This window comes from Stomoxys calcitrans, chromosome 1 (genome assembly GCF_963082655.1).
Source record: "Stomoxys calcitrans chromosome 1, idStoCalc2.1, whole genome shotgun sequence".
In the NCBI taxonomy this organism is placed as follows: domain Eukaryota; kingdom Metazoa; phylum Arthropoda; class Insecta; order Diptera; family Muscidae; genus Stomoxys; species Stomoxys calcitrans.
Genome location: NC_081552.1, coordinates 67650743 through 68804175, shown reverse-complemented (window position 1 = coordinate 68804175; position 1153433 = coordinate 67650743). Strand labels below are relative to the sequence as shown.

At 37.6% G+C, this 1153433-nt stretch overlaps 7 protein-coding genes and 2 long non-coding RNA genes across 19 annotated transcripts; 4 read left to right on the top strand and 5 right to left on the bottom strand.

The window, feature by feature from the left end:
• Positions 1-62151: 62151 nt before the first annotated feature.
• On the bottom strand, positions 62152-63925 carry LOC106094347 (uncharacterized). The gene has a single exon (XM_013261557.2). It carries the CDS (start codon positions 63844-63846, stop codon positions 62152-62154), a length of 1695 nt encoding a protein of 564 aa, XP_013117011.2. The 5' UTR covers positions 63847-63925.
• Positions 63926-201907: 137982 nt separating this feature from the next.
• On the top strand, positions 201908-741111 carry LOC106090193 (putative uncharacterized protein DDB_G0271606). 7 transcript variants are annotated; one of them, XM_059370840.1, is made up of 5 exons: positions 201908-202849; positions 281039-282635; positions 536031-536084; positions 635884-635954; positions 739204-739222. In XM_059370840.1, exons 2-5 carry the CDS (start codon positions 281118-281120, stop codon positions 739205-739207), a joined length of 1647 nt encoding a protein of 548 aa, XP_059226823.1. In that variant the 5' UTR covers positions 201908-202849; positions 281039-281117; the 3' UTR covers positions 739208-739222. The 7 variants fall into 7 exon arrangements, with proteins under 7 accessions (XP_059226823.1, XP_059226822.1, XP_059226824.1 ...); XM_059370842.1 differs by lacking the exons at positions 635884-635954; positions 739204-739222 and adding an exon at positions 458679-458722 and having other exon boundaries at positions 201912-202849; positions 536031-536090; XM_059370839.1 differs by lacking the exons at positions 536031-536084; positions 635884-635954; positions 739204-739222 and adding an exon at positions 458763-459314 and having other exon boundaries at positions 201909-202849.
• LOC131998517 (protein snakeskin) lies at positions 309954-316042 on the bottom strand. Its single transcript, XM_059370850.1, has 3 exons — positions 315829-316042; positions 310704-310900; positions 309954-310632 (listed from the first exon to the last, which is right to left on the bottom strand). Exons 1-3 carry the CDS (start codon positions 315877-315879, stop codon positions 310392-310394), a joined length of 489 nt encoding a protein of 162 aa, XP_059226833.1. The 5' UTR covers positions 315880-316042; the 3' UTR covers positions 309954-310391.
• On the top strand, positions 372286-1114812 carry LOC106093105 (serine-rich adhesin for platelets). The gene is made up of 14 exons (XM_059370838.1): positions 372286-372647; positions 815421-815752; positions 874166-876756; positions 979121-979198; positions 1071557-1071651; positions 1071731-1071834; positions 1080896-1081017; positions 1081094-1081471; positions 1081534-1081995; positions 1086655-1086765; positions 1086838-1087492; positions 1087559-1087712; positions 1092731-1092865; positions 1112539-1114812. The coding sequence occupies exons 3-14, from the start codon at positions 874486-874488 to the stop codon at positions 1112894-1112896; spliced, it is 4923 nt and encodes a 1640-aa protein (XP_059226821.1). The 5' UTR covers positions 372286-372647; positions 815421-815752; positions 874166-874485; the 3' UTR covers positions 1112897-1114812.
• LOC131998518 (uncharacterized) lies at positions 705506-707780 on the bottom strand. Of its 2 annotated transcripts, XR_009398756.1 has the most exons (3): positions 707440-707780; positions 705892-706054; positions 705506-705836 (listed from the first exon to the last, which is right to left on the bottom strand). It is a non-coding gene; the product is annotated as an uncharacterized LOC131998518 (long non-coding RNA). The 2 variants fall into 2 exon arrangements; XR_009398755.1 differs by lacking the exon at positions 707440-707780 and having other exon boundaries at positions 705892-706293.
• On the top strand, positions 858699-859622 carry LOC131995976 (uncharacterized). Its single transcript, XM_059365343.1, has one exon. The coding sequence runs from the start codon at positions 858699-858701 to the stop codon at positions 859620-859622; it is 924 nt and encodes a 307-aa protein (XP_059221326.1).
• On the bottom strand, positions 860252-863388 carry LOC131995973 (uncharacterized). Its single transcript, XM_059365337.1, has 2 exons — positions 862553-863388; positions 860252-862469 (listed from the first exon to the last, which is right to left on the bottom strand). Exons 1-2 carry the CDS (start codon positions 863386-863388, stop codon positions 860252-860254), a joined length of 3054 nt encoding a protein of 1017 aa, XP_059221320.1.
• On the top strand, positions 905406-906280 carry LOC106090698 (uncharacterized). 2 transcript variants are annotated; one of them, XR_001221879.2, is made up of 3 exons: positions 905456-905842; positions 905906-906036; positions 906099-906280. It is a non-coding gene; the product is annotated as an uncharacterized LOC106090698 (long non-coding RNA). The 2 variants fall into 2 exon arrangements; XR_001221878.2 differs by having other exon boundaries at positions 905406-905842; positions 905906-906280.
• LOC131998516 (uncharacterized) lies at positions 1032934-1041643 on the bottom strand. Of its 3 annotated transcripts, XM_059370849.1 has the most exons (3): positions 1041443-1041643; positions 1041117-1041256; positions 1032934-1034306 (listed from the first exon to the last, which is right to left on the bottom strand). In XM_059370849.1, exon 3 carries the CDS (start codon positions 1034300-1034302, stop codon positions 1033418-1033420), a length of 885 nt encoding a protein of 294 aa, XP_059226832.1. In that variant the 5' UTR covers positions 1034303-1034306; positions 1041117-1041256; positions 1041443-1041643; the 3' UTR covers positions 1032934-1033417. The 3 variants fall into 3 exon arrangements, with proteins under 3 accessions (XP_059226832.1, XP_059226830.1, XP_059226831.1); XM_059370847.1 differs by lacking the exons at positions 1041117-1041256; positions 1041443-1041643 and adding an exon at positions 1040750-1041013; XM_059370848.1 differs by lacking the exons at positions 1041117-1041256; positions 1041443-1041643 and adding an exon at positions 1040759-1041013.
• Positions 1114813-1153433: the final 38621 nt, after the last annotated feature.

Below are 1153433 nucleotides of genomic sequence, written 5' to 3'. Positions count from 1 at the left end.
GGTTGTTTTTCATAAAAATGTTTTTTACATTATTGGTGGCCATAGGTAATATGATAAAAGCAGTGGGTGCAGCCAGCAATAGATAAATCCCAGCAAGTTTACTGCTATATTTCTTCCACACTCAGAAAAATTGTGCGCATAAAATAAAGTAAATTACTTATTCCAAATAAGTTTGCAAATTTTAATCTAATTTGGGTAAATTATAATTAAAACAAAAACAAGTAAAAAGACGTTAAGTTCGGTCTTTTTAGAAGCTATAACTAAAAATAAACCGATCTGCGACATATGCGACACGGATGTCGAAAAGCCTAACACAACGAACTGTCCCAAATTTCGGCGAAATCGGACAATAAATGCGCCTTTTATGGCCCAAAACCTTAAATGGGGAGATCGGTCTATATGGCAGCTATATTCAAATCTGTAACGATCTGAGCCAAATTGAACAAGGACGCCGAAGAGCGTAATACAACGAACGGTCCCAAATCTCGGCAAAATCGGACAATAAACGCGCCTTTCATGGCCCCAAAACCTAAACCGAGAGATCGGTCTCAATGGCAGCTATATCCAAATCTGGACCGATCTGAGCCAAACTAACGTAGAATGTAGAGGGACCTAACACAACTCACTGTCCCAAAATTCAGCGAAATCAGATAATAAATGTGGCATTTATGGGCCTTAGACCCTAAATCGGAGGATCGGTCTATATGGCAGCTATATCCAAATCTGAACCGATCTAGGTTAAATTAAGGAAGATATTGAAGGGCCTCACACAACTCTCTGTCCTAATTTTTAGCAAAATTGGATAATAAATGTGGCCTGTATTGGCCTAAGACCCTAAATCGGCGGATCGGTCTATATGGGGGCTATATCAAGATATAGTCCGATATAGCCCATCTTCGAAATTAACCTGCTTATGGACAAAAAAATAATCTGTGCAAAGTTTCAGCTCAATATCTCTTTTTTTAAAGACTGTAGCTTGATTTCAACAGACAGACGGACAGACGGACGGACATGTCTAGATCGTCTTAGATTTTTACTCTGATCAAGAATATATATACTTTATAGGGTCGGAAATGGATATTTCGATGTGTTGCAAACGCAATGACAAAATGAATATACCCCCATCCTGCGGTGGTGGGTATAACAATGCACATTTTTAGAAAGCTTTACTCAACTGTAATTAGTAGCAAGTAGTTCATTAACTTGGGTTTGGGAAGTCATATTACTTTACCAAGATTCTTCTCAAAAAGTTAAATAATCCTATGGCAAAACAACGTTTTTATATACCCTATAAAAACAGGTTGCTATGTTGAGTTCAAAGCTTCCTATTTTAATTCAATTACAAGTTTTAACTTAAAATATTGTTTAAAATAAACTTAGGTTAACAGATTTTGTAGCATAGATGATTAAATCCATTCTTCTCAGTAATATCAAACATAGCTTTAATGCAATTATAAAGGTGCTTTTAAACACATTGTTTGTCAGTCATGCAATCATCAATCGATTAAAAACGTAGAATGTCATAATACAAGAGCGTTTTGTGTTCAGTGGTATAGCAAAAATTAGTTATAGTCGCTTCCCAATCATTAGCAATTAAAAACAAGTAAAAAGGCGTTAAGTTCGGCCGGGCCGAACTTTGGATACCCACCACCTCGGGAATATATGTAAACCACCTTTCATCAAAATTCGGTGGAAATTTCATACCTTATGTCCCATATCAGTTATATCAAAATATGTTCCGATTTGGACCAAATACTAAAAGTACACTAGCTATATCTAAAAATAAACCGATCTGAACCATATACGACACGGATGTCGAAAAGCCTAACATAAGTCACTGTGTCAAATTTCAGTGAAATCGGATTATAAATGCGCCTTTTATGGGGCCAAGACCTTAAATCGCGATATCGGTCTATATGGCAGCTATATTCAAATCTCGACCGATCTGGGCAAAATTGAAGAAGGACTTCGTAGAGCCTAACCAAACTCACTGTCTCAAATTTCAGCGACATCGGACAATAATTGCGTCTTTTATGGCCCCAAAACCTAAAACGTAGATATCGGTCAATATGGCAGCTATATCCAAATCTGAACCGATCTGTGCGATATTGCAGAAGTATGTCAAGGGGTTTAACTTAAATCACTGTCCCAAATTTCAGCAAGATTGGATAATTAATGTGGCTTTTATGGGACTTAGACCCTAAATCGGATGATCGGTCTATATGGCAGCTATATCCAAGTCTGGACCGATCTGAGCCAAATTCACGGAGGATGTCGAAGGGCCTAACACAACTCACTGTCCCAAATATCAGCGAAATCGGATAATAAATGTGGCTTTTATGGGACTTAAACCCTAAATCGGATGATCGGTCTATATGGCAGCTATATCCAAATCTGGACCGATCTGAGCCAAATTCACGGAGGATGTTGAAGGGCTTAACACAACTCACTGTCCCAAATTTCAGCAAAATCGGATAATAAGTGTGGCTTTTATGGGCCTAAGACCCTAAATTGGCATATCGGTCTATATGGCAGCTATATCCAAATCTGGACCGATCTGAGCCAAATTGACGGAGGATGTCGAAGGGCCTAACACAACTCACTGTCCCAAATTTCAGCAAAATCGGATAATAAATGTGGCTTTTATGGGCCTAAGACCCTAAATCGGCCGATCGGTCTATATGGGGGCTATATCAAGGTATAGTCCGATATAGCCCATCTTCGAACTTAACCTGCTTATGGACAAAAAAAAGAGTCTGTGCAAAGTTTCAGCTCAATATCTCTATTTTTAAAGGCTGTAGCGTGATTTCAACAGACAGACGGACAGACGGACGGACATGCCTAGATCGTCTTAGATTTTTACGCTGATCAAGAATATATATACTTTATAGGGTCGGAAATGGATATTTCGATGCGTTGCAAACGGAATGACAAAATGAATATACCCCCATCCTTCGGTGGTGGGTATAACAAGTAAAAGCGTGCTAAGTTCGGCCGGGCCGAATCTTATATACCCTCCACCATGGATCGCATATGTCGAGTTCTTTTCCCGGCATCTCTTCTTAGGCAAAAAAAGGATATAAGAAAAGATTTGCTCTGCTATTAGAGCGATATCAAGATATGGTCCGGTTTGGACCACAATTAAATTATATGTTGGAGACCTGTGTAAAATGTCAGCCAATTCGAATAAGAATTGCGCCCTTTGTGGGCTCAAGAAGTAAAATAGAGAGATCGATTTATATGGGAGCTATATCAGGCTATAAACCGATTCAGACCATAATAAACACGTATGTTAATGGTCATGAGAGAATCCGTCGTACAAAATTTCAGGCAAATCGGATAATAATTGCGACCTCTACAGGCTCAAGAAGTCAAGATCCCAGATCGGTTTATATGGCAGCTATATCAGGTTACGAACCGATTTGAACCATAATTGGCACAGTTGTTGGATATCACAACAAAATACTACGTGCCAAAATTCATTCAAATTGGATAAGAATTGCACCTTCTAGAGGCTCAAGAAGTCAAGACCCAAGATCGGTTTATATGACAGCTATATCAGGTTATGGACCGATTTGAACCATACTTGGCACAGTTGTTGGATATCGTAACAAAACACGTCGTGCAAAATTTCATTCCAATCGGATAAGAATTGCGCACTCTAGAGGCTCAAGAAGTCAAGACCCAAGATCGGTTTATATGGCAGCTGTATCAGGTTATGACCCGATTTAAACCATAATTGGCATAGTTGTTGGATGTCATAACAAAACACGTCGTGCAAAATTTCATTCCAATCGGATAAGAATTGCGCACTCTAGAGGCTCAAGAAGTCAAGACCCAAGATCGGTTTATATGGCAGCTATATCAGGTTATGGACCGATTTGAACAATACTTATCACAGTTGTTGGATGTCACAACAAAACACGTCGTGCAAAATTTCATCCCAATCGGATAAGAATTGCGCACTCTACAGGCTCAAGAAGTCAAGACCCAAGATCGGTTTATATGGCAGCTATATCAAAACATGGACCGATATGGCCCATTTACAATACCAACCGACCTACACTAATAAGAAGTATTTGTGCAAAATTTCAAGCGGCTAGCTTTACTCCACAGTTGTTGGCACAGTTGTTGTGCCAAGTATGGTTGAAATCGGTTCATAACCTGATATAGCTGCCATATAAACCGATCTGGGGTCTTGACTTCTTGAGCCTCTAGAATGCGCAATTCTTATCCGATTTGAATGAAATTTTGCACGACGTGTTTTGTTATGATATCCAACAACTGTTCAAATCGGTCCATAACCTTATATAGCTGTCGTATAAACCGATCTTGGGTCTTGACTTCTTGAGCTTTTAGAGGGCGCAATTCCTATCCGATTTGACTGAAATTTTGCATGACGTATTTTATTCTTTCTTTCAACAACTATGTCAAATAAAGTACAAGTCGGTTCATAACCTGATTTAGCTGCCATATAAACCGATCTGGGATCTTGACTTCTTGAGCCTCTAAAGGTCGCAATTATTATCCGATTTGCCTGAAATTTTGTACGACGGATTCTCTCATGACCATTAACATACGTATTTATTATGGTCTGAATCGGTCTATAGCCCGATACAGCTCCCATATAAATCGATCTCTCTATTTTACTTCTCTAGCCCACAAAGAGCGCCATTCTTATTCGAATTGGCTGACATTTTACACAGGTCTCCAACATAAATATAATTTAATTGTGTTCCAAACCGGACCATGTCTTAATATCGCTCTAATAGCAGAGCAAATCTTTTCTTACATCCTTTTTTTGCCCAAGGAGAGATGACGGGAGAAGAACTCGACAAATGCGATTCATGGTGGAGGGTATATAAGATTCGGCCCGGGCGAACTTAGCACGCTTTTACTTGTTTTTGTTTGCAGGAAATTTGAAAATTGAAATGCGATCTGCAATTTATACAGCGATGGAATATTTTAACGCAATTGATTTCGCAAAGGATTCCTACTTCTAATTACAGACGGACGTACACCTTTGATGGTAAGTATTACAATGAAAATAAGACTACGTATCTACGCTCAACAATTTCATTTCTTCTTTAACAGTCTATAAAATATTGTGCATATGGCGTAACGGAACTTCTGGGAAAATATGCTGCTTACTCCAATTCGACTTATTTGGAAATTTTTCCAAAGCCATTTAAGACGAACTGTGTAAACGTTTTTATACCCACCACCGAAGGATGGGGGTATATTCATTTTGTCATTCCGTTTGCAACACATCGAAATATCCATTTCCGACCCTATAAAGTATATATATTCTTGATCAGCGTAAAAATCTAAGACGATCTAGACATGTCCGTCCGTCTGTCCGTCTGTCTGTTGAAATCACGCTACAGCCTTTAAAAATAGAGATATTGAGCTGAAACTTTGCACAGATACTTTTTTTGTTCATAAGCAGGTTAAGTTCCAAGATGGGCTATATCGGACTATATCTTGATATAGCCCCCATATAGACCGATCGGCCGATTTAAGGTCTTAGGCCCATAAAAACCACATTTATTATCCGATTTTGCTGAAATTTGGGACAGTGGGTTATGTTAGGCCCTTCGACATCCTCCGTGAATTTGGCTCAGATCGGTCCAGTTTTGGATATAGCTGCCATATAGACCGACCATCCGATTTAGGGTCTAAGTCCCATAAAAGCCACATTTATTATCCGATTTAGCTGAAATTTGGGACAGTGAGTTGTGTTAGGCCCTTCGACATCCTCCGTGAATTTGGCTCAGATCGGTCCAGATTTGGATATAGCTGCCATATAGACCGATATGCCAATTTAGGGTCTTAGGCCTATAAAAGCCACATTTATTATCCGATTTTGCTGAAATTTGGGACAGTGAGTTGTGTTAGGCCCTTCGATATCCTCCGTGAATTTGGCTCAGATCGGTTCAGATTTGGATATAGCTGCCATATAGACCGATCATCCGATTTGGGGTCTAAGTCCCATAAAAGCCACATTTATTATCCGATCTTGCTGAAATTTGAGACAGTGAGTTGTGTTATGCCTTTCGACATCTTTCTTCAATTTGTCCCAGATCGGTTCAGATTTGGATATAGCTGCCATATAGACCGATTTCTTGATTTATGGTTTTGGGCCCATAAAATGCTTATTTATTATCCGATGTCGCCAAAATTTGGGACAGTGAATTAAGTTAAACCCCTTGATATACTTCTGCAATATCGCACAGATCGGTTCAGATTTGGATATAGCTGCCATATTGGCCGATATATACGTTTTAGGTTTTGGGGCCATAAAAGACGCATTTATTGTCCGATGTCGCTGAAATTTGAGACAGTAAGTTTGGTTAGGCTCTTCGAAGTCCTTCTTCAATTTTGCCCAGATCGATCGAGATTTGAATATAGCTGCCATATAGACCGATATCGCGATTTAAGGTCTTGGCCCCATAAAAGGCGCATTTATAATCCGATTTCACTGAAATTTGACACAGTGACTTATGTTAGGCTTTTCGACATCCGTGTCGTATATGGTTCAGATCGGTTTATTTTTACATGTAGCTAGTGTACTTTTAGTATTTGGTCCAAATCGGAACATATTTTGATATAACTGATATGGGACATAAGGTATGAAATTTCCACTGAATTTTGATGAAAGGTGGTTTACATATATTCCCGAGGTGGTGGGTATCCAAAGTTCGGCCCGGCCGAACTTAACGCCTTTTTACTTGTTAATTTAATAGTTTATATATACGAAATTTATGTTTGCAATCTGTGAATTTCAAATATGTTAATAAAATAAAACAAATTATTTATATGAGAATAAATAATACATCTACAATTAAATGAATTCTTTCATGCGCATTGGTTAAATCTGAACGGAATAGAAGCCGAGATCTTGCCAAATTTTGTTCAGATGTATTACCACACAGTACATATTTGGGATATTTTATTCAATCAATTGTGTTGATTTCAGTTTAAAATATCGTTCACGATTGTTCTTCATATGCACTGAGAAAAGAATAATTTAGTTCCATATATTTAACGTTGAACCATAAATAAATTCATTTGATGTATTAGTTATATTTTAGATCAACATTAACTACAAACGAATAAAAACGTCTTTAGCGCTATATGAAGTCCAACTTTATTCGAAAAGAGTTTATTTTCACTCACCCATTAGGTCTGCACATAAGATACCAATGCAAGAAAAGAAGTTCATGCTTCTGCAGTAGCTTGGTTGGTTGGATAGTTTGGAGTGTGAATTTACTCTCGGAGTAGAAGGTTTTCTTTGTATCAAGACTAAGGTGTGGTGCGTCCAGAGGGATCTATGTCTGAGGCGTGATGATCTGGCTGGGTAATTGCACAGTGACTCCCAGTGGAATAGAAACAAAAAAACTAGTAAAAAAAACCAGTAAGGAAAGGCAAAAGTCGGGCGGAGCCGACTATATAATATCCTACACCACCGAGTATACGTAAGACTTTTAATAAATAGCACTTATATACAAATTTAGTCAGACTTTAATTATATCCTCCACCATAGGATGGGGGGTATACTAATTTCGTCATTCTTTATTCTTGATCGTCGTGAAATTTTATGTCGATCTAGCCATGTCCGTCCGTCTGTCCGTCCGTCCGTCGGTCTGTCTGTCGAAAGCACGCTAACTTCCGAAGGAGTAAAGCTAGCCGCTTGAAATTTTGCACAAATACTTCTTATTAGTGTAGGTCAGTTGGTATTGTAAATGGGCCATATCGGTCCATGTTTTGATATAGCTGCCATATAAACCGATCTTGGGTCTTGACTTCTTGAGCCTCTAGAGGTCGCAATTCTTATCCGATTTGAATATCCAACAAATGTGCCAAGTATGGTTCAAATCGGTTCATAACCTGATATAGCTGTTATATCAACAGATCTGGGGACTTGACTTCTTGAGCTTCTAGAGGGCGCAATCCCTATCCGATTTGGCTGAAATTTTGCAAGACGTTTTTTATTGTTACTTTCAACAACTATGTCAAATAAGGTTCATAAGCTGGTATAGCTGCCATATAAACCGATCTGGGATCTTGACTTCTTGAGCCTCTAGAGGTCGCAATTCTTATCCGATTTGAATGAATTTTGGCACGTAGTATTTTGTTATGATATCCAACAAATGTGCCAAGTATGGTTCAAATCGGTTCATAACCTGATATAGCTGTTATATCAACAGATCTGGGGACTTGACTTCTTGAGCTTCTAGAGGGCGCAATCCCTATCCGATTTGGCTGAAATTTTGCAAGACGTTTTTTATTGTTACTTTCAACAACTATGTCAAATAAGGTTCATAAGCTGGTATAGCTGCCATATAAACCGATCTGGGATCTTGACTTCTTGAGCCTCTAGAGGTCGCAATTATTATCCGATTTGCCTGAAATTTTGTACGACGGATTCTCTCATGACCATCAACATACATGTTTATTATGGTCTGAATCGGTCTATAGCCCGATACAGCTCCCATATAAATCGATCTCTCTATTTTACTTCTTGAACCCCCAAAGGGCGCAATTCTTATTCGAATTGGCTGACATTTTACACTGACATATTTTACATATAATTTAATTGTAGTCCAAACCGGAACATATCTTAATATCGCTCTAATAGCAGAGCAAATCTTTTCTTACATCATTTTTTTGCCTAAGAGAGATGTCGGGAAAAGAACTCGACAAATGCGATCCATTGTGGCGAGTATATAAGATTCGGCCCGGCCGAACTTAGCACGCTTTGACTTGTTTTGTATTCCTATTGAAATATCGAATAGAACCTAATACGATTTTCTTACGATGGTTCGAAAATTGTAGCTTCTACAGCCTTAAAAGTCAAAACGCATATATGGGAGATTTATCTAAATCGATTTTGATGAAATTTTGCACACGTATTGGGATGTCAATTAGACCATTTCATGAAAAATTTTGTAGGGATCGGACTAAAATTGTGGCTTCTAAAGCCTTAAAAGGCCATATCGGATGAAAAATATATATGGGAGCTAGATCTAAATTTGGTCATCACAAAAAGTGCTTCGTGCCGAATTTTGTAAAGATCGGACCAAAATTCTGCCTTCTACAGCCTTAATAGGTCAAATCGGACGAAAGTTATATATGGGAGCTATATCTAAATCTGGACCGATTTCAATTAAATTTTGCAAACATTTTGGGTCGTTAAAAAAACACCTCGCGCCAAATTTTGTAAGGATCGGACTAAAATTGTGGCTTCTACAGCTTTAAAAGGGCACAACGGATGAAAGATATATATGTGAGCTATATCTAAATCTGGACCGATTTTTTTGAAAATCAATAGCGTTCGTTCTTTGACCAAAAAAGACACTGACGACCACACAGATAATTCGCGACCCAGTGTTTCAGGTCTGTCTGGAGGGCGATGTCCTCAAATAGTTTGGCATGGTAGTGCCAAGAGGACCGTCCTATCACATGACCTGGGTCTGGCGCATCTCTTCGGAGCAGTCACAGTGACGTCATCAAAAGTGACTGAGGTCCTGTCATCCCGTATACCGGGGTTCGAGAGTGACTTAACAGGAGACCACAACTTGCCTAAATTGGTACCTAAGTTACATATCTCCAAGTGTTCCAGCCACAAATTCAGCTTATGTTCGTTGACTTCCCTGTTTATTTCCAGATTCAGCTCGCTGATTTCGGGGTTAGTGGGGTCCGTGCAACGAGTAAGTTCCACCGACTGCGCAGAGAAATTGGATATTCGACCGCCTGGTATACAACTAGCGGCTGCTGTGTAAATCATGTCTCGGGTTTTCCTGTCGGCAGGGGGGTGTCAGTTCACTGAAGCAGCGACTGGTGTACTCTCTGAAGCCAATCGGCCTTCTTCTAATTGATAAACGTCCGGGGCTCAGAAGTTATGAAGTCGGTCGATGGTGAGAATTATGATGAGGTGGTCTGATCCCAAAGAAATTATGGCTTGCCAGGAAACGTCACTCAGTAGATCAGGGAATGCAATATCTTGCGAGCTGCCGCACCTCCTCGTAACCCTAGAGGGGCATCTCATTCACCGTGTCTTGAATCTCCTCTGCCAAAACTATGCCTCGCTGATCGTAACCTAATCGAGAATGAACTGTGATTCATATTAAAGTCTCCTAGAGCCAGCCGATTATGGCCAGACAATAGTGCACTAATGTCGGGCCTGCAAACACAACAACCACGTATTTTTATCTCGGCAGTACCGGACTTGACTAATATCCCTACACATACTTACATTAGCGCCAGGCGCATGCGAGATGGGTCTATACTGCACGGAATGGTGTAACACGAAGTCCAATTCCCCACCTCCACTTCTTAAGCGATCCTTACGTAGCACACTATATCCGTGACAACTGTGCAGGCTGCGGATGTCGGTCAACTTTGTGTCCTGGATCGCTCCAACCAATATGTTTCTCCGACTTATTAAATTTACTAGGTTAGGTTAGGATGAAAAGAGGGTGCAATTATTAATACGCCCCATGCCACTATGGACAAACAACTAAGCCAGTAATCATATTTTTGTGCGCTCTAAAATCCTTAACTGTTTTCAATACCACTCCCCTATGTTGGTTCATGTCTGGTATTGTGTCTCCACCTAAGTGCCAGTATCTGTTAGACGCGAAAGCCTGGCAATGACAAAGAAAAAGCTCCAACGTCTCATCATCTTCTCCGCATGCTCTACACATGTTATCACTTGCCGCACCGATTTTACATAAGCGAGCTCGTGGCCCTGTGTGTCCCGTTATGCTACCAATAGCTATACTGACCTCCTCCTTATTTCCTTTCAGTAAATTTACTATAGCGTCGATCTTGCCTCGAAGACTGATCCAATTCAATTGAAAGAATGATACACTATCCGGCACTGGCCCGGCAATATTGGAGCTTGGGTGTGAGAAAGGCGACGACGACGACGCTTGTGACCTAATGGTTTATATGGTTTCACAGCTCTTTGCAATACGTTCAGTCCGACTATAATCCAGTAGTGAGGTAAGGGCAGAGCAAGATCGGAAATGCACCCATTCCATGTTCCGTATACACCTCACCGACACCGATCGATGATATAGGCGATTCTGGCAATTCGAACAGAACCAGGGTCCGGGATTCTTTTCAATGCCGGCACGGACTAGATGCAGAGAAGGTACTTCGGTATGTGCCTCTCCCATAAAAAAAAAAAACTGAGGCTTTATTTATAGTTTACTAGCTGACCCGGGCCCGCTCCGCTGCGCTTCTTTTATTTTATATGGAACAAAAGTTAGCTTGGAATATTTATTTTCGACAGTAAAAGAGCTTTTAGTGAAATACCATGCTACGAAAATAGTATATCGCTTGGCTAACTAAGTCTGAATCCCATAACTTTATTGGCCTACGAGTTTATGTTTGGGTGTAAGGTGTACTCCATTCTTAAAATAGTTTATTTCAGCCCGATATTCTCATGATATCTGATCTAGGGGTATTTTCGGGGGTGAGGTGGTCCCCCAGACACTTGGCACTGAAAAAATATCAGCATTGTGCTCTTCTTTCAAATACCATTTATTTAAACCCCATATTGCCATTGATTTAGGGGAGTTTGCACGATGAGGCTTCCCCTAAACTCATGGCCCCAAACTAAATAGGTTATCAAATTCGTTTTCTAATCTCAAATACCTTTCATTTGATCCACATATTGGCATGGTCGAAAAATTTTTATCCTTTGGGGGGTATTTTGGGGAAGGGGTGATGCCCTAAATACATGGTTCTACATTTGGATATCAAATTCGTATTCTACTCCCAAATACCATTATTTGAGCTCCATATTGCGATGGTCAGTAAACAATTTTTGTTTGTGGGGTCCCGAAAGTGGGTATCAATTTTTGCTCTACCCCCCAATACCTTTTATTTAAGCTCCACATTGACATGGTCGGTAAATATGACCGATGTAGGGGTGTTTTGGGGATTGGGATGGTCCCCCAAACACTAAGCTCGGAAAATATATCAGCAACGTGCTCTATCCTCATATATATGTATATATATATCATTTATTTTAACCCCATATTGCCATTGGTCTCAAAATTGCATATGAAATACGTTTTCTAATTTGATTTAAACTCCTTATTGCAAAAGTCGGCAAATATGTCCGGTTTGGGGTATTGGCCCTAAAAACTATAGATATTTAGTTCCACTCTCTTTAATAACAAAATTGTCTTGGTGAGCAAATATGTCCTATTTGGGGGTTGTTATGGTGGTGGCACGTCCCCTAGAGAGTTGGTCCCTAATGTTGATATCAGATACTTTGTCTACTTCCAAATACCATTGATTTGAGACCCATATTTGACCAGCTTGTAGGGTGTTTTGGGGGATGGATGGCCACTCAGTGAGTTGGCCTTGAAAATATATATCGGATTCGTGTTATACTCTAAAAACCCTCTTATTTGCGCTTCATATTACAATAGTCAGCAAATTCGTCCTATTTGGGTGGTTTTGTGGGGGTGGGGTGGTCCCATAAACACTTTTCCCTAATATTGATATCAGATTCACGCTTTACTCCCAAAGACCTTTCATTAGAGCCCCATATTGCTATGGTCGTAAATTTGTCCCCTTTGGGGGAGAGGCTGCACCCCAAACACTTGATCCTATATTTGGATATCACATTCGAATTCTACACTCAAATACCTTTTATTTAAGCCCCATATTACAATGGTCAGTAAATAAGTCCTGTTTGGGGGTGTTTTGGGGAAGAGTGGACCCCCAGAAACGTGGTCCCACATTAGGATATCAGATTCGTATTCTACTCGCAAATACCTTTCATTTGAGTCCCATATTGCCATGGTTGGTAAATATGTCCGATTTGGGGTGTTTTGGGCTTGGGGTGGTCCCCCTAGCACTTGGTCCGACAATTGGATATCAGATACGTTTTCTCATCCTAAATACCTTTCATTTGAGTTCCATATTGTCGTGATTGGTCTAAATATATGTTTGGTAGGTTTTAGGGTGGGGCAGCCCCCCTCGGTACCCCATCCGAAATTTGGATACCAAATTTTTATTTTTAAGATACTTTATGAGAGCACACAAAATTTCGCTTAAATCGCACCACCCATCTCCGAGATCTGCCGTTTCTGAAAATTATGGTAAGGGGGAGGGTCCGCCCCCCCCCCCCCCCCTTCAGATATCAAAAAATATAGTACCCTATTTTCACCACGGGGTCATTATGCACCATCTGTGAAAATTTCAAGAAAATCGGTTGAGCCGTTTCTGAGTCTATAAGGAATACACAAACATACAAACAAACAAACGCAAATTGATTTTTATTGTTTTATTTTGATACCCTCTACCATAGGATGAGGGCTATACTAATTTCGTCATTCCGTTTGTAACACCTCGAAATATGCGTCTATATATTCTTATCCAATATGGTTGAAATTTTGCATATATCGTTTTAATATGAGTTCCGATAACTGTTCCAAGTATGGTCTTAATCGGTATATAACCTGATATAGCTGTCATATAAACCGATCTCTCAGTTCGACTTTTTGAGCCTCTGGAGGACGCCAATATTACTCGATTTGCCTGTAATTTCGGAGGTGGCCTTTTTCTATGATTGGTATTTTTCAAGTCATTCAAAGAACTTGACAAATGCGATCCATGGTGGTATATAAGATTCGGCCCGACCGAACTTAGCACGCTTTTATTTGTTATGGTTTGTGGTTGATTTATCTTTTCTGATAAGGCACACAAACACCGAAAAAATAGTTGTCGTAATTTAAAAGACTTCTTCGAAATATTTAGGAAGCGATTTTGTCCTAAATGACAAGTAAATTATTTTAATCGTTTTGTTCTGATTTTGTGCTTGGTTTTAAAAAGTAGGTCTTGAACACAAAGATTTTTTAACTCTAAAATTAATATGTTCAATCTTTAAAATCTCGTCGTTGACATGAGCTATATCTTTAAGCTATAGTTAAGTTGCATTTTATTGCAACAAAGAAATTGCTCTTTAATTAATCCAGACTACACGAGTTTGAGGGAAAGTCAACAAGTAAAAGCGTCCTAAGTTCGGCCGCGCCGAATCTTGAAAACCCACCACCATGGATTCTGCTAAAAATTTATACAAGATAAATTAAGTTGTAGGGCATAATTTTATTCTACATACCAAACATCTGTGAAACCATCAACAATTAAAGCTTTTAGGATCCGGAAAGGGATGATCGGGAGACCGGTTTACATGGGAGCTATATCAGGTTATAAGCTGATATTCTGTATTCTGTTATGACAATAGTTGGAAGTCATAACAGAATACTTCTTGCAAAATTTCATCCAAATCGGACAAAACTTGCGGCTTGTAAGGGCTCAAGAAGTCAAATCGGGCGATCGGTTTATATGGGAGCTATATCAGATTATAGACCGATTTGAGCCGTACTTGGCTCATAACAAAATTTCATCCAAATGGGACAAATATTGCGGGTTGAAAGGGCTCAAGAAGTTAAATCGGGAGATAGGTTTATATGTGAGCAAATCACAACAAGCAAAATTTCAGCCAAATCGGACAAAAATTGCGGCTTCCAGGTGCCCAAGAAGTCAATTCAGGCGATCGGTTTATATGGGAGCTTTATCAAATCGAGAGATCGGTTTACATGGAAGCTATATCAGGTTAAAGGCCGATTTTGACAGTAATTCCCAGAGTTGTTGGAAGTCATAACAGAACACTACGTGCAAAATTTCAGCCAAATCGGACAAAAATTGCGGCTTCCAGGTGCTCAAAAAGTCAAATATGGAGATCGGTTTATATGGGAGCTATGTCTAAATCTGAACCGATATGGCCCAATTGCAATCCCCGATTTACATCGATATTAGGTTTGGTTTAAGTGGCAGTCTGCCATCAGACTCACTTATACAGGGTGGCTGATGAATATTGCTACAATGATGAATATTGCTACATTTTTTTTTCGGTGTATGGAATACATTTTTCTTTTATTCATGTTAAATTAAATTATTAAATTAATTATTAAATTATTATTAATTAAATTAATTAATTAATTAATTAAATTAATTATTAAATTATTATTATTAAATAGAAAAAAAGTTATTACATTTTTTTTTGGTAGCGGCTTTCATCAGCCACCCTGTACGTTTTCGTCCATTGTGATACCACAGGAACAGAAGAAGGATGATGCCTTCTAGTTCCTACCGTTGAATGTTCACATCCGCTAAATCAGACAGGTTCTCAAAGAAATGAGAACCTAAAGTGGAACTCCTTCTAACTGCTAGTGCGGGACACACACACAGAAGGTGTTCTATAGTCTCTTCTTCCTCGATGTCCCTACAGCTTCTGCAAAAGTCGTTGCAGGCAACCTTTAGTCTGTCAGCATGTTTTCCGATTAGACAGTGACCTGTCATGATGGGCCCAACGACTGAGACGTCTGTTCTAGCCAATGACAGCAAAGCAGTAGACCTCTTCAAATCTAGATGAGGCCAAATAGTTTTGGAATGCTCACAGTCCACTCTTTGTGACCATCTATCATTCGTTGCCCTTCGGGCCTGGTCCTAAAAACTTCGCTTACATAGAGGCCACAGATTTCAGAACACGTGAATTTTGAACTGTTCAGCCATCTCGCCGAAAGATATGCGACAGTAGAGGGCGGTTTTTGTGTTCAGAAATACGCTCTCTAGGGATTTAATGGCTGCCTGGCTGTCTGAGAAGATATTTATGCCAATCGTCGCACAGTGGGCCAAATGGCAAAAAAATTGGAAATAAGTCTACAACTTTTTATCTGTTGATTTTAGCCATACAAAATGTTCTAGACATTTGTAGAGGAGGACATAGGCTTTCAGAAAAGTGCTGTTGTTGGTCCATATCTTTAATACAGGGTGAGCTACAGGGTGTGAAAGATGACCACTTTTGACTTCTCCAAGCTTCTGGGGGCCATAACTTTTGATCTACTCAACCGATTTACATGATTTAGGACTCTAGAGAAAGAGCTTGACAAGATCTAAAAAACTTATGCATAAAGTACCATGCCATCGTGTACTGTTAAGGAGTTATGAATTGTTTAATTTTAAAATATGAAAATTTGGCCTTGGTTTTTTTCAGTGTTTTTTAAATAACTCCGTCAATTTTAAAGCTATAAACTTCATACTTCACACAAATTATGCCAGCATATGTGTGCATAAAATACAAAAGGAATCACGTGAATATCTTTGGCGGTTTAAAAATGGCATCGTTTTCAATATGAAAAATATTTTTTTTGTCAAAAAATTGCAAAATTTTTCAAAAAAGATACTCCCATTTCCTTTAAGTTTTCGCAAACTTTGGCCGTCAAAGCATTATCATTTCTTTCCATTTTCACAAAGTCGAGGTATTAAGAAAAGTTTTAAGTGCTAATTTGGCTAATTTCGATATCAAACAACACCGTTATCTTAAGACCAAAATGGCCAATTTTTTTACTAAACTTCAAAAGTTTCTCACTGGAAAAAAAGTTCCACGGGGATTTTTTCGCTTTTTTTGAACTTAAATGAAAGCTTAAAATGTTCCCAACATTTTAAGGTATGTCTCGCCATATCCTAGCCATAAATGAGATCGTAGCGATCAAAATACTGAAAAAAGTCAATTTTCAAGTAGTGCTATATTCATTGCTAAAAAACAAGTATTACGTCACATTTTATTGCAAAGATGTTAAATAAACTTTTATTTGGTAACACTTCTTCTACAAAACACAAAAAGAATCATGGAAATATCTCTATTCTATTCCATTTTATGGAACCGGCAATAAAAAAGTCAATTTTTCAAAAAAGTCGAATTTCCCAAATTTTGTTTTTGTTGTCCTAATTGCACATGACACACTATAGCCATATTTACGCAACATACCTTATCGTAAAGGAAATTTTCATACCTTTCCAACGATGTATAAAACATTTCTCAACTCGGATTCTATCTACTCTAAAATTCATTTACACTTCATTAAACTCTATATAAAAATGTCTATTTGTGAAATGGAACCTTATATGGGGCCTACACTAAAACATTGATAGATTTGCCCAGGGTTTACAATACAAATGTGTTAGAATAAAAAAAGGTCTCCTGCCAAAGTTTAAAAAAATTGGAATAAAAATATGTGTTTTAGAGCGAAAACACTTCGCATCGGCGTGCGTTTATATGTATATTAGCTACTCCCAAAATAAAAAAGCATTTTAGTTTTGTATTATTTGATTTTATTCTCTACCAAATAATCTAAGGTATCAAAATTTAAAAGCTCTTTAATTTGAATGGCATCGGGATCGTCCTTATCTATATCGTCACATATTTTTGGTAGCCATTTAGTTCTGATGCTGTATAGTACCGGATCAGACGATAACAATAAATATTGAAGTAAATCATAATTTTGGTTAAATTTGGTGCTCTTTCGGGTATTGAAAAGCCGGAACTGTTTAACATCTCTATTACGGGATTCCTGAGCTTCTTCTGTAAGTTCTCCTAACGGAAGTATGTTGTATTCCACAATTTCCTTGCCATGATGTAAGACTTTATGTACTGTCGGTGTTAAAGCTTTCCACGAATATAAATCAGATAAAATGTTTTTTGTGTCATTACTATAAGCTTCAAATTTGGTTGAATTTATCATCTTTTTGCTATTGATTACAGCCAAAATCACTTTGAATCGTCTTAGCAAGTGTTCATCAAGACCGGTTATTTTAGATGTCGATACGGGGTCCTCAAAAAACCGCCTTGCCGAGTTGCCATCATTTGTGCTTCCGTATCCGTAAAGAGGTTTATCTATTATAAGTCCCTTTTGTTTAAACTCCAACTGGATTCGATTCTTCTCTTCCTGCCTCATTTTGTGAAGATCTTGGTTGTTTCTAGCAGAGACATCGCGGTTTCCAGGGCTAGTCCGATATTTAAGGTCATACGATAAATGCAAACAATACTCCATGAATCGAATTCTACAGTGCAGGGGCGAAATACCGAAATTGAGCGCATTTTCGTTTACTAAATTTTCATCAGACTTGTCCTCGAATTGCCCATTCTTCTTGCCACAAATATTGCACCTCCAATTGGACATAACGCCAGTTAATGCGTTTGCCACCTTTCCATCGATCATAGTGAGTTGTAGTTGAAACGAAACTTTTATATTTCTTCCCAATTGGTTTATAACAATCATGGGTAATGCAGCAATTTCTTCCTTTATTTCGTTCACCAAAGATCGTGTTGTGTTCCGGTCTTCCTTTGTATACTCAAACCGAATTGGGCGACATAAATATTTTGACCCAGGTGTTCTATTTATCCATATATCTTGAAATGCATTTTCTTTCGATGATGAAGATTGGTCCTTGTACAATCTCATTCTCAATGGTACTAATGATGCCATGAAAATTGATGCGAAGTTGGTATCTATTTCTGTTTGTTGCTTATATTCGGAAAATCCAGATGATCCATCACAACCCCATTTGCTGATCAAAACCACTTCGGAATTATTACATGTGTTCAACTGTTCTTCAGTAAAATTAGAAATAATTCTAACAGCTGTATTTTCAACAAGATCAGCAAGTTTCACTCTTGCTTTTAATTCGTCCACGTATATATTTGATGGCACCATTTTCGTCCTGGTGTTGTACAATTTATGTTTTGAGGGTAAACAACCCCATCCTTTTTCACGAAGAGCCTTCCTCATTGTTGAGTATTTGTTTCTTGAGAGGCCTAGGTTCAAAATCAGGGCCAGTGCTATAGGTAGGTACTATACAAACGCACGCCGATGCGAAGTGTTTTCGCTCTAAAACACATATTTTTATTCCAATTTTTTTAAACTTTGGCAGGAGACCTTTTTTTATTCTAACACATTTGTATTGTAAACCCTGGGCAAATCTATCAATGTTTTAGTGTAGGCCCCATATAAGGTTCCATTTCACAAATAGACATTTTTATATAGAGTTTAATGAAGTGTAAATGAATTTTAGAGTAGATAGAATCCGAGTTGAGAAATGTTTTATACATCGTTGGAAAGGTATGAAAATTTCCTTTACGATAAGGTATGTTGCGTAAATATGGCTATAGTGTGTCATGTGCAATTAGGACAACAAAAACAAAATTTGGGAAATTCGACTTTTTTGAAAAATTGACTTTTTTATTGCCGGTTCCATAAAATGGAATAGAATAGAGATATTTCCATGATTCTTTTTGTGTTTTGTAGAAGAAGTGTTACCAAATAAAAGTTTATTTAACATCTTTGCAATAAAATGTGACGTAATACTTGTTTTTTAGCAATGAATATAGCACTACTTGAAAATTGACTTTTTTCAGTATTTTGATCGCTACGATCTCATTTATGGCTAGGATATGGCGAGACATACCTTAAAATGTTGGGAACATTTTAAGCTTTCATTTAAGTTCAAAAAAAGCGAAAAAATCCCCGTGGAACTTTTTTTCCAGTGAGAAACTTTTGAAGTTTAGTAAAAAAATTGGCCATTTTGGTCTTAAGATAACGGTGTTGTTTGATATCGAAATTAGCCAAATTAGCACTTAAAACTTTTCTTAATACCTCGACTTTGTGAAAATGGAAAGAAATGATAATGCTTTGACGGCCAAAGTTTGCGAAAACTTAAAGGAAATGGGAGTATCTTTTTTGAAAAATTTTGCAATTTTTTGACAAAAAAAATATTTTTCATATTGAAAACGATGCCATTTTTAAACCGCCAAAGATATTCACGTGATTCCTTTTGTATTTTATGCACACATATGCTGGCATAATTTGTGTGAAGTATGAAGTTTATAGCTTTAAAATTGACGGAGTTATTTAAAAAACACTGAAAAAAACCAAGGCCAAATTTTCATATTTTAAAATTAAACAATTCATAACTCCTTAACAGTACACGATGGCATGGTACTTTATGCATAAGTTTTTTAGATCTTGTCAAGCTCTTTCTCTAGAGTCCTAAATCATGTAAATCGGTTGAGTAGATCAAAAGTTATGGCCCCCAGAAGCTTGGAGAAGTCAAAAGTGGTCAACTTTCACACCCTGTAGCTCACCCTGTATTAAAGATATGGACCAACAACAGCACTTTTCTGAAAGCCTATGTCCTCCTCTACAAATGTCTAGAACATTTTGTATGGCTAAAATCAACAGATAAAAAGTTGTAGACTTATTTCCAATTTTTTTGCCATTTGGCCCACTGTGCGTCGTAATGACATTATATCTTAGCCATTCCACCACTTCCAAAATTGCAAGGATCTCTCCATTTTACACACTGCAGTGGTCGGCTCTCGGGAAGAGTACATCCCAAAGCCCACATGGTCGTTTAGTTTGGAACCATCCATATAGAAGTCTATGTAACTTCTGTTACCGTAATTTTTATCAAAAGTTGCTCAGGTAGGGTGTAATCCATACTGCCTGGAACATCGGATATTGTATCAATGATAACACAGTGTCCGTAGCCGCCACATGACCAATGAGAAAGCTCGCTTAACCTCACGGCAGTGGTCGCTGCAATTTGGGTAGCCACAATGTCCAGAGGCATAAGATGTAGCATTAAATTCAGTGCATCAGACGGTGTCGTCCTCAATGCGGCTGTGATACACAAACAAGCCATCCTTTGCATCCGGTTAAGTATTGAGCAGTAGGTGAATTTTTAAAGCGTCGTCCACCAGACCACGACACAGTATAGCATAATAGGTCTGACAACTGCAGTATATACTCAATGCATGACATGCGGTCTAAATCCCCATCTTTTGCCAGCTATTTTGAGCTTTCTGTAAATGGGACACTCTCTGCACCCAAGGAGACAGGTTCCACTGTAGGCATCTTGTATCTCCTGCTGAAAAGAAGTACTTCTGTCTCTTTATACCCAAACCACTTCCGGTAGCCCAATTTGCTGTTGCACGCAGAGCTTCCTGTAGTATATCTCTTAGAGTGCTGCGAAACTTACCCCTAACTGCAATTGCCACGCCATCGTATGCTACGCGACCACTTTTACACCTTTTTCTTCCAGAGACAATAATATATTAAAAATGGCTATATTCCAAAGTAGAGGAGACGGAACACCTCCTATAGGTGTTCCTCCGCTGACCCATCTTTTTAGACCAAAGATCCTCCATCCCACAGGTATATATGACATTTTGATACAAGCAGAGTATATCTCCCTAAGCCAGGGAACCAGTCTAGCAGACACAGCTTGTAATTCAACCGGTGATACATCATCAGGACCTGGCGAATTAAAGGAGTCGAAACTTCTTATCGCCCAAAAGGATTTCCGGCTCAGACACAATTTCTCTAATGGCCTCCGATGAATGCATATCAGTGACAACCTCTTCTGGCCCCACGTTGTCCATTGGAAAATTTCCGAGGAAATGTGTATCAGCGAGTAGTTCTAGTGTTTCCTAACTAGACATCGTCCATACATTCTCTGACTTCTGGATATACCCCACCGTAATAAGTCTCGACGACAGAAACTTCCTTAGCCTAGAGGCCTCAGATGTATCTTCCACGGAGCTGCAGAATTCGACCCAGAATTTGTTCTGAGCCTTTCTGGGCTCGCCCTTATATTTTCTTTGCTCAGCCTAATAGATTTCCCAATCGTGTGGTGCTCTTGTGGCTTTTGCTCTGTTGAAGAGTTTTCTGCAGTCCGCCCATAGACCAACCACCTCTGGGGTCCACCATGACGGTCGCAGTTTGCCCCTTGGCTTGGCACTAGGGCATACTGACACAAGCGAGTAATTCAGGGCCTTCGTGATCCGCTTGATCGCTATGTCTATATCCTCCGTAGTTTGTTTGGTGCAGAATTTGTGCCAAAATTTATCCCAATCCGCCTTTCTTCTGTTTAGCCGAGCCCCTATTTCAGTATTTTCTCCAAGGTTAAAACTAATATAACGATGATCAGAGAAGCTGTGGTCATCCAACACTTCCCAGCCGCATATTCTTCCACTTATATTGTCCGATACAAAGGTAATATCTATTGTAGTACCCCCTGACTGTTCCTGGTAATAAAGGTCGTTTTATGCCCTATTACAGCTCACCCCTTTTGTTGACATCCGAACTTCACCATACCTGGTGATATGCATTAGCATCACTTCCTGCAATGAAGCTTTTTTTTCTCCCACAGAAGTAGCTTCCACCTTCAAGCTAGATCGATATTAAGTATCTCGGTAAAATTTCAAACGGCATGCTTTACGCGTTCGACCTCAATCGTGATTTCGACAGACGGACGGACATGGCTAGATCGATTCAGAATAAACGATAAACAACTAAAAGCGTGATAAGTTAGGCCGGGCCGAATCTTGGGAACCCACTACCATGGATTCTGCTAAAATATGAGAGCTATACTTGGCGCAGTTGTTGAGAGTCGTAGCAGAACACTATGCGCAAAATTTCAGCAAAATCGGATAAAAATTGGGGCTACTAGGAGCTCAAGAATTCAAATCAGGAAATTGGGAGCTATATCATGTTCTTGACCGATTCGAACAATACTGGTCACAGTAGTTGGGAGTCATAACGGAACACCACGTACATAAGTTCAGCCAAATCGGATGAAAATTGCGACTTCCAGGGACTCAAGAAATCAAATCGGGAGATCGGTTTATAAGCAAGCTATATTAGGTTATAGACCGATTTGAACCGTACTTGGCGCAGTTGTTCGGAGTCATAACATAACACTATGTGCAAAAATTGTGCCGTCCGTGGGCTCAAGAAATCAAATCGGGAGATCGGTTTTAATAAAGCTATATCAAAATATGAACCGATATGGTCCATTTGCAATTCCCAACGACCTACATCAATATGAAGTATCTGTACAAAATTTCAAGCCGCTAGCTCTACGCGTTTGACCGCTATCATGATTTTGAGAGACGGCCGGTCGGACATGTCTAGTTCGAATCAGAATTTCGAGACGATCAAGAATAAACATACTTTATGGGGCCCTAGATAATATTTCGAGGTGTTATGTGGATGACTTGATTAGTATACCCCCATCCCATGATGGTGGATATAAAAATAGCATTGATATTACTAAGATATATTTCCAACTTTATTTTTTAACCCTCCACCATCGGATGTGCGTATATTAATTTCGTCATTCTGTTTGAAACGCCTCGAAATAAGCATCTAAGACCCCATAAAATATATATATATTCTTGATCGTAATGATATTTTAGGTCAATCTAGCCATGTCCGTCCGTCTGTCTGTCGAAAGCACGGTAACTTTCGAAGGAGTAAAGCTTGGCGTTTGAAATTTTGCACAAATACTTCTTATTTGTGTAGATCGGTCGGGATTGTAAATGGGCCAAATCAGTCCATGTTTTGATATAGCTGCCACATAAACCCATCTTGGGTCTTGACTTCTTGAGCCTCTAGAGGGCGAAATTTACGTCCGATTTGAATGACATTTTGCACATAGTGTTTTAATATTACTTCCAAAAACTGTGCTAAGTATAGTACAAATCGGTTTATAACCTGATATATCTGCCATATAAACCGATCTTGGGTCTTGATTTCTTGAGCTTTTAGAGGGCGCAATTCCGTCCGATTTGACTGAAATTTTGCACGTGGTTCATTACCTTATATATCTGGCATATAAACCGATCTGGGGTCTTAACTTCTTGAGCCTCTACAGGGCGCAATTCTTATCATATTAGGCTGAGATTTTGCACGAAGTATTTTGTTGTGACTTCCAATAACTTCGTCTAAATCGATTCATAACCTGGTTTAGCTGCCATATAAACCGATCTTGGATCTTGAATTTTTTAGCAGCTAGAGGGCACAATTTTCATCTGATTTGACAGAAATCTTTTACAACGGATTCTCCCATGATCTTTAACATACGTGTCCAATATGGTCTGAATCGATCTATAGCTTAATACAGCTCCCATATAATCCGATCTGCCGATTTTGCTTCTTAAGGCTTTACAAGACGCAATTGTTATCCGAATGGACTGATATATTTCGCAATGACTTCTACAATGTTCAGTATTCAATTCATGTATAGTCCGAATCGGACTATAACTTGATACAGCTCCGATAGCATGACAGTTCTTATTCATTACTAGCTGACCCGGGCCCGCTCCGCTGCGCCTTCTTTTACTTTATATGGAACAAAAATTTCCTTGGAATATTTATTTTCGACAATTAAAGAATTTTTAGTGAAATATCATGCTTCGAAAATAGTATATCGCTTGACTAACAGTTTAACAATATAAGTGCCTTTATCTGAATCCCATATGATCTTTATCGGCCTACGAATTTAAGTTTGGATGTAAGGTGTACTCTATTCTTGAAATACTTCATTTCAGCCCGATATTCTCATGATGTCTGATTTAGTTGTGTTTTCGGGGGAGAGGTGGTCCTCCAAATACTTGGCCCTGAAAAAATATCAGCATCGTGCTCTTCTCTCAAATACCATTTATTTAAACCCCATATTGACATTGGCTTAAGAAGAGTTTACAGTATGAGGCGTCCCCAAAACACATGGCCCCAAAATAGGTTATCAAATTAGTTTTCTCATCTCAAATACCTTTCATTTGAGCCCCATATTGCGATGGTCACAAAAAAATTGTTGTTTGTGAGGTATCTTGGGAAAGGAGTAGACCCCCAGAATATTGGTCCCGAAAATGGGTATCAATTTTTGCTCTACCCCCCAATACCTTTCATTTAAGCTCCACATTAACATGGTCGGTAAATATGCCCGATTTAGGGGTGTTTTTGGGATTGGAGTGGTCCCCCAAACACTAAGGCCGGAAAATATATTAGCAACGTGCTCGGTTCTCATATATCATTTATTTGAACCCCATATTGCCATTGGCCTCAAAATTGGATACCAAATTAGTTTTCTAATCTCATTTAAACTCCTTATTGCAAAAGTCAGCAAATATGTCTGGTTTGGGACATTGGCCCTAAAAACCATGAATATTTAGTTCCACTCTCTTTAAGACCAAAATTGTCTTGGTGAGCAAATACGTCCTAGTTGGGGGTTGTTATGGTGGTGGGACGTCCGCCAGACAGTTGACCCCAATGTTGATATCGGATACGTGGTCTACTCCCACATACCTTTAATTTGAGCCCCCTATTTCCATAGTCGGCAAACATGACCGGATTGGGGGGTGTTTTGAGGAATGGGCGGCCACTCAGTGAGTTGGCTTTGAAAATATATATCGGATTCGTGTTCCACTTTCAAAATCCTCTTATTTGAGCCTCATATTGCAATAGTCAGAAAATACTTACTATTTGGGTGGTGTTGTGGGGTGGCGTGTCCCCATAGACACTTTTCCCGAATATTAATATCAAATTCGTGCTTTACTCCTAAAGACCTTAAATTTAAGCCCCATATTGCTATAGTCGTAAATTTGTTACCTTTGGGGGATGTTTTTGGTGAGAGGCGGCCCCCCAAACACTTGGCCCCATATTTGGATATCAGATTCGTATTCTACATTCAAATGCCTTTATTAAAGCTCCATATTCCCATGGTCAGTAAATAAGACCAGTTTGGAGGGTTTAATGGGGAAGGGGTGGAACCCCAGAAGCATGGTTCCGTATTTGGATATCAGATTCGTATTCTACTCGCAAATACCTTTCATTTGAGTCCCATATTGCCTTAGTCGGTAAATATGTTCGATTTAGGGTTGTTTTGGGGCTTGGGATGGCCCCCCCAGCACTTGGTCTGACAATTGGATATCAGACACGTTTTCTTATCCTAAATACCTTTTATTTGAGTCCCGTATTGTGGTGATTGGGTTAAATATATGTTTGGTAGGTTTTAGGGTGGGGCAGCCCCCCTCCGAAATTTGGATACCAAATTTTTATTATTTGGGTACTATATGAGAGCACAAAAAATTTCGCTTAAATCGCACCACCCATCTCCGAGATCTGGCGTTTCTGAAAATTATGGTAAGGGGGAGGGTCCGCCTCCCCCCTTCAGATATCAAAAAATGTAGTACCCTATTTTCACCACGGGGTCATTATGCACCATCTGTGGAAATTTCAAGAAAATCAGTTCAGCCGTTTCTGAGTCTATAAGGAACACACAAACATACAAGCAAACAATCAATCCTACAAACAAACACAAATTGAATTTGAATTTTATATATAAGATGCTTTGCTAGCCTAAAAAGAGATGACGCGAAAAGAACTCGACAAATGCGATCCATGGTAGAGGGTATAAAAGATTCGCCCCCGCCGAACACGCTCTTACTTGTTGGGATTTAAAAACATTTAAAAAAACAAATTTTTATCAAATTTTAAGATGTGTTCCTTTTTTATACCCTCCACCTTAGGATGGGGGTATATTCATTTTGTTATTCCGTTTGCAACACATCGAAATATCCATTTCCTTCCCTATAATGTAAATGTATTCTTGATCGTCGTAAAAATCTAAGACGCTCTAGCCACTGTCCCCGAAATTTGGAGCAGTGAGTTGTGCTAACCTCTCGACATATTTCTGCAATTTGGCCCAGATCGGTTCAGATTTGAATATAGATGCCATATAAACCGATCTCTCGATTTAAGATCTTGGGCCCATAAATGGAGCACTTATTGTCCGATTTCGCCGAAATTTGGGACAGTGAGTTCTGTTAGGCCCTTCGACCCTTCTTCGATTTGGCCCAGATCGGTTCAGATTTGGATATAGCTGCCATATTGACCGATCTCTCGATTTAAAGTCTTGGCCTCACAAAAATCGCATTTATTGTCCGAATTCGCTGCAATTTGGCATAGTTAGTTTTGTTAGGCTTTTCGACATCTGTGTCGTATATGGTTCAGATGTGTCTATATTGGGATATATCTACCAGAAAACCAATGTTTTGTTTTACAAATTTGAACAATGACTCGCACTTATTAGACCGCTCAATGTCCGTGCTGACCATAATGCGATATAGCTGCTATGGCGGCATAAATTGTTATTAGACCGATTCTGTTGGAATTGCAAATTGGCAAAAATGATTTGGGCATCATTTTCGTCACATTTTATTTTAAAAATCAGTTTTGTAAAATTTTTCAATTTGTTGATATTAATTAAAACATCATATTGAAATTAAGTTAGTTTTTTACCTTCATATCAAACTAAGCATGTAGACCAGGCAAAATTTGTGCAAAAAAAATTTGGTCTTTCTAGTGTTGTCAAAAAATTATTTTGTTTTTGTTTTCATTATAGATATCCTAAATTTGAGCCATACTTGGCACAGTTGTTGGATATCATAACAAAATACTTCGTGCAAAAATGCATTCAAATCGGATAAGAATTGCGCACTCTAGAGGATCAAGAAGTCAAGACACAAGATCGGTTTATATGACAGCTATATCAGGTTATAGACCGATTTGAACCATACTTGGCACAGTTATTGGATATCATAACAAAACACGTCGTGCAAAATTTCATTCCAATCGGATAAGAATTGCGCACTATAGGGGCTCAAGAAGTCAAGACCCAAGATCGGTTTATATGGCAGCTATATCGAAACATGGACCGCTATTACAATACCAACCGACCTACACTAATAAGAAGTATTTGTGCAAAATTTCAAGCGGCTAGCTTTACTCCTTCGGAAGTTAGCGTGCTTTCGACAGACAGACGGACGGACAGACGGACGGACATGGCTAGATCGACATAAATGTCGCGACGATTAAGAATATATATACTTTATGGGGTCTCAAACGAATATTTCGAGTAGTTACAAACAGAATGACAAAATTAGTATACCCTCCATCTTATGGTGGAGGGTATAAAAAAACATGCTCATAAATATATTCATGAATACGATTGTATGTGAATCTTATATTTATATAAAAATCAATTTGTGTTTGTTTGTTTGTTTGTTTGTTTGTTTGTTTGTTTGTTTGCTTGTTTGTTTGTTTGTTTGTTTGTTTGTTTGTTTGTTTGTTTGTTTGTTTGTTTGTTTGTTTGTTTGTTTGTTTGTTTGTTTGTTTGTTTGTTTGTTTGTTTGTTTGTTTGTTTGTTTGTTTGTTTGTTTGTTTGTTTGTTTGTTTGTTTGTTTGTTTGTTTGTTTGTTTGTTTGTTTGTTTGTTTGTTTGTTTGTTTGTTTGTTTGTTTGTTTGTTTGTTTGTTTGTTTGTTTGTTTGTTTGTTTGTTTGTTTGTATGTATGTTTGTGTGTTCCTTATAGACTCAGAAACGGCTGAACCGATTTTCTTGAAATTTTCACAGATGGTACATATTGACCCCGTGGTGAAAATAGCGTACTACATTTTTTGGTATCTGAAGGCGGGGCGGACCCTCCCCTTTACCCTAATTTTCAGAAACGCCAGATCTCGGAGATGGGTGATGCGATTTAAGCGAAATTTTGTGTGCTCGCATATATTGTAGTACCCTACAAATAAAAATTTAGTATTCAAATTTCGGATGGGGTACCTAGTGGGGCTGCCCCACCCTAAAACCTACCAAACATATATTTACACCAATCATGACAATAAAGGACTCAAGCGAAAGGTATTTAAGATGAAACAAGTAAAAGCGTGCTAAGCTCGGCCGGGCCGAATCTTATATACCCTCCACCATGGATCGCATTTGTCGAGTTCTTTTCCCGGCATTTCTTCTTATGCAAAACAAGTAAAAGCGTGCTAAGTTCGGCCGGGCCGAATCTTATATACCCTCCACCATGGATCGCATTTGTCGAGTTCTTTTCCCGGCATCTCTTCTTGGGAAAAAAAAAGATATAAGAAAAGATTTGCTCTGCTATTAGAGCGATATCAAGATATGGTCCGGTTTGGACCACAATTAAATTATATGTTGGAGACGTGTGTAAAATGTCAGCAAATTCGAATAAGAATTGCGCCTTTGTGGGCTCAAGAAGTAAAATAGAGAGATCGATTTATATGGGAGCTTTATCGGCCTATAGACCAATTCAGACCATAATAAACACACATGTTAATGGTCATGAGAGAATCCGTCGTACAAAATTTCAGGCAAATCGGATAATAATTGCGACCTCTAGAGGCTCAAGAAGTCAAGATCCCAGATCGGTTTATATGGCAGCTATATCTGGTTATGAACCGACTTGTACTTTACTTGACATAGTTGTTGAAAGTAACAATAAAAAACGTCTTGCGAAATTTCAGCCAAATCGGATAGAAATTGAGCCCTCTAGAAGCTCAAGAATTCAAGTCCCCAGATCTGTTTATATGACAGCTATATCAGGTTATGAACCGATTTGAACCATATTTGGCACAGTTGTTGGATATCATAACAAAATACTACGTGCCAAAATTCATTCAAATTGGATAAGAATTGCGCCCTCTAGAGGCTCAAGAAGTCAAGACCCAATATCGGTTTACATGGCAGCTATATCAGGTTATAAACAGATTTGAACCATACTTGGCACAGTTGTTGGATATCATAACAAAACACGTCGTACAAAATTTCATCCCAATCGGATAAGAATTGCGCACTCTAGAGGCTCAAGAAGTCAAGACCCAAGATCGGTTTATATGGCAGCTATATCAGGTTATGGACCGATTTGAACCATACTTGGCACAGTTGTTGGATATCGTTACAAAACACGTCGTGCGAAATTTCATTCCAATCGGATAAGAATTGCGCACTCTAGAGGCTCAAGAAGTCAAGACCCCAGATCGGTTTATATGGCAGCTATATCAGGCTATGACCCGATTTGAGCCATACTTGGCACAGTTGTTGGATATCATAACAAAACACTTCGTGCAAAATTTCATTCCAATCGGATAGGAATTGCGCACTCTAGAGGCTCAAGAAGTCAAGACCCAAGATCGGTTTATATGGCAGCTATATCAAAACATGGGCCGATATGGCCCATTTACAATACCAACCGACCTACACTAATAAGAAGTATTTGTGCAAAATTTCAAGCGGCTAGCTTTACTCCTTCGGAAGTTAGCGTGCTTTCGACAGACAGACGGACGGACGGACGGACGGACGGACATGGCTAGATCGACATAAAATTTCACGACGATCAAGAATATATATACTTTATGGGGTCTCAGACGAATATTTCGAGTAGTTACAATCAGAATGACGAAATTAGTATACCCCCCATCTTATGGTGGAGGGTATAAAAACGTATCTGATATCCAATTGTTGGACCAAGTGCTGGGGGGACCACCCCAAGTCCCAAAACACCCCAAATTGGACGTATTTACCAACCACAGCAATATGGTACTCAAATTGAAGGTATTTACAAGTAGAATACGAATCTGATATCTAAATGTGGGACAACGTTTCTGGGGGTCCACCCCTTCCCCAAAACACCCCCAAATAGGACTTATTTACTGACCATGGTAATATGGGGCTTAAATAAAAGGTATTTGAGTGTAGAATTCGAATCTGATATCCAAAAAATGGGACCAAGTGTTTGGGGGGCCGCCTCTTCCTAAAAACGTTCCCCAAAGGGGACAAATTTACGACCATAGCAATATGGTGCTCAAATGAACGGTCTTTGGAAGTAAAGCACGAATCTGATATCAATATTCGGGAAAAGTGTTTATGGGGCCACACCACCCCCCCTAATACCGCCCAACTAGAAATTATTTGCTGACTATTGCAATATGAGGGTCAAATAAGAGAATTTTTGGAGTAGAAAACAAATCCGCTATACATTTTCAAGGCCAACTCACTGAGTGGCCGCCTATCCCCCCAAAACATCCCCAAGCAGGTCATGTTTGTCGACTATGGAAATATGGGGCTCTAATTAAAGGTGTTTTGGGAGTAGACCACGTATCTGATATCAACATTAAGGACTAATAGTCTAGGGGACGTCTCACCACCATAACAACCCCCAATAGGACGTATTTGCTCAACAAGACAATTTGGGTCTTAAAGAGAGTGGAACTAAATATATATAGTTTTTAGGGCCAATACCCCAAACTGGTCAATTTTGCAATAAGGATTTTAAATGAGATTAGAAAATGAATTTGATATCCAATTTGAGGCCAATGGCAATATGGGGTTCAAATAAACGATATGACAGTAGAGGAAGTTGCTGATATATTTTCCGGGCTTAGTATTTCGGGGACCATCCCAATCCCCAAAACACCCCTTGATCGGGCATATTTACCGACCATGTCAATGTGGAGCTTAAATGAAAGGTATTGGGAGGTAGTGCAAGAATTTATACCCATTTTCGGGATCAATTTCTGGGGGTCTACCCCTTTCCCAAAATACCCCACAAACAGCAATTTTTAGTGACCATCGCATTTAGTGACCATCGCATGGGCTCATATAAAGGTATTTGGGAGTAGAAAACGAATTTGATATCCAAATGTAAGACCATGTATTTAGGGCATCACCCCTTTCCCAAAACACCCCCCAAAGGGTAACAAATTTTCCACCATGGGAATATGTGGCTCAAATAAAAGGTATTTGAGATTAGAAAACGAATTTGATAACCTATTTTGGGGCCATGTATTTGGGGGACGCCTCATCCTGTAAACTCCTCTTAAGCCAATGGCAATATGGGATTTAAATAAATGGTATTTGAGAGAAGAGCACGATGCTGATATTTTTTCAGCGCCAAGTATCTGGGGGACCACCTCTCCCCCGAAAACACCACTAAATCAGATATCATGAGAATATCGTGCTGAAATTAAGTATTTTAAGAATGGAGTGCACCTTACATCCAAACTTAAATTCGTAGACCAATAAAGATCATATGGGATTCAGTTAAGGCATTTATTTTGTTAAACTGTTAGTCAAGCGATATACTACAATATTTTCGTAGCATGGTATTTCACTAAAAGATCTTTAATCGTAGAAAATAAATATTCCAAGGAAACTTTTGTTCCATATAAAGTAAAAGAAGGCGCAGCGGAGCGGGCCCGGGTCAGCTAGTCGGTCTATAACCTCAAATAGCTCCCATATAAGTCGCAATTCTTGTATGATTTGGCTGAAATTTTTGTCCGATTAGGATGAAATTTTGGATGCGATGTTCTGTTACGTCTTCAAACAACTTTGCCAAATACGGCCAAAATCAGTATATAACCAGATGTACCTCCCATGTAAGACTATAAACTACTATCATCCTTGTTTGGTGCCTTGGAGCTTAAATTTTTGCTGGTTTGGCAGAAGTTTGGTATGTATAATAAAATTATGCCCTACGACTAAATTTATTTAGCATAAATTTTTTGCAGAATCCAGATCAGAATGCAGACCGAACTAAGCACGCTTTTACTTGTCTTTTAACATTCCCACCCTTCCTCTTACCATAACTTTCAGAAACATAAAAAACTGGGGTGGGGGCCAAGGAGGTCCGCGCACTCCCAAAACCCGCCAAAGGATTTACAGACCAATCACTACAATGGGGGTATCAACTGAAAGGTATTTGAGATTAGAACAAGTAAAAAGGCGTTAAGTTCGTCCCGGCCGAACTTAACGCCGATACACACCACCTCGGGTATATATGTAAACCACATTTCATTAAAATCAGGTGAAAATTGCATACCTTATGTCCCATAGAAGTTATATCGAAATATGTTCCAATTTGGACCAAATACTTATAAGTACAAGCCATTGTTCAATTTTGTAAAAAATATTGGTCTTTTAAGTTGTATATAAACCGATCTGAAAATAAACCGATCTGAACCACATACGACACGGATGTTGAAAAGTCTTATATAAGTCACTATGTCAAATTTCAGTGAAATCGGATTATAAATGAGCCTTTAATGGGGCCAATATTTTAAATCGAGATATCGGTCTATATGGCACCTACATATATCTGGGCCAAGTTGTAGAAAAATGTCGAAGAGAATAACACAACTCACTGTTCCAAATTTCGGCGAAATCGGACAATAAATGCGCCTTTTATACACTCCACCATAAGATGGGGGGTATACTAATTTCGTCATTCTGTTTGTAACTACTCGAAATATTCATCTGAGACCCTATAAAGTATATATATTCTTGATCGTCGTGACATTTAATGTCGATCTAGCCATGTCCGTCCGTCTGTCCGTCCGTCCGTCCGTCTGTCTGTCGAAAGCACGCTAACTTCCGAAGAAGTAAAGCTAGCCGCTTGAAATTTTTGCACAAATACTTCTTATTAGTGTAGGTCAGTTGGTATTGTAAATGGGCCATATCGGCCCATGTTTTGATATAGCTGCCATATAAACCGATCTTGGGTCTTGACTTCTTGAGCCTCTAGAGTGCGCAATTCTTATCCGATTGGGATGAAATTTTGCACGACGTGTTTTGTTATGACGTCCAACAACTGTGCCAAGTATGGTTCAAATCGGTAAATAACCTGATATAGCTGCCATATAAACCGATCTTGGGTCTTGATTTCTTGAGCCTCTAGAGTGCGCAATTCTTACTCAATTTGGATGAAATTTTGCAAAAAGTGTTTTGTAACGATATCCAACAACTGTGCCAAGTATTGTTCACATCGGTCCATAACCTGATATACCTGCCATATAAACCGATCTTGGGTCTTGACTTCTTGAGCCTCTAGAGGGCACAATTCTTATCCGATTTGAATGAAATTTTGCACGACGTGTTTTGCTACGATATCCAATAACTGTGCCAAGTATGATTCACATCGGTCCATAACCTGATATAGCTGCAATATAAACCGATCTTGAGTCTTGACTTCTTGAGCCTCTAGAGTGCGCAATTCTTATCCGATTGGAATGAAATTTTGCACGACGTGTTTTGTTATGATATCCAATAACTGTGCCAAGTGTGGTTCAAATCGGTCCATAACCTGATATAGCTGCCATATAAACCGATATTGGGTCTTGACTTCTTGAGCCTCTAGAGGGCGCAATTCTCATCCGATTTGCCTCAAATTTTGTACGACGAATCCTCTCATGACCATCAACATACGTGTTTATTATGGTCTGAATCGGTCTATAGCCCGATACAGCTCCCATATAAATCGATCTCTCTATTTTACTTTTTGAGCCCCCAAAGGGCGCAATTCTTATTCGAATTGGCTGACATATTACACAGGTCTCCAATATATAATTTAATTGTGGTCTAAACCGGATCATATCTTGATATCGCTCTAATAGCAAATTTTTCTTTCTTTCTTTTCTTATATCATTTTTTGCCTAAGAAGAGATGCCAGGAAAAGAGCTGACAAATGCGCTCCATGGTGGAGGGTATATAAGATTCGGCCCGGCCGAACTTAGCACGCTTTTACTTGTTTTGGTCCCAAAACCTTAAATCGGGAGATCGGTCTATGTGGCAGCTAAATCCAAATCTGGACCGATCTGAGCCAAATTAAAGAAGAATGTCGAAGGACCCAACGCAACTCACTGTCCCAAATTTCGACGACATCGGACATCGGCCTTTTATGGGCCCAATAATTTAAATCGAGAGATCGGTCTACAAGGCAGCTATATTCAAATCTGAACCGATCTGTGTCAAATTAAAGAAGGACGTCGAAAGACCTAACACAACTCACTGTCCCAAATTTCAGCAAAATCGGATAATAAATGTGGTTTTTATGGACCTAAGACCCTAAATCGGCAGATCGGTCTATATGGCAGCTGTATCCAAATGTAAACCCATCTGTGCCATATTGCAGAAGTATCTTGAAGGGCTTAACCTAACTCACTGTCCCAAATTTCGGCGAAATCGGACAATAAATACGCCTTTTATGGTCCCAAAACCTTAAATCGGGAGATCGGTCTATATGGCAGCTAAATCCAAATCTGGACCGATCTGAGCCAAATTAAAGAAGAATGTCGAAGGACCCAACGCAACTCACTGTCCGAAATTTCGGCGACATCGGCCTTTTATGGGCCCAAAACTTTAAACCGAGAGATCGGTCTATATGGCAGCTATATTCAAATCTAGACCGATCTGTGTCAAATTGAAGAAGTACGTCGAAAGACCTAACACAACTCACTGTCCCAAATTTCAGCAAAAACGGATAGTAAATGTGGATTTTATGCACCTAAGACCCTAAATTGACAGATCGGTCTATATGGCAGCTATATCCAAATGTGGGCCGATCTGTGCCATATTGCAGAAGTATCTTGGCTTAACCTAACTCACTGTCCCAAATTTCGGCGAAATCGGACAATAAATGCGCCTTTTATGGTCCCAAAACCTTAAATCGAGAGATCGGTCTATGTGGCAGCTATATCCAAATCTGAACCGATCTGAGCCAAATTAAAGAAGAATGTCGAAGGGCCCAACGCAACTGACTGTCCCAAATTTCAGTGACATCGGACAATAAATGCGCCTTTTATGGGTCCAAAACCTTAAATCAAGAGATCGGTCTATATGGCAGCTACTTGCTGACCCGGGCCCGCTCCGCTGCGCCTTCTTTTACTTTATATGGAACAAAAGTTCCCTTGGAATATTTATTTTCGACAATTAAAATTTTTTTAATGAAATACCATGCTATAGCATATCGCTTGACTAACAGTTTAACAACATAAGTGCCTTTATCTGAATCCTATATGATCTTTATTGGACTACGAATTTAAGTTTAGATGTAAGGTGTAAGATGTAAGGTAAAAAACAAGTAAAAGCGTGCTAAGTTCGGCCGGGCCGAATCTTATATACCCTCCACCATGGATCGCATTTGTCAAGTTCTTTTCCCGGCATCTCTTCTTAGGCAAAAAAGGATATAAGAAAAGAGTTACTCTGCTATTAAAACGATATCAAGATATGGTCCGGTTCGGACCACAATTAAATTATATGTTGGAGACCTGTGTAAAATTTCAGCCAATTCGTTTAAGAATTGCGCCCATTGGGGCTCACGAAGTAAAATAGAGAGAACGATTTATATGGGATCTGTATCGGGCTATAGACCGATTCAGACCATAATAAACACGTTTGTTGATGGTCATGAGAGGATCCATCGTACAAAATTTCAGGCATATCGGATAATAATTGCGACCTCTAGGGGTCAAGATGTCAAGATCCCAGATCGGTTTATATGGCAGCTATATCAGGTTATGAACCGATTTGAACCTTATTTGACCCAGTTGTTGAAAGAAAAAATAAAATACGTCATGCAAAATTTCAGCCAAATCGGATAGGAATTGCGCCCTCTAGAAGCTCAAGAAATCAAATCCCCAGATCTGTTTATATGACAGCTATATCAGTTTATGAACCGATTTGAACAATACTTGGCACAGTTGTTGGATATCATAACGAAATACTTCGTGCAAAAATTCATTCAAATCGGATAAGAATTGTGCCCTCTAGAGGGTCAAGAAGTCAAGACCCAAGATCGGTTTATATGGTAGCTATATCAGGTTATGGACTGATTTGAACCATACTTGGCACAGTTGTTGGGTATCATAACAAAACACGTCGTGCGAAATTCCATTCCAATCGGATAAGAATTGCGCACTCTAGAGGCTCAAGAAGTCAAGACCCAAGATCGGTTTATATGGCAGCTATATCAGGTTATGGACCGATTTGAACCATACTTGGCACAGTTGTTGGATATCATAACAAAACACGTTGTGCAAAATTTCATTCTGATCGGATAAGAATTGCGCCCTCTAGAGGCTCAAGAAGTCAAGACCCAAGATCGGTTTATATGGCAGCTATATCAGGTTATGGACCGATTTGAACCATACTTGGCACAGTTGTTGGATATCATAGCAAAACACGTCATGCAAAATTTCGTTTCAATCGGATAAGAATTGCGCACTCTACAGGCTCAAGAAGTCAAGACCCAAGATCGGTTTATATGGCAGCTATATCAAAACATGGACCGATATGGCCCATTTACAATACCAACCGACCTACACTAATAAGAAGTATTTGTGGAAAATTTCAAGCGGCTAGCTTTACTCCTTCGGAAGTTAGCGTGCTTTCGACAGACAGACGGACGGACGGACGGACGGACGGACGGACGGACAGACGGACGGACATGGCTAGATCGACATAAAATGTCACGACGATCAAGAATATATATACTTTATGGGGTCTCAGACGAATATTTCGAGTAGTTACAAACAGAATGACGAAATTAGTATACCCCCCATCTTATGGTGGAGGGTATAATATCAGCATCGTGCACTTCTCTCAAATACCAATTATTTAAACCCCATATTGCCATTGGCTTAAGAGGAGTTTACAGGATGAGGCGTCCCCCAATCATATGGCCCTAAAATAGGTTAAATTAGTTTACTAATCTCAAATACCTTTCATTTGAGCCACATATTGTCATGGTCGAAAAATTTTTTTCGACCATATTTTCCCAATACTATTCATTTAGGCCCACATTGTCATGGTCGGTAAATATGCCCGATTTAAGGGTAATTTGGGGATTGGGGTGGTCGCCCAAACAATAAGCCCGGAAAATATATCAGCAACGTGCTCTATTCGCATATATTAATATATCATTTATTTGAACCCCATATTGCCATTGGCCTCAAAATTGGATATCAAATTCGTTTTCAAATCTCATTTAAACTCCTTATTGCAAAAGTCAGCAAAAATTGGGTTGCCCAAAAAGTAATTGTCGGTTATATAGTAGTAATATAGTCGGCGTTGAACAATTTTTTTCAACGGCTTGTGACTCTGTAATTGCATTCTTTCTTCTGTCAGTTATCAGCTGTTACTTTTAGCTTGCTTTAGAAAAAAAGTGCGCGAAATTTTGTTTACATTTGTTTGTTTGGCGTCAATTTTAATATGGGTACCACATGTATTGAAAGAAATTTATTTAACAAACCGAATCAACGCTTGTGATATGCACCTTAAACGCAATGAATTCGATCCGTTTTTAAAACGAATCATAACTGAAGATGAAAAATGGATTGTTTACAACAACGTTAGACGAAAACGATCATGGTCCAAGCATGGTGAACCAGCTCAAACCATTTCAAAGGCTGATATCCACCAAAAGAAGGTTATGCTGTCTGTTTGGTGGGATTGGAAGGGTGTGGTATATTTTGAGCTGCTTCCAAGGAACCAAACGATTAATTCGAATGTTTACTGACAACAACTGGACAAATTGAATACAACCATCAAGGAGAAGCGACCAGAATTGGTCAATCGTAAAGGTGTCATATTCCACCAGGACAACGCTAGACCGCACACATCTTTGGTCACTCGCCAAAAACTGAGTGAGTTTGGCTGGGAACTTTTGATGCATCTACCATATAGCCCTGACCTTGCACCATCAGACTACCATTTATTTCGATCTTTGCAGAACTCCTTAAATGGTAAAACTTCCGGTAATGATGAGGCTATAAAATCGCACTATGTTCAGTTTTTTGCAGATAATGGCCAAAAGTCCTATGAGCGTGGAATACTAAATTTGCCAGAAAGATGGCAAAAGGTTATCGAACAAAATGGCAATTATATATTTGATTAAAGTTCATTCTAAGTTTTATTAAAAATGCATTTACATTCTTTTAAAAAATCCGCAATTACTTTTTAGGCAACCCAATATGTCCGGTTTGGGGTATTGGCCCTAAAAACTATAAATATTTAATTCGCCTCTCTTTACGACCCAAATTGTCTTGGTGAGCAAATACGCCCTATTTGGGGGTTGTTATGGTGGTGGGACATCCCCTAGACAGTTGGTCCCTAATGTTGAAATCAGAACCGTGGTCTACTCCCAAATACCTTTAATTTGAGCCCCATATTTCCATAGTCGGCAAACATGCCCGGCTTGGGGGGTGTTTTGGGGGATAGGTGCCATCTCAGTGAGTTGGCCTTGAAAATATATATCTCATTCGTGTTCCACTTTAAAACCCTCTTATTTGAGCCTCATATTGCAAACGTCAGGAAATACTTCCTACTTGGGTGTTGTTGTGAGGGCGGTGCAGCCCCATAGACACTTTTCCCGAATATTGATATCAGATTTGTGCTTTACTTCCAAATACCTATCATTTGAGCACCATGTGGCTGTGGTCGTACATGTGTCCCCTTTGGGGTAGGTTTATGGGGAGAGGCGGCCCCCCCAAAACACTTGGTCTCATATTTGGATATCAGATTCTAATTCTGCACTCAAATACATTTTATTTAAACCCCATATTTCTAGGTCAATAAATAGGTCCTGTTTGGGGGTGTTTTGGGGAAGGGGTGGAACCCCAGAAACGTGGTCCCACATTTGGATATCATATTCGTATCCTACTCGCAAATACCTTTCATTTGAGTCCAATATTGCCATGATCGGTATATGTCCGATTTAGGGGTGTTTTGGGGGTTGGGTGGTGTTGTGAGGGTGTTGTGGGTGTGGGGTGGCCCCATAGGCACTTTTCCCGAATGTTGACATTAGATTTGTGCTTCACTCCACAAATACCTTTCATTTTAGCCCCATATGACTATGGTCGTAAATTTGTCCCCTTTGGGGGAGGTTTTTGGAGAGAGGCTGCCCCCCAAACACTTGGTCCCATATTTGGATATCAGATTCTTATTCAACACTCAAATACCTTTTATTTAAGACCCATATTCCCATGGTCAGTAAATATGTTCTGTTTGGGGGGTGTTTTGGGGAAGGGGTCCACCCCCCTCTTTTGTAGGTTGAGGTGGTCCCCCTAGCACTTGGTTCGACAAATGGATATCAGATACGTTTTCTTATCCTAAATACCTTTCTTTTGAGTCCCATATTGTCGTGATTGGTGTAAATATATGTTTGGTAGGTTTTAGGGTGGGGCGGCCCCCCTCGGTACCCCATCCCAAATTTGGATACCAAATTTTTATTTTTAGGGTACTATATGAGAGCACACAAAATTTCGCTTAAATCGCACCACCCATCTCCGAGATCTGGCGTTTCTGAAAATTAGGGTAAGGGGTCAGGGTCCGCCCCCTTCAAATATCAAATATATTTTCACCACGGGATCATTATGCATCATCCGTGAAAATTTCAAGAAAATCGGTTCAGCCGTTTCTGAGTCCATAAAGAACACACAAACATACAAGCAAACAAACAAACACAAATTGATTTTTGTATATAAGATATTCAAATCTGGGCCAAGTTGAAGAATAAAGTCGACGGTTCTAACACAACTCACTGTCCCAAATTTCGGCGACATCGGACAATAAATGGGCATTTTATGGGCCCAAAACCTTAAATCGAGAGATCGGTCTATATGGCAGCTATATCCAAATCTGCACCGACTGTAGCGTAATTTTAACAGACAGATGGACGGACATGGCTAGATCGTCTTAGATTTTTACGCTGATCAAAAATGTATATACTTATAGGGTCGGAAATGGATATTTCGATGTGTTGCAAACGGAATGACAAAATGAATATACCCCCATCCTTCGGTGGTGGGTATAAAACAAATCTGATATCCAATTGTAGGACAAAGTGTTTTGTGGGTCACCCCATCCCCAAAAAAAACCCCTTTGGGAGTAGAGCACGAAATTGACTTTCACTCTTGGGACCAAATCTCTGGGGGTCCACCACACCTCCAAGCAGGACTTTTACTAACTTGGGGTTTAAATAAGAGGTATTTGAGAGTAGAAAAATCCACAGGAAAATTGTACATTTTCAACTGAAATTAGTCGTGCAACAATTTAAGTGAAATTTTATATGCCACCTCATGGTACCCCAAAAACACGAAATTGGTGTAAAATGTTGGGGTCAACTAACCTGGAGGGGACGCCCCATCCCAAAACGCAACCGAAAGAACATGTTTACCGATTAGGACAATATGGGTATCAAATGAAAGGTATTTAAGAGTAGAGTGCGAACTTGGCATAAAAGTGTCACCCTTAGTGTCGGGAGGTCCTCCACCCCCAAAAACACCAACCAACAGAACACTTTTACCGCCTTTGGCAATTTGTGTATCACATTAGAGGTATTTAAGAGTAGAGTACGTTCTTGGAAAACAAATGTCACCTTAAGTGATAAAAAACATCACCCAACAGGACATTTTTACCGCTTTGGGCAATATGGGTACCAAATGTAAGATATTTAAAAGTAGAGCACCAATCTGACATGAAAACTTATTCCTTGGTGTCTGAGGGGCCTCCTCACCCCCAAAACACCCTCAACTGGAATATTTACCGATTGGGACAATATGGGTATCAAATGAAAGGCGTTTGAAAGTTTAATACACATCTGTTATAAGAATTTGGTCCAAGGTGTCTACTCTATCCATCCCCAAACCCCTTAAACGGGCATGAATGTCCAAGGTCACAAAATGTGTATAAAATTAAAGGTTTTTAAGATTTGACTACAAATCTGGTATACACAGTTGGGGCTCTGACTCTGGGCCATTAAAAACCTATGACAGTAGAGATTGAATCTAATGTTTATTTAAGAATTCAAGTATCTGGGTTACGTTCTGCCGTTCAGCATGACATGCTGATCGCGACAATAAGGGACTCAAATAAATTGCCTTCTGGGTCTTAGCGTCGGCAGGATCGACCCTCACCTCCCAATAAAAAGAACACCAAACTGTCATGTAGGACGACCGAGAAAATATTGTACTCAAATGAAAGGAGGCATCAGTGGGCAATCCCTTCCACCATCCTACCCAAAAAATGGAATTAAAAATAATATATGATCGGCCGATCAGGATAGAAAATGACTGCAATAAAAGCTCTTTGGTATTGGAGTAAACTTTTTACCCTCAAATTGCGACAGACACAGGAGAACTTGCGCATCTTTAAAAATTTGCCATCCCAAATGGTAGTTTTAAAATATGATTTTGAATGTGGATAGCTAATATAAAACAAAAATGAATATCTTCATTGCAACCTTCAAAATGCTTGACATTATGGGACTCAAACAAAATCTTGCTCTAGCACGATGCTGATATTATTTCGGGGACCGCCAACTAAACTCCCTTCAAACCAGCCATGTTTGCCCACTATGGCAATAAGGGGCTCAAAGAATAGGTATTTCATAGTAGAAAACAAATTTGATATCCAATTTTGAGACCAAGTGTTTGGGATTATCTCACCCCATAAACTCCCCATACACCAATTGCAATTGCGGCTCAAATAAAAGGAATTTAACAGTGGAGCATGATACTGACATTTTTTCGGGGCTAAGTGCGTGGGTGGCCGCCCCACCCTATTGACACCTCAAACTGGACATATTTGTGGATTATGGCAAAAAAGGACACAAACCTGATTGCTGTTTTATGGCCAAGTGTTCCAGGGACGACTCATCTCATAAACTCCCCTTCAACCACCCATATGTACCGACTATAGCAAAATGTAGCTCACATATGGTTTTTGGGAGTAGAGTATGAATTAGATATCCACTTATGGGGCAAGTCCACCACCAAACCAAGGGAATAAAGTAGATCTGACATCCAAATTTTACTGGGCGGATCTTCCCCTTGTCCTTTTTTCCAAAACACCAGATCTCGGAGATAGATGGGGCGATTTACGAGTAATTTAATTTGATTATAATAACCCAAAAACAGAAATTTGGTATATTTATTTAAGGTGGGATGGGGCAGCCGCCCTACCCTCAAACCCTCCAAATGGAAATTTATACCAATAACGACAATATTAAGCTCAAATGATTACAAGCGTGTGAGGAATTAGACCACTTCTTGTATAAAGACGAAGAAAATAGCTTATTTTAGTCGTAAATTCCAAGAGGCATTGAACATGGAAGATACTTGGAGTATTAAGTCAATTGGAATAGGAAGTGATAATGCATCAATTGATAGACAAGTTGATTTAGATGAGATTAATAGGAGTTTCTTGAACATATCTTTTCCTGAGCCAAACGTACATTTCTACGACAGTGAATTTAGTAACGTAAACCATAGTATTGGGGTGCCCAAAAAGTAATTGCGGATTTTTTAAAAGAAAGTAAATCATTTTTAATAAGACTTAGAATGAACTTTAATCAAATATAAATTTTTACACTTTTTTTCTAACAACAACACCTCACCAGACCTACGTTTTGATCTTGAGCGTTTTGAACAAAGCGATATCGTTAGCGTTGTAGAATCGATTAAGTCTAATGCCATTGGTTCTGCCCTTTATTCTTCCGTATATGCGCCATCTTTTTAACAATATTATTTTATGGAGTTGCTATCCACAGTCTTGGAAACGGGCAAAGATAGTCCCAATACCAACGAATAACCAGGAATTTAGGCCAACTTCCATACGCCTCTAAGATATTTGAGACTCTAGTCAACCGGAAAATGTCAGAATATATTGCGAATAATTCGCTGCTAACAGATTTTCAATCTGGTTTCCGGCCAAAGCACAGTTGCATTACTGCACTTTTGAAAGTAGTTGAAGATGTAAGGAGTGATGCTGACAGCGATAAAGTTACCTTTCTTGTTCTTTTAGATCATTCGAAAGCATTTGATTCCGTTGATCCCAATATACTTTGCCTTAAACTGAAACATTTATTTAAATTTTCTGATAGAACAACGGATCTTATATATTCCTATCTTTCGAATAGAAGCCAATCGGTATGTGTAGATAGCCGGTGTTCTAGTTATCTTTCAGTCTCAAGAGGTGTTCCAGAGGGTTCTGCATTGGGCCCACTCCTTTTTTCCTATTTTTATACCCTCCACCATAAGATGGGGGGTATACTAATTTCGTCATTCTGATTGTAACTACTCGAAATATTCGTCTGAGACCCCATAAAGTATATATATTCTTGATCGTCGTGAAATTATATGTCGATCTAGCCATGTCCGTCCGTCTGTCCGTCCGTCCGTCCGTCCGTCCGTCTGTCTGTCGAAAGCACGCTAACTTCCGAAGGAGTAAAGCTAGCCGCTTGAAATTTTGCACAAATACTTCTTATAAGTGTAGGTCGGTTGGTATTGTAAATGGCCCATATCGGTCCATGTTTTGATATAGCTGCCATATAAACCGATCTGGGGTCTTGATTTCTTGAGCCTCTAGAGTGCGCAATTCTTATCCGATTGGGATGAAATTTTGCACGACGTGCTTTGTTATGATATCCAACAACTGTGCCAAGTATGGTTCAAATCGGTTTATAACCTGATATAGCTGCCATATAAACCGATCTTGGGTCTTGACTTCTTGAGCCTCTAGAGTGCGCAATTCTTATCCGATTGGAATGAAATTTTGCACGACGTGTTTTGTTATTATATTCAACAACTGTGTCAAGTATGGTTCAAATCGGTTTATAACCTGATATAGTTGCCATATAAACCGATCTGGGGTCTTGACTTCTTGAGCCTCTAGAGTGCGCAATTCTTATCCGATTGGAATGAAATTTTGCACGACGTGTTTTGTTATGATATCCAACAACTGTGCCAAATATGGTTCAAATCGGTTTATAACCTGATATAGCTGTCATATAAACAGATCTGGGTACTTGACTTCTTGAGCTTTTAGAGGGCGCAATTCCTATCCGATTTGGCTGAAATTTCGAAAGACGTTTTTCATTGTTACTTTCAACAACTATGTCAAATAAAGTACAAGTCGGTTCACAACCTGATTTAGCTGCCATATAAACCGATCTGGGATCTTGACTTCTTGAGCCTCTAAAGGTCGCAATTATTATCCGATTTGCCTGAAATTCTGTACGACGTATTCTCTCATGACCATTAACATACGTGTTTATTATGGTCTGAATCGGTCTATAGCCCGATACAGCTCCCATATAAATCGATCTCTCTATTTTACTTCTTGAGCCCACAAAGAGCGCAATTCTTATTCGAATTGGCTGAATTTTTACACAGGTCTCCAACATAAATATAATTTAATTGTGGTCCAAACCGGACCATATCTTAATATCGCTCTAATAGCAGAGCAAATCTTTTCTTATATCCTTTTTTTGCCTAAGAAGAGATGCCGGGAAAAGAACTCGACAAATGCGATCCATGGTGGAGGGTATATAAGATTCGGCCCGGCCGAACTTAGCACGCTTTTACTTGTTTTTATATAGCAATGACCTTCCTGGACAGTTGCGCAACTGTGGTATTCATATGTATGCCGACGACGTACAGCTGTATATGAGCTCCTCGCCGGAGAGGCTGATCGATGGCGTACTTCGACTTAATAATGACTTGGATAGGATAAACACATGGGCAAACGCCAACGGATTACTTTGAAATCCAACAAAGTCAAAGTGCCTTGTAATTGGTAGGAATCGGGTGACAATGCCGCCCAATGTTGATGGCAATTGCTGGAGCCCCAATTGAGATTGTTTCATTTGCAAGAAACTTTGGTTTGAAGTTTGATGTTAGACTTTCATGGAAGAATCATGTCAGTATGACAGTGGGCAGGACCTACGGCGTTTTACGAAACTTATACAATATATGAGTCGACAGTATACCCCTTTGTCAATAAGAATTCTTTTGGCTTGGACATTTATTCTGCCGAAACTATTATACTCTTGCGAGGTTTTTTACGGTTGTGATGTAGCTCATAGGAATAAATTGCACGTGGCCATTAACGATGTCGTTAGATACATTTTTGGTTTGCGTAGAAGAGACCGGGTATCTGACTTTGCCATACAAATATATGGTGTCCTATTTAACTCGTTCCTTAAGATACGCTCGTTGCAAAGGATCCACAATTTATACCAATGAACCGTCATATCTGGCTTCTGTATTGCGTTTTGCCAACTCAACAAGAGGTAAACAAGTAATGCAAATACGTCATCAATATCGTGTATCTGAACAACAGTTCTTTGTTAATGCTATACGTCTCTGGAATAATCTTCCCAATAGTAATGAACGACAGTTCAAATCTTTGATTTATAATCATTTTAATTAATTATTTGTTTTTTTTTTTATAACTATTCATTTATTTATTTTATCAGTAACTTTGCTTAAATAGTTAAATATTTTGTACCAATTATTGTTCGATTTAAATGAAAATAAAAATAAACCCATGCTTTATATAAGACACGGTCTTTTGTATGTGTCATGGTGGCCTAAAAATTGGATATCAAATTCGTTTTCTAATCTCAAATACCATTAATTTAAACCGCTTATTGCAAAAGCCAGCAAATGTGACCGGTTTGGGTATGGGCCCTAAAAGCTATGAATATCGAGCTCCACTGTCTTGGGTGTCCACTGCCTTATTTGGGGGTTGTTATGGTGGTGGGACATCACCTAGACAGTTGGTCCCGAATGTTGATATCAGATTCATGGTCTACTCCCAAACACATTTCATTTGAGCTCCATTTTTTCATCGTCGGCAAACATTTCCGTTTTGGGGAGTGTTTTGATGACTTGGCTTTGAAAATATATATCAGATTCGCGTTCTACTCTAAAATACCTCCTTTTTGAGGCTCATATTGCTATGGTCAGCAAATACTTCCTATTTGGGTGGTGTTATGGGGGTGGTGTGGCCCATAGATACTTTCCCGAATATTGATATCAGATTCATATTCTACACTCAAATACCTTTTATTTAAGCCCCATATTGCCATGGTCAGTAAATAAGTCCAGTTTGGGTGCTGTTTTGGGGAAGGGGTGGACCCCCAGAAACTTAGTCCCAAATTTGAATATCAGATTCGTATTGTACTCGCAAATACCTTTCATTTGAGTCCCATATTGCCATGGTCAGTAAATATGTCCGATTTAGGGGTGTTTTGGGGCTTGGGGTGGTCCCTCTAACACTTGGTCCGACAATTGGATATCAGACACGTTTTTTGATCTTAAATACCTTTCATTTGAGTCCCATATTGTCGTGATTGGTATATATATATATATGGTAGGTTTTAGGATGGGGCGCCCCACTAGGTACCCCATCCGAAACTTGAATGCGAAATTTTTGTTTGTAGGATACTTTAAGAGAGCACACAAAATTTCGCTTAAATTGCACCATCCATCTCCGAGATCTGGCGTTTCTGAAAATTGGGGTAAGTGGGAGAGTCCGCCCCCCTTCACATATCAAAAAAAATTGCAAGAAAACCGGTTCAGCCGTCTCTAAGTTTATAAGGAACACACAAACCTACAAACAAACACAAATTGATTTTTATATATTGGGTTGCCCAAAAAGTAATTGCGGATTTAAAAAAAAAAAAATTAAATGCATTTTTAATAAAACTTAGAATGAACTTTAATCAAATATATAATTGCAATTTTGTTCGATAACCTTTTGCCATCTTCCTGGCAAATTTAGTATTCCACGCTCATAGAACTTCTGTCCTTTATCTGCAAAAAACTGAACCAAGTGCTATTTTATAGCCTCATCATTGCCGAAAGTTTTACCATTTAAGGAGTTCTGCAAAGATCGAAATAAATGGTAGTCTGATGGTGCAAGGTCAGGGCTATATGGTGGATGCATCAAAAGTTCCCAGCCAAGCTCACTCAGTTTTTGGCGAGTGACCAAAGATGTGTGCGGTCTAGCGTTGTCCTGGTGGAATATGACACCTTTACGATTGACCAATTCTGTTCGCATCTCCTTGATGGCTGTATTCAATTTGTCCAATTGTTGACAGTAAGCATCCGAATTAATCGTTTGGTTCCTTGGAAGCAGCTCAAAATATACCACACCCTTCCAATCCCACCTAACAGACAGCATAACCTTCTTTTGGTGGATATCAGCCTTTGAAGTGGTTTGAGCTGGTTCACCATGCTTGGACCATGATCGTTTTCGACTAACGTTGTTGTAAACAATCCATTTTTCATCTCCAGTTATGATTCGTTTTAAAAACGGATCGAATTCATTGCGTTTAAGGTGCATATCACAAGCGTTGATTCGGTTTGTTAAATGAATTTCTTTCAATACATGTGGTACCCATATTAAAATTGACGCCAAACTAACAAGTGTAATCAAAATTTCGCGCATTTTTTTCTAAAGCAAGCTTAAAGTAACAGCTGATAACTGAAAGAAGAAAGAATGCAATTACAGAGACACAAGCCGTTAAAAAAAATTTGTCAACACCGACTATATTACTACTATATTACCGACAATTACTTTTTGGGCAACCCAATATATATATATATATGTATATATATATATTTGTAAATTGTTCTCAGGGGGTTTGTAAATTTGTTTGTTCCGAATAGACTCAAAAACATGTTGTTGGGAGTGGTGCGGAAAGACCTATAGCCTATATAATTTTTTGAGTGTAGAATACGAATCTGATATCTAAATGTGGGGCCAAGTGTTTGGGGGCCGCCCCTCTCCAAAAACACCCCCCGAAATGGAAGAATTTAGGACCATAGAAATATTGAGCTCATATGAAAGGTCTTTGGGAGTAACGCACGAATCTGATATCAATATTCGGAAAAAGTGTCTGTGGGGCCACCCCATCCCCATAAAATCACCCAAATAGGACGTATTTGCTGACTATTGCAATATGCGGCTCAAAAAGGAGGTATTTTACAGTGGAACATGAATCTTATATGATATTTAAGAGTAGGGCACGATGCTGGTATTTTTTCAGGACTAAGTGTTTGGTCGACCACCCCACTCCCCAAAATACCCCAAAATCTGACATTTTTACCCACCATGTCAATGTGGAGATCAAATGTAAGGTATTGGGGATTAGAGCACGAAAATGATACCCACTTTCCGGACACATTTTCTGGGTGTCTACCCTTCGCAAAAACAACCCACAAATAGCAATTATTTTCTGACCGTCGCAATATAGGGCTCAAATAAAGCACCCATTTTTTTCGTTTTGATTTTATAAAGGGAAAATAGCTGTTTTCAATGACTTAGCGTACGAATTGAGTGACAATAAGTAAAAGCGGGGAAAGTTCGTCCAGGCCGAATCTTACATACCCCTTGCTATGGATCTCATTCGCCATTTTTTTGACGAATATCTTTTTATAGGCAAACAATGGATAATGAATAAAAATTTCAGAGCTATTGGAGCTATTTCAGGTAATCAACCGATTCGGACCATGCTTGGTTTGGCTGTTGGAGACCATAGTAGATGTCATTGTGCAAAATGTCAGCCAAAATTGAATAAGAATTAAGCCCTATAGTGGGTTAAGAATTAAAATCGGGAGATGGGTTCATATGGGAGCTATATCTGGTTATGGACCCATACAGACCATATTTGGCACGTATGTGGAAGGTCATAGGAACAGTCGTTAAAATAATGTTTAGCCAAATCGCATAAGAATTGCGCCCTCTAGAGGCTCAAAGAGTCAAATTAGGAGATCGTTTTATATGAAAGCTATATCAAGATTTAAACCGGTTTGAACCATATTTAGCATAGATGTTGGAAGTCATAACAAAATATCTTATACAATATTTGAGACAAATCGGATAAGAATTGAGGTGTTTAGGGGCTCAAGAGTTCAAGATCCAAAATCGGTTTATATGGCAGCTATATCAATACATAGCTATATCAATAACTGACCTACACTAATAGGAAGTCAATATTTGTGCAAAATTTCATGGGCCTAGCTTTATCCCTTTGGAAGTTAGCGTGCTTTCGACAGATGGACGGACCGCCATGGCTAAATCGACTTAGAATGTCAAGATGATCAAAAAAATTCATATATATTTTGTTGGGCCTCAGATGAGTCTTAAATGGATAAGTCTTAAATGGATAATGATGAAGGAATATCCAGTGGTGAACATTTTTTCTGATATTTATGGGTAAGTCGGAGATACTTACCAATGCGCAAGGGTGACATTAGATAGGTCGACATAAGTGGAAATTCGATTGGATTCAAACATAGATAAAATGATCAAAATGTTATGGGAATCAACAGCGAGCATCACCAACAACAAATTCAGCGCAATCCATTAGGGGATAGAAATTATTTGAATAGCAAAGCCAACCCGAACAAAGAGAAAGAGCGCGAGAGGTACAGGAGAGTTTGTTTTAAGTTGATCATATGCTTTCCACTACTGTTTTGAAAAGTTGTCTGTCCTTCGAATAAATAAAAACCAGTAAGGAAGGGAAAAAGTCGGGCGGTGCCGACTGTATAATACCCTACACCCACCCTATAAGTACAATGTGGGACCTATATCCAATTCTGAAACAATTTTGATGGACCTCGGCGAGCAAATATGTTCAAACTGTAAAAACTACGGTTGACAAATGACAACATTATGGCAAATTACCAAAATCTGACAAACGTATATATGGGGGCTATATCTAATTCTGAACCGTTTTCGAGCAAACTTCTCAGATAATGTGGTAGTCGTCGAGGAAAGCGTTGTGCAAAATTTTGGCAAGATTGGTCAATAAATGTGCTTGCTGTGGCTCTTAAAGTGAATATCGGATGATATACATGAATGGCAGCTATATCTAAATCTGAACCGATTTCCATGAAATTCACCAGTAATTTTGAAAGTTAAGAGAAAATCCCTCCTGCCGAATTTCGAGAAAATCGGTTAACAAAAAACCATTTTATTGCAATATTACTGCAAATCGGACGAACATAAATATGGGAGCTATATCTTAATCTGAACCAGTAATGTCGACAGTCGTAAAAAATCCTTCTTACCAAATTTCGAGAGAATCGGTTTAATAAATGACCATTTTATTGAGTTATTACTGAAAATCGGACGAACATATATATAGGCGCTATATCCAGATCCGAACCGATTTTTTCCAATTTCAATAGTCCTCGTCTCTAGGCCGAAAAACATGCCTGTACCAAATTTGAAGACGATCGGATGAAAACTGCAACCTGTACTTTGTATACAAATTAATATGGGCAGACAGACAGACGGACATAGCTAAATCGAAATAGAAAGTAATTCTGAGTCGATCGGTATACTCACCAATGTGTCTATCTATCCTTTTGGGTGTTACAAACTTATTCACTAAGTTATAATACCCTTACCACAGTAGTGGTGTAGGGTATAAAAAGAAACTAACCGTTGACTGTTTTCGGTTTTATTATTTTAACCCTCCTACCCTGGGACAAACTGTCACAATAGTCTAAAAGTTCTATTTATAAAAACATGGACGCAAAATATGAAGGTAACTTAGTGAATGCAAAGACGAGTGAGTAATTGAAAAGAAAGTTATAATTCATATGGTGTAAAAGGAAGCGCATCGAAGCGGGCCGGGTTCAGCTAGTCTTATACATAAAATTCAATTTGTGTTTGTTTGTTTGTATGTTTGTTTGTATGTTTGTTTGTTTGTATGTTTGTCGGTTTGTTTGTTTGTTCCGTATGGACTCAAAAACAGCTGAACCGATTACCTTGAAATTTTCACAGATTGTGTGCGTTGGTCTGGAAGGAAACATGGGCTATATAATTTTTATACCCTCCACCATAGGATATACTAATTTCGTCATTCTGTTTGTAACTACTCGAAATATTCGTCTGAGACCCCATAAAGTATATATATTCTTGATCATCGCGACATTTTATGTCGATCTAGCCATGTCCGTCCGTCTGTCTGTCGAAAGCACGCTAACTTCCAAAGGAGTAAAGCTAGCCGCTTTAAATTTTGCACAAATACTTCTTATTAGTGTAGGTCGGTTGGTATTGTAAATGGGCCATATCGGTCCATGTTTTGATATAGTTACCATATAAACCAATCTTGGGTCTTGACTTCTTGAGCCTCTAGAGGGCACAATTCTTATCCGATTTGAATGAATTTTACCACGAAGTATTCTGTTATGATATCCAAGAACTGTGCCATGTACGGTTCGAATCGGTCCATAACCTGATATAGCTCCCATATAAACCGATTTTGGGTCTTGACTTCTTGAGCCTCTAGAGGGCACAATTCTTATCCGATTGGAATGAAATTTTGCACGTAGTATTTTGATATACAACATGATATACAACAACTGTGTCAAGTATGGTTCAAATCGGTTCATAACCTGATATAGCTGTCATATAAACCGATCTGGGATCTTGACTTCTTGAGCCTCTAGAGGTCGCAATTATTATCCGATTTACCTGAAATTTTGTACGACGGATCCACTCATGACCGTCAACATACGTGTCTGAATCGGTCTATAGCCCGATACAGCTCCCATATAAATTGATCTCTTTATTTTACTTCTTGATCCCCCAAACGGCGCATTTCTTATACGAATTGGCTGACATTTTACACAGGTCTCCAACATATAATTTAATTGTGGTCCAAACCGGACCATATGTATATTGATATCGCTCTAATAGCAGAGCAAATCTTTTCTTATATCCTTTTTTGCCTAAGAAGAGATGCCGGGAAAAGAACTCGACAAATGCGATCCATGGTGGAGGGTATATAAGATTCGGCCCGGCCGAACTTGGCACGCTTTTACTTGTTTGATATCAGGAGGGGCGGACCCTCCCCCTTACCCCAAAGTACTACCCAAAAATAAAAGTTGACCGATTGGGACAATATGGGATTCAAATTAAAGGTATTCAAGAGTAGAGTACGAATCTCATAATAAAAGTTGGGTCCAAGTGCCTGGGAAGCCGCCCCAGCCCCAAAACCCCTTAAAATAGAAGATAATGACAATATGGGACTCAAATAAAACGTATTCGGGAGTAGAATACTAATATGGCCAGGAAGTAAGAATAGGCTTTATAATTTATCCATAACGGAAGGGTCGGACCCTCCACCGTTACCCCAAAAACACCACCCAAATCAAAAGTGGACCGATAAGGGCAATATGGGTATAAAATGAAAAGTATGCGGGAGTAGATAGCGAATATAACATACAAATTCATGTCGAAAGGGGTCACCCCATCCCCACCAAAACGCACAAAATGGGCACATTAGCCAATCTCGGTTTCTTTGTTCAGTGAAAACGGCATATACATAGGCTATATAATTTTTAGATATCGAGTGGAGACGGATCCTCCCCCTTACTTCAAAAACGCCACCCATATCCGAAAGTGGTCCGATGAGCACAATAAGGGTATCAAATGAAAGGTAATGGAGACCAGAAAACGAATATGGTATTAAAATTTGGGTCCAAGTACCCATCGGGCCTCCCAATCCCAAAACTCCTCTAAACAGATATAGTCTAAGTTCATGTCAATATGGGACTCAAATGAAAAGTATTAGGCAGTAGATTACAAATATGACATAAAACATTAGTTCCAAGTAACGGGATGTCGCCCGCCCCAAATCCCCCAAATGGGTATATTAGCCGACCATGGCTTTATGGAACTCGAATGAAAGGAATTAGGGAGTAGATTACGAATATGACATTAAAATTTGCGTTCAAGCCTTGACGGCGCTTTTCACCCTAAAGATACGTCAAATGGGTTATTTAACCCATAATAACAATATGTGACTCAAATGAAAGGTATTTGAGAGTAGAAAACGAATTTGATATCCAAATTTGGACCAAGTGTTTTGGGGTACGCCCTAAAGCAGCCACTAAACTGAAATTTCCTTTGGGAATAAAGAACGAATTTTATATCTATTGTCAGTGCAACGTGCCGGTGGCCGCCCCTGCCCCAAAACACACTCCAAGCCGTTCATATTTACCAACACTGCCAATATGGGACTCAAATTAAAGGGATTTGGAAGTGCATCACGAATTTGATATCCATATTTGAGTCGAAATATCCGAGGTGCCATCCCTCCCCTAATGAGAACATTACCACCAGGAACCGAGAAGGGGCAAATTCTCACACAACAATGAGTGCTTTCCGATTCAAGTTTAAACTCAATGATAAGGGACCTTTTTTATAGTCGAGTCCGAACGGCGTTCCGCAGTGCAACACCTCTTTGGGGAAAATTTTTTAAATGATCATGCATGGCATTGTACCTCCCAAATGTGGCCAACATTAAGAGGGGATAAATACCGTTTTGTCCGATGTTCTCGCCAAAATTCGAACGCGTTCAGCGTCATAAGCTACAATTGCACGAATTCAATATCCGCTTATCTACTTATCTAGTCATCCCGTTTGCAAATTCCTAAAATATTTATCTTAGATCCCATAAAGTGTATATATTCTTGATCGTCTCGACGTTCTGATTCGAAATAGCCATGTCGGTCCGTCTGTCGAAATCACGATAGCGGTCGAACGCGTAAAGCCAGGCGCTTGAAATTTTGCACAGATTCTTAGTATTGATGTAGGTCGTTGGAGATTGCAAATGGGTCATATCGGTTTAGATTTAGATATAGCTCCCATATAGCTCCCGATTTGACTTCTTGAGCCCCCGGAAGCCGCAATTTTTGTCCGATTTAGCTGAAATTTTCCACGTGGTGTTCTACTATAACTTCCAATAGTTTTGTCAAGTACCGTCCAAATCAGTTAATAACCTGATATAGCTCCCATATAAACCAATCTCCCAATTTGACTTCTTGAGCCCCTGGAAGCCGTAATTTTCGTCCGTTTTGGCTGAAATTGTTCATGTAGTGTTCTGCTATGCCTTCCAGCAACTGTGCCAACCACGGTCCGAATCGGTCTATAACCTGATATGTCTCCCATATAAACCGATCTCCCGATTTCACTTCTGGGGTCCTTACAAGCCGCAGTTTTGGTCAGGTTTGGCTGTAATTTGGCAGAAGGTTCGGCCCAACTGAATTTAGCACGCTTTTGCTTGTTTGTTTATATTGTATATTTGTTTATTTGATTGTTTGTTAGTGTGCTCCTTATAGACTAAAAAACCGCTCAACCGATTTTCTTCAAATTTTCATAGATAGTGCATAATGATCCCGTGATGGAAATTGGGTACTACATTTACCCCAAATTTTCAGAAACGCCAGATCTCGGAGATTGGTGATGGGATTGAAGCGAAATTTTGTGTGCTGTCTTAAAGTAACCTGAAAACAAAATTTGCTATCCAAATTTCGAATGGGGTACCTAGGGGTATCGCCCCACTCCCAAAACCTACCATATAAATATATAGAACAATCACGACGATATGGGGCTCAAATAAAAAGTTTTCGATAAAACCCTCCAAATAGGACGTATATTCTGACCACTGCAACATGGGACTCAATAAGGAGGTATTTTAGAGTAGAACACGAATCTTATATATAAAAGTCAATTTGTGTTTGTTTGTTTGTGTGTTCCTTATAGACTCAGAAACGGCTGAACCGATTTTCTTGAAATTTTCACAAATGGTGCATAATGACCCCGTGGTGAAAATAGGGTACTACACTTTTTGATATCTGAAGGGGGGGCGGACCCTCCCCCTTACCATAATTTTCAGAAACGGCAGATCTCGGAGATGGGTGGTGCGATTTAGCGGAATTTTGTGTGCTCTAATATAGTACCCTAAAAATAAAAATTTGGTATCCAAATTTGGGATGGGGTACCGAGGGGAGCTGCCCCATCCTAAAACCTACCAAACATATATTTAGACCAATCACGACAATATGGGACTCAAAAGAAAGGTATTTAGGATAAGAAAACGTATCTGATATCCAATTGTCGGTCCAAGTGCTAGGGGGACCACCCCAAGCCCCAAAACACCCCTAAATCGGACATATTAACCGACCATGGCAATATGGGACTCAAATGAAAGGTATTTGCGAGTAGAATACGAATCTGATATCCAAATGTGGGTCCACGTTTCTGGGGGTCCACCCTTCCCCAAAACACCCCCCAAACTGGACTTATTTACTGACAATGGCAGTATGGGGCTTAAATAAAAGGTATTTGAGTGTAGAATTCGAATCTGATATCCAAATATAGGATCAAGTGTTTGGGGTGCAGCCTCTCCCCCAAAGGGGACAAATTTACGACCATAGCAATATGGGGCTCAAATGAAAAGTCTTTGGGAGTAAAGCATGAATTTGATATCAATATTCGGGAAAAGTGTCTATAGGGCCAACCAACCCCCACAAAACCACCCAAATAGGACGAATTTGCTGACCATTGTTATATGAGGCTCAAATAAGAGGGTTTTTAGAGTATAACACGAATCCGATATATATATTCAAGGCCCATTCACTGAGTGGCCATCCATCCCCAAAAACACCGGGAACCCACAAACAGAAATTTTTTACTGACCATTGCAATATGGAGCTCAAATAAAGGTATTTGGGAGTAGAAAACGAATTTGATATCCAAATGTAGGACCATGTATTAAGGGCATCACCCCTTCCCCAAAATAAAAATTTTTCGACCATGCCAATATGTGGATCAAATGAAAGGTATTTGAAATTAGAAAACGAATTTGATAATTTTATTTGAGGCCATAAGTTTGGGGGCCGCCTCATCCAGTAAACTCCTCTTAAGCAAATGACAATATGGGGTTTAAATAAATGTTATTTGAAAGAAGAGCACAATGCTGATATTTTTTCAGCGCCAAGTGTCTGGGGGACCACCTCACCCCCTGATCAGATATCATGAGAATATCGGGCTGAAATAAAGTATTTTAAGAATGGAGTACACCTTACACCCAAACTTAAATTCGTAGGCCAATAAAGTTATGGGATTCAGACTCAGTTAGCCAAGCGATATACTATTTTCGTAGCATGATATTTCACTAAAAGCTCCTTTATTGTCGATAATAAATATTCCAAGCTAACTTTTGTTCCATATAAAATAAAAGAAGGCGCAGCCGAGCGGGCCCGGGTCAGCTAGTTTGATATAAATTTTCAAGGCCAAGTCACTAGGTGGCCGCTCAATCCCCCAAAACACCACCCAAACCGGACATGTTTGCCGACTATGGAAATATGGGGCTCAAATAAAAGGTATGTGGGAGTAGACCTCGAATGTTATATCATAAATTCGGGACCAAGTGTCTAAGGCCCGTCCCACCCCTATAACAACCCCCAAATAGGACGTAATTGCTCACCATGACAATTTGGATCTTAAAGAGAGTGGAGCTCGATATTGACAGTTTTTATGATCCATAATCCAAACCGAACATAGTTGCTGACTTTTGCAATAAGAGTTTTAAATGAAAAGTATTTGAGGTTAGCAAACGTATTTGATATCTAGTTTTGAGGCCAATGGCAATATGGGGTTCAAATAAATTATATTTAAGAGTAGAGCTGGATGCTGACATATATACAGCGCTAAGTGTTTGGACAACCACCCATTCCCAAAAACACCCCTAAGTCCGACATATTTACCGAACATGGCAATGTGGGGCTCAAATGAATGGTATTGGGGAGTAGAGCGCGAAAATGATACCCAATTTCCCCACAAACAGCAATTATTTACTGACCATCGCAATATGGGGACAAAATACCAGTCTTAAACCAACTTAGGGGCGTGGCATGGATAACAATTAGGGATTTTGTAAGTAGCACTAACTTAAATTTTCTTTTTCGGGGTTACTTTTTTTTAGCGCACAACAAGCCGATTACTGGCTTAGGTGTATGTCCATTGTGGCACAGGGCAGATTAACATCTGCACCCTCTCTTCAACCTAACCTAACCTACTCAAGCGATATACACATACTATTTTCCTAGCATGGTATTTCACTAAAAGCTCTTTTATTGTCAAAAATAAATATTCAAAAGATAATTTTGTTTCATATAAAGTAAAAGAAGTCGCAGCGGAGCGGGCCCGATTCAGCTAGTATATACAAGATATAATTAAATCTGAGGCCATATGTAGTTTTATATAGCATATCTCTTTGGATATAATTATATATAGAAGATATAATTATATCTGGCCTCATATCCAATTATATGTACTACCAGATACAGTTAGATATAGCATCAGATATAGTTACATATAATTGGATATGTCAGATCCATTTGGATCTAATTAGATCCAACTATATCTTACCCAAGATATATTTGGATCTGACCATATTATCTGTTTTTACTCTGTTTTTAATGATGAAAAAAATTTTTTTTATATGAATATATCTCGATTAGTGTTGCTACTCAAGTAAATTATTTCCTACCGAAATTTAAAATAAATCCTACCAAATTCGGCCAAAACCTACCAAATGTTCTACAAGCCAAAATTGTGGTATATATTTTTATACCCGCTACCGAAGACTAGGTCACTTTGCCATTCCATTTTTAACACATCAAATTATGCATTTTCAATGCTACGAGCGATCTAGTGCCGTCTTTATTCATAAAGGATCTAGCCATGTCCGTCCGTCTGCTTGTTGAAATCACTCTATCGCCTATTGTTCAATGATAGCCTGTATCTTGATATAGCACGCTTTATACCCGTATTTTTGGCCCGATTTCAATGAACAGTAGTGCCGAGTTTGGATAAAGCTATCTCCAGACTTAAATTTTTAGTCCAAAAATTCGCTTTTACTACCAATTTGGGTCGTTACAGTGAGTTGCATGGAACCCTCAATTTCTTTGTATGCGCCTCAAGCCGAATGAAGGCTCAATCCGCATTTCCTACTCAGAATTTACGAAACTTAAAAGAGATCCCCTAACACTCGTGCCAGTTACAGTCAATATCAGAACTTACGCCCTTTTAATCGAAATTTAAAACAGTGAGACCCCTTGTAACAGTATTTGGTCTCTCGACATCCTTGTTTTTATACCCTCCACCATAGGTTCGGGGTATACTAATTTCGTCATTCTGTTTGTAACTAATCGAAATATTCGTCTGAGACCCCATAAAGTATATATGTTCTTGATCGTCGTGATAAAGGGTGATTTTTTTGAGGTTAGGATTTTCATGCATTAGTATTTGACAGATCACGTGGGATTTCAGACATGGTGTCAAAGAGAAAGATGCTCAGTATGCTTTGACATTTCATCATGAATAGACTTACTAACGAGCAAAGCTTGCAAATCATTGAATTTTATTACCAAAATCAGTGTTCGGTTTGAAATGTGTTCATTCACCGCAACGTTGCGTCCAACAGCATCTTTGAAAAAATACGGTCCAATGATTCCACCAGCGTACAAACCACACCAAACAGTGCATTTTTCGGGATGCATGGGCAGTTCTTGAACGGCTTCTGGTTGCTCTTCACTCCAAATGCGGCAATTTTGCTTATTTACGTAGCCATTCAACCAGAAATGAGCCTCATCGCTGAACGGTGAATGAACACATTTCGAACCGAACACTGATTTTGGTAATAAAATTCAATGATTTGCAAGCGTTGCTCGTTAGTAAGTCTATTCATGATGAAATGTCAAAGCATACTGAGCATCTTTCTCTTTGACACCATGTCTGAAATCCCACGTGATCTGTCAAATACTAATGCATGAAAATCCTAACCTCAAAAAAATCACCCTTTATTTTATGTCGATCTAGCCATGTTCGTCCGTCTGTCTATCGAAAGCACGCTACTTTTCGAAGGAGTAAAGCTAGCCGCTTGAAACTTTGCACAAATACTTCTTATTAGTGTAGGTCGGTTGGGATTGTAAATCAGCCATATCGGCTGCCATATAAACCGATCTTGGGTCTTGACTTCTTGAGCCTCTCGAGGGCACAATTCTTATCCGATTGGAATGAAATTTTGCACGAAGTGTTCCGCTATGACTTCCAACAACTGTGCTAAGTGTGGTTTAAATCGGTCAATAACCTGATATAGCTGCCATATAAACCGATCTTGAATCCGACCCGATTTGGCTGAAAATTTGCATGACGTATTTAATTAGGACTTTCAACAACTGTGCCAAATAAGGTTCAAATCGGTTCACAACCTGATACAGCTGCCATATAATCCGATCTGGGATCTTGACTTCTTGAGCCTCTAGAGTTCGCAATTATTATCTGATTTGCCTGAAATTTTGTACGACGGATCCTCTCATGACCATCAACATACGTGTTTATTATGTTCTGATAGTCTGATACATATAAATTGATCTCCCTATTTTACTTCTTGAGCCCCCAAAGGGCGCCATTCTTATTCGAATTGACTGACATTTTACACAGGTCTCCAACATATAATTTAATTGTGGTCCGAACCGGACCATATATTGATATCGCTTTAATAGCAGAGCAAATCTTTTCTTTTATCCTTTTTATACCCTCCACCATAGGATGGGGGGTATACTAATTTCGTCATTCTGTTTGTAACTACTCGAAATATTCGTCTGAGACCCCATAAAGTATATATATTCTTGATCGTCGCGACATTTTATGTCGATCTAGCCATGTCCGTCCGTATGTCCGTCCGTCCGTCTGTCTGTCGAAAACACGCTAACTTCCGAAGGAGTAAAGCTAGCCGCTTGAAATTTTGCACAAATACTTCTTATTAGTGTAAGTCGGTTGGTATTGTAAATGGGCCATATCGGTCCATGTTTTGATATAGCTGCCATATAAACCGATCTTGGGTCTTGAATTCTTGAGCCTCTAGAGTGCGCAATTCTTATCCGATTGGAATGAAATTTTGCACGACGTGTTTTGCTATGATATCCAACAACTGTGCCAAGTATGCTTCAAATCGGTCTATAACCTGATATAGCTGCCATATAAACCGATCTTGGGTCTTGACTTCTTGAGCCTCTAGCGTGCGCAATTCTTATCCGAATCGAATGGAATTTTGCACGACGTGTTTTGATATGGTATCCAACAACTGTGCCAAGTTTGGTTCAAGTCGGTCCATAACCTGATATAGCTGCCATATAAACCGACCTTGGGTCTTGACTTCTTGAGCCTCTAGAGGGCACAATTCTTATCCGATTTGAATGAATTTTTGCACGAAGTATTTCGTTATGATATCCAACAACTGTGCCAAGTATGGTTGAAATCGGTCCATAACCTGATATAGCTGTCATATAAACAGATCTGGGGATTTGATTTCTTGAGCTTCTAGAGGGCGTAATTCCTATCCGATTTGGCTGAAATTTTGCATGACGTATTTTATTTTTACTTTCAACAACTGTGTCAAATAAGGTTAAAATCGGTTCATATCCTGATATAGCTGCCATATAAACCGATCTGGGATCTTGACTTCTTGACCCCTAGAGGTCGCAATTATTATCCGATATGCCTGAAATTTTGTACGACGGATCCTCTCATGACCATCAAAAAACGTGTTTATTATGGTCTGAATCGGTCTATAGCCCGATACAGATCCCATATAAATCGTTCTCTTTAGTTTACTTCGTGAGCCCCAATGGGCGCAATTCTTATACGAATTGGCTGAAATTTTACACAGGTCTCCAACATATAATTTAATTGTGGTCCGAACCGGACCATATCTTGATATCGTTTTAATAGCAGAGCAACTCTTTTCTTATATCCTTTTTTGCCTAAGAAGAGATGCCGGGAAAATAACTCGACAAATGCGATCCATGGTGGAGGGTATATAAGATTCGGCCCGGCCGAACTTAGCACGCTTATACTTGTTTTGCCTAAGAAGAGATGCCGGGAAAAGAACTCGAAAAATGCTTTTACTTGTTTTTTCTGCATTCTTAAAGATTACGCAGAAACGACTACAACTGAATTAGTTTTGCTATTTTTTCAGTAATTAACTTGGTATTAATAAGTTTTAAAAACCTACCAAAAATTGAGGTAAGCCTACCAACCGACCAGGAGAAAATCAAGTAAGATCGAGCTAAATTCGGCCAGGCCTAATCTTATATACCCTCCACCAAGGATCGCATTTGTCGAGTTCTTTGCGCGGTATCTCTTTTTAGGCAAACAAGGAGTAATGGAAAAGTATTGTTATGATATTGGAGATATATCAAGTTATAATCCGATTCGGACCATAAGTTAGCTGAATGTTGAAGACCATAGTAGAAGCCATTGGGCAACACTTCAGTCCATTCGGACAAGAATTGCGCCTTGTAGGGGCTCAAGAAGCATATTCGGGAGATCGGTTTATATGGAGCTGTATCGGGCTATAGATCGATTAAGACTATATTGGACATGTATGTTGAAGGCCGTTGTTCAAAATGTCAGCCAAATCGGATAAGAATTGCGCCCTCTAAAGGCTTTAGAAGTCAAGATTCCTGATAGGTGTAAATGGCAGCTATATCAGGATATGTATCAATTTGAACCATATTTATCGCAGTTGTTGGAAGTCATAACAAAATACTTCATGCTAAATTTCAGACAAATCGGGTAAGAACTGCGCCCTCCAGTGGTTCAAGAAGTCAAGATCCAAGATCGGTTTATATGGTAGCTATATCAGATTATAGACCAATTTGATCCATATTAGGCACAGTTGTTGGAACAATTTCATTCAAAAATTTCAGCCAAATCGGATGAGTATTGTGCCCTCTATTGGCTCAAGAAGTCAAGATCCAAGATCGGTATATACGGCAGCTATAACAAGTTATGGACCGATTTGACCTATTTACAATCCTAAGCGACTTACACTAATAAGAAGTATTTGTGGAAAATTTTAAGCGGTTAGCTTTATTGCTTGGAACGTTAGCGTGCTTTCGACAGACAGACGGACGGACATGGCTAGATCCCCTTAAAATGTCATGGCGATTAAGAATATATATTTTTAGACTCTAATTTCTAAGTTTTCAACTTTTATGGTTTGATACCACTTGAGGTGTGCATTCCAACATAGGTATGACAACGTTTGCAGATATAAGCCCTAGAAAATCTTTCGTTTTTCGTTTTCGAAAACTGGATTAGGCCTGATTATTTTTTTTAATAAATTTCATTCCTTTTATATTTGATTTTTAAGCAAAGCATTGAGCAAATTGGGGATAATTGCATGTTTTCTTCTTGACATCCCAATTTAGTCCCTCAGGACACGATGTCATTATGGGATTACCCATAATACAAATAAAATATTTATTGCAATCCTGGGGATGGGCCAAATAGCTTAGCTTATCTCTAGGACATTTCACTAAAGGTTTGGGTTTTTTGTTGGGCTCTGTAGTGGTGGTCCAAGTTGAAGTTCCTGTGGTGGTTGGCCATGTTGATGTTCCTGTGGTGGTCGGCCAGGTTGATGTTCCTGTGGTGGTCGGCCATGTTGATGTTCCTGTGGTGGTCGGCCAGGTTGATGTTCCTGTGGTAATGGGCCATGTTGATGTTCCTGTGGTAGTAGGCCATGTTGATGTTCCTGTGGTAGTCGGCCAGGTCGATGTTCCTGTGGTGGTAGGCCAGGTTGAAGTTCCTGTGGTGGTAGGCCAGGTTGAAGTTCCTGTAGTCGTGGGCCAAGTTGATGTTCCTGTGGTAGTCGGCCAGGTTGATGTTCCTGTAGTAGTCGGCCAGGTTGATGTTCCTGTGGTGGTAGGCCAAGTTGAAGTTCCTGTGGTAGTCGGCCAGGTCGATGTTCCTGTGGTGGTAGGCCAGGTTGAAGTTCCTGTGGTGGTAGGCCAGGTTGAAGTTCCTGTAGTCGTTGGCCAAGTTGATGTTCCTGTGGTAGTCGGCCAGGTTGGTGTTCCTGTAGTAGTCGGCCATGTTGATGTTCCTGTGGTGGTCGGCCAGGCTGATGTTTCTGTTGTAGATGGCCAAGTCGATGTTCCTGTGGTGGTAGGCCAGGTTGAAGTTCCTGTGGTGGTAGGCCAGGTTGAAGTTCCTGTGGTGGTAGGCCAGGTTGAAGTTCCTGTGGTAGTCGACCAAGTTGATGTTCCTGTGGTAGTCGACCATGTTGTTGTACCTGTGGTAGTTGGCCATGTTGTGGTTTCCGTAGTGGTTGACCATGTTCCTGTGGTTCCTGTAGTTGTTATTCCACTAGTAGTGGAAAATCCAATTTCTTCTGTTGAGGCGGTGTTTGAAGCCGTATGCCCGGAGCCAGTAGGATGGAAAGTTGTTGTATGCCAACTATCATCCGTTGTTGTTCCACTAGTAGTGGAAAATCCAATTTCTTCTGTTGTGGCGGTGTTTGAAGCCGTATGCCCGGATCCAGTAGGATGGAAAGTTGTAGTATGCCAACTATCATCCGTTGTTGCTGTATGATAAGAACCTGTGGGATGGAATTCTGTTGTTTGCCAGTCATCGCCTGTCGTTGCTGTATGATAAGAACCTGTTGGATGGAAATCGTTGGTGGTCCAATCCCCTATTGTCGTGGTGGACAAGGGCTGACAGCATTCATTGCTGAACCTGGCAATATTATTCTCATCTTGGGGAGACTTGACATAGCATTCGGCACGGTTGGCTATTTCACATTGTTGAGTTTTGTAGTTCCACATGGTATCGGGGCCGCACTTCATCAAATGCATTTGACCGTGGATGCGTAAGTAGTAGGCTTGGCATGATTGAGGATGGGGCAGCAGATAAATACCATAAAGGCGGCGCATTATATTTTCAGGATCAGAATTGGCCGTAGCATCAATCAAACGTTGAAATTCCGTATTAGGACTTACATCTTGATTCGACTGACTTAGGCCACTTAGGGCCATAAGTATGGTTAGCAAAAATATTTTCATTTTACTTCTCTTTATGTTTTTTGTTTTTCTTAAGGTTCGTAGATCTTATTCTGGGAAACCAATAATTGAAGACTACAAAATTTACCAATTTCAACGTTATTTTATATAGAAATTTTTAATTGCTCAGAACATAGGGTGTGGTTTCAAACGGAAAACGAAATGATTTGTCCATTAAGGCAGTATTCATTTTTTTCCCCCTCAATAAATTTGGAAAGATTATAGCATGGGGGTAAGGTCGCCTAGAAAATACCTTGAAAAATAATCGACTTAAAATTTTTGGATTTCAAAAAGCGTTCCCGCAAATGTTGTTAGATATGGTGTGAGGGCGCAATATGTCGATTTTTTTTAATGGAAGATTCATCTCTGAAATTGTATGAATTGATGTATAATGAGACAAGCGATAACAAAATGCCTTTCAAAACAAATTTCGAGGAAAAATTAGAATTGTTTAGTAAATTCAAAGTCAAGATAAATTTTTACTAAAGATTTTTGCAAAAATTTATTTATTTTTATGTTTGGTAGCTGTAGGGTGTTTTAAAACAAGTCAAATATTATCTTCATTCGTTTTTTTGGGTGGACATAACTTTGTCAATTTGGAGACAGTGATAAGAGAAGTGGGTGCAGTTAGCAATAGATACATCTTCCGAATGATGCGGCCATTTTTTAGTTATACTATAATTAGAAATTTATGAGAGGGTTACTTACTCACGCCTAGCTACATATTACCAAAATTTGCTATTTCGTTTCATTGCAAAACATGAACATTTCTTTAGAAGAGATAGTGAAATGTTCGACTGAGCTCTTAGGGAAAGGAATACTTGTGGCTATAGATCTTAAAGCTAGAGAAAAAGGTTTACGAACCAAGAAATCAATTGGTCTGTTTTATTCACCCAAAAAACGCATTTACATGGAGCAAAATGCTTATTAGGGAGCTTGCCGTGTGCCCGTCTATTTGTTGCCGCTTAAAATTGACACGGGATAACTGTGAGCTCCACACTGGCTGGAACTTTGAGGTCCGGCTTGTTTGGTGTTCATCGTTATCACGGGAAGCTTAGAAGAAAGCTACCAGGTGCATCCACAGCTTGCGGATGGTGGAAAGCTTCGTACTTATGCGGAGTAGCTGCAATCGCGGCAGTCAGAGATTTTGAGAGGAGAGTCTAGTTGATGGGTCAGATGGCACTGGCTCTTAATTCAATACTGAGTGCCAATGATATTCGAAATGACAAGGTAAGTTATTGTCGCCTTTAAATAACCAATGGCCAACATCAGCGTCTGTTCTCAGGTTAGGGGCGGCTGGAAGCAGGCATCGGATCTTGAAGCAAACTGCTCTTGAAGCAATCCCACATAACTCATACGGTTGGGGCGGCGACCTCTTATAACATCCAACTGTCATAAGGCCCAAAATCAATTTTGGGTGTTCCATACCGCTGTTATAAAGCCCTAAATAAAATAGGGCGTTTATGGAATAGTATCCAAAATAAATAAATTAAACCCGCTTAAGAAGAAGTCGTAACGCCCATTTTTTTCTTTGAGCGTTGTGACCAGCAAAAACGCCCATTAAAAAAGAAGACGGAAAGAAATTTGGCATTATGAATTTTTGATGGCTTCGAAATAAATCCCGATGAAATTAACTCCAAAAGCCAAAATCGCGCGCGCGATTTAAATTGAACAAACATTTTTCATCTGCGGCTTTTACTATTTTACTATTACTTTTTACTATTTACTTCTACACGCTTATGCGACCTTTTCTCTCATGTACCCTTTATTTTCTGAATCATAATAACTAATTTTTTTTTAATAATTTTATGGTTCATTTCCGTTTCAATTAACTAAAATTGAATTTGATTCAATTATTTAGAAAACACCTGAATTTTATACTTTTTCACATAGCACTCATAAATTTTTTTCTTAATATGCACATATTCTATCATATAATTGCCCTTCACTTGAAATATACAACAATTTGCTGTTTTTGCGTCTAACGGCAATGATTTCAAATTTCATAATAACTTGTTCATCGCTTCATGGTTCAACTTTAAATAGGTAACAATACTTAAATACCAAATATCTGTTTGGACTTTGTTTCGTTTCTTTAATTGGGAATTATTTCATAATGAAATAATATCCGAACGATGTCGACGGAATAAACTCCAACTAAGACGAAATATTCCCCAAAGTACTTTTGGGGGTTATTTGTTTTTTTTTTTTTTTTTTTTTTTGAGATTATTCCATCATTTCAACAATTGCTATCAAGGTTTTAAATTTATTTTAAAAAATAAGTACGCTAAAAAATTGGCGTTGTGTCCCTATTTTTCTTGACCTTCTGACCGCTTTATGGGCGGTCTTAACGTCCAGTTTCTTTTTGGGCTTTATGACCTGTCGGTTTAGCGCTAGGCCAGAAACCCGTCCAGGAAAATTATATGAATTACTCTGAGAAACAAAAGAATAGTTAAGGGGGACTCCCCAAACGTTAACGACCCAAGCAAACGAAAAATCAACCATGATCTGCGAATCTGCAACTAAAATGTCTAGACTCTTGATAGAGAAATTGCAGTATCTGCACAGGCAGATGTATATGAAAAGTACAAGGCAAATATTAATACTTTACAGGAAGTGCGACGGATCGGGAGAGGCGTCACAACAACACCAAAGGGTGAGTATTATACTTTATCTGCCATGACATGTAACCGAAAAACCGTCGAAGACTGAAACACCTTGTCTCCAGGTTCTCTTCGTTGGATGAGAGGCTAGCCACCGTACGGATAAAGGTCAAATTCTTGAACTATAGCCTTATTTGAGCCCATGCCCCGAGGGAAAACAAAGACGAGCAGAAGAAGAGAGGAGAAAAGTCTATTCCGTACAAAGAAACAGTAAATGGAGGGATGAATTGAGATGTACAGGAGTCCGGAAATTTTACCAAAGAATCAAACACACTCAAAAAAAAGTAACCCCAAATATAACGAAAATTAAACTAAATGGTAATAATATTGTTCATGATTTCGCGCCAAAGATTTTTTTTCTCCCGTTGGGTTTACACAATGCCTTATTATGAATATTTAGACGCTTTCGTCCATTGTGATACCACAGGAACAGAAAAAGGAAGATGCCTTCTAGTTCCTACCGTTGAACTATCCAGATCGCTTTAAAAAGCCCAACAACTTGCGATTGTTCAAATCCGCTGAATCAGTCTAAAAAAATGAGAACCTACAGTGGATCTCCTTCTGAATGCCAGTGATGTATATACAAAAGTCGCTACTGGCAACCTTAAGTCTGTCAGCATGTTTTCCGATTAAACGGTGACCTGTTATGACGGACATAATGACTGAGACATCTGCTCTACCCAGTGACAGCAAAGCGGTAAACCTTTTCAAGTCTAGAGCCACTTCTTTGTGACCATCTATCATTCGTTGTCCATCGATTCCAGTTTCCCTGGAATGTGTAAGGTAGTTCATAGTCAAGCAAGCTCGTGAGTTTTACAATTCCCTGGGATGTCTCTGTGGCCCAGTACCCAGAACAGGTTAGTTTTAAACTATTCAGCCATCTCGTTGAGGGATCTGCGACAATCGAGATCAGTTTTTGTGTTCAGAAATACGTTCTTCAGGGATTTTATGGCTGCCTGGAATATATTTATGTCAATTGTCGTTACGACATTATATCTTAGTTATCCCACCACTTCCGTAATGGCAAGGATCTCCGCTTGATAAACACTGCAGTAGGGTAACCTTTTCGATATGACCAGTTTTAGATCTTTAGAGTACACCCCAAAGCCCGGCTGGTCGTCTAGTTTGGAACCATCCGTATAGAAGTCTATGTAACTGTAGGGTGTAACCCACGCTGCCTGGAATATCGGACATTGTATCAAGGATAACGCAGTGTCCGTAGCCGCGGTACGACCAAAGAGAAAGCTTCCTTAGCCTTACAGCAGCAGTCGCAGCGATTTGTCTAGCCACATTGTCTAGAGGGATCTTTGCCCTAAGATATATTTTTATCAACCTCCCAAGAGTCTTCAGCAAAAAGGATAACAGACTAATAGGACGAAAATGTATGGCGCTCTTGTGGTAAAGTTTTCCAGCTTTCGGAATGAAAATGACCTCCAATCCACAAATATATATGACATGCTGATACAAGCAAAGTATATCTCCCTAAGCCAAGGAACAAGTATATCAGACACAGCTTATAATTCAACCGGTGATACATCATCAGGGCCTGGCGACCTAAAGGAGTCGAAACTTCTTATGGTCCAAAGGTTTTGCGGGTCAGACACAATTTCCCGAATAACCTCCGACAAATGCATACCAGTGACAACCTCTACTGACCCCAACTTGCCCGTTGAAGAATTTTCCGGGAAATGTGTATCAACGAATAATTCTAGTGTTTCCTCACTGGACATTGTCCATACATTCTCTGACATCTGAATATATAGGTCTCGAGGACAGAATCTTCCTTAGCCTAGAGGCCTCAGATGTATCCTCCACGAAGCTGCAGAATTCTACCCAGGATTTGTTCTGAGCCTTTCTTGGCTCGCCCTAATATTTTCTTAGCTCACCCTTATAGATGTCACAATTATGTGGTGCTCTTGTGGCTTTCGCCCTGCCCTGAAGAGTTTTCTGCAGTCCCTCCTTAGAGCAACTAGCTTTGGCGGTCGCTGCGTGCCCCTTGGCTTGACACTAGGGCATGTTGACACAAGCAAATCATCCAGGGACTTCGTGATCTGCTAGACCATTATGTCTATATCCTCCGCAGTTGCCAGTTCCTTTTCTTTGTGCTGAAATTTATCCCAATCCGCTTTTCTTCTGTTTAGCCAAGGGACCACTTTTGCAGTATTTTCTCCAAGGCTGAAACTTACTTATGATCAGAAAATCTGTGGTCATCCAACACTTCCCAGTCGCATACTCTTGCTCTTATATCTTCCGATACATATGTTGCATCTAGTACCTCCTACCTGTTCCTGGTAATAAAGGTCGGTTTATCCCCTTTATTAGAAATCGCCAAATTGCAACTTATAATATATTCAATAAGCAGCTCACCTTTCGTTGACATCCGAACTTTCCCATATTGGGTGATGTGCATTAGCATCACTTCCTATAATGAGTCTCTTCTTCCCTGGTGAAGAGGCTCCAACCAACAACTTAAGGTTTAAAGGCGGCATCTCTGAATCGTGTGCCATATATAGGAAAGCCAGCCAGTAGTGAGACTTGTTTATTTCAAGGCTGGCTACTACTGACTCTTCAGTGTTTAGCGACGGAAGAAGAAAAACATTGCGGACTACTATTTGCAAGAATCCAGGCTCTGTGTTTCCTATTCCCCGTACTGTAACGTTCCACCTTCGCGGGCCCTGCTTCTTCCGAGTGTGGCTACCTCCTTGCCGCCGGCCGTGCTCAGTCATGGGGCGGTTCTTACTCATTAGAAGCAGACACGGAATCGTTTTCATATAAGTAAAATAAGGTAGCTCTTTGATTAGGGGATAGATGAGAAAAGGGAGATATTAAAATAGGATAGAAACAGAAAATTTTGAATGATGTCTGCAGCATTAGATGTTAATTCGCCGCATCTTCTTAAATTTCTCACCCAACCTTGTCTAAATTACAATGTTGAGCCACGTAACCATCCTCTACTTGGTGTACTTCACTTTTCGTAAGGAAAACTAAAACTTAATAGTTCATATTGTAGGTTTGTATTTTACATTAAAACTAATAACAAAGTAACTGGATAAGTTTGGAAACAAAAAAAAAAAAGTCCTGACCGTAAGTAAAATTCAAATTCTTACTTAAATTACAAAAATTATCAAAAAAATTATAGAATTAAAAACTTAATAAATGTGATGTAAAAGTTAAAACAAAATGTGTGAAAGAGCGTATACAAAAATGAAATATATAACTTGACTCACCAAATTAATCCTTAGTTGTCTCCAGGCCTGATGACTTCGGATATGCAGCCACTTGCTGAGGGTTTGAAATTACATTATAAAAGATATTTCAAAATTGCATAGCTCAATGAGAATTCAAGTGTTTAAAAATGTATGTAACAAAAAGAGTAAATCTAATGAAAAATGTTTGATGTGTCTAAACTAAGTTCGTATTAAGGAAAAATAGCGCAAAAAGTAGACTTAAGACGATTAAATTAGACGGTTATATTAAATAATAAAGGTATGTCTCAGGATGTTTTAAATGACGAAAAATGACGTCATAAAAAGATTATTTATAGATGTGTGATAATAAAATTAATGAGAGAAATCTCTACAATAATGTGTCGTGTAATGTGTCCTTGATTAGTTTTCCATGTTTTGAAATATCTTTATATTCAATTAAAGTTTCTATATGGGTCTTCCGAACCCAGGTGGTTCGGAGGAACTTCTGACCTCCAGTCAAATTCCAAATGTCTGCTTCCAGTCGAATATCCTTTGAAGCGTCTCGAAGATATCGCAATCAAGAGGAACAAAAATATTGATTCTGGCTTCAAGATATTCCCTTCTTGCCAATCGGTCCACAAAACAATTGGACAATCGAAAATGAAGGTTTTCCACAACCTCTTCCAGATGGGAAGTCTCAAAAAGACTCCGAAAAGATGAATTGAAGATTCCTTGAGCGATATTCTTTAAAATTTTCCACTAATAAAAAGCTCGCGGAACACTAAACTAACGGTTTTTAAGTAATACTAATATTTCATTTTTGTATACGCTCCTTCACACATTTTGTTTTAACTTTTACATCACATTTATTAAGTTTTTAATTCTATAATTTTTTTTGATAATTTTTGTAATTTAAGTAAGAATTTGAATTTTACTTACGGTCAGGACTTTTTTTTTTGTTTCCAAACTTATCCAGTTACTTTGTTATTAGTTTTAATGTAAAATACAAACCTACAATATGAACTATTAAGTTTTAGTTTTCCTTACGAAAAGTGAAGTACACCAAGTAGAGGATGGTTACGTGGCTCAACATTGTAATTTAGACAAGGTTGGGTGAGAAATTTATGAAGATGCGGCGAATTAACATCTAATGCTGCAGACATCATTCAAAATTTTCTGTTTCTATCCTATTTTAATATCTCCCTTTTCTCATCTATCCCCTAATCAAAGAGCTACCTTATTTTACTTATATGAAAACGATTCCGTGTCTGCTTCTAATGAGTAAGAACCGCCCCATGACTGAGCACGGCCGGCGGCAAGGAGGTAGCCACACTCGGAAGAAGCAGGGCCCGCGAAGGTGGAACGTTACATATATTAAATGGCGCCCAACGTGGGGCCCAGCAACTGGACGTTTTCTGATTATTGTAAAGAATGCGAAAATCCAATATATTGTCATCATACGCTGGTCCCTCTTATTTATCTATAGACTCCTTTCTTCTTTCTTCTAAAAGTTCTATAGGTTATCATCGGAGTTTTGTTTATTGCAGATGCAGTTTTCATACCATCTTGATCTATATGAACTTGTCTATCTTCATATACTTTTCTGATGAATTTTGTTTTTTGGAATACTTTTCTGAAAATTCACATCAAATCTACTCTACTTTTCTTTCCTTATTTCATTGAGACTGGTATCATTGAGACTTAACTTTTGGTGTTATATCGAATGGTTACTCGGATACTTGTGGGAGTGTTAAGTTTTGTTTTGTAAAGTTTCCAGCTTTTATTGGAATTGTACTATTCGGACTATATATGTCTGGATTGTATACCATAAAAGGGGTTAAGTTTAGTTTCTTTGGTATTTTTGGATTGCACAATGATGTTTTTTTTTTTTTCCCCCATCCTCTACTTATTGGGTTATTTCACTGAGTAGTTAAAATTCAGATATTGTTTATATACTTTTATTTTTCCTTCACATTAAATATTAAGATATTTTGTTCGGTTTTTGATTTTTTTGTTGTTGTTATTTCAATTGCAACGTCTATATAGTTAATTTTTGTTATGCCTGTTACACGAAGTCTGGACAGGACGATGAGACGTAACTCTACTGTTGGAGCGGGAGGTGACGGACATAGTTCCCCAGTTGGACAAAGAACAAGATCTAGGACTCGAAGAGATGAAGGTGATCGTAATGGGGCTTCCGCATCTCCAGATTTAAGATCTGGTAATGTACAGAATGTGGCCATCCAAGACGATGGTACTTTCACTGATGCAGATAGTAATAGGGCACCTCTCTCACAGGAAAGTGGAGCAGTGGGTGGGTTAGGACACCCGATAGGGTTAGATGAAAGTAGTGTTCGTCGGATGATATCCGAGTCTATTTCGGAAGTGCGAAGAGATCTTACTTCTGCGATAGTCAATGAATTAGGCGATATGCTTCGGAATATGACTTTAGAAACAGGGATCGGTGGCAGAGGTTCACAACCCTATGTGGCGCAGACGGCAGAGCGCAATGAAAGACCTCCTGTACGTTTGGATAACCCAGAGAAGGCTTTGAATATTATTCGAAATTGGAAACTGTCGTTCACTGGCAGTAACCGGGATATGCCAATTGACGAATTTATATATCGAGTGCAGATAATGACCTACAACACACTTGATGGAGATTTTGGAGTTTTGTGTAGGAATGTACACATATTGTTTGAAAATAGAGCTTTGGAGTGGTATTGGAGATACCATCGACAAAACAATAATTTTACCTGGACAGGTTTATCTGAATCGCTAAAGACACAGTTTAAAGACTTTTACAATGATTTCGACATAAAGGATGACATACGTCGTAGAAAACAAAAGTCCAATGAGTCCTTCGACGAATATTATGAGACAATAATTTCTTTGGCTGACAAATTGCAGACACCTTTATCAGATAGTGAGCTTTGTGAGACTCTGGTACGTAGTCTTCGGACTGAGATCAGACACGAGCTATTACATCTGGATATTTATCGCATATCAGAATTACGGAAGGCAGTTCGAAGCCATGAAAAATTTGTTAGAGATACTCAAGTTTCACACAGTGGTAGATTGGTACGCCAGAAGGACAATTTGGCTGAGATTGACGGAGAATTTGAAGAGAACAGAGGAACCATTGATGGTGATGTCATGGAACTACATAAAAGTGTAGTTTGTTGGAATTGTGGGATGAATGGGCACATCTACAAGGACTGTTTAAAAGATAAGACAGTCTTTTGTTATGGGTGTGGACTGAAGGATGCTTATAAACCCACTTGTTCAAGGTGCCATGGTTCGGGAAACTTGCGGAAGGATGTCCCCCGTCAGCAGAGAGGACATCCGCATCATTAATGGGAAATTTAGACAACTTACCAGATGAGACAATTTACCAGGATAATACTAAATTTGTTCCTTTTACTAAAAAAGGACAAACTAATTCACTCGGAGAGACAAATATTATTACAGCCAAAGTTACACGCAGTGCAATTAGGATGCGGAAATATTGGAGAGAGCTAAGAAAATTTAGGAAATACAAGATTGCCTCCATAGTAACCAAGACTTCAGACTCTAGACCTTTTATACCTCTAAATATTGAAGGTCAATTGTACATGGCTTTACTAGATAGCGGCGCAAACAAGAGCGTTATCGGAGGAGATTTAGCAAGACGAGTGCAAAATTCTAAGAATTTCAGAAAATCTCGTGGTCAGGTTAGCACGGCTGACGGTCAGTCACAGCCAGTGTCGGGAGTTTTGGATCTCGAATTTTCAATGGATGGTCGTGATTGTAGATTTGAATTCTTAGTCATCAGCACGATAAAACAGGACTTAATATGTGGCATAGATTTTTGGAGGAGGTTTGACATTACCATATCTATGGGTAATGAAGTAAATGAGGTTTGCTGTGAGATGAAGGAGTCAGTTCATATTGATCTGTCGCAGGAACAGAGGCGGAAATTAGATGCAATCATTGGGTTATTTCCGAATTCGGAGAAGGACGGTCTTGGTTGTACACAATTAGTAGAGCACCATATTGATACGGGAGACTCGAAACCCATTAAGCAAAGGTATTATCCGATATCACCGGCAAGGGAGAAGATTTTGTGTACTGAGATCGATCGGATGCTCTCCCTGGGAATTATAGAGGAATGTCCGCAGTCTCCTTGGTCATCTCCAGGCGTTTTGATCGTCAAGCCCGACAAGGTTAGATTTTGCGTTGATAGCCGGAAACTAAACTCTGTCACAGTTAAGGATTCATACCCAATCCCCAACATTGAGGGTATTCTATCGCGTTTGCCTTCTGTACATTTTATCTCCAAAGTGGATCTTCGAAACCTAAGACTGCTTTCACAATTCCCAACAGACCACTCTATCAATTCAAGAGAATGCCATTTGGGTTGTGCAATGCACCCCAAACAATGTGCCGCCTAATGGACATTGTCATACCTTACGACATGAAAACTCATGTTTTCGTCTATTTGGACGATCTCTTGATTATGTCAGAGAGCTTTGATGAACATTTGCAGCATCTTCAACAGGTTGCTTCCCAGCTTAGGAAGGCAGGACTCACTATTAATGTGAAGAAGAGCTGCTTCGCAATTGCAAACGTTCGATACCTGGGGTATATACATAGTTGGAGATGGAGCTTTAAGGGTTGATCCCGATAAGGTAAAGGCAATAGCTGAACATCCTACTCCAACTAACATTCGGACCCTTCGCCAGTTCTTGGGAATGATCGGCTGGTACCGACGTTTCATTGGCGACTTTTCGACTTGTACCTTTCCGTTGACAGAACTTCTGTCTAAGAAGAAGAATTTTAGGTGGACGGAAGAAGCTCAAAAATCGTTTGATCTTATGAAATCAAGGTTGTGCAGCGCTCCAGTTTTGACTCATGCTGATTTTTCCAAGCCGTTCGTATTACAATGCGACGCCAGTAGTGTTGGTGTAGGAGCTGTGTTGGCACAGGAAGATAAGGATGGAGTTGAGAGACCAATAGCCTACATGTCGCAGAAACTGAATAAGGCACAACGCAATTATACAGTTACCGAGTTGGAATGCTTAGCCGTTGTGTTGGCTGTGAAGAAATTCCGGTCGTACATTGAGGGGCACGAGTTTAAGGTGGTGACGGACCACGCCAGCCTTAAATGGTTGATGCGACAGACTGATTTGTCAGGACGTTTGGCGAGGTGGTCTTTGCGGCTGCAAGGCTTTAATTTTACAATTGAGCACAGACGTGGAAAGGACAATGTCGTGCCGGACGCTTTGTCACGTGCATTTGAAAATGAGATTAGTGCTATAAACATTGAAAGGATGCCATCCGTGGATCTGGATTCGGACGCTTTTCTTGGTGAGGAGTATAGCCGCTGGCGAGATGCACTTCTCAAATCTCCATTCCCTGATTTCAAGGTGGAGGGAAAATATATTTTCAAGAGGACCAGATTTGCGTCAGGTGATGTCGACGACACTGAAGCATGGAGGCTATTGATTCCTACGGAAATTCGTGAGCAGGTCATTTATGCAGCACATAATATACCGTTTTCATCTCACTGGGGTATTGCTAAAACTATCGAGCTATTAAGAAGGAATTTCTATTGGCCAGGTCTAGTCGTAGATGTGAGAAACTTTATTGGGAGATGTGATATTTGCCGGACAAGCAAAGTGCCAACAACCGTTTTAAGGCCACCTATGGGTCAGTTTGTGCAAACTGAGAGGCCATTCCAACGGTTGTACGTGGATATCCTTGGACCTTTTCCCCGGACTAAAAGTGGCCATATTGGCATATTAATTGTTTTAGACCATTTTTAAAATTTTCATTTCTTAAGCCATTGCGGAAATTAGTGACCAAGCCGATTGTTTTATACTTGCGAAATGAAATTTTTCCTTGCTATGGAGTGCCAGAGGTAATAGTCTCTGATAATGGTACTCAATTTAGGAGTAAAGAATTTGAGGACCTACTTTTGGAATTTGGAATAAAACATCAATATACAGCTGTTCACAACCCTCAAGCCAATGCGAGCGAACGGGTAAATAGAACTGTAAATGCAGCTTTAAGGTCTTATGTGAGAGAAGATCATCGGTTATGGGACAAATTTTTACCAAGCATAAATTGCGCCTTGCGCAACACTGTCCATCAGACAATAGGAATGACTCCATATCAGGTAATTTTTGGTCAGAATATGGTCAAGCATGGAAAAGACTTTGAACTTTTGAGAAAACTTCAACTTTTGAAGGAAAATGACGGTGAAATCGAGCGAATGGATAAATTTACGATTTTAAGGGATACACTGCAAGAGAAAATGAAAGCTGCCTATAGGAAGAACGAAAAGACATATAACTTACGCTCCAAAGATAGACATCTGGAAATTGGGCAAGAGGTGATTCGCCGGAATTTTCCCCAAAGTTCACAAATTAGACATTTCAATGCTAAACTGGCTCCTGTGGGGATAAGGGCGAAAGTTTTGAGAAAGGTTGGTCATGTTCAATATAAATTAGAAGACATCGAGAATGGGAAGGTGGGCATATACCACTTAAAGGATATTTGGGAATGACAAAATTTTCTTTTGTTTGTTTTGGATTTTTTATAAATTTTTTTTTTTTTTTTTTTTTTTTTTTTTTTTTTTTGCATGGTGTAATTTATGGCATTGCTACGTTTTTTTTGTTGGTTCCCAACCTCTGGATTCTGATTAAGGAAAATAAATGTTTTTCTAACTAGGCTATGACTTTCTTTAACGAACTTAATTTCTTTATATTTTTCACTTGCTTGTTCAATTGGTTTTGTAAGCATAGCAAGCATTGGGTTTCGTTTCTTCATATTCTGTTTCTTTTGTTTTATGAGAATAGAGAAATTTTCATTTAAATTTTCAAACTTCTCAAAGACAGTCGCTTTGGTCGCAGCAGGAATTTTCATTTGGTCTGATAATTTGTGTGTTGACCGTGAACCCGGAAATATTAGTATTACTTAAAAACCGTTAGTTTAGTGTTCCGCGAGCTTTTTATTAGTGGAAAATTTTAAAGAATATCGCTCAAGGAATCTTCAATTCATCTTTTCGTTACATATATTAAATATGTTAAATATGTAATATATGTAACGTTCCACCTTCGCGGGCCCTGCTTCTTCCGAGTGTGGCTACCTCCTTGCCGCCGGCCGTGCTCAGTCATGGGGCGGTTCTTACTCATTAGAAGCAGACACGGAATCGTTTTCATATAAGTAAAATAAGGTAGCTCTTTGATTAGGGGATAGATGAGAAAAGGGAGATATTAAAATAGGATAGAAACAGAAAATTTTGAATGATGTCTGCAGCATTAGATGTTAATTCGCCGCATCTTCTTAAATTTCTCACCCAACCTTGTCTAAATTACAATGTTGAGCCACGTAACCATCCTCTACTTGGTGTACTTCACTTTTCGTAAGGAAAACTAAAACTTAATAGTTCATATTGTAGGTTTGTATTTTACATTAAATCTAATAACAAAGTAACTGGATAAGTTTGGAAACAAAAAAAAGTCCTGACCGTAAGTAAAATTCAAATTCTTATTTAAATTACAAAAATTATCAGAAAAAAATTATAGAATTAAAAACTTAATAAATGTGATGTAAAAGTTAAAACAAAATGTGTGAAAGAGCGTATAAAAAAATGAAATATATCACTTGACTCACCAAATTAATCCTTAGTTGTCTCCAGGCCTGATGACTTCGGATATGCAGCCACTTGCTGAGGGTTTGAAATTATGTTATAAAAGATATTTCAAAATTGCATAGCTCAATGAGAATTCAAGTGTTTAAAAATGTATGTATGTAACAAAAAGAGTAAATCTAATGAAAAATGTTTGATGTGTCTAAACTAAGTTCGTATTAAGGAAAAATAGCGCAAAAAGTAGACTTAAGACGATTAAATTAGACGGTTATATTAAATAATAAAGGTATGTCTCAGGATGTTTTAAATGACGAAAAATGGCGTCATAAAGAGATTATTTATAGATGTGTGATATTAAAATTAATGAGAGAAATCTCTACAATAATGTGTCGTGTCCTTGATTAGTTTTCCATGTTTTGAAATATCTTTATATTCAATTTAAGTTTCTATATGGGTCTTCCGAACCCAGGTGGTTCGGAGGAACTTCTGACCTCCAGTCAAATTCCAAATGTCTGGTTCCTGTCGAATATCCTTTGAAGCGTCTGGAAGATATCGTAATCAACAGGAACAAAAATATTGATTCTGGCTTCAAGATATTCCCTTCTTGCCAATCGGTCTACAAAACAATTGGACAATCGAAAATGCAGGTTTTTCACAAACTCTTCCAGATGGGAAGTCTCTACACAATTGGGAAAAGCGGGGTCACTACATGGTCTATAGTTACATTTTCCAATTCACTCACCAAAAAGACTCCGAAAAGATGAATTGAAGATTCCTTGAGCGATATTCTTTAAAATTTTCCACTAATAAAAAGCTCGCGGAACACTAAACTAACGGTTTTTAAGTAATACTAATATTTCCGGGTTCACGGTCAACACACAAATTATCAGACCAAATGAAAATTCCTGCTGCGACCAAAGCGACTGTCTTTGAGAAGTTTGAAAATTTAAATGAAAATTTCTCTATTCTCATAAAACAAAAGAAACAGAATATGAAGAAACAAAACCCAATGCTTGCTATGCTTACAAAACCAATTGAACAAGCAAGTGAAAAATATAAAGAAATTAAGTTCGTTAAAGAAAGTCATAGCCTAGTTAGAAAAACATTTATTTTCCTTAATCAGAATCCAGAGGTTGGGAACCAACAAAAAAACGTAGCAATGCCATAGTACCCTTAAGTAGTTTAAACCCCAGAGTTCTTAGTCCACGAACCATTCCTACGTGAACCACGTGAAATCAATCCGCTACTGTAGCGTTAGTCTCGTCTTCTGATTCTACGAGGAGTTCATCCTCACAAGATTCGATAGATGCGAGCTTCCGTACGCATCCAGGGGCATGTGAGAAAGCTGTCGAACCACTCATCCTCAGGAGACTGGACACTTTCGGTGTGGACGATTCTTCCTTAGATGCTTCACTAGCGGTTGCTGTAGGAGTATTTTTCGAGTTCCGTCTTTCCCCGCTGGCTCACACCTTGAACCGGATTACTCACTTACACAGGGCTTGTCGGGTTCCGTTTCGATGTCTTCCCCTCCGTGGCAGGGGGATTTCAGTCTCCTGCAATCCGCCAGACTTTAGCGATGTGGTCGATAGTTCTTCAGGCAAGTGTTCAGCAACAACTGCTAAGTCGTCTCCCGATTCCCCAACCCCACCGCTTCTACAGACCTTCAGTTTCAACTTGTTGAATCCGTAGGATACAACTCCTTAAGACTTGTTGAGGTCTGCGAGACAGCCGGAGCTTAGTACGAATACTGCATGTCTCCCGTCACCATTAGCCTCATCCCATCTACCAATCTTCCAGTCGGTGGTTGAAAGATTTGGATTACATTCCCTTAGTCTTCCAAGTATGGATTCAGGATCCGAAGGAATCTTGGTATCCAAGCATGCGCCATTGGTCGAGAAGGAATATCTTCCTTCTTGAGTAAATCTAGTGTTGCACCTGGCCAGATCTCACCAATCTATTTTAGGGCGGTACGAACAGTCCATTGACTATCCCACTCTAATTATTCCTAAATATGCTGCCCTGTTCTTCTCCCTTGTCGACAACTGCCATCACCCTAGTGGCATTAATAAAGTTTCTAGGACCCATCTTACCATTGTTCGCCCTAGTTCTTTAATGCATGGGATGCCCTCCGAGTGACCGCAACCTTTTGGCTGACTTCGGTGCAGTTTCTAAACTAGACGTGTAGTCTTTGTGCAGCGAAGCTGCCGGTCCATCAGTCTAGGTTTTAATAGCAGACAACATGCTACGGCCTGATACCACCACCGCAGCTGTTGGGTCTTTCGAGTAGATTCTAAGCCTACTCCCGGGCCTTAGATCTGCCGCTCTACTGAAAACAGACGCAGATCATCAACCGCCTAATAGATAACACTATCGTAGCTATACAGAGCGAAATAACAAAACGTCGGCTGCACTCAACGGTTCAATCTAGGAATATTTTACCCACAGCTAATATATATTGTGTAATAAATTGCTGTTTAAAAGTATTATTAGTCAAGAAATATTTAATTTTATTTGCAAACGTTGGTAATTATTTTATGCAACAACTCAATCGAAGAAACACTTTTATTCAAAGGCATTCAACCGCTGCCGCTGTTTATAATCACTCAATGGCTGATTTAAGAACAACAACGAAACTCCTCAAAGCAGCTCAAATGATCTCTTTAGTGAGAAAGTGTTTACTGAGCTAACCTTAGAGTTGATATCTAATCTCCACAAGTGTAAATCGAGAGATGATCAATTTAATGTCATAACGGAACTTGCGTACAAATTTTTTTATGGAGTCAAATAATGTTTTTGTCCTCTCTTAAAATAATTGCTTGGAATTGCAGAAGTATTTGTAACAAAACCCTTGAATTTTTCGATTTTACCATATTGATATGCCGATATTAATGCCTTCTCACAGAAACTTGGATGAATCCTAGTACTAAACTTGGTAATTAAAAGTATGAAATTGTGAAACGTGATCGAGATCGTGATGGTTTAGGTGGTGGTGTTTCCATTGTGATAAAGAAATCAATTCGTTTTGATATAATCTCTAATATTGAGACAAAAAACATTGAAAATATCAGTATAGAAATCCCGTCGGTAGATCGGATCAGCTTAAAGATATTTTGCGTTTACTTTCCTGGAGGTGCGGCAGACAACTTTAAACGACGACAAATTAAGAGAGACTTAAGAAGACTCTTTAGTGTTGTTGGGAACTTTGTGCTATGTGGAGATTACTATTTTCCGCTAACCGCTATTTTCCATGTCACTCTACATTCCTACTGTTTCTTCAGTAACACCATCGACGTTGGATATAGTTATTTATTTCCAATACCCCAATACCATCCTCAAATCATCTTTCACTGTTTTAAGTATAGATTATCATGCAAAATAAATGGAATTCGCTCAGTACAATTTTAACAAAGCCAATTGGTATAAGTATAGATCCTTATGTGAGCATTCTTTTAATACTGTTGTCTCCATTGACGGAACATTATACCTACAATCCGAAATAGATATCACCATAAAAAGTTTTTCCGACATTTTGCGTGACTCTGTTAGCCTTATAAGAATTATAACGGGCTACCAAATTCTATTTTGTGTCTAATTCGCGATAGGACGCACTACTAACGCGAATAGGGGAGATATAGCAGGAGCACAATTATGTTAGAATGCAAGTTCTTAATTCCAGAATCCGTGGTAATTTACATGAGTTTCAGAATAAACAGTGGTCCCACAAACCGTCAGGTTTAGACAAATCTTCGAAACCATTTTGGAATCTCACGAAAGTTCTAAAGAAGAAGACAGACTTTATCCCTCCATTAAAAGTAGATCAAGGTTTGAAATATATATTTGGGTCTCTAAGCAAATACCATCCGCAGTTCTTCAAAGTACTGTTTTTAGGCTGACCTTAATCAACATATATCTATCTGACTTCCCTGACATACAACCATCTCAATATGAGGAATTTGCAGACGATGTCGGTATAGTTGTCTCACATTAACTTGGTCATAATACTGCGACCGATCTTCAATGTGCTTTCAATGTTTTAAAACAATCCTGCCAAAAATGGAAAACTAAATTGAATTTTGATAAAACGCAAGCATCTATTTCTCACGAAAAAGAAAGTATTGCTTTCTTCCAAATGGAGTAAATGGTTGTAAATGGTTGCCCTATAGATTGGTCAGATAATGTCAAGTGTTTAGGAATACAGGAAGGAGGAAAAGGCTTTTTTGTTTGTTGATATTGGAAAGGGGCGAACCCTCCACCGTTATCCCTAAAACACCGCTTAAAATCAAAAGTGGACCGATAGGGTCAATATGGGTATGAAAGGTATTGGAGAGTATAATACGTATATGCTATTAAAAATTGGGATCAAGTATGCGAGGGGACGTCCAACCCAAAAAACTCCCCCAAACAAACATAATGGACGTTAATATCAATATGGGACTCAAATGAAAGGTATTCGGGACTAGACTACGAATATGACATAAAAAATGAGGTCCAGGTAATTGGGGGTCGCCCCACCCTCAAATGGGAATATAATTCGATCCTAGCTAGATGAGCCTCAAATTAAAGGTATTTGGTAGCAGATTAGGAATATGACATTAAACTTTGTGTCCAAGAATCTAGGTGGTGCTTTACCACCTAGAGTCGCATCCAATAGTTTATTTGACCCATTAAAACAATGGGGGATCAAGTGATAGATATTTTTAAGTGGAGTGCGTCATTCAAATTTTGCTCAAGTGGAAGATGGAGAGAGGCGCCCCCCACAAAACGGCTGTATACACCAATTATGACAAAATGGTGTTAAATTCTTTATTCTGTATATATATCTAGCGGACCATCTCCCCTCAAAACATTTAATAAATTATAATGACCTACCAGGTTTTGATTTCAGTGTGATAGGAGCAGAAGCAAACCTTAACGTCAAGGTGGCCGCCATTTTTAGCTCATCGACAAGGAGCCTTCTTTTACTAGAAAAGTCCAAACAACGTGCTGCTGGGCAACACTTTCATGTTCAAAAGTTTTACATGGTTTAATTACTAAGAACTGTCGCCGCCGTACCTAATTTAAAGACCTGCAAATTAGTTCTTTACCACTGAGAATCTTTTAATATGGCAATTTGATTTAAATTTGACTAAATTATGACTATTCAACAGGCCATATAGTCAGTTGTAGACAACTAACACATGATGGTCAATGTTATAGGCGCTAAGGCGCTCCAAGCAAGTAGCAGCACAGACAAAGGAAATCTACAGACTCATAACAATATGTCCAATAAAACTCCGACAGAGGGGAGAAATGTTAAATTCTCAGTCGTTTATATGTGATTGCGCAAACATCCGGGCGACATGGAACGGAGAACTTTGAAGTTATTTTATTAACACTTTGAGTATTAAAGTATAAAGCTTTCCCTTATCGATGGCCGCACTAACATTTAACTAAGCGCCATCTATTCTGCTTGCAAATGGATCAACTGAATCGAGACGCCACCACGAACAGAGAGAGGGCAGAGTGGTTAAAAATAGTCATTAGTCGTTCGCCAAGTCATTGAAAACAGCTGATTTTATAAAGGGAAAATAGCATGGCAAACGAATCGAGTGACAACAAGTAAAAGCGGCCGGGCCGAATCTTTCATACCCTACACCATGAATCATATTGCCCAATATCTCTTTATAGACAAACAAAGGATAATGGATAAAAATTGCAAAGCTATTGGAGCTATTTCATGTTATCAACCGATTCGGACCATGCTTGGTTTGGCTGTTGGAGACCATAGTAGATGTCATTGTGCAAAATGTCAGCCAAAATTGGATAAGAATTGAGCCCTATAGTGGCTTAAGAATTAAAATCGGGAGATCGATTCATATGGGAGATATATCTGGTTATGGACCCATACAGACTATATTTGGCACGTATGTGGAAGGTCATAGGAAAATTCGTTAAAATAATGTTTAGCCAATCGCATAAGAATTGCACCCTCTAGAGGCTCAAAGAGTCAAATTAGGAGATCGGTTTATATAGAAGCTACATCAAGTTTTTAACCGTTTTAGCACAGATGTTGGAAGTCATAAAAAAATGTCTTATACCAAATTTGAGACAAATCGGATACGAATTGTGGCATTTAGGGGCTCAAGAGGTCAAGATCCAAAATCGGTTTATATGGCGGCAATATCAAAACATAGACCAATATGACCCATTTGAAATTCCATATGACCTACACGAATAGGAAGTATTTGTGCAAAATTTCATGCGCCAAGCTTTATCCCTTCGAATGTTAGCGTGCTTTCGGCAGATGGACGGACCGACTTGGCCAAATCGACTTAGAATGTCAAGATGATCAAATATATACATATATACTCTGTTGGGTATGTGGAGGGTATAAAAAGAACAAAACTAATTTAGTGTTCTAGGCCGTAGGTTTTTGTACTGAAGTCTTAAATGGATAATGATTATTGTCGCAACTATTATTGAAGGAATATCCAGTGCTCAAAATTGTTTCTGATATTTTTGGCATGGGTGACCCGAAGATACTTACCAATGCGCAACGGTGACATTAGCTAGGCCGACATAAGTGGAAATTCGATTGAATTTAAAAATAGACAAAATGATGGCAATGTAATGGCAATGTAATGGGAACCAACGCCGAGCATCACCAACAACAAATTCAGCGCCAACTATTGGGAGATAAAAATTATGTGAATAGCCAAGCAACCCCGAACAAAGAAAAAGAGAGCGAGAGGTACAGGAGAGTGTTATGACAAGTTGCCTGTCCTTCGAATAAATAAAATAAAGGAACAAACCTTTGACTGTTTTTGGTTTTATTTTTTTAACCCTCCCACCCTGGGACAAGCTTCCACAATATTCTAAAAGTTCTATAAAAACAACTTAATGAATGCAAAGAAGAGTAATTGAAAAGAAAGTTATAATTCATATGGTGTAAAAGGAAGCGCAGCTAAGCGGGCCGGGTTCAGCTAGTCTATTATACAAAAATTAAATTGTTGCGCTTTGTTTTTTTTTGTTTGTCTGTTCCGTATACACTCAAAAACGGCTGAACAGATTTTCATGATATTTTCACTGATGGTAGAGTTTGGGCCCCAGGTGAAAATAGGGTACTAAATTTTTTTGATATCTTCCCCCATACCCCAATTTTCAAAAACGCCAGATCTCGGAGATGCGTGCACCGATGTAAGCGAAATTTTGGGGTTAAATAACCTGGGGGGACGCTCCATCCCAAAACCTATCCACAATATGGGTATCAAATGAAAGGTATTTAAGAGCAGAGTACGAATTTGGTATACAAATTTTACTCTTTATTTTCGGGGTGTCCATTTCTGATATAAAAATGTATTCCTTTGTTTTTGAGGCACCCCCCACCCCCAAAATCCCTCAACAGGATATATTTGCCGATTGGGACAACATGGGTTCAAACGAAATATATTTGGAAGCTGAGTACACATCTGTTATAAGAATTTGGTCCAAGGTGTCTACGGCGCCTGCCCAAGCCAAAAAACGGGCATAAATATGTCCAACGTCACAAAATGGGTATCGAATGAAAGGTCTTTGGGAGTTGACTACGAAATTGGTATGCACAATTAGGACAGAGTCTGCGACCGGCCCACCCACTAAATACCCTTCAATAGGACGTGTAGTTCAATCGGGATAATATGTCAATTCAAAGAAAGGTCTATGACAATATATTTCGAATCTAATGTTGGTATAAGGATTCAAGTATTTGGGTCTAGTCTAAATTGTCGTTTGCTTCATAGCGTCGGGGGGAATAACCCTATCCTATATGATACTTTTAACAAAATCTGGGACGATGTGGACCAAATTAAACAAGGATATAAAAATCATCCTATTTCATTATAACTCCACAACTTTATCCGTATATAGTGGCTGGTCTCGGTTATATTTTATTCAGGTCCCGAAAACTCATATACAAGTAACATTTCAAAAAATAAGTCTGCTCTTTATGGTATTAAGACCCTAAATTGGAAGATCGGTCTATATGACAGCTATATCTATATAGTTTGATCTGACCCATATTTGGGGCGAATGTCGGGAGGCTTAAAGCTCGCTATTTCAAATTTCATCGAAATCAGATAAAAAACAAAGCTTTTATGGGCTTCAGACCCATTATCGCCAGATAGGTCTATATGACAGCTATATCTTAATATAGTCCGATGTGAACCATATTAAGTTCGGATATAGGGAGGCTAAAAACAACCCACTGTTTAAAATTTCTGTGAAATCGGGTAATAAAAAATGTTTTTATAGGCTTCGGACCCTTTATCGGCAAATTGGTCTGAATATAGCTCGATCTGAACCATATTTAGGTTGGATGTCAAAAGGCTTAAAAAATTCACCGTTTCAAATTTCATCGAAATCAGATAAAAAACAAAGCTTTTATGGGCTTCAGACCCATTATCGCCAGATAGGTCTATATGACAGCTATATCTTAATATAGTCCGATGTGAACCATATTAAGTTCTGATATCGGGAGGCTAAAAACAACCCACTGTTTCAAATTTCTGTGAAATCGGGTAATAAAAAATGCTTTTATGGGCTTCGGACCCTTTTTCGGCAAATTGGTCTGAATATAGCTCGATCTGAACCATATTTAGGTTGGATGTCAAAAGGCTTAAAAAATTCACTGTTTCAAATTTCATCGAAATCGGATAAAAAACAAAGCTTTTATGGGCTTCAGACCCTTTATCGACAGATCGGTCTATATGACAGCTATATCAAAATATAGTCCGATCTCAACCATAATTTTGATCCGATATTGGGTGGCCTAAAACTACTCATTGTTTTATGTCAGCGAGCTTTTATGGGCTTCAAACCCTTTATCGGGAGATTGGTCTATATGGCAGCTATATCTAAATAGTCAGATCTAAACCATACTCTGGTCAGAGGTCGACAGGCGTTAAATAACCCACTGCTTCAAATTTCAGCGGAATCGGGAAATAAATAAAGCTTTTATGGGATGCAAACCCTTTATCGGCAGATCGTTCTATATGTCAGCTATACCTAAATATAGTCCGATCTGAACAATGTTTAGGTCAGATGTCGGGAAGCCTTAAACAACTCACTGTTTCAAATTTCAGCAAAATCAGATAAAAAACAAGATATGGTCCGGTTTAGACCGCAATTAAATTATATGTTGGAGACCTGTGTAAAATGTCAGCCAATTCGAATAAGAATTGCGCCCTTTGGGGGCTTAAGAAGTAATATAGAGAGATCGATTTTTATGAGAGCTATATCGGGCTATAGACCGATTCAGACCATAATAAACACGTATGTTGATGGTCATGAGAGAATCCGTCGTACAAAATTTCAGGCAAATCGGATAATATTAGCGACCTCTACAGGCTCAAGAAGTCAAGATCCCAGGTCGGTTTATATCGCAGCTATATCTGGTTATGAACCGATTTGCACCTTATTTGACACAGTTATTGGAAATAAGAATTAAATACGTCATGCAAAATTTCAGCCAAATCGGATAGCAATTGCGCCCTCTAGAAGCTCAAGACAGCTATATCAGGTTATAGACCGATTTGAATCATGCTTGGTACAGTTGTTGTATATTATAACAAAATATGTCGTGCAAAATTTCATCCCAATCGGATAGGAATTGCGCACTCTAGAGGCTCAAGAAATCAAGTCCCAAGATCGGTTTATATGGCAGCTGTATCAGGTTATTGACCGATTTGAACCATACTTGGCACAGTTGTTGGATACCATAACAAAATACGTCGTGCAAAATTTTATCCCAGTGGGATAAGAATTGCGCACTCTAGAGGCTCAAGAAGTCAAGACTCAAGATCGGTTTATATGGTAGCTATATCAGGTTATGGACCGATTTGAACCATACTTGGCACAGTTGTTAGATATCATAGCAAAATACGTCGTGCAAAATTTTATCCCATTCGGATAAGAATTGCGCACTCTAGAGGCTCAAGAAGTCAAGACTCAAGATCGGTTTATATGGCAGCTATATCAGGTTATGGACCGATTTGAACCATACTTGGCACAGTTGTTGGATATCATAACAAAATACGTCGTGCAAAATTTTATCCCAGTGGGATAAGAATTGCGCATTCTAGAGGCTCAAGAAATAAGAATTAAATACGTCATGCAAAATTTCAGCCAAATCGGATAGCAATTGCGCCCTCTAGAAGCTCAAGACAGCTATATCAGGTTATAGACCGATTTGAATCATACTTGGTACAGTTGTTGTATATTATAACAAAATATGTCGTGCAAAATTTCATCCCAATCGGATAGGAATTGCGCACTCTAGAGGCTCAAGAAATCAAGTCCCAAGATCGGTTTATATGGCAGCTGTATCAGGTTATTGACCGATTTGAACCATACTTGGCACAGTTGTTGGATACCATAACAAAATACGTCGTGCAAAATTTTATCCCAGTGGGATAAGAATTGCGCACTCTAGAGGCTCAAGAAGTCAAGACTCAAGATCGGTTTATATGGTAGCTATATCAGGTTATGGACCGATTTGAACCATACTTGGCACAGTTGTTAGATATCATAGCAAAATACGTCGTGCAAAATTTTATCCCAGTGGGATAAGAATTGCGCACTCTAGAGGCTCAAGAAGTCAAGACTCAAGATCGATTTATATGGTAGCTATATCAGGTTATGGACCGATTTGAACCATACTTGGCACAGTTGTTAGATATCATAGCAAAATACGTCGTGCAAAATTTTATCCCATTCGGATAAGAATTGCGCACTCTAGGGGCACAAGAAGTCAAGACCCAAGATCGGTTTATATGGCAGCTATATCAGGTTATGGACCGATTTGAACCGCACTTGGCACAGTTATTGGATATCATAACAAAACACGTCGTGCCAAAATTTCATTCTAATCGGATAAGAATTGCGCACTCCAGAGGCTCAAGAAGTCAAGACCCAAGATCGGTTTATATGGCAGCTATATCAAAACATGGACCGATATGGCCCATTTACAATACCAACCGACCTACACTAATAAGAAGTATTTGTGCAAAATTTCAAGCGGCTAGCTTTACTCCTTCGGAAGTTAGCGTGTTTTCGACAGACAGACGGACGGACGGACATGGCTACATCGACATAAAATGTCGCGACAATCAAGAATATATATACTTTATGGGGTCTCAGACAAATATTTCGAGTAGTTACAAACAGAATGACGAAATTAGTATACCCCCCATCTTATGGTGGAGGGTATAGCAATATAAGGCTCCAATGAAATGTTTTGAGAGAAGAGCACCAATATATTATCCACATTGGCGCGAAATATCTAAAAGGCCGTACCAGCACCCCCAAACACGACTTATTTCCTGGCGTGACCGTATAGGGCTCAGATAAAATAATAGAGTAAAAGAAGGCGCAGCGGAGCGGCCCCTGTCCAGATAGTCTATACATATTGGGTTGCCCAAAAAGTAAATGTCGGTAATATAGTAGTAATATAGTCGGCGTTGACAAATTTTTTCAACGGCTTGTGACTTTGTAATTGCATTCTTTCTTCTGTCAGTTATCAGCTGTTACTTTTAACTTGCTTTAGAAAAAAGGTGCGCGAAATTTTGTTTACATTTGTTTGTTTGGCGTCAATTTTTATATGGGTACCACATGTATTGAAAGAAATTCATTTTACAAACCGAATCAACGCTTGTGATATGCACCTTAAACGCAATGATTTCGATCCGTTTTTAAAACAAATCATAACTGGAGATGAAAAATGTATTGTTTACAACAACGTTAGTCGAAAACGATCATGGTCCAAGCATGGTGAACCAGCTCAAACCACTTCAAAGGCTGATATCCACCAAAAGAAGGTTATGCTGTCTGTTTGGTGGGATTGGAAGGGTGTGGTATATTTTGAGCTGCTTCCAAGGAACCAAACGATTAATTCGGATGTTTACTGTCAACAATTGGACAAATTGAATACAGCCATCAAGGAGAAGCGAACAGAATTGGTCAATCGTAAAGGTGTCATATTCCACCAGGACAAAGCACACATCTTTGGTCACTCGCCAAAAACTGAGTGAGTTTGGCTGGGAACTTTTGATGCATCCACCATATAGCCCTGACCTTGCACCATCAGACTACCATTTATTTCGATCTTTGCAGAACTCCTTAAATGGTAAAACTTCCGATAATGATGAGGCTATAAAATCGCACTATGTTCAGTTTTTTGCAGATAAAGGCCAAAAGTCCTATGAGCGTGGAATACTAAATTTGCCAGAAAGATGGCAAAAGGTTATCGAACAAAATGGCAATTATATATTTGATAAAAGTTCATTCTAAGTTTTATTAAAAATGCATTTACTTTCTTTTAAAAAATCCGCAATTACCTATTAGGCAACCCAATATACAATAACAAGTAAAAGCATGCAAAGTTCGGCCGGGCCAAAACTTATATACCCTGCATCATGGATCTGTGTAAAATATGGTATATGTAAAATAAACACGTATGTTGATGGTCATAAGAGAATCCGTCGTACAAAATTTCAGGCAAATCGAATAACAATTGCGACCTCTAGAGGCTCAAGAAGTCAAGATCCCAGATCGGTTTATATGACAGCTATATAAGGTTATGAAACGATTTGAAACTTATTTGATTCGTTATGCAAAATTTCAGCCAAATCGGATAGGAATGGCGCCCTCTAGAAGTTCAAGAAGTCAAGTCCCAAGATCTGTTATATGACAGCTATATCAGGTTATGAACCGATTTAAACCATACTTGGCACAGTTAGTGGATATCATAACAAAAGACGTCGTGCAAAATTTCATTCCAATCGGATAAGAATTGCGCCCTCTAGAGGCTCAAGACCCAAGATCGGTTTATATGGCAGCTATATCAGGTGATAGACCGATTTGAACCACACTTGGTGCAGTTGTTGGAAATCATAAAAAAACATGTCCTGCAAAATTTCATTCCAATCGGATAAGAATTGCGCGCTCTAGAGGCCCAAGAAGTCAAGACCCAAGATCGGTTTATATGGCAGCTATATCAGGTTGTGGACCGATTTAAACCATACTTGGCACAGTTGTTGGATATCATAACAAAACACGTCGTGCAAAATTTCATTCCAATCGGATAATAATTGCGCACTCTAGAGGCTCAAGAAGTCAAGACCCAAGATCGGTTTATATGGCAGCTGTATCAAAACATGGACCGATATGGCCCATTTATAATACCAACCAACCTACACTAAAAGAAGCATTTGTGCAAAATTTCAAGCAGCAAGATGTGCTTCTTCGGAAGTTAGCGTGCTTTTTACAGACAGACGGACGGACGGACAGACATGGCTAGATCGACATAAAATGGCACGACGATCAAGGATATATATACTTTATGGGGTCTCAGACGAATATTTCGAATGACGACAGAATGACGAAATTATTGTAGTATACCTCCCATCCTAAGGTGGAGGGTATAAAAATGAATTTGTGTTTATATGTTTGTTTGTTTGTGGGTTTTTAAATTTGTTTGTTCCGTATAGGCTCAAAAACGGCTGAACCGATTTCTTTAAAATTTTCACAGATTGTGGGGAGTGGTCCGTAAGGAGCAATAGGCTATATTATTTATTGAAATCGGTAGGGAGGCGGACCCTCCCCTTTACCCTAAAAGTACGACCCCAAAATAAAAGTGAACCGATCGGGTCAATATGGGATTCAAATGAAAGGTATTCAGGAGTTGCCGAATAACTTCACATTAAAAATTGGATCCAAGTAACAGCGGCCCACCCTGACCCCAAAACCCACTAAAATTTGTTTATTGGACGATAATCACAAAATGGGCGAACCCTATTCAGCTACTCCAAAAACACCACTTAAAATCAAAAGTGGACCGATAAGGACAATATGGATATCAAATAAAAGGTTTTGGGCAGTAGAATACGAATATGGTATAATATGGTATTAAAAATTGGGATCAAGTAGCCAACCGCAAAAACTCCCCCAAATAAACATATTGGATGTAAATATCAATATGGGACTCAAATGAAAGGTATTCTGGACTAGACTACGAATATGATATAAAAAATGAAGTCCAAGTAATTGGGGGTCGCCCCAACCTCAAATGGGAATATAATTCGATCCCAGCGAGATGAGCCTCAAATTAAAGGTATTTGGTAACAGATTACGAATATGACATTAAACTTTGTGTCCAAGAATCTAGGTGGTGCCTCCTAAAGTCGCCTCCAATAGTGTATTTGACCTATTAAAGCAATGGGCGATCAAGTGATAGATATTTTTAAGTGGAGAGCGTCATTCAAATTTATGCTTAAGTGGCAGATGGAGTGAGGCGCCCCCCACTAAACGGCTGTATACATCAATTATGACAATGGGATTAATTTGAAGTATAAGTTTGTGGACTGCGTCTTCATTCTGCTCATATATCTAGCGGACCACCTCACCCCAAAACAGTTGATCAATGACCTAACAGGACACTGCCGCTATACCCCCAAAGTTATGACGTTCAGTGTGATACGAGCAGAAGCAAAACTTAACGTCAACGTGGCCGCCATTTTTAGCTCATCGACAAGGAGGCGTCTTTTCCTAGAAAAGTCCAAACAACGTGCTGCTGGGCAACACTTCCATGTCCAAAAATTTTACATGGTTTAATTACTAAGAACTGTCGCCACCGCACCTAATATAAAGACCCGCAAATTAGTTCTTACCACTGAGAATCGTTTAATTTGACAGGTAGCCAGGTCAGTTAAAGACAACTAACACATTATGATCAATGTTAAAGGCGCTAAGCCGCTCCAAGCGAGTTCCAACATAGATAAAGGACTCATAACAATATGTTCAAAAAAGCTCTAGCAGATGGGAGAAATGTCAAATTCTCAGTCGTTTATATGCGATTGCAAGGATCCAGGGCGACATGGGACGGAGAACTTTTAAGTTATGTTGTATATCATAGTCTAACCTTTACCTTATCGATGGCAGCACTATCATTTAAATAAGCGACATCTATTATGTTTGCAAATGAATCAACTAAATGGAGACGCAACCACGAACAGAGAGAGGGCAGAGTGTTAAAAATTGACCTATCGGTAAAATAGAGTACAGGAATTTCGTTGCGGTTGTTTGCTGTATTTTTATTTTTTTTTTTAATTTCCCACCTTAAGACGGGCCTTAACAATAAGTGTTTAAGGTAGTTCAAGTCGCTATCTTTGGCAACTATTTTGTAGAGTGCGAATATCCAAGTTTGTGTTAAACTGTTAGAAGGGAAAGCTCAACGAACGTACACAGAATCAGAGCTATTGGAGAGTAGGTTACGTTACAGAGGTGACATTTTTCTACGTCTTGAAAGCGAAAGCTTAATTCGTTCGCCATGTTATTGAAAACAGCTGATTTTATAAAGGGAAAAAAGCTGTTTTCAATGACTTATTGACGAATTGAGTGACAATAAGTAAAAGCGTGAAAAGTTCGGCCGGGCCGAATCTTACATACCCTCTACCATGGATCTCATTTGCCATTTTTTTGCCTGATATCTTTCTATAGGCAAACAAAGGATAATGAATAAAAATTTCAGAGCTATTGGAGCTATTTCAGGCAATCAACCAATTTGCACTATGGTTGGTTGGGCTGTTGGAGACCATAGTAGATGTCATTGTGGAAATATCTGCCAAAATTGGATAAGAATTGAGCCCTATACTGGCTCAAGAATTAAAATCGGGAGATCGGTTCATATGGGAGCTATATCAGGTTATGGACCCATTCAGACCATTGGCACGTATTAGAAAGGTCATAGAAGAAGTCGTTAAAATAATGTTTAGCCAAATCGCATAAGAATTGCGCCCTCTAGAGCTCAAAGAGTCAAATTATGAGATCGGTTTATATGGAAGCTATATCAAGTTCTAAACCGGTTTGACCCATATTTAGCACAGATGTTGGAAGTCATAAAAATATATCTTATACAATATTTGAGACAAATCGGATAAGAATTGAGGCGTTTAGGGGCTCAAGAGTTCAAGATCTAAAATCGGTTTATATGGCAGCTATATCAAAACAGAGCAATATGACCCATTTAAAATCCCAACTGACCTACACAAATAGGAAGTATTTGTGCAAAATTTCATGCGCAGAAAAATATTTGAATAGCAAAGCCAACCCGAACAAAGAAAAAGAGCGCGAGAGGTACTACTGATTTGACAAGTTGTCTGTCCTTCGAATAAATAAAATAGAGGAACTATCCTTTGACTGTTTTCGGTATTATTGTTTTAACCCTCCTACCCTGTGAGGGTAAAGGTATTTGAGTGTAGAATTTGAATCTGATATCCAAATATGAGACCGAGTGGTTTTGGGGCCGCCTCTCCCCAAAAACCTCCCCCAAAGGGGACACTTTAACGACCATAGCCGCATGGGGCTCAAATGAAAGGTCTTTGGAAGTAAAGCACAAATCTCATATCAATATTCGGGAAAAGTGTCTATGGGGCCACCCTACCCCCACAACACCAACCAACCCCCAAAACACCCCTAAATCGGACATATTTACCGATCATCGCAATATGGGACTCAAATGAAAGGTATTTGCGAGTAGAATACGAATCTAATATCCAAATGTGGGACCACGTTTCTGGGTGTCTACCCCTTCCCAAAAAGACCCCCAAACAGGACTTATTTACTGACCATGGGAATATGGGCTTAAATAAAAAGTATTTGAGTGTAGAATTAGAATCTGATATCCAAATATGGGATCATGTATTTGGGGGGCCGCCTCTCCACAAAAACATCCCCCAAAGGGAACAAATTTACGACAATAGCCATATGGGGCTCAAATGAAAAGTCTTTGGGAGTAAAGCACGAATCTGATATCAATATTTGGGAAAAGTGTCTTTGGGGCCACCCCAACCCCACAACACCACCCAAATAGTAAGTATTTGCTGACTTTTGCTATATGAGGCTCAAATAAGAGGGTTTTAAGAGTGGAACACGAATCCGATATATATTTTTAAGGCCAACTCACTGAGTGGCAGCCCAACCCCCAAAACACCCCCCAAGCCGGTCATGTTTGCCGAATTTGGGGCTCAAATTAAAGGTATTTGAGAGTTAGGGACCAACTGTCTATCGGACGTCCCACCACCATAACAACCCCTAAATAGGACGTATTTGCTCACCAAGACAATTTGGATCGTAAAGAGAGTGGAACTAAATATTCATAATTTTTGGGGCCAATGCCCCAAACCGGACATATTTGCTGATTTTTGCAATAAGGAGTTTAAATGAGACCTGAAAACGAATTTGATATACAATTTTGAGGCCAGTGGCAATATGGGGTTCAAATAAATGATATAAAGATACATGAGAATAGAGCACGTTGCTGATATATTTTCCGGGCTTAAAGTTTGGGCGACCACCCCAATCCCAAATCACCCCAAAATCGGGCATATATATCGACCATGTTAATGTGGAGCTTAAATGAAAGGTATGGGGGGGTAAAGCAAGAATTGATACCCCAAGATACCCCACAAGCAGCAATTTTTTAGTGACCATCGCAAAATGGGGCTCAAATAAAAGTATTTGGGAATAGAATACGAATTTGATATCCAAATGTAGGACCATGTATTTAGGGCATCACCCCTTCCCCAAAACACCCCGCAAAGGGTAAAAATTTTTCGATCATGCCAATATGTGTTATTTAAGATTAGAAAACGAATTTGATAACCTATTTTGGGCCATGTGTAAACTCATCGTGTAAACTCCCCTAAACCAATGGCAATATGGGATTTAAATAAATGGTTTTTGAGAGAAGAGCACGATGCTGATATTTTTTCAGGGCCAAGTGCCTGTGTGACCACCTCACCCCCGAAAACACCCATAAATAAGATATCATGAGAGTAGCGAGCTGAAATAAGGTATTTTAAGAATGGAGTACACATTACATTCAAACTTAAATTCGTAGACCAATAGAGATCATATGGGATTCGGACAAAGGCACTTATATTGTTAAACAATTAGTCAAGCGATATACTATATTCATAGCATGGTATTTCACTAAAAGCTCTTTAATTGTCGAAAATAAATATTCCAAGGAAACTTTTGTTCCTTATAAAGTAAAAGAAGGCGCAGCGGAGCGGGCCCGGGTCAGCTAGTAATTTATAAATTGCAATGAAATATATTAACTTTATTCACCTAAATTGCATTTGTATAAATATTATTTTATTGACCTTCAAATAAAAAATTGTAAAATACCCTTGCATGTAAATGGTCTTATAAATACAAACTAAAAATACCAAGAAAATAGTTTAAATTTACCGTATATTTCTAGATAAACTTGATTAACCAGAGACATGGCCTACTTGAAATTTGCCACTGTTGGCAGTATATGAAAAACAGAGTATTATAAGGACAAATGGTCAAATATTGGTGCCAAATTTTTTAGATTCAGCAAAATCATGGCCTATTTCATATTTCCTGTAAGCGCTTTCAGGGCACTACTTCCCAGTTGACCACAGTGGACCATTTTGTCCGAAAGATAGAGCATCAAGCGAAAAAATGGCAAAATATTGGCGAAACCTTTTTTTATACCCTCCACCATAAGATGGGGGGTATACTAATTTCGTCATTCTGTTTGTAACTACTCGAAATATTCGTCTGAGACCCCATAAAGTATATAAATTCTTGATCGTCGTGACATTTTATGTCGATCTAGCCATGTCCGTCCGTCTGTCCGTCCGTCCGTCCGTCCGTCTGTCTGTCGAAAGCACGCTAACTTCCGAAGGAGTAAAGCTAGCCGCTTGAAATTTTGCACAAATACTTCTTATTAGTGTAGGTCGGTTGGTATTGTAAATGGGCCATATCGGTCCATGTTTTGATATAGCTGCCATATAAACCGATCTTGGGTCTTGACTTCTTGAGCCTCTAGAGTGCGCAATTCTTATCCGATTGGAATGAAATTTTGCACGACGTGTTTTGCTATGATATCCAATAACTGTGCCAAGTATAGTTCAAATCGGTCCATAACCTGATATAGCTGCCATATAAACCGATCTTGGGTCTTGACTTCTTGAGCCTCTAGCGTGCGCAATTCTTATCCGATCAGAATGAAATTTTGCGCGACGTGTTTTGTTATGATATCCAACTACTGTGCAAAGTATGGTTCAAATCGGCCCATAACCTGATATAGCTGCCATATAAACCGATCTGGGGTCTTGAATTCTTGAGCCTCTAGAGTGCGCAATTCTTATCCGATTGGAATGAAATTTTGCACGATGTGTTTTGTTATGATATCCAACAACTATGCCAAGTATGGTTTAAATCGGTCCATAACCTGATATAGCTGCCATATAAACCGATCTTGGGTCTTGACTTCTTGAGCCTCTAGAGGGCACAATTCTTATCCGATTTGAATGAATTTTTGTACGAAGTATTTCGTTATGATATCCAACAACTGTGCCAAGTATGGTTGAAATCGGTCCTTAACCTGATATAGCTGTGATATAAACAGATCTGGGGATTTGACTTCTTGAGCTTCTAGAGGGCGCAATTCCTTTCCGATTTGGCTGAAATTTTGCATGACGTATTTTATTTTTACTTTCAACAACTGTGTCAAATAAGGTTCAAATCGGTTCATAACCTGATATAGCTGCCATATAAACCGATCTGGGATCTTGACTTCTTGACCCCTAGAGGAAGCAATTATTATCCGATATGCCTGAAATTTTGTACGACGGATCCTCTCATGACCATTAACAAACGTGTTTATTATGGTCTGAATCGGTCTATAGCCCGATACAGATCCCATATAAATCGTTCTCTCTATTTTAATTCGTGAGCCCCAATGGGCGCAATTCTTATACGAATTGGCTGAAATTTTACACAGGTCTCCAACATATAATTTAATTGTGGTCCGAACCGGACCATATCTTGATATCGTTTTAATAGCAGAGCAACTCTTTTCTTATATCCTTTTTTGTCTAAGAAGAGATGCCGGGAAAAGAACTCGACAAATGCGATCGATGGTGGAGGGTATATAAGATTCGGCCCGGCCGAACTTAGCACGCTTTTACTTGTTTTATCTATCTTTATTTGTATTACGATTTCATAATGTTTGTATTATAATATCATATTTGTCATTTTTGTATTAACAAACATTTTAATACTAATGTCTTATAATATGGCATAATTGTATTAGGATTTCTGAATTATGATTTTATATTTGACATGTAGGTGGCGGCTCTGTGGTATTCACATCGTATTTTCAGAATGACATTGCTCTGCAACGCCTGAAACCAATTAACTGTTTGTAAAAAATTAAAGCACACATTTAGGCGCTATATAACAACTGGTAACAAATTAAAAATTTACAATGCACTTTTAGGAACGATCAAAAAATATTCCGAACTAAAATATAGAACATCTTAGCCCATAAATGGTTAATTGTTTATATATCTTGGCTGTTAATCTTTTTATGCACTTTCGGCTAAGCAATAGTTTAACACATGAAGTTTGTTCGAGTTTGCCTTTGATTTGTTTTTTGTTTTTACTTAAGTTTATTATGATTGATGCATGATATTGTTATTGTTCTTTCGTTGCGTCTAGATATCATTGGAATCATACAGAAATCATTCTGGAAATCTTATCAGTTAATAAGCAATAATATAATGTTACCTTCTCATGGCTTGCTTTTGAAGACCTAATGCTTTTGGTTCAGTTCACTTCTACAGCGTCTAGCAGTCAAGTGTTTTATGGAACAAACAAGGAATGTCAAAAATAAAATTCAATTTAATATTAATCATCGTTATAGTGGGCACCATTTATCAGGTGCAAACCTTAACCTTGCCTTCCTCAGCTGCTACGACGAATGTTATGAAATCCGATGATATTTCGTTAAAAACTTCGACAGCATCAATGGGTTTCACAGGTTTCCTAACGTCTCTGGTCCAATCTTATCAACATCTGAAGACGAAAATGCAACCTACTTTACATGAGTGGATACAGGAGGGATTTAATGCCACCGAAACTGCGCAGATGGTTAAGAAGAGACGAATTATTTGGCGACAACTCACCAAAGCACAATTTGGATAGTTTTATGATAATATTATTTTTTAGTAAAGAAGAAAGTGGTTGTGATAAAATAAAAAAAATAAATACGAAAAAAAAATTCTGGTTGGGTAATTTCGATATCGGAAAAATTCCCAGAGTAAATTTCTACGAATGGTAGATATTGGGCTTGTATTTTTGAACCATTGCGCAGAGGTTAGCAAGGCTGCCTATGACGCCGAAAAAAATTCTGCGATGGTTATCCTCTCCTAATGCTGGCGATTTTGTTAAAATATGTCTGAAAAATTGGTATGCAAGCCATGCAAAAACTTCTCCCCAAAGAGGTGCGACTCCTCGGTTAAAAAGAGGAGGTCGTTTATCATTGAGCTTAAACTTGAATCGGACAGCACTCATTAATATGTACGAATTTTCCTCTGCTACTTAATTTAATATTTATGGGAAAGTTTACAATTCCTGCAAAGAGTAGTAGAATGCGGATTGAGATATATATATATATACGATAGTCAAGTAGATCTCAGACACTCGAGCGTCTAACATATCCTAGTACCAGCCGAGGGGGTGAACAGCGATCGCCATTGATGCTCACAGAAGTGTTTGGTTTCGGGAAGAAATAACTGTTTAATAAAGTTAACGCCACAAGGGCGTTAAGTTAACAAAATATTGGATGGATTTTTTCAGCTCTATGGAAGATACACACAAGACCCCTGGAATACGGAAGATTTAAGCCTATCATCATAGAGTTCATTCCACAGTATCGCCAATATCTGACGACACAGTAGAACTCCAGGAATAGTTCTACTTACCGCAAAATACTTCAACAAACAACATGACGCCGGAAGAGGTTGATAAGTAAATTTTTTTGAAGCAAGGTCTTTCCGATGCATCGCCGAGGTAACGTGGAAGATTTTGTCACTGGTATCGATCGAACCAAAACTACTATTAGTAATTTGGTCAATCAAATGTTTCATTTTGCTTAGGTCCACTAGAAGATGCTTTCTAGGTTCTACCGTTGAACCATCCAGATCGCTTTAAAAAGCCCAACAACTTGCGAATACACACCCACTAAATTAGACATGTTCTCAAAGAAATGAGAACCTGAAGTGGAACTCCTTCGGACTGCGAGTGCGGGACACACATATAGCAGATGTTCTATAATCTCTTCTTCCTCGACGTCTTCACAGCTTCTGCAGAAGAAGCTCGAAGACGTGCTCTTCTTTCAAATACCATTTATTTAAACCCCATATTGCCATTGGTTTTGAGGAGGAATTTACACGATGAGGCGTCCCGAAAACACATGGCCCCAAAATAGGTTATCACAGTTGATTTCTAATCTCAAATACCTTTCATTTGAGCCATATATTGGTATGGTCGAAACATTTTTAACCTTTGCGGGGTGTTTTGGGGAAGGGGTGATGCCCTAAATACAGGGTCCTAAATTTGGATATCAAATTCGTATTCTACTCCCAAATACCTTTATTTGAGCCCCATATTTCGATGGTCACTAAAAAATTGCTGTTTGTTGGGTATTTTGGGAAAGGGGTAGACGCCCAGAATATTGGTCCCGAAAATGGGTATCAATTCTTGCTCTACCCCTCAATACCTTTCATTTAAGCTCCACATTGACATGGCCGGTAAATATGCCCGATTTAGGGGTGTTTTGGGGATTGGGGTGGTCCCCCAAACACTAAGCCCGGAAAATATATCAGCAACGTGCTCTATTCTCATATATCATTTATTTGAACCCCATATTGCCATTGGCCTCAAAGTCGGATATCAAATTCGTTTTCTAATCTCATTTAGACTCCTTATTGCAACAGTCAGCAAATATGTCCGGTTCGGGATATTGGCCTTAAAAACTGTGAATTTTAAGTTCCACTCTCTGTAAGACCCAAATTGGCTTGGTGAGCAAATACGTCCTATTCGGGGTTGTTATGGTGGTTGAACGTCCCCTAGACAGTTGGTCCCTAATGTTGATATCAGATACGTCGTCCACTCCCAAATACCTTTAATTTAAGCCTCATACATTCATAGTCGGCAAACATGACTGGCTTGGGGGATGGACGGCCACTCAGTGAGCTGGCCTTGAAAATATATATCGGATTCGTGTTCCACTCTAAAAAAACCTCTTATTTGAGCCTCATATTGCAATAGTCAGCAAATACTTACTATTTGAGTGGTGTTGTGGAGGTGGGGTGGCCACATAGACACTTTTCCCGAATATTGATATAAGATTCGTGCTTTACTCCCAATGACCTTTCATTTGAGCCCCATATTGCTATGGTCCCCCTAGGTACCCCACCCGAAATTTGGATACGAAATTTTTATTTTTAGGGTACTAGATGAGAGCACACAAAATTTCGCTTAAATCGCACCACCCATCACCGAGATCTGGCGTTTCTGGGAGTGTCCGCCCCTCCCCCTTCACCACGGGATCATTATGCACCATCTGTGAAAATTTGAAGAAAATTGGTTCAGCCGTTTCTGAGTCTATAAGGAACACATAAACAAACCTACAAACAAACACAAATTGATTTTTATAATTAGATTTTCAGTCAAAAGTTTTTTAAAGACAAAATTAAGAAAAAACGTAAGAGCGTTCTAAGTTTGGCCTGGCCGAATCTTATATACCCTCCACCACGGATCGCATTTATCTAGTTCTTTTCGCGGCATCTCTTTTTAGGCAAACAAAGAATAATGGAAAAACATGTTTATGCTATTGGAGATATATCAAGTTATAGTCCGATTCGGACCGTACTTAAATTGAAAGTTGAAGACCATAGTAGAAGTCATTGGGTAATATTTCAGTCCGTATAAGCCCTCCAGTGGTTCAAGAAGTCAAGATCCAAGATCGGTTTATATGGCACCTATATCAGGGTGTAGACCGATTTAAACCATATTTAACACAGTTGTGGGAAGCCATAGAAAGCAACTTCATGCAAAATTTCAGCCAAATAGGATGAGAATTGCGCCCTCTATTGGCTCAAGAAGTCAGGAACCAAAATCGGTATATATGGCAGCCTAATCAGGTTATGGACCGATTTCAACCATAGGTTAGGTTAAGTTTGAGTGGCAGTCTGCTATCTGACTCACTTAGACGTTTTCGTCCATTGTGATACCACAGGAACAGTAGAAGGAAGATGCCTTCTAGTTCCTACCGTTCGCTACGAGATCGCTTTAAAAATCCCAATAACTTGCGAAAGTTCCCATCCGCTAAATCAGACAGGTTCTCAAAGCAATGAGAACCTAAAGTGGAACTCCTTCTGACTGGTAGTGCGAGACCCACACACAGAAGGTGTTGTATGGTCTCTTCTTCTTCGATGTCACCATAGCTTTTGCAAAAGTCGTTGCAGGCAACCATCAGTCTGTCAGCATGTTTTCCGATTAGATAGTGACCTGTCATGACGGACACAATAACTGAGACGTCTGTTCTTGCCAATGACAGCAAAGCAGTAGACCTCTTCAAGTCTAGATTAGGCCACATAGTTTTGGAATGCTCACAGCCCCTTCTTTGTGACCATCATCATTCGTTGTCCTTCGGGCCTGGTCCTGAACACTTAACTTACAAGTCACCAGAGGCAGATTCCACAGATTCCAGTATCCCTGGAATGTGTAGGGTAGTTCCTAGTCTCGCAAGCTCATCCGCTTTACAAGTCCCTGGGATATCTCTGTGGTCCGGCACCCAGAAAAGGTGAATTTTTAACTGTTCAGCCATCTCGTTGAGAGATCTGCGACAGTCGAGGGCGGTTTTTGTGTTCAGAAATACGTTCTCCAGGGATTTGATAGCTGGCTGGCTGTCCGAGAAGATATTCATGTTAAACGTCATGGCATTATATCTAAGCCATTCCACAACTTCCTTAATTGCAAAGATCTCTGTTTGATACACACTGTAGTGGTCGGGTAACCTTTCGATATGACCAGTTCTAGATCCTTAGAGTACACCCCAAAGCCCAACTGGTCGTTTAGTTTGGAACCATCCATATAGAAGTCTATGTAACTTCTCTTACCAGTGATATCGTAGTTCCAATCGGCTCTATCATGAATAGTGGTACAGTAATTTTTATCAAAAAGCGGCTCAGGCAGGGTGTAATCCACACTGCCTGGAACATCGAATATTGTATCAAGGATAACATAGTGTCCGTTGCCGCCACATGACCAATGAGAAAGCTCGCTTAACCTCACGGCAGTGGTCGCTGCAATTTGGGTAGCCACAATGTCCAGAGGCATAAGATTTGGCATTAAATTCAGTGCATCAGATGGTGTCGTCCTCAGTGCGGCTGTGATGCACAAACAAGCCATTTTTTGGATCCGGTTAAGTACTGAGCAGTAGGTGGACTTTTAAAGCGCCATCCACCAGGCCACAACACCATATAGCATAATAGGTCTACCAACTGCGGTATATTCCCAATGCATGACACGCGGTGTAAATCACCAACTTCAGCCAATGGCTCTCTGGCAGGTGTATAGGGCAAGAGTGGCCTTTCTTGCCCTCTGCAAAATGTTGGATTTGAAGTTCAATTTCCTGTCCAGCAAAACACCCAGGTATTTTGCGCTTTCTGTAAATGGAACATTCTCTCCACCCAAGCAGACAGGTTCCACTGTAAGCAACTTGTATCTCCGGCTGAAAATAACTACTTCTGTCTTGCACGGATTTATACCTAGACCACTTTCGGAAGCCCACTTTGCTACCGCAAGTCAGCATACGCGACCACTCTAATACCCTTTTTGTTGCAGAGACAATAATATATTGTTAAAGGCTATAACAATTTTCAACCATACTTAGCACAGTTGTTGGAAGTCATACCAAAAGACCATGTGCAAAATCTCAGCCAAGAAGTCAAGACCCAAGATCGGTTTATATGGCAGCTATATTCAAACATGCACCGGTTTGGCCCATTTACAACCCCAACCGACCTACCTAATAGTAAGAAGTATTTGTGCACAATTTTAAGCGACTAGCTTTACTCCTTCAAAAGTTAGCGTGCTTTCGACAGACAGACGGACGGACATGGCTAGATCGACTTAAAATGTCATGACGATCAAGAATATATATACTTTATGGGGTCTTAGATTCACACTGCGTGGTGTTGCAAACGAAATGACGAAATTAGTATACCCCCCATCCTATGGTGGAGGATATAAAAAAAAAAATTCTATACACAAAATTCAAGGTCATTTTGAAAGGCAATAATTCAAAAATAGTTATTAAACACAAAATTTTATCGATATTTTCCAAATTTTTTTTTAGAGGAAAACTTCCAGTTGGATTATTTCTAAAGACAAAATTCGATGAAATTTTCTCCTGATACAAAATTTCTATGAGATTTTTTCTTAAGACTAAATTCCAATAAAATTTCTTCCAATGACAAAATTTCGAACAAATTTACTTTTAAGACAAAATTTCAATTACCTTTTTCTAAAGTAAAAAAATTTCAATAAAATGTTTCAAAAAACAAAAATTTTACCAAATTCGTCCATTTTTTTTTTTGTTTTAAACAAAATTAATAAAAACATTTTTTTTTAAACAATGATATGACATAATTTCAATGAAATTTTTCTAAAGACAAAATTTCAATGATTTTTTTTAAGACAATATTTCAATGAAATTTTTCTAGAGCTAAAATTTCAAAGACAAAATTTTAATGAAATTTTTTCTAAAGATTAAATTTCAAATACATTTTTCTAAAGACTTAATTTTAATAAATTTCTTTTTTTAATGTAATTTTTTTTGTTGAATCATTTTTTTCAAAATGTACAGAGACAAAGACAAGGTAATTTTTTTAACTCCGACTCCAGGGAAAATTGCTCGACTCCGACTAAGCAGGCCTGGTCCAAATTGAAACGTTAGTAGACGACATGGGCGTGAGAGCAAAGACAACGAAGGACATGCTGAGCCTTTTGATGAAAATGCATTTTCCCCAGGATACGACGGGACTCACGGAGAGACCTGAATATTCGAATAATGAGGTTGATCGAAAATTTATCATAACGGAATTTATGGTCAAGAAAGCCTTGAGGAGCTGCAAACCATTTAGGTCTCCCGGACTTGATGGAATATTTCTGGCGTTACTATAGAAGGAGACCGACTATCTGGCGCCTCACCTGGCTACTATTTTCACAGCGTGCCTAGGACTAGCATATACTCCGAAAGCCTGGCAGGAGGCAAGGTTGGTATTTAAACCCAAGCCCGGCAAGGCAAGTTATGCGAAACCAAAGTCCTACAGACCTATAAGCCTAACGTCCTTTCTACTCAAAACCATGTAACGTATTGTGGATACCATGATAAAGAGGAGGACATCCAGCGAACTTATAGAATACAAACAGCATACCTATGTCAAGGAGGGTCGATGGAGACTGCCCTGCACGAGGTTGTGCATAAAATAGAAGAATCCTTCGATGCTAAGACGTACACATTGGCGATTGGCATTGGCATCGAGGGAGCGTTTAATAATGTGCGGACCGAAATATTGATCCAATTCTTAGAGCAGTACCAGGTGGACCGGGTCTTTAGAGACTGAATAAACCATATGCTAAGGAACAGGTGAATAAATTGCGGGTTCCATGACATCAGTATAAGTGAGAAAGTGGAACAGGGCACGCCACAGAGGGGCATTTTATCGCCACTCCTTTGGGTGACCACCATTAATAACCTATTACGGATGCTAACTGAGGATAAATTTGAACCCGTCTGCTATGCAGGCAATATTATACTACTTTCTTGGGGGAGGGGTCCGAACCAGATATGCAAAAGGGCAGAAAAGGTCCTGCATAAGGCATATAATTGGGCTAGACCCAGGGGTCTCAATGTTAACTCAGAAAAGACTGAAATCCGCCTGCTCACGAGGAACACGAAGGTGGGCCAATTTGACGCACCACGACGATTGACGATTTCGATATCTGACAAGGGCAAATATTTATGAGTGGTCTTGGACAGGAAACTTATTTGGAAGTGTCACAGACAAGAGCGTACTGAGAAGGCTCAAAGATGTTGGGCGCTATGTAGATGGGCAGTAGGCGCTATGTAGATGGGGCTTAAATACGAGGATAGTCCACTGGCTCTACAGGAACGTGATTAGACCAATATTTAATTACACCTCAGTAGTTCAGTGGACTGCGATGGAGAAAAAGTGCATCGTAAGGATAATACCACAGGTTCAGAGAACGTGTTGTCTTGGCATAGGCGGAGCGATGAGGATCGCTCCCGGAGGCACACTCTTGAAGCTCTAGTATTGACATCTGGGATATCATGCTATACAGATGGATCAAAGCTAGAGGACAGAGTGGGCCTGGGGGTCTACATTGAGAACCCAGGAACTGAGATCTGTTTTAGACTGCCTGACCATAATACGTTCCTGCAGGCGGAGATCTGGACGATCACGGAATGCATGAGGTGGTGTGGTGTTCACGTGAGGCCGTCGAGTGTGAACATCTTTACCGATAGTAAACTGGACATCAGGGCAATAACAACTAGGACGGTAAGGTCATGGAGTGTAAGAAGGAAACTAACGCCTTCACTAAGAATGACAAAATCCACATCGTTTGGCTGCCGGGTCATATCGTAGCAAGGAGGAATGAAAATGCAGATGATTTGGCAGTGAAGTCCAGAGGACTGCCGTCAATAAACTTGGTTAACCGGAAACCTTTAGTGTCTACGCAGTCCGAGATAAGGTCGTGGTCGACGAAAACACATGTAACACTGTGGAAGAAAAGAAAATTTTAAGTTAGGAATTCCGTGCTACTTACAAAATCCTTAATTGTTTTTAATACGACTCCCCTAAGTTGGTTCATGTCTGGTATTGTGTCTCCAACTAAGTGCCGGTATCTGTTAGACGCGAAAGCCGGGCGATGACAAAGGAAATGCTCCAACGTCTCATCATCTTCCCCGCATGCCCTACACATACTATCAAATGCATCACCGATTTTACATTAGTGAGCTCGTAGTTCTATGTGTCCCGTTATGATACCAATAGCTATACTGACCTCCTACTTGCTTCGTTTCAGTAATAGCCTCGTTTTCTCACGATCTGGATCCCCCATAGGATTTTCGCCGTCCTACCGACCTTTTCGCTGTTTCTCTGGCCTTCACCGCAAAATCGTCTGGCCTTTCGTATCCCCTTACTCCGTTATGGCCCGGCACCCAAACGATGCGGATTTTGCCATTCTCAGAGAAGGCGTTAGTCTCTTTCTAACACTGCAAGACTGTTCGTGACCTTACCGCCCTGGTTGTTATTGCCCTTATGGCAATTTTACTGTCGATGAAGATGTTCACACTCGACGTCCTCGAGTTAGCACCACACCACTTCACGTATTCCGTGATCGCCCGGATCTCCGCCTGCAGGACCATACTATGGTCAGGCAGTCTAAAACAGATCTCAGTCCCTGAGTTCTCAGTGTAAATCCCCAGGCCCACACTGACCTCTAGCATTGATCTGTCCGTGTAACATGATCTTTCAGGTGGCAATTCTAGGGTTCCGTCAATCGAAGACTGTACCAATGGCAGCAGTGCCTCGCACTCGACTTCAAGGTTCATCTCAGGTATCCGATCGGAAACCTCTTCCCTTCCTTCCAGGTTTCCTATCGTCGCCTCGATTATACCACGATGGTATGATCTGCTCCCATCCTCAATCCATTCTTCCATCGCCTTGAGTCTCATACCCGCAGTGGCTGCCTCACACTTAATCTGTATGTCAATGGGTCGGATATCTAGAATAGTCTCCAGTGCCCTAGTGGGCGTGGTCCTCATCGCTCCGCCTATGCCAAGGCAACATGTTCTCTGAACCTGTTGTATGGTCCTTATGTTGAACTTTTTCTCCAAGTCCACCAAACTACCGAGGCGTTAGTAAGTATTGGTCTAATCACGCTCCTGTAGAGCCAGTGGACTATCCTCGGATTCAGGCCCCATTTCGAGCCTGCGGCCCGTGTACGTAGTGCCCAACATTTGTGAACCTTTTCAGTACGATTGTGACACTTCTAATTCAGTTTCCTGTCCAAGACCACACCTAAACAAATTATAAGCGACACGTCGCTTCGCCAATACAATTTCGCTTCAATGTATTGCCAATGTAATTAAATGCTCACGAACTGAACACCATTCAATTCTGTTTCAATGATGTCGTTTTTGTGTATTGTTGTTAAACTTTTATTTGTGCTCTAGCAAAGAATAAAGTCCGTCGGATTTCGAAATAATTTAATAGACATATTCGCTCCGAATGAAGTCAGTTCTAGGCTTTAGTAAAAACAAAATTTGCCATATTGGCTTTAAGGTAGCGGAGTGGTTTGATGGAAAAATGAGCCAATTTTGCATTTAAAACTTTTCTTACATTCTCCCCTTTATCAAAATACAACACAAAGAAATGATTATATTGAGTTGCCCAAAAAGTAATTGCGAATTTTTTAAAAAAAAGTAAATGCATTTTTAATAAAACTTAGAATGAACTTTAATCAAATATACTTTTTTACACTTTTTTTCTAAAGCAAGCTAAAAGTAACAGCTGATAACTGACAGAAGAAAGAATGCAATTACAGAGTCACAAGCTGTAAAAAAATTTGTCAACGCCGACTATATGAAAAATTCGCAATTACTTTTTGGGCAACCAATATGCTGATGGCAAAAGTTTAGGATAACTTATAGGAAATAGAAGTATCTTATGTAGAAAAGTTTGCAAATTTTTGATAAAAAGTCGCAACGTCTACTTTATGCAAAAGCCGAAAAGACGACTTGTTGATAAAGTCGACTTTTTGCAAAAAAAAAATCGAATTTTCCCCCCAAATTGGGTTAAGTACTAAAATTATAAAATCAGTTTATTATTTTTTTCATAATTTTTTTTTGTTATTGTTTTTAGTCTAGCTTGAGGCCATATGTACAAAATTGTTGTAATTAAAATACGATATTTATGTTTTTTAATTATAGCGGCAGTTAGCGATTTCAAGAGGAGAGTCTCAGTGAGGGGCTAGGTGGAACTGGCTCTTATTCAAATACTGAGTGCCAATGATACCCGAGATGACAAGGCGAGTTATTGGCGCCTTTAAATAACCAATTGCCAGCATCAGCGTCTGTTCCCAGGTTAGGGGCGGCTGGAGGCGAGTGTCGGATCTTGGAGCAAACGGCTGGCGACATCGAGGGATACATAAAACCCATGCGGTTGGGGCGCTGGGCCAGTAATACGCCTGTAAAATTATAAGAATTAGTTTGAGAAACAAAAGAATGGAAAGAACTTACTTCCCTAACGTTGAGGACCCACGCAACGAACAGGGACCATGATTTGCGGATCTGCACCTGGAATGTCCGCACTCTCTATAGAAAAGGTGCAGAATACGCGCTGGCGGATGTATAAGAGAAGTACAAGGCAGATTTTACCGCCTAACAGGAAGCACGATGGATTGGGAATGGGTTCACAACAACACCAAACAGTGACGAACTATACTACAGCTGCCATGACACGAGGCATGCGTTTGGATTTGTGGTTAGCCGGAGTCTGAAACACATTGTCCCTAGCTTTACTCCGGTGGATGAGAGGCTAGCCCCAATCCACATAAAAGCCAAATTTTTCAACATCAGCCTTATTTGTGCGCATGCCCCGACGGAAGCTGCATGGAAGCTGGATATTGACAAGCTGCAAACACAACAGATGGTAACGACATACTCCACTCGACTGACCCAACTACTCCTTGTTCCGATCATATAACGGCACAGTGGCAAACCATTGCCCACTCCATGGAAAATGTCGCGAAATCAGTACTTGGGTATCGGTATCCTCCCTCAAGAAACCTATGGTACGACCAAGAGTGTCGAGATGCTACTGAATCCAAGAATGCGGCATATAAAGCAACCCTGCAATCAGGAGAAACGCCCCAGATGAAGGAGAGGCATCGGGAGAAAAGGAGAGAGGAGAAACGTCTATTCCGCAGAAAGAAAGAGGAAATGGAAAGACGTGAGTGTGAACGAATTGAGATTTACGGGAGTCATAATGAAGTCCGGATTTTCTACCAAAGAAATAAACATCAAACCGATGGCTTTGGTCCAGGCACATCCTCCAGCAGAGACAAAGAAGGAAATCTTGTAGCAATCCCTGATGATGGTATATAATGCTTTCCTCCTAGTCAGAATGAAGTTCAAGTAGCAGTGACCCGACTGAAGAACAACAAGGCAGCAGGAGCCGACTGGTTGCCTGATCTATTTAAGACCAAAGGCGACACGCTGATAAGGTATACGCATCATCTTGTTTGCGTGATCTGGATTGAAGAACAACAAGTCAACAGGAGCCGACTGGTTGCCCGCTGAACTATTTAAGACCAAAGGCGACACGCAGATAATGTGTGTGCATCAGCTGTTTTGCGCGATCTGGCTTGAAGAACGCACACCCGATGATTGGAAACTCAGCATTCTATGTCCCGTACACAAAAAAGGAGACAAGACGGAATGTGCCAACAACTGAGGAATAAGTCTACTCCCCATCGCATACAAGATACTGTCGAGCGTACTGTGTGAAAGATTTAAACCTAAAGTCAATGAGATAATTGGGCCCTCTCAATGCGGTTCTAGACCTGTTAAATCCACCATTTTTCTCGCATAGTCTTCACGGAAGAGTAGATTTTATCAGAGCTAAAGCCATAACGGTGGCCACCGTAGCGCAGAGGTTAGCATGTCCGCCTATGACGCCGAACGCCTGGGTTCAAATCCCGGCGTGAGCATCAGAAAAATTTTTTGGCGGTAGTTATCCCCTTACTAATGCTGGCTTCATTTGTGAGGCATCCTGCCATATTAAAACTTCTTTACCAAGTTGTGTTGCTATGCGGCACGCCGTTCGGACTCGGCATAAAAAAGGAGCCCCTTACCATTGAGCTTAAACTTTAATCGGACTGCACTCATTGATATGAGAGAAGTATCTCCTGTTCCTTAGCGGAATGCTCATAGGAAATTTAGTAGTAGTAAAGAAATTACGCTCCACCTTCGCCCCTGGATCTGATGGTGTCTCAGTCTATATTCTGAACTTTATTTGCCTCTCGCTAGATAATTTAATTACTCACTGGATATGGTATATTTTCCACGCTATTGGATATCGAACTTCGTTATACCCCTTCACAAGTCTGCTAATAGATGTTTTGTAGATAGTTGACAGACGTTATTTATACAAATTTTAGCAAAGCTATGTTTGAACCGTGAGTGAAGCGGATTTTTTATTATTTCGCTCCGCGAGAATTTTTCTGTTACTCGTAATAGGTCATTGTTTTTGGAAGAAAAAAAGAATTTTAAGTCACTCAAGGATGGCTACGATAGTGTTATCCATTAGGCGGTTGATGATCTGCGTCTGTTTCCACTGAAGTGGCAGATCTAGAGCCCGGGATTAGGCTTAAAATGGACTCCAAGGACCCAACAGCTGCGGGGGTGGTTTCTGGCCGTAGCATGTTGTCTGCTACCTTAACCTCGGCTGGTGGAGTAGCAGCTCCAGGCTCCACTTGCCGTCAGACGACTGGTCAGCAGGGGCTTTTGACGAAGACACCTGGTTTGAGTCTTAAGGACAAGGCAGAACCTATTCTATTGGGTTGCCCAAAAAGTAATTGTCGGTAATATAGTAGTAATATAGTCGGCGTTGACAAATTTTTTCAACGGCTTGTGACTCTGTAATTGCATTCTTTCTTCTGTCAGTTATCAGCTGTTACTTTTAGCTTGCTTTAGAAAAAAAGTGCGCGAAATTTTGTTTACATTTGTTTGTTTGGCGTCAATTTTAATATGGGTACCACATGTATTGAAAGAAATTCATTTAACAAACCGAATCAACGCTTGTGATATGCACCTTAAAAGCAATGAATTCGATCCGTTTTTAAAACGAATCATAACTGGAGATGAAAAATGGATTGTTTACAACAACGTTAGTCGAAAACGATCATGGTCCAAGCATGGTGAACCAGCTCAAACCACTTCAAAGGCTGATATCCACCAAAAGAAGGCTATGCTGTCTGTTTGGTGGGATTGGAAGGATGTGGTATATTTTGAGCTGCTTCCAAGGAACCAAACGATTAATTCGGATGTTTACTGTCAACAATTGGACAAATTGAATACAGCCATCAAGGAGAAGCGACCAGAATTGGTCAATCGTAAATGTGTCATATTCCACCAGGACAACGCTAGACCGCACACATCTTTGGTCACTCGCCAAAAACTGAGTGAGTTTGGCTGGGAACTTTTGATGCATCCACCATATAGCCCTGACCTTGCACCATCAGACTACCATTTATTTCGATCTTTGCAGAACTCCTTAAATGGTAAAACTTTCGGCAATGATGAGGCTATAAAATCGCACTTGGTTCAGTTTTTTTGCAGATAAAGGCCAGAAGTTCTATGAGCGTGGAATACTAAATTTGCCAGGAAGATGGCAAAAGGTTATCGAACAAAATGGCAATTATATATTTGATTATAGTTCATTCTAAGTTTTATTAAAAATGCTTTTACTTTCTTTTAAAAAATCCGCAATTACTTTTTAGGCAACCCAATATATTCGCATGCCTATATTTTGCCTAGGCCATCGGCCTTCCCCGGCAAATCAACACGCTCTTTAAGAGGTTAGAATAATAAACGGCGCATCGCTTCTCTCTCACTAATAAGGAGAGAGACTCCCTGAATTGAGCTCGGAGATTCACTGCAGAGGCTACAGAAACGACTACGTTCGGAAACTGCATCGCAGTTAGCCAAAAGTGGCTGATGGTGACCGGAGACATGCAGTATTCGTACTAAACTCCGGCTGACTACAACAAGTCGGAATGAGTTGTATCCCACGGATTCAACAAGTTGAAACTGAAGGTCTGTAGAAGTGGTGCGGTTGAGGAATCAGGAGACGACTCAGCAGTTGTTGCTGAACACTTGCCTGAGGAACTATCGACCATATCGCTAAAGTCTGGTGGATTGCAGGAGACTGAAAATCCCCTTAGCTAAGAAAATATTAGAGCGAGCTGAGAAGGGCTCAAAACAAATCCTGGGTGGAATTCTGTAGCTTCGTGGAGGATACATCTGAGGCCTCTAGGCTATGGAAGATTCTGTCCTCGAGACCTATTACGGTGGGGTATATTCAGAACTCAGATAGTGTATGAACAATGTCCAGTGAGGAAACACGTTGATACACATTTCCCGGGAAATTCTCCAAAGGACAACGTGACGTCAGAAGAGGTTGTCACTGATATGCATTCGTCGGAGGTTATTGGGGAAACTGTATCAAGAGCCTTTGGGCGGTACGAAGTTTCGACTCCTTTAAGTCGCCAGGCCCTGATGATGTAGCACCGTTTCTGGTTCCTTGGCTTAGGGAGATATACTTTGCTTGTATCAGCATATCATATCTACCTGCGGGATGGTGGGACACGAAGGTCATTTTCATTCCGAAAGCAGGAAAACCTTACCACACGAAGGTGAAAGATTTTCGTCCTAATAATATTTTATCATTTATGCTCAAGACTCTTGAGAGGTTGATAGAAACATATCTTAGGGCAAAGACCATTGGAGATCACCTGTGACGGCAGCACCATGCATATAGTAAAGACAAATCCATTGAACCAGCCATTCACGACTTAGTCTGTTACACAGAGGTTTCTCTCGCTGCCAACGAATATTCAATGGTAGAATTTCTTGACATTGGAGGAGCTTTTTATAAAGTAAAACCGACGTCAGTCATGAATAAGTTGGTGTTTCTAGGCATCAACTCTACCGTAAGAATGTTTATTAATAACTTGCTTACTAAAAGATGCTATGCGGCAGGCCTGGGATTGTATATCGTAAAAGATGGGTCAGCAGAGGAACATCTTTAGAAGGTGTACTGCCTCCTCTACCTTGAAATATAGCCATTAACAATATATTATTGTCGCTGGAAGAAAAAGGTGTAAAAGTGGTCGTGTATGTTGATGACGTGGCAATTGCGGTTAGGTGAAAGTTTCCCAGCACTCTATGAGATATACTTCAGAAAGCTCTACGTGCAACAGCGAAGAGGGCTACCGAAAGTAGTCTATTTTCCGCAGGAGATACAAGTTGCCTACAGTGGCACCTGTCTCCTTGGGAGAGAGAATGTTCCATTTACTGAAAGCGCAAAATACCTGGGTGTTTTGTTGGACAGAAAATTGAATTTCAAATCCAACATCTTGGAAAGGGCAAGAATGGCAACTCTTGCCCTATACTCCTGCAAGAGAAACATTGGCAAAAGGTGGGGGTTTAGACCGCGTGTCAGCTACTGGGTATATAAAAAGTCCCTATTCAATTGTCAACCGGATCCAAAGGATGGCTTGTTTGTGCATCACATCCGCACTCAGGACGACACCATCTGATGCACTGAATTTAAATGGTTCCGGACATTGTGGCTAGACAAATTGCTGCGACCACTGCCGTGAGGCTAAGGGAGCTTTCTCTTTGGTCATGTGGCGGCTATGGACACTGCGTTATCCTTGATACATTATCCGATGTTCCAGGCGGGGTTGATTACACCCTACCTGAGCCGCTTTTTGACAAAAACTACTATACCCCTGGTAATAGAAGTGACTTAGACTTCTATGCGGATGGTTCCAAACTAGATGACCAGGTGGGCTTTGTTACGTATTCCTAATATCTAGAACTGGTCATATCGAAAAGGTTACCCGACCACTGCAGTGTGTTCCAAGCGGAGATCCTTGCAATTATGGATGTGGTGAAATGGCTAAGATATAATGTCATAACGACGATTGGCATAAAAATCTTCTCAAACAGCCAGGCGGCCATTAAATCCCTGGTGAACGTATTTCTGAACACAAAAACCGCCCTCGACTGTCGTAGATCTCTCAACGAGATGGCTAAACAGTTCAAAATTCAGTTGTTCTGGGTGCCGGGCACAGAGATATCCCAGGGAATTGTAAAGTGCACGGACTTGCGAAACTAGGAAATACCTTACACATTTCAGGGAAACTGCAATCTGTGGGTACGCCTCTAGCGAAAGGTAAGCATAATTTTCAGGACCACGCCAGAAGGACAACGGATGATAGATGGTCACAAAGAGGGCGCTGTGAGCATTCCAGAACTATGTGGCCTAATCCAGACTCAAAGAGGTCTACCGCTTTACTGTCACTGGCAAGAACAGACGTCGCAGTCCTTGTGTCCGTCATGACAGGTCACTGTCTAATCGGAAAACATGCTTACAGACTGAAGGTTGCCAGTAACGACTTTTGCAGATGCTGTGAGGACATCGAAGAAGAAGAGACCATACAACACCTTCTGTGTGTGGGTCCCGCACTGCCAGTCCGGAAGGTTCCACTTTGGATTCTCATTTCTTTGAGAACCTGTCTGATTTAACTGATGTGAACATTCGCAATTCGTTGGGCTTTTTAAAGCGATCTGGATGGTTTAACGGTAGGAACTACAAGGCATATTCCTTCTTCTGTTCCTGCGATATCACAATGGACGAAAACGTCTAAGTAAGTCTGATGGCAGACTTTCACTTAAACCTTACCTAACCTTATGTAGCAATGCTTTTGATACTGTGATACACAGGCTTCTGCTTCTTAAACTCGATGTTATAGTTTTTTCGACGGCTCGTGAGAGAACACTGTTCAAGGGGTTTTTTTTTTTGAAGAATATCGATGTTTCTTCTCATGTACCACGGGGAAGTCAGTTAGGTCCATTAGTTTTTGTTCTTTATCTTAACGATTTTCGGATGTTTTTCGTTTTCTAAAATACTAATGTATGCTGATGATCTGAAGCTTATTATGCATAGGAACTCACTTGTGGGCTGAAATTACTTGCAGTATGATCTTTATTCTCTTGTCAATTGGTGCAGTGCGAATGGAATGTCTTTTAATCTGAAGAAATGTTAGAAATTGTCTTTGTTTAGATCCCAGCCAATAGTTTCTTCTTTAGCTCGTACAAACGTTATAATGTAGATTATTTTGCTGATTTAGGCATTATTTCGGGTAGACGGGATTGTCTACACATCGATTTTTGCGTTAATAAAGCTTTAAAGTCTTTATTAGGTTTCATTGAACGTTGCACAGTTGGAGCAAATCGAAAAAAAACTAGTAACAAATATGCCGTGTGAGAACGGCATATTAGAGCTGAGGTGTTAGCGAGATCGTGTGCTAGATTTCAAGCTTCTACGTGTGCCTATTGACAGGCCCCTAAATCTTCTTCAGGCCAAATCTATGTTTGTGGTCCGATTTCAAAAACTTTTTGGCTGGATCGTGCTCAAAAACCCCTACAAAAAAGTCCGCTTTAGGTCTACCATATCTCCACTGGTTTCGGGGATATACGAGTTTACATTTTTATTTGTTGACATTTTTGCAGAAATTGTATTTTGTATTTTGCGATTTACAAAGAAATTTGTGGTTCGATTTTAATTTTTAAGCAGGATTAAAAAAAAAACTAATAAAGATATCTCAATAATTTTTTTCTGAGTTTTGCAGATAAAAGTGTCCTTATAAAACCAAAAATTAATTCTGCTCAAATTTTTTAACAAAATACCCCTTTCGGGCAAAGATGGTTTCAAAATCGGCACTTTTAGTAAATTTTCTGTGAAGGCTACCAATATTGTTGGGTGCAAAACATTTTTTGCCTGGGTTTAGGGAACATACGGAGTAAAAAACGATGTTTCCTATTGGGGCGATCTGGGCTTTGGAATTTGAGAACTCGAGGTGTTTTTCCAATTTTTTAATAAAAGATTGCCTATTTTGAAGTACATATAGCAACCGTTTAAGTTGACACATCTTATTCAAATTTCATTTAAAACGCATCTACAAGATGTTTTCTTTCCAAAAAAGAAAAAATATTGTTGATTAAGCAAGTTTTTTCAATACAGACTAGTCAATGAAAATACTTTTTGTCGGTTTAAAAATGACCACACTATTCCAATATTAGTCCAAATCGGACGCACATATATATGGCAAATATACCCAAATCTGATCCGTTTTTTTTTTTTCAACTGCAATAGGCTTCGTTTGTTGGAATATCATGGACAGACAGACGGACATAGTTAAATCGAATCGGAAAGTAATTTTGAGTCGATCGGTATACTTATCAATGGGTCTAGCTCTCTTCCTTCTGGGTGTTTCAAACAAATGCACTAAGTTGTAATACACTGTCCCACAGTTGTGGTGTAGGGAATAAAAAAAAAAGTAAAACGGTCTTAAGTTTGGCTGAAGTCGGGTATGAACCCACCATAATAGATATTTTCAACCCGGGTAAAAAATACACCATATATGATCCCCAACTTTGACCATATTTAACACGAATATAGAGGAGTCCAGTACAGCCCAATCCTTCAAACTTTGTTTGGCGAAATCCGATAAAAATTCTGGAGTCTACTTAGGCTTGCCAAGTCCTCAGAGCAGGAAGTCGGAAAACTCAATCTTTTGATTCGGGATTGGTGGAGATTCTCAAAAAAATAAGGTCAAAAATCAGTTTTTATTAACAAAAAAAGAAAGAGCACGAAAAGTTTGGCCTGGCCGAAACTTATATTCCTTCCTCTACGGATCTGATTGCTCAAGTTCTTTGAACAATTTAGGCGATTGCATATAGGTTATATATCCTGTTATAAACCGATTTAGGACATGCTTCTCGTGGTTTCTGGGGAAAGAAACTTGGCCCAACATTTGGATGTCAAATCCACATTTGGATGCCAAATTCGTATTCTACTCGCAAATACCTTTTATTTGAGTCCCATATTGCCATGGTCGGCAAATATGTCCGATTAAGGGGAATTTGGGGGTTGGGGTGGTCCCCTAAACGTTTGGTCCGAAAATTGGATATCAGATATGTTTTCTAATCTTAAATACCTTTCATTTGAGTCCCATATTGTTGTGATTTTTTGGGGTGGGGCGTCCCCCCTGGGTACCCCATCCGGAATTTGGATACCAAATTTTTGTTTTTAGGATACTATAAGTGATAGGATACTATAGGATACTATAAGTGATACTATAAGGATACTATAAGAGCGTAATGTAACTGTGCCAAAAAATTTTGCATAAATCGCCCTGCCCATTTCCGAGATCTGGAGTTTTTGAAAATTATTGTTAAGGCCCGTCTTAGAGTGGGAAAGCTAAAAAGTAATACCGCAAACAAACGCAACGAAGACATAACGAAGATACACATTCGTAGTTCACAAACTTATACCTCTAACTTAACCCCATATTGTCGTGATTAGTGTATACAGCCGTTTGGTGAAAGGTGTCTATATGAGGGTTGTGTGCCACACTCCATCTGCCACCTGAGCACATATTTGAATGACGCACTCTACTTGAAAATATCTATCACTTGATCCCCCATTGTTTCAATTGGTCAAATAATCTATTGGAGGCGATTTTTGGAGGTAAAGCGCCACTTACTTTCTTGGTCACAAAGTTGAATGTCATATTCCTAACCAACTCCCAAATACCTTTCATTTGCGTCTTTTATAGCTATGATCGATTAAAATTCCTATTTGGGGGACTTTTAGGGCTTGGGGCGACCCGTTAATATTTAGAAATCATTTTTATGTCATATTCGTAATCTTCTCCCGAATACTTTTCATTTGAGTCCCATATTAATATGTGCGTCCAATATGTTTGTTTGGGGAAATTTTGGGGTTGGAGTGGCCCCTAGGTTCCTTGGCGCCAACTTTTAATACCATATTCGTATTCTACTCTCCAATACCTTTCATTTGATACACATATTGTCCCGATCTGTCAACCTTGATTTTGGTTGGTATTTTTTGGGTAATATCAACAAATTATAAATAGTAATCTACTCCCGAATACCATTGATTCCAGTCCCATATTGTCATTATCGTTCAATATGCTTATTTGAAGGGGTTTCGGCCCCATAGGTACTTGGACCCAAATTTTGATATCAAATCGAATACCTTTCATTCAAATACCTTTCATTTGAGTCCCATATTGCCTCGATCGGTCCACTTTTATTTTTTTGGGTGGTACTTTTGGGGTAAGGGGGAGGGTCCGCCCCCTTTGAGATATCAAAATATTATATAGCCTATTGCTCCTTCCGGACTACTTCCCACAATCTGTGAAAATTTAAAAAAATCGGTTCAGCCTTTTTTGAGTCTATATGGAACAAACAACTTTACAAACTCACAAACAAACATACAAGCAAACACAAATTAATTTATATATATATATATACATAGATATAGACTAGTTGAACCCGGCCCGCTTCGCTGCACTTCTTTTTACACCATATGAATTATAACCTTCTTTTCAATTACTCTTCTTTGCATTCACTAAGTTACGTATATATTTTGGGGTCCTGTTTTTATAGAACTTTTAAACTATTGTGGAAGCTTGTCCCAGGGTAGGAGGATTACAAAAATAATACCGATAACAGTCAAAGGTTATTTCCTTTATTGTATTTATTCGAAGGACATACAACTTGTCAAAACAGTAGTGAAAAGCATATGATCCTGTACCTCTCGCGCTCTTTTTCATTGTTCGGGTTGGCTTTCCTATTCAAATAATTTCTACCCCCCAATAGATGGCGCTGAATTTGTTGTTGGTGAGGCTCGCTGTTGATTTCCATCATATTGCGATCATTTTGTCTATTTTTGAATTCAATTGAATTTCCACTTATGTCGGCCTATCTAATGTCACCCTTGCGCAGGGGTAAGTATCTTCGGCTTATCCATGGCATAAATATCAGAAAAAATTTTCAGCACTGGATATTCCTTCAATAAAAGTTGCCATAATAATCATTATCCATATTATCCTTTTAAGACTTCAGTACAGAAACTTACGGTTTAGACCACTAAATTTGTTTCTTTTGTACCCTCCATCATAAACTAATTTCGTCATTCCGTTTGTAAAGCATCGAAATATTCATCTGAGACCCAACAAAGTATAATAATCATTATCCATATTATCCATTTAAGACTTCAGTACAAAAACTTACGGTTTAGGCCACTAAATTTGTTTCTTTTTTACCCCCCATCATAAACTAATATCGTCATTCCGTTTGTAAAGCATCGAAATATTCACCTGAGACCCAACAAAGTATATATGTATATTTTTGATCGTCTTGACATTCTAAGTCGATTTAGCCATGTCGGTCCGTCCATCTATCAAAAGCACGCTAACTTTCGAAGGGATAAAGCTAGGCGCATGAAATTTTGCACAAATACTTCCTATTAGTGTAGGTCAGTTGGGATTTTAAATGTGTCATATTGATATATATTGTTTTGATATAGCTTCCATATTAACCGATTTTGGATCTTGACCTCTTGAGCTCCTATACGCCTCAATTCTTATCCGATTTGTCTCAAATTTTCTATAAGATATTTTGTTATGACTTCCAACATCTGTGCTAAGTATGGTTCAAACCGGTTTTAAACTTGATATAGCTCTCATATAAACCGATCTCTTAATTTGACTCTTTAAGCAACTCTTATGCGATTTGGCTTAACATATTTGCCAAATATGGTCTGAATGGCCACTATAGGGCTCAATTCTTATCCAATTTTGGCTGACATTTTGCACAATGACATCTACTATGGTCTCCAAGAGCCAAACCAAGCATGGTCCGAATTGGTTGATAACCTGAAATAGCTCCAATAGCTTTGAAATTTTATTCTGTTATCTTTGTTTGCCTATAAAAAGATATCGGACAAAAAAATGGTAAATGAGATCAATGGTAGTGGGTATGTAAGATTCGGCTCGGCCGAACTTTTCACGCTTTTACTTGTCACTCGATTCGTTCGCTAAGTCATTGAAAACAGCTATTTTCTCTTAATAAAATCAGCTGTTTTCAATGACTTGGCGAACGAATCGAGGGACAAAACAAAAAAAAATGTGTGATTAACGGCACGCTACTTGGGCTCGATTATAAAAAGGAGCTGAATTTTCAATCTAACCCGCTTCACTGAGCTTTCGCTTTCAATGTCACCTCTGTAACGTAACCTACTCTCAAATAGCTCTGATTCTGTGTCCGTTCGTTAAGCCCTCCCCTCTTACAGTTTAACACAAAATTGGATATTCACACTCTACTAAATACATTTTTATCTATGGCAAAGATAGCCACTTAAACTACCTGCAACACCTATTGTTAAGGCCCTTATTAGGGTGTTAAATTTAAAAAATTATACAGCATATGTTAGTGCTGGCATCGATAAGGAAAAGGTTTAGACTTGAATACCCAAAATATCTTAAAAGTTTTCCGTTCCATGTCGCCCCGGATCCTTGCGCAATCACATATAAAAGACTGAGAATTTGACATTTCTCCCATCTGTTAGAGCTTTTTTGAACATACACGCCTATAACAATGATCATCATGTGTTAGTTGTCTATAACTGACTTTTTGGGTACCTGTTGAATGATCATAAATTTAGTCTTTTTTAAATCAAATTGCCATATTAAACGATTCTCAGAGGTGCGGTGGCAGCAGTTCTTAGTAATTTAAACGTGTACAACTTTTGAACATGACAGTGTTGCCCAGCAACACGTTGTTTGGACTTGTCTAGGAAAAGAAGGCTCCTTTTCGATGAGCTAAAAATGGCGGCCACCTTGACTTAAGGTTTGCAACTGCTCCTATCACACTGAACGTCATAACTTTGGGGGCACGGCGGCAGTATCCTGTTAGATCATTATAATTGACCAACTGAGGTGAGGTGGTCCGCTAGATATATGAGCAGAATAAAGATATCATATTCGCAGTCCTCAATCTTATACTTCGAAATTAACCCGATATTGTCATAATTGGTGTATACAGGCGTTTAGTGGGGGCGCCTCACTCCAATAAACTATTGAAGGCGACTTTAGTAGGTAAAGCACCACCTAGATTCTTGGACACAAAGTTTAATGTCATATTCGTAATTTGTTACCAAATACCTTTTATTTGAGACTAATCTAGCAAGGACCGAATTATATTCCCATTTGAGGTTGGGGAGACCCCCAATTACTTGAACCTAATTTTTTATGTCATATTCATTGTCTAGTCCCTAATACCTTTTATTTGAGTCCCATATTGATATTTACGTCCAATATGATTGTTTTGGGGGAGTTTTTGGGGTTGGACGACCCTCGCATACTTTATCCCAATTTTTTCATTTTAAGTGGTGTTTTTGGGGTGACGGGAGTGGGTTCGCCCCCTTCCAATATCAACAAACTAAAAAGCCTTTTCCTCCTACCTGACAATTTTCGTAATCTACTCCTGAATACCTTCATTCGAGTCCCATATTGTGATTATCGTCCAATAAACCTATTTTAGGGGATTTTGGGGTCGGGGCGGCCCCCCAGTTACTTGAATCCAATTTTTAATATTATTATTATTATTTATTATTTATTAATAGATTTTTGAGTACACAATGATAGAGGTTTGAGATTCAGTGTTGTTGTAAATCTATAAAGCTGGCATAGCAAGAATGCTGTTAGCCATATAATTCATTGATATTACCAAAGGTTGGCTGATTATAGTATGTTAATCTATGTTATATAAAGTTGTTTACATATTGGAGACTATAAAAAAGAGAAAGTGCTATTTTAAAAGTTAAATTCATTTTGTATAAAGTTTCTATATTTAATACAATTTTCTAAATATTTGTATAGAGATAAAAAATTCGTGCCATTCAATATGCTTATTACTTCGTTTACATTAAGTGTGGGCTTATTAAAGTAAATAATTCTGAGATTTGTGTATATTGGGCACGAGCCGATAAAGTGGAAGGTGTTCTCGGTTTCGTCTGTGTTACAAATTGAGTAAACGCCATCGGTATTGTCTCTGAAAGATCTAGCATTTAAATTAAGTAACCCGCCTCTAGCCTTTACAATGATACTTGTAGCACGTGAAGATAAGTTCGCAGTGAGTTCCGGTATCCTGGTGTATTCAAGCTGTGGGTAAAGGTCATGGAACTGTGAGCCTTTTGCCCTAACCTCAAAATCTAATCTCTCCTTTGATTTAAGTAGTTCTATAACTTCTTTCCAGTACGAGGGTAAATGTGTCGCGTTGTAGTGCAAAGAAAATTGCAGAGATTGGCATATATTGGACCATTCTTCTGCCCAAGACATATTCAGTTCTATGATCTTCAGCGCAAGAATACGTGGTAATCGTCGACAGTCTAGTTGGAGTACTCTGTCAATGTAGCAAAAATGTGTCTTCAATGTAGAACAGAAAAGTGAGTTGAATCCAGTTTCCAGATATAACATGTAGTTAGGCGTATTGTTAGGCAGATATAACATTTTCTTAATAAAGAATCTAAACAATTTCTCCACGTCCTCATATCTTACACATCCCCAAATTTCTGCGGCATAACACATTATAGACTTTGAACACGATTCAAAAATTTTAAGTTTATTAGCCTTCGATATTTTTGGGTGATTAATATATCTTGACCAAGTAGAATTTATCGCCATTTTAGACGCAGTGAGCTTGTTCTGAAGATGTTTTCTAAAAGATAAGTTGTAACTTAATTCGACACCAAGGTAAGTGTAACTATTCACAATTTCGATATTCTGATTCCCAAACCGCCAATTCAAGTTTCTAGCGACTCTTGTGCCCTTCCGGAAAATAAGTATCTTAGATTTGGCAAGGTTTACCTTCAGACTCCATGTCAAACAATACTCCTCAAGAACGTTAATCATATCTTGTAACCCTTCTGCAGTTTCAGACAGAATGACAATGTCGTCTGCATACAAAAGAACTTTAATGTTAGTATCTGCTACGTTCACACCTCCTGGTAAAGAATCGGGTAAGTCATTAACATATAAAGAAAACAGTACTGGGCTGAGTGTACAACCCTGCTTCACTCCTGTTTCCACCGAAAAGTAATCTGAGAATGCATTTCCGTCCCAGATTTTACTCGTAGTATTTTCATACAATAGTTGCAATATCCGCACAATCTTCGTAGAGAGTCCATAGTTTGACAATTTATAAAATAAGCTGTTTCTGGGGATCAGATCGAAAGCAGATGAGAAATCTACAAAGAAAGCGTAGGTAGCCTTGTTCTTCAAATTATTCAAATTAACAATGTTAACCAGATTGAATATATTGTCAAGCGTGGAGTACTCTTTTCTGAACCCAGACTGGAACTCATTTAGAATGTCATTTCTTTCTATCCAAGCAGATATCCGATTCAAAAGCAAAGAGTTAAAGATCTTACAGTTAGTGTTTAGAAGTGAAAGTCCCCTATAATTTGCCGCAATGTTAACGTCACCTTTTTTAAACAACGGTATCAAGGTAGATTCTCTGAAAGATAACGGAATCCTTTCATTAAGGAATATAGTGTTGAAGACAGCCAATATTTCTTCTAGAAAATTGCGAGGAGCGTATTTATAGAACTCATAAGGGATTCCATCCAGCCCTGGAGACTTATTTCTTCTAAGCCCTTTAATAACAAAGAATAGTTCACACAGTTCAAAGGGAGAGTCAAGGAATGGGTCGACGTATCCAATCCAATTTTAATATAAAATTCGTAGTCTACTCCTAAATACCTTTCATTTGAGTCCCATATTGTCCCGATCGGTTCACTTTTATTTTGGGGTCGTGCTTTTAGGGTAAGGGGGAGGGTCCGCCCCCTACCGATATCAATAAATTATATAGCCTATTGCTCCTTCCGGACCACTCCCCACAATCTGTGAAAATTTGGAAGAAATCGGTTCAGCCGTTTTTGAGTCTATACGGAAAAAACAATTTTACAAACCCACAAACAAACACAAATCCATTTTTATACCCTCCACCATAAGATGGGGGGTATACTAAGTTCGTCATTCTGATTGTAACTACTCGAAATATTCGTCTGAGACCCCATGAAGTATATATATTCTTGATCGTCGTGAAATTTTATGTCGATCTAGCCATGTCCGTCCGTCTGTCTGTCGAAAGCACGCTAACTTCCGAAGGAGTAAAGCTAGCCGCTTGAAATTTTGAACAAATACTTTTTTTTAGTGTAGGTCGGTTGGTATTGTAAATGGGCCATATCGGTCCATGTTTTGATATAGCTGCCATATAAACCGATCTTGGGTCTTGACTTCTTGAGCCTCTGGAGTGCGCAATTCTTATCCGATTGGAATGAAATTTTGCACGACGTGTTTTGCTATGATATCCAACAACTGTGCCAAGTATGGTTGAAATCGGTCCATAACCTGATATAGCTGCCATATAAACCGATCTTGGGTCTTGACTTCTTGAGCCTCTAGAGGACGCAATTCTTATCCGATTAGAATGAAATTTCGCACGACGTGTTTTGTTATTATATCCAACAACTTTGCCAAGTATGGTTCAAATCGGTCCATAACCTGATATAGCTGCCATATAAACCGATCTGGGGTTTTGACTTCTTGAGCCTCTAGAGTGTGCAATTCTTATCCGATTGGAATGAAATTTTCCACGACGTGTTTGGTTACGATATCCAACAACTGTGCTAAGTATGGTTCAAATCGGTCCATAACCTTATATAGCTGTCATATAAACCGATCTTGGGTCTTGACTGCTTGAGCCTCTAGAGGGCGCAATTCTTATCCAATTTGAATGAAATTTCGCACGACGTGTTTTGTTATTATATCCAACAACTTTGCCAAGTATGGTTCAAATCGGTCCATAACCTGATATAGCTGCCATATAAACCGATCTGGGGTTTTGACTTCTTGAGCCTCTAGAGTGTGCAATTCTTATCCGATTGGAATGAAATTTCGCAAGACGTTTTTTATTGTTACTTTCAACAACTGTGTTCAAAAAAGTACAAGTCGGTCCATAACCTGATATAGCTGCCATATAAACCGATCCGGAATCTTGACTTCTTGAGCCTCTAGAGGTCGCAATTATTATCCGATTTGCCTGAAATTGTACGACGGATTCTCTCATGACCATTAACATACCTGTTTATTATGGTCTGAATCGGTCTGTAGCCCGATACAGCTCCCATATAAATCGATCTCTCTATTTTACTTCTTGAGCCCACAAAGGGCGCAATTCTTATTCGAATTGGCTGACATTTTACACAGGTCTCCAACATATAATTTAATTGTGGTCCAAACCGGACCATATCTTGATATCGCTCTAATAGCAGATCAAATCTTTTCTTATATCCTTTTTTTTGCCTAAGAAGAGATGCCGGGAAAAGAACTCGACAAATGCGATCCACGGTGGAGGGTATATAAGATTCGGCCCGGCCGAACTTAGCACGCTTTTACTTGTTATATATAAAGATAGATAGATTTGATTTAAATACAAGTTTTAATTTACAATTTTGTGAAAAATAAACTAAGGTGGACAGATTTTGTAGCAGAGTTGATTAAACCATTCTTCTCAGTAATACCAAGCTAAGCCTAAATGCAATTGTAAAAGTGCTTTTTAAGCACGTTGTTTGTCAATTATGCAATTATCACTCGATTAAAACCTTAGAGCATAATACAAGACATTTGATTTGTGACTGCGCCTTGTATAGGACAATAGATCCATGTTTGAAACCATAAATAAAATGCTTTAGAAACCAATAAAGGCTTATTAATGATACATGTTCTTATTTAAAAAGCCAAATCCGCCTTTTTCATATTTCTCCGTCAATTAGACAATCTACATTTTTACCTGAGACCCCTATATGTTTTTATGAAACACGAAAAAAAAAACAAATATGCTATTGGCGGTTGAGCGTCATGCGCAGGGCCATAAACCATTTAGAGCAATACGCAACATTTGCCGCCGACGAAAAACGTCAACAACACACACAGGTAACAGCTGAAATCCATGCAAACAATTCGTGTGTCGCACAATCAGTATTACAACGCTCAGTCAGCATTCTCCTTTCCACGGTGTCGAAAAACCGTAGATAAACTACTGTGTTAAATTTCAGCGAAATCTGATTATAAAAGCGCCTTTTATGGGGCCAAGACTTTAAATCGAAAGATCGGTCTATACGACAGCTATATATAAATATTAACCGATCTGGGCCAAATTACAGAAATATGTCGAAGAGCCTAACAAAACTCAATGTCTCGAATTTCGGCGAAATCGGACAGTAAATGCGCCTTTAATGGGCCCAAAACCTTATATTGAGCGATTGGTCTATATGGGGGCTATATCAAGATATAGTCCGCTATCGCCCATCTTCGAACATAACCTGCCTATGGACAAAAAAGGAATCTGTGCAGCTCAATCTGTTCAGCTCAATATCTCTATTTTTAAAGACTGTAGCGCGATTTCAACGGACAGACGGATGAACATGACAAAATCGTCTTAGATTTTTACGACGATCAAGAATATATATACTTTATAGAGTCGGAAATGTATATTTCGATGTGTTGCAAATGGAATGACAAAATGCATATACCCCCATGCTTCGACGGTTGGTATAAAAACAAAAAATTAAATTGTTGTTTTACTGGTCTTTATTTAACGTTGCTCTTGAATGCAGCTATGGAATATTTCAAAACACAAATGATTTCGCAAAGGCTTTAAACACCAATTACAGATGGACTTTCACCTTTCATGGTAAGTATTAGTTTGAAAATGAAGCTACGTATCTATACTGAACACTTTCATTTCTTTTTCAACAGTCTATAAAATATTGGGGATATGGCGTAACAGAACTTTTGAGAAAAAATGGTGCATACTCCTATGCGAATTATTTGCCATTGGAAATTTTTCAAAAGCTATTGAAAACTAGAAGTGTGAACACTTTTATTTTATTAGTTAATATATATGAAATATACAATATATTGAGAAAGTGTAAATTCGATATATTAATAATATAAAACAAATAATTAATATGAGAATAAATAGTACATCTTATATTAAATGAATCATTTCATGCGTATTAGATAAAATTGAATAGAATAGAAGCAGAGATTTTTCAAAAAGTTTGTGCACACAGTAAAAATTTCGACCATTTTATTGCATCATTTGTGTTGAGTTCAGTTCAAAATATCTTTGAAGATCTATGCACTGAATAAAAAATAATTCATTTCGATTAAGTTAGCGTTGAACCATAACTGAGGTCATTTGATGTAATTATATTTTAGATCTGCATTAACTACAAGCCAATAAAAAATGTCCTTAGCCCTATGTGAAGTTCAACTTTATTCGAAAGCAGTTTAACCATTGGGTCACTTTTGTTTGAGTGTATGTGTACTGAAAACGGAGACAAATATACTCTTTGTGCTCTGAGGGGGTAACTGTCTATATGAGGACAATATCGAAAGTTGAGCCAATGTGTCCCATACTTGCCACTGATGTGGAAACAGCTTATACAACTCATCCTTTTAAACTTCTCCATCGGAAGCATTATTTGTGAGCCCAGTAGTGTCCTTAGAGCAAACAGACTGGAAGACGGAGGAATGACGCGCGAAGGAGAGATGAATCTTACTTGACTGCTTCAAATATTCATAATTGAATGCACAAATATGACTGAGAATACGCCATCATATTCGTAAAGACTCCAAAAGTGGGATTTTTCCATATTTTTCTACATATGTCCGAATTACTTCAGATTTGGAGTATAATGGGAGTAAATGAGTTAAAAACAAGTAAAAGCGTGCTATGTTCGGCCGGGCCGAATCTTATATACCCTCCACCATGGATCGCATTTGTCGAGTTCTTTTCCCTGCATCTCTTCTTAGGCAAAAAAGGATATAAGGAAAGATTTGCTCTGCTATTAGAGCGATATTAAGATATGGTCCGGTTTGGACCACAATTAAATTATATATTGGAGACCTGTCTAAAATGTCAGCCAATTCGAATAAGAATTGCGCCCTTTGGGGGCTCAAGAAGTAAAATAGAGAGATCGATTTATCCATATAAATCGAGATGTATCGCGCTATAGACCGATTCAGACCATAATAAACACGTTTATTGATGGTCATGAGAGAATCCGTCGTACAAAATTTCAGGCAAATCGGATAATAATTGCGACCTCTAGAGGCTCAAGAAGTCAAAATTCCAGATCGGTTTATATGACAGCTATATCAGGTTATGAACCGATACTACGTGCAAAATTTCAATTCAATCGGATAAGAATTGCGCACTCTAGAGGCTCAAGAAGTCAAGACCCAAGATCGGTTTATATGGCAGCTATATCAAAAGATGAACCGATGTAGCCCATTTACAACACCAACCGACCTACATTAATAAGAAATATTTGGGCAAAAAAAAAATTTGGGCAAGCGGCTAGCTTAACTGTTTCGGAAGTTAGCGTGCTTTCGACAGACAGACGGACGGACGGACGGACAGACGGACGGACGGACATGGCTAGATCGGCATAAAATGTAGCGATGATCAAGAATATATATACTTGATGGGGTCTCAGACGAATATTTTGAGTAGTTACAAACAGAATGACGAAATTAGTATACCTCCTATGGTGGAGGGTATAAAAATAGGCTTTAAAATGGAATAAGTAAAGCGTGCTAAGTTCGGCCAGACCGAATCTTGGAAACCCACCATCATGGATTGTGCTAAAAATTTATAAAAATAGATTTAGTCGAAGGGCATAATTTTATTCGGTCAAATCAGCAAAAATTAAAGCTTCTAGGAACCAAACAACGATGATCGAGAGACCGGTTTACATGGGAGCTATATCAGGTTATAGACTGATTTGGACCATACTTGCAACAGTTGCATACGTTTGAACTAATTGTCGAAACACTTTTGCCACTCTGATTGAGGTATCTCCAAAACATGCATTCTGAACACGTCAACCACTTCTTCAGGTGTTGAAAAGAATTGACCTCTCGTTTTATTATTTACGTACGGGACTAAAAAGTAGTCATTTAGTGCCAAGTCAAGACTATACGGTGAATGACACATCAAATCGATGTTTTGAGTGCTCAAAAATGCAGTTGTTTCGATTTTTGGAGCATTTCTTTCGACCAATCGACTTTATTTGAGCGAATGACAAATTGTGTGGGATCTAACGCGGAAAAATTTTTTTGACGGTCAAATGTTCATGCAATATTGAATGTACGCTGGTCCCACTAATGCCTAAGGTTGTCTCAATCTCACAATAGGTAACATGACGATCAGCAATATCAATTGGCGCAAGGCATCAATGTTCACGATTTAATTTCATTTTTTGGGCGAATAATGTACTGTAAAGATCACAAATAGCGCTCGTATGTCAAAACGGTCTGACTACGTATAAAATTTCAAGCTTAACGATAGAGCTGTCAGTTGGCAGATTGAAACACAATGCTTGTACAATCCCGAAATATAAAAGGCAACCCTCATATTAATGAATACATGAATGGTTCGATTAAAAACAACTTCCAGTTACAAATTTTACTGATTTCGGACAATAAATATGATATCAGCCCACGTCCAGGATCTTAAAACTGGGTGATTTTTACCTATTATCTGTTTGGCAACACTGGTTTAAACAGCTCACGCATGTTTCATGTTTTGTTTCACTGTCAAACATCTTCAGTTTGGTCTATAATTTAGCAATGAATCGTCTTACAAACAAACAACGCTTGCAAATTATTGAATTTTATTATTAAAATGCGTGTTCTGTTAAGAAAGTTTGGACAAAAAGGACACATTTACGACCATAGCAATATGGGGCTCAAATTAAAGGTATTTGGGAGTAAAGCACGAATTTAATATCAATATTCGGGAAAAGTGTCTGCGGGGCCACTCCACCCCCACAAAACCACCCAAATTTTGAAGGCCAACTCATTGAGTGGCTGCCCATCCCCCAAAACACCCCTTAATCGGGAATATTTTAAGGGCCAAAACCCCAAACCGGACATATTTGCTGACTTTTGCAATAAGGAGAAAACGAATTTGATATCCAACTTTGACGGCAATGGCAATATGAAATAAATTATATATAGATATATGAGAATAGAGGACGTTGCTGATATATTTTCCGGGCTTAGTGTTTGGGGGACCACCCCAATCCCCAAAACACTCCTAAATCGGGCATATTTACCGACCATGTCAATGTGGAGCTTAAATGAAAAGTTTTGGGGTTAGAGCAAGAATTGATACCCATTTTCGGGACCAATTTTCCGGGGGTCTACCCCTTTCCCAAAATACCCCACAAACAGCAATTTTTTTACTAACCATCGCAATATGGGGCTGAAATAAAGGTATTTGGGAGTAGAATTCGAATTTGATATCCAAATGTAGGACCATATATTTAGGGCATCACCCCTTTCCCAAAACACCCCCAAAGAGAAAATTTCTTCGACCATGCCAATCTGTGGCTCAAATGTAAGGTATTTGAGATTAGAAAACGAATTAGAGTACCTATTTTGGGGCCATGTGTTTGGGGGACGCCTCATTCTGTAAACTCCTCTTAAGCCAATGGCAATATGGGGTTTAAATAAATGGTATTTGAGAGAAGAGCAGGATGCTGATATTTTTTTTAGGGCCAAGTATCTGGCGGACCACCTCTCCCCCGAAAACACTACTAAATCAGACATCATTAGAATACCGGGCTGAAATGAAGTATTTTAAGAATGGAGTGCGCCTTACATCCCAACTTAAATTCGTAGACCAATAAAGATCATATGAGATTCAGAATAAAGGCACTTATATTGTTAAACTGTTAGTCAAGTTAGCATGGGTTTTCACTAAAAGATCTTTAATTGTCCAAAATAAATATTCCAAGGAAACTTTTGTTCCATTTAAAGTAAAAGAAGGCGCAGCGGAGCGGGCCCAGGTCAGCTAGTATATTATATATTGGGTTGCCCAAAAAGTAATTGCGGATTTTTTAAAAGAAAGTAAATGCATTTTTAATAAAACTTAGAATGAACTTTTATCAAATATACTTTTTTTCTAAAGCAAGCTAAAAGTAACAGCTGATAACTGACAGAAGAAAATTACAGAGTCACAAGCTGTGAAAAAATCCGCAATTACTTTTTGGGCAACCCAATATATTCTTGATCGTCGTAAAAATCTACGACAATCTAGCCATGTCCGTCCATCTGACCATCTATCTGTTGAAATCACACTATAGCTTTTAAAAAAAGTGATATTGAGCTGGTTAAGTTCGAAGATGGGCTATTTCGGACTGTCTAAGACCTTAAATCGGCGGATCGGTCTATATGGGGGCTATATCAACCCCATATAGACCGATCCGCCGATTTAAGGTCTTAGACCCATAAAAGCCACATGTATTAACCGATTTTGCTGAAATTTGGGTCAGTAAGTTGTTTTAGACCCTTCGACATCTTCCTTTAATTTGGCCCAAATCGGTTCAGATTTGGATATAGCTGCCTTATAGACCGATCCGCCGATTTAAGGTCTTGGCCCATAAAAGGCGCATGTATTGTCCGATTTTGCCGAAATTTGGGACCGTTAGTTGTGTTAGACCCCTCGACATCTTTCTTCAAATTGGCGAAGGTCGGTCCAGATTTGGATATAGCTGCCATATTTGGGGCCATAAAAGTAGCATTTATTGTCCGATTTCTCTGCAATTTGGGACGATGAGTTGTGTTTTGGTCTTCGACATATTTTTGCAATTTGGCCCAGATAAGTTCAGATTTGGATATAGCTGCCATATAGACCGATCTCTCGATTTATGGTTTTGAACCCACAAAAGGCGCTTTTATTGTCCGATTTCGCCGAAATTTGGGACAGTGAGTTGTGTTAGGCCCTTCGACATGTTTATGCAATTTGGCCCAGATTGGTCCAGATTTGGGTATAGCTGCCATATAGACCGATCTCTCGATTTAAGGTGTTAGGCCCATAAAAGGCGCATTTATTGACCGATTTGTCTGAAATTTGGGACAATGAGTTGTGTAAGGGTCTTCGACATCCTTCTTTGATTTGGCCCAAATCGGTTCAGATTTGGATGCCTTATAGACCGATCCGCCGATTTAAGGTTTTGGGCCCATAAAAGTCGCATTTATTGTCCGATTTCGCCGAAATTTGGGAGAGTGAGTTGTGTTAGAATCCTCGACATCTTGGCCAACTTCGGTCCAGATTTGGATATAACTGCCATATAGACCCATCTCTCGATTTAAGGTTTTGGGGCCATAAAAGTCGCATTCATCATACCAAAAAAACTAATATTTTGTTCTACAAATTTGAACAATGACTCTCACTTATTAGACCGTGCCGATTTTTTTGAAATCGGACCATATTTCGATATAGTTGCTATGGGGGCATAAATTATGCATTTTTCTCCGAATTATGAAGAAAGGCTGTTTGCATATATACCCGATGTGGTGGGTAACGAAAGTTCGGCCGGCCGAACTTAAGGCCTTTTTACTTGTTAGAATTGAAACAAAATTATAGGAGATAATCTACAAAGACAATACAATGGCTAACATTTACATTTACTAGATTTCTTTAAACTTTCTTAATAGATTTACTATATTATGATTCGTTATTGTTTTTTTAGATTTTTTGCAATTACAAATAATTTTACAGGCTTTTGTTTAAACTTGTTTGTATTAGAAAGGTTTATAGTTGGTCCAATATTTTTAACACAAAAACTTAATAACTCAAAATATTACTCAAAAAACAATTGAAAAAAATATAACAGAATGGTACACCTAGTTTAAACTGAAGCTTCATTCTAAATAATATGAATGGGCGAGAGGTGAAATCAAAATAAACAAGTAAAAATGTGCGGCAGGGCTGAATCTTGGGAACCAACCACCATGAATTCTGCTAAAAATTTGTCCAAAGCAATTTATTTAAAGGCATAAATTTATTCTACTTACCAAACTTCTGTCAAACCACCAAAAATTAAATCTTCCAGGAACCGTACAAGCATGATTGAGAGACCGGTTTATATGGGAGCTATATAAGGTTATAGACCGATTTGGACCGTACTTGGCACAGTTGCTGGAAGTATGGAATAACGGAACACCACATGCAGAATTTCAGACAAATCGACAAAAATTGTGGCTTGCAAGGGCTATATCTATAAGGGAGCTATACTTAAATCTGAACTGATATGAACCATTTGCAATCCCCAACCCCCTTTTACGCGTCCAACTGCTATCGTGATTTCGACAGACGGACGGACGGACATGGCTAGATCGACAAAGAACGTCGAGACGATCAAGAATGTATATACTTTATGGGGTCTTAGACGAATATTTCGAGGCGTTACAAACGAAGTGACTAGATAAGTATGCCCCCATCCTATGGTGGTGGGTATATTGTAAAAATGATGAAATCCGGAAGCCATGTTTAAAATAAGCACCAATCTTAAAAGATGTGCAAAATGTTTAGTATAAAACACGACATGAGTAGGGAATCCTTAGAAGAAAAACTTTTTTTACAATAATTTTTGTGAAGTTAATAAAAGAAAAACACACATGGATACCGTTAAATCACCTTAGAATTTTACGATATGAATATTTCGATGTCTTGCAAACGGAATGACTAAATGAATATGCCCCTTATCCTATGGTGGTGGGTATAAAAATTAATTAGTGTGGATTTGAACGAAACCCTTAGCCCTGAATGTCTTGATCACCAGTCTAAAAAAACATTTTCAAAAACCCATCTTATGTTGTTGTAGCAGTGTGTTGTACACTGAAGCTGCAGCCTTGCCGATGAAAGACTCCACCGGGCCAATCCGATACGTACAACCGACTGCCATGAGATTATCATTTTATGGTGTAACGAAGTGCACCGGGCCAGATAGTATATATAAAGGTTGTTTTTTAAAGAGCTGTAGGAAAGTTTTTCCAAAAAAAAAAAAAAAACACACATAAAATTCAGAAAAAATCACGAAAGCTTTATTTGAAACGATAGTACGGTGCATATAATTTACTGTTTGAAGATTATTTCATGCTAATGTTGGGCGTGACTGCGCCTCAAATGGTCCATCCGCTTAGTCCAATTTTAGCACACTCTTTGCAACATTTCGGCCGGTATCTCTTCAATGTTGTCTTCCAATGCGTCAATTGAAGCGGTCTTGTCGCCCCACAAAATATAGTCTAAAGGCGTTAAATCGCACGATCTAGGCGGCCAATCGATCGATCCCGAACGTGAAATAAAACGTTCACTCAACTCGTCTCTCAATGAGTCCATTGCTACGCGTGCTGTGTGGCATGTGGCACAGTCTTGTTGAAACCACATGTCATGCAAGTCAAGCTCTTGCATCTCGTCGATTTTGGTTTGAAGTTCAGCCAAAAGCTACCAATGCATCTAGAAAAAGTCACAGTTTGGTGGGGTTTATTAGCTGGTGGCATCATTGGACCGTACTTCTTCAAAGATGATGCGAATCGTTACATAACTGTGAATGGTGAGCGCCACCATGCGATGATATCCAACTGTCCAGTGATGCCACCAGCCCATAAATCGCACCAAAGTCACATGACTTTTTCTAGATGCATTGGTAGCTCTTGCAATGCTTCTGGCTGATCTTCACTCCAAAATAGACAGTTCTGCTTATTTACGTAACCAAAAATGAGCTTAGTCCATAATATGGAAGAAGAATTGGCAAGCTTTGGAAGAGTGGCAAGCATTGTTCCTTTGTAAGACGATTCATGGTTAAATTATAGACCAAACTGAAGATGTTTGACAGTGAAACAAAAAACGAAACGTGTGTGAGCTGTCTAAGCCATTGTTGCCAAAAAGATAAATGCTAAAAAATCTCCCTTTATATGCCTGATTTTCACTTCTGGAGCTACTGCAATCACACTTATTGATCAATCTTTCCAATATTTTGCAGATCGCTTCCCTAGGCGACTACCATAATATCTAAGGAGTTTGGTCGAATTCGCTTTAGCATAAGATAAAACTCCCTTTTGTGTGTTTGTCCTATTTTGAGTAATTTCCAATAATGTTGTCATTAGTCAACCGATGGTCACGAAAATTGGCATATTTATTTCTCCTATAACTTTTAAAATTCATGTTCAATGTTATACAAATTGGTTCAGTTTGATTTTTAAGTTCCATATACATATAAAAGTACTTCGTCCTATTTGCTGATTTTCTTCCAAAAAATAATGTGGCAGCACTGGATGTGGTGAATATCTTTATTTTATTTTTTTTTTATTCAAAATAAATTCTCTTAAATCCATCAACAATGCCGTCTGGTTGAAATACGCCTGCTCTCACAATACTAAGTGCTCTCACACTGTTCTCCCTTGTACCGGCATCTGTCGTGTGTGTGTGTGTGTCTCTTTAGCGGTTCAACTGTGAGTGAATCATTCGCGCGTGTTATTTTTTTGTTTCATTTTGGGTGGGGGATTCGACTTGTGTGGTGTACAGATCTGGCTGGCTAGTGTTGTGTCGATCTGGGTTTCTTTATTAGTACTCTTTACTTTTATGTCTGTCCATTATTTTTGCTGTTTTGCATTATGCGAATGTTTGAGGCATAATTTGTTGGTCTGGCTGTCGGCGCTTGAGTCAGTCTCTCATATGAATATGGCGGGGAAGGCGGCGGCTTAGCTACATACAGCACGAAGTTCATGGATAGTGACAATGACAACAAACACACTACTCAAAACGAAAAGATAAAGACATCGGAAGAGAAGTACAGTTGAAAGAGAGGGCGAGCACAATAAGAAGCTTAACAAGTTCAAAGTCAATATTTGTTATTATTGCCGTTGCCATTGCAGTTGTTGTTGTCACTAATGTTAATGATATTCTTGTGGTTGGTGGTAAGGCTGTTGCAGTTATCCAGTCACCCATCCGTCTGTCTGTCCGTATGTTCTTCATACTTCAATGTGGTTTAATGAAGTTTTTAAGTGGGTTTACTGGATGTTAAGATAATGGTCTATATTTAGCCATTGGGTTATGCAATGAAGGCGATCTAATAGAAGATGCAAATGGTTAAAGAACAGATGCATGTCTCTCTTGGCGTAAAGAAAAATTCGACAAAAATTTCAAAATTTGGAGCAAGTTTAGTCGACGATCAACGAGGTTATGGAAACTTCACTGAGGAGACTGCCGAGTTGGGTTGGCTACAAGGAATGAGTTGAGGTCGAGCTCAAGGAAGACGGTGCTGGTGTTTTTCACTTGTGGATATAAAATACTGGATTTTAGGCTCACATCTTTGAACGGGATGAATCTGCAATTGTCGAACATGGGGAAATACCTAGTACAAATCTTCGATTCGAAAATCTCCTGGGTACGCTTAACACAGGGAATAACCACTGCGTGCCTTTATCTCATTTATCTTTTGTAAGAATTTGTACGGTATGAAGTGGGGATCTAGCCCCAGGGTGTTATTTACTCGATCGATGGGGCCATCGTATGCTGAAAAAAAAGTTTGTCCTAATTTTAAACTTTTTTACCAAAAAACTGAATGTCCTCTACTTGAAATTGTACAGGTATGTAAAGGATAATTTTTTGAGTATTATGTTTTTGGTAAAATTGTTTCAAACAGCTCACAAACGTTTCGTGTTTTCATTTTCATTTTGGTTTATAATTTAACCCTTAATCGTCTTACAAATGAACAACGCTTGCAAATTATTGAATTTTATTATCAAATTGCATGCTCTATTAAGAAAGTTAATCGCGCGCTTCTTCCATTTTATCGTTAGTTAAATCGACTCACTGAAGCGGCTATTCGGGCTATTGTGACTAAATTTTGCACCGAATTTACATTGTTGTACATTAAACCACCTACACGCTTAGGGCGTTGTTCTTTGTTTTTGAGCGTCGCGTTGAAAAACGCAACTCTGAAAACAAAAGCATCGCGTGCTAAGTTCGGCCGGGCCGAATCTTGGGAACCCACCATCAATTGCTAAAAAATTTTATAAAATAAATTAAGTTGAAGGACATTATTTAACTCTACATTCAAATCTTCTGTAAAACCAGCAAAAATTAAAGCTCCTAGGAACCAAGCAAGAATGATCGAGGGACCGGTTTACATAGGAGCTATATCAGGTTATAGACTAAATTGCACCATATTTGGCACAGTTGTTGAAAGTCATAACGGATCACTACATGCTAAATCGGATAGGTACCGATTCGGACCGTGCTGGAAGTCGCAACAGAACACCGTTGTTGGTAGTCGCAACAGAACACCGTATGAAAAATGTCAGCCAAATCGGACACATATTGCGGCTTGTAAGGGCTCAAGAAGTCAAATCGGTAGATTTAACAGTTGTCGTTCAACCAAATCGGATAAAAATTACGGCTTGTAAGAGTTCAAGAAGTCAAATGAGGAGATCGGTTTATATGGGAGCTATATATAAATCTGAACCGATATGGCCCATTTGCAATCCCCAACGACCTACATCAATAAAAAGTATATGTCAATTTTGAAACGGCCGCTATCGTGATTTCGACAGACGAAAAAGGCTACTTTTTGGGGTCTAAGACGAATAGTTCGAGGTGTTGCAAATGGAATGACTAGATTAGTATACGACCATGCTACGGTGGTGGGTATATAAATAACGCCTAAAATTAGCAGATTTGTTTTTTATTAATGTATAGTAAATAGCTCAATTGTTGTTTAGAAGATCAGCAATTTTGTATGGATTAATTCAAAAGTTTAAACATTTTAATTTAATATCAACAGGCAGTGCTTGCTGATATCAACTGACAAATTTCTCAAGGTGTATTTAAAATTACAACAAAATTTTTCTTAAAACGCTAAACATGTGGAAAAGATAAATAAAAATACAAACAAAAATTAAACAGAGATAAAATCCATTTTGCTTTGAGTCAAGGCCAACTGACCGCTATCGATATTTTTAAGATTTCTAGGAAACTGAACTTGCGAATTTGCAACTTGGCAAACTTCTTTTCGACACACAATGATGCATTTCATATTAAAAGAAAAACAAACTCAAAAACAGAATGCTTCAAAAACAACAAAAAAGCAAGTATACCCACCATCGAAGGATAGGGGTATATTCATTTTGTCATTCCGTTTGCAACAAATCGACCAGCCGATTTAGGGTCTTAGCACCATAAAAGCCACATTTATTATCTGATTTTGCTGAAATTTGGGACAGTGAGTTGTGTTACGCAATTCGACATCTTTCTTCAATTTGGCCAAGATCGGTCCAGATTTGGATATAGCTGCTATATAGATCGATCTCTCGATTTAAGGTCTTGCGCCCATAAAAGGCGCATTTATTGTCCGATTTTGTCAAAATTTGGGACAGTGAGTTGTGTTAGGCTCCTCGACATCTTTATCCAATTTGGCCTAGATCGGTCCAGATTTGGATAAAGCTGCCATATAGACCGGTCTCTCGATTTAAGGTTTTGGTCCCATAAAAGGAGCATTTATTGGCCGATGCCGCCGAAACTTGGGGCAGTGAGTTAAGTCAGGCCCTTCGACATCCTTCCTCAATTTGGCCCAGATCGGTCCAGATTTGGATATAGCTTAGCATAAAAGTCGCATTTATTGTCCGATGTCGCCGAAATTTGGGACAGTGAGTTTTGTTAGGCTCTCCGACATTTTTCTGCAACTTGGCCCAACTCGGTCTAGATTTGGATATAGCTGCCATATGAACCGATGTTCAGATTTGATTTCTTGAGCTTCTAGTGAGCGCAATTGTTATTTGATTTGATTGAAATTTTGCACTTTGCGTTTTGCTTAGACTTTCAATAACTGTGCTGATTATGCTCTAAATCGGTTTATAACCTGATATAACGTGTAAAATTGCAGCAAACTCGGATAAGAATAGCACACTCTGCAAGGTCAAGATATCAAATCAGGAGATCGATTAATATGGCAGCAATATCAAAACATGGACTAATTTGGCCCGTTTACAATTCCAACCGACCTACACTTATAAGAAGTATTTGTGCAAAATTTCAAACGCCTAGCTTTACTTTTTCGAAAGTTATCGTCCTTTCGATAGACAGAGGGACGGACATGGCTATATATATTATAAGGCGGGTTGATTTGTATGGATGAAAAAAAAAAATAAAAACCGTAGCAAGAACATAATCTACATGTAATTCTAAGAAAATTCTGGAAAGAAACCGTGGATCTAAATTCAAATCATAAGGCGCCTCTCGACTTGGAAAAATCTTTTATTACTAGTATTTATTTCTTTTTTTACACAGGCGTGTATATACATCATTCTCAAGTAGATAGGCGCGGATTTTGAATTTGTTATGTACATGGCTTTTATAGATACATGGCTTCTTCAGAGAATTTTCTTAGAATTTCATGAAGTTTACGTTTAGCTATAAGATTAAAAAAATTAACCCGCCCTAATATATATACCTCGTTGAGTCGCAGATAAATATTTCGAGATGTTTCAAACAGAATTAGTATACTCTCATCCTATGGTAGAAGCTATAAAAATTAAGCTAGTTGGAAACTATTGTACTTGGAGATAGTCAACAGTGAACGAACGCAGCAGATCCATTGGTAGTTGTCTGCGTGTTACTTTTTGTGAGAAGAAAATTCTCTTCAGCTCTGTATTACCATGATTTTGCACTTTTGATGCATGCCTTTGGGTCTGAAGTACGGCTTTTTCTGTATTGATTCTCTAGTCTCGGTGCAGATCCTGATTAAGGATGTATCAAGGAGCTTTAACTATCGACTCCAAAATTTTATTTTTTTTTTGTTTTTGAATAAAGTTTACATTGCTAAATTTGGATTGCTGAACTCCAAACCCCATTTTGAAAGCATATCATTAATTTGATGTCTTGCGATAGTTTTGAGTTTGGGCCCAGAAGCCATTTTAGTTCTAAATGCTTCAGTTGATCTTCCTGTTTTTCCTTTTTGACGTGCTCTTTCCATCTAATTTTGGTGTCAAGAGTCATTCCGAGGTATTTTGCTGTATTGACGTGAGGAATTGTTGTGTAATTTATTTGCAATGGGTAATAGAAAACAGACCTATTTGTGAAATACATAGCCTTTAATAATATTGCAATGGAGAGATGGGATGTTTGCAGTTTATTTTTCACTTCATTTAACCTTTTCCTGTAGCTATCTCTGCAGTATCGTCTGCAAATGTTAATACTTATGGTGTCGGAAGGAATATCTTACGTGGGGTACTCCTGCTTTAATTTTGCACAGTGATGAGTATTCAGTGTCATATCTAACACGAAAATGACGTTTGGTAAAATATGATTCAAGTATTTTAAACAAGTAAAAAGTCGTTAAGTTCGGTCGCGCTGAACTTTAAATACTCAATAATCCGGTGACAAATGCATAATTTATGCCCCTATAGCAGCTATATCGGTCCTATTTGAAAAAAATTCTGCTCGGACATTGAGTGGTCAAATAAGTAAAAGTCATTGTTCAAATTTGTAGAACAAAATATTAGTCTTTTTTTACTAGCTATATCCAAATATGGACCGATCTGAACCATATACAACACGGATGTCGAAAGAAAAGCCTTACATAAGTCTATGTGACAAATTTCAGCGAAATTGAATTATAAATGCGAATTTTATGAGACCAAGACATTAAATCGAGAGATCGGTCTATGTGACAGCTATATCCAAAAGTGGACCGATCTGGGCCCAATGGCATAAAGATGTCGAAGGGCCTAACACAACTCACTGTCCCAAATTTGGCGACATAGGATAATAAAAGCGCCTTTTGTTGGTCCAATGACAGCTATATCGATATATATATATATATATATATATATATATATATCAGTCTATGTGGAAACTATATCCAAATCTGAACTGATCTGGGCCAAATTAAAGAAATTTGTTGAAGCGCATAACACAACTCACTGTCCCAAATTTCAGAGAAATCGGACAATAAATACTCCTTTTACGGCCCTAAAACCTTAAATCAAGAGATCAGTCTATGCAGCTATATCCAAATCTAGACCGATCTTGGCCAATTTGCAGAATGATGTTGGGGGTCTAACACAACTCCTGTCCCAAATTTCGGTGAAAGCGGACAAAAAATGCTCCTTTTATGGGCGCAAGACCTTAAATCGGCGGATCGGTCTATAAGGCAGCTATTTCCAAATCCGTACCGATTTGAGCCAAATTGAAAAAGGATAAGGATGTCAAGTGGCCTAACACAACTAACTGTCAGATTTCAGCGAAATCGGACAATAAATCAGCCTTTTATGGGCCCAAGACATTAAATCGAGATATCGGTCTATATTGCAGCTATATCCAAATCTGGACCGATCTGGGCCAAATCGAATAAATAAAAAAATATATATATAAATGTGGCTTTTATGGGCCTACGACATGAAATTGCCGGATCGGTCTATATGGGGGCTATATCAAGATATAGCCCATCTTCGAACTTGAACTGTTTATGGACAAAAAAAGAATCTGTGGAAGGTTTCAGCTCAACATCTCTATTTTTAAAGACTATAGCGCGATTTCAACAATGATCAAGAATATATATATATATATATACTTCATAGGGTCGGAAATGGATCCAGAAATACTGCGGAACAAACATTTTTATTTTCCAAAGCTGACTCTGCAACATCTAAAATTCTATGCACTTGCTCCTTCGTAGAAAGACCGTTTTTAAAGCCAAATTAATGAGCTGGGATTAATTTCCTTTCTTGAATTATTGGTTTTAGTCTGTTTAACAAGAGTCCCTCAAAAACGCATTGACTACAGTGATATATGCCTGTTGAAGGCCACCAAGTTCGCGTTTTTCCAGGTTTTTGTACCATTATGATTTTAGCTACTTTCCATCTAAGTGGCACATAGACATAGAGACGAAAACAAGCTTTTACAAGTAAAAGCGTGCTAAGTTCGGCCGGGCCGAATCTTATATACCCTCCACCATGGATCGCATTTGTCGAGTTCTTTTCCCGACATCTCTTCTTAGGCAAAAAAAAGGATATAAGAAAAGATTTGCTCTGCCATTAGAGCGATATCAAGATATGGTCCGGTTTGGACCACAATTAAATTATATGTTGGAGACCTGTGTAAAATGTCAGCCAATTTGAATAAGAATTGCGCCCTTTGTGGGCTCAAGAAGTAAAATAGAGAGATCGATTTATATGGGAGCTGTATCGGGCTATATACCGATTCAGACCATAATAAACACGTATGTTAATGGTCATGAGAGAATCCGTCGTACAAAATTTCTGGCAAATCGGATAATAATTGCGACCTCTAGAGGCTCAAGAAGTCAAGATCCCAGATCGGTTTATATGGCAGCTATATCAGGTTATAAACCGATTTGAACCATATTTGGCAAAGTTGTTGGATATCATAACAAAATACTACGTGCCAAAATTCATTCAAATTGGATAAGAATTGCGCGCTCTAGAGGCTCAAGAAATCAAGACCCAAGATCGGTTTATATGACAGCTATATCAGGTTATGGACCGATTTGAACCATACTTAGCACAGTTGTTGGATATCGTAATAAACCACGTCGTGCAAAATTTCATTCCAATCGGATAAGAATTGCGCACTCTAGAGGCTCAAGAAGTCAAGACCCAAGATCGGTTTATATGGCAGCTATATCAGGTTATAAACCGATTTGAACCATACTTGGCACAGTTATTGGATATCATAACAAAACACGTCCTGCACAATTTCAGTCCAATCGGATAAGAATTGCGCACTCTTGAGGCTCAAGAAGTCAAGACCCAAGATCGGTTTATATGGCAGCTATATCAAAACATGGACCGATATGGCCCATTTACAATACCAACCGACCTACACTAATAAGAAGTATTTGTGCAAAATTTCAAGCGGCTAGCTTAACTGTTTCGGAAGTTAGCGTGCTTTCGACAGACAGACGGACGGACGGACGGACGATCACGACGATCAAGAATATATATACTTTATGGGGTCTCAGACGAATATTTCGAGTAGTTACAATCAGAATGACGAAATTAGTATACCCCCCATCTTATGCTGGAGGGTATAAAAAAACAAGTTATAGTCCGATTTGGACCATAATTGAATGCTGATTGACATTGTAGAAGTCATTGTGTAATATTTCAGTTCATTCGGATAAAAATTGCGCCTTGTACGGGCTCAAGAAGCAAAATCGGGAGATAGGTTTATATGGGAGCTGTATCAAGCTATTGATCGATTCAGACCATACTAGACACGTATATTGAAGGTCATGAGAGAAGGCCTTGTACAAAATTTCAGCCAAATCGGATGAGAATTGCGCCCTCTAGAGGTTCGAGAAGTCAAGATCCCAGATCGGTTTATATGGCAGCTATATCAGGTTCTATATCGATTTAGGCCATACTTAGCACAGTTATTGGAAGTCATAACAAAACACCTCATGCAAAATTTAAGCCAAATCGGATGAGAATTGCGCCATCACTTGGCTCAAGAAGTCAAGATCCAAGATCGGTTTATATGACAGCTATACCAGATTATGAAGCGATTTGAATCATACTTAGCATAGTTGTTGAAAGTAATACCAAAGCACCACGTGCAAAATTTTAGTTAAATCGGACGATAATTGCGCCCTCTAGAGGCTCAAAAAGTCAAGACCCAAGATCGGTTTATATGACAGCTATACCAGATTATGAACCGATCTGAACCATACTTGGCAAAATTGTTGGATATCATAACAAAATACGTCGTGCAAAATTTCATTCCAATCGGATAAGATTTGCGCCTTCTAGAGGTTCAAGAAGTCAAGACCCAAGATCGGTTTATATGGCAGCTATATCAGGTTATGGACCGATTTAAACCATACTTTGCACAATTGTTGGATATCATACCAAAACACGTCGTGCAAAATTTCATTCAAATCGAATAAGAATTGCGCACTCTAGAGGCTCAAGAAGTCAAGACCCAAGATCGGTTTATATGGCAGCTATATCAGGTTATGGACCGATTTGAACCATACTTGGCACAATTGTTGGATATCATAACAAAATACGTCGTGCAAAATTTAATTCCAATCGGATAAGAATTGCGCACTCTAGAGGCTCAAGAAGTCAAGACCCAAGATCGGTTTATATGGCAGCTATATCAGGTTATGGACCGATTAGAACCATACTAGGCACAATTGTTGGATATCATAACAAAATACGTCGTGCAAAATTTCATTCAAATCGGATAAGAATTGCGCACTCTAGAGGCTCAAGAAGTCAAGACCCAAGATCAGTTTATATGGCAGCTATATCAAAACATGGACCGATATGGCCCATTTACAATACCAACCGACCTACACTAATAAGAAGTATTTGTGCAAAATTTCAAGCGGCTAGCTCTACTCCTTCGGAAGTTAGCGTGCTTTCGACAGACAGACGGACGGACGGACGGACAGACGGACGGACATGGCTAGATCGACATAAAATGTCGCGACGATCAAGAATATATATACTTTATGGGGTCTCAGACGAATATTTCGAGTAGTTACAAACAGAATGACGAAATTAGTATACCCCCCATCCTATGGTGGAGGGTATAAAAATGTGGAGAAGTTTTTTTTCCAGATTTTTCTGATAAATGTTGCTCCAGTTATTAAATCATAACGAGGCGCATTATTTGAACTTAAATAATTTTCAATAGTTTGGTTCAGTTCTTCAAGTGTTATCGGCCTTATAATAAGTATATCTCTTTTTGGAATACGTTCCACATTCTCATGATCAGTTTGCTTGGCTAAAAGTGTAAAAGTTTTTCTACAAGCTTTGCAAAAATATCAGCTTTTTTATGCTGTGAGCTTCTAGCCCATGTATTGGGTTGCCAAAAAGTAATTGCCGATTTTTTAAAAGAAAGTAAATGCATTTTTAATAAAACTTAGAATGAACTTTAATCAAATATACCTTTTTTATACTTTTTTTCTAAAGCAAGCTAAAAGTAACAGTAGATAACTGCCAGAAGAAAGAATGCAATTACAGAGTCACAAGCTGTGAAAAAATTTGTCAACGCCGACTATATGACAAATCCGCAATTACTTTTTGGGCAACCCAATATTATCGTCCTTACATAGGGAAACGTTTTACTTCGCCGGCTGGTAGTAGTACTTAATTGCTTTCCACAAGCTGTAGTTGGTGTTCTTGCATGGGGTTCAATTTTTGTAGAAGGGAAAATGTAAACCCATCCTTAATAGTCTTAGGTATTTTTTTGAGCTTCGTACTTATTTTATTACGCTGTTTTCTGTTCTCTGGCGTACGATTCTTTTGCCAATATTTTCTTGGTTTGCGTTTTTCTGACAACAGCTGTCTGACTTCCAAAGGATATGTTTACGTATGTGGGGACTCTACAGTTTTCGGAGTGCTACTCCCAGCCAAAAATTGAATAGCTTCAGTAAATAAGTCTTATTGTTGTATGATGTGTTCGATAGTTTTAGAGTCACGTTTAGTACAATATGGTTATCTATATTCTGCTTGAAATAGGCCCAATTTGTCTTCTTATTTGGAAGTGTAAGCGGATTTCTTTTTCCTATAACGCTATCGCTCGATGTTAATATGCCAGCCGGTCTGGTCTGATGGTAATCCAAAATAATCTTCAACAAAGAGAAACTCATCTGATATTCCTTTTCCAAGGTAGAAGTCAATAAGGTCTGGTACGTTACCTGAAAGTGTACGAAAAAAATTAGACCAGTTTGGAAATAAAACAAAGGATAATATTGGATGACAGATGCAACATTGGATTGTGCAAGCAGTTCAGGAGTAGACGAAAATCCCACTATACATGACACCGATACTAACCACCCTTTCGTGTGGTTCCGAAGCATGGGTACTTGCGAAAACAGATGAGGTATTACTTGGAGTGTTTAAGAGAAAGATCCTTCGAAAAATATATGGACCAGTTTGCGTAAGTGGAGAATAAACACCACGAGCTGTATGACGACATTAGCATAGTTAAAATAGTCAAAATAGAACGGTTGCTTTAGCTAGGTCATGCTGTCAGAATGAATGAAAAAGGCTTTTGAAGGCGACCATAATAGAATAAGCAAAAGGGGAAGACCAACACTCCGATAGAGATTTCAAGTGGAGAAAGATATCCCATAACTGGGAGAAGCGTAGAAGATCGCGACGCTTGGAAATCTATTATGCGATCGGCTAGAGGAACATATGTCCTGTTATGGCTTACTAAAGCAAAAAAGTTAGTGTCATTGTACTAGATTCAAATGCAATGTTTTTTTCAATCAATAAGCGCTTGATTTAAATACACTCCAGCTTGATTTAAGTTTTCTCAAGCATAATTTAAATACTGTAGCATTTAAAATTATAGATAAATTTTTCTTAACCTTTAACTGGTAAGGTGGACAAATTTTGCATACTTTGTTATGTGGAAGTAAATTTTATACCCATTTATATACCCTCCACCATAGGATACTAAGTTCGTCACTTAGTTTGTAACACCTCGAAATATGCGTCTAAGACACCAAAATGTATATATACAATATATTCTTGATCGTCATGACATTTCAAGTCGATCTAGCCAAATCCGTCCGGCTGTCCGTCTGTCACAAGTACGCTAACTTTCTAACTTTGACGCTTGAAATTTTGCACAAATCTTATTAGTGTTCGATCCCAACCGATTATAAATGGGCAAAATCGGTCCATGTTTTGATATAGCTGCCACATATATCAATCTTGGGTTTTGACTTCTTGAGCATCTAAAGAGAGGAATTCTTATTCGATTCTGCTGAAATTTTGCATGTGGTTAAAACTTTCAACAACTGTGCTAAGTATGGTTTAAATGACATAAAATGATATAGCTGCCATATAAACCGATCTTGAATCTTGACATCTTAAGCCACTAGATGGCGCAACTCTCATCCGAGATTGCTGAAATTTTACATGAAATGTTTTGTTAGGACTTTCAACAACTGTGCTATCTATGGTTCAAATTGGTTCATATCCTGATATAGCTGTCATATAAACCGATCTTGAATCTTGCGTTGTTGAGCCACTAGAGGGCAGAATTGTTATCCGATTTGTCTGAAATTTTGCACAACGGCTTCACCGATGCCCTTCAACGCAAAGAACTCAACAAATGCGATCCATGGTTGAGGACATATGAGATTCAGCCCGCCCAAACTTAGCACGCTCTCACAAATTTGTCAAGAAAAAATAAGTAAAAGTGTGCTAAATTCGGCGGGCTGAATCTTGGGAACCCACCACCAGGGATTCTGCTAAAAATTTACACAAATTAAATTTACTTGAAGGACATAATTTTATTCAACATACCAAACTTCTGTCAAACCAGCAAAATTAAAGCTTATAGGAAACGAACAAGGATAATCGAGAGAACGGTTTATATGTGAGCTATATCAGGTTATAGACCGATTTGGACCGTACTGGACACTCTTCTTGGAGGTCAATACAGAATGCTACGAGCAAAATTTCAGCCAAATCGCATGAAAATTGTGGCTTCCAGGGGCTCATGAATTGAAATCGGGAGATCGGTTTATATGGGAGCCAAATCTTAACCGATATAGCCCATTTGCAATCCCAAACGACCTACATCAATATTAAGTATCTGTGCAAAATTTCAAGCGGCTAGCTTTATGCGTTCGACCGCTATCGTGTTTTCTACAGACGGACGGACGGACGAACTGACATGGCTAGATCTAGTCACAATGTTCTGAGGATCCAGAATTGTATACTTTATGGGATCGCAGATCAATATTTCGAGGTATTACAAACGGAATGAATAGATAAGTATACCCCCATCCTATGGTGGTGGGTATAATAATATTTTTTAAAACATTATTGTATTAGTTGATTAGATAAAAGTATATAGAACAAAAATAAAACAAAAATTGGAAAACTGTTTTGTACTTTCGATAAATAACGGTCACTCCATTGCACAAGCCTTGCCATTATTAGCAAAAAACAAAAAATTTTAGCGAAGCAAAACAACAACAAAATAGGATAATTCATATCAGACTTTGCATTTTTTATATCCACCACCTTAGGTTGGGGGTATACCAATCTAGTCATTCCGTTTGTAACACCTCGAAATATAGATCTAAGACCCCATAAGGTGTATCGTCTCGATCGCATAGATCTAGCCATGTCCGTCCGTCCGTCCGTCTGTCGAAATCAGCGGTCGAACCCGTAAAGCTAGCTGCTTGAAATTTTGCACAGATATTCACTATTAATGTAGGTCATTGGGGATTGCAAATGGGCCATCAGTTCAGATTTGGATATAGCTCCAATATAAACCGATCTCTCGATTTGACTTGACAACGAGGTGTTGTAAACGGAATGACTAGATTAGTATTCCCCCATCCTATTGTAGTGGGTATTAAAATGTGTCATATGACACAAATTGAATTAGGTTTAATATGATTTAATCATTTGGGTTTTATGGCATTAGGTCTTATGAAAGTAACAGTTTTTTGTTTGGTTGGGTAATATGTCATATCTATCTTTATAAAAGGTCCAAAATCATTTTCACATCAGCAAGGGAAGGCAAAAGTCGGGCGGAGCCGACTATATAATACCCTACGCCACATTGTACTTTTTATATGTAGAACTTATCTCGACACCTAGTTAGACTTTAATTTGGGTACCTATTGATATACCAAAAAGACCCTTGTAAGATTTTCCTACGATAGGAAAACAAATTTGGATTTCCACATCCTTAAAAGATTGTATGGGAGTTATTTCGAAACCTGTGCCAATTTTGATGACACATACTGGGACGTCAAATAGAACATCTCACGTCCTATATTGTAGAGATGTGACCAAAATTGTGGCTTTTACAGCCTTAAAAGTACATACATATCGGATAAAATATATACATTGGAGCTATATCTAAGTGAGGACCGATTTTAATGAAATTTTGCACACGTATTGGAACGTCAAATAAAATTTATCATGCAAAATCGGACGTAAATTCTGGTTTCTACAAGCTAAAGTCTATTTCGTATGAAAGATATATCGGGGATTTATATCTAAATCTAAACCAAATTCTATGAAATTTTGCACACGTTAAATATGACCGCTGTCCTGGGAGATTTTAATGCGAAGAAAGAGAAGGAAGACATTTTTGATCCAACAGTCGGAAAGTTTAGCCTCCACGAAATAACATCCAGTAATGGGTTGAGACTGATAGATTTCGCCGCGGCAAAAAACATAGTAGTTAGTAGCACCAGATTTAAACATAAAAATATTCACAAAGCCACATGGCTGTCACAAAGAAGGAAATCTGGTAACTGACACAGATAACATGCTGAGGACATTGAAAGAACATTTTACCCAACTGCTAGTGCCCGACGTTGGCGGCGAAAAGGATACCGCAGAACCAATCCCTGATGATGGTATAGAATGTTTACCACCTAGTCAGAATGAGGTCCAAGTAGCAGTGACCCGACTAAAAAACAACCAGGCAGCAGGAGCCGACGGGTTACCCGCTGAACTATTTAAGACCGGAGACAACACGCTGATAAGGCGTATGCATCAGCTTATCTGTGAAATGTGGCTAGAAGAACGCATACCCGATGATTGGATCTTCAGCATACTATGTCCCGTATACAAGAAAGGAGACAAGACGGAATGTGCCAACTACAGAGGAATAAGTCTCCTCCCCATCGCATACAAGATACTCTCGAGCGTACTGTGTGAAAGATTAAAACCTAAAGTCAATGAGATAATTGGGCCCTATAAAATGCGTCTTTAGACCAGGTAAATCCACCCTAGACCAGATATTCACACTGTGCCAAATCCTAGAAAAGAGCCGAGAAGGACAAATCAACACCTACCATCTCTTTGTTGACTACATAACCGCCATCGATACTCATTTACCTTCAAAGGTATTTCAAGCCATGTCTGAGTTTGGTATCCCTGCAAAATTAATAAGACTCTGCAGGATGACACTTGCTGATACGCGTTCCTCAGTAAGAAGAGGCACGAATCTCTCCGAACCATTTAATACCAAACGAGGTTTCAGACAAGGAGACAGCCTATCGTGTGATCTCTTTAATATCCTGCTGGAGAAGATTATACGAGATGCAGAAATGAATAGCACAATGGCACACTAATCACAAGAGAACACATGCTACTCGCCTATGCCGACGATATCGATATCATAGGTCGGTCACCGGAAGTAGTAACTGCAGCCTTTGAAAGAATCGAAAGAGAGTCAGTGAAAATGGGTCTGGCAGTAAATGGAGATAAGAGCAGATAAAGAACATGGAGAAAGTTGGGAACAACAACTTTAAGATAGTCAGTAACTTTATCTACCTCGGCACCACCGTAACCGAAACGAATGACACCAGTTTTGAGATTAAGCGAAGAATAATACTGGCAAACAGTGCTACTTTGGACTAAGTAAGCAGTTTAGAAACAAGGCCACCTCTCGACAGACGAAGATTACACTATACAAGACATTGATACTACCCGTGCTGTTATATGGTTCTGAAGCATGGGTACTAGTGAAAGCAGATGAGTCAGTGCTTGGAGTATTTGAGAGAAAGATTCTTCGTAAAATATATGGACCAGTTTGCGTTAACGGAGAATATAGGCGACGTATGAACCACGAGCTGTATGATGACGATAGCATAGTTATACGCATCAAAATACAACGCCTGCGTTGGCTAGGTCATGTTGCCAGAATGGATGAAGAAGCTACAGCAAAGAAGTCTTTTGAAGGCAAACACGGTGGTACACGCAAACCGGGAAGACCAAAAGCCCGATGGAAAGATCAAGTTGTGGGAGACACCTCGAAACTTGGTGTCAGAGATTTTAGAATGAGCGCAGTAGATCGAGGCGCTTGGAATGCTATTATACGTTCGGCTAGTGGAACAAATAAAACTTTGCACTCGCATTGGGACTTACATAAAACAAATCACGCTAAATTTTGTAGAAATCGGGCCAAAATTGTGTCTACTAGAGTCTTTAATGTCCGATTCGGATGAAAGTTATATATGGGAGCTATATCTAAATCTGAACCTATTTTTAGGAAATTTTGCATATGTATGCAGGAGCAGGAGCAGGGACAGGAGGACATTGACAAAAAACACCCTGGGCCAAATTTTGTAAAGTTCGGACCAAAATTGTGGCCTTAAAAGGCCTAATTGAATGAAAGATATATATGGGAGCCAGGGACGTAGCCAGGGGAGGGGGGTGAGTTTGTCTATAGAAAAAAAATTACAATTAATTATTTTTTCTTTTTTTTATATAAAATAATTATATTAAATTTATTCTAAACACAAAATTTCACTAAAATTTTCTTGAAAGACAAAATATTATAGTTATAATATTGTATAAAGACAAAATGTCCCAAAATTTCCCCATAAAATGTTTTTCTTTCGGAAAAAAGTCTGATGGAATTCTTACTTAAAGCAACATTTTAAGGAAATTTTCCCAAAGACAAAAGTTCAGCGCAACATTCTCTAACGACAAAACTTCAACCATGGCCGGACCCCCCTCGAAATTATTTCAGTACAATTTTTTTTATGGACAACATGTTTATATTTTTTTCTAAATGCTAAAGTTTAATTGAATTTTCTAAAGATTAAATTCCAGTTGGGACTACCTCGAAATTAGTTTTAAAGCTAAAATTTCAAAATTTTTGTGCCAGCTCAATGCATTTTGGTATACTACATTTTGCCTAAATTTCTTCATTGTCTTTTTATTTTATTTTTCTATTCCTAATAGAAACAAAAACAAAACCCATTGGTCAGTTTGGACACAATTCCAAAACAATATGGCATTTTTTATATGTAAAGATAAAACTTCAAAGATATTTGTCTTTTCAAAATGTCAGCAAATTTTTTTCTGAAGCCCAAATTTCTATGAAATATTGCTTAAAGACAAATGTTACTCAGGCCGGGGCCCTCTCGAAATTATTTTTTCTTAAAGAAAGATTTCAATAACATTTTTTCAAACGACATTTTCCTAAAATTTTTTCTAAAGACAAATTTCAATAAACATGTTAAATTATATTTTTAATTTTCGTAAAGGAGCGAATGGCAATGTTATTTTTTAATTTTCTCTTAAATCGAGTTTTCCTATTTTAATTTAGATTTTATGTGTAAACAAGTAAAAAGGCGCTAAGTTCGGCCGGGCGGAACTTTGGATACCCACCACCTCGGGTATGTACAATATGTAAACCACCTTTCGTCAAAATCCGGTAAAAATTCATACCTTATGCTCCATAGCAGCTATTTCGAAATATGTTTTGACTTGGGCCAAATACTTATAAGTAAACGTCATTGTTCAATTGTGTGTAACAATATCTAAAAATAAACCGATCTAAACCATATAAGACACGGATGTCGAAAAGTCTAACATAAGTCACTGTATCAAATTTCTGTGAAATCGGATTGAAAATGCGCCTTTTATGGGGCCAAGACTTTAAATCGAAATATTGATCTATATGACAGCTATATCCAAATCTGGACCGATTTGGGCCAAGCTGCTGAAAAATGTCTAAGAGCCTTATACAACTCAATGTCCCGTATTTCGCGAAATCGGACAATAAATGTGACTTGTATGGCCCTAAAACCTTAAATCGAGAGAATGGTCTGTATGGCAGTTATATCCAAATCTGGACCGATCTAATAAAAATTAAAGAAGAATCTTGAAGGGCTTAACACAACTCACTGTCCCAAATTTAAATCGAGAGATCGGTCTATATGGCAGCTATATCCAAATCTAGAACGATCTGGGCCAAATTAAGGACCTAACACAACTCACTCTCCCAAGTTTTAGCAAAATCGGATAATAAATGTGGCTTTTACGGGCCTACGACATGAAATCGCCGATTCGGTCTATGTGGGGGCTATATCAAGATATAGCCCATCTTCAAATTTGAACTGTTTATGGACAAAAAGGGAATCTGTGCAAAATTTCAGCTCAATATCTCTATTTTTAAAGACTGTAGACAGATGGACGGACGGACATGGCTAGATCGTCTTAGATTTTTACGCTGATCAAGAATATATATACTTTATAGGGTCGGAAATTAGATGTGTTGCAAACGGAATGACAAAATGAATATACCCCATCCTTCGGTTGTGGGTATAAAATTATTATTTAAAAATTGTCTTTAAATAAAATATTTTGCTTGTTAATCTGAAAAACTTTAAATATGGTTCCCCAGTAACTATTAGTGCTATTTTACTATAAATTATTTGAGTTATTTAAATGTATCAGCAATGAAATGCAAACTTTGAAGGACTCGGAAACACAATTTTTACGCCCCGAACTGATTACCATGATTAATTTACATTTTAATATAATTATTTCAAATAAACCATTTCGTTTTTTTACAATTGTCAATATAGTATTTAACGCAATTGATACGGAGCTCACAACGATCAAGGGTCGAAATCCATTAGTCTATTGCAAGCATCGTTGATTCTAGTAGGAATGATTTTTCTTAAATCCTATTAGTCAGCAGACTTTTTTCTATGAGACGTCATGAAAATTATAAGCATATACGGCAATACCTGGATGCATTTTTCCGCAGACATTCTCTCGAAAACACATTTTCGAACGATTTTAATAAAGTTCGAAGGAGAATTTACCGACATCATATAAGCAGAATGTACACGCACAAAATGAAACGTTTGGGATATTTGTACGACAAACAAAATACTTTTCTCACGAGGCTTTTCTTTTATTGTAACCGGGTAACGTTTTGCTTCAACATATCAAACGTTAGCCATAAACGTAGGATTATTGAACGTAACTAGCTTTGTTTATTGTTAACCCTTTAACATCTTCGCTTACGGTAAAAGGACCTATATTTTGTTGTAATACCTGTGCCTCTCCTACTGGAGAGAAAAGATGAGTCTTTGAGTGTATAGACCAGTGGTGCGCAAAGAATATAATCCCAAACAGGCCCATGGGCTACCAAATAATTGTAATTTTCGGTATAGACACATTCTCACACACAAAATTTTTTCCTTTCTTGTTTTGACTGGCCAAATAGCAGTCAGTATATTGAGCAGTTTGGTAAGCTCGGAAGGTGACAATTTTTAAAGTTTCGCCTAAGGTACAAAAATATTGGTATGTCCAATGCAAAAACCATTAGAGAAACACACAAATGGCTGCCAGGTACAACAAAAAAAAAAAAAACTTTAAGAGGGCACATACATTGTTTGGTAATATGTACGCAGTAAAGAAGTATCCATCCCAAAGCTGGCATTTTAATGAGCGAAAACAATAACTCCCATAATTAAACATAATACAAAACCATATGGAGTTGTGCGAATCTGCAGGGCCTTCAATATAATTGTGCTTCATTACATCGAAATAAATCCAAATACATTCTTAAAGATATTGAATTACTGAGATCTGCCTTTCATTGGTAAAAATTTGAGTTTAAATTAATTTACAGCCTCAGAATGAACTCGGCATCCTTTTCGATAAGCACAATTTATCTTAATATTAAAAATAAAAGCGTGCTAAGTTCGGCCGGGCCGAATCTTATATACCCTCCACCTTGGATCGCATTTGTCGAGCTCTTGCCACGGTATCTCTTTTTAGGCAAACAAAGGATAAAAGAAAATAATTGCTATATTATTGGAACAATATCAAGTTATGGTTCATTTCGGACCATTATTGAATTGTATATTGGAGACCAAATCTAGTAAGAATTGCGCACTTTAGGGGCTGAAGAAGTAAAATAGGGAGATTGGTTTATAGGGGAGCTGTATCAGGCTATAAAGCGATTTATGCCATAATCGACACGTATGTTAAAGGTCATGAGAGAAGCCGTTGTACAAAATTTCTGCTAAATCGGATAATACTTGCTCCTTTTAGAGGCTCAAGAAGTCAAGATCCCATATCGGTTTATATGGCAGCTATATCAGGTAACAAACAGATTTGGACCTTATTTGGCACAGTTGTTGAAAGTCATAATAAAATACGTCGTGCAAAATTTCAGCCAAATCGGATTAGAATTGCGCCCTCTAGAAGCTCAAGAAGTCAAAATTCAAGATCGGTTTATATGGCAGCTTATCAGTTTATGGACCGATTTAAACCATACTTGGCGCAGTTGTTGGATATCATAACAAATAAGAAGAACACTAATAAAAAGTATTTGTGCAAAATTTCAAGCGGCTAGCTTTACTCCTTCGAAAGATAGGGTGCTTTCGAGAGACAGACGAACGGACATGGCTAGATCGACATAAAATGTCTCGACGATCATGAACATATATACTTTATGGGGTCTCAGACGAATATTTCGAGTAGTTACAAACAGAATGACGAAATTAGTATACCCCCATCCTATGGTGGAGGGTATAAAACGGAATATACATGTATGTACATAAGCATAACGTTAAATTAATTTATAAACAAAGAAAAACTAATTGAAACCCCAAATAATATGTTCGATATAGCAAGAATGAACGGTATTATCAGGACAAAAAACAACTTACTATTTGCCATATATTTTCGCAAGAATTTATCGCAAAAACAAATCGGTTGCAAAGTCCAATGTTTTTCAGAAAATAAGTTTACTTGACGAAAATTGCCTTTATGTGAAACGAATTATTTTTTTTTGCGTGTAGATGGCCCTTCGTAAAAATTTGTCAAAATTTTTTTTTTTTTTTAATAAATTAACAATTATTTTCGCTATAGTTCATTAATATTTTTAGCTTGTTTGCGTACAATTTTGTGGAAATTAAAGTTATTTAAAACCAATTGATCGACACAAACAATAAGCTGTTGAAATCATAAATTTAGTTTGAGTGCAAATTAGAATGGGCGCAAAAGAAAAAATGTTATCAAAATTATGAAACTGATTCGTCGAAACTATCACTACAATGCTAAGATATTCGCAAAGTCAAGTAGATTTTGACGGATTTGAAAGACTAAGATAGGTTTATAAATAGTGTGTTTGCAAGAAATTCAAAATTTAGCTCTGATTTAAGACCAAATATCACCACCGATGGGTTAGTTCTTGCACCCTGTAGTGACCACAATTTTTAATAAAAAATTTGAGGCGTCTTTACCAAATTCACAGTAGCAGAAGAATTTTTTTGTTGGCAATTTTTCGATTTTGAAAAAATGTGGGGTGCGAATTTGAAAAAATGTGGTGTGACAATCGGACAATAAATGCGACCTGTAACTTAATCACCAAAATATATGGACAGACAGACGAACATGGTTAAATCAAATCAGGAAGTGATTTTCTTCTCCTTCTAAGCGTTGCAAACAAATGCACAAAGTAAGAATACCCTGTACCACAGTGGCGGTGTAGGGTATAAAAATGTCATTATACCCAAAAGACAGTCATATCGCCCAAAAGTGTGCAAAAACAAATAACATTGCCATCGTTTGGTCCATATGACATTTGTCGTTTGGGCGAAATGACGCTACGCTAAATCAACCACGTTGGCTTCATACGAATTTCGTACTACGCAAGCAGACGACAAGAAAAATACTTTTTCTGAAGCAAAATATACCCGAATGCATGCATTGTACAATATGCACTCACTAAATTCTGAATTAATCTTTCATTTTGCTGAAGGGCTGTTTTTTATACCCACCACCATAGGATGGGGTGTATATATTTATTTATTCATTCCGCTTGCAACACATTGACCCTACCAAATATATATATTTCGGATCGTCGAAAATTCTAAGGCTATTTAACGGTGTCCGTGTGTCTAACCTTCAGTTATAATCGCGCTACAGTCTTTAGAAATCGAGATATTGAATTGAAATTTTGCACAGTCTCTTATCTATACGCAGGTTACGTTCTCTCTTCTATGTGCAGGTTAAGTTCTCGAATGGGCCATATAGGACCATATTTACATATATCTGCTATATAGGCCGATCTGCCGATTGAGGGTCTAAAGCCCGTAACAGGCTTTGTTTGTTTTAAGCCTCCCGACATTCGACTCATATTTGGGTAACATATTGTAGAACCATATTTAGATATATCTGCCATACATATCTAACTGCCGATTGAGGGTCTTAAGCCCTATTTCGATAAGATATGTAATAGTGAGTTGTTTAACGCCTTCCGTTGTCACATCTTAATATGGTACAGATCGGACAATATTTAGATATAGCTGCCATAAAGCCCGATCTGCCGATTGAGGGTCTTAAGCCCATAAAAGCCGCAATTATTATCCTATTTCGATAAAATTTGAAATAGTGAGTTGTTTTAAGCTTCCCGACATCCAACTCAAATATGGTTCAGATCGATCTTTATTCGGCCATATAGACTGATTTGTCGATTACGGGTCTGAAGCCCATAAAAGCTGCATTTATTACCCGATTTCGCTGGAATTTGACGCAGTGAGTTGATAAAAGCCTCCTGAGATCCAACTCAAATATGGTTCAGATCGGTCTTTATTCAGAAACAGCTGCCATATAGACTGCTCTGCCGATTAAGGGTCTGAAACCCATAAAAGCTTATTACCCCATTTCGCTGATATTTGACACAGTGGGTAGGTTAAAACCTCCCGAGATCCTACTCAAATATGGTCCAGATCAGACTATATTCAGATATAGGTGCCATATAGACCCATCTTCCAATATAGGTTGTAGGATTTGTTTCCCGATTTCGGTGAAACTGTGATTTGCATAAGAGTTCTCGGAAGCTTAATCAAATATGATCCAGAACAGCCCCCAATTGCATATAACTATGAAGATGGTAGCGAGGTTGTTATAAAAGAGGATAGTTATCTTATCCATGGTGATGGAAATCCGAAGTTCGGCACGACGGAACTTAACACGTTTTTAATTCTTTACATTCACTCATCTCGCTGTCTTGGTGTCTTGCTATCTGTTTTTTGCCCAGTCCTCAATTGTTCTTCAAATACTCTATGATTGTGTCTTGAAAGCAGAAATGAATGGTCTTGATACACGTACACAAATAGCTTACTATAAAAGGGAACTTTTAACCATATCTTTGATATTTTCCACGTCTATTTCTTTTATGACTTCCAACATATGCGTCAATTATGATCTACAACGGTCCAAAACCCGATAAATGTAGCTCCCATATAAACCGATATCCCGATTTGACTTGTTGAGCTTCAAGAGGGCGTAATTTTTTGCCGAAATTTCTCACCTCGTCTTCTGTTACGATTTTTAAATAATGAGTTGCTTATGATCCAAATCGGTCCATATCCCAATGTAGCTCCCATATAAACCGATCTTCCGATTTGTCTTCTTGAACTGAAATATTGTTTGTGGTGTTTTGTAATGATCCCCACCATCCGTGCTTATACTTGTATTGCTACAAATCAGTCTATAACGTTATATAGATCTCATATAAACCGATCTCGATTTAGACTTCTTAAGCCTCTAGAGGGCGCATTTTTTAGCCGATAGTGGTGATAATTTGCACGTCGGCTTCTGTTGTGAGTTTTAACATGTGTGCCGCATATGGTCCAAATCAGACCATAACCTTATGTAGCTCCCACATATAAACCGATCGCCCGATTTGACTTCTTGAGCGCCTAAATAGCGAATCTATTGTCTGATTTGACTGAAATTTTGCACGATGACTTCCGATAACACTTCCAACGTTCATGGCAATTATGTTCCAAATCGGCCTATAACCTGAAATAGCCCCCATACAAACCGACCCCCGAATTTACTCTTTGAAACGGTATTTTATTTTCTTCTGAGTGCAAATGCAATGGAAATGCGAATTTGCTCATGAACATTCCATTAAGGAACAGGGGCAAACTTCTCACATATAAATGAGTGCAGTCCGATTCGAGTTTTAAGCTTAATGATAAGGGTGTTTCTTATTATAGCCGAGTCCGAACGGCGTGTCACAGTGCGACACCTCTTTGAAAAGGCATAGTACCCCACAAATGTTGCTAGTATTAGGAGGGGAAAACCACCGCTGAAAATTTTAAATTGAATGGCTTGTACTATTGAATATTAATTTTTCCCAGGTGAAACTCCTGTTTTTCACGGTTACTTTCTTAAAGCACTTCAAAATTATCAATGATAACATAATACTTTTATGAAAATGTTTTCATAAGTAATGAAGGAATGTCGTACTGAATAAAATCAGTTTTTTCTCTCCAAAATCCATTATCTAAGAAAAGAAATCATAAAATAAATTCGCTTCGAGCGAATATGGTACCACCCCTAAACACGTGGAAAAAATTAAAATGCAGTTCACCCAAATTCCATTATGCTATGAGTCAAGGCCAACTGACCGTTATCGAAATTTAAAATTTCTAGGAAATTAGACTTACGAATTTTCAATTTGGCAAACTTCTTTTCGCCACACAATGATGCATTTCATATAAAAATAAAATAAATAAACTCAAATGGATAGAATGTTTCAAAACAACAATAAAGCAAGCCAAACCAGTATACTACAGCTTGAATTGAATCACACACTTGGCGTTCCATACAATGGCAAATGACATCAGCAAAGGTTACGGTTCAAACAAAAATCTCAAAAAAACAAGTAAAAAGGCGTTAAGTTCGGCCGGGCCGAACTTTGGATACCCACCACCTCGGGAATATATGTAAACCACCTTTCATCAAAATTCGGTGGAAATTTCATACCTTATGTCCCATATCAGTTATATCAAAATATGTTCCGATTTGGACCAAATACTAAAAGTACACTAGCTATATCTAAAAATAAACCGATCTGAACCATATACGACACGGATGTCGAAAAGCCTAACATAAGTCACTGTGTCAAATTTCAGTGAAATCGGATTATAAATGCGCCTTTTATGGGGCCAAGACCTTAAATCGCGATATCGGTCTATATGGCAGCTATATTCAAATCTCGACCGATCTGGGCAAAATTGAAGAAGGACTTCGTAGAGCCTAACCAAACTCACTGTCTCAAATTTCAGCGACATCGGACAATAATTGCGTCTTTTATGGCCCCAAAACCTAAAACGTAGATATCGGTCAATATGGCAGCTATATCCAAATCTGAACCGATCTGTGCGATATTGCAGAAGTATGTCAAGGGGTTTAACTTAAATCACTGTCCCAAATTTCAGCAAGATTGGATAATTAATGTGGCTTTTATGGGACTTGACCCTAAATCGGATGATCGGTCTATATGGCAGCTATATCCAAGTCTGGACCGATCTGAGCCAAATTCACGGAGGATGTCGAAGGGCCTAACACAACTCACTGTCCCAAATATCAGCGAAATCGGATAATAAATGTGGCTTTTATGGGACTTAAACCCTAAATCGGATGATCGGTCTATATGGCAGCTATATCCAAATCTGGACCGATCTGAGCCAAATTCACGGAGGATGTTGAAGGGCTTAACACAACTCACTGTCCCAAATTTCAGCAAAATCGGATAATAAGTGTGGCTTTTATGGGCCTAAGACCCTAAATTGGCATATCGGTCTATATGGCAGCTATATCCAAATCTGGACCGATCTGAGCCAAATTGACGGAGGATGTCGAAGGGCCTAACACAACTCACTGTCCCAAATTTCAGCAAAATCGGATAATAAATGTGGCTTTTATGGGCCTAAGACCCTAAATCGGCCGATCGGTCTATATGGGGGCTATATCAAGGTATAGTCCGATATAGCCCATCTTCGAACTTAACCTGCTTATGGACAAAAAAAGAGTCTGTGCAAAGTTTCAGCTCAATATCTCTATTTTTAAAGGCTGTAGCGTGATTTCAACAGACAGACGGACAGACGGACAGACGGACAGGCGGACAGACGGACAGACGGACGGACATGCCTAGATCGTCTTAGATTTTTACGCTGATCAAGAATATATATACTTTATAGGGTCGGAAATGGATATTTCGATGTGTTGCAAACGGAATGACAAAATGAATATACCCCCATCCTTCGGTGGTGGGTATAAAAAAAAAAACAAGTAAAAGCGTGCTATGTTCGGCCGGGCCGAATCTTATATACCCTCTACAATGGATCGCATTTGTCGAGTTCTTTTGCCGGCATCTCTTCGTAGACAAAAAACTGATAAAAGAAAAGATTTGCTCTGCTATTAGAGCGATATCAAGATATGGTCCGGTTCGGACCACTATGAAATTATATGATGGAGACCCGTGTAAAATGTCAGCCAATTCGAATAAGAATTGCGCCCTTTGGGGGCCCAAGAAGTAAAATAGAGAGATCGATTTATGTCGGAGCTGTATCAGGCTATAGACCGATTCAGACCATAATAAACATGTTGATGGTCATGAGACGATCCGTCCTACAAATCGGATAATAATTGCAACCTCAAGAGGCTCAAGAAGTCAAGATCCCAGATCGGTTTATATGGCAGATATATCAGGTTATGGACCATAAGAATTGCGCCCTGTAGAGGCTCAAGAAGTCAAGACCCAAGATCGGTTTATACAGCAGCTATATCGAAACATGGACCAATATGACCTATTTACAATCCCAACCGACCTACACTAATAGAAGCATTTGTGCAAAATTTCCAGCCGCTAGCTTAACTCCTTCGAAAGTTTGCGTGCTTTCGACAGACAGACGGACGGACGGATGGCCGGACGGACGAACGGACAGACGGACGGACATGGCTAGATCGACTTAAAATGTCATGACGACCAAAAATATATATACTTTATGGGGTCTCAGACGAATATTTCGAGTAGTTACAAACAGAATGACGAAATTAGTGTACCCTCTTCCTTTGGTGGAGGGTATAATTATTGTGGGTATCTACCTATTTGAGAATGATAACTATATCCATTCTTGCTACACCTAATTGGATAAAAATTGTTTAAGGTAGTACCTGTGTTCAAACTTAAAAGTCATTTCGACTTACAACTTGCTACAATTTTTATGCCAAATATGTTTTATCAAGCGGAAGTCTTTAATTTTTGTTACGAACTACAAAAAAAGATTCAAGGGCATTAATATAATATGCTCCCTAGCCGTAGTAGGTACATTGTAATAAGATAAATTTAATAATGCTATTATCGCTATTGCCCACTAATATGAAGAAATATTTGTGTGCGAGTACTTGAAGTAGGTCACATGGAATAAAAAATGTTGACAGCCATGAAGAGAATAATCGCTGGAAGGGGAATGAAGTTTTTATACCCTACACTACCACTGTGGTACAGGGTATTATGACTTTGTGCATTTGTTTGCAACGCTGGGAAGGAGAAGAGCTAGACCCATTGATAGGTATGCCGATCGACTTGGAATCACTTTCTAATTCGATTTAGCCATGTCCTTCTATGAGTCCATGTATTCTTGTGATCAAGCTACAGGTCATATTTGTTGTCCAATCGTCACGAAATTTTGAACATGTCTCTTCTTTAGCCCAAGGACGAACTCAATTGATTTTAGTAAAAATCGGTTCAGTTTTAGTTACAGCTCCCATATATATGTATCGCCCGAATTGCACTTTAATGCCCGTAGTAACTGCAATTTTCAACCGATCTGACCAAAATTCGGGACTGATTGTTTTGTTACTAATCTTAATATATCTGCGAGATTTCAACAAAATTGGTTTAGATTTGGTTATAGCTTCCATATATATGCATCGCCCGATATTGAGGAACTGCTAAATCGCGAGAAAGTCGCTTTGGTTTCCAGTGCCAAAAATCTTGGTGTAGTTTTCGATAGTTCGCTAAGTTTGTCAGACCATATCAATAGTATCGTTGGTCAGATATACGCGAAGCTGCGAGTACTGTGGTTGCCTCATACCTATACACCCCTGAACATACGCTGTCTTCTAGTTCCAGTTCTGTTGTACGGAAGTGAGCTTTTTGTGCATTGTGATGCTGGGAGTCGGCGAAAACTTACCGTATCATACAACAGCATAATACGTTGTGTTTATGGTTTAAGAAGGAATGAACATGTCACGCAATTAGCTAGTTCTCTATATAGTATCTTCTTCGATTCTCTTCTCAATATGAGAGCTCTGCAGTTCTTGCAAAGACAGTGTATCTATATCAGAGGATACAATTCGCAAGATCCAATAGAGGTAGGAGAATTATAACCCTTAGATTGAGAAATTTGGTTTTGGAACGTCAATTCTTTACCGGTACTATACGTCTATAGAAAACCCTACCATTTCATATACAGATTACCAGCAACGTAAATAAGTGTAACAAGTAACTAGTGAGAAAAGCAAACGTCGGGAGGAGCCAACTACACCATACCCTACATCGCCTGGTGTACCTAGTACTTTTTATATGTCGAACTTATCTCGATATCTAGTCAGACTTTAATTTGGATACCTATTAAAGTATCAAATAGACACTTGTAAGTTTTTCCTACGAAAGGCCATATCGGATAAAAGATTATATGGGAGTTATAATGAAACCTGAGCCAATTTTGGTGACACATACTGGGACGTTAAATAGCACATCTCCGCCCTTTATTGTAGAGATGTGACCAAAATTGAGGTTTTTACTGCCTTAAAAGTCCATATCGGATAAAATTTATACATTGGAGCTATATCTAAATCAGGACTGATCATGCAAATCGGACAAAGATTGTGGTTTCTACAGGCTAAAGTGTATTTCGGATGAAAGATACATCGGGGACCTATATCTAAATCTAAACCGAATTCTATTAAATTTTGCACACGTATTAAGACGTCAAATAAAACACTTCGTACTACATCTTGTTAAGATCGGACTAAAATAGTGGCTTCTACAGCCTTAAAAGACCATATCGGACAAAAGATAAATGGGAGCTATGTCTTAATGTAGACCGATTTATATGAAATTTTGCACTCGCATTGGGACTTATATAAAGCAACTCGCGCTAAATTTTGTAGAAATCGGTCCAAAATTGTGTCTGCTACAGCCTTTAAAGTCCGAATCGGAACCGATTTTGGCGAAATTTTGCACACATATGAGGACGTTGAATAAAACATCCCGTACCAAATTTTGTAAATATCGGACCAAATTGTGGCTTCTACACCCTTAAAAGGCCATATCGGATGAAAGATATATATGGGAGTTATATCTAAATCTGGACCGATTTTTATAAAATTTTGCACACCTATGAAGACGTCAATGAAGCACCTCATTCCAAGTTTTGTAAAAAAAATTCAAAAAAAAAAATTCAAAGCAAAATTTCATAACAATCGGACAATAAATGCGAAATGTAACTTGTTCACAAAAATACATGGACAGACAGACGGATATAGCTAAATCGAATCAGAAAGTGATTATTAGCCGATCGGCATGCTTACCATGTTCTTCTGCTTCTAAGCATTGCAAACAAATGTACAAAGATATAATACCCTGTACCACAGTGGTGGTGTAGGCGTTAAGTTCGGCCGGGCCAAACTTTGGATACCCATCACCTGGGGTATACATGTAAACCATCTTTCGTCATAATCCGATGAAAAATGCATACCTTATGCCCCATAGCAGTTATATCGAAATATGTTTCATTTGGACCATATACTTATAAGTAAACGTTATTTTTCAATTGTGTATAACAAAATATTTACCTTTTAAGTAGCTATATCTAAAAATAAACCGAACTGAACCATATACGACACGGATGTCGACAAGCCTTACATAAGTAACTGTGTCAAATTTCAGTGAAATCGGATTGAAAATGCTTCTTTAATGGGGCCAAGACATTAAATAGAGAGATCGGTCTATATGGCAGCTATATCCAAATCTGAACCGATTTGGGTCAAGCTGCTGAAAATTTTCGAAGAGCCTAACACAATTCACAGACCCAAATTTCAGCGAAATCGGACCCAAATTTCAGCGAAATGCGACCCCAAAACCTTAAATCGAGAGAATAGTCTGTATGGCAGCTATATCGAAATCTAAACCTATCTGAGCCAAATTGCAGAGGGATGTCGAACGGCCTAACTCAACTCACTGTCCCAAATTTCGGCGAAATCGGACAATAAAGGCGCCTTTATGGGCCCAAAACCTATAGCTAACCCAAAAGCTATATCCAAATATGAATCGATGTAGCCCAAATTGAAGAAGGATGTCAAGTGGCCTAACACAACTCACTGTCCCAAATTTCGGCGATAACGGATAATAAATGTGGCTTTTATGGACCTAAGACCCTAAATCGGCGGATCGGTCTATGTGGGGGTTATATCAAGATATAGTCCAATATAGCCCATCTTCGAACTAAGCCTGCCTAAAGAACCTGTGCAAAATTTCAGCTCAATATCTCTATTTTTAGAAACAGTAGCGTGATTTCCACAGACATACGGTCGGACATGGCTAGATCGTCCTAGATTTTTACGATGATCAAGGACATATAGATCTCCCGACTTGACTTCTTGAGCCCCTGGAAGCCACAAATTTCGTCCGATTTGGCTGAAATTTTGCATGTACAGCGGTACAAATCGGTCTATAACCTGATATAGCTCCCATATAAACTGATCTCCCGATTTGAATTCTTGAGCTCTTACAAACCGTAAGTTTTATTCGATTTGGCTGAAAATTTCCATGCGGTGTTCTGTTACGACTTCCAACAAATGTGTCAAATACGGTCCAAATCAGTCTATAACCTGATATAACTCCCATATAAACCGCTCTCTCCATCATCCTTGTTCGGTTCCTAGAAGCTTTAATTTTTGCTGGTTTGACAGAAGTTTGGTATGCAGAATTAAATTATTCCATTAAACTAAATATATTTTGTATAAATTTTTAGCGGAATCAATGATGGTGGGTTCCCAAGATTCGGCCCGGCCGAATTTAATACGCTTTTACTTGTTTTTTTTTATCATCATAGTGTACTATATTTCTCAATAATTTTTTTTCTTTTTTAACCTTAAATCATACAAATAATAATTCTTCGTTTAATTTTATTTGGTTTTTTTTTACCCTCCACCATAGGATGGGGGTATACTAATTTTGTCATTCTGCATGTTACTACTCGCAATATTCCTCTGAGACCCCATAAAGTATATATATTCTTGATCGTCGTGACATTTTATGTCGATCTAGCCATGTTCGTCCGTCTGCCCGCCCGTCCGTCTTTTTGTCGAAAGCACGCAAACTTTCGAAGGAGTTAAGCTAGCCGCTTGAAATTTTGCACAAATACTTCTTATTAGTGTAGGTCGGTTGGGATTGTAAATGGGCCATATCGGTCCATGTTTTGATATAGCTGCCATATAAACTGATCTTGGGTCTTGATTTCTTGAGCCTTTACAGGGCGCAATTCCTATCCGATTGGAATTAAATTTTGCACGACGTGTTTTGTTATGATATCCAAAAACTGTGTTAAGTATGGTTAAAATCGATTCATTACCTGATATAGCTGCCAAATAAACCGACCTTGAATCTAGAGTTCTTGAGCCACTAGAAGGCGCAATTCCTATCCGATTTGGCTGAAATTTAGCACGACGTATTTTATTACGATTTTCAACAACTGGGTTCAAATCGGTTCATAACCTGATATAGCTGCCGTATAAACCGATCTGGGATCTTGACTTCTTGAGCTTGTAGAGGGCGACATTATTATCCGATTTAGCTGAAATTTGCATGAAGTGTTTTGTTATAACTTTCAACAACTGTGCTAAGAATAGTTCAAATCGGTTCATAACCTGATATAGCTGCCGTATAAACCGATCGGGGATCTTGACTTCTTGAGCCTCTAAAGGGAGCAAGTATTATCCGATTTGGCTGACATTTTGTACAATGTCTTCTCTCATGACATTTAACATACGTGTCGAATATGGCATGAATCGCTCTAAATCATAATACAGCTCCCCTATAAACCGATCTCCCTATTTTATTTGGTGGAGGGTATATAAGATTCGACCCGGCCAAACTTTGCACCCTTGTACTTGTTTTCCTCTCTTATTAAGTTTTTACTGCATTGTAATTTACCAAAATGCAATATATATCAAAATGTAAGTGATTCTAAAAAAAAATTAATGAAACAAAATGTAATTTATGACAAAATTTTCTTTTTTAATGTGCATATTTATTTGTTTTTATTTTAAACTTATGTTGGATTTGTAACTATAATTTTGAAACTGCACTATAATTTATAAGATATTTGTCTTGTTGTGCAGAAATCTTATATAAAAAATCAATTTGTGTTTGTTTGTTTGTATGTTTGTGTGTTCCTTATAGACTCAGAAATGGCTGAACCGATTTTCTTGAAATTTTCACAGATGGTGCATAATGATCCCGTGGTGAAAATAGGGTACTACATTTTTTGATATCTGAAGGGGGCGGACCCTCCCCCTTATCTTAATTTTCAGAAACGCCAGATCTCGGAGATGGGTGGTGCGCTTAAGCGAAATTTTGTGTGATCTCATATAGTACCCTAAAAATAAAAATTTGGTATCCAAATTTCGGATGGGGTACCTAGGGGGCTGCCCCATCCTAAAACCTACCAAACATATATTTAAACCAATCACGACAATATGGGACTCAAATGAAAGGTATTTAGGATAAGAAAACGTATCTGATATCCAATTGTCGGACCAAGTACTAGGGGGACCACCCCAAGCCCCAAAACACCATGGCAATATGGGACTCAAATGAAAGCTATTTGCGAGTAGAATACGAATCTGATATCCAAGTGTTGGACCACGTTTTTGGGCGTCCACCCCTTTCCCAAAACACCCCCAAACAGGACTTATTTACTGAGCATGGGAATATGGGGCTTAAATGAAAGGTATTGGAATGTAGAATACGAATCTGATATCCAAATATGGGACCAAGTGTTTGGGGGGCCGCCTCTCCCCAAAAACTTCCCCCAAAGGGTACAAATTTACGACCATAGCGATATGGGGCGCAAATGAAAGGTCTTTGGGAGTAAAGCACGAATTTGATATCAATATTCGGGAAAAATGTCATGGGGCCACCCCACAACACCACCCAAATAGTAAGTATTTTCTGACTATTCCAATATGAGGCTCAAATAAGAGGGTTTTTAAAGTGGTCCACGAATCCGATATATATTTTTAAGGCAAACTCACTGAGTGGCCGCCCATCCCCCAATAAGGAGTTTAAATGAGATTAGAAAACGAATTTGATATCCAATTTTGAGGGCCAATGGCAATATGGGGTTGAAATAAATGGTATTTGGGAGAAGAGCACGATGCTGATATTTTTCAGGGCCAAGTATCTGGGGGACCACCTCTCCCCCGAAAACACCACTGAATCAGACATCATGAGAATGCCGGGCTGAAATGAAGTGTTTTAAGAATGGAGTACACCTTACATCCAAACTTTAATTCGTAGACCAATAAAGTTCATGTAAGATTCAGATAAAGGCACTTATATTGTTAAAGTGTTAGTCAAGTTAACATGGTATATCACTAAAAGATCTTTTATTGTCCAAAATAAATATTCCAAGGAAACTTTTGTTTCATATAAAGTAAAAGAAGCCGCAGCGGAGCGGGCCCGGTTCAGCTAGTCATTTATAAATTCACCCTTCCACTTTCTCTTTCCTCTCTTTGTTCTTGTTTTACAAGCGTTTGTTTGTGATCCACTCATATCGACTAACTCTATTGAGGTTGTCTTCCTCATGGAGCTCTAGCGTGACCAGTCTCATTAACATTTAATGTTTGCCAAATATAAACATTTTAGTCAGTAGCTTACCAAGACTTAATGGAGTTAATTACCAGCGTACACATGTCTTGTTCGATTATCACATCCAAAATGCTGGGTATTGTGCAAGTTCCGGTCTAACCTATTTAATAGTAAGTGTGTAATCGCAATCAAATGAGGTTCACAAATATTATGTCTAACGTATTTCAAAGTATGGTACCTTCTTAATATGAACGTGACATTATACAGTTGAAATAATTTTTCTTCAAATATTGAGATAAAAAGTGAGCCATTTTCCCATGCGTTCAATATTTTGAAGCTGCATCAACTGCAACAGCAGAAAATCTCCGCAGCATCATCTGAAAGGAAGTGGGCAATTACATATGAGTTGTCTTCAAATCGTGATTTGTTTGAAAAATGTGTTGGATTTAATACCTATGGACACTGTAATAATGCTAAAGAAATTGCTGTGACCACTGTTGTGAGGCTAAGGGCTAAGACACTGTGTTATCCTTCATATAATGCCCGATATATCAAGCGGGATGGATTACACATTGTCTGAGCGATTAATTTTACACCACATGATTTTTCGAATATCTGATAAAGCCGATTGAAGCTACAGTATACCTGCATATAAAAAATTAAAAAGTAGGTTCAATTACGCAGTTTGTAGATTCAATTAAAAATCTAGCCGAAATCGGCCCTAAAAACGATTTGTATCATTGATAAACAATTTTGCAATTTTATTTTATGATAAGCTCAAAAATCTAAATGAAGAGGTTGTTAACTCCATAAACCAAGCATTTGAAAGTTGCTCTTTCTTCTTTTACTGCATTAATAAAAAGAAATAATTGATATTTTTCACATGACTTAAAAAACTTTTTATTTCATTGGATAAGTTTGTGTATAAAACATAACATATATTGCCTAAAGATATATTGTATATAGATCAGTGTTGGGTACATGGGCTAGTGTGCTAGTGTAGACAAATATGCGTAAGAAACTGACGCGGCCCCGCTCCGCTGCGCCTTCTTTTACTTTATATGGAACAAAAGTTTCCTTGGAATATTTATTTTGGACAATTAAAGAGCTTTTAGTGATATACCATGCTAACTTGACTAACAGTTTAACAATATAAGTGCCTTTATCTGCATCCCATATGATCTTTATTGGTCCACAAATTCAAATTTGGATGTAAGGTGTACTCCATTCTTAAAATACTTCATTTCAGCCCGATATTCTCATGATGTCTGATTTAGTGGTGTTTTCGGAGAAAATATCAGCATCGTGCTCTTCTCTCAAATACCATTTACTTAAACCTCATATTGCCATTGGTTTAAGAGGAGTTTACAGGATGAGGCGTTCCCTAAACACATGGGCCCAAAATAGGTTATCTAATTCGTTTTCCAATCTCAAATACCGTTCATTTGAGCCACATATTGGCATGGTCGAAAACTTTTTTTCCTCAATACATGGTCCTAAAATTGGATAAAAAATTCCTATTCTACTCCCAAATACCTTTATTTGAGCCCCATATTGCGATGGTCTCTAAAAAACTGATGTTTGTGGGTATTTTGGGAAAGGGGTACACGCCAGAAAATTGGTCCCGAAAATAGGTATCAATTCTTGCTCCACCCCCAATACCTTTCATTTAAGCTCCACATTGACATGGTCGGTAAACATGCCAGATTTAGGGGTGTTTTGAGGTTTGGGGTGGTCTCCCAAACACTAAGCCCGGAAAATATATCAGCAACGTGCTCTATTCTTAGATATCTATATATCATTTATTTGAACCCCATGTTGCCATTGGCCTCAATATTGGATATCAAATTAGTTTTCTAATCTCATTTAAACTCCTTATTGCAAAAGTCAGCAAATATGTCCGGTTTGAGGTATTGGCCCTTAAAACTATGAATATTTAGTTCCACTGTCTTTAAGACCCAAATTGTCTTGGTGAACAAATACGTCCTACTTGGGGGTTGTTATGGTGGTGGGACGTCCGTTAGACAGTTGGCCCCTAATGTTGATATCAGATACGTGGTCTACTCCCACATACCTTTAATTTGAGCCCCATATTTCCATAGTCGGCAAACATGACCGGCTTGGGTGTTTGTGTTTTGTGGGATGGGCGGCCACTCAGTGAGTTGGCTTTGAAAATATATATCGTGTTCCACTTTAAAAACCCTCTTATTTGAGCCTCATATTGCAATTGTCAGCGAATACTTACTATTTGGGTGGTGTTGTGGGGGTGGGGTGGCCCCATAGACACTTTTCCCGACTATTGATATCAAATTCTTGGTTTACTCCCAAAGACATTTGAGCCCCATATTGCTATGGTCGTAAATTTGTGCCCTTTGGGGGATGTTTTTGGTGAGAGGCGGCCCACCAAACACTTGGTCCCATATTTGGATATCAGACTCGTATTCTACATTCAAATACCTTTTATTACAGTCCCATATTCCCATGGTCAGTAAATAAGTCCTGTTTGGGGAGTGTTTTGGGAAAGCGGTGGCCCCCAGAAACGTGGTCCTTGGATATCAGATTCGTATTCTACTCGCAATTACCTTTCATTCGAGCCCCATATTGCCATGGTCGGTAAATATGTCCGATTTAGGGGTGTTTTGGGGCTTCGGGTGGTCCCCCTAGCACTTAGTTCGACAATTGCATATCTAAATATATGTTTGGTAGGTTTTAGGGTGGGGCAGCCCGCCTAGGTACCCCATCAGAAATTTGGATACCAACATTTTATTATTAGGGTATTATATGAGAGCACACAAAATTTCGCTTAAATCGCACCATCCATCTGGCGTTTCTGAAAATTAGGGTAAGGGGGAGGATCCACCCCCTTTCAGATATCAAAAAATTTAGTACCATATTTTCACCACGGGATCATTATGCACCATCTGTGAAAATTTCAAGAAAATTGGTTCAGCCCTCTTTGAATCTATAAGGAATACACAAACAAACAAATAAACAAACACCAATTGATTTTTATACCCTCCACCATAGGATGGGGGGTATACTAATTTCGTCATTCTGTTTGTAACTACTCGAAATATTCGTCTGAGACCCCATAAAGTATATATATTCTTGATCGTCGCGACATTTTATGTCGATCTAGCTATGTCCGTCCGTCTGAAAATTTGCACAAATACTTCTTATTGGTGTAGGTCGGTTGGTATTATAAATTGGCCACATCGGTCCATGTTTTGATATAGCTGCCATATAAACCGACCGGTCTTGACTTCTTGAGCCTCTAGAGTGCGCAATTCTTATCCGATTGCAATGAAATTTTGCAGGACGTGTTTTGTTATGATATCCAACAATTGTGCTATGTATGGTTCAAATCGGTCCATAACCTGATATAGCTGTCATATAAACCGATCTTGGGTCTTGACTTCTTAAGCCTCTAGCGGGCGCAATTATTATCCGATTTGAATGAATTTTTGAAAGTAGTATTTTGTTATAATACCCAACAAATCGGTTAATAATAAATACGTGTTTATTATGGTCTGAGTCGGTCTATAGCCCGAGATAGCTCCCATATAAATCTATCCCTCTATTTTACTTCTTGAGCCCCCAAAGGGCGCAATTCTTATTCGAATTGGCTGACATTTTACACAGGTCTCCATCATATAATTTAATTGTGGTCCAAACCGGACCATATCTTGATATCGCTCTAATAGCAGATGATATCTTTTCATATATCTTTTTTTGCCTAAGAAGAGATGCCTGGAACAGAACTCGACAAATGCGATCCATGGTGGAGGGTATATAAGATTCGGCCCGGCCGAACTTAGCACGCTTTTACTTGTTATATATAAGATATTGTGTGTGCATTTGCCCACGACTGATATAGATATATAATATAATGATTTCAGCCTCCGAAAGAAAGAAGAAAATTTGTCGTTTCCATTTTGAGCCTCTCTTCATTTTTGGGGACATGGTTTGTAACGAGTATTATAAAAACAAGTAAAAGCGTGCTAAGTTTGGTCGGGCCGAATCCTATATACCCTCCACTATGCATCGCATTTGTCTAGTTCTTTTACCGGTATCTCCTTTTAAGTAAACATATGATAAAGGGACCAGAAGTAAAATAGGGAGATCGCTTTGTATGGGAGCTGTATCAGGCTATAGACCGAGTCAGACCATAACTGACACAGAAGTCGTTGTACACAATTTCAGCCAAATCGGATAATAATTGCGACCTTAAGAGGCTCAAGAAGTCAAAATCCCAGATCGGCTTATATGGCATCTATATCAGGTTATAAACCGATTTGAAACGTATCTGCACAATATTTGGCACGGATTGTTTTGCTACTGATCTTAACATATCTGCTATATTTCATCAAAATCGGTTCAAATTTGGATATAGTTCCAATATATATGTATCGCCCTATTTACACTTATAACCACAATTTCTAACCGATTTGCACAAAATTAGGCACGGATTGTTTTGCTACTGATCTTAACATAAGTGCGAGATTTGATCAAAATCGGTACAGATTTGGATTTAGCACTCATACATGTTTATCGCCGGATTTGTTCGTGCAGATCGGTACCCTGTACCACAGTGGTGGTTTAGGGTATAAAACTACATTTACTTCCTACAATGTCCTCCAATTTGTTGCTCTTGGAATTTTTATACCCTCCACCATAGGATGGGGGTATACTAATTTCGTCATTCTGTTTGTAACTACTCGCAATATTCGCCTGAGAACCCATAAAGTATATATATTCTTGATCGTCGTGACATTTTATGTCGATCTAGCCATATCCGTTCGTCTGACCGCCTGTCTGTTCAAAGCAAGCAAACTTTCGAAGGAGTAAAGCTAGCCACTTGAAATTTCGCACAAATACTTCTTATTTGTGTATGTCGGTTGGGATTGTAAATGGGCCAAATGGGTCCATGTTTTGATATAGCTGCCATATAAACCGATCTTGGGTCTTGACTTCTAGAGCCTCTAGAAGGCACAATTCTTATCCGATTGGAATGAAATTTTGCACGACGTGTTTTGTTATGATATCCAACAACTGTGCCAAGTATGGTTTATGTCGGTCCATAACCTGATATAGCTGCTATATAAACCGATCTGGGGTCTTGACTTCTTGAGCCTCTAGAGGGCGTAATTTTTATCCTATTGGAATGAAATTTTGCATGAAGTATTTTGTTACGATATCCAACAACTGTGCCAAGTATGGTTCAAATCGGTCCATAGCCTGATATAGCTGTCATATAAACCGATCTGGGGACTTGACTTCTTGAGCTTCCAGGATGCGCAATTCCTATCCGATTTGGCTGAAATTGTGCATGACTTTTTACAGTTTTTTTTTTGTTCATAAGGAGGTTAAGTTCGAAGATGGTCTATATCGGACTTTATCTTGATATAGCCCCCATATGGACCGATCGGCAGATTTAGGGTCTTAGGCCCATAAAAACCACATTTATCATCCGATTTTGCTAAAATTTGAGACAGTGAGTTGTATGAGGCTCTTCGACGTCCTTCCTCAGTTTCGCCCAGATTGGTCCCGATTTCAATATAGCTGCCATATAGACCGATCTCTCGATTTAAGGTTTTGGTCCCATAAAAGGCGCATTTATTGTCCGATTTCGCTAAAATTTGGGACTGTTCGTTGTGTAAGGCTCTTCGGCATGTTTCTGCAACTTGACCAAAATCGGTCCAGATTTGGATATAGCTGCCATGTAGACCGAAATCTCGATTTAAAGTCTTGGCCCCATAAAAGGCGCATTTATAATCCGATTTCACTGAAATTTGACACAGTGACTTATGGTAGGCTTTTCGACATCCGTGTCGTATATTATTCAAATCGATTTATTTTTGGATATAGCTACTAAAAAGACCAATATTTTGTTATACACAATTGAACATAAACTTGTACTTATTAGTATATGGTCCAAATCGGAACATATTTCGATATAACTGCTATGGGACATAACGTATGCAATTTTCACCGGATTTTAATGAGAGGTGGTTTATATATATACCCGAGGTGGTGGGAAGCCAAAGTTCGGCCCGGCCGAACTTAACGCCTTTTTACTTGTTTGTTGTTGTTTTTTTTTTTTTGTTGGGCTGTAGCATCCCTCAGGAAAAATGTCTAGCTAGGCTAACGCTTCCAACTCCCTTTTCGTACGGCGGATCGATGTGGTTCTAGGGCGTTCCACCGTTCGCTGGTTTAGCAGGTTGCAGTCTATGAAAATTCTCACTATATCATCGCGTGAACGGCGTAGGATATGACCAAACCAAGTCCATATTCTCTTCTGGATTTTTACATTGATGGGTTAGGTGTTTGTTCTTATTTGCAATTCATAATTTAAAATACGGTTTGGCCAGAAAATTCGAAGTATTTGTCGTAGGCAGCGATTTATAAATACTTGAATCTTGCGGGTAGTCGTTTGTGTCAAGCCAGGTTTCACACAACCGTTGAAGGTTCTGACTTTTGTATTATGTGAGATGTCATACAATGTTGAGTAAAAGAAGGGCACTTCTAGCCTTGATGATGCGTTCGCCTATGTCTGCTTCTGACACTCCGTACTTTGTTATTTTGCTGCCAAGACAGGAAAACTTATCAACATCTTCAATGACATGGCCGTTTATAGTGAGCGGTGTCAGATTTTTTGTTCCTATCAGCATCAATCGAGATTACTTCAGAACAAATCAAATTACAAAACTTAAATAATGTTGAATTCATTGCAGTGAAAATCCCTGTAAGGAACTTTAATTTATTTATTTCATGCTCTTATATTTCGGCTTATCTATATCAACAGTGTATAGTAATCACATTTCGGTAGTATTCAATGATTTTCGAAACCTACCGATTTTCTTTTTTTTCAGAGACTTCAATGGTAGGTTGAAGTATTCATAGAACCGTTCAAGTGATAGTAACGTACTAACTCCAATTTTTTGAAATGACGTCGTAAATGAATGTATCAAGCCTTCGTTTAGTCACGATTTGTGCCAAGTTCATTATCAGTTTAATAACCACCAAAAACTTTTGGATCTCGTATTTGTTTACCTCCCCTCTGATATTTGTATTAATTCCTGCGACCCTTTGGTACTTCCTGAAGACAAATTTCACCCAACATGCTTCATACGTCTATATGTACTTACAATGTATCTGAAATGATCAGAAAAGTTTATTGTTTCTCTAAAACAGATTACACGAAACTCAACCATCTTTTGATGTCCGTACAGTGGGATAATGTTGTAATAAAATTCTAATAATCTTGATGTTGTGATTGATGAATTTTACAGAGTTTTATTTTTGTGCTTTTCTAAGTCTCTTCCCAAAACCTTGAACTTCCGATCATCCGGTCCCCTTGGAATACCACCAAGCTTTCCAGACTCCACAATAGGAAGAATTGACTTTTCAAGAAATACAAGAAATCGTGATTATCAGCTGATTTTATACGCCTTTGCTAGATCTGAATACAATATCGAGAATAAGTTTGCCTACAACAATTACTTATCTACCATGAGTCATAAACTGACAAACAATCCAAGAATCTTTTATAAACTTGTAAATTGTAAGGGGAGGACTACCACATTGCCTAACTCCCTTAGGTAAAGTTAAGCTGTCCCTTATAGTCAAAAGGATATGTTTGCAAATTTTTATACCCTCCACTATAAGATGGGGGGTATACTAATTTCGTCATTCCGATTGTAACTACTCGAAATATTCGTCTGAGACCCCATAAAGTATATATATTCTTGATCGTCGTGAAATTTTATGTTGATCTAGCCATGTCCGTCCGTCTGTCCGTCCGTCTGTCCGTCCGTCCGTCCGTCTGTCTGTCGAAAGCACGCTAACTTCCGAACGAGTAAAGCTAGCCGCTTGAAATTTTACACAAATACTTCTTATTAGTGTAGGTCGGTTGGTATTGTAAATGGGCCATATCGGTCCATGTTTTGATATAGCTGCCATATAAACCGATCTTGGGTCTTGACTTCTTGAGCCTCTAGAGTGCGCAATTCTTAACCGATTGGGATGAAATTTTGCACGACGTGTTTTGTTATGAAATCTAACAACTGTGCCAAGTATGGTTCAAATCGGTCCATAACCTGATATAGCTGCCATATAAACCGATCTTGGGTCTTGACTTCTTGAGCCTCTAAAGTGCGCAATTCTTATCCGATTAGAATGAAATTTTTCACGACGTGTTTTATTATAATATCCAACAACTTTGCCAAGTATGGTTCAAATCGGTCCATAACCTGATATAGCTGCCATATAAACCGATCTGGGGTCTTGACTTCTTGAGCCTCTAGAGTGCGCAATTCTTAACCGATTGGGATGAAATTTTGCACGACGTGTTTTGTTATGATATCTAACAACTGTGCCAAGTATGGTTCAAATCGGTTCATAACCTGATATAGCTGCCATATAAACCGATCTTGGGTCTTGACTTCTTGAGCCTCTAAAGTGCGCAATTCTTATCCGATTAGAATGAAATTTTGCACGACGTGTTTTGTTATAATATCCAACAACTTTGCCAAGTATGGTTCAAATCGGTCCATAACCTGATATAGCTGCCATATAAACCGATCTGGGGTCTTGACTTCTTGAGCATCTAGAGTGCGCAATTCTTATCCGATTGGAGTGAAATTTTCCACGACGTGTTTTGTTACGATATCCAACAACAGTGCCAAGTATGGTTCAAATCGGTCCATAACCTTATATAGCTGTCATATAAACCGATCTTGGGTCTTGACTTCTTGAGCCTCCAGAGGGCGCAATTCTTATCCAATTTTAATGAATTTTGGCACGTAGTAGTTGGTTATGATATCCAACAACTGTGCCAAATATGGTTCAAATCGGTTCATAACCTGATATAGCTGTCATGTAAACAGATCTGGGGACTTGACTTCTTGAGCTTCTAGAGGGCGCAATTTCTATCCGATTTGGCTGAAATTTCGCAAGACGTTTTTTATTGTTACTTTCAACAACTATGTCCAAAAAAGTACAAGTCGGTTCATAACCTGATATAGCTGCCATATAAACCGATCTGGTGTCTTGACTTTTTGAGCCTCTAGAGGTCGCAATTATTATCCGATTTGCGTGAAATTTTGTACGACGGATTCTCTTATGACCATTAACATACCTGTTTAATATGGTCTGTCCCTTATAGTCAAAAGGATATGTTTGCAAATCTTTATACCCTCCACTATAAGATGGGGGGTATACTAATTTCGTCATTCTGATTGTAACTACTCGAAATATTTGTCTGAGACCCCATAAAGTATATATATTCTTGATCGTCGTGAAATTTTATGTTGATCTAGCCATGTCCGTCCGTCTGTCCGTCCGTCCGTCCGTCTGTCTGTCGAAAGCACGCTAACTTCCGAACGAGTAAAGCTAGCCGCTTGAAATTTTACACAAATACTTCTTATTAGTGTAGGTCGGTTGGTATTGTAAATGGGCCATATCGGTCCATGTTTTGATATAGCTGCCATATAAACCGATCTTGGGTCTTGACTTCTTGAGCCTCTAGAGTGCGCAATTCTTATCCGATTGGAGTGAAATTTTCCACGACGTGTTTTATTATAATATCCAACAACTTTGCCAAGTATGGTTCAAATCGGTCCATAACCTGATATAGCTGCCATATAAACCGATCTGGGGTCTTGACTTCTTGAGCCTCTAGAGTGCGCAATTCTTAACCGATTGGGATGAAATTTTGCACGACGTGTTTTGTTATGATATCTAACAACTGTGTCAAGTATGGTTTAAATCGGTCCATAACCTGATATAGCTGCCATATAAACCGATCTGGGGTCTTGACTTCTTGAGCCTCTAGAGTGCGCAATTCTTATCCGATTGGAGTGAAATTTTCCACGACGTGTTTTGTTACGATATCCAACAACTGTGCCAAGTATGGTTTAAATCGGTCCATAACCTGATATAGCTGCCATATAAACCGATCTGGGGTCTTGACTTCTTGAGCCTCTAGAGTGCGCAATTCTTATCCGATTGGAGTGAATTTTGGCACGTAGTATTTGGTTATAATATCCAACAACTGTGCCAAATATGGTTCAAATCGGTTCATAACCTGATATAGCTGTCATATAAACAGATCTGGGGACTTGACTTCTTGAGCTTCTAGAGGGCGCAATTTCTATCCGATTTGGCTGAAATTTCGCAAGACGTTTTTTATTATTACTTTCAACAACTATATCCAAAAAAGTACAAGTCTGTTCATAACCTGATATAGCTGCCATATAAACCGATCTGGTGTCTTGACTTTTGAGCCTCTAGAGGTCGCAATTATTATCCGATTTGCCTGAAATTCTGTACGACGTATTCTCTCATGACCATTAACATACCTGTTTATTATGGTCTGAATCGGTATATAGCCCGATACAGCTCCCATATAAATCGATCTCTCTATTTTACTTCTTGAGCCCCCAAAGGGCGCAATTCTTATTCGAATTGGCTGACATTTTACACAGGTCTCCAAGATATAATTTAATTGTGGTCCAAACCGGACCATATCTTGATATCGCTCTAATAGCAGAGCAAATCTTTTCTTATATCTTTTTTTTTGCCTAAGAAGAGATGCCGGGAAAAGAACTCGACAAATGCGATCCATGGTGGAGGGCATATAAGATTCGGCCCTGCCGAACTTAGTACGCTTTTACTTGTTTTGCCTCAACTTATTCGAATGAGCACTACGATCTTAATACAAAGTATCCATTTGAAATCAAAGAGACATCAATTGTAAATATCACACCTTTATCGACTGAGATGTTTTTGAATGTCTGAAGTCATTGAAAGATTGTTTTAGTTCTGGACCAGATGGTATTCCTTCCAACATACTAAGGCATTGTGCCACCTCTATCAGATTCCCTTTGCTAAACATTTTTAACAAATCAATATCACAGGGAGACGTTCAAAGAATATGGAAACAGTCTTACATTATGACGTTATTTAATAAGTGATAACGCATCTGAATTCGTCCACCTTATCTGATTGTCAGCACGGCTTTCGGAAGTCTATATCGACTATTACTAACATCTAAGAACTAACTACCCTGGTTAATGACGGTTTTAGGACTGGGAAACAGACGGACTGAATATATACCGATTTCAGTAAAGCCTTTGATAAGGTCGACCACAATTTGCTGGCTGTTGCTTAAACTTAAGGAAATAAGATTAAGTCCAGGGCCATTGAAATGGATTGGTTCTTATTAATCAGTTCGGAGTCAGAAAGTGAAATTCGGGGAAGGGCTTTCTAAACAAATTGCTCTAACGTCTGGTGTTCCACAAGGTTGTCTTCTTGGTCCAATTCTATTAATCTTCTTATATATAACAAGTAAAAGCGTGTTTGACCGGGCCGAATCTTATATACCCTTCACCATGGATCGCATTTGTCGAGTTATTTCCCGGCATCTCTTCTTAGGCAAAAAAGGATATAAGAAAAGATTTGCTCTGCTTTTAGAGCGACATCAAGATATGGTCCGGTTTAGACAACAATTGAATTATATGTCGGAGACCTGTGTAAAATGTCAGCCAATTCGAATAAGAATTGCATCCTTTGGGGGCTCAAGAAGTAAAATAGAGAGATCGATTTTTATGGGAGCTGTATCGGTCTATAGACCGATTCAGACCATAATAAACGCGTATGTTGATGGTCATGAGAGAATCCGTCGTACAAAATTTCAGGCAAATCGGATAATAATTGCGACCTCTAGAGGCTCAAGAAGTCAAAATCCCACATCGGTTTAGATGGCAGCTATATAAGGTTATGAACCGATTTGAACCTTATTCGACACAGTTATTGAAAGTAAGAATAAAATACGTCATGCAAAATTTCAGCCAAATCGGATAGAAATTGCGCCCTCTAGAAGCTCAAGAAATCAAGTCCCCATATCTGTTTATATAACAGCTGTATCAGGTTATGAACCGATTTGAACCATACTTGGCACATGTGTTGGATATCATAACAAAACACGTCGTGCAAAATTTCATTCCAATCGGATAAGAATTGCGCACTCTAGAGGCTCAAGAAGTCAAGACCCAAGATCGGTTTATATGGCAGCTATATCAGGTTATGGACCGATTTGAACCATACTTGGCATTGATCGGTTTATATGTCAGCTATATCAAAACATGGACCGATATGGCCCATTTACAATCTCAACTGATCTACACTAATAATAAGTAAATGTGCAAAGTTTCAAGCGGCTAGATTTACTCGTTCGTAAGTTAGCGTGCTTTTGACAGACAGACGGACGGACATGGCTAGATCGACATAGAATGTCACGACGATCAAGAATATATATACTTAATGGAGTCTCAGACGAATATTTCGAGTAGTTACAAACAGAATGACGAAATTAGTATACCCCCATCCTATGGTGGAGGGAATAAAAATCAATTTGTGTTTGATTGTCGGTTAGTTTGTTTGTTTGTGTGTTCCTTATAGACTTAAAAACGGCTGAACCGATTTTCTTGCAATTTTCCCAGATGGTGCATAATGACCCCGTAGTGAAAAAAGGGTATTACATTTTTTGATATTTGAAGGGGGGCGGGGGCCCTCCTCCTTACCCAAATTTTCAGATGCGCCAGATCTCCCAGATTGGTGGTGCGATTTAAGCGAAATTTTGTGTGCTCTCTCATAGTACACCAAAAAAAATTTGGTATCCAAATTTCGGATGGTGTACCTAGGGGGACCGCCCCACCCCAAAAACCTACCATATGTATATATATATAGACCAATCACGATAATATGGGACTCAAATGAAAGGTAAGGAAAACGTATCTGATATCCAATTGTCGGACCAAGCATTTGGGGTCCACCCCAACCCCCAAAACACCCTAAAATCAGACATAGTCACCGACCATGGCAATATTGGAATGAAATGAAAGGTATTTGCGAGTAGAGTACGAATCTGATATCCAAATGTGGGACCAAGCTGCTGAGAGTCCACCCCTTCCCCAAAAACATCCCCCAAAAAGGAAAAATTTCCGACCATAGCAATATGGGGGTCAAATAAAAAGTCTTTGGGAGTAAATCACGAATCTGATATCAATATATAGGGCTCAAATAAGACGTATTTTAGAGTAGAACATGAATCTGATAAAACATTCCCCAAACAGATCATTTTTGCCGACTATGGAAATATGGGGCTCAAATGAAAGGTATTTGGGACGCATTTGCTCACTAAAACAATTTGGGTCTTCAAGACAGTGGAGCTCGATATAGATTGTTAAAAGGGCCCATACCCCAAACCGGACATATTTGCTGACTTTTGCAATAAGGGGCTTAAATGAAAGGTATTTGAGATTAGAAAACGAATTTGATAACCAATTTCGAGGAAAATTGCAATATGGGGTTCATATGAAAGGTACTTGAGATATATTAGAATAGAGCACGATGCTGATATATTTTCAGGGCTTAGTATGTGGGGGACCACCCCACTCTCTTAAAACACCCCTAAATCGGCCATATTTACGACCATGTCCATGTGGGTCTCGAATGAAAGGTATTGGATAATAGAGCACGGAATTGATAACCACTTTTGGGACAAATTTTCTGCCGGGGTAGCCCTGCCCAAAATACCCCCCAAGCAGAAATTATTTACTGACCATCGCAATATGGGACTCAAATAAAGGTATTTGGGAGTAGAATACGAATCTGATATCCATATGTGGGACCATGTATTTGGTGCACCGACCCTTCCCCAAAACACCCCCCAAAGGTTAAAAATGTACCCACCACGCCAATATGTGGCACAAATGAAAGGTATTTGAGTTTAGAAAACGAATTTGATAACCTTTTTTGGGCCAAGTGTTTGGGGGATTCCTATAAACTCTCCTTAAAGCAATGGCAATATGGGGTTTAAATAAATGGTATTTGATAGAAGAGCACTGGGGGACCTCCTCATCCCCGGAAACACCCCTAAATTGGACATCATGAGAATATCAGGCTGAAATAAATTGTTTTAGGAATGGAGTACATTTAACATCTAAAATTAAATGACATTAAAACCTCCCAGCGAATTCGTAGTAAAATAAAGATCATATGGGATATAGATAAAGGCATTTATATTGTTATAGTGTTAGTCAAGCGACATGCATATACTATTTTCATACGATGTTATTTCACTAAAAGCTCTTTAACTGTCGAAAATAAATATTCAAATGATAATTTTGATCCATATAAAATAAAAGAAGGCGCAGCGGAGCGGGCCCGGTTTAGCTAGTTTTATATATAAATGACTTATCTCATGTTATAAACCATTCTCCATGTCCTAATGTACGCAGATAATGCTAAAATATTTCGTTCAATTACAGCTATATAAAGGGTGATTTTTTTGAGGTTAGGATTTTCATGCATTAGTATTTGACAGATCACGTGGGATTTCAGACATGGTGTCAAAGAGAAAGATGCTCAGTATGCTTTGACATTTCATCATGAATAGACTTACTAACGAGCAACGCTTGCAAATCATTGAATTTTATTACCAAAATCAGTGTTCGGTTCGAAATGTGTTCAAATTTTGACAAATTTTGTTCAGCGATGAGGCTCATTTCTGGTTGAATGGCTACGTAAATAAGCAAAATTGCCGCATTTGGAGTGAAGAGCAACCAGAAGCCGTTCAAGAACTGCCCATGCATCCCGAAAATTGCACTGTTTGGTGTGGTTTGTACGCTGGTGGAATCATTGGACCATATTTTTTCAAAGATGCTGTTGGACGCAACGTTACGGTGAATGAACACATTTCGAACCGAACACTGATTTTGGTAATAAAATTCAATGATTTGCAAGCGTTGCTCGTTAGTAAGTCTATTCATGATGAAATGTCAAAGCATACTGAGCATCTTTCTCTTTGACACCATGTCTGAAATCCCACGTGATCTGTCAAATACTAATGCATGAAAATCCTAACCTCAAAAAAATCACCCTTTATAATCAAAGCTTTTTACAGGCTGACCTTGATAGTTTTACTAATTGGTGTGATTTAAATGATATGCAGCTCAATATTAAGAAATGTAAACAAATTTCTTTTTATCGAACAATACTTTTGGATACAAATTATTCCCTTTTTGGACATTGACTTCAACGGGTGGAAACATTCTTGGACCTTGGCATTTTCTTGGATAACAGAATGAATTTTAAGGCACATATATCAAGTAAAGTTTAAAAGCTTATAGCTGACTTGGATTTATGAAGAGATGGAATAAGGAACTTGATGATACCTATGACACAAAAAAATTATATATTTCTTTAGTACGAAGTACCCTGGAATACGGTTTCGTGTTATGGGATCCTGTTCACACCATACATTCAAACAAAATTGAATCTGTGCAGAATCAATTTCTTCATTTCTGTTTACGACGTAAGGGTGGAATTATCTATCTATTTTATAAAGATAGGCTTAATTTGATTAGATTACCGACCCTGAGTAGTCGTAGAAAGATGTTGAACATAACATTCATAAAAAATGTTTTACATGGCAATATTTCTTCCGAGTTTATTTTGAGTCGTATATATCTTAACGTTCCTATTAGATGAACAAGGAATCTTAAGTTGATTTTCTTTATATCGACCAAACGTTTCCTTGGAATATTTATTTTCGACAATTAAAGAGCTTTTAGTGAAATATCATGCTACGAAAATAGTATATCGCTTGACAAATAATTTAACAATAAAGAGTGATTTGTTAAGAGCTTGATAACTTTTTTTTAAAAAAAAAAAAGGCATAAAATTTGCAAAATCTCATCGGTTCTTTATTTGAAACGTTAGATTGGTCCATGGCATTTAGGTGGTCCATTCGGAAAGTCCAATTTTGGGCAACTTTTTCGAGCATTTCGGCCGGAATAGCCCGAATTTCTTCGGAAATGTTGTCTTCCAAAGCTGGAATAGTTGCTGGCTTATTTCTGTAGACTTTAGACTTGACGTAGCCCCACAAAAAATAGTCTAAAGGCGTCAAATCGCATGATTGAGATGAATTGTTCTCCGAAGTTTTCCCTCAAAATGGCCATAGAATCGCGAGCTGTGTGGCATGTAGCGCCATCTTGTTGAAACCACATGTCAACCAAGTTCAGTTCTTCCATTTTTGGCAACAAAAAGTTTGTTAGCATCGAACGATAGCGATCGCCATTCACCGTAACGTTGCGTCCAACAGCATCTTTGAAAAAATACGGTCCAATGATTCCACCAGCGTACAAACCACACCAAACAGTGCATTTTTCGGGATGCATGGGCAGTTCTTGAACGGCTTCTGGTTGCTCTTCACTCCAAATGCGGCAATTTTGCTTATTTACGTAGCCATTCAACCAGAAATGAGCCTCATCGCTGAACAAAATTTGTCGATAAAAAAGCGGATTTTCTGCCAACTTTTCTAGGGCCCATTCACTGAAAATTCGACGTTGTGGCAGATCGTTCGGCTTCAGTTCTTGCACGAGCTGTATTTTATACGGTTTTACACCAAGATCTTTGCGTAAAATCTTCCATGTGGTCGAATAACACAAACCCAATTGCTGCGAACGGCGACGAATCGACATTTCACGGTCTTCAGCAACACTCTCAGAAACAGACGCAATATTCTCTTCTGTACGCACTGTACGCATTCGTGTGGTTGGTTTAATGTCCAATAAAGTAAACTGAGTGCGAAACTTGGTCACAATCGGATTAATTGTTTGCTCACTTGGTCGATTATGTAGACCATAAATCGGACGTAAAGTGCGAAACACATTTCGAACCGAACACTGATTTTGGTAATAAAATTCAATGATTTGCAAGCGTTGCTCGTTAGTAAGTCTATTCATGATGAAATGTCAAAGCATACTGAGCATCTTTCTCTTTGAAACCATGTCTGAAATCCCACGTGATCTGTCAAATACTAATGCATGAAAATCCTAACCTCAAACAAGTAAAAGCGTGCTAAGTTCGGCCGGGCCGAATCTTATATACCCTCCACCATGGATCGCATTTGTCGAGTTGTTTTCCCGGCATCTCTTCTTAGGCTAAAAAGGATATAAGAAAAGAGTTGCTCTGCTATTAAAACGATATCAAGATATGGTTCGGTTCGGACCACAATTAAATTATATGTTGGAGACCTGTGTAAAATGTCAGCCAATTCGAATAAGAATTGCGCCCATTGGGGCTCACGAAGTAAAATAGAGAGAACGATTTATATGGGATCTGTATCGGGCTATAGACCGATTCAGAACATAATAAACACGTTTGTTGATAGTCATGAGAGGATCAGTCGTACAAAATTTCAGGCATATCGGATAATAATTGCGACCTCTAGGGGTCAAGAAGTCAAGATTCCAGATCGGTTTATATGGCAGCTATATCAGGTTATGAACCGATTTGAACCTTATTTGACACAGTTGTTGAAAGTAAAAATAAGATATGTCATGCAAAATTTCAGCCAAATCGGATAGGAATTGCGCCCTCTAGAAGCTCATGAAGTCAAATCCCCAGATCTGTTTATATGACAGCTATATCAGGTTATGGACCGATTTTAACCATACTTGGCACAGTTGTTGGGTATCATGACGAAACACTTCGTGCAAAAACTCATTCAAATCGGATAGGAATTGTGCCCTCTAGAGGCTCAAGAAGTCAAGACCCAAGATCGGTTTATATGACAGCTATATCAGGTTATGAACCGATTTGAACCATACTTGGCACAGTTGTTGGGTATCGAAACAAAACACGTCGTGCGAAATTCCATTCCAATCGGATAAGAATTGCGCACTCTAGAGGCTCAAGAAGTCAAGACCCAAGATCGGTTTATATGGCAGTTATATCAGGTTATGGACCGATTTAAACCATACGTGGCACAGTTGTTGGATATAATAACAAAACACGTCGTGCAAAATTTAATTTCAATCGGATAAGAATTGCGCACTCTAGAGGCTCAAGAAGTCAAGACCCAAGATCGGTTTATATGGGAGCTATATCAGGTTATAAACCGATTTGAACCATACTTGGCACAGTTGTTGGATATCATAACAAAACACGTCGTCCAAAATTTCATTCTGATCGGATAAGAATTGCGCACGCTAGAGGCTCAAGAAGTCAAGACCCAAGATCGGTTTATATGGCAGCTATATCAGGTTATGGACCGATTTGAACCATACTTGGCAAAATTATTGGCTATCATAACAAAACACGTCGTGCGAAATTCCATTTCAATCGGATAAGAATTGCGCACTCTAGAGGCTCAAGAAGTCAAAACCCAAGATCGGTTTATATGGCAGCTATATCAAAACATGGACCGATATGGCCCATTTACAATACCAACCGACTTACACTAATAAGAAGTATTTGTGCAAAATTTCAAGCGGCTAGCTTTACTCCTTCGGAAGTTAGCGTGCTTTCGACAGACAGACGGACGGACGGACGGACAGACGGACGGACATGGCTAGATCGACATAAAATGTCGCGACGATCAAGAATATATATACTTTATGGGGTCTCAGACGAATATTTCGAGTAGTTACAAACAGAATGACGAAATTAGTATACCCCCCATCTTATGGTGGAGGGTATAAAAAATCACCCAGTATAAGTGCCTTTGTCCGAATTCCATATGACCTTTGTTGGTCTACGAATTTAAGTTTGGATGTAAGGTGTACTCCATTCTTAAAATACTTTATTTCAGCCCGCTACTCTCATGATATCTGATTTAGGGGTGTTTTCGGGGTTGAGATGGTCCCCCAGACACTTGACCCTGAAAAAATATCAGCATCGTGCTCTTATTTCAAATACCATTTATTTAAACCCCATATTGCCATTGGTTTAGGGGAGTTTACAGGATGAAGCGTCCCCCAAACACATGGTCCAAAATAGGTTATCAAATTCGTTTTCAAATCTTAAATACCACATATTGGCATGATCGAAAAATGTTTTCCCTTTGCAGGGTGTTTTGGGGAAGGGGTGATTCCCTTAATACATGGTCCTAACTTTGGATACCAAATTCGTATTCTACTCCCAAATACCTTTATTTGAGCCCCATTTTGCGATGGTTACTACAAAATTTCTGCCTGTGCGCTATTTTGGGAAAGATGTAGACCCAGAAAATTGGTCCCGAAAGTGGGTATCAATTCTTGATCTACCCCCCAATACCTTTCATTTAAACTCCACATTGACGTGGTCGGTAAATATGACCGATTTAGGGGTGTTTTGGGGATTGGGGTGGTCCCAAAAACACTAAGCCCGGAAAATATATCAGCCACGTGCTCTATTCTCATATATCTATATATCATTTATTTGAACCCCATATTGCCATTGCCCTCAAAATTGGATATCAAATTCGTTTTCAAATCTCATTTAAACTCCTTATTGCAAATGTTAGCAAATGTGTCCGGTTTTGGGGTATTGGCCCTAAAAACTATAAATATTTAGTTCCAATCTCTTTAAACCCCAAATTGTCTTGGTGAGCAAATTCGTCCTATTTGGGGGTTGTCATGGTGGTGGGACGTCCCCTAGACAGTTGGTCCATAATGTTGATATCAGATACGTGGTTCACTCCCAAAAACCTTTAATAGCCCCATATTTCCATAGTCGGTTTGGGGGGTGTTTTGGGGGATGGGCGGCCACTCAGTGAGTTTGCCTTGAAAATATATATCGGATTCGTGTTCCACTCTATAAACCCTCTTATTTGCGCCTCATATTGTAAAAGTCAGCAAATACTAACTATTTGGGTGGTGTTGTGGGGTGGGGTGGCCCCATAAACACTTTTCCCGAATATTGATATCAGATTCGTCCTTTACTCCCAAAGACCATTCATTTGAACCCCATATTGCTATGGTCGTAAATTTGTTCCCTTTTGGGGGATGTTTTTGGGGAGAGGCGGCCCCCCAAACACTTGGTCCCGTATTTGGATATCAGATTTTAATGCTTTACTCAAATACCTTTAATTTAAACCTCATATTTCCATGGTCAGTAAATAAGTCCTGTTTGGGGGGTGTTTTGGGGAAGGGGTGGACCCCCAGAAACATGCTCCCACATTTGGATATCAGATTCGTATTCTTCTCGCAAAAACTTTTTATTTGAGGCTCATATTGCCATGGTCGGTAAATATGGCCGATTTAGGGGTGTTTTGGGGGTTGGGTGGTGTTGTGGGGGTGGGGTGGTGTTTTTGGGGTGGGTTGGTGTTGTGGGGGTGGGGTGGGCTCATAGACACTTTTCCCCAATATTGATATCAGATTTGTGCTTTATTCCCAAAGACCTTTCATTTGAGCCGCATGTGGCCATGTGTAAATGTGTCCCCTTTGGGGGAGGTTTTTGGGGAGAGGCGGCCCCACAAACATTTGTTCCCATATTTTGATATCAGATTCAAATTCTACACTCAAATACCTTTTATTGAAGCCCCATATTCCCATGGTCAGTAAATAAGTCCTAGGTACCCCATCTGAAATTTGGATACCAAATTTTTATTTTTTGGGTACTATATGAGAGCACACAAAATTTCGCTTAAATCGCACCACCCATCTCCGAGATCTGGCGTTTCTGAAAATAAAAGTTTGCTATGGCGTAAGATTATTTTGAATTTAAATTTGTGATTAATAATTAGCCATCAATAAAATTTTCAAATTTGTTTATCATATAAACCGATCTTGAATTTTGACCCACTAGAGGGCGCAACTCTTATCTGATTTGGCTGAAATTTGGCATGACGTGCTACTTATGATTTGAATTCTTGAGCCTCTAGAAGGCGCTGTTCTTGTACGATTTGGTTAAAATTTAGCATGACGTGTTGCGCTTTGACTTCCTACAACTGTGCCAAATATGGTTCAAATCGGTTCATAACCTGATATAGCGGCCATATAAACCGACCTTGGATCTTGACTTCTTGAGCCTCTAGAGAGCGCAATTATTATCCGATTTGGCTGAAATATTGTGCAGCGGTTTCTCCCAAGACCTTCAAGACCTGATACAGCTCCCCCATAAACCGATCTCCCTATTTTACTTCTTGAGTCTCAAAAGGGAGCAATCCTTATTCGAAGTGGCTGAAATTTTGCACAATGACTTCTACTATGGTCTCTTACATTCAATTCAATTATGGTCCGAATCGGACTATAACTTGATAAAGCTCCAATAGCATAGCAATTCTTTCCTTTTATCCTTTGTTTGCCTAAAAACAGATAACGGAAAAAGAACTCGACAAATTCGATCCAGTTAGCACGCCTTTACTGGTTCTTGCTAGGATGCAAAGCCAGAAATTTCAGCATCATATATAGCCCACATGGTGAAACTTTTTTAAATACATTTATTAATCTATAGCAACTACAATACGACTCGGGTTTCAAGTTTAACGATATCTTTAATCAATTTTTTATAATGTATGCCGGTATGTTTCGCAAAATTGCTGCTCTAAACTATTAAATCAAATTAATTAACTCAATTCTTTTTATACCAACCACCGAAGGATGGGGGTATATTCATTTTGTCATTCCGTTTGCAACACATCGAAATATCCATTTCCGACCCTATATAGTATATATATTCTTGATCAGCGTAAAAATCTAAGACGATCTAGACATGTCCGTCCGTCTGTCCGTCTGTCTGTTGAAATCACGCTATAGTCTTTAAAAATAGAGATATTGAGCTGAAATTTTGCGCAGATTCTTTTTTTGTCCATAAGCAGGTTAAGTTCGAAGATGGGCTATATATATTGATAAAGCCCCCATATAGACCGATCGGCCGATTTAGGGTCTTAGGCCCATCAAAGCCACATTTATTATCCGATTTTATTGAAATTTAAGACAGTGTGTTGTGTTAGGCCCTTCGACGTCCTCCGTCAATTTGGCACAGATCGGTCCAGATTTGGATATAGCCCCCATATAGACCGATCTGCCGATTTAGGGTCTTAGGCCAATAAAAGCCACATTAATTATCCGATTTTGCTGAAATTTGGGACAGTGAGTTGTGTTAGGCCCTTCAACATCCTTCGTCAATTTGGCCCAGATCGGTTCAGATTTGGATATAGCTGCCATATAGACCGATCTTCCGATTTAGGGTCTAAGGCCCATAAAAGCCACATTTAATATAGGATTTTGCTGAAATTTGGGACAGTGAGTTGTATTAGGCCCTTCGACTTCCTCCGTTAATTTGGCCCAGATCGGTTCAGATTTGGATATAGCTACCATATAGACCGATCCTCCGATTTGGGGTCTTAGGCCCACAAAAGCCTCATTTATTATCCGATTTTGATGAAATTCGGGACAGTGAATTGTGTTAGGTCCATCGACATCCTCCGTCAATTTGGCTCAGATCGGTCCAGATTTGGATATAGCTGCCATATAGACCGATCCTCCGATTTATGGTGTTAGGCCCATAAAACCCACATTTATTATCCGATTTTGCTAAGATTTGGTACAATGAGTTGTGTTAGTCCCTTCGACATCTTTCTTCAATTTGGTCCAGATCGGTTCAGATTTGGATATAGCTGCCATATAGACCGATTTCTTGATTTATGGTTTTGGGCCCAAAAAATGGTCATTTATTGTCCGATGTCGCCGAAATTTGGGACAGTAAGTTAGGTTAAGGGCCTTGACATACTTCTGCAATATCGCACAGATCGGTCCAGATTTGGATGTAGCTGCCATATAGACCGATATCTCGATTTAAAGTCTTGGCCCCATAAAAGGCGCATTTATTGTCCGATTTCGCCGAAATTTGGCACAGTGCTTTGTATTAGGCTCTTCAACATTTTTATGCAACTTGTCCCAAATCGGTCCTGATTTGGATATAGTTGCAATGTAGAGCAATATCTCTATTTAAAGTCTTGGCCCCATAAAAGGCGCATTTATAATCCGATTTCACTGAAGTTTGACACAGTGTCTTACATTAGGCTTTTCGACATCCGTGTCGTATATAGTTCAGATCGGTTTATTTTAAGATTTAGCTAGTATACTTATTAGTATTTGGTCCAAATCGGAACCTATTTTGATATAACTGATATGGGTATGAAATTTTCACCGAATTTTGATGAAAGGTGGTTTACATATATACCAGAGGTGGTGGGTATCCAAAGTTCGGCCCGGCCGAACTTAACGCCTTTTTATTTGTTAATACTCAATAATAGAGATCGCCCTTGTGAATAGCATTATGATGATCATATTCATTCGATTCTTAATAGGTATTAGCAGATGTTAAATGGGAGGAAGTCTTGGCCCCATAAAAGGCGCATTTATAATCCGATTTCACTGAAGTTTGACACAGTGTCTTACATTAGGCTTTTCGACATCCGTGTCGTATATAGTTCAGATCGGTTTATTTTAAGATTTAGCTAGTATACTTATTAGTATTTGGTCCAAATCGGAACCTATTTTGATATAACTGATATGGGTATGAAATTTTCACCGAATTTTGATGAAAGGTGGTTTACATATATACCAGAGGTGGTGGGTATCCAAAGTTCGGCCCGGCCGAACTTAACGCCTTTTTATTTGTTAATACTCAATAATAGAGATCGCCCTTGTGAATAGCATTATGATGATCATATTCATTCGATTCTTAATAGGTATTAGCAGATGTTAAATGGGAGGAAACCTATTTAAATATTAAGCCGGTTTTATTGAAAAACATGGCAAGGGGTTATTTAAAAATATGTTAACCCTCAACGTAAACGCCAATATGACAACACCGCCCAGTTTATTGGTTAACACTACTTAACTAATGCGTATTATAAACAATACAAATTTATATACCTAAATGATTAAGGCATACAAAAAAGAGCATTTGAAGATGGAAGAGTCATTCCTTTAAAAATCCAGTTTATGAATTATATTAAAATGTTCATTTCCATTGAAAGATAGCAAATTTCCTCGCCAAATATGATATGGTTTAAATAAAGTTTACGAAAGATATGCTTAAATATTCTTATTGTCAAACAATTATGCAATTTACATATGTTTAGATAGTCTGCTGCTTGCTCCACAACTGAAGTAGCATATATCTGACAACTTCACCGAGTTGAAATTCAGAAAGAACAGCTGATTTGTTTTACCACTGTGAGAGCATAAGAGAGAATAAGAGTTCAATATAAAAATGGGAAAATGTGTTAGGCAGGCCAGACCGGGCTGCCAGATTTGCCGATTTTTAACTTCAAAAACTAGCAAGTGCCGATTTTCCGACTTTTACTGCAAAATTCCGTTTTTTTTTAAATTTTTAAAAATGTTTCTATTTTTTTAACTTTTATACACACAACCGATGGAAGGATTTTTCTTGTTATTCCGCTTTCAATGCATCGAAACTTTATTTTCGTCCCTAAAAGGTATAAAATTCATAATTGTAGTAAAATTGTAAAACAACCTGGCCATCTTCATGCGTGTCCTATAGAAATAAATCTAAAGTAGCTAAAATCAATATTGATCTGCGACCCTATAAAGGGTATATGAATGTATATTTGATCGTCGACATGACAATCTAAATCGATCTAGCAGTGTCCATCCGTCTGTCGAAATCACCATAGCGGTCCAACGAAAAAAAGATATCTGCTTGAAATTTGGCATTGATACTTCTTATTTATGTTAGTCATTGGGTATTTGAAATGGACCATATCTGTTCAGATTTGAATATAGCTCCCATATAAATTGATCTCCAGATTTGAAATCTCGAGACCCTGGAAGCCGCAAACGTTGGGCGATTGGGCTGAAATTTTGCACATAGTGTTCTGTTACGACTTCCAACAACTATGAGAAATATGGTTTATATCGGTCTTTAACCTCATACAGCTCCCATATAAACCGATCTCCCGATTTGAGATCTTGAGCTGCAGTCGTTATCTGATTTTGCTGAAATTTTGCACATAGTGTTCTGTTGCGACTTCCAACTAGAGATATGCACGTGAGTCAGATCCAAATCGTGAGTGAGATCCAAATCCAATCGTGCTCACGACACTAATCACGATTCACGAGACAATCACGATTCACGAGACAATCACGATTCATGCAACATTCACTACTCATGTGCCCTTCAACTTAGTTAATTTTTGGTAGAACCCATGGTGGTGGGTGCCCAAGTTTAGGGCCGGCTGAACGGCTGCGTTTTATTGCTAATAAAAATGTTCCGAATTTTTTTATCAGACCTCGTACATATATTCCTCGTCGTTTTGACATTGTAAGTCGATCTAATCATGTCCGTCCGTGAGTGAATATTTCCATAGCGGTTAAACGCTTAAAGCTAGCCATTTGAAATGTTGCACAGATACATCTTCCTGCTATAGGTCGTTAGGAATGCAAATGAATCATATCAGTTCAGATTAGGATATAGCTCCCGTATAAAATTGTCCATTTATTTGACTTCTTGAGCCCCTAGAAGCTGCAATTATTAGCCTATTGGGCTGAAATTCAAACATAGCGTTCTGTTACGACTTCAAACAATCGATCCAAGTATGTTTCAAATCGGTTTATAACCTGATAGACATATATAGGTTTTCTATAATAATAATTATATATATGTGTCAAGTTTTAGCCATCTACGTTAACTTCTATTTTTGGCCAAATTTACTATGAACTCACGTCACTGGGGCAGATTTGTGAAAAATCTGTCCACGCATTTCCGATATGTATCGCAAAATATAACCATCGGTGAAGGTTATATAAAAAGTTTTGGACTGGAAACGGTTTGGACTAAGAACCCAAAACCCTTTTGTGGTTTGACTCCACTAACCTTGAACTTTCGTCCCTATTTGGAATATGCCATGCACAAGATTTGCTGTTGTACAGTGTAATTATAGTTGGTCAATTTGAAAGGTTGAAGAAAAAAATCAGAATCGAAATCCCGAGACCCAAAATCGAAAGATCGGTCTATATACATATATGGCCCGATTTGGATCATGTTCGGTGCGGGCCTTGAAAATCCAATCCAAAATGATTAATCGGGAAATCGGTTAAATGGCAGCTATATAGAAAAACCATCCGATTTGTTATGGGTGGGGGGAGGCTCAAAAAAAGTTTTTGTTTAAAATTTGAGGGCGTCGGATAAAAAATGAGTTCGTCTATATGGGACCTATTCCAAAACGTCCATTTTTGGTCCTAGGTCTTCTATAATAATAAAAAAATATATGTGCCAAGTTTTAGCCATCTACGTTAACTTCTATTTTTGGTCAACTTTACTATGAACTCACGTCACTGGGGCAGATTTGTTAAAAATCTGTCCACGCATTTCCGATATGTATCGCAAAATATAACCATCGGTGAAGGTTATATAAAAAGGGTCTTAAAAACGGTTTGGATTGTGAACCCAAAACCCTTTTGTGGTTTGGCTCCACTAACCTAGAACTTTCGTTTCTATTTGGAATATGCTATGCACAAGATTTGCTGTTGTACAGTGTAATTATAGTGGCTCAATTTGAAAGGGTGAGAAAAATCAGAATCGAAAGTAGAAAAAGCTCAAGACACCAAAACTGATGATTAGGTATACAAGAGCAATGTCACCAGTAATGTGAATTTATCCCCTGATTGGGGATTTTATTTCGAAAATTGGGACAGTTATTTTGAAATGGAGATTTTTTGGTTTGAAATTTATTTTTGGGTTTAAATTTTTTAGGTATTTTTGGTAAACCTGTCGCGTACAGGTGCAATTAACATTTGCACATTAGGCACACCAAACCAATAATTGATTGTATCCATATTTCTTGAACAAAAAAGTACTAAGTTTGTATTATCGATGGTTAGTCAGTCAATCCGAATTTGTATAATCAAAAAAAGCAAGAAATTGTATGAGCGAAGCAAATTTTAAGAACAACCAGTGAAAAGGCATTAAGTTCGGCCGGGCCGAACTTTGGATACCCACCACCCTTAAATCGGAAGATGATATATATGGCAGCCATATCCGTGCGGAGTTTCCATGCTAGAAACATCTATCCAGAAACATGGGTTTTCAAGGTGGTTACCACGTCATTGTTCCAGGCAATGAAATCCAAATTTTAAGAACAACCAGTAAAAAGGCATTAAGTTCGGCCGGGCCGAACTTTGGATACCCACCACCCTTAAATCGGAAGATGATATATATGGCAGCCATATCCGTGCGGAGTTTCCATGCTAGAAACATCTATCCAGAAACATGGGTTTTCAAGGTGGTTACCACGTCATTGTTCCAGGCAATGAAATCCACCGAATAAATGGGGTCGGTGAGCTGTTCCATCATACAATGTCATATTTGATCGCATCACGACGGCAAGATTCAAATTTCAAAATTCCACGAAATATCTATTGCACAATTCTACGCGCCAACCCAACCCGATGATGACGATAAAAGGGTCAATTCTGGGAATACACTTGTAATCAAATCCACCACGTACTTATCAACAAACTCTTCCTGGGTTCGCTGTTGGATGTGAAAAGTAGACGTGAAGCCGATATCGATAGTGACCACATGCTCTTAGTAGGCACTCTACATCTATACCCAGCTATTGTGAAAATGATTCAAACAAAAAGCACAAAGTTCAAACTCTTTCGCACCTCCGCCTCGCTGGTAAAGCGCCTAGTTCGCAGAGATAAGCGAATATATTTAAATATGCTAGCAGAGCAAGCCGAAAATGCAATTCTTATTGGAAACATGCGTGACATTTACGAGCCAATAAAACAAGTGGGCGACAATATAAAGCCAACAGCAATCATAAAAGATGCGGAGCGATGGCGCGAATTTTTCAGCTCCGAACGGCTAACAACCGAGGACGTAAGCTCCGACCCTCTTACTCTCCCAGTGCGCCGAAACCCACGCAGGGATATATCTACAGCCCCACCAACGTGTGAAGAAATTGATGCAGTTCTGTTTACACTTAAAAACGGCAAATCAGCCAGTCCTGACAACGCGCCTGCTGAACTGTCACCCCAATTATCAGAGAAGCCTGAGATACAAAATTTATTCCCTCAGAATGGAAGAATTCTCCAGTATAAAAACTGGAGAAGGAAACATTGCCAAACGCATATTTCGCCAGCACTAGTATTTTACGGGAGGAGCAGGCGCTTTTCCGGCCAGGACGATCTTATGCCGACCACATCAACTCTGCGCGTATTATCATTGAACAGTCTGCAGAACTTAATACACACCTATAATTTATATACATCGACTTCGAGCGAGCTTTTGTCACAGTTTCGCGAAGCTCTATGTGAAGCACGCTGTTAAATTAGCTATTATCCCAGAGAAGAACTTGACGCTAATTAGAGAGTTGTATAGGATTGCTGCGATAAGTTTTGCACGTGGTGTTTTGATATTACTTCCACCAACTCTGCTAAGTATGATTTAAATCGATTCATAACCTGGTATAGCTGCCATATAATCCAATCTTGGATATTGAATTCTTGAGCATCTAGAGGGTGCAATTCTCATTCGATTTGGCAGAAATTTTGCACTATGGCTTCTTCTATGACCTTCAACATATGTGTCCAAAATGGTCTGAATCGATCTATAACTTAATACAGCTCCCATATAAACCGATATCCCGATTTTTCTTTTTGAGTCCCTACAAGGCGCAATACTTATCCGAATGGACTGAAATATTACACAATGACTTCTACAATGTTCAGCATTCAATTCATTTATGGTCCGAATCGGACTATAACTTGATATAGCTCCAATAGCATAACAGTTCTTATTCATTATTGTTTGCTTGCCTAAAAAGAGAAAGCGCGCAAAGAACTCGTAAAATGCGACCCATGGCTGAGGTATAAACGACTTCCTTGGAAACATCGACTGCGCGGATGATATTTGCCTCGTTGCGCGTTGCTTTCACCACACAAGGGCGAAATTGGATGAAAATGCGGCCAAAGTAGGCCTGCAAATAAACATAACTAAGACCAAATTGATGAATATAGAAAAAAAAAATCTAACACCGCTCACTATAAACGGCAATGCAAAATTACTTAGAACGGAGAATCAGAAGCAGACATCCGCGAACATATCAACAAGATTAGAAGTGCCGTTCTTAAGCTTAATAAAGTTTGGAGATGCAGTGACATCTCATACAATACAAAAGTCTGAATCTTCAACAGTAGTGTGTAATCTATTTTATTTTATGGCTGTACAACTTGGAGCTTGACACAATCGACATGCCGCAGTATCCAAATTCTAATGAATCGCTGCCTTCAACAAATACTTCGAATTTTCTAGCCAAACCGTATTTCAAATAAAGAGTTGCAAATAAGAGCAAACACTGCCTATGTCGACATAGAAATTCGGAAGAGAAAATGGACTTGGTTGGGTCATATTCTACACCGACTGCGCGATGAAATAGCGAGAAATCTACTAGACTGGAAGAAGCACATGAATCCGCTGAACGAAAGGAGAGTTGAAAGAAACCCATATATCGTGGAATCAAGAAAGGTGCAAACTTCTTTCATTGTTTTCATTCAAACTAAAAACTAGTCCAAGGTTGAGTTTTGGATCGAAGGGCAGGCGAGGCGCCATTTTTCCTTAAGTCCCTTTAGCATGGGTATGTATTTCAATCTAAACATAATGGTGATCAAACAAAAGATGTAAAAGACTGATTAATATAGGTTGGCACTATGTTCGGTTTCGCGATATTTTTTCGCTATTGTGTTAGGTTTAAGGGGCAGTCTACCATCAGACTCACTTAGACATTATCGTTCATTTTGGTACCTCAGCAACAAGACAAGGTAGATGCTTTCTAGTTTCTACAGTTGAACCATCCAGGACGTTTTCAAAACTCCAATAGCTTACGAATGTTCACATGCGCTAATTCAGAAAAGTTTTTTATAGACAAAAGAACCTAAAGTGAAACTGCTTCTGCTGCTAGTGAGGGACACACAGCAGATGTTCTATAGTCTGTTCTTCCTCGACGTCCTCACAGCTTCTGAGAATCGTTATTTGCAACCTTCAACCTTCTGTCAGCATATTTACCGACCAGGTAGCGACCTGTCTTGTCGGACAACCAGCGACAACAAGGCGGTAGAACTCTTCAAGTCTAGATTGGGCCACATCATTTTGGAGTGTTCAACACCTCCACTTTGCGACTATACGTCAATCGTTGTCTTGGGGACCCTGTGGGCCAAGCTAATATACCGCCAGAGGCTTACCCACAGATTCCAGTCCCTTGGAATGTGTAAGGTACTAGTCTCACAATTCCCTGGGAAATCTCTGTGATTCGGCACCTAGAACAGGTGAATTTTGCACAATCCAGCCATCTCGTTAAAAGATCTGCGACAGTCGAGGGCGGGTTTTGATTTAAGATATATGTTCCCCTTAATGGCTGCCTGGAATGATATTTATTCTCCGTCCTTTGTTACTTTGCTGTCAAGATAGGAAAAGTTATCAACATTCCGTGCGAAGTTTCCATGCTACTCTCCCATCGGACGCCCCAGGTGGTGGATAGGGGAAAGCTCATCCGATATGATAGGCTCAATTCGCCATCCATTAAAAATCACGATTACACGCAGCAAAAAATATTACGAAATTTTTCTAATTAAAATTTAATTGAAAAAATATTTTTTCAATTAAAAAGTTAATCGAATAAATAATTTTTAAATTGAATCTGGGTTTTTTTCTATTACGATCGTGATTGCAATTTTTGAAATTTTCAATTAAAAAATTATTGATTCAATCATTTTTCTAATTTGAATCTAAACTTTTCTTCAATTACGATCGTGATTAAATTTTTGAAAGTTTCAATTACAAAATTAATTGATTCAATAATTTTTATACCCACCACCATAGGATGGGGTATACTAATCCCATAAAGTATATATATTCTTGATCGTCTCCACATTCTGAGTTGAAGAATGGTGGTATATGCATTTTGTCATTCCGTTTGCAACACTACGAAATATCCATTTCCGACCCTATAAAGTATATACATTCTTGATCAGCCATGTCCGTCTGTCTGTTGATATCACGCTACAGTCTTTAAACATAGATATATTGAACTGAAACTTTGCACAGATTCTTTTTTTTTTTTGTCCATAAGCAGGTTATGTTCGAAAATCGGCTTTATCGGACTATATCTTTATATAGCCCCCATATAGACCGCCGATTGAGAGTCTTAGGCGCATAAAAGCCACATTTATTATCCGATTTTGGTGAAATTTGGTACAGCGATAATGCTGCCATATAGACCGGTCCGCCGATTTAGGGTCTTATGCTCATGAAAGCAATATTTATTGTCCGATTTTGCTGAACTTTGCGACAGTGAGTTGTGCTAGGCCTTACGACATCTTTTTTCAATTTGGTCCAGATTGATACAGATTTGAATATAGCTGCCATATGATATATATGTATATATATGTATATATCCGAGGTGGTGGGTATCCAAAGTTTGGCCCGTCCGAACTTAACGCCTTTTTACTTGCTCTTGATATTTTTTGTCTACCCACGCCACAATGTATCTGTCTATGATAGAAACTAGACATATATTTGGCACATCCGGACATCTTCGCATTACGTATATGCCAAAGAGGATCACATCACAGAACGCAGAAATAACAGTGACAATTTGTATTATTCAATAACAATTTAATTCGGACAATTAAAAATATGTTCAACGAATATCTTCTTGACCAATCACTTGCCATGATACAAAAAAAAAAAAAAAATGGATTTCAATGGCAACAATAATTAAAGCAATTAACACCTTGTTTGAAAAGTTTTTTTATAAGTCAATACCATGTTCAATCGATCAAATTAAGGTCTTTATTTTTTCTGTGTAGTTAGTAGACTAACTGTCTAGTTCTTTCAATAATTTTTTAATTTAATCGGAAACATTTTAGATCCAACAGCACTGTTATGACTGTCCGTTTTTGAAAAAGTCTAGCCGCTCAAAATTTTGATAAATACAATCTATATATAGAAGATAAAACTCCCCGACAAGCAGTCTTATGACTACTTTTTAATTGCATAATGGCTTTTTCTTCAACAAAGGATAAAATAAAATAATTCCTATGCTATTGAAGCTATATCAAGTTATGGGCCGATTCGGACCATAATGGAATTGAATACAAAATGTCAGCTATATCGGATAAGAATTGGCGTGCTTTCGGCAGACAGACGGACGGACATGGCTTTTTCGGCTTAAAATGTCATGACGATCAAGACTACATTTATTTTATGGGGTCTTAGAAGAATATTTCGAGAATTTACATACAGGGTGACGAAATTAGTATACCCCATCCTATGGTGGAGGGTATAAAAACCTAATTACTGTTAGTCCATGTCGGTAGCTAGATATAAACCAGTCATACAATATTTTCCGTTGCATTTTTTGGAAAATCCCCGGAGATGTTCTTTTTTTCGAAGGAGTGATCATGGACCCAAACATACACCTCAAATTCGTGTTCCAAGAGTTTTACATATGTGAACCATGCTGCATCGAAATCGAGGGTGCACCCTATACAGCGCGCTTTTCACAAAAATTTTAATATAACATATAAATTAATTGAATATTTCGGAATTTCAATCATTTTTTTATTGAAAATTTCTAAAATTTCTTTAATTGAATAAATTGGAAATTTCAAAAAATGTCAATCTTTTTTTTAATCGATTTCAATCCTTTTTCAAAAATCGTGATTGATTTTATCATTTTGTAATTGAAGCAGTTTCAATTAAAAAATGAATTGGATTTATTGAAAACCAAACTTGCTGTGTTCATTCAAAAGTTGAAGTAATGAGTACTTATTATACAATTATAATAAAATTATTAGGTTATCATTAAGATTTTTGTAGTGGTAAAAAAAATCAATAATCGACAAAAATATGCAACTGCGGAAAAGAACTGTAGTCTTAGCATTAAGCATAGTACTGAGTTCGATTTTCGCCATAATTATTGTCAAAATGCAATGGTGAGGAGGAAATTCCCTGTTATCGAGTTCCATGAACAAAATATTGTAGAAGCGGCATGTTGCTGCGTGAGTATAAATTTCGCTTTAAATAATTGAAAATGCAATTAAGTGCCACAAGCAACTCTATTTCAGTCTTATTGCTTTTGTTGCATGACTTTTGCTTGTGTTATGTCGGCATATTTCGCAATCAATTAACAGGAAATTTTCGTGCGAGTCGGTGTCTCACGTGATAAAACGACACTTATTTTCCAAGAAATAATTCCAAGATATGAATTTCAACAATATTTAGTTGTATTATTTTTATAAAAAAAAAATCATAAAATATGTGGCTCTATTTTGGGGAAATTTACCTGAGTTCGGGGATTTTTCGGGGACAACGGTTTTTAAATTTGCGGCCTAGGGACAGGAAAATACTGGCAACACTGTTCAAGAGTGCTCTTAACTAAATGAGAAAGAATGACTCTCGCTCTCCAATTTTTGTTCTCTTGAAAATGTTTGGTGGGGCTTCTGCAACCTATAAAGATCATTGTTGTTATTGCAGTCTTGTCTGCCTTTTTGCCGAACCGAACAAAACACATGGCTTGGAGAGTAAGAGAGCGCATATTATGGGGCACTCTTTCCAGCTTGCTTTTCGGGCCTCAGCACGTTGCGGTATTGTTGTTGTTATTGTTATGGAATACTCTGTGTGTTTGGCTTGGTTTGTTGTCATCGTCCCCATTGTGCTGTCGTCGTCGCCAATGACTCGCAGTGGTTGTTTTGCGCAACGTCGTCCAACAGTTAAATGCCGACAATGGTACGTAAAAGTGTTTTGAAAACGGAGAATTTTTTTAAGTTTGTTGTTGTTACATAGTGGGAATTTTATTTGTTTTAAATTATTTGCGTGCGCAGTTTGCTGAAATTGAATATTACATAGAAAGAAAGCAAAAAAAAAAATAAATAAATAAACAAAACCAATGAAACGCCGCCGCGTCTAAAATCACAAATGTCAGAAAAAATGTTTATGTGCGTGAGTGTGTAAATATCAATTGTTAAAACAACCAAACAGATGAAATCCAAAATATAACAAGAAGAAGAAATCACAATTGGCCAGGAAATGCTGCCATGAATAAATAATAAAAAAAAAAATGTAAAAATGAAAGATAAAAGTTGGAAAAAATAAAGAAAATACCCTACCATACACATGCATACGCATTTTGCGATAAGAAGAAATAAGTGCAACAAAAGAAAATTGAAAAGTTGTGGTGTTAATTAAATTGTAAAAGCAAAGCAGAAAAAATCGATTAAATATTAAAGCTACTTAAGTGAGAAAAAGTTTACGAAGAGTGATTGTTTTCAAATAAAATAGTAATGAAAGTCTTTTCAAATACCAATTTATAGAAAAATCAAAGGCAATGCTGACAACTAGCTGCTACTTCCAAAAACCCTGACACCACCTCCACCAATAACAACAAGCAATAAAAAAGTGCGGCATTTATTCTTGACACACATACATACATCAACAAAAAAACGTTGGGGTTTTTTTGGAGATAATACCTAGCCAAATACTAAAGTGAAGTAAAGAAAAATAACAAATCAACGAAATCGAAAAGCGTGAGAAACACACAGCAGCGAAAGAGAGTGAGAGCAAGTAAGCGTGTGTTTTTGTGCCGGGAAGAGAGTCACACAAAAACCTAATAATACATGTAAGTGGATAAGTTTAATTCAATCAAAAGCACAAAACTGAACAAAAAAGAAGCACTGAATTAACCTGTGGCCACTCTCTCTCGCTCTCTCATGTTATGTGACAGAGTTTATTTTATAACGCATATGAGTACGAAACAACTTAATTTACATGTGTACATACATAACTCTGTGAAAGAGTATCAACCTTTGTATTTAATTTTGTGTCCATGCTTTTCAGTTGTTGTTATTAATAGATCACTAATTTTATTTGAAAGCACTAAAACATATGACAGCTGTCATCTGTCAAAATAAGATATACTCATTGTTGGTGTTGTTGTAGGCCAACATAGGACACAGAATGGGTACACCACACAGCAACGTTTTTATGGTTGACTATATAACCTCTCAGTCTATCCATTTTTCTTCCCCTTGCCAACAGTGCCAACACTTGTCCCTATTTGTTTGTTTGTTTTATGTACCTCATGGTGTTGTTTTTTGTTTTTTTTTTTTTAGTTAAGTTGTGAATTTTTTGTGGTCACGTTTTCTCTGGTGAAGAGACCATGGCATTGGTGGCATAGTAAATTTTCTATAACATTTGTGACACCATTTTTTATAAAAATTATCACCTGGTCAGGACCCGCTCCGCTGCGCCTTCACTCATTCTCAGATTTTATCTGAGCCCTATACTGGCACGGTCAGGAAAGTCCTGGTGCGGCCTTTAAGATATTTCGCCCCATGTGGATATAATATTGGTGCTCTACTCCCATATACCTTTCATCTGAGCCTTATATTATTATGGTCGGTAAATAGGTCCGGCATGGGCGTATGATTGGGGGGTGAGGTGGACCGTCATATGTCAGATTCGTTCTCTAGTCTCAAATACCTTTAATTTTAGTCACATATTATCGTTATTGGTTTGTCCTTCTATTCAGACGGCTTTGGAGTTGGCGCGGCCGCCCTAGGTATGCCACCCAAAATAAAAATACCAAATTTCTGTTTTGGAGAATCGCCCCACTCAACTCCGAGATCTGGAGTTTTTGAAAATAAGGTAAGGGGGGAGTCCGCCCATTATAGTTTGGATGTTAGATCTTCTTCTTTCTCATGGTTTTGTTGGTGAATTGGAGTAGCCAAACCATTTGCCCCGGAAGTGGAAATCACATTTGAGCTACATATTGCTATAGTCGGGATATATGTGTGCTTTAGGGGAAGTTTAGGTGAGGCGTCCCTGAGACACTTGGCCCTAAATCAGATTTGAGCCCCTTATTGTTATAATCCACAAATATGTCCACTTTAAGGGGTACCTAGGGTGCCCTGCAAATATCAGCATCATGCTCTACTCTAAAATTTCTTTCATTTGAGCCCCAATAGCCATTGGTTTAGGGGGAGTTTATGGGGTTAGACGACCCCCAAACACTTGGCCTCAAAATTGGATATCAAATTCGTTTTCTCCTATCCAAGGTGTATTTATCAGTTGGCCGCATCAACCCAGCTGAGAGAATTTGATATGTCAACTCATTTTTAAATTAACCGTACAAAAATGAAATCTTCAAAATAAAAATTTATAAATTGTGTTTGCCGCTGTTATGGTTTTTAAACTATGGGCACATAATGACACGCTTCTAGCAACCTCATTCAATAAAAATTTCACTCAGGGAACTTAGTCGCCCCCTAAAGATTCAAAAAGCGCAGAAGAACACTGATAAAATTTACGTCAATACAATGTCAGACATTAAAATGAAGAAGATTAGGACCCAATATACATGACAAAACGGCCAGGAGGTCTGGAGAAGCTCCTTCCTCCAATATGAAATTTAATGCTATAATAGCCAATAATGGCGAATAATGACGAAGATATTTTAGACAGGAAAATAAAATTTGTGCAGCCATAATCTTGCACCTACTCTCGCAACTTCAAGTGCTCAACCGTCTATGACTCCTCCTAATCCCCACAAATCAAGCTTAAATCCGCCATGTGACGAGCGCAAGGTCAAAGTCCTGTCATTGCAGTGGCTTTTCAGGACATTCAGTTGTGAGGGCGGTAGCTTCATCACATCTAGGAGAGGTCGCCTGAACATACCAAGCTACATAGTAGTTTGGCAGCATACTGTATGCACTCTAAACGGCCACACACCATAATGTTAACGTCATCCTCGTAACCAACAAACTTTAACTGTCCTTTTCAAATTACCTAAAAATCCGACAGATATCCAAGAGCCGAAAAAGGCTACACAACCCTTCCTTGTGGTGATGATCTCTAATCACAATCTTCCTGTTTGAGCCATTTGTTAGCATTCACTTGGCAGCTATCTACGGCTACAATGACCTTATGAAAACTATTTAAATCTGCCATCTTGGTGGTTTTTGGCTTGTTGTTGTTGTTGTAGCCACATTTGCATGTGAAGGTGGCGACCCTCGTCAGGCTTCTGTAGGCGAGCAATCTCGTTCCAGTCCAAAGTACCGATCGCCGCGGGAACAGGGTCGCCATTGGTTATTTGAAGGCCTCAATAACCCGACTTATAAAAAATAATTTTTGAATTTGAAAAGAAAAGAAAAAATGTGCCGACTTTTGTACCGATCGGTCGAAAATTGTTGTTGCCTTGTAAGTGTAAATCGGCCGAAACATACAGTTGTGTTGAAACAAATAGGAGTGCGGCCAGCTAAAAAACAAATTTGGATTTTTGCATAAAAATAGTTTGTTTTTTTTCAGATGTTTGTACGTCAGATTAATTTTGAATCAATGTCCAATTAATTATGTTTTTGAAGCTACAGAAATTTAAAATATTTCAATGAATAATTTTATTCCTTAAAAATTTGCATTTCAAAATAATAACTCGAAATGTCACAAAAATTGAAAATTAATTAATAAAAACTTTTTTGATGCCTTCTGCACATCTACAATGCATGTAGTTTCGAATATATCCTGGAATCTCTTTACATCTCATTGGTATCTCTTTGAACAGGCTTTTATTAATATTGCATTCCAAAGGGCAGGCATTATTATTGCGTTCCATAGCTCTTCCGTATTCGGCATTCGTGTCGCTGTAACATGATTTCCAATGTTACCGATACGACTTATAAGATACGATTTAATATGAACCCATTGACCCTTAATCACTACTTTGCCAATTTCCCGTTTCGGAATACCAATTTCAGAAGGATATCCCATTCTGCATTAGGTAAAATAATATGTTGCAAAATTCCAACATAGTGTGATTTTTTTTGGATATTGTCTTTTTAGCAAAACTGGTTTAAAAAACCCACCCACTGTCAAACATCTTTAGTTTTCACAGTCTAACATCTTCAGTTTGATCTATAATTTAATCATGAATTGTCTTACTAACGAACAACGCCTGCAAATTATTGAATTTTTTTTTCCAAATACGTGCTCTGTTAAGAAAGTTAATCGCGCGCTTCTTCCATTTTACGATGCAGCTCATTGTTGGCTCAATGGGTTTGTTAATAAGCAGAATTGTCGATTTTGGAGTGAAGATCAGCCAGAAGCAATGCAAGAGCTTCCAATGCGTCCAGACACGTCACAGTTTGATGTGGTTTATGGGCTGGTGGCATCATTGGACCGTACTTTTCAAAGTTGATGCGAATCGTTGAGTAACTGTGAGTGGTCAGCGCTATCGTGAGATGATATCCAACTTTTTTTGACTTGCATGACATGTGGTTTCAACAAGAGGTTGGCACATGCCGTGCAGTACGCGTTACAATAGACTTATTGAGAGGTGAGTTTGGTGTTATTTCACGTTCGGGACCGGTCAATTGGCCGCCTAGATCGTGCAATTTAACACCCTTAGACCATATTTTGGGGGGCTATGTTAAAGCACATGTCCATACAAACAAGCCCGCTTTAATTGACGCATTGGAAGATAACAATGAAGCATTTATTCGTGAGATACCGACCGAAATATTGGAAAGAGTGTGCCAAAATTGGACTAAGCGGATGGACCATTTGAGGCGCAGTCACGGTCAATATTTGCATTAAATACTTTTCAAACATTAAATTATAAATTTTCTGAATTTTATTTTTATTTAAACTTCCTTATAGCTCCTAGAAAATCACCCTTTACAAAAGACGCCAATGTGTCATTACTTTTTCTCACACTATGTTTGACTATCTTTTTGTCTAATGCGCTTTTTACGAGTATTATGTGTTGGGAAGAAATCGGACATACTGTATAGACCCAGATTTAGCTATTTTTATACCCACCACCGAGGGGGGTGGGGGTATATTCATTGTGTCATTCCATTTGCAACAGATCGAAGTATCCATTTCCCATTCTATAAAGTAAGCCTTTTATATTTCGGGATTAGAAGACACTAAAACAAATATTAACTATCGAAAATTGCTTTATTGTTTTTTCAAAATATTCCCCATTAAGATTTATACACTTTTGCATGCGTTTGAACCAATGGTCGAAGGTATCTCCAAAACATGCATTCTGAACGCATCAGCCGTTTCTTCAGGTGTCGAAAAGCTTTGACCTTTAATTTTATTATACCCTCCACCATAGGATGGGGGTATACTAATTTTGTCATTCTGTTTGTAACGCCTCGAAATATACGTCTGAGACCCCATAAAGTATATATATTCTTGATCGTCATGTCATTTTAAGTCGATCTAGCCATGCCCGTCCGTCTGTCGAAAGCACGCTACCTTTCGAAGGAGTAAAGCTAGCCGCTTGAAATTTTTCACAAACACTTTATGTTAGTGTATGTCGGTTGGAATTGTAAATGGGCCAAATCGGTCCATGTTTTGATATAGCTGCAACATAAACCGACCATAGGTCTTGACTTCTTAAGCCTTTAGGGGTCGCAATAGTGTTTTGTTATGACTTCCAAAAACTGTACTAAGTATGGCGCAAATCTGTACATAACCTGATATAGCTGGGATCTTGACTTCTTCAGCTTCTAGAGGGCGCAATTCTCATCCGATTCGGAAGAAATTTTGTACAACGGCTTCTCTCATGACCTTAAACATGCGTGTCTAATATGGTCTGAATCGATCAATAGCTTTATACAGCTCCCATATAAACCGATCTGCCGATTTTACTTCTTGAGCGCCTACAAGGCGCAATTCTTATCCGAATGAATTGAAATATTACACAATGACTTTTACAATGTTCAGCATTCATTTATGGTCCGAATCGGACTATAACTTGATATTAAGAGATACCGCGCATAGAACTCGACAAATGCGGTCCATGGTGGAGGGTATATAAGATTCGGCCCGACCGAACTTAGCACGCTCTTACTTGTTTTTTACTTACGGGAATTAAAAAAAGTCGTTTGGCGCAAAGTCAGGATTATAAGGCGGATGACTTATCAAAGCGGTGTTATGAGTGCTCAAAAATGTAGTTGTTTCATGTTTTTGGAGCATTTCTTTCGACCAATCGCAACGAGCCTTTTGTTTTTTGACGATCAAATGTTCATACAATATTGAATGTGTGCTGGTCCCACTAATGCCTAAGGTTGTCTCAATCTCACGATAGGTCACAATACGATCTTGCAATATCAGTCGGTGCACAGCATCAATGGTTTTTGGATCAACAACTGATTTTGGACGACCTTCGCGAAAGTCGTCTTGGATGTGAACTACGACCTCGGCTGTATTCACCATATTATCGATAAACGTTATTCCTTGATGGAGCTTCATCGCTAAAAATTGAATTAAGTTCATCGATGCACTGTTGATGAGTTAATTCACGTCAAAAGTAATAATCAAAAAATAATTGCACAAAATTGTTCACGATTTATTTCGCTTTTTGGGCGAGATGAAACTTTAAGTTGCTGTAAACAACACAAATAGCGTTCGTATGTCAAACGTTCTGAGTACAATTAAACTCAAAAATGTCAAGCTTTACGATAGAACTGTTAGTTGGCAGATTGCAACACAAGGGTTGTCCAATTCCGAAATATAAAAGGGCAACCCTCGTATATATATTGCTGATCGTTGTAAAAATCTAGGAAAAGAAAGTTGAAATTTTGCACAGATTCTGTTTTTGTCCATAGGTTGATATAGCCCCCATATAGACCGAACTGCCGATTTAAGGTCTTCTTTGAATGATTTTTTCAATAATTTTTGAGATACATCTACAGATGGGCAGTACTTGTCTTAACTAATAAGAGTCATAACCAATTAACACGTTTAAAATATCAGCCAAACAATTGCACCCCATAGACTCAAAAAGTCAAATCAGACGATCGGTTTGTATGGAAGCTATTTGAACTATACTTGGCACGGCTGTTGGAACCCATAGCAAAACTTTACGTGCAAAATTTCACCTTCTAGAGTCAAATCAATTAGTCAAATCTGATCGGTTTATAAGACACCTATATCAGGATATGAACTCATCAAAATAAAACACCTCATGCGAAATTTCAAACAAATCGGATAAGAATTGCTCCCTCTAGAGGCTCAAGAAGTCAAAATCAGAGATCGGATTATATAACAGCTATATAACACAGGTATTGAAAGTCAAAACGAAACACCTCATAGAAAATTTCAGATAATTCAAGATCGTATGGCTGCTATATCAAAACTTGGTGCGATTATTTTTTACAACTTTCGACATGGACTAACTCAATAACAGTGCATCGATGAACTCAATTCAATTTTTGGCAATGAAGCTCCATCAAGGACCAGTGTTTTTCGATGGAATGGTGAATTCAACCGAGGTCCTAGTTCACTCCAAGACGAATTTCGTGAAGGTCGTCCAAAATCAGTTGTTGTTCCAAAAACCATTGATGCTATGGCCAACTGATATTGCAAAATCGTCCAGTGACCTATCGGCAGATTGAGACGACCTTAGGCATAGGTGGGACCAGTATACATTCAATATTGCATGAACATTTGACCGTCAAAAAAATTTATTCGCGTTGGATTCCACACACTTTGACAATCGCAAAAGGCTCGTGCAGATTGGTCGAAAGAAATGCTCCAAAAATACGATCGCGGTGCTTCGAAACACGTCTATGACATCGCGACAGGTGATGAATCGTAGATTTAAAAGTAAACAGCAGTCAACTCTATGGGTGTTTCAAGATGAGACTAATCCAACAAAAGTTGCTCGCGGACGAAGCACTTCCGCGCATATGATCGCCTGTTTTTTCAGAAAAACTGAACATGTCGCAATCCTACAACTAAAACAACGCAGAACAGTCTATTCTGAGTGGTACACAAATATTTGTTTCCAGTTGTCTTCCAAGAAATCAAGAAAACCAACCGCCAAAGACGAATCACTAATTCTATACAAGTCCTAAACGCACCACGTATGAAAATAAAATTAATCGTGAAAAGTTAACTCAGGCGATCCTCTGGGCAATTATAGTGCAATGAGTTGGGTATCAATCGCCGCAATGAGTCGCGAAAACTTCCGCACATACAATGGATTTACCAATAATATCCTAGAAGAGTGTCTCATGATTTATACGGACGATTGTAACGCAACGTCACGAAGAGTTGCTAAAACGTTCGCACACGCAATGGATTGCACAATGAGAACCCAGAAAATTTTTCGCGACTCGTACGGACGATTAAAATGCAATGGGTGGTAAGAGAATCTTTGCAAAGAGTTGCTAAACCTTTCGCGCAGCCAATGGATTGCCCAATGATACCCCAGAAGAGTGTTTCGCGACTCTTGCGGAAGAATAATTGCTTAAAAATAAAAGATTGTTTCATTCATCGCGGGGACGAATACTCTACCAAAATTATAAAAAATGTTTGGGGGGGGTTTCATAAACAGGCGTTATTAAAAGTTCTTTCGTAGTATGAAGATAGTTTTGTGAACGCTCGTTGTCAATATGGGTTCACATTCGTCATCATAAGACCTTTTGTGCCCGGTTATGGTTCCGCCCATGGTGCTCAGCAACTTTTTATCGAAAGTCATTCGTTTTTCCTTGGCAGATAGCAGGTCAGAGAATCCTGACAGTCCGGAATAGGTGCACAGATATCTACCTCGCCACCGAATTTTCACTTATACATACTGACGACGGGTTCTCTAAACTGGAAACATGATTTTCCTAATCATTCGAGCCAAAGGTAAGCAAACAAGATCATTTTTCCACATTTTTAATGAAACATTCCCTTTGGTGAAAAATATTTTCCTTCATATTAAGGATTTGTTTTATTTTAAATGATAGGTTAATAAATCCTTAAATTTGCGTCCTGTTATTAAAGACAAAATTCTAAAACGAAGGTCAAACTACCGTTGAATGTTAGGAAATTTACCTTGGAACAAAACAACAGCGAACCGTAATTAAAGACGCAAAATAGCCTTACAAATAGGAGCGTCTTTAAATGATTGTTTTTTTTTTTTATGTTAAGATGCTATGTTCAAAAAAAAGAAAGATTTTTCTAAAATAATAATAATTGGACAGTCATCTTTGCAGTTAAATAAGAATCAGTCAGCGACCAAAATTTGGATCGAATGTCCGTGTTCGTTATTAAATAGGAAATGAAATTTAAAAATAGCAGCTTTATTTTAAAGTTTAAGTTCTTTGGGTCGTTTTCCTTGCTAAAATTCTACGAATAAGGAAAAATCTTGTATTTTGGGCTAACTTTTTTTAATATAGCCTACTCATTTTTCGGAATACTATCGTATTCTACATGCAGCGGTGTATAGTGTGTCTGGAGTTCAATATAAACATGGGTTTCAAATATTCTGTCACGCACCTAGACCTCACTGTCCAAAGCGAATCCAAAGCCTTGAGCAGCTTCATACTATCCAAATGAAAGAGACACAAACAAGATTGTAGAATTTAATGGTCTCGCCCTTACAGGTAAAAAACTTGAAAATGAAAAAATTTGGCAGAGCCCGGCCGGGATTCGAACCTGGGCACACGGAGCAACAGCGAGAGCCATTGCCGTTGTCCAGCGTTCGAAGCCATCAATACAACTTCCAACAGATGCATAGAATAATGTGTACCACGGAAGTAATGTAATTGTCACAGAAAAGAATCTGTCATTACGTAAATACACATGCATTGTGAACAAGTAAAGCTAATAGACAGGTTGTCGAGCGTGGTTAATGTGGTAATAGTATCATAGAGGCGTTCTTCCAATTTTTACGATTCAAATACAACATACCAACGCACGGCCCCTGAAGCCATGACACCTAATATGGTTGAAAAGGTCTTCTAACCAAAGACGAAACGCGTCCCATAGTATTTGGTGTGTGTTGCTATATCTGGCTTTCCATTTCCATTTGTAAAGAAAATCTCCGATCATTGAGTTCGTCTCGAAAGAGAAACAAACAAAAATTTTGAATTTAATGATCTCGCCCTAACAGGCAAAAAACTTGAAAATTAATAATTTTAAGACCGAATAAATTTAGCGCACAACATGTATTGACACAAAACTTGAATTTTGAAGGTGCCAAATCACTTTCTAGGATTTTATTTGCAGCTAGCTAATGGTTGCTGCTTGCTTTTCATGAACGCTCCGTCTTCCATCCACCCTTTGCGCAACCTAAAAGTCTCACTTGTGCTTTCCAGGTCCAAGTTTTCATAGCATTACGCCCTGGAACTCCTTTTCGCACTCCCCGTCTCCCTTTTGAACCTACATAGAGCTTTACCTTATTCGTCCCAATGTTTTCGGCGTCCTGTTTTCCTTTTTAAGTGTCTTTAGTTCAGGTGTTAGCCCAGACTGATTTTCGATGTACATCCTGTTCTCGGTCCTTTGCGCAACCTAGAAGCTGCAATCACACCATGTGTGCGTTTCACATGTGCTGTCATTTTCAGTATTCATAAGACTTTCCTTATGTACGCCAAATTCGAATAGAGCGTGCTCTAATCGACATTTATTTTTTTATAGACATGCGTCTACATGGACGTTCGATCAAAAAAGAGCTCGCTCTAATCGAAAGAGTTGCACATTTATTCGAAAATCCATTTTCCATATAAAATTTGTTGTACGCATTACATGATGTGTACAACTTTCAGAGTTTCTAGCTTTGAAGATACTTATGATAATACATATCCTGTGATAGCAGCTCAATTATCCAGGAACTTCTCTTCGCTCGCTCACCCTGTCTCCTTCTTGTATCTGCATAGGACTTCACGATATACGTCCCAGCCCTCCGCCGTGTCTCTTGGCCTTTCGAAAGACTTCGTTCTGCACTCCGTGACATGCGATCCACTGAGTACTTCAGTTACCTTACATCCTATACAGAACCCCAGGGGCCCCCGCTTCTGCCTATGCTCCATGAACTTTTCCCAGTTGGTATTTCTCGAACTTTTATACGATATGCTTCTTCCTACCTTTTTGCTCAACTATGTTGTTGAGGTGTGTTGCAGGTGTAGCTGTTCTAGGGCCTTTATCAGCTATCAGAGGACCATTACTTCATGGCTTAGGCTGAACTTGATTTTTCTAAAGGAGGATTTAAAGAGTGACAAACACTCGATACCAACAGCGATCCAGAGATTTATGCACTTTAATGTAGCCCTCTTATTTATTTTTAACCTTAAGATATAATGTTGTTGTTAATAGTTGTTCCAAGATATAATGATGTTGTTAATAGTTGTTCCAAGTTTAAATAAAATCGGGTTATTAATATGTTTTCAATAGGCTGAGAGCTTGGTGTACAGGGTATATGGCACGAAGTGTTACAAACTCAAACGATCTCATCTTTTTCGTGTGAATATATATATATATATATATATATATATATATATATATATATATATATATATATATATATATATATATATATATTTTGATTTCAAAGACAGACATGTCATTTGTGGAAGTATTCAAAATTTCAGAATCCATTCACTTTAGATCGATATTACCACCTTTTGCCTTGACTTTTGTTTTGAGTTGTTCAAAAGATGAGTTGAAACCTGCACAAATGTGATCTGCCACTATATTGGCTCATTCTCAGCGCATCCATATTGACATATTTTTATACCCACCATCATAGCATGGGGGTATACTAATCTAGTCATTCAGTTTGTAACACCTCGAAATATTCGTCTAAGACCCCATAAAGTATATTCTTGATCGTCTCGACGTTTTGTGTCTATCAGCCATGTCCGTCCGTCCGTCTGTCTAAATCACGATAGCAGTCGAACGCGTAAAGCCAGCCGCTTGACATTTTGCACTGATACTTAATATTGATGTAGGTCATTGGGGATTGCAAATGGGCCATATCGGTTCAGACCGATTTGACTTCTTGAACCCTTAAAAGACGCAATTTTTGTCCGATTTGGCTGAAACTTTGCATGCGTTGTTCTGGAACGACTTAAATTTTTACCAGAATCCATGGTAGTGGGTTCTCAAGGTTTGGGCCGGCCGAACTTAGCACGCTTTTACTTGTTTAGTCCTCTCCTTGCTTTGCCATCTTACGAATTGAACCGTCACTGTGTCGATCAAATGAAATGCGGAACATGATTTTGTAGCCATGTTGGTTTACACGTGTTTTATGTTAAGGTGCCGGGTCTTGTTGGTACGTCCAAAGTCCATGACCGTAATGTTGGCGTACAAAATGTTTTTCCTGATTAGAAGCCGCATTTACTTTGACACCAGGTTCGATGAAAACTGTTGAAACGGCTATCGGCGGTCACAACTACCCATACCATCACTTGAATTGAACAATTATTCCGGGTGGCGGTTAGTAGGCTTAAATTCTCGTATAAGCTCTCGGTTAAGTAAACAACATCATTTTGGAAACTTAGGAATTTCGCATTTTTTATTTTTATTCCCACTACCACAAACACATATCGATCTCCCGATTAGTCTTCTACGGCCCCTAGAAACTTCCATTTGTACCTAATGGTCAGAAACTTGCTACTTGTTGTTGTTACTTGTTTTGCCTTGGTGTTAGATCGCGTATCTTTTGATACTTGTAAAGCTTTACCTTGAGCTCGTTTTTCAATACATATTTCATCCTTTCCCATCTTTAGCCATTTAATTCCCACTGTGATGTGAATTTGGTAGAATCAGGATCTTCATGCGCTGAGCCGTGTCAGTTGTTGTAGCATTTTTTTTTTTGACACCAAATGGCGTTTGGACGCGCTGCCAGTATAAGTATAACGATTTATGATGCGATACAAAAACATTTTGTTTACTTTGAGGTGGTAGATTTCGCAAACAATAGCCGGTTGTGATTTTCCAGCCTAATATATCGCCATCGCACTTCTACGCTCTAACTCCATCACTAATAACTTTCTTTTCACATAAACTCAAAAAGAAATGATTTTGGCGGCTTGTAAACAATATGATGGGCTGTCAGTAAAACAAATATCATGCACTTAACATTTCTAATTTTCTATACCAATGTAAACTTTTTAAATACAAGCCTCCGGTCTCAACATTTTGAGCTCTTAAAAGGCTTACTTTTTATCCGCATTAGTGGTGATTCTGCCCGATTGAACTTTGGCCGTTCTACTTGACGTACCCACCACCATAGGACGTGGTATACTAATTTCGTCATCCCGTTTCGCAGTACCGAACCGCGTCCCAAAATATCTAAATCGTAGGTTATATTATAGTCGACTCCCCCTGACTTTTCCTTACTTGTGTTTCATTGTAATTTCCGTGTTCGTTAATAATTTTTTAGTCTTTTTTGTATAATCTGAACTGCTCCATTTTGTTTTTTGCTTTCTTAAAAAGCACCCTATTGTTTCTTTCAATAGTCAGTCCATATTTAATATTTCACATTCTTTTTAGTATCGTACAATAATTTATGTTTCGCCTCAACTCAGTCAGCAATTTTTCAATTCTTCCCAACATTTTCTTGTGATCCATAAAAGTGTCAACATTAAAAACCCTTCAAAGCCAAAGATAAACTTGAATTTTTTATTTGGAAATGTGGAACGAAACGGAATGTTCACACCTTATGCTCTTTTATATAGATCTTATGGCATTTCAACCGAAACGCTTGTTGTGGGGGAGGTTAAAGACACTTCAGTTTTGACTAGATAATGTATGCTGGGAACGAATGAGTGACAAGATAAAACATTGACAAGTATCTTAGATTAAGTGGCTAAATGACAAATGCAGATTGTTAAATGTCAAGTTCTCTAGCACAAGTGATCATACTTTATATTAAAATATATTAAATTATAGCAGCTATAATTTGGGGATGATTTTGAAAACGAGTAATCAAGTAGCTAAAAGTGTTTCCAAATTGGTTGGACTGTAATTGTGAGTTAGGACTAAGAAAGTTGTGAATTCATAAATCTGAAATTCCCATAACCAGTAAGGAAAGGCAAAAGTCGGGCGGAGTATGGATCCTATGATGAAATATAGTAAAATTTTTCTTTTGCTTACCTATGCATATATTGCATACCTATATATATATATATATATATATATATATATATATATATATTTATATATATATATATATATATATATATATATATATATAAATATATATATATATATATATATATATATATATATATATATATATATATATATATATATATATATATATACCAGCTGGACCGGGCCCGCTCCGCTGCGCCTTCTTTTACTTTATATGGAACAAAATTTTTCTAGGAATATTTATTTTCGACAATTCAAGAGCTTTAGTGGAATACCATGCTACAAAAATAGTATATCGCTTGACTAACAGTTTAACAGAATAAGTTCCTTTATGTGAATCCCATATCATCTTTATTGGTCTACGAATTTAAGTTTGGATGTAAGGTGGTAGTTGTATTGATCCCGTGGTGAAAATAGGGTACTACATTTTTTGATATCTATCTCGGAGATGGGTGGTGCGATTTAAGCGAAATTTTGTGTGCTCTCTTATAGTAACCTACAAACAAAAATTTGGTTTCGAAATTTCGGATGATTGTATATTTGTGTGTTCCGTATAGACTCAGAAACGGCTGAACCGATTTTCTTGAAATTTTCACAGATGGTGCATAATGACCCCGTGGTGAAAATAGGGTACTACATTTTTTGATATCTGAAGGGGGGCCGGACCCTCCCCCTTACCCTAATTTTCAGAAACGCTAGATCTCGGAGATGGGTGGTGCGATTTAAGCGAACATTTGTGTGCTCTCATATAGTACCCTAAAAATAAAAATTTGGTATCCAAATTTCGGATAGGGTATCTAGGGGGGCTGCCCCATCCTAAAAACCTACCAAACATATATTTAGACCAAACACGACAATATGGGACTCAAATGAAAGGTATTTAGGATAAGAAAACGTATCTGCTATCCAATTGTCGGACCAAGTGCTAGGGGGACCACCCCAAGCCCGAAAACATCCCTAAATCGGACATATTTACCGACCATGGCAATATGGGACTCAAATGAAAGGTATTTGCGAGTAGAATACGAATCTGGTATCCAAATATCGGACCAAGTGTTTGGGGGCCCGCCTCTCACCAAAAACATCCCCCAAAGGGGACAAATTTACGACCATTGCAATATGGGGCTCAAATGAAAGGTCTTCGGGAGTAAAAAACGAATTTGATATCAATATTCTGGAAAAGTGGCTATGGGACCGCCCCACTCCCACAACACCACCCAAATAGGAAGTATTTGCTGACTATTGGAATATGACGCTCAAATAAGAGGGTTTTTAGAGTAGAACATGAATCCGATAAATATTTTCAAGGCCAACTCACTGAGTGGCCGCCCCCCAAACACCCCCCAAGCCGGTCATGTTTGCCGACTATGGAAATATGGGGCTCAAATAAAAGGTATTTGCGAGTAGACCACGTATTAGGGACCAACTATCTAGCGGACGTCCCACCACCATAACAACCCCCAAATAGGACGTATTTGCTCACCAAGACAATTTGGGTCTTAAAAAGAGTGGAACTAAATATTTATAGTTTTTAGGGTCAATACCCCAAACAGAACATTTGGGGGACCACTCCAATCCCCAAAACACTTCTAAATCGGGCATATTTATCGACCATGTCAATGTGGAGCTTAAATGAAAGGTATTGGGGGGTAGAGCAAGAATTGATATCCATTTTCGGGACCAATTTTCTGGGGGTCTACTCCTTTCCGAAAATACCCCACAAACAGCAATTTTTTATTGACCATCGCACAGTGGGCCAAATGGCAAAAAAATTGGAAATAAGTCTACAACTTTTTATCTGTTGATTTTAGCCATACAAAATGTTCTAGACATTTGTAGAGGAGGACATAGGCTTTCAGAAAAGTGCTGTTGTTGGTCCATATCTTTAATACAGGGTGAGCTACAGGGTGTCAAAGTTGACCACTTTTGACTTCTCCAAGCTTCTGGGGGCCATAACTTTTGATCTACTCAACCGATTTACATGATTTAGGACTCTAGAGAAAGAGCTTGACAAGATCTAAAAAACTTATGCATAAAGTACCATGCCATCGTGTACTGTTAAGGAGTTATGAATTGTTTAATTTTAAAATATGAAAATTTGGCCTTGGTTTTTTTCAGTGTTTTTTAAATAACTCCGTCAATTTTAAAGCTATAAACTTCATACTTCACACAAATTATGCCAGCATATGTGTGCATAAAATACAAAAGGAATCACGTGAATATCTTTGGCGGTTTAAAAATGGCTTCGTTTTCAATATGAAAAATATTTTTTTTGTCAAAAAATTGCAAAATTTTTCAAAAAAGATACTCCCATTTCCTTTAAGTTTTCGCAAACTTTGGCCATCAAAGCATTATCATTTCTTTCCATTTTCACAAAGTCGAGGTATTAAGAAAAGTTTTAAGTGCTAATTTGGCTAATTTCGATATCAAACAACACCGTTATCTTAAGACCAAAATGGCCAATTTTTTTACTAAACTTCAAAAGTTTCTCACTGGAAAAAAAGTTCCACGGGGATTTTTTCGCTTTTTTTGAACTTAAATGAAAGCTTAAAATGTTCCCAACATTTTAAGGTATGTCTCGCCATATCCTAGCCATAAATGAGATCGTAGCGATCAAAATACTGAAAAAAGTCAATTTTCAAGTAGTGCTATATTCATTGCTAAAAAACAAGTATTACGTCACATTTTATTGCAAAGATGTTAAATAAACTTTTATTTGGTAACACTTCTTCTACAAAACACAAAAAGAATCATGGAAATATCTCTATTCTATTCCATTTTATGGAACCGGCAATAAAAAAGTCAATTTTTCAAAAAAGTCGAATTTCCCAAATTTTGTTTTTGTTGTCCTAATTGCACATGACACACTATAGCCATATTTACGCAACATACCTTATCGTAAAGGAAATTTTCATACCTTTCCAACGATGTATAAAACATTTCTCAACTCGGATTCTATCTACTCTAAAATTCATTTACACTTCATTAAACTCTATATAAAAATGTCTATTTGTGAAATGGAACCTTATATGGGGCCTACACTAAAACATTGATAGATTTGCCCAGGGTTTACAATACAAATGTGTTAGAATAAAAAAAGGTCTCCTGCCAAAGTTTAAAAAAATTGGAATAAAAATATGTGTTTTAGAGCGAAAACACTTCGCATCGGCGTGCGTTTATATGTATATTAGCTACTCCCAAAATAAAAAAGCATTTTAGTTTTGTATTATTTGATTTTATTCTCTACCAAATAATCTAAGGTATCAAAATTTAAAAGCTCTTTAATTTGAATGGCATCGGGATCGTCCTTATCTATATCGTCACATATTTTTGGTAGCCATTTAGTTCTGATGCTGTATAGTACCGGATCAGACGATAACAATAAATATTGAAGTAAATCATAATTTTGGTTAAATTTGGTGCTCTTTCGGGTATTGAAAAGCCGGAACTGTTTAACATCTCTATTACGGGATTCCTGAGCTTCTTCTGTAAGTTCTCCTAACGGAAGTATGTTGTATTCCACAATTTCCTTGCCATGATGTAAGACTTTATGTACTGTCGGTGTTAAAGCTTTCCACGAATATAAATCAGATAAAATGTTTTTTGTGTCATTACTATAAGCTTCAAATTTGGTTGAATTTATCATCTTTTTGCTATTGATTACAGCCAAAATCACTTTGAATCGTCTTAGCAAGTGTTCATCAAGACCGGTTATTTTAGATGTCGATACGGGGTCCTCAAAAAACCGCCTTGCCGAGTTGCCATCATTTGTGCTTCCGTATCCGTAAAGAGGTTTATCTATTATAAGTCCCTTTTGTTTAAACTCCAACTGGATTCGATTCTTCTCTTCCTGCCTCATTTTGTGAAGATCTTGGTTGTTTCTAGCAGAGACATCGCGGTTTCCAGGGCTAGTCCGATATTTAAGGTCATACGATAAATGCAAACAATACTCCATGAATCGAATTCTACAGTGCAGGGGCGAAATACCGAAATTGAGCGCATTTTCGTTTACTAAATTTTCATCAGACTTGTCCTCGAATTGCCCATTCTTCTTGCCACAAATATTGCATCTCCAATTGGACATAACGCCAGTTAATGCGTTTGCCACCTTTCCATCGATCATAGTGAGTTGTAGTTGAAACGAAACTTTTATATTTCTTCCCAATTGGTTTATAACAATCATGGGTAATGCAGCAATTTCTTCCTTTATTTCGTTCACCAAAGATCGTGTTGTGTTCCGGTCTTCCTTTGTATACTCAAACCGAATTGGGCGACATAAATATTTTGACCCAGGTGTTCTATTTATCCATATATCTTGAAATGCATTTTCTTTCGATGATGAAGATTGGTCCTTGTACAATCTCATTCTCAATGGTACTAATGATGCCATGAAAATTGATGCGAAGTTGGTATCTATTTCTGTTTGTTGCTTATATTCGGAAAATCCAGATGATCCATCACAACCCCATTTGCTGATCAAAACCACTTCGGAATTATTACATGTGTTCAACTGTTCTTCAGTAAAATTAGAAATAATTCTAACAGCTGTATTTTCAACAAGATCAGCAAGTTTCACTCTTGCTTTTAATTCGTCCACGTATATATTTGATGGCACCATTTTCGTCCTGGTGTTGTACAATTTATGTTTTGAGGGTAAACAACCCCATCCTTTTTCACGAAGAGCCTTCCTCATTGTTGAGTATTTGTTTCTTGAGAGGCCTAGGTTCAAAATCAGGGCCAGTGCATCTTCCTCCGTGAATTCTGTAGTCGATTTTGGAGTTGGAATACTTTCTACCATTCTCTTTACCCTTTTCGGAGATGCTAATGGTAAAACATCGACAATTCGTCCAACATTTTTTGGTTGTGTTTTTAACAATGCTGTTTTGAACGTATCTTTTATTAAATTTGGCGGATGTGCCGCCAATAGTTCCTCTTGTTTTTTCTTTTTGGTTTTCTCCGTAACTTCGTCGTATGCTTTGCTAGGCCGGCCGGGAATCAGCGGTTTAATTTCAATAAGTAGATCCGATTTCAGCCACTTCTCATACATTTTGAAAAACTTGATTTTTGCGAATGAACATTCTGGCAACCTTCTCTCAAATGATTTGTAGAATTTTTCAAGTTTGTCTAAAGCGTCTTTATTTAGCCTTATTCCATATATGTGGTCCAAAGTGTAAACAAGTTCCTTAAATGACTCCGTGTATGATTTGGAATCATTTTTGATGTCCCATACAATTTTCGAAAGAGTGGAATACTTCAGTATGACTTCCATAACTTATAAATGTCCTTTACGCCTCTACAAAATATAATGAAGAAAATTTGGATTTTGTTCAAATATTTATGCAATATATTCACAATTAATGACCCATTTCAGGTATCAGACGCAATCGTAAAAAGGGGTCCAAAGTGCCTCTTTTTACTTACTCTTCTATAATTATTTACCTGGACTCGAATTTGGTTAAAAAAAATGACAATGAATTTTTTATGGGTAGGTTTTTTCACATTCATTGATACGGTGGATTTCCTGGGAATTCGACATAGCGAAACAGGTAACATTTGTCTGCATCAAATCTTAACACAAATATATATATATATGCAGGTATATTTCTAGGTTACTTTTTATTCAAAAATCATCAGCTTACATTAAAAATAGATGTAGGTACTATACAAACGCACGCCGATGCGAAGTGTTTTCGCTCTAAAACACATATTTTTATTCCAATTTTTTTAAACTTTGGCAGGAGACCTTTTTTTATTCTAACACATTTGTATTGTAAACCCTGGGCAAATCTATCAATGTTTTAGTGTAGGCCCCATATAAGGTTCCATTTCACAAATAGACATTTTTATATAGAGTTTAATGAAGTGTAAATGAATTTTAGAGTAGATAGAATCCGAGTTGAGAAATGTTTTATACATCGTTGGAAAGGTATGAAAATTTCCTTTACGATAAGGTATGTTGCGTAAATATGGCTATAGTGTGTCATGTGCAATTAGGACAACAAAAACAAAATTTGGGAAATTCGACTTTTTTGAAAAATTGACTTTTTTATTGCCGGTTCCATAAAATGGAATAGAATAGAGATATTTCCATGATTCTTTTTGTGTTTTGTAGAAGAAGTGTTACCAAATAAAAGTTTATTTAACATCTTTGCAATAAAATGTGACGTAATACTTGTTTTTTAGCAATGAATATAGCACTACTTGAAAATTGACTTTTTTCAGTATTTTGATCGCTACGATCTCATTTATGGCTAGGATATGGCGAGACATACCTTAAAATGTTGGGAACATTTTAAGCTTTCATTTAAGTTCAAAAAAAGCGAAAAAATCCCCGTGGAACTTTTTTTCCAGTGAGAAACTTTTGAAGTTTAGTAAAAAAATTGGCCATTTTGGTCTTAAGATAACGGTGTTGTTTGATATCGAAATTAGCCAAATTAGCACTTAAAACTTTTCTTAATACCTCGACTTTGTGAAAATGGAAAGAAATGATAATGCTTTGATGGCCAAAGTTTGCGAAAACTTAAAGGAAATGGGAGTATCTTTTTTGAAAAATTTTGCAATTTTTTGACAAAAAAAATATTTTTCATATTGAAAACGATGCCATTTTTAAACCGCCAAAGATATTCACGTGATTCCTTTTGTATTTTATGCACACATATGCTGGCATAATTTGTGTGAAGTATGAAGTTTATAGCTTTAAAATTGACGGAGTTATTTAAAAAACACTGAAAAAAACCAAGGCCAAATTTTCATATTTTAAAATTAAACAATTCATAACTCCTTAACAGTACACGATGGCATGGTACTTTATGCATAAGTTTTTTAGATCTTGTCAAGCTCTTTCTCTAGAGTCCTAAATCATGTAAATCGGTTGAGTAGATCAAAAGTTATGGCCCCCAGAAGCTTGGAGAAGTCAAAAGTGGTCAACTTTGACACCCTGTAGCTCACCCTGTATTAAAGATATGGACCAACAACAGCACTTTTCTGAAAGCCTATGTCCTCCTCTACAAATGTCTAGAACATTTTGTATGGCTAAAATCAACAGATAAAAAGTTGTAGACTTATTTCCAATTTTTTTGCCATTTGGCCCACTGTGCATCGCAATATGAGGCTCAAATAAAAGGTATTTGGGATTAGAATACGAATTTGATATCCAAATGTAGGACCATGTATTTCACCCCTTTCCCAAAACACCCCCAAAGGGAAAAAAATTTTCAACCATGTCAATATGTGGCTCAAATGAAAGGTATTTGAGATTAGAAAACGAATTTGATTACCTTTTTTAGGGCCTTATAAACCGGTGTCTCGATCATTCTTTTTCGGCTCCTAGAAGCTGTAATTTTTGCTGTTTTCACAGAAGTTAGGTATGTAGAATAACATTTTGCCACTCAACAAAATTTATTTTGTATAAATTTTTAGCAGCATCCTTGGTGGTGGGTTCCCAAGATTCGGCCCGGCCGAACCTAGCACGCTTTTACTTGTATTTATTTTTCATAGCTTTACCTTTACAATGGCAATGAATCCATATTCCAAAGTGGATTGCGTTCACGTAATTTTAGCACTTACTTTAACCAACTCGAGTATTTTTCGAGTACAAGTCACATAAGCCTAAGGCCGTTAACCACATAAGCGGTGACAAGTTGGTTGGTCAAACCGCTCGACTTGTATTTCTCAGAGGCATAAGTTAGGAAATAGAAATGCTTCATGTTTTTCGCGTATATTATTTGAATTTGCGGTCAACAAAGAGTGTAAATATTGTAAAAAAAGATTAGTATATCCAGATGGGAACAGGGAAATTTACCAAAAAGAAAGGAACGCATTATTTTAAAAATCTTTTGAATTTGCTTTCCATAAAACTGATGATCGCAGTAGTGTATTCCAGTGAACGTTTTAGAATTTGAGTAGTTACAACAGAGTACATGGTGTTCATTGCAAATATAGATTAGGTTGGTCGAAAAGATGATGCGGATATTAATCCGCGCCATGCACCTATGGACACACACCCAAACCAGTATTTGGCTTGTTGAGCGCTCTAAATCCAAGATCGGTTTATATGGCAGCTATATCAAAACATGAACGAATGTGACCCATTTGCAAGCCCAACCGACCTACACTAATAAGAAGTATTTGTGCAAAATTTTAAGCGGCTAGCCCTACTCCTTCGAAAGTTAGCGTGCTTTCGACAGACAGACGGACATGGCTAGATCGACTTAAAATGTCATGACGATCAAGAATATAAAAACCATTATGGGGTCTAAGACGAATATTTCGAGTAATTACAAACAGAATGACGAGATTAGTATACCCCTATCCTGTGGTGGAGGGTATAAAAAAGTATGTTGGAAAAAGAAAATCTAAGACTCATACAATTTAAAGTCCCTTGTGATACTGTAGTAGCGACCAAGGCATCTGCTGGGAATCGAAACCACGACTTCCGCTCTTGCAATCCGAACATGCTTCGGCTACCGGGGCGCCTAAAATGAATTTGTTGGGCGAGAGAAAAATTTTTAAAAAATTGCATACAAGAAAGATTTGGTAATCCCTTTAGTTTTGTTTTAGTTTGTATAACAATGCTTAAGATTTCCAACATAGGCTGTTTAGTTTTTTTTTTAAGAAGTAAAAGTGAAGAGTGTTAATTTGCTTATTTCAATGAATCGCCCGTTCAACATTCCTTATAAAGATTTGCTTACACAAATGTTCTCACATTCTTTACTACTTACCAACTTTAGCCGCCTAAGATATCAAATGTCCAACGCCTGTTCTTAAGACCATTGCGATATTCATACCTTAATAAAAACAAAAAATATGTCTCTGCGACCGTTTAAGGCTCCCAATTGCAGACCCCACTTGCATTAAAAACATTAACTCATATTCATTCAGTTGAACAACAGCTCGAAGTAGTAAATGCAGGAAATTACATTATTTGCTAGCATACCATATTCGTTTATAAAAGGGCATAACATTCAAATATACGGACATACCAATGGTAAACATGTCTATGAATTTGGTCAATGGGTTATGGCACAATTGTTGTTGAGTGTCGTTTGAAGCGCAACTTTACTAAGAGTGGCATGCGTCATGCGCCATGTTCGTTTGAAGAAAATCTGGCCCAAACCAGAAGTAACTTTATATGAAAAATTTTAGAATTTATTGAATTGAAAAAAAGGCTAATTAATTTTTAAAAGGAATGTTATGCAGTAGTGGCATGATATTCAATCCAAGATCCGATAAGAATTTTTGAAAGAGTAATAAATTAAGCTTTAATTGAGTTTTTTGAAGTGTCCGTCAACTAATGACCAGTGGGTAAAAGCCTATTTAGCGGATGTCACGAAGCTTAGAATATGATATGTGAATGGTCAATACTTCTTCAATTAGATATTCGTTGGAAAAAAGGTAAAAGAGGTCTAGCGTTGAAAAAGCCTTTTTGTTGCCATATTCAAAACACAGAATGCTTTCTTCATGCGATTTCAATAGAACAAACATTCTAATTCAATCGACTAAAAAGACACCCATAAAAATGTGTTTGTTGGAAACTTTCAGCAAACATAGCCTATTGATCTTTAAACAATTTTTTTTTTACCGTGGGAGAAACATGTTCCAAATTGTCTTACCCCATAGAGCCACTGCAAGCGCATTTATTGAACAATCTTCACAAAATGTTGTACAAAGCTTTCCTCGACGACTTTCGGAATATCTGTAAGTTTGGTTGAAATCGGTTCGGATTTAGATATATCTCCCATATATATATGTTCGCCCGATATAAAGGAAAATTGCAATAAATTGCTCATTTGTTAGCCGATTTTCTTGAAATTTTGGAGAAAGGATTTTCTTATGACTCTTAATATTACTGGTAAATTTGTGCACAATGCTTTCCTCGTTGCTTACCACAACAACCAAAAAGTTTTGGTCGCTTCAGATTTATATATAGCTCCCATATATATGATCGTCAGATTTTGGGTAATTTGTTATTATGTTCCATTTGTCAACAATAGTATAGCATCTTTGCTTTGCTCGAAATTTGATAGGTGTTGTTTAAAAACCCATCAGAAAACATCCACCGAGGTCCATCAAAAGGTCTTCAGATTTAGATATAGCTGCCAGTTTGTACTTACAGGGTACTACCCGACTTTTGCCTTTTCTTACTGGTTTTCTATGTATTCGTTCGCCAATTCAATGAAAACGGCCTTTATAATATCAGCTGTTTTCAATGAATTGGCGAACGAATCGAGTACAACAAGAAACAAATAAAGGCGTGCTAAGTTCGGCCGGGCCGAATCCTTGGAACCCACCACCATGGATTCTGCTAAAAATTAACAAAATAAATTTAGTTGAAGGTGGTAATTTTATTCTACATGTGTTTTTGTTTACGTTTCCATTAAAATGCGTTTGAAAATAGGCAATAGAGGGCGCTAAATTTAATGTTATTGCTACTCGCTTGAAGTGGCTTAACGCCTATAACATTGATAATCATGTGGTAGTTGTCTGTGTGACTGCCTATTAAATATTCATCAGTTAGTCTAGAACTATATTAGCCAGTATATTTGTTTGCCACCTTTGCGCAGATGTGTACATGACCATCTGTACCGCTGAACATCTGGGTTTGAAACCTAGCGAGGACTTCAGAATACATTTTGTGATGGCCATTTCCAGCGCCCTGCGGCACGTCGTTTGGACTTGCCTCGGAAAGAAAGGTCCTTTAACGATGGGCTAAAATTTGAATCAGAAAACCTGATTGATATGTGAGTTATATCGTTGCTGTTACTGTGATGGCCACCGTGGAGCTAATGTTTGCATCTTCGCCTATAAATCCGAAAGAATCGTCATAGTTTTTGGAGCAAGGCGGCCTACATTGTCTATTTAACCTAAATTAATTAAATCACACAGTATCCGGTTGGGTCATTATGATTGATCGAACGTTTTAGGGTGAGGTGGTCCCCTATTCATATTACCAGAATAAAGATATCAGATTCGCAGCCCACAACCTCTTATAATATTTTTAAAACGGCCTTTATAATATCAGCTGTTTTCAATGAATTGGCGAACGAATCGAGTACAACAAGAAACAAATAAAGGCGTGCTAAGTTCGGCCGGGCCGAATCCTTGGAACCCACCACCATGGATTCTGCTAAAAATTAACAAAATAAATTTAGTTGAAGGTGGTAATTTTATTCTACATGTGTTTTTGTTTACGTTTCCATTAAAATGCGTTTGAAAATAGGCAATAGAGGGCGCTAAATTTAATGTTATTGCTACTCGCTTGAAGTGGCTTAACGCCTATAACATTGATAATCATGTGGTAGTTGTCTGTGTGACTGCCTATTAAATATTCATCAGTTAGTCTAGAACTATATTAGCCAGTATATTTGTTTGCCACCTTTGCGCAGATGTGTACATGACCATCTGTACCGCTGAACATCTGGGTTTGAAACCTAGCGAGGACTTCAGAATACATTTTGTGATGGCCATTTCCAGCGCCCTGCGGCACGTCGTTTGGACTTGCCTCGGAAAGAAAGGTCCTTTAACGATGGGCTAAAATTTGAATCAGAAAACCTGATTGATATGTGAGTTATATCGTTGCTGTTACTGTGATGGCCACCGTGGAGCTAATGTTTGCATCTTCGCCTATAAATCCGAAAGAATCGTCATAGTTTTTGGAGCAAGGCGGCCTACATTGTCTATTTAACCTAAATTAATTAAATCACACAGTATCCGGTTGGGTCATTATGATTGATCGAACGTTTTAGGGTGAGGTGGTCCCCTATTCATATTACCAGAATAAAGATATCAGATTCGCAGCCCACAACCTCTTATAATATTTTAAATCTCAGGAAGGACCTGAATACTTGGACACAAATTTAATCCCAAATACCTTTCATTTGAATCGCACATAGCCATGATAGGCTAATATGCCCAGCTGAGGTACTTTTTAGGGGTGGAACGATCCCCAAATTACTTGAACCTCATTTTTTATGTCATATTCGCAATCTACTCCTGAAAACCTTTTATTTGAGTCCCATATTGATATATACGTCCAATATGCCAGTTTGGGGGAGTTTTGGGGATGAGGTGGCCCCTTGGTTATTTGGACCCAATTTATAATACCATATTCGTATTTTACTCTCCAATACCTTTCATTTGATACCCATATTGTCCCAATCGGAAAAATTTTGAATTTGGATGGTGTTTTTGGGGTACCCTCACGCCAACTTCCGATATCAAAAAATTATATAGGCTATTGCTCCTTCCAGACCATATTCGTAATCTACTCACGAATACCTTTCATTTGAGTCCCATATTGTCATTAACGTCCAATATGCATATTTTTGTGGGTTTTGGGGTCGTGGCAGCCCCCTTGGTACTTGAACCCTACTTTTAATATAAAATTTTGTATTCTACTCCCGAATACCTTTCACTTGAGTCCCATATTGTCCCTATCGGTTCACTTTTAAGTTTGAGTAGTACTTTTGGGGTAAGGGGTAGTGTCCACCCCCCATGCGATATAAAAAAATTATATAGCCTATTGCTCCTTCCGGACCACTCCCCACAATCTGTGACAATTTCAAAGAAATCGGTTCAGCCGTTTTTGAGTCTACACGGAACAAAGAAATTTGCAAACCCACAAACAAATTTACAAACCCCCAAACAAACAAATATACAAACAAACAAACAAACACAAATTCATTTTGACTCTATACGAAACAAACCAATTTACAAACCCACAAACAAACAAACAAATACAAATTCATTTGTATACCCTATACCATAGGAGGGGGTATACCAATTTGGTCATTCTGTTTGATCGTCATGTCAGTTTAAGTTAATCTAGCCATGTCCGTCCGCCTGTCTGTCGAAAGCACGCTAACTTTCGAAGGAGTAGAGCTAGCCGCTTGAAATTTTGCACAAATACTTTTTATTAGTGTAGGTTGGGATTGGGATTGTAAATCGTTCCATGTTTTGATAAAGCTGCCATATAAACCGATCTTGGGTCGTGACTTCTTGAGCCTCTAGAGGGCACAATTCTCGTTCGATTAGACTGAAATTTTGCACGTGGTGTTTTGGTAGCACTTCCAATAACTGTGCTAAGCATGATTCAAATCGGTTTATAATCTGATATAGCTGCCATATAAACCGATCTTGGGTCTTGACTTCTTAAGCCAATAGAGAGCCCAATTCTCATCCGATTTGGCTGTAATTTTGGATGAGACGTTTTGTTATGACTTCCAATAACTGTGGTGAGTATGGCGTAAGTCGGTATAGAACCTGATATACAATAGCTCCCATATAAACCGATCTGGGATCTTGACTTCTCGAGCTTCTAAAGGTCGCAATTATTATCAGATTTTTCTGAAATTTTGCATAACGGCTTCTCTCATGACCTTCAACATACGTGTCTAATATGGTCTGAATCGATCAATAGCTTGATACAGCTCCCATATAAACCGAGCTCCCGATTTTTCTTTTTGAGTCCCTACAAGGCGCAATTCTTATCCGAATGAACTGAGATATCGCACAATGACTTCTACAATGTTCAGCATTCATTTATGGTCCGAATCGGACTATAACTTGATATAGCTCCAATAGTATAAGAGTTCTTAATCAATATTCTCCATGGTGGAGGGTATATATGATTCGGCCCGGCCGAACTTAGCACGTTCTTACTGGTTATATATATAGCATAGCTGAGCCCGGCCCACTCTGCTGCTCTCCATAATGCTATGTTAGAGAAAAGTACTCTAGATTTGGAAATTTCTTCCTAATTTCAGTTAAAAATGTATTTCAATTTTCCTGTGGATTTTTCTTCTCTCAAATACCTCTTATTTAAACTCCAATAAGTAAAAGTCCTGTTTAAGGGTCTAGTGAATCCCCAGACACTTGGTTTCAAAAGTGGAAGTCAATTTCGTGCTCTACTCCCAAAAACATTTCATTTAAGATCCATACTGCCATGGTCGGTAAATATGTCCGATTTGACATATTTATGTTGGGGTGACCCACCAAACACTTAGTCCCACAATTGGATATCAGATTCGTTTCTACTCTCAAATACCTTTCATTGGATAACCATTTTGTAGTGATTGTTCTATAAATCCATTTGGCGGGTTTTGGGGGTGGTCGGCCCTCCTAGGCACCCCACCTCTAATTTTTGATTTTAGGTTAATGTAAGAGTGCCATCAAAATTTCGCTTATATCGTCCTACCCATCTCCGAGATCTGGTGTTTTTGAAAATTATTGTTAAGGCCGGTCTTAGAGTGGGAAAATTAAAAAATAATACCGAAAACAACCGCAACGAAGTCATAACGAAGATAAATGCCGTATGATCAATTTACTGGCTGTTTTCAATTGGATCAATTAAATCCATTTGAAAACAGTCAGTAGGTGGCGCTTACTTAAATGTTAGATCTACTACTCGCTCGGAGTGGATTAACTCATGTAACGTTGATCATCATGTGGTAGTTGTTTATGAATGACTATATGATTTTAAATCAAATCAAATTGCCTTATTAAACGATTTTCTGTGGTAAAGAACTAATTTGACAGTCTATATATTTGGTGCGGTGGCGATAGTTCTTACTATGCTAATCTAGTCATTCCATTTGTAGCACCTCGAAGTATTCCTCTAAGACCCCATAAAGTATTTATATTCTTGATCGTCTCGACGTTCTGATTCGATCGAGCTATATCCGTCCGTCTGTCGGAATCTCAATAGCGGTCAAGATTTCGACAGATGGACGGACAGGGCTAAATCGACTCGGACGATCAAAAATATAAATTCTTTATGGGGTCTTTGACGAATATTTCGAGGTGCTACAAACGGAATGACTAGATAAGTACACCCCATCCTATTGTGGTGGGTATAAAAATGTTGAATTTAATTTACTTTTAGACCTATAAGTAAGGTGAAAAACATCCGCCCAGCCGAAGGCCGTTTAATTTCTCCCTCTTTGGAATGCAGTAGCCATTTTTATTTAGAAGATTGTTGACTTTATTTTACTGTTGGACCTATGAGAGAGGAGAAAATCTTAATCACGGCTGAAGGCCGGTTAATTTTACCGCTTTTTGGAATGCAAAGGTAATTTGTTTTTAGAAAAAATTTTGAACAATGCCTTCGGCCGGGCTTAAAGTTGTCCCCTCTTTCATAGGTCCAACAGTAAAAAAAAGTCTACATATTTCTAAATAAAGATGCTCTGTGCATTCTTCACAGTGGGAAATAAGCCAACCATCGGCAGGGCTTAGGATTTTCTCCTCTCTCATAGCTCCAACAGGAAAATAGAGTCAACATTTTTCTAAATAACCAGTAAGGAAAGGCAAAAGTCGGGCGGAGCCGACTATATAATACTCTACACCTACCCTACAATTTTAAATTCGGACAATATATAAATGTATATGAGAGCTATATCTAAATCTGAACCGACTTTCAAACAGATCGTTTGAAAATTGTTGCTACTACGGTCATAAAAGTGCAAATCTGGGATAAAATTTGTGTGTGTGCTCCATCCAAATTTAAACCGATTTGGATGAAATCTCGTAGATATGTAAACATCAGTAACAAAACAATCCGTGCCAAATTTTGTGCAGATCGGTTATGTGTTTATTCCAGCCATATAAGTATAAGTCGTGCGATATATATACATGGGAGCAATATCCAAATCTGAACCGATTTTGATGAAATCTTGCAAGTATGTTAAGATCAGTAACAAAACAATTCATGCCAAATTTTGTGCAGATTGGTTGAAAATTGTAGTGACTACGGCCATTTAAGTGCAAATCGGGCGATACATATATGGGAGCTACATCAAAATCTGAACCGATTTTAGTGAAATCTCGCAGATATCTTAAGATCAGTAGCAAAACAATCCGTGCAGATCGGTTGAAAATTGGAGTTACTACGGCCATTTTTACCAAAATAGCGTTCGTCCTTGGGCCAAAAAATTGATACGTACAAAATTTCGTGATGATTGGAAAACACATACGACCTGCACTTTGATTACAAGAACACATGAACTCACAGACGGACGGACGGACCTGGCTAAATCGAATCAGAAAGTGATTCTGAGTCGATCGGTATACTTATCAATGGGTCTAGCTCTTCTCCTTCTTAGCGTTGCAAACAAATACAGTAGGGTATGAGAATACCTTTTTCATTCCAATGAGGGGGAAATTAACCGGCTTTCGGCTGTGATTTTCATTTCTTTTCTCTCATACGTCGATCCGTGAACTGAAGTCAACAATTTTCTATACAAATTCTTTATGCATTCTAAATAGGGAATTTTGTGGAGTTTTTTGGGTGTAATGACATTGTCTGAATTTTGTAACAAACTCTATATATTAGCGAAAATGTTTTTCGATTAACACCCAAATCGAAAATTAAATATAAATAAAGATGGGTATTATGGCATATTTAAATATTAAAATGTCACAATATCCAAGTCCAAAATTTGGATTTTTGGATTATCATTTGGGCTTTCTGTTATTTTGTTCGTTTCGAGATTGTCCATTTAAGTTTCATTTTTCAAAATTTTCATATTCGGAAGTGCTTTCAGTAGGCACACTTACATACAACTTATTCTTTTACTGATAACCAGTTCGAATGCACTTTGAAAAAACGGAGTTTAGAATAGAATTCACATATGATTTTTGCTCCATTAGTTTGTTGTATAAATGAATGTCCTTCTTCAATCATTCCAGTAGAAACAGCCATACCTTTGGCAATTTGTAAAGCTCATTCCTTTTTACTTCCTTTTATAGTTATCCTTTTTCTAAAAGGATAAATATAAAAATGTCAAATAAATTTGACATGAGTTCTGAGCTAATATTCTTAGTATCCAAGAAACGCTGTATACACACATTCAAAAAAAAGCCTTTATCGTACATCTTTTCTTCAGTTATGGTGATTTCGATTGTGCAAAAAATGTGTAGCAAATGTTTCACTGAAATCGTAATTTTGTGTTTTTTTGACCAAAAAAGTGTAACTCCACCACCAAGAGTGTGTTCGTTTATTATGGTGTTGCCTACCAAGAATGGAAAAATGTTGCATTTCTTATACCGTGCCCAAACTACGGTGGAGAATGTCGCGCTTTAAATCAGCGGCTATCATGAGACAAATTTTTTTGAATGTTTGGAAAAAGTGGCAAAATATTAAAAATAAATAAATAAAAATGGAAAAAGTGAATCCTAACTGTATATTATATGCATTACTAGAAAAGTTCTTCATTGGAAGACGTGGATGCGATGTTCGATGAACATGTTCGATTGAAAATGCAAAAATTGTAACACTATGAGAGGATTGTGGCGACATTTGCAAAATGTTGTCCCGTGTAAGTCCAACATTAGTGTAAATATTTTTTCAGAATCGAAATCACCATTAGTTATTCACTTTATCTGAGTACGCCTTTACTTTCCCTTTTAAAATGCGATATTTTGTAGAAAAAAATGTACTATGTTTATGAAGCTGTCAAACCAAAACACTGTCACAATATGACTATTTTTAAAAATTTGACATGTTTCAAGACGATTTACCTAAATGAAAACGGTAAACACTAATATCAATATTTATATTGCAAAAATCGTCACCAATTTAATTACAGTTAAGCCACATATAATGACAAAATCCAAATGCTTATTTTTCTCCTCCATGTTAAATATTTGCTCTATAATAGTTTGTTCGATCGCTCAAACGCTACATTGCCATCAGTCATTGATGAGCCATAAGTCGTAAAATGCAAAAAACTGTCAGGCGTAAATGAAATAAAATGAAATACGCTTTAAAAATACCGCCTTAGTAAAATGAAAAAAAAAAGCGAACACTTCATATGACAAAAAGCTGTCTCAAAGTAAAATTACTGGAATGGCAAAGATCTCTTAACGAATAAATAAATATTTAAAAGTGTTTTTTTTTTTTGAGTTGGGGATCTTTAAATGCTTTGCTTCTGTGTATACCAAGCAATTTAATTATTTTTATTTACTTATTCGTTTTTTTTTTTTGCACTATTCCCTTATGTCATTGTTCAAATGATTTATTCCTCTTTACACATGTCTATTGTTGTTTAGAATATTAATTAGAAATGAGAATTCGATGCTATTGTGAAAAGACAGGAAAACTTTATATTCGTTAAAATAAAAATGAACAAAAATAAACTATTTAATCAAAAACACTGTCATAATATATATATATATATTTTTTTTTTTCAAATTAAAAACATACCACAATACTAGTTGTAAAGTTTTTACCTTCTGAACTGAACTGAACTGTTATATGAAGTATTTTTCTGTATTTTGTTTTCTTATCGCCATAATTTTAAGTACAATTTTTTTATTAACTTAGTAGTCGTCTGCCTTTTTTCTTAACAACGTTCATCAAGTTGGGTGTACATTGAAATGTTCACATTGTATATATTGATCAATGTACAAATATCTCCCTCTCTCTGTATATAGTACATCACAGCCCGTATATGAGTATGATTATGTATGTATATATTGTACAAACATTTTGCTAATTGATAATAATTTTACGTACTCTCTATGCACTTGTCTTCTCGAACGTCTTTATTAACTAACTAATTAACAGATTTGAGCGAATTGAAATAAGAAAATAGAAACGAGTGCTCCTTCACACAATTTCTACTATCGCATAGTTCTCGATTGTTCTCTGGTTCAAGAAGAGTAATTCAATGCAATTTGTTATTAAAAAGTTATGAAACAAAAGAAATATTAGTCAGAATTTTTTGTATTAAATAAGCAAAATGACAGCTCAAACATCGCTTTTGTTTGATATACCAGCTAAAAATCATTTAAGAAGTACATGATTGTAGTGTTATTGTAATAAAGATTGCACGGATGGATGAATAGCAGATTGTAAAGAGATTTTGCTCAACAAAAGAAAACTTTTCGGACACTGCCATAGCACTTTTTTCCAAATCGATTTTTTTTCAACACATGCATCGAACTATCAATTTCCGACCCTTCAAAGTATATAAATTTCGGATCGTCATTCGAAAAATTCTAAGACGATTTAACAAAGTCCGTGTGTCTATCCATCTGTCCATCCGTCTGTTGTAATCCCTCTACAGCCTTCAAAAATTGATATATTGAGCTGAAATTTGGCACAGATACGTCTTTTTGATGTACGATGGTTAAGTTCTTGAACGAGTCCAATTGGACCATATTTGGATATAGCTGTCATATAGACCGATCTGCCGATAAAGTTTCTGAAGCCCATAAAAGCTTTATTTATTACCCGATCTCGCTGAAATTTTGAAAAAGTGGGTGGTTTAAGGCCTCCCAACATCCGATGCGAATATGGTTCAGATCGAACTATATTTAGATAGAGCTGCCATATAGACCGATTTGCCGATAAGTGGTCTTAAGCCCTAAAAGCTTTATTTATTACCCGATTTCGCTGAAATTGTAAACAGTGAGTAGTTTAAGTCCTTCCAACATCCGATCCGAATATGGTTCAGATCGGACTATATTTAGATATAGCTGCCATATAGACCGATCTGCCGATAAATGGTCTGAAGCCCATAAAAGCTTTACTTTTTATCCGATTTCGCTGGAATTTGAAACAGTGAGTTGTTTTAAACCACCCGCTATCTGACCCAAATATAGTTAATATCCGAATGTATAAAGGTATAGCGGTCATATTGACCGGCACGCGGATTTCGTCGAAATTTGAAATAGTGAGTTGTCTTAAACCTCCCGACATCCGACCCACATATAAGTCAGATCAGACGATTTATGGCAGCAATATCTATAGCTGTCATATAGACCGATCTTCCAATATAGGGTCTTATTCGAAAAAAGTAAATTTATTGTCTGAAAATGTTACTTGTATATAAGTTCACGGGGCCTGAATAAAATATGATCGAGATCAGCCATTATTAAAATATGATTACAGATATAGTAGTGGAGCTATAATAATGTAGGATGATTATTATATCTTTGTTTAATTTTGTCCAGATCGGTCCAAATTTGGTTATACGTTCCATATTTAAGGATCTCTCAATTTAATGTCTTGGCCCTATAAAAAGTCCATTTATTATTCGACTTCGTTGAAATTTGACGCAGTGACTTATGTTAGGCTTTTCGACATCCATGTCCTATATGGTTCAGATCGGTTTATATTTATTTTATAGCTGCCAAAAAGACCAATAATTTGTTTTACAATATTGAACAGTGACTTATATTTATTTAACCACTCCGCGGCGAATTTGGGTGCTTAAGTTATCCAATTTTTACCGGATTGTGACGAAAGGCGGTTTACATATATACCCGAGGTGGTGGGTATCCAAAGTTCGGCCCGGCCGAACTTAATGCCTCTTTAATAGTTTTTAATGTAGTCTCAAATTGTTTTTATTTTATTACTGGACATCTGGATATTGTTCAATTTGGACATTTGAATGCCTTTTATTCTCATAACATTCTACGCAAACAAGCTCAAAATATTAAGCAAATATATAATTTTTGAACATTTTACGAAAAACAATCTTCATTTTGCCTAAACGATTGCTTTAAATTCTCCTTTGAACTTTACTAAAATCGATCGAAAAGTCCATATACTCCTGTAATCCAAAATGTGAGAATATTGAAGAATTATTCCCATATTTTGCATCATGTTATTATAAGTACTAAGTTTTCCTAATTTTTGGAGAAAAAGTGAAAAGGTGTTAGATATCTACTTTTTTACTGTTGAATTTTTTTCTTTTTTCGCCAATTTCTGATAATTTTCTTAAGCAAAAAAATCGAAAATGTTAAATGTTTTCTAACGCAGTATCCTCACTAAACACTGTTTTAGAGTTCCAAACGTTATAGCAATATAAAAAAATTAGTTTCATAAAAAAAATTACTTTGCATACTTATAAGGGATCAGCGGAGGTCAGGGGTTAGCATGTATGCCTGTGACGCTTAACGTCTGATTTCAAATCCCCACGAGGTTATTAGCCGAGCAAAGTTCTCTAAGTGGAGTCGCTCTGCGACAAGCCGTTCAGACTCAGGAATAAAAAGGAAGTCCCTTATCATTGACATTAAACTTGTATCGAACAGCATTCAATCATATGATAGAAGTATTCTCGTTGTTCCGTAATGGAATGTTCATGAGCTAATTTGCATTTTTACTAATTGGGTTAATAAAAATCTCCCCCATTTGTATGAATATCTCTTTTTAGGGAGTTTTGGATTTTTTTTTGTCAATATTTTTCGAATTTGTCACAATTTTTCCCACTTTCCGTTAAAGGAATTCGTTATTCGCGAAACTTTTCTATTGCTTAACTTTTCTATGGGAAATTTTGAAATTTCTTTTATTGAATATGCAATCATTTGTATTTATTGTAATTATAATTACTCAAAATTTTTAACATTGATTGATTTTAACTGATATATTATGTGTTCACAGTGGGTTTCGTATAAATTACATTAAGTATGATTTTGTCAATTATAGAATTTCAAGAAAAAAAGAAAATTGGAACTAGAAAAACATTTTTAATTTGATATGGTTACATCAGTTCGGGATTGTAAAATCGGTTTTTCTGGTTCCTTCAAATCTTTAACTTTACGCATTGTCAATACGTTGTTATTGCTCTATCATGAAAATTTTTTTACCAACCACATTTGTTGATAATAATATAATTTTTTCCGAGCATACCATTTTATTTTATGAAAATTTTTAAGTTAAATTTTTTTAGAGATCAAATTTTACGAATATTTAGTAACGAAAATTAAAAAAAACCAAAAATTTTATCTTTAGAAGAAATTTCATTGCACTTTGTTCTGTTGAGAAAATTTCACTTAATTTTTGTTTAAGAAAGGGTTTTATGGGGATTTTGTCTTAATAAACTGTCGATGACATTTTGCTTTTAGAATAAAATTTGTCTTAAAACATTTTATTGAAATTTTGTCTCTAACAAAATGTTTAAGTTCAAATCATCGGCTCGTTCCTTTCTCTACCCTCCCCCTTTCAGCTTGTTCACACAGCTAGATGTAGAAGGAGTAGCATTTATGGTGTTCCTACAACTTGCCATGAAGCTTGTTCGCTAGCTCGGATCGTAGGGGGATTCTTCGCATTCGCGGAGATTGCCCTACAAACTCTCATTTTTCTTGTTTGCTCAGCCGGTCTGTAAGAAGTATACTTAAGAGAACTTTCTCTCTTTACCCTCTCTTGGGAGCTTGTTCGCCTAGCTCGGATATAGAGAGAAACTTCCAAAATCAAAACGACGCTTCGCAGCAACTTCAGTTCATTTTCCAGCATCAGACGTTTTATAAGTCTCATACAGCAGGCATCACTCGTATATGAAGTCTCACACCGCAGACATCGCCCATCTCCCACCCCTTGTCTTTAAGGTAAATATCGCCTGTGTTGAAACATCACACACCAATAAAGACAAACCTTGTTTAATAGAAAAAAAAACGTGTTTTATTTGTCTTAAATCTCCTTTTATACACAAACCTTTCACCCCGGCACGCTCCCACCCGCACCCTAACAAAACATTTTGCATGTAGTGTTCTGTTATAACTTCCAACAACTGTCCTGAGTACGGTCCAAATCGGTCTATAACCTGATATAGCTCTCATATAAACCGATAAATCCTATCGCCTTTTTTACACTTACAGGGTAGGTGTCGGACATTATATAGTAGGCACCGCCCGATCTTTGCCTTTCCTTACTTGTTTGATTCACATTTACTTCTGCTGTTTTGCGTCTGCTTTGCTTAAGATTATTTTCAATCCCTTCTTCCTTGGCAATGGGTTGGCATTTACACATTTTGTACGGTCCCAACTTTTGTTAACCTTGAGTTATTTTTTTAAACAATTTTCACCCACACATAATCAAGAGCAATTTCTAAGCTACACCATTTTGCAGAAACATTCTAATTATTTAATCTTATAAAATTTAGTAACAACTACGTTGTTATACACTAGCAATTACCAACAAAATGTTTGTGTAGACATACGCGTTTAACCAATGTTTTGCTTTTAATAAATTGATCACGTTCCATTATTGGCAATTCTGTAAAGGCAGCAAGCAACAGCAATGCGAACGTAGAAATATGCAATTTGCATGTGGCTGGCCATACAGCTGTAGTCGCCGTCGTTGAAGTTGTTGTTGTAGTCGTCTGTCCCTCACTGGAAGCAGATAATGATGAATGTGATTCTAGAGTATTTTTATTTTTTTTTATACCCTCCACCATAGGATGGGGGTATACTAATTTCGTCATTCTGTTTGTAACTCCTATATATTCTTGATCGTCATTCTATATATTCTTGATCGTCGCGACATTTTATGTCGATCTAGCCATGTCCGTCCGTCCGTCTGTTTGTCGAAAGCACGCTAACTTCCGAAGAAGTAAAGCTAGCCGCTTGAAATTTCGCACAAATACTTGTTATTAGTGTAGGTCAGTTGGTATTGTAAATGGGTCATATCGGTCCACATTTTGATACAGTTGCCATATAAACCGATCCGGGATCTTGACTTCTTGAGCCGCTAGACAGCACAATTCTTATCCGATTTGGCTGAAATTTTGCACGACGTGTTTTGTATGAGGTGTTTAATTATGAATTCCAACAACTATGCTGAGTATGGTTGAAATCGGTCCATAACCTGATATAGCTGTCATACAAACCTATCTGGGGTCTTGATTTCTTGAGCGTCTAGAGTGCGCAGTTCCTATCCGATTTGACTGAAATTTTGCACGACGTATTAAGTTATGACTTCCAACAACTGTGCCAAGTATGCTTTAAATCGGTCCATAACCTGATATAGCTGCCATATTAACCGATCTTGAAATTTGAGTGCCTGAGCCACCAGAGGACGCAATTCTTATCCGATTTAGCTAAAATTTTGCACGACGTGTTTTGTTGTGACTTCTAACAACTGTGTCAAATATGGTTCAAATCGATCCATAACCTGATACAGCTGCTATTTAAACCGATCTGGGATCTTGACTTCTTGAGCCTCCAGAGGGCGTAATTATTATCCGATTTGGTTGAAATTTACCATGAGGTGTTTTGGTATAACTTCCAACAACTGTGTTAAGTATGGTTTAAATTGGTCCATAACCTGATATAGCTGCCATATAAAACGATCTTGAATTTTGACTACCTGAGCCACTAGAGGACGCAATTCTTATCCGCTTTGGCTGAAATTTTGCATGACGTGTTTTGTTGTGCTTCTAACAACTGTGCCAAATATGGTTCAAATCGATCCATAACCTGATACAGCTGTTATTTAAACCGATCTGGGATCTTGACTTCTTGAGCCTCCAGAGAGCGTAATTATTATCCAATTTGGCTAAAATTTTGTGCAACATGACCTCCAACATATATGTCAAATATGGTCCGAATTGATCTATAGCCTGATACAGCTCCCATATAAACCGCAATTCTTACTCGAATTGGCTGAAATTTTACGCAATGACTTCTACTATGGTCTCCAACATTTAAATCAATTATGGTCCAAATCGGACCACAGTTTGATATGGCTCCAATATTATAGCAATTATTTTCTTTTATCGTTTCTAAAAAGAGATATCGGGAGAAGAACTCGACAAATGCGATCTATGGTGGAGGGTATATGAGATTCGGCCCGGCCGAACTTAGCACGCTTTTACTTGTTTATTTTCTAAACATTCACTTCTAACATATCCAACCAGCAGTTGTAGCTGTCGCCAGCGCCACTGTTGATGATGATGACGCTTGCGAATATTGTTGACAGTTCCCCCAAAGCAGCGGAGGCAAAAATATGCTCGTTTTATGAGGAACTCTACACTAGAAAAAACTTTTTGTTAACATTTCGTTTGTTTAGAAATTTAAGGCAAGGTATTAAAAAAATTTTAAATTCCATAAACAAATATTGTTAACACTTTACTTTTGCTCTAATTTTTGCCAACATTTTATTTTCTTGGAATTTTTGAAAAATTTCGTATCTAGAAAATTTTATTTCTTTAAAAAATATTATCCAAATTTTATTTCTAAAGAAATATTTGTCAACACTTTTTGCTACCGAAATTTTTGTAATTTTTTTTTCTTTATGACAAATGAAATTCTGACAAAATTTCCAATATAAATTAAATTTTGAAAAAAGTTCCTATAGAAATGAGAATTCGACAAAATACCCTATAGAAATGAATTTTGGATTAGTAACCAGACTTCATAAGATGTGGAATCATCTACTAAAGGTTTTTGCATATTTAATCAGTTGTCACGCAAAAATGATTTTTTTAATGTTTTGCTTGACTTTTCCATGTTTTTGCCGAAAAGGCGATAGATTAACGGTTATTTGGAATAAGCCCGATATGGATTAGCACAGAGGTGCACGAAAAATGATTTTTCAAATATTGTGGTTGATTTGTGTAAAATTCGATTTCTGCAGAGAATATTTACAAAATTTTATTTCTATAGAAATTAGCATACAAATTTTATTTCTGTAGGAAATTTTGTTAAATTTTATTTCTTATAAAAATTTTGTCAGGTTTTTTTCTATAAAAAATTAAAAAAAAAATTTAACTAGCAGGGCCAAAGGGCTTCACTCTACCCTTAATGGTTTTTTTAGAAAATATTGTCCCTAAAATATTTTCAAGCTGGCTCCAGACTATCAAAACATCCAAGGCCATGAGTCCTTTATACATCCCTATTATTTTATTGGTGTAACGCATTTCTTATTTACTTTTAAAGTTATGTCATAAGGGTACCCCAGTGGATACAACATCCTAAGGACAACTCTAGGTTCGTTCGTAACCTAATTTAGGATGCCGGATTTGTCTGTAATGCAAAGAAACTTTTATCCTAATGCTGGCGACATATGTGAGGTTTTGTACCATCTGGTATGGCAGCCATGTAAAAACTCCTCCACAAAGAGATGTCGCACTGCGGCACTCCGTTCGGACTCGGCTATAATAAGGAGGCCCCTTATTATTGAGATTAAACGTGAATCGGACAGCACTCATTGGTATGTGAGATGTTTGCCCCTGTTCTTTAATGGAATGTTTCCATTTACATTTTGGCCCTGCTGTAGTAATTAATTTGGAAAGATGCGGCTCCTAAAGACTAAGTCCTAAATAATCAGATTTGTACTTTACTCTCCAAAACCTACCATTTTAGTCACATATTATTCCGATCGAGCCACGTGTCCTGATAAAGGTTTTTGGTGAAGGGATTGATCCGCAACAACTTATTGCTATTATAATGTCAAATTCATATTACACTTACAAAGATTGCTCATCTAATTCCCATATTGCTTCGATTTATCTGTTCGCCTAGTTTTTTGGCACCCAATTTTTTTATCGTATTCGTTTTTTACACCCATTTTTTATCGTATTCGTTTTCTACACCCAAATACCATTTAAGATACCCCCCACGGAAGGATGGGGGCATATTAATTTTTTTTATTATTTCGTTTGCAACAAATCGAAATATCCATTTCCCACCCTGTCAAGTATCTAAGACCATCTACTCATGTCCATCCGTCTACTAAATTTCCCATGAACATTCCATTTAGAAACAGAGGATACTTCCCTCGTATCAATAAGTGCAGTTCGTTTAATGTTTAGCTCAATGGTAGGAAGCCTCCTTTTTTATGCTGAGTCCGAACGGAGTGACGCATTACGACACCACTTTGTAGGGAAGTTTAAACATGGCAGAATACCTGACAAATGTAGCCAGCATTAGCAAAGGGATAAGCACCGCTGAAAAATTTTCTGAAGTTCACGCTGGAATTTGAAACCAGACGTTCGGCGTCAAAGGCGGGCATGCTAATCTCTGGCCCACGGTGGCCTCTACGCTGTTCAAATCCAGCTACAGTCTTTAAAAATAAAGATATTAAGCTGAAGCTTTGCACAGATTCTTTTTTTTGTCCATAGGCGGGTTAAGTTCGAAGATGGGCTATATCGGACTATACCTTGATGTAGCCCCCATATATACCGATCTGCCGGATTAAGGTCTTAGGTTTATTAAAGCCACTTTATTATCCGATTTCGCTGAAATTTGGCACATTGAGTTCAATACGGCCGATAGTAGTCCAGATTAGGATATAGCTGCGATATATTCCGATCTCTCTATTTAAGGTCTTGGGCACAAAAGTGCTCTTTTATTATTCGATTTCGCTCAAATTTAGTACAATGGGTTGTGCTAGGCTCCTCGACATCCCTGGTCAATACGGCCTAGATCGGTCGAGATTTGGTTATAGCTGGCATATATATATATAAACCGATCTCTCCATATAGGTTTTAAAGCCTATTAAAAGTGAATTTATTAACCAATTTCGCTGAAATTTAACATAATGAGTTGTATTAGGCTCCTCAAAATTTATACTGAGTATGGTCAATATCGGGCTTTACTTTATATAGCTGCCATATAAACCGATCTTCCGATTTAAGTTCCTGGGCCCATAAAAGTAGTGATTATTACCTAATATCACGGAAATTTGACACAGTGAGCTGTGTTAGACTCGTTGACACCCATGTTCAATATAGCCCAGATCGGTCCATATTTACATATTCCTGCCATATAGACCGATCTCCCGGATTAAGGTATTGTCTCCATAAAAGGCACAATTATGGTCCAATTTCGCTGAAATTTGGTACAGTGAGCTACATCCATGCAAAAAATCTAGCACGGCATTGACAAAGTGACCAGATTCGTTCATAAAAGGGAAGCAACCCACAATTGTTATTAGATCGACCATAAATGTTTAAAAACCAACAACAGTTAAATTGAACAAAACGTCCACAGCCGTTTACATTCTGACAACACCTAGTGCGCTATTTTTTTAAATGATTGCAAAAAGTATTTGGTTACCGTTAAGTATCGAACCTGTGCTCAATCCCATTGTGTGTTTACAAACGCCCTACCACATTGCACCACGGCCGCCTATAAACACACAATGTTTTAAAAGTCATTTAAGCTAAAAGTTGGTGTACATACACATTTGGTAGGAATGATGTTCACAACGGTCGGTGTATGAAACAAAACTGCGTGTTCACAAAATCATGGAAATTTTATTTTGTTTAAAAATTTGTTCGAATTTTCTTTCTCTAGTAAATGTTTCCAACGTTTGATTTCGATTGAACAAATTCCATTTCTATAATTTTTTTAATTGCTGCACGCAAAGCAATATTCTTTCATGACAAACGTTGAAATTTGTTTACAATAAAAATGCAAGAATTTGGAACGAATATAAATAAGGGATATTTCTTTATGGCGCAGAATATTGTCCAACAATTTATGCGGTGCAGAAATTTTGTTGCCTCCAGCCTGGCGCAGTTTGGTATATTGTTTTTGGAAAGAATTAAAATGTGACATTCCTAGCGGATGTACCGCACACAACCGCGAATTTCCGAATACTAACTGCTGGCAGACTGACATTAACCCTTTGAAAAACCCAAAAATGAGCCTGTCTTAGTTACAATCTCTGCCAAAATGGACGGTATAAACAAACCAAAAGAATCATCATTCTGTGTAACAAATCGACTTTTGCTGTAAACGAAACATTTTTGGCTTGAAATAAGTTTTGAGTTTGTGCGTAAAACAGCCAATTTTTACCACATACGAAGTTCATAAAAGTTTTACCATAATCGAAGTGACTTTAAGATCAAAATGTGGTAAATAAACGATTACCGTTTAACGTTGGATGCAATGTGCAATTACTTTAAAATTAGTACTTCCCCAATAAAAATATTCCAAACGTTTTATTTTTTTGCGAGTATATAAATTTTTTGTGCACATTGTAGTTCTTTATAAAATTTAGCCAACATTTGCGGGTGGACCAATGATTGAGGTCATCCAGTTAATCTCTTCCAACAAGGACAAAATTCATATTTCCTTAATTGAGGAGCCATGGGCGACCCGTAACAAAGTTTCTAGACTGAACTATATAAAGTACCAATTATTCTATGCTAACACTGGTACTCGGCCATTATTTGTCATAAAAATTTAAAATATATATTTTCCTCAGAGTTTTCAACGTCAGATGCAACAGTTATGAAACAGGGGTAAACCTGGCATCACTTTATTTGCCTTTCGACTCTACGACACCGGCATTCACATCGGAGGAAAAAAAAGACTGGAAATGAGGTACTAAGAAGGTGCGATGCAAACTCTCATCACATTTCGTGGAATAGTACCAACATTAATTAGCGGTACCAAGCCCTGGCAAAATTCTCGAATACTAAAAACCAAAAAACAACTTTTATTGGTAAAATTTATAGGATAAAAAATTCGGAAGACTACTCAAAGGAAGAATTGGGCAAGGTATTTTGAATTGTCCAATCATAAAAGTCATTGACGAAAATGTCAACAGGTTTACGACTGCAATAGTGGGGTCTTTCGAAGATAGTTATCCTCTTCGAAGAAAGGAAATAACCCCAGAAATATCTTGGTTGACCGAGAAGATTCGTAACATTGGGAAAGGGGTCCGCTGATTTTATAACAAAGCAAGTCATAAAAAAGCGAAAGTTTATTGGATTGCGTATTACCAATGGCTTGAAGAATACAATAAGTACTATCAGAGCGGCAAAACGTGCCTCCTGTAAGCTTTTTTGCGAGCAGGTGAATAGCGTTAAAGACGCCCCAAAGATGAAGAAGTTTCTTTCAAAAACCCATGTCCAAACTGAAATGGTAGTAGACGACACGGAAGTGAGAGTAGGGACAACGGAGGACTTGTTGATGCTTTTGGTGAAAACGCATTTTCCCAAGGATACGACGGGACTCATGGCCGCTATTTTCCCAGCATGCCTAGAACTTCCATATACTTTGAAAGCCTGGCGGAGCATAGAGTGGTATTGTATTTATACCCAAATCCGGTAAGGAGAGTTATGGGACAGCAAAGGCCTACAGACCTATAGCCTTACATCCTTTCTAATCAAAACCATGAAATGTATTATGAATACCATGATGAAAAGTAGGGCATCCAGCGAGGTGGTGCATAAAATAGAAGAATCCTTCGATGCCAAGACGTAAACATTGGCATTGAGGTGGCGTTGAACAATGTGCGGTCCGACGCACTGATCCAATCCTTAAGCCAGTACCAGGTGGACCGGGTCCTTAGAGACTGGATAAGCCATATGCTAAGGAGCAGGTGGATAAATAGTTGGTCCCATGAGATAAATATACACACTCATAGAAATTTGTTAGTTAGAACAGCAAAAATGTTTGCTGAAATAGCAGAAAGTCTGCTGAAAACGGAACAGCAGTAAATTGTTGCTAAAACAGCAAACATTTTCTGCGGTTTTCAAATTTTGAATAGTTAAAAAAAGCACAAACATGCCATAAATACTTAAACAAATTTTATATTTCATCTTATTTTTCAATTCTACAAGCTTATAACTTAATTTTTTTTTAATATTCTACAATTTCCTAATATTCAATCGAACTTAAATGACAGCAGACAAAATAACGTCCAAAATTGCCAAATTTTTTTGCTAATATATAACAAATGTCTCAATTGTTGTTTCGAAGTTCAAAAATTTCGAATGGATTTATTCAAAAGTTCAAAATTTTTAATTTAATATCAGCAGACAGTGTTTGCTGATATCAGCAGACTGATTGTGAGGGAGAAAGTGGAAACAGGGATTCCAAAGTGGACATTTTATCAACACCCCAATGGGTGAACACCATAAATAACTTACAATGGATGCTGATTTAGTAGGAATTTGAACCCGTCTACTACTCGGATGATGTTATAATACTTCTAAGTGGAAAGGATCCGAATAATCTATGCAGAAGCGTCGAAAGGGTCTTGAAGATGACATATGACTGGGCTAGATCTAGTGTTCAGAAAACATATTGTATTGGTGTTGGCGAAGCGATGAGGACCACGACCATTACGGCTTTAGAATATATTCTAGATATCCGACCCATAGACATACAGATTAAGTGTGAAGCAGCCACTGCGGCTATGCGACTTAAGGCGATGGGAGAATGGATAGAGGATAAGAGCACGTCATATCATAGCGGCATAATAGAGGCGACGATAGGAAACCCACTTAGGTGGGGACACAATGCCAGACATAAACTGACTTAGGTGCGTGATATGGAAATCAATAAGGGATTTTGTAAGTCATACGGAAATCCTGACTTGGATTACTTTCGAGGTTACTTTGTAATATTTAGACCACACTAACCATAGGTGTTTGTCCATATGGGCATGGGATGAATAAATTTCCGCAACCTCTTGCCAATTTAACCTAATCTTGTCAACATTTTATTTCTTTTACGAAAATGTCAGAAAATTTTATTTTTTTGTCAATGTACTTATTTTTTTTCCAAAATATTGCTGTTGATTTTTTTTCTATTTTATGTCAAAAGCAACATGCGCAAGCTCTTTTCCACCATACAAAGCCACTAGCAAGAGACGACATTAAACGCGTAGCAATGCTTTGCAATGCTGTTTTGTTTTATGGTAGCTTTTATTACTTGAGTTTGTTTGCCAATTCATTAGCGTTCTTATAACCACAACAATGAAGAGCAAAGCGAAACTGAAATAAAATAATGAAAACACTAGACCAAAACAAAACGAAATAGACGATTCCAATAGAAGAAACAAAAAAAAAATGCTTAAATAAATATTTGCCTATACTCCAACTAAAGACGAAACATGGTCAGCAGTAACTACAGAAACAGCAGCAACCATTAAACCCATGGCTAAAATCAAATGCAAAACATAATCAAAAACATAAACGCTAAAATTTCTCGAGCGGTCTGTGATCATAAGTTAGCAGCATCCGTTTTTGTTGGCTGGCCACCACATGGCTATAGTTGCAGGTGGCAGCAGCAACAATGTCGAACATAGACAGCCACATTTTCAACTGCCTTAAATTCAAAAGCAATTAATTCAATATTTGTGGAGAAAAATTTTCAGATGGCGTGAAACGCTAGCTAAGATAATAAATCTGAAGAATTAAAAAAATATTGTATCTGTTTTTATACCCTCCACCATAGGATGGGGGGTATACTAATTTCGCCATTCTGTTTGTAACTAATCGAAATATTCGTCTGAGACCCCATAAAGTATATATATTCTTGATCGTCGCGACATTTTATGTCGATCTAGCCATGTCCGTCCGTCCGTCCGTCTGTTTGTCGAAAGCACGCTAACTTCCGAAGGAGTAAAGCTAGCCGCTTGAAATTTCGCACAAATACTTGTTATCGTCATATCGGTCCATGTTTTGATATAGCTGCCATATAAACCGATCTTGGGTCTTGACTTCTTGAGCCTCTAGAGTGCGCAATTCTTATCCGATTGGAATGTAATTTTGCACGATTAGTTCTTTTGTGATATCCAACAACTCTGCCAAGTATGGTTTGAATCGGTCCATAACCTGATATAACTGCCATTTAAACCGATCTTGGGTCTTGAATTCTTGAGCCTCTAGAGTGCGCAATTCTTATCCGATTGAAATGAAATTTTGCACGACGTGTTTTGTTATGATATCCAACAACTGTGCCTGGTATGGTTCAAATCGGTTCATAACCTGGTATAGCTGTCATATAAACCGATCTTGGGTCTTGACTTCTTGAGCCTCTAGAGGGCGCAATTCTTATCCGATTGCAATGAATTTTTGCACGAAGTATTTTGTTATGATATCCAACTACTGTGCTAAGTATGGTTCAAATGGCGCAATTCTTATTCGAATTGGCTGACATTTTACACAGGTCTCCAATATATAATTTAATTGTGGTCCAAACCGGACCATATCTAATCCATATGCATATCCATATGCTCTAATAGCAGAGCAAATCTTTTCTTATATCCTGTTTTGCCTAAGAAGAGAAGCCGGGAAAAGAACTCGACAAATGCAATCCATGGCAGAGGGTATATAAGACTCGGACCGGCCGAACTTAGCACGCTTTTACTTGTTTTATATTATTTTGTTGTTTTTTGTTGCTGTTTGCCCGTAATGAAGTGATCGATGATAGAGACGTAGATGTGGGAAATATTTCCTATTAAACAATGATCTGTTTACAAATTGGTGAAAACCGTCAATAACTTAGATGGACTTTTCTTGGAAAATCAAATCTCGAATAGATTTCAAGTAAAAATCATATCAAACAAAAATTTGTATAAAACTAAAACTAAAAAAATGTTATATCTCCTTGTATATAAAAATTATTTTGTAATTGTCGGTTTGTTTGTTTGTTTGTTCCTTATGGACTCAAAAACGGTTAAACCGATTTTCTTGAAATTTTCACAAATGGTGCGTAATGATCCCGTGGTGAAAATAGGGTACTACATTTTTTGATATCTGTAGAGAGGGCGGACCCTCTCTCTTACCCTAATTTTCGGAAACGCCGGATCTCGGAAATGGGTGATGCGATTTAAGGGAAATTTTGTGTGCTCTCTTATAGTAACCTAAAAATAAAAATTTGGTATCCAAATTCCGGAGTGTTTGAGGGACCACCCCAAGCCCTAAAACACCCCTAAATCGGACATATTTACCGACTATGGCAATATGGGACTCAAATGAAAGATATTTGCAAGTAGAATACGAATCGGATATCCAAATGTGGGACCAAGTTTCTGGTGGTCCCCCCTTCCCCAAAATACCCCCCAAACAGGACTTATATACTGTCCTAGCTTAAAAAAAAGGTATTTGAGTGTAGAATACGAATCTGATATCCAAGTGTTTGGGGGGCCACCCCTCCCCAAAAAAAAAAAACATCCCCCAAAGAGGACAAATTTACGACCCTAGAAATATGCGGCTCAAATAAGAGGTGTTTTAGAGTAGAACATGAATCTGATATATATTTTCAAGGCCAAGTCACTGAGTGGCCGTCCGAATAAGGAAATATGGCTCACAAATGAAAAGTATTTGGGAGTAGACCACGAATCTGATATCTACATTCGGGAGCAAATGTCTAGGGGACGTCCCACCACCATAACAGCCCCTAAATAGGACGTATTTGCTCACCAAGACAATTGGGATCTGCAAGACAGTGGAGCTCGATATTGATAGTTTTTAGGGCACATACACCAAACTGGAAATATTTACTGACTTTTGCAATAAGGGATTCAAATGAAAGGTATTTGAGATAAGAAAACGAATTTGATATCCAATTTCGAGGCCTATGGCAATATGGGTTTCAAATAAATGCCACATAGATATATGAGAAATGTGGGGCTTAAATGAAAGGTATTGGGTAGTAGAGCACGAAATTGATACCCACTTCGGGACTAATTTTCGGGGGGTCTATCTCTTTCCCGAAATACCCTACACACAAATGTGGGACCAAGTATTGGGGGCACAGCCCCTTCCCCAAAACACCCCTTAAAGGGTAAGTATTTACCGGCCATGCCAATATGTGGCTCAAATGAAAGGTATTTGAGATTAGAAAACAAATTTGATAACCAATTTTGGCGCCAATTGTTTGGGGGACGCCTCATCCCATGAACTCGCCTTATACCAATGGCAATATGGGGTTTAAACAAATCGTATTTGAGAGTAGAGCACGATGCGGATATTTTTTTCAGGCCAAGTGTCTAAGGGACCACCTCACCCCGAAAACACCCCTAAATCGAACATCATGAGAATATTGGGCTGAAATAAAGTAAAGCACATCAACATCCAAACTTAAATGACATTAAACCCTCCGAGCGAATTTGTAGTCCAAAAAAGTTTATATGGGATTCAGATAAAGGCACTTATATTGTTATACTGCTAGTCAAGCGATATGTTGCGATTTTGTTGAAAATAAATATTCCAAGGAAAATTTGGTCCATATAAAGTAAAAGAAGGCGCAGCGGAGCGGGCTCGGTTCAGCTAGTTGATACATCAAAACAAAATGTTTGCGAAATTGAAAAAAGATGAACTTAATAAAATTTTGTAAAGAAATAATATTTTTAGAAAATCTTCTATAGAAATAAAATTTTGACAAAATTTTCTATAGAAAAACAAAAAAATAAAAAATATAAGCCTGCTGAATTCGACCGGGCCAAAACTTATATACCGACCACCATGGATCGCATTTGTCAAGTTAACTTCCCGGTATCTCTTAATAGGCAAACAAAGGATAATGGATAAAAATTGACATGCTTTACCAGATTATGGACTGATTTGGGCCATACTTGGTTTGGATGTTGAAGAAAAAGTCATTGTGCGAAATTTCAGCCAAATCGGATAAGAATTGCACACTATAAGGGCTCAACAAATCAAATCAAAAGATCAGTTTACATAGCAGCTATATCAGGTTATGGACCGATTCATACCACATTTGACGCGATGTTGAAAATCAGAGGAGAAGTCGTTGTACAGTATTACAGCCAAATCGGATAATAATTGAGCACTGTAGAGGCTCAAGAAGTTAAATCTGAAGATCTGTTTAGAAATGAAATTTAAACAAAATTTTCTATTGGAACTAAATTTTCTTTAGATTCCTTTTCTAACCATAATGGATTCGGCCACGACAGAACGTTTGTCCCATTAGCCGAACTCAGAATAACTTTCCAAGCGCCTCGATCTACTCTGCTTCTTCTATAATCTATGACACCAAGTTTCGAGGTGTCTCCCATCATTTGATCTTTCCATTGGACTTTTGGTCGTCCCGGTTTGCGTGTACCACCGTGTTTGTCTTAACAGACTTCTTTACTGGAGCTTCTTCATCCATTCTGACAACATGACATAGCCGACGCAGCCGTTGTATTATGTGATTCGTGTAAAAATTTTATAGTTGTCATACAGTTCGTGGTTCATACGACGCCCATATTCTAGAGCTGGCAAACTATCGATAATCGCAACAGTCGATATTGTCAATAGTTTTAATAATAAATATCGATAGTATTGATGCTATCCTAAATTTTCCACATTCCATATTGCTATATTTCAAACGAAAATGAAAAGTAAAAATCTGGAGATCGATTAATATAGAAGCAATATCAATGCACATGCCAAATAAAAACCAAGGTTAATAAAGTCAGTTGGAAGTCGTGAGAGAAATCATTGTACAAAATGGTAGTCTAATCGTATGAACATTGCGCCCTCTATAGGCGCAATGTATCTTTTTTTTCTATTTGTGTTTAGTTTTGCAAAAAATTATCTTTTGCAATAGTATCCATCGGAAAAATCTCAATCGATATTCAGTCAAAAAATTAAATATCGATAGTGCTATCGATATTTTGTACTATTATCTCCATTAACAAAAACTGGTCTATATATTTCACGAAGAATCTTTCTCTCAAACACTCTCTGCTTTCTTAAGTACCCATGCCTCAGAACCATATAACAATACGGGTAGTATTAATGTCTTGTATAGTGTAATCTGTAGTTGGCACATTCCGTCTTGTATCCTTTCTTGTGTACGGGATATAGTGTGCTGAGGTTCCAATCATCGGGTATGCGTTTTTCTAGCGAGATTGCGCAGACAAGATGATGCATACGCCTTATCAGCGTGTCGCCTCCGGTCTTAAATAATTCCGCGGACAACCCGTCGCCTCCTGCTGCCTTGTTGTTCTTCAGTCGGGTCACAGCTACTTGGACCTCATTCTGACTAGGAGGTAAAGATTCTGTACCATCATCAGGTATTAGTTTTGCGGTATCCTCTTCACTTCCATCATCGGACACTAGCAGTTACCAGATTTCCTTCTTTGTCTCTGCTGGAGGATGTGCCTGTACCAAAGCCATCGGTTTGATGTTTAATTCTTTGGTAGATTTTCCGGGCTTTATCCTGACTGCAGTACATCTCAATTCGCTCACACTCACGTCTTTCCATGCCCTTCTTCATTCTGCGGAATAGACATTTATCCTCTCTCCGTTTCTTTCGATACCTCTCCTTCATCTGGCGTTGCTCCTGATTGCAGGATTTCGCGGCGTTTTCCATGGAGTGGGCAATAGTCTGCCAATGCACCATTATATAATCGGAACAAGGAGTGCTTTCATCAAGCAGTTGGATCAGTCGAGTGGAGTATGTCGCTGCCATTAGTTGTGTTTGCAGCTTTTCAATGTCCAGCTTCCGTGCAGTGTCAGATCGTACTTTCCTCGCCATGCTCCAACGGGTGCTAACCTTTGCTGCAACGAGGTAATGATCCGAATCTATATTTGCTCCTCGGATGGATAGTACATCAAACACGCTGGATTCATGCCTTCCATCTATTACAACATGATCAATTTGGTTTCTTGTGTTTTGATCGGTTGACAACCATGTGGCCGTGTGAATCCTACGATGTTGAAATCTGGTACTGCTAATTACCATGGACATACGCCTTAGCCACTAATTGGTTTGTTGTGCGCTCTAAAAACTATAAAGTAACCTCTAAAAAGAAATTTTTAAGTTAGAAATTCCGTGCAACTTACAAAATACTTAATTGTTTTCAATACCACTTCTCTAAGTTGGTTCATGTCTGGTATTGTGTCTCCGCCTAAGTACCGGTATCTGTTAGACGCGAAAGCCGGGTAATGACATGGAAAATGCTCCATCCAATGTCTCATCATCTTCCCCGCACGCCCTACTCATGCTATCACTTGCCGCACCGATTTCACATAAGTGAGCTCGTAGTCCTGTGTGTCCCGTTATGTTACCAATAGCTATACTCAGAGATGGCCTGTCAGAAACAGTGACGTATATGACATACATTTCCGACGTATATTACATACGTCGAAAACGTCGTAAACCTAGCCAAAAAACTAGGTTTCTGACAGAAAAAAAATTCGAACGAAAATATGTCGAATTTTTGATCTGATTAACTAAAAATTTTGGCATAAGTAATTTTTTCCTCCTGGAGACGAACAATATTGAAATTGGAAAAAATCGGTTCAGAATTAGAAAAAGCTACCGTAGGTTTACACGATTTTTACCAATATTGCAATAATGTCAAGTGAAATGGAAGATGGCGTGTTAAGTATTTTATTGAATAAGTAATGTTATTTTTAAGTATTGTTATTGAATAACATAATTAACACTCCATGTACCATTTCACTTGACACTTCCTCAGATGTCATGCATTTTTAACATATGTCGTTTACAACAGCTTTCAAAAAGCAAATTAAAACGGGAGAAGCAAATAATTTTGCAAAAGGATACAAAATAATTGCAATTTCTAAATATAATTGATGAAAACTAATAATTTATTGATTTTTTACTTCACAAAAAAATCCTTAAACGTTACTTTATAAATTGACTTGAAATTTGCGTATATTTCCAATTTATTGTGTGAAAAATGTAAATGCAAAAATGAAAAAAAAAACTTTTTATTTCTTTTATTGCGAAATTTTTTTTACATATGTATAAACTCTTCTATATACAACAAATAAGTGACAATAATATTTGTTAAAAATCAAACTTTTACACTGAGTTATTAAGGTTTATGACGTTTGCGACTTTTTCTACGTTTTATACAAGTATACGACGTTTTCGACTTTTACAACTTTTTGACAGTCGGAAACCTAAAAAATCGTCTTACGGACCATCTCTGGCTATACTGATTTCCTTCTTACTTCCTTTCAGTAATAGCCTCGTCTTCTCACTATCTGTATCCCCCATAGGATATTCGCCGTCCTACCGACCATTTCGCTGTTCCACAATCCTTCCCTACCTTTTCGTATTCTCTCTCTAGGCGCTCATAGAAATATCCTTGGTCAGCTCGTCCTTGTCTTCCGTTGGGGCATGGACACAAAAAAGGCTGAGGTTGAGGAATTTAGCTTTTATGCGGATTGTGGCTAGTCTCTCATTCACCGGAGTAAAGCTGGAGACAAGGCGTTTCAGTCTCTGACTAACCACAAATCCACCGCCAAATGCATGCCTCGTTTTATGGCAGCTATAGAATAGTTCATCACCATTTGGTGCGGTTGTGACAGCATTCCCGATCCACCGCACTTCATGTAAGGCGGTAATATCTGCCTTGTACTTCTCCAATACATCCGCCAGTGCATATACTGCACCTTCTCTATAAAGAGTCCGGACATTCCAGGACTAGATCCGCAAATCATGGTCCTTTTTTCGTTTGCGTGGGTCGTCAATGTTAGGGGGATCCGTTTTTTCTATTCTTTTGTTTCTCAGAGTAATTGTAATCACAAGGGTGTGTTCCTGGCCCAGCGGCCCGCATGGGTTTCGTGGGATCGCACATGTATCCCTGGGAGTCGCGAGCCGCTTGCTCCAAGATCCGACGCTTGCCTCCAGCCGCCCCTAACCTGGGAACAGACGCTTATGTTGGCCATTGGTTATTTAAAGGCGCCAATAACTCGCATTGTCATCTCGAGTATCATTGGCACTCAGTATTTAAGTAAGAGTCAATGCCACCTGAGACCCTCCTCTCGAAATCGTTGACTGCCCGCGGCCACATTTGCAGCTACCCCGCATAAAAACGAAGCTTTCCACTATCCGCTACCCTGTAGCTCTCAGCTAAGCTTCCTGTGATAGAGATGAACACCACACAAATCGAGGCTCAAAGTTCCAGCCTCCAGATGCTCAGAAAGTAAAATTGGGAGATCGGTTTATATGGCATTTATAACAGGTCATGAACCGATTTGAACCATACTTAGCAGAATTATTGGAGGTGATACCAAAACACCACGTGCAAAATTTTTTGCAAAATCGGATAAAAATTGCCCCCTCTATAAGCTCTACAAGTCCAAATCCAAGATCGGTTTAAATGACAGCTACATCAAAACATGGGCCAATATGGCCCATTTACAATTCCAACCGACCAACACTAATAAGAAATATTTGTGCAAAATTTCAAATACCTAGCTTTACTTCTTCGAAAGTTAGCGTGCTTTCGACAGATAGACGGACGGACGAACGGAAGGACATGGCTAGATCGACTTAAAATGTTACGATGATCTCCAATATAAAGGGTGATTTTGTAGCTATTATCTTTTTGGCAACACTGGTTTAAACAACTCATGCAAGTTTCGTGTTTGAGTTTTACTGTCAAACATTTTCAGTTTGGTCTATAATTTAACAAACGAACAACGCTTGCACGTTATGGAATTTTATTATCAAAATGCGCGCTCTGTTAAGAAAGTTCTTCGTGTTCAAAGTGTGTTAAGCGACGAAGCTCACATTTGGTTCACAGTTTGGTGCGGTTTATGGGCTGGTGTCATCATTGGACCATACTTCTTCACAGATTATGCAAGTTGTAACGTAACTGTGAATGGTGAGCGCTATCGTGAGATGATATCCAACTTGTTTGCCCAAAATGCAAGAGCTTGACTTGCATGATATGTGGTTTCAACAAGACGATGGCACACGCCATACAGCACGGGAAACATTGGACTTATTGAGAGGCGAGTTCGGTGAACATTTTATTTCACGTTCGGGACTGGTCATTTCGCCGCCTCGATCGTCCGATTTAACGCCTTTAGACTATTTTTTGTAGGGCTATGTTTTAGCTCATGTCTATACAGACAAGCCCGCTCCAATTGACGCATTGGAAGACATCATTGAAGAGATACCGGCCGAAATGTTGGAAAGAGTATGCCGTCATTGGACTTAGCGGATGGACCATTTAAAGCACATTCACGGTCAACAATTGCATGAAATTATTTTTAAACAAGTCATCAAAACACTGCCCAAAACGGTAATGTTTGCCGACTATGAAAAAATGGAGCTCAAATGAAAGGTATTTGCGAGTAGACCATGAATCTGATATCAACATTCGGGACCAACTGTCTAGGTGACGTCCCACCACCATAACAACCCCCAAATAGAACAGTGGACACTCAAGACAGTGGAGCTCGATATTCATAGTTTTAGGGCCCATGCCTATACCGGACATATTTGCTGGTTTATACAATAAGCTGTTTAAATGAATGGTATTTGAGATTGGAAAACGAATTTGATATCCAATTTTGAGGCCAATGGCGATGTGGGGTTCAAATTAATGATATATGGATATATGAAAATAGAGCACGTTGCTAATATATTTCCTCAAAACACCACTAAATCGGGCATATTTACCGACCATGACAATGTGGGGTTTAAATGAAAGGTAATGGGGGATAGAGCAAGAATTGATACCAACTTTCGGGACCAAGTTTCTTTGGGAAAAGGGGTCTACCCCACAAACAAAAATTTTTTACTGACCATCGCAATATGGGGCTCAAATAAAGGTATTTGGTATTCTCCAAAACATGCCAATATATGGCTCAAAAGAAAGGTATTTAAGATTAGAAAACGAATTTGATAACAAATTTTGGGGCCATGTATTTGGGGCACGCCTCATCTTGTAAACTCACCTTACACCAATGACAATATGGGGTTTAAATAAATGGTAGTTGAGAGAAGAGCACGATGTTGATATTTTTTCAGGGCCAAGTGTCTAAGAGACCATCTTAACTCCGAAAACACCCCTAAATCGAAATCTGAACCGATATTGTCCATCAATCACCAACAGCCTACATAAATAAAAAGTAGATGTGCAAATTTTCGAGCGACTAGCCTTACCGGTTCGACCGCTATCGCGATTTCGGACTGACGTAAGGACGCACATGGCTAGATCGACTCTGAATGGCGAGACAATCTAGAATATATATACATTATGGCATCGCAGACCAATATTTCGAAGTGTTACGAATACAAATATGCTCATGAACATTCCATTAAGGAAAATGAGCAAACTTCTCACATATCAATGAGTTCAGTCCGATTCAAGTGTGAGCTCAATGATAATGATAAGGGACCTCCGAGTCCGAACGGCTTGCGGCATTGCGACATCTCTTTGGGGAGAAGTATTTACATAGCTGCCATACCATTTATTCAAATGGCATAATTCCTGACAAATGTCGACAGAATTTGGAGGAGATAAACTCCCCTGAAAATTTTGTTATGATGTTCTCGCCAGGATTCGAACCCTGGCGTTTTAGGCGGACATCTCTGCGCTGCGGTGGCCTCCCAACGAAGTATTACAAACCTAAAAATAAGATTTTTATTCCCCCCCCCCCCCCCATCCTATGGTGCTGGATACAAAAACAACGTACAAAACAGAGAATAAAGTCTCACCGTCAGTAAGCCAATTCAAGCTGACAAGAGCTGTAAGACCGTGGAGGTAATCCAGGCACAGTAAGAGGTGTTCATCCATTTTGTTACTCTATTCTTACATACTATTTTATAAACATAAACAAAAAAATCTAAACATACGACTTTACAGTTTATTACAGCGATCAAAATAAACTTACATATGAAAAACATATGATCTTAAATTAGGGCTGTTCACAGTCAATGAATGTTATTGCTAGGGCAGTTCACAATGAAATATATATTCAGGCACTATAATACCAAGGAGCTCTTACAGTGGAGGGCTCACTTATTTCGTAGCACGATCTGCAGCAAACAGAGATGCAGCTCGTAATCCAGTTCGTTCCCCCCTCACCTTAATGGCCCGGAACCCAGCAGAGCCTGACAGCCTTCATGACATATCTCCAAAACATGCATTCTTAATGCATCAACCGCTTCTTCAGGTTTCGAAAAACGTTGAACTCTCCTTTTATTTTTCACGTGCGGGAATCAAAAGAAGTCATTCGGTGCCAAGTCAGGACTATACGACGGATGACTCATCAAATCGATGTTTTGAGTGCTCAAAAATGCAGTTGTTTCGTATTTTTCGAGCATAACTTTCGACCAATCGACACGAGCCTTTTTTTGAGCGACTGACAAATTGTGTGGGATCCAACGCGAACAAATTTTGCTGACGGTCAAATGTTCATGCAATATTGAATGTACGCTGGTCCCACTAATGCCTAAGGTTGTCTCAATCTCACAATAGGTCACAGGACGATCTGGCATTATCAGTTGGCCATAGCATCAATGGTTTTTGGAAAAACAACTGATTTTAGAAGACCTTCGCGAAATTCGTCTTGGAGTGAAATACGACCACGGTTGAATTCACAATACCATCGCTAAACACAAGTCCTTGATGGAGTTTGACCGCCAAAAATTTCTTCAATTCAAAAATCGTCTTCGGAATTTTTTTTTTGTTATTCCGTTTTGCATTTTATATGACTTTATTTAGGGGAAGTCTATGATTTATGGCGCCAAACCGTTACAACCAAAGCAGAATTTCAAATTTTTAAACGGAAACGATGAAAGAAAAAATGCAAAAATAACAACTTCATTGAAACCAGTTCGTTGAAAGAGTATTAAGACAACGCCACGTTTTGGTAACACACGTTTCAGATATAATTATCCAATATTATCAAGATATTAAAAAAAGAAGACAAAAAATGCATGAATGAATGGAACGAAAATGAAACTTAAATAGAAAAAACACTTAATCTTCAATCAATCAAACTGCCAAATTTTGGACAGCGAAAAAAACAAACCATTTCAATGAAGGGGATTGGTTTCGCTTTCAACAAAAAAAAAAACCCCGAATTCACCCTATTTTTTTTTTAATATTCGTTTGTTTACATTTGCCTCATGAGAATTGAAAATTTCAGTTACTTTTTTGAAATAAGGCGATATAAAATCTGACTGCCTGAGCCATGCCAAATAGGGATTTTAATAGAGAAGTAGAGTGGAGGAAACAAGTAAGAAGGCGTTAAGTTCGGCCGAGCCGAACTTTGTATACCCACCACCTCGGGTATATATGTAAACCACCTTTCATCAAAATCCTGAAAATTGCATACCTTATATTACGGATGTCGAAAAGCCTAACATAAGTCACTGTTCAAATTTCCGTGACATCGGATTATAAATGCGCCTTTATGGGGCCAAGACTCTAAATCGAGATATGAGTCTACATGGCGGCTATATCCAAATCTGGACCGATTTGGGCCAAATTGACAAAGAATGTCGAAGGGCCTAACACAACTCACTGTCCCAAATGTCAGCAAAATCGGATAATAAATGTGGCTTTTATGGGCCTAAGACCCTAAATCGGAGGGTCGATATATATATGGCAGCTAAATCCAAATCTGGACCAATCTGGGCCAAATTGAAGAAGGATGTCGAAGGGCCTAACACAACTCACTGTCCCAAATGTCAGCAAAATCGGATAATAAATGTGGCTTTTATGGGTCTAATACCCTAAATCGGACGATCGGTCTATATGGGGGCTATATCAAGATATAGTCCAATATAACCCATCCTCGAACTTAACCTGCTTATGGACAAAAAAAGAATCTGTGCAAAATTTCAGCTCAATATCTCTATTTTTGAAGACTGTTGCGTGATTTCAACAGACAGACGGACGGTCATGTCTAGATCGTCTTCGATTTTTACGCTGATCAAGAATATATACACTTTATAGGGTCGGAAATGGATATTTCGATGTGTTGCAAACGGAATGACAAAATGAATATGCCCCCATCCTTCGGTGGTGGGTATAAAAATTTTAAAAAATAATTTTATTTCCTAACATGGCTAAAAATAAAATAACTTACCAAAGTCAATGTCATAGCTGGATTTCTAGGGAACTAATTAAAATTCTCTACCAAGCTCTCAATCCTAAAATCAACAACAGCATGTTCGCCACCGTCTTCAGTCTGCCTGGAGTGTATTATTTGTCCATTCATCCGTCTGTCCCTCTGTCTTTCTGTACTTTTAGGTTTACTGATTTGTAAACTTGTTGCTGCCCTCAAGAGCGCCGGTACCCCTTAAGTGGCTTGATAGCCAATGGCCAAAAGCTGTGTAAACTTTTGCCAACCATGTTTGCTGTTGTTTGTTTTTCATTTTCTTGCGCTTTTGAAATCTTCCCCTGCCACCTCTCCTCAAGTACATTTAAACGCAAAATCAAAAACATTGGTTTATGTCATCCATTTCAGTAAAACAAAACTAAAAACTCGTCCCCCATGATGTATTTGATAGATAAGAACTTAAAGCTGGGGACCACTTAGCACCTAAACGAAAGTTTTTCGTTTGGGGGAGAATTTTGAAATCACGTTAGGGCTGTGTGTTTATGTAAAGGGTTTTTGCACTTGTCGGGCATATTTATTTTTACTAATTCACAGCCAAGCAAATGGAATTATCTGCTTATTATGCGTCACACGTTTTAAATGTTTTAACGTTGTGTTTGCAAATATTGTAACGTAATTGACATGGTAGAAGTGGGGAGAGGTAAAGGCATTTTTATCCAATTATTTAGCAAATATAATGATATAAAAACAGTACTCATGACCCCTTTTCAGCCTCAAATGGGACACTGTTATGCATAGGTTGGACGGGTAGCATGGGGTCAAATCACAATGATATCATCGAAAAACATTTTAAAGCGAAGACTATTGCTGTAGTGGAAATTTAGATGTTTAAGGACCTGAAACACTTTTCTTCCTTAGGAAGAACCATGGGATTTCATTGTTGAATCAACCAGTGCAAGTTCTAATGGGGTTGGAGTTTCCAGGAATTTTCGTCCCATTGGCGAACTGTTATAACGCCCAACGGTCATAATGCCCAAAATCAATATCGGACCAACCATATAAAGCACCCAACTTAAATTCGGCGCTATGATGCCGTCGTCGCCCATTAGGTGTTATGAGCATTTTCTATTGGTAAAAAATTTCGGCGTAACGAAGTAACCCTTGATGAAACAAACTCTAAAGCGCAAACATAATAACAACAATGAAATAAACCCCGCACGAAATAACGAAGTAAAACTCAAGTTTTTGGATGTAAAGGCCAAATAAAAAACTCAGTGAAATATTCCCCTAACAAAAAAATGTATGAAATAATACCCAAAAAAATTGAATAACGACCAATTTTGAATGCAAGTGACTCTATTTCCTTTATTATAAACACCTGCAAAAACTGAAAATAAGTGTGTAGTAGTGCACTTTTACATAAAAAACCACGCGCTCCAACTTCAACACGCTTATTCTAAATTGTATAATAATAATTAATTTATTTTTTTCTTAACTTTATATGCTTCATTTTCGTTTCAATTAACTAAAATTGAATTTTCTTAAATCATTTTGAGAACATCCGAATTTTGTACTTTTGCACTAAGCATTCCTAATATGTTTTTCTTTATGTGCAGATTTTTGCATATATGTAATTGCTCTTCACTGGGAATATACAACAATTTTCTGTTTTTGCGTCTACCGGCAATGATCTAACATTCAATAGTCACTCATTCTTGGACTCATGGTTTAACTTTGAATTGATAGTTATACTCAGAAATGTTACTCCAATCCAAGATTTCAACAAGCGCTATGTAAATAAATTTAGCCATGTCCGTCCGTCTATCTGTCAAAAATACGTTTACATTTGAAGGAGTCAAGGTAGGCGCAAGTAATTTTGCACAATGACTTCCTATTAGTGTAGGTTGGGATTGTAAAGGGGCCATATCGGTCCCTGTTTTGATATAGCTGCCATATAAGCCGATATCGGATCTTGACTTCTTGTGCCTATAGAGAGCGGAACTCCTATTCGATTCGGCTAAAATTTTGTATGAGGTGTTTTGTTATAACTTCCAACAACTGTGCTAAGAATGGCCTATATCGGTCTAGATATAGCTCCCATATAAACAATCTACTGATTACATTTTTTACCCGATATCGCTGAAATTCGAAACAGTGAGTTGTTTTAAGCCTTCGTCCCATATAGCTGCCATACAGACCGATCTTTCGATTTAAGGATTTGGGCCCATAAAAGGCGCATTTACTGCCCGATGTCGTCGAAATTCGGGACAGTGAGTTATGTTAGACCCCTCGACATCCTTCTGCAATATGGCTCAGATCGGTCTAGATTTGGATATAGCTGCCATATAGACCAATCTTTCGATATAAGGTTTTGGGCCCATGAAAGGCGCATTTAAGGTCCGATTTCGCCGAAATTTGAGACTGTGAGTTGCGTTGGATATAGCTGCCATATAGACCGAGCTCTCGATTTAAGGTTTTGGGTCCGTAATAGGCGCATTTACTGTCCGATTTCGCTCAAATTTGACACAGTGACTTATGTTAGGCTTTTCGACATCTGTGTCGTATTTGTTTCAGATTGATCTATGTTTCGATATGGCTACCAAAAAAAAACAATATTTTGTTCTGCATACTTGAACAATTACTTGTACTTATTAGAAAACTCAATATCCATGTCGAATTTTGTCCAAATCGGACCATATTTTGATAAAGCTGCTATGTGGGCATAAATTATGCATTTTTCACATTATTATGACGAAAGGTGGTTTACATATATACCCGAGGTGGTGCGTATCCAAAGTTCGGCCCGGCCAACCTTAACGGCTTTTTACTTCTTTTAATTTCTTATCTATGGTTGCCCAAAAAGTAATTGCGGATTTTTCATATAGTCGGCGTTGACAAATTTTTTCACAGCTTCTGACTCTGTGATTGCATTCTTTCTTCTGTCAGTTATCAGCTGTTACTTTTAGCTTGCTTTAGAAAAAAAGTGTAAAAAATGTATATTTGATTAAAGTTCATTCTAAGTTTTATTAAAAATGCATTTACTTTCTTTTGAAAAATCCGCAATTACTTTTTGGGCAACCCAATATTTTGTGCTAATATTCTTTGTAGATACATTTTAGATTAAAGTACAGAGGATTGTTTTATGATTAAACATATTTTGATTCATTTTGCTTATTTCAAATTAAAAATCATGTCGATCACTCCATTTTCCATGACTATTCGGGCTTCAAATCTATATATATAAAATTGAATTCGGGTTTGTTTGTTTGTTTGTGGGTTTGTAAATTTGTTTGTCAAAAACGGCTAAACCGATTTCTTCGAAATTTTCACAGATTTTGGGAGTGGTCCGGAAAGAGCAATAGGCTATATAATTTATTGATATCGCATTGGGGGCGGACCCTCCCCCTACCCCAAAAGTACCAGCCAAAAATAAAAGTGGACCGATTGGGACAAAATGGGACTTAAATGAAAGGTATTCAAGAGTAGAGTACAAATTCCATATCAAAAATTGGGTCCAAGTAATTGGGGGGCCGCCCGACCACAAAACCCCCTAAAATTGTTTTATTGGACGATAATGACAAAATGGGAATCGAATGGCAGGTATTCGGGAGTAGATTACGAATATGGTCCGGAAGTAGCAATAGGCTAAATAAGTTTTTGATGTCGAAAGGGGGCGGATCGTCCTACTTACCCCAAAAGTACCACCCAAAGCTAATAGTGGACCGATTGGGACAATATGGGACTTAAATGAAAGGTATTAAAGAGTAGAGTACGATGTCCCTATTAAAATTTGAGTCCAAGTAATTGGGGACCGCCCCGACCCCAAAACCTCCCAAATTGGTTTATTGGACGATAATGACAATATGGGGCTCGAACGAAAGGTATTCGGGAGTAGATTACGAATATGGTCAGGAAGGAGGTATAGGCTATGTATTTTATTGGAAGGGGGCGAATCCTACCCCGTTACCATAAAAAAGCCACCATCAAAAGTTGACTGATAGTTGGGTTCAAGTATCCAAGTGGTAGCCCAAGGCCGCTCCAAACTGCTCCAAATAGACATATTGGACGTATATATCAATAAAGGACTCAAATGAGAGGTATTCGGAAGTAAATATGAATATGACATAAAAAACGAGGTCCAAGTAATTGATAGTTGCCCCATCCCCGATTATCGATTACTACTCAATCATAGCTTAAGGAAACTCAAATGACAGGCATTTGAGAGCAGATTACGAATATGACATTAAACTTTGTGTCCAAGAACCTAAATGGTGTTTTACCTCCTAAAGTCGCCTCTAATAGGTTATTTGATCTATCAAAACAATGGGGAATCAAGTGATAGATTTTTTTGAGTTGAGTGCGTCATTAAAATTTTGGCTCAAGTGGCAGTGTGGCGCACAATCCTCATATAGATGCCCTCCGCCAAACGTTTGTATACACCAATCATGACAATATGTGGTTAAATTAAATTAAGGTTTTGTACTGCGTATCTGATATCACTATTCTGCTCATATATTTAGCGAACCACCTCACCCCAAAACAGTCGATCAATTCTATTGACCTAACGGGACACTGTGTGATTTCATTAATGTGTAGGGCGCCATAGCCCCGATATTATAACATTCAGCGTGAAAGAAGGAGTTGCAAACCTTAACGATATGGTTGCAACCACGACGTGTTGCTGGGCAACACTTTTTTGTTCAAGAGCTTTTTACACGGTAAGAACTATTGGCAAATTAGTTTTTTACCACAGTAAATCGTTAAATATGGCAATTTAATGTGATTTAAAAACAAGTAAAAAAGCGTTAAGTTCGGCCGGGCCGAACTTTGGATATTCATCACCTCGGGTATATATGTAAACCACCGTTCATCAAAATTCGGTGAAATATGCCAGCGGTATTCACATCTGGACTGATCTGGGCCAAATTGAAGAAGGATGTCGAAGAGCCTAACTAAATCTACTGTCTCAAATTTCAGCGACATCGGACAATAAATGCGCCTTTTATGAACCCAAAACCTAAAACCGAGATACCGGTCTATATGGTAGCTTCCAAATCTGGACCGATCTGTGCGAAATTGCAGAAGTATGTCAACTTAAATCACTGTACCAAATTTCAGCAAAATCGGATAATAAATGTGGCTTTTAACCCTAAATCGGAGGATCGGTCTATATGGGGGCTATATCAAGATATGGTCCGATATAGGCCATTTTCGAACTTAACCTGATCAAAAAAAGAATCTGTGCAAAGTTTCAGCTCAATATGTCTATTTTTAAAGATTGAATCGTGAATAGACAGACGGACGGACATGTCTAGATCGTCTTAGATTTTTACGCTGATCAAGAATATATATACTTTATAGGGTCGGAAATGGATATTTCGATATGTTGCAAACGGAATGATAAAATGAATATACTCCGATCCTTCGGTGGTGGATATAAAAAAAGTCTAAATGATGACTATTTAATAGGTAGTCATATGGTACGGTGGTTGTCTATGGATGACTATTCGTAGACAACCACCATACCATATGATCCACTCTAAGCGAGTAGTACTAACATTTAAATTAGCGTTATCTGGCAGTCTTCAACTGAAATTGTTTGATCCAATTGGATTTAGTTGATCCAATTAAAAACATGCCAACATGAACAGAGAGAGGGGGCGAAGGGGGGGCGAACCCTAATTTTCAGAAACGCCAGATCTCCCAGATGGGTGGTGCGATTTAAGCGAAATTTTGTGTGCTCTCTATAGTAAAATTTGGTATCCAAATTTCGGATGGGGTACCTAGGGGGGCTGCCCCAGCCTAAAACCTACTAAACATATATTTAGACCAATCACGACAATATGGGACTCAAAGTGCTAGGGGTACCACCCCAAAACACCCCTAAATCGGACATATTTACCGACCATGGCAATATGGGACTCAAATAAAAGGTATTTGCGAGTAGAATACGAGTCTGATATCTAAATGTAGGACCACGTTTCTGGGGGTCCACCCTTTCCTAAAAACCCCCCAAACAGGACTTATTCACTGACCATGGGAATATGGGGCTTAAATAAATGGTATTTGATAGTAGAATACGAATCTGATATCCAAATATGGGACTAAGTGTATGGGGGGCCGCCTCTTACCAAAAACATCTCCCAAGGTGACAAATTTACGACCATAGCAATATGGGGCTGAAATGAAAGCTCTTTAGGAGTAAAGCACGAATTTGGTATCAATATTCGGGAAAAGTGTCTATGGGGCCACCCCACCCCCACAACACTACCCAAATAGTAAGTATTTGCTGACTATTGCAATATGAGGCTCAAATAAGAGGGTTTCTAAAGTGGAACACAAATCCGATATATATTTTCAAGGCCAACTCACTGATGGGGCTCAAATTACAGGTATTTGCGTGTAGACAACATATATGATGTCAACATTAGGGACCAATTGTCTAGGGGACGTGCCACCACCATAGCAAAGGAAGTATTTGCTTACCAAGACAATTTGGGTCTTAAAGAGAGTGAAACTAAATATCTATACATTAGTTTTAAGGGCCAATACCCCAAACCGGACATATTTGCTGACTTTCGTAATAAGGAGTTTAAATGAGATTAGAAAACGAATTTGATATCCAATTTTGAGGCCAATGGCAGTATGGGGTTAAAATAAATGATATATTAGAATAGAGCACATTGCTGATATATTTTCCGGGCTTAGTGTTTGGGGGACCACCCCAATCCCCAAAACACCCCTAAATCAGGCATATTTACCGACCATGTCAATGTGGAGCTTAAATGAAAGGTACTGGGGGGTAGAGCAAGCATTGATACCCATTTTCGGGATCAATTTTCTGGCGTCTACCCCTTTCCAAAAATACCCCAAAGCAGCAATTTTTTAGTGACCATCGCAATATGGGGCTCAAATGGAGGTATTTGGAAGATCATATGGGATTCAGATAAAGGCACTTATATTGTTAAACTGTTAGTCAAGCGATATATTATTTTCGTAGCATCGTATTTCACTACAAGCTCTTTAATTGTCGAAACAAATATTCCAAGGAAACTTTTGTTCCATATGAAGTAAAACAAGTAAAAGCGTGCTAAGTTCGGCCGAATCTTAAATACCCTCCACCATGAATCGCATTTGTCAAGTTCTTTTCCCGGCATCTCTTCTTAGGCAAAAAAGGAAATAAGAAAAAATTTACTCTGCTATTAGAGCGATATCAAGATATGGTCTGGTTTGGAGCACAATTAAATTATATGTTGGAGACCTGTGTAAAATGTCAGCCAATTCGAATAAGAATTGCGCCCGTTGGGGCTCAAGAAGTAAAATAGAGAGATCGATTTATATGGGAGCTGTATCAGGCTATAGACCGATTCAGACCATAATAAACACGTGTGTTGATGGTCATTAGAGGATCCATCGTACAAAATTTCAGGCAAACCGGATAATAATTTCGACCTCTAGAGGCTCAAGCAGTCAAGATCCCAGATCGGCTTATATGGCAGCTATACCGGTTATGAACCTATTTAAACCTTATATGACAAAGTTGTTGAAAGTAAGAATAAAATACGTCATGCAAAATTTCAGCCAAATCGGATTGGAATTGCGTCCTCTAGAAGCTCAAGAAGTCAAGTCCCCAGATCGGTTTATATGACAGCTATATCAGGTTATGAACCGACTTCAACCATACTTGGCACAGTTATTGGATATCATAACAAAACACGTCGTGCAAAATTTCATTCCAATCGGATAAGAGGCTCAAGAAGTCAAGAGCCAAGATCGGTTTATATGGCAGCTATATCAAAACATAGACCGATATGGCCCATTTACAATCCCAACCGACCTACACTAATAAGAAGTATTTGTGCAAAATTTGAGGCCAATGAGTGGGGTTTAAATAATAGGTATTTCAGAGTAGACAAATCCGCAGGAAAATTGGACTTCATTTTCAACTGAACTTAGGCAGAAATGTCCAAATTAGGAGTACTTTTCTCCAAAATAGCATCATTGGTCGCAGTAGAGCGGACCGGGCTCTGATAGCAGCAAAATTTCAGCCCAAACGGTTAACGATTGCGGCATCCAAGGGCTCAAATCGCGAGAACGGTTTATATGGGAGTTACATCGGGTTATAGACCATTTTGCATCATACTAGGCAAGGTTATTGGAAGTCGTAACAGAACATCACGTGACAAATGTCAGCCAAATCGTATAGAATTGTGGCTTCCAGGGGCTCAATATATCAGGTTATAAACCGATTTCAGTCATACTAGGCATGGTTATTAAGAGACCTGATAGAACAGCAGAAACATTTCAGCCAAATCGGATGACAATTGCGGCTTTCAGTGGCTCATAAAGTCAAATCAGGATATAGGTTTATATGGAAGCTATTTCCGAATCTAGAGACCACCCTAGCACAACGGTTTGCATGTCCGCCTATGACGATGAACGCCTGTGTTCGAATCCTGGCGGGAACATAAGAAAAAATTTTTCAGCGGTGGTTATCCCCATCTAATGCTGACAACATTTGTGAGGTACTATGCCATGTAAAAACGTCTGCCCAAATAGATGGCGCACTGCGGCATGCCCGGCTACAAAAATGAAGCCCTTATCATTGAACTTAAACTTGAATCGGTCTGCACTCATTGATATGTATGAAGTTTGCCCCTGTTCCTTAATGGAATGTTCATGGGAAAATTTGCATTTGCATACCCAAATCTTAACCGATTTGGCCCATTACCAATCCTCAACTACGTACATAAATAAGAAGTATGTGTGTAAAACGTCTAGTTTTACACGTTCGGTCGCTATCGTGCGAACACGGCAAGATCGACTCATTATATTAATACGATCAAGAATATACTTGATGGGGTGGCAGATCAATATTTGGAGGTGTTACAAACCGAATGACTAGATTAGTATTCCCCCATGCTACGGCGATGGGTATTATCAAGTTTGTCCACAGTACTTTTAACTTTTTTCTGGCTTTTGCTCTAGTACCATCATCCTAAAATTAAATTTCCCGCTTCGATACCATGACCCTGTATCTGTTCTACAGTGTTATTATTCATCCTCTTCGAGGAGCGTAGATTTCGTCAGATGAAGCCGGTGGCAGGCATGTGAAGATGAGTTGAATTCGGTCTTGTCCCATCAGGACAGGTGGAGTTGCTGCACCAGTCGAGGTTTGAGTAGCAGACAATATGCTTCTGCTTACATCGCCAACTTATCTGTTGGGGTCTTTACAGTTCAATCTTAACCTACTACCGAACATAAGATCCTATGGAGAACAAACCTAGACCACCATTCTGGTGTGTAGAAAAACATCACAAAAATCACAGGTCCATTTTAGGAATTAAAAGTTATTTTCTTGCGAAGCTAATCAAAAATGTATGTCCTCAACATTCAACCGTTTAAACCAGAAATCTTGCCAAATTCTAGCTGCAATGTTTCTAATTCTGCTTCAACAATTAGTTTGATTTATTTACCAGTTTAGCGGATTCGCACGTTTTTCCCGCTAAATGCTTTGTACTTTAACGTTGGCAGCACTGACACACATCCGAAATAATCAAATATCAAAAAAACAAACAATTGAACTCATTTTAATTTTATATAAATGTTTCTCGCAGTTTATAAATGTGATTTTATGAGAATCCTAAGTTATTTTGACATTCGAGAACGTTTAATCGTAGAATAAATATGTTGCGATCTTCCTCTTTTAGTTTTGTCATTCAACTTGAATGATGACTCTAAATGTTTTAATAAACGGTGTTAAGATTGACCTAAGCGGTCAATCGGGGATAGCATTTTTCTCCATACAAACTAAGCGAGAAAATCCGCTAAATGGGTAAATAACAGACGCCTTATAAATGCCTACATCTGTCTCTACAAATGCCATCTAGCTTTAATGGTATTTACAAACTTCCACAAACATGTACATGTACATACATATTTTCCTATAAACATTCCATTTAGGAACAGAGGTTACTTCTGTCATTCTATGTACATTGTTCGATTTTGCGACCTCTTCTACTATTTACAACTCATTTACTTCTTTTCCCAAAAAATACTAGCACAACTCACATTTGAATTGTTCCCATTCTGTTTTTGGGTTCAACACTTTCCAAGGTCATCTCACAACACATTTCATGTTAACCACAATAGCAACATAATTGTTATCAATTGGTCTATTTCAACGAATTATTGGGCAAGAAGAGCCCGCATTAGTGTGGACATGTCATCAGACCACATTCCTAGAGTTAGCAGACGACAACAATAACAAGCGACTCGTAACACTCTAGCATTCTATTGACTTATGAAAGCTACTGGCACATGTATGGATGGAACAAATGGGGAGGCACTAATAAATTTGTAAAAATAAAACAATGGCAACAGAGAATGTTATCAACACTGTTGGTGTAGTTTTTTTTTTTGCAGGCATTTGATAAAACTCTCTTCTACTATAGTTGTGGATGGGTAGAGAAAATAGGCAGAGGTGTGGGAGATTCGTAGTAGAAAAAGTTAAAGGGGTTTTTGATTGCCCACAAACAAGTCAGGAGGGCATCACTTTGCTTGGTAGTGTCCTAATTTAGAAGTTTACAGCATTTGAAAGCCAAAAATGATCATCTTACTTCATCTTTAACATATATATCGTAATTATAGATTTAATGACTTGTCCATAAGTCTCTCAAGGGAAACATTACATAATTGATGACTTTACCAGAAGGTACTCACTAAAACATTTTAGTCCCTTATGATACCACTGCATGAAACTGCATCTGGATGATTGTAAAAACCTTTTGTTTTAATTAATTGACTTTGTTTATGTTTAAGCCAGAACTGCTGAAATATTTAGCTAGAGTCGGATTCCGAGTCGGAGCATGATTATAAAAAGCCGAACTGGATTGCGTCTCCACCTAAATACTTCGTCTTCGTTTCCATTAATTTATTTCATTTATTAATTCCATTGGTTTCCTTTGTTGTTGAATATTCACCAGTGACCTACGATCTCTAATTCACATTCATGATCTATGTAATCATGAATTCTTTGCTGGAATTTATGACCTTTGGAAGCTAATTGTTAAACAAATATTTATTTGTAAAGTTCTGCAATTTCTTCTCCGCAAAAAAAAGAAAAAGACAGAAAAAAGTCCTAAAAATAGTTGGCTGAGTAACAGTGGCATTTACTGGAAATGGAAGACAACTACGATACTCACCTGAAATTTCTAATGAAAATCTAATCAGCCGTCAATGTGAATGGCGTTCTGTCGCAACTATCAAAAAGTCTCCCTACTATTGACACATCAGGTATTGTCGTTTTTTATGCGTACGACAAATTCATGATTTCAATCATGAATTGTTTGCGTGAGAATTTCACCATGTGTTAGTTGCAAATTTGCTGCCCCATGATGACCCTCGCCTTTGTGAGCTGAGGAATGCCCATCTTTCTCACCTGGTCGAACTTTGCGCCCTCTTAGGGAGTTCGAACGAGCTTTTGGCGGTATTTATACATTCTGCCGACGCAAAGCTCAGCATCAAAATTTCCCCTCTATATTCGCATCTCATAATTTGTATGGATGAAGCTTTTTTAGCCTTCCACACATATTCGAAAATCCGCTCGTTAACCAGATCCTCCACTTGGGACCGATGACCTGGTGGAATCCTACCGGATGCGCTCTTTCCATGAGGGCTGCGGCCATGGACGTAGCCAGGATGTGGGTGTCTTTGTGAATATCTTAGATTTATTGTGAAAGTTTCGGCGAATAAGCTTCAATAGTTTGATGAATTTTTTTCATTTGCGCTTATTTTTGGTCTCATACTAGATTTATAATTTAAACAGGTTATTGTTTGTGTCGGTCTATTGGTTTTTAATGACTTTACTTTCCATAGCAACTATAATTGCTAAATAATTCAAAAAAACCAGTAAGGAAAGGCAAAATTCGAGCTACACCTACCCTATGGGTGCAAAGTGGGAGCTATGTCTAATTCTAAAACACTTTTGATGGACCTCGCCGGATGTTTTCAGATGGGTTATTTAACAATCCTAAAAAATGTTTTAAATAATATTCCACTGTGCTCAAATCAACGACCAAAGCCAATAGAACTAACGAATTTATACTAGAATGTTCGTTCCTGAATCACTATGAGCTCCATATCAATTGCCTTATATACTGTATTGTGAATTATGGAATTCCAAGAAAAAAAAAAGAAACGGTTATATTTGAAATAATTTTTTAAAAATGTAAATTAACCTGGGTGATTATATCGGGGGTATAAAATTGTGTTTTTGTGTGAGTCCGTTAAATTTTACATTTCATTGCTAATGTAATTCAAATAATTAATAATTAAATATTACTAATTATTGTTGAGAAAAGTTTTTCAGACCAACAAACAAAATATTTAATTTAAAGACATTTGTTATATAACTTTTTCAGATAATGTTTCCACTAAAATAATAATATGAGAATTAAGAGAAAATCAAAATAGAATTATATATTAAAAAAGTATTTGTTAATTGTTTGTCTTTCGGAACAATTTTTATAACAAACATTTTTGGAAAGTAAATTCCATGAAGATTTTGTCTAAATGAAACTATTAATAATTTTTTGACTAAAACAATCACAAAAATTTTATCTATTGAAAAATTTGCATTGCGGTTCGGCTTCAAAAAAAGTTACAACAATTTTTCCCGCCATTTTTTGGGGGAAAATTGATTTGTGGAAAGTCGGAAATTTTTTATATCCCAAAAATTAAACGAAAATTTTTCTTAAAAAATCTTAGTAGTAAGCTTTCTGGAATACGTTTTAATGTCTTGTTACATTTGATGGTTTCTATATTTTACAATTCAATTTATGGCAATAATTCTACTTCTTTTGAAAGCATGTACGATTTTATGGCAAAATCATTAAATCCAACTTTCTTCGCTAAGTGGTCATAAAACATTAAATGTTTTTTTTTTTTTTTGTAGGGGCTTAGGAAATAAAAATATTTATATTTTCAAAATATTATATATAAAAAGAATTGCTACATCAATAAAAATTCTCTAAATTATGATCGGGTCCGAGGGCCTCCCCACCCTCTTGCTCTTCGGGAGATCAGATTCTCTTTCCAACTTCGGTGGAAGTGCTTGGAATGCCAGTTTTATCCCTTCCAGCATCCTGCGCTCTCGCCCGATAGCGCTGCTGGTGTATACTCCGCAGTCTCCTTCGTCATGCTTCGGATTACATTTCGGTCTTCTTATGAGCTTAGAAAAGCCCTCGCTCACGACTGCCGCCATCGTCTATCGAAAGTCTTTGGGTATTCACCAGTGACCTATGATCTTTAACTCAAATTCATGACTTCTGTGTTAGAATTTAAGAGCTTTGACAGCTAATTGTTAAAGAAATATTTGTTCGTAAAGTTCTAAAATTGATTACTCTTCTCTTACAAAAAAAAGTCCCAAAACAAACTTGGCTGAGTAACAGTAGCATTTACTGGAAATGGAATACAATGACGAGACTCACCTGAATTTCTAATGAAAATCTTATCAGACGTCAATGTGGATGGCGTGCTTTCGCAACTATCAAAAGCCTCCCTACCATTGACACCTTACGTATTATTGTATTTTGGATGCGTACGACAAATTCATGACTTCAATCATGAATTGGTTTTGCTTGCGCGAGAATGTCACCATGCGCTCGGTCGCGAATTTGCTGCCCCATCACTTGACAAAGACCGTCGCCTTTGTGAGCTGGGGGATGTCCATTAGGGATGTTTAGGATGTTTTATTACATATCACATCCCCGTATCATATTTTGAGGAGTTTTTATTTAAGACTAAAGAAAATCTTACATTTAAGGTGATTCGATAAAAAAAACCCACATACAAAATGATTTTAAAATTTTAATTTTTATTTTGGCATTCTGGGAAATTTTCTGAAGTCACTGCACAAACACTCAAGGAAGTTTAATATCCACGTTGTCATTCGAGATGACGAATCTTAATGGGAGGTTGTACAGGTTGCAACAGGAGATATACAAGTCTTGCAGAACTTTGATCGCACGCTCTCAGCACTGGTTGCTCTGGGGTATATTGATGGGTGATTCATCTTTTCCCAGTGTGTCTTCATGCGTTTGAGAGGTTTTTTGATATTCATTCAGAGCTGCAGCTAGTTCCTTGTTTCTTCAATCTGAGTTTTACCATTTCTGAAGGCTGCTTAAAATTCATCATTATTACTCATCGCTTCCTACATAACGAAATATTAGATGTTTGTTGATCTAAGTGATCCATAGAGTTCATCGTCTATGACAATGCGAGGAAAGCGATCAAGCACATGGTGCTGGCACCAGATGAACTTGGGTGTGGGGTGACCTTTCTCCTTGAACGTATTCACGCTTGTTGTATCGGCAACAATCATTACCATTGATCCCCCCACATTGAACTCGTTTGTTTGAGTTTTCCCATCTATTAGTACAGTCAATTTAATTTGTTTGGATTCATTCTTAAGACCACGGCCTGATATTCCACGCCCTCCAGGGGTTTGCCGTCGAAGTGTATGCTCCACTTCTCCCGATAAAACGTGACTACCAAGTACTTCTTCACCCGAGCAGTTTTCTTGTGACATCTGTACTTTAGTCGAATGAGTCCGTGCTACTTTCGGAACAATAAAGTATCGCCGAGTTGGTAAGCGTAGAAGCAGTCGCGTCTTCTTTGCACATCCATTCGCCTTTTCCCTTGGTTATGTCAAACAATCCTTTCAATAAATCTAAATTTGTCTTTTTTATACCCTCCACCATAGGATGGGGGTATACTAATTTCGTCATTCTGTTTGTAACACCTCGAAATATGCGTCTAAAACCCCACAAAGTATATACAATATATTCTTGATCGTCGTGACATTTTAAGTCGAACTAGCCATGTCCGTCCGTCCGTCTGTCTGTCGAAAGCACGCTATCATTTGAAGGAGTAGAGCTAGCCGCTTGAAATTTTGCATAAATACTTCTTATTAGTATAAGTCGGTTGGGATTGTAAATGGGCCAAATCGGTCCATGTGTTGATATAGCTGCCATACAAACCGATCTTGGGTCTTGACTTCTTGAGGGCGCAATTCTCGCCCGATTTGACTGAAATTTCGCACGTAGTGTTTTGATCTCACTTCCAATAACTATGCTAAGTATGGTTTAAATCGGTCTATAACCTGGTATAGCTGCCATATAAACCGATCTTGGGTCTTGACTTCTTGAGCCTCTAGAGAGTGCAATTCTCATCCGATTTGGCACAAATTTTGTACAACGGCTCATCCCATGGCCTTCAACATACGTGTTCAATATGGTCAGAATCGATCTATAGCTTGATACAGCTCCCATATAAACCGATCTCCCGATTTCGCTTCTTGAGCCCTGAATAGGACTTTAACTTGATATAGCTGCTCCTCCGTCCTTATTCATTATACTTTGTTTGCCATAAACCAAATACTGCGCAAAGAACTCGACAGATGCGACCATGGTGGAGGGTATATAAGATTCGGCCCGGCCGAAATTTGCACGCTCTTAGTTGTTTTTTTTTTTACCGCTCGTTGTTTTTCAGAAGTTTGGATAGTTTTGCACAAATGACTTGATCAGATATATGCGTGAAGTTCAATGCTTTGCTCTATCGGGACTTAAGCTTTATTGCAATTAGATCGATCCTCACTCTCCCTTCTTTAGTAGACTTATGAAATTTGAAGCGTCCAATGACGGGGTTTTGGGTATGCAACTCCCTTCACGTTGCATCTCTTTATAGTGTTTGAAACGGGGTTAGGTTCATTCTCATTGGTTTCCTAGTTTTTTTCCATATTAAAATAGCTCTAAATGAATGACATGTTGTATTGTATTTAATAACTTGAATAAAAAATGCCGTTATTCAGGTTTGTCTGAGCTTATTGAGTGACACGAAACTATTTAATTAGTGACCCCTCATAAATGTGGTTTCTGTAACAAAGTCTTCCCCAACTGGTAGCCAACAGAAAAACATATATCAATAAAAAACGGAGTGGCTGCAATAAACAGCCCAATGGGCAATTCAGCATACATTTATGAAAGCTTATTAGTTTTCTACCACAATCATAAAAAATGACAAAACGTTTTGTTTCTCAATAATTTTCAGCGACCATCTTCCCTTCCGTGATGGCTGTGGCGTCTTTTTCGAAGTGAAGACTCAGTGCCCATGCGCGCTTCCTTCGTTCAGAACACTGTCTGCAGTCTCCATTGAGGAAGAGCTGGCCAGAGTACTTGAAAGCGGGAGCTTTTTTCTTTTTCAGCGTTTTAGTTTCCTTCCTTCCAAGTAGGAACAGGCTAAAGTCGGGCGAAACCGACCTTTTGATAGCCTACACCAAATTGGGCATGCAGACGAAGTCGTCGAAACTAAAGTTTGCTTAAATTTAATGTGTAGAATTTCGACAAGAATCTGAACGTATACATACATATTATTTTTGTTTTGTAATTAAAAAAAAAAAAAAATCACGGCTACGTCCCTGAACCGACGAAATCGGTTAAAATCCAGAGATATTGTGGCATTTCGAGATAAAAGCGTTGTGAAAAATTTTAAGTAGATCGGTTGGTAAATACGCTTGCAAAGGCTCGAGCATATCTGACAAGGTCAAATACACAGCAGTGATCTTGGATAGGAAGTGTCACATTCATGAGCATTTTGAGAAGGCTCACAGATGTTGGGTACTATAAAGACGGGCCGAAGGCTCGAAGTGGGGCCTGATCCGAGGCTGTTCAGGAGCGTGATTAGACCAATAGTACTTATGTCTTATGTAGTTTGATAGACTGCTATGGAGAAAAAGTGCCACATAAGGACCATACAACGGGTTCAGAAAACATTTTTCTTGGCATGGTGAGGACCACGCCCACTAGGACACTGGAGACTATTCTAGATATCGGACCCAATCGAGCCGACGATAGGAAACCTTGGAGGCAAGGGTAGTGATTTCCGATCGGATACCTGAGACAACACTTGGGGTCGAGTGTGCTGCCAGCGGCACAGTCTTCGATTAACGGAACTCTAGTATTGCCATCTGGAAGATAATGTTACACGGATGGATCAAAGCTAGAGGACAGAGAGAACCCAGGGACTGAGATCTGTTTTAGACTGCCTGACCACAATATGGTCCTACAGGCGGAGATTCATCGAATACGAGGGCCGACGATTTGGCAGTGAAGGCTAGAGAATTGCACTCAATAAACTTAGTTAACCCGAAGGCTTTCGGGTCGACGCAGTCCGATTTAAGGTAGGAAGGAGGTCAATATAGCTATTGGTGTCACAACGGCATACATAGAACTCCGAGCTCATTTATCCAAAATCGGTGCGGCAAGTGATAGCATGTGTGAGCCATGAGGGGAAGACGATGAGACATTGGAGAATTTCCTATGTCATTGCCCGGCTTTCGCAGCTACATAACACCGGTACTTTGATGGAGACACAATACCAGACATGAACCAACTTAAGGGAGTGGTATAACAAACAATTATGGGTTTTGTAAGTAGCACGGACTGCCTTGCCTAAAATGTTCTTTTTCAATGTAACTTTTTAGTTTTTAGAGCGCACAAGAAACCGATTACTGGCTCATGTGTATGTCCATAGTGGCATGGCGTGGATTAATATCCGCACGCTCTTTTCAACCTATCTTAACCAAAACTAAGGCTCGAGTAGTGAAAATCGAGCGATGCATGGATATGAGAGCTATATCTTAATCGGCACCTAATTCGTCCAATTTCCATTGGTTTCGTCTATAGGCCCAAAAAAAATGCTTGTGCCAAATTTGAAGACGATCGGATGAAAATAGCTATCTGTTACATTAATTAACATGAATAAACAGAGAAACAGACAAACAGTCGACCGGTATAATTATCAATTGGTCTTTGGCTCTTCCTTCTGGATGTTGCAAACAAATGTAGCGATGTAGGGTTTAAGAACACATTAACGGCGATTTGCCTGCTATTTTGAACTACAGGTACGACTTTTCGTAAGAGGCATAAAAATCCACTTTTATGTTCTAATGGTCAAAATATGTCAAGATAATTGTTTGTTGTAGAGAGCAGACAAAATGTAGTAGCCGGGATTTGAACCCATGCTCTCGACGTTTAAGCGGACGTGCTAACTTCTGAGCCGTTATGTCCCAATTACGTCAATAATGCTAATGTAGCCCATGAACATTCCATTAAGGATCAGGGGCCAACTTCTAACATATTAGCCACCTCTGAAAATTTTTTCTGATGGTCTCACTAGGATTCGAACCCAGGCGTTAAGCATCATAGGCAGACATACTAATTTCTGAGCCACGACAATAAAAATGCTCTAAATAATCAATCACCAAAGACGGATGAGCTAATTGAGTGTTGGGCGACAGAGGGCTTAATTTTGTTCCGTATTCTTCTTCTCCTACTTTCTAGCGACTCTTAAATTGATTCTTCCTTCTCCTACATTTCGTTTCGCTCTGGTATCACAATGGGTCAAAATTGCCGTTCGAGGGAACCCAACTAAATTGTAATGTATCTACCCGCAAAAATATAAAACAATTGGGAAATTGTTACGTAAAACAAAATATTCTCCGATCATTGAGCGTGTCTCGAGAGAGAAACAAACAAAAATTGTAAAATTTGGGCACACGGAGCAACAGCGAGAGCCATTGCCGTTGTCTTAGCGTTCGAAGCCATCAATACAACTTCCAACAGATGCACAAAACCATGTGTAGTACTGAGGAAGTGTAATTCGTCACAGAAAGAATGTCTGTCAAAAATACGTGCGTTGGGAAAAGTACTGCTAATAAACAGGGTTGTCGAGCTTGGTTAATGTGGTAATTGTATCATAGATGCGTTTTCGCTATTAATACGATTCATATACAACATATCAACGCACGGCCCTTGAAGCCATCACACCTAATATGGTTGAAAAGTCTTCTAACCAAAGACGAAACGCGTCCCATAGTGGTTAGTGTGTGTGTTGCTATCTTTGGCTTTCCTTTTCCATTTGCATCTCCGATCGTTGAGCTCGTCTCGAAAGAGAAACAAACAAAAATTATAAAATATTTCTATCACGAAGATTTGCTTTTATTGTAACGGTGTAACGTTTCGCTTTAACATATCAAACGTTACTTACTTTGTTTACTGTAAACCCTTTAGCAGCTTCTTGTACGGTTAAAGGTCCTTCCTTTTGTTGTAAAACCAAAAACTCTTTGATTGCAGAAATGCGTCGATAGCTTTAAACGATTTGTCGTGTACAGGACCAATAGTTGTTCTCTTGTGTTTCTCCTACTAGAGGGAAAGGGTGGGTATTTGAGCGTATAAACCAGTGGTTGGCAAAAATACTCGCTCTATTGCACATTACTCTGTACGTACACAAAAAAATAATCCCAAGCAGACCCATAGGCTTGCAAATAATTGCAATTGTGTGCTCGACACTGGTAGAGACACATTCTCGCCACAAGACAACAAATTTTTTTCCGTTTTTGTTTTGACTGAGCAAAGAGCAGTCAGTATATTGAGCAGCTCGGATGACTGCGGATGGTAAACTCGGAAAGTGTCAATTTTAAAATTACGGTGATATGACAAAAATCAGGTATGGCTGGCAGTTACAAGAAAACACAACAAGTATTTTTAGGGCACATACATTGTTTGGTGCCATTTAGGCGATAAAGAAATATCCATCACAAAGTAGGTATTTAAAAGAGCGAAAACAGCAACAAAAGTTTTATGGTTTTCTTTATAGCATAACGAATATGAATAGATCATAGTAAAAAAAACCTAATGGGTTTTGCGAAAATGGAAGGCTTTTAATACAATTGTGTATCATAACAACGAAATAAATCCAAAAAAATACTCTGAAAGAGTTTGTTACAATATTTCGTTGAACTTGGCATCATTTTCAATATGCACAAACCATTTTAAATGTTAGACATTAAATTAATTTATAGAGTAAAACTAGTTGAAACCCCGAATAACACGTTCTATACATCATGAATGGAAGGTATTGTCGTGGTAAAAAAACTTTATATATGTCACAAATTCTTGCAAGAATTTCAAGTACTTTTACGTAAACAAAATCCAAGGTTTTTAAGAAAAGAAGTTTACTTGGCGAAAATTTCCTTTATGACAAACGAATAATTTTTTTGCGTGTAGGTCATATAAATTTGTAGGGTATTATATTGCGCTTGACATCCACAACTTCTTGTATTTTAACCATATCACTTGTCTAGTAGTCGGGTTTCCTTTGTTAGAAACTTTTTTGTGTTTTGTTTTTTTTTTTTTTTATATATTGATGTGGAAATTTAATTTGTGAATAGCGACATTTTTGGTTTGTTAAGTTTTCAGAATTGATAAGAATTGATAAAAGCGTGTGGAACGCGTTTTACTTTCGATTAGAAAAAATAAGGTGTTCATATACAATAGAACGCACAAGCAAATCGATGGGAGGGTAAAGGGAAAGGAGCACAAAATGGTGTTTCACCTATTCCTTGGTTGGAGGTCGAATAGGGAGCGATGAATATAGGAAATATGAAAGACATTAGAAATAAATCATAAAATATTTGCTGGGTTATTTTCCCCCTCCCCCGCTCTTGGGTAGATAATCAATTAATTTGTGTTTCTTAATTAAGAAATAATTTCTTCAAGCATTACTAACTTATGAATATTTTCTCCTTGCTTTTTGTTGTCTTGCAGTTATCCATGACTGGCGCTTTTAAATGATTAACAATTATCGTGCTTCTCGTTTTGCCTGCTGATAACAACATTGGCAAAAATGAATTCATCAACTAGGGAAACTAAAGCTGCAGCCAAAGCTCATAAGAAGCAACAAAAATCTATCAAAAAACAGCAGCAGCAGCAACAACAGAAGGGAAATGGTCCCACTGAACAAACTTTGATGAAAAATCAAAGAAATTCGCAACCAATTCCGGCAAAAAATGGCAACCCTACTACAGGGGTGGGGGTGTCTGTTAATCACAACAACAATAATATAAATGCAGAAAACAACAACAACTACAGTAGTAGTAGTAGTAGTAGTGACAATGGCTCCAACAATGTCAGCCAAAAGCTACGAGCCTATCTCGAGCAACAACAACAACAAAAACAACAACTACTCAATAATAAACCCATTTTACCAGATGGCCTACCAAAATTTGAAAGATCTGGCAGCTTTTCCTTAAAGGGCAAACTCTCAAAACTCATCAATTCCATAACGAGTAGCAAGGAAAATTTGACAAAGACGGAGGAGGATGGTGGGGATTTACCCTTCAAGTTTAGCCGCAGTCGTTCGTTAATCTTACCCAGGCGTTCAAATCGCCGTAGTCTAATTGAGCCTCAATTGGAGCAGTTATCAGAGGAAGCGGATGCTTCATCTCCAGCTTCGCCTAGAAAAAATTCGGTGGAAAATGTAGAAGTCACCCCGGATAGGCCTCTAGCTAACCCAGAAGGAGGTACTGCCACCATAACGGCCTCCAATACCTCCACGCCTTTGGAAGCGGGTGGTCCTTTGAATAAACCGCGCAAGACTTCCACACCAGTGCTGCTAGCTGATCCCAATTTTGATCCCATAGCGAATTTCAAGAAACGCCGTTCCAATACCCTTATGTCCTCTTTCAAAAGTACCTTTGCTGGCCTTACAGGCAGTGAAAAGAAAAAGGAAAAACTCAATGACAAATGGAGAGCTTCGCTGCAATCCCTGCAGGCAATTGACAATATGGTCAGCTATGAGAATATGTCTTTCATAGATTATGATAAGTTCAATGGCTATGAGAAGCAACTGGAGCGCAAACTATCCCAGATTAGCCTTATGGATCCCTCACTACTAAACCATTCGATGATGGCGGCCGATGTATCGCACATCCCTTCGTCCGATAACTCTTCGTACATTATGCCCTCACATTCGCCGGGTACACCTTCAAACGTTTCGACTCCCTCACCCTTTGTCACACCCCAAACGGTAGTGCGACGTCGTAAAACGTCTACATCCTTGCACGGTTCCACTCGCAAATTGGCCGAACGCCGCAGTGTATCGCGTACCAGCTTTACCATGGACTCGGACTATGAACACAATTTGGATAAGCCGCGTAATGTGTATCGTGAGAGTTTGGATTCGCGTAAGCTGGAATTGTTAAATCAAATGTCGCGTAATTCGTACATATTGGACAGTGATTTGGTGGATATTCTAGACCTGGCTTTGGTATCAACTCAGAGACCTTCGTATAGAAGGGGATGCAGTCACCTGAATACTGGACGAGATGCTGTTGATGGTGCCGTCGCCGGTGGTCATGTACAGGTAAGTGAGGATTTTTCTTTTTCGTTTCTTGGCTCAAGTAATAATTTCAGAGTGCCATATTGTATCAATCAGCCTAGATTTCCATTTGGAGGCTTTTTTAGGGGAAGGTCGGCCAATCAGACACAAAGCGAAACATTTATTACATAAGATTCGTACTCTATGCTTGTATACTCTTTATTTGGCACTGAAACTGTTCTTGTGGCTGGAGCTTTCCCACAGGTAATAGGGCCCCAAAGTTTCTGAGAATAAGGATGAAAGAAGTCAAAAATAAAAAATCATATGAACTAAAAATCAAATCAAATCAATTCAAATCGAATCAAATCAAATCAAATCAAATCAAATCAAATCAAATCAAATCAAATCAAATCAAATCAAATCAAATCAAATCAAATCAAATCAAATCAAATCAAATCAAATCAAATCAAATCAAATCAAATCAATCGAATCGAATCGAATCGAATCGAATCGAATCGAATCGAATCGAATCGAATCGAATCGAATCGAATCGAATCGAATCGAATCGAATCGAATCGAATCGAATCGAATCGAATCGAATCGAATCGAATCGAATCGAATCGAATCGAATCGAATCGAATCGAATCGAATCGAATCGAATCGAATCGAATCGAATCGAATCGAATCGAATCGAATCGAATCGAATCGAATCGAATCGAATCGAATCGAATCGAATCGAATCGAATCGAATCGAATCGAATCGAATCGAATCGAATCGAATCGAATCGAATCGAATCGAATCGAATCGAATCGAATCGAATCAAATCGAATCGAATCGAATCGCATCGAATTAAATTAAATTAAATTAAATTAAGTTAAATTAAGTTAAATTAAATTAAATTAAATTAAGTTAAATTAAATTAAATTAAATTAAATTAAATTAAATTAAATTAAATTAAATTAAATTAAATTAAATTAAATTAAATTAAATTAAATTAAATTAAATTAAATTAAATTAAATTAAATTAAATTAAATTAAATTAAATTAAATTAAATTAAATTAAATTAAATTAAATTAAATTAAATTAAATTAAATTAAATTAAATTAAATTAAATTAAATTAAATTAAATTAAATTAAATTAAATTAAATTAAATTAAATTAAATTAAATTAAATTAAATTAAATTAAATTAAATTAAATTAAATTAAATTAAATTAAATTAAATTAAATTAAATTAAATTAAATTAAATTAAATTAAATTAAATTAAATTAAATTAAATTAAATTAAATTAAATTAAATTAAATTAAATTAAATTAAATTAAATTAAATTAAATTAAATTAAATTAAATTAAATTAAATTAAATTAAATTAAATTAAATTAAATTAAATTAAATTAAATTAAATTAAATTAAATTAAATTAAATTAAATTAAATTAAATTAAATTAAATTAAATTAAATTAAATTAAATTAAATTAAATTAAATTAAATTAAATTAAATTAAATTAAATTAAATTAAATTAAATTAAATTAAATTAAATTAAATTAAATTAAATTAAATTAAATTAAATTAAATTAAATTAAATTAAATTAAATTAAATTAAATTAAATTAAATTAAATTAAATTAAATTAAATTAAATTAAATTAAATTAAATTAAATTAAATTAAATTAAATTAAATGAAGTTAAGAAAATTCAGCAAATAATCAATTCTTTTATTTTCCCTTATAGAATTTTTTGAATTTTAATTGTAGGTGTTTTTAAAATCTCATTAATTATTTGAATTTCTTTTTCCTAAAAATAGTTTATTTTTTGCAACCCAAAAATAGATTTTTTCTTCTTCCTCATAAAATCCAGAAAAAAATCTAATTAGATGTAAGGTAATTACTAAAATCACTCTTGCTACGATGGCGGTCATCGGAGCATATGTGGGGGCCTCGTCACAGCCCATCTAACCATCCATCCATCCATCCCATCTATGGATGTGTATTGGCGAGACTCATTTGATTTGCGATGCGATCAAGATGGCAATGATATTGATGTTGTCAATTAATTTTTTTTTCTATCCATTTCTCGTTCCCTTCGATATTCTTTTGCGTTCTCGATTTAATTGATGTGTACCAACAACTCACAGATGCTCAATAAAATGTTTTCGATATCTGTTACGACTACAGCGACGACGGCAGTGTCATTTGTGGCTATGGCTGATGATGATGACGTTGAGTCCGCGATATGTATGAAATGTGCATTCAAGTATTGGACGGATATATTGCGCTAATTAACAGCCTGCTTCTATGGTGGGATCGCTATAGTAGGTTGAGATGGACATTTGAATACAAAACAACCGAAATTTGTGGGAAATATAAATTTTGAACCGTTTGAATGGTTTCTAAGATAAATGTTCGGTTAAAGACATGGTTATTGGTGAAATAAGATAGGAGAGATGCAGGTCAGCAATAATTTTGATGACATGGGAAAAGAAAAGAGAAACTATAAAAAAAACATTGGAAGATAGATATGAGAAGGAACGAGGGGCAAATCGTCTTCAGGCCAAGACTAATTTGTTCTAAATGAGCAAGAATTTTAAAACGCTCGGATAAGCACTCGCTCCTAGTAATCGGAATTATTAGCCGCTCAATAACCGAGCCCCAAGACCATGGGTAGTTGCATTATGCTTATTTGCGATAGAATAATGGCATCAAAAAAAGTTAACAGAGAAATGTAGGATCTATAATGATGAAGAAAACCTGTGCGTGTGACCAAGGTAGGGGGATGCGGGTAATGAAGTTAGGGAGAATTTCTCCGAATTAGCCATGTCAGGGCACTGCAGAAGTACAGAATTACATAAGGACTGGGTGACTGAAGGGGTTAAGGTATCCGCCCAAAACCTATGATTACAATAGCTTGATACAGCTCCCATACCGATTTTGCTTCTTGAGCCCCTACAAGGCGCAATTCTTAACCGAATGAATTGAAATATTACACAATGTTCGGCATTCAATTCATTTATGATCCGAATCGGGCTAAAATTTGATATAGCTCCAATAGCATAACAGTTCTTATTCAATATTCTTTGTTCGCCTAAAAAGAGATATCACACATAGAACTCGACAAATGCGATCCATGGTGGAGGGTATATAAGATTCGGCCCGGCAGAACTTAGCACGCTTTTACTTGTTTTTATGCTCACAAACCCTGCAGAAGTCCGCATCCCTCTGCGTTCAGTGCGACGTTTTTAATTCACCCTTGCAATTGCCAGTAAACAGTTTTTAGCCATGCTTTCCTTCCATAAAAACTAAACTAAGGTCTTTGAAAACTCTGCAGTTCTTAGCATAAGCCCACAGCACATGAACACAGTTATGGTTAAATGCCCCAATCATGCCAAAATATTCGCACGAGAGAGGCTTGTCTATGGAGTTGACAAATCGTATTTGTCGCTCCAATCATCCTTAGGAGACTCCCCCTGTCATGAGACCATACCGCATGAAATACCCATAAGTATGAATTAACCGAACCACATCTGCGAACACTCAGTATATTGTTCCCAGCCTAAGTACTACACATTAAAGGCCTGCGCAAGACCATTCATTTCTGTTTTCAAGACGCACTAACCATCATAGAGTATATCAAGAACTGTACTCTTCGTTTAAAAATACAACATTGTATGAGACAATTGAGAACTGAATAAAATTGATAAACAAGACACCAAGTAACGAGATGAGTGAATGCATAAAATGAGCCCTTCAGCAAAAAGAAAGATTGATTCGGATTTCAGTGAGTGCATGTTGTACAATGCATGTATTCGGGTACATTTTGCTCCAGATAAGGTACTATATTTCTTGTCTACTGTTTTCGTAGTACGAAATTCGTTCGAAGGCAACGTGGTTGATTTGGCAAAAGCACACAGCAGGCCACGTTGTTAAAACGTCTTAAAAGAAGGGTGCATGACCGTGTTTAATGGTTGAAGACATATAGTCAACAGCCCATACAAATCTTTGATGACATCTTCATCTAGTTGTCGCGAAAATTATGCATGACATTTTACGCGACATTTGGAACGTATCTGTCATCAATGAGTACAATGGAAGATAACAGAATCTCCTTTCTATGCGTTAATGACGATACTCCAAAATTTTGGCAAGTTTGTCTTCAATTTAAAAAAATATTGTTATTGATGAATTCATTTTTAATTTTAGTTATCCTTTTGTTTCTGGGAAAGACGAGAAGCCCAGTCTTTTACGGCTTCTGATAAAAAAAAATTGACTTTTATGATCATTTACCTACGCGTAATACAAAAAGTATATTTACCAACAATTTAAATATGCCAATATGTTTTTGATTTTTTTTTTCGTTTTATTATTTGCTTTCACTTTTGTAAAATAATATAACAAAAGTTCTGGTCTCGTCAGACGTTGATACTTAAATGACTTGGTCACGTTCCATCACATTCCTCTTTGTTTTGATATTTTGTACAGTTAGATATTTTTTATTAATAATCTACAAAACAAAAGTTTTTTTTGTCAGATGACGGTTTATGCGACACGGTCTGCTAAGATGTCCCCTTAGAGTAAATTGTTTAAATTTTATACGAGAAAGATAGAATGCAAAGCTTTGCTGTCTTTTTTTGCGGACACGGTTACTAAATTTGTCGACTATCAAGAGAACAAGACATGTCAGCAAAAATGCCATATCAGTAACAAAATTCAAATTGTCTTTGAAGACAATGTCATGGCAGACGTTTGGACTACTGGGCATGGGTAACCACACATACTCACGCCTAATTTTTTTTTATAAAACAACTGTTTGCAAATGATTGTTTCAGTTCATATTTTGAAAATGAAATCGAGACGCTTTAGCGTCCCCATCAACATTATTTTGTCTAAAGAAGAAAATTAAATTAAAGTTATTCTAAACGCAAAATGTCAGTCAAATTTTCTTTAATGACAAAATTTTTATAATATTCTATAAAGATAAAATATAGCTCAGACAGGGGCCGCTTCAATATTAATTTTCTTCAGGATATAATTTTAGTGAAATTCTTTTTAAAAATCAAATTTTAATGAATTTTTTTTTTTTGAAAATTTAATTAATTTTCTTCTAAAGGCAACATTTAAGCGTAACATTCTCTCACGACAAAACTTCTGCTAGGGCCGGGCCCCTCGAAAAAAACCTTTTTTCCAAAGACTAAATTTCAGTGAAAAATTCTCTGAAGACAAACATTTGCCCTCGGTGTTATTTTTTAAAAGCCATTTAAAGTAATTTTTTCCTTATTTTTATGGAATTTTTCTGAATACAAAATTTCAATCAAATTTTCTGTAGACATAATTTTAACTTTGTCTGTTTGCGCTCTTTTATGTTCGAAAAATCACCACAAAATTTGAATACATTTTTATCAAAATGTCGATAAATTTTTTTTTTTGAAAACAAAATTTTCAATGAAACATCGAAATTAAGATTTCTAAAAGAAAGATTTCATTTAATTTCAATAAAATCTTTCCAAAAACTTTCTTAAGGCAAGTTCAATAAAAATTTTTAAAGACAACAATTTAATGAAATTTTCCTTAATGACTGAATTGCAATATAATTTTTTCAAAAGATAAAATTTTGGACATTATTTTAAACAAACGATTATTAAATTTATCTTAAGCGAAAATGAAATATCACCCTGATTAATTGATTTTTAAAATAATTATTTCAAATTAAAGACTTTTTTTGGAATTCCATAATTCATAATACAGTATTTAAGGCAATTGATATGGAGCTCGTAGTGATTAAGGGTCGAAATCTATCAGTCAATATTTCTTAGTTCTGTACTTTTCTATGAGAGCAAGTTTTATGTGGCATTTACGTTTGCCGCTGCGGCATTTAAGTCAATATTTCTTAGTTCTGTACTTTTCTATGAGAGCAAGTTTTATGTTGCATTTACGTTTGCCGCTGCGGCATTTAACAAGCTTTCTAGAGAATTTGCTTTTTGAGAATATTTGAAAATAATTTTCTTTTTAAAAACTTACATTTTTGAGGCTAGGCTAGGTTGAAAAGTGGGTGCAGATATTATTCCGCCCCATGTCACTACGGCCATACACCTAAGCCAATAATTGGCTTGTTGCGCGCTCTAAAAACTAAAAAGTAACCTCGAAAAAAGAAAATTTTAAGTTAGGAATTTCGTGCTATTTACAAAATCGATAATTGTTTTCCAAACCACTCCCTTAAGTTGGTTCATGTCTGGTATTGTGTGTCCACTAAAGTACCGGTGTCATGTAGCCGCAAAAACCGGGCAATGACATAGAAAATGCTCATTATCTTCCCCACAAGCTCTACACATGCTATCACTTGCCACACCGATTTTGAATAAGTGAGCTTTCCTCCTTCTTACTTCTTTTCAGTAATAGCCTCGTTGTCTCACGATCCGGGTTACCCCATAGGATTTTCGCCGTCCTACAGACTGTTTGGCTGTTCAACAGTGTTACATGCGCGTTCGTTGCACACGCCCTTAAATCGGACTGCTTCGACCCTAAAAGCTTCGGGTAAACCAATTTTATTGATTGCAGAGAAGGCGTTATTTTATTGATTGCAGAGAAGGCGTTAGTCTGCTTCTTACATTCCAAGACTGTTCGTGACCTTACTTTCCTGGTTGTTATTGCCTTTATGGCCATTTAACTGTGCGTAAAGATGTTCACACTCGACGTCTTCGCGTTAGTACCACACCACCTCACGCATTCTGTGATCGCTCGAATCTCCGCCTGCAGGACTGTATTATGGTCAGGCAGTCTAAAACAGATCACAGTCCATGGGTTCTCTATGTAGGCCCTCAAGCCCACACAGTCTTCTAGCTTTGATCCATCCGTGTGACATGATCTTCCAGATGACAATACTAGGGATCCGTCAAGCCAAGACAGTGTCGCTGACAGCAGTGCCTCGTACTCCGCCTCAAGTGTCGTATCAGGTATGCGATCATAAACCTTCCTTCCTTCCTTCCAGGTTTCCTATCGTCGCCTCAATTATACCGCCATGGTATGACCCGCTCCCATCCTATTATTTATTAGTTTACGAAAAGAAATAAAATAAAATTTAAAAGTAAAGTATCAAGGAACATTCAGATTAGTCAAATATTTGACCCAACTTGTTTTATCACCTTTGTCCAAAATATATAAAATTCGTACATTCTTGATTTTGTATACCATCAAACCAAATGTTGCATGCAATCAAATATAGAGCAAATAAAAATCCTTTTCATACCCTCCACCATAGGATGGGGGTATACTAATTTCGTCATTCTGTTTGTAACTACTCGAAATAGGCTGAGACCCCCTAAAGTATATATATTCTTGATCGTCGTGATATTTTATGCCGATCTAGCCATGTCCGTCCGTCTGTCTATCGTAAGCACGCTAACTTTCGAAGGAGTAAAGCTAGCCGCTTGAAATTTTGCACAAATACTTCTTATTAGTGTAGGTCGGTTGGTATTGTAAATGGGCCATATCGGTCCATGTTTTGATATAGCTGCCATATAAACCGATCTTGGGTCTTGACTTCTTGAGCCTCAAGAGTGCGTAATTATTATCCGATTTGAATGAATTTTTGCACGAAATATTTTGTTATGATATTCAACAACTGTGCCTAGTATGGTTTAAATTGGTTCATAACCTGATACAGCTGTCATATGAACAGATCTGGGGACTTGACTTCTAGAGGGCGCAATTCCTATCCGATATGGCTGAAATTTTGCATGACGTATTTTATTCTTATTTCCAACAAATAAGGTTCAAATCGGTTTATAACCTGATATAGCAGCCATATAAACCGATCTGGAATCTTGACTTCTTGAGCCTCTAGAGATCGCAATTATTATCCGATTTGCCTGAAATTTTGTACGACGGATCCTCTCATGACCATCAACATACGTCTTTATTATGCTCTGAGTAGGTCTATAGTCTGATACAGCTCCCATATAAATCGATCCCTCTATTTTACTTCTTGAGCCCCCATAGTGCTCAATTCTTATTCGAATTGGCTGACATTGTACACAGGTCTCCAACATATAATTTAATTGTGATCCAAACCGAACCATATCTTGATATCGTTCTATTAGCAGGGCAAATCTTTTCTTATATGACGATCAAGAATATATGTATATACTTTGTGGGGTCTAAGACGAATATTTCGAGGAGTTACGAACAGAATGACTAAATTAGTATACCCCCATACTATGGTGGAGCGTATATATTTTTTATACTCACCACCGAAGGATGGGTGCCGTTTCCAACACATCGAAATATCCATTTCCGACCCTATAAAGTATAAATATTCTTGATCAGATCAGTATAAATATTCTTGATCAAAATCTAAGACGATCTAGACATGTCCGTCCGTCTGTCCGTCTGTCTGTTGAAATCACACTACAGTCTTTAGAAATAGAGGTATTGAGCTGAAATTTTGCACAGATTCTTTTTTTGTCCATAAGCAGGTTAAGTTCGAAGATGGGGTATATCAGACTATATCTTGATATAGCCCCCATATAGAACGATCCGCCGATTTAGGGTCTTAGGCCCATAAAAGCCACATTTATTGTCCGATTTTGTTGAAATTTGGGACAGTGAGTTGTGTTAGGCCCTTCGACATCCTTCGTCAATTTGGCTCAGATCGGTCCAGATTTGGATATAGCTGCCAAATAGACCGATCCTCCGATTTAGGGTCTTAGGCCCATAAAAGCCACATTTATTACCCGATTTCGCTGAAATTTAGGACAGTGAGTTGTCTTAGGCCATTCGACTTCCTTCGTTAAATTGGCCCAGATCGGTTCAGATTTGGATATAGCTGTCATATAGACCGATCCTCCCGTTAAGGGTCTTAGGCCCACAAAAGCCACATTTATTATCCGATTTTGATGAAATTCGGGACAGTGAATTGTGTAAGGCCCGTTGACATCCTTCGTTAATTTGGCTCAGATCGGTCCAGATTTGGATATAGCTGCCATATAGATCGATCCTCCGATTTATGGTGTAAGGCCCATAAAAGCCACATTCATTATCCGATTTTGCTGAAATTTGGGACAGTGAGTTGTGTTAGGCCCTTTGACATATTTCTTCAATTTGGTTCAGATCGCTTCAAATTTAGATATAGCTGCCATATAGACCGATTTCTTGATTTATGGTTTTGGGCCAATAAAATGCTCATTTATTGTCCGATGTCGCCGAAATTTGGAACAGTGAGTTAAGTTAAGCCCCTTGACATACTTCTGCAATATCGCACAGATCGGTCCAGATTTGGATATAGCTGCCATATAGACCGATATCTAGGTTTTAGGTTTTGGGGCCATAAAAGATGCATTTATTGTCCGATGTCGCTGAAATTTGGCACGGTGAGTTTGGTTAGGCTCTTCGACGTCCTTCTTAAATTTTGCCCAGATCAGTCCAGATTTGAATATAGCTGCCATATAGACCGATCTCTCGATTTAAGGTTTAGGGCCCAAATCGTTTCAGATTTGGCTATAGCTGCCATGTAGACCAATATCTCGATTTAAAGTCTTGGCCCCATAAAAGGCGCATTTATAATCCGATTTCACTGAAATTTGACACAGCGACTTATGTTCGGCTTTTCGACATCCGTGTCGTATACAGTTCAGATCGGTATGAGGTATATGAGTATAAGGTATGAAATTTTCACCGAATTTTGATGAAAGGTGGTTTACATATATACCCGCCCGGCCGAACTTAACGCCTTTTTACTTGTTTTCTTGAAGCCTTCACACCTAAGCTGGTTGAATAAATCCCTTAAAAAAGGACGAGACGCATACCACAGTAGATGTGTGCTTTGGTCTCTGGCTTTCATTTTAATTTTTATACCCTCCACCATAAGATGGGGGGTATACTAATTTCGTTATTCTGATTGTAACTACTCGAAATATTCGTCTGAGACCCCATAAAGTATATATATTCTTGATCGTCGTGAAATTTTATGTCGATCTAGCCATGTCCGTCCGTCTGTCCGCCCGTCCGTCTGTCTGTCGAAAGCACGCTAACTTCCGAAGGAGTAAAGCTAGCCGCTTGAAATTTTGCACAAATACTTCTTATTAGTGTAGGTCGGTTGGTATTGTAAATGGGCCATATCGGTCCATGTTTTGATATAGCTGCCATATAAACCGATCTTGGGTCTTGACTTCTTGAGCCTCTAGAGTGCGCAATTCTTATCCGATTGGAATGCAATTTTGCACGACGTGTTTTGTTATTATATCCAACAACTGTGCCAAGTATGGTTCAAATCGGTCCATAACCTGATATAGCTGCCATATGAACCGATCTGGGGTCTTGATTTCTTAAGCCTCTAGAGTGCGCAATTCTTATCCGATTGGAATGAATTTTGGCACGTAGTATTTTGTTATTATATACAACAACTGTGCCAAATATGGTTCAAATCGGTTTATAACCTGATATAGCTGTCATATAAACAGATCTGGGGACTTGACTTCTTGAGCCTCTAGAGGTCGCAATTCTTATCCAATTTGGCTGAAATTTCGCAAGACGTTTTTTATTGTTACTTTCAACAACTGTGTCAAATAAAGTACAAGTCGGTTCATAACCTGATATAGCTGCCATATAAACCGATCGGGGATCTTGACTTCTTGAGCCTCTAGAGGTCGCAATTATTATCCGATTTGCCTGAAATTTTGTACGACGGATTCCTTCATGACCATCAACATACGTGTTTATTATGGTCTGAATCGGTCCATAGCCCGATACAACTCCTATATAAATCGATCTCTCTATTTTACTTTTTGAGCTCACAAAGAGCGCAATTCTTATTCGAATTGGCTGACATTTTACACAGGTCTCCAGGTCTCGCTCTAATATCAGAGCAAATCTTTTCTTATGTCCTTTTTTTGCCTAAGAAGAGATGCCGGGAAAAGAACTCGACAAATGCGATCCGTGGTGGAGGGTATATAAGATTCGGCCCGGCCGAACTTAGCGCGCTTTTACTTGTTTCCATATATCTTCGATCATTTAGGTCATCTCGAAAGAGAAATAAAAGAGAAATAATGAAAAGAAAAGACTTGAAAGCAAAAAGTTTTATATTGGAAAAATATTGTGCCAATAATTTTGGCTATATAAAATTTCGTTAAAAAGTTTTTCATTGTGTTGTCTAGAAAGATATTTTCTCCGAAGCCTAGTCCGATCCGCTTTCAGAAGCTATAGAATACTATAGCCTAACCTATTCAACCATACCGCACAAAGTAAAACAAGTAACAGCGTTCTAAGTTCGACCGGGCCGAATCTTATATACCCTCCACCACGGATTGCATTTTTAGAGTTCTTTGCGCGGTATCTCTTTTTAGGCAAGCAAAGAATAATGAATAAGAACTGTTGTGGCATAGGAGCTATATCAAGTTATATTCCGATTGGGATCATAAATGAATTGAATGCTGAACATTGTGGAAGCCATTGTGTAATATTTCAGTCCATTCGGATAAGAATTGCTCCTTATATGGGCTCAAGAAGCAGAATCGGGAGATCGGTTTATAAGCTATAGATCGATTCAGACCATATTGGACACCTATGTTGAAGGTCATAGGAGAAGCCGTTGTATAAAATTTCTTTCAAATCGGCGACCTCTAGAAAAACAAGAAATCAAGACCCAACATCGGTTTATATGGCACAGTTTATACTTAGCACAGTTGTTGGAAGTGATACCAAAAGAACACGTGCAAAATTACAGCCAAATCGGATAAGAATTACGCATCCTAAAAGCTGAAGAAGTCAAGACCCAAGATCGGTTTATATGGCAGCTATATCAGGTTATGAACCGGTTTCAACCATACTTCGCACAGTTGTTGGAAGTGATGCCAAAATACCAATAAAATCGGACGAGAATTGACCCCTCTAGACGCTCAAGAGTTCAAGACCCAAGATCGGTTTATATGGCAGCTGTATCAAAACATGGGCTGATTTGGCCCATTTACAATCCCAACAAAAATATTTGTGCAAAATTTCCGACTATGGACCAGTTGGTGAGGAAGATCATTCGCATACATGGAGAAAAGTAATAGGCCTATGATTGATCCCAGTGGCACTTCCTTAGCTACTGCCAATATTTCAGATCTCACGTCTCCAGAATAAACCAGACTTCACGTCTTCAGGGAACTGTTAGACAAATAAGCCTCTATAAGCCTGGTCGATGGGGAGGCCACCGTAGCGCAGAGGTTATCATGTCCGCCTATGACTCTGAACGCCCTGGTTCGAATCCTGGCGTGACCATCAGAAAAAAATTTTCAGCGGTGGTTTCCCCCTCCTAATGCTGGCAACATTTGTGATGTACTATGCCATGTAAAACTTCTCTCCAAAAAGGTGTCGCACTTCGGCACGCCATTCGGACTCGGCATTGAGCTTAGACTTGAATCGGACTGCACTCATTGATATGAGAGAAGTTTGCCCCTGTTCCTTAGTGGAATGTTCATGGGCAAAATTTGCATTTGCAAGCCTGTTCGATGTGTACAGTAAAATTGAAAAACAGCCTTGGGTTAAAAAACAAATTCCGGTGATCTGAGGTGTCGAAAGGTTTGGAATGGTCGAGTAGGATAAGAAAACGAACCTTGTTGTCATCGATTTCACTCCGGATTGACTCAGACACTTCTATTACGGTGCTAAAACAACTATGACCAGCGCGGAAGCCCGACTGCATAGCCGTCAATAATGATATACGGTCGAGATATTCCGAAAACTGGTTGTGTATTATGCATTTGATTTAACATGTGCAACACTCGTCAAAATCTCATCATGAGTAACTCATCCGAACTCGAAAATTCCCTCACCTAGTTGCCCACCATGAGTGCCATAGAAAGAGGGATCAACTCGAACAGTTGGTATATAAACGAAGTCCTCATTATGTTCGTTTACGACACCATTATAATTCCCAGATGTCTTTGACCTTCCAACACCTACATAAATCGTGAATCAACCGCACTCGAACTAAAGTCATAAGACAGGAATATTATGTCATGTTTGGAGAAGCATGGTGCCGAGACTTGGTCGTATAATAGAATATTCGTGGGGTTATTGATGGAAAATAAATCCGAATATAGAAATATTATAGTTTGAGTGTTTGCATGATTGATTTTAATTTTCCACTACGTGAAAAATTTGTTGCAATTTTCTAAACTTTTCTCCATCTTTTTGAGTAGTGCACTGGTAAGCTTACTGCTCGAGATTAGTGCCGTATCGTCAACTTTGTAGGCAACGTTGAATGATCTAGACGATTTGAAGTCAGATGCGTACAGAGAGCAAATATTCAGCCTTGCGATGGACCTACAGGGATACTTTTGAACTATGAAGTTCTGTTGTTGACGGATACACAAAAGTTAAAATTTTTTAAATAACCGCAAATTTTTAATTTATAGGTTAGCCCACATTAATTTATAGATTATCCACACAGTGTCGAAAGCTATCTCAAAACAATACTTGTCAATTTGAGTTGTTTAATAGAATTTCATTACAAATCGTTTTCGATTGGTGGACTGTGCTATGATCTCTTTTGCGTCCAAATTGTTCGTTAATTATAAGATTATTTGTTACAAAAAATTCGTTTATTCTGTAGAGAAGCTTTGTTTTTTTTTTAATTTCGACAGAAAATAATTGAGATTCATGCAACTATTAAATACTCGAACTAGAAGTTTGACTGTTTCTGTATGCAGATTTTTTATCAAAATATTAGAAATATTGTCCAATTCTGGAGCTTTCGTCTCTTTGATTTGGAACAGAATAGAGGATAATTTAATATCCCTTTACGTTCACAGGTATTTCAAGCCATGTCTGAGTTTGGCATCCCTGCAAAATTAATAAGACTCTGCAGGATGACACTTGCTGATACGCGTTCCTCAGTAAGAATAATAGGAAAGAATCTCTCGAAACCATTAAATACCAAACTAGGTTTCAGACAAGGAGACAGCCTATCGTGTGATCTCTTTAATATCCTGCTGGAGAAGATTATACGAGATGCAGATGTGAATAGATATGGCACTCTAATCATAAGAGAACACATGCTACTCGCCTATGCCGACGACATCGACATCATAGGTCGGTCACCGGAAGTAGTAACTGCCAAAGAGCGTAAGATAATACAAGAGAGGGTTTCTGCTTTGTCTTCCCCGTATCGTAAAATAACTCGCGTTAAAGACCCAACATTTTTATTGTATTCCAATTGGATTCACATTGAGGGCTGCAACATTTTCGGGTTATTCTGTTTTGATTCGGGCATTCGTTCGAACATTTTTTCGTATTTTGCTTTGTTTCTTTGCAACCGAAAGTTGCAATAAAGGAAAAACGAAATACCGTAAGCAATTCAAATATGTTGTGTCTTTAAATTTTGTCACTCGTCATCACGTATTGCCCTCTAACGCCAGCTCTTATCTTTATTACGCTCTTTGGTAACTGCAGCCTTTGAAAAAATCTAAATAGAGAGTCTAGCAATAAATGGAGATAAAACGAAATGGATGGTTTCAACTCCCAAAACGCCTTGTACAAACGATAAAGAAAATGGAGAAAGTTGGGAACCACAACTTTGAGACAGTCAGTAACTTTATCTACCTCGGCACCGCCGTAAGAAAGAGTGAGAGAAAGATTCTCCGTAAAATATATGGAGCAGTATGCGTTAATTGAGAATAAAGGCGAAGTATGAACCACGAGCTGTATGACGGTCATAGCATAGTGACACGCATCAAAATATTGTACAACAGCTGCGTTGGCTAGGTCATGTTGTCAGAATGGATTAAGAAGCTTCAGCAAAAAAGTCTCTTGAAGGCAAACACGGTGGTACATGCAAACCGGGAAGACCAAAAGCCCGATGGAAAGATCAAGTGGTGGGAGACACCTCAAAATCTGATGTCAGAGATTTTAGAATGAGCGCAGAAGTTCGAGGCGCTTGGAACGCTGAAAGATCAAGTAGTTGGAGACACCATGAAACCTGGTGTCAGAGATTTTAGAATGAACGCAGAATTTTGAGGCGCTTGGAACGCTATTCTTCGTTTGGCTAGTGGAACAAATGTTCTGTCATAGTCAATAATAAACACAGTATTACTCTCATCAGGCGGCTTTGAAATGGAATTTTCCACAATTCTCAAGATATTATGTTCTGAGGAATGTTTGTAATTTTGTGTAAGCATACTAAGTGTTTAAAAATGTATTACCAAGAATTTCGGCCTTTTCAACATCTGGCATAAATTTGTCATTACCAACATCAAGGGGTGATAATTGCATTTTTCGTTTTCCTCTAAAAATTTTACTCACTTTCCGGAATTTTTATCTCCTGTCTCATAGTTGACCATTTTCGATTTCGCTCTTTATCATTTTATTTGTCTGTTTATCATTTTAGTTAAGAACTTAATGCATTGATTGTATACTAATGTCGTTCGATTATCCATGGAACGATTTGCCATTCTCTTGAATTTATTCCTTTGCCATAAATTCCTCATCGTGCTGGCTGGAAAGGAAGCTACTTTGAAATCTGATTTTCAAGAAACAGCACTAGCTCTTGCTCTTAGAAACAAATTCTTAAATGCTTCTAATTCCCTATTAATGGCAAATTTCGTGGGGTAGAAATTGGTCGAGTGTCTATTATGACTACGCATTTCAGTAGAATTGAAGGCCGAGTATCTTATAGTACACATGAGTGGGCGGTGATCTGATGGAATCTTATATCCAAGGGTTTTCAGATGCATCGAGAGAGAGGTGTTAATCAAAACTTTGTCTATACTAGAAGGGGTTCTATTGTTTCGATGTAAAGGGTGATTTTTTTGAGGTTAGGATTTTCATGCATTAGTATTTGACAGATCACGTGGGATTTCAGACATGGTGTCAAAGAGAAAGATGCTCAATATGCTTTACATTTCATCATGAATAGACTTACTAACGAGCAACGCTTGCAAATCATTGAATTTTATTACCAAAATCAGTGTTAGGTTCGAAATGTGTTCATTCACCGTAACGTTGCGTCCAACAGCATCTTTGAAAAAATACGGTCCAATGATTCCAACAGCGTACAAACCACACCAAACAGTGCATTTTTCGGGATGCATGGGCAGTTCTTGAACGGCTTCTGGTTGCTCTTCACTCCAAATGCGGCAATTTTGCTTATTTACGTAGCCATTCAACCAGAAATGAGCCTCATCGCTGAACAAAATTTGTCAAAATTTGAACACATTTCGAACCGAACACTGATTTTGGTAATAAAATTGAATGATTTGCAAGCGTTCCTCGTTAGTAAGTCTATTCATGATGAAATGTCAAAGCATACTGAGCATCTTTCTCTTTGACACCATGTCTGAAATCCCACGTGATCTGTCAAATACTAATGCATGAAAATCCTAACCTCAAAAAAATCACCCTTTAGATAGGGAGTGGGGCAGTTAGGATAAAGAACAAAGAAGTTGAACTGTTGTTTTAAGGAGTTAAAAACGGTGTCTGTTTTTTTATTGATTCACAACTCCATGAAGTGTGTTTGGAGCTTAAATCGCCAAGTAAAATAAATTCTGCGAATGAAGAGAGCAACACCTCCACCTCTTGTATCAGTTCTATAGTTACTATATAACATGTAATTGCGGAAATATGGTCTATGGTCAGAAGTGAAAAAAGTGTCATTCAGCGACGCTATATGTATATTATACTTTTCGAGTAAAACTTCAAATTGCTTGAGAGTTATATAGTAAGAAATTCCATTTGAATTCCAGTGAAGAATGCGGAATAGCTGATTTTTAAATGTCAGCCATATACATTACTACATACATTTGCTGCATCTTATTAGTGTATTGATTAAGCTCACTAAGAGCTGAGTTGAATATATCAAACTAGCATCCCTTTTGTCCGCTTCGCTGCCCCCGTTTTTGATACCCCTTTTTAGTGTAGGAAATCCAAAAACCTAGGTAGTCACTCGATTTATAAATCTGTCCCCTTCAATAAAGAAAGTACAAATTGGTACCAAGAACAACAATACATCGGAAAAATCATTAAGTCGCCCATTGTATATTGTCAAGGTATAAAAGAATCCCCGTTTTGATCGCTTTTGCTCAATTCGTAAAGAAATTACCATTTTGTATGTTTTAGTATCTAAATGTAGGATTTTGAATAAAAATCTTCAAGTTGTCCAACATTTATAGTCAAGGTGTAGCCGTATCCAAATTTTGAAAGCTTGAGATCACTCTGTAAAGAAGTACCATTTTGTATGTCATAGTATCTAACATACATATTTACTGTCAAGTTTTAACCGTATCCTAATTTTGTGTGCTTTAGCTCAATTCGTAAAGAATGTACCATTTTGTATGGTTTTAGTACTAAATGTACGATTTTGAATAATCTTGTGGTCACTCAAAATTTATAGTCATGGTGTAGTTGTATCCCAATTTTGAGAGCTTCTAGTCGCCAAATATTTTCCTTTAAGTTTCTAATTGCACCACAATGAGCACGTTTTATTTCACATGTCGTATTTGTGCCAAAACTGGGAAAATGTTTGTCAAATCGCTTAATTTTATCAGCCTTCGTTCGCTATGGACGAGGATAAGCTATTTCATACTATTTTGCATTTTTATACCCTCCACCATAAGATGGGGGGTATACTAATTTCGTCATTCTGTTTGTAACTACTCGAAATATTCGTTTGAGACCCCATAAAGTATATATATTCTTGATCGTCGTGACATTTTATGTCGATCTAGCCATGTCCGTCCGTCTGTCCGTCCGTCCGTCCGTCCGTCCGTCCGTCCGTCCGTCCGTCCGTCCGTCCGTCCGTCTGTCTGTCGAAAGCACGCTAACTTCCGAAGGAGTAAAGCTAGCCGCTTGAAATTTTGCACAAATACTTCTTATTAGTGTAGGTCGGTTGGTATTGTAAATGGGCCATATCGGTCCATGTTTTGATATAGCTGCCATATAAACCGATCTTGGGTCTTGACTTCTTGAGCCTGTAGAGTGCGCAATTCTTATCCGATTGGAACGAAATTTTGCATGACGTGTTTTGTTATGATATCCAACAACTGTGCCAAGTATGGTTCAAATCGGTCCATAACCTGATATAGCTGCCATATAAACCGATCTTGGGTCTTGACTTCTTGAGCCTCTAGAAGGCGCAATTCTTATCCGATCAGAATGAAATTTTGCACAACGTGTTTTGTTATGATATCCAACAACTGTGCCAAGTATGATTCAAATCGGTTCATAACCTGATATAGCTGCCATATAAACCGATCTTGGGTCTTGACTTCTTGAGCCTCTAGAGTGCGCAATTCTTATCCGATTGGAATGAAATTTTGCACGACGTGTTTTGTTATTATATCCAACAACAGTGCCAAGTATGGTTCAAATCGGTCCATAACCTGATATAGCTACCATATAAACCGATCTTGGGTCTTGACTTCTTGAGCCTCTAGAGTGCGCAATTCTTATCCGATTGGAATGGAATTTCGCACGACGTGTTTTGTTATGATACCCAACAACTGTGCCAAGTATGGTTGAAATCGGTCCATAACCTGATATAGCTGCCATATAAACCGATCTTGGGTCTTGACTTCTTGAGCCTCTAGAGGGCACAATTCTTATCCGATTTGAATGAATTTTAGCACGAAGTATTTCGTTATGATATCCAACAACTGTGTCAAATAAGGTTCAAATCGGTTCATAACCTGATATAGCTGTCATATAAACCGATCTTGGGTCTTGACTTCTTCACCCCTAGAGGTTGCAATTATTATTCGATATGCCTGAAATTTTGTACTACGAATCCTCTCATGACCATCAACAAACGTGTTTATTATGGTCTGAATCGGTCTATAGCCCGATACAGATCCCATATAAATCGTTCTCTCTATTTTACTTCGTGAGCCCCAATGGGCGCAATTCTTAAACGAATTGGCTGAAATTTTACACAGGCCTCCAACATATAATTTAATTGTGGTCCGAACCGGACCATATCTTGATATCTTTTTAATAGCAGAGTAACTCTTTTCTTATATCCTTTTTTGCCTAAGAAGAGATGCCGGGAAAAGAACTTGACAAATGCGATCCATGGTGGAGGGTATATAAGATTCGGCCCGGCCGAACTTAGCACGCTTTTACTTGTTTTTTTTTTTTTTGTACCACAAGGTACGAATTTTCAATGGATCATTTAGTTACCCCTAATATATTTCCTTCTTATACCCACATGCCAAATTTCAGACTTCTAGCTCCATCTGTAAAGAAAGTACCAAAATGTACAATTTGTGAATAAATCATTTAGTAACCCATCATATGTTTGCTAGTTGTACCTGCATGACAAATTTCAGGCATCTAGCTCCCTCTGTAAAGGTAGTACCAAATGTTACCAATTTTGGTACCATAAAGTATGAATTTTTCTTAGGTCATTTAGTCACTAATCATATATTTCTTTTTTGTACCTCCATGCCAAATTTCAGACCTCTAGCTCCATCTGAACAGAAAGTACCAAATGGTACCAAAATGTTAGAATTTTTAACAGAACATTTAGTCACCCATCATATATATCTCAGTAGTAACTACATGCCAAATTTCAGACACCTAACTCCATACATGAAGAAAGTACCAATTGGTACCAATATGTGCGAATGGTGAATAGATATGGTTAGCACACAACATATTTTGCTTAGTTGTACCCACATCCCAAATTTCAGACCTCTAGCTCCATCTTAGCAGAAAGTACCAAATGGTACCAAAATGAATGAATTTTTAATAGATCATTTAGTCACCTATCATATACTTCTTAGTTGTACCTACATGCCAAATGTCAAACCTCAAACTCCAACTGAACAGAAAGTACAAACTGGTACCAGTTTTGGTAACAAAATGTACGAATTTTGTATAGATCATTTAGTCACCCATCATTTATTTTTTAGTTGCACCTACATGCCAAATCTTAGACCTCTAGCTCATTCTATAAAGAAAGTACCAATTTAGGTATCAAAATATACGAATTGTGACAAAATCATTTCGTCGTCCAGCATATATTTCTAAGTTTTATCTACATGCCAAATTTTAGACCTCTAGCTCCGTCTGCACAGAAAGTACCAAAGGGTACCGATATTAGTACCAAAATTTGTGAATTGTTAACATATAAGAGTCACCCATTATATTTTTCATGGTTGTACCCGCATGCCAAATTTCAGACCTCTAGCTCTATCTGTAACGAAAGTGTCAAATGCCACAAATTGCGATACTAAACGTACGTTTTTCCTGTTACCAGTACTATTGTTCCATTTCTTCTTTTCACCCTCATCCTTTTGCACCAGATGTCTTTTGACTCAAGTTTCAAAATTCTACCTGTACCCATTTCGTACCTTTTTGTTACTTTTATACCCGATGGGGGTATAATTTTGTCATTCCGTTTACAACACATCGAAATATCCATTTCCGACCCTATAAAGTATATATATTCTTGATCAGCGTAAAAATCTAAGACGATCTAGAGATGTCCGTCCGTCTGTCCGTCTGTCTGTTGAAATCACACTACAGTCATTAGAAATAGAGGTATTGAGCTGAAACTTTGCACAGATTCTTTTTTTTTGTCCTTAAGCTGGTTAAGTTCGAAGATGGGCTATATCGGACTATATCTTGATATAGACCGATCCGCCCATTTAGGGTCTTAGGCCTATAAAAGCCACATTTGTTATCCGATTTTGCTTAAATTTCGGATAGTGAGTCGCGTTAGGTCCATCGACATCCTTCTTCAATTTGGCCCAGGTTGGTCCAGATTTGTATATAGCTGCCATATAGACTGATCCGCCGATTTAGGGTCTTAGGTAAAGGTTTGGATATATCTCAGATCGGTAAAGGTTTGGATATATCTGCCATATAGACTGATATCTCGATAGGTTTTGGGCCCATAAAAAGCGCATTTATTGTCCGCTTTCGCTGAAATTTGGGACAGTGAGTTGCGTTAGGCTCTTCGACAATTTTCTGCAATTTGGCCTAGATCTGTTCAGATTTGGACATAGCTGCTATATAGACCGATCTCTCGATTTTGAAGTCTTTGCCCCATAGAATGCACATTTATAATCCGATATCACTGAAATTTACCATAGTGACTTATGTTAGGCTTTTCGACATCCGTGTCGTATATGGTTCAGATCGGTTTATGTTTAGATATAGCTACTTTAAAGACCAATATTTTGTTATACACAATTGAACAATGGATTTTGACGGAAGGTGGTTTACATATATACCCGAGGTGGTGGGTATCCAAAGTGGGTATGGTGGGTGGGTATGGTTGCCAAAGTGTACCTAAGTTCCAAAATTCAGAGCTCTAGTTAAATTTAAAAAGAAAGTATCAAATATTTAGTACCAATTGCAATACTAAACGTACGTTTTCTCCCACTAATGGAACGATTTTTCAAAATTGTTTTACCAAACTTTTTTTTCCAGACACTCTTTAATTTTCGCCCAAGAACACAGTTCTAGCCCTTTCCGTTCGCGCTGAGCAAATATGAACCATTTAGTACTTTTTAGTACCTAAACGTATGGATATCACCAAATCCAGCCTTTTTCCGTGCCTATGACCCAAGACCGTCATTCGTGCAAAGTTTCATGATTCTAGCTTTAGCCGTTTGGGCTGGGCGATGATCAGTCAGTCAGTCAACTCTTTTATTTATATAGAATAAAAGAGATTTATATAGAATAAAAGAGATCATCGATATAAAAGAGATCGTTTTGAGTGTTATCTCTTATTTGTGCTGCGTAAGAACTTCGTTCATTGCGAAGACTATTAAAGTTGTTGGACGGGTTTTTGCCGGTGGTAGGTTGCTGCTCCGGGACATGCGCAGTTCTACATGATGGTGGAGGTGATTTTCTCTTACGAAAATTTGCAGCTCTCTCCTTGATCTCTAAATATGGAGCACTGTGTGGACAATTGATGTAATTGGCGGAATGACCATTTCTCTCATTTGCGTACTTTTTACAATTAAAGCAAGAGCCTTGAAGGTCTTCAACGATTTCAGATATGATTTTTACAACCGAAAATTTCAATAAAAAATTTTTTTTGATCAGTTGCACGGTAATGGTGGAATTTTTGCCATTTTTTGATTGTGAAAAAATTCTGGCTACGTCCCTGGACCCCATACACGTACATTTTGCCTGTTTTATAAAAATACAATGATTCGAATACTTAAACTTCACTCAATTTGATTTTTGATTTTTCTGGTCCCAGAATATCGAATAAAAAGCAAAATGCTTTTCTCATTCCACCATAATTCGTTACTGATCGATGTGTAGGCTGAATTCCTTGAGCACCAGTTACTTCTTTATAGCTCCTTGATCCATTTTCTACATGATACGAAGGGACTCACAGAGACACCGGAATGTTGGGATAATGTCGTTGATTGAAGGTTTATAATAACGGAATTTATGGTGAAGAAATCCTTGGGGAGCTTTAAACCATTTAAGTCACCCGGACCTGATGGAATATTTTCGGCGTTACTACAGAAAGAGGCAGACTATCTGGCGCCTCGTCTGGCTTAAATTTTCACAGCGTGCATAGGGCTTTCATATACTCCGAAAGCCTGGCAGAAGGCAAGGGTGGTGTTTATACCCAAGCCCGGCAAGGCAAGTTATGCGACACCAAAGGCCTACAGACCCATAAGCCTTACATCCTCCTACTTAAAACCATGGAACGTGTTGTGGACACCATGATAAAGAGTATGACATCCGAACTGCTCAAATACAAACAGAACGCCTATGTCAAGGGAAGGTCTATGGAGACTGCCCTTCACGAGGTTGTGCATAAAATAGAAGAAACCTTTCGTGCCAAAACGTACACACTGGCGGTATGCATTGACATCGATGGGTCTTTTAACAATGTGCGTACTGACACGCTGATCCAATCCTTAGACCAGTACCGGGTGGACCCGGTCCTTAGAAACTGGATAAAAAAACTGGATATGCTAAGGAACAGGTGGATAAACTGTGTGTTGCATGGCCTAAATATAGCGGGGCATTTTATCGCCACTCCTATGGGTGACCACCATAAATGACCTATTACGGATGCTGACTGAGGAGGGATTTCAACCCGTCTATGTTATAATACTTCTAAGGGGTAAGGATCCGAACGAGCTATGCAGAAGGGCCGTAAGAATCTTGCATATGGCATATGACTGGGTTAAACCTAGAAGTCTCAATGTTTACCCAGAGAAGACTGAAATATGCCTGTTCACGAGGAAGACGAAGGTGGGCCAATTTAACGCACCACATTTCCTCAATAAGACGATTTCGATATTCGATATCTGACAAGGTCAAATACTTAGGTGTGATCTTGGACAGGAAACTGAATTGGAAGGAGCATTCAGGAGCGTACAGAGAAGGCTCACAAATGTTGGGCGCTATATACACGGGCCGTAGGCCTGAATCCGAGGATAGTCCACTGGCTCTGCAGGAGCGTGATTAGACCAATACTTATTTACGCTTCAGTAGTTTGGTGGACTGCTATGGAGAAAAAGTGCAACATAAGGACCTGTATGGATCAGGTTCAGAAAATATAATTGAGGCGACGATAGGAAACCTGGAAGGAAGGGAAGCGGTTTCCGATCGGATACCTGAGATGAACCTTGAAGTCGAGTGCGACGCACTGCTGCCATCTGCACAGTCTTGGATTGACGGAACCCTAGAATTGGCATCTGGAAGATCATGTTACACGGATAGATCAAAGCTAGAGGACAGAGTGGGCCTAGGGATTTACATTGAGAACCCAGGGACTGAGATCTGTTTTAGACTGCCTGACCATAATATGGTCCTGCAGGCGGAGATCCGGGCGATCATGGAATGCGTGAAGTGGTGTGTTGCTAACGCGAGGACGTCGAGTGTGAACATCTTTAGCGACAGTAAAATTGCCATAAGGGCAATAACAACCAGGATGGTAAGGTCACGAACAGTCTTGCAGTGTAAGAAGAAGATGAACGCATCGTTTGATCGGGTCGACGCAGACCGAGTTAAGGGAGTGGGCGATGAATGCGAATGCAACACTGTGGAACAGCGAAACGTTCGGTAGGACGGCGAATATCCTATGGGGGGATTCAGATCGAGAGAAGACGAGGCTATTACTGAAAGGAAGCAAGAAGGATGTCAGTATAGCTATTGGTATCATAACGGGACACATAGGACTTCGAGCTCACTTATGTAAAATCGGTGTGGCAAGTGATAACATGTGTAGGACATGCGGGGAAGATGATGAGACGTTGGAGCATTTCCTTTGTCATTGCCCGGATTTCGCGCCCAACAGATACCGGTACTTAGGTGGAGCCACAATATCAGACATGAACCAACTTAGGGGAGTAGTATTGAAAACAATTAATGATTTTGTAAGTAGCACAGAATTCCTAGCTTAAATTTTCTTTTTAGAGGTTACTTTATAGTTTTTAGAGCGCACAACAAGCCGATTACTGGCTGAGGTGTATGTCCATAGTGGCATGGGGCGGATTAATATCTGCACCCTCTTTTCAACCTTACCTAACCTCACCTTGGCTAAAATCTGTTAGGATTTAGATATTATTATCATATTTATTTTCGTCCAATTTTGAGTAATTTTGTAATAATTTGGTATTTTGTTAACCGATCTTCACAAAATTCGTCCCTAAGTTTTCTCTTATGTCTCTTCTGATCACTAGTAAATTTCATAGCAATCTGTTCATATTAAGATATAGATCCCATATATACTAATCTCCCGATTTTCACTTTTAAGGCCTTTGCTAAGGCAATAATCCACCGATCTTCTCAATATTTTGCACTAACTTCCACAATATATCCGGATTTTGGTCGAAATTCTGCATTTCAAATTTAAGAAAATTTTAGTTTCGACGACTTACCCAATGTGGTGTACGGTACCAAAGCTCGGCTTCGCCCGACTTTAGCCCATCTTTACTTGTTTTGGTGTGTGTTTCAGAGTACTTTTCAACTAAAATTAGCATGAAATTTAAAACTATTGTTGAATTTTTAAACACCCACAAGTTACACTGCATTTTTCAAAATAAAGATTAAATAGGAAAATTTTGTTTTCATAATTAAGTTTAAGTAATTCGTACAACAGATAAACTACAGATAAACTTACGCATTATTGCTTTTTATGCGGTTTAAGCTATTTTGCCCACATGCTGTTTTTGACTGTCGGAAGATCGACTTAAAATGAAAAATACTCGCCAAGTCGAACGCATTAGACGATTTTAGAGGATGAAACTTTTATGACAGCATTCAAACTCAAATTCGGATTTCTAGATTATCTGAAATATTCGGAATAGACTTCCTCCCAGAAGTCGTTTTATACCATTTCCTGTTTCGAAATTGATTGACCTATATACTTTCCACTAAAGATTTTTTATGTTATTTGATCTACATTTATTAGGTGGAACTACATCAGATAAGAATTGTACCCCCGGATTCTTGACAAGTCAACTCTGGAATTCGGTTTTTATAGGTTGAAAGTCATAACAAAAGTCTTTGTGCACAATTTTCGCTCAATGGGAAAATATTGCGCCTTCAGATGCCCGAAGATCGACTTTCATGCGTGATATCTAAATATGAGACGTTTTGGGTCATTAACTGTTCTACATCATTAAGAATCGTTTGTTTAAAATTTCGAGCAATTGCCACTGCACAGTAAAAAGTTGGCGCGATTTCTATAGACAGGCGGATTGTGTCTTACACCAATACTCGAGTACCCATTTCATACTGGAGGTTTAAAAAAAAGCTAAGCGGAATATCAATTTTGTATAAGTAGACATTCTACAGATGTTGTTATTAATGCAATACAATATTCAATCATACATTTCAATCTGTACAATTTCTGTTTGATTAGATGGAGGCATATTTCTCTAAAATCGACTTCTTTGCATTGATACAGTATTTGAGTAAATTCTACTACTCTTCTGCTCCTGTATGTTTTGCTTCGTCCTGTGACTTATTATTACCTTATTATACCTTATCTTATCTTACCTTACCTTATTATTCTGCTGTTGTTGTATTATTCTTCCGGCACTTCTCAAAGAAACAAAAGCATTAAGTTTAACTCTTTCTGCTTGCTTCTCTCGAAATATTTGGTAAGATCCCATAAAGTATATATATTCTTGATCGTCTCAACGTTCTGAGTCGATCTAGCCATATCCGTCCGTCCGTCCGTCTGTCGAAATCACGATTGCGGTCGAACGCTTAAAGCTAGCCACTCGAAATTTTGTACAGATACTTAATATTAATGTAGGTCGCTGGAGATTGCAAATGGACCATACCGGTTCAGATTTAGATATAGCTCCCATATACATCAATCTCCCGATTTGGCTTCTTGAGTCACTGGAAGCTGCAATTTTTGGTTCAAATTTTTCAGATAGTGTTCTGATGTGGCTTCCAATAACTGTGCGGTCCAAATCGGTCTATAACATGATATAACTCCCATATAAACCGATCTCCCGATTTGACTTATTGAGCCCTTACAAACCGCAATTTTTGTTTTTGGCTGAAATTTTACATGCGGTTCACTTACTTTTTCAAAAAATGTGCCAAGTACGGTTCAAATCGGTCTATAACCTGATATAGCTCCCATATAAACCGATCTCCTGTTTTAACTTTTTGAGCCACTGAAGCCGCAGTTTTTGTCCGATATTGCAGAGAGTGTTCTGTTAGGACTTCCAACAACTGTGCCATGTAAGGTCCAAATCAGTCTATAACCTGGTATAGCTCCCATATAAACCGGTCTCTCGGTGGTTATCCTTGTTCGGTTCTAGAAGCTTTAATTTTTGCTGGTTTGGCAGAAGTTTTGTGTGTAGAATAAAAGAATGCCCTCAACTAAATTTATTTTATTTAAATTTAGCAGAATCCATGGTGGTGGTTTCCAAGATTCTCTCTCTCTGGCTATGGCTCTGGAAAGGAGTAACCCATCCTTTACTTGCGCAAGGTCCGAGATTGATCTGAGGGTTTACATGATACATGCGAAACAACATCCTTTCTCTCGTATATGCCTCAAATAATCAAAACATTCAAAGTTAACATTGTGTGAGTTTTCCCTTTGCTTTTTGGCCTTACCTCTACTTTTTGCACATCACCTGCTCTCTACATCATCCACATGTCTCTACGAACACATTTAAAGTTTTTAAAGCCAAAGACGCTGAATTTGAGAGTTAAAATTCTAAGCAAAACATCAAACACATTCACTCTAACTTTAACGACTTTTGTAATTAATTCTGTCTAATTTCTATTAAAAATTAAAGATGTTGGCAATGCTTCTCCTCTTATTTGATTCAAAGTAGTCAAATGTTTGAAATTCTCACAGCATGTTGAACAACACATCAGTCTCAATTTAAATACGCCATTGTACACACTAAAATACACACAGGGCAATGTTAAACAAATTCAATTACAAAGCACAAATATTTGTAGTCTCGTTTGTTTAACTAAAAAAAAAAAGATTAAAACTTTATTAAAAAAAATACAATAGCAAATTGAACTTAAGGCTGCTTGTGGTAAAACAAAATAAATTGAGGAATATTTAAAATAACAAAATGTTCATGGCATAGTAGCGGTCATAAGGCAAACTTGTACATAAGATATTGGGGCTATTAAGAGACTTTTACATAAAAAACAATTGAAATTATTTAAAACTTGTATGCACCTAGGCCTATGCATAGTTTGTTTAACACCCCAGTAGGTCATCTTAAAAATGGATCGGTAAATATATTCGTATAGCAACTTAAAATAAAGAAATACAACTTAAACCATCGTTTGCTTATCCTTTCCCTTAGCATCGAGAACTGCAGCTCTCGCTTCTTCTCCGCTTTTTTGCGCAGTTCTGTGATTATTGTACATAGTCTGTATCACCCTTGGAGTAATGTATGCAGGCCAGTACAGTATCCAAAAGATACAAGGCACCCTCAATGACACACAAAGCACCCATGGCAATACCAACTTGGCGTTCCGAGGCGACATACAGATAGTCATTGTCCTTCATGTAACCCTTCCAGTAGTGCAATGCAGTACCGCCTACAGCTACCCACATTAAAGTGCCCACCACATTCATAATGGTATCGGATAATTCTCTGGAAAAATATTTAACTTTTAATTTTCAATTTCCATACAAAGTGTGTTTTCTTATAATCACTCTACTTACCTCTTGTGTTTGGTTGTGCCAAACAGAAAGGCAATGGTATGACAGCCGGTATAAATGAAAAAGCCCACCATTACGCCCGAGGCCACAATTTCACAATCGGCACTTTTCTCTTCATTTAAATTCCAAGTGCCTCCAATACCCAAGAACTCGCCGCCATCACCAATGCGATATAAAATCAAAATGATCAAGTTGAGAACCTGAAGGAATAATAATTGAATAGAAAAAAATAAACATATGGGATTGGATAATTGCAAAGAGTTCAACGTTTTAAGTTATATGTTTTGTAGTTTTATGAGATTTGTTCTGGGAAATATAGGAATAAAGTCCTTCAACTCGATTTTTATATTTATCGCTGTTCTACTAGATGTGGATGCGTAAAACAGCTAAAGTTGTTATACGTTATTATCCATCTAGGAAAAGTTGAAATATTTGTGAAATTTGTTGTGCCTTATTATCTTAGTAGTAGCTGCGAATGATTCAGGAATTGTTCCTAAGCGGTTATTCGTTATTATTCTATTGAAGCTGTCATCCGTTTTAATCCGTCAAAACGAAGTCGATAAGTAGAAAATTAGTGGTAGAATCTGACATGGACAAATCCAAATCGTAGATTTTTTTAAAAGTTTTATCAAAAATTTAATTTTAAATTTTATTCATTGGTATCCGCTTATCTGAAATTGAAATTTTAGAGAGATCTCTTGTTGCAAATTATCTTTTAAACGCAAGAGAAAGTTTGAAATGTTTTTTTTAATAAAAAAATGTAGGTTGATATCCGCCCTTTTCTATTATTATCCGTTGTAACGAAATACGCTAAAAAATATAAATGTAAGTAATTAGACTTCTCATATACAAACTCAAGCTGAATTTGTGAGTTTTTGCAATTATTTTTTATCAACAAATTACATTAAAGGCCTGTATCTGTTTTTAACCGCTTACCAAAAATTAAAATATTGCGGAAATCAATTGTTCTAAATCTTCTCCAATGCATTTGTGATAATTTGAAGTATTATTTTCTACTAAAATTCACAATCTAGACTTTTATCCACCCTTATCCTTGATTATCCGTTGTAACGAAACACAATCAGAAGAAAAATGCAATTGCCTAAATCTCCAATTCACAAATCTAAACTGAAGTTGTACATGTTTTGTGTTACTTTTATAAAACAAAAAAAAATCTATTCATGGCCTTTATCCATTATATTATCCACTTATCCAAAACCAAAGTATTGTAAAAATCAATCGTTGCGAATTATGCCATATGCATTTGAGATAGTTTGAAGTATGTTTTTCTACTAAAATTCACAATTTGGGCCTTTTTCCGCCCTTTTGTCGGTTGTAACGAAACATAATTAAAAGAAGAATGCTAGTGTTAAAATCTCTCATTTACAAATCCAAATTGAAAACGTAAATTTTTTAAATTATTTTTATCAGAAATTTAAAAATGTTTTGACAAAGCCTCAAATAACTAACATTGGGCAAACCAATATAACTGTTCTTTTTTAAAAACTTTGAAATTATTTGATTCATATTGTACTCTTAAATAATTTTATTTTTTATTCGTTTTTATCCACTGCGGATAAACTTTTTTAATTTCTGAAATTTCAAATCAATGTTTCCTATTGGTAAGCTTTTTACTGATCTTATTTGAATAACTAAAAATTACAAAAATTCTCTAAACATATCTTACGAATGACGTAAAAATGCATTATCTCATTATCCATGATTATCATTTCTATATTTGGCTCCATCTATATAAAGCAATTTCAAGTAAACATTTGTGACATTGATTCTAATATTCAATTTCCCCCCTTTTTATCCGTTGTTGTCGTGCTAGTTTTTTTTAACAATTGCCTTTGCTATTGCTTTTATGAAGTGTTATTCAAATTGTTTGAAAATCATTATCCGTAATTATCCACTCTTTCGTTAAGACGCATTTAAAACATTTTTTTTTATATAATTAACTTGAACATTGATACTCAATTATTTGATATTTATCTTAACTTTGCTTTCGCCTGAGAATTCTTTTGAAATATGAAAAAAACTAATTTTTTTCCTATGAAGCATATAAAACTCATTTGAATTTGGTTCAAGTGTTCTAGCAAGAAATTAGCCTTCACTCTGTTGCTTGTTTTACATCGGTAAATAAACACTTGTTTTACATGTGGTATGATTCATTTTAATTGAACACTTCCCACTGCTTTCATTTGGTTGGCATTATTACTTGTGCTTGTTTGCCGTTTACTGCTGCTTTTTCGAATGAAATTCAATATTTCTTTGATCAAACATTACCACTCCCATAAGCGTGGTCAATATCAATAGTCATAATATTTCATATAGAAATGTTCACTCATTTTTACGTACATACACTTGAAACGTTGTTGTCAACATGAAAAATCCAAGCTAATAAAGGTTTGTACTCTTCCATTAATATTTTGCAATATTCTCTATATGGCTATGTTGTTTTGTTTTTTGTTGTTATATCTGTGGTGGTGTTTAGTATCTATAGGGCATGAAGAATGTTATGAGTAATTAATAATGCTTATAAGCTTCTATTTCCATACAAGTCAAGGTAAAAATTACTGTTTTTTTGTTTTTTATTTTTGCCTTAAAAAAAAAAAATGTCGATGAAAGTGAAGTTTGGGTAGGGCAATTTGTTTTATTACATGTAGGGGCAACTGAGCAATTGATTGTAACACTTTAGTTGCTTAAGGCCAAATTATTTGACAAGCATGAAAACTGAACTACTATTTCCTACTTTTCCATTTACCAGATTAATAATGTACTTCCTAATGTTTCCAACAACAGCGAACTAATAATGACATTCTAGGAGGTTATGTGGATAAAATTTTCTTTGAGAATATCACAATTTCATTCCAGTATTAGTATTCAAGTATACTCTTATTTTACTATATATTGTCTTTTTTTCAATTCTAATATTCATTTGTATCAAATTCTTTGTATTGATAAGAAAAAAATCTAAATCTAAGGATAAAAGTGGATAATGCGGATAACACATAAACACTTTAATAACAACCCTAACTTTGTAGTAATACATATAATTTTGACGGATAAAAGTTTTCTTATATAAAACTCGAAAAATTTTGCTCAAATAAATCTTTCTATACAATTTTTCGGTCGGATTTATGTGAAGAGATACAGTTAGTGAAGTGTATTTTTTTAAATTGCTATCTGAATCAAAATTTGGCTGTAATATAAATTCGTATAATATGTATAACTAAAAACTAAACATTCTATGATTTTTGTTTTTTTTTTTTTTTTTTTTTGTAAAAAAATTTGTGTTTTTGTTTTCAAATTTGTATCATTTGCTGTTCACGGATAAAAGCGGGCAATAGAAGTTTTTCCTATTTATTACTAGTATTTTAAATTTTTGAACTCTTTTAGTTGGTAAAGGCAGTAGGAAGTGTCATGATTTTTGTTTCTACAATTTGAGCTTCAATTAATCTTTGAATCAAAATTGTTTACTTTTTAAAAATACGGTTTATTAAAAATTTTACACTTCTGTTTCTGCTTTTTTGCCATAGCAGGTTTTATGCTTTAGCTTTTTGACTGTTGCTATGAAGAGATAAAATTGGATAAATTTATTTGAGGTAATAATTTTAGTTTTTGAAATTTACAGTGAACGGATAAAAATGGATAAATGCCTTTCCGTTTTTTATTACTTTTATTAATGCTATTTACATTTTTTTGCTCCTAAAGGCAGATTCTGGAAGAAAGTATTATTAACAGTTTCCTAAGACAATGGATTTAAATTTGCCTCTTGAGATTGTGAGCGGATAAAGTGGATAAACACATATATTTAAGTTATGATCTTTTATTTTGACAGAGAAAGCTTAGGCAAAACTAATCCATTTCATATGATCATATAAAAACGGATAAAACTATAGCAGTTTAATCTCTTAGTTCTTCCTCCAAAATAGCTTTGAAAGGTATTTTAACTAAAAAAATTTTTTGTGCGCACTTTTTCTTCTCTTCGGTTAAATCGGATAAAATAAGTTTGTGTTTTCTTAGCCTTTTGTTTTTCCATGGTGTATTTCTGTTCTCAATATTCTGGCATTTGCTGTGGACGGATGAAAACGGATAAAATTGTTTTTTCCTTGTTGTTACTATTTTTTAAGTTCTACCAATTTTTTGCTAGCTGAAGAAAGATTCTAGAAGACAGTAACCTATTACTCTCACTACGACCATTTGCTAAAATTTGCCATGAAATTATCTTTAAGACAAATATTGGCATTTATGTGAATACGGATATTACTTATTACTTGAAGTTTTTGCCTCTAATTGCTAGCAACACTAAAATGTATGCCACATCATCATCATTGCAATTTTTTTTTGGAAGCCTTTAAGTTGACTTTTGTGAGCTATTATGGTCGCGGATAACTCTGTTTTCACTTTATGCCAATTAGTTATTTTTGTAAAAGATGTGGATATCTGAATAGCTCCCGTAGCAAAATTGGTAACAAGTTGGTTTTATCAGTGCGGAGGTCCTGAGTGACATTTTCACCTGCGACTTTGTCCCATGGCAATGTACAAAAACTGGCTAAGTGGGAATGAATTCGGGCGTCCTGCAATATCTAACCTTACATAATCGAGGAATTTTGGTATTGTAGGTCTCGTAGCAATTAAGATGAGTATGCCCTCACCCTTTTCAAAAATAAACATGCACATTAAATCATTTTTACTGCCACTGTTAATATTTTGCTTCTTCCATAAACAGCTTTTAAAACAGCGTTTTTTCAAAACATTTTATCACCACACTTTAAAAATTTGACTCTTGCACAATCGATTCTTTAAAATAAATCATTTTGCATACTAAAGAAAGGTTTTACTTAGAGATCGAACAATCTCTTCATATAAGTAAAGGATGGTATTCTTCCAACACGATTTTCATTTGGAGGAAAACATGAGTCATTACGACAAGTTTCTATACTTGAATATTTTTTTTTTTTTAATTTGTCCAAAATCGTCCATGAGATTTTTATAATGCTGCTGTGTTCTCTAAGGTCCCACGTGCTTAATAATTTGATTTACTTTAACTTTTTCATCATTCACTATCCCAAAAATTCTTTTGGACATTTTTTAAGATTTCTTCTTAGAATTTATGCTTTACCAATTTCAAAGCTTTGATGAATATTGATCCAATTGTTTCCACAGACACCATTTTCTTAGCGAATTTTTTGTTATTTAATAAAATTCAAATTAAAATTAAAATTTGTAATTTTCTTGTTTTCTTTTTGATTACAAATGATTTTCCTCCAAGAAATCTTGTATTCTTTATTTTCGTTGCGTTTTCGTTCGTTTACTGACACACTTGGGCGACAAATGATATTGAAGCCCCCATCGAAAGCTACAAAATTCCATATTTTTTCTTTCCTTCTTTCGCATTTTCATGCAACCTGTTGCTTTCGAATTTCTTTGTAATTGTATAAGTCCATTGGGTTTATAGCAGGTGTTTGCCTGTGTGGGGGCACAAGTCACCGATGTGATAAGATAAGATAAGATATTTGTATTTAGTCTAAAGCCCCCATCTATGTAGGGGCTTCAGGCAGGCATTCGCTACACTTGCTACATCGACGGAGAACACCTCAGTTAAGTTTAGAGATAAGGTTTATGTTTTCACGTACGAAACAGTTATACTCGCCGTTTTTTTTTTTTCTTTTTTTTATTATTAGTCCACCTTAAAATGGGTTACGAATTTCTGTTTACAATTCCACATTGTTTAACAATTTCAGCAACAAAAAAAAAAAAACAAAAACAATCGCAGCCCATTGATATCATGAAATGGGCAGTATTATCTTATCTCGAGAGGTTCGGTTCTCTGTAATGGTCGATGCCACTATAATGACTTCATTCGCTATTTCCCAATCAAAATATGCCTAATAAAATGTTGTGCATTATTCATCGTTTTGTAGAGTGAATGATGGCTGTTTTATTGGCTTCTAGGCTAAGCAGTCTTGGATGAGTAAAGAATTTTTTCTGTGATACACTTCCGGTTGGAAGTCCATAGGAAGCAATTAAATAACGTCATAAAATTTGTTTCTTCAAATATTTTGAACTTGATGCCAGCGGTTTAGGTATAATTTTCAAATGCTCTTTGTGGGCTACATTTTTCTTAGTTAATAGTTCTGGGAATTTTTTCTGTACCATATGTAGCACATTTGTGGTATTTTTGGTGTAGAAAATGTATTTCTATTTTTTTTTTGTTTGCTTATTTGGCGCTCAAGGATGAATTTTGGGTGTTATTTAATATCACTCTGTGAATAGCTAGTTTTGAAAGAATTTTTTTACCCATAACAAGAGGCGACAAGGATCCATACACGCAACGAAATTTGTTGATCAAAATAGCAAAACGTTTGCCTGCAGAAAATGGGAAAGCAAACATGACTGCTGGTTTTAGCAAATATACCGCTATTGTTTTACCAAACATTTCGATCTGTTATTACACCCTCTTTTCAACCTAACCTAACATACCTTTGGTAATCGTCTGTGTAAACTTCTATACGAAGTGGTGCCACTCTGCGGCAACCCCTTCAAACCAGGGCTGCGGATCAGAGTCGGAGTCGAGAAAATCATCTTGACTCCGACTCCTGGCAAAATAATAAAAAATGTAAAAAAAAATTAAATTGTTAACATTTTTTAGAATAAAAAATTAAATGTTGTGTTTTTTATTATGGTAGACTGATGTATTCAATTTTGCTGTTTTTAAATTCCAGTTCGAGATCTTCTTGTTTTGTATTTAAATTATTTGGCGAGATTTCGCATATAAATCTCGTGATTTTTCTTCATTTGGATATATCATATCTTGAAAACGCATTCCATTGGAATATTGATATATAAATTAAATAAAAAACAGAAAGATCCCGAACTTACATTGGAAAACAGCAAAATTAAAACAGGCAAAATTTCAGGGAAGTTTTTCTTAAAGAAACTTTTATCGAAATATTGTTTATTAGAGAAAATGTTATTGAAGTGTTGTTTTTAAGAAACTTTTAATAATTTTTTCACAAAAAATATCAATTTAAAAAAATAGTAAGTTTTATAAAAATATTGTCAAAAAAAAAAAAAAAACAAAAACATTAAAATTTTGTATAAAGAAAAAATTTTTTTAAACTCTTGTCTGAAGAAAATATTTCATTAAATTTTTGCGTTGAGAAAAAATTTCATTTGTCTTGACATTTGTCATTAGAAAAAATCTCATTGAATTTTTGTTGTTAGAAAATATTACATTAAAAAATGCAAATGCTGTGATAAGAAAATTTAGCCTTAAAATTGTTTAAAAAAATTCGTTGATATTTTGTTAAAAACAAAATTCATCGTGCGTTTGGAAAAAATGTTATTAAAATTTTATGTTTGGAAAAAAATTCATTAAAATTTTAAGCTTTAGAGAAAATTTTATTGAAATTTTGTCTTAACCATTGCATTGAATAAAATGTTATCTCTTTGTAGAATTTCGACCAAAACCCGTACATATTTTAGGAGCAATAGAGGGAATAGTTGTGCAAAATTTTGAGAAGATTCGATGATAAATGCGCTTGCAAATGCTGTAGAAGTAAAAATCGGGCGACACATATACATGGGAGCTATATCAAAATCTGAACCGATTTTAATGAAATTCACTGGTGATCAGAAGCTGAACCGATTTCCGATTGGTTGATAAATGCGCATGCAAATGCTTTAGAAGTAAAAATCGGGCGACACATATAAATGAGAGCTATACCAAAATCTGAACCGATTTTTATAGAATTCACTGGTGATCAGAAGCTGAACCGATTTTTTCCAATTTCAATAGGCTTCGTCTCAAGGCCAAAAAAGATGCCTGTAATATTGTATCCAAATTGACATGAACAGAAAGACACACAGACGGACTGACTGACAGACGGACATAGCTAAATTGAACCAGAAAGTGATTCTGAGTCAATCGCTAAGCTTGTTAATGCGTCAATCACTATGCTAGTTAATCTCTCTTCCTTGTAACCCTGTAATAGCACCTATTGTTTGAAAAAGCTCAGTCCTCGGACCGTTTGAAAGAAACGTAGTACGAAAACTAAACTAAAATCAATCTGGACCGAATGACCCATTTGCAACGACCAACGACCTACATCAATAAGAAGTATCTATGATGTTTTAGAAAAATTCTAGCACGAGTTAGGTAACAAGTAGTCTAATGAAACTTGAATTGGCGTAAAGTAGATGAATGAAACTAGTTAAAAATGTTTCCCGTCATATTATGTCATGTTTTGGTGGAAAATTAGCTTGTCAAAAGTTGGAAATCTTTATAGCTCAAAAATTCAAACAACAATTTTTCTCAAAATTCTTAGGAGTGAGATTTCGGGAAATCAATTTAGAGTCTTGTTGCATTTGATTGTTTCTTTACTATTAAATAAATTAATATAAGATAAGACTACTACATTTAACGCAGATGTGGTTTTAGGTCAAAGTCATTAAAATACACTTTTCTTCGCTAAATGGTCATAAACTAAATTATTGTTATTATTAAGCAAATTATTGTTGTTTTTGTTACAAAAGCATAAGAAAAAGATTTTTTAATTTTTATTAGATGGAAATATTCGTCTAAGACCCCATAAAGTATATATATTCTTGTTCGTCCATCCGTCCGTCCGTCTGTCGAAATCACGATAGCGGTCGATCGCAGATAATAAATATTGATATAGGTCGTTCGGGAAGGCAAATGGGTCATATCGGATCAGATTTAGATATAGCTCCCATATAAATCGATCTCCAGTTTTGACTTCTTGTGCTCCTCGAAGCCGTAATTTTGCCCAATTTGGCTGAAATTTTGAACGTAGTGTTCTCTTACGACTTGAAACGACTGTGTCAAATACGCTTCAAATCGCTCTATAACCTGATATAGTTCCCACATAAACCGATCTCCCGATTTGACTTCTTGAGCCCTTACAAGCCACAATTTTTGTCCTATTTGGCTGATATTTTGCATGCGGAGTTCTGCTACGACTTCCAATAACTGTGCACAAATACAAACAGTCTAAAACTTGATATAGCTCCCATGTAAAGCAGTCTCTCGATCATCTTTGTTCGGTTCCTAGAGGCTTTAATTTTTGCTGCTTTGACAGAAGTTTGGTATGTAGAATAAAATAATTTTCGATGCACGCTGGTTAAACGAGCCAAATCGGACCATATTTGGATATAGCTGCTATATATAGACCAATCTGCCGATAAAGGGTCCATAAATACTTTATTTTTTATCCGATTTCGCTGAAATTTGAAGCAGTGAGTATTTCAAGCCTTCCCGAAATCTGACCCAAATATGGTTCAGATCAGACTATATATAGATATAGCTGCCATATTGACCGACCTGCCGATAAAGGGCCCACAAAAACTTCATTTATTATCCGATTTCGCTGAAATTTGACACAGTGAGTTGTTTTAAGCCTCCCGACATCCAACTTAAATGTGGTTCAGATCCGATTATATTTAGATATAGCTGCCATATAGACCGATCTGCCAATAAAAGGTCTGAAGCCCATAAAAGATTTATTTATTATTTTTATTTTAAACAGTGAGTTGTTTTAAGCCTCCAGACATCCGACCTAAATATGGTTGAGATCGGACTATATTTGGATATAGCTGCCATATAGACCGATCTGCCGATAATGTCATCCAATTTCGCTGAAATTTGAAACAGTGAGTTTGTTTTAACCCTCCCGATATCCAACTTGAATATGGTTCAGATCAATAAAATGCTTTGTTTGTTACCCGATTTCGCTGAAGTTTGAAACAGTGAGTTGTTTTTAGTCTCCGGATATCCGACCTAAATATGGTTCAGATCGGACTATATTTGGATATATATGCCTTAAGTCCATAAAAGCTGCATTTATTATCCGATTTCGCTGAAATTTGACACAGTGAGTTGTTTAACGCGTCCCGACATCCGACCTTGGTATGGTTTAGATCGGACTATATTTATATATAGCTGTCATATAGACCGATCTGCCATTTAAGGGTTTGCAATTCACAAAAGCTGCATTTATTACCCGTGAGTTGTCTAAAGCCTCCCGGAATCTGACCCAAATATGGTTAAGATTGAACGATATTTAGATATAGCTGTCATATAGACTCATATTCCGATTAAGGGTCTGAAGCCCACAAAGCTTTATTTATTATCCGATTTCGTTTAAATAGTGAATTGGTTTGAGCCTCCCGACATATGACTTAAGTATGAATCAGGCCAGACTATATAGATTAAGCTGTCGTATAGACCGATCTTCCAATTTAGGGTCTTAGTTCCATAAAAAGCGGGTTTATTGCTCCTCTTAAGATGTAACTACGGACATAGTAGTGGAGTTACTATTAAATAGGATGGTTATTATATCCTTGGTGGTGGGTATCCAAAGTTCGGCAACGTCGAACTTAACACGGTTTTACTTGTTTAATTTTCAATTTTGAACAATCTTTCCGGAGTGGGAGTCGGAGTCGAGTTTTCTTCGCTAAATGGTCATAAACTAAATTATTGTTATTATTAAGCAAATTATTGTTGTTTTTGTTACAAAAGCATAAGAAAAAGATTTTTTAATTTTTATTAGATGGAAATATTCGTCTAAGACCCCATAAAGTATATATATTCTTGTTCGTCCATCCGTCCGTCCGTCTGTCGAAATCACGATAGCGGTCGATCGCAGATAATAAATATTGATATAGGTCGTTCGGGAAGGCAAATGGGTCATATCGGATCAGATTTAGATATAGCTCCCATATAAATCGATCTCCAGTTTTGACTTCTTGTGCTCCTCGAAGCCGTAATTTTGCCCAATTTGGCTGAAATTTTGAACGTAGTGTTCTCTTACGACTTGAAACGACTGTGTCAAATACGCTTCAAATCGCTCTATAACCTGATATAGTTCCCACATAAACCGATCTCCCGATTTGACTTCTTGAGCCCTTACAAGCCACAATTTTTGTCCTATTTGGCTGATATTTTGCATGCGGAGTTCTGCTACGACTTCCAATAACTGTGCACAAATACAAACAGTCTAAAACTTGATATAGCTCCCATGTAAAGCAGTCTCTCGATCATCTTTGTTCGGTTCCTAGAGGCTTTAATTTTTGCTGCTTTGACAGAAGTTTGGTATGTAGAATAAAATAATTTTCGATGCACGCTGGTTAAACGAGCCAAATCGGACCATATTTGGATATAGCTGCTATATATAGACCAATCTGCCGATAAAGGGTCCATAAATACTTTATTTTTTATCCGATTTCGCTGAAATTTGAAGCAGTGAGTATTTCAAGCCTTCCCGAAATCTGACCCAAATATGGTTCAGATCAGACTATATATAGATATAGCTGCCATATTGACCGACCTGCCGATAAAGGGCCCACAAAAACTTCATTTATTATCCGATTTCGCTGAAATTTGACACAGTGAGTTGTTTTAAGCCTCCCGACATCCAACTTAAATGTGGTTCAGATCCGATTATATTTAGATATAGCTGCCATATAGACCGATCTGCCAATAAAAGGTCTGAAGCCCATAAAAGATTTATTTATTATTTTTATTTTAAACAGTGAGTTGTTTTAAGCCTCCAGACATCCGACCTAAATATGGTTGAGATCGGACTATATTTGGATATAGCTGCCATATAGACCGATCTGCCGATAATGTCATCCAATTTCGCTGAAATTTGAAACAGTGAGTTTGTTTTAACCCTCCCGATATCCAACTTGAATATGGTTCAGATCAATAAAATGCTTTGTTTGTTACCCGATTTCGCTGAAGTTTGAAACAGTGAGTTGTTTTTAGTCTCCGGATATCCGACCTAAATATGGTTCAGATCGGACTATATTTGGATATATATGCCTTAAGTCCATAAAAGCTGCATTTATTATCCGATTTCGCTGAAATTTGACACAGTGAGTTGTTTAACGCGTCCCGACATCCGACCTTGGTATGGTTTAGATCGGACTATATTTATATATAGCTGTCATATAGACCGATCTGCCATTTAAGGGTTTGCAATTCACAAAAGCTGCATTTATTACCCGTGAGTTGTCTAAAGCCTCCCGGAATCTGACCCAAATATGGTTAAGATTGAACGATATTTAGATATAGCTGTCATATAGACTCATATTCCGATTAAGGGTCTGAAGCCCACAAAGCTTTATTTATTATCCGATTTCGTTTAAATAGTGAATTGGTTTGAGCCTCCCGACATATGACTTAAGTATGAATCAGGCCAGACTATATAGATTAAGCTGTCGTATAGACCGATCTTCCAATTTAGGGTCTTAGTTCCATAAAAAGCGGGTTTATTGCTCCTCTTAAGATGTAACTACGGACATAGTAGTGGAGTTACTATTAAATAGGATGGTTATTATATCCTTGGTGGTGGGTATCCAAAGTTCGGCAACGTCGAACTTAACACGGTTTTACTTGTTTAATTTTCAATTTTGAACAATCTTTCCGGAGTGGGAGTCGGAGTCGAGTTAAAAATTGCTCGACTTCTACTTGGTCTCTTCTACTTTATTCTAGGGTGAACACAATGGATTTAAGGTCTCTGAGTCAAGCGCCTGGTTGCTAGTCACATATCCTCCAAACTGACCTAACCTTAATTGCAAGGTACCATTAGGGATTTCAATGAAGAAACATCGCAACGACTGTATAAATCGTCAATCTTCTAGTATTTTTCCACAAATCAATCTCCAAGTCTGATAATATCTATTATTATTGTTATTTGGAATCCAAAATACCCCATTCGAATCGATATTTTTTAGTAAATTTGCTGTGGAGGCTACAAATTTTTGTAGGTGCAAAAATTGTTTGTATGGGTTAAGGGTACATATGGAGAAAAAAACACATGCCCAATTGGGAGATCTCTAGGGTTTTTACCAATTTTTTTTTATAAAAAATATCCTATTTTGAAGTACATATAGCACCCATTTAAGTTGGTATATCTTGTTAAAATTTCACTGTGCAATATGTCCTCTTCACAAACAAAAAAGAAAAATATAACGTATTGGAGCAAGTTATTTCAATAAAGACTAATCAATGAAAATACCTTTTTTGACCAAAAATTTAAAAAATACACGTTTTTTCACATATTTTAACTTCCAAGCTGTACAACATTTAACTGAATACTTAAATGTGTGGACACGTTGTCGTTGTATGTAATTTTGTCACAAATCTAAATCATATATAAAAATGAAAATCGAATTTAAAACGCATTCTTAAATTGCAAAATACGAAGCCAATCTCGACCAAAATTTCAACAAATAAATATTAAAACTTGTATTTCTCCGAAGCCAGTGGAGATATTGTAGACCTCAGGCGTACTTTTTTGTAAGTCCAAATGAAGATTTGCCAGCCCGAACAGTTTTTCGAAATACCGAGGTGACCAACTTAATCAACCTGCCAAAAGGCGTCCGGACAACCTAGGGCCTTGAAACTTTGCACACGATCTCGCTAACAACTTTGATCTAACCACACGGCATATTTTTTTATTAGTTTTGTTCGATTTTCTCCCACTGTGCGGCTTGACGCCAAACAAACAAATGTAAACAAAATTTCGCTCACTTTTTTTCTAAAGCAAGCTAAAAGTAACAGCTGATAACTGACAGAAGAAAGAATGCAATTACAGAGTCGCAAGCCGTTGAAAAAATTTCTCAACGCCGACTATATTACTACTATATTACCGACAATTACTATTTGGGCAACCCAATATATCCCCTCGGAACTGGATGAATAGAAAACGCGGCGCCTGTAAAGCGAAAAATTTAAATCGGCACGACTTGAGATATGTATGAACAATCCGTCTGTGGTTTGAGATGGAAAATGCGTCTGCTTGGATGTCGACAATCGGCTGAAGGCTTACTTAAAAAAGGGGAGAATAACCATATGGGCATTGCTGCAGAAGCTCCTCATACAGAATCTCAAGTGTCAAAAGATATTGGCAATGCTCTAGAAGCTTGACGAACATCAAATGCGGTTTTAGGGTATTATAAATGGAAGAAATCTTATAGTCTGCAGATAAGACAGTCCATTTATTGGTAACTTTTTGCTGAAGTCGTAAACGCTGAAGCGACATGATGTTGTATTTCAAGACTACTGAAGAACGAGACTCTAAAGATAGAGTAAAACGAACAAGTTGCTGTTGAGTAAATAATTTTGGAAAACAACCACCATTCGGTGCTTGGGAGAATTTTGAACTCGAATTCTGTACTCGCTTTACGAACTGTTTTTTCGCATATACAAAAAACTAGGCGTGTGTGTGTTTACTTGTGTTTACCATGCTTTTGTCGAATCAACCACGTTGCCTTTGTGCGAATTACGTAATACGAAAGCAGGCGTCAAGAAAAATTGTACCTTATCTGAAGCAAAAAATACCCGAATATATGCGTTGTACAACGTGCACTCATTGAAATCCGAATCAAACTTTTTTGTTGCTGAAGGGCTCATTTTATGCATTCACTCAGCTCGTTGTATTGGTGTTTGGTTTTCTATTTTACTCAGTTCTCAATTGTCCCATACAATGTTGTATTTTTAAGCGAAGAGTCCAGTTCTTGAAATACTCTATGATTGTTAGTGTGTCTTGAATGGTCTTGCGCAGGCCTTTGGTGTCTAACAAATAGATAAAGCGGCCTCTAGAAATGATGGCAATTTTTCAGGATGACTTTTTTGGTGATTGAAATTGTGGCCATTAGCGATATCGGCAATCCACAGGTCGATTGATAAACATCATGGCGATTTTAGATATATGTAATCCTTCAGTGACCCGACTGGTTGTAGAATATTTAGTCCCCCATGAACCTGACAGAGTAAACAACGCAGTTTTCAATCCTCGCTGCTTGTTGGCTGACTTTCCTTTACATCAATCGGTTTTTGTTCGATAGTTGGTTGTTATTTAGCTAACATTTACGAAATTTACTTCACTTTAGCCATTTGCTAAAGTCTTAAAATTTTAGAGCTTTCTCAACTAAACTGAATAAATAAAAGTCACAAGGTCGACCAAAGATAAATAAGCAATTTATAGCTAAAGCTTAACATTCATGTATTTTCGTTTTAAAGTTTTATTTATTTTAGTGGATACATTAATTAATTTGCCATTCTAACATTTATTGCCTTCGTTTAAACTAATGATTACATATGTACCATTGATTTTTATTGGGTCAACATTTAGCTTTAAAATTCATTTGATCCTATTGTTGCGATGAGACCAAAGTGAAACTAGTTAATCAAATTAATTTAATATGACATTCATAAATTTTGTTCATTAAGTGTATAACGAATGCCTAATTTTATTGTGGAAATATCGGATAAAAATAGTTACCAATTTAAAATACTTACAGTTTGAACGCAATTTTAAACAAGTGAAAGCACGTACATTTTGTTAGGAGCGAAATTTATTTACCCTTTACCTGAGATTCATTTGCCAAGTTTTTTTTATACAATTTTTTAACGTGTCAGTAAAAAAATTGGTGGATTTTTGGAGCGCCGTCAACCAGGCCGCAACACCATATTGGATTATAGGTCTTACAACTGTAGTATACAGCAAATTTATGACACCTGATATAAGACCCAAACGTTCATCAATGACGCTCAAACAATGTATCAGGAAAAAAATAAATAATATAGAATGAGCTAAAATAATATAGGATGATTTATAAAACATAACATGTTTTTACTTGTGTTTATAACCAACATACACCCCCATGTATTCATTCGTCATTTCGTTTGCGACAAATATTCATTTCCATTCTTGATCGTCGTAAAAATCTAAACGATCTAACCATGTCCTAACTTTGCACAGATTATTTTTTTTTTTTGTCCATAGGCAGGTTAAGTTCGAAAATGGACTATATATTGACATATGAGATAATTAGCTAAAACTTTCCACAGATTCTTTTTTTTGTCCATAAGGAGATTAAGTTCGAAGATGATCTATATTGGGCTATATTGATATGCCCCATATAGACCGATCTGTCGATTTAAGGTTTTATACCCATTAAAGCCACATTTCTTGTCCGATTTCGCTGGCATAATGGTTTGCGTTAGGCTTCTAGACATTCGTAATGTGTATGGTCAAGATCGGGCTATATTTGGATATAGCTGCCATATATAACGATCTCCCGATTTAGGCTCTTAGGCCCATAAAAGGCGCATTTATTAACCGATTTTGCTGAAATTTGGCATAGTGACCTATTTTAGGCTTTTCAACATTTGTGCCTTATATGCTTTAGATCGGTCTGTATTTGGATATAGTTGCCATATATACCGATCTCCCTATTTAAGGTCTTGGGCCCATAAAAGGAGTGGTCAACAAGGTTTCTTTGTCTGCACCCCAAGTACTGCCAGCATGTGACTTGAGGACCTTGTTTCTAATTTTGCCTTTAGCGCAAATTGCTGTGGCATGTGGGGAGAATATGTAAGAGCTGTCAAATGTGACGCCATGTATTTTGGGACACTTGATGGTCGGAATCATTTCTCCATCGACCATCACAGTCAGCTCAGTATTCACCTCACGCGTATTTGGTGGCAGATATTTTCAGATTTCTTGCAGCGAAATATGAGGCAAGTTCGTTGAGGTAGACGTTCAACCTATCGCAGATGTCAACAATGGGTGGGGGGCCTAATGCTACGATCGTGCGCATATGGTACGATCTCTATGCCGTCTGAAGGGGGTGGAATGGAGAATAGGTAGAGATTAAACAGTACCGGAACTCCCTGTTTCACTCTACGGTGCTTCGACTTCTTAACCCTAAGTTCCACAAATGTCGGCGACCACACGGATAATTCGCGACCCAGCGTTTCAGGCCTGGCTGGAGGGACGTGTTCGCGATGTCCTTAAATAATTTGGGATGGCTGACCGTGTCGAATGCCTTCGATAGATCCAGTGCCACGAGAACCGTCCTATCACATGGCCTGGGTCGATTGAAGCCACGGCAAATGTGTGCGGTGATGGCATGCAAAGCTGTTGTTGTGCTATGCAGTCTTCGAAATCCATGTTGATGCTTGGCGAATGGAAATTCTCCTACGAGGCTCGGGAGGACTAATGCCTCAAGCGTCTTTGCCACTAGTGAGAGAAGGGAGATCGGTCTGTACGACTCCCCCAAACTCGGTTCCTTTCCAGGCTTCAGTAGCGGGGTCACTCTGCCCATTTTTCAGACATCGGGAACTATAAGAGTATTCAAAGACAGGTTGAGGACACGAATGTCGAGTTTTACGCAGATACCTGCCATCACGGCCCAAACCTGCGAGGCCCAAGGCCCAAGGGTGAATGCAATGCGTCTACCAACATGTGGTAACCCACACATGAGTACCAATTTGATCCCACGTATTTGGACGTGTTTACCTCCTTGGTTAGGAGCGGAGCACTACCTAAAACTCCTTCCGATCTATGGGTCACGGCACCCGGTTGAAAACGCAACTCCACGCCGAGCTTATGCTCTACCCGCGATTTGGGTACAAACCACAGCCACCACGTTGCTCCCCACTGGGGCCTCACCATTGTCAGGCTGGAACCAAAGTTCCAGGGGCTCCTGACACCCATGGTACCAGATTAAAGTCTCTGGTCAGACTTCGTAGCCTCAAAAGACTACTACCAGTTGAACCCCAAACAGTTCCGGACTGGTCACCTGAATGGGAAAAAATCACCCTACGCCGACCTCAGCCAGCATAGAAAAGTATGCATCAAACATGCAGCCAGACAATATACACAAAACACAAACAGGACACGGCAGCCCTCACGGGCTACGCCACATAAATCAGCAGCAACATGGGACTTTACAATCAACGCGGCCACCCTCACGGGTGACCGATCACAACCACAACAGCTAAGGGAATCAACAATGGGCAAACACCGCTGTGTTTGCATGGGCAAGGCAGGTGCCTGGCCATGTCATGCGCAGCACCAAATCACACAGTCGCGCCAGCACAGCAACTCCTCGTTATGGATAACTAGCGTGCATTCATACCTCCACTAAGTCTAGTCCGCCTCCTAAGAAATACTTCCCGGGAAAAGGTGGCCAGCTTTGCAACAGTCGTCTCGTCCTCAAGGGCCCTACTGAAATCCCACACCGCCTCGCTAATCCCCATCGCGCCTAAATCTCTAATGTCTGCATAGTACGGGCATTCTGTCAGTACATGCCTCCAGTCCTCAGGTCTCCCACAGTCGCACAAATCAGTCGCGGACAGGTTCCTCTGATGCAAAATGCATTAAAGGACCCATGTCCCGTCAGTATGAAGCCCAGACTTAGGCCGAAGCCAAAGTCCAGGCGGAGTGTCTTGAGCCGCCTAATATCCCCATCTGCAAACTCCGAAGCGGTGAGCCAATCCTCACGCACTAATGGAATTCCCTTTGTCACACTATACAGAACGGCCATGTAACTCACGAGTAAGTCAAGCGGGGGCGCGCCAAACAATACCTGTAGTGCATCTGTCGAAACAGTCCTGCACACAGGCAAGCAAGCCAGCATTGCCACCCTCTGACAAGAGAGGATCTTCTTCCGTCCTAAGACAGTCGCAGCAATTCCGTGTCATACAGGCGCTCCATAAGTTGCACAAGCAACAAATAGACCACCATATATGGACCGAACAGCGCGACGACTAAGACCCCAATCACTTCTCAGAACACGCTTAACCATGCCGGCTACTCCAGTCATCTTCTCCTTCACCCGATCCAAATGGACCAGGAAACCCATTCGCTCCGAAACAGTCACTTCCAGATATTTGACGAACGCTACGTTCCTGATGCTAGCTCTACCAGATCGAATCGTGGGTGGACGATTCCGCGACAAGATGCCCTTGAGCAACATTGTCACGGTTTTGTCCTCCGCGACGTCAACACCAACACGATTGCTCCATTCACGCACAATGCCCATGGCAAGCTCACCACGAGTTTCCAGAGCAAGTCTGGAATCTCTTTCAACCAGGATGAGCAGGTCATCCGCATATGCGCTGATTTTGAAGGACTCAGCGAGATGTCCCAGCAGGGGATCCATCATGAGGTTCCATATATATGGAGCACAGATGGAGCCCTGAGGGCAGCCACGCTGAATATCCTTCCAAACCGTATCGCTAGCACCAACCACGCAAGTTCTTCTATCACAGAAGTAACTACGCCAGAGAGAAAGTTCCCGACAACCTATTTCGCCTAATCTCGTGAGTACACTACGCCATGAAAGGTAATCAAACGCGCCTTTGAAATCGACAAATATGCCAAGGACATACTCAGGTGGATCCAGATTCTTTACCATCAATGTAGAGATTTCGTCGGGGCCAATGATGATGATTTGGCGCCACAGATGACATTAGTCGTTTAATTGGCGTTTTCGTAAAAAAAAAAAATTTTAACAAATGAATGCTACATTATTTTTCCAAATAATTCAAATTTTTGTTTATGTAAACAAATCGAATTTTTTTGTTGGGATGTCAAAATAGAAAAATCTCTTAAAGAGGACTTTTTCTAATTATAAGTTCAGACATTAACATATGATTAGTGTCGTTACTTTTAAATGAGAAGCAAAAATAAAGCAATAACTGTCAAAATTGATTTAAAACAAAAGTGGATCTAAACAAGTAAGAGCGTGCTAAGTTCGACCGGGCCGAATCTTATATACCCTCCACCATGGATCGCATCTGTCGAGTTCTTTGCGCAGTATCTCTTTTTAGGCAAACAAATAAAAATGAATATGGACGGAGGAGGAAGAGGAACTATATCAAGTTATAGTCCGATTCGGGGCTCAAGAAGCAAAATCGGGAGATCGGTTTATATGGGATCTGTGTCAAGCTATAGATCAATTGAGACCATATTGCACACGTATGTTGAAGGCCATGGGAGAAGCCATTGTACAAAATTTGTGCCAAATCGGATGAGAATTGCGCTCTCTAGGGGCTCAAGAACTCAAGACCCAAGATCGGTTTATATGGCAGCTATATCAGGTTATGGACCGATTGAACCATACTTTGCACAGTTGTTGGAAGTGATATCAAAACACTATGTGAAAAATTTCAGTTAAATCGGATAAGAATTCCGCCATCTAAAAGCTCAAGAAGTCAAGACACAAGATTGGTTTATATGGCAGCTATATCAAAACATGGATAATTTTACGAATTTAATTTTTCTACACGAACTTGTATAGAAAAAGGCTATTCCGGCCCCTTTTTAGAAAGAGGGTTAAAAACTCCTTTGAAATGGGGTTCTAACATATTAAAACATTCTACAAAAATGTTCGCCGGAAATTCTACTATAGTCCCCTGAATGCACCTAAACTTTACATAAACGCCGAAAATCAGTAAAGCAGAAGACACAATTTAGGGTATAGTCATAGAATGATTTATATGGGAGCTACATTAGGTTATATACCGATTTGGACCATACTTAGCAAAGTTCTTAATAGTCATAGCATAAGTCCTTATGCAAAATTTCAGCCAAATTGAATAATAATAGCACCCTTTAGGGGCTTAAGATGTGAAATCGGAGGATCGGTTTATATGGAAGCTATATCAGGTTATAGACCGATTTGGGCCATACTTGTTGAGACTCGTTACAGAGGTCATCATGCAAAATTTCAGCCAAACCAGATAATAATTGCGATCGCCAGGAGCTCAAAAAAGCAAATCGGGTGATCGGTTCATATGGGAGCTATACCAAGATATTGACCGATTTGGACCATACTTCACTTTTTTCTACATTATACTTAAATATACATCTGTGCAAAATTTTGGAGCTCTATGTTAACTCTCACTAATTTTGTCCAACGAATGTATGAAAAGGCAACACTGTGCGGCGTGCCGCATAGTCACATCATTTGGAAGAGAAGTTTTAACATGCCAGGATACCTCATAAATGTAGCCAGCATTAGTAAGGGAAGAACTACAGCTGAAAAATTTTGTGATGTTCTCGTCGGGACTTGAACCTAGGCGTTCGGCGCCATAGGCGGACATGCTGACTTCTGCGCCATAGTGGCATCCTCGCAGTCGGTACATAGTCCACCAAAACGCATCTCCGAAAAATTATCTCAAGGAGTTGTATGACAATCGGACCTGGCCTTTGCATCATAGCAGGCAGTACACAGTACTTGTAGGGTTCAAACGAATTCACCGCCCCAGACTATCTACCGCTCGGCTAACATGTCCTCAACCACGGACAGTGACTTGGCACTATGTTATGACAGAGGGACATCGATATCGTCCGGGTTAAATGACCCACCGCCTACTCAGCTTTTCAGAAGTCTCAGTTCTGTTGTGTACTTGTGGCTTTCGCATTATTGTAGAGTCTTCAGCAATCCTTTGCCCCTTTGTTTGGATTTAAGAGAAACAGACTCCAGCAAAGCGTTGAGGTTGTTCATAACTCGCTTGATCTTCATATCAATTTCTTTGACAGTTTCCACCACCATTTTAGATCCAATAGAACCTGAATACCATTCCGCTTCCCTTTTGTATAGTGAAGGTACTAAATCTTCATCTAATTGACAAGCCACGCACTCCAATGCCGCTTTTCAGAAGTCATCTCCCATTTCCATGTGATTTTCTCAAAACCCCATTTCATTTTAAACGAAATTCAATCATAGTTCCCCGAGACTACCACAAGTTCCTCTGTGCATTTGGTTTTTTTGTCATTGTTCCCCTATTGTCCCTAGACGGTATGGTGGAATATTGATTCCTATTTTATGCTATACAGTGTCAGGCGATTGAATTTTGCCACTTTCCGCTTTTATTTCTACTAACAATTTCAATTTGCCAACAATTAAATGCTAAATTATGTGCATAATGCAACATCAACATCGACGTATTACACTGCGATTATCATACAACAGTTTGAGGTTCATTTATTACAGCTATGGCCATGTAGCGTAGTATTGAATGCTATATGTATATGTCGATGTGAGGGATAGATAGTTTGGGTGAAATGTTGTCATTAAAACAATGCGACAGATATTCCTACCTAGTATGGCAGCGCCTATGAATGTCTAATTTAGTGGGCTGTTTAGTGTTGAGGCACGAGACTGGGGTGTCTATGTGTTTGATGTCACTAAATATACTTGACTGTCGCGGCCGGTTGTAAGCTTGAGAGCAATGGTGGCGGCGGGTAAGTTTGCGGTAAAATGGGCTTTGAAAACTAGGGGATTTGATACATTTGCTTTGCGTTGAAGTCGTGCCTTTTGAAGAAATTTCAATTAAAACGCGGCATTTAGACAATAATCAAATAGCAGTTTCATTTCACTCTATTTGAGTTTTGTTTTTATTTCTTTTGGATTTGCTGGTGTTTTTTTTTCCTGTTGTTTTAGTCTTCAATCAACATTTAATTGGACTAAAGTGTTGATGGAATTTGTTAAAGTGATCTCGGTGTGAATGAATGGATGAATGAATGAATTTACGACGAGATTTGATTATTTACCACCACCATGAGCACTTCAAACAGAGCACGATTAAGTAATTAGAGATGAAGGGGCTGTGCAAGTGTTAAGCACAAACTAACCATAGGTATTTCAATTAAATACATTGGACATTGAATAATTAGCAAATTCATGAAGTAAACAAACATGAATAGGCAATACAAAAGTCTTAAGAATAGTTGTGGAAAACAGATCTCTGTAGTTTTGAAAGACTTTTTTTGGACGTACTATTGTGTGTGCCTTTATGTGAAAAGGAGGTAAAACACATCTGCTGAGAACATAAATGAGGGGCGCAGCATGTTCAGGGAAAGCTATGAGCATAATGACGTGGTCAAACGAACATCGCTAGGACAAACTTCTCCTTGGCATAAATAATACGACTTATGCAACGATGGAAGGCGTATGAACTGATTTCTAATGATATACATCTCTCGAGCACTTTACTTACGGTTTGTAGATACTGAAAATCATTCTGGTGATAGGAGCTGCAGTAATTGTTCTTATCTATGAGGGCAGTAGAAATTCCTTTGTCCTAGTCACGGAATAAATACGCTTGGTGTGGCTCTCTAATTTAAAAAAGTGCAATACTTATAGGACCAAATGGATGACATAGGCTATAATAAGTGACAGGTCTGAGTAGCTATGACAACCCCCCCAAAAGAATTTAGGACCCAGATTTGCGAATCTCCACCTAGAAAATTTCGAACTCTGTACAGGAAAGTTGCAGTGTACATATTGACTGCAAACGCAACATATGACAACTGCGGCATACTCACTTCGACTGATCCAATTGCTTGAAGAAATCAAAAAGAAATGGCAAATCACTACTCCCTCCACGGAAAATGCCGCTAAATTCATATTGAGATACCAAAAGCCTACCCCAAAAATCTTATCTGGCAATTAGTAATAAATGAAATAGACTGACTTCAATTACCAGAAGCAGGAATGTTACCTTTGTATCGAAGAATATTGGAACATTAATTTGCGTTGGGGAAGTCTTTAATGATAACAGCTTTTTGATCATTGTTACATTAGCTTCAGCCTTCGCAAAAATACTGCAAAAGTGGCAGAGTTTAATAAGTCTCGGCATGTATGGTACAGCACTGTTTCCTCGAGGCTCGAGAAGTTAGAGGACAGTGGAGGACAGTGATATGGTGGTCAAGCGAATCAAAAATTAAGTCTGTATGTCCTAGAACCAAACTAACAACGACCGCCATGTTGGTCGACAGTACTTTCTTCAATAAGCCGAAACCCTTAATGCCACCACAGATCTGGGTAGTACATATGCATGAGTTAGGAATATTAAAGGGAGAGTAAAAAAAAAAAAAACAAGTAAAAGCTGGGCCGTATTATATTAACCCTCCTTACAAAACAAAGGATAATGGATAAGAACCAAAGTAGGTCCCGGTCAAAAATTAAAAGTCGAATAGCCCCGAAACAAGACGAGATATTGTGGACCTCAAGCAGACTTTTTGTAGGGATTTTTTAACACTATCCAGCAAATTTAGAAAAATGTAAATGGGACCACAAACGAAGATATGGCAGCCTCAACAAATTTTCGAGATACCTAGGTGACCAACTTTAAGGGCATGCCAAAAGGCGTCCGGACTACCTAGGGCCTTGACAAGTTTTGCACAAGATCTTGCCAACACTTCAGCTTTAACCATTCCAAATTTAAAAGAGATATCTGTACCAGTTCTCACATCTCATATTTTTACTAGTTTTTTCGATTTTCTCCCACTGTGCGTAGATCACAAAAGAGCTTAGGTTAGGTTAGGTTAGGCTGAACAGGCGGTGCGGATATTAATCGGCCACATGCTACATGCTCATACACTTAAGTCAGTATCGGCTTGTTGTGCGCTCTAAATTCTAAAAAGTAATATCGGCAAAGAAAATCTAAGTCAGAAATTCCGTGCTACTTACAAAATCCTTAATTGTTTTCCGTACCACGCTCCTAAGTTGGTCCATGTCCGGTATTGTGACCCCAGCTAAGTGGCGGTGCAGCCGCGAAAGCCGGGCAATGACATAGGAAATGTTCCAACGTCTCAGCATCTCATAGTCCTGTGCGTCCCGTTACCCGCTTCTTACTTCCTTCAGTAATATTCTCGTCTCCTCACGGTCCGGATCTCCCCTTAAGATTTTCATCGTCCTACCGACCAATCGTCGCCCACGCCATTAACTCGGACTACGTCGACCCGAAAGACTTCGGTGTAACCAAGTTTATTGACAGCAGTCCTCTGGCCTTCACTGTCAAATCGTCTGCTCTTTCATACCCCCTTGCTCCGCTTTGGCCCGGCACCCAAACAATACGGATCATGCCACACTCAAAGCTGGCATTAGTTTCCTTTTTACACTCCAAGACTGTTCGTGACCTTACCGTCCTGGTTGTTATTGCCCTGTTGGCTAGTTGATTGTCCCAGGGATTAAGACCTACCTGACCATTAAACTATCACGGAATGCGTGAGGGTCATACGAGAAGAGACTATCGAAAGATGGCAACAAAGGTGGACGAATAAGTATCGAGCCGGGTGAACGCGACGGGATACCCGATGTTCGGGTTGTGGAGAGATAGGAAGTACGGCTATTGACAGGCCATACCTATTTCCAGAAATACTTGCATAGAATGGGCAAATGCTCCTCAAGCAGGTGCATTTATGAGGAGCTAGAAGTTGAAGACGATGAAGAACACACATTCTTCCACTGCGAGCGCTAGGTTGAAAGATGCAGGGAATTGGAAACACCGATTGACGGCGTTTCGCCTGAGACAATGGTTCAGAGGATGCTGTAAGACGAGAGGAAGTGGGAGGCTGTGATGAGATGCGCCGAATAAGTACTGCGCAGGAAGAAGGTAGACCTCAACGCAGCGGCGTAGAGTATGAATGCGGAGGTCTGGACAGATATGGATTATCACCAGATATGGGGTCCACCTCGAAGTAATGCGAAAGTGGTTCCGAGGTGGAATTAAAGGTGGGGTTTAACGGAGTCCATCATAATCCGATCGGAAACCTTTTCCACTCCTTTCAGGTTTCTTATCGTCGCCTCTATACAGCACTACAGCACATCCTCTTTCCATTCTCCGTGAGGGTCATACGATGTCAATGCATAACGCCAAGGTGTATTGGCATCGAAGGCTTCTTCTATTTTATGCACAACCTTGCGTATGCAGTGGCTATTGCGGTCAATGCAACATTTTCCCGCACTTTTCCATATATACGTCAGTAAGCCCTTCGTACTACAATGAAGTGGACTACCGAATGTGGTCAAGGCGTAAACACATCTAAGAAGGAAGTTATTCTTTTTAGCCGGAGGTACAAGTTACCTACAGTGGCACCTAACCCTTGGAAAGAGAGAATTTTTAGGATCCAAAGAATGGTTTGGTTGTGCATTACAGCCGCACTGAGAACGACACCATCTGGTGCACTAAGTCTAGTGCTACGTCTAATGTCTCTGGACATTGTGGCTAGACTAACTGCTGCGACAACCGTTGTGAGGCTAAGGGAGTTTTCCCTTAGATCATGCCGCGGCTACGAACATTACGTTATGCTTGATCAATGTCCAATGTTTACAAGGATTACACATTGCCTTAATTGGTTTTTGAAAAAAAGTGCTCCAGCTCTATTCCTAATGGAATCGAACGGAACTACAATATCCCAAGCCATAAATGGTACGTTAGCTTGTAAAAGGATGTTTCCAAAAAAGGCGACCAGGTCCACTCTGGCAAGAAGATTACCCAACCATTGCAGTGTGTATCAAGCGGAGATCCTTGAAGGAGTAGTAAAATTTCTAACGACATAATAGAAGGAGAGATGGTTGAACAGTTCCAAATTCACCTGTTCAGAGTAGAGCAGACGAGCTTTCGAGACTATAACCTTCCTTACACATTCCAGGGGAACTGGAATCTGTGATTATGCCTGTAGCGACATGTAAGCTATTCAGGATGAGGCCAACGAATGCGGGTAGTGAACACTCCAAGATTGTGTGGCCCAATCTAGACTTGAAGAGGTCTACCGTTTTGCTGTCGTTTGCTAAAATAGGGGTCTCATTCATTGTGTCCGTCATTACCGCCTTTCGATACTTGATCCCTAATATTAATATCAGTTTCGTATTGTACTTCCTATGACCTCTTATTTGAGCCCCATATTATGTTGATTGGTCGATATGTTTGTTTAGGACGGCCCCTGAGACACTCCTCTCCTACATTTAATTTTTCATGTTATACCCATATTGTCCTCATCGTATTACATGATTTTGAGGTTGTAGCCTTCCCTGTTATTCGACCCAACTTTTCACCAGGTTCCTACTTTTCGGTTACCATAAAGCTGGCAATAACTATCGCTTAAAATGGTGCAGCCATATCCGATGTCTGGGGTTTTGAAAATTAGGCAGAAAATATTTTTTTTTTTAATTATTCGGCCTTTATTTGGTCAGCATCATAGCCATTATGGACTATCTTTTTAGGGGACCTTTTCCCTCTCAAAAAAGAAACATTTCCAATGGATTACTCATTACTCAAATTTCTGGCTAATTAGAAGTTCAGTTTTTTCTCATTTGTTTTGTTTAAGGTCGTTATGCCAAATACAGTCTACACTTTTTCAAATTTTCCAACTGGAGATTTACACAGGCTTTAATTTGAAAAACCGCCCCGTTGAAACCTGTTTATCCACATTATCCATGTATTAAGCGTTTATTTCGCATTGATGCTGTTGCGCACGGCTCAGTCTTTGTTGTACAATTAAATCAAACAATTAGTTTGATAAACGAGACCACTTGCCAAGAGTAGAAAAAAGCGAAACGTGAGACAAAGTAAAACAAAAAGGCACAAAATGGAAAACCAAAAACAAAAACACACAAAAAAAATTTGCAAATCATTTGGTGCAACACATAGTGCCACAGTAACCTGTAGATGAAGGAGACATAAAAACAATCCCAAAAAACCGACAGCAAAACAAGTTTGCTTTAAAATTTAATCAAAGTCAAACGATTTGTGGTCTGTCTACCGGGGCAAGGGGATAAATGGTGTGATAAACATTTAACAATACCCCATGCCATAGCCAGAGTTTGAGGCACAAGGTCAATAGTTCAAAAAAGCCACACATTGTCGCCGTACGATATTGGTCGTCTGCTAGCTAAAAAAGGAACTAACAGAGGAAGTCTAAAAATAAAAATCCCTGAACATGAAACATATTGCAGCCAAAAGCAACAACAACAAATGCCCTCCACTTGTGAGAGCGATAGCGCCAAATAGGTCTGCCTGGCATTTTACACAATCCCCTAATCTACATCTGTATTGCCATCAAGCACACCATCTATCTAGTCAGCCAGTCATTCCATCAAATGTTCGACGACTTACCGAATTGCCATTCAGCCATTCTTCCAAATATTTATCCGCTCATCCATGTTTCCGTGCATTTGGTGACCAACATTCTCCCCTACTCTTGCATGACTTCATGTGACTGTTTAAATTTAGCATGTGCGCTTGCTTGCTGCTACACTTTTACTTTGTCTTTGATGTTCGTTTAAATAGTTGTGGTGGTGGTGCCATACACCATTTCCAAGAAGAATGATACATTGTTTTGCTTTGGGATGGACATATTTCAATTTAAAGGAAAAAGGAGTTTGTATTTATTTCAGCGGAATATACCTAAAGGGAAGCCTTAAATTTCTCTAAGGAAGTTCAAAAGCAAGTTTTGTTTACAGTTTTTGTGTAAACGAAATTTATGATTTTTTATGAAAATTTAATGGACATTTCTTGAGAAGCTTTTTAAAAATATTGTTTTGAGAGAAAATTTCATATTAGTTTTGCTTTTGAAAAATATTTCTTGAAAATTTTGTCTTTAGAGAAAGTTTCATGAACATTTTGTTTATGGAGAAAATTTCGTGGAAATTGTGTGTTTAGAGAAAATTTCAAGGAAATTTATTTTATTTTACTTCATTTTATTATAATTTAATTTATTTTATTTCATTTTTACATCGGCATTCAATTTGTAAGACATCCGAATATATGTCTAAGAGCCCATAAAGTACAGGGTGGTGTTTTAAGAGCTATAGAAAAGTTAAAAAAAACACATAAAATTCTGAAAAATGCATGAAATCCTTATTTGAATCGATAGTACGCTCCATATAGTTAAATGTTTGAAGATTATTTCATGCAAATATTCACCGTGACTGCGCCTCAAAAGGTCCATTCTCTTAGTCCAATTTCGGCACACTCTTTCCTACATTTCGGCCGGTATCTCCCGGTTAAATGCTTCAATGTTGTCTTCTAATGCGCATTCTGATAATAAAATTCAATAATTTGCAAGCGCTGTTCGTTTGTATGATGATTCATGATTAAATTATAGATCAAACTGAAGACCTTTGACAGTGAAACAAAACACGAAAGCCGTGTTGCCAAAAAGATAATAGCTAAAAAATCACCCTTTATATATATATTCTTGAAGGCCTGACACTTACTAGCTATGTCCGTCCGTCTGTCTGTGGAAAGCAGGATAACTTCCGAAATAGTAAAGCTAGATATATACTTCCTATGAGTGTAGATCGGTTGTGATTATATATGGGCCATATCGGTCCATGTTTTGATGTAGCTGCCATATAAACCGATCTTAGATCTTAAGCCTCTTGACGGCGCAATTATTATCCGATGTGACTGCAATGTGGGGTTTGGTTATGATTTCCAACAACTGAGTATAGTCAAAATCGGTTCATAACTTGATATAGCTGTCACATAAACCGATCTCAGATTTCAACTTCTTGAACCACGAGAGAGCCCAACTATTTTCCGATTTAGCTTAAATTTGGCATGAAGTCGTTTGTTTTGACTTCTAACAACTGTGCCAACTATGGTTCAAATCAATTCATAACCTGATATAGCTCCCATGTAAAGTGGTTTCGCGGTTATACTCCTGTAGCCTATTGAGCAATTCTTATCCAATTTGGCTGAAATTTTCGTACTAGGCTATAAAAAGGAGACCCCTTATCATTAATTTAATTTAATTTAATTTAATTTAATTTAATTTAATTTAATTTAATTTAATTTAATTTAATTTAATTTAATTTAATTTAATTTAATTTAATTTAATTTAATTTAATTTAATTTAATTTAATTTAATTTAATTTAATTTAATTTAATTTAATTTAATTTAATTTAATTTAATTTAATTTAATTTAATTTAATTTAATTTAATTTAATTTAATTTAATTTAATTTAATTTAATTTAATTTAATTTAATTTAATTTAATTTAATTTAATTTAATTTAATTTAATTTAATTTAATTTAATTTAATTTAATTTAATTTAATTTAATTTAATTTAATTTAATTTAATTTAATTTAATTTAATTTAATTTAATTTAATTTAATTTAATTTAATTTAATTTAATTTAATTTAATTTAATTTAATTTAATTTAATTTAATTTAATTTAATTTAATTTAATTTAATTTAATTTAATTTAATTTAATTTAATTTAATTTAATTTAATTTAATTTAATTTAATTTAATTTAATTTAATTTAATTTAATTTAATTTAATTTAATTTAATTTAATTTAATTTAATTTAATTTAATTTAATTTAATTTAATTTAATTTAATTTAATTTAATTTAATTTAATTTAATTTAATTTAATTTAATTTAATTTAATTTAATTTAATTTAATTTAATTTAATTTAATTTAATTTAATTTAATTTAATTTAATTTAATTTAATTTAATTTAATTTAATTTAATTTAATTTAATTTAATTTAATTTAATTTAATTTAATTTAATTTAATTTAGTTTAGTTTAGTTTAGTTTAGTTTAGTTTAGTTTAGTTTAGTTTAGTTTAGTTTAGTTTAGTTTAGTTTAGTTTAGTTTAGTTTAGTTTAGTTTAGTTTAGTTTAGTTTAGTTTAGTTTAGTTTAGTTTAGTTTAGTTTAGTTTAGTTTAGTTTAGTTTAGTTTAGTTTAGTTTAGTTTAGTTTAGTTTAGTTTAGTTTAGTTTAGTTTAGTTTAGTTTAGTTTAGTTTAGTTTAGTTTAGTTTAGTTTAGTTTAGTTTAGTTTAGTTTAGTTTAGTTTAGTTTAGTTTAGTTTAGTTTAGTTTAGTTTAGTTTAGTTTAGTTTAGTTTAGTTTAGTTTAGTTTAGTTTAGTTTAGTTTAGTTTAGTTTAGTTTAGTTTAGTTTAGTTTAGTTTAGTTTAGTTTAGTTTAGTTTAGTTTAGTTTAGTTTAGTTTAGTTTAGTTTAGTTTAGTTTAGTTTAGTTTAGTTTAGTTTAGTTTAGTTTAGTTTAGTTTAGTTTAGTTTAGTTTAGTTTAGTTTAGTTTAGTTTAGTTTAGTTTAGTTTAGTTTAGTTTAGTTTAGTTTAGTTTAGTTTAGTTTAGTTTAGTTTAGTTTAGTTTAGTTTAGTTTAGTTTAGTTTAGTTTAGTTTAGTTTAGTTTAGTTTAGTTTAGTTTAGTTTAGTTTAGTTTAGTTTAGTTTAGTTTAGTTTAGTTTAGTTTAGTTTAGTTTAGTTTAGTTTAGTTTAGTTTAGTTTAGTTTAGTTTAGTTTAGTTTAGTTTAGTTTAGTTTAGTTTAGTTTAGTTTAGTTTAGTTTAGTTTAGTTTAGTTTAGTTTAGTTTAGTTTAGTTTAGTTTAGTTTAGTTTAGTTTAGTTTAGTTTAGTTTAGTTTAGTTTAGTTTAGTTTAGTTTAGTTTAGTTTAGTTTAGTTTAGTTTAGTTTAGTTTAGTTTAGTTTAGTTTAGTTTAGTTTAGTTTAGTTTAGTTTAGTTTAGTTTAGTTTAGTTTAGTTTAGTTTAGTTTAGTTTAGTTTAGTTTAGTTTAGTTTAGTTTAGTTTAGTTTAGTTTAGTTTAGTTTAGTTTAGTTTAGTTTAGTTTAGTTTAGTTTAGTTTAGTTTAGTTTAGTTTAGTTTAGTTTAGTTTAGTTTAGTTTAGTTTAGTTTAGTTTAGTTTAGTTTAGTTTAGTTTAGTTTAGTTTAGTTTAGTTTAGTTTAGTTTAGTTTAGTTTAGTTTAGTTTAGTTTAGTTTAGTTTAGTTTAGTTTAGTTTAGTTTAGTTTAGTTTAGTTTAGTTTAGTTTAGTTTAGTTTAGTTTAGTTTAGTTTAGTTTAGTTTAGTTTAGTTTAGTTTAGTTTAGTTTAGTTTAGTTTAGTTTAGTTTAGTTTAGTTTAGTTTAGTTTAGTTTAGTTTAGTTTAGTTTAGTTTAGTTTAGTTTAGTTTAGTTTAGTTTAGTTTAGTTTAGTTTAGTTTAGTTTAGTTTAGTTTAGTTTAGTTTAGTTTAGTTTAGTTTAGTTTAGTTTAGTTTAGTTTAGTTTAGTTTAGTTTAGTTTAGTTTAGTTTAGTTTAGTTTAGTTTAGTTTAGTTTAGTTTAGTTTAGTTTAGTTTAGTTTAGTTTAGTTTAGTTTAGTTTAGTTTAGTTTAGTTTAGTTTAGTTTAGTTTAGTTTAGTTTAGTTTAGTTTAGTTTAGTTTAGTTTAGTTTAGTTTAGTTTAGTTTAGTTTAGTTTAGTTTAGTTTAGTTTAGTTTAGTTTAGTTTAGTTTAGTTTAGTTTAGTTTAGTTTAGTTTAGTTTAGTTTAGTTTAGTTTAGTTTAGTTTAGTTTAGTTTAGTTTAGTTTAGTTTAGTTTAGTTTAGTTTAGTTTAGTTTAGTTTAGTTTAGTTTAGTTTAGTTTAGTTTAGTTTAGTTTAGTTTAGTTTAGTTTAGTTTAGTTTAGTTTAGTTTAGTTTAGTTTAGTTTAGTTTAGTTTAGTTTAGTTTAGTTTAGTTTAGTTTAGTTTAATTTAATTTGATTTGATTTGATTTGATTTAATTTAGTTTCATTTAATTTAATTTAATTGATATGTATTGAGTGTTGTAATAACCGCAGCAGGGAGGCCACCATATCGCGGCGATTGGCATACGCTGAACTGATGGCTGATGGCGACATTTTTGAAGTACTATGCCATTCATAAGAGCCATGTAAACCATGTAACTTCTCTCCAGAGAGGTGTCGCACTGCGGCTATGAAAAGAAGGCCCCTTATCATTGAGCTTGAAATTTGAATCGAACAACACTCATTAATATTTGAGAAGTTATTCCCTGTTCCTTAAAGGAATGGTCTTGGGAAAATTTGCACACGCAGCAAGACCTGAGCAATTTTGGCTCTAGGTGCAGCATTCAGTTATGTGTGATTAATTTTTACCATGAGTCATGAAACATCTGTTCTTTTTGTAGTAGTGTTACAAGTGCTAATATCAGAGATTATTTTAATTCGGGATTATAAGAGTGGAACATGTAATATTTATTAAAATTTAATATTTTTAAGAAACGGTGTAAGTTTAAAATTTGTTTAACGCAACCAACCAGTTTATTACAACTCATGCTGTAGAATTCTCTTCTCTGCTTAAAGCAGTAATTGTGTTAGATACTAAGCTTAAAAAAGACAATGAAATATAAGCCATTCTCCCGATTGTCTAGCAAGTACAAATATCGCTAAACCTAAGTTTCAGAGATTTAGAAGTGCAAGTTTTGTAGCTTGATCGAAGATGACGTTGCACCTTGGTGGTGTATGAATGCCACATTTGCATCGATTAACTCATTTACTCATAATTGATTATATGGTTGTTGTTGTTTTTCTCTGTGTGTGTCTAGTCTGGTTTTAAATATGGCTTAAAAACGTGTCAAAAGCTTATGTTGCCCCCGCCACTAGCAGCGATGGGCAAAAAAGAGCACAGCTATGAAAAAGTACAAGAGATATTGGAGAAGGTAGAATACGGAATGGTAGAATAGAATGGGATAGAAGGATGGGCTAGGACAGGAGAGGATAGGATAGGATAGGATAAGATAGGATAAGATAGGATAGAATAGGATAGGATAGGATACGATACGATAGGAAAGCATAGGATAGGATAGGATAAGACAAGACAGGTTAGAATAGGATAGGATATTTTAGGATAGGATACGATAGGATAGGATAGGAAAGGACAGGATAGGATAGGATATTGTTATACTACAGGGAGGCCGTGGAGGCCACCGTAGCTCAGTGGTTAGCAGTTCCGTCTATGACGCCGAACACCCGTGAGTGTGTACCCTGTGGAGACCATCACAAGAAAATTTTCAGCGATGGTTTTCGCCTCCTAATGCTGGCAACATTTGTGAGGTACTATGCCACGTAAAAACATCTCTCCAAATAGGTGTCGCACTGCAGCATGCCGTTCGGACTTGGCTATAAAAAGGAGGCCCCTTATCATTGAGCTTAAACTTGAATCGGACTGCACTCATTGATATATAAGAAGTTTGCCCTGTTCCTTAGTGGAACATTCATGGGCAAAATTTGCATTTACAGGGAGGCCGAAAGTGGGATTTCTTTGTAGACCATATCCGTCATATACGGATATGGTTTACCATATCCATATATGACGCAGAAACCTCGGCTTTCAATCCTGTTGAGAACATCAAAACATTTTACAGCTGTGGTTATATCCTCCTAATGCTTGTGACATTAGGTACTCTAGCATGTGAAAACTTCCCCCAAAGCGTTGACGGTTTGCAGACGTTTGGACTCTGTTAAAAAAATTAGGTTGTAAAAGGGTTTCATTTTTGTTTGGTCTTCTTGCTCTTTGCGTGCTATGGATGCTTTGCCGTACATGATTATTTGAAGTTCCATCTAGCAGTTTCGCATTTTTTCCATGAGCCACAATTAAAAAAGTTCCCACGAACTTATTATTCCCCATAATTACACGAAATGTTCTATTAGGTACCAATATAAACTCTCTCTCATTAAATATATATCCGAACTAATTATTTATTTATTTTCAGTTAGGAATACATCCTATAAATCAGGATAAACTATCACTGTTTCTTCTCCAACTATCTATTGTTTATGTTAAGGAAAAAGAGTTCCAATTTAATGTTTGCAGGTGGTGCTAGGCCACTATAAGCAACCACATTTCTTTTTTTAATTGGCAATGCCACCCACTGAACACAATAAGAACCATATAACTAATGATCTTCCCGCTATGCCAAATAAGCACACTCAAACACACAAAAACTTGATAAGTAATTTAAACTAATTAACGAGAAACATACAGATGCCCGCTTTAGTTTGTTTATACAGATCAAATCATTGGAAATTTTTATTTTTCAAAATATTTGTATGAAAGAAAACAAAATATATGCACACGTGTGTTCGATTGCTAATAGAGAATTATCATAGATCAAAGATAGCCGGCGGAAAGAGAAGAATTAATATCATACATAAGATATGTGAATACATTATCAATGATATTTATTTCTGTAAGCTTTAGCAAAAGTTTTTTAAGTTATCTTGGCATACAATATTGAAAAGTTTTACCATCAAAATATAATTTTAAGTAAAAAAAATTGACACAGAAATGAAATTTTGACAAAATATCCCATAGAAATAAAGTTTTGATTAAATTTCCAATTGAAAATTTATTTTGAGAAGAATTCCCATAGAAATATAAATTTGGTAAAAATATCCCATAGAAATATAATTTTGAGAAAAATTCCTTTAGAAATGTAATTTTGACAAAAATTTCCATAGACATAAAATTTTGAGAAAATTTCCTATAGAAATGAATTTCGAAAATAATTCCCATAGAAATGAATTTTTTACACAATTTCCAATAGAAATGAAACTTTGTCAAAATGTCATTCCTATAGGAAATTTGATCCATAGATATAAAATTTTAACAAAATTTCCCAAATAAATGAAATTTTGACAAATTTTTCTCAAGATGTGCAATTTTTACAAAATTTTCACAACATTTCCTACATAAATAAAAATGTTGACATAATATCTCATAGAAATGAAATTTAAGCAAAATTTGGCATAAAAATTAAATTTATGACAAAACTTCCCGTTGAAATGAAACTTTGACAAAATTTCCCATAGAAATGAAAATTTGAGAAAATTTCACATAGAAATGAAATTTGGACAAAATTTCCCATAAAAATGAATTTTGTTAAAATTGCAATTAAATGGGATATTATGTCAAATTTACACTTCTATAGGAAATGAAGTCTAAATTTCCCATTGGAATGTAGTATGAACTAAATTTTCTATTGGAATGTAAATTTGACATAATATCCCATTTAAATGCAATTTTGACAAAATTTGCCATAGAAATGGAATTTTTACAAAAGGCGCAGAGCGACATCACTTAAAAGAGAAGATTATACGGCTGATTACCAAAGATAAATACCTCACAAGTGTCGCCAGTACAAGGAGGGGAAAATTGTTTCTGATGTTGTCGCCGGGATTTGAACTTCAGCATTCAGCGTCAGAGGCAGACACGCTAACCTCTGAGCTACGGTGGCCTCCAGTTTGGGATCTTAAATGGGTCAAATCGGTCCATATTTTGACATAGCTGTCATATATACCGAGTATAGTTCTTGAGCCCCTAGTAGGCCCAATTATTACTATAAGGTGTAATTCTTGGGCGATTTCGCTGAAATTTTGCACCACATGGTATGGTCTGAATCGGTCTAGCATATGATATAGCTCCAATAAAAACCGATTTTACTCCTTGAACCACTGACTTCGACTATGGTCTCCATCATCCAAACCAAGAGATATCGGGCAAAGAACTTGCAAAATGCTAAACGTGGTAGAGAGTATAAAAGATTCGGCTCGGCCGAACTTAACACGCTTTACTTGTTTTCCTTTACGCTGTGAGTCGATCTTCCGATAGGAGATCATAATCTCATATAGGTCGCAATTTTTACCAGATTTCGATGAGTGAGTTGTTTTGATCCGTCGATTCCTGTGTCCGATGGATTGGACCATAATGGGATATCGGTCTACATACAGCTATAGACCGATTTCGCGAGTAAATTTTATGAGTTCATAATTGGTTGCATATTTAGCATGACATTCCAAGTCGATCTAGCTCCGTTCGTCTATCGATGCACTCTAACATTCGACGGAGTAAAGCTAGGCGCCTGCAATTTTGTAAAAATACTTTTTATGAATGTCGGTCGGTTAGAATTATAAATGGGTCATGTTTACATATTGCTCCCATATCGTACTAATCAATCTCCCGATCATACTTCTTTAGCCTCTTAAGGGTGTACTTCTTATCCGATTTGGCAGAAATTTTGCACTATGAGTTCTCGTTCAACCTTCAACAGTTATCCTTAGATAAAGGCCAGAAGTTCTATGAGCGTGGAATACTAAATTTGCCATGAAGATGGCAAAAGGTTATCGAACAAAATGGCAATTATATATTGTTCATTCTAAGTTTTATTAAAAATGCATTTACTTTCTTTTAAAAAATCCGCAATTACTTTTTAGGCAACCCAATATATTTCGAATCGGTCTTTGACATGATATAGCTCCCATTTAAACCTATATCCCATTTAACTCCTTGAGCCTATAGAGGGCGCAAATCTTATCCGATTGGGCTGAAATTTCGCACTATGACTTCTGCTATGACCTCCAATATCCAAACCTAATCGGACCCACATCGGTTTATAACGTGATGTAGAGAAATCGCGCAAAGAACTTGACATATGCTGTCCATGGTGGAGGGTATTTAAGATTCGGCCTAGCCGAACTTAACACGCTTTTCCTGGTTCCTGCTACTTTTCTACTCACGGTTGTAAGAAGTGTGTAAATTGTAGCCTGTTAAATAAAAATAAAAAAATTCTCAAAAAACCGGCTAAGCAGCAGCAGCAGTAACGCCGCCACAATACCGACATAGTGAGTCATATGTCTAGTAAATATCGTCACCATCGCCAACCAACGACCTCGTCTCCCAACCCGCTGCTTCAGACGTGCAAATCCAATCATTTGCTTAATTTTCAATCTCACACAGTGCCTTAAGTCATTTTAAACGTTTTGTTTTGGTCTTTTTATCTTTTGTGGATTTTCGCAACAAACACCGCCAACCAAAATAAACGAAAAATCAAAAACAAAAAAAAACTTGCCAATGCGGTGGGATGGTTATTTGCTTGGATGACTCTCACATTAACATCTGATGGATTTTCTGTTGTTGCTGTTGTTGTTTTTCGTACTCTGGTGAGTCGTCATCAGTCGTTCGGTTGACTCCATAAAGACTGTAAGAGTGGTTGTTCCATTATTCCATATACGTGATGGAATACGTTGCAGGTCAATGCATAACCGGCTGATTATTGCTTTTCATCATTATCATCACCATCATCATTATGATCGTCTTCATTGAAAATTGTGTCATCTGCTGGTGTTGTTTCCTTACTCCCCTCCCCTTCCTCATGATTATCTTTGTTGCCTGTAATCTTTTCAATTTCCTTGGCGCACTTTCTTTGCGATTTTTCGTTTTTGGTTGGCAAAATGATTTTATGGCTAATTGAGTTTAACGGCAGACCACCCCACCCAAAACCCACAATGACGATGATGACCATAATGATGATGATGATGATGGCCATACTCAACATAAAGCAAAGAAATTAAAATTCTAAACAAATTCAAGGAAAAAGAAATAATCCAAGCGCCAAATTTGTTTAAAGACAATTAAATTTTAGTTTGGCGTGAGGTGAATCAGAGAGAGAAAGAGAGAGGTTAATAGCAAGAAATAAGAGACTATTTTAATATATTGTAAAAGTGTGTGTTAGCCTTAACTAAGAGTAACAAAGTGTAAGAGAGAAAACCCAAATAGTTTAAGAGATTTCGTTACTTGAAAGGTTCTTTAAATACCCCCTAGATGTCGCTTAGGCTGTTAAACGTTAATTAAACTTTTATTTTAATTCTGTCAACATAACAACAGTTAAATTTCAAAAATTAAGCTTTTTGAAAAACAAATGTTTTTTTTATTATTTTTTTCTTTTGCTAGCCTATGTAGTCATCGCAGAAATTTGGTATGAACTTGCGATTTTTTGCTTGCTAATGTTTTTGAATGTTCCCATGGTTGTATGCGTGTGGTAGGCTATGCCTTATGCATTGCCATTGAAATTCGATTTTTGCAAGGAATATTTGTTTTAGCCTTAAAAGTTGAATTCAAGGTTTAACCCATTAGTAATGATTGATACTTTTGGCTTTGCCCTTTAATCACGAAGGACATGATATGGCCTTTTTAATATTTTTTTTTTTTAATGATTGTATACAGGCTGAATAAGCTTTGTACTGGGCATTGTAAATAAATATATTTGTTTAATATTGAAGTGAAAGTTAAGAAAACAGGATTTTATATTTGTTTATTCCAATTGAGAATTTTGTAAAATTTTTACAAGATTTTTTTTTCTATAATTTATTTTTAATATGAAATTTAGTGAATTTGTTTTTAAATTTACTATTATATACAAGTTTGTCAAATATATATTTTTCTAAGAAATTTTATAAACAATTTTTTCTCAAAGAAGTCTATTAAATGTTGATAGAAAAATGTATGCTGATGAAAAGTTTTATTAAAATATTGTATTTCCTTTATAATTTTTTTTCGGGAAAATTTTACCTCCATAGGAACATTTTTTCTCAAGAATTTTTTTTCAAAAAATATTTTTCCAAGAGCTCTTATCCTCATTTTGTTAAAAAAAATTATTACTGTGAAGAATTTTGTTGGGTAATGATTTCTAGTGAAAATTTGATCAAAATTATATTTCTTGCTAAGGCTCTAGAATCGGGAGCTATATCTAAATTTGAAAAGATTTCTATGAAATCAAATATTTCGTGGACAGACAGACAGACACACGTAGAGTCAAACAAACAGACATGTGGACTGACAGATGCACATAGAACAGAGACAGTCAGACAGATGAATAGATGGACGGATAGATAGTCAGACAGACAGACGGATGCGCTTTGCTCTCTAGAAACAGAAAATAATTCTGACTCGATACGAATACTCAACGATAGATCTCTTTCGTATGCATTTTGGTGTTCCTAAGTTATTATTCCGTGTTCCATAGTTGTGCTGTACAGAGTAGCTGACACGAAGTGTTATCAACTCACGACAATGTCAACAGGATTACGACTGCAATAGTGGCGTCTTTAGAAGAAAGTTGTCCTCTTCGAGAAAAGAAATCAGCCCAAGAAAAACCCTGAAAGTGGTCCTCCGACTTTATAACATCTACTGCAATAGTGGCGTCTTTAGAAGAAAGTTGTCCTCTTCGAGAATAGAAATCAGCCCAAGAAAAACCCTGAAAGAGGTCCACCGACTTTATAACATCTAGGATTGGGATGTGTAGTACACACGGATCAAGGAGTATTATAAGATGATCAAAGCGGCAAAACGTGCTTCCTGGAAGCTTTTCTGAGAGCACGTCGACAACATGATGCCACCAAGATGAATAAGTTTCTCTCAAAAACCCATGTCCAAAATGAAACGTTAGTAGACGACATGGAAGAGAGAGCAGAGACAACGGGACACATAATGAGGCTTCTGATGAAATCGCATTTTCCACAGGATACAACGGCACTCGTGGAGACACCGCAATCTTGAAATAATTATGTTGATCGAAGCCTCATTGCAGAATTTATGGTAAAGGAACCCCTGAAGAGTTTCCAACCATTCAAGTCACTTTGACGGCGTTACTACACCCAGAAAAATTAGTCTGCTGATATCAACAAACACACAAATTTTTTGAACTTCTAAATAACAATTGAGGCATTTGCTATAAAAATAAAAGCATTCGTCTATTTTCGGCGTTAATTTTTTATTTAAAAGCTGAAATATAATAGAAGTAGATGTTTTGCATGCTGTTATTTAGATTCGTACAAAAATTAGCAATTTGTAGAAAAATGGAAAAAACATTGGTAATATGCTTGTAAAATTGAAAGAAAAGATGGGATATAAAAATGCTTGAAATATTTATGAAATTTTTGGGATTTTTTTTAACTTTTTATCAATTGAAAACAATGCAGCAGAATATGATTGCTGTTTTAGCAAAAACATTATTGCTGTCCATTTTCAGCACACTTTCTGCTGTTACAGCAAACATTTTTGCTGTTTTTACTAATTAAATTCTCTGAGTGTACAGAAGGAGGTGGACTATCTGGCCCACCATCTGGTGCTATTTTCACAGCCTATCTTGGACTTGAATATACTCCGAAAACCCGGCAGGAGGCAATTGTGGTATTAATGCACGACAAGGCATGTTATGCTACACCAAAGTCCTACAGACCTATAAGCCTTACGTCCACAATGGAATGTATTGTGGAAACCATGCTAAAGAGTATGACATGCAGCGAACTGCTCAAATACAAACAGCATGCCTATGACAGGGGATGTTCGGCGGAGACTGCCCTCGGCCTCCCCCTGGCTACGTCCCTGGCCCCTATATATATATATTCGTCCGATTTTTTACAAATATTGCAATAAAGTGCTCATTTCCATTCTCTCGAAATTTGGCAGATAGGCTTTTTTTATGATTTCGCTAGATTTTCGCATCTAGAGCCTCTGCAAGCGCATTTATTGACCAATCTCGCTAAAATTTTCCACAATGCTTTCCTCTACGACTGCCACGATATCCAAGATTTATGGTCGAATCCGGTTCAGATTTAGATGTAGCTCCCATATATATGTTCGTCTGATTTTGAGAAATATTGCAATAAAGTGCTCATTTGTTAACCGATTCTCCCGAAGTCTTAGTCTTATGACTCTTAGTACTACTGGTGAATTTCTTAGAAATTGGTTCAGTTTAAGATATAGCTTTCATACATGTTTTTCGCCCGACTATAACTTCTAGAGCTACTGCAAGCGCATTAGTTGATCTTGCCAATTTTAGTGTCCACTCAGAGTAATTTGTTAATAAAAACAGCGAAAACGTTTGCTTTAACAGCAAAAAGTCAGCTGAAAATTGAACAGCAGAAATCTGTTGCTAAAATGGCAAACTAATTTTTACTGTTTTGAAATGGTAAGAAATTAAAAAAAAGCTAAAATAAATTATATTCCATCTATCTTTCAATTTTACAGGAATATAGAGAAAGTTTTTACCAATTTTCTACAATCTGCAAAATTTTTGCTTGTAAACAAAAAAATGTACGCTAAAAATTTTCAATTTTTTTTTTAAAAAAATATAATACAAATGCATTAATTGGTGCTTAGAAGTTCAAATATTTTGAGCGGATTTTTTCAAAAGTATAAAATTTTTAATATAGTATCAGCAGGCAGTGTTTGCTGATATCAGCAGACTTATTTTCTGAATGTAGTTATTAAATGTTTGAACATATTTGCTCGAAATTTGATACGGATTGTTTAATATCGCATCTGAAAACATCCGCCGAGGTCAATTAAAATTGGTTCAGAATTAAATATAGCTCCCACTTTGTACTTATGGGGTAAGTGTAGGGTATTATACTGTCGACACCGCTCGACTTTTGCTTTTCCTTACTGGTTTTCATATAAAATTTTGTAGATGGTTTCAATATAAATTATTGTGAGAATTTAACATTTTTTGGTATTGAAATAACTTTTGTTTGTTTTTGTACTCTTCACTATAGGAAGGGTATACTAATTTCTTCATTCCGTTTGTAACGCGTCGAAAAATTCATCTGAGATCCAACATATTATATATGTTCATGATCGTCTTGACATTCCAAGTCTATTTAGCCGTGGCCGTACGTCTGTCGAAAGAAGTTAGCGAACTTTCGAAAGAATAGAGCTGGGCGCTTGAAATTTTGCACAAATACTTTCAATTAGTATAGGTCGGTTGGGATTGTAAATTACCTATGTCGGTAGCTGTTTTAATATTGCGGTCATATAAACTGATCCTATATCTTGTGTTCTTGACCCCCTAAATGGCGTAAATATTACCCGATTTGGTTGAAATTTTGGATGAAGTGTTTTGTTATGACTTCCAACAACTGCGCTAGGTATGGTTAAAATTAATTCCTTGCCTGATAGTGTTCACATACAAACCCATCTCGGATCTTGATTTTTTGAGCCGCTACCTGGCCGCAATTATTATTCGATTTGCCTGAAATTTTGCATGGTGTGGTTTGTTTTGAATTCTCAAAACTGTGCCAAGTATGGTTTAAATCGGTTCTTAACCTGATATAGCTCCCATATAAACCGATCTCCCGATTTTACTTCTTGAGCCTCTAGAGGGCGCAATTCTTACCCGATTCGGCTGAAATTTTGCACAACCTTTAACATATGTTTTAAATATGGTGTGAATCTGTCCATTACCTTTTATATCTCCCATATAATCAGATCTCCAGATTTTATTTCTTGAGTCAATATAGGGCGCAATTCTTATCCGATATGGCTGAAATTTTGAGCAATGACTTCCACTATCGTTTTCAATAGCCAAACCGAATTCGGCTTGACTTGGTATAGCTCCAATAGTATAGAAATTCTTATCCATTCCCCTTTGTTTGCCTATAAAGAGATTTCGGGCGAAGAACTTGACAAATGTGACCTTGCTGAAACTCCTCTCCTCACCTGCTGCCAATGCCTACTTACCACCGCATTTTCCTTTTACGCCTACTGGTTTATGTTAAAGACTGACAGACTGGCGTACAAATAACCCCATATCATGTCATCTAAACGTAATGAGGTTTCGTGAGAATGAAATGGAGAAAATGAAATCAATCTTGTTGTTGGTTGTGTTGTCACCGCAGTCTATATTTGAATGATTACATTTGACTGCATTCGACGAAGGCTGCATACGCTTTGCGTTGCATTACACGCTTCACTATACATGAATTACATCATGCAAGAGTGCTTCAACTATACCTTTTTCATCAGGCTCTCCTCCTTCTTTCATACCACCGTCTCTGTTTAAAGGGTTTGATGGAGCCTGTGGTGTGTGGGTGGTGCACACCTCCCACATCAACCAATTACCTTAACAATGTGGTTGTTATATGTACAAAAATTGTCGTTTTCGTTCGAAATGATGTTTGGTGTTATTGATGTTTGTTGTTGGCTTTTTTGCATGTTGTTGGTGGACTTTTACTCAAATGAAATATAATGCCGGCATTAGAAGAGCATACATACATGTATGACTAAGTCGAGGCTGGCGAACACACTTTCTCTCTCTCTCACTCTCTCACACTTGCCAACACACATTTACATAAAAAATTTGCCATTGTTAGACACAAAGCATGCTGCTTAGGAACTAGTCGTCGTCACGACAATAGCAAAGGAGGACTACACACAAATCCACACATACATAGGCAAAGCCAAAGTAGACATATCTGCTGCTTGTACCAAAAAGCGAATGTTCAAGCTTTTATGAATGAAAAGTTTCATTTGTTTACAAACAAACCACTAACCGTTCACCAACAACAACTCAGTGCCATGGTGTTGTTGTGCCAGAGGGTTGGTGGGTGAATAAACAAAAGAGAATGACAGAGAGAATTAGGGTGGCCAGGTAGTTTGTTTATTATAGCAAGAGACAAACATGCATGTAAAGAGAGTGGTCATATATTATAATGGGAGTAGTAAAGAGCGATGCATGGACTGATAAGAGAAAGTTAGCTAAATACAAAATTGTTGGCAAAACCCAAAATAAAACAACAGATCTATTTCAAAGTGAAAAATCTAAGTTCGACCATAGAGTATGGTCGAACCTAGATTTAGAGTAGATAGATAGAGTCTTCCTTTTAATGTTAAGCAAGAGTGTTCTGTTTATCCTTGGCCCAAAAAAGGGGTCATGTACTAAATTTGATGACAATCAGACAACATTCATATGTGATTTATGCCTTGATCACATAAATACATTGACATATGGACAGACGAGCATTGCTAACTCTTAACAGGAAGTGATTCTTATTCGATTAATGTCGTCAATAATGGCTCTTTTTCTTCTAAACTGCACAACAATAGTGGTATCTTAGGTGGTCCGCAGTCATAAAGCAGCGTTCTGATATACCTGAATTGTATTTCATTGCGTGTCGCTCAGCTGGCGAGTCCACATCGGTACTGTACAGTTTTTCACTGAACGGCCAATTGCTTTGTAGTCAACAAGGTTTCTTTGTCAGTACCCCAAACACTGTCGGCAAGCGGCTTGAGGATCTTATTTCCACTTCTGACCATGCCACAAATTTATGTGGCATGTTCGGAAGATCCATAAAGTCTATCAAACGTCACACCATGTATTTTAGGATAATTTGTGGTTTCTACGCCTTCGACCATCACATCACATTGCCTTGGGGAACTCTCTCTGTTTCCAGTGTAGCGGCAGATTAAAAACACAGGAGAAGAATTAGAATGATTGCCAAAGATTTTACAGCTGCGGTGGTGGTATCAGGCCATAGCATGTTGTGTCGTTGTGTAATTTAACTACACCAGACTCCATTAGTGGGCTGCACCAGACTCCACAATGGGATTGGATCGCAAACAATCTGCCGCATGAAAGCGGGAAGAGATAACTTTTTAAAATTTTCACCTCTCTACTGTGTTGTTATGACAGTGATCCCACTTACCAGAATTGGGGCTAAATGCAGCAGCTTGCCAGATTCACACCAGAGGTGTAACAATTAGAAGGGACGGTTTCAGAGCATACACCAATCGCCGCTTCAGTGAACAACTAACTGCCTCAGACGGACGTATTGTTGGCCAGAAATTTCGAGACATTAACAGCCGCTTGTTTTATACCACCCTGTCAAATACCCCAGAATCAGGGAACTGAACCTGGAAATCAATAGGAGGGCAACTTATGTTCGTTGCACTGAATTTATGTATAGAGCACTTGAAGCAATGTTACGCACTTCGGCGCGTCGTTCGGCTATAAAAAGGAGGCCCTTAACATTGAGCTTAAACTTGAATCGGGCAGCACTCATTGATATGTGAAAAGTTGGCCCCTGTTCCTTAATGGAAGTTCATAGGCAAACAAAATTTGCATTGCCGTGTAGACTGATCTGCCGATATAGGGTCTTAAGCCAATAACAGCCGCATTAATCGACCGATTTCGCTGAAATTTAAGTTGGATCCATGTCGGATGATATATAGATATAGCTGCCAATGAGACTGAACTATCAATTTATGGACTTAAGCCCATAGCAGACGCATTTGTAACTCGATATCGCTGAACAATGACGAGCACTAAGCCCCCGAAATCCAAGATGAAAACAGTTCACATCGGACAACTTTAAATATAGTTGCCATATTATTAAGACCCTAAATAGATAGGGTCTTTATAACAGTCGCATTTATTGTCTAACTTCGCTGGAATTTAAAACACTAGGCCCCCTGATATTCAATCTGAATATGGTCCATATCAGGCTATATTTAGGTATAGCTGCCATATAGACCGTTCTGTCGATTAAGGGTCTTAAGCCTGTAAAATAGCATTTATTTCCCGATTTCGCTGAAACTTGGAACAGTGAGTCGCAATGGGTCTTCCAATATTCGAACCGCTGTATAGACCAATCTGCCTATTCAGAGTCTTAAGCCTATTGCAGGCGCATTTATTACCAGATTTCGATGAAATTTTGAACAGTGATATTCAAAATATGGCTGTCATCGAGCCAAATCGACCTTAGGAACTTGGTGTCTTAAGCCCATAACACCTGAACTTATGTCCGACATCGCTGAAATTTAGAACATGAGTCGGCCTAGCCCCCAACTATGGTGCACATTAGATCATATTCAGATATAGCTGTTGTAGCTAAGAGGTTAGCATGTCCGCCTCCGACGCTAAAGGCCTGGGTTCAAACCTTGGCGAGAGCCGAAATAAAATTTCATGGGTGGTTTCTCTCCTAATGCTGGCGACACTTGTGAATTATTTACCTGCGGTATTCATCCGTGTTAACTTCTTTACCAAGTGATGTCGCTCTGCGGAAGCCGATGTATCGGGCAACATTCATTGATATGAGGGATGTATCCCCGTTGCTCCTCAATGGAGTATTCATGGACTAATTTGCATTTTTGCCCTATAGACCGATCTGTTCATTTAGGATATTAGGCCCATAACAGGGCGCTAAAATTTGCAACAGTGACTTGTATTGCTGGATTTTCCGATTTCGGGCGAGGTGGTTTCAAAATCGGCATTTTTTAGTAAATTTGCTGTGGAGGCTACAGATATTCTTAGGTGCAAGAAAAAAAAGTGAACCCAAATAGGGGATTTGGCTTTGTAATTGAGAACAAATGGAGTAGAAAAAACGTAGACCCAAATGGTGGATATGGCTTTAGAATTTGAGAACTCGAGAAGTTTTTCCAATTTTAAAAAAAAAATTTCCCATTTGGAAGTCCTATGGCATCCGTTCAAGTTGACATATTTTGTTAAAATTTGACTTAAAATGCATTTACAATATGCCCCTTCACAAAAAAAAAAAAGAAAAAAATTATATTATCTAAGCAAGTTTTTTCAATAAAGACTAATCAATGAAAATGCTTTTTTTGAGCAAAAATTCTAAGAATACACTCATGCACATTTTCTGATTTCCAATCTTTATAACTTTTATCTGAGTTATCAGATGTGGCTACTTTCTGCGGAAAAGTCGTTGTAAATTGTGTCACAAATACAAATCATGCATAAAAATGAAAATCGAACCAATGCCTTCGAAAATTGCAAAATACGAAGCAGGTCTTGATCAAAATTGCAAAAAAAAAAATTAAAAGTACAATATCCCCGAAACCTCATTTGAAATCGGACCACAAACGAAGATTTGGCAGCCCCAACAAATTTACGTAATACCGATGCCACCAACTATAGGGCCTGCCAAAAGGCGACCGGACAACCAAGGGCCTTGCAATTTCAAGGAATTATCTCTACCCGTTCTAACACGGTATATTTTTTTCTTGTTTTTTTTTCGATTTTCTCTGCGTCGCATCTCGCCGTATACCAGGCTCGGTCTCTACCGGCTAAAAAACCACCTCTTCCCTCTCCATATAGCAGTCGCTATATCATTGATGTCGCGTCAAGGTCACTTTCTTGATCTGAGTATCACTTCGACAAAAGTTGTCACAGCTCTTTAGCTGTCCTCTCTGCTGTACATCTTCGTTGTTAGGTTTTCCGCTCTTATTTAACCGATCTGCTTTTCTAGTCGCAACCGATTGTCGATCCAGCGTTTATAGCGGAAGACCACCTCTTCTTCTTCGTAGATGCAGAATGATGAGCTTCTTTTCCCATTCTATGTAGATACTTGCGGAAGTATCTGCGTCCAGATATTGCCTGCGTCAAATAGAAGTTGGCATCACCTTTCTTTCTAGCGATCCATTGTTGTGTATTGGGGATGAGCTTAAAGGTCCATCTGCCTCACGTGTCATTATTCCATCTGAACTGTCAAGTGCTTAGCGTGTCTTTTCGAATATCTTGTTGGGGGTTCAGTTTGGCGTCCTATTTTTTTCATCTTAAAGACCCTGTAGGCCCATTGGCACCATACCGCCAATGACGAGAACTGCGGGTTCAGACACTGTTCGGTAAGACGACGTAACTCTTAGAGCGACCATCCCCTGCATGGAAAGCAGCGCCTTAACCCTGCATCTGGTCTGTAGGGATTTACCCCAACATCTTTCAATGTCTAGTTCTGATCATGAACTGCAGTTGTGGTCGTTGCGCCTCGTCCGTATATATTGTTGTGATGACGAGTCTAGGCTTTATCAAACGCTCCAACAATTTGTCCACTGTGTCCAGCATACACAGAGGCCTGTAAGACGATGGTGATTCTGGATCATCTTTCCCCTTGCTAATTATACCAGCCTTTGATGATTCCACACATCTAGGAATATTCCTTCTGACAGACAACTGTTATAGATGTTCAGAAGCATTTCTGTTCATGTCTCGGCGATTATCTTCATGACTTCTACAGGGACTCCTTCGGGGCCGGGCGACTATCCGCTTTGAAGTTCTTCAACTATGAATGGGGGAGTGTGTGTGTCCACTCCAATGTTTTGTCGCTTGGTCTTGGATCATGTTCAGGAAATAGAGTGGTTACCATATTTCGCATTGTTTTGTAATCCACCTCCATATTTGGGCATTCCATTCCAAGATTTTTTCATAATGTCTTTGTATCCAAGTCTTCAGAGGGCTCGGCTGAGATCTTCTCTTAGTTCTTCCCATTTTCCTCTTTTGTTTTTGGTAATGGCATTCCCGAATGCCTTTTTCGTCTCCTTATGTTGGTATGTTCTGCTTCTACTGCGCCCCTGCGTTTAGCTCTGGTGCAATTTTGCCTTTTTCGGATGCAATACCGTCTATGTTCATCAATTGAGTCATGCCACCAGTGTACTACGTGTCTGGTGGTTCTCGACTCCTTAATCCTAGGCATTAACTTATCATATCCCTTAGCAATTATGGATATGGTGCGATTTGCTGCTATTGAGGCGTTTCCGCTGCATTCAGATTCCTGCGTATGGCGATCGATTTCGGCTATGCGTGTGCTTGCCTTCATCCTTTTAACGGACATGGCGTCTCTGGGTCGAAAAGAGAAGTCGCTGTACTGGTGATCACTTGCAGTGTATGTCACCAGTACCCCTCAGTTGTCGATCCTATTTGCGATTCTCGCAGACAAAAGCGTTATGTCGGGAATTGTGCCTTCACATGAATGTTCCTACATTCACTATTGGCCACAACCAATAACGTCCTTGCTGCCATCTGCAATATCCTTCTACCTCTTGAGTTGGTCGAGTTAAAAAATATATATGGTTGCCATCAGTCTCTCTTAGCGCATCCTCGATACCATTAAGTTTGGTCTGGACTTCGTCAACAGCATCGCTAGGGGCAAGGTAACAACTAAACAGCGTAAAGTCTCCTAGTCTTACCCACACGAATCCCTTGCCCTTGCGACTTTTTTTTTTGGCTGAATGATAGTGCTGGTTGGAATCCATATAGCAATGGTTTTAGTCTCGCCTTCGATTCAGAACCCTTGGACAAATCATACATTTTTCTCGCTGGTTAGTACGATGTTTGCTTCTTGTTCTATAGTGTCTGTGGCAGAAGAGAATGTGCCACTTTCTCCTATGCATATTTCCTTGTAGAATTTTGACCGCGCCTTTGGTGTTATATACTTGCAGATGGTTTGCCTAGCTCCTGCCCTCCAGTGAGAATGTGCAGCATCTGCATGCATTCGTGCATTCTTTTAATTTATGGTCCTTCGCGCCACAACGGATGCATAATCCCATGAGCTTTCTATCAGGCCCATCACATTCCCACTAAATTAAGCTTGCTTCGAAGCATCGCAAACATTGTTTGCAATCCTTCTTGTACCGTATATAAAAGTTTGTCATTCAATGCTGCTACTGGTAGGGAGACGAATGCCCATCGTTGTTCTCCGCTGCTTATGACCGTCAGGTGCACAGACATTTCATCTTCGGTCGCACCGGCTACCACGTTGATGGCGGCGATGATCTCTTCTGCAGTCGAGAGGCGGTCGTAAGTCCTTTTTGCCTCCTTTTCCCATCAGCAGGAGAATTGCTCCCGGTTTTATCTGTCCGGCTTTATATTTTGCCTGACACTTCTAAGCACGTCGGCACAACCATGCCCCTCTGCTGGTTTGACTATGACAGCTTCAAGTCGCTCTTTTGGCTGTCGAGCTCGTTGCTTTTTCTCCTTAGCGCCTTTCCGAGCCTTAGGTCGCTTATTTCTCTCTATCTCTCTCTGTTTTGTTGATAGCTTGGCATCTCTTTGTTTATCTTTGGGTTTTTTCGCCTTGGTTGGACTGTCCACAAGTCGCTTGTTTTAGCCTCCTTTCCCGGATTTAGATGGGCTGGGCTTGATGCACACTCTTCTTTTGGACTTCTGGCATGCTTTGGATTGACCTACCTGCTTTCTTATCTGTCACATTTGTGCTGTCAACTTCTCTTACCGACTCAATTTCGCCGATAGTTTCCGACGACATCCCGGAGTTCTTCTAGTTCAGATTCCGTTTTTGACGTCCATGCTGATGTTCCTATGTCTGCCTAGGCTGTCTCATCCTTCTGAGAGCCCTTTTCCTAGTGCTTCCTCTTCGCAGAACGTCATTTTCGATGTAAACTTCTGCCGAGGAGAGCTGGACGGCTCAGCAGCCTTGTCTGCATCGCCAGTGCCCAGCGGCGGAAAACAGTTACCCTTCTCTCAAAAACTAATGAAAGTTGACCGTACAAGGGATTTCATACACATACGCACTCAACTTCTAGCATCTTGCATTATAGAAGGCCTAAAATACAGCATTTTTCAGCCAATGAAGACGCCACTAGTCGAATAACTACTTCTCATGACATGGCAACTTCTCAGAACATGGCCAAATGAATGAGGTGTAATACATTTGTCTCTTTAGTTTGCTTCTTATACCATACAGCACCACGCTAAGGAGGAGAAGAGCTAGACCCATTGATGAGTACACCAATCGGCTTAGTATCATTTGCTGATTCGATTTAGCTAAGTCCGCCTGTCCGTTTGTCGAAAACACGACAACGTTCGAACGAATGAAGATATCCGCTTGAAATTTTGCACCGATACTTCTTATCGATGATGGCCATTAAGGATTGCAAATGTGCCACATCGGTTCAGATTTGGATATTGCCCCCATAAGAACCCATTCCCAGTTTTGACTTCTTGAGCCCTTAAGTACTTCATTGTTCATCCGATTTGGCTGAAATTCGGCACAAACACTTCTGTTCCGATTTCCAATATCTGTGCGAAGTATGATCCGAATCTATCTATATAATGATAAAACCCCTAAATGAGCTTGACTTCTTGAGCCTCACTTTTCACCTTATTTGGTTGAAATTTTGCCCACTGACTTTCAGAATCTGTGCCAAATATGATCTGAAGCGGTGTATATAACGAAGTAGGCCTCCTTTAACATCTATACCCTGATATGACTTCTTGAGACCATAAAAGTTGAAATCAACACCCCTACATTTTTAGCGGAATCCATGTTAGTGGGTACCCAAGACACGGCCCGGGCGAACTTAGCATGTTTTTACTTGTTTCGTGAAAACTGAAATTTAAATAACATATATCAACTTAAACGGATGGTAATGAACTTCAACACAGGCATTTTTCTACCCTCCACCATAAGATGGGGGGTATACTAATTTTGTCATTCTGTTTGTAACTACTCGAAATATTCGTCTGAGACCCCATAAAGTATATATATTCGTGATCGTCGTCACATTTTATGTCGATCTAGCCATGTCCGTCCGTCCGTCCGTCCGTCCGTCCGTCTGTCTGTCGAAAGCACGCTAACTTCCGAAGGAGTAAAGCTAGCCGCTTGAAATTTTGCACAAATACTTCTTATTAGTGTAGGTCGGTTGGTATTGTAAATGGGCCATATCGGTCCATGTTTTGATATAGCTGCCATATAAACCGATCTTGGGTCTTGAATTCTTGAGCCTCTAGAGTGCGCAATTCTTATCCGATTGGAATGAAATTTTGCACGACGTATTTTGCTATGATATCCAACAACTGTGCCAAGTATAGTTCAAATCGGTCTATAACCTGATATAGCTGGCATATAAACCGATCTTGGGTCTTGACTTCTTGAGCCTCTAGCGTGCGCAATTCTTATCCTATCAAAATGAAATTTTGCACGACGTGTTTTGTCATGATATCCAACAACTGTGCCAAGTATGGTTCAAATCGGTCTAGAACCTGATATAGCTGCCATATAAACCGATCTTGGGTCTTGACTTCTTGAGCCTCTAGAGGGCGCAATTCTTATCCGAATGGAATGGAATTTTGCACGACGTGTTTTGATATTATATCCAACAACTGTGCCAAGTTTGGTTCAAGTCGGTCCATAACCTGATATAGCTGCCATATAAACCGATCTTGGGTCTTGACTTCTTGAACCTCTAGAGGGCACAATTCTTATCCGATTTGAATGAATTTTTGCACGAAGTATTTCGTTGTGATATCCAACAATTGTGCCAAGTATGGTTGAAATCGGTCCATAACCTGATATAGCTGTCATATAAACAGATCTGGGGATTTGATTTCTTGAGCTTCTAGAGGGCGTAATTCCTATCCGATTTGGCTGAAATTTTGCATGACGTATTTTATTTTTACTTTCAACAACTGTGTCAAATAAGGTTAAAATCGGTTCATAACCTGATATAGCTGCCATATAAGCCGATCTGGGATCTTGACTTCTTGACCCCTAGAGGTCGCAATTATTATCCGATATGCCTGAAATTTTGTACGACGGATCCTCTCATGACCATCAAAAAACGTGTTTATTATGGTCTGAATCGGTCTATAGCCCGATACAGATCCCATATAAATCGTTCTCTTTATTTTACTTCGTGAGCCCCAATGGGCGCAATTCTTATACGAATTGGCTGAAATTTTACACAGGTCTCCAACATATAATTTAATTGTGGTCCGAACTGGACCATATCTTGATATCGTTTTAATAGCAGAGCAACTCTTTTCTTATATCCTTTTTTGCCTAAGAAGAGATGCCGGGAAAATAACTCGACAAAGGCGATCCATGGTGGAGGGTATATAAGATTCGGCCCGGCCGAACTTAGCACGCTTTTACTTGTTTAAATTATTAAAAAATCGGAAAATCCCATCGATTTCTAAAAACGCAAAACCAGACCCCCCAGGTATTGTTTTACTTTATATATGCCCTAAACTCATGCAAAAACTTCTTGGAACCAAACAATATTTGTAGCCTCCACAATCAATTTACTTAAAAATGACGATTTGGAGACAATCTTTGCCCGAAATAGGTATTTTGGGTTCTTTCTAGGAAAATTCAAACGAAACGTAAGACATTGAATAAAATAACTCTATTAGTTAATGTTTTTATTCCCTCCACCATAGGATGGGGGGTATAATAATTTCGTCATTCTGTTTGTAACTACTCGAAATATTCGTCTGAGACCCCATAAAGTATATATATTCTTGATCTTCGCGAAATTTTATGTCGATCCGTCCGTCCGTCTGTCTGTCGAAAGCACGCTAACTTCCGAAGGAGTAAAGCTAGCCGCTTGAAATTTTGCACAAATACTTCTTATTAGTGTAGGTCAGTTGGTATTGTAAATGGGCCATATCGGTCCATGTTTTGATATAGCTGCCATATAAACCGATCTTGGGTCTTGACTTCTTGAGCCTCTCGAGTGCGCAATTCTTTTCCGATTTGCGCGACGTGTTTTGGTATGATATCCAACAATTGTGCCAAGTATGGTTCAAATTGGTTCATAATCTGGTATAGCTGTCATATAAACCGATCTTGGGTCTTGACTTCTTGAGCCTCTCGAATGCGCAATTCTTTTCCGATTTGAATAAAATTTTGCGCGACGTGTTTTGGTATGATATCCAACAATTGTGCCAAGTATGGTTCAAATCGGTTTATAATCTGGTATAGCTGTCATATAAACCGATCTGGGGTCTTGACTTCTTGAGCCTCTAGAGGGCGCAATTATCGTCCGATTTAACTGAAATTTTGCATGTAGTGTTTTGTTATGACTTCCAATAACTGTGCTAAGTATGGCCTAAATCGATGTAGAACCTGATATAGCTGCCATATAAACCGATCTGGGATCTTGACTTCTTGAACCTCTAGAGGGCGCAATTCTCATCCGATTTTGCTGAAATTTTGTACAAGGGCTTCTCTCATGACCTTTAACATTCGTGTCTAGTATGGTCTGAATCGATTAATAGCTTGATACAGCTCTTATATAAACCTATCTCCCGATTTTGCTTCTTGAGCCCCTACAAGGCGCAATTCTTATCCGAATGAACTGAAATATTACACAATGACTTGTACAATGTCAATCAGCATTCATTTATGGTCCGAATCGGACTATAACTTGATATAGGTCCAATAGGATAACAGTTCTTATTCAATATTTTATGTTTGTCTAAAAAGAGATACCGCGCATAGAACTCGACAAATGCGATCAATGGTGGAGGGTATATAAGATACGGCCCGGCCGAACTTATCACGCTCTTACTTGTTTATTTTTATATCCACCACCATAGGATGAATGGTGGTGGATATAAAAATTACTACAAGAATATACCCCCTATTCGTGTAATCATTCCGTTTGCAATACATCGAAATATCCATTTCCGACCTTACAAAGTATATATATTTCGGATCGCCATAAAATTCTAAGACGACTTAATGATGTCCGTGTGTCTATACACCAATCTTCCAATTTAGATTTTTAATCCCATAAAAAGCGGATTTATTGCCTAATTTCGCTGAAACTGTTACTTATATAAGAGTTCTCGGGACCTGAACCAAATATGATCCTGATCGGCCCCTATTTAGATTTAACCATGGATATGTTACTGGAGTTATAATAAAATAGAATGACTAATCTATCCATGGTGGTGGGTATCCATTTGGTAACATGTTTTTACTATTCTCTTTTACAAAATCATACCACTGACATTCTTCCCAAAAAGAAGGAAAAAAATTACATATTTTCTGAATACGCAAAATTTAAATTGAATTCTACTGCTCTCAAATGACAATGTTTTTTTATTCTACATACTGTGTGTTCGATTTTTCAACTGGGCTTATGTGAGTGCTAATTGTAGAAATGAAAGGTGATAGCTTGTTTGTCAATGACATGCCGTGCATGTTTAAAAGCGAGCGCGTATGTGTTGGGAGTGCCTCCAGACTTCTGTGCAGGCATTTTAAAAACCTGCTGGACACCTCTTTCCGCCGCTGGGTGGCATTGTTGCGAGGTGTGGGGCTATCTCCTCATGCAGCAACACCCTGGTTGGACGCCGAGGATCTTGGTGTTTTTTTACTGGTGAATGCAAGGTCGTCCGGCTGCTATTAAAGACGGACGTAGTCCGGTCTCCTGCTGCCTGTTTTTATGCCCACCACCGACGGATGGGGGTATATTCATTTTGTCATTCCGTTTGCAACACATCGAAATATCCATTTCCGACCCTATAAAGTATATATATTCTTGATCAGCGTAAAAATCTAAGACGATCTAGACATGTCCGTCCGTCTGTCTGTTGAAATCACGCTACAGTCTTCAAAAATAGAGGTATTGAGCTGAAACTTTGCACAGACTTTTTTTTGTCCATAGGCAGGTTAAGTTCGAAGATGGGCTAAATCGGACTATATCTTGATATAGCCCCCATATAGACCGATCTGCCGATTTAGGGTCTAAGGCCAATAAAACCCACATTTATCATCCGATCTTGCTGAAATTTTGAACAGTGAGTTGTGCTATGCCCTTCGACATCCTCCGTCAATTTGGCCCAGATCGGTCCAGATTTGGATATAGCTGCCATATAGACCGATCCTCCGATTTTAGGTCACAGGTCCATAAAAGCTACATTTATTATCCGATTTTGCTGAAATTTAAGACTGTGAGTTGCCTTAGGTCCTTCGACATCCTCCGTTAATATGGTTCAGATCGGTTCAGATTTGGATATAGCTGCCATATAGACCGATCCTCCAATTTAGGGTCTTAGGCCCATAAAAGCCACATTTATTATCCGATTTTGCTGAAATTTAAGACAGTGAGTTGCCTTAGGCCCTTCGACATCTTCCGTCAATATGGCTCAGATCGGTTCAGATTTGGATATAGCTGCCATATAGACCGATCCTTTAATTTAGGGTCTTAGGCCCATAAAAGCCACATTTATTATGCGATTTTGCTGAAATTTGGGACAGTGAGTTGTGTTAGGCCCTTCAACATTCTCCCTCAATTTGGCTTAGATCGGTCCAGATTTGGATATAGCTGCCATATAGACCGATCTCTCGGTTTTAGGTTTTGGGGCCATAAAAAGGCCCTTCGGCTTCATTCGTCAGTTTGGCCCAGATCGGTTCATATTTGGATATAGCTGTCATATAGATGGATACTGCGATTTAGGGTCATACGCCCATAAAAGCTACATTTATTATCCGATTTTGCTTAAATTTGGGACAGTGCGTTGCCTTAAGCCCTTCGATATACCTCGTTAATATGGCACAGATTGGTTCAGATTTGGATATAGCTGTCATATAGACCGATCGTCCGATTTAGGGTCTTAGGGCCATAAAAGCCACATTTGTTATCCGATTTAGCTGAAATTTAAGACAGTGGGTTGTCTAAGATCCTTCGATATCCTCAGATCGGTTCAGATTTGGATATAGCTATCATATAGACCGATCCTCCAATTTAGGGTCTTAGGCCCATAAAAGCCACTTTTATTATCCGATTTTGCGAAAATTTGGGGCAGTGAGTTGTGTTAGGCCCTTCAACATTCTCCCTCAATTTGGCTTAGATCGGTCCAGATTTGGATATAGCTGCCATATAGACCGATCTCTCGGTTTTAGGTTTTGGGGCCATAAAAAGCGCATTTATTATACGATGTTGCCGCAATTTGGGACAAAGAGTTAAGTTAAACCCCTCCACATATTTCTGCAATTTGGTCTAGATCGATCAAGATTTGCATATAGCTGCCATATGCCATATAGACCGATCTCTCGATTTAAATTCTTTGCCCCATAAAAAGCGCATTTTTAATCCGATTGCACTGAAATTTGACACTCTGACTTCTGTTATGCTTTTCGACATCCGTGTCGTATATAGTTCAGATCGGTTTATTTTAGATATAACTACTAAAAAGACCAATATTTTGTTATACACAATTAAATAATGACTTGTACTTATCAGCATTTCGTTCAAATTGGATCATATTTCGATATAACTGCTATGTGACATAAGATATGCAATTTTCACCGAATTTTGATGAAAGGTGGTTTACATATATACCCGAGGTGGTGGGTATCCAAAGTTCGGCCCGGCCGAACTTAACGCCTTTTTACTTGTTTTTTTTTTTTGTATTTCCGAAAATGTAGTCTCCCTTTGTGTTAACCCCGAGGGTCCCTTTGCATGCAGTGAGATTCTCCCGAAACCTCCTGAGTGCTTGTGTTCAAAACAAGGTGGGACATTAATCTGGATATCTGTTAATAGAACCTACATTACCAACTCAATGATTACGAGGCACAGAGCGTTCTCCAAGCCTTGACAGGGTTTAACGGAACATAGGCAACTATGGTATTAGTTTGAAAGCCATTTCGGAAGGATGTCGCTCTCACTTAGTCGGGTAACAGAATACCACCTTCCCACAACTTAAAGCTTAAAATCCATCTGCTTCGTCCAAATCATATTGCATTGTGTGTGCCAGGGTCAAGATTCCCTTGATTAAGGAATCCTCTGAGGCAAATTAAAAAAATTCTAAGAAAAAAACGAATAAAGGTATTTTCTTTTTGAGTTTTGCAGACAGAAATACCCAATTCGGACAAAGATGATTTCGAGATTGACATTTTTATTAAATCTGCTGCGCAGGCTACAAATATTGCTGTGTGCAAAAAGATGTTTGCACGTGTTAAGGGGACATATGAAGTAAAAAAAATAAACAAAGGCTCGTATGGGCATTGCCTTATGAAAACTCCAGGGGTATTTCCATTATTTTTTTTTAATTGTATATGTTGTAGTTCATATTGAACCCGCTTAAATTGATACAACTGTTTCAAACTTCACTTAAAACATATCCTCCTCACCAAGAAAAAAAAGGAAAGGGTAAAAGTATTTAAGCAACTTTTTTCAATAGAGACTAATTTATGAAATAAATTTAAATTAAACTGAATTATCGTCTACTCACCCATACTGCAACAAGGTCATTGTAAATTTTGTCACCAAAAATCAAACCACAAATGCCTTCGTAAATCACAAAATACTAAACCCACTTCGGCCAAAATTTCAAAAATTAAATATTAAATATTTCTGAAACTAGTGGATTATATACCTTTTTGTAAGGATTATTGAGCACTGCCCAGCAAAGAAAAGAGTTTTGAAAACCACAAATGAAAATTTGACAGCCCGAACATTTTTTCGAAATGCCGAGGTGACCGATTTTAAGGGCATGCCAAAAAGTGCCCGGACCATGATCTGGATAGCAACACAGCTGTAATCTACACATGCTATAACTTGCCACGCCTATCTTGCTTAAGGGAGCTCGTAGACCTATATCTCCCGTTATGATACTGAGAGCTATGCTCACCTTCTTCTTATTTCCCTTTAGTAATAGCCTCGTCTTCTCACAAACCGGATTTCCTAATAAACGTTGCCCTACCGACCGTTTCCACAGTGTTACCCCCGCCCTGTACTCGAACTGCGTCGACCCGAAAATCTATGGGCTGAACAAGTTTATTGACGGCAGTACTCTGGCCATCACTGTCAAATCGTCTGCTCTTTCATTCCCCCTTACTCCGCCATGGTCCGTGGTAGTTGTAGTCCAATTCAAGCTTTATCAGAATATAGCTCCCATATATATCAATATCCCGGTTTGACTTCTTGAACCTTTCGGAAGCGGCAATTGCTATCCGATTAGCTGAAATTTGGTATGGAATGTTTTGTTATGACTTTCAACAAGTGTGCAAAGTACGATCCAAATCTGTCAATAACCTAGTATAGCCTCTATATAAGCCGATCTCCCGATTTGACATCTTGTGCCCTTGGGAGCCGCAATTCTTTTCCGATTTGGCTGAAATCTTGCACTCTGTGTTTTGTTGTGACTTCCAGCAAATATGCCAAGCACGGTGCAAATCGGTGTATAACCTGATATATCTCCCATATGAACCCATCTCCCGATTAGTCTTCTTCGGCCCCATAAACTTCAATTCGTAACTGATTTTAAGAAACTTGGTACTTCAAATACACATAGGTCTCTAACTGAGTTTATTTGTGGAAATTTTTTGCAGAATCTATGGTGGTGGGTTCCCCAGATTTGGTTCGGCCGAACTTGGCACTTTTAATACCCTCCACCATAGGATGGGTAGTATACTAAGTTCGTCTTTTCCGTATGAATACATTGAAATATTCATCTGAGACCCAACAAAGTATAAATATTTTGTATCGTCTTGACATTCCAAGTCGATTTAGCTGACCCTCTGTCCGTCCACCTGTCGAAAGCACACTAACTTTCGAAGGAATAAAGCTAGGCGATTGAAATTGTGCTCAAATACTTCCTATTGATGTAAGTCGGTTGGGATTGTAAATTGACCATATCAATCAATGTTTAGATGTAGCTGCCACACAAAACCGATCTTAGGTCTTGACTTTTTCAGCCTCTGTAGGGCGCAATTTTTATCTTATCTAAGTATGGTCCAAATCGGTTCACAGCTTGATATAGCTACCAAATAAAACGATCTTGGATCTTGATTTACTCAGCCTTTAGAGTGCGCAATTATTAACCCATTTTTTTAAATTTTGCATGATGTCTTCTATTTCGACTTTCAGTAATGCCAAGTATGATTTAAATCGGTTCATAAACTGATAAAGCTCCCATATAAATCGATCCCCTTTTGAGCCTATGCAAATGCACATTTGCCCATGAATATTCCATTGGGGAACAAGGGCAAACTTCTCACATATCAATGAGTGCAGTCCGGTTCAATTCAAAGCTCAATGATAAGCCGAGTCTTTTATATAAGCCGCATGCGAATGGAGTGCCGCAGTGCGACACCTCTTTGGGGAGAAATTTGTACATGGCAGATTACCTCACAAATGTCGCCAGCATTAGGAAGGGATAATCACCGCTGATTCTATAGAGGGCGCAATTATTATCCGATTTGGCTGAAATTTTTACAACGACTTCTCCTATAACCTTCAATATGCGCACCAAATATGGTCTGAATCGGTCTATAATCTGATATAGGTCTCATATAAACCGATCTACCGATATTACTTTTTAACTCCCTATAGGGCGCAATTCTTATCCGATTTGGCTGAAATTTTACACAATGACTTCCACTATGCTCTCCATCATACAAACCTAGTATGGTGCGAATAGGGCCATAACCTGACAATGCTCTTTGTTTGCCTATAAAGAGATACCGGGCAAAGAACTTGACAAATGTGATCCTTGGTGGAGGGTATAAAAGATTTGACTTGTTTTTTACGAAATTTTTATATTAAAATAGAAATTTGAAAAATATACTGCAAGAGTCTTTTTTGGAGGAATTTGTTTTTTCTTTTTGTAATTTAAAAGTCTTCTCAAATTTGTTTAGCCATTTTTAGTATAAAAAATGATTAAAAGAATTGGTAATTCCTTTGTATTTTCAGGTAAATAATTTTTTAACCAAGGTGATTTGGAAATGGGCACGATATGTTGGAGTCTCAACAAACAGGGGAAAAGGGTATATCCAAAAGGTAAATTAATTAATTAAATTTGTTTTTGTTTCGTGTTTTGTTGTTTCAAATTTAGGATACAAAAAAAAAATTGTAGGATGAAAAATGTTTACTTGTTCGATACACATAGACAATTCCAATAACTCATACAGTGTAGCCTGAGTTCCATACCCCACTTCAATTAATTGCAACCAAGTCATTTACTTGAAAAGTTTTTTGGTTCAAGGCATAATTTAACATTGCGTTTGTTTTGTGTATTTGGCGGTAGGTTAGGTTAGGTGGCAGTCCTTCACAGAATCCCTTAGACAATGTTAAGTCCATTGTGAAACCGCAGTAGCGACCGACCAAGGCCTCCGGTGGGAATCGAACGACCCCGCTCTGGCAATCCAAGCACGCTACCAACTCGGCCAACGAGGCGCCGACTATTGGCGGTAACTGTTATTGCATTTTCTGTACCATATGGCGTATAATCGATAAAAGAGTTTACTTCGGCGTTGCGTATACGTTATTCCCATGACGTATGCGGATAAAATTAATAAGAAACTAAATAATCAATGTCCCTTTTCCTTTTCACCAAAGTTTAAACTAAAAGAAGTTATTTTAATTTAAAACTTATTTGGAAAGTATACAATGAAATGTATACTTGCTTCTTCATATTAGTCTTTTTATTTTCTATTTCCACATGGCAACCTTAGCCATGACATTTACATTTCTCTTTAAGGTAATATAAAGTCCTTTTGGTTTGTTTTGCTTTAATTTATTCTCTTTTTGGCTCTCTCCTTAAATGAGTGCTGTAATGCATGTGTTTGTTACCTAGAGTATCCTGCTCTCGCTGTCCTTAGAATACCATTTGTCGTATGTTTGTGTTTTTGTTTTTATCTGGTAGTCCTTTCTCGTTGCTTGTTTCCTTTTATTTGCCATGGTGTGTGTTGTGTTAAAAGATGAGCATTTGGCAAATTCGCATTTAGTTCGTTACGAACCGCGTTACTCGACGGTGGTTAGAGCATTAATAATCTAAAAAATAAACAAAAATCATAGAACTGCTAAAAATATTCGAAACTAGGAAAACAAAACAAAAAAACTAAACTGAATATAACCAACCTGAGGAATAATAATTTCTAAGAATCGCTTTAAGTTGTGCTGAATTTAAATAAAAGAATATATTAAACCAAAGAAAATTGAATTGAAGTGAAAATTGAAGTCAAGTGTAAATAGTTTTCTACTTAAAAAATTAAGAATAAAAGAGAAACAAAAATTTAAAAGTAAAAGAAAAAAAGTCAATAATATTTAAAATCCAAAACAAATATTTCACATATATCCACAATTTATGTTTTAAATGTTATGGTGTAAGCTTTGATGATATAAGCAATTAAACAAAAATACCAAATTTTATTCACCCTACCGTAATCCTTAAGTTTTGCTCCTTGATTTGTGTTGTTTGTAGCATATATAGAAAAAATGTCTGCAGCAGCAAGAGGATTAACTACAGTGACAACCACCTTAACAGCTTAGCAAAAAATTGAAATCACGAACAAAAAAGTCATCAACAAACATATTTGATAAAGCAACCACAAAAGGGCAATCTCTGGAACCTTAGCTTTGTCAACGACATCGTTAAAGTTGCTCTTCGCGGGAAATTGAGTCAACGGAAAAGTAAGATTTTGTTTTTCCACCGAAATGCATTTAAAAATTGACTACGTGAAAAGCGGACTTAACAAAAATGACAATTCTTAAAATTTAAGAACAAACCAAATTTAAACATAAAAAAAGGTTCCGACTATTTCGAAAGAGTTGGACGGGCATCCTGTTTTGAAAAAGAATTAACTCTGAATTTAAAGTAAATGTTTTAAGCTTCTTCTACATGGCCACGAAATCGTTTTATGATTTCAATCAGAAATTGTCCAGCTTACGACCATATTATTTCTTGCATCTAATTTTAAATAGAATCACTATGGTAAAGTAATATTGGCTCAACTTTAGATACCCACCACCTCGGATATATACAATATATATTAACCATTTGTCGTTGTATGATGGTGAAAAATTTATGAAAATATGGCAGCTAAAAAATTCAAAAATTCTAATATCATTAACTGTTCAAGACAGTAAAACGGAATATTGGCCCAAATGGCAGCTTTATTTAAATATTGGCTCTAATACAACTCAACTCAAATTTCAGCGAAATCGTCTAACAAATTTACATTTTATAGGCCCAAGAAATTAAATCGGGAGATCGGTAAATTTATATGGCAGCTATACCCTATATGTACCAATCTCCTGTGCCAAAATTCATCAAAATCGGATAGTAAACACTGCTTTAATGGGCCCAAGGATTAAAATCGAAAGATCGGTATATATGGTAGCTAAATCCTAAAATAATCCGATCGGAGCCATATAGGAAACAGAGCGCGAGAAGCCTAAGTTAGGCCACTGTGCCAAATTTCAACGAAATCGCATAATACATGCGCTTTTTATGGGCCCAAGCCCTTAAAGCGCGAGATCGATATATAAAGAAAGATCGGCGTTATATTGAGCACAGATATCAAAGAGCCCAACATACTTGACTGTACGAAATTTCAGTGATATCGGATAGTAAATGCGCCTTTTATGGACCCAAGACCTTAAAACGGGAAATCGGTATATATACAAATATAGACCGATCTGAACCATTTAGAACACCGATGTCGAAGAGCCTAACATAGCTCACTAATTTTACGGGCCAAAACATTTAAAGCGAAATATTGGTATATATGGTAACTTAATCCAAATTTAAACCGAGCGGAGCCATTACAGGGCATGGACCTTGAGAAGCCTTAAATAGGTCACTGCGCCGAAATTGAGTAGTTAATGCAAATATACCCTGATCTTCACCATACTCGGTACGAATGTCGAGAAGCCTTACCCAATACATTGTGTTTTATATCAGCAAAACCGGATAATAAATGCGTCTTTTACGGGTCCAAGACCATAAATCGCGAGATCGGTATATATGACAGCTATTTAAAAATAAATACCGTCTGATTTATATAGGGCACGGATGTTGAGAAGCCTTACATTCGACAATGCGCCAAAATTTCGCCGAAATCGAATAATGAATGCGCCTTTTATGGGCCTTAAGTCTTTAAATCGGGAGATCTGTCTATATGGCAGCTATATGCGAACATAGACCGATTTTGACCATACACAGTACGAATTTCGAGAGGTCTAAAACAGCTCATTCTGCTAAATTTCAGCGAACTCGGTAAATGAATTCAGCTTAAATGGACCTAAAACCTTAAAACAGAGTCTGGCAGCTATATCCAAATCCGGACCGATCTGAGCTGTATTATACAGGGAAGTCGAGGGTCGAGACGCAACAAATGCGAATATTATTGGCCCAAGACTTTACATCGAGAGATCGGTATATATGACAGCTATATCCAAATCTGGACCGATCTGGGCCGTTTCATACTGGGATATCAAGGGGCCTAACATAACTCGCTGCCCCAAATTTCAACGAAATCAGATAGTAAATGTGCCTTTAATAGGAATAAGAATAGAACCTGTGCAAAGTTTCAGCTCAATATCTCTATGTTTAAAGCCTGTAGCGTGATAACAACAGACAGATGGACGGGCAGATGAACGAACATGGTTAGATCGTCTTAGATTTTTACGGCCATCAAGAGTATACACACGTTGTAGGGTCCTTTGTTGGTGGATACAAAGCAAGAAAATAAGTAGTAAATAGCTACACCTAGAATGGTTTTTATACTCACCAACTTAAGGGGTATACTAATCTAATTATTCCGTTTGTTATTGATCGGCGACCCCATAAACTATATATTTCCTTAATCGTCGGAGTCGGTCTAGCCATGACCGTCCGTCCCACCGTCTCTCCGTTTGGATGGAATCACGAAAGCGGTCGAGCGTCTTAAGCTAGCTGCTAGAATTTTCGCAAAGATATTTCTTATTGATGTTGAGTATTGTATTGGGTATTGCAAATGGACCATATCGGTTCATAATTGGATATAGCCCCTGTACAAACCGATCCTCAAATTTGATTTGGCTGAAAGTTGGCACAAGGACTTCTGTTATGACTTCCAACGGCTGGGCTTAGTAAGGTTCGAATCAGTCGACATACCTAAAAACTCAATTTTCATCCGATTTGGCTGAAATTTGGCACAAGGATTTGTGTGTCCACTTCAAACACTAGTGTTAGGTATGATCGGTATCGGTATATAAACGTATATACTTTACTTTAATTGGCCATTACTGAACATTTATCCCTCTAGCCGAACACGTTGATCTTCTGCGCTTCTTCTACAATTTCTGACAACCAGTTTTGAGATGTCGCTCTCCACTTGGTAACTCCTTCTGAGTTTTGGTCTTGCCCCTTTGCATTTTCTTTTATGGTCGCCTTCAAAAGACTTCTTTGCTGGCGTGAGCTTTTTCATATATTGTGACAATATGACCTAGCCAACGCAAAAGTTGTATTTTAATGCGTTTAACTATGCTATCGTCGTCATAAAGCTCATACAGCTCGTGGTTCATACGACGCCTATATTCTCCATTAACGCAAACTGCTCCACATTTTTTATGTAGGATTTTTCTCTGAAACACTCCAAGTACTCATCTGCGTTCATACCCAAGTACCCATGCTTCGCAGCCATATAACATCACGGATAGTATCAGTGTTTTGTATAGTGTAGTTTTGTCTGTCGAGAGGCCGCTTTGCTCCTCATCTGCTTGCTCAGTCCAAAATAGCATCTGTTAGCCAATAATGTCCTTCGTTTTATTTCAAAACTGGTGTTGTTGGCTGTCTCTAAGTTGTAGTTCCCAACTTTCTACATTTTCTTTATCTGATCGGGCTTATAGGGCTTAGTAGGAGTTACTTTGTCTTGTCTTCATTTACTGCCAAACCCACTTTCGATGATTCTCTTTCGATAACGTGTATGCCATCGGCATAGGCAAGTAGCATATGTTATCTTGTGACTAGTGTGATATGCCTATTGCTGTTGATTTGTGCTTCTCGGTTCTTTTCCAGGATTTGGCACATCTTTCATATCAGTCCGCTCTGTAGTATCTTGTATGCGATAGGGAGGAGCTTATTCCTCTGTAGTTGGCACATACCATCTTGTCTCAATTCTTGTGTACGAGACATAGTATGGTGAGGTTCCAATCATCGGGTATGCGTTTTTCAAGCCAGATTGCGTAGACGAGCTGATGCATACGCATTATTACAATGTTGCCCCCAGTCTTAAACACTTTGGACGGCAACTCATCGGCTCCTGCAGCCTTATTGTTTTTCAGCCGGGTTACTGCTACGAGGACCTTGTTTTGACTGGTTCTGCCGTGTACTCATGGCCACCATCATCGGATACCATCAGCTGGGAGACGTTTTCTTTCCATATCCTCAGCACCCTAACTATATCAATTACCTTCTTTTTCTCCGCAGGACAATATACCTGTACCAAAGCCATCGAATTTGGTGAATTTTCGGACTTCATTCTGGCTTCCCTCTTCTTAATCTGGTGCGTTGTTACTGATTGCAGAGTCGATCTGTATGCCGCATACTTGGCTTCAGTACCATGTCGACATTCTTGGACGTACCACGGGTTTTTTGGGGGAGGCTTCCGGTACTAAAGTACGGATGTACCGACTTTTTTCATAGAGTAGGCAATGGTTTGCCATTGCGCTGCTATACTATCCTGACAAGAGTATTTTCTTCAAGCAATTGGGTCAGCCGAGTGGAGTATTCCGTTGCTAACAGTTTTGTTTGCAGTTTTCCAACGTCCAGCATCCGTACAGTATCAGATCGTAGTTTCAATGTTTTTTTGGAAGCATCAATAATTCAAAAATTTATTTGAAATTAATTTCAAAACCACTTTATTGCCTTGAATCCCAATACTAGATTTCTTAATTCCATCTTGCTATGAAAAAGTAGTGAATCGAAAACGAATGGGAATGCAACGGAAGAGTTTTGCATTTGTCGTTCACTGCTCTAGGTATCACATTACATTTTGTTCTTTTAAATATTTTTCGATGATTATGCTGGCAACGACGATCACCGAACATTAGGGTAGCTAGTGGTCACATTATGTGGAGGATACATAACTTTCGTAACTTGTGCGAACCTTTGTTGCAACAAGGTAATGATCCGAATCGATGTTCGCCTCTCGGATCGATCGTACATCTAATAAGCTGGTTGAATGTCTTCCATTTATCACAACATGATCTACCAAGTTCTTTGCCGCGGCGAAGTCTATTAGTCTCAATCCATTATCGGAAGTTTCTTCGAGTATGCTAAATTTTCCGACTAAGCTAAAACTTTGCACAGATTCATTTTTTGTTCATAGGCAAGTTAAGATCGAAGATGGGCTAAATAGGACTATATCTTGATATAGCCCCCATATAGACCGATCCACCCAATTAAGGTCTAAGGCCTAAGCAACATTTATTATCCGATTTTGCTGAAATTTGAGACAGTGAGTTGTGTTAGCCCACTCGACACCCTTCTTCAGATTGGACCAGATTTGGATATAGCTACCATATAGACCGATATCTCGATTTAAGGTCTTGGTCCCATAAAAATCACATTTATTGTCAAATTTCGCGGAAATTTGACACAGTGACTTATCTTAGGCTTTTCGACTCCCGTGTCCTATATGGCTCAGATCATTCTATACTTGGATATAGCTGCCAAAAATCCAATATTGAATCAAAATTGAACAGTGTTTGTATTTATTAGACCACTCAATGTCGGTGGCAAATTTGCCCCAAATCGGACCATATTTGGATATAGTTGTTATGGGTATATAGATAATGCATTTTGCATTGCATTGGTTACCCGGTGGAGGGTATCCAAAGTTCGGCCATATTCACTTATTTCAAAGTAATTTTTTTAAGTTTTCCGGGTGATGGGCTACTAAGCCGACGCCCAAACCTAAATATCGGTCTGTAGGTGAACTCGTGGCACATTTTACCTCACTACTTTTAACGGCTATCACAGATAGCTAGCTACCCAGGTGACACCGCGAGGAGGTTTGTGTCCATACTTGAGTTGAAGAAGGACCAGATATGCCTGGATTTTGCCAAGTCAAAATCAACCAGAACCGCTGCTTGGTTTCCAACATTTCCAAGATATTTATCTCTAGCGACAAGTTAGCTGATTCTTCAGGATGAGTTTCCTAGTGCAACGAATGACAGATGATCACAAATTGGGGTTGTGAATGCTCTTAAATAACATGGCCCAATGTAACGGCTTTGCTGCCTTTGGCTAGAACAAATATCTTAGTCTGATCTGAAAACATGATGATAGACTGAAATTTGCTAGTTGCGATTTCTGCAAAAGCTGGGACGACGTCATGGAGGAGAAGACTATTGAACATCGTCTGTGTATGCTTACTTCACTGGCAAGCAGAAGGGTCTAATTTCCGTGAGGACTTGTCTCAGTTAGCGAGCAAACTGTTGGACTTTTTATAGTGATATGACTAGTTCTGTGGTAGATTAAGAAGGTATTTTCACACTCTCTTTCTGTGATACCACAAATGACGTATTCTTACATAACCTTGTAAAACTTGTCACTAACAAGCATTTAGGAAAACTCTATTAAATTTTCATTTAAATTTTGTTTAAAAGAATAAGTTATCAATTGTATGAAAAATGTATTAGATTGTAGGGAAAATTTGTCTTTAAAGAAAGTTTCATTGAAAATTATCTTTGGAATAATTTTCTACACCCTTTAATCTAATCTAGTCATTCCGTTTGTAACACATCGAAATATTGATTTACGACTCGACCCTATAAAGTATATATTATCTCGATTTTCTCGACATTCTGAGTTGATTTAGCTATGTCTGTCTTTATGTCAAAACCATGAGAGGTTTGCTTGAAATTTGCACAGATACTTCTTATAGGTGTAGGTCGTTGGTTGCGAATGGACCATTTCGGTTCAGATTTGGGCATAGCTCCCATATTAGGTGGTCCTTTCATTTGATTTTTTTAGTCCCCAAGGCCAATTCTCCGTTTAGTCTTCTACGGCCCCAAAAAGTATCAAGTTTTGGCCGATTCGGCTGACATTTTTTATGTGAAGTACACATGTGCCCTACAACTAAGTGCATTTGTGTAAACGTTGAGTGGAATCCATGGTAGAATGGAATCCATATTTTCTGCTTACTATTCCATTGTCATTTGTTGTTGTAATTTCTTTATCTCTAGCTAAAAATCGTAGTAAATATCCTTCAAGATACAGCCATTCATCCATAGTTCAAGGAATGACTCCTTGCACCCACTCCCCTAAATAGCCGCCAGCCAAGGTTTTCCGTCTCAGCTAACCAATGGACGAAGAAACCTTTCTTTCTATTAAGCTGTCATTGATTATTTACCTTACTACGTTGCTGCTGTAGTTGTTGTTGTGGTTTTTCTTGTCCGCACCTCGGGGGAGACGTTAACCCCAATCACATGGTAAACAACGCAAGCAGCAGTCTACATAGAAAAAAATTTGCGCTCCTTTACAAGTCTTTGACCTGTCATTGTCCTTGTGCAGAATATACAATGCAATAACTTTTTTTTTTTAATTCCCTTTTTCTTTATTTGAATCCAGATAACGAGACAGAAATACTGAATTATTTGAATGGTTATCTAGGAGAATTGGGTGAGAAGTTTAATACAAACGAGACGTTGTTGCAATTCGTTTCAATCATCCAACTAAGAATATTTGAATTTACTTAGATTTGTTAGCTGGTATTTGCTTTTGTGGGTGTCTACATGAATTCGAGTGTTTGTTTGTTAAATAAAAGCATTGTAAAAGGCAAGTTGTTTGACTAAATTCCTATTTTTTCCAAAGTGATAAAGGGTTTTGTGCTCACATGGTAGAAAGTCATAAAAAAACCAGTGAAGAATGACAAAAGTCGAGCGGAGCCGACTATAGAATACCGTGAACTGCCGAGTCTACGTACTACTTTTAATATATATATCGATTATGTCTAAATCTAGTCAGACGTTTTGAATGCCTATTTAAATGTCGAATAGAACCTTGCAAGATTTTCTTACGCTAGAGCCAAAATTGTGGTTACACCAGTCTTAAAAGCTTGTATCGGCTGTAATTTATATATGGGAGTAAATTTTATTTGGACTGATTTTAATGAAATTGTGACCAGATATGTGTTGGGACGTCAAATGAGGCAACTCATGCAAAATTTTGTAAACACTGGACCAAAATTTTGGCTGCTTCAGCTGAAAATTCCATATCGGTTGAAAGATATGTATATATGGGAGCTATATTCAACTCTTTACCGATTTTCATGAAAGTTTCCACTCCTATTGGGGCGTCAAATAAAAGATCTCATGCTAACTTTTGTGAAGATATAACCCAAATTGTGGCTAATACAACCTGTAGTACACAAATAAACATCGTCAGTCGGACAGACAGACAAATGGACATAGCTTAATCGAATCAGAAAGTGATTCTGAGTCGGTCGGTATACTTATCAATGGGTCTATCTCTCTTCCTTCTGGGTGTTACAAACGAATGCACCAAGTTATAATACTTGGTTTTCTACTACAAACTCAAATGGCCAACAGTAACACGAATAATAAAGTAAATATTTGTAATGATGATATTAGAAGAGATTTATGGACAACTTATGTAATAAAATAATATTCAAATTGGGAGTTGGAAGTTCGTATGAACAATTTTAATTGGTAAAATTAAAAACTATTACCTATACGCTCCCTAGACAGAACGGTTTTTACTAAAATTTGTCTTCTGTCTGTTTGCGATCTTCTATGTTGTTCTTTAAAATCCTTTCGAAGTTTTTCGGGCATATTCCAGCTCAAGATCATTTAAATTCCATGCTTTCTATACAAAGAATAGGAATCCTGGAAGGAATAAAAAAGGTGTTCGATCGGATACCTGAGACGACACGAGTGATCGCCACTGTCTTGAAATGACGGATCTCTGGTATTGCCATCTGGAAGTTCATGCCACACACACATGAATCAAAGCTAGTGGACAAAGTCGACCTGGGGGCCATCATTTAGAAACTAGGAACTAAGGTCTGTTTCCGACTGTCTGACCGCCCTGCAGGCGGAGATCCGAGCGATCACAGAATGCTTGAGTTGGTATAGTGTTTACACGAGGTCGTCGATTGTGAACATCTTAACGGATAGTAAACTGGCCATGAAGGCAATAACATAATAATCCAATTACTGGGTTAGGTATATGTCCATTAGGGTGATGACTTTGTGGCAACCTCACATCGTTGTATCATATTTTGATGAGTTTTTATTTAAGATTAGACAACATCTTACATTTAAAGTGATTTAATAAAAAAAAAAACTCAGGCTCGAAAAGGTTTCCAAATTTTTATTTCGGAATTTTGGGCATTTTTTTGAAGTCACTGTAATCAGTAATATGATTGAACACAAGCTTTAGACTTTTACCATTTCTGAAGGCTGTTTTCAATTCGTCATAACTACTCATCAATTCCTGCACAAAGAAGACGCGTTGCTAGGTGATCTAATCGATCCATAGAGCTCATCGTCTATGACAATGAGAAGAACGCGATTCATCACATGGCGCTGGACTATCTGTACTGTTGTCGAACGAGTCGCTGGAACTTTTCAAATATCGCTGAGTTGGTAAGTGTGGAAAAAATCGTTTCCATTGTCCTTTTTCACTTGGATGGATGGCATTGACACCAGCAGGTTTGCCGCTGGAACAACCAACGCGGCCTATGCTCTCAACTTGTAGTTTGTAGAAGTCCTCATCTTCTTTGTATATCCATTCGCCTCTTGCCCTGGTTATGTTAATCAATTCCTTTAATGTATCATACTTTTGTTTTTTTATACCCTCCACCATAAGATGGGGGGTATATTAATTTCGTCATTCTGTTTGTAACTACTCGAAATATTCGTCTGAGACCCCATAAAGTATATATATTCTTGATCGTCGTGACATTTTATGTCGATCTAGCCATGTCCGTCCGTCTGTCCGTCCGTCTGTCTGTCGAAAGCACGCTAACTTCCGAAGGAGTAAAGCTAGCCGCTTGAAATGGGCCATATCGGTCCATGTTTTGATATAGCTGCCATATAAACCGATCTTGGGTCTTGACTTCTTGAGCCTCTAGAGGGCGCAATTCTTATCCGATTGGAATGGAATTTTGCACGAAGTATTTCGTTATGATATAAAACAACTTTGCCAAGTATGGTTGAAATCGGTCCATAACCTGTTATAGCTGTCATATAAACATATCTTGGGATTTGACTTCTTGAGCTTTTAGAGGGCGCAATTCCTATCCGATTTGGCTGAAATTTTGCATGAAGTATTTTATTTTTACATTCAACAACTGTGTCAAATAAGGTTCAAATTGGTTCATAACCTGATATAGCTGCCATATAAACCGATCTGGGATCTTGACTTCTTGACCCCTAGAGGTCGCAATTATTATCCGATATGCCTGAAATTTTGTACGATGGATCCTCTCGTGACCATCAACAAACGTGTTTACTATGGTCTGAATCGGTCTATAGCCCGATACAGTTCCCATATAAATCGTTCTCTCTATTTTACTTCGTGAGCCCCAATGGGCGCAATTCTTATACGAATTGGCTGAAATTTTACACAGGTCTCCAAAATATAATTTAATTGTGGTCGGAACCGGACCATATCTTGATATCGTTTTAATAGCAGAGCAACTCTTTTCTTATATCCTTTTTTGCCTAAGAAGAGATGCCGGGAAAAGAAGTCGACAAATGCGATCCATGGTGGAGGGTATATAAGATTCGGGCCGGCCGAACTTAGCACGCTTTTACTTGTTTTTTTTTTGCATCGGTCGTTGTCTTTCAGAAGTTTTTGCTAGTTTTGCACTAGTGTCTTGATCAGATATATGCGGGAAGTTCAATGTTTTGCTCCAATTGCGTGTTTTCTAAGGGCATGCGACTCCGTTCACTTAATGGTCCATCAACAATTACCACATTGCATCTTCTTTATGTTGCTTGAAACTGGACTAAGTTCATCTCCGTGTTAACCCATTAGTGCATAGTATCCGTTTTGTCGGATGTTTTTAACTCTTACTCTACGCGTTCATTGATGTGAATATTTTACAAACCATAAACATAGAAAAAAAATTGGAACAGATCATAAACCACAGTTGACTTATAATTTTGATCATGTTTCAACTTTAAAGTTCTTCTTTATTAACAAAAATGGAAAAAAAATGAAAATACGTCTAAAAAAGCAAGGATGACAGCTAAATAAAAGCAAGGAAAACTAAAACTACTTAAAATTAGTCATACATTAACGGGATCAATATTTCTAATTTAACAGCTGATGGAGACAAATCCGAACAAAATGCGCTTTCAAATTATGATGACAATTAAGCAGATTGACCTATATTAAACGCCCTCCTGTTATATCGTCCTTTATGAAGGACGCTCCATAAAAATTAAGTTTCCTCTTTTATATGAGAAATATTTTTTAAAATCGCTTACTGGTCACCACTTAATTCTGAAAAAAGAAAAATTTTTAATTAACTGTGCCAGGGAGCTTGATGCACTAATGGGTTAAAACAGCTCTTCTCGAATGACATGTTATATTGTATTCAATGCCTTGCCGTTATTCAGGTTTGTCTGAACTTGTTGAATGACAAAAATCGATTAGTGATTGAATACCTGTTAATGCTACGAATTTTTCAATATTTTAATAACAGGCATTTATGAATGGGCGCAGCTTATTTTTCGGTGGCTATATACCTGGGTTAGAACGTGAATTATGTAAAATTTTTTATGTAGTCTTTTGTTTTTCACATTTTTTTTTTTATTTTTTTTAATAAAAAAGACGTCAACGGATTTGCCAAAGATGATTCCAAATGAGGTACCTTAACTTAGTTGTTAAAAAGCGGAGTTTGTTAACCGATTTTTACGATCAATATCTCAATTTGTTCATAAGTTATGTGGCTTTTCTTGGAAATCATAAGAATTCCGTTTTTGATTTGTATGGTTAAAAGAGAAGAAAAATATTTTAATTTTTCACAAAAATATAATTTTAAAGTGGTTTGTGCGTGACTTCTTTTTTTAATATTTAAATGAAAAAAACGTTATTATAGTGCAACATTAAATAATTTTTAAGAAAAAAAAAGTCAAATAGTCATCACCTTAATGTCCACAGTGGCATGGGGCGGATTAATATCCACATCCTCTGTTTAACCTAAGTAGACGCGTTTTATGGTGTCGTACCACAACACCATATATCATTATAGGTCTGATAACTGTATCCAGTGCATACTACGCGGCTTAAATCCCCAACATTGGTAAAATTTTGCTTTTCTTGCCCTTTCCCAAATGTTGGATTTTAAGTTAGATTTCCTGTTACCTGGTTATTTGTCGTTTCAGTATATGAAAAATTCTCTCCCCACAAGTAGACGCCATGTTTAGACTGATTTAGACTGATTTAAGCTCAATATCAAGAAATGATATGACTGTAGATTCCTTAATACCGAGAGTGCCGTCTATGTAGCCGACTAGGTCATGAAGGGCTGTGTCTATAGACCTACCCTTGATATAGGCGTGCTGTTGGCGATACCAGGGTTACGGAGTCTAGCCCCCGACTCCGACGCCGGAGTATTAAGCTGGAGTCGAAGAGCTGTTCGGAGTCGATGCTAACGTACTCGACTCCGAAACAAAGTCCGACTCCGGCTCAATAGTACGACTCCGACTTCGACTCCGGCTGCAAAAACTCGATTCCGGTCGACTCCGCAGCCCTGGACGCTACATACAAAGTTTAACTTAAGGTTAAAATTCTAATAATTTTTATTTGTTTTCATTTGTTGTTTGCAGCTACTTTTTTGATCTCTATGTATCCATAGCATACCTACAAAATACAAATAATCCAACATTCGTCTGAACCTTATCTTTTGAACCTTATTGAATACTATTACAGATCTATGCTCCAATTTTGCTTATCTATTAATTGATTTTTTTTTTGCGAACAGTAACAGCAACGGCTTTCCGAACGAAATTCCTAAATGTCTCCCTTTGCTTGTCACATGCAAACATTCATTGACCCATAACAATATATGGCCAACTGAAGCATCCTCATTCTCATCGCATTCAATTCGATTGCCTCGTCTCGTCGTTTTCAATAAAGAGCAAAACAAGTTGTCATTAATTTTAACACAAACGTGTGCTCCTCCATGTTCCAAGTGATTAATTTTTAAATAATTGCCACAATTCGTGTTACACGTACGCCCATTTGTTCGCTTTCGAAAGAGCCAGCCCATTTCTAGTGTCTACACAGAACTGTTAATGGCCCTCTGAATTAGATTAATTTACCTCATTTGACCTATCAACCAGCCAATGTTGTCCTTTACCGGGTGGATGGAGGTAGACTAAATATGAAGACATTTTATTTGACCACTTTATTTGCTATAGGAATTCCATTGTTAGGTGCGCTCTATGGCGCATTTAAAGATCTGTAATGTTCTTGCGTATGTCTAATGATGAGCATTAATAAAATAACTCATTCCACATGGTGGTCTCCTAGGGAATGCCCTTACGCATTTAGCTGTGTGATGATGATGACAATGAGTTCTAGCTCATCCACCAGGGATTCTGTGTGTCTCCCTGGTGTGCCAAGGTAAATGTTGCCCCCAAATTTTTGATTGATTATTGCATGTGCAGACATTTATGTGCTGGCTGAGAAATTAATAATTGTCGTAGTATAGAAAGAATACTAGGAATGAAATTTGGGGAAGTGTGTGATAACTCCTTAAGATATAATCTTAATTAGCCTTGACCAGCATATAATGTAAATAATTTTACATATGGGAGGTCACCGTAGTAGCAAGGTTAGCATTTTGCCTATGACGATGAACTCCTGGTATCGAATCCTGACGAGAACACCGGAAAACGTTTTTCAGAGGTATCTTTCCCCTCCTATTGCTGGCGACATTGTGCGGTAATGTACCATTTGGTATGGCATCCGTGTAAAAACTTCACACTGCGGCACGCCGTTCAAACTGGGCTATTCAACGAGCTTAAAATTTAATCGGATAGCACTCATTGGTAGTAAAAAGTTTGCCCCTAATGGAATGTTCATGGACAAATTTGCATTGCATTTTACGTATGATGCTTATTTGTTGTCACTTGGAAACAATTAATCCCTATATGAATGTCAAATGTTGCTCGATTCCATGTTAGCGTGTGAGTAATAAGCAAGAGTTATCTGGAGAGTTGAAACAGAAAAAGTTACGCTTTGGATTCAATTATTGGGCACAGAAATGTAAGGACAAAAGCTATATGCTTTTGATCAATTAAGTCTATTGTCCCGTCATTTCCAGCAAATAACTGTTAACTAATGTGAATATTAATAGAAATAATAGATCCAATTGATTCATAGACTGACAACTTGCACACAACAGTCATTTCAATCCAATTACGTACTTTAATTGGCTATTACATATACGCAGCTCCGTGCTAAATATTTATATGAATCATACGGCACAATGGGCCAGTATTGAATTACAAGACATCTTTAAGGTGAGTTTCATATTTTGCCGTTGTGTGATATTTCAAAGTAATTCAAGTGTTTAGTTTGTAATAAAACTTAATGTTTATTATCGAAAAAAGAATAGGACAACAAATAAAGAAACGTTTTTCGAAATGCCGAGGTGTACAAATTTAGGTATCTGTCCACAGACGTCCGGGCCATCTACGGCCTTGAAATTGCACATGATCTCGTTACGCCCTCAGCTCTAACTATTTCGAAGAGTTGTTTATATTTTTATACCCTCCACCATAGGAGGGATATACTAATTTCGTCATTAGGTTTGTAACATATCGAAATATTGATCCGAGACCCAAGTAATTGTATAAATTCTTGATCGTCTTGACATTCTCAGTCGATTTAGCCATGTCTGTCGTCTGTCTGTCTCTCAAAAGCACGCTTACTTTCGAAAAAGCTAGGCGTTTGAACTTTTGCACAAATACTTCCTATTTGTGTGGATCGATTGGGGTTTTTTTTTTTGATATAGCTGCCATATACAAGGACCTCAGATCTTGACTTCGTGAGCCTCTAGAGGGCGCAATTCTTATTCTATTTAACTGATAGTTTGCATGAGGTGTTTTGTTTTGACCTTTAACAAATGTGTCAAGTATGGATCAAATCGGTTCATAACCTGATATTTCTTCCATATAAACCGATCTTAAAATTTGACTTACTGAGCCTCTAGAAGGCGCTATTCCCACCCGATTGGGCAGCATTTTGCAATGACTTCCAACAACCGTGCGAAGTATGGTCCAAATCGGTTCATTACCTGATATAGCTCTCACATAAACCGGTCGCCCGAATTGGATTTCTTAAGCCTCTGGAAGGCGCAATTATCGCCCGGTTTAACTAAGATTTTGCGCGTAATGTTTTCCTATGCCGTCCAAAACCCTTGCAAAGTATGTTCTAAATCAGTATATAACCTGATATACCATCACCATATGTGATGTCTAACAGACATGATGAAAAACGGTCCATAACTTGAAACATGTAGCTATTATATGTTTGGAGAAGTCATTCAAAGAACTTGTCACGAGCTATCCATGCGTTTATAAGACGAGCTTAACACGCTTTTTATACCCTCCACCATAAGATGGGGGGTATACTAATTTCGTCATTATGTTTGTAACTACTCGAAATATTCGTCTGAGACCCCATAAAGTATATATATTCTTGATCGTCGTGAAATTTTATGTCGATCTAGCCATGTCCGTCCGTCTGTCCGTCTGTCCGTCCGTCCGTCCGTCCGTCCGTCCGTCCGTCCGTCCGTCTGTCTGTCGAAAGCACGCTAACTTCCGAAGGAGTAAAGCTAGCCGCTTGAAATTTTGCACAAATACTTCTTATTAGTGTAGGTCGGTTCGTATTGTAAATGGGCCATATCGGTCCATGTTTTGATATAGCTGTCATATAAACCGATCTTGGGTCTTGACTTCTTGAGCCTCTAAAGTGCGCAATTCTTATCCGATTGGAATGAAATTTTGCACGACGTGTTTTGTTATGACATCCAACAACTGTGCCAAATATGGTTCAAATCGGTTCATAACCTGATATAGCTGCCATATAAACCGATCTTGGGTCTTGACTTCTTGAGCCTCTAGAGTGCGCAATTCTTATCCGATTGGAATGAAATTTTGCACGACGTGTTTTGTTATGACATCCAACAACTGTGCCAAGTATGGTTCAAATCGGTTCATAACCTGATATAGCTGCCATATAAACCGATCTTGGGTCTTGACTTCTTGAGCCTCTAGAGTGCGCAATTCTTATCCGATTGGAATGAAATTCGCACGACGTGTTTTGTTATGATATCCAACATCTGTGCCAAGCATGGTTCAAATCGGTTCATAACCTGATATAGCTGCCATATAAACCGATCTTGGGTCTTGACTTCTTGAGCCTCTAGAGTGCGCAATTCTTATCCGATTGGAATGAAATTTCGCACGACGTATTTTGTTACGATATCCAACAACTGTGCCAAGTACGGTTTAAATCGGTTCATAACCTGATATAGCTGCCATATAAACCGATCTTGGGTCTTGACTTCTTGAGCCTCTAGAGGGCACAATTCTTATCCGATTTGAATGAATTTTTGCACGACGTATTTCGTTATGATATCCAACAACTGTGCCAAGTATGGTTCAAATCGGTCCATAACCTGATATAGCTGTGATATAAACAGATCTGGGGATTTGAGTTCTTGAGCTTCTAGAGGGCGCAATTCCTATCCGATTTGGCTGAAATTTTGCATGACGTATTTTATTTTTACTTTCAACAACTGTGTCAAAAAAGGTTCAAATCGGTTCATAACCTGATATAGCTGCCATATAAACCGATCTGGGATCTTGACCCCTAGAGGTCGCAATTATTATCCAATATGCCAGAAATTTTGTACGATGGATCCTCTCATGACCATCAACAAACGTGTTTATTATGGTCTGAATCGGTCTATAGCCCGATACAGATCCCATATAAATCTTTCTCTCTATTTTACTTCGTGAGCCCCAATGGGCGTAATTCTTATACGAATTGGCTGAAATTTTATACAGGTCTCCAACATATAATTTAATTGTGGTCCGAACCGGACCATATCTTGATATCGTTTTAATAGCAGAGCAACTCTTTTCTTATATCCTTTTTTGCCTAAGAAGAGATGCCGGGAAAAGAACTCGACAAATGCGATCCATGGTGGAGGGTATATAAGATTCGGCCCGGCCGAACTTAGCACGCTTTTACTTGTTTTTCCTTATTCTATCCGACTGTGTGTCGCCACCTCTTTCAGTTCATTCCGTGAATGCAGGGGAAACAAGTACTAAGACTCACAATGTTTCCCAAGGTAGAGGATCCTGTAGATCGCTACAGAAACAGAGAAATTGTTTAACCATTTTGTCCTTATGACAGACAGACAAGACAGCTTATACATAGTCATTATGCATGATATGCTTGCCACCATAGCTTATCGCCTATCGATTCTCTTAGAACACATAGAGTTCTATTGGCCGAAGCCCCCGCACTTGCAAATTTCTATTTTAATTGATGAGGTAAGCTAAAATTATTCTTAATGGCTAAGCATCTTCGAATTAATTCCTAAACTGTTAATCGTCGCCAAATTCGATAACCACCTGAGCGACTTTCCATAATTGTAGTTGGTTCGGTAATTGAATCCATGACTTTTGCACTAGAACGCCAAGTACGCGAGTATCGGTAGGAATAAGCTCCCTTGAGGCCTTCTGACCATACCATCAACAAGCTCGTGTTAATTATTTGCATTTTATTTGATCCACCCTAATACCTCCCAATGAGAGATATTCGATTTTGAGCCTCGATTATTGATTTTATCCCAATATATTGGGTTGCCCAAAAAGTAATTGCGGATTTTTTAAAAGAAAGCAAATGCATTTTTAATAAAACTTAGAATGAACTTTAATCAAATATACTTTTTTACATTTTTTTCTAAAGCAAGCTAAAAGTAACAGCTGATAACTGGCAGAAGAAAGAATGCAATTACAGAGTCACAAGCTGTGAAAAAATTTGTCAACGCCGACTATATGAAAAATCCGCAATTACTTTTTGGGCAACCCAATAGTATATATCCCTTCAATATCTTTTTGCCGATGAGACGTCTTGACACATTCAGATGAGACAAGGAGGCCCCTTATTCACTGATCTGTCTTTACGGCTTCTGCCTTCGCACTACAGCACGCTGTTCGGACTCGGCAATAAAAAGGAGGCCCCTTTCGCGGGCGAATTTGCAATTTTTGCCTTTGCGGCATGTCTGTTGTTCCCGATTATTGTTATACATTTTCAGACTTTCTCTCATGGTAAGGTCAATCAATCTTTCTAGCGATTTGATTCCAAAGGTTAACAGATCGATTAGTCCATCATCTTGGCGTTAAGCTTTCCAACTTTGGAGATAAAGATAACCCATTTCAATCGTACCAAAATGCAAATTTGTCCCTTAACATTCCATTAAGAAACAGGGACAAACTTATCACTTATCAATCAGTGCTGTCCGATTTAAGTTTAAGCTTAATGATAAGTGGCCTCCTTTTCACACCCGAGTCCGAATGGCGTGCCACAGTGCGGTACCTCTTTGGGGAAAAATTGCTACATGGCATCGTACCTCACAAATGTTGTCAGCAACATCTGCGCTAAGGTGGCCTCCATATCGTTGGTAAGAAAATGCATAAAATGGATGTCTGGGCTTGACAGAGACTTTCCCTACCTCTTTGTTAAATACCTCTTTAATTTTCGGAAAGTTCCATAATGTTCTTCTTTTGCCGGAGAGACTTCAACTACGACATGAAGATCTCTTTTCAGTTACCTGGTGTGCACCTTGGACCTATCAAAGGTTTCCGGTGTTAGAATTTCTTATATTTTTTCCTGTCAGTGTCTTCAGTCAAAATGTGGAAAGATTGATGAGTCCATAGTCGTGTGCCTTATTGTGGTTTACTTTTCGCGCTTTTGGTTTTTATACCACGTTGACCTTGCTCTATATTTTTGGGATGTAGGATTAGGCGCAAATCTGTTTCATTCTGGCAGGGTAATTTTGAGGGACTCTTGCTAGAGAGCCGATAAAGGATCATTCGATCTGATCAATGGCAAAGGTTGAAAGGTACTTACGAGGGCTGCTGTATACATTTCTAGCCTACTATTGAAAATGCAAATCTTTATCATCAAAAACGGTTTTATTATTTTTCAAAGTATCCTCCAGCATGATTTATACACTTTTGCATGAGCTCTAACCAATTGTCGAAGCGCTTTTTCCACTCCGATCGAGCACCTACAACTCATGGTTATTGAACGCTTCAACAGCATTTGGTGGAGACCATAATCATTGACCCTGCATTTTTAAATTAATGTGCGGGAATAAACAGAAGTCATTGTGTGCCAAGTCAGGGCTGTGCAGTGGGTTGACTCGATGTGGACGGGCTCGCATTTTCATTGTGAACAATGGTTCGTCTTCTCTTGTTCGTTTTTCGAATTTCTCCCAAGACTTCAGACAATCAAATTGAAGTGTAACACACAGACTTGACCGTCCTACGATACTCAAGCGAAGCAGTCGCCACTTGACCAATTTTGCCGAAGAAACAGGCGACCATTTGCTTCAAAGTGCTTATACCACCAACAATTATCTTAGGATTTGGCTCGACTTCGAAGACCCACACAGTCGATTTTTGTTTTATTTCGGGCTCATAGGCATAGATCCACGACTCGCCACCTATGACGATCTTATAAACGCATTTTGATGCCCCATTTCTTCGTACTAATCGACACGATTGGGAAATTGTGCGGAATCCAACGAGAACAAACCTTTTTTACGGCAAGGTAGTCATGCAATATCGAATTATGCTGGTGGAAGAAATGCCCAAAGATGCCTCTATCTCACGGTATGTTATATGAAGATCTTGCATTATAAGTGCATGGCATCAATGTTCTCTGGTAAGACGGCCGTTTTTGGACGACCTTCACGGAATTCGACGTGGAGCGAGCGTCGGCCACCTTCATTGCTATGCAAAGATTTAAATTCCTCAATGCACTCTTGTCGTGATACTCCACGCCGTAAGATGTGAAAATTGGTCGAACGAAAATATTCCTTTTTTGTCAAATTAATTTTTCAACTGTCACTGTTACTGTAAACAACACAATGATGGTCGTACGTCCAGACATTCTGAGTATGATTATGCTGGAAAAAGTCAAACTTTCCAATGGAAAGGAGACTGGACCTGGCAACACTTAGTTTTGCCTAGGCAAAAAACTTATATAGCAGCCTTTCCTGCTGCCCACATATGTGCTATGGTTTTATTGATGTTGCAAACTTCAAGTTGATGTCTTCCACAAAAATTCAACTGTCGCCTGTTTGTTTTCGTTAGATTAATTTTAAAAGAGGGTGCGGTTATTAATCCATCAGATGCCACTATGAACATACACCTAAGCCAGTAATCGGCTTGTTGTGCATTATAAATACTAAAAAATTAACCTCGAAAAATAAAACAAAGTAAAGAATTCCAAGCTACCAACAAAATCCTTAATTGTTCTTCATTCTATGCCTCTTAGTCGATTCATGTCTATTATTTTGTCTCAACTAAGTGCTAGTGTCTGTTAGGCGCGAAAACCAGGCAATGATATACGAAATGGTTCAACGTCTCATCATCTCCGCCATACGTCCTACACATGCTATCACTTGCCGCACCTTGTTTGCTTAAGTGAGAGCATAGCACTATGTGTCCTGATATGATACCGGAAGATTTATGTCTTCGTTAACAATCCAATATTACTTTCTGAGAAATATTCGCAAACTGGGATCATTAGTGAACATAAATTTGTAGACACCTTTGGAAGCTTCTACTCAATGTTATACCCTCCACCATAGAATGTGGGTATACCAATTTCGTGATTCCGTTTGTTACTCATCGAAGCTTTGATCTGAGACCTAACAAAATAAATAAATTTATTCTTGATCGTCTTGATATTCTGAATCGATAAAGCCATGTCCGTCCGTCCCTATGTCTTTCTGTCTGTATGTCGACAGCACGCAAACTTTCGAAAGAGTTAAGCCCGATGCTTGAAATTTTGCACAAATCTTTCTGATTAGTGCAGGTCATTTGGGATTGTAAATGGGTCAAATCTGTTCATGTTTTGATATAGCTGTCATATAAACCGTCTCACGATTTGAATTCTTAAGCCTCTAGAGGGCGCATTCTTTATCCGATTTGCCCCTTTACTCGTTTAAACTGTTCTTGGATTATCGGTATTCACTCAAGTTTTTCGTTGTCTTTTCCATAATTGACGTAATCACAAGTTTACTCAATTTTTTCTAAATTCTATTAACTCCGCTTCCACAATGCCTGGTATGTTTTGCACAACGCAAATTTGGCATGGTGGAACGGTTCGTTCACGGTAAGTGAACCTACTAAACATAGTAGAGGCATATCTCGATAGGATGTCACAATGGAGCAATACTGAACTCAAAGTAAACTAACTTTTGTAGTGTCCGATTTTGACGTAATTTGGAAAAATCTGCTACATCATACTCATCAGCTTACACGCCACATATTATCCATATCGGCTTATATTTTGATATAGCTGCCATATAAATCCAAATTTGACATCTTGAGCTTATAAAATACATATTTTTTCCCTGATTTGGTTGAAATTTTGAATAGGTAATTTTATTAGGCCTATCTAAAACTGTGCCGAATATGATCCAGGTATAGGTTCCATGCAAACGTACCCCTGATTTTTGGTATTTTAGCTTTGGAACACATATTTTTGCTCTGACATCGGACTCAAGGGTCAGGCGTAATGGGTTAACATTTTGTCTTTAAAAATATTTATTGAAATTTGTCTATAGAATAAATTTTTGTAATAAAAAGACTTTAAAAATGTTTATACAAAATTTAAATTTTGGTTTTAAAAAATTATCTCGAGGTTGGGTTATCTTTAGAGAGTTTTTCGCTGAAAGTTAGTCCTTACAAAATTCATTAAAAAATAGTATTTAGAAAAAATTTAATAAAATTTGTCTTTAGAATAAATTTTGTTTTTAGAATAAATTTTAAAGAAATTTTGTCTCTAGAACAATATCATTAAAACTTTTTAGAAAGAATTTCATTTAAATTTAGTTTTTACTAAGATTTTCATTACAATTTTGTCCTCTAGAAATATATTGGGTTGCCCAAAACACTTTTTTTCTAAAGCAAGCTAAAAGTAACAGCTGATAACTGACAGAAGAAAGAATGCAATTACAGAGTCACAAGCCGTTGAAAAAAATTTGTCAACGCCGACTATATGAAAAATCCGCAATTACTTTTTGGGCAACACAATAATTTGAAGGCGGCCCTGGCTTCGGCAAAATGTCTTTGTCTTTGTTGAACATTATAAGTTTAAAATTGTGTCATTATAAGAAAAATTAATGCAATTTTTTGTTAAGAATAAATGTAATTTAAATTTTTTCTTTGGACAAAATCATTTTGGGGTCGGCTCGGGCTTGCCTGAACTTTTGCGGTCTATAACCTGATATAGCTTCCATATAAACCGATATTCCGATTTGATTTCTTCGGCCCTTGGAAGTCGCAAATTTTGTCCGATTTGGCTGAAATTTGGCAGTGGTGCTCTATCTGTGCCAAGTACGGTCAAAATCGGCGTATAACCTAATATAGCTCCCATATAAATCGATCTCCCGATTTGACATCTTAAGCCCCTGGAATCCCCAATTTTTCAACCAAATCGGACAAAAAATGCGACTCAAGACGTGCAATCGTGAAATCGGTTTATATGGGAGGTATATCTAAATCTGAACTGATATGGCCCATTTGCGATCTTCAACGACCTACATAATTGTTTAGCATCATTGCAAAACTTCAAGCGACTAGCTTTACGCGTTCGACCGCTATCGTGATTTCGACAGACAGACGTGGCTATCGACTCGGAACGTCCAGACGATCAAAAATATATATACTTTATGGCTCGAATATTTCGAGGTGTTACAAACGGAATGACTAGATTAGTATACTCCCATCCTAAGATGGTGGGTATAAAAAGTATTTAAAGCTTTTCTCAATACCTCAGAGTCAAGAACATTGAAAGTTTGCGAAAGCTTAATGAAAATGGGAATACTTTTTTCGGAAATTTATGCAAATTTTGGAAATTTTTTCAATATGAAAGCGAAAACATTTTTAAACCGTCAAAGATATTGCCATGATTATTTTATTTGATTTTGTGCATACATATACTGGCACAACGTGTGTTGATTTTTAGTTTATATTGAAAAACCAGTAACCAAAGGCTAAGTTCGGGCGCAGCCGACTATATCGAAATATCGAACTGAATAGCAAGTTTTTATGTCTTGGTTATTTTTACAATAGGACCCAAATTCTGGCTACTGCAGTTTTAAAGACGGTGATCGGCTTAAAAGTATATATGGCAGCTACATATAAATCTAAGCCGATTTAAATGTAAATCTATTGGGACATCAAATATCAACACCTATGTGCTAAATTTGTAAAGATCGGACAAAAATTGTGACTTCTACAGCCTTGAAAGTCCATATCGGCTGTAATCTGATCCAATTTTGATGAGATTGTAAACCGTGTTAAATTTTAAGAAAAAGATCGGATCAAAATTTTGGCTTCTGCAGCTTTAAAAGGATATTTATGGGAACTAAATCTAAGTCTGAACCGATTTTTTAACCGATTCCCGCATTTGACTTCTTTAGCCTCTAGAAGCCTAAATTGTTGTTCAATTTGGCTGAAATTGGGCACAAATACTACTATTATAACTTCCAACATACATGCCAAGTGAGATTCGAACTGGTCTAAAAGCTGATATGGCCCCTTAAATTCCGATTCCCCGATATGACACTTGAGACCAGAGCAGCCGCAACCAATTCCCGATTTGATTGTTGTAAAATAATTCAAACACGAACTGAGTTAATAATGGCAAATTTTAAGCGGAATACATGGTGGTGGTTGACCAATATTCATCCCAGCCGAACTTGGCACTAGTGACTTGTTAAATCTCGTCAAGTTCTTTCTTTAGAGTTCTAATTCAGTGGATCAAAAATAATAGCCCCCTAGAGGTTGGAGAGGTGTGCTCATATGACACCCTGTATCTCACGCTCGAGTTAGATCAACGAACGCATTTTTCTGAAAGCGTATATCCTCCTCTTCAAATGTCTTGAATAATTTTTTCCACTCAGATTTCTAATTTGTTCGCCGTTTTGCCCAATGTGAAGACTTATCTTATGAATGCTTCAAAAATAGTTTCTCAACAAAATCGACTGTGGACTCCATTTACTTTGCTTTCGTTATCCGCCTCTCATGATACTGCATTTGCAAATTTTTGCTTTACTTTTTCAAGTTGTTCTCTCTGGTATTTTTGTATGACTTGTAGTCATTATTAGGTTCTTAACTGGGGAGGCTATCCTGTAGCTACTGACCTTTATTTCCTTGGCTAACCCTGCGATGTCTTGCAAAGACTTGAGCAGGGGCAAGCATTCTGATCCAAACCTTCTGAAAAGGTGTCTGCGGTCTCAGCAGCTTCAGTTTAACTTCGTCTGCCAATGTCATCCAGTGGGAGACTTTCATCAATTGGAACCAGCTCTATGGGCCAAAAAGAATCAAGCTAATGCTGAATGGGAGAAGCTTAAGGCCTACCTATTACCTTAACCATTAACCTTGACATTCTGTTGCCATGTGAAGCTATTGAGAGTGCTGTGCCATGTGAAGGAATGAATTGTATTTTGTTATGATATCCAACAACTGTGCCTAGTATGGTTCAAATCGGTTCATAACCTGATATAGCTGTCATATAAACAGATCTGGGGACTTGACTTCTTGAGATTCTCGAGGGCGCAATTCCTATCTGATTTTGCTGAAATTTTGTACGACGGATCCTCTCATGACCATCAACATACGTGTTTATTATGGTCTGAATCGGTCTATAGCCCGATACAGCTCCCCTATAAATCGATCTCTCTATTTTACTTCTTAAGCCCCCTAAGGGTGCAATTCTTATTCGAATTGGCTGACATTTTACACAGGCCTGCAACATATTGTATAATTTAATTGTGGTCCAAACCGGACCCTATCTTGATATCGCTCTTAATAGCAGGGCATTCATATTTCCTTTTTTGCCTAAGAAGACATGCCAGGAAAAGAACTCGACAAATGGGATCCATGGTGGAGGGTATCTAAGATTCGGCCCGGCCGAACTTAGCACGCTTTTACTTTTTTTTCTTTTTCCATAGGCAGATTAAGTTCGAAGATGCGCTATATCGCACTATATCTTGATATAGCCTCCATATAAACCGATCTGCCGATTTAAGGTATTAGGCCCATTAAAGCCATAATTATTATACAATTTCGCTGAAATTTTGGACAGTGACTTGTGTTAAGGCCCCCGACATCCTTGGTTCACATCGGTCCAGATTTGGATACAGCTGCCATATAGACCGATGTCTCGATTTAAGGTCTAGGTCCCATAAAAGGCGTAATTGTTGTCCGCAATCCGGGATATTGAGTTGTGTTAGGGCTCTCGACATCTTTGTTTAAGTTGGCCTAGATCGGTCCAGATTTCGATTTGGCTGCCATATAGACCAATCTTGTGATTAAGGTTCCTGGGCGTATTTATTGTCGGATTTCGCTTAAGTTTTGGACATGGAGTTATGTTAGGGCCTTTGACATCTTTGTTCAAGTTGGCCCTGATCGGTTCAGATTTAAATATAGCTGCCATATAGACCAATCTCTCGATTTAAGGTCTTAGGCTTATAATAGGCTCATTTATTGTTCGATTTCGCTGAAATTTGGAACAACTGTATGTGTTAAGCCCCTCGATATTCCAGTTCATGTAGCTGCCGTATATACCGAATTCCCAATTTAAGGTTTTAGGCCCATTAAAGGTGAATTAATTATCCAATTTGTTAGGCTCCTCGACATTCGTACCGAACATATTCAAGATCGGTTTATGTGTGGATATAGCAGTCATATGCAACGATCTCCCGATTAAAGTTCTTGGGATCTAGAAAGCACGTTGCTCGATTTCGATGAAATTTGATACAGTGGACTGTCTTAGACTCTTCGACGTTCATAATAAATAAGACCGAGATCGGTCTATATTTAGATAAAGCTGCTATTTAAACCAATAACCCGATTTATGTTCTAAGGCCCATAAAGATGCATTTTTATACCCTTCATCACTACTGTGGTACAGGGTATTATTTAACCGGTGAAGTTGGTACACAAATTTGTGTTAGACCTTTACATAGCCTTCCTGAAAATGGTGGAGATCGGATATTTTGATATAACTGCTATGGGTTCATAAATGATGTATTTTTCACCCTACTATGACGAAATGTGCTTAATAAATATATTCGAGGTGGTGGTTATCCAAAGTTTGGACCGGCTGAACTTAATGCCTTTTTACTTGTTTTGGCATAAAATAGGAGTGAAAGTTAACGACGGGAATATTCTGAAACCTCCTTATTGCCTCCCCCTTATTCGTATAACCCAAATGTCTGAAGTAATTAACACACACCGCAACACTATAAAACCATCGAAGCGTATGATTGATTTTTAATTACTTAATGATATGTATGTGCCGCCCCTCCAATACCCCATACTAAAGCCACATTCAGAGTATTATTGCTCTAGCACGATAAGATATCTCCCACAATTAACGATAAGCCACATGGCTTAAATGTCAGAAATTGTTCATTTATATGTTCCTAATTTTCATTTAAGAAGCAGCAAAAAGGCCAAACGACATACGATTATCGAATCTATGGAATAACATTTCTTCAAATGATGACAGTTAAATGCTATCTAAAATCTCATAACGGTGGGGAGGTGGACCTGGTGTCTGCTCCTTTTAGCAATGAGCTAGAGTAGCAACAGAACAGTTTAACCAATTTATACATTCGATATAAATTTATATGAATGTGTGTCGTCGAGAGTTGTTAAGTAAACCTAAACGCTTGTTTGGTTGTATTGAAACAACAGAAAATTGTTATTTAATAAAAAAATAGAATAAAACTCTATGTGATATGCCTCTAAGTGGGTTCACAAACTCTGAGAAGCTTTCAGGAAACGAGAAAAGTTTTTCAACATTAAAAGAAACCAATGAAAGCACGCAGACAGGCAATCAGATGGAAGAAGAGTATAGAAACAGACAGATGGACGGACAAATTGTTGGATAGACTAACTATCCCTGCCAGTATGAACTAAACAAAGTAGTACAAGTTTCAACTTATCGAAGTATTCCCCTAAGCATAGTTAGTCATGAAATCAAATGCCAACACATATTCTCATACATTCCTATATGTAAACATATACATATGTATGTACAAGTATGTCTGTAATTCAATGAATATTGTGAACAATGGACTTAAGTCCATGCATACTCTTGCACGGAAGGATATCCATATCGACTAAAGCGTAGACATGGCAAAGACTTGCAAATAGTTTTAAATATGTCAACAACAACTGAACGGCGACTGCATCAAGGACGTGAAAACCAGAAGGAAGCTACATTCTGCAACTTAAATATATAAATATACATATAAACTATTATATATGCATGTAATAGAAATTTTTATAATCAAGACAAACACCAGATAAATTTTGTACTTTTTAATCGGAATGTGCTCGTGTGAGTTGAAAAGCACACTGACAAATGTCCTGATCCCATATTTTAAACTACACAGCAAATTTGCTCATACAACTATATATGGTTGACTTCCTCACAGTAGCCTCTCACACATTTTGCAGATGAAAGCTGTAAATCTTTTTAATATATGAGATATGGCCGTTAGCAGATTTTTTTTTAAGAATATAGACTTTAAGTGTGTTTAAATACGATAGCATGCGAAAGTGTTAATGGCAATGGAAGTAATTGTTTTGGGTTTGCCATTGGTACATCGAACCATATCCTCGTTGTTTTTGCTGTTTCAAAAAAGGCTTTTAAATCTAAGCTAGAATACATTAGGAAAAGCAAGTAAAATTGCCGTGGGCCGAAAAATTTCAGCCAAATCAGAATGCACTCAAGAATTCAAATCGGGGGGTATCAAATCGGTACATATCAGCACATGTACCGATTTGAACCATACTTGTCTAATATGGAAGTCATAACAAAATGCCATGTGCAAAATTTCCCCAATACAACTGAAATAGCGCCTATATAAACCGATTTCCCGATTTGACTTCTTCAGCACTTACAAGCCGCAATTTTTGTCCGAATTGGAATTGAAATTTTGTTCGTAGTAATCTGTTACGACTTCCAACAACTGTGTGCGATCCAAATCGGTCTATAACCTGATATAGCTCCCATATAATCCGATCTCCCGTTTTGAGCCCTTACAAGCCTTAATTTTTGTCCGATTTGGTTGAAGTTTTGTACGTAGTAATCTGTTATGACTTCCAACAACTGTGTACGGTCCAAATCGGTCTATAACCTGATATAGCTCCCATATAAACCGATCTTCCGATTTGATTTCTTGAACCCTTACAAGCCGCAATTTTGTCCGATTTGTCTGAAGTTGAGCATGTAGTGTTTTGTTGTGACTTCCAACAACTGTACCAAGTACGGTAAAATTGATCTATAACCTGATATTGCTCCCGTGTTAACCGTTCTCCCGATCATCCTTGTTCGGTTCCTAGAAGCTTTAATTTTTTCTGATTTCACAAAAGTTTGGAATGTACAATAAAATAGTGTTCTTTAACTAAATTTATTTCGTATTAAATTTTAGCAGAATCCATGGTGGTGGGTTCCCAATATTTTAGCCCGGCCGAACTTACCACGCTTTTACTTGTTACCAGCTTTTTTATGTTTTCTCCCACTGTGCGTCTGTTCTAGTGAGCGACAGCAGAGCGGTAGACAGTCCTATTTCTTCAGAGTACACCTAGTTGTTTGGAACCATCCGTAAAGAAGTCTATGTAACTTCTATTACCAGGGATATCGTAGTTTCAATAGATTCTATCAGGTATAGTGGTACAGTATTTTTTTTATCAAAAAGAAAAAGATCTCTAAGTCTCACAGGAGTGATCACAGCAATTTGTCTGGCCACGATGTCCAGAGGCAGAAGGTGTAACATCAAATTCAGTGCATCAGATGGTGTCGTCCTCAGTGCGTCAGCGATGCACAAAGAAGCTATCCTTTGGATCTGAACAGTAGGTGGACTTTTGAAACGCTGATCAAATTTTTGCCCACTTTTGCCAATGGTTCTCTTGCAGGTATATATAGAAGAAGCGTTCAATTTCCTTCGCAGCAAATTCCCAGGTATTTTGCGCTTTCGACAAATAGAACATTCTTGCAAGGAGCAAGGAGACAGGGGCAACCGTGCTACTTTTTGACTAGATCCTACTGATGAGTTTGTTGTGGTACCAAATGAAATCGCGATCTAGGAAACCAGTCAAATGCTATTCCAAAGCTAAAACACATTTTCAGCCATACTTTCATAAAGGTTTTTAGTTTTGCTTTGCATATCTAGGTGCATATTTACCCAATAAATAACCGATAAATTTCTACCCATAGGGTATTATTGGAGAATTTACTGTGTAAATACCCAACAAATAACCAATGTGTGGACATTTATTGAGTACTTTTTGTGTGGATGCACATCTCCATCCAAGAGGCGTTGACATTAACATGTCATTTCTATTTTCATGCCAATTGTAAATTTGTCTATGAACTTTCCATTTAGGAATAGGCAGGGACAAACTTCTGACATAACAATGCGTGCTGTCCGATTTAAGTTTAAGCTCAATGATAAGGGACCTCCTTTTTAATGGCCTAATCCGAACGCAATGCGACTCCTCTTTGAGGAGTGGTTTTTCCATTCTCATAGGGTCGTGGATACTCGACCCTGTCTCGTCTCAGCGCTCGTTCACAGTAATTGCCTTTTTCAAATCAAATTTTATTCCTTATACGCTTTGCAGTACGTAGTGTTAATAAAATCAATATATTAACTAATACACCAGCCTGTCCTATTTTCTCGCAATTATTTATAATCCTTAATTAAGATATTTCTTTTAGAATTTGACGTGATCGAAGTTTACGTGACTTCCATAATGTGGTGCGAAGATTCTGTTTCAATCAGCCACATATTGTTAAGATGTAACAACAAAAACTTACTCACCTATATATTGTATGTATGCATGCACAACTACCTTTAGTATGTATTTGAGTTTAATAGTAAATTATATACAAACACAGTGTAATCCATCAGTAATCATGGGCTTGGAAATAACATAGTTTTAACTTAATTATACACGAAATAATACCACAGAGACAATAGCTACTGCAATAACAACAGCATCAACAACAACAACATGACTACTAACAACAATTACAAAATATCTCCAAGAACTAAAGCAACAATAACAATTTATGCTACATGTGCATATGTACATTCAACATGATTGTGTCTGCCCATCTACCTACTTGCAAAATATAAATATCCCTAGGGGGAGTTGCTCTGCTGATGTTGATGTGTTATTAAGACTACAATTTACAAATTGTTGAAATTTTAAGTGCAGAATGTTGTGAAACGCCATCGAATAGTTGGTTAGTTGATGCACATGCAACTGTGCCAACTCATGTAGAGACAGTGAGAGAGAGAGAGAGAGAGAGAGAGAGGAGAGGGCGAGTGAGAATATTAATGGGATTCTTAAGTAAACGTGAATTTATTTAAAAATTCAAATTATTCTAGATATATGAAGGCTATTGATTTAAGCAAATTAATTGCCAATGATTCTAGTATAGTAGGTGTAGTTGCATCGGCTTAGGTGTTTAAAATGGCCCACGTGCATTTGTGGTTTCAACTGGCGTATAAGTAACCTTAACTAGTGTGCTTGGAATTGTTACGCTCCCTTTACCCACTCTTATTATATACCAGCCCAACAGGCATGGGAATCTTTGTAGTGCTTAATAAGTACACATTTAGATTAGAGCGCCTTTTAAAATATACAAAGGAAGATTCTTTGAATATTTTCAAAGGCAGATTTATGTTATCAGGGAAAGTAGTGAAGATGGACTTGATGGAAAATTGAGGTCTTTAAAATTTCAAAAATTAATCAAATATTATAAGCAGAATATTTGTAAAGCTTTGGAATTAAACATGCCTACACAAGAAATGTTCAAAATGGTGTATAGCTAATAATCTTGAGTATTTCAAGTGTAATCATCTTTCACTTATACAAGTGGTTGTACGGAAAGTAAGTTTTGGATTTTATCAATAAATAAAAGATTAAAAACGTGTACCTACGAATGCTTACAGAAGACAAATAATCCTGCAATTATTTGCATGCAAATGCACCTACACGTATTACTCGCAATACGCCTACATATATATTTCCTAGTAAGTAACTTAAAGCAGATTAAATTTAAACTCAATGAAGACGCCCTGTTTTGTATGAACGAGCAGCAGATCGACGCCACTTGTGGAGAGGTAGCGGCAGCAATAATGAGAAAAACTTTTTCAGTTTTCGTTAGAATATGAGTCCTATGTTTTGTGGAAAGTTTCTTGTTTTCTTCAAGTAGTTTGGAATTGAAGATGTTGTGAACAGATTTCGGTCAAATTAGAACAGGTTATGACTGCTAATTCGGTGGGGCTAAACCTTAGGAAGCCACCACTATAGATACAACATAGCAACCATTTGCTCATATCAACTCAGTCTATATCCTGACAAGTATAAAGGACTTAAGTCCGGTAAAGATTGACTGGAAAGGGCCAGAATGGCAACTCTTCAAGACACCCATTGGCAAAAGTTGATGGCTTGAAACGTGTATCATGCACATACTGTATGATACAGTTGTCAGACCTTTAATGCTGGCGCCATGACAGTGTACCCAAATTAAAAACGTAAAAGGACCCTAATTGCTAAAGTGCTTTTTCATTACGAAAAACGATCCCAAAACAAATGCACCCCAAAAATAAATGCAGTTTGCGCACCAACTTGGGGTGTAATTTCACCCAACATGCAAATAGACCTTAAAATGTGCGCATGGTCCCCCAAATATTCTATTGTTGTTTACAGTGTATAATTGGGTGTAAATGTTGAAAAAATTGGTGTGTAAATGCCTAAAACAATTATAAATGATTTTAATCAAAATTGAAAGAAGAGTTTGCGAGAAATATATCTTAAAATCACCCAAGAAAAATACACCCAATGGCCTTATCAATTTGGAGCTAACCGGAGAATTAATTATGTATGCTGATGACATATGTGTTTTTTACCCAAAAAATCTGAAGCTGCTGTAAAGTGTTACGTGGAACGACACGCTTCGTTGATATGTGAATATATGCGAGTACTATTCCTTAACGAGTCCACCACTTAGACGTTTTACTTTCTTAATTCGCAATTCAGCCTAATTATTGGTGGAAAAGAATCTGAGGAAGTGAGGACACTTGTAGTCGAATTTAACCAGAGATGAACATATCCGGCATCTAAAATTAAGGATATCGCCAGCTAATCTGGATATAAGACATTCCACGCACAGTCTTTGTCGTGATATTTTCCCATCGGTTATGCCTATATAGTGTAGGTATAAGTTCTAAGTTATATTCTAGGTCTACAAATGCCTTAAAAACATTGGCTACCATACACATGTTTTTATTCGGAATCAATCAAATTTCAATAATCGGAATAATCGGCAGTAAATAGTTATATTGTGCCGTACTCAGACGACAAAACAACATGTTGAGTATGCTGGTTGTCTCGCATTTAATGCCTTACCACAAATTTTTATACCCTACACCCCGTCCAGATTCGACTTAGCTATGTCCGTCTGTCTGTCTGTCCATGTTATCTTGTAATCAAGTTACATGTCGCATTTGTTGTCCGATTGTCGTGAAGATTCGCACAAGTCTTTTTTTTGGTCCAAGGGCATTGATTTTGAAAAATCGGATCAAATTTAAATATTGCTCTCATATATATATCTTTCATCCGATATGGCCTCTGAAGGCCGTAGTCGCTACAATTTTGGTACGATCTGAACGAAATTTTGCATCACATGTTTTGTTTGACGTCCCAATACATTTACACAATTTCATGGGGGCTATATCTAAATCTGATCCGATTTTGATGAAAGTTTGCACACATATTGGAATGTCAACTGAAACAAAACGTGCAAAATTTTCTATAAATCGGACCAAGTATTTCAATAGGCATGCAAAATCAAAGTCTGACTAGATTTTGCCGTAGGTTCTATGTATTAAGAGTAGTACGTGGACTCGGTGGTGTTAGATATTATGCAGTGAGCTCCGCCCTTTCCCTAATTTTCAGAAACGCCAAATCTCGAAGATGGGTGGTGCGATTTAAGCGAAATTTTGTGTGCTCTCATATTGTACCCAAAAAATAAAAATTTGGTATCCAAATTTTGGATAGGGTTGGGGGGCCACCCCACCCTAAAACCTACCAAACATATATTTAGACCAATCACGACAATATGGGACTCAAATGAAAGGAATTTAGGATAAGAAAACGTATATGATATACAATTGTGGGACCAAGTGTTAGGGGGACCACCCCAACCCCTAAAACACCCCTAAATCGGACATATTTACCGACCATGGGAATATGGGACTCAAATGAAAGGTATTTGCATGTAGAATACGAATCTAATATCCAAATGTGGGACCACGTTTCTGGGTGTCCACCCCCTCCCCAAAACACCCCCCAAACAGGACTTATTTACTGACCATGGGAATATGGGGCTTACATAAAAGGTAGTTGAGTGTAGAATTCGATTCTAATATCCAAATAGGGGACCAAGTGTTTGGGGGCCGCTTTTCCCCAATAACATCCCCCAAAGGGAACAAATTTACGACCATAGCAATATGGTGCTCGAATGAAAGGACATATTGGACATATTTGCTAGCTTCTACAATAAGGAGTTTAAATGAGATTAGAAAACGAATTTTATATCCAATTTTGGGGCCAATGGCAATATGGGGTTCAAATAAATGATATATAGATAAAGGGTGATTTTTTTGAGGTTAGGATTTTCATGCATTAGTATTTGACAGATCACCTGGGATTTCAGACATGGTGTCAAAGAGAAAGATGCTCAGTATGCTTTGACATTTCATCATGAATAGACTTACTAACGAGCCACGCTTGCAAATCATTGAATTTTATTACCAAAATCAGTGTTCGGTTCGAAATGTGTTCATTCACCGTAACGTTGCGTCCAACAGCATCTTTGAAAAACTACGGTCCAATGATTCCACCAGCGTACAAACCACACCAAACAGTGCATTTTTCGGGATGCATGGGCAGTTCTTGAACGGCTTCTGGTTGCTCTTCACTCCAAATGCGGCAATTTTGCTTATTTACGTAGCCATTCAACCAGAAATGAGCCTCATCGCTGAACAAAATTTGTCAAAATTTGAACACATTTCGAACCGAACACTGATTTTGGTAATAAAATTCAATGATTTGCAAGCGTTGCTCGTTAGTAAGTCTATTCGTGATGAAATGTCAAAGCATACTGAGCATCTTTCTCTTTGACACCATGTCTGAAATCCCACGTGATCTGTCAAATACTAATGCATGAAAATCCTAACCTCAAAAAAATCACCCTTTATATGAGAATAGAGCACCTTACTGATATATTTTCGGGCTTAGTATTTGGAGGACCACCCAATCCCCAAAACACCCCTAAATCGTTCATATTTACCGACCATGTCAATGTGGAGCTTAAATTAAAGGTATTTGGGGGGCCAGCAGGAATTGATACCCACTTTCGGAACCAATTTTTTGGGGGTCTACCCCTTTTCCCAAAATACCCCAGAAACAGCTATTTTTTACTGCCGATCGCAATATGGGGCTCAAGTAAAGGTATTTGGGAGTGGAATACGAATTTGATATCCAAATATAGGCCCAAGTATTTAGGGCATCACTTCTCCTTCTCCAAAACACCCCCAAAGGGTAAAAATTTTTCGACTATGCCAATATGTTTAGAGCCACAGGTATTTGAGATTAGAAAACGAATTTGATAACCTTTTTTGGAGCCATGTGTTTGGGGGACGCCTCATCGTGTACACTCCCCTAAACCAATGGCAATATGGGGTTTAAATAAATGGTTTTTAAAAAAGAGCACGATGCAGATATTTTTCAGGGCCAAGTGCCTGGGGGACCACCTCAGCCCCGAAAATACCCGTATATCAGATATCATGAAAATATCGGGCTGAAATAAAGTATATTAAGAATGGAGTAGACATTACCTCCAAACTTAAATTCGTAGACCAATAAAGATTATATGGGATCCAGATATTAATAAACTGTTAGTCAAGTTAGCATGCTATTTCACTAAAAGATCTTTGAAAATAAATATTCCAAGGAAACGTTTGTTCCATATAAAGTAAAGGGATCCAGATAAAGGCGCTTGTATTGATAAACTATTAGTGAAGTTAGCATGGTATTTCACTAAAAGATCTTCGAAAATAAATATTCCAAGGAAACTTTTGTTCCATATAAAGTAAAGGATATCAGATTTGTATTCTACTCGCAAATACCTTTCATTTGAGTCCCATATTGCCATGGTCAGTAAATATGTTCGAATTAGGGGTATTTTGGCGCTTAGGGTGGTCCCCCTAGCACTAGGTCCAACAGTTGGATATCAGATACGTTTTCTTATCCTAAATACCTTTCATTTGAGTCCCACATTGTCGTGAGTGGCCTAAATATATGTTTGGTAGGTTTTAGGGTGGGGCAGCCTCCCTAGGTACCCCATTCGAAATTTGAATACCAAATTTTTATTTTTAGGGTACTATATGAGAGCACACAAAATTTCGATTTAATCGTACAACCCATCTCCGAGATCTGGCGTTTCTGAATATTAGGGTAAGGGGGAGGGTCCGCCCCACACCCCCCCCCCCCTTCAGATTAAAAAAATTTAGTACCCCATTTTCGCCACTGGGTCATTATGCACCATCTGTGAAAATTTCAAGAAAATCGGTTTAGCCTTTTCTGAGAACACACAAACATACAAACAACAAACACAAATTGATTTTTATACCCTTCATAATTATATATACTTCAATAATTTCGTCATTCTGTTTATAACTACTCGAAATATTCGTCTGAGACCCCATAAAGTATATATATTCTTGATCGTCGCGTCATTTTATGTCGATCTAGCCAGGTCCGTCCGTCCATCCGTCCGTCTGCCCGTTCGTTCGTCTGCCCGTCCGTCCGTCCGCCTGTGTGTCGAAAGCACGCTAACTTCCGAAGGAATAAAGCTAGCCGCTTGAAATTTTGTACAAATATTTCTTATTTATGTAGGTCGGTTGGTATTGTAAATGGGCCATAGCGGTTCATGTTTTGATATAGCTGCCATATAAACCGATCTTGGGTCTTGACTTCTTCAGCCTCTTCTTATCCGATTTGAATGATTTAGCACGATGTATTTTGTTATGATATCCAACAACTGCGCCAAATATGGTTCGAATCGGTCCATAACCTGATATAGCTGCCATATAAACCGATCTTGTGTCTTGACTTCTTGAGCCTTTGGAGGGCGCAATTCTTATCCGATTTGAATGAATTTTTGCACGAAATATTTTGTTATGATATCCAACAACTGTGCTAAGTATGGTTCAAATCGGTTCATAACCTGATATAGCTGTCATATAAACAGATCTGGGGACTAGACTTCTTGAGCTTCTAGAGGGCTCAATTCCTATCCGATTTGGCTGAAATTTTGCACGACGGATCCTCTCATGACCATCAACATACGTGTGTATTATGGTCCGAATCGGTCTATAGCCCGATACAGCTCCCATATAAATCGATCTCTCTATTTTACTTTTTGAGCCCCCAAAGGGCGCAATTCTTATTCGAATTGACTGACATTTTACACAGGTCTCCAACATATAATTTAATTGTAGTCCAAACCGGACCACATCTTGATATCGCTCTAATCGCATAGCAAATCTTTTCTTATATCTTGTTTTGCCTAAGAAGAGATGCCGGCGGAAGAGATGACATCCGTGCCATGCATCCGCGTCAATTATGATCCGAGTCAGTCTATATACAAACATAGGCCCCTTTAAATACCGATACCCTGATATGATTTTTGGTGACCATTGAAGCCACAAATAATTGCTGATTTGATTGTTGCAAAATAATATATATACGAACTGAGTTGATAAAGGTAAAATTTTAATGGAAACCAAGGTGATGTGTAGTCAAGATTCGTTCGGCCCGATCGAACTTTGTTTTTACTTGTTTGACTTCAAAATGAAAATCGAACCACAAAATGCCTTTGTAAATGGTAAAATACGAAGCCAAAGTGCAGCTAAAACTCCAAAAAAAGAAAATTAGAGGTGAAGCACCCCTGAAACCAGAAGAGATATTGTAGATTTCAAGCTAACATATTTGAGGGGATTTTTGAACACTATGCAAGAAAAAAACAAGTAAAAGCGTGCTAAGTTCGGCCGGGCCGAATCTTATATACCCTCCACCATGGATTGCATTTGTTGAGTTGTTTTCCCGGCATCTCTTCTTAGGCTAAAAAGGATATAAGAAAATAGTTGCTCTGCTATTAAAACGATATCAAGATATGGTCCGGTTCGGACCACAATTAAATTATATGTTGGAGACCTGCCAAGCCAATTCGTATAAGAATTGCGCCCATTGGGGCTCACGAAGTAAAATAGAGAGAACGATTTATATGGGATCTGTATCGGGCTATAGACCGATTCAGAACATAATAAACACGTTTGTTGATGGTCATGAGAGGATCCGTCGTAAAAAATTTCAGGCATATCGGATTAAATTGCGACCTCTAGGGGTCAAGAAGTCAAGATTCCAGATCGGTTTATATGGCTGCTATATCAGGTTATGAACCGATTTGAACCTTATTTGACACAGTTGTTGAAAGTAAAAATGAAATACGTCATGCAAAATTTCAGCCACATCGGATAGGAATTGCGGCCTCTAGAAGCTGAAGAAGTCAAATCCCCAGATCTGTTTATATGACAGCTATATCAGGTTATGGACCGATTTCAACCATACTTGGCACAGTTGTTGGATATCTTGACGAAATACTTCGTGCAAAAACTCATTCAAATCGGATAAGGATTGTGCCCTCTAGAGGCTCAAGAAGTCAAGACCCAAGATCGGTTTATATGGCAGCTATATCAGGTTATGGACCAGTTTAAACCATACTTGGCGCAATTGTTGGGTATCATAACAAAACACGTCGTGCGAAATAACATTCCAATCGGATAAGAATTGCGCACTCTAGAGGCTCAAGAAGTCAAGACCCAAGATCGGTTTATATGGCAGCTATATCAGGTTATGGACCGATTTGAACCATACTTGGCACAGTTGTTGGATATCATAACAGAACACGTCGTGCAAAATGTCATTCCAATCGGATAAGAATTGCGCACGCTAGAGGCTCAAGAAATCAAGACCCAAGATCGGTTTATATGGCAGCTATATCAGGTTATGAACCGATTTGAACCATACTTGGCACAGTTGTTGGATATCATAACAAAACACGTCGTGAAAAATTCTGATCGGATAAGAATTGCGCACTCTAGAGGCTCAAGAAGTTAAGACCCTAGATCGGTTTATATGGCAGCTATATCATAACATGGACCGATATGGCCCATTTACAATACCAACCGACCTACGCTAATAAGAAGTATTTGTGCAAAATTTCAAGCGGCTAGCTTTGCTCCTTCGGAAGTTAGCGTGCTTTCGACAGACAGACGGACGGACGGACATGGCTAGATCGACATAAAATGTCGCGACGATCAAGAATATATATACTTTATGGGGTCTCAGACGAATATTTCGAGTAGTTACAAACAGAATGACGAAATTAGTATACCCCCCATCTTATGGTGGAGGGTATAAAAAAACAACGGAAGTCGGATCACAAATTTTCAAAATGCCATGGTGACAAATTTCAAGGGACCTGCCAGGAGGCGGCGGATGGTATGACTGCAGACATGTGTTAAAGCATTTGGAAGGCTGTAACGAGTCAAGTAGTGCTTCTGAAATCGCCTGATCGATTGAGGAGCAATCCAAGATCGTATCGGAACATCACTTTTCTCCCAATGCTTGCAATGGTATTGGAGAGGATAGTTGTGAAAAGATTTAGGGAGGGCTATGAGGAGGGTACGTGCGAGTGCGGCTTTCGAGAAGAAAAGAGCACTTGTGGATGACCGGCTCCATGTGCAGAACTGTGTAAGCGAGTCGAAATTCATATATATCCTTGGCATATTTGTCGATTTCAACAGCGCGTTTGATTACCTTTCAGGGCGTAGTGGATTGACGCGATTATCAAAAACTTTCTCTCTGGCGTAGCCACTTCTGTGATACAAAAGCTTGCGAGGCTGGTGCTAGCGATACGGTTTGGAAGAATAATGGTCGGCTGCGCTTAGGGGTTCGTTTGTGCTCCAAATGCAATCTTCTGAGAATCATCTGTTGAAACGTCTCGCTGGGACCTTTAGAATCAGTGCATATGCGGAAGTTGAAGAAAATTCCAGACTTGCACTGGGCATTATGCGCGAATAGAGCGATCGTATTGGAGTTTACGTCACATAGTGTTGCTCATCATACATTATTTGCACAAAAATAGTCAGAGTTAAGATAGAATTAAATATTGCACAGATGTATATTTGAGTGTAATATAGAAAAAGTGGAATATGGTCGAAATTGGTCTATATCCTGATATACAATAGCTCCCATATAAACCGATCTCCCGAATTAACTTCTTGACTTCCGGAGTAATAATAAGATTCGGTTGAAATTTTGCACGATGACCTTTGTTACTAGTCTTAGCAACTACCACAAGTATAGGTTTACATGGCAGCTGTATCAGGTAATGAACCGATTCAGACCATACTTAACACAATTGTTGGAAGTCATATCAAAACGACGTCTGCCATTTCAGCCAAATGGGATAGGAATTGCATCCTCAAGAAGTATAATCGGTTTATATGACAGGTATGGACTGATTTAGATAATACTTGGTACTGGTGTTGGCACTCATACCAAACTACCAGGTGTAAATTTTCAGTTATATTGTATCAGAATTGCGCCCTCTAGAAGTTAAGTTCAAAGATCGGCTTATGTAGCAGCTAATCAAAACATTGACCGATTTGGCCCATTTACAATACCTACACTAATAAGTAGTATTTGTGGAAATTTTTAAGCGTCGAGCATTACTCCTTCGAAAGTAGGCGTGCTTTTTACAGACAGACGGACTGATATGATTAGTTCGACTTAAAATGTCATGACGATCAAGAATATATACACCTTATTGGGTCTTAGATGAAAAAATTAGCATACCCCCATCCTATGTTGGAGGGTATAGAAAAAGTATTTTCATTGCGTCTATTGCTAAAACTTGTTTAAAAACGTATACATTTTCTTTTAGTTTTGTAAAGAGGATATATTGTAGATACGTTTTAAGACAATACATTCTGGATTTTTTCTAGAAATGATGTAAAGGGTGATTTTTTTGAGGTTAGGATTTTCATGCATTAGTATTTGACAGATCACGTGGGATTTCAGACATGGTGTCAAAGAGAAAGATGCTCAGTATGCTTTGACATTTCATCATGAATAGACTTACTAACGAGCAACGCTTGCAAATCATTGAATTTTATTACCAAAATCAGTGTTCGGTTCGAAATGTGTTCATTAACCGTTCAGCGATGAGGCTCATTTCTGGTTGAATGGCTACGTAAATAAGCAAAATTGCCGCATTTGGAGTGAAGAGCAACCAGAAGCCGTTCAAGAACTGCCCATGCATCCCGAAAAATGCACTGTTTGGTGTGGTTTGTACGCTGGTGGAATCATTGGACCGTATTTTTTCAAAGATGCTGTTGGACGCAACGTTACGGTGAATGAACACATTTCGAACCGAACACTGATTTTGGTAATAAAATTCAATGATTTGCAAGCGTTGCTCGTTAGTAAGTCTATTCATGATGAAATGTCAATGCATACTGAGCATCTTTCTCTTTGACACCATGTCTGAAATCCCACGTGATCTGTCAAATACTAATGCATGAAAATCCTAACCTCAAAAAAATCACCCTTTATTATCCTTGTTGGCGTATGGACAGTAATTTAATTTAATAGCCATTAATTCATATAAATTTTACGCAACATGGTCGGACATTGTAAAGGTCAACTATGTTTTGCTTTGTTAGTAATTGGCCACACAAAAGTAATGAATATGTATAAAATGTATAATTTTTTATAATTGTTAATTGGTTAATTTATTGTCATGAATTACTTGCAACCATGTGTCAATATCAATAATAATTATGCGTCATTTTGTGTTATCAATATTAATATTAATTACCATACCTAAGGTGTGCGATGGTGAGATGTTCTAGGCTATTATGCAATAACGCGAAGATTTATAAATGCAATTACGAGCAAAGGATCATTGTAAATATAATCATTGCCAAAACAGGTATTATCTGACTAATAGTGAACAAAAGGACAAGGGAATATGAAAGGAATTAAGAGGATAATGAGGCCTCCTGAAAGAATGGAGAAGTAAATCATCTTGCAAATAGATTTGTTGCAATATTAGACAACATTTGTATTGAATGGTGGTGAAGAAATACGCACGTCCTGTCTGTTTGAATGTTTTATTAAGAACAAAAACTATGAGAGTAAAATAAAGTAACAAAGAAAGAAAATAAAAAGGAACCAATTCAGAGTTATAAATATTCGCATCGAAACAACAGTCGCATACCTTGGTACTTAAACATAATGGTACATAATTGGTTTCCAATACTCCTCCTCAATGCAAATATTTGGTAACAAAAAACATTTAATTCAATTTAACATTTAGTTACTTAAGCCTAATAAAGTTGTAAATTTTTCATAGTTTGTTTTTCGTTAGTACATCTGCTTTCATATAAGATGTGTTACAATACTTTAATTTAATTTGCTTATTCTTATAGAAATACCTTATATCTATATGTTTGCTACGTGCATGATAAACAGGGTTTTTAACTAATTCCAATGCGCCCTGATTATCGCTCTGTATCTCAATTACATTCTCGTGGTGTATTTTTATTTCATTGAGAAGCTTACTTATACATGTTACCTCCTTAGCGGCCGGCGAGAGTGCCATGTATTCCGCCTCTGTGCTAGATAAAGCTACTGATTTTTGCCTTCTACTCTCCCAAGAAATTGCTCCTCCTGCCAAAATATGTCTGCAGATGTTGTAAGTTTTAATGCTTACCGGACCATGTCATTGAACTGAGAAATAATGATAATCATCACATCCAATTGCTTCTAATTCTGTTCTTGGATAAAAATAAGAAATCATTATTTGAATAGGAAAAGTTATCACTTAGGGAATTTAACAGAAAGTTTTATATAAATCCCGTTTACTCTTCCTAATTCGAATTGAAAAAGTGATTAAAATAGTTTCAACTATTTACTTGTACTTGCACTGAAAATGTTTATGCCCGTTTACTTCCGCGATCAAAAATGAATTAAAATTATTTTGAAGCTGAAGCAGAATAGGTCTATGTTTATTTTATAATTTTTTCTTTCAAATATTTCGAAACTAACTTGATTTTTAACATATTGTTTCACTTTCTTTCTCGAAAAATAAAGGTTGCCATTGGTATAAACATTTTAGTTATTTAATGTAAAATAAACAATTTTGTATTGGCAGTTTGTAGACGGGTTATATATTAGTTATATTATCTTTTTATTAGCGTTTAACTATTTTCTTAAAATAGGTAATGAAAAGGTGCAAACCTTTTCATATTTTAAATACACAAGAACTCGTCTGCAAAAAACTTGTTCTGACTAAATGAGTTATTACCATTACAATGAGTTATTACAATTACATTATGTGAATTGTTTTCTAAAATGTCCTAAAATTAATACAAAGTCTCAGAGGAATTCGAATTCCTTTCTATTAACATATTATTTAGTATAAGCTGATCTCCACTTGCCCATTTTAAGCCCAAACATAATATTTTGCAACAATAACCTTAATAGGTACATTGTCCATTTTTCGTTCCACATTGTTTACATTTTTGAATTAAAGCTGACTAATTTTAAGCGATTACACAATACAGATAAATCGTTTATCTATTCTAATATAATAGTGATAATTGGTAAAAGATAACCAATAATAATTGTCGAGGGATCTTTAAAAATATGGCATATTCTTCTGGCGATGCATAATTGAGTTGTTGTCGATATTAACACGTTTTAAAGAATCTCGTCACAACGTTTCAGCTTTTAAATGATAGGCAACTGCACGTCAACAATATTAGTTCAGGTAGTTGCCGATTCACAGCACAGGTCGTCAAAATGTGGCTTCTTTACGACACTAATTATCTCAAAACACCACAAAGTTCAGACACCAACCCGATAGAAAAACCTTTGGAATCCCGGATTGGACAATTCAAAATTTCATCTAAGTCAACCCTTAAACAAGTGCTGCAGGAATAATGGGACAAAATCACTCCAGAAATGTGTCGATTAGGAAAACGATACCCAGAAGAATAGATAGATACCTGTACCAATAACGATTACCATACAAAGTACTAAATAAAATCAACATATTGTCCAAACTTTGTGATAAATTTACCGACGAATACTTTTCTGAGCAAGATTTGATGTTTTTTTTATTAATTCTTAGAAATAATACAATAAACTAATTTTTTAATGTTTTTGGAACAGTTAGCTTCTATATATACGCTTTTACGCATCTCAATACAAATAGTTTTACGAAAATGGTCATAGCTTTACAACAAATCTAATATATTTTAAGAAAACAAAAAAAACGAATATTTATGTGGGTCACTGTACTAAATGACATATTGGAAACAAATTAAGCTTCGTTTTCAGTATTTTATGCAAATAAATATGCTTAACAAATTAGGAAAAAATTTCAAGTGCATATGACGATCTAATTAAGTAATTTGTAATTACATTAAAAAAATCTTGATATTCCTAGAAAGTTTGTGATATCGCTTAGTTCTGTTTAAAAATCTTTCAAAACAACTACATTTTAAGAAAGTTTTAAGTCATAACTTGTGCCTTTTTCAAGTTACACAAAACTATTTAAATTTAGCAAATTTTATGAAGTAATTTTTTACAAATTTATATTCAACTTAAAAAAGTCTATTTTACGAATTTTTAAACTGAAAACACCGAAACTTTTTTCTAAGTTAATAAAAGCGTTGTCTAGCAAAGAAATGTTGTACCAGTCAAATAGAATTTTGGTTTAGTAAAATTACCGACCAAATTTATGAACAATTTGCAACTAACTAAAGTTGTGTAAAATTTATTTAATACTTGCAATTTTTCCTTGTTTATGTAAAATTTAACCAAATTATATTAAAATTGACTAACTTAATTGGAATAAGTGTTTTAATCAATTTTATGAACCACTATTTTCTGAGTGTATCTTCTAAGGCCTTTGTTGGTGATCTATTTCGCAAAAATGCAGCAGTGTTAACTGCTTCAGCCCAAAGATTTTGCGAAAGACCTCTGTCCACCAGCATGCATCGAGCCATCTCCACCAACGTTTGCTCCATACAAAAACAAATCTCCTACTTTCTTTGCTTTCCTACCTTGCTTATACTTGCGCCGTTGTCGTTGAATTCTACACTGCAGCCGCTATTTACCGCTTTTACAACAGAAATAAAAGTACACTGCTGGCATGGCATATATCAATACATCCTTTAATTTCACATCTATCGCCTTGATGTAAATTTGTCTTCTGCCTTGCGATTGGATTTTGTTGTTGCCTGCTAGCAAAATTTCTTCGAACTGGGTAAACAAACTGCTATCGCAACATTAGTGCGCAGAGGCACCACTATCAACGCACCACATATGTTTTTGTAAATTTACTGCGTTGTGCATTGTAAATGCTCGATTGGGTTGACGATTTGTATCTCTCTTCCACAAATAAAGCATTTCAAATTTGTTTTTCGACTTGTAGTCCCGTTACCATTGCCGTTGTTTTTGTTGGTATTTTTGGTGGCTGTGTTTCGCAACGCAACAACCAAAATATCGTATGACGTACAACTCCCCCTGTAGGGCGACTCCAGTCTCGGCCAATTTCTCCACTATGGACACAAATTTGCACAAGTACTCCTGTACATCTTCCTCATCAGTCATACGCATTTGCAAAAGCTGTTTGAAGAGTGTCACTTTTCAAGCCGGTCCCTTTGACAGCAGTGCCTCGCACTCGACTTTAAGGTTCATCTCAGGTATCCGATCGGCAACCACTTCCCTTCCTTCCAGGTTTTCTATCGTCGCCCCAATTATATCGCGATGGTATAAGCTTCTCCCATCCTCAATCCATTTTCCCATCGCCTGAAGTCTAATAGCCGCAGTGGCTGCCTCACACTTAATCTGTATGTCATTGGGTCAGACATCTAGAATAGTGTCTAGTGCCCTAGATGGTGTGGTCTTCCTCGTGAACAGGCATATATTTCAGTCTTCTCTGGGTTAACATAAACAAAGGAAGAAACTAAAAAGGAACCAATTCAGAGTTGTTAATATTCACATTGAAACGACAGTCGCATAGCTTGGTACTTAAATATAATGGTACCAAATTGCTTTCCAATAATTTGACATATCATGAAGAATGAAGATTTTTTACTTGTATTAAAAAAATACAAAGCTTTCTTAATTGTGTACAGTATAACAGTTTAAGTATAATTCCGTTAACTCTAACTCGACTTTATTCCTTAAAACATTGTTTATTCTCCGTAACCTGATATTGGGCCAACGTCAGATGCTATACTGATATTACAAAAAAATCTTTATCTGATGATTGTTTCAGATTTGAACTCTATCTTCACTACCTTGTCCATGATTACCTTAATGCCAAGCGTATACATATGGGCTTACACCAGTATATACAAAATAAATTAAAAATCCTGCTTCCTTTCATTCAATCCTTTTCCCATATATCTTATTTCAGGCTTCACAAACTGGCTTCTGGAAATTCAATTGGAACTTTGCAATGACATTTTTTAAACTGCTATTTTGTAACCTCTCGTGTTTCATTCCTTTGCATGTTTTCCTTTCTTTTCAAGATTAATGATTCCACTTTCTTACCCACCCGTTTACCTTGATTTTTGCAATGCCAACATTACGGAAATCATTATTTTTCTTACTTGGAATTCGATTCGTTTTTATGTTCCAGCAACTAGCTTGTACATAAAAACACCAACCATTTATTATTGTGTCAAGTAAAAAAAAAAAATATTTGTAGTTTTTCATTTAGCAAATGTTTACCGGTATGTTAACCCTCATGCTAACATACTAAGGAAAATTATAAAGTGTGATGGTTTTAAGCGAACATATATGGACAAATTTGAATTTGTCCTTTAACTTATTTATTATTTATATTATATTTATTTATATTATATTTATCGTAGAACAAATTGAATTATGATGTGAGTTATTCTGAATTGTTTAAAGTATAAGATATTACATGAAATCCCTTAGTACTAAGTTGTAATAAAGGGTGATTTTTTTGAGGTTAGGATTTTCATGCATTAGTATTTGACAGATCACGTGGGATTTCAGACATGGTGTCAAAGAGAAAGATGCTCAGTATGCTTTGACATTTCATCATGAATAGACTTACTAACGAGCAACGCTTGCAAATCATTGAATTTTATTACCAAAATCAGTGTTCGGTTCGAAATGTGTTCAAATTTTGACAAATTTTGTTCAGCGATGAGGCTCATGTCTGGTTGAATGGCTACGTAAATAAGCAAAATTGCCGCATTTGGAGTGAAGAGCAACCAGAAGCCGTTCAAGAACTGCCCATGCATCCCGAAAAATGCACTGTTTGGTGTGGTTTGTACGCTGGTGGAATCATTGGACCGTATTTTTTCAAAGATGCTGTTGGACGCAACGTTACGGTGAATGAACACATTTCGAACCGAACACTGATTTTGGTAATAAAATTCAATGATTTGCAAGCGTTGCTCGTTAGTAAGTCTATTCATGATGAAATGTCAAAGCATACTGAGCATCTTTCTCTTTGACACCATGTCTGAAATCCCACGTGATCTGTCAAATACTAATGCATGAAAATCCTAACCTCAAAAAAATCACCCTTTAGATATTAAGATTATTTTGAATTATCCGTTGTTAAACTTTAGTACTTGTACTTGCCACTTTCCTTGTTTTAGAACTACAATACTTCACTTACAACCGCAGGCAAGGTGACCTCTTTTTCCCAATAAACCCTAGCCGTTGTATATCTCACCCGATTCTGCTTCTGATCGGTGATTCTTATTATTTTCACCTTTTCTTTTTGGCTACCACGATTCCTACTTGACTTATTATTCCTCTCGGTATGAGGAATAATAAGTAAAAGAAAACCTCGCAAATACAGTCCACTTATTCCGCAGAGGGAATTCCGAAAGTGACGTCGCAACTGTAAACTCCACACATCGCTCACTCCACGCACCCCCGCCACATCCAATTAGGTAACCCCACTATTGTGCAATATAAAATGTCACATATATATAATTACATTAAGATGCAGGTAACACACAACAATGTTTCTTACGAAGAATGTATAGAAATTAGCACAGTTTTAACAGTATACAAATTAGCACATTATTCACAAAACTTTATGTAGACTTGAAATAGGTTTATTTGACAGATTTCCTTTATAGTACTGTCCAATAAACCTATTTCTAATTTACATTAAGTTTTGTGACTAAGGCTCTAAGGGTTTGCTCTGGATGGCTTGAATATTGCTGCTTCTCAAGAAATCAAATCTGTCAAACGTGTTTTTTGGGATCATATTTTTGGTCACATTTATGCCGTATTTAAAGCCGAAAACATTGGCCAATTGGTTTATATGGGGCCATTTTAAAGTTTTGATCGAATTACGCCATATATAATGTAGTTGATTAAGCGCATCAGAAAAGTTTTCTTATACTTACAATTCAACCTTAGAAAACCAAAAGAAACTCTTGAGTAAAATTGGTTTTTAATGGCTGTATGCTATCAGACTCACTCAAACGTTTTCGCCCATTGTAATACCACAGAACGTCTATGTTTCAAAAGCCCCAACAACTTGGGAATATTCTTACTTTAATTTACTTTAATTGGCTACGACAGAATATTTGTTCCACTAGCCGAACGTAGAATAGCGTTCCAAGCGCCTCGATCTTCTGCGTTCATTCTAAAATCTCTGACACCAAGTTTCGAGGTGTCTCCCACAACTTGATCTTTCCATCGGGCTTTTGGTCTTCCCGGTTTGTGTGTACCACCGTGTTTGCCTTCAAACGACTTCTTTGCTAAAGCTTCTTCATCCATTCTGACAACATGACCTAGCCAACGCAGCCGTTGTATTTTGATGCGTGTAACTATGCTATCGTCGTCATACAGCTCGTGATTCATACGTCGCCTATATTCTCCGTTAACGCAAACTGGTCCATATATTTTACGAAGAATCTTTCTCTCAAATACTCCAAGCACTTCCTCATCTGCTTTCAAGAATGCCCATGCTTCAGAACCATATAACAGCACGGGTAGTATCAGTGTCTTGTATAGTGTAATCTCTTGCGAATATTCACATTCGCTAAATCAGAAAAGTTCTCAAAGAAATGAGAACTTTCAGTGGAACTCCTTCTGACTACCATTGCGTGACGCACACACCGCAGATGTTCTAAAGCCTCTTTTTCCTAACAGCTTCTGCAGAAGTTGTTACTGGCAACCTGTCATGACGGATGTCTGTTCTAGCCACCGACAGCAAAGCGGTATATCAAGTCTAGATTAGACCACATAATTTTTGAGTGTTCACAACCCCACTTTGTGACCATCAATCATTTGTTGCCCTTCTGGTCGAATCCTATAGACTTGGCTTACATTCCTACCCACAGATTCCAATGTGTAAGATCGTTTCTACAGATCCCTGCGATTTCTCTGTGGCCCGGCACCAGAGAGAGATTTAGTTATGTCCGTTTGTCCATGTTAATTTGTGTACAAACTACAGGCGGAAATTTTGAGCTGATCGTCTTCAAATTTGGCACATCATTTTTTTTTGGTATTGAGACGAAGCCTATTGGAATCGGAAAAAACCGGTTCAGATTTGGATATAGCTGTCATATATATGTTTGTCCGATTTGGACTAATATTGCAATATTGTGGTCATTTGTTAACCTATTCTATCGAAATTTGGCAGAAACGGTTTTTCCTTTTGACTCCCGACATTACTGGTGAAATTCATTGAAATCAGTTCAGATCTAGGTATAGCCTTCATATATTTATATATCGCCCGATTTTCACTACTAGGGCCACTGCGGCGCATTTATTGACCAATCTTCCCAAATTTTTATACAACGCTTTTCTCTACTACTACCACAATATTCAGAAAGTTTTCTCAAAATCGGATCAGATTTAGATATACTTCCCATATGTATGTTCGTCCGATTTTGAGAGATATTGCAATAAAGGGCTCGTTTGTTATCTGATTCTCTCAAAATTTGGCAGGGAAGACTTTCCTATGACTCTTAGTGTTACTGGTGAATTTCATAGAAATCAGTTCAGATTTATGTAGGTTAGGTTTAAAAGAGCGTGCAGGTATTTATCCGCCCCTTGCCACTATGGACATACACCTAAGCCAGTAATCGCCTTGTTGTGCACTCAAAATACTAGAAAAGTAACCTCTGAAAAGAAATTTTAAGTTAGGAATTCCGTGCTACTTACAAAATCCTTAATTGTTTTCAATACCACTCCCTTAAGTTGGTTCATGTCCGGAATTGTGTCCCCACCTAAGTGCAGGTATCTGTTAGACGCAAAAGCCGGGCAATGACATAGGAAATCCTCCAACGATCATCATCTTTCCGCATGCCCTACGCATGTTATCACTTGCCGCACGGATTTTACATAGGTGAGTTCGTAGTTCTATGTGTCCCGTAATGATACCGAGAGCTGTACTGACCTCCTCCAGTAATAGATTCGCCTTCTCACGATCTGAATCTCCCCATAGGATTTTCGTCGTCCTACCGACCGTTTCGCTGATCCACAGGGTTGCATTCGCATTCGTCGCCCACTCCCTTAACATGGACTGCGTCGACTCGAAGGGCTTCGGGTTAACCAAGTTTATTGACTGCAGTTCTCTGGCCTTCTTCGCCAAATCGTCTGCCCTTTCATTTCCCCTTACTCCGTTATGGCCCGGCACCCAAACGATGCGGATCGTCCCATCCTCAGAGAAGGCGCTAATCTCCTTCGTACATTTCAACACTGTCCTTCATCTTTATTGTCCAAACCTATTTGAACATATTTGCTCGAAATTTGATATGGACTGTTCAATAACCCATCTGAAAACATCCGCCTAAATCCACAAAAATTGGTTCAGAATTAGATTAGCTTTGTACTTTGTACTTAAAGGGTTGGTGTAGGGTATTATGCAATCATCACCTGTTGACTTTTGCCAACAACGCTTTCCTCGACAACTACCACAATATCTAAGAAGTTTGGTTGAAATCGGTTCACATTTAAATATATCTCCCATTTATATGTTCCTTCGATTTTGAGTAATATTGCAATAATGTGGTCATATGTTATTTTATTTTTTCAAATTTCGACGCGAAGATTCTCTTATGTTTCTCGACATTACTGGTGAATTTCATATTAATTGGTTCAGATTTAGATATAGCTCTTATATACATATTTCACCCGATTTTCACTTCTAGAGCCACCGCAAGCACATTTACCAATCATTCCAAAATTTTGCAGCAATATCTAAAGAGTTTGCCCGAAATCGGATCAGATTTAGACATAGCTCGCATATATATGTTCGTCCGTCTTCAATAATTGCGTCATTTGTCAAGCCATTTGCTAAAAGTGTCATACGGATTATTTAATAATCCATCTGAAAACCTCCACCGAAGTCCACTAAATCCGGTTCAGAATAAGAAAGAAGTCCCAATTCCACTTATACGGCAGGTGTAGGGTATTATTCTTACTTATTTTTACTTAAATAAGCGGATTTCGTTTTTTATGCTTGTGATGACATATCCCATTTATTTCTGTACCAAACATGACATTTCATCAGTTCCAAAAATTAAAAGTACAATGAAAACCCAAAAACCTATTCCTTTTCTTATTTAGCGAGTTATGTAAAACCATACGAAGGATATTCGACAAAATATTTTCAAATTGTCACCATAGTTACAACGATTGTTACATCCTTTTGACAAAAATCTTGTTCTCAAAAATCACATCATTAATTATTTTCTGTTTAAAAGCAGCGTGCCATAAGCAAATAAGCTCTTATGACACCAACACATGACAATGACTCAACCAAAAAGTTTATGTTTAACTTGGCATTTTCTTAAATTTCCAAAATAGCTACAACCAATCCAGTCACTCTTCCATCTTATCTTTATCTAATCTTTTGAATTATGAGATTTCTATATATATGCTAACATACGTGTTCTATTATCCTTGAAATGCTGAAACCAAAGACAATTTATTATACCCTCCACCATAGGATGGGGATATACTAATTTCGTCATTCTGTTTTTAGCACCTCGAAATATGCGTCAAAGACCCCATAAAGTATATATTCTTGATGGGTCCATGTTTTGATATAGCTGTCATATAAACCAATCTTGGATCTTGATTTCTTCAATTTTTATCCGATTTGACTGAAATTTTGCACGTAGTGTTTTAATATCACTTCTAACAACTGTGCTAAGTATGGTTCAAATCCGTTGATAACCGGTCAAGAACCTGATATAGCTCCCATATAACCCGATCTCCCTATTTGAGTTTTTGAACGCCTGGAAACCTCAAGTTTTGTCCGATTTGGCTGAAATTTTGCACATAGTGTTCTGTTATGACTTCCAATTACTGTATTAAATACGGTCCAAATCTGTCAAGAACATTATAGCTCCCATGCAAATCAGTCCCTCGATCATCCTTGTTAGTTTCCTTAATTTTTGCTGGTTTGACAGAAGTTTGGTATGTATTGGGTTGCCCAAAAAGTAATTGCGGATTTTTTAAAAGAAAGTAAATGCATTTTTAATAAAAGTTAGAATGAACTTTAATCAAATATACTTTTTGTACACTTTTTTTCTAAAGCAAGCTAAAAGTAACAGCTGATAACTGACAGAAGAAAGAATGCAATAACAGAGTCACAAGCTGTGAAAAAATTTGTCAACGCCAACTATATGAAAAATCCGCAATTACTTTTTGGGCAACACAATAGAATAAGATTATGACATTCAACTAAGTTTATCTTGTAAGAATTTTTAGCAGAATCCATGGTGGTGGGTTCCCAAGATTCGGCCCGGCCGAACTTAGCACGCTTTTACTTGTTTATGTTTGCCTGTTACTTGTTGTGATTACTTAAGGCATTTTTTTATACCCTCCACCATAAGATGGGGGGTATACTAATTTCGTCATTCTGATTGTAACTACTCGAAATATTCGTCTGAGACCCCATAAAGTATATATATTCTTGATCGTCGTGAAATTTTATGTCGATCTAGCCATGTCCGTCCGTCTGTCCGTCCGTCCGTCTGTCTGTCGAAAGCACGCTAACTTCCGAAGGAGTAAAGCTAGCCGCTTGAAATTTTGTACAAATACTTCTTATTAGTGAAGGTCGGTTGGTATTGTAAATGGGCCATATCGGTCCATGTTTTTATATAGCTGCCATATAAACCGATCTTGGGTCTTGACTTCTTGAGCCTCTAGAGTGCGCAATTCTTATCCGATTGGGATGAAATTTCTCACGACGTGTTTTGTTATGACGTCCAACAACTGTGCCAAGTATGGTTCAAATCGGATCATAACCTGATATAGCTGCCATATAAACCGATCTGGGATCTTGACTCCTTGAGCCTGGGCCATATCGGTCCATAACCTTATATAGCTGTCATGTAAACCGATCTTGGTTCTTGACTTCTTGAGCCTCTAGAGGGCGCAATTCTAATCCAATTTGAATGAATTTTGGCACGTAGTATTTTGTTATGATATCCAACAACTGTGCCAAATATGGTTCAAATCAGATCATAACCTGATATAGCCCCCATATAAACCGATCTGGGATCTTGACTCCTTGAGCCTCTAGAGGTCGCAATTATTATCCGATTTGCCTGAAATTTTGTACGACGGATTCTCTCATGACCATTAACATACGTGTTTATTATGGTCTGAATTGGTATATAGCCCGATACAGCTCCCATAAAATCGATCTCTCTATTTTACTTCTTGAGCCCACAAATGGCGCAATTCTTATTCGAATTGGCTGACATTTTACACAGGTCTCCGAAATATAATTTAATTGTGGTCCAAACCGGACCACATCTTGATATCGCTCTAATAGCAAAGCAAATCTTTTCTTATATCCTTTTTTTGCCTAAGAAGAGATGCCGGGAAAAGAACTCGACAAATGCGATCCATGGTGGAGGGTATATAAGATTCGGCCCGGCCGAACTTAGCACGCTTTTACTTGTTAAATTTGGTTTCTTCCTTCAAGTCATAGAATATTGAGCATATTTAAAAATAAAATTCTTAAAATATGTCCTTTTGTCTTGCTAACTTACCATTTGTTTTGATTCTGTTGGTATTGTTAAAACATTCACACAAAAACCTATGTGTTCTACCACCAAGATGTGAAGGAATTTTTTTGTTGTCTTTCCTCGGCCACAAAATTGTGTGACACCAATTCCAAGAAGCGAAAAAGCAGCAGCATCAAATAAATTTTTCTACTCGGCTCAGTTTTGACTGCTCTTATTATTCTTGCTATGTTTGTTGTTGCAGAAGCTGTTTGTTCGTTTTGTTTAAGGGAAATTTATTACTGTCGAAATGTGCAAATGTCTGTCTGTCTATCCATTTCTGTATGGACCGCCAAGTGGAGCATTGTTGGTGGACATTGATGACAGCCGCTGTGGTCCTCCTGATGAGCATGCTGCTGCTTGTTCTTGGTACTTGAGCAGTAATTCAATGGCATCCAATGGCATTTCGGGAGTCGTGTTGGTTTCTGAGCATCGTTCAGACTGGTTGTGGCTTGAGCCTTCATAGCTGCGGGTAGTGTGAGTTGAGCATAAATGTTTGAAGATTGTTTTTAATTAAATTGTACAATAAGCATATCTTCTCTAGATATAAATTTATGTTTATGTGTGTATTTATATGCTAATGCATTATTTTAACTTTATTTTTTTTTTAGTAATTATGATTTGTATTTGAACATTTTTAATTAAAAAAATATTTACCAAAATGAAAGAAAAACAAGAAAAGCTGTGCAACCTAATGCTTGAAATATTTGCTTTGTTAACAGATTTGTTTGCATTTTATCAAAAATGTTTTTTAGAACGTTAGAATTTATTGTTTTCTTTTCGCTGTATGATAAGACAAATATAATTTATGACCAAGTTTGGGGTGGACTAGGGGAAAATTAATATTAAAAATTAATTTTGTCGTGTTTGTCTCGTACTAAAGGGCAGATGTGGGCTTTTATTCAATTATTTATCAGTAAAGATGTTAGTGAATGGCAATAATTTTTCTTGAAAGCCAAATATTGTATGGTGCTCAGAAAAATTTGTTTCACCTTAAAAACATGCTGTTGCAAACCAATCAAAATGTAATGTTAAAGGCGATGTGATAGAATACAAAATACGAATTTTTTTAAAATATTTTTTTTTAACTTTTTCAAAAAAAAATCCTCACTGGGCCAAATTTACTCCACATTTTAATTTAAGATTTGTACCTTGTGTTTTGGAGATCACCGTAGCGCAGAGGTTAGCATGTCCGCCAATGACGCTAAACGCCTGGGTTCGAATCCTGGCGAGACCATCAGTAAAAATTTTCAGCAGTGGTTTTCCCCTCCTAATGCTGGCAACATTTGTGAGGTACTACGCCATGTAAAACTTATTTCCAAAGGGGTGTCGCACTGCGGCACGCCGTTCGGACTCGGCTATAAAAAGGAGGCCATTTATCAATGAGCTTAAACTTGGAGCGGACTGCACTCATTGATATGAGAGAAGTTTGCCTCTGTTCTTTAGTGGAATATTCATTGGCAATATTTGCAATTTGCATACCTTGTGTCCAAAAAAAAGTTATTGGGTACCTTTATTAAAACGTTCAACCTACACATCCGTTTGGGGGGTTTTGTTTTTAATTGGATAAAAAGACGTTTGGTTCCAAATATTGATTGGATCTTTGATTTCCCTTCCGGGAGATCGATCTTTACGGCAGCTATATCTAAATATTGCCCGAATGTGGTCGACGAAGGACAACAAAATTCATCGAAATCAGGTGAAAGCTGCTCCATTTATGGGGTGAATACCCTATATCAGGAGATCGGTCTATATGAGAGCTTTATCCGAATATAATCCGATTTGGGCCTCATTCGACCAAAAAGTATAGGGTCTGCCAAAACTCATTGCTTAGAATGCCATCAAAATCCAATGACAAATTCTCTTTTTATGGGCTCAATACTCTTTATCGGGAGATCGGTGTATATGGGAGCTATATCTAAATATAAACATTCAGCAAAAACGTGTAGATGTGTTTCAAAATTCACTGTTTCAAATTTATTGGCGGGAATTTTTATATCAAGAAATCGCTCTATATATCAGCTATATGATACTATCTGGACCACATCCAACAAAAGGGTTTAGAAGTTTCCAAAAGCTCACTGTTTCAAAATTTATCCAAATCTAGTAATAAATGCACCTTTTATGGCCTTATTATCTTATATCGGGAGGTTGGGAGATCGGTTTATATGGCAGCTATATGTATATATTGTGCGATATGCGCTACATTTAAGGTAAGGGTCTACCAAACCGTACTGTGCCAAATTATAGCGAAATCGGATGAAAAATGCGCAATTTTTTGTCTCAAGACTTTAAGCCGGGAGATCTGTCTATATAGCGCCTATATTTAACCATAGTCCGATTTTATGAGATCAGAAAGCCAATTTTTTATACAATAAATCGGAAATTATCAAAAATTGTTTCGATAATGTTTTGTATATTGCCACGATATCTGCAAAATTTAACTCAGCTTTTGTGTAAATATATATAGGTAAAAACCCGGACATTTACCCAATTTACCGTGTAAATACCTTTGGGTATTTATCCCCGGAGGCCATCGTAGCTCAAAGGTTAGCAGGTTCGCCTACGACGCTGAACACCTGTGTTTAAATCCTGGAGAAAACTTAAAAAAAATTTTCAACGGCTGGCAACATTTGTGAGGTACTATGCAATGTAAAAATTTCTCTCCACTGCTGCATGTCGTGCAGACTCGGATATAAAAAGGAGGCCCCTTATCACTGCACTAAAATTTGATTCGGACTACATTCATTCCACGCCAACTTAAGTTGGTTCATGTTTGGTATTGTGTCCCCACATAAGTGCCGGTGTCTGTTAACCGCGAAAGCCGGGCAATCACATATGAAATGGTCCAACGTTTTATTATCTTCCCCACATGCTAGAACGTGCTGCACCTAATTTGCATCAGTGGGCTCGAAGTGTCCGTTATGATACCGATGATAAAACTATACTGACCTCTTCGATGTCGCAGTGTTATTGACGACCTCCTTCTTCTGGCCGTCTCCCAGTGGCTGCCTCACACTTTATCTGTATGTCTATGGGTCGGATATCTAGAATAGTCTCTAGTACCCTAGTGGACATGGCTCTTATCGCTCCGCCTATGCCAAGACAATATGTGCTCTGAACCTGTTGTATTATCCTTGCGTTGCAATTTTTTCCATCGCAGTCCACCAAACTACTTAGGTTGGTACATACGTATTGGTCTAATTACGCTTCTGTAGAGCCTGTGAACTTTGCTCCGATTCAGACCCCATTTCGAGCCTCCGGCCCATCTACATAGTGCTCAACATCTGTGAGCTTTCTCAGTACGCTCCTGAATGTGACACTTCCAATTCAGTTTCCTATCCAAAATCACTTCCAAGTATTTGACCTCGTCAGATATCGAAACCGTTCAGTTGAGGAAACGTGGTGCGTCAAGTTGGCCCACCTTCGCCTTCCGCATGAACCGGCAGATTTCAGTCTTTTCTGGGTTAACATTGAGACGCCTAAATCAAGCCCAGTCGTATGCCATCTGCAAGACGCTTTCGGTACTTTTGCATAGTTGATTCGGATCCTTACCTCTTAGAAGTATTATAACATCGTCTGTATAGCAGACGGGTTAAAATCTCTCCCCAGTCAGTTTCCGTTATAGGTTATTTGTGGTGGTCACCCATAGGAGTGATAAGCCTTCTCGATACGCACCTGGTGGGGATTACGTGGAAAAGGATACCCATATTTGTATACAAAACGTCCCGAGAAATGCGGGTACTCTCGGGGCAGAGATCCCTTCTTGGGGAAACGACGTTCAACCTGATAACTAAATGATACTCACTTCATATATAGCCCTTCGCGACGCTTATACCCTATTGCCAAGCGGCATCGCCAACCACCACCAGTACAGGGAATACCTTTGGTTCCCAACTCTCAAACACTGAAGGAGATTTTAGTTGCCATACACTCAACATAAAACTGCAATGACATAAGACTGTTCCAGGTATTCAGCGAATCTTTGGGAGCACTCCACTTTGCTTCAGAGATCAGCAATGCCGCGGTACCCCGTAGATTCTCAATAATCCAGAGTAGGATACATCTGATCAGAATAGTACGCCATTCCAGATATTACGCCGCATCTCTTGCCCCCATAAGAACAGAAGAATGCACATTTGAAGAACCCCTGGTGCTCCGTTCCCTCAGTCTAAGAACGATCTTCGTTGCTGCTAACCCAACATAAAGGTCCGAAGGCTTAAAATCGAGCATGGCATTCAACGCTTCTCGTGGGGTACTCCTCTTTGCTTTAGAGATTAGCACTGCTACGTCACGCTTAACCTCGAGCGTCCTGCAGACGGCATAGCTGGCCCGAGCCTGATGTCATCTATTCCTCCTTTCTATCACGTTGCGATTAGGAAAGAGTGCATTAATTCCCCTTCTGACCATTTCCTCGACGTTCAATCGACGGTTCAAGATTTAAGTTTGCGTTTGGCTTCCCAAAAGAGTAGGAAGTATTCACCATACAAGACAGATTCTCTAAAAATGCACGACTTACGTGTGCCGTCTTTCGAGACAAGCCCCTATGCTTTCGACTACGCTGCGGAGAGCACAGCCGCCCAAAGCCTGTTGCCTTTCCAGACACCCATAGGTGAAAATGGGCATAAACACCGCGGAAAACATCCAGTGTATTAATCCCAAACTAACTCTTTCCTATCAAGTTCTATTGGAACTTGATAGGAAAGAGTTAGGTTGGGTTAGGTAGGATAAGAGAGAGATTCAGTGGCCTTCTGAGGGTTTTCGTGTGCCCTCTTTCGAGGCGCGTCTCGCCTTGCGGAGAGCACAGCAGCCCGGAGCCTGTTGTCTTTCCTGAAATCGGCTGAACCACCGCCGTAAACATCCAGTGTATTGTCCCCAACCTAAGCTCCCAATTCTTTCCGTCCAAGATGGGACAGAATTAGAGAGCATTCAATGCCCTCCAGACCTTTTCCTCGACATTACTTGTCCTGTTCAGTCTCTGGTCAAGAATCAAGCCTCAGTGTTTGGCGTGCGGCGACTGGCAATTCAACTCCATCTAAAACCTAAACCTAAAAGAAGTTGAAAAGGTCAGGAGGTCTATGTATTGATAAAAGAAGTTGACTTTTAACAACTTTCCACGTCACATAACGTCTTGCAATTATATTGAAAATAATTTAAAGAGTATGCAGTTTACGGCGTATGTGGTTTCAGCTTTCAAAAAACTAATCCTACCTCTAGTTCAAATCTATGAAATTTGTGAAAACTGTTTGTATTGTTGTTGAGTGCGTAAAAGCTTTCCTTGTTTATATTTTTATACCCACCAGCGAAGGATGGTGGACAATAAAGATATTGAGCTGAAGCTTTATTTTGTCCATGGGTAGATAACGTTCGAAGATTGGATATTCGGACTATATCTTGATATCGTATAGCCGCCAAAGATGCATCTACAAGTTAAGGTCTTAGGCCCATAAAAGTCGAATTTATCGCCCGTTTTGGATGAAATTTGGCAAACTGAGTTGTATTAGGCCCTTCAAGGTGCTTGCTAAGTATGTCCAAATTTGGATATAGCTGTCATATATACCGATTTCTCGATTTAAGGTCTTCGACCCATAAAAGGTGCTTTTGTTATCCGATTTCACATAAAATTTTACCCTGTGATCTGTGGTTATCCCTTCAAACCCAAAAATGGCGTATTTATTATTGCTGAAATTTAGTACAGTGAGCTATATTAAACCACCTAATTGGAAAATACCGTCAAACCCATCAAAATACCCTACCGGTAGTTGTGCTAACTACCATACCGCAGTTCTACTAACCCCTTACCGGTAGTTGTGCTAACTGTCCTTCCGGCAGTTATTACTGCACATAAAATCTTCGTTGCGAGTCCCCCGGCTGGTCATTTTTTTTTTTTGTTATTTTTTCTTTAACTTATTTGAGAAATTTCTGCTTAATAAAATGTGTATTTCTTATTAAACATTTTTTTAAATTGGTTTCTACACTTTTTTAATTTTAATTTAATTGAAAAACTTATAACTATACAGTAATGCGTAATGCCCTGTATCATCATTAAGAAAATAATGTCAGTAGGCTGGAGAATGCCTGAAAGACTACCAAATATGACACCATGAGTTCACATCTCCCCTCGACCAGCGACAAAACTAATAGAATTAATTTTAAAGCGTAATAGAGAGAAAACCCCGAGGGAGAGCAGCAGCAAGCAGAAAAGAACGAATAAGCGCAGCCGTTGGGGTGCGACAACGCACGCTTAATGTAATTTTTATACCCTCCACCATAAGATGGGGGGTATACTAATTTCGTCATTCTGTTTGTAACTACTCGAAATATTCGTCTGAGACCCCATAAAGTATATATATTTTTGATCGTCGCGACATTTTATGTCGATCTAGCCATGTCCGTCCGTCTGTCCGTCCGTCCGTCCGTCCGTCCGTCTGTCTGTCGAAAGCACGCTAACTTCCGAAGGAGTAAAGCTAGCCGCTTGAAATTTTGCACAAATACTTCTTATTAGTGTAGGTCGGTTGGTATTGTAAATGGGCCATATCGGTCCATGTTTTGATATAGCTGCCATATAAACCGATCTTGGGTCTTGACTTCTTGAGCCTCTAGAGTGCGCAATTCTTATCCGATTGGGATGAAATTTTGCATGACGTGTTTTGCTATGATATCCAACAACTGTGCCAAGTATAGTTCAAATCGGTCCATAACCTGATATAGCTGCCATATAAACCGATCTTGGGTCTTGACTTCTTCAGCCTCTAGCGTGCGCAATTCTTATCCGATCAGAATGAAATTTTGCACGACGTGTTTTGTTATGATATTCAACAACTGTGCCAAGTATGGTTCAAATCGGTCCATAACCTGATATAGCTGCCATATAAACCGATCTTGGGTCTTGACTTCTTGAGCCTCTAGCGTGCGCGATTCTTATCCGATTGGAATGAAATTTTGCACGACGTGTTTTGTTACTATATCCAACAACTGTGCCAAGTATGGTTCAAATCGGTCTATAACCTGATATAGCTGCCATATAAACCGATCTTGGGTCTTGACTTCTTGACCCTCTAGAGGGCGCAATTCTTATCCGATTGGAATGGAATTTCGCACAACGTGTTTTGTTATGACACCCAACAACTGTGCCAAGTATGGTTCAAATCGGTCCATAACCTGATATAGCTGCCATATAAACCGATCTTGGGTCTTGACTTCTTGAGCCTCTAGGGGGCACAATTCTTATCCGATTTGAATGAATTTTTGCGCGAAGTATTTCGTTACGATATCCAACAACTGTGCCAAGTATGGTTGAAATCGGTCCATAACCTGATATAGCTGTCATATAAACAGTTCTGGGGATTTGATTTCTTGAGCTTTTAGAGGGCGCAATTCTTATCCGATTTGGCTGAAATTTTGCATGACGTATTTTATTTTTACTTTCAACAACTGTGTCAAATAAGGTTCAAATCGGTTCATAACCTGATATAGCTGCCATATAAACCGATCTGGGATCTTGACTTCTTGACCCCTAGAGGTCGCAATTATTATCCGATATGCCTGAAATTTTGTACGACGGATCCTCTCATGACCATCAACAAACGTGTTTATTATGGTCTGAATCGGTCTATAGCCCGATACAGATCCCATATAAATCGTTCTCTCTATTTTACTTCGTGAGCCCCAATGGGCGCAATTCTTATACGAATTGGCTAAAATTTTACACAGGTCTCCAACATATAATTTAATTGTGGTCCGAACCGGCCCATATCTTGATATCGTTTTAATAGCAGAGCAACTCTTTTCTTATATCCTTTTTTGCCTAAGAAGAGATGCCGGGAAAAGAACTCGACAAATGCGATCCATGGTGGAGGGTATATAAGATTCGGCCCGGCCGAACTTAGCACGCTTTTACTTGTTATTTTTGGTAGCATAACATAAACTACAATAGAAAAAAACCCTCAACACCAACGTTGGTTCTCACAACTGCAAAGATACGATTGGCAAAAAAATTGATTGAGGCAACAAATCTATTTTCTGGGTGTATAGTCTACAGCAATAGGACGAAAATCGTTTTCTTGTGTGACAAGGCTTTTCTGCTTTTGAAATGATGATGGCCTTTGTTTCTCTTCATTTCACAGGTACAATATATACTACATGCAAATACATGCAGAGTATATCTCCCTAAACCATGAGACAGTCTATAGGACATGACTTGCAATTCAGTAGGTGATACATTATCTGGGTCTGGGTCTTATCGCCCAAAAGATTTTCGACTCAGAAACAATTTCCCCAATAACTCCCGACGATGGCATACCAGTGACAATCTTTTCTTGTGCCACGTTCACAGTTGTCCGTTAGAGAGTTTTTAGTGTTTCCACAATAGACTTTGTCCAAACATTCTCGGACTTCCGATCGTAATAGGTTTCGAGGATAGGAACTTCCTTAGCCTAGAGGCCTTAGGTGTATCCTCCACGGAGTTGCAAAATTCCAACCAGGATCTGTTTTGAGCCTTTCTCAGCTCGTCCTTGTATTTCTTAGGTCAGCCTTGTAGACGCCCCAGTCGTGTGCTGCTATTATGGCTTTCGCCCTATTGATGAGTTTCTGAGGCCTTTCTTAGACTAACCAGTTCTGGGGTCCACCATGGCGGTGCCTGTTTGCCCCTTGGACTGGCTGTATGCTGATACAAATTTATGATTTTATCCAAATTCGCCTTTCTTCTTTTTAGCCGTGGGACCACTTGTGCAGTATTTTCGCCAAGGTTGAAACTAATATAGAGTTGCTGTGGTCGTCCAAACTCTCGACAGACAAAGAGAACACTATACAAGACACTGATACTACCCGTGTAGTTATATGGTCCCGAAGAATGAGCACTTATGAGCACAGACGAGCGAGTGCCTTGAATGTTTGAGAGAAAGATTTTTCGCAAAATTTATCAACCAGTTTGCATTGATGGAGATTTGCGGCGTCATATGAATGACGAGCTGTGTGATGACGTTAACAGAGTTAAACGTTTCAAGATACAATGGTTGCGTTGGCTAGGTCATGTTGTCAGAATGAATGAAGAAGTTCTAGCAAAGAAGTCTATTGAAGGCGATCACGATCGTACACGCAAACCGGGACGGCCAAAAGCCCGATTTAAAGATCAAGTGGTGAGAGACATCTTAAAACTTGATGTCAGAGATTATAGAAGCAGCACAGAAGATCGAGTGGCTTGGAGCGCTATTCTACGTTCTGTCAGAGCCCATTAAAGTAAAGTGGTGATCTAACACTTCCCAGTCCTATATCCATCCGCTGATATTCTCTGATACAAATATAACAACTAGTACCTCGAGTCTATTTCTGGTAATAAAGCTCGGATCACTCCGTTCAAATCACCAGGTCGCAACTTCGATAAGTAGCTCGCCCCTTTCGTTTACAGTCGAAATTCCCCATATCTGGTAATGTGCGTTAGCATCACATTCTACAGCGAGGCTCTTTTCCCTGCAGAAGCGGCTTCAACCAGCAACAGTACTAATAAATAGTACTAATCCGTTATTTATATGTATAAGGGAATAAATGTAAATGGCGTAGTATTTCATTTTAATCTGTTAATTAAAAAAAAAGACTTTAAAAAAAGTTCACAAGAAATTTTAAAAACATTTTTTTATATCCTACCAAATTTGCTTTGAAGCAAAAAAAAAGAAAAATTTAACAGTTTGACATACATATGGTGGTAGTGATTGTTTAATACTATTGTATTATGTGTGTGCCTTCGTGTAAGAAATCCTAATCGGCAGGAAAATTATGTTAATGTCTTAATTTGATCAATTCGTAGCTGTAGTCCATAGGAGTTTGTTAGGCCCTTGAATTTTTAGATATTCAATTAAATGACTCAAAAATAGTTTGCCCTTCAGAAATTTGTCAGTCTGAAGGTCATTTTGCTTTGACCTCTATTTTTAACCAATGATTAAGGCATCTTTAACACCAACTTAGTTTGTAAATTTCTAAATAAATCTTTAGCTTTTGTATTGAAACCACACTTTGATGACAAGTTTAAGCTATCTTAGATATCAATGTATTGTACTTATGAATTGGTTGCGCTCCTTCAATTTTCTTCTCGTATATGTAGCCTACTTTTAGGATTTTTTACACAAAGGCACACACATAATACAATAGTATTAAACAATCACTACCACCATATGTGGCTTAAGGTCATAAATAATATGCGATATGCTTTTCTTGCTTAAAGATTACCTTAAATTATTTACGGCAAATGATAGACACAGACATTTGCACACATACTCATAGCCACATTAGCTATCGTCGTTGTCCTTTCCCTACTTGAGGATAATGGCATTGAGCATGTACTTAGATGAGATGGCGTTAATAATTAGCTTAATATGTCAACGTAATAGCCATTTAATGACCGTATTTACAATGACATTTAATATGACCCAAAATGTGGCCTTTAGAATCACATGAAAGTCAAAGCCTGGAGACACATAACATACTTCAGTAGAATCATAAGGAGAAAATATTCAGCATTATGCCCAACAGCAGTGTTTGGGATATTTTAAAATGTCCCAAATACTATGTGTATGAGAAATCTTGCTAAAATGCCCTTGCAATTTTCTTCGTCTAGAATTACCAAGCCAGCCTTAATCCTCGCAGCCATGTATGTATGTGTTTGTTTATTTGTGGTGGGTGGTTAATGCTCGAAAACATTTAAATGCCAATAAATCAGAATTTTATAACAGGGAAATGTTATTAAATGAGCTCGATTTATGGCTATACCAAAATAGCTAAGGAATGTTCTATAAATGGTTGTTAGCGTGTGTATATATGAGTTTTAAATTTTGTTTTGGAATGTGGGGCGCTTTGCCACTGACATTTTCCACCAGCATGTGAAAGTAATTTAAATTGTCTGTTTTATAACCGAAAAAGTACGCGTAGCAACAAAACAACACAACAAAAAGGCAAAAACGAAAGCCAAAAACCATTAAAATTCTTGCACGTCATGTCAACCTCCTCTCATGAAAAGTGACATCTGAATGACCAGGGTCTCGCAATCAAAAAAAAAGGACAATCATTTCATGCAAAACAACAACCATCATCAGCAGCGCTGTGTAATTTTATAAAGTAATTCAAAACACTTCTCTAAACGAGGTTTCCACGCGGAGTTTAATGTGTAAACAAAGCAAAATAAACAAATCCCATTAGGCCATAAATTTTAAATGGGCGCCTAAACCTTGGGTAACCTTTATTATATGAAATCAAAACTGGCCTTGGAGAATTGAAAAAATTTTGGGCAATGCTAAGTTTGGTTGGAATTTAACGCACCCCATGCATGTATGGCCACACTTCAAAGTCTATTCCTTCCGTAATGGCGCCCCTCTTATAATTTACTGGGGAGAAGTAAAATTTCATCAAAAATCGAGTTTTCATTCTGAAAACTTTAAAAAGGCTGTATCTCCTAGACTATACATTCTTAAGTCAAATGAGCCTTAATTCATAAATTCATAAAAAACAATTTTAAATATCACAGAAAATCCATTAAAAATTAGCGAGAGGCTTGGTGCGAGTGATCCTAAAACTCTCATCGATAAGGAGACAGGTTCTCATTATTTTGCTCGGAGATTCGCAGCACAGGCTACCCCAAAGGCAGCACGTTTATATTCGGAAGCGGCACAGCAATTAGCAAAAAGGATGGGACACCCTACATGTGAGCCAAAAAAAACTATGGCGAACAATAGTAATATGGGTCCAAGAACCTTCGCTAATGTCGCTAAGGACAGCTTGGTTATGTAAGTTGGCAACAAGGGAGAAGCACAGGGCTGCATGCCTAAAAGCAATTGGAATGGGATAGTCAATGGACTGTCATCTGTATACTCCGACGTGTATAAGGAATTGCTTGGGCATCCTCTGGTTTGTGACGCAGCAGGCTGGTATCTCAATTGAGATGTAACACTCAATCGAGATTTATCGTTGCGCCCAAAAAAATATGAGCAAGATCTGGCCAGGCACATCACGGAATTTAGTCTAGAAAGAAGATATTCTTCTCGACCCATTGCACACGTTTGGGTACAAAGGATTCTCTCAGAACCCGAATCTATACTTGCGAGCCTAAGGGACTGTAATCCTTATTTTTCAACCATCGCCAGGAAGATTGGTAGCTTGGATGCGGCTGGTGGTGACCGGAGATGTGGACGTCACCAAGTCTGAAAATATTTTATTCTACGGATTCATCAAGTTGAGATTGAAGGTCTAGAGAAGCGGTAGGGTTGGGAAATCAGGAGACGACTCAGAAGATATTGCTAAACACTTGTCTGAGAAGCTATCGGTATCGGTAAACCCTGGTGGATTGCAGGAGATTGAAAATCTCCCCTGCTACGATCAAAACACGAGAGGAAGAGGTCTAAACGGGACGGGACAAGCCCTGTATGGGTGGGTCATCCGTTGGGATTGGGCTCAAGGTGTGTGCCAACGGGAAGGAAGGAACATAAAAGGTACTCCGACAGCAGCAGCTAGTGACGCATCTAAGGAGAAATTGTCCATACCGCAAGTGTCCAGTGTCCTAAGGGAGAGTGTTTCCAAGTCTTTCTCAACTGCTCCAGGATGCGTAAGGAAACTCATCACGACAAGATTGACCGAATCTTGTAAGGATAACCTCCTGGTGGACTCAGAAGTCGAGGCTAACGCAACTGTGTTGGAAACTCTGAATCCTGACTATGGTCCTGTTTGAAAAGCCGCTTAGGCGGTACTAAAGGTCCTTCCGATGGCAGGAGGATTTGACGTGTTTCTTGTCAGGAGACACAGGGCTTGTATTCTTGCAAAGAGCAGTCTACTGAATTTTTAGCTATTATGTTTTTGTCAGCACTGGTTTAAACAGCTCATGCACGTTTCGTGTTTGTTTCACGGTCAATCATCTTCAGTTAGATCTATAATTAACCATGACGAGCTAAGCTTGCATATCATTGAATTTTATTATAAAAATGCTTGCTTTCTGCTTTCTGTTAAGAAAGCTCATCGCGCGCTTCTTATATTTTACGACGAAGCTCATTTTTGACTCAATGGATACGTAAATAAGCAGAATTGTCGATTTTGGAGTGAAGGTCAGCCAGAAACATTGCAAGAGCTACCAATGTATGGCGAACACTACCGTGAGATGATATACAACTTTTTTTGCCCAAAATGCAAGAGCTTGGCTTGCATAGCATGTGGTAACTCGTAACAATGGACTTAGTGAGAGCTATTTCACGTTCGGTACCGGTCAATTGGCCGCCTAGATCGTGCGATTTTACGCCTTTGGACAATTTTTTGTGGGGCTATGTTGAAGCTCATGTCTATACAGACAAGCCCGCTTCAATTGACGCATTGGAGGACAACATTGAAGCATTTTTATGTGAGACACCGAGATGCCGAAATGTTGGGAATTGGACTAAGCGGATGGACCATTCGAGGCGCAGTCACGGTCAGCATTTGCATGAAATAATCTTTAAACATTAAATTATATGGTGACCGTGCTATCGATTCAAATAAAGATTCCATGCATTTTTCTGAAATTTTTGTTTTTATATTCTCCACCGCAGGATGGGGGTATACGAATTTCGTCATTCTGTTTGTAACACCTCGAAGTATGCGTCTGAGACCCCATAAAGTATATATATTCTTGCTCGTCATGTCACTTTACGTCGATCTAGATACGTCCGTCCGTCTGTCCGTCTGTCTGTCGAAAGCACGCTAACTTTGGAAGGAGTAAAGCTAGCTGCTTAAAATTTTGCACAAATACTTTTTATTAGAGTTGGTCGGTTGGGATTGTACATCAAATCGGTCCATGTTCTCATGGGCCTTGACTTCTTGAGCCTCTATAGGCCGGTCCATGCTTTGATATAGCTGCCATATAAACCGATCTGGGATCTTGACTCCTTGAGCCTCTAGGAGACGCAATTCTCATCCGATTTGGCAGAAATTTAATACAACGGTTTCTCTCATGACCTTCAATATATGTGTCTAATATGGTCTGAATCGATCAATAGCTTGATACAGCTGTCATATAAACCTATCTCCTGATTTTGCTTCTTGAGCCCCTACAAGGCGCAATTCTTATCCGAATGGACTGAAATATAACACAATGACTTCTACAATGTTCAGCATTCAATTGTCTAAAAAGAAATTCCGTGCAAAGGACTCGACAAATGCGATCCATGGTGGAGGTTACATAAGATTCGGCCCGGCCGAACTTAGCATTTACTTGTTTTTTTTTAACTTTTCTACAGCTCTTAAAAATTCACCCATTACTTTGCATAGACTTCTATACGGATGTATTCAAACTAGACGATCAGGTTCTTCAGAATACATCCTCAAGGATGTATTCTGAAAATATTTCTCAATTCAAGCATCTCCCTCGACTTTCGCTGATCTCCCAATATGATAGATGAACAGTACAATATTCACCTATTTTGGGTGCCGGGCCACATAGATATCCCAGGGAATTTGTCGAGCACACGTACACGTTCCAGGGGAAACAAGCGACTTGCAAGCTAAATCTTCAGGATCAGGCTCTAAGGACAACAAATCATAGATGGTCACAAAAGGGAAGTTGTGAACATTTCAAAATTATGTGGCCAAATCTCGACTTGAAAAGGTCTACCGCTTCGTCGCTGTCGCTGGCTACAACAGACGTCTCAGTCATTGTGTCCGTCATGACAGGTCACTGCGTGATCGGAAAATATGCTGACAGACTGAAGGTTGCAAGTAATGACTTCTGCAAAAGCTGTGAGGACGTTGAGGAAGAAGAGAATATGGAACTTTTGCTTTGTGTGTCCCGCACTGGCAGTCGGAAGGAGTTCCAACTCAGGGTCTCAATTCATTGAGATTTTGTCTGATTTAGCGAATGTGATCATTCGCCTTTGTTGGGCCTTTTAAGCGATCTGGATGGTTCAACGGCAGGAACTAAAAGGTATCTTCCTTTCTTCTTCTGTTCCATTGGTATCACAATGGACGAAACCTCTAAATGAGTCTGATGGCAGACTGCCACTTAAACCTAATCTAACTTAACCTACTGACTTAAGGTCTTAAGTCCATAAAAGGTGTGTTTTTTATTCGATTTGGCTGAAATTTGGTATGGTAAGTTTTATAAGACTCCTTCACGTCCTAGCCAAAAATGGTTCAGAACGGACCATATATAAGAAAAGCTACCATGTGGTACAAAAATGGAAATTTTCCCCATGAACATTCCACTAAGGAACAGGAGCAAACTTCTCACATATCAATAAGTGCAGTCCGATTCAAGTTTGGAGAGGTGTTTGTATATGGCAAAGTACTTCACAAATGTTGCCAGCATTAGGAGGGGAGAACCACGGCAAAATTGTTTTTTGTTCTGATGGTCTCGCAAGGATTCGAACCCAGCGTCATGTGCGGACGTTCTGACCTCTACGCCACGATGGGCTCCATCGTGCCATGTGATATAACGTGCCGATTTCAGGCTTATAAGAGACGCATATATAACCCGATTTCGCCTCTACAAATCCCAGCTGTATATGGTCCAGATCGGACCTTTTAGTCCTTACAAATTTACCCATCTTCCCATAAATGGATCTACTCTGTGTGTGCAAGTGCATGTACATATTTAAAGATACAAAAGGGAGCATTGGCCGTTTCTTCCCTATCGGTATTTCAGAAGATCATGTTTTAATAGTGGAAGATTACCATCCACCATCCTAGTATAGACCTCAATTCTGTAAACCCGAAATAGGCCAATCCTTGGACTTTCAGAGATGGGAGTTTGAATTTTTGTTTTTTGTACCTAAGAGTGAAATTTATTAACACCTTTTTTCTTGCTTGTTACCAGCCAGTTAATCTTTACCCATTTCGAGTATGTCCTCAGTGACCTTTAGATGATGCCATTAATTGATAACAAAAAAAGGCGCTGCCGACTATATAATATCCTAAGTCTTGTCAGTCTTTAATTTTGTATACTTACTAAAATATCGAATAAAACTGTAAGATGTTTTTAGAATAGGACTCAAATTCTGGCAGCCGAAGGTATAAAGGCAAATATCGGCTAAAAATTTATATGGGAGCTACGTATAAGTCTAGGCACTCCGGTACCCGAGTTGGAGGTGTGCTTGGATTGAGCGGGAGTCATGGATTCGATTTCCACCAGAGGCCTTGGTTTGTTGCTACTGTGGTATCACAATGGACTTAAAATTACCTAAGTGACTTTGCAGAGGACAGCCAATCCTACCTAACCTACGTATTTTGCACACATATTGGGACGTCAAACAAAACACCACGTGAAAATTTGGTAAAGATCGGACCAAAATTGTGGCTTCTGCAGCCTTAAAAGACCATATCGGGTGCAAGATATATAGGGGAGCTACATCTAAAACTGATCCGATCCTGATGAAATATTGCGCACATATTGGGACGTCAAAAAAATTTCTTCATGCCAAATTTGGTAGTGAACGGACCAAAATTGTGGCTTCTACAGCTTTAAAACGCTATATCAGATGAAAGACATGTATGAGAGCTATATATCTAAATCTGAACCGATTTAAATGAAATTTATTTTGCATATATTGGGACGTCGAAACAAGCACTTCATGCTAAATTTGGGAAACATCGGACCAAAATTGTGGTTTCTACAGCCTTAATAGGCCACATCGGATGAAAGATATATATGGGAGTTATATCTAAATGTGAACCGATCAGATTTAGATACATTCTGGCTCGATTTTGATGAAAATTCGCACACGTATTAGGACGTCAAAAAACACTTCGGGTCTAATTTGGTGAATATCAGACAAAGATTGTGGCTTTAACTACTTTAAAAGGGCATATCGGATGAAAGATATATATGGGAGTTTTATCTAAATCTAAACCGATTGTTTTCAAAATTAATAGCGTTCGTCCTTGGACCAAAAAGTGACTTGTACAAAATTTTATGAAAATAGGACGACAAATGCATCCTGTACCTTGATTACAAGAATACATAGACAGACGGACCGATGGACAAACGGACATAGATAAATCGAATCAGGAAGTGATTGTAAGGCGATCGGTATACTTATCGATGGGTCTAGCTCTTCTCCTTCTTAGCGTTGAAAAAAAATGCACAAAGTTATAATACCCTGCGCCACAGTGGTGGTGTAGGCCTTTGACATTGTCTTCACTGACTTCTCTGACAAGATCCATTAGAACTTTTTATATACTCTCAACCATATTATAGAGGTATACTAATTTCGTCATTCTGTTTGTAATACCTCGAAATATTCGTATATTCCTAAGACCCCATAAAGTATAAATTCTTGATCATCATGACATATAAGTCGATCAATCAATCAATCTGTATGTCTGTGGATAGCTCGTAGGATTAAACCTAGGCGCTTAAAATTTTTCACAAATCCTACGTATTAGTGTAGGTCGGTTGGGATTGTAAATGAGCCATTTCGGTTCATAACATGGTATGGCTGCCATATAAACCGATCTTGGATGGTAACGTTTTGAGCCTCTAAATGGCCAATTCTTTGAATGAGGTACTTGTTTTTGACTTTCAATAACTGTGGCAAGAATGGTCGAAATCATTTTATAATCTGATGTGGCTGTCATAAAAACCTATCTCAGATCTTGACTTTTCGACCCTCTTGCACAAGGCGATATCCAAGAACTGTGCCAAATATGGTCTCAATCGGCTTATAACGTATTATAGCTGCCATATAAACCGATCTGCAGATTTGTTCTTGAGCCTCTAGAACGCGCAAGTCGTTTAAATGTTTTTCTATGGGCTCCAATAGCCATGCCAAGTATTGTTCAAATAGGTCTCAAACCAGATATAGCTACCATTCAAACCAATCGTCCGATTTGACTTCTTCAGCCTTTCAAACGTGGTATTTTTTTATGACTTCTAACAGTAATGGCAAGTACGGTCCATCTGTATCTGTAGATCGATATTCTATACATTTGAAAAAGTCGTACAAAGAACATGTCAAATGCGATCTATGGTGGGGTGTATAAAAGGTGGGAGTGAAAAAAAAAGTATTGCCACCTATCGAAACATATACCAATGACTGCTATATCTATGTCCAAGGTTCTGTTGATCAGGCAATTTCTTTTCAACAATCAAATCTTCCCACATAACATTATTATCATGTTTACCAATGTCTACTATACTCTGGGGAGAGAACAACTGAAAGTACTTTTTTTACCGCTTATATCCAATGAAGAGGCGAGAACACGACCCTTTAAGCATTCCTACTGTCATCTGCTTTCATATCAAAGCTGCTGCCAATTTCCCATTAATAGTTCAGCTGTACAGCATATTACAAAGAAATTAAGGTGGATTCGAGTATCCCCAATAGTGGTCTCATCTATCCTATTTCATGTGGGAAGTTATACGATACTCCTTCTTAGCGATATTTAGATTGCGATTTAATCAGCCTTTGTTGTCAATGCCCCACCAAGGCATTTTCTAGAAAACCCCTTTGCGACACCTTTTGATTTTCCCTTTTTGGTCCTATGAAAAACATTTTGCTTATCGCAATGACCCTCGCTAAAATAATTTAAATGAATTTCATAAATGTCTCGCAGACAATACATGACATTTGTCCTAAATTAAAAGACAACAACAGTTTGCATGCTTAAAACAACAAAGGCCAAAGATGTAGAAATGAACAAACGAAAAATTTAAAAAATATTATATAGAGTTGCCCCCACTTTCTTAGCATTACCTTAAAACCTTGACATCCTTTGCGTATTTTTTATTTTTCTAAAAAAAAGTAAAACACACAAAAAAAACATAAAATTTAAAAATAAAAAGCAACAGAAAATACATAAAAAAAAAAATATTGTAAAATACGTGTATTCTGTAAGTGCTACTTGGTTAAGGGATTTCATCCCCCTTCTTGGGCGACGAAGAGCCAAGACCATTAAATTCTTGGAAAATTCCAGTAGCATGGTCGTCTCTCCCACGATGTCATAAAGCAATCTAAGCTCATTGGGCTTTCTTAAATGAATTTTAAGGTTTTTACACATCCCGTTTATTGGTAAACACTTTGACAGACACACACACACAGATGAAAAACAACAACATTTTGTTGCTTAACCCAATAATATACTTAAGGCTACTTTCTCAATTTTATGTTGATGCTGTGGAAAGGTTCCGGATTAGGTCTTGGTCGCTTGTCGTTTCTTTAACATTTGTGTGGGTTTTGTTTGCACTGCTGTGGGTGTATCGTCAGTGATAGCCCTCGACGACCGTATCGTAAATCAACATATTTACTGCAGCATACTTTTCGGCTTTTATTTCTTCAGATATTCTGTCTGTATGACATTCTGTTGTTTACTTTAGGGCTTCCGTTTACTTTAGGGCTTCCGTTTACTTTTTTATTGCCACTTTCCCCATTTAATATTGAGTGTGTTTTGTTGATTTCGAAAACATGCCCAGGAATACTGGGCACCATCACTCAGAACAAATCTAAAGGAAACATCTGAATTGGGGTATTTATTACGGTTGGAAGGTTTGTCTTAACGAATTTAAAATATCTTAAATTGTTGTTGCCACCAAAATTTTAACTAATATTGCACTTATATTGCAATGATGTGGTCAATTGTCAAATCATCCACCAACCATGCAAAGCTCCAAACAGATGTAATTAAAATTTTAACCTTTAGGGTCGTAAAAATCAAATCGAGAGATCGGTTTAAGTGAGGGGTATATCAGGTTATAAACCGCTTTGGACCAAATTTGGTACGCTTATTGAAAGCCACAAAAGGAAGTATTGTATAAAGTTCTTTCATTTCCTCATCTTTCATTATCCACACAATTTTTATTGTAGTTATCCAAACAATGTTATATAGGAGAGCCTCCCTCACTATAATTTTATGTTTACTGATGTCTGAATGTCATCCGCAGAATCAATCGGTTTTAGTATAACCACAGAGGATAAAATATTAGAGAACGCGATATTGCCCCCTCATGGTACTATGTTTTCAGCAGAAATGATAGCAATATGCGAGGCCTTGAAATTTACCAGGACGACCACGATAAGGTATGCCATTTGTTCCGATTCACTATCGGCATTAAAAACCATACTAAACGTAAATAGTAAGAATATTAACTTCACCCAGATACGGAATCAGCTTATTCATTACTAACCAAGAATCTGTCTTATTTGGACCCCTGGCCATTGCGGTATTAAAGTCACCAAATTTGCTGATAAAGCTGCGAAGAACGCCCTACAGTTACCCCTGAGATGTATAGAAAACCACACTGTAGGTGATACCCTCAAATAAGTATATTTCATAATTTTAACGAAACCTATAGGACTTCCACCAGGTCATCTGAATGAAATCGAAGAATTACCTCCGGTACATCATATAATGCGGAATATTTCAAAGGACATGACATAAAGAGAATGGATAATGTAAAGTTCATTCGTTTCAGGTAGGACGCAACAGATTAACACATGGTCATTTATTAAAACTGGATAATACCTATGTTTGTAACTGCAACATCTCAAATACCACAAATATGGAATATCTATTTTGTTATTGGCCCAAATTTAACACAATTAGAGCAAAGAAGGACGAGATCCACTTGAATAACTTTCTAATCCCACTTTAAAAAAAAATCAATACTACATTAGAATAACTAAAGAAGAGAAATGTATACAGTAACATACATATATATGAAACACTAATGCACATGAAATAGACACAATGTATACAATATTTACTAACAGACGCTTAGCTTAAGGTCAAAGCTGCGATAGCTCCAATAATTAAACTAAAATTTTAATTGTAATTATTAAATAAATAAATGTTGTATACCATTTTTATGCTCACCATCATAGGATGGGGGTATGCCAATCTAGTCATTCCGTTTGCAACACCTCGAAATATAAAAAACAACATATATTCTTGATCGTCTTGACATTGTGAGTCCATCTAGCCATTCGCATCCGTCCATCTGTCCGTCAGTCCGTCCGTCCGTCTTTTGAAATCACGATTATGTTCGAACGAATACAGATATTCGCTTAAAATTGTGAACAGTTACCTATCATATCGATAAAGGTCGTTAAGGATAGCAAATATGCCATATCAGAATCGGATACAGCTCCCATACAAAGTCGTCTTTGAATTTCATTTCTTAATCAATTTGTGTCCGAAAAAAATTTGTGTCTGAAAAATTGTCATTTTTTACGCTTTAGTAAAAATAAAAAACAAAATCTTCAAGACGAGAAGTATTTACTGTACTGTAAGCTGTATCCCAATTTCAAAAGCTGTAACCCAATCTGTAAAGAAACTACATTTTTGTAAGTTTTAGTGCCTAACCGTACGCATTTAAAAAAAATCTTCTGGTCGCTCAACACATACTGTTATGGAGTACCTGCATCCCAATGGGGAGAGCTTTAGCTCAATTCGCAAGGAAAGTACCATTTTGTACGTTTTAGTACCAAACTGTACGAATTTCAAAAAAATCTTCTCGTTTCCTTATATATACTGCCAAGGTATAGCTGTTTCCCGACAACAAATTTACTGTCAAGGTGTAACTGTATCCCATATTTACTGTCAAGGTGTAGCTGAGAGCTATAGGTCAATCTGTAAAAAAGTACAATTTTGCACGTTTTAGTACCTAAACGTACGAATTTCGAAACAAATATTCAGGTCGCTCGATATATACTGTTATGCAGTATCTGCATACCAATTTTGAAAGCTTAAGCTAAATCCGCAAAGAAATTAAAATAAAAATAGCTCAATCTGTGAAGAAAGTACCATTTTGTACATTTTAGTTCCTTTGCGTTTGTACATTTTAGTTCCTTTGCGTAAGAATTAAAAAAATAATCTTCTTGTCTCCTTATATGTACTGCCAAAATGTAGGTGTTTCCAATTTTCGAGGGGTTTAGCTTAATTTGTAAAAGGTAAAATTTTGAATATTTTAGTCCCACGTGTACGAATTTCAAAAAAAAAACTTCTAGACAAGCAAAATTTTCTGTCAAGGTGTAACTGTATTCCAATTTTGAGAGTTGTAGCTCAACCTGTAAAGAATGTACCATTTTGTACGTTTAAATACCAAAGCGTGCGGATTAAAAAAAAAATCATCTGGTTGCTTTATACATACTTTAAATTTGTAGCTGTAACCCAAATATGAGAGTTTTAGCTCATTCCAGAAATTACAGAAATATAAGTACTTTTTCTTCACCTTCTACGATTATAACATTTCGTCTTTGGTGCAACTTAACGTATTTTTTTAAAACCAGTACCGTTTGTACCAAATTGCTTAATTCTAGCTGTCGCTATACGCTGCACACAAAGATAAGCGATTATGTATTATATTGCAATGTTTTTGTCATCTAAATGTACGAATACTGAAAAAGTCATTCAGTCATCCAAAATACATTTCCTAGTTCCTAGCGCAATTTATAAGGAAGACACCAAAGGGTACCAATTTTGTGACTAAGCGTACGTTTTCTCCCGTTTCTGATACTATTTTTCATATTTTTTCTTTCATCTCCCATAATTTGGCAGCAGATGTCTTTTAAGCCAAATGTCGGTATTCTCGCACCATCCTATCACCCTGTGGGAACTTTAGCATTTAAATGTCCAAAAACTTATTACATCACCCCATTTAGACCGCTATTGTGTGCCTAATTTCCAGAATTCAGAGCTCTAGCTTATTTCGTAAAGAATGTAACTAATAGTACCAATTACGGCACTAAATGCACTATTTCTCCGATACGTTTTTCCAAAATTTTTTCTCCAAACCAGATATTTTCGAAACGCTTTTTAATTTGAGCGTAACAACATCATTTCACCACTTTTCGTTTGCGCTGGACAAACTTTCACCATTTCGTACTTTTGGGTACTCTTTAGTGCCTAGCCGTATTATCTGTTAATATGAAATCATGAGCCCCTTAAAGCTGCAATTATAATGGGATTAAACTGAAGTTTTGGACGCAATATCTTTAAACGATTTCCAACAACTGTGCCCAGTACGATCCAAATCGATCTATAGCCAGATATAGCTCCCATATAAACCGATCTACCGATTCAATATCTTGCGCCCCTGAAAGCCACACTAATTATTGGCACGTAGTGATTTACTACTTATTCCATCATCCATAGTTGGGTTGGGTTAGGTTGAAAAGAGGGTGCAGGTATTAATCCGCCCATGCCACTATGGACATGTTGTGCGCTCTAAAAACTATAAAGTAACCTCTAAAAAGAAAATTTTAAGTTAGGAATTCCGTGCTACTTACAAAATCCTTAATTTTTTTTAATACCACTCCCCTAAGTTGGTTCATATCTGGTATTGTGTCCCCATCTAAGTGCCGGTATCTGTTAGACGCGAAAGCCGGGCAATGATAAAAGGAATGCTCCAACGTCTCATCATCTTCCCCGCAAGCCCTACACATGCTATCACTTGCCGCACCGATTTTACATAGGTGAGCTCGTAGTCCTGTGTGTCCCGTTATGATACCAATAGCTATATTGACCTCCTTCTTGTTTCCTTTCAGTAATAGCTTCGTCTTCTAACGATCTGGATCCCCCGTAGGGTTTTACCCGTCCTACCGACCGTTGCGCTGTTCCACAATGTTGCATGCGCATTCGTCGCCCACTCCCTTAACTCGGACTGCGTCGACCCGAAAGGCTTCGGGATAACCATGTTTATTGACAGCAGTCCTCTGGCCTTCACCACCAAATCGTCTGCCCTTTCATTTCCCCTTACTCCGTTATGGCCCCGCACCCAAACGATGCGGATTGTGCCATCCTCAGAGAAGGCGTTAATCTACTTGTTACACTGCAATTCTGTTCGTGACCTTACCGTCCTGGTTGTTATTGCCCTTATGGCAATTTTTCAGTCGATAAAGATGTTCACACTCGACGTCCTCGTGTTAGCACTACACCACTTCACGCATTCCGTGATCGCCCGGATCTCCGCCTGCAGGACCGTATTATGATCAGGCAGTCTAAAACCGATCTCAGTCCCTGGGTTCTCAATGTAAACCCCCAGGCCCACTCTGTCCTCTAGCTTTGATCCATCCGTGTAACATGATCTTCCAGATGGCAATACTAGGGTTCCGTCAATCCAAGACTGTGCTGATGGCAGCAATGCATCGCACTCGACTTCAAGGTTCATCTCAGGTATCCGATCGGAAACCTCTTCCCTTCCTTCCAGGTTTCATAGTATTGTTAGTATTGTCGAAATCGGTCCATAACCTGATATATGCAGCTCCACTATAAACCGATCGTCCGACAGACCTTCAACAGCGCCCAGAAGCTCTACTTTTTGCCTAATCTAGCAGAAAATATGTACGTTAATGCAAATGCAAATTTACCCATGAACGTTTCAACAAAGAACATGGGCAATGAGTGCCGTTCGATTCAAGTTTAAGCTCAATGATAAGAGACCGCCTTTTTATAGCCGAGTCCAAACGTCGTACCGCAGTGCGACACCTCTTTTGGGGAGAAGTTATTACATGGCTTCTATGCATGGTATTGTACCTCACAAATGGTGGTAGCATTAGGGGGGGAAAACCACTTTTCACAAATTTTTTCTAATGGTCTCGTTAATATTCGAATCAAGGCGTTCTGCGTCATAGGCTGATAAGATAACATCTGCGCTACGTTGATAAGATTTGCTCTATTTAGTTCATTTGTGAAAGTTTTTTGCAGAATCCATGGTGGTGGGTTCTAAAAATTTGACTCAGTTCAACTTAGTAAAAGCGTGCCAAGTTCGGCCGGGCCGAATCTTATATTCCCTTCACCATGGATCGCATTTGTCAATTCTTTGACCGGTATCTCTTTATAGGCAAACAAAGGATATTGCTATTGGATCTATAACAGGTTACAAACCGATATGGGCATTACTTGGTTTGAATGTTGAAGACCACAGTAGAAGTCATTTCAGCCAATCAGATAGAATTGCACCCTCTAGCGGTTCAAGGAGTGCAAACGGGAAATCGATATATAGGAACTATATCAGATTATAGACCGATTCAGGTCATACTTGGCACGAATGTTTGAAGTCATAGGAAAAGTAATTGTGCAAATTCAGCCAAATAGGATAATAATTGCTCCTTTCAGAGGCTCAAGAGGATAAATCGGGCGATCGGTTTATATGGGAGCTATATCAGGTTATATATTTACTTCAACAATATTTAGTTCGGCTGTTGAAAGACAGCAAAACTCTACATGCGAAATTTCAGCCAAATCGGTTGGTAATTGCGCACTCTATGGCTAAACGGAAACAGCTAAATCAACTTAGATTGTCAGGACGATCAAGAATATATATGCTGTTGGGTCTCAAATAAGCATTTCGATGTGTTACAAACGAAGTGCCGACATTAGTATACCCCTATCGCATAGTTGAGGTTACGAAAACAATAATAATTACGTATACGCGCTAGCATAGTTGAGGTTACGAAAACAATAATAACAAGTAAGAGCGTGCTAAGTTCGGCCGGGCCGAATCTTATATACCCTCCACCATTGATCGCATTTGTCGAGTTCTATGCGCGGTATCTCTTTTTAGACAAACATAGAATATTGAATAAGAACTGTTATCCTATTGGAGCTATATCTAGTTATAGTCCGATTCGGACCATAATTTAATGCTGATTGACATTGTAGAAGTCATTGTGTAATATTTCAGTTCATTCGGATAAGAATTGCGCCTTGTAAGGGCACAAGAAGCAAAATCGGGAGATAGGTTTATATGGTAGCTGTATCAAGCTATTGATCGATTCAGACCATACTAGACACGTATGTTGAAGGTCGTGAGAGAAGGCCTTGTACAAAATTTCAGCCAAATCGGATGAGAATTACGCCCTCTAGAGGTTCGAGAAGTCAAGATCCCAGATCGGTTTATATGACAGCTATATCAGGTTCTATATCGATTTACGCCATACTTAGCACAGTTATTGGAAGTCATAACAAAACACCTCATGCAAAATTTCAGCCAAATCGGATGAGAATTACTCCATCACTTGGCTCAAGAAGTCAAGATCTGAGATCGGTTTATATGACAGCTATACCAGATTATGAACCGATTTGAATCATACTTAGCATAGTTGCTGAAAGTAATACCAAAACACTACGTGCAAAATTTTAGTTAAATCGGACGATAATTGCGCCCTCTAGAGGCTCAAGAAGTCAAGACCCAAGATCGGTTTATATGGCAGCTATATCAGGTTATGGACCGATTTGAACCATACTTGGCACAATTGTTGGATATCACAACAAAATACGTCGTGCAAAATTTCATTCAAATCGGATAAGAATTGCGCACTCTAGAGGCTCAAGAAGTCAAGACCCAAGATCGGTTTGTATGGCAGCTATATCAGGTTATGGACCGATATGAACCATACTTGGCATAATTGTTGGATATCATAACAAAATACGTCGTGCAAAATTTCATTCCAATCGGATAAGATTTGCGCCTTCTAGAGGTTCAAGAAATCAAGACCCCAGATCGGTTTATATGGCAGCTATATCAAAACATGGACCGATATGGCCCATTTACAATACCAACCAACCTACACTAATAAGAAGTATTTGTGCAAAATTTCAAGCGGCTAGCTCTACTCCTTCGGAAGTTAGCGTGCTTTCGACAGACAGACGGACGGACGGACAGACGGACGGACATGGCTAGATCGACATAAAATTTCGCGACGAACAAGAATATATATACTTTATGGGGTGTCAGACGAATATTTCGAGTAGTTACAAACAGAATGACGAAATTAGTATACCCCCCATCCTATGGTGGAGGGTATAATTACGTATACGCGCTAGCATTCGAAAAATATGAATTTTGGGGGCTAGGGTCAGGTTTTTGGGGTTTGCAAATGGACCATGTAGGTTAAGATTTGGATAAAGCGCCCATATGAAGAAAGACTTTTGTTCTGACTTCTAACATTTGTGTCGAGTATAATCCGAATGGGTCTACAAAATGATTCCCGAATTTAATTTCTTCACCTTACAATTCAGATTTGTCTTCTTCAGCCCTAAGAAGCATAAATATTCATCCGATTTGGCTGAAATTTGGGTCAAAATTTTCTGTTCTGACTTTCAACATCCGTGGCGAGTATAATCTGAATAGGTCTATAAACTGATATAGCCCCCATTTACACCGATTCGCGGATTTAATGTCTAGAGCTCCAAGAAGCCTCAATTTTGAACTGAATTTACTGAAATTTGGCAGAAAGACTTGCGCTCTGACATCCACCGTCCGTGCCGAGTATGATCTAAATCGGATACACTACTAACTACTAAATTTCTCAGGAGGGAACATAGGATAGTTCTTTCATATTAATGAGTGTAGTCCGATATATGTTTAAGCTCAATGATAAGGATCCTCCTTATTTATGTCGTGTCCGAACGGCGCTCAGTGTTGCCTTTTAATGTATTCGTTGGACACAAATAGTTAGATTCAACATAGAGCTCTAAAATTTGGCACAGAGTTATATTTGAGTGTATTATAGAAAAGTAATTAAGTATGGTCTAAATCGGCCTATAACTCGATATAGCTCCTTTATATAAACCGCTTTCCGATTGAACTTCTTGAGTCTCCAGAGGTCGCAATTATCATTCGATTTGGCTGAAATTTTGCACAATGACTTCTGCTATGACTCTCAAAAACTCCATCTTAAGCCTATCGAAGGCGTTTACTTTAACTGAAGACTTTGTCCATAAATTGTGTTTTCCGTTTTGTTGATTTCCGGTGTTTATGTAAAATTTTGGGTTTTGATGTATTAAGGGGACTATAGTAGAATTTTCCGGCGAACATTTTTATAGAAAATTTTGATATGCTACAATCCCAATTTAAAAGAGTTTTTAATCCTGTTTCCTACAAGGGACCGAAAAATAAATTTTTACAAGATAATCCAAAATATTTAATTGGTGAAAATTCGTGCAACTGAAATTTAGCTTTTTTATTCAGGACATTTCATTGAAGAACACTGAAAAAGAATAAGGACGGCCCAAGTTGGCCCATTTTAGGTCAGCTCTGCTGAAAATTTCAAAAAAATGTTTAACGAACTCGCATCTCAATAGGTGGATATGGATATTGGATATCATCTTGGAATGCTTCTGGCTGATCTTCACACCAAAATCGAAAATTCTGCTTATTTTCGTACCCATTGAGACAAAAATGAGCTTCGTCGCTGAACTCAATTTTTCGATAGAAAAGTGGATCTTCAGCATCAATTCTTCAACGGTGTTAAGTTACAGAGGCCCAATGGCTGCGAACGGCGACGAATCGATAGTTGATGGTCAAACATTCTCTACATTACAATGCCTTTTGCACATATGGATGTTATGACATATACTGAGTTTCGTAACAACCTTTATATTTAAAGTAATGTCAAAAAGCCCAAAAAATTCAATGGAAAATTTTTGGATGTTATGACATTTTCTGCGTTAAGTGGCACAGTTGTTTTTGGGAAATTATGACATATAGGAATCTTAAAATCTCACAAAACCCAAACCCAAAATTTGGATTTTGTGACATTCATTTCGGTTGTCTGTCATCTGAAAAAATCGTTTTTGGACTTTGTCACATCGTTTGGGCGATATGACATTTGTCGTTATGGGCGAAATTACACTATGCCGGGATGTAGCCTATTGAAAGAAATCTGAAATTGGTAAGAAATCGAATTTGGATACAGCACTCATATATATGTTTGTCCAATTTGGACTAATATTGCAATAATGTGGTCATATGTTAATTTATTTTTTTCAAATTCGAAACGAAGGATTTTCTTATGTTTCCGGACATTACTGCTGAATTTCATAAGTATCACAGAATTTTCATTTCTAGAGCCACTGCAAGCTTTTATTGATCACTCTTCCAAAAATTTTGCACAACACTTTCCTCTACGACTACTACATCGAGATCGGGTGATTGAAATAGGTTCCCATATAGATATAGCTCCCATATGTTCGTCCGATTTTGAGTAGTACTGCAATAATTCGGTCATTTGTCGACCGATTCTCTCGAAGCTTGACACGAAGGACTTTCTTATGTTTCTCGACATTACTGACGTATAATATAATTTCATAGAAATCAATTCAGATTTAGATATGGTTGTCATATATATATCACCCGCTTTTTATACCCTACACCATCACTGTGGTACAGGGTATTATAGATTTGTGCATTTGTTTGCCACGCTAAGAAGGAGAAGAGCTAGACCCATTGATTTGGTGGTTATTTCATTTGGTTCAAAATTGAAAGTTTATCGAGTTATTACAAAAAAATATTACAAGAAGTACCGTTTTAATTCGTTTTCGGGTCCAGTAAAATCCATTGGAATAATATTTCTGCGTATTATTATCAATTCAAAGTTTAACCATGAAGCGATGAACGGGGGATTATGGAATTTGAAATCATTGTCGGTAGACGCAAAAACCGAAACTCGTTGTATATTCCTAGCAAAAGGCAATTATATGCTAGAATATCTGCTTATAAAGAAAAAAATATTATGAGTCCTATGTTGAAAAGTTCAAAATTGGGGTGTTTTAAAAATGATTTTAGAAATTCAATTCTGGTTTATTAAAGTGAAAATGAATTATATGAAATTATTAAAACAAAAATTTAATAATTATTATTTAGATGTTAAAGGGTACATAAGAGAAAATTTTGTCCAATTTAAAATCGAGAGCGCGTTTTTTTATTTGGGCGGTATTTTATTTCATTTATGTTGGGGATTATTTAATTAGGGGTTGTTTGGTAGCTCCGAAACACGATATTAAAATCATTCTGAGAGATTTTATTGCGAAGATAGGGAGAGGACATCTTTTGTCCAAAAGTTGGAAAATTTAGCCTACACAAAGAGACTTCAGGTAATGGATTGAGGCTAATCTTCGCCGCAGCAAAGAACATGGTAGGTAGGCAGCACCAGATTTCAGCATCGAAGGATTCTTACGGCCACATGGCTATCACCATATCAAAACACGAGAAACCAAATAGATCATGTTGTAATAGAAGGCAAGGGACGAATATCGATTCGAACCACAACCATGTTGCAGAAAAGGAAACGTACCATCTAACACTGTACTGACGCTGGACATTGAAAAGCTGCAAACACAACAAGTACCTTGGGTACAAGTAGCATCCCCCCAAAGAAGCCATGGTACGACCAAGAGATTTCGACACTCCTGGCTACTGATGCCTGGAATCAGTATCAACGCGCCAGTTGTAGGAAAGGTATCGGGAGAAACGGAGAGGGGAGAAATGGAGAGAGGAGAAACATCTATTCCGCAGAAAGAAAAAGGAAATGGAAAGACGTGAGTGTGAGCGAATAGAGATGTACAGGAGTCAGAATGAAGTCCGGAAATTCAACAAAAGAATTAAACATCAAACCGATGGCTTTGGTGCAGGCACATCCTCCTGCAGAGACAAAGACGAAAATCTGGTAACAGACACAGATAACATGCTGAGGATATGGAAAGATCATTTTAGCCAACTGCTAGTGTCCGATGTTGGCGGCGAAGAGGATACCGCAGAACCAATTTCTGATGATGGTATAGAATGTTTACCTCCTAGTCAGAATGAGGTCAGGTAGCTGCGACACGACTGTAGAATAACAAGGGCGCAGGAGCCGACGGGCTACCCGTTGAACTATTAAAGATCGGTGGCGATACGCTGATAAGGCTTATGTATCAGCTTGTCTGCGCGATCTGGCTAGAAGAACGCATACCCGATGATTGGAACCTCAGCATACTATGTCCCGTACACAAGAAAGGCGACAAGACAAGAGGTTGGGAGCAGCTCATATCATCGCGGTATAATCGAGGCGACGATAGAAAACCTGGAAGGAAGGAAAGAGGTTTCCGATCGGATACCTGAGACGACACTGGAGGTCGAGTGCGAGGCATTGCTGCCAACGGCACGGTCTTGGACTAACAGAACCCTGGAATTGCCGTCTGGAAGATCATGTTAGACGGATGGATCAGAGCTAGAGTACAGAGTGGGTCTGGGGGTCTACATTGAGAGCCCAAGGAGAGAGATCTGTTTTAGACTGCCTGACCATAATACGGTCCTGCAGGCGGAGATCCGGGCGATCACGGAATACGTGAAGTGGTGTGGTACTAACGCGAGGACTTCGAGTGTGAACATCGTTACGGACAGTAAAATGACCATAAGGGCAATAACAACCAGAACGGTAAGGTCACGAACAGCCTTGGAGTGTAAGAAGGAGATTAACTCTGAGGATGGCAAAATCCGCATCGTTTGGGTGCCGGGCCATGACGGAGATGAAAGGGCAGACGATTTGGTAGTGAAGGCCAGAGAACTGCCGTCGATAAACTCGGTTAACCCGAAGCCTTTCGGATCGATGCAGTCCAATTTAAGGGCGTGGGAGACAAACACTGTGGAACAGCGAAACAGTCGGTAGGGCGACGAAAATCCTATGGGGTGATCCGGAACGTGAAAGGACGAAGTTATTACTGAAAGAATGTATGAAGGAGGTCAGTATAGCTTTTGGTGTCATAACGGAACACATAGGACTACGAGCTCACTTATGTAAAATGGGTTCGGCAAGTGATATGATGTGTGGGGAAGATGATGAGACGTTGGAGTATTTCCTTTGTCAATACCCGGCTTTCGCGTCTTACAGACACCGGTACTTAGGTGGGGACACGATACCAGACATGAACCAGCTTTGGGGAGTGGTATTAAAAACAATTAAGGATTTTGTAAGTAGCGCGGTATTCCTAAATTAAAATTTTCTTTTTAGGGGTTACTTTTTAGTTTTTAGAGCACACAACACGCCGATTACTGACTTAGGTGTATGTCCAAACTGGCATGGGGCAGATTAATATCTACATCCTCTTTTCAACCTAACCTAACCTAAGTCAATGAGATAATTGAGCTCTATCAATGCGCCTTAAGACCTGGTAAATCCACGATAGACCAGATATTCACACTGCCCCATCCATCTCTTTGTTGACTACAAAGCCGCTTTCGATAGCCCTATACGTTCAAAGGTATTTCAAGCCATGTTTGAGTTTCGTGTCCCTGCAAAATAAATAAGACTCTGCAAGATGATACTTACTGATACACGATCCTCAGTAAGAATAGGAAAGAATTTTTCCGAACCATTCAATACCAAACGAGGATTCCGATAAGGAGGCAGTTTGTCGTGTGATCTCATCAATATCCTGATGTAGAAGATTATGCGAGATGCAGGTGTGAATAGATATGGCACTCTACTCATAACAGAACACATGCTACTCACCTATGTCGATGACATCGATGTAATAGGTCAGTCACCAGAAGTAGTAAAGGCAGCCTTTGAAACAAGGCCACCTCTCGACAGACGAAGATAGCACAATACAAAAAACTGATACTACTCGTGTTGTTATGTGGTTCCGAGGCATGGGGTACTTGTTTAAAGCAGACAGTGCATTGTTTGGAGCGTTTGAGAGAGAGAGAGATATTCTTCGTAAAATATATGGACCAGTTTGCTTTAATGGAGAATATAGGCGTCGTATGAATCACGAGCTGTATGACGACGATAGCATAGTTACGCGGATCAAAATACAATGGTCGCGTTGGCCAGGTCATGTTGTTAGAATACAAGGCATTGTTTGAAGTGTTTGAGAGAGAGATTATTCGTAAAATATATGGACCAGTTTTCTTTAATGGAGAATATAGGCGTCGTATGAATCACGAGCTGTATGACGACGATAGCATAGTTACGCGGATCGAAATACAACGGTTGCGTTGGCCAGGTCATGTTGTTAGAATACAAGGCATTGTTTGAAGTGTTTGAGAGAGAGATTCTTCGTAAAATATATGGACCAGTTTGCTTTAATGGAGAATATAGGCGTCGTATGAATCACGAGCTGTATGAACAAGCTCCAGCAAAGCTCGATGGAAAGATCAAGTGGTGGGGCACACCTCGAAACTTGGTGTCAGGGATTTTAGAATGAGCGCAGACGATCGAGGCACTTGGAACTCTATTCTACGTTCGGCTGACGGGATAAATGATCTGTCATAGCCAATTAAAGTAAAAGTTAGCTAAATATATTTCATCATCTGCTAATCATATCTAACAAACTTTCCAAATATGTTATTTTCTTTCTAACTCTAATTTTTCTCTACCTCTTTCTATCATTTCAGGTAAATTTTCTAATTTTCCAAAACAAAACATTTGCCTGGTAGTCGTAAGTCTTTTGTATTCATTGTTATATTGTATGTAATTAGATTCACAAAATATGGTATGCCAATGCCAACCAACAAACACAGTTTTTGGCTATGGGAAAAATTGCCAAAAAAGGAGAACAAAAACAATACAACAGTATGGCGTATTTATCACACAGCGGAAATTACCTTTGAAATTGGAAATGCAAGTGAAAATATTGCAAAATTCACCCTAGAAATCACAGACCAATTGGGAAACTAAACACCAATAAATATTTTAGTCATGGCATTAGCAAAGCTATCCAACAACATGGCCCACTGCCAGCCATTCAAATTTTCCCGCAAGGACGACAACAAAAATCATTTAATGAAAACGAAAATGATTTTGCAAGAAACCCAATTTGAATTTGAAACTTTTTCATTATGCAACTGTCCGGGAGTTAAAAGCATTTTACGTTACAATTTCCAGTGTTCAAATCTGGAAATGGGCTTTTGGGAGGCATTTATTTTTTGAAAATAAGTTTTATGGCTCATTGCCGTATCTATGGTTACTAGCCAAAACTTGAGTGCATGGTCAAATTGATTATTAAAGTTCGTTTGGTGACTCAATGCTAACCTTTTACTTTTTTTATTGTCACTTGACTCATTTCCAATGTTTTAAGAAAGTCAAACATTGACTTAATCTTATCGCTTTCAATAGCCCAAACGCACAGACTCCAGCACTCACGCCTAAGCAATGTTCAGTCTGGTTATCCTTAAAAATCAAAGAAAACTTTTTAATTCAAAAACAAATAAAAGATATTTTCCAACATACACACACTCCCATTGCCTTAGTTTAAGATAAGGACTAGGGGGTTACTTCAAAAAAGGTGTGTTACAGAGGATATAAATGCTTATTCCCTTTCCATTAGGCAAAAGATTTCACCTTTGCATACATTTCAGTAGCTGTCATATTCGAAGACACCTACAATTTCATGCCACAAAAAAAGCAAAGGAAATTGTAGTCCTTACCCCCAATGGCTTGGAATCTTTTTGGGGGACCAAGAAAGGATACAAGCAATGCCTTGAGCAAACATAACAATTCTGAGTGTTGATAACTGCTGAAGAGCTCAAATCATAGTGAAGGTGAACTCTTTGCTCTTTGTAGACATATACATAGGTGCTGTCCCCAATCTCCATTCACTCCTCTGGGATATGTGTAAACATTAGCTTTAGAAACTCAGTTGAAAAGTTTTTTGTTGCTTGGCTTACCTTCTTCAACTTTGAACGTAGCCTTGGTTACATACAAAGTTTTCAGTACATAACACCTAGATTTCGATCACAAACCCCTTCTGTTTTTCCATACAGACTCGTTTTCACAATTTGTGACACATATTTGTGTTTTCACAGAAATTTTAGCAAAGTGTTTATATTTAAGTTCAACTTAGGTTATCTCTTTTTTCCTCAGTCAGCCATAGAATGGAAGAACTGTTCCTCTCTCTCTCTTGGTATCTACTGTGGGGTTGCCTTTTCATGCATCCCCTAGAAAAGCAAACAAAAGTCCATGAGAAATGTTTTATAAGCAAACAATTAGAAAGCACATATAAACGTGATTTGTTGGAAATTGTTTCTTTCGCTTACCCTTAATGTCATGCATAGTTTTGCAGAAATGTTTTGAAAAAAGTGGAAGGGGTACTGGACTTCTTTCTCCAATAATGATGCCAGAAATCGTATTTGCATTGCCTTGGTCTATATGCAAAGGTTAAAACTTTTAAGTAATGCCCGAAAGTATGCTGCAGTTTATACAGGAAAAACCTGATTTAAACAAGAAAGAGCGTGCTTAGTTCGGTTGGCCGGAATCTTATATACCCTACACCATGGATTGCATTTGTTGAGTTCCTTGCGCGGTATCTCTTTTTAGGTAAACGAAGACTAATGGATACGAATTGTTATGCTTTTGGAGCTTTATCATGTCAAAGTCCGATTCGGACCATAAAAGAATTGAATGTTGAAGGCTATAGCAGAAGTCATTAAGCAATATTTAAGTCCATTCGGATAAGAATTGCGCCTTGTCGGTGCTCAAGAAGCATAATAGGGAGATTGCTTCAGACCATATTGAACACTTAGATTGAAGGTCATGGAGGAAGCCGTTTTACAAAATATCAGCCAAAACGGAATTGCGCCCTTTAGAGGATTTTAGAAGTCTAGATCCCAGGTCGGTTTATATTCCAGCTATATCAGGTTATGTACCGATTTGAACCATATTTAGCACAGTTTTTGAAAGTCATAATAAAACACTTCATGCACAACTTCAACCAAATCGGATGTGAATTGTGCCAATTTGAACCATTCTTGGAAAAAATATTAGAAGTCAGAATTGCGTCCTCTAGTGGCTCAAGAAATCAAGACCAAGATCGGTTTATATGGCAGCCATATCAGGTTGTGAACCATGCTTAGCACAGTTGTTGGAAGTCGTAACAAAACTGTTTTTGTGCAAAATTTCAGGCAAATGGGAAATCTGGAAATCAGAAATCCGGCTTCTAGAGTTTCAAGAAGTCAAGATCCAAGATCGGTTTATATGCCTATGCTATATTAGGCTATGGACCGATTTAAACCATACTTATCACAGTTGTTGGAAGTCGTTACGAAACTTTTTGTGCCAAATTTCAGCCAAATCGGATAAGAATCTAGTGGCCTCTATTGGCTCAACAAGTCAAGATCCAAGATAGGTTTATATGGCAGCTATAGCAAAACATGGGCCGATATGGAGCATTTACAATCTGACCGTTGCTGATAAGAAGTATTTGTGCAAAATTTCAAGCGCCTAGCTTTACACCTTCGAAAATTATCGTGGTTTCGACAGACGGACGGACATGGCTATATGGACTTAAAATGTCATGACTATCAAGAATATATGTAAAGGGTGATTTTTTTGAGGTTAGGATTTTCATGCATTAGTATTTGACAGATCACGTGGGATTTCAGACATGGTGTCAAAGAGAAAGATGCTCAGTATGCTTTGACATTTCATCATGAATAGACTTACTAACGAGCAACGCTTGCAAATCATTGAATTTTATTACCAAAATCAGTGTTCGGTTCGAAATGTGTTCAAATTTTGACAAATTTTGTTCAGCGATGAGGCTCATTTCTGGTTGAATGGCTACGTAAATAAGCAAAATTGCCGCATTTGGAGTGAAGAGCAACCAGAAGCCGTTCAAGAACTGCCCATGCATCCCGAAAAATGCACTGTTTGGTGTGGTTTGTACGCTGGTGGAATCATTGGACCGTATTTTTTCAAAGATGCTGTTGGACGCAACGTTACGGTGAATGAACACATTTCGAACCGAACACTGATTTTGGTAATAAAATTCAATGATTTGCAAGCGTTGCTCGTTAGTAAGTCTATTCATGATGAAATGTCAAAGCATACTGAGCATCTTTCTCTTTGACACCATGTCTGAAATCCCACGTGATCTGTCAAATACTAATGCATGAAAATCCTAACCTCAAAAAAATCACCCTTTATATACTTTATGGGGTTTTAGACGAATATTTCGAGGTGTTACAAACGGAATGAAGAAATAAGTATACCTCGTTACTTACATGTTTTATTCAAGTCCTTAAAGGCATTTAATTTTGAAATCACAAACTGATATGGCACAGACATTATTCTACCATTATGAATTCTTTAAAATGCAGTTCACATTTTTCCCAAGGTTATTCACGTTCTTCTTGAAATTTTGTTCGCCACGCAAATTACCACGACGCTTTTCTTAAATTTGTAAAAGCCATTGATGTTTTCAAATGGCATTACAAAAATTTGTTAAATCTTAATTTAGCTGTGTTCATTCCTTCCGTAATTCTTTCAAAATCTTGCGGCGAATATTTTTTTCTTCAACCGTTTTGTTGGGGGAGTAAAAATTCAAGAGGTCTAAAGAGCTTTCATACATTTCAATGCATACTTTGAGGCTTAAGTGGAAATTTTAATTTTAAGCCACTTTGAAGAGCAATGTTATTGCGTTTTTTTTTTTTTTTTTGAGAAATTTGAAGACATTTAAACTGTATTAAAGGTGAATGAAATTCCTTTTTATATTTCTCAATTTATTTGTTACTCAAGTATTTAACTTTGAGTTTGTTTATGTTTGGTTTTCTTATTCTTGTGAATTAGCAATTTAATATGCTTTATTAAGAATAATTGCAGCAGATATATTTTCATGACATTTTTGAACAGAGGGCAATAAACTAGTCTATAAACAAGTAAAAACGTGCTAAGCTCCGCCGGGCCGAATTTTGTGTACCCGCCACCATGGGTCCTACTAAAAATGTACCTTTCTTACTCCAGTTTTTATATGAATCGTTTCGTTACAATCACATCGGGAATTGATTGCTATTGATTGATCGGCAATTGATTATTAAATTACATTTATGAACTTATCAGAGTGAAACTCGTTGTGAGTGCCAAAATCCGCGATCGGCTTTTATGGTTGCAGTTTACATACCGATTCAGATGTTGAAAGGCAAAACTAAATTTCAGCCAAATCAGGTGAAAATTGAGGCTTGCAGGGGCTCAGGAAGTGAAATCCCGGGTGTGTTCTATATGAGGGCTATATTAGTTTTAAACCGATTTGGACCATACTTTGCACGAATATTAAAAGTAATAACAGATGTCATTGTTATATGTTAAACGTGTAACGGATAATGAAAGCGATAACAGAAGTTCTTGCGCCACATTTCCCCCAAATCGGGGGAAATTGAGGCATCTAGGGGTTCATGAAGCTAATATCTGGGATCAGTTTATATGGGGCTATATCAGTGGGCTACAACTTTTCTGGGCTGTGCTTAGCCTACCCCCGGAGACTTTTCTACGCTTATGATGGGGTCTATATCATTTTATAAACCTATTCGGATCATACTTGACACAGATGCTGGAAGGCAGAACGGAACTCCTTGTGCCAAATTTCAGCCAGACCAGGTGAAAATTAAGGCTTCTAGGGGCTCAAGAAGTCAGTTTATATGCAGATTCGTGTAATACTTCGCACTGATGTTAAAAATCAAAACAGAAGTCCTTGTGCCAAACTTCAGCCATTTTGGAAAAGATAAAGCCTCTGGGGGCTTTGACTGACTGACTGATCATCGCCCAGCTCAAAGGGCTAAAGCTATAATTTTGAAATTTTGTGCGATTATTGGTCTTGGGCACAGGATTAGACGGGAATTGGGGAAATTAATACGTTTAGGTACTAAAAAGTTCCAAAAAAACGAAATGGTAAAAGTTTGTCCAGCGCGAACGGAAGGGTATAGAATTATGTATTTGTGCTCAAATAAGGAGCGCTTCGAAAAATAACGTTTGGAGAAAAAAAATGTGCAAAATCGTACCAAAAGTCGGAGAACTGTTTTAAACGGATTGTTCTAGAGCTCTGAATTTTGAAACATCGGCAAACTATGTCTATGCAGTCTTAATAAGTTGACTATTTGAGTTCTTGGAAGTCTGTACATTTAGATACTAAACGAGTAAAAGCGTGCAAAGTTCGGCCGGGCCGAATCTTATATACCCTCCACCATGGGTCCCATTTGTCGAAAAAAAGGATAAAAGAAAACATTTGCTCTCCTATTATAGCGATATCATGATATGGTCCGGTTCGGACCATAATTAATTTATATGTTGAAGACCTGTATAAAATGTCAGACAATTCGAATCAGAATTGCGGCCTTTGGGGGCTCAAGAAGTAAAATAGAGAGATCGATTTATATGGGAACTGTATCATAGACCGATCCAGACCATAATAAATACGTATGTTGATGGTCGTGGGAGGATCCGTCGCACAAAATTTCAGGCAAATCGGATAATAATTGCAACCTCTAGAGGTTCAAGGAGTCAAGATCCCAGATCGGTTTATATGGCAGCTATATCAGGTTATTAACCGATTTGAACCTTATTTGGCACAGTTGTTGAAAGTTATAATAAAATACGTCATACAAAATTTCAGCCAAATCGGATAGGAATTGCGCCCTCTAGATGCTTAAGAAGTCAAGACCCAAGATCGGTTTATATGGCAGCTATATAAAAACATGAACCGATTTTGCCCATTTACAATCCCAACCGACCTACACAATAAGAAGAATTTGTGGAAAATTTAAGCGTGTACCTTTACTCCTTCGAAAAATAGCGTGCTTTCGACAGACAGACGGACGGACAGATTGACGGACATGGCTAGATCGACATAAAATGTCACGACAATCAAGAATATATATACTTTATGGGGTCTAAGGCGAATATTTCGGGTTGTTACAAACAGAATGACGAAATAAGTATACCCCCATCCAATGGTGGAGGGTATAAAAATACCGAAAATTTTCAAAATGGGTTAACTTTTAACAGGGTGAACGGATAGAGCTAGAATTTTGAAATTTGGCTCAAAATCGAATCGGAGAAGACGTACGCTAGTACCACTTTTGGTACCATTTGGTACTTTGTTTATGGATTGATCTAGAGCAGTGACGGGCAAATACACACATGTATGTGCGCAATCACGAAATTAATTGATCCAATTGATTTTTAATTTAAACTGCTTCAATCACTAAAATGATAATATCAATCAAAGTTTTTGGAAAAGGTGACTGAAAAAAATTGCAATTAAAATAATTGCAAAATTTTCGAAATTTTCAATTAATTTTTTGATTAATCCAATTAAAAAAATAATTGAAATTTCCGAAATATCTAATTAATTTTTAGTTGGATCAATTAAAAATTTAATTGAAATTATGCAAATGTTTTATTAAAATTATTGCGAAAAGCACCGCTGTATATGGCCCACCCTCAATTTCGATGCAACATTAAAACGCAACGAATATTATTATTGCCCGAATTATAAAAGAAAGAGTAGCGAAGCGGGTTTAGGTATAGCTACTGATATAGACTAACAGTAATTAATATTTTTTATACCCGCCGATCTCTCAATATAAGGTTTTGGGCCCATAAATGGCGCATTTATTGTCCGATTCCGCTGAAATGTGGGACAGTGAGTTGTGCTAAGGCCTTCTACAACATTCCGATTTCTCGATTTAAAGTTTTGGGCCCATAAAAGGAAATTTTATTGTCCCATTTCTCCGACATTTGGGACAGTGAGTTGTGTTAGGCCCTTTCGGTTCAGATTTGATATAGCTGCCGATTGCGCTTAAAATTGACACAGTGACCTATGTCAGGCTTTTCGCGTCCGCATCGTATATGGTTCAGATTGGTCTATATTTGGATATGGCTACCAAAAAGACCAATATTTCGTTCACAAAATTGAACAATGACTTGTAATTAATAGATAACTCAATATCCTTGTCGAATTTGGTCCAAATCGGACCATATTTCGATAAAGCTGCTATGGGGGCAAAAATTATGCATTTTCACCGTATTATGACGACAGGTGATTTACATATTACCCTAGGTGGTGGGTATCCAAAGTTTGGCCCGGCCGAACTCACGCCTTTTTACTTGTTTTACATTGGGGAAGTAAACCCAACAGAAACATATTTAAATAGAATATGTTAAAAATAGATCTATGCCATTAATATGCATATTTTGATCATAAATAAAATAAGAATGGCGTCTAAACATTTAAAAAGTAGTCGGAAGACTACTTGTGGGGGAGATTTATGTTCATCTTTTTCAAAAACATAATAGTGCTTCCAGTTCAATTAAATAATGATTGTAACAATTTGCTACCTAGACCACTAACATTTTTTTTGTCACTCAATTCGTGCGGCAATTAACGGCTGTTTTCTCTTAACAAAATAAAATATATTAATCATTCACATTTATGCATATAGAAACATTTTTAAGAAAAGAAAAAGTGATTGAATCAGTTAATGAGAATGACGAACATTGCAATCACAATCGTAATTGAAAAAAGTTCCGATTTAGTTAAAAAAAGATTGAAACAATTAAATGACGAAATTCTCAAACACAATCTTAATTGAAAAAGAAATCCGTATTTAATTAAAAAAATTATTGATTTAATTACATTTTTAATTGAAAACATTTTTATTTCTAATAAAAATTTTAATTGAAAAATGTTTCGTGATATATTTTTCTGTGTAGGAAATATAGGTCAGCTGAAAAAATGTTTTTTTTCAAAATTCGTACATCTTGAAGAAGATTTTCTTGAAATTCGTAAATTTAGGTACTAAAAAATACAGAAAGTCATTTTCTTTAGGGACTGAGCTAAAGCTTCCAAAACTGGATACAGTTACAAATTGTATCCAATTTTGGGTGTATCATCGGGGGTAGCGAAGTGAACCGGTGGTTTATACACCTACTCGCATTATACTTGGCGCGGATATTGAAAGGTAGAACAGAAGTCTTTGTGCAAAATTTAAGCCAAATCGAATTCAAATTGAGGCTTCTAGGTCCTCCAGAAGTTAAATCCGGGGATCGGTTCATGAGGGGTCTTTTTCCAAATTAGAGCCGATACAGCCCATTTACAATCCCCAATGACCTATATCAATAAGATTGATATAGATGCAAAATTTCAAGCGCGTACCTTATTTCGCTCGAACGCTACCATGATTTCGACGGACGGAGGGATGAACGGACACGGTTTTATACTTTATAGGGCCTCAGATCAATTTTTCCAATTGTTACAAACGACATGACTTGTTTAGTATAGCCCGCATCCTTTGGTGGTGGCTATAAGAACTTTTCATTAGAATTTAATCAAATATTAAAAGGAAGAAATTTATGATTCTTTCTTTTATTGTTAGCCTATTTTTATAAACAAACAGTTTTGTATGTTTTACGTGTTTTTTTGCATGCATGTAAAATTCGAGATATTATGTTGAATTGTCAAATAACCACAGATACGTATATGCGTTATAGGTTTGCAGATCTTATTTCAAGGTGTTAAAAACAAAATGACTAGATTAGAAAACCTATCACCGTAGATTGGTGGATATAAAAAAGGGTACGTCACTTCCTCTTTAAGAATGTTCCCCTGTCAGTACGGCCATATCATAGATTTATTGCGAAGTGAATTCCAACAATCCCTTAGACTTTAGTGATATGGATTACGGTTACGCCGACAAGCCTTTAGCAATAGCTGTAAAGGCCACATCTGAGAATCAACTTTCACCGTTTCTATACACGCTTGACCTTTCGGTTAACTTTACCTTTAACTTTACTTACTGAAGTATGCAAGGCCACTAAATTTTCTCCTTGAATAGAAATATGTTTTCAACGGTGGTTAAAATTTTGGAAAGTGTCATAGCGCTCTAAGTATGAATTAACGATCGATATTTTTTTTTTTGAAATCTGGATACAATTGTTCGAGGCGAAATACCTTCCATCAAGAAATTGTCCAGTGCAGTATCTATCACAACCACTTGAAACCTTTCTTTGTTATTTTCTTAAGATTAGCCTTTTTACCTTTAGTTTTTCCATGCCCAACAAAGTTCTTCACCAGACTTATCATTCTACAATTTTCTTTGTTTTCCCTAGCTCATATTTCTGCGTTTTTGCTACGTTTTATTTAAAAACTTTCCCTAATTAAGACATTACGTCATAATCCTCTTCAGAAATAATGAAAGAAAATCTTAGTGGCTACTTAATTCACAACATTTTACTTTTGTATGCCTTTTCTTGACGTTTACGCCTGAAACTATGCAAAGGTTTTTTTTTGGTTTGCTTTACACCTTTCGGTTTGCTATCTTTTAAGAAAGGCCAAGTATCTTTTGAAGTGTTTTAATGCAAAAAATTCTCTTTTTGGGTGCCAATTAAGATTCTTGGAAGTGAATGTGAAATATGACATCAAAAGATGCGAATTTTAATGCAATACTTTGAATTTAAAATACATGCAAAAAGCTGTTTTGGTAGTTTGTTGTCAAAAGAAATGCTTTGAACGTTTATTACACAAATTGCAGAGTTAATAGATCCGTGTTTACACAGGAAAAAAGTTGTTTCGTTATACGTTAAAGATTTATAAACCTATCACTTAAAATAAAAAATCTTTAATACCAAGGGAAATATCTTTTACAAAAGTAAATGGTTTCATTAAAAAGTAAAATTTACCATTTTTTAATAATGTATGCTTATTGGCTCTCATCTTTAAAATTAAAAAAAAATTCAGTGTAGATTTGACATGTCTGTGTGTCTGTCTGTCTGCAGAAATCACAATAGCAGATGAACAAATAATACTATTGGCTTGAAACTTTGCGCAGATACTTGTTATGCGATTCGGTTGAAACTTTGCATGTAGTCTTCTGTTGCGACTTACAGTAAGGAACTGTAAACCGAATCTTTCAACCACCGACTTGAAGATTGGTTGATTGGATCAGGCTGATGGCGACCGGAGTATTCCTACTAAACTTTGGCAGATGTCAACATGCCTGAAAAAGGAGGTGAAGACGTCGAGACGGGACCCAACAATCCCTGTGTGAAGTGGGTCATCCGGTGGAATTGGGCTCAAGGTGTGCGCCAGCGGTGAAAGTACTTCGAAAGCAACAGCTAGTGCTGCTTCTAAGATGGAATCGTCGAATAGTGGTTCCAATGCTTTATCAACTGCTCTTGGAGGATTAATGAAACTCATCATGATAAGATCGAAGGCATTTTATAAGGATGAACTCCTGGCGGACTCAGAAGTCGAGGCAATGATGGAAATTCTGCATCCTGACTATGGTTCGGTTTATGCAGATAAATCTCCACCATTGTAGTGCCGCTTGAGAGGATTGGTTCGTAGGATTGGTATTCCTGGGTTTAAACGACTCAAGAGTATGGGGAATGAGAAACACAGATCCTGTATTCTTGCAAAGATGTTTTCCTTTTTCCGTCGCTCTGTACTGAAGATTCAGTTGTAGCCAGCCTTCAAATTAATTGGTCTCATTACTGATATGGCACACGATTAAGAGATGCACTGGTAATCCAAGTACGCAAACAACTCAGCTACCGGGGCGCCTTGGTATTGATTCAATGGCCGAAGTTCCAGACAGTGCGAAATACACACTGCCTGAGCTGCTTTTTGATAAAAATTACTGTACTACAATAATATTGCTAATAGAACCGATTGGAACTACGTTATCCCTTGTAATAGAAGTTACGTAGTCTTCTATACGGATGGTTGCAAACTAGACGACCAGTTGGGCTTTAGATGTACTCTGAAGAACTTGGACTGGTCATATGGAGAATGCTGCAATGGTCGGGTTACCCACTGCAGTGTGTATCAAGCGGAGATACTTGCAATCAAAGAAGTTGTGGGATGGCTAAATATGATGTCATAACAACAACTGGCACAAATATCTTCTCAGAATGGGAGCTACCTTAGACATTCCAGGGAAACTGGAATCTGTGGGTATGCCCCTAGCGACATGTTAGCTAAGTTTTCAGGATCAGGTTCGAAGGGCAACGAATGACAGATTGTCATAAATCGCAGGTTGTGAACGATGCATAATTACGAGGGTTGCCTTTTATATATCGGTATTGGACAACCCTTGTGTTCCAATCTGTCAACTGACAGTTCTATCGAAAGATTAACATTTTTGAAGTTGTATGCTCTTATATCGTTTTAACATACGAGCGCTATTTGTGTTGTTTACAGTAACTTAAAAGATTCATCTCGACCAAAAAATGGAATTAATTCGTGATCATTTTCCAGCGATTATTTTTTACAACTTTTGACGTGGATTAAATTTTTGGCAATGAAGCCCCATCAAGGACCAGTGTTTATCGCTGGTATGGTGAATTCAACCGAGGTCGTAGTTCACTACAAGATCAACTTGTTGAAGGTCATCCAAAATCAGTTGTTGTTCCAAAAACCATTGATGCTGTGCGCCAACTGATACTGCAAGACCGTCATGTGACCTATCGTGAGATTGAGACAACCTCAGGCATTAGTGTGACCAGCATACATTCAATATTGCTTGACCATTTGACCGTCAAAAAAATTTGTTTGCGTTGGATCCCACACAATTTGTCAATCACTCAAAAAAAGCCTAGTGTCGATTGGTCGAAAGGAATGCTCCAAAAATACGAAAATCCTGCATTTTTGAGTATTTAAAATATTGATTGGTGAGTCATCCGCCGTACAGTCCTGATTTGGCACCGAATGACTACCTTTTATTCCCGTACTTAAGAAATAAAAGGAGAGGTCAACGTTTTTCGACACCTGAAGGAGCGGTTAATGCGTTCATAATGCATGTTTTGGAGATACCTCAATCAGTGGCAAAAGTGCTTCGATAATTGGTTCAAACGCATGCAAAAGTGTATAGATCTTAAGAAGGGAATATTTTTAAAAACAATAAAAGAAACTCGATGATTAATATGTGTTTTTGTGTTCTGTAACCCTGCATTATAAAAGGCAATCCTCGTATGTGGTTGCAAGTAGTCACTACTGCAGAAGCTGTGAGGACGTCAAGGAAGAGGAGACTCCAAAACATCTGTTGTGCGAGTGTTCCCCACTGGCGGTCAGAAGGTATTCCACTTCAAGTTCTCAATTCTTTGAAAACTTGTCCGATTTAGCGGATGGGAACACTCGCTTTTTAATCGATCTGGACGGTTCAACGGTAGCAACTAGAAGTCATTTTCCTTCTCCTGCGTTATAGCGATGGACGAAAACGTCTAATGGCAAACTGCCCCTTAAACCAAACCTAAAATACGGTAACCGTGCCAAGTACGATGCAAATCGGTCCATAATCTGATATAGCGTCCATATTATATAAATAGATATCCCTTTTTGACATTTGCAGCCTCTGTGGGCCTCAATTGTTATCCGATTTGGTTGAAATGTTTCACTCCTTCCAAGTTTCCTGTCGTTGCCTCAATTTTACCGCGTTTGTATGACATTCTCCAATTGCCTTAAGCCTCATAGCCGCATTGGCTGGCTCACAGTTAATCTGTATGACTATGGCTTGGTGGTGCTCATCGTCCACCTATTCCAAGCTAACATGCTCTCCGAACCTGTTGTATTATCCTTACGTTGCACTTTTTCTCCTGGCAGTCCACCAAACTACTACTATAGAACATGTTATTAGGGCTTTTAACTAGTTTTTCTTTTTTTATAAATTAATTTAATGTCAAACATTAAAAACGAACTCCGCATATTGAAAAGGATGCCAAGTTCAATTTAATGTTGTAACATAAACATTTTTACGAATTATAAGCAGACATCAGTTGATAATTCAAACTCTTTCGAGTATATTTTGATTTATTTCGATGTTATAATACACAGTTATATTAGAAGATTTCCATTTCCATAAAACAAAAAATTGTTGTTGTTTTCGCATATTTAAATACCTAATTTGTTATGGATATTTCTTTACTATGTAAATGTTACAAAAAAATGTATATATGCCTTAGAAATTGTTATTGCGGTTTGTTGTACCTGGCAACCATTTGTGCGTTGCTCTAATATTTTTTGTCATTGGACACACCCGAATTTTTGTACTGAAACTTTAAGAATTGACACTTTCTAAGTTTACCATCCGAACTTGTCCAACCTGCTCAATATACTGAATGCTCATTGCTCAGTCAAAACAAAAACGGAAAACAAGTAAAAGCGTGCTAAGTTCGGCCGGGCCGAATCTTATATACCCTCCACCATGGATCGCATTTGTCGAGTTCTTTTCCCGGCATCTCTTCTTAGACAAAAAAAAGGATATAAGAAAAGATTTGCTCTGCTATTAGAGCGATATCAAGATATGGTCCGGTTTGGACCACAATTAAATTATATGTTGGAGACCTGTGTAAAATGTCAGCCAATTCGAATAAGATTTGCGCCCTTTGGGGGCTCAAGAAGTAAAAAAGAGAGATCGATTTATATGGGAGCTGTATCGGGCTATAGACCGATTCAGACCATAATAAACACGTATGTTAATGGTCATGAGAGAATCCGTCGTACAAAATTTCAGGCAAATCGGATAATAATTGCAACCTCTAGAGGCTCAAGAAGTCAAGATCCCAGATCGGTTTATATGGCAGCTATATCAGGCTATGAACCGACTTGTACTTTATTTGACATAGTTGTTGAAAGTAACAATAAAAAAACGTCTTGCGAAATTTCAGCCAAATCGGATAGAAATTGCGCCCTCTAGAAGCTCAAGAAGTCAAGTCCCCAGATCTGTTTATATGACAGCTATATCAGGTTATGAACCGATTTGAACCATATTTGGCACAGTTGTTGGATATCATAACAAAATACTACGTGTCAAAATTCATTCAAATTGGATAAGAATTGCGCCCTCTAGAGGCTCAAGAAGTCAAGACCCAAGATCGGTTTATATGACAGCTATATAAGGTTATGGACCGATTTGAACCATACTTAGCACAGTTGTTGGATATTGTAACAAAACACGTCGTGCAAAATTTCATTCCAATCGGATAAGAATTGCGCACTCTACAGGCTCAAGAAGTCAAGACCCAAAATCGGTTTATATGGCAGCTATAACAGGTTATGAACCGATTTGAACCATACTTGGCACAGTTGTTGGATATCATAACAAGACACGTCGTGCAAAATTTTATCCCAATTGGAATAGAATTGCGCACTCTAGAGGCTCAAGAAGTCAAGTCCCAAGATCGGTTTATATGGCAGCTATATCAAAACATGGACCGATATGGCCCATTTACAATACCAACCGACCTACACTAATAAGAAGTATTTGTGCAAAATTTCAAGCGGGTAGCTTTACTCCTTCGGAAGTTAGCGTGCTTTCGACAGACAGACGGACGGACGGACAGACGGACGGGCATGGCTAGATCGACATAAAATTTCACGACGATATATATACTTTATGGGGTCTAAGACGAATATTTCGAGTAGTTACAATCAGAATGACGAAATTAGTATACCCCCCATCTTATGGTGGAGGGTATAAAAATGTGTGCAAGAATGTGTCTACGGCGAAGAACGTACAATTGCAATTATTTGCAAGGCTATGGGTCAGCATGGGATTACTTTCTTGTTTACGTACAAAGTTTTATGCAATAGAGTGAGTATTTTTGCAGACACACAAGAATAATTATTGACCCGGTACACGAATAATCGTTTGGGGCTATCGAAGTACTTTTGCAATTAAAAAGATTTTGGTTTTACAACAAAAGGAAGACGTTTTTACCGTTCACGAAACTGCTAAAGAGTTAACAATAAACAAAGTTAGTTACGTTCAATAATACTACGTATAGGTTAATTTTTGATATGTTGTAGGGAAACGTTACACGGTTACAATAAAAGCAAAACTTCGTGATAAAAGTAATTGGGTTCCCAAACGTTTTATTTGTTTGCGTGTGCATAGTGCCCAACATCTGTGAGCCTTCTCGATAGGCTGAATGTGAATCTTCCAATTCAGTTTCCTGACCAATATCACTCCTAAGTATTTGACTTTGTCAGATATCGAAATCGTTCTATCGAGGAAACGTGGCGCGTCAATTTACACCACCTTTGTTTTCCTCGTGAACAGGCAGATTTCAGCCTTCTCTGGGTTAACATTGAGATCCCTAGATGTAGACCAATACTATATCGCTGATTCGGATCCTTACCCCTTAGAAGTATTTTAACGGGTTCAAATTCCTCATCAAATTCATCATCAGTAATCGGTTATTTATGGTGGTCGCCTAAAGGACAGACGATAACTTCTTATTAGTGTAGGTCGGTTGGTATTGTAAATGGGCCATATCGGTCCATGTTTTGATATAGCTGCCATATAAACCGATCTTGGGTCTTGACTTCTTAGGCCTCTAGAGTGCGCAATTCTTATCCGATTAGAATGAAATTTTGCACGACGTGTTTTGTTATGATATCCAATAACTGTGCAAAGTATGGTTCAAATCAGTCTATAAACTGATATAGCTGTCATATAAACCGATCTTGGGTCTTGACTTCTTCAGCCTCTAGAGTGCGCAATTCTTATCCGATTTGGATGCAATTTTGCACGAAGTCTTTTGTTATGATATCCAACCACTGTGCCAAGTGTGGTTAAAATCGGTTTATAACCTGATATAGCTGTCATATAAACAGATCTGGGGACTTGGCTTCTTGAGCTTCTAGAGGGCGCAATTCCTATCCGATTTGGTTGAAAATTTTCATGAAGTATTTTATTCTTACTTTCAACAACTGTGTCAAAAAAGGTTCAAATCGGTTCATAACCTGATATAGCTGCCATATAAACCGATCTGGGATCTTGACTTCTTGAGCCTCTAGTTTTTTTTATTCACAGCCTCGTGCTGAACTTTCATTGTCATAGGTATGTTGTTTGTATTTGAGCGGTTCGCTGCATGTGCTACTTTGTATCCACAATACGTTCCATGGTTTTGAGTGAAAGGGACATAACGCTTATAGGTCTGTAGGCTTTTGGTGTCGCATAGCCTGCCTTGCATCCATTGTAACTAATGTTCAAACCATTCTATAACCCAATGGGAGCTACCCATTAGAAGGTTTTTTTTTTTTACCTCATTTCGTAGAAATTTGGTACATAAACTACACATATGCCCTTAAGTTAATTTGTGTTAATATTGAGCAGAATGATATTTATTTGCTTGAATGACAAACGCAAAAGTTGTTGGTAACTGCAGAACTGACTATTAATTTATTTCAATAGATGAGCTTAGTCTAGAGATCCCAAGTTGGGACAAAAAGTCGACTTTAGACATTTCGACTTTTATCAAAACAGCAAAAGTCTATTTTTTGACTTTTCGACTTATTGTTGCCAAAAGTAGACCTTTCGATGTTTTGTCAAAAATGTTCAAAACTTCCTATTATTCTATTGGGTTGTCCAAAAAGTAATTGCGGATTTTTCATATAGTCGGCGTTGACAAATTTTTTTACAGCTTGTGACTCTGTAATTGCATTCTTTCTTCTGTCAGTTATCAGCTGTAACTTTTAGCTTGCTTTAGAAAAAAAGTGTAAAAAAAGTATATTTGATTAAAGTTCATTCTAAGTTTTATTAAAAATGCATTTACTTTCTTTTAAAAAATCCGCAATTACTTTTTGGGCAACCCAATATTTCCTACAAGTCTTCGTAGACTTTTGCCAGGAAGATATAATCATTTCTTTGTATTTTCATAAAAGGAAATTATTAGGAGGAATTTAAAATGTAAAATTGGCGCATTTTTATGTTAAAATCACCCCGCTATTTTAAAGACAATATGGCTTATTGCAAAAGTTTCCACATTCCCCTTTTTTATACCCACCACCGAAGGATGGGGGTATATTCATTTTGTCATTCCGTTTGCAACACATCGAAATATCCATTTCCGACCCTATAAAGTATATATATTCTTGATCAGCGTAAAAATCTAAGACGATCTAGACATGTCCGTCCGTCTGTCTGTTGAAATCACGCCACAGTCTTTAAAAATTGAGATATTGAGCTGAAATTTTGCACAGATTCTTTTTTTGTCCATAAGCAGGTTAAGTTCGAAGATGGGCTATATCGGACTATATCTTGATATAGCCCCCATATAGACCGATCCCCCGATTTAGGGTCTTAGGCCCATAAAAGCCACATTTATTATCCGATTTTGCTGAAATTTGGGACAGTGAGTTGTGTTAGGCCCTTTGACATCCTCCGTCAATTTGGCCCAGATCGGTACAGAGTTGGATATAGCTGCCATATAGACCCATTCTCCGACTTAGGGTCTTTGGCCAATAAAAGCCACATTTATTATACGATTTTGCTGAAATTTGGGACAGTGAGTTGTGTTAGGCCCTTTGACATCCTCCGTCAGTTTGGCCCAGATCGGTTCAAATTTGGATATAGCTGCCAAATAGACCGATCCTCCGATTAAGGGTCTTAGGCCCATAAAAGCCACATTTATTATCCGATTTGGATGAAATTTGGCACAGTGGGTTGTGTTAGGCCCTTCAACATTCTTCGTCAATTTGGCCCAGATCGGTCCAAATTTGGATATAGCTGCCATATAGACCGATCCTCCGATTTATGGTCTTAGGCCCATAAAAGCCACATTTATTATCCGATTTTGCTGAAATTTGGGACAGTGAGTTGTGTTGAGCCCTTCGATATCCTTCGTCAATTTGGCCTAGATCGGTCCAAATTTGGATATAGCTGCCATATAGACCGATCCTCCGATTTATGGTCTTAGGCCCATAAAAGCCACATTTATTATCCGATTTTGCTGAAATTTGGGGCGGTGAGTTGCGGTAAGCCCTTCGACATCCTTCGTCATTTTGGTCCAGATCGGTCCAAATTTGGATATAGCTGCCATATAGACCGATCCTCCGATTTAGGGTCTTAGGCCCATAAAAGCCACATTTATTATCCGATTTGGATGAAATTTGGCACAGTGAGTTGTGTTAGGCCCTTCAACATTCTTCGTCAATTTGGCCCAGATCGGTCCAAATTTGGATATAGCTGCCATATATACCGATCCTCCCATTTATGGTCTTAGGCCCATAAAAGCCACATTTATTATCCGATTTTGCTGAAATTTAGGACAGTGATTTGCCTTAGGCCCTTCGACATCTTTCTTCTATTTGGCCCTGATCAGTTCAGATTTGGATAAAGCTGCCATATAGACCGATCTCTCGATTTAAGGTTTTGGGCCCATAAAAAGCGCATTTATTGTCCGATGTCGCCGAAATGTGGGACAATGACTTGTGTTGGGCCCTTCGATATTTGTCTTCAATTTGGCTCAGATCGGTCCAGATTTGGATATAACTGCCATTTTGACCGATCTCTCGGTTGAACAATGACTTGTACTTATAAGCATTTGGTCTAAATCGGATGATATCTATAGAGCTGCTATGGGGCATAAGGTATGAATTTTTCACTGGATTTTGACGAAATGTGGTTCACATATATACCCGAGGTGGTGGGTATCCAAAGTTCGGCCCGGCCGAACTTAACGCCTTTTTACTTGTTGTAATTGAATGAAGCTTGAAATGGCCTATATACCCTTGCCGACTTTCAACTAGTGTTGCTCTGAATATTAAAAGCCAAGTAGAACTTTACATTTTATTGCACATATGAGTAACGAACTTTTATTCCCTATCACTTCCTCTATAAAACTCTAAAAAGAAACACATAATGATCTCTATTCTATCCGGCATTATTAAAGTCCATTTTTCTAAAATGAAATTAAACATGAAAACAGACCGCCTTTACCAAATCTGAGTCTATCTATTCGAAACTCCATCTAGACTTTGCTAAATTCGGTGCAAAAGTCTTTATTTGTGAAATGTAGCCTTATATGGGTGCTACTATTAAGTATGGTTCGATTTGTCCATGGTTTATACTTTTACTATGCCGCGAAAAATTTTGCTTACCTAATTTTAGACAAAAATAGGGGTTTCAGAGAAAAACACCGAAAATTGTGGGTACGTATTTATGGGACCAACATCTGCAGTTGGATCCATATGGACCACATTCGCATTTTATAAGCTTAGGATTTTTAAGCTCGAATATAAAATACTCCTTTTAGGAGCTGAAGATTTCGAATCTTGAGTCCAGTCTTTATGGGGGCTATATAGTCCTATATAGCCCATCCTCGAACATAAGCGCTTAATGGATAAATGGATAGCAGCAACATAACCAAAGCAAAACTTGTATCTCTGTGTATCTTCTTTTTTTTCTCTGTGCAGCCTTCTTTTCGACTATTCGACTTTTTATTCATTAAAAGGCGACTTTGACTTTTTTTACACAAAAAGTCGACGAATCGATTAGTCGAAAGTCGATTTTGGGATCCCTAGCTTAGCCTAAGACTTATTCTAATGGTATTAAATGAGCGAAATTAAGATAAGAACAATAACACGATAAATGAGAAGCAATAAACAGAAGCAATGATCAATAGTATATGTTGACAATGTTCAGAGTTGGAAAGTATTATATATATCACCATGGTGGAGGATTCCCAAGATTTGTGCGGCCTATATTAGAACCTTTTTAACTCCTTTTCATATTTTGTTTTTGTTTTCCTAGCCAAATTTACTTAGCAGAGCCTGATTTAAAGGTGTCCTTCAACGTATTTTAAGCGTGTATGCATAGGCATGTACACGAATAAAATTTTGTGTTTATGTGGATGTTATTTTTACGCCCACTTTACAGATTTATAAACATTTTCTCGCTGGTCTCCCAAAAGTTTGCCTTAATCCGAGTATTATTAAATTGTTTATCATCCTATATGCCCCCAAAAGGCAGGCTTTTATTTTTGGCACTTTTCATTTTGGATTTTATTATTCCGCAAACGATTTTTCATTTGCCTTCGCAAATCCATCTAAATTTATTCAATTTTCTTGGTGTTACTTAAACCATCTCCGCCACTTCATCGAATGTCTGTGGTCCCAGTGGGGTGTATACACATACACATGCCAATGATGTTCATATGTATATATGAATATGTGAGTTCTTTTGTCAATCATTTAAACATTCAGCTTTAAGTTAATCATGTGTGTCGTTGTGTTCATCCTCGTTTGCAGTTGGTTTTTGAATTCGGGCTTAGTTTCTCTTTCTCTCTTGTTGTCGAATGATTATGCCTCATACTACCACAATTTTAATGTCATTACGGCCCTACAAACATTTCGCATAATTTTGTTGTGAGTGTTCGTCCCCGCAAACAATAAAACAATCTTCTGGAACGTTTTTACGGAATTGTTTTTCCGTATGAGTCGCGAAACACTCTTCATTGGGAATCCATTCGCGACGATTCTCTTGCAACCCATTGCGTTGTAATCGCCCTTATGATTCATGAAAGACTCTTCTAGATTATCATAGGACAATCCATTGCGTGTGCGGAAGTTTTAGCAACTCTTTGCGACGATTTATGCATTTCGTTATAATCGTCCAGGAGATTTGTTAATAAATCGCCTAAATTAACTTTTCGAGATCGTTTTTATTGTCATGCTGGACTGGTACTGAATTATGTTATTCGATTTTTCTTTTGAGTGAAGAATTTCCACAACACCGGATTCCAGAATTCCGACTAGGTTTATATGACGATTGGTACTAGGTTAGGTTTAAAAGAGGGTGCAGATATTAATCCGCCCTATGCCATTGTGGACATACACCTAAGCCAGTAATCGGATTGTTGTGCGCTCTAAATACAAAAAAAAGTAACCGCGAAAAAGAAAATCTAAGTAAGGAATTCCGTGATATTTACAAAATCCTTTATTGTTTTCCATGCCACTCCCCTAAGTTTGTTCATGTCCGGTTTAGTGCCCCCACCTGAGTACAAAGGAAATGCTTCAATGTCTCATCATCTTCCCCGTATGCCCTACATATGCTATCCCTTGCCGCACCGATCTGACATAAGTAAGCTCGTAGTCCTATGTGTCCCGTACGACACCAATAGCTATACTGACCTCTTTCTTACTTTTTTTCATGATCTGGATCCCCCAATTGGATTTTCCCGTCCTATCGACCGTTTCGCTGTTCCACAGTTTTGCATGAGCATTCGTCGCCCACGCCCTTAACTCGGACTGCGTCGACCCGAAAGACTTCGGGTTAACCAAGTTTATTGACGGCAGTCCTCTGGCCTTCACCGCCAAATCATTTGCCCATTCCCCCTTACTCCGGTATGGCGATGCGGATTTTGCCATCCTTACAGAAGGTGTTAATTTCCTTTATGCACTGCAATACTGTTCCTGACCTTGCCGTTCTGATTGTTTTTGCCCTTATGGCAATTTTACTGTCCGTAAAGATATTCAGACTCGACGTCCTCACATTAGCACCACACCACTTTACGCATTCTATGATCGCCTGGATCTCCGCTTGCAGGACCGTATTATGATCAGGCAGTCTAAAACAGATCTCAGTCCCAAGGTTCTCAATGTAGACTCCCATGCCCAATCTGTACTCTAGCTTTAATCCATCCGTGTAACATGATCTTCCAGATGGCAATACTAGGGTTTCGTCAATCCAAGACTGTACCGCTGGCAGCAGTGCCTCGCACTCGACCTCAAGGTTCACCTTAGGTATCCGATCGGAAACCTCTTCCCTTCCATTCAGGTTTCCTATCGTCGCCTCGATTATACCGCGATGGTATGAGCTGCTCCCACCCTCAATCAATTCTCCCTTAATCTGTATGTCAATGGGTCGGATATCTAGAATAGTCTCCAATGCCCTAGTGGCCGAGGTCCTCATAGCTCCGCCTATGCCAAGACAACATGTTCTCTGAACCTGTTGTATGGTCCTTATGTTGCACTTTTCTCCACACCAGTCCATCAAACTAATGAGGCGTAAGTAAGTATTGGTCTAATCACGCTCTTGTAGAGCCAGTGGACTATCCTCGGATTCAGGCGCCATTTGCAGCCTACGACCCGTCTACATAGTGCCCAACATCTGTGTGCTTTCTCAGTACGCTCCTGAATGTGACACTTCCAATACAGTTTCCTGTCCAAGATCACACCTAAGTATTTGACCTTGTCAGATATCAAAATCGTGTTATTGAGGAAACGCGGTGCGTTAAATTGGCCCACCTTCATCTTCCTCGTGAACAGTCATATTTCAGTCTTATCTGGGTTGACATTGAGACCTCTGCGTCTACCCCAGCCATATGTCACATGCAAGACCCTTTCGGCTCTTCTGCATAGCTGGTTCGGATCCTTACCTCTTAGAAGTATAGACGGGCTTAAATCTCTCCTCAATCAGCATCCGTAATAAGTCATTTATGGTGGTCACCCACAGGAGTGGCGATAAAATGCCCCCCAATGGCGTGCCGTGTGCCACTTTCTCCCTTTTATTTATGCCATGGGACACACAATTTATCCACCTGTTCCTTAGCATATGGTCTCTAAGGACCGGGTCCACCTGGTACTGGTCTAAGGATTGGATCAGTGTGTCGGTCCGCACATTGTTAAAAGCCCCCTCAAACTCATTACATTCCACTATGATGTAGGTTTTGGCAGCGAAGAATTCTTCTATTTTATGCACTACCTCGTGCAGTACAATCTCCACCGACCTTCCCTTGACATAGACATGCTGTTTGTATTTGAGCAGTTCGCTGGATTTCCTACTCTTTATCATGGTATCCACAATACGTTCCATGGTTTGAGTAGAAAGGACGGGAGGCTTATAGGTCTGTTAGCCGACACCGAATAAGTGACACCAAATGTCGCATAATTTGCATTGCCGGGCTTGGGTTTAAATATCGCTCTTGGCTCCTGCAATATGCAAGTCCTAGGCACGCTGTGAAAATATTGGTCATGTGGGGCGCCAAATAGTTTGCCTCTTTCTGCAGTAACGCCGGAAATATTCCATCAGGTCCGGGTGGCTTGAATGGTTTGAAGCTCCTCAAGGATTCCTTCACCATAAGTTCCATAATTATAAGACTTCGATCAACATAATAAGTCCAATGGAAAATGGGTTTTCATCAAAAGCCTCAACATGTCCTCTATTGTCTCTGCTCTCACTCCCATGTCATCTACTAAAGTTTCAGTTTGGACATGGGTTTTTGAGAGCAACATTTTTATCTGGGCGGCGTCCTTAACGCTATCGACCTGTTCGGAGAAAAGCTTCCAGGAGGCACGTTTTGCCGCTTGGGTAATCTTATAGTATTCCTTGAGCCGTGTGTAATACACATCCAAATAAACTTCCGCCTTTTTACGACGTGCTCTCTAAAGAGTCTGCGGACCTCTTTCCCAATATTGCGAATTTCCTTGGTCATCCAGGGTTTTTCTTGGGCTGATTTCCTTTCCCAAAGAGGATAACTATCTTCGAAGGACCCCATCAGTGCAGTCGTAATCCTGTTTACATTGTCTTGCCAAGTCTTCTTCTGAGTAGCCTGCCGAATTTTGGCCAATTGGTTTTCAACTTATTCCGGAAGCTTATCGGATTCGGCGATGGACGTGCTATTCTAAACCTAATGTAGCGATGGTCAGAGAAAGAGTGTTCCATGGACACCCTACAATCCTGAACCTCATCGATTAGATTTTCCGAACATATCGTCACATCTAATACCTCCTCCCTAATACTATTCACAAAGGTGGCGGTGTTACCAATATTAAGTGTTATTAGGTTGTTAGTATTCAAGAACTCTGCGCGATTGGTACTAAGTACAATATAACGAATATAACGAGTAATAGTAATTTTTTGTTTAGTTTTTTCGTAGTTGTTACGTTTTCGATGGACAACCTATCCTTATATGCATTTTAAGATTTTCCAAGCAAAAAAATAGTTGCCTATTAACAACAATATTTAATAAATATTCCAAAACACTTATTTGTTACTCGTCCAGGCGAATATTATATTAATTTTTTCAAAACACTCATTTGTTACTCGTCCACACGATTCTTGCGCGATTCTAAGATCTTCCAAGACTATTGTGACTTACTCTTTAGCAACTCAACGCACAGTGGGACAAAATCGAAAAAAATAGTAAAAAAAAACTATAACGTATGAGGACGGGTAAAAATATCTCTTTGAAATTTGGAACAGTTAGATATGAGATGTTTAAGACGTTTAAGACCCTAGGTTGTGCAGGGCGCCTTATGGCAGGCCCCTAAAGTTGGTCACCTCAGTATCTCGAAAATTTGTTGGGGCTTCCAAATCTTCGTGTGTGACCCAATTTCCGTTTTTTTTGCCGGATAGTCCGCTTGAGGTCTACAATATCTCCACCGGTTTCGGGGAAATTCGACTCTTCATTTTTGTTTGCAAATTGATCGAGACCTGGGGCCTAATAACCGCATAGGTGAGCGAGTAAAATCGTTCGAAATCTCTCTATTGTGAATTATGTATCTTTCTATTGAAGGAATTTTTTTTAGATTTAAGAAGGCAAATGTTTAAATCGAGCATTATTTAAAAAAAACGTGGGCATATAAATTTTTATACAAGTGGTATAACAACTTTTAAATAGGAGATGAAATTTCTTTCGATACGAAAGCGCACTCGATTAGGCATTCGGTGATTCGGCCCCTGCTTTGTAATTTTGGAAAGATATGCCGACTTTAACGGGTACTATATGTACCTCAAACTAGGCAATTTATTATTTAGAAATTGGAATAACCCCCCGTGCTCCCAAATTCTAAAGCCCAGATTCCCCATTTAGGCAAATGTTTTTTTTCTCGATATGTCCCCCAAACACATGCAAAAAATTGTTTTGTACCTAACAATATTTGTAGCCTCAAAGTCAGATTTTTCTATCCTTTTTCACACGGCATATTATTACTGTTTTTATACCCTCCACCATAGGATGGGGGTATACCAATTCCGTCATTCTGTTTGTAATTTCTCGAAATATTCGTCTAAGACCCCATAAAGTATATATATTCCTGATCGTCTGTCCGTCCGTCCGTCTGTCTGTCGAAAGCACGCTAACATTCGAAGGAGCAAACATAGCCGCTTGAAATTTTGCACAAATGCTTCTTCTTAGTGTAGGTCGGTTGGGATTGTAAATGGGCTATATCGGGGCACGTTTTGATATAGCTGCCATATAAATCGATCTGGGGTCTTGACTTTTTAAGCCTCTACAAGGAGCAATTCCTATCCGATTTGGCTGAAATATTGGATGACGTGTTTTGTTATGACTTCCAACAACTGTATTAAGAATGGTTCAAATCGATCCATAACCTGATATAGCTGCCATATAAACCGATCTGGGGTTTTGACTTCTTGAGCCTCTAGAGGACGCAATTAATATCCGATTTGGCTGAAATTTTGCATGAGGTGTCTTGCTATGACTTTCAACAATTGTGCTAAGAGTAGTTCAAATCGGTCCATAACCTGATATAGCTTCCATAAAGACCGATCTGGGGTCTTGATTTCTTGAGCCACTAGAGGGCGCAGTTATTGTCCGATTTAGCTGAAATTTTGTATAACAGCTTCTCATATGACCTTTAACATACGTTTTGAAAATGGCATGAATCGGCTTATAGCCTAATGTAACTCCCCTATAAACCAATCTCCCTATTTTACTTCTTCAGCCCCTAAAGTGCGCTATTCTTACTAGATTTGGCTGAAATTTTACACAATAACTTCTACTATGGTCTCCAATATTCAGTTCAATTGTGGTCCGAAATTAACCATAACTTGTTTTTTTTCGATTTTCTCCCACTGTGCGTCAGATGAATCGTCTTCGACTCTCAGGCGAGCTCTTCTACGATCATTACCTTTATCTAGAAGATTCACGGAAGATTGTTTGGCAATCGAAAGTGTTTGCAGGGTGTAAGGCAGCTTGTGTTTTAGGTGTGTGGATTGGTTTGTGAGTGGCACCCAACTCTTGCCAGCTCTTGATGTTCGTTCACTTTGTCGTTATTGTTTTCCTCCGCCTCATATCATTTAGGACCTATTAAAGCTCATTTGCTTGGGTATGATGGCGACAACGACGCTGGCAGAGAGACAAAGAGAAACCTTTTGCCAGCATATAAGCCTGAGCATTTGTCGGTCGATTGGTTGGGTTGTACGCTTGATCGGAGTTGCGCGTCGTATATGAAGTGTTGTTATTTATTGTTATTACAGAATATTCAGTTTAACTGCTCGCTTACATCATTTGGTGTGGTTGGTGTTCACCGTTGAAGGTATGATACGCTGTCAAGCAGCGAGCTTCAATTTCGTTTTCTGCATGGGATTGTGTTTGGAGGGGAATTTGTATTTTTAGTGTTGTTTCAATCCTCATTGTTTGTATTGGGACAAGCCTCACAACATCGTTGTTGTTCATGTTATTTTATGATTATTGCAATTTAAGCCTCATTGACTGTACGATGATGCTTTGTGTTGTTGTTGTTGAGGCGTCAATTCGCATTAGCTGCGTATATGTATGTCCTGTGGATTGTTCGCACGGGTGCTTTCCTGCCTCTCCATGTATTTCTATGTTTGTATGTCACTTAACATGTCACACACAAACAAAACACTTTATGTATTAAAAAAAAATATTTGATAAATGTATTATAATCAAATCTATACGATTGTTTGCTTGAGGCAGATTATAGTAGTGTATGGAGGGAATTTCTGCGTAAGCCTTGACAGGACCATAGCAGTTACGATATACATTGCAAATATACTTGTCCTAATCTTAAAGATTTTTTTTTTTTTTTTTTTTTTTTTTTGTTTTTTTGTTTATTAATTCATTAAATATATTTATTACAAAATTATATTAGTGCCTCAGCGCCAAAAGGCATTACAGAGGCTAGTTGGCTGGTTCTTACAAAATAATGAAAATTTTTTTATGTTTATACATATTTTAAAGACAAAAGAAAATCTTGCATATATATATAGTGAAGCAAAGTTATACGAAATGAGTTTTTATATGATTATTTATATACCAGAAGCATAGTTTATTACCGAATTGTTTACAAAAGATTGTCAAGGTTCAATAAAATGTGTTCTTTTAACAACATCTTGAATATAGAAATTCTAGTACATGATTTAACAGCATTTGGCAAATTATTAAATTCGTTGGAGCCGGAAAATTCAATACGTTGCTTTGTTGTCTCCGTGCGGCATAACGGTATTCGCAAAAGTTGATTATTTCTCGTATTAAATGAATTTTGATTTCTCCTAAAGCAAATTGTATGATGACCTATGTTGTTCAAACATTTGTAAACGTAAAGAATTGTTTGGAATTTATAAATACCATGTACAGGTAATACATTGGGAAAAAGGTTGCAAAATAAAGAACGCGTCGGATAACTGAGTGGCACGCCTGCCACACATTTCAAAGATTTATTTTGGAGTCGCTGCAAAGACCTCAGCTCTGAACTTTGCCTATATCCATAAATAATTGCCATATAATTCAGTTGGCTTTGAATTAAGGATTGATATAAAAGAAATTTCGTGTTGTGATCAAAGGCGTACCTAAATTTAAACAATATACCAATAACGGAAGACAGTTTCGATTTTAGGTATCTAATGTGCATGTCCCAGGTGAGATTTGATTGCAAGTAGATACCCAAATATTTTATCGAGTTAACTTCCTGCAATTCTTGACCGTCAACTCTAATGTTAAATCCTGGCTCAAAATTTCTTTGAGGACGAAAGCGTATTAATTTCGTTTTCGACCGATTAATAAAAAGTCTATTGATTCGCATATATTCAAATACAAGTGCAACATCACGCTCTATATAGCACCTTGCAGTCGATTCTAGTTTATACGGATATAACAAACACAAGTCGTCGGCGTACATAAATAATTTACCGGTCAATTGTAATTTATTCAGGTCATTTATGTATGTCAAAAACAGTAGGGGGCCTAATACACTACCTTGAGGCACTCCATAATCCACTGAAGCCAGTTCACTCTTGCAGTCCTGTACCTGAACAAATTGTTTCCTATTTCGCAAATAAGAAGCAAACAATTCTAATTCATTGCCACAAATACCATAATATCCCAGTTTTCCCAAAAGAATGTCATGTTCAATCATGTCGAAGGCTTTCGATAAATCGAAGAAAATACCAACAACGCCGGTGTTACCTTTATCCAATAAATTACACATATAATTTTGGACATTGACTACCGCTTCCTCGGTTCCACAACCTTTCCTGAACCCGAACTGATTGTCACATAGAATATTATTGGTCTCGAAGTATATAGAAATTTGACGACCAATAATCCTTTCAAAAATGTTATTAACGACTGGTAACACTGATATCGGTCGGAAGTTATTAATACCTAGAGTTTTTTTCCCCTTTGGTATTGGAATAACCCTATGGATTTTCAAAATGTCAGGATACATTTTCGTATCAACCATGCTATTAAATATGTCAACCAGGTGCGGCGCGATATTCCTAGTACATACCTTTATCGCCTTTGAGGAGACCCTATCATGTCCACAACTTTTATTCAATGATAAATTTGATATTTCTATTTCAATCTCTTCAAGAGTAGTATAACGCAGTGTGAATAAACATTGGTAGTGTGCCAATGTACCCAAAGAATTAAAGTGATCAGACTGTTCAACTGGAATTGCACGTTTCAAGTCCTGAACTGACTTCAAAAAATGTTGGTTCATTATCTCAGCTTTATCCAGATCATTGTCCAAAGAATTACCAGCACTGTCAGCAAAATTAATGTCCTTTTCACAATTTCTCCCTAAAGTGTCATTCAAGAATCTCCAAGTTCTTTTCGAATCATTCTGGAAATTTTTTAAGTTAACAACATAATAATTATTCATAGATTCCTTGTGGGCCTTTCGAATAACTTTGCTTATCCCTTTCAGTTGACTATTTATACGAATATTATTCCGATCCCTTCTTCTTAGTTTCAGTAGTCGATTCTTGTATTCTATCAGTTTGAGTAAATTCCCATTAAGCCAAGGAGATATTTTAGATCTAAGTGATGTACTGCGATCTCTTGAAATCGTTGAGTTATCAATCGCCAATTGAATGTGCCCTATCAAATTTTCTGCATCTACCGATGGGTCACCGATGCAGGAAAATGATCCAAAACTTCCTTCGGCTGATCTCTTTAACATTTCATAATCACATTTAGAAAAAACATTTTGTACGGCGTTTTGAATCTGATAAATGGAATCAATAGCACAAAATATAATGTTATGATCACTCAAATTACATTCTACGGAATAAATACTTAAGGGATTTCTAACATTGGTGTAAACATGGTCAAGACTTGCGTTACTATGGGGCCGCGTCACCAAAGTGTGACAATTTCTCAAATCAAAATTTAGCAGCATATTGGAAACATCATCAAAAGACACATCGAGTGCATCTATATTCGCATCACCGAAAAAAACTATTGGATTTCTAGCATACAAATATAGTATTTTCTCCAAAAAATTCATACAATTTAATCTGTTGCATTTTGGTGATTTATAATACGAGACGATGGCAAGAGGTTTCCCTTGGATTTTAAAGTCACTTAGCTTTAAAACAATAGAATCTATAAAACCCAAACTTTCACATTGTACGTCTAAAACTTGTAGATGCTCCCTTATAAATACCGAAGTACCACCATATCCGTCGGATCGGCAACAATGTATGACTTTATAGCCTGGTATGTTGTAAATTTGTGCAACATCGCTACTAAACCAAGTCTCTTGAACAGCAAGAACTGCAGGTAATATACGTAAGCTACTAATTAAAGACCGAAATTTGTTAAATTTCGCAATTGAAGATATGCTTCTGATATTCACAGATAAAATATTAAAATGATTTATATTTAAATTGCTTGCTGAATTGAAAGAATTTATGCTTGAAAAATAATTATTTGACATTATAAAATAGAGAAATTAATTTAAACAAAAAATTTAAGAAAAAGGTATTAAATATCTACCAATTTTAGGATGGCGACTCATAGTCATTATCTGAACCCTCATCAACATTTTGAACATGAACCGAACGTCGTTGATTTGGTTTAAATGTTGCAGCTTCACGTAATAATTTATCGACATCATCTTCATTTTTAATTAATCTCGGCTTAGATAACTCTCCTCTTTTAGCAAAAACTCTAGATCCACTTGTGTACACTGCTCTAAATCCCACACTCTTCAAAGCTTTTGCATATTTAAATAGGCTCATTGTTTCTCTGCTTAAGTAGTCATTCACAAAAATGTTTTTGGTTTCCTCTTGTTCCTTTAATTTCGGTTTAATTGCCATAAGTTTTGACTTTTCACTTTTTGAATTAAACTTAACGACTACTGTTTGACTGCCTCCTTTTCCATTCAAAAAATAAGCATCAGCAATTGCTGCAGGCTGCATTGCAACACCAACATCGGTGGAAAGCTTAACAACTGTATCCACAGCCGACTGGTTTGCATTTGACTTCACACCAGTGATAACGCAATCATTCTGCACCCTTTGGTCATTAAGAAATTTAACAGATGTTTTTAAAACCTCGACTTCAGCTTTTAACGCCTTATTTTCTTTTTGAACAATTTCTATTTTCTTTTTGTTTTCCGCTACGTTCTTCAAAATGTCATCATATTGCTTCGACATAAAATTCATGGTCTCATTCATCGCACTCAGCTGATTTCTCATCTCTTCTCGCATTGCATTTAGCTCAGTTGTTATGGATGCGTTGTTGTTGTTTTTTTGGTTGCTGGCTGATTGGTTATTATTTTTGTTTCTTTTGTTTCCATCGCAGATATGACACACATATTCTTCTTCTTCATGCACTAATAGGTGGTTGAATTCTTTTTTGTTTAACTTCGTACAAACTGCATGGAAGCTTTTGTTGCATTTATCGCAATCTATTGTTCCTTCGTTTTCTTCAATTTCTAGTTTACACTCACTGCAAACTAAACGCTTATTTGCGATACTACGCCTGCTGGTTTGTGGCATTTTAACAATATCGATATTGCAATACAATATTTATCAAAAACAAACTTAGTTCATGCGCAAAAAACAGTTTATTTTTAGAATTTTTGTTTCTTTCTCTTTCGTTTTTGCACACACTTATGACGCGAATCACACTTGCATTATTCTCACTAGTCTTGCACACTCGAGCCAAAGATTAGCAAACTTCATTTATAGATGATCACCTGTCAACTTTTTAAGGAAACATTACCTTCGGTGAAAAATATTTTCCTTCATATTAAGGATTTTTTTTTTTAAACTAGATGGCTCGGGCCCGCTCCGCTGCGCCTTCTTTTACTTTATATGGAACAGTTTCCTTGGAATATTTATTATCGACAGTTAAAGATCTTTTAGTGAAATACCATGCTAACTTGACTAACAGTTTAACAACATAAGTGCCTTTTTCTGAATCCCATATGATCTTTATTGGTCTACGAATTTAAGTTTGGATGTAAGGTGTACTCCATTCTTAAAATACTTCATTTCAGCCCGATATTCTCATGATTTATGATTTAGTGGTGTTTTCGGGGGAGAGGTGGTCCCCCAGATACTTGGCCCTAAAAAAATATCAGCATCGTGCTCTTCTCTCAATTTAATTAAACCCCATATTGCCATTGGCTTAAGAGAAGTTTAAAGGATGAGGCGTCCTCCAAACACATAGCCCCAAAATAGGTTATGAAACTCGTTTTCTAATCTCAACTACCTTTCATTTGAGCCACATATTGGCATGGTCGAAAAATTTTTTCCCTTTGGAAGTGTTTTGGGAAAGGGATGATGCCCTAAATACATGGTCCTACATTTAGATATCAAATTCGTATTCTACTCCAAAACACCTTTATTTGAGCCCCATATTGCGATGTTCACTAAAAAATTGCTGTTTGTAGGGTATTTTGGGAAAGGGGTAGACCCCCCGAAAATTGGTCCAGAAAATGGGTATAAGTTCTTGCTCTACCCCCCAATACCTTTCATTTAAGCCCCATATTGTCATGGTCGGTAATTATGCCCGATTTAGGGGTGTTTTGGGGATTGGGACGGTCTGCCAAATTCTAATCCCTGAAAATATATCAGCAACGTGCTCTATTCTCATATATCTATATATCATTTATTTAAACCCCATATTGCCGTTGCCCTCAAAATTGGATATCAAATTTGTTTTCTAATCTCATTTAAACTCCTTATTGCAAAAGTCAGCAAAAATGTCCGGTTTGGGGTATTGGCCCTAAAAACTATGAATATTTAGTTCCACTCTCTTTACGACCCAAATTGTCTTGGTGAGCAAATACCTCCTATTTGGGGGTTGTTATGGTGGTGGGACGTCCGCTAGACAGTTGGCTCCTAATGTTGATATCAGATACGTGGTCTACTCCCACATACCTTTAATTTGAGCCCCATATTTCCATAGTCGGCAAACATGATCGGTTTGGGGGGGTTTTGGGGGATGGGCGGCCACTCAGTGGCCTTGAAAATATATATCGGATTCGTGTTCCACTTTAAAGACCCTCTTATTTGAGCCTTATTTGAGGGGAGAGGCGGCCCCCCAAACACTTGGTCCCATATTTGGATATCAGATTCGTATTCTACTCACAAATACCTTTTATTGTTGCCCCATTTTCCTATGGTCAGTAAATAAGTCCTCGTTGGGGGGTGTTTTGGGAAAGGGGTGGACCCCCAGAAACGTGGTCCCACATTTGGATATCAGATGCGTATTCTACTTGCAAATACCTTTCATTTGAGTCCCATATTGCCATGTTTGGTAAATATGTCCGATTTAGGGGTGTTTTGGGGGTTGGGGTGGTCCCCTTAGCACTTGGTCTGACAATTGGATATCAGATACGATTTCTTATCGTAAGTACCTTTCATTTGAGTCCCATATTGTCGTGATTGATCTAAGTATATGTTTGGTTGGTTTTAGGGTGGGGCGGCCCCCCTAGGTAGCCTAGGTATCGGAAATTTTGATACCAAATTTTATTTTTTGGGTACTATATGAGAGCACACAAAATTTCGTTTAAATCGCACCACCCATATCCGAGATCTGGCGTTTCTCAAAATTAGGGTAAGGGAGAGTGGCCGGTCGGTGGTAAGTCATCAGCTCTGTGAAACGCAGTGGAATAATATTCAGATCTGTCAGAATGCTGCTCCATGAACTGCGACTGTCTTCCTCCTCAGTTCTTAAGTGTACCACCTCCTTCAGGAGTCAAAGATCCCACCCGTGCGAAGACATAATTACATGCTGTTCTAGCAATACCTTCTGGCCTCTTATCGTAATGACCATCCAAGTCATTAGCTTGCGGATAGGTAACCACCGCACAGAAGGCATGCAGACTTATAATAGATGCGGTGAAAAGCTACCGAGTGAACGACCTCCTACCACGATTTTGATATCCTTATTCGGTGAGAAACATCTGAAGGCCGCCACACCCCCAAACAAAATCTTTTTTTGTAGACAATGGCAATATAAGGCTTACATAAATGGTTTTAGAGAGCGAAAGAAGACGCAGTAGAGTTGACCAGGTTCAGCTAGTTTTAACTAAAGCGGAGACAAGTACTCGACAAAAACTCTTTCCAAAAAAGTATCTTGTAAGTCAGTCAGTAGAAAATATTTAAAGCCTCCAGAGGTAAGATTAGCCCAATTTAGCTAACTTTGACACTATTTATCTTCACCTGGATTAAGGATATAGGTCTATATCCTCCTCTGTAAATATCTGGAACATTTTGTATTGTTTGGGTCGAACTATGGGATAAACAGCGAACGCCATGGTTGACGCCAGAACTGTTTAGTCTAAGGAGGGGCTGGAAACACTATACATTAGGGCGTAAGCCACAAAGGCACCACACGACTAAGTCGTCTATAAGGCCGGGTTAAGAAAATACAAGGGCGAACTGAAAAAGCTCAGAACAAATCCTGGCTATAGTTCTGTTAAATGTTCGTCTTTTTAGTCCGTCGTTCTTTATGTTGAAGACTCTTGAGAGGTTAATAGAAACATATCATAGAGCAAAGATCCCTAGAGATCGCCTGTCCCGGCAACAACATGCATAAAGTAAGGGCAACTCCACTGAAACAGCCATTCACAACCTAATCGGCCACATAGCGGATTCTCTCGTTATCAAGGAATATACAATGGAAGCATTTCTTAACATTAAAGGTGCTTTCAATAAATTGAAAACATGATGCTGCAAAATTATTGTAATTGGAAAGGAATTCCAGACAACTATTGCAGTTAAAACAAGTAAAAGCGTGCTAAGTTCGGCCGGGCCGCATCTTATATACCCTCCACCATGGATCGCATTTGTCGAGTTCTTTTCCCGGCATCTCTTCTTAGGCAAAAAAAAGGATATAAGAAAAGATTTGCTCTGCTATTAGAGCGATATTAAGATATGGTCCGGTTTGGACCACAATTAAATTATATGTTGGAGACCTGTGTAAAATGTCAGCCAATTCGAATAAGAATTGCGCCCTTTGTGGGTTCAAGAAGTAAAATAGAGAGATCGATTTATATGGGAGCTATATCGGCCTATAGACCGATTCAGACCATAATAAACACGTATGTTAATGGTCATGAGAGAATCCGTCGTACAAAATTTCAGACAAATCGGATAATAATTGCGACCTCTACAGGCTCAAGAAGTCAAGATCCCAGATCGGTTTATATGGCAGCTATATGAGGTTATGAACCGACTTGTACTTTATTTGACATAGTTGTTGAAAGTAACAATAACAAGTAAAAGCGTGCTAAGTTCGGCCGGGCCGAATCTTATATACCCTCCACCATGGATCGCATTTGTCGAGTTCTTTTCCCGGCAACTCCTCTTAGGCAAAACAAGTTATAGTCCGATTCTGGCCTCAAATGCAAAATCGGGAGATCGGTTTATATGGGAGCAGTGTTAAGCTATAGATCGATTCAAACCAAATTGCACATGTTGAAGGCCATGGAAGAAGCCGTTGTACAAAATCTGTGCCAAATCGGATGAGAATTACGCCCTCTAGAGGCTCAAGAAGTCAAGACCCAAGATCGGTTTATATGGCAGCTATATCAGGTTATGGGCCGATTTGAACCATACTTGGCACAGTTGTTGGATATCATAACAAAACACGTCGTGCACAATTTCATTCTGATCGGATAAGAATTGTGCACGCTAGAGGCTCAAGAAATCAAGACCCAAGATCGGTTTATACGGCAGCTATATCAGGTTATGGGCCGATTTGAACCATACTTGGCACAGTTGTTGGATACCATAAGAAAACACGTCGTGCAAAATTTCATTCCAATCGGATAAGAATTGCGCACTGTAGAGGCTCAAGAAGTCAAGACCCAAGATCGGTTTATATGGCAGCTATATCAGGTTATGGACCGATTTGAACCATACTTGGCACAGTTGTTGGATATAATAACAAAACACGACGTGCAAAATTTCATTCTGATCGGGTAAGAATTGCGCACGCTAGAGGCTCAAGATGTCAAGACCCAAGATCGGTTTATATGGCAGCTATATCAGGTTATGGACCGATTTGAACTATACTTGGCGCAGTTGTTGGAGATCATAACAAAACATGTTGTGCAAAAATTCATTCCAATCGGATAAGAATTGCGCACTCTAGAGGCTCAAGAAGTCAAGACCCAAGATCGGTTTATATGGCAGCTGTATCAAAACATGGACCGATATGGCCCATTTACAATACCAACCGACCTACACTAATAAGAAGTATTTATGCAAAATTTCAAGCGGTTAGCTTTACTCCTTCGGAAGTTAGCGTGCTTTCGACAGACAGACGGACGGACGGACGGACAGACGGACGGACATGGCTAGATCGACATAAAATTTCACGACGATCAAGAATATACATACTTTATGGGGTCTCAGACGAATATTTCGAGTAGTTACAAACAGAATGACGAAATTAGTATACCCCCCATCTTATGGTGGAGGGTATAAAAAACGAAATTTCAGCCAAATCGGATAGAAATTGAGCCCTCTAGAGGCTCAAGAAATCAAAACCCAAGATCGGTTTATATTGCAGCTATATCAGGTTATGAACCTATTTGAACCATACTTGGCACAGTTGTTGGATATCATAACAAAATACGTCGTGCAAAATTTCAGTCCAATCGGATAATAATTGCGACCTCTAGAGGCTCAAGAAGTCAAGATCCCAAATCGGTTTATATGGCAGCTATATCTGGTTATGGACGGATTTGAACCATACTTGGCACAGTTGTTGGATATCATAACAAAACACGTCGTGCAAAATTTCATCCCAATCGGATAAGAATTGCGCACTCTAGAGGCTCAAGAAGTCAAGACCCCAGATCGGTTTATATGGCAGCTATATCAAAACATGGACCGATATGGCCCATTTACAATACCAACCGACCTACACTAATAAGAAGTATTTGTGCAAAATTTCAAGCGGCTAGCTTTACTCCTTCGGAAGTTAGCGTGCTTTCGACAGACAGACGGACGGACGGACGGACAGACGGACGGACATGGCTAGATCGACATAAAATTTCACGACGATCAAGAATATATATACTTTATGAGGTCTCAGACGAATATTTCGAGTAGTTACAATCAGAATGACGAAATTAGTATACCCCCCATCTTATGGTGGAGGGTATAAAAACTGAGCGGAAAAAATCCGAACATTATTTGTATATTAGGGGTAAAGTCGAAAAAAAGAATTAAAAGTTATTTTTGAAAAATTACGTGTCACTTTGGAGAGCTATAAAATCGGAACGCATAGCTATTTATCCTGATTATCCTGATCACAGTTTATAGATAAAATGGTGCTTTAAGCAATGAAATTAAAAAATGTATCAATAAGTTATAAACAGCTTTTCAAATGGCCAAAATAAAGTATAAATCTGGCTAAAATGTACCTTTTTAGTAAACAAGCTATTTCTTACACGTTTATAGCCAGGATGTAGAACCCTTTCGCAGTTAGTTAGTATAAGTGTGGGGCTATTCGAAAGTGTTAAGAACTTGGCAATCGGTGCTTTGCGATTCGAGAAATCTGAGGAACATTTTGTTTTGTCTAAAAATTTTACATTTTGGGACGGCCTATACATACTAAGGTTGATTTTTTAAGAGCTATAGGAAAGTTTTTCGAAAAAAAAACACACAAAATTCATGAAATCTTTATTTGAATCAATAGTACGATCCATACAATTTAATGTTTGAAGATTATTTCATGTAAATGTTGGCCGTGACTGCGCCTCAAATGGTTCATCCGCTTAGTCCAATTTTGGCAAACTCTTACCAACATTTCGGCGAGTAAATGCTTCAATGTTGTCTTCCAATGCGTCGATTGAAGCGGGCTTGTCTGTATAGACCTGCGTGTTGTGTGGCATGTGGCACCATCTTGTTGAAACCACATGTCATGCAAGTCAAGCTTTTGCATTTTAGGTTAAAAAACAGCTGGATATCATCCCACGGAAGGGCTCACCATTCACAGTTATGTTACGATTCGCATCATATTTAAAGAAGTACGGCCCAATGATGACACCAACCCATAAACTGCACCAAACTGTGACTTTTTCTGGATACATTGGTAGCTCTTGCAATGCTTCTGACTGATCTTCACTCCAAATTCGACAATTCAGCTTATTTACGTCCTCATTGAGCCAGAAACGAGCTTCGTCGCTGCACACATTTTGTTGATAAAAAAAATTCATTTTCGGCCAACTTTCCAAGAGCCTATTCACCAAAAATTCTGCCTTGCGGTGGGTCGTTCAGCTTCAATTCTTCCACCAGATGTATTCTAAAAGGCTTCACACCTAAATCCTTCCGCAAATATCCCACGTTGTTGAGTAACGGAGGTGCAATTGCTGCGAACGTCTATGAATCGATAATTGATGGTCCTCATTAACACTGGCCGATACAGATGCGATATTTTCTTCAGTTCGCACACGGACCATAAAATGGAAGAAGCGTGCGATAAACTTTCTTAACAGAGCTATTTTGATAATAAAATTAGTATTTTGAAAATAAAATTTAATAATTTGCAAGTGTTGTTCGTTTGTAAGACGATTCATGGTTAATTTATAGACATACTGAAGAAGTATGGTCTATAAAAATGAAGATGTATGAACAAAACAAGAGTGAGTTGTTTAAACCAGTGGTGCCAAAAAGAAAATAGCTAAAAAATCAACCTTTATATAAGTTGATCAAATCGGGACTTCTACAGCATTATTCGCAACTCCGTTTAGTCCTCTTTAAAACAGAAAATAACACATGCTGGAAGAAAACAAAAAAGTTATGAAGGAAATAATGATGTTAAATTTTTTGCCAAAAAATGCATTTTTTTTTCTCGGAAATTTTAGATTCTGCAACGAATAACTTTTGATAGAAAAGGACAATTCGCATAATTTTTTTTTTAAATACTCAACAAATTTTGTAATTATTCTAATTTTCAATCGGTTTACAAATAGTCCTACAATTTCAGATATACCGGCGATACATTGACTAAAATTTTCAAAAAAAAAAAAATTGTTGTAAGATTAATAACTCATAAACCGTTAGAGATATAAAGGGTGATTTTTTTGAGGTTAGGATTTTCATGCATTAGTATTTGACAGATCACGTGGGATTTCAGACATGGTGTCAAAGAGAAAGATGCTCAGTATGCTTTGACATTTCATCATGAATAGACTTACTAACGAGCAACGCTTGCAAATCATTGAATTTTATTACCAAAATCAGTGTTCGGTTCGAAATGTGTTCAAATTTTGACAAATTTTGTTAAGCGATGAGGCTCATTTCTGGTTGAATGGCTACGTAAATAAGCAAAATTGCCGCATTTGGAGTGAAGAGCAACCAGAAGCCGTTCAAGAACTGCCCATGCATCCCGAAAAATGCACTATTTGGTGTGGTTTGTACGCTGGTGGAATCATTGGACCGTATTTTTTCAAAGATGCTGTTGGACGCAACGTTACGGTGAATGAACACATTTCGAACCGAACACTGATTTTGGTAATAAAATTCAATGATTTGCAAGCGTGGCTCGTTAGTAAGTCTATTCATGATGAAATGTCAAAGCATACTGAGCATCTTTCTCTTTGACACCATGTCTGAAATCCCACGTGATCTGTCAAATACTAATGCATGAAAATCCTAACCTCAAAAAAATCACCCTTTACGTGACATTTTAGCAGGTTTTTTGTAGATTTTTATGAGCTCTATATTTGAAAAAAAAACCAAGCCCATCGGCGCATAAATGACTGTTTGGCCAGTAATTCAAAATTTGACAAGCTCGAGGTGACCAACTTGTAAGCCCCATGGACCAGCCCCTGGATTCACTAGGGCCCCCAAGTTTTGCACACTTATTGGAACACCTCAACATTGACAATGTGAAGTTTTGTATACATATCTTTATCCGCTCAAAAGTTCCAGAATTATTTCCAAGATTTTTCGATTTGGCAACACTGTGCGACGTCAATTATGAATGAGGTGGAGTTTTTAGACGTCACCACTACCGTAAAAAAGTTTATTATTAACCTACTTACTAAAAGATGCATTACGACAGACTTGGGATTTATAGATTTACAAAATTGGTTAACATTAACAATATATTATTGTCTCTTGAAGAAGAAGGTGTAAACATGGTTCCGTATGCTGATGAGGGCTATTGCGGTTAGAAAAAAGTTTGCTAGCACTCTAAGAGACATACTTCAAGAAGCTCTACGTGCAACAGCTAAGTGGGCTACCGAAAGTAATCTAGGCGTAAATCCGTGCAAGACAAAAGTAGTTATTTTCAGCAGAAGCTACAAGTTGCCCACGGTGTCATCCGTCCGCTTAGGAGGAAAGAATGCTGCATTTAAAGAAAACGCAAAATACCTGGGTGTTTTGCTGGAAGGCAAGAAAGGCCACTCTTGTCTATGAACCTGCAAGAGAGCCATTGGCAAAAGTTGGCGGATTAACCGCGTCTCATGCACTGGTTGTATACTGCAGGTGTAAGACCTATAGTGCTATATGACGGTATGGTCTGGTGGACGGTGATTAAAAGTTTACCTACTGTTCAATACTCAGCCTGATGGCCAAAGGATGGTTGGTTTGTGCATCACAGCCGCACTGAGGACAACACCATCTGATGCACTGAACTAAATGCTACACCTAATGCCACTAGACAATTTGCTGCAACCATTGGTGGTAGGCTTGGGGAACTTTCTATTTGGTCATATTTCAGCTACGAACACTGTGTTATTCTTGATACAATACCCAATATCCTAGGCAGTGGGGTTTACACATTGGCTGAGCCGCTTTTTGAAAAAGAAAGTACGGCACAACTATTCCTGATAGAACTAATTGGAACTACGATATCCCTGATAATAGAATTAGACGACCAGGTGGGCTTTGGGGTGTACTCTAAAGATCTAGAACTGGTCATATCGAAGAGCTTACCCGGCCACTACAGTGTGTATCAATCCTTTTATGTGTCCTAATCTAGACATGAGAAGGTTTACCGCTTTGCTCTCGCTGGCTAGAACAGACGTATTAGCCATTGTATCTGTAAAGACAGGTCACTGTATGGAAAACATGTTGACAGACTGGAGTTTGCAAGTAACGTCTTCTGCAAAAGCTGTGAGTACGTCAAGGAAGCGGGAATTCAGAACGTCTGATGAGTTTCAGCCTTGCACTTGTAATCATAAGATGTCCCACTTTAGGTTCTTGTACGTCTTTGAGAACTTGTCTAATTTAGCGGATGTGAACACTCGCAAGTTGTTGGGCTTTTTAAATCGATCTGGATGGTTTAACGGCAGGAACTACTAGGCATCCTCCTTCTCCTGCTCTTGTGGTATTACAATTTATAGCAGACTGCAACTTAAACCTAACCTGATCTAAGGCTAATTGTATGAAATATTGCTTTTATAGATTTACGTCGTTTGGGAAAGTGATCATCAAGTATGGTTCATTTGCAAACTGCAAATTTGGCCGTTCCATTAAGGAAGAGTGCGCGAAATAAGTATAGCTTCAACCGAAAACATAAGGGAAAAAATTAAAATTCCAGAAATAAAATTTATATTTTTTATTTTTTATAGGTGTTCTAGTATTTTACAACGCATAAATATTAAATTTTTACGTTTTTCAATAAATATTGCTAAAATATTTCAAATTTATGGAAAACAGGTGTGATTTGTACGAATGTTACTTCCATATCTCCTACCGTACTTTACGTACCTGTTTAATTCAATTTTGAGCTCCAGTGTGTATGCTATTACTTGGAAGCATGCAAAGGTTATCCCCATTCCCAAATCCAACGTTGATTATCGACCGATATCAATTTTATGCTATCTCTTTAAGGTTTTCGAGAAAATTCTTCATGGACAGAAGTCGGTATATCTTCACTAAGAGTCCCTGTTGTCAGAATATAGTCCGGCTTCCGTTCTGATCATAGCTGCATTACTGCATTGATTGAAGTGGCTGAATCGATCAGAAATGACATTGATGAGAACAGAATTGGCTTTCTGCTTCTTGTGGATCACTTCAAAGCTTTCGACACGGTTAATCACCTGAAATTGTGCATGGAACTATGGAATTTTTATACCCTCCACCATAGGATGGGCGGTATACTAATTTTGTCATTCTGTTTGTAACTACTCAAAATATTCGTCTGAGACCCCATAAAGTATATATTCTTGATCGTCGCGACATTTTATGTCGATCTAGCCATGTCCGTCCGTCTGTCTGTCGAAGCACGCTAATTCCGAAGGAGTAAAGCTAGCCGCTTGAAATTTCGAACAAATACTTCTTATTAGAGTAGGTCGGTATTGGTATTGTAGATGGGCCATATCGGTCCATGTTTTGATATAGCTGCCATATAAACCGATCTTGGGTCTTGACTTCTTGAGCCTCTAGAGTGCGCAGTTCTTATCCGATTAGGATGAAATTTTGCACGACGTATTTTGTTATGATATCCAATAACTGTGCCAAGTAAGGTTTAAATCGATCCATAACCTGATATAGCTGCCATATAGAGTGCGCAATTCTTATCCGATTGGGATGACATTTTGCAAGACGTGTTTTGTTATGATATCCAACAACTGTGCCAAGTATGGTTCAAAGTGGTCCATAACCTGATATAGCTGCCATATCTTCACTTCTTGAGCCTCTAGAGGTTGCAATTATTATTTCATTTGCCTGAAATTTTGTACGACGGATTCTCTCATGACCATCAACATACGTGTTTATTATGGTCTGAATCGGTCTATAGCCCGATACAGCTCCCATATAAATCGATCTCTCTATTTTGCTTCTTGAGCCCCCAAAGGGCGCAATTCTTATTCGAATTGGCTGACATTTTACACAGGTCTCCAACATATAATTTAATTGTGGTCCAAACCGTACCTTATCTTGATATCGCCCTAATAGCAGAGCAAATCTTTTCTTATATCCTTTTTTTGTCTAAGAAGAGATGCCGGGAAAAGCACTCGACAAATGCGATCCATGGTGGAGGGTATATAAGATTCGGCCCGGCCGAACTAAGCACGCTTTTTTTAACTTCACATCAACGGCAACGAGTCTGATTATGTCGTATCTGAGCTCGATTATAGGTCCACTTCTTTGTGAATTACATGCGAACGACTTGCCTCGTCAACTAGCACACGGTCAGATGATGATGTATGCTGATGACGTGCAGAGTTTTCAAAGCAGCTTTGTGGACAATGTAGACGACTGCAGAAGTAAACTTAATGCGGACCTACATCGCGTTTATGACTGGGCGACTGCAAACGGTTTGTTGTTTAATCCAAGTCTAAATGTTTGGTTGTTCACAAAAACAAGAATTTCAACATGCGACAACCGGATATTTACGTAAGTGGTCAGAGGATTGATATTGTATGAAGTGCGAAGAATTTAGGCGTGGTTTTTAACAGTTCTTTGAGATGGTCCGATCATGCTAACATTGCAGCCGGGCAGATTTATGCAAAGCTTCGTGCTTTATAGATCACACACTCTTTTACACCCATAAATATCCGAATTCTTCTGGATGTGAACTTTTTTCGAATTGTGATTCTTGGAGCCTCCTAAAATTGAATGTAGCTCTTAAGAGCATAGTCCATGTTTCAAAATATGTAGATTCTCTATTTGGACTTAGTTTCAACAATCTTCTAAATACCAGATCGTTAATATCTTAGCTTATTGTGGAATCGTAGATTATTGTGGAAAAGAAACCCAGATATTTGTTTGAGAGACTGAGATTTGCCCAATCTGTTAGAGGAAGAAAGTTAATACCTTTTAGAAGACGGAGTCTTATGTCTGAACGACAATTTTATATTACCAACATATGTATGTCTTTGGAATAATCTACCACACGATGCATCAGCAACACGATTACATTTAAAAAAAGGCTTATTAAATTTTTCTCATAGTTAACTGAAATTTAATTTCTTTAAATTTTGCTTTAAAATTTTTTTTTAATTTTTTTTTTCTGTATTTATTTTTTACTTATGCTTTTTGTTAAATTCCCAATTACATACTGCTGTTTTTTTTTATTAACTTTTTATTTGTAAACACAGTTTTGTTCCACTTTTTATTTATTGTAACCTACCTTAGTTGGATGTATTATGTAACAATAAATCTACACTCTAATTATAAGATTAATATCTAGTTGTGTAGACAATTAATCCATAAATAAATAAATATAGGTTCAGTAAATTTTAGAGATTGAACCTGCATTTTTATGAACATAGACAAAATCAAACACATTGTTATAGAGTTCTTGATGACCAACAGATTTGATAATTGGGAAAATATTTATTCTTACCAAATTTTTTTCTTAGAAACGCCCGAATCAGGAAATGACACGTGAAAACCCTTTATTAGCGGAAGATAAAAGAGAAATATGAGTTTTTAAAAGGTCAAAAGGTTCTAGAATCAGGCGATTGCAAAGAAAATAGGGAGGTGCTTAAATGCTTTTGAAAATTTTTTAAATTTGGGTTCAGATTATAGTAGAAGAAGGAGTCCTGGGTGGAACCCAAAACTTTCACAACGTTAAAAACCATATTATTGTTCGGCTGCAGGGTAAACTAGATCAAACTCGTCAATAGGATTTGTCAAAAAGGTATGTCTTCTAGGTTGAAACTATGCTCTTAAGAGTATTTTCACTTCATATGTTTCTACAAAAACAAGACATCCAACTATTACATACAAACACACTTGTCCAGTCAACTAACCCGAAACCGCTAATTATACGAACAGCTTTCCGAGAAAATGTCTTGGTGTCACAAATAAAAACCCGTTTAACCTCCCAGTCACTACTAGACTGGAAACCCCAGTTTTAAAATCTTCGGACTCCATTTTTATGATGAAATTGGCTCTTCCTGCATAGTCTTTTTAAAGGGCTAAAAACCATATGGACTTTGGGGGAAAATAGAAAAAGGTTTTATTAAGTAATGAATAAAAAATTGTTGGATATTGATGGACCCGATGGTTTCTAGTATTGCTATCGTGCTTTACGCAAATAAAATCCAAAGGAAACAAAACGAAATTTTAGTAGTGATACGTCATGATTTGGAGAGCTTTTCCTGTCAAGCTTCCCCTGGCTTGGAAATTGGTGAACAAGGATATAATTTTCAGCAGGATTATGCCAAAATCTACAAGTCGCGTGCCACAAAACCGTGTCTTTCTTCTAAAACTACTGAAGATTTAAATTGGTCCGCACTTGATCCAGAGTCGTCTGGGGAGTCTTAGAACGAATAGTTTCAAACAATGGAAAGCCGTACGAGTCTACTTCCGTCCTAAAAATCGCATAGGACGAAATACTAACAGAAGTTTTTCAAAACTTGTTCCACTCCATAACAAATCGTATTTTCGCTGTTAAGAAATGCATGGTCCTTAGTCAGCCTGGCTATGTGAAGTTCATTGATTGAGTGCAGCGTGGTGATTGTGGCTGTGTTGCGAGAAGTGCGGGATGTTAAGGGCAGCCTTTTTTTTAACGGATCACTTAATGCCGCCTTGAAACTGTGTGGCCTAACAAAGTTTAATGATGATGAGCTTAGAAGTATTGCATCAAAACTGTTGCTCCCATCTCCCCATGAGAATTTTTCTGGCTCAAGAAGATATTTTAGTTTTGATTAAATTTTTCTGCCGCCTCATGTCTTGGCAACCTAATGTGATGATGATAATTCCATGAGAAATGACATTGGGATATGTTATGCGATTTGTTAAACGGGTTCCATTGGTTTGATATTATGGTGTTTCTTTTGTGAAGTGTTGGTGCATAACAATAACATGAAAATTATTTATGTGTTATAATTTTATTTATGTCTACATACATATTCCGATGTATTGTAGATAAGTAGGGCCGTGTTAAAGGAATGCCAAAAAAGGCAATACAACTTTTTGTGGTGTTGTAAAACATGAATATGAAAACGGCCAAATTTCAATTTTATTAAAAGCTTGAAAATTGAAAGCTAAACATCAAATAAATGATATATAGGTATATGAGAATAGAGCACCAATGGCAATATGGGGTTTAAATAAATGGTATTTGAAAGAAGAGCACGATGGTGATATTTTTTCAGGGCCAAGTGTCTGGGGAACCACCTCAGCACCGAAAACACCCCTATATCAGATATCATGAGAATATCGGGCTGAAATAAAGTATTTTAAGAATGGAGTAAACCTTATATCCCATCTTAAATTCATAAGCCAATTAAGATCATATGGGATTCAGATAAAGGCACTTATATTGATGAACTGTTAGTCAAGCGATGTACTATTTTCATAGCATGGTATTTCACTAAAATCTCTATAATTGTCGGCAGTAAAAATTCCAAGGAACATTTTTTTCCATATAAAGTAAAAGAAGGCGCAGCGGAGCGTCAGTTAGTAACACATAAAGAAAAAAATCAAAAATTCAAAAAGTTTTTTTTTTAATATTTCGGATAATACTTCATTATGCTCAAATCTACGGTCGCTATGGTACGGTAAGCCAACAGAACTAACAAGTTTCAACTAGAATTTTCGTCCCTTAATCCCTATGAGCTCCGTATCAATTTCCTTTAATACTGTATTGTAAATTATGGAATTCCAAGAAAATTTTTTTCAAATAAAACTATTTCGTTGGTTTTATTTGAAATTATTATTTTAAAATGTAAAGTAATCTGAGTGACCATTTCGAGTTTTAAGAATTATGCTTAAACAATTTATAATTAAATATTACTAATTATGCGTTGGAGAGGGGTTTCAGACTAACAAGCAAAATATTTCAGTTAGACATTTTTCAATAATTTTTTTCTACAGATGAAAATTCGATTAAAATAATAAAACGAGAATTAAGAGAAAATTTATATAGAATTATGTTTTAGAAAAATGTTGTCTTTCGCAACAATTTTTATTTTGGCAAGAAAATTCCATGAAGCTTCCATGATCGTTCAAAACAATCTCATAAATGTTGTCTTTTGAAAAAATGACATTGCGTTTCGTTCTTTTAAGAAAATGCATTAACCCATCAGCGACGAAAAATACCCAAGAATAGAGCTGCCTTAGAAAAAATTTAGCTCGAGTTAGGAAAGAGGTATTGAAATAAAATTTGGATTGACATAAAGAGGACGACTGAAACCAGTCATATTTTGGGGAAAAACAGGCTTGTGAAAAGTCGACAATTTTTTATATCCCAAAAATCAAATGAAAAAATTTCTTAAAATTCTTAGTAGTGAGCTTTCTGGAATCCGCTTTAATGTGTTGTTGCATTTGATGGTTTCTGTATAAACAAATAATTTTACTACTACCTACTTCTATCGACTGCAGGTGCGATTTTATGCCAAACTCATTAGATCCAGCTTTCTTCGCTAAATGGTCATAAAATATTTAAAAAAAAAAAATGATATTTTGTTGTTGGGGTTTAGGAAATAAAATTTTTTTTTTTCAAACATTTTTAAAATTCAAAATATTTAAAAAAAATTGCTACGTCAATATAAATTCTCCAAATATTAATATATAAAATTGCGCATTATAATCGAAGAACGGAATCGAGGGTCCGACGTAATAGGTTAAACATTTTTTTCTTAAAAAATATTTATTGAAAGTTGTCTATAGAAAAAATGTTAAGAAAATGTTGTTTGGGACAGATAAGCATAATGAAACGACTTTAAAAATTTTTGCAAAATGTAGTTTCGCAAAGTGCAAAATTTTATTGAAATTTTGGATTTAAAAAATAATCTTGAGGTTAGGTTGTCTTTAGAGAGTTTTCCGCTGGAATTTAGTCTTTAGAAAACATTTTATTGAATTCTTTCATAAAAAATTTTGACTTAAAAAAAATGGTTAAAATGTTGTCTTTAAAAAAAATTTTAGAAATTTTGTCTTAAAAAAATAATTTCGAGGAGGGTGCGGCCCGTGCTGAAGTTTTGTCATTAGAGAATGTTACGATGAAATTTTGTCTTTAGAAAAATTTAATTAAAGTTTGTTTAGGAAAAAGTTTGCTTATTTTAAGAATTTCAATACAATTTTGTCCTTAGGAAAAATAATTTGTAGAGGCGCTGGTCTCATCAAAATGTTGTCTTTGTAGAATATTATAATGATTTTGTCATTTTGAAAATCTTACTGAAATTTGTTATTTAGAATATATAAATTAGTTTGTGTTTGAATGTTTGTGGGTTTGTGGATTTTTGGGGTTTGTAAATATGTTTGTTCCGTATAGACACAAAAAGGGCTGAACCGATTCCTTTGACATTTTCACAGATTGTCTAGGTTGGTCTGAAAGGAGCAACAGGCTATATAATTTTTTGATATCGGTAGGGGGCGGACCCTCCCCCTTACCCCAAATGTACGACCCAAAAATAAAAGTTGGCCGACAGGAGCAATATGGGACTCAAATGAAAGGTATTCCGGAGTAGAATACAAATTTGACATCAAAAGTTGGATCCAAGTAACTGGGGGGCCGTCGCGACCACAAAACCCCTAAAATAGACTTTTTGGACGATCATGACAATATGGGACTCAAAGGAAAGTTAACCGAAAGTGTTCAAATGTTTTACGAATATGATCAGGAAGGAGGGATAGGCTATATAATTTGTTGATATTGGAAGGGGCGGACCCTCCCCCGTTATCCCAAAAAAACACCACTTAAACTCAAAAGCGGACCGATGGGGACAATATGGGTATCAAATGAAAGGTACTGGAGAGTAGAACACGAATATGGTATTTAAAATTGGGATCAAGTATCCAAGGGGTCTCCCAACCCCGAAAACTCCCCCAAACAGACATATTGCATACACAAATCAACAGGGAACTAAAATAAAAGGCATTCGGGAGTAGACTATGAATATGCCCACCCACAAAAAGCTCCCCAAAATGGGAATATTATTCGATTATTCTAGATGACACTCAAATGAAAATCATTTGAGAGCAGATTACGAATATAACATTAAACTTTGTGGCGAAGAATCTAGGCGGCGCTTTATCTCAAAAAATCGGCTACAATAGGTTATTTGACCAATTAAAATAATGAAGGTTCAAATGATATTTATTTTTGAGTAGAGTGCGTCATTCAAACATGTAATCAAGTGGCAGATGGAGTGTGGCGCACAAGCCTCATATAGACATCATCCACTCAACGGCTGTATACACCAATCATGACAATATGGGGTTAAATTCAAGGTATAACGTTGTGGACTACGAATCTGATATCTTCATTCTGCTCATATATCTGGCGGAACACCTCACCCCAAAACAGTCGATCAATCATAATGACCTAACAGGGCACTGTGTGATTTAATTAATGTCTGGGAACACAAATAAATGTAAGCCGCCATATTCCCAAAATTATAACGTTCGGCGTGATAGGAGGAGTTGGAAACCTTAAGGTTAAGATTGCAATCATTTTTAGCTCATCGATAGACAAGACCAAACGACGTGCTGCTGGGCAACACTTTTTTGTTCAAAAGTTTCACGTGGTTTACTAGTAAGAACTATCGCCACCGCACCAAATATACAGGCCGACAAATTAGTTCTTTACCACATTAAATCGTTTAATATGACAATTTGATTTAAAAAAAGACTAAACGATGACTATTTAATAGGTAGTCATATAGTCATTTATAGACAACTACCACATGATGATCAATGTTATAGACAATATGCCACTTCAAGCGAGTAGTAGCACTAACATTTAAATTAACGCCATCTACTGGCTGTTTTCAAATATATTTAGTTGATCCAATTGAAAACAGCCAGTAAATGGCGCTAATATGGAGAAGAAAACATGAACAGAAAGAGGGCAGAGTTGTCAAAATTGCTCATACATTACTTATCTTCGTTATGACTTCGTTGCGGTTGTTTGCGGTATTATTTTTTAACGTTCCCTCTCTAAGATGGGCCTTAACAATAATTTTCAAAAAACTCATCAAATCGAACATATTTACCGACCATGAAAGTATGGATCTTAGATTAGGTCTTTGGGGGTAGAGCACGAAATTGGCTTCCACTTTTGAGCCCAAGTCTCTGGAGATCCACTACACCCTTAAACAGGACTTTAATTAAGGGTTTAAGGGGGAAGTCGTTGTAAAAAATGTAAGTCAAATCGGATAAGAATTGCGCCCTCTATAGGCTTAAGAAATATTATCAGGAGATATTAACCTATCGCCCGATTTTACTTTTTAAGCCTCTACAGTGCGCAGTTCTTATCCGATTTCGCTGAAATTTCGCACATGACTTCTACTATAGTCTCCAACACCCAAACCTATTGTGGTTCGATTCGGTCCACACCCTATCGGGCAAAGGACTTGACAAATGCGATCCATGGTGGACGGTATAAGAGATTCGGCCTGAGTGAACCTAGCGCACTTTTACTTGTTTAAAATATTTTTCTACTGCGGCACTCTTTTTCATAAATTGAAACATATTTTTGAAAAAATCGCGCTATTTTTGACAATATTCTTTGTCTTCAGTGCTTTTAAAAACTAGAAGAATGTCTTCGAAAAATCGCCCGATTTAAAAAAAAAAAATTTTTTCAAATAATTTGAAAATATTTTCCAAAACTGGTTCGACATTTGAAAATTTTTTTTGCCTGCAGCTCAAAAAATGTTTCACCTTTCACAAACCACGCGATTTCTGCAAATATTTTTCCATTTTCAACGAATTTAAAAATATTTTTAAAAAATTGCGTGATCTTATTAGCTTTTTCCTTAAAAAACAAACGGATTTTAATGTTTACGATTAAAAAAAGTACAATTATCTTTGTTTACTATTTCTTTCTTTCGCAAACTCTTACTCCGATCTGTAAAAAATCATTCATGAAATGACACCTAAATAATACTATGAATTTACACAAATATACACTGTAAACCATAACAAAATATTTGGGGTGATTATGCACAACATGGGGTCTATTTACGTGTTGGTGTTTGGGTGATATTGCATTATGAAAGTACACCTCTAATTCTAAATAAAAATTTGACAACAATTTAATATTCGTTCGAAAATTGTATTTATTTTTGGCGTGCATTTGTATATTATGGGATACATTTGTTTTGGCGTCATTTTTCGTAATGGAAAATCATCCCAAGTTTGGGTCTTTTTATACACTCCACCATAGGATGGGGGGTATACTATTTTCGTCATTCTGTTTGTAACTACTCGAAATACTTGTCTGAGACCCCATAAAGTATATATATTCTTGATCGTCGCGACATTTTATGTCGATATAGCCATGTCCGACCGTCCGACTGTCTGTCGAAAGCACGCTAACTTCCGAAGGAGTAAAGCTAGCCGCTTGAAATTTTTGCACAAATACTTCTTATTAGTGTAGGTCGGTTGGTATTGTAAATGGGCCATATCGGTCCATGTTTTGATATAGCTGCCATATAAACCGATCTTGGGTCTTGACTTCTTGAGCCTTTAGAGTGCGCAACTCTTATCCGATTGCAATGAAATTTTGCACGACGTGTTTTGTTATGACATTCAACAACTGTGCCGAGTATGGTTCAAATCGGTCCATAACCAGATATAGCTGCCATATAAATCGATCTTGGGTCTTGACTTCTTGAGCCTCTGGAGGGCGCAATTCTTATCCGATTGGACTGAAATTTTGCACGACGTGTTTTGTTATTATATCCAACAACTGTGCTAAGTATGGTTTAAATCGGTGCATAACCTGATATAGCTGTCATATAAACCGATCTTGGGTCTTGACTTCTTGAGCTTCTAGAGGGCGCAATTCGTATCCGATTTGAACGAATTTTTGCACGTAGTATTTTGTTATGATATCCAATAACTGTGCCAAGTATGGTTCAATCGGTTCATAACCTGATATAGCTGCCATATAAACCGATCTGGGATCTTGACTTCTTGAGCCTCTAGAGGTCGCAATTATTATCCGATTTGCCTGAAATTTTTGCGACGGATCCTCTCATGACCATCAACATACGTATTTATTATGGTCTGAATCGGTCTAGAGCCCGATACAGCTCCCATAGAAATCGATCTTTCTATTTTTATTCTTGAGCCCCCAAAGGGCGCAATTCTTATTCGAATTAGCTTACATTTTACACAGGTCTCCAACATATAATTAAATTGTGGTCCAAGGCGGACCATATCTTGTTTTCAATTTGATTTGGGGCGCTAATGCTTGGTGCCCACTGTCGTGGCATCCCATACTTTTATCTAAATAAGGGCTGATCTGCGTTACATTTGATACAGGCATCGAGAAGCCTTATACAAGTCACAGTTTCAGCGAAATCGGGCAATAAATCCCCTTATTATGGGATTAAAGCCCTTAATTTAAATAAAGATTTATATATTAAATAGTTTTGTTTCAATACGGTCCATCAAATGCGTAATTGGCAAGGACGTCAAGCGATCTAATATAATGCACTGCTTAAAATTTTAGCGAAATCGTATTATAAATGTTCCTGTTACAGGCAAAAACCCTAAATCGGCATATTGGTCTAAGTGGCAGCTATGTCTAAATAGAGTCCGATCTGAACCTTATTAAAGTCGGACGTCAGGAGTCGTAATGCAACTCATTGCTTAAAATTTCGGCACAATCGGGTAAAAAATGCGTCATTTATGGGCTAAAGACCCGTAATCGGAACAACGGTCTTGATTTGGCCCGTTCAAGAACTTAACCTGAGTTAAAAAAATACAGATCTGCGCACACTTTCTGCTCAATAAATAAATTTTCACACCACGTTTTTTCAAAGTCGAAGAATTGACAAAATTCTTCTGTTGGTGTGTAATTGGTGAAGATACCTCAAATTTTTTATTGAAATTTTGGTCGCTACTAGTTTCAGCAACTGACCCATCGGCGGTGACATTTGCTCATAAAGTCAGAACTACTTTTTGTACTGCTTGTCAACACACTATTTATGGGCAGACCCTAATCATAATATGGTTGGCTTTGCAAATATCTTAGTTTTATACTAATAGTTTCGGCGAATCAGCTTATTTCATATTTCAAAAAAGTAATTTGACCAATTTTTACGAATAGTCATATACAATACATTCTGCTTAAACGATATCACAAATTCAAAAGTCCGTTTTTGATGGAAAAGATATCCGGTAGAAATTTTCATTCTACTATTGTCGTATATGCTTATAATTTGCGTCATGTCTTTATAAGTCCTAAAGCTTTCCCAATTAGCAATATGAGTACGAAGAGATATCTACGTTATTGCAGTAGTAAATCAATCAAATCAATTTTGTTTGCGTTTTAATTTTTCATACAATCGGATATTGTCCGGCTGAAAACCAAAGAGTGATCTGTTTATATTTCAAATAGAACACAAACAAATGTTAGGCAGAAAAACGTGTTTTTCGCTTTGTAAAAGCATTTGACTGGTTTCCTAGATCGAGATTTCCTTTGGACCCACCTAAACTCGTCGGTAGGATTTGTCAAAAAGTTATGTCTTCTAGGTTAAAACTGTGCTCTTAAGAGTATCTTCGTTTGTAACGCAGCAAAAAAAAAAAATTACTACACTTCATATATTGCATTTGCAAAAAACCCATTTTTCTGCCTAACTTAAAACAAGTAAAAAGGCGTTAAGTTCGGCCGGGCCGAACTTTGGATACCCACCACCTCGGGTATATATGTAAACCACCTTTCATCAAAATTCGGTGAAAGTATCATACCTTATGCTCATATACCTCATACAGATCTGAACTATATACGACACGGATATCGAAAAGTCGAACATAAGTCACTGTGTCAAATTTCAGTGAAATCGGATTATAAATGCGCCTTTTATGGGGCCAAGACTTAAAATCGAGATATCGGTCTACATGGCAGCTATATCCAAATCTGGACCGATCTGGGCAAAATTGAAGAAGGACGTCGAAGAGCCTAACCAAAGCACTGTCCCAAATTTCGTCGAAATCGGACAATAAATGCCTCTTTTATGGGCCCTAAACCTTAAATCGAGAGATCGGTCTATATGGCAGCTATATTCAAATCTGGACCGATCTGGGCAAAATTGAAGAAGGACGTCGAAGAGCCTAACCAAACTCACTGTCTCAAATTTCAGCGACATCGGACAATAAATGCGTCTTTTATGGCCCCAGAGTTTTTTGGTGTTCTATTAAATGAAATAGAAACATTTTACCCTATGGTCTGCAGCCGGACAATATCAGATTTTTTGAATTATTTTAACATCAAATAAATCAAATTGTGTAAAAATTACCCTCTAGTAGTGCTATATGCCCGTAATGATACCGGAAGCCATATTGATCTCCTTCTCACTTTGCCGCAGTACGACTGTTATCCACGATTTGTCATGTTCCTTATCTTCCAAAGGAATTTCGTAATCCTTCTCATCCATTATTTTATAGTGCGGCATGTGCATTCGTCGCCAACTCCCTTATCTTGCTCTACGTCGCCATGCATGCTGCCAATAATCGTGACGAATATGTCGTAAATCGATGTCCAACCTGATATAGCTTCTTTATAAACCGATCTCCTGATTTGTCATCTCGAGCCCCTAGAAACCGCAATAATCGTGATGAGTATGCTGTAGATCGATGTCTAACCTGATATAGCTCCCATAAACTGACCTTCTGATTTGTCATATTGTGCCCCTGGAATTGGTCTAAAATTGTGAACGCAGTGTTCTGTTATTGCTGCCAACAATTGTGACGAGTATGGTCCAAATCTGTATAAAACCTGATATAGCTCTTATATAAATCGCTCTCCTGATTTGACATCTAGAGCCACTAGATGCCGATTGGGCTAAACATTTTTCTGTTACAATTTCCAACAACTGTGCCAAGTTCGGTGCAAATCGGTCTTTAACCTGATGTTGCTCCCATATAAACCGATGCAGCGGGAAGGAATCTACATTTATTTTGGTCATTTGCCACATAATCGAAAAATATTGCCTACTTTAAGAAGCTGTATTTATTTCATAAAGTTTAGTAAAGGTTGTGCATATTTGTAGGAAATGAAACATTTGTATTGCCAAAATTCTCAGAATGTTTTTATCACCTTCAGCTTTTACCAGACTGACTGTTAAACCTTTTAAATTAAAATAACACTTAAGTGCTGGCTGCCCTGGTAAAAGGAACTTCCTAGTAATTTCGTATAAAATTCATGGTTTTAATGACCTTTTAAAGTTGATGATGGCGTGTTATTAAATGGTAATTTTTTGAGCTTTTATATAATTGTTACCTACTTCAAGCAAATGAAAAGAACTACCACAATAACAGCACAAACACGAAATAACAAAAACGTCAAAAGGAAAAACGTCAATGAAGGCGGGTTGATGATTACACATCGAGCAGCAGCAACAGCAACTTCGCAGCCACAATATGAACAACAAATGATGTGATCCACAATGTGACATGTTGACAGGTGACGTAGTATAAACACAAAAATAAAAAAAAGAGAGAACAAAGCCTTAAAGTAGGCTACGATTTTGAGGTTTTGCTAGAAAAAGAAACAAAAAACGGAGCATTATATGGATGGAATAAATTCATTTAATACTCTGGTTTATGTTGCAATTTTGCGGGGAAATTTAAGGGAAGAGTAAGGTAAGCAATAAGGAAGTTTACCGCTTGGTTCTTATCAACTTTCCGGCCTTATTTCTTTTTCCAACTTGAGGGTTCTACTGCTGAAACCTGTCAATCAAAGCAATTCACGTAACCAAAGAAAAACAGTTTTTTTTTCTGGGGTTTTCGAAAAGCATGCATAGGAAGAAAGGGGAGTCTGAACTAAAGAAAAACTATAACAGCCAAACAAACAAAACCTTTGGCGTGTTAATTCTGAAGGATTTCAGCTTTAACGAGCCAACAGACACGCTCCTTCGCAAAAAAATGACTTTGAGCAAGGTGGGAGATGTGTGCCTGAGTTTATAGCCACATTGGTTTTCTTTTCTCAGAAAAGGCAAAACTTTGAGTTATGTCGAAATAATAATTAAAACGTTTTCAAACCATGGATACACTGCAGAAAAGTTGTCCAAAAGCACAATATACTTTTTTATACACATAGGAAGGGGATCTATTCATTTTGTTTTATATTATTGATTGTTGTAGAAATGTAAGACTACCTAGCCTTGTCCTTCTGTATGTCCGTCCGTCTGTCATGCTGCACTCTTTAAAAACTAGGGTGCTGAGCTGAAACTATGAACAGCTTCTTTTTATACCCACCAACATAGGGTAGGGTGGTTTTTTAGAACCTCAAAAAATTGATCTGCGACCCCACAATGTATACAGTTGTACAGAAAAATCTACGTATTCAACTCCAAGCAGATCCATATTATTCAGCATTAGTGCAGAGATTGCGTCGGGGCCCAACGCCTTAGATGTTTTGACGCCACGGATGACATTTGTAAATTCGTCCACGGTAAATTGTGATGGCTCTCCATCGGCTCGGAGACAACGGACTCGACGAATGGCTCTTTTCCTAGCCTTGTCACTCTCGGGATGGACGATAAATTGACTGTTGAATAATCTGGCACATCTTTTCGGGTCAGTCACTGAGTGACTGAGATCCTTTCAACGCTTCATCTGGGTTTCGAGAGTGGCTTAACGGTAGATCGCAGCTTGCCTAAACCGGTACCTTAATTAGATTGCTTCAAGTGTTTCAGCCACATATTCCGCTTATGTTCGTTGACTATTCTGTTTATTTCCAGATTTAGCTCGCTGATTCAGTGATTAGTGGGGTCCGTGCAACAAATCCCATCGCACTCATTTGTGAGTACCAATGTCTGGCCCAGGAAATTTGGCCGCACTGGGGGTATTCGACCGGCAGTTATACGGCGAGCGGATGCTGCGTAAACGATGTATCGTAATTTTCTCTCAGCAACTGGCACATATGAGGGAAGTGATTGGACGATTGGTGTACTCTCTGAAGCCAATCTCAGGGCCTTCTTCTGATTTATAAACGTCTGGCGCTCAGAGGTTATGAAGTCAGGTCGTCGGTCGTTGATGAGTATTATTGCCGAGTATAGTAAAATGACGGCTTGCCAGGTTACTATACCCAGAAGATCAGGGGATGCAATGAAGATGTCTGGCGAGCTGCTGCGCCATCTCGTAATCCTAGTGGGGGCTTCCTCATTTACCGTGCAGATATTGAAGCGTTCAATCTGCTCTGCCAAAGTCTTGCCCCGCTGGTCCTTACCTAGGCGCGGAGGTAAGCATGGTCGCATATGGCGCCGGTATGGAACGGTATGTCGCATAGCGGTATGTCGCTATGCGACATACCATTCGAGTTCGACATAAAAAATGAGGTTCCTCATCATTGAGCTTAAACTTAAATCGGACTACACTCATCGATATGAGAGCAGTGTCCCCTGTTCCCTAATAGAGTGTTTATGAGAAATTTATTTTATACATCGGGGGTGGAGGGTATACAGAGGTCGGCCCGGTTGAACTTATTGCCGTTTTATTTACTTTTTTGGCGCATAGCCCTCATAAGTTAAAAAAAAATACTATTGGGTTGCCCAAAAAGTAATTGCGGATTTTTCATACAGTCGGCGTTGACAAATTTGTTCACACCTTGTGACTCTGTAATTGCATTCTTTCTTCTGTCAGTTATCAGCTGTTACTCTTAGCTTGCTTTAGAAAAAAAGTGTAAAAAAGTATATTTGATTAAAGTTCATTCTAAGTTTTATTAAAAATGCATTTATTGTACTTTCTTTTCAAAAATCCGCAATTACTTTTTGGGCAACCCAATACATTTTCTTTTCCTTCGCCACATATGGGCTTAGGATTCCCAGAGAGTATATCAAGCTACGCAGATAATTGGATCTATCAATAAATCTGATTCGATTTTTATGAAATTTTACAACCATGTTGAGTCTTTGAATAGAGTATGATCCTTCTATTTAATGACAAAAGATTTTTTGGCAGGATCCTTTAGCAAAAGTTTCCCGAAATTTTCCTTTGTATAAATGTCGTTAAGTGTATAACTCCAACGTTGCTGGACTTCTCGTTAGTTTAAAATCATAGCATTGCACCTGGCATGCAATAATTCAAAGGAGTTATGATTAAAGCAACCACAGAGTAGCTTTATAAAACCCTTTATGAAAAAGGCCAGTGGTTTTCTTTTTCTTAAATTTTTTTTGCATCACATTTTCCCTTTTGTATGCCGGGGAAGAGCTTTAACTCGATATATCTGGTTGTGACAAGCCTTGGGTATATAAAATTAACTTTATTTGTAATTAATTGGAAATCATAATTCAGCGAAACTTGCTTTTGCTTATGCAAAAAGCATTTTCACTCCCACCCCCTATTTTAACAGCTTCCTGTTATCTAGAAAATGTCTGTCAAGAGCTCTTTCCCCACGCTTCAAAAAGTCTGCATTTGGCTGGTTACCTAAAGAGGATATATGCAATATATAGTGGCTATAGTGAACGAAAAAAAGGAAAAATAGGGAAAATTCTCAAGTGTAATTTGCTCGACTGATGACAGACGATGACTGCCATCAGCAGGAAACGAAGCGGAGAATGTCAGGTAAAGTGCTGAATATAAATGCGATGGCAATAAATTGGAACATAAACCACAGCGTATGTTAAAATCAGCGATTCAAAGCAATCTCCAATGCTTTCCTCTTTGCTTTGCTTTCTTCGGATGCCAACCACATTTCTTGTTCTTGGTTTTTCCTTTGCAAGCTCACGAGTGTTGTTGACAATACTGAATGCTTAACGCGAGGGTTATCTTTTCACCTAGGAAAAATCTAAAGCCACTTAGCAAAACTTAATTTCCTATTGAAAATTCTAGGTAAAAAAAAACTAATTTCAACGAGAATTTCTAAAAATTCCCATACAATTTTGTAAAAAAATTAAATTTTGAAAAAATTTTGTGTGAACATCAATTTGTATTAACATTTACTGGAAAACCCATAGAGGAAACTTAGTCGTGTAGGAAACTTATCGTGTAGGCACAACCACAGAGAAAGCGAGAGAGAGAGATAGAGCAAAACGCGTTCAAGTAGGCTACGATTTTGAGAAGTGAGTGGAATAGGATTGGTTGGGCAGATAGACAGATAGTACCTATTTGAAAGCAGGGCACACATTTAAGACGTTGGTATGAATTGAGATGGCTACATCTCTCAGAACGTAGATGAGCCAGAAATACTCTGGTAAGCTGTATTTTCTTTGTACTCCTGACTTTATAACAAATCGCAATAGCGCTTATGTGAAGGGTTCTGTACAACGTGGGTGCCTGAAGTCGTGATCGTACAATCGTTGGCATATAATAGGTGTGAAAAGGTAAGGTTTAAGTGGCTGTCTGCCATCCAGATCGCTTTAAAAAGGCCAATAACTTGCGAAAGTCCATATTGACGGACCCAATGACTGAAACGTCTGTTCTGGAAGCAACAGAAAACCAAGTAGATCTCACACGGCAGGGGATAAGTATTAGCGCCACACAGGCTGAAACTTTGAGCTCCGATCTGTGTGGTTTTCGTCTCCCAGCTAAGCGTCGATCTGTGTGGTTATGGCAAGCTTAGCTGGGAACTACTGGGCGTCCCCATAGGTTGCGGATAGTAGAAGAGGCCGGATGGTACCGGCTCTTGCTTAAATACTGAGTACCTTTTATGCACGATATGAAAAGGCAAATAAATAACCAACGAACGTTTAAACAACCTATGAATAGAAACGAACTTGCTCACCTATAAGAGCTTGAGGAGTTTCGCTACCTCCACACGCAAATGTGGCTACGAAACCAACGACCTCCTTAACCCATACTTTGTGACCATCTATTATTCGTTGCCCTTCTGACCTGGTCCTGACTTGATTACATGCTAGAGGCTAGAGGCATATCCACGGATTCGAGTTTCTTCGGAATATTTGAGGTAGTTCCTAGTCTTACACGCTCCTCCGTTATACTATTCCCAGGCATATCTCTGTGGCCTGGAAGGTCTGACAGGATAGATCTGACAAATGCAGTAAACAGCCAGTATATGATTCATGGTTTAATGAATGAAAATCACCTTTGTGTCCCTCCACAGGTATATACGAAATGCTGATACAGGCAGCCAAGGGTGCCACGTTGTCCGTTGAAGAGTTTCCCGGGAAATAAATGCATAGTTCTAGTGCTGCCTAACTAGGCATTGTTCATACATTCTCTGACTTCTGAATATATTCCACGGCAATAGCTTTCGAGGATAGGATTTTTCTTAGTCAAGAGGGTTTAGGTGTTTCCTCCACGGAGCTGCAGAATTCCACCTAGGATTTTTTCTGAGCCATTCTCAGCTCGCTCTTGTATCTTCTTAGCTTAGCTCAGCTTCATAGACGTCCCAATCGTGTGGTGCCCTTCTGGCTTAAGCCCTCTTGAAAAGTTTCTGCAACCCTTCCTCAGCCCAACGAGTTCTGGGGTCCACAATTCCCCTTTTCTTCACACACTAATGGTTCCTGAATAAGAACCACGTCAAATCCTCCTGCCATCAGAAGAACACTTAGTGCCACCGAAGCGCCCTTACAATGGCGGAGATTTATCTGCATAAACCGGACCATAGTCAAGATTTAGAACTTCCACCATTGTTGCGTTAGCCTCGTCGTATGAGTCCGTCAGGAGTTCATCCTCACAAGATTCGTTCGATCTTGTCGTGGTGAGTTTCCTTACGCATCCAGGAGCAGTTGAGAAAGTACTGGAACCAGGAAACTGGACAGTTGCGGTATGGGCGATTCCTCCTTAAATGCTACACCAGATGTTGCTGCCGAATTACCTTTTGAGTTCTATTCTTCCCCGCTGGCACACACCTTGAACCAATCTCACCGGATAACCCACCCGCATAGGGCTGCCTCCTATTTTGTTCAAGGCAGGGGATTTTCAGTATTGTGTATTTTGCAATTCGCAATACTTCTTTAGAGATGTGATTGACAATTCGTCAGATAGCGTTCAGCTATAACTGCTGAGTCGTCTCCTGATTCCAAAAAACCCACAGCTTGAATAGACCTTCAGCTTCTACTTGTTTAAGCCGTAGGATAAAACTCTTATTGACTTTTTGAGGTCTGCGAGACTTTCCGAATTTAGTAAGAATACTGCATCTCCCCGATTGCTATCAGCCTCATCCAGTTAGTTGTTGAAAGATTGAGATTACAGTCCCTTAGTTTCCCAAATATGGATTCAGAATCTGAGGGAATCCTTGGTATTGAAGCGTTTCCCAGTGGTCGAGAAGGAATATCTTCCAGATCTCACCAATTATTTTTGTGCACAACGATACATCTCAATTGGACGTTGATTACCGAACGCAATGACTCGATACCAGCCTGCATCGTCACAAACTCGAGGAGACCCAGGCAATTCCGTCTGGACGTCGGAGTATACAGGTGACATCAGAGTGGTTAGTCACTTTTATTTAGTCACACTTCAACTGTTTCTAGTTATGCAGCCCTGATCTTCTCCTTTGTCGACAACCTGCATCACAAAGCTGTCTTTAGCGATATTAGCAAAGGTTCTTAGACCCACATGATTATGGTTCGCTTTAGTTCTTTTGGGGATGCGATGCACTCCAGGTGACCGCAGCCTGTTAACTGACTGCTGTGTCGTTTCGGAATCTAGATGTGTTGATTTTGGCGTAGCATGTGCAACGAATCTCCGAGCTTAATCAAGGGGACCTCTCCTTATCGGTAAGAGTTTCAGGATCCTTCGCATCAAGGCTCTTAATAGAGCCAGGCAAATTACAATATAAGTATGCGAGGGTTAAAATATGTTCGGCCTTGTTCTAAAGACTCGAACCCGCCGTCTTCGTCAAAAGTCCCTGCTGACCAGTCATCTGTCGGCTAGTCAAGCCTGGTGCAGCCGCTCCACCATTCGAAGTCTCAGTAGCAGACAACCTGCTACACCCTGAACGCCTGGAATGTGTTCTAAACCTTTTACCTTGCACTAGATCTGCCGCTCAACTGGAAACAGACATAGATCATCAACCGCCCAAGGGATAACGCTGTCCTAGCTTTCCTTTAGTGACTCAAATTTTTTTCCAAAAAGTAAGTACCTATTACGAGTTCCTGTAAATTCTTGTGGATCGCAATAACCATACCAAATATGTGGCCTAACGCTCCTCACTGTTCCTTATTTCAACAAAATTTAATAACAATAAATTTAATAAAGAGAGAGATAGGAAGGAAAGGTACATTTTCCTTCCTATCTCTCTATCTCTCTCTCTCTCTTGGTCTGTCTCGCTTCCGTATCTCAACAATATGCCAAATATTTAAATTATCTTGAAATTATTAATAAAGTTTATCTCCAAAGTTATTAGCAGACGAAAGGCATTTCAATGAGAAAATTTTTCTAGCGGCAATATTTGCATATGCTGAATTGGTTAAAAACTTTTCTCTGTTGGAGGTTTTGCGACAACATTTTCATGCCACAATTTATGTGATAAATGAAGCGCACACAAAATGCAAATCGGCATGGATTAAATAGGCTCCTATAACTAAGTTTTAACTTTAAAATTTTCTTTTTACACCTTAGAAAACATTTGAAATAGTTCTGCGTTAAGTTTTGCCTTGGGAAACCTCGATGCTGTTGGAAGTGTTAAATGGATAAACAAGAGGTTTAGCTTAATTTTGCCTAAGTTATGATACGTTAACAATTTGTCAGTAAAGTAATTTGTTGGCGGGCTTAGAAGGCTATGTAAAAATTGTCACGCCATGATGCCCATGACGCCTTTGTCTTTAAAAGTATGCTCCTTAATTCATTGAGATTATTAAGTCATTCATAAGATGTTTTTCTGCATCATTAAATAGTATATGCTTGAAACTGCCTGCATTCATGTTTTAAATATTTTCTTAGCATTATCTCCATTCTTTATGGCTCCCACGATATTGCAATTTGTTGGCTTATTTTCAAAATGAAGAGATACTTCTTTGGAAATTTGGCTGAGGTAAATTTCTGTATTTTTCCCCATACAATCCCCTAAAGTATACTATACATTATAATTTACCATTTACATATCTTGCCTTGAAAGTAGGCAACCAAAGTTTCCTTATCATATACACAAACACCAAAAGTAGGCAATGAAAAATTGATTTTCAAATTGAAAACAGGCTTCTTTTTTTCTTTATTCTTTATATACTACTCTATATACCTTATGTTTAAAAGTTCTTGAAGTAAAACCAAAAAACACCCAAGCACAAGCCTACCCAATTCACCATAGCCTGCGAACGAAGGAGCAGCCGTTTACCAAAAACAAAAAATTGAATAATGGAACTCATGTAACTGGGTAGCTGAGAAGGAAAGAGCAACGAACCTAGGATAGCGCACGAACTAAGGTTCTAACATAGTCAGTTTCAACCAATGCCAGAAAACGTGAACTTTAACGTGAGCTTGTATGAGTGTGCACTAGAACAAATACATGATGTTCATGCAAAAATATAGTCCCAGTTTATCTCGAACACATGAATGTGCAATTTTTCCATAGCAGGAAATGCAAGGGAAAATTTTCCTATTTTTTTAGCTTTTCGGCTTTGTAGGCCAACAAGTCAATAATGTAGCATCAGAGGACTTACAAGGCAGGCATTGAGACCACTAAGCTTTGGGCTAGATGTTGTTTCTAGAGTTGTTTTTAATGCCAGAATAAAGTGACGGGCTAGCTTTTTAGCGGGTAGAATGATTACCCGCTAAAAAGCTAGCTGTCACTTTGTACTGAGACTACGGTTTCAACTGCTAACCTTCCCTGCTCACCTTCATTCCGCCGGGTGATTACTAAATCGATTATGCAAACACGCAAGCAAAAATTTTCTGCCAATCGACTGCAAGACACGCAATCTAAATGCAAACAACAAATCACATGAAAAAAGGAGGAAGGAAGATGAGTTTACCGTATTCGCCAAAAGATAAAAAACGATGATAATATCATCAAACTACCGCAATAAAAAGATGCATGTGACTATAACCTGAGATGGCTCTTGAGGTCGAGTGCGAGACGCTGCTGCCAGAGGCAGAGTCTTGGATAAACAGATCTCTGGTACTGCCATCTGGAAGATTTGGGAGATTATGCTATACAGATGGATCAAAGCTAGGTCTACATTGAGAACCCAGGGACTGAGATCTGTTTTCGACTGCCTGACCATAATACGATCCTGCAGGCGGGGATTCGGGCGATTACGGAATGCGTGAAGTGGTGTGGTGTTAACGGGACGTCGAGTGTGAACATGTTTACGGACAGTTTACTGTCCATCAGGACAATAACAACCGGGACGGTAAGGTCACGAAAGGTCTTGGAGTGTTAGAAGAAGATTTGCGCCTTCTCTGATGATAGCACAATCTGCATTGTTTGGGCGCCAAGACATAGGCGGAGCAAGGACGAATGAAAGAGCAGACTATTTGGTACACGGTCAAATGTTGGAATACATTCAATGCAATTCATTATAATCTAACGTACAGTCAGAATTCCGAGCCGAGCTCAATTGCATCAGCGCTTTATTGGAGGTGTCCGAGTCAATAAGAAGTGATATCGATGAGAACAAGGCATGTTTTTTTGTCCTTCTAGACCACTCCAAGGCCTTTGATACTGTCGATCACTTGGCATTAAACTTTGCCGCTTTTTAATTTTTCTAAAAAGTCGACGAACCTCATAATGAGTTACTTGTCTAACGAAACAAAATCCGTTTTTTCAATGAAGTACAATACCTACAACCTTGGCAGTATGGAAGTGAGTCCCTCTGGGGTCTATAATAGGCCCCCTACTATTTAGTTTGTATGCAAAAGACAATTAATTAACAATTAGTTAACAGCAACGTGCATATGTATGCTGATGATGTGCAGGTCTTCCCAAGCACCGACTTAAAGGAAAAATGTTTGCTAAAGTAGCATATTTTGTCTGCTAAAAATGGGAAAGTAGACATTACTGCTGATTCAGCAAACAAAGTGCTGCTGTATTAGCAAACATGGCTTACTGCTATTTTAACAATCAAAATCTGCTGTATTAAGTACACGAGTCTGCTGAAAAAAAAAAAATTATGCTACTTTTAATGGTTGCCTATTACTTGTTTTGATTCCTTTGGATGGGGGTATATTCATTTTGCAATACATCGACACATCCATTTCCGACCGTATAAAGTAAATATATTCTTGATAGTCGTAAAAATCTAAGACGATATAGACACGTCCGTCCGTCCGTCTGTTGAAATCACACTACCGTCTTTAAAAATAGAGGCATTGAGCTGAAATTTTGCACAGATTCTTTTTTGTCCATAGGCAGGTAAGTTTGAAAATGGGCTATATCGGACTACATCTTGATATAGCCCTACATAGACCGATCCTCCGATTTATGGTCTTAGGCCCATAAAAGCCACATTTATTATCCCATTTTGCTGAAATTTGGCTCTGTGAGTTGTGTTAGGCCCTTCGATATCCTTCCCAAATCGGTTCAGATTTGGATATAGCTGCTATATAGACCGATCTCTCGATTTAAGGCCTTAGGCCACTAAAAGGCGCATTTGTTGTCCGGTTTTGCCTAAATATGGGACAGTGACATCCCTTCGACATCCTTCTTTAATTTGGCCCATATCGGTTCAGATTTGGATATAGCTGCCATATAGACCGATCTCTTGATTTAATGTTTTGGGGCCATAAAAGGAGCATTTATTGTCCGGTTTCTCTGAAATTTGGGACGATGAGTTGTGTTAAATCACTCCACATCCTTCTTCAATTTGGATATAGCTGCCATATAGACCGATCTCTCGATTTAAGGTCTTGCGCCCATAAAAGGCGCATTTATTGCCCTATTTTCGAAAATTTGGGACAGTGAGTTGTGTTAGGTCCTTCGACATCGCTCTACAATTAGCTCAGAACGGTTCAGATTTGCTGTTAGCTGCCACATATACCGAACTCTATTCAAGGTTTTGGGCCTTATTTGTCCGATGTCGCCAAAAATTGAGACAGTGAGTTGTGTTAGGTCCTTCGATTCTCGATTTAAGGTTTTGGGCCTATAAAATGCGCATTTATTATCCGTTTCGCCGAAATTTTGAACAGTGAGTTGTGTTAGGCTCTTCGATATCCCTCTTCAATTTGGCCTAGTTCGGTTCAGATTTCGATATAGCTGCCATATAAACCGATATCTCGATTTAAAGTCTTGGCCCCATAAAAGACGCATTTATAATCCGATTTCGCTGAAATTTGACACAATGACTAATGTTAGGGTTTTAAACATCCGTGTGCATATACGACATGGATCTATATTGGGATATCGGTCAATATTTGGATATAGCTACCATAAAGACAAAAATTTTGTTCTCCAAAATTGAACAATGACTTGTACTAATTGGACCACTCAATGTCCGTACCGAATTTTATCCATATCGGACCACATTTCGATATAGCTGCTATGGGGGCATAAGTTATGCATTTTTCACCGGATTATGACGAAGGGTGGTTTACATATATACCCGTGACGGTAGGTATCCAAAGTTCGGCCCGGCCGAACTTAAGGCCAGAGGAGATGGTTTTAATTTGTGGAATATTACTGTAAAGAAGCTACCTGATCCATCCATTGGCATACATTTCGAAATGTGGCTGAGCTAGCTCACATTTTTTTATGCTGCTGCAAGCAGAACTACTGCTGCAATAGCAGCAAAATTAACTACCTATATTCAGCAGACAGTGTTTGGTATTTTCAGCAAACTTTTTTCTATGATGATGACATTATGATCTCGACAGAGTTTATTACTGGGCCAGTGCAAACGGTCTTTTCCTGAACCCTAATAAATCTATGCGCCAAATCATTCATAAGAATAGAAGACTGCGTGTACAGGATATAGAAATATTGATAGATCAGCCGACAATTAATCTTGTTGCATGTGCTAAAAACCTAGGTGTAGTATTTAACTCATAATTAACTTATCACCTATTTGGTCAGGCCGCATTAATCAGGCAGTTGGACAAACCAATTCAAAGTTACGTGCTCTATGGCTTACAAACTCCTTAATCACGCCCGTATTTTTGATGTCTTAATACGTGTGCAAAATTTTTTCAAAATCGGTTAAGATTTAGATATAACTCCTATATATATTTTTCATCGGATATGCCCTTTTGTGGTATTTAAATAACGGTAAGTAATTTAAAAATGTGCAGGTAAGTACAGGCAAATTTTACACCACGTAAAACTAGACACTCTCACGGAAAATAAACAGTGAACATTTTAAATAACGCCTGTTAACATCTCTAGTTCTACTCCAAGCTAAATGGGAAAGTGTTGAAATTTTTCCAAGCAACAGATATAATCTATACTTACTTACGAACGCAAAATAGCGTTCCAAACGCCTCGATTTCCTGCACTCTCTGACACCAAGCTTCCAGGTGTCTCCCATCACTTGATCTTTCCATCGGGCTTTTGGTCTTCCCGGTTTGCGTGTACCAATGTGTTTGCCTTCAAAAGACTTCAGGGTATCGAAAGACGCTTTGTAAATAGTTAACAAAGAGATGGTTGGTGTTGATTTGTCCTTCTCGGGTCTTTTCCTGGATTTGGCGCAGTGTGAATATCTGGTCCAGGGTGGAATTATCAGATCTAATTAATCTTTCACACAGTACGCTCGATTTGCTCACACTCACGTCTTTCCATTTCCTTTTTCTTTCTGCGGAAAATACGTTTCTTCTTTCTCTATACCTCTCCTTCATCTGGCGCGTTGCTACTGATTGCAGGGTTGCTCTATATGCCGCATTCTTAGCTTCAGTAGCATCTCGACACTCTTGGGTTTGGGTACCATGGGTTTCTTTCCATTTTCCATGGAGTGGGCAATGGTTTGCCACTGCGCCATTATGCTATCGGAACAAGGAATGCTTTCATCAAGCAGTTGGATGAGTCGAGTGGAGTATGCCACTGCCATCTGTTGTGTTTGCAGCTTTTCAATGTCCAGCTTCCGTGCAGTGTCAGATCGTACTTTCCACGCCATGTTCAAACGGGTGTGAACCTTTGCTGCAACAAGGTAATGATCCGAATCTATATGCGCTCCACGGATCGATCGAACATCTAAAACGCTGTTTGAAGGCCCTCCATCTATCACAACGTGATCAATTTGGTTCCTCGAGTTTTGATCGGGTGACAGCCATGTGGCTTTGTGAATATTTTTATGTTGAAATCTGGTGCTACTAACTACCATGTTTTTTGCCGCGGCGAAGTCTATCACCCTCAATCCATTACTGGACGTCATCTCGTGGAGGCTAAACTTTCCGATTGCTGGACCAAAAATATCTTCCTTCCCTATCTTCGCATTAAAATCTCCCAGAACGATTTTTATATCATGGGTGGGGCAGCGGTCATATTCTCTCTCTAGGCTGATGTTGAAGAATTTGGCCTTATGCGGATTATCGCTAGCCTCTCATCAACCGGAGTAAAGCTGGAGACAAAGAAAGACATTTATATCCAACGAAATACTTGTAATTTGAACTCTGTTTGTTTGTTACCGGTTGTTTAAGTTTTGTTAGCATTAGTTGCTGTTTATTTATAATCAGGGTTGCCCAATATTTTAATAAATAATTTTAATTTTCACTCTCCAAGGTGTTCTAAAGCAACTTCAATTAGAACTCTTAAAAAGGTGTCATTTTGAAAATTTTACTTTTTGTCGCTGTTTTGCAATTTCCGCCCATAGTGCGATGGCTTCGGGAGTGACAACGATTTTGAACAATCCTTGATCCAAAGCTCGAAAACCTTTCTCCGGTCCAGACACTTGCAGGTTAAGCATTTCAAACTGATCATTTGTTTGACCCATTTGACCTTAGATACTGTATTTGCGCGATAACTGGGCTGGGCATTAGAATGAGGTTCTTCTTTTGAATGAAGTACATTTTTCTACCACTCTTTTCTGTCTGTGGAACCAAGACATGCAATAGCCCTTGACTTGGTAGTTGTGTCCTGAGTCTAGAGCTAGGCGAACGATCCTCACATGCGGTCTTTTCTTTGACTGCACAGACGCCACTAGTTGTGACATCGTTGACGATTGGTTTCATCCTCGTCCAATTTTTTTTAAATTTTTGTTTGTTTCAGAAGCAGGAATTTTTGTTTGGGGTAATTAAGATAGCCAGCAGCGATAAAATTGGCTTCCCATAATCATTCCTCAATAAGCTATAAAAGTTTTTTTTCTTTTTTGGCTTTCTAACACTCAAGCAAATATTTGACCTTCTCAACCTAAGTTCAAGAGTTTTCACTAAAGCAGAACCCTTAATGTTAAAATTATCTGAAGTGTTATTAAACATTGGCCAATCAGGCCACCTTAGCGCAATGCTTTGCATGTCCGCCTACGACGCTGAACGCCTATACCATGAAAAAACTTCTTTTCAAAGAGGTGTCGCACTGGGGCATGCCTTTCGGACTCGGCTATAAAAAGGAGGCCCCTTATCGCTGAGCTTGAAACTTAAATTGGACAGCACTCATTGATATGTGAGAAGTTCGCCCCTGATCCTTATTTATTATTTTATTATCTTTGGCGACATCTTAAAAATCCATTTAGCATAATGCAAAGATTTTCCCTTGCATACTGACAGGCAAATTCCCAAGGTTATCATTTTATACCATGTTCAGACCAAAGCTATTTTGAGCAAACGACTCGTTTTCCCTTTACAATGCTCTGAAAATGACTCGTTTGCCACAAAAACGACTCATTTAAAGCATGTGAGCCTAAATTGTTCGCTGAATAATGTCAAACAAGTAAAAGCATGCTAAGTTCGGCCGGGCCGAATCTTATATACCCTCCACCATGGAGCGCATTTGTCGAGTTCTTTTCCCGGCATCTCTTCTTAGGCAAAACAGGATATAAGAAAAGATTTGCGCTGCTATTAGAGCGATATCAAGATATCCGGTTTAGACCACAATTAAATTATATGTTGAAGATTTGTGTAAAATGCCAGCCAATTCGAATTATTGGGTTGCCCAAAAAGTAATTGTCGGTAATATAGTAGTAATATAGTCGGTGTAGACAAATTTTTTCAACGGCTTGTGACTCTGTAATTGCATTTTTTCTTCTGTCAGTTATCAGCTGTTACTTTTAGCTTGCTGTAGAAAAAAAGTGCGCGAAACTTTGTTTACATTTGTTTGTTTGGCGTCAATTTTAATATGGGTACCACATGTATTGAAAGAAATTCATTTAACAAACCGAATCAACGCTTGTGATATGCACCTTAAACGCAATGAATTCGATCCGTTTTTAAAACGAATCATAACTGGAGATGAAAAATGGATTGTTTACAACAACGTTAGTCGAAAACGATCATGGTCCAAGCATGGTGAACCAGCTCAAACCACTTCAAAGGCTGATATCCACCAAAAGAAGGTTATGCTGTCTGTTTGGTGGGATTGGAAAGGTGTGGTATATTTTGAGCTGCTTCCAAGGAACCAAACGATTACTTCGGATGTTTACTGTCAACAATTGGACAAATTGAATACAGCCATCAAGGAGAACACATCTTTGATCACTCGCCAAAAACTGAGTGAGCTTGGCTGGGAACTTTTGATGCATCCACCATATAGCCCTGACCTTGCACCATCAGACTACCATTTATTTCGATCTTTGCAGAACTCCTTAAATGGTAAAACTTTCGGCAATGATGAGGCTATAAAATCGCACTTGGTTCAGTTTTTTGCAGATAAAGGCCAGAAGTTCTATGAGCGTGGAATACTAAATTTGCCAGGAAGATGGCAAAAGGTTATCGAACAATTTGGCAATTACATATTTGATTAAAGTTCATTCTTAGTTTTATTAAAAATGCATTTACTTTCTTTTAAAAAATCCGCAATTACTTTTTAGGCAACCCAATATAATTGCGCCCTTTGGGGGCTCAAGAAGTAAAATAGAGAGATCGACTTATATGTTAGCAGTATCGGGCAATAGACCGATTCAGACCATAATAAACACGTATATTGATGGTCATGAGAGGATCCGTCGTACAAAATTTCAGGCAAATCGGATAATAATTGCGACCTCTAGAGGCTCAATAAGTGAAGATCCCAGATCGGTTTATATGGCAGCTATATCAGGTTGTGAACCGATTTGAATCATACTTGGCACAGTTGTTGGATATCATAACAAAAGACGTGGTGCAAAATTTCATTCTAATCGGATAAGAATTGCGCACTCTAGAGGCTCAAGAAGTCAAGACCCAAGATCGGTTTATATGGCAGCTATATCAAAACATGGACCGATATGGCCCATTTACAATACCAATCGACCTACACTAATAAAAAGTATTTGTGGAAAATTTCAAGCGGCTAGCTTTACTCCTTCCGAAGTTAGCGTGCTTTCGACAGACAGACGGACGGACGGACGGACGGACAGACGGACGGACATGGCTAGATCGACATAAAATGTCGCGACGATCAAGAATATATATACTTTATGGGGTCTCAGACGAATATTTCGAGTAGTTACAAACAGAATGACGAAATTAGTATACCCCCATCCAATGGTGGAGGGTATAAAAATAAAATAATTTTTCCCAAAAAAAAATTATAAAATAAACAAAATTAAACAGATAAAGCAAGAAAATAAAAATCTAAACTATAGTGAATCATAATATTTTCGTTATAGTGTGTAAAAATTCAATTTCCAATACATCTTAACTAGTGTGAACGGTTGTAATGCTTTTCAAAACGAGTCAATGTAGACGTTGCATTACTTCTATAACTTTTAAACCATTGCATGTGAACTTAATCCGAATAACCACTCACTGCAATCTACAATATTCAGACAAATTTCAATTTAATGCATACTTTCAGGGTTAGCTAAACTAGACTTTCATTATCATCAGACAAAGCACCCATCCCTTAAGACAAGCAGACACACAGACATATGATGCCACTAATTTGATTAAAATATAGATATGTGTGCAATAGGCTTTATATTGTGGCTTGGTTATAGCAGCTATTGTATTATATTGCACATCAGTATGGAGTATACATTTAGGCAAGTGCAAAATAAATGTTTTAATTCTTTAGCAGGACTTCGACTTAAATAGCATAATAAATTCCATTGCAAGTTATTCCACGTGCCACTTCAGGTGTTTAAGTGCTTAATGTGAAAATTTGTTCTTGTTTTTACTATTTTCTTTTCAATCTTTATACAACAACAAACTTGAGAAAGTTTCAGCATCACTTGAGAATAATAAGACGAAATTAATGCAGTAGTTTATAGTCACGTTGCTCTTTCAAAGTTATTTCTTATCTTGGGAAAGTGTAGACTTTTAGTTTTTTACAGTTTGCATGTTTTTTAGATGAAATTCCAGTGTGCCACTTGAATTCATTTAACTGTGTACTGTGCTGCTATTTATTTCTATAAATTTTTTAGACACTTACAAAGTATGTTTGAAATTTCTTTTTTGTTGTGCTCTGAGAAAAATGCTATGAAATGTCAAGAGCCCTTAGATAATCGTTCGTGAAAATCGATAGACAAATAACAATTTATTGCCATATCAATCCAAATCGATATTTAGGGTAGGTTGAATGGATAGCCCACCGTAGGTGATTTTACTCGGAGGCCATTAAACTTTTTCAAGGATTCTTTGGAAAGTGAACAAAACGGAAATTTGCATAAATTAAATTAAAAAAAAGAAATAATTTAATTCAAAGACATTTTTTTCTTTTTAATTCGGAGCCTTCAAAAATTATTTTACTCTACAATTGTCTATCGGAATGTTTTTCTTGATTTTTTAAAAATTGGTCCAAAATTGATCTATTGGACAATTAGAAACATTCGCAAAAATCCGCTCTGAGAAATTTTAAATGTGGGTTAATTGTGTTAATTGCTACGAACTGCTAACTTTTTATTTTCTATGGATTTCCCTAAGTTTTCGTATAGTAAAAATAATGTATATACAGCCATTAAAGTGCATATAAGAAATATATGTTTAAGAGCTATTTCTAAATCTGAGCGGAAAATTTGTTTTGTACATGTTAATGCCTCTAATATCTCATGTTAAATTTTGTAATCAATGTACCAAAATAACATAGATTTCAGCCATTCAAAATTTATGTCGTGTGAAATATACAATATATGTATATGGGCGTTGCATCTAGTTATGAACCGATTTGGAAAATAAATTTACACAGTTGTTTAGATATTACATCAAATATCTCTTTGCAGGATATTGTCCGGATTTAGAACATTGTTTAATGATTTCTATTCAAAGAATAATATAGCAAAAAACATTTAAAAGTCAGCAAAAATTGGTTTCCTGTATCGCGATTTCATTTTCGACCAAGAAAAATCATCATCATGAGATGTCAAATGGATCATGGTGTTTTACAACCATTCCAACTAGAGTAAGTTGTAAAGCACACATCTGAATTTGAACAGTTGTTAAGCACACATCTGAAATTGAACAGGGACGACTTGATCATAAGCGCAATGGAAAACAAATCAAATCTTACTTCCCTTATTCAAATCCAACTTATCCAACGATGCCAATAGCAACAAACACAAACATATTTTTGCAAAACTCTTTTTTTTCTTCGCACGGCGATCGCCCAGCGGTTGATTCTGCCAGTGCTGTTTTTTGTGAATAGGCAGTGACCTATACCACATGCGATGTGCCTTTCGTTTGGTTTATCTGTTTGCGCTTCCTCAATCTCACAATAAGATTTTAAGACCAAACAAGTAAAAGCGTGCTAAGTTCGGCCGAGCCGAATCTTATATACCCTCCACCCTAGATCACATCTGTCGAATACTTTGCGCGGTATCTCTTTTTAGGCAAACAAAGAATATTGAATAAGGATGGAGCAGGAGGACGAGGAGGAGGAGGAACTTTATCAAGTTATTGTCCGATTCGGGGCTCAAGAAACAAACTCGGGAGATCGGTTTATATGGGAGCTGTATCAAGCTATAGATCGATTCAGACCATATAGCACACGTATGTTGAAGGCCATGGGAGAAGCCGTTGTACAAAATTTCAGCCAAATCGAAGTCAAGATCCCAGATCGGTTTATATGGCATAAATGTTGGAAATGATACCACCACGTGCAAAGTTACAGCCAAATCGGATAAGAATTGCGCCTTCAAAAAGATCAAGAAGTCAAGACCCAAGATTAGTTTAAATGGCAGTTATATCAGGTTATGAACCGATTTGAACCACACTTAGCACAATTATTGGAAGTGATATCAAAACACTAGGTGCAAAATTTCAGTCGGTCCAATCGGACGAGATCGGTTTATATGGCAGCTATATCAAAACATGGACCGATTTGGACCATTTACAATCCCAACCGACCTACAGTAATAAGAAGTATTTGTGCTTTCGACAGACGGACGGACACGGCTAGTTCTATTTAAAATGCCACGACGATCAAGAATATATATACTTTGTGGGGCTAAGACGCATATTTCGAGGTGTTACAAACAGAATGACGAAATAAGTATTCCCCATCCTATGGTGGAGGGTATAAAAAAGAAAGCGCAAACAGACATTAAATATCTCTTTCAAAATCCTGAAATAAATTGTGTCACACAGCCATAAGGCACATATCGGATGAAAGATATATATGGGAGTTACAACTTAATCTGAACTGTGTGATGAAATTTGTCATATACGTATTGAGAGATCACAATGTACATCTTTTAGCATATTTTGTAATGTTTGCAACAAAACTGCGGCTACCATAGCCATAAGGTAAAATCAACTGTCGGATGAAAGATATATAGGGGAGCTATGTCTAAATCTGAACCAATTTTGTTGAAATTTGGCAGGCATAGCGAGACATAAAATAGAGCATCCCTTACCAAATTTGGTAATGATCGGACTAAACCATACCACAACCATAAAAGCATATATCAGGTTAAAGATATAAATGGTAATTTTTTAATAGCTATAGGAAAGTTTTTCAAAAAAAAAAAAAAAAATGCAGAATAATTCCTGAAATCTTTATTTGAATCGATAGTACGGTCATACAATTTAATGTTAGAACATTATATCATGCAAATGTTGACCGTGACTTCGCCTCAAATGGTCCATCCGCTTAGTCTATTTTTGGCAAAGTCTTTCCAATATTTCGGCCGGTATCTCACGAATACATGCTTCAATGTTATCTTCCAATTCGTCCATTAAAGCGGGCTTGTCTGTATAGATATGAGCATTAACATAGCCTTGCAAAAAATAGTCTAACGGCCTTAAATTGCACGATCTATGCGGTCCCGAATGTGAAATAAAATGTTAACCGAACTCGCCTCTAACTAAGGCCATTGTTACGCGGGCTGTGTGGCATGTGGCACCATCTTATTGAATCCACATGTCGTACAAGTCAAGCTCTTGCATTTTGGGTAAAAAAATGTTGGATATCAACTCACGGTAGCGTTCACCATTAACTTTTACGTTGCGATTCGCATCGCATTGGAGAAGTACGGTCCACTGATGGCACCAGCCCATAAACCGCACCAAACTGTGACTTTTTCTGGATACATTGGTAGCTCTTGCAATGCTTCTGACTGATCTTCACTCCAAAATCGACAATTCAGCTTGTTTACGTACCCATTGAGCCAGAAATGAGCTTAGACGCTGCACACAATTTTTCGATAAAAAAAAGTCGATCATCGGCCAACTTCCCAAGAGCCCATTCTTCAAAAATTCTGCGTTGCGGTGGGTCGTTCAGATTAAATGCTTGCACCAGATGTATTTTAAAAGGCCTTCACCTAAATGCTTCCGCAAATATTTGCACGTTGTTGAGTAACGGAGACGCAATTGCTGCGAACGATTACGAATCGATAATTGATGGTCATCATTAACACTGGCCGATACAGCTGCGATATTTTCTTCACTTCGCACACTACGTGTTGGTTGTTTAATGTCCAACAATGTAAAATTGGTGCTAAATTTAGTTACCATGGCACGAATAGCCGCTTCAGTGGGTCGATTAAATTGACCATAAAATGGAAGAAGCGCGCGATAAACTTTCTTAACAGGGCACGTATTTTGATAACAAAATTCAATAATCATGGTAAAATTATAGACCAAACTGAAGATGTTTGACAGTGAAACAAAACACGAAACATGCGTGAGCTGTTTAAACCAGCGTTGCCAAAAAGATAAAAGCCAAAAAGCACCCTTTATATAAGATTATGTCTTTTTATTGGTGGTAGCACCACTGTGCTCTGGGTTATTATAGCTTTGTGCATTTAGATAAAGGGTGATTTTTTTGAGGTTAGGATTTTCATGCATTAGTATTTGACAGATCACGTGGGATTTCAGACATGGTGTCAAAGAGAAAGATGCTCAGTATGCTTTGACATTTCATCATGAATAGACTTACTAACGAGCAACGCTTGCAAATCATTGAATTTTATTACCAAAATCAGTGTTCGGTTCGAAATGTGTTCATTCACCGTAACGTTGCGTCCAACAGCATCTTTGAAAAAATACGGTCCAATGATTCCACCAGCGTACAAACCACACCAAACAGTGCATTTTTCGGGATGCATGGGCAGTTCTTGAACGGCTTCTGGTTGCTCTTCACTCCAAATGCGGCAATTTTGCTTATTTACGTAGCCATTCAACCAGAAATGAGCCTCATCGCTGAACAAAATTTGTCAAAATTTGAACACATTTCGAACCGAACACTGATTTTGGTAATAAAATTCAATGATTTGCAAGCGTTGCTCGTTAGTAAGTCTATTCATGATGAAATGTCAAAGCATACTGAGCATCTTTCTCTTTGACACCATGTCTGAAATCCCACGTGATCTGTCAAATACTAATGCATGAAAATCCTAACCTCAAAAAAATCTCCCTTTATAACACCCATACATGAATTTAAACCGATCTGGTCTTTTAAGGCAGTAGGAGCCATAATTTGTATTAAAAGTAGTATGTAGATTCGGATGTAAGGTATTATATAGCCGGCTTCGCCCGACTTTCGCCTTTCCTTCTATTTCCGCCTTGTTTATAAAATGAAAGATGCTCGTAAATGCATTTCAGCCCAAAGCTCCTGGACATCGCTGGCCAATATTCGAGGGGTTTAAAAAATTATAAGCAGTATAGACTGATACTTTTCAATATCAGTTAAAATAATTTTTAATCGAATGTACGCAGTAGCTGACACGAAGTGTTGTCAATTCAAACCACATTTCCCGGATATAAATCTCATTTACTTTGACGCCAGAGTAAAAAAAAAAACATTTGTAGAGTGGCTAATAGCTTCACTTGAGATGGGAAATTACCTCGGGTGGCCGTTCGTAGACCCAAATTCTAGTTTTCGAATTACTCATTTGGGAAAATTTTCTCCTCAGAGAACACGATTTTCGGAAATTCTTCACATTCGCGCAGGCGCAGCCTAACTTCTTTTTGTTTTGGTGTAAGATCACATTACATTTTAATATGTGTTGCATCCTTTAACGGGATATTTTCAGATCTTTAGCCATTTGATTTACACTACGGTGTAGATTTCATTGAATTCGAGCCTTCACTCGCCGAATGATTTCAGGTGTTGATGTTTTTTTTTGACAATCATGGCATTTGACAACGCTACCAGCATAGTTATTCAGCGGTTTTCCCCTCCTAATGCTGGCGACATTTGGGAGCTACTATGCCATGTAAAAACTTCTCTCCAAAGAGGTGTCGCACTGCGGCACACCGTTCGGACTCGGCTATATAAAGGATGCCCTTTATCATTGAACTTTAAATTTGAGTCGGACTTCACTCATTGATATGTAAGAAGTTTGCCCCTGTTCCATAGTGGTATGTTTATCGGTAAAGTTTGCATTTTGATTTACCAGTATAGTTATAGTATTTCATTTTAATTACTTTGAAATGTTTGAGTTCGCCAACAACAGCCGGCTATGATTTTCAGACAAATAGACCTTAAGCCATTATTCACTTTTTTCTTCTTTTTCTTTCTTTTAGGTAAGTTTATTAAAAATTTTGAATGCTGGAACCACTAATCATGATCCCAAAATAGTAAGTATACAAACGATAAAAAATAAATAAGCATTTATGAAGTAAATTAGAACTGAATTTATTGCTACACGTAATGCGTCTGGACATTGCGGCAAAACAAATTGCTCTGAGTGCAACTGCAAGAATAAGGCAGCTTTCCCTTTGGTCTTGCGGCGACTACGGACTGTGTTATACTTGATACAATGCCCGACGTTCCAGGCAGTGTGGATTACACATTGGCGGAGCCGCTTTTTGATAAAAAGTACTGTACCTGATAGAACCCATTGGAACTACAATATCCCTGGTAATAGAATTTACATAGACTTCTATGCGGATGATTTCAAACTAGATGACTAGGTGGGCTTTGGGGTGTACTCGGAAGAACTAGTATTGGGGAACTGTAATCAGTGGGTAAGCCTCTAGCAACATGTAAACTAAGTCTTCAAGATCAAACACAAAAGGCAACGAAAGATAGATGGTCACAAAGAGAGAGCATTCCAAAATTTTTTGTCATAAATTAGACTTGAAGAGGACTATTGCTTTGCTGTTGCTGACTAGAACAGGCGTCTCAGTCATTGTGGCCATCATAACAGGTTGTTGTCTGATCGATATGCATGCTGACAGACTGAAGTAGAAGGAGACTATAGGACATCTGCTGTGTGTGTGTCTCGCACTGGCAATCAGAAGGAGTTCCACTTTGGTTCTCATTTCTTTGAAAACTGTCTGATTTGGCAGATATGTTCAACGATAGGAACTAGTAACTTCAACGGTAGTAACTCGTAAGCAGCTTCCTCACAAATGGACATCTAAATGAGTCTGAAGGCAATCTGACACTTAAACCTTACCTAAATTAGAACGAATATTTTGCCTACTGGAGGACATAATGGTAATTGACATGCCACATTTTTTCCACGACCATTTAGGAAAATCAAAAAAACTTTACTAATAGTAAAAACTTTGCAGGTTATAGCAAGTATGGTCTGCAACCTGTTATTGAAGTGAACTGTCTGCTAGTTTATCAAAAATGTTTGCAGCTCTATTTATTTTAGGGTTGTTAGGACAAAAATAAGTAAAATAAAATAAAATAAAAGAAAAGAAAATAAAAATAAAATAAAATAAAATAAAATAAAATAAAATAAAATAAAATAAAATAAAACACTCAAACACTTTGACTGGCATAGTGGATCGCGATTTCTGATACGCCATATATCTTCATCAACACCTTTGTCAAATTTATTAAGGTGTCTTACAGACTCAAAAACTATGGAGTACATATAGCATATCTCTTACTCCCTAGCGCAATAAGAGATATGCTATTCTTTTAATATAAAGTATTGAATACGATCTCGGTGAATAAATGGTGATGCGGCTTAAGACCTGGTATGCGGTGATGCTGCTTTAGACTTGGTAAATCCACCACCGACTAGATATTCACACTGCGAAAAATACTGCAAAAAGACCAGAGAAGGTCAAGTCAACTCTTATCATCTCTTTGTTGAATACCAAGCCGCTTTCGATAGCGCTTTACGTTCAAAGTTATTTCAAGCTATGTTTGAGTTTGGTATCTCTACAAAATAAATACAACTCTGCAGGATGGCACTTGCTGATACACGTTCCTCAGTTAGACTAAGAAAGAATCTCTCCGAACTATTCAATACCAAACGAGGTTTCAGACAAGGAGACAGCCTTTCGTGTGATCTGTTTAATATCCTGCTGGAGAAGATTATACAAGAGAATAAGATGCTACTCGCCAATGCCGACGACTTTGATAATATGGGTCGGTCACCGGCAGTAGACTCGAAAGGGAATCAGTGAAAATGGGTCTGGCAGTATATGGAGATAAAACGAAATGCATGGTATCAACTCCCAAAACACCTTGTACAACCGGCCAGATGAAGAAAGTGGAGAAAGTTAGAAACCACAACTTTGGGATGGTCAGCAACTTTATCTTCCTTGGCACCGCCGTTACCGAAACGAATGGCACCAGTTTTGAAATGAAGTGAAAAACTATACTGGCAAACAGATGCTACTTTGGATTCTGTAAGCAGTTTAGAAACCAGGCCACCTCTCGACAGACGAAGATCACACTATACAAGACACTTATACTACCCGTGTTGTTATATGGTTCCGAGATATGGGTGCTTGTGAAAGCAGGTAAGGTAGTGCTTGGAGTGTTTGAGAGAAAGATTCTTCGTAAAATTTATGGACTAGTTTCCATTAATGGAGAGTATCGTCATCATATGAACCACGAACTGTATGAGCTGTATGACGACGTTAGCATAGGTAAATTTATCAAAATACAATGGCTGCGTTGGCTAGGTCATGTTGTCAGAATGAATAAAGAAGCTCCAACGAATAAGTCTTTTGAAGGCGATCACACGCAAACCGGGACGGTCAAGAGCCCGATGGAAAGATCAAGTGGTGAGAGACACCCCAAAACTTGATGTCAGATATTATAGAAGGAGCGCAGAAGATCGAGGCGCTTGGAACGCTATTCTAAGTTCGGATAATAGGACAAATGTTTTGTCAAAGACAATAAAAGTAAAAGTAAAGTTAATAAGATCTCGAGGACTTCTGTTCGATTCTAGTTTAAGCGAAATGATAAGGGGTCTCCTTTTATAACCGTGGTCCAAACCGCGAGGTGGGTAACCCAAAACAAGATTCTGTAACCACTTACTAGTAGATATATACGCAACAATACTTTAACATGGGCAGGACCTTCAAGGTTCTTCAGAGTAAACATACCACCTGATAGCAAATAATAAATTCTTCGTACAAATACTTAAGTGCTAAAAATAATGACATACCTCTAAACATACCGAAGTACGGAAAATAATAGCTTCGATTTTATAATACTTATTGCTTTAAAAATGAAAAGCAAAGAAGATGATATAGACAGATTTATAAATTAATAAATAAAAAATATCAAAAAAATCCCAAAATCATAAAAGGAATGAAAAAAAGTTATTGATTTCTTGAGAATTTTCTAATTACTTTAAGATTTAACAGAATTCTTCTCATTTTCAAATTTTCCTTTGGATTATTGCTTAAGTTTTTGGTATTCTTTGACTTCTTGTTACCAATTAGTAATTATTTAACTCATTATTAGGTATTCCTAAGAGTAACAAGAAATTACTTACTGATATGTGAGTGTGTAATGACATGTGCCTACCTAGTTTTTGCTGGGGATAACCACAGCAGAAAATTTCTTGCTGATGTTCTTGTCAGGATTCGAACCCAGGCGGTCAGTGTCAAAGGCAGATATGCTTAATGCTTACCATTGCGCTACGGTGGACACACGGAGTACATAATGTCAATGTGAATTTAGCTGGAATTGGTGTTAAAAATGTTTAGTATATTTCTAAGAGCTATAAATGCTGAAACCTTGATTGCATATTTCTCGGGGTTACTCTTATACGGGCATAATTTACATTTTTTTAGTATTACCAGTTCCTTTTTTCAATAACCAAAACTTCATCTACGTACCATCGATAAAATTTTAAATTTTGTTTTTCTCACTCACTCACTCACTCACTACTCTCTTTCTGAGAAAGCTTTGCTAATTTTAAAGACTATCTCAAAATAATTTTGTAGCCAATATTCTTGTTTGTTACCGTCTAAGATAATGACAGGCTTTTATCTTCAATAGGCAACCTTCAATCCACCTTCTAAGTGCAACTTCCTTGCTTCTAAGCACTTATCATCATTGAGAATATTCAAAAATGTTTGGCTAATTTATGCTGTACGAATTTAACAGACTCCTGCTGTTACAAGATTTTCTTTACGCCATTATCATCGTCGTCACCATCAGCTCAGCATCATCACAATAAATCCCTGGCTATTTTGGGCCTCAATATATGATGTCCTGTTTCTATATTTGTTTTTGTTTTTCGCTTCCTTGTCTTTTATGAGCTCTGCGGTATTGTTACTTTGTGTCTCAGCAAATGACATCATCTATTAATGCCATACTTGCCAAAAAAAAAGAAGAAAGCGAAGGAGAAACATAAAAAAACGTAGCGTAAATGATACCATTAATTAGTCCCCAGGTGCTAACTACAAGAACGATGGCCAAGCATGGAAAGCCTTTGCGCTGCATGGGGATTCTCCTTTGTTTTTTTGGTAAAGGCAGGAGGAAAAGCCAAAGAGGGGGCAAAATAAGTAAGAAAAATTTCCTTTACAACGTATTTGCAACATTGCCATTAAAGAAAGAGAAAATCTCAAAAGTGAAAATAACCATAAAATCAAACAGCCACCGCACTCACCTTCAAATGTTAGTTAACACAATAAGGAAACGTAACGTAACGTGTTGTGGTGACGTGGTAGCATTAAAACAATGGGGTGTTTATTTTAGAGTGACAAAACTTTGAACATGTTTTGCCATTATTTAATCTCATTGGAAGTTTTCTTTATGCTAATGGAGAAATTAAAATATTTTAAAGGATGCGCATTTTATAGAAAACTAGCTGAACCGGACCCGCTCCGCTGCGCCTTGTTTTACTTTATGTGGAACAAAAGTTTCCTCGGAATATTTATTTTCGACAATTAAAGAGCTTTTAGTGAAATACCATGCTACGAAAATAGTATATCACTTGACTAACAATTTATCAATATAAGTGCCTTTGTCCGAATCCCATATGATCTTTATTGGTCTACAAATTTAAGTTTGGATGTAAGGTGTACTCCATTCTTAAAATACTTTATTTCAGCCCCCTACTCTCATGATATCTGATTTAGTGGTGTTTTCGGGGGATAGGTGGTCTCCCAGGCACTTGGCCCTAAAAAATATCAGCATCGTGCTCTTCTTTCAAAAACCATTTATTTAAACCCCATATTGCCATTGGTTTAGGGGAGTTTACACGATGAGGCGTCCCCCAAACACATGGCCCAAAATAGGTTATCAAATTCGTTTTCTAATCTTAAATACCACATATTGGCATGGTCGAAAATTTTTTACCCTTTGCGTGATGTTTTGGGGAAGGAGTGATCCCCTAAATACATGGTCCTACATTTGGATATCAAATTCGTCACAAATTGGTCACTTAAAAATTGCTGCTTGTGGGGTATTTTGAGAAAGGGGTAGACTCCCCGAAAATTGGTCCCGAAAGTGTCAATTCTTGCTCTACCCCCCAATACCTTTCATTTAATCTCCACATTGACATGGTCGGTAAATATGCCCGATTTAGGTGTGTTTTGGGGATTGGGTTGGTCCCCCAAACACTAAGCCCGGAAAATATATCAGCAACGTGCTCTATTCTCATATATCTATATATCATTTATTTGAACCCCATATTGCCATTGGCCTCAAAATTGGATATCAAATTCGTTTTCAAATCACTCCTTATTGCAAAAGTCAGCAAATATGTCCGGTTTGGGTTATTGGCCCTAAAAACTTTAAATATTTAATTCCACTCTCTTTACGACCCAAATTGTCTTGGTGAGCAAATACGTCCTACTTGGGGGTTGTTATGGTAGTGGGACGTCCCCTAGACAGTTGGTTCTAATGTTGATATCAGATGCGTGGTCTACTCCCAAAGACCTTTAATTTCAGCCCCATTTTTCCGGCAAACGTGACTGGCTTGGGGGTGTTTTGTGGGATGAGCGGCCACTCAGTGAGTTGGCCTTGAAAATATATATCGGATTCGTGTTCCACTCTAAAAACCCTTTTATTTGAGCCTAATATTGCAAAAGTCAGCAAATACTTCCTATTTGGGTGATGTTGTGGGGGTGGGGTGGCCCCATAGACACTTTTCCAAAATATTGATATCAGATTCGTGCCGAATCTGAACCCCGAAGTCCTTTCATTTGAACCTCATATTGCTATGGTCGTAAATTTGTCGCCTTTGGGGGAGAGGCGGCCCTCCAAACAGTTGTTCCCAAATTTGGATATCAGATTCTAATTCTACACTTAAATACCTTTTATTTAAACACCCACTTTCCCATGGTCAGTAAATAAGTCCTGTTTGGGGGGTGTTTTGGGAAAGGGGTGGACCCTCAGAAACGTGGTCCCACATTTGGATATCAGATTCTTATTCTACTTGCAAATACCTTTGAAATTTGAGTCCCATATTGCCATGATCGGTAAATATGTCCGATTTAGGGGTGTTTTTTTGGGGGTTAGGTGGTGTTGTGCGGGTGGGGTGGCCCCATAGACACTTTTCCCTAACTTTTCAAGAAAATCCGTTCAGCCGTTTCTGAGTCTATAAGGAACACACAAACATACAAACAAACACAAATTGATTTTTATATATAAGATATCGATAAGAAGAAAGTAAAACTTCGGAGTAATAAAAACTATTTTTAAATTTTAAAAAATTTAAAAGTAATTTTAGTAAACAGTGACAAAAATTTCGCTGACATTTACACTTTGACGATTTTTTCCATCAAAAATAATTTGGACAAATTTTTCAAAAAACATGAATACATTTGAAAAAATATAGTTTTTTTCTCTCAGGAAAAAATTTGTAAGAATGTGATAAAAATTTGTTAGAATGTGATATTTGATTTTATGCAAAAAAATATGCTTTCCAGAAAATTTTCCCAAAATGTTCTTCTACGGAAAAATGTTCGATTTTTATATTTACGATACCACCATACAATAGGATGGGAGTATATTCCTTTGATGAGATGGGCAATGGGCAAATACCCAAAAGGTTTTAACCCAGTAGTGTATGAAAACATTTTCCAATAAATTTTTGATGATTTCGTATTCGTTTTATGTTAACCTGACCTTCGGATCTCTTAAAATCGGATTTTAGTTATATATAGCAGCTATATAAACCGATTTCCAAACTTTAAGTTTTGAGTCAATAAATTGCTAATTTTTCATCCGATTTCGATGAAATTTTGCACAATAAGTTCTGGTAGACCCCTACCCATTTCGGTGAAGTGTGGTTCAGATAGAATTATATTTGGACGTAGCTGCCCTATAAACGGACCGCCCGATCTCTCGGTTTAGGGTATTGAGGCCATAAAAGATCCATTTATTACCCGAATTCGATGCAATTTGGCACAGTGTGTTTGGTAGACCCCTACCCATTTCTGTCAAATGTGGTCCAGATTGGACCATATATTGGACCAAGGAATAGTATAAATACCCAAGCGTTGGTTATTTATCCGGTAGGAACCCATCTCTAGTCATTCCGTTTGCAATGCACCGAAATATCCATTTCCGACCCTATAAAGTATTTATATTTTTGATCGTTGTAAAAATCTAAATCGATTTTGTCATGTCCGTCCGTTTGTCTATTGAAATCACACTACAGTCTTTAAATATTGAGATATTGGACGAGGCCTCTGAATGTTTCGCTTGTGTCAGCATGTCCTAGTGCCAAGCCAAGGGACAAACTGCGACCGCAATGGTTGGTCTGAAGAAGGCCTGCAGAAAACTCTTCAACAGAGCTAAAGCTATAAGGGAACCACATGAGAAAGTTAGGGCGAGCTGAGAAAGGCTCAGAACAAATACTGGGTAGAATTCTGCAGCTCCATGGAGGATACATCGGAGGCCTTTAGGATAAGGAAGACCCTATCCCCTAAACCTATTACGGTAGGATGCATGGGCAACGTTTACTTACGTACCAAAGGCCTGTGCAAGACCATTCATTTCTGCTCTCAAGACACACTAACAATCATAGAGTATTTCAAGAACTGAAATCTTGGCTTAAAAATACAACATTGTATGAGACAATTGATGTAAGTAACGAGTTGCGTGAATGCATAAAATGAGCCCTTCAGCAAAAAGAAAGATTTATTCGGATTTCAATGAGTGCACGTTGAACAATTCGTGTATTCGGGTACATTTTGCTTCAGATAAGGTACGAAATTCGTACGAAGGCATCGTGGCTGATTTGAACAAAAGCATTTGTAAACACACGCTTAGCTTGTATGATCAGTTCATATTTCGAAAATGATAGCGAGACGCTTTCATATACAGCGAGTAATTTCTCATAACTCACTGTAGCGGCTATGAATTCGAGATAAAAATACCCCCAAGTACTGAATGGTGTTTTTTTTTATGATTATCTACTCAACAGCAACTTGTTCGTTTTACTCTATCTTCAGTGTCTCGCTCTTCAGTAGTCTTGAAATACAATATCATGTGGGTTCAGTGTTCACTAGTTCTGCAAAAACTGTCACCAATGAATGGTTTTGTGTAGGGCTTTGTTACGTACTAAAAGATGAATTGCGGCCGTCATGCTGTCTGTAGATCTATAAAGATGGGTCAGCAGAGGCACACTTCGAAGAGGTGGAGAGAGTGCACCTCTTCGAAGTGTGCCATTAACAATATATTATAGTATCTGATGACATGGCTATTGCCACGTAGCACTCTAAGAGATCTACTTCAGGAAGCTCTACGTACGCCGTGGAAGTGGGTTACCGAAAGTAGTCTAAGCGTAAATCCGTCTTAGACGGAAGTAGATCTAACCCACAGTGGCACCTGTCTCCTTGGGAGACTCGGCACGGATGTTGACGTGCCGAGTTTGGTCCAATTGGGATCATATTTCGATATAGCAGGTTTGTGTTTATAAATGATGCATTTTTCATCGTTATATGACGAAACGTGGCAAATATATGTATGCAAGGTGGTGGGAATCCAAAGTTCGGCCGGAACATTATGGCTTTTTGCTTTTTTATGATTTTTCAAAATTTTGTGTTTTTGAAAATTGTTGGACTAATTTTGAGTTTCTTCAAAAAATCCATGAAAATTATTAAAGAAAAACTTTTTAACAATTTAAGATAAATTTTTTTTGTTTCAAAAAATTCTCCGAATGATTTTTTCCACTCTATCAGTTTCATTGATTTTAAATATAACTTTTTCTATCACTCCAAAAACACCCTTTTCAAAAATCTATGGATACCAAGTTGTTAGCCAGCCCACCCCAAGCATACACCGAGGCATTGTGGCGGCGAAGTCATTCATTCAAACAAAAGCTCCACTAAGTCACCATAAAAAGAAAGGTGCGTGCGTCAAACGTTTGGTATAATGGGTTGGCTTACCTTAGATTTTTAGACAAACACACATAAACCCAAAAAGGAAAGTTTTTGCAGTGGTATGGCATAAGGGAAGATGTTTACCACAAAACACAAGCTAAGAAAATGAAAACAAAATACAACAACAAAAAATGGCACATCGATACCATAAGCCCATATAACAAAAATTGACAACAACCACTACTGCTGGCAGAAGAATCAAAGAAAACACGACACTAAACTATTCACTTGCATCACCCGCCTCCTCTCAATCAAATAGTGGGCCCTAGGTATGAAACTACCAGCTTAGTTGAAAGGCTGGCACTTTGCCTGACAGTTTCAAGCTTTAGGCAGACCAGGAGGCACACCTTTTCAAGGTGATAGCAGTATTAATACAAAGTGATGACACACGTTTGTTTAGCCCATCACTACGCCTCCCCCACTCACCACTTTTCAGATGGCTGCTTGTCATCCAAGTGATTCCTGCCTGCTATATTTTTGGTGTCACTAATAGTCCAAACGTCATTATCACATCATCATGACCCCAAAGGCAGAGTTATCCATACGCCAAAGTAATATAAATATACCAAAGGGCCCCGTCTCGTACGTGGGTGTTGTATTGTCCCCTTGACCATAGAGCTTTATGTGGGGCTTGGTGCCTGTTTTTTGGCCTGCTGTTTTCATATAAATTGCATCATAAGCAAATTTTTTCCAAAATGACCTTAGGAAGGCTCAGCGGCAATTTTAACATTTTGTCACTAACAATATAATGGGGGAAAGCAATTACAAAAGCTATTCCAAATTGTAAAGGAAAACCGCAGGACAAAGGTTGAAGCTGCCTAAAAGTGTGCTATTCATTTTATAATGAGGAAAAATTTCACTTATCTATAATTATAGCAGGCAATAAGAAAGTTATATAAAAATGAAATTTTGAGAAAATTTTGTAAAAAATAATTAATTACCACAAAATCTTACATAATAAATCAATTTGTGTATGGTTGTTCCATATCGCCTCATAAACGGCTGAACAGATTTTTTTATGATGTTGAAGAATGGTCCTGTGATGAAAATGGGATACTTGGTTTTTGATTTCCGAAGGGGCGGACTCTCCCCCTTACCACAATTTTCCAAATTGGCAGATTTAGAGCCCAGGTTATGGTTATTGACCCATTCGGACCGTACTTTGTTTGGATGTTGTAGATCATAGTAGAAGTCATTGTGCAAAATGTCAGCCAAATCGGATAAGAATTTGGCATATAGAAGCTCAAGAAGTAATATCGGGATATGGGTTTATATTGGAGCTATATCAGTTTATAGACAGATTCAAACCATACTTAATACATATATTGAAGGTCATAGAAGAAGTCGTTGTACAAAATTTCAACCAAATCGGATAATAATTGCTCACTCTAGAGGCTCAAGAAGTCAAGATCCGAGGTCGGTTTATATGGCAGCTATATCAAGTTAAGAAACGATTTGGACCATTCTTAACACAGTTGTTGGAAGTTATAACAAATTACTTCATACAAAATTTTAGTTAAATTAGATAAGAATTGGGCAAAAGATAGCGCGTTCCACAGACGAGCGGATGGCTCCATCGACTTAGAATGTCAAAACGATTATTTCGAGGTGTTACAAATGAAGTGACGAAAAAAGTATACATCCCACCCTATGGTTGAGGGTATATAAACGGATCTGATATATAATTTTGGGGCCATATGTTTGGGGGACGTCCCAACCCAAACTGGACATATTCACCAACCGTGGCAATATCGGGCTCAAATGAAATGTATTGGGGAGTGGAGCTGGGATTTTATAGGTTTTTTCAGGGCCAAGTGACGGGTTGGCCACCTCTCTCCATTGCGATATAGGGCTTAAATAAATGTTATATGAGAGTGACAGTAGGCGCAACGGAACGGGCCCGCAAATTTAAATTTTTACCAAATTTTCCATCAAAATAGATATTGTGAAATATTTACTATATTAAGAGAATTTTAATACTTTTTAAAATGTTATTTATTTATGTTTTGCTTAAAGAAGCAAATCCACCTGTAATCCAACCTTACTTTACTCCTTTGTTTATTCTCCACTTTTTTCCAATGTTTGTTTTTTTTTTCTAATATTTCAAACCATTGACCTTTGTTGGTGGTTTGCTCTTAGGTATTTTGAAGTTGTTGTTTTTCTCATTGTGATGAATGTCTATATAAGTATACTAGCTGGACAGGGCCTGCTCCACTGCGCCTTCTTTTACTTTATATGGAACAAAACTAGCCTTTGCAAATTTATTTTCGACAATTAAAGAGCTTTTAGTAAATTACCATGGTACGAAAATTAGCATATGTACTAATAGCATAACAATATAAATGCCTTTATCTGAATCCCATATAATCTGTATTGGTCTACGAATTCGCTCGAAGAGCCCAGAGTCATTTAAGTTTGGAATTCAGATGTACTCCACTCTTAAAAGACTTTATTTAAGCCCGATATTCCCATTGGATTTTGGGAGTGGGAAGGCCTCCAGGGAAGTGGTTGGTGGGTTTTGGGGATGGAGTGAACCCCCATTGTGGACTCCCAAAAGTGGGTATGAATTTCGTGCTCTACTTCTAAATACTTCTCATGGAACGGGGCAAAGAGTTTATGAAATGTTTGGGGGACAAACACTTGGCCACAAAATTGGTTATTAAATTCGTTTTCTAATTGCTGTTTGTGGAAGGGGTAGACACCCAGCAAAATGGTCACAAAAGTGGCTATCAATTTTGTGCTCCCAATACCATTCATTTGATATGGTTGGTCAAGATGTCCGGTTTAGGGATGTTTTGGGGAGTGGGTTGGTCCCCCAAATACACGATGCTGATACATGAAAATGTAGTACCCTATTTTCACCACAGAATCAATATGCACCATCTGTGAAAATTTCAAGGAAATCAGTAATGTTTTATGCCATATTTGTAATATACTGCCTAATACTTTTCATTTAAGTCCCATATTGACATGAACTTCGAATATATCTGTTTAGAGGAGTTTTGGGGTTGGGGGCCCGCTGGGTACTTGCTTCGAAATTTTATACCATATTCGTGTTCTGGTCTCCAATACCTTTCATTTGATGCCCTTATTGTGCCCATTGGAACTTTTGCGGATATGGCTGGCGTTTTTGGGGTAAGAGGGAGGGTCCACCTCCACCCGATATCTAAAAATTATATAACCTATGTTTCCTTCCAGACAAACGTACACAATCTATGAAAATTTAAGAAAATCGGTTCAGCCAAGTAAGTTATAGTCATAACGGGTCTATTGGTGTTTTTGAGGGGTGGCAAGACCCCCTATACTTTAGATTGGAAATCTACATCCGAATACCATTCATTTGAGCCCCATATTGAAATGAACGTCCAAGATGTCTGTTTGGGGGAGTTTTGGAGTTGGGCGGCTCGATGGGTACTTAGACTCAAATTTCGGTACCATATTCGCCAATACCTTTCATTTGATACCTATATTGTCCCAATAGGTCCACTTTTGATTTTGACCAACCTACACAATATGTGACCCCATTATTCTACACAAATTTGTATGCCAGATTCGTTATCTACTCCCGCATACTTTTCATTTGATACCCATATTGTCCTTATCGGTCAACTTTTGATTTTGGGGTAACGGTGGAGGGGACGCACCCTTTCGTTATCGATAAATTATATAGCCTATTCATACTTCCTGACCATATTCGCAATCTTCTCCCGAATACCTTTCATTTGAGTCCCATATTGCCATGATCTTCAAATAAACCTCTTTTAAGGGGTTATGGGGCTGGGGCGGCCCCCAGGTACTTGAACCCAACTTTTACTATGAAATTCGTGCTCTACTCTTGAATACCTCTCATTTGAATCCCATATTGTCCCGATCGGTCCACTTTAATTTTTGGGTAGTACTTTTGGGGTAAGGGGGAGGTTCCGCGCACCTTCCGATATCAACAAAATATATAGCCTTTGTTTCCTTCCAGACAAACCTACACAATCTGAGAAAATTTTAAGGTAATCGATTCAGCCGTTACTAAGTCTATACGGAACAAACAAACCGACACACAAATAAACACAAATTGAATTTTATATATGAAAACTATTTGACCTGGGCCCGCTCCGCTGCGCCTTTTTTTACTTTATATGGAAAAAAAGTTTCCTTGGAATATTTATTTTCGGCAATTAAACAGCTTTTAGTGAAATACCATGCTACGAAAATAGTATATCGCTTGACTAACAGTTTAACAATATAAGTGCCTTTATCTGAATCCCATATGATCTTTATTGGTTCACGAATGTAAGTTTGGATGTAAGGTGTACTCCATTCTTAAAGTACTTCATTTCAGCCCGATATTCTCATGATGACTGATATAGTGGTGTTTTCGGGGGAAAGGTGGTCCCCCAGATACTTGGCCCTAAAAAAAATCACCATCCTGCTCTTCTCTCAAATACCATTTATTTAAACCCTATATTGACATAGACTTAAGAGGAGTTTACAGAATGAGGCGTACCCCAATTACATGGCCCCAAAATAGGTTATCAAGCCACATATTGGCATGGTCGAAAATTGTTTTCCCTTTGGGGGTGTTTTAGGAAAGGAGTGATTCCCTTAATACATGGTCCTAAATTTGGATATCAAATTCGTATTCTACTCCCAAATACCTTTATTTGAGCACCATATTGCGATGGTCAATAAAAAATTGCTGTTTGTGGGGAAAGGGGTAGACGCCCAGAAAATTGGTCCCGAAAATGGGTATCAATTCTTTCTCTACCCCCCAATACCTTTTATGTAAGCTCCACAATGACATGGTCGGTAAATTTGCGCGATTTAGGTGTGTTTTGGGGAGTGAGGGGGTCCTCCAAACACTCAGCCCGGTAAATATATCAGCAATGTGCTCTATTCTTATATATCTAGATATCATTTATTTGAACCCCATATTGCCATTGGATATCAAATTCGTTTTCTAATCTCATTTAAACTTCTTACTGCAAAAGTCAGCAAATATGTCCGGTTTGGGTTATTGGCCCTAAAAACTATGAATATTTAGTTCCACTCTCTTTAAGACCTAAATTGTCTTGGTGAGCAAATATGTCCTATTTGGGGGTTGTGATGGTGATGGGACGTCCCCTAGATAGTTGGTCAGTAATGTTGATTTCAGATACGTGGTCTACTCCCAAATACCTTAAATTTGAGCCCCATATTTCCATAGTCGGCAAACATGACCGGCTTGGGGGGTGTTTTTTGGGGGATGGGCAGCCACTCAGTGCGTTGGCCTTGAAAATATATATCGTATTTGTGTTCTACTCTAAAAACCCATTTATTTGAGCCTCATATTGCAAAAGTCAGCAAATACTTCTTATTTGGGTGGTGTTGTGGGGCTGGGGTGGCCCCATAGACACTTTTCCCGAATATTGATATAAGATTCGCGCTTTATTCCCAAAGACCTTTCATTTGAGGCCCATTTTGCTATGGTCGTAAATCAGATTCAAATTCTACACCCAAATACCTTTTATTTAAGCCCAAAATTGGCATGGTCAGTAAATAAGTCCTGTTTGGGGGTGTTTGTCGTGATTGGTCTAAATATATGTTTGGTAGGTTTTAGGGTGGGGCAGCCCCCCTATGTACCCCATCCGAAATTTGGATACCAAATTTTTATTTTTAGGGTACTATATGAAAGCACACAAAATTTCGCTTAAATCGCACCACTCCGAGATCTGAAACTAGTGTAAGGGGGAGGGTCCGCCCCCCTTCAGATATCGAAAAATTTAGTATCCCATTTTCACCACGGGATCATTATGCACTAATTTCTTCAATGTGGCCCAGATCGGCCCAGAATTGGATATAGCTGCTATATAGACCGATCTCTCGATTTAAGGTTTTGCGCCCATAAAAGACGCATTTATTATCCGATTTTGCCAAAATTTGGGACAGTAAGTTGTGTCAGACCCTTCGATAGCCTTCTTCAATTTGGCTCTGATCGGTCCAGATTTGGATATAGCTACCATATAGACCGATCTCTCGAAATTTGGGACAGTGAGTTGTCTTAGGCCCTTCGACATCCTCGATTTAAGGTTTAAGGCCCATAAAAGGCGCATTTACTGTCCGATGTCGCGGAAATTTGGGACAGTGGGCTAAGCTAAGCCCCTCGACATACTTCTGCAATATGGCACAGATCGGTCCAGATTTGGATATAGCTGCCATATAGACCGATCTATCGAAATTTGGGACAGTGAGTTGTCTTAGGCCCTTCGACATCCTTCTTCAATTTGGTCTAGATCGGGTCAGATTTTAATAAAGCTGCCATATAGACCGATCTCTCGATTTGAGGTTTTGGACCCATAAAGGGTGCATTTATTGTCCGATGTCGCCGAAATTTAAGACAGTGAGTTAAGTCAGGCCCTTCGGCATTCTTCTTTAATTTGGTCTAGATCGGTCCAGATTTCTATATAGCTGCCATATAGACCAATATCTAGAATTAAAATCTTGGCGCCATAAAAGGCGCATTTATAATCCGATTTCACTGAAATTTGACACAGTGAGTGTTAGGCTTTTCGACATTAGTTTCGTATATGGTTCAGATCGTTTTATTTTTAGATATAACTAGTAACAAGACCAATATTTTGTTATACACAATTGAACAATGACTTGTACTTATGAGTATTTGGTCCAAATCGGAACATATTTCGATATAGCTGCTATGGGGCATAAGGTATGCATTTTTTACCGGATTTTGGCGAAAGGTGGTTTACTTATAAAGGGTGATTTTTTTGAGGTTAGGATTTTCATGCATTAGTATTTGACAGATCACGTGGGATTTCAGACATGGTGTCAAAGAGAAAGATGCTCAGTATGCTTTGACATTTCATCATGAATAGACTTACTAACGAGCAACGCTTGCAAATCATTGAATTTTATTACCAACATCAGTGTTCGGTTCGAAATGTGTTCATTCACCGTAACGTTGCGTCCAACAGCATCTTTGAAAAAATACGGTCCAATGATTCCACCAGCGTACAAACCACACCAAACAGTGCATTTTTCGGGATGCATGGGCAGTTCTTGAACGGATTCTGGTTGCTCTTCACTCCAAATGCGGCAATTTTGCTTATTTACGTAGCCATTCAACCAGAAATGAGCCTCATCGCTGAACAAAATTTGTCGATAAAAAAGCGGATTTTCTGCCAACTTTTCTAGGGCCCATTCACTGAAAATGATTTGCAAGCGTTGCTCGTTAGTAAGTCTATTCATGATGAAATGTCAAAGCATACTGAGCATCTTTCTCTTTGACACCATGTCTGAAATCCCACGTGATCTGTCAAATACTAATGCATGAAAATCCTAACCTCAAAAAAATCACCCTTTATGAAGCAATGTGGCCTTCATTTGATTTTACTTAAGTTGCATTTTACTTATCGTCCACTACAATATATTGGATTGCCCAAAAAGTAATTGCGGATTTTTTAAAAGAAAGTAAATGCATTTTTAATAAAACTTAGAATGAACTTTAATCAAATAAACTTTTTTTACACTTTTTTTCTAAAGCAAGCGAAAAGTAACAGCTGATAACTGACAGAAGAAAGAATGCAATTACAGAGTCACAAGCTGTGAAGAAATTTGTCAACGCCGACTATATGAAAAATCCGCAATTACTTTTTGGGCAACCAATGAAATGAGATTTCAATTCGTCCCAATTTCAACAAATCTGCAGGATTCTACCAGCAATCTACGTACCAAATTGACCCGATGCACAGTGGGTTGAAGAAAAAAACTTGTAAAAAAATGCCATTTGTAAAAAAAAAAATAAAGAAAACTCCTTGAAATTGGAAATGGTTGAATCTGAGGTGTTATCGAGATCTACGTGATCCGGGAGCCTTTTAACAGGCCCCTTCAAGTGGTCACCTCGGCACATCGACAAATTGTTCGGCTGCCACGTCTTCACGTGTGGTCCAATTTTTCAAAATGATTTATTATTTTTTGCTGGCTAGTACTCAAAAATCCTCACAAAAAAGTTTGCTTGAGAAAAACAATATCTCCACAGGTTTCGGGGTTATACGAGTTTTCATTTTTATTTGTTGCAATTTTGGACGAGATTGGATTTGTATTCGCAATTTATGTTGGCATTTGTGGTTCGATTATGATTACTAATTTGGATTGATGACAAAATTTACAGTTATTTTGCTGCAGGATGTGCCAAAAATTCGATATTTTACTTAAAAGTTATTAGTTACAAGTTGGAAGTAAAAATATGCAAAAAAGAGAATTTTTTGCAAAAACTTTTCGTAGATCTGGTTTGAGTAAAAGTTGAACAAGGTATGTGAACATAACCAAATGCAATATGCACTTCAAAATAGACGAATTTTTATTAAAAAATTGGAAAATCCCCTCGAGTTCACAAAATCCAAAACCCAGATCCCCCATTCCGGCTAGCGATTTATTTTTAACTTATATGTCCTCTAAACACACGCAAACATTTTTTTGCACCAAACAATATTTGTAGCCTATACAGAAAATTTACTAAAAAAAGGCCGATTTTTAAATAATTTTTACCCGAAATTGGAATTTTAAAAATTTTGTAATAAAAATTGGGCTAGAATTTATTATTGCTTTTTAAAGACACTTTTATCTACACAATTCAAATATAATTATAAAGATATCATTATTCGTTTTTTCTTAAAATTTTTTGAGTACTATCCAGCAATAAAAGAATTTTGAAAATCGGACCACAAATGAAGATTTGGCAGCCCGAACAATTTTTCGAAATGCCGAGGTGACCAATCTTAAGGGCCTTCCAGGAGGCAGCCGGCACCTGAATTTGCAATTTTTAGATGGTGACTGCTACTATCATTTTCGTGGTTGGAGCAGTTTCAATCAACAGGTAAAAGTAACGTACTTATATCAAAAATTTTCCCCCTTTGGCTCTCTGTGCAACGTCAGACGTGGTAAACATCCGTAGGATCTTTGATGGCAAGGAAGATTTGATGACGGTTGACCAACTTATGTGTCATTACTCCACAATTGCAAAAATAAAACATATGATTAGTGTTAAACACTTCTTTCGTACCTGGATTCCCTGCAGGCATCATCATTCTGGACTACTGTGTCCTCTCTGGTTCGTTTGTGTCCCCTCTTGGGCAGTGGTTTCCGCTTTCATTCTATTTCGTCCAATTGAAGTGAACTTTTTTTGTCTTCTGTTTTCCCCTTCGTCTCTCTTTAAGGTGAACTCAAAGAACCTGGTGTCTCCGAGTAATGAGGCTAACAGCTGAGGTTGTTACTCTCGTTCCCATTGAAAATTTAACAACGTGTTAATCAGAATCATACTTCAGGGCGATAATCATATTCGAAATCTATCGTCGAGTTTCATTACATCAGTAGGTGCTTTAAGTTCTGCCTAAAACAGATTGTTCACAAGGAGAAAACCTTTTTTTTATAAACAAATTTCTCAATTCTCAAAACTTCAACACCTTTGATTTTTGTTTTTTTCATCCAAAATCAAGTATTTGTAACAATGATAAAAACAAATGTAGTGCAACTTACGTAGTAAGGTTTTCTTCCAAAAAGTCTTAAATTTTACAATACTACAAAACACCTATTCAAAGAGAAATGATGAACCTTTGGCCAATAGATTTCATCTCTAGACCGCAGCGAGACTTTCAGTGCTTAGTTTTTAGGTCGAAAATAATTTTTTTAATCACAAAACACTTCTTATAAACACAATTCCATCGACTTGAAAGATATACCAAAGTTTAAGAAATAAAATATTTTTGTGACCTTTGTTCGTACAAGTGTTTGTTGGTTTGATTATTTCGGTTTAGCTGATTTGTTACTTTCTTTTTGTTAACAAGTTTGAGGGAGCATGCTTTTGGGCGTTTGCAAGAAGCAAAACATAAGTTGAGTGAGCTTTTGGTGTTTAAATAATCGAAAATTTCTAAGCTAATAGCTTCAAAAAGTTTTTTTTTTAAGCTGAACTGGTTCCAAAAATTTCATTGGGGGACATTTTACTGGGGGAGTTTGGTACAAATCGAAAATTATTGAAAGAAAAACTTTTTCTTTGTGTTGCAACGTATTTATTGTAATTACATGTTCGTCATATAATTTTTCTTTTTAAGTAAACAAAAAGGAACATTTATAATTCAGCATTGGGATTCATATCTAATATTGGTGACATCCCCATATAAAAATCAAGTTGTACCAAAGTTCCAGGTAGAGAAAACCTAGAAATAAAAAAATAATTAACTAAATTAGTAAAAGGTCTACACTGCTTTAAATAATAAATTCTTTCTCTCATTGTATTAAAATATTATTTAATACTTAGTTTGCCATTTCGAATAAATTTTCCATCAATTTCATATAATTTATGACATAAGGTATTGATTCATACTTTCATGTGCAAGGGAAGCCGCCTTTGTTGTATAATGTTTGTCCCCACTTATCTTCCTCTCTTGTTCTTTTGATAAAACAAATATTCCCAAACATTGCATACTTTTAGCGGTCACTTGACTACAATATGGCTAGTCTGTTTTTAGGCTATTCAAACAGAGTATGTATATTTAGCTTTTTGTTCATCTCTCCTTGTGTTTTTGCTTCTGAACCACAATTCAATCGTTGCTAATGGGCGGATATTTTTCTGTTTTGTTCTTTCCTTTGTTAAGTTTATTTGCAATTCATAAAATATTTCTGAATCAATTTTCACATAGATCGAGTGTGTTATAGGCACAGTGGAGTGTAAATGAAAAGTGTTTTTGACACTAAAAAGTGAGACACCGATTAAGATTTAAGGATAATTTGGTACAGAACTATACTTTCCTGACCCGTCATCTGATATGGGATCTAGAATCTTAAGTCTACAAATGAAACATTTCGTATCCAATTTTAACGAAATAAGGAAAAGGTAATAATTTAGGATCCCTCAAAATCAGTGACGATTATGATTGATACGGATCATTTACGGATTTGGATATAGCTGTCATACGGACCAATCATAAGACGTAGGGCCTTGTCCATAAAGAGCGAATTTTTTATCTGATTGTGGTGAAATTTTGGATAAGAAGCTGTTTTCGACCCAGCTCACATCTTCCAGATCGGACTACAATTGGATATGGCTATCTTTTATGCCGTTGTACCGATCTCACTTTCAGCTGATTTCTCTGAAACTTTAACAAGTTGCATTAAAAAAATACACTTGAACATTTCATTAAGGAACATGGCAAACTTTTCACATTTCAATTAGTGCTGACCGATTCAAGTTTTTAAGCCTAATGATAAGGGACCTCCTTCTTAAGGCGGAATCCGAACTGCGAGCCGTAGGACGACACCTCAAAAATGTAGCCGAAGTCTCCATCGCTGAAATCTTTATTGTGTTCTTGACAGGATGCACACACAGGCGTTCAGCGTCATAGGTGGATGCGTCTACCTCTTCGCTACGCAGGTCCCCGAATTTCATCTGTCTTTCATTGCGCTTCAAGCCTGATCCTGAAGACATAGCTTAAAAGTCGATAGAGACAAAACCACAGACTCCAATTCGCCGTGAATGTGTAAGGTAGTTTCTAGTCTCGCAAGCTCGTCTGTTCTACAATTCCCTCGGATTTCTTTGCATCCCGGTAACCAGAACTGTCTGAGGAGAAGATATTATGCCAAACGTCGCTATGACATTGTATCTTTGCCATTCCACCATTTTTTCAATAGTAAAGATCTCCGCTTGATACACACTCTAGAGGTCGGATAACCTTCTTGATATGACTAGTCCTCGTTCTTCAGAATACACCCCAAAGCCCACCTGGTTGTCTTGTTTGGAACCATCCATGTCGAAGTCTATGTAACTTCTATTATCAGGGATATTACTTTTACAGTACTTTTATCAAAAAGTGGCTCCGGCAATGTGTAATTCACATAGGCTGGAACATCGGGCATTGTACCAAGGATAACACACTGTCCGTAGTCGCCGCATGACCAAAGAGATAGCTCCCTTAACCTCAAAGCGGTGGTCGCAGCAATTTGTCTAGCCACAATACTGAAAGAACTGTCCCTAAGATATGCTTCTATTAGTCTCCTTAAAGTCCTCAGGCTGACAGACTAATAGGACGAAAATCGTTCGCCTTCGTGTAATAAGATTTTTCTTTTGGAATGAAAATTACCAAGGTGTCCGTCCATCCCACAGGTATATACGCCATGCTGATACCATCAGAGTATATCTTTCTAAGCCAAGGATCCAGTCGGACCCAACTGTAATATATCAGCTGGACCTGGCGATTTAAAGGATTCAAAAATATTTATCGCCCAAAGGGTTTACCCCATAAGCAAAACAACCTCCGACGAATACATGTCAGTGACAACCCACCCGGAAATGTGTATCAATAAGTATTTTTAGTGTTTTCATACTAGACATTGTCCATACACTCTGACTTCGGAATATATCCCGCAGTGATAGATTTCGCAATAGGATCTTCCTTAGCATAGAGGCCTCAGATGTATCCTCCATGGAGCTGCAGAATTCCATTCATCCCACGTCCCAATAATGTGGTACCCTTGTGGCTTTCCCCCTGTTGAAGATCTTTCTGCAACTCTTCCTTAGACCAACAAATGCTGGTGCTTAAACCATTCCTCCACACACCCATAGTTCCTGGAAAAAACCTCGTCAAATCCTCCTGCCAAGAAAAGGATCTTTAGTGCCGCCGATGCTGCTCCACAATAATGGACCATGAGTTTCCTTACTCCTTGAAGTACTTTTTGGATTCCGTACATCCTCGCTGGCGCACACCTTGAGCCCAAACCCACCAGACGTCCCACCTACACAGAGCTTGTCGGGTCCCGTTTAGACGCCTTCGCCTTCTTTTTTGATCGTGGCAGTAGGATTTCAGTCTCCTTCAATACGCCAGAGTTTAAAGATGTTGTCGATAGTTGAACAGACAAGTATTCAGCAACAACTGCTGAGTCATCTGATTCCACAACCCCACCGCTTGTATAGACCTTCAGTTTCAATTTCAATATTTCAAAGTTGGTGAGGTCTGCGAGACTGCCGGAGTTTAGTAAGAATACTGCATATCTCCGATCGCTATCAGCCTTGTCCAATCTACTAATTTTCTAGTCGGTGGTTGAAAGATTGGAATTACAATGTCTTAGTCATCCAAGTGTGTATTCATGTTCTGAAGGAATCCTTGGTATTCAAGCGTTTCTCATTGGTCGAGAGGGAATTTCTTCCTTCTTGACTAATTCCAGTGCTGCGCCTGACCGGATCTTGCGAATATTTTTTAGGACGCAGCAATACATTTCAATCGAGCATTAATCTCTGAATGCAACTTGTTTGTTTCGGTACCAACCTGCATCGTCACAAACTGGAGAAGGCCCAGGCAATTCCGCAATAACATCGGAGTAACAAGATGACAGTCCATAGACTATCCCGGCGTGAACATCAAAAAATTTTCACCGGTGGTTATCCCCTTACTAATGCTGGCTACATTTGTATGGTATCCTGTCATTCTCTACCAATTGAGTTTAAATTTTGTTCTTTCCTTTGTTGGGACTGCACTCATTGATATGAGAGTCGTATCCCCTGTTCCTTAATGGAATGTTCATGGGGAAATTTAGTTGTTTAGCCCACTCCAATTGTTCCTAGGTATGCAGCCCTGTTCTTCTCCCTTGTCGACAAGTACCATCACCAAGCAGTCCTTAGTGACTTTAGGAAAGATGACCCATATTACTATGGTTCGCCTAAGTTCTTTGGGGGATGGTATGCCCTCAAGGTGAGTACGGTGCCGTTTCCGAATCTAAACATGTAGTCTTTGGTGTATCTTGTGTAGTGAATCTCCGAGTTTTATTAAGGGGGCCTCTCTCCTTTTCGGTGAGAGTTTTGGGATATTTCGCACCAAGCTTCTCAATAAACCTTTTATTATCCTATCCTCTTTAAGAGAGTGTTGGTTTGTCAGAGAAGGCCGATGGCCTGGGCAAATTACAGACATGCAAAGATATAATAGGTTCGACCTTGTCCTGAAGACTCGTCGTCGAAAGCCCTTGCTGACTAGTCATGTGTCGGCTAGTGGAGCCTGGCGCAGCCGCTCTTCCCGTCGTGGGTCTCAGCAGTGGACAACATACTACTGCCTGATGCACCACCGCAGCTGTTGGGTCCTTGGAGTCCATTCTAGGTCTTCTTCCAGGCTCTAGAACTGTCGACCCACTGGAAACAGACTCAGACCCTCAACCGCCTAATGAATATGTTTATTGTAATTTTCCTTAGGTTAGGTTGAAAAGAGGGTATGAATATTAAACCGCCCCATGCCACTATGGACATACACCAAAACATGTAATCTGCTTGTTATGAGCTCTAAATACTAAAAGAAATGACCTCGAAAAAGATAGGAATTGCGTGCTACTCACAAAATTATATATTGTTTTCCATGCCACGCCCCTAAGGTGGTTCATGTCTGGCATTGTGTCTCCAGGTCACCCGGTGTCTGTCCATAAAGATGTTCATACTCGACGTACTCGCGTTAACACCACACCATCTCACGCATTCCGTGATCGCCCGTTATGTTCAGACAGTCTAAAACAGATCTCGGTAAATGGGATCTCAATGTAAGCACCAGGCCCACTCTGTCCTCTAACTTTGATCCATCCGTGTAACATCGTCTTCCAAATGGTAATACTTGGGTTCTCGACCTCAAGTATCGCGTCGCCTCGATTAAACCGCGATGGTATGAGCTGCTCCTATCCTCTATCCATTCTCTCTTCGCCTTTAGTCTCATAAAGGCAGTGGCTGCCTCACATTTAACTTGTATGTCTATGATTCGGATATTTAGAATAGTCTCCAGCGCCCTAGTGGGCGTGGTCCTCATAGCTCAGCCTATGCCAAGACAACATGTTCTCTAAACGTGTTGTATTATCCTAACGTTGCACTTTTTCTCCATCGCAGTCTACCAAATTACTGAGGCGTAAGTAAGTTTGGTCTAATCACGCTGCGAAGTGCTAAACATTTATGAGCCTTCTCGGTACGCTCCTTAATGTGACACTTCCAGTTCAGTTACCTGTCCAAGATCACTTCTAAATATTTGAACTTGTCAGATATCGAACGCGTTCTATTGAGGAAATGTGGTGTGACCAATTGGCTCAACTTCTCTCTCTTCGTAAACAGGCAGATTTTAGTCTTATCTGGGTTACCATTGAGACTGTTAGGTCTTTTCGGCACTTCTAAATAGTTGATTCGGATCCCTACTCCTTAGAAGTATTACAACATGGTCTGCGTAGACGGTTTCAAATTTCTCCTCAGTCAGCATCCGTAATTTATTATTTATGGTGTCATCCTTGTCGCGTGTCCTGTGCCATTTTCTCCCTTATATTTATGTCATGAATCCCACAACTTATACACCTGTTCTTTAGCATATAGTTTATCCAGTCTCTAAGGACCCGGGTGGTACTGGCCTAAAGATTGGATCAGTGCATCAGTTAGAACATTGTTAAAGGCCTCCTCGATGTTAATTAAACATGTAAAAATTTTTAACCGTCATGACGTTTTAAGTCCATCTGGCGAAGTATGTCTAACTTTCGAACGAGTATAGCTAGCCAGTCTAATGCTTCTTGTTGATATAGGTTGCATGGAATTGTGAATAAACAAAATCACATGCGACTTAAATTTTTTTCCGAAAACAACAATCTATTGTATTACGATTAACAAAATATCCTTGCGAATGCAATTTTAAGGAACAGGGACAAGCAGAAACAGAAAATTCTTGCGGAGCAAAATAACAAAACATCCGCTCCACTCAACGATTTAAACAAGAATAGGAGGGGATAACAACAGCTGAAAATGTTTTTCTGACGTTTTCGCCAGGATTCGAATCCTGGAATTTAGCGTTATAGGCGGACATGCTAACCACTCTGCTACGGTGGCCTCCAGCTTGATATAGCTCCCATAGAAACCGATATCCCGATTAGTCTTCTGCTGCCCCTGGTACATTTGTTAGAAATGTTGTACTTAAACTATACATGTGCCCTTCAACTTAGTTCATTTGTATCAATTTTCAGCAGAGCCCATGGTGGTGGCCTCCTAAGATTCGACATGGCCGTACATAGTACGTTTCTATTTGTTGTTTTTTTATCCGGCCAAACTTTCATTGTAGTTTTCCTAAACCACTGTGCTACCAAAAATATCCGCTGCAATTGGCAATGGACCAAAAGAACAATTCACAACATTTGTTATGCCTTTTGTCTGCAAATCACATACAAAGAAGACACTTAGTACTAAGGAGGTGGAGAATTAAATCTATAAGGATCGCCATTGTATGGCATAAAAATAAAAGGTTGACATAAGAGTTTATTGAAAGTAAATTAAATGGGGGGTGGTAATTGATTTCCATCAAAAGAGGCAGAAGAGAGATAGAGTTAAAGGAGTTTCAATAAATTGGCTTAACGAATGCTAAAAATTTCAAAAAATTCAAGTAAACCCAAAAGTATGCAAGGAATTTTACAGTTATGTTACAGTATGGAATAATAACATTATTGACTCAAAGCATAGACAAAGGAAATCTCTCTATCTTTGGTCAAAGATAGAGAGGAGATGATTACGACTTAAATAATTTTCGACATAACTTAACTGTTTGGAAACCACAAAAATGTTAAATTATTCTACCACATTAAGTCTAAAACTATGCTAGAAATTTTTATGCATGAATAAGAATTGTGCTTTGTTAGGTAAAGACTCTTAAATGTATCATTAGATTTAAGTTACGTTTTATTCCTTTTATTTTTGTTTCATATTAAATTTCATTACATTCCCGAGCTCAATCAGCGATAAGTAAGTTGAAACTACTTTTTACTTAAATTGTAAATACCACATTCTTAACCCATTTTAGACATTTATTGCGTTTTCGCAATGGCGAATATTTACGTGTTTGTATTGGGTGTATGTTACTAACTTAGATTGGAAAACTATTTTTATGGATTGCTCCGACTTTGCAGAATAATACAGAGAAAACATTTTTTTCAAAAAGTTTCCTGTGACAGATTTTATTATAATTTTTCGTTAAATAGGAACTTTTTTCGCAAAAAATTACACTTCTTTGCATCCTTTCTATTTTGATGGAAAAAAGAGAAATAAATATATCATAATATTAATATTAGTACATTCCGAAGTCCAAAAAGATACGAAAAATTAAAATATATATTTATATGTTCTAGCTGTACCCACAGAACGCTCTGCTTCGCCTTCATTAGCACCACGCGATAAATTAGTTTCTTGCTTACTACCATATATATCTCCCTAGTACAATTTGTTTATCTACTACCAAATACCTTTTATTGAACCTCGTATGGCCGTGATTGACAAATATTCACAATACAAGATGTTTTAAGGGGTAGGCAACCTCCTATCACTTGAACCTCATTTTTAATACCATATTCGTAATCTACTCCGGAATTCCTTTTATTTGAGTCCCATATTATCGCGTTCGTCTAATATGTCCACTTGGGACGGTTTTGGGGCGGCCCCTAGGTAATAACAGCCAATTATTAAGATTTAATAATCATATTTGTACTCTACTCTCGAATGCCTCTCATTGGAGTCCCATATTGCCCCGATAGATCCACTTATGATTTTGGGCGGTACTTTTGGTGCGCTTTTGGGTTTGAGGCAGCGCCCTAGGTACTTGGACCCAATTTTAAGTATCATATTCATACTCTAATCCCAAATACCTTACATTTGAGTTCCATATTGTCCCGATCGGTCTACTTTTGATTTTGGGCGGATACCCCAAGAGTACCGCCCAAAATCAAAAGTAGACCTTAGGTATTTTGATCCCATTTTTGACATCATATTCGCATTCTACTCCCGAAAACCTTTCATTTGAGTTCCATATTGTCCCGATCGGTCCACTTTGATTTTTGGCAGTACTTTTGGGGCGGTTATCTAGGTACTTGGACCCAAATTTAAATATCATATTCATACTTTACTCCCGAAAAATTTTCATTTGAGTTTCATACTGTCCCGATCGGTTCACTTTGATTTTTGGCGATACTTTTGGGGCGGATTTGGGCTTAGGGCGGTTATCTAGATACTGGGACCCAATTTTAAATTTCATATCCATACGTTACTCCCGAAAACTTTTCATTTGAGTCTCATATTGTCCCGATCGGTCCACTTTGATTTTTTGCGGTACTTTAGGGGCGATTTTGGGCCAATTTTTAATATCATATTCGTATTTAACTCTCAAATACCTTTCATTTAAATCCTATACTGTCCTGATCGGTAAATATGTCCTGCTGGGAGGTTTCGGGGGGTGGGGAGAGCCGCCAGACATCAGGTAAGGTTAGGTTGAAAAGAGGGTGCAGATATTAATCTGCCCTATCCCACTATAGACATACACCTAAGCTAGTAATCGGCTTGTTGTGTGCTCTAAAAACTAAAAAAGTAACCTCGAAAAAGAAAATTTTAAGTGAGGAATTCCGTGCTACTTACAAAATCCTTAATTGTTTTCCATACCACTTCCCTAAGTTGGTTCATGTCTGGTATAGTGTCCCCACTTAAGTACCGGTGTCTGTTAGCAGCGAAAGCTGGACAATGACATAGGAAATGCTCCAACGAATAAATTTTTATGTCAGATGTGTAATCTACTTTTAAATACCTTTCATTTGATACCCATATTGCCCAAAGCGGTAAAAGTGATTGCTGGGTGGTGTTTTTGGGGGTGGGGGACCCCCCGTCACATAGGATGACATTTGTAAGCCAAGTTCGTACTCTACTCTTAAATACCTTTCATTTGATACCCATATTATCCCAATCGGTAAACATGTCCGTTCTGTTGGGTTTTGGGATGGGGCATCCCCCCAAGTAATTTGACACCAACATTTTATACTACTTTCGTGTTTTTGGAGTAGCATAAAGTGGCATATAAAATTTCGCTTAAATCGGTGCACCCATCTTCGAGATCTGGCATTTTTGAAAATTGGAGTAAGGGTCCAAAATGTGTCTGCCCTTTTATTTATCAGGGAACCGAAAGCTTATTTCATGTAAAGTTTCAAAGCGGTTGTACCACAAGAAAGGGAAATTGGTTAAGTAGGAGAAACAAACCAATTAATATTTTAAATTCACCACAAAATATGCCAAAATTAAAAACTCTTGAAAGTTTAACTTTAAATAATGTTCCAGTATGAAGCCAAAAACAATGAAACCCATTAAGGCATAACAAGGTGTAGATTTGTGGCATTAAGATTTTCTAGAAAATCAAGCATTTTGCATGAAGCCCAAAATTATGCAGTACATTTAAGCATGGCAGGAACATTGAGGTTTTACACAAAATTAAGCTTGAATTTTGCAAAAGATGTAGGATATTTTAGTTTTATATAAGAATATACCTTTAGGATAAAAAAAATTGCAACACTTTAATTTTCAGTTTCTTACTTTTGAAATTAAAACCCCTCAAAAATGTCAAGCTTCAGACTTTATGGTTCCTATTCTAGCAGTTTCTTTCTAGGTATTTTATCGGGAATTTGTTTCTATCTAAGGTAATTTTTTTTATATTTATCTACAATACTTCGATGTGTTGCAACTTTTCAAAATGACACCATAAAAACACATACACACACGCACGCACGAACTCTCAAACAATGATTTGCAAATACTTTTGAAACAAAACTCATTAATCAAAATGTCAAAAAGGTAATTTAAAAAGAAAAGCCATGGCAAAAAGTTAGGGAGAGTAAGAGAGAACGAAAAAATCACATCATAACGCAAAGCGTAGGCTATACGTGATGCGTATTGTACATAAAGCCCAAAAAGAATACTTAAATATTTATTATAAATTATGGCAAAAGCTTAAAAAATTTTGGCGCCCCAAGAAACGGGCAAAATACTTTCAATAATTGACTGTCAAAAGCTCATTGTTAAGCAGTTTAAGGAAAGGCAGGTAAATGCGTTCTATGTTCGGCCGGGCCGAATTTTATATATCCTCCACCATGGATCGCACTTGTCAAGTTCTTTAGCCGGTATCTTTAGGCTACATCAGCTAATGAACCGATTGGTGCCATTCTTAGCTTGGGTGTTGGAGACCATGGTAGATACCATTGTGCAAAATTTCAACCCTCTAAAGGCTTAAGAAGTATTCTCGGGAGATCGGTTTATACGGGGGCTATATCTGGTTATGGTCCGATTCAGGCCATATTTGGCACGTATGTTAGGGGTCATAGGAGAATTCATTGTGTCAAATTTCATCCAATTCGGCTAAGAATTGCGCCCTCTAGAGGCTCAAGAAGTATTTTTGGGTGATTGGTTTATATGGGAGCTATCAAAACATTACCGACATTGTCCATTTACAATGACAACCAACCTACACTATTAGGGAGCATTTATGCAAAATTTCAAGCGACTAGCTTTACTCCTTCGAAAGTTAACATTCTTTCCACAGACGGGCAGACAGACTTAAATGTAATGATTATCAAGAATACATGACGAATATTCTGAAGTGTTACAAACGGAATGACGAAATAAGTAAAAATTCGGCCCAAACAGACAGACACAAAGCAGAGCCTTTGGCATACGAAAAATAGCAAAACAAAATAACCCTAAATATAGGCTATGCTTTGTATTTGTGGTGAATTGTTGCGTAAACCTAAAACAAAATGCTTGCGGTAAAATGGCATTCAATAACGGACTGCCAAGTGTTAAGTTGGTCAAACAAATTAGGGGTTTTCTCGAGTTGGAGGAAAAAAAGTTGTTTTTTGTGCCATTAAGTGAGGGTCCGCTTGTTTGGTTTTTGGTGGCCATAGTGTGGAACTACCAAATGCCTCATAATTTTTAAATGTACGGCGTAATGTTCGCTTTATGTCTGTAAAATGTTGTCATACAAATGATCAGACTATGATTTTATGCTTTGGGCAACCAGAAAATTCTCCTAATGGAAAAAGAGGAAATTGTTATGAGGGAGGCAAAAATTAAAAAAAAAAAAATTGGAAAGTAACAACTTTGATAATTCTTTTCATAATAACTTTTCCCTACGTAAAGGCATTGCTCTACCAGAGGCTGTTTAGACTCTGGTATAAAAAAAAAACTATATACAAATGAGTTGTATTAATTCCTGATTTATTTTTAACAAAATGTTTTAATGTTAACTTCTTCTCATATGTAATTTAAGATATTATATATCTTAAATTTATTAGATTAACTGTTTTTGAGCAGAATTTAATTCCTGATTTATCTTTTTAGAAATTGTTAATGAATTGTTGTTAATTTTATATGGTTATAGTCACACATGATCTAACGACTTGACTAATAAATGAGGACGCTGTTTCGTCTCGGCTATTAAAAGGAGGCCGCCTATTTTTGAGCGTAAGCCTGAATCGGACAGCACTCATTGATATGTGAGAAGTTTGCCCCTGTTCCTTAATGAAATGTTCATCGGCAAATTTAGGTGTCGGGCCACAGATATATCCCAGGCAATTGTAGAGCAGACGAGTTTGCAAGACTAGCAAATATTGAAATTGCACAGCCGAGGTCTTTTACACAGCAATTCAATTTTTAACAGAACAAAATAATTTTTTCACATACTTCAATGTACATATAAATTCAAAGGTAACAAGATAAAATTAAGACAAAACCTGTAAGGAAAGGCTAAAGTCGGGCGCAGCCGACTATATAATACCTTACAGCTACTACTTTTAATAAATAGAAACTACGTCTAAATCCTGTCAGACTTTATTTTTTTTGTATACTGTATATAGTATTTCCCTAAGTATAAAAAAAGTCTGACAAGATTTGGACATATCGAATAGAACACATTTTTTTACAATGGGACTCAAATTTGGGCTATTGCAATTTTAAAAGCAAATACCAGCTGAAAAATCTATATACATAAAAATTCATTTGTGTTTGTTTGTATGTTTGTGGGTTTGTAAATTTGTTTGTTCAGTATAGACTCAAAAACGGCTGAACCGATTTTCACATATTGTGGGGAGTGGTCCGGAAACAGCAATAGACTATATATAGTTTTTTGATATCTCAAAGGGGGCGGACCCTCCCCCTTACTCCAAAAGTATCACCCAAAAATAAAAGTGTACCGATCGGGGCAATATGGGACTCAAATGAAAGGTATTCGGGAGTAGAATACAAAAAAGTTGGGTTCAAGGGGGTGGCCCAGGGGCCACTCTAACCCTAAAAGTTCCCCAAACAAACATATTGGACGTACATATCAATATGGGACTCAAATGAAAGGTATTCGGGAGTTGGTTACGAATATGACATAAAAAATGATGCCTAAGTATTTGCAGATCGCCTCACCCCCGATAAGCCCACCAATTGGGAATTTTACTCGATAATAGGTATTTGAGAGTTGATTACGAATATGACATTAAACTTTGTGTCCAAGAACCACGGTGGTGCTTTACCTCCCAAAAATCGCCTCAAAGAGATTATTTGACCAATTAAAACAATGGGGATCAAATGATAGATATTTTTGAGTAGACTGCGTCATTCAAATATGTCCTCAAGTGACAGATGGAGTGTGGCGCACAACCCTCATATAGACACCCTCCACCAAAAGGCTGTATGCACCAATCATGACAATATGGGGTTAAATTAAAGGTATAACGTTGTGGACTACGAATCTGATATCTTCATTCTGCTCACATGTCTACCGGACCACCTCGACCCAAAACAGTCGATCAATCAACAGCACACATTGTGATTTAATTAATGTGTGGGGCACAAATAAATGTAGGCCGCCATACCCCAAAAATTATAACGCTCAGCGTGATAGGAGGAGTTGCAAACCAACAATTTTTAGCTCATCGATAGGCAAGACCAAACGACGTCCTGCTGGGTAACACTTTTTTGTTCAAAAGTTTTACATGGTTTAATAGTAAGAACTATCCCACCGCAGCAAATATACAGACCGACAAATTAGTTCTCTACCACAGAAAATCGTTTAATATGCCAATTTGATTTGATTTATAACAAGCAAAAGCGTGCTAAATTCGGCCGGGCCGAATCTTATATACCCTCCACCATGGACGGGTTTGTCGAGTTCTTTTCCTGCCATCTCTTCTTGGACATAAAAAGGCGATATCATGATTTGGTCCGGTTCTGACCACAATTAAATTATATGTTGGAGACTTGTGCAAAATGCCAGCCAATTCAAATAAGAATTGCGCCTTTTGGGGGCTCAAGAAGTAAATAGAGAGATAGATTTATATGTGAGCTGTATCAGTCTATAGACCGATTCAGACCATAAAAAACACGCATGTTGATGGTTATGAGAGGATCCGTCGTACAAAATTTCAGGCAAATCGGATAATAATTGCGACCTCCAGAGGCTCAAGAAGTCAAGACCCCAGATTGGTTTATATGGCAGCTATATCCAGCTATTGAAAACGTCGTGTACAATTTTATACCAATCGGATAAGAATTGTCCCCTCTAGAGGCTCAAGAAGTCAAGACCCAAGATCGGTTTATATGGCAGCTATATCAGGTTGCGGACCAATTAGAACTATACTTGGCACATTTGTTGGATATCATAACAAAACACGTCGTGCAAAATTTAATTCCATTTGGATAAGAATTGCGCCCTCTAGAGGCTCAAAAAGTCAAGACCCCAGATTGGTTTATATGGCAGCAATATCAAAACATGGGCCGATATGGCCCATTTATAATCCCAAACTACACTAACAAAAAGTATTTGTGCAAAATTTCAAGCGGCTAGCTTTACTGCTTCGAAAGTTAGCGTGCTTTCGACAGACACACGGACGGACGGACATGGCTAGATGGACATAAAATGTCACGACGATCAAGAATATATATATACTTTATGGGGTCTCAGATGAATATTTCGAGTAGTTACAAACAGAATAACAAAATTAGTATACCCCCATCCTATGGTGGAGGGTATAAAAAGACTAAATGATGACTATTCTATAAGTAGCCATATAGTCATTTATGGACAACTATCACATGATGATCAAAGTTATAGGCGTTAAGCCACTCCACGCGAGTAGTAACACTAACATTTAAGTTAGCGCCATCTACTGGCTGTTTTCAATTGAAAACATCTACTGGCGCCATCTACTGGTGCTCATGTGGAGATGCCAACATGAACAGAAAGAGGGCAGAATGGTCGAAATTGATCATAGCATTTATCTTCGTTATGACTTTGTTGCGGTTGTTTGCGGTATTTTTTTTTTTTAACTTTCCAACACTAAGACGGGCCTTAACAATAATTTTCAAAAACACCAGAACTCTTACATTAACCTAAAATCAAAAATTTGGTATCAGAATCTGAGGTGTGGTGCCTAGGAGGGCTGCCTATCCCCAAAACCCCTCAACGGATTTATAGACCAATCACTACAACATGAGTATCAAATTAAAGGTATTTGAGAGTAGAAAGCGAATCTGATATCCAATTGTGGCACTATATGTTTCGTGAGTCACTCCACCCCCAAAAACCCCCCAAATCGGATATATTTACCGACCATGGCAGTATGGATCTTAAATGAAAGGTCTTTGGGAGTAGAGCACGAAATTGACTTCCACTTTTGAGACCAAATCTCTGGGGATCCACCACACCATTAAACAGGACTTTTACTTATTGGGTTTTAAATAAGAGGTATTTGAGAGTAGAAAAAATTAGAATTCGTAAATTAGAATACATTTTCAACTGAGATTAGGCAGAAATTTCGAAATTAAGAGTACTGTTCTCCAACATAGGATTATCGGTTGTAGCAGAGCGGACCGAGCTCTGCTTGTGTATACATATAAAACTGGTCCGATTTTGATGCAATTTGACACACATATTGGGACGCCAAATAAAACATCTCATGGTAAATTTTGTAAAAATCGGACCAAAATTGTCTTTTATAGCCTTAGAGTATAAACCTAACCAAAGAGCCAAGAGTGCTTATTTTTATTTCATACAATTTTACCATATTTTTAGTAAAATTCTCCGAAAATTGTTGGCAACGTAACGAATTTTCATGAGAATGTGCCAACATTTTCAGAGAAAAATGTGCTAAGAGAAGAGAAATATGAGAGCGGCGCTGCCAAAATAGTATGGATTCTATTTCAGCGTCATGACGCTAGACTCTGACTCTAGCCGCGGCGGTCTTTTGCTTTCCTATATCAAATGCATGTAAAACAACTTGACGCTGAGAGATATATATGGGGGCTATATCTAAATCTGATCTGATGTTGATGAAATTTTGCACACGTATTAAAGGATCAAATAAAACACGTCATGCAAAATATGGTAAAGATCAAAATTGTGGCTTCTACAGCTTTAAAAGACCACATCGGATGAAAGATATATATGGGAGCTATATCTAAATATTTGTATTGTATTTGTATTTTTATTATGATAAAACCCATACAAAAGACAGTGTCTTATATAAAGCATGGGTTAGTAAATTGATAAATACAATGAGTTCAACAAGTTTTCATTTAAATAGAACAATAATTGGTACAAAATATTTAACAATTTAAGCAAAGTTACTGATACAATATTTAAGTTAAAAAAAGGTTTAAACAAAACAAAAAAAAAAGAAAAAGAAACTTTAAAGAAAATTTAACAATTTAATCAAAGTTACTAATAAAATAAATTAAAAAAATAGTTATAAAAAAAAACAAAACAAATAATTAATTAAAATGATTATAAATCAAAGATTTGAACTGTCGTTCATTACTTATAATTTGAATACTATTGGGAAGATTATTCCAGAGACGTATAGCATTAACAAAGAACTGTTGTTCAGATACACGATATTGATGACGTATTTGTATTACTTGTTTACCTCTTGTAGAGTTAGCAAAACGCAAAACAGAAGCCAGATATGACGGTTCATTGGTATAAATTATCTTGTGGATCATTTGCAACAAGCGTATCTTAAGGAACGAGTTAAAAGAGACACCATATACTTGTCTGGCAAAGTCAGATACCCGGTCTCTTCTACGCAAACCAAAAATGTATCTAACGACATCGTTAAAGGCCACGTGCAATTTATTCCTATGAGTTACATCACTACCGTAAAAAACCTCGCAAGAGTATAATAGTTTCGGCAGAATAAATGTCCTAGCCAAAAGCATTCTTATTGACAAAGGGGTATACTGTCGACTCATATATAAGTTTCGTAAAACGCCGTAGGTCCTGCCCACTGTCATACTGACATGATTCTTCCATGAAAGTCTATCATCAAACTCCAAACCAAGGTTTCTTGCAGATGAAACAATCTCAATTGGGGCTCCAGCAATTGCCACATCAAGATTGGGCGGCATTGTCACCCGATTCCTACCAATTACAAGGCACTTTGACTTTATTGGATTTAAAAGAAGTCCGTTGGCGTTTGCCCATGTGTTTATCCTATCCAAGTCATTATTTAGTCGAAGTACGCCATCGATCAACCTCCCCGGCGAGGAGCTCATATACAGCTGTACGTCGTCGGCATACATATGAATACCACAGTTGCGCAACTGTCCAGGAAGGTCATTGCTATATAAGGAAAAAAGGAGTGGGCCCAACACAGACCCCTGTGGAACACCTCTTGAGACTGGAAGATAACTAGAACAGCGGCTATCAACACATACCGATTGGCTTCTATTCGTAAGATAGGAATATATAAGATCCGTTGTTCTTTCAGAAAATTTAAATAAATGTTTCAGTTTAAGGCAAAGTATATTGGGATCAACGGAATCAAAAGCTTTCGAATGATCTAAAAGAACAAGAAAGGCAACTTTATCGCTGTCAATATCACTCCTTACATCTTCAACTACTTTCAACAGTGCAGTAGTGCAACTGTGCTTTGGCCGGAAACCAGATTGAAAATCTGTTAGCAGCGAATTATTCGCAATATATTCAGATATTTTCCGGTTGACTAGAGTCTCAAATATCTTAGAGACGAATGGAAGTATTGCTATTGGCCTAAATTCCTGGTTATTCTTTGGTATTGGGACTATCCTTGCCCGTTTCCAAGACTGTGGATAGCAACTCCTTAAAATAATATTGTTAAAAAGATGGCACATATACGGAAGAATAAAGGGTAGAATTATCCTAAAAAATCTTGGGTCAATACCATCGGAACCAATGGCATTAGACTTAATTGATTCTACAGCGCTAACGATATCGCTTTGTTCAAAACGCTCAAGATCAAAACGTAGGTCTGGTGAGGTGTTGTTACTACTATGGTTTACGTTACTAAATTCACTGTCGTAGAAATGTACGTTTGGCTCAGGAAAAGATATGTTCAAGAAACTCCTATTAATCTCATCTAAATCAACATGTCTATCAATTGATGCATTATCACTTCCTATTCCAATTGACTTTATATGTCTCCAAGTATCTTTCGTGTTCAATGCCTCTTGAAATTTACGACTAAAATAAGCTATTTTCTTCGTCTTTATACAAGAAGTGGTCTGATTCCTCGCACGCTTGTAATCATTAAAGAGTTCAGGTGTTCTAAAACGCTTCCATCGCGAGTACGCACAATCTCTTTTACGTATCAATACTTTAATATTATTATCAAACCACTGATTCCCATTCGAAAAAACAGTTCGGGTCTTCATTGGAACACATTTGTCGAAAATCTGACTCACATTATGTTGAAGAAATGCAATCTGTTCATCTACGCAAGACATGCCATAAAGTTTCTGCCACTCAACGGTGCCAATTTCACAAAGTAGTGAGTTATAATCAATGTTTCTATAGTCTCTGTACGTATATGTTATACTTGTATATTCCATTGGAACGCCATAAGTCAAAAAACATAAATCATGTTTTGAAAATAGGGGTGCCGATAATTGATCATATAACTTAACATCAGTCTTGGAACTTACGAAGAACAAGTCAATAAGAGTCTCTGTTGTCATTGTATAGTGTGTGGCAGTATTGGAATTAACAACATGCAACCCTATTGATTGCATGCTCCCCGTCAAATGTGTTTCTTCAAGCACATTACTATTAAAGTCACCAGTGACTATAATATCATTATAATGACAATTTATATCCTCAAGCCTCTTCACCAAGTCATCATATTGCACTCTTTTGTTTGGACGGTATACAACTCCAACCAGAACATTTCTACGCAAACAGTGAAGTTCGGCAAAAATATATTCAACTTTGTCTGTTGAACTAGACGAAGCAATGGGTCTGAAATCTATGTCATGTCTTATATAGATAGCAACTCCACCACCTCTGCCATCCCGATCGGATCTTAAAAACCTGTAACCATCTACAGATACCAGTCTATTCCCATAATGTGGTTGAAACCATGTCTCAGAGACCGCAATAACGTCAACACCGGATTTCTCAAATATATAGCGAAACTCATCAATTTTGTTCTTAAGGCTCTGAGCATTTATATGCACAATTTTCAGTCCTGGCTTCTGTCGCGCTAGAACCCTGACCATCAGGTGTATATTGTCTCTAGAATTTTCCCTTTCATTACGAGGGAACAACATATTGAGAAACATAGATGTAATTGTAGACAGTACAAATCTTTGATTTTAAATTTATGTATGAAAAGGCAACGTTATTTAGTTTGAAAGATAAATAAAAATAAATAAATAATAGTTTAAAAGGGTTTAATTTCATGAAAAATTTAATTAAAAAGATTCTCATCATTATTGTTTTAGCAAGTATCTGCGTTATGTTGTTCTCTGCTAGTTTCAGCAGACCGAAAAAGAGTATCCAGCATATTGATGTGTTCAATGCAAATTGGGTTATCATTAACAAAGTGTTTGATATAGACCAATCCGCGATAAGTGTACGCCGAATGTACTTGATTTTGTTTCCTCAATCGAACTGCAGCTTGAAGGATCTGATAGTTGGAATGTGTTAGGTTTTCTTTAATATAAAAATTGGTTTCCGTTTGAAAGGATAGGTTCGATTTGGTGTTCCTTCTGAATTCGCTTAATGTTTTTAAGAAATAGTTTTTGTCGTATGGAGAGTGTAGTTTGACAATAATTACAGCATCTGGGGAATAATTCTGGTGCTTATTGTTTTTGTTTTGCAGTCGGTATATGGATTTAACAACTGGTGTAGGAATGTTTATAGTTTGACATATATTTTCAAAATAGAGTGGAAGATTTTCGCCTTCAGTGTACGGAATTCCGTTAAGTCTAATATCAATGCAACCAGAGAATTAGCTTGTTTTAGTGCTTTTATTTTTAAGTCTTTTATCTCGGTTTTGAGGTTGGGAATTTCACACATATGTAGCTGTCTCTAAATATGATACTCTTTCAATTACATTGTTTAAGTCCACTCTCATTTCGGTTATTTTCTTATTAATTTCTGTTAATATTCTGTCCTCACTTTCCTTAATCATTGCTTTTATTTCACTAGATATGCTTTCGGATTGTTTTTCGAGTCGATTGTCCAGGATTTGCAAGAGGCGAAAAGAGGAATCCGCAATTCTGGGGGAATTAGCCAGATTTTCAGTCAATGAGTTTTGGGCTTGGAGTCTTGTTCTTTTTGGAGCGGACATTTTCGATTAAGAATTTAATAATAAAAATAAAAATGTTTTTCAATATTTGACGATTTTATGGGATTTAATAATTTTCCGATTTTGTAATTTTATTTGACAATCTGGCAACTCGTTTGAGGTATTGCCAATGTCTTTTTAGCTAGGTCACGAACCTATGATCTGGCAATGCCGAGTTATAACCATTTGACGTTTAGTGACTGTTTTTGTTCTTCTTTCTCTTGTTATGTTCACAAGGTTGGTATTGTTTTGTAATTGTGCTTTATGTTTATGTTTCTGTTTTTTTTTTTTTTAATGAGTACAACTGTTCTGTTTTTTTGTTTGTTTGTGTTGCTTTTGTTTTAATACACTGGTACTCTTCGTACGTATTTAGAAGTTAAGTGCCTCCCTTAAAGAGAACACTTTACACTGTGGTGGAGAGAGAATGTTTTTGTTTATGTTTGTTTTTTTTTACTTCTTTTGCCGTTCAGAAGTAGAAATTTCAATTTTTATTTTCACTTGTTGGTTATTTTGAACGCTTTTATAACTATATGTTTTGTTGTTTCTATCAATCAAGACTTTTTGAACACTATTAAACAAGATTTTTTAAAATTTAAGTGGGGAAAACAATGCAAAACTTCAATTAAAGGCGGAACAAAGAAAAACACGTCCGTTCGCTGCTATGTTGTTTCATGATATTGAACCGATTCAAAATCAAAAGCGTTCGTCCTTAGACCTAAAAAGGGATTTGTGCAAGGCAGTCGGAAAACAAATGCGACCTGTACCTTGTACGGAAATGGCTAAAATGCTGTATAAATTGAACGAGGAGGAGTGTTGAATTGACTTTCGATTTTATACATTGTTAATTTGTACTTTGTAATTAGCATACTCTACACCACCACTGTGGTAGAGGGTATTATAGATTTGTGCATTTGTTTGCAGCGTTAAGAAGGAGAGGAGCTATATGCATTGATAACTATACCGATCGGCTCAGAATCACTTTCTGATTCGATTTAGCTATGTCCGTCTGTCTATGTTAATTTGTGTACAAACTACAGGTCGCAATTTTCATCCGATCGTCTTCAAATTTGGTATGGGCATTATTTTCGGCCTAGAGACGAAGCCTATTGCAATTGGAAAATTTAGGTTCAGATTTGGATATAGCTCCCATATATATGTTCGTCCGATTTGCAGTAATAATGCGATAAAATGGTCATTTGTTAACTGATTCCTTTGCAGTAATAATGCAATACAATTGTCATTTGTTAACCGATTTTCTTGAAATTTGTTAGGAAGGATTTTCTCTTGACTCTCGACATTGCTGGTGAGTTTCGTAGAAATTGGTTCATATTTAGATATAGCTGTCATATACGTATATCGTCCGATTTTCACTTCTAGAGCCATTGCAATCGCATTTTTTGACCAGTCTTGCACAACGCAACATTATCTGAGAAGTTTGCTCGAAATCGGTTTAGAATTAGATATAGCTCCCATATATATGTTCGTCAATATATATTCGCTTTCTATTTTCCCCTGAAATCAATTTGTTATTATCTCGCAAACAAAAAGTCTAAATTGATTATTTGTTATAAGATTCTTTTTTGGTTTTATCTACGAAATGATGAAAATGTGGGAAATTATTAAACTTTATTGACGTGATAATAAGCACAATAAGCACATTTTAGTGAAAAAAAAAACATTTTCCATTTAATAGATTACCAGAATAAAAACACGGGTCACTTATGTTTGCTTTATCAAGATTGATTTGATTGTATTGAGGTTTCATTCAACAAATTATTCCAAGATCTTGATGCTTGTTGTAAGCATATATTACCTTCTTTAATAAATAAACGTTTTCATCATTACTACACTCAGAAAAATGCTTATCGTAAATACGAGTTGATTACATAATACACGTTAGTTCATAATCTTTACTCACGTTTAGTTAAAAATTTGCACAAGTAAAACTAACTTTTCATGAGTATAGACGGAATAGTTAGAAACTCTGGTGGTGGTAGTAATTTCTGTGGAATAAGCAAGCACTTTACCAAACATGGGTAAAAGCATATTATCGTCGACGATACCTGTTCTAAAACTTATAACTGAATGAACTATTTAAGAAATTTGGAATTTTAGTTCAATGTGTCTAACTAGAATGTTTACATTTTTCGTTTCACGAGCTTACAATAACATGCTCGGAAGTAAGCATAACTTAATAACTATTAGTAAATGTTTAACTTAAATTGAGTTTACGGACTGTAGCATTGTTAACTCCAAAAATAAAATATTGGGTTGCCCAAAAAGTAATTGCGGATTTTTTAAAGAAAGTTAATACATTTTTAATAAAACTTAGAATGAACTTTAATCAAATATACTTTTTTACACTTTTTTTCTAAAGCAAGCTAAAAGTAACAGCTGATAACTGACAGAAGAAAGAATGCAATTACAGAGTCACAAGCTGTGAAAAAATTTGTCAACGCCGACTATTTGAAAAATCCGCAATTACTTTTTGGGCAACCCAATAGGACGTTTTTGCTGACCATTGCAATATGGGGCTCAAATAAGAGGTATTTTAGAGTAATCTGATATATATTTTCAAGACCAAGTCACTGAGTAGCCGTCCCATTCCCCAAACCGAACATCTTTGCCGGCTATAGAAATATGGGGCTCAAATGAAAGGTATTTAGGAGTAGACCACGTATCTGATATCAACATTCGGGACCAAATGTCTAGGGGACGTCCCCCCACCATAACAACCAAATAGGACGCATTTGCTTACCAAGACAATTTCGGTCTTCAAGACAGTGGAGCTCGATATTGATAGGTTTTAGGGCCCTTACCCTAAACTGGTCATATTTACTGACTTTTACAATAAGGGTTTTTAAGACAAGAAAACGAATTTGATATCCAATTTCGAGGCCATTGGCAATATGGGGTTCCAATAAATGATGTGTCGATATACGAGAAAAGAGATGGTGATATATTTTCAGGGCTAAATGTTTGGGGGACACCCCCACTCCCCATAACACCCCTAAATCTCTTGGGGGGGGGGGCTCAAATGAAAGGTATTGGGGAGTAGAGCTCGAAATTGATACCCACTTTCGCGACCAGTTTTCTGGTGGTCTACGCCTTCCCCAAAATACCCCAGAAACAACAATTATTTGCTGGCTATCGCAATATGGGGCTCGGGTATTTGGGACAATGTGCGACCATGTTTTTGGGGCACCGTCCCTTCCCCAAAACACGTCCCAAAGGGCAAAAATTTACCGATCGTGCCAATATTTGGTTTGAATGAAATATATTTGAAAAAAAATATATAATCAATTTTGGGGTCAAGTGTTTGGGGGACGCCTCATCCTATAAATTCTCCTTAAACCAATGGCAATTTTGGGTTTAAATAAAAGGTATTTAAGAGAAGAGCACAATGCTTATTTTTTTCAGCGCCAAGTGTCTGGGGCTAGTAGCTTCCATATTAACCGATCTCCCGACTTCACTTCTTGAGCCTCTAGAGGACGCAATTCATTCGAATTTGGATGAAATATTGTATAGTAGTATGCAAGTATGCTTCGAATCAGTCTTAAACCTGATATAGCTCCCATATAAACCGATTATCCGATTAACTTCTTGGTCCTTTAGAGGGTGTAATTCTTTTCCGACTTTGCTGAAATGCACAGTGACTTCTTATATGCCCGCTAATATACATGTCAAATATTGTCTGAATCGGTCTATAACCTGTTATAGCTCCCATGCAAACATATCTCCCCATTTTACTTCTTAAGACCCTCTAGGGCGCAATTCTTATCCGATTTGGTTAAAATTTTTCACAATGGGATCTACTTTTGTCTTTAACATCAAAGCCAAGTATGGCCCGAATAGGTTTATAACCTGACATATCTCCAATAGCATAGCAATTCTTATCCATTATCTTTTGTTTGCGTATAAAGAGATACCGGGCAAGAACTTCCCAAATGTGATCCATGGTGGAGGGTATATAAGATTCGTCCCGGCCGAATTTAGCACGCTTTCACTTGTTCTCATTTAAACTCGATTCTGAATAAAGTTAGCCGTTGACACTGCTTCTCCCCAAAATGATTTTGGCTAATCTGCGAAAGGAATGAACATTGGCTCACATCTTTAGTAATTCTGAAGATTTTTTGAGGTATATTCACCACCTCTGTCGGAACGAATGGTTTTTGGATTTCTGCTAAACATAGTTTTGCATAACTTTATGAATTCCTTTATCGCTACTTCCACTTCCGATTCTTCTTTGATCAAACGTATCACTGTAGAACTGGAGTAATCACTACTGGAGTAACTATGTACCTATTTCCACTAGCTGTTACTGTTTGCAGTGAATAGTAAACATCGGTCTGAATTAGATCCAAAGTTGATTTAGATAATCTTTTTGGCTCTTTAGGAAAAGGTAGACGACCCATTTTCCCTTTGAAACATGTATCGCATGATTCTTTAATATGACAGTCAACAATCTTCATGCCGTCGATTAATTCTTCGGCATACATTTTTCGAATTGCTACAGGATCTCTGTGACCTAGTTTTCGATGCCACTGGTGAATACAGTTTTCATTGTGTTGTGCCAAAAATCAAACAGTATCTAGAGTTTGCATTGAGTAAATTTCTCCACTTACGCCCGCAATTGCAATAGTTTTGTCCTTTAAAGTAAAGTCACAAATGTCCCCTTTAAATTTGTTTCCAACAAGACTAGGTACGTATAGAACTTGTTTTAATTTGAATTTTCTGCTTATTTATTTATTTTTTGTCCTGTACTATTAATATGCCCGATCCTATGCCTTTAATAGAAATATTCTCCCCATTTGCGTATTGTACTTTTGTACAATTCATTTAGGGATTCAAACAATTATTTGCTGTTGCCAACATGTCTTGTTGCACCTGAGTCAATCAACTAAGACACTTTATTTCGTCTTCCAAATGTGAATAGAAAATCTCGCACAGCACTTGGGGAATCCGGCCTTTCCTCAACAGCTTAAGGTACATTAAGATAGAGTTACGTACTATGCACGATCTTATCTTACGCGCATAAAAAACGCATTAATCTGCAAACAAATGTCACATAAGCAACGCGCAAAAGTTAAACAATTTTTAACTTTGACCCCTAAAAACACTACTTCACATATGGCAACACAGAGTGATGCTCGAGTTCAATCGTCAAAGTTTAAAATTCTTTAACTTTTGCGCGTCGCTTTTATGGGATTTTTTTTTTTTGCGCATAGTTTGTAACTCCACCTTTATTCTTGGCTTTACTGCTGCCTTGTCTGCTTTCCGATTTTCGTCCATTGCACAGTTTTTCTTTTTATGATCAGGTTTCTTACAAATGTAGCACGTCTTATTGGGATTGGCAACGGCTTCCATAACTGTATCATTAGAAACACCATTAACATGCAATCATCTTTCATACTCTCCAATGAATCTTTGCTGGACAAAAGCAAACGTAATTTCCACTCATTTGCGGAATTCAAGTGAAGTTATTATGGTCTATGGCTCTGTGGAAGACTACTTAATATCATTGCAGCACTGCATTTATCCGTCAAAGCTTCCTCGCCAATATCCTTTATTTTGTGAACAAATCATTCATGCTATTGATGTGACTTACCGCATCTGATCCATCTTCAAGTTTCAAGGAGCATATGAAACGCATTAAAAATTCTTTGTCTGTTTGAGTAGTCCTTTCATGATATTCTTGTAAAGCATTTTAGGTCTTTTGATTGATCATCCATAACGAGTAGTCCGATTGTTACCCTGGCTTCATCATCTTTATCATCCTAGTCTCTTATTTCCGCTTGGTTTGTACAAATACCTGCCTCCTGGAAGCTGTTCTACGAACAGACGATAGCGTTAATGACCCCACCCATGTCTAAACTGAGACGTTAGTAGTGGACCGCGGACCGACACACTGTTCAAATCCTTAGACCAGTATCGGGTTGACCAGGTCCTTAGCTAAGGAACTGTGGGTCCCAAGACATAAATATAGGGGAGAAAGTGGGAAAGCACCCAACCGGGGGAATTTTATCGCTACTCCTATCGGATACCACCATAAATAACCTATTATGATCGCTGACTGAGCGGGAGACGGCGTTACAATACTTCCAAGAGGTAAGGATCCAAATCAGCTTTGCAGAAGTTCCGAAAGGGTCTTGAAGATGGCATACGACTGGGCGGGACCTAGGGGCCTTAAAGTTAACACAGAGAAGACTAAAATATGCTTTTTCATGAGAAAGACGAACGTGGGCCAACTTGAAGCACCACGTTTCCTAAGTAGAACAATTTCGATATTTGACAAGATCAAATAGTTAGGAGTGATCTTGGACAGGATACTTAATTGGAAATGCCACATTCAGGAGCGTACGGAGAAGGTTCACATATGTTGGAGACTATACAGACGGGCTGTGACTGCGATGAAGAAAAAGTGCAACGATGAGATAACACAACAGGATCAGAGAGCATGTTGTCTTGGAATAGGCGGAGCGATAAGCACCACAACCACTATGTCACTGGAGACTATTCCGAATTTCCAACCCACAGACATATACATTAAGTGTGAGGCAGCCACTCCCGCTAAGTGACTTAAGGCGATGCGAGAATAGATTGAGGATGGGAGGAGCTCATACCATCGTGGTATAATCGAGGTGACGATTGGAATCCCGGTAGGATTGGAAAAAGTTACCGGTCGGATACCTAAGATGACAGATGGTGTGAATAGGGAAATCGACATTTTTTGGTTTACCTAAGTCTGCAGGATCAGTCCCGAAGAGCATCGAATGACAGATGGTCACTCATGGTCATTAATAGCCTAATCTAGACTTGATGAGGAAAAAAATCGGAAAACATGCTGGTAGACTCAAATTGGCAGTGATGATTTTTGCAAAAGCTGTGAGGACGTCAAAGAAGAAGAGAGCATTAAACAACTGCTGTGTGTGTGTCAGAAGGAGTTTCACTTTAGGTTTTCATTTCTTTGGGAACTTGTCTGATTTAGCGGATGTGAACATTCGCAAGTAGTTGAACTTTTTAAAGCTATCCGAATGGTACGAACTAAATGGTACGAACGAAAATGTCTAAGTGATGCTGATGTCAGATTGCCATTTAAATCAAGCATAACCTTACCATACCACTTTCATTTCTACTTTAAAGATTAAGTCAAAACCAAATCAAAACTTTGACTGCAGTATATATTATGATTTCTCAATCCGTCCATGTGTGGTGGCATAAATGCAAATGCAAAGAACCCCAAAATGCATGCTTTAGGATCTGTACATAAATTTGTCAATGCCATTAAGAATTCATATCAAATTTCTCACAACCTTTCCAAACCGCTGTTTATGATTTCCCATTTATTTTTGTTGCCTTTCGCACACCTGCGCCTTCACAGAGAAAATTTAAATTTTTGCTTACTTTAAATGTCTTCCAAAAGTATGCTTTTTGTGAATTAAATTTTTTGCGTATTAAAAGGTTTGCTCTGATGTTGGTATTTCATATATCGGCTGCTTGCTTGAACTGAGCTGCTGCTGCTGACACATCAATACAACAGTGGCAAGAAAAATGTTTTCATATTCAATAATACGTTAATAAATCCCCTGTAACATATATCACATGATATTGATTTTGTAGGTGAATATTTGCTCTACTCTGTTGTTTTCTTTCATTCTGACATTCACCCACTTTCTGAGCGATTTGCCATTTTGCATGTTATTTTTTTGGCGCTAAGGGATTTCCATTCGATAGCAAGTTACACTCCTCTGTTTAGCGTGTGGCTTTTCACATTCAGCCCTGCCACATGTTCCCTCCCTGCATTTCGCTCTCTATCTATGGTGTTATGCTATTTGTATTGACACTTTATACCCCAAAGCTTTGGCAAGGACATACTTTTTTATTCGAAGGGGCCCAGCAGTTTGCCAAGCACCAAGTTTCCATCCGCTTAGTGAAAACAGAGTTCCAAAAGTGAACATCATGCAGCTATGAATAGCAAGAATGGCGAAAGAATTTAGGCATTCATTTTTTTTGCTTTCTCCAACTCGCCCTTTTTTGGCAAGAGGCAAAAGGCCAAAAACACCAACAAATTTTAATAGAGTTACATCAAACTGAAGATTGATCCACAGTGAGTAGGGGGAAGCTCTTGCCGCAGATGACATATTTTTTTATTTCTGCTCCATTGTGATCACTATCGAACACGTTTCTGTGTCGTGTAATGATGTCAAATGTTCAATTTGTGTGCGTTTGCCATTTACGTGACTGACTGCAAGAGCAGAACATGCTTCCTTGTCATCTCACATCCGTCTCTATTACCGCCTGCATCCCCAAACGACACTAGAATCCGCAACATAGTCAACATCCTTCTTATCTTCATCGTCCATTCTCTCCGGCCTCCTCACCTTTGTTTCTATTGACTTTATGTATTTTTTTTTTATTTGAATTTTTTTTACTCGGCTGACATTCCCCCTCCGGATTTTGTGTGTTTTCCTTTTTGTGGTAACAGCATTTAACTCGATAGCTAAAATGCAGTCCAGGATAATGCCATCCATGTGTATGGCCATTAGATAGACTCATCCTTATGTTGAAATGCTACTCGTACATGAGAGACTATTGAAAGAGATATCCAAAATGCCATTAAATTAATTTGCTTTCACCAAAGTTCCTTGCCACTAAACTGTGGCTACCTCTCAACGTTGTCGTTGGTAGAAATAAAACAGTAAGGTTGTCGGATGTGTAAAAAATAACAACAACAAAACTGCTAGTTTTGTGAAAATGTTTTTACAGCTTCCGTTCTGGTCATTTCAAGCATCATTACTAATACTATGAAATTGCGGTACTTCAACTATATCTATGTGATGAGATTTGATAATGCTAACAAAAATACAAGCATGAAGAATGAAAAGAATACGGGGAGGGGAAGTGAAAGATTGTATGTAAAGGAGTTCTACACAACATCTGAATATTTTAAATGTCAAAGCACCCATCGGTGGTTCCTATATTAACACCAGCATTCAAACCCAGACGCGTCATGGGCGGACATACCAACCACTGCACCACGGTTGCCTCCCAACACATTTTATACCCTACACCACTACTGTGGTACAGGGTATTAAAACTTAGTGAATTTGCTTGTAACACCCAGAAAGAAAAGAGATAGAACCATCGATATGTATACTGATCGACTCAGAATCACTATCTAATTCGATTTAACTATGTCCGTCTTTCTGTCTGTCTGCCCGTCTGTCTATTCGTCTGTCTGTCCATGTCAATTTGTGTATAAAGTACAAGTCGCAATTTTCATGCGATCGTCTTCAAATTTGGCGCAAGCATTTTTTTGGGCCTGGAGACGATGCCTATTGAAATTGGAAAAAATCGCTACAGATTTGAATATAGCTTCCATATATATGTTCGTCCGATTTGGACTAAAATTGCAATTATATCGTCATTTGTAATCCGATTCTCACTAAATTTTGCATTTTTAGTGACTTTAATAGAAATCGGTTCAGACTTTGATATAGTTCTGCGACACTGCTGCCAAATATAACTCTGCGACACTGCTACCCTAGTATTGCCGTATGGAAGATCATGTTACACGGATGGATCAGAGCTAGAGTACAGAGTGGGCCTAGGGGTCTACATTGAGAACCCAAGGACAGAGATCTGTTTTAAGCTGCTTGACTATAATACGGACCTGCAGGCGGAGATCCGGGCGATCACGGAATGCGTGAGGTGGTGTGGTACTAAATCGAGGACGTCGAGTGTGAACATCTTTACGGATAGTAAAATGGCCATAAAGACAATAACAACCAGGAGGATAATGTCAAGAACAGTCTTGCAGTGTAAGAAGGAGATTAACGCCTTCTCCGAGGATGGCACAATCTGCATCGTTTGCGTTTCCCATAACGGAGTAAGGAGGAATGGAAAAGCTCTCGATTTGGCAGTGAAGGTCAGAGAACTGCCGTCGATAAACTTGGTTAACCCGAAGCTTTTCGGGTCGACGCAGTCCCACCCGCTGTGGAACAGCGAAAAAGTCGGTAGGACGACAAAAATCCTATGGGGTGATTCGGAACGTGAGAAGACGAGGCTATTACTGAGAGGAAGTAAGAAGGAGATCAGCATAGCTTTTGGTGTCATAACGGAACACATAAGACTACAAGCTCACTTATGGAAAATTGGTGCGGCAAGTGATAGCAAGTGTAGGGCATGTGAGGAGGATGATGAGACGTTAAAGCATTTCCTATGTCATTGCCCGGCTTTCGCGGCTAACACACACCGTCACTTTGGTGAAGACATAGACGTAGACTATACCAGACATGAACGAACTTAGGGGAGTGGTATGGAAGAGTACAACAAGATTTTTGTAAGTAGCGCGGAATTCCTAACTTAAAATTTTCTTTTTCGATGTTATTTTTTAATTTTTAAAGCCCACAATTGGCCGATTATTGATACCCGCACCCTCTTTTGAACCTAACCTAACCTAACCTAGATAAAACTCCCATATATTTTTTTCTCCGATTTTGAATAATATTCAAAAATGTATTCATTTGTTATCCGATCTTCACAAAATTTAGCATGAAGGGTTTTCTTATAAATCTTCTGATGACTGATGAATTTCATGGAAATTTGTTCAGTTTTAGATATGGCTCCCATATATATGCATCTCCCGATTTTCACTTCTATGACCTTTGCTAACGCATTCATCAATCGATCTTCTCAAAAATTTGCACAACGATTTACTCTATGGCTCCTACAATATGTACGGATTTTGATCGAAATTGTACATATCAAATTTAAGCAAATTTTAAGTTTAAGCAAAATTAAATAGCCTGCATATCCCGTGAGGTATAGGGTATCAAAAGGTGGACTTCGTGCTTTCTTGTTTTCTATGAAGATGGTGGGAGTGTTCACAAAACATTACTTGGGATAGTTATCATCGATTCAATCCAGGATCGCATGGTTGGCGATGCTGAATAAATGTTACCTGAGGTTTTTAGGGTTTTAATTGTTTGCCGCGAAAGCCGGGCAGTGACATAGAAAATGCTCCAGCGCACAGTGGAATAGAATCGGAAAAAACTATTAACAATTTTCTATTTGAGAACGGATAAAGATAACTCTTTGAAATTAAAATCGAAAAAATTGTAAGAAATACGAATAAAGATATCTTAATAATTCTTTTGATTTTTTTTTCAGATAAAAATCTATTTAAAAAGCCAACATTAAATTCTTCCCGATTTTTCAGGCAAATATGTTTTGAAAATTGGCATGTTTTTAGTAAATGGGCTATGGAGGCTACACACATTGTTTCTTGCAAAAACTTTTTTACTAGTATTTAGGGGACGTACGAAGTAGAAAGAACAAAATCCCTAAGGGATTTATCCAATTCAAAAAAGAATTGTATATTTTGATATACATATGCACCCATTTATGTTGACAACTTTTGTTCTAGCTTCACTTAATACGCATACACAATATGCCTTCTTTATAAAAGAGAAAAAAAGTATGCATTTTAGCAAGTTTTTTCAATAAAGACTAATCAATGGAAATACTGTTTTTGACCACATGGCCTGAATTCCAAACTGTATAATTTATGACTGAATTATGGGATGTTGACGCACTGTGTCACTGTAAAATTTTGCCATTAATCTAAATTATGCATCAAAATGAAAATCGAATCACAAATGTCTTCGTAAATCAAAAAATGCGAAGCATGTCTCGGCCAAATGTTAAAAAAATAGAAATTAAAAGTCGAATACCCGAAACAAGTGAAGATATTTTATAACTCAAGCTAACTTTTTCGTAGGGTTTTTTGAGCAGAACAATTATTCGAAATGCGGAAATGACCAACTTTAGGGTGCTGCCAAGAGGCGCCCGGACTACCAAGGACTTTGAAATTTTTCACATAATCTCGATAACATATCTCTATGCGTTTCCAAATGGCATTTTTTTACTAATGTGTTTCGATTATATGCCACTGGGCAACGTCTAATCACCCTCCCCATATGCCCAACAAATTCTATCACTTGCCGTACGTTTTTGCATCAGTTGGCTCGTAGTCCTATGTGTGCCGTTATGATACCGACAGCTATACTGACCTCATTCCTACTTTCTTTCATTAATAGCCTTGTCTTCTAACGATTCGAATCTCCGTCCCACCAACCCACCAGTGTTACATGGTAGCTGGACTGCTTCGACCTTAAAGGCTTCGGGTTAACCAAGTTTATTGATGGCAGTCCTCTGGCTTCACTGCCAAAACATGCGCTATTTCATTCTCCCTTACTCCGCTATGGCATAGCACCAAACCGATTCTGTGCCACTGTGCAATGTCTAATCATCCTCCCCACATGCCCTACATATGCCAGCACTTGCCGCACCTTTTTTGCATCAGTTGCCTCGTAGTCCTATGTGCGCCGTTATGATACCGAGAGATATACTGACAACCTTCTTATTTTCTTTTAGTAATAGCCTCGTCTTCTGACGATGCGGATCTCCACACAGGATTTTCATCGTCCCACCGATCGTTTCGCTGTTCCACAGTAATACAGGCTTCGGGTTAACTAAGTTTATTGACGGCAGTCCTCTGGCCTTCACTGCCAAATCGTGCGCTATTTAATTTCCCCTTCCTCCGCTATGGCCCATCACCCAAACCATGCGGATCGTGTCGTCCTCAGAGAAGGCGTTAATTTTCTTCTTACACTCCAAGACTGTTCGTTCCCTTACCGTTCGGGCAGTTATTGCCCTAAGTGCCAGTTTATTTCCGGTAAAGTTGTTCACAAAGGACGTCCTCGCGTGAACACCATACCACTTCACGCATTCCGCGATCGCCCGGATCTCCGCATGCAGAACCATATTATGGTCAGGCAGTCGACAACTGATCTCAGACCCTGGATTCTCAATGTACACACCAAGGCCTAGCCTGTCATTTAGCTTTGATCCCTTCGTGTAGCGTGTTTTTCCAGATGACAATACCAGAGTTCCGCCAATCTGTGAGCATTCACAATACGCTCCTCAATGTAAAACTTCCTATTCAGTTTCCTGTGCAAGATCACTTGTCAGATATCGAAATCGTTCTATTGAGGAAACGTGGTGCGTCATATTGGCCCACCTTTGTCTTCCTCGTGAAAAGGCAGACCTCAGTCTTCTCTGAGTTAACATTAAGACCCCTTAGCAAACTATCGATAATCACAACATTCGACATTTACAATAGTTTTAATAATTAATATCGATACTATCGTAAATCGTCGTATATTTTAAACGAAAATGAGAAATAAAAATCAGGAGATAGATTTGTATAGAAGCAATATCAATGCATAGACCAAATAAAACCAAGGTTATTAAAGTAAGTTGGAAGTCATGAGTGAAACATTACACAAAATGTTAGTCTAATCGGATGAAAATTGAGCACTTTATAGGCGCAATGTATTGTATATTAAAGGATGCATTCAGTGTCGGATTGCTTATTTTTGCAAAAAATTTATCTTTTGTTATAGTATCCATCGGAAAAATATCAGTCGATATTTGGCCAAGAAATTAAATATCGAAAGTATCGATAGTGCCATCGACATTTTGCCTGCTCTACCTAGGTCCCGCCCAGTCGTATGCCATCTCCCAGATCCTTTCGGCATTTCTGCATAGCCGATTTGAATCCATACCCCTTAGAAGTATTGTATCATCGTCTCCTCCTCAGTCAGCGTCCGTAATGGGTTACTTTTAGTGGTCTCCCATAGGAGTGGCGATAAAATTCCCCCTGTTGGGTGCCCTCCTACTTTCTTTCCCTTATATTTATGTCATGGGACCCACAATTTATCCACATGTTTCTTAGCTAAGGACCCGGTCAACCCGGTACTGATCAAAGCATTAGGTCAATGTGTCGGACCGCACATTGTTAAAAGCCTCCTCGATGTCAATGTAAGTCTTGTCATTGAAAGATTGTTCTATTTTATGCACAACCTCGTGCATGGAACTCTCCACCGATTTTTCCTTCCTTTGAGCCTTATGTAATGCATATCCCTGAAAAATGCCGTTCTCTGTTATAAAAACTGTGGATTTCTTTTTCAATGTTGCGAAACTCCTCGGTCATCCAGGGTTTTTCTTAGGCTGATTTGCCTTCTTGAAGAGGTGAACTTTGGTAGACCCCACTCATTCAGTGCAAGCAAGACTTAAAGGCTGATACTCTGAGTATGAGACCTCAATCTTTACGGATGGCTTCAAGATGGATTGGAGAAAGATAAGTCAGTCTTTTAGGCTTCTGCAGCAGTCCAAAAAAAAAACGACAGGGCTTAGGTTTGTTCATCTCAGACCTGTCTTTTCTCCTTGCAATTGCAGGGAAGGACACAATAGGCTTCTAGCATGTTTTCATCACCCCCCAATGCGATCTCAAAGGTCTTACATTGCAATGACTAGTCAGCACTCCAATTTAATTTTTCCTCCACCTCAGCTCCTATTCAAATCAAACCTATCTGTGTATACAGAAGGTCCGGGGAAACGCGGAGTTCCATCAGACCAGAGATCCCTTTCCGGGAAAATGGTGTACAGCAGATCAACAAGAAAATAGTGCCTTAATACAAAATCGCGCCTCGGGACACTCCTGTTTGTTCCAGGAATCACCACTCTGACATTTCTGTGTGGAAATATCAGCAAACCTGTCATCTGCAAATATCAGCAATAACGCCCGCGGAGGGAACAGCTGCCCAGAGCGTGAGGCTAATAATGTCGTTCGGCCGACAGCCGTAAAAAGCACATCGATTTGCGAGTCGGTTTCTGTCTTTTTTCTCCATCTTCCTTCTACAGTTCAGTTTGTGTCAAGAATCATGCCAGGAACGACACATTCGGATAATGCGGCAACTTTACCCTATCTCGGACAGGCCTTCTAAAAACTCCCAGATTTCTTTTGCTGGTGAACGGCAGCAGCTCAGTCTTTAGGAGCTCATGTCAATCATATTGGCCCCGGCCATTCACTCAGCCTTTTTAATGCCTTCTAAGAAAGTGGACAACCGCCATGAGAAAGGAAAGGACCTGAGAATCCTAGTAAATAGAGTAAATTTGCTGTGGAGGAAAATGTTAATGTACTTAAGTAACGTTTTTCAATGGCCGTTCGGACCACCAAGGGCCTTGAAATTTTGCCCATGTTCTCGAAAACACCTCAGGGTTAACTATTTCAAATTTGGAAGAGTTATCTCTATCCGCTCTCAAAGGGAATATTTTTATCGTTGCTTTCACACTGCAGGTTAGTGATGCGTTGGTAATTGTGCCTTTAACCATTGTACCACCCACTCCAGGAGAGATGGGGTCCTCATGCCCATGAAAGAGTCATGTGACTACTCCAGCTTCAAGTTATTAAAAGCCTTTTCTATGACTGAGAAGTCCGCCAAAGTATAGTCACCTATCACAAATTTACCTTCGATGAACACAACCATAAACAATCATACACATCATAAAAGACAATGTGAACCGGCCGACCCTTAGTGATAGCAGCATACCAATGAAGGCTCGAAAAGGTTTATAAAAAAAACGTGAAGTAGACTGTCCAAGGACTTTACGACAAAGTATGCAAAATTATTTGGCTTGTAGTCCTTGGAGGCTACCGTAGCGTAGAGGTTACCATGTCCATCTGAGACGCTGAATGGTTTCGCATCCTGGCGAGAACATGCGAAACAATTTTCATCGGCGGTTATTGCCTCCTAATAGTGGCGCCATTTGTGAGGTACTTTGTCATGCACAAAGTTCTTTTCAAAGAGGTGTCGCACTGAGGCACGCCGTTCGACTAGGCTATAAAAAAGAGATCCCTTTTCATTAAGCTTAAACTTGAATCGAACAGCACTCATTGATATACAAGAAGTTTTCCCCTGTTTCTTAATGGAATGTGTATGCAAATTTATAGTCCTTGGGCAGGAGTGACAGGGTTTTCTCGCTTTCAGATTGAAACTCATGATAAACTAATGATTTTCAGTCGACACTTAGTCCAGCGATACCCAGCTCCTAAATCCCATCTCAAGGAGACGTATGACATCTTGGCAGATCCTGAGCCAGGCGACGTATTCCTCGATTTCATCGAACTCTATCACATGCTCCATCTTTAACTCCATCACATGCGAAGAATTAGCGGCCTTTAATCGTCCACAGCGTGGGAGTGGACTACCGACTCTCGTTTTCTTCTCCACGTCAGAGTTTTCTTGTGTCGAAGAATCGCTCTCCAGTTGGATCGGATAAGTCTGTTTTCATTTTGTGTGAGTTTTGGCCAATAAACGATTGTAGGTAGTAGTGAGCCAGTTGAGAGACGGTTTTCGCTTTCTTCACAATCACTTGACATGTCAAGATCACTAATAGAAAAAAGTTTGCTGAAAATAGCAATCAATGTTATTGCTATTACAGCAGTAGTACCGCAATTTTAGAGCAGCAGGTTTACTGGTGAAAAGTCTATTGTTTGCTGAAAATGACACATTTTGAAATGTATACCAATGGATGGATCAGGTAGCTTTTTGACAGTAATATTCCAAAAATTAAAACCATCTCTTTCAACAAAATTTGTAAAAAATTCAAAAGCCTGAAGTAATCAAAACAAGTAACAGGCAACCATAAACATTAGCATACAATTTTGTTTTTTTAGCAGACTTATGTACTCAAAACAGCAGATTTTATTAGCAGTAAGAAATGTTTGCTAAAACAAACAGCAGTAAGGTCTGCTTTTCCACTTTTAGCAGACAAAAAATCTTGTGAGAACGGTGTCTCCCATCTTTTCATTGGACGACAGGTCTTATACAGGCGGAATGGAATGTACTTGGGCAAATTTACATTGCATTTGCATAATGCCTCTTAGTAGATGGAGAGGGATCGCGATTCGCATGATTTGTTTGTACCGGCTTTACGGAAGAGTAAACTGAAATTATAATGGTTTCCAGATCCTCATCTGGCAAAGTCATATTCTCCATCATGCGTATAGGAAAACTCTCCTGGCTGAGTCCAATGCATAACTCTTCGTTATGTATCTCTAGAAGACGCTTGTGTAGATCGCTATATTGACCAGGTAGATCCCTAGTCAGCTTTTCAAGATATTTTAGGACGTGTATGGCGGACGACGGACGGGGGCTGGGATGGGACCTTTAGTTTGACTAGCTACATACGGATAGGTCAAACGTGGACTTTTTAGAAATACGTGATTTCTCCTCATTTTTAGCGTCAAGTTTTTGGCAAAGTTGCCCATTACCCGCTGGATCAACCAGGTATCACCCAGAGTTCGCTTGAATATAATCCTAACATCTTGACATCAGGGCATACTTTTATGGCAGAATATGGCTATTAACTCTTGGAAGGAAGTTTTGGAGACACAGTAAAATTTTCCCTATTCCACTTGTAACACAGGGTAACCCTTGTTGCCTTGAGTTGCTCGTCATATGTTTTACTGTATAGTATGTGCCAGCCCCTCTGACAGTTAAAATGCCAAGCAGCCAATTTATGATGTAGCCTGTTGATACCATCAAGATTGTTTCCCTCAATGCTCAAAAAGTCTAGTCTTTCGTTAATTCTATTCACATTGAGATTAGGCCTATTTTAAGGAATTTGACTTGTAAAACGAATATCGGATTTCTTTTTTTCATTTGATGCAATAAAATCTAAAATCTCTTGCCCTTCACAAGTACTATTTTATCTTTATCCTTTCTATACCATATCATTATTCCTGGACGGGCATCGTTGACACTTGTCACCACCTACCACTGTTTCGTTGGCATTTAACAAATCAAATTAATAAGCCCCCATCAGGAAGACACAGAATTTACGAGTGAAGGAAATGTTTGAGTTGAATGTTTACCCTTTGCCATGACCCTATGTGGTCAACCATGAATTTCATTCTTAAAACAAACACGACTCCTTATACGAGTCATGGTGAAAAGGTCATAAATTTTATAGAAAGTAAAGGATGAGGACAAGCGAAAGACTGAAACATTTAACGAGTATGTGTGTGCGTATATTGTGTGGTATGTGTACTAGTGTTTGCACTGAAACTGATACTCATTTTCGTATTAACTTTGGTTAAGCAAACATCAGTGTGCTGGAATTTTCAATTAGATATAAATTATGGTCTAATAATAATGAAAATGACCCATCTAGAGGAGTGTATTGCGAAATATGTATTTCGAAATGTACACACAATATAAACGCTTCCACACTTCTTCACTCACATATATGGGCACTTAGAAGTAAATATAATTTAACCGGTTTTTCCGGTGTGCTTCGTTTATTTCTAAAATTTTATGTTTCTTCAAATGTTATGTCTTGGATCGACATTGTTTTATTTATTTATCGTATGAGTTGTTCAAGTTATTTAATTTGAGCCCGACATTGTGCCGTTGGCGAGGCCCAGATACTTGTCCCCAAATTCGAATATTAGATTCGTTCATTTCTCCCAAAGACCTTTAAGTCCATCCTACCCCTGGGAGTTTTTTGAAGGACCTCAGACATTTGGTTCCTGATATTCGAAGAACATTCATTTAAGTCCCATATTGTCCCGGTCGATCTACATACCAGTTTTGGGGATTTTTTTCCGTGAACTTGGTGTTAAAATTGATATCAGATTCGTACTCCACTTCCAATGACGTTTCATTTGTGTCCCATATTGTCCCGATCGCTCTCCATGTCCGTTTGAGGGGATTTTGAAGTGGTTTTTGGGCGAGACGGCTCACTGAGACCTGCAAAATGCAAATTTGTCCATGAACATTCCATTAAGGAACTGGGACAAACTTCTCTCAGATCAATGAGTGCTGTCCGATTCAATTTTAATTTAATTTAATCTATTTTAATCAATTCATTATAGGGGTTTTGTGGCGAACCCCAGATACTTGTCCCCAAATTCGGATATGAGATTCGTTTATTACTCCCAAAGTGCTTTAAGTCCATTCTACCCCTGGGAGATTTTTGGAGGACCTCAGACACTGGAATCAAGTGTAATATTCGTGCTCCACTTTCAAAGAACTTTCATTTAAGTCCCATATTGTCCCGGTCGACCTACATATCAGTATTTGGGGTTTTTTTCTGTGAACTTGGTGTCAAAATTGATATCAGATTCATACTCCACTTCCAATGACGTTTCATTTAAGTTCCATATTGTCCTGATCGGTCTCCATGTCCATTTGAGGAGGTTTGAAGTGGTTTTTTGGGCCCGACTGAGACCTGCAAAATGCAAATTTGCCCATGAACATTCCATTAAGGAACTGGGGCAAAATTCCCTCAAATCAATGAGTTCTGCCCGATTCAATTTTAAGCTCATTAATAAGGGACCTGCTTTTTGTAGCTGAGTCCGAACTAGCGACACCTCTTTGGGGAGAAGTTTTTACATGCCAAAGTACCTCACAAATGTCGCCAACATCAGAAGGTGATAACCACCGCTGAAAAATTTTTTGATGTTCCTGCCAGGATTCGAACCTAGACGTTCAGCGTCATGCTAACCTCTGCGCTACGGTGGCCTCCACGGAGACATTAATATATGTTTAGTATTCTACCCCACAAAACCTTTCATTTGAATTCCATATTACTTCCATTGGTCCGTTTTAATTTTGAGTTGTGTTTTTGGGGTAAGGGATAGGGTCTACTAAATTTGTATTAACAATAACACCTTGCTATTTTCATTTATTACTTTTAATATTATTACCATAGTAAGCCCCCTGAAGTTATTTTTTAAATACTATACATAATTTTCGTTTGTGAAATATTTTCTTGTTTATTCTAATCAAACCTTTGAATTGAAAGCAATTCCAATCAATCTTCGTCTTCATGCATAAGCTGACCTGTTAAAATATATTATGGGCCTACGCTATAATCTTTCGGGAATAGAACAATAATCACCAATGGAATAATATAAAAGGAAGTAGCAATATGGATTTAAAGCTAACATTAGCCAAGCTAAGTACCAATAATTACCATTCCTGGAAAGTTAATGTTGAAATGGTTCTCCTGGAAAGGGAATTGTGGAATCACGTTACGGACGCCATTCCTGAAAAGCCGGGTGCAGCATGGATTATAAAAGATGGTAAAGCTCGTCCTGTGATTGGTTTATCTTTAGAAGATTCGCAAAATTCATTCAAATTAGAAAGCTTACAACTGCAAAAGCATATTGGGATGCCCCTAAGACACAACAAGAAAAGTCAAATTTGAGCAATCGTGTTAGTCTCCTCCGGCACCTATCATCGAAGCGTATGAACGAAATCCAGTCGTTGGAGAGTCACATCTCAGAGTTCTTGGAAATTGTCGGTAAATAGGAGGATCTCGAAGAAAAATTTCCTGATCATAAGGTCGTGTCTTTTCTTCGTGGAAGCTTGCAGGAAGATTATAATATTTTGGTGTCAGCCTTAGAAGTTCGCCCGGAAAGTGATTTAACATTGGAGATGGTAAAAGAAAAATTAATGCAAGAGGCAAAACGAAGAAATGGGGCATTTGTCGGACAAGAAGCTGTGTTGAAAACCAGAAGCTAGAAACCAGGTTATAACCCAAAATTCTATCAGTGTAATAAGAGCGGACACATTAAAAAAAATGCAACCAACGCCAAAATAAGCAGAGAGAAAATGCAAAATATATTCGTCAAAAGCGGACACAAATGCGTATTTTGTTGCCGCTTCATCTCGAAATGAGAACAGATGGTTCATAGATTCCGTTTCAACTTGCCACATGACGTGTAGCGAGAGTTTTTCACTAAGCTTGATAAAAATTGTGGTAGTGATGTGTATCTAGCTGATGGTACGATTTAGAAGTCCAATGGTGTAGGCGAAGGAATATTTTATGGTTTACATAAGGAAATCAAAATGAAAAACGATCTTATCATGCTGAAATTGGAGGGAAGCATGTTATCAGTCCCAAAGTTGACAATACAAGGCTTCACAGTGAAATTCGAAGGCCAGAAGTGTTTGATAACTCTGAAAGGTGAGTTGTATGCTAGTGCTACATTAAACGGCAATCTATTTGTTATGGATGAGAAACATATGGCTATGATGATGTCGTGTATTCATACCTGGTATCGTCGGTTTGTACACCGTGGTATGGATGCAATAAAATCTGGTATGAATTAGTCACTAATAAATGGGATACAGTTGGAGAGACGCAATTGTGAAAGTCAGTGTGAGGAGTGTTTAAAAAGGAAGATGACCCGGAAACCCTTTCCGAAGATTGCGAAAAATCGCGCAAAAAGCACACTCGACTCAATACACAGTGGCTTGTGTGGTCCCATACAAAATTGTATTCCAAATGGTAATCGCTTCGTTCTGACTCTAATTGATGACAAGAGCAGATAATGTAGTATTTATTTTTTGAAAAACAAAAACGAAGCATTCAATAAAATCAAAGAATTTGTGGCATACACCGAAACAAAATTTGGTATGCGTATGAAAACCTTGCGGACAGACAGGGGTGGAGAATTTTGTAACATTTGAGATTAAATCATTTCTAAATAGCTCCACATAAACCAGAACAGAATGGTGTAGCTGAAAGGAAACACAGGACCCTAATAGAAATGGCGCGATGCATACTCTTTGATGCGGATATGGATTTGAAATTCTGGGCAGAGGTAGTGAACACCGCAAATTACTTACAAAATCGGCTACCAACATCTGCAACTAAAGTGACAGCGTATGAAGAACGGCATTCGAAATCGACAAGCATGAAACATATTAAAATTTTCGGTTCTATTGCATATGGTCACGTCACAAAGAAGAAGCGACAAAAGCTGGATGCTGTTGCCAGAAAATACATGATGAAACAAAAGGGTATCGTCTGCTGGACCCCAATGATAACACCATTACCATAAGTAGAGATGTTAGTTTTCTAGAGGAAAATAAGTCGAAAGTTGAATTTACGGAAACTATATTCAAATATAATTGTGAAATCGGACAATCATGAAATGACAACGAAGAAGTTATAAATGAATTACCAGATACCATCGAAATTGGGTCAGGAGATAAACTTCTCGAAACCGCAAGCGACTCATTTGATTCCGAAGAAGATGAAGGAGAAGACGCAGTTATCCCAAAAATGGTTTCACAAAGGTCAACCAAATATAAGAAGCCCAAGCGATATGAAGCAAATATGACAACAATGAAGACAGAACCTCAATTGTACGAAGAAGTTATGAAACATCCAGAGAAAATAAGTGGACCCTTGCGATGAAAGATGAAATCCAGTCTTATACAACAATAACACCTGTGATTTTGTGGAATTGCCAAAGACAGAAAAGCTGAAAGTTGTAAATGGATCTTTAAAATAAAAACTTTGGCAGATGGAAGAAGTCGGTATAAAGCCCGACATGTAGCAAGAGGATTTTCACAGAAATATGCTGAAGATTACGACAATATTTTTGCTCCAGTTGTAAAACACACAACTTTTCGAATACTTAAAAGTTTAAAGTTCATACCATTGATTTTATAACGACGTTTTTAAATGGGAATATTGTCAGATAAATTTTTAAACAGCCAAAAGATTTTATCGAGAAAGGAAAAGAGAACCCGGTTTGGTTTAATTTAAACCGAAGTGTTTACGGGCTCAAACAATCCGCTAGATGCTGGAATCAGAGAATTATTGATGTACTCACAAATTTCGGATTCTGAAGGTGAAAAGCGGATAATTGTTTGTACGTAAAGGAAGTGTCTGGAAATTACGTATACGTAGTGTACGTAGATGATATACTTGTAGCGACCAACTGCGATGATACTTTACAAGAAGTTATATCTTATATGTCGTCAAAATTCGAAGTAACAAACATGGGATAACTTAAATTGTATCTAGGGATGGAGGTATCAAGGGACGACAATGCATTATTTTATATATCACAAACTAGTTATATTGATAAAATTATAAGCCAGTATGCCCTTGATAAAGCAAAACACTTATTCACTTCACTTATTCCGCTATATACAGGCTATTTCATGATACAAAAGATGAGGATTTATTGGAAAGCGACAACAAGTATCGCATGGCTATTGGTTCACTACTCTTCTTGGCTGGTAATTCCAGGGCAGATATTTCTGCTGCCGTTTCTATTTTATCGCGCAAAGTAAGCAAACCAAGCAAAAGGGATTCAAATTAATTGAAACGAGTGCTCAAATATCTGAAAGGAACTCGATCTGAAAAGCTTTGTATTGGCACAAAAGACGAAAAGTTGACAGGTTATGCAGATGCTGATTGGGCCGGCGATAACAAAGACGGCAATTCAACTAGTGGGTATTTGTTCAACCTTGGTCACGCTACCATCACCTATGCCAGCCGATAACAAAATATCGTATCACTTTCATAAACTGAGGCTGAGTTGGCGTCACTTGCAGGAGCAACACAAGAGAGAATATGGTTGCAGCAATTGCTAAAGGATTTCAAAATTGAAGTGGCAAGCAAAATATCGCCTTAATCTGGGCACCTATTTCCCGCCCCTTTAGATATCGAAAAATGAAGTACACTACTTACACCTTGGATTTTGGTCCCTACATTCTGTGAAAATTTCATGAAAATAGATTAAGCAATTTTTAAGTCCTTATGTAACTGACCAACACACAAACTATCAAACAAAGTAACAAATAAAGATTTTATGTCCATACAAGTATAACAAACAGGTATTCGTAAAAGAAAACAAGTAAAAAGACATTAAGTTCGGCCAGGCCGAACTTTGAATACCCACCACCTCGGGAATATATGTTAAGCCCCTTTTGTCAAAATTCGGTCAAAATTGGATAACTTATGCACCCAAATTCGGCACGGACATTGAGTGGTCTAATAAATATAACTGTTGAATTTTTGTATTAATATTTCACAGTCGGATTTGTATTTCAAATTTCAACAAAATCGGGTAAGAAATAAAACTTTTATGAGCTTCGGATCGTTAATCGGCACATCGGTCTATATGCTATATCTAAATACAGTCCTATCTTTACCATATTTGGGTCGGATGGAGAGGACCTAAAGCAACTTACTGTTTCAAATTTCAGCGAAATCGTATCAAAACTAAAGCTTTTATAGGCTTTAGACCATTTATCTGGCGATCGTTCTATATGCCAGCTATATCTAAATATAGTCCGATGTGAACCATATTTAGGTTAGATCTCGGGAGGCTTTTATGAGCTTCAGACCCTTTATCGGCAGATCGGTCTATATGGCAGCTATATCTGAATAAAGTCCGATCTAAAACGTATTTGGGTCAGATGTCGGAAGGCCCAATACTACTCACCGTTTCAAATTTGAGCGAAATCGGTTAAAAAATAAAGCATTTAATGCCCACATTAGACCTTTTATCGAAAAATCGGTCTATATAGCAACTATATCCAAATATGCTCCGAAAAAGACGTATCTGTGCCAAATTTCAGCTCAATATCTCAATTTTTGAAGGTTGTAGAGTGATTACAACAGACGGACGGACAGACATACGGACATCGTTAAATTCTTAAAAAATCAAGTTAAGTTAGTTTGAAATATTTGAAAATAAAATTTAAATAAATATTGACTTATTACGTCAATCGAGGGTAAGACCTCGAAATATTGGATTAGGACCCCATAGCCATGTCCGTCTTCCTACAACTATGCCAAACACGGTCAAAATCAGTTTGTAACCTCATATAGCTGCCATATAAACCGGTCTCTCGATCATCCTTGTTCGGTTCCTAGAAACTTTTATTTTTGCTGGTTTGATTGAACAAAATTTATTTTGTTAATTTTTTTAACAGACGACCAAACTTAGCACTTTTACTTGTTTTACAATAGTTCATTGAGATGATCCGGTAAGCATTAAAACTTACAATATTTGCAGTTTTCAGAAATTTGTAAAGTTGTACTGGGAAAAGATTTGTAATGCGCTAATAGAATACAGATGCTTTCCCAATGGATTTTTCTACAATAAAAGTTGAAAATACTCCAATTTTGTCGGTTAGTATGTATTAAACTGATAATTAATAACTTACCCACCACCCACAAAATAAAAATTTATTTATATTTAAAATCTAAACTTCTAGTCCACATTGTTGACATACACAACATGCCAATACCGGTCGGTTGTGTACAGTGCATGATTCAAAACGTTAAAATTGTGCAACCGCAAGTGCACTTCGACCAAAATGTTTTTTTTTTTCTATTTTCATTTCGTACCCCTCTGATTTAATTTATCTCCCATATTGTTATTATCGGGTTATATGTCCGTTTGGTTGGAATTGAAGGAGGGACGAGTGCTACAAACTTTATATAGCCATTTTAGGTGCTTGCCATAGTTACTGTTAAGAGCTTTTACATGTGGACGAAACAAGTTTTACCCTACTGTCATATTCCCTCCATTTGAATATCATATTGCCATTATTGGGCTACATGTCAACTTAAGTAAGGCGGAGTCTCAGACACTTGCTAAATATTTGAATATTACGTTCGTACTCTATTCCTAAAATTATTTCATTTAGACCCACATTTTTTATAAATCGACATGTCCTTTTGAACAGATTTGGAGGCTCTTGAGATTGTTGGCCCAAATTTTCGATTTCAAATTCCTGCTCTATTCTTAAATGCCTTGAATTTGGGCCTACATGTCCGTTGGTGCCTTTTGGGGTAGAATTCTGTGAAGATTGAATCCATATTTTAAAGAAAGCTTCGTACACTATTTGTTAAACCTCCATTATCATGATAGGTGGTTTAAAGAAAAAGGAAGACCCCATTCACTTGACGTCATATTTATACCCTACACCACCACTGTGGTACAGGGTATTATAAGTTTGTGCATATGTTTGCAACGCTAAGAAGGGGAAGAGCTAGACCTATTGATAAGTATACCGACCGACTCAGAATCACTTTCGGATTCGATTTAGCCATGTCCATCCGTCCGTCTGTGAGTCCAAGTACTCTTGTAATACCTAGATTACAAGAGTAGTATTTGTTGTAGAATTGTCACGAAATTTTGCACATGTCACTGTTTTGGGCCATGGACTAACGATATTGATTTTGGTAATCGGTTAAGATTTAGATATAGTTCCCATATACATTTTTTGCCCGATTTTCACTTAAATGGCCGTAGTAACTAAAATTTTCAACCGATCTGCACAAAATTTAGCAGGGATTGTTTCTCTACTGATTTTAACATATCTGCAAGACTTTATCAAAATTGATTCAGATATTTACTGACTTTTGCAATAAGGGGTTTAAATGAAAGGTATTTGAGATAAGAAAATGAATTTGATATCTAATTTCGAGGCCAATGGCAATATGGGGTTCAAATAAATGACATATAAATATATGAGAATAGAGCACGATGCCGATATATTTTCAAGACAAAGAGTTTGGGGACCACCCCACTTCCCAAAACACCCCTAAATCGGCCATATTTACGACCAATATCTATAATGATAGATATTGGGGAGTAGAGCACGAAATTGATACCCACTTTCGGGTCTAATTTTCTAGGGGTCTACCTCTATCCCGAAATACCCTACAAACAGCAATTATTTAGTGACCATTGCAATATGGGACTCAAATAAAGGTATTTGGGAGTAGAATACGAATCTGATATCCAAATGTGGGACCAAGTATTTGGGGCACCGCCCCTTCGTCAAAACACCCCCAAAAGGGTAAAAATTTACCGATAATGCCAATATGTGGCTCAAACGAAAGGTATTTGAGATTAGAAAACAAATTTGATAACCAATTTTGGGGCCAAGTGTTTGGGAGATGCCTCATCCTATAAACTCGCCTTAAACCAATGGCAATATGGGGTTTAAACAAATCGCATTTGAGAGAAAAGCACGATGCCGATATATTTTTCATGGCCAAGTGTCGGGGCGACCACCTCACCGGCGAATTATATCCCTAAATCCTAAATCTCATTATATCCCTAGATCGGATATCAACATCCAAACAACAAAATTTTAATGATTTTATTTTTAAACAAATTTTTTATGAAAGTTTTCTCAAGACAAAATTTTTTCGTAATATTCTCTAATGACAAAACTACAGCAAGGGCCGGGCCCCACGAAATGATTTTTTTAAGACAAAATTTCTTAAAAATTTGATTATTTTTAAAGCCATAAATTCAATAAAATCGTGCATTTCTCGAGACTACATTTTGCATAAACATTTTTAGTTAGTTTAAGTCTTTTTTATTATGTTTATCTGTCCCAAATAACATTTTCCTGAAATTTTTTCTATGGACAAATTTCAATAAAAATTTTTAAAGACAAATCCGATTTTGATGAAATTTTATATATTCATAACTAAAGGAATGTATAAATGTTTGAAAAATAATCTTTTTTTTTTTCTTAAACCTCTGCAGCAAAAAAATCATTTTCTTAATGGAAGAAGGATTATTGCCATGAATTTATTTTTTTATATAGAAACCATCAAAGGCAACAAGACATTAAAAAGGAGTCCAGAAATCTCACTCCCAAGAATCCCCCAAAACATGACAGGAAAAAAATTGTAACTGGTTTCAGTCATCAACTTTACACCAATCCAAATTTCATTACGAAAGCATTTTCCTAATTTAAACTTGGATGTTTTTCGTCCTTTATGGGTTAATGGAATATTTTGTATAGACCGAATCGCAATGTAATTTTTTCAAAAGATATAATTTTTGTTATTGTTTGAAACCACACATTATTAAAAGTTTCATTAAGCCAAAAACTTCATGGAGTTTTCTTGACAAAAAAAAAAAAACAAAAAAAATTGATCCGATAGGCAAACATTTAACAAACATTTTTTTCTAAGACAAAATTCTATATGAATTTTCTCCTAATTCTCGTTTTATTACTTTAATTGAAATTTTGTCTGTAGAAAAAATGTTTTTAAATGAAATATTTTGCTTCTTAGTCTGAAAACTTTTCCAAAGAATAATTAGTAATATTTAATTATAAAGTATTTGAATTGCATCAGAAATAAAATGAAAAATAATAAGGACTCGGAAACGAAATGATTGCCAAGATTAATTTACATGTTAAAATAATTATTTCAAATAAAACCATTTCGTTTTTTAACTTGGAATTCCATAATTCACAATACAATATTTAAGACAATTGATTCGAAACTCATAGTGTTTAAGGGACAAAAATTCCAGTAGAATTTTATTTGTTCTGTTAGCTTTGACTGTGGATTTGAGCAAAGTGGAATATTATTTAAAACATTTCAAAAATTTACTTTTTGAATTTTCGATTTCATTCCAAGAAAATCGTTTAACAACGAAAAGATTTTGCGAATAATGATTTCCTTTTGTGTTATGTACGAAAATCTTTTATGAAATTCGACGAGTCAAATTTCATGTTTAAAAAAAGTTGGGTATTAAGTTGATGTGTCACATTGAAATACCCATGTTTATCACTATTAACTTTTTGAAAAACTACAAAAATATTACAGATGACATATTATTTTTATTAAAATTTTATCATGATAATGGGAATGCCCTAATGAGTGAAATCAGAAAATCTTTTTGCTTCAAAATCAATTATCTACAAAAAGTAATCGTAACAAGTAAAAGGGCATTACTTTGGATAGCCACCACCTCGGATATATATGTAAATCCCATTTCGTCACAACCCGGTGAAAATTGGATAACTTAAGCACCAAAATTCGGCACGGACTTGAGTAGCCTAATATATATGCCACTATTCAATTTTGTAGAACAAAATATTGGTCTTTTTGGCAGATATATCCAATATAAACCGATCTGAACCATATTAAGGACGGATATCCTGAGGCTCAGAAAAACTCACTGTTTTAAATTTCAGCGAAATCGGGTATTAAATAAAGCTTTTATGGGCTTCAGCCCCCTTATCGCCAAATCGGTCTATATGGCAGCTATATCTAAATATAGTCCGATCTGAACCATATTTAGGTGGGATGTTGGGAGGTCTTAACCTACTCACTGTTTCAAATTTCAGGGAAATCGAGTAATAAATAAAGCTTTTTTTTTGCTTCAGACCCCTTATCGGGGATCAGTCTATATGGTAGCTATATCTAAATATAGTCCGATCTGAATTATATTTGGGTCAGTTATCGGGAAGCCTTAAACTACTCACTGTTTCAAAGTTCAGAAAAATCGAATGAAAAATAAAGTTTTTATGGGCATTAGACCCTTTATCGGAAAATCGGTCTATATAGCAGCTATATCCATATATCCGATTTGGCCCGTTCAAGAACTTAACCAGCTTGCATCAAAAAGACGTATCTGTGCAAATTTCACCTCAATTTTTGAAGGCTCTAGATTGATTATAACAGACGAACGGACAGACACTCGGACATCGTTAAATCGTCTTAGAATTTGACGACGATCCGAAATATATATATTGGGTTGCCCAAAAAGTAATTGCGGATTGTTTAAAAGAAGGTAAATGCATTTTTAATAAAGCTTAGAATGAACTTTAATCAAATTTACTTTTTTTACACTTTTTTTTCTTAAGCAAGCTAAAAGTAACAGCTGATAACTGACAGAAGAAAGAATGCAATTACAGAGTCACAAGCTGTGAAAAAATTTGTCAACGCCGACTATATGAAAAATCCGCAATTACTTTTTGGGCAACCCAATACTTTGTAGAGTTGGAAATTGATATTTCGATGTGTTGCAAACGGAATGACTAAATGAATATACCCTATTTTTTTCTATGGGAGCAAGTTTTATATTACACTTACGTTTGCCGCTAGGTGATTTAGATGGCAAAGAAAGAAAAAAAATTAAAACTGCAATAACGTAGAAATCTCCTCGTGTTTCTGATTTTTAGTTCTATTATCTTTTCTTATGTTATCTCCAATAAATTAGGAATACTTTAGGATTTATAAAGACATGGTGGAAATTATAAGCATTTGCGACATTTTTACCGGGGATCTTTTCCATCCAAAACGGATTTCAGTCGATTTTAATTGAGTTTTAAGAAGGAATTAGTGACATTATTTAAGCAGAACGTTGGTAAAAATTAGTCAAAATTTATTTTTTTGAAATATTTAACAATTATTGTTGCTTTATGTTATAAACCAATAGAAGAACACAAACAATAACCTGCTGAAATCATAAAACTAGTTTGAGAGCAAAGATGAGCACAAATGAAAACAATTTCATCAAAATACTAAAACTGATTTGCCGAAATTTTTTCTATAAAACTTAAATATTCGTAAAGACGACCACACTTTAAAGACTTTGAAATCCAGTAAATAGTGTGTTGGCAGTCGGCCTATAAATAGTGTGTTGGCGGCAATCAGTACAAAATTTGGCTCTGACTTTACGACCTAATGTCACCGCCGATGGGTCAGTTCCTGCAACCTATAGGGACCACAAAAATTTTTTTATCTTTACCAAGTTCACAGAAACAGAAGAATTTTGGCAAATTTTCGTTTTTTAAAAAATGTGGGGAGGGAAATCCTGACTTCGTTGCTGAGCTCCCATATTTATGTACCACCCGATTTGCACTTCAATGGCCGTAGTAACTACAATTTTCAACCGATCTGCACAACATTTTGCACGGATTGTTTTATTACCGATTTTACCATATATGCTAAGTTTCATCAAAATCAGTTCAGATTTGGATATAGCTCCCATGCATATGTTTCGCCGGCCTTGCACTTATATGGCCGTAGCAACAACAATTTTCAAACGATCTGTTAGAAAAAAATACGGTTCAGATTTAGATTTAGCTCCCATATACATATATTTTTTGCCCGAATTTATAATTTTAGAGTAGGTGTAGGTTATTTTATAGTCGACTCCGCCCGACCTAAGCCTTTCCTTACTGGTTTTATATCAGATTCCTTCTGCCTTCCATGTTACCAGATCGCGCTACATGCCGCTTTGGGATGTTCAGTGTTAAAATATAAAGTGCACTATTTTCATAACATGATCATTATAAACTATCTGAATGTTGCAAATAAATCTAAGTCTATACGAACATAGAAACATACAATTGTTATCTTTTTTTGCGTTTAAACATATGGGATCCAACTCATAATGCTAGCAAAAATAGTGCACACTCTTTCCTTTACTTGTTTTAACTCTCTGGACACGCAATTAGTTACTATGACTCCTTTTAATGTTTACTTCAATTTTTTAATTTAACAACGTTGTATTTTACCGTTGCCAACATATTAAACCGAAAACGTCATTGTCCATTGCCGCAGCTTAAGCTACGGACTGACCTTCATGCCACCACCACACAACCGCTCTCTTTTACCATACTCTTTCTCTCGCACATACCAGTCACCTCTCGCACTCTCACCACTACTACTCTCACCTATGGCTTTGCATTCACACCCATAACGAATGCATTAGAAAAAAACCAACGACAATTTGCTGTGTTTATGCTTCATCTTCTTTTATTGACTTTGTCTTTTTTTAAGGCAAACTAATTTTCATATACATTCGCCGCTTCTCTAAAAAATATCTTTCGTTTGAGATCAATTTCATTTAAATCCATTCTGCCATTTAGCCGTAATATGTACCACAAAATCGCCTTTATAAAACCCTTGTGATCTAGTTAAAATTGGCGCAAAAAGAAAACCAGATGTTACAAAATATTTTTACATTTTAATTTGCTCATAGTGGAAATTTCAAATATTTTATTCCAATAACTAATCTCATATGAGTTAGTATTATCATTGAAAATTGTTAACCATGTGTTCAGAATAAAGATTTCGTTATTTTTAACAACAACATAAACTAAAATCGTATAAAAATGTTTTGAAGTTTAATTTTATCGAAAACTAGTTCATTTTAATTGAACCATGTTGTTGCTGTAGCAGTCTGTTGTATTGGGTTGCCCAAAAAGTAATTGCGGATTTTTTAAATGAAAGTAAATGCATTTTTAATAAAACTTAGAATGAACTTTTATCAAATGTACTTTTTTTAAACTTTTTTCTAAAGCAAGCTAAAAGTAACAGCTGATAACTGACAGAAGAAAGAATGCAATTGCAGAGTCACAAGCTGTGAAAAAATTTTTCAACGCCGACTATATGAAAAATCCGCAATTACTTTTTGGGCAACCCAATACATTGAGGAGTTGTTACAACATGTCTTGGCATTAGCAGAAACACATGAGTCTTGAGTGAAAGGCAAGAGTTTACTAAGTAATTTACTAAATTTTTTCGGTTCTAGTTGGAATTTTAAAAAATCCAGCTTTATTTCGAACCTCTGTATAAGAGTGATCTTTATGCAATATCTCATGTTTGTAGGCTCAGCCAATTCTTCTCAGCGAATATCTTTTTATTCAATTAACCGCTCGGTCCCTCTATATACACAGGAAGCGATATAAGCCACTAATCATTTACTAACATACACACGCAAGAAGCAGACTTTCATGGCAATATGTGACTCCCCCTTGTCCCCCCTTATCCACCTGTCATGATACTTTTATTTATACAGCATTCCAACAGACACATTTGGTCTTACATACCATTATACATATGGCCGCATATGTTATGTTCGTGTTGGTGCAACATACATTGAACGAAGTTGTAGTTGTTAGTTCGCTTTATTACCATGATCTAATGTGTTAATAAATTTTATAAGCAAGGAGACAGACGTACTCATTTCTTCATTGTTTTCGCTCCTCTGTCGGTTTAAAATACAGAAGACAGTGTTGCCGCTTTTGAGGTAAAAATTGAAGCTGAATAATTTTGGACCTCTGGATATCAATTAAATGTTATTTCAAAGTAATAAATCGAAGAAAACGAAGTCGAAACCTTGTAAAAGAGTGCTAAGTTGGGCCGGGCCGAATTTTATACACCATCCATCATGGATCGACTATGCAAGCTTTTTTGCACGATTTCTCTTTATAAGCAGTGATAAAAAGGTTAAATGGAAGACAAACAATAAATGGATAAAATTTAGCTTTCTGTAGATGATTGAGAAATCAAATCAAGAGATGGGTTTATATGGGAGCTAATCTGGGTAAAGACGGATTTACTCTTTTTGATTGTTGGCAGTCCACAGTGGGCGCTGCCATTGGCCAAAATTCAAAAAATTAAAATAATGTTTGGTACAAAATATGTATACATTAACTCCTAAGAGGTTAAGCCTATCAAAAGTATACATGTGATTAATGCGTTCCATCGGTACTCCTGAAGAATAGCACAAAAAGAGAGAAGATGGAATATCAGACGTGAGTTAAGCGCAAAAGTGAAGTGAAAGAAGTGAAAACGATTTTTCTGTAATAAAAAGGTTTAATGGAAGACAAGCAACAAATTGATGAGATTTAGCTCTCTGTAGGTGATCGAGAACCAGCTGAACAGGGCATGCTCCGCAGCGCTTTTTTCACTTTCTAATACCATTTACGTGCGCCCTCTATTGCCATGGTCGGTAAATAACTTCTGTTTTGAGATTTTTTGAAGGCATATTGGTTATATGGGAACTATATCAGCTTTAAAGCCGTTTTAGAGCATACTTCCCATATATGTAATAAAAAAACGCTATGTAAAAGAAAGGTGGCCAAATCGTATAAAAATTGCTACCTCCAAGAGCACAAAAGTTCAAATCTGGAGATCGGTTTATATGAGAACCATATCTAAATATAGTCTGAAATGAATCATCTTCATCTTAAATATTTGGGAGCCTCCTGCAACTCACAGTTCCAAATTTCAGCAAATTTCATCGGGTAATAAATACGGAAATTATGGGCTTAAGGACTCAAAATCGGCAGATCGGTCTATTTAGCAGCTATATCGAAATATAGTCCGACTTGGACCACATTCGATTCAGACATCGTTATGCATAGTATAAGTCATTTTTCCGAATTTCATCGAAATCTGGTAATAAATGAGGCTTTTGTGTACTTTTGACCGCTCCTTCCATACAAGTTGGACCATTGTACGATCGTACGAGAAATCCTTGTTCGAAATTTAAGTAAAAACTGGTACAGTTGCGGCCTCTGGGGGTTCAAACAGCACAATGTGTAGATCGGTTTATATGGTAACTATATCAGGTTATGGACCGATCTCCCGATTATAATTTTTTGGTCCCTATGGGCGTAATTCTTATCGTATTTATCAAAATTTTGCACGATGATTTGTGTGGTAAAACTTAAAAATAAGAAAAAATCAAAAACACTCAACTTTGATACCTTTTGTAAAATTTATGTATTTTGCAGACGGACGAGTTGTAATAAAGGTGATGACAAACAGTTGGTTAATTGTGACATTCCTCTTTCTCTATGGATGAGCTGGTGTTGCCATCCAATGGCCCATTGTTAGATGTGCACAGAAACCAGAAATATGGCCCTTTTATTATAACTCGTGCTGCAGTTGAAGTGGCTTCAACAACGTCCAACATCTTGGGGTATGGTCTGAATTGATTCATAACCTGATATAGCTCCCATATTAACATATCTCTCGATTTGACTTCTTGAGTCTCTAGAGGGCGCAGCTACCATCCGATTTGGATGAAATTGTATACGTGGTATTTTTGTATGATTTTTAAGAGCCTTGACAAGGAAGGCCCATATGGGTCGATAACTCAGCCAAAATATATTTGAAGAAGTCATTTAAAGAACTAGTCACTTGCAATCTATGGTAGAGGGTACACAAGATTCAGCCTGATCGCTTTTGCTTGTTTGTTTTTTTATAGATTTTTACCGCCGCTTCATGTGGTAGTATAATAAGTTCCCTATCTCAAAATCTAAAGTTAAATGAAATGAATAAAGATGTTAACTGTGTTTTCTTTAACCACAGGTTTCTTTCCATGTGGCAACACTACCACTGATTTAAAACATGTTGGAAAGGTATGCATTAAAAAGGGCGTTTAATTCAATGGCATACTTCGGTGATGCTGTGTAAATTTTTTTTGTAATTCCACCCAAAACAACTCCAAAGTGTTGACTTTTAACCCAATTATGTCAGTGTGGTAATTTATTATGTTAAAATTAATTGGCTTTACTTTTTAATAGCTATAAGTGATAGCTGTATATGGTGTTTAAGTATGAGTGTGTGTGTGTATATGAATGTGTGGCATGTAAACAAAAGACTGCATTTATAATTCCTTGCTGGTTATTCTTGCTGTGCTCATATACTTTTTTACCTTTATGAATAGTTTAAGAAGATAGATTACACCCTTGTTTACAACAGTTATTACACCTTAAAGTAGGCTACACGTATAGTGCTAAGCATGATGTAGGCTTTTTCATAGATGTCAAATGTATTTGTCATAATAAATCTGGAACAATAATGGCAAGATGATGTATTAGTTTTTATTTAGATTTTAAGTTTTCAGTAATGGTTAAAGTGGTAATTTATCGTTTAAGATTTAAATGCTAACCACATACCATCATTCCACCATGCTACCCTATAAAGTGTATATATTCTTGACCATCTTGATATTTTAATTCGATTTGGCCATGTCCTTGTGTCTGTCCGTCTGTGTACCTAATTGGCGCTAAGGTCGAACCAATAAAGCTAGCCACTTGAAATCTTGCAAAGATACACTCAACCAATTTTATTATTCAAAGCAGCAAACATGTTTGCTAAAGCAGCAGTTTTGTCTGCTGAAAATGGGAAAACAGACCTTACTGCTGTTTGAGCAGTCGCTGTATTAGCAAACATTTCTTACTGCTATTTCAACTACCATAATCTGGTGTTTTGAATACACTAGTCTGCTGAAAAAGATGTGTATGGTACTTTTTATGGTTGCCTGTTTTGATTACTTTAGGTATTTTTTAGAAAAATCTTAGAAATTTTGTTGGAAGAGATGATTTTAATTTCGAAATCGAACAATAAATGTGGCTTTTTTTGGGCCCAAGACCTCAAATCCAGAGATCGGTCTATATGACAGCTATATCCAAATCTGGATCGATCTGGGCCAAATTGAAGAGGGATATCAAAGGGCCTAATATAACTCACCGTCCCAAATTTCAGCGACATCGGACAATAAATGCGCCTTTTATGGGACCAAAACCCTAAATCCGGCTATCGGCTTATATGGCAGCTATATCAAAATCTGGACTGATCTGGGCCAAATTGACGAAGGATGTCGGAGGGCCTAACACAACGCACTGGCTAAAATTTGGCAAAATCGGATTATAAATGTGGCACCTATGGGACTAAGACCCTAAATCGGAGGATCGGTCTATATGGAGCTATACCCAAATCTGGACCGATCTCGGTCAAATTATCGATCGATGTCGAAGGGCCTAACACAACTCACTGTCTAAAATTTGACAGAATCGGGTTATAAATGTGGCTCTTATGGGACTAAATCGGAGGATCGGTCTATATGGCAGCTATACCCACATCTGGACCGATCTCGATCATGTTATGTCGAAGGGCCTAACACAACTCACTCCCAAATTTCAGCAAAATTGGGTAATAAATGTGGCTTTTATGGTCCTAAGACCCTAAATCGGCCGAACGATCTATATGGGGGCTATATCAAGATAAAGTCCGATATGGCCCATCTTCGAACTTAACCTGCTTTTGGACAAAAAAAGAATCTGTGCAAAGTTTCAGCTCAATTTCTCTATTTTTAAAGACTGTAGCGTGATTTCAACAGACAGACGGACGGACTTGTCTAGATCGTCTTGGATTTTTACGCTGATCAAGAATATGTATACTTTATAGGATCGGAAATGGATATTTCGATCCTTCGGTGGTGGGTATAAAAATTTACAAAATTCCCATTACTCCAAAGGCTTAATCCACAAAAGCTCCAAGATGATAGGTTTAAATAGTTTTCACTTGGTTATTGTGGCGTTAGGTTGTTAGCAAGTGAAGCTGATGATGAATGCTACAGAATAACTAGCGTACTACCAGCAAAGGGATCAAATAGGAAAATTGTGACATTTTTAGAGCTATTGGATATCTGTGGGGCTTTCAGGTCATTTAAAGAGGAAAATTAAAGATTGTTGGCTAGGAGGATGACGTTGTCATTATGGTTTGTGGCTGTGAGCCAAGATTGGCCAATGAGCTTGATGTATCCCTCGAAAGATAAAGTTTCTGCTATTCACCAATATGAGGTAACATAGTGCGTTCTCTGCAGGCATCCCTCCTACATGGGGTGGAGCTACCGCTCTCATTACAATGCCAGGACCTTGATGTCGCACTGGACACATGACGGACTTACGTTTGATTTGTGGGGATGAGGATGAGTTAGAGACGGTTGAGCAACTATTATGGCGCTGCCCTGAAATTGAGGTGGTAGGTGCAGGATTATGGCTAAACAAACACCTTTTTTATGTCTAAATTATCTTCTGGCACATGGTCCTTTCGCCATTCTTGACTATTATAGCTTCAAATGGCAGATTGGAGGGAACTCTCCAGCCCTCCTTCTTCATTCTAATGACTCCTTCTTCATTCTAATGTCTGACATTGTACTGACGTAAATTTAATGTGTTCTTCTGCGCTTTTTGAATCTTTTTGTGGGCGGCATAATAGACCTAAGTTCGCTGAGTAAAGCTTACAGCGACTGAGGTTGTGATACGAATACTGCCATTATATAACCTATGATTAAGAACCATAACAGCAGCAAACATTAAAATCAATTAGAAATATATCTTTTGAAGTTCATATTTTTGTGGAGCGAATGCAAAAATGACTTGACATATCAAGTTCTATCAGCTGGGTTGATGCTGCCAACTGATAGATACGCCTTGACATACCTCTTTCAATTTAAAAACACAAATTTTTGTTCACTAAGCTGCAATTTTTAAACTTGGTATTTTCATCCTCAAGGGATGTGTGTAAAATTATTTTGTGGACTTGAGAAATATCCCACGTATCTCACTCAATCTCAATCTATGAGATATATTAGTCTTTGGAGAACTAATTTTTTAACAGCTTTTGTTGTAACTGCAAACTCACCACTTACGGAGGCATTCAAATATTCGCTTCTCCGATACAATTTGTCAATTTCCCCACCTACTCTGATGTGAGACATAAAAATATTAAGTGTTAACTCACATATATTATTCAAAACATTTGAACATAAATTTTGTTACAATTCTCAAAAATGCAAAAAAAAAATTACAAATTACCAAACACCAGCGAACAAGGCTTACATTGGGTTTTGCTTTCCAACCAACTTATTGTCTGTCCTTATGAGTTTAGTTCACTTAAACCTTTTATTTATGGCTGAAATTGCTCTTGACTTTCTTTGTCTTCTTAAAGCTTTTATGTCCCTGGATGCCAAAAATAATTTTGATACTCAGTTTTATTACAATTTTATATCATGAAGCCGAAATCTTTACTGCCGAGGTCTGTACGTCGACCTTTGCAGTTATATGTTTGATCGTAATGGTGGAATGTTCATATTCCCATATTGTATTTTATACCCAGGAGTACATAAAAATTGGTAGTATTTCTGTTGCTGCCTTCACATACACATCTTATTCATTTACATCATACTTTTATTAATAATATTTTCTTATACAAATATGGCCTGTTATAAACTTGCCGAGAACCATTCACATGACGCATGAAAACATTTGCAAAAATTTGACTTCATGTGATTTGCTCTCCTCCTCCCACCACACAACATCTCAGCACAAATGGCGCCTTGGTGATGTCTGAGTTTTGTTGTGCCCTCCAAAAAAAAAAAAAAAAAATATTAAAAAGGACGGAAGGAAGTCTGCAGTCTGAAGTTTTGACTTTACACAAATGTCTGTGATAACATTTATTGGCATTCTTGGCATATTGGTCTGGCTTATTGTGGCTGACGATCAAGGGATATGAGTTAGGGAAGATTTAGACTTTGCTTTCGGAATATAATAAAATTTTTTCTACCTTTTTGGAAATTGCCAAGCAACATCTTTGATGGGGCTGGGTGAAATAAAATAATTAATTCAAGACAAAAATATTTCTTGGCATGCCTTTTTTAAAGGATGTAGGTATATTACAACATCGTTCCGTCTATAAAGATCCTATTAAATATTTCTGTCTGTCGAAGGCAAAATATATGAAGACAAGTAAAAGCGTGCTAAGTTCGGCCGGGCCGAATCGTATATACCCTTCACCAGGGAAGTAGCACCCAAAATATTTTTTTTCGAAGGCAAAATTTCCATAAAATATGTTCTAAAGCAATAAAATATTTTCGAGAGAAAAAGGTTGGCTCAGGCCCGGGTCCCTCTAAATTATTTTTCTAAATAGGTTGCGAGATTTTTGAAATTTTTTCTAAAGACAAAATTAAATTTTCTCTTTTAACGACAAACTTTCTTGAAACATAATTTTCTCTCAAGTTTCACAAAACTTTAATTTCTTAAAGACAAAAAAATCAGAAAAGGTTTTTTTTTCTATACACAACACAAGTCCGGGCCCCAATAAATAATATTTTCCAACTACAAAATTTTTATGAAATTTTTTTAAATACAACATAATAACAACAGTTTATCTGTAAACAAAATTTTCTGACCACTGAATTAAATTAAATTTTATTTAATCACAAAATTTCAGTAAAAACATTTCTTAAAACAAAATTTTAGTGAATTTTTCTAGAGACATACTTTCGGTGAGAAATTCTCTAAAGGCAAAATTTGTCATATGCCCGGTCCCCTCTAAATTATTTTTCAAAACACAAAATTGCAAAAAAATTTATTCAACGAATTTTTTCTAAAGACAAAATTAAATTTGTTTTTTTGAGATTTTTGACAATATTTATAATAACGAAATTTACGGGAGACAAAATTGACTGAAAATTTCTCTTAATGATTGGTACTATGGGTAATTTTTTAGCTTTTATCTTTTCGGCAACACTAGTTTAAATAGCTCACGCACGTTTCGTGTTTTGTTTCACTGTCACACATCTGCAGTTTGGTCTATAATTTAACCATGAATCGTCTTACAAACGAACAACGCTTGCAAATTATTGAACTTCATTATCAAAATGCGTGCTCTGTTAGGAAAATTCATCGCGCGCTTCTTCCATTTCATGACGAAGCTCATTTTTGGCTCAATGGGCACGTAAATCAGCAGAATTGTCAATTTTGGAGTGAAGATCAGCTAGAAGGATTGCATTGGTAGCTCTCAATGCATCCAGAAAAAGTCACAGTTTGGTGCGGTTTATAGGCTGGTGGCATCTCTGGACCGTACGTCATCAAAGATGATTCGAATCGTAACATAACTGTGAGATTGACTTGCATGGAATGTGGTTTCAGAAAGACGGTGCCACATGCCACACAGCAAGCGTAACAATGGACTTATTGAGAGGCGAGTCCGGTGAACATTTTATTTCACGTTCGGAACCGGCCAATTGGCCGCCTAGATCGTGCGATTTAACGCCTTTTGACTATTTTTTGTGGGGCTATGTTTAAGCTCAATTGACGCATTGGAAGACAACATTGAAGCATTTGCTCATGAGATACCGGTCGAAATGTTGTATAGAGTATGCCAAATTTGGACTAAGCGGATGGACCATTTGAGGCGCAGCAATGGTCAACATTTGCATGAAATAATCGTCAAACATAAAATTATTTGCACCGTTCTATCGATTCAAATAAAAATCTCATGCATTTGTCGGAATTTTGTGCGTGTTTTTTTTTTTTTTTTTTGAAATCTATTTTATAGCTCTTAAAAAATCACCCTTTTGTTCGCTTTCAATTAATTTTTTTTTAACGTCAATGAAATATTTCCTTAAGGCAAAATTTTGCTCAGGCTTGGGCCTCCCAAAGTTATTTTTGTAACGTCAAGGAATAATTTCTTATCTAAAGATTTTATAAGACAATGTATTCGCAAAAATATTCACAGAGAAAAAAGTTTTAAAAAAATGGTTTTAAAACACTATTTCTATAAATGTTTAAAAAAAAATTTTCAAATTTTTTTAGTGAAATATTGTTAAAAATTTCATTAAGTTAATATTTTCATGAAAAAAGGTGTACATAAAAATTTTCTCGAAAGACAATCATTACACAAAATTTTCTCTGTGGTGAAAATTGATCAGGCAAATTCCTAAAATGAAGAAAAAAAATTTAAAATTTTCTAAATTGGAAAATTTGTTCAAACAGATGGGATTTATACGCAATAAGTCAGCATGATTTTTTATACCCTCCACCATAGGATGGGGGTATACCAATTTCGTCATTCTGTTTGTAACTTCTCGAAATATTCGTCTGAGACCCCATAAAGTATATATATTCTTGATCGTCGCGACATTTTATGTCGATCTAGCCATGTCCGTCCGTCTGTCTGTCAAAAGCACGCTAACTTCCGAAGGAGTAAAGCTAGCCGCTTGAAATTTTGCACAAATACTTCTTATTAGTGTAGGTCGGTTGGTATTGTAAATGGGCCATATCGGTCAATGTTTTGATATAGCTGCCATATAAACCGATCTTGGGTCTTGACTTCTTGAGCCTCTAGAGTGCGCAATTCTTATCAGATTTGAATGAAATTTTGCACGACGTGTTTTGTTATGATATCCATCAACTTTACAAGTATGGTTCAAATCCGTCCAAGTTTTGATATAGCTGCCATATAAGCCGTTCTTGGGTCTTGACTTCTTGAGCATCTAGAGTGCGCAATTCTTATCCAATTTGAATGAATTTTGGCACGACGTGTTTTGTTATGATATCCAACAACTGTGCCAAGTATGGTTCAAATCTGTCCATAACATTATATAGTTGTCATATAAACCGATCTTGGGTCTTGACTTCTTGAGCCTAGAGGGTGCAATTCTTATCCGATTGGAATGAAATTCTGCACGACATGTTTTGTTATGATATCCACTAACTGCGCCAAGTATGGTTGAAATCGGTCCATAACCTGATATAGCTGCCATATAAACCGATCTTGGGTCTTGGCTTCTTGAGCCTCTAGAGAGCGCAATTCTTATCCGATTGGAATGAAATTCTGCACGACATGTTTTGTTATGATATCCAATAACTGTGCCAAGTGTGGTTCAAATCGGTCTATAACCTGATATAGCTGTCATATAAACCGATCTTGGGTCTTGACTTCTTGAGCCTCTAGAGGGCGCAATTCTCATCCGATTTGACTGAAATTTTGCACATAGTGTTTTAGTATCACTTCTAACAACTGCGCTAAGTATGGTTCAATTCGGTCCATTACCTGGTATAGCTGTCATGTAAACCGATCTTGGGTCTTGATTTCTTGAGCCTCTAGAGTGCGCAATTCTTATCCGAATAGAATGAAATTTTGCACCACGTGTTTTGTTATGATATCCAATAACTGTGCCAAGTATGGTTCATATCGGTCCATAACCTGATGTAGCTGCCATATAAACGGATCTTGGGGTTTGACTTCTTGGGCCTCTAGAGAGCGCAATTCTTATCCGATTTGGCTGAAATTTTGTACGACGGATCCTCTCATGTCCATCAACATACGTGTTTATTATGGTCTGAATCGGTCTATAGCCCGATACAGCTCCCATATAAATCGATCTCTCTATTTTACTTTTTGAGCCCCCAAAGGGCGTAATTCTTATTCGAATTGGCTGACATTTTACACAGGTCTCCAACATATAATTTATTTGTGATCGAAACCGGATCATATCTTGATATCGCTCTAATAGCAGAGCAAATCTTTTCTTAAGGGAAAAGAACTGACAAATGCGCTCCATGGTCGAGAGTATATAAGATTCGGCCCGGCCGAACTTAGCACGCTTTTACTTGTTTAGTTCTAAGATGTTAGATGTTGTTTCTTCTTTAGAAATTAGCAAAGTATAGGAGCATAGGCATATTGAGCAATAGTTGCATGCGGCTTTTACTCTATCTATCCATCAAAAAGGATTTTTGGTAGATTTTAATGAAATTCAAAGGTGAACTTAGCACGTCATTTTCATTTTCACGTCATGCTCAATCGACGTTTTCTTTATAAAAATTGGTCTTATTTTTTTTATAACTAAAAATTGTATATTCCTAATGTTTTTTTAGTTTGTGCGGGTAGTAAATAGCATGGGAAATAAATAGCATTCAAACCAAATGTCCAGATCGGGACAATATCCTGTTGAAATCATATAAAAATACTAGGCAGTTCGCCGAAATGTTTAACAAAATATTAAATACCCCGAACTCACTATAAAACTAAAATATCCGTACAAAAAAATCAAATGTCACCCCCCATGAGTCCCTTCCTGGAATCTTAGCGACTACAATTTTCCATAAAAAAAAATTTGAATATTTATATCTATTTCACAGTTACAGAAGGATTTTGAAATTTTTTCGATTTCGAACCATACCAACTGATTCAAAACAAATTTGGCAGTATGTTTAAGTTAGGTCGTTATACAAAATTTCAAGCAAATAGGTTAAGAAGCTCAAGAGTATAATCGGAAGATTGGTTAATATGGGAGCTATATCAGTTCATGAACCGATTTTGAGCATACTTGGCATAGATATTGAAAGTCAAATCAAAACACTTCATTCAAAGTTGCAGCCTAATCGGATAATAATTTCGCACTCTAGAGGATCAAGAAGTGAAGATCCGAGATCGGTTTATACGACAACTATATTAGGTTATGAACCGATTTGGGCCAAACTTAGCGCGGTTGTTGTAAGTCATAACGTGACACTTCACACCAAACTTCAGCCAAATCGAATAAGAATTGCATTGTCTGGAGACGCAAAAAGTTAATATCCTAAGTTGGTTTATATGGGAGCTATATCTGAATATGGTCCGATATCGTCCATTTACAATCTCAACCGACCTACATTACTAGAAAGTATGTGTGTAAAAGTTCAAGCCACTAGCTTTGTTCCTTCGAATGATAGTGTGCTTTCGAAAAAAAAAAACGGACGCTCATGATTAAACTGACTTAGAATGTCAAGAAGATCAAGAAAATATATACTTTGTTTGGTCTCGGATCAATATTTCCTTATGTTACAAACTTAATAATAAAATTAGCATACCCCGATTCTATGGTTTAGGGTATAAAAATGATTTCAAGGAAAAATAAACCTCAAACTGAAATTAAAAATTAACTGCTTTGACACTTGGCGAATATCGAAATCGTTCTTTTAAGGAAACTTGGCTTCTTCAAACAATCAAGTTGTTGGAAGTCGTGACAGAACACAACGTGTAAAATTTGAGGCAATTCGGTTTCGGACAATCGTACTTGACACGGTTTTCGAAGTCGTAAGAGAAGACTACATGCAAAATTTGAGCACAAGCGAATAATATTTGCGCCTTCTTAAGGCACAAGAAGTCACGTTTAAGGACCATATTCACATCTTATTCCTTATGGCCCACTTACAATCCACAATGACCCACGTCAGTAAGAAGTATCTTGGCAAAATTTTAGGCGAAAATCTTCATTAGTTCGGCGACTATCGTGATTTCCACAGACGTAGGGATAGGAGGACAGACAGACAGATGGACATGATTCTATCGACTCACAAAAGTTATGACTAGATTAGTATACCCCCATCCTATGGAGGTGGGTGTAAAAACACAACAATGTGAATATAATTGAAAGTTTAAAACTTTAAGTATAAACTTTCTTAAATTTCTGTTTCAAAATTTTTGAACAGCTCTTTCTAAAGCCAAAAAGGTCATCTACAATCAAAAGCTATCTAAAAATATGCAAATTATGAATTTTTCAATATTAAAATGTCCGGCTTAAAAATATGTTACACTACTGTGGGTTTTCCAGTGTGTGTTAGCATATGTCTGAAGACATTTGCATATCCCCACAAACACACATATCCTTCTTTTTTTCCAACTACAATTTTATTAAAACTACCCATCTCTGTTAAGCCAAAAAAAAAAAATCTCATCGCACACTAACCCCATATAAACGTCAGCATGGTGACTCTTAAAGCAAACTTGAAATTATGAGACTTCTTCTTATTGTTGCCTGCAAGGTATGTTTTACAAAAACCTTTTCATTTTACAAAATTAAATTTTCGACATGTGTTGGTATTACGAGTATATGTATGTACATTTGTATGGTTTTTGTTTATTCAATCCCTGTAGGAAGTTTGGGGTTAAGTCTCCCCATGTAACCACTTTTGTCTACTATGTGACATTGTCACCAAATTGTCTACATTGTTTTTATTGACAGGTGACAAATTATATTTTTTTTTTTCGTTCTGTCAAATGGTTTGTTGAAAATAGTGTTGCCGGTTCATAAATCTTTTCGAAAAAATGAAAAAATTGCAAAAATTGCAAAAGTGATGCTAATTAGCGACATAAGATGACCCATATGTAAGCATATTACTTTATTGTAGTGAAAATTCTAAATATAAACAATTTTAAATATTTTGTTTGTACTTAATCGACACGGCAGATGAAGACAATTCGTGGTGTTAATGCAGAACGCAACGATTTTGACGGATTATTTGACAGCTATCCAGAGATTACCCTTTTTACAAAAGTTTTTCTTCACTAAATATATATTTTAAAGAAATAAATAAATAAATGCATATATGTTTAAACTAATTTTAATGCCTTATTCAGCTCGGTTTTGAAATTTTGTGAAAAGTTCGAAAATTACGGACTAAAAGATTAAAAATATTTGTATAATGTCCCTACGGACATACTATTGACAACGCCCCATATATCCCGGAATGTCTCTATGTATTCCCTAATGACTTACTATCGACAATGTCACTATTTACTTCTGAATGACGAGCACATATAAAATGCAAATGCAAATTTTGCCCTTGAACATTCCACTAAGGAACAGGGGCAAACTTCTCATATATCCATGAGTGCAGTCCGATTCAAATTTAAGCTCAATGATAAGGGGCCTGCTTTTTATAGCCTAGTCCGGGCGACACCTCTTTGAAGAGAAGTTTTAAATGGCATAGTACCTCACAAATGTTGCCAGCATTAGGAGGTGGGAACCACCGCTGAAAATTTTTTCTGGTGGTCTCGCCAGGATTCGAACCCAGGCGTTCAGCGTCATAGGCGGACATGCTAACCTCTGCGCAAAAAACATGCAAAAAAACATGCACTTGGGTACAATTTGCAACTAGTTCTGCTGACAAAGTCAATAGTAAGTCAGTACAGATTTATTATCGACATTTCCTACAGGGATGGTAGTGTTCTTCTCTCTTGATTATGATGGCCGATAAGAAAGAACAATTTTATTAGCAATTTTTGTTCACTTAATAAAACATTTGAGATTATTTTATACGCCCCTATCATGTTATTCCAAGCCTGATAGTATGCAATGACATTATGAGTACATATCAAATGAATGTATATAGGTAGGCTTGGGCTTTGTAATACGGAATATATATGCAATTTTTTTGTAGCTTTTGTTTTCCCGTATATAGCCGTACAACGACTATATACAGCCATGGCAAATTGTGTTTTTTTTTTGGTTTGGCAAAGAAGATATTTTTTACTTTTTTTGTGCGCCCAAAAGAGTTGGCATAACTGATGCTGAAACAACAATCTGTTAGCCTTGGCTAAGCGAATCATGTTGGCCGTTTTGTTTAATTTTTTTGCTTAGCATTGTTTGAAGCTGCCACACATCTGTTTACCATTAAAGAGAAACCTTATATGTTAAACAAATTGTTGCTTACCTCTGTCATCCCAAAGATGTACTCCTGGTGCTGAATTTATAGAATGAATGTGTGAAATCGGATGAAATATAGGGAAATAAGTTTTCTTTCCAGCGCAAAGTGCATTAAGGTCAGCGACATTTTATATGTTTGGGTTTTCAGAACGCTCTAATAACTCGGACATATATGACAAGAATAACTTTAGGCTAGCATTCAAAAGTAGGAATACCGTAGGTAGTTTATTTAGTAGGAAAAAGACTAAGATAAAAACCGAAGACAAGTCAAATGTGGTATACAAAATACAATGCGATGGGGACAAGTCAAATGGCATATGTAAGCTCCACTCGGACAAAATTAAAAACTAGACTTTCGGCATATAAATCCGATCAAAAAATGGTACACAAACCAATAGAACAAAATACGGCACTAGCCTCGCATTGCACTTTAACTGGACATATTCCCAATCTTAAGAATGTAAAGATTTGAGCGCGAGAAAAAAATAATAAACGAAGATGTATGCTTGAAATGCTTCACATTGTTGTTACACCCACAATCGAATGAGTTTTAAGACTGACCCAGATTTATAGGAGTTTAGTCAATAGAGAGAAAGCTTTAAGTATACTTTTCACATCATCATAAGAAAGTCATTTGTAATTGTTAAAAATGTAATTATTTCATAAAATTGTATACTTTTTCAGTGAATTTTCCAGATGAAGAATAACCGCGGTGTTCGAATTATTGGAGTTTGCGCCTAAAAAAAAGAATTTTCAAAAACTTAAACATCGGTTTTTTAATTATTGTTTCATGACCTTGCGACAAAACAACCACAAAAATAAAAAATAAAATAGGTCAACTATACACACCAAAACAAAAGTTTTTGGTTTTAAAACAGAAGAAGGGTCCTTTTACCATAAGCGGAGCTGCTAAATGGTTTACAAACAAATTTGGTTACGTTCAATAACGCTACGTTTATGGCTAACATTTGATATATTGAAGAGAAATGTAACTAGGTAACAATGAAAGAAAAAATTTCGTGATAACGGTATTTTGTTTGCCGTAAAAAAGTCCCAAACGTAATAGGGAAATGAGGATGATATGTGTTATAAACTTCAACAGTTGAACCTTTGTGTGCTGCTGAAAACAGCAAAATATCTGTTAAGTTTCTTTTTCAAATTAATTTGATAACCACATTGTTTTGCCGAAACAGAAATATACCAATTTTTTTAATTGGATAACATGCCTGTATGTGATAAATATCCTAGATGTTACAGAATTAAACTTAATTGAATTTAAATTCGATATATTTGTTCCTAATATTTCGTTTTATCCTACTCTGCCAATTAGAAAGTGAAATAAGGATGTCAGTCCTTCAATTGCTGAACTTGTTGACAACAGCAAAAACTGGAGCTAAATATATTTCTAGTTTTGTATTCGAATAAATTTCACAATCATTTTGTTCTGCCTGAACAAGTTTTTTCGTTCATTTGTTTACCTTTTACTTTTAGTTACACAGAAATTTACCAATTTGTTTGTTTGAGTTAGATAACATGCCTGTATGTGGTAAATAACCTAGAGATTGAATTTATGCTTGGATATTCCTAGAAATTGTCCCCATGTAGCTTATTATTGTTACTAAAATTCTCACCAGTAGCCACATACCAGGAAAAACCTAACAACATATGTATTGCCACTTTTGTGCAACATATTTTCTAAATTGATTATATAGGAAATATTGTTTCAACTATATGTTTCTGTGTGCATGTTTCTCTGTATTTCAAAAGTTTCCTTTAACAACACAGAACTGTTGCATACGTTTAGGTTTGCTTATGGTTTATATGACAAATTTTTTATATCAAGAGTTTTGCAAACTTTTAATTACACTACACATTCTTATAATGCTGAGCTCTACCCATAGGGAGGAAGTGTAATAGTTTTATTACTCGATTTGTAACAGACAAATTATCTATGCAATGTTCAAACAAATCATTGCTTTTCCCTTTATAAAACCTCAAAAGTAGTACAATATATTCAAAATACGTGTAACAGATTTTTAGCTTGACTTAGTCTGTGCTGGTGGAAATGATTTTAAACACACAAAATGGTTTATATTTTTATTTTATGACACACTTTCGCAGCTGTTCTTTAATGTCCTCTAGCTTTAATATATTAAAATTATTTACAATAAAGAAAAAGATACAACTAAAGTGTTTTAAAAAGTCTGTTGCCAAATAATTAAAACAGATTTCCTGCTGTTTTCCTGCGACCTAACTCCTTAGATTTTTTCTCGGCATGACATTTTGAATTGCATAGATTTTGTTTTCAGGTTTTTAGAAAATCTTTTCAACAAAACTGTTGCAACATGAACATCGCCATTAAATGTAATGGCGATCTAGAATATATATACTTTGTGGGGTCTTAGACCAAAATTTCGATGTGCCACAAACGGAATGGCGTAGTTAGTATTCCTCCATCCTATGGTGGAGGGTATGAGAATATGAAATTAATGAATGAGAGCGAAACAATACAAAATCGACTTAAACAAAAGGCAGAATTGAAAGTTCTAATTTACCATATTAGAAAATTCCATACGATTGTATTGTTTCTTAACAAGTATAACTTTCTAAGCATGCACATGATTCATAGTAGATCTACGTATTAAAGTTATTCATGCTATCTCCTTTACTTTGGAGTATAGGCATTTGAAATTTCAATAAAATATCAAAAGCGTTTCATTTTCAAACAATACCTTTTAATAAATTAATTTTTTTTAGGAAGTTTTTGCACAAATTTTGGCTAATATTTAATCTTTATAGGGATTTTTCGATTTCGCCAATTTAGCCTTACAACCGGGCAACAGTTGTAAGAAGTATTTGTGCAAGATTTCAAGCGCCTAGCTTATATGCTTCGAAAGTTAGAATGCTGTCGACAAACACTCGATCAGGAATAAACATATATACTTTTAGGGTGCCATTTTAATATTTTGATGAGTTAATCACGGTATAACAAATACCTCCCATCCTATGGTGGAGGGCACAGAAAAATTATTTCATTTTAGTTAAGTGTTGCATAACTCTTAAATTTTTCCCCCCCCAAAAATTGCTTAACATGAAAATTTGTATTTCTTGTATGACATGAGCGTAGAAAATAGGAAATCCACTCAAATTCATATGTTGCCATTATTAAAACTTGTTACAGCTGTTCCAGCATTAGACAAACCACCTACAAGTATGTTCAAGTATTTGAAACAACGTTAATGCAGCTACAATTTGCTATGTGTAATATGAATAAGTTTTTTACAACGCTTACAAAGGAAGGAAAAAAAAACATCAACCCATATGTATTTTAATTCGTCATTTAACTAAGTACGCACATTAATTTCCCCCAAATGAACAATTTTGTGAGAATCATTTCGCTTTGTTTTATGAGACAATAATTGTTAGATTTTAATTAGCGTTGTGTGTGTGTGAGGAATTTTTAAAGCCTGCCTTTCCTTTGTCATCACGGCAGCACGCAAATTACCCATGCTTTACCTCATGTGCTATGCGTAGAGAAGTCTGGCATGCTCGTAAAGTGTTCAAATTAAAAAGTCTCTTAAGAGCAAGCGTAAATTTAATTTACAAAATACCTTTAATTGCGTTTTTACATATTTGGGCAATCATCAACATTTTTAATTAAAATCAGTCTGGGGTGCAAACAAAACATGGGAAAATAAAGGACAATACTACATGGTAAAATGAATGCAAAATAAAGTGCAATTTTGCAAGGCCTAAAAATATGTACTACTTTTCATTAAAAGCAATGGGGCTGGCCAGGTAATCTGTTTGTTATATGGCTCTAATTTTGATGTTTTTTTTTTCATAAATATTTCCTGCAGTAGAAAACAAGTAAAACTATGTATTTGCAAAATGTATGCAAAATAAAGTGCAATTTTGCAAGGCCTAAAAATATGTGATATTTTCATTAAAAGCGAAGGGGTTGGCCAGGTAATCAGTTGGTTATATGGCTCTAATTTTGATGTACTTTTTTTAATAAATATTTTCCGTAGTAGAAAACAATTAAAAATATGTATTTGTAAAATGTATGCAAAATAAAGTGCAATTTTGCACGGCCTAAAATATGTACTACTTTTCATTAAAAGCCATGGGGCGGGCCTGGTAATCTGTTTGTTTGATGGCTTTCATTTTGATGTTTTTGTTCAATAAATATTTGCTGTAGGAGAAAACAAGTAAAAATGTGCTAAATTTGGCCGGGCCGTACCACCACCATGGATTCTAATCAAAATTTACAAAAATTAACTAAGTTAGAGCACACATTTCCTATGTTATTGCCCGGCTTTCACGGCTGACAGACACCGATACTTAGGTGGCGTCGCGGAACCAGACATGATCTAACTTAGGTATGTGGTAAGGAAGACAATTAAGCATTTTGTAGCAAGCACGGAATTCCTAACTTAAAATTTTCTTTTTCGAGGTTACTTTTTAGTTTTTAGAGCGCACAACAAGCCGATCACTGGCTTAGGTGAATGTCCATGGTGTCATGGGGCGAATTAATATCCCCACTCTATTTTCAACCTAAACTAACACACATTTATACTTTACATACAAAATATTGTATCTGCCAAATCAGCCTAACGTGGTTCTTGGGGTCATAAAAAAATAGTCTGAAGTTCAGATTATTTTAATAATTCGTAATAATAAACACAACGTGCAAAATTTTATCAAAATCGCATAACAATTGCGGCTTCAAAGACTCAAATCGGAAGATCGGTTTCTATGGCCGCTATTTCATGTTATAGACTCATTTGGACCGTATTTGTCAGTTTTATTGGAAGCCGTAACAGAGCTCTACGCCCAAAGTTACTGCCAAATCGGATAACAATGGAGGCTTCAAGGAACTTAAGGACTCACATGGAGATCAGTCTATACATTAGCTATATTAGGTTATAGACCCACTTGGACCGTATTTGGGGCATTCGTAACAGAATACTAAGTATAACATTTTAGCCAAGTCCGATAACAATTGCGGCTTCCATGTGTTCAACATGTCAAACCGGGAGTTCGGTTTATAGGTGACCGGTCATAACGCCCAGGGGACATAACGCCCGAAAATATTTTTGGGCGTCTAAGGCCCCATAAAGTATATATATTCTTGATCGTCATGCCATTTTTAGTCGATCTAGCCAAGTCCGTCCGTCTGTCCGTCCGTCCGTCTGTCCGTCCGTCCGTCTGTCCGTCCGTCCGTCTGTCCGTCCGTCCGTCCGTCCGTCTGTCCGTCCGTCCATCTGTCTGTCGGAAGCACGCTAACTTTCGAAGGAGTAAAGGTAGCCGCTTGAAATTTTGCACAAATACTTTTTATTAGTGTAGGTCGGTTGGTATTGTAAATGGGTCAAATCGGACCATGTTTTGATATAGCTGCCATATAAACCGATCTTGGGTCTTGACTTCTTGAGCCTCTAGAAGGCGCAATTCTTATCCGATGTCATTGAAATTTTGCACGTAGTGCTTTGGTATCACTTTCAACAACTACGCTAAGTATGGTTTACATCGGTCCATGTTTAGATATAGCTGCCATATAAACCGATCTTGGGTCTTGACTTCCTGAGCCTCTAGAGGGCGTAATTCTCGACCGATTTAACTGAAATTTTGCACGTGGTGTTTTGGTATTACTTTCAACAACTGTGCTTAGTATGATTCAAATCGGTCCATAACCTAATATAGCGGCCATATAAACCGATCTTGGATCTTAACTTCTTGAGCCAATAGAGCGCGCAATTCTCATCCGATTTGGCTGAAATTGTGCACGAGGTGTTTTGTTATGACTTCCAATAACTGTGCCAAGTATGGCGCAAATCGGTATAGAATCTGATATAGCTGCCATTTAAACCGATCTGGGATCTTGACTTCTTGAGCCTCTAGAGGGCGCAATTCTCATCCGATTTGGCAGAAATTTTGTACAACGGCTTCTCTAATGACCTTAAACATACGTGTCTAATATAGTCTGAATCGATCAATAGCTTGATACAGCTCCCATATAAACCTAGCTCCAATAGCATAACAGTTCTTATTCAATATTCGTTGTTTGCCTAAAAAGAGATACCGCGCATAGAACTCGACAAATTCGATCAATGGTGGTGGGTATATAAGATTCGGCCCGGCCGAACTTAGCACGCTCTTACTTGTTTTTTTAATAACAAAACAATCTTCTAATATTTTTATAATAATTAGTTACTGCGAAATAACCTGCAATATTACGTCGATACTGTTTGCATATTATTTCATTGTGCAACAATTCCAAAATAAAGAAATGAAACAAACTAAAAAAAAAAAGATTGGAAATTAATTCCTTTTTTGTTTGGGGGTATGTTTCATTTGGAAGAAGTTTTTACATGGCATGGGACCTCACAAATTTCGCCAGCATGAACTTGAATCGGACAGCGCTCAGTGAGAAGTATGTGAGAAGTTTGCCCCTGAATCCTGAATGGAATGTTCATGCTCTGTTAAGAAAGTTCGTCGCATTCATCATTGTGTTCAGCGACGAAGCTCATTTTTGGATCAATGGGTACGTAAATAAGCTGAACTGTCGAATTTGGAGCGAAGGTCAGTAAGAAGCATTGCATAATCTACCAATGTATCCGGAAAAAGTCACAGTTTGGTGCAGTTTATGGCCTGGTGGCATCATTGGACCGTACTTTTTCAAAGATGATGCGAATCATAACGTAACAGTGAATGGTGAGCGCTACCGTAAGATGGTATCCAACTTTTTTTTGTCCGAAATGCAAGAGCTTGACTTTCATAATATGTGGTTTCAACAAGACGTTGCAACATGCCACAGAGGACGCGTAACAATAGACTAATTGAGAGGCGAGTTCAGTGAACATTTTATTTTACGTTCGGGACCGGTCAATTGGCCGCCTAAATCGAGCGATTGAACGCCTTTAGAGCTTGACTTGCATAATATGTGGTTCCAACAAGACGTTGCAACATGCCACAGAGGACGCGTAACAATAGACTAATTGAGAGGCGAGTTCAGTGAACATTTTATTTTACGTTCGGGACCGGTCAATTGGCCGCCTAAATCGTGCGAGTGAATGCCTTTAGAGCTTGACTTGCATAATATGTGGTTCCAACAAGACGTTGCTACATGCCATAGAGCACGCGTAACAATAGACTAATTGAGAGTCGAGTTCAGTGAACATTTTATTTCACTTTCGGGACCGGTCAATTGGCCGCCTAGATCGTGCGATTTAACGCCTTTAGACTATTTTTTGTGGGGCTATGTTAATGCTAATGTCTATACAGACAAGCCCGCTTCAATGGACGCATTGGAAGACAACATTGAAGCATTTATTCATGAGATACCGGCCGAAATGATGTAAAGAGTATGGCAAAATTGGACTAAGCGGATGGATTTGAGGCGCAGTCACGGGCAACATTGGCATGAAATAATCTTCAAACATTAAATTATATGGACCGTACTATCGATTCAAATAAACATTTCATGCATTTTTCTAAATTTTATGTAGTTTTTTTGAAGAGCTTTTCTTTAGTTTTTAAAAAATCACAATCTATATAAAGAAAATATTTATTTTGAGTGCTTTGTGGAAAAGTGCAAAATTCTTTTTTTTTTAACTGATTTAAGAAAATGGCATTCAAACTAAAGGAAACGAAAATGAAGGATATAAAATTAAAAAAAAATTATAATGTAGATTTTAAAGAGTACATGAGAGAAAATTTTGAATAATCGTGTAGAATTAGGGAGCGATAATTTTTGGTTTAGTTTAAAATCTACACGCTTATTAAAAATTTTCTCTTATACATTGTTTCTATAATTTAAGTACTTAAATGTTTGCCATATACAAAATATAATGTGCGTATAAGCAACTCCTCAACTGAATACGTTGCAACAATTAACAAGTAAACGCGTGCTAAGTTCGGCCGGGCCGATTCTTAGGCACACACCTCCATGAATTCTGCCAAAAGTTTATACAAAACAAGTAAAAGCGTCCTTAGTTTAGCCGGGCCGAATCTTAGGAAGCAGTCTCACAACTTCAAAAATACCGAACAAACATTGACAAAAATTTTCGAAAAAAACTTCGTTGTAAGTCCAATAACTTACAAACCGTTAGAGATATACTTCACATTTCCGTATCTTTTTGTAGAGTTTTACGAGATCTTTAAAAAAAAATAAGCCGAACAGTCCATAAATTACTGTTTAGCAAGCAATACAAAATTTGACATATTCAAGGTGGCCAATTTTCAAGTCCCATGCATCAGCCTCTGGACTCACTAACTTTGCACACTTGGGTACTTGTTGGAAAACACGTACTTGTTGGAAAACACCTCAACATTGACAATGTAAAATTTCGTGTACATATCTCTATCCATTCAAATGTTTCAGGATTATTTCCAAGATTTTTGGATTTGGCAATACTGTACATAATGCCCACTAGAGCTGCAGGCGAACTCATTAACTCACTATATAACCAAATTAGTTGCCCGTTTTGTCATGCAGTGTACCCTCCCCCATACACCAATTTTCAAAAACGCCAGATCTCGGAGATGCGTCCACCGATTTCAGCGAAATTTTGTATGCCACCTTATGGTACTCCAAAATTACGAAATTGGCAAACAATTTTGGGGTAAATAACCAGAGGGGACGCCCCATCCCAAAACCCACCCGAACGGACATGTGTACTGATTTTGACGATATGTGTATCAAATGAAATGTATTTAAGTGTAGGGTACGAACTTGGCATTAAAATGTTACCCTAAGTATCGGAGAGCCCCCTAACCCCAAATACACCACCCAACGGGACACTTTAACCGCTTTGAGCAATATGGGTATCAAATGATAGGTATTAAAACTAGAATACATATCTGACACAAAAACTTTTTTTTTTGGTGTCTGAGGGCCCTCGCCACTCCCAAAACCCCCCAGCAGGACGAATTTACCAATTGGGACAATATGGGTATCAAATGAAAGCTATTTAAAGGTAGAGTCCAATGCTGATATGAAAATTTATTCCTTAATGTCTGAGGCGCCTCCCCACCCCCCAAAACTCCTCAACAGGACAATATGGGTATCAAACGAAAGATATTTGGAAGCTGAGTACACATCTGTTATAAGAATTTGCTCCAAGGTGTCAACGGAGCCTCCCCAGCCCCAAAAACCCCCAAAACGGGCATAAATGTCCAACGTCACAAAATTGGTAGTCAACTCTTTGGGAGTCTGGGACCGGCCCACCCACAAAATACCCTTCAATAGGACGTGTAGTTTATTTTGTCGTTTGGTTCTAAGCGTGGGGCGACCGACCCTCTCTTCCCATTAAATGCAACGCCAAACTGTCATGTAGGATGACCCAGCATATATTGTTCTCAAATGAAAGGACGTGTCAGAGGGCAATCTCCCCCTATCCTACCCAAAAAAAAGGGAATAAGAATAATATGAACAGATATATATAAGACCGATCAGGATAGAATAGGACAGAAATAAAAAGTCTTTGGTAGTAGAGTACACTTTTTACCCTCAAATTGGGATGGACACAGGAGGATCTGCGGATCTTTAAGAATGTAGTATCCCAAGTGGTCGCTTTGAAATATGATTTTGAATGTAAATAACCAATACAAAAAAATTAATTAGTGTGAATCTGAACGAGAACCCCTAGCCCTGAATATCTTGATAGCCTCCTTCAAAGTGCTTGACATTATGGGGCTCAAACAAAATCGTGCTCTAGCACGATGCTGATTTTACTTCAGGTTCCGCCTCTAAACTCCATTCATGCCATGATTGCCTTTTATGGCGAAATAATAGGTATTTGATAGTAGAAAACGAATTTGATATCTAAGTTTGAGGCCAAATGATTGGTGGTCGTGCCAACCTATAAACTTCTCCTAAACCAATGGCAATTAGGGCCCAAATTAAAGAAATTTGAGAGTAGAGCACGATGCTGATATTTTTTTAGGGCTAAGTACGGGCTAATGCTGGCAACATTTGTGAGATACTATGCCATATAAAACTTCTCTCCATAAAGGTGTCGCTCTACGGCACGCCGTTCGAACTGGGCTATAAAAAGGAGTCCCCTTATCATTGGGCTTAAAACTTGAATACGACTGCACTCATTGGTATGTGAGAAGTTTGCCCCTTTCCCTTAGTGGAATGTTCATAGGCAAAATTTGTTGTTTGTCTGTAAGTAAAGGGTGATTTTTTTGAGGTTAGGATTTTCATGCATTAGTATTTGACAGATCACGTGGGATTTCAGACATGGTGTCAAAGAGAAAGATGCTCAGTATGCTTTGACATTTCATCATGAATAGACTTACTAACGAGCAACGCTTGCAAATCATTGAATTTTATTACCAAAATCAGTGTTCGGTTCGAAATGTGTTCATTCACCGTAACGTTGCGTCCAACAGCATCTTTGAAAAAATACGGTCCAATGATTCCACCAGCGTACAAACCACACCAAACAGTGCATTTTTCGGGATGCATGGGCAGTTCTTGAACGGCTTTTGGTTGCTCTTCACTCCAAATGCGGCAATTTTGCTTATTTACGTAGCCATTCAACCAGAAATGAGCCTCATCGCTGAACGGTGAATGAACACATTTCGAACCGAACACTGATTTTGGTAATAAAATTCAATGATTTGCAAGCGTTGCTCGTTAGTAAGTCTATTCATGATAAAATGTCAAAGCATACTGAGCATCTTTCTCTTTGACACCATGTCTGAAATCCCACGTGATCTGTCAAATACTAATGCATGAAAATCCTAACCTCAAAAAAATCACCCTTTACATGGGTATGCAGGGTGGGGCGGCCACTGCTGGTGTGTCGCCAATAATCATCACAATTGAATCCCACGGTTGAACTCATTTGACACATTCTGGAGTCCTTATTAGATTTTATAAGCTTTCCATTGGAGAAATCAGTGTTGACAGCCATTTAGTGCTAAATGGGTCAAGTCTTAAAGAGAATTATGCACACAGGTACATCACGCTTAAGAGATAGCTGGTGTTCACTTTAATATTTCTATCACTGGCACCTTTAAAATCTGACTGCATAAATTAAAGTGCAATATCTATGGTTGCGTTATGTCAGGTAATGGTGACGCAGAGGGTACGGAAGCGACCTGGGATATGCTAGTTGTTAATAAAAACGAAGTATGTAAACCTATTTTTACAATCAATGTCTCATTTTGCTCTTGGTTATGCAGCATTTGGCAAGAGTAATAGGACTTCACACATTTTTCCGTTTTGGATTTGCATGATTAAAAAAGAAGAAAATATTAATTTTTTTTTTCACTAAAATAATTTCAAAGTGGTTTGTGCGTGGCCTTTTTTTTATAACCACCATCATAGGATGGGGGTGTACTAATCTAGTCATTCCGTTTGAAGTAAAAGGCCGTTTAACGCAAGACTCTTGCTCCCCCTTATTATCCCTCATGTAACCTATGTTTTCAATAGGATTGTGACCACGAATTTTTTTCCATTAGATTGGAAGCATGCCAAGGTCATCCCACTGCCTAAGAACTCCGAGGAATATAGACCAATTGCGATTCTTTGTTATTTGTCAAAGGTCTTTGAGTAATTGCTGTATTTGCAAATGTCGTCTTTTGTCAACGAGAACTCTTTGCTATATGTGAGACAGTCCGGGTTTCGTCCTAACCACACCTGCGTAACTGCCTTGGCAGAGGTCTCTGAGAGGATCAGGGTCAATTTGGAGAATGACAAGATAAATTTTCTTGTTCTCCTTGACCATTCTAAGGCATTTGACACTGTAGATCATTGCTTGTTATGTGATAAGATGAGACATCTATACCACTTTTCTTCTACGTCCGTTCGTCTTATTTTGTCGTACCTGTCACACCGCACTTAGTCCGTTAATTATAAGTCTTCTGTTTCATCGCCTTTGCTTGTTTTAAAAGGTTTTCCTAAGGGATCAATTCTGGGATCTCTTCTCTTTTCATTGTACAGTAACGACTTGGCGAGTCAATTGTCTTATTGTGAGGTACATATGTACGCTGACGATGTACAGATATATATCGGCGGTCCGAGGGATGAGATTGCTGAAAACATACGTCTACTTAATCATGTTCTGTCAAGAGTCAGCACGTGGGCGAAAGCTAATGGCCTGTGTCTCAACTCTGTAAAGTTCAAGTGTGTTGTTATCAGAAACAGACTGTCTCGTTTTTCATGTGATGTCGGTATATTCATTAACGACGCTAAATTGGAACTCGTTCCTCATGCAAAGAACTTGGACGTGGTTATTAATAGCACTCTGACTTGGAGTAATCATATCGACTCTGTCGTTGGTCAGGAATATTCAAAATTGCGTGCTCTCTGGGCCACTGAGTCGGTTACTCCGCTGCGGGTTAGGTCTCTCTTTTCTATTAATTCCTCTTTAATTGATAAATTCATTTTGGTGTTTCCTTTAAATTCATTCTGCAAAGCCACAAATGTAAGTTTTTTTCCGTTAGTAAAAAATCTGTGATGTATTGTATAGCTAAAGATTCTTAGTTTTAAGTGTATACTACGTACAATTGTTGGAGATATTACCCGCACTTCAATCATAAGAATTTTATATTCTTGTTGTGGGGGTGTAAATAAATAAATTACAAATTACAAAATTACGAATTCAATAGGCCTATGACCTTAAATCGGCGGATCGGTCTGTATGGGAGCTATGTCAAGCTATGGTCCGATATAGCCCATCTTCGAACTTAACCTGCTTATGGACAAAAAAAATCTGTGCAAAGTTTCAGCTCAATATCTCTATTTTTAAAGACTGTAGCGTGATTTCAACAGACCGACGGACGAACGGACATGGCTAAATCGTCTTAGAGTTTTATGCTGATCAAGAATATATATACCTTATAGGGTCGGAAATGGAAGCTTCGATGTGTTGCAAACGGAACGACAAAATGAATATATACCCCCTCCTGTTTTCGTTTTGTGTTACTCAAACCGCGTCAAAATCATATTCGAAATGCTTGCTTTTGTCTCCTGTTCTACCTCCACCCAAAATGCTTAGTACTTATAACCTAAATTGTGTGAATTTGTTCAGGGTGGTTTGATTAGTTTAGAATGACAATATCAACAGACAGTCAGCCAACCGGCCATTGGTGAACATTGGTGAAAAGTCTTCAGGACATGTACACAAAGTCTTGGTAGTTATTGTTGGATGTGAACTAAAGTGAAGTGTTAGCAAATTGGCCACTTAAGAGCTTTAGTGTTGAAAAACAAACAATTTTATGTGGAAAGATTGCACAGTTTGGGGCAGTGGTGGGCACGTTAACAAAGTTGATGATAATAAATTGTTTGTTTGTTTTAAGGGCAGCAAATCCCGACCAATCAACCAAGTGTAAAATAAGAACAATGCGTCGACCGAACGAAGGTACACGAGTTGATTACACTGTCCGTGTGCTTCCATTCGTTTTTATACCCTCCACCATAGGATGAGGGTATACTAATTTCGTCATTCTGTTTGTAACTCCTCGAAATATTCGTCTAAGACCCCATAAAATATATATATTCTTGATCGTCAAGATATTTTAAGTCGAACCAGCCATGTCCGTCCGTCTGTCTGTCGAAAACACGCTAACTTTCGAAGGAGTAAAGCTAGACGCTTGAAATTTTGCCCAAATACTTCTTATTAGTGTTGTTCGGTTGGGATTGTAAATGGGCTATATCGGTCCACGTTTTGATAAAGCTATCATATAAACCTATCTGGGGTCTTGACTTCTTGAGCCTCTAGAGAGCGCAATTCCTATCCCATTTGGCTGAAATTTTGCACGACGTGTTTTGTTATGACTTTCAACTACTGTGTTAAGAAATGTTCAAATCGGTCCATAGCCTGATATAGCTGCCATATAAACCGATCTGGGGTCTTGACTTCTTGAGCCACTAGAGGACGCAATTATTATCCGATTTGGCTGAAATTTTGCATGAGGAGTTTTGTTATGACTTTCAACAACTGTGCTCAGAAAAGTTCAAATCGGTCCATAACCTGATATAGCTGCCATATAAACCGATATGGGATGTTGACTTCTTGAGCCTCTAAAGAACGTTTTGATTTCTCATGACCCCTAACTTACGTGTCGAATATGGCATGAATCGGTTTATAGCCTAATACAGATCCCCTATAAACCGATCTCGCTATTTTACTTTTTCAGCCCCTAAAGTGCGCAATTCTTACTAGATTTGGCTGAAATTTTACACAATGACTTCTACTATGGTTTCCAATATTCAATTATGGTGCGAAATGAACCATAACTTGATAGTGTTCCAATAACATAGCAATTTTTTTCTTATATTCTTTGTTTGCCTAAAGAGAGATACCGTGGCAAGAGCTCGACAAATGCGATCCATGGTATAGGGTATATAAGATTCGGCCCGGCCGAATTTAGCACGCTTTTACTTGTTCGTTTTGCCCACGGGCACAGGAATTTATGTGCGCTTGTGTTTTTTTTGCCCATCTATAGTTTGGGGGCATACCGACTCGTCTGCTAGAATCGGGCAGATGTTTGTTTATTTTGATGTGCCATAGCCATTGGACAAGTGGTATGATTTTTTTTTTTTTTTTTGACGATAAGTGTCTGAGGACGTTGGTTTTATTTTTGTTAAGTAAAATAAGATAAAATTTAAAACTCAATTTAATTTAAGGAAAATTGAATTTCACAAAGATTTAGAAAGTGTGTGGATAGGAAGTAAAGCAAAGTTAAGGAATATAGGCCATAAACACTCTATTTAAGTTCCTAGGACATAAAATGTTCTTACTGAGTGAATGTTGCCAAAATACTTCAGTTTTCGAGAGGTCAAGTCTTAACTATCATAACCTGCTTAATTCCTGTGCTGTGGTTACGCTGAGAGATAAATGTTTTTTGGGTTGTAAGAAATGGAATGTTTTGTTTAGCCAGCCTACTGAATGCGAGATCGCAGAAGGTTTTCATATCATGTTGGAAATTAAAAATTATTAAACCACATTATGAGTCAGTACAACCTTAAGTTGTGCCTTACTTATGATTTATTCTTAGATGATTGCATTTTAAAGCGATAAACTGATATTTTCATTCCAATTTTTATCTTTCCAGGTATGTGTTCTTATGGTAGCTTTCACTATAAGCAAATGCTGTAGAAGAAAGTTTTCTCAGTTTAAAATAATGTAAGTAGTCAATAAGTTTTTGTTGTTGTAGCAGTTTGTTGTGTTCTATCTTTCGTCTGCTTGATTCTGTTGAGTGTCAAGACCCAGGAACTCTGCGACTAAGATGGGGTGCGTCCACAGGTTAAACAGGTGATATGTATCGTGCGGTCCCTGGTTACAATCGGGCCATACATCTTGCACGTCGGCATCAATACTTGCTCTGTAGGAGTTGCGGCGGCGGCATCTGCCGGAACGTAATTGAGCCAGAACTACTCTGGTTTGCCGGGGGAGGTGCAATGGGAGGGGGTCGTTCTCCAAAGACTACATTCACCCGGTAGCTATTTACCGCATCTGCTACCGTGTCTGCATGAATGTTGTCTAGACCTGCTTGATATGCCGCTTGATGAGGTTCTTTCTTGTAGCGCTGAACCTCGAACGCTCTAGATCATGTAGATCTACCTTAAGGTTTCTGGGCGGTGGATATCTATCCACAAGATGATAATTTGAATGGTCTCTGCGATAACAGCCCAAAACGGTATTGCTACGACAGCAATAAGTAATAACGCCTTGAGCTCAGCCGAAATGAACTTCGAGAATATATGTTTATCCTGTCCGAATTTCCTTGAAATTGTGTGATGAACGTTTTATAAACCTAAAACACATGTTCACGAGTTCTGTCTATACAGCAGCAATATATACATTTTATTCGATATAGGCGATAAATGCACCTTTTAAGAGCTCAATGTCCTTAATCAGCTGCTTTTTTTAAAATGGGTTCAAGCTGGACAATTTTGGTCAGAGTTGTCCAGGAGCTTTGTTTGTTCGTTTGTTTGTTTCGTACAGACTCAAAAACGGCTGAACCGATTTTTCTTGAAATCTTCACAGATGGTGCATAATGAACTCGTAGTGAAAATAGGGTTAATGTATTTTTTGATATCTGAAGGGGGGCGGACCATCCCCCTCACCACAATTTTCAGAAACGCCAGATCTCGGCGATGGATGATGCGATCCTCCTGTAATAAGTATTTCAGGGTATAGCACGACACTGATATTTAGTCAAAGGGCCAAGTGTCTGGGTGGCCACCTCATTACCTGAATACGCACCAATCCGGATATATTTACCTAGTACAATATAGGAGTTCAATGAAACGAATAAGGGAGAAGAACAAAATCTTGCTCTCTATACGGGGCAAACTTCTCACATATCAATGAGTGCTGTCTGATTTAAGTTTAAGTTCAATGACTTCAATGCATGGCATAGTACCTCACAAATGTCCCCAGCATTAGGAGGCGATAACTACTACTTAAAATTTGTCCTATGTTCTCGCTGGGATTTGAACCCATTCGTTTAGCATTATTGGCAGACTTGTTTATGTCTGCGCTTCAATGACACGAATTCGATATCCACATTTTGAGCGAAATGTCCCCATCTTAAAACTCTACCAAAACAGGATTAATATATCGATCATTGCAATGATTGGTATTAGAGCGTTAAAGAAGGCTCTGCGGAGCGGACCCTGTTCGGCTAGCTATGTATATTAAAGACGTGCTCAGTTACAACCAAATGCATCCGTTTGGGCGTTTTTCACCGTTCAATGCGTTTTTCCTCATTGAGAGACAAACAAATAAAAGCGTGCTAAATTCGGCCGTCCAATCTTATATATCCTCCACAATGGATAGCATTTGTTAAGTTCTTTGTTCTATCTCTTTATAGGCAAACAAAGGATAATGGATAAGAATTGCTATGCTATTGGATCTAGATCAGATTATAAAAAGATTCTGGGCTTACTTGGCTTGGATGTTGGAGACCATATCAGATTCTATTGTGGAAAATTTCAGCCAAATCAGAAAAAATTGCGCATTTTAGAGTATAATCGGAAGGTCGGTTTATATGGGAGCTTACATGGGATTATGGGCAGATTAAGACCAAATTTGGCACGTATGTTGGGGTCACAGAAGAAATCAGATAAAAATTGCGCCCTCTAGAGGCTCAAGAAGTTTAATCGGGAGATCAGTTTATATGGAAGCTATATCAGTTTTTGAACCGATTCGGACCAAACTTGTCACATCTGCTGAGTGTCATAGAAGACGTCATAGTTCAAAATTTATGCCCAACCGGATAAGAATTGCGCACTCATGAGGCTCAAGAAGTCTAATCGGAAGACCGGTTTTTATGGCGGCTATATCAGGTTATGGACTGATTTAGACTATACTTGGCACAGTTGTTTGGAGTCATGCCAGAACATTGCAGCCAAATCGGAAAAGAATTGCGCACTCTAGAAGCTGTAGAAATTAGGACCCAAGATCGGTTTTTATGCCAGCCGTGTAAAATTTCAAGCGGCTAGTTTTACGCCTTAGAAAGTTAGCGTGCTATCGACAGACGGACGGAGGGGCGGACGGACATGGCTAGATCGACTTAAAATGTCATGAAGATCTAGAATATATATACTTTAGGGCGTCTTAGAGGCATATTTCGAGGTGTTACAAACTGAATGACGAAATTACTATACCCCCATCGTATGGTGAAGGGTATAACAAATAAATATCCTCCCCATCGCATGCAAGATACTCTCGACCGTATTTAGTGAAAAATTAAAACCCAAAGACAATGAGATAATTGAGCTCTATCAATGCGGCCAGGTCATACGTATCTCTCCGAATCATTCGACACAAAACGAGCTTTCAGACAGGGAGACATCCTATTGTGTGATCTCTTTAAAATTCAGCTGGGAGAAGATTATACGAAATGCAGATGTGAATATGGATGGCACAAAACTCTCAAGAGAACACATGCCACTCGCCTATGCCGACGACATCGATATCATGGGTCGGTCACCGGGAGTAGTGACCGTATACCGCATCGACCGCATCGAAAAAGAATCAGTGCAACCGGGTCTAGCAGATAATGGACATAAGACAAAATGGCAAAATAACACACCACACATGCATTAACTTTTAAAAAAAAGTATTTATTTTGCTTTCTACTCTAAATAGCAGCAAGATTAAAGCCTTTTCGTTTCAACTGATTAAACAAATAGAACGAAAAAATGGATGGTATCAAATCCCACAACGTCTTGTACACCCGAGCAGATAAAGAAAATTTAGTTGGGAATCACAACTTTGAGATAGTCAGACATTTTATCTACCTCGGTGCCACCGTAACCGAAAAGAAATGGTCGAAAACATATTCGGTTTCCCGCAAAAGGAATTGTTCCCACCCCATCATGTGGACCAGATCGCGATAGAAAACTCATTTTCTTCGATGGGGTTTGACACCCAATAGAGTATGCAGTACCACTCAGAGCTTGCTTTTAGTTTATCTACAACTACCACATTTCACCCAACTTGGCTGAGCACCGAGTTTGCCAGACGCTTCCTTATTTCCGTGGTGCCACATCAAAGAACTATAACCCGACCTTGTAATAGTAATATCACCTAGGGACTTGAAATTTTCCACATCATGTCATTAACAACTCAGCTCTCACTACTCGAATATCAAAGAGTTATCTCTACCCATTCTGAAAAGAGAGATTTTTTACAAGGGTTTTTCGATGCAATCCCACTATGTGTCGATTATCACCTCATCGTGTCCATTATGACAGGACAATGTCTGTTCGAAAAGTCTGATCGGTTCTTATGTCTTTTTAAGATTTTTCTGGACTTTTTCTGACTTTTTAGTTAAAGCTTCCTTATGTTATAAATTTTCCCTTCAATGTACAATCGTAGATAAAAGTATAGCACTTTAAACATGAAACTTCGTAAGGATTTATGTGTTTTTTATTCATTAATATACTTTTTTTTTTTGGTATTGCAAACTGAATTTATAGCTAGCTGACCATCAATCGCATAATACGTGCGTCTTTAAAAACTCCCACCAAATCAAAATAATTCATTATTCATCTGTGATATACAACTCTCACCCCCAAAAGTAGGCTATAAAAATATGGAAATAAAAAATATACCATTTACATTACGTTGACCTTCACAGAGAATAAAATCAATATGAACTGGCACAGAAATATACTTTTTACAATTCAAACAAGCCAACTCACACACAGAAAGACTTACATCACTGAATAAAAAACATTTTCAACTGCAATTCCTCCTCTTTTTTCAAAGCCATCAAGTGTACGTTATACAAAAAGCATGAAAAAAAGACGAATGTGCTTGCAGTGCACTTTAAAATAATAAAACAAAAACAGCTCACAATAAAAACCACTGCTTAAATCTATGACAGATTGTTTAGAACTGCTTAGAGATGCAAAAAAATAAAAAAAAACAGACCACACATGAAACGAGAATGGTGTCAACATATACAATTTATTCATAAGCCCTAAAATATGCACGTGTAATGCGAATTTGCTAGGTACAGCTTTAACTTATGCCATTATTATGGCTTGTCTCTACAAAAGCTCCAAGATATGCATTACAATATTCAACTAAGCATACGGAAATCGAAACCTAAGGCCATCATGCTCTTAAACTCAAAGCAGGAAGGATTTAAAATGTAGAATGCTTGCAAACAATGGAAAGCCCTAAAGGTTTTTTACACATTTTCCAGCAATCCTTTTTTGTGTTTTATCAAACCACAAACAGATTAACATATTTATGATATGGTTCTTTCAATCAATTGCGTTTAATAGAATTTTTAACAGGCTCTTGTTCTCAATACCTGTACATTTTATGGATTTTTGTTAGTCAAAAGATACTTGATATTGAATTATATTTTCTTTTTTTGCACAAATGGTTTCCTATGATAGCTATATGCAATTTTTTGCTGTTATAAAATTTTTTGTTCTGAAAAACAATTAAAACTCCCCAGGGGTTAAGCAAAAGTTTATTTCAATCAAAGTTTTGCACTGTACAAAAATCATAAAGATAAAAAAACATAAAAATTTAATTATTAAAGTTATTGCTTATTAATTTGGATTTTGGTGCAGCAAAAAAAATATTTATTTGCTGTTCACGCAGTTTCGATAGGCTAGCTTTGTTTGAAGAACGATTTTACTTTGTTTTGATATACGCTGAGGTATCGAATGGTTCTTTATGATTGCTTCATATTCTTTCTCCTTCAGCCGCATTTATGCTTTCAAGTACCATCTCTTCAACTTCTTAACGAACCATCTACTTATCTTCTAGTACCGTTTGTCCGATAGCATGAAATGTTTGAGCTTAGCTGTATTCATCCCTCATCCTATAACTGTCAGAAAGAAGGTCTGCATTGGCCTAAGTCCAATATAGGCAAAGGAAATGAAACCTATCTTCTGTATCTTCTTTAATTCGGTATGACAGAACATTTGTCCTATCAGCCGAACTAAGAAAAGATTTCCAAGAGCCTCGATCTTTCCATCTGAGTTTTATTCTTCCCAGTTTTCGTGCACCACAGTGCTTGCTTTCAAATGACTTCTTTATTGAAGCTTCTTCAATCGTTTTGACAACATGGCCTAGCCAACGCAACCGTCGTATTTTGAAACGCTTTACAATGCCAACGTCGTCATACAGCTCATACAGTAAGTGGTTCATACGACGCCGATACTCTCCATCTTTCGATAAAATTGAAAAAAACTAGTAAAAAATATGCCATTTGAGATCGGATCGAGATAAATCTCTGCAATTTAAAATGGTTAGAGTTGATGTGTAATCGAGATCATGTGCAAAATTTCAAGGCCTTAGGGCTTTCGAGATGGTCATCTCGTCATTAAGAAAAATTTGTTTAGGCGGCCAAATCTCCATCCTGGCAAGACCATAGAAAAAAAAAACAAGTAAAAGCATAATAAGTTCAGCGGGACCGAATCTTATACACCCTCTACCATGGGTCGCTTTGTCGAGTTCTTTTCCCGGTATCTTCCCGGTATTCGGGCTTTAATTGATTTGAATATTGGAGACTTGGAATTTCAGACAATTCGAATAAGAATTGCACTCTTTATGACTCAAGAAGTAAAATCGGAAGATCGGTTTATATGGGAGCTGTATCAGGCTATGGACCGATTTAGACCATATTTGATACAAGTGTTGAAGGTTATGGGAGAAATCGTTGTATAAATTTTTAGCCAAATTTGATAATAATTGAGCCCTCTAGAGTCTCAAAAAGTCGAATTCCAAGATTGGTTTATATGGTAGCTATATCAGGTTATGGATCGATTTGAACTACAATATATTAGGCACAGTAGTTGAAAATCATAAAGAAACACCTCATGCAGCAAAATCGGATAAGACTAGCGCCCTCTTGTGACTCAAGAAGTCAAGATCCAAGATCGGTTTATATGGCAGCTATATCAAAACATGAACCGATATAGGCCATTTACAAGAAGTATTTTGGGCAAAATTTTCAGCAGGCTAGCTTTACTCCTTCGAAAGTTAACGTGCTTTCGACAGACAGACGGATGGAATTGCGAGATCAACTTAAAGTGTCATGACGATCAAGAATATATAAACTTCATGGGGTCTAAGACGCAGATTTTTACGCTGATCAAGAATATATATACTTTATAGGGACGGAAATGGATATTTCGATGTGTTGCAAACGGAATGACAAAATGAATATACCCCCATCCTTCGGTGGTGGGTATAAAAATAATTTTTGAGTTATCTCTTACTTACTTTTAATTTTACCAAGAGACGCCCAGACCACCTTGGACCTTTAAAAATTTATTTATTACCCAATTTCGCTGAAATTTGAAACAGTGTGTTACTTTAAGCCTCCCGTTATCCGAGCTTATTATGGCTTAGGTCGGACTATATTTAGATATAGCTGCCACATAGACCGATCTGCCGATTAGGGGTGTGAAGCCCATAAAACCTGTATTTGTCAAACCGATTTCGCTGAAATTTGAAACAATGAGTTGCTTTAAGCCTCCCGACATCCGACCTAAATATGGTTTAGATCGGACTATGTTTAGATATAGCTGCCATATTGACCGATCTGCAGCTTAAGGGTCTGAAGCCCATAAAACCTGTATTTGTCAAACCTATTTCGCTGAAATTTTAAACAATGAGTTGCTTTAAGCCTCCCGACATCCGACCTAAATATGGTTTAGATCGGACTATGTCTAGATATAGCTGCCATATTGACCGATCTGCAGGTTAAGGGTCTGAAGCCTATAAAAGCTTTATTTATTAACCGATTTTGCTAAATTTAAAATAGTGATATGCTTTAAACCTTCTGATATCTGACCCAAATATGGTTCAGATCGGACTATGTCTAGATATAGCTGCCATATAAACCGATCTGCCGATAATGGGTCTGAAGCCCATAAAAGCTTTATTTATTACACAATTTAGCTGAAATTTGAAACAGTGAGTTGTACTAAGCCTTCTGACAACCGACCCAAATATGGCTCAAATTGAACTATATTTAGATGTAGCTGCCATATAGACCGATTTGCTAATAAAGGGCCTAAAGCCCATAAAATCTTTTTTTATTAACCGATTTCGCTGAAATTCGAAACAGTGTGTAATTTGAAGCCTCCCGACATGCGACTCAAATATGGTTCAGTTAGGACCATATATCTGCCTATAGACTGATCTGTCGGTTAGGGGTCAGAAACCCATAAAAGCTGCATTGTCTGATTTTGCTGAAACTGTTACTTGTATAAGTGTTCTCGGGACTTGAATCAAATATGACCCAGATCAGCTCCTATTTAGATATAAGTATGGATATGGTACTGGAGTAATAATAAAATAGGATTAATATATCCATGTGGTGGGTATCCAAAGTTCGGCACGGCCGAACTTTACACGTTTTTACATGTTTTCTTTTTGTTACTCGATTCGTTCGCCGGGAAAACAGTTGTTTTCATTGAATTGGCGAACGAATCGAGTGACAGAAAGAAAAAAATATAAGTGGTCTTGGCAGTAAGTTTTTTCAATCATTTTGTGATGAATCGGAAACTTGTTTTGTCCCGAAAGCATTGTTATGACTCCGTTTTTAAAGAAGTATACCCGCTCAAAATGTTGATAAATACTTTCTATATATTGGGTTGCCCAAAAAGTAATTACGGATTTTTTAAAAGAAAATAAATGCATTTTTAATAAAACTTAGAATGAACTTTAATCAAATATACTTTTTTACACTTTTTTTCTAAAGCAAGCTAAAAGTTACAGCTGATAACTGACAGAAGAAAGAATGCAATTAAAGAGTCACAAGCTGTGAAAAAATTTGTCAACGCCGATTATTTGAAAAATCCGCAATTACTTTTTGGGCAACCCAATATATATAGAAGATAAAACTGCACCTCAAACAGTTTTTCGAATACCTTTTTACATTTCTAAACGCTTCTTATCTTATTGATGATCAAAATCTGCATATTAATGGCATAACGGCTTCTTTAGCTTCTAATCTAAGATATTCTATATCACTATTTTTCTGTTGGGTTTACTTCCTCAATGCATGTAATTCATAAAGTACTGCCTCCCTACTCTTTCTTTTATAATTCGGAAAACCATATTTTCCGTTTCATTTTTGGAAAATCCGGGTGTTTTCCAAAAATTAAACGATGATTTGTTTCTAAGGAGTTATCATGGACCCAAACATAAACCTCAAATTTCTGTTCCAGGAGTTTTACACATGTTAACCGTGTTACATTGAAATCGAGGGTACGCCCTATACAGCGCGCTTTTCGTAGTAGTTTTAATGTAGCATTTGAATATTTTCAATTAATTTTTTATTTAATTGATACAAATATATAATGAATTCCATATTTCGAATATTTCAATAATTTTTTTAAATGGATCATTAAATAAATTAATTGAAATTCCAAAAATTTTCAATCATCATTTTTATTGAATATGCAATTTTTTCTATTAAAAAATTAATTGGATCAATTAATTTCGTTATTTTTATCTGTGTATGATATCGATGTCGTCGTCTTGTGAGTAGTCTACCATGCATATTCACATCTGATTCTCGAATAATCCTCTCCAGCTGGATATTAAAAGATCAAACGATAAGCTGTCACCCTGTCTAAAACTTCGTTTGGTATTGAATGGTTCGTATACGTTCTCTCCTATTCCTACTGAGGAACGTGTATAAGCAAGCGTCATGCTGCAGAGTCTTATCAATTTTACAGGGATACGAAATCCAGACATGGCTGTAAATATCTTTGAACGAACGTTTCCAGAAATCCCATTCCAACTGTGCCAAGTATGGTTCAAATCGGTCCATAACCTGATATAGCTGTCATATAAACAGATCTGGGTACTTGCTTCTTGAGCTTCTAGAGGGCGTAATTCCTATCCGATTTGGCTGAAATTTTTCATGACGTATTTTATTCTTACTCTCAACAACTGTGTCAAATAAGGTTCAAATCGGTTCATAACCCATATAAACCGATCTGGGATCTTGACTTCTTGAGCCTCGAGAGGTCGCAATTATTATGCGATTTGTCATTCAAATGATCGATCTATATGACATCTATATCTAAATATTGTCCGACCTGGACCATATTTGGGTTGGATGTCGGCAGTCTAAAAGCAGCTCACTGTTTAAAATTTTAGAAAAATCGAAGAATAAATGCGCCTTTTATGGTCTTTAGGCCCTAATGACCATCCTCTCATGACCATCAACATACGTGTTTATTATGGTTTGAATCGGTCTATAGCCTGATAGAGCTTCCATATAAATCGATCTCTCTATTTTACTTCTTGAGCCCCCAAAGAGCGCAACTCATATTCGAATTGGCTGACATTTTAATTGTGGTCCAAACCGGACCATATCTTGATATCGCTCTTATAGCAGAGCAAATCCTTTCTTATATCCTTTTTTTTGCCTAAGAAGAGATGTCGGGAAAATAACTCGACAAATGCGATCCATGGTGAAGGGTATATAAGATTCAGCCCGGCCGAACTTAGCACGCTTTTACTTGTTTATTTTTTCTGTTTTCCAATTCAAGCTCGGTGGCCTATTCATTTAGTTATTTATAGTTTGTAATACATCGAAAAATAGTTTGTAAAACGTTAAAAGACGATTTAACGATGTCCGTGTGTTTGTCCGTTCGTGTGTTCGTAAGATGTAATCACGCCACAGCCTTTAAAAATTGAGATATTGAGTTGAAATTTTGTACAGACTCGTATTTTATCCATACGTAGGCTAAATTCTTGAATATGCCAAATCGGACTTTATTTGGATATAGCTGTCATATAGACCCTTCTGGCCATTTAAGGTCTTAAGCCTATAACAGACGCATACCCGATTTCGCTGATATTTGGCATAGTGTGTTTTATTAAGCCCGCTGATATCCGAACCAAAAATTCAGATCGGAAAATATTTTGATATAGCTGCCATGTAGACCGATCTGCCGATTTTTAGTCTTAGGCCTATAACAGGCGCATTTATTACTCGTCTTCGCTGAAAATTGGAAGCAGCGAATTGTATCAAGACTCCCAACATCTGTCCCGAATATGATCCAGATCGGGCTATATTCAGATATAACTGCCATATAGACCAATCTTCAGCTTTAGGTCTAAAGACCATAAAAAGCGCATTTATTCTTCGATTTTGCTGAAGTTTGATACAGTGATTTGCACTAGGGGCCTCGCACTAGGGCCATATAGGCACATTTATTATCGGATTTCGCTGCAACTCAGATCAGTGAGTTTTATTAGGCCCGTCGCGATCCAAAAATTGTTCAGATCGGAAGATATTTGGAAATAGCTGCCATATAGACCAATCTGCCGATTTTGGATTGAAGGTGCATTTATTACCCGACTTCGCTGAAATTTGAAACAGTGAGTTATAGTAAGTCTCCCATCATCTGTCCCGAAAATGGTCCAAAACGGGCTATTTATAGATATAGCTGCCATAGAGACCAATCTTCAGATTAGGGCCTAAAGACCATAAAAGGCGCATTTATTCTCCGATTTTTCTAAAATTTTAAACAGTGAGCTGCTTTTAGACTGCCGACATCCAACCCAAATATGGTCCAGGTCGGACAATATTTAGATATAGATGTCATATAGATCGATCATCTGAATGAGTTCTTAATCACATCGGCGCATTTATTACCCGATTTCGCTGAAATTTCGAACTGTTACTTGCATAGAGTTTCTCGGCATCTGAACCCAATATGATTAAGATCGGATTATATTTGGATATTATAATAGATAAATTAGTGTCATACTAAATTTTTATAGTAAATTATCCATGGTGGTGCGTTTTTACTTGCTGATATATCAAAATGAACAACAAGATACAATTTTTATACGACATATCGATACAAAGTTAAATGAAAAACAACAGTCTACCGGAAAATAAAAGTTTTATATTAAATTCAACAGTCTACCGGAAAATAAAAGTTTTATACCCACCACCATAGGATGGGGGTATACTAATCTAGTCATTCCGTTTGTAACACCTCGAAATATTGATCTAGGATCTCATAAAGTATATAAATTCTCGATCGTCTCGACATTCAGATTCGAACTAGTCATGTCCGCCCATCCGTGTGTCGAAATCACGATAGCGGTCGAACGGGTAAAGCTAGCCGCTTAAAATTTTGTACAGATACTTAGTATTGATGTAGGTCTTTGGGGATTGCAAATGGGCCATGTCGGTTCAGATTTGGATATAGCTCCCATATAAACCGATCTCCCGATTTAACATCCTGAGTCCTTACAGCTGCAATTTTTATCCGATTTGGTTTAAATTTTGCATATATCGTTCTGTTATGACTCTCAAGAACTGCGCCAAGTATGGTCCAATTCGGTCTGTAACTAGATATAGCTCCCATATTTTAGCAGAATCCATGGTGGTGGGTTCTCAAGATTCGGCCCGGCCGAACTTAATTCGCTTTTACTTGTTTAATTGTAAATAAATTTTAGAACTAAATTTTTATTTGTTGTAACTTTTTTTTATTACTTTGTCCGGAGACCGAGAAAATTATCTCGACTCCGACTCCGGGGTAAATTGCTCGAATCCGAGCAACGTCTTTATAGCTCGGGACTTTTCCAGGACATGGCGCAGTGTAATTATGTGTTCTATGGTTGATTTACCAGGCTTAAAGCCGCGATGATAGGGCCCAATTTTCTCATTGACTTTAATCTTTCACAGTACGCTCGGGAGTATCTTGCGCATTGGGTATGCGTTCTTCCTGCTAGATCGTGCAGACGAGCTGATGCATATGCTTTATCAGCGTGTCGCCTCCGTTCTTAAATAATTCAGCCGGCACCCTATAGGCTTCTGCTGCCTTGTTGCGTTTTAGTCTGATAACAGCGTGTGTGTCCTCATTCTGACTAGAAGAAAAACATTCTATACCATCATTAGGTATTATTTCAGCGGCATCCTCTTCACTCTATCTGTATCAGTTAACAGATTTACTTCTTTGTCTCTGAAGGAAGATGTGCCTGCACCAAAACCATCGGTAAGATGTTTGATTCTTTGATAAAATTTCCATACCTCATTTTGACTTCTTTAATCTCAATTCGCTCACACTCACGTTTTTCCATTTCCTTTTATACGCTCTACCATAGGATGGGAGTATACTAATTTTGTCATTCCATTTGTAACGCCTTCAAATATTAGACTCCATTAAAGTTATTTATTCTTGATTGTCATGAAATTTTAATTCGTCTCTCCGCCTGTCTATCTCTCTGTGGAAAGCACGGTAGCTTTCGAAAGAGTAAAGCTATGCGCTTGAAATATGGCACAAATACTTCCTATTAGTGAAGGTCGGTTCGGATTATAAATGCGACATATTGGTGCATATTTAGAAATAGACCCCATATAAACCGATCTCTCGATTTTATTTCTTGACTCTCTAGAGGGCGTAATTCTTGTCCGATTTGGCTGCACTATGACAATTTCTATGATATTCATAAATATGCTTAGTCTGGGGTGAATCAGTGCAAAACCTGATATAGCTCCCATATAAACCGATCGCCCGATAATACTTCTTGACCCTCAAGAAGTCGTAATTTTTATCCGATTAGGCTAAAATTTTGCACAGTGACTTTTTCTGTGACCTCTAACATACGTGTTTAATATGGTCTGAATCGGTAAATATCCTAATGTAGCTCCCATATTTACCGATCTCCCGATTTCACTTCTTGAACCTTTTAGCCAAAATTTTTATCCAATTTGGTTAAAATTTTGCACAATGGCATCTTCCATGGTATCCTACATTTAAGCTTAGTATGGCTCGAATCGTTTCCTAACCTGGTAAAGCTTCAATAGCACAGCAATTCTTATGCATTATGCCTTGTTTGCCTATTAAGAGATACCGGATAAAGAACTTGACAAATGCGATTCATGCTGGAGGGTATAAATGATTCGACCTTTTACTTGTTTCTTTTGCGGAAAAGACGTTTTTCCTCTCTCCTTTTCTCCCGATATCTATACTTCATCTGGTATCATCCGAACATGGAGTGCTTTCATCAAGCAGTTGGGTCAGTCGTGTGGAGTATGCCATTGCCATCGGTTGTGTTTCTAACTTTTCAATGTTCAGCTTAGGTGCAGTGTTAGGTTGTACTTTTCTCGCCACGCTTAAACGGGTGCGAACCTTTGCCGCAACAAGGTAATGATCAGAATCTATATTTGCTCATCGGATCGATTAGATCTAACACGCTTGATGTGTGCCTTTAATCTATTACTACGTGATCAATTTAGTTCCTTATATCTTAATCTGAAGACAGCCACGTGGTTTTGTGAATTTTTTTATGTTGTTTGCCACGGCGATGTCTAATAGCCTCAATCCATTAATAGACGTTATCACATGGAGGCAAAATTTTCCGACTGGTGGACCAAATATATTTTCCATCCCTATCTTGTTAAAATCTAGGCGCTCTTACAAAATATCTTTGGTCTACCCGTCCTTGTTTTTCGTCGGAGTATGGGCACAAATAAGGCTGACGTTGAAAAATTGGGCTTTTATGCGGATTGTGGCTAGCCTCTCATCCACCGGAATAAAGCTGGAGACAAGGTGTTGCAATCTCCGAGTAATCACAAATCCATAGCCATATTTATGTCTCGTGTCATGGCAGCTTAAGTATAGTCACCGTATGGTGTTGTGGTGGGTAATAGATATGACGGTTGTGGGAGAGAGACCTTGAACCTGGAAATGAGCTTATGTATATGGGGGATATACCCAAAAATGGTGCGATGGTCAAAGAGCAAAGCACTTCATAGAAATCGAGCAACAAATGTGGTATTTATGGGTCTTAGACCTTAAACCTGGTGATGGGTCCATATGAGGGTTATATAGGGTTAAATGTTAATCCGCCCAGGAATTCCTCGCTTTTTACAAAATCCCCAATTTTTTCCATACCACGCCCCTAAGTTGGTTCATGTGTGGTTTGTGTCCCCACCTAAGTGTTAGCCACGAAAGCCGGGCAATGACATATGAACGTCTCATATTACCCACATGCCCTTCACATGCTTTCACTTGCCGCACCGTTTATGCACAAGTCACCTCGTAGTGCTATATATCCTGTTAGTATACCGAAGGCTATACTGCCTCCTTCTTACTTTCTATCAGTAATAGCCTCATCTTCTCACGATCCAGATTTCCCCTTAGGATTTTTGTCGTCCTACTGAACGTTTCGCTGTTTCACCCACGTTCTTTACCCACACCTTTTACTCGGGCTTCGTCAACCCGGAAGGCTTTGGGTTAACCAAGTTAATTTATTAATGCTGGTACTACCCCACGAAATGTGGGGAGAGTTCGCCTCGCACCCTATTAGTACCTCGTTTTCTGTCTGTTTTGCCTTCCTCAGCAACCGTTGCAATTTCTAAAGTCTCCATCGAGTGAGGGCTAGCTCAGTCTTTCCAGACAACTTGAAAGCGATAATCTCTTTTCCTTTTGCAGCGTTTTAGCAGTGTTATGATCTTTGGGAGATCTGATTCTCTTTCCAGCTTCCGTTAAAGTGCTTGGAACGTCAGTTCTATCTCTACCAGTGTTCTACACTTTCGCCTAATTGCGGCGCCGGTGCATAATCCTCTCTCGTTCGTCGTGGCCCGTTTAGCTTTCTCGGTCGTCTTGTGAACTTAGCAAAGCCCTCGCACACCTAACCTCATGATTTGGCTGCGATGACTGTTTCATTGACACTGTTGTTATCCGAATCGGAAACGGAAACCCCACCTTTACTTAAAGGCTAGTATATAGTTTGGACCTACTCCGAGTTATGATAATTTTCGAGGAGCGAAATGAAAACGCGTCCGCTACACTCAACGTTTAAACTATAGTTGGCACAAGTGTTAGTGGTCTTTTCGCAATAATATATCCAATATAGACCATAATTTACGTGCATATTGAGGATGCTAACACTACTCACTGTGGCAAATTTCAGCGAAATGAGGTGCGGCCATAACCATAATTTACGTGCATATTGAGGATGCTAACACTACTCACTGTGGCAAATTTCAGCGAAATGAGGTGCGGCTTAGAGCCTAAGACCCTAAATCGAGAGAGGGGGCTACTTTTGAATATGTACCGATTTGAATTATATTTGGCATTGATATCGAAGATCTTCACATAAATCATTATGCAAAATTTTAGCGAATTCGGGTAATAAATACGGCTTGTATGGACCTAAGACCTTAAATTGGGTGATCGATATATATGGCACCTATACCCATATATATACCGATCTAGAATATACTCGGTACTAATATCTATGGTCCAAATGCAACTCGATGTGCCCAATGCGGCTTTTAAGAAGCAATACCCTAAATCTGGAGATTGTTCTATATAGGGGCTATATCACAATAAAGTTCTATATAGCCCATCTCCGAACTTAAAGTTCAGTTCAATATATTCATTTTTAAACAGACAGACGAACGGACATGGCTAGATCGTCTTAGATTTTTACGCCGAACAATGGTCAAAAAAGTAATATATTGAAGTTTTGCAAACGGAATGGCAAAATGGATGTATCCGTATTCTTCAGTTGTGGGTACAATATTTTTATCCCGGGCGTGCTCCTCTCTGAAATTTCAAGCGCCTACACTCATAGAAATTTGTCAGTAACAACAGCAAAACAGCAGCAAAGTTTGCTGAAAAGGGGACAACTAAAAACAGCTAAAACAGCAAACATTTATTGCTATTTTCCAATTTTGAAAAGTTAAAATAAAGCTCAAAAATGTCATAAATATTTCAAAAATTTTTTAATTCCATCTTAGTTTTCAATTTTACATGCATAAAACTTAAAATTTTTACAATTTGCTAATTTTTGATTGAATTTAAATAACAGCAGACAAAAAGCTACTACTTTTTAATATATGCTTTTGAACAAAAAACGGACGACCGAAATTGCTATATATAACAAATGACTCAATTGTTGATTCGGAGTTCAAAATTTTTGAATGTATTCATTCAAAAGTTAAACATTTTCAATTAAATATCAGCAGACTAATTTTTCTGGGTGTAGATTTATTCGAAAGTTAGTGTGCTTTCGACAGCCAGAAAGACGGACGGACATGGCTACATCCACTTAAAATATCATGACGATCAAAAAATTATATACTCTATGGAATTTAGACAAATATTTCAAGGTGTTGTAAACAGAATGACAAAATTACTAAACCCCTATCCTATGTTAGAGGGTATAACAATTTTCGTATGCTGTTTTTATTAAAATCAACATTATTTTTAGCTTCCTAATCGCAAAAATTCTATCATGGTTTAAAATGTTACACAAAATTACAACGTTATCATATTAAAGCATACCTTTAGATGCAAGCTCCCAAATAGACCAGATGTAATATAAATTAAGAGCTTATCACAAAAGTCTTATCAGTATTTATTGTTTGCATATTATCCAAACCATAGCCATTACATGTGGGCACATCTCAAGTAGATATGAATTTCCTTTGTAATGGCTTCTTGGAAACAGCAAAAAAAAAATAGCTAGAAACAGCATAAAATTAAGCACTAAAGCCTATTTATGAATTACAGCATATTTTTGGGCTTGCACAAAAAAACCGACTAAAATGCTTTACTGATTTTCAGCTGAAAATTGCTTAAATTCCTACAACATTTATTTTTCAAATTCCTAAGATGATTCTTACATTTTTGTAAAATCAATAAAACCCAAGTCTGTGCTAAAGATTAAGCACTGAAGCATTTTCTTTGATGTGGAAAGATGCTGCCATTACAAAGATATACTACATATGTATGTGCAAATGTTGCTATGCCCTCAAGTATTCACGTGTGTTTTCGAGCCCAATACTTTCCAAGAAACAAATATGTGAATGCTTGTTTGGTTGTGTGCCATATGGTTTCCCTTAAGTATTTACATGTGTGTTTTAGCAAACAATTTGTTAAGCTTTATGTGTAAATTTTATAAGCTTCCTTTTAAATGCCACTTGACATTGTAGGTCCTTGTATGAGTGTACAACAATGCTATCAACGAAGCATCGTTGTGAAAAGCGGCTAATATTCCAAAGACGAAAAAGTGGATTTGTGTTGTCTCTAACTTTGCACAAGACACAAGTCTAGGGCCAAGATAGGAAAACCGCCGCCTACAAAACGAGCTAACTGGATAATGTGACACAAGCTTGACAAGTCGGCGAGAATGAAAAATAAAGCCTCGCAAACGAAGAGCAACGCTCACGTACCAACGCACAATTGCTTATAGGACATATTTTTCTACAGCAAAAACAGATGGTACGCTGTACAAAGTTTTGCAAGACAAAAAGAAAAGCCGCCACTCTTAACAACACGTAGGTAGTTATTTATAAATTAAATTGGCTAAACTGGAAAAAAGAATTTAAGAATATATAATTTTCTGTTTTTCTAAGAAAAAAAAAAAAATATTTCTACCTCTGATGGCAGGGGTATTTGACGTTGTTCTTATCCACGATCCATGGGTGTGTGGACGAGTGATTAGTGGACTAAGAATTCCTACCTTTAAACTATTCACGGGAACGCAGAATGAGAGATACAGATCTTGTATTCCTGCTAAGAGTAGTCCACATGTTTTTCTTCTTCCGTCGCTAAGCATTGGAGATTTAGTACAAGACAGCCTTTAAATAAATAAGTCTCATTACTGACTGGCCTTCCTATATATGGCACACGATTCGGGTTGAAGTAGAGCCGGCAAAATATCGATGGCACTATCGATATTTAATTTCTTGACTAAATATCGGTTTATACTATAGCAAAAGTTAAATCGAAAAGTTAAACTGAATGTATCCTTAAGATACATTGCGCCTATAAAGGGAGCAATTTTCATCCGATTAGGCTAACATATTGTACAATGATTCTCTCATGACTACAATTTACTTTATTAACCTTGGTTTTATTTGGTTTATGCATTGATATTGCTTCTACATAAATCGGCTTCTGGGATGGGGAAGGGATGCTTACACACATCGTCAGATATGGAGAAGTTCGAACGACCGCTATCCAGCAGAAAAAGAATTTTGAAAATCGGACCACAAATGAAGATTTGGTAGCACGAACAATTTTTCGAAATACGGAGGTGACCAACCTTGAAATTTTGCAAATGATCTCGATGATACCTCAGCTTTAACTATTTAAATGTCAAAGAGTTGTCTCTATCCATTCTTAAATGGTATAATATTTTACTAGTTTTTTTCGGTTCTATCCCACTGTGCTCCGTGGAGGATACATCTGAGGCCTCTAAGCGGTGAGATATATTCTGAAGTCGCACAATGCACAGTGGAGTATTTGGCATCTATTGGGTTGCCCAAAAAGTAATTGCGGATTTTTCATATAGTCGGCGTTGACAAATTTTTTCACAGCTTGTGACTCTGTAATTGCATTCTTTCTTCTGTCAGTTATCAGCTGTTACTTTTAGCTTGCTTTAGAAAAAAAGTGTAAAAAAAGTATATTTGATTAAAATTCATTCTAAGTTTTATTAAAAATGCATTTACTTTCTTTTAAAAATCCGCAATTACTTTTTGGGCAACCCAATAAAATGGAGATCAATTCAGGGAAGCGTCCAATCTTGATGAAAATTTACAAGGATGTTTGGCAATGAAAAATATTAAAATTGGAAAAAATCGGTTAAGATGTAGATATGTGCTTTTATGGTTGTAGTAGCCACATTTTTAGTCCGATCTTTACCAAATTTAATAAAAAGTGTACCATTTGATGTCTCCAAACGCCTGCCAAATTTCATTAAAATCGGTTCACATTTAGGTATAGCTCCCATATATATCTTTCACTCGAAATACATTTGTATGACTGAAATCGACGTAATTCTGATACGATCTTTGCAAAATTTAGCATAAGACATTAGAGGTATTAATATGTGTACAAGACAACATCGGACCAGATTTAGATATAGATCTTTAATACATATTTTATCTTATATGTACTTTAATGGCTATATGGTATATACATATATAGCAAAGAAAACGCACATGTCGAACATTATTTTTACTATACGAAAATTGCAAAGAATCGATAAGGTTGCAACTTGTAGCAATTATCACGAACACAGTGAGTTAGTTTACAGCTAGAACTACCTTTTTTTGAAAATATCTCAGAACGGATTTTTTTTAATTGTCCAATTTGTGAGCAAATTTGACCAATTTCGGAAAAAAAATCATTTCGAGAGACCATTGTAGAGTAAATTATTTTTTTAGGCTGCTGAATGCTTGAAGTTATAGTTGACTCCCTTTTAAAATAAAATAAAATCGGTGACTTGAACTTTTTCTGTTTTATACCCTCCACCATAGGATAGGGGTATACTAATTTCGTCATTCTGTTTGCAACTCATCGAAATATTTCTCTGAGACCCCATAAAGAAGATATATTCTTAATCGTCATGACATTTTAAGTCGATCTAACCATGTCCGTCTGTCCGTCCGTCCGTCTGTCTGTTGAATGCTCGCTAACTTGCGAAGGCATAAAGCTAGACGCTTGAAATTTTGCACGAAAACTTCTTATTAGTGTAGGTCGGTTGGGATTGTAAATGGGCCATATTGGTCCATGTTTTGATATAGCTGCATGAGGTGTTTTGTTATGATTTCCAACAACTGTGCGAAGTGTGGACTATAACCTGATAGCTGTCATATAAACCGATCTGAGATCTTGACATCTTGAGCCTCTAGAGGTCGCAATAGTTATCTGATTTGGCTGAAATTTTGTACAACGACTTTTCTCATGACCTTCGAAAAGAGATTCCGGGAAAAGAACTCGACAAATGCGATCCATGGTGGAGAGTTAATAAGATTCGGCCCGGCCGATTGCTGTATTTTCGGACATCGTAATGGAATTTTGTCTTTTTTGTCATAAATCAAAATCGTTTCCTATATCGGGAATAGGCGCCATTTTGAGGTACAAATACCTCTCCGTGCAATGTATGCATAATGTCTAGTGAATAAACACTGGAACCACTTTTTAATACATATTTCCTGCGAAATTCTCGAATGGACAACGTGGCGCCAAAAAATTGAAAATCGCACTTCTTCACACTCCAACATAAATGTTAAGATGCACTACTGTTAAGATATATCTTTCTTACTATATTTTGAAATTTTGTTGATTTAAAATTTTTTTTTGGAAAAAAATCAATTTTAATTTTTTTACATTATTCAGGGCTTTGTTTATTTAGCTCACATGCCTTGAATGACTCGTTTTTGTGGCAAACGAGTCGTTTTGCCCTTATAAATTGTAAAGGGAAAACAAGTCGTTTGCTCAAAACAGCTTCGATTTAAACATAGTGTTAGTGTTGAAAAACTCTTAAAACTCTTATACCCACCACCATAGGATGGGGGTATACTACTTAGTCATTCCGTTTGTAACAATTCGAAATATTCTAGGACCCCATAAAGTATACATATGTTCTGAGTCGATCTAGCCAGGTCCGTCCGTTTGTCGAAACCACGATAGCGGTCGAACGCGTAAAGCTAGCCTCTTGAAGTTATGCACAGATACTTCATATTAATGTGGTTCGTTTGGGGTCCCTTATAAACCGATCTCCCGATTTGACTTCTTACAAACCGCAATTTTTGTCTGATTTCGCTAAAATTTTGCATATAGTGTTCTGTTAAAACTTCCAACAACTGTGTCAAGTACGGTCCAAAACGGTATATACCATAATATAGCTCCCATATACACTGATCTCCCGATTTGTCTTCTTAAACCCTTACAAGCCGCAATATTTGTCCAATTTTTCCGGTCTATAACCTGATAAAGCTTCCATATAAACGGGTCTTTTGATCTTCCTTGTTCAGTTCCTAGAAGCTTTAATTTCTGCTGGTTTGACAGAACAGAACTGGTATGTAGAGTAAAATTTTGCCGTTCAACTAAATTTAGTTTGTATACAAGTTATTAGCAGAATCCATGGTGGTGGATTCCCAAGATTCGGCCCGGCCGAACTAAGCACGCTATTACCTGTTATTTTATGATCCGATATTCGAAAATATTTTGATATATTTCCCCAGTAATCGCTTAAAGCCATCAACCCTTAACCCACATTTAAGTAAAATATCTTCAACGAAGTCTGCTTTTCCATACAGCAAAAGGAATTTGTGCTTCGAATGTATGCCCATCTGTTTTTAAATAAAATCACTATGGCATGAAAGGGGAAAGAGGTATGTCCATATACTTTTTGATAGAGTAGTTCAAGTACAGCTTCCATTTAAGCATTTAAGTTATGATTTTACTTCTTGGCCCATAAACTTCCAAAATTTTATTAGATTTTGCTAAAATTAGGAATTTTATGCAATAGCACGTTTACACTGGAATTTTTTGATCAAGATTTAACTAAATCTAAAATCATATCCTGTCCGTTTACACTTCGTTTTAGGGGATTTAAGTGACATACACAAGCGTAGATGCGTATATATGAATGTGCATATGACATACATCCATCCACAATTTCTCAAAACAGTAGTATATTTTGGTACTTTTATTGATTATTCAGCCATGAAATCGGGTTTATTTGGGATTTAAAAATATATCCTGCAAAAATGGAACTTATTTTTGTATGATAAAACCTGCAAAAAAAAGCACAGGGTTTAGCACTTAAATCTCGTAAAAGCCATAAATCCGGATTTAGTGACCAATGTAAACGTACTACCACTACTGGACAGACAATAGTATTGCTGTTGGTAAAATGTTGCTACCGATGAAAGAGGACTGCGGGAGCCATAGCTAAATTCAGTCGGGTGGGGGGTTCTCGCCCTTCTCCGCAGAGCTAGTATTATTACAAGAAAATTATTCTAGACTCCCTTTTTAGTAGAGAAGCTAAAAACTAAAAAAAAAAACGAAACAAAATGTCCTGTGTTACTAAATAATGAAATTCCCCACAAAAGTCTACATATTCAACTCTTCAAACAGTGATCTATCTCTCTGATGTCATGAGAGATTGCGCGTCATTACGCACCCTAGCCTTGGCGCTAGTCGCGCCAATAATCATAATACAGGACCACAAAAATGACCATCCTCCTAGTATGTTGCTACCACATCATTCGTATGAAAACACAATTGGCTCGAATTACCAATTCATATTAGAAAACAATTTATTCAATGCACTATGCCGATAATAGAAATGTTGAAAAAAGGGATAAAATATATATGCTTAAAGTCTTAGAAATTGCTATCTTAATCTAACAAGGCTCATTTGCAATTAAGAGTTTTTAAAATAAACTAAATCAGGTTCATTAAATTTTTTTTTTCAAACACAACAATCTGATACAATAATATTTTTATACAAACCACCGTAGGATAGGGGGTATATTCACTTAGTCATTCCGTTTGCAACACATCGATATATCAATTGCCGACCCTACAAAGTATATAAATTTCGGATCGTCGTAAAATTCTAAGACGGTTTTACGATGTCCGTGTGTCTGTCCGTCTGTCCATCCGTCTGTTGTAATCACTCTAGAGCCTTCAAAAATTGAGTTATTGAGCTGAAATTTGGCACAGATACGTCTTTTTGATGCACGCTGGTTAAGTTCTGGAACGGGCCTAATCGGAACATATTTGGATATAGCTGCTATATAGACCGATTTTCTGATAAAGGGTCTAATGGCCATAAAAACTTTATTTTTCATCCGATTTTGCTGAAATTTTAAACAGTGAGTAGTTTAAGGCTTCCCGACAACTGACCCAAATATGGTTCAGATCGGACTATATTTAGATATAGCTACCATATAGACCGATCTCCCGATAAAGGGTCTGAAGGCCATAAAAGCTTTATTTATTACCCGATTTCGCTGAAGTTTAAAACAGTGGGTTATTTTAAGCCTCTCGATATCTGAACAAAATGTGGACAAAAAATAGATATAGCTGCCATATAGATCGATCTTCCGATTAAGTCTGAAAGCCATAAAAGCTTTATATTTTATCCGATTTCGCTGAAATTTGAAACAGCGAGTTTTTCTGAGCCTCACGATATCCGACCTTAATATGGTTCAGGTCGGTTTATATTGGATATATCTGCCAAAAAGACCAATATTTTAACCACTCAATGTCCGTGCCGAATTTGGGTGCTTAAGTTATCCAATTTTCCCCGGATTGTGACTAAATGGGATTTACATATATACCCGAGGTGGTGGGCATCCAAAGTTCGGCACGGTCGGATTTAATGCCTTTTTATTTGTTTTTCTTTTGTTTTTATATTTTTATATATTTGAAAGAAAAACATCTAGAAGCTTATTTCTTTATAATTCCAAGTTTCATAAATTGCAACATATATATTTTTAAATTTGCAACAAAAAACATTTACTGTTTTTAGGGTAACCCTAATTCTTTAGCAGAAAGATTTTATCACACAATCAAAAATATAGCTGAGATATAAATGATAAGATCAAACAAAATTTACAACAATAATAAAATGTAATGCAAAAACACCCACATTTCGTAATAATGATATTCATATAATTTGTACTCACCAAGCGGCAGAATCTTTGAAATTGCTGCACTGATTTGGCTATTTCTTAATAAAAAGGGTATGGCAAAGAGCCTCCAATGAAATTGTGCAGTGCTGCCTTTCTGGTGGACATGGAGCCCCACTCTTCGAGACAATTTGTTGTTGGACACCGGGGTAAGGAATATATAAGAAATTGTTGGGACAATCATAACCACTGTTAAAATCGGAATGGCGTATTCAATAAAATTTGGTCCACCTTACCTTAAAAACACAAAGAAGGCACTCTATCGGTTTCTGCACACAAAAGATTGTATATTTACCTCGATTACTTTTCAAATGTCTTTTAGAAAATTTTAAACCAAGTTGGTCTTAGATCTTAATATGATATGTGTACCTGCTTAGGAAATAACCTTTGAAAACACTTGTTCTGTCAATATTCAGATGACTTTTGTGTTAGTTGAGTGCCACGAGGAAAAGGAATTTAGCTAGTGCTATTGTCAAGTTGAAAGGTAGGTTTTTCTCGTCTTTGCTTTGTTGTGAATGGATGTGAGAGCAACAGCTTCATCTCAATCACTCAAAATAAGTATGATGTGTGGAAATAAAAAATTGATTGCACCAGGGTTGCCAACGAAGTAATATGAAAACAAATGAAATGTGTACTGTATCTTCCTAACAATCAAATAACTGCCATTACAACTTGCAATACGTAAAATAATAATAAATAAAAGCTACCACAATCAGGTACTGTGCATTTGAAAACAAGTAAAGGGTGATTTTTTTGAGTTTAGGATTTTCATGCATTAGTATTTGACAGATCACGTGGGATTTCAGACATGGTGTCAAAGAGAAAGATGCTCAGTATGCTTTGACATTTCATCATGAATAGACTTACTAACGAGCAACGCTTGCAAATCATTGAATTTTATTACCAAAATCAGTGTTCGGTTCGAAATGTGTTCATTCACCGTAACGTTGCGTCCAACAGCATCTTTGAAAAAATACGGTCCAATGATTCCACCAGCGTACAAACCACACCAAACAGTGCATTTTTCGGGATGCATGGGCAGTTCTTGAACGGCTTCTGGTTGCTCTTCACTCCAAATGCGGCAATTTTGCTTATTTACGTAGCCATTCAACCAGAAATGAGCCTCATCGCTGAACAAAATTTGTCAAAATTTGAACACATTTCGAACCGAACACTGATTTTGGTAATAAAATTCAATGATTTGCAAGCGTTGCTCGTTAGTAAGTCTATTCATGATGAAATGTCAAAGCATACTGAGCATCTTTCTCTTTGACACCATGTCTGAAATCCCACGTGATCTGTCAAATACTAATGCATGAAAATCCTAACCTCAAAAAAATCACCCTTTAAATGCTAGATAAGTTCGGCCGAGCCGAATCTTATATACCCTCCACCATGGATAGCATTTGTAAAGTTCTTTGGCCGATATCTCTTAATAGACAAACAAAGGATAATGGATAAAAATTGCTACGCTATTTGAGCTATACAAAGATATAGACTAATTGGGGCAATACTTGGTTTGGCTGTTGGAGACCAAAATGGAATTCATTGTTCTAAATTTCAGCCAAATCGGATAAGAATTGCGCCCTATAGTGGCTCAAGAAATAAAATTAAGATATTTGTTTATATGGGAGCTATATCAGGTTATGAACTGATTCAGGCCATATTTAACACGTATGTTAAAGGTCGTACAAGAAGTTGTTGAGCAAAATCGGATAAGAATTGCTCCCTCTAGAGGCTCAAGAAGTGTAATCGGGAAATCACTTTATATGGGAGCTACATCATGGTTTGAACCGATTTGGACCATACTTGGAAGTCCGAATAAAACAACCTGCAAAATTTCAGCTGAATGGTATTAGATTTGCCCCCTCCGCATATTCGTCCGTATTAGTTGGAGGCCACCATGTCGCAGAGGTAAGCATGCCCGCATATGACGCCGAACGCCTGGGTTCAAATCCCATGAAATTTTTCATATATACTTTTTATTGACGTAGGACGTTGGCCGTCGAAAATGGATCATTTGGTCCAGATTGATTTTTGGTTATAATATTAATTCATTTAAAAACCACTATAGACCCCTTAACAAGTATACCGATCGACTCAGAATCTTTTTCTGATTCGATTTAGTATGTGCGTCCGTCTATCTGTCCGTCCGTCCGTCTGTCTGAGTGTCTGCCTTTCTGTCCATGTTAATTTGGTTTAGAGATGAAGCCTATTGAAATTTACAAAGATCGGTTCAGTTTCGGATATAGCTACTATATAAATGTTTGCCCGATTTGGACGAATACTGTTATATTGTCGTCATTTTTCAACCGATCCTCCCGAATGTCACCGAAATCGGTTCAGATTTTGATATAGCACCTATGAATATGTGTCGCCCGATTTTCACCTAGAGCCGATGCAAGCGCATTTTTTAACAGATCTAAATCTGATTCAGATTTGAGATTCAGATTTCCCGATTTGATTTCTTAAGCTATTACAAGCCGCAATTTTTGTCCGATTTAGCTGAAATTTTGCATGTAGTGTTCTGTTATGACTTTCAACAACTGTGCCTAGTACAGCCCAAATCGGTCTATAACCTGATATAGCTCCCATATAAACCGATCGCCCGATTTGACTTCTTAAGCCCTTACAAGCAGCAATTTTTATCCGATTTGGCTGAAATTTTATGACTTTCAACTACTGTGCTTAGTACAGTCCAAATCGGTCTATAACCTGATCTAGCTCCCATAAAAGCGATCGCCCGATATGACTTTTTGAGCTCTTACAAGCCGCAATTTTTTATGACTTCCAACAACTGTGCCTAGCACGGTCAAAATCGGTCCATTACAAGATGTGGCTCCCATATAAACCGATCTTCCGATTTGACTTCTTGAGCGCAATTTTTGTCCGATTTGGCTGAAATTTTGCCTGTGGTGTTCTGTTGCGACTTCCAACAACTGTGCCAAGTACGGTCCGAATCGAACTATAACCTGATATAGCTCCCCTGTAAACCCGTCTCTTTATCATCCTTCCTCGATTCTTAAAATCTTTAAAAATTGCTGGTTTGACAGACGTTCGGTACGTCGAACAAAATTATGCCCTTCAACTAAATTAAGTTTGTATAAATTTTTAAGCAGAATCTATGGTGGTGAGTTCCCAATATTCGGCCTGGACGTACTTAGCATACTTTTACTTGTTAAGCATAAAATAGTTATGAAATTTTTTCCAAAACACAGTTTTATGCCATTCTTTTCTAAACGCAACATTTCAATGAATTTTTTGTTAAACAAAATTTCGATGACTTTTTCTAATCAATTTTAATGCATTTATTCTAAAGAACTTTGAATAAAATGCTTTTTAAAAACAAATTTTTAAGATAATATTTAAAGAAATTTTTGAAATCAAAGTTCCATTGATATATTTCTTAAATTTTTCTAAAGACAAAATTCAATGCCATCTTATATATAATAAAAATCAATTTGTGTTTGTTTGTTTGTGTGTTCCTTATAGACTCAGAAACAGCTGAACCGATTTTCTTAAAATTTTCACAGATGGTGCATAATGGTCCCGTGGTGAAAATATGGTACTATATTTTTTGATATCTGAAGACCCTCCCCCTTACCCTAATTTTCAGAAACAATGCTCTCATATAATAGACTAAAAATAAAAATTTGGTATCCAAATTTCGGATTTGGGGTGGGGCGCACCTATCAAACATATATATACACCAATAACGACAATATGGGACTCAAATGAAAGGTATTTAGGATAAGAAAACGTATCTGATGTCCAATTGTCGGACCAAGTGTTTTGGGGGACCACCCCAACCCCGAAAACACCCCTAAATCGGGGGTGTATTTTCTAAGTATTTGCTGACTATTGCAATATGAGGGTTCTTAAAGTGGAACACGAATCCGATATATATTTTCAAGGTCAACTCACTGAGTGGCCGCCCATCCCCCAATAAACCCCCAAGCCGGTCATGTTTGCGAACTATGGAAATATAGGGCTCAAATTAAAGGTGTTTGGGAGTAGACCACGTATCTGATATCAACATTAGGGACCAACTGTCTAGGGGACGTCCCACCACCATAACAACCACCAAATAGGACGTATTTGCTCACCAAGACAATTTGGGTCATAATGAGAGTTTTATAGTTTTTAGGGCCAATACCCCAAACCGAACATATTTGCTGACTTTTGCAATAAGGAGTTTAAATGAGATTAGAAAACGAATTTGATATCCAATTTTGGGGCCAATGGCAATATGGGGTTCAAATAAATGATATATAGATATATGAGAATAGAGCACGTTGCTGATATAGTTTTCCGGGCTTGGTGTATGGGGGACCACCACAATCCACAAAACATTTCTAAATCGGCCATATTTACCGACCATGTCGGTGTGGAGCTTAAATGAAAGGTATTGGGGGGTAGAGCAAGAATTGATACCCACTTTCGGGACCAATTTTCTGGTGGTCTACCCCTTTCCTAAGATACCCGACAAACAGCAATTTTTTACTGACCATCGCATTATGGGGCTCAAATAAAGGTATTTAGGAGTAGAATACGAATTTGATATCCATATGTAGGGCCATGTATTTAGGGCATCACCCCTTTCCCAAAAAACCCGCAAAGGAAACAAATTTTCGACCATGCCAATATGTGGCTCAAATGAAAGGTATTTGAGATTAGAAAACGAATTTGAAAACCTATTTTGGGGCCATGTGTTTGGGGGACGCCTCTGCGTGTAAACTCCCCTAAACCAATGGCAGCATGGGGTTTTAATAAATAGAAAATAGAAAACTAGAAAACTAAATAGAAAATAGAAAAAAGAAATCGGTCAGCTAGTTTTCTATAAAGACCAAATTTTCAATGAGCTTTTTTTTCAAATGACAAAATTTTAATGACATGCGTTAAAAACAAAATTTTAATGAGACTTTTTCTGAAAACGAAATTCGATTGAAGACAAAAATTTAAAAAATGTTTCCTTGAGATAATATTTTTATGAATTTTTTTCTAAAGACAAAATTATTATTAAACTTTTAATTTTTTTTTATTGTTTAAATGAAATTTTTGTGAAAAAGTTATTGAGATTTTCTTTTAAGACCATACATCAAAAACAGTATTTCGATAAAAGTTTCTCTAAGAAAAATATTCCTGAAAGTTGTACTGTTTTAAATTTTTTTTAATAATTTTTATTTAAATTGATATAATTGTCTTTAAATAACCAAATATAAATTCTGCTGAGGGTTGCCATATCGGATTAATCTGTAACACTCAGAGGCCGCTTTGAACGGACGAATCTCTTCAGAGTTGTAAAGAGTTCATCATTCGTGCTAGGTGTAACCTGGCACTCTGTCGGAGATATAATACTTGCAAATGCTAGCCTTGTTGCACACTTACTCCACATTTGGACTGTAGTTGATTGCGCACAAAGAAACTATGCGGCTAAGACCCATGACCAACCTTAACATTTCTATAGCTTTTCTACTGCTTTTTACAAGGTTCTCCGTTGTGTATCATATTTATTACGTTTGTTTTCAGTTATTAAAGAGAACAAGAAGAAAAGGCTTTTTTCAAAGATCTTTGCCAGCGAAAGCTGTCATATTATTCTATGTTCTAATTGAAGATCCTGTAATCGATTAACTTAAAGCTGACTTAAGCTTTAAGTTAATCGATTACAGGATCTTCAATTAGAACATAGAATAATATGACAGCTTTCGCTGGCAAAGATCTTTGAAAAAAGCCTTTTCTTCTTGTTCTCTTTAATAACTGAAAACAAACGTAATAAATATGATACACTTCCATCATCCATCATTGGATGATTCGGTAGCCTTTTGATAGCACATACATAAATGGCAATCCATTTAGTCTGTTTTCTCTGAAGGGCAAACGTTAGGTGGGAAAAGCATCCATTATGACTTGCTTTCTTTGATTTGGTTATAATGTTCAAGTTGAGATGGCAGACTGCAAGATTTACTTATTCATTTGTTAATATCTTTTAGATGTCTTGATGAGAGTAGTCATGGTATGAGCTGAGGCTCAAAGCCTTAAATATAACAATTCAGGGTTTTTTGTACATAGTACATGAGCACTAGGGGGGTCATTGTAAATATATTGAAAGTGTAAAAGCAGCAGGTATAACCTTGAGATAACAATTTCCTTTTCAAAGTTCCCCAATGTGTTTTTCGGACTTTAATAGCCAACAACACCCAAGAAGTCCCTGGTGATTTTAATGATGATTAATCTCCGTGTAGATGAGTTTTAAAAGCAAACTGATAATAATAATGTATTCTCGAGTTTTTGTTTGTATTTAGGAATGACTGGAGGAGGACTTCTTCCAAAAGCAACAAAGGCAATCAAAGCCAGATGGGATGATTAACAATGTGGATGTCCAACAAATTGTATTTTAGCATAATTTGAAATGCTTATCATTGTCATCTAATGGCTTAAATTTGGAATTTGTTACACGCTAGTATAAAGCAAAATGATTCTAAGATTGAGACAAATATATACATAGTAATGATTAACCTGACAGTTATGCCAATAATTTAAAATCTAGCAAAAACTGAAAAAGAATTGCAATGGATTTTAAATTTATCCTTTGAAGGATATTTAACGCCACATAGGATGGGATCGACAATCGCACTCTGGACGACAAGGCGGCTTGCCCAAATTTGTTTCGATGAATATTATGTTAAACAGCGGGATTATTAAAACGAACAACGGAGGGAGTGTAACCAGCGAACCAAATGTCTGTTGTTAAACAAATTTTGAAGTCTTCCGATGAAATTTCATCGAGTTTGGACACCTTGCCTGAATCTATTTTTGTTCCGTCAGTTGTGGATGATGTCTGAACTCCGTGTCGACCGTTCTCTTCTTTTCTTTGTGTTAACTTTTTTCACACATTGTTAATCAGACTGTTTTGAAGGATGTCTAAACTGCCATTGTAATGTTTTCATATCCACCACCATACGATTGGTGGTATATACATTTAGTCATTCCGTTTGCAACACATCGAAATATCAGTTTCCGACACTGCAAGGTATATACACTGAAAAAAAGTGAACCCTAAATTAAAGAAAAATAATAAAATTTCCCTTATAAAAAACTTCTTCGATTGAGGTCCAAATATAACCCTTTAATTAATATATAATTATATTTGAATAAAGTGGAATATTTCTCCAATAAAATACCAATATCCTTTGACGTGTAAATGGTTTCGAACGTTTGTAGTAAGTAGTAGATAGACTAAGTCAAAGTATATTTTACTTGCATTAAGGATGAAAATATTACCTTTTTCAGGAATAGTTGCTATTGAAATAAAAAAAAAACTGTTTGAAAAATAAGGAATTTTATTATTAATATTTTTTTTAGAAGTACGTTTTTGTACCCGACACCATAGGATGGGGGTATACTAATGTAGTCATTCCGTTTGTACACCTCCAATTTTTTCAAAATCGAAAATTGCCAAAAGTCTTCTGCTACTGTGAACTTGATAAAGATAGCTTATTTTTGTTTTTTTTTTATACCCACCACCGTAGGATAGGGGGTATATTCATTTAGTCATTGCGTTTGCAACACTTTGAAATATCAATTTCCGACCCTACAAGTATATATCGTAGTACGGATCGTCGTAAGATTCTAAGACGATTTAACGATTTCCGTTTGTCTGTCCGTCCATCTGTTGTAATCACTCCAGAGCCTTCAAAAATTGAGATATTGAGCTGAAATTTGGCACAGATACGTTTTTTTGATGCACGCTGGTTAAGGTCTTGAACGGGCCAAATCGGACCATATTTGGATATAGCTGCTATATAGACCGATTTTCCGATAAAGGGTTTAATGCCCATAAAAACTTTATTTTTCAACCGATTTTGCTAAAATTTGAAACAGTGGGCAGTTCAAGGCTTTCCGACAACTGACCCAAATATGGTTCAGATCGGACTATATTTAGATATAAAAGATTTATTTATTACCCGATTTCGCTGAAATTTACAACAGTTGGTTATTTTAAGCCTCCCGACTTCTGCCGTAAATATGGATTAGATCGGTTCATATTTAGATATATCTGCCATATTGACCGATCTCCCGATAGAGGCTCTGAAGATTTAAAAGCTTTATTTATTACCCGATTTCGCGTAAATTTAAAACAGTGGGTTATTTTAAGCCTCCCGACATCTGACGTAATTATTTTTATCCGCAGTTTTAAGCCACCCAACATCCGACTTAAATATGGTACAGATCGGACTATATTTAGATATAGCTGTCATTATACCAATCTGCCGATAAAGGGTCTGAAGCCCACAAAAGCTTTATTTGTTACCTGATTTCGCTGAAATTTGACACAGTGAGTTTTTCTGAGCCTCACGATGTCCGACCTTAACATGGTTCAGATCGGTGTATAATTTGATATATCTGCCAAAGAGACCAATATTTTGTTCTACAAAATTTAATAATGACATATATATTATTGGGTTGCCCAAAAAGTAATTGCGTATTTTTCATATAGTCGGCGTTGACAAATTTTTTCACAGCTTGTGACTCTGTAATTGGATTCTTTCTTCTGTCAGTTATCAGCTGTTACTTTTAGCTTGCTTTAGAAAAAAAGTGTAAAAAAAGTATATTTGATTAAAGTTGACATATATATTATTGGGTTGCCCAAAAAGTAATTGCGTATTTTTCATATAGTCGGCGTTGACAAATTTTTTCACAGCTTGTGACTCTGTAATTGGATTCTTTCTTCTGTCAGTTATCAGCTGTTACTTTTAGCTTGCTTTAGAAAAAAAGTGTAAAAAAAGTATATTTGATTAAAGTTCATTCTAAGTTTTATTAAAAATGCATTTACTTTCTTTTAAAAAATCCGCAATTTTTGGGCAACCAATAGATCACTCAATGTCTGTGCCGAATTTGGGTGCTAAAGTTATCCAATTTTTACCGGATTGTGACGAAATGGTGTTTACATATATGCCCGAGGTGGTGGGTATCCAAAGTTCAGCCCGGCCAAACTTAATGCCCTTTTGTTTTATTTATTATTTTTTTTTTATATTGTGGTCGCTATTGGGTGCAGAAACTGATCCATAGGCGGCAACATTTGGTCATAAAGTCAGAGCTAAATTTTGCATTGATTGCCAATACCCTATTTATAGGCTCATCTTAATCTTTCAAAGCCTTCAAGGTGTGGTTGTCTTGGCGAATATCTTAGTTTTATAGTGAAAGTTTCGGCGAATCAGCTTCAGTATATTGATGTAATATTTCATTTGCGCCAATTTTTGTTCTCAAACTATGTTTATGATTTCAACAGGTTATTGTTTGTGTCGGTCTATTGGATTTAAATGACTTTTACTGCCTTAAAATTTTACGCAAAATTTCACGTTAAATATTTAAAAAATAAATTTTGACCAATTTTTACGAAGTATTATCCACATTCTGCTTTAGTGATGTCGTTGGTTTCTTCATCGAACTTAATTAAAATCGATTGAAAGTTCGTTTTCAATGGAAAAGATTTCCAGCAAAAATTGTATCCACCTATTGTCGTGTATGCTTATAATTTCCATCATTTCTTATGTTTTCCTAATTTATTAGAGATAAAATAAGAAAAGGTGGTAGAACGTAAAATGTTATTGCAGTTGTAAACTTTTTCATTCTTTGCTCACTTATTGTTGTCAAATGACAAGATATAAAACTTGCTCTCATAGAAAAAATTCTCGCAACTAATATTATTTACACACATTTTCTTACTTAAGGTGGGTATTGAGTTAAAATTACAATTTTGTTACAATTACTCTAGGTCTATAATAGATGTTGAAGCAAAAAGACTTTCTAATTTCGATCATTAGGGCATTCCCATAATTTATGATAAAATTTAAATAAAAGTGTTTCGTTATCAATGATATTTTTGTAGTTTTTCAAAAAAGTAATTGTGAAAAACGTGGGTATTTAACTGTGACACACGAACTTAATACCCACCATTTTGTGAATTCGTAATTTGACTCGTCGAATTTCATTAAAGATATTCGTACATAACACATGGGGAAATCATTATTCGCAAAATCTTTTCATTGTAAAAAGATTTTCTTGGAAGAAAATCCAAAATTCAAAAGCTAATTTTAAAATATTTCAAAGAATATTTCAAAGCTACGGTCAGAGCCAACAGAAATAACAAATTTCTACTAGACTTTTCGTTCCTTTATCACTATGAGCCCAGAATCAATTGCCTTAACTACTGTATAACGAAACGGTTTTATCTGAAATAATTATTCTAAAATAAAAATTAATTTTTAAATTGTTAATTTTTTCAAATTTTTCATTTCATTGCTGATGTAATTCAAATAATTTACAATTAAATATAGAATTATGTCTTAGAAAAAATTTTGTTAAATGTTTGTCTCTCGGAACAATTCTTATAAAAAATTTTAGTGAGAAAATTTCATGATAATTTTGGCTTAATGAAACTTTTAATAATTTTTCGTTTAAAACAATCAAAAAATTTTTATCTTTTGAAAAATTACATTGCGATTCGTTCTTAAATAATGTGCATAAACACATTAACGACGAAAAATATCCAAGAATAGAGCTGCCTTAGAAAAAATCTATCTCGAGTTAGGAAAGATGTATTGTAATGCAATTTGAATTGGCCTAAAGTGTATGAATAAAACCAGTTACAACAAAGTTTTCCGTCATCTTTAGAGTGATATTTCTGGAATTCTTTTTAATGACTTGTTGCATTTGATGGTCTCCATGTTAAAAAATAAATTAATGGCAATAATCCTATTTCTTTTGACAGCAGGTTCGGTTTTATGCCACAATCATTCTTTTGACAGCAGGTTCGGTTTTATGCCACAATCATTAAATCCAGCTTTCTTCGTTAAATGGTCATAAAATATTTTGAACATGATTGTTTTGCTGTAGAGGCATAGGAAATAAAAAGATTTTTAATCAAAAATTTTTAAAATTTAAAATATTTAAAAAAAAAAAATTGCTACGTCAATGTAAATTCTCTAAATTATGAATATGTAAAATTTCATCCAAATTGGACAACAGAATCGATGGTCAAGCGTAATGGGTTAAAATGTTTTCCTTAAAAATGTTTATTGAAATTTGTCTATAGAAAAAATATTAGGAAAATATTGCTTGGAACAGATAAAAGACTTTAAAAATGTTTATCTTTATTGGTCTACGAATTTAAGTTTGGATGTAAGTTGTACTCCATTCTTGAAATACTTCATTTCAGCCCGATATTCTCATGATGTCTAATTTAGTGGTGTTTTCGTGGGAGAGGTGGTCCCTTAGATACTTGGCCCTGAAAAAATATCAGCATCGTGCTCTTCGCTCAAATACCATTTATTTAATCCCCATATTGCCATTGGCTTAAGAGGAGTTTACAGGATGAGGCGTCCCACAAACACATGGCCCTAAAGTAGGTAATTAAATTCGTTTTCTAATCTCAAATACCTTTCATTTGAGCCACACATTGGCATGGTTGAAAATTTATTTCCTTTTGGAGGTGTTTTGGGAAAGGGGTGATGCCCTAAATACATGGTCCTTCATTTGAATATCAAATTCGTATTCTAATCCCAAATACCTTTATTTGAGCTTCATATTGCGATGGTCACTAAAAAATTGCTGTTTTTGGGGTATTTTGGGAAAGGGGTAAACCCCAGAAAATTGGTCCCGAAAATGGGTATCAATTGTTGCTCTATCCCCCAATACCTTTCATTTAAGCTCGACATTGACATGATCGGTAAATATGCCCGATTTAGGTGTGTTTTGGGAATTGGGGTGGTCCCCCAAACACTAAGCCCGGAAAATATATCAGCAATGTGCTCTATTCTCATATAACTTTATATCATTTATTTGAACCCCATATTGTCATTGCCCTCAAAATTGGATATTCAATTCGTTTTCTAATCTCATTTAAACTCCTGGTTATTAAATGTCCGGTTATGGGTATTGCCCCAAAAACCTTAAATATTTAGTTCCACTCTCTTTAAGGCCCAAAATGTATTGGTGAGCAAATACGTCCTATTTGGGGTTTGTTAAGGTGGTGGGACGTCCCCTAGACAGTTGGTCCCTTATACGTGGTCTACTCGCAAATACCTTTTATTTGAGCCCCATATTTCCATAGTCGGCAAACATGACCGGCTTGGGGGGGTGTTTTGGGGGATGGGCGGCCACTCAGTGAGTTGGCCTTGAAAATATATATCGGATTCGTGTTCTACTCTAAAAACCCTCTTATTTGAGCGTCATATTCCAATAGTCAGCAAATACTTCCTATTTGGGTGGAGTTGTGGGAGTGGGGCGGTCCCATAGACACTTTTCCCGATTATTGATATCAGATTCGTGCTTTACTCCCAAAGACCTTTCATTTGAGCCCCATATTGCTATGGCCGTATATTTGTCCCCTTTGGGGGTCCCATATTTGGATATCAGATTCGTATTCTACATTCAAATATTTACCTTTTATTTAAGCCCCATATTCCCATGGTCAGTAAATAAGTCTAGTTTGGGGGGTGTTTTGGGGCAGGGGTGGACCCCCAGAAACGTGGTCCCACATTTCGATATCAGATTCGTATTCTACTCGCAAATACCTTTAATTTGAGTCCCATATTGCCATGATCGGTAAATATGTCCGATTTGGGGGTGTTTTGGGGCTTGGGGTGGTCCTCTTAGCACTTGGTCCGACAATTGGATATCAGATACGTTTTCTTATCCTAAATACCTTTCATTTGAGTCCCATATTGTCGTGATTGGTCTAAATATATGTTTGGTAGGTTTTAGGGTGAGGCAGCCCCCCTAGGTACCTCATCCTCATTTTTAGGGTACTATAAGAGAGCACACAAAATTTCGCTTAAATCGCACCACCCATCTCCGAGATCTGGCGTTTCTGAAAATAAGGGGAAAGGGGAAGGGTACGCCATGATATGGCTCCCATTCTTATTCATTTTGGGTGGTTTTTGGGCCCCCACCTTCGCTCCATCCCTTGTTCCCATATAAACCGATCTCTCGATTTGAATTCTTGAGCACCTGGAAGCCACAATTTTTGTCCGATTTGGCTTAAATTTTGCATGCGGTGTTCTGTTACGTTGGAAGTCGATGTGCTAAGTGCGGTCGAAATTAGTCTATAACCTGATATATAGCTCCCATGTAAACTTGATTATCCTTGTTCGGTTCCTAGGAGCTTTAATTTTGCTGGTTTGACAGAAGTTTGGTATGTAGAATAAAGTTATGCCCTTCAACTAAATGTAGCAGAATCCATACTGATAGGTGCCCAAGTTTTGGCCAGGCCGAATTTAGGACGCTTTTACTTGTTTTATTTAATTTGGATTGATTTTATTTTACCTGCGCTTCCTTTTTTTGGTCTTAATGTCTCATTGAGATTCCATTGCCGGTTGTTGTGCGCCTATAGAGCGCTTCGTTCAATGCTTTCTATTCAAAGAAGAGTACAGCACTTAGATCGGTTTCGATTCATCTTCTAGAAGCTGTAATACAATATTTCCCTGGGTTGGCAAAAATTTGTTAGGAAGAATAAAATTATACCCTCCAACTAAGATTATTTTGTATAAATTTTAAGCAGATTCTATGGTGGGGATTCTCAAGATTCCGCCAAACCGAACTGAGCATGTTCTTACTTGTTTTCTTTAATATAAAATTGGCTTAATAAAATCACTAACCGGTGAGCTGAATGCTAGAACTTTATAAAAAGTACCGTGAATTTTGTACTTATTTATGAATATCCATTTTGTATCACTTAAAATCTTTGCTTTTGTCCAACCTAGCTTCACCATATGCTACAGTCAACATTCAGAATGCGTTCACCCAGCTAAGTTTATATACCCTCCTTCATAGGATGGGGGTATACTAATTTCGTCATTCTGTTTGTAACACCTCGAAATATGCGTCTAAGACCTCATAAAGTATATATATTCTTTATCGTTATGACATTTTAAGTCGATTTGGCCTTGTCCGTCCGTCTGTCTGTCAAAAGTACGCTTAATTTCGAAGGAGTGTAGCTAGGCGTTTGAAATTTTGCACAAATATTTTTTATTAGTGTAGATCGGTTGGGATTGTAAATGGGCCATAGTGGTCCATATTATGATATAGCTGCCATATAAACCGATCTTGGGTCTTGACTTCTTGAGCCGCTAGAGGGCGCAATTCTCATCCGATTTGGCTGAACTTTTGCATGAGGTGTTTCGTTATGACTTCCAACATTTGTGCTTAGTATGGCACAAATCGGTACATAACCTGATATAGCTGCCTTATAAGCCGGTCTGGGATCTTGACTTCTTGAGCCTCTAGAGGCCGCAGTTATTATCCAATTTGACTGAAATTTTAATTTTGTACAACGGCTTCTTTTATGACCTTCAACATACATGTGAAATATTGTCTGAATCGATCTGTAGTTTTATACAGCTCCCATGTTAACCGGTATTCAGATTTTGCTTCTTAAGCCCCTACAAGCCGCAATTCTTATCCGAATGGACTGAAATACTACATAATGACTTCTACGATGTTCTGCATTCATTTATGGTCCGAATCGGACTATAACTTGATATAGCTCCAATGGCATAACAGTTCTTATTCATTATTGTTATTCTTAAAAACAGATACAGCGCAACAAAACTCGACAAATGCTATCCATGGTGGAAGGTATATAAGATTCGGCCCGGCCGAATGACTTGGTCTTGAAAATAAACATCAGATTCGTGTTCTACTCTAAAATACCTCTTATTTTAACCCCATTTTGCCATGGTCAGCAAATACTTCCTATATGGGTGGTATTATGGGGTTGTGGAGGCCCCATAAACACTTTTTCCTGAATATTGATATGACATTCCTACTTTACTCCCAAAGACCTTTCTTTTGAGCCCCATATTGTTATGGTCGTAAATTTATCCTCTTTTGGGGGGATGTTTTTGGGGAGGTGCGGCTCAAACCACTTGCTTCCACATTTTGATATTAGATTCATATTTTACACTCAAATACCTTTTATTTAAGCCCCATATTCCCATGGTCGATAAATAAGTTCTGTCCCACATTTGGATATCAGATTTTTTTTCTAGTCGCAAATACCTTTTATTTGAATCCCCAATTGTCGTGATTGGTCTATATATATATTTGGAAAGTTTTGAAGGTGAGGCGGCCCCCTAGATACCCCATCCGAAATTTGGATACCAAATTTTTGTTTTTACTATTAGGTGCACACAAAATTTCGCTTAAATCGCACCACTCATCTTCGAGATCTGGGGTTTCTTAAAATCAGGGTAAAGGAAAGGATGCATGTTTGCAAGCATATTTACCCTCCAATTTACACAAAACCATTTCGTTTTTCAGCATGCACAAGCTTGCCCAAAAATGTAAACAAAACAGATTCTAATAAAATCCGACGGTAAATATGAAAAATATCTTCAAAGTGCACTCACATTTTTTAATTAACATACATCCCTCTTTTTATTCTACACAAACTAAAAATGGTGGTGGCAAATATTTTTTTACTTGCTTATAACTACAACATGATGAACTTCAAATAAACAAGTCGCCCGAAGTCGATGGCAGTAAGTTTCAGTAAATATTTTCTTCATAATTTTTTGTTTAGTATGTCACAGACTATTTTTTAGTACAATATTTTTAAATTTGAGCCACGATTTGTTAATTTGGACCAGAAAAAAATCTAGGAAATTTATATACTTATTCCAATTACATGAACTAAATGAAATTAATAATAGGAAATGATTTCCATAGTTTAGTAAATTTTCATGGCATAAGAGAAAGTTACACCATATTGGTTTAAATTTTTTACTAGAAATAAGTTACTCCTTTTTTCAGTGTATATGTATATCTGAGCGTCGTAAAATTCTTAGACGATTTAATGATGACCGTATGTCTATCCGTCTGTTGTATATATTTGGATATGGCTATGAATATGGATCAGCTTTTAATGGTGTTGGACAAGTTTTATTATGCATGTGTTATTATTTTAAATGAATTTTGAGCATTTAATCGGGCCTTATCCATATGTTATGGTGGGCGTACATTTTATGTGAGAACTCGTAACACAAAACAAGTTAAAAACGTGCTAAGTTGGGCCAGGCCGAATCTTGTGAAGTCACCACCATGGACTCTGTTAAAAATTTCTGCATATAAGATTTCTACCAAATCAAGCAAAAATGAAAATTATAAACCGATTTAGACCATACTCGTGCGATTGTTGTAAGCGAATACCACGTGTTAAGTTTAAGTTCAATCCGGCAATAATTGCGACTTCTACAGGATCAAGAAGTCAAATCGGCATATACGTAGGGTTATATGGGAGTTACATTAGGTTATAGTATCAGAACACTGCGTGCAAATTTTCAGCTTAATCGGACAACGAATTGGAAGATCAGTTTATGTGGGAGCTATATCAGGTTATAGACGATTCGGACCATACTTAGTAAAAGTGTTGGGAGTCGTAACAAAACACTACAAAATTTCAGTCCAAACGGATAGCATTTGCAGCTTCTAGGGACTTCTAGAAGTCAATTAGAAGGACCACTTTCATATGCGAATATAATACTAAGCACCCTAGAAGGCCATCAAACATGGTGGCGTCTCATCAATGTTTTGTGGGTGTTATTTTTTTGTATCTGGTCCGTGTCCCATTTTTTGGATTAGGGAAAAAGGGCTGTTGTGGATTACAACGGAAGCTAAGGGAATAAAATGCTTTCATGTAAGGAGCATAAAATGCCACCTACGTGACAGTTCATGTAAATTAACGACTGAAAGCTCTATTCTATCCTAACGGAATTCTAGTTCCAAAACCTTTTGTACCGAGTTTGGAAGGCCTGTTGGTATCATGGACCCAAACCTTATTGAAAACCTTTGAAGCTTAAAAAAATAAAGATTTGACACTTCCTTTATATTCCTAGGTTCAGCCTTTTTCAAAAATAACCATGTTTTCCTTCTCTTTCATTTCTATATTATTCTAAGTAACTATTGTCCCAATTTTTTTCCACCACTGTATACTATATCCTATGCTGTTGGGAATAGGAACCACTTGTCTTCTGAAAAAGTATTGGACTAGATACCAGTATTAGGGATTGAATATTTACATGCCTATGTTATTATTAATAACATTCAAACATCAACCATAAGAAGTATTTCGGTAAGATTTTTCTCGCAAAGGTTTTCTCTGATTTTATTTCTAAATGCGTTCCATTGCTTTTCAAATAAATCCAATTTTCCATTATTTCCATTGGCAAATCCATTTGTCAAAACAAAGAGAAAACATAGCACAGAAATCTTATTTAAAATATTGCTAGATTTTGAGGTGGTCACATTGGGGACTAAATGGTTCGAAAAATAAATAAAACTATTTGTTTGGCTTTAGGCATTTACCAAATTTTAGAATTTATTAAATTTCATCAGAATTTAGTTCAAGCGTAATACAATATCCCCGAATGGAAGATTTAACGATTCGAATTGATGGTGGCATAACATAAGTAAATTGTTCAATGAGGTGTTTTGAAATAAAATGAGGACATTTTTCAAATGAAAATGTACATACATTTTTGTTGGTGTTTTGGGAAAACCCAAACAAACACAAAACTAATAATTAATGCCAATTGTGTATTAAGTAGGACACAAGTGGGAAAGTTATGTTCGGTTTGTTAAAGGTAAAATCTGGTCGAAGCGTATTGAGGAGTATGTAACCCTTTTAATTTTTTAACATATTCGTACTAGAGGCGGTCATTTGTGGCGTCCAGACATATGAATGCGGAGGTCTGGATGCACACACAAAGAAGATAGTGTAGATATGGTGAAGCAGGTTCCGTTTAACTATTGGGTTTCCCAAAAAGTAATTGCGGATTTTTCATATAGTCAGCGTTGACAAATTTTTTCACAGCTGGTGACTCTGAAATTGCATTCTTTCTTCTGTCAGTTATCAGCTGTTACTTTTAGCTTGCTTTAGAAAAAAAGTGTAAAAAAAGTATATTTGATTAAAGTTCATTCTAAGTTTTATTAAAAATGCATTTACTTTCTTTTAAAAAATCCGCAATTACTTTTTGGGCAACCCAATATTTGTTTATTTTGAAAATTGTCTGTGGTCTATGACTCTACATTTTTATACCCACCATCATAGGATGGGGATATACTAATCATTCCGTTTGTAACACCTCGAAATATTGATCCTATAAAGTATATATATTCTTGTTGGTCTCGAAATTCTGATTCGAACTAGCCATGTCCGTCCGTCCGTCTAGCGAAATCACGATAGCGGTCGAACGCATAGAGCTAACCTCTTGAAATTTTGCACAGATACCTTAAATTGATGAAGGTCGTTGGAGATTGCAAATGCCAAATTGCCATTTCGATTCAGATTTGGATATAGCTCCCATATAAACCGATCTTCCGATTTGACTTATTTAGCTCATGGAAGCCACAAATTTTATCCGATTTGGCTGAAATTTTGTACATGGTGTTCTGTTATGGCTTCCAACAATTGTGCCAAGTACGGTTTAAATTAGTGAAGAACATGATATAGCTTCCATATAAACCGATCTCCCGATGAGCCATTACAAGCCACGATTTTTATCCGATTTGGCTGAAATCATGCATATAGTGTCCTGTTACGACTCTCAAAAACTGCGCCAAGTAGGTCTAATTCGGTCTATAGCTACATATAGCCACCACTTTGGATTCTGGTGATGGCCAAAGATTCGGCCCGGCCGAACTTAGCACGCTTTTACTTGTTTCGTTTTCTTTTCGCACTTTCTGATACTGTGTTAACACTTAAAGCTAAAATGTAGCTCTATTTCAAGTCTTCTTCATACGATTCTCTTCATTAAGTAAAGCCATTAGCAGCGAACCATAAAACACTTTATGACAGTTCTTTGGCTCTAAAATGCATTGCATCTGCCCTTTGTATAGCCATCATCATTATTTCCATCAAATTCATAGTTTTATTCGTTTCGCTCTCCTTTTCTCTGCGCAGCATCTCAAACATGAGCAATGACAACAAGACCGACAATATGTGACATAAATTGCTGTCATTTATAAAACGCTTTGAAGGCTGCATAAAGATGTCACTCATTGTTGGGCAAAGCCAAAAACATTAGACCAAATGAGTCGTTTGCCAAATGATTTCCACATTAAATGGAGTACAAGCAGAAAAGAATGGCATACGTAAAGTGGTATATTCGTTGGTCCAATGGGGGAAGAGAATGAAAAAACATAATCATTGAAGACAACCAAATTGATGAAGAAATAAATGAAGAAGTACTAGCAAGGAAATTGTTCTATTTACCAAATGAGATCAACCACAAGATAAAACAAACATTTAAGAGCATATAACTACAATATTATTCTGCCATACGAGGTCGCTGTTAAATGTCAGGATCATACGGAAGAGGTCATTGGGTGATAACCTTGATCTAAATATTCATAGATATATGTACCTTGAAATTATGTTCTTTTTACCCTCCACTCTAGAATGGAAGTATACTATCTTCGTCATTTCGTTTGTAGCTTATCCAAATATTGATCTGAGATCCAATCTTATATATAAATTCAAGTTGTGTTTGTTTGTTTGTTCCGTAAAGCGGAAAAACGATTACCTTGAAATGTTCACAGATTGTGTAGGTTGGTCTGGAAGGAGACATAGGCTATATAATTTTTTGATATCGGGAGGTGGGCGGACCCTCCCCCTTACCCCAAAAATAAAAGTGGGCCGATCGGGACAATATGGGATCCAAATGAAAGGTATTCAAGAGTTGAGTACGAATTTAATAATAAAAGTAGGGTCCAAGTACCTGGGGGCTGCCCCAGCCCCAAAACCCCTTAAAATAGGTTTCTTTGACGATCATGACAATATGGGACTCAAATGAAAGGTAATCGGGAGTAGATTACGAATATGGTCAGGGAGTAGGAATAGGCTTTATAATTTATTGATAACGGAAGGGGGCGGACCCTCCACCGTTACCCCAAAAACACCACCCAAAATCAAGAGTGGACCGATAAGGACAATATGGGTATCAAATGATAAGTATGCGTGAGTAGATAACGAATCTGGCATACAAATTCATGTCGAAGTATAGGGGGTTACCCCATCCCCACAAAAATGCCCCAACCCCCACAAAAATGATATATGGGACTCGGTTTGTTTGTTCCGCATAGACTGAAAAATGGCAGAACCGATTTTCGCATATTGTGTAGTTTGGTCTTGAAAGAAACAAAGGTTATATAATTTGTCGGTATCGGAAGGGGGACGGACCCTCCCCCTTGTGCCAAAAACACAACCCAAGATCAAAAGTGGACCGGTCGGGACAATATAGGTAGCAAATGAAAGGTATTGGAGAGTAGAATACGAATATGGTATTAAAAATTGAGTCTAAGTACCCATCGGGCAGCCCCAACCCCAAAACTCCCCCCAAACAGACATATTGGACATTCATTTCAATATGGGGCTCAAATGAATGGTATTCGGGAGTAGATTTCGAATCTGGCATACAAAATCAGATCGAAGTATAGGGGGTCATTCCACCCCTCAAAAACGCCATTAGACCCATTATGACCATATGATACTTGGCTGAACCAATTTTCTAAAAATTTTCATAGATTGTGTACGTTTGTCTGGAAGGAAACATAGGCTATATAATTTTTAGATATCGGGTGGAGGACCCTCCCCTTTACCACAAAAACGAAAGTGGTCCGATGGGCACAATAAGGGTATCAAATGAAGATATTGGAAACCAGAGCACGAATACGGAATTAAAATTTGGGTTCAAGTACCAGCGGTGGCCGCCCCAGCCCCAAAACACCCTCCAAACGGTTCATATTTGTTAAATATTAGAGAGTTAAAGAAGGTGCAGCGGAGCGGGCCCGGTTCGGATAGTGAGGTATATATATTCTTGATCGTGTTGAAACTCTAAGCTGACTTGGCCATGTCCGTCCGTATGGCGAAAGCACGCCAACTTTCGAACGAATAAAGATGGTTAGATAAGGTTAGGTTAGATTTGAGTGGCAGTCTGCCATCAGACTCACTTAGAAGTTTTCCTCTATTGTGATACCACAGAAATAGGAGAAGGGAGATGCCTCCTAGTTCCTAGCGTCTAACCATCCAGATCGCTTTAGATAGCCCAACGAATTGCGAATGTTCACATCCGCTAAATCAGACAAGTTCTCAAAAAAATGAGAACCTAAAATGGAACTCCCTCTGACTGCCAGTGCGGGACACACACAAACAGATGTTCTACAGTCTCTTTTTCCTCGATACCCCCACAGTTTCTGCAAAAGTCGTTACTTGCAACCTTATGTCTGTTAGTTTGTTTTCCGATCAGACAGTGAACTTTCATAACGGACACAATGACTGAGACTTCTGTTCTAGCCAGCGACAGCAAAGCGGAAGACCTCTTCAAGTTTAGATTAGGGACCCCCTTAGGGGGTCATTTCTTGGTGACTTATTTCATAGAGCCGTCTTCAGGATCAGGCCTGAAGGGCAACGATTGATAAATGCTCACTAAGGGGAGATTGTAAACACTGCAAAATTATGTGGTCTAACCTAAACATGAAGAGGTCTTCCGCTCTGCTGTCGCTGGTTAGAACAGACATCTCAGTCAATCGAAAATGAAACAAGACCACAAAAAGCTCTATAAGCAAAAACAACTATTAATTGGGAGTTATTTCGTTTTTGGGGGATTAATTTCCTAATAATTAACTTCCAAACTAAGTTTCTGGGGAGTTATTTCATTTTCATATGTAACAAGCAAAACGTCGTAAAGCCAAGATATTCTGAAAAAATTGTGAGTAGCCAAAGGCGTAACAGTGAGGTGCTGTACGTAAACGATCAAAAACTGATCTTACAACGTAAAAGATCAAAAAATTATAGATCTGTCAACGTAATAGATGAATAAATATTAGATCTATCAACGTGATAGAACGAAAAAAGGTTCTATCAACGTTAGAGATGGGTTTTTTTCCGGGTAAATACCCAACGGGTAGTTACCCAATAAATACCTTTTTTTGGGTATTTATAATTTTGCAGATATCTTGGGTATACAAAAATTGTTCAAAACATTTTTGATGATTTTCTATTCTTTGTACATAAACCTGACCGTCTGATCTCAAAAAGTCGGACTATATTTAGATATAGCTGCCCTTAGACCAACCACCCGATCTCCCGATATAGGGTATTTTGAGTGTTGATGCTGAAGTGCGCTGAACTGCACTTCAAGCGTACTCGCATTATGGATTCAAAAGATGGCACTAAATCTCAGTAAATAAACTATTTTTATATCCTCCACGCAAACTTTCAAAGGAGTAGAGGTAGGCGCTTGAAATTTTGCACAAATACTTCTTATTAGTGTAGGTAGGTTGGGATTGTAAATGGGCCTAATCGGTCCATGTTTCGATATAGCTGCCATATAAACAGATCTTGGATCTTGACTTGAAATTTTGCATGACGTGTTTCGTTACTTTGTCAAGTATGACCTTAATCAGTCAATATCCTGATATAGCCACCATAAATTTATCTCTCGATTAGACTTCTTGGGCGCAATATAGTTGAAATTTTGCATATGTCGTATTGGTATGACTTCCAACAACTGCTCCAAGTATGTGTCTAAATCTGTATAAAACCTGATATAGCTCCCATATAAACCGATCTCCCAGTTTGTAGTTTTGAGTCTCAGGATGGCGCATTTATTACTCGATTTGCCTGAAATTTTGGAGGTGGTGTTTTTCTATGACTGGTGTTTTTTATTTGAAAAAGTCATTAAAAGAACTTGACAAATGCGATCCATGGTGGAGGGTATATAAGATTCTTCCCGGTCAAACTTAGCACGCTTTTACTTGTTTATAATAAATCAAGGACTTGACACATAGAGTTCTTCCTATTATCGTTCGAAAGTTGAAGACTCATTTTAATGTGAATTGTTATATCTACTGAATTATTCAAATAAATTTTTTGGGCAAATTCCCTTAATTTGTGTGAATCTTAAAAAAATTAAAAAAAAACACCCAAAAATTATTGGGGCTATATTTCATTTTCTGTTTGGGGACTTATTTCATTTATTGGGGAATTATTTCATTTCAAGTTTTGTTTTGTTTCATTATGAAATAACTGCCCAATTTTGGAGTTTCATTTCATTTTCAATTTTGGGGAGTTATTTCATGGAGAGTTATTACGTGGCGCCTATAATCCACGCTGCCTGAAACATCGGGCGTTGTATCAACGATAACACAGTGTCTGTAGTCGCTACAAGACCAAAGAAAAGGCTCCCTTAGCCTCACAGCGGTGGTTGCAGCAATTTGTCTAGCCACAATGTTCAGAGGCATTAGGTGTACCATTAAAATCAGTACATCGAATAGTGTCGTCCTCAGTGCGCTGTCATGCACAAAAACGCCATACTTTGGATTCGGTTGAGTATTTAACAGTAAGCGGTTTTAGATTATTGAAAGCACTTTTAATCTCAAGTAACTCCAGCATTGTATATTCCTTGACAGCGAGAGAACAATATGCATGCTGTTGCAGAGACGGACAATCTCCAGGGGATCTTTGCCCAAAGATGTGTTTCTATCAACCTTTCTGGTATCCTAAGTATAAAGGACGTCAGACTTATAAGAAGAACATCTTTCGCCCCCCTGTGGTAAAGTTTTGCTGCTTTTTGAATGAAAATGACCTTTGTATCTCTCCATCCCACAGGTATATGCAAGCAGAGTGTATCTTCCTAAGTGAAGGAGGCAGTCTATCGGACACAGCTTGCAATTCAACAGGTGATACATCATCAGGACCTAACGGCTAAAACGAGTCGAAGCTTTTTTCGGCTCAGGCACAATATCCCCAATAACCCCGAGGAATGCATATCAGTGACAGCCTCTTCGAATGCCATGTTGCACAGTAAGGTAGAGTCGAAAATGACTAGTAAACATATGCCATTTGGGAACGGATAGAGATAACTCTTTGAAATTTTAAATGGTTAGAGCTGAGATGTTATTTCAAAGAGTTATCTCTCTCTCTACTTGTTCTTAAATAGCATATTTTTCACAAGTTTCTTTTTCGATTTTCTGCCACTGTGCGTTGGAGAGTTCTCGGAAATGTGTATCAACAAGTAGTTATAATGTTTCCTCACTAGATAATGGCAATATATTCTCTGACTTCTGAATGTATCCCACCGCAATAAGTTTCGAAGATAGGACCTTCCTTAGCCTAGAGGCCTCAGACGTATCCTCCACGGAACTGCAGAATTTCAACCAAGATATGTTTTTAACCTTTCACAGATCGCCCTTGTATTTTCATACTTCAGCCTTATAGATGTCTTAGTAGTGTGGTGCATTTGTGGCTTTCGCCCTGTTGAAGAGTTTTCTGCAGGCATTCCATATGACCAAAAGTAGTCGCATATGGTCTAATTTAAAACTTCATGTTTATTTTTATTCAAACTTTATTTTCGAATCAAATATTAGGCCGAGTATCAAAATGTTGGGTGGCATCAGTATTTTGACATTTCATTTATTATAAGAATAAACAAAATATAATTAATTGTATAATCAAATTAAGGAAATAGAAAATACAGCTTTGGAGTGTGAGCGTGATTTGGTGGTAGTTTCGAATGGATTTTACCATAGTTTTATAAAAATCAATTAAAAAAAAAAAAGCTTCAATTTTCGCCATTGTGTTTTCTAAAGCCCTTGCTAATACAGTTAAACCAACAAAATTTATAAATCAGGAATTAGTGGCGACCAATCTAGCATATTTGGCGTAATCTAATAAAAAAATTGGTGCCCTATATCATAGATCATTGCCTAGCCGTAAAATGAATGACTTGCAAATAAATCTATCGCTGGACAGAAAAAAATATTACAAACATTTTTTCAATCAAAAATTTAATTAAAAATAAAAATGTTTTCAATTAAAAATTAATTGAATCAATAATTTTTAATGGAATCCATTTTTTTCAATTACGATCGTGATTAAAATTTGGGCAATTTTCAATTAAAAAATAATTGATTGAATCATTTTTTAATTGAATCTCAACTTTTTCAATTCCGATCGTGATTTAATTTTCTCAATTTTAATTAAAAAGTTAATTGGTTCATTATTTTTTTAATTGAGTCTAACCTATTTCGCAATTACTATCGTGATTGAAATTTTCATTTAAAAAATTAATTGATTCAATAATTTTTTTAATTGAATCTTTCAAAACTTTATGTATGAAATGTGTTTTTACAGTTAAGCAATAATGACCAAGACCACTTAAATTTTTTTTTTGCTTTTCTCGCTCAATTTGTTAGCCATTTCATTGAAAACAGCTGATTTTATAGATGGGAAACAACTGTTTTCATTGAATTGGCGAACGAATCGAGTGACAAAACAAGTACGAACGTGCTAAGTTCGGCCGGGTCGAATCTTATATAGCCTCCACCATGGATCGCATTTGTCGAGTTCTATGCGCGGTATCCATTTTTAGACAAACAAAGAATATTGAATAAGAACTGTTATGCAATTGGAGCTATATCAAGTTATTGTCCGATTCGGACCATAAATGAATGCTGAACATTGTAGAAGTCATGGTGTAATATTTCAGTTCATTCGGATAAGAATTGCGCCTTGTAGGAGCTGAAGAAGTAAAATCGGGAGATAGGTTCATATGGGAGCTGTATCAAGCTATTGATCGATTCGGACCATATTAGACAAGTATATTGAAGGTCATTAGAGAAGCCGGTGTACAAAAATTCTGCCAAATCGGATGAGAATTGCGCACTCTAGATGCTCAAGAAGTCAAGATTCCATACCGGTTTATATGGCATATATATATCAGGTTATGTATCGATTTGCGCCATACTTAGCACACTTATTGGAAGTCATAACAAAACACCTCACTCTAAATTTCAGCCAAATCGAATGAGAATTGCGCGCTCTATTGGCTCAATAAGTCAACACCCAAGATCGGTTTATATACCAGCTATATCAAAACATTTCGCCCATTTACAATCCCAACCGACCTACACCTTTAAATAGTATTTGTGCAATTCTGTGTGTAACTACTCGAAATATTTGTATGAGACCCCAAAAAGTATATATATTCTGGATCGTCGTGATATTTTATGTCGATCTAGCCATGTCCTTCCGTCTGTCCGTCGAAATCACGATAGCGGTCGAAGGAGTAAAGCTAGCCGCTTGAAATTGGGATTGTAAATGGGCCATATCGGTCCATGTTTTGATATAGCTGCCATGTAAACCGATCTAGGGTCTTGACTTCTTGTGTCTCTAGAGTGCGCAATTCTTATCAGATTTGAATGAATTTTCGTACGAAGTATTTTGTTATGATATCCAAAAACTGTGCCAAGTATGGTTCAAATCGGTTTATAACCTAATATAGTTGTCATGGAAACAGATCTGGGGACTTGACTTCTTGAGGTCCTAGAAGGCGCAATTCCTATCCGATTTGGTTGAAATTTTGCATGACGTATTTTATTCTTACTTCCAACAACTGTGTCAAATAAGGTTCAAATCGGTTCATAAGCTGATATATCTTCCACATAAACCGATCTGGATCTTGACATCTTGAGCCTCTAGAGGTCGCAATTATTATCCGATTTGCCTGAAATTTCGTACGACGGATCCTCTCATGACCATCAACATACGTGTTTATTACGGTCTGAATCGGTCTATAGCCTGATACAACGCCCATATAAAACGATCTCTCTATTTTACTTCTTGAGCCCCCAAAGGGCGCAATTCTTAGTCAAATTGGCTGACATTTTACACAGGTCTCAAACATATAATTTAATTGTGGTCCAAAGCGGACCATATCTTAATATCGCTCTAATATCAGAGCAAATCTTTTCTTATATCCTGTTTTGCCAAAGAAGAGATGCCGGGAAAAGAATTCGACAAATGCGATCCATGGAGGAGGGTATATAAGATTCGACCCGGCCGAACTTAGCACGCTTTTACCTGTTTTAGTTTCCAATCCGCTGGGTTTAACTTCGTTTGCCTTTGACATCCATTAATGACAATTTTTTTAATGTAAATGAATTTCGGATATCCTTTTTGTAAGCAAAGTACACAGAAAAAATAAAAATCGATTTCATCTCGAAATTAATTGATCCATTTAATTTTAATTTTTTTTTAATTTTTAATTACTTTTTATATTTAAACTAGCTGACCCGGGCCCGCTCCGCTGCGCATTCTTTTACTTTATATGGAACAAGGTTTTAATTGCAATATTTTTTTTGCCAATTAAAGAGTTTTTAGTGAAATACCATGCAACGAAAATAATATACCGCTTGACAAACAGTTTAACAATATAAGTACCTTTATCTGAATCCCATATGATCTTTATTGGCCTACAAATTCAAGTTTGGATGCAAGGTGTACTCAATTTTAAATACTTCATTTGAGCTCGATGTCTGATGTCTGATTTAGTGGTGTTTTTGGGGGATAGGTGGTCCCCCAGATACTTGGCCCTGAAGAAATATCAACATCGTGCTCTTCTTTCAAATACCATTTATTTAAACCCCATATTGCCATTGGTTTAGAGGAGTTTAAACGATAAGGTGTCCCCCAAACACATGTCCCCAAAATAGGTTATCCAATTCTTTTTCTAATCTCAGATACATTTCATTTGAGCCACATATTTGCATTGTCGAAAAATTCAAATCAGCAACGTGCTCTATTCTTATATATCTATATATCATTTATTTGAACCCCATATTGCCATTGGCCTCGAAATTGGATATAAAATTCGTTTTCAAATTTCATTTAAACTTCTTAGTGAAAGTCAGCAAGTTTGGGGTATTGGCCCTAAAAACTATAAATATTTAGTACCATATATATACATATATATATATATATATATATATATATATATATATATATATATATATATATATATATATATATATATATATATATATATATATATATATATTTTGGATTCGTGTTCCTCTTTAAAACCCCTCTTATTTGAGCCTCATATTACAATAGTCAGCAAATACTTACTATTTTGGTGGTGTTGTGGGGGTGTGGTGGCCCCATAAACACTTTTCCCGATTATTGATATCAAATTCCTGCTTTACTCCCAAAGACCTTTCATTTGTCCAGTTTGGGGGGTGTTTTGGGGAAGGGGTGGACCCCCAGAAATTTGGTCCCACATTTGGATATCAGATTCGTATTCTACTTGCAAATACCTTTCATTTGAGTCCCATATTGCCATGGTCGGTAAATATGTCCGATTTAGGGGAGTTTTGGGGCTTGGGGGGGCCCCCTAGCACTTGATCCGACAGTTGGATATCAGATACGTTTTCTTATCCTAAATACCTTTCATTTGAGTCCCACATTGTCGTGATTGCTCTAAATATATGTTTGGTAGGTTTTAGGGTGGGGCGGTCCCCCTAGGTACCCCATCCGAAATTTGGATACCAAATTTCTCTTAAATCGCACCACCCACCTCTGAGATCTGGCGTTTCTGAAAATAAGGGGAAAGGGGGAGGGTCCGCCCCCTCTTCAGATATCAAAAAAAGTAGTACCCTATTTTCACCACGGGGTCATTATGCACCATCTGTGAAAATTTCAAGAAAATCGGTTCAGCCGTTTCTGAGTCTATAAGGACCACACAAACATACAAACAAACACAAATTGATTTTTATATATAAGGTTTTTTAAGATTCAATAAAAAAAATGTTTGAATCGATTAATTTTCTTATTGAAAATTTCAATTACGACGGTAAAAGCGTGCTAAGTTCGGCCCGGCCAGACCGGACCTCGGGTATATATGTAAACCATATTATGTCCCCATAGAAGCTATATCGAAATATGGTCCGATTTAGACCAAATTCGGCACGGACATTGAGTGGTCTAATAAGTAAAAGTCATTGTTCAGTTTTGTAGAACAAAATATTGGTCATTTTGGTAGCTATATCCGACACGGATGTCGAAAAGCGTGGCATAAGTCACTATGTCAAATTTCAGAGAAATCGGATTATAAATGCGCCTTTTATGAGGCCAAGGTTTAAATCGGCTTATAAGGCAGCTATATCCAAACCTGAACCGATCTGGGCTAAATTAAAGATGTCGAAGGGCCAAACACAACTCACTGTCCCAAATTTCGGTGAAATCGGACAATAAATGCATCTTTTATGGGCCCAAGACCTTCAATGGAGAGAACGGTCTGTATGGCAGCTATATTCGAATCTGAATAAATCTGGGCCAAATTGAAGAGGGATGTCGAGGGCTCTAACACAACTCACTGTCTCAAATTTCAGCGACATCGGACAATAAATGCCTCTTTTATGGGCTCAAAACCTTAAAACGAGAGATTGGTCAGTAGGCAGCTGTATCCAAATCTGGACCGATCTGGACCAAATTGCAGAAGGATGTCGAAGGGCCTAACACAACTCATTGTCTCAAATTTCGGTGGCTTTATGGGCCCAAAACCTTAAATCGAGAGATCAGTCTATGTGGCAGCAACATCCAAATCTGGGTCGATCTAAGCCAAATTGCAGAAGGATATCGAGGGGTCTAACACAACTCAATATCCCAAATTTTGGCGAAATCCGACAATAAGTGCGCCTTTTATGGGCCCAAGATCTTCAATCAAGAGATCGGTCTTTATGGGGCTTTATCAAGATATTGTCCGATATAACCCATCTTCGAACTCAACCTGCCTATGGTCAAAACAAGAATCTGTGCAAAGTTTTAGCTCAATATCTCTATTTTTAGGGACTGGATCGTGATTTCAAAAGACAGACGGACGGACATGGCTAGATCGTCTTAGATTTTTACGACGGTCAAGAATATATATACTTTATAGGCTCGGAAATAGATATTTCGATGTGTTGCAAACAGAAAATATGAATATACCCCCATCCTTCGGCGGTGGGTATAAAAATGATTGATTCAAATAATTTTTTAATTGACAAAATTTTTGTTTCCAATTGAATTTTTAATTGAAAAAATGTTCCTGATTATTTTTTTCTGTGTAGGTACGAATCCATTTTTTCTTCATCCAGGCTGTCCACAGAAAAAACCCAATATGGTTTTAATATATATATATATTTTTTTTAATATAAGGCGAGGCTAATATTATTTAAAACAAGTCAGGATACGCCAAAGTAGGGCATAGCGGACTATTTGATATTCTACACCGCATTGGGCTATAAATGCTAAATCTTCCAAATTAAAATTTGTTACATTTGGAGGGTACATATTTATCTTAGCTTTATCTAAATCTAATTCGATTTCTAAGGAATTCACCAGAAGAGTAAAAGAAACTGTGTCAATTTTAACGGGGATCTGTAAACAAATGACGATATTATTACAGTATTAATCAAAATTGGAAGGAAATATACATATATGGATTAGGTTTAGGTAAGAGTGGCAGTCCTTTACAGACTCAATCAGACAATTTTAGTCCATTGTGATACCACAGTAGCGACAGACCAAGACCTCTGGTGTGAATCGAACCCACGGTCCAGCACTGGCGTGGTAAGGGAATTCCTTGTGCCAAATTTCTTGAGAATAGTTTAACAAGTGACCATATTGTTTTAATATTAATCCAAATTTGGCTCTAGGCCAAAAAATATGCATCTGCAAAATTTGAAGATGATCGGATGGACATTTTGACCTGTACTTTGTACACAAATTAACATGGACAGACACACACACAACTAAATCGAATCAGAAAGCGATTCTGAGTCGATACGAATACTTCTCAATGGGTCTCTCTATCTTTTCCTTCTGGATGTTACAAACAAATGCAACCTTTACCACTGTAGTGGTTTAGAGCATAAAAATTATCCTCAATGAATTTGAAGAAATAAGAGAAATGTTTATTTATGCAAAAAAAAAAAAATAATTAAGACATCTAGGAGTTATCAGAAACGGACTGGACTTAAATATGCTTAAATTTTTATTTTTCACCAAAATATAGTTTTAAGTTCTCTGGATTGAAAGTCCTAATCTTAAAAATTCTATATCTTATTCGTGAGTTTAGCATTCTTTATGAATTGCAATCATCTCAGGCAATGCTGTGCAACTTTTTCACAGTTATTTATATTATAACAACCACAAAAATGATGTGCTCTTTTTCACAATGAATAATTAATAATTACTATATTCTACACAATAGAAGTCACTCAGCCTTAACCCTTTAAAGACGAATGGAAGAACAATATGTCCCATTTTGTATTTTTGCTCTAACATCCACATGTATTAATGGAAAATTTGCATTAAATTGACAGAGAAGCAATGAGGGCATAAAATTCCGTCACAAAAATTTTATATAATTTTCCCGTTTCGTTTTGGTAAGATGTCAAACACAAAAATTGTTATTATCTTTTGGATTTCTTAAAAATGTCCAGACTAAGAAGCTAAAGTTTTATTATTATTGGTGTCAATGCATCCTCTATTAGTTAATTTGTACATCAATTGATTTGGTGATGTGCCTTTCTCTTTTTACTTACAACACGGAAGGGACATTCGTCCTCAAAGGGGAAATAAAAGGGTAAAAATCTGCTTTCGGCTTTTGCTTACACTCAACAAAATTTGTTATTTACAACAGCAAAAATGTTTGTTAAAACAGCAGTTTTTGTCTTCTGAAAATGGGAAAGCAGACATTATTGCTGTTTCAGCATACATAGGGATGCTGTATTAGCAAACATTTCGGTCCGCTAAATCAGCAAACAAAATCTGCTGTTTTAGGTACAAAAATCTGTTGAAAACAAAGTGAATGCTATTTTTTATGTTTGCCTGTTAATTGTTTTGATTACTTTAGGCGTTTTTTTTAGAAATTATTTTAGAAATATTATTGGAAGATATGATCTTAATTTGTGGAATTTTACTGTACAGAAGCTACCCGATCTATCCATTGGTATACATTTCGAAATGGGGCTGAGCTCGCTCGGATTTTTTGTTATTGCTCCACTAATATGTACATGACTGACATGACCTTTTGCTTCTAAATTTAGAAAAAAAGGTTATGGAAAGTGTGATTATAAACATCCTCTGAGACACACATTTACATTTACATTAGTATTTTACTTTTTCTTTCATAATGAAGCAGCAGTCATTTTCAGCAAACAACAGACTTTTCAGCAGTCAGCCTACTGCTCTGAAATTGCAGAACTACTGCTGTAGTAGCAGAACTACTGCTGTAATAGCAGAACTACTGCTATAATAGCAGCAAAATTAACTAATAATATTCAGCAGATAGTGTTTGCTATTTTCAGCAAACTTTTTTTATTCATACAAATACTAAAAAATACATTAACTAATAGAGCAATAAAGCAATAAAATTAACTAAATTAGAGTGCCTAAGGGTCCTACGAAGTGCAATTTTCTGTTGGAATAGTTATCATTTCAGTAGCTAATATAATTGCAACGGAAACTCTTTAAAGCAGTATCAGCGTTAAATTTCGGACTTTGACAGCGAGTTTTGCAAAGGATTACGAATGGTTAGATGATATATTCCATGTAATAGCATAGAGCTGTTGAAAAATGTAGCGCAATATAGATCTAAGCCAATGCCTGTTGGGTCAGCCGCCATTTTCAATATTTTTGACATGCCAAGGCCGAAGTTTAAGGCGAAAAATCCATTTTATATTCATCGCCATATGAAAAAATGTTTACTCGTCTCGCCTAAAAAATCGATTTCCGACCATACTTGATATATATTCTTGATTGTGTTGATATTCTTTTTCGCCCCATGTGTCCCTCGGTCTGTCAAAGTCATGATAGCGTATGAGCGAAAAATGGGGCACAAAGCAGAAGCGAAATCTTAAGTTAAGCATTCATAGTACACTTGTTGTCTCCAATACCCAAACCAGATACGGCCGAGATAGTTCTATAAATACAGATAACTAATTTTTATCAGATTTGCACGATTGTTTTATGAGTAAGCATTAGTAACATTATTACCATTTTGGCGACACTTCACTTAGTAACGAATATGCAAAAAAAATCAAAACTTTACCAAGCGGTTAATTCTTCATCCTCAAAGGGTTAATAAAGCTTTCATTTGAGCAAATGTGGGTTAATTTGTGGCATAACAACAAATAAGGCTTTTGGTAAAGGTTTGTAGTTCAGATTATTAAATGGCAAATTAAAAAGGAAAAACTTTAAATGTTTCCGGAAAAATGGTCTAAGCAGGAAATGAAAACGTATAAGATTAAATATTTTTGTTTAAAAAACCCTGATATTACCGGTGTGTTTGTTATGCTGTTACATTATTAACTAAAATATCATTTACAAGTTCATAACTTACCGATTTACAATCTCTCCCTTTCTCCTTCTGTCTCTCCTATCACTACTGTTTCATGTTAATGTTTCTAAAGGGTGATTTTTTTGAGGTTAGGATTTTCATGCATTAGTATTTGACAGATCACGTGGGATTTCAAACATGGTGTCAAAGAGAAAGATGCTCAGTATGCTTTGACATTTCATCATGAATAGACTTACTAACGAGCAACGCTTGCAAATCATTGAATTTTATTACCAAAATCAGTGTTCGGTTCGAAATGTGTTCATTCACCGTAACGTTGCGTCCAACAGCATCTTTGAAAAAATACGGTCCAATGATTCCACCAGCGTACAAACCACACCAAACAGTGCATTTTTCGGGATGCATGGGCAGTTCTTGAACGGCTTCTGGTTGCTCTTCACTCCAAATGCGGCAATTTTGCTTATTTACGTAGCCATTCAACCAGAAATGAGCCTCATCGCTGAACGGTGAATGAACACATTTCGAACCGAACACTGATTTTGGTAATAAAATTCAATGATTTGCAAGCGTTGCTCGTTAGTAAGTCTATTCATGATGAAATGTCAAAGCATACTGAGCATCTTTCTCTTTGACACCATGTCTGAAATCCCACGTGATCTGTCAAATACTAATGCATGAAAATCCTAACCTCAAAAAAATCACCCTTTACAAATGTATGCATCTATACAAAAGAAGATTTAATTTAATGCACAGGATGTATTTATAAAGGCCACATCTAAAAATTTTAAACTTTTTTCATACCAGAAAATTTATTTTTTCCCTTTCCACAAAGTAGCATAATGCAGTTGCGCCAGTATTTCCCAGAATGCATTTCATGCTAATTCATAGAAAGTCTATAGAGTGGATAAGTAAAAGATTAACGGGTGGCTATGTAAACAAAAACAAGTTCGGCCCGGCCGAATCTTGGGAACCCACCACCATGGATTCTGCTAAAATATGGGAGCTATATCTAGTTATAGACCGAATTAGACTGTACTTGGCGCAGTTGTTGAGAGCCATAACAGGACAGTATATGCAAAATTTCAGGCAGTTCGGATCAAAGTCAAATCGGGAGATTGGTTTATATGGGAGCTATATCAGGTTCTTGACCGAATTGAACCGTACTTAGCACAGTTGTTGGGAGTCATAACTGAACACCATGTGCAAAATTTCAGCCAAATCGGACATTATGGCTTCTATGGGCTCAAGAAGTCAAATCGGCAGATCGATTTATATTGATTGGAGCTTTATCAGGTTCTTGACCGAATTGAAGCGTACTTGACACAGTTGTTGGAAGTCATAACAGAACACCATGTACAAAATTTCAACCAAATCGGATAAAAGTTGCGGCTTCCAGGGACTCATGAAGTCAAATTGGGAGATCAGTTTATATGGGAGCTATATCCAAATCTGAACCGATATGGCCTATTTACAATCCCCAACGACCTACGTCAATATAAGGTATCTGTGCTAAATTTCAAGCGGTTAGCTCTATGCGCTCGACCGCTATCGTGATTTCGATAGACGGACATGGCTAGTTCGAGTCAGAATTTCGAGACCATCGAGAACACAAGAATATTTCGAGGTATTACAAACGGAATGACTAGATTAGTATACCCCCATCCTATGGTGGTGGGTATAAAAAAAAGTAAGGACGGACTAAAGTCGGGCGAAGCCGACCTTTTGATAGTCGTCAAAACTAAAAATTGTATAAATTTGATATCTAGAATTTCGACCAAATTGCGTAAATATTGTACGAGCTATAAAGTAAATCGTTGTGCAAATTTTTGAGAAGGTCGATTGATAAATGCTTTAGCAAATGCCTTAAAAGTGAATTAAAAGGGGAATTTAGGAGTTATAAAAACATGATGCAAATTATAAGCATATACGGCGATAGTTGGATCCAATTTTTATCTGATATGTTTTCCATCAAAAAATGATTTTCGATCGATTTTAATCAATTAGCGACATCATTTAAGCATAAGGGTACAAAAAGAAACTAATGAAATGGCAAATTGATTCAAATACATGGCACTAAACAATTATTTGTCTTAAAAGAATAAAGAAACGATCTATTGTTTATTGTGCCTAACAACATAATATAAAAAGTGTACTGAATAATGGATGATATATTGTTTAGTTTCATCCAAAACTTAATACCGACTCGAACAAAATTTCAATCTCCTAAGAAAACGTTGGAAAAAACTTGTTAGTACCTACTGGTATTTGGTACTTTTTGGTACCTTTTAGTACTTTAACGTACGAATATCACCAAAACCCTTCTAATCTCGTGCTTATGACCCAGGACCAACCAAATTTCATGATTGTAGTCTAAACGGCTTAAGGCTGGACGTTGATCAGACAGTCAGTCAGTCAATCATGCTTCTCTTTTATATATATAGATTTAGTTTTGCAAAACATCAATCATTCACTCCAAAAAAAATCATTTTTACACATATAGAGAATTAAAAACACTAAAAAAGAGTAACTCACATATAGCACTACGAATCACAGCAGCGTACCTCAGTTTAAAAAAGATCTTCTTGTTATTATACCCTCCACCATAAGATGGGGGGTATACTAATTTCGTCATTCTGTTTGTAACTACTCGAAATATTCGTCTGAGACCCCATAAAGTATATATATTCTTGATCGTCGCGACATTTTATGTCGATCTAGCCATGTCCGTCCGTCTGTCCGTCCGTCTGTCCGTCCGTCCGTCCGTCTGTCCGTCCGTCCGTCCGTCTGTCCGTCCGTCCGTCCGTCCGTCCGTCTGTCTGTCGAAAGCACGCTAACATCCGAAGGAGTAAAGCTAGTCGCTTGAAATTTTGCACAAATACTTCTTATAAGTGTAGGTCGGTTGGTATTGTAAATGGGCCATATCGGTCCATGTTTTGATATAGCTGACATATAAACCGATCTAGGGTCTTGACTTCTTGAGCCTCTAGAGTGCGCAATTCTTATCCGATTGAAATGAAATTTTGCACGACGTTTTTTGTTATTATATCCAACAACTGTGCCAAGTATGGTTCAAATCGGTTTATAACCTGATATAGCTGCCATATAAACCGATCTTGGGTCTTGACTTCTTGAGCCTCTAGCGTGCGCAATTCTTATCCGATCAGAATGAAATTTTGCACGACGTGGCTTGTTATGATATCCAACAACTGTGCCAAGTATGGTTTAAATCGGTCCATAACCTGATATAGCTGCCATATAAACCGATCTTGGGTCTTGACTTCTTGAGCCTCTAGAGTTCGCAATTCTTATCCGATTGAAATGAAATTTTGCACGACGTGTTTTGTTATTATATCCAACAACTGTGCTTAATACGGTTGAAATCGGTCCATAACCTGATATAGCTGTCATATAAACAGATCTGGGGATTTGACTTCTTGAGCTTCTAGAGGGCGCAATTCCTATCCGATTTGGCTGAAATTTTGCATGACGTATTTTATTTTTACTTTCAACAACTGTGTCAAATAAGGTTAAAATCGGTTCATAACCTGATATAGCTGCCATATAAACCGATCTGGGATCTTGACCCCTAGAGGTCGCAATTATTATCCGATATGCCTGAAATTTTGTACGACGGATCCTCTCATGACCATCAACAAACGTGTTTATTATGTTCTGAATCGGTTTATAGCCCGATACAGATCCCATATAAATCGTTCTCTCTACTTTACTTCGTGAGCCCCAATGGGCGCAATTCTTATTCGAATTGGCTGAAATTTTACACAGGTCTCCAACATATAATTTAATTGTGGTCCAAAACGGACCATATCTTGATATCGTTTTAATAGCAGAGCAACTCTTTTCTTATATCCTTTTTAGCCTAAGAAGAGATGCCGGGAAAACAACTCGACAAATGCGATCCATGGTGGAGGGTATATAAGATTCGGCCCGGCCGAACTTAGCACGCCTTTACTTGTTGTGTTATAGGAATGACCCCAATTGATCTTGAAATGGAGCGACACAAAATCGATTATTTACGTCTAAACATTAAATCCATAAATCTCTTAAAGAAAAAATCTGCAATTTATTCTTGTTCACCCCTCAGCATTCAATTCTATTTTCAATGACCCAGGAAAGATCTAACGCTTTTCACAACCTCTCAATGTATGCTTTGATTTAAACTATTTAATAAGCCAATACGCTCTAAGCGTTTTTATTTTTTTGCTCTTTGTTTATTATTTCAACTTCTCCCAACCCAACTCATTTACACTCATACCCAAAGCGAAAATAATCCCTTGCCATGGCCAGTGATTATTTTGGTCGATTTTATTTTTACTTTGTTTCGCTTCAAAGAAGTGGACAACAAAATGGTACGAGCAAAAAATAACGTAAAGAAATAAAACAGAAATTTAGTTTTCAGGTATTTTAGGTCAATTTAACACTACATTAAATTTTACTTGTTAATTCAAGCAAACTTCAACCCACAAAATGACCAAAAAATACCACGATTTTATCTCAGTTGCCCTTCTCAGCATGCTAGTTTTCAAAATAAAGGATAAGGCCTTGGGCTAGGAGTTTATATGACCATTTCGTTGCAACTGATTGTCCCAAAAAGACTAGCGAAGATTTTTGCAAAATGACTCAAGGGCTATTTGATTATACTTTAATGTTTACGGCATACGTAAGGCAACATTGTCCTGTTTCCAGTTATACCTTTGGCGCCTGTAAGCCCTCTGTAAATGCCATCGTTTTGACTGGGACTGTAAAAATACCCAGTATGTGTCATCTGGACTTTGAGTAGGAAGAAATGTCTGTAAATTCCAAAGTATTTTCTGTTTGTTTTCAAATGCCAAACAGCCAACCACAAATGGCCCAAGTTTCGCCATGTCTAACTGCGTTCGGCCAAAAAGACCTGTAAAGAAAAATCAAACAGACCAATTTCCAAAATACAGCAGCAAATTATTTCAGACCGTACACAGCTGGTGCAACCACCACACAATGCCTTATCTGAAAACCATTCTTGCCAAACAAAAGGGTAAAAAGGATGAAATGTTTTTGTTTCCTGTTTTGGATGCTGCTAACCTTACAAAGCTTATGTTGCTTCAAATTTAATTATGGCAAAAGATTAAGGGAGAACAGAAACAAGCTAAAAATATCACAATTTAAAAAAATTGAATTGGTTTCAAAATTTGTCATGTTTTATTCAACAAAGGCAATAAAATGAAAATTCTCAAAGATATTTCACGTACAAAAGCAATGAAATCAAATGTGAACTCAACATAACTTTGATAAAAGTTAATAAAGGATGCTTTTTTAGCTATTATTTTCTTGGCAACACTGGTTTAAATAACTCACGCACGTTTCGTGTTCTGTTTCACTGTCAAACATCTTCAGTTTGGTATATAATTTAAACATGAATCGTCTTACAAACGAACAACGCTTGCAAATTATTGAATTTTACTATCAAATGGTGTGCTCTGTTAAGAAAGTTCATCGCGTTCATCATTGTGTTCAGCGACGAAGCTCATTTTTGGATCAATGGGTACGTAAATAAGCAGAATTGTCGATTTTGCAGTAAAGATCAGCCGGAAGCATTGCTAGAGCTATCAATGCATCCAGGAAAAGTCACAGTTTGGTGCGGTTCATGGGCTGGTGCCATCATTGGACCGTATTTCTTCAAAGATGATGCGAATCGTAACGTAACTGGGAATGGTGAGCGCTACCGCCTAGATCGTGTGATTTAACGCTTTTAAACTATTTTTTGTGGGGCTATGTTAAAGCTCATGTCTACACAATTATATGGACCGTACTATCGATTCAAATAAAGATTTCATGATTTTTTCTGAATTTTGTGTGTGTTTTTTTTTTTGAAAAACTTTCCTATAGCTCTTAAAATTCATCCTTTACATGCTCTTAAACTAATACTGAAAATAAGGTACAGCCTATTCTAGGCGCATGTCTGTTCTTTTTTTTATACAGATATAATACAGTGTATTATAACTTAGTGCATTTATTTGTAACACACAAAAGAAGGAAGAGAGCTAGACCCAATGATAAGTATATTGATCGACTCAGAAACACTTTTTAATTCGACTAAACTATGTCCATCTATCAGTAAATGTTAATTTGTGTACAAAGTATAGGTCGCAATGTTCGTTCGACTTTGACTAATATTGAAATAATTATGCCATTTGGTAAACAATTCTTTCGAAACTTTAAAGGAAGAAATTTCTGAATTTTGTAGAAATCGGTTCAGAATCAGATATAGCCCCCATGCATATATTCTCGAAGACTACCACGAGATTTAAGGAGTTTGATCGAAATCGGTTCAGTTTCCATAGTTTCAGTTTTGGTTTCCATAGTCATCGACCTATTTGCACTCAAATAGCCGTAGTTATTACAATTTTGAGCATATTTGCTCGAAATTTGATACTGATTGTTTATAAACCATCTGAAAACTTTCGCCTAAGTCAATCAAAATCTGTCAGAGTTGAATATAGCTCCCAATTTTCACTTACAGGATAGGTGAAGGATATTTTATCGGCTCCGCCCGACTTTTGCGTAAGGGTGTGAAATTGAAGTTGTTAGATAAAGTTGTTTTGTGAAAGTTGAGATTAAAACACAAAATTAAATCAATATAATTCCGGGAAGTTTGGGCAGATTTTAAAAATTTTACATCCAAAAAAAGCTTAGGGCGAGAAGAATCCGTTTCAGTCGGTTTCACTTCTATATCCTCATTTGTAAATACAATTTTGGCAAAAAATTTGATTGGCGTTTTTCGGGCATTTCTAGAAAGGATTTAAACTGAAAAGCGACTTTCAAAAGAAAGCCTTAGGGTACATGAAATCCCCAAAAATAAAACAATTTTTAAAATCATTATAGAAATCGAGATATTTTGTTTTTAAGGTTGGTCATACGAACCGCAGTTTGCACATCTCTGGTAGGAATTTTTTAAAATTTTTGGTATGTATGGTAAGGTAAGGAGGAGTACTGTTTTACCATATAATCAGCTTTTCAGTAGCTGACACATACACCCACAAAATGGAAGCCTACATTTTTGTATACTTTGTGGGCCACATTTTGGACATTTCTGGAGGAGATTAAAACAGAAAAGTGACCCTCAAATAATAATCTAGAGATACAAATATGCCGCTACGGAATTACAGCCAGCAAACGACGATATGCTAATTTAGCGCACGTAGATTTTTGCTTATAGAGACAACATTTACTATAATTAAAAGTAATTGCAATCAAATAAATCTCACATTAAGGTGTATAAAAATTTAAAACATTTAGTTTTATTCACTTATGGCAAGAAATCTCCAATACATGAAATGTCACCCTATTAAATTAAAGTTATAAAATATTGAATTTTTCCAAAAAAAATTATAAAATAAACAAAATTTTACAGATAAAGCAAGAAGAAATAAATCTTAACAATATTGCATCATAACATTTATGTTGGAGTGTGAAAAAGAGAAATTTCCAAAACATCTCTACAAGTGTGAACGATTGATGTTTTTTAAAACGTCATAAGCAAAACGAGTCAATGTAGTTATGTTTTGTTGTTTACAAACGTGATTCTTCAAAACTTCAACAAAATTTTATAATGCATCCATTTTTATAGCCACCACCATAAGATGGGGGTTGTACTAATCTAGTCATTCCGTTTGTAACACCTCGAAATATTCGTCTAAGACCCCATTAAGTATATATATTCTTGATCGTCTCGACGTTCTGAGTCGATCTATCCATGTCCGTTCGTCTGTTCTTCTATTTGCCCGTCTGTAGAAAGCATGGTAACATTCGAAGGAGTAAAACTAAGCGCATGAAATTTTGCACAAATACTGTTGGGATTGTATAGCTGACATCCCAAAATTTTGAGAAAATTCCCTCCCGAAATGTCCAAACTGCGGTTCGTATGACCAACCTTAAAAACAAAATGTCTCGATTTCTATGATTGATTTCAGAACAGTTTTTTATTTTGGGAATTCTGCTCCCTTAGGGCTTTCTTTTGAAACTCACTTTTGTGTTTTAATCTTTTCTAGAAATGCCCGAAAACGCCTTTCAAATTGTTTGCCAAAATTGTATGTCAATTCACAGCTTTACAAATGAAGATATAGACTAAAACGGCTTATTCACTTTTTTTAAGTATTCTTAGGACGTCGAACTTTTCAAAATCAGCCCGAAATTCGCGAAAATATATTGATTATAATTTTGTGTTTCAATCTCACCCATTCCTGGTTCAAAACAACTTTGACTTCACACCCTTCTTATGCCTTTTCCATTCCACTATTTTATTCTTTTCTTAATCTATTTAACGTAGTAGCCTCCATAATAATGACGTCCATTATGCAAATTCCATGTATCCATGTCACTTTTTATATGCAATACCCAGATGCTGAATTTACTTTTTGTGTTATTGCGATGTTATTGTAGTCATTAAGTTTCCTTTACTATGTTTATTATTTTAAGTTAAAAGTTGTACTAAAGACTCAAGAAATATAAACTTATTTTAACTTTTAATTCTATCCTATTTTTATCTTGTTATTTTCTTTTTAGGTAAGTTTCAAATAAATCGGCAAATAATGCTGCAAATTTTAATTGGTATGTTGTATATTTTGTTAAGCTTGACCATTTTGAAACAAAAGACGAGACAAAAATTAAATAAAAGTACAAAATGTTTAATCCGCTTCAACCATAAAAAATATAAACAAATATAATTTTGACCAAACTCGGCACGGACGTCGAACTTCTACTGAAATTCACTGTTTAAGGCGGTAAAACACCATACTGGTCTTTTTTTCCACCATATTCAGGAAGAATAGAATTGCAAAAATTTTAGCGAAATCGGGTAAAAAATTCGCCTTTATATGCCCATGAACTCAAATCAGGAGATCGGTTTATGTATAAGGCAGCTTTATCCAAAAATAGCCGTACATAGCTCACACCAAAATTCAGCAAAATCGAATGGTAAATTCACTCTTTATTGGAGCAGACCTTAAATCGGGAGATCGGTCTATATGTCAGCGTTATTCAAATCTGGACCAATCTGGGCCCAATTAAACACGTGAGCCGAACACAGCTTACTGAGCCAAATTTCTGCGAAATCTGATAATAATCGGTGCATTTAGGGGTCCAAGAACTTTAATTGGGAGATCGGTATATATGGAAGTTTATCCAAATATAGCTCGATCTTGAACCTACTCGATACGAATTTCGAGGGGACTAACACAACTCATTATGCTACATTTCAACGAAATCGGTTAATAAATTCACCTTTAATGGGCATAAAACCTTAAAACGAAAGATAGTTTTATATGGCAGCTATATCAAAATCTGGACCGATCTGGAACGTATTGGCCCACGACGACGAGGGGCAAAACACAACTCACTGTTTCAAATTTCAGGGAAATCGGACAATGCAAATGCAAATTTTGACCATGAATATTCCATTAAGGAGCATGGGCAAACTTCTCACATATCAATGAGTGCAGTCCGATTCAAGTTTAAGCTCAATGACAAGTGGCCTTCTTCTTATAGCCGAGTTCAAACGGTTTGCCGCAGTGCGACACCTCTTTGCCAGCATAAGGAGGGAAACCCACCGCTGAAATTTTTATTTCTGATGGTCTCGCCGGTAATCGAACGCAGGCGTTAGGCGTCATAGGCGGACATGCTAACCTCTGCGCTACGGTGGCCACCAATTGGACAATGCATGCGCCTAGTATGGCCCCAAGATCTTAAATCAAACGATCGGTATATAGGCAGTTATATCTAAAACTGAACCGATCTTATGCCGTATTGAACAGGGATGTCAAGGGGCCTAGCTCAACAGGCTGTCCTAAATTTCACCGAAATCGGATAATATATGAGGCTTTAATGCGCCTAAGAACTTAAATCGGCAGATCGGTTTATATGGGGCTTATATCAACACATAGTCCGATGTAGCCCATCTTCGAACTTATCCTGCGAATTGCTACAACAAAGCATCTTTTTTGGGAACTTGATATGTCAAAATTCGTAAACAGGGCGAAGAAAATGCAATTCGCCGTGACATTTAAAATTTTCGGCAATTTTGCTTAATTAATTTTTGAGTGACAAGCAAAAAAAAAAATTTTAAATTGTTCAAAATTCCTAACAGCTCCAGACAAAACCATGAGTATGGCAGGTTAAATTATAGTTCTCAATAGGTTGTTATAGCGGTAAACTAACTACCAAATAGCTACCAAGAATGCAGGGTCCAGATCCCTCTGTACGCACCCCATCTTAGTCGCAGAGTTCTTGGGTCTTGACACTCAACAGAATCAAGCAGACGAAAGATAGACCACAATAATCTGCTACAACAACAAGAATGCATTTAACCTTCGCCGGTAGACCAGGGTAATTCAAGCTCAATTCCAATGGCCTGGGATTGATTCCAACATCATAGATGTTTGTCACTATTATTACCAGGGACCACACATGACATGTGTCAAATGCATGACTCTCTGGAGGACATGAGGATTCCTCCTGAATTGAGTTCATAAGATGATCATGGGCAGGATAGTTAGCGTACCACTAACAAAGAGCTCCAATAGGAATATTATGACTAGAGGTCAAGGACGGTTTTTGTAACCCTTTTTGGGGCTCTTTGATAATTGTGGGATTTTTAGGTTATTTTGAAGTTTAAATTTTTATAAGGCGAATTCAAAAAAGACTTGACAAATAACCTTCCATCAGCTGTGCTGATGCGGGCACCATAATAAATACGCCTTGATTCCACCTAACGGAACAGGTATATTTTCTAGCATGTAAAAGCGAAAATTTGTTTCTGCAAAAATTATGAAATTTTTTCTGGAAAAAATTTTAAAGCGCAGCCGAAGGAAATTTTTGGCTTTCAAATGTGAAAAGAAAATATGGAAAAGGGCCGCAAACGACAATGTATGCCATATCGCCCAAAAGTGTGCAAAAACAACTAATATTGGAAGAAATTAGGCGATATGACATTTGTCGTTTTGGCGAAATAACGCTACGCCGGCGTATGCACCTTTAAATGTTGTAAGTCATCTTGAGAGCACCGATCGTCTCAGAAACCCTTCCAGATTTGATTTAGCCTTGTCTCTTTGTCTGTCTGTTTATTCCGAACCATCCGTCTTTTTTTGTAGGTGCTGTTCGGATTTGTTGTACAATTATCACGAAATCTGAACCGATTTGGATGATATCTAGCAGAGGTTTTCAGATTGGTAATAAAATATTCAATACAAAATTTCATGCAAATTGGCAAAAATGCAGTTACTCCGTCCTTGTACGTCGAAATCGGGTGCAATAATTCCAGCGTAGCTGACACGAAGTGTTACCAATTCAAAGTACCACATTTTTGGTGTGAAAATATTTTTCATTTATTCAAATGACAAAAATGTGTGGAAGAAGAAGAATCCATTCATTAGTTTTTCTATCCACCAACATGCAGGGAATGCACGCAAAAAAGATAATGCGTTTCATATAAAAGAAATCTTCACCAGGTAAATTCTTGTCTTGAAAACGTTTAATATTGTTTACAATAAAAGTACATGTTTTTGCGATAAATTCTTGCAAAAATATGTGACAAATATAATATTTTTTGTACACTGACAATACCTTTCATACCTGATATATAAAATGTTATTCGGGATTTCAACTAGTTTTTCTTTACTTATAAATCAATTTATCGTCATGCTTAGGTATATGTATATTTTTTTATACCACCACCATAGGATGGGGTTATACTAATTTCGTCATTCCGTTTGTAACTCCCCGAATTATTCTTCTAAGACCCCATAAAGTAGATATATTTTTGATCGCCAAGACATTTTAGGTCGATCTAGCCATGTCCGTCTCTCTGTTTAAAGCACGGTAACTTTCGAAGGAGTAAAGCTAGCCGCTTGAAATTTTTGCACAAAATTGGGATCTTGGCTTTTTGAGCCTCTAGGGTGCGCAATTTCTATTTGGCTGAAATTTTGTACAACGACTTCCCATGAACTTCAACGTACGTGTCAAATATGGTCTGAATCGATCTATAGCCTAATACAGCTCCCATATAAACCGATCTCCCGATTTTACTTCTTCAGCCCCTATAGGGCGCAAATCTTATCCGACTTGGTAGACATATTACACAATGACTTTCACAATGGTCTCCAACATAGCCTAACCTAAGACAATTCTATCTCAAATTAGTATCAAATATAAGCGGGTCTATGTTGGAAATTCAAACTCTTCCAGAATATATATTTTGATTTAAATATTTCGATGTTATGATACACAATTATTTTAAAAGCCCTTCATGTTGCTCTAATGATTTTTGTAACTGGACGTTCCCATGGCGATGCTTTAAAAATTGTCAATTCCCGAGTTTACCATCCTCCCATCATGTTCTATCCATCACCCTCACCATCCCTCTCTCCCTAGTAGAAGAGACAAAAGAATAATTATTGGTCGTATAAACGAATAATCGTGTGCGGCTATCGAAACACTTTTGCCATTAAAGAGTGTTTGGTTTTACAACAAAAGAATGGTACTTTTAACGTAGGTGAAGTTGCTAAATGGTTTACAATAAACAAAGTTAGTTACATTTGATAATACTACGTTTATATTAAAGCGAAACCTTACATAATTACAATAAAAGCGAAATTTTGTAATAAAAGTATTTTGTTTCTCGTAAAAATGTCTCAAACGTTTTTTTTCGTGAGGAGAATGGAAATTAGGAATTGGATGTAGCGTTTATTGACATTTATCTTAAATCTCTGGATGTCATAGTGGGTGGGAAGATCATTAGCCGGAATTCGATTCCACATACGAACGGTTCGGGCGAAATAAGAATTCTCTCTGTAATGCATTGTCTGGTCCGCTGGCCAATCAATTGCAAACGGGTTTGAGTTGCTGGAATGTCTGGTATTTCTGAAAAACATCTTTACATCAGGAATAAGAAGACGAATATCAGATGAACTCACACCATGAAAGTATCGATAGAACAGCGCAAACAACACACATTGCGAGGATGTTCAAGGGAGGCAATAGATTTTAATACCCTACTGTCCCCAATCAACGCCATCGCTCTGCTCTGCACACGGTCGAGTAGCTCCAGCCCATATATATAAGTTTTACTCCATTTTCGGCTTTATGAAAGTGGTGTAGATGTTAAGAAGATCAGAAGGAGTGAAGTAATTCGTACACCCTTCAAGGAAGCCAAAGCACTTGAATGCTTCTTTCGACACTTGAAATATATGTTTTGCCCAATGGACATCAGTTTGTATTTTCATGCCCAGAACATCAAGAGCTTCTGATTGCTCAACATCAATATCATTGACAGACAGAGATGATCGTTTGTGTAACAACGAATCGTTTGTGTAACAACAAACAGGGGCCGAATTACCGCATGCGTGAACGAGTAAAATCGTTCGAAAACTCTCACACACACACAAATGTTTAAATCGATCATATTTATAAAAAAAAAATTACATTAAAATGGGTATGAAAGTGGTATAACATCCATTAAATACGAGATGAAATAACATTTGATACGAAAGCGCACTCGATCACATATGCGGTAATTCGCCCCCAGCATTAAAATTTACTAGATTCATTCGACCCCAGTCAGAAATGGCCAGCAAATCCTAGCAGAGTGTATCGTATATAACGCGCCCCCTATCCTCAATCTCTCTAAGCCGAGTCTTTGATTGAATGATTACGAATGACAATACTGTCATCCACAAATGAGTAGTTGGGATTCGATGTCTAACTCAAAAGATCGTTGATGAAATTAAGAAAAAGAGAAGGAGAATGGACATAGCCCTGAGGTACATCTGATATAAGTTACTCTGGTTGATCAAAATACGTGTTGCAAGCTGCATGACGAGTTGCAAGCTGCACGAACGTAATGTGCCGGTATTTTTGCTTATTTCCGTACAATGGCTTTCTTAAGCACATCTTTACTTTGCTCTCTAAAGTGTCGGAAAAAGAGAAGTTCTTCTGATTGGCATCTGCCGAGTTGGACGTCCACTTTGTGGGGTATATTAAGTGTGAAACATGATTTTTAACCATTCTAGGTATACACGTGCTTTATGTGATGGTGCCGAGTCTTATTTGTACGTGCATGGTCTATGAGCGAATTGTTTGCGTGCCCACAGCTTCAGAGCAGCTTCCAAAATGCTTTGCCGATAATTAGTCGCATTTACTTTGACGCCAAGCTCGATGAATGAAACGATTGAAGAGCTACCATCGGTTGTCACACCTGGCCATAGCAGCAGTTGAAATAGATAATTACTTCAAGTGACCATTCGTAGGCTAAAATTCTCGAACGTGTGCTCGGCTAGGTTAACACGATCATATAAGAAGTTTAAATATCGCCCAATTGGGAAATTTTTCTTGTCGGAGAAATTTTTGGATATTCACTACGTTCGTGAAAGCGCGGCAACTTCTTTTCCCTTTCGACTCTAACTTTTTTGGGTTGGTATAATATTGTTTCATTTTTTTAACCTGTAAGTCTTTACCGCAAGCTCACTTTTCAATATATGTTGCTTCCTTTCACGCGATATTTTCAGGTTTTTAGCAATTTGATTGCCACCACGGCGTGGATTTCGTTGAATTCGAGCCTTCACTCGCCAAACCACTCCAGTTGTTGTAATAGCTTTTTTTTTGACCAGCACCATGGCTTTTTGCAACACCACCAATATCATTATACCGATTTACGGCGATACACAAGTATTTTGTTCACTTTGAGGTGTCTAAGTTCGCCAACAATAGCCGGTTATGGTTTTCCAATCAAATATAACGTATTTATATTATTGCGCTTGAACTCCATCACGAATAACTTCATTTTGAAATCAACTCAAGAAGCAAATGATTTTGGTGTCTTGTAAGCAATGTAAAGAGCTTTTAATAAAATAAATATCATGTAGCTGTCACTTCTAGTTTGACATATATATCAGTGTGCACTTGGGTAACACTTCGTGTCAGCGTGTGTATATATTGAAATGTCCCAATCAAAATGATAGATGCTTATGTCCCATAACCAAAACTGCTGGCAAGAACAAATAAGGGGGTTATTTTATTTTAATTACTGCACTAAATAACTTTTCGTGCTAAAAAATTCCATTTGAACTTTAGATTGGAGTTTTATTTTATAATGTTAAAATTTATACCACATTTTAATTAGCATGTTCAATGCCTCGTGGCATTAATTAGATCCAGTAATTTTTATCTCCAAAACAAATAGCATACTTTTAGGTCGCTCTTGGATTTTCACATTTGACTAACTACGCATTGCCAAACTTTTGATAGTGTAGTAATTTATGAATGCCATGACTACATACGTTCATACAATTGTGGTATTGGGAATGTGTGTGTGCCCAAGTATTCATACCGATTATTGCTGGAAGAAAAAAGTATAAATTGCACGCAAGGTTCATAAATTATTGAAATTTTTGCACACCGCTTGCCAGGCAGCCTGGCCAACAGTCCTTTGGGGGATGTCATACTAACGAAAACAGTTTGCAAAATTTATTTTTTACTACACATTTATTAAATGACAATTAATAAATGATTGGTTGCCAAAAGTCAATATCGATAATAACTCACATTGCGAACTCTTCAAATAATCGAAGAGATCGTTGGAACAAATGGATGACGAGCTAGGCACAGAAATATTGCCCATTTGATGCAATGATAAATTGTAAAACCAATATATATGACCTAACTTTTATGGAAATTCGCTTGTGACAATATAATTGTACATTTGCGTAACAATGTAACTGCCCTTTTTGCTGTTGTTTTCTTTTGTTTTTGATTCATGACAGCACATTTTATTGACATTTTTATTGAAATCATTTGGCATAAATATGCAATAACAAGATATGACACTCACATTCTATCGCACCATTATAAATCATCGATTTATTAATGGCCTCATTGAATGTTCACAAACATTTTTCCTTTCTACTTGTAATCTATGACATTTTCACTTCGATTAGCCATTAAGGTGTTGACAGTTTGGGATATTTCGAAAGAAACATAAAAATGTAAAATGCAAAAGATGCCTTTTAAAACCAAAAAGGGAAGGGGTTATGTTTTTTTAAAGACCGTATGTTGTGGAAATTTAAAAGTTAGTAGGTTCATGAACATACATTTTTTTGGGGTTTTCAGACTAACATGATTTTGAATAATTTTGTACCAATTTTCTCGGCCAAACTATTTCCTTATTTTTTGATTTATATATAAACCCCTATACAGCGGTTCTTTAAGCACACAACCCTTTAAAATATTAAATATTTTAATTGAATTTTTTTCGAGTACCTTTTTCTTGTTCTGGGGTCTTTAAAGTAGAAAATGTCAGCTACGATTTATATAAAATCAATGAAACAGCCTATCTATCTTCTATATATAAAACAAGTAAAAAGGCGTCAAGTTCGGCCGGGTCGAACTTTGGATACCCACCACCTCGGGAATATATGTAAAGCACCTTTCATCAAAACCCGGTGAAAATTGGATAATTTATGTCCCATAGCAGTAATATGGAAATATGTTTCGATTTGCACCAAATACTAATAAGTACAAGTCATTGTTCAATTGTGTATAACAAAATATTGGTCTTGTTAGTAGCTATATCCAAAAATAAACCGATCTGAATCACAAAAAGCATGGATGTCGAAAAGCCTAACATAAGTCACTGTGTCAAATTTCAGTTAAATCGGATTATAAATGCGCCTTTTTTGGGGATAAGACTTTAAATCGAGATATCGGTCTATATGGCAGCTATATGCAAATCTCGACCGATCTAGACCAAATTGCAGAAATATGTGGAGAGGCTTAATTTAACTCTCTGTCCCAAAATTCGGCAACATCGAACAATAATGAGATCGATCTTAAACTCTTAAACCGAGTGATCGGTCTATATCGCAGCTATATCCAAATCTGATCCGATCAAGGCCAAATTGACGAAGGATGGCGAAGGACCTAACACAACTCACTGTCCCAAATTTTGGCAGAATCGGAAAATAAATGCGCCTTTTATGGGCGCAAGACCCTAAATCGGAGTATCGGTCTATATGGCAGCTATATCCAAATCTGGACCGATCTGGACCAAATTGACAAAGGATGTCAACACAACTCACTGTCCCAAATATCAGCGAAATCGGATAATAAATGTGGTTTTTATGAGCCTTAGACCCTAAATCGAAGGATCGGTCTATATGGCAGCTATATCCAAATCTGAACCGATCTAGGTTAAATTTACGTAGGATGTTGAAGGGCCTCACACAACTCACTGCACCAAATTTCAGCAAAATCGGATAATAAATGTGGATTTTATTGGCCTAAGACCCTAAATCGGCGGATCGGTCTACATGGGGGCTATATGAAGATATAGTCCGATATAGTCCATTTTCGAACTTAACCTGCTTATGGACAAAAAAAGAATCTGTGCAAAGTTTGAGCTCAATATCTCTATTTTTAAAGACTGTAGCGTGATTTAAGACAGACGGACGGACATGTCTAGATCGTCTTAAATTTTTACGCTGATCAAGAATATATATACTTTATAGGGTCGGAAATGGATATTTCGATGTGTTGTAAACGGAATGACAAAATGAATAAACCCCCATCTTTCGGTGGTGGGTATAAAAAAGAATTTGTGTTAGTTTGTTTGTGGGTTTTCACAGATTGTGCAGGAACAATAGGCTATATAATTTTTTGATATCCCAAGGGGGGTGGACCCTCCCCCTTACCCCAAAGGTGCAACCCAAAAACAAAAGTTGACAGATCGGGCAATATGGGAATCAAATAAAAGGTATTCGGGAGTACAATACAAGTTTGATATCAAAATTTGGGTCCATGTACTTAGGGGGCTGCCCCGACCCCAAAACCCCTTCAAATAGGCATATTGGACGATAATGACAATATGGGACTCGAATGAGAGTGGATTACGAATGTGGTCAGGAAGGAGGAATAGGCTATATAATTTGTTGATATTGGAAGAGGGTGGACCCTTCCCCGTTACCCCAAAAACACCATCCAAAATCAAGATTGACTGATTGGGACAATATGAAAACCCGCCAAACGGATTTATAGACCAATCACTACAATATGGGTTTCAAATTAAAGGTATTTGTGAGTAGAAAACGAATCTGATATGCAATTGTGGGAATATGTGCTTCGTGGGTCACCCCACAACCAAAAACGCCTCAAATCGGCCATATTTACCGACCATTGCAATATGGATCTTAAATGAAAGGTCTTTGGGATTAGAGCACGAAATTGACCACCACACTCCTCAACAGAACTTTTACTTCTTGGGGCTTAAATAAAAAGTATTTGAGAGTAGAAAAATCCACAAGAAAATTGGAATACACTTTCAACTGAAATTAGGCAGAAATTTCCAAATTAAGAGTACTTTTCTCCAACATAGCGTTATCGGGCGCAGCAGGCCGGCCTCAGCTAGTAAAATATAAAGTCAATGAGAGAAATAATGCATTGTTACGCTGTATGTGAGGGCATAGAGTCGTTGATGTATTTTTACCAAATAGTTTGGCATGTATTCATATTAGCATTATACCTAAATATGATTCGATTTCCTTGAAAATTACCGCATTTTTCCTCATTCACCAACACTTTTGGCCCAATCGATTGCTAAATGTGGGACAAAATAACATCTTTAAAACTACATATATCTAAACAATATCCAAATTTGAACCGATTTTTTTAAAACACTCCACACATTTTCTCAACAACAACGTTTTCAGTAAATTTCGGCCAAATCGGTTGTTTAGTATTGATGATGTATCACTTTGGAGAAATATCCCAAATACAATATATATCAGAGCTATATACAAATGTGAACAGATTTTCTTGAAATTCATTATATATCTTCTCCTTTCAAAAACTGTGCCAAGTAAGGTACAAATCAGTCTATAACCTGTTTTAGCTCCCATATAAACCAGTCTCCCAATTATCCTTGTTCGGTTCCTAGAAGCTTTAATTTTTGCTGGTTTGACAGAAGTTCGGTAAGTAGAATAAAATTATACCCTTCAACTCAAAAAAGTATTGTGTAAATTGTTAACAGAATCCATAGTGGTAGATTCTTTAGATTCGGCCCGGCCGAACAAGCTTGCTTTTACTTCTTTATTTTGACTATGGAAAGATATACATAACAAGTGTAGAATTATCAAACAATAATAGTAATGGTTTCTTTGAATTTCTTCAGATAAATCACAATTTAAAATGTGCCCATTTTTACTATTCTTCAACTTTGAAAGAAAATAACAAAAATTTACCCCAAATGACCTTCGCCATATTTTCAAAATGTGCTCTTCGAATGCACCTTAATATAGTTCAAAAAAGTTTGGTTTCCCATAGTTGTCTCAATTTTTATACCCTACACCACTACTGTGGTACAGGGTATTATAACTTAGGGCATTTGTTTTTAACTTCCAAAAGGAAGAGAGATAGACCCACTGATAAGTATTCCGATCGACTCAGAATCACTTTCTGATTCGATTTATGTACTTATCTAGCATTTATGGCTACATCTTATACATAAAAATCAATTTGTGTTTGTTTATAGGTTTGTTTGTATGTTTGTGCGTTCCTTATAGGCTCAGAAACGGCTGAACCGATTTTCTTGAAATTTTCACAGATGGTGGGTAAAGACCCCGTGGTGAAAATAGGGTACAAAATTTTTTGATATCTGAAGGGGGGCGGACCCTCCCCCTTACCCTAATTTTCAGAAACGTCAGATCTCGGAGATGGGTGTTGCGATTTAAGCGAAATTTTGTGTGCTCTCATATACTTTACTTTCATTGAAAAATATTTCTTCCACTAGCCGAACGTAGAATAGCGTTCCAAGCGTCTCGATCTTCTGCGCTCATTCTAAAATCTCTGACACCAAGTTTCGAGGTGTCTCCCACAACTTGATCTTTCCATCGGGTTTTTGGTCTTTCCGGTTTGCGTGTACCACCGTGTTTGCCTTCAAAAGACTTCTTTGCTGGAGCTTCTTCATCCATTCTGACAACATGACCTAGCCAACGCAGCCGTTGTATTTTGATGCGTGTAACTATGCTATCGTCGTCATACAGCTCATGGTTCATACGTCGCCTATATTCTCCGTTAACGCAAACGGGTCCATATATTTTACGAAGAATCTTTCTCTAAAATACTCCAAGCACTGCCTCATCTGCTTTCACAAGTACCCATGCTTCAGAACCATATAACAGCACGGGTGTATCGAGAGATGGCCTTGTTTCTCAACTGCTTACTTAGTCCAAAGTAGCACCTGTTTGCCAGTATTATTCTTCGCTTTATCTCAAAACTGGTGTCATTCGTTTCGGTTACGGCGGTGCTGAGGTAGATAAAGTTACTGACTATCTCAAAGTTGTGATTCCCAACTTTCTCCATGTTCTTTATCTGCTCTCATATAGTACCCTAAAAATAAAAATTTGGTATCCAAATTTCGGATGGGGTACCTAGGGGGGCCGCCCCACCAAAAAACCTACCACACATATATTTAGACCAATCACGACAATATGGGACTCAAATGAAATGTATTTAGGATAAGAAAACGTATCTGATATCCAATTGTCGGACCAAGTGCTAGGGGGACCACCCCAAGCCCCAAAACACCCCTAAATCGGACATATTTACCGACCATGGCAATATGGGACTCAAATGAAAGGTATTTGCGAGTTTAATACGAATCTGATATCCAAATGTGGGACCCTTTCCCAAAATACCCCCCAAACAAAACTTATTTACTGGCCATGGGAATATGGGGCTTAAATAAAAGTTATTTGAATGTAGAATACGAATCTGATATCCAAATATAGGACCAAGTGTTTGGGGGCCGTCTCCCACCAAAAACATCCCCCAAAGGGAACAAATTTACGACCATAGCAATATGGGGCTCAAATGAAAGGTCTTTGGGAGCAAAGCACGAATCTGATATCAATATTCGGGAAAAGTGTCTATGGGGCCACCCCACTCCCACAACTCCACCCAAATAGGAAGTATTTGCTGACTATTGGAATATAAAATAAGGGGGTTTTTAGAGTAGAAAACGAATCAGAGATATATTTTCAAGGCCAACTCACTGAGTGGCCGCCCATCCCCCAAATCACCCCCCAAGCCGGTCATGTTTGCCGACTATGGAAATATGGGGCTCAAATAAAAGGTATTTGCGAGTAGACCACGTATAAGGAACCAACTGTCTAGGGGACGTCCCAACACACATAACAATCACCAAATAGGACGTATTTGCTCACCAAGACAATTTGGGTCTTAAAGAGAGTGGAACTAAATATTTATAGTTTTAAGGGTCAATACCCATAACCGGACATTTAATAACCAGGAGTTTAAATGAGATTAGAAAACGAATTAGATATCCAATTTTGAGGGCAATGGCAATACGGGGTTCAAATAAATGATATATAGTTATATGAGAATAGAGCACGTTGCTGATATATTTTCCAGGCTTAGTGTTTGGGGGACCACCCCAATCCCCAAAACACCCCTAGATCGGGCATATTTACCAACCATGTCAATGTGGAGTTTAAATGAAAGGTATTGGGGAGTAGAGCAAGAATTGATACCCATTTTCGGGACCAATTTTATGGGGGTCTACCCCTTTCCCAAAATAACCCCACAAACAACAATTTTTTACTGACCATCGCAATATGAGGATCAAATAAAGGTATTTGGGAGTAGAAAACGAATTTGATATCCATATGTAGGGCCATGTATTTAGGGCATCACACCTTTCCCAAACACCCCCAAAGGAAAACAAGTAAAAGCGTGCTAAGTTCGGCCGGGCCGAATCTTATATACCCTCCACCATGGATCGCATTTGTCAAGTTCTTTTCCCGGCATCTCTTCTTAGGCAAAAAAGTATATAAGAAAAGAGTTACTCTGCTATTAAAACGATATCAAGATATGGTCCGGTTCGGACCACAATTAAATTATTATTGGAGGCCTGTGTAAAATTTCAGCCAATTCGTTTAAGAATTGCGCCCATTGGGGCTCACGAAGTAAAATAGAGAGAACGATTTATATGGGATCTGTATCGGGCTATAGACCGATTCAGACCATAATAAACACGTTTGTTGATGGTCATGAGAGGATCCATCGTACAAAATTTCAGGCATATCGGATAATAATTGCGACCTGTAGGGGTCAAGAAGTCAAGATCCCAGATTGGTTTATATGGCAGCTATATCAGGTTATGAACCGATTTGAACCTTATTTGACACAGTTGTTGAAAGTAAAAATAAAATACGTCATGCAAAATTTCAGCCAAATCGGATAGGAATTGCGCCCTATAGAAGCTCAAGAAATCAAATCCCCAGATCTGTTTATATGACAGCTATATCAGTTTATGAACCGATTTGAACCATACTTGGCACAGTTGTTGGATATCATAACGAAATACTTCGTGCAAAAATTCATTCAAATCGGATAAGAATTGTGCCCTCTAGGGGGTCAAGAAGTCAAGACCCAAGATCGGTTTATATGACAGCTATATCAGGTTATGGACCGATTTGAACCATACTTGGCACAGTTGTTGGGTATCATAACAAAACACGTCGTGCGAAATTCCATTCCAATCGGATAAGAATTGCGCACTCTAGAGGCTCAAGAAATCAAGACCCAAGATCGGTTTATATGGTAGCTATATCAGGTTATGGACCGATTTGAACCATACTTGGCACTATTGTTGGATGTAATAAGAAAACACGTGGTGCAAAATTTCATTCCAATCGGATAAGAATTGCGCACTCTAGAGGCTCAAGAAGTCAAGACCCAAGATCGGTTTATATGGCAGCTATATCAGGTTATGGACCGATTTGAACCACACTTGGCACAGTTGTTGGATATCATAACAAAACACGTTGTGCAAAATTTCATTCTGATCGGATAAGAATTGCGCACGCTAGAGGCTCAAGAAGTCAAGACCCAAGATCGGTTTATATGGCAGCTATATCAGGTTATGGTCCGATTTGAACCATACTTGGCACAGTTGTTGGATATCATAGCAAAACACGTCATGCAAAATTTCGTTCCAATCGGATAAGAATTGCGCACTCTACAGGCTCAAGAAGTCAAGACCCAAGATCGGTTTATATGGCAGCTATATCAAAACATGGACCGATATGGCCCATTTACAATACCAACCGACCTACACTAATAAGAAGTATTTGTGCAAAATTTCAAGCGGCTAGCTTTACTCCTTCGGAAGTTAGCGTGCTTTCGACAGACAGACGGACGGACGGACGGACGGACGGACGGACGGACGGACAGACGGACGGACATGGCTAGATCGACATAAAATGTCACGACGATCAAGAATATATATACTTTATGGGGTCTCAGACGAATATTTCGAGTAGTTACAAACAGAATGACGAAATTAGTATACCCCCCATCTTATGGTGGAGGGTATAAAAATTTCGACCATACCAATATGCGGCTCAAATGAAAAATATTTGGGATTAGAAAACGAATTTGACAACCTATTTTGGGGCCATGTGTTTGAGGGACGCCTCGTCCTATAAACTCCTCGTAAGCCAATGGCAATATGGGGTTTAAATAAATTGAGAGAAGAGCACGATGTTGATTGTTTTTTCAGCGCCCAGTATCTGTGGGACCACCTCTCCCCCGAAAACACCACTAAATCAGACATCATGAGAATATCGGGCCGAAATGAAGTATTTTAAGAATGGAGTACACTACATCCAAACTTAAATTCGTAGACCAATAAAGATCATGTGGGATTCAGATAAAGGCTCTTATATTGTTAAACTGTTAGTCAAGTTATCATGGTATTTCACTAAAAGATCTTTAATTGTCGATAATAAATATTCCAAGGAAACTAGTACTACAATAAAATGGTCATTCGTTAATCGATTCTCTCGAAATTTTGAAAGAAGGATTTTTTTATGACTCTTAATATTACTGGTGAATTTCATAGAAATTGTATCAGGTTTAGATATAGTTGTCAGTTCTTTATATCGCCCGATTTTTACTTCTAAAGCCACTGCAAACGCATTTATTGAGCAATCTTACCAAAATTGTGCACAACGCCTTCCTCAATGACTACCACAATATCTAAGAAGTTTGGTCAAAATCGATTAAGATTTTGATGTAGCTCCCACACATATGTTCGTCAGGTTTTTGGGAAATTTGTTATCATTTGTCAACCGTAGCTATTACATTTTGAACATATTTCCATTGCTCGAAATTTGACACAGGAATTTTAATAACCCATCTGAATACATCCGCCGTGGTCCATCAAAATCAAAATTCAAAATTAGTTACAGCTCCCTTTTGTATTTATAGGGTAGGTGTAGGGTATTATAAAGTCACCAGCGCCCAACTTTTGCCTTTCCTTACTGGTTTTTAGATGCAAAAAATGTAAAACAGACATGGTTCACAGTAATAATTCGACAACATTTGAACGGATAAGAATATCAATCTATATGCAAAATATGGAGACCCTAGTGGGTCAAGGGACTGAATTTAGACGTGAATGTAGGCCACCACTTTGGGAGTAAAATACGAAACTTATAACAAAATTAGGGGCGAAGACCCAGTGAGGCTACTTTGGATTAGGTAAGCAGTTTAGAAACGAGGCCACCTCTCGACAGACGAAGATAACACTACACAAGATACTACCCATGTTGTTGCATGGTTCTGAGGCATGGGAACTTGTGAAAGCAGAAGATGCAGTGCTTGGAGTATTTGAGAGAAAAATTCTTCGTAAAATATATGGACCAGTTTGCGTTAATGGAGAATATAGGCGAGGTATGAACCACGAGCTGTATGACGACGATAGCATAGTTACACGTATCAAAATAAAACGGCTGCGTTGGCTAGGTCATGTTGTCAGAATGGATGGAGAAGCTCCAGCAAAGAAGTCTTTTGAAGGCAAACACGGTGGGAAGAAAACAGTTTTGCAAAATCGTGCGTTTGGCGCCGCAATTGGTACTATTTGATACCTTCTTTATGGTTTGAAAAATTTGAAATGTAGGGTTTGGTAGCAAAAAGTGAAAAATAGTACGAAATAGTCTATCTTCGTGTAAAGGGAACGGCGACAGCTAGGATTAAGAAATTTGTTGAAAATAATCGTAGTTAAAAAAAAGAATATGCGGTAATAAATCGTACAAGAGGTGGAAGATAATGTCCTATCGTTCTGTAATTGGTACTATTTAGTACTTTCTTTAAAATGAGCTAGAGCTCTAAAATTTAGGATAAAGATACACCTGGTCATGCACTTACACCTTAGCGTATTTTGGGCGACAAAAAGATATTTTTTTTTAATTAATCTTTTTTTCAGGACATATTGCTTTACGCAGCAGCTGTATTCAAATAATCTCTATGCACTATTTCCAAAGTCAAAAAAAAAAATAACAAATAAATCCTATCTCAACCATATTAGGTACGGATTAACAGGGACCTAGTGATTCACACTGTCTCAGCATTTAGCGAAATCAGCTAGCAAATGCCTCTTCTATACACAAGACCATATATCGGCAGATCGGTCTATATAATAACTATATGTAAATATATTGTCAGATAAGCGTTAGATTCGGTTTACATTCATATATCGGCGAGGCTGTTATGAGCTTAAGACTTAACCCGGCAGATCGGTCAATATGGAAGCTATATCTAAATATGGTCCGATACCTAGTGCCACCTACTATTTAAAATTGTAGGGAAATCGAGAAAAAAATGCTGCTGTTGTGGGCTTTAGACCCAATCCGGTATAAATGGGCGCGATTTGGCTAGTTCAAGAAATTATCCTGCTTTTGAACAAAATCTATGCGAAAAGGTAATTTCAACAGATAGATGGACATATAGACAGACGCACGGACAATGTTGTCTGAGTCATCTTAGAGTTTTAGTTGGATGTGTTGCAAACAAAATCACAAAATTAATATACATACTCCCTATCCTATGGTGTGTATATATACTTTTTTTAGTGGTTTGTTACAACTTTATAAGAAAGAGCATTTGTGGCCAATTTTATGTTCCAATCAATTGCTTGTAAAATTATACCTGCAAACGCAAATTTGCCCATAAACATTTTATTAAGGAACAACGGGATTCTTCTCTCATATCAATGAGTGTTGTCTGATTCAAGTTTAAGGTCAATTATAAGGGACCTCCTTTTATTAGCCGAGTCCGTACGTCGTGCCGCAGAGCGACACCTCTTTAAGAAAAAGTATTTAAATGGCTGCCAATGGCATTTGTTTTTTCAAGTGGCATAGTAACTCACTCAGGTCACCAGCATTAGGAGTGGATAACCACCTCTGACAATTTTATGTGATATACTCGCCAGGATTCGAACCCAGGCATTCAGCGTCATATGTGGACAGCACGTCCTGCGCTGCGGTGGCCTTCAAGTAATGATTCTCGGTTTAGACATTTGTGCATCGTTCTTCGACTGCAAAACTCTATTGTAACAATATAATTGGGAAAATAACATTTTGCATATTTTTAGCATATTTTAATAAAATAAGAAACGGAATTTTAATAAAATCAGGAAGGAGGGAAGATGAAAAAAAGATTACTGGTGAATATCAAACAAATCTGTTCAGATTTGGATATACATCCGATATATTTATGTTTAGTGATATTTCTTTTTAATGCTATTACACCTACAAACAACAGCCCATTGGGACGAAATTCGTCTCAGATGTTGCCGATGCCTAGGAAAAGATATACAGTGAATTTCAAGAAAATCGATTCGGATTTGTATATAGCTCTGATATATATGGTGTTTGGGATATTCCTTCAAAGTGATGCAACATGAATATTAAACAACCGATTCGGCCGAAATATAATGAAAACGTTGTCGACGCGTATGAGGAAATGTGTGGAGAGTTTTAAAAAAATCGATTCAAATTTGGATATTGTTCGGATATATATGGTTTTTATTTAGATGTTACTTGTAATTATACTGTCCCACTTTTAACAATCGATTGGACCGAAATATACCACAGATGTTGGTAAGTGAAGAAAAAATGTGATAATTTTCAAGGAAAGCGAATCAAATTTAGATGTAATGGTACTATACATATATACATATCAAACTATTTGGTAGAAATTCAACAATGAATCTATGCCCTTACATACAGCGTAACACAGCATTAATTGTTTCATTGAATTTATATAAATCGGAGCTGATTTATATATTTAGTATTTAATAGGGTAGTGTGCTTAAAGAACCGGTGTATAGGGTTTTACATATATATAAAAAAAAAATAAGGAAATGGGTCTGAAATAGGTAAGCTTTAATAATCTTTATTTGAAATATATGCCCACTAGGTTGGGTAACCATTGGCACACAAGCAATACAAACAGCATAATACACGAAATAGGTGTTTTTTTGGCATCGACTTATTTAAAAAAAAAGCTCAAAAAATCCAAATGGGGCAAAAACGGGCAATACTTTTTTGTACATATGTATAGTCGAGGATTCCCTATATTAGAAAAACCTGTATTCGAAGCTGGACTCGCTTGAATAATCGACTATATCTCCATATTTTTCTAAAAAAAAAAGCATTAAATTTGAAAGTTGTCAGAAATTTATTATTTTACGATAAAAAAAACTATGATTTCCACTGAAACAGATAGGTTTAAAGTTGCAAAGTCATATAACTTATAGTTTTGCCGAAAAATTATCAAAATCATGTTATTTTGAAAAACCACAAAAGTGTATGTTCATGAACCTGCTACAACAAGGTTATATGTCCTAAGGCCATTTTGGAATATGAAAGAGAATTTTATACCCTTTCGAATGGTGTATGACACTTTGTTATTGCTTGAAATTTCTAGTTTGAAATAAACGACACTTCAAATCGACAGTTCAAATTCTCCACAGTGCGGCGTGCCGCAGTGCGACACATCTTTGTGGAGAAGATTTTACATGGTCGTTATACCACCAGCATACCATGGCCGCCATTACATGGAAATTTTATTCTGATTACCAGGATTCGAAACCAGGCCTTCAGCGTCATAGGTCTCATTAGATAGCTCCTTTATAAGCCAATCTAACCAGCGCGATTGTACCTATTGGGCCCCTAGAGGTCGTAATTCTTCTCCGATTAGACTGAAGTTTTGCACAACAACTTGTCGAAGACCTCCAACATCTGTGGTGAAACGGTTCTTAACCTGATGTAGCTCCCATATAAACCTCATCCACAATCACATATAAATCTAAATTTGGCTTGCACTATATTTTATATTTTCTTCTGAGCAACGTCAATGTTTCTAAAAATTGCAATATATGCAAGTAGACTGAGATGATTCATACCGTAAAATAATTACAAGACAACATAGTAATTTATGGAGAATCCCGCAAGTTCCAGTCCATGGAAGTCATATTTTTGCAGTTTTTGGTATAAGCTACTTTAACATAATTTGTATACCCTCCACCATAGTATGGGGGTATACTAATTTCGTCATTCTGTTTGTAACTCCTCCTCCCCCCTGTCCATCTGTCTGTCTGTCAAAGCACGCTAACTTTCGAAAGAGTAAAGCAAGCCGGTTGAAAGTTTGCACAAATACTTCTCATAAGTGTAGATCGGTTGGAATTGTAAATGGGCTATATAGGTCAATGTTTTGATATAGCTGCCCTATAAACCGATCATTGATCTTGACTTCTTGAGCCACTAGAGTGCACAATTCTCATCCGATTTGGCTGAAATTTTGTATGAGGTGTTTTATTATGACTTCCAACAACAGTGCTGAGTATGGTTGAAATGGGTTCATAACATGATAAAGCTGTTAAATAAACCTGTCTGGGATGTTGATTTCTTGAATGTCTAGAGGGCGCAATTCCTATCTGATTGGGCTAAAATTTTGCACGACGTGTTACGTTATGATTTCCAACAACTGTGCAAAATATGGTTCAAATCGATCTATAACCTAATATAGCTGCCATTTAAAGGGCGTAATTATTATCCGAACTATAAAGCTATCCGAACTATAAACCGATATCTCTATTTTACTTCTTGAGCCCCTAAAGGGCGCAATTCTTAAGCGAATTGGCTGAAATTTAACACAATGGCCTCTACTATGGTCTCCAACATTCAATTCATAACTTGGTATAGCTCCAATATTATAGCAATTCTTTTCTTTTATCCTTTGTTTGCCTAAAAAGAGATATCACTAAAGAACTCGACATATGCGATCTATGGTGGAGGGTATATAAGATTCGGCCCGGCCGAACTTTGACGCTTTTACTCGTTTTTTCCTATAACATATAAACAAATTTCACAAAGATATTTTTTTTTCAAGGTAATGCATACCCCTCTAAATGAAAAACAAATATTTTTGTTCAATAAGTTGACACAAACCTGTTTGATAATGTTTGGACAATTCAAATTATCTTGCCCAAGTCTTCTTTAGAGTAGTCTTCCAAAACTTGTCCATTTGGTTTTTAACTTATTGCGGAATTATCGGATTCGTGCTGTTTTAAGCCCAATGTACAGATAGCCAGAAAAGGACACCCTCCAATCCTGAACCTCATCGATTAGATTTTCCGATAACCAGCGCTGACCGGGCCGGGATTTGAATCCAGGCGCTGACGTCATAGGCGGACATGCTAACCCTTTTGCTACGGCTTTCTTCGTCTGCGAATCTCGGATCTTGACTTCTTGAGCCGCTAGAGGGCGCAATTATTATTGCATATGATAGTTTGTTATAACTTCCAACTTCTTTGATAAGTATGATCCAAATCGGTTCAATACCTGATATAGCTGCCTTATAAACCGATCCCGAATCTTCACTTCTTGAGCCGCTAAAGTGCGCAATTATTACCCAGTTTGGCTGAAATTTCGCATGAAGTGTTTTGTTATGATTTCCAAAACTGCGCCAAGTGTGGTCTAAATCGGTTCAATGCCAAATCGGTTCCATATAAACCGATCTCCCGATTATATTTCTTGAGCCTATGGAGGGCGCAATTCTTATTCGATTTTGCTGAAATTTTGCACAATGACTTCGGTCTCCAACAGCCAAACCAAGCATGGCTCCAATCGGTTTATAACTTGGTATAGCTCCAATAGCATAGCAATTCTTATCCATTATCTTTTAGGCTGCTTATGAAGAGATATTGGGAAAAGAACTCAACAAATGCGATCCATGTTGGAGGGTATATAAGATTCGGCAAGGCCGAACTTAGCGTGCTTTTACTGGTTTTTATATTCCAACTTCCCCCACAATTATGCAATTCTGTTTTTTTCCATATACCAGTTATTCATTATCATCACCATTATGACGCATCGCTTCTTATCCTTAATAAAATGTTCAATGCTTTCAATCTTCTCGCTGTTGGTGCGCTCAACATTGTTTCTCGCTTCATTAAGTTTGGTAAGTCAGGCCAATTAGTGAGTGTCGGTAGCATGCGCTTACCAAGAGATATTATAGTTTAATAATGATTGAGTGGCAGTTGGCAATCTTTAGCAAGTTGGTATGTTCAACAATAAAGTCCTTGAAGGCGAGCAAACATGCGGTATTTGTAATTTGTGGGATGCTGATGTATGGTCAATCACAACATTGAGTTGGTCGTCGTCATTACGTCAAATGACTGGAGGCTTTGTAGCTTTTAACTTGAAGTAAAATTTGATTTTCATTTGCAATTTCTTTTCAATAAACTTTTTCCTACGGAAAAATATGCTGAATAGTCACTTTGATTTAAAAATCGTAGGTGTAGACGAGTAAGCAATATCATTGTGGCAACGAGTTGAGTTAAGTTTTTCAGGGCAGCAGTCATCAGTGATAATGAAAATTGTTCTCTATACTCTGTCATTTCATTAGGGAGAAACTCAGAAACAAGTAACGACTGCAAATCGCTGAAATTTATTATAAAAATTCTTGCTCTGTGACAAATGTCGATAAAAATTACTGTTTGATGTTTAGCAGTGAAGCAAAACTGTTGCATTTGGAGTGAAGAACAGCCATATGCTGTGCAAGAATAAACGAGACATCCAGAAAAACTTCAGTTTGGTGTGGTTTATGGTATGGTGTAACACATGTTCCTCGTTGATTGCAGGCCAAAATTCTCCTAATGGTAGTGCAAAATTGTACTTCACCCCGAGCGCGAATGATGCGCTGCTAAGAAAAAAAAAAAAACGATCACAAGAATGGCGAAAATCTCATGAAAAGTTTCGCTTTGTAACAATGCGTGGCAAACAATAAGAGGTAATAGAAATAAGATCAGTATGTATTTCGACATCATTTCGGGTCACATAGTACTACTAGCGAATTTATGTCGAATAGGTGCTGCAAGTAATAACCGAGATTTGAAGTAGGAGTACGAAGATACCTTGTAGCATTTTCTACAGGGTAGCTGACAAGAAGTGTTACCAAGTTGACCCAAGTGTTCTGTCAAACTGGAAATGACACCCACTTAATAGTTGTTGCATTGGCAGCCCATTATATTTTTGACAAGCCACTAACAGTCTTTGCTTCTGAGTTTATTTAAAATGAAAGTTATTCGTGATGGAGTTCAAATGTAAAAGTGTAATAGCGCTACAATTGACATAAATTGTTGTATGACACTTGTACCGTTTCCTAACGCCATAGTGATGTTACAAGAAAAAAAGCTGCCAGAATCGTTCTCCGAAAAAAGGCTCGGATTCAACGAAATCCACGCCATAATGGCAATCGAATTTTATGTGTCAATCTGCCATCAGACTCACTTAGACGTTTTCGTCCATTGTGATACCACAGGAACAGGAGAAGGAAGATGTCTTCTAGTTCCTACCCTTGAATCATCCACATCGCTTTAACAAGCTCAACAATTTGCGAATGTTCACATCCACTAAATCAGACAAGTTCTCAATGAAATGAGAACCTAAAGTAGAGCTTTTTATGATTGCCGGTGCGGCAGGAGAAGTTTTCTAGCCTCTTCTTCCTCTTCTGCAGTAGTAATTACGTGCAAGCTGCAGTCTGTCAGCATGATATCCGATCAGACAGTGGCATCTCATGACGGACACAATGACTAAAACGTCAGTTCTGTACAAGTCTAGATTGGACCACATAGTTTTGGAGTATTCACAACCACCACCACCTGTCATTCATTACCCTACAGGCCTGATCCTGAAGAAAAAGCATACCCACAAATTCAAGTTTCCTAGTAGTTCCTAGTTTCGTCTTCTCTACAATTCCCTGGGATATCTCTGTGGCCAGGCTTCCAGAAAAGTTGCATTTGAATTGCATTTTGTTGAGGCATTTCATGGAGAGATCTGTGACAGTCGAGGATGGTTTTTGAATTAAGCAATGTTTCCCCCAGAGATTTAATGGCTGTCTAACTCCCTGACATAAGCTACTCTAGCCTTGTGACCCGCTTTACCGTTATGTCTATATCCTCCGCAGTTTCCACTTTTTTTCAGGCCAAGAGGAAATTTTAGCCGAGGGTCTACTTCTGCAGTATTTTCTTCAACGCTTCCACGTGGGTTTATTTCCTTTATTACAAATCGCCAAATCGCTATTTGATGTTCGAACTTCCTCATATTTGGTGATGTGCATTAGAATCACTTCCTACAATGAGCCTCTTTTTTCCCCTTCAGAAGTGGCTTCAACCAGCAACTTAAGGACTGAAGGTGGCATTTCAGAATCGTGTGCCAGCTAGTTAACCGCGAAAGCCGGCAATGACATAGGAAATGCCCCAACGTCATCTTCTTTCCCATATGCACATGCTATCACTTGCCGCAACGATATTGCATAAGAGAGATCGTAGTCCTGTGTCCTGTTGCAAAAGCTCTACTGATCTCCGTATTACTAGCTTTCAGTTAAGCCTCGTCTTCTCACAATCCGGATCTCGCCATAAGATTTTCGCCGTCCTACAGTGGTTTTATCGCAAAGTGAAAAATCGATGCCAATTTTTTTGGTGGCACCGCCTTAAATATTTAATTTTGTTAGATTTTAAGGTTTAATTACAAACAACGACAGACTGACTATCAGTACAAGGGTTATGGTCAAGCATTCGAAAACAGATCACAGTCCTTGGGTTCTCAATGTAGACCCCCAGGCCCAGTCTGTCCTCAAGGTTTTATCAATGTGTGTATCATGATCTCCTAGATGGCAATTCCAGTGTTCCGTCAGTCCAAGACTGACCTCAAGTGTCGTTTCAGGTATACGATCGGAAACCTCTTCTTATCCGTCCGGGTTTTCTATCGATTACACCGTGATGGTATGAGCTGCTCTTATCCTCTATCCATTCTCCCATCGCCTTAAGTTTCATAACCCCAGTGTCTGCCTTACACCTAATCTAAAATAGTCTCCTTAATAATCTAGAATAGTCTCCAGTGCCCTATGCCAAGACATCATATTCTCTGAACCTGTTGTATTATCATTACGTTGCGCTTTTCTCCATCGCAGTCCACCAAACTACTGCGATGTAAGTAAGTATTGGTCTTATAACACTCCTGTAGAGCCAGTGGACTAACCTAGGATTCAAACCCCACTTCAAGCCTACAGCCCATCTACATAGTGCCCATCGTCTGTGAGCTTTCTCAGTGCGTTCCTGTATTTTATACTTCCAATTAAGTTTCCTGTCCAAGATCATTCCGAAGTATTTGACTTTATCACATATCGATATCGTTCTATTGAGGAAACTTGGTGCGTCAAGTTGGCCCACTATCGTCTTTCTCGTGAACAGGCAGATTTTAGTCTTCTCTGGTTTAACATTGAGACATCCAGATCTCGCCCTGTCGTATGCATTTGAAAGATCCTTTCGGTCCTTCTGCACAGCTAATTCGGACCTAACCTCTTAGAAGTATTATATTGTAACATCAATAACATCAATCAATTCAAATACCTCCTCAGTCAGTATCCGTAATAGGTTATTTATATTGGCGATCAAATGACCCCCTGTGGCGTGCCCTGTGACACTTTCTCCCTTATACTCGCATTTATATCATGGGACCCACAATTTTTACACCTCTTCCTCATCCTGTCTCTAAGAACCCGGTTCATCTGGTACTGGTCTAAGGATGGGATCAGTATATCGGTTCGCACATTGTAAGGCCTTTTCGATATCTAGGCATGCCGTCAATGTGTACGTCTTGGCATCGAAGGATTTGTCTATTTTATGGACAACCTGCTTTGCTTTGAGTAGAAAGAACGTGAGGCTTATAGGTCTGTAGGCCTTTGGTGTCCCATAACTTGCCTTGCCGGGCTTGTGTATAATTATCATCCTAGCCTTCTGCCAGGCTTTCGGACGATATGCAAGACCTAGGCACGACTTATATGGTTGGAAGCACTTCGATCAACCTCATTATTCCAAGAATTCGGTGTCTCCGTGATTTCTGATGCATCTTGTGGAAAATGCGTTTTCATCAAAAACTTCAACACTTCCTTCATTGTCTCTGCTCTCACTCCCATGTCGTCTACTAACTTTTCAGTTCGGACATGGGTTTTTCATCTTGGCGGCGTCTTTCACGCTGTTACCCTGTTCGCAGAAAAGCTTCCGGGAGACACGTTTTGCCGCTCTGTAAATCTCTATGTATTACTCGAGCCGTGTACACATCCCAGCAAATTTCCGCTTTATTACGAAGATATGGTTCAGTCCAGAAATTTTGTTCCGGGTCGTCCATGGCTGCTGAATTAAGTTAATATGAATCTTGCCCTTGCTGATTTTCCATCAAAGTGTGTGTAGCTGTCTCGCTCCGGTGGAGGTTTGTCTGGATGACCTCAATCATTGGTTCTCCAGTAAATGGTCATCTTGAGAGTGAGTGCTCCCTGTTCTTTAAACTGCATTAAATTTCCTGTCACTTCATTGCCTGATGTTTCAATATTCGTATCTTTGCTTAGCCTAGTCTTCCGAATTACGAGAAAGTCGGTAATAGTTCGATTGTCAAGTCCCTGTTCGTTAGGCTGTATTGAGCCTCCAACTCCTGGTGATCCAATATTAGGATCTTTGCCTATCGTAGTCTTCCAAATATTCAATAAATGGGCTTCTTAGGGTCTCATCATCGGCAGCATATTCTTTAGTCGGCATTAAGTTCTCTGTCACTGCACCGCCTGATGTTTCAATATTAGGATCTCTTTCTTTCCTAGTTTTCCGAATCTTGGTAAGCGAAGATGTATTAGCAAAAACTGAACCGTAGTCAGGATTCAGAATTTCCACCACTGTTAGCTTCGTCTTCTGAGTCCGCCAGGAGTTCATCATTACTGGATACGTTCGATATTCTTATGATAAGTTTCGTTTCGCATCCAGGGGTTGTTGAGAAGTACTCTTCCTGGACACTTGCGGTGTGGACGATTCCTCCTTAGATGCTTCCATACATCCCCGCTGGCGCACACCTTCAGACAAAAATTGCCCAAAATGGTCATATTTTCCGATTGGGAGAATATGGGCATAAAATTAAAAGTAATTAGAATTAGAGTACAAAAAGTCTTATGGCTTATGCCCCAAAAAAATCCCAAAACGGACATGTATGACCATCGGCACAAAATGTGTATCAAATGAAAGATCTTGAATAGTAGACAATTAATCTGGTATAAATACTTGGGACCCACCCCAAAAAACTCCTTAATATGTGCCTTAAATGAAAGGCCTTTGGCGGTTGATTATGAATCAGATAACAATATTCGGGACCAAGTATGAAGCACACTGGACATGTATATCGCGACAATAACGAATTAAAATCAAAAGGTTTTGACAGTAAAGTGCTAATTTGATATTATCCAAGTGTCTGGTCCAAGTTTCTGGGAGACTCACACCCTCCCTCAAACATATAGGGCGACGGGACTACATTGTACTCAAATGAAAGGTTTTTGAAAGTGTATAACGAATCTGAAATTCGTAGAGGCCTTTCAGTTAATGTATGTACGTAGCTCTCTTCACTAATACAGGGAGCGACGCAGAGTGTCACATTCGGCCACCTTTCAACTCTCCAACATTCTGAGGTCTATAAGATTTAAACTAATGAACCGATTTGCTAAAGAACATGTCCCAGCTTTAACCTTGCCATCGTGTACTCTTTTTGAAATACAGACAAAAAATTATTAAATTTTCATAAATTGCGAACCCTTTATTTTAAGTGTTTTTCTTATTATTCCATTAGATTTTAGACTATATACCGGAATTTGGTTAAAAATGTTCATCAAATAAGCTAGGATGAATTAAATTCGTCCGGGCCGATCTCTGTATAGTCAAACCCATAACTACACTACTTATCCAGTTTTCGTCAAAATTGGTTGAAAAATTATTATTTTATCAAGAGAAATTATTTTAGACCAGATAGGTCTACACAGCTGCTATATCCAAATACAATCCTTTTTTGTAATATAACTCGTAAGGTTGTCGAGGAGTGTAATTCATTTTACTGTTCCAGATCTTATAGAAATCGTGCAATATATGAGTCTATTGTGGGGTCAAGTTTCAATCAAATTGAATAAAAAATACTCGTTTAAAATGCCAAGACAACTTATAAGAATATTTATATGGATGCTACAGAAAGATATAGTCCGTATAGCATAATAAGGAAGTAATTACTGTCTGAGTGTTGTTTATGCCATTTATACATTGGAAAACCCGGAATTTAATATATATTTGCGCCATATATCTATCAATATATCAACACAAACATTTCGACGAGGTCCCACGGGACCTCATAGTGTATTAGCACAGGTAAAATAGAAAAAGCTGTGTAAAATCCCTCCAAATTAATGAATCGGCCTAAATAAGGTTTTAATCGATTTAAAAGGATCAATTTATGGAATACATGAACGTTGACGTTCAATGTCGAAAAACTTAGATGCTGTAGCAAAATAAAGTCGGAAGGGGTCCCTAGGGATCTCTTCGTGTATCAGCCAAATGTAAAAGAAAAGACCACTAAACAAATCAATAAGTGTGCAAGGATCCTTAGCCCGCAATAACTTAATCATTTGGGAGCCAGATTCAAAATATTAAAGAAAAAAACAACATTTACTTTCAAAGAGACATTTTAAGGCGCAGCAAAGCACACCACGCCAGCTAGTTTCTGTATAAAGTTCGAACATTTCTTGTGCCAGTTCGTATTTCCTAGTCTTTACTTCGCATTTCGTAGTCGATTATTAGTTCGCGTGGGACATCAACAGATGGGGAGCTCCTTTTCCAAGATTTGTTAAAATATTTGGTATTTTCTACAAGTGCGAGTTACTAGCCCTGCTCCTCAAAATCAAATATCCTTTTTTTTAAATTGTGTAATATATATTATTAAACGGCCGAGGTTTTTAAAACGGCTGTTTGTGGTACATATTACGGTCAAACGGCTGAATGGATTGTCATCAATCGAAAGTTATTTTTCCAGAGAAGCGACAAATATATATGAAAATTAAATTTCCTCAAAGAAAGGCGGGGCGAGGGCCCACAACAGCCACAGTATGATGTGCGTACTTGGCATGTACAATGTAGTTCAGGCAACTGCTTAAGGCTCGGCGGTCTTTGCATTTTTGTTGTTGTTATTTGTATATGTTTTGCGAGGCTGCACAAAACACAAACACATAAAAGCGAGTTTGTGGCACATATTACGGCCAAATTTTAATGAAACTGGCATCAATCGAAAAATATTTTTCCAGAGAAGCGTCGAATTTATAAAAACATTAATTTTCCGAAAGAAAATCCGTTAAAATGAGAAATTAATTTTCAATAAAAGAAGAGAAGCAGAATCACAGAAAATTGTTTTTACTATTTACTTAAGACAATCATGTGTGCGGTTTAATATATTTGCAACGATTAAAAGTAAAAAGTAAACACACTGAAGTAAATATTGAAAGGAGTGAAAGTAACTAATTGTATTGCCACACTATGCACTTAATGAATGAAATAGTTGGTGGAGAGTTATAACAAATAAATCAAAGAGGGTGCAGTAATTTTACTGCCGTTATGTGATGCGTCCCATATGTTTCAAGGTAAACAATCAATATATTTTTGTATGTTTCTATGTTTGTATAGACTTAGGTTTACTAGGAATATTCAGATAGTTTAAAATTATTATGTGATGAAAATAGTGCACTTTATATTTCAAATATCAGAAGGGGTTAGGAGGGATTTTTGAAGGGATTGTCCTGCAACAGAACAATCCAAAGCGGCATGTAGCGCGATCTCTTAATATGGGGTCTCGAATGGAAGGCAGAACGAAACTGGGGTAAAAATATGACTTTAAGTGTTTGGAGGTCATACTTTTTCCTTAAACCACCTATAATAAGAATGAAATACGGATTCCAGAGTTTTACCCCAAAAGCACCAACGGGCACGTAGCCTCACTATGACAATATGGGGCCCAAATTCAAGGTATTTGAGAATAGAGTAGGAACTTGACACCGAAATTAAGGCAACAATCTGAAGGGCCTCAAAAACTGCTCGAAAAGGCATGTTGTCGATTTGTTTACTTCATCGCAAAATATACAAGTACCATAGTAAACTGAGTGTCCTTGTGTATTTCGAGACCCCAAAAGACTTTCTGCTTGTTACCATGTTACATTCGCTGTGCCAAAATCAAACCCAAACGACAAAATAATTGAATAAGCCCCCACAATAGCACATCACAGTAAAAGCTTGTGTATTCATTTCTCCGAACAATCTCCACCCAAATACACAAAATATAATCCCCTAGATGTTTATAATTAGTTTTGTGAGTAAACTTTGCACAAACTTCCATTGAAGTGTTCACACAATCAAAATCCATTAGTTCCAAATAAAAACGAAGAAACAATAATGAGTTCTAAAGTTTTATGCATTAATGTTCATTTGCTGTTGGAGAAAAACACACGCCACAACAATGTTTGATAATTTGATAATGTAGTTTGTTTTTAGGTATTTGTCATATAAACCCCTGAAAGTATGCTTAAAGAATTTAAAGGCTTTAAGTTATGCTTCAATAATTCTTGCTTGTGTTATTCCTTAATTTTGCAATATTTAAGTTTTATCAGGATTTTCGATTTTTTTTTGTCTTAGTCACTCACATTCAATCTGTCGCATGCCATCTTTCCTCTCTTGTCCAGCCTTATCTATGGAGCGCCTGTCAATCTTCTTCACCATTCACTCACACTGGTTTACGCTACACGGATTTTCTGGCACATAACTGACATTGATTGTGCATTGTTGATATAATTTGACATCAGACAGACGTTTTAAAGGAGACGGCCAAAAATATTTGCCAAAGGTTTATTAAAGCTCAAATTTTCCCCAAAAATGTCAATTGTGTTCTGTATTTTATGGCATAAGTCGTCTTGAGGACCTCTTCTGCCATGCCCATGGTTGACATCATAAATAAGCATCGTACTCTTGACAAGAAGACACGTTGTTGCGTCACAGTACTACTCTTGTCGTAGGGTCTCTTGCATAAAAATTAAACTCTTTAGCCAAACTATAAATTACTTGGCGGTTTCTCTTTTATAGTCCCATAATAATAATTAATTAAAGCAACTCCTAAAAGTAGACAAGCAACTTTGTAAGCTGAAAATAATTTCGTTGCGGTTTCCTTGAGGAATTATAAAATATAATATATTATTTGTCTGCAAAGTTCCTATAATGTTGGTTGCAAGAAATGAATTGTCGATTTACAAAGAACTCGGATAACAACCATATTTGAATAAGAAGATAACATTTATCTGCAAGGCACAAACACGTAAAGGAAGCATAAATGTTTGCAAACACAAAAATCAAATGTATGAAAACGTCACAATAAAGGTTTAAAAATAGTAAAACATAAACAAAACTAGTAAGGAAAGACAAAAGTCGAGCGCTACCGACTATATAACACCGTACCCCATAGGGTTCGAAGAATCGCTGAACAGGCTAAACCAAAGGCTACACGTCTAGAGTCGGAAACAGCACAGCAGTCAGGCAAAATGCTATGACCGCCTGTATGACACCCCATATAATGAATGAACTAAGGCGAACAATGGCAATATGAGGCCAAGAACCTTTGCTAATGTAGCTAAGAAGAGTTTGGCGATGGTAGTTGTCGAGAAGAACAGGGTTGCATATCTAGTAATAATTCAATTTGGGGTGGGAAAGTCAATGACATCCTTGCAGAATTGCCAGGCCAGGCGCAGCACTAGATTTAGGGCTGCGTCTGGTGATTTTATTTGTGACGCGAGTTTCGCACGGACTTTGGCTTTAGTATAAGCCTTGCTTTCCACAGCAAACTTACAGAAATGCCGATTGTATAATCATCTTTGCCAGAAACGGGACAGAATTTATTTTAAGATTTTTAAGGACACTTTTGTCTGCAAGATATCTTTATTCGTTTTTTTTTCTTAAAATTGTTTCAATATTAATTTTTGTTTTCAGAAAAATATATTTTGCCCCTATTTTTGGAATGAATGTTAGATCGAAAAATTAAAAAAAAAATTAATAAAGATATAATAATAATTCGTTTTGAGTTTTCTTTGGAAAGTATCATAAAAAAACCAAATATAAATAATGTCCGAATTTTTATGCAAAAATCCCCAAAACACACATTTGCGCACATATGCAAGTTCAAGTATACAAAAATCGACATCCTTTTGTTTTGCAATGGTATCAACTCTAACTTACGATTGAGTTATTTGAAAGATTAAATGGTAATATTTAACATATATATGTGTGGCATATTTCTGCTGCTAAAACAGAACACCTTTTATAGATTTAGCATATTTGGCATTGAAAGTATTTGGATTCCAAATGTTTGGCGAAGAACTATTAAAAGTGAACAAAACTATTAGGGTTTGTTTGTCTAATGTACTTTGGAATAAATCTTTGCCGGCAGGATATTGTGTTTACAGTTAGTTGATAAGAATTTTGGCAAATGTCCACTTGCCAACAGTATTGGCAAACCCAATGGACAAGAAGTTTGTTATATATTTAGTAGTTTTTATTCTTCCTTAATATATCTTCGATAGGTAATCTTATACTTATAGCATATTCTTTAGGTTTAATTTATGTTCATTTTTTGCTTCATATTTGTAGGTTGTGATAAACTTCTGGTCAATTTCCTCCTTAAATTGTTATACAAATTTCTTAGACTTTTAACTAAAATTTTGTTCTTATACAAAAACTTGCTAAGTCGTTGTAAATTAATTGGCTGCGAAAACTTCTTGTCACATTCTTACCAACTTTTTGGGTTCCCGCCTATGCTGTGCTGGGCATGGAAATTTTTCATTAGATTGTTACAAAATTATTATGCCAAACAGTTCGCAGCTGCTGTTCTCAAAAAAAGAAAAAACAAAATTGTTTACCAAGAAATTTTTCATTGCCCAAAATATATTGCAGTAGATCTTTAGAGGAAGAAAAGACATAGAAAAACTAAAAATCATTATTTTGCATTTTTTGCCAAGTCTTGCCATATTTTTGGTCTCATCTTGTAAAAAATTTTCTTTTTATTTCGTGCAAGGAATATAATTTATTGTATAAGTTTCCGTAGAAAATTTGCTTCTCACATCCCACACCATTTCCGTTTACCACCATTCTCTGTTAGGCGTCGAAAACTTTCGAATATTGCATTTAAATTTTAAACGCTTAGTGTCTTCTTGGTTTTCTCTTTACCTAGTACACTTTTATTCAATCTTTCCAAAAACAAGGCTCATGGCTTTTCTTGAAGGTTTCTTCAAAGTTTTGCATTTCCTGTTGTTCAACCATCCTCAAATAGTTTGCAGCAAAGATTGCCTGCTTTTTTATTTCGCCACATGCTATGCGAAACTTTCGAAATCTACCAAGAATAGCCCATGCCTTTTGTTACAAAGATTGACTGTTGTTTAAAGAAAAGTATGAATTCAATAAATATTTATTTACAAGCCAAAGGCCATTCATATAAAAATTCTTGCAGCAGTTTAATTATAACAAGTAAAAGCATGCTAATTTTGGCCGGACCGAATCTTATATACCATCCACTGTGGATCGGGTTTGTCAAGTTCTTTAGCCGGTATCTCTTTACAGGCAATCAATGGATAATGAACAAGAATAAGAATTGCTATGCTATTTGAGCTTTATCAAGTTATGAACAGTTTGGGGCCATACTTGATTTGGGTGTTGGATACTAAAGAGGAATTGGATGTTGGACACCAATATGGGCAATTTCAGCCAAATCGGATAATAATTGCGCCCTCTAGTGGCTTAAGAAATCAAGATTGGAAATAGGTTTATATGGGAGCTATATGAGGTTATGATCCAATTTTGACCATATTTATGAGATTTTTTGATGGCCAAATCAAAGCACTTAATGCAAAATTTCAACCAAATCGGATAATAACTACGCCCTCTAAAAGGGCAAGAAGTAATGACCCTAGATCGGTTTACATGGGAGCTATACCAGGCTATGAACCGATTTGGACCATACTTAGCACAGTGGTCGGAAATCATAAAAAAACACCTAATGCAATTTCGGCTAAATCGGATAAGAACTGCGCCCTCTAATGACTCAAGGAGTCAAGATCCAAGATCGAATTATAAGGCAACTATATCAAAACATAGACCAATATAGCCTATTTACCATCCGAACCGACCTACACTAATAGGAAATATTTGTGCAAAATTTCAAGCGCCCAGCTTTACTTTACTCCTTCGAAAGATAGCGTGCTTTAGAGAGGCAAATGGACGGATGGACATGGCTAGATTTACTTAAAATGTCATGACGGTCAAGAAAATATATACTTTATGGGGTCTTAGACGAATATTTCGGGGTGTTACAAACGAAATGACGAAATAAGTATACCCCCATCCTATGGTGGAGGGTATATAGAGAAAATAATATTCTTACGAAAAATATTTTCAGAGCTATGGAATATACGAAACCATAGCCTACTTTTAGGCCAAACTTGAAAAAATTCTATTAATATAAAAAAATGACATTTGCATGCATATTTCATTGTTGTTATTAGAGTTTTTAAATAAATTCAAATAAAAGATGCTCACATGCACATAGTGGGAGATGTAAAAGACTCCTACTGGAATGAAAATTACAGCTAAAATTTTGCGATCACAATTTAATCGAATATTCTGATTAATGCCACAAAAATGGTGAAAAATAATTATAGCCCTACACCACCACTGTGGTACATAGTATTACAACTTTGTGTATTTGTTTCCACAGCTAAGAAGAAGAAGTGCTAGACCCATTGATAAGTATAATGATCGACTCAGAATCCCTTTCTGATTCGACCTAACCATGTCCGTCTGTCCGTTGTGAGTCCATTCATTTTTTTAATCATCGTACAGGTTGCATTTGTTGCCCGATTGTTATAAAATTTTGCACAGGTCTCTTTTTTGGTCCAATGACGAATGTTATTATTAAAAAAAAAAACAGATCGGATTTAGATATAGCTCCCACACATATCTTTCATCCGAAATGACCTTTTAAGGTTTGTGGTAGCCACAAGTTTTTTCCGATGTTTACAAAATTTAGTATAATAAGTTTTATTTGACGTCCCAACTAGTGCTGCCACTTAAAAAATTATTTCGTACCAAAATTTAACAAAAATCCTACCAAATCCTACAAAAACCTATCATATTTTACAAGCCAAAAATGCGGTATTTGTTTTTATAACCATCACGGAAGAGTTGGCCATTTTGCCGTTCCATGTTCAACCTTACAAAGAATATATACTAGATCAATGTTATTTTCATAGACGACCTTGACATGTCCGTCCGTCTGTTTTGCGAAATCACTCTACAGCCCATTATTCAAAGATGGCCTGTATTTTGATATAGCATCCTTTGTACCGATCTACGGATAAGAAAGTTCATAAAAGTCGTAGTTTTGCCTCAATTTCAATAAACAACCGTGTCGAGTTTGATCTCCCGTCCCTATTTGCAATAAGTTGCATGGACCCCTCAACATTAAAACGTAATGGATCTAACCATATTTGTATACAGCTGTCATATAGACTCCATTTCCGTTTGAAGGCATTGAATGCACAAAATCCGAATTTTGTGCCCAGAATTTACGAAATTTGGAAGAGATCCCTTAACACTCGTATTAGTTACAGTCAAGATCAAACCTTTTTCCTGAAATTTGAACCAGTGAAACCACTTTGGCCCCTCGACATCCACGGGTTTTTTCTGCATTTGTAACGAATATATAGAAACCACAAGAAGTGATGTTGTTTTGAGTTATCCCCGGCGATTTTTATACCCACCACCGAAGGATGGGGTATATTCATTTTGTCATTCCGTTTGCAACACATCGAAATATCCATTTCCGACTCTATAAAGTGTATATAATCTTGATCAGCGTAAAAAGCTAAGACGATCTAGCCATGGTCGTCCGTCTGTCTATTGAAATCACGCAACAGTCTTTAAAAATAGAGATATTGAGCTGAAACTTTGTACAGATTCTTTTTTTGTCCATAAGCAGGTTAAGTTCGAAGATGGGCTATATCGGACTATATCTTGATATAGCCCCCATATAGATCGATCCGCCGATTTAGGGTCTTAAAAGCCCATAAAATCCACATTTGTTATCCGATTTTGATGAAATTTGGGACAGTGAGTTGTGTTAGGCCCATCGACATCCTCCGTCAATTTGGATCTGATCGGTTCAGATTTGGATATAGCTGCCATTTAGACTGATCCTCCGATTTAGGGTCTTAGGCCCACAAAAGCCACATTTGTTATACGATTTTGATGAAATTCGGGACAGTGAATTGTGTTAGGCCCATCGACATCCTCCGTCAATTTGACTCAGATCGGTCCTGATTTGGATATAGCTGCCATATAGACCGATCCTCCGATTAGGGTCTTAGGCCCATAAAAGCCACATTTATTATCCGATTTTGCTGAAGTTTGGGACAATGAGTTTTCTAAGGCTTTTCGACATTTTTTTTTTCAATTTGGCCCAGATCGGTTCAGATTTGGATATAGCTGTCATATAGACCGATTTCTTGATTTAAGGTTTTGGGCCCATAAAATGCTCATTTATGGTCCGATGTTGCCGAAATTCGGGAGTGAGTTAAGTTAAGCCCCTTGACATACCTCTGCAATATCGCACAGATCGGTCCAGATTTGGATATAGCTGCCATATAGACCGATATCTATATTTTAGGTTTTGGGCCCATAAAGGACGCATTTATTGTCCGATGTCGCTGAGATATGAGACAGTAAGTTTAGTTAAGCTCATCGAAGTCCTTCTTTAATTTGGCCCAGATTGGTTCAGATTTGAATATAGCTGCCATATAGACCAATCTCTCGATTTAAGGTTTTGGGCGCATAAAAGGTGCATTTATTGTTCGATTTCGCCGAAACTTGGAACAGTGCTTTGTGTTAGGCTCTTCGATATTTTTCTGCAACTTGGCCAAATCGGTTTATTTTTAGATATAGCTACTATGCTTATAAATATTTGGTCCAAATCGGATCATATTTTGATATAACTGTTATGGGACATAAGGTATGAAATTTTCACCGAATTTTGATGAAAGGTGGTTTACATACATACCCGAGGTGGTGGGTATCCAACGCCTTTTTACTTGTTTTTTGTTTAAAAATTATTTTGGTATTTGTATATTGGAAAAATCTGCCAAAAAATTAAGGTCAGCCTACCACCCTAAAAAGAGAATAAAAACCTACCAGTTTTCGTAAGAACCTACCAAAAAGGGCAGCACTGGTTCCAACATGTGTGCAAAATTTCATAAAAATCGGATTTGGTTTAGATAAAGCTCCCATATATCTCTTTCATCCGATATGACATTTTAAGGCGTTAGAATCCACAATTTTGGTTTGATCTTTACAAATATATATATATATATATATATATATATATATATATATATATATATATATATATATATATCTATATATATATATATATATATATATATATATATATATATATATATATATATATCTATATATATATATATATATATATATATATATATATATATATATATATATATATATATATCACCCGATATGCTCTTTAAAGGCTGTAGAAGCAAACATTTTGTTCCGATCTTGCATGAGATGTTTTATTTGACGTCCCAATACGTGTGCAAAATTTCATAAAAATTAGTCCAGTTTAGATTAAGCTGCAACACATATCTCTCATCAGATATGGCTTTTTAAGGCTGTAGTAGCCACAATTTTGGTCCGATCATAACAAAATTTAGCATGAGATGTTTTATTTGACGTCCCCATACGTGCACAAAATTTCATAAAAATGGGATCTGGTTTAGATATATCTCCCATAAATATGTTTCATGCGTTCAATCCTTCCGACTTTTGCCTTTCCTTACTGGCTTTATTTAAATACGTTTCCAATAACATAATCAATACACATACGTTTTAACTAAATTTTTTATTTCTTTTTTTCAGGTAAGTTCAAACGACTAAACTTATTAAGGTAGCTAATGACCATAGTGGTAAGTCATGCACATTTAACCTCGGTTACCAACTGCTTCATCCGGAGACCTTGCCCATTGGGCTCGCCCTAGTGGAAGTTAGAAGAGAAAAAGAAAACGGAGTAAAACAGGTAGAGTTAATTCCCAGCCGAACCGCACAAACTGAAAAGACTATGGAAAAACAAAGAGGCAAAAAAGTGGAAAACCAAATTTACCTATGAACATTCCATTCAGGAACAAGTATGTGAATATGGGGTATTCTTATAAATTTCACTATTTCAGATGACTTGTGTAATAAATGTGGCTGTAAAGGGATTAATAACTTAAATCGGCTGATAGGTTTATATGGCAACTATATTAATATGGTCCTATGTGGACCATATTCGGTTGGGAGGTCAAGGGGCCTAACAAAACTCACTGTTCTAAATTACTGTAATATGCTTGAAACCCTTTTGCGGTAGATCGGTTCACATGACAACAATATCCAAATCGGGTCCCATTACCAAATCTGGCAACGAGGTTGCGTAACGCCATAAAATCCGATTTTGCTCAAGAACTTAACCTTCGTACAGAAAAAAATGGATCTATGTCAAATTGCAGCTCAACATCATTTTTTTTTTCAAACTGTGGCGTGATTACAGTAGACCAACAGGCACACGGACATCGTTACACTTGGGCTATAATTTAATTTTTAAAAAGTTGAAAGCAGCCTTCAATAATGGTAAAACTGAGATTAAAGAAACAGGCGACTGGTCACTTCACTGAGAGGAGTGAATTTCGTTTTGTAAAGTTAAACGAGATTCCAAACATCTGCAATACACGCCGGAACTCTCGTGTCATTCTGGCTCCTCTTGCGTTTATTCTGATGCCTGAAACCCGGAACAAATTGTGTTAAATCTGCTAGTTAATTTCTTACGCAGAGGATGATCATTGGTTTAGTCATTTGTTTCGCGCAGAAGATTTTGAAGAACTATCTGTAGCTCTGAATAACTACCCAAGAGCTCTCAAATGCTTGAATACTCATCGGTTAAAAGATGAATCTCCAATCAACATTGCCCGGAGCAAGCAGTGCTGTATAGTGGTGGTTATAAACAAGTCTATAGTGGTGCTTATAAACAAGTAGATAACAAGTCGGACCGGGAAGAAATTACGAACGGTGAATATGGTCCAGCCTGTCATTTGAGGATTCTACAAAACTCCAGAATGACCAGACAAGATTAAGTGCCTTGAGGGAATCGATTCACGAAAAGATGTGTTTACCCATTACCTGTGTCTTCTCATCTCAACTGCGGGGAAGAAACACAAAAAGTGCTCGACAGTGTCCAACGCCTGCTGGTCATCGCACACACTGCAGTCTGCCTGTTCCTGTGTCCAGCGCAACTTCAAATCGCTGAAACTCGGGCACAGAGCATTAGCCATACTGCAACCCGAAGTACCAGCCCAAGCCCCACTCGCGCGGTCAATGTACATAGAGGCCATTCAGATTCCGTAGCGCAACGTGCGGCAATCAGCGGTTGCTCCGTTTCCCTCAACTTCTTGATGGCCCGGGACCCAACAGAATCTGACAGCCTATGCCTTGGTTCAAACAGAAACTCTTTACATTTTCTAACCAGTGATGACCTCACATGGCCCGATGCCAGATCCTTCAGCACCTTTTCACTGCCGCCGCCCGACATTCGCCGCATCGACATTCTTTCCGTCTGGACGACGCTGCAATCATCCAGAATCCTATACGATTTCTTCTTACTTTAATTGGCTATGACAGAATATTTCTTCCACTGGCCGAACGTAGAATAGCGTTCCAAGCGCCTCGATATTCTGCGCTCATTCTAAAATCTCTGACACCAAGTTTCGAGGTGTCTCCCCCAACTTGATCTTTCCATCAGGCTTTTGGTCTTCGCGGTTTCCGTGTACCACCGTGTTTGCCCTCAAAAGATTTCTTTACTGGAGCTTCTTCATCCATTCTGACAACATGACCTAGTCAACGCAGCCGTTGTATTTTGATGCGTGTAACTATGCTATCGTCGTCATACAGCTCATACAGCTCGTGGTTCATACGTCGTCTATATTCTCCGTTAACGCAAACTGGTCCAAATATTTTACGAAGAATTTTTCTCTCAAATACTCCAAGCACTGCCTCATCTGCTTTCACAAGTACCCATGCTTCAGAATCATATAACAGCACGGGTAGTATCAGTGTCTTGTCTTGAAACCATCCATTTCGTTTATCTCCATTTACTGCCAGGCCCATTTTCACTGACTCTTTTTCGATTCTTTCAAAGGCTGCAGTTACTACTTCCTGTGACCGACCTATGATATTGATGTCGTCGGCATAGGCGAGTAGCATGTGTTCTCTTGTGATTAGTGTGCCATATCTATTCACTTCTGCATCTCGTATAATCTTCTCCAGCAGGATATTAAAGAGATCACACGAGAGGCTGTCTCCTTGTCTGAAACCTCGTTTGGTATTAAATGGTTCGGAGAGATTCTTTCCTATTCTTACTGAGGAACGCGTATCAGCAAGTGTCATCCTGCAGAGTCTTATTAATTTTGTATTGATACCAAACTCAGACATGGCTTGAAATACCTTTGAAGGTAAAGTGACTATTACATCAAACATTGGCAAATTCGAGACTAACGTTTAATCGAGGAGGCAAATTTATTTTTTTTAATGGGGGTGTCATAAAAAATGCTGTATGCTGTATGAGTAATACCCTGTGTAGGTTGTGTAGGTTATACAAAAGAAAATAACTGATTAATAAACCCAATCACATATGTTGCGGAACAAATTGAATGCCTTCCTCCGCAATTACAGCATTACAAGACCTGCTGCTGCAAATCCTCTGACTATTCATTAAGAAAACTTTGCCTAAGAAATATAAGAGAATTTAATAGGTATTAAGTATCTATAGACACTTTTCTATATTCTCTGCGTTATCGTAGATTCGAATTTCAACTGGTTATTATATTTCTATGAAAATTATGTTGACAATTTCTGATTAGAATTTATGAGGATCAGGAGTAGGTTCTATATATTGATTCTAAGTAGTAGCCCTCTTTGGGGCTTAACGATTTTGTTTGGTTGAATGACAATATAATTCATTTAGGCTAACTCATCTAATCTATCCTGAGCGGTATTTGCCCATTTAAGTTATAACTCTAATAGGCATATAAATCAATTTATATTGAATAATTTCTTTCCAAATCGATTGCCTACCTTCATCCGTTGTTAACAGATTTCTCTAAGGCCAACAATGGTGATGATGTCAAAGGAAATCCTCTCTAAGGTCTCAGTAAGAATATTTGCTAATGATGAATAAATATCAATAACCAGCCAAACGAATGCCTATTTGAGCCTGCTGTGCCCTCCACCCTAAAAAAGGAGCGCCTTAATCTCTTTCCAAGAAAAATTACCAGCTATCTATCACAATAACCAGCCATCATTGCCAGGACTAATGACAAACAACGAAAATGTTGTTGCTGCAACCGCCCATATTGGATATGGTTAACAAAAGCATTAACCATGAGCAAAGCTTTAAATATTCTATCATGAGACATTGAAGAGCATCCCTAAACATGCTTAAATGATTATGGCATGCTAAAATAAAAGCTTAACTTTTTACGATCCCCCCGCCCGGATAGACAGACCCAGCATCTATGTTTTATTCCTTTTTTACTGCGGTATTGTCTGTTTTTCTCTTAACTCTCGAATGCCATGGAGACTGGGCAAATAATTTTTGTTCGATAAGCATGAAAAGCAAACTAAATTTGCACTAGCAAAACAAAAAAACATTGGAGAAAAACAAGCTTTACTAAAGCATCCACTGGATCAACAGGAGCGTAGTTTGGTGGAAGCTAATGGAGAAAAAGTGCACGTGCAAGACCATACAACTGGTTCAGAGAACATATTGTCTTGACATATGCGGAGCAATGAGAACCACGCCCACTAGGGCACTGGAGACTATTCTAGATATCCGACCCATTGACATACAGATTAAGTGTGAGGCAGCCACTGCGGCTATGAGACTTAAGACGATGGGAGAATGGATTGATGATGGGAGCAGCTCATACCATCGCGGTATAATCGAGCGACGATAGGAAACCTGGAAGGAAGGGAAGAGGTTTCCGATCGCATACCTAAGATGAACCTTGAGGTCGAGTGCGAGGCACGTTTTCAGCGGCACAGTCTTTGATTGACGGAACCCTAGCATTGCCATCAGGAAGATCATGTAACACGGGTGGTTCATAGATAGAGGACGGAGTGCGACTGGGTTCTACATTAAGAACCCAGGGACTGAGATCTGTTTTAGACTGGCTCACCATAATACGGCATGGAAATCAATTAAGGATTTTGTAAGTAGCACGGAACTCCTCACTTAGATTTTCGTTTTCGAGGTTACTTCTTTCATTTAGAGTGCACAACAAGTCAATTACTGGCATAGGTGTATGTCCATGGTGACTTGGGCGGATCAATATCTGCACCTTCTTTTCAACCTAACCTAAAGCATCCTAGCAATAATAGTTGAGCTTAAGCTAGGATCAGAATAAACAAAAGAAGGCCACATAATACATTCGGTAATTTTGTAAGTAACGCGTCTCAATATTCACAAGCGACTTATACCAAAAAAAAAAAAAAAAAAATTAAATTATTTATTTGAAAATATGTAAACTTTAAATCTATATAACCCATGGTTAGGTTAGGTTAGGTTAAAAAGAGGGTGCAAATATTAATCCGCCCCATGCCACTATGGAGATACACATAAACCAGTAATCGGCTTGTTGTGCGCTCTAAAAACTATAAAGTAACCAATAATAAAAAGAAAATTTTATGTTAGGATTTCCGTGCTACTTACAAAATCCTCAATTGTTTTCCATACCACTCCCCTAAGTTCCTTCATGTGTGGTTTATAACCCAGATTTAGTGTAAGGCAGCCTCTGAAGCTGTGAGACGATGGAAAAATGGATAGTGGAGCAGGTCATACCATCGCGGTATAATCGAGGCTACGAAACCTGGAATGGAAGAGGTTTCCGATCGGACACCTGAGACGACACTTGTGGTCGAGTGCGAGGCATTGCTGCCAGCGGCATAGTCTTGGATTGACGGAACCCTGGCATTGATATCTGAAAGATCATGCTACACAGGTGGATCAAAGCTAGAGGACAGAGTGGTCCTGGGTGTTTACATTGAAAACCCAGGAAATGAGATTTGTTTTTGACTGCCTGGTCCTGAAGGCGGAGAGCTCCGGGCGATCACGGAATGCGTGAGGTGGTGTGGTGCTAACGCAAGGAAGTTGAGTGTAAACATCTTTTCGAATAGTTACGAATAGTCGTGGGGCCTTCTCTGAAGATGACAGAGTGCCTGGTGCATGGCCAGAGCGGTGTAAAGGGGAATGAAAAAACAGGCGAATGTGCAGTGAAGACCAGGGGACTGCCGTCAATAAGCTTGGCTAACCCAAAGCCTTTCGGGTCGACGCAGTCCGAGTTAAGGGCGTAGGCTACAAACGGTAGTATGACGAAAATCCTATGTGGAAATCCAGATTGTGAGAAGACGAGGCTATTGCTGGAAGATAGTAAGTAGGAGGTCATTATTGCTCTCGTTATCATAACAAGACACATAGGACCACGAGCTCAATTATGCAAATACCGTGCGTCAAGTGATACCATGCGTAGGGTGAGACGGTGGAGCATTTCCTATATCACTGCTCGGCTTTCGCGGCTAATAGACATCTGTACTTAGGTGGGGACACAATACCAGACATGACCCAACATGGGTGCGTGGTATGGAAAACAAAAAAAGGATTTTTTCATGACTAAGATTTTCTTTTTCGATTTAACTTTTAGTATTTAGAGCGCACAACAAGCCGAATACTGGCTTAGGTGTATGTCCATAGTGTAATTATAAAGATTTGCTTCTATATGGTTACACGGGCTGTGATACTTTTCTTGTTCACTCTTTCGAAATTGGGTTCTTACAAATACGAACCAAATTCTTTTGATGGTCCTTAATAAAAGCCGACTAGTTTCTTATGGAAAATTATACCAAATTATGATTCCAACCTTAAAGTCATCACACTGGGAGCTATTGACACAGGAAACTAGTGGATGCAGACAATATTCGAAAAAAAGAACAAATTTAACGAAACAAAGCCAAAAAAAGAAGACCAAAGGCAAAGGTGGTCACAAAACTAACATTGATTAACAACTCAGTCGTCGTGTGTCGTAAGTGTTTTACAGCACTAAACAGGTTGCCAAGCAGAAATTTTTTATGCCATTGGCATGGGACAGGGTGAGAAATGAATTTAGTAAAAAATATATTGAAACGTTCGTGAACTTGGGGAGAACAACTAAAATAATCTTTATCAATGTCGGTGTCATCGTCATTGTCATAGTCATCGCATTGTACTACTCTTTAACAACAACAGCAACGGCTTAGTTATTGACGGCATTATTATCATTGCCATTATACTAGACAAGGCCAAGAATGAGAACAATGTAAAAAACGGTAAATGATTTGGTTGGCAATGATTTTGGTTGGAGGCCGTGAGGGTAAACCTTAGCACAGTTCAATATAATGCGTATGTAAAGTTTTCCTATAGAAAACCTTGCTCAGCCGGGCTGAATTAATGTTACTCAGCCAGACTGAATTAAAGTCTTTCTATAGAAAACCTTATTCAGTCAGGCTGTATTAAAGTTTCCCAGCAGAAAACCTTATTCAGCCAGACCGAATTAAAGTTTTCCAAAAGAAAACCTTATTCAGCCAGCCTGAATTAAAATTTTTCTATAGAAAAGCTTACTCAGCTTATTCATCCAGGCTGAATCAAAGTTTTCTTATAGAAACTTTTATTCAGCAGGGCTGAATTAAATTTGCCTGCAAAACCCTTATTCATCCAGGCTGAATTAAAGTTTTCTTATAGAAACTTTTATTCAGCCAGGCTGAATTAAAGTTTTCCTATAGAAAAGCTCAACCATCCAGGCTGTGTAAGAGTTGTCCTTTAGAAAAATCTTATTCATCAAGGATGAGTTAAAGTTTTCCTAGAGAAAAGCTTGTTCAGCAAGAAAACCAATTCTAATGATAATCTTTAATTCAGTCTCTCAATTTGGTCAAATCAATTTAAATTATCTTTCAATGGACACTTTTCTAAATAACCTTATTTCTCTTTTCTGTTTTTTTTTTTGTTTCATTGCAAAGACCTTGGACTAGAAATGAATAACACCCATTTTGCACACGTATATTTGTATTAAAAGAAATTTCATTACGCTTCATGAAGCTTTAGCGAAAATATTTCTACAAGCATTTGCCCTTTAAGATGTGCCTGACAGCCAAGTTATGTATCATGGCTAAATGCCATAAATACCAGCACCACCCTCATAATAGCCATCAACGTGGCAGCAACAAACATCAGTGCCATACTCATTCTTGGTCTAAGCCATCCCTTCACGTCGCGTCATCATAAATATGAAAAATATGCTAGCAATTTTACATATAAGATATTATGAAACTTTTTTTTACTTCTTGTTGTTGATTTTTCTCTGTTCTTCTTATTTTTGCATTAGATTTAGTTAACGTTTAACTAACGTCCCTTACGTTAGTTATATACTTAGTAATCTCAAGTGCCAATTATAAGTAATAATGTGCAATTTTTGCCTTGTGAGTAACAAGTTTTGACAAACTTTTTTTGCAACAGCACTAGAGTAAACTTTTATGATATTAAATGGATATGGCTTGGTGAAGTAAGTAGCTGTTTTGGCTAAACTTTAATAATTGCTTGCAATAAATTATGCAGCATGGAATTAATTTGATTTACTGAAGAGAAGGGCAAAGCCAAACTGCAATATCATGGAATTTATTGGCATTTTCCAACAAAGAATATTGGGTTTTGATTAATAATCACTAAAGCAGTAATAGGAGGATAGATGAAATATGAATATGCCGGAGATTTTCTATTAATGAAAATAGGAAAGGAGCACCAGTGTAGACTAAAGTTGCGAACAAGAGGCAAGTAAAATAACATTTTAATGAAATTTTCTCTCAAAACGAAATTTCAATTAAATTTTCTGTAAAAGCAAAACCACCGTGAACTTTTTTCCTCAGACGAGATTTCAATGAAATTTTTTCCCAGCAACAAATTGTAAAGAAAGTCAATGAAATTTGGTCTTCTCTACAGAAAAAAATTTTACTGAAGTTTCTCGTAAAATCAAAATTTAAATGAAATTTTCTCCAAATACAAAATTTCAATGACATTTGGTTTAATTACAAGATCGATAAAAAAATTTCCATGAAATATTTTTAAAAAAAATTAAAAAAAAAAATGTTTGTATAGCCTTCTTAAAATACTGTTTTACTGAAATATACTGCGAAATTTAAAATAATCGTATCCTCTCCTTAGCTGTTTATCAATTCGCTTCTCGTAGCATTGATTATTCACCACAAAAGCGGCGACCTTTATGTATGCTTCAATAATTCAATCATCCCAAATGTATGCAATTGAAATAAACTGCATTTGAATTGATTTGCAAAGTGCATTCAGATATGTATATTAAATCTTGCGTTTTCGTTCTTTTGCACTTAATGCCTGTTGATAGGAATCCCATTAAACGATTCTTGAATGCCTTAGATATTATGACATATTTTCTATGGGTTCCGATAGCAATGTCAGTGCGGCTCAGATGGTGACTATAGGTTAGTTTCGGTCGGGTTGCAAAGAGGGTGCGGATATTAATTCTCCCCATGCCACTATTTACATACACTTAGGTATAATATCGCAGATATGCACCTTACATATGTGCTGTCACTTTCTTTATGTACGTCAAAAACGAATAGAGCGCGCTCTTATCTCGCCCTCGTGCTCGGAGATGCGTTCACTGATTTAAGCGAAATTTTGTATGCCACCTTATGGTACTGCAGAAACACGAAATTTGTATACAATTTTTGGGTCAAATAACCTTGGGGGACGCCCCATCCCACCTAAAAGACGTGTTTATCGATTGGGACAATATGGATATCAAATGAAAGGTATTTAAGAGTAGAGTACGATCTAGGTATACAAATTACAACCATAGTGTTCTGGGGGGTCCCCCACCCCCAACAGGACTCTTTCACCGCTTTGGGCAATATGGGTATCAAATGATGGGTGTTTGGAAGTTGAGTATCCATTTGTTATAAGAATTTGGTCCAAGGTTGTCTATGGATCCCCCATACGGGCATGAATGTCCACTGTCACAAAATGGGTATCAAACGCAAGGTCTTTGGGAGTTGACTACGAATCTGGTATACACATTTGTCAGAGTCCGGGACTGGCCCACCCACTAAATACCTTTAAATAGGACGTGTAGTTCGATCGAGATAATATGGGAATTAACAGAAAGATCTATGACAGTACAGTTCGAATCTAATATTTCTATAAGGATCCAGGTATTTGGTTCAAGCCCAGCCATTCAGCAGGACATGTATATCGCGACAATAAAGTATTCAAATAAATTGTCTTTTGGGTCTTAGTGTCGGGAGGACCGACCCTCTCCTCCCAATAATGACAACACCAAATTGCCATATTGGACGACCTAGAATATATTGTACTGAAATGAAAGGATGTGTCGAAGGGCAATCCCTTCCCCATATACTAACAAAAAACAAAAGAAGTTAAATATTAAATTAATACGAAATTAAATTAATAAGTAAGTAGAACATGAATTTGATATCCAATTTTGAGGCGAGATATTTGTATTTGTATGTATTTGGAGATCATCTCACCCCATAAACTCCCTCTAAGCCAATGGCAATTGGGGCTCAAATAGAAGATATTTGATATTTTGTCAGAGTTAAGTACGTGGGATGCCGCCCCAATCTACATACCCCTCAAACTGGACATATCTGTGGATTATGGCAAAAAGGGCTCCAATCTAAGATGTGTTTTATGGCCAAGTGTTTCAGTGACGTCTCACCTCATAAACTCCTCCTAAACTACACATATATACCGACTATAGCAATATGTAGCTCAAATGTGGTTTTTGGGAGTAGAGTATGAAACTGATATCCACTTTTGGGTAAAGGGTTTGGCAACTCCAATACACCACCAAAACCAAGTAAATAAAGTAGATCTAACATCCAAAATTTAATTGGTGGCCCCTCCCTTGCCCTGTTTCTGAAAAAGCCAGATGCCGGAGGTGGCTGGGCGATTTAAGCGAAATTAAGTGTGTTTATAATTAAGTGTAATATAATAATCTAGGGGGCCGCTCCACATCCAAGGCCCGCCAAATCGAAATATAAATCACTAATGAAAAGATTGGGCTCAAAGAAAGATATTTGAGACTAGAGCACGAATCTGATATAAGCGTCTGCCTCACACCCAAAAAAAAAAAAACACCATACGATTATATTTACCGACCATAGCAATATAAAGGTCAAACCAAAGGTATTTGGGAATAGGGCACTAAAATAATATCCACATTGGGGTAAAATATCTGAAATGCCGTACCAGCATCCCAAAACAGAACTTATTTCCTGACCATGCCATTATAGGGTTCAGATAAAACAAGGGAGTGAAAGAAGGCGCAGTCGAGCGGGCCCTGCCCAGCTATTGCATATATATTCGAAAATCCATTTCCCATATTAAATATTTCGTACGTATTCCACTATGTGTACAACTTTCAAAGTTGCTATCTTTAAAAATACATATGGCAAAACACATCGTGTGATAGCAGCTTTAGCCGGTAATCGGTTTGTTGTGCGTTCTAAATACTAACAACTAAGAAGGTATTAAGTTTGGCGGGTCTTTGATCTTTGGATACCTACCACCTCGAAAATATATAAAGGGTGATTTTTTAAAAGCTATAGGAAAGTTTATCAAAAAAAACAAAAACACATTAAATTCAGAAAAATGCATGAAATCTTTATTTGAATCGATAGTACGGTCCATATAATTTAACGTTTGAAGATTATTTCATGCAAATGTTGACCGTGACTGCGCCTTTAATGGTTCATCCGCTAAGTCCAATTTTGGCATACTCTTTCCAACATTTCGGCCGGTATCTCACGAATAAATGCTTTAATGTTGTCTTCCAATGCGTCAATTGAAACGGGCTTGTCTATATATACATGAGCTTTAACATAGCCCCACAAAAAATAGTCTAAAGGCGTTAAATTGCATGATCTAGGGGGTCAATTGACCGTTCCCGAATGTGAAATAAAATTTTCTCCGAACTCGCCTCTCAATAAGTCCATTGTTACGCGTGCTGTGTGCCATCAGACACCGTCTTGTTGAAACCACATGTCATCTTGCACTTTGGGCAAAAAAAAATGAATATCATCTCACGGTAGCGTTCACCATTCACCGTTACGTTCATCATCATCATCTTTGAAGAAGTACGGTCCAATGATGCCACCAGCCCATAAACCGCTCCACACTGTCACTTTTTCTGGGTGCATTGGTAGCTCTTGCAATGCTTCTGGCTCGTTCACTCGAAATTTGACAATTCTGCTTATTTTCGTACCCTTTAAGCCAAAAATTATCTTCGTCGCTGAATACAATTTTTCGCAATAAATTCTGCGTTGCGGTAGGTCGTTAGTCTTCAATTCTTGCACCAGCTGTATTTTGAAAGGCTTCGCATTTTGATAATAAAATTCAATAATTTTCAAGTGTTGTTCGTTTGTAAGACGATTCATGGTTAAATTATAGACAAAACTGTAGATATTTGACAGTGAAATAAAACACCAAACGTGCGCGAGTTTTTTAAACCAGTCTTGCCAAAAAGATAATAAAATATTACCCTTTTTTAACCACATTTTGCTATTGTACGGTGAAAAATGCATTATTTATGAACCCATAGCAGCTTATCTTAATGTAGCCCGATTTCCACCATATTCAGAAGGTCTATGTCAGGGTCTAACACATCTTTTTATACCCATTCATCGCATAAAAAATGCATCTTTTATGGGCCACAGCACTTAAATTGGGATATCGGTATATATGACAGCTATATCCAAATCTGCACCGATATGAATCTTATAGGGAAAGAATGACGAAGATTTTACAAGGGCTCACTGTGTCAATTTCAACGAAGTTGAGTAATAAGTGTGCTTTTATGGTCTCAATAACTTAAATTGGGAGAACTGTATGAATGACAGCTATACCAAAATATAGCCCGATCTTGACCATACTCGGTACAAATGTCAAGGGTCCCAACGTAACTCATTGTGCATGATTTCAGCAAAATCGGTTAATAAATTCACCTTTTGTAGGCAGGCCTTAAATCTTGAGATCGGTATATATCTGAGCTATATACAAATCTGGATCGATCTGCGACGTATTGAACAGATATGTTGAGAGTCCTAACACAACACTATGTCCCAAGTTTCAGCGAAATCGGACAATAAATGGCAGCTATATCCAAATCTGAACCGATCCAGGCCAAATTGATCAATGATCACCTTCGAAATTAACTTGCCTATGGACAGGAAAATAATCTGTGCAGAGTTTTAGCTCAATATCACGATTTTTAATTGTGATTTCAACAGAAGGCGGTAGGAAAAGGATATTTCGATGTGTTGCACACGGAACAACAAAATAACTATACCCCCATCCTTCGGTGGTGGGTATAAAAAGTAATCTCGAAAAGGGAAATTTAAGACAAGAACTCCGTGCTACTTACAAAATCCCTTATTGTTTTCCATATCACGCCCCTAAGCTCATTCATGTCTGATATTATGTCTCCATGAAGCGCCTTCATACATTCGTTTAACAAAAATAGTTCGAGTTAACAAAGAACTCTAAAATTTTGAACAAAAGTATATTTGAGTGTAGCATAGAAACAAGTGGAGTTGATCAAAATCGGCCTATAACCTGATAGTACTAAGTACTGTTCAAATCGGTACATAACCTGATATATCTCCCGTACAAACCAATTACTTGATTTAATTTCTTAAGTCTAATAAAGACGTTTACTTCAACGCAAGTTTGTGCACCTGAAATTTTGCTTTTTTGATTCAAGACTCTTTACTAAAAAATACTGAAAGAGAATTGGGGCGGTCCAAGTCGGGCCATTCTGCCGAAAATTTTAATTTTGACAGTCATTGCTTTATTTGTATCTCTTATATAAAACTAAAGCTACCAACCATATGTATATGTCTGTGAAACGTTTCGTTGGAAAATGAGCTTTCGATTATGTTCTCCTTAAGATCTTATTCTTTTTATACCCACCACCCAAGGATGGGGGTATATTCATTTTGTTATTCCGTTTGCAACACATCGAAATATCCATTTCCGACCCTATAAAGTATATATATTCTTGATCAGCGTAAAAATCTAAGACGATCTAGACATGTCCGTCCGTCTGTCCGCCTGTCTGTTGAAATCACGCTACAGTCTTTAAAAATAGAGATATTGAGCTGAAATTTTGCACAGATTCTTTTTCTTTTGTCCATAAGCAGGTTAAGTTCGAAGATGGGCTATATCGGACTATATCTTGATATAGCCCCTATATAGACCGATCCGCCGATTTAGGGTCTTAGACCCGTAAAAGCCACATTTATTATCCGATTTCGCTGAAATTTGGGACATTGAGTTGTGTAAGGCCATTCGACTTCCTTCGTTAATTTGGATCAGATCGGTTTAGATTTGGATATAGCTGCCATATAGAATGATCATCCGATTTAGGGTCTTAGGCCCACAAAAGCCACATTTATTATCCGATTTTGCTGAAGTTTGGGACAGTGAGTTTTCTAAGGCCTTTCGACATTTTTTTTTTCAATTTGGCCCAGATCGGTTCAGATTTGGATATAGCTGTCATATAGACCGATTTCTTGATTTAAGGTTTTGGGCCCATAAAATGCTCATTTATGGTCCGATGTTGCCGAAATTCGGGAGTGAGTTAAGTTAAGCCCCCTTACATACCTCTGCAATATCGCACAGATCTGTCCAGATTTGGATATAGCTGCCATATAGACCGATATCTAGGTTTTAGGTTTTGGGGCCATAAAAGACGCATTTATTGTCCGATATCGCTGAAATTTGAGACAGTGAATTTAGTTAAGCTCATCGAAGTCGTTCTTAAATTTGGCTCAGATCGGTCCAGATTTGAATATAGCTGCCATATAGACCGATCTCTCGATTTAAGGTTTTGGGCGCATAAAAGGTGCATTTATTGTTCGATTTCGCCGAAATATGGGACAGTGCTTTTGTGTTAGGCTCTTCGATATTTTTCTGCAACTTGGCCCAAATCGGTCCAGATTTGTATATAGCTGCCATGTAGACCGATATGTCGATGTAAATCTTGGCCGTATAAAAGGTGCATTTATAATCCAATTTCACTTAAATTTGACACAGTGACTTATGTTAGGTGGTGGTTTACATATATACCCGCCTTTTTACTTGTTTGGTATCATTTATTATTTTTTGGGGGAAAAAATATGTAGCATTCATTTGTTAAAAAACCTTGGTACGAAAGCGACGATTAGTTGAAGGAGACTCCAAAACTAAATATTTTTTTTCAAATTCTTCTTATTTGAAGAGTTTTTTAAAAGATAAGTAAAAAATTTCATAACAATTTTCACTTTTACTGTTTGCATTTTTGTCCACCAAATCAAAAGTGTGCGCCTGTGTCTGTTAGCGGTGAAAGGCGGGCAATGACGTAGAAAATGGTCCAAACTTCCATCATCCTACCCATATATCTCACACATGCCTTCAATTGCCGACTCGATTTTGCATAATTGAGCTCGTAGTCGTGTGACAGTTATAACACCGAAAGCTATACTGACCTCCTTCTTATTTCCTTTCAGTAATAGCCTCGTCTCTCACGATCCCGATTTCCCCATATGTTTTTCGTCTTCCTACTGGCCGTTTCGCTATTCCACAGCCCACATCCATTACATTGACTGCGTCGACATGAGAGGCTTCGGGTTAACCAAGTTTATTGACGGCAGTACTCTGGCCTTCACTGCCAAATAGTCTGTTCCTGCATACTCCCCTACTCCGTTCTAGCCCGACACTAAAACGATGCGGATCGTCCCATCCCCAGAGAAGGCGTTAATCTCCTTCTTACACTCCAAGACTGTTTTGTGGTCTTACTGTCCCGACTGTTATTGCCTGATGGCCAGTTAACTGTCTGTAAAGATTTTCACACTCTACGCCCTCGCGTTAACACCACACCACCTTACACGTTCCGTGTTCGCCAGGATCTCCGTCGGCCAGCCGAACTTAATTACTTGTATTATTTGGTTTTTGGAACAAATTTTCATTAACATTTTTTGTCTTTCTTAAAAAATTGGAAATTGCATTGAAATTTTGTCGAAAAAGAAAATATATGTTCGTATCAGAATCTTCGTTCAATGAAGAATATTTCTACGTCTTTATCAAAAAATTTTATTAAAATTTGTCTTTAGAACAAATTGCATTGAAATTTTTTACAAAAAAGGAAAGATATGTTCGTCTCAGAATCTTCCTTTAGTGAAAACTATGTTCTACGTTCCAAATCGATAGCCTCTCCACCTTGAACCAACCAATTTTTTTTGTTGATGGAAAATTTTTAAGGAAATTTAATGCTAACATGTGACCCAGAAAAATTTCAGTGTCTGCTTTATAAAAGTTAAGATAAAAAATTTAAGATCTATAATCGGATTACATGTAACAAAAATGTCCTGTTTCCATAGGCAATTGCAAATTCATTTGAACAGGTATATAAGGGTAGGTTAGAAAAGTTTGAAATTTTCTAGCATAATCGTACAGTGACTTGCAAAAATGTTGTTTACAGTAATTTGCTAAAGTTAATTTCTCCAAAAAAAAAAAAAAAAAATATAATTAATTCCTAAACGTTTTCGTGCGACCATTTCTCACAACTTTCGGCGTGGATTATCACGACAAAAATGCATTGATGAATTTGAATCCTTTGTATGACGATAAAGCAGTGGTATAATGAATTCAGTCGTGGCCAACACTCGCTCAAAATCGAATTCCGTGAAGGTCGTCCAAGGTCTTTGTACCAGAGAACATTGATGGCTTGTGTGAACTTATAATGCAACATCCTCATATGACGTAACGTGCGATAAAGGCCATTGGGTATTTCTTCCACCAGCATACATTCGATATTGCATGAACACCTCATCGTAAGAAGGTTTGTTCTCGTTGGATCCCTCACATTTTGACAATCGCTCAAGAAATGGCTCGTGACAATAAGCACAAAGAAAGGTGAGACAAATAAAAATGTACTGAGTTCGGCCTGGCAGAATCTTAAGACCTCACCACCAGGGATTCTGCAAAAAAATTCAACATAGTTGAAAACTTATGTGTATTAAGCGTGTCGAATTTCTGCCAAATAAGCACAAAGTTAAGCTCCTAGGGGGCGTAGAAGAAATATCAATGGATTGGTTTATATAAGAATATGGGTTTCAGCCAAATCGGATAACAATTGCGACTTCAAAGGCCTCAAGATGTCAAATCGGAAGATACTTACAGCGCAGCTATATGAAGTTATTGACTTTTGGAACCGTACTTGGCACGATAGTTGCCCAGCAAAAACTTGGTAAGTACATGTCATTATTTTTGGCATGTAAAATAATGGATAACTCTATCTTAAATTTACTAGCTGCTAGAATATAACGAGTTATCAACAGGAATACCAGCTGTGTTACCGGTAGTACAACTATTATTACATACAACATTCGATGGAGCTCAAGAATAAGCACTTATTTGTAATAATAAAAAAATCTTTATTATAACCTTGATATTGATAAAAATACCATTAAGAAACTGCGGGCGAAATTATCTCATACTCATGAGTGATGTCCGTTACAAGGTTAAGCACAATGATAAGGGACCTCCATTTTATTGGCGAGTCCGAATGGCTTGCCACAAAGCCACACCACTTGGTAGCACAAGGAGGGAAATACTGTGTTATTAATAGAAAAAAACTAGCCGAACCGGGCTCGCTCCGCTGCGCCTTTTTTTTACTTTCCAATATCTTTTTAGGGTGGGGACACTTCGCCCTGAATGCGGATATCGAATTCGTGCCATTGTAGCCTATGACGCTGAACGCGTTTGAATCCTGGCGGGAACATCGAACAAAGCGGTGTTTATCCCCTCTTAATGTTGGCGACATTTGAGAGGTACAATGCCATGCAATCCCCAAAGAAGTGTCGTACTGGGGGACGCCGTTCGCACTTGGCTTTAAAAAAAGGTCCCTTTTCATTGAATTTAAAATTGAATCGGAAAGCACTCTTTGATGTGTGAGAATTTGCCCCTTCTCGGTTCCTGGTGGTAATGTTCTTCCTTAGGGTAATGTTCTCATTAGGCGAGGGATGGCACCTCAGATATTTCGACTCAAATATGGTTATCAAATTCGTGCTGCACTTCCAAATCCCCTTAATTTGAGCCCAATATTGCCATTGCCGGTAAATATGAAGTGTTTGGAGGGTGTTTTGGGGCTGGGGCGGCCACCGGCACTTTGCACTGAAAATAGATATCAAATTCGTTCTTTATTCCCAACGGAAATGAAGTTCAGTTTAGGGGGTGCTTAAGGGCTTACCCCAAAACACTTGGCTCCAAAATTGGATATCAAATTCGTTTCCTATTCTCAAATACCGCTGTGTACTTGAACCCAAAATGTAATACCATATTCGTGTTCTGGTCTCCAATATCTTTCTTTTGATACCTTTATTGTGCCCATCGGACCACTTTCGAATATGGGTGGCGTTTTTGCGGTAAAGGAGAGGGTCCGCCTCCACCCGATATCTAAGAATTTTATAGCCTTTATTTCCTTCCAGACAAACGTACACAATCTATGAAATGTTAGGAAAATCGGTTCAGCCAAGTATCATATAGTCATAATGGGTCTAATGGCGTTTTTGAGCGATGGCATGACCACCTATACTTCGATCTGATTTTGAGCCCCATATTGAAATGAACGTCCAATATGTCTGTTTGGGCCAGTTTTTGGGTTGGGGCCGCCCGATGGATGTTTAGGCTCAAATTTTAATACCATATTCCTATTCTACTCTCCAAAACCTTTCATTTGATACCCATATTGTCCCGATCGGTCCACTTTTATTTTTGGGTAGTACTTTTGGGGTAAGGGGGAGGGTGCGCCCCCTCCCGATATAAAAAGATGATAAAGATTATGTTGCCATTCAGACCAACCTACACAATCTGTGAAAAATTCAAGGTAATCGGTTCAGCCGTTTTTGAGTCTATACGGAACAAACAAACACAAATTGAAATAAAGTTTGTTTTTGTGTTGTTAGCTAATATTGAAAGGAGAAAATAGTGTACGAATGCGTAGAGCGTCTGCTTTGAAAACGTAGGGTTCTTGGTTCAACTTTCAGCTGCGATGAAGGCAAAGTTCATATACAATTTGTACTCTGAGTGAGAACGTGGTGGTGGGTAAAGGCGCGAACATGTTTGAGTTTAAGTAGTTATTTTTTAACAATTTTCAACTAAGATAATATGTAATTTTTTGACAACTTCTATGCTTAGGCATAAGTAAATTTTTTTGAACTATTGGTATGCTTATGCGGAAGAACTTTCCTCCTAGGACAACATCATGTAAAACTAAAAAGAAACTAATTTTTTTAAAATCAGAAAATTACCAAAATTCTTCTGTTGCTGCCACATTGGTAAAGATACATAAAATTTTTAATTGAAATTTGTGGTCGCTACTGGGTGCGTGAACTGCCCATCGCAGTGATATTTGGCCTAAAAATCAAAGCTTAATTTTGTACTCCTAACCAACACTTCATTCCTAGGCCCATCGTAGTCTTTCAAATTCAAAAAAATTTACTTGTCTTTGCAAATATTTTAATTTTATAGTGATAGGCGGACATGCGCTGCGGTGGCCTCCAGTTTTATGATTTTATCAGGTTATTGTTTGTGACAGTCGATTGCTTTTAAATTACCTTTATTTCCATAACATTTTACGCAATTAAACTGAAGATATAAAGTTTCCCTAATTTATTGGAGATAAAATCAGAAATACGATGAGAATTCTATGTTATTGGTCAATTTTATTTGCTTTTTAAATTTCATTTCATTTATTTTCATTAACTAAAAATTAAAATAAACCCAAAAATGATAATTTTAAAAAAGAAATTTTCAAATATTCTCCAAAATAGCAAACTCTCAAGAAGTTGTTTTGTTCAACTAGTCCAAGATGCCCGCTAATTGATGTTAAATGTCCGAGCGGAAAACGTAATTGTAATATAGAAATTGCTCTCATAGACTAACAGGATTTAGACTGACTAACAGGATTTAACAAAAATCTCTTCTATTTCAATACAATTGCTTAGGGAGTTTTGAATTTTTTGCAAACTCTTCAAATTTCATTAAAGTTTTTCGTACATAAGACCGAAGGAAATTGGCATTCGCAAAACTCTTTGATTGTAGAATGATTTTCTTGGAATAAAATCAAAAATTCAAGATGTAATTTTTATAATTTGTCTAAAAAATATTTCACTGTGCCCAAATCTACAATCAAAGCGAACAGAACTAATAAATTTCTACGAACACCAACGCTGCCTTTAATAATAAATTGTGAATTATCGAATTATGGATCAAATGGTTTCAATTGAAATAATTATTTTTTATATACATTAATCAAGGTGATCATTTCGGGGTTTAACATTGACTTTCCGGGTCCTTAAAATCGTTCATTTCATTGCCGATGTATCAAATAATTTACAATTACTAACTAAATACAAAATTTCCCATGAATATTCGATTAAGGGACATTCTACATCAATAAGTGCAGTCCTAGTAAAGTTTAAGCTCAATGATAAGAACCTCCCTTTTATGCCGAGTTCGAACTGAGTGCCGCAAGCGACACCGCTTGGTAGAGAAGTTTTAACATGGCAGGATACCCATTGGCGTAGCTAGACAATTTCCAGGGGGAGCTACGACCCGAACAAAAAAAAAATTAACAAAATGTTTCTTTTGCTTTCTTATAAGAATAAATTAATACATATGCTTATGTTTCCAAAAATAAAGACAATGGGGTTAAGACTTCTTTTGCTGAAAACTAAAAACTATTGTTACCAGTACTTTTTATCGTTTTTTAATAGAAACAAAGGTTCTTAATTTAATATCAACAATTCTTATAATAGAAAAAACTCTTTCTACGTAAGCTTGAAGTTATTTTGTCCATACGCCACTTTTCGTTCTCAGAAATTCAAAGGTCTGAGTCTAAAAATTACAAATGATCAAGAGCAAAAGCCGCCAAAGACAATAGCACAAGTCGATTAAAATGATCGTCTTATCGGTGCCTAATAGCCAGATTTGACTTATTAGCAATTCCAATAAAAAGTGCGAAAGTTCGCGCTGCAAGCTTAACTCGATAAAAAGTTAGTGTGGTTTCAACCGAGTGACGGACACTTCAAATGTCATGGCCATCGAGGATTTACTAAGATCTTACACCAATATGTGGAGGTGTAACAAACGCAGTCCCGAAATTTCCATGCTGAAGCTTTTAATATCCCATTATTTAAGGAAACATTTAAAAAGTGTTGTTATTAAGGCAAATACAGTGTTCTGGATGGTTCGACGGTAGGAACTCTTCCTTCTCCTGTTCCTGTGGTATCGCAATGCACGAAAACGTCTAAGTGAGTCTGATGACAGACTGCCACTTAAACCTAACCTAAGGCAAATACAATAACTCTGAGTCGAAATTTCCATTCCAACAAATTGCCTATGTCGCCAGCTAAAAGTCGTCTATTTGCTCGCTCTTTGTGAGTACTCGACAAGACCCGATATAAAATCGGCAACATATTCGCAGAAATTTGTTTCACCACTGTTTACTTTTAGAATCAACATTTCCCATTGCAATATAACTTTCTTATCGTGTAGTTAAGCTAGACTAAAATAAGTGTATATTAATTTACCAGTAATTAGTGTATATTAATTTAACAAATACGAAATATCTTGACGATCCGCTACCGATAACATGTGTCGCAACGGCATTCAAAATTTAAAAATCGAATTTTTGGGATTCATTGGATGATTTTACTTTTTTTAGAATTTAATTTAAATACCCGATTATTTACCCAATTTACCGGGTAAATACCTTTTGGGTATTAACCCATCGCCCATCTCTACGCATTTGTTTTTCAATCTTAACGAAATATTGCATATATCACATTTTAAGCTCAAAGACAAAACGGTACATTTTTATTAGTGGTTCTACGTGTACCTTGTGTTTAGTTAACAATAAGGGCCATATAAATGTTTACTTTGTGCTAAAATTAAATTCTAAAAAAAGTAAAATCCTCAAAAAAAAAAAAAAAAAATGTAAAAATCCAAAAGCTGGGTGTTTATAATTTCGCAGCTTTCTTGGCTATGAAAACATTTTCCAAAAAAAGTTGAATGATTTCGTATCTTTGTACATAAGCCTTACTTTCTGATCCCATAATGTCGGATTTTAGTTATATATAGCTGCTATATAGACCGATCTCCAGACTTAATGTCTTGAGGCAATAAATTGGTAATTTTTCATCCGATTTCGATTAAATTTGACACAGTGTGTTTTGGTAGACGTCTACCCATTCCTGTCAAATGTAGTCCAGATCGAACCATATTTGGATATAGCTGCCATATAGACCGATCTCCCGATATAGAGTTTTGAGCATTTTTCATCCGATTACCGTGTCGATTTTACAATTGCAATTCTTGAGCTTATAAAATATTTCCAGTGTGGATATAGTGGTTAATGGTTGATTAATGGATGTAGCTATACCCAAATATGGTCTGTTCTAGAAGATGTTCGATACAAAGGTGTAGAGGTCTATCAGAACTTACCGTTTCAAATTTTATCAAAATCAGATGAAAAATGCTCCTTTTATGGGTTCAATACTCTATATCGGGAGATCGGTCTATATGGCAGCTATATCCAAATTTGGACGATATTCAGCAAAAAGGATTAGAGAGGTACCAGAAATTGTTTTGCCAAATTGCATCGAAATAAGATGAGAAATGTTCCTTTTATAGGTTCATTACACTATATCGGGAAATCGGTCTATATGGCAGCTATATTCAAATGTGGTCCGATCTGGACTAAATTTGACAAGAATGTGTAGGAGTCTACCAGAACACACTTTGCCAAATTTCATCGAATTCGAGTAATAAATGGAACTTTTATGGCCTCAATACCCTATATCGGGAGATCGGGAGGTCGGCCTAAAGGCAGCTATATTCAAAAATAGTCCGATGTGAACCACAATTCACAGAAATGGGTAGGGGTCTACCAGAACTCAATGTGACAAATTTCATCGAAATCGGATGAAAAATTACCAATTTATTGCCTCAAGACTTTTAGTCTGGAAATCGGTCTATATAGCTGATATATATAACTAAAATCCGATTTTATATGATCAGATGGTCAGGTGTATATGCAAAGAATACGAAACCATAAAAATTATTTGGAAAATGTTGTTTTTACCAAAGATATCTGCAAAATTATAAATACCCAAATAAATACCCAAAAAAGGTATTTATTGGGTATTTATTTACCCAATTAATACCCAATAAACGTTGGGTATTTAACCGGTAGAAACCCATCTCTACAAATGCGATCTCCACTTTAGTTATAACAAGTAAAAAAGCATTAAGTTTGGATACCCACCACCTCGGGTATATATGTAAACCACCTTTCATCAAAATTCGGTGAAAATTGCATACCTTATGCCCCATAGCAGCTATATCAATACATGTTCCGATTTAGACCAAATACTAATAAGTAAAAGTTATTGTTCAATTGTATATAACAAAATATTGGTCTTTTTAGAAGTTATATCTAAAAATAAACCGATCTGAACTATATACGACACGGATGTCGAAAAGCATAATATAAATCAGTGTCAAATTTCAGTGCAATCGGAGTAAAAATGTGCCTTTTATGGGGCCAAGACTTTAAATAGAGAGATCGGGCAGAAATGTGTGGAGGGGCTTAACATAACTCTTTGTCCCAAATTTCGGCAACATCGGACAATAAATGCGTTTTTTATGGCTCCAAAACCTAAAACCGAGAGATGGGTCTATATGGCAGCTATATCCAAATCTGTCCCAAATTTCCGCAAAATTGGAAAATAAATGTGGCTTTTATGGGCCTAAGACCCTAAATTGGAGGATCGGTCTATATGGCAGCTATATCCAAATCTGAACCGATCTGAGCCATATTGACGGAAGATGTCGAAGGGCCTAAGACAACTCACTGCCCCCAATTTCAGCAAAATCGGTTAATAAATGTGGCTTTTATGGGCCTAAGACCCTAAATCGGAGTATAGGTCTATATGGAAGCTATATCCAAATCTGGACCGATCTAAGCCAACTTGACGGATAATATTGAAGGTCGTAACACATCTCACTGTCCCAAATTTCTGCAAAATCGGATAATAAATGTGGCTTTTATGGGCCTATGACCCTAAATTGGAGGATCGGTCTATATGGCAGCTATATCCAAATCTGAACCGATCTGAGCCATTTTGACGGAGGATGTCGAAGGGCCTAAGACAACTCACTGCCCCAAATTTCAGCAAAATCGGTTAATAAATGTGGCTTTTATGGGCCTAAGACCCTAAATTGGAGGATCGGTCTACATAGGGGCTATATCAAGATATAGTCCGATATAGCCCATCTTCGAACTTAACCTGCTTATGGACAAAAAAAGAATCTGTGCAAAGTTTCAGCTGAATATCTCTATTTTTGAAGACTGTAGCGTGATTTCAACAGACAGACGGACAGACGGACGGACATGTCTAGATCGTCTTAGATTTTTACGCTGATCAAGAATATATATACTTTATAGGGTCGGAAATGGATATTTTGATGTGTTGCAAACGGAATAACAAAATGAATATACCCCCATCCGTCGGTGGTGGGTATAAGAAACGACAGACGGACTATCAGCACAGCAAAAATATGAGGGCAGGTGGACATGGCTAAGCCGAATCAGCAGGAATATCTGAGTCGAACTACACATTTTATTACAGGCACAGCAGTCGTTCAGGGTTCAGTTTGTGGTGTTCTAATCAATTTCATATAAATGTACACTTAGTTTACCAATTTCATGCTATGACCTAAAATACTCAACTGGTTTTCTTAGAAAGCACCACATCCAACTTTGAACGTCGCGGCGGTTGTCATTAACCGGTCGCCATAATATTTCGTATTTTGCTTATTGAGATCGAAAGAAAAAAAATTTAGGGTATGCGTTTCAAAAAATAATTTTTTTGGGACACCCAAATATATAAATACTGACGAAAATTCTGGGGAAAATTTTAAAAGATGTTGTTAAATGTTATTAAGATTTATTGAAATCTTTAAAAAAAAAATTCGAGGAGGCCCAGGCCTGAGCAACTTTTTGTCTTTAGACAATATTTCTCCGAAATTTCGACTTTATTTTATTGACACTTAAAAAAATAATTAAATTTTTGTCTACAGAAAAGTTCATTGAAATTTAGCCTTTAAAAAAATTCATTTAAATGTTATCTTAAAAAAATTTCTTTGTAGTGTTATCTTTACATAAAAAAAAAATTAATTTTTTTCTAGGAGCTGGGTCCAGATTAGATTAATGGATATTGTTTTTGTTTCTATTTAGAAAAGAAAAGCAAACGAATTGTAAATATGTTTAAGCAAAATGAAGTGTCGCAAAATGTATTGAGCAGGCACAACATTTTTATTCAAATTTTGGGCAAAAGTTTGTCTTTAGACAATTCTTCACCGAAAATTGCAAATTTTGCCCATGAACATTCCACTAAGGAACAGAGGCAATCTTCTCAAATATCAATGAGTGCAGTTCGATTCAAGTTAAAGCTCAACGAAAAGGGGCTTGCTTCTCTCTTTAGAGAGAAGTTTTACATGGCATAGTTCCTCACAAATGTTGCCAGCATTAGGAGGGGAAAACCACCGCTGACAATTTTTCTAATGGTCTCGCCAGGATTCGAAGCCAGGCATTCAGCGTCATAGGCGGACATGCTAACCTCTGCGCTACGGTGGCTTCCACCGAAATTTAGCCTTTTGAAAAAAAAGACAATCATTAAAATTTAATCTTTAGAGAAATTTAATGAAATGATATCCTTAGAGTAAAATTTAAATATAATTTATAAAAAAATAAATTATTAAAATTTTGCCTTTAGAAAAATCTTAGTGATATTATGTCTTTAATAATAATAATAATTTCGAGGCAGGTCCGGCCCGGCTGAAGCTTTGTCGTTAGAGAATGTAACGCTGAAATTTTGTGTTTCATTAAAATATGTTTAGAAAAAATTTTATCAAAACTTTTTTGGAAATAATTTCATTAAAACTCTGCCCTTAATTAAAATAATTTAGAATCGGACCAGGCCTGAGATCCCCTCACTTGGGGTGGGGCGTGAGGGGATCTCGCTCCCGATATCTTCGTCCCTAACTACGTCCCCGATGGGAGCGATATCCAAATCTGAATCGATATAGGCCATTCGCAAATTTCAACGTCTACATCAATAAGAAATATTTGGGGGAAAATTCCACCGGCTCAGCATAAAGATTCCTTCAAAAGATAGCGAGCTTTTGACAGACATACATACGGAAGGACAAACTAAATCGACTCGGAATGTCGAGACGATACAGAAGATGTACACTTTAAGTGGTCTCACATCAATAATTCGAGGTGCTTCAAACGGAACAAGTGAATTAATATATCCCCATCCGATGGTGGTGGCTATAAAAATGCGATCACGGTGCTAAATACGTATGAGACCGAAACAAAACAACAATTGACCGTGTAGATCTTGGAAGACGAGCCAAATCCAACGAAAGTTGTAAATGGAAGAAGCAGTTTGAAGCAAATGATCACCGGCTTCTTTGGCAAAAATTATCGTGTGGCGATGTTCCGCTTGAACAACATAAGAGGTCAATTATGAATGGTACATTACAATTTGAATGCGCGAGTCTTGGGAGAAATTCGAAAAACGAACAAGAGAAGGCTAATCATTGCTCACCATTACAATGTGACCTCTCACACATCGGCTGAAGCCAGCGTCTTTTTGACCGACCAAAACAACAAAAGTGTATAAATCTGCTGGAGGATAGATACTTTGAAAAACAATAAAACCATTTTTTATGATAGAAATTTCCATTTTCATTATAAGTTTAGAAACTTAAATAGAAGCCCTCGTATAATGCCCTCCGCTAATTATATACTAATTTTGTCATTCCGTTTGCAACTCATCGAAATATTGGTCTGAGACCCAACAACGTATATATGTATGTGTATTCTGAATCGTCTGTCTGCCTGTCGAAAGCACGCTTACTTTCGAAGTAGTTAAACTCTTGGTGGTAGTCGTAAGGCCAAATCGGTCTATAGTCTGATATAGCTGCCATATAGACCGATTTTAAGATTTGCCTTCTTGCGCCTCTTGAAGGGTCAATTACCACCCGATATGAATGAAATTTTGCAAACACATTTTTGAGATGACTTCCAACTATCCTTCCTAGTATGATCGAATTCGGTCTCATTTAAACCGTTCGCATGATTTGATTTCTTGAGCCACTAGAGGGCGCAATTATTATCCGGATTAGCTGAAATTTTGAACGTTGTATTTTTCTAGGGCTTTTTCTTTGCCGTTATGTTGTTTTTTTTTAAATACACCCTAATATACATTTTTGGCACGTGTCCCTTAAACAGGTGATTAAGAAATATGAAACCAACTTAAAAAATGTATATAGATGACATGAGCATATGCACATGTTTGTGGCACCATAGCCAGTACAACGCCCTTACTTTAGCTTTCCCAAGACATCCCCTTTGGCCTTTTCTATCTTCCCCTACCCATACATGTGTCTGTGTCTGGCTTGTAATAAAATTCAATTTTTCATTTAATGCCTTTTGATAAATAGAATTTATCTCAATGACATTAGCAGCTGATGACAGACGAAGAGACTTGCCAAACGAAGAGACTGGCTTCTAACAAGTCTAGGCTAAAAAAAAAACAGAAATTATCATGCCAAAAACATTTCTCATTCCACCCTAAATCAAGGGTGAAAATTGACTCCTGCCTAGTTTTCACCTGACACAGAAAAATTTGAACTTACATTCTCTCCACATATTTTCTTTTTCTCTTGCTTCTGCTCCTTTAATATCCTATTTTGCTTCCCTTGCCTTTGGGCCAACTCTCATCAATGGTGAATGAATGAAGAATCAATACAAATGAATATGAATAATACCTATTGCCGAGCCATAATTTATGCACACCATGGCAGACCCTTAAAGTCTTCGCTTTCAAATGTTTGGTAATTTCATACTTTTGGGCCAAAGATTCTATGCGTGCACCCTCTAGTCATTTATATTTTCTTATTATTTCGAATGGCGTTTATTAGTTTCATTTTTTTGCCTATGGGCTTTATATTTCCATGGCATAAACCAATATCCAATTATAATTTATAGCTTCTAAGCATCATCCACACCCAAAACAAAAAGGTTTCCAGTTTTGAGTTTTTTTGCTGTCTCTTGTTTATTCGCATACTATAAAGCATAATTTTAGGGACAAAAACAGCCCACAGAAACACACCCAATATTTGAGTAGCTTATTGCTGCCTTGTCATAATGTTCTAATTTCCTGTTAATTCACATTGATTTAATGATGATTTGTGGATTCCTCCGCAAAACAAAATCTAATTATGCTGCCGGAGGAGATGGAAAAATCGAATTGTGACAGTATCTCATTAATCATTTATTCAGAGTGGCTTTTAAAATCAAGCAAAATGACATATCCTGTCCATTACGAACATCCGTACGTAGCAAGTTGAAAATACAGCCAAAGGTATGCTTTAGAAAATTTGCATTAAATTTTTTCAATGATGCTGCGGATATCAGGTACGTGAAAATTTATTGAGTTTCTATCTTTTTCAACACAATTCGATATTGATTAGTAGTCAATTGAAGAAGAATTTTTGAGCCGCGTTGAAGTTTTACGCAGACACAGATTAAGTGTGAGACAGCCAATGCGGCTATGAGACTTAAGGCGATGGGAGCATGCGCAGAGAATAACAACAGGTTATACCATAGCGGTATAATCGAGGCGACGATAGGAAACCTGGAATAGGTTCAGATTGGTACCTGAGACGACACTTGAAGCGTGCGAGGTATGGCTACCAGCCGCGCAGTCATGGATTGACGGAACTCTGGCATTGCCAACTGGAATATCATGATACACAGATGAATTAAAGCTAGAGAGCAGAGTGGGTCGAAGGTCTACATTGAAGATTGAGGTCTGTTTTCGACTCCCTGACTTTAATACGGTCATGCAGGCAGAGATCCGGGCGATCACGGAATGCGTGAGGTGGTGCAGTGTTAACGCAAGGACGACATCTTTACGGACAGTAAACTGGCCATCAGAGCAATAGCAACCAGGACGGTAAGGTCACAAATAGTCTTGAAGTGTAAAAAGTAGATTAACGCCTTCTTTGAGGATAGCAAAATCCACATCGTTTGGGTGCCTGACCACAGCAGAGTATGGGGGAATGCAAAAGCAGACGATTCGGCCGTGAAGGTCAGTAGACTGCCGTCAATAAACTTGGTTAACCCGAACCCTTTCGGGGCGACGAAATCCGAATAAAGGGCATGGGCGATGAATTCTGTAGAACAGCGAAATGATCGGTAAGAAGACGAAAATCCTATGGGGAGATATGGATAATGAAGAGACTAGGCTATTTGGATGTAAGAAGGTGGTCAGTATAGCTTTCGCAATCATAACGGGATACATAGGACTATGATCTCACTCATGCAAAATTGGTGCGGTGCCATCACTTAGCATGTGTACGACATACGGGAAAGATGAAAAGACATTGGAGCAATGTCATAGCTCGGCTTTCGCTGCTAACAGGCACTGGCACTTAGGTGGGAACACAATACCAGACATGAACCAACTTAGGGGCGTGGTATGGAAAACAATTAAGGATTTTTTAAGTTGCACGGAGTTCCTGGCTCAATTAGTTCCTACTCACAAAAGCCCAACAACTTACGAATGTTCGCATCCGCTAATTGCGACAAGTCTTCAATGAAATGAGGACCTAAATAACTCATTCTGCCTACCACAAAGAACTCCATCTGCCTACCACCTTCTGCGGAACACACGCATAGCTCCCGCAGAAATACGCCTTGCAACCTTTATTTGATCTATCAACGTGTTTTCCAATAAGACTGCTACTTGTCACTATGGACACAATGACAAAAACCTCTGTTATAGCAACGACAAACATAGTTTGCAAATGCAAATTTGCCCATTAACATGTCATTAAGGAACATGGGCAAACTTCTCACATATCAATGAGTGCAGTCAGATTCAAGTTAAGCTCAATGATAAGCGGCCTCCTTTTTATAAGCAAGTCCGAAAGGCGTGCCGCAGTGCAACACCTCTTTGGGGAGAAGTTTTTACATGACCTAGTTGCTCACAGATGTAGCGTGCATTAGGAGGGGATCACCATCGCTGAAAATTGTTTCTGATCTTCTCGCTGATCGCCTGGGTTCGAATCCTACCCAGGTGATCAGCGTCAAAGGCGTATGTGCTAAGCTCTGCGCTGCGGTGGCATAAATTGGATGACATAAATTTGGAGCATTCGCACCCGCACCCTGTGAACGCTCCAGTTTCCCTGGGGTGATAGGGTTCCGCTAGCTCATCTGCTTTTTAGGGTAATTGAATCGAAGTGTTACCAGTTAAATTTTGATCCATTCCCATGGAATAGCTTTCTTAAATGCATCAAAACTTGCTTTTTGGATAGGATGAGAGTATACTCATTTCGTCTTTCCGTTTGTTACACCACCAAATATTCTTCTAAGACCCCATAAAGTATATATATTCTTGATCGTCATGATATTTTAAATGATTCTAGTCATGTCCATCCGTCCGTCTGTTTGTCGAAAGCACACTAACTTTCGAAGGCGTAAAGCTAGCCGCTTTTAATTTTGCACAAATACTTCCTACAAGCGTAGGTCGGTCGGGATTGTAAACGGGCCATATCGGTCCATGTTTTGATATAGCTGCCATTTAAACCGATCTTGGGTCATGACTTCTTTTGCTTCTATAGGGAGCAATTTTTATCCAATATGGCTGCAATTTTGCACATATTGTTTTGGTATGACTTCCAACATCTATGTTAAGTATGGTCTAAATCAGTCCATATCCTGATATATCTGCCATATAAACCGATCTCCCGATTACACCTCATGAGTCTCTAAAGCGCGCTATTGTTATCAAATTTGGCTCAAATTTTGCACATGTTGTTTCAGTATGTCTTCCAACAACTGTGCTAAGTATCGTCTAAATCAGTCTATGTGATATAGCCACCATATGAATCGACCACTTTTTTGACTTTTGAGTCCTAGGTGGCTCAATTCTTATCCAATTTGGCTGCAATTTGGCATATGTCGTTTTGGTATGACTTTCAACAACAACTGTGCCAACTGGTCTAAATCAGTTCATAATCTGACATAGCTGCCATATAAACGGATCTCCCAATTTGACTTTCTGAGCCTTTTGAAGGCGCAATTATAACTCGATTTGCCTGAAATTTTGGAAGTGATAAGTTTATATGACTTGTACGGCATGACAAGTACGGTCCATATCGGCTAATAACTTGATATAGCTCATATATATTTGAAAAAGTTATTCAAAGAACTTGACAAATGCGATCCATGGTGGACAGTATACAAGATTCGGCCCGGCTGAACTTAGCACACTTTTACTTGCTTCTGTTGTGTTGTTACACCTAGAGAAATCATTACTCGGAATTCGAATATAAGCACAGAAATATAATAATGTCATAACAATTTCAATTGTTTGAACCACTGTTTAGTTATTTTCATTGTTCATTAGCTATCTTAACCACGATACAATAAATATACTTAAATACTTAACGATATATCAGTTCCATCAATCATTTCCATTAAAAATAAATTCATTTTGCTTCTGCCAATTGTATCAACAGCGTTTTATTTTCTGCAGCACCGCCAAAAAATTAGCACAACACCCTTACAATTGTTTTGCTGATTACCCTACCGGTAGTTGTGCTAATTGCCATACCGGAGTTCTACTAACCCCTAACCGGTAGTTGTGCTAACTATCCTTCCGGCAGTTGCATATAATATCTTCACATACCACTGAAGAATTCGGACACCGATGTTTGAGTCCTTTTTCGGCTTAACAAAATATGTATTTCTTATTAAACATTTTCCTTAAAAATGGTTTCTACACTTTGTTTTTAATTTTAAATTAAGAAAATGATATCGGTAGGCTAGAGGATGCGTGAAAGATTATCAAATATGACATCATGAGTTCAAATCACCCCTCGACCACCGAGAAAACTAATAGAATTAATATGTTGATTATTTTTAACTCGACCTTATTTGTTCAATATTGTAGTTTTGCTCGAGGTATTTTTGGTTTTTCTCTTTTCTTTATTATTTATGCATCGATATTTCGTATTTCAATAAAATGCATTTTCAAGATATGATCTACAACAAATTAAATGTATTTTTAAACAATTGACTTCACTGTATCTATTTTACTTACATATCTAAAACCATGTTTGCACTAGAGCCCAAATCCACTAGATTTGAGATAATCTCCAAAACCCGTTTCCTCCACGATTTATGCGGTTTGTTTTTGTCAACAGTGACGTTTTTGACAGCGTTTTTATTGTTATTAGCATTTTTATTGTGTTCAGCATATACGCAGTGTATATGCTGAAGCAAAAATGTTTGTAAAACGATTTTATTAAATTACTACTAAGTTTATAATTTCAATAAGAAATTGTCAGATGTTGTTAAGAAAAAGTGCTGCCCAAAAAATAACCGGTATTCAATGCAAACGCAGTGTTGCATTCGAAGTTCGAAGGAGATTTGCTGCAAATCTCCTCAAATAAGTAAATTTGATTTATCTATTTTTCTCACTCTCTGTAAGTCTGGCTCATGGTGTTCTATTGCACGGTGTTCTGCTAATGCCGTTTTTTGGTGTGTGTTTCTACTCCTTAATTTAATGTCAGATTTATGCTCTGCCAGTCTAGTTTTTAGTTTATTTTTGGTGCTTCCGATATATAATTTTTTGCATCCGGTAGCTCCATCTCCATTGCATTTGATCTGGTATACTACATTCCATTTCTCCGTATTTTCTAATTTCGTCTTTGTGTTAGTAAATAGGGATCTAAGTGTGTTTGTGGTTTTGTGCGCGATTTTATATTATGATTTGTCTATGCAATTGGCGTTTTCAAATCTCTCCGTCAGTTTTGGTACATATGTTATGGATTTGTATGTTATTGGTTCTCTCTCTTGTGGCTTGCTGCTCTTTGATTTCTTTAATAATGATTCAATAAATGTTGATGGGAAACTATTATTTTGAAGGATATAGACGATTTTTATTGTGATTTTATCGTGGAATCTTTAGTCACTTATATTTTTAACTCTATTGATACGATTTAAACTTGTATTTAAAATAATTCTTTTTGGATGGTTTGAATGATCATTTAAATTTCTGCCCGATGATGAAGGTTTCTGATACCAGTCAATTAAAACGACAATCAACGACTATTGAAGACGGTCGCGAAATGTCGATGCATATATAATAAATAATAAAGAAAAGAGAAAAACCAAAAATACCTCTAGCTTGAATTAAAAACATCAACATTTAATAGAATTAATTTTAAAGCGTAATAAGTCGAGAGAGAAAATCCCCAGGGAGAGCATCAGAAGGCAGAAAAGAACGAATAAGCGCATCGCAGCCGAACGACAATTTTTAATTTTGGAAGCACAACATAAACTAGACAATAACCTCATCACCAACGTTGGTTGTCACAACAGCAAAGTTGCGTTTGGCAAAAAAAATTAGTTGAAGCAACAAATCTGTTTTCTGGGTGTAATATCAGCCATTTCGAATTAGATTACTTTGAATGGGACAAGATCAGTGTTGCCACTCAAGAAACATATTTCCTACCAAAATGTAAGAAAAATCCTACCTAATGTTCTAAAAGCCAAAAATTCGGTGTATATATTTATACCCACTATCGTAGCGTTGTCCATTTCGTCATTCCATTAACTTCACATAAAACTGTCCATTTTGAATCCCACTATATATACATACTACAGTTATGTGCGAAAAAATAGGGACAGCGGCTAGACAGACAAATAAAGGATTCGAAAGAGCGTTACATGAAAACTAAATTTATGTTTTATAGCATTTTTTTATTGCATATACACTGTAAAAAAAATTCCCGTTACGAAAATGTCATGTTCTGATATTTTGCAAGAAAGCACTATTGCTACAAAAATTCCAGTTTTAGGTTGTTCGAAATAATAGGGTCATTAAATCAATTCGTTTAAAAAATTTTGAAAATTCATAAGAAGCTGTTATTTAGTAAAGTGAATAAAAATCAGTTATTTGTTTGTAGAAATAATTAAACAAGAGTTTAGGTCAAACATTTTATAGAAGTTTTTTTTTACTTTAAACGTAGGCCGATAAAAGCAGATCGAAGTAATGTTACAAGAACAAATATGCAAAAGTTACTAAACTTGGGAAATTACTATCGGAAAGTGGCTGAGTTGATGACTGTCTCATAAATTCTGATGGAAAATGATGTGAAATGGATACCCAAATCAGAAACTTGGGTCAAGAAACCGAAAATTGTGGGGCGAAACAAAGAACGATCAGAAAAATTTGTCACATCGTTTAAACAAAAAAAAAAAGTAAATAAATAAACAAAAAACTTTGTAATACATTAAAATTCTTACTTCAACTCTTCAAAAAAACATTAATTTTTGAAAGTTTATGAATGAAAAGGATTGCCAATAGATTATTCAACAAATGTTGATATATTCTAAATAGTTAAGTATGATATTTTCAGCTGGCTACAAGAGGAATTTATTCTTTGATCTGATAACTAAAAATTATTTTAATATAAATTACGTTCAAATTTTACAGAATTGTATCCTATCATTATCTGAAGACTATAGACAATTGAGATTAATTTTCCAATTGAATACGAGCTTTAAGCCTACTTCTTAATACAGATAACCTTGCTATAGGACAAAAAAATATCTGTCCTGGAGTGGCACCCAAAAACCCCGAATCGAAATTCGATTCAAAATGAGTGGAATATCGTTAAAACTCAAATAAGGGGACTACTTCCATCCAACTCAGATGGTTAATTTGGTTAACCATTTAAGCTTCGTAGGTACTTATACCCGTTTCGGTTCGCCAGAACTGAACCGACTCTGTGTCAAGACATTTTTAGTTTGAAAACCAAAAGTATTCCTATTATTTTTTACATGTTTCGATGTTATGTTTAATATGGCTAACAAACACAAAAAAGTTATACACCATCGATCTCGCTCTAATTTTACGCGATTTAAAATCCTTTATTTGACAGTCTATGCGCTTTCACTATTTGTTTGCACATATCTGAATATTGTCGTAATATTCTGTGACAATCACTCTACAGTCTGTAGTTCAAAGATGACTTATATCTGGACATAACACTCTTAATGCCGATCTCCCCAATTTTTGAGTTCATAAAATCATATTTTTGCATCAACCGCGGCTAATTCGGAATGACCAAAATGCGACCATAAATGCGCATTTACTACCCATTTCCGCCGTAACAGTGAACTGCATGGAACCCTCAACATGTGAGTATGAATCAAATCTGAACATATTTGCAGCTTCCATATCGCCTAATTTTCCGCATTTCCTACCCAGAAAGCTAAAATTAAAAAAATGGAAGAGATCCCTTGATACTCCTACTAGTTGCAGTCAATATCAGAAGTGACGAATTTTATCTTTCAAATTTGGAACATTACGACACCTTGTAACGTTATTGGCCCCTCAACATCCATGGTGTTAATTTGCACGAATACGCAGAAACGACAAAATGGAAAATAATTTTGAGTCAATTACTGCATTTTTTTAAGTATTTTACTTGGTACTTATATTTTGGGAAAACTTACCAAAAATTGAGGTTAACCTACTAACCTACCAAGAGAAAGATGTGAATAATACTTTTTGAAAAAACTTAAAATAACGGTTATTTTTTTGATCAGACCTCGTATCATCGGGACTTAATATAGCTCACATATATATGTTCTTCCGCATTGAACTAATACTGCAATAATTAAAAAGATTTGTTAATTTATCCTCATGAAATTTGGAACCAATGTTTTTCTTATGTCTTTTTTGATCACTAATGAATTTCTCAGAAATCGGCCCAAATTTAGATATAGCTATCCTATTTTTGTTTTGAGGGCATTTGCAAACGCATTAATTAACCTATCATTTAAAGATGTTGCATAGCGATTTCCTCTATAACTCACACAATATACAATATAAAAATTTTGATCGAAATGTTTCATTCAAATTTTTATTTCGATGATTTAGCATGCATAACCAATGTGGGGTAGGGTAGTAAAAAGTAGGCTATGTCAGACTTTAGCCCATCCCTACTTATTTTAACTAACTGAGTACATAGTTTTAAAGATGGTCAAGTTTTGCTTTTTATTATTTATAATAATTTTGTCTCAAACTGAATATTCGAGTTTGTACCATTGATAGAATCTTTTTTCTATACCGAAATACCCACCAATGTGGCCAACAAGGGAAGAGGGCATAACCACCAATGAAAACTTTGTTTGTTTTTAAATTAACGATAGATTCTTTTTAACAACCTAACCTTTATCAGCAACAAAACCCAATTCAACTTTTCCACTGCAATTCCCATTCCCCTAAGAGAAATAAATTATTCCTTGCGACCGACCAACATTCATTAAAAATTTCCAAAACCTCACTTTTCGTAAGACAATGACCTTTTATTAATTTTCTTTTCGTGTTCCATTCCATGAAATCAAAATTGGATTTTGTTTTGTTTGTATGGGTGTGTGTGTGGCATTTTCATTTTAATTTGTAGCTTAGCGACACACAACTGTTTATAATTCAAATGTCAACTTTTTACTGGCAATTGTATTCAATTTATCGCCAAAAACAAAACAAAAAATGAAAACTTTTACTTTTTGTTTGTTTGTTAGCCCTTACAACAACATACGAACATATGACTGACTGGCATTTGATTAAGAACAACAAGAGTGAAAATGTTTGTCAACTTGTCTGTCTGAGTGTCATTGTTTTTTTATTTGAAATGTTGCAAATTGTGTTTTTGGCCTTAGCCACAGCCTTAGCTTCAGCATCCCTTATGCCACAGCAAAAGTTGGCAAATTAACTTTTGTTGTGAACAATGAATAATGGCAGAGTTAACGAGTGAGCGAAAAAATTGTCAGCAAGTCTTCCTCATCATTTTGTTATACTTTTGACTTTTTTTCGGAAACTGTTAAGAAGTTGCATTGTGAAATGAGTGTTTTTTTCTCCGCACTCTCTCTCCTTCGTAATTTTATTACCTTTCAGAAGTTTGTGCAATATTTACGAATGAATGCCTTAGCATTAACGCCCACTTACGTCCCAGAATATATGCTACACTCAGTTGTTACTTGTGACAGCCTGAACTCCCATTTCATTTAAGTCTGCTACTTTTTTAGTGGAGATTTATTATCATTGTCTGTACTTTAAGTCGTCGTTGTAGTGGAAAATTTGCTACGTTTTTTTCTCAAAACTTGTTTGCTACGGAATAACCCCAATGGGCCCCAAGACCCTTGCATGAGGGATGTGGTATGACAGAGAGCAAAGAGAAAAATGTTAAATGTAATTTGTACACGAATCACGTTTGTAAGAAACTTTCATAGCCGGTTTCGCCTTCATACGCTATGGAGCTTACAAATTTTGCCACTTTTTTGATACTTAGAAAAGAAAGTGAAACATTGTCTAGCGCCTATATATCATTACGTTAGAACGAATAAAAAAAAACTGTGGCAAGAAGAGCAAGTAAAACGCTTCTTTTTTTTTGTGGGTGTGATATAAAATCATCCTTGTAATACTTTTGATTTAAAACAATTCCCTGAGATATAGATTGTGCTGCTTGCCAATGGGAAATTGGTACGAGTATGTAACACAATTTACTTTGTTAATCATGCAAGTAAATAATAGCATTTCTCCAACTTTTCTTTCGTGCGATCATAAAACGTTGGTTATTCATGAGCTAGAATAAGTATTCGTTATAAATTTCAGATAGGTCAGATCTAACCATCAGATTTTGCCCCCGAAGGGACAATAAATGCATTTGTCTCAAATAACAGCAAATCCTCACTAAAGTGTCCCAAATGCACAAAGTTTTTTTGAAATGTGTATCCACTGTTCACCGTTCCTATTGATGCCAGCAAGCAAACAAGGAAATATTATGGCGATCCGTCAACGGCAATGCCGACATAAATAAAGTAATATAAAGTAAAGCAACAAAACAAAATAAAGAGAAAAAATTAAATGAAATTAAAAAAAAATAGATATTATATAATTATTTCAATTTAATTTAATTTTACTTTTTTGAATTTATCAATGGTATGTTTTTGCAATTCAATTTATTTGCTGGTACTGTACTGTAGACTGGCGGAATACTTAATGAAAATTCCCAAATAATTTAACATTTTTTTATCTATTACTAGCTGACCCGGGCCCGCTCCGCTGCGTCTTCTTTTACTTTATGTGGAACAAAATTTTTGTGGAATATTTATTTTCGACAATTAAAGAGCTTTTAGTGAAATACCATGCTACGAAAATAGTATATCGCTTGACTAACACTTTAACAATATAAGTGCCTTTATCTGAATAACATATGATCTTTATTGGTCTACGAATTTAAGTTTGAATGTAAGGTGTGCTTTATTTCAGTCCGATATTCTCATGATATCTGATATAGGGGTGATATCTGATATAGGGGTGATATCTGATATAGGGGTGTTTTGACATGGTCGGTAAATATGCCCGATTTACGGGTGTTTTGGGGATTGGGGTGGTCCCCCAAACACTAAGCCCTGAAAATATATCAGCAACGTGCTCTATTCTCATATATCTATATATCATTTATTTGAACCTCATACTGTCATTGGCCTCAAAATTGGATATCAAATTCGTTTTCTAATCTCATTTAAACTCCTTATTGCAAAAGTCAGCAAATATGTCTGGTTTGGGGTATTGGGCGTAAAACCTATAAATATTTAGTTCCACTCTCTTTAAGACCCAAATTGTCGTGGTGAGGAAATACTTCCTATTTGGGGGTTGTTATGGTGGTGGGACGTCCCCTAGACAGTTGGTCCCTAATGTTGATATAAGAAACGTGGTCTACTCCCAAATACCTTTAATTTGAGCCCCATATTTCCATAGTCCGCAAACATGACCGGCTTGGGGGTGTATTGGGGGATGGGCGGCCACTCAGTGAGTTGGCTTTGAAAATATATATCGGATTCATGTTCTACTCTAAAAACCTTCTTAATTTAGCCTAATATTGCAATAGTCAACAAATACTTACTATTTGGGTGGTGTTGAGGGGGTGGGGTGGTCCAATAGACACTTTTCCCGATTATTGATATCAGATTCGTGCTTTACTCCCAAAAACCTTTCATTTGAGCCCCATATTGCTATGATTGTAAATTTGGGGAGAGGCGCCCCCCCCCCACACTTGGACCCATATTTGGAATCCGGATTCGAATTCTACACTCAAATACCTTTTATTTAAGCCCCATATTCCAATGGTCAATAAATCCTGTTTGGGGGGTGTTTTGTGGCAGGGGTGAACCCCCAGAAACGTGGTCCTACATTTGGATATCAGATTCGTATTTTACTCGCATATACCTTTTATTTGAGTCTTATATTGCCATGGTCGGTAAATATGTCCGATTTAGGGGTGGTTTGGGAGTTGGGGTGGTCCCCCTAACACTTGGTCCGACAATTGGATATCAGATACTTTTTCTGATCTTAAATACCGTTCATTTCAGTCCTATATTGTCGTAATTGGTCTTAAAATTTATGGTATTATAGGTACCCCATCCGAAATTTGGATCTCGGTATCCGGATCTTGATTTCTGGGGCAGCTAGAGGACGCAATTCTTATCCGATTGGCAGACATTTTGCACAAAAATGTGTTGGTTTGACCATCAACAACTGTGCCAAGTATGGTCCAAATCGGTTCATAACCTGATATAGCTCCCATATAAAAGGATTCCGGATTTTGATTTTTGAGCCGCTAGAGGGCGCATCGATGATATCGTTATTATCCTACTACCTGTATTTAAAAAAAAAAAAAAAAAAACAAGAAAAAAAAGGCATTAAGTTTGGCCAGTCCGAACTTTGAATATCCACCATCTTGGGTATATATGAAATCCCCCTATTGTCACAATCCGATGAAAATTGGATAACTTATAATAATAATAAATAATAAAATTAAAAAAAAAATAAAATAAATAATAAAATAGTAATTGGACAGTTTTCTTTTTTTATCAGCACACATTACTGAAAATTGCTTAAAGTCAGAAGAACATAAGCATGGAAGCTATATCTAAATCTGAACCGATTTTGAACTCTTTAGATATCGTTGTAGTTGTCGAGAAAAGCGTCGTCTAAAATTTGTGGAAGATTGGTACATAAAGTGGCTCTAGAAGTGAAAAATGTGTATATGGAAGCTATATCGATATCTGAACCGATTTCTATGAAATTCGATTTCGAGAGAAATAAGAAAATTCTTCCTGCCAAATTTCTTATTTTAGGTATAAAGGAGTTTCTTATTTTAGGTCTAAGGGAGTGTAAAAAAATTCAGTTAAAATTTTCTTTAAGTCAGGATATCTGAACTCCATTTCAACATATTTTGAACATAATTATAAAGAAAACTCTAATGCGTTTTAATACAATTGCATACAAATTTTTCGTATAATAACCCTTAATTTATAACATAGAAATGTAAAAATATTGATGTATTTCTTGGAAATTATCCTCTTTTTCCTGTATTATGAAAAGTAATTTCAAAGTATGAGGAATATGCAGAATAAATAAAAGTTAAATTTTATTTGTGTTAGGTAGGGGAAATAGTACTTTACCCAAAACTTATACATTGTCTAATAAATTATAGTATAATAGCACCTTATTTAAGAAATTTATCATTTTATATGGATTCAACTTTTTAACATTTATTTAATTTGTGCTTAATCAAAAAATAAAAATTTAACCAATGATCATTAATTTATAATTTAAGTCAAACAAAAAGGTTAAAATTTGATCGCATTCCAAAGTTGTGGTTTCCAACTTTCTTCGTTTTCTTTATCTGCTCGGTTGTACAAGGCGTTTTGGAAGTTGAAACCATTCATTTCATCTTATCTTCATTTACTGCCAGACCCATTTTCACTGACTCCCTTTCGCTTCTTTCAAAGGCTGCAGTTACTACTTCCGGTGACCGACCTATGATGTCAATGCAGTCGGGATAGGCGAGTAGCATGTGTTCTCTTGTGTTTAGTGTGTCATATCCATTCACATCTGCATCTCGTATAATCTTCTCCAGCAGGATATTAAAAAGATCACACGATAGGCTGTCTCCTTGTCTGAAACCTCGATTGGTATTAAATGGTTCGGAGAGATTCTTCCCTATTCTTACTGAGGAACGCATATCAGCAAGTGTCATCCTGCAGAGTCTTATTGATTTTGTAGGGATACCAAACTCAGTCATGGCTTGAAATACCTTCGAACGTATAGGGGTATCGAAAGCGGCTTTGTAGTCAACAAAGAGATGGTAGGTGTTGATTTGTCCTTCTCGGGTCTTTTCCAGGATTTGGCGCAGTGTGAATATCTGGTCCAGTGTGGATTTACCAGGTCTAAAGCCGCATTGATAGGGCCCAATTATCTCACTGACTTTAGGTTTCAATCTTTCACACAGTACGCTCGAGAGTATCTTGTATGCGATGGGGAGGAGACTTATTCCTCTGTAGTAGGCACATTCCGTCTTGTCACCTTTCTTGTGTACGGGACATAGTATGCTGAGGTTCCAATCATCGGGTATGCGTTCTTTTAGCCAGATTGCGCAGATAAGTTGATGCATGCGCCTTATCAGCGTGTCGCCTCCGGTCTTAAATAGTTCAGCGGGTAACCTGTCGGCTCCTGCTGCCTTGTTGTTCTTTAGTCGGGTCACTGCTACTTGAACCTCATTCTGACTCGGAGGTAAACATTCTATACCATCAGTATTGATTGGTTTTGTGGTATCCTCTTCGCCGCCAACATCGGACACTAGTTGTTGGCTAATATGTTCTTTCCATATCCTCAGCATGTTATCTGTGTCAATTACCAGATTTCCTTCTTTGTCTCTGCAGGCACATCCTGCACCAAAGCCATCGGTTTGATGTTTGATTCTTTTGTAGAATTTCCGGACTTCATTCTGACTCCTGTACATATCAATTCGCTCACACTCACGTCTTTTCATTTTCTTTTTCTTTCTGCGGAATAGATGTTTCAGACTTCATTCTAAGTCCTTTAATCTGTAAAAATCTGTAAAATTGTGTGAAAATTAAATGCTATTTGTTAGTAAATAATTAAATTTATTTTCGAATTATTTACCTTCAAAAAACCGAATACTGCTACAACAGTTTATTAATTTTCCTACTACATCTTTAATTGGTTATATAGTCACACTTTTCACAAGCCCATTTATTGTTTTATTTTTTGTGTTCATCCTAAAACATCTAGCCAAATTTTTTGCCATTGCTCTCTTCCGAACCTCATTCCTTCAAATAAGAAACTGAACTGTCTGCCAAATAACGAAACAAACATCTACTAATCGACACGCCACCATACATGCGCGATTGTCCAACAAAAAAATCACACGAACAAAATCCTATCCATTCCGCTGCGATGATTGTGTGGACACAACGAGCGCTCACACACACTCATAATCCCTCTACATTTTAAAGAAAAACCACGAACCTCAGTCTCTGCTAAATCATACCTACACATTCAAGGGCAGACAAAACATATCCACATATACAAACTCAAAGAAATACACAAATCTGTTGACAAGAATTTCTCATCTACTTTGCTGAAATCCTGTTAAAAAATATATGTATCACCATTTGCCACTATTTATGAAAAATTTGAAATCAATCATAAATAATTGATACAAACAAATGAATTTTGTTTGTTTTTAATGTGTGTAAGAAATTACTAAATAAAACACAATTAGTTTTGTTGATGAAAATTTATGAAAACTGTGATAACAAGACATGCGGATTGTTTTGTGAAAGAGTATATCTTCTACAAAAAGTAATTGAAAATATCTTAAAAGTGCATTTACATATTTTGTATATGTATATGTATACCACATTTCATTCCCCACTAACTAAAAAGTTTTATGCCAAACTTGCATTTAAAAAATGGTGAACTTCATACTGACATGTCCTCAAAATATATCTAACTAGCTGGATAGGGCCCGCTCCTTTGCACCTTCTTTTACTTCATATGGAACAAAACTATCCTTTGCAAATTTAATTACAGAGCTTTTAGTAAACTACCATGCTACGAAAATTAGTATATGTATATCGCTTGACTAATAGCATAACAATATTAATGCCTTTATCTGAATCCCATATATCTACAATATATTGGTCTACGAATTCGTTCGAAGGGTCTAGGGTCATTTAAGTTTGTATGTTAGATGTACTTCACTCTTAAAAGACTTTATTTGAGCCCGATATTCCTATTGGGATTTTGGGGTGGTAAGGTCTCCAGGGTGGTGGTTTGTGGGTTTAGGGGGTTTTGTTGACTCCCGCAAGTGGGTATGAATTTCGAGCTCTACTCCCAAATACTTCTCATTTGAGCCCCATATTTCCATGATCGGTAAATATGTATGTCCGATTCAGGGGTGTTTTCGGGGTGAGGTACTCCCCACAGATCCGAAAAAATATAAGCATCGTGCTCAACTTTCAAATGCCATTTATTTAAATCTCATATTTCGATTTGTTTAAGGTGAGTTTATGGAATGGGGCGTCCCCCAAACACTTAGTCCCAAAATTGGTTATCAAACTCTTTTCTAATTGCTGTTTGTTGGGTGTTTTATCGAAGGGGTAGACCCCCAGCAAATTGGTTCCGAAAGTGTCAAGATGTCCGCTTTAGGGGTATTTTGGGGCGTGGGTTGGTCCCCAAACACTTAGCCATGAAAATATATCAGCATTGTACTCTATTCTAATATATCTATATATCTTTTATTTAAACCCCATATTGCCATTGGCCTCAAAATTGGGTATCAAATTAGTTTTCTAATCTCAAATACCTTTCATTTAAACCCCTTATTGGAAAAGTCAGTAAATAAGTCCGGTTTGCGGTATCGGCCCTAAAAACTATCAATACGTCCTATTTGGGGGTTGTTATGGGGGTGGGTCGTCCTTTAGAAAGTTTGTCCCGAATGTTGATATCAGATTCGTGATCTACTACCAAATACCTTGCATTTGAGCCCCATATTCCCATAGTCTACAAACACGTCCGGTTTGGGGGGTGGGGCGGCCACTCAGGGACTTGGCCTTGAAAATATATATCGGAATGGTATTCTACTCTAAAAAAAACCCTCTTATTTGAGCCTCAGGTCAGCAAATACTTCCTATTTGGGTGGTGTTAATGAGGTAGGGTGGCCCCATACACACTTTTCCCGAATATTGGTATCAGATTCGTGCTTTACTCCCAAAAACCTTTCATTAAAGCCTCATATTGCTATCGTCGTAGAGGCGTCACCCCATCCGAAATTTGGGTACTAAATTGTTGGTTTTAGGTTACTATAAGAGAACACACAAATTTCGCTTAAATCATACCACCTATCTCCAAGATCTGTCGTTTTGTAAAAATTGGGGTAAGGGGGAGGGTCCGCCCCCCTTAAGATTTCAAAATATGCAGTACTCTATTTTCACCACGGATTCATTATGCACCATCTGTGAAAATTTCCAGAAAATCGGTTAAGCCGTTTTTGGAACAGACAAACAATAAATTTTTTTTTTGGTATATTACAGATTACAATATGGAATGTAATTATCAACGGACTTTAAGATAATAAAGAAAAAATTTAAGGAAATTTCCATTCCCATTTTAGGTATATGAAATAACCGTAGTTTAGAAAATTTCACTACAAAAGATTTTTTTTAATTTTTTACTACATAATACGATACCATTTTCCGTGATGACCAAGGAAAATGTCTGTGCCAAATTTGATGAAGATCGGATGAAAATTGCAACTTGTACCTTGTACACAAATTAACTTGGACAGACACTCATAGCTAAATCGATAAAAAAAAAAAAACAAATTCACTTAGTTAAAAAGCGCTCCTTTTTTTATTTTATTGGATAGAACCATATTTAGGAATAATTAAGCCATTAGTATTTCTAAATTATAAAAATGAATCACATTCAAGTGGATTCCCTGGGTGTTACAAACAAATGCACCTATAATACAGTGTACCACAGTATATAAAAACCGCTCTTTTTCGAAAGTTGTTGGATAGAACCATACAAAATAATTTAGTCATTCATATTTCAAAATTATCAAAATGAATCAGATTCAAAATGATACCCTTTGCATTACCGACTTCGAACATTGTTGCCACAACATTAAATGCGTTGCACATGTTGCTACAAAGTTGAAAGAGTTTAAAGTTGAAAAATAGATTCTAAGCATCATGACACATACAGCAGTGATGTGAATGTGAAGTTTGTTGCAAAATTGTGATCCATTTTGTTCTGGTATCATTTTATCATACATGATTTGGAGATGCGAAGTGAATGTGTGGTTGTCATGTTCTCATGAAACATTCATCATGACCCCTGACTACACATGAGAAAAAGTTTGTATGTGATTCTAATTTGGTAACCGAGAAAAATTTAATAGAAAATAGGTTAATAGAAAATGGTCCACATGACCACATAGGCCTGGTTTAATATCCTGGCAAGAATTAAAAAAAAATTATAGATAGTGTTCCCCGGACTAAAGTTGGGGATAGCTATAAGACCATTGGCTTTTCAAAGAGATGCTGCTTTGATGTAAAATGGATAATAATCAAATTATCGCGTTTACAACGGAATTATTCAAGAATTGGCTTCGACTTAAAATGAAAGCCCTCTTACATTTAAATTTGATGTTATCGTTTTAGCAATGATTAACCCGGGCTATAAGCATTTAATTTACAGTCTGTTCTCGCTTTAAAATGCAACTGCTTCAAGAGAAGATACTAAAATTGCAGACCGCCACTATAGCTTAACCAAACCTAACGAAGTATTTATTTTTTCAGCGTGTAAATTTCTCCAAAATATTCTTTCTTATACAGACAATCAATGTCTGCTTTTCTTCACTCTCTTGTCTGATGCTATTATTTAATTAATTCCTTTCTAATGGAATGAAAATAAAACCAGAAACCTCTTGAAAACAATTAAAGTGAAGAAGCTTAGACTATGGCATGTTCTTGTGTGTGATTCTATCAGAAACATTGTCAAGAGCAGCAAAAGTTAACCATTATCAATGCTGATGAACCAGGGAAAAGGGACACAATTCAAGGAAGAAGTGCAAATCAAGATGTACATAATTAATCAAACAAGGACGACTTCCGATGCTGGCTGCTTACCATTCTCGGTGTTCACCATTCATGATGGACACAGGGAAATGATGATGGCGTTAATGAAGATTCTGCTGCAGATGATGACGCAGATGTTTGCTTATCACATCGTAAATCTTTTGCGAAATACAAATGGAAATAAATTCACAGCACTGCTTGGTAAAAACATTCATCAACAATGTCAATACCAACTCTCGCAAACGGAAACGGAAATTTACAATCCTTGATGTGCGCGGACACATACACACACGCGATTTGTCATAGAATTTCCCCACAGTCTCACATTGTTACACATATTAATTCTCTGACATACCTGTGCAAATTTCAGAGATGGAGAAATTCTATAACTGGTTTGCTGATTTGATTGTAGTTTGAATATTCTGTATTAGCAAAATTGAATTGGATCGGCTTTAATGCTTAGTTGCTTTATGTCCGAAGGTCTGGAGACGTTTTTATGAATTGTGCAGTGGTTCATCCCGGGATATCTGTCATATTAGATGTAATAGTCCATTTAATTGAGGAGTCTTACCTAGGATTTATTTACAATATCACCTAGATTGGAGAAGAATAGAGAGACTGTTGAAACCATATCAGTATTCAACTGAAAAATGCTCTGAACCACAGAAATATTTGGAATTTATATAACACCATCTACAAATTAAACTTAAACTACTTAAACTACTTCAAACATAAAACAGCAACGAAACAGCTGTGGTGAGGCTTCATCTGTATCGCGTCCGTTCCGTATAGTGTCCGTCCGTCCGTTCTGTCAGCTCAAAAAAAAAAATTAGTAAAGAATTTAAAACTTTGTATTTTTTTGTCTTTCCTACACTGGAACGAAAGAAAAACTGTTCAATAGTCTTATCCCCATTATGACAGCATACACATTAATCATTATGTGGAATTAACAAACTCTTCCAGTATCCTTTTATGACACCCGTTAGAGTACTAAACAGGGATTCGGAGCGGAGTGGAGCGGAGTGGAGCGGAGCAGGCCTATTTTTGCCTGAGTGGGAGTGGAGCGGGAGCAAATTTTTTTTTTAACCCAGAGCGTAGCGGGAACGGTTTCCACTCTCAAAACCCACTCCATAACATCCACATATCCATCATTGATGGAATTTGTCAAGTTCTTTTTATAGGCTGAAACTAAAAAGGATCAAGCAACAAACTCTATGTATTTTTATACCCACCACCATAGTAAAAGTGGTTTATTCATTCAGTGATTCCGTTTGCAACAATTTCTCGAAAATACGTCGAAATACATATATTCTGGATCGTCGTTAAATTCTAAGATGATTTAACTATGACAGTGTGTCCGTCTGTTATAATCACGCTACAACCCTCAAAACTTGAGATATCGAGCTAAAGTTTGGCACAGATTCATCAATTGAAATGTATCGTTGTGCGCTGAAAAAGATTGGTGAGTCTTCCCAGATGTAGCACTAGATTTAGTTAAGAAGGAATATATTCCTTCTCGACCAATGGCGCAAGCTTGGATACCAAAAATTCCCTCAGATCGTGAATCGATACTTGGAAGACTAAGGGAATGTAGTCCCACTCTTTCAACCACCGGCTGGAAGATTAGTAGATTAGATGAGGATGGTGACCTAAACCTAAACTATCGACCAAATCGCTAAAGTCTGGCGGATTGCAGGAGACTGAAAATCCCCCTGCCACAATCGAGACAGGAGGGGATGGCATCGAAATGGGACCCGACAAGCGCTGTGTGGGTGGCTCATCCGGTTGGAGGAAGCACGGAGCTCAAAAAGTACTTCGACAGCAGCAGCTAATGAAAGATATCTAAGGAGGAATCGCAAACACCCCATGTGTTCAGTGTGCTCAGGAGGGGTGGTTCCATAGCTTTCTCACCTGCCTCTGGATGCGTAAGGAAGCTCATCATGACTAGTTGTAACGAATCTTGTGAGAATGAACTCCTGGTGGAATCAGAAGACGAGGCTACCACAACAATGGTGGAAGTTCTGAATCTCCTGATGGCAGGGGGAGTTGACTTGGTTCTTGTCCAGGAACCATGGGAGTGTTGAGGAATGGTTCGTGGACTAAGAATTCCGGGATTTAAACTACTAAAGAGTGCGGGGAATGGGAGACACAGAGTCCGAATTCTTGCAAAGATTATTCTAAATGTTTTTCTTCTTTCGTCGGTAGTCAGCCTTGAAATAAGTAAGCCTCATTACTGACTGATTTCCCTATATATGGCGCACGATTCAGAGATGCCGTTTTCAAACCTTAAGTTGTTGGTTGAAGCCGCTTCTGCAGGGAAGAAGAGCCTCATTGTAGGAAATGGTGCTAAGGCACATCACCAGATATGGGGAAGTTCGGATGTCAACAAAAGGGGTGAGCTGCTTATCGAATATACTATAAGTTGCAATCTGGCGATTTGTAATAGAGGGGATAAACCGACGTTTATTACCAGGAAAAGGCAGAGGATACTAGATGCTACATATGTATCGGAAGATATAAGAGCAAAAGTATGCGTCTGTGAAGTGTTGGATGACCACAGCTTCTCTGATCATCGTTATTTAAGTTTCATCCTTAGAGAAAATACTGCAGAAGTGGTCCCTCGGCTAAACAGAAGAAAGGCGGATTGGGATAAATTTCGGCACAAATTCTGCTCGTCTATCCCCTCTAGACCAGAAAGGGGAGTGGCAACAGACGTAATGGTCCAGCGTATCATGAAGGCCCTGAATGACTCGCTTGCGTCAGCATGTTCTAGTGCCAAGCTAAGGAGCAAACAGCGACCGCCATGGTGGACCCCAGAGCTAGTTGGTGTAAGGAAGGACTGCAGAAAACTCTTCAACAGAGCAAAAGCCACAAGAGCACCACACGATTGGGACATCTATAAGGCTGAGCTAAGAAAATATAAGGGCGAGCTGAGAAAGGTGTTGTCGTTTCAAAAGTCCACCTACTGCTCAAAACTCAACCGGATCCAAAGGATGGCTTGTTTGTGCAACACAGCCGCTCTGAAGACGACACCATCAGATGCACAGAATTTAAAGCTACATCTAATGACTCAGGACATTATGGCTAAACAGATTGCTGCGACCACTGCCGTGAATCTGCTTTCTATTTGGTCATGTGGCAGCTACGGACACTGTGTTATTCTTGATACACTGTCCGACGTTCCAGGCAGTGTTGATTATACCCTACCTGAGCCGCTTTTTCATAAAAACTACTATACCACTATTCCTGACAGAAGCGATTGGAACTATGATATCCCTGGTAACAGAAGTTGCATAGACTTCTATACGGATGGTTGGAGCGGGTTATGGGGTGTACTCAAAAGATCTAGAACTGGTTATAGCGAAAAGGTTACCCGACCACTGCAGTGTGTATCTAGCGGAGATCCTTGCAATTAAGGAAGTGATGGAATGGCTTAGATATAATGTCATTACGACGATTGGCATAAATATCTTCTCAGACAGCCATTAAAATCCTGGAAAACGTATTTCTGAACACAAAAACCGCCCTCGACTGTCGCAGATCTCTCAATGAGATGGCTGAATCGTTAAAAATTCACCTATTCTGGGTGCCGGGCCACAGAGATATCCCAGGGAATTGCAAAACGGACGAGTTTGCGAGACTAAGAACTACCCTTCACATTCCAGGGATACTGGAATCTGTAGGTATGTCTCTAGCAACATGTAAGCTTAGTTTTCAGGACCAGACCTGAAGGACAACGAATGATAGATGGTTACATAGAGGGGGCTGTGAGCATTCCAAAACTATGTGGCCTCATCTAGACTTGAAGAGGTCTACCGCTTTGCTGCCATTGGCTAGAACAGACGTCTCTGTCATTGTGTCCATCATGACAGGTCACTGTCTAATCGGAAAACATGCTGACAGACTGAAGGTTGCCAACGACGACTTTTGCAGAAGCTATAAGGACATCGAAGAAGAAGAGACTATAGAACACCTTCTATTCTCTCACTTTAGGTTCTCATTTCTTTGAGAACCTGTCTGATATAGCAGATGTTAACATTTGCAAGTTATTGGGCTATTTAAAGCGATCTGGATGGTTCAACGGTAGGAACTAGAAGGCATCTTCCTTCTTATGTTACTGCGGTATCACAATGGACGAAAACGTCTAAGTGAGTCTGATGGCAGACTGCCACTTAACCTAACCTTACCTATTCCGTTGAATTTTTGAACTGCTAGTTGTACTAAGGCCTACGATATCCCATCGGACCACACTTTGATATAAATTTGGAACATGGAGTTGCACTAGCCCACCCGTTATCCGAATCGCTTTTGTTTCATATTAGGCCATATTTGGATATAACTGCCACATGAACCAATCTGCAGATCTGGAATCTTAAGCCATATAATCCTCACTGATTTACTTGATTTTTTTAAACTGATTTTTTTAAACTGTTACTTATATAAACTTCTCGGGAACTGAACCAAATATGATTCAAATCGGCCCATACTTGCATATTAATATAGATATATTAGGGTTACAATAAAATATTATAATAAATATATCTATGGTGATGGTCGGCACAGCCGAACTTAATGCGTTATACAAAGTTTTTTTTATTTTAATTTGGTTAGGAATTGCTTCCGGTATCTGTTTATGTAAGAGCAATAGACACCGATTCAGACCATACTTGGCATGGATGTTGAAGGTTGTAGAAGAAATCACAATGTAAAATTTCAGTCTAATCAAGTAATAATTGCGCCTTCTAGTCGCTTAGGAAGTAAAATCGGAGGTCGGATTATAGGAAGTTCGATGTCCTAGGAGAAATTATGCAAAATCTCAACCAAATCGTATACGATTTGCGCTCTATAGGGGCTCAATAAGATCAGTTTACATGGAGGCTGTAAACGGTTATGAACCGATTGAGGTTATACTTTACGAAAGTGTTGAAGTTCATAAAAACAGGTTTGCAAAATTTCAGCCAAATCGGATAAGAATTGCGTCCTCTGGAGGTTAAAAAAATCAGTCCAGGAGATCGGTTAATGTTGGGGCTTATAATGATAAAGCCCGATATAGACGGCGATCAAAAATACATATAATCGGAGTTGAATATTGCTTGATGTTGACGTACTGAAAAAATTAATATATCACTTCATAGGACACGGACAAGTGACCTCTTGCTGAAAGCAATCATTTCTTCCCTCCATTTTCTAACGTTACCAGGCCAGAAAGTTCTGACAATCCTACACCAAAGCATAGGATTCCAACTTACCATCGCCTCTGCATCCCTCCTACAAAGTTCGAAAAGAGCATATAAATATGCAAGATTATTCCTCGCTCGATTAAGACGAGCCCTTCCTAGCTCATTCTTCTGCCTTGTCATTTCCTGGAATGCCGCTGTGCATAGGATTTTATACATATGTTGCGGATTTTGACTCCACCGCCCACAAATTCACAAGTCTGAACCCTGAGTGCCGATTGGAAATGAAGCTACGGTAATGACATAGACCCTAGCCTTATAGACCGTGCAGTCCAGTACATCCGTGTTTCTTCGGTTCGACAAATGCTTCATATGCGTTTTTGACAACCGATCTTTCTCGCCGCAGAAGACATATTCCCAGCAAATTTTCCTGCCTTGTCTTTTTCTTCAGGTCTCAACGTTCTCAAAAACACCACCCTCCACCCTATCCTATCGAATCGGTCTAAATACCAAGTAGCCTGAGACCTTCCTTCCCCACGGATCTATAGTATTCAGAATGAAATTGTGGCCGTGGTTTGATCTTCCGCAGCCTGAGCGCATCCTTAGCAGCACAGTTTTGAATGTACCTGCCTGTGGTGTGGATTTTAATGCTCCTTTGATTTCGACTTAAGCGATTCCTTCTATCTTCAGTCTTCCACGATATGTCATAAATGATCTCACAATGACCGAGAAGTTCGTTTATCACGAGTTTCCAGAGAATCGGAGTGTACATTCCTCCTTTAGTCGTTTAATTTTAACTCATCTTCTTATCACACTAGTTCCCCCGTTTCCATTGATAATCCTGTTGCACAGCATATTATTTGTCCACTGAAAGATGTTAAATGTCATAAAATTCTATAATTGCCGCAAGTCTTCAGTTAGTTAGACTTTTCGTACCACTTCATTGAAAGACGTCTCACAGACCCTTTAATAGGCCGGTAAGTCCCTCCCTCACCTTGAAGTCTATCAGTTTTTCCATGCCTTTCCTAAAAACCCGTTATAGCTATGGCAGGATTTCTTCAGCAATGGCGGAATGATTTCGCCCACTCCGGCTGTTGATAAGTCTTTCCAGTGTTTTAAGCAAAAAAGGTGACAATGTGGTGAACCTATAGGATTTCTATGATTTCTATCATGACTCCCAACCGACTTTATTAAATAAGGTTTCTATATAAATCGATCTCCTGATTTTTGCATCTGATTTTCCTTTGAAATATAGGTAATGGGATATTTACGATAGTATCGATACGACGGTTGACTTTTATATTTCAGGATTGGACAACCCTTGTATTGCAATCTGCCAACTGACAACTCTATCGTAAAGCTTGCTTTACAACAATAATGCATCGATGAAGTTAATTAAATTTTTGGCGATGAAGCTCCATTAACGACCAGCGTTTATCGATGGTATGGTGAATTCAACCAAGGTCAACCAAAATTGTTGCAAATATTAAAACAATGTTTAAAAAAAACATCTGTGCCGAAACTGCCAGAAAATATTATATAGAGCTGGATTTCATGGAAGAGTTGCACGGAGAAAGCCGTATATTTCAGTCATAAATTGTATTCGCTTATACTTTCATCAGTAAGCCTCCTGAATTCTGGAAACAAATTATTTTCTCCGACGAGAGCAAATTCTGTATTTTTGGAATTAAAGGTCGGCAAATAGTGTGGCGCAAGTCCGGGACTGAGCTGGAAAAACAAAATTTTGTCGGAACGGTAAAGCACGGTGGTGGTGGAGTTATGGTGTGGGGCTGTAAGGGTGCTAGTGGAGTGGGTCAATTAGAATTTATTGAATCCAAAATGGATAAATGGGTTTATCTCAATATTTTGAAAAGAAATTTGAAACCAAGTGCCGCTAAACTAGGGTTAGCAACGACATTTTAGTTTCAACAAGATAACGATCCAGAGCATACATCGGAGGTTGTTAGGCTTTGGCTTCTATATAATACTCCAAAGCAGCTTAAAACATCACCCCAATCACCAGATCTCAACGCCATTGGGCATCTTTGGGATCTATTGGAGAAAAAAATTCGTCAGCACGTTATAACCAGCAAGGAGATGTTACGAAGTGTCATGCAGGCAGAATGGGCGAAAATAACATCTGAGGAAACAGAGAAGTTGGTAAACTCCATGCCAAATAGACTAAGTGCAGTCTTAAAACAATGTGGCTATCCTACCAAATATTAGGAATGTGTTAATATGTTTTTATTTTGTATTTAAATAACTCTTTTGTTTATTTTTAATTAGTGAACGCAGACTTTGTGGTGCTTATATTTAATTGTTATCATATCTAAATCGCTCTAGAGTGAAAGTCCTTAACCAAACTTAGAATTTTGTTTTTATACCCTCCACCATAAGATGGGGGGTATACTAATTTCGTCATTCTGTTTGTAACTACTCGAAATATTCGTCTGAGACCCCATAAAGTATATATATTCTTGATCGTCGTGAAATTTTATGTCGATCTAGCCATGTCCGTCCGTCTGTCCGTCCGTCCGTCCGTACGTCCGTCCGTCCGTCCGTCCGTCTGTCTGTCGAAAGCACGCTAACTTCCGAAGGAGTAAAGCTAGCCGCTTGAAATTTTGCACAAATACTTCTTATTAGTGTAGGTCGGTTGGTATTGTAAATGGGCCATATCGGTCCATGTTTTGATATAGCTGCCATATAAACCGATCTTGGGTCTTGATTTCTTGAGCCTCTACAGTGCGCAATTCTTATCCGATTGGAATGAATTTTTGCACGACGTGTTTTGTTATGATATCCAACAACTGCGCCAAGTATAGTTCAAATCGGTCCATAACCTGTTATAGCTGCCATATAAACCGATCTTGGGTCTTGACTTCTTGAGCCTCTAGCGTGCGCAATTCTTACCCGATCAGAATGAAATTTTGCACGTCGTGTTTTGTTATTATATCCAACAACTGTGCCAAGTATGGTTCAAATCGGTCCATAACCTGATATAGCTGCCATATAAACCGATCTTGGGTCTTGACTTCTTGAGCCTCTAGAGTGCGCAATTCTTATCCGATAGGAATGAAATTTTGCACGACGTGTTTTGTTATGATATCCAACAACTGTGCCAAGTATGGTTCAAATCGGTTCATAACCTGATATAGCTGCCATATAAACCGATCTTGGGTCTTGACTTCTTGAGCCTCTAGAGTGCACAATTCTTATCCGATCAGAATGAAATTGTGCACGACGTGTTTTGTTATGATATCCAACAACTGTGCCAAGTATGGTTCAAATCGGCCCATAACCTGATATAGCTGCCATATAAACCGATCTTGGGTCTTGATTTCTTGAGCCTCTAGAGGGCCCAATTCTTATCCGAATGGAATGGAATTTCGCACGACGTGTTTTGTTATGATACCCAACAACTGTGCCAAGTATGGTTTAAATCGGTCCATAACCTGATATAGCTGCCATATAAACCGATCTTGGGTCTTGACTTCTTGAGCCTCTAGAGGGCACAATTCTTTTCCGATTTGAATGAATTTTTGCACGAAGTATTTCGTTATAATATCCAACAACTGTGCCAAGTATGGTTGAAATCGGTCCATAACCTGATATAGCTGTCATATAAACTGATCTGGGGATTTGACTTCTTGAGCTTTTAGATGGCGCAATTCCTATCCGATTTGGCTGAAATTTTGCATGACGTATTTTATTTTTACTTTCAACAACTGTGTCAAATAAGGTTAAAATCGGTTCATAACCTGATATAGCTGCCATATAAACCGATCTGGGATCTTGACTTCTTGACCCCTAGAGGTCGCAATTATTATCCGATATGCCAGAAATTTTGTACGACGGATCCTCTCATGACCATCAACAAACGTGTTTATAATGGTCTGAATCGTTCTATAGCCCGATACAGATCCCATATAAATCGTTCTCTCTATTTTACTTCGTGAGCCCCAATGGACGCAATTCTTATACGAATTGGCTGAAATTTTACACAGGTCTCCAACATACATATAATTTAATTGTGGTCCGAACCGGACCATATCTTGATATCGTTTTAATAGCAGAGCAACTCTTTTCTTATATCCTTTTTTGCCTAAGAAGAGATGCCAGGAAAGAACTCGACAAACGCGATCCATGGTGGAGGGTATATAAGATTCGGCCCGGCCGAACTTAGCACGTTTTTACTTGTTGTTTTTTAATGTTAGGAATATGAAGAAAAAATATATGTAAAAGAGTTGATTTGATTAATAATTATACCCTCCACCATAAGATGGGGGGTATACTAATTTCGTCATTCTGATTGTAACTACTCGAAATATTCGTCTTAGACCCCATAAAGTATATGTATTCTTGATCGTCGTGAAATTTTATGTCGATTTAGCCATGTCCGTCCGTCCGTCTGTCTGTCGAAAGCACGCTTACTTCCGAAGGAGTAAAGCCAGCCGCTTGAAATTTTGGACAAATACTTCTTATTAGTGTAGGTCGGTTGGTATTGTAAATGGGCCATATCGGTCCATGTTTTGATATAGCTGCCATATAAACCGATCTTGGGTCTTGACTTCTTGAGCCTCTAGAGTGCGCAATTCTTATCCGATTGGAATGAAATTTTGCACGACGTGTTTCGTTATTATATCCAACAACTGTGTCAAGTATGGTTCAAATCGGTCTATAACCTGATATAGCTGTCATATAAACCGATCTTGGGTCTTGACTTCTTGAGCCTCTAGCGTGCGCAATTCTTATCCGATCAGAATGAAATTTTGCACGACGTGTTTCGTTATGATATCCAACAACTGTGCTAAGTATGGTTCAAATCGGTCCATAACCTTATATAGCTGTCATATAAACCGATCTTGGGTCTTGACTTCTTGAGCCTCTAGAGTGCGCAATTCTTATCCAATTTGAATGAATTTTGGCACGTAGTATTTTGTTATGATATCCAACAACTGTGCCAAATGTGGTTCAAATCGGTTCATAACCTGATATAGCTGTCATATAAACCGATCTGGGGTCTTGACTTCTTGAGCTTCTAGAGTGCGCAATTCTTATCCGATTTGAATGAAATTTTGCACGACGTGTTTCGTTATTATATCCAACAACTGTGCCAAGTATGGATACGGATTCTCTCATGACCATTAACATACGTGTTTATTATGGTCTGAATCGGTCTATAGCCCGATACAGCTCCCATATAAATCGATCTCTCTATTTTATTTTATTTTGTGTTTTTTAACCATTCATAAAAGTTTGTCAGGTGAACGCAGACTTTATGGGCTATGTGTATGTTGTTGGAGAAGTCGTTCTACAAATTGCGCCCTCTCGAGGTTCAAGAAGTATAATCGGGAGTTCGTTTTAATGGGAGCTATATTAGGTTGTGAACCGATTTGGACCATGTAAATGCAAATTTGCCCATGAATATCTATTAAGGAACAGGGACAAACTTGACATATTTATTGGAAGTCAAAACATAACAATTCCTGTTAAAATTCAGTGAAATCGAAAAAATTTCGAAGGAGTACAGCTAGCCGCTTAAAATTTTGCACAAATACTTCCAATTTGTGTAGGTCGGTTGGGATTATAAATAGGTAATATACGTCGATGTTTTCATATAGCTGCCACATAAGCCGGTATCGGGTCTTGAAATTTTAACATTAACAATTGTGCCAAGTATGGTTCAAATCGGCTCATAACCTGATATACCTGTCATATGAACCGATCTTTAAATTGAACTCCTTGAGCCTCTAAAAGACGCAATACCTTCCGATTTAGCAGAAATTGTGCACGTTTCGTTTCGCTTTGGCTTCTAACAGCTATGCCAAGTATGATTCAAATAGGGTCATAACCGGATATAGCCCACCATATAATTTGATCGGCAGATTTGACTTGTTGAGCCTCTAGAAGGCGCAATTACCACCTGATTTGACTGAAAATGCGACGTAAAGTTTTACTATAAATTCCAACAAACGTGCAAATATAAACTAATATAGCTCCTATATAAACCGATCGCCCCATTTGACTAGTTGCGCCTCTAGAGGACGAAATTACTATCCGATTTGGCTGCAATTATGAAATAGTATTTTATGTGACTTCTAACAGCCATGTAAAGTACAGTTTATATCGGTCAATAACTTGGTAGAGCTCCTATACATTTAAGAAAGCCATTCATAGAATCTATCCCATGCTATCCCTGGTGGAGGGTATATAAGATTCAGCACGGCCACACTTAACGCGCTCTTACTTTTTTGTATATATGAAGTCCCTTTTAAAGGCATTAAAGCGTTTTCTCGTTTTAGTCTAAACATCTTGCCATCCTCATATTTTAAAAAAATATGATTGAACTGACTTTACATCCACACTAGTCATATGGTAACCACAAGTCTATTACTATTCTTTGTTTTTCCATTCCGCTTGATTTAGTAACACAAAATTAGTGGAATACAGCACAGTATCTGCAGTATAAACTATTCAAACCTTCACAAAAATTGTAGAAATTTTCCAAAATTTTCCAGTTCTCCCTCAAACTCAAAAACATGTTCAATTAGACCAAATCATGTTACCTGAGCAGTGAACCACTACGTCAAAGCAACTTTTGTGAATTACAAGTGAAAGAACCCCAGCTTTACACGATTTTAAGCCTACTTATATTTCGAGACAGTTCCATAGCAAACTTAAAGCAACTCCGGCATAAAGCCTACCACTTTTTGTCGTACACATTTTTTTGGACCATCTCCTCACTCTTCTTTTGGACATCAATTTTAGCTCATCACCATCTAATGCCAGGCTATTATCTGTGTGAATTTCATGACTAGGGATTCTCTTCAATTTTCGAAGAGCCTAGTATTTGTTGGGAATTCACCTTGTAATCTCTTATCGTTTGGACTGTTACGGTTAACTATTGTCTGTCTAACATTCTTTTTACGTCAAAATATTGATTTTTTTCCAGAGTCTAGTCTGCTCTGTGTGTTTGGTGATGCTGCAAAATGAATCTTATGATTATTTAACCGAACATAATTCTGCCTGCAAAGATTTTTGGTGCATGTGTGTATCCGAGCATTTGCAAAGTTATTGCATCTGAGGGATTTGGAAAGGCCTGCCTCAAATAGTAGGCACACGCAAGAAAATTATTCGTTTGGCATAAGGGAAATGTTCACCAAACAAACTTCTTTTGTAAAAAAAAAAGTTAGACTTTGTTACGATGAAAGTACATGTTTTTGGCGATAAATTATTTCAACGATTTGTGACAAATTTTAAGTTTTTTACACGTAACAGTACCCTTCATTGTTGATATCTATAAAACATGTTACTCACGAAGAAGTTGTTCTTTATTTGCAAATTAACTTAACGTCGTGCTTATGTATGCGTATATTCTTTTGAGAAGAATGTCATGTTCAATAAATTCTTTCAGAGTATATTTCAGGGATGTCGAGGAGCCTAACACAACTTCTTCCCTATACCAAATTTCGGTATTGAAATACGTCTTTTATCGGACTCAAATTGAGAGGTCGGTCTATATGGCAGTTATATCCACATCTGAGACAAATTGAGCAAAAATATCAAGTGTCCAAACGTAACTCACTGTCCAAAATTTCTGCTAAATCGGATAATAATTGCGGCTTCTATGGGCTTAAGACCCTAAATCGGCAGATCGGTCTATATGACAGCTATATCTAAATATAGTCCGATCTCAACAATATTTAGGTCTGATGTCGGGACGCTTTAAGCAACTCACTGTTTCAAGTTTCACCGAAATAAATTGGCAGATCGGTCTATATGGCTGCTATATCTAAATATTGTCCGGTCTGGACCATATTTGGGCCGAATGTAGGAGGCTTAACACAACTCACTGATTTTAGGGAAATCGGGTAATAAATGTAGCATTTATGGGTTTCAGATCCAAAACCGGCAGATTGGTCCATATGGCAGCTATATCCAAATATGGTCCGATTTGGCCCATTTAAGAACTTAACCTGCGTGCAGCAAAAAGACGTATATGTGCCAAATGTCAGTTCAATATCTCAATTTCTGGAGACTGTAGAGTGATAACAATAGACGGACAGATACACGGACATCGTTAAATCGCCTTAGAATTTTACGACGATCCGAAATATATGTACTTTGTAGGGTCGAAAATGGATATTTCGATGTGTTGCAAACGGAATGACTGAATGAATATACACCCTATCCTATGGTGGTGGGTATTATAATGAAAAAATGTTGTGTGTTAGAATGCGTCTATATTAGTGATGAGCACACAATTGTAATTATGTGTAAGACCATGGCCTTGCTTGGGATTACTTTCTTGTGTACGTACACAGTAATGTGCAAAAGTGCGAGTATTTTTGCCCATCCCTATACGCTCAAATGCTTGTCTTTTCTCTCTATTAGGAGAGATACAAGAGAATCGTTATAGGTCCGGTAAACGAATAATCGTTTGCTGTTATCAAAGACTTTTACCACAAAAGAAAGGTCATTTTACCGTAGGCGAAGCTTCCAAATGGTTTACAATAAACATAGTTAGTTACGTTCAATAATGCTACGTTTACAGCTAACGTTTGATATGTTTAAGCGAAATGTTATACAGATACAATAAAAGAAAATCTTTGTAATATATGTGTTTTTTGTTTGTCGTAAAAATGTCGCAAAAGTTTTATTTTTTTGCGTGTACTTAATGGTGAATGATGAATTTTAAAATTGCTGGAAATATCACAAAGAGGTAGCTTAATATACCAAATAACAGAACATTTTTCTTGACTTGGTTTCCTTAAAGGCTACGGTCATAATGGACTAAATTGTCTTAATGTTGAAGCATTGGCAAAAAGGAAAATTTAAATATCGATTTTGTTAGATTAGTTGACGAAGTATGGGACAATATGAGGTTGTGATTCGGTTTGGGTTATATATAGCTCATATTTTGTAAGTCACAAAAGAATATCACATTCGAAATGTCTGCCACATCGTTTAAAAAAATTATCAGTTTATCCAAAAAACAAAATGGTTTTTATGGAAGTTGAATACAGTCATGAAACACCCTGGCATGGATGCTGGAAGTCATAACAGAATACGGTAAGACACATTTCGGCCAAATGTGATAATAAAACTCGCTCCTTAGACTATATCTCGAAGCGTTCAATTCTTATCTTTTTCTATCATCAATAATAATTATGTTGCAAAGTAAGCAGGAGGCCAAAGCATAACTACCTTTCAAAACATTTAAGCGCCTTATTTTCGCTATACTATTAAAATACAATCAGGCCAATCTATTTTTTTTTTTCGATAATACGCCGGTTATTAAAATAATTGGCACTTATTATACCCTCCACCATAGGATGGAAGTTATACTAATTTCGTCATTCTGTTTGTAACTCCTCGAAATATTCGTCTCAGACCTCATAAAGTATATATATTCTTGATCGTCATAACATTTTATGTCGATCTAGCCATGTCCGTCCGTCTGTCTGTCGAAAGTACGCCAACTTTAGAAGGAGTAAAGCTAGCCGCTTGAAATTTTGCACAAATACTTCTTATAGATGTAGGTCGGTTGGGATTGTCGGTCCATGTTTTAAAATACCTGCCATAGAAACCGATCTGGGATCTTGACTTCTTGAGCCTCTATAGGGCGCAATTACTATCTGATTTGGGTGAAGTTTTGAACAATGGCTTCTCCCATGACCTTCAGCATACGTGTCAAATATGGTCTGTATCAGCCTATAGCCTAATACAGCTCCCCTTTAAAACGATCTCCCTATTTGACTTTTTTAGCCCCTAAATGGCGCACTTCTTATTCGATTTGCCTGAAATTTTAAACAATGACTTCTACTATGGTCTCCAGCATTCATTCCATTATGGTCCCAATTGGACCATTACTTGATATAGCTCCAATAGCATAGCAATTCTTTTTTTCCTTTCCTTTGTTTGTCTAAAAAGAGACTCCGGGAAAAAAACTCGACAAATGCGATCCATGGTGGAGGGTATAAAAGATTCGGCCCGGCCGAACTTAGCACGCTTCTACTTGTTTATTTATACTATTGCTGCATACTTTAAGGGGTGGTTTTATAATTAATATTCGTTCCATGGAACAAAAATCCCAGGCATTATCATAATTGCTGTGCATTTTTTTTGCTGATAAATAACTTTTCATCACGTTGAAAGCGATTATTTAGCCATAAAACAAATCCTTACTTTCTCCTACCATTGGGCCATTTAAAAAAATTTTACTTCACAATTAGTTACAATCAGTCCTGCATACTAAATCAACACAAAATGTTTTGTAATTTAGATTTTCTCGCCTTCTCCCCCAACCTCAGCCACATCTTTAGAAGGTGTTTCGAAACATAGAACTTGGGCAACTTGTTATGGGTAAAACCCTATAATGGCGGAAAATAACGTGAAGAAACCAAAATAAGAAAGTAACATTTTATATGGGATACCAACAACAGTCAAGCGATGCAAGACCAAAACAGAGAGTGTAACAAACCCAAATAGCATTACAATTACCTTGAACAACACACACACACAGACAAACTCTCAACCTCACTTGACAATAGACACAATTGAACCAACGAAGAACTTAAGTATCGTTGCGCAGTTCTAGACCATTGACCAAGTACCTAGTACATTGTTGCCAACAAACTATGCTCTATTTCCTTTGAAACACCTACTGCAGGCATCCACCCATCTCTCTCCACAACACACTTATTGCATAAAAAGAAGTTGAAAAATCGTTGATATCCTTAACAAAGTTAATACTGCCTCCGTGCAGGCACTGTGTAACAAAACAGAAACCTGTACGGAAAGGTGTTGTTGCTTTAGTGGCTGTTCACTAGACTCGTCAGCAATAAGATGTTACACTAGATAAAAAGCGAACTCCCTTCCAAGTGTTGCGAAAAGTGTATTCTGTCAGGGGAGGTTTGAGCATTTGTTTATTTATTCTCTACTCTTCCATTCATTTCGGCGTGCCCTATTTAACACCAGTAATGGGCATGAGTGAAAAGTTTAAGTTCTTGTTACAGAGGCAATGCAATACTTTAAGATAGCATATATTAAGATAGTATATTTTCCTTACCTACATTTTTGTAGGTAAGGAAAATTTTGGATTTCCTGTTAACCAAGCAAAGCCTTCATCTCCTCTCTCGTGACGAGAACCTTAGATACATTTTACAATTAGTCAATCCTTTTAAATTATGAAATCATATGTATAAATTCTGGTGACCTAACATCCTCTTTGACTTCTTTTCATTAATAATATGTCATGCCAACACATTTTCATATATTCTCATATAAATGAGTGTTGGCTTCTACAGTGTAACAGTGTAAATATTTATATAGATTTATATCTAAAAATTACATAGTTAATAAAATGAATAATCTATTATATAAAAATGAAATTGTTGCGCTTTGTTTGTTTATTTGTTTGTTTGTCTATTCCGTACAGACTCAAAAACGGCTGAACCGATGTTCATGAAATTTTCACAGATAGTAGAGTTTGGGCCCCCGGTGAAAATAGTCTACTACATTTTTTGATATCCGAAAGGGGGCCTCCCCCATACCTCAATTTTCAAAAACGCCAGATCTCAGAGATGCGTGCACCGATTTAAGTTAAATTTTGGTACCCCAAAAACACGAAACTGGTAAAAAATTTTGGGGTCAAATAATCTGGGGGACCCCCCATCCCAAAACCCACCCGAGCGGACATGTGCATGTGCACCGATTGGGACAATATGGGTATCAAATGAAAGGAATTTAAGAGTTGAGTACGAATTTGGTATACAAATTTCCTCTTAAGTTTCGGGTGGTCCCCACCCCCAAAAAAGCCCCAAGAGGACACTTTCACGCTTTGGGCAATATGGGAATTAAATTAAAGGTATTCAAGAGTAGAGTACGAATAGAATAAACAGTATTTAAAAGTAGAATACAAATCTGAGACAAAAAATTATATTTTGGTGTCTGAGAGCCCTCTCCACCACCCAAAACCCCCCAACAGGACAAATTTACCGATTGGGAAAATATGGATATCAAATGAAAGATATTTATTCTTTAGTGTCTGAGGCGCCTACCCAAGGCATCTAGAAGGTCCAAGGTATCTAAGGGGCCTCTTCAATCCAAAAAACTCCCAAAACGGACATTAATGTCCAACGTCACAAAATGGGTATCGAATGAAAGGTCTTTTTGACATGACTACGAATCTCGCATGCACAATTATGACAGAGTTTGGGACCGGCCCACCCACAAAATACCCTTCAATAGGACGTGTAGTTCGATCGGGATAATATTTTAATAAAATGAAAGGTTTCGAATCTAATGTTGGTATAAGGATTCAAGTATCTGGGTCACGTCCTACCGTTCCGCAGGACAAGTAGATCGCGACAATAAAAGACTCAAATAAATTGTCGTTTGTTTCTTTGCGTCGGGGGGACCGACCCTCTCCTCCCAATAAATACAATGCCAAACTATAATGTAGGATGACCGAGAATTTATTGTACTCAAATGAAAGGACGTGTCAGAGGGCAATCCCCCTCCCCCTATCCTACCCAAAAAAAAAGAATAAAAAATAATATGCGAAGGCCGATCAGGATAGAAAAGTACAGATATATTTGGTAGTAAAGTACAATGTTTACTCTCAAATTGGGATGGACACCGTAGGTCCTGTTGATCTTCAAGAATGTGGTATCCCAAGTGATCGCTTTGAAATATGATTTTGAATGTAGATAGCCCATACAAACAAATTAATTAGTGTGAATCTGACCCGTAGCCCTGAATATCTTGATAGTCACCTTCAAAATGCTTGACATTATAGGGTTCAAACAAAATCGCGATCTAGCACAATGTTGATATTACCTCAGGGATCGCCTCTAAACTCCCTTCAAGCCGATCATGATTGCTTATGGTGACAAATAATAGGTATTTGATAGTAGAAAATTAATTTCATATCCAATTTTTTAGGCCAAATGTTTGGGGGTTGTGTCACTCCATAAACTCCCCCTAAACCAAAGGCAATTGGGGCTCAAATAAAAGAAATTTGAGAGTAGAGCACGATGCTGATCTTTTTTTAGGGTTGTAAATCTATTGTAATAACTTCAAGTCCAAAAACTTTGACTAAAATGAAAGGTATTTGAGACCAGATCACGAATCAGACGAATAACCTCACCCCCATACGGGACATATTTACCGACCATAGCAATATAAAGCTCCAGTGAAAGATATTTGGGAGAAGAGCACCATTTTTTATCCACATTGGTGCGAAATATCGGAAAGGCCGTACCAGCACCCCAAAACAGGACTTTTTCCTGACCGTGCCAATATAGGGTTCAGATAATATAAGAGAGTGAAAGAAGGCGCAGTGGAGCGGGCCCTGTCCAGCTAGTTATTAATATAATAAAAAACATTTTTATCTAAAAATTAACAAAGTTCCCAAATTTTAATATAATTTAAACATAAAACATTAAATATAAATAATTAAAAAAAAGTTTAAACAATTGACTCTGGGAAGGATCATTTTCATTCCTCTGTTAGAACGAGCAAACTTCAGAAGATTAAAAAGATATTCGTGTTACCGATTTTGTATAATTTGTGAAGGAAGATGAGGCTTCTGATTTTAAGATTGATTTTGAAAGAAACATCAAATACTCGAAATGCAAACAGTGATATGCTATCGTGCCATTTTCTTTTGAAGATATAACGTTAAATATTATTAAAAGCAACATTTAATCTTGGACTATCCTCATAATCACAGTAGTAAGAACTTCACAGCCTTAAAAAAGGGTGGGTATTAGGTGGAATTTCGCCAGGGCCATACTGATATGGAATGGTGTAGAATGATTGACTATCCATAGGTATCGTAGCATTCCATATAACTTGCCAAAAGCCTTGCTTATGTGGTTGGACCAAGTTAATGTGGAATTAAATGTTAAACCCAGATTGCACGCAGTATCAACGCGAGGTATTGTTGTAAGTTTACAATTATATTGTCTAACGTAGTTATCTTGTGTCTGTAAATAACGAAATGGATGTTATCACTGACTTTATGGTCAGTTTATTATTTATCGCCCAATTGTAAATTCGGTTGTGTTGGACATCACTTATTTTAGCTCCATTCGCGTACGTTTGTGTTTTGCAGTTAATTTGAACTTCTGGCAGATCATTTATGTAGATAGAGAAGAGCAAAGGACTAAGCATGAAGCCTAGGGGAACACCTTTCGTAACGTCTAATAGACAGGAGCTTCGATCTTCAATAACAATAGCGTGTGCCCTCTGAGTGAAATACGACAATAACGGTTTGCAAGCAGAATTAGAAAAATGAAACAGCTTTTTCAGTTTTAATAACAGAATCCGGTGGTCAAAAGCGTCAAATGCTTTACTGTGGTTTAATAGTAGCAGGAATGATAGCATTTTGTCATCCATGTTTTGGCGAATGTTTTCGACTACGTCTATCAGCGCAGTGCTGCAGCTTCTCTTTGCACGGAATCCCGATTGTGTATCAGATAATAAGTTTTTCTCAGTTAAAAATATACTTATTGAACAGAAATGATGCGTTCTAATTATTTTCGCCATTTTGCACTTAGCAGGTAAGAACGGAGTTGAAAATATACGTTATGAACGACATTGATTTTGGTATAAATAGTTTCAAAAAACGTGGGTTGATTTCATTCAAACCAGTAGCGTTGGACTTTATACGATGAATACGAAAAGCAAATGGACCCGCATTGCAAACTGTACACAGGTCCTCGCAAACATCTGAGAGAGGCTGAATAGAGCGTATATTTACAAAACTTTCATTGAGTTTGTTTAAGTTGATGTTGGATGCCTTAAATTGATAGCAATTATCGCATTGGCTTCGAATCTCTTTGCATTTGCTCTTAATATCCACATCATTTTGGAATTGAGGCTTTTGCAGTATTAGTATGCTTAACCACAATATTTCTTACAGATTTGAATTAACTGTGCGTAAGAGGCGTTTTAAAACGTTTCCAACGTTTGTAAGCAGCGTTTCTTGCAGAAATCAATCTTTCGATATGATTAACGAACCATGGTGGTTGCTCCGATCTTATTGTTATTTTCTTCATTAGGACAGCGTTGTTATAGAATTCTTTGATCTGATTCTGAAAGAAATTTATTTGTTCATCCACAGATGGCAGATAATAAGTAGTATTTCACAGAGTTTTTTAATAAGAAAATTCAAGTCCATATTCTGAAAATCTCAAGATGTTTCCTTAACAACCCCACCCTCTTTTCAACCTAACCTAAATCATATCTACAGAATCCAGAGACAGATAGCTGATCATATAGCAATATTTAGGAGTTCTGATTAACGAAAAATATGTCCAGAGGCTCGAAGAGGTGCCTGTAAAGTGAGTGGGAACCGTGGTATTGACTGAAAAGAGACCAATTGATTCCATTGAGCTTGTGAGGATACATTCAACCAAAATATTACGATTAAAGTCACCAGCAATTACGATGTTTAGAGAGATGATCGTAATATTCTCCAATATTGAAATATATTCTATGTTATTATGTGGTCGATAAACACAGTCAATTAAAATTTTCGTACTGTTAATTGTTGATATTTTCACCAGTAGATATTCAATTTTGCTATCTGGTGGTTATATTCCTTTAACACCTTCAACACCACCGCCGTTTGAGTGACGATCAGCTCGTATAATATTGTAGCCCTAAACTTGATAGATATTATAAGAAACAGCAGTGTGAAATCACGTCTCAGAAACACATATAACATCGAGTTTAGTATATATAAAGGTGTAGCAGAGTTCATCCATTTTGTTATTTAGACTTTGAGCATTTATATGAACTATGTACAGACCGTTATTCTGATTACACAGTATTGTAGGCATGCTTCTAGCATTGTCTCTAGAATAACTTCATAAATCATGGAATGATTTTTTCCTTTGTTTTTATGAATCCATTTCAATATTTTGAATTTGTTAAGCATTTTCTCGAAAAATCTGCGTTATTTGAATGATGTTCAGAACTAGGATTGGTGAATCGGTTCAAGATCGTTTGACGTAAACTAATCCACGAAGAGTAAATACAGAGTTCAGGTGCTTTTGTTTCCTAAGCTTTAAAGCATTTTGGAAAAATCTTATAGCTTTGAGCACCTTAAAAGCGACATTTGTATCTAATTTAGCCGAAATTTTAACAAATTCGCAATTCCACATTTAATTTTTTACTTTCTACTATTTTTTAAAATGTTCTATCTTGTGACACCACAAAGCAACATACAACGCATGCTGACAACTTCATTATAGGTTTTTCTTAGCCATTTACTGGAACATAAGTAGAACATTTGCTTTCATCCTATTCTTATATAACGGAAACGGATAGGTTATGAAGTGCAAAGAGATAAAAAGATAGGTGGTATCGTTTTCTTCTTCAGCACTATGCAGTTGCAGTAGTGCCATTAAATTGAAAAGCATTGCAATTTGTCTGTGTGCTTTTCTCCAATATAGACAATTAAACATCAAATGCCATTGTAATTGCATCTTGGCATGGAGGAATTCACCGCAAATCAAGTAAGGCAAGATAATCTTGTTCGTCTATATTAAGTTGCTTCTTGTCTGCAAAGTGAAATGCATTAGCCTTTTTACTTTAGTTTACGAGTGGTGAGCATGCAGTCTAGAAAAAAAGAACCCTCTTCCGTAGGATGGGGATATACTTATCTGAGACCCAATAAAGTATATAAGCACTGAAGATTTAGTAGTAGCCAGCCTTGAAATGAATAAATCTCATTAATGGCTTGCTCCCCTTCAAGCCTTAAGTTGCTGGTTGAAACCGCTTCTGCGTGCAAAAGAGTCCCATTGTGGGAAGTGATGCTTGTGCACGTCACCATATATTGGGAAGTTCGGATATGAACATAAGGGGTGAGCTGCTTATCCAATGTATTATAAGTTAAAATCGGCCGATTTGTAATACAGGAAATAACCAACCTTTATTATCGGGAACAGTCAGGAGGTACTAGATGGTATCTTTGTATCAGAGAATATCAAGGGAAGGATATGTGACTGGGAAGTCTTGAATGACGACAGCTTTTCTGATAATCGATATTTAGGTTTCAGCTTTGAAGAAAATACTGCAAAAGATGTACCACGCCTAAATAAACAGAAGAAAGGCGAATTGTGATAAGTTTCGGCATACAGAAAGCTCATTAACGGGGCGAAAGCTACACAGGCACCACACGGTTGGGAAGTCTATAGTGCTGAGCTAAGAAAATACAAGGGTGAACTGAAAATAGCTCAGAACAAATCCTGGTTGGAGTTCTGCAACACCGTGGTAACACACGTTTCGACTTCTTTAAGTTATAAGGCCTTGATGATGTATCACCGGTTGAATTACAAGCTGTGTCCGATAGAGTACCTCCTTGGTTTAGGACAATACACTCTGGCAACTTGTCATACATACCTGTGGGGTGGAGACGCACAAAGGCCATTTTCATTCCGAAAGCACCAAATCTTACCACACGAATGCGAAAGATTTTCGTCCTATTAGTCAGTCATCCTTTATGCTGAAGACTCTAGAGAGGTTGATGGAAACATATTTCAGGGAGCATATCACAAAACGCTTGTTCCACTAGCTGAACTCAGAAAAAATTCAAAAAGCCTTCATCTTTTGACTTCTACTTTTGAGTTGCCTCTTATTCCTTTTTCGTCCTGATAACATGGCCTAGCAACGATTAGTATTTTGACAACTTTGACTTTACTCACGTTATCATACAGTTCGCGATTCCTAACTTTACTTTAATAAGCCATGACAGAACATTTATCCCATTTGTCGAACGTAGAAAAGCGTTCCAAGCGCCTCTGGGCTCATTCTAAAATCTCTGAACCAAGTTTCAAGGTGTCTTTTCATCGTGCTTTTGGTCGTCCTGGTTTGCGTATACCACCGTGATCGCCTTCAAAAGACTTTTTTGCTGGAGCTTCTTCATCCATTCTGAGAACATGACCTAGCCAACAGCTCATACAGCTGGTGGTTCATACGACGCCTATATTCTCCGTTAACGCAAACTGGTCCATATATTCTTCGCTTTCTCTTAAAACTGGTGTCGTTCGTTTCGGTTACGGCGGTGACGAGGTAGATAAAGTTGCTGACTATCTCAAAGTTGTGGTTCCCAACTTTCTCCATTTTCTTTATCTGCTCGGTTGTACGAAGTGGTTTGGGAGTTGATAACATCCATTTCGTCTTATCTCCATTTACTGCCAGACTCTTTTTCACTGACTCTCTTTCGATTCTTTCAAAGGCTGTAGTTACTACTTCCGGTGACCGACCTATGATGTGGATGTCGTCGGCATAGGCGAGTAGCATTTTGTCTTGTTAGTAGTATGCCATATCTACTCACATCTGCATCTCGAATAATCTTCTTCAGCAGGATAGGTTCTTTCCTATTCTTACTGAGGAACGTGAGCAATCCCCAAAGACCTACATCGTGAAGAAGTCTCGAAGATTTCTGCTGTGACTTCTAACACCCGAGCCAAGTATGATCCATATCGGTATATAGACTGATTTGCCCCCCCCCCCCCCCACATAAACCGATTTCCGGATTTGACGTTTTGAGAATCTAGAAGCATTAATTTCGATTCAATTTGGCAAAATGACTTCTGCTTTGACTTCCAGCATCCGTGTAAGGTATGATCCTTATCGTTCTATATGATGATAAAGGCCCCGTAAAACGCTGATACTCCGATATGACTTCTGGAGATCAGGGAATCGGCAATTAATTCCCGATTTGAGTGATTTAATAAAATTTAATTTTTTGAGGAATCTATGGTGGTGGGTAACCAAGATTCGGCCCGGCCAAACTTAGCACGTTTTTACTTGTTTTCCATATCTCCTCCTCTTGTTGTTGTCCATCTCTTGTGCCATCGGAATCAACGAAACAGTGCGTCATCTACCACCGCTTTTTATACTCACTAACAAACGATGCACAGTGTTGCCCCGGTGGACAAAAACGCAAAAATAAAAATGAAAATTGTTATGAAATCTTTGAGGCCCCCCTTCAACTAATTGGTGTTTTTGTACAAAGATTTTTTAACAATTAAACGCTACATAAATTTTCTCAAAAATTAAAATTTTTGTTTATGTAAACATAATGGATTTATTTGATATGTATCAAAGTAAAAAAAGAACTTAAAGAGGGCATAATTGGCAGCGCATTTGTCAACCAAAGGTGTCACAGACATGAAAATATGGTTAGTACCGTTACTTTTATGTAACAGGCAAAAATAGAAGATAGCTGTTAAAATTTAAATTTTAGCACATTGGATCTAAAGAAGTCCGACTTGGGCCACCCTTATTCTTTTTCAGTGAAAGTCCCGAATCCATAAAGCTAACTTTCGGCTGCACCAACTTGCGCCATTTGTATATTTTGGATTATTTTGAAAAAACGACTTTTTCGGCCCCTTTTTAGAAAGAGGGTTAAGAATTCCCTTAAAATGGGATTCTAGCATATCAAAACATTCTACTTAAATGTTCGCAGGAAAATTCTACTGTAGTCCCCTGAATACACCACTACTAAAAATTTTATATAAAAGACGGAAATCAGTAAAACGGAAAACACAATTCAGGAATAAAGTCGTACTTTAAAGTAAAAGCCTTCTATAGGCTTAAGAACTCAAATCAAGAGATTGGTTTATATTGGAGCTATATCAGATTATATGCCTATTTGAACCATACTTGGCAGAGTTTTGGAGTAAAAGTCATTGTGCAAAATAATGGCACCCTCTAGAGGCTCAAGATGTTAAATGGGAGCTATATCAGGTTATAGACCGACTTGGGCCATACACATGGTTGTTGTTGAGACTCGCAGCAGAGGTTATCATTCAAAATTGCAGCCAAATCGGTTAATAATTGCGACCTCCAGAAAAATTGGATAACTTAAGCACTAAAATTCAGCACGGACATTGAGTGGTCTTATAAATATATAAGTCACTGTTCAATTTTATAGAACAAAATATTGGTCTTTTTGGCAGCTATATCCAAATATAAACCGAAGTTTGGCGGATGTCGAAGAGCCTAACATAAGTCACAGCGTCAAATTTCAACGAAATCGGATAATAACTGCGCTTTTTTATAGGGCCAAGACTTTAAATCGTGAGATCGTTCAATAGGGCACCCATAACCAAATCTGGTCCAAATGAAACAAGGATATTGTAATCATCCTATTTTATTATAACTCCACTACTATATCCGTAGTTATATCTTCATAGTGGCTGGTCTCGATCATATTTTATTCAGGTCCCGAGTACTCATATACAAGTAACATATTTAGACAATAAATCTAATTTTTATGAGATTAAGACCCTAAATTGGGAGATCGGTCTAAATGACAGCTATATCTATATAGGCGGGTATGATTCATATTTGGGTCGCATGGCGGGAGGCATAAACCAACTTACTATTTCAAATTTCGACTAAATCGGGTAATAAATGAAGCTTTTTGAATCGGACTGCACTAATTGATATGAGAAAGTTTGCCCCGGTTCCTTAATGGAATGTCCAAGGCAAATTTGCATTTTATAATGCATGTATATTCTTGTTGGCCGTAAAAACCTAAGACGATTAAGCTTTGTCTGCCCGTCTGTCTGTTGAATAACAACAATAACAAAAAAAAAAGATAATAAGCTGCAATTTCGTACAAACTTTTTTTTTGTCCATATGCAGGTTAAAGTCGAAGTTTGGCAATAGCGGACGATATTTTAATACAGCCTCTAAAAAGACCGCTTTAAGACCTTGGACAGTGCTTCCAATAACTTACCAGTAAAAAACGTAACAAAAATTTAAAAAAAGTTAAAAAACAGTAAAATATTTTGTAGAAAAGCACTGATCTCGAGTTTTGCAAAATTTTACAAATAAAATTATATCTTTTATATAATTACTAGCTGGACAGGGCCCGTTCCGCTGCACCTTCTTTCACTCTCTAATTTTATCTGAGCCCTATACAGTCACGTCAGGAAATAAGTCGGATTAGTGGTGCTAGTACGGCCTTTCAGATATTTCACGCCAATGTGGATATTATATATGGATGTGGATACTATATTGCTATGATCGGTAAATATGTCCGGTATGGGGGTGTTTTTGAGAGAGAGCTGAATCCTTATATATCAGATTCGTGCTCTGGTCTCAAATACCTTTCATTTGAGTACCATATTGTTATTGTTGGTTTATATTTCATTTGGCTGATGGCTTTGGAGACGGCGCGGCCCCCTAGATATCCCACCCATCTCTGAGATCTGGCGTTTTTGGAAAAGGGTTAAGGGAGGGTCCACCCATTAAAGTTTGAATGTTAGATCTTCATTCTCTTGGATTTTGTGGTGGATTGGAGTAGCCAAACTCCACTCCCGAAAATCACATTGGAGCAACATATTGCTATAGTCGGTATATATATGTGGTTTAGGGGGAGTTCATGAGTGAGGCGTTTCTGAAACATTTGGCCATGAAACAGATACAGATTTGAGCCCCTTTTTGCCATAATCCACAAATATATCCAGTTTAAGGGGTATGCAGGGTGGTGCGGCCACCCACGTACTTACAAACAAACAACAAATTTTGCCTATGAACATTCCACTATGGAAGAGGGGCAAACTTCTCACATATCAATGAGTGCAGTCGGATTCAAGTTTTAAGCTCAATGAGGGGCCTCTTTTTATAGCTGAGTCCGAACAGCGTGCCATCTTAAAGATCCGCTGGTGCAGGAGGTCGTGCCATCTTAAAAATCCGAAAAGTGTACTCTACTACCAAAGACCTTTTATTTCTGTCCTATTCTTTCCTGATCGGCCTTCATATATTATTTCATATTATTCATATATTATTCTTAATTCCTTTTTTTGGTTGAATGGGGGAGGGGGATTGCCCTCTGACACGTCCTTTTATTGAGTACAATATATTCTCGGTCATCCTACATGACAGTTTGGCGTTGCATTTATTAGGAGGAGAGGGTCGGCCCCCCCCGACACTAAGAACCGAACGACGATTTATTTGAGTCTTTTATTGTCGCGATCTACTGTCCTGCGGAACGGTAGGCGTGACCCAGATACTTGAATCCATATACCAACATTAGATTCGAAACCTATCATTTTATTAAAATATTATCCCGATCGAACTACACGTCCTATTGAAGGGTATTTAGTGGGTGGGCCGGTCCCAGACTCTGTCCTAATTGTGCATGCGAGATTCGTAGTCAAGTCCCAAAGACCTTTCATTCGATACCCATTTTTTAACGTTGGACATTTATGCCTGTTTTTGGGGGTCCCGTAGACACCTTGGACCAAATTCTTATAGCAGATGTGTACTCAGCTTCCAAATATCTTTCGTTTAATACCCATATTGTCCCAATCGGTAAACATGTCCTGTTGAGGGGTTTTGGGGGGTGGGGAGGCGCCTCAGTCACCAAGGAATACATTTTGATATCAGGATTGGACTCTACCTTTAAATAGCTTTCATTTGATACTCATATTTTCCCAATCGGGCCCTCAGACACCAAAAAATAATTTTTTGTCTCAGATTTGTATTCTACTTTTAAATGCCTTTTATTTGATACCCATACTACTCAAAGCGGTTAAAGTTTCCTATTGGGTGGTGTTTTTGGGGTTAAGGCCTCCGACACTTAGGGTAACATTTTAATGGCACGTTCGTACTCTACTCTCAAATACCTTTCATTTGATACCCATCTTGCCCAAAGCGGTGAAAGTGTCCTCTTGGGGCTTTTTTGGGTTGGGGGACCCCCCGAAACTAAAGACCGAAATTTGTATACCAAATTCGTACTCTACTCTTAAATACCTATCATTTGATACCCATATTGTCACAATCGGTGCACATGCACATGTCCGCTCGGGTGGGTTTTGGGATGGGGCGTCCCCAAGATTATTTGACCCCATGAATTTTTTACCAATTTCGTGTTTTTGGGGTACCAAAATTTCACTTAAATCGGTGCACGCATCTCTGAGATCTGGCGTTTTTGAAAATTGGGGTATGGGAGAGGGTCCATCTGGCTCTCTTTTCATCATTATATCTGGAAACCATTGCCGTGCCATCATTTTTGTCGTCTATCTCCTAAAGTGAATTCTGGTGAAAATTCAACGTAGTATCATATGTCCTCATCCTTACCGGCGAAGACGAGTGCAGCTGACTCCAATGATGTTCAAAAAATAATGTAACTATTAGAGCGGCCGAAGGGGCTCTGCGTCGAAAGCAATCCCTTAGTATCAATGGGACATGCAGGGATTCGCAGATTCGCCCTACTTACTTTAATATATTATTTCATATAAAGTCCTATTAAAGTCCTATATTATCTTTGTAATATTTGTTGCTGCGTTCTAAGCCTGGGCAGTATATTAGAGTCGGAGCAATAAACATCATTATGTCTCCCCGTACTATTGGTGAATGTATAGAAAAGTACTCTGTCACTCAGGAAGCTTCGTATGACTTCCAGCTATTGACATCCTGAAATTCTAGACTAATATAAACAGACACTACCCTCTTCCACAGATACCGCTTAATTGACTGAGAATTTCGAAAAAATCATCATTATTTTATTTACTAGCTGGACAGGGCCCGCTCCGCTGCGCTGCGTCTGATTTAGAGTGTTTTGGGGGGTGAGGTGGTCCCCCAGACACTTGACCCTGAAAAAATATCAGCATAGTGCTCTTCTCTCAAATACCATTTATTTAAACCCCATATTGTCATTGGTTTAAGGGGGTTTACACAATGAGGCGTCCCCCAAACACATCACCCCAAAATTGGTTATCAAATTACTTTTCTAATCTCAAATAGCTTTCATTTAAGCCACATATTGGCATGGTCGAAAAATGTTTACCCATTGGGGGGTGTTTTGGGGAAGGGGTGATGCCCTAAATAAATGGTCCTACATTTGGATATCAAATTCGTATTCTACTTCCAAATACCTTTATTTGAGCCCCATATTGCGATGGTCAGTAAAAAATTGCTGTTTTTGTAGGTTATTTTGGGAAACGGGTAGACCCCCAGAAAATTGGTCCCGAAAGTGGGTATCAAGTCTTGCTCTACCACCAATTCTTTTTATTTAAGCCCGACATTGACATGGTCGGTAAATATGCCCGATTTAGGGGTGTTTAACCATGAAAATATATTCGCAACGTGCTCTATTCTCATATATTTGAACCCCATATTGCCATTGGCCTCAAAATTTGATGTAAAATTCGTTTTCTAATCTCAAATACCATTCAATTAAACTCCTTATTAAAAAAATCAAGCAAATATGTCTGGTTTGGGCTAAAAACTATGAATATCGAGCTCCACTGTCTTGAAGACCCAAATTGTAGTGGTGTTGGTCACCACTACCATACGTCCTTGGGGGTTGTTATGGTGGGACGTCCCCTAGACAGTTGGTCCCGAATGTTGATATCAGATTTATGGTCTACTTCCAAATACCCTTCATTTGGGCTCCATTTTTTTATAGTCGGCAAATATGACCGGTATGGGAGGTGTGACTTACTCTAAACTACTAAACTCTACTCTAAAATACCTCTTTTTTGAGCCTCATATTGCAATAGTCTGCAAATACTTCTTATTTGGGTGGTGTTATGGGGGTGGGGTGGCCCATAAACACTTTTTCCCTAATATTGATATCAGATTCGTGCTTTACTCCCAAATGCTTTTAATTTGGGCCCCATATTGCTATGGTTTTACATTTGTCCCGTTTGGGGTGTGTTTTTGTGGAGGGGTGGCCCCCCAACTACTTGGTCCAACATTTGGATATCAGATTCGTATTCTACACTGAAATCCCTTTTTATGTGAGCCCCATATTGCCATTATCAGTAAATTAGTCCTGTTTGGGGGGTGTTTTGGGGAAGGGGTGGACCCCCAGAAACTTTGTCCCACATTTGAATATCAGATTCGTATTTTACTCGCAAATACCTTTTATTTGAGTCCCATGGTCGGTATATATGTTCGATTTCGGAGAGTTTTGGTGTTGGGGGACAACCCCACTTGGTCCGACAATTGGATATCAGATACGTTTTCTAATTTTAAATACCTTTCATAAGATTCCCATATTGTCGTGATTGGTGTATATATATATATGGTAGGTTTTGGGGTGGGGCGCCCAACCTAGGTACCCCATCCGAAAGTTAGGTACTAAATTTTTGTTTGTAGGTTACTATAAGAGAGCACATAAATTTTCGCTTAAATCGCACCACCCATCTCTGAGATCTGTCATTTTTGAAAATAATAGTAAGGGGGAGGGCCCGCTCCCGCTTCAGATATCAAATAATGTAGTAGCCTATTTTAACCACGGCATCATTATGCACTATCAGTGAAAATTGCAAGAAAATCGGTTCTGCCGTTTCTGAGTCTATAAAGAACACACAAACAAACAAACACAAAGAGATTTTTATATATAACATGACTGACAGACATACCGATGAGCAGGGCCGACTTAACATAAGTCGATATTTGAAAGCACTTTTCTTGCAAACGAAAACAGACACAAAATCCATATTTTCCAGCAGATTTTTATCTTATCAGCATATGTATTTCATCATTTCATAGTCTAAAAAAGCATTCTTTCCTCTTTCTATATTTTCAGGTATTTATTATACGTCTCAACGTTTTAAAGCGGCTCAATTTTCCATTTTTCAAAAACAAACAAGATTTTTGACTGAAAAATCATTCCACAGCACTGTACTTATATTTCTCAACAACATCAACGTTACTCTAAAAACCCATCACGAATGTTAAGTAATCAAAAACTTGTGATATGTGAAGCAACCAACAAAACGTAAAAACTCAAAGAAAGCAAAACATCAAAAACCAACAAAAAAAGAAAATTCCACAAAAAAAACCAAGAAAATTTCGTCAGAAAAAAAATCAAACAAACATTTTCTCCAAATCAAATAAAAGTCAATATACTTTGCATAGGTAAGTAGACAGACAGAGAAGACAAATTGTATAAAAAAAACTGGTTGAAAGCAGACTCCTTTACCTAAAAATATGCCACACTTTTTGTATAAACTTTTCAAGAGCCACTACATATGCAGTTAGTTTTGCTTTTTTTCTATTTGGGGAAAACAGAAATACCTGTAACAGAAGCAAACGAGAGAGGGGAGCTAATTCTTGAAAGAGAATATATGTGAAATTTGTTTGTTTTATCCCTCAACAGATTTGTTGATTTTTGTTTATGGGTTGCTCTGTGTGTTAGGGGATTGGGGCAAGAAAAGTGGCTACCACAAAAACCTTGAACAAATTGTTTGTTTTTGCCATAGCATGCTTTGGTGCGCTATGACGCAAAACCTAAATACAGACACAGAACTTTTGGAGGTGTGTGTCTGCCTTTTAAATATTTGTTTTTGTTTGACTTCAACTTTTCTTTTTAGGATTTCACTATTTTTTACTGCTACTGCTACTGCTGCTACTACTACTACTACTTCTATTTATTTAGTGGTTTGTAATTTTAAATTGACAGCAGGTGTTTTCTTGGTTAAATGAAAATCCACAAAGTTGTCTATCCACCTTCAAAGCCACCTCCCATCAATATTGTCTGCCCTGAAGTTGGCAGAAAATGAAATTCTTTTAGCAAAATTGGAAAACAAACCACACCAGTCAGTCAGTTAGTCATTCAGTGTCGATGCGGAAAGCGAAATAAGAAAATTACTTATTTTTCACTTGAGTTTTCTTCTGTTTTCTATGCACTCGAGACTTAATGTTTTCACCGCCATAAATCACAGGCATGTTAGGAATCTCAAAGACACCCACTTGCTTACATATATTGTTGCACGTAACTTTACCCATCCTACAGAGGGTAATTAGGAAATGTTTTTAATTGACTTAATTTAGAAAGGCATAAAATGAAAAAAAAGACTTAAACGAACTGTAAAATTAGGTTGTAAGGTATGCTAAGAAAATGAGCATTTATTGATCAAACTTCTATAAAACTGAGTTTTCTTTTAAACGATTTAGCCTAGAAAAATTGTGAGCTGCTTTTAGCAGGAAAAGTATGCAATTCATTTTTGTTTCTATGCACAAGAAAAAAATAATTACAATGAGTCAAATTTCAGCTTTGCGGTAGCTGTTTCTAATTACAACGACAGAAAATCTAAAGAAGGATTAGAAACATGTTTGGCTGAACATTTAATAAAATTTGGAAGATTCTTGGTTTGTATGACCCTTAACATAAGCTTCAGTAATATAAAGGACATTTTTTATATTTTCTAATTAGGTTAAGTTATTCGGTGTAGTAACTTGTGCCTTTGCAGTATACCTTTCGGTGTTGTTCCCATTGACCCAACAAGATTGCTTAAAAAGCCTCATAGTTTTCAAACATTTAGAAAAGGTTAGGTTAGATTGAAGAGCGGGTAGGGATATTAATTCGCCCATGGACATACACCTAGGCCAGTAATCGGTTTGTTATGCACTATAAACATTAAAAAGTAATCTCGAAAAAGAAAATCTACGTCAGGAATTCCGTGCTTCTTACAAAATCCCAAATTATTTTCGATACCATGCCCCCAAGTTGGTTCATCTCTGGTATTCTGTCCCCACCTAAGTACCTATGCCTGTCTGTTAGCCGCGAAAGCCGGGCAATGGCATAGGAAATGCTCCAATGTCTCATCATATTCCCAGCATTTCCTACACATGATATCACTTACCGCGCCTATTTTGCACAAACAAGCTCATAGTCTTATATGTCCCGACAGCTATACTGACCTCCTTGTTACTTCTTTTCAGTAATAGCCTCGTCTTCTCAAGATCTGGATCTCCACAGTTTTAGACGAGTTCGTCGCCCACGCCCTTAACTAACACTGCCAAATCTTCTGTTCTTGCATTCTCCCTTAATCCGCTGTGGCCCGGCACTAAAACGATGTAACGGTTCCTCAGAGAACCCGTTAAACTACTACTTGCACTCCACGACTGTTCGTGACCTAACCGTCCTGGCAGTTTACTCTTCGAAAAGATGTTCACACTCGACAACCTCGCATTAACAACACACCACCTGACCTTGAAGGGCGCCCAGTAGTCGAGTTGGTAGCGTGCTTGGATTGCCAGTAAAGGGGTCTGTGGTATCACAATGGACTTAAAATTGTCTAAGTGAGTCTGTAAAGGACTGCCATTCTTACCTAACCTTACCACCTTGACCTTGAGATATATCGAAATCGTCGTATTGAGCAAACGTGATGCCTCAAATTGGCCCACCTAAATCTTCCTCATGAACTGGCAGAACTCAGTCTTCTCTGGGTTAACATTGAGACACCTTGGTCTATCCCAGTCGTAGGCCATCTCCAAGACCCTTTCGGTCCATCTGCATAGCTGATTCGGATCATTACTTCTTAGAAGTATTATAACATCGCGAGCATAGCAAACGTGTAAGAATTCTCCTCAGTCAGCATATGTAATAGGTTATTTATGGTGGTCACACATAGGAATGTCGATAAGATGCCCCTGTGCCAATTCCTCCCTTATATTTGTGTTATGGAACCCACAATTTATGTTTCTAAGCATATGATTTATCCAGTCTCTAAGGACCCGGTACTGGTCTAAGAATTGGATCATTGTGTCGGTTCGCACATTGTTAGAAGCCTCATCAATGTCAATGCATATCGCCAATGTGTTCGTTTTGGCATCGAAGGATTCTTCTATTTTGTGCACAACCTCGTTCAAGGCATTCTTCACCGACCTTTCCTTAACAAAGGCATGCTGTTTGTATTTGAGCAGTTTCCTGGATGTCATTCTTTTTATCATTGAGTAGAATAGACGTAAGGCTTATTGGTCTATGTATGAATACCGCCCTTGCCTCCTGCCAAGCTTTTAGAGTATTTGCAAGTCCAAGGCACGCTGTGAAAATAGTGGCCAGAAGGAGCGCCTGATAGTCTGCCTTTTTCTGTAGTATTCCATCAAACATTTATTGTTTCCCTTTTTGCGCGGAGGTCACGGTTTCGCTTAGGTGGTCATGTCCGTATATGACGTCTAGATTTGGCAAAAGCAGTCATTTACCATTGAAAGAAGGACTCTTATCATTGAGCTAAAAATTGAATCGCGCAGAAGTCAATGATTGCGAGAAGTCTAAATCTTGTTTCGAAATGGGATGTTTATGGAAAAAATTGCCATTTCTGGCATGGCTGTTTGTTCAAAGAGTAGAACATCTTCAATCAGGTACACATCAGATGTTCTATAAATTCCCCACCTTGATACGTCCATCTTTCTTTCAGCAAGTTTACCAATACTTCTGTCCAAAACAATAATAAGAAACCTGTGATTTTTTTTTCAATTCTAAACTAAGCTCCACTTTCTTGGAGAGTTCTTGGCAGCTCCAAATGCTTGAGCATATTTCCTCCATCATTTTCATCGCTTTAACTTTTAACTTTCCAACAAAACAATATTCCAGAGATGTTTAAGTTTTTAGAAAGATTGTGTATTCCTTTTCTTCATATCATTTTCATTAGCTTTAGTCCTCAGGAATGCTATAAAAAATCTCCTTAAAAAACTTACCCAAAAGTATGCCTCAATTTTATGGTTATTTATTTCGTATGACCACCATTCGTGACTTAACTCAGTTTTATAGACCCCAGGCAAGTGTATTAAATATTATGCTCCGCTTGAATTCTTTTAAAAAATAAAAGATTATTACAATATTTACAATACGAAAATATCAAAAAACAAATACTTCTTTCACGTATCCCATAATACATTGCAATGTCTGAAGTTATGCAGTTTTTGTCAAACAAAATTAAAAAAGGAGAATATTTTGTTAGTAAACATATGTCCAAAACACTCTTACCTATATTCTCACTTTATATAAAATTGGAAATACAAACACTTGCATACTTTGAGGTGTGTCATAAAAAACTTTATAATGCTCATAAAGTACTCGACCCTACCAAAGCACGGAGAAGCCCAAGGATTCAATGTTACAAGGTACGAGGGTTGGGCAAATCCAGAATAAGAAGGCATTGAACTTGACTTCGACAAAATTTGGTACATAGACTTGTTTTGGAGGCCGTCGTGTCGTATAGTTTTTTATGTACGGGCATTATACTCACCGTCTAGCTTAGTGAACACATCAGAAATACTTTTTCTGACGGTGGTTATTCACTTTTTAATGCTTACGACATTTGTGAGGAGTCATGTTAGACTTCTCCACAAAAGGCGCCAGCTATCCCTCCACGCTGTTACTAATTGGAATGCTAGTATGCAAATCGATATAAGGAAATAACTTATTTTGCCGTTTGAAATGCCCACGCGTTCTATCAATCCGCTTACCTTACAGTCATGTTGTACTTTCGTCCCGTTACTTTTCATGTTTTGAGATAAAGAATCGCATGTGTACTTCATATGAAAGAAGAAGGAATGCCATTAATAATAAAAAAGAACATCAGCCAAATGGCCACTACAGCCCGAAATTTTCCATAACCAAATCGCAAAGTGGCTGCCCTCATAAATGTCGTCTTGTGTGGCTCAAGATGGCCGACCCGTACACACACACATTAAGTACTAGGTGACCACTATGAGACTTAAGGCTTTGGAAGGGTGGATAGAAGACAACCAGTGTTGCCAAAATCTTTAAAATAATTTTGGAACATATGACCGAATAGAGATATACACGCGAAACTTAACATAGTCCATGTTGAGGTATTCATGAAGTAGGGTCTGATCCATGTGGCTTGAAGTTGGTTCTGCGAGCATATGAAATTTTAAATTGCTTTCCAAATAATCGTTTATGGGCCGATCGGCTTGATTCTTTTTTTTAAAGATTGAGCTCGTAAAACCCCAAGAAACCATGCTGAAAACGGGTAACGAGTTATTGGGCTACAACAAAAATTTTTATTTTTTTTTAATTTTAGTCGGTATTTTTGATATGTGGGACCATTTGTGACAATTTATTTATAGCGTTGGAACAAAATTCCATGAGTATCAAAAAAATTGTGGCAATTGTCCCTTCTGGCCAAAGGTTATTCGCTTCATAACCTTAAATCTGTGAAAAATTCAAAACGTTGCATTTTGCTGCAAAAAATTCATTCAATCATTATTTCCTTCATAACTTTTTTTTTCTTTCAGTAGGTGTAAATGGAGGCAACCGTCCGCCTTTGACGCTGAACGCTCCGGCGTGAACATCATACAATTTTTCAGCGAGGGTTATCCCCTTACTAATGCTAGCAACGTTTGTGAGGTATCCTCTCATGTTAAAACGTCTATACCAAGTGGTGTCGCTATGCGGCACGCCGTTCGGAGTCGGCATAAAAGGAAGCCTCGATTCTCATAACCAAATCCGACAGTTGGACAGATATGTATGATTCGAGCGACTAACAAGTGTCTTTATCGTGCCTTGTTTCGTAATGTGAGAACTTTTCTTTTTTTACAATAAAAAAAAGATAATAAGTACTGAAAAAGGTTCTAAAGTACTGACTTTTCCATCAGTGGTATGAACATCTTTACAGATGGTAAGTTGCGCAACGAACAATGTGGCACAGGAAGAAGGCGTCGCGGATATGTGTTCGTCGGAGATTGTATTGGTTTTTTGGTTCATAAAAAGTTTCGGCTCTTGAAATCACTCGGCCTGGATAACGTATTACTGTTCAAACTACCAGTGGGGGAAAGATAGACTGGTTTTTTGGCTTTTACGGCATCAACATGCCATATATACCTGTGCGATGGAGTGATACAATAGTCATTTTATGCTAAAAACCCTATAGAGGTTGATAGATGCATATCTCAGAGCGAATACTCCTATATATCGCCTGTCGCGGTTACACGCCTATACCTAGGGTAGGTCCACAGTAACAGTTCTCTATTTCGTAGTTGACTACATAGATGGCTTCCTGTCTGTCAAGATAAAGCCGAGTCAAGATAGAGCTCTCACTCATCCGCTCAAGCCAGTATCTTTTTGACGTCGAATTGATGGCTCATCCGCCCTACTTTACACCCAATGACCTCATTTTATTCCCGCATATTAAGATAAAATTTCATGGTCAATGATTCTGATGTCGTCAGAAAGCTGTTGAAGCGTTCAATAATCATTTCTTGGAGCTGCCTCAATCGGAGGGGAAAAAATGCGGCAATTGGTTTTAGCGCATGCTGAAAAACAATAAAACCATTTTTATACCCACCACTATAGGATAGGGGGTATATTCATTTGGTCATTCCGCTTGCAACACATCAGAATACTCATTTCGGATCGTTGTTAAATTTTAAGACGATTTAACGATGTCCGTCAGTTGTAATCACGCTACAGTCTTTAAAATTTGAGATATTGAGCGGAAATATGGTTCATACCTGGCCATATTTACAATGCATATTGCAAATTTGCAATTTTTGCCCATGAACATTCCACTAAGGAACAGGGGGAAACTTTTCACATATCAATGAGTGCAGTCCGATTCAAGTTTAAGCTCTATGATAAGGGGCCTCCTTTTTTATAGCCGAGTCCGAATGGCGTGCCGCAGTGCGACACCTCTTTGAAGAGAAGTTTTACATGGCATAGTACCTCACAAACGTTGGCATAGTACCTCACGGTGGAGGGGAAAACCACCGTTAAACATTTTTTTGTGATGGTCTCGCCAGGATTCGAACCCAGGCGTTCAGCATCATTGGCGGACATGCTAACCTCTGCGCTACGGTGGCCTCATATTTACATATAGCTGCCGATTTAGGGTCTTAAGCCCAAAACAAGCGTATTTATTGCCCGATTTCGCTGAAATTTGGCACAGTGAGTTGCACTAGTGCCTCAATATCAGACCCGAATATGGTGTATATCGGGTGATATTTACATATTGCATATAGACGGATATGACGATTTAGGGTTTTATACCCATAACAGGCGTATTTATTACCCGATTTCGCTGCATACGCGACAGTGAGTTTTATTTGGCCTATCGATATCTGAACCAAATATTGTCAAGGTCGGAACATATTTGCATATAGTTGCCGTATAAACCGATCTGCCGACTTTGGGTCTTGGGCCCATAACAGCCATAACCCGATTTTGTTGGAATTTGGAACTGTAATTTGTATAAAGCTTATCGGAACCTAAACAAAATATGATTAAGTTGGCTTACATTAGGCTATTAACATGGATATAGTAGAGTTCTAATAAAATAGGATCACTAAAAATACATGGTGCTGGATATCCAAATTTCGGCTCGTCGGAACTTCGAAATTCGTTTTTACTTATTACGTTTTTTTATTTATTATAATTATTATTCTAATTACAATAAGCATTAAAAAAACTAAACACAAGCGACTTAAGCTATAAACTTTATTTGTTATTCGTGCACATTAGGTTTAAAATGCATCGTCAAAAATTCTCATCGTCAGTGATTGCCATTGAAGGGTTCAATAACCACGTTTTGGAAGTTTGCCAATCGGAGTGAAAAAAAAATCACGCTGGAGAATACTGTGTAAAGCAGTAAAACCATTTATGATGATACAAATTTGCACTTCGTAATTTCGATTGTATCGCAAGGAAATACTAGTCTAAGACCTCATAAACTATATACGAGGGTTGCTTTTTATATTTCGGGATTAGACAACCCTTGTGTTGCAATCTGCCAACTGACAGCTCTATTGTAAAGCTTGACAGAATGCGTTGACATGCGAGCGCTGTTTGTGTTGTTTACAATAACTTAAAAGTTTAATATCGCCCAAAAAATGGAATTATTAAATCCTGAACATTTTCGTGCGATTATTTTTTACAACTTTCGTGGTCGTAGTTCACTCCAAGACAAATTTCGTGAAGATCATCCAAAATCAGTTGCTGTTCCAAAAACCATTAATGCTGTTCGCCATCTGATATCGCAAGGTCGTCATGTGACCTATCCTGAGATTGAGGCAACCTTAGGCATTAGATTGAGACAACCTTAGACCAGCATACATTTTACAATTTACAATACAATTTTGCGTGAACATTTGACCGTCAAAAAAAATTTTTCGCGTTGGATCCCACGCAATTTGTCAATCGCTCAAAAAAAGGTTCGTGTCGATTGGGCGAAAGAAATGCTAAAAAATACAATCGTGGTGCTTCGAAACACGTCTATGACATCGTAAAAGGTGAAGAATTGTGGATTTAAGCGTATGGGCCCGAAAGTAAACAGCAGTCGACTGTATCGGTGTTTCAAGATGAGCCAAATCCAACAAAAGTTGCTTGCGCACGAAGCACTTCTGAATATTTTATTTTCGAAAAAACTGGATATGTCTCAATCGTACCAATATAACAACGCAGAACAATCAATTATGAGTGGTACACAACCATTTGTATGCCAGTTGTCTTCCAAGAAATCAGTAAAACCAACCGCCGAAGACGGATCACTCTTCACCACGACAATGCGAGCTTTCACACATCCCCTCATACAACTGCATTTTTGAGCACTCAAAACATCTATCTGATGAGTCATCCGCCGTATTGTCCCGACTTGGCACCGAATGACTTCTTTTAATTCCCGTACGTATAAAATAAGATGAGAGGTCAAAGTTTTTCGACACCTGAATAAACGGTTGATGCGTTCAGAATGCATGTTTTGGAGATACCTCAATCAGAGTGGCAAAAATGCTTCGACAATTGATTCAAACGCTTGTATAGATCTTGTTGGTAAATATTTTGCAAAATAAGGTCGGTTGGGATTAATATGTTTTAATATGGCTCCCATATAAAGCGATCTCCGATTATACTTCTTAACCATATGGAAGGCCCAGTTCTTATCCGATGTCTGAAATGTTATACTATGAAATGAGCCAAGTATGGCCCGAATCGGTTCATAACCTTATACTGCTCCCATATCTAGAGGGCGCCATTCTTATCCCATTTGTGCTGAAACTTTACACAATGACTTCTGGTCCAAATCGGTCCATAACCTGATATAGCTCCAATAGCACCCTTTGTTTGATTATAAAGAGATACCGAGCATAGAACTTGACAAATGCGATCCACGGTGAAGGGTATACAAGATTCGTCCCGACCGAACTTGAATTCAAAAACCGATCTCTCAACGAAATGGCTGAATAGTTTAAAGTTCAATTCTTTTGGTTGGCGTGCCACTGCAATGTCCCTGGTAATCGTAGCGAAATTAAGTTGACAAATTTAGAAACTAACTTACAAATTCCAGGGGAATTAGAATTTATGGGCATTTCCTCTGCCAACATATAAGCTAATTATTCGAGATAAAAAAACAATGGTAAATAACTAATTGCGCGCAATTAAAAGTTTATGCAGAAGCTGTCGTCGAAGAAAAAATAATCTATTGCGCTTCTTTCCTGTACTGGCAAGAAAAAGAAATTTTGCTTAAGTTTCTCATACAAAAAAAAATAACTTTAAGAAAAAACCAACTACCAAATTTGTATGCGAAACTTTTAATTCTCAACGAAATTTAGCATTGAATTGAAGACTTTGTTTGTTGAAGTAGGTTTGTAGAGACTTGACAGACAAAATAATTGGATTTTCAACAAATTTCTTTTGTTGAGTTAGTTGTAAAACTAAACATACTATTATGTAGCACGCAAGATTCCGATGCCATTAAGTGCTTGTGAACCCAGGTTTCAATCCCCTGGCCGGTCAAATTTTTTTTTTTATTTTTCTTTAAACTTATCTTAGAGAAATTCGACAAAGAAAAATATTGTATTTCATTATCAAAAAAAAATTTTTAAAAGTGGTTTTTAAAATTTTTATACCCACAACCATATGATGGATGTATATTAATCCAATATACAAGTATACATATTCTTCATCGTCCCAATTGATCTGAGTCGATCTAGCCATGTCCGTCCGTCTTTTGAAATCACTGAATTTGAGCATGTAGTGTTTTTTTACGTCTTTCAACAACTGTACTAAGCAAAGTACAAATCGGTCTATAATCTGATATAGTTCCCATAAAAACCGATCTCCCGATTTGACTTCTTGAGTCCTTACAAGCCGCAATTTTTGTCCAATTTGGCTGAAATTTTTCATGCGGTGTTCTGTTACAACTTCCAACAACTGTGTCAAATACGGTACAAATTAGTCTATAATATAGCTCCTATGTTAACCGGTCTATCGTTCCTTCTAGTTCGGTTCCTATTATTATTGCTGGTTTGACAGAAGTTTGGTATGAAGAATAAAATTATGCCTTTCAACTAAATTTATTTTGTATAAATTTTTAGCAGAATCCATGGTGGTGGGTTCCCAAGATTTGGCCCGGCCGAACTTAGCACGCTTTTACTTGTTTTAAATTCAATTTGACAGAGACACTAATAGAGTTATTAGAGACACTTATACAGTTATTTCATCCAAATAAAATGATGTCGGAAGTCTTGCCTACCAAACATGAGATTATAAGCTCAAATCACGCGGCGGAAAAAACCCGAGAGCGCGACCCAAACAATGAAAATACAAAAACTTCACCACACCGAGGCTATGCAGCGAAGCACATGTGGTGGTTGGTTAAAGGGTTTTTTCCCTTGCTTATGGATATATTGTTGTTGTTATATGTTGGCTTGCAAAGAGTGCCTTTCAACAACAAATTTGTGCTTCCGGTCGCTGAGATTCAAAATAAATTGTTGCAAGAAAATTAACAAATTTCGTCTTCGTTTTTGGATAAAAGTTATTGTTTTTCAAAATTATTTTTATCCGCGTATTTCTTTGTGAACTTTCGTAGTTATTGGGCTTTTTAAGTAATCTGGCTGGTTCGATGGTAGGAACTAAAAGGCATATTTCTTCACCTGTTCTTGTGATATCAATAATGACTGAAATGTCTAATTTAGTCTGATTGCTTCACTAATTATCGAGCATAGTCATATTGCCCCTAATAACAAAAGTTCTGACAAACTTCAACGAAAAGGGAAAGCGATAGATGTGAGATTTTTAGCAAGATAGATGATATGTAACTACGAATTACATACAGAATAAGAGAGAAATCAGAATACATGTCTCCAAAGTCCTCTAACCCTCAAGGAGGAACATGGAACATTAATAACAATAAGTAAGTCTGATTGCTAATATCTAACCTATCAAACCCAAACTTAAAAATGTGCACTCTGGCCACCTCAGCAACTAATTCTTATAATTTCTGCTCACATTATATAAAATAATTTTATATATAAGCGGCAAGAATCCTTCACTAACTACCTTCGCATTTCTTTCAACTTTTATTCGAAAAAACGATACTGTAACGATATAACCGGTTAAAGCATTCCCATAAAACACCCATATTGTATTAACAAAAACGATGTACTCGTACACAACAAAAAAAAACGAGTACATATACACTCCAAACAATGGATGCAATTCAGCCTTAAAGTTTTTCGCACACAATTACTCTTGTATGTCCTCAATAATGACGAAAAAAGGTAAAGAAAATGAAAATGTATAGCATACCTAGCAGGGACTGAAACAGCGTTTGTCGTAACTGGGGTGTAATCATGGTTATGCCGTCGTACATGCGAAAGCTGTTAATTTCAGCCAAGTGTGCAAACATAATAATTGGAGGAATTTTCCACACAAACACACCCACAATGGAAAATAAAAATGCTACAAGAATTTAAATGATGTCAGTCATGATTGAAATTTTATAAATATTTTGACAAAAAGAGAAATTGAAATGAGATTAAAAGGAATTGGATATTTAAAAAAACCGGCAGAAATTTGTTGGCCATATTAATTCATCACAAAACACCAACACTTTCAACTTTTCACAATTGAAAATTTGCATACATATATTTTTTGTTTCTCTAACGCAACTGCACCGGAAAAATTCTTTTTGGTAATGTTCCAAAAAAATCACCAGGTCCTTGGCCTTGTGCCGGCTACAAAAACAAAATCTTTTTGCTTTGTTGTATGTCTCTTGTGACGCATGTCACGTTTTTCGCAAGAAAAACAAACAAGCACGCCCACACATTCACTTTCAACATAGCTGATCTTTTTTCGCCATCCTTTTAACATCAGAGTCCTGGCCCATTTTAAGCAGTGTCTACCCGCATTTATATGTCTGTTTAAAATCCATTTCATTGCATTGCACAACTATCTCCCTGTTGGTTGACGTTTGTACGGGTATGTAAACTTTCCCATTCCAAGTTCGAAGTTTGTTTTGCTTCTCCTCCCTCAGTTATAATGAGTATTCGGCTAAGTAAAACACACACGCACACCATCTGTCAAAACATATTTCCTGTGAAACAACACAACATTATATATTTAGAAATTATGACAACACAAACACATTTGTATGTTGGGAATGTGCTAATTCATCAAAATATTGTCAAAAGTAATAAAGTTTAAGGGGCATTTGTAAAGGAGTTACAAATATGAAAGTAATAAGTGTAAAAGAAAATTGCATGTGTATGAAACTGCATGTTTATGAAGTCTTACAGTCATGAAAATAAAGAACTTAGTATGTGCAGTCGCCAGAATTTTGTCCTAAATTTGGATATCAAGTTCTTGTTCTACTCTCACTATGGCTTTGGGTCCCGGTAAACCAACGTGTACCCTTGGGGTTTCTGTCCTCAGATATTTATCAATGACTTTTTCTTCGTGTACCATATCGTCCCCTTACCGACAAAATGATGTAAGTGCTGAATTTTGGGATTTTGAGTTTTAAATAGGAATCGACAACTGACGACTGTTTCCGCCTTCTGTTCAAATTTTGTGTCGAAAAACAAAAACAATTTTAATGTAAGTGTCATTTGAATTTTGTTACACAAATTCCGTGACAGCGAAGGGCACTTTCATTATTTTCGCCAGACACAAGTGCATCAAACATATTAAGTCATCATAATGAAACGTTTTATATGTGGAGGTAGAGTACAAATCGGTTGTTTAAAAGTAGGGATAAGTATCTGAGGGGCGTCCCACCCTCGAGCAAACCGCCAAAGGGAAATATTGGCCGACCGGGACAATATTGGAATTGGTCACCAATTAACCCATATTGGTCATCCAGGACAACATGGGACGCAAATAAATGGCGTTTGGAAGTAAAGTACGAAGGTCATATACAAACTTGGGGAGACCCAGAGAGAGATTGGAAAATATAGGATGTAAATTAAACGACTTTGGGAGAATATTAGGGATTTGATTTATTTGGGACAAATGGAGCGGAACGGCCCAGTTTCGGCCACTTCAGTCCGCTTCAAATCCCCTATTATAAGTAAGTAAAACACGTTAAGATCGTCCAGGCTTAAATTCGAAAAAAGCAATATTTATAACGCAAGAATTTTATTCGAGAAATCTTTATACATTTATACATCTATATCATATTGCGTTCCGATCTAGACTATATCGGGCAACGGTTTTGAGGTCCAAAAACAACTCACAGTTTCACATTTCGTTCATATCGGATATTAAGTACAATTTGGGCCCATTTTTACTACCTTTAATCGCGGATCGGTCTTTACGGCAGCTTTAAAAAAAAAGTTTGATCTGAACCATAGTTTAAAAGTATGTTGAGGACCCTAACACAAATCTCTGTTCTAAATTTCAGCGAAATTGGACCCAATACCATATATTGGGAGATCGGTCTATACGGCAGCTGTTTCCAAATATGGTCTGATGTGGACCGTATACGATCCGGATGTCACGAGACTTTATACAATTCACGGTTTCAAAATTCAGATGAATCGGATAATAAATGCGGCTTTTATGAGCTTCAGACCCTTAATCGGGACATCGGTCTATACGACAGCTATATCCAAATATGGTCGAATATGAACGAAATTGCATTGCATTTTGCATTCCAAATTGCATTAAAATCGGATTTAAATTGAGACTTGCAGCACACTTTCAATCAATGGTATTAATTGCACTTACCTCCAAATTACTTAAAACGAAGTCATTGACAGCGAAAAAGGTGTAAGTGCCAAAAATCCCCTTATCTTTATTTAAATGCACAACATTTTTTTGCCACTATATCCATTAGCCAAAGAAGTGATACATTTTTACACAAAAACCTTCTCTTGTAAAGTTTTGATTTTGGCGCTTTCATCTTTTTGGCGGTTAAAGGACGGTATTGTCGCGATATACATGTCCTTGGTCATTTTGGGTTGGGGTTTTTTAGGAGGTTCGTACTCTGCCTCCAATTACCTTTAATTTGATACCCATATTGCCCCAATGGGTAACCTCGTAATTTTTGGGCGGTTTTTTGGTGGTGGGACGGGCCCCCGGCACTTGGTGTGCATTTTTTTTCAAGCATCACTCTACTCTAAAATGCTTTAATTATTTACCCATATTGTCATAATTTGTAAATATGTCCATTTGGGGATGGTTTTGGTGTGGGGCGGCCCCCCCTCAGAATTGACCCCAAAATCGTATATAAGTTTCGCATTTGTCGAATTCTTTTCCCGGCATCTCTTCTTAGGCAAAACAGGATATAAGAAAAGATTTGCTCTGCTATTAGAGCGATATCAAGATATGGTCCGATTTGGACCACAATTAAATCATATGTTGGAGACCTGTGTAAAATATCAGCCAATTCGAATAAGAATTGCGCCCTTTGGGGGCTCAAGAAGTAAAATAGAGAGATCGATTTATATGGGAGCTGTATCGGGCTATAGACCGATTCAGACCATAATAAATACGTATGTTGATGGTCATAAGAGAATCCGTCGTACAAAATTTCGGGCAAATCGGATAATAATTGCGACCTCTACAGGCTCAAGAAGTCAAGATCCCAGATCGGTTTATATGACAGCTATATCAGGTTATGAACCGATTTGAACCACACTTGGCACAGTTGTTAGATATCATATCAAAACACGTCGTGCAAAAATTCATTCAAATCGGATTAGAATTGCGCCCTCTAGAGGCTCAAGAAGTCAAGACCCAAGATCGGTTTATATGACAGCTATATCAGGTTATGGACCGATTTGAACCATATTTGGCACAGTTGTTAGATATCATAACAAAACACGTCGTGCCAAAATTCATTCAAATCGGATAAGAATTGCGCACTCTAGAGGCTCAAGAAGTCAAGACCCCAGATCGGTTTATATGTCAGCTATATCAGGTTATAAACCGATTTGAACCATACTTGGCACAGTTGTTGGATATCATAACAAAACACGTCGTGCCAAAATTCATTCAAATCGGATAAGAATTGCGCACTGTAGAGGCTCAAGAAGTCAAGACCCAAGATCGGTTTATATGACAGCTATATCAAAACATGGACCGATATGGCCCATTTACAATACCAACCGACCTACACTAATAAGAAGTATTTGTGCAAAATTTCAAGCGGCTAGCTTTACTCCTTCGGAAGTTAGCGTGCTTTCGACAGACAGACGGACGGACGGACGGACGGACGGACATGGCTAGATCGACATAAAATATCACGACGATCAAGAATATATATACTTTATGGGGTCTCAGATGAATATTTCGAGTAGTTACAAACAGAATGACAAAATTAGTATACCCCCCATCCTATGGTGGAGGGTATAAAAATGAATTTGTTTTTGTTTGTTTGTTCCGTATAGACTCAAAAACGGCTGTACCGATTACCTTGAAATTTTCACAGATTGTGTATGTTGGAAGGAAGCATAGGCTATATAATTTTTTGATATCTAAAAGGGAGGCGGACCCTCCCCCTTACCCCAAAAGTACCAACCATAAATAAAAGTTTACCGATCAGGACAATATGGGTCTCAAATGTCCCACCCCTTTCCCAAAACACTTCCAAACAGGTCTTATATATTGACCATGCCAATATGGGGTTAAATAAAAGGTATTTGAGTGTAAAATATGAATCTGATATCCCTAAGTGTTTGGGGGCCGCCCCTCCCCAAAAACATCCCCCAAAGAGGATAAATTTACGACCGTAGCAATACGGGGCTCAAATAAAAGGTCTTTGGAAGTAAAGCACAAATCTGATATCAATATTCAGGAAAAAGTGTCTATGGGGCCACCCCGCCCCCATAATACCACCCAAATAGTAAGTATTTGTTGAGCTAGCAGTATGGGGCTCAAATAAGAGGTATTTTAAAGTAGAACACGAATGTGATGTATATTTTCAACGCCAAGTCACTGTCGCCAAGTCGCCCCTTCCCAAAAAACACCCCCTAAAGGGTAAAAATTTACCGATCTTGGCAATATGTGGCTCAAATGAAAGGTTTATGAGATTAGAAAACTAATTTGATAACCAATTTTGGCGTCAAGTATTTGGGGGACGCCTCGCCAATGGCAATATAGGGTTTAAATAAATGGTATTTGAGAGAAAAGCACGATGCTGATATTTTTTCAGGGCCAAGTGCTTGGGGGACCGCCTCACCCCCAAAAACACCGCTTAATCGGACATCATGAAAATATCGGGCTGAAATAAAGTCTTTCAAAAAGGGAGTACATCTAACATCCAAGCTTAAATGACCCTAAATCCTCCGATCGAATTCGTAGTCCAATATAGATCATATGGTATTCAGATAAAGGCACTTATATTGTTATACTGTTAGTCATGCGCTATGCATATACTATATTCGTAGCATGGTATTTCACGAAAAACTCTTTAATTGTCGAAAATAAATATTCAAAGGATAATTTTGTTTCATATAAAGTAAAAGAAGGCGTAGCGGAGAGGGCCCGGTTCAGTTAGTATTGTATAAATTTACATTTTGTTTTTCTGTTTTTTTTTTTTTTTATTTTCTATGCAACATTTTCAAGATTTTACTTAAAATTACTTAAAATATACAACGAATGTTTTAGTAGGTATGTGCTACATTATTTATTTATTAAAGTTTTTATTTATTTATTTACGTATTTATTAATTTAAATTTTGTTTATTTAGCTATTTCTTTGTTTATTTATTATTTATGTATGTATTTATTATTTTTTTTGCTTATCTTTTCATTCTGTAATATATGTTTTTATTTATTTTAGTTATTAACACATTCGTTTAGTCTATATATTTTTTTTTCTAAAATTAAAATTTCAGCCAAATTGGATAATAACTGCGCCCTCTAGACGCTCAAGAAGTCTAGATCCCAGATCGGTTAATATGGCAGCTATATCAGTTTATGAACCGATTTGCGCCACACTAAGCACAGTTGTTGGAAGTCATAACAAAACACCAAGCCAAGCAATACGAATAAGCCGGTGTGAGACTAACTCTGCACTCGGTATTTGCACTGCTCTCACACTTTGAATCGCAGAGCATGGGCAGACCAAACATAGAGTGGGAGCAATGCTACAATTTGGTGGCTGTGCGATGTGTGCCATTAACTTATCAATTTAACGATATAAGTTTTGATGACATTTCTGAGGGGCTACAGATTTTCTGGGGTTGGCTAAGCCCCCCAGGTGAGAAACATGTTGGCAAAGGTGTTTAAAAATTGAGTGCCTCGGCAAGATTTTATTTGGCCAGTGACAAAACCATTGTCCCTTAAAAAAATTCTTTCTTAAATTCTTTGCCATAATATTAAAATATTTGCATTTTATTTCTTCTTGAAAATCACAAGTCTTAAAAAATATTATTTACTCACCCTTGCCTTGCTTCCATTAATTCCTTTACAACATAAATTGTTTATTTATTTTGTAATTTCCGAATTTTAGGCAATTTCATTGGATTTCTAAATTATATTCCTTCCTGAGTTGTAACTCATTAAGAATTCGTTTTAAGTGATTGTGTTTTTACCTTTTCGGCTGATTAAGATTTTTGGCGATCATAAATTGTTTGATTGTTGGAATTAAGAATTAATTATTTAAATGATTTCCTAAAGCATATTCTTAAATAGGCGGCAGTAAATATTTTATATTTTGTCAGGTAGGAAATGCAGGGTCAAATGGAATTGCGGCAACGAATGGTGGCTATACGAGGGGCCATTAGGGAGTTAGCCAAAGCGTTAAACATATAGCTCATGATGTCAATAGTACTTAAGAATTGTTTTTCTTGTGTAGAGCAGCCCAACAACCGACTTATTCAGCAACTTCTTCCGAGCGTCCTTTTTTAGTCCACCCTGTTTCTCTATTACAAGACTTTATATTTCTAAATCTTGTCTGAAAACGTTTGCTTCCTTAGTTTTGTTTTGTTTTTTTTTTTAAGGTGTTTGTAACTTATCTTGTTCTATTTTGTCTAAACTTTCCTTTGAACCCCTCCATATTGAAGTTAGCATTTGGTAATGTGAGACGCCAATAACAATATGCTATGATTTAATGGTGCTGTATTGTTTTTATTATTGTTGTTTTCCGTTAGTCCTATTTATGGCAATAAAACATGAACATCAACAGCAACATTGGCATCAACACCACTTATATCGACAATAATACAATAGCGCCTGAAATACAACAACAATAACAAAAACATTAAAAAAAGAGAACCCAAACAATAAACTTTACCCAAACCAAACCAAAAAGCCTAACACCAATATTAACAATAACCACACACTATAAGAACAAAAACAGTAAAAATAACAATAACAATAGCCTCCCCTATACACCACATTGGAAAACAAACCATTACCCACCTCATTCATACACATACAATACATAGTAATAAAGACATTGTTGTTGTTGCTGCCACTGCTGCTAACATCGTTAGTGCCCGCCATACACCATACTCGACATTCGATATTGTTTAGACATTACGACAGACCTAGCGAGTGAAAGAAGCAAGCAAAAGGTCAACGATTTGTTGTTGCATATTTTTGGGAGTGTTTGCTGCCGCCTCGATAACGAATCCTACAATTTGGCATACATTCTAAGTTTTCGTGCTCTTGTTATTGTTGGTGCGCAGAGTTGTCAGAAGTAAAGTATTTTTTTAATAAAGGTATAGATTGTGGAAAATGTTATATATTACACGTTAATATTTCTGAAAAATTGTCCCATTTATTTTTAATCTCAACAAAATGGCCAAACAATACAATATTCAACTACTCTAGGCCATAGAGATATCGTAGTGAATTGTACAGACGATTTTTTCAATTGGCAATCGCCGAACATTGTATTACTTCCCTCGCTAAGTTTTTTCTTCAGAGCCATGAATCATGAAAATCGGTTTAGTAGATCAAAAGTTTATGTAGCAGTGTGTTGTGTTCTTTCTTTCGTATGCCTGGTTCTGTGGAATATCCAGATCCAGGAACTCTGCGGCTAAGGTGGGGTGTGTCCAGAGGCATTTGGGTCTGAGTCGAGTGGGTCTGGCTGAGCAGGTAAACAGGTGACGTGTGCTCCCTGGTCACAATCGGGACACATATCCTGCATGTTGGTATCAATCCTTGCTATATAGAAGTTGAGTCGGCTTCAATTGCCAGATCCTAATTTAGACAGAACTACTCTGGTTTGCCGAGGATATCAATTTCCTCAGGTGCGATGGGTCGCGGTCGTTCTCCAAGGACCACATTCACCCGGTAGGTATTCACCGCATCTGCTACCGGATCTGCATGAATGTTGTCTAGAACCGCTTGATGTGCTGCTTGATCTAGAGCTTCTTGATTATGGCGCTGAACCTCTCGCTCTAGTTCTTGCAAGATCCAACTTGAGGCTGCTGATAGTTGGAAACCTAACACAAAGATGATGATTTGGATTGTCTCTGCGATAACAGCCCAGAAGGTATTGCTAAGACAGCATGTGGTTGTGACTGCGCACGGGTATGATCTTTGTCTCCTGATGTCGGTGGTTCGCATAAGAACTGAGGAAACACTTCGTGTCACTTAGCTGACGAGACCACACTGGCGCTGCATAACTGTCCACAGACCGGCCAATTGCTTTGTACGGGGTCAACAAGATTTCTTTATTAGCACCCCAAGTGCTGGCGGCAAGTGACTTGAAGACCTTGTTTCTACTTGTGACCCTATCGCATATTGCTGTGGTTTTTGGCAGTTGATTCTTTTTAGTTCAGCACTAGGCCGAACTTCTTTATTGAATTCCTCATTAAGAGCTAGCCTATTGGCAATTTTAGCTTAACCTAATTGCATTCTTTGCGGCTATCGCTGTTCACTGCTTGATGTTGAGTGTCGGTCATTTGTTGGGAGATTGCTGTGTCAGTGGATCCCACAAAATGCTTTGCTTGTTGGCTTGGTGTTGTTGCAGTTTTCTGCTAGGGGTTTCGGGTTGACTTGTTTGGTGGTTGCAGTTTATCATGCCAGCGGATTCCCCAGACTAGGCAGGCAATGTCGAGGGTACCATTGCCCTTCAGGTGTTTCGGATCAACATGTATTTAGTGAAGAAGGTTAGGTAAGGCTAGGTTAAGGTGGCAGTCTGCCATCAGACTCACTTAGACGCTTTCGTCCTGTGATATCACAGGAACAGAGGAAGGAAGATGCTTTCTAGTTCTTATCGTTGAACCATCCAGATCGCTTAAAAAAGCCAAACAACTTGCGAATATTCACATCCTCTCAAAAAAATAAGAACCTACAGTCGAACTCCTTCTGACTGCTAGTCCCGGACACACACAAAGAGAGAGGTGTTCTATAGTCTCTTCTTCTTCGATGTCCTCACAGCTTCTGCAAAAGTCGTTGATTGCAACCTTCAGTCTGTCAGCATGTTTTCCGATTAGACAGTGACCTGCCATGATGTACACAATGACTGAGACGTCTGTTCTAGACAGCGACAGCAAAGAGGTGGACCTCTTCAAGTCTAGATTAGGCCACATAGTTGTGGAATGCTCACAGCCCCATCTTTATGACTACCCATCATTTATTGTCCTTCGAGCCTGGTTCTGAAAACATAGGTTACATGTCGCTAGAGGCATACCCACAGATTCCAGTTTCCATGGAGTATGTAATGTAGTTCCTAGTCTCGCAAGCTCGTCCGCTTTACAATTCCTGGGGATATCTCTTTGGCCCGTCATCCAGAACAGGTAAGTTTTGAACCGTTCAGCCAGCTCGTTGAGAAAACTACGACAGTCGAGGGCAAAAATACACTTTCTAGGGATTTAATGGCTGTCTGAGAAGATATTAATGCCAATCGTCGTTATGAAATTATATCTTAGCCATTTCACCACTTCCTTAATTGCAAGCATTTCCTCTTGATACACACTGCAGTGTTCGGGTAACCTTTTCGATATGACCAGTTCTAGATCATTGGAGTACACCCACCCGGTCGTCTAGTTTTGAACCATCCGTATATTATTCTATGGTACTTTTATTACCAGGGATATCGTAGTTCCAATCGATTCTATCAGGAACAGTGGTACAGTACCTTTTATCAAAAAGTGTCTCAGGTAAGGTGTAATCCACACTACCTTGAACATCGGAAATTGTATCAAGGATAATACAGTGTCCGTAGCCGCCACATGACCAAAGAGAAAGCTCCCTAAGCCTCACGGTAGTGGTCGCAGCAATTTGTCTAGCCACAATGTCCAGAGGCATTAGATGTATAATTAAATTCAGTGCATCAGATGGTGTCGGCTGGGGGGCACAAACAAGCCATCCTTTGGATCCGGTCGAGTATTGAACAGTAGGTGGACTTTTGAAGCGCCGTCCACCAGACCACAACACCATATAACATTGTAGGTCTGATAACTGCAGTATATACCCAATGCATGACTCGAGGTCTAAACCCTCAACTTTCGCCATTGGCTCTTTCCAAAATGTTGAATTTAAAGTTCAATTTCCTGTCCAGCAAAACACCCAGGTATTTGCCGCTTTCTGTTAATGGAACATTCTCTACTCCCAAGGAGACAGGCGCCACTGTAGGTAACTTGTATCTCCTGCAGAAAATAACTGCTTCTGTTTTGCACGAATTTTTACCTAGACCACTTTCGGTAGCCCACTTCGCTGTTGCAGGTAAATCATCCTGAAGTATATTTCTCATCTCACGTCATCTGCATACGCGACAACTTTTACACCTCTTTCTTCCAGAGACAATAATATATTATTAATAGCTATATTCCAAAGTAGTGGAGACAGTACACCTCCTTGAGGTGCACCTCTCCTGACCCATCTTTTTAGATCCAGAAATCCCAAGCCTGCCGTAATGCATCTCTTAGTAAGTAAGTTATTAATAAACTTTCTTAAGGCAGAGTTGATGCCTAGAAACTTTAACTTCTTCATGATTGACGTCGGTTTTACATTATTGAAAGCACCTTCAATGTCAAGAAATGCTACCATTTTATATTCCATGACAGCGAGAGAACCCTCTATGTTGTCCACTAGGTCGTGAAGGGCTGTTTCAGTGGAATTGCCTTTACTATATGCATTCTGCTGCCGCGACAGGCGATCTCCAGGGATCTCTGCCATAACATATATTTCTATCAACCTCTCAAGAGTCTTCAGCATAAAGGATGACAGACTCATGACGAACGAAAATCTTCCGCCTTCGTGTGGCGAATTCAACCGGTGATACATTATCAGGGCCTGGCGATTTAAAGGAGTCAAAACTTCTTCAATTCAACAATTTCCCATATATACTTCAAAGAATGTGTACCAGTGACAACCTTTTCTGGCGCCACGTTAGCCTTTGGAGAATTTCCCGGGGAATGTGTATCAAGGAGTAGTTCTAGTGTGTCCTCACAAGACATTGCCCATACATTCTCTGGCTTCTGAATCTCGAGGACAGAATCCGTCTTAGTCTAGATGCCTCAGATGTATCCTCCACGGAGCTTCAAAATTCTACCAAGGATTTGTTCTGGGCCTTTCTCAACACAGCCTTTCTTAACTTAGCCTTATAGATGTCCCAATCGTGTGGTGCTCTTGTGGCTTTCGCTCTGTTGAAGAGTTTCTGCAGTCCTTTAGACCAACCATCTCTGGGATCCACAATGGCGGTCGCTGTTTGCCCCTTGGCTAGGCCCTAGGACATTCTGACGCAAGCGAGTCATTCAGGGCCTTCGTGATCAGTTTGACCATTATATCTATATCCTGCGCTGTTGCCACTTCCCTTTTTGGGAAATTTATCCCAATCCGCCTTTCTTCTGTTTAGCCGAGGGACCACTTCTGCAGTATTTTCTACAAGGATGAAACTTAAATAACGATGATCAGAGAAGCTGTGGTCATCCAACACTTCCCAGTCGCATACTTTTGTTCTTGTATCATCCGATACATATGTAGAATCTAATACCTCCTGCCTGTTCCTGGTAATAAAGGTCGGTTTATCCCTTTTATTAAAAATCGCAAGATTGCAACTTATAGTATATTCGATAAGCAGCTCACCCCTTTTGTTGACATACGAACTTCCCCATATCTGGTGATGTGCATTAGCATCATTTCCTACAATGAGGCTCTTCTTCCCTTCAGAAGCGGTTTCAACCAGCAACTTAAGGTTTGAAGGCGGCATCTCCGAATCGTGCGCCATATATAGGGAAACCATCCAGTAATGAGACTTATTTATTTCAAGGCTGACTACCGACGGAAGAAGAAAAACATTTAGACTACTCTTTGCAAGAATGCGGACTCTGTGTCTCCCATTCCCCGCACTTTTGAGTAGTTTAAATCCCGGAATTCTTAGTCCACGAACCATTCCTCAACACTCCCATGGTTCCTGGATAAGAACCACGTCAAATCCCCCAGCCATCAGGAGGACCTTTGGTGCCACCGAAGCAGCCTCACAATGGTGGAGATTTATCTGTAGAAACCGGACCATAGTCAGGATTCAGAACTTCCACCCCTGTTGTGTTAGCCCCGTCTTCTGATTCCACACCAGATTCGTTAGATCTTGTCATGATGAGCTTCCGTACGTATCCAGGGGCAGGTGAGAAAGCTGTGGAACCACCCCTCCTGAGGACACTGGTCACTGGGGGTGTGGACGATTCCTCCTTAGATGCTTCACTAGCTGCTGCTATCGAAGTACTTTTTGAGCTCCGTGCTTCCCCGCTGGCGCACACCTTGAGCCCAGTCCAACCGGATTACCCTTACACATGGCTTGTCGGGTCCCGTTTCGATGCCATGCCCTCCTGTCTCGATTGTGGCAGGGGGATTTTCTGTCTCCTGCAATTCGCCAGACTTTAGCGATTTGGTCGATAGTTCCTCAGGCAAGTGTTCAGCAATAACTGCTGAGTCGTCACCTGATTCTCCAACCCCACCTCTTCTAAAGACCTTCAGTTTCAACTTGTTGAATCCGTAGGATACAACTCCTTCAGACTTGTTGAGGTCTGCGAAACTGCTGAATTTGAGTACGAATACTGCGTGTCTCCGGTCACCATCAGCCTTACCCAATCTTCCAGTCGTTGGTTGAAAGATTGGGATTACATTTCTTTAGTCTTCCAAGTATGGATTCAGGACTTGAGGGAATCCTTGGTGTCCAAGTTTGCGCCATTGTTCGAGAAGGAATTTCTTCCTTTTTGACTAAATCTAGTGCTGCACCTGGCTAGATCTCACCAATCATTTTTAGGTCACAACGATACGTTCTTGCGTTCACAACTGTGATGAGTGATAGACGTGTCGAAGAAATCAAGCATCGCAAAAAGAACGAGTTAATAAATATCTGGGTATTCGGGAAACATACCCCGCCTTATACCTCACCAGTAGTGAGGCTTATGTTCTTTCACTCGAAAAGTGTTAATTTCATCTTAAAAATCAATAATTATTGATTAAAACATTCACGAAATGCATGAGCAGAAAGCTCACATTTCAAAAGACAATGAAAAAATTACTACACGTGGTGAATATTCATCGTTAGACCAAAGAAAAAGGCAAAGCAACAACATGGATGAGGGAGTCGATCCCAAAGTAATGCGAAGCAACAGATTCGCTGCTCTTGAGTGCGAAGATGACTGTGACAGAGAAGTTCTGCTGAGTTTCGCGGAACATGTGAGTGGTTACAAAAACAACAAAATTGATTCGCCAAATGAAGGTGATCAAAACAAAACAACTAAAACACCTCAAATCCAAAACAACAACCGACAATCTAATGGGAGTGTGCCCCATAATAAAGAAAACAACAATAAAAAAATACCTCCAATTAACATCTTTGACACTGATACAAAACAGCTGATAAACTTTTTGAAAAATGGTCTGAAAATAGTAGACTTCCAAATTAAACAATTCCGGAGTAAAAAAGCATTATATCTAAATTCTCTCAATGACCACATAAGAGTAAAAACATATCTAGAGAAAACTAAATCAAACTTCGTTACCTTCACACCTAAGAGCCTTAAGAATAAAACTTTTCTTCTGAAAGGATTGGAAGCCGACTCAAATCCTACAGATCTTCTGAATGAATTACGCATACACGAATCCGATGATTTAAAGTTTATAAAAGTGGGGCAATTCACTACAAAAAAGTCTGTTTCAGACGGATATAAACTACCAATTTTTATAGTGCAAATCAGCCCCGAAAGTGATATTAATAAACTGAAATCAATACGATCTGTTGATTACAGAATTGTTACTTGGGAGCATTTAAAGCGACCAGAGATAACTCAGTGCAGGAACTGCCAGGGGTTCAACCATAGTTCCTCAAACTGCTTCCTGCCCCACAAATGCGTCAAATGCAACAACAGCCATGAGAAAGGCAAATGCGAGACTAAAGATGTTCCCAAAGAAAGCCTTTACTGTGTTTTATGCAAGTCTTTTGGGCACCCAGCATCTTACAAGGGCTGTCAAGTTTATAAAGATCTACAGCAGAAACTACGAAATAAGAAAGAAAACATAAAAGAAGCTCAAAATAATAGTCATATGTATAAGAATTACACTAATCAAAACATAACTTTCTCAAAAGTTTTGAGAAATAATGAACATTTACCTGTAAATAATATTCCAACCAATTCATTCCTTTTAGAAATTAAAAACATGATGTCAAATTTATCAAGTCAACTTATTAATATGCAACAACAGCTGCAGATGCAATCTGCACAGATCGAAACAATTTTCTCTATGTTAGGAGTGTAGATATGATGGACATGTCTGATGAAATCATATCAAAAACATTAAAAATTGTCGAAATAAATGTAAATTCTATAATATTTATAAGCAGAAGATACAATTTGAGCAAATTTCTTCAGTATCACAAACCAGATATTGTACTTTTAAACGAAACTAAACTAAATAAAAAGCATAAAGTGTCCTTTGAATCATATGATATGATCAGAACTGACAGACCTAACTCTAGCAGAGGCGGAGGTACCGCAATTTTGATAAAAAGCGATATTAAGTACAATGTATATAGTGACAATATAATAAGAAATTTTAAATATTTAGAAGTAACTATAATTAAGGTTCCCTTAAAGGAACGCAAAATATTATTCATAATATCAGCGTATTATCCTTCGGGAAACACTGACCCATATTTTCAAACTGAACTTAACAGACTTTTTGATAGTTTGAATATTGAGGATACAAATAACTTTTATATTTTAGGAGGCGATCTTAATAGTAAAAGAAAAGAATGGGCAAACAAGGAAAATAACGTCAAAGGGAATGCTCTTAAAAGCTGGTTGTCGGAGAACGAAACGAATTATAGGTGTAAATTATATGCTTCAATTAGACCTTCATACCCCAGAACCGAATCATATTTGGATGTATTTATAGTCGACAATAGGATAAAAGTTCATGCTGAGAATACTGCTATAAACTGTATTAAGACTATCCCATACGATAGTGACCACAATGCCCTCATCTTTACGGCATCGATGAACACCAACAATGAGTTATTTAATCTTTTGAAAGCCTTACCAGACATGATATTCGATTACAGGTCGACTAATTGGGAAAAGTTTAGAATGAGAATGACTCAGAAAGCCAATGACAACTTGACTGTTCCGAATAGCTATAACTTAGCAAATGAGGAGATTGATCACTACCTAAATCAACTACATGATTTAATAGAGGAGACAACAAAGGAAGTAGTTCCAAAATTTAGGAGAACCCGATTCTCAATACTGACAAACTCTGTGATAGAGAGATTACACAGAGAGAAAAGTCGTGTACTAACGATTATAAAGAAAAACAACCGGCTTACGAATCCTATTTCTGAGAGCAGATTGGCTCTACTTAAAGCTATTCTTAAAAGAATAAAGAAATTAATCAGTGACAATCTAGTTATAGCCATGAACAAGCATTATGAGAAGAGTATACGTGCAATAAAAGTTCGGAATTCTGCCGATATGTTTAGGAAGATAAGGAAAAATTTCAAGAAAATTGAGGATTTAGACATAGATACCCTGAAAATTCCCAATAGCCTTTCACACATTATTAGTAACGCCGGAATAGATAGCCAATCATTGGTAGTTGACGCTGACCGGAATTTTATCATAAAAGATAATGACGACATAGTCAATGTTATCGGGTCATATCTGGAATCGATTCACTCTGTGAAGAGTGTGGACTATAATAATGATGTGCAAACCCATGTTACATTTGCGTTCAACGAATTTTTAGATGCTAAAAATGCATATGAGGGTGATGACATGAGAATTACGACTTTCACGGAAGCCAAAAATGCTAACGCTCTTACTGAAGAGCAAGCAAATGACATTTTTGTTACTCGGGAAAATATCTTAGGAATTTTCGGGAGTTTAAGGGGAAAGCTATCTTCTGGTCTGGATAATATCCCTAATCTTGTATTGAAGAATTTGCCAGACAAAATAAAACTTCACTATTGTACAATTTTTAACAATAGCATCAACAATTCTTATTTTCCGTATGGGTGGAAGAAGGCGAAGGTTGTTATGATACCCAAAAAGGACAAAGACTCGACCAATCCGAGGAATTTACGCCCTATAAGTTTATTGCCAAATATTAGTAAGGTATTTGAGATGTGTGTGAACAATATTTTAAGACAAAATTGTGAGAGACTTAACCTAGTATCTGAAAGGCAATTTGGATTTAAATACAAGCACTCCACTATAAATGCTATAAATGTTCTAGTGTCTGACATAAATTGGAATTGGAACAGGAGGTTGTGCACAGGGGCATGCTCAGTAGATATGGAAAAGGCATTTGATACTATTTGGCTACAGGGACTTGTCTACAAATTGATGAACTATAACTTTCCATTACATCTCGTCATATTAATCTATAACATGATATTTAATAAATCATTTGTCATTACGCATAAGAACAAGTTAAGCAGGGAATTTAGGATGTCCAATGGGTTACAGCAGGGTACTGTTAATGCACCTTTACTTTTTAACCTTTATCTCTTAGACCTCATTTCGGACCTAGAAAATGTGATCTCATTCGCAGATGATATATTGATCTATCAACCTGGACAGACGATAAAATGTATAAACAATGGTTTACAGTGCTCTTTTAATCTGATAGAAGACTATGCTAGAGACTGGCACATGAGGATAAATGCGGGAAAGTGTGAGACAATTCTTTTCCGGCCGACAGTGAGCAAATGTAACACCGACATAAGAAGGAACTGGAAATCATTCAAAGTGAGGTCATACTCTGAGAATAAAGAGATACCCAACGTTTCGATCATTAAGTACCTAGGCATTCATTTGGATAAATTCCTGTACTATAATCAACATGTAGCCAACTCAATAGAAAAGGCCAGAAGGGCTTTTTACGCCTACAGGAGATTGTTTTACTCAAGGCATTTAGACGCCAGTGTAAAATTTTTAATGTATCAGTCGTTTGTTAGGCCAATACTGACATACGGATGCCCAATTTGGTTTAATGTGTCTCCTTCTTACATGGAGAAAGTTCGCTTATTTGAGCGTAAATGCTTAAGAGCTTGTACATCAATGTATAAGAACCCGAGAAGCGACTTCAGAAAATTTTATTCCAACCAAATGCTTTATAAGGCTGCAGATATAATTAGAATAGACAACTTTGTCATAGGCTCAATCAGGAAACATATTGATAGATGCAGTCAATGTACAGAGTACAATCTTATTATGGCTCCATTTTACACTGATGAAAACTATATAAAGCGTTCGATCGTAAAAGGAAATGTCCCTCCGGAGTCTTTTGTATTCCTTGACAGATATAAATATATCCAAAACACAGATGGCATTCCCATATTTTACCATCTCTACAGAAGGGCAACCGATAAGATAATTGATTATGACAGAAATGATCTGCAGAATGTTCGATTTGATATGGCTATATCTGAGAAAGATAAGAATATTGCTAAACTTGTAAGCATTCATAAATTTTGGTGGCTCGAACCACAATAGCCGTCTTTCTTTCTTTTAACACATGACAACCAGTTTTTAAGCGCCAAATAATATGTGTAATGTTTTTTTTTAATATTTTCATTACAAACAATTTCTATATAATTCGTCAACGGATGAAGAAAATTTATTAAAGACTAATAATAGCTGAAATCCCTTATATTAAACTATACTAGAGTTACCCATACTTGGGTCGTTGTATAAATATATATACATATATATAAAATTCTATTGTTTATTGTAGATCTAATGTAATATTTTGAAATAAATAAATAAACGAACTTAAAAAAAAAAAAAAAAAAAAACGATACGTTCTTGTGTGCGTTGATCCCCGAAGGCAATTAGTCTGTATCGGCCCCGATACCAGTCTGCATCGTCACAAACTGGAGGAGACCCAGGAAATTCCTCAAGGACATCGGAGTATACTGATGACAGTTCATTGACTATCCAACTCCAATTATTCCTAGATATGAAGCCCTGTTCTTCTCCCTTGTCGACAACTGCCATCACCAAACTGTCCCTAGCAACATTAGCAAAGGTTCTTGGACCCATCTTACTATTGTTCGCCCTAGTTCTTTTAGGTATGGGATGCCCTCGAAGTAACTGCAGCCTTTTGGCTGTCTGCGGTGTAGTTTCCGAATCTAGACGTGTAATCTTTGGGTAGCCTGTGCAGCGAATCCCCGAGCCCAATTTAGAGTGAGAGTCTTAGGATCTTTCGCACCAAGCCACTCAATGAACCTGAGAGCGGTGCGTCTTCTATTATTTCAACCTCTTAAAGAGTGTGTTGGTTTTCCGGGGAAGGCCGATGACCTAGGCAAATTGTAGGCATGCGAAGATAAAATATGTTCGGCCTTGTCCTTAAGACTCGAACCATGTGTCTTCGTCAAAAGCACCTGCTGACCAGTCGTATGTCGGCTAGTCAGAGCCTGGAGCAGCCGCTCCACCACTCGAGGTTTTAGAAGCAGTCAACATGCTACATTCTGATACCACCACCGCAGCTGTTGGGTCTATGGAGTCCATTCTAAACCTACTCCCGGGCTCTAGATCTGCCGCTCCATGCAAACAGATGCAGATCACCAACCGCCTAATAGATAGCACCGCAGCTATCCTTGATAACTTAAATTTTTCTTCCAAAAAAATGACTTACTACGAGTTACCGAAAAATTCTTGCGGAGCGAAATAACAAAGCGATGTCCTCAAATAGTTTGGGATGGCTGACCGAGGCGAATGGTACGAGGACCGTCCTATCATATGGCATGGGCTGATTGAAGCCACAGCAAATGTGTGCCATGATGGTATGCAAAGGAGTTCTTATGCTATGCAGTCTTTGAAATCCATGCTGATGCTCGGTGAATGGAAAATGTCCAACGAGGCTCGGGAGGAGTAGTCCCTCAAGTATCTTCGCTATACTAGTGAGAGAAGGGATATCGATCTGTACGACTCCCCCTAACGTTGGTCCTTTCCAGGCTTTAGTAGTGGGATCATCCTGGCCATCTTCCAGACATCGGGTACTAAAAGAGTGTTGAAAGACAGTCTGAGGACCGTTGTAAGGTACTCGACCCAGGTATTGGGTTGCCCAAAAAGTAATTGCGGATTTTTTAAAAGAAAGTAAATGCATTTTTAATAAAACTTAGAATGAATTTTAATCAATTATACTTTTTTTCTAAAGCAAGCTAAAAGTAACAGCTGATAACTGACAGAAGCTGTGAAAAAATTTGTTAACGCCGACTATATGAAAAATCCGCAATTACTTTTTGGGCAACCCAATAAATCCAGATTCTTCAACAGCAGTGTAGAGATTCCGTCTGGGTCCAAGGCCTTGGATGACTTGGCGCCTCGTATAACATTTATACCTCCATCCACGGTTAATTGTGATGACTCTCCATCGGCTCGGAGACGAATAAATTGGCAGTTGAACAAGTTGGTCCATCTCTTTGGGTTATGAAGCCGGGTTGTCGGTCTATGGTGAGCATTATGGGGAGGTGGTCTGATCACAAAAATTTGACGGCTTGCCACGTCACTTAGGAGATCAGGGGATGCAATGGAAATGTCTGGCGAGCTAGTGGGATCATTCTCATTCACCATGCAGAATGTCGAGCTTTCAATCGGTTCTTCCAAAGCTTTGCCCCGCTGGTCGTTATCTAGGGAAGAATGCCACTAAACGTAATGTCGGCGCTAGCGAGATTGGTACAGCACAGCTGCTAGAATGGTGTATCACTAGGACCATTCCTCAACCTTCACTCCGTACACTCAACGAAATTTGTTATTCAAAACAGCAAACATGTTTGCCAAAACAACACAGTTGTTTGCTGAAAAAGGGAAAACAGACATTACTGCTGTTTCAGCAAACATAGTGCTGTTGTTTAAGTAAAAATTTCGTACTGGTGTTTCAGCTAGCAAAACCTGCTGTTTTGAGTACAAAAACCTTTAGAATATTAAAATAATGTGCCAAAATGAAAATTGTTATTTTTTTTTAATGCTTTTATTTATGTTTGCTTTTTTTCGAAGTGTCGTGTGTCTTGATTACTTTGGGCATTTTTTCACAAGCCAATGACCACTATAAATTATGATGAAAGCGAAGATTTTTATTTGTGGAATATTAAATCTGCTATAGTTCATTTTGCTTATATTGTTATAATATAAGATAAAAAAACACTATGGAATGTAAACAGCCACTGAGACACACATCTGCATTTGCCTACTGGTCAACATCTTATTCAAAAACTTCAATAAATCTGGCTATGCCAACCTTTTTTTTTTGGTCTACCTATGTATGTTTGCAATGCATGACAAGTATTGTCCCTTCTCACTTTCCACTTCTGCGAGGAAACCCATTTGTTTTGTTTTTCTGATATTTTGCCTCTGTCCATATGTCGTGTGAAGTAAAGTAGAACAACAGCAGTGCAAAGACATTTTAAACAGGGAAATGCCGCATAAGTGCTTCATACCTGCTTAAAACTAATGACGTATGTGCGCTGTGCGACCCTTTTTTACTTTGTCATAAAACGATTGTGCGCGGTCTGTGCTCGAAAGCGTGTGCAATAAACAACAACAACAAACGGTTAACCTTTTGTTCCTCATTTTCTTTCCAAAAATCTTTTTTTTAATTTTATTTCTTTTAACAAACCCATCATAAATCAAGCAGTAGTCATCTTAGCAAACAACATACTTTTTACCAGTAAGCCTGCTGTTCTAAAATGCAGAACTACTTCTGTAATAGCAGAACCACCGCTGTAATAGCAGCAAAATTAATTACTAACAATTAGCAGACGGTGTTTTCTATTTTCAGAAGATTTATTTCTAAGAGTGTTTGCGATCCTTATGTAGCACATTGTATCCGTGACAGCTGTGCAATCTGCTGGTGTTGGTCAGTTTTGTATCCTAGATCGCTTCCGACTCATAAAATCGACTATCTCGTCAATCTTGCCTCCACTTCCCGGCACTGACCCCGCAATATTGGCGCTGAGGCGTTGCAGCTGCGTTTATTGCCGAAGTCGAGAGGGTCACATAGTTCGACGATGAAGACGCCGAAGGCGTCGACGACGCTTGTGACTGCTGACCATGTTCGCACAACACCATAACATTTTCAGCGTGAATATTCTCCCATATTGACGTCAGGCCAGAGCAAGATCGAAAATGCACCCACTCCATGCACCGGTTACACCTCACCGACTGATGATGAAGGCGGTTCTGGTAAACTGAACAGAACCAGAGTCCAGGGTTCTTTTTAATTCCAGCACCGACCAGAAGCGTGCGAAGAAGGCACTCCGGGATGTGCTTCTGTCATGACGAAAACGGGGGAACACCTACACCTTGCCGATGAAGGACTTCGTCGGGTCAATTCGATACGTACAACCGGCTGCCATAGGATTCTCGACTGTAGATCATAAGTTATGGCCCCGCGAAGGTTGGATAAGTGGTCAGCTTTCACACCGGACGTTGGGACATGAGACATATTTATGGCTAATGTTGAAAATTGTAGCTTTTTTCAGTTCGTAGCCAGACTCTCATCCTCTCGTTATTAGTTTTTTTTTTATTTTAAAACCTTACCAAATATTATCAAAGTGAAAGAGTTGGCAACCATATTTCATATTGTAGTTTTCGTGGCCAACTAGGTATGCCTGTGTGCTTGGGCTTTGTTTCTCGTGGATGGCGAATATGATTTCATAACTTTTGTTTATTTAAGTTGTTGTAATAATAGTCTCCTCTCTCTATCTTCTTGGCACTCCTCTTGGTTTCCTCTAGTTCCTCTCTCTCTCTCTCTCTCTAGTTAATCTATTTCCGGTAGACCAATTTTAGCGCCTTTGCCAATGGTGATGGCGACTGCATGTGCTCCGTACATACGTGTTTGTGTGTGCGTATATATTGGGTTGCCCAAAAAGTAATTGCGGATTTTTTAAAAGAAAGTAAATGCATTTTTAATAAAACTTAGAATGAACTTTAATCAAATATACTTTTTTTCTAAAGCAAGCTAAAAGTAACAGCTGATAACTGACAGAAGAAAGAATGCAATGCGCACATAGTGTTTTAATATCACTTCTAACAACTGTGCTAAGTATGGTTTACATCGGTCTATAACTTAATATAGCTGCCATATAAACCGATCTTGGGTCTCGATTTCTTGAGCCTCTAGAGGGCGCAATTCTCGTTAAATTTGACTGAAATTTTGCATGAGGTGTTTTGGTATCACTTCCACCAACTGTGGGAAGTATGGTCCTAATCAGTCAATATTTTGATATGGCTGCCATACAATCCGATCTTGGGTTTTGACTTCTTGAGCCTCTAGAGGGCGCAATTCTCATCCGATTTGACTGAAATTTTGCATATGGTGTTTCAATATCACTTCCAACAACTGTGCGAAGTATGGTCCTAATCGGTCCATAACCTGATATAGCTGCCACAAAAACCGATCTTGGGTCTTGACGTCTTGAACCTCTAGGGAGCGCAATTCTCATCCGATTTGGCATAAATTTAGTACAACGGCTCCTCCCATGGCCTTCAACATATGTAATATGGTCAGAATCGAAAAAATTTGTCAACGCCGACTATATGAAAAATCCGCAATTACTTTTTGGGCAACCCAATATATGGTCGAATTACTTAATTAAGTTATAGTGCCCTTTTAAGGTTTACCTTCACGTTTGTTCTCTTTCTTTATGCTACTGCTGCTGTGTTTGTTGGTCGTCGTTGGATATATTTGATTTGTTTTGAATTTCCGTTTTTTGTTTATATACATGTGGGAGTGAGTGTGTTTGGCGAAATTGTATAGGTGTTTGTTTACACTCGTATGTAATTAAAATATATTTTCTTTTTCCGTTTACTTCCCTTTGGGTATTATTTATTTGAGGGCGATAGGATATAAAGGCAAATAAGGCGAAATTATATATATAGAAAACGCTACGAACGACATGAACAATAACCGAAAATTGGTAGACATGTAAGGAATATTAAATTTGTATAAAGGTGCGTAATTGCGAATAAATACAAAATGCGAAATTAAGGTCAATCTACTACACATGCTTGCAAAATATATGTAACATGCTTTGAGAGGTTTATTGTTAACTTTTGATATCTTGGCGCTTGGGAACGGGGAATTCAGTTATAGATTTTCGCAACGAAAAGCATGGTAAACGCCCTAGGCAAGCAAAATAAAGGTTTGGTTGTGGAGAAACGAGAGGTCTTCCTCAAGGAGGAGAAGGAGGGAGGAACTCTCCTTGCGGTGAGCATTGTCCAAGTCACTGTGAGAACCTTGGCTAAGACTAAGGTCATGGCGTTCTACATTACCAAGGTCGTCTTTTTGAAGATTGGGATGACTAGGATAGACAAAGATTTTAATATTAAACATCAGTCCACTGCCACAGTGACAGGAACAGGGAGACCAAGAAGCCAATTTCCTCAGGATTTCGAAGACTAGGATAGGCAAAGATTCTAATACTGATATATCAAGCAATGCAGTGAAAGGAAACTCAATGCAGCCTAACGAACAGGGAGCCGACGATGTGACCATCACCCACTCCCAAGAGGGCCATTTACTGGAGGGCCAATGCTTGAGGTCATCCAAATAAACCTGCACCGAACTGAACCATATCAACTACCAATTATTCCATGCTAACAATGGAACTTGGCAGTAGGGTAAGTTGGACTGTTTAAATTCACATTAATTATGCATGGAGAGTTAATTACTTCTTAATTACTTCTTTATTACTTCTTAATTACTTCTTTAATGGGGTCAAATCATGTTGTTATAAAACTGTCATTGATATGGAAATTATGTAGCCCTTTTTTGTTAGGGGATCCTCATTGTACATTGATATCTATGCTATGTCACCCTTTCTTGTTGTGGGATCCTCATTATGTTGTTATAAAACTGTCATTGATATGGAAATTATGTAGCCCTTTTTTGTTAGGGGATCCCCATTGTACATTGATCTCTATGCTATGTCACCCTTTCTTGTTGTGGGATCCTCATTATGTTGTTATAAAACTGTCATTGATATGGAAATAATGTAGCCCTTTTTTGTTAGGGGATCCTCATTATGTTGTTATAAAACTGTCATTGATATGGAAATTATGTAGCCCTTTTTTGTTAGGGGATCCTCATTGTACATTGATCTCTATGTATGCTAGGGAGGGTTCGGCCTAGCCCTTTTTGTTATGGGATCCTCATCATGTTGTTATAAAACTGTCATTGATATGGAAACTATGTAGCTCTTTTTTGTAAGGGGAATGGGGGATTCGAACTTGTGCAAGCTGCTTTTTCGATTAGGAATTTGGGATCCTACATTTTTAGTTCTGGGTGTTATTTTTAATTAGGGATGGTGTTGATTTAACTGATAAGTGGGATTGGAACTATTTGGTTCGTCAATTATTGAGTTATAAAAATTCATTGAATGTGACACTCACTGTATGCTATGAATGCTGTGGGTCTTGCTCATTTGGGATTGGGATATTAGAGATTGATGGCGGTAACTGATAAGTGGGATTGATTCTTTTTGGGTCGTAAATCATGGTGTTATAAAAATGTCATTGATATGGAAGCTATGTAACCCTTTGTTTATTGTGGGATTCATCGTCATTATATATTGGTTTTCATTGCGCTTCTATAAAAGTGTGAGAAGAAAGCCACATCTTGAATAGTATTGAAAGTGCAAACTTAGCGTCATGGCTGATAATTTAGAATTGATAAGTAAATTTAATAACAAAAATCTAAAACCAATTTTAAATGTGAAGGATATGGTACTGCATCATGAATACGTTATTGATGGTTGTTATCGGACCACAACCAAATACGGAGATGCGGTAGTGCTGAGCTTGGAGGGACATACGGACTTTGTGTGAAATCGGACTATAAATGCGCCTTTTATGGCAGCTATATCCAAATCTGGACCGATTTGGGCCAAGTTGCATAAACATGTCGAAGAGCCTAACACTAAGCACTGTCCCAAATTTCGGCGAAATCGGACAATAAATGCCTCTTTTATGGGCCCTAAACCTTAAATCGAGAGATCGGTCTATATGGCAGCTATATGCAAATCTGGACCGATCTGGGCAAAATTGAAGAAGGACGTCGAAGAGCCTAATCAAACTCACTGTCTCAAATTTCAGCGACATCGGACAATAAATGCATCTTTTATGGCCCCAAAACCTAAAACCTACATATCGGTCTATATGGCAGCTATATCCAAACCTGGACCGATCTCTGCGATATTGCAGAAGTATGTCAAGGGGCTCAACTTAACTCACTGTTCCAAATTTCGGGGACATCGGGCAATAAATGAGCATTTTATGGGCCCAAAACTATAAATCAAGAAATCGGTCTATATGGCAGCTATATCCAAATTTGAACCGATCTGGACCAAATTGAAGAAATATGTCAAAGGGCCTAACACATCTCACTGTCCCAAATTTCAGCAAAATCGGATAATGAATGTGGCTTTTATGGGCCTTACACCATAAATCGGAGGATCGATCTATATGGCAGCTATATCCAAATCTGGACCGATCTGAGCCAAATTAACGAAGGATGTCGATGGGCCTTACACAATTCACTGCCCCGAATTTCATCAAAAGCGGATAATAAATGTGGCTTTTGTGGTCCTAAGACCCTAAACCGGAGGATCGGTCTATATGGCAGCTATATCCAAATCTGAACCGATCTGGACCAAATTGAAGAAACATGTCAAAGGGTCTAAGACAACTCACTGTCCCAAATTTCAGCGAAAACGGACCATAAATGTGGCTTTTATGGGCCTTAGACCCTAAATCGGAGGATCGGTCTATATGGCAGCTATATCCAAATCTGGACTGATCTGAGCCAAATTGACGGAGGATGTCGAAAGGCCTAACACAACTCATTGTCCCAAATTTCAGCAAAATCGGATAATAAATGTGGCTTTTATGGGTCTATGACCCTAAATCGGAGGATCGGTCTATATGGCAGCTATATCCAAATCTGAACCGATCTGAGCCGTATTGACGGAGGACGTCGTAATGCCTCAGACAACTCACTGTCCCAAATTTCAGCAAAATCGGATAATAAATGTAGCTTTTATGGGTCTATGACCCTAAATCGGAGGATCGGTCTATATGGCAGCTATATCCAAATCTGAACCGATCTGAGCCAAATTGACGAACGATGTCGAAGGGCCTAAGACAACTCACTATGCCAAATTTCAGCAAAATCGGATAATAAATGTGGCTTTTATGAGCCTTAGACCCTAAATCGGAGGATCGGTCTATATGGCAGCTATATCCAAATCTGGACTGATCTGAGCCAAATTGACGGAGGATGTCGAAAGGCCTAACACAACTCATTGTCCCAAATTTCAGCAAAATCGGATAATAAATGTGGCTTTTATGGGCCTAAGACCCTAAATCGGCGGATCGGTCTATATGGGGGCTATATCAAGATATAGTCCGATATAGCCCATCTTCGAACTTAACCTGCTTATGGACAAAAAAAGAATCTGTGCAAAATTTCAGCTCAATATCTCAATTTTTAAAGACTATAGCGTGATTTCAACAGACAGACGGACAGACGGACGGACATGTCTAGATCGTCTTAGATTTTTACGCTGATCAAGAATATATATACTTTATAGGGTCGGAAATGGATATTTCGATGTGTTGGAAACGGAATGACAAAATGAATATACCCCCATCCGTCGGTGGTGGGTATAAAAATCATTCACTCTAGGCTGTACGAATTTGCCACAGAAAACTCCTTAATCTCTCCTGCGCAGTGTGGGTTCAGAAAGGAACTTAGTGCAGTCCACCAAGTTCACAGAATTAAGAAAATAATCGAAAATAACAAACAAATGAGACGTTCTACGGGCCTTGTTTTACTGGACATAGAGAAGGCTTTTGACACAATTTGGCATAATGGTCTAATCCACAAGTTGCTAAAAAATTATGTGCCTAAATACTTATGCAAAATTATTTTGGACTTCTTGGAATCAAGATCTTTTATTGTAACCGTAAACCAATCCCGATCTTCCCCAAAATTGTTGAATACAGGCTTACCCCAAGGATCAGTGCTATCTCCCTTGCTCTATTCCATCTACACTGCTGACTTTAAAGCGCCTTCTTTCGTGAAAACAGCATACTACGCAGATGATACGGCGTTAATAACTACAAGCAAGTTAACTACTGCACTTCTTAAAAAAAATGGAAACCGGGTTGCTGGCTTGTAATAAATACTTTTCAAAATGGAAAATTAAGATTAACCCGAATAAAACCCAGTCCATCCGTCCGTCCGTCCGTCCGTCCGTCCGTCTGTCTGTCGAAAGCACGCTAACTTCCGAAGGAGTAAAGCTAGCCGCTTGAAATTTTGCACAAATACTTCTTATTAGTGTAGGTCGGTTGGTATTGTAAATGGGCCATATCGGTCCATGTTTTGATATAGCTGCCATATAAACCGATCTTGGGTCTTGACTTCTTGAGCCTCTAGAGTGCGCAATTCTTATCCGATTGGAATGTTTTGTTATGATATCCAACAACTGTGCTAAGTATGGTTCAAATCGGTCCATAATCTGATATAGCTGCCATATAAACCGATCTTGGGTCTTGACTTCTTAAGCCCCTAGAGTGCGCAATTCTTATCCGATTGGAATGAAATTTTGCACGACGTGTTTTGTTATGATATCCAACAACTGTGCCAAGTATGGGTCTTGATTTCTTGAGCCTCTAGAGAGCGCAATTCTTATCCGATTAAAATGAAATTCTGCACGACGTGTTTTATTATGATATCCAACAACTGTGCCAAGTATGGTTCAAATCGGTCCATAATCTGATATAGCTGCCATATAAACCGATCTTGGGTCTTGACTTCTTAAGCCCCTAGAGTGCGCAATTCTTATCCGATTGGAATGAAATTTTGCACGACGTGTTTTGTTATGATATCCAACAACTGTGCCAAGTATGGGTCTTGATTTCTTGAGCCTCTAGAGTGCGCAATTCTTATCCGATTTGAATGAATTTTGGCACGTAGTATTTTGTTATGACATCCAACAACTGTGCCAAGTGTGGTTCAAATCGGTTAATAACCTGATATAGCTGTCATATAAACAGATTTGGGGATTTTTCTTCTTGAGCTTCTAGAGGGCCCAATTCCTATCCGATTTGGCTGAAATTTTGCATGACGTATTTTATTCTTACTTTCAACAACTGTGTCAAATAAGGTTCAAATCGGTTCATAACCTGATATAGTTGCCATATAAACCGATCTGGGGTCTTGACTTCTTGACCCCTAGAGGTCGCAATTATTATCCGTTATGCCTGAAATTTTGTACGACGGATCCTCTCATGACCATCAACAAACGTGTTTATTATGGTCTGAATCGGTCTATTGCCCGAAACAGCTCCCATATAAATCGTTCTCTCTATTTTACTTCTTGAGCCCCCAATGGGCGCAATTCTTATTCGAATTGGCTGAATTTTTACACAGGTCTCCAACATATAATTTAATGGTGGTCCGAACCGGACCATATCTTGATATAGCAGAGCAAATCTTTTCTTATATCCTTTTTTGCCTAAGAAGAGATGCCGGGAAAAGAACTCGACAAATGCGATCCATGGTGGAGGGTAAATAAGATTCGGCTCGGCCGAACTTAGCACGCTTTTACTTGTTTTTCCTTTAAACTCATTATCTTAACTGTGCTATTGTAATTTAATATCTTTGATCCTAAGTCTTATATGCAGTAATATCCAAAAGATATGATCTCATAACTCTGCTTTGTAAATATGAACATAATAATGAACCAATAAAGATGAACTTGAAAATTGATTGAGCTAAAATTTATTATCATCGGTTGTATAAAACATCTATACATCCTTCCCAAATATGGTGCTGATGGGATCATATTTGGATATCGATGCCACAAACATCGATCTCCCTTTTTAGGATCTTTCACCCATAAATGGCATATTTGTTACCCGATTGCACTGGATTTTGTAAGAGTTAGCTACGTTAAAATTTTTATACCACCACCATAGGATGGGGGGATATTAATTTCATCATTCTGTTCATAACTCCTCGAAATATTCGTTTAAGACCACATAAAGTATATATATTCTTGATCGTCGTGACATCTTAAGTCCATCTAGCCATGTCCGTCTGTCCGTCCGTCCGTCTGTCTATCGAAAGCAAGCTAACTTTCGAAGGAGTAAAGCTAGCCACTTGAAATTTTGACGAATACTTCCTGGTAGAGTAGATCAGTTGGGATTTTGAATGGGCCAAATCGATCCATGTTTTGATATAGCTGCCATATAAACCTATCTTGACTTCTTGAGCCATTAGAGAGCACAATTCTTATCCGATTTGGCCGAAGTTTCGAATGACGTGTTCTTTTATGACTTCCTATAAATTTGTTCAAATCAGTCTATAACCTGATATAGCTGCCATATAAACTGATCTGGGATCTTGACTTCTTGAGCCTCTAGAGGACGTAATTATTATCCTATTTGGCTAAAATTTTGTACAACGGCTTCTCCCATGACCTTCACCATAAGTGTCATATATGGTCCGAATCGATCTATAGCCTGATACAGCCCCTATTTAGGAAGGTCTCCCTATTTTAATACTTGAGCTCCTAAAGGGCTCAATTCTTGTTCGAATTGGCGGAAACTTCTACTATGGTCTCCAATATTCAATTCATTTATGGTCGGAATCGGACCATAAGTTGATATAGCTCCAGTAGCACAGCAGTTCTTTACTTTATCATTTGTTTGTCGAGAAGCCTAACATATGTCAGTGTGCCAAATATCAGCGAAATCGGATTATAAATTTGCCTTTTATGGGCCAAGATTTTAAATCGAGAGATCGCTCTATATGGCAGCTATATCCAAATCTGAAATGATCTGGGCTAAACTGAAGAAGTAGGTCGAAGGGCTTAACACAACTTAACACAACCAAATTTCGGCGAAATGTAAAATAAATGCGTATTTTTTGGGCCCAAAACCCTAAATCGAGAGATCGGTTATATGGCAGATATATCCAAATCTGGGCCGATCTGCTATATCAGCTTTATCCGAATCTGGACCGATCGGGGCCAAAAAGAAGAAGGATGTCGAGTGGCCCAGCAAAACTCAATGTCCCAAATTTTAGCAAAATCGAATAATAAATGTGCATCAACTGAAGCACACATTTTCATTGGCCTACTTGTCAGCATCTCAGTCATTAAACTTCCTTAAATATCGCTTTTCCCATATTTATTGTTTTATTGGACTATGCTGCAATGCTACTGACACATACATGTCTCCGTTTGCGTACTGGTAAATATCTCATTTACAAAACTTCCTTAAATTTAAATCTCCATGTGCCAACGTTTTTATACTCACCACCATAGGATAGGGGGTATATTCATTTAGCCATTCCGTTTGTAACACATCCACCCTACAACCGATTTCGCTGAAATTTGGCCTAGTGAGTTTTATTATCCGAACCAAAAAAGGTTCAGATTCGAACATATTTGGCTATAGCTGCGCATTTATTACCCAATTTTGCTGAAACTCAGAATAGTGAGTTTTATTGGGCTCGTCGATATCCGAACCAAAAATGATCCAGTTCGGAACGAATTTGGATATAGCTGTCATATTGACCGATCTGCTGGATTTGAGTCTTAGTTAATACTCTCGATATAGAAGCAAATAACAATACACTTCAAATCGAAATTTTTTCTTCGGAACATGTTATAAATTTCCATCAAGATCGGTCTATTGGTCCGTTGTTTGGATTTGAAGATCGAGTTTTAATCCCTAACATAAAGCATACGTCTCACATGCCAGTAAACATCATGAAAGTAAATGCAATTCAAATTTGTTGTAATATTACAACTGGAGCATATATGAATAATTCTCCAGCACATATTATCCATGAGTTCGCAATAAACGTGTCTCCAGGATATAAATTAGACGAAATTCCCAGGAACCTTATTTATTTACCAGTAAACGTTAACGAAATAAGTCGCATAAAAGTTTGGATTGTTGATCAAGAAACGCGTCTGATTAATTTTAGAGGGGAAGAAATAACACTTCGATTACATCTTAAACCTAAATCAAAATGATTATTTTTAATAAATATAATAATAAAATGACCAAACATAACATTCCGATTCGAGCTGTCAACAATAAAAGACGGCTTTTAACTCAAGAAAATAAATTGTTTTTAAAATCCTTAAAATTAAAATTAAAAAGCCATGTCTGAAATTTTAAATGTACTAGAGAAACCATACTCTGATGATAATATTGTTAAAAAGGACTATCATAGCTACGTACCATATATTCAATCCTTCAAAAATAATGACGAAATTAGAATAACAATTCAAAATCAAGATTTATATATCCTACCTAGCGAAAGCTACCTATATATAGAGGGTTCCATTACACTGGAAGATGGAAAAAGTACACTTAATGGACGATTGCGAAATAACTGTGTTGCGTATATGTTTGATGAAATTCGCTATGAAATTAATGGTGTAGAAATAGATAGAACACGATATTTGGGCATTTCAAGTATTTTAAAAAACTACATTTCAATAAATAGTATTGAAAATAATATGATGCTGAATGCTGGCTGGAGCAAAGAAACCGATTTGAACAAGCAGAAGTTCAATTTTTATGTGCCACTAAATAAGTTATTAGGATTTTCTGAGGATTTCACGAAAGTTGTTTTAAATTGTAAACATGACCTTATACTCCTACGAAGTTCCACTGATTTGAATGCCTGCTATTTAACTACCCAAACGGAAAAAGTTAAAATTAATATAACGAATATAACATGGAGAATTCCCCATGTTCATATCTCAGATGAAACGAAGCTAAAAATAATGAAAACAATTAAAGATGGAAAGACTATACCAATCACGTTTCGTAGCTGGGATTGTCATTTTAATCCTACATTTCCCGGTGCAGTCAAGTGCAATTGGAACGTTAAACTTTCTGTAAATAGGGAGAGACCACGTTTTTTAGTATTTGCATTTGAAAATAACAAAAAATTTATCCATTGTAACTTAACAAATTTCAAAGTACATTTAAATTCAGATATTTACCCATACGATGATCTTAATATAAAATTTGATGATAATCGTTATGCAGTTCTTTATGATATGTATGCAAGATTTCAACAAAGCTTTTATTTGAAGGAACCGCAACCTCTCCTGTCATGTGATGAATTCAAAGAAACCCCTATAACTGTAATTGATGTTAGTCATCAAAATGAGACAATAAAAGCCGGGCCTATTGATGTTAAAATTGAATTCGAAACCAGCCAATCCATTCCTGAAAATACGTCGGCATATTGTTTAATAATACACGATCGTTTCATCGAATACACACCTTTGACTGGAACTGTTCGAAAAATCATTTAATAAACAAACACATTTTATTGAAAATATTTTTTTTTTTATTTTATTTAATTTTAATTTTCTTATCAAGTATTTAACTATTAAAATAAATAAGCCTTAAAGGTAAATTATAAAATTGTAGCTTTTTTTTACATATTAAGGTAGTCAAGCAGGTCCCTTAAATCGTTATCACTATAAGATTCGATATTGTCTACATCCATTTCCGTTGTATAATCTATACTTATGCTCTGTAAGTTGTTTTCGGTTGCCATTTTATAATGGCCCCATGCATATGTATTAATTTTATCTTCCCTGATTTTTCTTTTTGTGTCTAAGGGACTTAAAACTACTTTGGTTAACTTATCCGTATAAATATTATGAAGTTTAAATCGGAATGACAACATGCTGCCAGTAGGTTTTATGCCGTTCAAAAGACATTCCTTATAATTTTCAAGAGAATAACCCTCTATGACACATTTTTTCACCCCTTTGGCCTTATTTATTTCGCTACCTTCATCTAATTTGTACGAATACATTTTCGGTCCTAGGCCAACAAATTCTGACATCAATGTACCTCCATTTTCATCTTTCATGTAACCCATTTCTTTTTTATTTTTTAGAGGAAATCCAAACGGATTATTTGCATCATAATTTTAAGTATCGAAATATTTCTCTACATCGTCTTTTATTTCTGCATAGAAATCCTCGGAAGAAATAGTGTAAATAAAGGAATCAGTATCCATATAATTTAACTGACACCTTTCACCAAATTTCTTTTTCATGTAATTATAGTGAAAATCATACATGATTAATTTTGCTATTTCTAATATACAAAATCCAACGTATATTGGCTTATCATAGATTACTTTAGTGCGGTCCATTTGAACAGCCCAAAATTCATTTGAAAATTGAGACAAACTATTAAAGTTTGGTTTGGATATAAGTCTTTCCAAACCAATTTTTTTCTTATTTGAATACTCCCATTCGGTTACAAGTTTTACGTCTTTTCTATTATCGACGTTTTCCATCGTTTTGCCGTATACCGAATTATTCAGTAGCTTGAAAAAATCTTTTCCAAACGGATTCGTTGCTTTTTTCCTCTCATCTGTGTTAGTGTTAACAAATGGAGCAAGCCACGGTTCTTGTCTAAATTCTAAAACTCGGTGGACCTTTTTTAAAATTAAACCATTCTCAAGGCATTGCTTCAATACCAAATAATGAGTGGTATAATTTCGCTTTGGTGTAAGATCGGCAACCAGCTTTTTGTATTTAGCTCCACCGATTTTTTTATTTTCCGCAGCAAAAGGTAGATCATTATGATGATCATGTAAGTGATCTGGATAATCCAAATCAACTTCATAAATGTAACCTATGGGGGAGTCATCAACAAAGTCCAGAATTCTTTGTACATCACTAATAATTTCATTTTCCTTAAGCCATTTAAAGTCGCCACATGGGAGAAAACGCATCATAGCGGCCCCATATAGATTGTTGACATCAAAATACATAAGGAAGGTAGAAAGAAGTAATGGATTGAAATCGCTTAGGTACCTATTATTTGCTTTCGTATGTCTTCTAGAACACTGAGTTATTCCTCCTCGAATAGCATTCTTAATAAAATTGTACATATCTAAATCGGTAAACAGCTCTAAGCTTATGTTAGTGTTCCGAAGCATAGCATCAAAAGATAGACCTGGTGCTGTATAGTATTGGCATGGATCTAATTTGTGGACTTTTTTACACAAACGTCGGAAATTTTCAAAAACATCAGTAAGTAGTAGAACATCTGTTTTTAAATACAATTCCATATAGTCCTGTAAAGTACCACAATTAAATGTATGCCATACTTCTTTGGCATGCGTATAATCTTCGCTGCTACATTTTTTGTTATACAATTTGCTAAAGAAAGCCTCAATGGGAGGAAGTCGTGTTTCGGCTAGTTTATCAAACGAAGTCAGGTATTCGTAGCAAAATACGCCCTTTTTCCTCATTAAATTAAATTCCCTATCGCTTGGAAAATGTGACCTAACTGACTTCATAGTATCTCCCGCCAGATTGTTTGCTAGAGAATCTAAACTTGCCGCCATAAACCTGAGGGAGTCTAAAAATCTATACTCTAAAATTTTTCCGCCACCTAAATATACTTTATGGGATAGGGCAATGTATCGCTCCTTATTTTCTGGCAGTACTGTTGTATTACCAGGAATATTTTTAAGGAGGTCTTTCACAAATAAGTGACAATCATAAGCCGAAAAGTTGTGAAAGAAAATGGGTATAAATGTTGGTACAGTGTGCTCTAAATTACATTTATTATGGGCAGGTCCTCTGTATTTTCCAGTGATGTGACAGTGATCACGAACCCTATCACTACCTAATAATTTCTCACATACATGGCAGTTTTGAGCTACTTGAAAATTGAACTCCTCAGAGGGTGATAATGATGCCATAGGGGTATTTAGACTTAAATAATTTTCGTAAATAAACCTACACTCCTGATCGATGCTTTTAACAAAAACCTCGGCAGCATCTTCTCCCGTATAAATATTAAATTTGTCTAACCTATCATCAAAACTACATTTAATATTATAACTAAAAGCACATGGAATGTGCTTACTTAGGGATTTACTATTACTGTCGTTAACATTTTCAAGTACGCATTCAAAATCTGCGTAAATTGAAAATGGAACGTCCATTGTCTTTTTAGAGTTGGAAAACTCCATGAACTTATTGGCTTCCTCAGGGAGATATGTTACAACTCTTCCACATTCTCGCTTATGATGATCCATCATGTTGGGGTTCCTGGTGTGCTGGAAACACTGGTTGCAGAAGTACAATTTATTTGCGTTTGATGTAACCTGCCTATGTAAAAGTCTGTAAAAAAAAAAAACAGAAAAGATAAAATAAAAAAAAATAGTCATTTAATTAATTACACATAGTATTATTTGTTTTATTACCTTGACGTGTCTCTTACTAACACATAATGCTCTCTCTCATTATTTTCCAGCAACAACAAGTTCACGTGGGTCTCCTTTTCCATTTGGGTAATGTAGTACGGCCCAACAACATGATCTGTTTTGACTTCATATCCCAAAACATTTACACTTATATTTGGGTTGTTTTTTTCGAATATGATTATGTCTCTAAGGGCCATGGGAAAATTCAATCCATTGAAGTTGAGACTTACACCGTTTGTCAAAGTTATTATCTTCTGTTTGATATCCACAGGGTACGAGGATGTTCTTGTTGGGTTTCTTGGCTTTGGTGTTGTTAAGGCTGCTACCATACACCACTTAAAGCAATATTCATCGTCATTAAGAATATTGCAGCAAGCGCGTCTATCTGCTAATTTTTTCGGTGTTTTTATATGTTGGGAGCCTCTTAAAACTGTACATTTATTTATGTTAATGTAGAGTTTTTCAATGTTGACTAAAGCCCATCCAGAATCTCTTTCCTGAAACTCTGACATTTTAGTTTTAATTTCCTCTACATGGCAGCTAACCACATTTTCAATAGAGTCGCTTCTTGTTATTTGCGACATTTTGGAGGTGTGATGCATAATTGTTTTTTTCCATTCATCACTGCAAAGTTTGGTATATTGTGCTTGTAATTGAAAATTAAATTTCACGCAAATATGCTCCGCTAAACTTTCCATAATAAGATTCTCTATGCAATCTATACCTCCGGAGAGAAAATTGTTAATATTCAGAGTTTCTTTAATGGTTGAATATTCATATTTAGCCAACCGATTTTTAAAATCGCTGCTGGTTTGTTTTATGAATTGAGCTCTCATCGCAATGCTATTACGTTTATGGGCATTGGTTTTCAAGTGGGTATACCACTTTCTAACGGGTACTCCAATATTACAGCATTTACAAACTTTGTCTTAGGCAGCTCTCGACCTTGATGGTATATCTTCATTCAAATCTTGTTGTTGGGCCTGTGGTTGAATAGGTTGATTTCCTAGGAACTGCTGTTCCTGATGTTGTTGTTGTTGTAGAGCAGCTCTCGAAGTCGAAGGAACATTTCCATTGAAAATATGTTGTTGGATCAGTGCTTGTTGTTCTTCTCTCTGGTTTTCTGGATGTAGTTTACTTAGAATTTGATCTAATTCATTCAAGTAGTAAGCCATCTCATCCAGATCCAAGTCATTTTCGATTTGTTCGCTTCGAGGAATATTTTGCTCGTGATGTTTAACCAGCTCTTCTTGTTGTTCTCGTTGTTGTTGTTCTTGAACTTGTTGTTGTCGTTGATGTTGTTGATGATGATGATGTTGTTGTTGATGTTGTTGTTGTTGATGATGTTGTTGTTGTTGATGATGTTGTTGTTGATGATGTTGTTGTTGATGATGTTGTTGTTGATGATGTTGTTGAAAAGCGTCCGACGTTGAATGCATATTAACAAACTGGTGTTGGGCCTGTGCTTGTTTCCATTGTTTATCTTCTTTCTGCATATTTTCTTTGAATTTTCCACCGTTTTGTTGTTTCCGCACTATCCGCATTAGTTGGGATTTTTTTCCACCAACATTTTTTTCTTTATTGTGTGCTACTAGCATGTGGAAATTAAGCGCATGCCTACTTAGTTGCACAACGCCACACATACTACACTGCCTATGTGCTTCTTTTACGTGAATTTTTAAATTCAAAACGGAGACGAAATTTTCTTGGCAAATTTCGCAAGTGTATAAAGCCATTTTTGTTTTGTTTTGTTTGTTTTTTTTTTTTTTTTTGTTATTATATTTAAATGTTTTCTTTTGGTTGTTGTTTTTTTTTTTTTTTTTTTTTGCTTTATTTACCACTGCACTGAATGTTTGTTTAGCGTATTTAAATAAACGCACTTTGCAAATTAGGCAAAAATCACAAAAAAAATTTTTAACGATGGTACTTTGGCGCGTTAAAAATTCACTTGGAATTTTGTTTAAATGTTTATATTTTGAGGGAAAAAATTCAATTCGAAAATTTTTAATAATGGTACTTCGACGGATTAAAAACAATTCTATGTTCGTTCAATGGCGAGTTAGATGGAACTGAAATCGAAATTCCAACGTTTGTGGTTGAATTTCAAAATTGGAATCCATTCGTCTTACATTTCTACTACAATAGATAAGAGTTCTTCCAATTTTTTTTTTTAACCTTTTATTTTTCTATCCAAACTCCTTTGCATTCCAACACTTTTAGAACATCAACGAACACAAGTATCACGACTAGTTTATCAATAATATCTAAATAGCTTCTAATGAAATGTACACCATACAACGACACTAACATGTTTGTGTCTGACCAATAAAATCTCTAAGTGGATAGAAACAAACCAAAATCAACCCCAAACCACGTAAACCCCCTTCCCCCACCCAAAAAAAAGGAACACATAGTTTTTAATTTTTTTTTTTTTTGTTTTATTTATATAAATTTCTCTTAAAATTCATTTATAATTCTTTATACTTTTATAGGAAATTTATAAAAACCTTTCTAAAATACTAAAAATAGCTGGATCCATTTCTGTATTCCAGTCCGCTTCAACTTTCCTTAACTCTTGGTCCAATACGGACTCTTTCTCCTCTTCCGATTTCCGCAACATATCGTCTTCGACCGATCCAGGTATAGGCTGGCTGTTTGGGTCGAAATGGTTTGGGAACAATCTCCATGGAAATATTTCCTGGGTAGAATTTCCATCATCTTGCTTGTCATCAGTCTCAGGAATACATTCCTCATCGTCACTTATGAGTTGTTGACTTTGTGAGGCCTCACATTGTTGTAAAATTTTTTGGGAAAAATCCAAAAATACTTCTTTGCTCTCCTGCGAAAATAGATTTTGGCTAAGTTGGACAGAAATAGCAACAGGTTCATTAATTGAATTATGAGAATTGTTGCTCTCATTCTGTATTTTTTGATTCTCATCCTGTTGGGAAAACAAAGGCTGGCTCATTTGGAAATGTTGGTTTGCCATCTTATTCTTCAGATAGAAATCTTAGAAATGATAGGTTTTTTCGAATTCTTTCGTGTTTTTATTAGAAATCACACAGATAATATTCCTTACTACCTAGTCGCATTTTACAACACAATGAAGCCTTTATGGATACCACTCACTGGCAACATATAGAGACAAAAAAAAATTAAAAACTCAGAGTTAGAAAACGACCATCAACCCCTTAATAAACATATCCTACACACTTTACAACACACACACACACACACACAAGAAATGCGCAAGTGCCACAGCATTCATAACATGCAGTGACGGTCACACTTTAAGTGTAAAAAAATCAACATTAATCCCCAACTAAGGCACCCATGAAAACAATTATTAGATAATAACCAAACCAAACATTCCCTTTTTTCTGCCTTACCGCAGTTTACATCTTTACAACACACAAGAAATGAGCAAGACCCATAGCATACAGTGAGGGTCACATTCAATGAATTTTTATAACTCAATAATTGACGAACCAAATAGTTTCAATCCCACTTATCAGTTAAATCAACACCATCCCTAATTAAAAATAACACCCAGAACTAAAAATGTAGGATCCCAAATTCCTTATCCAAAAAGCAGCTTACACAAGTTCGAATCCCCCATTCCCCTTACAAAAAAGAGCTACATAGTTTCCATATCAATGACAGTTTTATAACAACATGATGAGGATCCCACAACAAAAAGGGCTAGGCCGAATCCTCCCTAGCATACATAGAGATCAATGTACAATGGGGATCCCCTAACAAAAAAGGGCTACATTATTTCCTTATCAATGACAGTTTTATAACAACATAATGAGGATCCCACAACAAGAAAGGGTGACATAGCATAGAGATCAATGTACAATGAGGATCCCCTAACAAAAAAGGGCTACATAATTTCCATATCAATGACAGTTTTATAACAACATGATTTGACCCCATTAAAGAAGTAATTAAGAAGTAATAAAGAAGTAATTAAGAAGTAATTAACTCTCCATGCATAATTAATGTGAATTTAAACAGTCCAACTTACCCTACTCTTGGCCAATGACCTGCATTATTTTTCATAAAAATTTAAATTATATTTTTTTCCCCAGAGTTGTCAACGTCTGATGCATGAGTGCTGAGACAGGGAGACGGTGGAGCAAACGTGGCATAACTTTATCTGCCTTTCGACTCTCCGACACGTGGATCCACGTCAAACTCTCACCAATTTTCGTGGGTTAGTACCAACATTGATAAGCGAGGCCAAGCCTTGGCAGAATTGTTAAATACTAACTACCTAATAACACTTAATATTGGTAGCACCGCGGCCTTTTTTAATAGGATAAGGGAGAAGGTTTTAGATTTGACAATATGTTTGGAAAATCTAATCGATAAGGTTCGAAATGGAGCACTCCTTCTCGGACCATCGCCACATTAGGTTTAAAATAGTACGGCCAGCGCCGAAATCAATGAGGAAGACTTGGACAAGATACTTTGAAATATCCAATCATAGAAGAAAACATCAACAGGATTACAACTGCGCTAGTGGGGTCTTTCGAAGATAGTTGTCCTCTTCAAGAAAAATCGACCCTGGATGACCGGGGAGATTCGCAACATTGGGAAAGAAGTCCGCAGACTTAATAATAGAGCACGAAAAAGCGGCAGTTTATTGGGATAGGTATTATACACGGCTGAAGAAATACAATTAGATGATCAAAGCGCCAAAACGTGTCTCCTGGAAGCTTTTCTGCGACAGATAGCGTTAATGACGCCACGCCGGAGACACCTGATTCTTGGAATAATGAGGTTGTACGAAGGCTTATCATTACGGAACTTATGGTAAAGGAAGCCTTGAGGAGCTTCCAACCATTTAAATCACCCGGAATTGATGGAATAATTCCGATATTTCAGAAGAAGGCCAACTAACTGGCGACCCATCTGGTCACTTTTTTCACAGCGAGCCTAGGAGTTGTATGGCCTGGCAGGAGGGAAGGGTCGTATTTATACTTTCTACTCGAAACTATGGAACGCATTGTGGATACTATGATTAAGAGTAGGACATCCAGCGAACTGCTCAAATACAAACATCGTGCCTGACCATAATATCGTACTGTCATACTGTCGGAGATTCGGGTGATCACGGAATGCTTCAGGTGGTGTGGCGTTAACGGATATCGATTGTGAACATCTTTATGGACAGTATACTGGCCATTAGTGCTTTAGCAACTAGGACGGTAAGACCTCGATCTTGGTCCCACATTTGGATATCAGATTCATATTTTACACTAAAATACCTTTTATTTAAGCCCCATATTGCCATGGTCAATAAATAAGTCCTGTTTGGAGGTGTTTAAGCCCCATATTGCCATGGTCAATAAATAAGTCCTGTTTGGAGGTGTTTTGGGGAAGGGGTGGATCCCAAGAAACTTGGTCCTACATCTGGATATCAGATTTGTATTCCAGTCGCAAATACCTATCATTTGAGTCCCATATTGTCGTGATTGGTTTATATATATATATATATATATATATATATTGTAAGTTTTGGGGGTGGGGCGGCCCCCTGGTACCCCATCCGAAATTTGGATACAAAATTCTTGTTTTTAGGTTACTATAAGAGAGCACACAAAATTTCGCTTAAATCGCACCGTTTCTGAAAATTTGGGTAAGGGGGAGGGTCCGCTCTCCCTCAGATATCAAAAAATGTAGTACCCTATTGTCACCACGGTATCATTATGTACCATCTGTGAAAATTTCAATAAAATCGATTTAGCCGTTTTTAAATCTATAAGGAACACAAAAACAAACAAACCGACAAACAAACACAAATTGAATTTTATATATAAGACTAGCTGAGCCCGGCCCGTTCTGCTGCGCCCGATAACGCTATGTTGGAGGAAAGTACTCTTAATTTGGAAATTTCTACCTAATTTCAGTTAAAAGTGTATTCCAATTTTCCTGTGAATTTTTCTACTCTCAAATACTTCTTATTTAAACCCCAAAAATAAAAGTTCTGTTTGGGGGTGTTCCGAGATCTGGTATTTTTGAAAATTGTTGTTAAAGCCCGTCTTAGATTGGGAAAGTTAAAAAATAATATCGCAACCAACCGCAACGAAGATAAATGCTGTATGATCAATTTTGACCACTCTGCCCTCTTTCTGTTCATGTTGACTTCTCCCAATTGGCGCCATTTAATGGCTGTTTTCAATTGGATCAACAAAATCCACTTGAAAACATCCTGTAGATGGCGTTAACTTATATGTTAGTTCTACTACTCGCTAGGAGTGGCTGAACGCCTACAATATTGATCAGCATGTGGTAGATGTCAATAAAAGACTATATGCCTACATATTAAATAGTCATCATTTAGGCTTTTTGTAAATCAAACTAAACGATAGCTATAATCGAGTAACATTCCCATCTGAGGGGTCTTTTGGGGGTGGGGCGACCCGCAAATACTTATACATCACTTTTTTTGTTATATTTGTAATAATCTCCCGATTACCTTTCATTTGACTCCCATCATGATATGTACGTCTAATATGTTCGTTTGGGAAACCTTTAGAGTTGGAGTTACTCCTGGGTTCCTTGGACTCACCTTTTAATACTATATTCGTATTCTACCCTACAATACCTTTCAATTGATACCCATATTGCACCAATCGGTCAACCCTGATTTTGATTGGTGTCATTGGGGTGACTGGGGAGGGTCCGCCCCCTTCCAATATCAACAAATTATATAGCCGATTCCTCCTTCCCGACCTTATTCGTAATATACTCTCAAATACCTTTCATTCGAGCCCCATATTGTCATTATCGTCTAATATGCCTATTTGAAGGGGTTTTTGGGTCGGAGCATGGATCTTAATTAGGATATAAAATTTGAATTGTACTCCCAAATCAAATAAAGAGTCTCTGTGAAAATTTTAAAGAAATCGGCTTAGCCGTTTTTGAGTTTATATGGATGTATGTAATGTATTTCAATTTTCCTATGGGTTTATAATGTGAAAATTTCAAGAAAATCGGTTCAGTCCTTTTATATATATATATATATATATATATATATATATATATATATATATGTAAATAGCTGAGCCCTGCCCGCATCGCTGTGCCTTCATTTTCAACACTGTGCCTTCATTTGTTTTTTATTCTTACTCTTGTTGGTAATTAAACTACCTAAAACACCGTCTTAGGTTGGAAAGTTAAAAAAAATACCTGAAACAACCGCAACGAAATTTCTACATCTTTTTTTTTCTTTATTCAAAGGACCGAAAGCTTGTCATAACAAAAATACATGCTCGATGATTAATTTTGACCATTTTGCCCGCTCTCTGTTCATGTTGGATTCTACAAATTAGCGCTGTTTTAAATTGGATCAACTAAATCCAATTGGATCAATTAAATTCAATTGAAGACAGCCATTAAATGGTGCTTATTTAAATGTGAGTGCTACTCGCTTGGAGTGGACAATCATGTGGTGGTTGCCTATGAATAGTCAGACAACCACCATACCATACGACTACCTATTAAACAGTCATCATATAGTCTTTTTTTTAAAACATTTTAAATTGTCATATTTAACGATTTTCTGTGGTAATGAACTAATTTGCCAGCGTGGTGGCGATAGTTCTTACTATTAAGCCATGTTAGACTTTTGAACAAAAAAGTGTTGTCCAGCAACACGTCATTTGGTCTTGTCTATTGAAGAGCTAAAAATGGTTCCACCTTAACGTTAAGGTTTGCAACTCCTATCACGCTGAACGTCATATTTCGGGGCTATGGCAGCCTAAATTTATTTGTGTCCCCACATGCGCAGAGTAAAGATGTCAAATTCGCAGTTCACAACCTTATACCTTGAATTTAACCCCATATAGTCATGATTGGTGTGTTCAGCGGTTTGGTGGAGGGCGTCTGTATGAGGGTTGTGCGCCACAACCCATCTGCACTTTGAGCACAAATTTGAATGACTCACTCTACTCAAAGAAATCAATCGCTTGATTCCCCATTGGTTTAATAGGTCAAATAACCTATTGGAGGCAATTTTAGGAGGTAAAGCTCCACCTAGATTCTTGGACACAAAGACTAATGTCATATAGTCTAGTCCTGAATACCTTTAATTGGAGCAGTTTTTGGGTTTGGGAAACCCCTTGAATATTTGAACCCAAGTTTTTATGCCACATTCGTATTCAACTCTCCAATATCTTTTATTTGATACCTATATTGTCTTAATCGGTCCACTTTTTTTTGGGTGGTACTTTTTTGGTAATGGGGACGATCGGCTCCCTTGCGATATCAAAAAATTATATAGCCTATTGCTCCTTCCGGACTCACTCCCCCACTGCCCACAATGAAAATTTCAAAGAAATCGGTTAAGCCGTTTTTGGGTCTATACGGAAAAAAAATTTACAAACCCACAAACAAACAACTCACTCCCCCACTAGCCACATTGAAAATTTCAAAGAAATCCCTTAACTAGTTTTCGTGATATAACAATTGAAAATCGAAAAAGGTCAACTTAGACAACAAAGTTGGATTTCCACATCCTTAAAAAGCCATATCGGATAAAATATTATATGGGAGTTATATCAAAAACTGTGCCAATTTTGATGAATAATCCTTGGACGTCAAATAGAACATCTCACGCTCTATATTGTAAAGATGTGACCAAAATTTACTTCCTTAAAAGTCCATATCGGATCAAATAACATTGGAGCTATATATACATCAGGACCGATTTTAAAGAAATTTTGCGCACGTATTGGAACGTCAAATAAAACGTCTCATGCAAAATCTATTCTATAAAATCTAAAGTCTATTTCGGATGAAAGATATTTCGGGGACCTATATCTAAATTTAACCCGAATTTTATGAAATTTTGCACACATTAGGACGTTATATAAAACACCTCCTATTACATCTCGTTAAGATCGGAATAGTGGAGTCGGAATAGTGGCTTCTATAGCCTTAAAAGACCATATCGGACAAAAGATATACATATATGGGAGCTATGTCTTAATACAGACAGAATTATATGAAATTTTGCACTCGCATTTGGACTTTAAATAAAACAACTCACGCTAAAATTTGTAGAAATCGGGCCAAAATTGTGGCTACTACAGCCTTAAAACTCCATATCGGATAAATGATATATATGGGTGCTATATATAAATTTGAACCGATTTTTATGAAATTTGGCACACATATGAAGACGTTAAATAAAGCACCTCATGCCAAATTTTGTAAAGATCGGACTAAAATTGTGGCTTCTATTGCCCTTAAAGGCTATATTGGATGAAAGATATATATGGGGACTATGTTTTAATCTGAACCGATTTCGTTCAAATAGCCTTCGTCCTTGGGCCAAAAAAGAGACTTGTACAAAATTTCATGACAATCGGACAATAAATGCGACCTGTAACTTGATCACAAGAATACATGGACAGACAGACGGGCATAGCTAAATTGAATCAGGAAATGATTCTTAGCCGATCGTTATACTTATCAATGGGTCTAGCTCTTCTCCTTCTATGCGTTGCAAACAAATGCACAAAGTTATAATACCCTGTACCCGTTCGCATATAGAAAGTCTACACAAAAACCATACCTCTATTCACACCCTTGGTATATATGATCTATGCCATATAAAATTCACAGTGGTACAGCTGTACCAAGAATGTGGTTAGAGGGTGCATGAAGAATTATGGTGTCAAATGGCTAAGTCAAATTACTGCACATGCTTACATAGGATGTTGGGGGATCTAAAGTCATAACACGTAACATATTTAAAAACCATATTTAAAAATTTAAAGCCTATGTTATGATTGAATAATACCCTAGGTGTTAAAATATATGACACACCTTGGCGTATTTCTAACTAAATATGATAGCATTCTTTCAAAAGTTTTCTAATGTTATACGAGTTTATAGCAAATGATTATATATCACATAATATTTAATCGCATTTTGCCCATTTTTATACCCTCCACCATAAGATGGGGGGTATACTAATTTCGTCATTCTGTTTGTAACTACTCGAAATATTCGTCTGAGACCCCATAAAGTATATATATTCTTGATCGTCGTGACATTTTATGTCGATCTAGCCATGTCCGTCCGTCTGTCCGTCCGTCCGTCCGTCCGTCTGTCTGTCGAAAGCACGCTAACTTCCGAAGGAGTAAAGCTAGCCGCTTGAAATTTTGCACAAATACTTCTTATTAGTGTAGGTTGGTTGGTATTGTAAATGGGCCATATCGGTCCATGTTTTGATATAGCTGCCATATAAACCGATCTTGGGTCTTGACTTCTTGAGCCTCTAGAGTGCGCAATTCTTATCCGATTTGAATGAAATTTTGCACGACGTGTTTTGTTATGATATCCAACAACTGTGCCAAGTATGGTTCAAATCGGTCCATAACCTGATATAGCTGCCATATAAACCGATCTTGGGTCTTGACTTCTTGAGCCTCTAGAGTGCGCAATTCTTATCCGATTGGAATGAAATTTTGCACGACGTGTTTCGTTGTTATATCCAACAACTGTGCCAAATATGGTTCAAATCGGTCCATAACCTGATATAGCTTCCATATAAACAGATCTTGGGTCTTGACTTCTTGAGCCTCTAGAGGGCGCAATTCTTATCCGATTGGAATGGAATTTCGCACCAAGTATTTCGTTATGATATCCAACAACTGTGCCAAGTATGGTTGAAATCGGTTCATAACCTGATATAGCTGTCATATAAACAGATCTGAGGATTTGACTTCTTGAGCTTCTAGAGGGCGCAATTCCTATCCGATTTGGCTGAAATTTTGCATGACGTATTTTTTTATTTTTACTTTCAACAACTGTGTCAAATAAGGTTCAAATCGGTTCATAACCTGATTTGGCTGTCATATAAACCGATCTGAGATCTTGACTTCTTGACCCCTAGAGGTCGCAATTATTATCCGATATGCCTGAAATTTTGCACGATGGATCCTCTTGTGACCATCAACAAACGTGTTTATTATGGTCTGCATCGGTCTATAGCCCGATACAGATCCCATATAAATCGTTCTCGCTATTTTACTTCGTGAGCCCCAATGGAACAATTCTTATACGAATTGGCTGAAATTTTATACAGGTCTCCAACATATAATTTAATTGTGGTCCGAACCGGACCATATCTTGATATCGTTTTAGTAGCAGAGCAACTCTTTTCTTATATCCTTTTTTGCCTAAGAAGAGATGCCGGGAAAAGAACTCGACAAATGCGATCCATGGTGGAGGGTATATAAGATTCGGCCCGGCCGAACTTAGCACGCTTTTACTTGTTTTCAACTTAAATAGTGTTCTGGCCAATCCATCAAATATTTAAATTGTCACAAAATATTGTATACTTTTAGGAGCGAGAAAAATTTTTTTGTGATTGCAGGGGGCATTATGGCACTATTAGGATTAAATTCTATACTTGCTAAGTATGGTGCCTACTTTCAAGGTTTTATAATCAAAAACGTTGCATACTTTGCATCTAGCACAGATAAACACTTTTTAAACTATATGGTGTGGCATAGTTTTGTATGAGTCTTGCTATTTTAACAATGACAACATAAATGTTTAAAGTCTTTTCTATCCCCTTTCTTTTTGCAGCAAACTACTTTTGTAAGAAACCAATCAACTATCATCACATTTTCTAAACAAACTTGGCTTTAAATGACAGTTTTGGTTATATGTAACTCTAAATTAGTTTTAATAATTTTTCGAATACCAAAAAAAAAACAAAAACCAAATAGTAGTCAAATGTTTTTATTTAAAATATAAAAATCATAAACACTACGATCTACAATTAGGGGAAAACAACAAACGCTTCTTCATAGGATTAAATTACACTTATTTTTAGTAACTGGAAACCCCAAAAACAAAAATAAAGGACAAAAAGAGTATATATTTTTTTCCTTGGGGAAAATATTATGGATAAAACGCCAACTCTACACTTTAAAGGAGTTGGAAAGATACTAGAAATTGTGAAACAAACAACCGCCTCACCAGCCCACAAGACCAACTCATCGTCATCTACTTCAACCTCGCCCACTTCTGAACCCTTAAATACATTCGACTCATCTCAACGCTGTACCATTCCCAAATCGACGAAACGTTATAGACTTCATCGATCTACGGATAATTTTGATGATGCTGATGCAGAGAATTTACTAAATTCCCCCAAAGCAACAGCAGCCTCAACAAAAACCTCCAGTGTCCTCAGCGTAATGGGTGGAGGTTTTGTGACACCTCCGACAGCTGCATATACCAAAAGCTACATCGACAGTGCTGCAACCACGGTAGCAATATTAACTAATCTAAGCAACGAAACAAAACGCCCAGAAGCGAATTCTGCATCCAACTCGTCATCATCTTCGTCGCCGCCACCGGCTCCGCCTGCTGAGAACGAGGCTTCACCAATGCACGAAAAATTGTTGGAAAACGACGGGTGTGATAAAAATCCCCCGACAAAGACTGAGAAAGTAAAGCACAAACCTCACAAAGAATCCAAATTCGCCGAGAAGCTAAGACGAAGCTTTCGCCGAGCAGAGCACAAGTCGCTGGAAATAAAGAGGCAGGATAAAATCGACACAAATGTAATTCAAGAGCGCAGTGGCAGTCTGAGACCTCTGCACCAGCAACTGCACAATTCGGCCTCCATTTTCTCGCTGACCAATCTTCCTGGCCTGGGGGGCCATATCAATCCAGCCCTGCTGTTAGATAGTCCCGACGAAAGCACACCGCCCGAGTTTGCCTATCGCCACTTGAGTAGTGTAGCCACCACCAACTCTAGCACATCCTTGGAAAGCAATTTCTGTGAGAGTCCCACCACGAGTATTAGCTATTGGGCGTGGCATATGAATAACAACAATATGGGGTCAGAAGTGAGTACTAATAGCAATGCCAACTCCAATCAAACTAGTGGCAACACAACCAACCCGGCCAATCGTAACTTAAATGCTTCCACAGATGCAGGAGGCGCAGGTTCTGGGTCTGGAGGCCGTTCTAAACGCTTGGAACAGCAGAGTAGCAGCAAAAGTGATCAATGTGATCATCCTGCGGTTACGGCCGATAGTCGCAGCTGCAGTACGGCCAGTGAGAGCAGTACTGCGGCCAAATTAACTCGCCTGCAAAATTTCCTCTTCAAGTCCAGCAATGAAAGCTCGCGCAGCATACAGGGTCATTCCAATGAAGGCTTTACAGTGTCCTCCTTTAATTCTTCCTCTGGAGAATGGGAAAATCTCTGCAACTTTCCCTCGACCAGTCAAAATGTTACCCTGAATGATGATATTACCCAATTTCCCTTGGCCACGGAGGAGGAGAAACCGGCTGCAAGACGCGAAAGCCTAAGTGAATCCAATGGTTCGCTGCGTAACTACTACCAATACACTTTGGCCTCACCGAGCAATCCATTTCTACCGGAAATCACCGCTCGCACCTATCACAGTACCTATGAGGAGGCCGAAGAGGATAGGGAAATCGAGGATGAATTGGATTCCAATGTGACCTCCGTTAAATACTGCATTGGCTCGCATTCGGCCCAATTACCCACACCTAATTATAGTCGTACCGGCTCGCAAGAGTCCACACACAGTGAATATGGAGCCTATGGCGGGGGTGGTGCCGGTAGTGCGGGGGCAGGCGGTTCAAATGCTGGCCACTATGATTCATCAACTTCATCACTGGGCACTTCTACGCCGGGCAAACATAAGCGCAAGCTCTTCAGTTTGTCCACACCAACCAAACTGGACTTTCCCACAACACAAGCACATACACAAACACCAACGGCAATATCAAATACCAACAATAGCCCTCATTTGTACAGCAGTAGTCATCAACAACATCACAATCAGCCACCATCACCCACGCCTTTAGCTCACAGCAATATGGCAAAGACATCATCATGCAATCTAGTAAGAAGCCTAAATCCCTTTCTGCCTTCCACCACAGTCACCTCCTCCTCACCGCCGCAACGTACCTCATCGTCGAGCAGTCTCAACAAACAACAACGCACGGGACCACTGAAACAGCAGGCTGTTACCTCACCCATTGCCATACCTATGGCATCCGCCTCCCCATCTTCGGCCATGTCAGTGGGCTCCTCGGCAACTTTGCGAGATCTCAATGCTAGGCGTGAAGAATTTCTCAAGGCCACCATGCAGATATGTTTGGTCGTGTCACCGCCTTCCACACGATTGCAGGTAATACTATTGGCAATGCTTTAATAGAAAATAATCGCATAAATTGGATTTGAATTTTTTTTTTTATTTTTTGTTATAATAAATTTTTTAATTTTTTGTTTGATAAAAAACTGTTGTTTTCTTTTGGTTTTATCAAGTTAAAGTTTTATTTAAATTACGAAAACGAAAACAAAGAAGGTTTTATTTCAATAACTTTCTCAACAAAGTCATTTTAGTATCACTTCGTATTGTATTCTGTTATAGCATAGACTGCATACCTCTATTTTGAATTTTCGATGACATATTTTTTTCCAATATACCTGAAATTTAATATTGGCTTACCAGGTCCGAAGTTATCACCAAGAACCTGAACCTAAATACTCAGAGACGTGGTCTTTTTCTACCACTCACCGTTATCGATTAATTTCTTATTCATTCTATTTAATATTCCAATTGTAATTTTATTGCCACTTAATTATCGCCAATCAATAGATTTAATGGCTATTAAAGAAAAAATAAATATATGCGTATTAGGGTAGGGCGATTTGAACATCTTAGGAGGCGCTTCGCGTTTCTCATTCTCGGGCTAAAATTTTTCTGAACATATTACATAGAAAAAAGATCGTTTTCATGATCAAAAAGTCGAAAATTCACAACTTTTCATTTCTTTTTTGATATTTTGGTCTATAATAGCCCGGCCATTGAGATTTTCGGTCCAATACTAAGACAAAAATTCTAGTAAAGACAATAGTTAAGCACTCTCTTGTACATCGCAAAAGCATTGGAACGCTGAGCAAATTTTGTGTGAAAATATTGATAAACTAGCTAACCCGGGCCCGCTCCGCTGCGCCTTCTTTTACTTTATATGGAACAAAAGTTTCCTAGGAATATTTATTTTCGATAATTAGAGAGCTTTTTGTAAAATACCATGCTACGAAAATAGTATATCGCTTGGCTAACAGTTAAACAATATAAGTGCCTTCATTTGAATCCCATATGATCTTTAGTGGTCTACGAATTTAAGTTTGGATGTAAGGTGTACTCCATTCTCAATATCTGCCCGATATTCTCATGATATCTGATTTAGGGGTGTTTACGGGGGTGAGGTGGTAACTTGGCCCTAAAAAAAATATCAGCATCGTGCTCTTCTCTCAAATACCATTTATTTAAACCCCATATTGTCATTGTTTTTGAGGGGAGTTTCCATGATGAGGCGTCCGCCAAACACAAGGCCCCTAATTCGTTTACTAATCTCAAATAGCTTTCATTTGATCCACATATTGGCATGGTCGAAAAATGTTTACCCTTTGGGGGGTGGGTGATCCCCAAAATACATGGTTATACATTTGGATATCAAATTCGTATTCTACTCCCAAATACCTCTATTTAAGCCCCATATTGCGATGGTCACTAAAAAATTGCTGTTTGTGGGGTATTTTGGGAAAGGGGCAGACCCCCAGAAAATTAGTCCCGAAAGTGGGTATCAATTCTTGCTCTACCAATACCTTTCATTTAAGCTCCACATTGACATGGTCGGTAAATATGGCCGATTTAGGGGAAATCGGAAAATATATCAGCAACGTGCTCTATTCTCATATATCTATATATCATTTATTTGAATCTTGGTGAGCAAATACGTCCTATTTGGGGGTTGTTATGGTGGTGGGACGTCCGCTAGACAGTTGGCTCCTAATGTTGATATCAGATACGTGGTCTACTTCCAAATACCTTTGATTTGAGCCCCATATTTCCATAGTCGGCAAACATGGCCGGCTTGGGGGTGTTTTGGGAGATGGGCGGCTACTCAGCGAGTTGGACTTGACAATATATATCGGATTCGTGTTCCACTTTAAAAACCCTCTTATTTGAGCCTCCTATTGCAATAGTCAGAAAATACTTACTATTTGGGTGGTGTTGTGGGGGTGGGGTGGCCCCATAGACACTTTTCCCGAATATTGATATCAGATTCATGCTTTTTCTCCCCTTTCATTTGAGCCCCTTATTGTTATGGTCGTAAATTTGTACTCTTTGGGAGATGTTTTCAGGGAGAGGCGGTCCCCCAAACACTTGGTCCCATATTTGTATATCAGATTCGAATTCTATACTCAAATACCTTTTATTTAAGCCCCAAATTCCAATGGTTAGTAAATGAGTCCTGTTTGGGGTGTGTTTTGGGGAAGGGGTGGACGCCCAGAAACGTGGTTCCACATTTAGTATTAGATTCGTATTTTTCTCGCAAATACCTTTCATTTGAGTCCCATATTGCCATGGTCGGTAAATATGTCCGATTAAGGGGTGTTTTGGGGCTTGAGGTGGTCCCCCTAGCACTTGGTTCGACAATTGGATATCAGATACGTTTTCTTATACTAAATATCTTTCATTTGAGTCCCATATTGTCGCGATTGGTCTAAATATATGTTTGGTAAGTTTTAGGATGGGGCGGCCCCCTAGGTACCCCATCCGAAATTTAGATACAAAATTTTTATTTTTAAGGTACTATAGGAGAGCTCATAAAATTTCGCTTAAATCGCACCACCCATCTTCGAGATCTGGCGCTTCTGAAAATTAGGGTAAGGGGGAGGGTCCGCCCCCCTCCAGATATCAACAAATTTAGTACTCTATTTTCAACACCGTTTCTGAGTCTATAAGGAACACACAAACATACAAACAAACAAACAAACCTACAAACCAACACAAATTGATTTTAATATTTAAAAGAGATTATCGTTTTCAGTTGTTTATTTTAGCGCAAAATCATATAAATAAATATATAAGGTTGTATTTTTGTTCAATATTTCTTTTGAAAATTATTAGAAATTCATTTAAAGTACAAAGTAATTGTATTGGTAGAGACAAGATGTGAATCAAGAAGAAATTTATTATTATTTTCAAAGATTTCACACCAAAATTTCCAATTAAGTGTATTTTCACTCAAAGTTTGCCTTCCAAATCTTTTTGAGATTCCGTATGAGACGCTTTCTCCGTTCCTTGAATATGACAAGGTATTAGTGGGTCTGGAAATGATGGATCTTCATCATCTACACATTCGAGGTATTGTTGTAAATGCTTATACGAATTCTTCAAGTGGAAGTTTTTAGATTTGAAAAATGCAATCCATTCGGCTTATTTCGCTTTGGAGGTTACGCCTTTGCCTTCACACAGTGAATTAGTGCCGAATGTGGTTCACATATTCACTAGGTGTGGTTCACTACTAGGTGTTGTCCTTTTGGCATTGTAGTGTGATATACTTCATTCATTTTCTCTCTAATCGAATAACGAATCATTTTTGCGAGCATCAAACGAAAAAGCGAGTAACGATTCCCCATCTTGATTTGCTCATAAAATATAGTGTCTCGATTTTTCAAGTCTCGGCTTAGTTTTCTTTTATCCGTAATAATGATTTCAACTCGCTCATCCTTAAACTGTGTGTCAGCGAATAAAGCCGAAGCCAAAACGGATGCTAATCGATCGAATAACCCAAAGCGATCGCCCATTATTGCAAACCGTGGTGTTCTATATCGTGAAGTACACATTTTTCGCACGTTTGGTGTATGGATTTCCCAACCAGGAGGTTCATAGTTTTCCAATTCATGCATATCTGATGCGGTTGGTTGAAATATTGGATCAAATGATGCACCTGAATGTATAGATGGTAACACAGTTGATATTTCTGTTTCGACTGGTAAATATTTAGGTATTGTAAGTGTGCGTTCCTTATGCTGATCCAACATGAATTCATGGAGTCGGTCAGGAATTTTGCCACAATTACATGGAGCTATTTTGAGTTGGCATTTACATTTTCCGATGTAAAATATTTTCGTTGTGCTCTCAACGAATACCTGAAAACGGCAATTTATCAATATTTTAACGCAAAATTTGCATATTCACAATGCCTAAATTGCCTGAAGGATCGTTCCAATACTTTTGTGATGTTCTAGAGAGTTCTTAACTATTGTCTTTGCTAGAATTTTTGTCTTAGTATTCGATCGTGATTCGCAATGGTTTGGCTATTCTAGGCTAAAATATCCAAAAAACGTGACTAAAGTCGGAGAAAAAACTGCAAGTAAACATCTGGTCTAGTAAACTATTTAGCTCAGTACAATCAAAAAATAAGTAAGGAAGGGCCGACGTTAGTAAGAAAACTAAAAGCCAATTTTGTTTAAATTTTAAATGTAGAATTTTGACCAATATCAGTACGTATTCTAGCAGTCACGGGGGAAATAGTTGTGCAAAATTTGGACAAGATTGGATGATAAATGTTTTTGCAAAGGTGCCAAGAGTGATAATCGAGAGATGCATTCATACGGGAGTTATATCTAAATCTGAACAGATTTCTATTAAATTCTCCAGTGATCTGAAAAGCCATAAGAGTAACCTTCGCGCCATATTTTATAAGGATCGGCTAACATATGACAAAACTATTGCAGTATTAGTCAAAATCGGCAGAAAATATATATTGGACCTTTATCTAAATCTGAACCGATTTCAACCCAAAATGGCAAACATAGTGAAAGTCATAAAAGAAGACATGAAAGTTAATTAAAGTAAACCTCTTCAAAAATATTTTGGCAAAGGTTCTTAAAATGAAAATCGGGTGAAACATATTTATGGGACGTATATCTAAATCTGATCCGATTTCTGTAAAATTCAACGGCAATTTTTGGCTAAATTTCATGAGAATCGGTAAACAAGTGACTAAGTTATTGCAATATTAATCCAAATTGGACGAACCTATGTATGGGAGCCATATACAAATTTCGAAATTTCGTGAGAAATAGTCAAATTCGGACTAATCTGATCCAATTTTTTCCAATTTCAATAGACTTCGTCTCTAGGCAAAAACGCAAATTGACATTGACAGACATGCGGACATAGCTAAATCGAATCAGAAAGTGATTCTTTGTCGGTCGGTGTACTTATCAATGGGTCTATATCTCTTCCTTCTGGGTGTCACCACAGTAGTGGTGTAGGGTATAAAAATCAGAAACGCGAAGCGTCCATTAAGATTTTTTTCCTTCCATTCTAATTGCCCCACCCTGATAGCTGTGCTTTACACAACATCACGTTTCCAATTTTTTTTTTAATGAAAAGGTAATGGTAGCAAAATACTTCTTCATTTTCTCGACAAAAATTCACATTAATATTTATGATATGTTGAGACGTGATAAGTAGAATGAAGGTGAGAATCATCAATATTATTTTATATGTAGATGATATAAGTAAAAACTAGTAACAACGGGCTTATTTACAAAAATATTTTACAATATCTTTCTGCTTAATAAACTGATTTTAAAATTTCGTATTCACAAACACATAATAACAGTCAAATAACTCTTGAAAGTTTTTCGAATATCTGGCAATTTCGGTTATTTTACAATGCCCAATTGTTAATAAAAATTTAAAAGATTTTTTTTATTTATTGGTGCTGGTTTTGAGATTTCTGTAAAAGCATGCGGACTTTAACTCGTCTTTTGCCGCTATGGACATACATATGTATATCTAAGCCAGTTATCGGCTTGCTGTGCGCTCTAAATCATGCAAATTCAGTCTATACTTAGAATTCTCTCGTCGTATTCCACTTTATGCCCTAATTTGGATTACCTTGAAAGGCTTTACAATCACCAAGTTAATTGGTAGCAGTCCTCTGGCTCTTACAGCAAGAAGTCTACTATTTCAATTCCCTTTATTACATTATGGGCCAGCACCAAATCGATGCGGATTTTGTCAAACTCAAGAAAGGGAAGAACTACAAGACTTCAAGACAGTGACTTTATCATCTTGGTTTTTATTTCTCTATTGGACAACTGGCCATAAGAACGTTCCCCCTTGATTTGATACTCGACCTCAATTGTTGTTGTTGTCGCTACACTTGTTTGTGGTCCTGGTCAAGCTCCATAGGTGAGCAAGTTTGTTCTGGTCCATACGACCGATCACCACGTGTACGTTATAGCCATTGGTTATTTAAAGGCGCCAATAACTCGCCTTGTCATATCGAATATCACAGGCAGTCAGTATTAAGGCAGGAGCTGGTGCCGACCGTCCTCTCACTGAGAATCTCCACTCGATATCGCTGATTGTCCGCGACTGCTGTTGCAAATCACACAAATTGGAACTTAGAGTTTCAACCCGTGTTCCGCTCAAAGTCTTCCTTTATTGGTCTGAATCAATTAATTTGTTCTCATCGCCTCGCCTATGCCAAGACAACACGTTATCTGAACATATGTAATCTTCTTGCTCCACAGAGCCAAAGTGGGAGCAATTCTACCATTGATTTTATAAATCTTTAAGTTGATGGTCCGGGTTCGAATGCAGGTCGACTTTTTTTAAAATCCGCGTTTTGAAAATTGACGATTGAGACGAAGTTTGGAACGCAGAGTACACTGATGCCCGCAAACAACCACATCAAGCAATGAACAGATATGGCACCAAAAAACTGGTCATGAGATTAGAAGCTGTTTTGGTTGAAATGGCTCCTAAATACGTCTAGTAAGCAAAAACGTACCAAGTTCTTGGGAAACCACCAACAACCTGCTAAAAATGTACACGAAATAAATTTAGTGGAAGGGCAAAATATTACTCTGCGAATCAGTTCAAGATGTCAAATTTGGAGATCGGTTTATACGGAAGCTAAATCAGATTATATACCGATTTGGATTGTACTTCGCACAGCTGTTGCATGTCCTAACAGTTTATATGGAGCTACAAGGTTAAAATCCGATTAGGACCGTACTTGGCACTGTTGTTGAAAGTCGTAACAGAACATTACGAGTAAAATTTCAGTCAAATCGGACAAAAATTGCGGCTTGTAAGGGCTCAAGAAGTCAAATAGGGAGATTGACTATATCCAAATCTGAACCGATATGACCTACATCAATAAGAAGTATCAGTGTAAAATTTCAACGACTAGCTTTACGCGTTCGATCGCTGTCGTAATTTCGAAGGACGGACGGACGGACTCAAGTCGATAAACTAACGAAACTTCAAGACAAAGGTGACAGTATCAGCTGGTGCTTGGGACTGTGATTTTGCAGGAAACAACATATTGACGAACTCGCACGATAGGATCAGCCATGAGACCACACGAACCCTATCATCCCCTTTATGTGAGCCTATAATTAATTAAGGCAAAATATGCAAAGAAGTTGTATCCAGGACATTTCAAACAAGTAAAAAGGTGTTAAGTTCGGCCGGGCCAAACTTTGGATACCCACCACCTCGGGTATATACGTAAACCACCTTTCATCAAAATCCGTTGAAAATCCATACCTTGTGCCCCGTAGCAGCTATATCGAAATATGTTCTGATTTGGACCAAATACTAATAAGTACAAGTCATTGTTCAATTGCGTGTAACAAAATATTGATCTTTTTAGTAACTATATCTAAAAATAAACCGATCTGAACCATATACGACACTGATATCGAAAAGCCTAACATAAGTCACTGTGTCAAATTTCCGTGAAATCGGATTATAAATGCGCCTTTTATGGGGCCAAGACTTTAAATTAAGATATCTGTCCCAAATTTCGGCGACATCGGACAATAAATGCGCATTTTATGGGCTCAAAACCTTAAATATAGAGATCGGTCTATATGGCAGCTATACCCAAAACTGGACCGATCTGTGCCATATTGCAGAAGTTTGTCGAGGGGCGTAACTTAATTCACTGTCCCAAATTTCGGCCACATCGGACAATAAATGAGCCTTTTAAAGCCCCAAAACCTTATATCGAGAGATCGGTCTATATGGCAGCTATATCCAAATCTGCACTGATCTGAGCCAAATTGAAGAAGGATGTCAAAGGGCCTAGCACAACTCACTGTCCCAAAATTTGGCAAAATTCGACAATAAATGCGCCTTTTATGGACCCTAGATCTTAAATCGAGAGATCGGTTTCTATGGCAGCTATATCCAAATCTGGACCGATCTAGGCCAAATTGAAAGAAAATATAAGGGCGAGCTTAGAAAGGCTCAGAACAAACCCTGGGTAGAATTCTGCAGCTCCGAGGAGGATTAATCTGAGGCCTCTAGGCTAAGGAAGATTCTGTCCTCGAGACCTATTACAGTGGGGTATAACCAGAAGTCAGAGAATGTATGGACGAGGTCTAGTGAGGAAACACTAGAACTACTCGTTGATACACATTTCCCGGGAAATTCTCCAACGGAAAACGTGGCGCCAGAAGAGGTTGTCACTGATATGCATTCGTCGGAGGCCATTAGGGAAATTGTGTCTAAGCCGAAAATCCTTTGGGCGATAAGAAGTTTCGACTCCTTTAAGTCGCCAGACCCTGATGATGTATCACCGGTTGAATTACAAGCTATGTCTAATAGACTATTTCCCTGGCTTAGGGAGATATACTCTGCTTGTATCAGAATTTGATATTGTATATACCTGTGGGATGGAGGGACACGAAGGTCATTTTCATTCCGAAAGCAGGAAAATCCTACCATACGAAGGCGAACGATTTTCGTCCTAATATTCTGTCATCCTTTAGGACAAAGATTCCTGGAGATCACCTGTCGCGGCAGCAGCATGCATATAGTAATGGCAAATCCACTGAAACAGCCCTTCACGACCTAGTCGGCTACATAGAGGGTTATCTCGCTGTCATGGAATATAAAATGGAAGCATTTCTTGACATTGAAGCTGCTTTCAATAATGTAAAACCGACGTCAATCATGAATGAGTTGGAGTTTCTAGCCATCAACTCTACCGTAAGAAAGTTTATTCATAATTTACTTACAAAAAGATGCATTACGGCAGGCTTGGGATTTGTGGATCTAAAAAGATGGGTCAGCAGTGGAGCACCTCAAGGAGGTGTTCTGTCTCCTCTGCTTTGGAATATAGCGACTAACAATATATTATTGACTCTGGAATAAAAAGGCGCGAAAGTGATCGCGTATGCTGATGACGTGGCAAGTGCGGTTAGGAGAAAGTTTCCCAGCACTCTAAGAGACATACTTCAGGAAGTTCTACGTACAACAGCAAAGTGGGCTACCGAAAGTGGTCTGGGTATAAATCCGTGCAAGACAGAAGAAGCTCTTTTCAGCTGGAAATACAAGTTGCACATAGTGAAACCTGTCTCCTTGGGTGGAAAGAATTTTCAATTTACAGAAAACGGCAAATACCTGGGTGTTTTGCTGGACAGGAAACTGAACTTCAAATCCAATATTTTGGAAAGGGCAAGATAGCCCACTCTTGCCCTATACATGTACAAGAGAGCCATTGATAAAAGGTGGGGATTTATACCACGTGTCATGCATTGGGTATATACTGCAGTTGTCAAACCTATTATGCTATATGGTGTAGTGGTCTGGTGGGCGGCACTTCGAAAATCCACCTACTGCTCAATACTCAACCGGATCCTAAGGATGGCTTGTTTGTGCATCACAGCCGCACTGAGGACGACTGGTGCACTGAATTTAATGCTACATCTAATATCTCTGGCCATTGTGGCTACCCATATATCAGCGACCACTGCCGTGAGGTTAAGGGAGCTTTCCCATTGGTCATGTGGTGGCCACAGACACTGTGTTATACTTGATACAATATCCGGTGTTCCAGGCAGAGCGGATTACACCCTACCTGAGCCGCTTTTTGATAAAAATTACTGTACCACTATTCCTGATAGAACCGATTGAAACTACGATATCCCTGGTAACAGAAGTTACATAGACTTCTATACGGATGGTTCCAAACTAAACGACCAGGTGGGCTTTAGGGTCATATCGAAGAGGTTACCTAACCACTGCAGTTGTGTATCAAGCAGAGATCCTTGCAATTAAGGAAGTGGTGGAATGGCTAAGATATAATGTCATTACGACGATTGGCATAAATATCTTCTCATGCAGCCATTAAATCCCTGGAGAACGTATTTCTGAACACAAAAACCGCCCTCGACTGTCGCAGATCTCCCAACGAGATGGCTGAACAGTTTAAAATTCAACTCTTCTGGGTGCCGGGCCATAGATACCCCAGGGAATTCTAAAGCAGACGAGCTTGCGAGACTAAGAACTACCTCTAGCGACATGTAAGCTATGTTTTCAGGACCAGGCCCGAAGGGCAACGAATGATAGATGGTCACAAAGAGGAGGCTGTGAGCATTCCAAGACTAGTGGCCTCATCTATACTTGAAGAGGTCTACTGCTTTGCTGTCATTGGCTAGAACAGACATATCGAGCATTGTGTCCGTCATGACAGGACACTGTCTAATCGGAAAACATGCTAATATAATGAAGGTTGCCAGCAATGACTTTCGCAGAAGCTGTAGGGACATCGAGGAAGAAGAGACTATAGAACCTCTTCTGTGTGTGTGTCCCGCAGTAGCAGTTAGAAGGAGTTCCACTTTAGGTTCTGATTTCTTAGAGAACCTATCTGATTTAGCGGATGTGAACAAGATACTGGGCAATTTGAAGCGATCTGGATGGTTAGGATACGATTTGGATGGTTAGGAACGATAGGAACTAGAAAGCATCTTCCTTCTTCTGTTCCTGTGGTATCACAATGGACGAAAACGTCTAAGTGAGTCTGATGGCAGACTGCCACTTAAACCTAACATAACCTAGGCCAAATTGAAGAAAGATGTCGAGTGGACTAACACAACTCACTTTCTCAAATTTCAGCGAAGTCGCATAATAAATGTGGCTTTTATGGGCCTATGGCTCTAAATCGGCGGATCGCTCTATATGGGGGCTATATCAAGATATAGTCCGATATAGCACATCTTCGAACTTAATCTGCCTATGGACAAAAAGAGAGCCCGTGCAAAGTTTCAGCTTATTATCTCTATTTCTAAAGACTGTAGCGTGATTTCAACAGACAGATCGTCTTAGATTTTTACGCTGATCAAGAATATATATACTTTATAGAGTCGGAAATGGATATTTCGATGTATTGCAAACGAAATGACAAAATGAATATACCCCCATCCTTATGTGGTGTGTATAAAAATATCTTCTTAAAATATCTCCAGGGTCCTCTGACCAATTATGTCATGAAGGGAGACTTCATAGATTACTGTAGACTATACAAGGGTAAGGGTATAGTAATGTCATTTTAGAACCTAAAGAATGTTCTCCGGGATGAGTGATTAAAAAATTACCACAAAATAAAAAAGCAACCACATCCTACAGTGTAGCTGATATGAAGTGTTACCAATTCAAACGACCAAATATTTTTTATGGAAGTATTTTTTTTGACAAATGAAAAAATTTTGTGGGAGGAATTTAAATTTCAGAACACATTCACTTTGGCTCGATATGAATACCTTGTGCGGTTGAATATTGCTTTGAGTTGGTTAACAAACAAAATGCAAGCTGCACGAATGAAATCCGCCTTTATTTGGCCCATTCCCGTACAAAGGATTTTTTCAACGCATCCATACCCACCACCAAAGATTGGAGGTATATACAATTTATCATTCCGTTTTGAACATATTGTCTGTCCATCCGTCTGTCTGTGGTAATCACTCTATAGTCTTTAAAAATGAAGAGCTAACTTTGTACAGTTAATTTTTTATTCCATGCGCATTTGAAGTTCGAATATGGGCTATATCAGTCAATATCTTGACAAAGCCTTCATTTAGACCAATCTCCCCATTTACGGTCTTAAGGCCATAGAAGCCGTATTTTAAACTCGATGTCGCTAAAATTTAATACCTTCGTCGTTCGTGCGGAGTATGGTTCAGATCGGAAATGGATATTTCGATGTATTGCAAACGAAATGACAAAATGAATATACCCCCATCCTTATGTGGTGTGTATAAAAATATCTTCTTAAAATATCTCCAGGGTCCTCTGACCAATTATGTCATGAAGGGAGACTTCATAGATTACTGTAGACTATACAAGGGTAAGGGTATAGTAATGTCATTTTAGAACCTAAAGAATGTTCTCCGGGATGAGTGATTAAAAAATTACCACAAAATAAAAAAGCAACCACATCCTACAGTGTAGCTGATATGAAGTGTTACCAATTCAAACGACCAAATATTTTTTATGGAAGTATTTTTTTTGACAAATGAAAAAATTTTGTGGGAGGAATTTAAATTTCAGAACACATTCACTTTGGCTCGATATGAATACCTTGTGCGGTTGAATATTGCTTTGAGTTGGTTAACGAACAAAATGCAAGCTGCACGAATGAAATCCGCCTTTATTTGGCCCATTCCCGTACAAAGGATTTTTTCAACGCATCCATACCCACCACCAAAGATTGGAGGTATATACAATTTATCATTCCGTTTTGAACATATTGTCTGTCCATCCGTCTGTCTGTGGTAATCACTCTATAGTCTTTAAAAATGAAGAGCTAACTTTGTACAGTTAATTTTTTATTCCATGCGCATTTGAAGTTCGAATATGGGCTATATCAGTCAATATCTTGACAAAGCCTTCATTTAGACCAATCTCCCCATTTACGGTCTTAAGGCCATAGAAGCCGTATTTTAAACTCGATGTCGCTAAAATTTAATACCTTCGTCGTTCGTGCGGAGTATGGTTCAGATCAGATATTTGAATATTTAAAATGTTCCCATGAACATTCCAAGCTTTTCACATATCAATGAGTGCTGTCCGGTTCAAGTTTAAGCTCAAAGAGAAGAATATCCATTTCCGACCCTACAAGGTATATATATTATTGATCGTCGTAAAAATCTCAGACGATCATTCTTTAACAAATAAGATATTTAGCCGAAACGTTCCACAAGTTCTTTCTTTGTCCATAGGCAGGTTGTTCGAAGATGGGCTATATCGGACTATATCTTCATATTGCCCCCATATAGACCGATCTGCCAATTGAAGGTCCTAAGTCCATAAAAGCCACCTATACTGCCCGATTTTTCTGAAATTTGAGACAGTGAGTTGTGATATCCTTGGAATACTTCTTTAATTTTGCCCAGATCGATCCAGATTTGAATATAGCTGCCAAATATACTGATCTCTCGATTTAAGGTCTTGGTCCCATAAAAGGAGCACCACCCATTCACAAAACAGGATGAAATGAAGGTGCGCACCTGGCTTGTTTTGCGCTCTACATTCGAAAAGTAACCGCAAAGAAATATATGATAAGAATTCCGTACTGCTCACAAAATCCGGACAAGTTCTTCTTTCTATGCCCCTAAGTTGTCTGAAAGCAGAGTAAGCCGAGCCTTGATATAGGAAATGTTTGTCATCTTACCCACATGCCGTACACACGCTGCCACTTGCGAATATCCTTCCTACTTCCTCTCAGTAATAGCCTCCTCTTCACGATCTGGATCCTCCCATAGAATTTTCGTGGTATTTCCAACCGTTTCAATGTTCCACAGCATGCCCGTCAACCATGCCATTAACTCGAACTGCGTCACCCTTAAGACTCCATATTGACCAACTTTACTGATGTTAGCCGTTTAGCACTAATGGCCAATTCGCCTGCCCTTTTGTTCCCCCTTACCCCGCTATGGATCGCCAACTAAACGATGCGGATCAAGCCATCCTCAGAGAGGCGTTAATATCCTTCTTACACCGCAAGATCTGATGACCAGTTTACTGCCCGTAAAATATGTTTACAATCGACGTACTCGCGTTAGTGGTGTCCTCGCGTTAACACAATTTCTTGAACTCTTGGGTTTTCCGCCTGCAGGACCATATAAGGGTCAGACAGTCGGAAACAAATATCAGTCATTGGGTCCTCAAAGTAGACCATTAGGCTCACCCTGCTCCGGCAGCAGTGCCTCGTACTCGACCTCAAGTACCCGATTGAAACCTCTTCGAATCCATATATCTAATCCTATTTCGCCTAAATTACTCTGCGACTGTATGAGCTGGTCCTATCTACTATCCACTTTCAATTGCCTTAAGTCTCACAGCCGCAGTGGTTGCCTCATTCTAAATATATTTGTATGTATGTGTGAAAGGAATTAAGAAGGAGTTCAGTATAGCTTTCAGTATCATACGGGGCACATTGGAAAATGAGCGTATGTTTATAGTGGCATAGGTCATATTAATATCTTCACCCTCTTTTCAACCTAACCTAACCTGTGCAGAATAGGTGCGGAAAGTGATAGCACGTGTAGGGCATGTAGGGGAGCTAATGAGACACTGGAGCATTTCCTATGTCATTGTCCGTCTTTCGCAGGTAATAGACAACGGGGATACAGACTTCCAGACATAGGATGGAGCTACACTAACTTCATCATTCCGTTTGTAACATATCGGAATATTGGCCTTAGGCCCCATAAAGCATATATATTATTGATCCCCATGACATTTTAAGTTGATTTAGCCATATCCGTCCGTCTGTCTGTCAGTCCAAAGCACGCAAACTTTCGAAGGGGTAGAGCTAGATGCTTAAAATTTTCGCAAATTCTTCCTGTTAGTGTAGGTCGGACGAGATTTTAAATGGACCATATCGGTCCCTGTTTTGATATAGCAACCATATACACCAATCTCGGATCAAGACTTCTTGAGCCCCTAGAAAGCGCAATTCTTATCCCACTTGGCTAAAATTTTGCATGAGGTGTTTTTTTTACTTCAACATAATCGGTTCATAACCTGTCTTGAAAAAGTGAAACATAAAGATCTCTAACATCGTGTACCCGAAAATGGCTCATGGACACTAACAGTTTTGAAGCTCACTGGGCCTGCTGATCTAAATATGCATAAAACAAACAAGCATCTGAACAATTATTTAGTATATCTTTCGGTTCATAAACTTTGTAGGCAATGAAGGCATGACCGTCTGTCTTTTCGTCTGCTCTAGTCTCAAATACCTTTAATTTTAGCCTAATATTGTCATTATTGGTTTAAATTTCCATTTAGCGGGCTTTGTGGGTGGGGCGGCCACCCTAGATATCCCAACCAAATTTCAGTTTTTAAGTTATTATTAACAAACTAAAATTTAGTTTAGATGTTAGATCTGCTTCATTCCCTTGGTTTTTGTGGTGGATTGGAGTAGCCAAACCCATTACCCCGAAAGTAGATATCAGATTCATACTCACTTCCAAAAACCATATTTGAGCAACATACTGCTATAGTCGGTGTATATGTGTGGTTTGTGAAACACTTGGCCATAAAACAGACAGATATCAGATTTGAGACCCTTTTTGCCATAATCAACAAATAAATCCAGTTTGAGGTGTGTAGGGTAGGGCGGTCACTTAGCCCTGATATAATATCAGCATCGTGCTCTACTGTAAAATTCCTTTTATTTGAGCCGCAATTGCAATTGGTTTCGGGGGAGTTTATTGGGTAAGACTACCCCCAAACACTTGATCTCAAATTGGATGTCAAATTCATTTTCTACTTTTGTCATAGTTTGTTTAAACCCTTATTGTCATAGTTTGTTTAAACATGGCCTGTTTGAAGGGAGTTTAGGGGGCGATCCCTGAAATAATATCATCGTGCTAGAACACGATTTTGTTTGAGCCCCATAATGTCAATCATTTTGAAGGTGACGATCATGATATTGAGGGCTACAGGTCTCGTTCAGATCCACACTAATTAATTTTTTTTTTGTATTGGTAATCCACATTCAAAATCATATTTCAAAGCAACAACTTGGGACAGCACATTTTTAAAGATCCGCAGGTTCTCCTGTGTCTATCCCAAGTTGAGGGTGAAAAGGCTTTTAATTGTTGTCCTATTCTATTCTAATCGGCCTTCATATATTATATTTAATACGTGTTTATTGTGTAGGATGGGGGGAGGGGAATTGCCTCTCTGACTCGTCCTTTCATTTGAGTACAATATATTCTCGGTCCTCCGACATGACAGTTTGGTGTTCTTTTTATCGGTCAACATATCTTGCTGAACGGCAGGACGTGACCCAGATACTTGAATCCTTATATCAACATTAGATTCAAACTCTTCTAACATAGACCCTTCGTTTAATTCCCATATATCCCGATCGAAAAACACGTCTTATTGAAGCGTATTAGGTGGGTGGGTCCGTCCCAGTCTCTGTCGCAAATGTGTATATGAGATTCGTGATCAACTCTCCAAGACCTTCCATTGTATACCCATTTTGTGACTTTTGACATTGATGCACGTTTTGGGGGTTTTTAGACACCTTGGACCAAAATTTACTCAACTTCCAACACCTTTCATTTGATACCCATATTGTCCCAATCGATAAATATGTCCAGTTGAGAGGTTTTTGGGAGGTGGGGACACCCTTCAGACACCAAGGAATACATTTTAATGTCAGATTTGTACTTTACTTTTAAATTTGACACCCATATTGCCCAAAGCGGTAAGTGTGTTTTTGGGGTTGGGGAACCCCCCGACACTTAAGGTGGCATTTTTATGCGAAAAACGAACTCTACTCTTAAATACCTCTCATTACTTTACTTAAATTGACTATGACAGAATATTTGTTCCACTATCCGAACGTAGAATAGCGTTCCAAGCGTTCTTCATATATTCTGACAACATGACCTAGCCAACGCAGCCGTTGTATTTTGATGCGTATAAGTATGATTTCGTCGTCATACAGCTTGTGGTTCATACGTTCATTTTACGAAGAATCTTTCTCTCAAATACTCCAAGCACTCCCTCATCTGCTTTCACAAGTACCCATGCTTCAGAACCATATGACAGCGCGGGTAGTATCGGAGTCTTGTATAGTGTAATCTTCGTCTGTCGAGAGGTGGCCTTGTTTCTAACTGCTTACTTAGTCCAAAGTCGCATCTGTTTACCAGTATTATTCTTCGCTTAATCTCAAAACTGGTGTCATTCGTTTCGGTTACGGCGGTGCCGAGGTAGATAAAGTTACTGACTGTCTCAAAGTTGTGGTTCCCAACTACCTCTCATTTGATACACAACCTCTCATTTGATACACAAATTGTCCAAAGCAGTAAAAGTGTCCTGTTGGGTGGTGTTTTTGGGGGTGGGGGATTCCCCGACACTAAGGGTGAAATTTTTATGCCAAGTTCGTACTCTACTCTTAAATTACTTTCATTATACTATTGCTACATTTTTTTTTCGGTGTATGGAATACATTTTTCTTTTATTCATGTTAAATTAAATTATTAAATTAATTATTAAATTATTATTAATTAAATTAATTAATTAATTAATTAAATTAATTATTAAATTATTATTATTAAATAGAAAAAAAGTTATTACATTTTTTTTTGGTAGCGGCTTTCATCAGCCACCCTGTATATCCACATTGTCCCAGTCGGTAAACGTATCCATTCGGGTGAGTTTTGAGATGAAGCGTCCCACCAGGTTAGTTGACCTACAAATTTTACCATGAGGTGGCATACAAATTTTCGCTTAAATCGGTGCATCCCTCTCCAAGATCTGGCGTTTTTGAAAATTGGGGTAAGGGGAATGGTCCGCCCCGCCTTCAGATATCAAAAAATCGAGTACGCTATTTTCACTGGAGGCTCAAACTCTACCATCAGTCAAAATTTCATGAAAATCGGTTCAGCCGTTTTATATAATAGAAGATTGTAAAATTCACAATTCAAAATTCTGTAAATAAAAAAATGACGATAAAACTAGCCTACATGTCACCGAAAAGCCAACATTTAAAATTAATGAAACGTTTTAGCCTTTAAAATGTTTTCCTTTAATGCCGTATACCTATGTGGATAGCTGCCCAGGGTGATGTACTTATGTATGCCACCCGGGGAATTTCTGCGAGAATTTCAATTAAAGTACAACATTAATTGGTTTTGGGTTTAGCTTCAGGAATAAACAATAAAGCACACGTAACAAACATGTTACCAATAATTGAGTAATGAGATCTGCAATTTATTTTACACTCGTACATATTTCATTTCAACGTCGAGGGAAACCATTTAAAACGAAGGCAATAAAATAGCGAGAGTGTTTGTATGTGTAAACCAAGATCTAATTAAGTGTATGTTCCTTGACTACACGCAGAGGGGCACATATTTTCACTCAATCAATGTTTTGATCTTAAACTGAAAAAATTGTCATCAAGGACTCGATGTAACTTTCCATCCAAACCTTACCAACTTCTCCCGCAAAGTGTATTCATATATATCGCGCAAGCCTTCAAAATTTATGTCCCCTTGTCAACAACATTTTTATGTTGTTTGCTATCAGTATCATTTCTAGTTGAATGACTTCACGTTCAACCTGAAATGTGCAGAGCTACACAGTAATAAAAGTAAGTTACCCTGAAACGCAACATTTAGGTTACCAAGCAAAAGAAGTCGTAAACCAGTAAACGGACATTGTTGCACTGAATATGCCTATGCGGAAACGGAAATTGACATAAACACTGTAATGCCATCAATGTACAGTGGTCGCTAATTGGCCAAAATTTAAAAAATTAAAGTCTTAAGTTGAGTACCAAATATGTATACATTAACTCTTAAGAGTTTAAACATCTCAAAAGTAAACATGTGATTTATTTATTCTAACGGTACTCTTGAAGAATAGCACCAAAAGAGAAAAGATGTAATCACTTGGTTTCAGACGTGAGTTAAGTGCAAAAGTAAGTAAAAACAGTGTAAGTAGCAGGGAATTCCTAACTTAGATTTTCTTTTTTGAGGCTACTTTGTAGTGTTTAGAGCGCACAACAAGCCGATTACTGGCTTAGGTGTATGTCTATAGTGGCATGGGCAGATTAATATCTGCACACTCTTTTCAACCTAACCTAAGTGAAAGTTCGGCCGGGACGAATCTTTTATACCCTCCACCCTGGATCGGATTTGTCAAGTTCTTTAAAATACTTTTTTAAATATATATGTGGGATTATGCTTACCCGATTGGCTCAATTAATCAACACACGGATATTTAATAAGTCAATAGTTTAAGAATAAGTTTAATGAAAATGCTATGTTTGTTTGAGAGTGTAGAAAATTGACACGTCTTTACTGTTCCGCGACGACGCAAGCACCGAACTGTGGTGGTTGAGTTCCTACAACTCGGGCATCCTGCAGCCTCACGTGTCATCATCGTTCAGATAATCGGGCCATGGTTTCATGAATTCTGTTAAATATTTTCAAAACATGTACTTTACATAAAATGTGTTTAAGTCTGTTAAAGGCCATGATCTATTCGTCGTCAAATCTGAATGGAGTATCCAAATTTGTTAATAGTTTTGCTTGAGTGCGAAGTTTGGTAAAAATTTCCTGAAGTATCCGGCCAATCCAGGAAATGTTTCTACCTGTTTGGTATCTTGCTGTTGCGGATATTTCGACACAGCTTTTTTCTTTTCCGGTGACTGTGAAATCTGTTGATTTTCAATAATGTTGCCAAGAAATTGGATTCTTCTTTCAAAAAGTGAAATTTTTTAACGTTAAGTTCTTGTCCATAACCCTTGCAGGTGTTCACAACTCTTTCCAAATTAGATAACGCTTCTTCTTCGGTCTTGGCTGGAACAGCAATATCATCAACATATGGTAACGCTACACCTTCACGTGTCAAGTCTCTCAATACGGTTATCTTTCACGATGACCTTGTTGATGCTCCTATAATCCACATAAAGTCTCTCTTCTTGACTAAAACAATTTGAATACAAAATTATGTGTGTATCGTCAGTCAGGGTTATACGAATATAATTCTGGATAATATTCTGCACTTTCTTTACGGATTCGTGTCTAGTTATAGGATCTACATCGATCTGATACTCTTCGACGGTGATATTGAATCGCTTACTTTCTTGATTTTTAGGCCGTCAGATGTTTTACTTATCTCAGCAAATCTGCCGAATTCTTTGCCTAGAATTATCACGAAGTCAAATAAAGAACTTGGTACGACGTGGAATATTAAATCATATTTGTCATCTTCGATCTCCATTTCAAAATTAAAGTTGGCTAATGATTTAACTTTATTCACATTTGCGTTATTACCGAAGCCTACAAAATAAAAGTTTGATCGAAACAATTTCGGTTTACCCAAACGATTGTAGACGGTTTCGGAAAAAATGTTAATTCTACTTCCTGTATCGAATAATCCCAGTAAATCGTGTTCTCCGAATTTCACATTATTTCTCATAATGTCGTCAGAAATTAATCGAATATTAGATTTATCAGTTTTCTCGATTTTCCAAGGGCAATCTCTTGATATATGTCCAAATTTCTCACAATTAAAACACTTGATTCCTTAATGTTTGTTTTTGCAAGATTTCGATGAGTATGCTTTCATACCGCAGTTAAAATACAAAATCTTTTTATCAATTTTAACACTTGATTTGTCCGTGAAATCTTTCCCTATGCTATTGTTTCTGGATTTTAGCCACATCATCCCATAACATTTAAGCTTTTCTTTAAAATCAACTAAATTACGCACACCGTATAAAATTGTTTTATTTGATAAAGAGTCTTTAATACCTTCCATGACGTACTGTATCAAAGCACTGTCCTCTATGGAACCACGCGATGCTCATTCTTTCATATGCAGAAAATATTCATGCACACTTTCATTTCTAAACATTTTTCTCCCAGCAAGAAGTCGATGCAACTGCGCACTGTTCAAGGAAGATCCCAATTCGCTTAAAAGAGCTTTTTTCAAACCAAGTCGTGATACCTCTTTCACAGGACACAAATAGTTTCGCCAAGCCCGTCAGTGATTTCTTTGCGAATACAAACTTCTGGAATTCATCCCAATGCATTACAGTTACCATTTCCTCAAACTCTTCGAGCCACGATTTGATTAACAATGTGCCAGATTCGTCAACCGACTGGATGTCTCTAAAGTTCATTCAAAATCTGGATGCTTTCACGCTTGCCACGTTCCATTGTGTTGATCAATGTTTGTTTACATTCAAGTCTCTTTCGTCTATTGTGTTGCCTTTATTTTTGTAACGTCTTTTCGGTTTGACATCTCTCTCATCGTTGTGTTGGTGCTTGCTACTCCGTCCAGACCAACTATGCTTATCTTTTATAGCATGTCATGTGTGCTATATCAGGATATGGACTGATTTAGACCATACTTAGCAAAGTTATTGTAGTCGTAACAAAACAGCTCGCGAAAAATTCCAACTAAATCCGATAAGAATTATGCCCTCCAGAAGCTTAAGAAGTCTAATCGGGAGATCGGTTCATATGGCAGCTATATCAGCACATGGACTGATTTAGACCATACTTGATACATTTGTTGGAAGTCATAGCAAAACGATATGTGCAAAATTTCATCCAATTTTATGGACTGACTTAGATTGTATTTGGCATAGTTATTGGAAGTCATAAAAAAACACCACATGCAAAATTTCAGCCAAATAAGATAAGAATTGCGTCCTCTAGTAACTCGAGAAGTCAAGACCCAAGAACGGTTTATAGCAGTATCAAAATATTGACCGATTTGGCCCATTTACAATCCCAACCGACCTACACTAATAAGAAGAATTTGTGCAAAATTTCAAGATCCTAACTTTACTCCTTCGAAAGTTAGCGTGCTTTCGTCAGGCAGACGTCGTATGAAAATTGGGCCCAAGCCAAGTCGTATGAAAATTGGGCCCTCCGGGGCTCAAAAGCTCAAATATGGAGGTCGGTTTATATGGTCGATATGAACCAGTTTCATCTCAGATATTGGGGAGTCTCCTGAAACTCGCCGTTACAAATTTTCGCGAAATCAGGTAATAAATGCTGTAATTATGGGCTTAAAACTAAAAATCGGCAGATCAGTCTTTATGACAGCTATATTGGAACATAGTTCGATCGGACCATATTCGGTTCGGTCTTAGGCATGAATAGTACAAGTCATTGTTTCCAATTTAATCGAAATAGGATAATAAATGTGGTTTTTATGTTTTTTTTGGCAGCTCTTTCCACACAAGTAGGACCACAGTGCAATACGGAAGAGAATATGAACAGAAACATACATGGCAAATGACATCTGTAAAACGACTATGTAGTGTATGAAGGGAGAAATTATCAATGAAATATAGACAAATTTTATGAAGTAAAAGTAAGTAAAGTTCTAAAACGAATTCTATATCTATATGAGAATATAAGGGGTCCTGGGTGAGTTATATTGATGCCTTAATATAAGGCATCAATGTAGGCAGTATATTTGTCAATCAGTATGGGCTCAGCTGCATACCAACCATCAAAGGATCATAGGGTAGTTATCTAAATATTTTATATATAACACCTCGAAATAATATCATGACTCGTATCGTGTCACCATTTACTCTATATAATCCGTAAAGAGATTCTTTCCATTAAATAAGTTACAAATTTGATTTTATATTTAACGAATATTCCTTCGAGGCTAAGGCTTGGAATTTTCACTTTACAAAATATTATTATATATCATTAATTAAAACTTTTAAGCCCTTAAGGTCTGACATGCGTATTCCACATTGTAACGTATAAATAAATAAAATATGAAGTAGACTTATTGTAATTATAAAATAAGTTGCAAGCACTAATATTCTCGTCATGAACATTTTTTAATTATCTCAGCTCGTTTCATAACGGCAAGAATTTTTTGTCCTGAAAATTATTAAATTTATAGAGAAAACAAAATGAAATAAATTAAAATAAATAAATAAAAAAAGGATATCATGCTCACCCTTGGGCGATAAACAACAACTAAAATTATAAAACAATGAACTGTTAATGGCGCTTTCAGCCATTTTCAGAAATCTGATTTAAGCCAATTTTCAATCAATGTTTTTTGTTTTAACCAATGATCCCTGTTACGTTCGATTGATGCTCGATTCGTGAGATGTTTCAGAATTTTTATAAAATCCCCAGAATTGGTTGGGGGAATTTCAGTTTGCAGCTAGTTATTAATTGCTAATACAAATGTGTTTGTATGTAATACATTTCTGGTTGTAGCCGCTTCCTTGTATTCCGATTTTGTGACCACAAGCGTTTTTATTACGGCCCATCTCTGAATTAAATACCACACGTGATAGGCTGACATACTCAATGTATGATAAAAATAAACTTGAAACCCTATGCCTACGTGTTGAAGCAGTGCTTGTGTAGGTTTGATAGAGTATGATGAATAACTCAAACTCGGAAATTGGTTAATGAATTCAGAGTAAGCAAAGCTAAAGAAAAACAAGTAAAAGCGTGCTAAGTTCGGCCGGGCCGAATCTTACATACCCTCCACCATGGATCGCATTTGTCGAGTTCTTTTCCCGGCATCTTTTCTTAGGCAAAAAAGGATATAAGAAAAGATTTGCTCTGCTATTAGAGCGATATCAAGATATGGCCCGGTTTGGACCACAATTAAATTATATGTTGGAGACCTGTGTAAAATATCAGCCAATTCGAATGAGAATTGCGCCCTTTGGGGGCTCAAGAAGTAAAATAGAGAGATCGATTTATATGGGAGCTGTATCGGGCTATAGACCGATTCAGACCATGATAAACACGTATGTTGATGGTCATGAGAGGATCCGTCGTACAAAATTTCAGGCAAATCGGATAATAATTGCGACCTCTAGAGGCTCAAGAAGTCAGCTATATCAGGTAGCTATATCGGGTTATGAACCGATTTGAACCATACTTGGAACAGTTGTTGGATACCATAACAAAATACTTCGTGCAAAAATTCATTCAAATCGGATAAGAATTGCGCCCTCTAGAGGCTCAAGAAGTCAAGACCCAAGATCGGTTTATATGACAGCTATATCAGGTTATGGACCGATTTGAATCATACTTGGCACATTTGTTGGATATACCATAACAAAACACGTCGTGCAAAATTTCATTCCAATCGGATAAGAATTGCGCACTCTAGAGGTTCAAGAAGTCAAGACCCAAGATCGGTTTATATGGCAGCTATATCAGGTTATATACGGTTTAAACCATACCTGGCACAATTTTTGAATATCATAACAAAACACTTCGTGCAAAATTTCATTCAAATCGGATAATAATTGCGCCCTCTAGAGGCTCAAGAAGTCAGGACCCAAGATCGGTTTATATGGCAGCTATATAAAAACATGGACCGATATGGTCCATTTACAATACCAACCGACCTACACTAATAAGAAGTATTTGTGCAAAATTTCAAGCGGCTAGCTTTACTCCTTCGGAAGTTAGCGTGCTTTCGACAGACATACGTACGGACATGGCTATATCAAGAGTATATATACTTTATGGGGTCTCAGACGAATATTTCGAGTAGTTACAAACAGAATGACGAAAATAGTATACCCCCGCATCCTATGGTGGAGGGTATAACAAAACCACAAAGTTTATGCTAATGGAATCAGTTCGTTGGCAAAGGAAGGATAGGAAATATAAATGGTACACAAGAAATGGGGATATAGTAAGAGATGATGAAATCTTTGCTGTTGTTTCGTTTCAGGGGTAAAAGTAAAATAAAACAAGTAAAAGCGTGCTAAGTTCGGCCGGGCCGAATCTTATATACCCTCCACCATGGATCGCATTTGTCGAGTTATTTTCCCGGCATCTCTTCTTACGTAAAAAAAAGGATATAAGAAAAGATTTGCTCTGCTATTAGAGCGATATCAAGATATGGTCCGGTTTGGACCACAATTAAATTATATGTTGGAGACCTGTGTAAAATGTCAGCCAATTCGAATAAGAATTGCGCCTTTTGTGGGCTCAAGAAGTAAAATAGAGAGATCGATTTATATGGGAGCTGTATCAAGCTATATACCGATTCAGACCATAATAAACACGTATGTTAATGGTCATGAGAGAATCCGTCGTACAAAATTTCAGGCAAATCGGATAATAATTGCGACCTCTAGAGGCTCAAGAAGTCAAGACCCAAGATCGGTTTATATGGCAGATATATCAGGTTATGAACCGATTTGAACCATATTTGGCACAGTTGTTGGATATCATAACAAAATACTACGTGCCAAAATTCATTCAAATTGGATAAGAATTGCGCCCTCTAGAGGCTCAAGAGTCAAGACCCAAGATCGGTTTATATGACAGCTATATAAGGTTATGGACCGATTTGAACCATACTTGGCACAGTTTTTGGATATAATAACAAAACACGTCGTGCAAAATTTCATTCCAATCGGATAAGAATTGCGCACTCTAGAGGCTCAAGAAGTCAAAACCCCAGATCGGTGTATATGGCAGCTTTATCAGGTTATGGACCGATTTGAACCATACTTGGCACAGTTGTTGGATATAATAACAAAACACGTCGTGCAAAATTTCATTCCAATCGGATAAGAATTGCGCACTCTAGAGGCTCAAGAAGGCAAGACACAAGATCGGTTTATATGGCAGCTATATCAGGTTATGGACCGATTTGAACTATACTTGGCACAGTTGTTGGATATCATAACAATACACGGATATCATAACAAGACACAAGATCGGTTTATATGGCAGCTATATCAGGTTATGGACCGATTTGAACTATACTTGGCACAGTTGTTGGATATCATAACAAAACACGTCGTGCGAAATTTCATTCCAATCGGATACGAATTGCGCACTCTAGAGGCTCAAGAAGTCAAAACCCCAGATCGGTGTATATGGCAGCTATATCAGGTTATGGACCCATTTAAACCATACTTGGCACAGTTATTGGATATAATAACAAAAAACGTCGTGTGAAATTTCATCCCAATCGGATAAGAATTGCGCACTCTAGAGGCTCAAGAAGTCAAGACCCAAGATCGGTTTATATGGCAGCTATATCAAGTTATAAACCGATTTGAACCATACTTGGCACAGTTGTTGGATGTCATAACAAAACACGTCGTGCAAAATTTCATTCCAATCGGATAAGAATTGCACACTCTAGAGGCTCAAGAAGTCAAGACCCAAGATCGGTTTATATAGCAGCTATATCAAAACATGAACCGACATGGCTCATTTACAATACCAACCGACCTACACTTTTAAGAAGTATTTATGCAAAATTTCAAACGGCTAGCTTTACTCCTTCGGAAGTTAGCGTGCTTTCGACAGACAGACGGACGGACGGACTGACGGACGGACGGACAGACGGACGGACATGGCTAGATCGACATAAAATGTCACAACGATCAAGAATATATATACTTTATGGGGTCTCAGACGAATATTTCGAGTAGTTACTATCAGAATGACGAAATTAGTATACCCCCCATCTTATGGTGGAGGGTATAAAAATAACAAGTAAAAATGTAGTAATACCCACCACCCCGTATAACTATATTAACCACTTTTCTTCATAATACCGTTAAAAGTGCATCGTTTATGAACCCATAGCTGCTATATCTTAATCTGGTCCCATTTGGACCAAACTTGGCACGGACGTCGGCGGGTCTAATACAATTCATTATTTAAGACGGTTACATTTAATATTGGTCTACATGACAGCTATATCTAATTATATTCGGGAAGAATATTTAATGGTTTTATACCACTCATTTTACCAAATTTCAGCGAAATCGGGACATAAACGCACATTTAATCGAGAGTTCGGTATATATGGCAGCTATATTCAAATATACTCCGATCTTAACCATGCGAATGTCGAGAGGCCTACAAACTCGTTGTACTTAATTTCAGCAAAATTCGTTAAAAAAATTCATCTTTTATGGCGCTAAAACGTTAAATTAGAGGATCGGTCTATATGGTATCTATATTCAAATCTGGACCGTATTGAGCAGGGATGTCGAGAGGCTAACAAAACTAACTGTCTGAAATTTCAGCGAAATGGGACAATAAATGTGGCTTTAATTGTGACTTTTTCCGACAAACAAAATACTTTTATCTCGAAGTTTTCCTTTAATTGTAACCGTGTAACATTTTGCTTCAACATATCATACGCTAGCTATAAACGTAGCGTAATTGATCGTAACTAATTTTGTTTATTACAATAAACCCTTTGGCAGCTTCGCCTATGGTAAATGGACCTTTCTTTTGTTGTAACACCAAAAACTCTTTAATTGCAAAAGTGTTTCGATAGCCGCAAACGATTAGTCGTGTTTTAGACCAATATTTATTATCCTTTGTCTCTCCTGCTAGAGAGAAAGATTGAGTATTTGAGCGTATAGACTAATGGTTGGAAAATGTTTCTTTTTTGTTTTGACTGAGCAAACTGCAGTCGGTATGTGAAGCAGTTCGGTCCAGTGAGGATGTTAAACTCAAAAAGTGACAGTTTTTAAAAAGTCATAAGAACAATACACAATTGGCTGCAAGGTTCAAGAAAACACAACAAGAAATTCTAAGGCACAGAGAATAACAAATACAGCAGATCATATTACAAAACCATAATAGAGTTACGCGAAAATGAAAGACTTTGTAAATATAACTGTCTATCATAGCAATTTTCAAATAAGTAGTACTAAGTACTTTTTACGAAACGATTTAATATGTTGCTAGCAACATTGTAAAATTTCGTAGATTTTAAATGTACGTGTATATTAATTCCAGCGAATAATGACAATAAGCTGTTTACAAAATTGTTTAAGTTTCTATTTTTTATGAAACTTTTTTTTTATTTTGTGTTGTAAGTATAATGAAAGACACTGCACCCGTCCAGAAGTCTGCGTGACTTCCTAATATCTAGGAATTCAACAAAAACCTCTGTGCCAGTACCCTAATTCAAATTGGATCCATCCCTGTAAAAAGAGGGGCCAGTAAAGTTCGGGACACCCCCAGCTCAAAGCTACATTTCCGGGAAGACAAACTCCAATTGGCCATGGAAGAATGATCCGCCCGGTACACAGTCCGTCGCGTCACCAATGCCACGTCGTCGTCCCACACCATCAACCTTCCGCAGAACGAACGAATGCCCAAAACTCGAAGAGTGCCATGTCGCTGACTACATTAGTCATAAGGCAGACCTGAACGACACGCTCTCCTCGTGCAAGTGCAAAAGTTTCAGAGTATCGCATACGGTGCAGCTGTTGGAGCACTCCTCCTCGCCTCCGATATCAGCTCTGCCGCAATACCCTGTACCTTCTTAACCATAACGAGAAGAATCACCCTTTCCAGGACCCGGTGCAACACCAAGTACTCCTAGGTGAGGATCAGCCAAACCACAGCAGTGTACAGTCCGCGGACCGCCCCTGGTCTATGTTCCCAACTTCTGTCCATTGAGTTGCACCATGAATTAAGCGAACTCAGCCTCCGATTAACTCTCTCCTCACGTTCATTCTCTCATTCTATTTATGGCCAAGAATAACGCTGTGGCAGCTACACTCCGTCCAGAACCAATCCCCTGAACTCCTCATACATCCTCCTTCTGGTCTACAACATTCGCTCGACCTCTCTGGGCTTTATGCCAAGCCCATTGGCCCTCGCCCATCTAGACAACTTTCTCACCGTACCTTGAAGGGGATCTGTGATAGCGATGACCTACCACGCCTGAATTTGACGTTTTTGATTCATTCATGGAACATATGAGGGTAGCAGTTGGTGTATTGACAGTGCCCTTCATGATACACGGATAGGTTTAAATAAGATGGGGTCACTCTGCACATTCTTATTTTCTCATGGGGAATGAAGATGAGGTGTGTCGGCATGCTATATGCAGCGCGACTGATTACATGTCATGGAAGTCTTTTCTTGTTGACGTTGTTGATGTTTCGAGGATGATCGTCATCTCCGAGAGCTTTTGTATACACGAATGAGGGCTCTGAAGCAGGAGTCGTTATTGAATTCCGTAATTCAAGGGATCGTAAAAGCTTTTTGAGGATCTCAAGTCATTGGAGATGATGTCAATGTGGGAACGGCGGCTCGATTAGAATCTCACGATATAAGAGGACGCTAAAGGCTCTGGCGTCGAGACTGGTTGCTATGCCTCTTTGTATTGTCAATTTCATGTTGTGCTGCCAAACATACATCAGTTAATGTTTAAATTTTCTTAAATACTACTTGTACGCCTTGTAGTTAAAAAATTCCAATTTATTTTTGTTTGGTTGACAGTCGTATGATAACAATGTTGTCAACATACAACTGTTCACTATCAAAACAATGCTTGAAACGCCAAATAAAAAGTTTAATTACAACTAAACGAATTAGCAATACTGGTGGAAACATTGTGAAATTTCTCCAAATTTAATTGATGTTAAGCAACATTTTCCGCACAATCGAAGTCAGTACTATGTTTAAATTTAAAAATTCTGTCCAGTGACAAAAATCATTAGAGCAATATTCAAATGGCTGCCAGGTACAAAATAACACAAGAATAATTTGTAAGGCACATACAGTGGTTCATAATATTTACGCGACAGAGAAATATCCATCTCAAAGTAGGTATTATCGCACATTTGATAACAACCACTCCCATATATAATGTTTTGTTTTATTTATAGCAAAACGAAGACAGATCATAACACCAAACCATGATGAAGTTATACGAAAATGGAAGACATCATAAAATCGGAATAAGTCCAAATAAAGTCTGAAAGATTTTGAATTACCAAGTGAGATCTGCTTATAATTGGTAACATAATGAGTTTGAATTATGATACAACATTAAGGCTGTACTATATTCGTTTTTCGCAGTTATTTTTATTTATTTTTTGAAAAAAAATCTCAACATAATACGTTCATGAAAATTTTTTCAAGTAATGAGAGAATGTCCTACTGATTGGAATAAGCCAGTTTTTTTGCCTCAAAACCTTTTATTTAAAAAATGTAATCATGGAAAAGTTTCGCTAAAAGCGAATAAAGTATCACACTTTAAATAGATCTTGGTATCCTTTCAATATGCACAATCTATTTTAAAACAAGTAAAAGCGTGCTAAGTTCGGCCCGGCCGAAATTTGAGAACCCATCACCATGCATTCTGATAAAAATGTATACAAAATAAATCTAGTTGAAGTTCATTATTTTACTCTACATACCAAACTTCTGTCAAGCCAGCAAAAATTAAAGCTTCTAGGAACCGAATAAGGATTATCCGGAGAACGGTTTATATTGGAGCTATATCAGGTTAAAGACCGATTTGGACCGTTCTTAGCACAGTTATTGGAAGTCATAACAGAACGCTACATGCCAAATTTCAGCCAAATCCGATAGGAATTGCGCCCTCTAAAGGCTCAACAAGTCAAGACCCCAGATAAGGTTATATGACAGCTATGTCAGGTTATGGTCTGATTTGAACCATAATTAAAAAATTTCAGCCAAATCGGATAAGAATTGCGGCTTTCAGGTGCCCAAGAATTCAATTCGGAAGATCGGTTTATAAAGCAGCTATATCAAAACATGGACCGATGTGGCCCATTTACAATCCCAACTGACCTACACTAAATCAGTCCATTACCTGATATAGCTGCCATATTACCGATCTTGAATCTTGACTTCTTGACCCACTAGAGGGCGCAATTCCTATCCGCTTTGAAATTTTGCATGAGGTGCTTTGTTATGACTTCCAACAACTGTGCCAAATATGGTTCAAATCGGTTCATAATCCATATAGCTGGGATCTGGGATCTTGACTTCCTGGGCCTCAAGGGTGCGTAATTATTATTCGATTTGGCTGGAATTTTGTACAATGGCTTCTCCGATGACCTCCAACATACGTGTCAAACATGGTCTATATCGGTCTGAATGGTCTTCAGCTTGGTATAGCTCCCCTATAAACCGATCTCTCTATTTTACTTTTTGAGTCCCTAAAAGGCCCAATTCTTATTAGACTTGGCTGAAATTTTACACATAGACTTCTAGTGTGGTCAATTCAATTAGCGTAGCAATCTTTTCTTTTATCCTTTGTTTGTCTAAAAAGAGATACCGGGAAAAAAGTGAACAAATGCGATCCATGGTGGAGGGTATGTAAGATTCGGCCCGGCCGGACCTAGCACGCTTTTACTTGTTTTATATCTATTTGATTTAAACAGTCAAACGGACGGAGCTGACTATATCAAGAATATATATACTTTATAGTCTCGGAAACGATTATTTCCATGTGTTGCAAACGAAATAACAAAATAAATTTACCCCCATCCTTCAGTGGTGGGTATCAAAATATAAATATTGAGTTGCCCAAAAAGTAATTGCTGATTTTTTAAAAGAAAGTAAATGCATTTTTAATAAAACTTAGAATGAACTTTAATCAAATATATAATTGCCATTTTGTTCGATAACCTTTTGCCATCTTCCTGGCAAATTTAGTATTCCACGCTCATAGAATTTCTGGCCTTTATCTGCAAAAAACTGAACCAAGTGCGATTTTACAGCCTCATCATTGCCGAAAGTTTTACCATTTAAGGAGTTCTGCAAAGATCGAAATAAATGGTAGTCTGATGGTGCAAGGTCAGGGCTATATGGTGGATGCATCAAAAGTTCCCAGTCAAGCTCACTCAGTTTTTGGCGAGTGACCAAAGATGTGTGCGGTCTAGCGTTGTGCGGTCTATCGTTGTCCTTTACGATTGACCAATTCTGGTCGCTTCTCCTTGATGGCTGTATTCAATATGTCCAATTGTTGACAGTAAACATCCGAATTAATCGTTTGGTTCCTTGGAAGCAGCTCAAAATATACCACACCCTTCCAATCCCACCAAACAGACAGCATAACCTTATTTTGGTGGATATCAGCCCTTGAAGTGGTTTGAGCTGGTTCACCATGCTTGGACCATGATCGTTTTCGACTAACGTTGTTATAAACAATCCATTTTTCATCTCCAGTTATGATTCGTTTTAAAAACGGATCGAATTCATTGCGTTTAAGGTGCATATCACAAGCGTTGATTCGGTTTGTTAAATGAATTCTTTCAATACATGTGGTACCCAAATATCAAGCTTTTTCACCAGTCCAAGACTTTTTTATGTGATAATGAACGGTTGAACAGAACACTATATGGAAAATTTTAGCCAAATCGGACAAAAATTGCGGCTTGTAAGGTCTCAAGAAGTCACATCGGAGATCGGTTTATATGGGAGCTTTATCAGGTTATAGACCGATTTGAACCGTACTAAGCACAATTGTCGGAAGTCATAACGGAATACTAAATGCAAAATTTAACTACAACTTTCAAAAATTGATAAATTGAGCTGAAATTTGGCACAGATATTTTCTTTTTGCTGCACGCAGTTTAAGTTTTTGAACGGGCGAAATCGGACTATATTTACACATAGCTGCCATATAGGCCGATCTGACGATTTAGAGTGTGAAACCCATAAAAACTGAATTTATTACTCTTGAGTCTTCTTAAGTCTCCCAACATCAGACCCAAATATGGTTTGGATCGGACCATATTTAGATATAGCTGCCATCATAAGCATAGAAAGCCTCTGGGGATGACCTAAGCACACCGACATCTGATCAAAATATGGTTCAGATCGGACTATATTTTGATATAGCTGTCATCTGCGGGTTAAGGGTCTGAAACCCATAAAACCTACATTTATTACTCGACTTTGCTCAAATTTTAAATAGTGAATTATTTTAAGACTACCGACATCTGACCTAAATATAGTTCAGATCTGACTATGAAGAGTAATTTTTAAGTGCTATAAGAAAGTTTTTCAAAAAAAAAAAAGAACGGTAAGGAAAGCCAAAAGTCGGGCGGAGCCGACTATATAATGCACTACACCACTGAGTCTGCGTATTACTTTAATGGAACATCTTGTGAAATATACTCAGATTTTAATTTTAAATACCTATTTATATATTTATATATATATTATATATTGAATAGAACCTTGTTAGATTTTCTTACGTACGATAAGACCTAAATTGTGGTTACTAGAGCCTTAAAGGCCATATCATATATATACAGAGGCTACATGCCCTAAATCTGGACGAACTTCGATAAAATTTAGCACACGTACTAGGTTAGGTTAGGTTGAAGAGAGGGTGCAGATATTAATCAGCCCCAAGTCACTAAAGACATACACCTAAGCCAGTAATCGGCTTGTTGTGCTCTCTAACAACCAAAACGTAACCTCGAAAAAGAAAATCTAAGGAATTCTGTACTACTTACAAAATCCTTAATTGTTTTCCATGCCACGCCTCTATGTTGGTACATGTCTGGTATTGTGTCCCGGCCTAAATGCGTGTATCTGTTAGATATGAAAACCGGGCAATGACAAAGAAAGTGCTCCAACCTCCAAATGCTCGAAATGCTTCGGGTTAACCAAATTTATTGACGGCAGTCATCTGGCCTTCACCGCCGCATCGTCTGCCCTTTTATTCCTCCTTACTCCGTTCTGGCCCGGCACCCAAACGATGTGGATTTTGCCATCCTCAGAGTAGGCGTTAATCTCCTTCTTACACTGCAACACCGTCCCGCTTATTATCGCCCTTATGGCAATCTTACTGTCTGTAAAGATGATCACACTCGACGTCCTCGTGTAAGCACCACACCACCTCACGCATTCCTTGATCGCCCGGATCTCCACCGTACTAAGACGTCAAATAAAACACCTCACGCTAAGTTTTATAAGATCTAACCAAAACGGTGACTTCTATTGCCTTAAAATGCCATATCGGATGGAAGATATATATGGGATCTATATCTAAAACTGAACCGATTTTTATAAGCACACAGTCAGATCGACGGTCATAGCTAAATCGAATCAGGAAGTGATTCTAAATCGATCGTTATATTTATCTATGGGTCTACCTCGTCTCCTTCTTAGCGTTGCAAACAAATACACAAAGTTATAATACCCTGTCCCATAGTGATGGTATAGGGTATAAACACATTCAATTCAGAAAAATGCATGAAATCTTTATTTGAATCGATAGTTCAGCCCATATAATTCAATAATTGAAAATTATTTTATGCCAATGTTGACCGTGACTGCGCCTCAAATGGTCCATTCGCTTAGTCCAATTTTCTTCATTGTTGTCTTCCAATGCGTCAATTGAAGCGGACTTGTCTGTATAGACATGGGATTTAACGTAGCCCCACAACAAATAGTCTAAAGGAGTTTAATCGCGTGATCTAGGCGACTACCGAACTCGCACCTCAAAGAATCCATTGTTACGCGTGCTGTGTGGCATGTGACACCGTCTTGTTGAAACCACATGACATGCAAGTCAAGCTCTTTTTTCATGAACATTAGATTAAGGAACAGAGGATACTTCTCTCACATCAATGAGTGCCGATTAAAGTTTAAGCTCAATGATAATTGGCCTTCTTTTTTATGTCGAGTCCGAACGACGTGTCGCACAGCGACAACACTTGGCAGTGATGTTTTAGCATGGCAGGATACCTTACATATGTAGCCAGCATTAGTAGGGGGAAAACCACCGCTGAAAATTTGTTTACGCTGTGATTTAAAACCAGGCGTCATAGGCGGGCATGCTAACCTCTGCGACACGATGGTCTCCATTTTCGAGTACTATCTATCAAAAAAAGAATTTTGAAAATCAGACCACAACAAAAGGTTTGGCCGCCTGAACCATTTTTCGAAATACCGAGGTGATCAACTTTAGGGACTTGCCAAGAGATAATAGCTAAGATACAATGTCATAAAGGCGACTGGCATGGATATCTTCTCGGACAGCCAGGCAGCCATTAGGCCCTGAAGACAAAAACAACCCTCGATTTCTCAACGAGGAGGTTGAACAGCTCAAAGTCATCTGTTCTGGGTGCCTGGCCAAAGAATATCCCAGGGAATTGTAGGGAAGACGACTATGAAACACCTTACACATTTCAAGGGAACTATGCTTCTAAAGATATGTCAGCTAAATCTTTAGGATCAGTCCCGACGGGTAACGAATGACAGACGGTCACAAACTGGGGTTTGTGAACAGTCCAAAATTATGTGGTCTACAGCTTTGCTCTTGCTGGCTAGAACAGATGTCTCAGACGTTGTGTCCGCCAGGACAGGTCAGTGTGTGATCGGAAAACATGCTGACGGACGGAAGGCTGCCAGTAACGATTTTTGCAGAAGCTGTGAGTACGTCGAGGAGGAAGAGACTGTAGAACATCTACTGTGTTGCTTGGATTATTAAAGCGATTTTGATGGTTCACTGTAGGAACTGGAAGGCATCTTCCTTCTCCTGTTCCTCTGGTATCACCGTGGGCGAAAACGTCTAAAAGAGTCGGATCACTGACGGCCGTTTAAACCTAACCTATCCTAATAAACAATGAGCACACATGCAATTCTTTTGTAATTCATATTCACAGTCAACTGTTTCAATGAAGCCTTAAGAGGCTTTCAAAGAAGCGCCTTTGAGATGTCAATTTACAATACAATACTTAAGAGTAATACAACGTAAACCCATTATTCTACCTTTCTTATTATTGTGCTTCATATGAGTGTCACTTGAGATTTTTCAAATTATTAACAAATTTATAGGTTTTCTTCAATTCACACACACAAATGTACCTTTGTAATGTATAACAAAATGGCCTCTTTTAGATATACGCTTATTGTATTTATTAAACTCGCTCACAAGTATATTAAAGGAATTAATTGCCTACCCTTCCCTCGAGGCACCAGGAAATACATTTCATGTTTTGTACATGATTGATTTCATCGTTTACACAAAATGAATCAATTTAATTTAATGGAAAACCATAATCATAAATGTCAATTGCCAAAATTTCCCAGGAAATCTCAATGGAAATATGAGCCCTAAATAAAGGCATTATTTCACTTGATCACAGAGGTGTGCCTCAACTGTCTGAACAAAGTCACAATTCCGGAGAAATTAATAATCCATTTAAAATCAAATTTATGAGCATATGTATATCCAACATGTGCACTTATGAAATATTGAATACAAATTTAAATTTAAAACTAATTATTGCAATATGTAATTGAATACTGTTGATCGGCTACTTGTTTATGTAGTAGATTATACAATATTTCATTTAATTACATTTATTAAATTGTAAATTGATTAAAATCAATTAGTGGGATTTGCACAACAATTTGCAAATTTAATTGTTTTTATCGACTTTTTTTGTGCGAATGGAGCTTTGACATTTGTGGGGCAATAATAATGGCAAGCACAGAAAAACACAATACACAGTTTGTGTGGTAATAAAAAGCACAATAACATTAATAGTTAGGGCCTTACTCTCAAAACTGAATGTAGATTTGAAATAGATCTATAGATGACAGTTCTCTGAAGGAAATCTGTCAAATAAACCTAATTCAAATCTACATTAATCTATCGGTGTTAAAATATTACGGCCTTATGATGCTGATTTTAAAATTTTGTATTCACAAATACATAATAACAATCGAATAACTAAATAGTAAACCATGGCAGAATCATATAAAATGTACAGTCAGATGTCCAACAACAAAAAATTGGGATACAATTTGACGCATAGAAACGTCATAGATTTGACATTTATTTCTATATGATTAACTAAAATATTTGAGATTGCTGAAGTCAGTAAACAAACCAGCAAGGAAAGGCAAAAGTCGGGCGGTGCCGACTTTAAAATACCCTACACCTACCCTATAAGTACAAAGTGAGAGCTATATCTAATTCTGAAGCCATTTTGATGGACCCCGGTGGAAGTTTTCAGATGGGTTATTAAACAACCCGTATCAAATTTCGAGCAAAGCAAATATGTTCAAACTGTAACAGCTACGGTTAACAAACAACAACATAATTGCAAATTACCCAAAATCTGATGAATATATATATATATTTATGGGTGCTATATCTAAATCTTAACTGATTTCGAGCAAACTTCTTAGATATTGTGGCAGTCGTCGAGGAAAGCGTTATACAAAATTTTGTCATAATTGGTCAATAAATGCACTTGCAGTGGCTCTAGAAGTGAACATCGGGCGATATACTTATATGGCAGCTACATCTTAATCTCATCCACTTTCTATGAAATTCACCAGTTATATTTATAGTCATAGGAAAATCCTTTCTGCTAAATTTCGAAAAAATTGGTTAACAAATGAGCACTTTATTTCAATGCTATTTAGTTCATGTTGTATTGATTGGTCTATAAATCCATTTGCCGGGTTTTGGGGGTGGGCGGACCTCCTAGGCACCCCATGTTATATTACACCCCGTGTTAGAGTGCAAACAAAATTTAGCTTAAATCGCCCTACCCATCTCCGAGATCTGGCATTTTTGAAATTAGGGTAAGGGGGAAGGTGTCCCCATCATCACATAACAAAAAATGAAGTACCCTATTTTCACCACGGGCCCATAATGCACCTTCTGTGAAAATTTCAAGAAAATCTGTTCAGCCGTTTTTGAGTCTATATGGAGCACACAAACAAAGAAAACGATAAACAAACAAAAATTTATTTATATAGAGAGCTGAGCCCGTCCCGCATCGCTGTACCTTCATTTTCACCACGCGAAAAATATGTTTCTTATTCCTACTCTAAAATGTTGACATTTTAACTAATAAGATGTTTCTTCAATTTTTTTTCTAAAGAATTTTTTTGTATCCATATCGATTTTTATACCCTCCACCATAGGATGGGGGTATACTTATTTCCTCATTCTGTTTGTAACACCTCGAAATATGCGTCTGAGACCCCATAAAGTATATATATTCTTGATCGTCAAGTCATTTTAAGTCGATCTAGCCATGTCCGTCCGTCTGTCTGTCGAAAGCACTCTAACTTTCGAAGGAGTAAAGCTAACCGCTTGAAATTTTGCACAAATAATTGTTATTAGTATAGATCGGTTGGGTTGTAAATGGGCCAAATAGGTCCATGCTTTGATATAGCTGCCATATAAACCGATCTTGGGTCTTGACTTCTTGAGCCTCTAGAGGGCGCAATTCTCATCCAATTTGACAGCAATTTTGCACGTAGTATTTTGTTATGACTTGCAATAAGTATGGCGCAAATCGGTACGTAACCTGATATAACTACCATATAAACCGATCTGGGATCTTGACTTCTTGAACCTCTAGGGGGCGCAATTCTCACCCGAATTGGAAGACATTTTGTACAACGGCTTCTCTCATGACCTTCAACATACGTGTCTAATATGGTCTGAATCGATCAATAGCTTGATACAGCTCCCATTTAAACCGATCTCCCGATTTTGCTTCTCGAGCCCCTGCAAAGCGCAATTCTTATCCTAATGAAATGAAACATTGCACAATGACTTCTACAATGTTCAGCATTCATTTATGGTCCGAATAGGACAATCACTTGATATAAAGAGATACCGCGCATAGAACTCGACAAATGCGATCCATGGTGGAGGGTAGATAAGATCCGGCCGAACTTAGCACGCTCTTACTTGTTTTCTATGTCATAGATTGGCAATTAAATTACCTTAAACAGCGTCTTGGGTGGAAAAGTAAAAAAATAATACCGCAAACAACTGCAACGATATTCCTATATTTTATTTTTCTTTATTCAAAGTACCGATAGGTTGTCATAACAAAGATACATGCTGGATGATTAATTTTTACCACTCTGCCCTCTCTCGGTTCATGTTGGCTTCACCAAATTATTGCCATTTACTGGCTGTTTTCAATTGGATCAACTAAATCCAATTGAAGACAGCCAGATGGCGCTAATGTATATGTTAGTGCTACTCTCTTAGAGTTGGATGTGGTGGGTAGAAAAACAAGGGCAAATGATGACTATTTAATAGGTAGTCACATGGTATGGTGGTTGTCTATGAATAGTCATACCATATGACCCCCATATATATATATATATATATATATATATATAGATTACGAATATGGTCAGGAAGGAGGTATAGGCTAAATAATTTGTTGATATTGGAAGAGGCTGAGCCTCCCCCGTCATCCCAAAAAACACCACCCAAAATCAAGGTTGATCGATCGGGGCAATATTGGCATCAAATGAAAAGTATTGGAGAGTAGAATACGAATATGGTATTTAAAGCTGGGTCCAAGGAACCCAGATGCCACTCCAACCCCAAAAGTTCCCCAAACAAACATATTGGACATACATATAAATATGGGACTCAAATGAAATGCATTCGGGAATTGATTACGAATATAACATAAAAAATTATGTCGAAGTATTTGCGGGTCGCCCACTCTCAAAAAGCCCCCCAAATTAGCATTTTACTCTATCATATCTACAACATATAAGACTCAAATGAAAGGCATTTGAAAGCAGATTATGAATATGAAATTAAACTTTGTGTTCATGAATTAAACTTTGTGTTCATGAATGTAGGTGGTGCTTTACCTCCTATAATCGCCTCCAATAGATTATTTGACCTATTAATTTGCGTCATTCAATTTTGTGATCAAGTGACAGTATGGCGCACAACCCTCATATAGATGCCCCCCACCAAACGGCTGTATACACCAATCATGAAAAAATGGGGTTAAATTAAAGGTATGAGGTTGAGAACTGCGAATCTGATCTCATTATTGTGCTCATATATCTAGCGGACCACCTCACCCCAAAACAGTCGATAAATTATAATGACCTAACAGGACACTGTATGATTTAATTAATGTGTGGGGACACAAATAAATGCAGGCTTCGGTCGGGCCGAATCTTATATACCCTCCACCATGGAGCGCATTTGTCGAGTTCTTTTCCCGACATCTTTTCTTAGACAAAAAATGATATAAGAAAAGATTTGCTCTGCTATTAGAGCGATATCAAGATATGATCCGGTTTAGACCACAATTAAATTATATGTTGGAGACCTGTGTAGAATGTCAGCCAATTCGAATAAGAATTGGGCCCTTTGGGGGCTCAAGAAGTAAAATAGAGAGATCGATTTATATGGGAGCTGTATCGGGCTATTGAGCGATTCAGACCATAATAAACACGTACGTTGATGCTCATGAGAGGATCCGTTGTACAAAATTTCAGGCAAATCGGATAATAATTGCGACCTCTAGAGGCTCAAGAAGTCAAGATCTCAGATCGGTTTATATGGCAGCAATATCAGGTTATGAACCGAATTGACTCATACTTAGCACAGTTGTTGGATATCATAACAAAACACGTCGTGCAAAATTTCATTCCAATCGGATATGAATTGCGCTCTCTAGAGGCTCAAGAAGTCAAGACCCGCAGCTAAACCAGGTTATGGACTTATTTGAACCATACTTAACACAGTTGTTAGAAGTGATACTAAAACACTATGTGCAAAATTTCAGTCAAATCGGATTAGAATTGCGCCCTCTAGAGGCTCAAGAAGTCAAAACCCAAGATCGGTTTATATGACAGCTATACCAGTTTATGGTTCGATTTGAACCATACTTAGCACAGTTGTTAGAAGTGATACTAAAACACTATCGGTTTATGTGGCAGCTATCTCAAAACATTGACCGATATGGCCCATTTACAATACCAACCGACCTACACAAATAAAAAGTATTTGTGCAAAATTTCAAGCGGCTAGCTTTACTCCTTCGGAAGTTAGCGTGCTTTCGACAGACAGACGGACGGACATGGCTAGATCGACATAAAATGTCGCGACGATCAAGAATATATATACTTTATGTAACTACTCGAAATATTCGATCTCAAACGAATACAAACAGAATGACGAAATTAGTATATCCCCCATCCTATGGTGGAGGGTATAAAAATGAAATTATTGGGCTTTGTTTGTAAAGGGTGATTTTTTTGAGGTTAGGATTTTCATGCATTAGTATTTGACAGATCACGTGGGATTTCAGACATGGTGTCAAAGAGAAAGATGCTCAGTATGCTTTGACATTTCATCATGAATAGACTTACTAACGAGCAACGCTTGCAAATCATTGAATTTTATTACCAAAATCAGTGTTCGGTTCGAAATGTGTTCATTCACCGTAACGTTGCGTCCAACAGCATCTTTGAAAAAATACGGTCCAATGATTCCACCAGCGTACAAACCACACCAAACAGTGCATTTTTCGGGATGCATGGGCAGTTCTTGAACGGCTTCTGGTTGCTCTTCACTCCAAATGCGGCAATTTTGCTTATTTACGTAGCCATTCAACCAGAAATGAGCCTCATCGCTGAACGGTGAATGAACACATTTCGAACCGAACACTGATTTTGGTAATAAAATTCAATGATTTGCAAGCGTTGCTCGTTAGTAAGTCTATTCATGATGAAATGTCAAAGCATACTGAGCATCTTTCTCTTTGACACCATGTCTGAAATCCCACGTGATCTGTCAAATACTAATGCATGAAAATCCTAACCTCAAAAAAATCACTCTTTATGTTTATTTGTTTGTTTGTACAGACTCAAAAACTATTGAACCAATTATCATGAAATTTTCACAGATATTTGAGCCTCCGGTGAAAATAAAGTACTACATATCCGAAGGCGGGGCGGACCCTCCACCTTACCACAAGATCTCGGAGATGGGTGCACCGATTTAAGCGAAAATTTTTATGCAACCTCTTCGTACGCTAAAAACACGAAATTCGTATAAAAGTTTAGGGTCAACTAACCTGGAGGACGCCCCATCTCAAAACCCACCCGAACGGACATGTTTACCGACTGGGACAATGTTGGTTTCAAATGAAAGTTATTTAAGAGAAGAGTACGAACTTGGCATAAAAGTTTCACCCTTAGTGTTGGGGGGTCCCCCACCCCCAAAAACACCACCCAACAAGACACTTTACCGCTTGAGGCAAATAGGAGGTTTTTAAGAGTAGAGTACGTACTTGGTATAAAATTCCCACCTTATGTGTCGGGGGGTTCCCCATCCCTAAAAACACCAACCAACAGAACACTTTTACCGCTTCGAGCAATATGGGTGTCAAATGAAAGATATTTAAAATTACAGTACAAGTCTGATATTAAAATGTATTCGTTAGTGTCTGAAGAAATGGGGGCCTCCCCACCCCCAAAAACCCCTCAACTTGCATTTTTACAGATTGGGACAATATGGGTATCAAACGAAAGGTGTTTGGAAGTTGAGTATAATTTGGTCCAAGGTGTCTACAAGGCCTCTCCAAAACTCCAAAAACCCCCAAAACGTGCATCAATGTCCAACGTCACAAAATGAATATTAAACGAAAGGTCTGTGAGTTGACCACCAATCTGATATACATATTTGGGACAGAGTCTGGGACCGGCCCACCCACCTAGTACTCTTCAATAAGACGTGTTGTTCGATCGGGATAATATGAGAATTAAACGAAAGGTCTATGACAGTAGAGTTCGAATTGAATGTTGATATAAGGATTCAAGTATCTGGGTTACGTCATGCCGTTCAGCATAAAATGTTGATCGCGACAATAAAGGACTCAACAAAATTGACTTGTGGGTCTTAGCGTCGGGGGGACCGATCCTCACCTCCCAATAAAAAGAACAGCAAACTGTCATGTAGGAGGACCGAGAAAATATTGTACTCAAATTAAAGGACGAGTCAGAGGGCAATCCCCCTTCCCCATCCTACACAAGAAACACGTATTAAAAATAATATATGAAGGCCGATCAGGATAGAATAGGACAGCAATCTTTGGTACTAAAGTACACTTTTTACTCTCAAATTGGGCTAGACACAGGAGAAGCTGCAGATCTTTAAAAATGTGCTGTTTCAAATTGTAGCTTTGAAATATGATTTGGAATGTGGATTACCGATACAAAAAAAAAAAAAATTAATTAGTGTGGATCTGACGGAGATCCGTAGTCCTCAATATCTTGATCGTCACCTTCAAAATGCCTGACATTATGGGCCTCAAACAAAATCGTGCTCTAGCACGACGCTGATATTGTTTCAGAGATAAGGCGTAAAAGGCGCTCAAAAGTAGAAAACTAATTTGGCATCCAATTTTGATATCAAGTGTTTGAGGGTAGTCTTACCCCATAAACTCCCCCTAAACCAATTGCAATTGCGGCTCGAATAAAAGGAATTTAAAAGTAGAGTACAATACTGATATTTTTCAGGGCTATGTGATTGGGTGGGCGGCCCACTCAACATACACCCCAAACTGGACATATTCGTGGATTTTGGCAAAAAGGGTCTCAAATCTGATATCTGTTAATGGCAAAGTGCTTCAGGGACAACTCATCTCATAAACTCCCCCTGAACCACACATATATACCGATTATAGCATTATGTAGCTCAAATGTGGTTTTTGGGAGTAGAGTATGAATCAGATATGCACTTTCGAGAATTTGGATCTAACATCCAAACTTTAATTGGCGGACCCTCCCCTTTTCTTTTTTCAAAAACGCCATATCTCGGAGATGGGTGGGGCGATTTACGCAAAGTTTAGTTTTTTATAATAACTTAAAAACAGAAATTTGGTATACTTGCTAAAGGATGTGTAGGGCAGCCGCCCCACCCACAAAGCCCGCCAAATGGAAATTTCAACCAATAATGACAATATTAGGCTCAAATGAAAGGTATTTGAGAGTAGAGCACGAATCTGATACAAGGGGGTCCACCTCACCCCTAAAAACACCCCCATACCGGACATATTTACCGAATGAGCCGTATAAATAAAGAGCCGTAATAATAAATTAAAGAAATTTGGGAGTAGAGCACCATTATGACATCCATACTGGGGCGAAATATCTAAAAGGTCGAACTAGCACTCCCAAACAGGACTTTCTTCCTGACTGTGCCAGTATAGGGCTCATATAAAATAAGTGAGTGAAAGAACGCGCAGCGGAGTGGGCCCTGTCCAGCTGGTCTATTATGTACACATTAAAATGTTTTTAATCAGCAGGGCTAGTGACGCTACCTTGTATGTGGTTCTACCAACTATTGAACGTTTTTCGAATATCCTATATCTAAATATGACCAATCTCCACCATATTCAGAAAGTCTAAACACAACTCTTTGTACCAAGTTCATCGGTTAAAAATGCAGCTTTATCCAAATAAAGACCGATCTGAAGCATATAGAGTAAAGAATGTCGAAGATCTTACAAGGGCTCACTGTGACAATTTCAGCGAAATAGAGTAACGTAACGTGCACTTATGGTCCCAAAAACTTAAATTGGGAGAACTATATATTTGACAGCTATATTTAAATATAGCCCGATCTAGACCATACTCGGTACGAATGTCGATGGTCCTATCGAACCTCATTGTGCATCATTTCAGCAAAATTGGTTTATAGATTAACCTTTTGTGGGCCTAAAACCTTAAATCGGGAGATCGGCATATATGACAGCTATATCTAAATCTGTACCGTATTGATCAAGAATGTCAAGAGTCCTTACACAACTCACTGTCCCTTATTCCGGCGAAGTCGGACAATAAATTTGCGTTTTATGGGACCAAGCCCTTAAATCGAGAGATTTGTCTATATGTCAGCTATATCCAAACGTGGAGCGATTGTTTGTTTGTTAGTTCCGAATGGACTCAAAAAAGGCTGCACCGATTTTCATGAAATTTTCAAAGATGATAGAGTTTAGCCCATGTTCCTTAATGGGATATTCATGCGAAATTTAGTAGTTGTAATACTATTTAATCTAACCTCCACAAAGTCAGTGTTAGTGACCTGGTGGAGTCCTTCTGTGGAGTAGTATCTAGGTAGATTCTTTATAAGTTTAAATACTTTATTCTGAGTAACTTGCACCCTTTTCAAATGACATTTGGAAGCTGAACCCCAAACAGGATTGTCGATGTCTAATGCTGAAGATCTCTTAATAAAAGTATACAAACATATTATAAGTATATTACATTTGGTCACTTTATAACATAGGTGATATTTAAAAGTTAGTTTAGTGTCCAATAAAACTCCTAAATATTTAAAATTTGCTACCGTTTTTTCTTACAAAAAAATTGTGCAATCAAACATGGAACACAATTTTTTATCTAATGGTTAACGTCAAATGGCGGACAAACAAAATGTGTCTAATGTGAATTCAACAACAATAATTTATGAATTTAATATATTTTGGACAAAAATTATAAAACAAATTGGGTCAAATATTTGACTAATGGGAATGAGGCTTAAGGCAACCATTTAAAAATTTTTCAAAAATGTAACTCCCGTTTTTGGAAGAGATCGTTGTTGATATGGTTGTAGCCACATTTTCTTGAGGAGGTGGCGATCCTCGTCAAGCACTTGTAGGTGAGTAAGCTCATTCCGACTCAAAAAACCGATCGACGCGGGAACAGGTTAGCCATTGGTTATTTAAAGGCGCCATTAACCCGTTTTGTCATACCGAGTATCTTAGGCACTCAGTATTTGTGCAAGAGCCGGTGCCGCACGCCCTCTCACTTAGACTCTCCGCTCGGAGAGTCTAAGTCTAAGGTTTGTCGCACAGTGATAATTGAAAAAAGTTTACCTATAACCCGACATTTCCCTATCGCGGTAATGCAACGTGATCCATTATAGACAGAATACTTTTCGACTTCTTCCTTAATATCTTCTGTAAGTTCCCAATGAGGGAACAAATTGTTTAGAAATTTTTCTATCTGACCTTTCATAAAAGAATTCAACGTTTTAAATTCATAGTAATCGCTTTCGTTCGCTTGCAAAAGTAATTTCTTCTCCGAATGCTCAACTTAATACGATACGTGCCGGTAACTTTTTGATGCAATTTCTTATCTGTCTCAAGGACACGCTTCCTGAAATCGCATCGTTTAGAATTCCATTGAAATATTGAAGGTGAAAGTCAATAAATACAGAGGTTATGAAATCGTCTTCATCTAGAATAATGGGATTTCTTTCAATTTTCTACCTTGAAAAATACTGCCAATTGCCAATCAAAATAAACGGGCATGTCAGATTCGCAAAAATTTGAAAAGGTTGTCTTCTCTGGCAAGTGATCCGCACTTAGTTCATTTATTACCTCTAGAAGCGATAAAAACTCGGGGGCATCTGTAATAAAAAAAATTTAGAGTCGAATTCTGCCGATTGAGTTGTGTGGAAATGGGAGTATTCTCTATTGGATAACAAATACTAATATTATAAGAATCCTATCTTTCATACATTATGTTGTACCAGCAGTTTGCCCTCGATCAACCCCGTGATTGGTGGCAGCTAAAATATTTTTTATTCCACTTCTGGTCAGTTTATACATGTCTGACGTAAACAATTTTTCCTAGTGCCAACAAGTCGTTCAGGAAAATCTCATGAATAAATATCAACTTCTCCGTTAACTTTCTTAATTCTAATACCACTGCTTTCAATATCTTACGTATTAACAATGGGTAATAAAATGTGAGAAATTTATTTTCTAAAAATAAATGCCACTCCACCTCCTCTTCTTAATTCTCTTTCGTTTCTATGTATATGCAAAAGTTTTGGTGACCAAGAGAAACGTTTGCATTAAGCCAGGCTCAGAGACAAAGCAGTTGTGAACACTATTATCAAACATAAATTGAAAATGTTCAGTCTTTAGAGATTCGTTAAAACCTGGAACAGCTCGTATTTACTTCTGTAATTTCTTAAATTACATATAAGCTCAAATGCGAGTGCTTGCATTTCTTGGATAAAGAATAAACCCCCCGAATGGGGGACTTTGAGAAGTTGTTGTTAATTAATGTTGGGACATACGTATTTGGTTGTCTATTAGTGAATCTGCTACGTTGTTTCACATATATATATATTGCAGTTTAGCAATGCAGTAAACACGTCTGTCGATAGCAAGGGCTGGTCAGAGACTGAACAGTCCGAGCAAAGAGCACCGACTCCACCTTCCTTAGGTTTGTCTTCAACCCATCAACTATGGAAACCTGATCTAGTTGATCGTCAATAGAATCTGAAATGAATGTAAACCAAGGCTGGCAAATACTGGATAGAATGTAATCATAATGAGAGTTGAAATCAACATCAACACTCTCCACCATAGGATGGGGGTATACTAATTTCGTCATTACGTTTATAACCCAAAGTTATATTGATTTGAAACCCAACAAGGAATATATATTCTTGATTGTCTTGACATTCTAAGTCGTTTTAGCCATGTCCGTCCGACTGTCGTAAGCTCGCTTGTTTTCGAAATGGCAAAGCCCGTCTGTCGAAAGTACGCTTACTCTCGTTAGTGTAAGTCGTTTGGGATAGTAAATGGGCCAAATCGGTTCATGTTTTGACTAGCTACCATATAAACCGATCTCCTGATTTGATTTCTTGAGCGTCTTGACGAATTTAGCTGAAATTTTGCACAAGGCGTTTTGTTACGACTTTCAAAAACTGTGCCAATATAGTTCAAGTTGATCCATAACCTTTCTTCCTTCTTCCAATAAGCGTAGGTCGGTTGGGATTGTAAATGGGTCAAATCAGTCCACGTTTTGATATAGCTGCTATAAAAACCGATCTACCGATCTGAAATGTTGCTACGACATTCAACAACTGTGCTAAATATGATCCAAATCAGACAATGATGTAGCTGCCATATAAACTGATCCCACGATTTGACTTTTATTTGCCTCTAGAGGACAAAACTTTTATCTAATTTGGCAGAAATTTTGAACGCAGAGTTTGTTTCGGCTTCTCCAATCCACGCTAAGAATGATCTTAATTGGTTCATATAGCTCCCATACAAACCCATCGCCCGATTTGATTTCTTGATCCTCTAATGGCGCAATTTTTATCCGATTTGGTTGACATTTTAAACGTGGCCTTTTTTAGGAGTTCTAACAGCCATAACAAGTCCATAACTTGAAGAAGCTCCTATATATTTGAAAAATTCATTGAAAGAGCTCGTCAAATGCGATCTATGGTTGAGGGTATATAAGAGTAGGCGCTTTTACTGATTTTTGTTTTTATTATTAACTCAATATTTTTTAAGAATTCTCCATCAAATATTATACTAGAAAATAATATTGCTCATACGCCCCATGGAACATACTTCATACTTAAACAAAAATTTTCATACGACCTATAGTGCACACAGGACTAAGTTCATAAAATAAAAATTTGATTTACTTTTTGAAAGAAATCAAAAAACTACCTACTTGCCTATTTTTCCTCGAAGTACTCACTATTTGAAAAGCTCTAAAAAGAGAAACTCTATAATATACTCGCCTTGATTATTTTCAAAAAAAAAAGCCCAAATACTATTATGAACATCAAAAAGGAAACTTTTAAAATTGGATTGCTAAAGAAACGGAAAAATCATGACAAAGCATTATTTGAATGCATGACCTTTCATTTAGTTGCAAGCTTCAGCAAATGTTGAGTTTATTCAATAACCCTTGGTACCATTTTTCTATTTTACACTCCAGTTAAGTCCTTAAGTCGAATAGAAGCATTCAAAGGTATGCATTAAATAGAGACGAAATGCATTTCAGCCATTGAAATATTTAAACGTATGCAAGTTGCAAGGGTCATTTATAGATTCACAAAGCGATAGTAAGAGTAAAGAACAAACAGACAGGTACACTGACAGAAATACAGACGCGTGGCTAAACACATATAATGGATGACATTTAATGCTGAAACTGATCTTTAGCACAATCAATTTGACACTTCCAATTTAACTTTAGTTTGAAGTGTTATACAGAGATAAGCATATATTGGCTCAGCTACGGAAAAATTAAATAGATATCAGGAATGTGAAAAGTATCAATGTTACCAAGTTTGATTTGCAAAAGGCTAGGACATGTGTGTTGAAATATGGACAAGTACATTGGCATTTAAATGTTACAAAAGCAAGGCCACTTGACAAAAACATTGCTTTAAAAGCGGTTGTGCCATGAGGGGGTTCGTTAAAAAATTGTGCTGTGCTGTGTTTTTATGTTATTGCATTTTTATTTAACGTGTTAACTAAAATAGCAAAACGCCAAAAAAATGGAAGGGTTAGAATTTGTTGAGAGTAATTTTTTTAGGTGCGCTCAACTGTAGTTTGCCAACATGATGTATAGAAACATTTTTATTTAACTGACAAACTGTTGATAGGGGCTTATGAACAATAAGCATTGGATTGAGGAGAAATTAATTTAAATATAATGTGAAGTTTAAGATGATAAAATAAAAACAAGTAAGAAAGCATGAAGTTCGACCGGGCCGAAATTTAGACATGCTAACCTCTGGTCTCTGGTTCCCATGGTCTTTAAGCTCGACCCTACTTTGGAAAAAAAAACTACTAAAGTATATCAATTCTTAATCACATATTCAGTTCCTTTCAAATACCATACAGCCAATGGCTTATAAAACGACTCCACACAAAAGACTTCCCCCTTCATTAAATAAGCCTTAAACTATATGATCAACATATGGCATTTTATTTGCCTTTAAAGAGCTTGTCCCAAAGCTTCCTTTTCTATAATAACACACGCTGATATTAAGACTCAAAAATATAATCAAAACAATTGGCTAAAAATGCTATACCCTGTCTCATACATTTAAGTTTTTCCTATTTTATAGGTCACCAAAATCACAATAACCTAAAATATTACGACCCTTCCACATGAAAAACAATTTTATTTCAACGTCGGCCTATATCAGTTCAGCTTCATATTTTTATCGCCAATAAAGTCATATGCATATAAATTTACATGAGTTATTAAATTGACATGAATGCCCAAGGCTGAGATAACGACCTTTAACTCACACAAAAAAAAAAAAAAAATTAATACCTTTTTGTGTGGGCAAACTGGGAAATATTCAATGAAGGAAAAACGGATTAAAATGATACATTTTAAGTTGAATTTTTTTGAAAGAAAGTATTTAAATACTCTACAATTTCCATGAAGTTTTCGCTTATGACAAAATGTCCATGAAATTTTCGCTAATGACAACAATTTCAATGAAATTTCCATGAAATTTTCACCAAAAACCAAATTTTCACGACATTTTCTCTAAAGACAAAATGTCCAATTTTCCCCGAAAACGAGGTTTTGTATGAAATTTTCTCTAAACACAAAATTTTCATAATATTTTTTTATATTTTTTTTTATATTTTCTCTAAAACAAAATTTCCATAAAATTTTCTATAAAGCCAAAATTTCCACCAAACTTTCTCTTAAGATCAAAATTTCATAATATTTTCTCTATGGACAAAATTCCCATGTTATTTTCTCTAAAGACAAAATTTCCGTGAAATTTTTTATTAAAACAAAATGTCCGATATATTTTCTCTAAAGACAAAATTTCCATAAAATTTTCCTTTAAGGCGAAATTTCCAAGAAATTTTCCCTTAAGGCAAAATTTCCATGAAATTTTCTCTAAAGACAAAATTTCCATCAAATTTTCTCAAGAGACAAAATTGCCATAAAATTTTGTCTACAGCAAAATTTCATGGAAAAGACAAAGACAAAATCTCCATAAAATTTTCTCTAAAGACAAATTTTCCATGATATTTTCTCTGGAGACAAAATTTTTATAAAATTTTCTCTAAATTCCAAATTTCCATCAAGACTAAATTTTCATGAAAATTTCTCTAAAGAAAAAATTCCATTAAATTTTCTCTGAAGACAAAATTTCCATGAAATTTTCTCTAAGACAAAATTTTCATAAAATTTTCTCCAAAGACAAAATTTTAACTAAATTTCCTCTAAAAAACACACATTTATATAATGGTCAAGCTGATTAAGAACGAATTTTCATTCCAAAGGCAGGAAATTTTGACCAGGCTAAACTTTGGATACCCGCCACCTCAGGTATACATATTAACCACATTTCGACAAAACCGGGTGAAAACGCACCATTTACGAACCCGTAGCAGTTTTAACGAAATGTGATCCGATGTGAGGCTAAACCTAGTGCAAACGGCGAAATCGGATAATAAGGGAACTTATGTGGATTCAAGACCAAAAAACGGCACATCAGTTAATGTGACACCTATATCCAAAATTGATTTGATCAGCACCATATTTGGCAAGGATGTGTAGGGTTGTAATAACATTCCCCCAATACCCTAAATCGGAAGATTGGTATATGCAGCAGTTAGTTATCTAAATACAATTCACAGTGCCAAATTTCAGCAAAATTGGGTAAAAATGCCTTTTATGAACCCAATAGCTTGAATCAAAAAATCGATATACTGATATGCTGATGGCAATATGTAACAAATGCGGCTTTTATGGGTTTTAGACCTTAAGTCGGGAGATCGGTCTAAATGGGGCTATAGATTTGAAATATCAGCGACATCTAGTATTAAATGCGATTTCTATTGGCCTTAGACTTTAAATTAGGAGATCAGTCTATATCGGAGCTATATCATGAAATTGTCCCATATAGCTCATCTTCGAACTGAACCTCTCTATAATAAAAAAATAAGAGCGTGCTAAGTTCGCCCTGGCCGAATCTTATATACCCTCCACCATGAATCGCAATTGTCGAGTTCTTCAGGGCAAACAAAGAATAATGGATAAGAATTGTTATGCTATTGGAGCAATATCAAGTTACAGACCGATTCGGACCGTAAATGAATTGAATGTTGAAGACCATAGTAGAAGTCATTGGGTAATATTTCTGTTCATTCGGATAAGAATTCCGCTTCATAGGGGATCAAGAATCATAATCGGCAGATCGGTTTTTATGGGAGCTTTATCAGGTTAAAGACCAATGTCGACACTACGATACTACGCGCAATTGTTGGAAGTCATAACAGAACATCTTGTGCAAAATTTCAGCCAAATCGGTCAAAAATTGCGGCTTGTAAGGGCTCAAAAAGTCAAATCGGGCGATCGGTTTATATGGGGGCTATATCAGTTTATAGACCAAGCTTGACCGTACTTGGAACAGTTTTTGGAAGTCAAAACAGAACATCTTGTGCAAAATTTGAGCCAAATCGGACAAAAAATGCGGCTTCCAGAGGCTCAAGAAGTCAAATCGGGAGATTGGAAGCTATAAATAATATAATAATATATATAAAGCTTTACGCGTTCAACCTCTATCGTGATTTCGACAGACAGACGGACGGACATAGCTAGATCAACTCAGAACGTCGAGACGACAAAGAAGATACATATACTTTATGGGGTCTTAGACAAAGATTTCGAGGTGTTACAAACGGGGGGTATATTAATCTAGTCATTCCGTTTGTATGGTGGAGGGAATAAAAAAAAGACTTGGTGGAAATTTTTTATGATGATCAAATGCACCGCCCCCGCTCCGTCGGGAAGGGTAGACAGGTGTGACGACGAAAAATATTCTTTTAGATTTGTTTTGAAAAATTTCCAATAAACTCTTCCAACTTAATCCTTGTGTCTATTCATTGTTCTGTACCGTTAGGCAACAACAACAAAATAACGGCGGCGTATCTCTACCATTGGTGGAGAAGTTTGTTGTTGTAACCTCAATCAGCAACTGTTTTCGTGACGCCCACGCAGCACGTGGCCAAGCAAATGGAGACAGTCAGTGCGTAGCAACGATACAGTGAACAGCTGACAACGGTGAGAACGAATATCCTGCAGAATCCTATCATATCCTTGCTGGAGTACTTACCACGGTCTCCTGGCTGTGCTGTAGAATCCTAGCAGATCCCTGCTGGAGTACTTACCACCGTCTCCTGGCTAACCTGTAGAATCCTATACGATTCATGCTGGAGTACTTACCACGGTCTCCTGGCTATCCTGTAGAATCGTAGAATATTCTGCCTGGAGTACTGTACTGTAGAATCCTGGTAAAATCCTTACCGTAGATTTTCCTCCTCGAACTTACAAAGGTCTCTTGCCGTAGTTTTCCGAATCGTTCTTGCTTGAGTACTTACTAAGGCCTCTTGCCGTAGTTTGTTCCTCATCCTTGCTTGAGTATTTACTAAGGTCTCTTGGCGTAGTTTTTCACCTCGTCCTTGCTTGTGTATTTACTAAGGTCTCTTGGCGTAGTTTTTCTCCTCGTCCTTACTTGAGTACATACTAAGGTCTCTTGCCGTAGATTTACTATTATTTAAGGTCTCTTGCCGTAGATTTACTCCATGCGTCTATTCATCACATCACCACGCAAGTCCTTCCCAGGAGCATAAGCCCACACTCACTCAAGTATTCACTTGTCAAGTGCTAAGCATTAGTGCTCCAGGTCATGACAGTGTGTTGAAGATTTCATCGCGTCCTTCGTCATATCAAACCATTCTTATCCACGTATCTGAGGAGTCTCTCCAGAGAACCGTTACCCTAGGATGGAAAGTCTATGCCTCAGCAGACTCGGGCATGACCAGAGCAGGTGTTTGATAGTCTCCTCCTCATCCTCATCAAGCCATTGTCCACAGTAGTCGCATGCGAGATTTCAATGCGCGCGGCCATAAGGCCTATCGCACAGTGTCCCGTTATGATTCCTGTATTCAGTCGGACTCAGTGACATCTTATTTTGAATTGATTTGATATTTATGTATGCCTACACAACAAGACAAAGTCTTAAAGTAAAAAGTTAAGGGCGTGGGCTATGAACGCGCATTTAACACAGTGACGAACAGCTAAACGGCCGATAGGACGACGAATATCCTATGTGGAAATCAAGATTGTGATAAGACGAGGCTATTACTGAAAGGAAGTAAAAAGGAGGTTAGTATAGCTTTCGGTGTCATAACAGTGTCACATTGGACTACAAGCTCATTTATGCAAAATCAGTGCGGCAACTAATAACATGTGTAGGGCATGAGGGGAAGATGATGTGACATTGGATCATTTCCTATGTCATTGTCCGGCTTTTGCGGCTTAGGTGGGGACATAATACCCGACGTGAACAACTTAGGGGCGTAGTATGGAAAATAATTAGGGAAATTGTAAGAAGCACCGAATTCTTGACTTAGATTTTTTTTAGAAGTTCCTTTTTTAGTATTTAGAGCGCACAACAAGCCGATTAATGGCTTAGATGTATGTCCATATTGGCTGGGAGGATTAATATCCGCACCCTCTTTCCAACCTAACCTAGCCTTACCTATATTTCCGAGTGAAAAGCACCAGCTCCGTCTTTCTTGAAATGGTCCTCAACCTACTTTTCGAAGCCCATATCTATAGCTTGCACAGTGAACATTCAAAATGACTTCATTCATCATCAGCTTTCAGAGAATCGGCGAGATCGGCCTCTTTGAGGCGTTCCCCTTGCCTTCTAACCAAGCTTTCCCCTAAGTCCGCATTATTAATTCTGCTGCGAAGCAATTTATCCGTTTACCGGGATCCAGGGCGGCGATTATGGAACCTATCTCCACGTTATTAAACGCCCACCTTAATATTGAGGAAGGGCGCTATCGTGTACTCCTTCTTTAGAAGGGACATTTCGACCCCCCTACCACTTCATGTGAGGCCGTCTCCACCGACCCCCCTCGAGCTATGCATGTTGTGCTCCACTAAAATTCGCCGGTGTCAGTTCTTCCCCACCTTCAAGTCAACCAATCATTTCAGCGTTTTAAGTAAAAACGATGACGGACTGATTAGGTTAAAACTTTGCATGATTTCCTGATGGCTTCCCAAAACCCCAAAGAGCCAAATCAATCTCTCGATCCTACTTCTTAAACATGATGACCCCTGTAATAAACTTACCATGTATGGTCCAAATCAGTCCATTACGTTATGCAGCTCCAATATTAACCGATCTCACGATTTTACTTCTTGAACCTGCAATAAGTCTTATTGTTATTCGATGCGGCTGAAGTTTTGCACAATGACTTTTATTGAACTCCAACATTCATACCATCGGTCCATAACCTGATAAGATCGAACGTAAACTGGTCTCAAGATATTACTTCTTCAGCCTCTAAAGGGCGCAATTCATATTAATTTCTTCTTTTGACCTACCATTGTTATCCCATTATTTGGTAAAGAGAAACCGAGCAAAGAACTTGACAAATGCCTTCCAACAGGAGATACAAGGTACCTTCGGTCGCGGTGAGAGTTTTAACCGCTTGTCATGCACTTTGCAGTATACTCCACTTGTCAGTGGTCTAGTGGACGGCAGTTAGAAAATCATCTTAATATTCAATACTTAACTGAATGGAAAAACACTCTGATTTGCTCATATTTTTAGTTAATGTCATAGGAAAATAACAAACAGGTGTGATAGCAAAAATGATGAAAAATGAGTCGTATGGAAATTGATAATCTTGACAAACATTTTAAATTACGTACTTGTGAATACAAAAAGTGGCATGTCATAAGACAACTGTGCTTCATGCCGTGCAATAGCGGCTTTAAAAGACATAATTTCATAAAGTTTTTATAAAATCGTAGGGCAAAATTTAATGGTGTAACAAATCGAATAAAATTCGTACACCCCCATCGTCTGGTACAGAAGCACATTTAAATCTGACTTGTCAACAACTAACAGGACAGGCAACCATACAAATTTGCATATTTTAATGAGCTTCATTGTAGCAATTTACCAAACTGAACCACTTTTCTCGAATCCATATAATTTATAATGCATGAATGGCATTTACATTAAGGGTTGTTTTTGTTCACAACGTTCTACATGTCTTACATTGCATGTGAATTAGAGCTGGCAAACTATCGATAATCGCAACATTCAATATTTTTAAAAATATATATCGATAGTATCGATATTATCGTCAATTTCCCATCACCCATATTTCAAGCAAAATTGAGAAGTAACAAGTAAAAGCGTGCTAAGTTCGGCCGGGCCGAATCTTACGTACCCTCCATCATAGATCGCAGTTATCGAGTTCATCTCCCGGCATCTCTTCTTAGGCAAAAAAGGATATAAGAAAAGATTTGCTCTGCTATTAGAGCGATATCAAGATATGGTCCGGTATAAAATTTCAGTCAATTCGAATAAGAATTGCGCCCTTTGGGGGCTCAAGAAGTAAAATAGAGAGATCGATTTATATGGGAGCTGTATCGGGCTATAGACCGATTCAGACCGTAATAAACACGTATGTTGATGGTCATGAGAAATCCGTCGTACAAAATTTCAAGCAAATCGGATAATAATTGCGACCTCTAGAGGCTCAATAAGTCAAATTCCCAGATCGGTTTATATGGCAGCTATATCAGGTTATGAACCGATTTGAACTTTATTTGACACAGTTGTTGAAAGTAAGAATAAAATACTTCATGAAAATTTTCAACCAAATCGGATAGGAATTGCGCCCTCTAGAAGCTCAAGAAGTCAAGTCCCCAGATCTGTTTATATGACAGCTATATCAGGTTATGAACCGATTTGAACCACACAGTTGTTGGATATCAAAACAAAACACGTCGTGCAAAATTTCATTCCAATCGGATAAGAATTGCACACTCTAGAGGCTCAAGAAGTCAAGACCCAAGATCGGTTTATATGGCAGCTATATCAGGTTATTAACCGATTTGAACCATACTTGGCATGGTTATTGTATATCATAACAAAACACGTCGTGCAAAAGTTCATTCCAATCGGGTAAGAATTGCGCACTCTAGTGGCTCAAGAAGTCAAGACCCAAGATCGGTTTATATGGCAGCTATATCAAAACATGGACCGGTATGGCCCATTTACAATACCAACCGACCTACACTAATAAGAAGTATTTGTGCAAAATTTCAAGCAGCTAGCTTTACTCCTTCGGAAGTTAGCGTGCTTTTGACAGACAGACGGACGGACGGACAGACGGACGGACATAGATAGATCGACATAAAATGTCGCGACGATCAAGAATATATATACTTTATGGGGTCTCAGACGAATATTTCGAGTAGTTACAAACAGAATGACGAAATTAGTATACCCCCCATCTTATGGTGGAGGGTATAAAAATCAGGAGATCGATTTATATAGAAGCAATATCGATGCACAAACCAAATAAAACCAAGCTTAATAAAGTCAGTTGCAAGTCATGAGAGAAATCACTGTACAAAATGTTAGCGTAATCGGATGGGAATTGCGCCCTCTTTAGGCGCATTGTACCGTAAAGAATACATTCAAGGTCGGATGGTTTATTTTGGTTTAGTTTTGCAAAAAAATTAAACTTTTGCGATAGTATCTATCGGAAAAATAACAATCGATATTCAGTCAAGAAATTAGTATCGATGGTACCATCGATACCGATTTAGTATCGATGGTGCCATCGATATTTTGTCAGCTCTAATGTAGACGCGACTAATTGCAATGTGCAATGTTTTGGGTTTTAACTCATTTAGTGATTTGTCCAAATGAAGTTCGGTTAACCACAATGATGGCATGTTTGATTGGTATTCATGGTAATTTTTTTTAGGTGTTATTTTTTTACCCACCATACACTTTGATAGGGGGTATATTCATTTAGTCATTGTGTCACTCTACAGCCTTCAAAAAGTGAGATATTGAGCTGAAATTTGGCACATTCTTCTTTTTGCTATACGCAGGTTAAGTTCGTGATCTGGCCAAATCGGACCATATTTGGATATACCTGCCATATAAGCAGATCTGCCGATAATGCTTCATGTATTACCGGATTTCGTGAAATTTGAAACATAATGAGCAGATCGGTCTATATACAATAGCAGCTATACCCAATTATGGTCCAATCTAAACAGCGCTTGAGTCGGATGTCTGCAAGCTTAAAACAACTCACCATAAATGCAGCTTTTATGGGCTTCAGACCCGTAATCGGCTGACCGGTCTATATGACAGCTATATCCAAATACATCCACGATAGGAGAGCATGCTAACCTACGCACTACGATGACGCATTTTAATAAATAGATTTATTTTTATTATTTTACTAGCTGACCCGGGGCCGCTCCGCTGCACCTTCTTTTACTTTATATGGAACAAAAGCTTCCTTGGAATATTTATTTTCGACAATTAATGATTTTTTAGTGAAATACCATGCTACGAAAATAGTATATCGCTTGACTAACAGTTTAACAATATAAGTTCCTTTATTTGAATCCCCTTATGATCTTTATTGGTCCGATTTAGGGGTGTTTTGGGGGTGGGGTGGTGTTGTGGGGGTGGGGTTGCCCCATAGACACTTTTCCCGAATATTGATAGCAGATTTTGCTTTACTCCCAAATACCTTTCATTTAAGCCCCATGTGGCTATGGTCGTAAATGTGTTCCCTTTGGGGGAGGTTTTTGGGGAGAGGCGGCCCCCCAAAACACTTGGTCTCATATTTGGATATCAGATTCTACTTCTGCACTCAAATACCTTATATACCAAATACCCCATATTCCCATGGTCAGTAAATAAGTCCAGTTTGGGGGTGTTTTGGGGAAGGGGTGGACTCCCAGAAACGTGGTCCCACATTTGGATATCAGATTCATATTCTACTCGCAAATACCTTTCATTTGAGTCCCATATTGCCATGGTTGGTAAATATGTCAGATTTGGGGTGTCTTGGAGCTTGGGGTGGTCCCCCTAGCACTTGGTTCGACAAATGGAGATCAGATACGTTTTCTTTTCCTAAATGCCTTTCATTTGAGTCCCATATTGCCGTGATTGGTTCAATTATATGTTTGGTAGGTTTTAGAGTAGAGCGGCCCCCCTAGGTACCCCATCCGAAATTTGGACAACAAATTTTTATTTTTTTTATATGAGAGCACACTAAATTTCGCTTAAATCGCACCACCCATCTCCGAGATCTGGCGTTTCTGGAAATAAGGGTAAGGATAGGGTCCGTCCCGAACTTAATGCGTTTTTTCTTGTTTTAATTTTCGAAATGCCTGACAATGTGGTTACATTACGCGGACTAGAATGTGGTTAACCCAAGTTTGTGAAATAATTTATTAAACACCCACTATATTGGGCAAAATTTGCAATCACAGTTGTCAGAGTGTTTAAACGTTTCATTAGAATTCAATGCAACGTGCATAATGAAAAACAACCTTTTTAAATAACGACCTTGATATGCTTGTGATACAAAAAGGTAATCGACATTTTGTGAGAAAGTAACAGAGAGAGAGAGAAAGAGCATTTGTGGTGTGTTTTCTCATATTTGATAAGATTGCCAATATTTCACTTGAAACGCTTAGTCTCCCTTAGGGCGATTTCTTGCCACCCCAGTTTCTTCTTAGTTCAATATTCATGGAAACCTCATTTGCATTTGTCCCACCCACCCAAAACATAAACGTAATACCCGATGACGTTCACCAGTTACTTGCACTTGGCAAACACATACAGTCGATGTCAGTAGGTACGTGCCGTTTTTTTACATTTGCAGATTAGCAAAAAAAGAAAAAGTGTGACACTGTTTTGATGGAAATTAATTTACTGCATTCAATTACAATATTTAATGTATTGACATTGCATCCAAGCAAATATTTAATATCTCCTTGAAATAAAAAAAATAAACAAACAAATGGTTTTGAAAGTTCAATAATTGTATTTTCATTTGAGTGCACTTTGAACATTGCATTAAGGAACAGGGGCAAACTTCTCACATATCAATGAGTGCTGTCCGATTTAAGTTTAAGCTCAATGATAAGGGGTCTCCTTTTTAAAGACGAGTCCAAACGGCGTGCCGCAATGCGACATCCCTTTAGGGACAAATTTTTACATGGCATAGTCAATCACATATGTGTCCAGCGATGGGTGGAAATACCCACCGCTGATTTTTATACCCTCCACCATAGGATGGGGGGTATACTAATTTCGTCATTCTGTTTGTAACTACTCGAAATATTCGTCTGAGACCCCATAAAGTATATATATTCTTGATCGTCGCGAAATTTTATGTCGATCTAGCCATGTCTGTCCGTCTGTCTGTCGAAAGCACGCTAACTTCCGAAGGAGTAAAGCTAGCCGCTTGAAATTTTGCTAAATACTTCTTATTAGTGTTGGTCGGTTGGTATTGTAAATGGGCCATATCGGTCCATGTTTTGATATAGATGCCAAATAAACCGATCTTGGGTCTTGACTTCTTGAGACTCTAGGGGGGTGCGCAATTATTATCCGATTGGAATGAAATTTGGCACGACGTGTGCACAACAATTGTGCCAAGTATGGTTCAAATCGGTCCATAACCTGATATAGCTGTCATATAAACCGATCTTGGGTCTTGATTTCTTGAGCCTCTAGAGGGCGCAATTCTTATCCGATTTGAATGAATTTTTGCTCGAAATATTTTTTTATGATATTCAACAACTGCGACGAGTATGGTTCAAATCGGTTCATAACCTTATATAGCTGTCATAAAACAGCTCTTGGGACTTGACTTCTTGAGCTTCAAGAGGGCGCAATTCTTATCCGATTTGGCTGAAATTTTGCATGAAATTCTTACTTTCAACAACTGTGTCTAATAAAGTTCAAATCGGTTCATAACCCGATCTGGGATCTTGACTTCTTAAGCCTCTAGAGGTCGCAATTATTGTCCGATTTGCCTGAAATTTTGTACGACGGATCCTCTCCTGACCATCAACATACGTGTTTATTATGGTCTGAATCGGTCGATACAGCTCCCATATAAATCGATCTCTCTATTTGACATTTTACACAGGTCTCCAACATATAATTTAATTGTGGTCCAAACCGGACCATATTTTGATATCGCTCTAATAACAGAGCAAATCCTTTCTTATATCATTTTTTGCCTAAGAAGAGATGCCGGGAAAAGAACTCGACAAATGCGATCCATGGTGGAGGGTGTATAAGATTCGGCCCGGCCGAACTTTCCATATAAATTTACAAATTTACACAACAACCAATTACTTATTGCAGTAGAAAAAACCTGTTCACGAAATATTTTTTTTTCAAGCAATCTACATGCGTATTAGTTATATCATTAAACTGCCATGGTGAGTATGGGTGTTATCAATGGCTATCTAATTGTAAAGCGCTATTAAGTATGCTTATATATTTCCACGAATATTTTGTAATCTGGATATGAATTTTAAATGAGCAGGAAATTATGTAATGACATTAAAAGATAAGTATATTATAGACAAGTGTGAAATATAATATTGAATTACATACCATGGTGCGTATGAGTGTTCGATAATAGCATACGCATTTCAAAACGATGTTAAGTACGCTATGCGAGCATAAATAGCATTTGTCTCTGGACGACTAGCTCCTATAGGCACAAGCTAAGAGGAATGATTCAAGGTGATGTGTTAGACCCACCTAGACTTTTTAGTCCATTGGAATACCACAGAAACAGTTGCCTTCTAGTTCCAGCCAATTTGCCCTTAAAAGTCTAATAACTTGGAAATGTTCATAGCCGCTAACCAAAGCAGTCTTCAAAAAATAATAAGCTTTTGAGAAAGCTCTTCTAATTGCCAGCGCAAGACAAGAACACAGCATATGTTCTATAGGCTCTTCTTTCTCAGTGGCCGGGCATAAGGACATCTTAAGTAAATTATATTCTGGCCAACTACAATAAAGCGCTAGACCTCTTTTAGTTAAGATGTCATCCGGAAGAATTATCTTACATGTCGCACTGTGTGATAGAATAGAAACAAAAAACCAGTAACAATTCGGATTGAGAAAACTCTTTGTAATTTAAATGATTGGTTGGAGCTGTAGTGGTATCGAGATCATATGCAGCAATTTTAGGCCCTAGATGGTCCGGGCACCTCCTGTCATGTTGTATACTTCTGCAGTTCGAAAAATAGTTGGGGCTGCTAAAAAACTTTCTAAAAAATACCTTTCTGTTAACAAAAATTCAAATTGAAAAATTTGTAAAAAAAAAAACGAATAGAGTATCTTCATAATTCTTTTGGAATTTGTCATTTTGTCACAAAAATACCCACTTCGTGCAAAGATTGTTTCAAAATCGTAATTTTCTAGAAATTTTACTGTGGAGGCTACAAATATTCTTTGGTGCAAACAATTTTTGCATGAGTTAAAAATACATATGAGTTAAAAAAAAGGAGAACTTGAAACTTAAAAAATTGCTTATTTTGAAGTTTTAATTTCACTTAATTCACTCTTACTTAAATTTAAACTTAAAAAAAAACACTTAAAACCCATCTACAATATGTACTTTTTGAACAACATAAAGAAAAAGTTAAGGTATTTAAGAAAGTTTATTCGATAATGGCCACCGTAGCGCATAGGTTAGCATTTCCGCCTATGACGATGAACGCTTGGGTTCCAATCCTGGCGAGACCATCCGAAAAAATGTCCAGCGTTGGTTCTCCCCTTCTAATGCTGGCAACACTTTTGAGGTACAATGCTATATAAAACTTCTCTCCAAAAAGGTGTCGCACTGCGGCACGCCGTTCGGACTCGGCTATATAAAGGAGGCCCCTTATCATTGAACTTAAACTTGAATTGGACTGCACTCATTGATATGTGAGAAGTTTGCCCATGTTCCTTAGTGGAATGTTCCTGGGCAAAAATTGCAATTTTTTTATTCAATAAAGACTGATCAATGAAAATACTTTTTGGACCAAAGAATGAAAAAAAACATCACTTTTTTGAACCTCCAAACTGTAAAATTTTTAACTGAATAATCGGATGTGGACTCTTTTTGCAGCAAAGTCATTGTAAATGTTTTCACCAATCTAATTCACGCATTATTATGAAAATCGAATCTTAAATGTTTTCGTAAATCGCAAAATTCGAAGCCAGTCTTAGCCAAGGAATAAAAATAAAAAGTCGAACATCCCCGAAACCAGGAGAGATATTTTTGACAATTTTTTGAGAGATTCTTGAGCATTATCCGGCAAACAAAGAAGATTTGGTGGTCCGAACAATTTTTGGAAATGCCAAGATGACCAATTTTATGGCCCTTCCAAGAAGATCCTGGATAACCTGTGACCTAAAAATTTTAATATAACTGCTCAGCTCTAGCCGTATAAAATGTTAAATAGTTATCTCTTTCCTTTCTCAAATGGCAGCAATTTTACTATTTTTTTCAATTCTATCCCACTGTGTGTCGTCAGAAGCATACCTATCCCCATTGCATTTGCTTGCAAATTGGTCTTGCAAGCTAATCTGCTCTACAATTCCTCCGGATATATCAGGAGTGGTTGCAGCAGATTGTCTAGCCATAATGTTAGGTTCACAAGAGGAGTCCCAGTAGTAAAGGATTTACAAACAAGAGGTGTAATTTTGACATGCGTTGACATTATCACTGCATTCCTTAACGTGATTTAGATATAGCTCCCATATGTATATTTTGAACCGTCTCATCCTATAAGAGAGACATTTTTTGCACAAAAAGAGATCTCAATAAGCTTAATACGAAATATTATGACCATCGGTAAATAATACTTTGTTTTGTCATTCATGAAAAAAGGCGAATATAGAACCACCCTATAGATAAAAGAATGTTGACTAATATTATTTTAACACATTTCCTCAATTAAGGTGGGTATAAAGTTCGTGCTTCACAGTGAAATTAAAAATTTTTTACGATTACTTTTTGTAGATAATAGAATTTGAAGCAAAAAGACTTCCTGATTTCATTCATTTATGATAAAATTTTAGTAAAAATGTTATGTGTTCAGTGATATTTTTTTAGTTTTTCCAAAAAATAATCGTGAAAATCACTGTGAAACATCAAATTAATACCCACCTCGTTGTAAACATGCAATCACTCGTCAAATTTCATTAAAGTTTTTCGCACATAAAATATAAGGAAATGATTATTAGCAAAATCTTTTCATTGCAAAAAGATGTTCTTGGAAGAAAATCCTAAATTCAAAAAGTAAATTTTAAAATGTTTTCAGTAATATTTCACTGTGTTCAAATCTAAGGTCAAAGCCAACAGAACTAAAAAATGTCTACTGGAATTTTCACTATGAGCTCCGTTTCAATTGCCTTAAATACTGTATTGTGAATGATGGAATTCCAAGAAAAAAAAAGACAAAATGGTTTAATTTTAAATAATTATTTTTGAAATGTAAATTAATCTGGGTGATCATTTCGGGGTTTCAAAGTTTCCGAGTCCTTCAAATTTTTCATTTCATTGCTGATGTAATTCAAATAATTTATAATTAAATATTACTAATTATTCTTTGAAAATGTTTTGCATGCAAACAAGCAAAATATTTCATTTAAAGAAATAAAAATACGAGAATTAAGAAATTAAGAAGAAAATGCATATAGAATTATGTCTTAGAACAATTTTTTATAATGTTTGTCTTCCGAAACAATTTTTATAAAAAAAAAATGTTTGCAAGAAAATTTCATGAAGATTTTGGTTTAAAGAAACTTTGAATAACTTTTCGTTAAAAACAATCACAAAAATGGCATTAACTCATTTACAACGAAAAATACCAAAGAATAGAGCTGCCTTAGAAAAATTCCAGTTCGAGTTAGGAAGAGCTTTCGTAATGAAATTTGGATAAGCTTAAAGTGGACAACTGAAACCAGTTACAACAATTTGTGGGAGAAAATTGGATTGTCGGAAGTCGGCAATTATTTATATCCCAAAAATCAAGAAAAAAATTCTCAAAATTCTTAGGATTCTCAAAATTCTCAAATTTCTGGAATCTGCTTTAATGTCTTGTTGTATTTGATGGTTTCTATATTAAAAAAATGACAACAATCCTACTTCTTTTGACAGCAGGTGCGATTTTACTAAAATTTGACTATAGAAACAAATTTTAGGAAAATGTTGTTTGGGACGGAAGAGCATAATACAAATTTTAATGCAACTTGTAAAGTCGTAATTTGCAAAATTTTATTAAAATGTTGGCTTCAACAAATCATCTATTTAAAATCTTAATTCTTAAAAAATAATCTCGAGACATCTCGAGATGTCTTTAAGGAGTTTCTCGCTGAAATGTAATCCTTGAAAAAATTCTTTAAAATTTAGTCTTAAAAAAATTTTTATTTAAATTATTTTAATAAGAATTTTTTTTGTGTTTAGAAAAACTTCATTAAACTGTTGTCTTTAGAAAAAATTTTAAATAAATTTTGTCTTTAAAAAATAATAATTGAGGGGGTCCGGTCCGTGATGTAGTTGTCATTAGCTTCTAGAGCCGCTGCAAGCGCATATATCAACCGATCTTCTCAAAACTTTGCACTACGCTATCTTCTACGACCACCACAAAATGTGCGGACTTTGGTCGAAATCTGCTCAGATTTCGATATAGCTCTCGTACATATATTCGCCCGGTTTGGACTAATATTGCAATAACGTGGCCATTTGTTAACCGATTCACATGAAATTTGGCACAAACGAATCCCTTATGACTCCCGACATTGCTGTCGAGTTTTATAGAAATACAGCACCCATATATATGTATCAACCGATTTTCACTTTTATAGCCTTGTCACCGTATTTCTTAACAGATTTTCTTTAAATAATGCTCAATGTCTTTTTCTATGATTTTAACTATGTACGCTGATTTTGGTTGAAATCTGTTAAGATTTCGATACAGTTATGATATATATTTTCGTCCGACTTTGACTAATATTGCAATAATTTGGTCATTTGTTAAACTATCCTCACAATATTTTGTCAATTAGGTTTCTCTTATGAGTTTTCTAATCACTCGTAGATTTCATAGATGTTTGTTCAGATTTAGATATAGCTCCCATATATATGTATATCCGGATTTTCTCTTTTAAGGCCTTTGCTAACGCATTTATCAACCGATCTTCTCAATATTTTGCACAATGATTTTTTCTCTAACTCCCACAATATATTCGGAATTTCGTCGAAATTCAACATTTCAAATTTAACCAAATTTTAGTTTCCCAACTTAACTTGGATGCCCAAAGTGGTGTAGGTTGGCTTCGCCCGACTAAGTAGTGATAGGTGGATATTTCTCTTAGGAATACAGAATCAACGATTTCATAGCCGAACGGAGTAAATTTCTTGCAGCTCTACGATATATGCATGTGTTTGGTTTTGGAAATGTACGGGGAAGTGAGATCTTGCCTACCTTCAAAAGCTTGACGAGGATCGCCACCTGCACATGAGAATGTGACTACAACTACAACAACTGTTGGTGCTTTTTCATTCAGTTAACCAGAATTGATTGCTGTAATGTTAAATGTAATGTGATTTAATGTAATGTAATGTTATGTTCATGTTAAATTTGCCAAAAATAGTTGGCAGAATAACGCAACTAAAAATGTAGGTTTTTGCATTTTTATGTGTGAAAAAGCAAAATGCGAAACTCGATATCGAGTCTTTGTGATTCGAAAAATGAGCAATTCGATTAAAAAATCTCGAAATCGAATGCCGAATCTCACCAAAATTCTTATTCTAGAAGAATGATACGTGCAAAATTTCGTGATGATTGGATAAAAATGTACCTAGATTTACCTACAAAACAGACAGGCGGATTCGCGGCCAGACGGACATGGCTAGATTGAACTAGAAAGTAATTTTGAGTCGATCGGTACACTATTAACTGCCAAAGTAGTGGTTCTGGATGTAACTGGCTCAACGTGCTTAATTAACAATTACTGCCATATAAATGTTTACTTTGTGCTCGAATTAAATACTACGACGTAAAACCCTCCAATGGATCCCAAAATAAATCACTTTTTCCAATTTTGAACGTAGTTGCGGCACGTGTTATCGTTAACCGATGGTCATAACATTTCGTATTTAGCTCATTAATATCAAAAGAGAAAAAACTGGAGGGTAAGCGCTGCTCTATTTGCAAAAAAATGTCTCCCTTATGGGATGGGGCGGTCTAAATTATACATATGGGAGCTATATCCAATTTTCATCAAAATTTATAGCGTTTGTCTCTTGGATAAAAAAGTGATATGTGTAAAATTTTGTGGGACCTGTACCTTGGGTTCGTGGCCAGACGGACATGGCTACATATAACTAGGAAGAAATTCTAAGTCGATCGGTACACTATTAACTGCCAGAGTAGTGGTTCTAGGATTCCAAAAAAATCACTTTTTCCAATTTTTGGTCATAATACTTCCTAGTTCCCCTTTTTGAGATTAAAAGGAACAAAATTAAAGGTACGCATTTCTCTATTTGCAAAAAAAAAAAAAAACTTATAGGATGGGACGGTCTATAGGGTCTTGGACCAACATTTGAAAGTGTTTCAAAACGAATGACAAAACTGTTGCATGCCCCAACCTACAATGGAGGCGTACTACAATAAATCTATCTTCTTCTGGGAGCGATTTAATCCCTAGTGCAATAAGATTGAACACTGTCCATTAAGAAATCTGTTAGCTTGACCAACAAATGTTTGTTAAGTAGCACAAAACTAATGCTGTCACTCTAACTTGGTAATCATCACCAGTTGTCTTAATTATAAGCTAACTTAATAAAATTGTTGTCCACGCTATCGCAATTATTAGGGATGCCAATTTCTAAAGTTTGTCATCTAAGAAGTTATAAAACCAACAACAAAAATCTCACTAAATGTAGTGTCAAATCATGACTGCAGCCAAGATAAAGTTTCTTTTATTTTGTGCTGTGTTATGTGTGTGGGGAAACTTAAGTTACTTTGATATTTTTCTATGGGAGTAAAATTTATGGCAATTATCTCTGAAGTAATAAAGTAAATAACTTGACAGATCTTCTTAAGTTTGAAAGGGGAAGAAAAAATGGCAAAAAGATACCAGGAGTTTTGAGGGGAAGAACTTTTTATTATTGAAGGAAAGGAGGACAGTATAGCCCGCCTTTAGTCCTTACTTTTCTGCTATACCCTCTACTTTAGGATGGCGATATACTGTTTTTGTCATTCCGCTTGTGCCTTCTCGAGATTATCTTCTCTGGATTACCTCGATCTTCTAAGACTGATACCTTTGTTTATCAATCGAAATAAAGCAAACATTCAAAGAAGTTAAGCTAGAAACTTAATATTTTGCACAAATACATCATATTTAGGTCGATTGGTTGGGATTGTAAATGTGCCAATTTGCTAAAATTTTGCACGTGGTGTTTTGTTATGGCTTCCAACATCCATTATAAGTGTGGTCCAAATCAGTCCATAACCTTCCAATCGGAAGGTTATGGAACCGATCTTCCAATTGTCTTGATCCTCTGTTGTTCCACTATCCGAACGTATTGTAAAATAGCGTTCCAAGCGCCTCGATCTGCTGCGCTCATTCTAAAAGCTCTGACACCAAGTTTCGAGGTGTCTCCCACCACTTGATCTTTCCAACGGGCTTTTGGTCTTCCCGGTTTGCGTGTACCACCGTGTTTGCCTTCAAAAAACTTCTTTGCTGTAGCTTCTTCATCCATTCTGACAACATGACCTAGCCAACGCAGCCGTTGTATTTTGATGCGTGTAACTATGCTATCGTCGTTATACAGCTCATACAGCTCGTGGTTCATACGTCGCCTATATTCTCCGTTAACGCAAACTGGTCCATATATTTTACGAAGAATATTTCTCTCAAATACTCCAAGCACTGCCTTATCTGCTTTTACAAGTACCCATGCTTCAGAACCATATAACAGCACGGGTAGTATCAGTGTCTTGTATAGTGTTATCTTCGTCTGTCAAGAGGTGGCCTCGTTTCTAAACTGCTTACTTAGTCCAAAGTAGCATCTGTTTGCCAGTATTATTCTCGCTAAATCTCAAAATAGATAATGTAGATAAAGTTACTGACTGTTTCAAATTTATGGTTTCCAACTTTCTCCATTTTCTTTATCTGCTCGGTTGTGCAAGGCTTTTTGGGAGTTGAAACCATCCATTTCGTCTTATCTCCATTTACTGCCAGACCCATTTTCACTGATTTCCTTTCAATTCGTTCAAAGACTGCAGTTACTACTTCCGGTGACCGGCCCATGATATCGATGTCGTCGGCATAGGCGAGTAGAGTGTGTTGTCTTGTTAGCAGTGTGCCATATCTATTCACATCTGCATCTCGTACAATCTTCTCTAGCAGGATATTAAATAGATCACACGATAGGCTGTCTCCTTGTCTAAAATCTTGTTTGGTATTGCATGGTTCCGAGAGATTCTTCCCTATTCTTACTGAGGAACGCGTAAATGTCATCCTGCACAGTCTTATTAATTTTGCAGGGATACCAAACTCAGACATGGCTTGAAATACCTTTGAACGTAAAGGAGTATCGAAGACGGCTTTGTAGTCAACAAAGAGATGGTAGGTGTTGATTTGTCCTTCTCGGGTCTTTTCCAGGATTTGGCGCAGTGTGAATATCTGGTCCAGGGTGGATTTACCAGGTGTAAAGCCACATTGATAAGGTCCAATTATCTCATTGACTTTAGGTTTTAATCTTTCGAAGTTCGAAGATGGGCTATATCGGACTATATCCTGATATAGCCCCCATATAGACTGATCCGCCGATTTAGGGTCTTAGGCCAATAAAAGCCACATTTACTATCCGATTTTGCTGAAATTTGGGACAGTGAGTTGTGTTAGATCCTTCGACATCCTTCGTCAATTAGGCTCTGATTTGGATATAGCTGCCATATAGACCGATCCTCAGATTTTGGGTCTAAGGCCCTTAAAAGTACACATTTATTATCCGATTTTGCTGAAATTCAGGACAGTGAGTTGCCTTACGCCCTTCGACATCTTCCGTCAATATGGCTCAGATCGGTTCAGATTTGGATATAGCTGCCATATAGACCGATCCTCCGATTTAGGGTCATAGGCCCATAAAAGCTAGTGAGTTGTGTTAGGCCTTTCGACATCCTTCGTTAATTTGGCCCAGATCGGTTCAGATTTGCATATAGCTTCCATATAGACCTATACTCCGATTTAGGGTCTTAGGCCCATAAAAGCCACATTTATTAACCGATTTTGCTGAAATTGGGGGCAGTGAGTTGTCTTAGGCCCTTCGACATCTTCCGTCAATATGGCTCAGATCGGTTCAGATATAGCTGCCATATAGACCGATTTTCCAATTTAGGGTCTTAGGCCCATAAAAGCCACATTTTTATCCGATTTTGCGAAAATTTGGGACAGGAGTTGTATTAGGCCCTTCAACATCCTCCGGCAATTTGGCTCAGATCGCTCCAGATTTGGATATAGCTGCCATATAGACCGATCTCTCGGTTTTAGGTTTTGGGGCCATAAAAGGCGCATTTATTGTCCGATGTTGCCGAAATTTGGGACAAAGAGTTAAGTTAAGCCCCTCCACATATTTCTGCAATTTGATCTTGATCGATCAAGATTTGCATATAGCTGTCGTAAAAACCGATCTCTCGTTTTAAAGGCTTGGCGCCATAAAAGGCGCATTTTTAATCCGATTGCACTGAAATTTGACACACTGACTTATGTTATGCTTTTCGACATCCGTGTCGTATATAGTGCCGATCGGTTTATTTTTAGATATAACTACTAAAAAGAGCAATATTTTGTTATATACAATTGAAAAATAACTTTTACTTATTAGTATCTGGTTCAAATCGGAACATATATTGATATAGCTGCTATGGGGCATAAGGTATGAATTTTGCACCGGATTTTGAGGAAAGGTGGTTCACATATATATCCGAGGTGGTGGGTATCCAAAGTTCGGCCCGCCGAACTTAACGCCTGTTTACTTGTTCTTTCTGCAGAATGGACGTTTCTCCTCTCTCCTTTTCTCCCGATAACTCTTCTTCATCTGGCGCCTTGCTACTGATTGCAGGGTTGCTCTATATGACGCATTCTTGGCTTCGGTAGCATCTCGACACTCTTGGTCGTAATATGGGTTTCTTGGATGAGGCTTCCGGTACCCAAGTACGGATTTCGAGGCATTTTCTATGGAGTGGGCAATAGTTTGCCATTGCGCCATTATATCATCGGAACAAGGAGTGCTTTCATCAAGCAGTTGGGTCAGTCGAGTGGAGTATGCCGCTGCCATTTGTTGTGTTTGCAGCTTTTCAATGTCCAGCTTCCGTGCAGTGTCAGATCGTACTTTCCTCGCCATGTTCAAACGTGTGCGAACCTTTGCTGCAACGAGGTAATGATCCGAATCTATATTCGCTCCACGGATCGATCGTACATCTAACACGCTGGATGAATGCCTTCCATCTTTCACAACGTGATCAATTTGGTTTCTCGTGTTTTGATCGGGTGACAGCCATGTGGCTTTATGAATATTTTTATGTTGAAATCTGGTGCTACTAACTACCATGTTTTTTGCCGCGGCGACATCTATCAGCCTCAACCCATTACTGGACGTTATCTCATGGAGGCTAAACTTTCCGACTGTTGGACCAAAATTTTCTTCCTTCCCTATCTTCGCATTAAAATCTCCCAAAACGATTTTAATATCATGGGCGGGGCAGCGGTCATATTGTCTCTCTAGGCGCTCGTAGAAAATATCCTTGGCCTGCTCGTCTTTGTCTTCCGCCGGGGCATGGGCACAAATAAGGCTGACGTTGAAGAATTTATCCAAAATGCACGTGGTGTTTTAGTATAACTTCCAATATTCAGGTCTTAGTCGGTCCATGACCTGATTTTGCTCCCATATAAACCGTTCGCCGATTTGAGTTATTGAACCTCTACAAAATTATTATACGATTTATATGCTATACATATAAATTTTATGCAACCAGATTATACTACGCTCCAATGGTATACATATTGATAGTATATATACCTCTACATACATACATATTCGTTGTATTTATTTAAGCTAAGGAACTTAAATACGGAGCGACCGTAGCGCAGAGGTTAGCATGTCCGCCTTGGGCGCTGACATCCTGGGTTCGAATCTATTTGGACAAATTTGAATTTGTCCCTTTAATTTAAGTACATATCTATCGTAGAATATGTCGAAGTATATGAAGTCAAATTGTGAATTGTAAATGAATTTCTAGCACGTAAGAAAATATCTATTAGCACTAAGTGTACATATTGTGAATTTCTAATCTTAAGCCATTTTTATACCCTCCACCATAAGATGGGGGGTATACTAATTTCGTCATTCTGATTGTAACTACTCGAAATATTCGTCGGAGACCCCATAAAGTATATATTCTTGATCGTCGTGAAATTTTATGTCGATCTAGCTATGTCCGTCCGTCCGTCTGTCCGTCCGTCTATCTGTCGAAAGCACGCTAACTTCCGAAGGAGTAAAGCTAGTCGCTTGAAATTTTGCACAAATACTTCTTATCAGTGTAGGTCGGTTGGTATTGTAAATGGGCCATATCGGTCCATGTTTTGACATAGCTGCCATATAAACCGATCTTGGGTCTTGACTTCTTGATCCTCTAGAGTGCGCAATTCTTATCCGATTGGGATGAAATTTTGCACGACGTGTTTCGTTATGATCTCCAACAACTGTGCCAAGTATGGTTCAAATCGGTTTATAACCTGATATAGCTGTCATATAAACCGATCTGGGGTCTTGACTTCTTGAGCCTCTAGAGTGCGCAATTCTTATCCGATTGAAATGAAATTTTGCACGACTTGTTTCGTTATTATATCCAACAACTGTGCCAAGTATGGTTCAAATCGGTCCATAACCTGATATAGCTGCCATATAAACCGATCTGGGGTCTTGACTTCTTGAGCCTCTAGAGTGCGCAATTCTTATCCGATTGGAATGAAATTTTGCACGACGTGTTTTGTTATGATATCCAACAACTGTGCCAAGTATGGTTTAAATCGGTCCATAACCTTATATAGCTGTCATATAAACCGATCTTGGGTCTTGACTTCTTGAGCCTCTAGAGGGCGCAATTCTTATCCAATTTGAATGAATTTTGGCACGTAGTATTTTGTTATGACATCCAACAACTGTGCCAAGTATGGTTCAAATCGGTTCATAATCTGATATAGCTGTCATATAAACAGATCTGGGGATTTGACTTCCTGAGCTTCTAAAGTGCGCAATTCCTATCCGATTTGTTATTGTTACTTTCAACAACTATGTCAAATAAAGTACAAGTCGGTTCATAATCTGATTTAGCTGCCATGTAAACCGATCTGGAATCTTGACTTCTTGAGCCTCTAGAGGTCGCAATTATTATTCGATTTGCCTGAAATTTTGTACGACGGATTCTCTGGAGGCCACCGTAGCGCAGAGGTTAGCATGTCCGCCTATGACGCTGAACGCCTGGGTTCGAATCCTGGCGAGACCATCAGAAAAATGTTCAGCGGTGGTTTTCCCCTCCTAATGCTGGCAACATTTGTGAAGTACTATGGCATGTAAAACTTCTCTCCAAAGAGGTGTCGCACTGTGGCACGCCGTTCGGACTCGGCTATAAAAAGGAGGCCCCTTATCATTGAGCTTAAAACTTGAATCGGACTGCACTCATTGATATGTGAGAAGTTAGCCCCTGCGTGTTTATTATGGTCTGAATTGGTCTATATCCCGATACAGCTCCCATATAAATCGATCTCTCTATTTTACTTCTTGAGCCCACAAAGAGCGCAATTCTTATTCGAATTGGCTGACATTTTACACAGGTCTCCAACATAAATATAATTTAATTGTGGTCCAAACCGGACCATATCTTAATATCGCTCTAATAGCAGAGCAAATCGTTTCTTATATCCTTTTTTTGCCTAAGAAGAGATGCCGGGAAAAGAATTCGACAAATGCGATCCATGGTGGAGGGTATATAAGATTCGGCCCGGCCGAACTTAGCACGCTTTTACTTGTTAGTACTTAAGCTCATCTGCAATTCTTTTACTAATGAACTGCCCACTCCTTCTACAACCGCAGCAAGGTGAGCAACACATCTCTACTCTTTCTCTCCTAATAAAACTAGTGTCTCTATATCAATACCCGAACTTTACCATTGCGTTATTTTTTTTTTCTAACTCTTTTTCGTTGGGTTTACCTTCTCGTCATCTAACTTATTATTCCTCGCTCTATGAGGAAAAATAGACTAGTTCATCGCATATTATTACAGTCCACACAGCATCGACTGAGGGAATTCCGCCAGTGACGTCACCGCCTCTCTTTTCTCAACGCAACAGCCACTCTAACCCCACTTCACGTCTAACTGGAAGACCCCCACTCCTGTTTACTATTTGTCAGCGGTGGTTATCCCCTCCTAATGCTGGGGACTGTTGTGAAGTTTTTACATGGCATAGACATGTAAATACTTCTCCCATGTGAGGTGTCGCACTGTGGCACGCCGCTCGGACTCGGCTATAAAAAGTAGGCCCCTTATCCTTGAGCTTAAAGTTAAATTGGACACCATTCATTGATATGTGATAAGTTTGCCCCTGTCCCTCAATTGAAATATCATGGGCAAATTTGCATTGCATTTGCAAGGACTTAAAAATTATTGTCGACTTTTCTTTAGATAATCAAATCTTTCATATTTGGTTACTTCTCTAAACTGAAGTTAAACAAAGAAAAAATTAAATAAACGCTAATGACATTAGTCCATCCAAATTGAAAACTATGACACAGATACAAATTATAAGCCTTTTTATACACCAAGCACGCTTATATTTGCCACACATCAATATAGTATATCAAAAATATTCTTTATATATATTGGGTTGCCTAAAAAGTAATTGCGGATTTTTTAAAAGAAAGTAAATGCATTTTTAATAAAACTTAGAATGAACTTTAATCAAATATATAATTGCCATTTTGTTCGATAACCTTTTGCCATCTTCCTGGCAAATTTAGTATTCCTTATAGAACTTCTGGCCTTTATCTGCAAAAAACTGAACCAAGTGCGATTTTATAGCCTCATCATTGCCGAAAGTTTTACCATTTAAGGAGTTCTGCAAAGATCGAAATAAATGGTAGTCTGATGGTGCAAGGTCAGTGCTATATGGTGGATGCATCACAAGTTCCCAGCCAAGCTCACTCAGTCTTTGGCGAGTGACCAAAGATGTGTGCGGTCTAGCGTTGTCCTGTTGGAATATGACACCTTTACGATTGACCAATTCTGGTCGCTTCTCCTTGATGGCTGTATTCAATTTGTACAATTGTTGACAGTAAACATCCGAAGTAATCGTTTGGTTCCTTGGAAGCAGCTCAAAATATACCACACCCTTCCAATCCCACCAAACAGACAGCATAACCTTCTTTAGGTGGATATCAGCCTTTGAAGTGGTTTGAGCTGGTTCACCATGCTTGGACCATGATCGTTTTCGACTAACGTTGTTGTAAACAATCCATTTTTAATCTCCAGTTATGATTCGTTTTAAAAACGGATCGAATTCATTGCGTTTAAGGTGCATATCACAAGCGTTGATTCGGTTTGTTAAATGAATTTCTTTCAATACATGTGGTACCCATATTAAAATTGACGCCAAACAAACAAATGTAAACAAAATTTCGCGCACTTTTTTTCTAAAGCAAGCTAAAAGTAACAGCTGATAACTGACAGAAGAAAGAATGCAATTACAGAGTCAGAAGCCGTTGAAAAATTTTGTCAACGCCGACTATATTACTACTATATTACCGACAATTACTTTTTGGGCAACCCAATACTAAGCAAACATTTGTTTAAACACACAAAAGAAAAATGCACTGTCATAATGAAAACACACAAAAAACAGCGTTTAACTGTAGGGAAAACACTCGTTGAAATATGTCGAAATGATTTCTATCACAAATTGTACCCCAACTTAAAAAAAAGAGAAATAAAAATGTACAAAACCAAATAACAGCTCTCAACTTCAAAAACTGCCACCATAATTTATCAAATCCAACACAGAAAATGCAAATACTCGTTCTGAATATTCATCAAAACTGACGAAGACCTTCATATACAAAATGGGATGTCACGGGAGAGAGGGAGAAAGAATTAATTTGTTCATATTTTTGCTATTCTGCGACCCTAAAATGTTAAAAACCCTCTGCAACACAAACCTTACTAAATACATATTTCAATTGTTTTATTTATCAAAAAAATCATAGTGTACTCCAATGAAATTTAAACAAAAATATATTTTTTCTGTGATCAATCTGGAAAGTGAAAGAAGTTTTGTTAGCATTGAACCATAAATTTAGGAATTATTTTTTATGTCCTCAAGCAAATAATAAGGGATATATTCATTAAGTCATTCCGTTTGCAACACATAGAAAGGTCCATTTCCGACCCTACAAAGTATATATATTTCTGATGGTCGCCGTCAGTTGTAATCAGTCTATAGTCCTTAAAAAATTGAGATATTGAGTTAAAATTTTGCTCGTATTTCTTCCATACGCAGGAAGTTGTAATCACTCTACAGTCCTTAAAAATTGAGATATTGAGTTGAAATTTTGCTCGTATTCTTTCCATTCGCAGGTTAAGTTCTTGAATGGGCCAAATCGGACTATATATAGATATAGCTGTCATATAGACCGATCTGGCGATTTTGAATCTTAAGGCCACATTTTTTGACCGATTTTGCTGAAATTTGAAACAGAAGGTTGTACTGGGGGCGCCGAATATGGCCCATATCGGACCATATTTACATATAGCTGTCATATAACTCGATATGCCGGTTAAGAGTCATAAGCCCGTAACAGGCGCATTTATTTTCCGATTTCGATGACTTTGGAAACAGTGAGTTGTTCTAAGCCTCCCGACATCTGACTCAAATATGTGTCAGATCGGACCATATTTAGATATAACTGTCATAAAAGCTGCATTTATTACCCGATTTCGCTGAATTTTGAAATAGTGAGTTGATTAAAACCTCCCGTTGTCCGACTTAAATATCGTTCAGATCGGTTCATATTATTGAGATATAGCTGTCATATAGAGCGATCGGCCGATTAAGGGTCTTAAGTCCATAGAAGCTGCATCTATAACCCGATTTCGCTGGAATTTGACACAGTGACTTGTATTAAGCCCCCCGTCATCCGCCCAGCATATAGTCCAGATCAGACTATATTAAGATATAGAGAACAGAGTTCTCAGGACCTGAATAAAATATGATCCCGACAAGCCCCTATTTAGATATAACTATGGATATGGTAATGGAGTTATAATAAAAAAGGATGAAAAATATATCCATGGTGGTGGGTATCCAAAGTTCGACACGGTCGAACATAATACGTTTAAAATTGTTTTGTCTTTAAATAATTCGGCATATATATTTTTGTAAAAATATAAACAATTTGAGAGAAGCAGCAAAAATATGCTGCTTGACAGTGTAATTTGGAATTAGGCTATTGTGGTTTATGAATCAAAACCAAAAATACGAACTATGGGTCAGAAACAGGCATTTTTCATTTTACAATACCGGTATGTCTGTCCACCGATTGCAATTTCAACACAAATTTAGAAATTGTGTTGAAATTTGACTCCGAATCGCTTCTCTTCATCACACAGGTTAAGTTCTTAAATGGGCCAAATCCGACTTATTTGGATATAGCTGCCTATAGACCGAACTGGGTCTTAAACCCATAAGAGCCGGTTCTTTCCGATTTCGCTGAAATTGAAGAACAGTGAGCCAGATAATCGTACCATATTTATATATAGCTGTCATATAGACCGATCCGCCTATTCGGGGTCTTAAGCCCTTAACGGCCATATTTATTACTCGATTTCACTGAAATTTGCAACAGTAAGTTTAATTAGGACCGTCGATATCAGAACCGATTATGGTCCAGATCGTAATCTTATATATAAAAATGAATTTGTGTTTGTTTGTTTGTATGTTTGTGTGTTGCTTATAGACTCAGAAACGGCTGAACCGATTTTCTTGAAATTTCCACAGATGGTGCATAATGATCCCGTGGTGAAAATAGGGTACTACATTTTTTGATATCTGAAGGGGGGGCGAACCCTCCCCCTTACCCTAATTTTCAGAAACGACAGATCTCGGAGATGGGTGGTGCGATTTAAGGATGAGGTACCTAGGGGGGCCGCCTCCTAGGGAGTAAAGCAAATTCTGCTATCAATATTCGGGAAAAGTGTCTATGGGGCCACCCCACCCCCACAACACCACCCAACCCCCAAAACACCCCTAAATCGGACATATACCGATCATGGCAATATGGGACTCAATTGAAAGGTATTTGCGAGTAGAATACGAATATGTTATCCAAGTGTGGGATCACGTTTCTGGGGGGGGTGGACCCCTTCCCCAAAACACCCCCCAAACAGGACTTATTTACTGACCATGAGAATATGGGTCTTAAATAAAAGGTATTTGAGTGTAGAATTTGAATCTGATATCCAAATATGGGACCAAGTGTTTGGGGGGCTGCCTCTGCTCAAAAACATCCCCCAAACCCAAAGGGAACAAATATACGACCATAGCCATATTGGGCTCAAATGAAAGGTCTTTGGGAGTAAAGCACAAATCTGATATCAATATTTGGGAAAAGTGTCTATGGGGTCACACCACCCCTACAACACCACCCAAGTAGGAAGTATTTGCTGACTTTTGCAATATGAGGCTCAAGTAAGAGGGTTTTTAAAGTGAAACACGAATCCGATATATATTTTCAAGGCCAACTCACTGAGTGGCCGCCCATCCCCCAAGCCGGTCGTAAAGAGAGTGGAACTAAATATTTATAGTTTTTAGGGCCAATACCCCAAACCGGACATATTTGCTGACTTTTGCAATAAGGAGTTTAAATGAGATTTGAAAACGAATTTGATATCCAATTTTGAGGGCAATGGAAATATGGGGTACAAATAAATTGTATTTGAGAGAAGAGCACGATGCTGATATTTTTCAAGGGCCAAGTATCTGGGAGTACACCTTACATCCAAACTTAAATTCGTTGACCAATAAAGATCATAATGGGATTCAGATAAAGGCACTTATATTGTTAAACTGTTAGTCAAGCGATATACTATTTTCGTAGCATGGTATTTCACTAAAAAATCTTTAATTGTCGAAAATAAATATTCCAAGAAAACTTTTGTTCCATATAAAGTAAAAGAAGGCGCAGCGGAGTGGGCCCGGGTCAGCTAGTATATATATATATATATTTGGATATAGTTGCCATATAGAATGATCTGCTTATTTTGGGTCTTGAGCCCATAAAACCCAAATTTTTTACCGATATCGCTTAAATTTCGAACAGTGAGTTACAATAGCTATATTAACATATCTCGTAGCCGTCATTTCACCAATCTGCCTATTTAGCGCCTTAAACCCTTAACAGGCTGATTAATTACCCGTTTTCGGTGAAATTTGAAACAGTGAGTTTTATTGGATCAGTAGACATCTGTACCGAATATGGTATAAATCGGCCGCCGATATGTCTATTAATGGTCTTATATCCATAAAAGACGCAAGGACCGTACTTATATCGAAGTCATTACAAAAACGCACTTACGATGTGAGTGCGAAACTAACCAAATTCGACACATTGTCACGCTTGCTGCTAGTAGCGGAAAACTAGGGAACAAGGCGGACCGGGGAGGTTCTCTCACCGGTAAGAGCATGGTCCGGCCTGCTAACCGAGGCCTGCACAGAACTCCAAAATGACAACAGGACTATCTGCCTACGGGAAAACCTGAGACAGAAAAATGTGTTAGGACTCCTATCCAGTCCAAAATCATTTTTTCCCAGAACCAAGATAAGCGATGTCGTGTTCCGCGAAGACCATGTCTCATTTGCGCGGTGATCGTAGAAAGCGACCACCATTATAAGAAGCTCGCGCAGGGAAGGGCTTATTGATTCCGTAGCACGATCCTTGCTTATAAGCGGTCTATTCCTGGCTAGCTGAGTCGACCGCCATGTATCTCGCCAACCCTTGATGGCCCAGACCCAGCAGAAGCTGAAATCTTTTTCCCGTAGTTGGAAGAAGCTCATTGCAACTTCTTACCAACCCCGACCCCATGGCTTTATGCTAGAAAAGGAAAAAAAATTATAATACTTGTACTCTCAACTCATTACTCTCACAGGGCTGGTATTCCAGTCGGCTTTTTACTTTCAAACCAAAAAATTGTAAATGAAGAAATATTTTTTTATTTTAATTAAAGGTGTCCGCTTATTATAAAATTAAATTATTAAGTTATAGCTTTACTTCAATAATAAATCCCGCAAAAGCCTCCAAATGTACTTCCCCTCTTTCCATTTCTATAAAACATATTTTTATATACCATCCACCATAGGATGGGGGTATACCAATTTAGTCATTCTATTTATATCACCTCGAAATATTCATCTAAGACCCCATAAAAAAATATATTCTTAAATGTCATGACAGCTAAAGTCGTTCTAGCCATATCCATCCGTCTGCCCGTCCGTCCGCCTGTATGTCTCTCGAAACAAGCTAAGTTTCCATGGAGTAAAGCCAAGCGCTTCAAATTTTGCACGAAAACTTGCTATTAGTGCAAGTCAGTTGGGATTGTCAATGAGCTATATCGATCCATGTTTTAAAATATCTGTCATATAAACCGATCTCGGATCTTGAATTCTTGAGCCTCTTATCCAATTTGTCTGAAATTTGCTATAACTTCCTTGTCAAGTGTGGTTCGAATCGATTAATAACCTGACTATATAAACAGATCTGACTTCTTGAGCTCTTAGAACCCGCAATTCTTATTCGATTTGACTAAAATTTTGCACATATCGTTTTGGTATAACTTCCAACAGTTGTGCCATGTATGGTCTAAATCAGTTCATTTTCTCAGACAGCTGCCATATAAACCGATTAGACTTCTTGAGCCTCTAGAGGGCTTAATTCTTACCAAATCTGGCTGAAATTTTGCACATGTTGTTTTGGTGTGACTTCCAACAGATGGTCTAAATTGGTTGATAACCTGACAAAGATGCCTATATGGCATCTTTGTCCAATCTCCGAATTTGACTTTTTGAGCCTCTGGAGGGCGCAACTATTACTCGATTTGTCTGATACATTTGAGTTGGGATTTTCTTTGACTTCTAATAGCCATATCGGACAATAACTTGATAATGCTTATATATATTTGAAAAAGTCTTTCAAAAGAACTTGACAAATGCGTTCCATGAAGGAGGAGGTATATAAAATTCGACACGGCCGAATTTAGCACGCTATTACTTGATTTTTTTCGTTTAAGAGCTCCTCCATATGCACCACTATAAGCTTTAACACACTTTCTCCTAAAATTAAGCCCAATAGACATAACTCTGGCATATGAATTATGAAGACCACAAAATAACAAATCATTTTTCATGGGATGAAAAAAAAAGTAGCAAAAGAAGGCGAAGAAATATAATACAAATATCATTTACATATGCCGCAATATATTCAACTTAATAGCGCCTACCACTCGCACTTTTCTTCGGTTGGCTCTACGGCTTGCCAAAATGCTCTAAACAACAAACAAAATTTGCATAATTATTATTTAAGTATCATACAATGAGAGAAAGAGAATGAAAAGAAAGAACACAAAGAACAGACTTTGCGTCAGAAAAAAAAAATAAATAAAAAAAATATGTAGGCCTTAAAGCCTAGAATGGAATTTCAACATATAAACGAGTGTATCCTTGAAGCAGTAGTAATCACCATCATTATCAACTGGATCTTAATATCATTGTCATCATGACAAAAATCATAATCATGAAGACAACAATGACGATGATGAAGTTGATGAAAATGGTAGATATGAAAAAGAAAATTATGGCAATGTCGACAATTATTATTCTCATTTAAATTAATAATATTTATAAGAAGGAGAGAAAAACATCTCATTGCAATCATTGTCGTTGGCAGCAACGCCAACATTCGCTCATATGTATAATATTTATAAAATTTGTCTTTACAAATTGTTAAGGCTCTCCGCAGGATATGGTCATATGCTAGTGACAGCCAAGTGAAACAGTCATTGGCATGGAAATTATAACAAACGAAACTAAATTGTTTGGTGAGAGGAGGGTAAAGGGATCGACATTTAAAAAAATGGTTTACAAAAAATCTAAATTAGTAACGAAACGACCCAGCTAACAAAAATTTCCGATGAACCATCCGATTTCGGATCCGATTTTGGATCCGATGTCTTACCGACATCGTAATTAAAAACAAATGGTTATCATGTTGTCGGCACGACACGGCTGAGGGAAATCTGATATATTTACTCCTATATTGTATCGAAGTTAGAGCAAAATTCCAGTGAGTTTCTGATGGTAAATCTTATATCTTAACGAATTGGGACCGAATTCGTAGACAACTTCGGACCGATTTATTGACTTGTCTTACAAACTGCGGATGATTTTGCCGACCTATGACCGTTAATCGGACCGAGTTCATACGGTTTCAATTAACGGCACCACACTCAATTCCAAAAAAGGAAAACAAAATATCCCCCCTTCACCACTTGTGTGCATTCCACACACGTGGTAACGAAATGTTGCTATGCAAAAATAAAAAGGAACCAAACAAAACATCTCTCTGACACGCTGTACAGAAATCGTTACGATTTCGTTCTTAAATGTCGGAATGGTAAAAATAAATTCTCTCAAACTTGTCGAACCGATTTCTTTCCGGATTTGGTAAGAATTGTCCTATCTTTTGTCCGACTATGTGCAGATGTGTCGGAAGTAAGACAAAGTCGGGTCATGTTGTTAGCTGTGTAGTTTAAAGAGAAAACTTAATATAAACAACTAAAACATTTCTTAGTTGCATTTCAGCGTATACGTGATTTACGTAGGAACTCATGGTGATATATTATAAATATTTGTGTGAAATAACATACTTCTCTCATATCAATGAGTGCTGTCCGATACAAGTTTAAGCACAATGATAAGCGACTTCCTTTTTATTGTCGTAGAGAAATTTATACCGCTTATTACCCAAGGTGAATACCTCACAAGTGCCGCCACCACAGGGAGAGAGGGATTCAGGTATGGATCCCTTATTGCCGCAGATCGTGCTACGGAATCGGCGAACTCTTCACTGTGCGAGCTTCTTGGTAGGGTCGACGACATCTACGATGATCGCTCTAGTGAGGCGTGGGCTGTCGCTGTCGGTTGAAGGTTTGCAAAGATCCTGTGGCCAAGCATATAGCAAAACATGATGTCGGATAGTGGGATACGAAAAAAAAAATTGTGGAAATAAGTCTGCCATTAAACGGATTAAGACAAAATTTAGTCCGCATTTACTATCTGATTCTCAACATTTCATTTTTATACCCACCACCGAAGGATGGGAGTAAATTCATTTTGTCATTCCGTTTGCAACACATCGAAATATCCATTTCCGACCCTATTAAGTATATATATTCTTGATCGTCGTAAAAAACTAAGACGATCTAGCTATGCCCGTCCAACTGTCTGTTGAAATCACGCTACAGTCTTTAGAAATAGATATAATAAGCTGAAACTTTACACGGGCTCTCTTTTTGTCCATAGGCAGATTAAGTTCGAAGATGTTCTATATCGGACTATATCTTGATATGGGCATAAAATTATCCGATTTATTATCCGATTTTGCAAAAATTTGGGACAGTGAGTTGTGTTAGGTCACCCGACATCTATCTTAAATTTGGCTCTGATCGGTCCAGATTTGAATATATCTGCCATATAGACCGATCTCTCGATTTAATGACTTTGGCCCATAAAAGGCGCATTTATTTTCCGATTCTGTTGCAATTCGGGCCAGTGAGTTGTGTCAGGCCTTTCGACATCGTTCTGTAATTTAATCGATCCAGATTTGGATATAGCTGCTATATAGACCGATCTCTCGATTTGAGATTCTGGTCCCATAAAAGGCGCGTTTATTGTCCGATGTTGCCGAAATTTGGGACAGTGAATTGTGTTAGGCCTTTCGACTTCCTTCTTCAATTTGGCTCAGGTAGGTTCAGATTTGGATGTAGCTGCCATATAGACCGATCTCTCGAGTTAAGGCTTTGGACCAATAAAAGGCGCATTTGTTGTCCGATGTCGCCGAAATTTGGGACAGTGAGTTATATTAGGCCTTTCGACATCATTCTTCTATTTGACACAGATAGGTTAAGATTTGGATATAGCAGCCATATAGACCGATCTCTCGATTTAAGGTTTTGGAGCCATAAAATGCGCATTTATTTTCCGATTTCGCCAAAATTTGGGACAGTCAACGTCTTTCTTTGGCAGAGATCGGTACAGTATTGGATATAGCTGCCATATAGACCGATCTCTCGATTTAAAGTCTTGGCTTCATAAAAGGATTATTTATAATCCGGTCTCGCTGAAATTTGACAAAATGCCTTTTTTTTATTTAAATCTATAGATAATAAATACCCTCCCAGACTAACAACAAAATTATTTATCACATGTATTAACCTAAAAATTCAAAAAATAATAAATTTTCCTTTCTAAATTTTCTCGATTCTCAGATAGATCTATAATATCTTTCAGTTGATTAAATTGATAACATAGATGCCGAAAAGGATCATTATTGGCACAATTGGTTCTATATTAAGAAATTTTCAAAAGATCAAAATATCTGGTAGGTCTGATAGCAACGTTAAAGAAAAATCGACACAAAAGAAAGCAATAATCTATTTGACCATGAATTAATTTAGCCAAAAACATAATGTTTAGCATGGTTCTACGACTTTTTAATGCAGGAAGCTTTATGAGATAAAAATTTTTGTCCCACCCATTTCGACGGAGACAAAATAATAAAAATTGTTTTTGAACCGATTCTATCAATTCAGCGGTAGTACGGATCCCATGCCACTGAACCATACTCAAAATTACTTTTGACTAGCGAAATATATAAGTTGTTCGTCGAAGAGAAATCATTAAGTTCTTTACTCCAGCGTTTCATGAAGCCAAGTGCAACATGTGCTTTGTTTACAACCATTGAGATGTGTTGACGGAAGTTTAAGCATTGGTCTAGAAGCAATCCAAGGTCTTTAAAGCTAAAGACTACTTCAAGCTTGATTGTAATTCTTGAAAATGATATATGTTTGCATTTGGAAAAATATAAAGTTCTGGTTGCACCATTCGTTAAGAGAATCAAGGTCATACTGAAGATAACACTGTTCATTAGAGTCTCTCGTCGACCTGAAAATATTTACATCTTCTACATACATCAAAATATTCGAGTGCCTTAAAGTAAAAGGGAGATCGTTTCTGAAATAACAAAACAGCACAGGGCCAAGATGACTACCCTGTGGAACACTTGAAGAGACAACAATTGATTTGAGAACTGCAGTACCAAGTTTTTAAGTACGTCCAAGTTTTGAGTACGTACGGAACTGAAACCAATTTGGTATATTTTTCTTAATAGTGAAATGGTGTCAGTCAAAATTTTCTCTAATAGCTTCGGAATAGCATTCAAAATTGAAATGCTGAAAGTTTTTTTTTTTTTTTTTTTTTTTTTTTTTTTTTTTTTTTTTTTTTAAGCAAATTTATTGAATAGGTATCATGCTTAAAGTAATACTACAACTAGTCTCTAATTACAAAGTGACTAACTAGTAGTTTTGATGCAGACGTACTAAAAAATAATTGGGTAATTAGATTAACCTAATACAAAATATTTGAATTAAGATAATTTATTTCTATTACGTAATATGCTATCTATCTTCTATCCTGTGAAGCGTGTTAACAAATCATGGGGTTTGAATCGTTGCAGTCTTCTGAATTGATTCGAATAATCGAGCAGCTTTAGGGCCTCAGGGTTAGTATGTTGCTGGAGCCGCATTGCATGTTTCTGAGCATGGTTAGAGATTTCCTCTTTTACAGTTTTCATTTTAAGATCTCGATGTAAGTCACTATTTCGGACAAACCATGGTGCATTGACAGCTGATCTCATTGCTTTATTTTGGAACCTTTGTATTTTTTCTATATTACTGTTTGAAGCACATCCCCAAAGTTGTATGCCATATTGCCACAGAGGTTTTAGCGTCTGTTTGTAGATCAGAAGTTTGTTGTCCGTTGATAAGACTGAGTTTCTTCCAATTAGCCAGCTTAAGTTACGGTATTTTATATCTAGCTCATCCCTCTTTTTATTAATATGATCTTTCCATGTTAACTTTGAATCTAGGGTAAATCCTAAGTACTTTGCGGAGTTTGCTACTGGTATTTGCTCAGAGTTTAAGTATAATGGTGTATTTCTAGTGTGTACCTTGGAAAAATCCACGTGAACTGATTTATTACTATTTAGTTTTAGTCCCCACTCTTTGGTCCAATTAGATATATTGTTTAAGGCAGATTGCAAGCAAGTTATTGATTCTTTTGAGCTTGAACCTGAAGACATCAAGACCGTATCATCAGCAAAAGTTCCTATGAAACAGTTTTCGTTTAGAGGCATATCATAAGTATAGATAAGATATAAAATAGGGCCTAGGATACTGCCCTGTGGGACTCCTGAGAGTATGGGGTGCAGTTCGGAATATTCATTTTCGTACCGTACCCTGTAGTATCGATCTCTCAGATACGATGTGAGGATATCGCAATAATTTTCAGGAAGCAGCATTCTGAGTTTGTTTATAAGTCCATTATGCCAGACGCCGTCAAACGCTTGAGAGATATCTAAAAATACAGCTGAACAAACCTTCTTATTTTCGAATGCCTTTTCAATGGTATCGGTAACTCTGTGAACCTGTTCAATAGTAGAGTGCTTCTTTCGGAATCCAAATTGGTGATTGGGTATTATATGCCTTGTCGAGACAATTGACTCCAGCCTTTTGCAGAAAAGCTTTTCGAAAAGTTTTCCAATTACCGGAAGAAGAGATATTGGTCTGTATGATCTGAGTAAGTAATGCTTAAAAAAGTCTGCAAAAATGTCGGCAATACCTGAATCGTTATCAGCTTCTTCAACTTTATATCTAAGAAAGTTCGGTAAACTATTACAACGGCACTTTGAATTCACAAGTTTGTAAAAGGATTTAGGATTTGATTTCAATTGATTTCTAATTTTATTCAAACAACTTCCATATGCCAATTTGTTTTCTATATTATATTCACACCTTGCTAAAGAATACTTCGAAAAGTCAGACGTTGACCCTGAGCGTTTAAACCTTTTATATAATTTATTATTCTTGTTCTTAAGCCTAGAAGGATTGGTTGTATTCCATGGAGGACGAGATGCGTTGCAAAAAGTAGCTTTAGGGACAGATTGAGAAATAAAGTAAATTTTTAGCAAAACCGTACATTTTTTCAATTGGTACATCTCTTTTAACTTTAAGAGTGGGATAGGATATAAATAATTTGAGTGTCCTATGATGTCTATCCTCAGGATCATTAGAACTTAAACATAACTCAGATGGTTGATTAACGAAAACAAGATCGAGTAATTTAGAAAATGAATTGTTTATGTAATTAATTTGAAAAAGACCAAAATGTAACAATATGCAGAAGCATTCATTAGAAACGCCATTTGGTATCACGGGTGTTACATCATTTGACTCGGACGAATGGATCCAGTTAATTTTAGGAAGATTAAAATCACCACGAGCGATCAATGTGTCTCTTGGTTGAGATGACTGAAACGCTGATTGGATTGCAGATCCGTGTTTTAAATATTCATATCCAATTAAATTCAATATCCAAGGAGAATCTACTATTATTTCTTCACAAGGAAATTCAGTGGAGACCGCTTTTAGCACACCACCGTCAGATTTTTTTCATTTTATCGTTCCGACCACGCCTATATATTTGATATTTGGAAAGTAATATTTCAGAATCGTATACCTTATTCTGAAGCCAAGTTTCAGTAAAAGCGATAATATGATAATCGAAATTAAAGCTATCTGAGTAAAGAGACGAAAGTTTTGTATTAAACCTCTAACATTTTGATATACTAGAGATCAACAGAAAATGAAAAATTCAGTTTTTTAGAATAATTTTGGAGTTAGAATTAGTCGGGAGGTAAACAACATCAGATCGAGGCGTCTCCTTGAGGATATACTCTCGAATAAATGCCTTAGCGGGCCAGATTTTATAACGACTTCAAAAATGTCTTCTTCGGAAAGGAGCTTTGCTACGCCTTTCATGGTACTTAAATTTATAAACACTCAATTCGACATCAATGCCAATTTTGATGTTATATAAAATAAACCCAATATTTCGCTTTCGATATTCGTACGAAGATCATTAATAGTCGCTGACTTGTTGGCATAGACCATCATAAACTTGACGTTGCCCCACACGTCCGAGGCGGCCAATCAAATGGACCATTTCTTGAGATAACACGTTCTCCAAACTTGGTTTCCAATAAAATTATTGTGACATTCGCTATGTAGCTTGTAGCGCCGTCTTGTTGGATCCACATGTCATCCAAGTGCATATCATCCAATTGGGACCAGAAATATTCTGTTATCATTGAAAGGTAGCGATCACAGTAAAGTGCCAGTCTTGATCATCACAGAAGAAGTACGGCCCAATGACGCGGCCAGCATATAAACCACACCAAACTGTATTTTTTCGTAATGCATTGATGACTCATGAAGTACGTGTGGATTGCCGTCTGACCTTTAACGCATATACTCTCAACGTTGAGGTCACTGACTCCGAATTTTAATAATTTCGGCTCTTTATTGGCTCGTACATCTTTCATCATGAAATGACAAATTTCACTGAAGGGAAATGTCAAAAGAGCGGCAAATATATGGTGTCGTTTGCTGTCCCTATCGGTCTACTTTTGAAGCTTCCCTTTTGAAATACCCTTTAGAATAGGTCTGGCGGCTGGTGGAGCCTGGCGCAGCCGCTTCAGCAGTTGAGGTCTTAGCAGCAAACAACATGCTACGGCCTGATACCACCTCCGCAGTTGTTGAATCTTTGGGGCTCTAGATCTGCTGCTCCATTGGAAACAGACCCAGATCATCAACCGAACCGCCTAATAGATAACACTATACAAGCTCTTAAGTAACTTAAAATTATTCCTAAAATAACTACCTATTATTTTTGCACAGCGAAATAACAAAATGTTCGCTCGCAATTGAAAATAATTTTGGAAAGCCACTGTAAAACTTTCCACTTTCATGCTCGCCTATTTCAATAAAGACAATTCATCTGAATAATGCGCAAAGTTTTTATATATGACATTCTTGGATTTATCCGATGTACATGTGCTTACCAAACCACAACTATATCAAATATTTTACCAGCATTCATTCTGTATTAAGTTCACTTTTAATAAAATCTCATCTAGCAATACTGCTTCACATTTCTAAGCAAGATATTTCGGGTGAAGGTTGTGTTTTGGGGGTGTCAGTTTTGGTATGTCGGTTTGGTGGAGCAGAAGCTCTCAATGTAGTATTTTCCTTAAATTTTGTCATTCTTCCTCAGAGTTGTTTTTCGTTTCGCTTGCTTGAGTGCCCCTTTGACCTCTTTTAGCTCCTTTATTGAGTATATTTTATTGTTGTCTACTTTGGAGCTTCATTCCGCAGCTTGCTTTGTCGGTCTTGTGGGCGAATAAATATCGAAGTGATTGTAACAGACTTGGTGACAGTAAATCTCTCATGATCTAAATATAGGATATAGTTCAAGGTTATGAAACAAAAAAAAAAGAAACAAAAACACTTGCAACTGTGTTGATTGTATGGTGTATTCCTTTTTTCGGGTAGGTGGCTACAATCATTCTTTTCCTAAGCACAACGTTTCCTTCCTACACAATTTGGATTTTTAGAACATTTCATTGCTTAAGACACAATAAAGAGTATGTCCCTGTGTTTGTTGAGCAATTTTTTTGCAGTTTTTCCATTTTACTTTGTTTTCGAGTTAATGTCAATGTTAAGCAGCACTTGCTGTCAAGCAAACATTTCCAACGAAAGAAACAATACATAGCTTTATAATCATCACATCCTTGGGGTGCTAACAAAAAAAAAAGATTCATGAAATCGTATTTGGAATAATTTAATTTCAAAGATTTTATAAATGTGCTGTGGGGATTTTGTCATACTTTCTGAAGGGTATCCGTTTATGTAAATTTTTATTTAATATCAAAGCAATATACATTTCTCTGCTATGAGATAAACAAACAAAATAAATACTTTACAAAGCAGGGGTTTTTCCAAGAACAATCATCAAATGATGGTTTGTTTACATACTTACAAAATTATGGCAAAAGGGGAGACTGTTGTTATTTACAAAACATTGTTTTAATTAATAATTTAATTTTATAATGGTGCCATAAAGTTAACTGTGAAGATTTTTTAATTTAAATTCTAGAAAAAATATTTTTGGAATTCCTCTTTAGTCATTTGTCTATAGGGAAGATTTTTTTATTTTATTTTTTTTATATCTGAAAATCCCTTAAAAACTTGGAAAATATTTTAATACAATAAATTTTTTTAAACTTAAAGGAAACAAATCTTGGGAACATACCACATTGGTTTATTTGCTGAAATAAAGGTTTATACTTAAATTTTTTTGAAGAAATCAAACCGGATTGCGATTGAGACTTGTGGGCATGAGTACTTCTCGTTCCAAATTCTATCCAAATCCAAATCCAAACCACAAAGTTTCACATCCTTATCGGTCTGCTTAACAATTTCCGAAATAAAATCAATTTATTTATTGTTTTCATACCCGCCACCATAGGATGTGGGTATGCTAATTTCGTCATTCCGTTTGTAACACATCGAAATATTGACCTGAGACCCAACAAATATCTATATTTTTGATCGTCTTGACATTCTAAGTCAATGTAGCCACGTCCGTCTGTCTGTTCGTCGAAAGCACACTTACTTTCGAAGGAGTAAAGCTAGGCTCTTCAAATTTTTCACAAATATTTCTTATTAGTGCAGGTCGGTTGGGATTGTAAATGGGGTATATCAGATCATGTTTTAATATAGCTGCCATATAAACCGACCCTGGATCTTGACTTCTTGAGCCTCTAGACTGTGCAATTCTTATACGATTTGTCTGTCTTCTGTATGGTCAAAATCATTTAATAATCATTTATAGCTGCCATGTAATCCGATCTTGCATAGTGGCTTCTTGAGGCATTAAAGGGCCCAATAATTAATCGGTTTGGCTGAAATTTTGCATAAAGCGTTTTGTTTTGATCAATAACTGTGTCAAGTATGGTGCGAAACGGTTCAAAATCTGATATAGATCCCATAGAAAACGATCTTCCGATTTTACTTCTTAAGCCTCTAAAGGAAGCAATTCTTATCCGATTTGGCTGAAATTTTGGGCAATGGCATCTATTATGGTCTCCAACATCCAAGCTAAGTACGACACGAAACTGTTCATAACCTAGTATAGCTCCAATAGCAAAGCAATTATTATCCAATATCCTTTGTTTGCCCATAATGAGATACCGGGCAATGAACTTGATGCATGCGATCCATTGTGGAGGGTATATAAGATTCGGCCCGGCCGAACTTAGCACGCTTTAACTTCTTTTGCTTCTTTCAAAAGCCAAATGTAAAACAAAGTTATTTTAATAGCTTAACATCATCAAATTCTTTTTAAACATTTAAAGCATTTGTTCTGAATGCATACGTATGTGTAATCGTAGGAATTTTAAGTTTCCTTATCAATTATTGAAGCTTAAAAATTGAATTAAAAGTCCCATACCCACTTTATCCATCCATCCATGCATGTAGGTAGGTTAAGACCCCAGGCTTTATTGCCAGCCAACTGTAGCACGGCATATAAGATGAGGATGTTAAAAAGAAAAAAACGGCAACACATGGAGCAAAGTGCATCATACACATCCGGCCAATACCATAGTAGGTGCCAGCCACAAATTCATAAGGTCTACAGTGTGTGTGAGAGATACTAATGCACACACATTGTATGCAATGGACTACTTTCTTATTCCTTTTACTGTTGGTTTGATGTGTTAGCAGACAAATATAAACATTTTACATATTTTTGATTTGGTGTTATGCAGTCTGCATACAAGAAAATCCTTAAAGTCTTTTGTGAAAGACAAATGGTCTGAAATTGTTGTGATTACATTTCTTTGTATGGCTTAACGCCTATAGAAAATAGTGGTGTTGGCTTTTGTGTTTTTTGTTTGATACAAAAATTCTCTAAAATGCAGTTAACGTATGAGTTAACTGAATTGCCCCAGTCGTATGAGTTATAATTAGAATGATCAATAAACCGGCTTTTTCCTAAAACCGGGTTTTTAAGAAACCGGTTTCAGTTTTTGAGAATTTTAAAAAAATCGCTTAGGCCGGTTGTTTTTTCTTTTAAACTAAACCCTTTTACCAACCCATATACGCTAACTTTGGAGCGTGGTATGGAAAACTATTTGGGAGTTCATGACTTAAATTTTCTTATTCATGGTTACTTTTTAGTATTTAGACCACACAGCAAGCCGATTACTGGCTCAGACGTAAGTGTATGTTCATAGTGGGCGGACTAATATACACACCAAACATTCAACCCAACCTAACCCCTTTTAAAATTTTGTAAATAGTCCTAAGATGAAGTCAAAAGTCGACCAGAATATCCTTTTTCAATTTCTGAGACAACATTCGTTTAGCACAAAAACAACATCTAACGAAAAAAAATGAAAACAATTTGTTAAAAAAAATATTATGAAATCTTGAAAGTCGAAATTCGAATGAATGAATGAAATTTTCTCCTAAGACAGAATTTCAATTGAAAATCCTCTTAGGATAAAATATTATTTAAATCTATAGATAATATATACCCTTACAGACTAATAACAATATATTTACAGATGTATTAACCTAAGAATTTAAAAATAATATAATTTTCCTTAACTTTTCTCGATTCTCAGATAGATCTATTATATCTTTCAGTTGATTAAATTGATAACATAGGTTCCGAAAAGGATCATTATTGGCATAATTGGTTCTATAATAAGAAATTTTCAAAGATCAAAATATCTGGTAGGTCTGATAGGAACGTTAAAGAAAATTGGACTCAAAAGAAAACAATAATCTATTTGACCATGAATTAATTTAGTCAAAAAAATAATGTTTAGCATGGTTCTACGACTTTTTAATGTAGGGAGGTTTATAAGATTTAATCGGTATTCATACGAAAGTAATGAACTACTGTCCCACCAGTTTCGACAGAGACAAAATAATAGAAATTGTTTTTGAACCGATTCTATCAAATCAAAATTAACATTGTAGTACGGATCCCATACCACTGAACCATATTCAAGATTACTTCTGACTAGCGAAGTATATACGTTTTTCGTCCCAGAGAAATCATTAAGTTCGTTACTCCAGCGTTTCACGAAGCCAAGAGCAACATTTACAACCATTGAGATGAGTTGAAGGAAGTTTAAGCGTTGGTCTAGAATCAATCCAAGGTCTTTAAAGCTAAAGACTACTTCAAGTTGATTGGAACCCAAAAAGTAGCTAGTTTTAAGAAAAGTTATTCTTGAAAATGATATGTGTTTGTATTTAAAAATATATAGTTCAATAAAGTTCTGGTTGCACCACTCGTAAAGAGTATCAAGGTCATACTGAAGATATCACTGTTTATCAGAGTCTCTCATCGATCTGAAGTTCTTTACATCTGAATACATCAAAATTTTCGAGTGCTTTAAAGTAAAAGGTAGATCGTTTATGAACAAACAAAACAGCACAGGGCCAAGATGACTACACTGTGGAACACCTGTAGAGGCAACAATTGATTTGGAAACTGCAGTACTACATTTAACTCTTTGAGAACGTCCAGTCAGATATGATCTGATTCACTTTAGTAAAGAGGGACTGAAACCAATAAGGTATATTTTTCTCAACAGAAGGTTGTGGTTGACTTAATCAAATGCTTTACTAAAGTCGGTATAGTTGTATCCGTTTGGTAGCGTTCCCTAAAACCATCGTTGACCAAACAAGCAAATTCTAAAATATTTGCTATCGTCGATTTCGATTTCCGGAACCCATGTTGCTAGGGAGTCAATATAGAAGAGACTTGATGTGAAATAGTGTCAGTCTAAATTTTCTCTAATAAAGGGTGATTTTTTGAGGTTAGGATTTTCATGCATTAGTATTTGACAGATCACGTGGGATTTCAGACATGGTGTCAAAGAGAAAGATGCTCAGTATGCTTTGACATTTCATCATGAATAGACTTACTAACGAGCAACGCTTGCAAATCATTAAATTTTATTACCAAAATCAGTGTTCGGTTCGAAATGTGTTCATTCACCGTAACGTTGCGTCCAACAGCATCTTTGAAAAAATACGGTCCAATGATTCCACCAGCGTACAAACCACACCAAACAGTGCATTTTTCGGGATGCATGGGCAGTTCTTGAACGGCTTCTGGTTGCTCTTCACTCCAAATGCGGCAATTTTGCTTATTTACGTAGCCATTCAACCAGAAATGAGCCTCATCGCTGAACAAAATTTGTCGATAAAAAAGCGGATTTTCTGCCAACTTTTCTAGGGCCCATTCACTGAAAATGATTTGCAAGCGTTGCTCGTTAGTAAGTCTATTCATGATGAAATGTCAAAGCATACTGAGCATCTTTCTCTTTGACACCATGTCTGAAATCCCACGTGATCTGTCAAATACTAATGCATGAAAATCCTAACCTCAAAAAAATCACCCTTTAGCTTCGAAATAGCATTCAAAATTGAAATGCTCTTGTAATTAGAAACCTCATTGCGATTTCCGGCTTTAAATTATGGTCATGCATAAGATTGCTTCCACAATTCCGGCAGATATTCATACTTTAATGAACTGTTAAAAAGTGTAGAAGGGGATACAACAATTCCATAGCGCAATGCTTTAAAATGTTCAATGGAATTCCATCTGGACCGGGATTAAAAGTTATCTTCAGTGACCTTAAATTTTCTAGTACCACGTTTTCGCCAATCTCAGATACGTCTATAAACGCTGAATTGTTGATGGTGATGGATATGTTCCACATAAATCATAAAAGTTATCTGAGTAAGTAATGCTGAAAAAGTTTGCAAAGATGTCGGCAATACCTGAATCGTTATCAGCTACTTTAGCTTTATATCTAAGAAAGATCGGTAAACTATTACAACGGCGCTTTGAATTCACAAATTTGTAAAAGGGTTTAGGATCTGATTTCTAATTTTATTCAAATAACTACCATATGCCAATTTGTATTCTTTATTATATTAACATCTTGCTAAAGAATACCTCGAAAAACCGATAACCCGGTTTTTAAAATAGAACTGATCACCCTATTTATAATAACATGTAAAAGTACTTATGAGTAGTGTCGCCGTTTTTGGTAGGTTCCTACCAAAATTGAAAGGTTATTATTCTCTTGGTAGGTTGGTAGGCTACCTCAATTTTTGGTTTAGGTTTGTCCAACTTATAAACACCAAGTTAATTACTGAAAAATCGCCGGCAATAACTTGTCGTTTCTGTGTATTCAGTGAGCGGAAAAAAAACATGGATGTCGAGGGGCCAAGTACTGTTACTAGGTTAAAAATTCTCTTTCAATTTACGTAAATCTGGGTAGGAATTGCTGCTTTTGTGCGTTGAATGCCTACAATCGGAAACTAGGGCTATGTGGCAGATGCAAATAAATATGGTCAAATATGGTCCATACTTAGATATTGAGGGATCCATGCAACTCACTGTTACGGTGAAAATGGGTAGTAAAAACGCACTTATGGACTCAAACACTTAAATCGAGGGATCGCTTTATCCAAACTCGACACGGCTGTTCATTGAAATCGGGGCAACAATACGACTTTATAAACTCAAGATTTCTTATTGGGAGGTCGGTATAAAGGATGCTCTATCAAGATATAGGCCATATTTGAACGTAAGGTTGTAGAGTGATTTCAACAAACAGACGGACGGACATGTCTAGATCCTTTATGAATACGACGATCTAGTACTTTGTTGAAAATGTATAATTTGATGTGTTCCAAATCGAATGGCCAAATGGCCAATGGTGGTGTCTGTCCATATTAAGAATAGCTTCCATATAAACCGATCAGCGATTTTACTTCTTGAGTAAATTCATATCCGACTTGGTTGAAATTTTGCACAATGCCATCTAGTATGGTTTCCAATATCCAAGCCAAGTATTGTCCGAATCGGTTCATATAACCCTGATAAAGCTCGAATATCATTGAATATCATTATCCATTATTCTTTGTTGGCCTACAAACTGGCAAAGAACTTGATAATTGCGATGACAAGTGTCTACATGTATGTTCCATGAAATAAAAGCACGATTTAATCTAAAATGTTGCATATTTATTCCCAAATCCATTTGCCATATTAACTTTTTCGTACGTATCACTCGAGGTGTAAAACTTTCAGAGTTAATGTTTCCGAAATTGCATATGACAAGTCTTATCGTGTAATAGCAGCTTAAATTGGGATAATGGGAAATATGTTCAGCCGTGGCCAATTAAAGTAAAGTAAGAAAAAATATGCGCTAATGGGGTTGTTAAATTTAGTACAACTACCAACACAAATTACTACACACAACTTCAAGGATTAGGTTTATACTAAAAGTTTATTGAAAAAAAAACTCATAAAAATCTTAAAACTAATCTAATATCGAGAGGCTTTAATCGGATAATAATTGCAGGTTTTATGGGCTTAAGACCCTCAATCGGCAGATCGGTCTATATGGCAGCTATATGCGAATATTGTCCGATCTGAACCATATTTGCGTCGGATATCGGGAGGTTTTAATAAACTCACTATTTAAAATTTCAACGAAATCGGATAATAATAGCGACTTTTATGGGCTTAAGATCCTATATCAGCAGATCTGTCTATATAACAGCTATATCTAAATGTGATCCGATTTGAACCATATTTGAGTCGGATGACGGGAGGCTTAAAACAACTCACTGTTTAATGCTTTCTATTCAAAGAATAGTATAGCAAAAAACATTTAAAAGTTCCCGTATCACGATTTCAATTTCGACCAAGAAATATCATCAGCGAAATGGATCATGGTGCTTTACCACCATTCCAACTAGAGTTGGTTGTATTTGAATTTGAACCGGGCACTTTAAAATTGGAAATGAAGACAAATCAAACCTTACTTCTCTTATTCGGATCCAACTTATCCAAAGATGCCAATAACAACAAACACAAACATCTTTTGCAAAGCTCTTTTGTTCTTGTTCTTCGCCCAACAGTTGTAAGATGGCGTTTATAAAGCAAGTCGTCTTGACATCTCATGCTGATGATATTTCTTGGTCGAAATTAAAATCGCGATACGGAAAACCAGTCAAATGCTTCTCTCAATAACACACTTTTGCTGCCTTTTAAATGTTTTTTGCTATACTATTCTTTGAATAGAAAGCATTTAAGAATGATCTAAAGCCGGACAATATCCTGCAAGGGGAATCTCAATAAGATTTTAAGATCGAAAAAAAATTGGTCCTATATGGGCCATATTCGCTTTAAATAACGGAGCCCCTATTATAACTTCCTGTTTCGTACAAAAAATGCGGCTTTTACGGGTTTATGACCCAATATCGCCAAAATCGGTCTATATGGCAGATATACCCAAATATAGTCCGATTTGGACTATATTTAAACTCAATATCTCAAACGGCACGCCGTTCGGACTCAGCTTTAAAAAGGAGGCCCCATATCATTGAGCTTAAACTTGAATCGGATTGCACTCATTGATATGTGAGAAGTTTGCCCCTGTTCCTTAGTGGAATGTTCATGGGCAAAGTTTGCATTTTTTTTTTTTTGCATCTCTATTTTTAATAACTGATGCGTAGTTACAACTGACGAACACGCAAACGGACAGACACACGGACATCGTTAAATCGTTCGTCTTAGATCGTTAAATCGTCCCAAATCGGTGCATATTTAAATATACCCAGCAAAAACTAGGTAAGTAGATGCCATTACCCACAGGCATACCAGTAAGAAAATTCTTGTTAATCGTATGAATACCTAATAATGGGTTACCTATAATGAGTTAAATAATTACTTATTGGTAATAAGAAGTTAAAGAATAGCCAAAAATTAAGTAATAATTCAAAAGAAAATTTGAAAAAGAAAAGAATTCTGTTAAATCTTAAAGTAATTACGATACGATCGATAGCGTCCGTCTCTAGGCCAAAAAAGCCACCTGTGCCAAAGTAAATCGGACCAGAAATGCGATCTGTACTTTGTGCACAAATTAACATGGACAAACACATAAACAAACATACATGGCTAAATCGAATCAGAAAGTGATTCTCACTCGATCGGTATACTTATGTTAAAGTATTACTGCGGGTATACCTACTAGTAAGTAGTTACAGAATCTTGTTTCGGGTTACCCACTGACTTACCCGGTAATATGAGTTTTTGCTGGGTAGCCTGAATCTGTCCATAACCAGATGTCTCTCGATTTGACTTCTTCAGCATCTACCAAAAGAAATTTCTATTCAAAAATATAAAAACATTTTGGGATTTCTTGTTATGGCCTCCTGCAATGATTTTAGCTTATATAAATATTTGGCATTTTCTTATAAGTTAGTTTAATTTTGGCAATGAGTGTTCATATATAACTTGAAATAAGTATTATTTATACGCTCCAATGCAATTCTTAACTAATTTAAACAATTTGAAGTATACTAAAAAATATAAAATTTTCACACTTCTATCCATGTAAAATTGCTTCTTGTCTCATCATTATTTGTCTTTAAACACAATATGGAATTTTAATCTTTAGCTCATCTCATACAGTTTTAATTGACAACAGAAATGGACTTGAGCACACCCACATGTGTTGGGGTACTTCAATGTTCACTCATTAAATACAAACACTTCAATAATTCGAATAAATCCGTAGAGAGGCCCCCCTTGCCATTAAGAAGATCGAACATATGTTTGAGTTTGAAATCCTAAGGCCAAAAGCTGCAATGGATGAGTACAATCTGTCAGAGTACATTGCAGTCATTCGTTTGTAGTTGGCGCCTGACCTGAGGTTTAATTATCATCACCAAATGTCCCACACTCATTCAACTGTAAGTACATCGCCACAGGCTAAGAATAGCATCGCTTCAAAGTGCATTTAATTATACATATGAGCTTACAACATTAGGTGCGTGATTGTGGTTAGTTTTGCATAAATTCTGCAAATGGGTTTTAGTTCCAAAACACTGAACAATTAAGAGAACCTAAAGCTTATAAAGCAAAAATTTCAATAAAAATTCAATGTAATTTCATAAAAGACAATATGTCAATGACCTTTTTATGAAATTTCCTTTAAAGACAAAATTTCAATGACACTTTTTCTTAACAAAAATAAACTCAATCGACTTTTCTGCTTTCGAAACAAAATTTCTGCGAATAAAACTCCTTCAAAATGTTCAACATATGTCGGAAATTTGCAACCCAAATTCCAAAAATCCAAAAACACTACCCCAAAACCTCCTAAAACGAATATATGTACAAACCAACCAAGATATCGCACTTCATATCAAAACTATATGGAGAAGGATATAAATAGGACATTGAATGCTTCTGTAGGTCAACATATTTTGGAGGACGATCCTACTTCCAAAACAGACAGATCATAACAATATGGCAGTGAAATGAAATGTATTTGGAAAAAATTTCGGGTCGAGTCGCCTCACCCGAATAACCCAAAATAATTCAATTGACATAGTATGGTCTATAACCTGATAAAGCTTTTATTTAAACCGATCACCCGACTTTACCACTTGAGCCTCTAAGTGGTGTAATTCTTATCCAGCTTGACTTACATTTTTGCACTGTGCCTTCTTTTATGACTCATAACATTTATCCAAAGAATGCTTCGAATCGGCCAATTACCTAATATAAGTCCCATATAAAGCGATTTCCCGATGATACTTCTTGACCACCTATAGGCAATATTTATCATCCAAATAATAAAAAAAAATCCATAGAGATTTCTATGCCCACAAACATAGCAATCTAATCACTTCCTTTGTAGGTTAGGTTAGGTTAGGTTAGGTTGAAAAGAGGGTGCATATATTAATCCGCCCCATGCCACTATAGACATACACCTAAACCAGTAATCGGCTTGTTGTGCGCTGTAAAAACTATAAAGTAACCTCTAAAAAGAAAAATTTAAGTTAGGAATTCCGTGCTACTTACAAAATCCTTATTTGTTTTCAATGCCACTCCCCTAAGTTGGTTCATGTCTGATATTGTGTCTCCACCTAAGTACCAATATCTGTTGGCCGCGAAAGCCGGACAATGACAAAGGTAATGCTCCAACGTCTCATCATCTTCTCCGCATGCCCTACACATGCTATCACTTGCCGCACCGATTTTACATAAGTGAACCGTTTCGCTGTTCCAATGTTGCATGCGCATTCGTCGCTCACTCGCTTAACTCGGACTGCGTCGACCCGAAAGGCTTCGGGTTAACCAAATTTTTTGACGGTAGTCCTCTGGCCTTCACCGCTAAATTGTCTGCCCTTTCATTTCCCCTTACTCCGTTATGGCCCGACACCCAAACGATGCGGATTTTCCCATCCTCAGAGAAGGCGTTAATCTCCTTCTTACACCCCAAGACCGGTCTTGACCTTACCGTCCTGGTTGTTATTGGCCTTATGGCAATTTAACTGTCGGTAAAGATGTTCTCATTTGACGTTCTCGCGTTAGCACCACACCCCTTCACGCATTCCGTGATCGCCCGGATCTCCGCCTGCAGGATCGTATTATGGTCAGGCAGTCTAAAACATATCTCAGTCTCTGGGTTCTCAATGTAAACCCCCAGGGCCACTCTGTCCTCTAGCTTAGATCCATCCGCGTAACATGATCTTCCAGATGGCATACTAGGGTTCCGTCAATCCAAGACTGTGCCTCTGGCAGCAGTGCCTCGCACTCGACTTCAAGGTTCATCTCAGGTATCCGATCGGAAACCTCTTCCCTTCCTTCCATTCTCCCAACGCCTTAAGTCTCATAGCTGCAGTAGCTGCCTCACACATAATCTGTTTGTCAAAGGGTCGGATATCTAGAATAGTCTCCAGTGCCCTAGTGGGTGTGGTTCTTATCGCTCCGCCTATGCCAAGACAACATGTTCTCCAAACCTGTTGCTTGGTCCTTATATTGCACTTTTTCTCCATTGCAGTCCACCAAACTACTGAGGCGTAAGTAAGTATTAGTCTTATAACGCTCCTGAGATCACACCTAAGTATTTGACCTTGTCAAATATAGAAATCGTCTTATTGAGAAAACGTGGTGCGTTAAATTGGCCCACCTTCGTCTTCCCCGTGAACAGGCATATTTCAGTTTTCTCTGGGTTAACATTGAGACCTTTAGGTCTAGCCCAATCATATGCCATATGCAAGACCCTTTCGGCCCTTTTGTTTAGCTCGTTCGGATCCTTACACACAATTTATCCACCTGTTCCTTAGCATATGGGTTATCCAGTCTCTAAGGACCGGGTCCACCCGGTACTGGTCTAAGGATTGGATCAGTCTGTGGGTCCGTTCATTGTTAAAAGTCCCCTCGATGCTAATGCATACCGCCAGTGTGTACGTTTTGGCATGGAAGGATTCTTCTATTTTATGCACAATCTCGTGCAAGGCAGTCTCCACCGACCTTTCCTTGACATAGGCATGCTGTTTGTATTTGAGCAGTTCGCTGGAAATTTTGTTTTTAAACAAGTAAAAAGGCGTTAAGTTCGTCCGGGCCGAACTTTGGATACCCACCACCTCGGGTATATATGTAAACCACCTTTCATCAAAATCTGTTGAAAATTGCATACCTTTTGTCCCATAGCAGTTATATCGAAATATATTCCGATTTGAACCAAATATTAATAAGTACAGTACCTATATCTAAAAATAAACCGATCTTAACCATATACGACATGGATGTCAAAAAGTCTAACATAAGTCACTGTGTCAAATTTCAGTGAAATCGGATTTTAAATGTGCCTTTTACGGGGCCAAGACTTTAAATCGAGATATCGGTCTATATGGCAGCTATGTCCAAATCTGAACCGATTTGGGCCAAGTTGCAGAAAAAAGTCGAAGAGCCTAACACAAAGCACTGTCCGAAATTTCGGCGAAATCGGGCAATAAAGGCGCCTTTTATGGCCCCAAAACCTATAACCGAGAGATCGGTCTATATGGCAGCCATATCCAAATCTGGACCGATCTGTGCCATATTACAAAAGTATGTCAAGGGGCTTAACTTGACCCACCGTCCCAAATTTCGGCGACATCGGGCAATAAATGCGTCTTTTATGGGTCCAAATCCTTAAATCGAGAAATAGGTCTATATGGCAGCTATATCCAAATCTGGCCAAATTGAAGAAATATGTCAAAGGGTCAAGACAACCCACTGCCCCAAATTTTAGCAAAATCGGATAATAAATGTGGCCTTTATTGGCCTAAGACCCTAAATCAGAGGATCGGTCTATATGGCAGCTATATCCAAATCTGGACTGATCTGGGCCAAATTAAGGAAGGATATCGAAGGGCCTAACACAACTTACTGTCCCAAATTTCAGCAAAATCGGATAATAAATGTGGCTTTTATGGGCCCAAGACATTAATCGGAGGATCGGTCTATATCCAAATCTGGACTGATCTGGATCAAATTGACGAATGATGTTGAAGGGTCTAACACAACTCACTGTCCCAAATTTCAGCAAAATCGGATAATAAATGTGGCTTTTATTGGCGTAAGACCCTAAATCGCCGGATCGGTCTATTTGGGGGCTATATCAAGATATAGTCCGATACAGCCCATCTTCGAACTTAACCAGCTTATGGACAAAAAAAGAATCTGTGCAAAGTTTTAGCTCAATATCTCTATTTCGGAAGACTGTAGCGTGATTTCAATAGACAGACGGACGGACATGTCTAAATCGTCTTAGATTTTTACTCTGATCAAGAATATATATACTTTACAGGGTCGGAAATGGATATTTCGATGTGTTGCAAACGGAATGACAAAATGAATATACCCCCATTCTTCGGTTCGGTTTTATTGTTACTAAGAACTTCAATACAATTTGGCCTTAGGAAGAATAATTTTAAGGCGGCCCTGGCCTCAGCAAAATGTTTTCTTTGTGACATTTTATCATTTTAAAAAATGTTACTGTAATTTTTTGTTTGGAAGGAATTTAATTAAAATTTTTTCTTTAGACATAATCGTTTTTGAGGGCCACGGGGCCTTGGGCTCGAGCTACGCTCCTGGCTCCCATATACATCTTTCAGCCGATATGGCCTTTAAGGCTGTAGTAGCCACAATTTAGATCCTATCGTAAGAAAATCTTACAAGTTCATTCGATATTTCAATAAGTATGCAAAATTAAAGTCTGACTTGATTTCGACATAGGTTCTAAGTATTAAAAATAGTACATAGGGGTATTATATAGTCGGCTCCGCCTGACTTTTGCCTTTCCTTACTTTTTTGTTATCAATATGAACCCAAAATTTTAATTTTTTCAAAATGTTGAACTGATATTCTTTTTTTCTTCTCCTTCCAGTTAAAATCCAAAAGTCTTACGCATTTAGATGGCTTGGAATCGGAAATGGTTTGCCAAAATGCAAAAAATTCCAATGTTGTGAGTATAGTTTACGCTATATAAAATTAACAAAATAAAATTACCTTATGTGATATGTACCCTAAAGCAAACTCCCCCAAAAACAATATATGGCAATAATTTTTTTTTTTAAAGTTAGTCTCAAATGCATTGATAGTTTCTCCTTTTGAGTAGCCAAATTTAAGAGCAAAAAAACTTAGCTTATGCATTTATTTTCTATTATCTCGAAAAATTCTCTCAATTTATCTGCTATGAAAATTTAAGCACTCCGTTTGTTATGTTTCACCAAATACTTGTAGATAAGTTTATGAAAATGATTATGTTGTCTGCGAATATGTTTGTTTATGATCATATATAGTTATGATAATATGAACATATTGCTCTATCAGTACTGTGTGTTTATGTGTGCGTGTATGTTACTGTGCTCTTGTAACGTTCCGTTTGCTGAAATACAATACGCTTTTAATAGTGTTAGTAATTGCGTTATTTATTTTCTGCTTATATTTATTTCCAACTTATGCTTAAACAGTGTACGTATGTATGTATGCACGTAGTTTGTGAGTGCAATGTTAGTGTCTGCATTATGTGTACGTGACTTCTTTGATTTATATTTTATTCTTTGGACTATACTGAATGTTGTTCTGCAGAGGATTTTGAGGATCCTAAACTCATAACCACACTCCTGCAGACAATATTCTCCTCAAATACTTGCAAAACGCAAAACAAAAAAGTAGCGTGTTGGCTTCAACACAATAATACTATTCACGCACACCAACACAACTTAAAACCAAAGACAACCCACCACATTTACCACTATATAACCAATATAAAAATCAACAGCATCTTGGCCCTCCACCACCATTTATGTCTACTACCACAACAGAGTCACGCAACCACAATCCTTACAAATAGAAAATGGCATTTCCTTTTTTTTTCATTTTGTTATTTGGAGAATTGTTCCCAACAATAGAAGGGATATGTGTGCGTAAAAAGTTTTCAGCACAATTGCACATAAAATTAAAAAACAAAAAAATGGCTACGATAACATTAGAAATGGATAGTGAAAGTTTGTAGGTGACTGAAGTGGTAAGTGCTGCAAGTTAAGAAAACAATGCAAACACTTTTAAATAGTTTTCCCAAAAGTTCAATTGTTTGTGGGATATTGTCTTCCTCATCCACTGCTCACTGTTGAAGTTTGCGAAAAGTTTGTGTCAAAATTAGTAAAGGGAAACATGTTGGTAAGGTTGAACAAATTACAATTATTTTTTTTTTTTTTTTTTTTTTTTTTTTATTTATCACTATCCATGTTACAAAGTTAAAATATAAGATTTTCAATATAACATATTATGAGATTTTACATATAGTATTGCATCAAGTAAGGCTTATAATATAATAGAAAAATAAATACCTAGTAAAAGAGCCATGTAAGGAAAAAGATAGGCAAAACCTTTGATAATCTACAAAATTTAAAGAAATTTTCAGTCAACCACTTTAATCATCTTTTTGTTATAAAAGATGTAAATATGGTTAACCGTACAAATGTCTTATTAAATGGATATGTGAAGATCTGCATCTATCTTCAAATCTTTGTGAAATTTCATTAAATATTTCAGATAACAACTTAAAATTAAATCTTGAATGTAATGTATTCGTTGGAAATCTTCTTGGTAGATTTAAGATACATTTTAGGTTTTTGTTTTGAATGACTTGAAGTTTTTTGAGATTCGTTTGTGTCATCTGTGTTGACCAAATTGGGCAACCGTAAGTAATGATCGGCCGGATACACATTTTATAAATTAGTGTTTTATTTTTGACATTTAGTTTTGATTTTCTGTTTAACAGCGGAAACAATGCTCGTCCGCATTTTATAGCTTTCCCAGAAATATAAGATATGTGGGCATTAAAGTTGAGTTTTTTGTCGAATAACACGCCTAAATATTTCACCGAATCCTCCAGGGGAATGATCTCATTATTCACCGACAACTGAATACTAGGAATTCTTTTTGGCGATTTGTTATAAGGAAAAATTATTGCTTTTGTTTTGGCGGAGTTGATCTTGATTTTCCATCTGTCAAAATATTTTTGAGAAACAGTTATCGCCTTTTTCATGTTCTTGACTAAAGCATTCGAAACTTTTCCTGAAGTGATTAGGGCAGAGTCATCCGCATAAAACGCTGCCTTTTGATTTCTTGGGATACTAAAGTCCGCAGTAAAGATGGAGTATAAGTGGGGCGAGAGAATTGAGCCCTGGGGGACACCTGCTGGAATTGAACGTTCTGTGGATATTCCTTCACCTACTGTTACAATAAATGATCTTCCCAATAGAAAACTTTGTATCATTTTTTGCAAATAAATAGGATATCCAAACTGGTTCATCTTAAAAATAAGTCCATTATGCCAAATAGAATCAAATGCCTTTTCTATATCAAGAAAAACAACACCCGTTGATTTCCGATTTTCCTTGTTAGTTTTAATATAATTTAAAACTCGTTTAAGTTGGTGAATAGTAGAATGATCTCTTCTAAATCCGAATTGCTCCTTATTAATAATACGATTGTTCTCCGAATACTCTACAATTCTGGAGTGTATAACATTCTCAAATACTTTATCTAGACCACATAAAATGCTGATTGGTCTGTAGCTAGCTGCTTGCTTTGCGTCTTTGCCAGCCTTTAAGACTGGAACAATTTTCGCCTTTTTAAATTGCATTGGGAAATAACCGTTTAAAATACACCAGTTGAAAATGATGGCCAGTTTATGAAAAAATATTTCAGGCATTTTTTTTCAAAAATATTGCTTTTATGCCATCGACTCCAGCGGCTTTGTTATTTTTTAATTGGCTAACTATTAATTTGATTTCATTACTAGTCGTAAGTGCTTCATTTGCAGTGTTTGGAATTCGTTGTGAATTTAACCATTGAATATGTTTTTCAACCTTACCTTCAACAGAGGAATGTGAACTCAAAGTGGTTTTATGTGCATTTTCAAACGAGTCAGCTATAAGGTTTGCTTTATCTGTGTTGCATAAGACATCAGTTCCGTTTGATTTTAAATTTCCAACTGAGCATTTTTTCCCTTTTATGGCCTTCGTTATTGCCCAAAACTTTTTCCTACCAGGTGGCAACCCTTGTAGAAAATTATTCCAGCTGTTATTTCTGTCTTGACAAGTGTGCCAGCTGATCAGTTTCGACAGCTGTTTCAAGACACATGTAAGGTAGATTCTTTCTTGAACATTATTGGATCTTTGTAACTTTCTGGTATATCTTCGTCTTTGCCCGATTAAATATATAGTTAATCGAGACAATCGTTGCTGCCAAGCTTGTTTTTCGACTTTTGGAACCTTTTCTGCGGCGCCTTGGACAATTTTCGTTATTCGGGATAAGGTAATTTCAATATTTGTTAATGAGATATTTAAAGGCTCTATGCTAAGGCTTTGTATTTTATTTTCAGCCCAGTTTTGTATGGCATTCCAGTCAGCAAGTTTTAGTTGTGGTACTAAAATTCGTCTTTCAGAAACTTGGCCGTATATTTGGCATGTGATGGGAACATGATCCGATTGGAGCTCACCTGGATGTGTCTCAAGCGGTGAAATATTAATGCTGGAATTTGTTAATAAAATGTCAACAACTGAAGGGCGCTTCGCCAATGTTCCCTGTGGATATCTGGTGAATTCTGTAGGCGCATAGATGTAAAAATTCGATTGAAGTTGATTATTGAATAAACAGTTTCCGGCAGAATTGTTGTGGAAACAATTCCAGCTTTTATGATGCGCGTTTAAATCTCCAAAAATTAAATAATCTTCTGATATAGACGTCATTTTATCTATGTCATGAGCAAAATTGGCTGTATATTTCGGGCTATAAGCTGCAATTAATCTTATTGGTCTATGGTCAATGTTAATTAGTATCGAAATGTTTTCCAATTCGTATGTTGGGATATGAGGCAATATTTGATGTGGTATTTTGTTTTTAATTGCAATTAGTACGCCTCCACCGTGCGTTGGTCTGTCGGCTCTGTATATTTTATAGTTGGTTATTTTGAATTTATGATGCTCTTTTAAAAAAGTCTCATTAATTAAGGCTATGTGGATTTGCTTTTGGTGCAAGAAGTGTTCCAATTCAATAACAGAATTTCTATTCGTTATGCCTTGTGAGTTCCAGTGCATAACATTTAATCGATTTATTATATTAGGATTATATGACATGACGAAGCATATTTCCTAGTACTCTCATTTTATCAAATTTATTTGTGCATTTTTCCAATGCATCTATTGCTTCGAAAAATATTTCCATAATTTTATCGTTTGACAAATCGTCATTAGTTCTATTGTTCGAGTTCGATAATGGAACATTTTTACTGTTGTGGTCATTCTTGGGCCAGGAAGGCACTTGAAATTGCGCAGCTTGACGACTTGTAGATGGAAAGTCGTCATTTGACATGCTAAAGTCTTGAGACGGAATAAATTTGTTATATTTTCGGTTTGCAGTTACCTTTTGTCGAATTTCCATATACTCCTTTCGAGAAGGGCAACGTGGGTCATCCGCACGATGGTTTACATGTTTTAAATTCCTCTTAGCACAATTAAAACATTTGTACACAACAGCATCATCCTTGGGGGCTTTTTGTAATTGACATACTGAATAGTCGTGGGGCCCACCACAACCCAAGCACGCATTATCTCTAAAACAGTTTGAGGAACCATGGCCAAACATGGCACATTTGGAGCATTGTGTGGGGCCCCTGGATCTTTTTTGTGGGTTTCGCCAGTAAACGACGATTCCACAAACGTAGCGTATTTTACGAACTTCTCTCTTCGAAATTTTAGTGCGATCAAACTCAAGCATGTATAATGCGTCGTCGACGTTGGAACGAGCGGTTTTAACCTCTGTAACCTTCGTTGGTTGAATGTTGTACTTCGTGTTGAACTCTTCAATTATGAAAGCAGTCTCCAGCTGTGGAAGCCCAAATAAGGCCAGTTTAAAAGCTTTTCTATCCAATACTGGATGAGTATAAAATTTCATTTTCTTTTCTTTCAGATATTTTATGATTTCATCATAATATGCTAGGGTACTCGGCACAAGTTTTGTTCCAATTGACATCCTCTTATAATTGCATTTGGTACCAAAAAGTTTGATAACTGAACTGAAGCTATGGCAATTATCTACAATAATTGGTGGAATCTTATCTTCAATAGAAATGTTTTGGTTTGCATCCATTATGGAACTGTCGTCGTCACTTTCGTCGAGATCAGATAAACAACTGAAACGATTAGAGTTTCTATCCATAGTCTTAGGAACTTTGAATCGTGGGTTGTTTCCCCAATATTGTTTACGTTTATTGTTCATTTTAATGGAAATAAATTCCAACAAATTGGTTTGTTTTATTTATTTTCCTTTTTGTATCAGCTGTTTAATTAACTACCGCACACGTTGATAGTCAATAGTAAACTCACAAATTACAATTATAAATAAATCAAGTCATGAAAAATTTTGCAAAATATTATAAAGATTTAGATTTTGATTAAGTTTTTACATATTGACAATGAAAAATATTAGATTCGAATTTAATTCATATATAAATCATGAGCAAATTTAATATGAATTCTGGAGAGCAATAAGCATATTTTCTATCCTTTTACCTATGCTAGAAATTCAGTTTATAAAACTTTTCAAAAAGGCGAACGCTACATTGTCCCCTGCTGAGTTATGAAAATTAAACAATGAATGAGAGGCTCAGAACAAATCCAGGATAGACTGCAGCAGCTCCGTAATAGATACATGCTGGGCTTCTAGGCTTCGGAGATAGCCTTCAAACATTATGGGGAGAAATGCTAGAACTTCTTTGGATACATACTATTTTTCGGGAAACTTGCGAACAGAGAACGTGGCGCTACAACATATTGTCACATACATGTATTCGCCATTGTGTCTGAACTAGGAAGCCTTGGCCCGATGATGTGTCACCAGTTGATTTACAACCTGAGTATTATAGACTGAATGTCGAATTTACTAAATTTCAGAATTTACCTTGCACTGAGTTCGTAAAAAATGTAATCTGCCAGTATTTTGGTCCATTCCCGTGCAATGGCTTTTTTCAGTGCATCCATACTGTCATACTTTTATACTCTATACCACAACTGTAGTACAGGGTATTATAACTAAGTGGTTTTGTAACACACAGAAGGAAAAGAGACAAACCCATTAATAAGTATGCGGATCGGCTTCACTTCCAGATTCGATTCAGCTATGTCCGTCTGTCTGTCTGTCTGTCCATGTAAAAATGGGAAGAAAGTATGCACTAAAAAAATTTTTGGCCTCATTTTAAAGATTCGAGCCAAAGATTAGCAAAGTTAATTTTAAGATGGTAAATTTTCCAAATTTTAAGGTAAGGATTTTTTATTTTAAATGGTAGGTTAATAAATCCTTAACTTTGCGACTTGGTATTAACCCTCTTATGCCTGAATAAAAATAGGTAGACATATGAGATAGAGTTAACCTCAATATAAACTGAAAAAATTTCAATGTCCTAGGTGTCCTGGTTCAAGAGCTACAGCATGTTGCTATGCATATGCAACATTGGGCAATGTTGTTAAATTTAAACACAAGTCCTTTTTTTCAATTCCCGATTATTTATTTTATTATTTCAATTTAAATATGGTAGGATATAAAACAATTTTTCTGAGCACCCCTAGAGGCTCAAGAAGTCAAATCGGGCGATCGGTTTATATGGGAGCTATTGGGTTGCCCAAAAAGTAATTGCGGATTTTTTAAAAGAAAGTAAATGCATTTTTAATAAAACTTAGAATGAACTTTAATCAAATATACTTTTTTTACACTTTTTTTCTAAAGCAAGCTAAAAGTAACAGCTGATAACTGACAGAAGAAAGAATGCAATTACAAGTTGTGAAAAAAATTTTCAACGCCGACTATATAAAAATCCGCAATTGCTTTTTGGGCAACCCAATTTATCAGGTTATAAACCAATTTGGACCATATTTGGCGAGCCTGTTGGAAGTTATTTAATTACTCATCGTTTGTTTTGTTTTGTTATGATTTATTTCTCAGAGCAGCTTTTTTCTCTGTAAAGCTTTCTTTTCGCTTATTTAACTTCAAAAACGATTATTCAACTTTTTAATCACTGAAAGTTAAATTGCACTTTTTACACAAAAAGTCGACTAGTCGATTAGTCGAAAGTCGACTTTGGGATCCCTATCTGAAAACTCTAGAGAGGTTGATAGAAACATATCTTAGGGCACAGATCCATGGAGATCGCCTGCCTCCGCAACAGCATCCATATAAAGGGTGATTTTTTTGAGGTTAGGATTTTCATGCATTAGTATTTGACAGATCACGTGGGATTTCAGACATGGTGTCAAAGAGAAAGATGCTCAGTATGCTTTGACATTTCATCATGAATAGACTTACTAACGAGCAACGCTTGCAAATCATTTTCAGTGAAATCATTTTCAGTGAATCGACAAATTTTGTTCACCGATGAGGCTCATTTCTGGTTGAATGGCTACGTAAATAAGCAAAATTGCCGCATTTGGAGTGAAGAGCAACCAGAAGCCGTTCAAGAACTGCCCATGCATCCCGAAAAATGCACTGTTTGGTGTGGTTTGTACGCTGGTGGAATCATTGGACCGTATTTTTTCAAAGATGCTGTTGGACGCAACGTTACGGTGAATGAACACATTTCGAACCGAACACTGATTTTGGTAATAAAATTCAATGATTTGCAAGCGTTGCTCGTTAGTAAGTCTATTCATGATGAAATTTCAAAGCATACTGAGCATCTTTCTCTTTGACACCATGTCTGAAATCCCACGTGATCTGTCAAATACTAATGCATGAAAATCCTAACCTCAAAAAAATCACCCTTTATATTAAAAGTCCTTTAACCCGAATCACCCTGAAATTTTCTACCGTATATTTTTGGACGATTTATTCAATATTTATTCTTTGAACGTTCAGAATTCTACTACTATTGCTCTTTAATTCCTAGGTGTTCTTTGAAGCGAGAAATATTCTGTTGCCACAGCAACACCAGGGATATAGGGAACAGGTTTTTTGTTGAAGAAAATTTTTAGATATTGGTGCATTTTATTGAAGAAGGAATTAATATATGTAAAACTAAGTGGAAAAGGGATATTTGGAACACTTCAACATAGTCGCTTTTGTCAAAATGGATAAAAATTTCGCCTTCTTAGGGCACATGAAGCCAATTTATGAGACGTATTAATAAGGGAGCTCTTACCGCTTATTGACAGATTTGGACTATATTCGAGACATACATAGCAGAATTTTTGCCAAATCGTTTAAGAATTGCGCCTTCCATGTGGTCAAGAAGGCAAATCCAGAGATCGGTTTATATGGGGGCTATATCAGATCATCGACCAATTCAAAGCAAATTTACCATGTGTTTCAAAATTTCAACCTTAATCGGACTTAAATCGCACTTTCTAAGGACTCAAGAAATCCAATTGGAACTATTGGGTTGCCCAAAAAGTAATTGCGGATTTTTTAAAAGAAAGTAAATGCAATTTTAATAAATCTTAGAATGAACTTTAATCAAATATACTTTTTTTTACACTTTTTTCTAAAGCAAGCTAAAAGTAACACCTGATAACTGACAGAAGAAAGAATGCAATTACAGAGTCACAAGCTGTGAAAAAATTTGTCAACGCCGACTATATGAAAAATCCGCAATTACTTTTTGGGCAACCCAATATATCTAAATGTAGACCGATTTGGTCCATTTACTATCAGAACCGACCTACATCAATGACAAGTACTAATAAAAATTTCAAGAACTTAGCTTTACTCGTTCGAAAGTTAGCATTCCTTGGGACAGACAGAGTTTCCTTTGGTGAAAGGTATAAAATACTGTACCCCAACATAAAGCAACGCTCAGTTTTACCGACAGAAATAGGTCAAAAAATCTGATTTTTTTGGTATTACGAATATTTTTTTTAAATAATTCATTGTAAATATTAACTTCAGAAATAAGTTATGTTAACCGCTACGATAACATAATGTAGTCAAAATACATAAATATATATACAATAAAAAGTAAAAGCGTGCTAATTTCGGCCGGGCAGAATCTTGGGAAACCCACACCATGGATTCTGCTAAAACTTGATACAAAATAAATTTAGTTGAAGTTCAAAATTTTATTTTGCATACCAAACTCTATCAAACCCGTAAAACTTAAAGCTTCTAGGAACTGTGCAAGGATGATCGAGAAACCGGTTAACATGGGAGCTATATTAGGTTACAGACTGATTTAGCACTGTTGTTGGAAGTCGTAACAGAACACCGCATCTAGAATTTCAGTTAAATCGGATAAAAATTGCGGCTTAAGAAATCAAATCGGGAGATCGGTTTATATGGGAGCTATATCAGGTTATAGACCGATTCAAACCGTACTTGACACAGTTGTTGGAAGTCTTTACAGAACACTACATGTAAAATTTCAGTCAAATTGGACAAAAATTGCAGCTTCCAGGAGCCCAAGAATTCAAATCGGGAGATCGCTTTATATGGGAGCAATATCTAAATCTCAACCGATATGGCCCATTTGCAATCCCCAACGACCTACATCCATATAATGTATCTGTGTAAAACTTCAAGCGGCTAGCTTTACGCTTTCGACCGCTATCGTGATTTCGACAGACGGATGGAAGGACATGGCTAGATCGACTTAGAATGTCGAGACGAGCAAGAATGTGGGGTCTTAGACGAATATTTCGAGGTGCTACAAACGGAATGACTAGATTTGTATACACCCATCCTTTGGTGATAGGTATTAAAAAGATATGTTATTTTAATTTGGCGTTGAAAGTCGACATATACCCGAAGCAACTTATCATTGCAAATTGTTTATAATGGATTCTTAAGACTTGTTAAAATGTGCTCTTTTAACAACCTTTTAAAAGTATCTTTTTAAAAATCGTTTGTCTGGCACTGGCTATATACTGCACTTGTTAGACCTATAATGCTATTTGGTGTTGTGTTCTGGTGGACGGCGCTTGAAAAGTCCACTTACTGTTCAATACTCAACCGGCTCCAAAGGATGGCTTGTTTGCGCATCACAGCCGCATTGAGGACGACACCATCTGATGAACTGAATTTAGACACTAGGTTAGACAAATTGCTCCGACCACTGCTGGAAGGCAAAGCGAACTTGCACTGCGGACACTGTGTTTTCCTTAATACAATGCCCCATGCTCCAAACAATGTGGATTACACATTGCCTAAGCCACTTTATGATAAAAAGTACTGTGCCACTATTCCTGATAGCCGACCTGTCATAACGCCCAACGGTCATCAGGCCCGCTCATACTGTGGTCACAAAGCCCAAAATGAAATTGGGCGTTAAGACCGCCCATATTGCGGTCCCAATGGAGGCGCAACGCCTATTTTTGCAGTCTTATATCTTCTAATTTTGAATTTTCATATCAAATGTTGAAATCTTTTTCGCTACGAAATAAACCTCAATGAAATAAACTCGAACGTACAAAAAAAACTAAATAGCCCCCACAGTAATTTGGGTAATATTTTATCTTAGTTGGAATTTATTTCGTCGATATTGTTTGGATATCATTTCATTATGAAATAATTCCCTAATAAAAAATGAAACAAACTCCAAAAAAAAAAAATATTTGAAGATTATTTAATTTTTTGGGGGTTATTTCATTTGGTTCAAAATTGAAAGTTTATCGAGTTATTACAAAAAAATATTACAAGAAGTACCGTTTTAATTCGTTTTCGGGTCCAGTAAAATCCATTGGAATAATATTTCTGCGTATTATTATCAATTCAAAGTTTAACCATGAAGCGATGAACGGGGGATAATGGAATTTGAAATCATTGTCGGTAGACGCAAAAACCGAAACTCGTTGTATATTCCTAGCAAAAGGCAATTATATGCTAGAATATCTGCTTATAAAGAAAAAAATATTATGAGTCCTATGTTGAAAAGTTCAAAATTGGGGTGTTTTAAAAATGATTTTAGAAATTCAATTCTGGTTTATTAAAGTGAAAATGAATTATATGAAATTATTAAAACAAAAAATTAATAATTATTATTTAGATGTTAAAGGGTACATAAGAGAAAATTTTGTCCAATTTAAAATCGAGAGCGCGTTTTTTTATTTGGGCGGTATTTTATTTCATTTATGTTGAGGATTATTTAATTAGGGGTTGTTTGGTAGCTCCGAAATCTTTTATAAATAGAAAACGGTCATAACACCTAATGGGTGGTCTTAACGCCCAATTTTATTTTGGACTTTTGACCGGTGTATGCGCGGTCATTACGCCCAAAATTGATTTTGGATCCTATGGCCGTTGAGCGTTACGACAGGTTCCCGTCCTGATAGAAGCGATTGAAACTACGATATCACTGGTAATAGAAGTCACACATGATGATAGAGTAAAGGTTGCCAGTAACGACTTCTGCAGAAGCTGTGAGAATATATGTATCGAAGAAGAGGTAATATTGTAGAACACCTTCTGAGTGTGTATCCCGCACTAGCAGTCAGAAGAGGCTTTTATTTCTCTAAGAACATGTCTGATTTAGCGGATGTGAACATTTGCAAGTTGTTGTGCTTTTAAAGCGATCTGGATGGTTCAACGGTACACGCAAAAAAATAAGACGTTTGAGACATTTTTACGAGAAACAAAATATTTTTTTTCTTTTATTGTAACAATGTAGCGTTTCGCTTCTAATATCAAACGTAAGCCTACAGTAAAAGTACCTCTCTTTGTTGCAAAACCAAAAACTCTTTAATAGGAAAATTTTTTCGATAGCCGCAAACGATTATTCGTTTACCGGGCCAATAATTATTCTACTGTGTCTCTGGTACTAGAGAGAGAGAGAGGGAGTGAGTATTTAGACGTATAGATCAGTGATGGATTAAATGTTATAGGCCGATGGAAAACTCGGAAATTAAAATTTTTTAAAGTTTTGTCCAATGACAAAAATCATTAGAGCAACATGAAAGGCTTTTAATATAATTGTGTATCATAACATCGAAATAATTCCAAACATATTATCGAAGAGTTTGAAGTACCAACTTAGATCTGCTTACAATTGGTAAAAATTTTAGTTAGAATTGTGCTACAACAAATTCAATTTGGTAGCCTTTTCAATATCCACAATCTTAAACATAAAAAAGAATATCCATATGCCGAGACCACCGTAGCGCAGAGGTTAGCATGTTCGCCTATGACGCTGAACGCCTAGGTTCGAATCCTGGCGAGGCCATTAGAAAAAATTTCAGCGGTGGTTTTCCCCTCCTAATGCTGGCAACATATGTGAGGTACTATGTCATGTAAAACTTCTCTTCAAAGAGATGTTGCACTACGGCACGCTGTTCGGACTCGGTTATAAAAAAGGGGCCCCTTATCATTGACATTAAACTTGAATTGGACTGCACTCATTGATATGTGAGAAGTTTGCCCCTGTTCCTTAGTGGAATGTTCGTGGCCAAGTTTTTGCATTTACCTATGCCGTTAAATTAATTTATATGTAAAGAACAAGTAAAAGCGTGCTAAGTTCGCCCGGAACTAATTTGGGGTAACCACCACCATGGATTCTGCTAAAAATGTACCCATAATAACTGAGTTTATATTTGAACTATTTTGGTCTCAAGAAGTCATATCGGGATATCGGTACTTACGGGGCTAATATTACCATATTGACCGATTCGGATAGAACTTGGCACTGATATTGTAAGTCATAAGATAAATTTTGGACAATATTTGAGCCAAATCAGGTGAAAATTTAGGCTTCTAATGGCTTGAGAAGTCAAATCCGAGGATCGGTTTATATGGCGGCTATATCTATTTATCGACCGACTCGGATCATACTAGATGGATATTGGAAGTCATAACTTAAGTTTTTGTTCCATATTAAAGCCTAATCGGATGAAAATTGAGACTTTTAGGGGCGAAGACAAATCGAGGGATCGGTTTATATGGGGGCTATATCCAAATCTGCACCGATATGGCCCATTTGCTCAAGGACCAACATCAATAAGAAGTATCTGTGCAAAACTTCAAGCGGTTAGATTTGCGCGTTTGACCGCTATCTTGATTTCGGCAAACGATTGGCTAGATTGATTCAGAATGTGGAGACGATCAAGAATATGTATACTTTATAGGGTCGTAGATCAATACTTCGAGCTGTTACAAACGGAATGACTAGTTCAGTATTCCCCCAAGAATGAAAGGTGTTGTCAGTGTAAAAGAAAAACTTTATATTTGTCACAAATTCTTGAGAAGTTATCGCAAAAACAGGTACTTTAATCGTAAACAAAATCCAACTTTTTCAGAAAAGAAATTTACTTGGCGAAATTTTCTTTTATGTGAATGGGGGATGTGGGCCTTGCGTTTTAAGAATACGTTTTTCCGCGTTCGTTGCCCACGCCCTTATCTCGGACTGTGTCGGCCCGAAAGGTTTCGGGCTTCATTGACCGCAGTCCTCTGGCCTTCACTGCCAAGTCGTCTGTGCTTTTAATTCCCCTTACTTCGCAAGGACCCGGCACCCAAACCATTCGGATGGTGTCATCCTCAGAGAAGTCGTTAATCTCTCTCTTACACTCCAACACTGTTCCAGGCCTTATCATCCTGGTTGTTATTGCCCTCATGGACAGTTTACTGTCCGCTTTAACATCACACATTCCCTGATCGCCCGAATCTCAGGCAGTCAAAAACAAATATCAGTCCCTGTGTTCTCAATTTAAAACCCCGGCCCGATCTGTCCTCTAGCTTTGATCTTTTAGATGACAATACCAGAGTTTCGTCAATCCAAGACTGTGCCGCTGGCAGTAGTGCGTCGCAGTCGATCTCAAGTGTCGTTTCAGCAATCCAAACTTAAACCTCTGCCATTCCTTCCTTGTTTTCTATCGTTGCCTCGATTATACCGCGATGGTATGCTCCTATCCTCTATCCATTACCCCATCGCCTTAAGTCTTATTGCCGCAGTGGCTGCCTGTCAATGGGTCGGATATCTACAATGGTCTCCAGTGCCCTAGTGAGGGTGGTGGTCATCGCTCCGCCTATGCCAAGACAACGAGATCTCTGATCTTGTCGTATTATCCTTACATTGCACTTTTTCTCCATCGCATTCCACCAAGCTACTGAGGCGCAAGAATGTATTGGTTTAATAACGCTCCTGTAGAGCCAGTAGACTATCTTCGGACTCAGGCCCCATTTCAATCCTAAGTCCTGTCAACATAGTACCCAACATCTGTTAGCTTTCTCCATACGCTCCTGAAGATCACTCCTAAGTATCCAAGATCACTCCTAAGTGTTTGACCTTGTCAGATAAAGAAATCGTTCTATTGAGGAAACGTCTTATGGTGCTCACCCATAGGAGAGTGGTTTTCCTTAAAATGCAACGGAAAATATTGTCTCTCGAATTATAAAACAAAGAGTAGCGTGGCGGGTTAAGGCGGGAGTTACCTACATAGACTAACAGTAATTAATATATATTTATTACAGTAATTTTGTGAATTACATGATTTGGGGAAGTAAATCCAATAGAAACATATTAATATAGAAATGTTATAATAAGATCGATGGAGGTCGCCGTAGCACAGACCATCAGAAAAAAATTTCGGCGGTGGTTTTCCCCTCCTAATGCATTTTGTGAGGTACTATGCCATGTAAAATTTCTCTCCAAATAGGTGTCGCACTGCGTTACGCCGTTCGGACTCGGCTATAAAGGGGAGGCCCCTTACCATTGAGCTTAAACTTGAATCGGACTGCACTCATTGATATGTGAGAAGTTTGCCCCTGTTCCTTAGTGGAATGTTCATGGGCAAACATTTGCATTTGCAAGATCGATGCTAAAGAAGCCGTTATGCCATTAATATGAATATTTTGATCATAAACAAAATTAGCATTGCGTCTTGAAAAAGGCAGTCGAAAGACAGTAAGTTGGGTAGTTTTATCGTCTATATATAGAAAGTATTTACCAAAATTTCGAGCGCCTAGACTTTTTTAAAAACGGCCGTCATAACAGTGCTGTTAGGTCTAAAAAAGTTTGCAAATCAATGTGCACCCAAAAATTTGTGCAAATTTGCACAAATTCTTACTGGAAGTCGTAAATAAGGGCTTGCAAATTTCTACTGGAGGCTATTCTTACTCTCCTGCAAATTTTTACTGGTAAAGTCCGCGAACTGACCTAATGATTAAACAAATTTACTGCCTAGACCACTAATATTTTTTTCTTTTTTGTCACTCTATTCGTTCGCAAATTCAATGAACATATCTGTTTTCCCTTTAAAAAATCAGCTGTTCTCAATAAAGTGGCGAACAAATCGAGTGACAAAAAGAAAATAAACTTTTGTGGTGTTAGGTCATTCATGTTTAATTAATAAAGATAAAAAATTTCAATCACATCTATATAAAATTTTGGATACCCACCACCTCGGGTATATATATGTAAACCACCTATCGTCATAATCCCGTGGACACTGCATAACTTATGTCCCATAGCAGCTATATCGAAATATGGTCCGATTCGCACCAATGGGAACGGCCATTGAGTGGTCTATTAAGTACAAGTCATTGTTCAATAGAACAAAATATTGGTATTTTTGGTAGCTATATCCAAATATAGACCGATCTGAACCATATACGACACGGATGTCGAAAAGCGTAACATAGGTCAGTGTCAAATTTCAGCGAAATCAAAACGCGTCTTTTATGGGGTCAAAACTTTAAACCGAGAGATCGTTCTTTATTGCAGCTATATCCAAATCTGAACCGATCTAGGCCAAATTGAAGAGGGATGTCAAAGGGCCAAATACACCTCAACGTCACAAATTTCGGCGAAGTCCGACACTAAATGTGCAAAGTTTCAGCTCAATATCTCTATTTTTAAAGACTGTAGCGTGATTTCAACAGACGGACGGACATGGCTAGTTCGTCTTAGATTTTTACGACAATCAAGAATATATATACTTTATAGGGTCGGAAATGGATATTTCGCAAACGGATTGCAAACGGAATGACTAAATTAATATACTCCCATCCTTCGGTGGTGGGTATAAAAATGACTGAACCAATTATTTTTATACCCACAACCATATATAATCTAGTCCTTCCGTTTGTCACACCTCAAAATATTCGTCTAAGACCCCATAAAGTATAAATATTCTTGATCGTCTCGACGTTCTGAGTCGATCCGTCCGCCTGTAGAAATCACGATAGCGGACGAACGCGTGAAGCCGCTTGAAATTTTACACCGATACTTTATATTACTGTAGGTCGTTGGGAATTGCAAATGGGCCATATCGGTTCAGGTTTAGATATTGCTTCCATATAATAAAATATCCTGATTTGGCTTCTTGAGCCCCAAATTTGTCCAATTTGGCTGAAATTTTGCTATTGTGTTCTGTTATGACTTCCAACAACTGTGCCAAGTACGGTTGGAATCGGTCTATAACATGATATAACTCCCATATAAACCGATCTCCCGATTTGACTTCTTGAGCCCTTACAAACCGCAATTTTTGTTCGATTTGGCTGAAATTTTACATGCGGTGTTCTGTTATGATTTCCAACAACTGCGCCAAAAACGGTCCGAATCGGTCTATAACCTGTTATTGCTTCCACATAAACCGATCGCCCTATTTGACTTCTTGAGCCCTTACAAGCCGCAAATTTTTATTTTCAATTAAATTTTTATTTGATTCAATTAAAAATTTAATTGGATATTTCAAAAACGTTCAATCATTTTTTTAATTGAATATGAATTTTTTTAATTGAAAATTTTTTCAATCACCTTTATCGAAAACTTTAATTGATATTATCATTTTCGTGATAGAAGCAGTGTGAATTAAAAAATTAATTGGATCAATTAACTTTTTGATTGAAAGTAATTTTTATTTTTCTCTGTGTAGGCCAGATAATCCGAATCCTTCTGTAGTAACGCCGGAAATGTTCCATCAGGTCCGGAATCGATTCAGTTTTAGTTATAGCTTCCATATATATGTATCTATCGGCCGTTTTTTTACTTTTAGAACCCTTGCAAGCGCATTTATCAACCGATCTTCTTGAAATTTTGTACAACGCTTTCCTCAACTACTACCACAATAAGTCTGGTTATCGTCGAAATCGGGTTAGATTTGAATATAGCTCCCATATATGTTCTTCCGATAATATTGCAACTTTATTTACTGACTCTCACGAAATTTGAAAAGGATTCTCCTATCTCTCGCCCGACTTTCACTTCTAAACAATTTTAAGTCAGTTTTATGAAAATCGGCTCATACCGAGATAAAGCACCCATATATATCACTGGTTATACCTTCATAGAGTCGTAGATTATAATTTTGTGGAGATTAATAAGTTTTTTTTTTTGCTATACCTTAATTTTGCGGACGTTTGGTTCTCGCACTAGCTATTCCATTATGCCATTATTTGAACAATTGTCCCATCCTAATTAATAATTTTAACCAATTACACTCAAAAAAAATGATTGTGCATAAACGTACAACCCTTATCTATCTCAAATAGCCAATTAATAAGGCCAACATTATTATGACTCTCTGCACGTTCATATGGTTGCTGTGCTTCCTTTCAACTTATTCTAAGACAGATACAATGATGACTGTGCTAGTCATGGCCAAGTGATTTTTTAAGGTCACTGCCATCAAAGACAACATCACTAATTTAAAACTTTTTCATGTCGTTCTTTTTACTGCATCTTCACCGATTCAATTAGTTGCGATGATGGCAGTGATGGAACAAGAAACAGCACAATCTCTCTCCCCCAATCACCACCACCCACGGACCATAGACTGTTAGTGGTCTTTTGTGGTTCTAAGTGGTTTTGTGCCTGCCTTTGTTCTACAACCCACACACGAAAAAAAAGAAGGAGAAGAAACAAAAAACAATACAGATAAAGGAAAAATGAATCTCGCAGAGGGACAAGAAAATCTAATTTCAATTCATGGTGGTTTGTGTGGGGGTCTTTTTTTGATTTTATGCGTTGCATATCTTCAGGAGGAGTAGAAGCGAAGACAAAAATGGCCCACTGAAATCAGATGACATCTGGACCATGTGATTGTTTGTTAATTGTTTACTATCCAATCAAACTTCAATCTCACACAGCATTTCTTCTACCATGTCAATTCAATTCCATGGAGCCACTAGCAAAAAGCTATCACTAGTTATTCTGCGCCTTCCAAGGCATGCTGCGTCCAATGTTTGCTGACAAAACTCCCTCCAAAAGCTATCTTTTGCAAAAGAGAAATATCAAATTTTGTTCAATTTAATTTCCTGCGTTTCTGGTTTTCCTCTCATTTGTCAGAGTTTTCATTGTACGTTTAATTGATTTTCCGCTTGGGATAGGGAAGGGGGAGGCCAAGAGGGATTTTATTCCAACTTTCTTAGTGGCATTGCCTATGTTGACAAGTATGACTACTTCCTTTTAGTGTGTATCCTTTTGAAATCGGAACATTTGTTCACCTTTCCATTGGTTCGAGGTTAGAGGCTGTTGCTGTTGTAACTATAGATGTTTCAATTGATTTATGACAAATTTTATCTTCCTACATTACTTAAATGAAAAATATTCCCTTGTTCCTTCAAGAATTCTATTTTTCTTATAACAGTGTAACCCTAAACACATCTATGGCTGCACCTTCTATTTGTGGTTGTTGATTAGTTATACCCACCACCATAGGATAGGGGGAATATTCATTTAATCATTCCGTTTGCTACACATCGAAATATCCATTTCCGACCTTACAACGTATATATATTTCTGATCGTCGTAAAATTCTAAGACGATTTAACGATGTCCGTGTGTCAGTCCGTCAGTTGTAATCACGCTATAGTATTTAGAAAAAGAGATATTGAGTTGAAATTTTCCACAGACTCGTACTTCTTCCATACGTAGGTTAAGTTCTTGAATTGGCCAAATCGGACCATATTTGGATATAAATCTGGCGTATACACCGATTTGGCAATTTAGGATCTTAAACCCGAAGAAGCCGCATTTTTTGTCCGATTTCGCTGAAATTTGAAAGAAAGTTGTACTAGGGGCCCCAATATTCAAACCGAATATGGCCCATATCGGATCATATCTAGCTGCCATATAGACCGATATGCCGGTTAAGGGTCTTAAGGCCGTTACAGGCGCATTTATTATCTGATTTCGATGAAATTAGAAACAGGAGTCGATTTTAGCATCGTCGGGATGATTAACACAAGTATATTTCAGACCATAAAAGCCGTAATAATTATCCGATTTCACCGAAATTTGAAATAGCGAATTGAATAAAGCCTCCCGATTATGGGCTCAAATATGGATCAGATCGATCTATATTCAGATATAGCTGCCATATAGACCGATCTGCCAATAAAGGGTCTTAAGCCCAGTGACTTGTATTAAGCCTCCCGTTATCCGATCAGCAAATGGTTCAGATCGGTTATATAGACCGATCTTCCGATTTCGCTGAAACTGTGGCTTGTATAAGAGTTTTCGGGACCTGAATCAAATATGATCCAGACCAGCCCCCATTTGCATATTACTATGGATATGGTAGTGGAGTTGTTAGAAAAGAAAAGATGGTTAATTTATCCATGGTGGCGGGTATCCAATGTTCGGTACGGCCGAACTTAACACGTTTTTATTTGTTATACCATCCACCATAAGATGGGGTATACTTATTTCGTCATTCTCTTTGCAACTCTTCGAAATATGCGTCTAAGACCCTATAAAGTACATATATTCTTGATCGTCATGACATTTTAAGTTGATCTAGCCATGTCCGTCCATCTGTCCGTCCGTCCGTCTGTCTGTCGAAAGCACTCTAACTTTCGATGGAGTAACGCTGACCGCTAGAAATTTTGCACAAATACTTTTCATTAGTGTAGGTCGGTTGGGATTGTAAATGGGCCAAATCGTTTCATGTTTTGATATAGCTGCCATATAAACCGATCTGGAGTCTTGACTTATTTTGCCTCTAGAGGGCACAAAAGAGATACCGCTCAAAGAACTCGATAAACGCGATCTATGGTGGAGGGTATAAAAGATTCGGCCCTGCCGAACTTAGCACGCTCTTACTTGTTTAAGTTTCGTCTAGTTTTACTATTGGCTAGTGGTGATGTCTTATAATATATCTTGCTTTCAGTTTGTTTCATCCTGTAAAGGATAATGGTGTAATCATCAACAGTATTTTAAAATAAATTAAAGTTGATGTCATTGTTAACATTGACATTTGAGCTAACAAATGATTTTGCCTTTGTAACATTATGACCTTTAGTGCGATAATGTGTTCACCATCTTCTACTCTTTCTCAAGCGGCCTTTTGGATATGGCACAAATATCTTTTCGTGTTGATTAAACGATTGCTCAATAATCGATGGTTATGAGTATTTCTAATGTCATAGTACCAAATATAACCAACAAAATTGCAATTAACTTAAACACACTTCAGAAAGCCTAAAAGTATACTATTATTTTTTGTTTGGTATAATGACGAAAAAATCAAATTATTAGATAGCTAATAGGTTTAAAAGTTTATTGGGATGGGAATCAATAAACATGAACTATTGGTTAATGAATGACCTTAACAACATGAAGAAGGAAGAGTAAAGTTGTGGTAGGACTACCATATAAGGTCAAACCCTGTAGGGTCAAAATAAAACCAAAAATGTAGGTGGCAAATATCTAAAATAGACGTAATTTATCATAATCATACTTGGTATAAAATATAAACTATGCAATATTTTTGGAATAATGATAATATTGGCATAGTTTCAAGGCAAAAAGTTGTTTGGGTGCTGGACCATAGCGAAGTAAGGGGAATGAAATACCAGTTAATTAGGCAGTGATGGTCTGAGGACTCCTGTCAACTAACATGGTTAACCCGAAGCCTTTCAGGTCAACACGGTCCGAGTTAAGATCGTGAACGACGGTTGATAAGATTGCGACAATCCCATAGGGCGATCCGGATCATGAGAAGACGAGGTTATTTCTTAAGGAAATTAGAAGGAAGGCATTACAGCTTTCGGTATCATAACGGGACACAAACTACGTGCTCACTTTTGCAAAATAGGTACGGCAAGTGATAGCATGTGTAGGTCATGGGGGAGATGATGAGACGTTGAAACATTTCCTTTGTCATTACTCGGCTTTCGCGGCAAACAGACACCGGCACTTAGGGGTGGACACAATACAAGACATGAACCAACTCAGGGGCGTGGTTTGGAAAACAATTAAGGATTTTCTTTTACGGAATTCCTGACTTAGATTCTCTTTTACGAGGCGAGGTTAGGTTAGGTAAGAGTAACAGTCCTTACAGACTCAATTAGGCAATTTTAAGTCCATTGTTATACCACAGTAGCAACAGACCATGGCCTCTAGTGGCAAATGAACCCACGACCAATTCGAGCATGCTACCAACTGGGCTACCGGGGCGCCGAGTTTCGGGTTTCGAGGTTACTTTTTTAGTATTTAGAGCTTCTGCTTCAACTGGTTTTACTAGGTGGATCCAATTATTTGACTTTGTTTCCGTTTACTGTCAGACCCACATCAACAAATTCTTTTTTAATTTTCTCTAAAGGCTATATTTACAACTCGGTTTGGTCGACTTATGATGGCGATACCATCTACACAGTCGAACAACATGTGTTGTATGTTGATATGTATGCCAAGACGATAAACTTCTTGGTACTGAATGGTTCGGAAAGGTATTACACTATTTCAATCGAAGAACAGTATCTCTTAATGTCATCTTGCAAAGTTTTACTAGTTTTAGAGTAAATGCAAGAGACTGTCGAAAGCAGTCCTGTGGTCGTCGTAAAGATGAATGGTTTCCGTACTTCTGTCCGTCGGTCTGTCTTTTGTCCGTCCGACTGTCAGTGTAATCACTATACTGCCTTTTAAAAATCTAATTACACCGATCCAATCCTTAGACCAGTACTGGGTGGAATGAGTCCTTAAAGAATGACATATATACAAGGGACAGGGCACGTCACAGGCGGGCTTTTGTCATCACTACATTGGTTGACCACCGTAAATAACCTATTACGAATGCTGGCTGAAGAGGGATTTGAACCCGTCTTCTCCGCAGACAATATTATAATACTTCCAAGGGGTAAGAATCCGAATCAACTATGTGGAAGTGACAAAAGAGTCTTGGAGATGGCATACGATTGCGCTAGACCTAGGGGTCCTAGTGTTAACCCAGAGAAGACTGAAATCTGCCTGTTCACGAGAGTGACGAAGGTGGGCCAATTTGACGCACCTCGTTTCCTCAATTAAACGATTTAGATATCTAATAAAGTCAGGAAATGTTACATTCGGAAGCGTACCGAGAAGGCTCACAGATGTCGGACACTATATAGACGGGCCGCCGTAGGCTCGAAATGGGGCCTGAATCCGAGGATAGTCTACTGTCTCTATACGAGCTACGTAAGGATAATACAACAGGATCAGAGATCAGGTTGTCTTGGCATTGGCGGAGTGATGAGGACCACGCCCACTAGAGCACTGGAGACCATTCTAGATATCCGACCCATTGACATACAGATTAAGTGTGCGGCTATGAGACTTAAGGCGATTGGATAATGGTTAGAGGATAGGAGCAAGTCATACCATCGCTGAAAAATCGAGACGACAGTAGGAAACTTGGAAGCAATGAAAGAGGTGTCCGATCGGATGCCTGAGATAACACTTGAGATCGTGTGAGAGGCTAGCGGCACAGTTTTGGATTGACGGAACTCTGCTATTGCCAACTGGAAGTTCATACTATACAGATGGATCAAAGCAAGAGAACAGAGTGGGCATGAGGGTCAACATTGAGAATCCAAGTACTGAGACCTGTTTTTGATTGCCTAACCAATTCGACTGCCTAACTACGGGCGGAGAGCCGGGCGATCACGTGAGTTGGTTTGATGTTAACGCGAGCACGTCAAGCGTGAACATCTTTGCGATCAGTAAACAGGCCATTATGGCAATAACAACCAGGACGGTAAGTAAAGTGGGATAGATAAAAACAAAAACTGGTAAAAAATATGTCATTTGAGAGTGGATAAAAAAACTCTTTCTAATTTTAAATGGTTTTTAGCTGAGGTGTTATCGAGATCATGTGCAAAATTTCAAGACCTAAGGAGGTCCGGGCGCCCCTTGGCAGGTTTTGAAAAATTGTTCGGACTGCCAAATCTTCATATGTGGTTCGATTTTCAGAATTCTTTTTTTTTTGCCATATAGTTCTCTGAAGAAGATAAAGTTGAGTTATTTAAGCAACTTTTTTAATAAAGACTAATCAATTAGAATGCTTTTTTTTATCAAAAATACAAAAAAAAATCCTTTTTTAATTTTGTGATTTCCAAACAATATAACATTTAAATTAATTATCGGATGTTGACACACACCACAGCCAATTCATTGTAAATGTTGTCACCAATCCAAATCACGCATCAAAATGATAATCGAACCACAAATGTCTTCTCATTTCCATTCAACTTCCGTTTCAACAAATAAACGTTAAAAGTTGAATATCTCTGAAATCAACTGAGATACTGGTTACCTCAAGCAGACTTTTTTGTAGGGATTATTGAGAACTATCCAGCAAAAAAAAAAGAATTTCCAAAATCGGACCATAAATGAAGATTTGGCAGCCCGAAGAATTTTTTGAAATGCCGAAGTGTGCAAATTTAGGGCTCGGCCAAGAGGCGCCTTTGGGCCTTGAAATATCGCCGATTACACGCTCAGTTGTATGTCTAATGGACATTGGTCATAGTGGCTTGGGACGGATTATTATCCGCTCCCTCTTTTGAACCTAACCTAAAAGGCCTTTGCTACCTCATGGTTATGCCCAGAATCAATGCTGGTAACTCGCATTGGTTAATAACTCACTCCTTTAGTTGCAGATTGTGGCACCAAAACTAGACAGGTGAAATCAATGAAAACAAGTAAAAGCGTGCTAAGTTCGGCCGGGCCGAATCTTATATACCCTCCACCATGGATCGCATTTGTCGAGTTCTTTTCCCGGCGTCTCTTCTTAGACAAAAAAGGATATAAGAAAAGAGTTGCTCTGCTATTAAAACGATATCAAGATATGGTCCGGTTCGGACCACAATTAAATTATATGTTGGAGACCTGTGTAAAATTTCAGCCAATTCGTATAAGAATTGCGCCCATTGGGGCTCACGAAGTAAAATAGAGAGAACGATTTATATGGGATCTGTATCGGGCTATAGACCGATTCAGGCCATAATTTGTTGATGGTCATGAGAGGATCCGTCGTACAAAATTTCAGGCATATCGGATAATAATTGCGACCTCTAGGGGTCAAGAAGTCAAGATCCCAGATCGGTTTATATGGCAGCTATATCAGGTTATGAACCGATTTGAACCTTATTTGACACAGTTGTTGAAAGTAAAAATAAAATACGTCATGCAAAATTTCAGCCAAATCGGATAGGAATTGCGCCCTCTAAAAACTCAAGAAGTCAAATCCCCAGATCTGTTTATATGACAGCTATATCAGGTTATGGACCGATTTCAACCATACTTGGCACAGTTGTTGGATATCATAACGAAATATGTCGTGCAAAAATTCATTCAAATTGGATAAGAATTGTGCCTTCTAGAGGCTCAAGAAGTCAAGACCCAAGATCGGTTTATATGGTAGCTATATCAGGTTATGGGCCTATTTGAACCATACTTGGCACAGTTGTTGGATATAATAACAAAACACGTCGTGCAAAATTTCATTTCAATCGGATGAGAATTGCGCACTCTAGAGGCTCAAGAAATCAAGACCCCAGATCAGTTTATATGGCAGCTATATCAGGTTATGGACCGATTTGAACCATACTTAACACAGTTGTTGGATATAATAACAAAACACGTCGTGCAAAATTTCATTCCAATCGGATAAGAATTGCGCACTCTAGAGGCTCAAGAAGTCAAGACCCAAGATCGGTTTATATGGTAGCTATATCAGGTTATGGGCCTATTTGAACCATACATGGCACAGTTGTTGGATATAATAACAAAACACGTCGTGCAAAATTTCATTCCAATCGGATAAGAATTGCGCACTCTAGAGGCTCAAGAATTCAAGACACAAGATCGGTTTATATGGCAGCTATATCAAAACATAGACCGATATGGCCCATTTACAATACCAACCGACCTACACTAACAAGAAGAATTTTTGCAAAATTTCAAGCGGCTAGCTTTACTCCTTCGGAAGTTAGCGTGCTTTCGACAGACAGACGGACGGACGGACGGACGGACAGACGGACGGACATGGCTAGATCGACATAAATGTCAAGAATATATACACTTTATGGGGTCTCAGACGAATATTTCGAGTAGTTACAAACAGAATGACGAAATTAGTATACCCCCCATCTTATGGTGGAGGGTATAAAAAAAGAGATACAAAAACTTATCTGGGCTTGCACAAATGAAACAACAGATGTTTTCATATTCTTTTATCAAACTCTTCTAAATATTTAGCTGGGCAAAGGAGTTATAAGCAAATAATTAATACATAAATTAAAAACTTGAATATCCGCATTTCTGCCACATTTAAATCGGTATTGCTATACTTTTGAAAACACTACACAATCGAACCTTATCCAATCTAAAAATTCTCCATTCTTTATTATTTTCCTCTTATGTAGTTGTAGTATGGTAGAAGTAGTTCATTTCCTTTTTTAACACCTAGAAGTATGCACTGATTTCAAACCTTTAAAGCTCCTTAGAAGCATGCTAATCCGCATAGATTTATTTTAGAAAAAACCCCAAAGTTGTTTAAATATTATACCTAGACCTATAGCTTTTCCATCTATGTTATATAAGCTTGTCCGTAAATATTTGAAAAATACTTATTATGTAAAATCTTTTCTATTTTTTCTCCAATTGTATCCTATGATCAACGCTATCTACTTTTTGAAACACCCCCACTTCAATTGACAAAAAAAAAAAAACGCCCAACTAAAAACTCATGCACACGTAACTTAAATTCAACCTAAATTCAAAAACACGCACAAAAATCTATGATGTGCTCGCTTTATCTTCACAATCTGCAGACCCTTGCCGCCATAACATCCACTCTCACCACTGCTTATCCTATATCGCCATCATCCCTATCACCTCCACTGCCTCAATATCATGCCCCCATTCCAAAGAGACCATTGTCACCTGTCCGTTCGTTGCATCCAAAATTATATTCATCGACACGATTGGCGGCTTGTCGACGCACACCCACCATCTATACACAGGCCCCGCAACAGCCATCACAGCCCAGCACCAAATCATTGCCTAACAATTTGAACTCGCCCAATTCACATGCCATCGATTCGTCCTGCACGACCACCACGACGGCAGCGTGTTGTAATAGTAGAATTTGTTCATCCCACATAGGCAGTGCTCCCTGCAGTAGCAGTAATCTACAAATGTCCTCTCATCATCATTATCATACCAATAAATTTCAGAGTGATGTCTCGTCCAGTAATGCCCTCATTGCTGTCTCATCGTCCACACCATCGAGCAGTTCTCAGCATACGCTAAAACCTTTGCCATTACCATTGTATTCAGCCGCCGCCGCTTCAGACAATAATGCCTCATCGACTTTGTCCTTCAGCTCGTTTGGAGGCGAGAACATGGGCTCTATCGCTTCCATGTCATCCACTTCCAGTCTATATCCACCGCACTCGCATGGTGGTGTTGGTGGTAGTGGAGGTGGCTGCATTACGCCCACCACAACCACAAGCTACAAGAAGAAATCGTCGTTTTTGCAACGCAAAAAGCCCATACTCACACGCAGTGAGGTGAGTGTCTAAAAGCTAAGGCCAAAATACTTTTATTTCCATATGTACATGTACTATACGTTTTTCATACTTTCCTTAATTTCTGTTTTAAAAAACTCCTTCTTTTTGCCCTTGACTATGTTCTCAAATTTCATTTTCTTGTCTTTACTTCCACTTTAATCTTTCTATCATTAACTGGTTTGCGTTGTTTTTCGTTTTTTGCTGCTCTTCATTTTGCAACCACAAAACAACTTTCATCAACTAAATGACAGTGTTGAGTTAGTGCCTTCACCTTATGCTTTCGTTTTTGTTTCCTTACACGTTTTATTTTAATTATACCCTAAGGTATGCAATGGTTTTCTCTTTTGTTTTTTGCTCACCCGCTTTTCTCACTTCTTTCAATGCGTTTTAATTATCACTTCAAGCCGTTTATTATTGCATTGCAAACTACTTGAATGACATTTAACAAACTCATGAAATATTTATAAACTACTTTATCAAGGGAGGTGAGACGAAAAAGGAAGTGGAAAAATCCTTAATTAAATTGGCTTTATACATACTTTATCCATGTAAAATATTTTTTTTAAATATTAAGGGAACGTAGTAAGAGCACATTCCCAAAAAAAATCATATTGAAATAATGACACGTTAAGAATGTTTAAGAAACAAGAGGTAGGTATATACACGATACGTGATATTTATTTGACTACTTTCGTGTCCAGTATATTTTGATCATAAATTGACAAATAAATTCAATGAGTGTTTTATTTCTCTTTTTGAGTTAATTTGCATTGTCATGCAATTTTTGGATATTGGCGTCATAGGTTCGGTTTTGGTTAGGTCGAGATGCTAGTAGGTGCTAACGTCCACCCCAACCAAGTACAGGCTGCAATCAGACTTACTTCGATATTTTATTTTTCGCGATGTCACAGAGAGATTAATTCCAGTTTCTACAGTCTGCTAATTTGCGAATGTTCACATCCGCTAATTCGAGATATCAGCTAAATAATATGAACTTTAAGTCGAATTCCTCCAGCTTTCGGGACAGGCCCACAGCAGATGATCTATGTTTCTTTCTTGCCCATCAGCATGTTTTCCGATTAGACAGCTGTAACGTTGTTTTGTTGTTGTTTGGCTGAGGTAAGTTCAATCGTCTCAAGGACCCACAAACCTTAAGTGATAACACAAGTTAATTGTAGTCGAGTATGAAAAATAAGGTCACTTTATTGGACTAATTAATGTTAATATTAAAATCTACTTGTGTTATGTATGTGCACGACAATGTGGCGAGGGGTGAGTAAGTAATCGTCTTCGGCTCTTACTAACGAGCGTTCGGTTGTCCTCTGGGAGGACGGTTGAGTTTGAGGGTGTTAATGTAGGCTTGGTTGGTGAAGTCTCGAGGTTGAGGCCCTCGCAAATTTAAGGCCCCCTTGCTCGTGCTTTTTGTCGATGCGGTTACTGACGGCAGTCGAAGGCGTCAGTCGTCGGTGCGGGCAGTGAATGGTGTTTGGGAAAGCTAATGGGCATCTTGTTGTCGGACGCTCCTTGTATCAGTGTACCCAAACAAGGGATTTTTTTCGTGATTGGGGGAAAAAGTAAAAATTGGGGATTTCCTAGAGGAGATTCCATCAGTATTTTTCTTGAGTGCACGCATTTGCTTTATGTTTAATGCTGGCCGATACCCTTGGATTAGGTGTAATTTAATAGAAAGCATATTCACCTACACTGGTGTTTACTGTAGAAATGTATCCCAGGAGATAAGAAATTGCACATGACATAGACTTGGGCTTTAGTCTATCAGGAGGCATAGGCCCTAATCCATCGTAATAAAGCTGGAGATGTTTCCAACAATTTAAGGTCGGCTAAGGTCGCAGCATCCAAAATACCACCACCATAGGAATAGCTTGAAATATTGTTGCAAGTTGTAAAAAAATACTGTGTGCAAATTTTCAGCCTAATCGGATATGCAGCTTCTAGAAGCTTGGAAGTCAAGTCAAAGAAATTAATTTTTATTAAAAAATAAATGTAATCAGTAAATCTTTTTCTTTAGGGTATTTTATTTGGGGGAAAAACATTTTAATTTCCAATTTTAATCCAAGCTAAGTGCGGATGCAAATGAATCGCTCTAGGCAAGTTTAAACAAGGTAAATTCACCGTAGTGCAGAGGTTAGCATGTCCGACTGTAACACTGAATGTCTGGGTTCGAATCCTGGCGAAAACATCAGAAAACATTTTACAGCGGTGGTTTTCCTCTCCTAAGGCTGGCTATGCCATGCATAGATGCCGTGTATAAACTTCTCTCCATAGAGTGTCGCTATGCGGCACGCCGTTTGGACTCGCCTATAAAAAGGAGGCCCCTTATCATTTAGCTTAAAATTAAATCGGACAGCACTCAATGATATAAGAAAAGTTTGTGCCTGTTTCTTAATGGAATGTTCATAGGCAAATTTGCATTATGTTAAAATAAGTTGTTTCGATTGCAGACACTGCCACTTTTCTACTTTGTCCAGTTTTTCTCTAGAACTAGAGAGTTCACCTCGATGGCAGAAAAGACCCAACCTTAAGACCACGGGCGAACATAATTTGAATGGGAGTAATTTCCAACATTTGAAAACTACAAGCAATAAAATAAACACCCAAAGTCGTACCAACACTAAACTATGTCCATCACATGCATCGATCACGGCTCATGAATAGGGTTGTTATGTGTATACGGGATGTGCGGGGTATTCGGTAGAAAAACTGATAACTGTCGATTGACAACAATCTCCTATGGTGAGATGTAAAAATGACGTATAGGGTTGTTTTTTACACTGGTGAGAAAAAAAAAATCCATTTTGCTGTGCCAATCGACCTATTTTTCTAACACTGACAAATTTTGACGTTTGTCAAAAATCAAAAGTAAACAAGATGTGCGCGCCACATAATAGCCACAAAATAATCATTATTTGCGTAATGAATATTTTTCAAAAATATTTTCCATTACTGCTAGCAGTTTTATTGCAAATGCGAACGTTGCAATATGGAGATATTTTAGGTATCGCTTGGGAAAAGAGGAAAACACTGCGAGTAAGACAAATATTTGCTTCTAATTTTTTCTGTTGTTTACATGAAAATGATGAACGAAACTCACGCCAGGGAACTAAACGAACACAAAACTGCACTTAAATATTTATTTTCGACAATTAAAGAGCTTTAGTGAAATACGAAAATAGTATATGCATATTGCTTGACTTACAGTATGACAATATAAGTGCCTTTATCTGAATTTCATATCATCTTTATTTGACCACAAATTCGCTCGGAGAGTTTAATGCCATTCTAAAAAAAAAAACTTTATTTCCGACCGATATTCTCATGATGTCCGATAACTGGCCCTGGACACTTGGCCCTGAAAAAATTTCAGCATCGTGCTTTTGTCTGAAATAACATTGTTTTGGGGAAGGGGTGGGCCCCCAGAAACTTAGTCCCACATTTGGATATCAAATTCGCATTCTACTCGTAAATACCTTTTATTTGAGTCCCATATTACCATGGTGAGTAAATATGTCCGATTTAGGGGTGTTTTGTGGGGTTGAGGTGGTCCCCCAAACACTTGGTCAACAGAACACTTTAACTGCTTTGAGTAATATGGGTATCAAATAAAAAGTATTTAAAAGTAGAATGCAAATCTGAGACAAAAATCAGAGACACCAGCCAAAACTCCCCAGCAGGACAAATTTACCGATTGGGAAAATATGGATATCAAATGAAAGCTATTTAAAGGTAGAGTCCAATCCGGTTATACAAATTTATTCCTTGGTGTCTGAGGCGCTTCCCAACCCCCCAATTAAATCAAAGGTTATCTTGGTCACGTCCTACCGTTCCGCAGGACAAATAAATCGCGACAATAAAAGACTCAAATGAATTGTCGTTTGTTTCTTTACGTCGGGGGGACAACGCCAAACGTTCGACCGAGAATTTATTGTACTCAAATGAAAGGACGTGTCAGGGGGCAATCCCCCTCCCCCTATACTACCCAAACAAAAGGAATTAAAAACAATTAAGACGCAAGATCGGTTTATATGGCACCTATATCATAACATGGACCGATTTAGCCCATTTACAATACCAACCGATCTACACTAATAAAAAGTATTTGTGCCAAATTTCAAGCGGCTAGCTTTATTCCTTCGATAGTTAGCGTGCTTTCGACAGACAGACGGACGGACGGACAGACATGGCTAGATCGACTTAAAATGACATGACGATCAAGAATATGGGGTCTTAGACGCATATTTCGAGGTGTTACAAACAGAAAGACGAAATTAGTATAAAAGTATACCCCCATCCTATAGTGGAGGCCGATCAGAATAGAATTCAACAGAAATATAAGGTCTTTGGGGCAATTTCAGCGAAATTTAATCCAAGTCCAAAAATTTTGACTCAAATGAAAGGTATTTAAGATCATAGCACGAATCGGATATGTGGGGATCCGACTCATCCCCAAAAACACCCCCATGCCGGGCATATTTACCGACCATAGCAATATAAAGCTCTAATGAAAGGTATTTTGGAGAAAAGCACCAATTTTATATCCACATTGGTGCCAATATTGGGCTCAGATAAAAGAAGAGAGTGAAAGAAGGCGCAACGGAGCGGGCGCTGTTCAGCTAGTTATGTATAAGAGACGAGTTTACTTCTTCATCAAATGATCGAGATATATCCAAAAGTACCGCTAAACATATCTCTTTATTTTTAAAGGAATCCTCCATATTGTGAGTTGTTCTGTGTATTTGCTTTGTGGTCTAGTGGCTTTTGCGGAACCCAAATTGGTGGCTCGGAACTAAAATTTTATTTGAAATAACTTTTACAAAATATTTTCTCGAATAATTTACCATTTAATGGTACTTATGAGATAGGCCTATAAAAACTGTCTTCATTTGCATCCTTACCGTGTTTTGGAATCATCTTTACTTCTGCGATCTTCGATAGCGTTGGAACGTACTGCAACCGAATAGCAGTATTAAAAATATTTGTGAGCTTTCCTAAATCTTTAAGTGGTAGTTGCTTAAGTACTTCTGCATTTATGAGGTCAAATCCTGTGCACTGTTTTCTTATGATACTATCAATTTCTGTAAGTATTTCCTTTATGGTTTCTTCGGGGATCTGATCTTGGCATGTAGCTGTATATTTTCCATTATTGAGGCTGAAGTCTTTGCAAAAATTTTGCTTGAATGATGTGCAGAAACAGTGCCTTTTTAGCATCCGTTTTGCCCTTGTATTTTGCGTGGTCCTCAATGGGTGATTCATTATTTCTGATCGTTTTAGCTTCCTTGTTGATCTCCAAAGAGAGCAATTTGTCTTATTATCATAACTAGAGAGCGAATACATATGCAAATGCATATATTTTTTGGAGCATCGGAAAAATAGTTGAAAACACATAAATTCGTTTCATCGAATGTAGTTTTAGAAAACACTAAGAAATTTTTGCATATTATATGCAAACTGCATATATTGCATATGTTTGCATATCTTCTTTTACATAAAAATCAATTTGTGTTTGTTTGTAGGTTTGTTTGTATGTTTGTGTGTTCCTTATAGCCTCAGAAACGGCTAAACCGATTTTCTTGAAATTTTCACAGATGGTGCATAATGATCCCGTGGTACAAATAGGGTACTACATTTTTTGATATCTGAAAATGGGGCGGACCCTCCCCCTTACCGTAATTTTCAAAAACGCCAGATCTTGGAGATGGGTGTTGCGATTTAAGCGAAATTTTGTGTGCTCTCATATAGTACCCTAAAAATAAAAATTTGATATCCAAATTTCGGATGGGGTACCTAGGGGGGCCGCCCCACCCTAAAACCTACCAAACATATATTTAGACCAATCACAACAATATGGGACTCAAATGGAAGGTGTTTAGGATTAGAAAACGTATCTGATATCCAATTGTCGGACCAAGTGTTATGGGGACCACCCCAACCCCCAAAACACCCCTTAATCGGACATATTTACCGACCGACATGGCAATATGGGACTGAAATTAAAGGTATTTGCGAGTAGAATACGAATCTGATATCCAAATGTGGGACCACGTTTCTGGGGGTCCACCTCTTCCCAAAAAAAAAAAAACACCCTCCAAACAGGACTTATTTACTGATCATGGGAATATGGGGCTTAAATTAAAGGTATTTGAGTGTAGAATTAGAATCTGATATCCAAATATGAAACCAAGTGTTTGGGGGGCGTCTTTCCCCAAAAACCTCCCCCAAAGTGGACACATTTACGACCATAGACACATGGGGCTCAAATGAAAGGTCTTTGGGAGTAAAAGACAAATCAGTTATCAATATTCGTATCTGATATCAACATTAGGGGCCAACTGTCTAGCGGACGTCCCACCACCATAACAACCCCCAAATAGGACGTATTTGCTTTCCAAGACAATTTGGGTCTTAAAGAGAGTGGAACTAAATATTCATAGTTTTTAGGGCCAATACCCCAAACCGGACATATTTGCTGACATTTGCAATAAGGAGTTTAAATGAGATTAGAAAACGAATTTGATATCCCATATTGAGGGCATTGACTATATGGGATTCAAATAAATGATATATAATATGAGAATAGAGTACGTTGCTGATATGTATTTTTCGGGCTTAGTGTTTGGGGGACCACCCCAATCCCCAAAACACCCCTAAATCGGGCATATTTACTGACCATGTCAATGTGGGGCTTAAATGAAAGGTATTGGGGGGTAGAGCAAGAATTGATACCCATCTTCGGGACCAATTTTTTGGGGGTCTACCCCTTTCCCAAAATACCCCACAAACAGCAAGTTTTTAATGACCATTGCAATACGGGGCTCAAATAAAGGTATTCGGGAGTAGAATACGAATTTGATATCCAAATGTAGGACCATGTATTTAGGGCATCACCCCTTTCCCAAAACACCCCCAAAGGGAAAAATGTTTCGACCATGCCAATATGTGGCTCAAATGAAAGGTATTTGAGATAAGAAAACAAATTTGATAAGCTATTTTGGGCCATGTGTATGGTGGACGCCTCATCCTGTAAACTCCTCTTCAGCCGATGGCAATATGGGGTTTAAATAAATGGTATTTTAGAGAAGAGCACGATGCTGATATTTTTTCAGGACCAAGTATCTGGGGGACCACCTCTCCCCCGAAAACACCACTAAATCAGACATCATGAAAATATCGGGCTAAATGAAGTATTTTAAGAATGGAATACACCTTACATCCAAACTTAAATTTGTAGACCAATAAAGATCATATGGGATTCAGACGAAAGCACTTTATTGTTAAACTCTTAGTCAAGATATCATGGTATTTCACTTAAGATCTTTAATTGTCAAAAATAAATATTCCAAGGAAACTTTTGTTTCATATAAAGTAAAAGAAGGCGCAGCGGAGCGGGCCCGGGTCAGCTAGTATTATATATTTTTGCATATTTTTTCCATATTTTGCATATATTTTGCATATCTTTTGCACATATTTTGTGCATATTTGTTGACTAAAAAACGCCAGTTATCGAAGATGGCTTAACCGATTTAAGCTTATTTTTGTATGTACCCTTATAATTACTCAAAAACACGAATCTTGTGGTAAGTTTGGGGTCAAGCTATTAGGTGAACGGCCCAACCCAAAAGGACTTTGGTAGATTGGGACAATATCTGATTCAAATTTAAGGTATTTGGACACATGTCATCTAGATGATCGATCATTTTCGGCATATAAAACGGTTTACACTGACAAAAGTAAAAATTTGACTGCAAATCACATTGAAAAAATTTTAGTAATATATTGTAATACAGAAAATAAACATAGTTATTAAATATATGTATCTAAACTTAAAAAAACGTCTTAGCAATTAAAATACATGAAAAAATGTTTTCTTTATTTTGGGATTTCCTCTGTAAAAAATTGAAATCTTATTTTCATTAGTTCCTATTTCCTCTATATATCTAAAAGTTTAATTCAGACCTACGAATATTTAATAAATATCGTTATTAAAAATATGTATAAATATTTAAAAACAAAAAACTTGTTAACAATCAAAAGACATGGTTTAAATATTTTTTTTATTTAACAATTTCTTCCTATAAACATTATATATATATTAAAATTTTATTAAAAATGAATTAAATTTAATGTAAAATGTATTTAAAGAAACGGCTTCTTTTTTTGCAAAACCCAGATACATTGAAAATGCGGAAAGCAAATTTTTAAGAATTTGTTCAACTTAAATAATAAGATCAGTCTATATGGGAACTCTACTAAGACACAAATTGTTGCGCCAAATTTCAGCCAAATCGGGTAATAAATACGGCTTTTATGGGCTTAAAACCTTAAATCGGGAAATCGGTCCATATGGGAGCTATACTAAGAAATAGACCGATCGGACCCGAACCATATTCGGCACAGATATCTGGGATCTTAACACAATTCGTTGTGCCAAATTTTTGAGCCAAATCGGATAATAAATGTGACTTTTATAGGCCTAAGACCCTAAATCGGAAGACCGGTTCAAATTTGGACCTAGTAGGTTCTTAAGATACAGTTAGAGGAAAATGGGTTCAAAGAGGACATTTATACCTACAAGGTATTTAGAACCCAAACAATTAAATCATTTAAGGTTCTAAACGTATCTATTTTTCCTCGTACATTTTGCATACACATAGTACATAAAGTCTGCGTTCATGTGACAATTTCTTTTTTAATAATTAAAAAACAACATAAAAAAATAAATAAAGTTACGTTTTGTAGTATTTGTTGTTTCTTAATATTTCTTAATTTAGAAAACAAAAACAAATATACAAGTTTGCTTTTGCTTTTTTGTTCCAACGGTACTTTTGTCTCATAATAAGAAATTATGACAACCAAAAAGTCTGCGTTCACTTTGTTTACTTCGAAAGTACCGTTACTTTTTATGATGCTTGTTCCTATTTTTGATCAGTTTCAGTTCATTATCATAACAAGTGATAGTTACACGTGTTTTTTTTTTTTTAATTAATAAATTTGGAAACATGAAACTAAAGGAAAGGAAATATGCATATCTGAAAGAAAAATAATTATTAAATTGTGGAAAGAAGGAAAAAGCTTTAGAAGTATTGGTGGAACAGTTGGAAGAACGTATTCTTCTGCCCAGCGCGTAATTAATAATTGCAAAGAAACCGGCATTATAACTTCAAAGCCTCGGCCTTTGGCGTCCAAAAAAATTATCCGTTAGAGAAGAGCGCAAAGTGATTAATAAGGCAAGTTTAAAAAAAGCATCTGTGCCGAAACTGCCAGAAAAATATTACATAGAGCTGGATTTCATGGAAGAGTTGCTCGAAGAAAGCCGTATATTTCAGTCATAAACAGACAAAAGCGGATTGTATTCGCTAATACTTTCATCAATAAGCCTCCTGACTTCTGGAAACAAATTATTTTCTCCGACGAGAGCAAATTCTGTATTTTTGGCATAGAAGGTCGGCAAATAGTGTGGCGCAAGTCCGGGACTGAGCTGGAAAAACAAAATTTTGTCGGAACGGTGAAGCATGGTGGTGGTGGAGTTATGGTGTGGGCCTTTATGGCTGCTAGTGGAGTGGGTCAATTAGAATTTTTTGAGTCCAAAATGGATAAATGGGGTTATCTCAATATTTTGAAAAGAAATTTGAAACCAAGTGCCGCTAAACTAGGGTTCGCAACGACGTTTTAGTTTCAACAAGATAACGATCCAAAGCATACATCGGAGGTTGTTAGGCTTTGGCTTCTATATAACACTCCAAAGCAGCTTAAAACGCCACCCCACTCACCAGATCTCAACCCCATTGAGCATTGGGAAAAAATTCGTCAGCACGTTATAACCAGCAAGGAGATGTTATGAAGTGTCATGCAGGCAGAATGGGCGAAAATAACATCTGAGGAAACGGGGAGTTGGTAAACTCTATGCCAAATAGACTAAGTGCAGTCTTAAAACAACGTGGCTATCCTACGAAATATTATGAATGTGTTAATATGTTTTTATTTTGTATTTAAATAACTCTTTTGTTTATTTTTAATTACTGAACGCAGACTTTGTGGTGCTTATATTTAATTGTTATCATATTTAAACCGCTCTAGAGTGAAAGTGCTTAACCAAACTTAGAATTTTGTTTTTGTTTTTTAATGTTAGGAATATGAAGAAAAAATATATGTAAAAGAGTTGATTTGATTTATATTTTTATTTTGTGTTCTTTAACCAATCATAAAAGTTTGTCAGGTGAACGCAGACTTTATGGGCCATGTGTATATCAGATATGACGTCAACATTCGTTTTCTTACACCAAATAATGCCTAAATACAAATTTTGGTCAAAATCGGTCAATAAACAAAAAGTGCATATATATCCGCTGTCTAATCATAGCTTAAATTGGTTTTAAACTCTTTGAATTTTAAATTTTTTCAATTTGAATTTTTTTATTTCTTAACTTCATTTCTAATACTTTGATTAAATTTGGTAAGGAGTTTTTCGTCTGCCATTTCTTACACTGTTTTTTTCTTTGTTTTACCAAATTTCTTATATAAAATGGGTATGTGTGGGCTTGTTTTGGCCTTTAATTCGTATGAGTAGCAAGTTATCCTACGTTTTGAAATATTTGTAAGGTTTTGAACTTCTATTTCGCGATCTTCTGGAGTTTGAATTTGAGAATAAGAGTCATTTCCGTTGAGAATAAAAGTCATTTCCAGATTTTTAAAGTCAATTTTGGGTTTTTGTCATTAATGTTTAAAGTTGAATTGAATGCCAAGTACATAGGAGAATAATATGAAAATATTCTCTTTGGATTTTGTCTTCTTTCCAATGAACAATGAATTTTTAAATATAATAGTGCTGCCTTATTCAAAAACAGAATTAAAATTGTCTTCCTACTAGAGCAAACGATTTTCGAATATTTTGTTCTGAGTTTCGATATTTTCTAATTTTATTAGTATTTGTGTTAAAATGTTTTGATTCATTTGGTTGTTACATCTAAGATGGTATTGATGTTATAGCGGACGTGTTCCTCATCGCTCCGCCTATGGCAAAACAACATGTTCTCTGAACCTATTGTATAATCCTTACGTTGTATATATTCTCTATAGCAGTTCACCAAACTACTGAGGCGTAAGTAAGTATTGGTCTAATCACGCTAATGGAGAGTCAGTGGACTATCGGATTCAGGCCCCCTTTCGAGCCTACGGCCCGCCTACATAGTACCAAACATCTGTGAGCCCTCTCGACACGCTCTTGAATTTGAGACTTCCCATTCAATTTCCTATCTAAGATCACTCCTAAATATTTGAACTTTATCAGATATAGAAATCGTTCTATTGAGGAAATATGGTGCGTTAAATTGGCCCACCTTCGTCTTCCTCATGAACATTGACATGTTCAGTCTTCTTTGGGTTAACATTGAGACCCCTAGGTTTAGCACAATGGTATGGCATCTGCAAGACCTTTTCAGCTCTTTTGCATAGCTGGTTCAAACCCTTCCATTTAGAAAAAAAAAATCGTCGGCGAAGTAGGTTATTTTTGATGGTGACCCATACGATTGGTCAACCGTATTTGGTACAGTTGTTGGAAGTCGTAACGGAACACTACACTCAACCAACATTGTTATTCAAAACAGCAAAACTGTTTGTTAAAACAGCAGTTTTTGCCTGCTGAAAATGGAAAAGCAGACTTTACTATTGTTCCAGCAAACATAGGGCTGCTGTATTAGCAAACATTTCTTACTGCTATTTCAACTAACAAAATCTGGTGTTTGAGTACACAAGTATGCTGAAAAAAATTTTTACTACTTTTTATTGTTGCCTGTTACTCGTTGTGATTACTTTAGGCATTTTTATGAGTTTTTTAGAAATTTTGTTGGAAGAGATGATTTTAATTTGTGGAATATTACTGTAAAGAAGCTACCTGATCCATCCATTGGTATACATTTCGAAATGTGGCAGAGCTAGCTCTAATGTGCACATGACTGGCATGGCCTTTTGTATCTAAATTTAAAGAAACAAGTAAAAGCGTGCTAAGTTCGGCCAGACCGAATCTTACATACCCTCCACCATGGATCGCATTTGCCGAGTTCTTCTCCCACCATCTCTTCTTAGGCAAAAAAGAATATAAGAAAAGATTTGCTCTGCCATTATTATATTATTACATGTTGGAGACCAGCCAATTCGAATAAGAATTGCGCCCTTTGGGGGCTCAAGAAGTAAAATAGAGAGATCGATTTATATGGGAGCTGTATCGGGCTATAGACCGATTCAGATCATAATAAACACGTATGTTGATGGTCATGAGAGGATCCGTAGTACATAATTTCAGGCAAATCTAATAATAATTGCGACCTCTAGAGACTCAACAAAAACGTCGTTCAAAATTTCATTCCAATCGGATATGAATTGCGCACTCTAGAGGCTCAAGAAGTCAACACCCAAGATCGGTTTATATGGCAGCTATATCAGGTTATGGACCGATTTGAACGATACTTGGCACATTTATTGGATATCATAACGAAACACGTCGTGCAAAATTTCATTCCAATCGGATAAGAATTGCGCACTCCAGAGGCTCAAGAAGTCAAGACCCAAGATCGGTTTATATGGCAGCTATATCAAAACATGGACCGATATGGCCCACTTACAATACCAACTGACCTACACTAAAAAGAAGTATTTGTGCAAAATTTCAAGCGGTTAGCTTTACTCCTTCGGAAGTTAGCGTGCTTTCGACAGACAGACGGACGGACAGACGGACGGACGGACGGACGGACGGACAGACGGACGGACGGACAGACGGACAGACGGACGGACATGGCTAGATCGACAAAAAATGTCGTGAAGATCAAGAATATATACACTTTATGGGGTCACAGACGAATATTTCGAGTAGTTACAAACAGGATGACGAAATTAGTATACCCCCCATCTAATGGTGGAGGGTATAAAAAGGTTAAGGAAAGTTTACATTTATTGGTGATTATAAACATCCACTCAGATACACATTAACATATGTGTTCTATTTGTTCGTCTAACTTCCCCTTCACTTTCAGCAAACAACAGACTTTTCAGCAGTAAGCTTGGTACTCTGAAAGTGTTTGCTATTATCAGCAAACTTTTTTCTATGGGTGCACATGCAAAATTTTGGCCAAATCGGACAAAAATTACGGACTGCAGAAAGGGGCTCAGGATGTCAAATCGGGATATCGGGATATATTGGAGCTATGTCCGGTTATAGACCGATTTCAATCGTTCTTTGCACAGTTGTTGGAAGTCTTAACATAACACTACATGCAAAATTTTGGCCAAGTCGGACAAAAATGACGGCTTCCAGTGGCTCAAGATGTTAATTCTGGAGATAGAGTTATATGGGAGCTATATCAGGGTCGAAATATGTGAAATCGGGAGATCGATTTTTATGGGAGTTATTAGCAAACTTGAACCGATATAGTCTATTTGTAATCCCGATAAGATGTATCAGTGCAAAATTTCAAGCAAATAGCTTTTTGCGTTCGATCGCTATCGTGATTTCGACAGACGGGTGGTGGTGGTGACTAGATCGACTCAAAACTCCCAGATGAATAAGAACAAATATACTTTATGGGGTCGCAAATCAATATTTCGAGGTGTTGTAAACGGGATGACTAGGTTACTATACCCCATCCTATAGTTCCCCAAACTAGGGCAAAACCTTCGCCAACTGGTGTGATGAAAGTTGGGGAATATCCCATTTCCAGAAAACTGCCAGACTATAGCTCTGGTAACCGCCGCTGAGCCGTCTTATGAGTTTCAAACCTTACCGCTTCTTTACACCTTTGGCCTCACCTTCTTAAATCAGTAGGACACAACTCCTTTAATCGTGTTGAGGTCTGCTAGGCAGCTGATATTCAGTGCAAATACTGCATGTCTCCGGTTCCTATTAGCCTTATCTTATAGCGCCATCTTCTAGTCGATGGTAGTGAGATGAAGATTGCAATCCCTTAGACTCATAAGAATAGATTCGGGATCGGATGAATTTTTTCAGTAACCATGCTGTTTGTCACGATATATCTTTCTCCTTGATCGAATCTGGTGCTGCTCTTGGCCAAATTCTCCACCATTTATTTCATGACGCAACGGTTCATGGTGGCTGAACGTTGATTCCTGAGTCTTGGAAAGTTCTTGGCAATTTAGTGAGGACTTCAGAATATACGTAAGATAGTACATGGACTTTTCCACTCCACATTTTCCTAAGTATACCGCCGCTTGTTAATAATAGCCATCTCGAAGCTGTCCTTAGAAACTTTATTAAAGTTTTTTCCACTATACTTTTGTTCGCCATGGTTCTCTTGGGAATAGTATGTTGAATTGGGATTTTGGAGTTGTATCAATGGGGCTGAGGGCTTAACAGATCCTTTTGCTCGAACAAAACTTTACTCTGTGTCTTTTTTAAAATGTTTACCTTTTAATCCAGTTTTATAAGTTCTTCTCACTATTAAAAAATTTCAAACAAAGCTTCGTTTTTTTATTTCACCAGAAGTTCTACCTTTAATCTCCGTCAATTCACTAGGGCCCCATCAAGGTCAAGTTAAGCAGTTGCTGGCAAATTTCCAACGAATGCCACCTAAAGTTTTTTTTTTTCAATTTTGGCCTAATCTTTAAATTTCATTGCCAATCCAAAGTCAAGGAGAGGTCGAGAATACACTTATTTGGTCCTTTTTGTTTTACTTTGGCCAGAACCACCTTCGTATGCTTTTAAGCAATAGAATAAATAAATAAGCAAAATGCAAAAAACACAACCAAGAAAATTGATGCTTTCGTACAACAATGTGAACTTGTTTTGACTTCTTTCCTTTTCTTCTTTTCACATCTAGAGTGTCCTTTTACTCATTGGAAATTTAATCCTACTTTTGTGTAAACATAGAGTAAAGCTTTTAAAAAAATATTTTCATGGGTTGTAATTCTAGAAAGTAGAGAGATAATAAGGGCTTCATAAGAAGACAGGGGAAACTTGAAACATTCAATGCAATGGAGCCACTTGTAGGGATGTATCTATAATCAATTTAAATTTATACAAGTCAAGCAAAAATATTGCAGCCTTCTATTGTGATTCTAGAACTGGGTTGCCATTTAAAAATCCCATGTCAATTAAATGAAAATACTTTTATCTGTTAGTATGATATTCGATTTCGAAAAATTGTCATTTTGATTTCTAAAAATTTACCTTTTCAGTTGGTTTTGAAAAAGAAAAGAAGTTCTCAAAGAAATAAAGTGGGACTCCTTCTGACAGCCAGTGCAGGACACACACATAGAAGGTGTTCTATAGACCCAACTTCTTCGATGTCCTTACAGCTTCTGCAAAAGTCGTTGCTGGCATCCTTCAGTCTGTCAGCATGTTTTCCTATTAGACAGTGACCTGTCATGACGGACACAATGACTTAGATGTCTGTTCTAGCTAGTGAAACAAAGCGGTAGACCTCTTCAAGTCTAAACTAGGCCCCATAATTTGGGAATGTTCACAAGTCCCAATTTGTGACCACCTGTCATTCGTTGTCCTTCGGGTCTGATCCTGAAGATTTAGCTTACATGTGGCTAGAGGCACACCCACATAGTCCAGTTCCCCTGGAGTGTGTAAGGTAGTTCCTAGTCTCGCAAACTCGTCCGAGAATTTTGAACTGTTCAGCCATCTTCCTGAGAGATCTGCGACTGTCGAGGGCGGTTCTTCAAGTCGGAAATATGTTCCCTAGAGATTTAATGGCTGCTGGCTGTCTGAGAAGATACTTATACCAAGCGTCGTTATGACATCATATCTTAAGCTTCTACTACACGATCAGACATATGATATGAGCTGTCACTTTCATATACGAATAGAGCGTACTCTAATCGGCACGTATTCTAATATGTATTGTACTTTTTTTATATGGACATGTGTCTACATGTATATTCGATGAAATAAAATCTCGATTTAATCAAAAAAGTTGTTTATTCCAATCATATATTACATTTTTCGTACGTATCACACGAAGCGTACAACTTTCAAAGATGCTATTTTTGAAATTATGTATGACATGTCTGATCGTGGAATCGCATCTTTAGCCATCCTACCACCTCTCTTTTGCAAGGATCTCCGCTTGATACACACTATAATTCTAGTTCTTCAGAGTACACCCCAAAACCCACCTGATCATCTTGTTTGGAACCATCCGTATTGAATTATATGTAAATTCTTTTACCTGGGTGTTCAAAATACATTTATTTTGAACATGAGAGATAACGCATTAGCATTTCATAGCCCACGCGTTGTTATCTTATCGAGTCTGTGTGCGGTTTAGGGTCTATTTGTACGATCGCCTATCTCATAAAACCAATACGCACAGCCGTATAAACCCTGCATGTGTACTTTTAAAAAGGGAATAGATAATGAGTCTAAGAAATGCATGTGTGTGTTTACTTAGGATCGTAAAATATCAGATAAGGAGAAACGGAGATATCACTGCGTTGGTATCTCGTTCTAGTTTAGTTTTAAGATTTTCATTTATTGTAGTGATAGGAAATTTGAAAATAAATGGTCAGTATAAATCTAGCATCAGAGAAGTGCGTTTTAGATTCAGCTCAACACTGGGTATTGTTGTTCCAATCGGTGATATCAGGACAGTGGTGCAGTATTTTTTTTATCAAAAAGCGGTTCAGGCTATGTGTTATTCACACTGCCTGGAATACCGGTCATTGTATGAAGAACTAGGCAGTGTCTATGGCCGCCACATGACCAAAGAGAAAGCTCCCTTAGCCTTAAAACAGTGGTCGCTTCATTTTGTCTAGCTACAATAACCATTGGCATTAGAAGCGACGCACAGTGTTGCTCAGGTGGACAAAAATGCAAAAATCGAAAATCAATTTTTTTTTAACTTTTAAAAAACCTTCAAATGAGAACATTAAAAAAAATATTTATATATGAGGTCCCTCTTCAACTAATCGATGATTTCGTACGAAGGTTTTTAAGCAAATGATTGCTACATATTTTTTCCCAAAAATTTATATTTTTGGTTTTTGTAAGCAAAATGGATTTTTCTTTGTTAATTGGGGTACCAAAATGGAATAAGATCTTAAAGTCGACATAACTGAAGCTCATTTGTTAACGACAGGTTTCACAGTGGCAAAAGGGGCAAAAATAAAGCAATAACTGTCAAAACTTTAATTTTCAGCAGAGTGGGTCTAAAAAGGTTCGACTTGGGCCGCCCTTGTTCTTTTTCGGTGTTCAGTAAAGTGTCCTGTCATCTGCACGAACTTGCACCAATTCAATATTTTGGATTAATTTATAAAAAACTAGTTGACCCGGGCCCGCTTCGCTGCGCCTTTTTTGACTTTGTATGGAACAAAAATTTTCTTGGAATATTTATTTTCGACAATTAAAGAGCTTTTAGTGAAATACCATGCTACGAAAATAGTATATCGCTTGACTAACAGTTTAACAATATAAGTGCCTTTATTTGAATCCCAAATGATCTTTATTGGTCGACGATATGATATTTCTTGGTCCTCACTAATTCAGACATCATGAGAATATTTCAGCCCGATATTTTCATGATGTCTGAATTAGTAGGGTTTTCGGGGGAGAGGTGGTTCCCCAGATACTTGGTTTAAGAGGAGTTTACAGGATGAGGCGTCCTCCAAACACATGGCCCCAAAATAGGTTATCAAATTCGTTTTCTAATCTCAAATACCTTTCATTTGAGCCACATATTGGCATGGTCGAAAAATGTTTTCCCTTTTTTCAAATTCGTATTCTACTCCCAAATACCTTTATTTGAGCCCCATATTGCGATGCTCACAAAAAAATTGCTGTTTGTGGGGTATTTTGGGAAAGGTGAAATTGGTCCCGAAAATGGGTATCAATTCTTGCTCACCCCCAATACATTTCATTTAAGCCCCACATTGACATGGTCGGTAAATATGCCCGATTTAGGGGTGTTTTGGGGATTGGGGTGGTCCCCCAAACACTAAGCCCGGAAAATATATCAGCAACGTGCTCTATTCTTATATATCTATATATCATTTATTTGAACCCCATATTGCCATTGGCCTCAAAATTGGATATCAAATTCGTTTTCTAATCTCATTTAAACTCCTTATTGGAAAAGTCAGCAAATATGTCCGGTTTGGGGTATTGGCCCTAAAAACTATAAATATTTAGTTCCACTCTCTTTAAGACCCAAATTGTCGTAGTGAGCAAATACGTCCTTCATTTGACACAGCTTGTCTTGATTGTGTTAGACGTCAACCTAATTTCCAACCAGATTCATGTTTTTGAGTAACCCGTCTTCAAATTCAACATTGTTTTAATTGAATTTTTCTGCAAAATCTCGCCAACATAGTGTTTGTAAAAACTACATCGAAATTTGGAAAAAAAAATTCAAATATGGTAACATTGTTCGTAATACGAGTACAATTTGGTCTTCTATCCTTTATGTGGTTGCTTTGACACAACAATTTTATCAAATTTGTTGATGTTTTTGTTGTTTGGCCATAACAAAATGTTGGCGCAGGTGCCCATGTCGTTAGAATTTTTTGGAAGAAGAAAGAATACATACATACGTACCACATTGAACTGCAAATATGCAACATTATACAAAAACTCCCCCCTTTTCAGTACATACATAGGCAATGTTGTATTGCACGGTTCACTTAAAATGTAGTAAGACACCTTTCTTCACTATCTATCAATATCAGCAATTTCTTTTCCCTTGCTTCATTCCATCCTCTTGTCTCTAACATTATTTGTATCTTTGTCCTTGTTATGAATGTGCATGTTATAATGCAAATGAGTGCAAGTGTTCGCCTAAAGATATGCTACACTCTGATGCACTCTCCTATCTAATGCCATGAAAACACACATAAATGATGCGATGCATTCGTTGTAAGTTAGTTAGCTGCAAACATCTGCTGCAGCAATTGGCCACCATTCCTTTAGGGTAATGGCCCTTAAGATATTTCTGGCTTTTTATTTTTTTTTGTTGTTTCGTCCTTTTGTACTGGCAAACCAACTGAACCTAGTCAAGCGTATCTAAACAAGTGCTGGTTCGCTGATTTCATAATGTAACATGAAATGTCCTTAGGTTATGATGACGTATATTTTTAAGATACCAACAGCCACCATAGAAATTTGGCTTCAAGATGTTTCTCACTGTTCTGGCTGAATGCCCACCAATGATAGCTGAAGGTTACAATGGAAAGTAGTAACAAACTAAGTGATGAAGTACAAATTAAGGTGGATTATTAGAATAATAATAATGAGATAAGTGACATTAAAGATCTTTATTGAGATAGTTGAGGATTTATTCAAACATTTAGTATAAGAATGTTATGTGCTTATAACTAAATCGAATTCTTAAGCTTATTTGAAAAAAAAAAAATAAGTAAAAAGGCGATAAGTTCGGCCGGGCCGAACTTTGGATACCCACCACCTCGGGTATAAATGTAAACCACCTTTCAAAAAAATTCGGTGAAAATTTCACACCTTATGTCCCATATCAGTTATATCTAAATATGTTCCGATTTGGACCAAATACTAATAAGTACACTAGCTATATCTAAAAATAAACCGATCTGAACTATATACGGCACGGATGTCGAAAAGCCTAACATAAGTCACTGTGTCAAATTTCAGTGAAATCGGATTATAAATGCGCCTTTTATGGGGCCAAGACTTTAAATCGAGATATCGGTCTACATGGCAGCTATATCCAAATCTGGACCGATTTGGGCCAAGTTGCATAAAAATGTCGAAGAGCCTAACACAAAGCACTGTCCCAAATTTCGGCGAAATCGGACAATAAATGCCTCTTTTATGGGCCCAAAACCTTAAATCGAGAGATCTGTCTATATGGCAGCTATATTCAAATCTGGACCGATCTGGGCAAAATTGAAGAAGGATGTCGAAGAGCCTAACCAAACTCACTGTCTCAAATTTCATCGACATCGGACAATAAATGCGCCTCTTATGGCCCCGAAACCTTAAACCTAGATATCGGTCTATATGGCAGCTATATCCAAATCTGGACCGATCTGTGCGATATTGCAGAAGTATGTCAAGGGGCTTAACATAACTCACTGTCCCAAATTTCGGCGACATCGGACAATAAAAGAGCATTTTATGGGCCTAAAACCACAAATCAAGAAATCGGTCTATATGGCAGCTATCTCCAAATCTGAACCGATCTGGACCAAATTGCAGAAATATGTTTAAGGGCCTTACGTAACTATTAACTAACTGTCCCAAATTTCAGCAAAATCGGATAATAAATGTGGCTTTTATGGGCCTAAGACCATGTATCGGAGGATCGGTCTATATGGCAGCTATATCCAAATCTGGACCGATCTGAGCCAAATTAACGAAGGATGTCGAAAGGCCTTACACAATTCGCTGTGCCGAATTTCATCAAACTCGGATAATAAATGTGGCTTTTGTGGGCCTTAGACCCTTAACCGGACGATCGGTCTATATGGCAGCTATATCTAAATCTGAACCGATCTAAGCCAAATTAACGAAGGAAATCGAAAGGCCTAACACAACTCACTGTCCTAAATTTCAGCGAAATCGGATAATAAATGTGGCTTTTATGGGCCTTAGACCCTAAATCGGAGGATCGGTTTATATGGGGGCTATATCAAGATATAGTCCGATATAGCCTAACTTCGAGCTTAACCTGCTTATGGACAAAAAAAGAATTTGTGCAAAATTTTAACTCTGATTTCAACAGACAGACGGACGGACATGTCTAGATCGTCCTAGATTTTTACGCTGATCAAGAATATATATACTTTATAGTCGGAAATGGATATTTCGATGTGTTGCAAACGGAATGACAAAATGAATATACCCCCATCCTTCGGTGGTGGGTATAAAAATGAATATACCCCCATCTTTCGGTGGTGAGAATAAAAACGTTCAAATGAAATAGCTATAAGCAGGGATCGGGAGCGGGCGCTTCCGCTCCTTTATATTTAAATTGACTATTTTTTTTTTCAATTTTCTTCATACACACATGGTCATAGGGCAAGTCATATACTAATTTTGTCATTCGCAATTGTAATCCGATTTGGCTGAAATTTCGCCAAACGGTTTCTTTTATGACCTCCAAGTATAGTCTCAATTGGTCTATAACCGTCTCAATTGGTCTAACCCATATAAACCGATCTCCCGATTGTACTTTTTGAACCCCTAGAGGTCCTATAGATCTACTATGGTCTATACCGGTCTATAACCTGATAAAACTCCCATATAATCCTACCTCCTGATTTTACTTCATAAGCTTCTAGAGGGAGCAACTATTATTGGATTTGGCTAAAATATTTCTGCCAATGATTTCTCCTATAAACTCCTACATCCATGTCAAGTATGGTCTGAATCCGTCTCTATTGCTGCCATATAAACGGATCTTACGACCTTACTTCTTTCTACTCTCGCAAGATCGTCCGCTTTACAATTCTGTGGGATATCTCCATCTCGTTAAAAGATTTGCAACAGTCGATGGAGGGTTTTGAATTCAGAAATACGTTCTCCAGGGATTTGATACATGCCTGGCTATCTGAGAAGGTATTTTTGGAAATCGTTGTTATGACATTATATCTTAGCCATTCCACCACTTCTTAAATTGCAAGGATCATCGCTTGATACACACTACAGTGGTGGGGTAATCTTCTCGAAATGACCAATCCAAGTTCTTAGAGTACACCCCAAAGCCCACCTGGTCGTCTAGTTTGGAATTATCCATATAGAAGTCTACACTGAAAAAATGTTTGTCCTAAATTTAAAGCGTAGCGTCATTTCACCCCAAACAACAAATGTCATATAGCCCAAACGATGCTAATGTTGGTTGTTTTTGCACACTTTTGGGCGATATGACCGTCTTTTGGACACACTGACATTATTTGAATATGATTTTGGACCTTTAATGAAAATAGATATGACATACTACCCAACCAATCATAAAATTATTGATGTCATAAGACCCAATGCCATAAAATCCAAATGTATAAATGACATTAAACCCGATATAATTTTAGTTATATTGCACTTTCTTTTAATGAATTAAAAATAAAAAAAAATCCAAAAATAATAAAACATAAAATTTGAGCCCGGCTGAAGTCCAATTATATTCTCCCTATCTAGAACGCAAACGGCATTTTTAATTTAAGAAAATTTGACTTAATTTTACTTTGGACCAAGGAACTTGACAAATGCGATTTATGGTGGAGGGTATATAAAATTCTGGCCGGCCGAACTTAGTACGCTTTATCAAGTTATGAACCGATTGAGTCTATACTTCGTTTGGCTGTTGGAGACCAAAGTGGAATTGATTGTGTAAAATTTCAGCCAAATTGGATAACAATTGCGCCCTATGGTGGATCAAGAAATAAAATTGGGAGAACTGTTTATATGGGAGCTACATCAGGTTATGAACCGATTTGAACCATATTTGGTGCAGTTTTTAGAAGAATAAAACACTTCACGCAAAATTTCAGCCAAATCGGATAATTGTTGCGCCCTCTAGCGGCTCAAGAAGTCAAGATCCGAGATCGGTGTATATGGGAGCTATATCAGGTTATGAACCGATTTGGACCATACTTGCCAAAGTTGTTGAAAGTCAAAACAAAACACTTCATGCTAAATTTTAGGCAAATCGGATAAGAATTGAGCCCTCTAGATACTCAAAATGTCAAGATCCGAGATCGGTTTATATGGGAGCTATATCTGGTTATGAACCCATTTGAACCATACATGGCAGAGTTTTTGAAAATTAAAGCAAAACACTTGGTGTCATCATGCAAAATTTCATCCAAATCGGATAAGAATTTCGAATTCGAAAGGATCAAGAAGCCAAGATCCCGGATGGGTTCATATGGGAGCTATATCAGGTTATGAACCGATTTGGACCAAATTGGTGCAAATTTTCAGCCAAATCGGATAAGATTTGCGCCATCTAAAGGCCCAAAAAGTCAAGATCCGATATCGGTTTATATGGCAGCTATACCACAACATGGACCGATTTGGCCCGTTTACAATCCCAAATGACCTGCACTAAAAAGAAGTATTTATACAAAATTTCAAGTACCAAGCTTAACTATTTCGAAAGTTAGTGTGTTTTCGACAGACAGACGGACGGACATGGCTAGATCGATTTAAAATATCATTACGATCAAGAATATATATTCTTTATGGGGTCTTAGACGCATATTTCGAGTAGTTTCAAATGGAATGGCGAAATTAGTATACCCCTATCTTATGGGTGGAGGGTAAAAAAAAGTAACCTCGAAAAAGAAAATTTTATGTTAGGAATTTAGTGCTACCGGTGATTTTTAGCCGCAAACAGCGGAAAATTATATAGGAATTGCTCCAACGTGTCATCATCTTCCCCACATGCCCTACACATGCTATCACTTGCCGCACCGATTTCACCGTTATGATACCAAAAACTACATTGACTTCCCTTTTACTTCCTTTCAGTAACAGCCTCATCCTCTCACGATCTAGATTACCCAAATGCTCCAACGTCATCATCTTCCCACACATGCCCTACACATTCTATCACTTACCGCACCGATTTTGCATAAGTGAACTCGTAGTCTTATGTACCCGTTATGATACAAAAAGCTACCTCATTCTTACCATCTTTTAGTAGTTGCCGCATCCTTTCACGATCAAGATAATCCCATAGGATTATCGCCGTCCTACCGCTGTTCGCTGTCCCACAGTGTTACATGCGCGATTGCGACTGCGTCGACCCGAAAGGCTTCGGGTTAACCAAGTTTATTGCCGGCAGTCCTCCTGCCTTCATCGCCGAATCGTCTGCCCTTTCATTCTCTCTTACTCCGTTATGGCCCGGCACCCAAACGATGTGGTTTGTGTCATCCTCAGAGAAGGCGTTAATCTCCTTCTTACACCCCAAGACTGGTCTTGATCTTTCCGTTGTGGTTGGCATTGCCCTTTGGTCGTTTTGATGTCCGAAAAGATGTTCACACTGGACGTCCTGGCGTTAGCACCACAACAAGTCACGCATTCCGTGATCGCCCGGATCTCCGCCTGTAGGACCGTATTATGGTCAAGTAGTCTAAAACAGATCTCAGTCCTTGGGTTCTCAATGTAGACCCTCAGGCCCCCACTCTGTCCTTTTACTTTGATCCCTCCGTGTAACATGATCTTCCTGAGGGCAATACTAGGGTTTCGTCAGTCCAAGACTGTGCTGCTGCCAGCAGTGCCTCGCACTCGACCTCAAATGTCCTCTCAGGTATCCGATCGGCCAATTGCAACACAACATGTTCTGTGAACATGTTGTATTATCTTTACACTGCACATTTTCTCCACCGCAGTTCACCAAACTACTGAGGCGTAAGTATGTATAGGTCTAATTACGCTCGTATAGAGCCAGGAAGCTATCCGCTCGAAATGATGCCAAGCCTACGGCCGTCTACATAGTGCCCAACATCTGTGATCCTTCTCAATACGCTCCTGAATATGACACTTCCAATTAAGTTTCCTAACCAAGATCACTCGCAAGTATTTGACTTTATCAGATATCGAAATCGGTTCGTTGAGGAAACGTAGTGCGTCAAATTGGCCCACATTCGTCTTCCTCGTGAACAGGCATATTTCAGTCTTTTCTGGGTTAACATTGAGACCCCTGGCAAGACCCTTTCGACCCTTTTGCATAGCTGGTCTAAGGATTGGATCAATGTGTCGGTCCACACATTGTTAAACGACCTCTTGATGCCAATGCAAACCGCCAATGTGTACGTCTTGGCATCGAAGGACTCTTTTATTTTATGCACCACCTTGTGCACCTCGGTGCACAACCTCCACCGACCATCCCTTGACATAGGGATGCTGCTTGTATTTGAGCAGTTCGCTGGATGACCTACTCTTTACCATGGTATCCACAATACGCTCCATGGTTTTGAGTAGAAAGGACGTTTGTAGGCCTTTGGTTTCGCATTACTTGCAGTGCCGAGCTTGCGTATAAACACCAACCCTGCATTCTGCCAGACGTTCGGAGCATATGCAAGTCCTAAGCACGCTGTGAAAATAGCGGCCAGATGGGGCGCCAGATAGTGTAGTAACGCCGAAATTATTCCATCAGGTCCGGGTGTCTTAAATAGTTTGAAGCTCCTCAAGGATTCCTTCACCATAAATTCCATAATTATAAACCTTCGATCAACGTCATTATTCCAAGATTTCGGTATCTCCGTGAGTCCCGTCGTATCATGTGGAAAATTTGTTTTTATCAAAAGCCTAATGTCGTCTACTAAAGTTTCAGTTTGGACATGGGTTTCTGAGAGAAACTTTTTTATCTTGGCGCTATCGACCTGGGGCTGAATTAACGCATACGTGATCGAGTGCGCTATCGTATCGAATGAAATTTCATCTCGTATTTAATGGGTATTATACCATTTATATTTCAATTTTTATGTCCAAATTTTTACAAATAATAATCGATTTTAACATTTGCACACTTAAATTCCAAAAATTCCCGTTCAATAAAGAGATACATAGTTCGCAATAGAGAGATATCGAACTATTTTACTAGCTCACATATGCGGTTATTCGACCCCTCGTTGTAGAAAAGCTTCCAGAAGGTACGTTTTGCCGTTAGGCTAATCTCATTGTATTCCTTGATCCGTGTGTAATACACATTCCAATATGCTTCCCCCGTTTTACGACGTATTTTGTTATAAAGTCTGTGGGCCTCTTTCCCAATGTTGGTCATCAAGGGTTTTTCTTGGGCTGGTCATTAAGGGTTTTTCTTGGGCTGATTTCCTTTCTTGAAGAGGACAACTATCTTCGAAAGACTCCACTAGTAATTCCAATCGGTTCTATCAGGAATATTTGTACAGTAGTATTTTTTATTAATAAGCCACTCCACACTGTATCAAGGACAACACAATGTCCTAAGCCGCCACATGACCAAAGAGAACCAAACCACAACACCATATAGCATTATAGGTATTGACAGCTGCAGTACACATCCAGTGCATGATACGCGGTTAAAATCCCTTACTTATGCCAATGGCACTCTTGCAGGTGTATAGGGCAAGAGTTGCCATTATTGCCCTTTCTAAAATGTTTGATTTGAAGTTCAATCTCCTGTCGAGCAAAAAACTGAGGTATTTTGCGCTTTCAGCAAATGGAACATTCTCTCCACCCAAGGAGACAGGTGCCACAGTGAGAAACTGCTGAAAATAACATCTTCAGTCTTATACGGATATACGCCTAAACCACTTTCGGTAGCCCACTCCACTGTCGCACGTAGGTCTTCCTAAAGTATATCTCTAAGAGTGCTGGGAAACTTTTTATGGTTGCCTGTTTCTATTGTAGTTTTGATTACTTTAGGCATCTTTCTGAGATTTTTTTAGAAATTTTGTTGGAAGAGATCGTTCTTACTTGTGGAATATTACGGTAAAGAGACTACCTGATTAACAGATTCCTTGTACCCATGACATCGTATCCATTGGTATCCATTTCGAAATGTGGCTGATCTCGCTCGCATTTTTATACCCTCCCCCATAGGAAAGACCCCATAAGGTATATATAGTCTTGATCGTCTTGACATTTTAAGTCGATTTGGCCATGTCCGTCCTTCCGTCCGTCAGTCTGTCGAAATCGCGCTAACTTTCGAAGAAGTAAAGCTAGCCGCTTGAAATTTTGCACAAATATTTTCTATTAGTGTAGGTCGGTTGGTATTGTAAATGGGCCAAATCGGTCCATGTTTTTATATAGCTGCTTGTAGAAATGGAACGCAGCTTAATGACTACAGGGGATAGGCAAGGGCGCGAAAAGAGCTGGAACCTGGATGATGTAAAACTGGTTATGGATCTCTCGAGCCGAAACAAATGCAAACCAAACTATAATTTTTGTTTGCTTTGTAGCTCCCGATGTAGTTTATGGAAAGTAGAAATAAAGAGCAATGAAACACAAGTATGTAATTAGTGTTTGGACATTGGATGGATTTTATTTCTTTGGATTAGAGCTTACCAAGGTGTGGACTGTCGAAAGGTTAGGAAAATACAAGACCGAACCCATCGGATATTGCTTTTACAATATGGCCGTAATAATCGATAAAACTTTTAAATTCGCTTATTTTCTCTAGGCGGTTTTACATAGTAACTAACAGAGCCAATATGGGATTTCTAACTTAATTTTCGGGATACAAGTAAATAGGGGTTTACGTTTGAACGTAAACATTCCGCCCGCCTTGCAGTATTACTGGAAATTCAATAAGGGCAATATATCTCAAATTTAATCAAATTCAAGGAAAGTAATTCAAGCATACGGTTCTTTTAAGGTTATATATATTCAATTCTAATGATAATTCTATAGTATTTGTTACTATTTTTTCTAATGTTAAAATTCAAAATATTTTTGCTATATAGAGTAATTATATTATAACATAACAGCAAGTATTGCTAATTAAATAGAAAATGTTCCGTAAATCACCATGCCAAAAGCAGTATTTTGGGCCGTAGGAAGACCAACTCTTGCAAAAAGACCCTCTCGCATGATTCGAGAAAGTATGTCGACTCCTAGGACTATATCTATAGCCGAAGACTTGTAGAATGTTTTATCGGCCAAAACTAAATTATGGAAGTGCGACTTTATGCTCACCGGGTACGATTCTTTCGGAGTCATCGTACTTATACGTCGATGAACCCTTAAGGTGGTCTCTATCTTGAAATTTTCCTCAATACGGGACCACAAAGTGATGGGGCAAATGGTCTCATTATCCAGTTCTAACGTTGTAAGTTGCAGCTTGTCCACGAACGGCTTGGAGATGGAACTCATTCTGGATGCAGAGTCCAGTAGACATCTGGCATAATGCTTCCCATCCTTTGCGTTTATTATAACCGAGGCTGTTGGCAGTAAGGTGGCAGCATTCTGTCGGAGTATTGCAGTGAGCGAAGTCGACGATTCTTTAGCTGCTTCATTGGGCCTGAGTGGCGTGGGAATATTTTTTGAGGCTGAAGCTGTTTCGGACTTCTTATTAGGCTTACTTCGAGCTTGAGACTTTGTTGATCTAGAAAATGTCTTCTTCTTTAACCTGGGGTGCATATGTAGCAGTGAATGATGGCGTTGATGGCAATATCTGCAGCCCGTTTTGGTGAAGCAAGAACCTTGAGAATGTGTGTGTGCCAGACAATTTAGACAGTATCCGTATTTTTTGACCACATCCATTCGCTGATTTGTGTTCATTTGGAGGAATAAACGGCATGTTTTGAGGGAATGTATTTTCCTGCACAGCCTGCATACAAAGGAGGAATGACCCGGCTTCTTTTTCTCATGGTGGTGGGAATTCATTATACTGCAAAAGAAATTGATTAATGTTTGGAAGATTCTAAATATTGTGTAAAATCAAGAAAACTCTAAAAGGTGAAAAATAGAATATCTTGGAATCTAGGAGTTTTCGCCAAAGAGTACTACTAGTTTGGTTATTGCTCGGGTTATTAGGCCTTTCTGAGTGAGTATGTCAGCGACTCTGACCCGATTATCGCTACCATGATAAACTTTGGTAATTCTTCCTAGTCGCCAACAGTTAGGAGGTAGATTTTCATCTCTAATCACAACCAGAGCATCTACTTTCAAGTTGTCGCTAGATTTCTGCCACTTGTAGCGCTTCTGCAACTCCTTTAAGTACTCATCTTTCCATCTAGAACAAAAATGTTGATGAATCGCCTTTAGACGTTCCCACCGATTTTGGATTGAAATAGGAGCTTGCGAATACTCTGGGTCTAATGGTACTAATATGGGGGTACCTATCAAAAAGTGGCCTGGAGTTAGGGCTGTTAGGTCAGATGGACTTGCGGACGTGGGAGACAGCGGTCTGGAATTAAGACATGCCTCTATCCTAGACAACAAAGTTTGAAGTTCTTCAAACGTGTACTTGGAACAACCTGCTGACTTTTTGAAGTGCTGCTTGAAGCTTTTGACACCAGCTTCCCATAACCCGCCCATGTGTGGGGCTCCAGGCGGAATAAAATGCCATATAAGATTTTGATAGGAATAGCTAGAGGTGATAGCTTGATGAGATGTTTGGATAAATTCTTTGGCTAGGATTCGGGACGCCCCAACAAAAGTAGTTCCATTGTCCGAATGTAGGTGTAAAGGACAACCACGGCGGGAAACAAACCTACTGAATGCTGCGAGGAATGCAGGGGTGGACAAGTCTGAGGTAGCTTCGAGGTGTATCGCCTTTGTCGAAAAACAGACGAAGACACAGACGTATCCCTTGGTGATGCGGCAACAGCGGCCTGCATAGCTTTTGACGTCGAATGGTCCAGCAAAATCCAATCCCGTGTGAGTAAAGGGACGAGAAAATTCTACCCTTTCTGGGGGTAAGGCCGCCATCAACTGCGTTTGACATCGCTTCTTATACAGCACACAAGGCTTGCAGTGGTAAATCGTAGTTTTTATGAGATTTTGTACCTTTGGGATCCAGTAATGGGTTCGAACCAGTCGTAAAATAAGTTGGTTTCCTCCATGCAGAGTAATCTCGTGGATAAATTTTATCAATAGCCTAGCGTATTGACAGCCATACGGAACGATGGCAGGATGTTTTTCATTATAAGTCAATGAAAGCGATGATTCCAATCTACCACATATTCTCATTACGCCTTCATGATCTATAAATGGGTTTAAACTGAGCAATGGACTGGATGAGGATATGGATTTCTTTGCACTAAGTGCTAGATATTCATTGGGATAAACGGCCTTCTGAGAAATGGATATCAGTTGTTTGCGTACGAATAAAATCTCTTCTGTGGTAATATTTATGGAATCTTGGGTATAATCATTGCGGTGCTTCGGATGAGTGCGATGGAAAAAGCGGTATATATAGGCAACGACTCGCAACGCCTTTGAAAATGAAGAGAATCGATCAAGTATATCTGTGAAATCCGTGAAGTACGCGAAATGGACTTTAAGGGACTTTTTCTCCATAGTGGTCTCTTCCACAGGATCTAGCTTGGATTTCGGCCAATTACTCGTTGGTTCCGTAAGCCATTGTGGACCATTCCACCAGAGATGGTTGTCTACCAAATCTTGGGGATGGACACCCCTACTTGCAATATCTGCAGGATTGTGCTCAGAATCAATGTGGAACCAGTGCGTTGGATCAACCACTTGTATAATTTTAGATACTCTGTTTGCCACAAATGTATTCCAGTAGCAAGGTGCCTTGGACAACCATGATAATACGATGGTGGAATCGGTCCAACAAAATAGCGAATAATCAGCAATGTCAAAATTTGGAAGTACTGTATCAATTAATTCAGACAAAAGTGTAGCCCCACATAATTCCAACCTGGGTATAGACAATGTTTTAAGCGGTGCAACTTTTGTCTTGGAAGTTATTAAATGTGAATGTATGGAACCATGACGAACAATCCGGATATATATTGCCGCTGCATAAGCCTTTTGTGAGGCGTCGCAAAATCCGTGGATTTGGACTTCGCTATCTGGAGTAAAATGTATCCATCTCGGAATTTGGATATTATTAATATGAGGATAATGGTGCTGAAACGATTGCCAAAGTTCTCTGGATTCTGGCGTAATTTCATTGTCCCACTCGGTGCGGTCCATCCAAATCCTTTGCATAATTACTTTTGCCACTATTACAATCGGCGCCAGCCACCCGGCTGGGTCAAAAAGTCTCGATATATGTGAAAGAACTTCACGTTTGGTAAATTGGCAATTGTTGGGGAATTGGACTATAGAAAAATAGAATGCATCAGCAAGTGCATTCCATCGGATTCCTAAGGTCTTGGCGGAACTGTGATCATCGAAATCCAAAAAATCGGTGTATAAACGGTGATCCGCCGGAAGACCCGCTAGGATTTGTTTGGAATTCGACGTCCACTTTCTCATACAAAATCCCGCGGATGCCAACGCTTTAATCAATTGGTCTCTTGCCTCTACAGCCATTTGAATCGTATGAGACCCAACTATAGCGTCATCTACATACATACAAGATCGCAAGATAGCACTTGCCAAAGGGTAGATATCCTGGACATCCTCTGCCAGTTGAATCATAGTGCGAATCGCCAAATAGGGTGCACAATTTACTCCAAATGTGACAGTTTGGAGTTCGAAATCTTGGATTGGTTCGTCAGGAGATTTGCGATATAATATGCGCTGGTAAGGAGTATGGGATGGATCCACAAGGATCTGCCTATACATTTTTTGTATATCTCCATTAAATACATATCGATAGAATCTCCACTTCAGGACCAAAATCGTCAAATCATTCTGCAATGTAGGGCCGATATGAAGCATATCGTTTAAACTACGCCCGTTTGAGGAAGAAGCCGACGCATTAAAGACTACACGGACCCTTGTAGTTGTGCTCTCGGGCTTGATTACCGCATGATGGGGTAGATAATATTGGCTGGAGGAAGCAAGTGTATTTGGGGACTCTATTGGAATCATATGTCCCAAAGTAAGATACTCCTGAAGAGTCTGATCATATTCCCTCTTGAATAGAGGATTTTTTAACAGCCGGCTTTCAGTCCGAAAATACTGTGCCATCGAGCTTGTCCTGGATTGACCCAAACTCAAGCTTTTCGGATATTCCTCCTTGAACGGAAGGGAAACTATGTACCTCCCTTCACTATTCCTTCTCGTCGTACTCCTGTATAATTGCTCACAGAACGTGTCCGACACAGACGAGTAACGTTTCCGAGGGACATTCTCCACCTCCCAAAACCTTGAAATCTCCTTGTCTAAAGAGATTTCACAAAAATAAGATACAAGAGTAGAGCGGGGTGGGGAAGAATTATTCGGAGTAGGGCCGGTAAGGATCCAGCCAAACACGGTCTCCTGAGCCATCAGGGATCCGCAGAGTCTACAACCCGATAACATTATTGAGGGAAATACATCTGCCCCCAACAACATGTCGATTCTGGAGCTTTGGAAAAAATCGGGATCGGCAAGTTCAAGACCTGGCAAATCTGGAATGGATTCATAATCTATGGTCCTAGCGGGTAGTTCATTGGACAGGTGCGGAACAACCAAAACAGAAATATTCAACCCAAACGCTGGGTCCAAGTTCGACTGTAGGAAAAGATCGCATTCTTTTCGTACATCAGCAGATATGGTGTTGTTCAAGCCAGAAATCGTTGCGGAAGTACGCCGGAAAGGTAGTCTAAGCGTATTGTACAGCCGGTCAGAAATAAAGGACCCCTCGGACCCGGAATCAATAAGGGCTCTGGCTCGGTAGGGCACCCCGAAGTGCATAAGTCTCACAATGGCGGTACCTAGCAATATACCCTTCGACCTGGAGGCAAAACAACTTTGTATAACACCATGAGCCGAATCAGTGGACTGTACTGGAGAAGACTGAGGGGATGATTGACCAACTCCAGAGAAAGAAGGAGAGGAAGGAGAAGAAGGCACGTTATCCAATGACTGACCCCCAGGATTGGAATCCTTATGGAGCATAGTATTGTGGCGTTTTCCGCATATAAAGCAGGAGTGTTTGCTTTTGCAAGTTCTCACAGCGTGAGCGCCCGAAAAGCAGTTCAAGCACAAGTTGCTTGCTTTGATCTCGGCCAGTCTATGACCATGATCCATACTTATAAATCGAGGGCATTTCCTGATGACATGAAACTCCTTGGGGCAGAGTCGACATGGAGTCTTACTAACGTTAGCCTGAAATGTATTCACTTTCCCCGAGGCCGGTTTGGGATTCGCAAAGTTTCTCTGCTTGGACTGATGGTGCTTCTGATCACCTCCATTCTTTACTTCGGCAACGGATTCCAAAGTGCGGTATCTATTGGTGAGGAAGGTATCCAGATCGCACCATAGCGGGATGGTCGTCTTGTCACCAAGGGTCTGCTCCCAGAGTGTCAAGGTAGACTCCGGTAAACAATTGGAACATAGGAAGACAAATATAGGGTTCCAACTATCGATATCAACCTTATAAAGCTTGAGAGTGGATATGCATGAATTTATCTCTCGCTGCAAATTCTTCAAAGAATTTGCAGTCTCGGAATGGATAGTCTGAAGGTTGAATAGAGATTTCAATTGTCCATTTATCAAAATACGCCTGTTCTCGAAGCGAGCGCACAAATTCTTCCATGCCGAAGAGAAACCATCATTGGTTAGGGGGCTCTTTGACACGATTTCGTGAGCCTCGCCCTTAGTCTTCTGTCTCAAGTGCGACAGTTTCTCAATTGGACATAATTTCGAATTCCTAACGCAAAGAGCGGTGAACATGTCCCGGAATGTGGGCCATGCCTTGTATTCCCCACTGAATGTCGGCAATTCAAGAGGGGGAAGGTTAACACCGGAACTGGAATTAGGACTTGATGCCATCGGAGGGGGGGTAATATCCCGGATACATTGGGTGAGCCTAGACACACAGCGACAATAGGTAGAGTAAGATGTTTTATACTTCTCCTTTACCGTTTCAATATCGCTTACCTCATCCTCCCCCTTATCGTCCAATTCCTCCTCATTAGCAAGATCAGCTAAGCATTGATCGTACGCATGTTTCAAGTTGTCCCATGTAGACCTGATCTCATGTTTATGCGTGTCCAAGAGGCAAACGGATTCCACTGGCAGTTCGTTGCTGTTCAGTGCAGCCTCGAACTCAACCAAGCTATCAGCCAATCTTATAAATCGGTCCAGGGACATAATCGAAAACAGACGAACACAGTCGAATATCAATCAGGTGCAAAAACAGCACTCAAATCTGCGAAGCACTAAGGCCAAAATAGTCGAAAAATCTCCAAGATAAGAGATACAAAGATATGTGTGTCATATACAAATTAGAAAAAGAATTAAGGCACAAGAATCCGTCCCACTATTAAGATAAAAAAGGTCTAATGTTCACAAATTCCTCCTAAGGGAATTTTAGATTAGTAGCACAGCAATGGCAGGCCAGAAAAAAAACAACAAGTATGTTACAGCCTGACCTCATCCGACTTAGAGATTCTGTCTGAAGACAGTGGCAACCTTTTGTATCCGCTTCAAACCTTTCCAAATATCTCACGGGTGCGACTTTGCATATATTTATAATAGCCTTGTGTGTCCCTGTGCTATATCATACCAAAAACCATATGATCGGTGGAACGACAACAATAGGTCAACGAACTTGGAATGAACAACGAGCCTGGAATATCTGGAATAGTTGTTTTTTCTTCTCTCTGTTCTGATTATCACGTTTTACAAATTATCCATACTCAACTCACTTATCAAATGTGTTTTTGTTATGCATGCGAGACGAAAGCCTGTTCTTTGTATGCCGTTCACATACGATCCACAGGGAGAGCGAAATGACTCCCAGTGGATATGAAAAAGGAGAGTGCAATAAAATACTCAAGAGAACGAGAGAGTACAAACCCACAACGCTATGTGGGTGAATGTGAGTAAGAGATGGCCAGTGATGAGGAGAGCTTGCAAGGTGGATTACAAAGCAAAGCGCTCTCAAGAGATTGGGAATGTCAGCGAAAACGACAAACACGCGCCAAAAATAAAAAGAAACAGAGACCAGAACCAAGTTTGAGTCAAACAAGTTCTTCCAACATGTATGAGAAAGCGGTGGATGCAAAGCAAAAAAATGAATACAACACGCTCCTGAATTATTTAGGTTGACCACGTTTTTGGAATGCGTGTGAACACTGGAGCTCAAAAATGAGTTCAAATAAACCTTTCACAATAAAATCACTGAATTTTCTATTTCTTTTTCCTTTTTCTTTCTTTAAATCTTAAGTTTTCTTCCGAAATGGATGATAAGTGCTTACTTACTGAACGTACATCTGTCAACTTAAGATTTTCTCCAAATTCAAGGCTGGAGTATTACTTAACGACTTCTTATTTTCCAAAAATCGATTAGAAATGAAGAATAATCCTTCTGGTCCCAAAATACTCCGCAGGCTTCACTTTTGAGCAGGACAGTCCCAAATAAAATGCAGTGTCAAAGTTTAAGCTTTTCGCACAAACGCTCCTTGATCAAACACATTAATTCTTCATATTTCTTAACTTGCTTGTCTACATAAAACACGTGAATAGAATTTCTATACCGCCAACATCGGAATGGTGTGCTTTACGTGTGTAATCACATGAAATGCCACGGAATACTAGATAGCACTAAACATATGAAATACGAACGTACCTTTAAGAGATGATAGTTGTTGTGGAGCTGAAATCTCAGAGAGTATCGCAACCAATCTGGCTCGAATTGGACCAAATGTAGAAATGGAACGCAGCTTAATGACTACAGGGGATAGGCAAGGGCGCGAAAAGAGCTGGAACCTGGATGATGTAAAACTGGTTATGGATCTCTCGAGCCGAAACAAATGCAAACCAAACTATAATTTTTGTTTGCTTTGTAGCTCCCGATGTAGTTTATGGAAAGTAGAAATAAAGAGCAATGAAACACAAGTATGTAATTAGTGTTTGGACATTGGATGGATTTTATTTCTTTGGATTAGAGCTTACCAAGGTGTGGACTGTCGAAAGGTTAGGAAAATACAAGACCGAACCCATCGGATATTGCTTTTACAATATGGCCGTAATAATCGATAAAACTTTTAAATTCGCTTATTTTCTCTAGGCGGTTTTACATAGTAACTAACAGAGCCAATATGGGATTTCTAACTTAATTTTCGGGATACAAGTAAATAGGGGTTTACGTTTGAACGTAAACACTGCTATATAAACCGATCTTGGGTCTTGACTTCTTGAGCCTCTAGAGGGCGCAATTCTTATCGGATTTGGCTGCAATTTTGCACGACGTGTTTCGTTATGACTATCAACAACTGTGTTAAGTATGGTTATAACCTGATATAGCGGGCTTATTACCTAATACAGGCTTATAACCTGATATAGCCGCCACATAATCCGGTATTGAATCTTGAATTCTTGAGCCACTTGTGAGTAAATTTCTTATCCGATTTGGGTGTAATTTGTGATGAGGTGTTTTGTTATTACTTCCGACAACTGTGGTAAGTATGATTGAAATCGGTTCATAAACTGATATAGCTGTCATACAAACCAATCTTGAGCCTCTAGAGGACGCAATTTTTATCGGATTTTGCTGAAATTTTGCACGACGTGTTTTGTTGTGACTTCCAACAATTGTGCTAAGTATGGTTCAAATCGGTTCAGCTCCCATATAAACCGATCAGCCTATTTTACTTCTTGAGCCCCTAAAGGCGGAAATCTTATTAGAATTGGCTGACATATTACAAATGACTTCTACTATGGTCTCCATCATTCACCTTAATTATGATCTGAATCGGACCAAAACTTGATAAATCTTCAATAGCATAGCAATTCTTTTATCCTTTGTTTGCCTCAAAGAAATATCGGGAATAAAACTCGACAAACGCGATCCATGGTGAAGGGTATATAAGATTCGGCCGGCCGAACTTAGCACGCTTTTACTTGTTATACCCACCACCATAGGATGATGCTATACTAGTCTAGTCATTCCGTTTGTAATGCCTCGAAATATTCGTTTAAGACCCCATAAAGTACATATATTCTTGATTGTCTCGTCGTTCTGTATCGATCTAGCCATGTCCATCCGCCCGTATGTCGATAGAGTTCGAACGCGTGAACCTAGCCGCTTGAAATTTTGCACAGATACTAAACATCAATGTAGGTCGTTGAGGATTGCAAATCGGTTTAGAGTTAGATATAGCTCTCATATAAACCGATCGGCCGATTTGACTTCTTGAGCCCTCACAATGCCGCAATTTTTGTCCGATTTGGCTGAAATTTTGCATGTAATGTTTTGTTATGACTTCCAACAACTGTGCCAAGTACGACCAAAATCGGTCTATAACCTGACATAGCTCCTATGCAAACCGGTCTCTCGATCATCCTTGTTCGGTTCCTAGAAGCTTTAATTTTTGCAGATGTGACAAAAGTTTGGTATGTAGAATAAAATTATGCCCTACACTTAATTTGGGTTCCCAAGATTCGGCGCGGCCGAACTTAGCACGCTTTTGCTTGTTTTTATTGCTCTACGAATGAACATGACTGGCATGGCCTTTTGATTCTAAATTTAAAGAAAAAACATCTCTAAAAGGCCTTATCGGATAAAAGATTATATGGAAGTTATATCGAAAACGGTGCCAATTTTGATAACACATACTGGGACGTCAAATAGAACATCTCACGCCCTATATTGTAGAGATGTGACCAAAATTTACTGCCTTAAAAGTTCATATCGAATAAAATATATACATTGGAGCCATATCTTAATCAGAACCGATTTTAATGAAATTTTGCGCACGTATTGGAACGTCAAATAAAACGTCTCATTCAAAATCTATTGTATAAGATCTATATAAAATCTAAAGTCCATTTCGGATGAAAGAAATATCGGAGACCTATATCTAAATTTCAACCGAATTTTATGAAATTTTGCACACGTATTAAGACGTCAAATAAAACAACTCCTATTACATCTTGTTAAGATCGGACCGAAATAGTGGCTTCTACAGCCTTAAGCTATGGGAGCTATGTCTTAATATAGACCGACTTATATGAAATTTTGCACTCGCATTGGGACTTTAAATAAAACAACTTACGCTAAAATTTGTAGAAATCGGGCCAAAATTGTGCCTACTTCCGGCTTTAAAGTCCAAATCGAATGAAAGATATATATGGGAGGTATATCTAAATCTGAACCGATTTTTGTGAAATTTGCACATATATGAAGACGTCAAATAAAGCACACCGTGCCAAATTTGGTAAAGATCGGACCATAATTGTGGCTGCTACAGCCTTAAAACTCCATATCGGATAAAATATATATATGGGTGCTATATATATATATATTTGAACCTATTTTTATGAAATTTTTCAGTCGTATTGAAACTTCAAAGAAATCATTTTGTAAAGATACAACCAAAATTGTGGCTGCTATAGCCATAAAATTCCATATCGGATGAAAGTTATATATGGGAGCTATATCTAAATCTGGACCGATTTTGGCATAATCGGACCACAATTATAGCTTCTACAGCCTTAAAAGGCCATATCGGATGAAAGATATATATGGAAGCTTTACCTAAATCTAAACCGATTTTAATAAAATTTGCACACATTTGAAGACGTTAAATAAAGCTCTTCATGCCAAATTTTGTAAAGATCGGACTAAAATTGTGGCTTCTACAGCCCTTAAAGGCCATTTTGAATGAAAGATATATTTGGGAGCTATATCTTAATCTGAACCGATTTCGTTAAAAACTAATAGCGTTCGTCCTTGGGCAAAAAAGAGATTTGTGCACAATTTCATGACAATCGGACAATAAATGCGACCTGTAACTTGATCACAAGAATACATGGACAGACAGACGGATATAGCTAAATCGAATCAGGAAGTGATTCTAAGCCGATCGGTATACTTATCAATGAGTCTGGTTATTCTCCTTCTAAGTTGTACCTACATGCCAAATTTCAGACCTCTGGCTCCAGCAGTAAAGAAAGTACCAATTGTGGTGCTAAACGTACGTTTTCTGTTGTTACCAGTACTATTTTTCCATTTCTTTACCCTCATTTGTTTGCACCAGACGTCTTTTAAGTCAAATTTAAAAATTTTGCCTCTATCCATCTACAGGGCTGATGATGAAGTTCACCCATTTTGTACCTTTCTGATACTTTTTTTAGTATCTAAATGTACAAAGTTCCAAAAGCTCTAATAGTCACCAAATTATGGTTGCCAAATTGTACCTAAGTTCCAAAATTCAGAGCTCTAGTTCAAGAAAGTACCAAAGAGTGCCAATTGCGGTACTAAATGTACTATTTATCCCACTTCCGGTACGATTTTTCAAAAAGTCTTTTACCAAACCTTTTTTTCGAGATGATCTTTCATTTAAGCCCAATAACACAATTCTAGCCCTTTCCGTTAGTGTTGAGCAAATATGTACCATTTCGTACTTTTTGATATATTTTAGTACCTAAACGTACGAATATCACCAAATCCAGCCTTATCCCGTGCCTATGACACAAGACGAACATTCGTGCAAAACTTCATCGTTATAGCTTAGCCGTTTGGGCTGGGTAATGATCAGTCAGTCAGCATTCATTCGGTCACGCTACTCTTCTATATATATAGATTAGCATCCCGGTGGTCCACTTCGCTACCTCCGTTTTTAGTGTAGGACTTCCAAAGGCCTAGGTAGGCACTTAGTTCATAAGATTATGAAGTTTTGTAATATTTGCGTATAAAATTTCAGAAATCGGTCCCCTTCTGTAAAGAAAGTAACAAATAGTACAAGAATAACAATACATCGTGGTGATAATAAAAATCCACCCAGACATACATTTACATATGTGTTACATTTTTTCTTCTAACATCCCCTTCATAATTAGGCAGCAGTCATTATCAGCAAACAACAGACTTTTCAGCAGTAAGCCTGCTTCTCTGAAATTGCAGTACTACTGCTGTAATAGCAGAACTACTGCTACAATAGCAGCAAAAAAAAAACTACTCACATTCACCAGACAGTGTTTGCTATTTTTAGCTTACTATTTTTCTATGAGTGTGCATCCCAAATTTTAGTCCTCTAGCTCCATCTGCACAAAAAGTTCTGCTTGAATGCTTACACAGATACTTCACATTGATGTAGGTCGTTCGTGATTGCATATGGGCCATATCGGTTCAGATTTGAATATAGCTCACCGATCTCCAGATTTGAATTCTTGAGCCCATGGAAGCCACAATTTTTGTCTGATTTGGCTGAAATTTTCGAACATAGTATTCTGTTATGACTCCCACCAACGGAGCCAAGTACGGTCCAAATCGGTTTATAACCTGATATAGCTCCCATATAAACCGATCTCCCGATTTGACTTCCTGAGCCCCTAGAAGCCGCAATTTTTTTCCGATTTGGAAATTTTGGAAATTGTGCACATAATGTTCTATTTTGACTTCCAACAACTGTGCCAAACACGGTTGAAATCGATCTATGACCTAATATAGATCCCATATAAACCGATCTCCTGATTTGACATCTGAGCCCCTGGAAGCCGCAATTTCACCCGATTTGGCTGAAATTTTGTACATGGTGTTCTGTTATGACTACCAACAACTGTTCTAAGTACGGTTAAAATCGGTCAAGAACATGATATAGCTCCCATGTAAACCAATCTCCCGATTTTAATTCTTAAGCCCTTACAAGCCGCGGTTCATTTTTTTCCGATTTCGCTGAAATTTTGCGTATAGTGTTCTGCTATGACTTAACAACTGTGCCAAGTACGGTCCAATTCGGTCTAAAACTGGATATAGCTCCCATATTTTGGCAGAATCCATGGTGGTGGGACCTCACCAGATGGATTCTGCCTAAATTAGCAGACTTTTACTTGTTTCTTTTCACCTTCATCATTTTGCACCTGACGCATTTTAAAACAAATTTCAAAATTGTGCCTCTATCCACTGCACGGGGCGAAGTTCATCCATTTCGAACATTTTTGTTACTCTTTTGGTACCTAGTAACCCAATTACGTTTGCCATAGTGTACCTAAGTTCCAAAATTCAGAGCTTTATTTTCCAACCTTTTTTATCAACCCTTATTTTTCGAAACGCTCTTTAAATTGACTGTAAGAACATAATTCTAGTCCTTTCCGTTCACGCTGCACAGTGGGCCAAATGGCAAAAAAATTGGAAATAAGTCTACAACTTTTTATCTGTTGATTTTAGCCATACAAAATGTTCTAGACATTTGTAGAGGAGGACATAGGCTTTCAGAAAAGTGCTGTTGTTGGTCCATATCTTTAATACAGGGTGAGCTACAGGGTGTCAAAGTTGACCACTTTTGACTTCTCCAAGCTTCTGGGGGCCATAACTTTTGATCTACTCAACCGATTTACATGATTTAGGACTCTAGAGAAAGAGCTTGACAAGATCTAAAAAACTTATGCATAAAGTACCATGCCATCGTGTACTGTTAAGGAGTTATGAATTGTTTAATTTTAAAATATGAAAATTTGGCCTTGGTTTTTTTCAGTGTTTTTTTAATAACTCCGTCAATTTTAAAGCTATAAACTTCATACTTCACACAAATTATGCCAGCATATGTGTGCATAAAATACAAAAGGAATCACGTGAATATCTTTGGCGGTTTAAAAATGGCATCGTTTTCAATATGAAAAATATTTTTTTTGTCAAAAAATTGCAAAATTTTTCAAAAAAGATACTCCCATTTCCTTTAAGTTTTCGCAAACTTTGGCCGTCAAAGCATTATCATTTCTTTCCATTTTCACAAAGTCGAGGTATTAAGAAAAGTTTTAAGTGCTAATTTGGCTAATTTCGATATCAAACAACACCGTTATCTTAAGACCAAAATGGCCAATTTTTTTACTAAACTTCAAAAGTTTCTCACTGGAAAAAAAGTTCCACGGGGATTTTTTCGCTTTTTTTGAACTTAAATGAAAGCTTAAAATGTTCCCAACATTTTAAGGTATGTCTCGCCATATCCTAGCCATAAATGAGATCGTAGCGATCAAAATACTGAAAAAAGTCAATTTTCAAGTAGTGCTATATTCATTGCTAAAAAACAAGTATTACGTCACATTTTATTGCAAAGATGTTAAATAAACTTTTATTTGGTAACACTTCTTCTACAAAACACAAAAAGAATCATGGAAATATCTCTATTCTATTCCATTTTATGGAACCGGCAATAAAAAAGTCAATTTTTCAAAAAAGTCGAATTTCCCAAATTTTGTTTTTGTTGTCCTAATTGCACATGACACACTATAGCCATATTTACGCAACATACCTTATCGTAAAGGAAATTTTCATACCTTTCCAACGATGTATAAAACATTTCTCAACTCGGATTCTATCTACTCTAAAATTCATTTACACTTCATTAAACTCTATATAAAAATGTCTATTTGTGAAATGGAACCTTATATGGGGCCTACACTAAAACATTGATAGATTTGCCCAGGGTTTACAATACAAATGTGTTAGAATAAAAAAAGGTCTCCTGCCAAAGTTTAAAAAAATTGGAATAAAAATATGTGTTTTAGAGCGAAAACACTTCGCATCGGCGTGCGTTTATATGTATATTAGCTACTCCCAAAATAAAAAAGCATTTTAGTTTTGTATTATTTGATTTTATTCTCTACCAAATAATCTAAGGTATCAAAATTTAAAAGCTCTTTAATTTGAATGGCATCGGGATCGTCCTTATCTATATCGTCACATATTTTTGGTAGCCATTTAGTTCTGATGCTGTATAGTACCGGATCAGACGATAACAATAAATATTGAAGTAAATCATAATTTTGGTTAAATTTGGTGCTCTTTCGGGTATTGAAAAGCCGGAACTGTTTAACATCTCTATTACGGGATTCCTGAGCTTCTTCTGTAAGTTCTCCTAACGGAAGTATGTTGTATTCCACAATTTCCTTGCCATGATGTAAGACTTTATGTACTGTCGGTGTTAAAGCTTTCCACGAATATAAATCAGATAAAATGTTTTTTGTGTCATTACTATAAGCTTCAAATTTGGTTGAATTTATCATCTTTTTGCTATTGATTACAGCCAAAATCACTTTGAATCGTCTTAGCAAGTGTTCATCAAGACCGGTTATTTTAGATGTCGATACGGGGTCCTCAAAAAACCGCCTTGCCGAGTTGCCATCATTTGTGCTTCCGTATCCGTAAAGAGGTTTATCTATTATAAGTCCCTTTTGTTTAAACTCCAACTGGATTCGATTCTTCTCTTCCTGCCTCATTTTGTGAAGATCTTGGTTGTTTCTAGCAGAGACATCGCGGTTTCCAGGGCTAGTCCGATATTTAAGGTCATACGATAAATGCAAACAATACTCCATGAATCGAATTCTACAGTGCAGGGGCGAAATACCGAAATTGAGCGCATTTTCGTTTACTAAATTTTCATCAGACTTGTCCTCGAATTGCCCATTCTTCTTGCCACAAATATTGCATCTCCAATTGGACATAACGCCAGTTAATGCGTTTGCCACCTTTCCATCGATCATAGTGAGTTGTAGTTGAAACGAAACTTTTATATTTCTTCCCAATTGGTTTATAACAATCATGGGTAATGCAGCAATTTCTTCCTTTATTTCGTTCACCAAAGATCGTGTTGTGTTCCGGTCTTCCTTTGTATACTCAAACCGAATTGGGCGACATAAATATTTTGACCCAGGTGTTCTATTTATCCATATATCTTGAAATGCATTTTCTTTCGATGATGAAGATTGGTCCTTGTACAATCTCATTCTCAATGGTACTAATGATGCCATGAAAATTGATGCGAAGTTGGTATCTATTTCTGTTTGTTGCTTATATTCGGAAAATCCAGATGATCCATCACAACCCCATTTGCTGATCAAAACCACTTCGGAATTATTACATGTGTTCAACTGTTCTTCAGTAAAATTAGAAATAATTCTAACAGCTGTATTTTCAACAAGATCAGCAAGTTTCACTCTTGCTTTTAATTCGTCCACGTATATATTTGATGGCACCATTTTCGTCCTGGTGTTGTACAATTTATGTTTTGAGGGTAAACAACCCCATCCTTTTTCACGAAGAGCCTTCCTCATTGTTGAGTATTTGTTTCTTGAGAGGCCTAGGTTCAAAATCAGGGCCAGTGCATCTTCCTCCGTGAATTCTGTAGTCGATTTTGGAGTTGGAATACTTTCTACCATTCTCTTTACCCTTTTCGGAGATGCTAATGGTAAAACATCGACAATTCGTCCAACATTTTTTGGTTGTGTTTTTAACAATGCTGTTTTGAACGTATCTTTTATTAAATTTGGCGGATGTGCCGCCAATAGTTCCTCTTGTTTTTTCTTTTTGGTTTTCTCCGTAACTTCGTCGTATGCTTTGCTAGGCCGGCCGGGAATCAGCGGTTTAATTTCAATAAGTAGATCCGATTTCAGCCACTTCTCATACATTTTGAAAAACTTGATTTTTGCGAATGAACATTCTGGCAACCTTCTCTCAAATGATTTGTAGAATTTTTCAAGTTTGTCTAAAGCGTCTTTATTTAGCCTTATTCCATATATGTGGTCCAAAGTGTAAACAAGTTCCTTAAATGACTCCGTGTATGATTTGGAATCATTTTTGATGTCCCATACAATTTTCGAAAGAGTGGAATACTTCAGTATGACTTCCATAACTTATAAATGTCCTTTACGCCTCTACAAAATATAATGAAGAAAATTTGGATTTTGTTCAAATATTTATGCAATATATTCACAATTAATGACCCATTTCAGGTATCAGACGCAATCGTAAAAAGGGGTCCAAAGTGCCTCTTTTTACTTACTCTTCTATAATTATTTACCTGGACTCGAATTTGGTTAAAAAAAATGACAATGAATTTTTTATGGGTAGGTTTTTTCACATTCATTGATACGGTGGATTTCCTGGGAATTCGACATAGCGAAACAGGTAACATTTGTCTGCATCAAATCTTAACACAAATATATATATATATGCAGGTATATTTCTAGGTTACTTTTTATTCAAAAATCATCAGCTTACATTAAAAATAGATGTAGGTACTATACAAACGCACGCCGATGCGAAGTGTTTTCGCTCTAAAACACATATTTTTATTCCAATTTTTTTAAACTTTGGCAGGAGACCTTTTTTTATTCTAACACATTTGTATTGTAAACCCTGGGCAAATCTATCAATGTTTTAGTGTAGGCCCCATATAAGGTTCCATTTCACAAATAGACATTTTTATATAGAGTTTAATGAAGTGTAAATGAATTTTAGAGTAGATAGAATCCGAGTTGAGAAATGTTTTATACATCGTTGGAAAGGTATGAAAATTTCCTTTACGATAAGGTATGTTGCGTAAATATGGCTATAGTGTGTCATGTGCAATTAGGACAACAAAAACAAAATTTGGGAAATTCGACTTTTTTGAAAAATTGACTTTTTTATTGCCGGTTCCATAAAATGGAATAGAATAGAGATATTTCCATGATTCTTTTTGTGTTTTGTAGAAGAAGTGTTACCAAATAAAAGTTTATTTAACATCTTTGCAATAAAATGTGACGTAATACTTGTTTTTTAGCAATGAATATAGCACTACTTGAAAATTGACTTTTTTCAGTATTTTGATCGCTACGATCTCATTTATGGCTAGGATATGGCGAGACATACCTTAAAATGTTGGGAACATTTTAAGCTTTCATTTAAGTTCAAAAAAAGCGAAAAAATCCCCGTGGAACTTTTTTTCCAGTGAGAAACTTTTGAAGTTTAGTAAAAAAATTGGCCATTTTGGTCTTAAGATAACGGTGTTGTTTGATATCGAAATTAGCCAAATTAGCACTTAAAACTTTTCTTAATACCTCGACTTTGTGAAAATGGAAAGAAATGATAATGCTTTGACGGCCAAAGTTTGCGAAAACTTAAAGGAAATGGGAGTATCTTTTTTGAAAAATTTTGCAATTTTTTGACAAAAAAAATATTTTTCATATTGAAAACGATGCCATTTTTAAACCGCCAAAGATATTCACGTGATTCCTTTTGTATTTTATGCACACATATGCTGGCATAATTTGTGTGAAGTATGAAGTTTATAGCTTTAAAATTGACGGAGTTATTAAAAAAACACTGAAAAAAACCAAGGCCAAATTTTCATATTTTAAAATTAAACAATTCATAACTCCTTAACAGTACACGATGGCATGGTACTTTATGCATAAGTTTTTTAGATCTTGTCAAGCTCTTTCTCTAGAGTCCTAAATCATGTAAATCGGTTGAGTAGATCAAAAGTTATGGCCCCCAGAAGCTTGGAGAAGTCAAAAGTGGTCAACTTTGACACCCTGTAGCTCACCCTGTATTAAAGATATGGACCAACAACAGCACTTTTCTGAAAGCCTATGTCCTCCTCTACAAATGTCTAGAACATTTTGTATGGCTAAAATCAACAGATAAAAAGTTGTAGACTTATTTCCAATTTTTTTGCCATTTGGCCCACTGTGCGCTGGGCAAATATGTACCATTTCTTCTATTCGGTACTTTTTAGTACCTAAACGTAGGAATATCAAAAAATCCAGCCTTATCCCGTGCCTATGACCCAAGACCAACATTCGTGCAAAATTTCATGATTCTACCGTTAGCCGTTTGAGCTGGGCGACGATTAGTCAGTCAGCAATCAGTCAGTCACACAACTCTTTTTATACCCACCACCAAAGGATGAGGGTATATTAAATTTGTCATTCCGTTTGCAACTCATCGAAATATCCATTTCCGACCCTATAAAATATATATATATATATATATTCTTGATCGTCGTAAAAATCTAAGACGATCTAGCCATGTTCGTCCGTATGTCTGGTAAAATTACATTCGATCCACATTTGGATATAGCTGCCATATAGACCGATCTCTCGATTTAATGTTTTGGGCCAGTAAAAGGCACATTTATTGTCCTATTTCGCCGAAATTTGGGATGATGAGTTGTGTTAGAGCTTTCGACATCCTTCTTCAATTTGGCTTAGATCGGTCCAGATCTCAATATAGCTGCCATATTGACCGATCTCTCGATTTAGGGTTTTGGGCTCATAAAAGGCGCATTTATAATCCGATTTCGCTGAAATTTCACACAGTGTCTTATTTTAGGCTTTTCGACGACCGTTACCAAAAAGACCAATATTTTGTTCTTCAAAATTGAACAATGACTTGTACCATATTTCTATATAGCTGCTATAGGGGCATAAACTATAACGAACGGTAGTTTTCATATACTTAAAGCATTTTTACTTGCATATTAATAATTTAAAAGGCGACTTTGTGGTACATATTACGACCAAACGGCTGAATGGATTTAATGAATTGGGCATCAATCGAAAGATATTTTTCTAGAGAAGCGAATATATATGAAAATTAATTTTCCTTAAAGAAAAGCCATGAAAATGAGGAATTGATTTTCAATATAAGAAGAAGAAGCATAAACACAGCCAATTGTTGTTGTTTGTTTTCGTTATGGGTGTGAATGCAAAGTTATAGGTGGAAGTAGTAGTGGTGAGAATAAGAGAAACAAATGGTGCGTGAGAAAAAGTATCACTATTTATAGAAGTAGAGGGAGTTGTGTGGGTGTGATGTGCATGGCCATCGACTCGGCTTTGTGTGGCATTTGTAATTTTTTTTATTTTTGTATGTATATTTATTGGAAGCCTACACAACAAGACATTTTTTCAACTACAGTACAGGTCGTATGCAGTAGGTGTGTGTCACTTATTGTATTTAAATTAACAAGTAAAAGCGTGCTAAGTTTGGCCGGGCCGAATCTTATATACCCTCCACCGTGGATCGCTTTTGTCAAGTTCTCGGCTAATATCTCTTAAAAGACAAACAAAGTATAATGGATAAGAATTGCTATGCTATTTCAGCTATATCAAGTTATGAACCAATTGGGAATTTATTGTGCAAAATTTCAGCCAAATCCAAATAAGAATTGAGCCCTCTAAAGGCTCAAGAAGTCTATATCCGAGATCGGTTTATATGGGAGCTATATCATGTTATGAACTGATTTAAACCAGGTCAAAACAAAACACTTGGTGCAAAATTTCAACCAAATCGGATGAGATTTGCGCCCTCTAGGGGCTTAAGATGTCAAGATCCGATATCCGTTTATATAGCAGCTCCCCGAAACATCGATCGATTTGCCCCATTTACAATCCCAACCGACCTGCACTAATAACAAGAGTTTATGCAAAGTTTCAAGTACCTAGCTTAACTGTTTCGAAAGTTAGAGAGCTTTCGACAAACAGTCAGACAGACGGACGGACGGACATGGCTAGATCGACTTAAAATATCATGACGATCAATAATATATATACTTAATGGGATCTTAGGGTATAAAAAGAAAGCCGATTATAAATGATTCTGCTCATTCAAAGTAATTAATTGTGTGGCTATACTATGCACTCAATCAACGAAATAGTTGGTGGATAGTTAAATAAGTAGGGGAGAGGGTGCAGTATTTGCCAATATGTGATGGGCTCATATCTTTATTATGTAAAAAAAAACAATAATTTATTTTTGTTTGTATGTCCATAGACGACATAATCTATTTTCTTGAAATGTTCGCAGTGAATAAAGATTCTGTGATGAAAAAACGAAGACGCCGGTCCACGAACATACCCAAAAAGTACATGTCCGCTTTTGTGGTTGTTAGAGGTAGTGTGACGAAAGGTGTGATCAAAGCAATATGGTGTCTCAAATGGAAAGTATAGCGAATCTGACATAGAAAAATGGCGTCATGTGCCTGGGGGTCACCACAGGCTGTAAAACCAACGATCATGATAAGGTAGCACTCAATTGCGAGGGTTTTAGATGTACGGTATCAATCAAGCCTTAACCCCAAAAGGGTTTAACGTGCATGTAACCAAATTACGACAATATGGGGTTTAAATTCAAGATATTTCAGAGCAGTGTACGAATTTGATATCGAACTTTTTGGGCCAAGTATCTAAAGGGTGGTAAATCTTGGTATTAAATAAAGGGTGATTTTTTTGAGGTTAGGATTTTCATGCATTAGTATTTGACAGATCACGTGGGATTTCAGACATGGTGTCAAAGAGAAAGATGCTCAGTATGCTTTGACATTTCATCATGAATAGACTTACTAACGAGCAACGCTTGCAAATCATTGAATTTTATTACAAAATCAGTGTTCGGTTCGAAATGTGTTCATTCACCGTTCAGCGATGAGGCTCATTTCTGGTTGAATGGCTACGTAAATAAGCAAAATTGCCGCATTTGAAGTGAAGAGCAACCAGAAGCCGTTCAAGAACTGCCCATGCATCCCGAAAAATGCACTGTTTGGTGTGGTTTGTACGCTGGTGGAATCATTGGAACGTATTTTTTCAAAGATGCTGTTGGACGCAACGTTACGGTGAATGAACACATTTCGAACCGAACACTGATTTTTGGTAATAAAATTCAATGATTTGCAAGCGTTGCTCGTTAGTAAGTCTATTCATGATGAAATGTCAAAGCATACTGAGCATCTTTCTCTTTGACACCATGTCTGAAATCCCACGTGATCTGTCAAATACTAATGCATGAAAATCCTAACCTCAAAAAAATCACCCTTTAAAAGGGTTTTAGTAGTAGAGTACGAACTGACATTCGCCATATAAAGTGAAGTATCTGAGCACCCACCTCTCCTGAAAATACTAATCAACGGACCTTTAAATCGATCATAACATATTGGTTGTAATTAAAGTCATTTAGATGTGAGGACATAAACATTTAAGATGAAGTACCAGTCGAGGGCGAATTCGAGGAGTTGTTTACGACTAGCCATAAAAAGTTATAAGATTGAACTATTTAGTCTTGAAAATATTTATTTAGGCTTGAAAATATTTAGTCTTTAAACCAGAAAAATAAGTTTTCTGATATCAGCAAATACTCAAAGCCAAATTTATTTTATAATGGAATTTTTTTAACATTGTAGGAAACAGTTTCAACTTTTTGAACTTCGTAATGATAGTGTAGTCATTTCCTACATATTTATGTACATTTGTGACAACTTTAGACGTACATTTTTGGTTTGAAAGCTTAAATATGATTTTACTAGATATTTTGTTTTAGAAAATTTGTTGAAACTCAAAAAAATTAAAATATAAGGGGAAATATAGATATATAATGATATTTGACATATGAAAACTGCTGAAAATGTTTACTGTTTTTGCAAAAAGTTGTTGCTTTCGCATTTCCAGCAGACTATATGTTGTAACTTCGAAATGTTTGGTTGATTTTATTAACAAATTTCTCTGAGTGTAACTTTATTGCAATATTGTACACAGACCTTTGAAGCTAATATGTAACCATCAACCCTTGAAAATTAGATTACAAGTTTGAAGAAATTTTAGTTTTGTGTATTATAGAAGAGAGCACAGCGGAGCGTGCCCCACGCAAGCTAGTAAAAAATTGAAATAAGATTGTATTAATAATATTTACCTTCTTCTTCTTATATATAACAAGTAAGGACGGGATAAAGTCGGGCGAAGCCCGGACGACCAGATCTAATCTAATTCACCAATAATGTCGATCCTTATAAGAGAATCACTCGTGTGAAATTTCCTCTCGGAGATGGGTGGTGCGATTTAAGCGAGATTTTGTTTGCTCTCTTATAGTAATCTAAAAACAAAAATTTGGCATCCAAATTTCGGATGGTGTGCCTAGGGTGCCGCCCCACCCCCAAAACCTACCAAATATATAGACCAATCACGACAATATGAAACTCAAATGAAAGGTATTTGCTAGTAGAATACGAATCTGATATCCATATGTGGACTCAGTGTTTGGGGGACCGCCCCTCTTCAAAAACACCCCCCAAAAAGGACAAATTTACGACCGTAGCAATATGGTTCTCAATTGAAATGTCTTTGGGAGTAAAGCACGAATCTGATATTAATATTGGGGAAAAAGTGTCTAGGGGGCCATCCCACCCCAATAACACCATCCAAATATAAAGTGTTTGCTGACCATTGTAATATGGGGCTCAAATAAGAGGTATTTTAGACTAGAACTCGAATCTGATATATATTTTCTGGGCCAAGTCACTGAGTGGCCGCCCCATCCCCCAAAACACCCTCAAACCGGACATGTTTGCCGAAATACGGGGCTTAAATGAAAGTTATTTGGGAGTAGAGCACGAATCTCATATCAACATTCGGGACCAACTATCAAGGGGAACGTCCCACTCCCATAACAACTCCCAAATAGGACGTATTTGCTCACCATGACAATTTTGGTCTTATAGAGGGTGGAGCTCGATATTGATCGTTTTTAGGGCTAATAACCCAAACCGGACATATTTGGTGACTTTTGCAATAAGGTGTTTAATCAAATGTATTTGAGATTAGAAAACGAAATTAATAACCAATTTTAGTGCCAAGTGTTTGGGAGACGTCTCATCTCATAAATTCCCCTAAAACAAGTGGCAATATGGGGTTTAAATAAATGATATTTAAGAGTAGAGTACGATGCTGATATTTTTTCAGGTCTTAGTGTCTGGGGGACCATCTCACTCCCGAGAACACCCCTAAATTGGACATTCGTATTTACCGATCATAGCAATAGGGGCCTCAAAAGAAAGGTATTTGGGAGTAGAGAACGAAATCATTACCACTTTCATGACCACGTTTCTGGGTGTCCAAACAACCCCCTCCCACCAACCACCATCCTGGGGACCTTCCCACTTCCAAAATCCCCATGAGAATATCGGGCTAAAATAAAGTCTCTTAAGATTGGAGTACATCTAACATCCAAACTTAGATGATATACTAAAGGGTGATTTTTTTGAGGTTAGGATTTTCATGCATTAGTATTTGACAGATCACGTGGGATTTCAGACATGGTGTCAAAGAGAAAGATGCTCAGTATGCTTTGACATTTCATCATGAATAGACTTACTAACGAGCAACGCTTGCAAATCATTGAATTTTATTACCAAAATCAGTGTTCGGTTCGAAATGTGTTCATTCACCGTTCAGCGATGAGGCTCATTTCTGGTTGAATGGCTACGTAAATAAGCAAAATTGCCGCATTTGAAGTGAAGAGCAACCAGAAGCCGTTCAAGAACTGCCCATGCATCCCGAAAAATGCACTGTTTGGTGTGGTTTGTACGCTGGTGGAATCATTGGACCGTATTTTTTCAAAGATGCTGTTGGACGCAACGTTACGGTGAATGAACACATTTCGAACCGAACACTGATTTTGGTAATAAAATTCAATGATTTGCAAGCGTTGCTCGTTAGTAAGTCTATTCATGATGAAATGTCAAAGCATACTGAGCATCTTTCTCTTTGACACCATGTCTGAAATCCCACGTGATCTGTCAAATACTAATGCATGAAAATCCTAACCTCAAAAAAATCACCCTTTACTAGGCTCTTCGAAAATTGAAGAGAATCCCTAGTCATGAAATTCACACAGATAATAGCCTGGCATTAGATGGTGATGAGCTAAAATTGATGTCCAAAAGAATGTTAATTGTCGAAAATAAATATTCAAAGGATAATTTTGTTCCATATGAAATAAAAGAAGGTGCAGCGGAGCGGGCCCGGTTCAGATAGTATGCTACATATATCTCGTTTGCATTCTTTTGTCCATTCTCAAATTGTCCATTTGTTCAATTTGTCCATTCTATTTGTTCCCATCCTAATATTTTCCGCTTTTCACTATTTCAGCGTAACGATTTTCACAATTTTTTTTTACTTTGCAATTATAATAAATTAAATTATATTTTATGGAGAGATAAAAACTTTCCACGCCACTTTGTGTCTGTTTATGATAGAAGCGAGGCATACGTTTAACTCATTCCCACTTCTTTACGCAATGGATATGAGTGAAGGGGAGTGAAGGGGGAATGTTGATCAATGCACAATTTATACTATGAAATAACACATTAACTCGTACTTTTATATGTTCAACGTATGCCTTGTTTACTAATCACTTGCCGTGATATAAAAGAAAATCGAATTCCTATTATTATTAAAGCATTAATACCATGTTTGGAAAGTTTTTTATAATTCAATACCATGTTTAATCGACCAAATATAGGTCTATATCTTTTCCGTGTACAGAGTTTGGACATTCCAGACTCACATTCGCAGGTCATGACATCAATCATGGTTCGTTTATATAAGTTAAATCCTCCTGCCATCAAGAGTTCCTCAATGGTTGTGGGATCGGTTAATACTAGGGGCCATATGCAATCGATACATGCTTATAATGTATTCTTGAAAATTTTTGACTGAACCGAATGTGCATGTCTTCTTGAGGTGCTACAAATTTGATAATATGAATTAAAGACTTCATATCCTCTGCAATGACTAGATTAGCACACTTCCCATCCTATGCTGGGGACCCTGACATTTTTTGGATTGAACAAATGTCTTGTCAATTTGAGAACTATTGTACGTGTTGAAACCTTTACGCCAGTATTCAAAAAATCAATGCAGTATCCCCTGTTCCCTAATAAAATGTTCATGGGAAATTTTGTAGTAATGCAGCTTCAAAGTAGGTATATTTGACTTTCCATAAAGGAAATCTGTCAATTAAGCCTACTACAAAGCTGCATTAAGTTTTGTGAATTTGGGCATTAGGTTATTTCAAGTTTTAAAATGTCAAAAAAAAATTTCGACACCTCTTTGAAAGATTTGAAAAAAAAAACAAAGCGTTTGCTATTGAATGTTGTGTTGAGTTAAATTTAAATACAAAGGGAGGTACACTCGAAAAAAATTGAACAAGTTCAAAAAATTACATAATGGAATAGTTTTTCTTTTTGATAATTTGGAGCGAATGTGTCTCATAAAACATTGTAATATATTTTTGCTGTTTCTAATCGTTTAAATTGTAGATGTCCTATATAAGCTTCTTAAATAATTTTTCGCCACAATTATTTCTTTAGGTTTAAGAACAAAGAAAAGAACATATCCACGGATAAGTATGAGGTTAAGTTAAATATGAAAAAAGTTCATGGCAACATGATCAAAAGATAAAGAAAAGAAAAAGTTTCCACTTGTCGTTTCTTTTGTTCTTCCTGCCTTGATATAACCCACATTTCATTCGTCACAAGCATTACCACAAACGCTATAAACCATATACAAAATTCGAAATACAACTACATGTACACGAACACGAACACATACTCGTACAAACCAGACAGGACGAACCAAAAAAAGTCATCTGCAGCAATGTAGCAAAAATCTGAAAGTGAAATGAATGAGAGTACTTTAACACAATTTCCGTAGCATTAATTTTATGAGTTACCGTTGCCACATCTCTTCGTTAGCTTCAGCACCCGCTACGCAACAGCTAAAGGATAATGATGTTGATGAAAATGGGATTGAAGATGATGATGACACTTGGCGTTTGCCACTGCTCCAACACTTGAGCATGCATTTTCATTGGTTTCCTTTCAAATTGTTTACATTTATGTATTACTTGGATTCTTTTGCAGGACTCTTTCCTTCCTCCTCCCCCACTCCATTGCGTTGTTATGACCGACATGGTTTCGTAGGAACTGGAACTATGATTTAAGGATTAAAGAGGGTTAGAGAGAATTGGGAGAAAACTAAAACAACCCTTTTTATACTCTCCACCATAGGATGTGGGCATACTAATTTAGTCATTCCATTTGCAACACATCGAAATATTGATCTGAAACCCAACGAAGTATATATTCGTGACAGTCTTGACCAGGGCTGCGGAATATTGCTCGACTCCACTTCATTTTTTTCAACGAAATTAAAAAAAAAAACTCTTTTTACTACGCCAATTATGACCATTTAGCGGAGAAATTTGGATCTTAATGACTTTAACTTAAAACCGCAGCTGCATTCAAGAGTAGTAGGCTTATCGCCATTAATTTTATTAAATTAAATATAGAAAGAAGAATCAAATGCAACAAGACTCAAAAACGCTTTCCAGAAATCTCACTCCTAAGAGCTTTGGGGAAAAAGTTTGTTGGAATTTTTTTTGAGCCATCCAAAATGCCATCTTTCGACAAACCAATTTTTCCCCATAACATGACCTTATAGAACAAGAACTTTTATACCCTCCTTCATAGGGGGGGGGGGGGGGGGGGAGGGGGTATACAAATTTCGTCATTCTGTTTGTAACTCCCCGAAATATTCTTCTAATACCCCATAAAGTATATACTATACTCATGACATTTAAAGTCGATCTAGCCATGTGCGTCCGTCTGTCTGTCAAAAGCACGCAAACTTTGGAAGGAATTAAGCTAGCCGCTTGAAAAATTTCACAAATACTTCTTATTAGTGTAGGTCGGTTGCGATTGTACATGGGCCATATCAGTCCATGTTTTGATATAGCTGTCATACAAACCGATCTTGGATCTTGACTTCTTGAGCCACTAGAAGTGCAATTCGTATCCGATTTCATAACCTGATATAGCTGCCATATAAACCGATCTGGGATCCTTTGTTTGCCTAAAAAGAAATACCGGAAAAAAACTTGACAATTGACAAACGGTTGAACATTTTTACTTGTTTTTATACCCACCACCGAAGGATGGGCGTTTATTCATTTTGTCATTCCGTTTGCAACACATCGAAATATCCATTTCCGACCCTATAAAGTATATATATTCTTGATCAGCGTAAAAATCTAAGACGATCTAGACATGACTGTCCGTCTGTCTGTTGAAATCACGCTACAGTCTTTAAAAATAGAGATATTGAGCTGAAATTTTGCACAGATTCTTTTTTTGTTCATAAGCAGGTTTAGTTCGAAGATGGGCTATATCGGACTATATCTTGATATAGCCCCATATTGACCGATCCTCCGATTTATGGTGTTAGGCCCATAAAAGCCACATTTATTATCCGATTTTGCTGAAATTTGGGACAGTGAGTTGGGTTAGGCCCTTCTTTGGCCCAGATCGGTCCAGATTTGGATATAGCTGCCATATAGACCGATTTCTTGATTTAAGGTTTTGGGCCCATAAAATGCTCATTTATTTTCCGATGTCGCCGAAATTTGGAACAGTCAGTTAAGTTAAGCCCCGTGACATACTTCTCCGATATCGCACAGGTCGGTCCAGATTTGGATATAGCTGCCATATAGACCGATATCTAGATTTTAGGTTTTGGGGCCATAAAAGACGCATTTATTGTCCGATGTCGCTGAAATTTGAGACAGTGAGTTTAGTTAGGCTCTTCGACGTCCTTCCACAATTTTGCCCAGATCGGTCTAGATTTGAATATAGCTTCCATATACACCGATCTCTCGATTTAAGGTTTTGGGCCCATAAATGAGGCATTTATTGTCCTATTTCGCCGAAATTTGGGACAGTGCTTTGTGTTAGGCTCTTTAACATTTTTATGCAACTTGGCCCAAATCGGTTCAGTTTTGGATATAGCTGCCATGTAAACCGATATCTCGATTTAATGTCTTAGCCCCATAAAAGGCGCATTTATAATACGATTTCACTGCAATTTGACACAGTGACTTATGTTAGGCTTTCCGACATCTACTGTACTTATTAGTATTTGATTCAAATCGGAACATATTTTGATATAACTGATATGGGGCATTAGGTATGAAATTTTCACCCAATTTTGATGAAAGGTTGTTTACATATATACCCGAGGTGGTGGGTATCCAAAGTTCGGGCCGGCCGAACTTAACACCTTTTTACTTGTTTAATAGTTTCATTCGTCCACTTTACGCCAATTCAAGATTCATTAGATTACCTCTTTCCTAACTCAAACTAGAATTTTTCTCAGCAAGTTCTGTTCTTGGGTAATTTTTTACTTATCTGTCATTAATGGGTTCAGTCAGTCTATCCATATTCGTCCATCCGTTCACCAGATAGCCGAAATCATGATAGCGTTCGAACGAATGGGACTATCCGCATGACATGTTTCTTATGAAAATCTTATTGATGTGGGTCGTTGGCTATTGCAAAGGTCATTTGGTCCAGATTGATTTTAGTTTACTATACCAAAGAATTTTAAAATACTTAAAAATTATTTCGTACTACGTTCCTGAACAAGTACTTACGAACTGTTCGAAAACCGAGCTTATCCAAAAAACGCGTGAAAGTTTTTAATATTTGTATACCCTACACTGTCGTAAAAGGAAGAGAGATAGATAGATTAATAAGCATACTGATCGATAGATTAATAAGCATACTGATCGATAGATTAATAAGCATACTGATCGACTCAGAATCACTTTCTGATTCGATTTAGCTATGTCCGTCTGTCTGTCCTTCCGTCTGTCTTTCTTTCTATCCACGTAAATTTATGTATACATTTATTACAGCCATATGTTTGGCTTAAAAACGAAGCTTGTTGAAATTGGGAGAAATCAGTTCAGATTTGGATATAACTCCCATATATATGTTTGACCGGTTTGGCCTTATAATGCAATTATAACGTCATTTGTCAACCGACCTTCGCGAAATTAGGCACGAAGGTTTATCTTATGATTCTTCTGATCACTAGTGAATTTCATAGAAATCGGTTCAGATTAAGATATAGCTCCCATGTATATGTGTCGCTTGATTTTCGCTTTTAGAGCCTTGCAAGTGCATGTTTCAACCGATCTTCTCAAAATTTTGCACTGAAATTCTACATAGATAAAACATTTTAATAAAATTTTTTCCAAAAAAAATTCAATGGAAATGTTTCAAGGCAGAGTTTAATGAAATTTTTTCTAAAGCATAATATTGTAATGAATTTTTTTCCAAACATAAAATTTTAATTGTTTGTTTTAAACAAAATTCAATGATTTTTAAGCAAATGTTTAAAGTAAAGTCTTATGATTAAAATCTTTTTTAAAGACAAACTTTTAATAAAAAAATTTTTAATCACAAAAGGACATTTTTTAAGATAACATTTTTAAGAAATTTTCATTTTTTTCTTCATTTTTCAAGTTTTTTGCCTGTTAGATCGAAGATCATTAAATTTTACAATTTTTGCTTGTTTCTCTTTCGAGCCGAGCTCAATGATCGGAGATGCAAATGGAAAAGGAAACCAAAAGATAGCATCACACACCAACCACTATGGGACGCATTTCGTCTTTGGTTAGAAAACTTTTCAACTATATTAGGTGTGATGGCTTCAAGAGCCGTGCGTTGGTATGTTGTAGTTGAATCGTATTAATAGCGAAATCGCATCTATGATACAATTACCACATTAACCACGCTCGACAACCCTGTCTATTAGCTGTACTTTTTCCCAATGCATTTATTTTTGTGTAATGACAGACATTTTATCTGTGGCAATTTTCATGGACAACATTTTTTTTTTTTTTGATATTTATCTTAAATCTTTCTAAAGACAAAATTTCAATGCAATTTTCAAAAATTTCAATGAGATTTTTTTTTTTTCAAGACACAATTTTAATGTTATGTATTAAAGACAAATTGTGTCTTAACAAAAAATTCTAATAAAAATGTTTCTTAAGATAAAAATTTAATAAAATTTTAATGAAACTTAAGTAAACCTTCTTGTTTTTTTTTTTTAATTGCATTGACATTTTTGTGAAGAATTATTGAAAGTTGCTTTAAATACAACACATCAATAGCATTTTCTCTAAAAACAATGTTTCGATAAAAGTCGCTCTAAGAAAAATTTACCTGAAATTGTGGCTAATATATTTTTAAATTTTGCGGTTTTTCCATTTAAGCTCGGGGTCTCTCTGTTTTATTTAGTTTACTAACTAACCAAATTTCCCACAACATTCCGTTAAGGAGTGCAGTCCGATTAATGTTTAAGCTCTATGATAAGGGGCCTCCTCATCATTGCAGAGTCCGAACGGCGTGCCACATAGCGACACCACTTGGTAGAGAAGTTTTAACATGGCAGGATACCTCACAAATGTAGCCAGCATTAGTAAAGGGAAACCCACCGCTGAAAATTCTTCTGATGTTCACGCCGGAAATCGTACCCAGGCGTTCGGTGTCATAGACGGGCATGCAAACCTCTGCGCCACGATGGCCTCCTCAAATTTCTTTATCAATTTCTCAATGGAATGAATTTTCAAGTTATGATATATAAATAAAAAAAAAAAAAAAAAAAACAAAACAAAAATTTTATGTACGAAATATCGACACAATGACAATGACTCCTATGACCTTCAACCTACTTGTCAAATATGGTCTGAATCGGTCAAAAACCTTATGTAGCTCCCATATAAACCGATCTCCGGATGATACTTCTTGACCCTCTAGAGGGCGCAATTCTTATGCGATTTGGCTGAAATATTGCAGCGTGATTTCTTTGACTTCCAACTTACGTGTCAAGTATGGCTTGAATTAACTAAACCTATCTCCCGATAATACTTCTTGAGCACCTATAGAACGCATTTCTTATCTGATTTGGCTGAAATTTTGCACAATGACTTCTACTGTGGTCTCCATCATCGAAACAATGTATAACCCGATACATAACCTGATATAGCTTCAATAGCATAGCGTTATCCTTTGTTTCTCTCAAAAGAGATGCCGTGCAAAGAACTTGACAAATGCGCTCGATGGTGGAGGATATATAAGATTCGGCCCTGCCGAACTTAGCACGCTCTTGTTTATTCTTATATTTCCCCTTTTTTTCTCGGGTATCCAGAAATGAAGAGTGAAAGAAGGTCAGATTTGTCGCACCATGGTTGACGATTATGATGGTCCATGTAATAGATACTCATGAATTCGTAGTATTCTTTTTCTTTTGAGTTCTCCTTTTCCCTTTTTCTTGGAAATGATTTAAAGTGTGAAAGCAAATAATTTCAATACAGCCAACTCAATCACCCACTTCTCCGTGTTCATTATTACGGATTAACTCTATTGAGAGATTTGAGGGAACACAGAGTAGGATATGTTGAATGGTAATATCATTGACCTATATTAAATCAAAGAAGAAAATTATTTTCTTAACGTAAAGTAATTATCTTAGTATAAATATTAATTTTCCTAGGAAATGGGGTCCCTTACCAAGGTATTTACGCTATAGCGTTTTACTAGTTATTTACGAAAACACAAAAAGGGAGACCAAACCTTATTTATAACTGGTTAGGTGATCAAGATAATAACATTATTTACCTTATGTTATTACTTACGGTGTTTAAAGTCTAAATGAGACATACTTTGCACATTATGGATGAGCCATATCTTTAAACAAAATGTGGAACCTAGGGTGATCAAATCTTTTTTTAAAACCGGTTCCTCAAAAATTCTTTGATATATCGGTCTCTTGCCACATACAGCCGGTTCCTTAGATGTTGCCACTAAAACAGCAAACAATTCCTGCTGTTTTTAAACTTTAAAAAGTTAAAAAGAGCTCAAAAATATCATAAATGCTTTAAATTTTTTCACATTCCATGTTATTTTTCATTTTAACCAGCATATAACTTAAAATTGTCTAACATTTTCGACAATTTGCTAATTTTTGATCGAACAAACAATAATTAAAACAATAAATTAAAGCTTAAAATTGGCAAAATTTTTATATCCTCTACCATGCCATCTTCTTGTCGCCCAAAATTCAGCTAAAATAAGCTATTATGTACTAAATGTACAAAATTTGAATGGACCATTTAGACACCCATTATATATTTTCCTCTTGTACCTACATGCCAAATTTCAGACCTCTAGCTCCATCTGCAAAGAAAGTACCAATTGCTACCAAAATGTTTGAATTTTTATACCTTCCACCATAGGACGGGGGTATATTAATTTCGTCATTCTGTTTGTAACACCTCGAAATATGAGTCTAAGACCCCATAAAGTATATATATTCTTGATTTTGCACAAATACTTTTAACTAGTGTAGGTCGGTTGGGATTGTAAATGGGTTTAGTCGGTCCATGTTTTGATATAGCTGCCTTATAAACCGATCTTGACTTCTTGAGCCGCTAGAGGGCGCAATTCTCATCCGATTTGGCTGAAATTTTGCATGGGCTGTTTTGTTATGTCTTTCAACAACTGTGCTTAGTATGGCGCAAATGGGTACATAACCTGATGCAGCTGCCATATAAACCGATCTGGGATCTTGACTTCTTGAGCCTCAAAAGGGCGCAATTCTCATCAGATTTGGCAGAAATTTTGTACAACGACTTCTCCCATGACCTTCAACATACGTGTCCAATATGGTCTGACTCGATATATAGCATGATACAGTTCCCATATACACCGATCTCCCGATTATGCTTCATGAGCCCTTACAAGGCGCAATTCTTATCCGAATGAACTAAAATATTACACATTAACTTCTACAATGTTCAGCATTCAATTCATTTATGGTCCGAATTGGACTATAACTTGATATAGCTCCAATACCAAAACCGTCTTTACTCATTATTCTTTGTTTGACTAAAAAGAGATACCGCGCAAAGAACTCGACAAATACGATCAGTGGTGGAGGGTATATAAGATTCAGCCAAGCCGAACTTAGCACGCTCTTACTTGTTTATTAATATCTAGCAAATACCTCAATTATTGTTTAACAATTTTAATTGGATTTATTCAAAAGTTTAAAATTTTTAATTTAATATCAGCAGACTATTTGCACATAAAATCTGTGCATTTGTCGTCGTTCTTATCCAGGAACCATTGATATGTGGAGGAGTGGTTCGTGGAGTAGGAATTTCTGGATTTAACCTACTCAAGGCTGGGGGACACAGAACCTGTATTCTTGCAAAGAGTAGGCAAAATGTTTTTCTTCTTCTGTAGTTAAACACTGTAGATTCAGTAGTAGTCAGCATTGATATTAATTACTCTAAGTCTCATTACTCTCTGGTTTCCGCCTTTGAGCCTTAAGTTGCTGGTTGAAGCCGCTTTAGTAGGGAAAAAAAAAGCTTAGTTCGGCAGAGCCGAATTTTGGGAACCCACCACCTCTACGCTACGGAGGCCACCGTCGCGCAGAGGTTAGCATGTCCGCCTATGACGCTGAATGCCTGGGTTCGAATCCTGGCGAGACCATCAGAAAAAAAATTAGCGGTGGTTTTCCCCTCCTTATGCTGGTAACATTTGTGAGGTACTATGCCAGGTAAAACTTCTCTCCAAAGAGGTGTAGCAGTGCCGCACGCGGTTCTGACTCGGCTATAAAAAGGAGGACCCTTATCATTGAGCTTAAACTTGAATCGGACTGTACTCATTGATATGTGAGAAGTTTGCCCCTGTTTCTAAGTGGAATTTTCATGCGCAAAATTTTCAATTTTACCACTATCGATTCTGCTAAAAATTTCTACCAAATCAGTCGTAATGAAACATTCATGCAAAATGTCAGCTCAATCGAACACAATTGCGGCTTTTATGGTCTCAAGATGTCAAATGGTGAGATCGGTTTTAGGGGAGTTACATCAGGTTATAGACCGATTCGGAACATACTTGACACGATTGCCGGGAGTCGTAACAGAACACTATGTGCAAAATTTCAGCTCAATCGGACATCGAATTGTGGCATCCATGGGCTTAAGATGTCGAATCAGTAGATCGGTTTATATAGGAGCTATATCTAATTCTGAGCCGATATGATCCATTTGCTATCGCCAATGATCTACACCAATAAAAAGTATCTGTGCAAAATTTCAAGCGGCTAGCTTTAAGTGTTCGACCGTTATCGTAATTTCCACCACGGACGAACTGACATGGATAGATGACTTAAAATGACAAGCCGATCAAGAATATATATACAGGGTCGGTATATGGGGTCGCAGATAAATATTTCGAGGTGTTACAAACGGAATGATAAGATTAGTATATGGTGGTAGGTATAAACCAGTAAGGAAAGGCAAAAGTCGGGCGGAGCCGACTATATAACACCCTACACCTACCCTACAATTTTAAATTCGGGCAATATATTAATATATATGTATATGAGATCTATATCTTAATCTGAATCGACTTTCAAACAGAAAGTTTGAAAATTGTTGTTCCTACGGTCATATAAATGTAAATCCGGCGATAAATATGTATGGGTGCTACATCCAATTTTTAACTGATAACAAAACAGCCCGTGCCAAATTTTGTGCAGATCAGTGGAAAATTGTATCTACTACGCCCATTTAAGTAGAGATCGGGCGATACATGTATATGAGAGCTATATCTAAATCTGAACCGATTTTTACCAAAATCAATAGCGTTCGTCCTTGGGCAAAAAAGTGATATGTGCAAAATTTCGTGATGATTGGATAACAAATACGACCTACACTTTGGTTACACGAATACATGGACTCACAGACGGACAGACGGACATGGCTAAATCTAAGTCGATCGATATGCTTAACAATGGGTCTATCTCTTCTCCTTCTTAGCTTGCAAACAAATGCACAAACTTATAACACAGTGGTGGTGTAGGGTATAAAAAGAAGAAATTCGGATACCAACAAAAGGAGTGAGCTGCTTATTGAATATATTATAAGTTCCAATATCTCGATTTGTGATAAAGGGAATAAACAGAATTTTATTACCAGGAACAGGCAGGAGGTACAAGATGTTTCCTTTGTATCGGAGGATACAAGCGAAATGATATGCGACTGGGAAGTGTGGAATGACCATAGTTTCGCTGATCATCATTATAATTGTTTCAGCCTTGGCGAAAATACTGCAGAAGTGGTCCCTTATCTGAACAGAAGAAAGTTGGACTGGAATAAGTTTCGGCACATATTCTGCACGATAATCTCGTCTAGACCTGAAATCGAAGTGGAAACTGCGGAGCACATAAACCTACTAGTCAAGCGGATCACAGAGGCCCTGAACGACTCGCTTGTGTCAGCATGTCCTAGAGCAAAACCAAGCGGCATGAAGTAACCGCCATGATGGACCTCAAAACTGGTCGGTGTAAGGAATTGCTGGAGAAAACTCTTCACAGGACGAAAACCATAAGACCGCCACAAGATTAGGACGTCTATAAGGCTGATCTAAGAAAATGCAAGGGAGAGCTGTGGAAAGGCTCAGGACAAGTCCTGAGTGGTATTCTACAGCTCCGTGGAGGATGCATCTGAAGCCTGTAGGCTAAGCAAGATCGTATCCTCGTGACTTATCACGGTGGGACATATACAGGAGTCAAAGAATGTATGGAGAATGTCTAGTGAGGAAACACTAGAACTACTCGTTGATACACATTTCTCGAGAAACTCTCCAACAGACAACGTGGCTCCAGAAGAGGCTGTAACTGCTATTGGGGAAAATCGAAAATCCTTTGGGCGATAAAAAGTTTCGATTCCTTTAAGTCGCCAGGCTTTGATGATGTATCACCGGTTGAATTACAAGCTGAATCCGATCGAGTGGCTCCTTGGAACAGGAAGATATACTCTCCTTGTATCAAGAATTCACAGAAGTCCTCAAAATACCCATTTCGGGCAAAGTTGATTTCGAAATCGACATTTTTGGGCTATGTATTTTTCCTATTAAAAAAAAAAAACTTTTCTGAAGTGCATATTGCACGGTCTAAATTGACAGATCTTATTCAAACTTTACATAAAAAGCATCTACTTTACAAAAAATTAAGAAAAATTTGAGGTATTTCAGCTACTTTTTTGATGAAGTCTTATCAATGAAACTACTTTTTTTGACAAAAAAAAAAAAAATGCTAAAAAATCCACTTTTTCTTTTTACTGATTTTCAAACTGTATTAATTTTAACTGAATTCTCGTATGTTGATACACACGGCAACAAAATCCATTCCAATTTTGTAACCAATCCAAATCATGCATCAAAATGAAAATCGAATCACAAATGCCTTTCGTAAATAGCAAAATATTAAGCCAATCTCGGCCAAAATTTCAAAAAAGATCCAATATCCCCGAAACCAGTGGAGATATTGTAAGACACTATTTAGCGAAAAAATAAAGATGTGGCATCCCGAACAATTTTTCCAGATGCCAAGGTGACCATCTGAAGAGCCTTACCACGATACGCCCGAACCACCTAAGGCCTTGAAAATTTGCTCATGATTTCGATAACGCCTCAGCTGTAAACGTTTCAAATTTCAACGAGCTATCTCTATCTCGATTCTATCCCACTGTGCGTTGTTTGGGCACAGAATTTCGTGAACCCATCACCATAACATTTCGTATTTTGCTTATTGGGATCAAAAGAAAAAAATTTGGTGGTAAGCGCGTCTCCATTTGCAAAACAAAATTTTCCTTTATAGCATGGGACAGTCTAAAATACATATAATCGAGATGTGGGTATACAAAGTGGCCGACCAAACTTAATGCCTTTTTATACCCTACACCACTACTGTGGTAAAGGGTATTATAACTTAGTGCATTTGTTTGTAACACCCAGAAGGAAGAGAGAAAGACCGATTGATAAGTATACCGATCGACTCAGAATATTGAGAAATATTGCTCATTTGTTAACCGATTCTCTCGTAATTTAGCAGGAGGATTTTCTTATGACTATCGACATTACTGGTGAATTTCATAGAAATCGGTTCAGATTGTGATATAACTGTCATACATGTTTATCATCCGATTTTCGCTTCTGGAGCCACTGCGCATTTATTGACCAATCTTGCCAAAATTTTGCACAAGGCTTTCCTCGGTGACTACCACAATATCTGGGAAGTTTGCTCGAAATCGGTTCAGATTTGGTCTTAGCTCTCTTATATATGTTCGTCAGTTTTTGGGTAATTTGCAATAATGTTGGAATTTGTCAGTTATTACAGTTTGAAAATATTTGCTCAAAATTTGATAGGGATTTGTTAAATAACCCATCTGAAAACAAGCACCGAGGTCCATCAAATTGGTTCGGAATTGGATATAGCTCCCACATTGTACTTATAGGGTAGGTGTTAGATATTATACATTTGGCACCGCCCGAAATATGCCCTTTTTAACTGGTTATTTGTTGGAAATTTGTTTTGATAATATCTTCGAGCATCGAGCGATTGTTAAGACATACATTAACAAATACTCTGCTGGTTCTAACATTATTTGGCATATATTTTTTGTTAAATTAATTATTGGGCCAATTTTTGATTTTAAAAGGGCTTACATACTTATTTTACCTTCCATTATTTACTTACCTTCCATCAACGAAAGTGAAAATAAAAATTTTAAATCCCTTCTATTGTAAAGCTTTAATTTTATTTTTTTGATTTTTCCAGGTTTCCAGTTCCGAATATTTTTTGGTCAGTTTTTGCACAGAAACCGGTTGCCAAGATGAAGAATTCTTTCCTGCCACCAAAGGTGTAACCCTGGCGTAAGTTTAACAGCTTTATATTTAAAATGAGAACTCAAATTTTGTTACTGATTTCGTCTTTATGGTACTCCATTTTCAGAAACGCTTTAAGCCAAGCTTTAAGAAAACGTAATTTAAGTTTCACACAATTAACAATAACAGACAGTAATGACAATAATCAACCATCAGCATTTTTAGAAGCAGGTAAGTAAATCAAAACGTCAGAAGAATTTCTGGTGGCACTTTGAACGACATTTTTTTCTAATACATACCTGTAAAACATATTACCAAAAATTTTTTTTCCATAATTAACATTGTACAACATAATTTATTTTAAGAAAATTTAGTAACAATAAAAAAATTTTCTTATATTTTTAATCTGGTTAACATTTTTTCTCCAGAAAATTAAGACAAAATTTTAGTTTCACAACAAGTAAAAGCGTGCTAAATTTGGCCGGGTCAAATCTTTTATACCCCCCACCATGGATCACATTTGTCAAGTTCTTTGCCCCATAGCTCTCTATGGGCAAACAAAGGATAACGTATAAGACTCGTTATACGATTGGATAAGAATTGCGCCTTATAGGGGCTCTAGAAGTAAAATAGGAAAGGCTTTTTATATGGGAGGTATATCAGACTAGCATCCTGGTGGTCTGCTTGGCTACCCCCGTTTTTGGCACAACTTTTTCGTGTAGGACTTCCCAAAAACCTAGGTAGTCTCTCAATTTATAAAAATATCAATTTTGAGCGCTTTAGCTGAAAGAAAAGAAAGTACCGTGTTGAATGTTGTAGTACCTAATTGCAAAACTTAAAAAAAATGTTAAAAAGTTAGCGAAAATAAGCTATTTCGTACTATTTGATACCAAAATGTACATGCCAAATTTCAGACCTATAGTACCAAATGGTGCAAATTTTTATACCAAAACGTTTGAATTTTTAATATATCATTTAGTTACCAATCATATATTTCTTAGTTGTAATAATATGCCAAATTTCAGAACTCAAGTTCCATCTGTGAAAAAAAAGTACCAAATGGTACCAATTCGGCACCAAAATGTTTGAATGGTGAATAGATTATCTAGCCAACCATCATATATGCCTTAGTTGTACGTACATACAAAATTTCAGACCTCAAACTCCATTTGAACAGAAAGCACAAAGAAGTACCAATTTTGGTACCAAAATGTACAAATTTTGAATAAATCTTGTAGTCACCCATGATACATTTCCTAGTTGTACCTAAATGGCAAATTTTGGACCAATAGCTCCATCTGTAAAGAAAGTACCAAATAGTACCATATTAGGTATCAAATCGTTCGAATTGTGAAAAAACTATTAAGTCGCCCATCACACATTTCTAAGTTTTACCTACATGCCCAATTTCAGACAATTAGCTCCATCTGTAAAAAAATTACCAAATTGTACAGATTTTGGTACCAAAATGTACGAATTTAGAATAGATCATTTAGCCACCCATCATATATCTCCTTGTTGTACCTACATGCCCAATTTCAGACCTCCAGCTATATCTGTAAAGAAAGTATCAAATGGTACCAATTTTTCCATATTTTCTTCTTACCCTCATCATTTTGCCCCACATGTCTTTTAAGTCAATTTTCAAAATTCTACCTCGATCCATCCGCAATGTACCAAGTTCACTCATTTCGTACCTCTTTTGTACTTTTTTTAGAACCTTAATATACAAATTTCCAAAAACTCTTATAGCTACCAATTAAGGTTGCTATAGTGTACCTAAGTTCTAAAATTCAGAGCTCTAGTTCAATTTACAGAGAATGTAACAAATAGAACCAATTGAGTACTAGACGTACTATTTCTCCCACATCCGATACGATTTTCCAAAATTTCCTTATTTTGTCCAGACGCTTTTTAATTTGAGCCCAAGAATAAAATTCTAGCCCTTTTAATTCGCGCTGAGCAAATATGTACCATTTCGTACTTTTTATAACTTTTTAGTACATAAACGTACGAATATCACCAAATCCACCCTTATCCCGTGCCAACGACCCAAGACCAAGATTCGTGCAAAATGTCATGATTCTAGCTTTAGCTGTTTGGAGTGAGTGAAAATATATTATTGTATAATATAAAAAATTCACGATAGAGCGCCACCTATATATGAAGTTTAAAATTATAATACAAAAAACCTAATACAAAAAATCCTAATACAGAAAATCCTAATACAGAAAATCCTAACACAGAAAATCCTAATACAAATGAAATAACAACTAAATGCAAATATGGAATACAAGTAGTAAAAGAAATATGGATGTCGAATTTAATTCATCACTCAAAAGAAAAAAAAATCACACTGTGGTCAACTGGGAAATAGTGGGCTGAAGCCGTTTACAGGAAATATAATATGGACCACGCTCTTTCTGAATCTATTCAATTTGGAGCCCTAAGTATTAAAGAAACCAAGATATTGGCCATTTTTGGCAAATTTTGGTCATTTATATATATGATGCCCCATTTTGCAGAGATAATGGCCCACTGTGGCCAACTGGGTAATAGTGGGCTGAAACCGTTTATAGGAAATATAATATGGACCACGCTCTTTCCGAATCTATTCAATTTGGAGCCCTAAGTATTAAAGAAACCAAGATATTGGCCATTTTTGGCAAATTTTGGTCAGAGATAATGGCCCACTGTGGCCAACTGGGAAATAGTGAGATAAAACCGTTTACAGGAAATATTGGGTTGCCCAAAAAGTAATTGCGGATTTTTTAAAAGAAAGTAAATGCATTTTTAATTAAAAATTAGAATGAACTTTAATCAAATATATTTTTTTACACTTTTTTTCTAAAGCAAGCTAAAAGTAACAGCTGATAACTGACAGAAGAAAGAATGCAATTACAGAGTCACAAGCTGTAAAAAAATTTGTCAACGCCGACTATATGAAAAATCCGCAATTACTTTTTGGGTATCCCAATATAATATGGTTTCAGCCCACTATTACCCAGTTGGCCACAGTGGGCCATTATCTCTGCAAAATGGGGCATCATATATATAAATGACCAAAATTTGCCAGAAATGGCCAATATCTTGGTTTCTTTAATACATAGGGCTCCAAATTGAATAGATTCGGAAACAGCGTGGTCCATATTATATTTCCTGTTAACGGTTTCAGCCCACTATTTTCCGATTGGCCACAATGGGCCATTATCCTGGAAAAATGGGGCATCATATATAAAAATGACCAAATTTTGGCAAAAATTGCCAATATCTTGGTTTCTTTAATACTTAGGGCTTCATATTGAATAGATTCGGAAAGTGCGTGGTCCATATTATATTTCCTGTAAACGGTTTCAGCCCACTATTTCCCAGTTGGCCACAGTGGGCCCTTATCCTGGAAAAATGGGGCATCATATATGACAAAATTTTGCCAAAAATGGCCAATATCTTGGTTTCTTTAATACTTAAGGCTCCAAATTCAATAGATTCGGAAAGAGCGTGGTCCATATTATATTTCCTATAAACGGTTTCAGCCCACTATTACTCAGTTGACCACAGTGGGCCATTATCTCTGCAAAATGGGGCATCATATATATAAATGGCCAAAATTTGCCAAAAATGGCCAATATCTTGGTTTCTTTAATACTTAGGGCTCCAAATTTAATAGATTCAGAAAGAGCGTGGTCCATATTATATTTCCTGTAAACGGCTTCAGCCCACAATATCTCAGTTGGCAACAGTGGGCCATTATCCTGGGGCATCATATATAAAAATGACCAAATATGGCCAATATTTTGGTTTCTTTAATACTTAGGGTTCCAAATTGAATAGATTCGGAAAGAGCGTGGTCCATATTATATTTCCTGTAAACGGTTTCAGCCCACTATTTCCCAGTTGACCACAGTGTGACTATTTTTTTCTTTTGAGTGATGAATTAAATTCGACATCCATATTTCTTTTACGACTTGAATTTTATTTTGATTTTTATAACAATTTCATTTTTCGTCATATTTGTGTTTGAATTTCTTTTTTTTTTATATTAGAATTTTTCCATGTTTGCCATTTGGTTGTTATTTCTTTTGTATTAGGATTTTTTGTATTAGGTTTTCTGTATTATAATTTTAAATTTCACATATATTTTCACATACATTATTTATTAGCCCATTCAATATCCATGTCGAATTTGGGTGCATAAGTTATCCAATTTTCACTGGATTGTGACGAAAGGGGGTTTTCATAAATACCCGAGATGGTGCGTATCCAAAGTTCGGCGCGCCCGAACTTAATGCCTTTGTACTTGTTTAATTTAAACTAATCAAGTAGTATTTAAAATATTCGCAAATTTATCTTATTAGTTATAATATTTTACCTGATTAACAATCATTAAACCACAAAAGGGTGTAATCAATGATCCGTTTATGGGCTCAATAACTCAAATCATGAGATTGATCTATACGGTAAAAATGCAAATTTGCCCATGAACATTCCATTAAGAAAGAGAAAGATTCCATTAAGAAGAAGTCCGAGCAGGGTATCGCAGTGCGACAACTCTTTGCGGACATTTTTACATTGCTCCATATGGTAGCAATATCCAAATATGGTCCGATCTGGACAGCATTCAACAAAAAAGGTATATATTGGGTAGATACCCAATAAATACCGATATATTGGGAATTTACCGGGTAGAAACTTCTCTCTTCCTCTTCTTAAATTGGCTATGACAGAATATTTATTCCACTTGCCGAACGTAGAACAGCGTTCAAAGCGCCTCGATCTTCTGCGCTCATTCTAAAATCTCTGACACCGAGTTTCGAGGTGTCTCCCACCACTTGATCTTTCCATCGGGCTTTTGGTCTTTCCGGTTTGCGTGTACCACCGTGTTTGCCTTCAAAAGACTTCTTTGCTGGAGCTTCTTCATCTATACTGACAACATAACCTAGCCAACGCAGCCGTTGTATTTTGATACGTGTAACTATGCTATCGTCGTCATACAGCTCGTGGTTCATACGTCGCCTATATTCTCCAGTGTCTAGTATAGTGTAATCTTTGTCTGTCGAGAGGTGGCCTTGTTTCTAAACTGCTTACTTAGTCCAATTAGCCAGTATTATTCTTCGCCTAATCTCAAAACTGGTGTCATTCGTTTCGGTTACGGCGGTGCCGAGGTAGATAAAGTTACTGACTGTCTCAATGTTGTGGTTCCCAACTTTCTCCATTTTCTTTATCTGCTCCGTTGTGCAAGGCTTTTTGGGAGTTGAAACCATTTCGTCTTATCTCCATTTATTCTTTCAAAGGCTGCAGTTACTACTTCCGGTGACCGACCTATGCTATCGATGTCGTCGGCATAGGCGAGGAGCATGTGTTCTCTTGTGATTAGTGTGTCATATCTATTCACATCTGCATCTCGTATAATCTTCTCCTGCAGGATATTAAAGAGATCACACGATAGGCTGTCTCCTTGTCTGAAACCTCGTTTGGTATTAAATGGTTCGGAGAGATTCTTTCCTATTCTTACTGAGGAACGCGTATCAGCAAGTGTCATCCTGCAGAGTCTTATTAATTTTGCAGGGATACCAATCTCAGTCACGGCTTGAAATACCTTTGAACGTAAAGAAGTATCAAAGGCGGCTTTGTAGTCAACAAAGAGATGGTAGATGTTGATTTGTCCTTCTCGAGTCTTTTCCAGGATTTGGCGCCGTGTGAATATCTGGTCTAGGGTGGATGCGTTCTAAAGCCACATTGATAGGGCCCAATTATCTCACTGACTTTAGGTTTTAATCTTTCACACAGTACGGTCGAGAGTATCTTGTATGCGATGGGGAGGAGACTTATTCCTCTGTAGTTGGCACATTCCGTCTTGTCTCCTTTCTTGTGTACGGGACATAGTATGCTGAGGTTCCAATCATCGGGTATGCGTTCTTCTAGCCAGATTGCGCAGATAAGCTGGTGGATACGCCTTATTAGCGTGTCTTAAATATTTCAGCAGGTAACCCGTCGGCTCCTGTTGCCTTGTCTTTCTTTAGTCGGGTCACTGCCACTTGGAACTCATTCTGACTATACCACCATCAGGGATGGGTTCTGCGGTATCCTCTTCGCCGCCAACATCGGACACTAGCAGTTGGGTAAAATGTTCTTTCCATATCCTCAGCATGTCAGTTATCAGATTTCCTTCTTTGCCTCTGCAGGAGGATGTGCCTGCACCAAAGCCATCGGTTTGATTTTTAATTCTTAGGTAGAATTTCCGGACTGCATTCTGACTCCTGTACATCTTAATTCGTTCAAACTCACGTCTATCCATTTCCTTTTTCTTTCATCAACAACAATTTAATGATCCGAATTTATATTCGCTCCACGGATCGATCGTACATCTAACACCCTGGATGAATGCCATCCATCTATCACAACGTGATCAATTTAGTTTTTCGTGTTTTGACCGAGTGACAGTCATGTGGCTTTATGAATATTTTTATGTTGAAATCTGGTGCTACTAACTACCATGTTTTTTGCCGCGGCGACATCTATCAGCCTCAACCCATTACTGGACGTTATCTCGTGGAGGCTAAACTTTCCGGCTGTTGGACCAAAATTTTCTTCCTTCCCTATTTTCGCATTAAAATCTCCCAGAACGATTTTAATATCATGGGCGAGGCAGCGGTCATATTCTTTCTCAAGGCGCTCGTAGAAAATATCCGTGGTCTGCTCGTCTTTGTCTTCCGTCGGGGCATGGACACAAATAAGGCTGATGTTGAATAATTTAGCTTTTATGCGAATTGTGGCTAGCTTCTCATCTACCGGAGTAAAGCTGGAGACAAGGTGTTTCAGTCTCCGACTAACCACAAATCCACAGCCAAATTCATGACTCGGGTTATGGCAGCTATAACATAGTTCGTCACCGTTTGGTGTTGTAGTGACGCCATTCCCAGTCCATCCCACTTCCTGTAAGGCGGTAATATGTGCCTTGTACTTCTCTAATACATCCGCCAGCGCGTATACTGCACCTTCTCTATAAAGAGTGAGGACATTCCAGGTGCAGATCCGCAAATCATAGCCTTTTTTCGTTTGCGTGGGTCGTCAACGTTGGGGGGGTCCGTTTTTACATACCTTTGTTTCTCATAGTAGTTCTCATAGTTTTCCCGGGACGGGTTACTGGCCCAGCGCCCCAACCGCATGGGTTTTGTGGGATTGCAAATGTTGTGGCGAGCCGCTTGCTCCAAGATCCGACGCTCGCCTCCAGCCGCCCCCAACCTAGGATTGGCGCTGATGTTGGCCATTGGTTAGAAACACATCTCTAAAAATGAGCTTTATCGGACTATGTCTTGATGTAGTCCCTATATAGATCAATCTCCCGATTAATTGTCTAAGGCCCATAAAAGCCGCAGTTATTGTCCGATTTTGTTGAAATTTTACACAGTGAGTTGAGCCTGTCCCCTCGACTTCCGTGCCGTATATCGTTCAGATTGCTCTATATTTGGATATAGCTGCCATATACACCGAACTCCCGATTTAAGGTTTTCTGCCCATAAAAGCTACATTTATTCCCAATTTTGGTGAAATTTGGTACAATGAGTTGTGTCAGACCTCTCGACATGCGTGTGTCATATGATTCAGATAACTGTCATATGGTCCGATCTACAGTCTTGAATCCTAATAAGCTCCATTTATTACTTCTTTCGTTTAAATTTGGAACACTGAGCAGGTTATACCCCACGGGCTCCGTGTCGAATTTGGTCCACCTCGGACCCTATTCGACAAGTTGAAATGGGTTTATAAATTATGCATTTTTGTTTGGCTAATATATACAACCGATACCCACCATTATCCAAAGTTCACCCCTCAACTTAATGCTTTTTTACTTGTAAATTAATTTTTATACCCTCCACCATAAGTTGGGGGGTATACTAATTTCATCATTCTGATTGTAACTACTCAAAATATTCGTCTGAGATCCCATAAAGTATATATATTCTTGATCGTCGTGAAATTTTATGTCGATCTAGCCATGTCCGTCCGTCTGTCCGTCCGTCCGTCTGTCTGTCGAAAGCACGCTAACTTCCGAAGGAGTAAAGCTAGCCGCTTGAAATTTTGCACAAATACTTCTTATTAGTGTAGGTCGGTTGGTATTGTAAATGGGCCATATCGGTCCATGTTTTGATATAGCTGCCATATAAACCGATCTAGGGTCTTGACTTCTTGAGCCTCTAGAGTGCGCAATTCTTATCCGATTGGAATGAAATTTTGCACGACGTGTTTTGTTATGATATCCAACAACTGTGCCAAGTATGATTCAAATCGGTTCATAACCTGATATAGCTGCCATATAAACCGATCTTGGGTCTTGACTTCTTGAGCCTCTAGAGTGCGCAATTCTTATCCGATTGGGATGAAATTATGCACGACGTGTTTTGTTATGATATCCAACAACTGTGCCAAATATGGTTCAAATCGGTTTATAACCTGATATAGCTGCCATATAAACCGATCTTGGGTCTTGACTTCTTGAGCCTCTAGAGGGCGCAATTCTTATCCAATTTGAATGAATTTTGGCACGTAGTATTTTGTTATGATATCTAACAACTGTGCCAAATATGGTTCAAATCGGTTTATAACCTGATATAGCTGTCATATAAACAGATCTGGGGACTTGACTTCTTGAGCTTCTAGAGGGCTCAATTTCTATCCGATTTGGCTGAAATTTCGCAAGATGTTTTTTATTGTTACTTTCAACAACTATGTCAAATAAAGTACAAGTCGGTTCATAACCTGATATAGCTGCCATATAAACCGATCTGGGATATTGACTACTTGAGCCTCTAGATGTCGCAATTATTATCCGATTTGCCTGAAATTTTGTACGACGGATTCTCTCATGGCCATTAACATATGTGTTTATTATGGTCTGAATTGGTCTATAGGCCGATACAGCTCCCATATAAATCGATTTCTCTCTTTTACTTCTTGAGCCCACAAAGGGCGCAATTCTTATTCGAATTGGCTGACATTTTACACAGGTCTCCAACATATAATTTAATTGTGGTCCAAACCGGACCATATCTTGATATCGCTCTAATAGCAGAGCAAATCTTTTCTTATATCCTTTTTTTTGCCTAAGAAGAGATGCCGGGAAAAGAACTCGACAAATGCGATCCATGGTGGAGGGTATATAAGATTCGGCCCGGCCGAACTTAGCACGCTTTTACTTGTTTTCTCTGGATTTTTTTTTGAAAATTTATTTTTTATAGAAATTTTGGTTAAAACTGTATTTCTTATTTTCATTTCATTGTCCTTCCTTTTAAAGGATCTTCACCCTTACAAACTTCCTTGGATGAGAATACAGAAGTGGAAAATTTAGCCGGCCATCATTTGTATGTTACTGATAAGGATAGTAGTAGAAAAACTCTGCAGAAAGCAGCCTCTTTTGTAAGTTTTCAATAACTGCAACAGCCTTACCAAGTTCATTTGCAACATGTGATTTTGTTATTTTTCCTTTACCTAGGGTTCCAGAGCTCGACCGCCCCGCCTTTTATCTTCCGCTTCCACAGACGAGTCTTCAGAGCTCAATATCACCGGCAAACAGCCCAAACAACGTTGGTCCGGTCTATTTGGAGTGAAAAATCCCCAACAAAGTCAACTGTGTGAGCTATTGAATAACTATTCCAAAAATGGTGTACCCCAAAAGACTCCCGCCACTTTGAACTTTAATCATCACGATATGGACAATGCCATAGAGTATTTGGATAGCATGCACAAATCATGGATGGACATTGTGGAGTGCGGCTCCATGAATGAAAGTGAGATGAGAGTACAGACTGCCATATGGGAATTGGTGACAACGGAAGTGGACTACATCCATTGTTTGCAGACGGTAACGGATGTAAGTGTCAGCATTAAAAAAAAATATTTCCCTTAAAGTTAATTTTGTTTTTTGGATTTCAGCTTTTCTTAGCCTGTTTGGAGTCCGTCCAAGAGGAGGGCCTTCTCAAAGAAGTCGATCAGCATCGCTTGTTTGCCAACATACGCGACATCTGCGAAGCTAATTTGAAATTTTGGACTCTGTATCTGTATCCTATGGTGGCGCGCAGCATTCAGACGCGTGAACCATTACGCATTTCCTTCTTCCAACAGGGCTTTTTAGCCTTTGCTAATATTTTTGCTCCCTATAAGAAATATTGTGCAGAACAAAGTACCTGCCAATTCTATTGCAAGGAATTGAATCGTACAAACTCCCTATTCACTTCATATTTGGCATGGTGTGAAGCCCAAAAGATGTGCAATCGCTTGCGATTGGCTGATATTTTGGTGCGACCAATGCAACGTCTGACAAAGTACAGTCTACTGCTGGCGGCTATTAAGAAACAAATGACGGACATCGATGAAATCGAGTCTGTGGAAACGATGGTAAGACATTTTAAGTTTTAGCTTGTTTTTCGATATATAAGGTGGTTCAAGAAAGTCACAATTAAACAAAAAAAAAAAAATTTTGTAGTTTTTTAATAATATGACAACTATCATACAATCATTTGCTTGAAGGTTTGCATTCATGCCACAGAAGGATGTAGAAAAAGAGTTTGGCTTTTTACCATTGATGTTAAAACAAAGATATGGGGGTTAAAACAAAGATATGGGCTGGAAGCAAAGCAATTCACCCCCAGTGGCATAATTGCCACTGGACAAAGTACTATAGGTGTATCACCAGCACTGCATCATTGGGATCGAACTGATACTATGCTTATTTAGGAGATCGATTCAAAAATTTTCCCACAAACAGCGAGGATACTCCTATCATATCAATAAATGATATCCTCCGTTTTGAAGGATAAAGTTCTTAAACATCAAAATATTCTTCTTATTCATAGAATATATTAGGTTTCCAGCTCAATAAGTTGATTCCTTCGATGGTAATGTATATCAACGATTCAAGTTTAAGCTAAATGATGTTCTCGCCACCCAGGCGTTCAGCGCAGTAGGCGGACATGCGCTACGGTGACCTCCATATTAACGTAGAATTTTTTTTAACCTACAACAAAGTTTAAAAAAACATATATATTTTTACCACAAAAAAAAGGAACAAATAACACCTCCTCTGAAGGCAGCTTAAAAAAATTGTTTGGATAAAAGTTTACAATGATCTTTTACCTTAAGAATCTTGGCATCCTAGTATAGATTTTCAACGTTTATCATCTGGTGCAGGCACTTGGTGGTCCTTAGTGCCTCGTCTTGGGAGGTCTCTGGGTTTCTTCGTATCTTTTCGCTCCCTACTGCAGGCCACACTGGAGCTGCGTAATTCTTTACCGGTCGGTTAATCGCCTTGTATGTTGTTAGCTTATTAACTCCTGACACTCGATTCCCTTATCCGATTTTGATCAAATTTCATATATTCATTATTTAGGACATTTATATTAACGCAGTGCATATGCAAATTTGCCAATGAACGTTCCATTAAGGAACTAGGGCAAACTTCTCATATATCAATGAGTGCTGCCCGAGTCAAGTTTAAGCTCAATGATAAAGACCACCTTTTTATAGCCGAGTCCGAACGGCGTGCCGCAGTGCGACATCTCTTTAGGGAGAAGTTTTTACATGGCATAGTACATCCCAAATGTTGCCAGTATTAGGACTGGATAACCGCCGCTGAAAGTATGTTAGAACCCACGCATTCAGCGTCGTAGACGCCATATTAACGTATTTTTTTTTTTTTTTTTTATACCAACAACAAAATTAAAAAACAAAATATTTCTTATTCCCTAAGCCACTATGGTTTTACAAAAACAAATAAAACCGTGCTAAGTTCGGCCGAGCCGAACCTTGGGAACCCACCATCATGGAATCTACTAATAATTTACAATAATTAACTTTATTGAAGGGCACATGTGCACACCAAATTTCTGCAAACGACGCCGAGTTTCTGCCAAACCACACCAAATTTCTTCCCAACCAATAGGGAGATCGGTTTCTAGGCAGTGATATCAGACCAATGATTTTGAAAGTCATAACAGAGCACAGCGTGCACATTTCAGCTAAATCGGACAACAATCGCATCTTCCAAGGGATCAAAATGTAAAATCGGGAGATCGGTACATATGGGAGCTATATCAAGTTTTAGACCGATTTGGATCGTACTTTGCTTGGTTGTTGGAAGTAACAAAACACGATGTGCAAAATTTCAGCTATTTTTCAGGGGACTTCCAGAGACTCAAGATCTAAAACAAGAGAATCGGTTTATATGGGAGCTTAAATCGAAATCTGAAGTGGATATCGTGATTCGTTCGATCGCTATTGTGATTTCAGCAGACGGACGGACATGTCTCGATCGAATGAAAGACAAGTGTTACAAACTGAATGACTAGATTTGTATGCCCCCATTCAATGGTGGTGGGTAGGGTGTACACTCGGTTAATCGATTATTCGTGATTAAATAATCGAACAATTGGAAAATAAATATTTTAAAATAAACAAATAATAATCGAATAATTTAGAAGGTTAATCAATTAACCGTTCTAATGTTAAAAAAGCTTCAAAACATATTGTTTCATTTATCTACATTTTTCGATCATTTAGGACTAACATAGGCAAAGTTTCATTCGATTTGTATGAGATCTTTTTGCTTTACTTCAAAAATGAGGATCAAATATACTGGATCCATTTTCCCCACTTACAAATCAAATCGACATACAAATATGACAAATATGGCATGGGATAACTACAGGCTGGAACTTTCATCTATCTATCAGTGGTATCGAGTGAAGAGTCTCAGTGACTCTCCAGACCAGGCGCCACCGGCTCTTGTTAAACTACCGAGTGCCTATGATGCTCGATCCAACAAGGAGAGATATTGGCGCCTTCACATAACAAATGTCCATCATGTTTCCGCGCCCATCGGTCGTATAGACCGGAACGAACTTGCAAATGTCATCCGTAGCGCCAAGTCATCCAAGGCGTTGAGCCCCGACGGATTCTCTATACTGATGCTGAAAAATCTGGATCAACCTGGAGTCGAGTACCTCAGAACTGTCCTCAACCTATCTTTGAATACTCTTATAGTACTCCATGTTTGGATGATGGGCAGAGTGATCCCGCTATTGAAGCCTGGAAAAGACCCGAGTAAGGTGGAGTCGTACAAACCGATCTCCCTACTCTCATCAGTAGCCAAGACCCTTGGCTTCCATTTTGCCGAGCATCAGCATGGATTTGGAAGACAGCATAGCACAACATCTGCTCTGCACGCCATCACGGCATACATTTGCCGTGACTTCAATCAGCCCAGGCCATATGATAGGACGGTCCTCGTGGCACTCGACCTATCGAAGTCATTCGACACGGTCAGCCATGCCAAACTATTTCAGGACATATCCAATACGTCCCTCAAGCCAAGCATGAAACGCTGGGTCGCGATTTATCGGTGTGGTCGCCAGTCATTTGTGGATTTTAGGGATAAGAAATCGAAACACCGTAGAGTGAAACAGAGAATTCCCCAAGGCGGGGTGATATCTCCGGCACTGTTTAACCTCTACTTATTCTCCATTCCACCCCCTCCTGACGGCATAGGGATCGTATCATATGCGGACGATTGTACGCCCCCACCCAATGGAGTCTCGTCATCTCTATGATACGCAGTGACCCTAAATTGGAAGATCGGTCTATTTGGCAGCTATATCTAAATATAGTCTGATCTGGATTATATTCTGGTCGGATCACGGGAGGAAAAATACAAGTCTCTGCTTCAAATTCTACCAAAATCGGATAATAAACAGCGTTTTTTAAGGGACTTAGGTACTATGTCGGCAGATCGGTCTATATAGCAGCTATATCTAAATATAGTCCGATCTGAACCATATTTGGGTCGGATGCCGAGAGGCTTAAAATAACTCACTGTTCCGAATTTCAGCGAAATCGGCTAATAAATACAGCTTTTATGGTTTTTAGACCCTAAATCGGCAGATCGGTCTATATGGTAGCTATATCTAAATATAGTCCAATCTGGACCATATTTGAGTCAGATGTTGGGAGGCTTAAAACAATTCACTGTTTCAAATTTTAGCGAAATCGGATAATAATTGCATGTTATTCGATCTGATTCATATTTGAGTCGGATGCCGGGAGGCTTAAAATAACTCACTATTCCAAATTTCAGCGAAATCGAGTAATAAATGCAGCTTTTATGGGTTTCAGACCTTTAATCGGCAGAACCATACTTGAGTCGAATGTCGGGAGGCTTAAAACCACTCACTGATACAAATTTCAACGAAATCGAGTAATAAATGCAGCTTTTATGGGTTTCAGACCCTTAATAAGCAGATCGGCCTTTATGGCAGCAATATCCAAATATGGTCGGATTTGGCCAGTTCAAGAATTGAACCTGCGTGCAGCAAAAATATGTATGTGTGCCAAATTTCAGCTTAATATCTCAATCTTTGAAGGTGATTACAACGTACGGTCAGACAGCTGACAGGCAAATGGACATCGTTAAATCGACTTAGAATTTTTCGACGATCCGAAATATATATACTTTTTAGGGTCGGAAATAGATATTTCGATGTGTTGCAAACGGAATGACTCAATGAATATACCCCCATCCTTTGGTGGTGGGTATAAAACTGGCAGCGCCTAATACAAAATCATAGGATATTTTTTAGTAGTTGCACTGCCTCACTGTCTGGAGGCCACCGTGGCGCAGAGGTTAGCATGTGCGCCTATGACGCCGAGCGCCTGGGTTCAAATCCCGATGCGAACATTCCCTTACTAATACTTGCTAGATTTGTGAGGTGTCCTGCTATATTAAAATTTCTCTATCTCTGGGCCGTTTGGATCGTCCTGTAGTGCACCGACGTTTGACAGTGAAACAAAACATGAAATGTGCGTGAGCTGTGTAAACCAATGTTGCCAAAAAGATAATAGCTAAAAACTCACCCTTTATAATGGTTAAAGCCATGACCGCAGAGATCCTAGGCTTAACACTATTTTTTTATATGGAATTTCACTGTGAAAACCGAACTCAATACCCAGCTTAAGGTATATCTCTGATATAAAATGTCTATCAATGAATTCATTTCTTTCCAGCTACATACCACCGATCTTTTTGTATTTAGTGTTAATAATCACTTAACCACAAGACAAGAAAATGAACGCTTAAAAGGAGTTATGGCTCGCATAGAATCATATGACGTGGTGGTGAGTTTTTAAACTTCTTTCTGCACCTTTTAGCCACTTTAAGTCCAATTATCTTTCTTTTCTCCCCCCTAGGACACCAACAATGAAAACCTAGAAAAGATGATCAAACAATACAGTCAAATGTTTGATCTTTGTGGTCCCATGAAAGGCTGTGCCTCTCAACATGTTCGTCATCTCTTCATGGAGGGCGATCACAAATACAAAGACAATCTCGGCAAAGCCGATGTGCATTGTTTCTTGCTCACCGACATGTTATTGGTGTGCAAGTCCATAGCCAAGAAAGGTCTGGGCACTTTGAAAGTGATACGGCAACCCTATCTCACCGACAGGCTCGTTGTGAAACATTCCAATAATATTCTAAGCTGTGTTTACTTAAATGAATTCCAAGTAGCTGTTAATGCCTTCACCCTCCACTGTTCCGAGGCAAAGAATTGGTATGAGGCGTTGAAAAGGGCCAAAATGATTTATACACGCCTCAAACAAACCAGCAACAGTTCGATGGCCATGAATTGGGATACTATGCGTTATGGTGGTAGTATGATCAGTGCGGGCACTGTCGACTCTTTGGGAGTTAAGAAATCTCCCTTAAATTCATCCATATGTAGTCATGTGACAAGTGCTAATAATAGTCACAGTGGTTCGGTGGAATGGAATGAATCGCGAAATATATCCGTGGAGTTTGATAAGACCAATTCATTGTCCAGTGATGAAGGTTGTACTTATTTGGGTAAGTATTGGACAAAGAGAAAAATTATTGAGAGATAAAATTGATTGTTTTCTGTTGTTATTGCAGGTGCTCATGGTTTCCCTTTGAAAGGTAAACCCTTAACCACCATTAGTCCACAGAAAATGAAAGTTAATACCAGTTCCTCTAATACATTGACGGTGCAGCCCATCAACCATTTGGGCCAAAGTTTACCCAATTTAAATTTACATCACAGTCACACGTAAGTTTAAACCTAAAATTAGTTGGTAAACTCTAGAGAATTAGAATTTAGTATTCATTTAGCATAGTAGCTAAAAGAAAATTAGCTTTTGTAAATGTCTAGTTTATATTCAGAAGCATTTCATTATCTTTCATTGTGTCATTTGGGCTAAAATCAGATAGAGCCACATTATGCAGCAGGCCTATCACCGTTATCATCAGTCCTATTTACCATCGCAATAATTATCTAAACAGGACAATTGTTTATTTGCAGGTTATACAGTATTTTATATGTAATGAAACTTTAGAAACACTGAGAGCATTTTTAGACAGCAGCGTTTTTTTAACAATTCAATAACCCTTCAAAATTTATCATAGATAAAATAAAATATTAATATTTAGTACTTTGTACTAAAAAAGAACATGTGTCTGAAATCAAAATCGATTTCTCGGTTTTCACCAACAAAGTTTTGTGACTAGTGCCCCATATGTCAGCACTCGTCTCACAATGGTCGTGTACATACAGAAAATCAACTTTGAGTTAACTCCCCACTTCCTACCAAACATTATCCTGCAGGAGTTGAAGACGCACAGCCCTTTTCGCCATCATTCCTCAGTGTTCCATTTCCAGGACAGCTTCGAAATGAGGACTATTCCTCAAAGGTTAGTTTGGAGACTATTTCTCGTAGCCCATCTAAATAGTATCTTCAGGGACCTTTCCATGAACATTCACATCGTCTACAGAAACCTGCACACGACTTCGTCCGCATATGCGATTATGACGAGGTTCCCGAGAATCCGCTAGAGCAACCCTCCTTGAGGCGTACTCACTCGTCTTCTGACCACACTATCTCTCCAGTGCGCGTTGATAATCCTGCCGCATAGCATATTGTTTAGTTCGGGTGGTTTCCACGAACCCAAATGCTTGCCATTTCTGAGTTAGTAAATTTTGAATCGAGTAAATTTTAATGCACGGAAGTCTCAGTGCTGTTTGTTGTCACACAAACGATACGCTCACCCATTACAAACATCTCTGTCTATCAATGGTATAAATGGCGAGCAATCAGAAGCACTGATGTTCTGGGCATGAAGATGCAATTTGATGACCGTTGGACTGAACATGTATTCGAAGTCTCATTCTAGTACTTATGATTTCTTAAACGGCGTAGAATTACTTCACTCCTTCTGATCTTCTTAACATCTATATCACTTTCATAAGGCTGAAAATGGAGTAGAACTTACATGTACGGGCTGGAGCTTCAAAAACATCCGTGTGCAGAGGAGAGCGATGGCGTTGATTAGATACCTGCCTCCCTTAAACATCATCGTAATGTGGTGGCCTGGCGCTGTTCTGTCGGTACTTTCATGGTGGGTGTTCATCTAATATTCGTCTTCATATTCCTGATGTAAGGATGATTGTCAGAAATACTAGACTTTCCAGGAACTTACAACCGTTTGAAATTGTTTGGCCAACGGATCGGGCAATGCATTACGGAGAAAATTCTTATTTCGCCCGAACCGTTCGTATATAGAATCGACTTCCGGCTAATTTTTATCCCACCCACTATGACATCCAGAGATTTAAGACAAATGTCATTAAACACTACATCCACACTACAGACACTAAGCCCATGGAAGAGGTTTACCGCTTTACTGTCATTGGCTAGAACAGATGTCTTAGTCATTGTGTCGGTCATGACAAGTCACTGTCGGAAAACAGGTTGACATACTGCAGGTTGCCAGCAACGAATTTTGCAGAAGCTGTGAGAACATTGAAGAAGAAGAGACTATAGAACACCTTCTGTGTATGTGTCCCGCACTCTCATTTCTTTGAGAACCTGTCTAATTTAGCGCATGTGAACATTTACAATTAATTGGGCTTCTTAAAGCGATCTGGATGGTTGCACGGTAGGAACTAGAAGGTATCTTCCTTCTTCTGTTCCTCTGATATCACAATGGACGAAAACGTCTAAGTGAGTCTAATGGCAGACTGCCACTTAAACCTAAGCCCATGGCAACCGGTTGTACGAACCGAATTGACCCGGTAGAATCTTCATCGGCAAAAGCTGTCGCCTCAGTGTACGTGTTCGTCCTTTTTTCATGGGAGAGGCACATTCCGGAGTGCCTTCTACGCACGTTTCTGGTCCGTGCCGGGATTGAAAAGAAACCCAGACCCTGGTTCTGTTCAGTTTGCCGGAACCGCCTCCATCATCGGTCGGTGTCAGTGAGGTGTAACTGGTGCATGGAGTGGATACACTTCCAATCTTGCCCTGGCCTTACGTCACTACGGGAGTATAATCACACTAAATATGTTGCAAGGTGCTGTGCAGGAGTGGGTAACAAGCGTTGTCGTCGTCGCCTTCTGCGTCGTCGTCGTCAGACTATGTGACGCCCCCGACCTCTCCCGTGCGGCAATATACGCAACAGCAGCATCCCAGTCCCAATATTGCCAAGCCAGTGCCGGAAAGTATATCATTTTTGCAATTGAATTGCAACGGTCTCCGAGGCGAGATAGGCGAAATTGTGGATTTTGTGGAGTTACATAGATCCAGGAAACAAAGCTGACCAACTCCACGTGCATTATAGACCCATCTCGCTTGTACCTGGCACTAGTAACCCCTACATGGAGTGCAAGGGGATTGCAGTCAGGTCCGGTACTGCCGAATTACAGCTATACAACGTGTACATACCGCCGGTTGGTAGCTGTGTCCCGATTAAAGGCCAGGCTTACAAGCCCGACATATGTGGGCTACTATCTGACCATAATCGTCTGGTTCGAGGAGACTTTAATGCGTATCACATTTCATGGCATTCTCACCAAAGTAAAGACCAGGGGCAAAGCTTTGGCAGAGCAGATTGAAGGCTTCACGTTTTGCACGGTGAATGAGGATACCCCCACTAAGATAACGAGGAGGTGTAGCAGCTCGCCATTGCATCCCCTGATCACCTGAGTGACGTATCCTGGCAAGCCGTCATTTATTTGGTATCAGACCACCTCCCCATAATTCTCACCATCGACCGACCACCTGACTTCATAACCTCTGAGCACCGGACGTTTATCAATCTGAAGAAGGCCGATTGAGCTGGCTTCAAAGAGTACACCAATCGCCGCTTCAGTGAACTGGCGCCCCCCTCGAATATGCTAGTTGCCGAGAGAAAATTCCGAGACATCACTAAAGCAGCAGCCGCTTATTTTATACCGGCCGTTCAAATACCCAATTTCCTGGCGCAGGCAGTGGTACTCGCAGACGAGCGTGATGGAATTCGTTGTACTGACACCAGAATCAGCGAGCAGAATCTGGAAATAAACATAAGCGGAATTTGTGGTTAGAACACTTGGAGCAATGATACTTAGGTACCGGTTAGGCAAGCTGTGGTCCAGTGTGAAGTCACTCTCGACGTGACGGGATGACAAGATCTCAGTCACTTTTGGAGACGTAACCGTGACTCATCCGAAGAGATGCGCCAGGTTCTTCAACGGTCAATTTATTGTGCATACTGAGAGTAAGAGGGCAAGGAGGAGAGCCATTCACCGTATCCTCTGAGCCGATGGAAAGCCATCACATTTTACCATAGGCGAAGTTACGAATGTCATTCGTGGTGCCAAATCATCCAAGGTTTTGAGACCCGACGGTTTCTTTACACTGATGCTAAAGGTTCTGGATCTACCGGGAGTTAAGAACCTTACTACTCTCCTCAACCTGCCTTTGAACACTGTAATAGTACCCCATGTCTGGAAAATGGGCAGAGTTATCCCGCTACTGAAGCCTGGAAAGGACCCGAGTTTGGGGGAATCCTACAGACTGATCTCCCTTCTTTTACCAGTGTCCAAGACGCTTGAGGCATTACTTCTTCCGATTACTTCTAGATTTCGAAGAATGCATAGCACAACAACTGCCGTGGCTTCAATGAATCCAGGCCATGTGATAGGACGATCCTCGTGGCACTGGACTTATCGAAGGCATTTGATTCTTTCGTAAATTTTCCACATATACCTTAGCAATTCTCTTATGCGGTTTATAAGCACTTGGGTTAAGTGGGGCCTAGTCTAAGAAACGTATTTTAAATTTTTAATCTTTAGCTCAGACTACGATGCCATGATGGCGCAGCGCAATCCCCCCAAGTTTATTGACGACAACTCCCTGGTCTTTGTAGTCAATTTGGCTTCTTGTTTGCCTACTCCTAGTTTTGAGCCATTCATCGGTGATTTTTTCTTTATTGGCCATTCTCGGTCTTAGTCTCGCCGCGACGTATAAGAAAAACACTAAAATGACAACACAAATGCCTTTAAATTCAAACCAATTTTTTTAATCCTGTGTTTTAGAACTCTGGAACTCTAATCCCAAAATAATCCCAAAAAACGGTACATAAAAGCTGGTCGTGTCGAATCTATGACTTTATCTGATGTAATTATCGCCAGTATAACCCTAAGGATCGGAAACAGATTAGGGAGTCTAACATTAACCTACACATACACATTTGTTGGTTAAAGCAATGTTGTTGAGTTGTATAAAAAAAACTGCTACTATAGTAGATAAAAGAAAATAAAGACACTTCAAATGATTTGAATGAAAAGCCCTAACGATAAAGAAACCATCGAACTCACAGATGCTTGTATATCTGCGTAACAGTCATTGAGCGAGTACTTTCATTCTAAATTGTGCACTCATTCTAAATTGTCTTTATTTTCTATATTTCAAGCTTTTGCTTCTGAAAACAAAAATTCACTTAGCCTTAATGAAATACAGTTTTAAACGCATTTTTATTGGATTTAAAAATTATTTTTATTTTTTTATATATATATAAAAAAAAATCTTTTTTCTTCTTCTTTTTCGGATATTTCATCTTGCGTTGTTGTTTTCTTACAAATTTTGAATTGGCTTTTTAACCCTTTTGGTTGGCTTTTGTGGTTTGGTGTGATGTGATGTACCGACATCATACATCACTAACTACTCTCTATATATGTGCGTACGTGTATGTGTTTGTATATGTGTTCAACCAAAAATGTATCTCGAAATGGCGTCTGCCTCTCTCCATTAGTAATCTTTACCATACTTATAGTAATAATACCCTATTGGTACCGGGTGCAGCCAATACCAGCAGCACACAATCGGGTAATTTACTATTATCGCCTAGTCATCGGGGTATCTCATATCCACCACCGAGTCCAACGAGGTAAGTTTTTCTTCCTCTCCCCTCTTGAAAAAAAAAACAATCAACCCACCCTTTCTACACTACAACAGTATGACACGTTGCACAAGAGCACAATTATGAAGAGAAATTAGCAAAAGATTGGCACCACCAATGATAAGTCTGGGTTAGCATACTTTAAAGGACTTTTTAATGACCTACAGGATTCACTAATAGAAGGTTAGGTCACATGTGAAAACATAAATTGGATGGGCCCCATGAACATCATTAAGGATGTCAAATTTGTCGATTTAAAATGTCATCATATAGGAGAAAACGTAAACAAAGAATGAATGTAAAAAAGAAAACAAGTTGACATCCTCAATGCCAAGTTCTGCCAAAAATTAAAAAAAAATTATGTTGGCTAATCGCTTGGCTTAACCTTATTCAGTGAATTCTGAATGCTCAAAAAATCTATGCAAATTCTTAATATACAAATCAGACTAATAAAAATTTTTTAATACTCGTATGTTATATGAGAACAATAGGATCAAATCTACCGCAGACGGTAACAAATGTGTCGAATTAAAATTCGCTGGTCACACAATACACACATATGAAAATGGCGTTTTTATACCCTCCACCATAGGATGGGGGTATACTAATTTCGTCATTCTGTTTGTAACTACTCGAAATATTCGTCAGAGACCCCATAAAGTATATATATTCTTGATCGTCGTGACATTTTATGTCGATCTAGCCATGTCCGTCCGTCCGTCCGTCCGTCCGTCTGTCTGTCTGTCAAAAGCACGCTAACTTCCGAAGGAGTAAAGCTAGCCGCTTGAAATTTTGCACAAATACTTCTTATTAGTGTGGGTCGGTTGGTATTGTAAATGGGCCATATCGGTCCATGTTTGGATATAGCTGCCATATAAACCGATCTTGGGTCTTGACTTCTTGAGCCTCTAGAAGGCGCAATTCTTATCCGACCAGAATAAAATTTTGCACGACGTGTTTTGTTATGATATCCAACAACTGCGCCAAGTGTGGTTCAAATCGGTTCATAACCTGATATAGCTGTCATATAAACCGATCTTGGGTCTTGACTTCTTGAGCCTCTATAGGGCGCAATTCTTATCCGATTTGAATGAATTTTGGCACGACGTGTTTTGTTATGATATCCAATAACTGTGCCAAGTGTGGTTCAAATCGGTTCATAACCTGATATAGCTGTCATATAAACCGATCTTGGGTCTTGACTTCTTGAGCCTCTAGAAGGCGCAATTCTTATCCGACCAGAATAAAATTTTGCACGACGTGTTTTGTTATGATATCCAACAACTGCGCCAAGTGTGGTTCAAATCGGTTCATAACCTGATATAGCTGTCATATAAACCGATCTTGGGTCTTGACTTCTTGAGCCTCTATAGGGCGCAATTCTTATCCGATTTGAATGAATTTTGGCACGACGTGTTTTGTTATGATATCCAATAACTGTGCCAAGTATGGTTCAAATCGGTTCATAACCCGATATAGCTACCTGATATAGCTGACTTCTTGAGCCTCTAGAGGTCGCAATTATTATCCGATTTGCCTGAAATTTTGTACGACGGATCCTCTCATGACCATCAACATACGTGTTTATCATGGTCTGAATCGGTCTATAGCCCGATACAGCTCCCATATAAATCGATCTCTCTATTTTACATCTTGAGCCCCCAAAGGGCGCAATTCTTATTCGAATTGGCTAATATTTTACACAGGTCTCCAACATATAATTTAATTGTGGTCCAAACCGGACCATATCTTGATATCGCTCTAATAGCAGAGCAAATCTTTTCTTACATCCTGTTTTGCCTAAGAAGAGATGCCGGTAAAAGAACTCGATAAATACGATCCATGGTGGAGGGTATATAAGATTCGGCCCGGCCGAACTTAGCACGCTTTTACTTATTTGAATTAATCACATTTCAAGTACAAGATAGCTGACACGAAGAGTTAATACTGTCAAACCAGAAATGACAGCTACATATATGATATTTGTTTTATTGGAAGCTCATTATAAACCACCAAAGGCATTTGCTTCCATGTTTATTAAAGGCTCTATTACACGGCATGTAGGTGTCTTATGAGATGTCAAATTTAGCACATGTAGAGGTGTACATGTCGTCCGATACAAATGAAACTAACATATGAAAATCACTTTTCAAAATAGCACATGTAATTTTTTGGTTTAGAGCGTGCTCTATTCCTTCTGACAAAAACATAATGAAATCGCTGTTTTCGTTGTCAGCCGAATTAAAGCAATCCCAAATTAAACTTTTTGTAACCACCTAGGTAGGATAGAGGGTATATTAATTTAGTCATTCCGTTAGCAACACATCGAAATATCAATTTCCGACCCTACAAAGTATACATATTTCGGATCGTCGTAAAATTTAGGACGATTTAACGATGTCCGTGTGTCTGTCCGTTTGTCCGTCCGTCTGTTGTAATCACTCTACAGCCTTCAAAAATTGAGATATTGAGTTGAAATTTGGCACAGATACGCCTTTTTGATGCACGCTGGTTATGTTCTTGAACGAGCCAAATCGGACCATATTTAGATAAAGCTGCCATATAGACCGATCTCCCGATAAAGAGTCTGATGCCCATAAAAGCTTTGTTTATTACCCGATTTCGCTGAAATTCGAAACAGTGAGTTATCTTAAGCCTCCTGACACCTGACCTAAATACGGTTTAGATCAGATTATATTTAGATATAGCTGCCATTAGACCGATCTCCCGATAAGGGGTCTAATGCCCATAAGTGCTTTACTTTTTATCCGATTTAGCTGAAATTTCAAACAGTGAGTAGTTTTAGGCCTCCCAACATTCGACCCAAATATGGTAAAGATCGGACTGTAGTAAGATATAGCTCTCATATATATCGATGTGCCGATTAAGGGTCTGAAGCTCATAAAAGCTTTATTTATTACCCGATTTTGTTGAAATTTGAAATACAAAATTTAACAGTGACTTATATTTATTAGCCCACTCAATATCCGCGTCGAATTTAGGTGCATAAGATATCCAATTTTCACCGGATTGTTACGAAAGAGGGTTTTCATATATACCCGAGGTGGTGGGTATCCAAAGTTCGGCCCGGCCGAACTTAATGCCTTTTTACTTGTTGACTTTCACAAATTTGACAAACATTTAAAATTACATTTGAATACAGAAAGTGGCATGTCATAAGACAACTAGATGCCGTGTAACAGCGGCTTAGAGAAGATAATCATTATAATGGAGTTCACGCGTAGAAGAGTGATTTCGTTATATTTTGTTGGAGTTCTCCAGATATTGTTGACGAACTTCAACACCTCAAAGTGAATAAATATTTGTGCATCGCACAATTAAGCGTTGTAATGATTCTGGTAGCGTTGCCAAACGCCTGGCGGTGCGATAGAAAATTAGTAAAATATCTGCCGTTTGGCAACAGCAGAAGATATCTCTTTTAAATTTTAAATAGTTTGATCTGAGGTGTTGACTAGATCATAAGCAAAATTTAAAGGCCCTAGGTAGTCTGGGCGGCATTTGGCAGGCCTCTAAAATTGGTTACCTTGGCATTTCGAAAACTTGTTCGGGCTGTCAAATCTTCATTTGTGGTCCTCTTTGGTCCCCTTGAGGTCTACAATATCATTTCATTCTCAAACGCCAGATTTTTAACTAGTTGGGCACAAATACTGATAAATTGCATTCGTGCAGCTACAAATCGTTTTTTATACCCTCCACCATAAGATGGGGGTATACTAATTCCGTCATTCCGTTTGTAACACATCTAAGTATCGATCTGTGACCGAACAAAGTATATATATATTTATATATTTCCAGCAGAAAATATTGCACCCCTCGATGCAATAGTGTAAGTTAAAACTATCGTGACATTAGCATACACAGTTGCTTCCGGCATGCGTGCTTGTTTAAAGATCCAAAATGCTCTTCTTGTTTAGTAGAAACAAGTAAAAAGGCGTTAAGTTCGGCCGGGCCGAACTTTGGATACCCACCACCTCGGGTATAAACGTAAACCACCTTTCATCAAAATCCCGTGAAAATTGCATACCTTATGTCCCATAGCAGTTATACCGTACCGTATATGGTCCGATTTGGACCCAATACTACCAAGTACAAGTCACTGTTCAATTGTGTATACCAAAATATTGGTCTTTTTAGTAGCTATATCATTTCAGTTAAATCGAATTATAAATGCGCCTTTTATGGGGCCAAGACTTTAAATCGAGATATCTGTCTATATGGCAGCAATATGCAAATCTTGATCGACCTAGACCGAATTGCAGAAATATGTGGAGGGGCTTAACTTAACAATCTGTCCCAAATTTCTGCAACATCGGAAAATAAATGTGCTTTTTATGGGCCGAAAACTTTAAATCGAGAGATCGGTTTATATGGCAGCTATATCCAACTCTGGACCGATCTGAGTGAAATTGAAGAAGAATGTCGAAATGCCTAACACAACTCACTGTTCCGAATTTCGGCGACATCGGACAATAAATGCGCCTTTTATGGGCCTTAGACCCTAAATCGGAGGATAGGTATATATGGCAGCTATATCCAAATCTGGATCGATCTAGGCCAAATTGACGAAGGATATCGAAGGGTCTAACACAACTCACTGTCCCAAATTTCAGCAAAATCGGATTATAAATGTGGCTTTTATGGGCCTAAGACCCTAAGTCGGCGGATCGGTCTATATGGGGGCTATATCAAGATATAGTCCGATATAGCCCATCTTCGAACTTAAACTGCTTATGAACAAAAAAATACTCTGTGCAAAATTTCAGCTCAATATCTCTATTTTTGAAGACTGTAGCGTGATTTCAACAGACAGACGGACAGACGGACGGACATGTCTAGATCGTCTTAGATTTTTACGCTGATCAAGAATATATATACTTTATAGGGTCGGAAATGGATATTTCGATGTGTTGCAAACGGAATGACAAAATGAATATACCCCCATCCTTCGGTGGTGGATATAAAAATGGAACATTAGCATTACAAATTTTATTTGCCTTTTTCCTGCAAGTAACGTTTTCAATGAAAGCAAAGCTCAGTCTTAGATGGCTTTTTATAGTAATTAATTCAAAAAGAAATGAAATGAAATAAAATAAAAGTATTCAAATTTAAATTATCTCAAAAATCTTTTTAGAATGCTGCGTTAAAAAGGATAAATCAACAAAAAAAAAAAATAAGTAAAAGCGTCCCAAGTTCGGCCAGGCCGAATCTTATATACCCTCCACCAAGGATCGCATTTGTCGAGTTCTATGCGCAGTATGTCTTTTTAGGCAAACAAAGAATATTGAATAAAACCTGTTGTGCTATTGGAGCTAGTTAAAGTCCATTTAGTCTGGACTCTGAACATTGTAGAAGTCATTGTGCAATATTTCAATTCATTCGGATAAGAATTACACTTTGTAGGGGCTCAAGAAGCTAAATTGAGAAATCGGTTTATATGGAAGCTGTATCAAGCTATATATCGTTTCAGACCATATTAGACACGTATGTTGAAGGTCATGAGAGAAGCCGTTATACAAAATTTCTTCCAAATCGGATGACAATTGCGGCCTCTAGAGGCTCAAGAAGTCAAGATCCCAGATCGATTTATATGACAGTTATACCAGATTTTGAACCGATTTGTATCATACTTAACACAGTTGTTGGAAGTGATATGAAAACACTACGTGCAAAATGTTCGTTAAATCGGACGAGAATTGCGCTCTCTAGAGGCTCAAGAAGTCAAGACCCAAGATCGGTTTATATGGCCACTGTATCAAAACATGGACCGATTTGGCCCATTTGCAATCCCAACCGACCTACACTGATAAAAAGTTTATGTGCAAAATTTGTGCCGGACGGGCATGGCTAGATCGACATAAAATGTCACGACGATCAAGAATATATATGGGGTCTCAGACGAATATTTCGAGTAGTTACAAATAGAATGACGAAATTAGTATACCTCCATCCTATGATGGAGGGTATAAAAATATCTTGCCCTCTAAAGCCTAGTACTGACATTGATTTTTCGCTCTAGCAACTGATAAAACGCGTTGTAAAAAAATTGTGACGAAGAAAATGCGAAAACATTCCGTAGAAGTGGTACTGAGTTCTAAATATGAGCAAAATACAATAGTAGCGACATGTCGTCACGCCATTACAAAATTCTCTTCAATTAATTACCAATGTAATTAAATTTAAATGCTCACGAAATGTGCACCAATCAACTGTGTTTCAATGATGTTGTCTTTGTTGTGTGTTGTTGTTGTTTGACTTTTGTTTGTGTTCTGGCAAATATTAGAGTCCGTCAGATTTCGCAATAGTTTAATAAGCATTTTCGGTTTGAATGAAGACAGTACTAGGCTTTACATGGTAATAAAATAAGCAACAAACTATTAAACCCTCCACCATAGAAAAGTGGTATACTTATCAAGTCATTCCACCAGATATCGCAGAGAACATATACATAAGCTATGAGTCGACCAAAAAGAAACCCCCCAAGGGAGTTATGTTAGATGGAAATTTGTTAGATGGAAAATTCAAACAATCACATGGGAAATGTTCCAACATCTCATTATCATCCACACATGCTCTATCCACGATGTCACCTATTCTGCATAAGTGCGTCCGTATAACTATGTGATCCGCAATGATATCAAAAACTTCCTGCCTGCCTCCTTTCAATATGATAATCGTCTTCTCACGATCCGGACCCCCATAGGGGTCCTACGGGTCCTACAATGCTACGTGCAAGTTAAGTGCTCACGCCCTTAACTCGGGCTGCGTCGGCCCGAAAGGTTTCGCAGTCACCAAGTTCACCAATGGCAGTTCTCTGGCCCCTACGGCCAATTCGTCTGCCTTTTCCTTCCCTCTTACTCCTCTATGACCCGGCACCCAAACGATGCGGATAGTGTCTTCCTTAGAGAAGGCTTTAATCTCCGTCTTATACTCAAAGACTGTTCGTGAACTTAGCGTGCTAGTTGTTTTATCTCTGATGGCCAGTTTACTGTCCATGAAGTTTTCATACATGACATCTTCGCGCAAACATCATACCACATCACGCATTCCGCGATCGCCCGGCTTCCGATTTCCACACCGCGTTATGATCATGCAGTCGAAAATATAACACAGACCCTGCCTCCTCAATGTATACCGCCAGGCCCACTCTGTGCTCTAGCTTTGATCCATCTGTGTACCATGAACTTCCAAATGGCAATACCGGAGTTCCGTCAATCCAAGACGGTGCCTGAAGTAAAGTGCGAGGCACTGCTGCAGTGTGTCTCGCACTCTACCTCAGGTTTCGTCTCACATCCAAGTATTTGACTTTATCGGATATCGTAATTGTTCTGTTGAGGAAACTTGGCGACTCAAATTGACCCACCTTCGTCTTCCTCGTGAACTGACAGATCTCAGTCTTCTCTGGATTAACATATAGACCGTTAGGTCCAGCCCAGTCATATACCTTCTCCAAAACCCTTTCGTCTCTTTTGCATAGCTGATTCGGACTCCTTTATTATTATAGTCTGATTCAAAACCCTCCTCCGTCAACATCCGAATTTATTTATGCTAGTGGCCACAGGAGTGGTTATTAAAATCCCCCTGCGGCGTGCCTGTCCAACTTCCTTCTCTTTATCATGCTATTCACTATACGCTCCATGGTTTTAAGTAGACAGGACATAAGATCTATAGGCCTTTGATTTCGCATTGCTTGCCTTGCCGGACTTGGGTATGAAAACCACTCATTCCACCCCCAGGCTTTCGGAGTATATGGAAGTCCTAGGCACGTTGTGAATATTGCTCCCAAATAGGATGCCAGGTAATCCGGCTCCTTCTGTAATAACGCCGAAAATATACCACCAGGTAACTTATATGGGGGTAAGCAGCCAAAGTCCCTAATGATGAGTCTTTGATCAACTTGAATGTTCCTAGATTCCGATGACTCCCTGTTTGTCGTCGCATCCTGTGGAAAATGCGTTTTCATTAAAAGCCTCAACCTGTCCTCCGTTATATTCGCTCTTACGCCATGCCGTCATCTTAGATGGCACACGGGTTTTTGAGAGAAACTTTTTCAACTTGGCGCCATTAATGTTATCAACCTGTCAACAGAAAAGTATTCAGGAGTTACGTTTTGCCGTCCCGGGCATTTCTTGAGCTATGCGTAATACACATCCCAATAAACTGCCCATGTTTTAAGGCGTGGGCTTTTATAAAGTTTGCAGACTTTCAGGGTTTTTCTTGGGCTGATTTTCTTTAATTGGCATTAAATATGCTATCTTTCGTCCGCTGAATATCGAGTAGATCCGGCTGGGCGGTTTCAACAGGGGGCGTCGCAATCTGGACACACATCCTGCACTTTGGCATCAATTCTCGCTCTGCAGCAGTTGAGGCGGCTGCATCTGCCGGAAGGTAACTGAGCAGTGTGTGGATCTGGATCTGAGTCGAGTAGATCTTGCTGGGCGGTTTAAATAGGGTACGTGTGTCGTGTCGTCACAATCTGAACACAAATCCTGCCCATTGGTATCATTCTCGCTCTGTAGGAGTTGAGGCGGCACCATCTGCCGAAACGTATTAGAGTCAGAACTACTCTAGTTTGGCGGGGAAGGTCAATTTCTAAAGGTGCAATTGAAGGCGGTCATTCTCCAAGGGCCACATTCCACCGGTACTTATTCACAAAATCTGCTACCGTGTCTGCATGAATGTTGCCTAGACACGCTTGATTTAGAGGATCTGTCTTGTAGCGTTGAACCCCTCGCTATAGATCATGTAGGCTTAAGGCTTCTTGGCGGTGGATGCCTATCCACTAAATGATAATTTGGATGGTCCCTGCGATAACAGACTACAGTTATGTCTTCGCACAGATAATGTGGTCCACATAAGAACTGAGGAGGCAGCCCGCCGCAGTCCGAAGAGCGATATTCTGACAAATCTGAATATTATTCCGTTGCGTGTTACATAGCTGACGATACCATACTGGTGCTGTATAACTTACCACTGACCGGCCAATTGCTTTGTACGTGGTCAACAAGGCTTTGTCAGCGCCACATTTGCTGCTGGCAAGTGACTTGAGGTCCTTGTTTCTACTTCTGACCATAGCAAATTGCAGTGGCATGTATGGCAGATGTATAAAGGCCAAAACAGAACGAACGCGTCAAGCTTTGCTTTTGAGCGTTGCGTTGCAAAAAAATCCCACTTAAGCAAACAAATCCCACTACAGCAAACAAATTCCACTAAAGAAACTTTCAGCTTTGATTACTAAAATCGAGCGTCTTTTTGTGTTGTCATATATGAAGTATTGTTTTAAAGAATCAATGTTAACATTTTTTATACCCTCCACCATAAGATGGGGGGTATACTAATTTCGTCATTCTGTTTGTAACTACTCGAAATATTCGCCTAAGACCCCATAAAGCATATATATTCTTGATCGTCGCGACATTTTATGTCGATCTAGCCATGTCCGTCCGTCTGTCCGTCCGTCCGTCCGTCCGTCTGTCTGTCGAAAGCACGCTAACTTCCGAAGGAGTAAAGCTAGCCGCTTGAAATTTTGCACAAATACTTCTTATTAGTGTAAGTCGGTTGGTATTGTAAATGGGCCATATCGGTCCATGTTTCGATATAGCTGCCATATAAACCGATCTTGCGTCTTGACTTCTTGAGCCTCTAGAGTGCGCAATTCTTAACCGATTGAAATGAAATTTTGCACGACGTGTTTTGCTATGAAATCCAACAACTGTGCCAAGTATAGTTCAAATCGGTCCATAACCTGATATAGCTGCCATATAAACCGATCTTGGGTCTTGACTTCTTGAGCCTCTAGAAGGCGCAATTCTTATCCGACCAGAATAAAATTTTGCACGACGTGTTTTGTTATTATATCCAATAACTGTGCCAAGTATGGTTTAAATCGGTCCATAACCTGATATAGCTGCCATATAAACCGATCTTGGGTCTTGACTTCTTGAGCCTCTAGAGTGCGCAATTCTTATCCGATTGGAATGAAATTTTGCACGACGTGTTTTGCTATGATATCCAACAACTGTGCCAAGTATAGTTCAAATCGGTCTATAACCTGATATAGCTGTTATATAAACCGATCTTGGGTCTTGACTTCTTGAGCCTCCAAAGTGCGCAATTCTTATCCGATTGGAATGAATTTTTTGCACGACGTGTTTTGTTATGATATCCAACATCTGTGCCAAGTATAGTTCAAATCGGTCCATAACCTGATATAGCTGCCATATAAACCGATCTTGGGTCTTGACTTCTTGAGCTTCTAGAGGGCGCAATTCCTATCCGATTTGGCTGAAATTTTGCATGACATATTTTATTTTTACTTTCAACTGTGTCAAATAAGGTTCAAATCGGTTCATAACCTGATATAGCTGCCATATAAACCGATCTGGGATCTTGACTTCTTGACCCCTAGAGGTCGCAATTATTATCCGATATGCCTGAAATTTTGTACGACGGATCCTCTCATGACCATCAAAAAACGTGTTTATTATGGTCTGAATCGGTCTATAGCCCGATACAGATCCCATATAAATCGTTCTCTTTATTTTACTTCGTGAACCCCAATGGGCGCAATTCTTATACGAATTGGCTGAAATTTTACACAGGTCTATATAATTTAATTGTGGTCCGAACCGGACCATATCTTGATATCGTTTTAATAGCAGAGCAACTCTTTTCTTATATCCTTTTTTGCCTAAGAAGAGATGCCGGGAAAAGAACTCGACAAATGCGATCTATGGTGGAGGGTATATAAGATTCGGCCCGGCCGAACTTAGCACGCTTTTACTTGTTAACTTTAGCTTTTTGTGTTTTTTTTTTTATACCCACCACCGAAGGATGGGGGTATATTCATTTTGTCATTCCGTTTGCAACACATCGAAATATCCATTTCCGACCCTATAAAGTATATATATTCTTGATCAGCGTAAAAATCTAAGACGATCTAGACATGTCCGTCCGTCTGTCCGCCTGTCTGTTGAAATCACGCTACAGTCTTCAAAAATAGAGATATTGAGCTGAAATTTTGCACAGAGTATTTTTTTGTCCATAAGCAGGTTAAGTTCGAAGATGGGCTATGTCGGACTATATCCTGATATAGCCCCCATATAGACCGATCCGCCGATTTAGGGTCTTAGGCCAATAAAAGCCACATTTACTATCCGATTTTGCTGAAATTTGGGGTAGTGAGTTGTGTTAGACCCTTCGACATCCTTCGTCAATTTGGCTCAGATCGGTTCAGATTTGGATATAGCTGCCATATAGACCGATCCTCAGATTTTGGGTCTTAGGCCCATACAAGTACACATTTATTATCCGATTTTGCTGAAATTCAGGACAGTGAGTTGCCTTAGGCCCTTCGACATCTTCCGTCAGTATGGCTCAGATCGGTTCAGATTTGGATATAGCTGCCATATAGACCGATCCTTCGATTTAGGGTCATAGGCCCATAAAAGCTACATTTATTACCCGATTTTGCTGAAATTCGGGACAGTGAGTTGTCTTAGCCCCTTCGACATCCTTCGTTAATTTGGCCCAGATCGGTTCAGATTTGGATATAGCTGCCATAAAGACCGATCCGCCGATTTAGGGTCTAAGGCCCATAAAAGCCACATTTATTATTCGATTTTGCTGAAATTTGGGACAGTGAGTTGTGTTAGGCCCTTAGACATCCTCCGTCAATATGGCTCATATCGGTTCAGATTTGGATATAGCTGCCATATAGACCGATTCTCCAATTTAGGGTCTTAGGCCCATAAAAGCCACATTTTTTATCCGATTTTGCGAAAATTTGGGACAGTGAGTTGTATTAGGCCCTTCAACATCCTCCGGCAATTTGGCTCAGATCGCTCCAGATTTGGATATAGCTGCCATATAGACCGATCTCTCGGTTTTAGGCTTTGGAGCCATAAAAGGCGCATTTATTGTCCGATGTTGCCGAAATTTGGGACAAAGAGTTAAGTTAAGCCCCTCCACATATTTCTGCAATTTGGTCTAGATCGATCAAGATTTGCATATAGCTGCCATAAAAACCGATCTCTCGTTTTAAAGTCTTGGCCCCATAAAAGGCGCATTTTTAATCCGATTGCACTGAAATTTGACACACTGACTTATGTTATGCTTTTCGACATCCGTGTCGTATATAGTGCAGATCGTTTTATTTTTAGATATAACTACTAAAAAGACCAATATTTTGTTATATACAATTGAACAATAACTTTTACTTATTAGTATCTGGTTCAAATCGGAACATATATTGATATAGCTGCTATGGGGCATAAGGTATGAATTTTGCACCGGATTTTGAGGAAAGGTGGTTCACATATATATCCGAGGTGGTGGGTATCCAAAGTTCGGCCCGGCCGAACTTAACGCCTTTTTACTTGTTTTCTTTTGCTTTCAGAGTTCATTTTTTAACGCAACGATTGAAAAACAAAGCGCAACACCATTAACGAAACCAGCCTAACTTTCTCTTTGAAAAGCAATAAAATGATCAAGTTTTATTGAAAACAATGAACATTTTGAAATTATGGGAAGGGGGTTTAAACTTTTCTGGGCGGTAGGCCACTTTCACATTCAGCTTATCTTTCATCTCATTCGTGCATGTAGTGTACAATGTTGCTGAAGATTTCTCTTGCAGGGGAATTACTGGCAAGATCGGTGAGGTAGACGTTTAACCTATCACAGATGCCATCAATGGGGGTGAAGCCACGGCAAATATGTACGGTGATGGCATGCAAAGCTTTTGTGCAAAATTCACCAACGAGGTTCGGGAGGAGTAGTCCCTCAAACGTCGCACAGTGGTGCAATTTGAGTTTTTTCGTGGCAAAAATCATATCTTTTGAACCAATTAGAATAGCTGAATGATATGAAAGATAACTGTTCAGGCTATAAATGCTTGAAAAGGGTGCTACTCTTTGTAGGTGCTTAGTTATACCTCATCAAAGTCAGAATATGTAGAAAAATGGTAAATAAAAGGATTAAAAAATAATATTTTTGTAAATTTTATGGTTTTTTTTAAAGCTTTAATGTTTTAAAATTATTAACTAATTTTTTTTTTTTTTCAACTAACTATTAAATTTTCATCAGAATTCGTATATGAATCTATGTCTACAAGACATATCATTTCTAAACTATAATTTTTTTATTATTTTTTTTTGTGACTTCACATGCCGATTTGAAGAAATAAGTGGATCGGATCAATTTGCCTCATCCGTGATGCTTTAAACGTATTCTGTAATTTATATGTTGTACAGAATTTGTTCTGTGCTTCTTCAGAAGATAGTCAATTACATCTTTGCCAATATTTTATAGACAATTAGGATCAATTTCTTCTGTGGATATTTTTCCCCTTAAAGTGTTGCAATTTTCAATGAATATATTTTAGAATTGATGCTTTCCTTGCAGTTTAAGTAATTTAAAATAGTTCCTAATCTTTTTACGATTTGATTGTCAATTCCAGTGATTCTAGTTACTGCCTCATCATTTTCAAAAAATATCCATCGTTTGAGTTTTCTTATCCGTACTTGGGACAGTCTATTTTTAGTCCAAGTTGTTTATTTGCTTCGTTTTGATATTTTCCTTATCCTTAGTTGATGTATTTCTATCGAACTTTTCTTCCTTTGTGATAGGGTATAAGCCAATTTTAGCAAGAACCCCATGCAACGTATTCTCGCATGCAAAGGTTTTATTCTCTATTCGTAATTCTCCTTGTTTGTAAAATCGTTCAAATTACCGAAGTTCTTCTGACTCTTTTTACAAATTGGACATGGCAATGTTGAGATTGTTCCAGTCAGTTCGTTTACGACTTTTCCGTCCCATGGAGGGAACTTGTAGCTGCATTCAACATATTTCCCGTCTCCAATGTGATCAATGTAAGTTTTTTGTGAAGAGTCGCCAGCTCATTTTCAGGAGGACTCTCCAGCAGCCGTTTTGAAGTATGGCCCATTAAATCCTGCAGGCTGGTTTTCGCAGAGAACCGTATGCAGTGGTCTTGAATTCAATTTGACTTGCGTAATATGCATATATAAGGGTAAAATGTCAACCCCGTGTTGGATTAACGATCTCCTTAGTATGTCAAATTTATCTTTAGGAAGTGAGTTCCATAAACAACGCCAAGGCATTGTCATATTTATATTGGGTTGCCTAAAAAGTAATTGCGGATTTTTCATATAGTCGGCGTTGACAAATTTTTTCACAGCTTGTGACTCTGTAATTGCATTCTTTCTTCTGTCAGCTATCAGCTGTTACTTTTAGCTTGCTTTAGAAAAAAGTGTAAAAAAAGTATATTGGATTAAAATTCATTCTAAGATTTATTAAAAATGCAATACTTTCTTTTAAAAAATCCGCAATTACTTTTTGGGCAACCCAATAGTAGTGGGTTTCCCCGGAATGCACGCCATAGTTTTTTTTTTTAATTTTTGCCCCTAACAAAAATTGGGACAACTGCGGGCAGCCAAACTTTTTTTAATTTTTTAGAAGGTATTTGAAAAGCGTATTTTGAAAAGATGGGGTTATTTTGGGTTATTTTTTCCATAACATTTTAAAAATAGTGAAAAATTGGTACTTTTTGAATAGTGCTATACCTGCAGAAGCTCAAAGAAATCATTATTATTTTTTGACAATTCTACACTTATTAAGTACATCCTTCCATACACAAAATAAAAAATGATAATCCCTTAACTAGTCTTCGAGATATAAAACTTGAGATCGGACCAAAATACCTAAAAATGGTGTGTTTTTTTATCAAAAAGGGTCAACTTTGAACGGCCGTATATCCTAAACAAAAATTTGAAAATTTTTTGGGTAGCATTTTTGAAATCGATGGAATGTTTTACATAAGAGAAGTTCTTTCAAAATTTCGTAGACGCACATGTTTCCTCAATCTGCGCCAAAGTGCGTCGTAGCTACTGGTGAGAGAAAGAAGAGCGGTATGATGTACTCCCCCTTTCGCGGGTGCTTTCCAGGCTTTAATAGCAGGACCACTTTGCCCATAATCCAAACATGGAGTACTATAAGAGTGCTCAAAGACAGGTTCAGAACAGTTGTAAGGTACCCGATTTCTGGTAAATCGTTGGATGACTTGGCACCACGGATGGCATTCGTAACTTCGTACCCGGTAAATTGTGTTGGCTGTCCATCGGCTTGAAGACCACGGATACGACGAATGGCTCTGCTGTTATAAGTTTACGATTGAATAACATGGCGCATCTCTTCGGGTCAGTAACTTCTTGACAGTTTTTAGAGTGTCTTAACAATAGTCCACAGCTTGCTTAAACCGGTACCTAAGTTACATTGCTTTAAGTGTTCCAGCCCCATATTTCGCTTAAGTTCGTTGATTATGGGATAAGTATAGTTAGTACAACGAATCTCATCACGCTTGTCTACTGGAGCGCAGACTGCGCCGGGAAATTGGGCCGCACTTGGGGTATTCGACCGGCGGATATAAAACGAGCGGCTGCTGCGTCAATGCTGTCTCGGTATTCCTTCACAGCAACTAGCACATTTTTGGGGGTGGCAGCCAAGTGAAACGGTGATGAGTGTACTCTCTGCAGCCGACCCAATCGATCTTCTTTCGATTGCTAAACGTCCGGCGCTCAGAGGTTGTAAAATCGGTTCGTGCATTGATGTTGAGTATTATGGGGAGGTAGATTGATCCCAAAGAAATGAGGGCTTGCTAGGATACGTTACTCAGGAGATCAGGGGATGCAATGAAAATGTCTGGCCAGCTGCTGCACACCGTTTAGCTTTCAATCTGCACTGCCAAAACTATGCCTCGCTGGTCGTTATCTAGGGGAAAATGTCATGAAACTTGATGCGCATTATGCCCTTGTAGCCAGCCGAATATCGCCAGACAGTAGGCCACTGATGTCGGACCTCTGAACTTGGCCATTACCAGGGTTTTGGAGCGGGGTAGGCGCAAAAGCAGTCCAAATCGGTTCATAATCTGATATAGCTCACATATTATCATATCTCGGATCTTGACTTCATGACCCTCTATAGGGCGCAATTATTATCCGATTTGGCATTAAGTGATTTGGTTTGACCATCAACAACTACGATAAGTTTGACCCAAATCGGTTCACAACCTGATATAGCTCCCATGTAAACCGATCTCCCGATTATACTTCTTGAGCCTGTATTGCTCCCTCAATTCTTATCCGATTTGGCTGAAATGTTGCACAATAAATTCTACTTTGGTGTCCAACAGCCAAACTAATCGGTTTATTACTTGATACTGCTACAATAGCATAGTAATTCTAATCCAATATACCTTGTTTGTCTATTAAGAGATATCGGCCAAACAATTTGACAAATTCAAACCAACGGTGTAGGATATATAAGAATCGGCCCGGCCGAACTTAGCACGCTTTTACTTGTTATACCCACCACCGAAGGATGGGGGTATATTCATTTTGTCATTCCGTTTGCAACACATCGAAATATCCATTTCCGACCCTATAAAGTATATATATTCTTGATCAGCGTAAAAATCTAAGACGATCTAGACATGTCCGTCCGTCTGTCCGCCTGTCTGTTGAAATCACGCTACAGTCTTGAAAAATAGAGATATGGAGCTGAAACTTTGCACAGATTCTTTTTTTGTCCATAAGCAGGTTAAGTTCGAAGATGGGCTATATCGGACTATATTTTGATATAGCCCCCATATAGACCGATCCGCCGATTTCGGGTCTTAGGCCCATAAAAGCCACATTTATTATCCAATTTTTTTCAAATTTGGGGTAGTGAGTTGTGTAAGGCCCTTCGACATCCTTCATCAATTTGGCTCAGATCGGTTCAGATTTGGATATAGCTGCCATATAGACCGATCCTCAGATTTAGGGTCTTAGGCCCATAAAAGCCACATTTATTATCCGATTTCGCTGAAATTTGGGACAGTGAATTGTCTTAGGCCCTTCGACTTCCTTCGTTAAATTGGCCCAGATCGGTTCAGATTTGGATATAGCTGCCATATAGACCGATCCTCCGGTTAAGGGTCTTAGGCCCACAAAAGCCACATTTATTATCCGATTTTGATGAAATTCGGGACAGTGAATTGTGTAAGGCCCATCGATATCCTTCGTTAATTTGGCTAAAATCGGTCCAGATTTGGATATAGCTGCCATATAGATCGATCGTCCGATTTATGGTGTAAGGCCTATAAAAGCCACATTCATTATCCGATTTTGCTGAAATTTGGGACAGTGAGTTGTGTTTGGCCCTTTGAAATATTTCTTCAATTTGGTCCAGATCGGTTCAGATTTAGATATAGCTGCCATATAGACCGATTTCTTGATTTATGGTTTTGGGCCCATAAAATGCTCATTTATTGTCTGATGTCGCCGAAATTTGGAACAGTGAGTTAAGCCCCTTGACATACTTTTGCAATATCGCACAGATCGGTCTAGATTTGGATATAGCTGCCATATAGACCGATATCTAGGTTTTAGGTTTTGGGGTGATCAAAGACGCATTTATTGTCCGATGTCGCTGAGTTTTGACACAGTGAGTTTGGTTAGGCTCTTCGACGTCCTTCTTCAATTTTGCCCAGATCGGTCCAGATTTGCATATAGCTGCCATATAGACCGATCTCTCAATTTAAGGTTTAGGGCCCATAAAAGAGGCATTTATTGTCCGCCGAAATTTGTGACAGTGCTTTGTGTTAGGCTTTTCGACATGTTTATGCAACTTGGCCCAAATAGGTCCAGATTTGGATATAGCTGCCATGTAGACCGATATCTCGATTTAAAGTCTTGTCCCCATAAAAGGCGCATTTATAATCCGATTTCACTGAAATTTGACACAGTGACTTATGTTCGGCTTTTCGACATCGTGTCGTATATAGTTCAGATCGGTATGAGGTATATGAGTATAAGGTATGAAATTTTCACCGAATTTTGATGAAAGGTGGTTTACATATATACCCGAGGTGGTGGGTATCCAAAGTTCGGCCCGGCCGAACTTAACGCCTTTTTACTTGTTTTAAACTAAGAATATTAATCTAAAAAAAATTAAACATTTAAAGACGCTACGATTTTTAAGGTTATTTTGCTTCTTTAACTACGGTTCACTGTTGTCTTGTTCCAAGGTCAAGTCCCTAGCTTTCGACGATGTTCTGACCTTCATTTTAGACTTTTTTTCTTTAATAACAAGACGCCAAATTAAGGACTTATTAACCTACCATTTAAAATAAAAAAATCCTTAATATGAAACAAAATATTTTTCACCAAGGGAAATGTTTCCTTAAAAAACTGGAAAGTGTACCATCTTTAAATTAAATTTGCTAATCTTTGGCTCCATTCCTAAAAATTCGACGACGAGGACGTCGAAGGCGATGACGACGACGCTTGTTACCCACTGGTGTCTATGTGCGCACAATACCTTGCAACATATTCAACTCGCCTATACTCACGTAGTGGCGTAAGGCCAGAGCAAGGTCGGCACTGACACCGGCCGATAGTGGAGGCGACTCTTGCAAGCCGAACAGATAACGGCCAAAACAATATTGGGCTTTATGACCACATCAGGGTGGCCCAAAACTGTTACCAGGGTGCTCCTTGTTGTCTCACAGTTCCCATTAAGTAACCACGAGTAATACGGAATATAATGTATGTTATTTGTGTCGTTTTATTTACCAGTCTAGCGGATTCGCTAGCTTATGGATAAATAAAACGCTCTTACCGCTAAATGCTGCGTACTTTAAACGTTGGCAGCGCACAAAACAAACAAAATATTGCAAATTGCAAATTTTGCCCATGAACATTCCACTAAGGAACAGGGGCAAACTTTTCACATATCAATGAGCACAGTCCGATTCAAATTTAAGCTCAATGATAGGGGCCTCCTTTTTATAGTGCCGCAGTGCGACACCTCTTTGGAGAGAAGTTTTACATGACACAATACCTCACAAATGTTTCCAGCAGTAGGAAGGGAAAAACCACCGCTGAAAATTTTTTCTGATGGTCTCGCCAGGAGTCGGACTCAGGCGTTCAGCGTCATAGGCGGACATGCTAACCTCTGCGCTACGGTGGCCTCCGCAAACAAACAAAATAAGTTATTTTAATTTTAAATAAATGTGAACTCCGAGTTCATAAATGTGATCTTATTGAAATCCTAAGCATTTTTTGCATTCCAGAACGTTAAATCATTTAATACATGTGTTCCGTTCTTCCTCTTTTTGTTTTGTCATTCAGATTGAATGATGACACCACGTGTTTTAAAAAATGGCGATAGTAGGCGGCTATTCGATTAGCCGGGATAGCATTTTTCTCCATAGAAACTGATGAGATGTAAGAGCTGAAGTCTACTTGGAGGAGAAACGAGACATCACATGAGCCAAAAACCAATCAAAATCTCAAATGATTAGAGTAGATGAGACTTTGTTGCTCCAGTGCAATATGGATGACAAGAAATACTTTTTTTTGAGTAAAAATAACGTCTTCTCTAAAAAGTTATTACTTCTATGCTTTTTTTTGCGATATAATTGTCTCATATTTTGTGAACATTGTCCTTTTTGTCTATTTGTCTCTTTCATTGGTTATTATTAACTCTTTCACACACACACAAACACAGATACACAATATTGAAAATGTATTTAAAGTATTTTTACCATTCTTTTAACTTTTCTTCCTCTTTTCTAAACCACACAGAGTTCCATTGAAACGTGGCATGGCATTCTCCGGCTCCATCAAATATCCACCACTAATCAAGACACGCAATATTACATCACAGAATAGTATTAACTGGCATCAAATACCGGCCACGCCTACACCAACAAGTCCCCAGTCACAGCATACATCGCCGAATCGCCAGGCATTGGTGCTGACACCGGATGCGGTTGGTGTAACCAGCAATAGCAGCAGTAATCCGGCGGTGAATACTATAACGGAAGCAGCTGAGGCGTCGCCCAGCGGAAGTACGGCCCAATTGTTGCAGCAGGTGCAGGCGGCAGTTAATCCCATTATTTTATCAACCCAGCTATCGAATTCAACGGAAACAGATGTTTGATTCTTTTTCAAAAGGAAAAAAAGTAAATTTTTTAGAAAATAGTAAAAGGCAGACATGAAATGTTGCCTTGAGAAAATTTTATATTCACATGGTGGAGATTTTTTTACTACAATCCTTTGCAAAGACAAAGGACGACAGTAAGACTTAAATACTTCCGTTTTAAGAAACCAAACAAAAAAGACAAACCACAAAAATGCTTTCAAAAAAGAAAGAGAAGGAGGGGGATTTACAAAGAGAATGCTAAGGAAATTAACTTAATAGTTTTTATAATCCATTAAGAAAAAAATTAAACACACAAACGCATATTTGAAAGAAGAAACAAAACAACAAAATAGTTATCCATAAATTATCAAAATAACATAATTGAAATTTTTAACCAAAACCCCAAGGCTAGAGTAGTTATTACAAAAACAAAAAAAAATTGTTTTTAAAGTTTATAGCAAACAAAAAGAAAACCTCTACATTTTCTAAAATCTAGAGGACCTAGATGTTTTTTTATAACTGCAAAATATGGGTCTCCAAAGAAAAAAAAACTCAAACACAAAAACCAGTTAAAACTGTCATTCTTTTTTTCTAGCAAAAAAGTTCAAGTCATGTGTCATAATTTAAAAATTTAATTTTTCAACTACTTTAAAACTTTTCTTTTTGTAAATTGTATTTTTTTTCTCTTTATATATATAAATAATTTTTTCCCTTTGTACATTTTTCTTTAAACCTCTACCTACTTCTACATATATATACATACTACATATTTTTAATTTGTTTGATTATTATCATTATATAATTTTATATTGTTTAGAAGACACTTCCCTGAGAAATCAAATTAATTACAAGAAAAAAAAAACAGAACATATAATTCTAAATTCAAACAGTATTTATGTTATATATATATTGTAGGGCTAAGTGATTACACAAAATTATTATCCAAAAAACAATAATAAAATAAAAAAATTTATAACACATTAATTTCATACAAAAAGGCGATAATTGGGAAAAAGGTTTGTCTAAAATCTTTAAAAAAGTCTTACAAACAAGAGTTAATGAAAATAAATCAAAAAATTTTCTAATTGATGTTATTCATATCAAAAAATATCAAATGAAAGGTAGCAAGGAAAATTCAAAAAAAAAATGAGCACTAATGACCATACCAATGAAAAAACATTGAAAAATCAAAAAAAAATTAACAAGAACTTTGCTTTTTTGGTTTTGTTGTTTCCCGCCACAAATTGGAACTTTTATATTCGATCAACGGTTTAAAACTTCTGAACATTTTGTAAATACTCAAAAATATAAAATTTTTGTTATATTTTTATGCCCACCACTCTAGGATAGGGGGTATATTCGTTTAGTCATTCCGTTTGCCAGACAAGGAAATAAACATTTCCGACCCTACAAAGTATACAGTTGTGTTCAAAATAATAGGCGTGTGCTGCTCTGAATAACAAAACATTTGTTTCGTTATAATTTAAAATATTTCATTGAATAATTTGTATCCCCAAAATGAGCCGTTTAAAATAATAGGAGTATTGATACATAATCCAATACTTTTAAAGCAAATGTCACAAAATTTGAAACTGAAGGAATCGTGAAGGTACCACAGTTCCTCAGGTTTAGGTTTTTAAAATTTATCAGCAGAGACTATCCAGACGGTCAACGTCTGTTAATTTGTTTTTAAGTCTTACAAGTGGTTTCGGCAGAGACGGCAAACGTCCAGATACACAGTACAACATAAAAAGTAGCTGAACATAAAATAAGTAAGAAAATGAGAATAGCATAAAACGGGCATGTAGATAAATAGACAAATGAGTGATTGTCTTCAAATAGTTAAACGAATGTCATTGTTTTGTAAAAATATATTGATGGCAAATAATTATACACTCAAACAAAATGACGGTTCAAATATAGCAAATTTTAAATATGTGCAACTCAATTAATATAAATTATTAATAATATAATTATCATATACAATTTATAAATAAAAATAAATGAGATGGACCGCTACAAAACCTATTTTGTAAAAACTTACATTATTTCTGTGCGTGGATTAATAACCTGTTTTTTTATGTCTTCGGCACATCTATGATGCATGGAGTCTCAATATGTCCCTGGCATCTCTACATGGTCATCCTGGAATAGCTTTAAAAGGATTTTGTGCCAGGGATTACGCACTGCGTTTCATAGCTCCTCCGTATTTGGCATTCGGTTCTTTGTAACATAATTTCGATTTCTCACGTCTTTGAGAACCAGTCTGATTTAGCGGATGTGAACGTTCGCAAGTTGTTTGGCTTTTTAAAGCGATTTGGATGGTTTACCGGTAGGAACTAGAAGGCATCTTCCTTCTTCTTTTCCTGTGGTATCACAATAGGCGAAAACGTCTAAGTGAATCTGATCGCAGACTGCCTTACCTAACATAACTTCAATGTTTCCCCATAAATGTTCAATGGGCTCAATGGTGGGACACACCATCGAAGAAAATCGAAAAAAGTAGTAAAAAATATGCGGTGTGAGAACGGGTAGAGATATCTCTTTGAAATTCGGAAGAGATCGTTTGTACAAATTCAAGGCCCTGGGTTGTACGGGCGCCTTTTGACAATCCTATTTTTTGAATTTTACAAATAAATGCCCTTACAAAACCAAAAATAAATTCTACGCGAATTTCTTTTACAAAAATCCCCAAAATACCTTTTTCTGGCAAAGATGATTTCAACATCGGAATTTTTTAGTAAATTTACTGAGGTGGCTAAAAATATTGTTAGGTTCAAAAATTTGCATGGGTTTAGGTCATACATAGAGTTAAAAAAAAAAAAACATATATCCAATTGGGGGATCTGGGATTTAGAATTTTTGAATTCGAGGTGTTTTTCGAATTTGTTAACAAAAAGTTGCCTATTTTAAAGTACACAAAATTTTTTTTCGAGCAAATAATGGAAAAACACTTTTTTAAATTTGTTGACTCCCAAACTGTATAACTTTTAATTGAACTATCACATGTGGAACTTTTTTGCGGCAAAGTTGTTTTAAATATTGTCAAAAATCCAAATCATGCAAAAGAATGAAAATCGAATTACAAATACATTCGTAAATTACAAAATACGAAGCATGTCTCGATCAAAATTGCAAAACAAAAAAATTAAAAGTCGAATATTCCCGAAACCAGTGGGGGATATGTCCTCAAGCGGACATTTCTGTAGGCATTTTTGAGCACTATCAAGAATTTCGAAAATCCAACCACAAATGAAGATTTGCCAGCCCCAATAATTTTTCGAAATACCGAGGTGACCAACTTTAGGGGTCTGTCAAAAGGCGCTTTGAAATTTTGCACACGATCTCGCTAACACTTCAGTTCTAACCATTCCAAATTTCAAAGAATATCTCCCTTTATAGGATTCTCTTTGCTATATCATAAAATCAGCGATCATTAATAATTGATGTTTTACATATGAGGGGTAAACTGATTTCGTCAATCCGTTTCTAACACATCAATATGTTGATCTGAAACTCAACAAAGTATTTACATTCTTTATCGTCTTGATATTCTAAGTCGATTTAGCCCTGTCGTTTCATCAGTCTGTCGAAAGCACGCAATCTTTCCAAAAAGTTTGCTCTTCAAATTTTGCTCGAATACTTCCCATTAGTTTTAGGCGGTTGCAATTGTAAATGGACTATACGGTCCATGCTTTGATATAACTGTCATATCAACCGATCATGGATCTTGACCTCTTCAGCCTCCAGAGGGCGTAATTCTTATCTGATTTGGCTGAAATTTTGCAAGTATTTTATTTTTACTTCCAACAACTGTGCTAAGTATAGTCCAAATCGGTTCATAACCTGATATAGCTCCCATATAAACCGGTCTCGGGTCTTGACTTCTTGAGTCGCTGGAGGGTGGTTTTTGGTTTGTTTTGACTTCCAAAATCTGTGCCAAGTATGGTCGAAATCGGTTCATAGCCTGATATAGCTCCCATATAAACCGATCTCCCGATTTTATTTCTTGAGCCATTATAGAGCGCAATTCTTATCCGATTTGGCAAAAATTTTGCGCAATGAATTCCACTTTAGTCTCCAACATCCAAACCAAGTATGGTCCGAATCGGTTCATAACTTGGTATAGCTCAAATAGCATAGCAATTCTTATCCATTATCCTTTATTTGCCTATAAAGAGATACCGGACAAAGAACTGGACAAATGCGATCCTTGGTGGAGGGTATATAAGATTCGGCACGGCCGAACTTAGCACACTTTTACATGTTTATATTCAGGTTTCACTTCTTTTATTTAATTTTAATTATCTTTCTCAATTATCTCCCAAAGTGGAAATATACAGGCTGACTGACCATGAGAACGAATACCACTAAAATGTTTTTTATTGATTACAGAACAGAAATTGCCAGACGCACAGGCGGAACAGACACAGAAACAAATACACCACTAGTGGACGTTTCGGTGGTTGGCTAGGCTACCATCTTTGGTATTATGGTGTTTTCTCTGGGCCTCCCGTCTGCCGGCCCATAGCTCATAGCTTGCTTTCTCTGGTATATATGCTTAGAACACACAAGGGGATTTCCTGTGGAATCTGAGGTTACCACAACGAACTAATAACTGCGGCCCTCTGTTCAACATCTCTTCAATCTAGTGACCTTCAATATATTTTTGACTGAGCTAGTGTTTTTCTAGCTTCAATGTGATTTGTTCATTTTCACCACAATGAGGGCTTGCCAATCTCCTATGGTGAGATTTAGAAATGATGTCGGGGTGCGTTTTTTACACTGGTGAGAAAAAATTTACATTTTGCTGTGCCAAACGGTAATTTTCTCACTACACCAATTTTTAACATTCCTGCCTGAGCAAAAACAAGCCAATCTATTTTAAAACACCCAATTTTATAGAAACTTACCTTATGAATTGCTTAAAAACACAGATACAAGTCTCCTTGTATTTGTGATTTTATTGTACCAAGATTTTTATGTACCGTAAAGAGCTGAGTACAATTTTTTCTAGTGGAGTGCACTATTTGTCAACGAGTTTTGGTTGTGTGTATGTATTATAGTAATGAACCATACACACAAACAACAAAAAATGGCGCGAACTAATAACATACGCAAAACCAGAATTGCACTAATCACAGATTTTGATAGACAGTGAACTCAATATTTTGTTGTTGGGCAACTGCCACTACCTATAAATATATCTCGAAGATTTTATTAACCTGCAAAAGCCGAAGGATTGCTGATACCGACGACTTGCAAAAAATTTTTCAAACAGAGGTTGCAAATGTCTCAAATGAAATCATTTTGTTTTGCCAATTTCTTTGAACAGTGTGACATCTATCATCAAATTTCAAATGGCAATGTAAAATAAATCATAAACAAATGAATATGTGTGTGCTGGCGGCTAGAATCGCCGCTCGTTAATTGAATTAGACCTGCGCATCTATTCACAACTACTAACATGGAACTCTGCTTTATAAATGTCAAAATTTGCTTTTCCTCTGCCAAAAATATTACTAGCCCCTGTAGTGGAATTCATGAAAGCGTTTTAACGGAAATCGTTTAGATAAAAAGCGACAACAAAAAAGGATAACGAATTTGGTATTCAATAGCCATTTTAAATGTTAATCAACATCGTTAAAATCAGCTGTTTTCGCTAACGAATAAAAATTCGTTAAACGCCCCCTTTTTTCCACAATAGTGGAATCGACACCGAACCAAACTGTCAAGAAAAAGAAATTCGTTAACTAAATGACGAACAATTATTTGGTGTTTAATTTAACGAAATAAATGTAGATAAATATTACCGATGGCTTTAGAATGTATTTCTCTTTTTTTTCTAAACATTTCGGATATGTGTGTGCTTCTTAATGTGAAAAAAATGCCCGCAAATTTTTTAAACGAATAAATTGGTATTGATAGCACTTTTCCTAAATAATTGTGTACATTTTATTTAGATTTGTGATGTTTTTTTTTTGGTAGAGTTGCCAGAGAGATAAAATAGATAACGATTTCTGTTAACGAGGAATTAGGGAATAACATAATCGTTAGTACAAACGATTTTTTTTTGTCGACAAATTTAACTAAACTATGTTCAATATAAGTTACATAATTGCGGTACTTACTTTACTTTAATTGGCTATGACAGAATATTTGTTCCACTAGCCGAACGTAGAATAGCGTTCCAAGCTCCTCGATCTCCTGCGCTCATTCTAAAATCTCTGACACCAAGTTTCGAGGTGTCTCCCACAACTTGATCTTTTCATCGGGCTTTTGGTCTTCCCGGTTTGCGTGTACCACAGTGTTTGCCTTCAAAAGGCTTATTTGCTGGAGCTTCTTCATTGCGGTACTGGGCTACTCAAAAATTGTTCACCACATTTTTACAAACCCTACAACTTTGCTATAAATCCGCACACAGCTGTTTTCTTCTTTGTGTTACGCCGTTGTTTTTGTTTTCGACTTTTTACTTCGAATGTGCAATGAGTGTGAAACATTAACATCAACTAATGTTTGTTTTTTGAGTGTAACACCAGCATAACCAGATCATATCCAGTGTTGTCGTTTTTGGTAGGTTCCAACCAAAATTGGTAGGCAGACCTCATACTTTGGTAGGTGTTGCCAACATATAAATACGATTACTGAAAAAAATCGTCGGGGATAATAGACTGTAGAATAAAACCATGGAGGTAATTTCATCTCTGAAATGATAAAGTTTTAATATTGACTATAATTGGTACGGCTTTTGTGCGTTCAGTGCCTTCAATCGGAAAATAGAGATATATGAGACCAAAATACAAACATGGTCAGATATGGTCCATATGCAGATATTGAGGGGCCCATGCAACGCACTGTTACGGCAAAAATGCTCATTTATGCATGTTCTGAATAGGGGCAAAATACAATTTTTATGCTTCAACAATTCTTATCGGTAGACCGGAATAAAAGGCGTCACATGAAGATACAGCCCATCGTTTAACTATGGTGTGTAGAGTTATATCAACATACAGATGGACAAACATTACTAGATCGTATATGTAACTTATTATTACGACGATCTAGTATGTATACTTTGTAAGGTTGAAAATATATAATTTGATGACAAACATATACCGCATTTTTGGCTTGCAGAACATTTGGTATAAAAGAATTTTCTTGAGTGGCAAAAATGGCATTTCTTATATGTTAACGTGCTGATTCGCAATAGAGTACATAATACATTGAATACTACAATATATTAAATGTTATAAGTATTAACTTGTATAATATTATTTTAATATCTTAAATTAAAAACATTGTATATATATAGGAAGTAAATTTGCGGTTCACTTGGAGAATTCAAATAGCTCATTTTTAAAAGAAATGCATTGCGTATGCTCTGTACGAACACTATGCACATTGTATTGGCGTTCCGAGATTTTAGAGTCAAATCGAGGTTGAATGAGTCTTAGGTCATGGTTAGATCTGGTAAAGATATTCTGGTTTCTTGTTGTAGATTACCTTGTGCATAGCAAGTTTGTAAACGATATTTTAAATTTTTGATATTGCATATTGTGTTATGCTGGCTTGCAGACTTTTGATAAAAACATATCTTGCTTTATCGTCTTGCTATTTCGTAGCATTCCACGAATCTTAACATATGTTCCATTGACATGATTCGTCCACGTTATTAATTGAAAATAAATGCTAGATTTGTGGCTACTTGAACACGAGTTACAACAGAGTTTCCAATTTTTCATCAGTTATTGTCACATTTCTTTTACTTATAAGAATCAGTTTTGTTTTGGATGCAATTAAACATGATGCATTATTAACAGCCCAATAATGTATTAAATTTAAGTCAATATTTATATTAGCCCCCCAGTTTGCAGTTTGTGTATAGTTGGACATCGTTTGCATACATTTGAACTCCACATATAGCAGACACTGCAGGCAAGTCATTTAAATACATTGAGAATGAGAAAAAATGACCATGAGGGCAGTAAGGGAATTTGACCAATTTTTGTTACAGAAAACTGGCTGTGATCTTTGTGTCAGATATGGTGATGTCAGAAAAATTAAATGGTTTCAGAAGTTTTTGGATAAGGCAATTATGGTTAACAGTGTCAAAGACTTTGCTGTGATCCAAAAGAAGGAGGAAGGATATCATTTTGTTATCCAAGTTTTGACGAAAGTTTTCATTTACATCAATCAGCACAGTGGTAACAATTATTTTCTTTCTAAATCCAGATTGCCAGTTTGATAACAGATGTTGAGATTTCAGACAATGCTCAATTTGGTTAGCCATTATGCGTTTTAGTGCTTTATATGGCATAATGGCAATATTACGGTCCTCATCTTTTGAGGTGCGAATTGGTACAATTTTTGCATGTTTCCATTCAAGCGGAAACGTGGATTGAGTTAGAACTATAATTGTTTTAATAAATCGTAGATTTATTTCGTCAGTTCCAATTGCATTAGATTACATGTTTTCTTTACAGAATCTAACGCACTTTTTGGCCCCGTTCATATCTTTCTATTTATAATGTGTGCCGGTTAAACTGGTCACTCCTTTTTTAAACTGGCGTTTCAAAGACCAAAAAATCAGTGGTATCAAATATATAATAGGTATAACAAGCGTATATTCGTAATTTTACTTCTTACATGCCCTTCTAAATACTGTTAGAATATCATTTAATTTGGATGTTGATATACCAATAAATTTGTCTTGTTAATATGAGGTCGTGGCACTCCTATTATTTTGAACACAGCTGTATATATAAAAAGCTATGTCCGTGTGTCTGTCAGTCTCTCCATCCGCCTGTCAGTTGTAAACACGATAGAGCCTTACATATTGAGCTGAAACTTTACACATATTCGTATTTATTGCCTGTTTTGCTACAATTTTCAATATAGAGTTGGACTAGGCCCACAGATTTTCGCATCAAATATGGTCCACATCGGACACTAATTCAATAAAACTGTCATATAGACCCGACTTTGAATAATAAGCCCGTAAAAGGTGCATTTATTATCTGATTTGAAATTTGGAATAATGACTTGCAATGGGGTCTTTGATATACGAACCGAATATGTTGTATCAATGTTGAATCATATTTGGATATAGTTGACATCATAAGCGAAGGCAGACATTTTGCATGAGGGGAGGCTAAAACTCAGCCAAAAAAAAAATTATTTTGTGTTTTATAAAAATGCAATCATTCGTATACGTAAACTAATGGCATTCTGATCTTTCGTTTTTCTGGTCCCAAAATTTCGAATTAAAAGCAAAATTCGTTACTGATCGAAAATTCGTTTTTTCTGTGCCCTAAAATGGTGGACTGAATTACTTGAGCTCCAGTTACTTCTTTATAGATTCTTGATGTTGATTTTACGAAAGCTCTATTTCAAATGGATCTCTTATGTCAATATACTGAGAGCTCGTGAAATGATGCGTATACTAGCGTATTTATTGTAAGTGTTTCAGAGTATTTTTGACTTTTTGGATCTTGTCCCTAATTTCGAAACATTTCTTTTAAAACACCCCCAAATTACACTGCATTTTCCTAGTTATAAGTTTTAATAGAAAATTTTGCTTTCAGTATTTAGTTTAAGCAACTCGTACAACAGAAAAATACCTATACCTATTAAGATATGGGCAAGATACCTATTAAGGTATTTTGCCCATACACCTTTATTGATTGTCAGAAAATCAGAGGTTTGTGCCTAACGACTTAAAATAAAAGTACTTGCCAACCGAAAACCGAGAACCGTCGATTCTAAACGATCAAACTAGAATTTCTAGATTATCTGATATATTCGGACTAGACCTCCTCGTAGAAGTCGATTAATTTATTTTTTGAAAATTGATTTATACATCATTTGGAAGAATATCGTGCGCATTTAATACCATTTCTTGCACCGAAATTGATTGGCCTGTATAAACCTTCCACCAAGGGTTTGTTATGTTTTTTGGACTACATTAATTTAATAGTTGGAACTAAAATTTCATTCACATGAGATAAATAAAAATCCTTAAATGTTTTCCATACTACGCCCTTAAGTCGGTTCATGTCTGGTATTGTGCACATTATTTGCACATTAACTGTAAAAAGCTTCTGCTATAATCATCTAAAATTTCGTCCGTTTTAAAAGGGCAGATTTATTCCACAAATTTTTCTTATCCACTGTGCACCTTTCGAAGCAATAAACATAGGTCCTTGAGATTAGGCACAAATACTTCCTATAAGTGTAGGTTGGTTGGGACCATGGGCTAAAACGATCAATGTCTTTACATAGCTGCCATCAGGGACGTCGCCTGGATTTTATTTGTGTTTGGGGGGAGGGGGCAACCCCCAATTTATTTAATATCGAAGAATTGACAAAATTTTTCTGTTAATCTGAAATTGGTAATGAAAATTCATTGAAAATTGTGTTCGCTACTAGGTGCAGGAACTGACCCGTCGGCGGTGACATTTGGTTATGACATAACATGATATTTATAGGCAACTATGCTCTTAAGAGTATTTTCATTTTTAGCGCATTAAGAAATAAAATTACTCCACTTCATATGTTTTTACCAAATGAGGACATCCAACTATTACAAACAAAGACATGAAGTGGAAACATATGAAGTGGAGTAATTTTCTTTCTTGCTGGGCTAAAAATTTAAATACTATTAAGAGCATAGTTTCAACCTAGAAGACATACCTTTGTGACAAATCCTACCGACGAGTTTGGGTGGTTCCAAACGAAATCGCGACCTAGGAAACCAGTCAAATGCCATTACAAATCAAAAAACACACTTTTCTGTCCCCTCTTTAAAAAACAAGGGTTTTTTTGTGTTCTATTTATAATAGATACAGATTACTATTTTATCATCTTTTGATAAAATGCAATTGCAATTCGCTCTTTAAAGAAAATATTAAAATTTTTGTGTTTAAGTACATTTAATATTTTACATCCCCTATGTCTCCCATATAAAAATTTATTGATATTTGGGATCAGTTTCACGGTCCATTTCCCTTATGCTTCGTTGTCCCACTGTATCTGCCACTTTCTTGTAGTCTCTTCTCTTATTTAGTTTCTGGTTCTGGTGTTGTTCACTCTTGGAGGTCTAGTGGTGCCATTCCTGCTATTATCTGCAAAATGCATTAGGCAACCGCAAAAATTTTAATTGAAATAATTTCAAAGTAGGCCCAAAACTGGGCAACAGTTTGTCTTTAGAGAATTGTTCACCAAAATTAAGTTTTTAATGAAAAAATTCTTTAAAATTTAGTCTTAAGAAAACATTTTATTAAAAATGTATTTTTAGAAGAAAAAAAATTAAAAAGTTTTGTCTTTAGAAAAAATTTAATTAAAATTTAAATAAAAAAATTGCAATGACATTTTGTCTTTAAAAAAATTATTTCCAGGGGGTCCGGCCCTGCCTGAAGTTTTGTCGTTAGAGAATGTAAAGTTGAAATAAAAATTTGCATTAAACTTTGTTTAGAAAATATTTCATTAAAAGTTTGTTTTTAGTTAGAATTTTAGTACAAATTTGTTCTTATTACAATTTTTGTCCTTGATTTTGAGGCGGCCCTGGCCTTAGAAAAATGTTGGCTATAGAATATTATAAATATGAAATTTTGTCATTTAAGAAAATTTTACTGAAATTTTATATTTAGAATAAATTTAGTTTGCATTGTTTTCTTTAGACAAAATAATTTTGGGTTAGGCTCGTGCCCGAGAGCCTTCCTGATTACGACCCTGTATGCCATATAAACCGATCACGTATCTTGACTTCTTTAGCATATATACGGCGCAATTCTTATCCGATTTGGATGAAATGTTGTATGAGATGTTCTGTTTTCACTTCTAGCAACTGTGCCAAATATAGTCCACTTGAGCCTCTAAAGGGTGCAATTTTTATCCAATTTGGCTGAAATTTAACATTAGGTGTTTTGTTTTGACTTCAAACAACTGCGTTAAGTATGGTCCAAAACGGTCCATAAACTGATAAATCTCTCATGTAAACTTATTTTTCGATTTGAATTCTCTTAAGCCTCTAGAGGGCCCAGTTGCCTGGAATTATAAACGTTGTGACTTTTAACAGCCGCGATAAGCAAGCGGCATATCGGTCGATAACTTTATTTGGCCCATATATTATTGAAAAAGCCATTCAAAGAACTAATCACTTGGGATCCATGGTGGAGGGTATATAAAATTTGGCACCCCTGAAATAGCAGAAAATATTTGCTATTTTAACAAAAATTTACTGTACAGCAGTGTTAGAATTATGCAGCATTGTTAGAAATGTACAATACATTCAAACACTTTTCATTACAAACCCACAGTATCCTAATGGGTAAATATTTCCGATCGAGGGTTTTGTATATCGGGCGGCTTCCAGAAACTTAGAATAATTAATTTTAATTTTTCATTTAATTTCTTGCACGATAATGTAGGTCGTTGGGGATTGTTAATGAGCCATATCATTTCGATATAGCTCCCACATAAACCGATCTCCCTATTTTACTTGTTGAGCCCCTGGAAGCCGCAATTTTTGTCCGATTTTGCATCTGGTGCTCTGTTATGACTTTCAAGAACTGTGCCCAGTACGACCCAAATCGGTCTATAACCTGATATAGTTCCGATCTCCAACGGTTCCAAGAAACTTTAATTTTTGCCTGGTTTCGCAGACATTTGGTATTATGCCCCTCAACTTAAATTATTTTGTGTAAATTTTTTGCAGAATCCATGGTGGTGGTTTTCCAAGACTCGACCCAGCCGAACTAAGCACATTTTTACTTGTTCATGTTAATAACACAATGAAAACAATAACAGCCTTATTCACAAAAAAATTGATTATGGATATAAAATATTACTCTATCTTTTAAATATTACTCAATAAACTGATTTTAAAATTTCGTATTCACAAACACATAATAACAGTCAAATAACTATTGAGCCTTTTTCGAATTTTTTTTATCTTTTATGTGGCAATTCCGGTTATTTTACAATAAAAAATTGTTAATGAAAATAGAAAAGAATTTTTTTTCTGTTTAAACTATTGGTGCTGGTTTAAAGATTTTTGTTTAGGCCGTATTATGCCGCTAAGGACATTATCAAAGTCAGCCAACGGCTTTCTGTGCTCTATAAATAAGAAAAGTCAATCTATATAAGGAATTCCCCAATCGTATTCCTATTTATGACCTAAGAGGGTTCCACATTACGTCGTCTACGCTCCTTAAATTGGACAGCAGTCCTCTAGCTCTTACAGTCACGACGTCCCCTTTACTTCATTCCCCTTTACTCAACTATGGCCCAGCACCAAATCGATGCGGATTTTGTCATACTCAGGGAAGGTTATAACTCCAAGATAGTGCGTGACTTCAACATCTTGGTTGTTATTTCCCTATTGGACATCTTACTGTCCAGAAAAAAGTTCAAATTACACAAATCTTTGTAAAATCTGAACCTGAGCTTACAACTTGAAGATTGCCTGAAATTTGGAGCGCAGATTACACTAATGCTTTGAAACAACCACATCAAGCACCGTACAAATATGGCCTCAAACTTTGTTTAGAAGCCGATTTGGTTGAAATGGCTCCTAAAAAGGACTACAAATAGAAAATTAGTCGCCATATATACTTTTTAAATTTTTATCGGGTTTGGCGGAAACAGTTCACTTATGAGCTTAAATATTCACGAGTGGATAGATATAGATTAATAGATTAGTAGATTAGATTAATAGATTAATAGAAAAAAAGCTATGTTGGTGAGTTACCAATTGTCCAGCCAAACTAAGCGTGATTGTACTCGTTTTGCATTAAACAAGGGTGAAACCAAGAAGGCTGTAAGTAAGGCCGGCCTAAAGAAGACAGGTTTCAATAAAATTTCTCGTATCACTTTGCGTTCATCCCACATTAACTTCGTCTGCTCACAGCCTTTGCTTGCATTCCAGCGATTTAACTGACACAAGGTGGAAGCTCACTCCGGACTTAGCAAGTACATCGGCGCTTTCATTTACCTCTTTGTCCTTCAGCCCCGGCACATCAGTAACTTCCAATAGCTTCCCAGGATCTTGGATCTCATACACGTTTTGTGTTAACGCCTTCAACGCTGCCTGACTGTCGCTGAAAATATGAATTTCCGAACGGGCAATATCCATAGATAACACAAGCTCTGCTGGTACTGCCATCGCATACACTTCTGCTTGATAAATGATGCAGCCATCCCTTATCCGTAAGGAGACGTTGCTATCGAGCTGCACATAGTGTTCCATTCATCATTTTCGACCCATCTTTAAAAACGTTTATGTCTGAAAAAAAGCGCGCTAAGTTCGGCCGGGCCGTCTCATATATACTCTCCACCATGGAACGCATTTCTCCAGTTCTTTTCCTGGTGTCTCTTTTTAGGCCAACAAAATATAAAAGAGCTGTTGGAGCTTTATCAAGTTAAGTACCGACTATGAATGTTGGAGACCATTTCACTTTGTAAAATTTCAGCCAAATCGAATAAGAATTGCGTCCTTTAGGTCTCAAGAAGTAAAATAGGGAGATCGGTTTTTGTGGGAGCTGTATCAGGGTATAGACCGATTCAGACCATATTTGACACGTATGTTGAAGGTCATAGGATAAGCTGTACTCTGGAGGCTCAAGAAATCAAGATCCCGGATCGGTTTATGTGGCAGCTATATCAGATTATGGACAGATTTGAACCATATTTGTTGGAAGTCATTACGAGTTGTTAGAAGTCATTACAAAACTCGACGTGCAAAATTTCAACCAAATCGGAGAAGAATTGCGCACTCTAGTGGCTCAAGAAGTCAAGATTCAAGGTCGGTTTATATGGCAGATATATCAGGTTATGGACTAACTTAAACCATACTTAGTATAGTGGTTGGAAGTCATAACGATGTTATATTAGTTGGAAGTCATGCAAAATTTCAGCCAAATCGGATAAGAGTTGCGCCCTCTAGAGGCTCAAGTAGTCAAGACCCCAGATAGGTTTATATGACAACTATATCAGGTTATAGACCCATTTGAACTATTCTTAGCACAGTTGTTGGAAGTAAAAATAAAATACTTGGTGCAAAATTTCAGCCAAATCTGATAAGAATTGTGCGCTCTAGTGGCTCTGGATGTTAAGATTTAAGATCGATTTATATGACAGCTATATCAAAACATGGACCGATATGGCCCATTTACAATACCAACCGACCTACACCAATAAGAAGTATTTGTGAAAAAATGTAAGCGGATAGCTTTACTTCTTCGAAAGTTAGCGTACTTTCGATAGGCAGACGGATGGACGAACATGGTAAGATCGACGAAAATTTCATGAAGATCAATAATATATATACTTTATAGGGTCTTAGACGAATATTTCGAGTAGTTACAAACAGAATGACGAAATTAGTATACCTGCATCCTATGGTGGAGGGTATAAAAATGGGAGCTATATCAGGTTATAGTATGATTCAATCCATATTTGGCATGTATATTAGAATGCATTGCAGAAATTACTGCGCAAAATTTTAGCTAAATCGGATAAGAACTACGCCCGCTAGAGGCTTAAGAAGTCAAATTGAGAGCTCGATTTATATGGCAGCTACCGATTTAAAATATACTTGGCACGCAAGTTGAATGTCATTGGAGAAGTCATTGGGCAAAATTTTGGATAAAAAATACGCCGTCTAGAGGCTCATGAAATAAAATCTGGAGATCGTTTTATATAGGAGCTATATCTAAATATGGATCGATATGGCGATATGGCGCGACCCTTAATGTTTCCTTATTAAAAAGTAATATAATGAATAATAAGCTCTTTGTACCTTCAAGGGGTAAAATTTCTAAGTGTTCGATCTATATGGGAGCTATCTCAAAATATAGTTTAGATTCGGCCATAACAAGGACGTCCCTTATCAATGAACTGAAAACTTGAATCAGACTGAGGAATACATCCCCAAATCTTTAAAGGAATTTTCATGGCCAAAGTACACTTGCGAAATGGCCTGACTTTTTATATGTATTCCTCATTGTTATGTCATTGGACGATTTTTTTAAATTGAGTTGAGTTTAAGTTGAGAGGAAGTTGCGGCCGTTAAGAGTAAAAAATGGCACCTTTTGCTCACAAAAAGTGCCTTTTTAACTTTTTTCAGTACCATTTCGCCTCCCTTATTTATCATCCCTGACACCGCCTAAAAGTTTGATTTAAGATCACGTTCATTCTCTACTCCTAAATCTAACGGTGGGTCAATTTGTAGGACCAAAAATACACTCACCATACTGTTTTCAAAATCGTAATCTTTGACAAATTCTATGAAATATTGCCAAACAAACCAAGGGTCCAATATCAAAATCGATCTTTCAGGTTTTAACGACAAAAAAACATCTTCAGCGTTGAAGCTATGGTTTTTTTGATCAAGACTTCTTAGATGATGTGGAAGATTACTTTTTTGGCAACCACTAAAAACTTATCCGCCCTTCAAAACCTCAAAAATCCATCCTAGACCCATGCATGATTTACCAGAAATATTCAGTAAAGGATTCTTTATTTAAAAATCGCAACAAATTTCACTCAGTGTCGTATATAAAAGAAATACTGGCTCTAAGTAGAACCCCACGACTGTTTAGGTGTCGTACGGAAACGTTGAAGTGGCACTCAATGGGTTAAAAACAAACCATGCACGCAAAAAATAAAACGTTTGGAAAATTTTTACTACGAAGAAAAGACTTTTATCACGAAGTTTTGCATTTATTGCAACCGTGTAACGTTTTGCTTCAATATATCAAACGTTTGCCATAAACGTTGTATTATTAAAGGCAACTAACTTTGTTTATCGTAAACCCTTTAGCAGCCTCGTCTACTCTAAAAGGAACTTCCTTTTGTTATTAAACCAAAAACTCTTTAATTGCAAAAGTGCTTCAATAGCCGGAAACAATTATTCATGTGCTGCACCAATAATTCTCTTGTGTCTCAACTAGTAGAGAGAAGGGGTGAGTATTTGGGCGCATACACCAATTTGGCAAAAATACTCACTCTAATGCTCATTACTGTGTACGTACACATGAAAACAATCCCAAGCAGACCCATAGGCTAGCAAATAATTGCAATTGTGTGCTACTCGCTACTATAGATACATTTTCAATGTGGACCATACTTCGCACAAATGTTGGAAGTGATACCAAAACACCTCATGCAAAATTGCAGCCGAATCGGATAAGAATTCCGCCTTCTATAATCTCAAGAAGTCAAGTCCCAAGATCGGCTTATATGGCAGTTATATCAGGTTATGAACCGATTTGAACCATACTTAGCACAGATTTTGGAAGTGATATGAAAACACTACGTACGTTCAGTCAAATCGGAAGATAATTAGTCCCTCTAGAGGATCAAGAAGTCATTTTCACACACAACGTTTTGCCTTTTTTTGTTTTGACTGAGCAAAGAGCAGTCAGAATATTGAGCAGCTCCGACGAGCACGGATGGGTTAACTCGGAAAGTGACCGTTTTTTTTTTCGGTACAAAAACGCTGGTACGTCCAATGACAAAAATCATTAGAATAACACACAAATGGCTGCTAGGTACAAGAAAACACGACAAGAACTTCTAAGGCGCAGAGCATACCAAAACAGCAGATCATAGTACAAAATCTTAATGGAGTTATGCGAAAATGGAAGGCTTTTAAACATAACTGTGTATCATAACAATTTATCAACATCCTTTTTTAAATATGCACAATCCATTTTAAACGTTTGACTTTCAGTTAATTTTTAAATAAAGAAAAACTAGTTAAAAGCCCGAATAACATTTTCTATATATCAATAACATTTTCTATATATCAATAACATTTTCTATTGTCAGAGTAAAAAATGCATGCAAGAATTAATCGCAAAAAAGTATACTTTTATCGTAAACAAAGCCCAACGTTTTTCGAATTTTTCGTTTGCATGTGGTTTCAATATCAAAATCGAGTTTCTAAAATCAAATTCGAATATCGGACTCGTTGCATTCAATTTAAAGTATTTTTCCAATTAAAATCAGTAAACCCAAGGTTAACGTCAATCCACCAACTAAAATGTCCATGGGACTATACTATCTACACGCAAAAAAATTATATATATAAAATAAAATAAAATAAACGCTACGTGAAAATTTCAGCCAAATCGGATAAAAATTGCGCCCTCTAGAAGCCCAAAAGTCAATTCGGGAGATGGCAGCTATATCAAAAGATGGACCCATTTGGTCCAATTACAATCCCAATCGACCTACAACACCACACATTGGATCCAAGAAATTTTTTACATTTTCTTCTTGATTTGTTTATTTTACTTTCTAGTCGAGCTCATGTGGCTTAAAATGCCGTACATTGATAGGTAGTATTTACAATCCCAACCGATCTACACTAATACGAAGTATGTATATAGTCGAGGATCCCCTGAATAAGAAAAACCAAGATTCGAAGGTTGATACATTTGAATAGTCAACCATATCTCCATGTGTTTTTAAAAAGACTTAAAAATTTTAAATTCGTCAGAAATTTATTATACTACAATATGAAAATTTTTGATATCTACTGTAGCAAAATTTGTAAAATTAGTTCAACGCCTAAAACAAATAGGTTTAAAGTTTCAAAGTCACATGACTCAGATAAGGTTAAGTGAGGTTAGGTTAAAAAGAGGGTGCAGATATTAATCCGTCCTATGCCACTATGGACATACACCTAAGCCTGTAATCGGTACGTTGTGCGTTCTAAAAACTAAAAAGTAACATCGAACAAGTAAAAGCGTGCTAAGTTCGACCGGGCCGAATCTTGGGAACCTACCACCAAACTTCTGCCAAACCAGCAAAAATTAAAGCTTCTAGGAGCCGCACAAGGATGATCGACAGACCGGTTTCCATGGAAGCTATATTATGTTATAGACGGATTTTGGTCATAACAGAACATTGCATGCAAAATTTCAGCCAAATCGGACAAAAATTGCGGCTTCCAGGGGCTCAGGAAGTCAAATCGGAAGATCGGTTAATATAGGAGCTATATTAGGTCATAGACCGATTCGGACCGTACTTTGCACAGTTGTTGGAAGTCATAACGGAACACCGCATGCAAAATTTCAGCCAAATCGAACAAAAATTGCAGCTTGTAGGGGCTCAAGAATTCAAATCGGCCATATGAGAGCCATATCTAAATTTGAACCGATATGGCCCATTTAAAATCCCCAACGGCCTACATCCATATTAAGTACCTGTACAAAATTTCAAGCGGCTCGCTTTAAGCCTTCGACCTCTATCGTGATTTCGATAGACGGACGGACATGGCTAGATCGACTCAGAACGTCGAGACGATCAAGAATGTATATACTTTATGGAGACGAATATTTCGAGGTGTTACAAACGGAATGACTAGATTAGTAAACCCCCTTCCTATGGTGGTGGGTATAAAAACAAAAGTTAAAGTTAGGAATTCCGTGCCACTTACAAAATTCCGATTGGAAACCTCTTCCCTTCCTTCCTGGTTTCCTATTGTCGCCTCAATTATACCTCCATGGTATGAGCTGCTCCCATCCTCAATCCATTCTCCCATCGCCTTAAGTCTCATAGCCGCAGTGGCTGCCTCACACTTATAGCCCAATTCTGAAAAAATTAAATTTCTCCCTCGAATAAAATCCTCTTATTCTGATTGAATGGGGAGAAAAAAAATATGGGAGAGGGAATATGAATTTTCGAAAACAGCTGTTTTGCTACAGCTGTTGATGCATGTTGCTGTTTATCCTTGCCAAAAGGAGTAAACGAGGCTGAATCGAAATATAGAGGTTTGCTTCTCCTTCGTCGTCATAAATGCTGTGGTGGTCTGTCTGATGCGGCGATTTATCTAAAGGCCTACTTTTATAGAGCTAGAACTTGAAGATCTAATCGACATTTCCGGGCGCCGACCGCTTTTCATGGTGGTTGGGACGGCTGCTGGACATAATGCTGCAGAAAAGCGGCTTATTGAATTATTCCTACTCCTGTGGGGTAAATGCTGCCAAATGTGGCACCAAGTATCTTTGTATAATTGCCCACGAACTTTCCATTAAGAAACAAGCAGAAGACTTCTTGCACATCATGGAGTGCCGTCCGATTCTAGTTGAAGCTCAACGATAAGGGACCTCCTTTTAGTATCTGACTCGGAACCAAGTGTCAATAAAATTGAAAAACTTCTATGGTGGGTACATTACATATTTAAACCGGGAGAACCTAACAAAGTGTGTACTTGATTTTGATGAAAAAGTGAAAATTAATTTCCCTTTTTCGAAGTTTGTTTAGAGTAAGGGAAAAGGGATTAGGGAAAAAACTCCCAGTAAATTGTTATTCCGAATAGGGGAAAAGCGAGTAGAGAATAAACTCCCAGGGAATTGTTATTCAGAATAGGGCTGTTAATCTGTATGTCAATGGGTTGGATATCTAGAATAGTCTCCAGTGCCCTAGTGGGCGTGGTCCTCATCGCTCCGCCTATGCCAAGACAACATGTTCTCTGAACTTGTTGTATGGTCCTTATGTTTAACTTTTTCTCCATAGCTGTCCACAATACTACTGAGGCGTAAGTAAGTCTTGCTCTAATCACGCTTCTGTTGAGCCAGTGGACTACCCTCAGATTCAGGCCCCATTTCGAGCCTACGGTCCGTCTACATAGTGCCCAACATCTGTGAGTCTTCTCGGTACGCTCCTGAATGTGGCACTTCCAATTGAGTTTCCTATCCAGGATCACTCCTAAGTATTTGACCTTGTCAGATATCGAAATCGAGTTATTGAGGATACGTGGTGCGTCGAATTGGCCCACCTTCGTTTTCCCTTTGAACAGGCATATTTCTGTCTTCTCTGGATTAACATTGAGACCCATGACTTAACGTTCGTTTAGATTGGTCAACTATTTGACTCAACTTGTTTTATATTTTTTTATCCAGAATGTGTCAAATTCGCAGATTCTTGATTTTATATTCAGTTAAGAAATATTTATTGAATACATTTTGTTTGTTCAGAAACAGATTAAAAAAAACGCATTTCTTTCGAATGTTTATTAAATTTTATTTTCCTTGTTCGATGTAAAATTTTTTTGAAAGACCAAACAAGTAAATGCAAATTTTACATGCAATCGAATGTAGGGCAAATAAAAAGCCCTTTTTATCTAATGCTTAACGCTGTTTTATTTGTTTTCGGGCAAACAAATTGTGTCAAATAAATGTTTCTTAGGCGAATATCAAATCAAGAATTTCCAAATTTGACATATTGGAGCAAAAATGATAAAACAATTTGGATCAAATATTTGGCTGAACGTAGCTTTATTGTTTTCCGAAAAACATCGTACAAAAATTTTACGAAATCATGTTAAATTAAAAGATAAAAATATGCATGTTCTTGAAACTACTACTACCAGATAAGATGGCCTAAGACCATACTTGTTTGTGAATATGAAAGAGAATGTAGTTTGAAATTACAATTTTGAATTAAGAGAATTACCCACAGTGCGCCGTTCGGACTAGGCTTTAAAAAGGAGGCCCTTTATCATTGACCTCAAACTTGAATCGGACAACACTCATTTATATATGAAAAGTTTGCCCCTGTTCCATAGTGGAATGTTCAGGGACAAATTTGCATTTGCATGAAGTCTAAGGCGAATATTTCGGGGTATTACAAACGGATTGACGAAATTAGTATACCCCCATCCTATGACGGAGGGTATACAAATTACTAATTGGCATCGCACATTTGAAAACATGCCTACCAAACAATATATGTGCCTCAGAAATTCTTGTTGTGCTTTCGTGTGCCTGGCGTCATTTGTCTGTTGCACCAATGGTTTATGTTAATGAACATACGAGCATTTTTCTACTTAAAGCGATATTTTGATAAGTATCACTTTCAGTTTTACCGTTCGCACACGACCGAGCTGCTCAAAACACTGACAATACGCTCAAATATTTACCCTCCCTCTCTCTCTCAAATAGGAGCGACACATCATAATTATACGTCTGGTAAACGGTTTTGCCATTAAATAATTTTTACAATGCAAGAAAGATTTCTTTGCCGTTGGCAAAGTTGCCAAGGCGTTACAATAAACGAAGCTACTTAAGTTCAATAAATCTACATTAATGGCTAACGTTTGATATGTTGGAGCGAAACTTTACACGCTTGCAATAACTATAAAAATTCGTTGTAAAAGTGTTTTGTTTGTTGTAAATAGATCCCAAGAGTATTATTTTTTGGGTGTATAGAACACCCATATTGGTGGAAGCTAAGGCAGTATGTAGGCAGGGATTCTCAGCTGACCCATATATTTACATGTCATTCCATATATGAACAGGACTTCTGTAACAGGGGGCCGCCATAACAAGGAGGTTTGCAAGTAAGGTTTGAGGCTGGACGCCTGAATTTAAATCTAGGCGAGAGCATTAGAATAAAATTTCAGCTGTGGTTATGCCCTCCGGGTGCTGTTAATTAATCAATTTTTTTATTGTTGAATATTATAAATCGAGGCGAGTCTGGCCTATGTTATATAGAGGTTAGCAAACAACTTTCCATTTATGACATACTGATTACTTTAGTGCAAATAAAACAACATTATCGTTATAATCACTTAGCTCTATTTGTAAATATTTTAAGGAAGAAAAAAAAACAAAGAAAACATCCAATTTAATCCCATACAACAACATATTTAAATTTAATACAATTGAATAATCATATATGTATACCAAAAATAACCAAAAACCATTTTATTTTAAGAAACAAATAAATAACAAGCAAATAAAAAAGAAATATATTTTGTTAGATTTTTTAAGCGAACAATACTTTTTATGTAGTTTTTGTGTGTGTATGTACAAATACATCTACACATGAAAAACATAAATGACAACAAATAGGGAAAATGTTTTTCTGTAAACCATTGAAGACAAGAAAAAAACATTTGGTAGCAAAAATTGTTTTTACAAAAGAAGTGAGCGTCTTTGTAGAATTTGGATGGCGAATGCATTTCACCAAAAATGTTTAATCGTTGCAAAAGTAGCACCTTAGTAAAAAAAATGAAAACTGCATCAACACTCCTTATAAAAGATGCTGAGGATATTCACAACTAACAAGATGCATTTATATGTATATAAAATAACTTATTCGAAATGAGCGGTTACTACAATACTAGATTATCCTTTAAAATTGGTGCTATGTTCGGTTTTCGCTGGCGAATTCCTATTTATAAAATGGAAATCATGAATGAAATTGGTCATAGTTTTTCCTGCAAGGAAATGTCTCTTCAAATGGAATTACTCTACAACACAGCTGCAAATTGGTGTATTTACATAAAAAGATAGCGAAAAATTGCTTCGAAAAGTGAACGTACTATCGGCCATCAGTTATATACAAACACACATATCCTTTTATTCCATCTTTAACAAAATGAGCCTATTATTTTAGTTTTTTTACCCTCCACCATAGGATGGGGGTATACTAATTTTGTCATTCTGTTTGTAACTCTTCAAAATATTCGTCAAAGACCCCATAAAGTATATAAAAATTCTTGATCGTCATGACATTTTAAGTTTATCTTGCCATTGCCGAAAGCGCGCTAACTTTCGAAGGAGTGTAGATAGCCGCTTGAAATTTTGCACAAATACTTCATATTAGTGTAGGTCGGTTGGTATTGTAAATGGGCCATATCGGACCGAACCCGAAACCGAACTTGGATCTTGACTTCTTGAGTCTCTAGAGGGCGCAATTCTTATCCGATTTGGATATGAAGTGTTTCGTTACGACTTCCAACAATTGTGCCAAGTATGGTTTAAATCGGTCCATTACCTGATATAGCTGCCATATAAACCGATCTGGGGTCTTGACTTCTTCAGCCTCTAGAGGGCGCAACTTCTATCCGATTCAGCTGAATTTTTGTATAACATACCTTGCTATGATAATTGTGCCAAATATGATTTGAATCGGTCCATAACCTGATATAGCTGCCATATAAACCGATCTGGGATATTGACTTTTTGGGCCTCTAGAGGGCGCAATTATTATCCGATTTGCCAGATATTTTGTACAACGGCTTCTCCCATGACCATACTCGTCTAATATACGTGTACATACGTGTCTAATATGGTCTGAATCGGTTTATAACATACAGCATGATACAGCTTCCATATAAACCGATCTTCCTATTTTAGTTCTTGAGCCCCCAAAGGGCGCAATTCTTATTGGAATTGACTAAAATTTTACACAAAGACTTTTACTATGGTCTCCAACATTCAATTCAATTATGGTGCGAATCAGACCATAACTTGATATAGCTCTAATAGCATAGCAATTCTTTTCTTGTATCCTTTGTTCGTCTAAAAAGAGATACTAGGGAAAGAACTCCACAAATGCGATCCATGGTGGATGGTATATAAGATTCGGCCCGGCCGAACCTAGCACGCTTTTACTTGTTTTCTTTATATCTCTATGTTATTGTGAATATCCTTATTGAAATCATTAGAAAATCATATATATCATTCCAAAGATCTAATTTCACTCTCATAGTAAGCCGAAGACACATATCAAAGATCTACATATATATACATTTGTTTTCAAAATCATTAATAATCATAATAACATTAACACTTGGGGTTGAAGCGAAATTTTTACTCCATCATTGAATATATTTTAAAAGATACACGTTGGACACATCAAAATTTTAAAATTTTTTTTTGATATTTCTTTATTTCTCTTTAGGGTCGAGCTCATTTGGTTGCAAAGGGCATACGTTGGTAGGTAGTATTTGTAAAGAAATTATTGCCAAAATGCGCCTTCGAACTGAATATGACTAACCAAATTCTAAACTTTCTCACTCCAACCGTTTCCCTTTGCATTTGTTCTGTAGTATTGATGAACTATAACCAGTTTTGAACAGATTTTGATAAAATTTAGCAGAGGCTTCAGATGAGTAATAAAATAATGCGTACCGAATTTCGTTCAGATCGGTTAAGAATTGTAGTTACTACAACCTTATAATGATTTAATAAAATAGGGTTTCCTGAAAGGACTTGACAACTTTATTTAAATAAAACGCAAACCATTTGAGATATTTCAGAAACTTTATTGAAGTACAATCCAAACATTTTTGAATGGAACTCGACCTATTTCATATGGCCACCGCTGGGACGTTTGCATCTATGAATATGTTGGACCCAATTTTCGATAACTCGTCCTCAAATTTCAGTCGAAACGGTAGCAGTTTTCTGTTCTGTATGGACTATAAGCTCTTCCAACGCCGTCAGCAGCAAAACAGCTGAGTACAAATTTTTTGCGAGTTTTGATTGTAGTAGTGATGGGCGAAAATATACACAAACAACGAAAAATGCCGGGAACTAGTAATAAATACAAAATTAGAGTTGCACTAATCACTGATTTTGACTGAAAGTGTACTTAATATTTTGTTGTTGGGGAACTGCTACTGCCTGTAGGTGAATAAATCTTGACATATACCCAAGATATATTAATTTCAAAATATTAAGTGCACTTTCTGTCAAAATCAGTGATTAGTGCAACTCTGATTTTGTTGTTGTTGTAGCCACATTTTCATCCTCGATCCTCGTCAAGCTCCTGCAGGTGAACAGGCTCGTTCCGGTCCAAAGGACCGATCGTCGCTGGAACAAGGAGGTCATTGGTTATTTAAAGGCGCTAATTACCAGGCTTGTCATATCGGGCATCATAGGCACTCAGTATTTGTGCAAGAGCCGGTGCCGCCCGACCTCTCATTGAGACTCTCCGCCTTTTACCGCTGATTGCCCGTGACTACCGTTGAAGCCACTCCGTATGAAGGATTCTACTATTCGTTGTTTGTGGGTGCTTTGCTTCTTAACTATTATGCATACACACACACAGCCACAAATTTTACTCAGCTCTCTTTCTCTGTTTATATTCTCTTGTCTTATATATAAAAATCAATTTATGTTTGTTTATCGATTTGTTTGTTTCTTTGTTTGTGTGTTCCTTATAGATTCAAAAACGGCTGAACAGATTTTCTTGAAATTTTCAAGGATGGAGCATAATGATACCGTGGTGAAAATAGGGTACTACATTTTCTGATATCTGAAGGAGCGGACCCTCCCCCTTACCTTAATTTTCAGAAACGCCAGATCTCGGTGCAATTTAAGCGAAATTTTGTGTGCTCTCTTAAAGTAACCTAAAAATAAAAAATTGGTATCCAAATTTCGGATGGGGCACCTAGGGGGGCAACCCCACCCCCAAAACCTACCAAATATATATATATAGACCAATCATGACAATATGGGACTCAAATGAATGGTACTTAAGATTAGAAAACGTGTCTGCTATCCAATTGTCGGACTTAGTGTTTGGGATCAAATGGGATTCAGATAAAGGCATTTATATTGTTATGCTTTTGCGATATACATGGTATTTCCCTAAAAGCTCTTTAATTGTCGAAAATAAATATTCAAAGGATAAATTTGTTCCATAGAAAGTAAACGAAGGCGCAGCGGAGCGGGCCCGGTTCAGCTAGTATATTATAAAATGCATATATATTACTCGATATCGACAAAGTTGGAAACGTTGAATTGTAAGTCATTCCTAGACATATATCCAAACATATAATTATGTTTGGATAAAGCATTCATATTGACTGATCACACTGTTCAACAATTCAAACACGATTCTCGCCGAAATCGGGTCTACATACCAGGATCATTCCTGGAGAAAGACTCCCCCCTTAGCAATTTTCGGCTACAGCAATAAGATTTCAATCATTTGGGATTCAGATTTTACTTTATATTTGCACGTTTTAGATCAGGTTCATAAAAGGCGCATTTTTATGTTAGAAAAAATTTGATTGAGATATGTTTACGTATTGTGAGTATCCAAAGTTCGGCCCATGCATTCACATTTTGCGAGCTAAAAAGAATAGGCTTAGTTTGTCACTACACTAAGCCTACTTTTTTAGCTTTTTATAGGTTTTGCCTATAATTTTTGTATTTTTTTTTTAAATCATTCCGTAAAATGATTTAGTAAAATACGTTACCTTGCAAACAAAATACATGTCATATCATAAACCAAAATCAAAAACAAATCAAATCTAAGAAAATAAATTGTTTTTCTTTTCTCAAAATAAGGGATAAAAGAGATATATACTTATAAATATATTTAAATAAAAATTGCTTTTAAAAGAAATCAAAAAAATACAAAAATAGCTTTAAATCAATTCTAGCAAATACAAAAACAAACTCAATAAAACAAAATATACAAAATAGCAAACATGTAGCCAGATATACCAACTATATAGAAATAATGAGGACGAAACAAAAAACATGTCTACCAAGTCTTTAAATCTATTGTAACATTGAAAAACGTCTCCCCTTACCTTGTAATTTTTTAGACCATAGAGAAAGTGTAACCGAAATTGGCCTTCTAAATTTTGAATAAAATAAAATTGACAACTCAAAAATTTTAATTTAGTTTCAACAAACTTCAAAATAAGAGAAAACATAAAAAAGATCTTCCTTTCTACATACCAGATACTATTTCTATTTACTTATACAACTAGTCGTTTATAGGAGTAGACATAGACTTATATTATATGAATTATTAAAAACATAAACAGTAGTTGTACTATTTTTTTCAAATAGAATTTGGAGAAAAAGAACACTGTAAGAGAACAACATCAATACTAGCAAAAATAAATACCATACTATGATCTCCCAAAGGATTAAAGTACACATAAATCCTAGGTATTTACAATATGAAAAATCAAAGCATATGAAACCCAAACAAGCACGACATTCACTCTTACTACAAACAATGGGGCAATTTTTTAATACAAATGGAAATAATAAAAGACGATTGTTTAAAACTCGCTTCAAAATTAATTAAAAAAAAAACTCAAAACTTATTTTAAAACTTTGCCGAACATTTTGAGTAAATGTACTTTAATTATGTGCAGTAGTCGCTATTCTATTTGAGCATGGCACTACGAAATAAACCCCAAATCAAAAATTAAATAACCCCCAATGAAATAATATCCAACACAAATGAAATAAACTCCAAACTTTCGGAAATAACGCCCAAATAAAACAATGAAATAAAGCCAATTGTTTTGGAAGTTACTTCATTGTGAAATAATTCCCAAACAAAGAAATTTATGAAATAATACACGAAAAAAAGAAACAACACCCGATTTTTAGTTCATTTACGATTTTTGCAAAATTTTGCAAACATCTCACATATCAATGAGTGCAGTCCGATTCAAGTTTAAGCTCAGAGATAAGGGACCTCCTTTTTATAGTCGAGTCCGAACGGAGTGCAGCAGTGCGACCCCTCACAAATGTTGCCACCATTAGGAGGGGAAAACCACCGCTGAAAATTTTTTCTGATGGTCTCGCCGGGCGTTCAGCATCATAGGCGGACATGCTAACCTCTGCGCTACGGTGGCCTTTATTTACGATTTTTTCATAATAAAAATTATGAAAAAAAAACTTGCATTGAATTACTTGACGACAAACAGGGCACTGATTTTTTGCATTATTAGCCAGTGCATCTGCCTGCAACTTTAGCAAACATTCGTTGCAAATTTGTACATATGTGTTTACAAAGCAGCAATAGAATATTTGGCTCCTCAATAGTACATACTACACATAAGTTTTGTTTTGGTTGGCTTCAAAATCTGCGATAAAAACCGACTCACTCCCTTGTAAAATGTTTTGGTTCAAATAATTCAACGAATGCGTGTAGCTTTTTGTTGACCAACACAAACAAGAAAGCGAAAATCTATAAATATGGAAAAAATGGAAATGAACAACACGCATTGGAATTGAATAATACAAAAAGTTGTACAAAATTACTTATCGTGCAAATGTGCACAAATATTTTCAAAACAACCTTTCTTGTAAACCATAATTATGCCATATAAAAAATATTTAAAAATAATTATACTTACTTTTTCCATGTATGCGATGTTTATCGATATGCTTTCAGTTCATCGTATTCGACTTTTTGGTCACCATGATCGTGATCACAGGTATCATCACACTTACCACATTCATTATTTTTCACCAAAACCCGAATTTTACTTCTTACTTCTTAGTCCAATTGAAAACTGTTGCCAGAATTCATACCTTGCGAGTTATTTACATCACAATCACCTAATTAATTATTTTAAAATCTTGGTATAAAAGATATGTACAATATATCCGCAAGCTTATCAAGAAGTTATTTATAAGCAAGTATTGATTCTTTGTATCGGTTTCCTCGTTTACATGCTGTCTCTTTCTTATTCCCTACACAACTACTGGGGTACAGCATATTATAAGTTTATGCATTTGTTTGTAACACCCAGAAGAAAGGGAGTTAGGCCCATTAATAAGCATTAAGCCGTCCGTCTGTTCATTCTTAATTTGTGTCCAAAGTACAGGACGCCATTTTCATCCGTTCATCTTCATATTTGGCACAAGTCGTTTGTTTTTTGAGCTAGAGGTGAAGCTTATTGAAATTGGAGGAAATCGGTTCATATTTAGATGTAGCTCCCATATGTATGTATTGCCCGATTTTTTACTTCAACAACCTTTATCTGATCTTCTTCAAATTTTGCACAATGTCTTCTATGACTTCTATAATCTGTATGGGTTGCGGTCGAAATCAGTTGAGATTTAGATAGAGGTCTCATATATATGTTCTAATGTTCATCCGATTTTGAGTCATATTGCAATAATGTGGGTATTTTTCAAATGATCCTCAATAAAATTGGCATACATCATTCTCTTATGTTGATATGTTATGTGAATTTTATCAAGAAAATATATAACTCCCATACATCATTTTCACTTATGGAGACGTACGGATTGTTTTGCTACCCATCTTCTGCTAAAGTCCATTGAAATCTGGTCATAATTAAATAAAACATCCATATAAAAGTATTGTTCATTTTCCACTTATGGGGTAGGTGTGGGTATTATATTCCTTAATTATTTTATAAATATCTAGCTGGGACGATGTGCTTCGCTATACTTTAAAATGACCATAGATCGGGTTACATGTTCTTTCTTCGAGGTTTATGGCGGCCTCCCAAATACTTGGTCCTAATATTCGGGACCAAGTATTACAAGATTTCTACTCTACACCAAATGAACTCACGTTTGAATTCCGTTTTGTCCCATTCGGCCTACATAAATGTTTGGGAGTTTTTGGAAGGTGGTGACTACTTAGGCAACTGTCCCCATATTTGGTTCCCAAACAATTGGTCCAAAATATAAACAGCCGATGCGCACTTAACCCCCCAAGGCCTTTAACTTGAGTTCATATTTTCCAAAATGTTCAGGCGTGCCTGCAGGAACTTGTTCCCATATTTTTATATGATATTGGATTTCTGCTCCCAAGAAACTTCCATTGTATACCATGTTATCCCAGTCGACTTATGTATATGTTTGGGATGGTGCAATCCCGCAAATATCAGGGCCAAATTCTATATCAGACTCGAGCTTTGCATCCAAAGAACTTTTTTTAGGGCAGGGTAGATCCCAGATGGGTTAAGTTGGTCATCAGACTCACTTAGACGTTTCCATCCATTGTGATTCCACAGGAACAGGAGAACGAAGATGCCTTCTAGTTCCTACCATTGAACCATCCGGATCGCTTTAAAAAGCCCAAAAACTTGCGAATGTTCACATCCGCTAAATTAGACAAGTTCTCTGCCTGCCAGGACAGAAGGATTTCACACATACAGCAGATGTTTTATAGTCTCCTCGACCTCTTCACAGCTTCAGTCAGTATTTTTTTCGATCTGACAGTGATCTGTCTTGAGCGACACTATGAATGAATCTGTTCCACCCAGTGACAGTGAATGTCCACAACCCCCCTTTTTGAGGCCATCAATCATTCGTTGCCCTTCGGGCCTGAAATTTCGCTGCAGGCATACCCAAAGATTCCAGTTCCCAGGGATATCTATCGGCACCAAGGACAGTTGAAAATGTAACTATTCAGCCATCTCGCAGACAGTTCAATTTTGGAATTCACAAATATGCTTTAGAGATTTAATGGCTGCCTGAGAAGATATTTGTATCTATCGTCGTTGTGACATTATATCTTCCACCATTCCACCAATTCTTTATTTGCAAGGATCTCCCCTTGACCACTACAGTGGTCGGGCAACCTTCTCGATATAACCAGTCCTGGGTCTTCAGAGTACACTCCAAGCCCCACCTGGTCGTCTAGTTTGGAGTCATCCGCATAGAAGTCTATGTAACTTCTATTACCTATATTCAGTTCTTTTTATCAAAAAGCGGCTCAGGCAATGTGAAATCCACACTGCTTGCAATATCGGGCATTGTATCAAGGATAACACAGTATCCGTAGCAGCCATATGGCCAAAGAGAAAGCTTCCTTAGACTCGGTCGCAGCAATTTGTCTAACCACAATGTCCAGAGGCTGCAGGTGTTGCATTAAATACAATGCGTCCGATGGTGCCGAGTATTTAACAGTAGGTGGACTTTTGAAGCCCCGTCCACCAGACCACAACACCATATAGCATTATAGGTCTGACACCTGCAGTATATACCCAGTGCATGATACGCGGTTTAAGCGCTCAACTTTTGCTAATGTCTCTCTTGCAGGTGTATACGGCAAGAGTATTTTGCGCACCCAGGTATTTTGCGCTTTCAGTAAATTGAACATTCACTCCTCCCAAGGAGACAGGTGCCACTGTAGGTAGCTCCTGCTGAAGAGCACAACTTCCGTCTTAGAAGCCCACTTTCGGTAGCCCACTTCGCTTCCTGAAGTATATATCTAAGAGTGCTTGGAAACTTCCCCTAACCTCAATAGCCACGTCATCAGCATACGCAACAACTTTTACAACTTTTTATTTATTGTTAATGGCTATGTTCCAAAGCAGAGGAGACAGTAATGACAGTAATGTCAATGTGGGGCTCAAATGAAAGGAATTGGGCGTAGAGAAAGAATTGATACGCACTTTCAGGACCAATTTTCTGGGGGTCTACCACTTTCCGAAAATTCCCCACAAACAGCAATTTTTTAGTGACCATCGCAATATGGGGCTCAAATAAAGGTATTTGGGTGTAGAATACGAATTTGTTGTCCAAATTTAGGACCATGTATTAAGGCCATCACCCCTTTCCCAAAACACCCCCAAAGGGAACAATTTTTTCGACCATGCCAATATGTGGCTCAAATGAAAGGTATTTGAGATTAGAAAACGTATTTTGGGGCCATGTGTTTGGGATAGACATCATCAGACATCATGAGAATATCGGACTGAAATAAAGTATTTAAAGAATGGAGTACACCTAACATCCAAACTTAAATTCGTAGACCAATAAAGGTCATATGGGGTTCCAATAAAGGCACTTATATTGTTTAACTGTTTGTCAAGCGATATACTATTTTCGTAGCATGGTATTTCACTAAAAGCTCTTTTAATGTCGAAAATTAATATTCCAAGGAAAGTGTTGTTCCTTATAAAGTAAAAGAAAGCGCAGCGGAGTGGGCCTGGTCCAGCTAGTCATATATATTAGGTGATTCGCAAAAAAAAACCTCGCGCACAAAATGATTTAAAAAATTTCATTTCAATGTGGTTTGTGCGTGACCTTATTAAGAACGTTGTGTAGGCAAGAATCCTTGTTGAATACTCATAAGAGTGATTACTTTTTTACAACCTAATTTCACAGTATCATATTTTCATGAGTTTTTATTTAAGATTAGAGAAAAATCTATCTATTCTATTTATATAAAAACTAACTTGTGTTTGTTTGTTTGTGGGTTTGTAAATTTGTTTGTATAGACTCAAAAACGGCTGAACCGATTTTCACAGATTGTGGGGAGTGGTCCGGAAGGGGCAATAGGCTATATAATTTTTTGATGTCTCAAGTGGGGCGGACCCTCCCCCTTACCCCAAAAGTGGATCTTAAATGAAAGGTATTCGGGAGTAAAATACAAATTTGCTATCAAAATTTGGGTCCAAGCACATAGGGGGCTGCGCCGACCCCATGATGGGACTAGAATGAAAGTTATTCGGGAGTAGATTACAAATATGGTCAGGAAGGAGGAATAGGCTATATATTTCGTTGATGTTGGAAGGGGGCGGTCCCTTCCCCGTTACCCCAAAAACACCACCCAAAATCAAGGTTGACTGATTAGGACAATATGAGTATCAAATGAAAGGTATTGGAGATTAGAATACGAATATGTTATTAAAAGTCGGGTCCAAGGAACTCAGGGGCCACTTCAACCCCAAAAGTTCTCCAAACAAACACATTGGAAGTACATATCAATACGAGACTCAAATGAAAAGTATTCGGGAGTATGCTACAAATATGACAGAAAAAAAGAAGTTTAAGTATTAACGGGTTGTTGATCGATGGGAGTTTTACTCGATCATAGTTATATAAGACTCTAATGGAAGATATTTGGGAGATGAATACGAATATGACATTTAACTTTGTGTCCAAGAATCTAGGTGGCGCTTTATCTCCAAAAGTCGCCTCCAATACATTATTTGACCTATTAAAACAATGGGGGATCAAATGATATATATTTTTGAGTAGAGTGCATCATTCAAATATGTGCTCAAGCCTCATATAGACATCATCCACCCAACCGCTGTATACACCAAGATGGGGTTAAATTCAAGGTACAAGGTTGTGGACTGCGAATCTGATATCTTCATTCTGCTCATATATATAGCGGCTCACCTCACCCCAATGCAGTCGATCAATCATAATGACCTAACAGAACACTGTGTGATTTAATTTATATGTGGGGACACAAATAAATGCAGGCCCCCATACCCCAAAAATTATGACGTTCAGCGTGATAGGAGGAGTTGCAAACCTTTACGTTAAGGTTGCATCCATTTGTAGCTGATCGATAGACAAGACCAAACGACATTCTGCTGGGTAACACTTTTTTGTTCAAAAGTTTTACATGGTTTAATGGTAAGAACTATCGCCACCGCACCAAATATATAGACTGACAAATTAGTTCTTTACCACAGAAAATCGTTTAATATAGCAATCGGATTTGATTCAAAAAAGGACTAAATTATGACTATTTAATAGGTAGTCATGTAGTCATTTATAGACAACTAACACATGATGATCAATATTATAGACCACTCCAAGCGAGTAGTAGCACTAACATTTAAGTTAGCACTATCTACTAGCTGTTTGCAAAGGCTATTTTCAAATAGATTTAGTCCAATTGAAAACAGCCAGTACATGGCGCTAATTTGGAGAAGCAAACATAAACAGAAAGAGGGCAGAGTGGTCATAACTGATCATACAGCATTTATCTTCGTTATGACTTCGTTGCGGTGGTTTGCGGTATTATTTTTTAACTTTCCCACTCTAAGACGGGCCTTAACAACAATTTTCAAAAAAAAAACTTAAATATGGTTGATGATGGGTGGTGCGATTTAAGTGAAATTTTGTTCTCTCTTATAGTAACTTAAAAATAAAAATTTGGTATCCAAATTTCGGATGGGGTACCTAGGGGACGTCCCGCCCCATAACAACCCCCAAAGAGGACGTATTTGCCCACCATGACAATTTGGGTCTTAAAGGGAGTAGATCTCGATATTGATAGTTTTTAGGGCCCAAACCGGACATATTTGCTGACTTTTGCAATTAGGGGTTTAAATAAAAGGAGATTATAAAACGAATTTAGTATCCAATTTTGAAGCCAATGGCAATATGGGATTCAAATAAATGATATATAAGAGTAAAGCAAGATGCTGATATATTTTCATGGTTAAATGTTGGGGGACCACCCCACTCCCCAAATCACCCCTAAATCGGGCATTTTTACCTACCACGTCAATGTGGGGCTCAGATGAAAGGTATTGGGGAAAAGAGTTTGAAATTGGTACCCACTTTCGGGGCCAATTTTCTGGTGGTCTATCCCTTTCCCAAAACACCCTCCAAAAAGTACAATTTTTTTGGGGCCAGGTGCTTGAGGAAGCTTCATCACATAAACTCCCCTGAAACCAATGGCAATATTGGGTTTAAATCAATGGTTTTTGAGAGAAGAATACAATGCTTATATATTTTCAGAGCCAAGTGTCTAGGAGACCTCCTCACCCCCTAAAATACCCCTTAATCGAACATCATGAGAATATCGGGCTCAAATAAAGTCTTTTAAGAATGGAGAACGTCTAACATCAAAACTTAAATGACCCTAAACCCTCGAGCGAATTCGTAGGCCAATAAAGATCATATGGGATTCAGATACTACTACTAAATTTCCCATGAACATTCCATTTAGGAACGGGGAATACTTCTCTCATATCAATGAGTGCAGTCCGATTAAAGTTTAAGCTCAATGATAAGAGGCCTCCTTTTTAATGCCGAGTCCGAACGGCGTACCGCATAGCGACACCACTTGGAAGAGAAGTTCAACATGACAGGATACCTCACAAATGTAGCCAGCATTTATTTCTAAGAGGATAACCACCCCTGATAATTTTTTTTTTGGGTGTTCACGACGGGATTTGAATCCAGGCGTTCGGTGTCATAGGCGGACATGCTAACCTCTGCGCCACGGTGGCCTCCGTGGGATTCAGATTAAGGTATTTATTTCACTACAAGCTCTCTAATTGTCGAAAATAAATATTCGAAGGATAAGTTTGTTCCATATAAAGTAAAAGAAGACGCAGCGGAGCGGGTCTGGTTCTGCTAGTCTTAAATATAAAACGATTCGATAAAAAACAAGTAAGAGCGTGCTAAGTTCGGCCGGACCGAATCTTATATACCCTCCACAATGGATCGCATCTGTCGAGTTTTATGCGCAGTATCTCTTTTTAGGCAAACAAAGAATAATTAATATGGACGGAGGAGGAGGAGGAGCTATGTCAAGTTATAGTCCGATTCGGAGCTCAAGAAGCAAAATCGGGAGATCGACTTATAAGGGAGCTGTTTCAAGCTATAGATCGATTCAGACCATATGCACACGTATGTTGAAGGCTATGGGAGAAGCCGTTGTACAAAATTTGTGCCAAGTCGTCTCAGAATTGCGCTCTCTAGAAGCTCAAATACTCAAGATCCCAGATCGGTTTATATGGCAGCTATATCAGGGTATGGACCGATTGTGATACCAAAACACCATGTGCAAAATTTCAGTCAAATCGGATAAGAATTCCGCCATCTAAAAGCTCAAGAAGTCAAGACCCAAGATCGGTTTATAGGGCAGCTATACCAGATTATGGACCGATTTAAATCATACTTAGCACAGTTGTTGGAAGTGATTCCAAAACACTATGTGCAAAATTTCAGTCAAATCGGACGAGAGGCTCAAGAAATCAAGACCCAAGATCGGTTTATATGGCAGCTATATCAAAACATGGACCGATTTGGCCCATTTACAATCCCAACCGACCTAGGTGTAGGTAGTATTTAAAGGGTGATTTTTTTGAGGTTAGGATTTTCATGCATTAGTATTTGACAGATCACGTGGGATTTCAGACATGGTGTCAAAGAGAAAGATGCTCAGTATGCTTTGACATTTCATCATGAATAGACTTACTAACGAGCAACGCTTGCAAATCATTGAATTTTATTACCAAAATCAGTGTTCGGTTCGAAATGTGTTCATTCACCGTAACGTTGCGTCCAACAGCATCTTTGAAAAAATACGGTCCAATGATTCCACCAGCGTACAAACCACACCAAACAGTGCATTTTTCGGGATGCATGGGCAGTTCTTGAACGGCTTCTGGTTGCTCTTCACTCCAAATGCGGCAATTTTGCTTATTTACGTAGCCATTCAACCAGAAATGAGCCTCATCGCTGAACGGTGAATGAACACATTTCGAACCGAACACTGATTTTGGTAATAAAATTCAATGATTTGCAAGCGTTGCTCGTTAGTAAGTCTATTCATGATGAAATGTCAAAGCATACTGAGCATCTTTCTCTTTGACACCATGTCTGAAATCCCACGTGATCTGTCAAATACTAATGCATGAAAATCCTAACCTCAAAAAAATCACCCTTTAGAAGTAGAAGTATTTTTGCAAAATTTCAAGCGACTAGCTCTACACCTTCAAAAGTTAACGCGCTTTCGACAGACAGACGGACGGACATGGCTAGTTTGACTTAAAATGTCACGACGATCAAGAATATATATACTTTATGGGGTCCTAGACGCATATTTGGAGGTGTTACAAATTAGTATACTCCCATCCTATGCTGGAGGGTACAAAAACCTCACGCACAAAACGCACGAGTTTCACAAAAATTTTATTTTAAAGCGGTTTGTGCGCAACTTCCTTTCATTATTTAAATAAAATAAATTTTATTTTAGCCATTATTAGGCAAAATTCATTCATTCGTGCAACGGGAAATAAAACACGTTGTCCGTTGGTGAGTTTCCCGGGAAATGTTATCATCGAGTAGTTCTAGTGTTTCCTCACAAGACATTGTCCATACATTCTCTGACTTCTGAATACATCCCATCGTAGTAGGTTTCGGTTTGCACCTTGGTTTGGCTCTAGGTTCCTTTGTTATCCTCTTGACCATTATGTCTATATCCTCCGAAGTTTCCACTTTCTTTTTGTTTATATCACATTCGTACTCTTCTTCTTATTATATTTCTTTTGAGCGCGGTGATGCCCTCGATCTACATTTTGGGTTCGCTCGCTCCCCAGACACTTGCGAAAACATTTTTAGATCTGATTCATATTCTACATCCAAATAGCTTTCATTTGATCCTCAATTGCCCCAATAGATAAACAAGACAACATATCCTGCTGGGTGGTTTTATAGGGTGGACCGTTCCCCCGGGCTGGTCCCTTGCATTAAAATCAGAATCAGCCCGATCAACAGTCAAACAGCATTATAAAGAAATATGGTGACGAAGAAAATGAGAACACATTCCGTAAAAGTGGTACTGAGTTCTATGAGCAAAATAGTAACGACATGTCGCTGCGTCAGTATAAATTTCGACCCAATTAATTGCCAATGTAATTAAATGCTCACGAAATGGGCACCTATCAACTCTGTTTCAGTGATGTTGTCTTTGTTGTGTCTTGTTGTTTGGCAGCTTTTTGTTTTCTGACAAAGAAAAGAGTCCGTCGAACTTCGCTACGTAGAACTCTCAATTTAGGTGCATGTAGCCGCAACTCACAATCCCTAAAAAGGTGTTGCTTTTGGTCATCTGTTTTTAAAAATTTCGTCTTTAAGCCTAGTACAGATTTCATTCGCTGCGAAATTTTCAATAATTTAAAAGGAATTTTCACTGCGAATAACGTCTGCACTAGGCTACTAGGCTGTTACTTCGTAGACAGAGCGCTGAGTCACTACATTTTACATTCCGTTACACATTCGCCCACAGTGCCACCTTACGACATCGTGCAACGGTTTCTAGTGGGAACGCTGAGGAGAGCCATACGCTCGCGCCTGAGCTTGGCACACGACCATGCCGCAGCAGAATGACACAGCCACTCGAGCTACAGCCTCGCCCTCTGCAATAGTCTGCCAAAGGACTGAGGCAAATTTTCATCCCTCCTCGATATGCCGGCTTTTGAGGAACGGAAGATTCAGAACCGATGCAAAACACCCATCTGATTTCGAACCCCTGGCTGGCCAGGGGCAATGTAACGGCGAAAGTCGTGTTCCCCTTCCCAAACTTTTTACCTTTGTGTTGTCTCCTACCGGAACAAATATTTTAATGCTAGTTCTCCCTAAATTTTCTTCAAGCTTGCTACTTTCTTTATTTATACACTAATTCCCCTACCCACTGACTATATTCAGCACCCCATATATTCAGCACCCCAGTAGGCTGCGTCATTAAGACGTCTTAAAAGCGTGCATGACCTTGTTAAATCGTTGAAGACATATAGCCGACAGCCCATACAAATCGTTGATGAAATTTTCAAATTATTGTCGCAAAAACCATGCATGACATTTTAAGCGACATTGTGAACGAACATGTCATCATTGAATATATAGATGATAGTGTCCCTCATACATTCCTTAATGAAAATATTCAGAAATGTCGGCGAGTTTGTCTTCGATGACAGACAAGAAGAAAGGATCCATAAAATTGTTATTGACGAATTAATTTATTATTCAATTTACATTTATACACAAAAACATAATAAAGTTTTTAAAGTTATTGCTAAATGCCATATGCCCATATGTTTCATGATTTTTTGTTTTATTATCCGTTTTCATTTTTTGTTTTTTTTTTTTTTTAAATAATATAACAAAAGTTCTGTACCGCTATTTTGTAAGTTATAACGAACATCGTTTTGTAAAATAAAGATGATTCCTAATTCCTCGTGAACAGAAATCGTAATCTATGTATTCCCTCTGGCAACTCTACCCAAAAAAATGAAAAACACAAACACTCATAGCCGGAAACTCTTCTTTTATTAATTTAAAAACATCACAAATCTAAATAAAATGTACACAATTATTTAGGAAAAGTGCTTTCAATACCATTTTATTCGTATAAAACTTTTGTGGATTTTTTTATACCCTCCACCATTATTTCGTCATTCTGATTGTAACTACTCGAAATATTCGTCTGAGACCCCATAAAGTATATATATTCTTGATCGTCGACATTTTATGTCGATCTAGCCATGTCCGTCCGTCTGTCCGTCTGTCCGTCCGTCCGTCTGTCTGTCGAAAGCACGCTCACTTCCGAAGGAGTAAAGGTAGCCGCTTGAAATTTTGCACAAATACTTCTTATTAGTGTAGGTCGGTTGGTATTGTAAATGGGCCATATCGGTCCATGTTTTGATATAGCTGCCATATAAACCGATCTTGGGTCTTGACTTCTTCAGCCTCTAGAGGGCGCAATTCTTATCCGATTGGAATGAAATTTTGCACGACGTGTTTTGTTACGATATCCAACAATTGTGCCAAGTATGGTTCAAATCGGTCTATAACCTTATATAGCTGTCTTATAAACCGATCTTGGGTCTTGACTTCTTGAGCCTCTAGAGGGCGCAATTATTATCCAATTTGAATGAATTTTGGCACGTAGTATTTTGTTATGATATCCAACAACTGTGCCAAATATGGTTCAAATCGGTTCATAACCTGATATAGCTGTCATATAAACAGATCTGGGGACTTGACTTCTTGAGCTTCTAGAAGGCTCAATTTCTATCCGATTTGGCTGAAATTTCGCAAGACGTTTTTTATTGTTACTTCCAACAACTATGTCAAATAAAGTACAAGTCGGTTCACAACCTGATATAGCTGCCATATAAACCGATCTGGGATCTTGACTTCTTGAGCCTGTATAGGTCGAAATTATTATCCGATTTGCCTGAAATTTTGTACGACGGATTCTCTCATGACCATTAACATACGTGTTTATTATGGTCTGAATCGGTCTATAGGCCGATACAGCTCCCATATAAATCGATCTCTCTATTTTACTTCTTGAGCCCACAAAGGGCGCAATTCTTATTCGAATTGGCTGGCATTTTACACAGGTCTCCAACATATAATTTAATTGTGGTCCAAACCGGACCATATCTTGATATCGCTCTTAGAGCAGAGCAAATCTTTTTTTATATCCTTTTTTTTGCCTAAGAAGAGATGCCCGGAAA

Excerpts from the sequence above, each read along its gene's own strand:
- LOC106094347 (XM_013261557.2), bottom strand. The coding sequence starts at position 63,846 with ATGAAAATATTTTTGCTAACCATACTTATGGCCCTAAGTGGCCTAAGT.
- LOC106090193 (XM_059370839.1), top strand. The coding sequence starts at position 281,118 with ATGAATTCATCAACTAGGGAAACTAAAGCTGCAGCCAAAGCTCATAAG. Across the intron at positions 282,636-458,762 it reads TCGCCGGTGGTCATGTACAG|ATTCACAAAATATGGTATGC; the intron begins GTAAGTGAGGAT and ends GTATGTAATTAG.
- LOC131998517 (XM_059370850.1), bottom strand. The coding sequence starts at position 315,879 with ATGGTGTCTGTGGAAACAATTGGATCAATATTCATCAAAGCTTTGAAA. Across the intron at positions 310,901-315,828 it reads TCATCAAAGCTTTGAAATTG|GTTCTCAACTTGATCATTTT; the intron begins GTAAAGCATAAA and ends TTATTCCTTCAG. Across the intron at positions 310,633-310,703 it reads GGCACAACCAAACACAAGAG|AGAATTATCCGATACCATTA; the intron begins GTAAGTAGAGTG and ends ATATTTTTCCAG.
- LOC131995976 (XM_059365343.1), top strand. The coding sequence starts at position 858,699 with ATGTTTGATGAAATTCGCTATGAAATTAATGGTGTAGAAATAGATAGA.
- LOC131995973 (XM_059365337.1), bottom strand. The coding sequence starts at position 863,388 with ATGAGAGCTCAATTCATAAAACAAACCAGCAGCGATTTTAAAAATCGG. Across the intron at positions 862,470-862,552 it reads TTAGTAAGAGACACGTCAAG|ACTTTTACATAGGCAGGTTA; the intron begins GTAATAAAACAA and ends TTTTTTTTACAG.
- LOC106093105 (XM_059370838.1), top strand. The coding sequence starts at position 874,486 with ATGGATAAAACGCCAACTCTACACTTTAAAGGAGTTGGAAAGATACTA. Across the intron at positions 1,081,996-1,086,654 it reads TCGAGTCTGTGGAAACGATG|CTACATACCACCGATCTTTT; the intron begins GTAAGACATTTT and ends ATTTCTTTCCAG. Across the intron at positions 1,086,766-1,086,837 it reads TAGAATCATATGACGTGGTG|GACACCAACAATGAAAACCT; the intron begins GTGAGTTTTTAA and ends TCTCCCCCCTAG.